Here is a 1,153,433-nt window from a genome sequence, read left to right on the forward strand (position 1 = left end):
CAAGCTGCATAACCATGAGCAATGCAAACAAACTGTTGAGCAGAGCATCCACTACCCAGCCATTTTTGAACACTTCCCTGCTAGCTTTTTTAGTGGGCTCAGCTGGGTTTGCTTTAGGTGAAAATGCTGCCATCTGCTACAATTATGTAATTAACCTTCATAGTTCAGATTTAATGATGCTCATTAAGGTTGAGTGTTTTTATTGGCTAACTGCTGCCACCATTTTTGCATGGAACTGCAAAGGCAACTCTTAGGAGCCATAGTTTGAAGCATAATTAGCAATATGTGAGTGTTGCACAGGGGCATGGGTGAGGGAAGGCAGAGGACTAGCTGGGAGCTTTATTTTATTCTATGCTAAGGCTGGAATGCAGTGAAAAGCAGAAATCTGTTGCTGCTGGGGTCACTAATATTAAATAATCATCTACAGCAGTGTGGCAGCAGATATGGAGTGCAGGTGTGTCAGGACATCACAAGATCCCTTCCATCCACAGTTGGCTGTGACTTCCATTTCCTCAGCCCTACCTCCTCCAGCTCCATTCCCAGCACTTCTTCATTTATTCTAACAGTAATTAATGAGTGTGGCTTTGCTGCAGCTCTTTATCAAACAGTTTAAAAAATGTAGCAAATAAAGATTTTAATTAAAGAAAATGCCCAGGATCAAAAACTATGTGGCTTACTTTGCCTGTGCATTAAGACTCCTAAAATACTAGGCTGTGATGCCATTAAAATTGGTAACTAGTGTAAATACCACCTTTAACTACAGCTGTTCTTTGACTTTGTCCAAGAGGAATGTCTGTAGTTCCCCATCATTTCCTGTGGACACTGAAGGTTGGACTCAATACCTCAAATACACAGAGAAATAATCTGCATCACAAGGTGTTACAATCTTCCATAACCCAACAATTTATTTAAACTTACATCACAATGAGAATCTAATAATAAAATACATCAGTTCACACGAGTCTGCATTGCCATTTTTAAAGGGTAAGCATCTTTCTTCACTTTATATTAAAATTTTCTGGAGGTAAAAACTACTGCATTGTACCCACAGTTCTTGAAATCGATTGTAACATTAGGCAGGTTACCAAGGAACTTTCAGAGCTAATTACACTTCAGTTAACCACACATTTTTGGCACATCTGAATGCTTTTTTATTTTAAAATAATTCTATAGCAAGTCAGAGAATCATGGACATAAAGCATCACTCTCCAGTGGCAAGTGCTGCCTAAAAGCATACAAAATTTGCATCATTTGGTTACAAAATAGATATTTTCTTAGTTCTTTATCCTGACACTTAACACTGAAGTGCCAGGACAGAAAAAGGCCAGGAACAGGGCTGGCCTTGCTGAGTTGTGGCTGGTCCCTTTGCTGCAAGGCTTGGCTTGAGTAAATCCCAGAGTGATGTGTTAACAAGATGTTGATGGCTTTTGCCTTTGCTTTCAGAGCAGGTGTGAGGCCACCTGTGAATGTCACCCTGTTTGTCACCGTGCTGCTGCTCAGGTGACAGAGTGAGCACAGCAGCTTTGGACAGGTTCAGGAGGGGCTGTGCTCCTGCAGTCCAGAGTGGCTACAAATCTGAGCCACTGCTAGGCTGGGCTTCTTCTGCCTGACACCCCAGCAGCTGCTTCTGCAGAAATTCAAATGTTTTTAAGCAGGAATGAATCATTAATGGTAGTAGTGTGCCTGCCACGTATTTGTACAAGTGTTTGCAGACACTCACATGAATTTTTAAAACATGTGGGTTGTGGTTTAGGTGATTTTTGTCGTACATCACAAACCCCAGCTGCTATGAGTTGCTGATGTTATATTAAAATTAAAAAGCAGTCCACAGTACTTGCAACCAAGGTTAGTTTTTCCCTGGCTTTTGAGCTGTATCAATCAGAGTCTGGCACATTAAGTAGTGATTTTTTTATGTGTCGCTGACTGCCAGCTCCATGTACTGATATTTATTGTGATGATTTCTTTGAGATGCCTGTTAAATTGGTTATGTCCCTCCTGCTCACATTGTTCTGGTCATAACAGAGAGATATGAATGAACTGCTGAGTTAAGGAGAGACTGACACAGCAGAAGGACAACAAGCATGTTACAGCTTTCTGGCTGTATTACAGCTAGATGGTCTCTCTGCTTTAGTGAAACAAACATTTCCACTTGTCATGGCAGGGTTGCATTCTCTGCATCCTTACAAAGCCCAGATCAAAGCTGTCCCATTTTCTTGATTCAGCTTTCCTACTCATCCTTTGCTGAATCTCCTGATCTGAAAGCCTTTTGCTGGGATCAGTAACTTTCCAGAAGGACTTTATGGCTGCTAGGAAGCATCTTTGACTACCTTTCTTGGAGAACTTGAAGAAAGGATCATAGTACTTACTCCATTAGAGAAAGAAAGAAAGAAATGATAGAGTGAATAGAACAGTTGTTGATGGGGAGGTTTGAAACTTACAGCAAGAGAAAATTCAAGGTATCCATGGTGCTCTTTGCATGTATGTCCTGACCCTGAAAGGCAGCCCTGACAAAAACCCTTCAAAAATCAAACTCACTCCCAGAGTTCATTTTCCCCTCACATCCACAGTGAGAATTCATCCCTGCATTGATTTCCAATTCCTGCTCAGCAGTTGCTCTGAACCCAGCTCAGGCGAGTGGGAGGCACGAGGGCAGGTGGAGGAGCTTTGGTGAGCAGCTCAGGCTGCACAGGCAGAGCTGTGACACCTCTCCCTGCAGGGCAGGTGCCAGCTGAACACCTTCACATGGATTTAGTGCAACTTCTGCTCGCCTGGAGAGCCGTGGGGAGGCAGGCAGCTGCTCAGAGCCAGCGAGAGGCTGAGCAGCAGCCACGGCCAGCTCACACCCTGGCTCGAGTGACAGTGGCAGTAACAGCTGATACGTTGCAGGTGCCTTCTGGCACCTGCGGTATTTTCATGCTCTTTACAACCTTTGCAAGTTAAAGTGTCAAGGTGTGATAAACTATGTAGCAGTGCATTCCTTACATTTCATATACAAAAAAGGGCTCAAGACTGGGAGCAAGAAGGCACAAACTTGGGAAATAACATAGCTGAGGAGTTTACACAAAAGTACTATGTCATTTATTAGGCATCACTTAGCACTTATTTCACATTTTTGCCCCCAAATTACCCAAAGCGACATAAATTTCTCCACTTCCTTTCCCTTTGCACCCTTCTTTTGGATAAAGCTGCCTGTGCTCTATAGATACAGTTGCCGCAGAATATAACATGAACACAGATAAATACAACATACACAGCAAAAAATGTATTATTATAGTATTACAATAGTCAAATAATGTAATTAGCCTCAAGCTATGGCAGTGCCTGTGTGCTCCAGGGAACCAGTTCATGGACAGCAAGCGGGGCGACTGTACAGGAGCAATGTTGGCAGTGTTGGGAAGAGAAGGGGCTGAGGAGGCTCTTGGGGTGCCTGGATGCAGTCAGTCATGGGGATCTGCTCACCTGGAACTCCCAGCCAGGGCCTCGGAGCTTTCTTCAGCCCAAATCAGTCTGGCAGTGGGTCCTTGGAACACCTTTACGTCTGTTCATTGTGCATACACATAAAGTCACCCCACATTTCTCCTGTTAGGCTATGTTTTCTTTATATATATAATTTTTTTTTTAACCTTTTAGCTTTTGAAATTTTTTTTCTTACAACTGTTAAAAAAGTTTCATGGTAAAAATAGCTCACTATATGATACATATACCCAAAGTGGTGCGATACTTTATATAATAAAAGATGAAAATAGTCACTTTCCATAATAAAAATAAGTTCTATTTTTTGCTTATTTTACAATATACTTAATAATTCTTTTCTTCTTCTTCTTCTTCACTCTGCAAGTAAACAGGTCCCGTTCCCATTAACGCTTCTGAGTCGATTAAAGTGGCGAGAAACCCCAGTGGCTTACGAGCACTTTGAGCAGCCGCACTCCACGTGTCTCTCCAGTTCCTCCGTGAAGGTGGAGCCATCCAGGCACTGGAAGAAGTATTTCCTCCTCTTGCTGCGCAGGGGCACGCAGCAGTGCCCGCCGCCGCCGCAGCCCCCGCGGCACTCCAGCCGCGGCACCTTGGAGGCCGTGGCGCACGAGGTGTAGCCCTGCTGCTTGCGCACCACCTCCCGGATGATGTCTCCTTGGCACAGGCTCTCTGCTGGGACAACAGGGGGGGGAAGGGGTCAGAAAGGTGCTGACTTGTGGCAGCAGCTCAGCTTTCCCAAGGTGTTGTCCTGGGGAAGGCTGTGAGAAGATCAGAGAAAAGAATGATAGACAATTCTTATCCTAACTTGCTGCACCTGTTGTGAACGTGTGGGATGTGTTATGGAGATTTGTTTACCAAAGGGTGATTTGGTAAACAAAACTTTCTTAATTGGCAAATGGTGATGGTGTTTTAATTAAATGACCAATTGGGTCCACTTGTGTCGTGACTGTCTGTAAGAACCACTTGTGCCCCACTTCCCGGATGATGTCTCCTTGGCACAGCCTCTTTGCTGGGACAACGGGGTAGGGGGGGAAGGAGTCAGAAAGGTGGTGACTTTTCTGGTTGTGGTAATGTGGAAACTCATCTGGCCACAGAGGGCAATGCACAGCTTTCCCCAGGTATTGTCCTGGGAAAGGCTGTGAGAAGATCAGAGAGAAGAATGATAAGAATGATAATTCTATCCTCACTTGCTGCACCTGTTGTTATGAACATGTAGAATGGGTTATGGAGATTTGTTTACCAAGGGTGGTTTCTTAATTGACTAATGGTGATGGTGTTTTAATTAAATGACCAATTGTGTCATGACTGTCTGTACGGACCACTTGTGCGCCACTTCCCGAATGATGTCTCCTTGGCACAGGCTCTCTGCTGGGACAATAGGGGTGGGAAGGAGTCAGAAATGTGGTGACTTTTCTGGTTGTGGTAATGTGGTAACTTGTCTGGTCACAGGGAGCAACACACAGCTTTCCCTAGGTATAGTCCTGGAGAAGGCTGTGAGAACATCAGAGAGAACAATGATAATTCTTATCCTAACTTGCTGCACCTGTTGTTATGAACATGTAGAATGGGTTATGGAGATTTGTTTACCAAAGGGTGATTTGGTAAACAAATCTTTCTTAATTGGCCAATGGTGATGGTGTTTTAATTAAATGACCAATTGGGTCCACTTGTGTCGTGACTGTCTGTAAGGACCACTTGTGCACCACTTCCTGGATGATGTCTCCTTGGCACAGGCTCTCTGCTGGGACAACAGGGGTGGGAAGGAGTCAGAAATGTGGTGACTTGTGGCAGCAGTTCTCTGGTCACAGAGAGCAACGCACAGCTTTCCCCTGGTATTGTCTGGGGAAAGCTGTGAGAAGATCACAGAAGAATGAGAAACAATTCTTATCCTCACTTGCTGCGCCTGGTGTTGTGAACATGTGGAATGGGTTATGGAGATTTGTTTACCAAAAGGTGGTTTCTTAATTGGCCAGTGGTGATGGTGTTATAATTAAAGGACCAATTGGGTCCACCTGTGTCGTGACTGTCTGTAAGGGAGACAGGTTTCTCAATAAATATACTATAATAAAAAGATACATCAGTCTTCTGAGAATCATGGAGTCAATGCTAATTATTACCCAGCTGGGGACACCCAGCTATGACAGTAACTATTTTACCAAATGTTATAGATACATATTATAATATTGGCTTTTTGCAAATATTGAAATGGATTTTATATGTGTAGTGTTAAAGTAACTTTGTTGTAAAGATATAGTTTTTATTTCTGTTGTTAATTAAGCTTAGTGAAATAGCTGATATAATTGTGCTTGTGTTAAAATGCCTGCTTGGATGTGATAACACCCAATGAACACAGGATGAGGACACCTGTACAGATCTGCCAAGCATCAGCACTCACTGTCTGAAGACAGTGTGGGCCAGGGCCCAAAAAGGTGATAAGAATGGACTAAAACCACAAACAGGGAATCTGCATGTTCTAAAAAGGAGGATCCAAGGAGGAGCTATGCCAAACAATTCTTGGAACATGTAAACTAGTTTGGGGAAAAGTTTACTATGCATAAGGGTCTATGAATATGCAACAGGCTGATGTAAGGGAAAAGGTGTTTAAGGGGTATCCCCGAGGTGCTCTTAGCTGAGTGCCAAGATGCACCTGGTTGTAACAACCTTAGCTCTGTGGTCCTTGTCTCCTTTTGTCCTTTATTAAACTTTTTAAATGTTCACAGGACAGCGAACGTGTTTTTCACAGCAGATATTCCCCACACATTGGTGAGTGGCCCTGGGTTCATGATGTGATTCAACACAAACAGATGGCATGAGAAGAACCTTAATCTTTTACTGCTTTGTACCTGCCACCAAAACAGAGCATGTCTACACAAATGTGTAATATCCTGTGCAAGGCCAGGGCCAAGCAGGCCTGCTGGCTTTGATCAGCAGCCTGGAAGTGTTTTAATGAGTGCTGAGTGTTGAGTCCTGCAACACTCCTGCAAAATAAGAATTAGTTTTACCATGTCTGCTTCTCTGGAGCACACGTCAGCCTGCTCTGTGTGACACCAGTGGTCTGGGATACCTGAGTGTGTCTGTGCTGTTCTGCAGTCCCTCTGCAGCAGCCAGATACATTTTGGTGATGGGCATGTGTAAAATTTGGAAAGTCTGTGGTTCATGGGCAGGAAAGGGACAATGGAAATAAAAATAATATAATCCAGCTCCTTCCTTCTGGACAAGATCAAAAAAAGGCAGAAAGGATGCAGTTAAAACTCAGTGAGTTTCCAGGGAGTCTTTTCAGGTCAGGCAGAAGAGTTGGGCCTCTGCCCTCGTAGGAAAGTCCATCATGATCTGTGGGATTCCCCTGGAAACCTGCCCAAGCTGAAGGAGGAGAATCGTTGATGCCACTTCAGGTGAGTGGTTCCTCCTTGTAAATAAAAGCAGTGCAAATAACTGATCCCTGCTTGCTGAGGGGAAACATCACAACAAGCTCTTTAAACATCCCACCCAAATCCTGGGAGCTGCAAACCTTGATGATTCAGGAGATAAAGAATAAAACTCTTCACTCCATGTCCCCATTTCTCTCTGTGATAGCAGCTACCTACTGTTAAGTGATTCTGTTCTTGTACTGCACTGTAAAGGCTGGCTTAGCTTTATCTTCTATTTGCCATTCCTCCCTAAGTCAGGGGAGGGACTGGGAAGAGAGGAGTAAGGCAGGTGTAAATGAGGTGTAAAGCAGGACTGCAGCAGCACAAGCCTACCTCTGTCACAGAGCTCTCCGCTGTAACCAGGGTCACATTCGCAGTAGGGCTCCCCGTGCTCCGACACCTTGCACTGCCCGTGGCTGCATTTCAAAGTCCTGCAGGGGCTTGAGGAGTTGTTCTTCTTGTCACAGTAGGGGCCCGTGTAGCCCTCCATGCACTTACAGGTGTAAGCAGCACCGGCAGCCGTGCACTTGCCATGCAGGCACCTGGAGAAACAGCAGCATTTAGAGCTGGTCTTTGCTGGATGTGAAAGTTCCTTTTCCCAGAAATGTTTGATTTTGGCATTTCTGCCCATTTAATTCCAGGATACTAATCCAAAAACAGCAGCTCAGTGTCAAACACTCTGGAGAAAACCGTGTGGGTTTTCAGTGAATACTGGATAACATTCAGAGAATACATTAAGAATTTGTGAACCTAAGTAGAAAACATTCGGCTCTTGGTGAGCACAGACCAAGGCTTGGCACCCACAGGAGACAGCTCACATTTACAGCAGCAGCACGTGCAACTAAGTGCCAACAATCAAACTGCATGCCCAGGCTTCCTGAGCAGAGCTGCTGTACAAATAATATCAGGTGATGAAAACCAGTGTGATAAATGAAGGTGCTGGTGGCAAAGCTATGCACAGACTTATCAGCAGGCAGCTGTACTTGAGGGTTCCCTGGCTCCTGGGGTTTGCAGCGAGCTTTGGCATTTCCAGGGAACACCACAGGGTGGGGTGGTGATCCTGAGCGAGTTCTCTGACACTGTCCCCACTTCTGGCACAGGGGCAGACTTGGTGTGGGCTCGGAACAGCAAGGAAAGCAACTCTCTCCAGCCAAGGAAAAACTTTGGCATAACCTAACTTGACATAAGCCCATTTCTCTCTTATTTCTATTTTCTTTCTAGTACTTAAAAATTATTACTCGTTTATCTTGAATTTTTGTACATTTAATTTTTAAGCTTTGAACTAAAAAAGATTACAAGAGCAGTTTCAGTGAGCTCCAGACATGCAACATACTGTAATGAAGGGGGTCACAGTCTGTATAAAGCAGTATTTTCTGCCCCACGAAGCATAGGTTACCTGATGGTTACAGATGCATTTCCTCAGTGAGATTAACCTGTGAGTGTTGGAGCAGACACCTGCCAGCAGGGCTCCACACTCCCCTGGACACACCTGGCAGGGCTTTAGGGAGCCAGCTCCAAAAGGCTGAACTGATTTAGGAAAGGTGGGACAGTGTGTGAGCATAAAAATACACACAGCTACTTCCCTTAGCAAGGAACTATGTTCATGATTGCCTCATCCTCCCTGGACTATGAGAGAAACAATCCCTCATCATGTAAACATCTGGAACTCCCTTATTTTTCTCTGCCCAACCACAACAGCTTTGTGTTGACACTGGAAATTCAAGGAAACATTTGGGTCTTCATACCTTTGGTTTGTAAACTGTCAGGTGCTTTTCAACACCTCCAGACTTCAGTACTTTGCAGAATTAGAACCAGAAGCAAGTTGAAAATGGTACCTTTGCCAGGTTAAATCTCTGAGAGTGATTATTCACTGCATCAATTTACCTGTCAAAAGTACGAGCTCGTGAAAAGCGCCTTCCAAGACAGCAACTGAAGGAACTTCTAAAACAAAAGTACTTCCATCTGCTTATGAAACAACACTGAAATATGCAGCCTGCTGCTCTGCACGAGACTGTTTCCTGTGTATTGGCCATAAGAAAGCTATTCATCCTGTGTTTCTGATGGAGATGTGGTTATTGAGCCTTTGAACTGTAAATACTTTACACTCATGCTCCCTTCACATGCAACACCACGCTATCCTTTAAACTTGCACTTTAAAGGGCTGTTTCAAAGTGTAATATTTAAGTCAGCTATTTGGGAAATTTAAAACTGCTCACACTGGAGTGCATAATGGTCTTCAGGGAGTAAGTTTGAAGACTGGGCTCAGTGCTGCAGGGAGAAAACCCCTGAAATGTGTACTTCTCCCTCACAGGCTGCTCTGGATCCGTGCAGGCTCTCACCTCCTGGGGTTAAGCCATGCCCATTAACAGGAGGTTCTGTATTTTAATGTCTAGAGTCACAGCTGAAGATATGACCTGCAGCATTAACACCTGAGCTCCTGCAGGACCAGAGCTCCTTTGGCGAGTCAGCAACGTCTGAACAAGAAGTGGAAATTGAGAGCTGCCCCAGACACAGACTCACAACTGTCAATAACCTCCAGCACCTCCAAAACCAGTCAGATGTGGTTTTGCAAGATGAAATGTGAAATATGCATGAGCTGTAAAGCTTTTGCTCTCCAGTCAGTGTTGGTTTGAGCTTACTTGTGGTTAAGACAGGGATCTCCAATCTCCTGGTCACACAGAGGGCCCGTCCAGCCAGGGTGGCATTCACAAATCACACTCGTTTTCTCCAGGGACCGGCAGATCCCGTGCTTGCAGATGTTACAGGATTTGCAGCCAGGAAGGACTCCCAGGGACTGCTGGGGTAAATCCTTGAAATCCTGCAGCTCGTTGTTGATCCTGACGTCGTGAATGCAGCCATGAAAACCATTCGGAGTTTTGTCTGCACCCTGGCGCAGGGAGGATAATCCAGTAGAGGTTGGGATCCCTTCAGATAAAAGGAAAGGGGGAAGGTTAAATTACATTTACAATTATAAATTATAATTGGTACAATTTATATAATTATAAATTATAATTGCTAAAGCTTCTTTTGTCACAGCCCCTTAAAATCTTTGAATAACTAATTTGCATAGGAACTTTGTAAAGTAGCACAATCTCACTGTCCTCATTCTGGAAATGGAAAGGAAAAAAAATAAACTCACTTGCCCAATCTTCTGTAAGAAGTACATGACCAAAAAAAAAAGAAAAAGGAAAAACAAACTATTTTCTTTTTGCCTGGTGGCTATGTGTTCCTATCCTTAGGTAATGTTCCTTCTCTACAGTTTAATAGCAATTATTCTTCTGAAAGGTTTGAGAATGCCTTCATTTGTCAGCAGGTAGCATCCACCTCTGGGATGCAACAAGACAGTTTGGCTTTGCTGGGTCACAGTGTTAAGAGAGGGAGTGCTAAGAGTGCATCCCATGGAAATTAGCGCAGAAAAGCTCTAAAGACAGGCAAGAGCACTCAAAGGCCAGGTCAAGGCTTTGTGGCCAGCCCCTCCCATCTTGTTCAAGTGCTTGGAAGAGTTCACACAGTTGGATGGCCAGCAGGTTCTTTGGGATGTTGTTTTGTGCCTTCCCCCTGATTCCAGCTTGGATGTACAGCTGCATTAGCACAGGCAAGTGCTTCCATTTTCAGCCATGTGAGGCCTCTGAACTCAGTCTATAGGTAATGTCCTAAAACAAATCCAGCACCTGTTTCACTGTGTGTTAGGAGGAAAGTTGCTAGAACAGGTGATGTGGGTGTGAGATGGACAAAAATGTGAGCACCTGAAGGTTCGGGTTTGTGTTAAGCTTACTGTAGGAAATTTTTTAGGAAAAATTTCTTTGTCAGCTACTTCAGAGTAGTTTTATAATAATGTTTGTAATAGATCTTAAACCACTGGAAATTCTGTGCTCATGCTTCTCTGAATGTCTCTTGTTGCCTTCTGTCATTAAAAGGGTATACTATATTTTTGTTTTCATTTGTATTATTGTAGGTCAGGAACAATTGCTCTGGGGTAATTTAGGCAACTACTTGAGCTACACCACCTGCAGAGGAAGGGCAGCTGGCTCCATGCACACAAAGAGGTGGCACATGAAGAACAGGGAGGGTTTAGAAAGAAGCAAGAAGATTTTTAATAGGCAAAAGTCTTTACTGAGGCCATGGATCCTGGTATCCAATAATCCTTCATTCCACATCTCAGGTTTTTCCCGAGAATTTTTTAGGTACCTTTGGAGAATTAGTATTGATCCATAATGCTCATCCATTAACAAAACTTTTCCATGGGATTAGTTCCCAAGTTCCCTGTGTATAAACTGCTGCAGGATTGGTATCTTTTGTGCTGTGCTAAAGGGAGAAATTGAGATGGCCTCTGCACCAGCAGATTACCTTTGATGCACAATGCTCTTTAATAGCCTGTGACATTCTTAATAGGAGCCAATTATAAAAGTTCAGCTCTGTACAAAGCAAGATCAGCCAGTTTTCTGTTTTACAAGGGCAATATTCAGGGATCTTTTAGAAAAGTGTTATTAAAGAAAATTATTTAGAAAAGCCTCGACCAGCACCAACTGAATTCGGTAAGAGTTTCTACTATTGGCTTCAATTATCTCATTAGAAAAGGCTCAAAGACTTCCTATTACCATTCTGCTGACTTTTGTATTTGAAATAGGCTGACTAAAAATTCAAGAACTCCGTGTCACTGAGAGAGAGATTTCAACATTCAGTCCAGAATAAGACCAGGGGGGTTCTGGCAAAAACAATCCATTGGGCAGAGACCAGCCTTTGTTCTGTCTCTTGTAACCAGACACCTAATCAGTGGTATAGTCATTATTCTGGGCATTGTTCCCCATCCCATTTGGCCTCTTCCCTCCAGACTCAGTACTTAATGGGAAAAAATTTCTTAACTGAGGTTTGGGCAATTCTAATATCTGTCTAAAACTGTGCCTTCAGTTTCCAATGAGAAGACTATTAACCAAGGTGTTCTTAGCTTGTGTGTTAATATGTTTTTGAATCACACACCTTTTTCCCCACCATTTTTAGACCTCTATAAAACTTCCAGCAGAAATACTGCTCAGTTATGGTATATTTAAACCTGCTGACTATTGATTTGCTTTTTTGCCATGACAATTTGTGATGCTCCCACTGATACTTCCACTTCAGCCACCACAGCTTGGTGCCAGCCAGTTCTGGGAGTGCTGAAATGCCAAGCAGGCTGTTCCTGTGGGGGCTGTGTGAGAGCCCTCCCCACAGGAGGGAAGATAATTTGCTTCTGAGAAAACAGGTTAAAACTTCAATTCTAGAGCAATCACAGTACCTCCAATGTAGAGGGGTGTGTTGAGGCTGACAGAAGATTGCTTCTGGAGCTTTCCCAGGCTCTTGGGAGCCCCCTTGTCCACCACCAGGTTCAGAGTTTGGTTCAGCATCACGAGTTCCACACTGTGAAACTGCCCATCATTTATTGTTTCCACACTAAAAAGTATGAGAAAAAGAAAATAATTAGAAGATGAACAAGGAGCAGCCCCTGTGACATGCTGTGTCCCTGTGGTACACCTTGCCCAGCACAGCCCAGGGCTGCTCAGGGCCATGTGCAATGCTTCAGGGCCAGCTAATCAGGACAGCAGCCACTCCAGTTGCTTTTTCCAGGGCAGAAAAGCAAGAGTGTAGCTACACTGGCTTTGGGGACAAAACCACCAAAAAATCCCATTCTGAGCTCTCAGCCACAGCTGGCTGCCCTCTGTCACACTGCTTGGTGCTCATGCTGCAGGGTGGATCGCTGAAATAATTTCTTCTCCTATGGGTAGTTTAAACTCAAATTATCTCACAGGGGTCAGGAGAGATTGCAGTTTGGGGTGAGACAGCAGAGACCTCTGAAACCAGCACCTCCTCACAGCAGAAGTGTCCTGGACTATGTACTAAGGAATAAGGACAGACTGAGGTTCTCAAAGCCAGAGAAGGAATTCAGGAGGTTTTGGCTTGTAAATGACCAGAGTGCTTTGTTCAATATCAGACAATCCCACCTGAACACAAGGAAAAATGACAAATTGCTACTCCTTTAGGGAAACATTAAGGTGTAGATTGAAGCTTGAGGATAAAACAATAGGAATTGTCGGGTGGTGGGGCAGGGAGCAGGCAGCCATGTGAGCAGACAAGATGGTAAAGTAGTGTGCATTTATTGCTTTGTTTTTAACACTGATTTTTCAGATGCATGAAGCCTGCAGCAACCTCCTAGTCTGCACCTTAAACAATCTTCACCTTCATCTTCTGTTCACTCCCTCAGCCATTAAAAAGCGCAGTGATATCATTCCATTTGCATCACACTATCATATTTTTATTTTCAGGGCAGCTTCAGCTCTCAAACCCTAATGCTGCATGGTGAAATTCCCCAAAACAACCTGAGGGTTTAATGCTCTCCTACAAGCAGGGAGGGGCAAGGGTTGATTACCTGGTGGGAGTTAGATCTGATGGGGTTTTCCCACTGCTGTGGGTGTAATTACAAGGCACAGTATCTCATGTGCACTCAGATGCACATGGGAACACAGAAATAATGTGATAGCAGTAGTGGTTGTTCTGGAATCAGCCTGTGGGTTCTGTGAATTGCCCACATGCACTGATGCCCTTTCCCAGATTCCTCCCTTCAGCCTGGAGCTGCTGTTCTGTGTGGGTAATGACAGAACACACCAGCTTTGGGCATCCTGAGACACTGCTTGGACAGCAGCCTGGGTTTGGGATTGCTGCATGCGTGGTGCACACCATAGCACAGTGTCAAAGTTTGGGTTTCTGCTCATTCCAAAGGCCCATAAGCTCAGCATCCTCTCACAGGAGGTTAAAAATTCACAGGCCAGATTCCTTTCAGGGGATTTGTAAACTGGCAAGGTGACTGTCTCTGAGCTATTTACCCACACTTTCTGCACAGGCAGTGGAGAGGAAGAGACACTCTCATCTCTGAGGGTGAATCACCTTTGAGATGTGACCAGCTCTCAGATGACATGCTGCCCATCCTTAGTGCCCAGCCCTGCAGAACTGATGTGTAAGGCTATTGCAGCAAGGAAATGGGGCCTCGACTCCACAAGCAAATTACATGCCTTGGAGATTACTGGAATTCAGCTGTTGCTGGAAGAAGTTTCATTTTTATAGTGTTTTATGGTAGACCTGACACAACCAATTGTACTTGAGCAATGTCAGGCAGCCAGTCAGCACTGCAGGCATTTCTGGGAATGTGCTGGTGGAGAAGAGCACACTGGTGCTCACGTGCCTCTGCAGAGCTGCTCTGCTCTCCCCACAGGTTTTTGGGGATGAATCACCAACACACAGACCTTCAAAAGTTCATGTAAGGTTACACAGGCCATAAGGTAACAGAGAGCGGCGAATGAGCACCTTTACAGTGTGGCTTTACATAAACAAGCAAGATAGTTCTGCCACAGAAACACTCCCAGGAAAGCTCTGCTGGCTCAATCACTCATTCCTGACCTGCTTTATATAAATAAGAGAGATCTGCCACAGAAAGGCTCCTAGGAAAGCTCAGCTGGCTCAATCACTCATTCCTGACCTGCAGGGAAGCCCTGGGCTGTGGCTGCTGCCCCTGTGCAAGATGGTGACAGAGCCCTGGGGACAACTCAAGAACCTGGAGCTGATGGCACAGTTCAAAGCATTTTAAAGAAAAAACATAAAGGCTTGACAGTGAACAGAAATGCAGATCCAGCAGACACTGTGGGTCAGAGCTGTTACAGCAGGGCCCTGGCAGGGCAGGGGGCTGTGTGGGGCAGGAGGAGAGGCAGAGGATGTCTGTGGCCCTGGGAAGGGCGGGCCTGTCCCCACTGCACCCCAGGGCACTGCAGCAACTCAAGTGAGTTTGGAAACAGCTGCTCTGAACTTTGTGTTTGGATACTCAGGAATTCTGCTAAGTGTCTGCTGCGTTACAAGGAGCAGCTGTGCTACAGCAAGGCCGACTGGGTGATCCCTCTGTGCTCCCTGCTTATCTCAGTGCTCTCTGCAGTGCCTGATTCCCAGGGAGAAGCACTTGGACTTCAGCTGGAAGGTGTGAGATAAATGGAAATGCACATGGGTAATTGTTGGTCTGTGCAGAAGTGCCAGTGAAAGGGAGAAGAGGAGCCAAACCCCACGGGCTGTGAGAGCTGAGCACTGTGGAGGTGGGAGGGATGGCTGCAGGATAGGGAGACCTTCCCCAGCAGGATCAATAGCTGAAGCTAGCACACAAACCCCACGGTTATCAGCAGAAGGCCAAGCTATGGCCATTTGTCAGAGGACAACATTATCACATCTGGCAGGACTGGCTCTTCCCAGAGCCAGGATTTCACAGGCATTCATCACCTACTCTCCACAGGGTGTGCTTTGTCCAGATTATGCCTTAACTAGCAGGCAAACAAAAATCTGTGAGTCCTGGGCATGGAAGCAGCTGTCCCACATGGTGCTCATGCCTTTCAGCATACCCAGTGCTGGTATTTTAGTTGGAAAGGGAGCGAGAGGTCCCAGTCTGCAGGAATACATGAATGAGCATTACTGCATTCTGATTCTTTCACTTTTTAACCCAGAAGTAAAACAATCTTTGCCTGAACTTTGAGAAACGAAGTAACTCACAGCCATCACCCAACACTGCAGTTTTGTAAAGCAGATAAAGTTCGAACAGACAAAGCACTCATTTGCTGTTTGAGAAGACACAGAGATATGATGGAGGGGCTGAACGTGGACAGGCAGGATGACAGGAAATCCCCAGGCAGCAGATGCTCGTGCGAGAGAGAGCACGCACTCACTGCCGCTGCTGACGGAAAGGCATTCAGACGCCTTGGGCTCCTGAGATGGAGACAACCGCGGGGGAGAGACCCGTGGTGAGAGAAAAGCTGCACGAACTCTGCTCAGCCGGGCCTTTAGGAGCCCCGGCAATCGTCGGAGACAGCTGGAGACAGTGGCTTGGCCGGGGATGAAGGGCGGCGGCCGCAGCGCCGAGCAGCGCTCGCTCCGCTCCCCGCCAGCCCCCCGCTCCCGTTAAAGGGTCCCGGTAAATCCCCCTGTGAATTCCCCGCTCCCTGAAACAGGGCACCAGGTGCTCCCACAGGGCTCTTCCTTCTGGAGGTGCCCGCCAGATTGATGGGGTTCCTCTGGCAAACACCGCACCGAGCGCGGCGGGGGCAGGCCGGGAATGCGGGGTGTGGGAAAGCGGGATGGGAGCGGGGAATGCGGGATACGGGCAGGGAGAGCGGGAGGGGAGCCGGGACTGCGGGATATGGGCAGGGAGAGCGGGATGAGAGCCGGGACTGCGGGATATGGGCAGGGAGAGCGGGATGAGAGCCGGGAATGCGGGCCGAGAATGCGGGGTGATAGGAGGGAAAACGGGATGAGAGCCGGGAATGTGGGATACGGGCCGAGAATGCGGGATATTGGCCGGGAACAGGACGAGAACCGGGAATGCGGGATGAGAGTCAGGAATGCGGGATACTGGCCGGGAATTCAGGGTGAGAGCCGAAATGCGGGATACTGGCTGGGAAATCAGAAAGAGAGCCGGGAATGCGGGATACTGGCTGGGAATTCAGGGTGAGAACCGGAATGTGGGACCAGAGCCTGGAATACGGGCTCGGAGCGCGGTGCAGCGGCGCTGACGGGCAGCAGAGGGCGCCGTGGCACCGCGAGCCGAGCGGGGACAGAGCCGGCCCCGCTCCCGGGCCCGATCCCGTTCCCGGCCCCGATCCCTGATCCCGCTCCGTGCTCCTGGATCCCCCGCTTTCGGCCTCGCTCCCTGCTCCCGGGCCTGATCCCGCTCTCGGCCTCGCTCCCTGCTCCCGAGCCCGATCCTCTGCCTGCTCCCGCTCCCGGCCCCTGCTCCCTGATCCCGCTCCGTGCTCCTGGATCCCGCTCTCGGCCTCGCTCCTTGATCCCGGGCCTGATCCCGCTGCCCCGCACCCCGGTGAAACCGAATCAAGCGGTGCAAGCCCAACGAGGGACACCCGAAGGGGCAGCAGGGAGAGCCCCAGGGCCTTTCCCCAGGTGCTGACAAACCGTGTGCCGCTCCTGACATCTCTCCAAGCCCTCAATGCAGGCAGGGAATTTTAGCTGAGTTCCAGCCGCAGCACTTTGTGCCACTGCCATTGGATATTGTATAGTTTGGATATTGTATAGCTTTGTGCAAATTCTTGTTGAAAAAAAACTGAGGATTTATGATTAAAGAGTAAACACTTAAAGTGTAAGCAAGGATTTCCAGGAATTTAATAATAAACTTTCTGAAAGGTAAACAGCAAAAGGAATCAAAAGTTTCCCATGCCACAAAGTGATTGCTCAGGATGCACTGCTGCTGGGGGCTGTGGTTGGCACCTGGTCAGGCATTCCCTCACTGTGCTCAGTCTGCACAGCATCCCTCCACTCTCTCTTCTCCATCACACTCCTCTCTTCACAGCCCACCTTACATGCCTTGCACAATTCAGCACATTGCTCTCACTGAGGTTAGCCTCAGAGCTGGACATGGCATCTGGTCAAATTTGGCCAAAAAAGGAGGAAAATGCTGGGATGTGAGGAGACCTCAGCTTCCAAAGCTCTGGGTCCAGCACCTTCTGTTCCCTTGGAGCTGCCCTAACAGGGAAGGGAGGCCACTAGAGAGGGTTCTATGGGAGAGAAATTAAAATTTCCTGCGGGAGGGAGCTGGCCTCTTTAGCCAGAGCAGCTCCAGCAAGGTGAGCCAGTGGAGCCATGCACGGGGCACTGCATACAGTGCACATGGCAGCTCAGGCTCCAAGACACAAAGAACTGAAGGGAAAGGGATGTGTATTAAACATAACACCTCAGGGAATATAGGAAAGAACTGATTTCCACTCTCGTTTCCCAGCTATTTCTCTTCTCCCTCATATATTTTCTTTCCCCTGTACTCCAGCCCCAAGCACACACAGATGTTTCAAGCACTGACTCCCCTTGCTCTAACACCCATGAGAGATTTAGAGCTGAGCCCCTATAAATATGCCAGTGAACAGAAATGCATTAAAGGATTAAAGCATTCAGCTGGAACCTGTAAAATTTGGGCTTTGGGGTCAGATTTTTTTCACTGTCTAGTAATACACCTTTGTTGTAGACAGCAGAGAACAGCAGGGCAGAGGAGTCAAAACCAAAAATAGCTTTAAGTATCACAGCAAACCATGTCACTGAGGAGATATATAACCATCAATTATGCAAATGAGAACATTAATTCATTAGCTACAGTCTCCAGATTTTCCTGACCTCTGTCTTAATGGGGACACGCCTCATTTGACACACAAAACAAAGGAAACACAAGGATGGCAAGAGACTGGGGGGTGAAGGCCATGGGGAACACTGAAATTAGATAATCTTTGAGAACATTTAAAGTAGAAGGGAATAAACAAAAATACATGTCCAAATGAGCTTAAGGAGCTTACAGAACCAGAAAAGAGGCACCAAAATCAAAAACTCAAGGTGAGAGCTGCAGGGAACTGCGCAGAGATGTCAGCAGTTTGGGAGCTGTGAAACTCACACTGTGCTGGGCTGACTGTGGCTATCAGCAGTGATGGGTTTTCACCTTTCCAAGCTACACTTACCTCCTACCCTTAGTTCCAGCTATAATCAGTCCTTGGCCTAAAATAGATTTAAACTTCTCCATGGCAACAAAGGCAAAATCATAATTGGAGTGGTGTTTGTGCTACCTCCACAATAACACATCACTTCAAGCACTATCATCTTCAGGAGCTGAATAAAAACCACATGTTGAGAAAAAAGTATGAAAAATGCTAATGAAACACAGGACTAGGGAAATAAGAGGTGAAAGGAATATTAAAGCACTCAAGTTCACTTTCAGCTTGAAATACACTCTTTTGTTATGTTCAATCCTGTGTTACATGACTTGAGTGTTAGGTCTGTTAGGCTGAGAGTACTCAACATTAAGAGTTTTTTCCTTGATACCTCCATTTTAATTTGCTTGGTTTTATACCTTTTCTCCTACTTACAACTTTGTAGACCACCCAAATAAACCATCTTTCCCTTCCTGGTGTTTACAGCCCTTGAACACTGGCAGCTGATTACCATATCTCCCCTAATGATCGTTTGGCCAGGCTATGCATATCTAATTTCCAGCCATAACTCAATTCCTGCAGCACCCCTGCCAGCAGTGAAAGTCATTGTGTTACAGACCTTGTAAGGCAAAGGCAAGGACCTTTTTCACACCCCTGCAACATGCAATTAACACAATCCTGACCCCTTTCCCTAGATGATTCATAAAGGGGTCAGACACCCAGCCAGGGCAAACATCGCTTGTTTGCAGTGGGTTCTCACAGAGCTGGGTGAGATCTTTCTCCAACCCCATTGCTGGGAGCAGAAATTGGTGGAAGCAGAAACTGGGGGAGCAGAAGCTGCTGGAAGCAGAAATTGGGGGGAGCAGAAGCTGCTGGGAGCAGAAATTGCTGTCTCCTGCACTCGCACCAGCAGAGCTGACACCTCATTCTGCTGAGAATCTTTTAAAACAAGTGCCATGGCAGTTTTAAAAGCAGCTGGAATGCACTCCTCAAGTCCAAGGCCTCTCCTGAGTGACAGATGAGAGCACTGCTCCCTGCCCACCCTCCCCACCAGGATGCCTTGGCTCCTCACGGTGGTGTCACGAGCTGCCGTGTACTGGTGTCCTCTCAGTGACAAGCGTCAGACAAAATAACAAACCCACAAAATACAGATTACAAAAAGAGATTCTGCAGTGCTGTTGGGTCGGTGTGAAATCTGGTGACCTTATGAAAATGACACTGCAAAAAGCAGAGGGGAAGGCAGGCCCTGGCACAGCAGCAGGGTGGTGGCAGATTGAGTGCCACATCCTCTCCAGCACTGTGTGGGTACAGCTGAGTGTCACACACCAGGACAGGCTGTGACACAGCCCCTGGCCACACCAGGGCTTGGAACAGAGCAGGATGCATGGGGTCACCTTCTAGAAAAACAGCTCTGCCATTCAGCTGATTATCATATCACAGGTTCTGATGAGAAAATCCACCAGGTGCCTTCACAGAGTTGGCACATCAGGCAATGCTTTGCACCATCCATCCTCTGTTCAGCTCTGGAAAATATGCAGCTATCTGCCTGTTAGCAGCAGGGAGCAGGGCCACTGCAGAGTACACTTAACAGGGCATCCAGCCAGACTGACAGAGAATGATTGGCTTTACCTGAAATTGGAGGCTAAACCCCAAGAAAAAGGAAGTCATCTCTATTTAGAAATTGTTACAGCAACATACCTATAGCTGGATCCTCTCCTTCCACCAAACCCATTGTGTTTGACAGCCACCAGAGCAGCTGCCATGCCCAGCATCCCCCAGCACTGTGCTGAGCTGTGGTGCCATTCCATACTGGGAGGAAACACTGAAATAACCTGGCACAGACCCCTCCTGCCCCTCCACCATGTCCCTCAGCCCCAGGCCTGTGTGTGCCTCCATTGCATCAGAGCCAGCTCAGCACTTGGGATGGATGGGACATGAATCTATCACACATGGCACACATCTAAACTTTGTGTTACTCATCATGTTCACAAGAAATTTACAGGCAGGGAAAAATAAACATATTAGCTTGCTACATGTTGTTGTAAGGCAAAACCCCTCACAATTCAAGACATGAGCCAGTCATGAGTGCACAGGAAGTTTATAAATTCATTTTGACTATGATTAGGTTTATTCCATCACTGTCTATTATGCAAACACTTCAACCTTCCTCTGATGCAATCAGAATTAACCAACTTTGGCAATGTACTACTGGACCAATGACCTATGGTATAGCAGGAAAATGCCTTTAAAACATATTTGCAACCTTTTTCCAGCCTGGCCTCTGCTGACAGGGGATGCCTGAGTGCAGCTTAGACCCACAGCTCCAGATTCTGGCCCCTGAACAAGGTGCCCTGGGGCTCAGAGAATGTAACCTTTATCATTACTTTTATCAAACTTTTATCATTTTGTCATTACCCAGAACAAGTGGCTTTAGATGACCCATTCCTAACCATACCTGGTACCACAGACAGGCCAGCACTGGCTCACTTTGTGAAAGGTTTTGCTTTCTTCTGGTGAAAAGCTCACCCTGAAACACCCTATGGATGTGTGAGACATGAAGTGAGGGCCTGCAGCTTGGACATTGAACTGCAGAGAATGAGCTGGGTTCTCAGAGGGGGAGGAGATCAGAAATTGTCATTCTTGCAAGAGATACTGGACAGATTTGCAAAGAAAAAAAATTAATTCAGCTTAACAAGATTTTGCCTGCTAAGTCCTTCAGCAGCCTGAAGGACAAAACTTTACCTTTCCTAAGCTTCAGCTCAGCATGAAAAAGTTTCCGTATTTCATGAAAGCAAATATTTGATTCTGAACTTAATGATAAATGTTAAATGATACTTTAAGGTCTTGACCTTACATTTTCACTGTCCTACTGCAAAAAAAAAAAAAATCCAGGAAAACCTAGGGAAATGCAATGTTTGTAGCTTGACAAGTACTCACACACTTTCCATTTTTTTCCCATTTAAGTACTCCAGAGCCCTTTATAAAAGTAAAAAAACAACTCAGCTATCCTTTGCCTTGGCTCATGCAAGATGTACAAGTACATTCAAATTTTACAATTTTTCTTATGCAGGTCAGAGACTAATGCCAGTTTCTTTCATTATATTTGATACAGAATCCCTAAGGGGTACCTGAAAAAAATAAGAGTGCATGCTAGAATAAAATGAATTGCAAATATGCAGAATTGTAAAGAGCTCAGTGATGCCTCACAGAAATGACTGAAAAACATTCCATTTAGAGCCCATCCAGAGTATCAAACAGGCATCCCACCAGGGATGGGCACAGCATGGGCTGCAGACTGTGAAGGTGTTAGGAAGAACAGGAGCAGTCATGCAGTGCACTCTGCAAAGACACTTTTACCAAAAAACTGAGTTTGACAAGCTCTAATAATGATCCTAAGAATAATTAATGTTCTCACTCCTCCAGCACATTCCTCTCCAGAAGGCAGAGAATTAATGGTGAAGCCTCCCAGGCTTTTCTGCAGATAAGCAATTCCAGCAAAAGAGACAATGGCACAAACTCCCTCTCTGTGGAAGGTGTGGATGTTTCACCACCAAAGCACCGGTTCAGGACCAGCAGAAATTTGAGTAGAGGACAAAAGTTCCCTTCAGCAGTGGCCTGGCCAGGGACAGTGCTGGACATGGAATCCCAGCAGCTCCCAGGCTCCAGAGCCTGAAGAGACAGGACACAGAAGTTTCCAGATGCCACCAACATAAAGAACCTTGTGCTGTTCTACAACCAAGAGGGACAGGGGAACAGGAACCTCACCCTGCAGAGACCTGCAGCACATTTCTGAAACACCTTTTCTGTTATTCACGCCTTTCTCGACTTTTTACACAGGGAACCAGATTTACTTTGTCGTCTTGCAGTCATCACATGTGAAACAGATACAGCAGGAATGTGAGCTCCTTTATTTCAGGCCTTTTGCTTTAACCACAAGAACATCCATCTATGCTGTGTAAGAGTCAGCCAGACCATGAGAACTGCATGATACAATCTACAAGGAATATTTTTAATGATAGAGCATTTTTGAAAGCAGATTATGCAGGGATACTTTTAAAAGGAATTAAAATGTGATTTGGGTGTAGTGTCTACAGAAAGACAAATATAATTCATTCTTATCTTTTCCTAACTGCCTCCTTTTTCACTGCTGTCAGGAATCTTGCATGAAAACATATGATTTTACACCAACAACGCCTGCATCTTGCTCTTCACCAGATATGACAGTCTGTATGCAACATGGCAATCTGGGAACTCTGGAGGGAATTACATCAGCACTTTGTGTCAAAGTTCTGTTTTCCATTTGTATTAGGAAGGATTATTTCAGCATCCAAATCAATATGACTGTGTGGCAGCATAAAATCTATTGGAGAAAAGTTTACAAGTAAGGTCTTATCTCTGGCTCAAGGAACAGATGTGGGAAAAAAAGACTGAAAATAGGGAGTTCTCCCTATAGAGTACAGTTAAACAGATAACAGTGTCATTGGCTGAATGCTGGAACTATGGAATTAACTGCTCTTTGTTAATTCAAACTTTTAACAATTGGATTGTGGTAGTAAGTAAAAGCAGCATGTTCCTTACCAGTTGGCATCTTTAAATTAAGGTACAGTATTTATGTAAAAAATTTACTTCATTTCAAGAACTCACTGTTGGAGTGGCACCAAGCACTGTCATGGCATGGAGGAGTAACTCTGAGGAGTGCAGAAACCAGGGGGGCAATAAAGCATTCAGAAAAATATTCCCGTACCCATTTGTCCATTAAATAGAATAAAAGAAACAATAACTTGGAATCCTGTTACAAATATGGATTTTCTGTAAGAGCTTTACTCTGATGTCCAGGAAACCATTTTTCTGCAGCTCACAAGTGACAGGTTCCAGTAAAAGATCAGCCAGATTTTCTTTTAAAGGGTGAGTTCTGTCATTGCATTATATTATATTACTGCATTAACTTGTATTTCTCTCTAAGTTGGTGAAAAATGACAGGGAATTGTAGGTAGTCATTTCCACTGGACATGTGCTGACCTTTACCTGACCAGAATGAAAGAGAAGCCCAATGTCAACTTTAACCTTTCTATCCAAACTACCACAGGGACAAACACATGTTAAGCAAACCTGAATGTGCAGCCAATTATCTTGGGCTTTTCCAGACTGACTTTGTGAAGCAATTCTGGTTCAATCTGCTCAAAGGAGTGACTAAAATACAAGAACAGGTTCACTCTGATAGCCAGGGACACCTCTGCCTTCCCAGAGGAGTTAAACATCTCTTTCCTGGCAGTCCCATCCTGTGGCACATCCCTGCCCTGAAATGCCCACAGCAGCTCTGCAGCAGAGCCACTCTCTGGAAAAATGGAAAAGTACCATCAAGTGTGACTGACCCACTGCTGGCTTCCCAGACAACAGCTTTTATCTCATCCCTACAGGATACCACCTGTATTAGCCAAGTACTTTGCTAATTTTACTGTTTGCAAGTACTATTAATAAATCTTATCGTGGAGACTCTGATGAGGAATTACAGATCATGTGGCTGGCCAATGACTTCCCACATCCCATCCTGGGAGTACCTGAAATAGCCAGCAAAACATCTCAGTTACAGCCCAGGACCAGGTCAGGGACAGATTTCCTGCAGCTGTAGCTGGCACAGCTCCCACCAGGCAGCATTTTAAGGCCTCCTCCTCTTCTGGCAGACTCTTCTGGGGAAAAACCAAGAGCCAAAGCCCTGCTCATCCAGTCCAAAAAGTGGACTGCTTTGGAGGGGAGCAGGACATGATATTGACTGTGAAAATTAACCTCACAGTCTTTCAACAGAGCTTTGCAAAGGCAAACAGTCCACTTTAGCTGAGATTGAAAATGAAATGAGGCATCTAAACAAGACAGCAGGGACAAAGCAATAGGGAAGACAAACTATTTTAGCAATGGTGAGGCCAGGATGTTACAGGTTCTCCTGGCAACCTTGTTTTTAATGACAAATGAAAATTGTAGAAGTTAAAGAAAGGAGTTTCCCAGATTCTTCAGGTTGTGATAAAATGCATCACACTGAACCAGCCATTCAATTCATCAAAGTGCAGATTAGGAGAAAACGCAAATAAAAGTCCAGATAAACTCATGGGAATCAGGTCCAGGTATAAGTAGACTTTAATTTCTCTTGAGAAAGCCTCTAAACAATCCAGAAGGTATTAGTGACACAACTTAGAAATGATGGCCAATGCCTGGATAATGGAAATAATTGACCATTGTCCAAGCTAAAAGGAAATGGGGGATTTTCTGTTATTTGGTGTTTTCCTGTCAAAACTCTGTGCCAAGCTGGAAGTCATGTGTTAGGCCAAACAGAGCACATGCCTTAGCTAAAAGTCAAACAGAGAGGTCAAACCTGATCCACTTATGCCTTCTACCCTTAAATCCTATGTTTGCAAGGGGACAAGCAGGTTTTCCTGCTCCTTCTTCAGCCTTTAAAGAAAACAAGACTTTAAATCTATTTAGAGGCCCTTTCTGACATTCTTTAGCTGCAGTTTTTCTCAATCAACCTAATCTTTTCCCATCGAGCTCCATGCTAATCCCATTTTGCTCCACTCCTTAAACTAATAGAAGATTAGAGTGACATTTCAGAAAGGGCACCGTATTAAGCAGCTTCTTTCCCATCTCAGCAGACCAGGGTGCACAAAACGTAGTGAACAGGCCATTAATCTCATGGTAATGAGGTGTCAGAGCGAATGGAGCCCTCCTCCCTGATCCCTGGGAAGGGTGGGGACAAGGAGGACACTGCACCCACCCAGAGGGCAGCAGCTCCATGGAGTGTTGTTTGTGTTGTGTGCTGGTGGCAGCAGCTCCTGTCCCCACTCTGCCATGGTGACATGGCCAGCAAACATCCACATCACCCCTGACACAAAACAACCTTTGCCTCTGTTCTAATTAGCAGCACTAAACTGTTTATCGGCCCCAGCTGATCAATTAGGATCAGCAGCCACACACAGAGATGTTTTTCACACCTATCCATCCAGCTGGTGAAATCCATGGGCAAACTACTCCCTTCATTCCTACAGGGGACAAGCCAGTGCTCTTCCTGGCAAGATGTCTGCATTGGTATTATCCACTTTGCTTTAATACTGAAAGAATGTTTTCATTTTCTTAAAAATGCCACCATTTCCCTAAAGAAAAATCCCTGAGAGGCTCAAATGTCAGCAAGTGCTGAGAAAGCTTTCTGAGAGAAGTCTGAGGTGGGTGATGCGTGGTGACATCCATGCTGTCCCCTGCTCTCCCCACAGTGTGAGTGAGCTGGGAATTGCAGCTCTGCTGCACACACAGTGCCAGGAGCCTGTGCCCAGCCCAAAGTGCTCTGTGTGGTCACTGCTGCATCTGTGCTCACAGCAAACTGGAGCAACAGGGCTTGAAAATAACAACCAGGGAGAGGGATGCTGAAGGAACCGTGGAGGAAAAGGGCAGCACGTCCCTCCTTCCTGCAGTTTCACTTGTACATTTGCTTTTCTTTCTTGTGAATAGCGAATTAAACCTGTGGATTTCATATCCTCAAAAGCCAAGTGTATGAAGGTCAAACTATTCTACAATTTACTTTTGTAATTTGTTCTTTTTTGTGGTTGTGTAGGTACTACTGATACAGGCAAGAATTTCCTTAAAATATTCATCCCATAGAAGAGTTCAGCCCTCCTCCTTCTATTTTAGGCAGTCTAACCCTTCAGTTGCACATTCACGGTTCTGTCTTGGTACAGTCACTTAATGCTAGATATCAACAAAGAAACTGATTAATTGGAACTATTTCAAGGACAAAATTCACCAGAAGCTGAAACTTTACAGTAGATTAGAAAATGCATTTTTCTACAATTACAGGAGGACACAGCATCACTGGTATTGCCAATAAATGTCAATTTTTACCTGTGCAGCCTCCAGCTAAGTCTTTATTCTGACTTTCTCATCTAATTACATGCATAAAAGAGATACCTTGAAGTAAAATAAAAGGTTTTTCTGCAAAGCACATTTCTTAGAAAAATCCCACCTCTGCTCACCAGTTTTGGAAGCCAACTGCCTTGGCAGAGCTCAGCCTCTTACCTGTACACTGTGGTGGGTGGGGAGCTCAGGGTGTCATAGATGAGCCTCACGTGTCCCTGGTACAGCTCCAGAGCCAAAGGGTCATTGTCTCCTTTGTACAGTAAGATGCCATTGTCCTTGTCCGTGGCTACCTGTGAAACGTTCATAACCACGTGAGGGTGCTTGGGAATGATTAATAAAAGGAATAAACCCGTATTTAACATCAAACCAAAATAATACATGCAATTCTAATATGCTTTAATACATCATATGTGTGAGCAGCAATGACAGCAAGAGCCAGGAGGCACAGAAAGGTCTTTGGGCTCACACACAAAGGTCAACTTCCCATTTCACATGAGAACCAATTTTCAGTTGTCTTCTGAACCTTGGACCAGTATCAAAACCCCAGGAGTTCTGTCTGCTGAACAAGCAAAATATTGTCCAGGGAGGCCATCCTGTTTGAAGAAGCACCGTGACATTGAACACCAAGTTGTACAGGATGAAACACAGTGCTGTAGGGAGAATCAGGAGGAAGACACAGAGCACTCCCGAGTCATCCCTGGCTGTGTTGCCAGTCTGGGAATCAGAGTCTGGGGGGATTCTGGAGGCAGCATGCGTGCCCACAAAGGTACACTGGTGCCTCGGTCCCTCCTTCACATTTCGCTGATTTTAGAGCAGACAGCTGGCTCACAATTTTTTCCAGGACTTTGGCCACCAGCCCCGGTTCCATCAGCATGAGATACATGCATGTTACAGGGGAAATGTCTCTATGTATGGATTTCACTTGTACATTTGCTTTTTTTTCTTGTGAATAGTGAATTAAATCTGTGGATTTTGTATCCTCAAAAGCCAAGTGTCTGAAGGTCAAACTACTCCTACAGCTTACCTTTGTCATTTGTGCTTTTTTGTGTGATACAGGCAAGAATTTCCTTAAAAATATTCACCCCATAGAAGAGTTCAGCCCTCCTCCTTCTGTTTAAGGCAGTCTAACCCTGCAGTTGCACATTTAGCACTGTTAAGTCACAAATGACACAGAGACAGGCAGAAGTGGCATAAGCACTCCATCCTTACTGCAACTGCTTCTTTTCTACACTGCTCTGATACAGGTGGGCCTGATTGGTCATTTAATCAATACATTTCACCTGAATAGCTAATTAACAAGACACCCATTTGTAAACAATCTTATGAGAATAACAAGAAAACAAATACTAGAAAAATACCACCTACAGGTTGTTTTAATAATTTGTTATCATTGCTTATCTCCAGCTTCCTAAAGTCTCCTGGGCTGATTCTTATCTACCTTTCTCTCTCTCTGGCCAGGCTGTCACATTCACTGTTCTGTCTTGATACAGTCACATAATGCTAGATATCAACAAAGAAACTGATTTTTTGGAACAATTGCAAGGAGAAAATTCACCAGAAACTGACACTTTACAGTTGTGGGTGTACCAGTTGTGGGTTCCTCTGGGTCTGGATTGAAGGCACATGAGGCAGCAGTTCACGTTGGGATTCAAGTGTTTGTTATTTCTTTTCAGTAAAACACTCCGAGTACTGAGTTTGGCAGCTTTTCATTAGAAGGCACAAAATGGCCAACAGTCTCTTGTTACAAGGTCTTTTAAGACTGAACTATCCAATTAAGAAAGGACATCTAGATTAAGAAAGAACAACCTTTTAACCCAATAACTGATCCTACAGAGCCCACAATGGGGACTTTTCTGCCCAATTACAAAATGCCACCAAAACCCATAAAGAAGAAGGAAGAAGAAGCATGAAGAAGAAGCATGAAGAACACCAGGACAACACCCTGTGCCCCTCCATCCTGCTTCCATCCACAAGTGTTTATTACTTCTTATCAGTAAAAGAGTTTGGCAGCTTTTCATTAGAAGGCACAAAATGGCCAACAATCTCTTGTTACAAGGTCTTTAAAGTCTAAGCTGTCCAATTAAGAAAGGACACCTAGATAATTTTCCCTTTTAACCCAATAACTGATCCCACAGAGCCCACAATGCAGACTCTCCTGCCCAATTACAAAATGCCACCATAACCCATGAAGAAGAAGGAAGGAGAAGCCCAGAACAACACCCGGTGCCCTCCATCTTGCTTCCATCCACAACGTCCTAAAAATCCCAAAACCTCAATTTCTCACGAAGTGATACACCCACACTACTCTCTATAATCTATTTCACACTTTTGTGGATTCCAGGCTATCTTGAAGAGCCTGGGAAACTTTCTCCATGGATGAGGGTCAAAGTCAGTGCTCCCCTGGGGATCAGGGCACCCCAGAACAAACAGAGAAACATTCCCAATGCTCTGTGTTTCCACAACAGCAGATTAGAAAACGCATTTTCCTCCAGCTACAGGAGGACACAGCATCACTGTCACCACCACCGAACATCAATTTTCACTCCTGCGACCAACCTGCAGGGAGATGTTGGCCTGGGGGCGGATTTTGGCGGGGGGCAGCTCCACGTAGGAGTCCTTGCCCACGAAGTTGACGGTGATGAGCTTCTCGCAGCGCTGCCCCGCGAAGCCGGCCAGGCAGCGGCACACGGGCTCGTGCTGCGCCACCACGCACTGCGCGCCGTGCTGGCACTCGTAGTTGTCACACGGGCTCGTCTGCAGCAGCACCATGGGCGGCGGCGTCTCGCAGAACAGCCCGCTGCAAAGGGAAGGGAAACTCAGCCTCGGGTCACCAGCACTTTGTTGTATTTGTTTCAGGTGCTGCTGGCGCCCTGGAGCGTCAGCATCATGCCTGAAACAGAGGCTGGGCAGAATTAAGAGAATAAAAGCAGAAGGTCTGAGACAGAGTAGAAATTCTACAGAGTAGAAATTCTCCAGGGTAGAAGTCCATTTTGATTTAGGTGAAATGTACATCTTTGAGTCTATGGTTAGAAAACATAGCTATGTAGTCTGACTGCAAAAGCCCAGGCTCAGAGAAACTGCTTTGGTGAAGGACAGAGATAAGGGGGGGGGACAGAGGGTGATAGAGAGAGGCAGAGACTGCTGTGAGAGCAGGTCAACCTGACCTAGGAATTCTTTCTGATAAAGAAGAACTAGCAGCAAATGTCATGCAGAATTCATAAAAATGAATATGTATGAACCTACTGTGAAATTGTATGCATATGTATTTGAGAGGGGGATAAAAAGGGACCTGAAGTTCCCAGAGGTACACGTCTTCTAAGGACAGTAATCTCCACATGTGTCCAGTGCTGGAATAAACATACCAGCATTACAACTTTCACAAAGTTGGGGAGTTTTGTTTATCTTTGCAAAACAGGTCTTTAATACTCGTGTTGCGTTGTGATTTCGGGGTATAGCTCAGAACCTCGGGTCCCTCCCCTGATGATCCCTCCCAGGTGTGTCAGTCACTGCTCCTTTCCCCTCCCGGCACTGTCTGTCAGTCCTGGCACTCCAGGAGGGCGCTGAGTGATTGGCAGGTTCAAAGGATGCCCTCTACCCCTGGGGAACACTGAGAGCAGCCTGAACTGCCCTTTGCTCTGGTTCTTCAGCTCTGCAAGGCACTGCAGCCTGGCTGAAACAGCTTCCACCCATCTGTGCCCTGCAGAGCTTCCAAGTGAAGCCTGTGAGCCATTTAAACCCAAACCTGAGACCTCCCCATCCTACATCTGTGATTTGAGTCTGCTCTGCAAACAGGGAATCCCTTTCCAGAGGTACCACAGAACAGAGCACTGCTAACCCAGTCTGTGAGCTCCCTTCCACCTAATGCCCATTGTTTTGTTTTGTCTTTGGCAGCAAGTAGGAAACAGAAGGAAAATCAGTGCATATAATTTTAATTTTTTGGAGGTTAAAAATAATCATAATAAAAAATCCACGTGACCCACAACAGTCTCCACTAACAGAAAGCAAATGTTGGAAGAAGCCAGATTGTCTGTGCTTAGGGCTGCTCTGAAAGATTCCCCAGGCTCCTGGTATGGCTCCTGCACACCCTTGCTTGCTGTGAAACCCCCCCTGGTGCATGGTTTTACCAGGGCAACTCTCCTAATACTGGCACCTAGAACTTACATTAGTGACAAGTCTGTCAAGGCCCTTTCCTTTTTAATTTTAAACATTTTTTTATAAGTATATATTTAGAAATAATTAATAAGATTTATTTCCCCAGCAGTGGGATGTGGAACACAGCCTGCCTTCCTTCCATAGCTTATCCAAGTCCATTCTGCCTGGTACAATCTCATTTATTTAAATAATCACTGTGAGCTCCTTGCAGCAGTGTGTCCCAGTGGAGAGCCCAGGAGCCTCTGCAGCACAGAGGAGCAGTGCTTCCATCAGGCTCTGCAGATAATGTGTGCTTCCCCACCAGAGCAGCATTTACCAGGCAGCACCACTGAGAGGCTGATTGCTGGAGGGAAGCTTGGAGAACTCAGGGTTTATTCAGCGGGGCTCACCAATTCTCTGAAACGTTTTCATCTGCAGGGGGCAAATGAGTGCTATTTTGGGAAGAAAACACTGAAAACTTTTCCAGAGGAAAGCAGATTCTGCAGCTGGGAGGAGTTGGTGAGTGCTAAGGAAAGGTGCTGCAAGGAGCACAGCTACACCTGACCAGTGACTGGGAAGGGGTGAAATGGGAGAGTGAGTGTGTGCCTGGTGGCACTATTGATCTTTGGGGCTGTCGTGAGAGCCTCACTGTGCATGAGGCCCTGCCTACCCTGCTCAGAATTACCCAATGCTCAGCTGTGTGAGGATGGAAGTTTTAACATCTTTTTAATGTGTGGCTCTGACACACAGCGTAGCGACAACCATAAAATCATTACAGGTCTGTGCTTTTATTACAACAGCATAAGCTCTGGATAATTGGGAGGGCACTCTGCAAACTCACTGCTGGGAAATGATTCCTGATACTTCGCCAAAAAACTTTATTAATCATCATCTTAGGTCTCCTAGTTACCTTTGTTGGGCCACCCCTCATGTTTTCTCCTTTTCATCAACACTTGCAGCCTTCAAACACGTGCACAGTTATCTCCTTGTCACACATCCCCGGGCCCAAGGCAGCTGTGAGGACAGGGGAGTCTGTAACCCTGAACATCAGAAGGCTGAGCTCTGTCAATCACCATATTTGCATTTGTAATCTTAACAGGAAAAAAGCCCAAACCTCAGAACCCCCTTCAGAGCAGCAGAGGCCTTTAAACTACAAAAGGCTTGAGTCATGGGAAGAATAATGAGATCATGTTTTGTTAGCAGAATTTTAATCCTGAAATCAAACAAGATCAGGGACTGTTCTGCATGGAGAACACATGGGGCTCCATCTTGCTGTCTGCCTTGGCACAGGGAGTGTAGTAGTAGTGCTCAGTGTGAGGTTTTCCTCCCCACAGACCCTTGTCTTCCTTGCATCTTGCACAGGAAATTTAGGGAAGTGGCATGGACTAGTGGAAAAAAGAAAGCAAACAGGAGAACTGAAGTCAATCTGGCTGTGCTGTTGACAGGCAGTGGAATTACTTTACTTGCCCATGGTTTCCTTGGGCTGTGAAGTGCTGTCTAAGCTGGTAGTTGAGTTTTGGAGCTTAGTGTAGAAAGATTCCTCTCCCTGGAGGACTGTTAGTGGAATGAGAGCCCTCATTTGATCAAGGGAGAAGACTGGGCCGCTCCAGGTCCTGCTCTTGATGCCCCTGGGGCACTGTTTAAATTGCCAGGAGAGCTCTTTGGTACATGGGAAGGGACCAGACCAACCTCCCACCTACCCCTGCTGCTCCACCCAGCTGTGTCAGCTCAGAACATCTCTGACCAACACTGTGACTCTGCTTTCCCAGAAAAACCCCTCACATTCATCACTGCCTAGTGCTTACAGGCCTTAAAAAATCAGGGGACTTGCAGCAAAAGTCAGCCCCATGTGATGACAGGCTGGAGTTGGCCTTGACTCCAGACGTGGCTTTGCAATCCATTTCTCAGCTCTAACAATTGGCTAACACTGAGGATTTACATCCCACAGTCACGTTAGCCTCACCAGTCACCAATCTGCAGCATCCCTCAGGCCACCAAATGGACTGCAGCAGAGAGTGAAACATGGAGAGAAGGGTATGAATTTGAAATTCAGAGGATATCTGATACCTTGTAAATAACAAGCCTGATTCTGTGAAACCATGGGCTGACATCATGTTTTATATCAATGCCTGTTCAGGGAAGGCTGTCTGCTTTGCAACAGAAATGTGTGTTGGGAGAGAAGGAAAAAAAACCCAAACCAGCAAGGATGAAAGCAAGAAGAATGAAAACAGTTGCAGATACAAAGCAGAGAAGATGATTTATAAGTGTTCATGCAATTTCTGCTTTGTCAAGACTGATCTTTACAGGTACTCCTTCTTTGTCTCATGTGTGTATTTCAAACACAGAAAAGGTTTAGCTGGAAGGAAGCCAGTATCCAGCCCCAGGCAATGATTAGTGAATCCATTTGGAGGAGCACACTTATCTTTGACAGACAGAGATTTCCAGGAGTCAGATATATTGGCAGCTGTCAGAATGAGAGGCTGGAAATTTACAGCCTGCATCATTCTGAGCTCGTCCAAGAGACACAGAGACACTGCCACAAAATCCTCAGACTCACATTTTCCCTGCAGCCAGTTGGTAGGGTTCATAAACACAATTTTATTCTCCTTTGCTCACTCTGTGCATGCAGGTTTTACCTCTGTATAACTTAGGTGAGTGTGCTAGGTGGTGTGCTCTGTGTGTGAGCAGGGATGGCTGGGGCATTCACTCACACGGCACTGCCCCAAAATCACTGCTTTCCAAGCAAAAAAATCCAGTTAACTTGTTAGAACCTCCTTTTAAGCAGGGACAGGCACCTGTTCACAGGGGGGATTTGTCAGATCAGTGCTGGAGAGGATGATGGGGATGGGAGATCAGTGCTGGGTTAGAGGATGATGGGGATGGGAGATCAGTGCTGGGTTAGAGGATGATGGGGATGGGAGATCAGTTGGTGAGGATGTCAGGGCTGGGTGATCAGTTGGTGAGGATGTCAGGGCTGGGTTAGGGGCTGGTGAGGATGGGAGATCGGTGCTGGGAGAGGCTGTTGGGGATGGGAGATCAGGCTGGGTTAGAGGCTGATGAAGGTGTCAGATCAGGGCTGGGTTAGGGGCTGATGGGGATGTCAGATCACTGCTGTTAGAGGCTGGTGAGGCTGGGGGGGCTCGGGGCGAGCCGTGCCGTACCTGAAGCCCTGCGGGCACACACAGGTGTAGCCATTGACCGCGTCCACGCAGGCGGCGCCGTGCCGGCACTTGTGTCCCACGCAGTCATCATCATCCACTTCGCAGTGCTTGCCGCTGTAGCCCGGCAGGCACTCACACCTGAAAGGCACAACATCCCTGTTAATGGCTCCTTTCACACCGGCAGCCCAGCACCTGTGGGATTTGGGGTGGGGACACGTTTGCAGTTATTGCTGGCAGCATCAAGCACAGCTCCTGCCCAGGTCCCTCCTGGCTGGCTGCATTTGAGGCTCTGCAGCCTGCTGAAATCCCACTGGAGCAAAGCACCAGCATCCTCCAGCCTCTCCTCAGCCGAGTCTGTGAGAGGGGCACTCACCCTGCAGAGTCCCAGTTGTGCTAAAGGTGACAATCCCCTCCCTGGCCTTACAGAATAAGGGGCAATATTCTGCAAGGGCAGTGCCCCTGATGCCCCACAGTAGGATTTTGCCAGTGCCTGCACACTGCTGGGTGGCTGAGCTTGGCTCTGTACACAGGAAGGGTCCACCTTCCAAAAGAGTCTGTAAACAAGCTATAAACCTCAGCAAATTCAGAGAGAAAGACCAAGTTTTGAGACCGCCACTGCTTTCCATTCATTGGCAAAATTCATTTCCATTCAAAATGCTGCTGCAGCAGTGCAAAGTTGTCTTTGCAGTGTGTCCTTTGCCACGGTGACACTGCACCTTCTGCTGTGGGGTGGGTGACACCGTGGGATGGAGCACAGTGGGATGCACCCAGACCTGCAGACACTGCCTGTTGGTTTCATTTGATACAATTCTCAAGTGTGCTATACAAAGGCTGCATCAGCATTTCTATTTATAAGTACTGCAGAAGTTTATAACCTGACAATAGAAAATGCATCTCAAAGTCTCTGACTTGGATCAGATCTTTTGGGATTGCTGAGCAGCCTTTTTTTTTGAATCTATCCTGTAGGCAATGTTTAGTCATGAACACTCTTTAGTCCATAAAACACGTTTTAGTCCTCCCAGCTGGATGCTGCACATCTGGAAAACAAAAGGCACTTCAAGCAAATCAGGGGAAGAGCTGCAGAGAATTTCAGCACTAAAGGAGAGGCTTGTGCTCTTGCTAGAGCCTGTGGCTGGACACAGTGTGGAAGTCACTGGGAGCTGGAAGAGGAGAGACATTATAAAGCTGAGGATGTGGCATCAGGAGAGAGGCTACTGCTCCATCAATCTCTTCATCTGGTCCACTCCTCCTCCTCCCTGCCAGCAGCCTGGGGGGGTAAATGCAGGAGGAAACTTGGGGGAAATCTCTTCAGAGGAGCTGGACACACAGGAGTGATGAGGAAACACCACTGCCACTCGCAGGCAGCCTCCTTGTGCTGTCCCCAGTGACAGCTCCTGGCTGCTCCCAGGGCTGAGCCGGGTGGCACTGCAGGATCCAGTGTCACCTGTGAGTGCCAGTGGCCAGAGAGGCTGCAGGGTGACAGCAGCCACCCCACCCAGGGTCACTCACACCGAATGTGAGCTCCAGCTCCTTGCAGAGCACGGCCTGGCTGGCTGAAGGAGGAGATGGGGCACAGCCTGGTCTGTCCCTGGGCAGGGGTAGGGGCATGCAGAGCCCTCCCTCCAGGACAGCCCCACCATCACCTGGCAGCCACAGCAGGGTCCATCTCCCACCTCTGCATGTGTGCATTGCCATTTTACACCTTGCTGCCTCGGGGAATACTGTGGTTAACATATTGAAGATGGCAAATCAGAGCAAAGAGCAAAAAACAAGAGGTGTTCCTGCCCCAAACCCTAAGAAATGGGCAGTGTTTTCTGGCAGCATTGCAGACACACCTGCAAGGAAACAGTGTCAATCAAAAGGCTTTGTGAGGGGAACTGGCAGCATTTAATCCTGTTGCTTTTTATTGATCCCCGCAGTCCTAATATAAAGTGATGTAATAATGAACAATGTGCAGTTCCTTATTCAGGGCTGCCATGCATCACTTTTATGATGTGTATTGGCTATCTCAGTAATGACAGAACCACCACTTTTCTCTGCGGGGCTGCATTAAATCAGCATTTTAAGCTGTCAGGTAATAATTCCAAGCTTTAGAATAATAAAGTATATTTATATCATGCTCCAACATCAATACAGTGAATGGAAAAACATGCTGCTTTCTTGAAGTTATTTTTTGGAAGTAATTTCATTGTGTTAAAGGCTGTTTTTTTTTGTTTTGTTTTCTGGCATATAGAAAGCTACTCTTCTTCTATACAGTAACAGCATACTAAAGATGTGGAGGCTGGAAGGGAGGAAAGCCACCTGCAAATTTAACTCCAAAAGCAAAGAGCTCTGTGCAGCCACAGACACCCTGAAATAGTCCAGTTTGCTTCCAAGCTTGGCTTTAGAAGCATAGAATTCCTTTTGGGTCAGTCTTCTCTGAGCTCTTGGAGTGTCACATCTAAACTGAAGCTACCAAAAAATGCCTGCCTGAAGTCCAGGAGGGGAGAAATTCAGCCCCATGAGTTCCTCATCTCCTAGAAACTCAGGGTCTGTGCCATCAGGGAATGGGGCATGGTAACTCCATCCTTATCCCACAGTCCCACACAGACTGAGGGTCCATCAGTAAAATCTGATGTAGTAAAGGAGGTGGCAAAGAAACTTTGATGTTCTGATCCCGGCAAGAGAGTAATTTACATTATTAGATATCTCATTTCCCAGTGACCATCTGATACCACTACAGTTGAAATCTTGTTTTCTCCTACAGCCTTGTAGTGATGGCAAGATTCCTAGTATCACAGAGAGCCTAAAACATGTCCAGTGGTATTTAAATTGTTGGCCTATCTGAGGGGATTTGCATCTGCATGCACTCAATGTCTGCTGTATTAAAGCCGTGAATCACAGCTCCTATGGCAGGGCCAGGATGGAATTTCCCTCCCCACATCAATAAATAACTTGGTCTCCTATCTTTTTTTTTCCCTGTCTTTGTCATCTTTTCTTCCCTCTGCAGAGCTGCAGACTGACCAGAGCTGAGAGCAGGACAGACAGACTGGTGTGTCCTGCTCACATGCCCAGCGCACTCCTGCCATTGACACTCCCTGCCTCTGAAGCAGACAGACAGATGGACAGGAGCCAGATTCCTCCTTCAGGAGCCTCATCCTGCACCACAGGAGCACAGGCTGCTGTTTTCAGAGCCCCAGCAGCATCCACACATCACTGTACAACTGCTGAGGGCTCATTTCTGAATGGTCTGGTGCCACCAAAGTATGAAGGAAATAGCAATGCTTGGACACCTCTACATTCAAGGCTCCTTCACTTCTCAAGTTTGGCTGCTAGAAAGCAAAATGGGACAGGAGAATAAAGAAATAATGGATTTTTCTGTAGTGTTCTGTGACCGTGTTCACAGGGGTCTGAGGATGAGGGAAGAGACGAGGATCTGACTCCATGTTTCAGAAGGCTGATTTATTATTTTATGATATATATTACATTAAAACTATACTAAAAGAATAGAAGAAAGGATTTCATCAGAAAAATGAATATAAGAATATAAAAGAAAGAGTATAAGAATAGAAAAAGAAAGAATCAATAACAAAGGTTTGTGTCTCAGAGTCTAGGCCAGCTGACTGTGATTGGCCATTAATTAGAAACAACCACATGAGCCAATCACAGATGCACCTGTTGCATTCCACAGCAGCAGATAACCATTGTTTACATTTTGTTCCTGAGGTCTCTCAGCTTCTCAGGAGGAAAAATCCTAAGGAAAGGATTTTTCATAAAAGATGTCTGGGACAGTGTTCTATGAATAGTGGGAAGAATAACACAACAAAGAGTAGCAGAAAAATACTCAAAAGCAGTTATTTAGCTCCCCTCAAGGGCTAGTGGCCCTACTGTGAAGAACACTTTGCTAGCAAGCATGTGAGAAAAAGTATCTTGTTTACTCAAATTCTTTGGGTGGCAGGTATGACAATGCTTCCAGCAATGGGAAAACCATTCACAGCTGCCTGCACCCCTCCATGCTCTAAAAGAAGGCAATTTGAGTTACAAGCCTTCACCTCAAAACATGATGTAGCTACTGAATTACCCAAAAGTGCTGGATTAACCAAGTGATGGATTAATTGGGAACAAAACCTGGAAAGAACATCAGGAACTATTGATGCACTGGGACACACCTCCTTGTCTGGGGCCTACACATCAGTTCAGGAACCGTCCTCACCATTTAATAGCTTCATCTTCTCCAAGATTTGGAAACATTTCTGTCTGGAGGCTTTTCACCCAAAAGAAAGGCTGGTGCTGTACTGCCTGTCTAGCAGAGAGTCAGCTGAGATAGCCACCTTCTCTAAGATTTTGATTCATTTCCTTCTAACCCTCCTGAAATGTCCTGTGTGGCAGTTCACGCTGTTCTGACATGCTGGTCACTTCACAGGACGCAATCTGACGCCAGCTGGAAGTTGCCAGGAGGAGCAAAGCCTGTCACCTTCCCTGTCCTGGCAGAGGACAGAGCCCCCGAGGGGATCAGTGAGCCCCCAGGGCTGCCCTGTCAAACAGCCTCGGGGAAGGGGCAGAGAGAGAGCAGCTCATTCTGCACTGACCTCTTGTGGATTTGTCTCCTGAGGTCTTTTCCTGACAAGGTTTTCACAGAGCTGGACTTTCCTGCTGTCTCCATTTGCTAAATTGCTCTGCCAGTCCCTCTTGAGACAAGCCATGAACGCTGCCACTGCCACCTCTCCAAGTCCCCAGGCCCAAAGCTCCTGGTGCTTTGCTGCCATCCAGAACACGAGGCTTTCTCTCACCCCTGGGACACAGCCAGTGTCATTCTCAAGAGGAAAATGCAAACACAGACATCACCAAAGCCCAGATGAGCCAGGCAAAGCCAATGGAAAAGGCAGCTCCTGAGCTGGAGCCACCAGCTCTGATCTGTTCAGGCTCCTCTTACACGGCTTGAATTTATAAATGCCCCAAGGATCACATAAGGAAACTCTCCTTGGTTTGTGATGTAGGATAAGGTGCTTTGCAGTGACTGCTCCATAAATTCTCCTATTGCCATGCTCTATTTCAGAATAATTCCTCTGCTCTGAGGGTACATCCATTATTTTCAGTAAACCACAGAAAGCTAGAAAAGTATTTATGTATGGATTAAAGTTAAAATGTGGCACAGAAAACTCAAATGTATATAGCCTTGCATTGTTTGTGTTAATTATGGAGATTTTTGCTCCCCACTCATTGCCAGAACAACTCCAGTCAAGCCAATGGATGAATGTGCCCTCTGTGCAGAGACCAACACACACACACTCTCTTACCTGGTGCCTTTGTCCAGGGGAACACATTTGGACTCGTGCTGGCAGGGATTTAGCTCAGGAACACAGTGGTTAATCACCTCATCACACAGCTCACCTGAGGGAAAGGAAAAGCAAAAAAAGCTGTGACACAGCTTGAACAATGCTGAACACCCAAGATGTCCAGGGATGGCCAATCTCCCCACGTGCAGACAGCTCAGTAGTTCAGCAGGAAGTGACAAAATTGCTTGTTGAGGGCACGTGAGACTTCATTAAATCAGCTCCTTTGACCTGCAGTGACCACACTGTTCCTGTCACAGGGGTTTGAAAGCCTGCTGTAAAAGCACTGACTATCAACTCCACTTGCAGACAGACAAGGGATCAAATGGGCAGCTCCTGACCCAGAACCTCTTGTTTCAAAGCAAGAAAGTGACACAAAAGTGAAGTTGCTCATTGGACCCTAACATTTTCACACGGGCACATATTTCAGCCATGGTTAATACACTGCCAAAGAAGCTGATTGGACATCATTCTGGGAAAGAACAACAAGCCACAAACCCTCCCCCCAGAACCTCTGTGACTCTCCATAATAGGAACCAGCTTTAGGACTGCATGCAATTATAAAACATTCACTATTTATAAGAGAAGTACTAGCTCTATTGTGCTCACAGGAGATGATGTCTTTTCAGAAAAAAAAATCTACCTCATGTAAGCCCAGCTGAGCTGTTTCTAGGTCTGGTGTATAACATGCCATGAACCTCCCTGGATTTGTATAAGTTTTAATAATTAATAGCTGTAGAACATTCAAGCCGTGATAGTTTATTTAAATACAATCCTTCTTTGAGTTCTAAATTATTAGGTCACACTTCAGTACCCCAGGATTTGAGATGCAGCCAAAGACCACAGAGATCATTGCCTTCCCTAGAATCACACAGAAACCTATCCCACACCTCCCGAAGCCTTGCAGGGAAAGCAAAGGTCAGGTAATCCCAGCATGGAACCCCAAAAAATCTGCAGTTCCAAACCCCCTGTGCAGCTCCACCAGAGGACCACATCTGCAGGGTTTCAAGGTTACACATATTTTCTGTGCCTGTACATAGTACACATCATCACATAACCAACAGGCCATGGGAATGGTGGGGAAAAAGGATAATGTGGGAGGCACTGGTGGGCTGGCATTGTTCTGGAAGGTTTTCATGGAGCTGCAGCTCCACCTGTCCTGGGAGAAATGCCATTCTCAAAAATCCTCACATTTCTCTACACTCTAGTGGTTACAGAGAAACACCTGAAAACACAAGCCAAGCAAACCACAAAGATCAAAATTCAGATGGAAAATGCAAATCAGAACTATCCATCTTTTATCAGTTCTGTGATCTGGTGAGCTGGCTGAGAGCACAGTTTTGAGGATTACTCTGGTGCTGATAGGTGTGGTTTGTTAACTCCCCCAGGTGCTACTGCTCTGTCAGGTTATCCCTCCCACGTGTCCAGCCTCCCTCCAGCACAAGATACACAGCTCTTGGTATGACTCTTCCTCTGAGAATGGAAGTATAACATGTGTTTGTCAATTGTTTTTGTGTGTTTCAAACATGAATGTGTCCTAGATCTGCTTTTGAGAGCTGTCAAGTGTAAATGAGAGCAGGAACACAACCCATGGGAGGGGGCACCTCCAGCACAAACCCCATCCTTGTGGGCCATACAAACCCTACTGGCTTGGTGCTGGGCTGGCACTGCCAGGGGAGTCTGCCATGGCATCCTGCAGTTTATTGTGCACAGGACAAGCAATTCCACCTGGAGCCAAGGGATCCTAGGCAGCCACCACTGGTAAAGGCTACTGTCACAGACATGTTTTATGAAAAATCCTTTCCTTAGGATTTTTCCTCCTGAGAAGCTGAAAAGCCTCAGGAACAAAATGTAAACATTGATTATCTGCTGCTGTGGAATGCAGCAGGTGCATCTGGGATTGGTCTCACGTGGTTGTTTGTAATTAATGGCCAATCACAGTCAGCTGGCTCAGACAGAGAGTCCGAGACACAAGCCTTTGTTATTCATTCCTTCTTTTTCTATTCTTAGCTAGCCTTCTGATGAAATCCTTTCTTCTATTCTTTTAGTATAGTTTTAATATAATATATATCATAAAATAATAAATCAAGCCTTCTGAAACATGGAGTCAGATCCTCATCTCTTCCCTCATCCTCAGACCCCTGCAAACACAGTCACAGGCTACCAAATCTTTTCACAGCCCTGGACAAACCCTGTGCAAATACAATGAAAATATCCAGCTGAGGAAAGGGGATGTGCCAAGGAAACTGAACACTGCAGATCCATGGGAACCAGGGAACAGATCTGGGTTTGGGGCTGGCCACTGCATTTTGCTGCTCCTCAAAAGCAATGAGAGATGTTCAGTTCCTATAGCTGTGAACACTGGGGACAGCTGTTGACACCTGTTAACAGGCCTGTTAACATCAGGCCTGCTCCTAATCTTTAGTAATTGGTTCAGCTGCAACTCTTTAGGGGATAAAATTACATTCTGTACCACCTTCATTTACCCACACTGTATCCCCATACAGGACAGGTCTGTTCACTGCCATCCCCAAGCCCACAGGACACCAAAAACTAACAAAGGCACTCCCTCAGACCTGAACATGAGCAGGTCACACCTTGCTACAAAGCTTGGAGAGCTGCCAGTTTGTCATCTTGATATTCCCCATGTCCCTCGTGTGCTATGGATCTCATGTGAAAATAAACATTAAAAGATTAACTGGCTGGTGACATGAAAAGAGCTCAAATGGGCTAAAGCTGGAAATAATTTTGGAAGGCCTTCTAATAACTGAAGAGAGTGTGGATAGATGCCTTCAACTGTCCTTGCACTATAAATGGTCAATACATACTTTTGAAGTTTCTATTTTTTCCTTTGTTTTGTTTTGAAGCAAAGGAAGCAGGCTTTAAAAAAATATGAACAGTATCAAAACTCTCAAAGGAAATCATAATTCTTCTTAAAGTATTCTTCTGAACAGTCTTGACAAGTGCTTAGAGATCCAGTAAAAATCTCCCCAAATGTCAAATATTATGACTCACTGTGTCATTCTGAAGACACCACTATCAAAATGTAGGAGAATTCTAGGCTAGGTACCAAACACAGCATCCAAAAAAAAAAGATATTTTTCATGCAAAACTTGGAACATTTAAGGATCCTTCCTGTTATTTTTCCCATCTATCACTCATTAGGGAGCTCACTTGGGAGCTCTAGAGCAACTGGAGCAGCCTCATCTCAGGAAGAAAATACCTCTTGGTCATTATTTCAGGCGCCACCAATGTTCAGTAGATGCTGCAGAAAGCATGCCAGGGAAATAAAACACTTTTTGAAAAGCAAAGCCCAAGGCACCAGCCACACAATGTCTTTCTCATATTTTATTCACTCAGAAAATTATCTGGGCCAAAAAATCTGCCCTCAGACCTGAGAGCTCAATATTCATTGGTCGCTTTAATGTCAGTATCAGAGGAAAAATGTGATCCTCATTTTTTTTTTGGAGTGACACAGGGCTGCTTCTCTGTGCAGCAATTAAAGGTCTAGTCCAAATTTCTCACTGGATAGTTATGTGAACCTAAAAACAGACTGGACATTCATCTTGGGCCAGCTCCTAGCAGCACTGCTTCTCTTTGTGCAGGATATTTGATCATGCTAAAACAAGAGAGAACTTCAGTGCAAAGCTTTCTCAAGTGTAGAAAACCATCCAACCTCCCCATTTTCCTCTCTCCTACATGTTCTCAAATCACAGCTCCAGTTTGGGTTTCTGAAGGGCTTCTATAAAACAGAGAGGAAAACCACATCTACATTTATTTTATAAGAGTTAAGCAACTCTTTTAATCCCAAGTAATCTTTTGTTCCATCAAGGCACACTTATTCTCTTTAATCAAATCTGAAGAGAATAGGTAACATGCAAGCAAACAAAGAGCAGTCTGATAAACCACAAAATATTTCAGTTTTCAGATTACAACCAAGTTATAGTGACAGGTGGAACTTTACAGGTGGATCTCCCTTTGCTCGTAACTCATGCAAGAAGAAAAAAATAGAAAAAAGGAAAAAAATAGAAAGAGAAAAAAAATCCCTGAACAATAGCCAAGGAATTCTGCTCCTTCAAAACCACCTCCCTTGTCACCTTTGCTGACATTGTCTTAAAGAAACACAGATTTTTTTTTTTTTTTTGCCTCTTGCAACATTTTCCTGGCCTTATTTTTCAACAGAATCATGAATTTCGTGGGGCTTTCCACAGGGCTCATTGCCTATGAAGAGCTGCCAAGAAACACGCTCAGGCTTTTCTGAGCCCTCCCCACGTCTCAGAGCGAAGCCAAAACAACAATAGGGCAATAAAGATGACTTTTACACACAGTTTAATAATCATCTATCTTTTTTCCGTTCTGTGCTGTCATGAGAGCTATTTATTTCATGCCCCATTAGACTTTTAAAACCAGGATCCAAGCTCTGCTATTCCTCCCTAATCAGTAAAAGAGAGGCTGGATGCAGTAAAAGTATTTTACTTATTTATCTTTAAGTGAAACTGCAGTTCTGAAAAGACAATGTAGAGCAGCAATTTGCAACCAATGAGTTCAACGATTTTTCTTTTGTTCCATGTGTCAGTTGGGTGATACTTTGTTGTAATATACTGACAAAACAACACAGAAAATATCCCCGTCCTTAATGCAAGAGAAGCTTTAGTAGGGCCTGCAGGACTGGCAGTAAATATGCTGCTGAGGATTTCACAATATTACTTGAGAAAAGGAACGTGCTTATGGTGAGGGAAGGATGGAGAAAGCCTGGCCTGCATCCACAGCATGGAAACTTTTCCAGCGCTCAAATAGTGTAGTGCAACATTCTGAACTCTGCCAGGTGAGCCTGAGTGGAATTTGTCTCCTTGCTGCTAATAAAAAACACTCTGCTGTTCTTCTCATAGGAGATTACTCATTTTATATCTAATAAATTGCATTGGAAGAAATGTTTGCTGTTGTTTTGTTTCCCCCTTCTCTCTGTTCAGTCATTAAGAAGAAGTCAGTGCCAATTGGAAGTTTCAGAACACTGAACCTAAAAATGGTTGGGTGGAACAGACAGGATGTTCCTCCAAGGAAGTAATTCAGTAAGGAATGTTGTTGATGTTTGATGAAAATGATTTGAGGCTCATCTAAGAAAATAATTTAAAAAAAAATTTTACTTCCAAACTATTTCAACTTGCAATGAACAAATGAGAAACTCTGTGAAAATCCTTCAGCAGCAAATGCTGTTATGTTAGATAAAAAAACATAAGAGAAATCACCTGAAACACACTGTAGCAGAGTAAATTCTGCATGATCATTGAAGTTTGCTCTTGCTTGACAAACACTGCCCACAATACTTAGCAGGCAAAAAGAGTTATTTATGCTTTTTATCCTGTCTTAATTGCTAAAAACTCCCAGGTTTTCCCTTACCAGGTTTTGACCTGCTAAGTGTGAACCCTTAAGTTTGATTCCATGCTGGGATTCCCACAGTGGCTTGTTTTTCAGATTCAAGGAGAAATTCTCCCTAAGCTTAAGGTTCAGCAAAGGGAGCATGGGTAAAACCAGCTCTGGGCAGGGAAATAATGATCCTTTCAGTGTTTCAGAATCTCAGAGAAGGAATGTGTTCTGTGCACTGCTGGAGTATGAAAAACCATATTCAACATGCCAAATGCCACACAATGCAGTGTGGGAAACATTGACTGAACCAGACAATTTCCAGTGCCCCTGCAAGGTGGTGACCTGCCTGAAGCACTGTTCCTCAGAACCACAGTGTCTGGGAAAGATCTTCTTTTGCTGGACACCATGCATTTTTGAGCTGTATTTATTCCTATGGATGTTTTCCAGTTGTTTGGAATAATTTGAGGATCAGTTCAGCTATCCACACAATCTAGTGCAGAAGTGACACCTGAGATGCCACACATCTGAGATGTTCCTCCTGGGCTAACAGAGAGGACACCCTGTGGATTCCTGCTGATCTGAGCAGGGACTGGGGCTGGAGCCTGTTAAAAATACTTTGTCTCCAGCAATCCTTGCTCCAGAACTCCCATGGGATTCTGTAGGAGCGTTCCCAGTCCTTCACAGACTCCTCCAAGGTGGCTCCATCCCAAGAGCTGCTCCAGCCTGGCTCCCCTGCACAGCGCACAGCTCTTCAGGAGCTGCCTGATTTCCTTGTTTCCCACTGTGTTTCCTGACAGACTGGATTTAATGACCCTCAGATCCCATTTGAGGATGAATTCACTCTGCTCATCCTACAGGACAGCAGTAGCTGACATTCCACTTTCTTGCAGGCATGCTGTCCTGCTGAACAAGGAGGAATTCTCTGGTATATAATTCTCTGGTATATCTTATTGCACAAACATGACATTTTACATTTGGGAGAGGGGAGTTTGACCAGAGGAGATGCTGGAGCACTCCAGCACAGCAGGACACCCACACTGAGGCTGAGGACAGGCTGCAGCCCTGCCAGCTGCTGTGCTATTTCCTCCCAGAGGGTCAGATAAGAGTCCAATCTGATAGCAGTGATATGTGGCTCTCTCTTCATAAAACAGGGCTGGGAATGGGCTTAGGCTCTTGAACAAAGCCCAAACCTTCCAGGTCTTCCAGCACTTCTCACTCCCAGTAACACAACTGGGAAATGTGGGTGCCTTTTTGTGTTTCATGCAGAAAGTGAGTACACTTCACATCTGCCAAGTAACTAAAACTGAGAGACTTCCATGTAAGGCAGAACTCCTTCAAACAAAAAGGAAGAAAACACACTAAACTCTGACCACAGTTTTCTCTGTCTTGAGGAAATTATGGCTGAAGTTCCAAAATGTAAAAGGAGTTGATAGCTAAGTACTTGTTTAAGCCTTCAGCATTTATTAGTCAGCCCAGGTCCCTGTGGAACCACAAGCTGAACCACACCGCCTCAAACATCCTTGCTCCCGTAGCAAAAATTTGGGGGAAAAAAGCAGCTTCAGTGCCATGATCCCTCTCAGCCTGCCCAGGGGTGGCTTGGGGACAGAGCCACACAGGTGTCACAGCAGCCAGCCATGGGGGGCTCCAGGACAGAGGGACAGCCATGAGCTCCACACAGCTGCAGCTCTCTGGCTGCATTGGTGCTGCTCTCTGGAACCACCTGGCTGCGTCTTGCAGCTCTCCCTGCAGCTGTCTGCCTGCACTGGTGCTGCTCTCCCTGCAGCTGTTTGGCTGCACTGGTGCTGCTCTCCCTGCAGCTGTTGGCCTGCACTGGTGCTGCTCTCCCTGCAGCTGTCTGCCTGCACTGGTGCAGCTCTCCCTGCATTGGTGCTGGGCTTTGGCCAGGCAGAGTCACCACAGTGGGACACTCCAGGAAAAGAGCCCCCAGTCACTAACAGGGACCTGGGCTCTGAAAGAGCTCAGAGCTCTCAGAGACCACAGGATACCACAGGGTCCCCCTAAGGTAAAACAGATCTCAGCCTTCTCTTCCAAACACATCAAACCAGAAATAGTTCCTAGCTTTATTTTATTACTATTTATTTTGAGAGGGATTTTTTTTTCAGTGATACAAACTGCTTGCAGCTTTTTCCCAGGCAAGCAAACTATTTTAAACATTTGCTCCTGCCCTCTCTTTGCCATGGGTTACTGGGTATTTTAGTAAAGACCTATTTTCAGTTGTGGAAGCCACTAATTATTTTTTTTTTAGGTTTCAGAACAAAGAAGCAAGGGCATTGTTGAGGCTTTTTAGGATCTTTGGCAAATAGGAATGCCTTTCCTGGGTTTTTGGTTTGGCTTTTTTTTTGTGTGTGTGTAAGTGCTACATATTTCTTCTTCTGCTAAAATCAGACAGGAGGAGGAAAAGTCACAGCAAACAACAAAACCAAATAAACCAGCAGGCAAAGCACCAAAGCAGTGAAAGCACCCAGGGCATGTTTGGTGCAGCCCATTCGTTCCTCTGTGCATGTTTGGACCCCTCTTCTCGTGGAGGCACAGAGGGCAGAGAGGCTGAGGACAGATCTCTTTGGAGGGATGAGATTCTGTGTTTGAGCCCAGGACTGTGAGCAAAGCAGTGATGGGCTGGAGGAGAGCTGTAACAGAAGGGAACGGGAAAAAGGAAAGGAAGGGGAAATGTACAGACACATTTTATGAAAAATCCTTTCCTTAGGATTTTTCCTCCTGAGAAGCTGAGATGCCTCAGGAACAAAATGTAAACATTGATTATCTGCTGCTGTGGAATGCAACAGGTGCATCTGGGATTGGTCTCATGTGGTTGTTTGTAATTAATGGCAATCACAGTCAGCTGGCTCGGACTCTGTGTCTGAGCCACAAACCTTTGTTATCATTCCTTCTTTTCTATTTTTAGCCAGCCTTCTGATGAAATCCTTTCTTCTATTATTTTAGTACAGTTTTAATGTAACATATATAATAAAATAATAAAAGCCTTCTGAAACATGGAGTCAGATCCTCGTCTCTTCCCTCATCCTCAGACCCCTGTGAACACGGTCACAGGAAAACTCTGAATTTTGCCCCACATTCCCACACCACAAAGCTGAAGGGAAAACACAATGTTTGTATCAATGGCTGGGGACAGGCCGTGCTACAGCCAAAAAAGCAGAGATTAGGAAAACACAAGAAGGGCAAGAAAGAAGGGCAAGAACCAGGTGACTGATCTAATGCCTAACCTGCTCTTTCAATGTTTCTTTCTGAAGGGAAGGAGAGCCTACAAAACTGCAAGGAGGAGCTGTAAACCACCAAAAGTCCCAGCAGGTTGTAAAGCAGCCCCACACTCCTCAGAGTTGGCTGGATTTGGGTACGTGATTGTCCTGGAGGAATTACATGTTTATAATTCAGCTTCAGGATTAAAATAACCAGTGGGGCAGAGGAAAAATAAGACATCAGCTGACAATTAAAGCCATCAGGATCTGCTACACAGCATGAGGACTGGTTTGGTTATTTAAATACAGGCAACAAATATTGAAAATATTGATTTTAAGAATGGTGGGGAAACCTGGTGATGGTGGGTACAGGTTTGAAGCTTTTTTATGGCATTCCGCTCTCTCCCTCCTCTCAGTCTTTTTTAACTTGCATTTAGTACTTCATGGAATCCATTTGTAATTCCACATTGTTTTAAAGTTAATAGATGGAAAAGAACTAGGAAGGAGGTTATTGTGTGAGCGTGGGCTGCTTTTTGGTGTGGTTTTTTTTCTTTTTTTAAATGAAAGTGAAATGGGGCTGGAGTGTGGGAAATTCCTTCCTCAGCAGTCACTTAACAAATTGGCCATTTTTCATCTGCTCTGAGTCTGGGGAAAGACTGTCAAAGAATTTTAAAAGAAAACACTGCAAAATCTTATTAATTGAAGAAAGATTTTTGGCCTTCATTTTTCCAACCAATGAATGCAAAATTAATGCATCATAATTTGGGATATTGTTCCCTAAAAAGGCTATAACCAGTAAAACCAGGCAGACAGCAGATAGAGCAGGAACACACTAAGGTATGGAAAAAACCAAAGCCTGGATACTGTGACTCTGTCAATAGTCAAAAATTTCAACACATTCATTTTTAATTTGTATTTCATTTAGGAACATAAGATTTACTATCATGATTTAACCATTACTCAACTAAGCCAAGGGGGACCCTAACTGTTTCTTACAGAACAACACACAGACACACTCTTGGATCTTCTTCCCTGCATTCAGACTGGTGGGTTTTTTTTGCATTACAGCATACATTTGTTCTGTAAATGCAGAATTTACTGAAATATCACTGCAGTGTTACCAGCACTTTGGTATCCAAGAGCACAGGGGTGATGAGGGATCCAGGCTCCCTGCTTGGCAGGGGAGGAAAGCAGGAATCTGAATAACTGAGCTGGGCACCTCTGAGCTCAGGTTACTGCAAACATCCCAGGCTCCAGTGCCAGACAGACCCTCTGACTGAACATGGGGGTTAACTACAGCTGAGAAATCCCATTTGTACATAGAACCCACAACTCTTGCATAATCACACTGATAAAATGGATGGTATGGATTTGTCCAGCCACAAAATCCAGCCAGTCAACCTGTCAAAGAAATTTCTGTTTTTCATACAAGTGTTGATGAGCTCACTCTGTCTGTCTACCACTTGTTAACAACAGAACTAAGGAGAATATTTGGGTACAGCATAAAGAGATATCACCTACATTTTCTGTCCTGCTAGATACAGCCTGGTTGTGGATGTTTGTGCCCATTGAGAGCTCATTGTCCCCCAGATTACCTCACAGGAAAACTCCTTCCCTGGACTGTACACCTCTGCCTTTCTCTTCTCAAATAAAGAGATCAAATCCATACACCTGGCAAAGCTGGAGCACACAGAGTTTGGTAACTCAACATCTAGCACCAGAGAGAGGCAGGTACCTCAAAACACAGTTCTGGGCACAGGAATAAGCACTCCTGACCCCTGGAGTGAACGGCTTTGTCTCTGAACTCTTGGCCTTCACACTCTGTGCAATACTGAACTCATCTGCACCTAGCTTTTTTTGGTTGTTTTTAATAGATACTGATATTCCTTCAGTACAAAAAAGGTTCATCTAAAGAGAATATACCTAGAGACACCCTGGATGTCCAGCAGACTTCAGTCAAACTCTCTGGTTGCAGCTCCTTCTCTTTCAGGTCAGACACACAAACCATTCCCAGGCGTGCTGTCATGGTTTCCCTCTGCGCTTCCATGGCATTTCCTCCACTTTTGTTCAGCCAGTTGAGCGTTTCACATGATTCCCCATTTCTTGTTTGGATTCAACTGATAAGGACCCCCAAAACCATTGCTCAGGTTGGCTTTGCTTGTGGGTACTTTTGTTTGGTTGATGGCTTCATCTCTCCCAGCCATTCCATGCTGCTCCTTGTCCTGCTCTGAGGCCAGGGGCAGCTCTGAGGGACATTTCAGCCCAGCCAGCTGACATTCAGTCCTGCCAGCGACTGGTCAGGTTTGATGAAATATCCCTCTCCAAAATGGAGGTAAAGCAGGTTAAGACAGTTCTGGTATCACAGTTCACCAAACTCTTCCTATTTTAAGCAACATGAGCTATTCTAATATAAGCAACACCCTTATTTTTGCAACCTTTTTCACCTATGATTCATATTGTATTTTCTGGAAGTATTTCCTTATTTTCTTATTGCCTGCACTATGATAGCACATTTTCTGTGGTTTTATATTACCCACGTGGCAACAGCGAGCTCTGGTATTTGACAAACTCCTGCTAATCAGCAGAGGCACAGCACAGCAAACATTCAGATTAAAAAAAACCACACACACACACACAAAAAAAAAAAAAAAAAACCAAAAAAAAAAACCCCAAAAAACCCAAAAAAACAAACAAAAAAAAGCCAAAAATCAACAAAACAAAACCTACTGGAAGTCGAGTAAAAATTTTCCTAAAGTATCACACAAGTTCCCTAGCCATTATCCAGATGGCCATTTGAGAAGAAATCCCAATCTAGTTCTTTCCTACCTTTATTGTCTGGGAAAAAAAAAAAAAAAAAGATTCTGCAATAATCCTGTGGAAAGAAAAGTGAATTTGCATATTTGCTGGATTCAGTTCCTTACTGGACATGTCTTTTCTTGGCTGGTCAAATCCATTTCCTGTTGTAAATGTAAAGACTCTGCCTCCTTGCATTGAGCTCTGTTAGAAACCACCCAAGAGTAGCTGACATAAATAGTGCACAAGTAAGCACAATGGGCTCAACATCCTACAAGCAAAACTCTTTACTCTGCTAAGCAGATTTTTTTTTTTTAGGTTTTGGCAGAAATATCATTTTAGAGACCCAATAAATGTACATTTGAGTCATAAGGCTTTTCTCAGCTGAAGATTTACCATGGGCCTCCTTTGTATCAGCCACAAAAGTATTTTAAGAGTTTGGAAATTCTAGAAGCTTTCCTCCTGCCTTACTCAGCCACTCAAGCTTGATCCTCATTAAATCCCCTGACATGTAATATATTCCAGCATACAAGAAGCCCTTCATTGCTTCTCCATGCTCAGGAGGCAATAACCCCATTTCAAAGGCTGGAGCAGGAACTCCTGCAGGTGTTTCCTCACCCTCCATGCTGAGCCAGGAGGGCTGGGCTGTGTCAATGAGTCCATGGAATGCTCCAGAAGGCCTTGAGCAAAACCATTTTTAGATTCCACTCAGGAGAGTCTCTGCTCTTGGTCTTAGGCTGGAAATGGGGGTGTGTATCCTGTTCCTATCTGTGGAGCAGTTATCTCCTGTTCTTGGGGCAGTTTTCTTTATCTCTCCCACAGCCAATCCTCCCTCCAGGAGATCTCTTTGTTAATGGGCCATTAATTATTAATTATCTTCTGTCCATGGCCACTGAGTGTCCCTGCAGGGCTGATCCAATCCCAGCATCCCATGGGCAGATGCTCCGCCCAGGGGAGGAGCCAAGCATTCCTGCCTGGATCCAATCTGAGCCTGGCACAGCACAGCAGCCTTTGCCCCCTGCACTGCCAGAGGAGCAGCTTTCTGCTGCCCTGCATGGCCAGAGGGAGCCCAGGCCCATCTGCAGCAGCCCTGGAGCTGCAGAGGAAAACTCCCCCCTTGTGCAGGATCCCTGCTGCAGCAGAGCCACAGCTGGCACTGCAGGAGGGCTGAGCCCCCCTGGGATGGGGCTGGGACACCCCCTGACACACAGGGGGGCAGGGACTGCTCTCACTCTGGAAGTACTTTTTTTGTTGTTTGTACTATTACATCTGTATTTTTAGCTTTCCTAGTAAAGAACTGTCATTCCTATTCCCATATCTTTGCCTGAGAGCCCCTTAAATTCAAAATTATACCAATTCAGAGGGAGGGGGTTTACATATTCCATTTCAAGGGAGGCTCCTGCCTTCCTTAACAGGCATCTGGCTTTACAAACCCAGACACTCTTGCAGAAGGTTTAGGAGGGAATTTATCTGCAATGCAAGACATTTCTGACTCCATCTGACTCCACTTCATCCCATTTCTGACTCCCATCCCCAAGCCCTGTGACCATGGACCCAGCAGCTGCCCGTGCTCCCTGACCTGGCTCACACTGAGGACAACACCAGAGCCTTCAGCTTCTTACAGAGCCTTTCCCCACCCACCTATGAAATGGAGATCAGGAATTCAGCAGGCTCACTGTATTTAACACATGCAGAGCCCTGAGACATCAGGTGAAAGCCAACCCCCCCTAAGCCAAGGTTTTCCAAGGTTCAGGACAGGTGTATGTCAGGCTCAGTACTGAGAATGTGCACACTGAAGTAGACACTTCTCTGATCCCTTAAATACTATATTTCAATGTATTTTACAATGAGGCATCGGTATTTTGACTCAGAAAAGTGGCCATGTTTGTGAGCACATATATTGCAATATTAGTAAAATTAACATTTTGCCAGGAAGAGATTCAGATTATTTAGAAGGGGACTAGATTTTCAATTAATCATATGCTCACGCACTAAGTAAACATTATTTAGTTTGGACCCTTCCCTTCAGGCACTCCTCATGGATTCCTTTCTTACCTGTGTAATTGGGAGGGCAGAGACACACATAGTTGTTGATCCCATCCACACATGTAGAGTTATTCTCACAATCATTATCTTCACAGTCATCTGGGTTTATTTCACACCTCTCCCCCTCATACCCAAGAGGACAAGAGCAGCTTTGGAGAAAGAAAAACAAAAAAAAAAAGTTAGCATGGATCTAAAGGGACAGGAGGTTTGAGGTATAGAACTGAAATTAAAACATATAAAAGTTGGTTGGAGCCAAATTCACTGCTGCTGCGAGGCACAGAGCAATTTAACCCCAAGGGTTTGGTGAAAGATGCAGTCTGATGGTTCCTGGGGTCATGTAATTATTTACAGGAGACAAAACTCATCCTCAGGAGCCAGCCTCTGCCATGCTCCCTTTGCTGCTTTATTGGGAACTCTGGCCCTTAGCCGAAGCGAGCAACTCCAGGGCAGGAGAGCAAACATTCATCACAATATTCAAATCCTTGTTGATGTTTTTGTGACAATGTGGACATCTGCCTGCTGAGGGCTGCCCAGTCCCAAGACATCTTGGCAGCTCTCAGATACCTCAGTCTCCTCAAAGAACAGCAGCTTGAGTTGAGTTTACAGACATGAGAATTTTCTACTCGCTACTGCTTTGTCACTTGTCCAAACAAGAAATGTTTGGGGATGATTGCTTTTATAAGTGCTGTAAGATTTCAGCTCCCTCCACATCTATTTGGAGAAGAGCTGATGATGCCCAGATAATTCAGCTAAAACACAGAGCATGGCACAGCCAGTAATGGCCCTGTGAGGATATGGACACCAGTGAAGAATAATCGCACTACACATTTTATCTCACAGGAGTGTGATGTATGGTCCCTAGGGGGAAGATAGAAAACTAAATGGCTGAAGAATGGCTTGATTTTTCTTTTTTTCAATCTCCATTTCCTCTCTACATCTAGAAGCTACAGTTACAAACAGAACCTTTATATTTTAAACTATCTGTAAGTGATGAAGAGGTGGAGGGCAGAGTTTCCTAAAAGAGAGTCCAGAAACAGGAGTTAAGTGCTCCAGTAATATCAGGGGTTTCTGAGAAGCCAGCAATGATATTTGAAATGTCAGTTTTGAAGTGCCAGCATTGCTGTTCAGTAGTCACAGAAAGGGCTGTTTGCAGTCCCAGTCCAAACTACACATTCCCTCTGCTGTTCATTTCCTTTCTTATGCAGGCTCTGGTGGCAGAAAAGAAACTGAGCAAATAAAAAGCACTCCTGATTGATGAGGATGAAAACCAGAAAGCACTGCAGCAGTCACACTAATTGCCATGCACTGCTTTTGGAATCCAGGAGGATTTCCAAGGCAGACATTGCTGCAGGGTGCTGTTTCCAGCTCTGACAGACAAAGAGGACCTGAGGTGGTTACCCTGCTTTATGCAGGAGATGGGGAAAGCCCTGGGGGAAAAGGAGCTCTTCAGAATCCATGAAGAGCTGCAGGATTTTCCCTTCCCTTCCTGCTGTGTGCCACACCCTGAGCAGAGTGCAGAGAGTCCCAAGGGAGGGATGGCTCAAAGCTCTGCATCCACCTCAGGAGTCCCAGGCTGGATCAGATTCCTCATAATGTGCAATCTCAGAAAGGAGTCATAAAGAGGAGACAAAATGGGAAGGAAATGTGTCTTGAGCCACCACAACAGGAAGATCTCTCAGATGGGTCCAGAAGAGGGACACTGGTCACATTCAGAAGTCATCTTCATTCTGCAGGGACCATCCACAGGTCATGAGGGTTAGAAAACCTTCACCATGAATAACCAAAACCAAGCTGCTCCAATAAATCCAATTTAGGGCACAATAAATCAATAAGGAATTTTCTTTTCCTGTCTCAAGCTCATTATTGCTAATAAAACATGTCCTCTTGCTGACCCAGAGCCAGAGGATTACAGGAGGCAGAAAGAAGAGCTGGCACACCATCTTCTGTGGCAATGCAAGAGTCAGGGAGGGGGTTAAAGATATCTAATTAAATATAGTGATACATTCGTCATGTCTTGATTTTTGATTACAAAACCCCATTTTCAGGGGTTTATAACTCGCTCATACAAATCTGCTTCAGGCTGCAATTTGGAAGACAAAGTCTCAGTTTGGGAACAGAATTTTTTGTCTCCATTTAAAGAAAAGCAACAAGAGTGGCTTTGTGCTGGTGATTTTTTATGTGAACATAACACCATTTTCCTTTCACAAAAGGATTGGGACAGCTTGGGTGTGTGCAATTAAAAATGACATTATTAAACACTATCACAGTAATGGTTCACAGTGGAGATACCATTAGTAACAATTCATTTGGGATTGTTAACATAAATTGCTCAGTATTAGGACACATTCCATACTCAGGGAAATGTCAGAATAATTGATGGCATTTGGCTACTGGTCCTTATGTAGTATAGGGAGTCTTTACATTATTGCTTACGTACAATTCTTTATTTTGATTTGCTTTCAAATGTCCCAGATATGAGGCCTGAAATGAAAAGATAAAACATACAGCTTGGGACCTGGATTGAACCACATGTTGAAAGAATTGCAGCTTGGGACTGTTTGTATGTACTATCCCAGAAAAAGCTTAGAAGAAAAAGGAAGTCTGCTGAGTGACTGGAAGGTCATCAAACTTGGGTTCCAGCTGACCGAGGGAGAAAATGAATTCCAGAGACAATGATGAGAACTTTGCAGTGACTCAGTAGTGAAGCAGTGTGAGACAGCATTTCTTGTGGATGCTGGAAACAATGGAGCCATGCAGGAAACAACAGTGTTTTAATAAAAGTCCAAATTCCCTATTCCTCCTGTTCAGGGATTTGTGTTGTGTTTTCCTATTAAGAATTACATAACATCCCATTATCCCCATGAAGTTTCAAGGCAACACTTTGGGGTAAACTTTTGGATCCAAAGCATTTTGTAAGTTTTTTTTTCAAGCTGGCAATTTTTAAAGTTTACTGTACTAGATTTTTAAAATAAACTATAATGAAAAAATGTAGCATCTGTTTGTTTAAAATAGATAGCCATACAGTGTGTCAAGTTTCAAAAAAGCTTTTAAATAGATATAGTAAATTCTTTCAGGAATATTACATGGTAAAGATGCCTTTTATGTCTAGATCCCAATGGAGTAGCCTGAAAGTCTGGAAGTGCAATGTTTTTCCTTGAACTAGGCAGAATTAACACTAGGCAGTTAATCAGTTCCAGGATTTTACATTTATGAGGGCACTTACAGTTTGTGGAAAATGCTAAAAAAAGCGATCTGGGAACCGGAGGGGGTTTTTATATGGAGAAAAGTTAAAATAACCCAGAGTCTTTGTGTCCCAGCACCGCAGGTTAGCAGGGATCAGCTGCTGCCTGTGACAGCTCTGCTCCTGCCAAAGCCTCCCCTCCACATGTGCTGAACCACCAGGACATGTCTCACTGGCCATTTCTCTCATTAGCCTTTATAAGTGATCTTTTGGACAACCTGGCAGGCACAGATTAGATTAGAATCAGCAATTCAAAGGGAGGAAGAATGTCACCATCATATTTTCTGAAAAATCCCCTTGCCCAGGATTCTCCTCTTGGGAAGCTGAGAAGCCTCAGAGAAAAAGGAAAACAATAATTATCTCATTTGCTTCTCCTGTATTTTGCTGCTTTGGAATGGGGTTTGGAGATTGTTTATCCAACAGGTGGCTGTTTGATTGGTTTCATGGGAATTGTTTTAACTTCCAATCACGGTCAGGCTGTGTCGGGAATCTGGAATGAGTCAGGAGTTTTTCATTATCATCTTTTAGCCTTCTGTAAGTATCCATTCTCTATTCTTTAGTATGGTTTTAGTATAGCATTCTATTAGAATAGAATAGAATAGAATAGAATAGAATAGAATAGAATAGAATAGAATAGAATAGAATAGAAGCCTTCTAAGAACATGGAGTCAGATTCATCTTTCCTTCCAACAACGGGGACCCCAGAAAATACCACAGAAGAACTTCACATTTCCACTCCTCTGAGCCACCCCGTGTCACTTATCTATTCCTCAACACAGAGGTCACCCCTACTAGAAGGAGGGGAATATGAAAATGACTCAGGATTGAAAAAGTGCAAGGGTAGAAGAGGAGGGGGTAACTGCAGCTGAACCTCTGCCCTTGCTGTCCCACCAGGATCTGCCATTCCAGCAAACCTGAGTGCTCAGCCCCTGCTGCTGACAGCCCTTGTGGGCACCAGGCACAGCGGGGGCCTTGGGCTGGAATCTCAGTCATAACTAAGAGCTTCCTGTCTTTGGGGGGAACATCACCACCTTAGCATTATTTCAAATGGTAATTTTCTTGTCTAAGGCCACAGAAACTTGAGAGTTAAACGGCTTGGCATTTCACAGGGAGAGAACTTTGGCTTAAGTTTCCTTTTTACAAGAGTAAAGATTTGACAAGTTTGGCAGCGGGGCTTGTGTATGAATATATTTCCCTAGGGAAGAGAATATACAAAAGATATAATTTCTTTTACAGGCCACACAACAAAAAAAAATCCAAGGAGGCCTCTCATGAAAACGTTTCTGACATCCGCTTCCTCACAGCACATAATGCAGGGCAGCGTTTTCCCATCCTGGTGAACACAATTTACAAAACTCTAACTGCAGCCATCCACTGGAGAGATTTCCCACCAAAAAACCCAACCCAACTAACCAAGTTCAATCTTAAATGTTTCTGCATCTTCCTTGTCACTCTGTTCCATCTCCACACCACATTTCCCAAAGCCATGCTAAAGCTCCACAGTCCTGCAGAGCCACAGAGGTTATGGACTGACTGAATTAAAAACAAGGAGAAAATGGAGCAGTGCATATGCTGAACATTCAATTTCATGCAGCAGGGTTTTGATGAGATATGGTTTTATGTGTCTTTTATTAGACCAACTGAAACTATATAAATAACTATAAAAAGCAGAATCCTTCCCTATAAAGCCTCGAATGTTGTTCAGCAACAAAACCACCCCTGCAGTTTTATAAAGGATCTCAAAAACAATGCTTATTTGGAACTGAGGCAAAGCCTCTGAAATTGTAAAATTCATTCAATTCATGAGAGAAACGCAGAAGTAGCTCTCAATTCAGGCCATTCAAAACTCTTTATCTGCTACCACAGAACAAAACATAAATGCTAAAGAAAAACCCAATCCAAAATACATGTGGAAGGCTCTCATTCTAGTATTATGGATATTATAAAATGTTTTACTACTGCATTTTTAGTATCAGCTATATTTTCGAAAAATGGGTACTGAGTGACAAATTCCAGATATTCTAATGTGGTGCAGTTTTACATTGGCACAAGCTGGAAAAAGCTGTGTACATCAGTGACCAGAAGCAGTGTCCTCTGTCCTGCCATGTGCTGCATCTGCTTCTGGAATCAGGGAATTATTGAGGGTGGGCACAGAGAGAAGCATTGGGGCACTTGTTCTGTTTACTGCTTCTTCTTTTGCAAGAAACAGCACAAATGTGGAGGAGCAAATCTATGAAAATTGTAGCAGCTCTTTTTTACAAAGAAACTTTCTATCAACTTGAATGACAACCAGTGACCAAAGCCTCAGACTTGTATTTTCTTAGCTGTGAAGTAGTGCCTGCAGCAGTGCAGATCTCCCAGCTATCTTATTAAAATTTCTGGACTTCTCTCAGAGCATCCCCACCTATGCTACATCTTTGTTATATGGGCAAACTGAAATCCACAATATCCAGCTGCAGAGGTTATTCTCTTGCAGCACAATGCTTAAGATGTGACAATCTCCCCGTGCTTTTTAATTGTTTCTTTAAAGCCTGTTTGTCTGCAAGATTCTTCAGTATGAAAACATTTTGGATCTGGCTGTCAAGCAACAGATGCTCACTTTACAAATACAAAAACAGCTTAGATGTGAGCCTGAAATGCCCCAAGGAAAATTAGGATACAGATAACACAATGCAGAACATAGAGACTGCTCAAAAGCTCTTAAATGTATATTGCATTATGAGGAAATCAGGAGGCCTGTTTCACAGGAAATGATATGTCACACCAAGGAAACCAAAGCAACAGTTTAGTATGGCAAATGGAAATGCCACATGCAGCAGTTTCTATAAAGCAGCCATTACAGTTCATTAATGCAAAGCAGAAACACATTAAATTTTATCATCTCGTTTTAAATGAACTTTGTGCTACTACCTGAATCCATCTTTATTTGCCTCTGTGAGGTGGCAGGTCCCTCCATTCTGACATGGATTCTGAATGCAGGAATTAATGGGCACACTGCAGTCTCGACCCTATTTGGGAAAATTCAAAAGAAACAATGTTAGTAAGACTCAAGTTATCAGTGTCTCTTGTTCCTTCACTCTACTTGCGGCACCACTTACAAGAGGTCTGTGGTCTTCAGACCCACAACATCCCCTAATGTTCTTTATTGATGATCAGATTTATTCATTACTTCAGTGAGAATTTGGCAGGGCAGCTGCTTTATCCAATGGGACTGGTGGGTACCTCAGCATCACTTCAGGTTCAAGACTGTAATGAACTCTTTCACTGGAGTGTTTTAAGGAAACAGCTGAAAACCATCACTCCAACACACTTCAATGTTAGCTACAATGAAGAGAATGACTCAGGACCAGAGGTAAGCAGAAGGCCACACACAGTGAGCACAAGCCCACGTGGAGTCAGCACTCACCAGGCTCTCAGTTAAACCCTGCAGCAGCACAGGCTGCTCATTACCAGGGTCAGAACCATAGGGGAGAGGCCCTTGGTGTGCTCAGAGCTGAGCTTGAATTTCTGCACAAAGCACACCAAGAGTTCATCACTGACTCAGTTCCATTCTTTAAGATTTCGCTAGAACACGCCTCAGTTCTGACTGAATGTCACCAGCCTGAGCCACCTCCACTGCTACTGACCTTTTACTGACCCTTCAAGGCACAAACATATTTCTCTCCTCATTATATTCTGCTGATGAGTACAAGCTATTTGTAAAACTGGCAAATACATTGAAGAGCTTGGTTTTGCTTTTCATTTGTTGACACAGTAGGGTGGAGTGAAGCCACCCAAAAACCTCAATACTCAAAGGATCTGAGCAATCACAAGAAGTTCAAGAGATCATTGTGCTCTTCCTGCTGAAGGTCCTGCTAGCAGTGGACCTCTGCCAGCTGATCTGATGGAAAGTTGGTAGATTACTTTAGTCAAGAGGAGAAAAATATCTTGGGAGATACAATAATTCAGTCCAGGTAGCTGGTTTTTTGTCTTAATTTGTCTCTAGAGTGCTTATCTTGAAATTGGTGCATTTTTAAGCCAAACCAACGCATAAAAAACTCAAATCAGCTTATGAGTGTGAACTTTAGTAAAGGGTTCAATTGATGTGGTCTGTCCACTCCTGGTGCTTGTCTCTTCCTCAGATGTCCTATGGGTCAATCCTCCAAATACCACTGAAAGCTTCAGTACTCTGCAGCAGGCAGGACATGTGGCCATCATGTGAAGAACAGAGGAGTCTTTGTGAAGAAGTGAGGCACACTGATTATCACAGAATCACTAGGCTGGAAAAGACCTACAGGATCAAACCCAAACTTTGTCTGATCCTCACTGTGACAACCAGACCAGAGAAACCAAGTGCCACACCAGCTGTTTCTGGGATCATCAACCCCTTCTTAGGCAGTTCATTCCAATGCCTAGCAACCATTTCAGTGAAGAAGATTTTCCTGATAATCCAACCTGAACCTTCCCTGGCACAGCTTGAGGCCATTTCCTCTTGTTCCATTGCCTGGCCCCCACCTGGCTGCATCCTCCTGTCATCAGGGACTTGTGGAGAGTGAGCAGGTCCCCCCTGAGCCTCCTTTTCTCTAGGCTGGACACCCCTGATCCCTCAGCCACTCCTGGGGACTGTCCAGACCCTTTCCCAGCTCCATTCCCTTCTCTGGACACGCTCCAGCCCCTCAGTGTCTTGCAGTGATGGTGGCCAGAGCTGGACACAGCACTCGAGGTGTGGCCTCACCAGGGCTGAGTACAGGGAGACAATCTGTTTCTGGTACAAGCCCACCTGGGCACATGGGGTCATGTTCAGCCTCTGGAGACCAGCTCCTCCTGGTTCTTTCCTGCCTGGCAGCTTTCCAGCCCCTCTGCCCCCAGCCTGGAGCTGCAGGGCGTGCTGTGCCCCAAGGACAGGCCCCAGCACTGGACCTTATTGAGCCTCATACTGTTGGCCTCCAGCAATATGTAGATACATACATATATTATGCATTTTATATTATAATTTCATCCAACACCACAGAGGAGCTTTGTTAACAAAGCTGTATTTCCTGAGGCTCTGTCTCCAGCATTCCCCAGAGTGAGGAGACGCAGCTTTGCATTTTAAAATTCCTGCAAATACAGGAGGGACAGACTTCTCCATGGCTGCATCAGGAGAGAAACACTTCCAAAGGCCACCAGAGAGCCCTGGGCACCGTGGCTGGCAGTGAGTCCATCCCCACACAGCAGTGCCAGCAGCACGCACGGCGCTCGCCCAAGGCCTGGCACAGAAACTCTGCTCCATCTGTGCCCTGTGTGCCAAGAAGCCTGTCCTCCTCCATCTGAGATCCCAAATGTCTCAGGCAAGGATTGGGATGGAGCTGAGGGAAGCTCCTGCAGGTTTTATTTTGGCACCATGCGGCCCGCGGCGCTTTGCGGATGCAACCGTGGAACGATGACACTGATCCACCCTGCTCTAGCATTGCCCATCCCTCCTCCATCTGTGCCCTGAGTCCTGGCTGCTCACTGGGGTGTTGTGAGATCCCCAGGATGAAGTGAGAGATGAGAATCTGAATTCCAAGTTCTCAGAAGGCTGATTTAGTATTCTGCTCTGCTCTACTCTACTCTACTCTACTCTATCCTATTCTATTCAAAGAAATTATACACAAAAACTATACTACAGAAAGAGAAAGGATACTTCAGAAAGCTAAACAAGAATGATACTGAAAGCTCCTGAATCCTCAGAGTCTCACACAGCTGATGGTGATTGGTCATTAATTAAAAACAATTTACATGGAACCAATCAAGGATGAACCTCTTGGTAAACGATTTCCAGACCTCATTCCAAGCAATCACATTATTAATGATTTCATTCTTTTCTGAGGCTTCTCAGCTTCCCAGGAGAAGAAATCCTGGGGAAGGGATATTTCAGAAAATATCATGGTGACAGTTCATCACCTTCTTGTAGTGAAGCTGGAAGCTTCACTTTTATACTTTTCCTGTGTCCCTGGAGAATTGGTTGTTATATAGGCACTTCACTAACATCAGCTACTTCTATTTCATGCAAACTCTTCACCCCTGTATCATTAAAATAATAAACCCCTGGCAGCCAAGCAGAGCAAGCAGCAAAGCATCTGTTTTTCTGAAGGTTTTTGTCACAGTTGAACACCATGTAAAACAGGCCCATCACTTCCACTATAATTACTCAGATTAATTTGAATGTTCTTGTAAAAATTTAATAGAGATAAATGTTAAAATGAGAGCAAGGCCCCTTCAGTCTCTTGCACTGGCACATGAAGTTTTGCATGACAAATTCTGCTCTCATTTCTGTACTGAACATGGCTGAATTATTAGCTTTTTGGGCCTCAGGCAGCATGGAAACCCATCAGAATGTGCTGCTGAATAAGGAAATTGCAACAATGAGTTGCTATGTGGCTTTAAGAAAATTGGAGACTTTCTGACTCAGTTTACTCATTGTAATAAATGGGCAAACAATATTTAATCCTTCTCTGAGGGCCTTCTCAGAGCTGACTTTATCAATAGCAAGCCCACAAAACAAGCACAACTTCTCTAACAAGGAAGACTTTGGAAAACAAGGAACTCTGAGAGGAGAGAAACTGCAGAAAATAGTGGTACTAATAAATCTACACAAAGCAAGGCCATTTCATTTCTGTATGAGGCTGTCACTACCCAGAAGAGCCTAAAGACATTCTAGAAACATCTTTCAAATGAATAACGCAATTCTCCAGTCTCAATTTACTGTAAGACTTCTTACTGGAAAAATGGAATTGCTGTCAAGCATCACTAAAATTAATTTATCTGCGAGTTGGGAAATACTCCTTGAGTTACATTGCTTGGAAATAACTATTGTTACAAAGGAGAATATTGTCTATTTGCTTCAAAACTAAAGAGCCTTTTAATGAGGTCTGAAGCAGAAATAGAGGTGCAGACTTGTTTCAAGGACAGGCAAGAAGATAGGACTGTCTCAGCAATGCACAGAAAGAGGATGAAGGTCCCTGTGTGTGCCATATTTTACTTCTAGAGCTTTTTTAGGATACAATAAATTTTTGTCTAGTCTGATAGGAAGGCATCAGATCCAAAACACTTTTATATATTTTCTCTAATTTTCTGTAGGAGTGGAAAGGTTTAGGCATTGAAACAGGAAATTTCTGCAACTTATTACAAGATGTATATCAGAGTCCAGCTGTCCTTTTGAACCTGAAATACCTCAGCTGGTCCAGACTTAATCTGGGCTGCTCCAGCTCCATGTTTCAGTGAATGAGAGCAGAACTAGTCACCATACCTAGAAAGAATATTTTTTTTGTTTGAAATTACCCATACTGGGCATTGCTGTATCTACAAGCTGTTCCTCAGCACTGCTGTGCCAAATTCCAGCTTTTACAAGGATCCAATACTGGGAACATTATATCATGATCAATAAAACACCCCGTAGCAAGTAGCAAAACCTAATAAGAACCCTCAGCAGGAAGAACAAGGGATAATAGAGTAAAAAAGGCACTCACTTGCCTTGACACTGATTCAGCCACTGAAATAATTTTTTTTCAATTAATTTTCAAGAATCAGCATTGTCTGTGTAGACCAAGAGTTTCATTCACATCCACGTGGCAGAGGTTGGAACTCTGTCCATCCCAATGTGATCCTTCTCCTGTTTTATCACCAGCAGGGCACAGATAAGGGGTGGAAACCCCACCACAGCACAGGCAGAAGGTGGAAACCTCCTGGTGTGCAAAACCATCACTGCAGGAGAAACACGACCCAGGCAGGCAGGGAGACACCTGCAGACAGGCAGGAATCTGTCCAGCCTCACTGGTTTGTGAACAGGGAGAGCTCTTTGCAGCTAATTACAGCCCTGTTCAATGACTACACTGTTTCACAGCATGCTGGAAAAATGAGCTCTACAACAGAAATACCAAAGTTTATTCGACTTGTTAACAACATACAATGTGCTCATAATAAATTTTAGTTAGATGGTGTATGTGGAGAACAGATGGTGGCATTCATGTGTTTAGCAAAAATACTAAATGAAGACAAATATAGTTGATAGAGACTTTAAATTAAGAACCAGGAAATTTTCATAAACAACTTAATTATCAAGGTCTAAATACAGCTAAAGCTTTTAGGGAAAACAGACAAAATTACATCTACAAAGACACTGTGTTGCACACTCTGTCCTTTACATTCCTAATTGTGGGAGAAATGCATCCACATCCAAGTCTCAGTCTCACAAATATTTAAACACTTGTCTTATGGGTTTCCTGGTCAGAAGTTAATAAGAAACCATTACATTAAAGGAAAAGGCCTAGTAAATCTTCCAGTTCATGACAGGCTGGAAGGAAAATGCACAGGATGATAACTGAGAAGAACACTGTGTTCCATGAGCATCCCCAGGAATGTTATTCCAGCCTACAAGTATCTGCCAGCTTTAACATTTCAACATCCTCATCCTGGGAAATGGAGAATAAATGGATGCTTGCAGCCACTTTGTTGAGCTGTGCTCTGCTCCCACAGTGTGGCAAGGATTTTATCATTTTCTGAATTATTCTGATCTAGGCTGATGCACACGCCTGAGTGTTGCTACACCTGGATGTGCCAGTGGGACTTCCCCTTAAATTCAGACCTGCAAGGTCCAACAGCAGAGAGAAGGGATAAAAGTGGTGTGCAACAATAATTTCCTGATGCTTTGTGTGAAAAAAATGAGATGGGATAGGACAAGAGGTAAGGAGAGGGGAAAAATCCAGAAGAAACAAAATACATAGACACCCAGCACAGAAAGAGAATTCAGTTTGAACTTCTGAATGCAGCTTTTTCCTTTGAGCTTTACTTCTTCCATGCTTAGTAAAGTGAGAATTTTGATCACAGGTTTTCCTGAAGGTGTGCCATGCAGCCATCCAATAAGGTATAGACTCATGCTAATTTTGACCTAATAGCATTTTTACCAGTCACTTCTTTCACCACTTGAAATCTTTATCCCTCTGCCAAAAATAGTCAAAATGAGAGGGTAAATTGAAATTTTCCAGGGCATGAAGGGAATGTGATGTCTCATGAACAAAGTTTTAGCACATAAACTTCAATTCCACTAGAAAATTAAGCTGGGAAAAAAGAATGAGGCATTCAGCAGTTTTCCCTGTAATAAACACATTCAGCAGCAATAAATACAAAGAAGAAACAAGAAGAATTTTGCATAATTGACCGAGGAAACACGATACCATAAATTCAGCCTCACAGCCAACACGCTAAGTTACAAGTTTGGTAGGAAAAATTCTCTCAAGTTCTATTCATGGTTGTATATTTCAGAGCCTTTCAAGGCAGGGAAACCCAGTATTTGCTATAATGGGATCATAAAAAGAAGTTTTACGTGTACTGCAAGGCTGACAGCAGCTATGGAAGCAAGCAGGGCATGTGGGGCTAACTGCAGCATGAAGGTTTGGATGGATCCCTGCAAACACAGCTTGGGTAAGGGAATGCTACCAAATGATTGGAGATGTTGTAAACTGTGTGAGGAATGGAACTGACTTCCAAATGTAAAGTTGACTTAAATTCTTTTAAAGGAAAGGCTAAACAGCACAGCATTGGGAAGGAGTGTTACTTTACCAGTGAGTTTCAAATATCATTTGCTACCAAATAATTAGAGGTGTAAACTGTGTGAAGAATGGAACTGACTTCCAAATGTAAAATTGACTTAAATTCTTTTAAAGGAAGGGCTAAACAGCACGGCATTGGGAAGGAGTGTTACTTTACCAGTGAAACTGATATTCAGACAGAGATATCTGATATTGAGATTCATGCAGACAGCTGACACCCTGCTAGCCACACACACAGGAGTGGGAAGCTCTTCAGCAGATCCAGGTGAAACTATTTTCCTTGTTTCTGCTCTTTCTGGCCATGGACACAGTGGCTAAGCCTCAATCTGGAAAAGCTGCATCTGATGCTCATTGGCAAGGTCAAACAAGCAGAAGAGCTGGCAGGGCCTGTGTTAGATCCATCTGCTCAGGCATATATACAAATTATTTGGCAAGGCGCGGGAAATATCACAGCAATTTTGGATCAGACTGCTTTCAGATTGCCAGGTGGAAGTTGAGAGATTTTGATCATCTGCTGTTCACAAAAATCTTGTGACTCCTCCTTCTGAGCACAGACCTTGCTATAGAGACCCACACCTCGGGGATGAATCCTCACTCACACTGGGGATGGATTAATTCTTTCTCTTCAGTCTCCCATCCCAATGGGGTAATAAAAATGTGCCTTCTGAGGACTGCTGTTCAGAAGCCAATTAATTTAACCTGAAAAAACAATTTATTTCATCCACCTCTAGTTTGGAATAGAAGTTTTTTAATAGAAATCCGAGTTTACCTAGAACAATCTAATTTATTTTTTCAGTTCAGCATCTCTCTTTACACAGGTGTACTTGCACTGACACGTCCATACTGCAACAGAGTTGCCTGCTGCTCATAAACATGAGAAATACTATTTGTTAAATGGCACAGAAAGCAGGTTGTGAAAACAAGGAACCCTGATGTTGTTCTTGTGCTGCCCCTCCCAACACTCAGCTGATTTAGCTCCCTCTGCAAACTTTCTCAGTGTTACTATCAGAAGTAAAAATATAGACAATATTTAAAAGCCACTATATAGTTATGTCCTATGTCAGTCTAGCTTCATCTGGCATCTGATTAAACAATAATTGGCCATGGCAGCAGCACTTCTTAGTGACTTCCTTGTCCTTGTTAATAAATCACAATTGTCAATTTATAGCAAATTAGGCAAACTCTGCTCTCTTAAGCCTCATTTTATTTCAATCAGAAAGATTTATGACCCTCCAGGGTATAACACACCTTCCATTACCTCTCCAGCTAGTAATCAAGAATATGCCTGTCAAAGTCAAAGTGCAAGGATTCATCATATTATATTTTTTAAAAACTCTGGTTCTTTTCCCTTGGGTGTGGAATTTAATTCTCAGTGGACATTTGAGGTTTATTTTGTAATTATATTAATTACCATGCAAATCCTGATTGCCCTTCCAAACCTCTCCCTACATGAGCACTTTGTGTTTCAATGGTCTTTTAGGCTTTTAATCAATGACAGGAGATATGTCATTAATCCATCAGCAGTCAATTCACACAGCACATGTCTGAAATGAGTCCAGAGGTGCCAAACTGGATGGGACAGGTGCTCTAGAGCTTCCAAGGTTACAACTGACTGATCCAGACCATTGTGTGAACATTTTGGGAGATGCAGAAGAAAATTAGGGATGCTGAAAATAGTTAATTTTGCTGAGGGTTGTATATATACAACGCAATATATTTGATGCAAATCCAACACTGAATATTTCCTATGCAGTCTCTATTCATGAATGAGAACAGTGTTTTAAGTACCTTCAAAATACTTAAGTGCCTATTTATTTTAAAGTACATTTTGCAGTGACAATAAAACTTTCCCTTTCAGGCTATCCAAAGTCAGGGCCTCTTTTTCAATGTGAACTCTGTAGAGAAAGTTATAAAGACTGGACATTTGTATAGATAGCAAAAATACTGTCAATATGATTTAAGAAATAGAAATAACATATAATTGTTGTATTTTAGATTAACTATGCCTAATGCTTAAGCTGCTGAACAGCCTGCCTGGAGAGGAGCACACATTACAAACAGAAACCCAATGAAGCCTAACATGAGGCAGAGATTATGTGATTAAAAAATCTCTCCAAAAAGCTCACTGGGTTTCTGAAATAAATAGAGCTGAGGATGCTGGAAGAGTCCCAGTCCCTTGGAAGAACCTTCTGCTGGCACATCCCTGTTTGTTAAGGATGCAGGCATTTGGTTTGCAACAGATAAAAGGTCTCTCACTGAAATACACACAATTTCAGCAGAAATGTCAGTGTAATCTCTTTGGCTTGTGGAAGATCTGCAAAGCTTCCCCTGCAAGGTTTCCCAGCTCAGAGACACCAGCAATCCTTTTTGAAATCCATCTGATAGGGGGCTGGACTGGCAGGTTCAGTGATTTCAGAATCAAACATGCACATGAATTTTACAGACTTCTAAACAAGTGAAGCATGTCCACTGTGTGAGGCAAGAGCACAGTATTTATTTCAGAGGCTCTCAGAAGTATGAACCCACAGGGACCGGGGGGGCAGAGAGCTTTGGGACAACCTTACCTGCAGTGTTTATGCATTCACCCTACACACTAATCTAATCCCAATCTAATTCCCAAACGAGTCTGGCATTAGATCATTTCTATTAACAAGAGGGGCTTTACTCTTCTTTTCATCTTAGCCTGCTTATTGCAACTTCATCAATTCCATCATCTCCCAAGGAAAGGAGAAAATAAGGCAATCAACCTCCCAGGACAATCTCTGCTCATGTTCTTGGACAACAAAAGAAACCCAAAAGCCATTTAATGGAGTGCACTCAGAGCCAAGAAAGCCTCAAGGATAACAGATGACAGAAAATCACAAGGAAATTTACAATAAGGATTTTCAGCTGGGGCCAACTACGTCAACTGCTTCAATCATGCAGAAATGGTGGGATGCAGAAAATTAAGATCTGGTTAAACAGAACTTGATTAAGCAGAGTTATAGGAACCAGCAATCACCTGAAAGGCAGACAAACCACAGAGGAAGAAAGATTTTTATTTAGTGTAACACGACCAGGCAAACATAAGAACCAGAGCCTGAAATTCGGAATAAATGCCAATAAAAACTTCTCCTTTACCCTGGGAAAAGAAAGATTGGAAGTCTGGTCACTCATTTAGAACTAGAGCAGGAAAACAGTAGTAAAACCACAGTGAGGGGGAATAATCCACACTGACAAGGGAATTAATGTGGCAGTGCCCACCTGTGGGAATAATCCACACTGAGAAGAGAATGGAGGTGTCAGTGCCCACCTGTGGGTGCTGCTCCCCATCCCTGCACTGCTCAAACACAGGGGATGCCTGAAGCTGCTCAACATCTGCTTTCTTGCTGGCCCAACAAAAATCAAAATCCTTCTTCAGAGCTGGCTTTAGTGCTAAGAGCCCTCATTAGGGCCTGCCACAGTACATGAGTGGGTTTTTACAGGGCCTGTGGTGGGTGTGCTCCTGCCTTCAGCCAGCAACTGGGGCAGTAATCCCTCCCTAAGCCTCTCATTTTATGCTCTTCTACATGTAAATCTCTGTTTTCTTTACACCTACTACAACAGAAAGGGCAAAAAGCAGGTAACACAAGTCTGACTGCTGCATGGTAGATTTTACAGAATAAGCACGTGGAAGAAAATATTGTGATTTCTGCATTTTTTTTTTCCTGCCCTAGGAGCTCTATATGAAATTATAATCAATTACTGCTTACACTGGTGTTTGCCCTAAAAATCCACACATAAATAAAGATCTACTCATTTTATGTGGCCACCCATTACCTCTCATCCCTAAAGGCTTTCTCTTTTATTTTACGACGAGTGGAAAATGCTTCTTTGACACTCATTAATAGGCATTTTCAGTATGGCTAAAACAATCAAACAAAAAAAAAAAAACAACACCCCAGATCACATTAACACACACTCCAGGAGAATTTATTAGAAGGAAAGCGCAAGGCAGAACCACCTCACACAAACAGCATTTTGCTGCACTCATTTCTTCTACACCAAATCTTGGCATTGAGCTGGCATTGCAGTGCCTGTCCCCTGATCCTGGGAGAGAAGGGACCCAGGGCAGAGAGAGGAGGATGCTTAGAGTCCCTTTAAATTCCTTCTCCCTTTGTTTGTCTGCTGAGGGATGCACATGGGGTATTGCAATGTATTCACGAGGGTGCACCAGCCAGCCTGCTTCTAAGTTTGTTAGCAAAGCCTCAAAAATTCATCAAGACTATTGAAAGATAAATTGTGCTAAATTAAGAAAGAAGAGAATACCAAGATGGCAAGAACTGGATAACAGAGGACTGTGAAACACCTGGGCTGTAACCAATCATTACTCTGAGAAATGCAGGCAGAGAATGAGTGAGCAACACAAAGGCACCAATCAAGAAGTGTGTACTTAGTAGTTTGTAGAATCTAGAAATATGGGTGTAACGTAAACAATGAACAGCTTCTGCTTAATCATATTAGCCAGTTCTTCAGGAGTCCTGAATTTCCCACAATAACGGGGACCCATGTGTGTTAACAGAGCCAAAACAAAAACACAGAGCTACATCTGCACACAGGATCAGCCTGACAACCCAGGCACAGCAAAAGCCAAACCCTGCCCAGGGTTACAGCCACCCAACCCCACCCAAGTCAGCATCACTGAGACATTGCCTGTTGGAACAGTCTGTGTCAGCCCCAGGGGAGCAAACACCCCACAGCCACGCTGAGCTCTGGGCTGAGTCCTCCCCAGGCTGCCCCTGCTGCAGGGCTCTCACAGATTATTGGAGTAAGGCTGCAAAAGCTCGCTGTGGTGAAGTGCAAATTTATCTAAACAAATAAATTTATTATCATATATCATGAATATATATGATATATGATATATGATATATGATATATGATATATGATATATGATATATTATATATACTATATTATATATAGCATATATAATATATAGTATATATAATATATATAATATTAATATATACTATATTATACAATCATATAATAATATAAATTAATATAATATAATATAAATTACTATGATATGATATGATACGATATAATATAATATAATGGAATATAAATTAATATAAATTAATATAATATAATAATATAATATATAACTATTATATTATATTATATTATATTATATTATATTATATTATATTATATTATATTATATTATATTATATTAATTTATATCAATTTATATTATATCAATTTATATTATATTGATATATTATAATTATAATATTATATATTATTTATTTAAATAAATAAATAAATAAATAAATAAATAACCCCTGCTCCAAGCACAGGCAGGGCCAGCGCACCCCAGGAGCCAGGGGTACAGCCAGGGCAGCACCTGTGGCACGGGGACAGTGCTGAGAAAAATTCCTGTCAGCAGCCACAGCTCCTCCTCAGCTGCACTGACCCCCTCAAGGGCTGGCACTGAATTTTTATCAATGCACAAAATGGGATTTGTATGAATTCCCCATTTCCCAGAGACATCCTGCTCTGGGACTTCTAAACTTGTTTCCAGGGACAAAAAGCAGGCGTGGGGGGTGGGGAGGGGGAAGAGCCAGATTCCTAGCAGAAATTTGGAGCCAACTTCCTCACTAAATATCATTCTGACTGCACTGTAATGCCTCCCACCTCATGAGTCTGGCTGCAAACAATGCTGTCTCTCCAAAGCCCAAGAGCTTTGCCCAGGATTTTTCCAATTGTGTCTGTCATTCTGGATGATTGGTGAAATTGCCTGAAACCTCAAGTCACTGCAGGTCTGCAGGAAAAGTCAGGACACTGGCTGAACTCAACAGGGAGGTGAAGAGATTTGGGTAAAATTTAGAGCAGCTCCAGCACAGACATGCAGCAGCATCTGGTGCCTGGAGTGAGGGATGTGAGCTGTGCCAAATTTATCCATCTTCACTTTCCATTTCAGACAGCTTTCAGTGCCAGCAGGACCCAGAGGTGACAAACATCTGCATGCCAGCAGCTCTGGCTCCTTTACCTGAGCTATCAGAGCACATTCCTAGGCAGGCACTGCACTTCCTATTCTGGCTTGGCAATGTTCCTTCATTTCAGGCAAAACAAAAATGCATTTTAGACTATTTCCCCAGTTCCACAAGTAATTCTATTTGAAAGTAAGCAAATTATTCTTTATTTGTTGCTACTCAATTTTAAGAAAAAGAAAGTATAAATGACAAAAATCAGGCAAAAAACCCCAAAAATGCATTTTCAGAATAAAGCAATGACAAAATACACACTGTGTTGGTTTCAAACACACTAGTTTTTGCTACAGTTATTCAAGTGAATTTTTTTCCAATAGTTTATTGATTGCAAGCTAGATTAATCTCTTGAATTCCAACACCCATGGACTCAGTTTTGCAATATCAGTGGGAATACTTACAAGCCACACACTCAACAGAATCAGTGAACTGGTGGGCTCCTGTTATCTATTTCCCAGCCCCAGCTGCACTCACACTCACTGCCTTTTGCAGGTGGCCAGCAGCATTTCCAGCAGGAGAAAGCTCCATCTCTCCCCTTACAATCAGACTTTACAATCTAAACCACACATATTATTTAAATCACCATTCAAAGAATGCTGTAGAGAAGAGGAAAAAAAGCAACCCACTGGAAAATGACCCCTATGCCTGTGTTTAATATGAAAACATGGTTTTTGTAACATGGAGAGCCAGCTCCTGCCAGCACTGGTGGCACCCTGGAGATCCTGCCAGATGCTGGAGGTGCCATACCCCATTCCTTGGGGATCTTTCCCCAAAGTACAGCCACAACAGCACTGTGCCAGCCATGGTTTATCTCCAACAAGCACTTTCATCACCCATTTTAAGGCAAGAGCAGCAGCAAAGATCATTATCAGCTCAGCCTTGCCCCTCGCAGCTCAGGTGTTCCATGACTTATCTCGCTTTGAGTTTACCCAAACCATCAAGGGCAGCACTGGAATTGCTAAAAGCCCCACAAAGTATACATTCATACATTCAACAGCCAAAATCTCTCTGTGAGCATGAAAAGTGAGAGATGGAACCATCATCAGTGCGACAGCAAAAACCAGACCACAAGCTTGGAGAATGCAGATAACTGGGAGAGTGTCCTGGTCCATCAGGCACCACTCTGGCAGCTGCTAACTGAGGTGACTTTCTGTGTTTTTCTGAAGGCTGGCACGAGCACAGGAGCCCCAGAAAGCCTCTTGTAATGCCTGCCCCCTCACAGGGAACATTACGAAGCCGTCAGCTTAAATTTGGAAAAAGGGTGGGTTTTTCACTTTATTGATGCACTCTTCCACAGAGGATTTTTTTAAAATCTACATCAAACAAGGAAAAACAAATGCTGAGAGGGCAGATTTAGGGCAATTTATCAAGGTCTGGGAAATAGCTTCCAGATGGATGGAGCTGTTTGGTGCTGGCTGGTGAGAAGGAAGCAAGGTATTGTTATTGAATTAGCATGAATCTCTGGTGGAGAACTGCGTGGTAGATAGAGTGCTGCTTTCATATGGTTTGCATTTGGACCTTTCATATTTCATTTTTATTCAAAAACCTGTGGTAAAGACACACAGTTCTTTTTTTTTTTGCTTATTCAATTTCCACCAGTTCTGCCTGAACTGTTGGCCAGTGTTTTTAAACCCTGCTCCATGCCTGGTCTGTTTGCTCTTTGCCACGCTTGGCTGGCAGCTTGGTGCTCACAGGCTCACAGTGGGTTTGGGTTTTGCATTCCCACACTCATGTCACCTGAGACAGTGTGTGTGAGAGAGGAGGGAGAAGAGCTGGATGCTCTGTGAGATGTTTAAACTGAGTCACATCAAGTGTTTACCAAAACCCCTCCAAGGAAAACGATGCATCCTGACTACAACGTGCTGATAAACTGGGGGGTTATTCTGGATTTTCCTTTTTAGTTAAAATCTTCCCTTCATAAACATGTCTTTCAGCAATATAAATGCATCTATCCCAGTAACTTTCTATCTAATCTATCCCAGTGAATAAGGAATACTGCAAAAAGCCAAAAGAACAACAAGCAAACAAAAATCTGAGGGCCAAAAGGAGAAGATATGGTCATAACACATTTTTACTTAGAATAACCTGGATACCTGCTCCATGATACATATCTTAGAGAGCAAAGATTTATGTGCTTGCCTTCTAGCTCTGAAATAATTCACTTTTCAAGTTTCCAACTGAAGAAGTCAACATAATTTATGTTAAAAATCAAATTAAAATGACCATTTTTTAATTAACCTGAAGAGATAAATAGATTGTTATCAAGTAGTTTCAGGTAAACAGATTTTTAACAGTACATTCTTTTAAATCCTAGAAAAGTTTCTGGTTGATATGCCACTGGGTAGAAAGATTTCTAATGACAGAAAATTTCCAATGCCTCTTTCAATTATTTAGGAGAACTGTTATTATTCTTGAGTAGGGCAGTGAGGTGAAATAGAAGAAACAAGCTTTATATTTTCCCTTTCCCAATATTTCAGGGATCTGTCAATTACTCTGGGATGCATCAGAACAAAAAAACAGAGACAGGAAATGGTGATATCATCAGAACCAATTAATTCCTAAATCCTACCTGAAATGTAACACACAGATACTTGTGCTTTCTTCCCACATGCATGTATGGTTTTGCCCTCCTTTTTTCCCCTATAATTCTTATTACTCTGTGTTTTATGAGCATCTGTTTCAGCTGACCAGGACTGTGAGAAGTATCCAGAGAGGCCAATAATAAAATCCCAGTCTGCAGGATGCAGCCTATGCTGGCCATAGCACCTGAAACGCCCCAGGCTGAGAACAGATCATATGCCTAATTTATTACTTAATCCTTCAGCTACTGACTCCTGAGCTGGATTTCCAGCTGCATCAGCTCTGGGACAGTGTCCTGGTGTCCTGAAGCTCTCACAGTGAACAAGAGGAGTTATCCATCACTGCTGAAGAAACTGCTTTACTCAATGACCCTTTCCCCATTTCCCACTGTGTTATCAGGAAGCCCACAGAGACTGGAATCCACAGGATTCATACTTGCAGATTCCTCTGTGGACATAATAATGAATTCTCTCTGAATTCAGAGAGAGCTGATTTAGGGGTTGTGTCTGATCAGGGATCACCCTTCTGCTCATCAGTCAGTGGAAGGTAAATGTAAAATACCAGGTGTCAACATTCTGTCACCATGGACCAACCTGGCCCTGAATTGTCACCTGAACTGCCTTCCCTGTGGCTGGGAGCCTGTGAAATGGTGGTCTGGTTGCTGGCAGAAAACAAGAAATGAAAAGGAGGATAAAACCCACTTGGCATTTTATATGGATATCTACATCCAGAATCAGAGAATGCCCATGGTTGGAAGGGACCTCTGGAGATTGCACAGCCCAACTACCCTGCTCAAAACAGGAGCAACCAGAGCAAGTTTCTCAGGATGATCTGTGCAGTCACAGCACAAAACAAAGCCATTCCAACTGCACAGGATGAAATTGGTGGCAGGGCACAGTTGAAAAGTCACACACAGCCTGCTTGAGCCCGGTGCTTGTGAAATTAACTTCTCACAGCACAACCATTAAAGAACCACAAGTGATGGGGAGCAGCTCCTTGCTCCTCATGTGGTTCATTGGAGCCATACCTTGAAGCCAAAGGGGCAGGTGCACTGGAAGAGCTCCACGGGGTCGCTGCTGCACGTCCCATTGTTCTTGCAGGGGCTGGAGAGGCAGGGGTTGCACTTGGACACCACACTGAGATCCACGGGCTCTGCAGAGGCAAACACAGAGTGAGTGACGGCGTCTCTGCTGTGGGGATGAACCTGAGGTGTCAGAAAGTCTCTTTTTCCCAGCCCTGAGACCGGAGAAGAGGCAGAATTCCTTGGCTCTGGTTCTCAAGGTTGTTTATTTGCTCTTATCCCATACGTTGTCTTTCTCTGAACCACTCAGATCTGTCCAGCGGGTTGGGCTGTGGCACTCTGACTGCCCTGAGGGTGGTGTTATCTTTTTATACTAAAAACCACCTGTACTTTATTTACAATAATTTTCCAATACCTATCACCTATGTGAGACATTCTGTCTCTACTCTAAAACAATCCAAAAGTGTCATCGTCACCCATAGATGGAGGACAAGAAGAAGAAAGACAGAACACACCCAGATTCCTCCACCTTGCCTCCTGAACCCCCATTCTAAAACCCCCAAAATTCTACTTTTTCATGCTGTGATAAATTCACTATCATTCTATTCACACCCTTGTGGCTTGTAACTCCTCACACAAAGTTGGTAATTGTTTCCATGGGCTAAAATCAAAGGCACAGGCGTTTTTGACTCTGTGCCAAGGTTTCTGAGCCCCCCTGCCAGGGTCTGGAGTCCTCCAGGGCAGACAGAGGGATGTCCTGGTTTCCAACATGCTAGCAGAGAGCTGGATTGCAGAATTAACACCTCCCATGCACACACCAGCATCTTCCCCCAAGCACTGGCACAAATGCACAGGCTGCAGGTGCACTGGGGATTCCCAGGGATCAGAGAGGCTTTAAGCACTTAAATCAAGTGCTAGGCAAGTCTCAATGATGCTCATATTCTCCTGAAGATGCAAACATATGCTCTGAAAAAAGCATGTTGGGAACCTCCAGGGAGTGGGTTATATATATATATATATATATATATATGGCTTTCAGCAATTTTTCCTGTTCTCAGTTCTGGAAATCCTGCAACAGCAACCCCAGGGAACTGTAACCTGACATTTCTATGGCTGATAACAAGAATGAAAGTGCAGATGCAACAACATAAATAAAAACCATGTACAAGGCAGATTTAGTTAGAGGCTTATGGGAATATTTAGGTGCAAAGTGCTCCACCATCCTTAATTTTAATATTAGAGTTTGAAACTTATTTTCTTCCCTTTCTGCCCAGAAGAACAATCAACACTGACCTATCTCAACAAAGGGCAATAAAGCCAAATATGTAAATAGGTAAATGTATGCAAGTAAATAACATGGCCATATTTAAACCATCTAAAAAACCTCATATTTGTAGCAGGAATCTTCCAGAGAAGTGGTGAAGTTTGTAGGTGAGCAGGAAAACAAACACAGACTAAAACAACACTAATTACATTTGGGGTCCCAAGTCAATCAATATTTTATGGCTGAGATTTTAAAGAAAGCTAATTCAGGCAGTTTTATTCACAGTTATATTCACAGTTAAAACATGGTGATTTTTAAATGGCTACATTTTAAATAATAATAAGTATTAACTCATTGGCTTTTATATGTAAAAAAATAAAACCTAGCACTTTAAAGTGGCTTAAATTATATCAGGCAGTAAAGATCTTAAAGTAATTTTATTTCATTTTCAATGAAATATTTTTTAAAATAATTTAAAATTGGTACTGTACTAATCATAAGTGGGCATAGACCTTCTGTTACTGCATGATAAATGGTAAGGAGGACTAAATTGTGAAACATACTGAAAGTGAAGAAAAGAAGCTTAAATTTGATGTTCAAGAGAAGGTGGAGCAAGAGTTACCAAAACTAGGGATGAAAAAATCCCTTCCAGCCAGGGATTTGCTTTGAGTTGTCCTGCATGAGTTATAAATGTTCACTTTGAACACTTGCAGAGCACCAGCAGGGGTAGGAACATGGCACAGGTGGGACTGAAGGGTCTCAGGTGACAGCACTGGGCTGTGTCTGCTCCTGCAGTGATGGTGGTGCCATCAGGGACTGGCTGGGACTGCACAGGCAGCACTGAGGGAGAAATACAGGAAGGAAAAAAGCCAACAATTAAATGAAGGACTGCTGCCATCCTATTCTATCTTTGTGGTTATGTCTAACTGCACACCATACATATTTTTTACCTTGGAAGAGGAAATCACACCTGAATTCCTGGCACTGACAGGGGCTGGAACGTGACATACCTAAGTTACATTTGTCTTCATGGTAAAATAAACAAAGAATAAACAAAGGTGGCTCCTCTGAGAGCTCATGAGACAGGCAGCAGTGTTGCTCTTTTAGATTTAGAGGTCAGTAAGCCAGAATTTGTTCTACTATTTATTTCATAATAGGTGTACATTTTCCATTTATTTCTACGGCATAGATCAAAGCTAATCAATGTGGGAGCTAATAAGAACAGTGTTAGTTCCTAGCAGTTAAGTAGTTCATTACCTTGCCCTTGTGGATTTGATTTATAAATCCATACAGCAAAATGCCCTCAGCCCAGCACATTCCTTTCCTCTACTGCATAGCTGGGAGGGCAAGTTAATAAAAAGCAGAGCTGAGTTTGCATGACTTGCACATAACACACTTTTATTTCCTTGGCTCTGCTGAGACATAACCTCCTGCTCAGGCACAGGCTAAAAACATATTTTTAACAAGAATAAGTTAAACTACTTTTTACATTATTTACTGATGTAAAAGTTCCTGGAGGTCACAGAGGACATCTGAGCAGGACCTTCACACAGCAGCTCAAGGTGCCCAGCCCAGCACGGGCCAAGCCTTGGTGGGGACCCAGGGTTTGGGGCCAGGGCTCAGCACTCCCTGAAATGGGAACAGGGTGCACTGAGACTGCCAAACCATGCCCTGGTTTGCAAAATATTTGTATTTTTGTGAGCAAAGGTGAATTTGTCAAGGGCCAAGAGCTTCTTGAACTTTACTGCCACTTGTCCAGACCATCAACTGTTTCTGCCTGTGCAAACACCGACTCCAAATCAACACATTATTTTCTCCTTTTCTGTTCAGATAAAGCAAGCTATGGGGACTTTGGGGTATTAGAAAGAACACGAGCTTTCTAGTGGACCAATCTAATATTTACATAGAAAGCATACGACTACATCCAATATCCTGGATCACAGATGTACTGATCTCTTGCCTAAGTGTTGCTTGTTTAGTTCAGAGAGAAAATGAGCACAACTCTTGATATATCACAGGTTCAGAATGAAGAAGACAGCCAGTCTCTTTCTGGTTTAGTTTTCAGATCCTGTGTAATATACAAAATCAATTATTTTCTTTGGTTCACTTCATGGGAGCAAGTGCATTATTTGGTATTTTTAGTACTTCTTATATTTTTACTTCACATTTGAGAGACTATTGTAAAGTCTCTGCTTTGATAATTATGGTCAGAGTTCTGATAGTTTTGAGACTGACATTTCAAAGTAATTAAATTGTAAGGCTACAGTTATTAAAGATATATTTGAAAGGACATAAAATTCCACTCAGCCTTGGGAACCTGTGTTTTAAACTCACCCCAACATCACCATTTGTTTGTTCAGCAGTTTAATTCCAGCACCTATAAAATCACCCTGCCAAGCAGTGCTGTAAATGGGCATGGCACTCTGAGGGACATAAAAACAGGCTTTATGCCCTCATTTCCATTTCTAAGAGAGGCTACTGATCCATCTTTTCCACTATAAATATAGCTCCATCTTCAAGTACTTGCTGGTAAGCAAAGCAAAACTCTGAAACTCCTTTTTTTACGAGAATATGCAGATATGTCTTAATCTCCACCACTCACTAATGAGCTACTTAATGCACAAAAAGTAGATAATTTGCCTGAGTGCTCTCTAAGCAGTACACTCCCGCCACTGAGCACCCCAAATTGTTCAGAGCTGCCCCTCAACTCTCTCCTGAATGAATGCACTTTGAATTCAGGCATGACATGTTTTCTGTAATCTGCAGTTTCTGAATCACCGCTGATGGGAACAGTTTGCAGATCTGCAGATGAAAATGTACTTTTTGGTACATATTTGCTTCAAGAATTCTCTGTTTCTTGGTTTTCAAGCAAATGTACATAATAACTACAGTGTTTTTATAATGCCTCTTATTTTCTCAATTTTTTTGGGATAAGTCACAGGCCAAAACTAATTATTTATTCCAATAAGTTCTAACAACACCCTACGTGCTAATGTGTCATTGCATAACCTGGTGTGAGCATCAGGAGCACTCACTGCTCTCAGGCTCCCTGCTTCTCCTGCCTGAGTGGTGAGTGGAGTGCCTCTCCTCTCCTTGGTGGAGCAGCTAACTGCACTTTGGGGAATAACACAAGAAAACACAATTGTCAGAACCCAGGACATTCCTCTGACTGCCCTGGATGGCTCGAGACCCTGGCAAGGGGCTCAGAGACCTTGGCACAGAGTCAGAAACACCTGTGCCTTGGATTTTAGCCCACAGAAACAATTACCAACTTTGTGTGAAGAGTTACAAGCCACAAGAGTTTGAGTAGAATGATAGTTAATTTGTCACAGGGTGAAAAAGTAGAATTTTGGGGTTTTTAGAATGGGGGTTCAAGAGGCAAGATGGAGGAATCTGGGCGTGTCCTCTTTCTCCTTCTTCTTGTCCTCCATCTTCTGCTGTGATGGAGGCCACAGCTGCAGTTTCCTCATCCTCTTCTGTCCTTGCTGCTCTGAACCATGCATGACTCCTCAATTTTGGATTCGTTTAGAGTAGAGACAGACTGTCTAACATAGGTGATAGGTATTGGAAGATTATTGTAAGTAAAGTACACGTAGTTCTTAATATAAAAAGCTAACACCACCCTGAGGGTGGTCAGTGTGCCTCAACCAACCTGCTGGACAGATCTCAGCAGGTCAGAGGAAGAATGTATTAGATAAGAGAAAATAAACAACCTTGAAAAGCAGAAGAAACGAATCTTGACTTCTTCTTCAGTCATGGGGCTGGGAGAAAAAGACTTTCTAACACCTTGGGGCCCATTTCAGCACCAGAAACCCCGGATACAACTTGGCAGGAACGCGACGCTCCCAGAAACAAACCCCAACCCCGACTCCTGCACAAAACCAAGGGTGCCGGAGCCCAGCCCAGCGGGCAGAGCCTCGGGCAGGGGTGCCAGCCCGTACCTTTGCACTGGAAGTGGTGCGTGGGCGTGGTGAGCAGCAGCCTGTCCGCCATGGCCTCGGGGCCGCGGCAGCGCGCGATGCCCGGCTCCTTGTAGCCCGCCTTGACCCACTCGGAGAGCCAGCGCAGGTGGCAGTCGCAGTGCAGGGGGTTGGTGCCCAGAGCCCTCGGGGAGCACAACAATTGAATTAGCACAGGGTATTTGGCAGGCAAAGACAGCCAACAGCTCTGATCTCGCCAAGGCACGGTTTATTCTACATTTCTACGTTATTGTTTCCCAACGAGGCAAGGATCTGTTGAGTATTCAGGAAGGGTTTTAGATTCATCTCCTGCTCTTCTCCTTTCTTCCCATCATTAGTTAGGGAAATTATATAAACACCTAAGAAGAAATCCCTTTTTCAAACAATTGTGCTTGAGCAATGTCACCAGACATATTGCTTTCATCAAATTCATCACATTGATTCCCTTTAATTCTCTGTCCTTCCTGAGAGTATTCTAACCCTGAATTGAGTAATTTAGTTTGGCTCTGATGACTCACATTAATGACTCCTCACCAGATGAAACACATATGCAGAAGATACCTCCATTTTCCAAACTGCAACCCAGTGCCTGCTAAGTTTATTTATGACTTTGAAAACACATTTGCTGCTTGACCCATCATTTGAGTTAGGTCAAATAGTTGTAGAAGATGCATTTATAAAGTGAAATTATAATGCTCAGAATATTTCCTTTATTCATGGACATCTATCCAAAAGAAAACCAATCTTTTAAGCTTAAATTTAGGTGCTACCTTGACTAATTTGTACTTCTCTTTCTCTTAAAGAAAGTGTCTTTTTAGGCAATCAGTCAATTGCAAACAAAGTTCACACTTCAGAAAAATCAGTTTGAAGCCAACTAATTGTTAAAAATGTGAAGAGATGCATGTTGAAAGTCTGTATTTATTTTGCTTAAAGTCAGTGTAAGACTTCAGCTGTACAACACCTGAATTGACAAGAAAGGAAAATAAACTAAATAAAGAATAGCACAAGGAAGAGATACTAAAGAAACCAATGATTCAAATCAGTTTTTAGACTTTAAAATTTCTGCATATGCTATAAACTATTTTTAAGATGGTACTGTAAACTCAAGCTTCTTTCAAATAAAAACACATCAGGCAGGATATTAAGATAGAAACCTCAGTAAATTTGTTGATACATTTCTATTGGAGTGACTAATGAACCCACTGTGCCCTAGACAGATTCATAATGAGAGTTCATGGGTTCAAACCCTGTCTGGGGCTCATTCATCAAAATTAAATGTGTACTGCAGCTCAGCATTAAAAAATACCCATCCACTCCTCCTGTAAATCCATTGCTTACAATGGAAAAAAACTACGGGGTTGACTTTTTGACCCTGGAACTGTGATCAACTGGTTCAGTTGTCCAAGGTCAAACAAAATGCAGCAGTGAAAGCTGAGAAATTTTTAGTGTTGAGAAACTTCCATATATAAAATGTGAGTGGGAGGACAACGGAAAGCTTGTTACCCTGTTAATTAATATTTATAAACTACATTAGAAATAAAGCTGCTCTACAGTCACTAAAAATGATTACTCATAACATTGTTGACAACTTCAGAAATGTATCCTTCCACACTTCTGTTTGTGGTTTGTGCTTTGTTTGGGGGTTTTTGCCTTTTATTTATTTTTTTCCTTTTGCTTGGTTTGATTTGGTTTGGCTTGGGGTTATTTTTTGGATTTTTAAGAAATTTATTTCTAGGAACCAGAGATAATTCTCGTATTTTCATTCATGAGTTCTAACATACTTTCTCAATTTCTTTGCCTATTATAGCAAAATATTTCCAGAAGTTAAAAAATATCTTCTGCTGTAAGGAAATACCACCAGAAGCATTTTCAAAATGTTGGGCAGATATTTCTGTTCAGAACCTTATGTTGTTTAGGGGAAACTCTGAATAAAGTCAATTAAAATAACTCTATCCATGACAATGCTGAAAAAAAAAAAGGAGGGGACAACTTAGTTTTAGAGGAATTTAATAAAAATTTGAGTAAAGAGAAGATAATTCAACAGGATTAGAAATCTGAGCTGTTTATGGGAAATATGTTGGAAATACCTGCTGTACTCAACATCACCCATTGCTGAGGGTTTGTGGAATCCCTGGAGTGCCCCAGGGTGAGTTTGTGTGGGCAGAGTTTGGGACACTGACCAGTGAATGGTGAGGACAGCAACTGCAGGACCTGACCTAACTGGGAAGGTCCCAGTTCCACCCCAGCAGATTTTGGGCTCTTTTTAATTAATAATATACCCAATCCTACAGCAGTGCTGTAGCATTCTTATCATTGCCCTGGATTGAAAATGTCAGTAGAGTCATGGCTTAAATAGACAATTATGTGATTCAACTAAATAAAGTAATAAAGAGTGAACAAAAGCAGTGTACAGCACATACAAACCTACCTCCAAATTCAGTCAGCTAAAGCTATGTAGTTTGTTTTGATATTTCCATTGCAGTTAGATGATGTTCATGACATAAAGGAAATTTGGTGAAAATATTCCTGTAGGCTTTAAACAGCTATGGAGAAAGTGATTGGACCATCTGGATTTCACTTTTGTTCTTCCAATTACAGACCAACTCAAAACTGTTGCAAAAGACTCTGACTAAAATCCATGGCTTTGTCTATGCCACACAAATATCTCTCTGCAATTCTAAAAGCCAGTTTGGGGTCCCCCTTGTCCTGCCACAGGCTGAGCATCCTTTCCACACCCTGCTACTCAGCTCTGCCCTGCCACAACACCAATCCCACCCTCAGCCACACACCTTGCACAAACAGGGCAAATTTTTGTCCTCCCATGCATTAAGAGTGTGATGGGCAGCAAATTCTTGTATGATTTCAAACTGACCCCAAGTGCCTGCTTTCTCCTTGTAGATCTGTGTATCAGGAGGGACTCAAAATACATTTATTTTCAATTATTATGACTCAATTTTGAGTAAGCACAGCTTTTTCGGGCATGTGAAGAAAAAATTCATTGTGGTTGCTAAAAGTTCCAGGATCCTCTTTAAGAAACTGGAGAGCACAATTGCACTGTAAAATTCAACTGCTCCGCTGTGCAAATTACACCCCAGACAGGTCTTATTTATTTTATGGATCCTATTTATTACTGTTCATTTGGGCTTTGTGTATTTTACATTTCTGGCAGCACATACATCTAAACAGAAAGGAGTGCAGAGATTGTATTGGGCCAAAGGGGATTTTATCACTCCCTAAGGTGAACAGTTTACCCAGGAAAATTGGATCTCCACTTCATTTAATGTAAACCCTGAGGGAAATTCAAACAAATGTAACATGCTGTGTTTATTCCTGGAATTCTGAAAATACCCCCAGCAGTCAGATTCCCAGTGTGGAAGGTGTCAGTGCCCTCCCAAAAGCAGGTACAGGGCTTCAGCTCAGCCAGACTTTCAATCCCAAACACACAAAAAGACTTGACTAAACTGGGAACAGGAAAAACAAATGTGCAAAACCAATGATACCAAGGTGCAAGCTGGAAACAGAGAAGATTATTTCATTATTTCTCTGCTCAAGTTGCCCAAGTTGCTCTCATGATTTCTGTCCCTATCTGAGATATTTTTATTTTTTACTGTCCATAGAGGACCAGAGACTGAAAGCTGCCAGGGATGTATCTGCTACCCAGAAAATATTCAGTACAATCTGAATCTGGTGTTCAGGGAAGTGTTCTGGAGGGCATGTTAAAGGTTAAAAAAAGAAAATAAATAGATAGAAACATATGTTAAATGCACACATATCTACTTGTGTGTACAGAAAACATCTGTATCAGCCTGTGAAAGCACTCACTTCACTGAGGGACCAACACATGCTCAGCCCTCTGATTAACTGAGGACAGTAATCAAGAAACCTGCTGCACAAAATTGCTTTTCCTACATCAATTATCTGATAGTGTGAGGTATCACACACTATCTCAGTGAAAAAGCATTTTCTGGTCACTCAAGTTTAGTTTGGAGCCATTGCAGCTCTTTGTCTGCTCTTTCATCAACTAAAGTGCATTTGAAAGTCTCCTGGCCCTCTACCAGTGTAATAGTGATTTCCTCAAAAAGCTGAAATGCCTAATAATTTTTGCAAACTATGGAATGAAGCATTAATGCTGTGAAATGACCAATTTCCATGTGATTAAATATATATGTCTGTAGTAGTGATTCATCAACAAGTCCATATACTGACAACATTCCAGCATGCAAAACATATGACACTTATTAAGCAAAGAATTCACATTTGCTTAATATTTGCTCTTTGTGGGAGGTTTCCTGCCTCACTCTTAAACCATAATATGCTCTGCATTTCACATTGACAATGCTGAAAGAAAACCTTAAACACAAAGTCCACAGCAGAGAAAACTGTCACACTTGCTCATTTGGTTTTCCTTAAGAAAATATTTTCATAACTAATAACAACAGATCCTAGAAATTTTTATTTCCTTTGAACAGATGCACTATGAATATCCAGAGCACATTATGAAAAGTGAGCAGGAAAACCAAAAAAGCCCGACAATCCTAGCAATGTGTGCTGTTTTACAAATCTGAAACCATCAATCCCAGAGATTCAGCCAGGCAGAAGTACTTACAGATGGGACAGGGACACCAGGTCATTGAAAGATCCCTCAGGAACACTGGAAATGTCATTTCCATGGAGTGTCCTACAAGGGGGAGAAGCAGGAATATATCAAACCACAGCATTTTGTCTGCTCCCAACAACTGAAGGAATGGATGCTTAAAAAGGGTATTTAATTTTGATTCTTTGAGAGTTTCTGTGAGTTTCACAACTCATGAACTTCCATGGTTTATCACTCCTGCCTCGAGGTGTTGGCATTTAAAATAATGATGCAATCAGGAGTGTTGGTGAGCGCTGCTGTAAATTAAAAAGGTGACATAACCATTTATGCCATTAAAAGTGTATTGATGACAAGTGGACCCTCACATCCACACCTGAGTTCTCTTACAGAATCCCATTAGCCAGAAGCACAGCAAAAACAGAGCAGGGGAAATCAGAATTGTGAAAGTTAAATTAACTATTGACTTCAGAGAGATCCTGGGAGAGAGAGCAAGGGTCCCTGAGGGTAAATACAGCCACACTTTCCCATTCTTACAGTAAAAACCACCTCTCTGTGCTACCAAGGAAAGCACCTGAAATCAGTTGGTTTAGGACATTATTCACCCTGTGCAAAGAAATTATAATTTTAGCAGCATTTTCAGGACCCCTGAAAGGAGTGAAAGGGTTCTCCACTGTTTCCAGGACAATTTAAGCACCCAGTTTATCTCTTTTCTGAGAAAAGATCCACATTTGTACATGGGTTACATAGAGAAGCATAAATGGGAAATCCTGCCAGTGCTCCAGACATGGCAGAGGAGAGTGGAAAACAGAAACCTGCTGTGAGGTTTGGATCACTCTTGCCCTTAAGTCATTTATTTCCTAACTTACCTGGTGATTTGCTGACACAGCAATCACAGTTTTTATTTGTGTGTGTACCAATTGTTGAAACACTGGGTTTAAAACAATCCAAATCTCAAAACAGACAACTGCCCTAAGTGAAAAAATAAAACCCATCTGTTTTTTGCAACCTTTCCTCTCTAACAGCACTTTTAGCTGCACCAGGATGTACCTGATGCCCTTCCAACATCCTGATTCTGAAATTTTCCTTTAAGCCTTCCTTGGTTCTGACTATTAATAATAACTTGCCATGTGTAAGGGTGCATCTCCAAGAAATGAATCTGCACAGGAACAGGAAGGATGTGAGCTCCCACACAGTAACTCCAGATAAAACACACTCACTAATTCTGTGCAGAATGACCCACTGAGTGAGACAAACCCACAGCTATTCAACAAGGAGTACTTTGGTGGTGTGAGGAGAGCTAGTCAACCACTTGTCATCAAAATGGTCAATGAAATGAGCACATTTAAATAAGCTCCTGATGAGCTTATTGCTGATCTTTTAAACTGCAAGGCAATTCTCTGTAAACAGACATATTAATCTTCAGGTTGTATCAGTCCCATTTATCCTGTGAAAGAGTATATTTTCTCTTCTAGGTGTATTGAAAACAGCCAAGAGAAGCTGAAGAATGACATGGCCATTTATCTGTAAGAAGTTAAACCCATCAAATAAAACCCTTAGAAGGATTTGCTTTACTACATGTCCCAAACACTGAGGTGTTTCATGGATGCAAGTGCCTGAATTTTAATAAAAAAATCATGTCAGCAACATCATCACTCCTGCAACTAAAATGAAATGACAAATGCTAAACCCCCCTTAAAACTCACAATAATAAATAGTGGCAAGAGAATTCAACAGTGCAACAAAATCTTTCCTTTTGGATCAACATCAGGAACACATTTTTATACCAAATCTCCTTACAAGCAAATGGTCAAATAAATCCTTTCACATTAGGACAGTAAAAGCACAGACACTGATGTGTGTATTCTCCCTCAAAAGCACAACTTGTAGGGATCCTCTTGTCTGAGCCCCAGCAAACAGCAGGGGTTTGGATTTAAGGTGATGTGGATCCCCTCTGGAGGACACAGTAACAGAACACTTGAGAATCCTTGAAATCAAAACTTCCTTCAACACAGAACCTCACTAACTTATTCATTTGCCTTCAGGGAAGGAAATTAATTCAACAAATCCTTTTGGGCTGGGGTTTCCTGGTTGTTTTTCTTTCATGGACCCTTCCCACGTCCTGCCTGGCAGCCCACTGTCCCAGCCCTGGGCTCCTGCAGGCACAAGGGGGATGTGATTTTTGGGAAGGGAGAAATGTGAGCTCTCAGAGCCCCCTCCCACCGGGGGCAAACACCACAGGGAGCCCCCAGGCTGCCAAAGCCCGCAGGAGCCAGCACAGCTCAGATGGCAGGGGAAGCCACGGTGCCACCGCTCACAACAGCAGAGCTTTAAAAACATGACTGCATAAATACAAGGAATCATTCTCTGATAAAAGAAAAAAAAAAAAACAACCAAAAAACAAAACACCAAAAAAACCCCACCCCCAAACATAAAAAAACCCCAGCCAGATGCTTCTGTTAGGTCAAATCAGTGCAGCACCCAACAGTGACAGTGTATTGCAAAAACTTTGTGCCCAAAAATTACGGGTGACAGCTTTATCATCAGACATACTAGTGTTTTTCTGAGCTTTGAGCTGCAGGAAATATTAATCAGTTTTCAGTAAAACTGGAGTATCTCTTAATAGAATATTCAATTTTACCCCTTTTGCCCCTAACTATAACATGGACAATTATTTAGTGACCTTAGGAATGATTTTGATTTTTGGACTTTGCCTCTTAACTAAGTCACATATAAAAATATGTGATTACACAATGATCTTTAAAATAATCTGTTTGGGTCATTCAGAGAGCTCTAATACTTCTAATTTGTCTCAATCTCAGCTTCCCTAATCTGTTTATATTTAGTTTCTAAGAAGACTAGCTTTGGACAAATTAACTGAAAAACAAATCCACAACTTTTCACTGTAACAGCTTTGGCTCAAAAACCTACTTCTGCTTATTAAAAAAAATCTCCAGACTTAATGTCCTGTGCTCTCCTGCACCCTTTGGCTGCTATTATGGATAAACCATGGGAATGCTGAGATTAAAGACCTGATTGTGTAAACACTGATAGATATTAAGGATTAAACATAAACATGTTGACTCTGCAGTTTTCTCAGAGCTTGGGTTGAAAAATCTAAGAAAGGGAGTTCAGAACGAAATATCTGTCAAAGACCAAGTGCATCATACAGCTATGATTATTCTGATTTTCAAAGCACTTTTTTACTGTATTTACTATAGAGGCAAAAATACAGAAAACAAAGGAATTTGGAAAACCTTCATGAGAAGGGTCTGCTACTTCCAAAGGCATGCACAGCCAAAAGTAATGAGATCCCTATATTGTTTTTATTAAAAAAAAAAAAAAGTGAAAATTGTTTTGCTGATGTTTTCTCTTTTAAGTTCCCCTGAGAGCATGGATAATAAAAAACTGACAGTAACAGATTTCCTATTGTCTCTTGGAAACCATTTTCTCTTTGGAGAATTGATTTTTAGTAGCAACAGTGATGACACGTGGCAAAAGTTGTAGCTGATACCAGAGTTTTGTGGGCCATAATAAATCAAATCAATCTGGAGGCTTCCAAATGCAGGGAGCAGAGGCACAGATTCCCATTTCACTGCTCTGTGCAAGGCAATGGGAGGTTTCTCCCTTGAAGGAGGAAGAAACTTTTTGATTAACAGATCATTTAAAAAAGCCAAAAAACAACAGTTGCCATTAAAATACTGCCCTCTGTTCCTGCCCATATGTGGCCTGCAAGAACAGAAGTGAAAAGACAAATTGTGGCTATTGGAAAGAGGGAGGCATGGTTTATCCACACTGTAATTCAGGGTAGAGAGCCCCACAGCAGCTTTAATCAAGCTAGCTTGCATCTCAGGAGCAGGCCAGAAGACAGCTCCATATGGAATAATTTATTTGGCCACGAAAGAGAATATATTAATCTGTGGCTGAATTTCAGGATTCATGTAACAGCTCAAATGTGACCATCCCAGTGTGCTAGAAATCAGGGTCCCAAGCCAAACTTAAAGCAACAAATCCAAATCACGAATCTTTCTTGTTTTTGCTAATGAAGAGTGGGAATCCAAAGCTGTCTTGTAATTTGGGAGGCTGAAACTGAGATATCTGTTTTACCACGGAAACCACAGTGAAAGGTCTCAGCCAGGCAGCTCTGCCTTATTGCTCCCACAGTCCCAGTACTGCCCATGCTGACACTTTGATTCCACACTTATAGAACCAACACACAACAACCACTGCTCTTCAAATTAACACAAACTTCTGCAGCTGAATGTCACCTAATTAAAAAAAAAAAAAAGGAAAATATCAATGTGAAGTTTCAAAGCACTCAGAACAATCTTCAGCTCCTCTGTCCTGAGCTTTGAGTCTTCAGAGCTCTCTCTCCTTCACCACAGACAAGCCATTTAATTTATCCCCTTGGGCTACTGTGCAAGTCTTGGTGACCCACTCGTGTCTCTGGGCCATGGGAAGGTTCCTTCTCCACTTTCCTGACAGGTATGTGGGGCCAGGTGTCCACAGAACCAACCCAGGTTTGTTTCTGATCAGGCAGTGGATATGAGAAAAGCAGGAGCCAGTCCTGCAGATGCCTGAGGAAAGCTGGGAGAGGCTCTTGCAGTGAGGAACAGCCCCACAGCCCACACTCTGAGACAATGTAAGGAAGAATTTCACAAGAGATTGTAAACAAATGGTTCAATCCACAAAGCTGCTGAAAGCAGCCACACTGGAAAGAAAGGGGGAGTGCAGAAAAGGACCTCCCAAGAAATAAACCACACATGGATATCACCGAGCAGGCCCACAGACAATATGAGGTGTAATTTTATTCACAACTTAAGGAGATTTGAGACAGGCATCTCAGCATTACTGGTGCCCAGCCACTGGCCTGATTTATTCACTGATTTAGTGTGGGGGCTTCTAACTTCCCTTCAGATCCCATTCTAGCTTGCCTGCATAAATCTGCATCAATGGAAAATATTCTGGAAATGCACAGAAGTTTTCCATAAAGCATCCAATGGAAACTCACACTCTATAACCAAATGTATACAGACTAAGAGAAAAGCCTTTTCCTGTGGAGCACCCAAACATTGTTCAGGCTGCAGAAACAGATTCTGTGAGGTTTTTTGGAGATTGTTCCTCTGATGCAGGAGCTATCACCTGTTTTCATGACAGTTCCTGCACCTTTCAGAGAAAAGCTCCATAATGTAAACCCTGAGGGAAATTCAAACAAATGAATTTGCACTCCTCCTGCAAATACGTAATCGTGTCTTTAGCGCTCACCCGCTCTGGCCTCTACACGACAAATTCCACCAGAGCCCAAACACACTGACACCAATGATGTGAAGATTCATTCCCCCTGCCCATTGCCCCCTCCCTGCCCCAGGTGCAGCCTGCAGAGCTGCACTGAGGGTTCACTTACAGCACTCGCAGCGAGCGGAGCCCGGTGAAGGCGTGGACGGGGATGCACCGGAGCCTGTTGTAACTCAGGATGCTGCAGAGGGGAGAGCACAGTCACTACTCTGGCCTGGCTTTGCTTATTTCACTGCTAATTCAACCACAGACAGGCATGGAGACACACATGCTTAAGCAACAAGAGGCACACTAATTGCTCCACAGCTCAGATGGTGTTGGAAAGGCAATTAAAGCTGTTATCAGAACTTTGGGCTACTTACAGCGTGGATAACTGAGTCATGTTGCTGAAGGTGTGATTGGCCAAGACACCGATGCTGTTGTTGCTCAAATCACTGGAGAAACACACAGAGAAAATATCATTTACATGTATGAATTAAGGAAAATGCTTCTTTGAAAAGATTACATAATATCTGCACAGCAAAATGCTTGGAAGCAATTGAAAAATTGCATATTATCAACTGGTGTATTTTCTGACCAACTTTGAATGAGCTCTAAAGGAAAAGCATATCAGACTCTCCTAAAAAGCCTCAGACTGAGAAACATTAAGGCATCTTTCCAGCATACAGCATTCAATGAAAAGAACAAATGAATAAACGATACAAGCACTGCTGAGTTTACTGTTCCAACTTGCTTTGCAATGCATTCAAGGCACCCCACTTCCAAATACTTATCATATTGACAGCTACTGAAACAAAGTTTCATTTTTCATTTTAAAAAGTCTTTTAGGCTCAACCAGAACATTTTGTTTTGCTATTGATCTCCCTTGAAAAGCAAAATTAGAGATGTTTCTAAATAAAAAACACTCTTAAAGCAAAGCATTCCAGTTTTTCATCCGTGTTGTTTTTGTCTGAGGTTGCCCAGCCCATTGGACTGGAGTATCTGCACAGCTGATTCCAACCGCATTTGAAAATTCCTGATAAATAGTTCAGGCAGGGAATTTCACTCCTGTGTATTTCAGGGAGCAATTTACAGAACAAAGTCTAGCTGTGTTTCTATCTGCAAGACCGTTCACTGAAGGAACAGCTATGCAAATTGTCATTGCCTTAGCGTTGTAAATAGTGCCTCATCTAGCACAAATGAATGTGTCTCCTCTGCTAATGACCTTTACAGATAAATCTGCCAAGTGAAACTGCAGCAGCCTGTGTGAGAGCTTTGTCCTCTCGGGGTCCTGCAGAGCAAGGGGCTTCCCAGGCACCTCACTCTTTATGAACAGTTACTGGCTGCAGTGTCCACTGTGAAATTCTTTCCAAATTCAAATTACAGAAGGTTTGGGGGTTTGGTGTTGGTTTTTTTTCCCCTCCACCCCACTCCAAATACCAATTATTTATGTTCCACCAACAGCACAGTGCAGAAAGAGTCCTGCAATTTCCCTGACATTGAAAGCACGTGTTTCTTACATCAGTGTCAGGTGTCTGAAGGCAGAGAGCCCCTTTGGCACAGCAGGCAGATGGTTTCCTTCCAAATACCTGAAAAAAGTCACATTTGACAATTACACAAACACATTAAGGAGAACTCACGTCACTCAATCTGCACCATGAATGAGGACAACATAAAGTCAGTCACTAATGAAATTACCTTTGATTCATTGCTTTGAAACTCTAACAGCTTTTACTTTATAAATGAATTACCCCACATGCAAAGCACAACAGCAGCTTATTGACTTACTTTATTTGTTTTAAAACTTGGAAGTGCATAAAGGATCTCTGGCCTACAGCAAACAGAATTGATCATTTGGTTGTTCTGTGACAGCAGCTGAAGAAGGGGAGAAAAATTGCATGGCCTGTGCCCTGAACTTGGAGTTACCTTTCCCAAGTATCTCAAATTTGACAAATTCAGCAGGACAGTGCTGGCTGCTCCCTGACCCTGCCATTTGTCCTGGGCATGGAAGGTTTTTGTGCAGCCAGAAAGGGAAGAGGAGCTGGACTCCCAGATAGATCCCTGTGCTGCAAAAGGTCCCACTAATTCCAGCATCAACACAAACATCCACAAGTTTGTGGCACATCCACCACAGCAATGCACCCTCCTCACCTCTCCTTTTCACAGCAGGCTGGTACAGGAGGAAAACTTGATGTAAATTAAAGAGCAAAGACCAAACTCTCTTGGAACAGAGGTTCCTTCTATGTGCACTAAATATATTTAACAACCTACCTTGTGTTTCCAGTGTGGAAGTTTCAGTGTTTGAGACACCACTGAACTTATTTCTATGCAGACATAGGCATGAAAGAGCTAAAGCCTTTGGGGATAATCCTAAGTCCTCATAAAGGCAAAGAGAACCTCCATTTTGCACTTTTTCTCCACTTAACAAACATGATCACAGCAAAACCCCCTGAAAAAACACAATACTTTTAAAAAGCCTGCCTAAAAGATAGTGTGGGTACTCCAGTCTGCACAGCTGACTGTGGCAGCAAGGGGATGTGGGTGTTTCCCTGTTTATCACAACAAAACAGAGACAGAGCTGGAGGGTTTGTTCCTTAACCTTGGCTATTAGGTACCCCTGGGAGATAGCAAAGTCATAAAGCTCCAATGGAAAGTGACTACTGTGGTACCATGGCACTGCCAAGGTGTTTCTCCAGACATCTTCCAGAATCAACATCTGCCTGGGAAACCAACCCATCCTGCTCAGAGAGCTCCGTGCAGGAGGAATGCATTCCTCCCTCCACAGGTGGGATGAAAGAGAAAATGATATTTCCCTTCCTTACATGGTGCTGCAGGGATATTTCCTGAGGCAGACACGGGGCAAGGAAATTGATATGGAATGTTTTGAAACACAATCAAGTGTAGCCAGGAAATGCAGCCCACAGACACCAGAACACTTCATGTGCTGCCTCTGCTGCTGAAAACAGAATCTGATAATCATGTTAGGAATTTTTATTCCACACATACAATTTCCTTGTCTTTGGCAACAGGCCTCCTTATTCTGCACTTACTATAGCAAACAGCAATAATAATAGATTATCCTTGTGCCCTGTGTTCCCTTCTACATTAACTGTAACAGCACAGAGATACTTGTGTAAACTAAATCCAAGAATATTTTCCCACAAACGTTATTTTTATATCATTCAAAAAACCAGAATCTATAAAAACCAACAGGATTTCTTACATAATATATTTTATAGCTGGTATTATTTCCCCCACCTCTTTTTTTTCAGCTTAATGACCTCTCAACATTTTCTGCTGCTTCAAATCTCTTTTGTACTGAACTCCAGCTGAACTGCTCCAGCCAGGCTCACAGTTATCCCTTCTGGATGTGCACAGGATCCCATCCTGGCAGAGTTCCCCTGGACATACATTGGAGATCCCCTCAATCCTCTCCAGGGTTAGGCTGCACAATGTGGGAACACCAGCTTATGACTTTTTAACCAAAAGAAATTATTTCCTCAATTAAAAACCCGACTGAACTAATTAATCTCTCCCCTCCAATGAGTGAGAGAGTTGCACAGGCAGCACAGCAGGGACAGAGTCTCACCAGCCACAGGACAGGTTGGCTGTGCCACCCTTACACCTCCCATGGAAATCCACATTTTCCACAAGTGGAAAGCCACTTGCTTCATTTTGGCTGAATCTGTTATAAATTATGGTGAAAATGGAGGTCCTTGGTAATTTCCCACTATAAACTGGAGATTATCAGTATTTAGACATGCATGACACATTTCTAACAGGGCAAACCACATCTCTTTCCCCCAGCCATGGTCTGCTGTGCATGCAGAAGGATGCTGGGAGTCTGTGCCTTCCCCTTCATCCCAGAAAATCACAAATCTCAAACCCATGCAAGAGGGCAGGGTAAGGTTCCAGTCTTCATTCCAAATGTAAAATTCTAAGGATTTCTAAAGGAAATCAAAAGCAGGTCATGTATTATGTATTTGGAAGTTATATATGATTTTCCTTTAGGAAAGGAGACTCTTGCAATATGTTGAATTCTTCAGGAACATATTTTCAGGATATTCTCTAGTTGATCTCAATATGAAACAGCCTGCAATTTAAACAAACTCATGGTAGTGAGCCAAAGTTTTTTTCCTCCTCATCTGCTTGCTGGGGCAATCAAAAGTCAAGGGTGCACATTTTAATTCAGTGCTTCATGACTCAGACTAACCCAGACATGCAGACCCCTGGAGTTAAACTCCTACAGAAGATCTGCTCTGAATAGCTCTGGATGTGCTCTGCAGCAATTTGATGGTTATATAAATGTGCTAGCAGAAAACTGCAATACTCATACCAGTGCTACAGTTTCTGAATAAACACAATTTGACTCTGAAAAAGCACTGATAACACACTTTTCATGCGTCCATAAGAACAATTCACCACTGCTAAACCTCTCACCCCATTATCCAAAACGTGGCAGCATTTTCCAAGCTGAAGGCATTCATTCTGAAAGCACATTTAAGTGCAGGGAATTTGAAATAAGCAAGGCTTTTAGGGCAGAAGAGCTTGCCAAGAACCAGGAGGATGTGGGATGCAGAATTTGGGGCAAACAACTGCAGCAGGGACCTCGAGGTGCCTCTGTCAGGGCTGGGGGTGCAGGGCACCCCCTCCCCACCTTGCTGGGCTCAGGGGGCTGGAAGCTGGACACAGGAAATAAAGGAATTATTCCTGAGGGCAAATGGCCAGAGACACAAAACTTTGTGTATTTATGAATGCATCTATATAAATAAAAAATCACCAGAGATGAAGCTCCAGATGCTCTGGCTTTTTGGCCATAATGGCCAAAAGAGTCAATGTGGCCATAAAAGAGTCAATGTGGAAGGAAGATTAAATTTTTAATTCTTTCCAGTCTTTAGCCAAAGGAATATCATGTCCATGGTGTCTGGTATGCAAAGAAATTCTGGTATGAATGAAGAAAAATACGTGTCTAATTTTAATTCTGGGAATCAAGTTATTAATATACAGAGTCAAGACTGAGTGTCAGCTGCCTTAAAATAGACACTGACTGCTATCCAAAACAACCTCATTTGCTTCCTGAGGTCTCTAGGCTCTGTTTAAATATCAGATTGGAGGTTTTTGGTGTTTACCCTGTGAATGCTGCTGAGAATCCTCAAGTCTCACTAATGACTTGTAACCAACAAGCAATTACCAGAGCAAAAACTGAGAAAGAACCAAACCAGAAAATCCCAAAATACATGTTCAGCCCTCAATGAAAGCCACCACCTTCCTACCTGGCCAGGTTTCTTCTAGAGCATGGCCAGGGGGGCTGGCAGGGTGGGACAGGGCTGCAGCAGCCCCAGGGCTCATCCATATCCTTCACACACACCAACATTGCACAAAAAACATTAAAAACTGTGCATTAAAGATGACAGCTGCTCTTTTCCCAACTTGCCTATTTCTGTACTGAAACCACTTGGGTTGGAGGTGATATAACCAGCCCGAGGTGCCAGAGCATCGTGTAAGAATCTGAATTACTTGGAATCCTTTTTGAGCTGAGGTGTCTATTCAGCCATGAAGTCAAACTTGCAGTGGTAATCCGTGCTAAGAGGAGAAACTGGAGAGAGAAGTCACTTCTCAGGCAGTAATTGAAAAGGCACAAAACCTTTTCTTCAAATATTCCACAAAGAATGTTACATTACTAAATCCAAGATACTTGGCAGTTTTATGTAGCTCTAAAATTAAGCTACACGCCAAAACTATTCATGTCCATACCCACTACCCTAAAATGTTGAGTCAAATTTCATTTCCTAAAGATGGTGGTCTAGAAAAGAATTGGACTGTGAAAGATGAAACATCCACAAACAAGAATTTTAAGAGCTTCAATTAGAGTTTCTTGAGAGGAAACAAAAATTAAGTGTGGATCTAGGTTCTAGGTTCAAATATGAATCTTGGATCATAAGTTTTGGAAAATTTGGACTCTGGGTTTTGCTGTATTTGTACATCAGAGCACAACCTCCATGTCTGACACACAAACATGGCTGTGTTGGAGAGAAAGTTAAATTTTAGTCTCTGCAAGTGCTAATGTCATCTTTCTGATATGGACCCAAACTTTACCAGTCACTGAACACATTATTTGATAATATTGGTATTATTTACATTTTCCAAACTATCAGGTTTGAAATGCAGTTTAATTCCTCTATTTCATGAGGAAATAGAAGGAAACTGAAGAAAGACTATTCTAGAGGTAGTAAATGGACTGAAATTTTACATTTTGTTTCTTTACATTGTCATGGGTAAAGAAAATGTTGTAGAGAGAGAAGTGTCCCGAAGGTTTTGTTTTGATTCTTATTAATTTTTCTTTTAGTTAATAAATTTCTCTTTATACTCTTTTAAAGTTTTGAGCCTGCTCTGCCTTTCTCCTAATCCCACCTCACAGCAGAAAATAAGCAAGTGCACTAGTGAATAACCAACAGGAACCCACCACACACCTGTAACTAAAATATCCTCTCCAGAACTCTCCCTCCTCTCAATGGAAGAATACCCCTCTGCAGAAAAGGAGCAGGACCAAATAAACCTAATTGTTTATCTCCTTTATTATCAAAGGAAAACCTCCTGATGCCTGTGCTGGGGGTCATTGTGTAGAACAGTGTGAATTGCCAGACAAGCAAGAGAATTTGCATTCTCAAGCAGATGATTTTCATCAAATATCTCACTCCACAGTTTCCCTTTGATCAAGCTGAAAAATGGTGCTAAACTGTTACAATAATCCACAGCTATCCAAACTGCTGTGGGCATATTTGAGGCATTGGTCAGCACAGCCCAGGTAAAAGCCACTGGTTTTAGTCACAAGGAAATCACAAGTGCCTTGGAAGCTGGAAAAAAAGGGTTGGGATTGGTGGTAAATACCTCCAAATAAATATGACAACTGATGTGTAAAACACACCAACCTACCAGGCAGAACAAGGAGCAGCAATAGGAGAGAGAAGGTTTGTGAGGAGAGAAAGAGAAATGGCAAAAGTAATGCAAATATTGGCCTGCATTGATATAAATGGAAGGGAAAACAATCCCTAACAGTGATGTATGAGTGCAGGTTTTTCTAACAATCCCACCAGTGCTGTCCTATAGCTCAGTGTCATGACAACATTTGGAGTCTAGAGATGACATGATTGGTACATATTTATTCTAAAACACACCACACTCATTATGCTACAGCTTGTGCACACTGTCCACATAATTGCCTCCAATGATTTCCCCCAGTGCAAAATGTTATTTGCTGTAGGTCCATAAAAGCAGCTGGATGCTGTCAGATAAGACTTTATTAGAAATAGACTATACTTTTGTGAATAAAAGGCAAAAATCTAGTGTTCACACACTGAGGTAATACATTAAAGGAGAAAGAGCATGGGAAACTAAGTTCAAACAGATTTAGGGGAAAAAATCAGAATTAAAGGAAAGCCTAAAACACTAAGCAGCAGCAAGGCTGAGTTCCAAACTACTTCATTGCATGAACATTTTACTTCTGAACATCTGGAGCAGAAAACTGAATATGTTCAAAAAAACCAAGGTTTCTCTTCAGGGCAAACAAACAGTGGGAAAAAAATGTAGGCAGTATGTAAATATACAGTGGAGGAATATACAGTGAAGGAATGTGCAAGAAACAACAGAATATTTTCCTACTCCCAAGAAACTGGAAGAGAGCTCACCCATGATGACAGGGTTTTCCGAAGGAAAAACTGGGAAATAGAAGTTTCTTGCATCATCATTCCTCTAAGAAGCACTGAGTGATCTTTTCAGCTCTTTTCTAGATGGAAGCCTTCCCTGCCAAGGTAATCCCTGCTCCCAAGGGTGGCACAAACCAAACACAGGGATGTCTCCTATCATTCCCAGCTCTAAATGTGAAGGAGATAATGGTTTTCACATGTCTTGTCTAAATATACATTGAAACAGAAACTCAGAATGAGCACTGAAAGGAGTGAGCCTGTGTCTCCTGTCCACCCTGCAATAAAACTTTGCTGGGGATCCTCTCTGCTGAGTGTACAGTGAAATTTGACCCAGAAAGGGCAACATTTCCCCTGTGTGCCTGTATGCTTACATAGAGGTATGCTTATTTTTGCACAGTGCTATTTAATACCTGCTACAAGGAAAGGATTCCCCCTTTAAGACTATTTTAAGACCTCTAAGAGAATTTAAAGAAATTTATGAGAAGACTACATTCAGCCACAAGAGAGTGGTTTAAGCAGACACCTGACAGCTCTTTTTCTTAAACCATGCTGCACAAAAGCACTGCAGTTTAATAAAAAGCACTGCAAGCAATGTGCCTGGCAGATGAGTACATCAGCAATGGAAGGTTATAAATGTCAGACTGGTGCATTCATAAAAACTGAATGCACCGAGATGCTCCTGTGCATTCTGTCCCTGCTCTGGCAGGGAGCTGTGGGACACAGGGACAGGAGTCCTGCATGTCCCTGTCACCTCCTTGGCACCTGAGACTCTGGGTTTGGGCAGCTGAACGAGGTAAATCTCATCCACCCTGTGCCCAGGAAGATTTTGGGTTCCCTCTGCCAGGTTCCAGCTGTCCTCAAGATGAGACAACAGGCTGGGTCCCACTGGAGATGCTGCTTAACACAGCAACAATGGAAATTCTCAAACACAGACCAATAAAAATGTGTAACTTCACACTGGTAACCTGCATGATACAGCAGGTTATGGGCAATATCTCTGTCTCAACCTGGAAGCAGAAGAAAGGCAAGCAAGATTGATTATTTTTTATTTACTTACTTCATTCTTGTCACAGTTTCCACAAACACATGAAATTTCATGCCTCAGTACCTGCAACCCATCTTTTGGTTTAGAAACAAATAAGGAGCTCAGTTTATGTTAGTGGAGAGGAGAATGAGATCAGGATTGAATTTTGAGACAGCTGGGACAGATTCAAAGGTTATATTTGCAGAATATGAAATATTCAGAGCCAGGCAGTCCATGGCTGTCTGTGTTCTGCTGACACATTTCTGGATGGAAAGCAGAAAGCTGAACTAGAGCTTTGCACAGCCAAGAGGCTCCTGCTGAAGAAGACAGTCACGTAAACTCCTATGAACTCAGACTGCTCACTTCCAGGCTATTGCCTCATTTGCCAAAAAATGGTTAAGAAATTTAGCAGTTTTTAAGAATGTGAGATTAATTTTACTCTTTTTGTGAAAGCCATGTCATCAGGGTATCAGATAGTATCAGCAGAACTTAATATGCAAAATTTAAACATAAAAATTCCTCAGTGTGGCAGTGGAAATCAAAGTAACATCTGTGATACCTTACTGCTGGCAAGTTACATTTGAACGCAATGAAACCTGAACAAAAGCAGAGCAGAGATGACCTTGCAGACTTCTTAACACTGATGGCAATATATAAAGGAATCCAGGCCAGGAATTGCCTTTCAATGCAATTCAATTCACCATTAACCATGCCCTGGTCAACAGTGCTGCAAGGATGCATTCATTATTGCAAAGTTTCCATGTTGAGTTACCCCAGGCACTTCCAAGACCCTCATTCACCCACAAAGCCTTGTATTTGTCCACAGCACTGGTAAAAACAGTGTGAACCCCATTCTCCCCCCAGGAAGGGAGTAAAAAATAATAGTTGGTACTACTAGAAAATAGCAGAACCAGATTTTAGTTCATTATAAAATTCATCAAACATACCAACCAACTCAACCAATTATTTTCACATAGAAATGTTGATGAGATTGTAACAAGTTTCAGTAATGACTCACCTGGGATAGATTTGAATAAGGGCCTAAAGGGGAAAAGCTCAGTATTTCTACTGCCAACTGCTTAAGCCAAGCAGTTCCACCAGGATATTTTCTTTCCATGGAAAGAAAATCCTCTATAAATTCCTACTGAAGCGTGGATGAAAAGACAACTAGAAAGATGGTTCTAGACTAGGATGAATTTACTTTGCAATATAATCTAATTATCTGTTATTTTAGCCATTTCATGAGGTTTGGAGAAAAGAATTCCTTGTTTCCACCACCAGCTTCCTTTTTTCCCTTTTTTTTAATCTCCTCAGAGGATAATTAGCTCACAGCTGCATAACTCAGGAACATATTTTCATCATCCCTTCAAACTGCCTGTTGTGAGCTTGGGCTCTCACAGAAGCACTACAGGATTATTTGATACTAATAAATGCATTTGTTCCTACACCCAGAATTAATGGCTACAAGGACAGATAAACTCTGTTCCCATTACAAAGCGATTTATTCAGTCAAGGGACAAATAAGAATAAGAATAATGGTCAGAACATATGGGAAGCACCAGAGCACAGATGAAAAAGTCAAAGGCAAACCCCCCAGGGACCCACAAAGGCTCTCTGGGATGCAGTTTGATGAACTTGTCGAGAGAGGGGGGAGGTAAAGGGTAACTTACAGCTCAGTCACATCCTTGGGAATCCCCTTGGGCAGCATGCGCAGCCCCTTGTTGCTGCAGCGAACCACCGAGTCCACACAGGTACACTGGGCAGGACAAGGAGGGGACAGCAGGCAGCTGCTCTCATCATTACCTGCGCAGGGACAGAGGCAGGGCGTGAGGAAATCAGCACTGCAGCCCAGGGCACCCACTGTGAACACAACTGGTGACAAGGACCAGGCAGGGGCAGCCTGAATCCAGGGTAACCATCACAGCATTTTACACGAGAGCTCTTTGGATCACCCGGCCCTCATGCAAGCTCTGCAGGCAACATGAACAGCTCATTAACTGAATAGAAATATTTTAAAACATTATTTAATATATTTAATTTTTTTTCCTAAGGAGAAGCTGCTTCATAATTCTAAATTGCTGCTTCTGCAAATTTTATAGTGCAGTCCAATGCACAAATCCCAAATCCTCTCCCCACCAGCTGAAATGGAGAGCTTAAACAGCACATGGCCTTACATTCATCTAGAGAGATGATATTTACTATCTATTCTCTTTTTGGAAGACTTTTTAAAAATTCAGCTTTTAGATGTTTATTTTTTACTTTTCATCACTACCAAAGATATTTATTTTTTACTTCCCATTTTACACTAGATCCAGTGCTTTGGATCACCTTGCCCTCATGCAAGTTCTCTAGGCAACATGAACAGCTCATAAACTGAATAAAAATATTTTAAAATATTATTTAATATATTTTAAATATTTCTTTTCCTAAGGAGAATCTACTTTGTAATTCTGCAAATTATAGTGCAATCCAATGTATGAATCCCAAATCTTCCCCCACCAGCTGATATGGAGAGCTTGACCAGCACATTGCCCTTAAGTTCATCTAGAGAGATGACATCCCCTATCTGCTCTCCTTTTGGAAGACTTTTTTAAAATTCAGATTTTAGATGTTTATTTTTACTTTTCAAAGTCAGCCTGGCACTTTGTTTATGATCTGAATTGTAAAGCCTCATTGTTTTCAACAACGATAACCAGGCAAACAACAAACTGAGGCAGCACAATTCCAACTGCTGGCAATCCATCTGTGCACACTTGAAAATATCAACTTTCTTCAAAAATGGTTTCAAAGGTCCATAAACAGCAGATTAAATCTTGTAATTGAAGAACAATAGGGTTTCTGCAGTAGAAAGCAGCGCTTTGAAGCTCAGAACATTAAAGCATGGATTTTCCCCAAAAGCAACAGGCTTTGCAAAACATAAGGCACATGGCTGCTGCAGTATCACATGGATGTGAAAGGAAACACTTATGGCACATTCTGGGGATGACAGGGAGGGGAAGCACAAAACTGCGTGTGAGCACGGGCAGCCCGAGCTGAGACCCAGGGCTCCCAGCCTGCTCCTTCCTCCTAAATGATGCAAGGACTAATCGAGACAGATCTGCTTCTTCCTTCTCTCTGCTGGAAGCACCCATGAGCATTGAGATTAAAGAAAAAGACTGGAAGTCCTGGTAGAAGATAACAGAATTACTCCTGAATGTATGGGTAGGAATCATTTGCATTCAGAGGGCTGGGGAGGCACCACCAGACTACAGAAGAATTGGGAAGATTTCTTTTCTTTTCTTCCCTACTGAGTTTAATGACTGGAAACAAAATTCAAAGTCCTTCATAAACCTGCAGAAAGAGCATGTTTTTTCAGCATATTTAATTTTCCCCTGTGTTCTGTGTTTCACACCCTGCCACCACCTACTTTCCATTTGCCTCAACTCCAAGTTACTGCCTGACAGAGTAAGCTCCCAACTGTGGAATGACATTTCGTGCACCAGGATTCTTCTTTTCTCCCAAGTGGGGAATGTCAGTCTGTGGACCAGGATTCTGGTTGGTTTTGGGGCTTTTTTTCTCTCAAATTAAAAGTGAATTATTCTTTTATGACTAAACTTGGGTCTCTTGAGCTCTGAGCTCAAGAACCTGGGCCTGTTGCCAGATTGCTTGACTAGGACAGGAATTAATTTTTACTCTAAGTAGGGAACTTGTATCACTCTCATTGTCTCTTTAGAGGTATGACTAACTGCACCTCCAGCCTCTCTAGTCTCAACAAGCTGCAAGTCAAGTTAGCAGGGCATTCATCAAACAATGTTCTCCTTACTAGTTTCTTGACCAGAAGACAACAACTACCTGGAGAATGAAAGAAATCTCAGAGAATTTTCTTTTAAACTCACATAGACCCATCAAAGCATGAAGCATTTCAAATAATGGCTAAGGTTCTTTTTTATTTCCCTGTATTCACCTTTTACTGGTGACCTTGAACATTATCCAAATCTAAGAGACTTTCCAAGCAAGCCAAGAGTCCCACTGGTTTCAGAGTGTTAACTAAGAGTAAGGAAGGCCCAGAATTGCACCAGGATTAGACAAAGCAGGGCATTTATCTACAATAAATTTAATGTATTGTATTAATAAATTAATTCTTATATTTAGGTGTAGATAGCAGAAATTCAGAAACTGGAAATCAAGAATAAAAATATATCATTGATAGAGAACAGTGATTTTCAGCTCTAGGTAGCTGCTTCTTCCACCACCAAACCAAAATGTTTACTGTGCAGCATGGCTTGGTAGGGAGGAGCTTTCTCAACATTACCACAAGTGCCAAATCAAACTGGAATTTCTTACCATCACAGGTGAAGTCCTGGACATCTACATCTTGGATTGGAATATCCTTCAAGAAAAAGGGTTTCAAGCAGCGTGGATTTCCACTGACAATTCTCTTCTTCCTCAGCCACTTCCCCAGCCAGGCCAAATGGCAGTTACAATTAAAGGAATTAGCCAGCAAATTACTGAAAGTGAACAAAACATGATTCCATTACACATGAACATACAGAAATACTGAAATAACCACAGAAAGATGAGGGGCTCCAAGTCCAGGCTCTTTCCTGTGTTCCTGTGAGATCCCTACTCCATCCTGCAGATGCAGGTTTTATGTAGGGCTGGAATTATAATTAAAATATATATAATTATGCATATATAAATATATGTTTATAAACCAAACTGCTTAAAATTATTATTTAAACATACTTACACCACTACCAGGGCTGGATTTATTGTGGAATTCAACCCAAGCTACAGCTCACACCCAAATCTAAACTCAACTCACAAACTGCACCCATGATCTTCACCATGACCATGTACCTGCCCCAGCACTCCCATTCCCTCTGTCCCCCACAAACCAGAGCCAGGAGGGAGCCACTGGCAAGCTGAATTTGGGGTTCCTATTGAAACAGCAAGGATAGTGCTGTACATGTACATATATAGATATGTAGATATATATAGCAGCACTGTCATCTTGAGCCACTCATGAAGATTTCTCAGGTCTGGGTACCTTTAGTGAAAAGCATCTATTCTGCTGCCCTGTGAACTTTGTGGGGTCTGCTTCAAATCTTGCTGCAGCTCCTGAAGTATCTTCCATCCAGAGCTGCGGGCCAGGCATGGTGCTGTGGTGTGCAGCCCCCAAAGCCATCCTCTGATTGTGCCTCCATGAGAGGGATGGAGCCTGAACAGAGCCTGGCTTAGCAGCTCCTTCCTAACTAAAGTGCAGCTGAAGGGAAGAGGCTGAGCTCCCTGGTAAAAAGGAGAGCTGTCTATGCCATGTACAGAGAGGGGGAATCAACAAACTCAGTCACAAAGAAGAATGAGCTGTCAGGGCCTGTGCATGCAAAATGAAGTCTCTAAACTCATATTGATAGAATATTCACATCATGTTGAGTGAGCCCAAGAGTTAGTATTTTGGTAGTACAGAAAGAAATATGATCAGAAATATGATCAGAAATATGAAATTTCTTTAAATCGTAGCATATCTTTTAAGACAAGAAATCTGAAGGTAAGGAACAGGCACTTCAATTGCAGGTGTAGCAGCTGAAGTAGCTTTTAAGTCTTCACTTGCAAGATGCTTTCACAAACCTAAATATGCAGTCAAAATCACATTAGGACTTCAGCCAAACAATTCCTTCAGAAAACAATAGTACTAAAGACAAAAACATGTGGCACAATTGAGGTGGGGCAGTTAGAAAGCAAACCCAAAGCAGCTCCTACATTCTGTAGGTTCTAGGCCAAAATCACAGAGCCACAATGTGATTTACAGCTGCTCTGAGCACTGCAGCACAGCCTACTTCAATCACTGCTCTGCCCTGGAGCTCTGGGGTTAATCCCACGTGGATTTAACACAGGCTTATGGACATTGTGGAGAAAGGAGAGCTGGGGAGAGCAGAAAACTCAGCATAATGCTATAAAAACACTCCACCTGCTTCACACTTAAGACTCAAACGCTGCAGAAAGGTGAGAAACCCAACAGGTTACACAAGAGCTTTCATACAGAAGGTGCAAAAAAGCACTGAAAGCAATACTCTAATTCTAACTGCTTTCCTCCTGAATTGTTTTCCATTCTCTTTAATCCATAATGGGACCACATGCAGGATGCTTTGTATATTTTCCGCCCTGATAGACTCTGGCATGAGCAGAGTGCCTGAACCAAATGTCTGAACCTCTGAGCAAGGCCGTGCTTCAAAGGCCATTTGTTCCACTGGTGGGAGAGAGTGAGATCATGTTCACAGAGCTGCTCCCATCACACAAAGCCTCAGAACTGAGTAATCTACCACTGGGAACAAACAGCAGGTGTGCATAATCAGGTTTCTGGAAAAGCAGCAGCTCTGAGGGTAAAGGACATGTTGTACATCTAGAGAGCATCTTACCAAGACTTACCAAAAACTTTCACAAACATTCCATCTACAAAATGCTCTGTATCAAGAAATAGTAATTATCCCTGTCTAGAGAGGAGAGATTGTTTTGACTTAATGTAACTATCCACAAAGCCTCCTTTTCTTCTTGGCAGGTTAAGGTATGAGGTAAAATTTTTGGACTCTTTTAGTTTAGAAGTTGGATTATGCTTTTTCTTGGGAATTAAGAAAGAAATAGGTTGTTTCAGATAAAATTAACAAATAAACAAGTCTCCCATTTAGAAATTCAAATCACTCCAGGCAAAAAAAGAAGAAATTTATCTTGTCAGTAATTCCATGTGATCTGCCACTTTAGCAACTTATATATTTTATCCTTTTCCAAATGCAGAGCAGGGATTTTTAGCTTTAATGCAGTCTGAAGTTCATACATGTCCCCACATACACACATGTCCCTCTTTCCATGGCAAGGCTGTGATGCAACCTTTGATAGAAATGCAAGATGAAGTCCCTCCTTAAACTATCACATGGATAAAGAGATTTCCTACTTGACTCGAAATGGAATTGAAAGTCTGGAAAGGCTAATTGTATGTCAAAGCTTTACTGAGGAAACTGACTATTCAAGTGGAGTTCTCCAATCAGAAACAGTAATGTTGGGCAGAAAAACTGATGTGAAAACTCATCAGTAATAATCAGAGTTCCTACACATACAATAGTGATTTACCCACTCAGACAGAAACACAGCAATCAAACTTTTAGCAGAGATTTTGTACTAACATTAAATTCAGAAGTGTTTACTCAAGGACGTGGACATATTTTAAAAATCAAGGGGAAATAGAAGTCTTGAGAAATGAAATATGTATATCCTACTACAAGTGCCTCTTCAAAATTACAAAGAAGCCATAGAATATTAACTATTTAAATGGATTCTAGTGACCTGTTAGAAAAACATGCTGGAAAACATCTGGATGGTTTTGAAATTAGATTGAAAATATATTCTGGAATTCAGGTTAAGTTTATACAAGAATAGTTTTATGTCATTCTGGCATTATGCAGTCATGCAGTTATTTTAATATAATTCAAGGAAAAGCAGTTCTGCTTGCAAATATCTCCCTTGACTGTGTAAGGACTAAAAGACATGACTGAATTTTCTCTGTGAAGAACTGCAAGGGCACTTCAAATTAAGATACTACAGTGCCGAGTTTGACCAACAACAAAATAAAAATTGCAACTTTTTCTACCAAATAGATGTTCTTCCTCTGTTGAAAATCATTAGATAGGGTATTACTTTTAAAGTTGACCATGTTTTTCTAGAATATCAATGAGACTGACTCACAAAGAGTAAGAACAAAAGGAACAATGTTCTTTAGGGCTGCAAATACGCCAATATAAAAATGGAAATGGAACATTGCATGAATTTTTGTTTCCCATTGATAGATGTGAAAGTAAGGCATTACAGTACCCCATTAGCTCCCAAAGTGTGGGCTGAACAGGGAAAACAGTCACACCATCTAACTTCAGTGGTGTTTGTCATCCAATAAATCCACCTACAGCAGAGAACTGCCATGAAATGAACAAAGCTGAATTCTGCATTTGTATGGCAAAAATCACCATGGCCTCAACTCAGGCTCTAAAGAAGTCAAAACCACACCTTTTCTGCCTGTAGACCAAACACAGAATGCAAATGTGTCAAAGAACAAACTCTTCCACCAAGACACAGCTAAGAACCAACAGGATTATAAATCAGTGCCTAAGCCATGCATTGCAATTAGCACGAGCTTGAATTGCTCTTGCTAGAAAGTGCAACAATCTTTCTCCACAGAAAAGAAAATGGGCTGTTCTCTAACAAAATATGACAAGAAAAATTCCATGAAAGCAAGGTAGGGGCTGCACAGACTGATTCAGAGAGCAGGGGAGCAGCAGGCACTGCCTGCAGCACAGTGACAACAGCTTTCAGCACGTGCCTCTTGCTTTGACCAGAGACTTGAAAACAGTCAATAAAAATAATCTGCTTGTGTTTCTCTCTTTGTCCATCAATTCTGAGGAGATTCTTGGGACTGCACAATGTAAAAGGAAAGAAAATTCTGTGTTCCTTATGCTGCACAGAACTAATGCCAAAATGATAACTGATTTGTTGGTGAAAAGTTGCCACAGCAAAGGGAAAGTGTCAGTGACAAAACAGCAGAGATTCAACACATCTTTCTCTGCCCAAACATGATGAAGAATGTTTTCCAGTCCTGAAATGCAATAGGATTGTGAGTTTATTTTGACTGGACAATTAGGCTGTACTTTCAAGACAGACAATTTCCATTAACAGCAACACCAGGGTCCCCTCTCACAGTTGGAAACAAAAGGCAGACTTTCTTTCCATATTTATCAGTCTGTACTTTATTAAAATGGACACACTAAAAAAGCATTTTAAAGTATTTAAGAAGCATGGGAAATATTTCAAAGAATGACTGAAGAGTGTAAGAGAATTAAAATAAAGCTTAGTTTGGGATTTTCACATTCACATTCAGTAAGATTTGACTATTTTATCTTCTTCAGATGCTCTGAAAATCTAAGAATTAGCTAGTAGACTTCTGATGTTTAACTACTTTAACTGAAATCCAAGAAAGCTGTTCTTACAAAATCAGACTCTTCTGACACTAAAGCAGCTTCAGGGAGCTGAGTGTGTGATAAGCTACACTCTTTGAATCTGCAGAAATTGTTTTACATGACCTTCTCCTGCACGTTGCACTGGGCTGTGACACAGCAAAACACAGTCATTCTGTCTGAGACTGCGACCTGCAAGTTGCTGAAACTATTCAATTAAAAAAAAAAAAAAATAAAATCACACCTTGTATCCTCCAAACCTGTGATTTCAGTAGGATGGAGTTTTCTTTCCCTAGATGATGTTTTCCATATAAACTGAAACATGGTCTTTTTTAAAAGGAAAGCATGAAGAACATCACCATGCCATGTTCGTCCCATAATAAAATCACTTACATTGTGGACAGAGAGACCAGGGTGCTGAAGGCCCCAGGGGTGATGGTGCTGATGTGGTTGTCATACAGAGACAGGAGCCTCACTGAGCTCAGGCCAGCAAAGGTGTCGTTGTTGATGCAGCTGATGGAGTTGCTCCTCAGCATCCTACAAGGATTAAAACAGGGAATTAGGAACCACTGGCTAATAATTCAGGATGGGAAGTGCTTCACCGAAGAGATGCTTTGGAAATCATTCTGGTTTTACTGATTGCTGAATTAGAGCACAGCTAGAGGAGGGTTAGATTCATATAAACATGGTCTTGTGAATTTAAAATGCATTCTTCCACTCAGCATTAGAGGCTGATGGGAGCTGCACATCTGAAAGCAATATGCAATTAAAATTATTACTAGTGACAAACCTGAAATAAAAACCTAAAGGCTCAATTTAATAAATATCTGAGAGTAGGCTGAGATGTATTTCAGACATCGTTTGAGACTGCCAGAAGTGTGTGACAATAACAATACTGGCTGCATTACTTCTGCTCATGTCCTGGATGGTTTTTTGTATTCCACAATGCAAAAGCATAGAAGAAAACAGAATCCTCATCAAAAATCAAGGAATATTGTAGGAAAGATTTCCAGACCTGGCACAAGCTCTGGAATGTCATTATCATCATCAATTTTGAAGACAAAACCCAGTAATCATTCTATAAAATGGTCTTTGCTTGGTGCTTGTAGCAGATGAATCAGTGCTGTGTTTTGGAAGGTCCATCTCTCTGAGTTGTTATGGTAACAATGAACTCGACAATAAAGCCTAATTAATCTGAAAGACTGGAGTATCTTGTTTCACTCCATTGCAGAAAAGGCTCATGTGTATTTGTTACACTGCATGCCAATCAATATCTGGGTCTGTAAACATCACTGCACTGCTGTGATATTCCTACTTAGGTGAAAAATCATTCAGTAATTAAAGCACACTACCAAAGACCCACAACATGCATGCAGCTCCTGCTGCTGCTGCAGTGAATTGATCCCCAAACTGAGGAGGGTGAACCCCTGGGTATCCAACTCCTGGGTATCCAGTGAACAATGGAAATTCAGACTCCCTCCGAAGTTTGAATTTACATCTCACATTGGTATCTGCTAGCTGGGCACTGAAATGCCACCTCAATGCTACCTGAAAATCACCAGAGAGAGTTTAGATGTGGCTGGGAAAACACTGAGTGTCATCACAGACATTGCCTGTTTGAACACTCTGCTGCTTTTGCATCACTGCTCTCTGTGCAGTTACCAGCATCACGGTCTCTGTAATTTTGGGATTGCAGCTGGGGTGAAACTGTGTCAGGAGAGACCCACAGGGCACAGAGAAACACCTTTGCTCAGGTCAAGAGCACCAGCTCTAAAATGGACAAGCAGAAAATGGGAGAATAAGGCCCTTAGCAGCAGCAGGAAACATTTCTCCTGCCCTGCATGGAAGGTATCAGGCAGCAGAACTGCAGGATGGGATAATTTCAATGCCAATATGTCCTGCACAGTGATTTCTTGCATTGCAGGAACATACAGCCTTTTAAAAGCTGGACCATGACCCTGAAAAATGCAGCCCCTTTGCAAAAGATTACTATTTTAATGCTGAAAGAAAGTCAATTAATGGATAGCAATATGTGTCCCTCAAGCCAAAGCCTTTGGTTTCATATCATGGCTCACCATGCACTGTGTGCCCTTCCTGAAAGAACACTTAGACTCACAAATCCTCATATCATGCTGTGTATATTTAGACTGCTTTATCAGCTGGGGGAAATGTAGGTCAGGTCAGCAGGATAGCTTGAATGTTAAGCATCTTTTTATTAAAAAATGCTGAATTTTGTTTAGGAGCACTGCCACAGGCTGCTTTACAGTATAAAAATTAATTTAATATCTATGGGCAGTATTTTCAAATCCCTTAGTAAAGTGCATACATTAAATTGAAGAACAGATGGCTGTAACCACAAAAATATTAATGGAACAGCAAAAGTTCCATATTTGTCATCACAGAACAAAGTCCTTGAAATGAAACTTGAATTTCTTTTTACAGTTGAGTAAGGACTGTACTAATTGTGTCATGATACCTTCCAACATAAGTAGTATTTTTTTGCTAATGAAATTGCAGATTTTAATTGTATTTTGATTCCTAGAGTCTATTTCTTGTCAGCCCCACCTAGTCAAGTGCTTTCTTTCTACAGCACAGCTCCAATTTGGGTGGAGGAACAGTGGGAGGATGGACAAAGTGATAGCAAACATGTTCCTCAGTGTCTTGTTTCCAGAGGAAATAACAAAATAATAAAAGCATTAAATGACTGGAAGTGACAAATTTGACACTTGACATGTTCCCCATCATGCCAGACCTGTGAAAATCTGTCCATTTTATAGAAATAGCCCATAAATCTCAAACCTGCCCAGGAGCAGAGATAGATTGAAACCCTCAAGGCCGAGCAGCAGCAGTGGCTGTGTAATTACAGATATTTTAGCAGCACTGCTGAGCCTGAGCAGTGCCCAGGGAGGAACAGAGGCAGGGCTCTCACTTACAGGGTCTTGAGCCCTGTGAGGCCCCTGAACATCCTGCCATGCACGGACTCCAGCTGGTTTTCTGTCAGGATCAGCTCCTGCACGCCCGCCGCGCCGTCGAACGCGCCCTCCCGGATCTCCTTGATCTTGTTGTTGCTCAGGTTTCTGGAAGGAAACACCCAGTGACAACAAGAAAATCAGCAGTGCTTTATTGTGGAGAGTCTGGTTCTAGCATGGCTTAAAGAAAGAGGCCATGAAGGTATACAGCTGAGGGAAAAGTAAAAGGTAGTTGTAAAGCATTTCCCAGGCTTGATTCTATAAATAATTAGGCTCTCTCAAGCACCACTTTATAAACAATAAGATTCTCAGACAGTCTTCCCATAACAGGCAAAACACTCTGTCCTTGGGCTCTCTGGGAACAGATAGCTGCTCTGGGAACAGGTAGGAATGTTTTGAGAACTTTTCATATCACAGTGAGAATGCTGGTCCTGTTTTCAATAAACAAACCACAGGTATTGTAAAACAAAAGGAGGGGTTAGAGTTTTCTCTGTAACCTATCGTGAGCTTGGATTTTGCAATACGCATGAAGTTAATTAACACTGTTATATAAAGTGGCTGATTTAATCAATAAATTGGAGTCGATGCTGATCAAAAACAAATGGGTCGTCTCCCTTCACTTTCAACACTTTATTCCAAACATCACACTGGAGGCAGGGAGATAGGAAGAATTTGTTCCTTTGAGTGGTTATCTAGAGAGACCCATCCATCCATCCATCCAGCCAGCCAGCCAGCAAGGAGAGCATCCAGAAATTCCAAGTATTGCTATGTTCTCACAAATAGCTCCCTTGCACTCATCAAAACCACAGTTATTTCAGCTAAATCAAGATAATACCAGATTTTAATACCTCATGTAGTTGTTTCTTATCCATGCCTCTGGAAACAGTAATTGGGAGTTTCCAGCATCTGATTCATGTCCATGAAGTTATGGACAATGCTTGGGTGTGGGTGCTCATCTGGCAAGAGCCAGTTAATGTAACTGCCATTGAAATGGTGTCAAAAATTGAAATACGGGCCACTTTTATTCACTGTACCATGTATCTGATACCAACTTCAGTATGTGCACTTAAATAAAAAAAATCACTCAAAATGAAACAAGTATCACTTAATTGTCAATTCACAGCCACTGCAATACACAGCATTATTTTCTAAATGTTTACTCTGCCTATACAGTCACAAGATGTTTGCTTATAGATCCATATAACAAAACTTTGATCTACAAAGTCAAATGAAGTTCTCCTGAAATGCAAAATTAATCTTTTGAATATTTCATAATTGTGAAAACCCCCATGAAAAGACAATTTCTAAATTATATAAGTGCCATCAGAGATGCATAAAAATAAATGGCATTTAATTATTTAGAACATTTATATAGAAGGCCTTAAGCACATTAAAACTTTGAGCCTGAGTCCTTCAAACATCTCCCATGATGTCCTGTATAGATTATGATGAATAATTCTATTTGTTGAGGTCTATGACAGGAAACACTGGTCTTTGTTTTACTATCTACAACAAAAAGGAGAAAGTACAAGATATATTTTTGCTCCCAAGAAGATGCTAAATTCCAACACCATTACTCATGCAGAGTAGCACATTATTCCAGAAATGATCCCAGCACAGACACAGCATGAGTAATAGTTCCAAAATCCAATTCCAGGTGATACAAAACAAATGACAAGGTATCAGATTAACACCTGGGTTACTCTGCTCAGAAGAGCTGGCAATCTTACTGGGATAAAAGTTGACAGAAGACATGGAAAGAGGACAGCTTGGCCTCAGATAGAAATAATGTGGGTCTTGCTCTTTTCAGAAGTCATCACTTAATAAAATAAAAATAAAAAAAGAGCCTTGGAAATATGTTTCATGTGGGAAACTGGAGTACACTGGTTTATGTCTGCTGAACAACTGTCAGAGAGTGGGCCCTACAGCATGTGGCCCATCACCTCTTGTGCTTTCTTGTGATCAGAAAGAATAGGAGCACGCCAGCAATCAGCCAAAAATAACATAAAAACATCTAGAAATACTTACAGGCAGATTTCTCTTTCCAGAAGTTTAGTGCTTTGTGCTAAGGCTCACATGAAGAGTTTATGTTCAGTGTCAAAGCAAGTCAAGGGAGGATATTCTGACATATGCATTTAATTTTGGGGCTCAGCTATTTCTCCAGTGGAAATGTTTATAGCTCAACATCTCTCCAGAATGCTGGCATAAATAAATGCTCCCAAAGATGCCCCTCCTGGTAAAGATCATGCCACGATGCATATTTGCACAGAATAAGTGAGTAAATGTTTGTGGTGGGAAGGGAGGGTGAGTTGCTATAACAGACAAAGACTTTGCAGATTGCAAACTGACCTACAGTTGTAGTTGTAAAGTTTTATTAGTTACTTTTTGCCATGTAAAAGATATTTAGGTACACGTATTAAAACAGGGGGGCAATTTTAATGGTCTATTAGATACTGAAGGCAGAAAAGAGCAAATATTGGAGACAAAAGCTGGTCACCATCTGCAAAGGAATTGGCACCTTTATACAGTGCTAACATCTGAATTTTAATTGCTGCCAAAGGACTTCAGCAGATAGGCAACTCTGCTCATTTGAGTTAATAATGCCTGATCTTTTCAGCAAGACAGAATTACCCATAAATATGCCAGCAGCCTCAGAAGAAGCCAATTATAAATACCTTTCCCATGCAAAAGATTTGCAAATCCAACATTATGCTGAAATCAAAGTTGCAAGGCAGAGAAAGGAGAAGCTCTGCAGTAATAAATAGGTAAAGATGTTACAGTCCTGCAATCCTGCCTGGAGTATTGACAAAGCAGATGCTCTGCCAACCTGGATTTTGTTATTTGTCTTCCTGAGTTAGAGTTTCCCATATCAGAATACAACAAAAAAAAAGTGGTAGATGACAACACTCAGTCACCAAAAGGAAAAAAAAAAAGTTTCCTCCTACAGTCTGAACAGCTAGAATAATAAACATGAAGAGTTACACACTTTTCAGTCTAAGAGTTACCAGGAAAAATAATCAGCTAGTATAAAGCTTAAAAAATGAAAGCACTGTAACCTTTTGCCTGGTCTGCAACTCTGAGACCTCTAACTCCATCCTTCCTAGCTCTAAAAGATTCTTTTATATGTGATCATCACACTTGACAAGGAAATTTTTTACCAGAAAAAAACCTACTGACATTTTATAGCAAACTCCCACTACTGAAAAGCCCCATCCTCTTGCAACACTGAGCTTCTACCAGGAATTCTTCTTGAAATGCTGGCAGACAGTGGAAAAGAAACTGAGTTTTGAGACTCCTCTGCCCTCTGGCAGGACCCAAATGTGAGCCAGCCTGACTCCTGAAGGCTTTTTCCATAAGGACTTCCTGATTTACCCTGGTGATAACATTCAATCCTATTTCCAGATTTTATTTTGGGCAAGAGGTCAAAATAAATTTTCAGCAAGCCTGGGTCTGCTTTATGGGGGGCTGTGAATAGGAAATGAAGAGATCAAGAAGCTATCAAGGTGACATTGTTCACACAGCTCACTTTTCAGTCACTTTTTATTCACTTCAGGGCTGAAGTTTATAATAATATTATTTCTGTTGATCTCATAACTGCAAGAGCAAGCTGGATTCTATTCAGAATTAACAGAAGCATTCACCCTGCTGTACCTGCTGGGGCAATGTCAGCAATGCAGCTCCCAAGCGCTGAGTTACTGATTCACCTTTTAATCTGGAAAACCCCTGAGAGAGATCTGCAGCCACAAGGGATCTGCTTGGTCTCACCTCCAACTCTGCAGTTTTATCACAAACCCAGCCTGTTCTGAGTGGGGTTTCCCTAGAATATCTCTGTCTTCTGGAGATGTGCTTGGAATCTTTAAACACATATGAGGAGGAAAAGCCCAGAGCTGCTGCATTCCTCTGGAGGATGCTGAGAGGGTTTTACAATAGTCTGGCTGGGTTTGGTGGTGTGAGCTGTCCTCAGGAGCTGCATTTTGGCTCTTTGCTTGTGTATTTTGTGGGCAAAGTGCTAGATTAAAAACACTGTATTTCACCCCTTTTACATTGCTAAGTCTACGGAGCTAGACCCCTACAATAAACAGTGTATTGAGTATTAGAGTTGGGGGTGTTATGTTTTTGAAATTATCTTGTAGTAGTACCAAGGTAAAGTTGCACTGACAGCCTTAAATACTGCACACAGACAGTGAGTTGCACCCAGTGCCACCCCTGCACTCATCCAGCACAGCAGACTGATGGCCTTGCTGTAAAAACCACACTGAGCCCAAATGGCACAAAGCACAACACACTCCTCAACCCCATTTCCAGAAAATAAAGTCTGTTTCTGTGTAACAAATGACTGCAGCCTCATTTGCCATGGCAAAATTCATGCTTAGGGGAAGGAACAACAGGTAACAGCTGTTTCCAAGGGCACAAACTACTTCTGCCTCCCCCAGAAACCTGATAGCCTGGGTTTGAAGCTGACTCCTAGTCCACAGACTTTATCATGATTCAATTTTATTTCTCATGTAAAATGTTCAGATCCTGGGCTGACACTCCATACAGTTCAATCTAGCAGGAATACTTACAGCCAAATTAAGCCTCCAAAGGCAATTACATGCTGGAGGTGGGTTGGCAGTACCAGCTATTGGCAAGCCAGCCTGACATTTCTTATAATAAAAACCATATTATATGTTCACTTTGTAACTTTGGCAAGGCTTAACTGAATGAACTGTTAGATGACCCCGTCAGGTTTTGAGGTAAACATTTTTCATTACTCTTGTTCTCAAGAGAAGAGGTCAGTCCCCTTTCTCCCCAGCAGTGCATGAAGTATGGCAGTTCACCTCTCTATTTTGAACGTGAGCTCATTGCTGAATTTTTTTGCCCTGCAGAAAGAGTGGGAATGATTTCCTGTAGGCACAGGGCAGTGGGCAAGCTCTGGAGATGGCATCTGGGGGCTCCAGCCTCTGCCCGTGGGTCAGCATCCCATTTCAGCAAGTCTTTCAGGGTCTCTCTGTGCTCCCTGAGCCAGATACCCAGGGGCTTTTGGACACTGAACCTGTCATGGCCAGGAGATCCCTCCAGGGGCTTTTGGACACTGAACCTGTCATGGCCAGGAGACCCCTCCAGGGGGTTTTGGACATTGAACCTGTCATGGCCAAGAGACCCTCCAGGCTCCCACTGCCATGGGAGTCCCCAGGCACTGGGGATTTTTTGTTAAGTGCTCTGTTCCCTGTGTAAGTAGACAGTAAACAGGAGTGAAAAATGCATGCTAGGTAAGAGTATACACAAATTGGAAAGCATCTGTCCTCATCAAACCTTCAGGATTTATGTTCTGAAAATTGGAATAATTTGTTTTTATTGAAATCTTACAGTAGGGAAGTACAGTGCACTGGGATTTTCTCTAATTAAAAGCTGAGGCATTGCCAGGGAGTGATGGGGCTCCCAGTGCTTGATTCATGCTGAATTTGGTGGCTGCTGCAAGAAAGGAACTGCTGGCTTCCACAGAAGTCAGAACTTCACTTCTGTGAATGGGGATGTCTCCCTACCTGACATGAGACCTTGATGTGCTGAGTGGGAAGATCTCCCTGGAAACATTGGAAAGATAATTCCCTGTTGTTTCTGCATTGGAAGCATAATTCCCTGTCAAAGGCAGCAGCTTCCAGCTCCCACGGCTGGAGGGCAGCAGCTCCTGGAGCCCTTTTAGGACACCCCCAAAAATCCAAGTGCTGGAGCTGCTCCCACTCCTAAAGAGCTCAGAGATGCATCCTTGTATTTCTCCTGCACTCCAGGCAGATCCAAAGTGCTCTTTGCCAACCACTGCAAAATATCAGCAGCACAGTCCTTGGAGCCTGAAGTTGGTGGGATGGGGATGGGACTTTCAGAGCCTTCAGCTTTCGCACAGGCAAGATCAGGTAAAGCCACACAGTAAAAACACAATGAAAACAAAACAGAGGTCACTGGAGAACCCAGTGAATTACTTCTGGACTGGATTAGACCTGTCTAGAAGAATCTACACCAATCTTGTCATTCTACTGTAAAAAGCATTAAACATAAAGAAAATTTAAATTTAGGTTGTGAAAATCACACTGTGTATATGGGATTTTGCAGCTAATTATTGAAGTTGATTAGTTTTTTCAAGGCACATTCAGATATGTTAACCTTTTAAAAACCAGTGGGGTAATCTTAGGTATTTAATTTCTAAGTAAAATGTGGCATCACATTGCATTATGTATCTCTGACCTTTACATTTTTATATCAAGAATTCAATTTTGTTTTGCATTAAAATGTATTAAACCCTAGGCTGACACATCATACAATAAGGTTCAGCTTAGGAGGGCTATTTGCAGACAAATTACACAACTGCTAATTCCATATTAGAGGTGGGGTTGCAAAGGTGGTCTGATACATGTTGCAAAGGTGGTCTGATACTTCCCTTTTTTGCCCCATCATTTTGACTCTGTCTGGAATTCTGCCTGGAGCTTCACAGAATTCTCTGAAATGAAGTTTATTTTCCAAGTTCCTTGGCATGGATCTGTCACTACTCCTAAACTCAAGTGAAAGACAATCAAAGGGCAAGCATTCAAATACCCTTCAGATATCCATATTACAGATATTCAGATTCATTTCAGAAAAAAATAGTATTTCAGAGAAAAAAATAAAGGAAAAAAAATGATATTATTTAGGCTAATGCCCTGCCACTGCAAAGCTCTGAGCTGTTTTCTTAAGCCTAGGAAGCAATTCAATTTCCAGACAGATTCCTCCACCTGCTGTTTGCCTTTAACACTCAAGCAGACAAGGAATATATGATGAGACAGAGTCAGCAATGTCAATCAAATAATAGTTATGTTTCTTGTCCCTTATACCCACTAAAAAATGGGGATTGGATCAATGCTGTTCCTCTCTGACTCAGCACCAATGCCATCTGAGGCACTGCCCACGTTTCCCTTCTCGCTGGGTGGAGAGGGGCCTTTCATTAGCAGAGGGATTTGGCCTGGTAAAGACCAAATAATAACTTGGGGGTTTGTTTGCTTGTTTCTTCCTGGTAACCCCTTTTTTCACAAAATGGAAGAAACATGAAAAGAAGTCTAATCTGGCTTTTTAGGGATCAGGCCACTGAGTAAAGTTGTGGTTGAAATGTTGCTGTCCTCATATGAAAAACCACTGTATTCAGAAAATCCCTTTAATTAAAATGGAGAAACTTCTTTAGAGCATCAGGCAGAACAAAAGAAATGAGCTCAGCTACAAAGATTTCCTAAGGAGCCTCTGCTTGGAGGCTGCCAGTAAAACCCAGCAAGAGACCCTTTGTAGGGTGCAGTTTCCTTTTGCCATGAGTTTGACCTGCTCCTGCACACCTCTGATCTCAGCAGCTACCAAGGACAGATAAAAGAATCTTTGGTTTCACAGGAAATAAACTCCTGAAAATACCCTCACATTTCATGCTGGATTTATTCCCAAAATACAGCCCCTGTCTAGGCATCCCTCCCTCTGAGTGATCGATGAGGACAGGAGGGACAGCACTGTACTTCCCTACTGTAAGATTTAAATAAAAACAAATTATTCCAATTTTCTAAACACAAATCCTGAAGGTTTGATGAGGACAGATGCTTTCCAGTTTGTGTATACACTTACATAGCATGCATTTTTCATTCCTGTTTACTATCTACTTACACAGGGAACAGAGCACTTAACAATGTCAGCGTCATTTTCTGAGTGCACTGTAGCTACAAATTATTGATCATTCATAAAACATGAGGCAAATGTTTGTGATTAGTTCCCCAAGCCTGATGGGCTGCGCTTACACAAATACAGCCCCACCCCAGGCTGCAGTGCTGCATCTGAAACTCTTGCAGAATTAAAGAGAATCCCACTGCAGGTGCCTCCAAAGCCCCTGAGATCTCACAGGGACTCGAATGGGCAGGAAGCTCCAGATGGCAGAAATCACGTGAAACAAATGCACAACAAATTGCCTGGGTTGGTTGGGTTCCCTAAATTAGCTTGATCCAGACAATAAAACCTTACTAAAAGCAAACAGTTAAATGAGACATTAGCAATGGGTCCATAGGGTTAAAACTTTAAATAACTTCAGAAGGATCCATTTTGAAGACTATCAGCAGGTATCTGACATATTATTCTCTTTCCAAAACACTGCTTTAATTAAATATATACAATGCACTGTGCCAGGACTGTCAGCAGAATTATACAGCTACATTTGAATGACTGATCTATATGTTTGCTAATTTATTCTCCTCTCTAAACCAATAATGATCACCAGAAGCTGCCATTGTCCATATCTCGTAATATTATTTTCCTTTGACTATCTGAAACAACCCCACCACAGCTGGAGGCACACAATACATTTGAGAGACAAAACCAAAATGCTAAATGTCATAATCAGCTCCAACAATGAGCATACAGTGGAATAAACTCTAGGACAGAATTCCTGTCAGTCTCTGAGTGAAAGACTAAGACACGTAGCCTGAAAAACCCACTGAAATGTCAGCCTAGGGGTCTTCATCTGTCACTGTGGTTTAACTGTGCCTGTCCATCCAACAGGGAACTCCTTCAGTTTTGTTAAACTCACATTAAAAAAGTGATATCTACTACTGCAGTACATAAATACAAAAACTCATCCCTCCCTCCTTCCTCCCAATCCAAGGCTTCCAACTCAGACTTACATTTTCCTGAGGTTGGGCAATTTCTTGAAGAGTCCAACAGCTTCCAAAACAGAAATATCATTGTCATTGAGACGCCTGAGAGGAACAAACAGAGAGGTATTTAGTGCTTCCCAGATGTCTGTGGATACATCCCTGTGACATTCAGGGCTGCCACACAGAGATCCATGACCTTTGTGAAGCAAGGCTCTCCCTGCCCTCTCCCCCAGACTCCTACAGGTAACAGAGTTTAGCTTTGAAGGAAAAGGGACAGAGAGGAGTATCTACAGTGAAAGCTTAGGATGCCCTAAAGAGTGTAATGCCAAAGGACAGTGTCAGAGCCCCTTCATCTCCCAGTGCATGGGAAAAGGAATTATTGAGCTAATCCATTGCACACAAACCCCCTGTGCGTGACTGAACCTCTGTGGTGCACTCTGCTACACCAGGCACGCAACTGGAGATGGGGCCATGCAACCAGAAGGACTCTGATTTCAGCTGCTTTCCTATAAAACTCTGCTGATCTTCAAAATGAATGTGAAGGCCACTGTCTTGGCAGGCTTGGGATGTAAAATTCGTTCTCTGATTGAACATAGCTCCATTTTGCTATGCAGAGTCTCTGCCGTGTTTCTGGATTTCTCTCATATTTTTTCTTAACTTCAGATCAATAATTTTTATGAGGTTTTAATTAGAATAAGCACAATAAATACAACACTAACTCAAAAAAAGAAAATTCTGTTTGAATGGGCTACCAATGCAAGAAAAGAACCAGAATCTTCAGTTGCTAAGCAATAAAAATGTTTTGTCATACTCAAATGTCTTGAAGTTACATTAATTTAGTAAGACCTGCTCCACCCAAGTAGCAGGCCATGCTGAGATGCAATGAGCTCCCAATCACAGATTCACTCAAATGGTTAAAACCATTTCTTAAATGGTGCAAAGGCAGAGGACTCCAGAGTAGACTGGACAGGAAGGACAAAGCTTGGGCTTGGCCGGCATTGGAGGAGGACACAGGGCCGGTGCTAGAAAAATGAGAGTGACGGCGCAACTCTGAAATAAAATTTGCTTTCCCATTTTCCCACCGGGATAAAACTAGAAGGTGCCTTTAACAATCTGAGTTGCTTTTACAGCCTTTAAAAATCAGAAAAGCCAACAAGTGCAGCTTCAGGGCCGTGTCGGAGGCACACTCACAGGTCGGTGGTGTACTCAGGGAGGTGCGTGGGCAGCCGGGTGAGCTTCTGGTTGGAGCAGTCCACCACTGTCCCCTCGCAGCGACACTTCTCGGGACACACCAGGTCCATGAAGCACTTCCCAGTGAATTTACTTCTGTAATCCTCTGAGCCTGCAATAAAAGGGAAATATATTCCAGCAAACAGTTGTTGGGAACAGCAGTGACCATGGAACCCACCCTCAGCATTGCCTCCTGTCATCCCCCAGCTCCTGCAAACACTTCTAATACTTGCCAAGGACTTGTGCTCAGCAATTTTTAAAATTACTCCCAAGGCTTGTCCCTGGTTTTTCACTCTCCCCTTAACAGAATAATTCCTTGTCTAACAAGCCTACCTGTTAAGGCATTTTCCAGCAAAGTCAGTTTTTTCCCATCTGGAATTTAGTCCAGCAACAAGGAAAAGGCATCTCATGAAAGAATTCAAATGACAAAAGACTTTTGAAGATATCATTTGAAAATCCCAAATGTACAGACCTCAGCTATTAGAGCTGTTTTTCAGAGCAATCTTTTATTAGACAACCTTGTCAACTTTCCAACAATTAGATGTCTTTATTAACTATGTTAAACAAACAGCAAAGGAAAGTAATAGCAGTTTAAATAATTTTCATTTTAATTAAGGAATGGGTAGAGCACACTTAGTGAGAAGCACTCCCTGATGTACCATTACACAGTGATTGCCAGACCTCTTTGACTGGGTTTTTGACCCATTCTAATGAAATGCTTTTCCAATTAGGCTCAGAACTAATCTGTCCTTTTCAGGTTTGGTTTTTCTCGTTTAATAGCAGCAGGTTGGAAACTCGATCTCAGTGCTTCAAGGAACCAGGAGGATTAATAAATGTGTGTGTGAGCAAAGTGCTGCCAAACCCCCACCATGCAATTCCTGCCCATTCACTTCATACTTCATAATGGAAGCACCAGAACCATTGCAGAAGCCCTGTGCAAGGCCCAGGGATTGTAATCACCAAGAAGCATTTCTCAAGGTTTCCAAATTTTTAAAAGTCAATTACAAGACTTTCTCAGAGAGAGGAGCTGAACAAATGTTTTAAGAACCCAAAAACATCAACAAAAACTTAAACCTGAGCTGAAATTTGCTTATGGAGCCTTGATGACATTCATCACCGGCTCCCCCTTCCTGACTGACAAATACACCACTGCCCAGTTTATGACCATGCACTATTTTCTGAGAGAAAAAAGACATTTCCTAAATCCACTATTATTTTAATTTATGTTATGCATTATCTCCACAGGGTGATGCAGTGAAAAAAAGCAATTCTACAGGCAATCTAACACTCTGATCCCACAGCCACACTTTGGTTTAGTTTTGTAATTCCAAGTTGGATTATGAGAACACTGACATACAGATTTGTACCTTGCTACTTCAGTGGTGCTAAATTCTTTGCTGGTTTTTGTGCTTATTATAAATTATACATTTAAAGTACAACTTTCCTGACAGCACAGCACTTAAAGCATTAGGACCAGTGGGTATTTTAAAGCATTATAAAAATACAGTCTAAGAGTTTCCCCACACCATTATCATTTACAGACTTATCCTTTAAAAAAAAAATCTAACATTTTATTTCCAGTCCTAGACATTCCAAGCTGGGTAGTCAGAATGTTTGGTTGTTTATGATTCCTTGGAAACAATATCAAAGACAAACAGTTATCAGAACCAGAGTTTATTAAAATTGCTACAATTACAGTACACATTGAATAACCCACCAACAATCAGTGATCAGAAAGTTGGAAATCTCCAACTTTAACCTTGTAGAAGCACTACTAAGTTTCCTAGTAAAAGTGTTTGTTGAAAAAATAATCACAAACAACGTAAAGTTTCATAGGGTAGACATTTATTAAGTAAACTTTTTAGTCTACTGATGGATACAAGATTCACCTTCCCATGGGGAAAAGGGGATGGGAGAGTAGAATTCTGTATGAAGGAGAAAAAGCAGTGTATAACATTGGAGGGCGAAAAATGAATGTTTGGTCCTCTCTCAAGCTTTCTGGCTGAACAAATAAAGAATTTTATCACGCTTTGACTTGGCACCCACCCTCCTGCTGGCGAGGCACACAACCTTCCACACTGCAGCAGCTCTCAGAGGTTGATGCTGCCTGGGCATCTGTACCACAACTGAAACAGGGGAAAGGCTCAGCTCAGCAGGAGAGGAAGGGAGCAAACATCACCTCCACACTTTTTGTTCCTTCTCTCTCTTTCTCTCTTTTTTTTTTTTTTTTTTTTCATTTTTCTTTTTGAGTTTAAACAAGAGTTCCTCGGGTAATCACTGAGTCAAAAGGAATCAACAGCCTGTATGTGCTCAGCAAGTACTCAGCCATCTCTTAGCCTGAGAGACAGCAGGAATCACCTGCCAAAAACAAGATAAAATTTACTGTTTGACCTGAGCCTCGAGATCACTTGGACAGGTGGCTGCTCTATTAAGATATTCCCATCTGGGATAGCAATGTGAAATGCAGCCATCTGCTTGCAGAGCTGTTTAAGCACACATATCCATTCCTGCTGACTGCCAGGCTCTGAGAGAACACAACAGGACTCAGGAAGCACAGCTCACCCCACAGGCATGGAATACTCCTTGTGCTCTGTAAAATCATCCATGGAAAGCACAGAGAAGAGATGCAGGACAGAACATGACCCAGGAGTCTCTAGCAATTCCCCAAATGAGGAAGAATTAAAGCTTGCTGTAAAACAAGTAGCCAAGGCAACAGCAAGGCCTGTGTGTGACTGAGGGCAGTTGTAGTTTTTTGATTTGTTAATTACTCTGATAACATTCTAATTATTTCACAACCAATGTGACACTACTATCAGGTACTGTGAATTCTTCTTATCATAAAACAAACACACCATGGCATTCTACAGAACAGCAGCACTGAGATAAAGAAACATCACATTTCCAAGTGCTCAAACATTCTATGTGCCCTTCTGATACCCACATGGAGAATCAGGCAACAGAGAGAAATATATTTTTGTTCTACACTTCTTAAAAAGCATTGTTTAGAAAACCTGATTTCAAGTTTTTAAAACTTAGCCTTGTCCAAAGAACTTAAGAGGAGTTCTGGAGGATCTGTACCGCTACAAATGGGGCTGCCTCAAAAGTGACCTGACACATTCATCCTAGAAAATGATCCAGCTGCCTCAAATTTGGCACCAAAAGTATGACCATTGAGATCAGTTCGTCTAAAACTTGAATGAAAGACACAGGAATCTCAAAAGTTCTTCATACAACCACAAGATCACAATTCTCATATGGAATAAAAAAGAAGTGCATTTTTTTGGTCATAATTTCACATTGCTAGTGTTAATTTTTATCAGTAACTACAGATAAAATCTAAGAATCCTGCATGTCCTTCTTTTGACAGTTCCACAATAGAGATGTGAGAAATTTGCAAGACAAGGAAATATTTCAATGTAAGAAAACTTCTGTATGAGACTCTCAAAGTCCTTTATGAAAAGGAGTCATTATCTCTGTGTAGGAGGGGAGTTAGGCAGAAGTATTTTGAAGATCTCGTGAAAGCTGTCAAAGCTAAAATGGCCCATTTGGATTTGCTGACTCAGCTTTGCCCTGTGGAATTATTGGACAGTGGTGCTCCCAAACAGGCCATGTTAGCCATGTCATTTTCAAGAGATGAAAACAATGTTTTGCAGACTATTCTGAAGCTTTTCTTTTGTGTTATATTTGTTCACAATGCAATGCCAGCACATTAAGAGCAGGTCCAAAGTTACACTGCATGGCAGGCGTCTTGCTGCAGAAATGGCAAGTGTACCTCAAATAGAAGGATTCACTGGACAGCTCAAACAGACAGATGCAGCTTACATTATGCACAGAGTATGGAGACAAAAGTGATTTTTAATCTCTGTAGGTATGGCTGGAATCACCCTTGAACATTATCAACCAATTGAACGCCTGACTCCTCCATTGTGAGAGCAGTTAAACAGATTAATTACTTAGGAATACATAGAAATGCAGTAATTCTAATTACTCAGAAATGGTTATTCTGCATGCAAGCCCCGTGGAAAGTCTGTGCAAACACCTCTGTGGCCCCCTGGGAGCCTGGTTAGCAACACTTCTCCAGTTCCACCGTGCCCAGAGGGAGAAAGGGAAAGGGAATCTCTCACCTTTTGATGCTTCTGCCCCAGCAGAAGTATCCAGGCATGCCATGCTGCAGGGAGTATGCAGCCTTCCATGGTGCTTGACAGAACCATGTTCCATTTGTATTGTTCTACCACATGGTTAGATCAAGCACAAAGGAAAACCCCATGGACAGCCAGAGTCAGAGTTAGGCAGCGCCAGAGAGAGAGGAGCGGTCAGAGGAAGCAGCATGGAGAAGCACAAGCTGAAGGTTCACGGAGAGCTGCTCTCCACTCCACCCATGCAAAAAGGTGCTGGATACAAGAGGTCATCCTTTATGCTACTGCAGGAACACCCTGGAGCACAATTGGGGTTAGTGAACACGAACAGAGCCCGGGCGAGTTCAGAGACAGAGCTGGCACGACAGAAACACCACCAGAGGAGAGCTCACTGCTCCTTCAGAGAGCACCTGCAGCTCCCACCACACACTCAGTGCCCAATCCACTTTGCTTTTTGTTACTTACTCTCTCCTGGTGTCTCCTTTCAGTAAAAATGCCATTTAGGTTTGCTCCATTTATTTAAATGTAACCGTAGAAATACCGCAGCCCGTGCTAATAGCAGCAGATTCTGAGCTGATGGCCGAGCTCTGGCCTCAAATGCTCCCCGAGTGCCCTTTGAGCCTGATTTCAGCTCCCAGAGGCCCCTCATGCTGGTGGCACTTACACTGACAACCTGCAATTGCCACTGCTTTTCTTTTCTTCTTCTTTTGGTTTCCTCTGCGCTTTCCAGCAGAGCAGCACACACGCGCTACTGCAGACACAGACAGCATTTTGTTATTCTGTTTCTGAGCACATTTGTTGGGTTTTGTGCATCACTCTCTGATGGAAGCTGAGCGTTCTCTATTTCCGACATCCTGAATTATTTCAAACAGCTTTGCTCCTGTAACTCATCCCTGCAACTCTGACATATAAAGCAGAACATTCAGTTCAGGCTTGACTGCTCCCACTGGAATAAAGCTCTCCCCGACTCCACTGTCTGAGAGCTGTGCCAGTGGACAACGATTTTGAAAGTCACATCTCAAATGCTTACAGGATTCCCAGATGAGAGAGAGAGTGTCTGTCCTCTGCAACTGCTCACAGAGTTCTGCTGGACTCCAGGGAAGGTCAGTGCTGGTGCTTTTAAATACAAATCACTTTCCTTAGTAAGGGGTTTGCCCAAAGAACAAAGTCAGCACCAGGCAGATTATTCATTACCTACACGGAGAACAAGGCAAGTGCTTGAGCAGAGATGACAGATAATGCAGCAGGGGTCTGTGCTTCCCCACTCTGCCATGACCCAGCTCTGCTGTGCAGAAAAGCCAACTCTGAGTTACTTGGGAACTTCAGGAAATAAATCAGTACAGTGTTAACTTAGCCACCCCACAGTGAGAGTTTGGTTCAGCAATGAAAGTAAGGCAATTTGATTTTTTAGTCTAAGAAATAAACTGAAGCAGTTTTTTAGGGGAACCTAACACAAATCTTCAATCTCCACAGGCTGCCAAACTAGCCAGACTCTGAATTGATAAAAACATTAGATTATTAATTTTCTTCTGTGACTCATGCAATGTGGCACAAAACCACATTAATTTTCTCGCCCGATTAATTCAAATATGCATAACCCTGGAATCCACACCTCATTTGCTTAGAAATTATATCTATAACTAGCATTCCTGCCAATAATTTTGTATGGCTCCAGTGAAGAAGGATGTAGAATCCTATATCCTTATTCCTGCACTGCTTTAATAAAGCAGAAATTCTGGCCTGGGCTCTTCAAACAAATTAATCCACAGAACTCTGTTAAACAATGACAAGTAACAGTTCATATCTTCCAAAGACTTTTATATTATATACTGATTTACAGTATTAAGTGGGATATCTGTAATAAACTCAGCAATTTCAGTGTCAATGAACTCTTTCAGTCCTACTAGAATCAAATGCAGTCTGAGCTCTGCAAACACCTTCCTGAGAAACCCCAGGAGAATATTCTGAACAAGTCTCTATTCCTTTGCTGCACTAATTAAACACCACTTACAATAACTGCCTCAACTAATCATCAACTGCAATGAATGAGAGGTACCAGCACACAAAGAAATCTGTCAAAATCCTAATTTATGTCCCTAGAATGCAGGAGAGCAGAAATACCAGGAAAGCACACTATTTTATAAATTACATTTAAATAAATTCCATAAGCCTTTTGGATGTACATAAGATCATTCTGCATAAATGTCTGCAAAAAAGAAGTTGAAAAGTGAAATACATCTCCAGCTCTGTACCAGCTTCCATGAAAACCCCTCCCTTCAGATATTTTACACACAAGCAGCATTGTTTGGTTTGCTTTGGTGTTCATTCACTTCTTGTAATCCACATTCTGTTAATCAGTCACTGAACCTGCAGTTTGTAAAGAATTTGTACACAGGGCCCTGTTTTAACTGTCCCATCAGGGTGCACCACCTCAGGGGAGCAGCAGTCTCAGAACAGTCAGATGAAATATTTGCTGTCCAGCTGCAGCACCAACACCCTTGCACTGGTTTTAGCTGATGAGCTCTGTTCACGGCAGCGCCTCCTCAGTTATTTTCTGTATCCCACTCAAGTGACACCACACACACAAAAAGTGCTGCCTTGGCACCCCTGGCGTGGCTCAGCTTAACCTCAGCACGTGGAATTGCAATTCAGAGGAGAGCAAACTTTGTCCCAGTGTAATTTCTGAGGTTAGAAGAGCAATCAATCACTCAGCTTTCTGACATGGGTAATTGTCACAGACGCATTTTATGAAAAATCCTTTCCTTAGGATTTTTTCTCCTGAGAAGCTGCCAGGCCTCAGAAATGAAATGTAAACAATGGTTATCTGCTGCTGTGGAATGCAACAGGTGCATCTGTGATTGGTCTTGTGTGGTTGTTTCTAATTAATGGCCAATCACAGTCAGCTGGCTCAGACTCTCTGGTCAGTCACAAGATTTTATTACCATTCCATTTTCCTCTCTATTCCTTGCTAGCCTTCTGATGAAATCCTTTTCTCTATTCTTTTAGCATAGTCTTAGTATATAATTTTCTTTTAATATAATATATATCATAAAGTATTAAATCAGCCTTCTGAAACATGGTCTCTTTCCTCATCCTGGGACCTCTGTGAACACCACCACAATTAATTAAGAGGACAATTCAGATCTCAAGGGAGGAATCTGCAAAGCCCTGCACTCTGCCTACATGGGGAATCCAGGATAACTGTGATATTTGGATGCCTGTGGATGCATCTGTGACTCAAGAGTCATCTTCCCTCTTCCCAGTGCCTTTACTGTAATTGCAAATAAGGATGGTGGGTAACAAAGCTGTTCAGGTATTTTGCTTTTTTGGAGACTACTTCAACTCAAAAATAAAATGAGGCAGAGCCTAAAACAAACTTCCTAACTGAAACACGTCAGTTTAATTTCTTATTAAGAACCATACTCCCTGCCAAACAGACCCACCTGGTTTATGTTAAGCTTTTGCTTCCTTGAGTGAAATGCTTTCCATTCTTTCCCCCACTGCCGAGCCAGAACCCTCCACCATTGTGTTCTGCACAGGCTAAGGGAGGCTCAGAGTAAGTGACAAAACTTTAACACAAAGATCTGAACTGCTGTCAAAGATGTGTAGAAAAGAGAGGGATTTAACCAGTATCCAGTACAGTTAAATTAATTTAACAACAGCAACACTCCCACAGCACAAGGGAACCCAGCTCCATTACTGTTAGTCATAGCAGTTGGATTGTGTTCTCTAGTGACTTCAGCTTCAGGAAGAATTCGTGCAAACCAAAGCCCAAATACACTCAGTTTCAGTGGGCCATGAAAAATTCATATTCCTAATTACAAATTCAGTGCAGCATTTAATCTGCAGGTGATTTATTGGTGTTAAACAACCTTCCATTCAGATAAGAATAATTCTTATGCACCACAAACATATCATCAGTTTTGATATATTCAGAGGGTTTCTGAAGGTAGTTCTGCAGAGTCTTTGTGTCTTTTAGGGAGAAAAAAAGGGGTTCAACACACAGAATTTAACTGAATAAAACCAAAACATACAAAACATACAAACATACAAAACATACAAAAAAACCCCAAACTAAACCAAACCAAACCAAACCACAGAGAAATCTGAATGCAGTTTCTCCAATCATAACCAGTGTTTTCTATCCCTTTCCCTCACAGCAGGGCAAACCCATGGTGAGAAAAGTACTGGAGCTCTCATCTGAGCTCATCTCAGATGAGATTTCCCCCAAATATGAGCAATTCTGGAGCATCCAGAGCAAACCCAGAGGCTCTCAGGGCTTGGACCTTGCTCAGGAGCTGCTGGGGGATCATCACAGGATCATCACATCCCCAAAAAACATCTCCCTGCAGCACTGCAACAAGGCAGTGGAGCAGGTGGAGACCTGTGCTTGCCATCAAACAGAAAATACTGAGGGCAGGAGCATGAGCCCATGGTCTGTAAATGACTATTTGCTTATTAAAAATGAAAGGAATTTGCAAAGTTGTCATCAGAGTGATTGGCAAATTATGGGAACAACTGCAGAGTGTTTCAATCAGATAAATTATGTAAGATCTGGGCTAAATTCACCTGCCTTTCATGACTTTTAAACACTGGTTGAGGAATAGCAAGCCACTGCAGCTTCCAGTTTGAGAGCTCAAAAATCTGAAATAGTGTTTACACACCACTAGGAGCAGAGAAGGGGGTAACCCAAGGAGTCCAAGGGACACAAAATGTGGGAATGGCCACAGACAAAAAGCCCTGACATGCAGCCTGTGCTCCCCTGACTCCATCCAGGGCAGTTCTGTGCTTCTAAATGTGCAACAATGCAGAGAAGAGAGGAGGAAATTTGAGGTGATTACAAGAAACAGCAAGTCTGTTCCAAAGGAGACAGGTAACCTGAGGAAGGTGAGTGTGTGTGAAGACAGAGACTGGAAAAGAACATAAAGAACATAAAGAGCATAAAGAATTAGGAGAAAAGCTGCAATTAGTGAGGTTTTATCAAATGCCTTAAAAATTATGAGTGAACAAAAAGCAGCTACGTTTCCATGCAATAATTGTGAATAACATGAGAGAAATAACACTAGCCCTAAATATGCCATTTTTGGACCCAAATGTACCCAAAAAGGCTGCCTTTGCTTTGGGTTGGGTTAACAAGAAGTAGTGTCCAGAAAGGAGAGAATAATGCTGGCAGATGGTTCATTTTCCTCCTCCTGCTCTCCCCTGTCCTTTTGATTGTATGGCACTGTCTGGAACTGAAGGATCTAATTAAAGGCAGTTAGACACAATGTATGCAGGAGGAAGCAATAAGACAGGCTCACTTCAGAGTATTTCCAATAGCAATCTTCTTGATAAAAGTCTTATTTCTAAGAATTAGAAGATAAAGAGCTTTTGTGATGTGATGTTTGTAGAAACACATTGCTTTGATCATTATCAGAGATAGTTTGTGTCAGTACAGCAGGTGGAACTTTCATCGCTTTTGAAATGCACAATATACTGAAAAATGCAAACATATCACAGGGAGAAGTAGATATACAGCTGAATGCAAAGGCAATTCTTTCCAAAAGCTATTTCATACACAGTGTCACACAGCAATCAAGGAACCTGCCAAGTCTTGAAGTGACAATAAGCTACCACAGAGACAACACAATCTGCTCATGGATTCATTTCCCTTACTCCTAAAGCCCAGAAAACAAAACTGCTCTGTAGTGAACTGAATCAAATGCTTCTGGGCAGGATATTTGTGTTGATCTTTTCCACCCTTTTTCATATTAAGAATAGGAGCCTCCAGTGACCTCAGGCTGCCAAGCACCATTGGATCCTTAGGTGGTCAGAGTGGGCAGATGTAGCCAAAAAGAAAATGATCATCAGAATTTCACTAAAGCTACTAAAAATGACAGTATTTCCCTTTTCTAAACAGAAGAGAGAGAGAATTAGACACAGCCTGTACTTATGATTTCTCTTTCAAGAAAATCTCAGATTTTTTAGTCTCAGATTGTACAGCTGTGGGGACAGTTGGGCAAGGGGGAGATTTGTTATTGTTGTGGTGCACTGCATCAAATGGAAAGCTAAAAATCACAGAAAATAGTATCTATTGCAATCTGAAGTTTAAACATATTTGATGGCATATTCAAAAGCTTTGCCTGTCTCACAGCCCTGGGCAAAAATATGTCCTGTTCCCTGCTGTTCCTTCATTTCATGCTATAATGCTTCCAATTCTCCTTTTAGAAAGAATTATGTACATTATCTACCTGTTGCACAGAAGCTCCTTCCTATGGCCACTCATAACCTTTGCAGATGTTGCTCGATCGTCATCAGTAAAAGCTCGAGTCATTGGGTTCTGTGGGGAAATGGCATCTGGCAAAAGTGCCTCAATTGAAAGAACTGGTCAACTGAGAAAAGAAGGTGAGTACTTCAGGCTGGATGCTATTGAACAGGATGGTGGGGACCTGCAATGAAAACTGAAGGAAAGAGTGTGCAGAGGGAAGTTTTGTAGATGTGTCTTCACCGTTTCATTTAATTATCAAATACAGTTCTACTTAGCCCATCTGCTTCTGTGTCCTCTTGACATTTCCTTCTTGATGCTGCTCTGCCACTTCAGACTGATGAAACTTCAAACACCTCAGCTTTTCTCCTGCTAACCACTCCTCTCTTCTGTTCTTAGAGAAAAAGCACTTCCCTTTCTTCCCTTAATTTACTGAACAGACACTTTTTTTTTTTTCTCATAAAAGGTCCTTTCTGACAGTCCCTTTTATGATCACAGAATCATGGAATGGTTTGGGTTGGAAGGGACCTTAAAGCTCATCCAGTCCCACCCCTGCCATGGCAGGGACACCTTCCACTAACCCAGGCTGCTCCAAGCCCCATCCAGCCTGGCCTGGGACACTGCCAGGGATGGGGCAGCCACAGCTGCTCTGGGCACCCTGTGCCAGGGCCTGCCCACCCTCACAGGGAAGAATTTCTCCCCAGTATCTAATCCAAACCAACCATCTTACGGTTTAAAGCCATTCCCCTTTTCTTGTCACTACGTGCCCTTGTCAAAAGGAATGTGGAAGACACACAGACCACTTCAGGACAACCTCAGAATTTTATGACTTTCAAACTGTCCTTCCCACGATATCAAAGCATTAAGCTCTCCTAGGCTTAACTACTCCTGGGTGTGATCCTGACACTGCCTGAGCACTACCTCTGCCTCCACAGAGCCCAAACTTTGTGTGCATGCTCATCTCTTCTCAAATGTCAAAGACTGTGTGAGGATAAAATCCCTCAAATTTCTTCCTTAACCAGCCCCTCACATTCCCTGTGTTTTCCCTTCGAAAAAAACAACTTTCTGACCATTGACATGTACTAGATATATTACACAAACTACATGAAAATAGAAGGATCCTGAAAAAAGAACCCTTTGAGAAAGAGATGCACATTTACAAAAGAATTTAAAATGAATTTTTTTTTTCTCATACACTGAGCAGGAGATGTAAAAACTAGAACAGAGAACTCCAAAGACAGTGAGGACACAGACAAGTTACTAAGCCTTGCCATCCCAGTGGGATTGTGTCATCCCTGGATGACACAAAGCTCTGCCCAATGCTCTAAAAGAAGATTCATACCTCATGGACATTTCTGCAGAGAGACGTGCTGGGTTAGATCCTGGGATGAAACACATTCCTCAAAATGAAAACATGGAAAATTCCTGCTAAATGCCAAGCCTGGAGCAGCCATGATTCAAAGGGACAAGTTGAGCAGAGCAGGTGCCAAGGATGTCTGTTCCCTGGATTGATTTACAAGCTAAGATTTTCTAAACCATTAGATGTTCCCTGTCTCATGTGAGCAGACAGCAAGTCGAGTTCAATGCATCTCATCACCATCTGGAAACTCTACAGGCAAGGATCTCTTCTCTACTGAGCTTTTGAACAGCATTAGTTTTCATCCAGCTGAAATCTTTGTTCTGAAGCTGCTCAATCCCTGCTCTCCTCCTTCATAAGTCAGGTTTATGCTTCTTCCATGTGGTTTTGATATAGATGTAGAGCTGGAGACCCAGGGAAAAACAGCCTAATGCCTCAAGGAAAGGACCCCCACGATAAGAACTCACACAAAATATTATTCTCAGCATCACCAGGCACTGAGTTCTGCACTTCTTAGCTATGACCTCTCCTAAATGGTGTCAGCTGGTGTTTGCCTTCTCCAATCTCCTGTACCTTTGTTCAAAGCATGCATGCACACACATAACATTAATTCCTCTAGCCCATTAATAAAAGCAGAAGAAAATAACAATGGCAAATTGGGTACAGGTTTATACAGATCTGTTTCTGCAGGCTTTCCTGTCTAAGTTATATTTATGCATTTTCATTTCCAGTTTATTTAAATATGAATATTACTGGCTAATTACATTGTTACTATGATGGACACAATCCAAAAACCTAGATAAAATATGTCATAATTTCAGGCCTGATTATAAATGTTGTGGCTTCAGTCACAAGGGATTGAAGACCTTAACAAGCCTGCCCAGAGAAGCTGACTGCAAATGAAGTTATCTTTATTTTCTCTCCCCCATAAAGGGAAGGTTTAGCTCGGCATGTTGCTCACAGTGATGCACAAAGCACAACGGCTTGTTTTGGGCTGCTGCCACTCAGCTTCATGCTGCATCCCCATCTAGAGCCATTCATCTTGTACCACCAGGAACACAATTAATCATGTTGCTTTTCAGAGGAAAAAAAAGAAAAATCATAGTAATTTTCATAGAAAACACCGCAAGGTACTCCATCAATAACAGTCATTTTTCTCCTCAGTACACACTAATAGATTTGCTTACTGAAACCTGCTTGTCTTTACAGTACACAAAAATGCAGCAATCCAAAATAGATATAACCAATATAAACAGTAGGAAAAACACATGAAGAAGCTGTCATTGCTTAGTTGAGCTGTGTAAGGCAAGAAATATCCTTTTACTGACAGCTGAACCATAAATAAAGAACAGATAGGATTAAGAAAAAGCTGTTTATGTTACTTTGGAGGTTAATTTCATGTGGAAACATTTTTCCATTTCATTTACAACACAAAAACTTTTCCTAAATTTTTATGCACCTTTTGATTCAAAGCTTGCTGAAACCAAAATCTTACCAAATTTGATGGCAATTTTACTGTAGTTAGTGAGTGTTACTTATGGATGTAAGGAAAATGAATGTATGAAAGCACATGCATCAATGCCCTTCCCTCACCCCAGATTCACTCCCATCCCAGCTCAGAAATGCTCACTGCCACTTGTACAAAAACCTCTCATACTGTTCTTGTACTGTTCTCAGCCTTTTAGGTGTGGGAACTAAACTTGAGCTCAGCTCTCATTAGGTCAGTAAGAGCTCTGCTTGAATACAACTGACAACCCTGTCAAAATATAGCATTTCCCACATGAATTCATATATATTTTCATTGTTTTGCTTAAATATTTAATAATTTAGTATCTTTTTATGAATATACGTCACAAGCTTTTACCTTTTTTTGTTTTTAGGAGAAGACAGCTATAGACTCCTTTTTTTATTCTTTTCTTTTCCTTTTTTTTTTTTTTTTATCCATACGGTAATTGCCTTTCTGTCGAACTAACTGAATTTGCCCAAATTCAATTTCCAAAGCTGCTCCCTGATATCCATTAGAGCAAACGCTGTGGGGCAGATTGGATTAGCGGGCTCTCTGGGCCCGCTCCTCCCCGCGCGGGGAGCGCAGCAGAGCCCCGGATAAATGAATTATTACCTGAGCAGCGGAACTTCTTGCTCTTGATCTGGCTGATGCGTTTGTTGGCAAGGCGACGGGGATTGCTGCAGCGCGCGCCGCTGGTCTCGATGGGATTGTCCTGCAGGTAATCAGCCAGCCACTTCAGATGGCAGTCGCACACAAACGGGTTCTGAGCTAAATGGCTGCGGGAAGGATGGCATGTTTAATCACCACTGACCTGTGACACCCTGCTCCTGCATTGGGGTTCTCTTTTTTTTTTTTTTTGGTTTTTTTTGGTTTTTTTTCTCCACCGAAGCTGAAGAGTGGAGTAATTGAATCGGCTCCTGGAAAAAGAAATCACCCCAGGCCTGGCAGAAGCTGCATAGAGCCACACATGAATGGGAGATTTCATCTGCAGCAAGTCCTCCACAGAAGAAACAAAAATTAAGACAGCAAAGCTCCCTTTAAGGGACACAGACATGTCTCTCAAATGGGAGAATTCCATGAGCCCTCACACTTTCAGCAAGTCCTCCACAGAGGAAACAAAAATTAAGATAGCAAAGCCCTCTTTAAGGGACACAGACCTGTCTACCAAATGGGAGAAATCTGTGAGTGCTCCCTTCTGCAGCAAATCCTCCATGGAGGAAACAACAAAAATTAAGATAGCAAAGCCCCCTTTAAAGGACACAGACCTGTCTACCAATTGGAAGAATTCTGTGAGCTCTCACATCTTCAGCAAGTCCTCCTTGCAGAGGAAACACAAATTAAGATAGCAAAGCCCCCTTTGAGGAACACAGACCTACCACTGTCTCCCAAATGGGAGAATTCTGTGAGCGCTCATTTCTGTGACAAGTCCTCCACAGAAGAAACAAAAATTAAGACAGTAAAGCTCCCTTTAAAAGACACAGATCTGTCTCCCAAATGGGAGAATTCCTTGAGTGCTCACACCTTAAGCAAGTCCTCCACAGAGGAAACAAAAATTAAGACAGCAAAACCCCCTTTAAAGGACACAGACCTGCTGCTGTCTCCCAAATGGGAGAATTCCTTGAGCACACACCTCTGCAGCAAGTCCTCCACAGAAGAAACAAAAATTAAGACAGCAAAGAACCCTTTAAGGGACATAGAACTGCTGCTGTCTTGCAGGTCCCACCGTTTCTCCTGAGAGCTTGACAAGTGCTGCCTCTTGAAATAAATGCACCTTACCTGAAGATCATTTTGTATCCTGGTTTAAAAGATATTTGATCAGCAAGCTCAAAAATACGAATTAGTAAAGCAGCACCTTGGATCTTTGGGCAAAGGCAGGAGTGGGCCAGAATCTTTTCACAAGAGTGAAATTAATATTTGCACACACTCATCATTTCTAACAGTACTTCCTTCAAATGTATTTTTTCCTGAAGCAAAAGGTTTTAATTTAAAGACTGAAATGTTTAGGCAAGGTACAACTGCACTCTATCCTTCACCAAAATTTGCTCAACTTGTTCCCTATGAAATTGAAATAGGTATCATAGCATTGATTTTAACTGGGCATTTAGGCTTTGGTAACAGAAATCTGCTGGAGCATCTCAGAGAGAAAGTGTTTTTCTGCTGCTGCTCTGATTTATTTTGCTTGACAAAGCTGAGCACTGCATCAGAAGAGTTTGCCAGGTCTTTCCCAGAGCCAGGCTCTAATCTCAGCTCAGCTAACTTGCATCAGTCCCTCTGACCTCCAAGGGAGCAGGACTCAGCTCTCCAATAACTGCAAAGACAGGTTAAGAAAAGACAGATGTTTCAATTTGGTTTGGACAGAGGTATAAAGTTATAGCCTGACAAGAATTCCCTCCCTCTGTTGCTGTTTTCCACTTGTAGAAACTTCTTTTCTGTTTGCAGTTATATTTATGAACTGCCACTGAACAAAATACGTGTAAAATGCAACAGGGCAGTGGCTGTTCAGGACTGGGAAGGGAGAGCCCACAGAGCAGAAAGGGCCTGAAGAAACTCAAGATTCCGCTTGCAGTAGAGCCATTCCTGCTGTGAAATGTCCAAAGAACCACATAGAGACAGAATTTGGGGCTGGTTTTGCTGCTCTAGAAAAACACAGTAGATGGCAATCACTTGGAGTATTAAAAATGGGAAAATGAATCAAAACCTTGTGACAAAGTCTCAGTGTGAAGCAACAAGGCCATTCTAAGCAAGGGCCACCAGGAAAACCCTATGGAAACCAACGGGAGATGTTCACACCTTAGGGCTATAAACATTACAAAAGCCTGTTGATTAACCTGACAAACCTTACATACCTCTGTGAAAGAACTCTCTCTGTGGCCCCAGCTCGTGTGTGAACACACACAGCAAGCTGCAGCAGCAGAAACCACGGTGGAGCTGCTGGGGCAGAACTGGGGGTGCTGTACATGACTATTCCAATAATGGTTTGCAGCAATACATACTGGCCAAATATCTGTTGGAAATTCAGGTTATGTTTGTGGCTGCCTGAGGACATGACAGAAACTCTGCTGCAAGAAATCATTGCTGTCAGTTCGTTTGTATATAATTTAAAACATTTCTACAACGAATTCAGCCAATGCATTCCCAGTATTAAAATATATACCTGTGCATTTACATACAAAAATTGCAGTACTATAGGGTGTGTGTGCACAGATACTGCAATATGTATATATACACACATATATATATATATACACACACTCATTGATATTTTAATACTGGAATATCAGGCTGCCAACTCCAGCTCTGAAGGAGTACTATTTACCTTATTATCTTATTACTCACAGCTTTAGGATGAGACCTTCTTCTACAAAATATTGAATCATTTCTGAATTTTCGCTTCTGGTGCCTATTCTAATGCCTCCAAATTCAAAACAGTTTAGTGGATTTTCTTAATGGATCAAATAATACAACATATCATTCCCCTTAAGTGGGATGCCAGCTGAAATGTGGTTACAGAAGTCACGAACTGCACAGCAGGACTCAGACCCAGGCAGGAGAGATGCCAAATCATTGGCTCATTAAAAACTGCTAGGCAATGATCCTAATAGAAAGTGCTGTTCATATCTCATCCAGAGTCAAATGCACACATTATCTCCCCAACAAACAGCCTGAGCTTCACAGAGCCCTGACATTTCTGTCACTAAGGGCAGGCTGTGTCGATCCTGCCCTCGCTGAACTGATGCAACACTTCTCCTTCTTGCTCCTTGTCTCTCAGCGAGGATAGGAGGGGCTGCTACACGGATGTCTCTTCCAAATTGTCTAAATGTCAGATGAAAAGACAGGCAACATTTTGGTGGGGAAGGAGAGAGCTGTCATTTGTGCTCTGGCGGCATACTCACAGAGTCTGGATCGATCGCAGAGGTGCAAAGAGCCCCTTGCTGATGGTCTGCAGTTTGTTGTCATAAAGAGATAACAGTTTGAGATTATGCAGACCTTGGAACGTGTTCACCCTCAGGCAGTTGATCTTGTTGGCATTGAGAAGCCTGGAAACAGAGAAAAGGTTTAGAATTCATTAATCTTGTAATAATCGAATAAAGATAGACTGGACTTCGCGGTTAAATCTAAAAAAAAAAAAAAAATAAATAATTAACCTAACCATCAAAGCTAAACCACATGGAAAAGTTTCATTTGCCTGTTACATTTCAAAGGTGAAAAACTCACAGTGGACAAGAGTGCTCTCATAGCTGGAGGATATAGAGACATATAACAGTGCTAGCCATCTTAAAATACTTAAAAGCTGGGGGGCTTGGGGGGTTTTATGCCTAGCCTTGTCCCAATTAACTAAAAATTGGGAAATTTTGAAACTCAAAATTCTACACAAATATTTAAGGAAGCCTTCAGTTTAATATACACAGGAATAAAAATTACTCCCCACCTTGCAATTCCATGCACACACAGCCCACAAGGAGAAGAACTCTTATTTTTCAATTTTCTCTACCAGCAGCTGTCTTAAGTCTAACCGAAATTCTGGGAGTTTAAAATCTTTTGATAAGAAGTGTAGGGTTAATTTGATAAAGGAAGATTAAAATGATGTTTCTGCAGAGAGGCAGAAAGAGGGAAGCGTGAGGTCAGGGCTAAAACTTAAAAAGGAAAACTCAGTTCACACCCAAGGACAGCCAGGCAGGGGCCCAGGCTGCCACAGGAGCTGTGCCCTCAGTCCCTGTCCTTGGAGGTTTTCAAAGTGACACCAAATAAACCCTGAGCAACCTGCCCTGACCTGATAAGGTGGCTCTGCTTTAAGCAAGGGCTCCCCAGACCATTGCCAAGTGATCACTCAAGGTCCCTTCCAGCCTCTACTGTCCCACAATTCTATGAATTCCAGTCGCACCTGAGTCTTGTGCAGTTGAGGAAAAGCAGCACAAAGGCAATTTAAATACTATATAGAAAAAACCCATATATTTTACATATAAAACAAAAAATTTTACTATTTTTATTTATGTATTTTTTTTTAAAAAAGAACATATATTTCACTACACAGCAACCAGGTGGTGGGACTAATCAGTTCAGCAAGAAAATCTTGGACAGTACTTGTGCAAGTTTTCTTAGCTCATCCATGCAGAGTTCTGCCCCACGCCATAAGTATATAGAAACCCAACAACAAGCTGCATCTCCTGCTGAGACAATCAAACACAAGAACACTTAATTTGTCACTGTCATCTGCATAGGTGGTATCCTGCACTTAGAAGGGAAATAGGCAGGAAATTACCTATTTACTTAGCAAAGCCAAAATCCACATCTTTTCACTACTACCAAGAACTGCTGAGAAAAATGGTAAACTGCAAACAGTATATGTTGTGAACTCAGTTCTCTGAGCTCAAAATTCTTCCCTTGTCAATGAATTTAAAGGAGTAAATATTGCATCAATGTGGTTCTCTGTGAGGCAGCACACTAATGCAAAACCAGAAGACAAATAGGCAAAGAGGAAAATATATCCTCTATTCCTCAGCAAGCAAATGCATCATTTTAAGGACACCTCTAACAGCAGCACAGGGAGTTCCATTCTCAACAAACTGCACACACACCACTAAAGACAAGGGGGCAGCCACTCAGGAAGAAATACAAGCTTGCTAGGTGCATGTGATGCTGTTCTTTTCTCCAAAAAGTAATTTAGAAGATGCTTCCTCTGCCTTTACACTCCTGAAACCTCTGAAGCATCACAAGCTCATTACAGTTCTCTGCTGCCACTGTTGTTTTGGCAGAGCCATTGCTGCAGCCCAAAGTGACAGTGTTTGTGACACTCGGGTAGCCTTGGGCAGCATGGGGAGCTCCAGGAGAGCAGGAACGCTTTGGAATGAGAGGGCTCCAAAGGAAAACTCCCCTCCCCAGCCTGCAGGAAAGTCAGTATCAATTTACCCCAATTTCCTCCTTTACATGTTGTGGAAAATGAAGTTTGACATTAGTTAAGAGAAAATCCCATAGAAGGCAACGATGGATAAATGAGGTTACATTTTTGCATGAACTAATAGCTAAAACAATTTTATGAAATCATAAGCAGCACTAGTATGACCCCTCTGGAATCTGTATTTCCATGACACCTAATCCACACTCCTGCTGGCTCCCCCAAAAGTAAGAGGGTAATTTTCCCATTGGGCCACAGGAACAGCTCCTCCTCCTTCACTCCAGCAGCAAATGCCATCTCCTGCTGCTGCTGCTGCTTCTGACAGCCCTTTGCAAACCAGAGCAGAGCAACCTCCTCCTCCCAGATCTCACACATCATGCATTTCTCTTTCCAGCTCACAGAGAATCTTATCCATAAAGAATAGCTTAGCAAGGCAGTGGGATGCAGAATCAGGTACTGAATTTTGAACAATATCTCTGAACATGCTCTTAGGCATTAAAATCCTTTGTTTTCTACCCGGTGTCCTTTTGCACTGGTGCCACCCTGATTTTAGGGAATGCACATCAGCTTGGTTTGGCTGTTCCTGTCTCGTGACAAAAGTCATCATCTAACTCACAGTAAGTAGGAGGGAAACGACCCAGGAACAAAACTGAAAACAAGTATGTACTTCCATTTATTTTGCTAGGTGTTATTTTTTTCCCCACTATTACAGTTATGGTTTATGTTGCAAGAAGTACTTGTAACAAGGTATAAGGCAAAAATGAAAGCAATCTCAGCAAGAAGAGAATTTACAACTGAGCTACAATTGTATTTCCACGTGTGGGTAACCAGGATGTCTTCTTGGGGTGCCTCAGAAGGGCACAGCAGAGCTGCTCTGGGCAGATGCTGCTCAATCCTCTGCAAAGATCAGGCACAAAGTCTACATTACTGATCCATCCCTCTGAGAAAACCCTCTGAGCAAAACTGACCTGAACTGCAGTGAATACACTAAATCCAGATCCACTCTCCCATTACTTTCAACGAAACATGAATACACCCCATGCTGGAAAATAGAATTTACAAAGTGACGAAGTTCCTGGCATGAGTTTTTGATGACTGACTATGTTCATGGTGATATAATCTGTGATGTTTATTTAGAGCCAAACACTGAAAATGAGAGCAATGATCTTCTACACAGCCACAAGTACAGAGGAACACGCTTTTCTTCAAGCACCAGAGTAATTTGGAGCAGAAAAGTGCAAGTGCAGACTGTTTAGAAGTGGGAATTCAGGCCCTAAACAGCTTTTCTGAGGTGCCAACACCTATTCTGTGTATCACAGTCTGCTCAGCAGGAACACAGGTGTGGCCATAGGAGGTGGATGGTGAGATACATCAGTGACTTATTTCTGCTCAGAATCAGTGAGAAACTGAGGATGCAGAATACATCATCCCTAAACATTTTCCCGTCCGACTTACTGTGACTTAGATAATGACTTTTGGCCAGAATCATTCAGGTTCATATTCCTTTCAAAATTCCCAGTTATTTTAAAATATCTGCTGTGAATATTCCCCCCTATAAATCTCAGTCCTTTATTTAATCTTTCTTCATTATCCCAGCTCCACTAATGGCATCTAATTTTTAATTAAGTATACCAGGCAGGCCTCACATGGAGTTAAAAGTGGTTTTAAGAGGTTTTTTAAACTAACACAAAGGCAGATGAGAAAAGCATATTCCAGGAAGCAGAATCTTCCTTGAACACTGAACCAGGCCATAAAACATACACTAAGGGCTCCTTTATTGGACTTACACCAAGAGAAGGAACAACATTAAAAGTGGAGCTCTATTTTAGCAGGAATTACCCAGTATTTATTTTTGCAGCAATTCATGGTGAAAGTAAATTCCACTAATTCTCCTATTTTGTTATCAGCTTGATTGGATGAGATTTACACACGGCCTCCAGATGTGGGGCACCATTGAAAAGGAGGTTAAATATTCAAGCAGAAATAAAAAACCGCCTGCTGCCCAGAGGGATGATCGGTTATTAACTCAAGTCTCCATTTTCATCCCTCTGGATATGTAAAAAACATGAAGAAACCTCTCACAAGCCGTGGACCACCACAGATTGAGGGAGAATGGTTAAAAACCTTGTGGTTTGCACACCATTGGAACAACGAGCTGAGCAGAGCACTATTGCAATTCCATGAACCCATTTCCTGAAAAAAGTGGATTTGTCCACACACATTGAAATAATAACGTGTTTCAGCAAAGCCCTTGAAATGAATGTGCACTGAATTGGCTCTGTAATTGTATCAGCTGCTCATAAGCACCATCTGCATAATTAAGATGGTCCCATAATTGAATTATATGCCCAAGCACAGCTTCAAGTGATTAACATTTAAATAACATTCTGAACTCCAAACCCAAAATGACTGAAAAAATTGTTTTTTAAGAGCAAATGGGAATGTTTATATGGCTTTTACCCTCAGCCATGTTTGCATTTTTATCTCAGTGAGGTCAAGTAATCAAACTATCAGGAAATAACCACAAAACTGGGAGAATCAGCAGCAGCCTGACAACCTTACACGTGCCAGAGACTGCAGGCTGGCCTCTGGCGCTCCAGGATAGAGCAGGAATCATCCTAAACACTAAAGGAAAGTGTCAGGGAGAAAAGCTGCACCAAGACACTGAAAAAGCTTCTCTTCCTTTTTCACCAGCTTTGTGTTTTGACAGCAACGACAACACGATGAGAATGAAAATGTTTGGCATCCCATGAAACTGGCTGGCACATCCCACATGCCAGACTCCACTGGGGAAAATGAGAATTCACCAGAAAAAAAACAGATGTAAGAGGCACAGGAGACTTGTAAGGGAGAGGAGAACTGGGTAACAGTTTTGCCTGGCTAACAGCAGAATACAAATTGAACAGGCATGACCTTTATAGAATATCAATAGTTGCAGGCTTCACCTACATTCAGAGGCACTACAAGGCAGCAAAGAAAAAATTTTCAGCAGAAAGCTTTCCTTAGAATATATAATATCTGTTACAAGAATTTTAAAAAAATGGCATGAAGTTTTCAGAATTTTCTCTTGAAATTTACAGGGAATCAAGTGTTATCCTTGATTTAACACAACTTTTTACAGGAGAACAGCTGAAGTGTCACTACAGCAATATCCAGTCAAGCACTTGGTCATCCCAGCAGCCAATGAAAAGCAACATCTACACACAGAACTGTGTGTGCCCCTGCCTAGTTATTGGCAAAATAATCATATTAAGTTTCAGGAACATTTTAAGATGGCCTGGACTGTCAGGGAGCATTTTGATTGTCTCTCACTGTGTCGAGATATTTAAACATCTACTGAAATTTACATTTGCTAATGTGATGACTGACCACTGAAGAGCCTGTCAGTGCTTCAGTTGATAATAACCAGCGTGAAATCATCATCATGCTTGCTTTGCCGGCTTCAAGTGCTTCTCCATGGTCAGGAAACTGGATGATGGTGATGACAAATTTATTCACAGTAAATTAAAATGGAAAAGTCACAAGCTGATAATGAGTCAAGAAGGAAGTGCAGAGCACAGTCTGACAGTGTTGTTTTGGTGGGAATTTAGAATGGGATTTCAGAAATTCCTTTTCTGATCCAAAAATCTCCAGCTCTGGTTGAACACCACAAAACAACCCTGTGGTACTTCTGTTACTACCTGGAGGATTATAAACACGTGTTGTCACAGCACCCAGACTTGTGCTGTTTGAAATTCAACAGTGTCCAACTTCTGCCTGCAGAAGGTAAGATCACAGCTGGTTTGAGATAACCACATGATAATTCAGATGCACAATGGAACAAACACATTTTCCCAGCTTTCAGGGCTGGGTTTGTGTGCAATAACAGTGAGGAGAGCTGCTCAGAGCACCAGAGGCTGCTGCTCACACTGGCACAGGGATGGGCAGTGCTTTGGGAGCCTGCATGCAGCCAGGCCACACCAGCGACACAGGACAGGCAGATGCTGCTGCTGCTGCTGCACTCTGTCATTAGTGCTTGACTGTAATTGCATTTCTGAGTCTGGCAGATGCTGCTCCCTCACTTTTAACAGTGGCTATTGAGTTTAGCAACATTATCACAATAGCAACCTAAATGCAGAAATCTGAAGGAAAAAAAGCTTGAGGCAAATGGCTGGAAAGCAATTCTAAAGCTATTAAACAGGTCTGTGCAGAGAGCATTCTGTGCTGGACTGGAAGGATGAGGGTGGCAGGGTCTCTATGCTGTAGCCAGAAATATTCTGAGTAATCAAGAGAAAAGCTCATATGCAATTTTGTTAAGAATTTAGATTCCCAGATCCCAGAAATGACACAGGTTGCATAGAACCTCCAGGTCATCTGGTCTGAAACCCACTCAAAGCATGACTCATTCATGCACAGTTAATGCATTTCACCAGATCACAGGGTAATTCAGAATTCCAGGAAGCTCCAGTGGTTGTTTGTCCTGATAGGCTGCCAAAAGAGGATGAGCTACAAGGTCAGATTGGGTTTCATCCAGTCTGGATAAAGTCTGGTCTTTTAAACCTTGTAGGGACAGAGGATGCACAGGTTTCTGGGCAGCCTACTCCAAATGCCTGACATAATTGTGAGAATGTTTTCCCCTTACATCAGTCACAAGGGCTCTGTTTTTACTGCCTGTTGTCTATTCTCCATGGGAAAAAATTAGGAACTCCACAGAATAAGATTTTATACATCACTTAAAGCCCAGATCACTATGGGGAAGAGAAGAGACTAGGGGGCTATTAAAGACTTGTAAATGGAAAACTGCACTTTCTTTATTCTGACATTTCTGTACTGTTTACATAGCTGGTTAATATATTTATGTATACAACAGTGCAATGTATACAATGCTAAATATTTGAATTGATGTACGTTCTGTTGTTTTTAAATACTCTGAATGACTTTGTACAAGACAGCATTCTCTTTGAGATTCTACCAAGTCCCAAAAGTGCACAATAAATAATTGGTAGATCCTGCTTTAAGCTCTTCAGTACTGGCATTCAGTTTAGAATTACACAAAACAACACAAGCACTTCAAACTTGGCAAATCCACCATGAAGATACTTTTCAAGCAACCTCACCAGAAAAGAGCTGGGGATACCAAGTATCTGCCTTATTCATCACAGAAAAAAAACAAGCATAAAAATCAAGTTACAAAAAAATAAGAATCACTCAAACCAAAATTTGACCTGTTGAATTTTGGGAAGACTGATGATAGCAGTTTCTGAAAGTACACACATGACTTGTCACTTCATACAAATCTATTTTAGGGTCAGCTGGAGTTGTAAATATTACATCTAGTTCCAATTTTAACCCAGGTTAGATGACTGATAATTTGTCACCACTTTTGACATCACTTTATCTGTCAATATGTCAAAACTCCAGGCACCAGTATGATTATTGGTCCTTTCCAACTGCAGCCTTGAGTTTTCCCCAGTGCCCAGATATTAGGTGAAGGAGGAGAAGGCTGTCAGCTTCTGGCTTCGTTTTTTGGGAGAGAAATACAACAAGCCTCTGATTCCAATATATATGTACCACAGGAGCAGATCTCCTGATGTTTAGCAACACCAAAACAGAGCCCACCATGGGGATTTTCCTTGCTCAGTAAAACATGGGGATCATGAGCAGATTTAGGATCAGCACTCCTGAGCGCTTGTATGATTAGCAACTATGCAAAGTAAATTTCCTCAAGGAAAAGGATTTATTGAAAACTGATACTTGCCAGAAATTTGAAAAATGAGACTTCGTCCCTCATATTATTCTGCTCTGCAGCCTCTGTAAAGAGCAGAGATTTGATGGTAGCCCCTTGTTCCAGGAGCAGAGTGTCACAACGTGCACAGCTGCAACAAAAGGCTCCCAGAATGTTGGTTTTAATCTGGTTGCAGGGAGGGAAGTGTGCTGCTTAGAAATGACAAATATCACAAACTCAGTGCCTGTGGTGGTGCCTTGTGAAGGCTGGCCTAGAGCAGAGACTAGATGGAGCTAAAGAATAAAGTTGGGATTTATTAACAGGCCTCAATGGATCCACCTTGGGCAGCACAACCCAAACTGGCCACAAAACAAGGGACAACAGGTCCTGGGGTCTCACACTTTTTAAAGTTTTGGTCTATTAGCATATTGGAGCTAATTGTCCAATTACAGCTTTAGCCCGTGAAGTCCCATCCTTCTTGTTTTCTCTCTTCAGTTTACCATTTACGCTCTTGGGCCTGAGATTTGGATCATTTGTCCTTGGTCCCCAGCTGGAGCAGGAATTGTTTTGTCTCCCTGCTCTGTGCAGAGAGCTCACCATCCCCTGATATGAAGACTAGATTTACACACTAAAGCAGGATAGAATCTGGAAAATACAAAAGCCAAAACTTGAGTTATCAGGGGCTGCCTCAGGTTCATTTGTCCATCCCGGGGCTGCCCCACGGGTCAGGCTGAGCCCCCCCTGCAGTGACTGGCAGCACTTGGCAAGCTCAGGGGCTCCTGCAAGAGCCTGCCCACACTCCAAGGGAACTCAAGGACAGCTGAGCAGGGCATTTAAATGCCTTCCAGCTTCCAGAAAGCCCAAGGTCAGCTGAAGGTCTCCTGGACTGACCATCCTCAGCTAATGGTTACTTGAAAACTTCCACCTTAAGCTGAAGCCTTTGCCATTCTTTTGGTATTTAAATGGAAGAAATGCAAACAATTAAATTAATCAAACACTGTTTCACAGCTTGGACACATCCTCCAATAAAACAAATTTTTTAATTCACTGTATTAAAAAAAAAAAAAAAAAAAAAAAAAAAACACAAAAGCTAAAAAAGCAGATATCCCTTTCTGGAAAACAACATAGATCTCTGAAACCCAAATTGACCTAAAACTCCCAGAAGACACTTGATAGAGCCTGCTGAAAAGAAGAATGTGTGAGGATAGGGTACAGTAGCTACAAAGCTTTCTATCATCCTCTCCTCTGGCACCTTCACACAGGATAAGGAAAACTCCATGGTCCAAGAAAAGCTTCTGCTGCACAGAACAGATGTGCAGCTGGACTTGAAGAATGATTTTGGCTGCTCTGTTGGTTACCATTGCATGCTTAAGAAACACATAAGATTTGTGAAATCAGCAATTTAACAAAAATCCAATTGCAAATATTTTTGTGGGGAATGTTAACTACTTAAGGTGGTTACTTATAATGAAAACTTCAGAAACAACATTTTGAATTAAACCCATAGGGTTTAAAAAAAAGCCCAGCAAAACCACACCCTAATCCCTCAACAAAAATCCCCCAAACCCTTATTATCTAACCATGCCTAGTTATTTTCTTGCCAAATATAATATAATACTGGCTTACCATCTCTGCCTTATAGGGCAGGAATGTGGAAATACTGATGCCAGCCAGGTGGTGTAAAATATGTTCTGAATTCATTTCCTCTACACCAAAGTCAAACAGGACACTTGAGGATGTGGCTGTGCCTGAGATGAGAACTTCTCTATGGAGCTCCTGACACCATAGAGTGCTACTGCAGCTGCCAGGCCCTTACAGAGTAATTCAGCCAAAATACAGAATAATCCTGGCCTATAGTGTGACATTATATTTAAACTGAAGAATAATTACATGACTGATAAACTCTGATGAGTTATATCCAAACAATTAATAAAAATATTATCTGTTCTGAAATGTCACAGTAATCATTTTTTCTTTTTAAATAAAACATTTTCTTTCTGAATAATAGTTTTTTCCTTCTAAATAATACAGCACCCACAAGGACTCCCTTTTTCTCATTGTGCCCTGCTTTATCATAAAGCCAGTACATTTTCTAAACTGCTCCTGCTCCATCTCAGGAAATCAGACAGGCTACCAGGATACCTTAATCAGAGTGCTCTTATCAGAGTGTCTCCAGACTAATAAGAAGAAATCCAATCTAGTGCCCACGGAACACTAAATTAGATCTAATCACAGGGCACTCTTCCAGTTCTTCAACAGCAGGTCTAAGACCAACAAATGCCATTTATTCTTTTTTTTAGTAGCCATTAAAATACTACAAGCAATCCCAGAGCAGCTGCTTCAAAGCCACAATCCAAAAAGCTGCAGACACTTCTTTGCATTTAAAACATGATCATTCAATGCTCTCCTTGCCAAAAGATACTTTACATACAAACACTCTCAAGAAGAACCTGGAAGGCTCCAGGGTCATGGTATTTTGGGAATCCCAAAACAGGGCAACCTGCTTACATTGTCTCAGCTTGAGAATGTTTAAACAGTTGAAGCAAAACACCTTTCAGCAATTCCCTGGCACACAGACTTTGTTTCCTTAATAACAAGGCATCACTTGAGCCAATTCTGACTAAAAACAATTGTATCTTGTGTTAAATATGCACTTCACTAAAGGCCTGCTCTAAATGCACCCTAGGACTGTTCTGTAAAGGAGTTAAAAATTGCTTAATGCCTTATGCAGAAGTTCTAGACCCATATTTTTATGGGACATGATGATCCATGTGTTGAGTGATTTTCTTATTTATATTTTCCTCCCGGGAAGGATTCTATCTGTAAAGTGTCCTGGATGAGACAGAACAAGTCTTGAAGAGTATCAGTTCAAAGCTGCAACTGTAAAATATTTGGGCTGGGGAGGTTGGTTTTAAATCTCAGATTTTTTTAAAATACAGTTTTTTTTTTCTCAAAGTAGGATGAGTCCCAGCTCTTCTGCACTTTCATAATTATTGTCCTCACACCTGGCAAACCATCCCCAAAATTTCTCTTACTGCCCAGGCACTGAAGTAGCAGAAAACTTGAAGTTTGGGGCAGGAGAGAGGAAAGGAGCTGCCAGAAAAAGGGTGAGGATGAAGTGATGGGCAGCTCCCCGCTGCCCCAGCCCAGGGACTGTCACAGCCAAACTCAAGGAGCTCCTGCTTGCCCTGCTCTGCTCCATGCCTGCAATCAAGGCCTTACGGATAAATTACACATCTGAGTAGTCCCTCACTCAGCATAGAGAGTCATTTCAGTGACTCCATTTCACTTGTTTGGCTTTGCTCATGAATGCTGATGTAAATCTAAACGTACTTTGATATCCCATATAAGGGCAGCACAGGCTGCAGTCACAGGGACACATCCAATGAAAAGGACAATCGTGGGGAAAGTCATTGCTGGCTACATCAGGACTGTCAGAAAGGCTTCAAGTGACATGTCCAAAAGCTACTTCATATTCTATATTAAATATGATTTACTGTTTGGAGTGGAGTTCTGTATGTGACATAAACCAGAATTGACTCACTTTTGATACATCACCTTTATTTTTGGAGTGTATCATCCATGATGGTAATCACAACATTGGGAATACTCTGAACTCACTTCCCTGCTGCTCCCTCTACTGACTGGCTGATGATTCCCTTCCCTTTGAAGGAGTTACTGGTTCCTAATGTGATCATAGAGACCAGTGAGTGAAATTTGCAATTTCACATTTGGCTTAGGAAATCTTTTCTTCTCCATCAATGCACAATTAATATCTTTCTATATATCTTACCCTGATCACGACTGCAAGTTAAATCACACATGGCATAAAATACTTTAAATAACAATATACTGTAAAATCATTTTTCTTGCAGCTAAGCCCCATCTGACATCACAGGAATGTGGAACTGAGCAGGAGTTGCAGCAGTCAGAGCTCTCACATTGCCCTTTCACTTGCCCCAGCAGGTTCTTGCAGCACAGAAGCCCTCAAGGATCCAGACATTGAACCACAAGTGCTAAATGTGCAAAAGCAATCAGATGGCATCCCCACCCACGCATCAGCCAGTGACCAAATTTCCTTTCTTGGACAGAATCTTTCATTTCCTCCCCACACTTGAATCCTCCATGTCTATTATCCATTATACACACTCTGCTATAAAACTGTTGACACCTTCCCTTTTTAGTTTTTTCAGCCCTTGCCTCCCTCCTGCCTGACACAGAAACAACAGACTAGCACATCCCAGAGAGTTTTCAGTGGAAAAGGTGCTTCTATTAATGTCAGGAGCTGAAAGAACAGTAAATCTAGCTAGTCAGTAAAATAAAGAAGAGGAAGGGATCATACTCACAGCAGCTGCAGAGACACAAGATCATCAAAAAGGCCCTGGGGAATCTCCGTGATCTTGTTTCCATAGAGCACTCTGAAAGATTCAGGAAGACAAAATAAATCTTAAATAACAGCCCAGTTTAGTGTCCTCCCACATCTCTGCATTATCATCTTTATTGATCATGGTGCACCATGCCCAGGATCTGTGGGCATTTCATTTAACCACTGATCTCATTTTCCTTTCAGAGAGCACATGGCATTAAATGAGTCGTTATGATTCAGGCTTCGTCTGGTGTTGGAAGGCATTTTTAATGTAGAAACTGGACATCATCCAAAAACTGTATCTGAAATATTTTTCATTCTGTTAAAGGATTTTTTTTCCCCCATCCTCTTTAGAAATATTTTAGCCACTGAAAGGCACATTGTCTGATGCAAAAACCTAGAATTCTGCTCAGTAATACTGAATGTAAAAGCCAGAGAGCACAAGCTGGTTGTCGATAAAATTTCATATAACTGAGTCTCTTAAGATACAGTAATTGGCATGAAATGTGACACAGGCATCATTGGATAAAATATTATGGCTTCACCAGCTGCTGTTACCATTTCAATGAACTAATATAAAGAAATTTATGCTGAACTGGAAATAGACATATATTTCAGGAACTCAAAAATAATTTAGGTATAGCTTAGTTATAAAAATCAGTAAATCTTTAATAACAAAAATGAGACTCACTGTGTATATTTAATCAACCATAAATATATGACCTGATATCCATGATTCAGTTTTAACATTAAAAATATTTCATTTTTTTTTTAATGGAGCAATGCACATATATTATCTTTAGAAATTGAACGAAGGGGGAAGAGAGACAGAGCCACCATTATGCTGAGATGTGTTACCCAGTGATCAGAGCAAAATCATGTATGACAAGAACAGCAGAAATTCAATCATGGCTGAAGCATGAGCTCATGTCATTTCTGCAGGTCAGTATCATTTGTAAAACCAGAGAGTGGCTGAGGAGCTTCTGTGAGAGCTGGTAAAAGGGAAGATGATGAGGCTCCCTCTCACAACATTTTTCCTTATCTAAACATTTTAAACTAGGAAAAAACCAAAATTTATGTAATTTCTATGCTCTACAAAGGACATGGCAAATGGTTATAAACCAGCAAATGCCAAAACTCTGCTGCTTATGTGTCACTAAATTTGTTGATTCCCTCACTTTTTAATGTGGAACAATGGGCTGGCAATGAATCAAAAGACCATGCGAGGCTTGGATGTTGGCTGAAATCCTGGCTTACCCTGCCTGACAACGTTTGAAATATTAGGGAGCTGAACATGCTGAAAACCAAACTCTTAGCACGGCAGACCATTTCCAATACCCCCTGGCCTTCCCAGAGCATCACCACTTCAGCTTGCTCTTCATCAGTCACGGGGAGTCCATCACCCCTGTGGGAGCCTTCCCAGAGCAGCTCATTTCTGAGCCCAAACACAGCAACACCATTTAAATACCAAAATCCAAACTGAAACCCAATTTTTCATTGCTTCTGCAGTTTAGCAGGAACTGAAGTGCTACTCAAGAAACTCAGGGTCATCCAGCATTCTATTTTCTCTAAACAAATTTAACAATTTCTCTATCTAGTACAGAGTCAGGAGGTGTTTGTAATGTGCTGCTCCCATTAGTGTTTCTTGTGAGCAATGAATGCTTCCAAATTTTTCTGATTGTTTCTTAACTTTAGCTTCAGAAAACACACACAATTTCTTATTTCAACAAAATGTAATGCAATACATGAAGATTTTTATAATCCATCCAAAGCTGGACAGAAATGGTGGCTGAACTTGGAAAGGTTTACAGGATTATTCAGACAGAACATTCAAGTCCCTGGATTTCCCTGGGCTCTAAACCAACATGTGAAAGGCTGACTCACAGATTTCCTTCTGCACAAAGATGTGTGCACCTGTATGAGGAAGCAGAAGCAAAACCTCTGCAAATAAAATATTTGTAAAAGGTTAAAACATCAATGCCCACAGAACCCAGCATTCTTCCTCTTCACCTCCCAGTCTTTCTGAAAAACCTTTCTTTATCTTTAGTGTGTCATCTGTACACTGAGTTTAGACTGCAAACTCTGGGATGCCAGAGAAACATCTTTCTCAGTTTTGTGAAGGAGCAGGATCATCAGAGCTCATCAATAATGCACAGCACAACTGCAAAGAGGAATTGAGAGCTAAGTTTTACAAAATGCCCCTGGAAAGTAAAATCATCCCCACTCCACCCTAAGGGTTATTCTGTCTGTATGATAGTGGAACCCTGGAAAAAGTTAAAGATAGAATCTAAAATGTTAGGCTTTGTGCTTTCCCAGATCAACTGCACCTGCGTAAGCAGTATGATAAATTATATAATTGTTAGAGGTGATGATTGTTTAGTAATTAAATGTAATTGTTATATAACCATAAGAAGAATAGTGAGAAACTATGTTGGAAATTCAGAGAGGGGCTAAATTTATGTATACAATAGAACAATATAAGTTTCATAATTAACATGAAAGTTATATAATGATAGAGTATAAAACATGATCATTTCGGATGTATGGTCGGAGTCAGATTTGGGTTGAATATTCCCCCCATTCCCAGAGCTCTTAATAAAAAGCACCGCATATAATCCCCTGTCATTATGTGTTTTTGAACGCTAACATGTAGAGGTAAAACAAAACCTTAAAGAAATATCACCACTCATGTCCTATGGCACTACTGAATGCAAATATCAAAATAAGACCCTCAGAGCAATTTTTTTTTTTTAATTTGAGAGTCAAAAGGTTATAGGGCAGTGTGCTACTGAACTTTAAACCTTGGATGTGTTTGTACATCTTCTTTATTATTTTGAGCAAAATAGATCAAAGTAACTTATAAAATAAAGCAAAGCTCCGATATTTAGAAGCCACCAAAAGGAAAATAAGCCTTTTCCAAGCTAATTTGGCTCATGTGCATGTGGCACATTAGCATTCAAACAGATTAGCAGCTAAACAAAAGTCAGTATGAGAGCTCAGGCACTTGTCTCTAATTCATATTCATGCTCAGCAGTGCTCGGAGCCAAAGGAGCTGATGCCATGTCTGCTGCCACGCCTGGGCTGCAGCACACAGGGCAGCTCGGGGAGGGGGCTCTGCCCTGCCTGCAGCGCCCCAGTGCAGCTCCACTGCAGGGAAAGCACAGAAACCCCGCTCTGCTCAGAGCTGCGTGTCTGCGGCAGCCAGGAGAGAACAATCCCACCAAGGAGCATCACTGGGCTCTGCCCCACCAACACAAACCCCTGAAAAACTAAAATGAAAAAAGAACCCAACCAACCACAAAAAAAACCCCAAAAAAACAACAAACAACAAAAAAAACAAACCCAAACACTAAAAAAAATCCTCAAAATTAAAAACGAATCCCAACCAATCACAAAAAAAAAACCCCAAAAAAACCAAAACAAAAAAACCCCAAGCACCCCAAAAACCCCCACAAAACAAAAACCAACAAACCAACAACAAAAATGCCATAAAGCAAACAAACAAAAAACAAATACCCCCCGAAAAAACCCACTAAACAAAACTAAACAAAAAAACAGCCAACCACAAAAAAACCCCAAAAACTAAAAAAGAAAGACCAAGAAAATCCCTCAAAAAAAAAAAAAAAAACCCAAAACAAACAAAAACAACCGAACAAAAACCAAACAACCAAATGAAATACAAACAACCAAAAAACTACCAACTTTATAAAGCCATATAACAGGGAACATGACCCATTCAATTCCAGAGCTTCATTTAAATCTCCAGTGCTTTTTCCAGCAGAGGTAAATTTTAGGAGATTTTCCCTTTGGCATTACAAGTTCTAAAAGTGGTGCTCACTTGCTTCCCCACACGTGTTGCAGGACATGCAGGTGTCCTGGCCAATGTGCAAGCTTGGCACAGGGACACAACCCTTCCTCTATCCCAAAGCACCTGAAATTTTAGACACAAAGCATTTTTTTTTTTAAATTAAAAACACACTAACAAAGTTAACATGTAATAAGAATAAAAATATTTCAGTAATTGCTGCCAATAGACAGTGAATCAGTGAATTAGAACATTAATTAGAACACCAAAAAATTATGAAGTTTTTTTGTGTGGGGTCCTGATTCTTCATGGGCTCCTCATCTTTAGGAGAGTAAGTCAGCCAAGGGTCTGACAAATAGCACATAAAGCACAAACTCCTGGCAGCACTGCAAGCTTTGGAAATCCCTGGGAGCAGCACCCTAAAGAGTCATTATGGATCTGCAACAAGAAGTTTTACAAATATAAAACAGCCACAAATGAGGCATTGTGTTTCTTTAGGCTGATTCTGGCATCATATTTTAATAGTCCCCTAACGACGTATCTATCCCAAGACATGTTAGATATTAAATTTCCAATTAAATAATTAATTGTTACTACTAAGCTTCGAGTTTTGCTGTTTAACCCATGATATTCTAAAATAAAGATTAAACAGTGAGAATAGTCCCTGCATAGATTGATCTGCACTTCTGGGACACACCACACACAAAGCAAGCACAGGAATCACACGTAGCCACAAATGTGCTGGGTGAGAATATAATCAGTGATGGACCAAACCTTCAGCAGAAGGGTCCTAAAACATGAAATTTACACTGATTCTTCACAGTCTCTATCCATTCTGGCCTCTTGCACCATTTCAAACAGAGGGAATTTGCACTGATTTACCAATACACGGCCATTCAGATGCACTGACGTTTAACACGCCACCTTCGAGGGGTGTGAAACAATAATTGCTGTGCTCTTTATTTTATGTCTCTGCTCCTCAGCTTCCTTACTTGCAGATGTAGCTGCAATTGAGCTGCTTCATTAAGTCAGATCACAGAATACAGAGATTTTTCCCTTGAAGGTGACACAGAGCTTTTTGAGGTATGAAAGCCTAGCACAGAATCCCTGACTTTAGACCATATGGTTTCCAGCTAAGTGTTCCTTTATTTTGGCTGGGCTGAAACATTCTTACTGAAGTGTCAAATTGTGACTTTATGCAATGTCTTTTTCAGTCCTCAGAACGCTTTTAACTTTCCTTCAGGCTGTGAAAACAATTCTTGCTAGGAAGAATTATATTTCCCAAGCTATGTACAATGGCACAGGCTCAACACGAATTCAGGTTTTCAGAAGAGGACAAATTGATAGGGATAAAAACAGCAATAAATATCTAATATCTAAAAGAAACTTAGACTTGTAATTGTTTTTCCCCCTGCACTATTTCATATTTCTTCAGAACAAGCTAAGCTAAATAAATCACAGTAAAACTATCCAAAGCAATTTGTTACCTTAAAATAAGTTTGTCAGCTATTGCAATAGACAGTGTTTTATTGCAGATTTCAAATCACCATGAATGACACCCCATACATCATCACCCAGGAGATGATGGTCTAAATGGGACTGCTATGTCAAAACCTAAGCTGTCTCTTGTCTTTGTGCCCAGGCTGATCTAAGCTTTTAAAGTGTTCACTAGCTTAATTCAGTACATGAACAAAACCAAAGGAATTCTCCCTCTGCAATGGTCTAAAACTTATTCATGCAGTTTAACACCCTGAAGGCTTAGACTGTTTTGTCATATCCCATAAAATGTCCCCAGACAGTCTGGATATGGCCTTCCAAACCTGCATTGGTGGGACATTTACTGACCCCAGGAATCACATTTATCTCTGATACCATTAACAATAACCAAATGCTGATACAATTCTCTCACCGATACCAGACAGATTCAGAGTTGATTAAATGGAAAATTAATTTACTTTAGAAAGTGTGTGCAGCAATCTTGAAACATGAAGCTATTGCTACTGTCCCCCATGCCAGAGCATTATTAACCACTGCTGTTATTAACCATTAACCACCCAGCTCCTGCAGAGGCCCTGCTAACCATGGAACACAAACACCACCTACTACAAACAATGTTTATCAAACTTTTCCTTCAAATTCAGGTAACACATTCCTTTGCAAACAACCAATTTTGCCACACTGCTCAATGCAAGGGCACTATTTGCTCTCATAATTATATGAAGGAACTATTGCATAGCAAGACTAATTCTTCTAGCACAAGAAGAAGAAAAGGAAAAGCCAGGAAATTCCAGGAAAAAGTTCTTAAATCATAATGATTCCAGTTCCTTATTCTGTAACATCCAGGAGAAAAAAAGAAGTTATGTGCATCCCCAAATATTTCTAAGTAGAAATTTATTGATCCAAAGAAAAAATATGAATAGGGAACAAAATCCACTGAAAAATGGGCATAGAGAAAATAACTTATTTCTTCCTGCATGTGAGGAATGGAGAAGTCTTGAGTACCCTACAGGAACAAATTTGCCTTTTTTTTTTGCTAAATGCAGAGAAAACCCAAGGTAGAAATGGTTGCTTTCAAGTATAATCATTTTGTGTCCTGTTTGACCCCCATAGGTGAATTTCTTATTAGAGAAAATATATAGATTTACAATAAAAACTTATGGCCTGCCAGCACATGGATCACTTAGCACTTTTAAAAGATTTAAGTTTTAGACCTTTTAGAGGAAACAGCTTCTGTTATAAACATTCCCATGTTTTGAAAACTGCAATGCACTTTTTTTTTCCTACCATCTCAACACAGGTACAAGAGGCAGAGTGCTCTGAGAAGCATTTCTGCCTGGAAACACCAAGCCAAGCTGAGTCCAGGAGAAAGCAGAGCAGAGCCCACTGAATCCAGGCCTGCATTAGGCAGGCACACTAACAAGGCTGGCTGCCTTCCAGAGCAGCACTCTGGCTCCCCAGACCCATAGGGAGCACTGTGATTGCATGCAAGCAGGGAGCAGAGCGAGGAGCACAAAATGGGGGTAAAAACAGACAAAAAAAAAAAAAAGCACAGGGATATTAGTTTGTACAGCAGCACTCCATTTTTAATGGAGACCAATTGCTTACTCTCATTTGTGCATTAATACTTTCCCCTCCTTTCTTCTGGGTGGAGCTCAGCTGGCTGCAAATCCTGCTCTGTGCAGAGAGTGAACCTCAGTGATGTCTCATTAAAAGGCAAGCACCAATCCCACCTGAGAGAGGAGCAGGAACGGAAAGAGCTGTTCCTCCTATGCAGGGCAGTGCTCCTCCAGGGCACACAGCTGAGTGAAGTTACTGGGCCTTGGGCACCCAAAAGAATGAGCTGCTAAGGGGGAAAACACTGCTAAGCCACTGTCTGACTTCATTCCTGCTTCCTTTTCTTTTCCCTTTGCAGTGACATTGGGAGGGAGGCACCTCCAAGGTGTCCTCACCTGGGGAAGCTTTCAGAGAAACCCAGATTCTGCTGACCAGCAAATAATCTTGCTCCATAAACATATCTAGAACTCAGAAACTGAAAGAACTACAGGGAGGAACCTGCCAGGTCATGAAAGATGAGGGAACTAACAATGGCTTGGCAACTGGAGGGAAAACATTTTTAAGACCTACCTGCAACGAACAGCAATGGCAAAACCTTTCAAAAGGAAGTAAAACCCAGCTGATAACTGACCCTAGAGAAGGAGGCTGATAATTCCAAGACCAAAGTTGATACTGTCCTATAAACAAGGCTGCCAAGGAGAGGAGAAACTGTTTTACAGCTTTGTGTGTCTGTAGTGGAGGGAAACTGAGGAAAACAAAGGGAAGACTTGGAGGCAGTTCCCTTGCTACAGCCTTTGCTGTGCTGCATCTCATCTCCCTGCCACAACTCACTGGCATTAACTAAAAGCACTGTTTCACCCACTTGGATATGAACATATTCAAACATCATTTACTTAAAATATTGCCGTGGACGACTGGACAGAGAATACACACTCATGTCACTGCTTCTGTCTGCAAGTCAAAGCACCATAAACTCCTGCCCAGTTTATATTCTCATTTCCTCCCTGCCCACTCTGATGTGTTTTGTCCCACACTCCTGCGGCCACCTGGGGGTATCTGAATTAACTGTGCTAAAGCTGAATAAATTCTGCCTTGGGAAAACAAGCCCAAGTGGAAATGTCTTGCCTGTCCTAGCCAGGAGGTTTGGCAGGAGCAGGAAGCTGCAGCACTGCAGCATCAGCAGCAGTTTCACACCAAGCCAGGACTGTAGCCTTCAGTGAATGTCACTCTCCTGCTGAATTGCTTCCAGACAGCAGTGAGGGATTTGACCATTTCCACAGCATGTTGAATAACACCGCCTGAACTATTTAACAAACAGCAGCAACACTTAATATATATTTCTGGCATTCTCCCAGCTGGATTCAGGGCACAAAAAAGGGCCAATCCTTCTGTATTCTGGCTCAGAGGTTTACTGCAACATGGAAGTTTAGTACTTAATAACCTTCTGATATTCTTCTAGCCAAAAAATTATTCAGTTTCTCAGAATTGCCCAGTATTCAGAAAATAAATTTATGTCAGCTTGTAGAAACAAACTACAGTTTTTAAAAACCAAGCTGGGTTATATGAATATTAATGAGATAATTGTTTCCATCCTGTTTTTAAAATTAATACAGGTAAATATCATTCTAATTGTGCTTCTCTCTTCTCTCAACATTTCTACCACTCTGTTCTAGTTTATCCTCAATATGCAGCTCCTGATTTTTGCTCTTTTTACACATTAAAAGCTCAACTGTTTTAATAGTGCTATGGGTACCTAGGCTGAAATACAGCTGCATGTAAATTCAACTTTGTGCTAAATCAGTTTTCTGTGTTCTATAAAGAGAAACAAATGGCTGTCAAGAGATCCTACCTTCTTTTTATCTTCTGTATGAAATCATATCTTAGCCCCCTTCCAGCTTAATGAACCAGTAATTATAGCTAAGGCATATAAACATTTTCTTATGATTAAGTCCTTCCCTAACTAGTTTGAAGAAAAAAAGACAAACCAAAACCCACCACCACAAAAAACCCTAAAACTAAAACAAAAACCAATCAGAAAAAATCCACAACACAAAGCCAGAAAACTCCAAAGAGAGTGTAATTTCATTACTATAGAAGAAAAATCCAGTATGGAAATATTTCCCCAACTCTTCCCTGATTAAGAGCTCCAGCCATGCCTAAGGTGAGGTTTTGGTGTGCCATGAGCAGTGTGGGGGCATGGAGCAGCCTGCAGGTGCAGGGGTAGAGAGGACTGAATAATGTTTGAAGTGATTTGAAGTGCAGAATTCAGCAGCCTCATGAGAGACTTGCAGACAGTCCTCCTTTCTGAACTTCATTTTTCATTTACAAAATTTTTCATTTACAAAAGATCAGATGCTTCACACAAGCTGGCAGTTGCACACAGAAACATATGTTCCCCCAGACAGCACATTATCATTTTTATTCCTCTTACATGCAAGCTCTCCCCAAATGCCCATTCAGTTCTATTTTCTACTTACAAGGAAATGAGAGATTTCAAGCCTTTGAATGCATCAGGTGCAATGTCAGTTATTTGATTCTTGCTGATGTCTCTGTAAAAAGAAAGATTTGAAAAAGTGTTAGTAAACAGGAATTTAATGAAAATATTTTAACTGTTTTGGAAGAGCACACTTGACACAAAACAGAAGTAAATGATCATATTATCTCAGAGAAATGATGAACATGTATTTCATGTACATCTTCAATGATATTTCCACTGGGGCACATGCAATGGATCCAAGTAGACTCCATATAAAATATCACTTGAAAGAGAACTTACTAATGAGAAAATTAAGAGGTTTTCCATTCTCTACATCTTTTGAGTTACAAATAACGTTGGTTAAAACTATAATGAGGTCCTCAAACTCTTTTCAAATCTAGCCGTGTAAAGTGGGATTTTTTTGTTTGGATTTTTGGTAACTTTTCTAAGGTTTGATTCTTTTTTAAATGCATAAAGAATGGCTCTGCAATCTACTGATGTTTTCTGCTACAACGTCTTGCCTAGCAGGACAGGATTCATGGAATGTTTTGGTTTTGCAGCTCAACTTACAGCAGCCAAACTTGTCACCTTGAAAACAGGAACATTTGTTTTTATTTTTATACAGGTTTTTGTGAAACTTGTTTAGACTGAATGCTGCTTTTTGTCTAGTAAGCAGAAGTATGAAGTGGATCAGTCCTATCTATTTATTGATGAATGTTAAATATTGAGGAATGCTAAATATTGAGGAATTGAAATCAGACAAAATCATGGGAAAAGGCGAGTTTGCTGAACAACAGCAAGCACCTGAAAAGGGGGATCTGGATTTTGATTGAAGTATTTCAGCAGTGTTTTAGCATGCTGGGAATGCATCCCAGCATTGCCACCCTTGCTGTCTCCCATGGCTGGACCCCAAGGGGTGTGTGACTGATGGTGCTGAGCGACAGCAACGCCACGCTGGGCTCTGCTCTCTCACTTCATGCAGCTGCACTACAATCAGCATTAGAAGATAATTAGACACATTATTTCCCTTCCATTAGAGCCCAAGTTCCACTGCTGTAAGATAAGGAGGTTCCATCTCCTGAAAGAGAAGGGATTCAATTTTGTCCTGGTGTTTCTGTTCCCTGTGTTTGGCCTGCTTTGGTGAGATTGTCCTATTCTGTCTTTCATTTACATGAAAACAGAGAGAGGCTTTCCTCAGCTGCACAACTGGGACAGTTTAGGTGACATGAGGCTCATTTTCTTAGTTTAGGCTATCTCAGAATCACTCAGGGGCAGTGTGCCTCTTCAACTGGAAATGTAATAAAATTATCAGGACTGCGCTCAGGCAGGGATGATATCAGTCACCTCTCCCTCCCTCCCTGCACCTCTGACAGCGTGATGGAAACCTCTGAAAAGGTTGTTGCACACACCGTGGAGGGTGGCTGTGCTCAGTCACCAGCTGGGGACATAAACTGGTTTTGACTTTGCACCAGGGGAGCAAGGGTACCCTGCAAGATGCTGAGTAACACATGACTGTGTGGCTTGAATGTCTTCACTGTAAAAGGTTTTGAAACAAAACAGATTTATTTTTAGATGCAGCCAAATGCAAAACTATTAATAGCATTGGTTGAATACTCTCTTGTTGACTAACATTATTAAAAACAGATTACTTGATTATCTCCAACTTATAAAATGGACTGTTCTCATTTGACAAGAGTACTCAGCAAAATCCATGTCATATACAGTTTAGTTTGTGGAAGCTGCTTGAAAATGTCACAACTCCACAGAGCTACTGGCAAGCCTGTGAAATCTCAATGTGTTTTCTGCTGAAATGTGGTAAAATTAGTCTGACAACATGAAATGCCACTACAAGCATCAGAGCTAGAGAGGTGCAACCACAACCTTCAAAGTTATTCCATGTACTTGGCTCTTACTCGTGCTCTACAAACTTGTTAGGTAAAAACCTCAGAAGAGCAGAGGCAGGAAATGTGGACAATTCTGATTAAGCCCAAGACAAAATAGGTTTCAGCTCCTTTACTAAACCTAATCACCAAAATAACTCTCCCATGCTGGAAGATGAAGAGATAATTCTAAACAGCAAAATGCAGCTATATGCAAGTGTAACACTTGAATTAATATACATTTTCTGCTATCATCTTGACCTAATAATATCAAGTCATATCTAGATTATGTTGGACAAGTGGATCTAATTTAATAATTAGTCTCAGTTATCCAATTAGCTAAGGAAAGGAAACTTCATTATCTTGCAGGAAATACTCAGTAAAGAATCAAAATACAGAGTGTACAGGGTTGCAAATGAGGACTATTATCACTAACATTCTTGCATATTTTTTCACCAGAAGAAGGAAAATACAATACAATTTACAGGGTTATGCTAATACCCTGAATGATATAAAATATTATTATAGTAGTTAATGGTAACAATAACAACAGTTATATTAATGTTCTGCATTTGTACCCCCAGTAGGGCATCCATTAATTACACTGAAAATCTCCTGCTATGGCAGTGTTCATTGAAATCAAAGTGACAGAAATGAAGAAAGGCTAACAAAACTTCAGTGATACTGAACTTATCCTTCCTCTAAAGGAAAAGGATGGATGATTCTTTTGTTTGAGGATATAATCTTTTCACCAAAGTATATTTTTTTTTTATTAAAAGGATTGGGAATCTTGAAAAGATGGTGTCAATAATCTCTTTAAATACTGAAACAAATATCCTCAATAAAACCATGTGTTTTAAAACTCAGTCCAGGGCCTCATTGTCCAGCAGGAACTAAACTTTAACAAGGAGACAGGAGGATAAACAAATGGCAAAACATCAGGTTTGTTATGGGACATTGTGCAGCCCAAATACCTGTCCCAGGTTCTCCCACAAGATCCTCTCACAGTAACTAAGCTTTGGCACAGATCATCTGCCACAATAACTTATTATTTCATGATGAGCTCAGATCTCAATGAGTATGCCAATTATACCCCAAAAAGCTGTTAGCACCACTTGCTAATGGAATTCTGCTGCAAAATTCTAACATTAATAATTTCACATAGCAAGTGCTGCGTTGGATAGGGCAGCGATCTACATTAAAGAGTATTTTTTGGTCAACTCCCATAAAACTACACTTCACCCATCAAAGAAATATGAAAAGACAGTAAAACATCACAAAAATCTAAAATTAGTCATACCTTAGAAAGAACTATGTAGTGATTTTAATAATAAAAAAGTTACAATTTAGGTCACTGAAAAGAGATCCATCATTATTCACTGAAATTACCATCTTACTATCCAATACAGTACTTCTTTAAAAATAGATACAGCTATATTGGAAGTGAGACAGAAGAATAGAGACCATCTAAGATTGATGACTTGACCTGTTAAATATTCAGATCCGTATTTACAGCTCTTCAGCTCTAGGAACTCGCTAAGCTGGGACTGGAAAACAGAACAATTTTGCCCTTAAATCAACGGTATGGTGCAAGCTGACCTCAGTTTCCCAAAGCTATCTGATAATCCAGTGTGTTCTCTGAAATGAGCTGACAGTGTCTTAATTCCAGCATTGTTCACATCAGAGGAGAGCTGCAGAGGCACTTTCCCAGCAGCATTAGTGCTCATCCACAAAGCCTGGATGTTTTCTGGAAGTTACTGCTCCAGTGCAGCAGCAAAATCTCCATTTCTGTGGGGAAGCAAGGCTGAGCTGCTTTACCATGATCTGTATCACCGTGGAACTGTCACACCATCTCTCACACATCACCCAAAAATGAAAGAAAAACCTGACTGGGGGGATGCCCTGTGTCATCTGCATGACAGCACTGCTACACATCAGGGTTATTATTTTTTTTAATCCAGAGAGAAAACAAAAGGGGCAATAAAAGGAAGAATTATCTGGGTATCTACTGGTGATTAAGTGACATGAAAACAAGCTGCAGCAGGTTTCTTTGTTTTCTTGTAAACAGTCAAAGCATTTCAACATCAGCCCGTCAAAGGCACTGCAAAGAACTCCTCCTGCTCTAACTGGGGTCACCACCCTGACGTGCTGCAAACAGGGAGAAACGGATGAGAGGAGAAACAGGACTCCAAATCTATTCTGGGGAAGCAGGTCTGAAGTCTGAGCAGACTAACAACTAATTAAATCACTTCGTTTATAATAGGAAGTGAAATTAAGCATTATTAAGGATTTCATGCACTGTTAGGCATCCTGAACCAAATTCCATTGTTGCTTACACTCTGAAGAGATGATTTGTGCAATCCCCAGTGATTTCAACACAGAATTGCCAATATGTTTCTAAAATGAAGATACTGAACTTGAAGCTAGAAGATTCATGATTGCTCTTGCATGTTGGTCTTATTAAAACTTACATTCTCTTCAGCTTCTTGTACTGGGTGAAAGCTCCAGGGGGAATGATTTTGATGAGGTTTTGTTCCAAACGTCTGAAAACAAACAGAGCAATATACATGTTAACTGCACAGCTACGGGACAGGAATCACATTAATTATGACAGTACATTTTATAGAAATATAAAGCAATTTTACAGGGCCTTATGCAAAATATGCTATTATTTTGAAGTCCACTAAATAGAAAAAATACTTAGAAAAATAAAATAATCTCTCTGGTTGCTAAAGTGGTCTAGAAGAAATGCCACAAGCTGAGGATATTGCACTTTTAAGGTTCATGGAATTAATAAATAATAGTAGGTACATTTTAAAGTTAAGGTAGAAAATAGAAAATACAGATGCTTTCCTTGACTAGCTGTTGTAAATAGAATGTAGCTGTTTAAATGGACAGCTAACCTAGGTTGTGACAGCTTAGTAAACATTAATTAACACAATCAGACCAATTCAGGGGCAACAACCTGGGAAGATGCTAGAAACAAAAGTGAATTCACTGCAAGATGAATTCATATTTTTAATAGGGTTGGGAGCATTTTATGTTAAAAGGGTAAAAAAAGAGAACTGCATCTTCCTATTCCAACTACCAAATACTTTAATTTTTCTAAAATATGGTCCAGACTACATAAAAAGTCTGTTTTTATTTCTAGTATTTGACTTGAAAGAAGTATTCTTTATGAAGTACCATAAATGCATGTATCACTAACATAAAATGCAAGCAGCTTTAAGACACCGCCTACAGAAACCACTGAGATTAATTTCTGTTCCTTCCCCACAGTACTTTCAAGTATTTGTCAGCAAGTTCCCTGAATTCCTGCTAAAAGGAATGGCTTCTCCTCAGATGAACTTCAAATATTCATCTCCATTAGAAATGTAAAAGTGGATCCTCAAACAACAAATTCCACTGACCGTGGTAGCTAAATTTCTACTGAGCTGGGACTGAGACCAAAATTGGTTTCACCTTGCTCTTATTTATTATTGAAATTTTGTGTATTTTTTTTCCCTGAAGTGTCCTAAAAAGCAACAGTTTAAATAGTAAAAAAAAAAAAAAAAAAAAATCTGTGGTTGAAAATGGCTTAGAATTGAAATACAAAAACATACTGGAATGATGGAATGAGGCACTCCAGTCATTTCAAGTTGCTGCAGCAATGCAGATGGGAGAGAAAAAACACTTTAGAACCAGGAATGACAATAAAGTGAAATGGGAGAAGGGAGAAGTAAATCAAGGTTTGCAAAGTACTAGGGAATAGTAGAGAGAAAATGTGTAAGCTCTCTATCCCCCTGGTGATCTGTGCTTTCATAAGCAAAAGAAAAGAATCCCCTTGAAAACAAGATAATTTGCCAGCTCATTTGTACTCTAAGAAGCTATTCAAGTACAAATATTTTGATATTTGCACAGGCAGCTTGTACAGCCAACGTGCTCGCCCTCTTTTATATCTGTAGCCATCTATTTTTTAAAGGTTGTGACCAGAGTTAATTCTATTCCTTGCTTTGTGATCCGAATTAGTGTCTGAGATTTCCCTCCCAGTCGCTCTAAATATAACACATCTCATTTCTGGCAAGTCCACAGTGAAATGCAAATTGCAGCGAGCTCCAGCACGCCACTATTGTTGGGTGTTTGTCACCAGAATTAGCAGCACACACTCTTCCCACAAAGGCTTTTTGTCAGCCTGCCAGCCGGGTGTTTCACTCCTCCCAAGGGTTTCTGTGCAGGCACTTCGAGGAACAAAAGAGGGTCATGCCTGCCCGATTTCCTGGCCCTGGGGATGGAAAATGGGGCTCAGCCACACCACACATGCAGCCCTTACAGAAAAACCCATATACAGGGATGGGGGGGAACGTGGAGCTCTTTACAAGCAGAATTCCCGGGTAATTTTAGTGACTCAAGGGTGGAAATATACACAGAGTTTTCTCCCCCCCAGAGAGTGTGAAAAAATATCCCAAATTGGAATAGTTAGTCGCAGGTCCCAAGTATTAAAAAAATGAAAAAAAAAAAAAAAAAGAAAATAAATAAATTAAAAAAAAAAATAAATTTCTAGGAAAAGCGGAGAGCAAGACAGAAACTGTCACAGACATCTTTTAATGAAAAATTATTTCCTTAGGATTTCTCCTCTTGAGAAGCTGAGAGGCTTCAAGAACAAAATGTAAACAATGGTTATTTGCTGCTGTGGAATGCAACAGGTGCATCTGGGATTGGTCTCATGTTGGTTTGTTTGTAATTAATGGCCAATCACAGTCAGCTGGCTCGGACTCTCTGTCTGAGACACAAGCTTTTGTTATTAATTTCATTCCTTTCTATTCTTAGCCAGCCTTCTGATGAAACCTTTTCTCCTATTCTTTTAGTATAGTTTTAATGTAATATATATCATAAAATAATAAATCAGCCTTCTGAATCATCGAGTCAGATCCTCATCTCTTCCCTCATCCCAGAACCCCTGTGAACACCGTCACAAGAAACAGGAGTTATCTGAGAGTTGCATTCTGAAGCTACCTAATGAACTCCTCACCCTTTCCTACAACATCTGCAGCAGATGGCCTGTACAGAAATAGATGGACAAGGCTCTTGTCACCTGCTGCTGTATTTCCACCACAGCACCTGACATTGCTTTATTCCACGAAGCCCTCTGCAAATGAAGGACTAGGGACTGCTCCTGACACACTCTGCTCAGTGCATTCCACCTTGCAGGTGGCACCAGAGCAGCACCACGGGCCCCATCAGGGTGTGTGGGCAGGTGGGCTCCAACCTGGGCACAAACCAGGGCACCAAGTCCAGGGCTGCATTAAACAAGCCTGTGCTTTAACAGAATAAAGTGCTAACCTGACTTCTATTTAATTTTTACATAAATGCGTGTTTTAAAATGGCAAACCTAGCCTGAAAAGCACGATACAGTTTCACAAGTAAAATAACAGAAAACACCTTGTTTGTATTAACACTTTACTCTTTCGCCTTGTTTGGCTCATATATGACATGTTGAGTGCAGCAGACAATTAAAAATCTCAACAAATTCTAGGTTCTGCCAGGAGGGGAGCTGGAAATTTCAGGGTGACGAGGGCCTAATTAGAAACCATACAATGGGAAACTGCTGGAGATGCCATCTTTGAAATAAAGTGAAAAGCAGTATTCTTACCTAACATTGGCGTTTTTTCCTACAAAAAGTTAAAAAATGTAAATTTTACAGCCACATTTTATTTCAGAGAAGAATGCCTAGATTACCTAGAACATGACCTTTGGAAAAATGTGGTTTTTATGGTGTATCCCTACACTATGGAGTGCTATCATACACTATAAAACCATCTATGCTAGTGCAAAGCAACATCATTTTTTGGGGAGTATTACCAGAGTATACTATAAAATAATTTTACAATACATTTGAAAAAATCTGTACAGGACACAATCCTAAAAAACTAAATTTTGATGATTTAAATTACTACTTCCCCTCTCATTAAAGGTTTCTTACAACTTAATAAATTTTTTCTTGATTCTCCTGTGATATTTCATACTCAGCTCTATTTAAGAGACTTGCCAAGCAGAATTCCCAAAACTGATAAAGTGAACTGGCGCTGCTCAAGCTCCCAGAGGTTTTTGTTGCCCCTCTGTTCCCCTGGGGCTGTGCTATGTCACCAGGTGAGTGCTGAGATGAGCTGAGGCACATCTCCCCCTCCCCACACACAGCATTGCTCTGTCTGCCTCTCCCAGCTTCATTTTAGAGGCTTTGACAACAACATCAAAGGACAGGAACAATTTCCTTTCTCTTCTCTCATATATCATCAGAGATTGGAAAGGATGAGGGCCCACTGGATTCAGATCCATTTTTTCTTTTCATAGCATGATGCTAGACAGGATAAAGCCCTCCTTCTTCCTACTTTTTGTTTTTAAATGACTTTGCAGCAATGAGAGCAAAAAGCAAACATATCAGAGAAAAAACCAGGACAAAACAAACCCAGGGAAACCACGCAGTTAAAGATGAAAAACTATCCCAGGGTAAAGAACAAGCACTCAAATTCCCATGCTAATCCATCTCAAAGTTCACTGAGGTGCAAATCTTTTCATCACCTCCTCCCGTGGCGCCTGCACTGCTCACGGCCAGGATGGCAAAGCACAAAGGGATAAAGAACTCTGCTAACAGGGACTCAGCAGAGCCGGCTCACACTCAGGAGTGATGGAGCCATTCGTCTTGAAGAGTGATTCCCCCTGCAGAGCTGGGGAGACAGACGTATTAATTTGGGCTTTAACTATCTCCCTTTCATTGAGGGAAAGAAAGAATTTGTTATTTGGGTCTCTAATGGAGCAGTTTGCTAGCAATTTTCCCATTTCAAACACTGTCTCAGCTGCTAACGTGCAATGTTTTGTCAAGCTTACCTACCCATAACATAGACAAATCACTACCTTGGAGAAAAAGAGAGGGAGGGAAGCATCAGTACTGATAATTCTCAGCTGTCAGACGAATAGAGCCTACAAATGAGGCAGCCACGCTCTATTAACAGCGCCAGGAGCTGTGTCACCAGCGTCCCTGGGCATGGGGCAGGCCCTGGGGCCCTGCTGGGACACAGAGAGGATGAGACAGGAGGTTGCTCCTGGGCTCTTGGGGGCTGGCATGACCAAACAGCCTCGAGCCAAATGCACCTCAGAGAGAGGGAAACAAACCTGTGGCACTGGCAGGACACACACAGCCTGTGTGAAGAGTAAAATCCTCATTTTCCACCTCCCTATAAACAGGGGTTTGCAGGGAACTGGGTGGGGAAGGAAGGAGCATTGACATCCACTGTGGTGACACGTGGTGGTGTTCACAGGGGTCTGAGGATGAGGGAAGAGATGAGAATGTTGGCTCCATGTTTCAGAAGGCTTGATTTAATATTTTACTATATATATTATATTAAAACTATACTAAAAAGAATAGAAGAAAGGATTTCATCAGAAGGCTAGCCAAGAATAGAAAAGGAACAACAACAAAACCTTGTGACTGACCAGAGAGTCCGAGCCAGCTGACTGTGATTGGCCATTAATTAGAAACAACCACATGAGACCAATCCCAGATGCACCTGTTGCATTCCACAGCAGCAGATAACCATTGTTTACATTTTGTTCCTGAGGCCTGGCAGCTTCTCAGGAGGAAAAATCCTAAGGAAAGGATTTTTCATAAAATGTGTCTGTGACAGTGACAGAAGCCAGGGATGGGGAGAACAGTTTGGGTTAGGAAGGAGGAAATTTCTAGGCAACACAGCAATCAACCCAGGGACTGAAACAACTGGATTATAAAAAGCTACTTGGACCATTATTCTACATTTATCTCATAATTTAGGCTCTCATATATTATCACGCATTTTGATCTCTGATGAAGAAAAGTCCACAGGTGTATTTTCAGTATGCAAGGTGAATAAAGCATACTAAATAAATCACCATCATACATGGTCTTCTTATTCCAGGTATGAGCTGGATCTGATCCCTGCTCTCACACCCTTCATTGCCTCTTCCTCTGAAACACAATCTTTACTCCTAGCATGCACAGCAGGTTTGGGTAGCTGCACTGAATATTCACCCAGGAGAGCCCAGGATGGGAGAGAAGGGAGGAATCTGCCCTGCATTCACAGTCAGGACTTGCAGCTCATCCAGCAGCAAAACCAGAAACAGCCACAGTGCAAGGTCTGCTGGTTCAGAAAGTGCTCATGGACAGATATCCCAGGGAACAGCTTTTTGTGTCTCTCGCCCCTCAGTCCCCAGGAAAAAAAAAAAAAAAAAGAAAAGCAAGTTTTGTAGAAAACAAAGTGCTTTGGGATGGCAGGACATGTAGCATTTTAGATGTGTGTGTTTACTGCTTGTTTTAAGTTAAAGCCTTCACCCTCCACCCCAGCCAGACTCTACCACCACTATAAAACCCTTAAACAAATGGGGTCCTCCAAGAGTTTTACACTGCTGCCTTTCATCCCAGCACCTGAATGACTCCCAAATCAAATGATTATTACAATTATAAATGCCTCTTATGGAGTCTGCCTCTAGGAAATGGAGAGATGAGAGCCAGGAAAGCATCCACCTGTATTAATAAAGGTGACAACTGGAGTTTCCCTTCATATTCCCTCTGCTGTTGATTTTCAGGTCTAGCTGTTGAGCTCCTGCTGTAGTTTTAGACAGAACTGCTTCCTAACAACTCACCCGAGGGCAGATCTTCAAGAGACAAAATCCCATCAACAGTGAAGTGACTTGTCAACATAAATCTACCTGGGAAGTTACACAGGTAATTCTGCTCACCAAAAGACATCTTTGAGAATGAAAACAGATGTTTTGATATGTTCCTGATACCACAGTGTTATTCTAAAAGCAGTGCTGGTGACATTGGATCTTCTGACACACTGCAGTGAGTTTAGTTTCAGCTGTGTGAAACTAAGGTATCAGCTGGTAACCACTGAATTTGTGATGGCAGCCACATTAGAAATCCATTCCCTCTGTTGTAGCACGTTAATTTTGCATTAAATATAGCACAGACAACCAGGAAACACCAGAGAAATCCACAGACTGGTATTTCACAAAACATCTTTTGACAAAACACCAACGTCTCTCTAACCACAGTAACACCAGAATGAAGCATTGCTCTCCCAAACCTCAGAGTTTCTCCATCCACCACTGTGACAACTCCACATTTGCGGTGGGAAATTTTGGCCCTTCTCATCAGAATGTACACAGCTAATCATTGCCATGTCCCTGCCAGTCTAATCCATGTATTTTCCTTTCTTTACCCCTGGCTGAGGGTGCAGGCTCCCCCTGAGCTCCCTCCCACTGCTGCAGATGACCAAGCCCAGGTGAGCTCCCCTGAGCCAGCACCTGTGAGGGTGTTCAGGGTAAATCAGAAGCTGTTTTGGGGGTAGAATACACAATAATGCCTCGCTGCTCTGATTCTAGACCAGACAGAGAGACCATCTCCAAAGAGACCATCCCCAGGTGCTGCCCAGTTCTGGTATTCACTTCCAGCATCTGCTCTGAGCACTTTTCACTGATATTTTTAGGAATTATTTTTTGGGGTGGTGTTTTTAAGATTGGTGGGTTTTTTTGTTCTGAAGGGAGACAGAGAGTTTCTCCAGCACCTCTGTGAAAGCAATCATCCACCAATGGTTGAACCTGATAAATATTAACCTGTAGGATCATTTTTAACACGCCAGACCCAGAATATTTGCTTCACTGAGAAGCTCTGTGAGGTCCCACACAGACTAACCCCCAAACACATCACATTGATTTTAATTATTGCTTGAGGAGGTCAGTCCTGAGCACCCTCTATTGACTTCCAATTATTTCAAGAAACTTCCAGCCCTGATCACTCCCCATGTTTTCTCACAATGCTGACAATTTCAAGCTGATTTGCATTTAATTTGTCAAGTTGTGACACAAAACTATTCTTTTAGTGAAAATGGAAGTAAGCTGACAGAAAAAAATCAAAATTTTTTTTTTTTTTGATCTCTAATCTAGCTTATTATTAGGAGCTGTGTACATTCTGTACATCTGTTTTTACTGCACGTTTACAATACTGACAAGGAAAAGGCAGAACACCAGAAATTAGCAGGAAAATTAAGTAGCTGTTTGGTAGTTGAAATTCTGCCACCTGTAATATTTTCTCAACAGATTCTGTTATTTGACAATAGACATTCCTCAAATACTTTCTTACTTTCACAGTCTTTTAAAGCAAAATAAACAGAACATGTGTTAGCCAAAAGACAATTAGTATTTCATCCAGTAAAAATCTGATTAGTATATTTTATGTCAAAGTTGTGATTTTATGCTCTCTATTTTATTTTCTGTAATTGCTTTTCCTCTTCATAATCAGCTTAAGAATGTATATGCTCATTATTTATTGCAATTTCTTTATTTTGCTTGGCAACACAGGAGCTTTGCATTGAAATTTGTATTAGATAAAATATATATGCCTTTTTGGTTATACCATTCATTTTTATTTGTAATTATTAATTTGTGTATATACTGGTACTGAAGTGATATCTCTGGAAAAAAAAAAGATTAGACTTACACACTTACACACACAAACGCCCAAAATCCTAAACCAAACTAAAAACCAAAACAATCTCAAACCTACAAACCTTTTAAGTTTAATCCTACACAGTTTGCCTGAGTAAATTAACCTGTACATAACTTTTTTTCTAAATCTCCCAATTATCAAAAGCAGTGAAGAAGGTAAAAATTGATATGGTTGAAATGAAAATTACCATGTGTATGAGACCTAGAAATTTATCAAAACAAGCCCACCTTCCTGTGCCTGCAGATGACATTAGTTACACAACTTCAGAAATAAAAGTAAAGATGTAAGAAATAAATCTGCCTTGATCTTGCAGCAGAAACTCCCTGCTGTTTCTGCTTGTTTCTAAAACTGTGAAATGCAGCTTTCTGTTTTCCTGTATTTGTCTCAGCACGGAAAACACTTTTATTCTTAAAATTTTCCATATATTTATATTTTCTTCACTGACTATCAATCTAAAATATTTATTATTTCTTTATGATTTTTGTGTTTTGAACTCCACAAAAAATTTTCTACATATTTTTGGCCTGACAAAATAAACCCCTGTGGAATGCAAGACACAGTTTGCCTGGTGAGATCCAGAACAAAGTAGTCAGGTTAGACATGAGAAGCTGTCCAGAGCCAATTTTCAGCAGTGAATGAAAATCATATTATAGGATTCAGCTACAGGAGCCAACCTGGTTCCCCAGGCAGAGAATTTGCCACCAGAGGCAATTATGCAGCATTTACTGCAGGTTCCAAAATACTCTCCTGGCTTCAGCTGCACTATTTACTGGAAGCCTGGGAAAATTACTATAATTTTCTTTCAGGAGGAAGAATAATGTTAAATTAAAAATTGTCATTCCTTTTCCCATGAAGTTTATAGTTCCTACACATTTATGTTCTTGATAAAACTCCTTGCCTCTGTGAAACTGAGAACTTCAAAGCCAATTGTTAATAAACATGAAAATGCTGTCGTGTAGTTAATTTATAATTTATATAACAAAAAATTATTCTTATTACAATGAATAGTCACCGATGCTCAATCTTTCTAGAATAGCTTTTCTGACTTTATTTTAGTTGGAGGGAAATGAATTTTGAATATACCAGTAACTTAAAAACCCAGAAACTGTTCATCACTCTCTTCAAATCATAAAAGCTTCCTAAAGATTCCCAGCTGGAAATGCACATTCCTGCAGGTACTGAGGAACAGAGAAGGCAATTTCTTCCTGAGACAATTCCTGAAACAACAAACACAGCAAACCTGTCTGTCTCCAGCTCTGCAACACTGCCCAGCACACTGGCACCCTCCTGACATTGAATTTGTCAGGAAATCATTCATTAAAGGTAGAGCAAGTAGAACATTACATTACAAAGTGATCATCCTGCAGAAAATTAGGTTTGTGCTCATTTTGCCAGAACCAGGGGAAAACCAACATTTCATTTTTCCTTTGCTCCAACTCTAGAATTTTTCCTAAGAGTGGAAATTCTGCACCAAAATCACGTGCTATTTATACGTACAAAAACATCAGCCAGCAATTCAGCTATCAAAAGTGAAAATGCTGAACTAAACCCATGTGGAACAAGTGACTCAAACCACCCTTAGGCCAAGCCTGGGTGCTGGTGGAAGGGCTGCCATCCCTGTTTGCTGCGCCCAGCTGCCAGAGGAAGCTGTGGCTATTATCTCAGCATACATGGTGCCTGAACTGCACTTCTCCTTCAGGGACTGGCAGCCTCTTTACTGTCTGGAGCAGCTGCATCAGCATTCAAACAAATGGTTTGGGATTGTTTCTGAGTCAGGTACATCCCACCCAGCTTTACCTTGGCTCATTCAATTCTATTTCTCTTAATCTCACCAGACACAGGGCATGGTACAGGTAAATGACAGTGGTGAAGCAAACTTGATGTGAACAGATCTCGGACCTGTTTCAAAATTTAAGGATATACTTTACATTCTGGAGTTTGATTTTTAAGTCTGCAGATGACTGAGACTTGGCTTTTCAGAGTAATTAACACTGCAGAGCACAAAGTGTTCAAAGCACAGTGCCTGTTGAGTTTTGCTGCAGCTGGGAGTCCTCAGCACTGCTGAATGTCTCAGCTGACTCAGCCAGAACTGAGATTACATCACCAGTGACCACCCAAGGAAAGCTTGTGCAAGTCACTTGCCCAGAATCAATTAATAAAACCAGTGGCAAGAAGAGGCACAACCCAATTCTCTGAACAGCATTCATGAGATTCTCTTCCCCACAGCCCCCATTTTACAGTTTTCCTGTTTCTGCAACAAGTGAACAGACCCTGTCTATACACACAGGCTCCCTCCCTACACATCCCTGATGCATCCCTAGGCAACAAGAAATGAATCCAAGCTGTCAACAGCAGCATGAGACTGTGCTGCTGTTGAAGTGAATACCACCACAAATACACACAGAAACTTCAAATGACAACTGCAGCTACAAACATTAACTTTGGCATTTTCTAGCATTTTCTAATTTATTTCTTTTTACTGAAAAAAAAAACCAAAACCAAACATTTAATTCAGTGACCTCAAACCCCAAAGCTGAAATTACTGATTCCATCACAAGGAAACTCAAGTGTAACAAAGTCTGAATCCCAAACTCCTGTAGTGCTCTCTAACTGGAACAGCAGCAGTGCAAACAGGAGCTCCCTGTGTAGTTTAAGAGTTAATCTGTGCCTAGACAGTCCCTAATGCACAGGGACAGACACTCAAATTGCTGTTGGGTTTCCCAAGTACGTGGTGAGGGGGCAGGAAGGCTCTCCAAGGTAAATGTGCTCCACCTTTCCCTGTGTCCCTCTGTCCTGCCCCAGGCTCCCAGCCCTCCTGCCAGCCTACACAGCTGGTGTCCACTGGCACCAATCTCAGGCCTTTTCACCAAATACTCCTCACTTTCTCAGACTCACAGCACTTTGCTCACCCTGTCTCCATTTCCTTTGTTCCCAATTCTTCTCCTCATGTGTTTGGTTGTTTCCTCATTTCAGTTCACCCTTCTTTTTCCATCACTTTCTGTACTGGGCTCAGCTTGTTTACATTCTCTCAAGCATCCCAACCACAATCCAGCTTCCAGATTTATCAAATAATTAATTCCTTCTTTTAAGCAATCTGCAGATCCTTCAGAGAAGCAGCACCCAGTGCCAGTGGTTGCTGCTCCAGCATCTGCCTCCAGGAGAGAGGCTGTGTCCTGCCTTTGGGGGGCTGTGTCCTGCTTTCACCCAGGAAAGTCTTGTACCAACTGCTATCAAACACAAAGGCACAAGTGGAAGTCCCTGCACCACTGTTTTAAGGTGTACAACATCCTCAGACAAGACCTGCCCAGAATTCACATCCTAAAACACTGCAAGTGATAAATAAATAATGAGTGCATCAGTCTGAGGCAGACAAACAGCATGAAAACTTCCTTCTAAAAAAGGGGAAGAGGAAGAGTGTTGTGAGGTGAGAAAAGATCAATAGGGGGTTACTGCTCCTGCCCATGACTGGCAGGCATCAAACAAACGTGGCAGGCAGCTCGTGGAAGCAAATTCTGTTTGAAACCCTGCAGCCAGGGCTGGCAGTGCCCTCAGCCCCTGAGCCCACATCTGCACGGGCAGGAACACTGTCCTTTGGCTGATTGATGCCAGGGAATCACTACTGGCAGAAAGGATCTGCCCAGCCCATGTCCTGAGCCCAGAGCAGCCCAAGCCATGTGTCACAGGTCTCTGCTATCCCCTGGCTGAGCTGTCACTCTGTTTGACAGGCACTGGCTGCAAGGTTGTGATCAAATCTGAGCAGAACAACAAATTCTTGGAGGCTTTGTCTCCTCTCTGTTGGTCATCTCTCCTTCCCTACACCTCTCCAGCATCAAGCCCCTTCTGCACTCACATAATGTTCTCTATTTACCATTTATCTCACCCTTTCTAAATAACTGCAACCTCTCCTTTTATTGTAGATGCTGTTCCAATATAGGGAATGACTGTTTTGTTCGTGTACTAGCAAACCACCACACCACATGCATTTTGGTATTTCTTTTCATTAAATGCCTCCAGGTGCTTAATGACTTTTGTTTTCACCCAAGTAGTCATGCAAAACTTTTCTTGTTTATTCTCATGAGCTTCTCTATGGCACAAACTGTTCATTTCTCCTCTGAAAAGCAGAACAGAACCACTTTGTAAGCAGAGATTCTTTTGTAACACTCAGCACACAGTCTGTATTCCTCAGCCTCAATTTCTCATAACTCATTTTTCCTCAGTCAATTTGGCTGCTGCTGTCAGCTCCCAACTGAACAAGAAGCTTTATAAAAAACCAAATTGCATTCTCTACATTCTTGCTACCTATTTTATGAAATTATGAAAAAGCAAGTCTGGGGTACAGATTTCTAGCTTTCCTAAATTGCTTACTTAGTAGCAAACATCCTTGCAATGAAGTCCTACACCTGGAGGAGTAATAGAGTAACACAACAGGCTTCTAAAGTTATATGTGGGAGAAGGAAAATTAGCATCATATGATGCTTGTTTGATGTCCCATGACAAGTGAGTTTCCTGGTTTGTGATGGGTTTTCATCAACAAAAACAGGCTTAGGACTTTTTGGCAGCTTTGTCAGAGAAGGTTCTGCCTACCCATGCTAATGAAGAAAGGCAGGAAGACTGAATAAAAGATCTTTAATTAATACTGAAACAGAGTGAAATGTAGGTCACCTTTAATAACTGTGTTAGAGCAACAGCTGTGTGTTTCATTTTGGTAGAACAGTTTGTAAGTCAAGTGTTCTTACCAGAGCAATTTGGATTACAAGGGAATACTGAGTTAGGGGGAAATACAAGAACAAGTTGAATTCAATGTTCCTTGGGGTTCTTATGCCCAGAGCATTGGAAGGACACACAGACAATGAGAGCTGGAGCTCATCTGCTACTGAGAAAGGCTGGGAGAGCTGGGGGAAGAGAAGGCTCTGGGAAAACCTTAAAACCTTGTCCTAAAGGGAAAATACCTAAAGGGGCTCCAGGAGAGCTGGAGAGGGACTTTGGACAAGGGTCTGGAGAGACAGGACAAGGGGGAATGGCTTAAAACTGACAGAGGGCAGGGTTGGATGGGATATTGGGATGAAATTTTTCCCTGTGAGGGTGGGGAGTCCCTGGTAGAGATTGCCCAGAGAAATTGTGGCTGCCCCATCCCTGGAAATGCCTAAGGCCAGGCTGGATGGAATTTGGAGAAACTTGGGATAGTGGAAAATGTGCCTGTCCAAATCTGGTAGGATTGCTTCCAACCCAGAACACCCCACAATCTTACAAATTTATGCTTTATCATGGTCAATTTTGCTGTGTACCAGTATTTCTACAGCAACAAGAAGTGGATAAGTCCAGTGACCATGCAAATATTTGAATTTATACTCTGTAGACTCTAAAAGCTGTCTGGATGTCACAAAACTCAGTATGACAAGAACCTAAAATAGAAAAGAATTGATCTGCATTCCCTGTGGACTAACCACAAGTAAAATGGTTTAATGTAACAGTATTTCAGGACCACAGTAGTATGAAGTCATGGACACAGAAATAGATGGTTCCAATTCCTAGAGGTAGTAAAGGCAAACAAGTCTATAAAACAAGCATCTGATTCCACAACACAACTCACAAAACTGTTAAAGAACCAGAAATAACAATGTGGAAAACAAGATACTGAAGGTCAAATCAGCAGAGACAATGAGCTCTGATGTTCTAATCCATTATAAAAGCATCTTTCCAAGCTAAAACGATGCCCCTCTCTCTCATGAGGAAATCATTGACTGGAAATAAGAAAGGACTGTGTATTTTCATTTACTGACTGCAATTCTGGGTTTGTGAAATGTAAACACAATCTGAACTTAAGGCCCCAAGAACTTTATCTTGCTTTCAGGTAGGACAGTACCAAACTATCTTAATTTACATTTAAAAATTATTTGAGCCCTTAGATCAAAAGAACAAACCAGAGAGGACAACTACAGTACACCTGACAACTTCTTAGAACACTTTTTGAAACGTGCACTTTTCTCCCACGCAGGAGCCCGTGGGATAAAAATGGAGAGAAATAGAAAAGATTCGTGCATGAGAGTGGCACTTACATCTCCCAGATGTCCTCGGGGAGGTTGGCAGGGATCTCTGTCAGGCCCCTGCCCCTGCAGTCCACCACGTTGTTGCTGCAGGTGCAGGCGGAGGGGCAGGAGACGGAGCTGGCGCTGCACGACGGCGGCTCGGACTGGGGGCCTGCACACAAGGAACACATGCCAGGCTTAAAAAAATTATTGTGAGGCTCTAACAACAAAATACATCAGGCTGTGGGTTTTGCAGATCATCTCATTATACAAGGTAATCATTTATTTGCAAGTGAATATAATATTCCACAAATCAGCTGCAGAGAAAATATGTAAAAGTGTGTGTCGCAGACATCTTTTCATGAAAAATCCTTTCCTTAGGATTTTTCCTCCTGAGAAGCTGAGATGCCTCAGGAACAAAATGTAAACAATGGTTATCTGCTGCTGTGGACGGCAACAGTGGATCTGTGATTGGTCTCGTGTTGGATGTTTGTAATTAATGGCCAATCACAGTCAGCTGGCTCCAGCTCTCTGTCCAAGCCACAAACCTTTGTTATCATTCTTTTCTATTCTTAGCTAGCCTACTGATGAGAACCTTTTCTTCCATTCTTTTAGTATAGTTTTAATGTAATATATATAATAAAATAATAAATCAAGCCTTCTGAAACACGGAGTCAGATCCTCATCTCTTCCCTCATTTTCAGACCCCTGTGAACACGGTCACAAGTGTGTTCTTATTCCTCTCAGCCTCCACCCTATCAATCTCTTCCCCTCATGAACACTTCCTTCATGCTCACCCATATCAATTCATTCAAAGATTTTAAAATTAAGCTTTAGAATCCAGTAGCATTTCCAAATTTCCAAAAGTTATCTTTCTCCAGAAGTTTCCATTACACAAACACGTCTTGAGTACTTTTACGTACTGAGAGAAGACTCGCATCAGAGACAACTTATGTTTTTGAAATAAGGAAACCTGTTATGGTGTGAAGACTGAGAACACAAATCCTTTTTTTTTTCAAGATTAGACAATGCAGTTAAAGGAAACATAAAAAGAATTTAGAAAAACATGAGTTCAAACTTTCAAACTCTTGCTTAAGCTAGACACAAAGACACAAAGCTACACACAGAGCAGAGGTGTAGCACGAGGACATTGCTCCATACAAATTCTACTCAATTCATTAGATTCAGGCTTAATTAAGTGTCATTACATTTTTTTGAAACTGTAGCAATTATGTCAATTTTACTCAAATGGTTATGATTCCTACATTTAAAGTTTTGATATATGCATACATTTAGCCATAGATAAAATGGGTTTGCTATGCTAATTGAGGTTATCAAGATGTAGCAGTTATTGGTTTATTTATAGTGAGTCATATTTCCAAAGTACATGGAACACAAGAAGCCTCAAGAATCTTTATGTTGAGATACAGATGGCTAAATGTGAAGGTTTGTAAGGCTGGTAAGAAGTGACAAAATTCGTAAGAGATTGGCCTTTTGGGTGGAAAATTAAACACATCATAGTTGTCAAAACACGAATACATACAAGAATGTGGAAATACTATTCACAAAGCTGTTCATTCTTGGGGTTTTTTGTCTTTGAAAAGACCCATGATGGATACTTTCATGTTTTCCAACTACAGCTGACAAAAAGTTTAAAAAAAAAAGAAAAAAATATTTGCATCAACTCATAATTCAATGTTCATTAGGACAATTAGAGATTTTATAAAAATGCAACATTCCTATGAATTTCCCCTCTTGATTTATGCTTCCATACTTGCTTGGCTTAGCTCCTAACTGCACAGCAGTGTCAGCTTGTACAGAAAGCTACACATGTCCCTGCTTTCACAACCCTGTAACCAGCACAGAAAAGTCAACATCCCAAAGAGATTCCAGTGGCATCTCTAAGGATCATTATTTTCAAAGGCAGACACAGTTTGAAAGGACATCAGCTGAAAACTTCTGCAGGTGACTTTACAAATGCAGAGTGACCCCTCCTGGAAAGCAAAACACAATTTCTGTGGAATCATTCCTTCCATTGGAAAGGTGTTGAACTCTGAGAGGAATTAATTTCAATTTGTCTGAGTTTCCCTAAGTTCAAGCATGCTGTCATCCTCTTTAAATATTATTTTGTAACCGGGGATGACAGAACTGCCTTATATTAAAATATAATCTTGAGTTTCAGGATAAGATCACCATTTGAATTGTGGGCAAAACACTGCCAAATTTGAATACTGGGTTTGAAATATTTTTATTGGTTGACTACCCGGCTTTCTGTCAGGGCACCAGAAGAAAACTCTGGGTTTGATAGCACTGAGTTTTAAACACAGATAAACAAATTAACACTGATGTTAATCAGAGCCCTGAGTGGCCGCATTTGGCAGCCCAGACCTCAGAGCTCCAATCCAGAAGTTAGATTTTAAGAGGTAGTGACCGTGTAGAAATAAATAGATCTCACAGGAAATTTGTGCTTGGGCAGGGGTCAAATACATTCTTTATGAGAGTGGGCAGCTGCTTCCACCATGAGATGATCCTAATGACCCTTTCTCTCTCTGCTAAAATACCCTCTCATTTACAGTCCACTCTCCAGCCACCTTGACAGCTGCAGGTAAGGAGTTTTCCATCGTATTTCCATCATGAGTCTTTCATCTCATGACAGAGACCATTTTAGTGTCACCCTGAAGAATCATCTGGGCTAAAAACTACTTTAAAAATAATTCAATAAGGCAATAAAAATCTAACTCCACATGCATATGGTCCAAAGAAACAAATTCATATTTATCAAGCAACATGAACTTTGATTTTTTCCAGTTTCAAAATCTGATTATTGGCTTAACACAGTCTGTAGACATGACCATGCATTCTTACAGAAGTGGTAGCTGTTTGAATTAAAGAGGAAAAACCAATGTCACTAATTAAAAATGTACATGTATAACAGGCAGGACAAGCAGCTCTCCTGGGCCACAGAAATACAGGGCACATGTAAAACCACTGTCTGTTATTAGAATTGCTGCAAAATTTACAGAAATCTGCACAACAGGACTGCCAGCTTTGCCTTTCATGGAGTCTAAGGTTCCTGTAGGACTTTAACTGTGACTACTTCCAAAAGTGGTTTATATGGCCTCAAAATGCACACAGCCCTCTGCTGTGTCTGTGTAAGAACAAGAGGTTTGTTCTTGGCCCTAATTTTACCTACATTTACCTACATTTTACACTTTCTCTTTGTCTGCCCACCCTCTGGTACAATGGCCAAAGCAAAATGAAGGATGAGTGAGTGCAAACGAGCTACTGCAAGCTTTCAGGGACAGGGAGAAATTATCAAATTAGGAACAAACTTCAGAGCAATCCTTGCTCTCTGGGAGATAAAGAGCTGGCAACAAGGTCAAATCTTCCACACAACCATCAACATCTCCATCTCTGATGTGCTTTCTGCAGAGGCTTTGTAGCAGGCGAAAACTGCATTTTGCACAGTTATAGGACCACAACATATCGCTGTGGGTTGGAGAAGCACTAGCACAGCAAATTTTTGTTATGGCACAGCCTCACAAAGCTGATGTAGTGCCAGGTGGGGCTCTCTGAGCCTGCTGCTGACACCTGTGCAGCTGAACCAGCAGCAGGGGGGACAGTGGGGCTGAGCCCAGCTCCTCCCCAGCTGGGTGATGCTGCAGAGCATCTCCTGCAGGAAAGGCAGGGCATGCAAGGAGGGGTTGGATAAATCAGTCTGGAAAAGGGGAAAATATAGAAATAAGTCTTTGTGGAACAAAAAGCAGGTAGCAGCATTAGAATCAGAGAATCATTAAGGCTGGAGAGGTCCTCCAAGAGCACTGAGTCCAGCCATCAGCACAGCACTGCCAGAACCACCTCTAAACCATGTCCCCAAAGCACAAGAAGCACATTTCTATCTTCTTCATGAGCAAAAGCAGATCTAGACTGTAAGTTTATGAGATTTTTAATGATAAAAAGACTTTGTGTATAAATTGCTATTATCCTGGTGAAATGTTTCTTCTTTGCAAAGAACAAAATATTCTATTGCACATGCACACTCAACAGGCATCCAGCACATCAGCTCTCACACAAAAAATCATCTGTTAAGGTCAATGTTTCTTGAATAACATTAGAAACAGAATTTCAAATCTGATTTGGATTTCATGGCCTCACTTCAATGAGGATCCATTTTTTGCAGATCTATAGAATTAAAGCACAAAGAAATCCATGTTTGTATTGTTGTGGAGAACTGTTTAAAAGAAGACTGGTCAAGAAAACAAGTCTAAGTAGGCTATGGAATATAAAGGTATTAAAATTGGCTAGGACTTTCCTAGCTTTGCAGAGTATAAGCATACAGATGATTATGGGTCCTGATGCAACACAGCCTCTAAAGAGGGGTATCTGAAACCTAAAAATGAATTTTCCTTATGCTGCCAATACTTTTTCAAAAGAAAAGACACAGAAAAGGCAGAAATATTTCAAGATTTCTCGTTGTGTCCTTCACAAGGCAGTAAACTCCTCACAGCATGGCTGCAGCAAAAGGAAATGCCCACAGACAAATCAGCTACATTTACATTATTCCCCTTCTGAAGTTGTTTTCACAATCTGTCATCATGCCATTGCAGATTTTTTTATAATAAACAGCAGCTCTAGTTCTCCACCACGTTAATTATATTTTTCTCTGAGATAAAAATCATCCACTCAATCATACATTTTGCTAAAAGAAAAACACTAACAAAATGTGGAAGCCAGGATAGGAGCATGATTAACAAAAATTACTATGCTTTTTTTACCTGATGCAGAGGAATGACAGTGTCAATAATTATGGCAGTTAATATCTGGCACCACCTCAATTTACAGCCTCAAACTTTGGGTTAGGGGAAAAGAGAGGGGAGACTTAGGACCCAGATGTTTACAGAGAAATCAAATGCTTTTTTCAAGTAAGTCCCTCATTGGCCTCTTTTAAGAGCAGCAAACAGACTAATATTACAATTAGAATAGAATTGTTATGGTGTATAAATGAACAGTTTAAATGTCACAGGCATCGAAAATAAATTTTGCAATTACTAAATAAACTAAATAATCTCATTTGCACTGACACCCAATTACAGCACACTAAGCAGTGTGTTTTATTACCTCCTCACCTATCCAATCACCTCTGCAGCAGCTCCTTCCCACCAGTAAAATATTAGTTATTTGTAAAACATGTCAATGGATTTTAAGATAAATCTGACAGGACTTCCTGGTTAAAAACCTGTGCTGACTTTACATCATTTGAAGTAGATCAGACACAAAATTATTGATCATTAAACAAAACACTACAAGTATTGCAGATCCAAGGATATAGTATGACCTTTTTGGGTGTAATTAAATAACGCCTTGGAAGTTCTGACCATGCTGGGATATCTGAAATCAATTCCTACTGCATGAGCCATAGTTTGCACTAGATTGCCAGTGATATGAACTAATTTATTCCACAACACCTAAGGCAGATGTTGCTCCTGATTGATCCCAGTTTAAAGAGACATTTGAGCACAGAGTCCTGCAGAGAGAGATGGGCCAGGAAGCCACAACTGACCATATGCAAAATTAACATTCCTTACTGAGGACAAATCTTCCTCTAATGGACAGAATTTGTACAAATTTGTTTATCCTACACAAATGTGCAGCAAATGGTTTAAGCAAATATTTCCATCTATGGCTGTTCAACAGTTATTTACTGAGCTTTAAGATTTATGATTAGTGACTAAAGCCCCCAATTGATGTTAATAGCATTGAGTTCATGGCACGCAAAAAGTTGCCAGTCATGAATGTTCATTATTTGATTCAAGTTGTCTGCTTTGCTGAACGTTCCCAAAGAGTAAATTTCTCTGTTAAAAATTCATGGCACGTAAGCACAACAGTTCTGTAAGGCAAGTCAACACTAATCAGTTTACAAATAAATATCAAAGAAGAAAACTGGAAATATCCAACTGCACTAAAAGGAAGGTCTGGCTTAATGAATGAAGCCCACTTTATTCTACAAAATCCTGCTTAGTTTCACAATCTGTCAGTAAAGTAACACCACTGAAAATCAGACCTTACTTCACACTGCCTTATCCTAAAGCACTAATATTGCAATTATTTAATTAACAATAATAGCACCACAATTATATGGAATAAGAAAAATAAATTAGGAAAAATGAAAAAAAAGTAGAACAAAGAAGCAGCCTTAATCATAACAACTGAGGCTGAACAGGTAAATTTGTTCTTCTGAAGAATTAATAAGACAGAACCTGTGAGACAACTGAAGTCTATAAAACTATGACAAAAGTGTTTTTCTCTCAGGGAAATTAATTCCACCTTCCAAAGGAGGGGTTGAAAATATCTCCTATGCCCTGTGCCCACTCTGAGCCTTTTTTTCAAGGTCTTTCTCCAACCCTGTCAGCACAGGCAAGTTCACTTTAAAGCAGGAAGAATTTACTTTCTGTAAAATTTACTTTCTGTACTTACTGCACCACAAGGAAGGCTGCCAGTGTGAATTTGGTTCTCTGGCTTTGGACACTGCCTGCTCTTCCAATGACTAAAAAAATTCTAAAAGAAAGTCTTAAAAGATGCAGTGCTCCTGCAGCTCAAATGGTGCCCATGCACAGTCATCTCATTAATCCCAACTCCACAATTTGTATCAGCACTCCTGAAAGTGCACATGGAGTGACATTTAAAAATAGGTCCAGAAATAATACAGCGAACTTATAAATATATTCAAGCATAAAAATGAAGAGGACCATAAATTATTTAAGTGAAAGGATGCCACCTGCACAAGGTTAAAAGATAGATAATGGCCATGATCAATGGTGAGCCAGTGAAGGGAGTTCAGTTCCAAACAGGTGATCCATCCTGGGCTGCTCCAGGATGAAGTTTGATGAAGTTATGGAAGGAACAGAAATAGTTTAAGACTTCTCAGTCCTTGGGCTTTGATTTAGTGCTGTTTGAAAAGGAGTTTTAAATACTGCATGCCTTTGTTTGCTCGCATGTTTGTCTTTGCTTCTGCATCCTGCTGCAGCAGCACGGGGCTGTCCCTGCCTTGGCACTGGAGCTGCTCTCTGCAGCAGCAGGAGGAGGAGGAGGAGGGTGGGGTTCTCCGCAGCCAGAGGCATTGCAGATTGACACAGCCGTTCAGAGATGGCACACACAGTGGGACTTGTCTCCTGATAATGACATCCAAGGGCTCCAGTCTGGTCATGAGCTTCCCCACGGACAGATCTGGAGGGAGGAAATGCTTTTTTCCAGGTCAGTGGGCAAGAACTGAAGAGTGAGTCACCATCCCCTTCCCTGGGCTGCCTTGGGATTCCACAGAGCAGATTCTTTGGCATTTGGAACACGCTAAGGAAGGCAGGGACAATAAAGACATTTCCTAGGACAGGCTGGGGTTGTTGCCTCTGGTCTTTTGCAAGAGGCCCCTGGTACATTTAATCTCTTTAAGGTGTCTGCAAATTATAGAATAAAATTCTTACAGATCTTCAGAGCTAAACATGTTAGCCTGCCATTCCAAGGGGTAAATTCAACAATCCAGGAGATCCCTTCCGTTTGGGTACAGGTGTTGGTGCCCAGCTCTGCCAGGGCAGTTCTGGCTGCTTCCATTGGGGTGCACAGCTGAGCCTGCCCCTGCAGCTCCTGGTGCCCCTGTCACACCTGAGACAGGGCACAGAGGGAAAAGCTGTGAGGAACAGCCCTGGAGCAGCCAAGCCAGAGAATGAGATACGGAAGGAGGTGCTGGAGCAGATCCTAGTTTCACCTCAGTGCTGTGAGGAGGGGAATGTGGGCAGCCAACCCACCACAGGTGTAATGCCTCTACATAACATCACTAATTTCACTGCCAATAAAGCAGAAATTCACACAAACCCAGCGGTGACTCTGTGCAAATTTGCATCTGCCCACCATTAATTTCTAGAATTATTTTATAAGCAGCTCTATGCTTGCTTTCATTACTCTTATTAATTGTGAATTGATAAATGAGTTGCCAATCATCTACATGAATTAAATAGAAAAAATTACAGATTTCATGCACAGGCTCCTCCACACACTCAAAGCCAACCCTGTTGCTCTGTATTTACCATGACTGCTCTCTGTGAAACAGCTCCAAGCACAGCTGGGGTACTGCCATGAAGCATTTTTTTTTTCTGTACCAAAATACTACCAACATAACTACTCATAAAATAAACCACCAGCTTTGGACATTAACATAAAAGCTAATCATGTTATTATTTTTACAGCAACAGTTCAAAAGCTCAGTGGCTGAATAATTACACCCCAACCTGCCATCATTAAATAAGCATTAAAGGGCTATACATACTGCTCTGGGGAAAAGAGAGTTCCAGAAAAAAGGGCTAATTATACTGAAAGGTAAGACATCATTTTCGGTAATAAAACTAAATTTACTGTAATTAAAAGCCAATTTTCAGCTTTGGTCTTTAAAGAAGTATTAAGTGCTGTAATAAATACATATTTATCCTTCAGATTCACAAGATGGTCCCCTAAATGAAAAACACCATATGTGGCATCTCACATGCTAAGCAAGTCAAGAAGCAAATTCCTACAGTATGAAACACCATCACTGCTAGTGCTGGAGTAAATTTAGATTTGTAATAAGAAACTTAATGAAAACTGAAAACAAACAAACTGATAAATTGTGATTAGCATCTCTTCAAATTTCCTATACAATTTCATTTGAAGAGCAACTAACAAATGCATAGTACTGAAATGTTTCTTCAGACTAAATGTTAATATAAGTTTGTGGGAGCAAATTGCAACAGGAAGTAAAAATTTTATCAGTGTTCCACAAAAATTTCCCAAGATCAAATTTAAACAGCAATTTCTACCAAAAGGCTTTAAAAGTCTTTAAACCCTTCCTAGACTCCATTGTAAGAGCACTGACTGGGCCAGTGGACGATCACAAAAAGCAAGAGCAGTGAGAAAAGAGCTGCCACCATCTAAGGTGACTCAAAGGTCACTCTTTTGGAAGGGATCACGGTTGGATGAAGTGGTTAAGGTCCCTTCTAAAAGCAATAAAACAGCTGCACAACGAGGGAGCCCCACAAGGCAGAGAGTGACCATTCAAACACACAAAGGGCTCCTCCTCATCCTCCCCCGGATTGCTCATCCAGCTCTTTAAAAACAAGGGCCACTGGCAGCTCACCTGCATCAACAGGGGTGGGCTGCAGGGAGAGGAACCCTCCTGGGGCACTGCCCTGCACCAGCACCAAAACCTGCATCCCTGCAAAACCTGCACCCCTGCAAGACCTGCATCCCCAGGGAAACCTGCATCCCCAGGGAAACCTGCATCCCAGGGAAACCTACATCCCTGCAAAACCTGCATCCACAGGGAAACCTACATCCCTGCAAAACCTGCATCCATGCAAAACCTGCATCCCTGGGAAACCTGCATCCCTGGGAAACCTGCATCCCCAGGGAAACCTGCATCCATGCAAAACCTGCATCCCTGCAAAACCTGCATCCCAGGGAAACCCGCATCCATGCAAAACCTGCATCCATGCAAAACCTGCATCCACAGGGAAACCTGCATCCATGCAAAACCTGCACCCCTGCAAAACCTGCATCCCCAGGGAAACCTGCATCCACAGGGAAACCTGCATCCCAGGGAAACCTGCATCCCTGCAAAACCTGCATCCCCAGAGAAACCTGCATCCCCAGAGAAACCTGCATCCCCAGGGAAACCTGCATCCCTGCACAACCTGCATCCATGCAAAACCTGCATCCCCAGGGAAACCTGCATCCCCAGGGAAACCTGCATCCCAGGGAAACCTGCATCCCCAGGGAAACCTGCATCCCCAGAACCTACATCCCTGCAAAACCTCCATCCCCACCAAAACCCGCATCCCCACCACAACCTGCATCCCAGCAAACAGTCCCTGCCCCTGTTTAGTTTTCAGGAGCACCCTGTGCTGGCAGTGCTCCCTGTGCCACTGCTGCCTGTGCACACACAGACTGCAGGGTGTTTTAACCAGCAGCAGATTGGGGGAGTTCCTATCCCCACACACTTTTCCTTTGGCATCTCCTGAACGCTCTCATTAAGATGCTAAGCCTGAGGAGTGCTATTTTATTTTATTAGCTACTCGTTGTTGGTTGTCTCCTCAGCAGCATGCTATGGAGTTATCAGGAAATGGAGCAAGACAATCTCCTGATTCCGTGGTCTGGCCAGAGTCACAGCTATGTTTGAAGACTGTTTGACCTCACCCAAACAAATAAATCTGCTTCCTTATTAGGGCTTCCAGTCTGCATGAAGCAGCAGGAAGCTAACAAAATTTTCTCTTTATTATACCTCAGCTGCAGTTTCACCACACGAATCAGAAAATCTAGATCTTCAACCAAGATTTGGGTCAATCCAGTGTTTTCTCAAAATCAGTATCAGTTTACTTAGCCAGAAAACACTTGGCTATGGTAATAATTTCTCTCGAGTCAATTTCAGACTGAAATTTAAGTTATTTAGTCCAAATTATACATCTTGATTTTCTTTACATTGTTTGAGATTGTCGGAATCAAAGAAAATGGTTTCTAATATAAAAAGATAACACTGTATGGATCCACCTTCCTTCTCCTACAATTCATGCTTCATTATTAAAGAAAACTATCTTAGAAAAGCACTAATAATCACATATTGTGGACTTACAAATTTAATCAACTCTTAGAAATATCAGTCTCTAGTCTAGCCTGAGAAATCTTACCCAATCTTCATACTCCAGTATAAATGCTGTCCACTATCAAGCTACTGGCCAGCAGCTGAAGTATGTGACAGATCACAGTACAAGACACAATGCTCCTCTTTAGATGCACAGATATTCTCACATATATACTCAGGAAAACCAGAGCAATTCATCACAGCAAAAAAAAATTCCATATGGGGTCAGTGGCTTCTGCACAGAGAGCCCTGAAAACACCAAGGTGCTGCTGATGGCACAACTTCATGAACCCACTGCTTTGTTTGCAAAGCTTTACAGCTGTTGCAGGTGAGAAAACACATTATAACTTGACATAACTGGTCAATACATAAGCTAATTTCATCTTCAATAAGTAAGGAGCAGGTAGAAGAAAAATCAAAGAGCCATAATAAAACTTATAAGACAGGAAAATTAAATAAAATTACTATCATGAGGAGGTCAGAGGAGGACAAGAGACAGACAAATAGGCAGAAAGAGAGAGAGAATGTGTTTGAGAGACACAGACAGAGAAGGAGAAGCCAGTCCAACAGTGAAACATCTGATCACAGGAAGGAAGCTGGGTTTGATCCAGGCAAATATGAGAAACCCCTAAGAGGTACTGAGCATAAGCCAGCACCCCCAGATGCTTCTCTGCTACCTGAGGGAATATAAAAATAAACATCTCTCCAAGACCAGAATACAGGTAGTATTTCAAGTGCAACTGTCTTTGCTTACTGCACTGATTTTTCATCACAGCAGCATGGCAGTGAATGGCAAAGCTATGGTGGAGAGAGGAGAAATACATCATGCTACCTATGTAAAATACACCCTGCCATCCATGTGATTTGTATTTCACATGGATCCCATGATGCATGTGAAATAAACCCTTTATCCATGTGAACTACACTCTATTATCCATGTGTAATACATCACATGATCCATGTGAAATACAGCCCCTATCCATGTGAAATATACCCTGGTATCCATGTGAAATACAGCCCTTATCCATGTGAAATACACTCTATTATCCATGTGTAATACATCACATGATCCATGTGAAATACACTCTATTATCCATGTGAAATACACTTTACTATCCAGGTGAAATACACCCCGCTATCCGTGATTTGTATTTCGCATGGATCCCATGATGCGTGTGAAATACACTCCTTATCCATGTGAAATACACCCTTTATCCATGTGAAATACACCCTTTATCCATGTGAAATACATCCCTTATCCAGGTGATATACACCCCATGATCCATGTGAAATACACTCTGCTATCCATGTGAAATATATCCCATGATCCAGGTGAAATACAACCCTTACCCATGTGAAATACAGCCCTTATCCATGTGAAATACAGCCCTTATCCAGGTGAAATACACCCCTTACCCATGTGAAATACAGCCCTTATCCATGTGAAATACACCCCTTATCCAGGTGAAATACACCCCTTATCCATGTGAAATACAGCCCTTATCCAGGTGAAATACACCCCTTACCCATGTGAAATACAGCCCTTATCCATGTGAAATACACCCCTTATCCAGGTGAAATACACCCCTTATCCAGGTGAAATACACCCTGCTACCTCTGTGCGGCACATCACCAAGGGGCTCATCCTCTGGTGCCACAGAATTTCCCCTTCCTCACATCCCACCTTGCAGGAGCTGTCACCAAAGGCATCCCAGAGCTGCAGACCCCACTGTGCAGGAGGAAGAGACTGGAGTTTTTTTGGAGCAGATGGCCCTGAAGGCAGAGGCCCAGCAAGGCTGCTCTGGCCGAGGTGGCTCTGGAGGTGACATTGCCCTGCAGGGAGGGGACAGCTTGCTGGAGGAGCCAGCCTGGTGGGTGACAGCACTGCCAGCAGCACCTGGCACTCTCCCTGATGGTGAGGAGCCATCTAGTCCCAGCCCCACTCTGTCCCTGACTTTCCCCTTCTCCTCAGTAACACAAACCCAACCAGACTTATTTCCAAACAGCAACTATGCACTGCTGAATCCTGCACCTTCACCTCCAGCTCTGAGCCAAATGCCCAAACAAGAGAAACCTGGAACAGCTTCTCCACTGCTCTCAGGTGACCTACATGCACCATCTGAATCAGCTTTTTAATATTTTAATTAATACAAACGATGCTTTATATATTTATAATCTATATTATATATTTATATAATAATTTATAATTTGTAAAACCCAAGTGGAACAATGTTTTTGAAAGGTCATCCAGGTTACACGGGTATGACTCAGTTTACCTCGATATATATTTGCACATAACTCTGATTTCAGCAATATTATCTGGAGAGATTTTGTTCCTAATGCAAACACCATGGTGCAGGACACAGCCACAGGGAATCCAGCAACTTGGGTTCTATTTATGGCATTTTTCTATCATTGTTTCAGTTCCTCTTTTCCCACTTGGTATGTAGCATTTAAAATCTATTTCCAAAGAAATATTTCTTATAAAATTATAAAGCATCAGTATTTTTGCATAGGGCTCAAAGAATTAAGAGGAGTCAATTTTCAGTGTTGTGTTCCTTCTTTATGCAAATTATGAATCTACTCTTTCCCTCTGAAGCATCTAGCAGCACCAGTTTTGAACTGGAATGCTCTGATGGAGCCCATTTCACAGTGAAGGAAAAGCTGAGGGGTTTTTTTGGCTGCTGTGATATTCCCACTGCCATAAAAACACAAGTGCTTGATGTCCTGAACCTGTACTTCAACAGAGCAGTTCACCACTTTGAATTTCAGCTCTTCCTAACTGGAAGGGATGCCAAGGTGGCTCTCCCTGCCAGCTTGAGGCTGGTTACAGTAATTCACATAACCCTAATTTCTACAAAATTCTATTGCCCAGGGACAAGTTCAGTTCGCTCCTCACCACCTGTCCTGGTTTGACTTCATATTCACACATTAACAAATTATGCTGTAAAATCAGATATAAGAGCTGTAATGGGGAGCAGGGAAGATTTATATCCTCTTTAAACTAGCTGTCCATGTAGGTTTTTATCGAACTAGCATGTACTAAGCTGAGTTCTCCGCTAAATCCACCACTAAAATGAGCTCTCCAAATGAATTTCTTTTTCAGTACATTTCATTTCATTTCCCAAATGAGAGTTACAGGGATACAGTTGATGGACTGTCTCACTGAAAATTTCTTTCCTTGAATTTTCATGATTTTGTATTTTTTACAAAAAGCAGGCAGATCATGAGAGAATGCCTATATCCTCTTGGTCCAACAGGGAACTGGTAAAAACCTTGTCACTTTTGGAAGTCTCAGTCTGCACAGACAACCCCATTTAAATGAGTTCTGTTCACATTACATTTCTCATTCAGCAATTATTATCTCTTCTCCTGACTTAAACAACTCATTTTCCTCCACTTCACTGTATCATAAATCCAAATAGCTGAACTCATGCTCCATCTGAAACTTCATTTCACAAGAGGAAAGGGAAAAAAAAGCTGCGGTTGCCTCTTTGGTAAAATTAGCTTCTGCTAATAGCTTCATTCATTTATCCATTTGTTTTATCCTTCCTCTCCCAAGACTGTTACATTTCTAAACTTTTCCTTTAGTTAAACTTTTGATATAACTTATCAGATATTCTACCCATCCTTTCCACTACAGTGTAGAATTTGCTCAGCACTCTGAAATATCTGAACTATCATGTCTCAATGAGCACTATGTACAACTTCATTTTCCACCTGCCCATAACACTTCAGAACACCTTTGGATTGGACATTAATTAATCATGCTTGAGTTGGGTCAAAACTTTCTTCTTTCTCTAAATGCAGCCATTTCTCTTAGTCACATGTAAGTGGAACAACAGAAAAAAGGCATTCCTACAACGTTTCTGGCATGATAAGCTCTACTGTATTTCCATCAGCCAATCCGTGTACCCATAGGACAAAGCTTTGGGGCTCTCAGGTTGGGAGAGATAAGGAATAAAACAGCACAAGACTCACAGTCAATGTTCAGATTCACATCATCACCATAACAAGCCCTCTGTGTCACCACTGGGGCTGCAAAACCACCTCCAAACTTATGTCTGGTATCTTTTTTTCCCACAGCATACACACTACCATGCTGCTCCTCCACCACATCCTTCCTTTCAACCCAACTCAGAGATTTCTTTTTCCACTTTTTGTTGTTTTTTTCTTTTGTTCTTTTGCTCCTCCTTTTAGGAAAATGTATTTCAATCCTGCAAGAACCAAGTGCAGTTCCAGAGACTTGATGAATAGGCCCAACATACAGACACATGATTTGTGAGTTATCATCAGCCCCATTTATCAGTGTGGAAACTTGTACAACAGCAAAGTGCATTGGCTCTCTCAGAATTCCTGTTTCAGTCCCTGGGATAAAATCTGCTCCTCACGTTCTGAAGTCCAATCATTTGTCAACAGACTCAGATTTGCATTTTCTATTTCCTTTCCTTTGTATTCCAGTCAGCTGTAGAGCAATTCCCTTGAGAAATACCAAATTATCCACACATAATTGATTTCTTATGTTGATATCATTGGCAATGTTAAAGCAGAAGAAGTAATTTGAGAACCAAAATGTTAACTGGAATCCAATAATTCTCACAAAGCTGCAAAAGCCCAACAATTTGATCTCCTCCCATACAGTTTAGCAACAACAAAACCAAACAGGATCGCTGTGTTTGCGTTCGAACGCGACACAGCCATTTTCCACGTCGCTTTTTTTTTTTATGGGAACATAAAACCAGAGATAAATAAGGAGACATGAGACAGATATGAGACAAAGGAGGACTGGCAGCATTACCAGAGCAGACAAAGTCCTTCTTCTGCACCTCTGCCACGAGGAAGCCGCGCAGGCTGACGGGCGCCAGGCAGAAGGTGAACTGGCCGATGGTGCGGCGCTGGCGCAGCCAGTCCGACAGCCAGGCCAGGTGGCAGTCACAGTGCAGGAAGTTGGAGTGCAGCCGCCTGCAAAACACACCAAACACGCAGTTACTGGGGGGTTCTGGACAAAACACACAGCAGACCCACAGTTAGTGGGGCTTTCTAAACAAAACACACAAAGGGAGCCATCACCGCGAGCCTGCCCCTCTCTCTGCTGCCATCTCAGTGGGATCATCCCCGGTTCTTGTTTACAGATGAGTCAGGGCTTGGCTGTCCTCATTATACAAAGGTCAGATATAAGTTTGTGCTGTTATTTGTAATGTTTTCAGAAAATTCAGTTCAATGGTGATCTACCTACAGCTGACCATTCTAGAGACAAAAAAATACGCAGAATTTAGGATTGCTCCACGTAATTGCTTTGTCTGTGATTTCACATCAGAAAGAGCTGCATCAGTGTGATATCTCTGAGTGAATTCAAAGAATGGCTTGTCTAAACATGAGGACCAGGCTCAAGAACAGGATGATGAATGATTGTCCCCTCTTCGCCATCCTTTGGGGAGAACCTCTCCACATTGGCTCCACTGGTTGGAGTATGGTGCTAATAACACCAGGGTTGCATGATCCCTGTATGGGCCATTCACTGAAGACTTGTACTTGATGATTCTTATGGATCCCTTCCAACTCACAATATTCTGGGAAATGACACGTAAAATAAAACTTCAGAGACTATTGATGTCATTTCTGTGTCTGTGTTGCCTGTACAAGTCCATCAATGCTCTTTTTCCTGTAGTAATTTAACACAAGTATAAAGGATCTACAAAGAATTTTCAGCTTATGAAAGATCCAGTCATGGGCAGCTCCCTGCCAGGATTTGCAGACCCATTATCACATCTGCAAAATGATGATGGGTTCAGTGAACAAATCTGGTCATTTAAATAGCCACCAAACTTAAGGTCAAAACAAAAGCCCAGGACATGAATTACTTCATTCCTGTAATGACTCATGCATTTGGAGTGTTGCACCAAATGAAATCATGAACCAGATTAAAAATCCTGTCAGAAATGGTTAGACAAAGCATTATTCACTAATATTACAGGCACACAATTGGTGTGCACCAGATTTAGCCTTGTCCATGCTCCAAAGCAAGGCACAGTCTGTCTGTGAGCTGTCCCTGCAGCTCAGCCCTGCAGCGGCGCCTGGGCTGACAGTCCCAGATTTGTATGTCTGGGGTGGACAGCCACAATAAAGGAAAAGGAAAAAGAACCCCACAAATCTGAAGCTGGGAGTTTATCCTGTAGAGATGGAAAGCACTAATCTCCTGGGAGTACTGTAAAATGTAATTGTTCTACAAGGATGGCTAGAAGACCTTGAGTCTAGAGATTGTGAAGCTATTTAATTGGAGCTGCAGCAAGTTAGATTTCTAGTAAAATGTTCAGCTGTTATGAACCATTAATTTGCCTTTTTGTCGCAGAACAAAAAAATACATAAATATGATCTAGCCAGAAATCATCCTAAGTCAGAATTTGTTGTAACCTGAGAGAGTCATTGTTTTATTTAAGCCCTCAGAGTCTCATCCTTCCCACCACAGCAATCAACAATGATACTCAGGATCTGCTTCCTTCTGGAACTGAGCTCATCCCATGCCATTCCCTGCACCCCTGCACACAGGCATCAGTGAGAAAAGCACTATTTCACACAAAGGGTTAGGTTAGGCAGTTCTCCAGTTCTGTGAGCTGGTTTTTCCCCCTCAATAAATTGATTTATCTGGGTTTTGGGGGTTCCTGTTTCAGCAGTGCAAACCACCAGCTCTCTGCCTCAGCAGAGCCCTCCTTGTCTTTTGGCACAGCTACTCCACTTGGAGAGGAGATCATTTAGAGACCCTATCTAAACAAAGCAGCCTATCAGAATATATTTTTGATAATTATACTAATAAATACAGCCTCAAGAAGACTTTTCACAGTACTTCAAAAATATTATAAACCAATTCCCTGGGAACACATAAAACACTGAAGTGCTTTCACACATTTTCAGTTTACCCTTAAATAAAAAAAATGAAAATAAATAATGTAATTACCCGTCTCAGCAGTAATTCACAGATGCAGAGACAACAGGACACTTATTTAAGCAAATAGGTAGAAGGAACATGCTTTATCATAAATAAAGGTGTTTCAAGCAAAGGAAAGCAGATCAATAAAAACTAATTCCTGTCACTTCCAATCTAGGCTAAAAATCAATGAAACTTAAGAACAGAAGAGACAGTTAGCTAAAAAATCTTAGCACAGAAGAGCTGATTTTAGCAAAGAATTCTTCAAATGCTTCAAAACTTCCAGGCATTTTACCCTTTTTCTTCTTTCCCCTGAGTGCTCATGTTGAAGGTTAATATACTTTTTATATTTCCTCTCTGTTCTACCATAGGCAGATTGTTTTGAGAGCCACAAAGAAGAAAAGCTGTTTATTCACAGAACCACCAGAGCACACTAGCTGCAGCAGGAGCATCCCAAATATCCTGCTAATGGATCTCACCAGAGTGTAAAAGAGGCACAAAGGAAAACACTGTCCACACTGCACTGGGCCTCAGCTGACTGGGAAAAGGGCTCATCCCTACTTAAGGAACATTCAGAGCAGGCATTTCCTACAAAAAAACTTCCCAAAAAAAAGCACATCTAAGTGTTAGGCTGTTTGAGAAGGTGGACAAAGTGATGACCATTTTTTAAGGAAACGGCGAACTCACCAAACTGTGAGGAGCATCATTCATTATACATTCCAACAAGAAACTTGAGAAAATATTACCACCTTCCCCCAAAGAGTATCTTTATACAAATTCCTACATTGCCCTGCTAGGTGTGCTGTGTGCCATTTGTCAGTCTGTGGAGACTGGAACCTGTCATTTGATATTGATGAAACTGGCTTTACAGAACATCAGGTGAATGAATACAAATGCAAGTTTGCCTAAGTTGCCCTTTTATCCATAGTCCCAAAATTAAATTTCCAGCAAATCCTTTTAGAGTGGGGCAGCATTCATGTTCTGTAAAATGTGTCTCTCAGAATTCAATAGAAAAGCTTCCCTTTATAAATCCTATTTATGACTTCTTCCCTTTTTTTTTCTTTTCTTTTTTTCCCCTTAATTACAGCAGAGGGGGATTAGTCAGTGTAAGTCTCCAGGGAGCTATATACAAAGCCATCTCTGAAATTAAACTAAAGGGAAAATGGCAGAAGACACTGAAGGCACAGAGCTCTGCTAACAGACAAGAGTGGCTAATCTGGAAAAGCCAGGCCAATTTTCTGAATAAGAAAAGGCAAAATTCCAGGAACCTTAACTCTACACCTTTATCTTCTTTAGCCATTCTCTTCTAAAAGACAAATATCTCATTTCCATTTAATTACTTACATTAAGATCTAATAATGTCATCATTTGATGAAGAATGCAAATTTAAGTCAGAGGTTATCTTGGAGAGATTGACATAAGTAAGAGCCATTTTCCTTCAGTTCTGTTAATTTATTTAATATGGTTTTACACATGCATGCATAGCATCCCTAAAGTATTGTATTTTTTCAGTGGCACAGAAAATTTTCAGGCTAGCTACTATTTCCCTTTCTTTGCCCCTAGAATTAAATACATCTTGGATGAGTTTGAGAATCTGGAGGAAAAACAGGGGTGCTTTGTTTAGACGTGACTTTTCCTGAAGCTGTGTATTCCCTAAAGGAATTTAAAGAAATAATTTACTTAAGGAAATGGTTTTGGTAGGCTATGGCTAAATTATACAAATGCTTAGTCTAATTTCACAGTCTTTGTATTTTGAGCTACTAAAGAACAGAGCTTTTCCAGTGCAATGGCGTGCAGCTCAAAAACAAATGGATTTGATATAAGAGAAGCTTTTATAAAAAAAAATCCATCAGAATAAGTGACATTTTGTTTCAGAAAGTATCTGGAAAGATGCTCTTTCATCTTCTTTAAAAATGCCTTGTTTCAGAAATTAGCATTCTGAATTTGAAAAGAATAAATGGGATTTAAACATAGGATATTAACAAAATTCAATAATTTGATCCATCTGAGCAGATTTTACGATCTTGCTAATGCTCCAGCTTGGAACACATTTCAGATTATGGATTTTCCCATGGGAAAAAAAAGAAAAAGCTAGTTTATTTTCTGGGCAAATTCAAAATCTTTATAAAACTGACTTTTAATTAATGCTGGGCAGATCCAGCACAGAGGCTCTCAGGGCTCTGTGGGCACCAGCCCTTTCACAGCCCTACTTGGGCTCCCCAGCCCTGCAGCCACCCAGCTCCTGAGGGACTGAAATGAGATTACCACAAATGACAAATAGCCAAAAAGTTGGTTTACAGCATCAGGGTTGTACTATAATATAAAATCCTACTCACAGAGTCCTGATCTTTGGCATGTGGTTGAAGCTGGTAACAGGAATGCGGGTGATGTTGTTGTTGTTGAGGGTACTGTTAGGAGAGAAAAAAAAAGAGAGAGAAAAAAAATAGGCTGGTCAATAATTTGCATCTCTTCACCAACACACCATTTACAGAAACAACCTGTTAAAATTCTTGGCAAGCAGCAAGGCACACTCCCTGATAGCTGTGACAATTTGTGACATACCATGAAAGATGCTGCTCAGGGAAAGCAACCAACAGCAGCATCAGGATGGCTGCAGGTCACTGTTTGCCATGTCTGGGCATCGAGGGGTACAGAAAATGAGATTTTATCAACCACTGGAACAGATCCAGACCTGTCTGTCCAGCTGCCACTTTGAAAACCTGGTGCAGCCTGAGTGTGTGGCATTCACATTCTCTGAAAAAATCCTGGGAAGCTGAGAAGCCTCAGAGAAAAGGAAAACAATTCTTATCTCATTTGCTTCTCCTGTGTTGTGCTCATGTGGAATGTGCTTGGAGATTGTTTTCCCACAGGTGATTGTTCCATTGGATTCTGCTGGGAGTTGTTTTCACTCTTTGGCCAATCGGGGCCAAGCTGTGTTGGGACTCAGCAAGGAGTCACAAGTTTTCATTATTATCTTTTTAGCCTTCTGTAAGCATCCTTTCTGTATTCTTTAGTATAGTCAGTATAGTATTTTTAAATATAATATAGTGCCTTAAAGTAATAAATTTGCCTTCTGAGAACATGGAGTCAGATTCATCATCCCTGCCTTCATTGGGGCATTTCCCAGCAAATACAATGTGAGTGGGGGGACATCACACTTGGGCACAGCATTTAAGGGCAGTTTGAAGGATTGGGAAATACTGTGACCAAAAGAGAGCTTGTTGGCTCTGCCAGGCTTGTTAGCACAGCCTGCTGCCATGGGCAGACAGCCCCCATTGCTCCTCAGAAACACAAGGATGGATGGGCTCCCAATCCTCCCCTTCCTCAGGGAAAAATAGATGGGGAGTGGAGCAGCCAGTAATAAAGCATGTCCTGACCCAGGCACAGAAGGATTGCTGCTGCTCTGTCAAAGCTGAGCCTAAAGAGAAAATCTGGGCTGCTGGAGGGACCCCCTTAGAGCTTCTCAGGAAGAATGAACTGAGATTACCATCAGCTGAGTGTGCTGCTCCCATTTGTGTAGCTCCTAATTATATCAATGACTCTCCAGCAAATTAGAAGCTATAAAGTTTATCAAGATAGCACAGGAAATGGAAAGCACTTCAACAGGGCATAATTGCCATGCTGCAAGAGCACCAGATCTGCAAATACAGTTTGTCATGAGAATGGACAGGGCTGGTGTCACTCAGTGTCCCAGCGTGGCCAGTCCTGCCCCTGCCTGTTTGAAACATGCAGCAGGGCAGGAAGCAGCCCCTACTTTCTACACAGGGCACAGAATTCCACAGGGCCACTCTGGCAGCAGACAGTGCTTTTGTGTGCTTATGTATGTGCTGAAGAATACCTCAATACATGCCTGCTGAAGCAGGAACAGCACCTCATCCTTCACTGAACTACTCAGCTATACCAATGTCATCTATTTGTGTAGGACATTTAATCAAAAGCTCTAGAAAAGTCTTCCAGGAGTTAACTCTCTTTCTTGGTCATCTGCCAATTCAAAAACCATTTTTACAATTCTGCCTAGAAATCCCTTGGCAGAGCCATCATCTAAAACATCAGCAGATTACAGCTAATTAGATTTTACCCTATTAAGGCTGGGTTTTGGGTACACAGGAAGACACACACACACACATTGGCAAGGCCAGGAGGTTGCAGGGTACCCTGGCCCTGCACAGGCACTCTCAGGAGCAGGGTGGGAGCAGCTCTGACACTGGCACCTTGTTTTGCTGCTGCTGCTGTGCTGCATGCTGGCAGGACAGCACCCAAGCAGCCTCCAGAGCTGCTATTCCAGCAGAGTGCTGCACCAGATGGATGCACTGGCAATCTGGAGCCAGCTTGGGGGCTGACATTGCCATGACAGCAATCTGCACCAACACAGCAAAGTTACCCTTCCTTTCCAAATCTGTGAGCAGAGTTATGTCAGTAAAAGCAGAGTTTTGGAAATCTGAGGTCCGCTGCCAGAGATCTGTATCAGTCAAGTCACACACGTCCACACACCAGGCTGATAAGAGCTGTCTTAGCACATGATAACTTAGAGTATCACATGTAGCATTCATTCCAGATCCTCTGGAAAACTCAGAGATATTAAAAATTGGACGAGGAACACACAGCCAAGTATTGGGTGTACAAACCAACTGGGTTTGTGGATTCAGGTTCTCAATGCCCAAGGACTCAAAGGCAGCCTACTAAAAATGTAAAGGGCAAGATGAAGAGGGAAACACTGTCAGCTCCAGCAGGAGAGCTGGGAGTCAGCATTGGAGCTGCCAGCTGTGCCTGCAGGGCTGTGCTGTGCTGTGGCACCCTGAGCAGCAGGGCTAGGGCTGCAAGCCCTGCCTCAGTCCCTGCTGAGGTCACAGGGACAACTCACACCCCACTGGGGCAAAATGAACCCCTCTGTCACACAATGCGAGTGCTCCATTACCTTATTTACCCAGTGATGGAACCAAAGTCTTTTGTGGTCAATGAGCCAAAAACAAGCCTGAACAACAATTTCAGAAAGGGAACAAACCCACTGAGAGTGCATGAATAAACACATCAACACACCCACCCTTCAGAATCTGTATGTGTTTGCTCTTTACATGTTGGGAAGTTCAAACAGGGCTCAGAAATGGAATTTATAATTGCATCACCATTTTTTTCTCTGTAAGCATAAAAATATAATTCTGAGACAACCCTGTGCTTCTGCTGCTTGTTACTTTAAAATGAGTAATGCAGTGGGATGGAAGATTTTAGGTATGCAGTGATAAATAAAAGCCACATGTGAAGTCAGCTCACAAAGATTAAATCACAGAGGTAGCTGATGCCTGAATCAGTCTCATATGGCACTACAGGAGTCAATGGGGGCCATAGGAATTCAAGAGAGATTTTTCTGTTGATTTCTAAAGGATGCGGATTGGATTCAGGCAGAGCAGGCTGTGACAGTGAGCTTCCTTCTGCACAGAGAGCACATCCCTGTCCCTCAGTGCAATCCATCTGCATGCAGAAAGGTCACCTGTTATGACTTGATGATTCAAAAATATTTTACTGGTTCTTAAAATATTTATATTCAACAGACTAAGCATTATTCCAATCACACAGCATTTCTGCTCACAAGATACCAAATGAGAGTGGCTCAGGTTTTGCAAGGGTTTCAAATACTTGCTTATTTTCAAATAAGCAAAGGTTCCCCATAGTTCATTGACAAATATACAACCCTCCTTCTAAGAATCCTAAATCAGCACTGAATTAATATTCTCTTTACACACAAATTTCAGGGATAACTCTAGCAGACAGCTACTGCACAGATAACTTAGTAGAATACTATTTCATTGATATTTAAATTAACCATAATGAAGGCAATAAAACATCTATGATAACAGCAATTATTTCACAAGAGAGGAGGCCAAACACTGCAAAGGGCACTAATTGCCAGTGAACTGCCTGCACCAGAGCCCAGCTGGAGCTGCAGGGATTGAACCCTCTCAGCTCCCAGGCAGTGGAACCCTGGCATGGCATCGTGTTCAGGTAGAGATGTGCTCTAGAGCCATCCTGCAAGGCTTTCCATCAAGCACATCATTCCCAGAAATGATTTTTTAAGAGATGTGTCCTGGCAGGGGTGAACACACAATACAAGCAGGGATTTAACCCTGCTGCTCTGGCTGCACAGCTCTCAGCTCCCAGGCAGTGGGAACGTGTTCAGGCACAGATGTGCTCTAGAGACATCCTGCATGGCTTTCCATCAAGCACATTCCTTCCCAGAAATGATTTTTAAGAGATGTGCCCTGGCAGGGGTGAACACACAACACAAGCAGCATTTTTAGTATATGAAGGGAAAAAATAAATGATGCTCCAGTTGTTTGCTGGATGTTTCAAGGTCCCAGTCTCAGATTGATCCACCCAAAATTCAAATCCATAGAAAGAGATTTGTAAATACCAGGAAGCTGTGAGAAATAGGAATTCCAGAATCTTCTGACTCCTCCAGCACCATAAGGGGACACATATCCTGCTGAGTGGTCCTCAGCCCCTTAAACCTTCCACCTCTTCCAGACCCCAGCGCGTCCCTTGACAAAGCACTGTCCTCTCATTGAGAAGTCCTCTCCCTGTAAACTATTCACACCCAAAGTGCTGACTCAGGAAACTGGGGTTACAGACAATGTTATTTATGCCAGCCAACTTCCCACCTTGGGCTGTGATCCTTGTCACATCCTGCAGGGTAAGCAGAAGCAGACTGCAGCAGCCCTAAGGATCCTCCAAGGACTACTTGGGAGATGCAGGAGGTGAGCTCAGCACTCTCTGGGGTGGCCCAGCCCCCAGCACTGAGAGCTGTCAGAGCCCCACTGACTCCAATTTACAGCCCCAGAGGAGCTGCTCTCCCAGCCCACTGCTCTGCCACTCGCCCAGACTGGCTGCAGGCGCTCGGGGAGCTGCCTCCCTCCCTCCCTCTGAAACAGAAAGCTGATTTATAGCCCCCACTAATCAGAATTTTCCTAAAGGAAAGAGTGCTCAGTCTGCAATCCTGTCACAATTTGAAAACAATTGCTTATCTCCTTCCTCAAACTTCTGGTGCAATTTTAATTCCATGCAGTTGCATTTTTGTTCTCTTCTGACTTGCTCCAAATTCATGAACACCACTGCAGCTCCCTGACACAGACACAATGTAAATACATTAAAATCACTAGCCTGCAGAAATGACTGTGTTGTCTCTGTTTTTTTCAATAATATTTATACATTATCCTTTACACCTTTCTCCACCCTGCATAGGACTGATTAGAGTCAGAAAAAAACAATACTCCTAGTTCTAGAAGAAATCACACAACTTTTATGGCAGAAGCCTTGAGAAAAAAGGAAACTACTTAAATTTTCAACCCTGCTAATAGTACAAATATTTTATTTTAAATACTCAGAAACTCTAAGCACCCTTTCAGGTCCCTTGGATGAATTCAGAGAGCAGAAATCCCAGGCTATCAGGTCAATATTCAATCTCATTTCTGTATATCACCGATCACACAGAGATTTTGCTTCCATTACTTAGAATTCAATTATTGTAATTAAGAGCATATAATAAACATCATAATGCCGGTCACCTTTTTCATCTGAAATCAGATACTTTCATGACAACATGTCCACATGCTCTAATCTGATTTAGTACCAAAAGAATCTCCTCTGACAGAAAAAGGTATACAACTAACCAGAAATATCTTAGTAAAAATATTACTTACATAATATCTTAGTAAAGGTATTATAATATAATATCTTAGTAAAGTAAATATCTTTTTACACTTAGTAAAAAGTGACTGTCCTAATGTTTTCCAGTCACACTTAAGCAGGACAATGTATAGGAGGGTTGTTTTTTTTTTTGTTTAACACACAACACTGATGACAATACCACCTGCTATTGCCCAGATTAAAAAAAATTCTGGTATCCTAGTTGATCATTGACAAAAGGAAAAAAAAACAACGCAGATTTCCATTTTTCTAAGTTCAAGGCATTTTCAGAATGTGCATCAGTCCAGTGCAATAGCCACAGTGATGCTTCCTTCTTGTTTCAACCTGAACTGATTCAAGTGAAGGGGCAGGGGAGAACCTGCTGGATGCTGAAGATGCCCTTTGCTACTTGTCAGTAACAGGGACTGGTTTCCTTCCCATTCCACATCTGCAGCTGATTAGCAAAACAGCTAATCAAACGGAGACATTTGAATTCAAACTCAATTCCAGTTGGGAAAACACTTTTCCCCAAGGCTTAATAAGCATCTCCCATGGTTACTAGAGAGTTTTGGTCCACACCAGCCTGCTTCTGTGTCACATTTGGCTGACCATGAGACACCACAGCTTTTGCAAAATTCTCAGTTAGAAAGAAATATTCAGACCCATTTATTGGCTCCTTGTGCAATTCCAGTGGTGTCTTAAAAGGGTTGGGTCCATCTCGTCTGTGAGACATCCCATAAATGAAGGAAGGGATCTGAAAGGGCACCATCTCATGTACCAGATTATTGCTGGGTTCGAGTGGATTTTATGTTTGAGCAGTGCAGACTTTTTACAGGTTGTTGGTTTCTCGGCTGTTTAGGTGACCTGGAAAGGCCCAGGATGGCCTTGGACAGTCCGGCGCTTCAAAGGACGAGAAGAGGCTTCAGGTCTTTTCTCGGTCTCGGTGTTTATTAATTTTTTATCTAAAAGATTTTCTCTTGGCCCGACAGAGGTCTGCACAGCAGCCAGCCATGGGCACACTGAGAGCCCCCGGGGCGGTCACTTATCTTTATACTCGAGATTACGTATACAATATTTATCATTTTTCTCCAATACCTTTTACCTCTATTAACCAGTGCACTTTTAGTAATAACCAATCTCAAAGTGCCACCATCACCACAGAAGATGGAGGCCAAGAAGAAGAAGAAGAAGGACAGGACACGTCCCAATTCCTCCATCTTACTTCTTTAGACCCCCCTGTACAGAAATCTTAAACCCTGTGTTTCACACTCTAATTAACTTATCCCTTCACCATTCACCCCAGTGAAATCCTCCCATCCTCACACAGGTGTCATCTCCTGTGTAGGATCAAAGTCCAGCCACCAGACACTTCTGGCAACATTCCAGGACTCCCGAGCCCCCCAAGGGTGGTCTTGGTCACTCTGCACATCAGTCCTGAGGTGCTGAGATCCCTCAACAGGTTTCTAACACAGGATCTGGTATCAGGAATCCTACAAACTCCAGCCCTTCCTTGGCAGCACAGGCTTCCATGTGTCTGTGGGCTTCACTCTAAGTTAAACAACAATGTTCAGCTCCTTTTCCTAATCAAAACTCTCTCAACACTTTGTGAAAAGGTGGTGCTGGGTTACTCCCTCTGTATAAACCTGGATTTTGAGAGTGAGGCACTGAAAGGGAGCAGCAGAGGCAAGGGGAGCAGGCTGGTGGGGCTGAGCTGTGCCAGGCCCTGCAGCACTGGGAGCACTAACAGCCAACATTTCCTTCTGTCTCCTCCAATTACCCCCCTGCTCTGTCACGGGGTGCTCCTGGCTGGGTGTGTAATCCCCCTGTTGTGTGTCCACAACACCATGTAATTGGGCCTAATGCAAGATTATTATCCATGTGCATGCAATGGAGAGCTACAAATGGTGTGTCTGCAGCTGGGAGTGCTCCCAGGAGTGAATTACTGTCATACTCCCAGATTACTGCCATGGCTCCCAGCTCCCATCCCCAGTGCAACTGTACATCCACTAAATGAGACCAGGAAATCCATTCAGACTTAACCAAGGCATCTCCAAGCATAATTAAGCCTCTCGTGCTAATAGTTTTTTTTGATAATGTTACATCTACTCAGAAGTGGGTGAAGTGAGGCAAAAAAAGAGGAAAAAAAAAAAAAAAAAGAAAAGGCTGAACAGTTCTGCCTAAGCTGCCTAAGCAAATACAACACTACTCTGTCCCTGGCAGTGCCAGAAACATGATTTATCCAAGACCCCAAAGATTTGGGGGCTGTCTGTGTGTGTAGTGCTGGTAAATAAAAGTGAAGGAACCTTTTTTCCCAGTGCACATGTGGAGTGAAACAGTTGAGTCTATGCAAGATTAGACATCACTATCAGTATTTATGCAGATAAAAGGAGGATCTCAGGGTCTGTCTGAAATGCAGAGATGAAACATGAATCTGGGAGCTGACCAGCAGCATCATTTAGCACTAACAGTGCCATTTCCTTAGACCTCTGTGTTAGCAGTTTCACATCACTTACTTTTAAAGCTCCATTCAGCTACACAAAATGTCACTGCAAAGGATAAAGACACCCTCCGTTCCTTGTATGCACACCGGCAGGGGGCAAGCAAAGCAGAAACAGGTTTACATTTCAGAAAGAGGGATTTTCATTAGATATAGGGAAAGTGTTTCTTACAATAAGAACAGGAAAAATAGAGAAAAGAGCAGTTACAGAGTGTGCAGCCATTGGGAGGGAAGCCTGTAATAAAATAGTAAATGAATCCCTGTCAGGAATGGCATTGGATGGGCCTGGCCCAGGGAGGGACAGGGGATGACAACTTCTGACCCTCTCCAACCCTGATATAAGACCCAATAAAACTAACAGCAACAATTCCAAAAAGTGAATCTAAATCTATATTTAGTAAATCTAAATCTATATTTAGTAATAAACACAAGACTTGAGTTTCAAACACTGCCATAATTAATGTTTGTAATTAACTTTCAGATTGCAGGGCAAAAGGAGCTGTATTTCCAATAGTTGTACAGAGCTATTTTTCACACAGGTCAGGAGGAATTTGTATTGAATTCAATATTTACTGTTTCTCATGGCCTCTGATGAAAAAGCAGTGGCTTTAGCCCTCCATCCCTCAGCAGTGAGCGCAGCCACCCTCAGTTTTCAAGGTTTGCTTGTTAGGCAATGCCCAAAACTCAACTGCATCTCCTGTGAGCTGTGGTGAGCCCCAAGTGCCTCTTGTACTCAATTCCTTGATCTCACCACAGACTGTTTAAGTTAAAGCCCACATCTACCATGTGGGCAGATAATGAAAGCAACTGATGCCGCACTGATTAATCTGTTCCTCAGCACTGTTAGGAAACATAATGATCTCACAAGGGGCCTCATTCACTGCCACAGAGCAGCAGAGCTCTGAGCTGACACCTCAAATTAGCAGCACAAGCAATAACAGCTGGGGGTTTGTCTCAATATTTGTACCCAACTCTAAAATGAGTTGGCACCAGAAAAGCGCTATTTTTAAACACAACGCTAGCCCAGGCAAATAATGGACTAAATAGCCTCCAGGTGACACCAAGAAGCCACTGAAATAAAAATAACTGGTTGCCAATTTGTGGTTTCTGTTCTGGTATTAGGCTTTTGACAATGTGTTCGCAAATATTCTCGTCACAGCAACGTGAGAGGCTCCAGCACTATTAACTTGGGAAGCTGGCATCAGAAATATGAACATCTCAGGGATACAGAGGGAAGAAAATCTTCATTTTAGAAATGTATGGAAAAAATAAAGTAAATAAGCTTAGCACAGAATTATACACAAAACTGCCGACAGTGTTTACTGCTGCAATTGCCTGGTTCTTCCCATTCTGTGGCTATTTTTAATTTGCATATAACTGTCAGATTTTAGCTATTTAAGTTTATTATAAAGGCCAGATGTTTAAGGAAGATTTTTTTTTTCCTCCTTGAAGGAGTGAGATTACTTTCAAAAACATCAGGCTTTAGGGAAATTGAGTTATTATAATAACAGATTCTACGTTTAACTTGCCTGTTTTGTCACCTGGCAAGAACCAGGATGCTCACAGTGATAACTTTAGGGTATATAAACTGAATTCCTGTAATTACTGCGTTAATTCTCCCTGGAGTCTGGCTGTGCCTTGGCTGGAGTCTCTGGGATGGGCAAGCTACCCAGATAAAGAGATTGGGAGTCAGCAGAAATGGACAAAAGGCCAAAAAAAACCCAAGCATGAGCAAAATTAAGGATTTTGGTAACATATTGCCGAACCTTTCTGGTGTTACCTTTAGCCATGAATCTATAGGTAAATTATAGATAATTATAGATCATTTATAGATATTTTTAGATATTCACATACATATAATTATGCCTGAATTTACTTACTTACACCAACACCTAAATAAATAAAATATTCCAGAACAAGATAAAGCAGAGAATGGGATAAGGTAAAATAAAACATAATAAAGTTCACACAGAGAAAGTGGGTACAAATTTAATTGTGTACTTTGTTAGATGTTAAATCAAGAATGTCATTCACGTGGTCTGACATGAAATGTCTTATTGCTTCTCCTAGAGGAAGTTGCTCTTTCTGTGCACTGAAAGACATTGCTATTTTCCCACACAATCAAATCACCTCTATCAGCTGTACAAAATACATATACCAGTTGCATCTCCCAATTCTTTCTAACATCTATGCCTAGTGAGAGTTGAAAAAGCTTTTTAGAGAAGTTTCAATCAGCTTTTCAATCTCTTACATGGCACTTTAATTCTAGGCAGAAAATACAAATTCCATTCAGCCTGAATTAAAATATAAAAGCAGTGGTGCAAAGACAAGAGAATGCAGGCTGAAATTATTCTGCCACTGCTTTATTTTTGAATGAAGGATTCTCCAATGAGTTTTTCTTCTACACTCAAAAACTGCAAATGAAACATTGGCTTTCCTTTTTATTTTTGAATCAAGAAATTTTCTCAGGTCTTTGCCCAAAGGATACACAATTTTCAGTACACTGTATTGGGAATGCCTGCTGTGGCTCTAAGTCCCAATTACACCCACAATTTTGATTTGGACTAAGAGAAATAAAAGTATTTATGTGAACACTGAGTAAATCTTTTGCATCATTAGGGTGGTTTTGATGTTTCTCTATGGTACCAAATTTCAGGGCTGACATTATTGCCTAAAACCGCTGGGAACAACTCCAATTGTCATAATACCCAGACCAATGTCTGCTAAGTCAGAGCAAATCCCATTGCTGATTTCAGCAGGGAGTGAATCTAGTCCATTTATTTAGGCACAGATTTTTGCAGGAGCCACCAAAATAAAAAATATAATTGCATTCCCTTTAAACTCCCCTAAATTTTGTTTTGTAGATTCATTTGAAAAGCTCTTGTTCAATGAATTAACACAATAATCTTACAATACAATTACTTCACTTTAATATCAATTCATTGTTAAGTAGAGTTGGTTTTGGGTTTTTTTTAGTCTATACAGAGATACCAAGCAGGGCTCTTGGTGTCCCCCAACTGCATGCATGTCAAGAACTGTGGTTTATGGATTCTGTGCTGCTCCTGACAAAAATCAATGGAAACAGGATTGGGTTCTCAATGCACACAGAGGTCTGAAAGCCTACCAGAGTGAATTTATGGAAAAGATGAAAAAGAATCAACAACATGAAGTGAAATTATACAAACCTTATATTTGTTGCATCAGCTCCTCAGCAAAATAAAGCAGTTTCTCAGGTCCCTGCCTAAAGATTTCTTTCAGATTAGTCCTTTCTGAAGCTGAAACAGCTTTATAAACACAATCCAATTCAAACACAGTTCAACTCCAAAATTTGAAAGGAGCAAGCAACTTTGATCATTTGTTCAGGCTGATGGCTTTTAATGATGGAGATTTCCAAGGTAAAATGTTTCAGCATTCAGTCAGCCGAGTGTTACTATTTCCTTACAGGACTTCACCAAGAGACATTCTAAAGAAATTGATTAACATTGGATCAGAAAGGAAAGGTATCATTCTTCAAAGCTGTGTTTTAATTTGTCCTGTCCTGACTACACTGCAGGCTTATTGCGACAGCTTTATGGTAAAAAAATTCTATAATATTCTCTATTCTTACAGCCTTCCCCTACAATGAACATCACCTCCATGCTCCTCCGAGTAACACACACCAACAGAAAAGCCATTGTGAGCGGCAGGCAGAAACTAGTTGCCTTTTCTGAGGTAGGGAAGATGATAAAAATGCTGTTCTGCACCCACTGTGGGTGCTCTGTGGCCATGCTCAGTCTCCTTGGGATGGTGGCAGCCCATGAACACCTCAGTGCCGCAATGCGGCAGCGCCTGCAGGGCTGCAGGGCTCGTGCTGCCCTCTGGGAACAAAGAGGGACGAGCCACCAGCCCCACAGTGACACGGCACTGAGGCAGCTCAGCCAAACGTAAAAGGTTCTACCAACGCTTTGTAAGAGGAGGCAATGGGAATCCACAGAGCAGGGACTGCCGGAATCCCTGGGTGCAATTTTCTCCCAACAGCAGAACCAGCGGGTCCTGCAGGCAAAATAATGCCCCTTATTGCTCTGGCCAGAACCCACTCTGATCTCAGTGCCTCAGCTGCCCCTCAGCTCCCAAGGCCATTGGCATTCCCACTGGGAGGGAGCAGCAGGAAGAGATCTTCCATTGCTCCAGTGAGAGGACAATGGCCATGGTGCGGCAAAGAACCGCAAAGGCACTTCCTGGCTTTGGACAGCAGAGGAACGAAAACAAGAAAATCTTTTAAAGAGGGAACAATTCACCTTAACTGCTGAAATTGTCTCCCCATGGTGCAAGAGACTGAGAAGGTATTTGTGGAATAGTTTTATATTCTAACGGTATGTCATGCACCTATCTTCAACTCATCCATGCTGGAAATTAAGGCTAAAATATAGGCTAGCATAAATCCACATGAATGAAATAGGGAATGGGTGATACACACATTCTGTGAATTTAAACTTGCATATATGGGCAGTTGTTAAGGAAAAGTTACACATTTTTAGAGGAAAGAAATGCTATGGAAGAACAAAGACTACATGTAGTTTCTAGACAAGGGCAATTACGTTTCTTGGTAAAGCTGGAAAGGGATCTGCTTTCCATCAGGATTTTATTTTAATAAGGCATTAGACAGTGCTTGTGTGTACCACACAAGAAAAAGGTCAATATGTTTTAAAATGCCTATCTTTCAAATTTTTACATTTCTCCCAAACTCCACCTACTCATGAGAAGCAGCAATACCTGCTTCTCATATCCATGCAATACAGGTAAGAAACCATAAGAATCTGAATAGCAAATACTCACAGCGTTTCATTTGCCTCCAGTCCACAGAGAAAAAGCACAAAATAAAATATACACAGAAAAAATTCGACGCGCCCATGATCTGCTCAGGAATATTCTACAAGCGCAAGCTGTAGCTAAATAAAAGGAGTCTATTGTTCTCCATACACGACCATTTCTCTGCATGCACCCAAAATAAGATATACCTGCCATCGTGGAGGGTCTGTTTCGGCTGGAGCGGCTCACCTGGCTCCTAACGCCCTTCCCGCGGACGGGAAGACGGGATGTCTCACGGACGGGATGGACCCAACCCTTTTAAGACACCACTGGAATTGCCCAAGGAGCCAGTAGGAAGCGTGGGTGCTGCGGGGTGGGCTCCCCCTCCCCAGAGCCCGCCCAGCCCGCAGCCGCCTCCTGCACCAGCGGGGGCTCCTGGCGGCCTCCGAGGCGGCGTCGCAGCGGTGCTGCATTGCGGCAATCCATCCATCCATCCATCCACGTCCTGCAACGGGGGCCAAAACCAGGCACCTGCCCCACACTCCTTCTCCAGCAGAGCCCTGCTGCTCCCAGACACAACCCAACGGAGACCTTGCCCAGTCTGCGCTGCTTCACCCCTCCAGCACAGCCATCAGCCTGGCTTCCAAGTATTCTCATCTCTTTACCCTCAAATAAAGCCCACTCCAAGTGACAGTCTGGTGCTTGCAGACCAAGAAGCCTTAACCCACCCAGCACTGAGAAGACAAGGGGGATTGTCTTCCCCTTGCAAACAATTTTAAAAAGTTAACGGCACAACTGAACGTCGTTTCCATCAATGGCTTTATGTAGCCATTGATGCTTTTTCAACTGGCCAAGCTATTTTCTCTAAAACATTCCAGCAACATGGTACATCATAACAAAGGTTTCTGGATGGTCTTACAGCATTTTTAGATTTGTTTCTAAGGATGTGCAGATGTCCCAAGCATGGCCATCCATTGCTTGTAAAGATTAAATCCAATGCAGTCAGATTATTCACCTCAAAATAGAAATGTAATGGACGCTTTCTAAACGTAAAGAAACGTAATGCTGCTTCAAAAATATTGAACCAGTTAATAAGAAATGGGTTCATTTATGATAACTTAATAAACATAAAAATAGTGATTATTTGTCTTCCTATGACTTTGACATTATTTTTTATTTCTGTCCTAGAAGCAGCTCTTAAATTTTCTTCATTCCTAAGCCCAGGACTAGATAAGCTACATAAATAAAATCTAACTATATTTATCTCATTCCTACCTTTTAAGTTTTAAAAAATATTTTTCTTGATTTAACCTTAACTTTAACATGCTCTCATCATCACATATACACAGCTATGTACCTACATTACATGCATAACTTTTTGAACAGCAAGAAAAAAGATACTATTTGATCTTCAGATCAAAAGCAGGTTTTACCAATGCATTTTTTTCCAGTGCAGATATAGTTATCTACTTCACTTCCAAGAAGTTCCAAACTATCTACATATTACTGATTTAATTTCTAATTTATTAGAGACACAATATTATTGTCCTAGCTAAAAATATTGGATAATGCCAGTAATATGCAATGCATAGTACCCTGGTCCCTGCAGCTACGGTTTAAGGTAAAATATCTGACATCTTGCTTCAATTGGGAGCTCAACAATCCTTGTATTCAGAGCTACCACAACAGTTTTACTCTCTCTTTCCAGGCTTCTGAGTCCTCCCTTGAACAAAGACTGGCTACAGCTCAGAGCCTTTGTCTCTGTTGTACTTAGCACAGCAGAGGGACAAAAGCAACCTCTGAGAAAGACAAACCATCTACCCCCCTACTGGTCACAAACAATGCCTTTAGCTGCAGAGAGAAAAGGAGAAGGGAAACAGTTATGTGTTTTGAAATGTTTTTGCATTGATCATTTTTTGCTGTTGCGACTGAGCCCGGAGGAAGCAGGAGTTCCCACATACACCACCGGCTACGGACCCTGGTGTCGCAGGAGGGCTGAGGACATCCCGGGATATCTGACAGTGATATCACAGGAACCTGTGGTGCACACACATGCAGCCTCTCCCCAGCCACAGAGGCTGCAGTGGTGCCAACAGAACCACATCCAGCTCCTGGAGCATCGTCATCCTGCTGCCTTGGGGAGTCATAGAAGCAATGAACTGCAGAGAACTGCATTAAATGACTGCTCATCCACCTTGAGCTTGTCATGTTCCCTCAGAAGCGTGCCATCACCTCAACTTTATCAGCAAGGAGTTCTATTCCATCCTAGCCTTCAGCTCAGCTCTTGGTTAAGGTGTTGAGCTGCACATCAGCATGAAACACACAGCTGAGCGTCCTCTGGATTAAGTCGTTCACATTCATTTGACTTTCAACAGTCAAAATGCTTGTTCTACATCTTTTGTATTACTGACGAAGAAACTGTATTAGTCAAAGGGGAGGGAGGGCAGGTCACAAGATGAGCAGAGCATGCAAATGAAACAATTAATATCATGGGAGAGAAGGTGTGCCAGAAATCTCAGTATCTCCTGGGGTTTTGACTTTGGAATCTCTCGGAGCAGCGACTGCAGCACCAGGTTTAAATGACACAACCCATAAAACTGGGTTCCCTCAAAAAGCATACTGGTCAGTGATTCATGAAACTAATAATTCTAACCTGCCACTGCTCTTATCTTGGTAAATTCTGCAGCCTGCATGGCTCCAGGCTATTCTTAAAGGGAAAAAACCCTCCAACCTAATGGGGCAGGGAAGGAGAATGAGCACAGCATTCAACTACTACATATGCTACAGGAAGGGAAAAATCCATCTTTCTAAATATGTAACATAATTAGGCATCCGGACCAAGGGCTGATAGTAATGTTCATCAATTTGCAAGGACATGCCTGAAATACGGCAGGATTAGCAAAATCATTGATCAATGAATTTATGCAAATATATTCTCCCCATAAAGAGAGAGTTACATTACATCTGTAACAGGCATCAGTGATTTTCAGAGACCCTCTCTTAGCCACTCTTATTTTGTCTCGGCTGGTCTTTGATATAAAGCCTGTCACCATGGTGCCATCTGGACAGTGTTCCTTTCACCATGCCGTACTTCCAACCTCCCATTTGTAATCTGCTGTACAACAGGGGTTATCTCAGATTTCATTTCCCCATCTTGAGCAGGGACACCAGATCTTCCACGGACATGCATCACCAAATAAAAACATTTCTTATCAAGCAACCATGTATGCAGCTCATCGTCCCTCCATCAACTCATCAGGCTGATTATGCATCTCCTTTCCCTGGGGTGCACTGGGGGGGCACTCCACTTTCTACAAGTTCACCCAAAAAAGGCATTTCTGCAGTTAATCTTATCTCTGACTATTTATGTAACTGAAACCTTGTAGTAACCACAGCCAGGTTCTCTGGGAGCCTCTCTCCTTCCCTTGCAGACAGGGATACAGGAGGCAGGAAGAACGGGAAGAGAAGAAACTAAGGGACAGTCTAACAAATAACGGAGTGAAGAGAAGGGGAAATTCCCATCTGTCTACTGATACCTCTGTACTCTGGGCACACAATTTCTCTATTGCCAAACCAACTGTTGTCTTCCTCTGGCATAACTTGATTGTCTGTGAGACAAGCTCAACACAGAAAGCTGTTGATACTCCTAGACATGCCAAACTCCCTGTTTTTCACCTAATTTCACCAAGCGGGTACATACTTCAATTAACAGCCAATGGTTACTCCCTTCCATTACTTTTTATTACAAGTATAATTTTTCCATGTTGGCTGATGAAATAAGTAAAGATTTTAAATTGCTTTTATTAATTTATTAATTTGCATACATTTGAGCTAATACACACCCTCAGGTAAAAAACCAACCCCAAAGACACCAACAACAAAAAAACCAAAACTTAAAAACCCCAAAACCCAAACCACAAAAAACATAAATCAAAAACTGCAATAATTTAAATTTCACTGTACTCAAGTATAAGTAAGTTAGTTATGCACATAATTTGACAAAAAATTCTCATTTTCATTATTGTATTTCGGCATTTTGGTATCAGTTATAGGGACACGATTTACAGAGTTCAAATTTGATCCTGATTGCCTCCACCAATTGCAATTTGCAGCAAAATAGAGGAGGAAATCACATTTGTGTGGCATTTTCAGGCTTTCATTAAGCAGTGACATCTCATATATTTAGAATTATGTCATGACTTTCGCTCCCTGTCTCTCCAGGTTGTGAAAGCAAATAAAAATCTTCTATCTAGTTAAGACATGCCCAGAATAGCATTTTGCAAATAAGTAAAACTCACTATATAACTGAGTGTTCAGCATACAGAGGCAGCCCTAGGAACAATTATACCCTGGCTGTGGCACAAAATATTGATTAATGTTCAGAAAAGTTCTTAAAAGTTTGCCATGACAAAAGGCAGTGCGCATTATAATCACACTCATACGACATCTCTATTAGGAACTGCACAGACTAAACCTTTTATCAAAGAATCGTTTATAACAGGAATATATTGAATCCCACTCTTTGTGGGTTTGCCATGGAGCAGGAAGAAGAGTGTGGCAGAAATATCTGGAGAGAAAAGATTCTGCATTCACGACAGAAGGATTTAAATTTCTCTCATTACTTTAAGATATTAGGAAAGGAAAGGTGGTGCAGCTTTCTTTACCTTCATTACATTTTGCAATCAGAAGAAATGATCTTTTTAATATAATACATTTAGGGCCTATTTGGAACTGAAGTCACAAATATTTGGATGACTGTACTTGCACTTTTTCATCATTACTTGTGGATGAATTGGCATGATGTTTCACACTAAGGGACCCAAAGTGGACTGTTGGATCCCTGAGCGCGTGTGGCTGCGGGATCAGCGGCAGCCAGCGCTCATTCATTCCAAAAGCAGGTGAAACTCAGGAGGCAGGATTTTAAACTCAGCCATATGATATGAAAGACCTACAATTAACGTGGCTAACAAGAAACAAACCCCCAAATCTTTCTGTACTAGCTCTGTACAGCAAGAATCCATTTGCCTTCTTTAACAGACCTCCTAGGACTAGCTCTTGCCATGATAAAATCTTATGCAACAAACAGAATGTGTTCAAGCTATGGACCCTCTGGCTATCATTACAAAGCAGGAGAAAAACAGCTTTTACAATATAATAAAAAAAAGGAAACACTCCACCTAAGTTGTCAACAGTGACTTGTAATTCTTTCTGGGCTGTCCACACAGTACAACTCCCATGCCACCGCACAGTTTCCCCATTATTCCAGAGAGACAAAACACTGACAAATAAATTAATGGGCTTTTTGCTAAACTGAGTTCTGTCTCTTACTGAGAAAAATGCTTCAGCCCTCCCAGTTTAATGACAATGGTATGCTCAGCCACTCAATATTACCAGTTTATCCAGTTTGAGCTTGTTGAACCATTTTGAAATCAATTTCTTTTATTCATGTGTCCCAAGAGACTGGAGGTGAAATTCTGAACCCTAGACATGTTTTATTTCATATCCTTAATAATTTTGGGCATGTGGAAATAAAACGATGGACTAATTTCTAACATACAAAATATATGAACAGCATACTGCCACAGCACAAGGAATAGTGTCTGATCATTTTGAAGACTACACTGGGTTTTTGGTTTGGTCTTGAGGTTTTTTTAATAACCTTGAATCATACTTACAGCTAGAGTAAAAGATATTTCTCAATAATACTGTTATTGCCAGACATTGCCACAGGATATAAGTAAAAATTAAGCAGAGCAGAGACCTTCCCCTACTAAAAAATCTTTAATTAGCAAAGGTTTCCCACCAATTTTCTTCAACATTTCTGTGCATTTCTATGCTAACAAGTCATAAGACTACCTTTTGCCACTCATTTAGGGAAACATGCCCATTTTCCATTTTATCGCTGTTTCAGCTGTTGCACACACTTTTCTACATCTTGGAATGCAAGACCAAACCCATTGAAATATGTTTTATAAAAAGGGGGACACAGGAATTATGTCAACAAAGAAATATTTCCTATTTCATCAACAGATAAAAACCAAACCCTTCATGAGGATCTGTTCAGAAAATCTAAGACAAGAAGGAAAAAGCCAGCCCCAACACAGAACTACCAGATGTAGGTAAGATGTTTAAGGACGTTTAACTCCAACAGTTCTGCAGGTCATTTCTCAGACATTATTTTCAACTTGCTGCACAGGCAAAGACAGTCAAGCGAAGGCACCAATACACTCTATACTCAACATTTTTGCATCTTTTAACCCCAAACTCAGCATCAGCAGTAGTGCTCAGCACCTGCTTTGGGGTCTAGGTAGGTGAGGCCATGAAACCAGTGGCACTTTTTGTGCCACGGGGACACAGAGGCTCCCAAGCACAGAGGCGACCGAGAGCGCGAAGGCGTTGGCGGATGGAGATGGAGTTCCCAGCTCCCTGCACCTCGCCAAGTTCTCATCTTGGGCACAAATTTCAGCCTTGTTTTCATCTCTGCCTCTGTGCTGCTAGCTGGTACGGGAAGATATTTATAACGCAAAACAAGAAAATGAGGATACTAATGAAAACAACTTGTTGGTGAGAAGAAATAAGCCACACGGGTCGCGGCGTGCTCTGCGTTTTGAAGGGTAACTGCACAAAAATTCCTTTCTTTCTACTGAAGGGCTACTGAATCACCAAGCTCCTTGAAATCATATTTTTTTGAGGAGCTCAAGGTGAATGAAACGTGCAATCCAGAAACCACAGTGGTTCTAAAGAAAGTATTCTTAGTTTGCTTTTTGAGCACGGCTCTGCCTTGAGTTATAGACAAAATTTAGAATTCTGTAGACAGGCTGTGTTTGAGGAGAAAAGTACAGGAATGGAAACACTGATTATCAAAAAATCACAAGATTTCACTAAGATAAAGGAGAAACATTATTTGGTACTCTGGCAAACTGTTCAAACAGATAATTGGATTTTTTTTTGCAAGAATCATTGAATATTTTCTACATACCGCATTATATGTTAAAATATATCTGCGTAAAATACACAGGGGGTCTGAAAGGTTGAAATTTGATTTCATTTGGCTAATGTTCTTTGATGGTTCAGATTGTTGTAAATTTTAACATTTATGACTGTTTTACAACTAAAGATATTATATTCTCTGGGGCATTTAGCAAATTTATTTTGACAGAATAAATGCTCAGACTTTCTTTGAAGATAAACATGGGAAAAAATTCAGATAATGTTGGAAGTATAAAACACACATTTTGTGACTGCAAGAAAAATAAGCTTAGAAATAGATATTATCAATGTGTTTTCTCATCTTTTAGAATTAATATTATTTTTCCTGTAGCAGTGTATCTGTGCTGAAAATTAAAAATGCACTAAATGACTGATTATGATCTATTTTATATATTCTCATTGCCTCATCTTTTCCCACCCATAAATAACTGGCATAGAAGCAACCAATTGAAAACAGAGAGGTAAATAAACTAATTCAGCATTTACTACAATGTGGGGAGAAGGAATGCATTCTTAGCAACTTCTGCAGAGCCTGCAGAACTCAGTATATTGCAAAAAAGAGCTCCATTTATTGTCCAGCCTATTTAGTGAAAGTTATAGCACAGTCTGCTGTCAGGGGAGGACTGATTCACTCTCTGCAGATACAGACAACCAGTCCATCAAAAGGAAAAAAAAAAATAAAAAAGCCGATTTTAGAGGAGTTCTTTTTTTTCCTGTCTTCCTTTCTTTCACCACACAGTAGACTTTTCAATCTGACAGACAGGTAGAATTTTGTAGTGGTAACACATTACTTTTCCTGAAAAGTGCTATTACTAGAGAATTCAAACAATACTGTTGTTAACATAAGTTGCCAGGTAAGAAACTCCGCAGAAACCTTCTGCTAGCTCAACATGAACAACACCTACTACGTGATCCACATGAGGGTCCCAGCCTGGGGGACAGAGGGGCTGTGACAGACACGGCCACCACCAGGTGCCTCAGACAGCTGAGCCTGTGCTGACACAGAGGGCAGAGCTCCTTGGAGAATCAGCCTGAGCTGGACCCAGCCCTTGGGGACAGCCCTGTGCATCACCAGAGCGTTCAGACCCCCGTGGAGTGGCACAGGGCTGCACACCCAGCCCTGCCTCCCCTCGGGACACGTCGCGACTCTGCTGAGTCTCCAGGTGCCAGCAGTGTCTGAGGCAGGCGCTTATTTGATGCACCTGCCATTTGCTGTTTCATCCCATGCAATTTAAGGGCAAGCTCTGCAGCAGCCAGGCAGGCCTCCCCTGCTGTAGGAAGGTGTGCACTGGGTCAGGGCTGCTCTCCCATTAACTCACGGTGGATGGGGAGGGTTTGAATTTTGGAGAGGTTGCGTGTCCTTCCTGCCCCCCTCCATTTCGGCTCAGAATGATGTGCTTTCACGAGTACTGACACTCAGCTTTACAGGATTAACTTTGGGGTGACAGGGAAAGCTTTACAGCAGTTCATATTGTGAAAACCTATTCTAGAAAAAGTCTTTAAGTGAACAAGTTACAATTAGTAATAAGCAAATTATCTGCACAGATACCAAGTTCAGGATAATATGGGATTTACATTACAATGACAGCGCTCTAAATCTAATGTGCTGCGTCTCTGGTAGAGTCAGCTTTCACTGTCAAAACCTTTTATTCAGTCTGTGCTGCAGCTTTAACAGCCTCTGTGTAAAGTTTGTGGTACATGAAGAGCACAACGTGGTGTTATTTCAGCCCTCAGAGAAGGATCCTCCCCAAAAGCCAATGACTGCACTGAACAAGCCTGCCAAGCGCCCGTCTCTCCTCCCTCTTACACACCAAACACCTTTGAAACAGCTTTTGTCTAGGGCAGCGGTCACCTATCTCGTAATGTTGCTCCCCATGAACCTGCTCCCCGCGCTGTGCTCGCCATCAGGGCAGGATTCTGGCTGCAGATCACGCACCGGGAACGCTGCTGAACCCATCTGCTCCGGGCAGCGGCCAGCGCTGCGATCTCCGCGCTCCTCGGAGCGCACACGGCGCCTATTGTGGTTTAATTAGCAGCACCGCCGGCCCGGGGGAGGCTGAGGTTGCACCTGCTGAGGTGGGCAGCGGGGCTGCGAAGCCCCCAGCCCCGGCAGCACTGCAGCACACAGCGCTGTGGGCACAGGCACCCCCCCACCGCCCCGGCACCAAGTCAACTCACAGGATCTCCAGGTCGCGCAGCGCTCGGAAGGCTCCATCTTCGATGCAGCTGATCTGGTTGTTGTCCAGTTGCCTGCGGAAAGGAAGGGAGAGGATGAAGGCTGGCTCGGAGCGCCAGGTTGGGGCTTCCCTGTCAGCGAGGTGTCCCTCCACCCCCTCGCAGCGCCTGCTCAGCTGCCACGCTGCTCGGGGCTGCTCAGGCTGTCTGACAGCGCTGCACGCTCCCGCACACTGAAGCCTGTCAGGTCTCAGTAAATATTAATTGCGCCTCTTTTTTTTTTTTTTTTTTGCCTTTTTTTTTTTTTTTTTTTTTTTTTTTTAAGGCAGAAGGGAGTAATTTCATTACATTAGGGCATCCAATCCATTATGAGCTTTTACCGTCATGTCACTGAAACAATTTCATTAAGCTAAAGGCCTGTAAATCATTGGAGGTCACTGGGCTGCCCTCCGTGACCTCACAGAATGCCGTTTTTTCTTTTACTGGAAGTTGGAGTCCTCTGTCCTGACAGTACTAAATCTTCAGGCTTTATCTACCCAAGAGCTGTGAGAGTGCATAGGGAATATACCAACTCCAAATTAGACTCAACTAATCTAATTTTATAGTCTTTTTATTATTCTAAGCACCAAATGTCTGTGGTGGTTCGATGCCTCTCTGCATTGTTACTGGTCCCATCTGGTAGCCCTTTCTATTGAAAGATTTCTGACTAAATACAGATTCTGTCTAACTGCATCAGGGAGAGCAGTCCAGTGACAAAAAGCATTATACACATGTACACTTAAAACACTATTTTGCTTCAAAACATGTAATTTAATATTTGGGTGGCGGAGTTCTCTCATTTGTCTCCCTCTATGCGCATGATTTAAATGTATTTTGCAATACATGTGGATGCAGCAAGACAGCTACATCTGTCTCCTCTGCTTAAAAGAATTAAAGTTGCAATTTAAAATTCAGTGATTACATTTTCTGACATCTGATCCCTTAAATTTTACACTTAAAGAAATAAAATTACATATCCAGTCACATGCAAGTAAAATATCTGCATTTCATGAAAAAGTAGATGCAAGCTCCTGAATATCTGTTACTGCCCTTTGCACAGCATAAACTTTGGATTCAATGAGGCAGAGACCTTTTGTACTATGTGGGTAAAGTATCTTGAATAAAGACACAAAGATTACACTGTAGTTTCTGATTTTTATGAAATATATATATATATATATATATATATATATATATATATATATATATATAAAACTATAGGAAATATATTACTCCCATGTATAGTATGGTTATATAGCTTCACCAACTACTTTCCAATTATTCGCTCTATCTAATTTTTGGCCTAAATAGACATTTGCTGCTATTTTCTTATTATACATCAATAAAGCAGAAATAGAGCAAATACAGTCCTTACGAGCCCCTCTAAAGACTGAGTTTGATCTGCTAACATTGAGCATCCTGGACATGTACATCTTTGAGAACCATGGGACACTTACCCTTTGTGATGCAGTTTGTATCAATGAACATGGTATTTTTTTATGAGTTAAAGTACAGAAAAACCCACTCACACTCTAAGGTCTACTAAAAACCTTAAGAACCATAAAGCCCCAGCTAAGACTTCTCATAGCATTTGCTAACTTTGGAGAACTTTGTGAATTTGGCAAAACTTCAGCAAAGTCTCCAATACTGGCAGACAGTGGGATGTACAGTCCTCCAAAAGGGATTTTTCTGTGTGTAGGAGTTCATGCACAGCATATATACATATCTGGAAAAATGTATACATACATATTTATGTTCTCTCTGTTTCTCTGACCATCTGTGAAAGATCCTAAAACCTCTCTATTTCTGACTGCTGAGAAGACTTGTCCTGATATCCCTGTTTAATTGACAAAAATTCGTGGCTCCAACAGAAGGGATGGTGCATTTTGGAGAGGAATAAACTTCAAATGAGTTAAATACAGTGCTGTCTGCATGATTAAGTATTTCACACTTAGCTTTATTAAGCAGAAGTTTGGCAGATATTAACACGATGAGGAGAATGGAGCCTCAACTTGAGAATCACCTCTCCCTCTCCTTCTATGGGACGTACTAGATATTGCACAATTTTTATTGGAGTTATACTATGATATTGATTTTTCTGCCAAATGCACTAAAATAAGCAAATAAACCCACAGTGTGCTACTCTCAAAGCCTTCTGATTAAAGGGATTCCTTGGTGGGTATTGTATTTTTTAAAAAACTGCTGCTCTCATAGATTGATTTTTGTTGAAAAAGCGTAATGACCATTTTAATCATATTTCCACAGGTCCAGTCATGCCACTGCCAACAGCCAGGTTTAGTCTGTGTGATCGATGCTCAGGATCACAGCAAGGGAAACCTCTCAATGCTCACAAGACACACACTTAGCAGGGCTATCAGTAAATAGGGAACATATTCATTAGTGATACACCCTGATTCTCTGGCCCATAACCAATTCTTCACAGTCTCGGGGGTGAAACTCACATGTTTAACGCTCCTTTGTCACAGAGCTCGTGTCTCCTGGTATCTATCACCCCAACGCATTTACATCTGCATTGAAACATGAGAATTTCTTCTCAAAAGGAAAAGAACTGCTGGTTGTGTTAAAATTAGGTTTTAAGACCCTCTGCCTCCCTATTTATTTCTCTGTGTGTAAAGATGGAAATCCTATTTCTGTGCCTCTGTACAGCACCCTGGTGAGCCGTTCAGTCAAGACTAGAAATCTGAGAGTTTAGATCTAAATGTCTACCTTGCACAACAAAGTGATAGGTTTAAAGTTTTGGGCAAAGTTTAAGTGAACTCTTACAGAAAGCCAAGGTGTCCAGCACATCTTTTTATGCTTATGGAGATGTGGACAAACCCCTGTGATGTGGACTAGCAGTCAGCTCACATACTCAGTGTGGGCAGGCTGTGCATGCAGCTCCTCCAGGGGCCAAACAGACATCCCTAACATTTGTTGAGAATATCTTACTTGAATAAAATTACATATGCAGAGAAGGTAAAATTTCAACTTAAAAAAAAAAAAAAAAAAAAGGAAAAGAGGAAAAAAAGCCCAATATTTGAGAACTGGTGGAATCTACATTTCCCTGAGGAACCTTGTGATATTGCTCCCATCTCCCCATTGCTGCACCCTGAACAGAGCACTCAGGCACACAGAGCACAGGCCAGCTTCCTGAGACACACCTCACCTGCTCCAGGCTTACAGGGGAATTTGTAAAAATGGCCTTGGGCTGCAGAAGCCTTGGTTCAGGTTTAAATGGCACCTCTGTTTGTCAGCACTCACAGCCTTTCTAGAAAATATTTTCCTTGAGATTGCAAATGGGTTTTTATGCACGTAGTGGTGCAACATGCTGGTGCTAAAAGGTCAGACAACACAAACTCACATTTAAGAGGCAATTTTAAAAACACATGGTCAAAAACACTTTTCATACCTGTATTCACTCTGCCTTTTGAAGGAATACAGCACTGGGCACAGACTTGATCTAAAGCTACCAAGTGATTTGACTGCCTCTGACCAAAAAACATCCTCGTAGAGAAACACTGAGCCGCTGAAGGATGAATGAAACCACAGTTAACTGAGCTGTGTGGCACTTCCAAATTTTGCTGGGTTGCACAGAGAGCTAACTTTGATTTGGGCTGAAATGCTGAATGTCTCACGCATTGGACACAAAGCAGCGAAGCTGAGCAGACCCAGGTCCCAGAGCTGGGCTGGGCGATGCTGCCGGAGCAGGGCAGCTGAGATCCCAGCTGGGACAGCCAGCAGCTCCCCCGGGATTGAAATATCCCCCCCGAGCCACCCTGGGGGCTGCAGGGATCCCCGAGCTCCGTGACAGGCAATTAGCAACCAGACAATGCCGGCAGAGAACGACGGCAGCACCACAGACCCCCGAGAGCAGAGCAAAGCACTCGAGCAAGGAAAATATTGAATGGGCAAATGGGATTTAGGCGGAGTGTGACACAGACAAATGCTTATAAACAATCCAAGAATTTATAAAAGTCTTTGGAGGAAAAGACATCTTTCATGTGGCAGAGATGTAATACGTGAAGCCATATGTATTACTGCAATTTGGCTCTAATGTGGACTCAATAACTACTCTCAATTCTTATTGAAAAGCAGGAAAATTATGTGAGTACATTATATGCAACTGATGGATAAAACTTAAAATTGATGTTTTAAAGGAAAAAAGAATCCTTAGACACAAATCACCTTTCTAAGAAATGAGAAATAACACCACATCCTAACAGATTTATATCACAGGAGAATCTATGGCTTGGCTAAAATGCCACTTTAAATGTTTAAAACACTTTTTCCCTGACAGTGTAACTCTGGCTTATCCATTTAGACTGGTGCATTATCTATCATAAATAAGAGTAAAATTTCAAATACTATTTAGAAGGAATAGGGTTTTACAAGGTTGATATTCTTTTGCCATTTGAAATAATCTGTTAAATACCAAGCCTTGAAGGTTTTGCTCACAACAATAAGGAATATTTAATTTTCAAATGCATTTAAGAGATAAACATCCCCAGCAATAAAGCTGACAAAATTTTATCATGTAACTAGTTTTAAGATGTTTTTTTAAAGCCACAGAAATATTCTAAAATATAAAAGAATTAAATTCATGTAGGGTGAAATTTACCAAAACTGAAATAATTTATTTTTTTATTATTAAAAAATTTCTGTGTAAAACCCAACATTGTATCACTAGAAAGATTTCTTCACAGCTCACCAACTATATAATAGATTTCAGCATTTTTTCTGCAATTTGCCACACTCACATTCACAAAGAAGAGGCCCTTCAAGCATCAACATTTAACAATAATGGACTTTATAACCAGTGTTTTGTACTTTATTCAGTAAGGGATTATTTTTTTCCATTTTCAAACACTACCAAGGCCACTGCAGAGCTCAAGTGCTAATCTATTTTTTAATTATCCTGTGACAGTAGTTAAATTACTATAACCTCTTTCTATATTTTGCCCAAAGTCTAGTTAAATATTTAAATAAAAGCCAGTATTAATGACTATTGCAATATATACTGTTCAAATTTCTGTCTCATCTTTCACATTTAGCATAAAAAAGCAGTGTCATCATAGTTGCATATTTAAGGTTTACTGTTACTGATATAAAATTACTGTTATAGCTTGTATCTACACTTGCAGATAAAAAACAGGCAGGTGCTATTTCCTCGTTGAGGAAAGACTTGCATTTTTAACCAGATATATGCATGTTAGGAATTGTAATATATATTTATTTAAAGGAATTTTAAATATATTTAAAGGAACATTTAAAGGAAATTCAATCGTGATTTCACAGGAAGGTAAATGCACCATAAATTATTTTTATGAAACATATATATATATTACAGAATCATTTTTAGAATGAATTCATTTTGCTAATTATATCTTCAAAAGAATCCCTGTTTGGACAACATTTTCCTTTCCATTTCCTTTTTTATTTTGTTTCTAATACAGACTTGCTGGTTCTACGTCATCACTTTCCTGTAAAGTTTGCACTCTAGTATTTAAGTTCTTCTATAACCTGTAAGAATCAGAAAGACACTCTATAACATTTATTATGCCCTTATGTGACTTAAAGAATATTAAAATATCTGAGGAAAGTGACACCAACACATCTATTTAAAATTTCTCACATAACAAACTAAAGTCCTTATCCTTGTATTAAGGATTTAAAATTTCTCACATAACAAACTAAAGTCCTTATCCTTGTATTAATTGATGAGGAAGCCCCAATAAATGGGGAAAGATGGTGCTTTGAGGTAATGTTAAATTCAATTAAACTGAAATAATGTGAAGTTCTTTCAAAGTAGCTTTTAATGCATTTTTTCTCAATTTTTAATTTTTATTTATTCTTCACTGAAGTCACTCTATAAGAGATTGCTTATATTAGAAAATATAAAAGATTGATACAGCTGTTGTGATCAAGCTGCAATCTCACGATGAGATTTTTACAAGTATTTCAAAATTCCCATCTTTTTTTTTTGTTCCCAAGGATGCAGTTTTGCCAAAAGCTGTGGTTGATGCTTTGTGCGGAAACAGCTCATCTGCCTGAGATAACTGGACAGACTCATATTCTCTCCCTTCAGTTTTCTTACCCAACCTGTGCTGCCAGGTTGTTAAATGCAAGGAGGGAGGAATATCTGATTTGAAGGGGAAGAATTGCTTATGAATAATTATTCTGCAGACTATTCAAAATTACTAAGTATTTACTCTGAGTGTTTGCACTACATTAACTCACAAATCAAAATGCTGCTGTCACAAAATAACCAAAATATCAGCTTAAAGCAAAACTTGAGTGACAAACAAACAAACACGGAGACTCCTCCTGCTACAAGGACAAATATACACAAACACAAGATTTCCTTTCAATATCAGGTGCTTTAGAACATTTTTTTTTTTCTTTTTTTAACTCTCTCTGGTTGCTGATGTAACAAATAGTGCATACCAAGCACAGAAATGGCTGTCTCCATAGCAATTGGGGCAGGTTTTGCTGTTTCCCTAGTTACTCTTGACTGATAACCATCTGTTGTTCTCCTCTGCCACAGCCCCAAAGGGGAAAAGGGGAAGAAAAGAGAAAGATAAAATGGGTGTTTGAGAAAATGAAAGTTAGTTAATGTGGTGTTGTTTACAGTTTTTGAAGGTTTGCACTTGTTTAAATTATTGATTGTTATGTTGACAAGTGTCAAACACCACACATAAAGGAAAGTTCTAGTTCACAATGTTACCAACAAGTGACCTTATTAACCAGAAATCATACCAGGGAATCAGATTAGGAATATTAATAGGAAATCATATCATTAGGGACAGTATTATGAAACTGGAAAATCTGAAAGCGAGGCACAGAAAAATACGCAGTTGCTAAAAGGAAATGAAGAGCAGACATTTGTCATGTGCACAGAGCACATGGAGGAGGAGGTGCAGGTGGCTCCATCCCCCCAGCTGCTGCAGGTGGAGCAGGAGCTGTGCATTCCAGCCCTGGGCTCTGCTCATCTGGGGCTGTGGTTCCAGCCCACCTGAGCCCCTGCTCCTCTCGGGTGTTTCTGCCAGGGAAGGGGGCACAGCACGGGGAGGCTGCAGCTGCCCCTGCCCCATCCTGAGCCCAGCACTGAAACTCACCCAGAATCTGTGCCCTGTGCTTACACAGGCTCCTGCAGCATCGTGGCATCCCTTCTGTGCAGCTAACAGCACAGAAATCCCATTCGTTCCCAAGGCAAAACAAACAAACCCCACAGGGGAGCTGGTACCGCCCATCAGTGCAGCAGCATCTGTAGCCGTGATGTTTTCTGAAAAAGCCTTTCCTTAGGATTTTTCCTCCTGACAAGCTGAGAGACCTCAGGAACAAAATGTAAACATTGATTATCTGCTGCTGTGGAATGCAACAGGTGCATCTGGGATTGGGCTCATGTGGTTGTTTCTAATTAATGGCCAATCACAGTCAGCTGGCTTGGACTCTCTGTCCGAGACACAAGCTTTTGTTATCATTCCTTCTTTTTCTATTCTTAGCCAGCCTTCTGATGAAATCCTTTCTTCTATTCTTTTAGTATAGTTTTAATATAATATATATCATAAAATAATTAATCAAGCCTTCTGAAACGTGGAGTCAGATCCTCATCTTTTCCCTTTTCCTCATACCCCTGTGAACACCGTCACAAGTATCAGCTGGGATTGGGGTTTTCTCCTTAAAATCATTCATTGCTGCAACAAATTCATTACAGAAGCAAAACTGAAAAAAAAAAAGACCCAAAATGCTCCATCCCTTCCTATTAAAAAGTGTATCAATTGTCAAGGACAGACAAAATTTGTTTGGAGCCTTTGGCATTTTTAGAATGGGCTCAGTAGGACAGAGGGCTGCAAGAAACTCTCCAGTGTCACACAACAAGGCTGGGCTGGTGCTCTGCTGGCTCCTGGCTGCTGGACAGATGTTCTGGGCATGGGTGACATCCCTGCTGCCCTGGGGACACCACTGCAGGTGGAGCTGCCCCTGAGCCCAGCCCGTGCCAGGGGCACTGAGCTCACTGTGAGATGGTTTAACAGGGACACCGAGCAAAAAACCTGGTAATTCTGGAGGTGCTCCTTGCTGACACATTTTTATGTTAAAAAACCTGCAAAACTCAGGTTTGAGAGGAGAATGAAGGCTCTCCTGCCTTTGAGAAGCTTGGACTTGACCAGCAAACATGAAAACATCGTGGGGCACAGAGGCTGTGGCAGAGCAGGGAAGGTGAACATGCCCAGGGCAAGTGCCTGGTGTTTACATGGTTAGGGGGATGACAGAGCAAAAGGAAATCTGGACATTCAATCTCCAGACATCTGTGCCCTCTGAAATCCCATATCACATTAGATTAATGCTATCACCTGCAGTCATACAATCACTTGGGATATGTTCCTGTAGCTCTCAGGATAAAAATTAGGAGGAAGCAATACCAAACCACTAAATATTGCAATACCAAACCACTAAATATTGGGAGTGTCTGCCTTGCTGCATAGCTGGTAAATTTAGGCAAAACAGTTGATTTTTTGCTTGTTTTGGTAATTTTTTTGCTTTTGTAATTATAAAATTAATACTAAAAACTCATGGATACTATCCAATTAACATCTTGCAGTTGTAAATGGTAGTTTCCTAGTACAACACACCAGTAAGTTTTCAGTCAAAGCCTGTTTTATCAGACTATTAAAAAAACAAAAACAAAAACAAAAATGGCCAGTTAAAGCTGGAGAAGGAATCACAGTTCTAAAAATCTTCACATCCCATTTTGGATTGGGGGACTTTTCTCAACATGGTCCTGCTCAGTTCCTCAACCAACTCCCACAGCCACTGGAGAACAGTTCACAAATCACGTATTTCAAGATGCTGCATTAATTTTAAATCATCCTGATAGGGATTTCCAGCACTGACCGTGCTTAACACAGGCTCAGGAGTTTTCTAAGGGGTTCCAAATCAGGACATTTCATCTTTAACACAGCTGTGGGTTCCTATGAACCACACAGATGAATATAAGTGGCATCTCCAGATGAAAAGCAGGGTTGGAGGATGTGCTTCCAGGATTTTGCTTTGTTTTACCCTTTTTCTTCTATACTGATCGGACAACAGCAGCTTGATTTTGAGACATGGAATTTATCCCCTTCTAGTAATTTCTGTTGTAAAATCAGCCACTGACAAACTCACCAACAAAAATAAAAAGTGTTTTAAATTACTTTTAGACAAAGAGGCATTAGGCTTAGTTACAGTTCTGTGCTGTTCACTGATGACCTGCCTGGGTATTATCAGAGGTTTTGTTTTTAACACAAAAATGCTTCTAATGACGTGCAGCTGCAGATCCTGACTCCCAACCCTTTCTCTGCTTTGCTGGTTGGTTTCTCAGGCCAGCTGAGGAAGAGCAGCACCACAAGTATATAACTACAGACCTGTTGCCTCTTACTGATGCAAAACAGGGCTGGCAATGGCTGTAAAAACCATTGAAATTTGTTTTCCAGTGGTTGCTTCAATGCAAAGCCCTGATCCTGTGATTTCAAGTCTTTATGTTTGTCATTTCTTAGCATCACATCCCATTTTGCAAGTCAGAGCTGTGGCTGACTTGCAACCAGTTCTAGATAAGATTATGGGTGAGTTTAGATGAATTGGTGCTAAGGGTGAGAGAGACTGGAATTCAGCCTGGACCTCACAAGCCTTTACAGCACTTCCATCAAATTTCATTCTCACTACTCAAGGCAATGAATTCAGGTTCCCCATCCAGAGTCTCACAGGAATTACCTCTACAGTCTGACTGTAAACCTCATTGCCCCAAATTTGCTTGTTCTGCATGATTTCAAACAAATAAGTTAACTCAATACCTGATTTGGGTCAGTGCATTACCTGCTTATGCTACAAAAACTGTAATTAAAGGGTGAAATCTTGCTGTGTGCTTTTATATGATGATTTATATTTGTACTAAGTTTATAAAAATAGCACTCTGCACTTTTTCTGAGCACTCTGTGTGCTTATATAAGTAACTTGGGTAGTTACATATACATGTACTTATATATGAGTAAGCAAATAACACTTCCCTTAGACTAAGTGGCAAAGGGTTCCTATAAGCAGTAAAATCTGCTATTCTGTCACAGACAAGTCCTGAGCAGGCCAGCCTGCAGCTGATTCTTCATTTTCTCCATTCCTGAGGTCCACTCATAGACATGGGGTGTTTGTTGGGCAGCGGGACATGAACTTGAAGACCTATTCCTCTTCCCCGAGTAGCTGTCCAGATCCAAATTGATAATTTATGACATATTTCTGAAGTTGTCACACCAGCTCTGCCTCTGTGACTTGTTTTCCATTCTGCCACCATACTCCTTTGTGCACACCAGGTCTAGAACCCTTCCCAAACTCATCTATGCTGTCAGTGAAACACCTGCACCTAATGAAGGCCTAAAACCCTTAAAAAGAACTAACTAGAACAAGAAGTGTTTGGAAAGATAACCAGTTTCTAGAATAAAAAAAATAGGACATCTTTAAGAAAAGCTAAAAAAAAAACCCCCCAAAAATATTGTAGGAACCAAAATAAGTAAGATACCTGATAGATTAAGTGGGAATCAAAACCAATTTTCTTCTTGGTTATCTAGGCACCTAGTAATTACATCAGTTTTTAAATGCTTTGGAAATGCTCTGGAATTAACACCAAACTGGATGAGAGTTGACAAAAAAGCCATTTCCATTTTGCTTTCCTGTTTTCAAGGCAGCCAAATTCACATCATCTGTGAATGTTTGTCACCCGAGGTAAGGACAGCAATCCACCCTGCAGATTGTTGTTTACAAGCACTTTGCAACAAATGTTCCATTTGAACACCCATATGAACCAGAAGCACCCAATATGTTTGGATGACTACATTCAGTTTTTCTTAGCAGATCTGCAGCTTCCCCAACAATGTTTTACCAAATCAACGTGGCACTGCCACTTCTCCTTCAGAATCATGGCATGGAGCATATGTGACAGCTCTTGTGCATGTGCACCAGGGAGTTTCTTTCCACCTACGTGTAACCATAGGTCTGCTTCTTTTGATTCATAAAAACAAATGGCATCCATCTATTTTTGGCATTCATGGGATGGCTGTGGCATTTGGGTCCCTCACCCTTTAATATATTTATTCCTCCTCCCCAGAGCTGTCAGCAGCACCATGAGGTTTTACAGAATTTTAGGAACTGAACTCATCTCTTCCAGTTCCACTAATCCACAAATTTCCAAATTAAAATGTTCTTCTCGAGCCTTCGGACAGGTGTAATACTAATATAAAACATGGAGCAATGACATGATAGAAATTGATAAGTTTTGTTGATTGCAATCTGTTTTTATGTGTTTTATCCCATATCTAATAGATAACCAGTGATTACCTTAATGAAATAATACTCTCACAAGAACCAACAGCTTTCACATCAGAATTCATGGGCTTTTCCTTTTTTTTAAATAAACAAAACCCAGGAGATGCTGCAGTAAGGTGGAAAAACCATAAAGAAAGGCTTCCTAAAACCAAGCCTGCTCCCCCAAAACAGTGCCTGGGAAAGTTTATCTGAATTTCTCTCTGACCAGACTGTCAGCATCCACATGCAGAAGGGAAATTTTATATCAGTGCAGGAGATCATTATTGATGTTATTACTGCCACAAAGTACCTTTAAAAATATACAGGTAAAGGATGTATAACAGCACTGGTGTTTTACTGGGCTTGAAAGGAAAAGTCATCAAATCCCTGCTGGAATATCCTCACATGAGCTTAATTCTTGGGGAGAGCTGAAAAGCAGATTGCAGGTGCTGAGGTCTCCCAGCTCTCCTTGTGAATTGCCAAAATCCTGGAGGGAAAAACTGCTGGGCAAGGAAAAACTCAACCTGGGAGCTGAAACATGACAGAGCTGAGACCCCAGTACCAAGGGACAACCCTAATCTCCAAAACAACACGCAGTGCAAGAGCAGGGGGACAGGTCACCTCCAAAGGGATTTATTGCATCTTGCAGGAGATTTCAGCGACTTAAAACTCTCTACTTTATCTATAAATGCAGGACTTGTAATGAATCTAAGTGTGAAAGAATTATTTCATCAGAAACTGGTAAAAACAGCACCCTGAGATAACTGCATGCCCAATTTGAAAATAAAAATATGGATAGAAGATGGCTTACTCTTAGACATAAGGATAGTATTATTAAATAATTTTTGCACTTCTGATATCAACAGAAAATACTGTAGAGGTAGGTTTATGTACAGAATTTCCTTGAAGGTACAGACTTCAATATTTTTCTCTGCAAATTTTACTTTTAAATTTTTTTAAGAAAAGTATTGTCTTTTGAAATCATTAAAACAACCTTCAAGTAATCCTAGACATTGTAATTTCTTAAATATAAATGCTTACATTCTGAAATGTTCATTCACATTTACTCACTAGTCACTGAATAAGGATTCTACAAGCCTTACAAACCTGAAGCCACTATCAAAGAATCTTAAAAATTAATCTATCCAGATGGATTTGAAATTTCCTTGCTAGGTGATGTATATTTATGGGTATTTTGTCCTGACATTAGTCCATAAATACATTCATAAAGAGACACCTGCTTCCTCTGCCAGTGCTGTTGTGACAAAAAGGAGCCACATGCAAGAAAACTTGGACTCCCAAGCAAGAGCAGGCAGCAGGTTCGGATCACAAGATCACACCAGTTACCTCACCTGACCCTTCAGACAAAACCTCAAAAACCTCATTCATACTGAGACGTGGCAGCACTGAAATAAAACAGCCAGAAAAAAGCCCTATCCCATTTTTTTTTCTTTTTTGCAATCAAAGCAATGAATTTTTTTTTTTTTTTTTGTAAGTAGGTAAAGAGGATACCTGAACAATTGGCTTCACAGGATATTTCTCCCATCCTTCTCAGTCCCTGTCCTGAGAGCTCTGCTTGTTGCCCAGCTTATTGTGAAGGGCTGGCTGCTCCCCCCCTGCCTGATCATTAACCCTTAATTATGTTTTCAGCTGCTCCTCAGCAAGGGAGAGCTCCACATCTCTGAAAATCAGTGAGAGCTGCAGGCACAGAGCTAAAACCAAACCAAAAATCCACTCCCAACAACAACCCCCGGCTCAAATGACTCAGATAATTGTGAGTCCCTCTTAGTCAGTGAATTATTCCAGGCAAACCACTTGACCTCTTTGCAGCAGTCATCTTCCCTCTAAGACTGGGCTTAAAAGCAGGACCTAATCAATAGCTGTTGCTGCATATGACCCGAGTTTAAGCATATAAATTAAATACTAAATAAAGTAGGTTCAAGGGTGAAATTCGCATATAAGGCTACTGAAGGGTCACACAAAAAAAAAGGGGGAAAAAGTCAATCTCATTTCTAAAGGTAATTTTCACAGCAGAAAGCTCCATTTCCCACCCCATGCCACAAAATGCCATTTTTGATGTGTATGAGAGAGCCCTGTTCTGCAGGATGCTTTATGCTGGGATCATGGAAATGCAGCAAGAACTGCTTATGGGCATCTTAATGTAAATCATTTGCCTTAAGATTTCTTGTGCACCACACCACAGTTTTATACAGCCCATTACCTCTTTAAATGAGTTAAATTCTAGGGTTGGGAGGTTTGGTTTTGGGTTGGGGCTCTTCTGAGGGGTTTTTTTTATACACCACTCTATATTCCAGTATTAAGGTATCATGACTGCCTTATAAGCAACTTGTGATTGACAGGATATTGATGCAGAAGTTATATAGGGAAATAATATTGATTGTTCATTCGTGAAACTCTGCTGTTCCTTCAAATAAACAATTCCAAAACCCCTTGTTTTCCCTAGTCAAACAAGAGAAAGGAAGAAGAATCCTAAGTGTGAAAATGCACCTTGGACAAGCTGTGTATGCACATTACCACAGTGCTACTGTGCTGCTCAATGGGTTGGAAAAATAACTCCAAAAAGAGCTTTAAAAAAACCCACAAAAGACTGGAGCAGAGGTTACTTCCTCATGAAGATGGAATTCTCTCATTTGTTTCTTTGACATTTATGGGACTACCAAAGGGTAAACAAAAGCAAAATTAGATCCCACAGGCCTTTGGTAGGAAAAAAAAGAGTGGAGGGAAATGATATTCAGCAGCAGAAATCAGCTGTACAAATGAGACCATCATCTCCCAGCCTTTTGCACTGCTGCTGCCTCCGCTCCCCCTGTGTCATCTGGTCTTAAACAAAAGGGGTTTTATTCTTGCCTACCTCAAAGCTATTATACTAAAGCCATTCTCAGATTTGCACCTAGATAATCAACTTTATTTCTGTTAATCTCATAGCAGATATCTGAGTGCCTGAGAATTCCCCCTGTGCTTTGCTCAGATTTAGATCCTTATTTTATACAGGAAGAAAACACTGCAGATGCAAGCAAAAACACTGGTGGTTTTTTTTGAATAAAATGAAGATCCTCCATAGGATTTTCTTAATGTCCATGCAGGATTTACATGACCTGAGCTTCTTTTGAGGACATTTTTAAGTGATGCAGCAATTGAGCTGTTTAAAAGGACTATGTAACATCCCTTGCTGTACAAACACAGTGAGCGTATGTTCATATAAAAACAATTTGTGTAAAAACTCTACACTACAGTTATACCATGACAGTTTAATATTTTCCTTTCAAGGCATATCAATTTTGTATTGAATTGAATTGCAGGTGGCTTTGTTTTTCTACACTTTATCTCATGGAGCCACCAAACTGCAGGATAGCAAAGTCATGGAGCAGAGTGAATCACTGAATGAGAAATGTAATCATTCCCTTCTGGGCTCTAAATGTGGCAAGAAGCTGCACAGGCTTGTTTGAAATAGAGAGCTCTGCTCTCACTCAGAAAGCTGCAGCTGAAGTGAGAGTTGGGGTCAAAAGCAGGGGGACATCCATCTCATTTTGTGGTCAAGGAAGAGTGGTGCAGGAAATCTGGTCCCCCAATCAATTACTGAAATTAATTTTTGAGCCTAAGGCATTGCCTTCTGGGAAAACAAGGGTCCATTTACTCACCTGTTTTGCATAGTGTTTGTACCACTTTTAAAAATTAAGTTAGATCAAAAGGAATAATTGTGTTATCTGGAGAAAGTGATGCAGTATGAATTACGAACTCAAGAGGTTTTATTCATACAATCACACAATGGCTTGGGTTGGAAAGGACCTTGGAGATCACTGAGATTCATCTCCCCTCCTTTTTTAAGGGACTCCTTAAAAAGCACAGCAAATCAGGCACAGTTACCTCTTCACAAAATCAAATATCAGAATTTAATCCCAGTGAGATGGGAAAACAACTGGAGACCCTGGGGTGTCTCTGCCTTGAAAGGGAACAGCAAGTGGCTCTTGAGAAGAGCTGCTGAGCAGGAGATCAGCTCTGCTGCAAACCATCTCCCTCTCCCTTGGGAATCTCCATGGGCACAGAACTGGAGCTGCCCTGGCATTCCCAGCACAGCTTGGCACCTCCAGGCTCTGCCCAAACCCACCCCAAACTCCTTTTCCTCCCCACTAACAGGCATTTGTCACACTGACCAAAGAGCTGAAGCCAAGCACAGGGGGAGAGAAAAGAAGAGTGGAAAAAAAAGACAACTCAAGCTGTGGTTTTAACTTCGTCCAGCTGGGAAGGTCAAGTGGAAAAGGCAAACTTTGTTCTGCTGGTGGACAGTATTTACAACCCCCCTTTGTCCACGGAGTCTGCACTGAAATGATATTGCTGTGCTGTTTTGGCTAGAGACTGCACACGCTGACCTCTCCCTGGCCAGCACAGCACCAGAATAATTTCATACAAAAGGTTTGCATTAAATGTAATGAAGCAAATGACAAAATCAATAAACCTGGAATGGTGTGGCTATCATAAAAATGATGTAAATTCAGAGTTCACTCTGGTTATGAAGCTATTTATATTCATAATTAAAACCAGTACTATCTCTTTTTTTAGAATAAAACTTCCTTTTGACAATCGTAGATGAATGCTACAGGAAATCTTCAACAAATGTATTCAAAATTAAGGCATGCCACAAAGACAGCATAAATTACACAAAGATAAACTGTAGGCATAGGTTAGCCTAAACACGTACGTAATAAAGAAAATTTGATTTCATACTTTTTCAACCGATGTCACATCCCATTTTAATCAAGTTTTATATCAAAAGGACAGTAAGGATACCACATAGCCTGTTTTTAAATCAAGGTATTTTCTGGAGTTTGTTTCTGTCAGAGAGACTCTTGTAAGTCTATTAAAACAGAAAAGAGCCAAATCTGCTATTCATTACTCTTCATACAAAGGCAGTGCTGCAGCAATGGGTGCTGCATCAGAATGTATCTGTGCTTCATTAGGATAAAAGAATAACCAGCCCAGAAAGCAGCAAGCAGAGCCCAGTGAAATAAGTAAGCAGATAAGTAACCTCTGGAAATAGCAATAGTCACCCTGACTTTTTGTAGCAGATTTCAAACCCCAGATAATGGGTCCCATTCAGGATTGGGGATGAGGTTTTCTTTTATCAAACTCTGGACCTGGAGCTTGTGATCTTGTTTAAAAAATTCCACCAATGTCCCATTTAGGTGAGTTATATACAATTTAAACTTCCTGACTCTCATATTTTACCTAATGGAAGAGAAATTGTAAAAGTGACCACCAAGCCTGAGGTTCTGACACACAAAGGCTGGACTTCTTCAGTCTCCTGAAAAATCCTTTGGATTTTTCCAAAGGATCCAAAGGATTCCCATCCCTGTGCCAGTTGTGTCATGTTCCTGATGGGACACAGCACATGCAATTCACTCCTCAAACCTCACCAATGACCACTGACAGAGCTCATTGCTGATGGCTGCAGGAGGAGCCCCTCCAAGGCTGGACAAGGCAATAAATGATGCAAGACACAAAGCATAGGGAAGATCAGAACAGAATTTGAAGTAGATGGAAAAGATTACTTAGGCCTGTGTGGGATACTTCATCTTTCCTGTCATCAGCATTAGGACTTTACCATATAAACAATTAAAGTGCAGGCTTTCAATAATGTTTGAAATACATTTCCAGAAAAGGGGAAAACAATTGGTATTGATGTTGTCTTACTTCTACAAGAAATATGAAAAAAATCTGTGGTTTGCCCAAAAATTAATACTAAACCCAATATATACTGCAGTGGATATCCAGGATACAGGAATTGAGTAAATCAGAATTATGAATAGCTTTATTATGGAGGTAGTCAGCTCTGATTAGCTCAGAAAAATGAAAAATTTTAAAAATATTAAATGCCACCAAACATACATCCTCCACTACTACATTGGCTTATGTACTTCTATTTTATAAGTGGAACACACTTAAGAGATATTTCAGCTTTTTATTTATCTGACATTTTACTCAAGGGGAAGCAACCTTTACAGTGAGGAAATCTGTTCCCCAGGAGTGATGGTTCAGCTTTTAATAAGTTGTCAGTGACAGATCCCTTGTGGCCAGTTGAGCCCACAACTGCAGACATCCATGAAAACAAACACTTCCTGAAATGCAAGTGGACAAGAGAGCAGAGCAGACACCCACCCTACTTATTGCAGATGTTTTCATTTAAAAAAATAAAAAAAAATTAATCAGTGGTGCATTTCCAATCTGTGCAATCAATCTCACATGAAGTCCAAGTCATGGTTTAGCACATTCAACAGATTTAAGATCGTGCTGTGCTGGTTTGTCCACCTGGTGTTTCCTTTATTAGCAAGGGAGAAGAGATAGGGGATTACACAAACCCAAATGTGTTTAAAAATTACTAGTAGGGACTGATCACACTACCAAATTATGGCCCAGGTTTAAACATTTCATGGGGTGGCTTTGGGGTGAGCAGGGTTTATCAGGTGTGCTGCAGCCTTTGCTGGGTTTCAGTGTGCACATGTCTCCCTGAGGCACAGGGGGCCATCCAGGCTGTTGGGAATAATGCAGACAGCAGCGTTCCCATTAACACTCCTGTCCTAAAGCACAGGAACCTCCTGCAGGCTGGGCCAAACCCTCCAGAGGACCACGTGAAGCAAAGGATCGCAGAGTTACAGCACAGTTTGGGTGGGAAGGGACAGCTCATTCATCTCATTCCACCCCTTCCATGGCAGGGACGCCTCCCACCGTCCCAGGCTGCTCCCAGCCCTGTCCAGCCTGGCCTTGGGCACTGCCAGGGATGGGGCAGCCACAGCTGCTCTGGGACCCTGTGCCAGGGCCTGCCCACCCTCACAGGGAACAATCTCTTCTGTTGGGAAGGGCGAAAGTTTGACAAGAAAGTCTCACAGATATTGGATGCTGAGCAGAAAGATTTTTAAATGTGGAGTTTGATGAAGGAATAGAGATGGAAGCAAGTTTTGATATAGAAGAAAAGAATTGCTGAGCCAGTCTCACTGGATAACCAAGGAGGCAAAGGGTGTGTTAGTTAGAAGGGGTTTTTATGGCTTAGAGCAAAGGATAAACCCACCCCAAACAAGATGATGTTTTTACCAAGCAGAAAGGTAGCACAGGCAAACGAGGCAGCAAAGTTACAAGTAGGAAAAAGGTCTCAGAATTTTCCACTGCAAGAAAAATGAAAAACAGCTTCCAGCTTAAACTGTAATGTACTGACTTTTAGTGATTGGAGAACAGTAACATGAATATGGTAATTAAAGTAGTTATGATAGGCTATAGATAATAGTTAAGATATAGATTGGTTCTGCTGTATTAAGATGCTCAGCAAAGAAAAGTCTATAACGCATTGTAACCAAAACCAAAGGGTCTCCAGGTCTGCCTGCAGCTGGAGCTGACAGCTGTGAGCACAGCTCTGTCACCCACCACCCTGGGCTGATGGAACACCTTGGATGGAATAAACTGCATTTTGGAGAGCTCCTGAAATCCCACATCCCTCATTTCAGCTCTTACACTCTTCCTAATTTCCAACCTAAACCTGCTCTCTGTCATTTAAAGCCATTCCCCATTGTCCTATCACTTCACACCCTTCTAAAACACCCCCTGAAAACTGACACACCCCTAATGCCAAGCATTTACACAAATACACTATCAAGACTGAAACTGGCTCACTCACTAGCAACATCACTGCTGAGCTGGTATCTCTTAGCATCCATACACGTTGCAAAAATCCTATGAAACTTTCTTCTCAAGATGGTAATTCTGAATAATGACTATTCCTTATGATGTCAAAAAGAGACACACAGAAGTTTCAGGGCTGTAAAAACACTTAAACCCCCCAGTATTTTATGGGAATTCCAATAAACTGCCTGGAAGCACCATTATTCAGCACAGCTCCTCGGAAGACACTGGCTCTGTGCAGCATATCCTAGAAAAATGCAGAATTAGCTTTTTATTCCAGAGCCCTTGCCCACCCTCAGCCATCCTGCACAAAACTCTTCTGCAAGGGGAGGGACCCAAGGACAGGACACAGGCAGGGCACGGACCCTGTGCTCCCACAGACCATCAGGAAGATGCTGATGATGATGAACACATCATCTCTCCAATGCAGCACAGAGAGAAAAAAGCCTCTGCTGATTCACTGGAGGCAGAGAAAAAAACCGTGATTAAAATAATGCAGTTTCTGAATTAAACTTCTAGTTTTCATCCTCATCTTCCTAACAGGCTTTCCCTTGGCTGTGGCTGCAGAACCTGTGACATTCCTGATGGAGCCAGGGTGAGCAGGAAAGGGACAAAAACCCCACAATTCATTTATTAGCAAGGGACAAGAGAAAGGGGATTACACAAACCCAAATGTGTTTAAAAAATACAAGTAGGGACTGATCACACTACCAAATATGGCCCAGGTTTAAACCTTTCATGGGATGGTTTTGGGGTGAGCAGTGGTTATCAGTGTTTATCAGTGTTATCCTCCCTCCACCTTCCTGCCTGCCCAAAGCCAGCCTGCACACCATTTCAGCTTTCTTGCTTTTTTCTCTTATTGCTACTATAAGACAGAAAAGGGAAGATATTTAGAAAGATCAGGGCAGGTAGATTTTAGAGGTTAGTGATAGGGGAGGGAGGAAAAGAGAGAAGGGAAGGGAAGGGAAGGGAAGGGAAGGGAAGGGAAGGGAAGGGAAGGGAAGGGAAGGGAAGGGAAGGGAAGGGAAGGGAAGGGAAGGGAAGGGAAGGGAAGGGAAGGGAAGGGAAGGGAAGGGAAGGGAAGGGAAGGGAAGGGAAGGGAAGGGAAGGGAAGGGAAGGGAAGGGAAGGGAAGAGAAGAGAAGAGAAGAGAAGAGAAGAGAAGAGAAGAGAAGAGAAGAGAAGAGAAGAGAAGAGAAGAGAAGAGAAGAGAAGAGAAGAGAAGAGAAGAGAAGAGAAGAGAAGAGAAGAGAAGAGAAGAGAAGAGAAGAGAAGAGAAGAGAAGAGAAGAGAAGAGAAGAGAAGAGAGAAGAGAAGAGAAGAGACCAAGGGTTAGTGTACACCTCAGCCTGAGCAGAACCACAAGGGACCCCCTGTCAGGCTGGGCCACAGCTCTCAGGAGAACAATGAAGCAATCAGTGTCACCCCTCTGTGTCACCCCTCTGTGCCACCTGATGTGCTGGCCCTGTGTGTGTGGCTGAGGGTGTCAAGAGAGAAGCTCTTCTGCCTCACAAAATGTCCTCTGCTACGACTCTGAGTGCTTGGTTGGTTCTGCCCAGCTCACCTTAACCGTGGTGCAGGGAACATGTGTGTGCATTCCAATCAATCATATCCTTTTAATGAGTTAATTGTGAAATATATGCTCCTTGCATTTCTTATAAGGGCTAGAACAGATGGCAAAAGCTCAAACTAATGTATTCATAAAATTAACTGACGCTGCAGGTGGTGTTTCTCCATAGAAGGTGGTAAGTTGGGAACTTGTTATTTTATTGTTATAATAATGCTGCGTGACAATGACATTTCTAGCAAATGTGATGGCCACAGAGATCTCTCTTGAATTCATTATGGTCACTATCACAATGAAGACCAATTACAGGAAATAGAAAGGAATACACTGTTGGAATACATTGAGTGCAGGGAGAATTTATAGACAAGGAGCAGGAAAATTATTTACAAATTTATACAGTTGAAGTAATGTGATCTATTTGCCCCCTAAAGAGTGCAAAAGGCTTGTCTCCAATGAGGATTCAAAATAGCTCTTTCCATGCCTCTGACCTGTTTAGCCAGCTCTTTGTCAAAACAACCTGAAATCTGTTCCATAATAGAAACATATCCTTTCCTTAAATTTTCATGTATTCCTATTTAAAATATACTTTTAATGCACACCATCAAATAAAAATACATATTTTTCAAGTTTTCATCTCCATGTTCCTAATAGGCTTTCCCTTGGCTGTGGCTGTAGCAGCTGTGACTTTCCTGATGGAAACAGAGCGAGCAGGAAAGGGACAAAAACCCCCAAATTCCTCACAATAGTATTCCTATTTAAAATATACTGAGCTGTTAATGCACACCATCAAATATAGATACATATTGTTCAGCCCATTGGGAGACACAAAAGCAAATACATAACCCAATACAAGATAATCAATTCTCCTCTAGGCAGTTCTTTGCTTTTATTTGAGGCCAACCACTGGCTTCAGAAGGCTCATTCCAGATTTTACACCAAAAGAATGGAAAATCTGGCCAACTGTTTATCTTCCTCCTTTAGTTTTATTTTACTGCAAACAGCAAGAGAAATACTGAATACTGTACACAAATGTCAAGCAACTACAGCCAGGAATTTCAGAGGGCTCTGGATAATAGCTTCCCTGGAGAACCCAGAGTAAAGGAGTTATGTTTTGTAGTGTAACATTTCATTAAGATCTACTGCATATTTATGTATGGCAAATAACTCACAATCACTTGCTTTCTTCTAGTGAAATGGCTACACACAAATCAACCATTATTTCCTTTATTCATTAGTTTATTCATTAGTTTAACTTGACAGGTATGTTTAATTTTTCCTATGGCTGAATGGCAGAAGCTACAAATATACTCTGCAGAGCTGGCTGTGACAGTTAAAAAAAATTACATTGGAACATTTTAATATTTTGTGTAGGTGAATGCAAAATACCTCTCAATGTAAAGAGCAAGTTCAGCTTTTTCCAAAACCTGAATGTGCAATCAAGATGTTTAATTTTTGTAAAAGTTCTGTAGATTGATGCTAATAGTAGATGCATGCAGAAAAAGTAACAGAATCTTCCAGGAAAAGCCATTTAACAAATAAGGAACTGAAACTAATAGGTACAACAATATTTTACAGTACTCACAGAGCTCTGATTCTCCCCACTGCAGAGGTAATTTAACCACTTGGAAAATAAATGTGTACTGACTTGCAGAAGTGTTAAACATTACATATGTGCTGATGTATTTCTGTATTTTTAAAAACATAAATCTAAATGCTTCATTTCTCCCTCCACAAGAACCTTTAGGGCTATCAAGGAGGATATTACCCACAATGTGCTAAGTGACCCCAGGATGCAGGGAAAGCCTCTTGCAGGTCCAGTGATAGGAGCTGTTATCTCAGGTGAGGCTGAGGAGTGTTCAGACAGGAATGCAATGAGCCTGTATTATCATGACACATGAACCTGTTAACTTCTTTTTTATTTTTCCCTAAATCCCAGTGCTACAGAACCTTACAGCCAAAGCCTGTGAGAGATAAAAGGCAGGAGCTGAATATGGGAATATGTATGGAAGTGAATTCCAGTGACTCAAGCACAAGAAACTGCAGGAACCCCAATGGATAAAGCAGTGCCTGTGTTGTTCTGTGTGGCTCCAGCTCTGAGTGATGCTCACACAGGGTGGCTCCCCCTCTGCCCTGCTGCTCTGGCATTCTGCCCTGCATCCACACTGCACATGGATTTCTGTTTTCCATTCCCTGGCTGGGAGATATTCATGGACTCATTGAATGGTTTGGGGTGGAAAGAACCATAAAGATTGTCTTGTTGCACCCCCTGCCATGGCAGGGACACCTTCCACCATCCCAGGCTGCTCCAAGCCCCATCCAACCTGGCCTTGGGCACTGCCAGGGATCCAGGAGCAGCCACAGCTGCTCTGGGCACCTGTGCCAGGGCTGCCCACCCTCCCAGGGAGGAATTTCTGCCTAACATCAAGCCCTGTATATCCCAGTGCTGGGATCCTGGCTGCCCTCAGTGAGGAGGGCTGAGCATCTGCAGGAATGCCTCAGCAGAGGAACACTCCCTCCCCTGCATGCCAAGATGAGATAGGAGCAGGGGAAACGTGCAGAAACCCAAGAAGCAGCTCTATATATTTTTATGATGGAAGGCCACGGCTGACAGCGCTGAGTTAGCCCAAAGCTCAATGAGACCCAAACCCATAGACTTTAATTCTTGAAATAAATGTGCTTACTTGAGGCTAGATTCCTGCAAGAAACATTTCCTGTTCTCTGAGTAATAAGTAACAGAAATTGAATACAGGTGTGCTCTGCAGGCTGGCCCTCTCTTGCCCTCTCCTGTTCAGCTCTTAGGGCCACTGAGCTGAGTTCATGCACATTCTCCACAATGTGTTCAAAGTGTCAGTTTATGCCAAATTCCCAAATAAATTCACTACTGGTAATGGGCATTATGTGCTCATGAAACTTTCTAAAAGCTGTATAATTATTTTTACATTTCAGTTAGAAATAGACTCACTAATTTATTTGTGTGCAGATTCTTTGATTTTCGTACTCAAACAGCAGAAAACACTTCATATGAAAATAATTCACACAAGGAAACTTCCCCCACTTAGGAGTTTGAGAAACTCCAGCCTCTGCTTTGGCTTTGTCTTGTGCAAAAACACTGGCCTCCTTGACATTTAAAATTCTTCAGCACAGCCCTAATCCAAGCCCATTTTCCTGGGCTCACTGTTCTGCTAAGAGAATGATAAAAGATAGAAAGCTTTTACCGTTTAAAAAGAAAGACAGTGAAAAACATCTTGGAACAATGCTTTTTATAACACTTTTTTCACCCTCTATCATTTAAATTTTTTTTAAATATTTTTTCCCCTGCATCAAGCCAGCTCTGCAGCCCTGGTGCTTGGGGGACATCACCAAAGACTCTCCTTGCTTCACACATGCAGCAGCACTTTCCCCTTTGGAAGAATATTTTTTAACACCATTTTGCTGCAGCTGGACACAACCTGTGCCTCTGTGTCCCTCCCTGCCATGGCCATGCTGGGACAGGGCAATTCTCACACTGTAATTCCTACTGAGCCCTCAGGCTGCCTGTTTCAGAGCTGGAGTCCAAAAGGAATTCATGCCCTGCCTCAGTCCATTGCATCAACTCTGCATTTTGTCCTGAGGGAAGCTTTCCCAGCTGCTGTTAAACAGCATTAATCTGGAGACTTTCCTCTGGTCTAGCACTTGCTATGTCTCTATTATGGTATCTCCAGAGTTGTTATTTTTGCCATAGTATTTATTGGGACACTTTTGGAAGAACCTGGAAGAATCTGAGGCCATGTTAAAGGTCAAGCCATGAAAATAGAGACCATTCCATGCCGGCCTTTCCCTATACAAATTCTAAATATAAAATGGAAAGGGCTGGGGAGTATATGACAGTTTGTAGCTTTATTTCTTGTGCCCCGAAGCCTCCAAGCTCCCTCACAAACACACTTTATAAAGCGGAAGAACACTGAGACAGCACAATAAATCCGCAAAGTGATAAGCACAGGAACAGCCCACCCTGCTGCTGTGCCATCAGCACCTTTGTGTCACAGTCACCAGGCAGGTGCTGGCACCCCAAGGCACAGGATCATTCCCCTGCTCACTGCCATGGTCACTGCTGGGACCCAGAGGGGACAGACCTGGCTGCCAAACACAGGCTGACAATGGGATTCAGCATCTTTGAGCTCACTGCTGAAAGAGCTTTGACTATTGACTTTTTGACTACTGACTTGGTTCAGCTTGCATCACACCTTTACAGGAAAAAAATTTAATGAATTTCCAGCCCAAGCTGGCTCAAGACTGTGCCATGTTTTTCCCAGCAAGTCCAAATCCACTCGTCTGTGTCTGGAAGCACCAGTCCCATGGACCACCCTGGGCACGGGATTTGTGCATTTCCTATCAAGAAAGAATGTCTAGATGTGAGTGAACAGTCTGCTTCCCCTGCTATTTATCTAAATAACCAGTACTTGTGGCTCACAACAGCAATCTGTTAGAGCACCAAGCTTTGTGCTCCTGCTGAGCTGCAGGCTGGACTGGATGACAACTCCAGACCAGAATTATTTTATGACTCTGTGGATAACTTCAGTGCTCACAGAAGTCAGAAACTGGAGCTACAGGGAAGTACTTCTGATACTGTGTCTTTTACAGCAAAACAATCAATAGTGCCTAAGTTGACAGATACAAGATTTTGTTAAAGCTTGAAATCCCAACATTTACACAGTTCCTGTAAGCACTCCAGCCACTTGGTACCAGCCCATGGAGAGGAGAAACCCTGGATCCTTCTGCACTGAGAGTGGGTGCATAAATCAGAACACCTGTTCTGGGTGTGACACCTTCTCAGAGGTGACCTAAACTCTGAATGCAAACTTTGTTATTTGAAATCAAGTCAGACAACAACAGTGAATTACAGCTGGCAAAGTTTGATTTCCTGAAACAAAACACCATCTATTGTTCCTGTAGATCACACAATGCAAGTAAAACCCATGGTAACAGGATTAAAGGGATGGATCCCATCAGGATCATCAAGTCCAACTCCTGGCCCTTCTCAGGGTGCCCCAGGGATCACATCACATGCCTGAGAGCATTTAATTGGGGCAAGATCTGAAAACAGAACTATGCTGCAAGACTGTTTGTAGAAGAGGTTTTCTTTTCAGATCTCCTTTAGCTGTTCCTTCCACTCAATTTTAAGACATCCACAGCATTTATGCAGTGCTTCCAATATTTAACACAGTGGGGATCAGTTTTCAGCTCCTGCTGTGGTAACACAGTGCTAACCCTAATGAAATGCTCTGAGAAGCTTCTGAGGGTGGCTGCAGGGCTGTCCCAGGGAATCCTGAGCCTGCTGAGCCCGGGGCTGTTGTTTCCTTGCTCAGCTCACCCCGTGCTGACTCCAACAAAGCCAAGGGTGGGTTACAGTGTGGGTGAGCACAAAAAGGGGTTTCTGTTACATAACCTGTGAGAGCCTCCAGCAGCTCTGGAAATTCAGAGCTAAAGTCTTTACACATATTTCAGGCTACCTTACAGCAAAAGGCTAGGACAGACTGGCTTCATTAGCACAAAACCCACAGGCCTGTCTTCTCTCTTAAAAGGCTTTTATAAATTATTTTAATTTTAAATACAAGCTGTCAAAGCCTGTGCAGTTAACTGCTCCCATTACATTTTTCATTTTCTGATATTTGTGCTCAACCACCATGCCTGAGTGCCACAGTTTGTCATTTATTTCTGACAGAAGTGATGGGAGAAAAAACTTAAACTAAGCAAAACATTTCAATTCCATCCCCAAACTCCACCAGCAATTTTCCCTGTGCACACCTTGCTCTAGGGCAGTCCTGCAGGAAGGGGTGAAGCCTTTGAGTCTGTTCTTGTTCCTCAGCTCAAAACCTCCCCAGGTGTGTTCACAGGCATGAGGACCAAATCAGCCCTGCCAAAAACCTGCAGGGTCCCTTTGGTGCTGCACAGAGCTGGGCACAAGGTACCCAAACTGAGAGCAACAGCCAGATATAATGAGAGGAGAAAGGTTTTCAGCACAAATATTAATGAAGTTGTCACTTACAAGTTCTTCACATCAATGATTCCTCGAAAGGCCTTTCTAGGGATTCCTTTGATCTGGTTTTCGCTCAGGTCTCTGAATAAGAGAACAGGGAAAAAAAACATTGTGTTAACAAAGAGAACACATTTCTCAAATCTGCATCAGCCAGTGGAACATCCACGTGCTTGGAAAAGGAGATGTTGCTGGATTTGTTACACCCACACGGTGTTTTCAATTTTCTCTCCTCCAGAGGTCTGTGGAATGAGCTGAAATGACTCTCCAACCAAAACCTCCAGAATTCCTGATACAAATGACAGAATTTCGAGCAAACATCACTCAAATGTGATGGTGATGCTGGCACAATGCCATAGTTCATTGTCAGAGTACCTGCAGCCAAATCTCATGCCTTGGAATCACAACCCTGTAGTGTAAATGTAATTTTCTCTGCATGCTTCTATTTGTTTACAGACTGCAAAAATACTTGGCTGCCCCTACTCAGATTACAACTTCTTATTTGAAGTTAATATTCAGGCAAAACATGACAATCATTCTCTTGTGAGCCTTTTAAATTTAAACTGAAAAGATCTTAATCTACTGCATTAAAATTCCATTGCATTATGTATCGATGGGAAAAACTTGAATTCATAACCTTTTTTAAAAACCAGCAACAGAAAACTAAACAACCAACAGGCAATTAAAAAAGTCTTTCTAGTACTGAAAGCACGTTAAAAATGGTTAGATCTGCGTTGTGAGTGCAGGTAACATTTTCCTGATTCCCAGCCTGCATTTGAGAGCTTTTCCCCTTGATGAACTATAAATAGTTCCAGGTTCACAGCCCTCCAGCAGTGCAGTGGAGGTGGGAAGGAGAGCACCAGGAATGGGTGAGAAATGGACATGAAAGCAGAAAGCTGGGATGTTTTCATGGTGAGGAAAAGCAGCATTTACCCTGATTTTCCTGTGGGTGCCCCATCAGCACAGAGAAGGGGGAGAGGTTTCAGTCTGGTTTAAAGGACAAAGGGTGGGGCAAGACAAGAAGGGAGGAAGAAAAAAGGAAGGCAGAGAAATGGGAAAGAAAAATATAAGAAAGAAGCAAATGGAGGAAAGGGAAGGCTCAGTGATGACAAAGGGACAAATAAAACTGATCCTGCAGAACTGCACAGGGCATTGTTTGGGTGAGAGCATCCCCAAGGCTCTGCCCCATTTTCAGAGAGAAACTCTGCCTCTGTGATGATGCTTAGGAGGGGCTGGCAGCCCTCTGTACTCACCCCAGCCACCCTCTTCTGTAAGTACATTTACTGCTCAGCGAGCTCCTTTCTAGCCTCCACCAAATTGGTTTTATCAAATGAGAGGCCAGAAATCAGAGCCTGTCACAAAAGCCCACATTGACACTGCGGGTCAAGACGTGTCACACGGGGCTTTCTTCTGCTTTCCATCAGGCAGATAAGGAAAAAAGGGGACTATGTCCTTGTCACGAGACTAATTCAATTTCTACCAGTCATGCAGTCTACACCAAATTCTCAAAGTAGCCACAATTGTCCATTCAGAGGAGCGCAAACAAAAATGTGCTGCTGGGTACAAGTCTCTTTTTCAAGTCAGATTAAAATTCTTTGTGACCTTCACAATTTGTTTAACACTGATCCACACTCTGACCCCGCCTTCACCTTCCCTTTATTTTGCCAGCAACAAAATATTAGTTCTTTTAAGACAGGCCTTCAACCCAGACGAATGATCAGGGAACTGGGACAGAGAGCAGACAAAGCACAGGGTATTTCAGACCCAGATGGAGGAAGTTTTAAGTTGTCACTTTGGTGTGACACCGAGGCACAGCAGAGCTGTGGCAAAAGTGTGACAAAATGGCTTAGCAAGGCAAAAATTAGTTAAGATCTGAAAGGAAGACACACGCAAAGCAGAACAAAAAGGGCTTGGAAAAGTGGAATTGTGTGGTCAAATAAAACCACACTTAATCCACCATCTCAAGTTGCATTTGTCTGGTATTTTATTGTGCATTTCCAGTCATGTGTAAAAGTAAATCAGGTTTTCAAGTGATATTTCATAGCATTGTTGTGTTCTACAAGGGCTAATTTATATATTTGATCTCTGCTTTGTCTTTATGCTCAATTTTTAACCTGCAGCCAGGCCAAACCAGGGGACTGCAGGAAGTTCATCTGTTTTCTATGAAAACCTTCTTGTAAAGTGTATTATTTTTATTCTCTATAAGGCTCTCTTTTCCAGCTAACAAACCTGCCTCTTTCAATCTCCTGGATCATGGACTGATTCCATAAATCTTAGCCTGAGTGGCATTAGTGAGACAGCATGGAGGAAAAGTCACCAATGTTTCTTTTTCTGCCTTCTCACAATTATAATCACCCTATTTTGAGATGGTCAAGAGGAGTGTTTCTCTGTGCTTCCTGACATTGTGACAGTTTTGTTAAGCATGTTTAATAAGCAAGCAAACCTCAACCAGGCTCAGCCTGTGCACTTCACAAAATTTGCTCTGAGGTAGCAGAAGGCTTTAACAAGAAACTTCTCTGCTGAGTTTATCCTAAAGTTCCAGCTTTTTATTCCCTGCTTCTCATGGCAGACATGATGGGAAACTTACAGCAATGGTGTGCAAAATAAATATTAGTTATTAATAGTAACTGCTGAAAACCAGATAAATCAATGTGAGGCCAAAACAAAAACCTAAAAAGCAGATGGAAAAATAAGGCAGTAATTAAGAAAAATAAACAGAAAAAAAAAAAAAGAGTGATGATTACTAATAGATTTCCTACTTAGACAGAAGCTTCAAGCCCCCCATTTCTGTAATGGAAGACAAGTCCAGTGCCTGGGGGGAACATGATGGGAAAGGGGAAATCTGAAAAATTCCAGACTTAGGGAATAATAAACTTCCCGATACCCTTCCCAAAACAGGCAGTGTTAGAGAGCTGAAATCACTTGACCTGAGGACAAACCATAATGTGCCAGTCCATCTGCAGCACCCTCCTTGCAAGAGTCCCTCTGGTGCTGGGAGAAAGCACCAACAGAACCAGAATGTGCTCATCTTCATCCTGGTCAAACAGATGAGCTGAGCTAAGGAAACATTTCCAGATTGAACTGTCCTTGTTTTGATATCAATTGTTTTGATAAATGCAGGCAGGTTCTGTGCAGTTTGACCTGGCACAGAGCTCTGCAGCAGGGCACAGAGCACACCCAGCCTGGTGCACTGCACTGCTGGGCACAGGCAGCAGAACCCAGAGGAACCCAGGGGAGAACAGCAGAACAAATTTTAAATTCTGAAATATTAAAATTGATTGAGATTGTGAAATAAGTATATTACTTAGTCCTCTGTGCATTAAAATTAATTTTTCCAACTCATCCAACAGCTTCCACAGTAAAAAATACCCCAGAGGAAACAGCATCCTCATTTCTGAGCTGGGGGAACGGAGCCACAGGGATGTTAAAGAGCTTGGGCTGGCATTTTGCACAGGGGAGAGAGGCAGGAGCTGACAGACCCAGCAGCTGTGGCTCAGCTCGTGTTAGCCCAGCCCAGACTCCTGCAAGAGTTGGCACAAGCCAATACCTTTCTTGGATTTTATTTTAATTTAGCTAAAATGCCTTGGACACAGATGAACTCCCTCTGCAAGTCTAATATTGTTTTCTTGATCTTCCAATGTGAATTGTAAGTGCCTCACTGACAAAAGGATTGGAAAGGGAAAAAAAAACCCATCCAAAAGTGCTGACGTTTCCTAAGTGCCTCTGCAGTCTTTCTGTAGTGCTGGTTTCAGCTTCTGCTCTAAAGCTGCCTATTGCATCCTGAGTGGAAATTCAGCTATCTAACAGAGCAACAGAATACATTAAGACGTTTTTATTATTATTATTTTGCCGGTAAGAGAACATAAATCACTTAATTGGAACACAGACCCTATGAACTTCCACAGAATGAATCTTCATTTGGACTACAGATCTAAAACATTAAAACAACTACTTAAATACAACTTGCAAAATTAAAAAGGTACTGGAAATAACATATATTATATGAAAATCAAAAATTCAGCAGTGATGGCATTATGCTTAGCTTTTCTTCCTTTTCAAACAAAGAAAAAACCAAACCCACCCTTTGAGGATTTGCCAGTTATTTTCTCAACCTTTTTTAACACACAGGTTTGCAAATTTAAAAATACTTTTTTTTTTTTTTTTTTTTTTTTTTTTTTTTTTTTTTTACATCTGCCTGAAAAACAGCTTGATTAAGAAGTATTTAATGTCATTGAACACTAATCTTTAATTATTTCCCCCGCTCAAATTGGCTGGGAGATCACCATGAAGCATTATCCAATAAAGAACTCAGCTTGCCTTTAATGTCTAAAGAGTTTAAGGCAAAGACTTAAAGAACAAGTCACCCAGAGCAAATTCTGCACAGCCAAACCTGTATCTTCCCCAGCATTTTACTCTATGTTTATTCCACAGTAAAACTGCAAACTCACAGAATTAATTATTAACACATGGAACCAATGGTTTACTTAAAATGAAGGGAAAATCCAGCCTAACAAACCTGATTCCTTTCTTCAGGAGCATTTCAGTTTATCCACAACTTAATTGCATCTTGGAGTAAGTCAGGGGAGCTCACACACAGCTCTCTGAAGCAGCTGGTACAAAACCATAGGACAAACATTGGTTCCTTTGACTGGATATGAGACTTGAGTGCAAAATAAAACTGTTTCCTATCCTCTCTTCTTGCCAGAATAATACTGGAAAGTTAATATTGTTCACCTGCTCTGCAAAACAGAGCTAATGAAAGATACTACTCCTGATTTTAAGAAAGGGCCAGGTGCCACCAATGCCAAGAAATCAGCACTGTGCCCACCAGCTTTGCTCTGGCTACAGAATGTGCAGCTGAGAGAAATGAGAATTAATTCATCCCTCTTGGTGGCTTGTTTACATTCTTTTACAAATTATGATTCCTGGATTTAAAACATTTCAGTCCAATGCACTGATTAAAATTAAATCAAATAAAACCTTCCTGAGGTTTTTGTGCACTTTTCAAGTTTAATGACTACTCTTCAATCTAATTTTTCTTTACAACTGGACTAAAACTAAACTGAACTGCTCCACTAAAGGTCACATACTTAACACAATCTGGTCACTGCAATTTGTCTCATTAGAATTAGTTTTAATTTGTACAACATGTTACACATAAACTCTATCCTGCAATGTTTTACTGAATTAAGTAGAACAATTAAGGAGTTAAAGAATAACAGATGGGGAAAATTAGAGAGTATTATCCAAAGATAATAGGTATCTCTAAGTAATGTGTAATAAAAGATAAGCAAGTCAATAAAGTGAGGAATTATACAATTCAGCTTTGTCATAGAACAAAACTTGAGGGAAGAGAACTGCTACAACCAGAGAAGAGACAGGGCAAGGGGACCAGTGCTATCTACAGGAAGAGTCTGAAAGAGAAAATGAGGGAGAAAGACCAAAAAATCCATGGTGGCGGGGGGGAAGGAGTTTAATTGTATCTGTAAAAATTCCAGCACAGAATATTATGCATTTCATTTGCAGCAAGGAACAAAAGGATTCTTCCTGCTCTGCCAAAATTATATGGTAGCTTTTAATTTTTTTTTAATCAAAACTAATATTTAGCATTTTCTAATGCAACAACTAAATATTATTCTTACCTACGAGATAATGTCCTAGTATTTCCAAAGCTGTTAGGTATTAGAGTTTTTCCTATTCTACACTCAGATTAAAAAATAACTGATTTAACAGTTAAGGACGATTCAGAAACTTTGAGTCTCTTAAATATGGAAGTTAAACTCAAGATATTTATCATCTTCCAGGTGGGAAATGCATTGCCCAAATCAGGTTCCTCCTCCAGTAATTAGAACAAGCTGTGGCAAGTCTGACACTCATCAGCACCTGTGCCCTGAGTGCAGGAATGGCTTCTCCCTCTCAGCAGGGCCGGTGTAAAGATGGTATTTACTGTAAAGCAGCACTTGTAGCTCTGTGTCTGATGGAAAAATGGAAAAGTGTTGTTGCTGATGGGCTACAAGGCAAGAGCTTAACAACAGCAGTGTTGTAAAGCATTACTCTGTGGAAACTTGGCATCACTGCTGATTTTCTAAAAGGAAAAAAAATCCGCCTACCAGTGCACGAAAAGTAAAGAGGGTGAGAAGGATCTGAGCTCTGCAAACAGAGCGGGTCCTGCACCCTGAACAAGGTGACTGTGTTTCACTAAACACAATACAGCTGCCTCTCAGCTCCTGCCCTGGGAGGCTGCAGGGGAAACACGGGTTTGGTTTTGTCTTGTTTGTTTTGAGGAGGGAGTTTAGCTCCAAAATTCCAATTAAAGCAGCGCTCGGCGCTTTCACGCAGTCACGCACTGCTGCACGAGCACTGTGCTAAGCCTGCACAAGGTAAACACCACGGTTTCTCTGCTGACCCAGCGGCACTGTGAAGTGAGAGATGTTAATTCTGTACTTCTGGGTCTCAGCACTTGCCCACAGCCCCATTACCCAGGCACGCACACCTGCATTGTGAGAGCAGGACACTGAGCAGAGCCAGAGCCTCGGGATCTGGGAGAGGTGCTCACTAAGGAGTCAGGGGAAAAAGATCTCAGCAGAAAATGATTATTTTATCATCATCTCCCACCTTCTCCAAGGACAATTTAAAAACCATCTGTTAATAAAGGTCCTTCAAAGGATCCAAGCTCTGTGGAGTTGTGCAGTTCCATGACTTCTGTCCTGACACAACCACAGGGATCACACAGCATATGCTGAAATCTTTTCAAATGTTTAAAAGAACAGAGAATACTCATTTGTGATTACCTGATTCTTCAGTAGAGGTTTTTTAAATTCTTGGTTGCTTAAAAAAACCCCAAAATAACCCAAAACTCAAACCCCACCTTGTTTCACTGAGACACAGAGCAACACTTGTCTGTTAATGCACTCAACAAATAGAAAAAAAATCTATCAGAACATCTCTGAGAAGATGAGTAAATATTTATATATTATTTTAAATAAACTGTAAAACTAATCGATATTGTTATATCATTTAAAATATTTTATATAATTTTCAATAAATTGTTTAAAATATTTTAAATTATATTTTTATATAATTTTAAATAAATGTTTTTTATATCATTTTAAATAAACTGTAAAACTAATCAATGGCAATGTCCAACCAAAATCAACATTTATCTTTATGACTTTTCTAGTTCTCCCTCCTCCTGCCATTTCTAAAAAGCTCAGCAAATAGTGATCAGACAGCATTTAGGAGACTCTTATTTTAAAACCACCCATCTTGAGACTGATGGTGAGCTTTCATTTTAGGAAGCAGCATCTGTTTTGTCTTTTGGAATATACACACAAAAGTAAAATCTTTCCTCTAAGTATTTACACTCAGTTTTGGGTATGTCAGGGAGTAGGACCTGGAAAGTAACAGCCAGTGGAACTCGGAGGAAGCTCTTGAGGAGAAGCAGCTCACTGGAAATAGGATAGGGTTCTGGCTAATAAATGACAAGAAGATGTCTTTGTTAGCAGGGTTTTAGTGCTTTAGAAAATGTACCAATATAATTAATCCTTCCTTTTGGTCAGGGCGACAAAGGAACACAAAGGGAGGCAGCACGGGGCTCCAGGGAGTGTGGGCAGAGACACAGAAACCCTTCCCAGTGAGCCCCAGAGATCAGGAATCCACCCTGTGCCATCCATCCACTGTGTGGGGAGGGTGCCCTGCCAGCAGAGACAGCTCTGAACCCCTGGGATCCATCTGGACAGGAAAACCTTCCCTCTGGAGCTCTCCTGCCCCACTGGACCCCTGACAAAACAGAGGCTCCCAGGGTCACGATGCTCCCAAATCCTCCAGCTGCACTGGAAGTGAGGTTGGAACACAGAGGCACTCCTGTGAGTTAGTGGGGACACCACACACCTCAGACAGGGGGGGCTGAAGCCCTGAATTCAGAAGAAAGGAATGATTCTCCCCATCATTTTCTGTTTTTGTCAATATTTTCTTGCTGCTAAACCAATGTGAATTCAAAAGCTCTCTCACTGCTTATTAATGTTAATACTTTCTAAAATAGAAAAGCAGCTATATGGAGGTGCCTTTATTTTAAGCTAATTTTAAAAAGCACTGGTTTTATACTGCTGACCTGTTTGGGGGTTATACTTTTGTCTGTTGAACCACACAGGAAAGAAATTCTATGCATTTGCAAATTCCAGACATCAGTAGGCAACATCATCCTCCTCTGATCTCCCCACAGACACAGGAGCCTCCACAGCCCTGCCTGACCATTAAAAAAATATATATTTGCAGTTGATTGGTCATATATTTTTTAATTATGATGATTTTTTATTCTAGAAGGGAAACATGTGAAATCATAAAGAATAAAACATGCACTGTCTTTGGATAACTGATCAGCATGTGGAGCAAGACTCTCTTTTGGCTGATCTGTCTTAACCTTGTTAAAGATGAACATTTTTATACTAAAGATTTTTTTCTGCACTTTACTACTTCACTACTTTACTAATATATTAAAGGAAAAAAATTCCCTGCCAGTTAATATTTTTGTGTACCTAATCATCACATTGTACAATGAAAACAATAACCACAACAGTATTTATTTAATTCAGGCTGTGATCCTGTACTTTAGCTAAGAAAATAAGATTTTTCCTAGGATTAAGTAGCAATTACATGTGTAAAGATCGAGGATTTATTTTTTTACCAAGTTCTCCTGAAAAAGGCCAATTATATAATTTGTTTGTATGATCACTGCAGACATTCCTGTGGTTGTATAAAAAGTAATAAAAATTATAGAGAATCTGTGGATAGTAAAACCAACTTGAATTTCCATCCATTCCAGTGAGTTGCAAAGTATTTGAATGCAGTGCAGTGAGAAAAACAACATTGTTTATAGCTCAGGCCCAGTTATCAGAGGGCCTTTATTCTGTTCTGTGCTAAAAAGTGCACCTGTGCAAGAGGGGCACACTGGTACTGGAGCTGTAAACAAAGTTTTAAAAATAAATTATAATATTGCACCAGCAATATCTATCCTGCTGATACTCAGCAGACTGCAGGAACAGGTACTGAAGCTCAAGACAAAGGACAGAGGAGTTCCATGCACCTTTTCTCTTTTGTCTGATATTTTAGCTTCTCTTTTTCTCCCACAGCTTCCCCTTTATGTATCTTCCCTGCTATGGATGGTTTAGCCCTGAGAGTCCCAGTGAAACACTGCAGATGTAAGGAGATCCACTTCAGGCTGGTTTGTAGCCATAACTCATTTTTCTGTGTGGATGTGACATCCAGATTTATTAGACCAAGATGTAATACCACAAAGTGGTTCTCTGGAGTGGGGATATTCATTTATGTGTTGAGGTAACAGCAGCTCTCTGGTTTTTGGGAGGATCCACAAACCCAGCAGCTCTTCAGGTCACCCTGACCATTACAGCTGCATCACACCACACCCTTACAAACCTCATTCTTCTGCTTTATCGACACCAAAAAAGGTTCACTGAAACACAATCAATAATTTCTTCTTTTCCATGAATTTTCAGGTAGGTAAAGCACCTTCAGAATCCACTCCATGCACAGGAAGTTTATCATTTAATAATGCCATGCTTTAGGAAAAGGCATTTAAATGGAATGTAGAGAAAATAAAACTCAAGTATACCAGTAGAACAAACATGCTAATGTGACACAAATCTACACCAAAATTAGCTTTCAGCCTAAGTGCACATAAAGTGGTGAATTCTTCCAAAAGAGAAGTTAAACTCACAACGATTCTGCTCAGCTTACTGAGGGTTTTATTTGAGTGTTTCCGTAAATCAACTACCAAAGACCTAAACCTTTACTGAAAACAGCTAAAATCAGGACAATTCACGAGAATTACCAGTGTTCCCAGGACTTCATTGCCACTTTCAAACCACTTTGGCCTGAACAAGTTACAAACGGAATTAACTTCCTCGAATCCACCCAAACACTGCAAAACAAAATCCTCCAGATTCTACTTTGAAAACACTCATTTTTAATCCTCAAACACCCAAAAACACTCATAGGGAGACCTGGGTGTGTGGGAATGGTTTACAGCACCTCTCCAAGGTGTTTGTGGTGTTTTTTGAGCTTTATTCCCCAAGCTGAGGAGGGAACAAGGGCACTCCTGATTCATCAGCAGCTGCCTCCTTACAGAGACCACACGAGTTCATCTGCATAAAGCCACTTCCAGAAATGAACTTGGCTCTCCCCTGACTCCCTGTCAAGCACTGCTGAATTCCAGATTGACAATGTCAGCACACAAAATTGAATTAAATGTAAAAGAGCTGACCAGGAGAGAGGGAGGAGTGGCTCCTGCACAACAGACCCCAGTGTGTCCACGCTTTGCTGTTTCATTGGTGAGGCACTCTCAAATCAAAGAACATCAAATTCCAGCATGATTTGATTTCATCACTGCTGGGAATGATGATGACTTTCTCCAAAGTCCAACACAGTTATGTGAGGAGAAAATATGCCTGATGGTAAAACTTGACTTATTACCCCAAAAGTTTTTTCAATTTATGACACCTCCTTAGCAAGCTTTTGAAAAAACCAATTAGCTAAAAGGGTGTCATGGGTCATATGAAAAAACAGTCTTATCAGAAAAGGAAATTTAACTTCATTATAAGACTTGGAAAGTTTACATCCTGATATTATTCACATCATTACTTCCAGATGTCATGTGGAAAACCAACAATCAAGAGACAGAAACTAAGAGTCGGTCAAAAAATACACAAGAATCACAAGAATATCTTCATCCCAGCTCCAAACACAAAGGTTTTTGTTTGGTTCCAGAAAGGAATTCATAATGGAACCTGTTTTTATCCCAGCTCAGATGCAATCACTCTTCCTTTCTTTGAACATTAAATTTGTGGAAAGACAACTTTAAATACCAGGGAACTGTGGCTAACACAGAAAGTGGTTTTCTTGCTAAACTTATCCCACTCTGTTAACTTTATGCAATTATGATATAGATTATATACAACTATAACACATATGGTTCCAATGCTCTTCCTAGCTTGCACTCTTTGTTCAGTCTTTCTGAATCACAGAATGATGTAAAGGAAAAAAGGAAAAAACAAACACTAAATGTTAGAGCTGGGATGCATTACCAACACTTTACCAAGGACAATAACAGTACAGAAGTAGTTTTACATATATTAAATATTTTCAACTGTCAGCTGTAACCTACATGGGCTTTGATTAGCAATATTAAATAAGAGTCTACATTTATTTCTTCATGGATGAAGAGTATTTGGAAGTATTAGACACACCATACATTTGTCTTCTTCAGAAGGTTCTACATAATTAGAAATAGAGGATCTAAACCAAGTATTTTCAGTAAATGCTGAACTGGAAGACAATTCACTCCAAGACAAAGGAGATTATTTCATCAGCTTGTCCCTAGTGCCTGGTAATTAGAAGCATTTTAACCAGGTCAAAATCCCAACCCACAAGACAATGTCAATGTTCTCTTCCTGCAATAGCACAGAAGTATTACTACTGATTATTTTATTAAATTCTGTACATTATTCCATAAGCTACCTCCCTGTGGGTTTACATTCTGATTTTGTCACTTCCATGGCAGTGTCTGTCTCACAGAAGCCAGGAAATAATCCCCTCACTGAGATTTCTGACCTCTGGCTATGGTCAGGGGATGCTCAGCAAGGACCAGAGCCCAGCCCACACATGGGAGATTTGAAAGAGGAGAGAAGGCCCAAATGAACATGTTCAAATTCCCTCAGCTGTAACTCAGCTCCTTTAAACCCCAAAAAGGAGGGAGCCCCGTGCCCTTGGGTAAAGAAGGAATGCAGGAACTGAGGGCTCTAGCACACAACCACTCCCTCTGGACCAGAAATATCAGTGTTTTCAGCAATGTCATGGTGCCCTGGCCAAGGAGATGGAAGCATATTTACACAGGACAAGTTCTGAACTGACTGAACAAATTATTAATAATGAATTAATATTTCCTTGTCCTTTCAAGCATCTTCTTTGGTTATTGAAGTGAGGCATTCATTAAAGCCACAGGATTAAAAAGGACATTTTTCACTTTATTGTACTGAATCTTTATAATGTAGATAAAAAATAGGATGAAGTGGAAGCTGTGGATTGCAACAGTACCTGAGGGAACTTGCTTCCTTCAAAGGCCATCTGCATGTCATAGAAATACACCAGTGCCACAGGGACAGCAGGGTTTGCTTATCAGGGCACGATGGTGACGTGAATCTGGGACTGGAGACTGCATCTTGAGCAGGGGTAGGATCCCACAGTGGCCAAAGGTCACCCACTCATGTAGAAATCTCTCTCCCAGCTCTGTCTGTGGGGACAGAGTGTTGTATTTGATTCCAATAACAGAGCCTGTGGTGATGGGAAAGGCTGAAGGACAGATGAGCTTTGGGCTGAAACGTGCAATGCACCAGAACCAGACACGCTCATGAACGGCCAACACATTTTAAAGGCAGTTTTTTAAATGTCTTTGTAGGGCTCCTATGACTCTTCACCATCACTGATAAGCCTTGACATGCCAAGTGTGTCACACGTGCCCCTTCTCTGGCACCACTGTAACAACTGGGAGAACACCCATTTTATTGTGTTCAGTCCTCATCCAGAAGAAAGGATTCCCAATGTGACTGCAGGAATGAAGTCACAGAAGCCAAACTGACCCAGGCTTTTTGTTTGCTGGTTCCTTTTCTACCTTGATAAACAAATGCTGCTCAGGCTGCTTAGCAGATCCCTGCCTGGGGCTTTCTGTGCATCCAAGACTCCAACACTGCAAGCATCTTTGCTAAGGTAGCATAAGATTTCAGAGCACATAGTTAATGTTCAAATGGCAGAGTATATTGATTCGCTGCCCATCCCCTAGTATCTTAAGTTTACCCAGAAGACTATTTTATTTAATTAACTTGGTGCTTTATTAATATAAATATTCCACTATTGATCATAAGAGAAGCTGACGCATGTTTGAGTCAGACATACATCAGATCCATTTAATGGAGCTCCACTTAGAAGAGTAGTTGGCTCTAAATCAAGGTAAATGGCAGCAAGTGCTCCTTTGGGATGACAGGGCTTAGCTGAATCTATAACATTTTTACGGAGCTAGTTTTCTTAAAAGCAGAAAACGTATGGAAATTAGAAATGAAAATGGTCTCTCCTTGCACGTATCAATTAAGCATGTCAATACCTTAATTAAATTGCTCAACTTAATGAGATTTATACCAATGAATATGTTTTATAGTTATAATAGCTTTTTTGGCTACTGTTCAAGATGTCAAATAAATCGTGAAAAGAGGATTAAAAAAAGTAGTAATTGACATTCTGAACTGAAGCCAGTATTTTTTCTCCTAATTTTTTCCCTTCATTCATGTGATTTTGGAGAACATATAAATAAAGTAATGAACCCTGTAATAGCTTTGCTTTTAAAAATGCTTTTCTTTTCCAGTTCTAATCCTTCTTATCAAGTTCTCTAAGTAGCACACCATTTGAATTAAGAAGCACTTCAGCCTAAATGATTATAGGGTTTTTCCCCTTTGAGGCTCACTACCATGCCTTTCCTCCAAGCAAAAACAAAGAAAAACTTTTCTCTGCAGACATGCAGTTACTACAAAGACTTCTTGTCAGACTAGGGCAGCATAAATGCCTGGAAGCACAAGGATCTTACACCACAAGCAATGGGGACTTCTACTCCCATGCTGGCCTGCTTCCAATCTTGTATCCACCTTCTCTGGGGTAAAAAATAATTTTTAAAAAAGCACTGGATGCGGCATTTCCTGGCATAATTCCTGCCTCCATCCTAAATGGACTCTGCAACCTTGAGAAAGCCATCAGCTTTGTCAGTACAGTAAATGAGTTGGACTTTGGATTTCCTTGTGGGTCCCCTCCAGCTCAGGATATTCTAAGACAAGGATTTATATGTAAGAAATGCCTGACTTTCATGTAAAAATGAAATACCTTCTCAAGTGGGAAGTGTTGCAAAAGTGCCTTCCCTGCAATTGCTGCAGACATCCCCAGCCGGACTGAAGGTGAGCAAACAAAAATCACCTTTTCTCTGCCAAAAACAAACTAAGGAGAAAGTTCTGCTCATGTGTGATTCTCTCTCATTGCCTAGTAAAAAATACAGAAAAACTGAAGATAACAAAAACTATCACAGGGAGCTTCAAGCACAAAACACCTAACTGAAATGAGCATTTGTTATTCCTTCACCTTTCCTCTCAGCTGAACAATCTATTGAGTTTTATTTGGAAAGTAATATTCTGCTCAAGCCTTTGTATCATTTAAATTTCAGGTTACTATTTAAGTGAAGAGATTCTGACTGTAAATACTTCAAGCAAGTATTTCTTTTAGTTATTCTATGGACTGCACCAGGTTTTGTAAGATCTTTAACTAAACTATAAGTAAAACCAAATACAACTTGACAGTGGTCCTTCAGAACCAAGAAATGGAGCAGCTATGTGCTTTTTCATGTCTTATTTCTGGTCAGTAAGAGACAAACCTTGTGTTTTGACTTTATTTCTTATCCTTATTAAATGTTTTCTCTGTAAAGCCAACCTAATTTTTCTCCTTGAGCAAAACATTAAATCGATTTCTTTAGCTGAATTCCATGCCAGAATCTGTGACAGTGAAGGATAAACTCCTTGATATAAAGGAGTTTGTTAGGTTAAAAAAAAAAAAAAAAAAAAACCAAAAAAACAAAACTTAAGAACAAGGGCTGAAATGTCAGGAAAGAAGAAGAAAAAGAATTTTCACCAGCCTCATCCTACCTCTCCCCATTATTTTTACAAATATCTAACACGTGAGCTGATTTTTCAGTTAACACAAGCAGAATTTGCTGTATTTATGGCAATGATTTTTATGTACTGAAGTGCTATTATTTAAATAAAATATAAAGTAACTTCTGATTTGATTCTGATACCCACTATTTTTTCCACATAGGTGAACAACAACAAAATAATTTTACTTAGAGTGTTTGGTTACATCCTGAATATTCCAGTGGAGCTTTCCATCCCTTTACTGCAGCAGTGGCTGGGTTGTGCTAAAGAAATACCAAACACTTATTCATTACATATTGCTAAATTTATAACTAATAAACTACACTTCAGGAAAAAATTACCCATTCCAGCCAGCTGATGGCCTAAAAAAGGTTATAAACCAAAAAAGTCAAAGCTTTCCCAGTTTGTCTGCTGTGACCTCTCCACAGCAGAGTTTCTTCTTTGCAGAGAGGGTGGATGTGAACTTTTTTCTTCTCTCAACATTCAGAACTGCATTTTTCCCCCTTTTTCTGCACTGACATTAAATTGGTTTGTTACCTCACAGTACATTCTCAGAATATCTCCCCTTTCTCTTCAATGCCTAAATTTTCATTCTCACATTCATTTGTGAAATTGCAGATGAAAAAGCAATATTTTTAATTTAAATAAAAACTATTAAACTTTACTTTTGACATCATTTAACACTAAATATTTTATATAAAAAATTGCTGACAGGTGTGACATCTCAATACATCACTATTAGAGACAGCAGTATCTACACAATAACTTTAAATCTTAGTTTTCCTAGGGAATGTCAGAATCCACGAAGCAAAGAAACTGTATAACAAATTGCTAGGTTATATGTTATTTCTTAAAAGGCATTTATTTTCCAAGTTTTTCATCTACTAAAAATGAAAAGCAGGACTAGTTTCAGCTCAGGCAATAATGCAAAGCAAAGCTGAAGCCCTTACAACTGCTTGAGTGTTCTACATTTATGAATAATGGGAGGATTTGATTGGTAAAGAGAGAATAAATTTAATTTTTCTTCTTGACACATGTCCCAAACAAGGTACACAACTTTGTTATAAAATGTGCTGTGGTCTTCCTGGAAAAGGATGAACAGAGATGTTCACAGATTTAAAAAAAATAATTTGATCAAAAGACTTTATGCAGAACCAAACCAAAAGTAATTCTTAACAGGGAAGTGATATTAGGCTATTTAAATGTTTGGCTGATTAGAGCCAATCACTTGAGAAAAAGATTGTTTTTTCCTCAGTGTTAATGAGACTGAAGTTTTTGGTATCTGACTCCAAATCACAGAAACTACAAAGTCAAAGCTGGAACAACCTAATGATCAGATTTTCTCATTACTGAAGAAGTTGCTCAGGATTTTTTTTATTTTTAATTAAAAAAAAAAAAAGTTACAGGATTCTTTTGACAATTTCAATGGAAACATGAAACCCAGCTGCTTGGATGCTCTCATATGTTAAGCAGTATCTCAAAGGCAGAATTTCTAAGAATGACAAGCTCCAGAAAACCCAGTTTTCCTGTAGCACCACTGTTCTACAGAAGTGTCAGAAAATATTTTCTAGGAAAGCTTCTGCAGATTTTGGTGCTTTAGAGTACTCCAACTTGCAATTGAAGGCATCAGCAATATATTTAATTAAAAAAAACCCCCAAAATTAATCCTCTCACAGGAGCCTCCCTGGGTATCCCTGGGCTCTTGGAGCGCCATTGCTCACACCACACCCCAACAGCTGCAGTGACCTTCAAATTAGGACCTCAAATGCAACATTTCCATTTTATAAACAGAAAACACTGCTCAGCTGCTCATTTACTTTAAACCAGGGCTTGCAACACATTCCAAAAGAAATAACTGTCCTTCAAATAAAACAGAACTACTGCTTTAATTAGTTGTTGCTTTAAGTTTTACAAGATGAAGAGGTACTTTTCACTTAAATGTCATATTATTATTAAAAACACACATGTCAAGAGCAAATAATTAGAGAATATCTATTTTGTGAATATATTTAAAAGAGAAAAGATGTTTCTTCAAATCTAAGTATGCAATTATGCAGAAAATACAGTAAAAAACTGATTTTTAGTAGGTCATGCTAGAAGTTTCACTTAAGTACTGTTCTGTAGGCTAAAAGAGAAAATGTGTTACAAATATTGTCTAAAACAAATAAAATATTTTTTATCTGAAACTAATACTAAATATTTTACTTTTAATGAAATCAGCAAAGATGAAGTGAGCCAAGGATGCATACAGCTAACGTCTGTTGGATAAGGGGTTGATTCATGTTTGGTAATACTGAAAAAAAGCAGAGTACCCAGTATGCTCCACCTTCCTGGAAGGTTTGGTGAAACAAAAAATCAGAGTTTCTCTGTGAATAACATGGTAATGGCTCTTCCCTACCTGTGCCAAAGTGAATCCATTCTGCCTCACACCCCAACACCAGCACAGCACAGCTAAACCTTGGGGGCATTTATGATTTTCCATTTTGAATGGGAACTTTTGCACTTGATGCAGAGGCAGAAGCGCCAGCCCAGAACAGCTTGCATTAGAGCACTGGGGAGCTTGCATTACATCAGGGGATCTTAAAGTTAAACGGGTTTTTGCAATATGCGTTAAAGAAGTTACGAAGTACTAAACAGATACATCAAGTAGTTTCTAGAGTGTTCTCTACAGAAATTTGTTTATGAGTAGAAAAGGTTTCTTTAGATACCTTCAGCAGACTCGAATTTGAAAAGGTTCAGCTAAGAGGGAGAGAAGACATTAAAAAACTTGCACCTAATTTAGAGCAAGGCTTTTATAGATGGTTGAGGCGCCATGCTCTGGTGTAGTGAGGAAGAAGAGGTCAATATTTGCCTTTTTTCCTGTCTCCTCACCCTTCCATCCATGGATGTCCTAGGTGACCTCTCACTAGGGCAGGTGAGCTCGTCCTAAGGCAAGGCTGGCTCCACACTGTGCTCAGGGCAGCACAAACCCCACGGAGATGCTGCTCCACAGGATCCCAGCTCTGCCATGGGACAATCCAGCAACAGCTGGCTGGGAGCAAAGCCCATCCACCAGCAGTGCTCCAGAGCCTCCCAAAAAAAGAAGAAATTATCCTTCTGACTTAGGAAAAGGGGTTTTCTGGTGGCAGCCAGTGGATAACAGACCATGGATGAAGTTTGCTGCTTGGGTGGTGGCAGCTTCTCCTTTCTCTCCCTCTGTTGTTTTGAAAAGGAAAATGTGAGTCTGTAGGGGTTCCAAATTGCTTTTTCAGCTTGGTACAATGACAAAGGTTGGCAAGCCTCATTTCCAAAGGCAAACTTTCTTTTCCCAAGGAAATGTAGGATTTTCAGGTGAGTTTGCATTTAAAAATAAGATTTATCCAATATGACCTTTAAAACCTCCATCCTTCTGCCAACATTGCCACGGCTCGGTGGTCAACTTTATTGTTTTTATTTTCAACCTATTCTAGTAAGAAAACAATGTACTTTCTAAAGCCTGAATGCCTGCTATCTTTATGGGTTTAATTTGCTGACAATGCCAATTGTTTGGGTCTTCTAGTGATGTTTCAAAAATTTGTGATTTCATAAACAACTTGCATAATAAGGATGGAAAGAAGGGCAAGAAAAATCAGTGGTTTAAGATTAACCTGATAGAATGATGCAATTTATTAGTATTTTAGGCTAAACAAAATTTTGCTGAGCTATTTTCTCTAGGCAAATATCCAAGTGCAGACAGGAGAGACAAACAATTAATAAAAGTCACTCAAATGTGAAACTCATAACTTAACTTCATTTGTTCTTCACAATTCAAGAGTAGCTCACAATCTCATACTTAAGCTAGGTACTTCTTTTTGTCCTTCCAAGGAAGATGAGACTAAAGTATTATCTAGAGAATATTCTTTGAAGTATATGCAGTTATACATATTTTTACTAAGCCTATGTTCAATAAGTGAAATTTCATGTTCTGGGACATATTGAAAATATTTGATTCTATGAGAAATCGACAAGAAAAAAAACACCACACCCATGCCCCACAAACATACAAAAACTCTCACATTATTAATAAATAAATTAGAAATAGGTAAGAAAATACAGAGAATTAGAAATTGTCTCAAATCCAAATCTAATGACAAATAAGGAGTGCAATAATCTGTTCTCAGTGACCACTACCAAAAGTTCAGAATATGATTTAGTTTTTTTCTCTTGTGCTTTCATCATATATGAACCAGCCTGATCATTGCTGATACTGTGTTTAACTTGGAACTTCTCATTATCAGAAACTAAACAACATCACAGGGAAGGGGAAGTCATGGAATTAGGACGTTGATTTCACTTCCTTCTGACGTTCTTTGGGCTCTAACCAGTCTCAAGTCCCACCAAAGAGGAACAGGAACAATGAGAGCCACAAGGATGATTTCCTCACTCCCATCCCACACACACAGACAATATCTGTGTATTTTTCTCTGGTCTCCTTTCCCTGCTTCCACCTCCTGCACACTTTCTATTTCAGTTGAGTTCCTCCTTGGCACCTTCACTTGAATTCCTGCTCACTGGTGCAGACTGGCTGAGCTTGGAGATGTCCCTGCCTATGGCAGAAGGTTTGAACTACAGGATCTTTAATTCCCTTCCAGCACAAATCATTCTGTGATTGTTGATCCTTCAGCACTTGTGCTTCTGCTACAATGAATGTCACCCAGAGCCAGTTAGAAACTCTACAAATAAATGGAGTTTAAAACATTTTCATGTAAGGGCACTCTGGAAATATTTTGTTGTACTTGGTAATACATCTTTCTGACAGCCCTCAACTGAACTCATGTGTGAGTAGGCAAACAGAGTTTGTCCTCGTTTCTGTAGAGAATTAGAAACTCTGTCTTATGTTTTCCAAAGAGAGGAGGCAGAAAAGGGAGAGAGGGGAAGAAGGGAAACAAAAAAAGCACAACTCCAACACATTGTAAACTAAAAATATTTCCAAAGCAGTGCCACTGTTCTAAGTGTCACTAAGCGCTTCCTTTTATCCTCCTGGAGCCAGGAAAGCAGGGACAGCACCGTGGGACAGCCCAGCCCAGCATGGAGCTCTCATCTGTGCATTATGCATCATTTGCTGTGCTGGGCTCAAGGCATTACTTCTGCCCTTCATTACTGCTAATGGAATCCCAAGGTCAACGACCAGTCATAAATGTCCATTCTAAATAAAATGTATTGAAGACACCCTCCCCAATGTCTTTTACAAAGGTTCCTGGTCAGACCAGGAGTGTCAAATACCCAGTTGACCTTTCAAGATAAAAAACATTATCAGCTGCATGGATTTAGATTTTAATCTGTCTCAGTTAAGCACACCCACCGAGATTAGATATTTCCTGTGGGCTGTTCACAGTTTGTGACATGTTTTATCAATATTCATTTTCTCTCCCCCCTGCTCATATTGCTTCTCCCACGTGGTGGTCTCACATCATGCGTATGCATGAGGTCTGTGGTGGGAGTCCTGGTATTGTAAGAGTGCTCTAACACTCCTTGGAGTTTTGTTTTAAAAAATATATCTTTTGTATATTTAGTTTGCATGTCTGTCCCTTCTCCCACAGAACAGCTGTAAATCATTAAGGAAAACCCCAAACCCCTCACTGGGCAGGATAATAACGATAGAATTCATAGATAAAAAAGAAAAAAAAAAAAAAACAAACAGCAATGTGACAGAGAAAGTAAAAAAAATCCGACCTAATCAACCTAAAAACCACAGACAAAAACATGTAGAATTTTCTATGTTCTGACCGTAGGATAAAGATAGTACTGATATATTTCAGTTGCATAGGGATTTATAACTTTCCCTAAAACATTTGTTATAGTACAGGGATTTACAACTTTCCAAACAAGACTGAAATGCTTTATTTATATTGCAGCTTTGCAGATCTCTTTTTAGTTTGGGTTTTTTTCCCTCTCGTTAAGAGGCACTGCTTTTGACAGCAGATGTAATCTTCTAGATGTACTAGAAGATGTAAATAGTAAATTCTAAAAATGTTTAGGAAATGCTGTTAAATGTTCCATTGGATGGAAACAAGAAGAGAGCACAAAAGTGTTTTACTTTCACTAAATAAGTTTTATAGAGCAAGTATTTTGGTCATACTATACATGCACCTGTCTGCTTAGATCAAAAGGGTTAATTTTATATGGGTTTGGAGAACATTGTTTGTTTCAAAGGAGCTACACTAGCCAGATGCCATGATGATACAATAAACAGCCATGCCAAATCTAATGAATTAAGAAAAAGAGAACCGCATGAAGAAATTTTCACATGAAACTATGTAATGACAGAAAAAAAAGATGAGGATACATTGAAATAAATAAGAAAAAGTCTAATATTCAAATTGTAGACAGGTTCTGCATGTGAAGACTGATATATAACTGCCTTTACATCACACCTAAGTGTTTTACTTAGTAAGTAAAAATTTATTCATTTTAACACAGAAGCACTGGAACTTCAGATAAATCCATACACTAGTGAATCCTGCAGAGAAAGGATTCATTTTCTGTTGAGGGATCAGAATAAACAACAAGATTAATTAAAATTTTATCATACCATTTCTTAGAACAAAATTTTGCATTTAACTACACTGCTGTGTTGTTAAGGCTCCCATCAAACAGGCTGACAGAGGCTTCTTGAAGACAGGCAAGGAAAAAAAGCTGAAAAGGGATGATGGGCTCATTGCAGATGCTAATGCAGTTTAATGACCAATTAGATTTCTTTTTTAAACAAGGTAAAAGCAGTGTAGGAGTCCAGCTGTGCTGCTAACAGAAGCCAAAGGAACTGCAAGGCGCTGGGAGTGTTGTGATGTGCGTTATTAACCCAGTGCCAGATAAGCCTCTGTGCAGAACAGTATTAATGGCTCAGAAAACTCCCCGCTCTTTCAGCCTGAGCTGTCTGAAGCTATTTGCATTTTCAATCCTTTTTCATACAGATTAGTCAGAAGGTGGTAAAACCCCAATAGCCAGTGGAACAATATATCCTGGCTATATTGCAGGGAGCAGCAATGTGAATTCTTTCAGACATTTTCAGCACAGCCATGCTTCTCTTCACATGCTGAATGTCACGCCCAGGTGTTCTCCTGGCTTGGGCTGGGGCAATTCCATCTTTCTGGAATCAGCAGCCCTGTTGCTGCTGCAGGCAGGCTGAAGGGGACCATGGCTGGCACTGCAGGGAGCAGTGCTGAGCAAAGCCCTCAGCAGCAGCACAAATGTCACCACAAACACAGAACCTCCTGCTGACACACAAAACACCCCCAGAGCACCAAAACTCAGTAACAGGAGCCCTCCATGGTGTGGTACAGCATTATTGGGTGGTGACAAGAGTATTAAAATGCAGGTCAGGATTGGATCAGCTTGGTGACACTGGCTCCCACATCTCCCCCTCCACCTGTAACACACCTGCATGTGTGGTTATAAATAAATATCCTATTAACTCCGAGATTGCATTTATAAACTGGATATATTTCAAATGCTATCACACACCCCATTTGATCAATTAGTGGCAGAGGCTCTAAAACACAGCTATGACACCCAAACAGAGAACAGCTACATTTCATGAAGATGCAACCATTATTTATGAAAATTAATAATTTTGCAGGTCTAAGCCTACACTTATTATGAGTATTTAAATTCAGAATCACAGAAGTATTTAGGTCGGAAAAGACTTCAGAGACCACCAAGTCCAAGCTTTGAGTGATCACCAGTCAACCAGACCACAGCCCTAAGTGCCACATCCAGCCAGTTCTTGAACACTTATCACTGGAGAATATTTTTTAAATCAAGAATATTCATACCACATTATTTTAAGGTTTCAGAATAAATATAACTCCATCTGTGGAAAAAATTCAGTTCTAATATACCGGAACCCCTGAGTTATCCAGAATTTGGATTCCTGAACCATGCATGCTGTGATTGGGTTTCATGCATATAAAAATTCAGGTTTTTTAAGATTTCATATTTTATAATTGTAAGCAACTAAAATAGTATGGGTTAGAAGGATATCTGTGCTTGTAGTGAAACAGATATGTGTTTCTGTTTGCCTTATACAATATACAGATACACCCAAAATGCTTTTAAAATGCATGTGCATTTTTTTAACTTTCAAGCTTAGAAATAAAATAAAATACATTTTTTTGCCTGAAGGAAGCTTCTTTTCTACAGAGTCGTTGATGTCTCAGCCTTCAATATTGTCAAAGAAAGTGTGAAGTTCAGCAGTGATTGCACAGTGCTGTAGCTGGAAGAAAGAATCCCTTCTCTGCATTTAAGTGAATGTAGAAATCTCTCGTGGAAAGCAGAAATCTCAGCATTAATTCCATGGTGTCTATTGCAAAAACTGTTTTAAAAGCCAACACATGAACAACTGTATGAAGTTACTCTGTTAAATATCACACAACCAACAAGATCCTATCCTAATAAATTCATGTCCCCAATGTCAGCCACTGATCCTGTAAAATGTTACCTGGATTTCTGCAAGGGAGGCAGCCAAGCTACCAACACACCACGCAGAAATCACTGCTCTGAAATACCTTCTGGATCTGCTGTTTTATCACCACTCTGATAAAAAAGTGCATCAGCTGTTGGTTTGATAGCAGATGGAAGAGAATAAAAAGTAAACTGCAGCACACACAAAGGGAAAAAAAGTTATCTTGCCAAGGAGTGGGTGATGTCTAAATTCAATACAGTAATAAAGGGTGCTTGTGTAGTAAGCAGGCAAATCCCTAGTAAGTATAACAAATGAATCCTGACACCAGTCCATTTAATACACTCTCTCACACAGCTCTTTATGAATGTTCCTTCCACTAAAGCTCCATTGAGCCAATCTACTTCAATATTACCTTGTACTGAAACTACTGCACTCAGCTCTGTCTCCCAGATAATTCTTAGGAACTGGGCACTTTGCTCAGCTGCCTCTTTGCTACCAAGGAATAAACCAGAAAACATTGTTAAAAGCTGATCCTGGAAATATTAAGGTTTCAGCATAATCAAAATTGCACCTTTAGTGTTTGAGGAGGCTGGCTGGGGCTGTTATGAAGGAAAATACAGACACAGCTTGCAGACCAAAGGTGTTTGAGAAAATGCATTAACCTCCTTTAAAAAATGAAAGGGTAAAAGTCCTAAAATAAATGGCCACTTCTCCCTTGCAAAGGAAGATGTAAGTATTATATAGCAGCTACCTTACAAAGAACTCTACTGCTGTAGAAACAGCCCCCTTGCACAAACCATGTTCTTACCCATCCTGTGCCCCACAACCTTTCTGCTCCCAGAACGTGGAGAAACCCCTGAATGCAAATAAGATGAATAGAACAAAATGACCCCAGGTTCAAATCCTATAAAATACCTCTAGCTAGGTTTTTACAAGCTCTTCTTTGAGATCTGTTTAATTAAAATAAAAGCATGATATATGCTGCTGTGCAGAGCCTTTCTGATAACCAGAGTGGCTAAGAAATAACGACATAAAAGTTCCCCTTAAGACAGTTATTTTAGAAAGGCACACAGATTTCTGCATCTGCTGCTCATGGGCCATTTATCATATGCCTACTAATTTTTCCAGTGCTTCAAGCATGTTTCAGGAGGAGTTTATGGATAAAAAGAAAGATAGGGCTTTTTTCTTCTAATCTCTGCTTCACTTGGAAACAGAAAGAATGTATTTTTCATGATATCTTTTTGTTCTGAGGAAAATTTAAAAGGAGAAGATTTCGAGCCTGCTGGACTTAAGCTGATGTTTAGTGTGCTTTCGGTTAGAAAATGAACATTTCTTATGTGCATGTTGTGAGTTTGCCAGAACATGACAAATATTTATTTTTTGCAGAGAATTAGTACATGCCACATCAGATGTACCAGTCCCTCTCTGCTCTGGATAATCTCCAAAGCTGTGACAATACAAAGCACATGAGAAAGCAGAAGGATCCTCAGCCTCCTTGTGGTGATAGCAACTACTTCACTGCCTGGATCCAAAACAATTTCAAGACAGCTTTTTAAATATTTTTTTTATTGAGAAGAAAATGGATTATGTTACCTATGTAAACCCTTACAGAGATGCCATTTTTGTTGACAAAAAATAAATTAAAAACCAAATAATTTTCATCTAAACCCTTCAACTTACTGAGACTCTGCTGTGGCTCTGGTTGGTGGGATGGGAAGAGAGCAGAGCCACAGTCAATGCAAACCACCAGATTTTCCTCCAGGAGGGTTTGCAGGCTACAAAGTTCTGCTCCATTGTCTCTCCCTGCAGCATATTTTCAAATCCCAACTTGGCCTGAACTTTCCAAATTCTGCATTCTCTGGAGGGGAGAGTTTATTCCTTGCTGCCACCAGATTATTGCAGTCTCATCTGCAGCATACCTTCCGGAACTCAGGCTGCAAACAGCAGTCCCTGCCAGAAGGATTGCCTTAGGAGACTATTTTGGATTGCCAGCCCTTAGGCACAGCTTTCTAAAGTGGGGTGAGCCCTGACCCTGCCAGCCCTGGCCATTCCAGCACTGTCTCGGGTCTCTGCTGCTCACAGTGACCCCGAGATGTGTCACAAAGTCTCTTTTCCCAGCCCAGTGCTCAAAGAAGAAGTCAGGGCTCTTCAGTTCTGGGTCTCAAGGTGTTTATTGTTTCTTATCTATAAAATTCTATCTCCTGTCCAGCCCAGGTCTGCTCAGCAGGTCAGACAGAGGCACTCTGCCTGCCCCCAGGGCGGTGTTACGACTTTATAATACCAACTACGTGTACAATATTTACAATTACTTCCCAAAACCTATCACCTATGTTAGACAGTGAGCTTCTACTCTAAACCAATCTAAAAGTGCCAACATCACAGCAGAAGATGGAGGCCAAGAAGAAGAAGAAGGAGAAAGGCTGGACACACCCAGATCCATCCTTCTTGCCCCCCTGAACCCCCATTCTAAAAACTCCAAAATCTATTTTTCACCCCGTGATCAATTCATTATCATGCTACCTAATTTGTTGTGGCTTGCAGATCTTCATCTAAGGTTGGTAACTTGCTCCATCATCAAACCCACAGGGGCATTTTGGGCTCTGTGCCAGGGTCCTGAGCCCCTGGCAGGGTCTGGGCTGATCAGACAGCCCGAGGGATGTCCTGGGTTCTGACACAGCACCTCTCCAGGGCTGTCACCACCTCGGTCAGTAACTCCCTGCAGAGGTGACACCTGGAGGTGTGACAGCCACCACAGCAGTGTCCCACATCAGCACAGGGATGTTTGCCCAGAGCACTGCCTTCTGCCCCTATGAGAGATCACTGCAAGGGCAAAGGTCTGAGCAGCTCACACAAACTTCACAACTGCTTGGTACTAACAAACAGCAAAGCCAGCACTGCCCAGTGCAAAATTCAGCACCAAGAATCCTTCCCCTGGGCTCTGCCAAGGCTTCCACCTCGCTGTGTGACAGTTCTGACCCTCAGGAATTTGCCAGGAGCGCTGCACCTGGCTGTGGGACAGGGCAGCAGTGATTCCTGCAGTGACCACAGCGTGGTGGAAGGACACAGGGTAAGGTTTGTTCTCCCACCAGCAGCATCACTGCTCACCAGTGCAGTCCCATAGGGATCAGGGCCCACTGGGACAGCCCAGCTGGCTCTGCCCACTGAAATGAGCCAACACTGCCCTCATTTATACAGGGTAAGGTAATGGTGCTGATTGAGGCAACAGACACATTCCAGCTCAGCCACTGGACCTGAGTCCAGGCATCTGGAAACCAACACCGAGGTGAAGAGTAACTAAGGGTCACAGAAAATTGCTGCAAAATTGGGATTTATTTTTTTTACCGAAATCTTAGGTAATCAGCAGCAGTTATACAGCTGGTGCCTGTCTGAATACAGAAGAGCCATTCTTGAACTGTCAGGCCAAGCTTCCCTCTCTTCATCAAGGCTATAAAGCAATAAAAATGTTTAGAAGAGGGCTCTTAAGAAAAAAGCAACTCATGGAGCAGGAGGCATGAGTGACCCCTAATTAACAGCTTGGTGCTACAGTCTTAGGTCAGAACACAACCTTGGTATTTTTCTGTCTAAAATCAGCACTGAAAGGTGGAAAAACAAACAGGTGTAAAGAGACTCAAAATACCACTAAATATCTTTGCACTGATAGACAATCATCAGATAAAGCCATCTCAGTCACAGGAGAGTTTGGAAGGAACCTTGTGGATCTCCCTTCTCAAAGCAGGGCCACCTGGAATGGGTTACTCCATTTCCAAATTGCTTAATTTTCTGTACTCCAGTTTGTGCCCATTGCACTGGGCACCACTGAGAGGAGCCTGAGCCCCTCATCACAGCCCCCATCCATCTGGGCTATTCACAGACAGAGATAAAACCTCCCTCAGGGCCTGCTGTCCCCCAGGATGAACAGCCCCAGCCCTCAGCTTCTCCTCTAAAGCTCTAAAGTCAGAGCTGCCGTTCCTTCTCTCTTTTTCTGGTTTTGTTTGTTTTTTTGTTTTGGTGGTTTTTTGTTTTGGTGGGGTTTTTTTGAGTTATATTCTTAGTAATTTGAATTTTTTTTTTTTCCACCACTTCTGTTGGAGACAAGTCTTGATCTCCAGCTATGCCAGTGCCCTTACTCAAAAGGTTTTGGAAAATCACTCATCTCCTGCAAAATTATAAAACTTAAATGCTGTAAATATAAATATACATCTATACATCAATAAAAAATACATAATGGCTTTATCACATCAATTATCTCAAAAAAATTATGTCTTCAAAGGTGCCAAGTATCCTTAAGGAAATAATGGCTCTTAACACAGGTTCTCTAATACTGTTGGTCTTCAAGGCTGGCAGGTTATTGATATAAATTACAAGTAATTAGCCTTATTAAAGCCTAACAGTACAATAACAGTGCTCTATGAAGGAACTCCCTATGTTAATTAGCACTCCAGTTATAACCCATTCTTTTGCAGATTTCCTGGTCTGATGCAGCCACTGGACTCTGTACAGCACACATCTCACAGGAAGACAAGAATCTGCCACAGAGAGTTTTATGTCAGCTCCTTTCTGCTCCAAGGCACAACATGTGGGTTAGACAGGATGCAGACTATTCCAGCATGATTAAGTTGGGTTTTAAGCACCTTCCACGTGCAATGAGATCTGAGAGGAGCCAGGAATGTATGGAAGAAAATTTTAGATTTAATGGACAATGTGCATTATCAGAAATTAGGATACAGAAAGATTTTTCCTGAGGAAAGGAATGCTGTCTCTCCCTCCTACATTTTGACAAATGAGGATCATTAGCTAGCAAGAAATCAAGAGAAACCTCTGTTGTTCTAATTATTTTCTTTGCTCCCATGGGTATGACAGCTTCACACAGAACATCTCCAACAGAGCAGTAAGTTTTCCAATCCCCCATAGCTAAACCTTTCACTATTTCCAAGACCACATGTGAGCTTACTTGCAAGTAACCTGTGCCTTTTTATGGTTATTGATAACAAATGTAAAGAGCAAGATGACAAAGGGTTCAAAGACCAGGTGAGCACCACCTTCCCTGTCTTTTCCATTTACCCTCCAATTCCTCCCTCTCAGACAGGAGAAGCAGCCTTTCAGCCAAAGGAGAAGGACTTTCCTTCTGTAAGACAGCCTGGAAAGCAGGCAGTGAGCATCAGAAATTGTCTCCTGTTGGAGTGGGTTCAAAACCTGCCACTCCCTGACAGAACAGGGAGTCCCCAACAGCAACGAGTGGCTCTGCTGGCAGAGCCCTTTGGCCTCCCTGTTGAAGCTGTGCCATTGACAGGAAGAAAATTAAACCTAGAAAGTCAGAAATAGAAAGTAGACAGTAAAAAGAGTTGCCTGGAGGAAGGAAAAGTTGAGTTGTCAATCCTGGCTGTAAAGCTATTTATACACTTTACCCAGTGACATACATGTGAGTGTGGTCTCCTGGAGCAGGGAGGAGAGGTGATCTCACAGGCACTGGTTTAGCCCTCATCTTCCCAGCACCAGGATAATGACTGCACACAACTGACCCCAGAGATGAATTGCTTCTGATTCATGCCTGTGGGAAGCCATGGTAAACCACTTAATTAGATTAACAGATCTAATAAGCAGGGAGCTGTGTAAAGATCTTAAAGCTCCAGCTTCCCCCCTGAGGGACATCCTTCACACACCTACCCAAAGAGTTCTGGGGTTTTTTTACCAAACAATAATAGAAAACAAAATCTCCAAAAGATGCACCCAAACTGCCCCAGCAATAACCTTTCTAGAGATCTTAAAATCCTTTAGCCTCTGTATTCAGGGGTAAAAAGTAAAAACATGCAGACAATTACGTGCATTAAAACATCAGATAGGTTTCACTGTAGGTGAAATACACAGTCCATTCCTTTAAATCAAACGAAAAGACATTTCCTTCCCCTCCTTTGCCTGCTCCCTCTCCCTCTCATCTGTAGGATGGGTCATGCTGCTTTTTCCTTAAGAAGCACACCAGATTTCCTGTCTTAAACACGCTCTATAATTAACAACCAGCAAATAATGAGTACCCAGGATATATAAGTCTATTAGAGTGCTGGCAGTGCTAAAGACTCATGCTGTTTCACTGTGAGCTCCACTTGAAGAGGTGATTTATGGAGGACATTTTTTCATTAAGTAATAGCAAATGGTTTCCACCCTCGCAGTACCCAGCAATCTTCAGGGAACAGCACAGCGATATTGAGTCCCTTTCTGGAGAGGAACATTTCAAGGACTTTGGCTGGAACATAAAATGACAATCATTTACTCAAGGTCAGGAAAAAATAAGGGGAAATACAACCAGAGGTTAAGCATAAGGTGCTCGATTGCATAAGATCTGTCAGTTAGAGAAATAATACAGTTGCTGAGAAACTACCAGGAGCTCTAACTACACCCTTGCAGAAATAAAGAGGGCCATATTGTCACCATGTGTTTCAAAATACCATTGCTATTGCTACTTCTGGAGTTGTTACCCCTAAAGAGCTAAGCTCTTATTCCCCTTAATTACTCTAAATACTCCTACCTTGAGTAAATCGTATACAAAGCTCACTATGAAGTGACACAGCCCTGAGCACTGCCTGGGTGCCAGCTAATACCACAACAATATTGGTACCTAATCACTTTAATCACCAACTTCCTTCTCCCCTAGGAGTAACCACACAGAAGAACAAAATATAATTACATTGGCACTCCTGCTACTGCACATCCACTTTCTCTGCAGCCCTCCAGTGCTATTTACTATGAGGCTGAAGAGGGATTTCTTCAGTGTACAGACATGCAAAAATCAAAATATCATAATTATAATACTTTGTCTTCCAGGCAACTAATGTAAGGCATTTAAATATTGTAATAATATTAAAATAAACTTTGCAACATTCATGGGTATTTTTTTTTTCACACATCATGAATGCTGACACTGAATTCCCAGTGGCAGCAAACCAAAGTACTGACAGAGCTAGGAAAAGTCCACGGGAGTCTTGGCTCCCCAAGATCCAACATTGGTTTTCTGAAATGTTTTCTCCTCCTTGTAATAATTAAAACCTATTGCCTACTTTGAAATAACTCAGGGGTCCAACTCAGCACACACAGCTACTAACACAGCCTAATCTTCTGCTATGCCAAGAAGAGATTTTGCTCTGACCTGTTCCCACAAGACAGAAATACCAGGCCAAAAAAAACCACCTCCATATACAAAATTTATTCAACACCTCTTTTGCGTTAAAACAAAATGGGATTTTTTTCCTGATGAATCATTGCATTCTTACAGGAAAGAACAACAGGATAGAAAACCTTAAGTCCCAATGTAATTCGAGGAGTGAGCTGAGCACTGGAAAAGCAGTTTATTTCAAACACCCACCTGAGCCTGAAAGAACCTCCCTGCCTGTAATAGCCCTGTGCCCAGGAATGAAGGCAGCATGAGGTAACACCAACACACAGAAATACAATTCCATGGCTGCTCCCTGGCCAAGGCCATGGCACCCCCACAGCTCTCACTGCAAACACAAAGGCACAGATTCACCCCACTCCTGAAAACTCCATCAGCTGGAGCACACAATTTCCTCTCAACACACACAGCAGTTGCTACGTGCTCACTTTTCCATTTAAATTGACTCTGTTATAGCCTGAAGATGAGAGGAAAGCAAGAACAGAGCCCAACAATTTGTTCAGTGATCATGACTTTACTACTTCTCTTAATTCCTTTCTTTAGTACCTCATGTAATGGGGGAGATTTTGCAAGAACTGCAGCTCCACTCAAGAACAAAAAGCTGTTTTCTCAGAGTTGAAACGAGCATGAATGTTAAGTTGTCATAAAAAAGGAGCCTTGCTTTCTGAGCTCAGTGGAGCCCCATATCTGCTCTCAGGTTGAGGATGAGCAGCAGTCCCTGGGGACTCTGAACCCCACATGGGCAGGATGGATTTTGTAATTTTGTGGCTGTTCTGTGGCTGATTCTTCAGCCAGCTCCACACACTGAGTGTCACCCCTGCCTTCTGGACATGATAACATCTCCCCCTCCTGTCACTGCCACAGACAGGGGTTGCTGTTGAAATCCAACAGGCCCCAGTCGTACCAAACACTTAGAGGGTTATTATAAATCTCATATGGCAAAACATGCTTTCCTTAATGCCTCTGTGAAAACACTCTCAGACTCCTCAGAAAATCTTAATCTGCTGCTCTGGAAAACACAAAAACTGCTGTGTGTGCTCCCTTGGGGAAAAAAAAAAGATTGTCATTATCTTCTGCTCATTTTACCACTTGAAAGCAGCCATGTTTTCAAAAACCCAGTGGATTTTTGAATCCTCCAGGAGCCAGAAGATGTGCAAGGGACTATTTTTATGTTCTTAACAGCACTGGGCCTCCTAAGGTCACATGTTTCAATGTGCTTTCACACAAGTGCCCTCCCAGAGCAGCATCAACAACAAAATAAAACCATACTGCAGCAACAGACACAAACAGGTAAGACACAACAATGTCTCACAAACAACTCTTCCATTATTAACTAAAACTTCCTAATTTAATGGGGTTTAATTTAGTGGGGTTTAATGCCACCCCACTTTTCTGTTATCTCTTCACTCATAATGTTTTCTAGAAATTTAATTTGCCACAACCTGTACTCTTCCATGCACAACAAGGGATACATTCTGCCTAACAAGCAATGAATAGACCTTCTACCTGCCCAAATTTCTCCTTGACACTGCAAAAAGCTCATGTTAGGAGACATTTGGCAGCTTGCTAAAGAGAAAGATATGTATTTTTAAAGATATAAAAACTGTCCTGTGAAATAATCAGTTTTCAAAAGCAATTCTTAATACATCTGTTAACATCCTGCCCTTCACAGTAATTTCTGTTATCAAAAGTAGTTTGTGATGCTTAGAAAATCCCTTAAAAAGAAGCAAAAAATAGCAGTTAGTACAACTACACACATTTATTTCATGGGAATCCATTCAGTACCCCTAATATCCCTTACACAGTACAATGAAAGACACAAGCAAGAGTTCAGAGCCTGCATGCTTGTCTTGCTCAGAACTGGATTCTATTAATCTTAATTACTTTAATTCATGACATTTAAAGCTGAAGTGTAGATTAGAGTGAAAGCTCAAATGTTTCAGCAGGCCTGTATTGTAACGCTGTCCTTGGGTTTTAAAAAGGAAGGAAGGATTTGGAGAATTCACTTTAGTCTGAGTTTTCAAATACTCATGAAGCCTGGATTTCATCCTGCCAGAAGAGTCTGCAAGACTCATTTCACTTACTCAAACAGGGATATTCTGGCTCACAAAAGACAAAGCATTTCAAGATGAACATTTCCATTTAGTATAACACAAATACTATTTGTATTATTTAGCATAAATACTGTAACTAGGAGCAGAGTTAGTAAGTGAAATTTGTTATTTTAATTATTAAAAAATGCAGCTCAACTAAAGTCTGGTGGAAAGTGTATTTCCATTGAGTTCCAATCCACAGCCTGTATTCCAACACCCACAGCTTCAGACTTTTCCTAATATTTAGCAGTACTGTAAAGGGCAGAAGGGGACACAAAACATCATTTTGCAAGTGCCACATAATTCTTCAGAGCTATCACTCCCTTTCCCTCAACTAATGTTAAAGGTGAAAAGAACAAAATCATCTATTATTGAGGGCTTGGTTCAGCATTTCTGCAATTTTAAATACTTTTATGTGACACAAGTGCATGCAGGAAAGTTGGGTTTGTCTTCACTTATGCTGATGAAGAAACATTCCAGGTTTTTTTCTTGCTTGTTTGATTGGGATATATCTTTTGTTGAGAAATCACTCAACTATATTTGAATATTCCCTCAGGATGTAGCAGGAGGGCTGCAGGTCCCTTCAGAGTGGGACACTTGCCCTGGGCAGTGGGACAAGTGATGTGGGGTTTGCTCAGCCAAAGGGATGCTGGATGTGACACTCCCTGCATCACTGCCCAGCCACTTGGCCTAAAAGAAAGAACTTAGCTGAAAAATTCTCCTGAAGTTGAATTGTGAAGGATTCTCAACTGCCTGAGTAACTCTGGTGAGTGCAAAGGCCCTATGTGGTGGTTTATAGGTGGTTGACAGCACTGTACACTGAAAGTGCTGGACCTGATCCAGGGAAGCTCTGCTTCACTGACCAGTGTCAGCTTCCTAAAGTGAACATCCCCCAGCCCACAGAGATGCCCCTCCACAGAGCTGAAATATCAACGTGACTACAAATGACTGATATATTTAACGGAAAGTAAAGTTAACATCAAATTATAAAATAATTATATTATTTAGCACCTCCATGAATGACCCATTCTGCTGCAATGATCTATTCAGTTTTTAGATAGAGTTTCTGAGCAAATAAATAATATACACAATGCTACCTAAATCAAGGACTCTGCTGAAGCAGAAGATACTGGAAGTACTAAATTGAATACATACCAGGTAAACAGACCTTAGTACAATTTGGGAGGGATTGGATTTGTCAGGAAGGGAATCCAGCTCAGCTTGGAGCAACTTTGGGCTCAGATATTCACATTTTAGAGAAAGGGAATGATAGCAGGTGCCAGGAGGAGCATGGCAAAGCAAATCAGAAATTCTGTCACAGAGCCAAGAAACAACATTGGAAATGTCACCATTTCTTGTTGTCTCTTCTTTCGTATTCACAGGAGTATTTACTGACCTGAGGAAGATGAGGTGGGAAAAGCAGGGACCAAAAGAAAGCTGTGGGCAGAGCACAGAGTGATGCAAACACTGCATTTGAGCTACAGGAAGCCAAGAGACTGGCCACAGAAAAAGGCTGAAGATGGGAGATTTTCCTGATCACAAAACTGGCTTAAGGAAGTCACCAAAAAAAGGTTTTATTACTGTAATGGAACTTGATATTCAGCATGGGCTACACCTGATCACCTGCACTGCATTTACAGGATGCTTAACAAGAGAGAGAAAATAGATATTGTGAGTGCCAGACATTTAGCTGGAGGTACAGGAAAGGGTTGGTAAACTTGGAAAGATTTGAACTGACCCTGAACAAGGGACAGCAGAACAAATGGTATCATTACACACAGTAAAACATGATCTGCAGCCTGGCAGCTCCTGTATTAAAGCCCAAATTGTTACAGTGAGAAAATCAAATAAATATGAGTATAATAATTTGGTTTATCCTCTTAAAATCCACTGTGGCTTGGCCATTAACTACCTGTGGTCACATTATTTACTGGTGTTGCTTTGCCTATTTGTCATGAATAATAGCATTTCTTTTGGTTCATTTCCTCTCTGCTGCCTTTGGGAAGGGACACAATAAACTACTTAATAGTTTATGTCATTCTTTTAAAAATTGTTTATAGTTTAAGAACTAAAATCATGGTATTTAATCTATGCTGGATGCTGAAACGTTATTCTCATTATACATAAAGTTTAAAATTATTTTAAATTAAACTTCTTGGCATAAAAAATACAAACTAATGTCTCAAAGAAGTCTTAGTCTTGATCAAATTTATTACTCTTGATCAAATCTATCAGATTTTGTTAGTTGAATCAAAATGTGCCTTAAAGCACTTAAGAGCTTCTGGGATCTTCAAGCTCCCCAGATGTTTTAGATGCTTCAAAAGCCTGTATTGTGCAGGAAAATTGCCACAAAACAGATAAACAGACTGGAAATACCATTGACACCTCACAAAAAATATACTTCCTCTTTCAAAAATAGCCCTAAAGTCCCTCATGGAAAGCAAAATTATGGAATGACTAAATTCAATCCTTAGGTAGAAAGAAAAAGTTTTATGAAAATGAAACTGCTGAGACATCAAAAAGTATTAAGTAAAATTTTCAGTAATAAGAGATTATTTGATTAACTTCTTTGATTTCAGCATTTCAAGTTGAAAGTCTTTAACTCCTCAAAGCTGTTTTGATTCCATACAAACAGCAGATTGTTCAATTTCCCCTGAGCTTCATTTCCTTCTACCACTCTAACTTCCAGTGAGACCTCATTTGGGTGGATTTTCCAGCAGCACAATCTGGTTCAAAGGTTCAGCCCTGCAGGTATTTAATACAAGAGCCACCCCATTAAGGCAGATTAAAAATTGTACATATCCACCAGATTTTATGGCAAAGCTGCTTTAAGACCTGCAAAAAGGGAATGAGAGCCCTTTAAAACCATGCTTTAAACCTTCCAAGATAATTATGAAATTACTTCATTATGAATTTAAAGAAGAAAAAGAGGTGAAAGAAACCACCAAGGACTCCAAATGCACACAATTATACTTATTTTAGACAAGTATAAGCTGAAGAAAAAGCTCCAGGAAAACAACAGGTCATTTTGCAGTGGTAAATACTGCAGTGATGTTATACTGGGGACGTGTGAAGTTGAGAGGCACATCACAAAAGACCTGCTCACTAAATCCTAAAAAGCCTTTTTCACACATTTCCAGACTGATCACACACCTTAACAACAACTGCTGTCCAGCTTGCCTATTTAATAGCTTTTTAAAGTAAATTTTTTAAAAAGGCTGATTTCTAATGGAAATGGAAGTTCCTCGTGGAGATGGAAAATTTATCCAGAAGTAGAGAGGAAATTAACTGAGAGCTAAGTGTTGAAATTCTGCAGCAGTATCCACTAGGGATGACCACCTCTTCCTTGCAGAGTCCTGGACATAAAGGGAATTCAGATTTCCTGATGTTTGGGGGAGCAGGAAAGTACAGTGGCTCCAATAAATAAAATCCATCAAGTACATGTTTGAACAAAAGCACTCCTGAAAACACTGCTCCCTTCATAAGCATAAGGCAATACTTTGTTTTTCCATGCAGAACTGATATTTCCTTTTGGCAAAAACACTGCAGTAGGCATTTAAGTAATTTTTTTAAAGTATTTTCAAAGGGGGTGTTTTTTAAAAAGTTACTTTCTAAGAAGTCAAAGGTGTTATCTGTTCATATTTAAATTACAACTAAGTCAAAATAAATTCAGAAGAATACGAAGACTAAAGGATAGTAAGAGCTCATTCTGTTTCTAATTATGTTTTGTGATATAGCTAAAACTTAATTCACCAGATGATGCAAATCACACTTATAATCAAGGAGCTCCTTTAAACAGAAGGATAATCCTTAGCATTTGGCAAAAGATTAGAACAAAATTAATTGTCTCTATCAACTACAAAGATTCACAATATAACTATGTGGATCAGTTGATCAATGTAGACCTCACAATGAAAATCCTTATAAAAAGGCAGGTGTATCCACATGGATTTTTTTTATATTTTCATCTAAGAAGAAATCTGAGTATTAATCATGATGCAAATAAAGTGATCCCACTGGATAACTTTTATCTTTCTCCCACTCTAGTGGAGCATTTCAAAGTTTTCTTTCATAATTTTAAAAGAAAAAAAAAAGCGAACATTTTTTCATTACATTGAACATACTGAAATTGAAGCAGTGCACAAACAGGGGAAAAAAGGAAAACTATTTTATTTTCATGTCACTGGAGTAAGGTTGATCTAGAATGCTTTGAAGATTGCTTTGCAATGCTTTTGCAAACTTAAAAAGCATCATTGCTTTGAGAAATAACTTGTGCTGCCCAGGGAGGAATGCAATGTGCATGGGGGCCTGGTGCAGCTCTTCAGGGCTGGAAGACACTGAGAGTAACTGAAAAGAAAAGAACTTTTTTAAAAAAAGTTTCTCTAAACTTCAGAGCAAACATAAATAAATGACAGATCAGAAGGACAAGAAGAGAATGTGGGCCACTGTTCCTTTAAAACAAAAGGAGATGTGCTACTTGAAGTCCATAATTTCAACATGAATATTAATGTATGTTTTGAGAAACATAAAATAAAAAACCAAAACAAATCAAAAGGAGCTCCAAAATGACAGATTTTTATCCCTACCTACTAGAATAGGAAACTTGTTTGTATATAGAAAGCATTTATGTAAGCCTTAAATAACAAGTTTTGTACATATTGTTGGGGAAAACAATAAAAATACATCATGTTATAAACAATACTGCTGAAGTCTTAATTTTGCAGCAGCCAGGAAGGGCTCTGAGCATCCTGCCTGGAGCAGTTTGCTGTCATTTTGAACTGGAATTTAGATACCAAGAGGAAAAAGATTTTTCAATTTTTTTCACATTTTTTTTCATGTGCAGCCTCACTGCAGATGGAATCACCAACACCCAGCCAGGTTCATAATCCTGAAGAGCTCAAATGCCATTTTTAAATGCTTAATATAATTTGTAGGAAGTTATTACAGCCCTTTAATTTCACTGCATTACGACTATCCAGTATTTTTGTTAGACAGACTGGAGCCTAAAGGTGTGAATCAGAAGATGCACTACTCATATTGCAAATTAAATCAGCCCTAGAATGCAGCTTGGGAGTTTTAGCAGAAATTAACTTTTAGAGCAAAGTTTGTGAGTAATCCTAATTAACTCCAAAACATTAACATCACATATGGCCCAGCACAATCACCCAACCCAGCAGCAGCTAAAATATTGCACAAAATAATGGCAGCACATTCACATCCTCATACAAATATTTTAACATCAAGTCCATACTGCTGAAAAACTGAACTTAGGAAAACTGAGCACAGGAATCACGAAGATGTGATCTTATACTTTAAAACTGAACTTCTTTTTTATGTTGCCTTGGAGAAAAATCATACCACCTTTGCCTTAGTTTAATCCTGCACTAATAATGACCACATATGTCCCTCATAAATACTGTATATATTTATATAGTGTATATATTTATATACTGTATATATCTATATTTATGAATATATTTATGTATCATAAATACATAGCAACAATTTACAACATACATCATGAAACACAAAAGTGCCATCAGCTTATGTAAAATATTAACACTACAGTAGCAGGGCAAGAAATTATCATCTTTATTTCAAAGAGAAAATATTCAATTTTGAGATGAAAAATGCTCATTCTAGAGATATAAAATCTGAGTACAGGTGTAAAAATACCTGGAAGTCTGAGACCTCATGGATATTTTTGTTGCTTAGATTCACTCTTTAATTTATATCTACCTATGCTAACCTTCTCAATTTCAAAGAAGAAAGAATTATACTTCAAGTTTTCCTCCTGTGAAATAAGAGACTTGCAGAACTGAATTACAACCCCCTGAAAACAGAGATTTAATAGAACCATCAAAGAGCACAGCTGCACTATTGGATACCACTCTAATTAATATTACATAATCCATACAACACATGTGATCAATTTCGAGGTCCCAGGCGGTTCTTAAATGAATGAATGCAATTTGTAAGCTCTGATCTGTCACTTCCACTTAGAGCAGAAGTGTCTACATTTCATATTACATTGTAATGCATGCTGTAAGCCTGTATCAGAACTCCAATTACTCATATCATGATCAAGTTCCACGGACATAATTAGGAAATGGGGAAGCCAGGACCCATGAAACCACGAGATGATGGCAGAGGAAAAGTAGGGAGAGAGGTAGGGAAAAAGTTACCCAAGGGTCAAGTGTAACCTGCTTGGAAGTCAGGAAAACCTGATTGTCCATTGGCTGGCACTGGGAGGAGGAATTTCCCCAGATCTGCTTTACTTTAGGGTTATTTTGCATGAAGTGGAAAAATGAGCAGTTTAAGCTGTATACTTTAAAGGAAAATTAGGTGCTGAATCTGGGAAAACTTCAACAGAAATCATTCTGCATGTCTTATTTCCTACGCCTATTCCATTACAGTTAAAAGGAAGTACAGCTTCAATCCCTTAGCAAGTCACCCAGCAAAAAGAAATCTGTACACAGTCAGTGCTGATTGCCTTTGATCAGGGAAGGGACTTGCCTTGCTGAAGCACAAGCAAGAGCTGCAGTTTTCACAGCAAATTCCATGAATTTCTAGATTTGAACTGCTGAACTACAGCCCTGTTTAGAAAGACTGAAAGGTTACACTTAGTTAAGCTCAAAACCTGTGTCCACAGCAGAACCTGGAACACCAAAATGAAATAGATCTGAGACCTTCCTAATAGATTTAACATCTCATTTAGAAAATGTTGGCAGGAAAACTCCATTTTAGCAAACTTTTTAATTAAACAACAAAATAAATTCTGAAGCATTTTTACTTCAAATTTTTCCAAATAATTCTATGGAACGAAATATTTGGAAATGTACAAATTCCACAGACAAGACAGCTAACAAGCCATTAGTGGTAGTGAATCAAATCCAAACGCTTCCACCAAGGAAATCCAAGACAATTAGATTTTTTTCCACAGCCAGGCTTCACATCCAAGTGACACTGTGTAGAACTAAAGCTGGTGACAGTGCAGGTCTGGGAAGGAAAGCTCTGGGCTGGCAGCCTCTGCTCCAATGCACTCAAAGCCACCTCATTCACAGCCATTAACCATTTTTTTTTACCTCCTCACAGAGTATAATACTTACTTCATAAGATGCTGAAACAATTAATGTAATTTAAAAACATCATCTAGTACTGCCTACGGAATGGCAAATCTTTTCCGGAACGAAAATAAATCAGATTTAATGTTTTAGAGTAAATACATGCATGAAAAAAGATACTATAATTACACTCACTAAATATGGCTCCAGATAATTATTATGCTGGCTTTCATTGAAAGAAAAAAAAAAAAAAAAGAAATGAAAGAAGGGAAGAAAACCATTTTAGGAAGGGGAGGGGAAAGCCAGGGCACTGACGTTAGCAATGTTCCATTATGTCCTTATTTAATTCTATGGCAAAGTTCCCATTGACTTCAATGAGAGTACGATTTGGCAGGAGAGAGACAAGCAGAACGAAATAGTTTCAAAGCAATTTTAATGCACTGTTTTCCTTTCTCAACTCTGACAAACTAGTTTCCTCTTTTTTTTTTTTCTTTCCCTACTCTTTTCTTTATTGTTGTTGATGCAGTTCTTGTACTCCAATAGAAAGCAGCTCTTCAGCAGCCTCGGAAATGCTGTACACAGAAAACGCACCAAAGGCCCATCATGCATGGAAGATGATAATAATCAAACTAGAACTGCATTTAGTGACAGAGTGGTTAGTGTGAGTGAAGTGCAAGGCTGGAAATTGAAATCTGCACAGTCTGACTGGTTAATAACAACCATCACTCAGTGTTTATACCAATCCAAATCGGAGCGAAAGAAGCGAGAGACAAAGGAGAAGAAAATGCAAGTGAAAAGCCATGGAGCTGGGAAATATTGAACCTGCTGTGAACTTACTGAAATGATTGTTAATCAGTCTAATGTTTTTTTCAGAGAAAAGGCATAGCGTCATCACACAAACTATTACATATAAAATGAACTCCAACATTTCAAATACAGAAATATTTGGGATATTTCGTCACTCCAGAAAACGCACATCAGCTCCTATAGCAATGCAGATGGCAACAGGCAGCATTTACGAGAGAAGAGCCAGATAAATGCACTACCCTGAATTATTTATTAGAAAAATCCGTTTCAAGGGCGCAGAGGATTTCCACGCCGGCGTGACAGATTTTGAACACGTTGTGTTATTGTGTGTAATGAGTCGCTTCCCCCGCGGCCGTGCGGGCAGCGCCGTGCCCAGCGCCGGCGCCTCGCTCGTTCCGCCGGGCTCTGCTGCACAGCTAATCCTTTCACAATGGCCCTAATCCAGTTAGCGGGCAGCGATGGTGAAATGTCAGCCTAATTGGATAACAGCCTGCCATTCTGGGATTATTCCATTAGGGCAGCAGGCCCCGCTGGAGGGGACGCCCAGCAGCGCTGCGGGGCCCTCGGCCGCTCCCGGCCCTCTCCTCAGGGCGGCCGCACCGACACCAGCGGCCTCTCCCGAATTAAAACCATCTTTAGGAAAATATTCATTTGCGCTGTGTTTTTGGTGACTAGAAGCTAAGTAACTTCCAGCTTTAGGGTACTGCAGAATGGATCTGCTCTGTCGCCTCATCTCCCCTTCCCTCCTTGGCGTTCCCTCAGCTGCAGTGCCAGGTGGGCTGGGAGCGGGGTGACAACAGGGCCACCCCAGAGAGCTGCAGCTTGGAGTGGGGACCAGGGGGCACTGGCGGAGTTGGTGACAACGCCTTTGTGTCCTGCTTCCCTCACATCCCTGTGGAGCCAGGGAAGCACCCAGCCTGCTGAGGACAGGACAGGGACACAGTCCCACCTCCAGCTCATGTCCTGCTCCAGGCCCCCTGATCCTCCTGAGCTCTGTCCGCAGCTCAGCTCTGGGATTGATGGAAAACACTGCTTGAATCGAGCAGAAAATGTACAATACATGTTCACATGAACAATAAAACAGCCCGCGGTATTTCCATGGCTGTCACGAAACGCTGCCCACACTCTAACAGACATGCCCTGCATCAGGTCCCCATGCCACAGGTACCCCACAGGTGATGGAGCGTGGCGACCCACAGCGTGGACCAACAGTGACACCTGGGGGAGAGAGAGGTGGGATGAGCACAGCTCCCTCCCTCTCCTCAGGTACCCAGCACGGCTGAGCCCTCACCTGGAGCCAAACCCTCACCCACACTCACACCCTCACCTGGGGCCAAACCCTCACTCACACCTAAACCCTCACCAACACCTGGAGCCAAACCCTCGCCCACACCTGGGGCCAAACGCTCACCAACACCTGAGGCCAAATCCTCACCAACACCTGGACCTTCCACCTGCATGGAGACATCACTGCTGAAACTTTAACCTCTGTCAATCACTCACTGCCAGTGGACCTGAGCCTGGAGTGGCATTGATTTGCTGTGAGGAGCCAGTCCAGTCACCATTTCATACACCAAACAAGAAAAGCACATAGATGTTTATGTTTTTATTGATGGTAATGCAAATTTTAAACTTTGTTTACTCCAGGTGGAAGATTCCTCTCACAAAAACATTTACATTCCCCTAAGAGAAAATAAGAGGCTATGAGAGGGATTATAGTATTATTCAAAGAAAACTTTTGGCTAAACCCCCACATTTTTGAAAGAAAGAATGAGGATTTTTTAAGGTGTTTTATGTAGATACCTACATATTTAAAACTCCCTGTGAAAAACTGTAGCTTGTCTTCACTACAGACTGAAACTGAATGATGGACTCAAAAAAAGAATCAATGACCTCCCACGCTTTCTTCTTACCCTCCTCCCAGTCTGCACCAGCTTCACAACTCCCACACTTGACTTCTTGCCTCCCTTCTGAACTACCTGCCTCCCTGACCACAGTGTCACTATTTGTTTATTCATTCTTATCTCCAGGGCAAAGGGCTGGTGGGGGCTCCTGCCTGCACTCAATTACCCACACCAGCATTTTCCTCTGCTGTGATGGAGGAACCAAAGCCCCTTCAGCAGGAGATGGGATCTCCACAGCCTCCTGTGTACCAGGGCTGCTGTGGGGCAGGAGCAGCTCCTGCAGCCTGGCACAGCATGGAGACAAGAGATTAAAGCAGCACTTCCAGGGAGTCACTGCAATTCTCTGCTCGCTGGGTGGCCCTAATGGGAAAGTTGACTTCTCTGAAAATAAAGTCTGCATCCTGAACAACTATTTCAGTGTTCCAAGGAACTGCAGAGGTACCTGTGAGAACACAGTGTCCTCTCAAATGTTTGTACTGAGTTACTACAAATTTGATCAACAAAAATCACAGCGAATTGCTCAGTGCTGTAAGTTAACTTGACAACAGCAGTTTTCCTCTCTGACTCCATTTGTTGTCCCTAGCTCAGAGCTGTGTTTTTTGACAGGGATTGCATAAAGCTTTTTCTTGTTTTTTTGGTTTTTTTTTTCTATTTTTAAGTCAGTACCAAACAACTCCCAGAAGCCATTACTTTTATCACCTTGAAGTCTTCTGGAGAATATTTTTGTACAAGCATTTGAAAAAAGTGGCTCATTACAATCCTATAACAGGGTTTGGTTTTTTTCCTCCAACACCTATTTCCTCTCCCTTAAATGACTATTTTACTGTTTCTTCTTTGCGGAAATACTCTGTTTTGCAACTCCAGATCACTGATTTCTAGAAAAACTCATGGGGCTGTCACTGCAGGGCAGCTGATGCTGCAATGACAGCAGAAGGGATTTGACTAGAGCATCCCCCCAAAACCAACCAGAGCTCCAGGCAGTGCTGCAGCTCTTCCTCCTCACAGCCACGTGGGCAGAAGGGAGGTGAGAGCCTGACCACATGGGAATTATAGCACTCAGGGCTTGGTGTGGGATCAAACAGGAGCAAAAGGGGCACCAAGAGGACACTGCTCATAGATGGATGCTCCATCCAGTAGGATGCACCTGCCAGGTTGTAGGTTGTGCTCTCAGGGCCATAACAGCAATGTACAAAAGCTTTGGTTCCTCCTGAAGAGAATTTTCCAGGCTGCCTCTTCCACATAGCTCAAGTTTGGAAACAGAATAGAGGTGGGTGAGGGATGTCCCAGACAGAATCAGTGATTCTATTGTGCATGAAGCAATAATAGGAAGGAAACTTCAATCACTAATAAGAAAATTCACTCTTTCCAAAGCATGACTCAAAAACTTGAATTATTGAAGACTTTTCATGCAGTCAGTACTGAGGAGACAGCATTCAGAAATATCCTTGAATGAATGGATTGATGCACCTGTAGAAGACATAAATTTCAGATCTCATGTCGTCTTAGGAAAAGGGTAAACCTCAGAAACGGTGACCATGTGAGTAAAAATCAAAGTGTCACACTCAAAACCAGCATCTAACATACAGACAAGCAAGCAGACAATGTTGCTGCTCTCTACAGCAGCACTTCTCCTGCACTGCAGGCGTGAAATCCTGCTGCAGTCATGAAATCTTGCTGCAGTCATGCCAACAGTGCACAGTCTCCCAGCTGAGCCAAAACTGAGTCCTTCCTGATAGGAACAATCCTAAGGGTTCCCCTGGGCATTAGGATATTCCCCACTTCAATGCAGATAAGGGATGCAGTCAAAAATCAGAACAAAAGAAGACAGAAGAATTTATGCCATGATAAGGACTGTGAGAATATGTGAATGAAATGCTCAGGCTGAGTGGAACAACATCTAACAGATAATCTGAAAAACTTTCTGACTAAATAAGGAAAGGACTGAGCAACTCTGTATAATAACTAGGACTGGAAATTCCAAGCACTATGAAAATGTATCCACTCCCTGCAAGCCCAGAGTGTAGTTTTACAAAACTGCTTATTAAAAATATTTCCTTTAATCATATGTACAAGAGCCCATAAAATGAGAGGAGTGTGGCACAAACTTAGTGATTCAAGACCACAAACCATAAAAGGTTGTACTTTTTTGCACAGTTACACTCAAAATTTACAGCTCTTAAAACAGCCACGTGACTTTTTAGTCATTCACACTCAGGATGCATTAGGACTGCACTAACTCACCAGGCTGATGTGATCCAATTATTAGGGAGTCCCAGAAAGCTGGGAACAACTGAAAGTCCTGAAAGTTTTCATCATTATTATTAAATGATCCAAGAGCTATTGCATTATTAAAACTAGGAGGAATCATGAGATCAGTAAAAAACACCTTAATTATCAAATATTCAGTCACTAAGCTCATAAACAGGGAAAAACAAAGCTTTCTGCAGGCATGGATTACTTGACTATAGGAATACACAAACTTTTGAAAATTTATGTATGTTATATAGATCTGATATGTGTATATCAGATAGATATATATCAGATATCTATATATCTTATATAGATATTTTTAAAAGTTAAGAAAGTATAAGAACTCCTGGATCTTATAACTGGTGAGAATATATGGAGTGCCCTTAAAATGGTCACCCAGCTCTCAGCAGGTTTTAAGGTGCTCTGGGGCAGAGTCCTGTGTGTCTGGAACAGGAGGCAGGAGATTTAAACTCTTGGTCAGGTACACCATGGGAGCCACAAATCCAAAGGAAGCAGATTCCTGGGCAGACCTGTGGCCTCCTGGGTGACCTCACCTCTCTTGTGCCAGCATCAGGGGACACCCCAGCTCAGGCACTGTGATCCAGGAGAGGAGGACAGGCAGCACACACACATGTGTGGCTCCAGCGGTGCACAGGGCTTGTCTGAACCCTCACACTTTGTGATTTAATGGGATCAATTTTCACATGCTTCCACACACTTCGAAATTTAATTGGTTGTGAAATATGCTGAAGAGTTCAAAAGTGTTCTTTGATATAAATAGAACCGTTCATTGTAAAAGATGTTGGCAGCGTTGCATTTTATTTTTATACAAAACATTGGAAATGGTCTCTACCAAATTTCCATGAAGATGGATCACAGGTTTAACAGGATAGAGTGGATGAGGGGAAAACCAAGATTCAGGAGAGGGCAGAGCCTGATAGAGCTGAAGATAAAAAGAGAGACCTCATTTTTCTTTCCATCCTGAACATTACAGCTGTAACAGCTTTATTACTACAGCTTTATGTATGTTTACATTTTTTTGCTGATTGTTGGCATTACAGCCACATCTGGTATCATTTTTCTTAACTTGCCTTATTACCATTTGTAACATGTTTCCCCCACTCCCTGAGCCTCTCAAGGATCAATCTTGCCTTGCCATTCCACCCCGTCCTGCCCTCCTACCTCTCCTCTAAGTGTCAGACTTTCTAAGACCTTCTTTAGAGAGGTAAGCAGAACATGAACAAATCTTTTTCACCCCCATTTCTTTTTATTTTTTTTTTCCTTTTAAATAAGGAAGAATGCAACAAACAGGGCTGATTTGCACCCTGCCTGTTTGGCTGTGCTAGCACTGCTCTCATACCCTAATTCCAGCTCCCACTCTGATCTGCTGGCCAAACAACATATTTAATTATATCATGCTGGTGGTACCAGGCCCAGAGAACTGCTCTGCTGGCAGAGTTTTCCTAAACTGACCCTATGGCCAGGATTCAGCTTCCAATAAATCTCAGGCTGCACAGTGCAAATTTATCACCTGGGAGACACCCCCTCCTTCATTCAGCACTGAGTTATGGGGGACCATGAAATTTCATTTCATCAAAGGAAAACTAGAGCCCCTCCTGTCCTCCTTCCAGGTTCCTAGCTTCAAGTAATTAACAACCTGTGACATTTGCACATTTTCACACTAATTGAGAACATACAAAATACATTTTTATCTTAAGCACTGTTCTACAACCTGAGGGATTACTGCTGCTATTAATGAAAAACAAAATTCCAGACTTTTTTTAGGATTGGGGGAATTAAATTTTTCATTACAATTCAGTTATTGAGAAGAAAAAAAAATATTTTTAGGCCATCTCATTTAATCAGAAAATACTTATTTCACACTAGCATTTATCCATGAACCTGAAATAAAAACTTAGAGAGCAAAAGAAAAGTTACATAACTACCAAAGGAATGATCATTCACAGACCATAGGGAATGCTGCTAGCAAGAAGGTAAAACATCTAAATTTAGAAAATGTTACTCTTTTGTCATCTTTATAGAAATCGAAAAGAAAATTATTTTTTAAAGTAGAAAGATATTGTTAAAGCCATTATTTGGAAAAAAACCCTACTACTCTCTAGCAAGACTACAGAAAATGAGAACTTTCTTCCTGGGTGGTTGTGGTGCTCTCCAAAAAGATCTGTCCCTTTGGGGTGGGTTTGTAACTGTTGGATTTGGTGGTAATGGGTGAAATCACAGCAGCAGCACACAAAATCAATATATCCCATCAAAAATGAAGTGTCTGTATCAGAGGGGAGTTTGGAGCTGTGGCAGAGGGGAAGGGCTCCCCTGGCAGAAGGAGCCTGTTCCAAAAGCATTCTGGTACAAAGATGTGCCCCAAGGGAGCAGCTGCTGAGCCCACGGAGCTTTTCAAGGGCCTGACTCCACTGCCAGCCACCCAAATGTACTGTATGGACTGTCAGGACATTAATTAAGAAACAAACCCTAACTATTATTGCACTTTGTTCTAGTTAATCTCAATGATTGAAGAATAAATAACAACTCTAGAGGCAGTGAAAAACACAAGTGTGGTTCTTTACATGGATTAGTTAAAAATGGGTATCTTTGAGGGAGTTTTGAAAGATGGAGAGAAACTCCACCCAGGGAAGCCACAGCATCTCCTCAGGTACAAGTCACACCATATCTGCATTTTGGTTTTTCCCCCGCAGAGTGTGGTAATTCCCATGCAGGAAATTGCAAAGGGGGAGACCCTTTCAGCATGGATTTGTTGGCGTTTAATCCCATTTGGAAGATTTAACTCTGCCACTCTTATTTACTCCTGCCACTTAGAGGCACTCAAGGTCTTCGAAAAGGCACCTCAGAGGAGGCAGGTGGGTTTTATCCTGCGGGCTCCTTGAACATCTTCAGTTCCCTGTGCCTTTCCTTGCCCCTTCCACCCAAGCAGCACTGAAATGGGTGCAGGCTCAGCCTGTTGGTCCTGCACTCTTTGAAGCCACTTCAACTCTGGCTGTGCTCATTTCCCACTGAGGCATTTTGCCAGGAAATTGAATATTCAGAGGTCTCTTGTATGGATTCTGGATCTGAGTATAATATGTATATTTATAGACAGATATGGAGTACATGCTACATATAATACACGTTATATCCTTGTTAAAATGATTAAAGCCCAAGCAGAAGCCTTGCACGAACAGCTATTCCACAGAGCATCCAAAACCTTTCAGTGAATAAACCACTTTCGGTGGTTCTTTCTAGAACAAAACTAATTTAGTTTAAGAGTTTTAAGAGCCTTTTTCTCCAAAATGTATTTTGTCTTTTCTAACTTTTAATAAATGTTGTTTACATGCAGAAATGAGAAATCACTGGCTGTTCTGCAAGAAAGTAATTATTTCAAATTAGGATAAATACATGCGTATAGCTGTATGCATATAGAGGCTGTATTTTCATTTCTCCTTTCTGTCCTGTACCTGTGTAGCTGTAAATAAACCTAGAGACCAATCAATTCTCACAAAATTATATCTATTTTTTTAAATAGCACAGAAAATCACCTACACTGGGAACTCAAGTGCAGAATTTTTCACCTCTGTTAATACAGGTAGAAAAGCAGCCATACCACACAGCAGACACTGTAGTCCATTGTAGAAGCTGGAACTGGATGCTAAGACCATATATATATGAAATATATGGCTTTTTATATATATAGTATCTATGTACCTACATACATTTGCAAGAAATACATTCCATTTTTCAGGCTTTGAGTTTATGGCTTTCCCATTACAGAAGAGAACTAATAGTAAATTTTTTTAATTACTATAATTAATTGTGCTTTAGAGAGGTATTGGATCTTCAGAGCCTAAATTACTCTAGAGTTTTAATTGATTTTGTTAGACACTTTAGTCCTCTTTCTACTTTTCTAAATTTCACCCCATAAAACTGATGTGAAATCAGGTTAAACAAGATGTAATTTTCGTGACAGTTTAAAGACAAAAGTAACTCAAGGTTTCTGGACAGATAAAATATTATTCATTACATTAATTAGCTAATTCAATTAATTGGTTGAAAGGGAGATAATTTATCTGACCTGCACAAGGGGCTGTGTCCTCCAAAGCATATCTTCCACCAGTTCCTCTAAAAATAACAAACTTAGGTGCTTTAAAAACTCACATTGGGGCTCTCTTTCCAGCTGACACCCAAGGAGGCACAGCTGTGCATGGCTGCGTGGAGCTGCTCTGGGTCATTGCAACCTCACCCAACAAGGACCAGGTGCCCCAAACACCTGGCCAGGCAGCAGCCCCATCACTGCATCACTGAGCACTCAAACTCTGCCTTTGTCTTTTGTTCAAAAACATCTCAGCTTCAACTGACATGGTTTCAGGAGGAACAGGAGGAAGAAATAATTAAGAAAAAAGTTTAAAGTTTGGAAACATCTGAGGAAATGGGAAGAGAGGTACTTCCCCCCCTCCCCTTTCTTTTCCTCCCCACAGCCAAAACATACTGCACTTTGAAAATTCACATGAGAAAATCCAGAGGTTCATAAAGAGAACTGCAGTGAGCATACACACTGGTAAAGAAAAAAAATTACTAAAGAGGAGGAGGACAGGAGAGCTTTCTCTCTGAGGTGTTCCATGTCCCCTGCCCCAGCAGCACTACAGCTGAACACAATCTGTGTATCACAGGGTGAAAATAGGCACAGTTCCACCTGATGTGAGGTGTTATTTTGGATTTTAAACTAGTAATTAAAATAAAAATGAAGAGTTACATAAAAAATAAAACAAACCTGCAACGACACTTCTCATGCAGTCCAGTTAGGAATTCCAGAAAGCTGCTGTGGCTCAGACTGACTGTGCCAACCCTCCAAAAGGCAACAGGTGTTGTAAATAAAAAACACTTGGCCCTAGTTCCACATGCCTTGATTATTTATTCTGATTTTCTGAATTAGTGTCTGGAGTTGGACAGATAAAGGACTGGGACAGCAGACAATAAAACTGGCTGGTGGTAATGACAGCTGTTACCCATATGCTGACAGAAGGAGGATTTTATTTCTAGCAACTGGGACCAAAAATGTGTTTTTCTGAGAGTACCTGAGGATGGACAGGTGAGCTTTAGAGTACCTAAGGATGCATAGGAGAGCTTTAGTGCTCCATTGAACAGGGAGCTTCTGAAAGTGCCCGTGGCAAAATGAGATGTTAAATGAGATACCGCACATATTTTCATCAGGAATGTAAAGGTTCTCTTTTTTTGTTTTTGGGGGGGAATCATTCCTCTTATCAACTAAATGCTTTAAATATTTTAATATTCATGCACCAAGGGGAATATGAATATTTTCCTGACACAGTCCAAAGCAATCACACAACCTAAATAGCAGGCCAAGTCTGGAAGGCATATTGAGCATGTTCTCTGCTGATGATATCATAAAGGTTCCCACAATGGGAAACACATGGCACCAATTCCTCTCATTCCCCAACCTGTACACATGAAAATTCATTCAGGTCTAATCACTGCAGTGACAGAAATCAAAAGACATCATGACCTAAAATTGAGAAAATAACAAACAGGAGGTGCCTGAATTTCAAACACTAATCCCATGTTTAGATAAAATTGGGGTGCCTGAATTTCCCATACTAACCCTGTACTGAGATACACATATTTTATCAAAGACCCAGGTGTATTCTCAAGTGATGAATAGTTTTAGTCTGAAATTCAGCTTAACATTTTGAGTTCACTCCTGATAAAAAATGTAAGGTGTGATTTGGAGTTGTTTATTACCAAGCGTGTCTCAGAAGGGATGACATTAAAGCAAACTCCTTTCTCCAATATAAACATACACATGTTCACTGAAATACTGAAAAATCTGGCAAAAGCATTCCATAAAAGTGCAGTTACCAGATGGAAGTGCTATTGTAGCTGCTGCAGCTCCATGGAAGCACTTCATCATCACACTGCGAAATGCTGCCTCTTCCCTGGGAGCTGCAGTGCTCTCTCCTTTGTCTTGTGCAGGCTGCTCACCCTGAGGAGCCGTTCATCCTGTCCTCTGCTGCTCACACTGTGCAGCTCTTCTGTCTGCACATCTATCCTGCCTGAATATCCATCCCTGCACATCCACCTCTGACTGCACATCCATCCATCCATCCCTGCACATCCATCCCTGCCCTCCACATCCACCTCTGTCTGCACATCCATCCCTGCCTGAACATCCATCCCTTCCTGCACATCCATCCCTGCCTGCACACCCATCCCTGCCTGAACATCCATCCCTGCACATCCACCTCTGACTGCACATCCATCCATCCATCCCTGCACATCCATCCCTGCCTGAACATCCATCCCTGCACATCCATCCCTGCCCTCCACATCCACCTCTGACTGCACATCCATCCATCCCTTCACATCCATGCTGCCTGCACACCCATCTCTTCCTGCACATCCATCCCTGCCTGAACATCCATCCATCCCTGCACATCCATCCCTGCCTGAACATCCATTCCTGCACATCCATCCCTACCTGAACATCCATCCATTCCTGCACATCCATCCCTGCCTCCACATCCATCCCTGCCTGCACATCCATCCCATCCTTGCACATCCATTCCTCACATCCATCCCTGCACATCCATCCCTGCACATCCATCCCTGCCTGCACATCCATCCTTGCATATCCATCCCTGCCTGTACATCCATCCCTGCACATCCATCCCTGCAAATCCATCCCTGCCTGCATATCCATCCCTGCAAATCCATCTCTGCACATCCATCCCTGCCTGAACATCCACCTCTGCCTCCCCATCCATCCCTGTATATCCACCTCTGCCTTCACACCCATCCCTGCCAGAGGCCAGGCAACTCTGCTGCCAGGAGGGACCCAGCAGAGATGGAGATGGACACATTTGAAATGGCAGAGAATGAATTTCTTACCCCAACCTTTCTGTACCAAGGGCTTGCTACATCTTGGTTTTTTTTTAGAAAAGCTTACTCAGAAAAAGCCACCAGTGTCTGTGAGATGCAGAATTAGGGAATATGGGGTGGGGGGAAGTGTCTGTGGGCAAAAATTATGTTTGAAAACTACTTCCATTAATGCGGGTAGAGAATAAAATTCTGTCTTCTCTTCCTGCAAAGTGAAACCACACATCTCTCAGAAAACTTTTTAAATAATTTTGTTTTGTCTCTGCAGTTGACAAAACATCTCCACTTCAGGCAAATTTTTTTACTGTTTTGACAAGACACTTCCACAGGCATCTTGTCCAAGCTGAGAAGCAAATTCTCAAGACATCTAATTTAGAGTGAGAAAACAAAAACTGCACCTCAACAGAGATTTTACTTATTGATTTCCAGAAAGAAATTCCTACTTTATTTCCAAAGAAGTCAGAATATTGTTATTCTCACTTTATACATGAGATGAGCAGAAACAAAGACAGATAAAATGAATTAATGAGGAGAAATTCAGTAAATAGACGTGGAATAAAACCCTAGAATTCAGACTGCTGGTTCTGGTGCTGTCCCCAGAGACCACAGCAGCTTCTTACAGAGAAGAGAGGAATAAACACCATTGGGGGAGAATAAAGCAAGCCTTCATATTACACACTGATACATCAAACCTTTCTTAAGCAAAGAAAAAGCAGATAGATGAAAGTTTTCCTTGAGATTGAACTACAACTGATTAGCGTGTATAAACTACTGCCACATGATGTATCAGAACGTGCTATTCTAAATAAAAACTCACTTGATACTTTTAGACAAAATGTAAGCCAAGCACAGGAAAATCACAGAGCTCCTGTTGTGGTAGCTCAGAACAGTAAGTAATTTTACAAGTGCCATTCCATCTCATCTCCCCATATGTCCCTTCCACAGAAGGTCCAGGTGAGAATTCAGCCCCTCAGCTGAACAAGCTCTGCAGACACACAGTCTGTCACAAAATAATGGGCTTTTCTTCAGTGACTATTATCATCCTGAAGAGTAACATTTTTTCTTCACAGCCACAAAGAGTGAGCACAAGAAGGGACTGACAGAACCACCCAGCACAGGGAGCCGAGCTGCAGAGCCAACAGATTGCAGTGAGAGAGCTGCTATCTGCAACAAGTAAAAATCAAACAAGTGATCTCATGAAAACCTTCAAAACACCCTCAGATCACTCAGAAATCTCTGAGATATGCATCAAATCATGAAGACCTTCAAAACACCCTCAGATCACTCAGAAACCTCTGAGATATGCATCAAATCTGGATTTTTTACTAATCTGAATGCATGTGCATGGATTCTTGTTGCTCCATCTGGCAGGAGGAGCAGGAGAGCATGTGTGGGTCCAGAGAGGCACAGGGGGATCTCACCTCTGCCTTCAAGATTGGCTCTAGCCAGAGCTGTAAAGATACTTAGATCCAAATGCATATAAAATAACAAAACACATATAAAATAACCCCAGCATGCTTTTATGCAGATACATTTGAAAAGCTGTCTTTAGAAAAGAAATTTAAAAACTTTTTTTCCCAATAGCTTGGTTTTTTTTAAAAAAAAAACAACCCAATCTCTTTGCTTTTGTTTGCTGTTAAGCAATACATAAAGAAAAGAAGTATACAAATTTCCTCGAAGTATTTTAACAACCCCTCTTTTACCTTCATTTTTTTTTTCTTCTGCGGTTTACGTATAGTTTCCCATAAAAAATAAATTACTGTGAGACAAATGCTCCCCTTCCTATCTGGAAGCACAGCAAGAGGATGCTGTGGTGCTCTCCTGGCTGTGCCCCACGCTGGAAGCTGCAGCTCCAAGAGTGTTATCACTATAGTTACAGCATTTATCCCAACAAGGAGCTTCCTCGTGGGCAAATCAGAGTGCTGCGTAAATAATAAATTCTGGAGACTTCATCTTCTGCAGACACAGTGATTTATGACCTGTGTTCATGCCTTTCACTTTAGAAACTTGGCATGTGGTTTTACATAACCTGAGGTTTTTTTCAGGGCTCTGTTTAACCCTTGCTTTGGCTGCTAGTACCTTACAAATAAAGCATAACTCGGGGCTTTCTCCTTTGAGTAGACATAGAAAATTGAGTCAAATATACACCCTAAAAACCACTAAAAAGCATCTAACAGGAAAATAAAAACACTAGCTCAGAGAATTTTCCTGTTCTACAGCTGAGTTTTATAAGATGAGGTAGTTTTGAGAATTCTATCTTAAGAAAGACCAAGATATTTCTTTAGTTCCTAAATAAACACGAAATATAAACAGCACACATTATGTTTCTCCTTTTAGCAGACAGTTTCACAGAATTAAAAAGGAAGTCCAGCCTGTGGATGTAAACCCAAAACTGCAGGAATCATAGCTGTGACACAGGAGGCATCCAGGGCTTCAGCCAGGACAGCACAAAGTGACCCTGGATGCTCTTCCTGAGCCACCTGGCACCACTTCCTAATGCACAGAAACAGAATATCTGCTCCATTTCTCTTTAAAATCCCTTTATGACATGGCCCTGGTTACCCATTGATCAGAAAAGCATTTGAAAACCCCCTTTTTATTTAATAACTACTTATCAAAATTGCCCAGTAATTTTAGCAATTTTAGCCATGTGGAGGTATTGTAGGAAGCTCATCTCTAAGTGTTTCCTTTTGCTAGTTAGAGACAAAACCCAAATAACCCCAAGGCAAGAGAGTTTTTTAATCATTAATAAAATTATTTTGTTTTCTAGTGAATGAACATCCCTCAAAAAAATCCCACCTGAAAAATATTTAAAACAAAAGTAATTCATCAAGTACATAAGATTTTCTTTCCTGTATGTGATGCTTAAGAGGATACACAGGCTAAACTTTGAACTGCTTCAGTATCAAGAGTGAAATTTGCCTGTTACTGATCAAGTTCAGTACTACTGAGAAGACAAATGTATGGTATGAAATAAAAATGAGGCTTCTACTTTTTCACAAACTCTTCACTGATCATAAATCAGAAATTTTAGGAAAATTAGTGAGGCACAAGTCAATACAGTATTTAAAAGACACAAAAAACATCTCCAAGTTGTTTTCCTGGCACATTTTAAATGTGAGCAGAATTGTTTTGAAAACTCTCAACCTAATGATGTCCTAAACATAGCCCCATTTGTTTATTTCATTCAGCACAATTAAAATTTAGGTGAGGAAGGAAACACAGCTAAAACCTCCCACTGGACACCCTTGTGCTGAATGAAACCTCTGGAGGTTCTGCAGGTGCAAGAGGAGGATGGATGACACGAGCCCTTGTAAAGCCTGACCTGTTCCTCATGAAACACGAGGACTTCAGGCACTGGTAGAGACCTGGATCAAAGCAAAGCAGACCAAAAGTGTGGCCCAGGTATCTTGGGAAGATATAATTGTCCTAAAAACCCCGAGTTCAGATACAGAAAAGATTCCACAGTCATGAGCCTCTGATCCACAACAGCAGAGGAAAATGCAGGGTCAGGATCTAGGAAAGGCTGGTTGAGATGCAAACATCCCTCATGGTATCATGCTGGCAGCTCAGCATAAGTTGATATATCTGACCATTATAGAAAATAATCAGGTTTCATTGTCAACATATTCAGTCTAAAATGTTCCAATCAATCCCAATTCCAAGATGTCTTTCCATAATGCTGGAATGCAATAGAATTAAACAATGCTTTATTTCCTTAATGGCTTGTCTAGATTTCATTTTGGGTTTACTTAGCATGGGGAGGTCACACAATTTACAGTCATCATAATAACTTCCCATGGCAAATTAAAGGGTTGTTTCAAGACATGTTTACACCTTGACATTCACATTATCTGTTGGGAGCATGCTTGATGAAACTGTCTACAGAAAAACAATCAGAAGCAAAGTATTTCTTTAAGGATTCAATTTATGTGTTTCTATGAATGATTGCCTTTTATATTACATTTGCTCCTTTTAATACTGTGAGTACTGTATAGGCAATAGTTTCCATTCTGTAACCCTTAATATTAAATTAATATTTGTTTAGTAAAATGTCTTAGAGGTGTAAGAATTCTCAAGTTTATAGTTCAAGCCAGCAATCTAAAGAAAGAGTAGAACTGCAGAACAGTAGTTAGTAAATTACTTAACTAGCACAATTTTAATTCTATGTCTGGCCTATTGCTCTCATGACAGTCATCAGTGGGTGTAACAGAAGGAAAATAAAATTCCAATTGAACACTTTTCACCATTAACTTTTAAATTAAACCAAGGTTTTTAAATGGATGTTTTCTGTCCTCCTCTTAAATTTGCTGACATCTTTAACCATGACTGGCACTTTCCAAAGCAACAGTAATGATTTTTGAAAAATAATGGTGCAGTATTAGTTCTGTATACTTTAGAGCCACCTGATTGATCAAAATTGTCTCTATCACTGTGCTATAGAACATTCCATAAACAATTAACTGCATTTAGCATTGTCACAGATTAAAAATTTAATTTGATGGGAACAATTTGCAAGGAGTTAAGAGACTGAATCAGACAAATGGTTATAACCAACAGTAACAGGACACAAACAAGACAAATTCTCTTAAAATGGTTCACTACATTAGTAAGTGAATGATCATTTGCTGATGGCAAAAACCCAACTGCTTAGTAATCACAACTCTCTTTGGAACTGCAGCCTATTCTCAGAATGTTTCCAGATAGTTCTTCTGTAAGAAAAAAGTAAAAAAAACACCTTAGTAATATGGACAAGTTGTTCAAACACCAAGAAAAATGAGCAGGGCACTAATCTAGGTGGTTAGATCCAAACATCAAAGCAAAGTCAAGCTGATGGAATTGTAAATCTGGAAAAACCCAGCCACAGCTTCACTGAGTTGGGCCAGAGAGTGAAAAGGGCTAAAAAGATGCAGGACAAGGGGATGCACAAGTCCTGGAATTACTGCCCAGCTTCTGGCTCCAGGAAAGGATACCAGAACATGTCAGTGTGACCAACCAAATATCACAGTCAAAGCATGGCGTTCCTCCTCCTGGAAACACCATGTGGACATTCCTGGGATAAAATTCTGGCTGACACCTTCAAAAAAAGAAGTTCTTCTTTAGAGACAGCTAAAGCAGCCCCATTAGACTACGGGGAGGATTAAAGACTGTCTGTAGGAAGGACTAACCTCAGAGATGTCAATATAACTGGAGGGAAGAAAATACCCTGGAATCACCAGCTGGAAGCATTGTGACTAGGATTTTTAAAAGATGAATGGATATTGATTCCCTCAGAGTCCTGGGGAAACGATTACTTTGGAAAATTATAGAGGAATTTGAACTGGTAAATAAAACTCTAGAGCAGAAGCCACAGAAACAGAGATGTAAAACCAGTCTGAGCTGAAGCACCTGGCACCAACAGTGGCCACAGCCAAAATCAGAGAGGAGTGGACAAACATGATCCAGCTAACACACATCTGCCAGCAACAAACACATCACATGAACAGTCCATTGCTATCAACACTGCATTTAATTAGATTTGAGAATAAAAAGGAATTAACTGAAACAATGTGGAATATTTGGAAAGAATTCTAAAGAGAAAGCTGTCATGAAGACCCCTAAACATTCCCTGTTCAAGTCTTTTCCTTGCTCTTATTTCATTTTCTGAAATCCTAAAAACAAGCAGTGAAGATCAGTATGTGTGATGTACAGCTAGAATTTGCCTTAAAACCCACTAAAAACCTACAAGCTGGAATCATTGTTCATTTAAAGGTGGATTTTCAGTTTATTTGTATCCAGTTATTAACCACAGAACCATACCAAAACCAAAGGGAAATGGCAGGAGCCTTGGCTTTGAAGCATCTATGGCAACATGCAACAGCTGAAGCCATGCCAAAGGTGTAATGTTGCTTGGATAATTAATTCTGCTTGCCACACAGCCAAAATGAATTACCATCCATTCACCCAGTGCAGAATATTTTCCTCTTCCTTTTTTTGCACTGGTACAAATCATAAATTTATTTCCAAGGGGATCCAGATGAAAACCCTCAGCATTTCTGTAGGCAAAATAAACCACGACGTATGTTCTTCTTGGCAAAGCCACCATTCAAGAGGTGCCTGGAGATATTCTATATTGATTATGAGATATTATTGTGAGGTTTTATTATCCTTTTAAACAATAAAACAAGAAAAGAAACCAACATAAAAGCAAGCAGCTCTGTGCCAGATGTAAGAATTTAATGCTTTCCATTCCTGACTAGGGTTTAGAACATGTGCTTCAAATATGAAACTTTTCTAAGTCTCCCCAGGTGAGCAGTTGATCTTATCTTGCAATTTCTGCCTCTTTTCAAACACTGCACAGCCCAATCTAGCAGCTAAATGATCCTAAGAATGTCACAGCTAAATAAAGGGGTTTTTTACTTTAACACCATCTTCCCCAAGTAAACATTACACTCCAAAGAAAAATTTCCTTGCAATATCAACGCAGAATTTTAGAAGGGAACAAGGGAGCATGGAACATTTTGGGATTTGTGCTCCCCCCACCTCTTTCATATTTAACAGACCTTTCCTTCTTGCAGTTAGCCTAAAATCTCCACTTACTCTGAAAATCTCAGAATTTAAAAATACTTTTTGGTCATTTATGGTGTAAAAAGGTTTTGAAGGTACAGTAGAACTGTCAATCCAAAAGATTGTGACCAAGCTCCTCTTCTTCCATAGCCCTGAATACAATTCTTGCACACATCTAGTTCTAAAGCAGTTGGTTTGAAATCTCTGAAGGAGACAGTAAAAACTTCCATTGCTCTTATGGTGGCTTTAACATAAATAAAATCATATGCAAATTAAAGAAAAAGAGCATTTCCTGGAAAAGCTTTGCAGATGGACAATGTTTTATTGGATTCTCTTGACTAAGATCTGCCTTGTGGGAAGCTTCAAAAAAATAAGTTATTTTAGAATCTCACCTTATCATTTGCTTTGAAGTGGACACGATGGAGACAGAAAAATGAAAGTAATATCTAGATGAACAAGTAGAAAAATCAACATTCAACGATGGAGACAGAAAAATGAAAGTAATATCTAGATGAACAAGTAGAAAAATCAACATTCACTTCTGATAAATAAATTATGAAGATGTTTGTTCTCCTCTGCTGACATCTGTAAAGGCTTAACTGCTAAAAGGAGCATTTAGCTTACTTCAGAGACAGTTGAAGTATCTTCCTACTACATTCTATTTTTCCAACTGGATCTTATTTACAGTAGAATTATTAAATAGTTACTGTAACAGAAAGCAATTGATTGTCTTAACTCAAAGTCTTTCAGTGAAGTGATAACTTGCTCAGATTTTGTACATGAACCTACAATGTCACTGCCAAGAAAAGACACAAATGGGCCTCCACCACTTGTCAAGCACTTTTTGTACACAAAAATACATTTGCCTGATTTTCTGTCAATTTTGTTGTTGACAACTTGCTAAACAAGGAAGAACAACACTACAATAATAGCTGACAGATGCTGTTTCTACTAACTTTCAAATTCCTTAAACCTGTCCAAAATCTCATGCAGAAAGTGATCTCCTTGTGTCGACGTGTGACTGCAGGCAGAGATGTTCTGATACCACGGCCCAGCAGCTCACTTGGGATATTTCTGCATTATCCAAATGCACACAAACCACAAATGACAGGAAATCACTCAGCAGAACTGCTTGACTTTCCACTTACAAAAGAAACAATTGCAAAGTGGCACCTGTACAAGGTTTTTAAATCTAAATGTAGAATTTGAGCTCAGGGTTAAAAGACAGTCGAGCCTGTTCCATTTTCTGGCACCTGGTTATGAGGAGGACTGGGCCATCCCCTTGTCATCCTGTGCTGCTTTGGAGTGTGTTTATGGTGAGTTTTTTGTTGTACATGGGGTAGAAATATTAGAACAAAGAATTATACAATATTCTACTGTTGAAGAACACCTAACCTGACCAATAGGTCTAAAACATTGGTGCTGATTTTGTATAGAATGAAATGTTTTGCCTATTTGTTTCAATGACATAAATGCTCTGTGAAAAAATTCATGCTCTTCATAATTAATGCCATTTGCACAAGCTTCTTGGCAAAACCTAGTAAGTTTGCTTTTAGCAAAGATTTTTTTCACTACTGACATTTTCTACCCTTGGAATTGAAATAATGGTTGATTTTTCACTGTTTATTAGGAGCCATAAGCAAGAATGGATCCTGGACTGTCCACACAAGCTCACAGCTTGTCAATGTAATTTCTTTCTAATAAATCACCAGAATTCACTACAGAGATATGATTAATCTCATCTCAACTACCTCAATGCTGGGCACTCAGTAAATAGCAATTTTTGGCATCTTAAACAAAACAAATAGAAAAAAACCAACACACACACATACGCATTTCGAACAACATCTTTGAGGAATTTCCTGGTTTGAGAGTGCAGCTCTGTGGAGATCTCAGTAATCTGATAGAGAAAGAGAAGATGCCAGACTGACTAAACCAAACTTAGGATGGCCAAGGAGCTGAACTGCCCTGAGGAGGCTCTGCTTGAATGCAGCCCATCATTTTCCTGCACCTCCCTCACTGACCTGACCTTTCCTTCCACGTTCTCACCACATGTAAAATCTCAGGAATACACAAAACTCACAGTCAGGGACAGGCAATTGTACCCCAGAGTGGTCGTGGTGAAAAATCCCGTAGGAAAAACACACAGCATTGATGCTCAGGTATTTATAGGAAAACAGCTGAGTTGTACATAGATGTTCTCTGCTGAACATAAATGAGGATGTGGGTTAGCAAAAAAAGTAAAAATGTACTGGAAATATGTACAAATCTGACTGTTATTGTTATTCCCCACTGAAAATCGCAGTTTGAATATTTTCTCATCCCATCCATTATTAGTTAAGTGGCAAACAAAAAAGTCAAATGGGAAATCACAGAAACAGAAATATTTTTCCTTGTTTACTCTTCTCACATTGATACTACAAGCACATATATCACTGCTGTGTCTTTCCTTTTTGGACTATCCAAAATCCCTTCTTATGGGGAATTGTTAATCACAGCCCAAAGTTAAACAAGGTTTATAGGTAATGCAGTTCCTTTGGGAAGGCAGGAAATAGGGAATTTTATTTGATTTCTGGTATTCAGAGGTGGTGTTCAGGCTACAGCAGAAAATACCTCTATGCTTTCTTAAACAAGTAGTTAATAAAAAAAGTCTGCAAGACTTCATGCTCTCTAGCTGCTCCCCAAACTCTTTTGAAGAGAAACACTCAGCACCTGATCTGCTCCCTGTGGCCCTGCTGGCGGCTGATGAGAGACCCTGAAGGAAAATGTGGATACTGTGAATACTGTGGATACTGTGGATATTGTGGATACTGTGGATATTGTGGATATTGTGGATACTGTGGATATTGTGGTCCCCCAGTCACTCCAATCATTGTTCCCTTTCCCCAGGCAGTGACTGAACAGCCTGACTGCTGTAGGCAGGCAAAGAGTCATTTTTAAACATTATATCATGAGGGTGGGGGAGATTAGGGACTGGTGCCCTAAGAAATACATGGATTTCAGTCACTGACTTGTTTCACTTCAAATCAGTGAGGAAGGAACAAATAAAATTGCTTTAGGAGTGGTTTCTCAGCCCCAGTGCTGAGAGCATGAGCTGCTTACAACCAAGCACACAATTTATTAAAAACAACTAGTTTACAGGGGGATTTTTAATTCTTGAGACATTAAACATCTGAAAAATATTTTGAGAAGACAAAGAGGCAGAGCAGAAGCTAATCTATGTAAAAAGGCTGATCTAGGACTGAAAACAGGTTTTCTTATTTACTGGAAGGAACAGGTGGATGAATTACACAAATAATCCATGTCTCTATTTCCTTTGATCCATCTCTTCTGCCTATATTCAGCTTTATGAAAAACATAGAGTGCAGTTTAAATTATTAATTTTCTTTTCAGTTCCCTCTAGCATCAGTTTCAGTTCATTGATCTGTATCACTCATTGATTAAACTAATGTATTATCTACAATATTATGTATTATTAACTATTTGTGGTCTCTTAAAACATTTCCATGACAACATATCACAATAACATACTCACATTTTCCAGCTAGAAAATAATTTCTTCCTTTTCATATCATTCTCAGAAAAAGTAAATTAAATGTAGATTGCTCTAGTGCTGTAGCAGTAGACAGATTAGCAACTGATACCCTAATCCTGCTCTCCCCAAATAATTTGCAACTCTCTCAAGCCCTGTATTCCCCCTGCCATAGGTATTATTAATCAAAATTTTCTGCCAAATCGACATTCACTAGTAAAAAATGTAAAATCTCTGAGGATATGAAATGCTCTCAACTTTCACTAATTCCAAAAGAAAGGCAAGAGGCATTTCATAAACAGACTAAATAAAAGGCTTTTTTTGAGTCACAATAAATATAGAACTGCACTGAACCACTGCCAGGAAAAACTGCAAACTCTGCCCTCCTCACCTAACTCAAATGTCTCGTACCTCCAGGGAAGGGAATTCCTGCCAACACCATAATCTGTGTTTTCTGCAAAGTCATCACTGAATCTAATGTGTAGGACTGCAACAGATTACAGAAGAAATGAGAACATCATTAGCACAGCTATAAAAAAATGGAGAAATTATGTGGGGTGATGCACTCTGGAGAAAACATTAAAGTGAAGTTGAATAGCTTGAAAAATACAGTTGATGTCTGCAGCTTTACCTACTCTGCTTTTCCTTTCTTATTTTAAAAAAGTCCCAACATTTTATCCCCCTAAACAGAGCTTTATGTTAGTTAAACATTGGCACGGCCTTTAGGAAAAGTGAGCAGGAGCTGAGGAGATTTTGCTGTATTGAGATAGGGAAGGAAGGACTGGGGCACTGCAGGGCTGCCACTTTCCAGTGCAACATGTGAGCCCTTCACTAAATAAATACTTGGGGTTTTTTTTCTTGTTCTTTCAGGTGTTCATCTTGATAAACTTAAATATCTTTGCAACTCTTAAAGGAAAACAATCCAGAAGCTGGAGGGGCTTTTAGAAAAGCTTAGCTCATTCATTTTCTGATACCCTTCTTCATGCAGCAGCTCTGGCAATGTGAAATTAATGCCGTCCTACCTCTCCAAAGTCATGTCATGTTAGGCTCTTTGGAGTTTTGTTTAAAAAAAGAGAGAAAAAAACTCTTTTTTTTTTTTTTTCAAGTGTTAAGTCATGACTGAAAAATTTTAATCTCTGAAATGACAGAACAGCTCATCTGAGCTTCCAGCAGCTGTGACTATGTAGTTTGGCATCCCACAGCCTTTGGAAATGCAATACTGGAGCAGCTCGCTCACAGGAGATTTTCTTTTTAACAAAACAGTCTAAGATGGAAATAATGTTAATGAGCCCAAAGGCTTCCAGGAAAGCAGGCACAGTGAGGGGCTGTGCTGGAGATGAAAGCCTGGCTGCATCCCCGGCTGCATCCCCGCTGCATCCCGGCCAACCTGCGCCATCCCGGCAGGTGCAGCTGTGTTGATCTGGTGCCCTCTGCTGATCAGTGCCTCAGCCCACCAGGAGCCACAGCTGGGCCCTCTCCACAGCTGCTCAGAGCCCAGGGCATGCACTGGTGTCCTCTGCAAGGAGTCTACAGGGCCCCATGGATGTGGGCACATCCTACACCCATGGTGGGACAGCAGACTCAGACCCTGTGGTGCGACCACTGCTCCTCATCTTCAGATGCTGCTGAGCACAAGATTAAAGCAGCAAGGAGAAAAAAAACCTTGTAAATAAGTATTTGAGATGTATATACCTGGTAGATAAACCAACAGCCTGCTCTCCCCTTCCTTTTTGCAGCTTCCACCTGGGACAGAGCAGTGCCAGCCTCCTGCAGCTGCTTTGAGAAGAGCACCCCGAGTTCCTCTGGCACTGCCCCTCTTTCCAGTGAATAGGGTATGTACTTAGCTGTGCTAAGGTGGTTCTACAGCACAATAAAATGATTGGGGCTCCTTCCCCATGAGGAACTGGAAGGAAACACCCTGCAGGACAGCTCTGCAGGCTGTTGGGGACAGGTGTCAAGGCAGGGCTCACAGCTCTGGGAGATGAAATCTGGACTCGTCACCCACAGCCACTGCGGGCACCCAGGCTGTGCATTAAACACAGCAAAACCCAAAAGCCATAAACCAATGTATTTTAAAGTTCTTACTCTGCCTAAGTACTCTAATGAGTATTCTATCTCCTGAGGTTAAGAAATCAAAATGCAAACCAATATTTACAGAACTAAATCAGCAACTTTGGAGCTCATGATCTACCATCACTGAGCTCTCATTCTCAAGAACAAAAGATTCCATTGCAGAAAAGGTTCCTGATTGCCCTGACAAGAAATATTTTTTTAAAATATGTTTTATCCTGTATGTCCAGTTTATCAAATGGAAGAACAAGCCAATTAGACTCCACAAATAATAGTTTTGACACTGACACAGTTAAATGTTGGAATTATTTCCTTAAGGGCTTCAAATACTATAAATTGAATCCATATATCATTGAGGTTGGAGGCTGTGAATGACTCCATGGTCAAAAATGAAAACCTCTCCTTTAAAATTAGGTTATCACAACAAATAATCATATTTATAATTCTTTAGTACTTGTCTTCAGGCGCTGTGGAATTTGAATTAACATCTGTGCTTCACACAGATTTTAGTCTAAGAATACATGTGTAAAGTGAACATCTCTTTTTCTAACTCTCGGATTAGGGATACAACATCTTGCTTGTGGTCAATAAAAGTATTCTACATTAATCTTTTGTCATAGCAGTTAAAAAAGAAACCCAACTTGTCTTGGCTATTGACAGGAGTGAAAAGTAAGATTCATTTGGGGTTGCTTCTGTAACTAGAAGTTTCAATATACAAGATTACTGTATAACTATCTGTGATTCATAGCAAATATACAATTTTCTATTAGAAATCTCACTGTGAACAAAACACAATATTTACCTACCTACACTGCCCAAAAATATTGACAGCGGGTGGAATTTCACAGATAATGAGTTGCCTTGCTGTGCCAAGGAGAAAAAACCCTTGTAAATAAGTATATGAGATGCACATACCTGGCAGATAAAACCAACCCCCTGCTCTCCCTTTCCTTTTTCCAGCTTCCACCAAGACACCACAACTCATGAGGGATTCAGATGTAGAAATGCCTTCACCAAACCATCCCAACCCAACTTTGAGCACTGGGGCCTTTGTTTTCTGCTGGATAAATGCCACCCCCTTCCTTGCAGCAGGGCCAGGAGCTCAGCCCAGCACCCCTGGGACATCAGCCCTGGAGAAGGGACCAGGCACAGCTGGGGCTCAACACGTCCGAACCCCTTCTGTGAGTCAGTGGCCACACACCTCCAGCCCATCCGTCACACATTTTGGAGAAAGCTGGGCCCAAGGTGCCATCATTCAAGTGTAATTTGATATTTTCGCCACCCAGTTTGTTGAAGAAAGGCTCTGGGATAAATGAAAGGTAAAATCCTTGGAAAAATAAACTCGAGTCTGTAAAATATTAGCTGGTGTTTTCATAACTTTTGCAGCAACTATAGTTTCTGATAGATCAAGTGTGACTGTACAAAGCTGCCTGGAGCAGTCAGAGTGACAGAGATGGACACATTACACCTTTGCCTATAATGCAGATATCACATCCTCCAAACTTGCTGAAAGTAACTACTTTGGTTATAATTTATATTTTATACACTTGAAGGTGAACCACAATGGGAAACTCAATATCAGGGTTTTCAGCTGTGTTATTTCAGGGAAGTTTATCCTCTCCTGTAGCTGTGAAGGTATGAAACAAATGGATGTTGTTCCCACATTAAAGCAAATAAAAGCATCTTTTTCATAGTAGTGACTGAAATGCAGAGCTACAGCTGAAATATTTCTCAGGAAGTTCTCAGAGAGCACAGGTTCACTGCTCACTATATATTCACTGCAGAAATAATGTAATATCTACAGCAACTACACTAAGTTATGTTCCATTTGTGTTTACTTATCTCCTTTCCATAAATCACATTTTCTTGCACCAAGAGAGTGTTTATTGTCTGCCTGCTTGCACTGTTGCTATAGCTTCATCTTTTCCTTCCCCTCCCGAGCTGGTATTTACACTCTGCACTGTTTCCCATGATTACCAGAAATGTAGAAGACATTTTTAACAAAAAATAATTTAAATCAAAGAAAGATTCAATTGAGAAAACTAAGACCTTCTGGATGGACAAGAATATTTGCAACAAGCAGGTCAGTCTCACTCTGTCTACAAAATTCACAGTTCCTGTTTCCATCCCAGGTGTCTGGGGAGCTCTTCAGCTTGCAAGCAGCTCAAGGCAGGTACGACAAGGTTTGAAGAAGTTTTTGCATTCAGCCATCATTGTAAACACAGGTAATTGTGTTCTTTAGTTATTGAAAAGATCCATAAACCATTATTCTATAACTGAAATAGAATTTAACATGGTTTCACATCATCTTCTACTCATTACACCCTGATGAAGCTGAAGAACCTCTAAAGAAGCCCAGCTCTAGAGTTATGATCTTGCTCAGACTTTAAGATTTATTTCCACCTTTAGACATCGAGATCAAAATGTTAAAACCCCTTCATTTGTAACACACCCAGAATACAGCAAATATAAACTTCAGAAGAAAATGCTCATAAAGATATGCAAAATATTTTATCATTCCAGTACTCACAGTTTAGCCCATGAACTCTAATTTCTGGCCAGCCTGAAGAATGATTTATTGCAATTTAAACAGTTCCACTAACTTAAAAATTCAGAAAAGCACAGCCCAAAATTGTGTCTTACAGAGAAAAACTGGCACCAGTGACATCTGTCAGATGTCACAATGACAGATCTGCCATCCAGCACCAGGCAGCCATCAGCCCTCCCTGGCTTCTGCTCCTCCCTAGGCAGGGAAATCAGACAGCAGAAACCCTTGGCTCTCCTCTCCTGCTACAGAATCACTCAAGTCAACTTGATGCTAAGATGACATTCAAGATGATTAAAATACACTGAAAATGACATTTTTTTAGCCCTCCATAGTATTTGTAGGGCACACCAGGAATGCTGAGTCACATGCAATATTTTCACTCTTAAAAAACCCTCACGTGTTATCCAGTTAATTCCAGAAAACCAAGCCACGGAGCTGAACAAAGTCTGCTTGAAGATCTTAATATTTTAGGCAATTTTACCTGGCTTCTTTTGCCTTAAAAGAATCTGAGAAAGGAAAAAAAAAAAGGAAACAAAAGACCTGCTTTTTCTACCAGAAATAAGTTTCGATTTTGTCTGGATAATAAGAATTTATAGTGTTGTTGAAAGGCCCTGGAGACAGTCCTGGAGACTGAAGTAATTTATTTACTCGTAGAACAAGCACAAACCATACCAGCACCTGCCCCAGGAGCCCAGTTAAAATCCTCTTGGACCTGACCTGGAGAGACACCCTGCAGAGGTGAAACAGGGTGCTGTGCTTCCCCTTCCTCTGGGGATATTTGTTTTCCCTTCCTTTCATCTCTTTAAACTTTTTTTTTTTTTTTTTTTTTTTTTTTAAGAAAGAGAGTGTGTGAAAAGTTCTTCCATCCAGCAACAGCTCAGAGAATTCATCATAAATATGATTTGAAATTCTGCCTGCTTTGAATGAAGCATCAGACCCCCCTGAGGTCACTGATGTGGATTTAGGTCTTTGTTACTAAGCAAACAGCTAAGCTTGGAACCTTCAAAAAAGTGAGGAAAAAAATAGGATATGAGTGCACACAGACAGCAAATGCAGAAATAACAGCCACATTCAGGAGAATAGGAGTTCCTGTCTGGATTTATGGAGTGTGATGTACTAATGTGTAAAATGAAGCAGACAATCTAATGACTCAGAGTGCTAAAAAGGAGGGAAAATAGAAATCCACAGAAGTCACAAGATAGACTTTCAAGATTAATGGGGATAAGCCAAACATTCCAGATGTTCTAGTCCTGGGTTCTTGTCTCTATGCTACAGAAAATCACCTTTCCCAAGGAAAAAAACATCATTTGTCTTTCAATCTGCACTTCTGTCCCCAGTACCACTCGTGAATAGTCAACTCTCATCTATCTGCTCTTTCTTTCACTTAAAATCAAAATGAAAGAGCAAATGTCCTTTGTATAGAAAACATTTTAATATTTGTCTCTGAAGACAAAGTACTATAGAGGCATCCATAATATGTCATTTATCAAGATGAAGCAAAACTATTATTTTTTTTTTTCCATAACTGCTGTTTAAATTATACAAAAATACTGGTATCAGTTCTAAAGCTGCCACTGCCACCATTTTTCTTCTGCTGTAAAACCACATTAGCACAGCTAAGTACATACCCTATTTACTGGACAAAATTTACTGCTCTAATTACTGGACCTGTCACAGCTAGTGGAAAATAAGAGTTATTGGGTTTTGCTCTGAAGAGGAAAGCTGCTCAACAACAAGGTAACAGTGGGATACAAGAGACCAGGAATCTGATGAGTCTATAACTTGCTGTTACTACGGAAACCAGAGATTATAACAAAATATTCCCATTTTAATTGCTATCCCTAGAGGACTGCCATCTCCAAATTGATCCTATTTTGAAATTCAAGCATTTTTAAATTTACTAATCCTACACCAGCCACAAAAGGTCACCTAGAAAGTCTCAGAAGTGCCACATTTTTTCTCATGTCCCCAACACTAGGACTGAGTGGGAAGTATCAAGCAGCACAGCTCCACTTCAGTTGTTGCAAACCCATCATTCCCTTCACCAAGAGCTGGACTCCAGCATCTGAATATGCAAAATTCTGAGTTTCTGTGCTCAAAAACATAGGGCTGTCCTCCGTGTTAATGCTAGGAACCCAAACTCTCAGAAGAACACGCTGGATTAGCTGTATTTATATTTTCTAAAGCCTTTTTTTTGGCAAGGACAGAATAACACAGGAATGTGCAATCACACTGCAAGGTGGTTGAGCCCCCACACCTCATCAGCATTTGTAAATCAAAAGTGTTCAGAACATGAACTGAGCAAAGGACACAGCAACCTGCAAGATTAAAAAGAAAGGAACTTCAGCACTGAGTTTCAGGAGCTGCCTGCTTAGACTGGAATTTCTGGAAAGTGTGAAAATAAGTTCTTAATCACTGTCAAGACTACACTTTTATTTTAGACGGAAATCTAAGAATTTTTTTGAATGGCTTGCACTACCCCTTCTAATTCAGCCTCTAGAATTCTCTGTGGCAAATATGAAAATCCTCCCTGTCACACTTGGTCCTTTTGTAAAAGGAAAAAAAGAAAAAAGTAAAAACTCAGAAGCTGAAGTAAGTTTATGAAAAGCCTTTTATAGAAAGGTGGGGTAAACAGGGTTCTGTAGGAAGCAAAATCTCAGAAGTGCCTTGAATGGCACAGACACAGGGCTGTGGTGAGGAGCCTGACTGGTGCCAGAGACATCCTTGGTACTGGAGCCCTGAGGGGACACCAACCCTTAATTTAAGAGACTTACACTGCAGACAAACCTTTAGGAAAGGGCTTTATTATTTTTCCCCTTTTGTAGTGTATCTCTAACTGTGCAGTGGGCAGGAAGCCTTGCTCCTTGCTGTATTTTCCTGACTCCTCCTTCATCAGGCAGAGCAAGAGGAGAGCTCTCGGTGTGACCTGCCACCACATTCCTTGGGAGCAGGAGCTTTCAGCAGGCCCAGGGAGTGATTTATAATCTCAGCATGTCTGGGGGCTGCCCCAGGGTGAGGAGAGCTTTGCCTAACAAATTGCAGAGGACTGAGGGTCTTGGCAAAGCTGCTGTGTCAGGGCAGTGGTGTGGCACCTCCAGAGCAGTGGCAGCCCCTGGCACACCAGGAGCAGCCTTTGGAGCGGGAGCATCGTGATTTTGCAGCTATTTCTGCATGTGGTTGCCACATTTGAAGCACAGCTTCCCACACAGTGATCACTCACTGCTACACTGAGTCCCACACCAGCTCTAGGTCTCCCATCCCTGCCTGCCCCAGTGGGATGGAATCCGGTGAGGATGTGGAGCCAAGAATGTGCAAACAGTGTGCCTGACTCTGCTTCCCAGCCCTGATTGCAGCTGAGATGCTGAGACACAAACATGCTCTGAATCCAGGCCCATAACAAATATTTTGCAAGTACATAGTTGTTCTCCATGAAAGAAAACCCCAATTTCATTTTTAAAAACCCAAAAACGCAAAATCCTGAACTGTGTTTTTCAGAGGAGCAGTTAAGAAGAAGTTTAATAAGTTAGCTTCCAAATAAAATAAAGAAACCAGCCTTTATTAAATTATATGGAAGGGGGTCAGAGATTAAAAATCCTCTGCCTCTCATTATTAGACTTGAGATGACAGATTCATTCCAGAGCACAGAAGGAAATATATTATCCCAAAACAGGATATGAAGTTCAGTCCCAGTAGATTAGTCTCTGTTAAGTAAATTTATTGTCTGATCTTTTAACTCTCCACCAAACTGCTACCCAAGATTCTGTTCCCTAACTCTATTAAAACCCTTTTCCTTCTGTTCCTTTCCCTTCCCTACCCCCAGAGCTCCCCAAAATCCAGCTCCTGGTCTTGTTCCCATCAGGGCTCTCTCTGATGGTGCATGAACCTCACAGGAAAACAAGAGGGGAAGGGAGGAGGAGGGAAAGGACTGACACCCTCTAATAAAAGCAGGCTGTGCTCTGGAGTGCTGGGCAGGGGAGAAAAGCAGGATAAATGCTCCCCTTGGTTCAGAGAGCAGCAGCAGCAGGCCTGTGGTGCCTCTGCTGTGTATCTGTGTGTGTGTGTGTGCCTGGTAACCACTCTGTAATTTGGGTACAGGCAATGAGGGAAACCTTCAAAAGAGCCCTGCTCGCACTGGTACGTTCTGGGAAGAATTAAATGTTCTGTGTGAGGTTAGAAATCCCATCAAACAAAGAGCAACTCTATCCCTGCTCTGTTTACCATGGCAGAAGCAATCTTCCATACAATGATACATTTCTAATACGCTGTTTAGTCTGACTTTAGACTCCATGAAATTATTTGCAAAGACAAGGATTCCTAAAACATTCCAGGAGAAAAAGACACTTTCCCTCATCCCTCCCTTTCATTCCCTTCATTGCATTAAATTTAATTGTATTAATTTAATTGCATTAAAGAGCCACATTGTGACAAAGCCAAAATAGCAAGGAGTTATTTCTGAGTGCTGCAGTTAGAAATGTTTCTGTATGGGCTCTATGATGCTTCTGTCACCTGGGAGGACAAATATTTCACAAAGATCACAGGTACAACATGCAATACCCCTACTGCTTGATTCCCTCTGCTAGACTCTGCTGGACTACTTGTGTTTTCTTGCTCTAAGAGTGAATTATAAAAATATTCCTATCAGGTACTGAAGCTCAGCACTCTGCATGTTTTCATGCATAAAGATGTACCATCTTTATGCATGGAAAAATTGCAGACAGCTTGCTCTCACCAACAGAGTGTGCTGTCAGTTCGTTATTAGATTGAGGGCAACACCATTAACAGAGAACTTTTTTTTTTTATTATTTTATCTGGTGATCTATTGCAATTACCCCGTGCTATAATAAGATGTTTAAATAGCTATCTCCACTTAAAACAATTGATTTTCACAGCATCTGCTGCAAAATGCTGTTCTTGGCTCCGTCCTGCCTGGCTGATGATGCACAGTGCTGAGCTGCACAACTGTTTCTGTGCAAACCCAGCTCTTATTTACTTTGGGGGTTTCTGTTTCTCTTTAGACTCTGCGTGGGGAAGGCATGGGAATCACAAACAACACATTTGGCAACTCTTCACATCACTGATGGTTAAAACAACCAGTCCCAGCCACAAAAGCACCCTTGTGTAGACTATTTTCTCCTCAAATTGAATAATTCTAAGATGGTTACTTGCTCAACTTGCACCCTACCATTTCAGCTCATTGTATTTTCACCATGTACGACATGCATATATTTATTACTGAAATTTTTTTTTTAAAGCAATCACTGTGGAACAAATCCAGGATAAAAGATATTCAAGGAAAGAATCCTGCTATTTTCTGTAGACCTTTGATTCTGCTTTAATCCAGAACTGCTTTTTAATATTTTAAGAGCTCTTGAATAGATTTGATGTTACTGCAGTGAAAAAGTGTTCCTGAGATTCATTTTCAGCGAACTCTTAACACCACAGTCCAGCAAAAAAAAAAAAAAAAAAAAAAAGCTCTGTACTCTTCTCATTGCACATGAATGCAAACAAGACACACATAAAACAAACCCTGAAGTTCTCCAGCCAGAAGCCTGCATAACCCATTATCCTTATATTCCAACTCCCCTTTCCTTGGAAATTCATTCTTCAAGCAGTCACACATTTGTAAGTAACCAAAAATACATTTGTTTCTCTTGATGTAAGGCACTCAGCAAGAGGCTTCCCCCTGCTCTGTGTGTTCACCACGGCTTTGAGAGCAGCTCCAGTCATCTGCTGAAAGAGTCAGAGGGGCTGCAAAGGAAACTGATCCACCAGACATCTGTACCTTGCTCCTGACACACAGGAGACACTGACATCTGCACAGAAATATTTATGGGCACGCTCAGGAAAGGCTCTCACACACTGGGAGAGCTCTGGGGCGATCAGCTGAGCTACTGCACCCAGATCCTCTTAGCACAGCTCTAACTGCCTCTGATAAACCTTTGCTCAGTGGAATAGGCCACACAGGCTCCATCCCAAGAAATTCATGGCTCTGTCCAAGGAAATTCATCCAGAGAACTAAAGGAATTGAATACATCCACTGTTAATGGAAACGAGATGACATTAACAGAAAGTTAAAGCAAGATACACAACAGGGATTTCTGGGGAAAGCATGCTATGGGCAGGCTCTGTCCCTCTCCAGATGTATCCAACAGCACCACACTGTTTGCCCAGCTAGGAAAAACATCTGAAATACTTCTTTTCACCAGTTAAAGGGGATTACTAATACTCATGTACAAAAATGATTTAAAAGGAAAACGCAAATGAGGACAGCAGTCCTCGTGCTTGCCTGACTCCCTCTGCACCTCCCAGACCAAGTCCCCCAGTCCTATTTCATGTCAGAACCTATGAAACAAATCAGAATTTCCATTAAATGCATGCAAATTAAATTAATCTTTCATCAGATTATAAATATTTGCTGAAACTGATCATTTAATGCAAAGACTCTCCAATTACCAGGGCAGGAGAACAAACACTGATGCTATTTAAGTAAAAATTCAGATGCAAAACATTCTGTATTAAACACTGAACAATCATTCACTCCTGCAGGACAAACAGTGCATGATCACTGATACTTTTATGCTCTATTAAACTATATTCTCCAATGAGCATTGCACCACGGTTCAGAGGTGGCCAGAAATATTAACAGCTGAACTATGGAATGCTTCAGCCTAACCAAGCTGAAAGGTCTCCCTCCTGGGACTGGCTGCTTTCAAAGGTGATATTGATATCAGCAATGGCAATGCTATCACTGAACCTCACTGCTGGAGTAACTCCAGCTCTTGGAGACATCTGAACACCACTAAAACTCAAATTGCATTTTCTGCGCAACTGTCATTGTCACCCCAAGCAAAAATGAACAAAGAAAACAAGACAAACCCCCACCAACCTAACCAAACCAAACCAAACCAAACCAAACCAAACCAAACCAAACCAAACCACAAGTCCAGTGAATTTTCATTTTAAATCACTAATTCTACCCATTTCTTTTTCAAAACTTGATTTTACTACCTATGGTACCAGACTGCAACATACTGAATAACAAAATATTGTACAATTGCAATTAGGGCAAAAGCATTCAAGGTGACTCATTAACACAGGTATGTGGCCTGAGCATCACAAATTCTCATATCTCTCCATTTAATCCCACTGGAAATGATGAGTGTACAAACAAAGAAAGAAATTCTTCAGTTCTTTGCCTGCAGTTATTTGCCTCCCTGCACAATTAATCACAGAATTAGGTACCTGCTGGAATTCCAAGTGGCTGCTGTGACACAGGGAGCGTGGTGTGAGGTTCACAGCCTGCACAGGGTCAGAGATGCCATTGCAGTGCTGTAATTGCAGAGCAGGGCTCCTGCCTGTGCATTCCTCACCCTGACTCAGGCAGAGCAGATAACCATCGGGCACTGGACTCCTTCTTTAAACAACATCTCCCAAAACAGATGGAGACAGCTTATGGAAAAAGTGAAAGATGGATTGGAAGCCTACTCGAAAAAAACAAAAAAAATTAGTTATCATCCTACTAGGTTTGGATTAAAAAGTTGTATTTCATAATGAAAGCCAAATGCGCTGAGAAGGCAAGACAGTAATCCTGCCTGAGAAGGATTGCTTCGGAAATCAGTTTCTGAGTTCAGAAATTAATTAGTTCAGAAACTAATTGAAATCCCAGCACATTACAAACCCAGATTGACTGGCCATTTCTGTTTCTCTCCAAATGAAAATGTGTCATTTCATGAGGGTCACAACAAAGCCAGCGAAGGAAAATGTAAGGAAATCTCTTCATATGATAAAAATGGAGTGACTAATGTGGATGACTCAGTTTAATTGCATGACTTTCAACTAAGTGTATTCACAGGGACAGAAATAACACTAAATTAAAAGGAATATCTGGGAAAAATTATTTTGGATCAGTAAAACACTTATGCCAGAAAAAATGTCTGGGTTTCCAGAGCAGTATCTTGTTCCCAAGTGCATCCAAAACCAGCAGAAATTGGGTTTGTGTCTCCTCCCACTCATCACCCAGGGCCCTCCAGCCCCAGGGCAATGCAGGATGGAAGAAAAGCCTGGATTGTCCCTTGTGTAACACAGGGCCAGCTCCAAGGTCAGATGTGGCTGCTTGTGGCTTTATCCTGTGTGGTCCTCAAACCCCCTGAGGATGGAGACTGCACAGTCTGGGCACTCTGGGGTCCACAGCTCACCTGCCTGAAGATTATTCTGGTTTTGTAGTGAAATTCAGAAGCTGGTTTTTCACATAACATCTAACAGTATTTATTATGTTCCACTACTCACAGAGCTTTGCTGTTATCTGCCTCCTGTAGAGGAGAAGAAAAGCAGCTTGTGTGAGTCTTCAGGTGCCAGATCTGAAGCAGTTCGGGATGGAGAAAAGTTGGTGGAGCAATAAAAGCTCAATTAGCACTAATTTGGGTCTACTTAACCTCTTCATATGGTTAAATAAGGAGTAGAAACCCCAGATCTGTTATCTCTGGCCATCCCTGAGCATGTGAAAAAGAAATATCCATCATGTAGCCAAGAGATTTCAGTGCCATCAGGAATGGCAGAATTCCCTGGTGAATTCCAGATCAGCCTCAGTCATTCAGAACCACACACAATTCTACACCACAACCAAGAATGAGGAAAGGGAAGAAATCACCCTATTCTTCTATGGAATTCAGGAGTATGTGGTTATTGCCATAATATTATGCATTTATTTATGATTTTATTTAATAAATATTACTTATGTATATATATATAACAAGTACTACCAAACTGCATTTCAGTTTTCTTTCAAATTCTTTTGAGATGCTAAAATATCTGATATTATTCGACTGAATTATGAAGCAGCTCTATTTTTCCCCTCTTAAAAGCTACCAAAACTTGGAAACACTCACCATTTCAGAATGAATAATTAAAATAATTTGAATGCAGCAACATACTAGAAATCCACAACCATAAACTCACAATCCTCATAGCTATCACATTTGGCTGTGTGTACTGAAATGTAAAATAATGAAATTGTGAATGAGATCATAAATTCAGTAACAAGTATAATTGCTAGTCTTACAGAAAACTATTAAAGTGGTAGGTTGATGTTCTTGTCATTCCCATTCTGCATTAAGCAAAAGGAAGAAAAAATAAAATGCAATCAATGTAATGATTTTTGCAACAAGCATCTAATTGATTTTCCTGCCACTACTATAATTTACAAATAGTCCTGCTGTAATTGTTTGGTTTAACTGGATATATCACACAAGCGTTCTGATAATGATATTAATTATGACACATTTTACCCATGGAGAAATTATTTAAAGACAAACAATGAACTCCATAAATGAAACACATCTTACAATAAAAAACTAACACACACTAATAATACAATAGGAAAACAATGCCTGTTAGTCTATTCTAATTTTTCATGTCACTCTCATCTCACTGGAATTTCAGGAAGCATCAGCAGGCACTCGTACAGCAGTACAAATCAAGCAGTTTACAGCTCAGCACACTTTCAGGAAACACCATTTCAGGTTCTAAAAATTATTTTCCTTTTTAATGCGAGCACACATGATCCGTGACTCTCGATCCATTTTATTGCTCTTCCAAGAAAAGCCAAAGGATTGCACCATCATTCATTCCTCCATTCCTGACTGGGAAATCTGCACAAGCAGTTGGGGCAGCCCTGCCTGCACCCGTCTCTGCAGGACACACGGAGATGTGTGGAGATGACAAATACATAAACCCCTGAAAGCTGCCACTTCCTGGGGTCTCTGCTTCCAGTGCAGCCCTGTCCCCACCAGCTGCGCTGCCCCACAGAGCTCCCACAGCCAAAGCTCTCCTGAGGGAACAACCTGGCTCTCCCACCACCGCTGGCCATTCTCTGAAGGAGATCTTCTGTGCCCTGAGCCTGAAAAGGAGCAATGCTCATGAACAATGGAAATACAGCAGTGACTGAAATGCAGAGAGACTTGGACCACCACCACATGAAGGAATTCTTTTTCTTAACTGACTGAGAATTATTTATTAATTCTGAGCTGAAGCAATGAAATTTTAAGTCTTCACGCAGCAAAGTACTGGTGTCTGGTTTCTCTCAATATTTATTTAGTGAGGTTATTGCCACCACTGAAAGCAAAAAAATTATACATTTCTGTTGGTTTTACCTCCTTTCTCTAGCACCTGGTGGTCTGGGACACAACATGGGCAGCGCACCCTCTGATCAGCAGGGATGTCAAATGTTGGGGGCCACCTGTTAATTAGGAACATTTATCATTTCAGAGCTCCAGATCTCTCCCTGCTGGAGCCCCTGTGCAAGGATAATCAAGCTTGCTCCCAATAACTGCAATGTTCTGCAAGGAAAGGACAGAAGCTGTCTTTTCCATCAGAATCAGAAGCTGGTGGTTATTTAGTTCTGCTATTCTGGATTTCAAGCCCCTCCATTGCTACCTCTCTGCTAGGATCTGAAGACACCTGACCCAGGGGCTCGCACTGTGGCTAGAGCAGGTGTACACATTCAAAAGAAAGATTTAAATGGATAGTTTTGCTCCAAAAATCCTTGAAATGGCGAGAGTGAGGTGTTTATGCTCACATAAGTAAGAAGTTAAAAACCAGACCCTGGTATTTGATGCTGACCAGTAAAACAACCAAAGAACTGCCTGCAAGTCCAACCAATTTTAATTACATGAGCAGACTTGCTATCTGAGCTGGCCTCAGCCTTGGAGTTATATCATCCATTATGTCAAGAACATCAACATCTTTCTAGTTTCACATTTCTCAACTTTCCAATTCAGCCAGTAACATGAAAGAACATTGAATTTACCAAACAACTGGGGCAATCCCAAGGAAAAATGATGACTCTGAGCTACAGGCTAACCTCAGAGATCAGTTTTGTTTGTTTACCTTCAATGCATCTAAGATGCTTCTCATGATACTTTGCTATAAACAAATAACTTTTCCAATTGCATGATGTTTATACCCAAACCTTGACCCCTTGTAGCCCATAATAATTACAGTGCCCAGTGATCATTACAGAACTGCAATAATCATAGACTGCCTCTTAGCTTCTCAAAAGGGTAAGGAATTATCATCCAAGTATAGACCACATTTGTGGAAAACACTTGAGAGAAAACACATCCAGCTCTAGTTCCACGAGTTGTTTTTTGGTTTTTTTTTTTAAAGAACCCTGAGGTTTTGTATCCCAGATCTATTCCTTGAATATATAAATACATGAATACACTGGCAATGGCTGCACAGCCAACCCAGGGCAACACTGAGCCAAACGCTGCACCAGCAGCAATGCCACAGAACATGAAATCACTGTCAGAATGACTCTCATGGTTCAAATGACCCTTTTTAAAATTTAATTCTCAACCACATTTTACTTTTCCTTCAGGAAAAAACACGCAATTTTAAAAACATATTCTTGAAAGAAACCATTTTGGCAAACCACAGCTTTCCTGACTCAGTTTTGTAAAACCCAAGCATTGACTATCACACCTTTTTTCAGACAGTGAGACAGATATAAAAATGCAAGAAAAGAATAAAAATTGTTTGTGAAAACAGCTCCACTTCTCTCAGGGAAAACCCTTCCAACACATTTGCCAGTCTACTTACACAGGATGAGAATGAAATCTTCAGCTGGTGCAGAGAAAAACATGTCATGAGATTATTCTGCCCAAATAAAATGCCTTCAAGATTCTTGAACAGAGAAAGGTAAAGAAGTGTCCCTGAGCCCACTTTGAGACCCAACCTTTGGTTGCTTTGGCAGCCTGGTCACTGAGAGCAACTGAGACAAAAAGTTCTGAACTTTATAGCAACAGCCAAGTGTGCTACAGCCAGTGCTCACCCTAAATGCTATTGAGAAATCCTTCAGAAAACTACATGGATTCTGCAATGTGGGAAACACCTGATAGGAAACACATTCAGCTCTGGCTCCACAAGGTTTTTTTAAAAGAACTCTGGGGTTTTGTATTCCAGGTCCATTCCTTGATAGCCACAAGCAATGGATACACACAGCGCCAACCAAATTTGTCCAAATTTGGACATTCTAACATTTTTTACTGACTGTTTCTTCCCAGTAAAAACACACAATTTCCCTCTTTTTAGAAAACATGCCTCATCAATACAAAGAATTTATTTTGGCAAACATGGAGCTTAAGCAAAAGTTTTTCCTTTTGCACAGGAATAACTAACTTGGTTCTTTAATCAGTTGACTGGAAAGTGAGTGTTACTGACTGACTGCAGCAGTTGACAAGGGAAATACAGCAAACAGGTCCATCAATAGAGGACAATCAATACAATTACATTTTCCCAATATTTTCTTGAAAATGTACCAGGGAAGGGAAGGAAATTTTATTTGTTAAGAAGGAGGCTTGCTGAAATACTTATTGAACCAACAACTGTTCTTGTTTACTAAGCTAAATGACTCCTTCACATATGTTTTAACAAAGTCTAGCTGCATGCTAATTACACCTATCTGGTTTGCATTACCCAGTTAGCATTTCTTCCATGCACATCAGCAGAGCTGGCCTTTGTTAATTCACAATACTTCACCCACAAATATTAGCAATCACATCAAAAACCCCTATTAAAACTATCTGACATGTACCATTTCACTGCTCACTGAATGTCTGAGCGTCTTCATCTCCTGTGCCTGATGAACAGCCAACTCAGCAGAGTCTGGACATGCTCACAGCAGCTGCAGTGCTGAGAAGATGCCCTACAGCAACACTCTGGGGTCCCCATTCCCTTTGATAGCAGCATGGCACCACAAGTTATCCCACCAAAGATCAACTTATTGTATTTATACAGTCTTTCCCTTTTCAAGCCAAAGTTAAATGAAGTTGAAGGCAGCATCTACAGGACAACCCATAGTCACAGCCTTAAAGGATTAGAAGAATCCATTGTTTTCATGTCAGACATGTTTTTATAATACAGACCCTGTCTGTTCTTGTTATTTCATTTTCATCATCACACCAGCTTTTCAGCAGTCAGCCGACCCTTTCCAACACCACAGTTTTAAAGGCTCATAAACATTATCTTTATTATATTAAGAGAGATTCAAAAATTGTAAAACAGATGTGAAGTTGCTGCTGCCAAGAGCCTACACAGTGTGATTCAATAGGATGTGGGTGCTGTAATGTGCTCAAGAAAAGTCATTCTAAAACTCTGAGTTCAACTCGCCGAACAATCATTTTCATCTAGGAAAACAAAAGCTTAAAATAAACTAAGAACTCCCATCTGCACAGGACTAAGAGTGATCCAATGACCTGACTGCACACCCTGAAAAGATGCTTCCATTGACAGGATCTGCAGACAAAGAAGTGATGAAAAAACAAGGATGGATTTTTGTCTTTGCTGCTAAGGAGGTTGTGTAATGGAACAGCATCTATCAGATGTCTCTGGGTGAAGAGAAGCACACAAATCCCACCATTCACTGTGTGTAGTAGCTACAAGTTGGCCAAGTTTTCCCTTCACCCCACAGGCAGGCTCGTGGGGGCTAAAATTCCTGCCAGCCCCGAGCCCCCTGCAGCAGATCAGCCTTTCTGATCCCTGTGCTGCTGACATCTCCCTGCCTCCCTCCCTGGGCTCTGCAGAAGCTCCTTCCTTCCTGGAGCACTCGTGGCTTTTTCTGCTCACCATTTGGAGCCAAGTCAGTGCTTTTCCCACAGCACAGAATCCATCCATGTGGCATCAGGATTTCTTTTTCCATGTCCTCTCAGCAGCCAGTAGCTTTCTGTTTCTAACTTCTCAACCAAAATCCCTTTGTGGTGATATCTGCAGGAGCTTTTCTGCATGTGTCTCTTGGAATTAACCACATTCACCTGTAGGTGGTCGGCTTAACTTCTGAAACAGTTGAGAACTTTATATAAAACAAATACAGGGTAGTCTCAAGCAGCAGGCTTTCCCCAGATAACAAAAAGGTTGGTCTTGGTTATTGGGTTGGGGATTTTTATTTTTCAAGACATTCCTGTGCATCTTCCAGTGTGTGTTCAGAGACAGGGAACATTTTCAGTGTGTGTCCAGGAGGACAGATGGTCTGTGCTCTGTGGAGCATCCTCCAGACACTCTGTGACACCAAAGGCAGCTTTCATTTCTTATTTAAAACCAAAGTAAGCAGCAACATAAAATCCTGATATAACAAACTCACTGTGCAAGTGGGGATGTGCCTGAAGCAAAATTTCCTGATTTCCCTGAAAACATGCATTTTGCTCTTTGGACTGAAGCCATCTCTTTTTCTGTTGGCTCTGCCCCCTCAGGGCCATGCACCATTCAGCTGAATAACTGTAAGGTTCTCACTTGCAGGCAAGTAGGAAGGAGTTTAATGAATCACAACATTTTGTTCATATTTTGCTTGGAGGAATCATTTTCCACATTTTCTCCTTCTTACTGGAGTTCAGAGAAATTCCACCCAAACTCGGTACAACTGCTTTATTGAGACCAAAAGTTCACTGTCAGATCCCTGGGTTTCCCTACCAACCAAAAGGAAAGAGAAAAGGGGGCAGGGAAAAGAAATGTTTCTGTGGAGTGAATTAACTAATGAGCTTGCTGAGGCTCACTCAGATTCCTCCAGAGGCCTATGAAGAGCAAGGCTGTGAATGGTGCTCATGCTCATGGACAATCACAGCTCACATGCTCTGGAATGCTCTTTCACCTATTAAAAAACCCCTTTGAAATCCCTCCTCAGTGATTCAGGATTCCCTGGAACTCCAAATCCCATTGCTCTTCAATGACAAAGAGGGAGACTTGTGGGAGAGAAGAGCAGTGAGCTGCAGCCCCACATTCCTCTTCACTAAGAAAATCAAGGCACAATTCTTCCCAAAAATATTTCTGGTTTTCACATTCTCTGAACCTCAGAGACAGGGAAAAAAACAATTCTTATCATTTGCTGTGCCTGTGTTTGTGCAAAACTAGAATGCAACATGGAGTTTGTTTACCCAGAGTGAGGATGTTTTGTTTCCTTGGCCTATCAGGGCCTGGAGTGTGTGTGGGGACTGTTGGGGGACAGTCACGAGATTCAGGGCAGTGTGAGCAGAGTGAGCACTTGGCAGATGCAGTTTAGATGAAATGTAATATAGTGTAATATAATATAGAATAAAGTAATTAATTAGCCTTCTGATAAGATGGAGTCAGATGCATCCTTCACTCTCTCCCCTCATCGGGCTTGCCTACAAATTCAATAGTGAGTGACCCAGCCCTTGCCAGTTGCTTTTGTCACCTCAAGCAAAGGTTGGCAAACCACAAATCCAAGGCTGGCAAACCACAAATCCAAGGCTGGCTCCTCACAGTCGTTGCTTTGAGTCCTGCATTGCTCCTCCTTGGTTCAAAGAGGGGCAGGGGGAGAGCCAGTATTTTGAGCCCCCCAAATGGGTATTTGAGGCAAACATGGCCAGTGAGGTGCAAAACTCCAGTTTGACTGCAAAACATTCCAGTTTGACGGCTAAACTGGGAACTGGAATTATGGAAATAACTTCACAAAACAACAGAATCACTTCAACAGTAAGAAGTCCCTTACTGTGGCTCCAAGGAGCTGGAGAAAAGCCAAATGTGGCACAAATTCACTGAAGAACTGTGCTAACCCTACTGAAACAGAATGGAAAGGATGCAGAGACGTGTATGGCTTAGACATATACCTTTCCATAAAGAAATGTATTCACTTATTTTACTTCTTTCAAAATTTAATTAAAAGTTCAGAAATGTGGAGCTTTAAACAGAGGAAATTAGCTCGAAGGCATGTTCATTTGTCATATAAAAGGGTCTTTCATTAATCCCTAATTAAATATTTCTCCACACTTAAACCAATTAGACATACAAATAAAAATGAAAACACAAATATTTTCCACGGAAATGCTATATGCAGCTCAAAGGGAAATAAAAAAGTGTCCAGTTCTACTTTTCCTTCATTTTTCCTTCACTAATGCCTTTCCATCCAGGCAACAGCTCCTGAATGCCCTGATGAACAATTTACTCCTCACTTCCAAAAGACATTAAAAATAAACCAAGGAGGTATTTGATACCTTAGAAATAGCTCTTCTTTCCAAAATTACTGATATATTTTCAGAAAAAGAAAGGACTATGATAGATGTATGTGAAAAAAAATATAAAACCAAAGCTAAAGATGGGTGGAACAAAAGCTGCTGATGTTTACACATAATTTCTATATTACTTTTTTTTTTTTTTTAACAGTGAAAATAATGAGCCTAAAAGAAGTAGAGAAGCTTCCAGGAAATTTGTGTCACCAGCAATTTTTTAAGCTTTTCTTAATAAAAGCACAGTAAGAGCAAAGTGCATTCACTAGAAAAGAAGATTAAAATACCAAGCCTTATTTCACATTTTTCCATCTTGTTTTTACCTCAACAGATCAAACAAACTACATTAAAAGCATTATGAAGTTACCCAACAAACAAAATGCATGAAAAAACATGTTACAAAGAAACATATTTTTTACTTAGAGAACAGCTTAGCATATGAGTGGGGTAAAGGAAAATTTCTGCAATAAATTTGATGCAAAGAAAATTCACAAGTATAAACCAGTTTCATATTATAAAAATAATGAGCTGAACAGACATCTCCAGCACGAGGCTCAACTCTCCACTTCTTTTCTTGCTTGTGGGTTTTTTTTTTTTTTTCCTTTACAAAACTTTCATCTTAAAATTGAAATTCATGACATGGATTTTATTAATTGGCAAAGCAATCTGTGGCTGCTGCTCCCCCCATTGTCATGTCAGGGATCACAGACAGGGGTGCTGGCATGGAGCATCTGGTGTCACAGGGCACTCAAGGGTATCAGGCCTCTTGTGTCACCCTCTAAAATCAGTTCAAAGTGTTTTATAGGAAAATAAAATTTTTGATTCTTCTTTTTTAAGGAAATATTTTTAATTTAAATACAAAGCTGAACTCATCAGGAACTGGAAGTGTAAATTTGTTCTGGTTTTAATTGCAAATTACATTCCTCGGTTCCTTCATCTGTCCATAAAAGAAAATCCATGTTCAGAAACACAGGTTTCCTAGTCTGTCCCTCCTGAAATTCTCCCAACTTCAGAAGGAGTTGCAAACAGCAGAGAAAAGTCAAATTACTGCTCCTTTCTGTGCAGGGACACAGGGCAGGGCAGCAGATACCTGTGAGCAACCAGGACTGGCCATGATTGCATGTGCTAACAAGCCAGAATAAACTCAACCTTTTTTCCTGAAATTGCAGCATTTAAAAATGAAATCACATGTTGCTGTAAAGAAAACCAAGCCTTTAGTGTGTATATATATATATATATATATATGGTATGTATATATATGTCCTTATTCTGGTCAGCTGAGAAGCCTGACTCTGGTCCAGCTCCTTCTGTGCTCTCAGGCTCTTTTAGAGATGGGCAGAATCTCACACCAGAGGAGGTGGCAGGGCAAGTACAGAAATCCAATCAAAACCCATCCACAGCATGACACAAGCAGCATTTCCACCAGACAAGGGAACAGCAGTTTTATCAAATGATGTGCCAGCCTGCCCATCCATCCTGCACACACAGCCAGGGCTCCACAGCTCTGCACCACAGCTGGGGCAATTCTCCTCCTGCACTCATCTCCCTCCCCATCCTCATTTTTCCCGTATCACATTTTTATTCACTTCCCCATGGATGTGCAGTGTCCCTCATGGGTGGCTCATCCCCAGCCCCAGCTCACAAGGGCTGAGCTCCCCCAGCCCCTCTGCAGAGTTCCAGAAACCCTTCCTGGCACTGCTGGTGCTGGGTGGTGCTGACTGACAGCAATGGCAGAGTTTGGCACACATGGGCATGCAACAAAAGCAGAGGGAGGCTGGGGAAGCACAGCAGCAATCAGTATTTAGACATGAGTTAGCAGATAATTCTATTTCCTGTGTTAGGGAGAATGTAGGGGTGTGTCCTGCAATCTGCCTAGCAGGAACCATCTCTTACTTACATTTAAACCTTTTGAAAGCTCCTTGAAATGTAACCAGAGATTCCACCAGAGGTTCAAGCCAGACAAGGCTTCTTCTGGATATTTTTTAATGATTTCTGGCATTGCTGTGCCATTGGTAGCAACAGCAAGCCCAGAAATAGAAGCATCTAAGTAGATATAAGGAGCAGAAATGCTGCAGAGGATGAAAAACACACAACAGCAATGGGAGCCTTCCATGGAAACTGCAAAACATCACACCAGGAGTCAGGGCAGAGCCACAGCCAAGGGTGCTGATGCCTTGGAGTGGGTATCTAGAACAGAGCTGGATAAGGTTAAGGGAATAAAAGCAGGGATTTATTAAAGGCCTTCAGTAGATACACCTTGAGCAGTCAAAAGTCTCCAAGAGGGGCTACAACCCTGATGGAAGATGGTCATGAGTTTTTCAGACATTTTAAGTTTGGTCCATTTACATCTCAGGGGTTCATCCTCCAATTACAGCTTCAGGTATTGAAGTCATATTCCCCCAATATTCACTTTTGGAGTCATATTCCTCCAATTCACTTTTGTTTATATTTTTGGGGGCCTGAGGCAGTAGGGTGTCCTTGAATCTCACGCCTAGAGGGATTGTTTCATCTGACCAAAATGTGAAGACAGTTATGTCTATGTAACACTATATGGAATTTAGAGTTATACTTTAAACCAGTACAGGATTTGAAACATAAAAAGCTCAAATCCTAAGGCATCAGTGTGACCACAGAAGATCTGCAGAGCTGGGCAGGGAACCCTCAAAGAGAGGAGCATCAGCTCCCCCTGAGCAGAGTGTGGCACCTGGGGAAGGGTCAGCCCCAGGGCTGCTCTGCAGCACTGACCACAGCAGCCTCAGATACAATGGCCTTGCAGGGACTGTAAGAATGTGCCTCAGTGGATTTTTTGTTTAACTTCAGAAGCAGAAACTGCAGGAATGTAAGAAAAAGAGCACCTTGAATTCTCAAAAAGGAGTTCAAAGAGGCAGTTGACACACAAAGTCCATAGTGGGCAGCACAGAAACTATTTAAAGACACTGCACTGAAGGTTCAAGAAAATATCAGAAACAACTTCAGAAGGACCAAGAGAAAGCCAAGCTTTGGTTAATGACACCCCAAGGAAAGAAAACATTTTACAAAAACCATCAAAAGATCCAAATGGCACAGGAAGGACTACAAAGCCCAACAGGTTTAGTGCAGAAGCACAGCTAGGTGGGGGTAAATAAACCCCACAAAACCCACACTTGCAAAAGAACTCACAGAAATCCTCAAAAGCAGTAAAATACTCATTTACCAAAAACAAGAAACCTTCCAGAAAGCCTAAAGGACCACACAATAACCAAAGCATACAAGCGGCATTCAGAGATAGCCCCAGAACAAAACCAGAAAAAAATTTCCATTTTCATCTCAGGATGCCTTTGCAAAGGGAAGAAACAGCCTCCACACTGAAATGATGAGGTGTGGCTCTGAATTAAACCCCAGCAGAGCTGCCCAAATACTGAGAGGAGATTGAGGGAAAAGCATGACTCAAGAATTCATTCTCACTTGCTCAGAATTCGGTGTCACCTCTCTGTGTCCCCACTGTGACTCTGGGGACAGAGCCAGCAGTACAAGTCCAAATTCACACACATTGTCCAAACTCCATGAAAGCTCAGCCCAGCTCAGAGCTTCTGGTGCAAACAGAGCTCCCATCTGCCATCCTCTGATGCCCCCAGCAGTGCCTTCCCACCACATTTAAAGGCAAATGGGAGGAGGGACATCCACTCAAAGTGGTGGCTAAAGAAGGAGATTCACCAAGCAGGGCAATATTTCACAGAGAACACATCAGCCATGCACAGAAAATGGTAGGACTGGCAAAGAATATGATTTGGTAGCCAAGTTTACATTATTTTTTAATATGTGTTCCTCAGTTGCATCTGAAAATCCTGTCCAGGGAGAATATGAAATACAGAAACAGAGGTGAAACTGAAAGATTCTGGGAAGAAAAACTAAAAATTTTTGGTGACAACCAAATAAAGATTTTAAGTTCAAAAGAAGGATATTTAGCTTGACAATGATTGAGATACTTAGAACAACTGGAACTGATGAGAATTAACTGAAAAGAATTTGTTGAATTTTATATTTGACTTCAGAAAAAGATTGTCAAAAAACATTTAACAATTAGTTACAAGCTGACTCAGAGATAATTTGTCATACTAAAAAAAAGAAAAAGCCAAAACCCAAGAAACCAAACTTCCTATTTACACAGAGAAGTTGACCTCAGTCAACCCAATCCAGCTGGCTGGACTTTGACTGACAATATGATTTGAATGACATATTCCTGCAGGTCCTGGTACCCAGAATTGCCAACTTATTCTATTTCCAAAATAACACTACTAATACTTGAGTTTCACTGCCCAAAACTGAAAAGTGAAATGACGACACAGAAATATTTGACTGCTGTGAATGAGGACTGTGAGTTTTGGAAGCATTTCCTCTCCTGTATAAAGCAGTCTGGCATGTTTTCCCTTCCCTGCAAGTCATTTTTTTCCAAGCCATACATGAAACAAGGGTGACACCATTTCTCTGTGGACACCCTCACAGCAGCCAGAGATTCAGGTGCAAATCAATCAGCAACTCATCTTACAAGCCAATATGTACAAAAACCTTAGCACAGGAAAATGCACGGCTGCCAAGCAGCCACGAGGTACATGAGAACCATGTGTGCCATTCATTCCTCCTTTCTTTTGCAATTTAATTCCCTCAGTTGTGTGAATTGCATCAAAGGAAGTGCCAAGAAACCTTACCCGCCTTTTAGGCAGAGAACATGGAAAAATAATAACACAAATATATTTTTTCTACAGGAATTATTAAATGCCCAAATCACAATCCAGGATTTTCCACAGATCATCTTGAAACCATTTCATCATTCCAAAGCAAGAGTGTAATCTTTGTGCCACTTGCAAAGATTTAGGAAATGTTAGGAGAGAACATTTGTTTGATTTCCATTCCAGGGGGACTTACACCACCCCTGTGTGTTCAGTGCACACCAATTTGCACATTAACATACAGTGACTACAGAGAAAGCAAGCAGAACTGAAAAGCTGCCTGGATCCTTTTCCTGCTCTCATGTTTTGCTGCTGAGAAAATTGCTGGGTCTGGCTTTGGGCCTGGCAATGGTCTGTCAAATTAATCAAAGCAACAACAAAGGTGCTGGAGTTGAGCAACACCAACAGGGCAACCCCTGAGGCCTCCTGCCAGATACAACAGGAGTAAATATGAAGAGTTAATATTCCATAATATGCCAAGTTTGCGCCCAGTGAAGAGCCAATACCCTGCCAGCTCCAGCCCTGCCATCTCCATTGCAGTCATCACATCATGTGCCTGGGGAGGTTTCTCAGTCAAAAAACCACAGCAGCCTCTAACCACTCCTGGCTCTAACAGAACATCATAAGGACTGACTCCTTTTGGCAAATTTCCCTTTTTCTCATTTGTTTCTTTCTTTCACACAATACCTATAACATGCTACTTTGAGCACAGCCTTGGTATTAAGGCTGTCACCAATAAGACATCTAATTATGGCCTGTAACAACCTTTCATTGAGACCATGTCTATAGAAAATACAATTTTTTACTCAGTAACTGACACAACAGAGGAAAAAACCAAAACTATTTGTGTTCTTCCCAGTGGTATTAAGCCTCCTAGCTAATATTTTTAGCTTTTGCAGTTATAGCACAGGAACACTTAGCTAGGGTAACATTAATATTTGCTTTGAGACATTTAAAAGATATTCTCATTACTTTTCTAGTAGGAATACAAACATCATATAGAACTATGAGACAAAAATATTTAATATGTTATGCAGTCGCTGGTGCAGAAACACGACCAATAATGCAAGAACAGCAAAGATCAATCTCTTTCCACACAACATTCCAGTTTCAGAAAGTGCCCTAATCATTATCCAAATAAGGCTGTAGGAGTACAAAAGTGAGATTAGAAAGGATGTCTACAAACTAGTTTTACATTTTGGTCAAAAATAGGCTGAGATATCTGCCATAAAAACAGTAACCATCAATTAAGATTTACCACAAATGTCAAACATATGTTTAAGCCAAACCAAATCCTATCACAACTGCGTTAAAACTCATGAGCAAACCAGTCCAATTTCATGTAAAACTTCATTCACACAACTTGTGATGCTTGCCTGAAGGAGCTCAGTAAATGAATAAGAACAGTTTATAGCAAGTTAATGGGAAGCACAGCAAATTCTCCCAATCCCAGCTTTCAAGGCTGTCTCCACAGAGGGATTTCAAAGCTCTGTGTTTTCTCAGGCAGAAGTTGGGTGCGCTGGTGCCCTGGTGCTGGCAGGGCTTTTGCTCTGGGTCATTTGACAGAAATGCAGCACAGCTCATGAGGAGCAGCTCTGTCAATCCAGAACACAAAGTGGGTTTATACTCAGACACGCTGGTGCTGTTAGAGCCACTCACACACCATGCCCAAGCACAGCCAAATTTTACCTGTGCTTTCTTACTCTCTGTGGAAAAGTGAAGTATGCAGGTGATGTGTTATTCCAACCTAAGCTACTGCAAAAATGGCTGACAAAATACATAAGCACTTTAATGAGTTATTTGAGATAAAAGTTTGGAAGTTGCAAGTCCTCAGCATCAGCTGCTCATTTTTCTTCTTTTAGGAAGCATTAGAAATATTTGGTTTCCATACCATTCCCACTGCAAACCAACTATTTTCTCAGTGCCAGATCCAACATTCCTCGCAGCTTTTGAGGATTAAGTCACTTTTGCTCTTTATCCCACACATGAAAAATAAAACCAAAATTAGCATGGCAAGCCAAGAAATCAATATTTTAGATAAAGCCTTATGAATGATGCACAGAAAAAATGAAGTGCAGAGTTCAATAATATATCAAAATTACATGTAAATGTTCTGATAATTGCACATTCATGCTTAGCAAAACATTTCTCCTAGATACTCTTCCAACCCCATTTTGGAAACAGTTGTGGTCTAAGAATCCCCAAAGTCCCACAAATGGGAACTTGGCTTTGTGTATTGTTTATGAAAGATAATGATAGTCAGCTAATTGTTCAACAGCATCAAACACAGAACTGAAATTAAATTTTTAGTTAGAACTCTAAGAAAAGGTCCTATTATTGATTTTATACCACCTTATTCACCAATTTTTTTTTCATCCTGGGCACTTGTAAGCATTTGGGTTTTCTAAGGTTCTTACATCCATTAGAGCTTTAAAGCTTCTCCTCTTCCACATGAAAGCTTTATTCATAGGTAATGCTTTGATGCTAGGGACGAGAATTTTATGAAAGTTACTTCAGTGAGATTAGAATTAACATCACTGGATGGCTTTTAGCAATAGTTATCCTTTCTGCCCTAGTGCAGAGAGAGCTGTGGCTGAAGCTGATGCAGCTGATCCTGTCCCACAGCCAGAATTCACAGCAGGATGGGTTTGGGACCACAGGGACACAGCCCCTCAGCACTTGGGAGCTCCTGGTTGGGTTCTGTCCTTCCTTCCTTCCTTCTGGGGCCAAGAATGGGGGATGAGCTGTCTCTGCTGCATTCCTGGCAAGCCAAAGGGAATTCTGTCTGAAGCCAAGGTATGGGGCTGTGATAACGTGGTGACATCTGCCTGCACTGAGGGACTGTCACACCAGGAGCTCTGACTCTGCTTCTGTCACTCAGCATCACAGACTCTTTCTCTGGTTTTACCCAGGCATAGTTACAACTTCATATTGAACTATGAGACTGTTTCAACCACACACAAGCCTATGAGGTGAACATGGGATTCTGCATTTCTAATGGGTAATTAAAGTGATTATCAGGGTACCAGCCATGTCTTGCAGCTCATCACCTATGGCTCACTATTAAAAAGCTACAATAAATATTAATAAAATAAAGAAAAACTCCCTCAAAACCCTGCAATTCAGAGGGACCACCTGTTGCTAATAATACTTAAATTCAAATACCTCACCTGGTGTTTTGCTGTTATTATTCTAAAACCCAGGCCCTAGAAGCAAACACGAGCTACATTTCACGTAAACAGCTGGCCTTTGCCAGCTGAAGGCCTCAAGAACAGGCTGCACAGGAGATAATTAAACAGATACTGCCAGAAATATACTGAAGATGATAGTGCCAGGAAAAACCACCCTGGCAGCTGGAAGACACCTCTGCTTCAGCTGGGATGTGTAAAGGAGCTGATGAGCAAGGTGCACAGTGTGATCATCAGGGATCCACAGCACAGTCACTGCCCAGCTATGTCCATCCCTGCCACTTGGGGAGGGCTGATTTCCACAGCAAATCACACACAGATTCTTGTTTCTCTTTTACCTGAGGAGGAGAGGCTGCTAGCCTTTCCCACCGCCAAACTGAGCAACCTGCTCAGAAATGGGAAGGAAAAACCTCCAGCGTTTGACAGAGGAGCATGTGGGAGAGCAGCTTAAGCCAATTGCTGACCTTTGCCTGCTGTGGGTGAGGGATAACACATTTTCACTGCAGCAACTGTCTGATGCATGAGCACACTGCTCAGCTCCAAGCCACTTTGTGCTGCCAGAGCCAATTCATGTTCCACGTGCTGCTCCAGCACTGGGAGAAGACAGGCTTGAAATGTTCCAGATGAAACAAAGCCTTCTTGTACAGAGAGGGTTTGATGTGAGCATCAGGGGAAAGGCAGAAAGCAACACCCTTGCTCATAAATCAGGGAACCTAACTTTTGGAAATTGCCTCTGCTTTAACTGGGATTACCAGCTCCACAGAGTTGTTGCCACATGCTCAGTGAGTCACTGATCTCTTGTATAAGGCAGAGGACCTACTGGAAGCAGGAAAAGAAAGGAAGAGGCAATTTAGTATTATTTTTCTCTCTCTATGCTCATACTGAAAACTTTTATTATTGCTGATGAGACTGAGGTTTCAAATTTAATAATGACCATTTTTCACTAGGACATCTGAAGAGCACTAAGTCTTCATCACGATCACTGCTGTCAAAGAAATTACCAACAAATGAAAGTGAGATTCTCTTCTTCCAAAAGTGTTTGCATCTGACCACTGGAAAGACTAAAGCTGTACAAACAATCAGATAAACAGAGGCCACTTTTTATAGGATGCACAAAAATAGGATGGACTAATCTACAATCAGCTATAAACCTGCAGTCTTCACACCTCAGACAAAGGGGGAAAAGTCACTAAAACTGCCTTGTCTAGAAGTTATAAAGAGGGTACCAGGGGGTCATCTGGCCATGGGAAAAAGCACAGCATGGAATCCTTGTCCAGTGTTACCAGCACAGCCCGGGTGGTGCAGATGTTTTACAGGCCAAAGGAGGTAGAAAACAATGATGCAGAAAATATAAGGGGCGTAGCAGAGGGAGTAATACTTAGATTCTCAAAAATTAAGAAATAAGGGTAAACCAGAAATAAAGAAAGAAGAGTACCAGCTGATGGAACTGTCTTGGGGCACTGCTACACACAACTGCTCTGTCTGCAGGGGCTGAGTTTGGGCACAAGGACAGGGCAGCCACCCAGGCCAGCTTCACCTGGGCATGGCCAGAGGGGCTTTCCACACCTTGGGGATGGGGCTGGACAGACATTTCCACACCCTGACCATGGGGCTGGACAGACATTTCCACACCCTGGCCATGGGGCTGGACAGACATTTCCACACCCTGGCCATGGGGCTGGACAGACATTGCCACACCCTGAGCATGGGGCTGGACAGACATTTCCATGGCATGAACTTGGGGCTGGACAGACATTTCCATACCCTGGCCATGGGGTTGGGCAGACATTTCCACACCTTGGGGATGGGGCTGGACAGACATTTCCATGGGGTTGGGCAGCCCAAACATCACTGGCCCAAGGTGTTCTACTGCCTGTGAGCCACTGCACACAAAAGCAGCTCCATAAACCAGCACCTGCCCATGAACTCACAGGGAATATTCTGGAATTTACCTGGTTTAATGGTAGTTTACCTGGTCTCAAAGCAAAGCTGTTCCCTGCCATCACTGCCATTTCAGACACCCCGTTCTGGAGTCATTTCAGGCAGTAGATGTAGTCCTTTCTAGAAACTTCACAGTGCATATCCTTGTTTAAGACTGAAAGGTTAATTTGTTTGCCAGAACTTCTGCATTTAAAAAACCTAAAAATAATCTCTTTTTCATCTCAGCAGAAATGCTTTGAGATGACTTAAAAACTGCATTAGGAAAAAAGTGCATTGCTCATGAAGTAACTACCATTGCCTGAAAGTGTTCTGTAGGTGCATCCATTAAGACATCCAGATTCCTCTGGCTGTGGCAACAGTCTTGGAGGATATTTAGAAAAATATTTCCCTGAAGGCACAGGTGCAAATAGCCAAAACAAAGGGCTGCAGCCTACATATTTAATAAATACAAAGCCACAGAAAAGGAGACTTCATTCACCATATTTTTTCTAATGATTTTACAAAGGAGAATAAATTAAAAAAACCCTTCCAATATTTAAGTATCAAATGCTGAATCATCCAGAAAATGAACAGCAATTTACAGGATAAATTTATAAGTCACACAGATATTCTCATTTTGCATCAAGTAAAGTGAGGGCTGCTTTTGCTAATATGGATTCCTCTCATTATTTCTATTTCCTCTCAGCATTTTCTTTTCCCCATCTCGCTCAATGAAATTTTACATACTGAAAACTTCTAAACTGATTTTCAATCCAAAAGAATATGAATCTTTAAAGTTGATGTGAGATGCAAACTGCTCACCTACTCCCATAAGTGGAAGAAGGAGGAAACAAACACTCACCACTTAGAGAAATAACACTCCTTTAGCATTAATTATTTACTATTGGCAGTCTAGGAGCCTTGCAGTGAAAGGTGTTCTTAATTACTGACTAGACAATGAAATATTCTTGTTGACAAGAATAAGATGCAATACTTCCCATTAGATATTTGTGCTGCAATGTTAAAAATAGATGGTTTTTTTTTACAGGAATATATGTTTTTTACAGGAATATATATACAGGAATATATACATTTTTTGCTGATATTTTGGGATGTTTTTTTGGTTTTGCACTTTTTCCCCTCCTTTTTTCCCTTTCTTTATTGTAAACTTTTTTAATTTGCTATTTTGGTTTGGGGGTTCTGCTTTGGCTGTGCAGTGTCCCTTGTTTGCTCACTGGCCCCAGCCTTGTGAGGGCTCCTGGGGGCTTTAGAGCAGCCCCACAACCCCTCCCTGCCCCATACCTGTGTGGCCCTGATTTTTTAAGATTTTCTAAGCCTTCTGATGTTTACATTCATGCAACGAACTTCCTCACACACTTTCTGTAAATAACTTATTGTTTTGCATTCTTTTATAGAAGAAGAGAAATTTGATGGACTGTTGGTTTGTCCAGTGTCATTGGAGAGGTGGCACTTTCACCCTCCAACCCACTGTCACTTTTGGAAAACTATAAATGTTCAAATCAATAAATAAACTTCCATTTTTACCTTGAAAACAGCAGTGCGTCCGTGTTGTGTTGTTTCATGCCTTATAGTGACAGAGCTGTGCACTGTGCTGGGCAGGGCTCACCCCTTCCCAGGGAGGGCAAACTCTGCTCTTCCTTTTCTCTTTCCTACTTAATGAGAACCCTCCACTCACCACCCCCACACAAGCTGCCCTCCTCATTATTTCCTTGGCATCACAGCTCTGCCTCTCCCAGCACATTTCATGCTGAGGAATCAAGCAGTTGCAGGCCCACACCTCATGCAGGCCAGGGGGAACCGAGTTCTTCTCCCCATCTGACCACAAGGACTTAAATCCAGGACGTTTTTAATTTAGGAAACCTGGAATCTGGGGATGCTCCACAAAGCTCAGTGTTCCACTGTGCAAGGCTGGTGAGTGAACCAGAAACACAAAGAAACCTCAAAGTCACAAGATCCCCAGAATGCCTTTATTTCTTGTTGTTTCTGGAGGAAGCATGACTTGTTGGACTATTTTTGGCTCATCTTTTCTGTGCCATGGACACCCGCTAAGACACGACAAGCTCGGTGGGTTGACAGGCCCCTGAGTCAAATTGCTGACACTGATTTATGAGGCAGCAAAGCCCTGCAAATAGTCAGACCGTCCCCTTGTGAATTTTTAAGCCATGGAAAATATAATTATAAGAATATATGTTAGTAGGAAACTGTGGTCTGATGGTTGAATTACTGCTTTTACTGCAGCGTGCTACCAGAGCGCATCATCATATGTTACAATTTCAGCTAGAGAATCAAAGGCATGTGACAAGTCTTATTTATACATTCTAATTACGCAATTAATAATCTTGATAGAACTGTTTTAGCAATCACAGCAGATATTTGCTATTTGCACACCAGGGGACCACACGGAGAAACCTGCAATCCTGTAGGAAGCAGAAAACACCTTTGCCCTCTATAAGGAAAATGCAGGGATGTGTGCTGAGACCATCTCATGTGGTCTGTGCAGGGGGTGGCTGCAGTAAAAATATCACATCCCCTTACAGGCAATGGCCACCTGAGCCCCAGGGGAAATGCCTGGTGCTCCTCCACAGCTCTGTGCCAGAGCTTCCAGTTATTGCCTAAAAAACATGAATATACAAGGCAAAACCTTCTATTTTTAAATGCTGCTTGAAGCTTGTTTTGAACATTAATGGGAGAACACACTGAGCTCAGCAAGCAAAAGGGGCAGTTGTAACTCTACTGCCTATGAAAATCAGCTGCTGACTGGAGTTATTTGATAGGCAAGCAACCACTCTGTGCCCAGCTGAAAACAAATGTTGACACAGCAATGAAACTTTACCTGTGGATTACACAAATATAACCTCCAGCACAGGAGATATAAAGCTCAAAGTAATCTGACCTTAGCAAAGGTCAGCAGGTAATAACCTCACACTGGAATGAGGAGCTGCAGCTGGAGGCCAAGACAGCAACAGGTAACTTGGAAAAGAAGAGCCATAACAAAACCTGAGTATTCTTTTAGTAAAAAGTTCATTAAAATCAACATCAGCCACACAGGAGAAAGGTACAGGCAGCTGAAAATTCCTTTCTGCGGGTAATTTTTAAGCTCAAAGTATCTGCAAGATGCACTTAACCAAGCAGTGGCACCTGATTCAAATTTGCTTTAAAATGTTTTCTCTTGGTATAAAGGTCGTCAGCAGAATAACAAAAGCTGATCCTGGCAGCTGGATTCTCCAGAGGCTTTGCAACTCTCAGGTAGCAGGGTGCAGTCACTTGTGTGCATGTGATCCCCAAATCTCCATGTGCTGTATGATAGAGCCCATCAAAGTGTTATTTTAGGCACACTGCCAGGTTGCACAGGGATATTAAGATAATTCTGTTTAGTGAAATGGCATGAAATTAAATAATTATACACGCTTCCATTGATTCTAAATTGATAGGTCCTGAAATTCCAACCACTGAAACAATTTGGTTGACCAAAGGACACTCCAGGTAGTAATTTTGCAGCATCCTAATTTAATGAAGAGTCAGAATTGAACACGCAGCAGAGGAGACTGGAGGCAAGTGCCAACTAATCACTAATTTAAGAAGAGCAAAATCACAAGCAACCACACAAAAATCAAAAAAGCGTGTTTATATGTGCACAGGCAGTAGAAATTTTCCCACTACAGATCAGTTACATTTTGTGATTAGAAGTAATTTCAGGTGCTATAAAGTTTAAGATATCATAATTTTTTCTAAGTGTGTTTCAAGTAGCATAAAGACTGATTAAATGCATTTAAAGATCTCAGAGAAGGGAAATACCAGCTTTCCAATAATAAATAAAAACTAAAGAGATCCAATTCAGGCAGATTCTGACAAAAAACCTGCTAAGGGTATAAAAAGTACCACTATATATGTTTTGATAGATTTCAAAGGCAAGAAAACAGCCGTACAGTAGTAGCAGAGGGGCAAAAAGATGATAAAGATGCAACAGATATTCCCCTGAGACTGAAGGCCAGGGGAGAAATGTGGAAATAATTACACTGGAGTTCAGTAGGTTCCCACTCTGAAGCTTTCCCTTAAATCAGGTGGGAACCAGAGGAAAAATCAGCAATGAAAAGGCAGGGGAAGAGACTCTACAACCCTGATAAAAATCACAGAGAGATCACCTGCAATAGCTGCCATTCAAAGAGCAGCTCTGACTCAGAATGACAAACACCTTGGCATATTTCTTGTTTTTCACTACCTCGGGGTAAGCTTCACATGTTACTCTACCCAGCTGCTTTCAGCTCTTTAAAACGAGCACAACATTTCTGCATTGACAGCTCCAGAGCTCGAGTGGCTTCAGCAGGAACAACCAGAGGGTGAAACAGGCAGAGACAATATTTAGAAGCAATTCAAATAAAAAAAAGTAAATAGATCCTGAAATCTTGGTATTTAATTGGGATTAACATGAATCGGGATTAAGACACATATTGACCTAGTACAGTGAAAACCTGCTGGCATGGTGTCTATGGAATTCAGTCTTACCACAAAATAAAAAAATGCATTTGAAGTAGCCAGTAAGTCTATTACTCAAGGTGACCTTGCAGTTAGAGTGTGTTTTAATTTCTGAAAAGCTTTTTGCACGGTCCTTCACCAAAGACACTTGCAAAGCTAGGCAGTCACAGGATGAAAGGGAAGGGTCTCTGTGTGCATTAACAATATTAAAAAGTGAGGTTCAGAAGCTGGGAATAAATGGGCAGCTCCCCACTGATGGGGGAACAGGGCACTGGTGCTGATCAGCAGGTCCGTGGAATGAAGGGACAAGGCTGGTGGATGATTCAGATTTTTTTTCAATGTTGTAAAATCCATTTAATTGCTCAGGGCAGCAGGCAGCCTCCCCATACAGAGGGACTGTGATAAAGTGAAAGTGCCTTTATCAATGTTGAGAAGCTCTGTGTGACACAACTCCAAACCCAAGATAACAACAAGAAAGCTCAAGAAAGGTGGAATGCTCTCTGAACAAGGACAGAGCCAGCTGTGGACAGTGGATACACTGAGATTGCATGAAATACTAAGCAGAAAACAAAAACTATTTTTGCACTGCTTCTCACATGTGGAGAATTAGAATACATCACCTAAAATCACCAGTGCATCTAAAGAAAAAAACAAAAAAAGAATTTTTGATAAAGCACATAGTAGCATAAAACTTCTTGGTAGAAGACCCTGTGAAGATAAAATTAAAAAAAAAAAAAGAAAAAGAAAAAAGAAAACAAACTTGTTCTCAAAACCAGGATGTAAATATTTGTGGATAAAAAACTACACAGATGGAATCAGAACCCAAACCCAATGAAACTTGCATCTCCTATTTGTGTGTGTGGCACCCCTGCAGTATCGTGTCTGTGGGTGCCAGCAGAGCCCCAGGGAGGTGTAACCAGAGCTCCTGAGCCCCATCCTGACACACCAAACACCTCTGGTCTGACCAGTTGGACAGTGCTCACTGCTCAGCCCTACCCACACAAATCACCCCTGGGAGCAGCATTTTAACAGGATCAATTCAGCAAAACAAAATAAAGTTCAAATCACTTGCTGATTACTGCACACTTTGAATGATAATTAAGGGTAATACTTCAAAGTCAGCACTCTAAACAGATTTTCTAAGTGTGGATAAGTGTGTTTTGAATGGTTTATTCTTTGAAAGAGCTAGTCTTGAGATGCCATAATGGTTTTACTAACAAACCAAAATACATGAAGATTTAACCAAGCTAACAACTTTTCTGCCTATATTTTGTATGTAACTCAAAGTAGAGACAAATCTCTCTGATTTTTCTTACTTGCACATCACCTACACAGTGAATCTACAAGCAGAAGAACTTCAACAGGGGGAACTTCAAATGCAAATTTTTAATTTTTTTTTCCCACAGTGGAATGAGTTATCCTAAATATTCTGGAGCTGAATAAAACATAGCTTCAAGGTTGAACTATGAACCAAAGGAGACTCACTTCCAGCTGAAGGTCACGTGGGGCAGATGCTGTTACACCTGGGAAGCTCCCATAAATCTCACCATGTGCAAGAAAATGAAAATAAATTATTTTCCAATCAGTTTTTATTACAGCAGTATTGCGATCTCCTGGATCTGAGGTGCAAAGCTATCCATCGTCACTGTAGCCTAAAAATTGCAAATTACACACCAGGACTGCAAGCAGCTAAAGATAAAAAGAGAGACCAAGATGATATAAAGGATAATATATCACAGGGGAGAGGCAAGGCAGACCAAAGGCAGAGGAGGAAGGCATTGGAGGGACTTGTGAGGGAACAGCCCCTGCCCAGGCCGGTGGGACAGGAAGGGATTCAGCACCCTGAGCTCATCAGGAGACACCACAAGGGATAATGGAAGGGGCAGATGTGGAGGAGCAGCAGTGAAGGCTCTGCAGGTGTTCACAGGGAGCTCAGCCCCTTCCAGGGTAAGGGCACTGTCCAAGGGGTGATCCTGTTTAAAAACTCCCAAACCGAGGGCAGCTAAGCCTTGTTTCACAAGCCGGGTGGGTGATGGGTGGCACCCTCGCTCCTGCAAGCGAAGACAAACAGCTTCTGCTCCACACACACGCCCAGGGACTGCAGCTCCTGTCACAGCAGACAAATTGTCACAGGATGGCACCTCCTGTCACAGCAGACAAACTGTCCCAGCCCAGAGGCAGCAGAGTGACAGTGACCTCTGCAGCAGCATCCTGGGGGACACCAGAGAGCCAAACCATGGTCCTCAACCCAATAAAAGGGAATGATGCAAAGTAAACATGGAAATATGGATTCCAATCAGTACTTATTCATATGAATGTAAATAAAAGGGTGAATTTAAAAATGATACACACAGTAATCAGGCTTAAGGATATCACAGACACAGCACCCAAGTCTTGTTTGCTCTTTTTTTTAACTTGGTAATGCAGACAGTCTATAAATCCTGAACGTGTACTACACTGCAGGCTCTTTCCAGAAGTAGGTAGGTAGCCTCCAAAACAATTTTAAACATATTTTTAGATATTTGTCTTTTTAATCTGTAGCTGAAGGATATTCTCACATACAGAATCAAAGCAGAACACAGTTTATTATACCTTCCTACAGCTTGCAGGACTCGAGGATAGAGGTCTCTTTGGTTTCATAATTAAAACTGAAAGATGAACCCTTTCTTTCTGGAGTCTCAAATCCCAGCTCCAATTTCAAACCATTTACCTTGATGTTTATTAAAATCTCAACATGTCCAAAGTATTGAATTACTCAACACTCAGCAGCTGCTTGACCTCTCTCATTTAATCTCCTCCCTAGGTGAATACCCAAATTGAATTAAATGTTTACTAAATACATGACTCAGGGTGGAAACCTACGCCAGGTCTGAGCCTTTTGCTACGAGGGATGTTGCTGGTGACCAGCAAAGAAGGAATTTGGTTTTCTCTACACCACCAGGCAGGTCTGTGGTAAGAAATATAAAGCTGCCAAATTTATGGCAGAACAAGCAGAAAGAAAAATACTTCTAAGAAGCTTAACAGATTCTCTTGGAATGTATTTAACTACAATACTTCTATGCTTTGTTATTTTGGCTTTATATTAGCACTCTTTAGTGCAGAAACACCTACAACTCCAATAGCAAACCTTCCAGAATGTAACAGCATCTGTATTTAGCCTGCTCCTATTACAGCGGCTCTGCCCCGCTCCAGGTCTTTGACACAGTTACTCATCCAATTAAATCTCAAGACTTCTGCTACAGCTTCTCTGATTTTCTTTTAACCTTTGAAATGAAGAAATACCAGCTCTGTGAGCTTGTGGTTCTTGAGTTCACCAGCCAATTTGCTTCATTTAATCTAAATCTGCAGCTCTAAACAGAAAACTTCAGAGGTGATCTCAGCCATACTTCCTTCCCACACATGCAGCAACTCATGGAGATGAAAGGAACACAAAGAGTTACTTTGCACTGACAAAGTCCCCGTAGCATATTTGTTATAGAGCAAAAATAAGGCAGAAGAATTCCCTTTTGGTTTAATTCACTTTGCTGTTTGCAGGATCACCTGCTACGTGCTGTGCTCAGGAAGGGTTGGGCTGTGCACATGATCATTTTTTTATTTATTTTATCAGTGGAAATGTGTTACTCCACTAGCATTTTTTTTCCTCAGAGTGGCACTTGAAATCATAGAAATGCAAACACTCACAGCTATCCTACCATAGCCTTATTCATTCCTCAGTTGCTATTAAAAAGGAACCAGTAGCTACATCAAAAACAGGCAGAAAGTAATCTGATAGCACAGAAGCAGACCAAAATCCTGCCCTGCCTGCATCTCCTGTGGCAGGTAACAGTGATCCACATGCTGCATGTATTAGGTCCTTTACTCTCTGCAGAGGCCAACAGCTATCCTCAAATAAAAACCATGGTAGTGCCCAAATTTCACCCTCAAAACAAATTAAATAACTGCTCTGTCCTTTGGTTTTTGAGCATTTCCCACTCATTGCTACAAAAGTCACACTCACAGTTTTTAGGCAAGTTAACAAGCAGAATTCCTTTGCCCAAACCAAATGACAAGCTGGGTTGTACTCAAAGGTAGATTTATTTATAATATTGACAACAGCCATGACAAAAAAATAGAATAGAAATTACTAGAATATAATAAAATACATGTACTCTAACTAAATCAAGTTTAACTGAAAGAGGATCAGACTTCAGAGATTTTATATGATAGCACCTCCCAGCCAAATATTAAGCATCCATTTCTTACACAGCACCCCAAAATTCTTTAAGAAAGAAAATTCCTGTCTCCACTCAGAGACCTGCTGAGCTCTTCTGTGTTCCTGCTGCAGCACATTATCTATTGATTAAATTTAAATTAACACAGCAATGCCATTTGCCTGACATTTAACTTGCCAAGGAAGTTACATGCCACATGAATTTTGAAATAAGATTAGGAAGATAATAAATCAAGCTAACAAAAAGTCCAGTAAAATATGGGCAAGAAGAAAAATCTTGAAATCATTATACAGAAGTGCAGATGTTCAAGTGCTTATATTAGATGAGGAAAAGCTAAACACATTGGCAATTTTAATAAACAAAATAGACTTAATTCACAGAATTAGGAGTCATTTACTGGAATCATCCAGGATATCAGGGCATCTTTATAATCCAGACCTCAGCTCAGGTATTGAAGCTATCCAAACATGAATAAAAGGATTTCTCCACTACAAAATGGGGGAAGAAAGAAGAATATATGTACTCTTTTTCTAGCTATAATATTTATTGAACTTCTGTTTCACTATCAAGCTTCTGGGTACATAAGCAGCACAAGCACTGAGGAAAACCCAACTGGCTTCCAGAATTTTTAAATCATGGGGATTCTGGTACAGGGTGCCGCTCTGCCAGCCCTGGCAAGGCTCCTGTTCCTGTGACCTTGCAAAGTAGAGAAAAACCCACCCTCTCAGTCTCCCTGCATCTGGAAAACAAAATATTCAAATCTGAGACAAAGCTGGTCATGAACTTGAAAGAAACCAGGACTATTATATGTAAAGTTGAACAAACACATCTGTATGAGTTAAATATTAGTTAAATATTAGTATCTGTATTAGTTAAAGCTTCAGTCTTCCAACACATTGATAAGTTTGTCAAAATGGTGCAAGACATAATAAAACACTGAATTTCAGCTGCTTTCATTTCAGAGGACACAGTAATTTAATGCATGGGGAATAACCAGACTCAGAAACCGAGACACCAAACCCCTGTGTATCAACGAGTAATTAATCTTAGCATAAAACACTGCAACAGAAACTCTGTGTTTAATGTGCTATTGTGATACTTAAGGAAGTAATATCACTAATGTGATATTGTGATACTTAAAGGAAGCAATAATGCACAGAAAGAGAATTCAGCAGTGTAAACTGGGCTGATGGCAAGGTCAGTCCTGCACAGCAGTGCTCGCTAAGGAGGTGCAAACACATCTGCCCTCTTCCCAGATTGCATCCAAGGAACAACTTCTGCAAAACCAGCTCCCTGTCCACCTCCCTCAACCTCTGCAAAGGTAAAACCTGGCAAAGCAAGACCTGCTGGCAGTGGGGAGGGACACAGAGCACACCCAGGGCTGGCCAGAAACGAGGAGCACAAGGCAGTGATGCCATCCCTGACCTCAGGCTCCTCCAGTGCAGGGACAAGGGGCAGCAGGACAGCAGGGCCAGGTCCCCACAGGCACCACAGGACCAGACTGAACAGCAAAGCTGCCCCAGACATTGTCTGAGCAGAGCAGAAGAGCAGGGCTCACTGTGGCGTGAGAGTGAGCCCAGAGCTCACACCCAGCCCAGCACCCACAGCCACCAAAATCCTGACAGGAGACATCCAGCACCAGTCCAACAGCAATCCATGTTCCACAGCAAAACAAAGTGACCACCAGGTACCTCCCTCCTTTCTGCAGCCACAGCAAACCTAAGAACACGCTGCACCTCACAAGGCAACATTATCTAAGCCGTCTGCAAAAGACATTAGGTACCAAAGCTGAAATACATCTCCATTTGAAGCAGTGACTAACTAAGCATGTGCTAGATTATCCCACAATGCCTAAAACAGAGCAACAGACAGGGAGGCTTTAAACTTGCTAAATCCTCTGCTTTTTTCATCATAAATTATGCTCCAGGACACAGGCTGTTATAAATTGCCATTACCAACAGTCACTTTTCAAGCTGTAACTTTTAAATCTAGTGGAGAACGGGCAAGAAGAAATCTCACATACTTCAAACTAAAGTACACATCCGAGATAAGCCCACAAACCATTGCAGATTTGCACAAGCCTTCTAGCAGTTCTCTGAAGTATGTTTAAGAATAACAAGGCTGAGACTGAAGTGTGAGCCAGAGGAAAAGCAAGCAACACCACTTCAAGTTTCCTTTTCAAGACAAGCAGCAGGCACAGTAGTAAAAGGCACCCTGTGAGCTGAGAGATAAACAAGTCCAGCCTGGGTCTGGAGCAGGAGTGCTATCTGAGGTCAGCAGCACTGGCAAGGCCCAGGGCTGCCCAAATGACACTGGCATTTGTCTAAGCAGGAATCTTCACCCAAGTCTGGTACCAACTCGTCACTGCCAAGGAGCAGAACAGCCCCACGGGCCATGCCTGGCTCTGGCTGCAAACACATCATCTATTACTGGTGACTGCACTAAACAACACTGGGGATACATTTCCCAAGCTGGAGGAATAACAGGAAAGCTTTACAAAGAAAACAGAGCTTTTGAGGCTTGTGCTACTCGGGATGTTTAACAGCCCTTCCATCTGGCCCGGCTTCACTTTCCATGCAGGCTCCATTCCCCCCTGAGCACACGTGCAAGCCTGGCCACTGCTCCTCTCCAGGCATCAGAGCCTCCTCCTGCACCAGCTGCGGCAGAAACTGCTGCTGTGCAAGGGAGCACAGAGCTGAACCTAAAAATCCACGTGGAATTAACCTAAGGTGAACTTATCCATAAGGGATGAAGAACATTTTCTGTCACGGGGAGTAGGTGACATAACACAGACGTAACGTGTGCCTTGATCACTCAATGAATGTCTACATGAACATCCTTTCTACTTCTGTAATCCTATAGCCTGGAGGCCTCTGGGGACAACCCCCTGCCCCTGAAAGTACCTGTGGCATAGGAAATAATATTTGCTATGTAAAACCAGCACAGAAATGCTGTCCATCTGACCGGTCCAAAACAACATCTTAAGTTGAATTTTTTCTCTTAGTCTGGCCACACACAGATGGATCAGGAACAGACAAAAGTAGAGCAAAGGAAGACAGAATAAAGTCGAATTTAGAACAAAGTCAAAGATTAGAAGAGGCTATGAAGAACTATCATACACAAAGTGGTGCAAAGATCAGAGTCACAAAGCTAACAACAAAATTTCAACAGAGAGTGGCATGGCACCAAAGTGTTAGCAATCATGAAATAATTACAAAGTAAATTACTCCAACAAATTGCCAAGTGCAAATTAAAAGCTATCAATGCATTAAATCTGTACACACTGTAAATAAGATGTTAGAAATTACTAGCTTTTAATTAAATTTATTCTGTAAATTTAATAAAATTCTACTCCAACAAAATCCCCACCTCTGCAAACAGGGCTGCTGGCTGGAATTCTGCAGCTCTGTTTAGCAGTGCATATCATAACAGACCCAGCACCTTTGCCAAGCCCAAGTCAAGCTGCTTTAAAGCAGAGAGAACCATTTTCAACTGCAGGAAACCCAGGAAGAGTTAAAATTCACATGCCTCAGTGTTAGACCACCCAGTGTTATACAACGCCCTAGTTTTGGGAAATGCTTGTAAAAAATCCCATCACTATGAACACAGAGAAGGCAGCAAACAAGCTTTTATGAATTCGTTCTGATGGCAGCAGATCAGAACTGCTTTTCCCAGGTTTGCACCAAGGCAAGGACATTGCAGCAGCCCATGGCTGGAAAGGGCCATGGGTACCACTCAGGCTCACACCCTGCCCTTGCTTCAGCTCTGCTTCCACACAACATGAACTTTTTGTTCCAGAAATCTTTAACAACCACAGAATGACCTGCTCCCTTCCAAACAAACCTACAGTCACTGAAAACAGGATCTACTAAAGGTCCCTAAAATGGGATGTATTGTATTAAGGATTTTGCCACCTGTGTATCCTCCACTGCTGAGTACAGGGAGAAGAAATTAAAATAAGAAGAATTAGAATTAAAAGATTAGAAGATCAGAAATTACGTGCTGGCCCAGGATGTGAATTGAGGTGCACAGGTAACAAACCATCATCAAAGATGCCACAGTCCAGTCCTGCTGTGGGGATCCTGGGATGGTCCTGGGAACTGCTCCATGGGCACCATATCAGGGCAGTGTCACAGAGGATGAGGATGGGCAGGACATGAGCACAGGGTGCAGTGTGAGCAGGCAAAGGGAAGGGAATAACCTGTTCACAAACATCCTTCCCATTTCTGCAGCAGCCCTGGTGTTTGGAGCCTGTACAATGCAGCAGGAGTTCAATGGTACTTGATACCCACATCTGGACACATCATTACTGCTGTGGCAGATTACAAATACATTTTCCAATCAACTCATCAAGAACATGACTGCACTTTATGCTCAAATGCTCCATATGAAAGCATATAATCCTAAACCCAGTGAAAACACAATGGTTAAAATACAACACCCAAATATTTAGGTTGTTGCATAAGTTCAAACACAGACAGTGGATTAAACAGGGAATTCAGAGGCAGTTGGGGATTCCTAGAGGCATATCTAGGTACATCAAAGCTCAACTGCTTGCTATTTACTCATTTCAGCTCCTGTGCTGTGTAGTGTTGGCTCCATGGCACATGTTGGAGCTGTTTGCTTTTTAACAGTTCTAATGAACCTGGTTGATTCATCCAGGGCAAGAAGAGAACCCACAGTCAGATTGCTCCAAGACCTGCTGGGTACAGACAGGCACTCCAGAGCAAGCCTTGGTGGCTGAAGGCTAAAAACCTCAATTTCAGGAGTTGTGAATTCACATGAAATTGATGGCTTTCATTCTCATAAAGATTCTAGGAGTGGTTGCTTTTTACAAGGAAAAGCTGAACACTGAGCTGTATCATGCAAAACTAAAAGGAATAAGAAATAAAGGAAAAACACATTTTATTTTCAGTGCTTGACAAGCCAATTTTATGTCAGTTTGATGAAATGGTAATTTTTCATTTTTAAAATGAGTGCTTGTACACGAAGTGCTGGGAGATTCTGCAGCTGTTTTTCCTATTATTCTCCTTGAGATTCAAAATTCAGCTCCCTGCCATTGGGATCCAAAGGCATTGTGGTCATGAGCATCCAGCGTGGCCACAGGGGTTCCAGAGGTGGTGCCCTGTGGCTCAGGGAACACCAAGCACCAGGAGCAGCTCCAGAGCCCTCTCTGGCTCTGAGAGGGGGAAATCTTGCAACACACCAGGCTGGCAAGAGGAGAGCTTTCCAAGCAAGTGTAACACACAAAGACCTAATCAAGGCAGGAAGGATTGGATTTCAAGAGGTGCCCTGCAGTAGCCTGGCTGCTGAGAAGCTTTGCTGACAGCCAGTGACTCAGAGAGGGGTTTGTTTGCTCTGCATGGAGCCCAAAATCACAATTCTGTTCTAAACATCTGGAGCTCCGTGTTAAGGGCTGCTTTCCAGGCACACTGGGAGAGGCAGCACAGAAAACTGGCTGAACAGCAGGCTCCCAGTGCAGCATGAGCAGGAACACACTGGGATTGCTCCTGTAAGGATTTGGGGGTTGAGCTGTGAACTGGAAGTGCTGAGGGGTCAGATCTGACCCCTGCTCCTCTGGACCCTCCTTTGCTTTTGTGTTTTGTCACATCTGAGGGCAGGGGATTTCTCTCTCTGCCCTGGCAGCTGCTCCACCCCTGACACAGCCCTCCCCATCCCATCTCATGCCCATCCTCGTCCCAAATCCCATCCCATTTCCACCCTAATTCCCATCCCGTCCCCATCCCAATTCCCATCCCATCCCCATTCCATTTCCAACCCCATCCCCATCCCACCCCAATTCCCATCTCATCCCAACTCCCATCCCATCTCCATCCCACCTCAATTCCCATCCCATCCAATTCCTCTTCCCCATCCCAATTCCAACCCCATCCTCATCCCATCCCAATTCCCATCCCATCCCATCCAATTCCCACCCAAATTCCCATCCCTTTGCACCCCACAGGTGCAGAGCCCAGCTCCTCCCTCACCCTGCTGCAGCAGGGGAATGTCCCAGCCCTCACTTTCTCACAAGTATTCAAAGCACAATGGCACAATTCTGACTAAAATAACCCTGTAAGCTCAACACTTTTCCAAACTGCGTTCTAATATCAATATTATTACAAAAGTAGAAAGCAAAAAAGGCAAATATTCAGCATTTGTTTAAATGGCTGTCCACATAAGAAGAAAAGTTTCCATTGTTGTCAGTAGGGATTTTGATTAAAGGAATAAAATCATTAGTGGAGAAAATTTCTAATGATTTTCAATAATTAAATATGTTTTAAAGTATGAAAGTTGTTTGTTTCTTTCAATGGGCAAAAGGCTTAAAAAACTTTAATTTATGACCTTTAATGAAAGCTACTAAATGAAAAAATTACCCTCTCATAATAACAAATACAAATAGTGATGCTGAAAAATATTCCTACTTCTAATGTGAAAAACATATTTTTGAAAATTGTGTGGCACAAGCAGACCCAAGGGCCACCTGCAAAAATGGAGAACAGCCTTTCTCAGTAGTTCCCAGGACCAAACATTGGATTTGGGAGTTTAGCTCCTTCTTAATACCAGTAATTTTAATTTCTATTTATAAATTCAATAGGCAACCATGGGAAAAATAAATTCTTACACAAATGCCAGCAGCCATTCCTGACCCAGACAGGTTAGAACACTGAAACATGGGGATGTACTTCAGAGTGAGGGAAGATCTCTCTTCACCACTGCCAAGACTTTCCATAAGAGATGGAGGAGAAAAAATGAAATGCAGACATTTTTTACTATGCATTTAAGACCTCCTGGTCTTTCCAAGTTAAGTGGAGTTTAATATTTTCCCTGGACTGCCAAGTAACTCGTGTGAGAAAACCACATGCACTTTGACATAACAAGCAGCCTCTGCTCGAGATCCCTGCTCCAAGAAAGAATTACACACCTCACCCACGGGCAGGGTGGTCTGTCACATTAATGCTGAAGCCTTTTGGCAGGGCAGAGAGCATGGACCAGTGCCTGGTGCAGATAAAAATAAGTAAAAATAAAAAGAATTCTGCAGCACTTCCAGCACTTCACAGCCCGAGGCTAAAAACATTAAAAAGCTCCTCCCAAATAAACCACCCTCATCTTTTCTGTGTGCAAATCCCTCTCTCACCCTATTGAGTATCTCAAAAATGAAACATCTTTATGAAGCTACATAAACCTGAATGAAGGCTGAACTCGAGATATTATTTTTGAATGTAAAGAGAATATGCAAAGCTGTAAAAAGCCATCCAGCTGTGGAACACATCCCAGAGTGATGCAGGGTGGGATCCTGGCTCAGTTGCCTCGCCCTGGGAGAGGCTCTGTTGGGAAGCTGCTCCCTTTGGTTCTCCTGGAGGCTCTTTGGTGCTGCAGATCCCCTGTGCAGGTGCTGCTGGGTCTCTTGGCTCTGTCCCTGCTGGTAGCACCCAGCTCTGATGGGCACAGACACAGCAATCCCTGCTGTTATGGATGCTAATTAAAATATTGGTTTTTTGCAGATATTAAAATGGATTTTATATGTGTGTGGCATTAAAGTAACTCTGTTATAAAGATATAGTTTTTATTTCTATTGTTAATTAAGCTTGGTGAAGTAGCTGATATAAGTTTGCTTGTGTAGAAATACCTGCTTGGATGTGATAACATCCAGTGAACACAGGACACCTGTACAGATCTGCCAACCATCAGCACTCACTGTCTGAAAGCAGAGTGGGCCAAGGCCCAAAACTGAAGGTGATAAAAAAGGACTAAAACAACAAACAAGGAATCCGCATCCTCTAAAAAGGTGGACTCAAGGAGAAGATATGCTAAACAATTCTTGGAACATGGGAAATAGTTTGGGGAAAAGTTTGCTATGCATAAGGGTCGATGAATACGCAACAGGCTGATGTAAGGGAAAAGGTGTTTAAGGGGTATCCCCAAGGACAACAGGGTGGTCTTAGCTGAGTGCCAAGATGCACCTGGCTGTAACAACCCTTGCTCTATGGTCCTTGTCTCCTATTGTCCTCTATTAAACTCTTTAAATGTTCACAGGACAGGGAATGTGTTTTTCACACCTGTCCTCCACATATCCCAACAAACCCCAGCATCCTCCTGCTGTCCTGCACCTCTGCCAGCCCCATGGGCAGGCTGAACTCAGCTTCTTCCCTGAAATTAATGGATACTAGATAATACTCTGCTTTAAAAAAAAAAAACCCATCTTGTTCTCTTAAAGATAAAATTAACACAAAATCTATCAGCCCTAAGTGATGACATGATTGAGGATACAGGGGCTTGGATCCAACTGGGGCCTACAACGTCAGGCTGCCTCAGAGAGAAATTGGTGTTTACAGACTCTCAATTATAAGTTGTGCAATTTGGATTTAAGGTTGTTTCAACCAAAGTGTGGTTGTTTGTGTGTTTGTATCCCACCACAGAAACCAGGTAAACTCATCCAGCAAATGACTACAGCTGCTGTGTGGATTCCCCACGTGGCACAAGAGCAAAAGTGCTGCTGTAGAAAAGGCTGGTTTTCTGTAAAACCCTGCTTCCAGTTCCTGTCCCCACACTGCTCAGGGAAGGGCAGACATGCTTAAAGAGAGAAAGCTGGAAAACAAGTTGTTGTTGCATAAGAGAAAACGAAAATATCATGGCCTGGATGAGCAACCAGGGTTACATGAATTCAACAGCAGAGGGTTTAAGATCAGAACCATCTATCCTTAATTCTGTGGAATGATTAAAGGAAAATTAAAAGGGAAAGAGGAGGAGAATTTCAAAGCCCCCAGAAGGAGGGAGCACAGTCTATCACTGCTCTGGAAACCACAGCCCTGCCCAACATTGCTTTTCTCCATCATCTCATGGTGCTCAACCTCTTGCAATTTTCCCTTGCTCTGAACACTCACTTTTCCAGTCTCCTGCCATGGATTCACAGGGATGCAATAATCCACAGCATTACCTGAATGATGAGAAAATTCCTCACAGAAAACCAAATCTTTTTACACTTTTACACTTCCAGGCAACCAAATCAGAAACTTTGAGCGTCTTCCAGTCATTTACATCTCTTCACTCAGACTCAACACTTACTTCTGGCATTTTTCAGTCCAGACCATATAGAATTACATATTCTAATGCATCATTCACAAGTGCTGATTGGAGGAAGAAGCAGCAGGCAATCACTTTCTGGGAAACAAAACAGTTATGCCTTTGCAAGCATCAGTGGCTGTTCTCTGGCACTTTTACAAGTAATGGAAAGACACATAAGATTTTAATTAATCACATTCTACTTACAGCTAAGAAGAAAGTACATTCTAGCCTACTTCACACAAACTTCTAGAATTTCATAAAATATCCTCCAACATCACAGCAGTTAACTTTTATCAGCCTTGTGGCCTTATTGATCAAATAAAGTTGTAGTTTCCATTTCAAATGTTCCATCACGATTATTACATTCTGATGTAAATCCTCATTTATATATGTATATGCAATTAATTATGTTGCATATATACTATTATTATTATATTCATATAGTCATACAATTATAATGGGACTGGGAGAAAGGAAATTAAAACTTTTATCATTGTGTCTCACAAGTGATTTAAGAATCTCATGGAAATCTCCACAGTTTGTAAAATTCTAATGAGCACTGAAATTTCCTCAAGTACTCCAGGAAATAAGTAGTCCAAGTTAGTGCTCCACACTATTTCATCAGAAAAAAAAATTCACAGTAATATTTTCTCCCTTCATATATTTTTCCTTCTCATTCTGTTCAAAGCCCAATATCAAGAAGGGATCAGAAGTGAAATCTGTATCAGCTTGGTTATAATGTCATCAGCATTTCCAGCTTCTGTGCCACACAAATATTCCCATCCAGGCAAAGACAGAGCTTGTTGTTCAGCTAAATTCCTGCCTATTCTGCATTTAACTTTTTCTGGCAGGGAGCCTCTGCCATGGCCACAAGCTATGAAAATAAGCAGAGCTCCAAAGCCAACAAGCAGGTGTGTGTTTCAGCTGCTGCCTGGTGTGGTAAACACACACAGCTCACAGCTGCTTTCATGCTGGTTGGGCTTGGGGCATCCCTTAACCACTGATCAACATCCTCCAAGGGACAGAGACACCTCAGCTGCTTCTGCACACACTCCTGGCACACAACACCATCACCACTCACTCCAAATGCCAGTGATAATATTGAATTTTTCATATTGGTTTCATGCTGGTTGGGCTTGGGGCATCCCTTACCACTGATCAACATCCTCCAAGGGACAGAGACACCTCAGCTGCTTCTGCACACACTCCTGGCACACAACACCATCACCACTCACTCAAATGCCAGCGTTAATATTGAATCTTTCTGTTCTATTTCTGCACGAGAGCTCTATAAAAATGCCTGACCACACAAACCTGCTTGGTGGAAACAGGATTCATGCCACAGAACCCCTTCTGCTGGCTGTTTTTGCCATATTAACACTTTGAAGATCAGTTAATTATATTTAAAGCAGTGTCAATGCATTCAGGCTTTCTCCAAGTGTGTGAGTTCAGGGGGATGGAGCATCCCTGCATAACCCAAACAAGGGATACAGCAGCAGAGATTCTGCACTCAATTCTGACTACATTTCACAGCACCTAGTCTTAGAAAAGAAAACAGATACAACCCTTCTCCTAGTGTGTGAATACCGTTTGTAAAATTCACTCCTTTTTTTTGTGCTTCTAAGAAAACCTCTTCAGATTTAGTTTATGTAATTTCTAAAAATAGGGCAATTGTAACTTTCTGCAATAGAAACAATAATAAAATTATTCTGCAGAGATGAATTATTTGCTGTGCCCTAGAAGTCCTCCACAGAGACTAAAAATATTATGTTCCTGGCTCACCAGAGAAAATGACAATAAAATACCCTGAAATCATCTGAAATCATTTATGAGAACAGCTTGCTGAAGCTCCTGTGAAGACAGCAAACATGAAGATGAAATAAATCAGAAGCAAGGAAACCTCCCTTTTAAAACACAATTTATGAAATAACAACAACAGCTCCTATCCAAATTCCAGGCTGGGGACATAGGTAGGAATAAAATCAAGTTGTTTAAAGCTGGCCTCTGGCAGTGACAGTGTAGGTTCAGTGCTGCTGAGAACCCTCAATACTCATTTGTGTCAACAGGCATTAGCAGTTCTCAGGGCAGGATTTAGTGCTTTCACTCCTGGCCTCTGCCAGCCAAACACCAACTGCAGGGAGTTACAGCCTGAGTGCACCTCCAGGAATCACAGACTGAGCTCTGAGTGCACCCCCAGAAATCACACACTGAGCTCTGAGTGCACCCCCAGAAATCACACACCCAGCTCTGAGTGCACACCCAGAACTCACACACCCAGCTCTGAGTGCACCTCCAGAAATCACACACCCAGCTCTGAGTGCACCTCCAGAAATCACACACTGAGCTCTGAGTGCACCTCCAGAAATCACACACCCAGCTCTGAGTGCACCCCCAGAAATCACATACCCACCTCTGAGTGCACCCCCAGAAATCACACACTGAGCTCTGAGTGCACCCCCAGAAATCACACACTGAGCTCTGAGTGCAGAACCAGAAATCACACACTGAGCTCTGAGTGCACTCCAGAAATCACACACCCAGCTCTGAGTGCACCTCCAGAAATCACACACCCAGCTGTGAGTGCACTCCAGAAATCACACACCCAGCTCTGAGTGCACCTTCATAAATCACACACTCAGCTCTGACCTGCAGCACTAGAGAGCTTGGCTCTTTGAAAACACAAAACAAACAAACAAACAAAGCCCTCTGAAGCATAAATTCGGGCTCTGCACTGTCCTGCCCCAGCTCGGGCAGTGCTGAGCAAAGGCAAGTAGGTGAAAAATCTCCACAACACAAGGTCAAACTGAGAATATTTCACTAGTGAGAAGGAAAAAGAAAAGCTAAAAAGAACTGGGTGGGCTTTCCCAGCCTCAAATGCAGTTGTTTCCCAGATTCTGATGCTTCAAGTGCCAGGCAGAACTTGAAACTATTTCTAAGCTATGTGTCCAGGTCCTTTTTGAGACCTTGCCTAGGTCACCACCACCAAATTTCTTGGTATAACAGAGATCAAAGTGCTTTATGTAATCTGCTTCTGCTCCCTTTGTGCTCCAATGATTTAAGGATGGCAGTCTCAGCTGCTCTCAAAAATTCTGTGCAGTTCAGGGCAACGTTAGAATCTATGAAAGTAAGAAAAACTCCTAAAAAAATAAAAAATAGTGTCTGAAGAGTCTGTAACATAAAAAAAATTAAAAGAAATTAAAAAGGAAAAAAAAAATCCATCAACCCTTGGCTGAAGACCCAAAGGAAGCAACAGTTTTTAATTATGCAAGGGAAAACAAATTTCTTTTTTTATGGAAAGTACAACTCCAGTCAACTAAAAAGTGTGAAATCAAATGTCAGTCAAGCAAAAGAGAATGTAGTGCAATGACTTCACTCCTCATTTCATAAAGAAAATGTAAATACAGAGCATTTGATTTCTCAATAGAGATATGTTCTTTTTATTCAAAAGGAATTTCTCTTTCAAGCAGCAATTAAAGATACAATAGGTTATAACTCAATCCTTGGTTATGTTTTGTTTTCTTGAAGCATCATGGGATATTTTGGCATGAGCAGGTTTTTCTTGGTTATTTCCCCAAATTCAGGTTCCTTTCACACAGAGTTTTTGTCATTCAAAGTAAAATCAGTTTATTATTGAATAATACCACCTTTTTTTACTACCACTTGAAGCACAGTTAAAGAGTGCTCAGAAAGAGCAAAAACTGCAGCTCTGAACTGTTAAAGGATCTGTTCACACAAGACTGGAGAGGGCCACACACTCTAAGGCTCAAGATGGACATTTTACTCCAAGCAGTCTTGTCACTGTTTATTTTTCTGTCTCTGAGATCACACTGAGAGGATGATGAAGCAAAGTTATCCCCACTGCAACACGAAATATTAAAGTCATGCCCACTGCAACATGAAATACAGCATGAGCTGTTTGTGTACCAGCCAGAGCAGCCAAGCAGGATCTGCTGTCTGCAGTGTGTGTGCTGCTCACATCCAAAGCCCCCAGTGTCAGGAACAGCATCCTCCCCAAAGTGCCATCAGCCACAGACACCAGAGAAGTTCAGAACCTTCAGGGTCATCCCTCCAAGAGCTGTCAGCATCTTCTCCTCTGAGCAGACACTTTTAATAAGCTGTCTCTCCTGTGTTTATCAGGTGGGTGGTGAGGGTACACCCTGGATCCCACAGGCTTTGCCCCCTTTGCATCCCAGACCTCCAGCACCACTTTCAGCACACCAGAGGGACGGCAGCTGATGTGAGGCTGCTGATCTGTGGCTGCACCCACACCTGGGGGCAGAGGGGCTCTCTGGGAAGCTGAAGCCCCTCCTGGATGAGCCCTTGGCACGTGGCAGGAGAGGGACAGGGCTGTGCCAGGGGTCCCAGCCTGGTGCATCCCCACAGCTGCCTGCCAAAATATCAGCTGTGAATTCCATCTTCTGGCACTTATTACTGTTATTCTGGTGTACAAAATCAAATAAATCTCCTGTAAGATCCTAGCAAAGGACTGGAGCTGCACAATCTGCGTTATTTGCAGATGCTTTTCTCTGAAAATTAACCACACTAACAGTGAAAATGCTCAGCAGCAAATTGGTGAATCATTACAAGCACCCAATTTTGTGATCAGAAGTCAGATGGTTCTCAAGAGTTAAATGACTTTATTATTCCACTCTATAGAGCAAAAGATGAGAGATAGCAAAGGAGCAGTGGAACAGTTGGTTAATCTGAGTAAAGCCTCAGTAAGGAGCTGGAAAATCCATACATCCCCAAATGTGTACAAAGCAAACAAGAAATAGATTACAATGGTTCTCTGACAGCATTTCTATCAGACACAGACACCCAGGAGGAAAAGCAAAGCCCCATCTGCCTCAGCAATGTGTCTCTTCAAGTGGCCAGGAACACTTGCCTCAGGTATTGTCCTGGAACTAAGAAAAATATGGAACTTTCCTGTCTCTGTGCTAGAGGTTAAATATAAACTACTGTGATTAACAGCCTCTGGCAAAGAGAACAGAATCAGCAAGCAAACATTTAGAAGGTAATAAATAGACATAAAGACCTAGAAATACTTGAACAGCATATGACCTATTACATCACCTATCAAAGACAAGGAATTGAATACCCAAAGAGAACAGCAAGGTCAACTTAGACACATTTCAGGTGTTGAAAACCCAAAGCAATGCTTTGGCTGTAAGCACAGTCCAAACATACTGTTTTAGGGACAATACTTAAAAAAAAAATCTTCAGATTTACTAGCCATTGATTGTGAAATGCTGGGAATTATGCACAGAGTTGATAGGGGCACCATACAATATTTTGAAGATGACAATGCTATTCCCAGCTGCTTTTTGGTTTTGCAAAGCAAGCTAAAACCTTCAGCAGAAATGATTGCACCATTTCCCCAAAGGTTGTTAGAAGGAGCTAGCTTGCCCATATAATACATTCTCCTGCAGCTCTCTTGGCCTGTGCAGCCAAAAGCCCTGAGCTCCCCCAGCAGTGCCAGCTGTTGTGGTGTGAAGTCATGGTTGGCCTCAGATACTCCAGGTTCCTCCCTGATAATTCCCTGCCAGGTGTGTCAATCATCCCTCCTTTCCCCATCCCGACCCTTCCCAGCACTGTCTGTCAGTCCTGGCATTCCAGAAGGGCATTGAGTGATTGGCAGAATTCAAAATGTCCCTGAGGGGACATTGGGCCATCCAGGCGTCCTTTGTCCCTTTGTCCCTCCCCTCCTGTACCTGCTTGGTGGCTCCCTACCCCTTCCCTCCCCAGGGTTAAAAGGAGCAGCAACCACGGGCTCAGGGAGTTCTGTTGGAGCTGGTGCTGCATTCAGAGGCCTGAGGGCCAGAATAAAGCTCTGGATCCAAACCCTCCATCAGAACTGACTCCTTTCCTTCACCATCACCTTAAAGCTTCTCCAGCAGAGGGAAACCTGAGGAGCAGCCCCTGTTATGGGGGGAAGCTCCATCCCAGCACCTCCAGAGCTCCTGCAGGCCTGGACTTGTCTCCAAGCACCAAGCTGCAACATCCAGCCAGCCCGAAGTGTCTGTGGGGTGAAACACCACACACCCAGCCAGCCAAAAGTGTCTGTGGGGTGAAACACCACACACCCAGCCAGCCAAAAGTGTCTGTGGGGTGAAACACCACACACCCAGCCAGCCCAAAGTGTCTGTGGGGTGAAACACCACACACCCAGGCAGCCCAAAGAGTCTGTGGGGTGAAACACCACACACCCGGCCAACCAAGGGTGTCTCTGAGGTGAAATCACCACAGTTGCCACCTTTTGGTCAAGCAGCAAGGGCCAGAAAAGCTCAGGCATGTCCCATCCAGCTGTATTGGTAATAATTCCAATATCCAGCCCCTCATGAAGACCAAGCACCCCATCAGTCAGTAACAGTGCCCACATCCTGCCCCCCCTCACAACAGCCAGGCTCATCCTCACACTGAATCCAGAGCATAAAGCGAGAGAATCCCCAGCCCAGCTTTTTCTCTTGGCCTTCAAGCTTAGCTGAGCCTCTGAAGGATCTCCCCATGCTCAAACATCCCTTGGGAGTTTTCTGAGCAATGTTCTAGGATTGTTTGCACTGGGCAGCTCTTGGCCAAAGGCTGGTTAGATGTATTTTATTTCTCCTGTGGCTGGTGCTCAGCTACCAGGAGCCTGCTCTCTGTCCACCCTGCCAGTGCCTGGACAGGCAGGTGACAGTGACAAAAATGGAACACACTCAGGTCCTCTTATTCCAGGTCACCTCTCCCTGAGTTTGAAACTCTGCCAGATTCAAAAGAAATGTACAGAACCCAAAGCCTGGTTTTGAGAGAGTTTCTGCATTTTTGGCAGAAATATCCCAACCTGCCTTTCTGCGTATGTGACAGAGTTTCCTAACTAGGCCACTCATCTTAATATGTTTTCACATAACTAACACTAACCAGAAATTATGTAAAGCTCAGCTCTTCTGAATGCATGTAACATCAAAAAAATGTGTCAGGTATCTCAACAACAATCTGTTAGGAATAGCAGAATCTATATATAGTTTAATATCTCCTGAGCTCAGATGCATATTAGCAGCCTGTTTTAGCTGTAACTACCACAGGATTTATCATACTGTCATCAAAGTTTGCCCACTCTTTACATATTTGGAATTGTGTCTGTTATCTGATCTGATATTTAGGGAACACTGGATTTTATACACAGTGTACATTCCATCACACTCAACAATTAATGCAAGCTGCTGTGGTATTCCCTATCTCAAAGCTAAAATTCTAAAGAGCAAAAAACGTTACTCTCAGAAATGAATACTAACTTGGACTGTTTTCACAGGACAACACTGAATAAATCTTGGAGCTGATTTACAGACAGCCCTACCACACAGCTCCTATCAAAAACAAGCAAAACATAAGTCTGGTTTGGTCCACACTGTTTATATTCATTTCCAGTTTGCATCACAAAAATAGATGATCTGTAATCATGGCCTGTCAACTTGGTTCAACAAAATGAGTATTTCTTTTAGCTTGTGTATACCTCCAGCATCTCTGTATATTGGTTTAATAAAACAGTAGTTAATCTGCCTTCTGTCTCAAAATAATACACCCAAATTTCAGTAATGCTTAATTTTAGTATCTATATGGATGATGAATGACTGAAATATTTACAAGTTTCAAAATAAATTCAACTGCAAGAAAAGAAAAATACTTTGTGTAGTGCTGCTCACACTGCCACAGTCTGTGTTTGTGTAGACACACTTCAGTCCATGCAAGCCTCCTGTGCCTTGGCACAGGATTCATGAAAAATTCATGAAATTAATGAAAAATTTCCTGCACACGGAGTCAGGAGAGGGATGTTTAGGGCAGACCATGGCTGGGACTGAGCTCCCAGGGGTTTCTTCTTCTGTGGTCCAGCTGGAAGAGCCCTCCCCTGCTCCTCCCTCTGCCTCTAAGGGATGCACAGAGCTTCACAGAAAGGTGCTGGATTAAAAATCTCAAAAGACCCCACAAAACTTATGGTCTCAATATGTTACCTCTTATTAAGGGATAAAAAGTGAAAAGTGTGATGGCTCTGCTCACCTTCAGGAATTATCTTACAGAAAAATACATTAAGAAGGAATTTAAACTTTTGCCTGTTTGTTCTGTTTTGATATTTAATTCATAGTTGAAAGAGCTCTTTCTCTGAACTTCAGGAAAGAGTAAAAATCTGATTTTATGAAGATGAAAAACAAATACCTACATTTTTTACCCTCTCTCATTAAAATCATCTGAAACAGCCACTACAGTCACATCCCTCAACAAAACTCAACAGCAACACAGCCAAGCACAAGGAAACTGTTTCCTTTGATGCCAGGATTTACCAGGATAAACCTTTTATATCCTTTTATACCACGATTTACCCTACCAGACCATAAACTTTTTCATGCTGGTACCACCCAAGCCTCTCACATCCCATTCCAGGTGAGAGTGAGCAGCACTCAGGATGGACCTATGGAATTATTGCAAGAAGCACAGGAGAAACAACTCCCAGTTAATTTCTCAACCAGAAACCAGCTCTAACAATCTCCAACAATCTCCCCCCTTGCTGGATCACTCCAGCATCCCTGTCTGGGGCTGTGAGCCCAGCCCTGCCCAGGTGTGTCCCACCCTGCTCACAGAGGGCCAGGCCCCCTCCCCAGCCCAGGGTGATGCTCCACCTGTGGCAGCCTTGTCCCAAGGGCACAGTTTTATGTTTTATGGTCATCTCATGCTTCCAGGCCCCTCATGCCAGGCTGGTCCCCAGCAGGGCATGTCCTGGTGCAGGGCATGGGTGCTCCCCAGGAACAGGAACCTGCTGAGCTCCATTAACACCTTGGCCTTTCCCTCCAGGCTGGGGTCCCTCTGAATGGTAGCAAACCCATCTGAGGGATCAACAACCCCCTGAATTCCAATTCTGAATCCGGATGCTAAAGCAAAGTTAGCTGAACAAATTAAAGGGAAGTTCTGGATTCACTAAGTTAAAGTGAATCTGCAGTCTGCAGTGCAACATATTTCCCTTCCACACCACCAGAATGTCTTTCACAGAAATCAAAGATTTCCTTAAACTGAAATTCACTCATACAAGCACTCCCACACCGCAGTGTAATCACTAGAACAAGATTTTGCTGAGAAGTTTCCCTTCAGGTCTTCCATCTGGGATTTTTGTTTAACATTTTCCAGTTGTCTGCAGAAGGAATATCTGTTATAGACACAGAAGAGCTACATCTAGCAACACCCAGTTATTTAATTAACAGACTTCTGCTCAGCAGGGAAAGAGGTTAATCTAGATAGCATTTATTTTATGGCTGGCTACAGTCTGCTCTATACAGAACACAGACTATCAGATGCATATTCCTACTCCCCAATTAGGCTCCATGAACTACCTACTCCTTTAAAAAACAAGCAACTTAAAATTTTACCCATCCAGCCTTGATTTTCCCTCCCCCTCACTCCTTCTCTGTTGCTAGTATCTGTTAAAGCTGTCAAATATTCCCTGTCCTGATGCTTCCTAACTTCACAAACTCCTACTGCCTCATCTCCAGCCACTCCCCTTGCTTTCACAGACATGCATTGCTGTACACACATTTTAAGCTCTCATTTCTGCATGGATGATTTGCAGAAAATCTTCCCCCTTTGCACCTGTGTGCTAAAGGTTCTGCATTTCCCCACCTGGAAGTTTTCCAGTACAGCAACACTGCAGCTCAACCAAAATTCAGGAATGGAGGCTGGGGCAGCCCAAATCCCACTCCACAGCAGAGAATCTCCTATTTAATAAGCCACATTAAAAAAAAAAAATTCTCCTTCAATTGATCCATTAGTGACAGCCAGCTCACCAAATCACACATTTCCAGCAATACAGTGTAACATGCAGCAGGAGAAAACCACTCCTGCTAGAATGCAGCTGACTTTTCAAAAATACTATTTGCTATGAAGTTCCTTCTCTTTTTTTCACACTGTCTTGTGTGGTTGCATAAAATCTTTCTGTGAAACTGAATCTAACACTCCTTCCATCCGCCTGTTAATTAAGGAAAAACAGAAAATGTGGAAAGATTGCATTATGTTAAAGCAGAATGTGCCAGTTGTATAAGAGCCTTTGGAGAATTTCCAACTCTTTTGAAACTTCCCTCTTCAGAGGAATGGGGGGGAAAAAGGGGGTCAGGAAAGGCCTAAATTACCTTTCTGATTATGGAAAGGCTTTACACAATTCACATCACACATTGAAAAAAAAAATCCTCAGAAGCTGAGCAAGGTTTCACAGGAGCCTGAAGCACTGTGAATTCATGAAAAATGAATTTAATCGTCAAAGCTGAGACCAGGAAGAACTGTTCTACATAACAAAAAAGTTCTTAGCTACATTATTAAATCATTGCTTAAAAGATCAATTTATTTCAAAGGGTTGACTCCCTGCATTAGAAGTTATCAAAGACACATGATCTAAAAAGAGTCTTTATCAAGCACAGTGCCTGCCTGCTGTAGCTGCAACTGTCTTACAAGTGCAATGCTTACAAACATTTTATGTATTTCTGGTCTTATTTTTATCTAAATGTAGTCATAAGATGGCTGCAAAGCTTGTTATAGGCAGAAAATGGCAGGACTGATAATATTGACAAATGAACTGCCTAATAAAAATTATTATATATTTAAAAATGCTGATATTTCTTTAAACTTTTGATATAAAAGTTGGATTCCATTTAGTCCCCTTTCAAAGCCAAAAACTGTAACCTGAAGCACACAAAATAAACTTCACATACCCAACAGCTTTAAGCAAAATACACTCTTCAAAGCTCTTCCATCAGTTCCAAAGACCAACACCAAACACAGAGGCAGGGCTGGAAGGCAGAAATCTCTCCTGCCCTTACAGCAACAGCTTCTCCCACTCAGGGAAGGAAGCCTGGGCTGCATTTGCCACGGGTTCTGCTCGTGTGGGAATGAGAATAATTAAAGACTGAAGCAAATTCCTACCCCAATTCTCAGAAAGCACCTAGAAAAAGACCAAAGAATCACAAGATGCAAGAGATTTGCTTCTCAGTGCCACACTCCTCTCCCTCCACTTCTCATGTTCTCCTGACAACAGGTCAAATTAAAAAAAAAAAAAAAATTAAAAGGAGCCAAATTTAAACAATTATATCCAACAGGAGGAAAAAATAAAGGAGACACACAAGGAAAGGATTATTCCCTCCTCCTCTCCTCTGACTGAACTATATAAGATTAAGGTAGACATTTGGCCTATAGATGCTGTTTATGTGTAATCTACATGACCAGGAAATGCAACTGGAATGTATAAGATCATACTCATAAGATCACAGTATCTACCATGTATCTACACAGTATCTACATGACCAGCAACTTTAACTTATAAGATCATACTGCCTCACAGCACCTACCATGTTTTCTGACTCAGCTTTATAAGACATCACTCAACAGGATTTATGTCTCTCCAGTATCCTGTGTCCATTTGAAAGCACATCTTGGCACCAAGACATCCAGCGATGGATTGCCCATCAGCTGGATGCCCAGCTCCTTTAACATCCCACCACCTCTACTTGCCTCTGCTCAGAAGATGGAATTTTGAGAGACCATTTGTGCAATACTCTGATAGAAATCTTTATGATGAGGTTTTGGACTTATAAATAGCAGAGGACCCCCCTTGGTGCTTTGCTAACTGTGCTATTGCTTCCCAGTAACCATGGGAAACCAGATAAAATCTGAAGCCATTCATCAAAATAGAAAATACTCCTCCTGTCAGTTCAGGAGGTTGTGCTTGTAGTATCTAAGCCGGTGAACAGAAGGTCATTTCCTACTGTTCCAATGTTACATCATTTATTACATCAGCCCAGAGCAAGCAGAGAACAAAAACAGTCAGCTATCCAAAATAATAACAGCGATCATAAAAAATAAATCTCTTTCTCCTTCTGTTTAGGGAACACTGGCATTTCTGAAACAGAATCACAAGTGTTTGTCATGACAAGCCCTTCACTCAGTGCTGTCCCACAGGCAGCAACTATGAAGATTAAGTTTTCCAATACAATACAATGTGCAATAGTCTGTTTTTAAAATAGAGCAGGCTTATACTCACAGTGGCAGCTGTAGCTTGATAAAATTAGCCTAAGCAATTTGGAGATGTGTGCACAAACCTGTTTCCTTTGGTGATTTGATTTCTTAATAATCAGCTACAAGGGAAATGCCTGGAATGCAGCACTCACAGGACACTGCAGAGCTTTCACAAAGGGTGGGTTTAGTGCAATATAAACTCTCAATTCAGTGTGCAAAGACTGCACACAACAGTGTGTTACCATCTACCAAATATAAAGAAATCTTCTCCTAAGTTTGTGCTAAACATCATCTCCTTCTCCAAGCCTGTTTCTCCTGGTTCTCTCATAGCCCCTCTGAATTGGGAAGCTCCAATACAGGCTGCCTTTATTTTAACATCTGCTGTCAAAGTTTGCTAGCCATAATAACTGCAGTCATGCTCCAAGAGCAGGAATAGGGAGAGGGAAAATAGAGGCTCACTCCCCATCCTCAGCTTGCCACCCCTAAGGAATCCATTGCTTGGATAAGCTGCCAGGGCAGTGCCTGCTGTTGTGACATAGCAGGCATAAGCTGGAAACTAAAATAAACAGGGGGACTATAAAAATTTCCAGTTAAACATACAAAGTTCTGGAATGCTTCAAGACCCACATCTTCACTGCTCAGTGGCTGAAGGTTACCAGGGGTATTTTCTGCAGGACTGGCTTTCAGCATCCAGGTATTGAGATGTACTTTCAGGAAGAAGGAAAGTTTTTTATCTCCCATCACAGTGTTTAATTCACAAATGTTGATGTAACAATCATTCAGTGTTAAACATAAATCTTGTTTCAAGAAAAATGATGTCTTTGTTCAATATAACTTCAGTTTTTAACTGGAAATAACAAAATTTAAATTTATGCATGACCACATTTAGTCCAAGTAAACAATTCACCTTGAATTAAGCAGTTCTGGAATCACAGGAGACCATTCCAGAGCCTAAATATTCTGCAAGTTCTTGTGTGGAATTGGAGACAAATTGTAATAAATTTTTCATCATATATATCAACTTTTTGGAAATACTGGGAGACAGAGCAGAGGAATTAGTTTGCAAGACACAGCTGCGTGGCTGGTTGTGTAATATGCTCCTAATAATATTTATACAAAAGTTTATATCATGATAGTTTACAGTATACCTGTTACACACACTAAGTCTGCTCAAGAAGAAAAGCAATCCAAGTAAAATCACTGTGCTTGTATGTATTATTGATGTCATGGTGTGATGGGAACACAAAACCATACCGGCCATAGCCAAATGCATAACACCACACCAAGGTAACTGGGCTGCTGAATTTTTACTTGCTGAATTTTTCTCCCTCATGGTCAAATTTACCAAAATTATTCAGTCAAGACTAAAAAAATCACTTGAAAGCAGCATTTCCATTGACAGATGAGATCCTACAGTAGCAAGCATCATTCCTACATGAGTACACTGGAGCTATGCCGTTAGAAAAACAAACAGTGCAGAGCTGTAGTTTATACAAAGAGCTGAGCTTTTGAAGTGTTTAACTAGGAAATAATTAAAACCTAGCAATTTTTTTCCTCCAGAGGGGAGTATCAGCCTTATCTGTGGGCTCAGCAGGGTTTTCAATTTATTTGCTGCTTGTCAGAGTTACAAACTTTCAGTAGGAACTGGACCAGTCCTGGTAATTTAGTAGGAGATAGAGATCTGTGCAGACAGATGGTAGCTCACATTCTAACAGCTACAAATTGCTAAATTGGCACAGGAAAAACAGATAGTTATCAATTCTTTATGATTATTCCGGGTCTCCCATTCCTTCTCCACTTGATTCTTAACTCTTTAAGCCAGCCCAGACAGACATTTTAGGCCAGAGAGGGTCATTTCCATGCTCCAGGTAGGGCCAGGGGCAGTGATGAAGGAGGGATGGTTGTTGCACACAATCTGAACATGTGCCTGGTTTGTGTTCAGGGGGATATTCAGTCCTTCCAGCTACAACTTCACTCTATAAATGTAAACATTTTATCCATCATAAATCTTAACAACTTAAGAATGTCTCTACTCCAGTAACCTTTATTTTTCTACTACCCTAAAAATTTCCAGGTTCCAAAAACTGTTCATGTTTCACCATCCAAAGCACAAATATAAAAATTGATGCCGCCACCACCACCAACAAAACCTCCCATTGTTCCATCTGAGTCACTGCTAGGCTGAAAAACATATTTGCTGAAATTTGACCAAGTTTGATGACCTTTTCCAGCAATCAATAATCAAGATAGAAGGAAAAGGCGGTTTGCTTGACCTTTCAGAAGTGTATCAACTTTATTTGGCCAGCACAGCTTGTAAAAAGCTATTTTAGCTTCCAGGGCTCAGACTTGTTGTCCAGACTGGACGTTTCTGTGCAGTGTCTGCTTTAGTCTCTTTAAATGCTCAACTGCACAGGACAAGCTCAGAGGAGGAAATGAATTCACAACAGGAGATCCTCTGGCTGATTAACTTCACCCTCAGTGGTGGATGTCAGTCATGTTAATTGGAATCAATACCCAGCAGTTAAGGGGGCACAGGGATAATCAGGCAGGGCAGGGACAGCCCCATCAGTTCTTAAAATGAGCTATCTGTTAACAACTTCCAGTGGCATGTGACAAACCTTCCCTGCACAGGAATGCAAGGCATCTCTAAAATTCCAATTTAACACACAAATACAGTTAATTTGGCAACACTTATCTTGCAATCTAGCAATAAAGGAAACAGTCATTACAAATTAAATCAATGCTAAACTGATCAAAGTAGAAAAATGAGAAATTAGGCTTCCAGAAAAGCTTATAGGAAATCCTTGATCCGAGTTGTACACAGAATAAAAAGAGAAGCTGGAGTCTTAAAATCTGAACACAGATAATTTTAATTATACCAGGCAGCAATTTTATTATACACCTAAGGCTGAAATTCAATGCACAGTTTCAAAAGCAGTAATATGACAGAAGATGAAAAAAGGAATAAAAGCTGAAGGTTTTTCCTACTCCTCAGATGAGAAATCACTTGAGAAACCCACTAGAAGAGTCACATCCTAAGCATCTCTGGCATCTGCAGTTTAGCACCAGGCTTCCCCAATCCCTCTGCGATCCAGCCTTACCCTGGTCTGTGCTCTGCCGTGCGCAGAAAACCCTCTGGAATGGATCCCACCAAAGAATTCCTGTAGAAAAACTCACTCCTGTCCACCACACCGTTCATTACCTTCCCCAACACCTCACCTGGCATGGGCACGGGGTGTGACACACTTGGAGTGTGACACGTCTGATTTGTGACACACCTGATGTGTGACACACCTGATGTGTGACACCCCTGTCAGCCCCTGCTGCATCCCCTCATTTCACCACAACAGCAGGACAAGTAACACACAAATACTACACAAAAAGGAACAAATTAACCTTTGCTCAAAGGCCTCTCTATCTTTGCTCCTTTAGGGAGTGAAATGAACGCCAGATGTTTCATTGCAACATCTTCATACTCTCAACTACAGAAAATACCTCCAAGACAAGATCAGGTTGTTTTATTAGTTATTACAAAGGAATCAAGTCATATTTAACAGATTTATGAAATCTAGAGCCATCTACATATTACCATTCTCCCCATTAAATTTACCCCAGCCTAACCAATTAAGATTAAGATCACAAGTCTCTCCTCCTCAGACCTACCCATGGACTTTGTGGAGTCTGGTTAAACACTTCAAGCTGGGAGGTTTTCCCTTGGCCTCCCCAGTCATTAGAAAGTGTAACAAGAGTGAAGAAAATAAGGGCATCCTCTTTTTTACTCTCATTACCAACTGATGGTCCCTAGTGCAAATACAGACATTTGACAGAGTTCAGCTGTCAAAAGAGAGCTTGAGTGACCAAAAAGCAATGATTTCCCCTTCAGAAATACAGCCCTGCCTCCTGATTTTGTACATCTGCCAGTGCTCAAACACCAGCTCCTCACCAAGCAGGCCAGCCCTGCTGCTGAGGATGGCAGTGCCATTCCATCCACTCGGGTACGATGGGAAAGAGAGACATTCAGTCTGCTGAGGCAGGGAAAGGGCCTTTTTCCAGCTGCCAAGGTCAAAGCCACGTGCACAGTGCAAGGAGACCTTGTTTTAAGGCAATTACAAAGAAAGGTGTCTGGTTTTACCACACCTTGAGAGCTCTGAAATCACAACTCACTGGGGTTACACATCCGGGTGTCATCTGCTCCTCTGAAACCACGTACCAGACCAGCAGGCTTAGGAGATGAACTCAAAGTGTGTGGAAGGCATTCCAACCAAATATTGGACTATTTAGGGTCATCAAGGCATTTCTTAGAAGTGATCTTTCATCACCACCTGATGCAAAGCTGCAATTGTGGTGTCAAGCTTTTATTTAAGCATACTGTTTGCCCAGTTTAAGATGGTTTTCTGAAATGGGTTCTACCTTGAGTAAGAACATGTACATGGAGCGTGGCAGAGCTCACCCAGGCCCAGCACCCTTCAGGAATTGCAGCACATCTTCCTCAGAGAAAGCTCCCAGGCCTCATGTCAAGCTGCTGAGTGCTCTGGCCAGAATAACCCACTGCATGATGCAGTGAAAGTCCGTGCTACCTCTTGGCTTTCAGCTTCTTTGTATACAGAAACACTAAAACTACCACACACAACCAAATACATTTTGAAGTCTACGATCTTCAAAAGAAATGTTGTACTTAATGCACGTCTTATAAAAAAGGATCTGTCCACACAACAGCCATATCTGATTGCAAACCAGGCATTACATCTTTGTGATTCTTTGGGCATTTAGATAATTTTATCCACATTCCCACATCAACTATCTCAACAACAGACAGAATCATCACTTGCCAGGGGAGGACTCAGATGTCAACCCAAGGGACTTGCCTACACAGGCTCTGTAATAGCCCTGAATGTTCAGGGTAGGATGTAACAATGCTAACTGCATTTCATCACCTCACTGCAGCCTTCAACTCCCAGCAAACAAAGCAGATAGCTGGGCACTTCTCACAATTACTGTTAAGTGTTGGTACAGCTGGTATGATATTTTCACTGCTTAAATGCAATATAAATGAAGATGCATTGGCTTCAGCAAATACTTTGCTTTCAGACAAAATTCATATGGGAGAGTTTTAACATTCACACTACTTATGCTATCCTTTTTATTTAATAACTGCTTTCATCAACTAATGGAAGTGATCTGGCAAGGTACAGCAGCCAGGCTGATACTTTTAGCACTGTGCTTGAAAAGAGCAGCAAAATTATCCTTTCCTCATAGAGAAATCCAATTTATTTTGCTGTGTTTGCCCAACTGAGTTGAAATCTTTGGGCATTTCACTGTAACAGGACCACATGTGAAGCACCCTCCTGTCCCCTACACTTTCCCTTTATCCCAGGGATGAGCACAGCAAAGCAGAAATCCAGCCCAGCATGAAATCACCCAGTGGATGCTCTATGGCAGCATCTGGGGGATCCTGGATGGTGCTCTCTGTGCTGCTGAGAGTCAAATGCCTTCACTTGAAAACATCTGCCAGCCCCTCTGCTTGCTGGGGGCCACACTTGGCTCTTCCAGCTGCAGAACCCACTGAATTCCCATTTACACCCTGGGGCACTCCAGTGCAGCCCTCCTGGCCATCCCATGCTGCTTCCTGATTAATTCTGGCACTGAGTGATGCTTGCTCACTTCCAAAGGGCAGCCACTGCAAATACAAGGCAATCCAACTAAATACAAACTGGGAAAGTCAACAGTATCTGCAGGAGTCCCATTAAATCACCAGTGTTAGATCTGCAGCAATCCAAGCATTTCATCAACCAAAGAAATATATAAAATTTTTTTTTTCAAATTACCTAATAGTTTCTAACAATATCAAAGCAACTAGAAATAGAGAAGAGACCAAGGAAGTCATCTTGACCCAGCACTGCAGTACAAAAGAGCGGAATGTCAAATTTAATAGCTTCAGAAATAACAAGTTAGAGGGGTGATGGAATTCCAGCCAGCTTCTGAAGCAAGGAACTTCTCTTCTAAACTAATTCAAGACTAGGGGAATGTTCTGGGATTTCAGTCCTCAACTTGGAATACTTTCTTAAAAGTACACACAGGTAAAGCCAAAATTGAAACCTAATAGTTGTATGCTATGAGATACTTTTTTTTATTATTATTTCTTACTGAATCTATTAAAAAGCTACAATTAATTTCTAAAATAAATATTTGAACTGAAGGGACATTTGTCAACTTAGACAAAACAGTAAGGATTCTTGTTCCCCCATCCCAAACTGTATCTTGTTTTGTTATGGCAGCTGTATCATACCTAGACTTTTATATCTAAATCTTAGAGCTATTTCTATGTTTGGCTTCATTAACTGGAAAGGATTAATAGAGAGCATTTTGGTATTAGTGCAGGTTCAAGTATGAATGTTTTCTGCACACTGAGGAGCAGCTGCTTCTAACTAAAGAGTGGAAGTGCTCAGAAACATCTTGGCATGGGTCTGAGCCTGCCTGGGTCAGCACCAGGGCCTCGACCACCTGGAGAGATGTGAGGAGATTTGGGGGAAGCAATGCCAGGGCTCCTTTGGGCTGGAAGGCTGAGAATTAGCTCTCCTTGCTGGCTGAAAACATTTCAATTACCTTGGGAACGGTTAAATGCCTCTATAATTGATGGATGAAACCTGTTTCTCCCAAGGCAAGGGGCATTTGCACCTCTGGCCTGTAATTGCATTGATGTTTGGTTCATCAGCAATCACACAAAAGCAGTTAACTGTGGAATTCCTAAACTCAAAAAGAAAAAAAAAGAAAAGCTTGAACAGCAGCAGATTAGACGAGACACGTTTCCTATTAAGTGAATCCACACAGTATGAGCAGTCACGAAGGTAAAGTAAATTAAGCCACGTAAAGTAAAATATTTAAACATTTAGTTAAAAATTGGCAAAGTTATTGGAAGCCATTTCACATCCACAAAAGGCTGTAATCATGACCAAGGGCAGACTCTCCTAGCATACCTGAGCATGGTATTTCCTGGAATAACATTAGGGAGACTGGTCCAGCATCATGTGAGCAAACTGCAATTGGGAGCCAGCCCAAGGCTGCTGCTGTTGAACACTCAGTGCTGCTTCTTGAGGGGTTCCACGTTACAGAAGATGACATTTAATTCAAATTGAGCAACTTAAAAAAGGTAACATCATGATTGTTCATCCATAAAATAAACACAGGATTGAGGTATGAAACTGAAAGGAACACGAGCCTTCTCTTCAGAGTAGTTGAGTCAGGGCTTACTTGAGAACTTTGGGGTCTTTTCCCAATTTACATCCTTTAAACACAAACCATATTTTTATTGAACACATGTGGTACTCCATTCTTCACTGGAGTCTCTAAATATTATCTTCATAAAAGCAATATAACTAAACCCAAATATGATTTTTGTATTGCTTCTGAAATATATAACAAATCATCTGAAGTATGAAGAGCTGCAAATTACAGGATTATCTGGGATTTAAGTGTATACAGTTTACATTCTGACAGATTACAGTGAATCAGCATTACAAAGATCACGTTCTAAATCGGTTTTTTAAACGTTTCTTTTATCTCAGCATTAGTATGTCAGCTATACGTTTTACAAACAAAGTTAATCAATCAACAGTGAAGTATTGTCGGGATTTCAGGGCTTGTCTGTTGCCTGTTCATTGAATCCCATCCTTCATTCTTCTTTGGGGATTACAAAATTTCTCTGAATGATTTTTGCCTCACCCTATCCTGACTGAAACTAAACAGAAACAACATGAAGTGCCAGGCTACAACAGGCTCAGCCACACAACATGAAGATCAGGATTCCTACTCCATTGTCAGCACTACAAACCTGGATTTACAGAAAGGAAACGCAAGAGTGGCCTGAAGAGGAAAAACACACTGAGAAATTCACTCTGACAGGGGGGTAACAGGAGTTAAACAAAGCTGCAGGGAAGAACCAAGTACCTCAAAGTAAAAGTCAGACAGGATGCTGCAGCAGGGAGTCCAGCAGGAAGGAAAGAGGAGCAGCAGCAATGTTCTGCAGGATATCCCCAGAGAGTGCCTGCTCACCTCTCTGCAGCTCCCAGCTGGCTTCTCCATGCTCAGCAAGGCTCCAGCACACCCAGGGAGCCCCCAGATGCCACAGGGTCAGGACTGGATCAGCCACCCCACCCAAAACCCAGAGATGTCTACAGACACTGCCAGGGCTGGGGGTGTCGAGCAGTACCTGGAATGAGGGAGGGAGAGAAGCCACTGCCTGGAAATGCAGACTGGAGAACTGTCAGGCAGAAGGGAATCCTGTGCATGTGGCAAATCCAGCTCCTGCATGCTTTTGGTTTGACAAATCCTAGCTTAGACACTGTTTTATGTCCTGTGGATTAGTAAATCAGACAAATGCCTGCCCTATGACAATGGGATCGAGTTCTGTTATCTCTAAATATTCTCCAGTCAGCCTGAAATAATATGCACAGGGGTTGTGTCCCCTTTTACATTCTCATTTACCCTGTGAAAGATGGATGGATGGCAAAAATTTATCTAGAGCATCCTAGGAATACTGCTGAAAGGTGCTTAACTCCAATGCTAGGGTTAGAATACCCCTCAGAGCCAGGACATGAATGTCATGTAGAGGCTGCCTGGCCCAAACCACAGTAATTACATTTTGTGCTTAAAGGAGAAATAAAAGAGAAGAATGGTGCTATCAGGTAACTGACACACTCATCATCCAGACAAAAGCAGATGATACCTCCTTTCCTAGATGCAAAGGCCTGAAAGAAGGGTAAAAAACCAAAATATTTTTCTGTGTGGGTCTAGTAGTCACAGAATTCCTGGATGCACAACATGATTTTATCAGCTACAGCTCAACTTCGTGTCTCTACCTGGTTCTTCATGACAATGTGGAACTAAATACTAGATTTTACTCACTGTCTACTCTCATTTTTGTACTCTTCTCCCACCAATTTAACAAGGTAAAAAGCAAGACAGAGCAGGCTGAGCTGGTCACGAAACAATAATGCTCTGAAACCATAGCAGAGGAAAATGTCCAACTTAGACAAAGATAAGTGTCATTAAAGCAGCACAAAGAGCTGTTTTACCACTTTGAGTCAGCTTGTGACTCTAAAAGCACAGAAATTTGTCTGACAAATATAGAATACATACAAATATGGAATACATACTCTCAAGTGATTAGCTAATTTGACCAACTAAATAGAGATACCACTCAGCAGCTGAATTCATGCACATGCGAAATCTTCTAAGAGTGGCACCCACTGCACTGGAAAAAATATTAAACCACTGTCACATCTAAGAGCCCACTGACAAAGCAGCTTGTGAAATCCAGTGCTTTGAGGCTTTAAATAACTTTTTTATCAAACTGAAGTGTTTTAAATCAAACAAGTGTTGGGTTTTCTTGGTGGAGAGGGGCTATTTTCTTGGTGGGTAGGGGCTATTTTGGTTTTGGTTTTTTTGTTGTCTTTTTTTAATGAGCCTACATTTCTATTCAAGCACTTCATATATTTCTCATTCTTTAAAGGTTAAACCCCTTATACTCACAGTATATTTGCTTAAGAGTAACAAGCACTTGATTGGGAAAGATCACCAGTGTCAGCTGCAAGGATGAGGAGACAATGGAACTTTGGACGGGGCTGAGCCTTACTACTCCCTAGAGTTCTTGAAATAGTTTTCTTGTTCCTACAGTCCCTTTCCTGGGGCAAGCAGGGGTGGAATTTCTCATGCCACTGCAGCCTTTCATTATTGATAACTTTAGGGGAAGGGTTCTTTCCGCTCCACTTGGTGCCCAACCCTATTCCCAGCACCTCAGCACAATCCCCTTGCAGCCACCCTGGAACACAGAGCGTGCAAGGGCTGGTTGGGGCAGGGCACTGCAAGCTCCCTGTGATGCCTTGCCCTGTAAATCTGGATCCCTGTCAGGGTTTAAACCTGTGAAATGCAGTGGGAATTCAAACAATGATTCAGTTATGGAAGCAGGTGCTTGTTCAACTTGCTGAATGTTCATCCTGCTGTTAACAGCTTACACATTTATACTACAGTGCATGAAACAGGCAAGTCCTAGAAAGAGTATAAGGTGTTAACAACCACTACAAAATATTTCTGTAAGGGTACATTTCCTCCATTTCCCATCAACATAAATTCTGACAACAAAACCCAATATTAATCCATGCATTCATTCATCTTCAGCATCTGCTTTTAATTTACACATTAATAGAAGGCTACATTTCATTATTCAGTTTTTCTTATTAGTGATTGAATCAATATTTCTACCCCTTTGGAAGTGTCAGTTCATTAGTTTTCTGAAGCTGATTAAGTTTATTCTGCTGCTTCAAAAGGAACCCATATTCTATTTACACAAACAAACAGCACAGAACATGCTGCTTCACAGACACTTCATGGCACATCTGCATCTCCTTAAGGGGAATCACTTCTTCATTAGCAGCAGTTCCCCTCTCACAGGCTGAGCCAAGGCTAATCCACAAGGAACCACACCAGCCTGGTGGGCACTCAGCACACTCATGTAACCAAAGACCATTTAATTAATTGGCAAAACCACACAATGCCCATGGCAATGCAATGGTTTGTATTCTGTCACCCCAAATTATTTTTTTCTACCCCTTTACTGAAATGAACTCTACACTTATGACTTGCTCCAAATTCTCCATAGTTACAAAGTCTTTGGTAACGCCAAACACCACAAACTGTGGAGCAAATCCCAGAGAGCAGCACTTAATAATGTTCAACTCTATTGTCAAAATCCAGTGCAGTTATTTTTGCAGGCAGAAAGCAGCTTCTCACTGAGGGGCGCACAGAGCTCTGCTGACATGTTTCATGGACCACAGAAATTTTTAGGCTACCCCTAAAATTCCTCTGCAGTTCTAGGAGCTAGGAAGGAAGCTGAAATACAAATTCATGATGATGGAACAGTTGAGTACCTGATCCCTTTGGAAATTATTCACAGCAGATATACTGTCCTTTTCCCCTGCCAGAGATCAGAGCTCTGACAGCACAAATTCTCATGTGAGCACTCCATAATCCCCTCCACTGCACAGACACTGGGCTTGGCCAAGTCCTCTTCACTGGCTGACTTTTCCCAGCAGGGAACACACACACAAAGTGCTGCCTCTGCCCAGCCTGGCGTGGAAAAAAGAACTTGAAATATCTTAATCAGGATGGCTGAATTTTAAGGGGAAGCTGTATTAGAAGGGCAAGACCAACAGCTGGCATGGCATGCAGTCATTTTTCATTTTTTCCTTTCATCACAAGGTCTGCTATGAGGACATCACAAAGAAAGCAATCAGAGGCACACTGCAATGCATTTGGGAACACACCTACCCCAGAGTGCTGGACTGAGATTATTCACTCATCTCTTGCAAGGCACATTCTCAACTGGCAGTGCATTTTCAGGATTTCTCAGAGTTTGGTCTGGTGGGTTTTGCTTTGGGGATTTTATTGTTATTGTTTTTTAAAGAACGTTCATGGCTCTCTAAATGAAAGTTTAGCTGAATTAATGCAGTTATCAAGCAAATAGCGTAAATGATGAACAGTATTCTTCAGTAACTTTGAAAACTGAGAAATATGTGAAAGTCAGTTTACACAAACAACAGCTTCTGTAGCTGCATAAAGGGAGGCAAACAGCTGACAAAAACACATCACTTCTGTGCTTTCAAATAATCTGTTTTGACAGTGTCACAGCAGAGCACATACATTAGTGATTTCTCGTTTGTATCAGCCTCACTCGTGGAGAATCCAAATTAATTTCCCAACTAAAGCAAACCACATGTGTGTTTTACCACTTCCTGGCTTTTGGAAAAGCCCAAGTCCACCTATGATTCCCAGCTCATGAACCAGCTTCACTGTTTCCTTTGGAAGATGACAGGAATCCACTAATGATGTTAATGACTACAGAGTTTTCAAAATTGAGACAATTACTTCTTTCAGTCTCTAAACAGGTAATCAGTTGTGACCAACTTTTCTCAATTTGCTAACAATCAGTAAGTCTTAACTAAACATTTAAAAGCATAAGGACTTCATTTAAAAGTTTAAGTAGAATCAGTATAAAACTTAAATGACACCATCTGTTCTTAGCAGACCACATTCTTTAAGTGTTGGAAGTAGAACAGGGCCATATAGCTCATCAAAAAATAGCAAACTGCATGCTAAAATTAAGACATTTCCTTGAGATTCAACTCTAGAAATATTCTGAGGCACCTTCTTAATTATTATCTGAGGCACCTCCTTAATTATTATCTACTAGCAAAAGGCAACGTGTTCATTCATTTAGGGTTTATTACATAAGCCACTGAAGGGCACAGGAAAAAAATCCCACTGGGATTATAGAGTGAGAAAAAGAACTATAAAAATGATGTACAGTAACAAGAAAACACACTTTAATTTGTTCAGTAAAATCAGAAAATGTGTACAAGGATTTAAGTGTATGAAAATATAGACAGTGTTTTAATAAGCTACAGAGAAAAGAAACAATAAAACTTTTACTCTGAAAGTCAGCACTATTAAATTGGTAACTTGAACATAATTATATTCAAGTTGCAGAAAAAAAGGCATTTTTAAAAAGTATTGAACAGCTGACATTATCCTCCATGCTGCTGCAAGAAGGGGCAAAGGAGTTTTTCACAAAATGGAGGCAACATTACAGCATCAACCACAGGGAGATGGATCCACTAAAAATGAAAGTTGGGCACGTCTCTACTACAACTGCAATACAAAAACATGTGGCCTGTTCTATAACATTGCAATTTGGTGTTTTGAAAAATAGCCCTGTATAAACCACAGGGCAAATGAACTGCAGTGTGCGTCCCACATGAAGAGTCAGGAGCTTGCCTTCCCCTGTGTGATGGTGGAACCTCACAGGCACAGACCACAAACCATTCTGCTTCTCCCCATGGAGATTCCACTCAAATGGAGATGCAAGTTTGAGTTCTAGCACCAGTTACAGCCTTGTTGTTTGCTCTCTAGCCAGACCAAGCCTTGCACTACCCAAAGCACTTGCAGCGGAATACCTGAATTCCTTTTGCTTCAAGTATTTGTTTTGTTATTTACCAGCTTGGTTCAAGCACGGTTCGGAGGGGGTGAAATCCCAAGCATTCTGTGCTAAAAGTTTGTTAGAATGGCTGCCAAGCAGGGGAGTTAAACCCATCCTCCCTCACCTGAAATCATCCCAGTCCACACCTGAACTCAGGAGAATGTGCAGCCCTTGAGAACAAGCAATGTCCTTCTCAATAACACAACCCCCTGTGCTGTTCTTTCTGTGTTTAGTGAGACTTTCTGAATAAAGCAAACCCTGTAAATCACAATTGAGAAGGCAGGGGTGAGCAGGGTGAAGGTCCAACACTCCCACTGGAGCACCAAAGCATTCCAGGGTAGTTTGGGGTGACAGCAGGGGCAGGGGGCTGCAGGTGCAGCCCAGCTCTGGCAGCTCAGGAGACAAGTCACTTTATAAACCTTTGCTCCCACTCTGTCATCTGCACAATTTGTACAAAAGCATTTCCAGTGAAAGGATCCACAGCACATCCCAGCTCCAGCAACTGTTCTTTCTGCATAAATGGAAAGTGACCTGCAGACACGTCTGCAACCTAGAAATGGCTTGGTTTAGATTTATGGACCTGCCTTCCTCACTCCACTGCACTCACACACAGAAAGCTTTCCAAGAGCACAAAGACACAAAGTAAATTAACAGTACAAATGTTTGTGCTATAAATGTGTATTTAATATTACAGTTTTAATACAGACTCAGCCACATCACAGTTTGCAAAGCTTTGGGTTTTTCCAAGTTAAGCCTTCTGAGTTTTCACTATATGCTCGTGCTGGAAAACCTCCCATACCAAAATTATGGAGAACACAAAATAGACTTGAGTCTATTTTAAATCACTGTCACATCCATGGTCATAAAGATCTACACACTTAAAATGCACCAAGCCCAGCAATCAATGTCCTGATTTCCTCAATATTCCAATGAGCAGCACACCATATCCCCCTGAAAGCACTACCTTGAGGCACATCAGGGGAGCTGGAATAGGCACAACAAGCATCAAATCCCCACCCAACCAGATCTTCAGACTACAAAATGTCAGGAGGAAAGCATTCTCAGAAAATCTGCAGATTCCACAAACTTGGCACCAGTGTTTGAGAGCCCAGAGAGCAAGGCTGCATTTCCACACACAGAAACAGAGCAGGAACAGAGGGGCAGGAACAGCCCCTCCATGGCTGAGATCACCCCCATTTCAGCCCCTCCATGGCTGAGATCACCCCCATTTCCTGCTCTCACAACTCACCTATGCAGCATCAATTTACTCCCCACACCAACAAATATCCTCCTTGCAACCTCAGACTTGTCTTTTCCACTGGACAGGAAAGGAGTCCCTGCTTAGTTACTCTGTTTTCTACACAACAGGATAATGCATTGCTAGCTCTTAGTAACCATCATACCAAGAGAAAACATTACCTGTTCCACTTTTGAAATAATTTTGATTTATCTTCAGCCCCACTATGTAAAATAAAGTCATTTAACCTCTGCCTGATTTGTCAGTCTCTACCCTACAAGGCTTTGGGACTGAAATTCCACCAGGTAGTTTTGTTTGTTGGTTTTCACTACAGTAAATCTGAAGATACCAACTGCTATTGAAGAATATTATATTCCCATTCAGAAGTGGACAAGAAGCATTTCATACACATTATATCATTTTCATTGCTGGTACACTTACATTCTTTATAGATGACATTATTGATTTTCCCTTTTGTTTTATAGAAACAAAGACATTTATGTTACCACCACTTCATTTGTAAAAAGGCCATAAACGAGACACAAGTGAGACGCATTGCCTAGAAACTGCTAATATGAGAATCAAAACATGCTGAAATACCTGAATACAATTATTTAGCTATGATTGTAATTAGCTGGGTTTAAATCATAGTAATGAACCAATGGAGTAGTTCTCATGCAGAGGAAGTCAAAGGAAATCCATTACAAAGCTAATTAAACTACAATCTTAAAGAAGAATAATGGTATAATGGTTTTTTTTCTCCCTATTAGGTCACACCAAGTAGTGAACTGTGTGCTTGGAACATTCCTGCCAGCAAGGCTGGGAAGCACCACTCCCCTGTGCCTGTAAATCCACAATAAATTGGCTTTAGGAGAACCTTTTACTTCAACAAGAGACAGGAAAGAAATTTGTTCTATTTTATGTGTGGACTAAATAATAAAGAATAAAAATAGGAGGGGTGTAATTATTATTATAAAGACAAAGCCCAGAGCACTGGGTCAGTGAGACAGGAGACAGCCCTGTCCCTGCTCCAGCCCCAGAGGCCCCCTCACACCACCCTGCCAGCCTCAAGGAAAACCTCAGGAAAGAAAACAACCTCCAGTTGTTCATAATTTAACCATATTAACTTTACTGAAGCCTATAATGAATTATTTGAGTAATGACTTGTAATTGACCCAACAGATAAAGATTTATGGAAGATTCAACAAGGGAAGCAGAAGCAAATATCTGAGCAAAATTCCACTGCCATTTTTTTTTGGATGGGGGTGGGGGAAAGAAGAAGGAAAAAAGGGAAAAGATGCCTAGGAGGGAAACACAGCTCCTCACACACTGGTTCCAGCAAGGAGCAGAATGATGAATGACTGCGCTGTGCTGAAAGGGCACATGACAAGAATATATTGTTCTCACCTGTGGACCTCTACTTTTCTCAGATTTTAATGAATCATGGTCCTTTCAGTCCACTTGCAAGTCTCAGCTCTTTACTCTCTGTACAAGACTAACATTTCTGTTCCCAGCATTTGTAGAACTGCTGTTGACTGAAGAATTTATGACTCAGCCCAGCTGACAGCATGCTGGAAACAGAAGAGATTTAGTCTGTCTTTCTCTACATTCCCAACAACATCTCATTTTTACTCAGGAAATATTCATCATTTTGGAAAATGTTCCCCCTGTTCCTTTAGCTGCAGCATGGCTAAGGAGTCAAAGAATAAAACTGTGCTACACATATAAAAACATACACTTACTGAGAGATTTTATTTAAAACTTTCATTATAACCATAGTCACAGCATGAAAAGTAAGTTCAGTGCACCATCACCAATGCAAAAATTCAATTTCAGGCTGCAATAAACACTTTACATGTCTCTCCTTTAAACTGAGTTTAACAGACACATCTTTCTGCATCTGTCCAAGTCCTGTCATCTAAAGGGGATTGTTAATGTCACACCATCCCACTGCACTTGATAAATAAGCAACTGTCAACCCAAAAAAAACCCCAGAGGTGTTCAACCACCCTCCGAGGTTAATTAAAGAGTAAAGGGTGCAAAGCAAAACTGCAATTCTGTGCTGTTCCCAGCAGCCAATCCCTGCCTCCAGGTAATTCCCTGTATTGCAGTGGGAAAGCTGCAGCCTTGCAGCACTTGGAGCATTTCAGGTTTGGTTTTTGCTGCCAGAGGTCACCATTTCCATCACACCAAGGGCAGAGACTGCAGGTGAGGTTGGTGTGAGCCAAGAAGATGCTCCACACTGAGCTACTGATGGAAGAAAAGTAAATCATGGCACAGGAGCAATTATAAGTAATAGACTTCTGCCCATGACCACACAGTTGAACACCAGCAAATCTGTAAATAAGCCAAGTTTTCTGAATCCCAGTGCAAAGTCTTGTATTGATTTAAGTGGCTTCCCTTCTATTTTAAGACTTATAACTAAAATAATACCTCTTTTACAATAATTATGGAAGGCATAACTAAAATTTCCTAGTGGAAGCCTGGCATTTTCCATGATAAAACACTGCTTTTATGAGGTTAAAACTTCATTAAGCCTAAAATTTTAGGTTCAGACTAAAGAAATTAAAGTTTAGACAAAAAAAAAAAATCAGACTGAAAATTTTAGTTTGAGAACACACAGCACATCTAATTATGATGCAGGTGCTAACGTGCAACTTGAAGTGATTCTTAGCATGTAGCTTTAACATTTTGAACACAAAATAAAGATTAAATCACCAAATGAGTCATCTTTCCTCTCATCTGGAAACAACACAGTCACTTAATTAAAAGTGTGTGTGGTGGTGGGGGGTCTCCAAGCATTATACTCCTAGTTTTATGGGTTTGTATTTTAAAGCTAGAGCCATTTGTTTAATTCTAACTGAGGTTTTGGGGCAGGGAGTGGGGGATGCGGTAGAAAGGCCAAGCTCTCAGTAATGGGGATGTTAAAATACTGGCACATCACTGAGAAAAGGAGATTTCCAAAACTTCACAGACAACTAGAATTACTCACAGTCTGAACTGCCCTTTGCACTGATCCCTCAGCCAGAGGTGATTTCAGTGCCTGCTCCTCATCTAATACCAATAAATCCTCAGGGGAAAACCTACATGGAGCAGCTTTCAAGTCACAGGCCACTCATACAAAATGTTTGTGCTCTCACACTGTGGATTCTCAGGAGATAACAATGATCAGTATTAGATAATTCTACATAAATACTGCTGTAATTTTCTACTTTATTTTTATACCCCACAGGCCCTAACTCAACATTACAGAGGGTAGCAACGCTAACAGCCTTGCATCCTTCAAAGGGACAAAAAACCCTAGAGCACAGGGTGAAAGAAAACCTTTGGATAAACCTACCTGGAAAGAAAAGGAAAACACATGATGGTGAAAAACTTTTTCCCATAAGACTCCACAAAAGGGTCCTTGCACTACAGTCATGGCCTAGATTCCCATCAATCATCCCATAACTCATGTTTGACTTTTTCTTGAACCATAAATCCAGAATGGCTCTTTGGTTCCAAAACTCTGTAACAAAATCTGATAATCCTCCTTTCTGATTTTTCATTTTTAGATAATATTTACAAACACTTCTACCTATCCTAGCTTAAAAACTGATGGATTTTGAATTCAAACCATACTAAATATTTGCCTGTCACCAAAATAATGCCATTCAAAGACTTCATATGTCAGTTCACACATTAAATGTATAATATATTTTTACGCTGCTACTGACCCCTTAAATCAATAATCTGAATTTAAGTCGACTGGAATCACTGCTTTGTCTGTTTGACACTTCTGGCATCTGGAATAGCTTTAGCAATTGCAAAATAAACCACAGGGCAAAAACTATCAGAAGCAAGACCATGCTCAAGATGAATATATCACTTAAACAAATTTAAAGGCAGGATCAGGTATCAGATTTTATTCTTAACTGAGATTTATCTCCCTTTTTCTTTCCAGCCTACTTGCAGCAGCACATGAAACTACTTTGATTCAAATCAGACAGTCTGATAATTCCAAGGCAGTGTTTTTAATTCCTCTTACATAATTAAATTCCAAAAACTGAAATAGAATTACATATTCCATTTTCTATGTCCTAGAATTTCTTAGCACTCCTATGAACCAAAAGGAAATGTGACAGGATATCACTCACTTCTTCCATTGAAAAATTTCTTAAGAGAATGAGGAAAGTCAAAATTACTGTGTTCTTAATTAATCTTGATATAAATTGTAGAATGAAAAGTTACATTTTGAAAATACTGACCTCACCCTGAAATAAAGCTCATGTGATCATGCAGTCACAACAGCCATCTTATTTCCAATTTATAAAATGCTTTTAAACACAGCAAAGCTTTCTCCATTCTGAGCAACCAGCACCTCAATCCTGTACATCAGCTCCATTCTGAGCTAAATCCTCTACAGAGCCTAAATCCCCTACAGCATCACTGAGACTGGCCTGGGCTGAAATCAAACTCTGGCACCAGTAAAGCCAATGAAGCAACCTCAGGAGCAACTCCAAAAAGCCAGGAACTCACCCATGTACAAAGCCATTCCAGAGCTTTTCCAGATATTTAATCACTGAAGCAACTGACTGCACTTTAACTGCAGAACAGTGCTATTTAGGGGGGGAAAAAAAAGGAAAAAAAAAAAGAAAAAATAATTTTAAAAATTATATCTTTCTATCAATCTGGTATTTCAAGCAAATTTTTTCTGAAAACAGTCTCAAAAGTAATTATATATGCCTTCCTAGCACAACTTGGAAACACTTCTTTATACTCAACCTCATAAAACTCTTTTCATGTTACTAAACCTGAATAACTGCTCTGTTCTGAAACCACAGGGTTACAGCTCACTACAAAGCATTTCAGAAACTCAACGGTATGAACTTAAAAATATCCTGACCTTTGTATTCTGTTGAGTTGAAAAATTAGTGCTTTTCTTTTGGAGCTCTCCAGGTTGCACAGTGTGTTGAAAGGGCCGGCGCTTTGGTCTGGTTAATCAAAGGTGAGCAGCTGCTTCTCTGGGACTGAAATCTCTCCTTTCTCCAGTTCCACCAAACCAAAGCCATGGCTCCAAAGCACATTCCCACCTCCAACATGTGCAAATGAAGGATTATTTCTCTGCTATCCCCACCTGTGCCTGATGAGGGGCTATGTTTATTTCCTAGAAGTGTTTTTCTGTCACATGGAGGGAAGAACTGGGAGCAGCCAGCAGAAACCAGGATTGCTCATGTCCCTGGTCTGGGCATGTTCTGGTTCAGCTGGAACCTTCTGTATAAAGCACTGAGCCTTCTGCAGGCAAAGGTGGCACAGCAAGACATCAATCTGGAGCTGGACACCACAAAAATCCTGAAAGGACCATCTAAATCCTTCCCAACACCCCTGCCAAGAAGTGGAAATATTCTGATGGAGCTGATGAAGAGCAAAGGTTTAAAACTCCATGGCATTTGTGGAGAGGCAGGAGGTCACTGACACAGCTGCTGCAGAAAAAGATCCACTCAGCCAGGAATGAGTAGTGACAGGAGGAAAATGCCTTGGTCTCAAAGCTAAATGGAGCTCTGGAAATAAGATTCCAAGGTGTATTACTGGTTATGCCAGTGGATTTTTGTGTGACCTTTATGACATTTAAGCCCAAGCACTCAGTTCTCCTGATGGAGTGCCAAAAAGAGTAGTTTGAGAAGAGTAGAAGGTCCCACTGTAGATATGAAAGCTGGGCTGCTGTTCTTCATTTGTCAACTGAAGGACACTCACCTCAAATATTTTCTATCTTCCGTTCTTGGAAACACCACTGCTGTGAAGTGTAACTGGTTATGTTTGCTACAACTACTTAGGTACCTCAATGAAGTTACTAAATATGCTTCTTGAATATCAAAAGTAACCATGAATTAAACCTAATTTTTTTTTTTTTTAAATCTGCTTTTCACAGTGAACCTGGATGATATTTGCCATGCTGAGCTTCAGAGGGAGGCTTGTGTCACGGCGAAGCATTGGTGATGTGAGTGACAATGCCACCCTTGCTAACCCCTGACACAGCACAGAAAGGTTTCAGGGTTGTTACCAACACAGGGCACAGCAGGCCAGGATGTCCCCCAGCAGGGAATTTCCAGGATGGCATCAGCAGGGGCATCCCCAGCCCCAGGTGAGCAGGACAGCAGGGCTGCCAGCCCTTCCTGCAGGGAAAGCACTCCGAGCTGCAGGGGCTGCGGGAGCTGCTCATGGACAGGCTGCACATCGTAAATTCTTTCACCCTTGTGGAAATTCCTACTGCTGTGTGTTCCACAGACCGAATATGATCCCTGTTCAAAGGCCCTTCTTCTGAGTTTCCAGCTCTGGCTTTTTCCTACCTTCTCTCCCTGCTTTCCTGAGGTTTGCAGAGCTGCAGGACTGGAGGATGGGGTGAGGTAAAAAGGGAAGGAGATCTCCCAGAGCAGTGCATTCCACACATTGCTGGGGTAATGGTGCTGAAGGTTGTGTTGGGGTTTAATTCCCTTCCACCCCATTTCAAACATCAATTCTTAGCCATATTCCTGCCGAAAACTTGCAATGTTTCATTGTCAATTCCCTCAACTCCCATTTCTCTGAGCACCAAAGGGAAAAACCCTAACAGCCTGGGTTTAGTCACAGCTTTAACATTTTGTGAATTCCTTCAGCTGTGTAATGCAAACCTAATATTTTATAAACAGCTTGGGAGAGAGATCTCAGGTAGTAAAAACCACGGAGTGAATTTAGACTTCTTTCTGCCCTCCCACCACTATTTTCCTCTTGTTCTCTCTGTTAGGAGGGTCATTAGTCATTTAAAAGACCTGTAGGTCCATTATTACCTTCAGACCCCATTTGTGCAGCAGAGATGATGCCAAAGTGATTTTAAGAATAAAACTCCAGAACAGATGAGGAGCACTGAGCACACCCTCAGTTCTGTGTCCTACAAACCCTGGGCCTGACTTCAGCCTGTTAAACAGCTGATCTTTTGAAACCTAAGATGCTGCTTCACAAATCTCTATCCTTTAATTTTTTTTTCCCCTTCTAAGACAATCTTCTTGTGCTCAAAGCAAGGTTGAGGATGTTATATTAGTTCCTCTGAAGACTTAGTAATAGGCTTTGAAAATCTTGGGTGTTAAAAATTTATTCTCTTTTATGGGATTTGTCATCCCTGGTAAATAACAGCATCTTTGTCCTCTGTTCATAAGCACAACATTTAGATTGCACTAACAAACTGTCCCTGAAACATTACACAGGATAGAAATATCACAAATAAGGTACAAACAAAAACCTGAATAACCCCAAACTTTTATCCAATGTCCATCACCTTCTTAAAGGAGTAAAATTGTGTTTAAGACCAGCAAAAGGTTTACCTTTCAAAACACCACTGCTCTAATGAAGTTTTCTTACTTAGATCTTTGAAAACATTAATTTCAAATTAAGTCTGTTGATATTTTTCTACTAATATATTCAAATGCCACAGAAGATACCTCATCAGTTTTATTAATTTGACCCATATACTGAGATACAATGAAACCCAAAGATGTGTTTCCCTTCAGGTTAATTACTGTTTGCCACTAAATTGCTTTTGAGCTGAAAAAGTGCTCAGAGGTTAAAAAGGCATTAGAAGGTCACACTTTGCCTTGAAGTTAAAAAGAAAACAAAAAAAAAAAAACAACAACTCCCCACTCATTGTGCTAAGAAATGCCCTCACTCCATCCCAGACACTTAGCCAGGCAGTGAGAAAATTGATATTTTCTGTTGGATCAAGGTGCAGCAAGGCACAAAACATTTGAGAGGGTTCAATCTTCACCCTGTTCATGTCCCTGTCCCTGCTGGATGCAGCTGTGCCCCCTCCTAACAGGGACAGTGCTGGGGGCACTTGCAGCCACCACCACCACTTGCTCCTTTTCTGACACCGAAAATCCCCAGCTCTGTGCTGACTTGCTGATTGCCAGAGGGCAATGGAGCCAAAGGTTTCACACCCCAACCACAAAGAATTTCAGGCCACATTCAAGCAGCAAAGGGTCAGCCAGGTGCTGTCCCATACAAGAAAATTTTCTGGTGCTGAACTTTACCTTCTGCTCTCAACCCCTCCCCAGGGATATTGTTTCTTTTGGACTCATTAAAAAAAACACCAATGGGAGGCAGAGAAAATAATACAAGCCAACAGAGCCATGTTAAAACAATGAGATTATTCTTATCAATACACAATAAATGTAAGCCAGGAAACCATAAATTCTTAATAAAAGTTTACTTTATGCCCTCAAATTCTTTTACAAAGTCAGCAAGAAACATGTATTAATCTAAAAAGACACTTTTCTCCTGCAGGATATTTCTAAGGTAGGTAAGAAGTTTTCTGGCAGGTCTATTTATTATTTGGAGAATGAGTTCCTGACAGTGAATAACACATAGAAGCTCAATATGTAACAATAGTAAACAAATATTCTCCACTTGCATCCAAAAAGAATTAAAAGTTCATTTGCACAGGGCAGGCTGACCTTCAGTACTGACATTTTCAGTTAGGAGTTGCTATAAAGACTGTGCATACATGTGTGTATAGATATAATTATGTGTATGTTTGAGAGTATTTCAGTATTTGTTGAGTATTTCAGTCTGTACAGTCACTGCTGGGCCGTCACTCTGTCAGCAGGACAGAATTACAGAAATTCTGGAGGTGATGGGGTTGGAATGGCAGAGTCTCCATGGACAGAGACCACGGTGCTCCCTGCTGAGGGACTGTCAGAGCTTCATTTGCAGCATTAAAGCATTTACATCAGCATCAAAAGGCAAGACTGAATTGCAATATTTTTAGTCCGTTTTGCCCCCAGTTTTGCCTGAAGATAAAATATTGAAGGAGTGTAGGTTCTTCTAACTATATGAGTTTGGCAATATTGTAATAAAGGCAAATTTCATTTTGGAATTGTTGCTACAACAAAAACCAAAGAGCTTTGGAAGAGGAAGCAGATGACACTGCAGTACAAATCACTCATTCAATTTAGGAAAAGCCCTTAATGAGCTGGACTGTGGCTGCAGAGGGATGAGGCTCCTGTGCCACATTTGCTGGTGCCAGGAGGGGCTGGGGCTGAGCTCCACATGAAGCTGCATCCCAGGCAAAGCAAGCCACAGGAAATTGTCCTTGTGATCTCCTGCTCTTCAAAGCCCTGGCCCCTCCAACTCTGTTTACTGGTTCAAAGTTTAATTATCCACCTCCGTGCCCTCCACCCGTGCACAGCAGGGAAGGCAAAGCACTGTCAGGATGGCATGGAAATGTCACAGGCTGCTGCAGAACTCAGCACTGCCTGCTGGAGCCTCCTCCCTCCTGCAGGACCACATTCCTCAGCTGCTCCAAGGGCTCTGTGCACCCCTCAGCCCAGGCACAAACCCCTCAGCTTGAATCCATCCAAACCACAATGCCAACTGGTTATGCAGCAACATGAGGTCATACCAAAAAGAGACACTATGAACTTAGAAAAATTGTGTCAGGCCGGCAAAAAAAATTATACAGATTAATTTGGTGATAGACTACACTACTCTAATAGCACAGATGTATTTTAGTGCATAAAAATATATAAAACTATTGGGAAAAACCCCTCAAGTACAGTCCTAAAAGATTTTTTCAAGGTCTGTGAAAGTCACATAATTGAACTGAATGCCACAGATGAGAAGTGTGTTCAAATCTATGGAGAAATTAAAAAGCAGCAGTAAAAGAATTAAATTTAGTAAAAGTTTTAAAATATATTTCCAGTATGAAAATGGTGAAAAAGGTGAAAGAAAGAAACCTACAGATTCAAGCTCCATAAAATTAGTCCATGGAAATGTAATTACTACTTTGATGGCACCACCTCAGATTAATAAAAAATGAAGAGCATGTCCCATATCTTATCAGCTGCTATTTTTAGGATTTTGATCGATCTGCAGACAATTACCCAGAACAAAGATAATGACAACTCCAAGCCAAGCCCATATTTATGGAGCCATAAACCCAAATTTCCAGGTCAAGACTGACAGAATTATTGCTGAGAGTTCATTCATTGTAAAACTGCACAGGGGACACCAGGGCTGCTGCAGCAGCTTCTCTGCAGAGATGTTTCCCCCTCCTACATCCATCATCTGTCTTTGAGAAAAACCACTCATAGATGACTGCAGGAATAATTTGCAGAGCTAGGTGTGTAACAGCAGAGTTTAATTTAGTGCCAAGTCTCGCTACTGAGAGGAAAGTCACTGCTGTCTAGTTGATCTAGTCAAGAGAGGAAATGAAACCAATTAATTGCAGATCTCCCAGAGGCTCTGCTGCACCCTCCAGCATCCACCCTCAACCAGATCCCACCTATACAACACTTATGCACACCATCATTCAGGCAAAATGGTTTTTTTTTCAAAAATCTACTTGAAGTCCAACATTTAAGTCCTCTATTCAAGGAGCTCAGCCAATTCTTTGCACAAATGACAAACATAAAATGTGCAGGGAAGGAAAATTCCTGAACAGCCGCCTGTGAACCTATCAAGTGACAGATCCAGAAAGCTTCTTCTCCCCAGAATCTAGTACAATGAGAGATTCTGGGATATCAAATAAGCTGAGGGAAGCTGCTGTGAGGGAAGCTGCTCAGCCTGCTGCTCCAAGGGGGGATGGATTTGCACCCCACAGAGGTGAACAGGTTGGCTCCCAAAGAGGAAAAGGGAAAAAAGCCTTGGGTCACATGCAGCAGCACTCACATGGCTTCTCTTCCCATTTCTCTTTCATGTTAAGATTAGAGACTGTTCAAATGTTTTACTTCAGGATTTAATTTTAACAGAAGTGATTTCTGATTGGCCAGCATGGCTCCCATTGAACAAAAACATGTAAAAATCACAAACCTCTTTTTTTTATCAATATATAAGTTATATTTATATATAAATATTTAAATTTTATATATAAAATATATTTTATATAAATATATAAATATATAAATCTAAATATATAACATATCAATATATAATAATATAATTATCAATTAATAAGCTCTCAGGAGTAACAGGAAAAAAATCAAAATAGAGAAAACTCATACTTTTGAATGCAAAGGGAGCCAAGCAGGAGTTTTACAAACTGATATCCCAGAAATGCCTCATTTTTCCCTTAAAGAGCACACCTGTGCTACTGCTCTGCTGTGCAAGAGCAATTTGGTATAGAAAAGGTCAAAAGCAAGCCTGATGAGCATGCAAACACTGGAGGTAAAGCAGAAAGCAATTTGCCACCTCCAGGGCTGTAGATGTTCTAAATTTATAGCACATTTTGTCATCAATACAGCCTGGAATAAAGACCAGACACCAGAGTGAGTCAGTGCAGGGAACATTCTTTCCTTACACATTTCTAATTTATAATCTAAACTTGGCACCCTAGAAAAAAAAACTTGCTACTGCCCAGGGAAAGCAGAAAAAAGAGACTGAAAGATATTATGAAGCATAACTTATGATTTCACTTAATCACCACTAAATTTACACTTGCCAGTGTCTGAGCACATTTACATATTTTTAAGTAACATGTTATAAAGATAACTGCTTTGCAAAAGAACTGCCATCCAATGTCTGGCTACCTTCTCACTGCTTTTTTGGAAAGAGAAAAGTGTTTTACAGCACCACTTTATTTAGTCCAGCTATCCAAAACTGCCATGGCAGTCCTACAATTTAAAACTTGCCAATGTCAAACACAACCTTGGTATGATTTCAAGAAGCTTAAGAAATTGTGAAATTACAAAAGGAGCATCTGCATTACAGAGCAGTTATTAAAAAAGAAACAAACTTCCAGCAGCAAGAGCTCTCTAGAACAATCCATCAGCTCTATTAATAATTAATAAACCTACTAACATATTGATACAACAGGAAAACATCAGGGTAATAAAGGGACCAACAGAAGTAACACTTGGGCATGGAACCAGCCACCTGCACTGCACACACATCCCCAGCCTGAAATGCAATCCTGGGCTCCACTTTACCAGGATATTTCCCTTTTGTTCCAATATAAAACCACAGGCTTCTGCCAGCAGGAAGCTGAGAGTCCTTCTGCAGGAATCCCAACGAAACCAGGGAGCCTCATAACCCCCAGGCTGTGCCCAGGCTCCTGGTTCATTTCTGAAGAGCACACTGCCAAAGAGCTGGTCATTTTTAAGGCTACTATTCCTCAGTTTCACAGCAAATAAATCTTCCTGAGGGTACACAGCTGTGAAAACAGAAATACATCTGATATAAGAATGAAATTTCTGGAAGTGTCATTCCTCTCCCACTATCCCACCTACCAAAAAGCAGAGAGGAAGGTTTCTGTGACGGACTCAGTGGTTTGGCACTTGTTTACATCTGTTTTTCCAGGCAGAAAACCCATCATGCCCATCTCATTCTAACAGCAGTGCGTTCCAAACGCAGGCAGCAGCTTGGACAGGGCAGAGTGGCTGCTGGATTTTGCTTTCTCCAGCTGCAGCTCTCAGCAGCCAGCTGTGCCCTCTGAGCACAGGGGACGTGGCTCCAGCTCTGTTTGGGATGGGGATGCTCAGGTCACACCCATCAGAAACATTTCATGGGCTTTTTGTGGCTGGTTTAGCTCGGCCAGGTGTGAGCAGGGGAAGGGAGGTGAGGAGAAGGCAGAGCTGAGCCCTTTGAGCCCTGTGCCCAACCCTGGGAGCAGGACAGGACGCAGCACTGCTGAGGTTTCACAGCACCCTGGGCTCTGGCTGAACCATGGCAGCACAGACTCCAGAACTGGTCACACATCCTGTTTCTCCAAGATACTGTTCCAAAAATAACACCAGTCTCACTATAGAACCTATATAACTAACTATATAACCTATATAACTAACTGTATAGCCTATATAGCTAACTACACAACCTATATAACATATATAACAAACTATATAATGTACATATCTACCTATACAACCTATAGAACCTATATAACTATATAACCTATAGAACCCATATAAATAACTATAAAATCTATAGAACCTCTCTATAACTAACTGTAACATATATAACTACCTATAGAACCTATATAACTAGCTGTATAACCTATATAACTAACTACATAACCTATATAACAACTATAGAACCTATAGAACCTATATAACTATATAACCTACAGAACCCAATAACTAACTATATAACCTATATAACTAACTGTATAACTAGCTATATTTCCTATAACATTAACTACATAACCTGTATAATGCATATAACTATAAAACCTATAGAACCTATATAACTAACTACATAACCTATAGAACCCATTTAACTTGCTATATAACCTACATAACTAACTGTATAACCTATATAACTAACTCCATGCATGGCGCTTAATTCAGTCATTATACAAGATGCCTCCATTTTCCACCATTCATTCTGCAGCCTTTAGCATCCAATTTGCTAAATGACTGTTCTATACAGAAGAGTTTTGCTGCAGCACACCAGACACACTATTGAGGGGAAAAATACACAATATATAAGAGGTTTTTACAATTATTTTCATTTCCAAGGGAACTCAGATTAAAAGAAATAATTCAAAATATTTATACTAACTTTAACACTTACATATTAGCTTATTATCTTCAAAGCTAAGTACTGCTAGCTAATTGTTATTTATTTATTCATGCTTCACATCAAGGTCAAGTTGGATGGGCCCCTGAGCAATCTGTTCTAGTGAATTGCATCCCTGTCCATTGCGAAGAGGTTAAACTAGAAAACCTTTAAGGTCCCTTCCAACCCAAACCATTCTATGATTCACATAACTTTATTTTTTTAAATCTTTTTTTAAAGCTGCATAGGCTATACTTCCATTAATCTTCAAGCGTTTATTAAGTTAATTCATTTTGGACTAAGAACATTTTGCATCAAGTTTTCAATTCCACAGATAAATACAAACATCTGTTTTCATTGTAATTAGTTCATTTAAAAGGGACAGAATTTTTACTAAGCTGTATTTCATAATAAAGTTGCCAAAAAGTCTGGTCTACAAACTTTTTGTTATCCTAAATAAACCAGCAATTAAGCAAGTAAGCTGCTGTCTGCAACAACAAACAGCTGCAGTAGGTATTTCATAAACAAAGTTGCCCAGGGAGGTGATGGAATTCCATCCTTGGAGATGTTCAAAATCTGTTTGGCCACAACTTCAGGCAGGTTGGATTGGCTCTCCCTGTCAGCCCCATCTGGGCTGATTCTCAGCTGCTGGATTTCCTCATGCGGTGTTTGCCTCCCCATTCTTCCATATAATACCAGTTTTGCCCACTGCAAAAGCATTGAGGACATGGAGAAAACACACATTTCTTTTCCCTAATTTTATACTCCAAAAGAGCAGTTTTGAAAAGTCAATTCAAACTTTTAATGCTCTTGCAATCTGCAAAGGGAAAATGAAGAGATCATGAAGAAAAAGAAGGAAGGGTATAGAAAGAGCATAGAACTACTCTGCAAAAAAAACCCCAAAAAACCAATTCCAGCTGCTAGGAAACATGATGTATATCAGAAATTTGTGCTAGCACAAATCTCAAAGTTCTGTTATTTTCAAGCATTCCTCTTCTGTTCCTGCTGGAGAAGCTACCTGAACTACCATGGCAATATGTCCCTCAGAAAATGCAGATTTTTAGTAAGCAGAACCACACTGGGTGTGTCCAAACAAGGGCGCTTCCTCCTTCCTCAAAGCACAGGCCCACACAAGAAATGGTCCAGTAGCACACTTGGAAAATACTTTATCTTCTTTTCTTGCTCTTAGCATATCAAGGCAACGTAAGGCTGGGAGAAAGCAATATTCAATCCTCACTGGTCTTACCACTGGCTTGATTAAACCCAAAAAAAAACATATAAAAAAACCAAACAAAAAGCCCAAAACAACTTAGAACACCCTACAGATAATTTCCTCCAAAGAGAGGGAATGGAGCTCAGAACCTTGACCCCGTGTCTCAGAACCTAATGCTGTGTAACCCAAAGTGAATATTGGCAGTGAACGCCCTCACCACTGCAGCAATGGAAACCCTCTGGAAAGTGGGAAAAAGAGGATCCTTGACCATGGAAGAGCCCTGGAACTGCAGCCACTGCTGAATACAAAGCAGTCTATGTGTAACATACAATTCTGTTGTTTAAAATACTCCTCACAGACACCTGTGCTGCACTGCTTGAAGACAGATGTTGGCAAATCCACAACTCAAAGTATGATCTCTGTTTTCTCAATAGAAAAGTGAAGATAAGAATTGGGAAAGACTGACAGTTCAGATAAGATTTGCCCTTTAATTTATTCCAGTAAAGGTCTTGACATGACTATGAATTCTAAAAAAGAAAATAAATCACTAATTTAATTTATTTCATAAGTTTGGCCCTTCAACTTGATTTCAGAACCTACGAGCCAAGAAACTGTTACTTCATTCCAGGAGGATTTTGGTCCAAACCTTTCTTAACTTCCCTTTTAAATGGAGTATCTCAGCATAGGAAATTCTGTAACTGAATTCTCAGCAGAAGGATTCACTTTGGGAGGCAAAAATGGAGTCCTGAATGCTGGGCTGGACAACTCAGGCTCCAGAGCCTTGTGAAGCACAAGAGAGTAAATGGGAAAAGAACAAACCTATCCACACCTTTCAATGTTGTGTTCTCATTAAGAGTTTGGGATTTTGACAATAACATAACTGGATCTTTTTTCTTCTTCATTGCCACAAGCTACCTTAAGCATCACTGCCTTAAATGTTTGCTACGTTATGAGCATGAAATGCAGTGATTACAGATCATTTCTTTTTTGCATTAGTAGCAAGAAAGATGTCAGGAATCTTTCACTGGAAGATATTTTTCACTTCCTACTCTGTACATTTGCTTGCTATGAAATTTTTGGGAGGAAATCCGAGCGTTACCACATCCGGGGATGCATATGTATCTGATGTTGTTTAGGAGAATATAGTATTCATCTCCTGCCAGAGCTAAAGATCTCATGGCATATTTAAGGGAAACATCCAATTGCATTTAAAAAATGGCTAGAACATAGAGCACAAGTTTATTCCTCCAAATTATACCCTTGTTGTGCCAGAAATAGTCTTCTCCTCTAACTACCCTAGCTTGGTGAGTGAGAAGGCAGGGAACAAACGCTCGGCGTCTGCAGCGCTTTGTGCACGTGTGGTTTGTGCTCACAGGGAGCTGGTTCCCTGCCTGACCACCTGGAACAGGCACTGCAAACAAACCAATGTGTCCCAGATGCACAGAGACGCAAAGCTCTGATTAAGGCACTGACAGCATGACTGGCTCCTGGCACTCTTGAAAAGAGCAATATGGCAATTCTACAGCCAAACTCTCCCAACTGAGCCCTTAGGGGAACTCCATCCATCCCAAAATACCACTGCTAAAATAGGCAGGGAGATTATTTCACCAGACTGGGAGTCATCTTTGTCCTGTCCAAAGCATCTCCAACAGCTCCAGGAGCACATTGAAGAGCTCATGGTGCAATGGGCACAATGATGGAAGAACAGGAGCCTGTAACAGCACCTTGGGGGTGCACTGCACACACCTGCATCTCTCCCTCAGACACTGATGCAAAATACTGAAACAGTCAACAGAAAATCAGTAATTTATTCTCTCCCTAAACCCAGCTGCATAATTTATCCTCCTTCATTAGTGCAGCTCGAGAGTCACCATTCCCTCACAGTACAACCAACAGGGGTGCAAGGTGTGCAGGGAGGAATTCATATCCAAAGTAGCAGCTCCAAATCCTTCAAGATGTTTCTCAGCACTCACTATAGCTGTTTCTAAAAGCACTGTGTTGATGCCTGAGCACTGCTCACAGCCATGAGAGCATTGCTTTATTTCCTCAATGAGGACTTCACACAACCGGTGAAATAACCAGAGCACAAAGTTACAAACAGCACAACTGGTCATGGATTACAGCACCAAGTAACAAACTTGGTGGTTTTATGTTATAAAGCACTGGGGGGGAAAAAAGAGTTCTTACAAAAAACATCTGTCTCCTTCTTTACAATAAACAAAACCCCTGTACAAAAGCCTGAGTTGCACAATGATTACACAAACTGAGGAATCATTTTATCAAAAGCAGCACAACAAAATCCTCAAAGAATCCTCTCTTGTAGGAAAACAAGCATGGAGAATCCAGATTTTTTACATGCCCTGCACAAGCTGTTTGTTTAAGCCAACAGTGACCCCAGCGATCCTCAGCACAAGGGAGGCTGCCCTCCATGGGATCTGTCCCGTCCTGCTATCCCAGCATGGATTTCCAGGGATACCCCTCCTTTTCTACACCTGGGACATGCTGACAGACACAAGCTGCATTCTGTGTCCATGCTTACACTGAAATATTGCACCTTTTTTTAAATAGAATTGGAACAGGAGCAGCCCAGCAGACCCAGTGATGGAGTCACAGCTGAGTCACGGCAGGAGACAATCTCCAAGCATCAGGGGAAAGAGCTAATGAAAAATCAAGAGACTTTTGCTGATCCACTGTCTTTTCCTCCTAGAGTTGAAGAACCCCCCAAAAAGAACCCATTAAAAAAAAAAAAACAAAACAACATTATTTTAATAAACCACACATTTGTGAGCGCCCCACTCTGGTTCACCTTTTGTTGCATCCTGCCAAAAGTTTGATTTTATGGAAGTAAAACACAATATCCACATTAGTTACAAAGTATTAATCTATTGAGCTATTGTCTTTCTTTCTTTTTTTTTTTTTCTTTTTTTTTTTTAATATATTTTCACTAGGGAGTGAAGAACTAGCCAGTCCATTGGCATGGATTTGAGGTTGGAGTTCGTGGGGGTTTCTTTGGTTAGGCTTTTTTGTGGGATTTTGTTTGTTCATTTCAACAGGATTAAATGCCATTTTGAGCAAGATTTCCATGTATTTGTAAGACTGAATTTCCACATTACTTGATTTACAAGTTTCAGGCTCCAATGAGTCTTAATAATTGTCCTTTTTGTGGTACAGCTGAATTGTTGGAGGACTTAAGTGCCCTACACACATTCCATTGGGATGTGTCTGACATTCAGCATCAGTAAAGATAAAATTCAGACACTAATGTGTTTCACAGATACTCTCTCATATCACATGGTGCTGTCACCTCACAAAAACATGAGATAAGTATAAATAAAATGTCCACTCTTTTCAAAGTCAAAAATCCTCCAGCACACAGCTAAAAGAGAAATGACATACTTGCAACTGAACTTAATAAAAGGAGAAAAAAAAGGGAAATTACACTCTAAAATTATCCCATATCTTACAAAACTTTCTGCTTCTCCTAAAGCTTGCTCTTTCCACAAAATCCATTAGTTTAACAGATTTTTTTTTCGTCATATGCAGCAATTTTTATATGCAGATTGCACATATTCATTCTTGTGAAGCAACTCAGAAGACTTATGAAGCGACTCAGCAAGAATGTGCATCAGAATAGCAGTTTATATGCAAGTATCTCAACTGGAAAGACATAAATTGTGCTTAGAAAGTGAAAGAGTAGAAAATATTTCCTTCAGGGATCACCCCTGCAGCCGTGCATGTCAAAAGTCCTCATTAACAGCTGGGCGCAGACACCAGAATACCACAGAATAACACAATTTAAATTAAATAACAGTTGTGAAAGAAAAAGAATGTTTATTTCGTAGCTTTTTCAATATTAGATTCATATTTGGCATCCACAAAGTCTTTGCATGCTTTCACACACAGAACTGGAGCAGGTATTTGGGACTCCATCCTGTGTGCTGCAGAGCTCAACTCGAGGGGACCTTTCCACTTTCAAAAAAAACTTGGCAGGCATGAAACTAAAATATGCTTATTTGATAAGAGGTACTATACACTGAGGAATTCACACATGTGTGAAATACAGACTGGAGCTGGCTGAACCACAACATGCACCGATCAACCTTCTGCCAAATTTTATTTACCAAGAGCTTGTTAGATTGCCTTGGCAATGACATTTGGCTAAACAGGATTCTGACATTGAGGGCCAAATTTGACAGCCATTAAATTGCAAAACAAATCAGCTAATAGAAATCAGATAGGATTAGATTTATCCCAGAGACACTTCTACAAACATTTGATTTCAGTTAGTGATACGTTGGTTTACTCCAGTTAGACACAAATCTCATTCCATTTACATAAATTTTCTTCTGAAAAAACAGATCTGTCTTTTGCGCACTGAAGTCGAAAAGATGCCTTCAACAAGTGGGGGAGTTTTTGGCACAGATCTCTGCTGAAAAACACATTGGTACAATTTTCTACTGACTAATTAGTGGCATGTCCTATTTGCCTATTGATTTATGGCTTCTGATTAGGCTGCCTGGGGAATGCATTACAAAGCAGCATCCTCTCTGAAGTTGTTTTATTTTGGGCAAGCCTGCTACCCATTTCCAGATACAGAGGTCCTCTTAAATAGAATGTCAAATGAAGGCTGTCTTAAGTATAAATTTGTGTACAATCGAGCTCTATTACACGCTTTGATTACACAAATGGAGGTCTTACCCCACAATTTTCCCTGCTCAACACAGACTGCCTATTTTATGCTCCTTACGTGGTTATTATTGCAACCACTGAAATTAAAACAAGACTGCCTTACATTCAGGGTAGTATTTTTGGGAGCTTCTTTTCTTCACACACAAACACATCTTCCTTTCTTTGATAAGTAATCTTTTAATCTTTGCAAAATGGCACCACCTGGGTAATGCCTTCCTGTCCACTTTTGCTTTTGCAAATACACCAGAGTTCCCAGAGATTCCTCTGAAATTCTGATTATTCTAGTGAGATCTTGGTTATCATCAGATCTTGGGATGACCAAGACAAATCTAAGAGAGCTCAAAGCACACACAAACATTCCATCAACACAACAAGCCAGGAGCATCAGGCATCAAGCGCCACTGAATATATTAATATCTGCAAGCAAATAACTTCCCCCAGTATTAATCATAAAGGAAAAATGAGAAGTGCAGAAACATTTTAAAAAAGGAAAAAAAGCATCCTCTGACTGTATAATCCTCATGAGGTTTCCAGGCCACAGAATGCAGGATAACAGCATTCCTCCCATACCAATCCTTTGCTTGAAGAAATCAGGCCTGGAATCAGTTTCTGAAACTCATTTAGCAGACCTGTTTTTCCCAAAGTTGAGAGAATAGACTAAAATCCAAAGAAATCTGCACATGTGAAAAACAATGGATGCTCCTAATTAATCAATCACTCCCCCAAATAAAGTTTTAACATCTCCCTATTTTAGAGGTAATTTTTAAGCTTTTATAAATGTTAAGATATGATAATTTCACGTGCATAATACTAAAGGAACTTAGAAGTAATTAACTGTTAAAGGGTTTATAGAAGTTTAGCTGGAAAAGAATTATTGTGCACAAATAAAATTAATGTGCATCTCAGAAATTTCAATTCTGGAACATTACATTTTGCCCAAATCTGTGCAATGTGATATTGTCAGTCACACAGGAAAAGCACAGTGGCCACCCATATTATACCCATATTCAGGGGAAGATACATTGTAAAATTTTGTGTCAGAGGAAAATTTAGAAAAGGACTTAAATGTCTCAAAATTAAGTTCTGTTTGAATATAAACAAAACCTGTGTATTTTGAGATCCTCCAAAAATCCCTACAAACCAAAAAATTAAAATACAAGTACATGTAGATGAGAAAAACCTCCAAAAAGCAACTCCATTTGAAAGCAAACAACCCTGCAAATAGCACATAGCTGATGGGAATGTCAAAACATGGGCAAGTGGTGATACTGAAGCAATGTCTATCAACATTCCTTCCTGGAGCAAAAAATGTTGGTGAAATAAAGCCCATTTCACAGGGTACACGCTGCCAAATCTGACAAAAGTGGTCTCGCAGTGCTTGTCCATCCCTTCATAGCAGCCATTTCCAGAACTATCTGTAATCTGAGCTGCACTGCTCTCCACATTGCTAAATATTCTCTGCTGACAAAAAAAAATTCTTTTCAGAAGTGAAAAGCTGCTTGTCATGTTTGGGGAGAGCTCGGATGTGCAGGGTGCTGTAGCTGTGCGCATTCCTGGGAGGCTGCAGGTCATGCTTGGCTGCAGATGCAATCGTGCAGCAATGCATGCTGCAGCTGCAGAGGCACAAACCAACAAGTTTACTCATTTAGGGTTAAAGGTTGTAAATTAACAAAGCATTGGTCACCCAAGCCTCTCCTGATTACTCTGTAATTAATAGTGCCTGCCAACTCAGGAAAACCAGCTTTAATTCACCTGATAGATGTGAGATTTGTTAACTGTGATTTAGCTTAAAATGACATAAATCATGCTGGTTTCTACACAGCCATCCACACATTACTCTTTTCAATCCAGATTGTGCATTGATGATGCTCGTGCTTCACCTTGGCTTAGGGCTGATCCTCCCAGGAAGCTTAGCTAGCAGCACTTGCACTTCCATGCATCTCTAAGAATCTCCATTTTTTTCCCATATAAAACACACAGTTTAAAGCTTTATAAAACAGAATAATTCGATATTTTGTTAAATATTAATTCAAAGAAACAATGTTGCCTTTTACCCTAAACATTTTTGAATGCCCCTAAGATTTTGTTCCTTAAAATGTACTTTATTTAATTGGTAAGAACTGCTGCAAGCAGAGCCTGAGAAGCTGCTGCTCTTGTTTCTTTTTTTGCTGTGCTCTCTCGCTACACCTGGGAGCCTCTCCCCCTGCACCATGCTCTCAGATGGAGCCAAAGTCTCAGGGAACTGCAGCCTTTGGCACAAGCTGATCAGTCATCAAATAAACCTGCAGGAAATCTTTCTCCTGCGGCTCAAAGAATGACCCAAAATTTCAAGGATCTAATCTCTGAGCTTCCCTTCCACAGCGTGCAGATTTCCATCTGTGCTGTGCACAGGATGACTCCACAAGTGTTTCATGCACAAATAAACCAGAGCTATGTTTTGGAGGGAGTTTTATATCACCAGGTGTCAAACTCCCTGGTAGAAAAGGTGGTGTAACCCACAGGCCATTGTATTTTCCTTGAAATGTAAAAAACATTTGCCAGTGGATGCTGTTTTGTTGAAGAGATTGTGATGCAGGGAAAAAGAAACAGGAGAGGAGGATATTCACTGTAACTTGTCCAATCACACAGAACATATGGACCTGTGGGCACAGAGCCAATCCTGGAGCCACTCAGGCCACTCACATCCAAAGCTCTGAGCTGGCAAACCCAACATGGGTAAACTTACATGACCCAAAATCAGAGGAAATTCTTCACAGAAGGATCCACAAAGAGCCCAGATAAAGAACCAATACTAGTTTGAGGCTAACTTCCTAGGGTTTAGCAAAAAATATCTTATTCTCAAACTCTTATTGCTGAACACTGATTTTCTATAAAACAGCATCATTTTACCTAACGTGACAGAAACACTGAAATTCATTTTTCTCCCTCAGTCCCTGTGCTAATGACACATTTATCCTGAACAGGAATTAACCATCCTGTTCTTTTGGATTGGCTTTAAAAAACAAGGCAGTCACATCACACCTCACCAGATCTGAGCTTTCCCACTGCCCCATCACTGATGACATCCACAATGGTGCCTCTCACCAGGCATCTGTGAATACCTTAAATATATCACTAGCAGATCCAAAGAAAGGTGCAATATCTGCAAAAGCAGATGGTGTAATAGGCCTGGCCAGTTGGATAAAAGCCCAGGTTTTCATACCTTAAAATCAATTGAAAGCTTGAGTAAAATGAATCCAACAGCTCTCTGAATACGTCCAGATTTGCACTTCAGCATAGTTTTTGCATGAGCAACCTCTTTTTAAAGAGTCTGGAGCAGTGCTTACCAAGAGAAATGGAGAAAGCATGTGCCATGTAATGAAAGTAAAACCTGAATCTAGAGTACAAACTGATGACTGGAATACAGCACATAAAATTAATGAGAAATTGAAAAGACAGAGACAATGACGCAAACAGCTTCAAAGGATAAAATATTCCCCCAAAATCTCACAGTTATATCCATGGCAGAGAGCATTCATCAAAGGAACTCTCCCATAGCATGCTACTTGTCCTCCTACAACCTGAAATTTGGATTTGTATGTTTTCTTCCACCACTTCACACTCAAAAGCCTCAAAGGAGCATCCAAAGTAAACAGAGACCACATGAGAGAACCCTCATGACCCCAAATGTTATAATGGACTTTAATGTTCACCTTTTGAGCTGTGAGCCTACAGCAGGGGCCCTTCGGGTATATCAGTGCTCCAATATTTCCAGCAGGAAGAGCCTCTCAAAAGCATGAAAGAACTTAACAGAAACTGGATTTTTTTAATGATTTGCCTTAACATTTGCAGTGGGACTGCTATCTGCAGTTAGCTATTTCAACAAAAACACCTGCTTGCTTGAGAAAAAAAGGGACTCTGGGATGTGTTGATATAAACAGATTAAATGAAAGAAGACTCCTTTAAATCCTTGATTTCTTCGGAAAGAAACTTAATCTTCCATTAGATCAGAAAGACAAAAATGTAGAACTTGTATCCTAAAAGCTGCTACAAAATTTACACAGGAACAGAAATTTGTAGCACCCAGAGGCAAACATTTAACATTCAACAGTGAAAGGGAAGGAATTCAGGATGATTAAATGTTCAACATTACAACTCACTAGCAACACTTATTTACCTACACTCACACCATGGCTAAAACCAATCTCATGCCCTGAGGCTTCCCTGGCTCACCTGGGAGAAAAGTGAGTTTTCTTTTCCCTTCTCTTGAATCCCAGTTAGAACTAACTAAAAAAAAAACCCAAAGACTTTCCTATTAGTTGAGCTTAATATAATAATTTTTAATTCCTATTATTTCTTCTTAATTATTATAGGTTTGCCACCACACATGGCAGGGTAAGGGGGAGGACAAATCTCTGCTTTGAGACCACATGGGTGACAATTTGGTTTTTCATCAGAGTAACCTTAGTCCATAAAGAGAACAGTCATTGATTCTGAATAATGTTCTCTGCTTGTAAAACAGAGCTGGGCTTTTCACTCTAATTCTTTCTGCAACTGAAGAACATCTACCTCGAGGAGGGTGTAGCATTTTTGGTCTCTCAGGTCCTACAAACTGGTGCTCTAAAGGTCTTTGCCTACTTGGCAACAGCTCCCCTGTCATGATCAATAAAACACCGAGGACCTGCAGCAGCTTTGGGTTCAGTGAAGTGGGATCCAGGTGAATCGGAGAGCTTGGAATATACAGAAATTGAAATAGAGGTGCTTAAACAGCACCTCAGGGTCTCAGGCACCATAAACTACAAAGCATTCAGCCACTGAATGCTGTCTCTTGGGAGATTATATTTCTTATGCAGGACTAGATTTATTCTGATTTTTTTATCTCTCAGAATCCTCTAGCTGAGCTTTTAAAAAGCCAGCCTGAAAGATGTATTCTCTTCTGCACAGAAAGATGCCCTCTGAATCCCATTCCCATATTTTGATACTCCCTTCAGCTGTCAAATACTTCAAACATTTGCAAGCTAAAACCTTGATGTTTTTAAAAAGCATAATTTTATCCATCCAAAATAAAAACCACTTGAGCAAAAAGTATCAATGCTTGGTTTTGCAGCTAATGTTTCTTTATAACATCATTTCAACTTAGATTTCCTTCTTCAGAGCAGCATTCTTAAATTTCTGAAACTTAAGGAACCATAAAAATGTATAATGAGAAGAAAAATACATGTTGCATTCAACAAAAATACTTTGGAAATTGGATATTTGAAAGATACCAAATTAAATTAGCTGATGGTCTCAGCGCTCTAAAGAAAAAGCTCAAGACTTCTTGGAGTGGTGGCAAAAAAGGAGATAGGGAGCCCTGCAGTCTATTTTTTAACCAATTTGATGTATGCTCACATGCAATTTACAAACCCAAATACCAAAAAAGCCCACATTATTTGGTTCACACAAATTATTTCCTAACAAATACAACAACAAAAGAAGAGATCATATATTACACTGCAAATTTCTGAGCTAATTTAAAATTGAAAAAGGGAAGCAAATACTCAGCTGTGGCCAGGCCCTCTCACCAGAGCTCTGTCCCTTCCTTGCTGTGCTCCTGCACACTCGGTAATTCCTCTCCATTTCCCCTTTGGTTTCCTTTGCCTTTCCTGCCCTCCTCACCCATCTCTCTCTGCACTCCAGAATTAACAATTTTGTGACTGCAATCCTTGGCCTGCACCTGCCACTCAGGGCACTGCTGGGTATTCACACCAACAGGGTACTGAGCACTTTTATATCAGGCCAAAATGTTTAACCTACAAATTCTTGATGTTATAACAACATATATTAAGTATTTCTTCAAAATCCTTCTGCCCAAAGGCAATTTTTTTTCAGCCAAAGCAACTTTAGTTGGGATTCTCACCTACTGTTGAAAGATTTCTATCAATCTGAACCTATCTAAATAACCTGTGTTTTTTAAATTAAAGAAACATCACTGCTAAAGCAGTATCTATAATATTTTCAGATTTGTAATTACATTCATTGAGAAACCTGACACAAAGAAAATAAACCCATACATTGCAAAAATTATTTCTTTTTAAGTCAGTGGAAATGCTTAAAGCACAACTTTCTGACAGAACCTTACTTCAATATTACCCTCAGAGTTGGGATATTCTGTGCACAGAAGCAATGTCCTACATGATAATAATCACACAAACCTGTGCTATATCAACTTAGGGCCCTGCCATAATGTCATTATCTCTCTTGAGTGCCACAGCCCCACTGTGAGAAGCTTTTAGCATTAATTAGAAAAATATTCTTGTAGCATTAATTAATGAATTTCTGACCTAGAAAGGTTATGATCCTTTCAAACCAAAACCAAGATTTTGTAACTGTGTGGGTACTTTTCCTTTAAAACAAAGCATAACCATTGTATCTCTAGAACAGACTTAATTTTCTGCCTTTCAAGGCACTGAATTGCCCCATTTTCAAGATACTGGTGTTCAAGAGTCCTTCCCACTCTACACCAACCTCTGCATCAAGTGCAGGCAGCAGCTCCAGGAAATGTAATTACTGAACAGCCTTGTATATTTTGTAACTTGAACTGGAGAGCTCTATTCTTCTGAATTCCCCCTAATCAATCTTTAGCACAAGAAAACCTTTTCCTTGGAGCCACCAGGAAAAAAAAAAAAGTCCCTTATTAAAAGACCACACAACAGAAAGGAAAAGGACATAAGTTTTGGGTTTGTTTATTTTAAATAAATTGCAGGAATTTGTAATCCCTTCCAGGAGATTCAAAGCAGTTTGGTAAACATATGCCATTTCTCTGCTAGCCAGAATTTCTGTCATCATTTACCTTCTGCTTTAACTTAAAAAGGTAGTCCATGCTTTGCTCCTCAAGCAACAGGCACACCTGGATAACAAAATAAACTGAACACAACACAATTGTCTTGCTAGCAATGGGACCCCAAACAACATGAAACTCCAGCTTAAATATATTAATTTGTTGCTAAGAAAGGATTAACCAGTTTGTCCCTAGTACTGGTAAGAGCAGGATAAAGACCCAGGTGTGTGACACTCACAGATGCAGCTGCAGGCACTCAGTATTTGTCCCTGTTTGCACAATTTATTATTTACACAACTCCACTGCAGGAGTTGTGCAGTCACTGCAATGCTCAGGTCAACAAACATGCTGTGCAACTCATAGTAAACTCGCCTGAACATTCACATCTGAATAGAAACTTTTTTCCTTATCTTAGCACATTTTTGTCCTGCAGAATTCCAGGAGCCACATGAAACATCCTTGACATCAGAAGGGGAGCTGTGAAGGCTTCACACCCACAAGCACCTCAGTGACTTCACAAATTCATCCATCTCCAAAAGTGCTCCTGCCATGAGACTGAAGTTCAATTTACAGTGCAGCTCTTCATGAACACACAGTGCCATCTTCCCTTCCCAGCTTTTCCCCCAATTTCACCCAACCTCTGGAAACCTGTGGCACAGGGAATATTTCTGTGTCTGCTCTGGGGTGCCCTGACCCCAGGGGAGCACTGACTCTGACCCTCACTCATGGAGAAAGTTTTGCAGACTTCAAGATAGACTGGAATCCACAAAAGTGTGAAATGGATTATAGAGAGCAGTGTAGGTGTATCACTTGGTGAGAAATTGAGGTTTTGGGATTTTTAGTATTTTCTGGATGGAAGCAAGATGGAGGGCACAGGGTGTCACCCTTGGTTTCTTCTTCATGCTTCTTCTTCCTTCTTCATGGGTTTGGGTGGCATTTTGTAATTGGGCAGAGAAGTCCCCACTGCAGCTCTTTGGGATCAGTTATTGGGTTAAAAGGGGAAATAATCTACTGGACATCTCACATCCAGCACCCTAAGCACCTCCTGGTGTTCTGTGTCCCACAGAAAGTTAATCTTACATGAACTTTAATGAGCAAAGTGAAAAAGGCTTCGTGGTCTTGCGCCCTGTGTCAGCCATGGGAGGTCACCTGCAGGTGCTGAGGAGATCCATTCATCACGTTACAAATTAACCCTGCCGTGCCCACAATGTTCTCTGCTTTTGCTGTCCCTCTCTGTGCTCCAGGTTATTCTCTAACTTGCTAAAGCCTAATGACAACAGACCTGACACAAGTGCTTCCCAGGCTTCTCACTTCTGAGAGTGCAACAGTCCTTCCAAAAAGGTTAAAGATCTTGAGTCTACAAAAAAAAGGCTTGAAGAACCCTCTATTTTGTACACTCCAAAGAGCAACATTTGGACACGATATGGTACAGTCTTTTAAAACTACATTTGGACAAAGTACTCCATGACATGACACTAATTTTTTTTTTATTAGATCCCAGAACACTTCATTTTCTCTGACATTCACAGCAAAATAGAAAAAGCTGTTAATTCTACAGCAGCATTTAAAAAAAAAAAGAAACAAAAAAACAAAACAAAACCAAACCCACTCTGGTGTTTTGTCTCAGATGGCCATAATTAGAATGCTTTTGAACTGAAGAGATTGTGTGTAAAATCTTCTCTGAAGCAAAAGAACACTGAGAAGGGACTAAAATGCTTCAGCTGTTCTCCAAATTGCAGGTACTGCTTTCAATATTCTCCAGCAGCTACAGCTCTGCTTTGGAGCATCTTACACTAATGATGAGTTGACTGCCAACCAAATAAAGCTGATGATGCTGCAGATGAATCAATCAAATTGTCACAAACTAACAGCTGGGTGGTTGATTAGACCAACAGCTCAGTCCTTGTTTGTCTCTTTCACCCTGCAATGGCACCTTGGGACAATACCTGCTCATCCTGGAACTGAACTGTTCCCTCCTGAACATCACTTTCGGAATTCCCCAGACACTGCTCCAAAAAACCAAATTGTCTTTTTTGCATGATTACAGATGAGGGTAGTTTAAAGTCTGCATCAGAGTCCAAGGCAACTCAAAAGTGCAAAACATCACCCAGAAAAACAAAGAAAGCTAATTATGATGTCAGAAAACTTATCTGACAAGATCATGATCCTCCTTTAAAATGGCTCCAGGTAGAACCAGAGGACATCATGTGTCACACTGATCTCCAGATACGCTTCACAGCTTAATTCTAGCTCCAATATTTAATTGAAAGTTAATCCTGCAAGCAAAGTGCAACATAATAACAAAGATTGAGTTTTAATTTTCTGAGAGATTTTTCAGAGAGTACCACAGCACAAAACTTGTACTGAACAAAACATATAATGATTTAAGTGCTTAAATTTCACTCCTAGTGATCTGCTTGTATTTTAGCGTATTTATAGGAAACGAATTTATTTCTTTCCTATGCTGTGAGCCAATGCAAATGCATTTTAAACAGTTGTACCCTGCCCTAATTCCATTGCAGGGACACCCTGGAATATTCCTCCTCCTTGGATGCTCCTTGCAGGGGCGAATCCAGGTTTCCCAACAGGAGCAATCCCTTGGGAACTGACTGCTCCATTCTGCCATACCAGTCCACAGTGGTTTTAGCTGATGTATTTACCATTTTGTCCAATGCTTCATCCAAATTTTCATCCCTGAAAATGCAATTTAAAATAAATGGTGTTCTTTAGCGGGGGGGAAGGGAGTGTTGGTGTGGAATTATTCTCCTTTAATATCTGCTTACAGATCCAGATAGATCACAAAAGCTGCTGGAGAACAGTAGCATTAATAAGAGGCTGGTTTCCATGGAGAACAAAAAAGGTCAAATCATAATTTATTGAAAAGAGTTCAACTCCATCAGTTAAGACTGATACACACTTTTGAAAATAATTCAAAAATGGCCCCTATGCCAATTGCTTACATGGCTTATGATCTGCAGCTTGAAGGCAACATCTCAGGTGAAAGCTCTCATGAAAATACATTCCTGCTGCAAATGAGAAGTTGATGGGAAGATAAAGCAGGTGAAAGAGCTGCAGGAAAGGGAGCTGCACGTCATGCACTCCTGGGGTGAGGTGTGCACAGAGAATTTAATTTCTGTAATTAAATGTCAGGCTACATAAAGCAAGAATATAATTAGTTCAGCATAATTTAGTGCCATTCAGATGGAACTGGAGCCTTGTGTACTCACCAAACAATTTGTACTAAAACAACACAAGCTGTTCAAACAAATTGACATTTTTAATTCCTACTCTTAACAGACCTTTATTATCAGTTTTTGAGAGAAGATGTTTATTCCAAATACAAAATCTTTCAAAATAGTTTGGAAGGATGAGACTAGAAAATGCCAAAGCCATCTATCACAAAATAATCAATTCAAAATAACACTGCAATAGTGTGAATTCTCTTGTTAGAAACATCTTAGGAGAGATAAAACTATAGGGGAAAAAAAAGGCAAAATCCTGAACTTGAAAAATTAATAATTTAATCAAGTTACTCAAAACCCTCTGTACTGTTAAGGGATCTGGGCATGAAAAAGAGAAAATATAAGGGAAATCTGCTGGTCTTGATATTGTTCAATATACCCCCCCTTCTTCTATTATGAAAACTCTTTATGCCAAGCCACTCAAGAACTGAACTTTTTAAAGGTCCAAGATGAACTTATTTCATACCAACACCTTTAATTAATAGGAAATACTTCTATAAAGACCCTTGTGCTCAGAGAAGATGCATTAAATACCAATGATCCTGAATTTAATCCATATCTCAAATTCTTACTCAAGGAAAAAAACTTCAAGGGATAAAGCCAAGAAACAAACAAACAAACCAAACCAAAACAACCACAACCCTAAAGGAATTTAAATTTTGGTAACTAATGCAAAATGCAATCTAATTAGCAGTTTCCTGGTTTTAACTTTACTCATTACTGGATCAGCTTATGTTCCAAAATTGCATTGATGCTGCTTTCAAAAAAAAAAAAAACAAACCTAAAAAAATCATCTTCATCCCAGTCAAAGCAAGTAATTGTGGGTTTTATGCATTTATTGCTAATTATATTTGGAATGTGAATCATGTTGCTCCCTAGCCTTAATCTCATTTAAGAAAAGATTAACCTCTCTTGACTTTTCACCGCAGAATCAACTCCTGAGAATGGACACAGGACACTCACACATCCCCTCAAAGCTCCCAGCACATTTCCAATTACTCTCTGCATCAGAGTACACAGTCTGTTTACAGGGGAGAATTCTGCATTTCAAGAAGTTCTAATTAGAAAACACTGAAGGGTGTGTCAGAACAGTCCCTTTCTGTACAAGACAGAAAATGTTTTGGTTCTGAACACAAATTACTGCAGCTCCGCAGCACTGGAAGCTGCATAAAGACCCTCACAGCTGAAATTCTAAGGTAAAACCTGGCCAAAACATTAAAATAACCTGAAACACACCTCCAGCAAATGAGCAATGCTGACAGTGAACATGACTGAGCTGGATCAAGCAGAGCACTGTTCCCCTGCAGAATGACATTCCCAAAGGACTCATTGGAAATTAAGCTTCCTATCTGACCAATACTCAGCCCCAGATATATTCACGTAGCTCGAATAACCCACAAAGGTTCTTATGCTTCCCACTTCGAGACTGAGTTCATTTTTATTTTTAAATATCTACATGGGGGCAGGGTGTGAAGGAGTGTTGATAGCTTGAAACTGGTTTCACAAGCATACTAATAAAGGGAAGGAATTATTCCAGCAAACAGTTCATGCACAGATGCCACAGCCTTGAATTTACAGGAAGCCCACAATCATCAGAGAGGAGTGGCACAGGGAGCCAGAATGTGAGATGGTGCACCACGGGTGACACACTCGCTCAGGCATTCTGTATTTGAGGAAGGAACTGGTAAACCATGGCTGTGAAACGCTGCCAGCAGCTTCCTGCTCACCCAGCCAGACACACTTCCAGGGCAGGACAGAGCTCTGCTCCACCTGTGCCTCGCTGAACACCAGGGCTTGGCAGAAATAATGGCAAACCAAGCTCGGAGCTGAGCAGAGTGAGGGGATTAAGATGTATCCTTTTGCTCCAAAGTGGCTTTGTGACAGCCAGGGCAAGGCACAGCAGAGCACACAGTGTAAGGTAACCAGTTGTGTTCTGGACCCTCTCCCTGCCAAATACTTGCTTAAGCTAATATTGATACTTTAACCACAGCTCAAATTCTCTGACTGAAGTAAATATGCCTTTATAGTGGATTGCTTTTTCTGGACTTTTGCCACTCCAGACATTATCCTTCTTTAATGACAGAAATGGGACTGGCCCTTGTCGAGGAACTGCTTAAGAACACACATTCTGCTTTTTCTTTTTGTGAGCACAGAATATGGAAAGCATTAACTTGTTGAACTATACACAGCAAATATGCCTTTAAAAATTAAACATTTTAGCTTCTTTTGGTACATTTAATTCTCATCCCCAGGTATTTTCTAAAGTATTATTCTCACATGCCCTTGAATTTAGACCTCATTTCATCTCTGCAGAGCTCCCAAGCAGCAGATCTTGTCAGACAGGGATTTGATTGGTCACACTACAGTGGGTGAGATGGATTATGCCCCTGATCCTGCAGCACCAAGTGAAATGACACGTTTCCTGCACATTATGGGACCATACATCAACACTGAGCACAGCTCTGTGCAGCCTCCATGAACAGCCCCAGGATTCCTTCAGCCTCTCTCTTCTCAACTTGAGCATCTCCCTTAAAAATTATTACAAATAAAACCTGATTAGCTTAACTCTAAATATAAAGATTCAGTGTTTGTTTTGTTTTGTTGCTGGGGTATTTTTATTTAACGATAGCTTTTTTCCATTAACAAGAGTCTGTCAGCTTTGCTAACTGGACACAGACAATGATGCCAATGCCATAATTTAATCTCCAATAATTCAGTCTAAGAAAGATACAATCATTTTTCCTCTGAGGTGTCATCCTAACAATGAATCAGCAAAGAAAGTCAGAGATCATGGCTACAGTGAGTCCTCGTGATGCCAAACCCATCACCACAGCTGTCAGAAAAACCTCACAGCACCATTTATCTGCAGTACCTGCTATTACATATCAGCATTACAAAGCCTATGAGTCAATAACCATGTTTCCTTTAGAAACAGCACAAAATACTCCATTCCTATTTTTTTTTCAGTAGGTAGACATTAAGTAGTCAATTGTTATTTCTTTAAAGACAATTTTGCAACATCATGTTCTAAAAACTCCTTTAGTATATTTTTATTATTAAAAACTGGTTACCAAATATCAGAAGCAGCTCCCATGAAAGCCACTACAAATGAGCAGAGTCTTGAAGAGCATAAATTAAATTTGCAAGGAAGAAAAGCTCTTCTTCCAAATCTGCCATGCCTCTAAGAGACACAGGCAACACCGCTCGTTTTAATCACTCAATGTTTATATTTTCTCCTATATACAGTGCCTTGCTGTGAGTTTGTGATACCTGGCAAGAAAATAAGCCATGTACAACAAATGCAGAGTTTTAGAGAGAGCAGGGACATCTCCCCCATGTCAGCATTTCCCTGTCACTGTGTTTGAACAGGTTTGCACAGCTTTAGGCGGCTGAATTCAGGTTAATTGCTGAAGGGAACCAAAGTCCACATGCACAAAGTTCACAGTGTTCTCAAGATTTACTTGCAAATAGTCACAAACACTGAATTTCCATTCATTTTAAAACTCCATCGACATTCAGGCTCTTCATGGAGGGTTATGTAGCTCCTTGAGGAGGAAGGAGAATAAAGACAAAACTCTGGAATCCACATGTACTCTTCTGATAGCTAATTTCCCAGTTTTGCATTGGATATTTAAAGGACCAACCAATGCACAGATTTTCAGCAGTGTTCTTCAATTGCAGCACCCACAACTATAACAAGGAAGATTAAAAAGTCACAAATCATTAGGAAAATCCATTACTTAATTAAAAGAGAGTGATGCAGAGATGATTTTCTGCTCTTGGATTTGGGTTTTGAGGGAGGTTGTTTTGATTTATACTGCTTTTCTATTTTTTTAAAATTTATTTATTTGAATAGAAGGTTGCAAAAACAATTGTGTAACACAAGTCACCAGCCACTTCTGCTCCTGTTTCTGATGACTCAGAGTAGCCTTTTGCAAATCACTATAATTTCAAAAATAATAGGAATGAAACAAAACATCTCCTCCATGCATTTGTTTCTCCCAAACCTCTTACTGCTTTCTACTTTTCCACACATAACCAGAAGTGCAAAAACCTCAAAGTGTGATTTTGTTAATTTGGTTAGAATTTGAATTTCAAAGACAGCAAATGACAGCACTGCATTCATAGTCCTCTGAGGAAAGAAAATGCAGTTTTTTTATTGAAGCCAGTCATACACAGCATACAGAACATCATTACTCACAGCAAGCAGCTAAAAGCACAGCAATTTCTTAAATTCAAGTCCTGTCCTGCACATCAGGTGCCAGAACTTCCACTCCGGGGGAAAAGTGCCATTATCCAACCTGCTGCTGTAAGAAAGCATCATCTTCTGTGTACCCTAACTTACAAAACCCTGGAATGGATTTCTTGTTCTCACTGCCTGGAAAAAGCTGGTCTTCATCTAAAGACTGAAATATTGAATTAAATAGCCATTAATAGCATAGGGAAAAAATGTGGTTTACCCACAAGAGGAACTGAAAAAAATTCTTCATTTTCAGAAAAGTTTAAATAAAGATTCTACAGAAGACCAAAGTAGGATCAAAGTGTTATCAAATGGTTCTATATGTGAAAAGAAAAAAAAAAAAAAACAAAAAAACCCCAAAAAACAAAAAACAAAAAAACAAAACAAACAAACAAACAAAAAACAAACAAACCAAACCAGTCAACAATTGGTCTTCCATGGAATTACAAATATATTTACAAACAAGGGCTGGATTCAGATAATGGCCTGTTAACCAGCCTGACCTATTTCCTAAATGCAAGAGTTAATTTCCTATTTAGAGCCATGAGCTCATTAGCTCATTTCCAAGGCAACTTTCCCTCACCCCAAACCCACACATCAGCTCCTCTTGGAATTACTGCCACATTTTGAATTTCACTAGTAACTTATACAAAAGGAAGATTTTTCATTACAGTTAACTGACTCTGCAAAATCTTTTGGTGTATCTGAGAATTGATATTATTGCTGATTAAACTGAATCCTATAACAATTGTGGCTATAGACAGAAAGACAGGTAGCTTCATATAAATGTTGATAAATATTTAGAAATGCAAAAATTTGCTCTGTGCTATTTGTGACACATATCTGGCTTTACAATTCAGATCTGTCAAATAGCACAGACGTGGCTTTGGAAACAACACAAAACCCTCACCATGCAAAAATGTCAATAAAATGCAGCCTCAATAAATATATAAATAGACAAGTTGTCTGATAACAGTAAACAAAGTTTGCTGGAGCAGTCAGATATTATTTTTCTTTGTGCTTAACCCAAGGAGGTTTTATACATCAGTGCTGCAGGTGTCATATCACCCAGCAACAAATGTAAATTGAATGCAATCAACTCAAGTGGCTGGTTTGCATTTCAGCTCCTGTAAGGTTATACAGAAAGGCCCCAATCTTCTTAATGGGGTTTGCCTAGCTCTGGGTGTCACACCAGGACAGCAAACAGAAAAGGGAATTTCACTCACAAAAAGAAACAAATAATAGGAACAGGAAGAAATAAAAGCCCAGAGGAACCAGCTGGTTTATTACAGCAAATTCTGTAATAAATAGTGATCTCCCAACTTTGCTTATACTCCAGAATTCACTGATTCAACTGTGCTTGCCTAAACACCAGCAGCTAATGCAAGTTTTAAAGATTGCAAAGAGCCTTCACACTTAAAACCATCAAATACACTCAAGTTTATAACTCTGCTACTGGAAACAAACAAGCCAAGCAGCATTTCCCCATCCTGCTTCTCATCTTCTGCATGCAGACCCTGTTGTGTGCAGGGATCTGGAATCCCCTTGGCAGCACCAGGCACTGAGCTCCTGCTCAGGGCGTGAGAGCTGGGCAATGCCCTCATCTGGGCATGCCCTGGGTACCAAACATGCAGCAGGAAGAGCCTCCCATGGCTCAGAGAGAGGTGGAACTGTGCAAAGGACAGCATCCCCTCTTTAGTGCTCTTTATCTGCACTAATTACCCAGACTGAAACAAAGAAGCTTCATTTCACTTAAGTATTATTTCACAAATTTCTTTCAACTACTTTTCTGTTCACCTAATAAACCTTTGAGAGCTAAGATCTGTTGCATCCCCAGTATCTGCAGTCTATATTCTGTTGTTTCCTCTGTCTGGAGCAGGATTTCTGGTGTGCCTGTGTTCTGTGGTTTTGTTCATCTCAGAGTATTTTCTGACCCATTCACACAGCTGGCCGTGGGATCAAACAGGTCCCTGCGATTATTATTAAGCTGGGCTTAGGCAGCCAGAAGTATCAGCTCTGACTTGGTGGGTTTGATGCCTCAGGTTTTAGCCTTTTTATTTTTCAGATTCTGTGCTGCTTTAGTGTGTGGGTCTGGGTGTTGTATGAGAGGATGGGGAGCTCTGTGCACAGAGCAGGAACACAAAACAATTCCTTCTATAGGTGGGGACAATGGGGACCAAGGACAAATGATCCAAACCTCAGGCCCAAACATGGGCTGAAGAGAGAAAAACAAGCAGGATGGGACTTGATAACCTAAAGCTGAAACTGGACAATGAACTGCAAGATGCAAATGGAGCAGAACTGATCAAAGCGAGAGACTCCATGACCAGTTGTCCATTTTGGGAACATTTTAGTTCATCTTGGGTGCAGCCCTGGCTGGGCTCTTGTGCTGCCCAAGGTGGATCTATGGAGGCCTTTTAATAAATCCCTACTTTATTCTTTAACTCTGTCCAGCCTCTGTTCTAGGCCAGCCTTCCATCAGGTCCAGCCACCCCTTTCTAGCAGTTCTGCCAGGACTGAGCCCTTGTGATGACTCCTAAACACCAAAGCCAGGCCTCAGGAGCTCCTTTCCTCCTCAAACACCAAAGCCAGGCCTCAGGAGCTCCTTTCCTCCTCAAACACCAAAGCTAGGCTTCCAGGAGCTCCTTTCCTCCTCAAACACCAAAGCCAGGCCTCGGGAGCTCCTTTCCTCCTCAAACACCACAGCCAGGCCTCAGGAGCTCCTTTTCTCCTCCAACACCATAGCCAGGCTTCAGGAGCTCCTTTTCTCCTCCAACACCAAAGTCAGGCCTCCTCAAGAGCTCCTTTCCTCCTCCGAGGCCTCAGGAGCTCCTTTCCCCCTCCAACACCAAAGGATGTGTTGGAGGAGCCAGGCTCCAGGAGCTCCTTTCCCCCTCAAACACCAAAGCCAGGCTCCAGGAGCTCCTTTCCCCCTCAAACACCAAAGCCAGGCTCCAGGAGCTCCTTTCCTCCTCCCAGGCTCCAGGAGCTCTTTTCTTCCTCCCCTCCCTAAGCACCAGGAGGAGGCACAAACACATCCTGTCCTCAGACAAAAAAAATAAACATTTACCTTCCAAATAAACACTGCTACTTTATTTGGGAAACTTTTATGAAGTCAAAAGGTGACAGAAGCAGCAGCTTTTTTACAGGAAAGGGAGATGCACTAAATGAAGAGCTTTTAAAAATAATTTTGGGAAAATAAACTGACTTTTTTTTTTCCTACTTTATAATCAACAGAAGTCTGTGAATCTTTGCACACAAAATACTTATGACTAATCAGACCCTTTTGTCCAAAGATTACATTTACCATTAATTTGCTGTGAGCTGCTAAATTAATTGTACTGAAATGAAGCAGTTTTTCGGTGAGAAATTGTTGGTCTGTAGACTGAAGTAAGGTGGACATTTACAGGGAAGGTTTTTAACATACTTTATACTTCAGGAGAATGAAAACTACATAGAATATTTATTCTTCTAAATTCTCAGATAGTTAATATGGACAAATTGAGCGGCTGGCTTCCTGCCTAAATAAATACAAGAAAATTGTTTGGGTTATTTGGCTAACTGGATTTTAAAAAGCCCAGAAGAAAAACACACATGGGTTTCCAAAAGCAACTATTCTGAATATTTACATTACAAGGCTCTGCATCCCTGCTCACCTCTGAGGAATGGCCATTAACTTGCCACCCTTCTCCACCTGAACCACCCTGGGTTCCACCACTTTACACCAACCCCAGCCTTGGAACAGCAGCTGCTTTTCTGTACAGATGGGTTTGTTCATCACTGAGCAGGACAAGCTCACTCAGCTTAGATGGCTGGGGCAGCACAGGCAAGAATTCCCTGCCCCAGGCACCTGCAGCAGTGTTTTGTGACTGTGCTTGTACTCAATACTTCCCCTTCTAATTGCAGCAGGAAAATCGTCTGACAGCTCTTACAGGGGGCAGATCAGCTGAGGGAGGGTCACTGATAAGGAGCACGGACAAAATTATCTTATCTCTCCCTCTGATAATTCTGCAAACAAGGGAGAAGCTGCAGAAATGGGCTTTCAAGTCTGTCTGCCTTTTTAGGATGAGAAAAAAAACCCAAACAGCTGCGCACTCTTTTCTATTTAAAGACTGACTGAAGCTTTCTGCATCACAAGTTCACTAATAGCAAAAATCCACTCTGAAGTGAAGCTGATGAGCAGGCCTCCTCCTAAAATGCCTAAGGATAAGTCAGAGATGTAATCTCATCTCCTTTTTAAGTTTATATTTACTTTCCTATTTCTCTGCATAATCTCTTTTTACAGCAAGCTAAGAGGGTTATTTTTAACATACAGACTGTATCTAAAAATGCAGTGATTACCTTCTATCAGATGAAATTACAATTTAAAAAATAAATGGGGAAAAAATCTAGCAGCACTTGTATATAGAATCTGTTTGATACAGATCTATAAATAGGCTGTAAATTTCATAAAATAGACAAGGGAAAATAAATTTACATTAAGGTATATGAAGGAAAATGTTAGGTTTATCTGGCCTTATATTACTTACAAATGAAGCAGCAAAGTAAAATTTGCACACTGCCTAACCCAGAAGAGAGATGCCATGGTAACTACACCTGTGGTTTTGCATTTCTATGGTACAGCCATTGTACATTTCATATCAAGAGTCCAACCTAACATCAGAAAACAAATAGTAAATAAATATTACAACCAAGTCAAAGTTAGGCTAAACAACACTCACAATGGAAATAGCAGAGATTGTACACCCACTTGTGAGAATAGATGAATTTCTTATTTCTGAAAGACAAATTCTTACAGCTTACACCTTAACAGGCAGAACAGGCTCCATGGGAGAACAGCACTTTTTTATCACCTAAATATTTCCCATTTTCACATTTATATTGGAGAACATTTCCAAAAGCAGTTTAGGTTTAAACCATTAATCAATATTCTAACACTTCTAACACTATAGAAGTGATTCTTCATTTTAGTGTTGCAGTTTTAAAAAGATGCTAAAGTTAATTTAAATTTCTAAAGCCATAGAGGTCAATGCTTTGATCAGCCTGCTAAAACAAATGCACTTCTATTGATGATTTTGAAAAGATCAATGTTTAATGTTCTTGCAAGACTCCAGGAGAACTTCCACCTTCAGGAATGCTGACAGCTCCAGGCAGTCCCCACTGAGCAGTCACCACCTCATTCCACTCTCAGGTTGTGGAGCTGAAGGAATACCATGTATTCAGAGGAAAATCCTACCTCTAAACCCTGCAACCACCACCAAGAGGAGCCAGAACTCAAGATGGAAATGCTCCACAAATTCTCCCTAACCACCTGCATGGAGTCTCCCCACAACCCCACCCAGCAAGGGAGGCTCTACACAAAACCTCTCCTCCTCCCTGTCACTCCCCTCCAAACTCCTCATGTGTTCCCAAAGATTCTTCCCCACACTTGAACCAGTATTTCAAGTCAACTTATCTCTGATTTTACACCTACTGACAAATATTTTCTCATCTGCCACAACAGTTCTGCTTGGCAGGATTTCCCAGTGCAGACTGAGGAACAGCATCACACAGCTCATTCCCATCACCCAAACACACTGGAATGGACAAAGAAAACCATGAGCTTACAGAACTCTAATTTCACACAACATTTACTGAGACACATAGGCTTGTGAGACAATCTTTGCTAGTGAGAAGTCAAATGAGGGAAAAAAAAACCAAAACCAAACCAAAGTTACAAGGAATTGACAACTCAATCATTTTATACAAAGGAGGCCAAAAGGTTTCTCCACAGGTTGAAATTAAGATCTTGGCTCACCTTGGCTTTGCTCAGGAAAAGCAGAGATGGTCAAGCTGTGGAGTAAATTTTCTGCTTACAAGACATTTACTGAATACTAAACCCATAAGTGCACTCCACCACTAGACCCAGCCTAGCTGATGTTAATGCTCAACATCAAACAAAAATTCAAATTTATCCTCAAAAAATTCACACCTGGAGTAGTACAGCCTGGTTCTCTTCCTGTGGCCCAAACATCACTCAGAAAACATCCTTGTGAATTAAACACTACATTCAATTATGTCTCATGGCTACAGAAGCAGCAGACTCTTCTCTGAATCCAACATTCACAGTCCCTACTCTAAGGAGATTTATTTAATCACCAGAGAGAGAGAATTCTGCTCAGAATTTCCTGGGACAGCTTAGAGCCATCTGAGTGCTAAATTCTCCTCCTGATTTGTCTGTCAAAGCCATCCCCAGAATTTTTATGAAACACCTTAGTAAAGCTCCATCTGCTTTGTGGCAAAACAGCAGAACTTCACCAGAAGCACTGTAGCTGAGAAGCATTTAAGCTCTAAATCTGCATGTCTACCAGCTCACCTTAATTCAGAATAAAGTCACTGGAAATACACACAACTGACTTGCAGCTCATGATATAAAAGTCTGGGCAAATGCTTTTAGATACCACCCACACAGAGAACCCAATTTGTCCTTTATCACCAGCTCTCCCCCTTTCTGCTGGTTGTTACTTGGAGAGCAGCTCTCACCTGGCATCCTCAGGGACTTTATTTCAGAAGAAATACAGAAAACCTACACAGAAATCCAAATAGGGATGTGAGGTGCAAAGAAAACCCCAGCAACAAACTAGCCCCAAGGAAATCAAGATGAGGCTGGAAGAGCTTGAAGTAATATTAAAATAAATAAGTGTTCAAAAAGTAAATCTAGTGCATCCTGTTTACAAAACCACAATTCCCCGACTAAGGGGTTGATTTGCCCAACGAAAATCACCCACTCTCACAATTGTGGAGCTTTTTTCCATGGTCACCCAACAGCCCTGCTCCACCTGCCTCAGAATGGAGGCTGATTCTGGCCTTTCTTTTTAATGTCCTTTTTTCCCCTTTATCGTGCAGGAGAGGGGAGGAATCTCTCATTTTGCCACACACTGCATCTGTTCTCAGAGAATATCCTCAAAGCCACAAAAATAAAGTATTTCCTGGGATTTGCAGCAACTGCTATTGAAAATTAATTACCTTAATCAAGTTTGATATGGAGGTGGGCCATAAACAGCATCATGCAGCTCTGTATGTTTCCAGAACTGATTAAAAACTGTGGCTATTTGGGATCAGTTTGCCATCAACCAGAAGGGTTTGCAGGAGGAATCTGGAGGACAGAGCTGAGCAATGGGGAGATGCTGCAGGGTGCAACTACAAATTCAGCAAGGTGCATACAGGGGAAAAAGACTGTATTGAAACAGAAGCAGATTTTTCTTACCTTTAAGGGGTACACAATCTGTTTTCTATAGGTCTAGTTCTGAGCCCAGCATGGAATTCCATTCAAGGTGCAATTTATAGTCTCTCTCTGAACTCCAGTTACTCTTTCACATTCTCCCTTTAGAAATTTTCATGATTTTCAAGCCATGTATTTTCACATCAAATAACTCCTTGAGCTTACCTTTCCCTCCAGCAACTGAAGCTCAGCACTCTCAGTGCTTGGAAGGCACATTAATCTGGAAATTATCCTGACTTGAACAAGGCAGCAAACAGGAACAAGATGGATGGTTTGCTATCAGAACAACACGATCTGATCTCTGACAACACAAACCTTGCCCATCAGGAGCTCAGACAGCTCCTTGCAGATAAGTTTCTGGAACATTAACTTCTACACTTCAGAATGTTGACTGCCAGGAGCCAGACCACACAGATCACAGCTGGACAGAGCTTTCTAACTGTGCTCAGCTTTGACAGAGACAATAACTTACCATATTTATGCATTTGTGATTTGCTTTGTGCTGTTAAACTGCTGCCAAACACAAGCCTGCTACACTCATTCCTCCCTAATACCTTCAGGAATCCCAAGAACCAAGTCATCTTCAAAACATGCATGAATACCTCCCATATGGAGATCTTCAAAGACAGAAGATTCCTCAGCAGATTCTTTGCACAACTTTCAGCAGTTGTACATTTCCTTTTCGCATCTTGAGCTGATGACAGGGAACAAGATGCCAGTTTTTCCAGGCACAGGAACACACTGCACAGCACTCTCACACCATTCATGAGGTTGTTACAGACCTAACTCTTCCTCCTATGTGAGATCAAAACATTTCACACGCAGCACTACATGAAAACAACATAATTAAAAACATACTTCAAAGTGACTGTGTCGATCATTGTGGTATTCATGCACTCACACTGCAAATCTCTTCTACAGATCTGGGCATTTTTAGGCTTTCATCTGGTTTTAAGAATGCTGAAAACTTTGAGAAATTCCTGTATGTTTCTAGGTAGCTCTGTTACCTCTCCATCCTTTGAGGACTGTCCCACAATTCATACCTGTTCCTTCCTCCATCCCCAAATTTGTGAAGAGCACCAGTAATATTTTGTCACTGGTTGCAATGGAACACGCCCAGCACTGCCTCAGCCTGTGACTCCAGGATTATGTGCCCAGAGGTTCTTTGGTGACTTCTCAATCCCTCAACTAAGAGGTTGGAATTTCCTCAGAATTACCTTTGAGGCCCTGCATGTCACTGTGCAAACAGAGTTCACATTTCATACCTGTTCCTCTCTCCATTTCATCCCCAAATTTACCAAAAGCAGCAGGAACATTTTCTCACTGGTTGCCCTGGAACACAGCCAGCACCACAGCATAGCCCTGCCTCAGCCTCTGCCTCCAGGATTATGTGCCCAGAGGTTCTTTGGTGACCTCTTAATCCCTGAGCTAAGAGTTTGGGATTTCCTCAGAGCTGCCTTTGAGGCCCTGCATGTCCCTCTGTGCAAACAGAGTCTTCAGTGGAGCCACTGATGACAGCACAGAACAGACACACACTTTGTGCTTATCCATTCCATTTATCCTTTAGGAATCAAACACACCTAAAGCCCAAAGTCTCAGGCCAAACCAGACTCAGAAGTCACCTCAAGTGAACAGCTTGCTTTCTGGGAAAAACCTGGCTACTGCTTCTGAGTGAATGAATTCTCATTTAGGAAACCGAGTTTTTTTTAAGAGACAACCCATCAATCTCAAGCATTAACAAGAGCCTACTTGACTGCTGACATTCAACTGCTAACATTGCAAAGAAATGTACCAAAATCAACCCTGATTCACACTGGATACTTTATAGATACTACTTACACCTTCTTAGGCTTGGGTTTTAGGCAACCCAAATGCATCAGTGTTATCACCATGAAGACTTAGAATGCTGTCCTCCATCCATATAAACACTCAACAGATCAGCAAACAGTCCCACATTTACATGTGGGGCTAAGGCAGACACAGTCCCCAGCTTCCACAGCAGATATCAAGCTCTGTGCCATGAGTCATGGGTGATGCTTCTGATTCCCTTTGCTGCAGAGGAGTGGGGGAAGGACAGCTCTGTGTGGGAAAGAACTCTCCACCTAGACAGCACTTGGCATAGAAGTCTGCAAAGCTCTGCTCATTTACAGTGTTATTCTTGAAACACTAACCTGTAACTGTTCTGCATTTACTGAACAAATAGGCTGGATGGATTAATTCAAACAATCAGATTAATACAGCAAAATATAATTACTGACATGTAAATTGCAGGGACTCGCTTTTAGCGTAAGTTTTCTGTTACTCAAAAGAATGTGGGGTTGTATTTACTGAAAGGTGAAACGTGTAAGGAAATGAAAAATCAGAAAGATCAACTGGAAATGTCATTAGAATTGTGAGGGAACAAGAAATAAATAAAAGCCTAGAGATCAGAAAGTAAATTGGAGCACCATGTAAGGCCTGATCCACAGGCTCCTTGGAGTGCTGCACAAATGGGGTGAGCACAAATTGAAAGGGTGTCACTATAGGACACGGAACAACTCAACACAGACTCACTGCCCTTCCCAAGGTAAAAAAAAAGGAACTTTTTATTTTCTGACTCCAACATTTATAGATTTCCAAAAGTGACAGTAGAGTGGAGGATGACAGTGCCACCTCTCCAATGACACTGGACAAACCAACAGTCCATCAAATTTCTCTTCCTCCAGAAAAGAATACAAAACAATAAGTTATTTACAGAAAGTGTGTGAGAAAGTTTGCTACAAGAACATAAACATCAGAAGGCTTAGAAAATCTTAGACAATCAGAGTGACAAAAGGGTTTGCCTGTGGTCAGCACCACCTGTCTCAGGTGGCACAAGCTCCTCCACTCTCTGGGCCAAGAGCTGATCAAGAGCCCTGGCCCTGTGGTTTGGGGAGCAACCACAGAATGGCAAAACAAAACAGCTCTGTTTACTCACCTGAGGTGAATGAATAAAGAGGTTTAGCTTGGAAAGCTGCAAGGTCCCAGAACCAGGAAACTCCTGCTTGAGTGCCCTCACAAATCACACTCAGCAGGTCTGACCAATACAGCAGGTACTTACAACAGCTTGCCTCACACCAGAAAAAACCAATGGATTTCAGTATACTGAGAGTACTTGCAGTTGTCCACTTTGCTTTTGGCTCTAATTAGTGTCCTTTCAGAATATACTGTCGTCATTTGTTAAAAAAAGGGTAAAATACTTTTTCATACTCCCTCAATATGCCACATGATATCTTTGCATTTAAGATACGGAAAAATCAGCTTTAAGTCATTTTGGGATCAGTAATATATAAACACCCTTAATGCAGGTAGATTTTATAAGAAGAAAAAAATCAGTGCAATTTCTGAGAAGATTCTTTTAATCCAAAGAGAAAAATCCCAAACAAATGAGTAGCTATTAACTTTTCAGATTTCCTCAGCCCCTTCAATATTTGAATGCACTTGGTCCAGCCCTTGTCTGTCCTCAGGATGTCCATGTCAGCAGCACTAAAATGATGGCACAATTGACACCCAACAAAATCATCTGCTTCTTTGTTAAGTTGTTTTTCTTTTTCCCCACTTATATTTCCCCTCCCTTCCTTCTTTAAACAAAGTATGGCAACAATTTGATAGCCCAGCAGTGTTTTGCCCTCCTGAACCCTGGCAATGACCCAGAGGATTTGCTCTCTGCTGCTAATCACAAGTCTGGCTGTGGCCATTTCCCATGACATAGCTGAAATTCTCCTAAACTGGCCCTCTCAGCCTCACCACCCAGCCCAGACTGAAACCATTTAAACCATTTTCTGCCTCCTGGCTGCCATTCCCTGGCCACCTCGGGGCTTCCAGACCTGCCACCAGCAGCAGTAGCAGGTGCTCTTATCTGACACACACTTTAAAAGGAAACCAAACTTAAATGTGAGAAATGCACCCTGCACGTAGTGAAATGGCATTTTTAAATATTTATCTCAAGCTCATAAACTCAAGGCCTGTTTCTGTTCCAGCCTGGCTGCTGTTGCATGCTCACCATCACACATTCTCTTCAGCGGTTCATAAAAACGGCTCCAATTTATTTTATTCCTTTCTATTAATATCAGGAACCATTTTGTCAGGAGCCATAACTCAATTTCTGATCTGTGTCCTTCTATTATGCCACAAAAATTGGGCATTGTAAGCGTTGAAGAAAATTGCAACAAAATTATTTAGATCACTCACTCAGATTTCACCATTTCAAGTTCATTGTGTTTAACCAAAAAATTCCATCACTTTTCAAGGCAAGGCACAGCTGAACCCTTTGTGTCCCTGCTCTATACCAAGAGACTATTTAATCATTGATTTACAACTGCTGAAAAAACATCACTGCTTCAGGAACAGGAACGATCACAATGCAGTCTTTTTAGAATTTACTTATTCTGTAATGGCCTCAGACAGTTCAAGTAGTGTCTGATTTTCCCAATATTCCCATTAAAATCCAAACCCAGCGATTTTTAAATCTACAAAAGCTTTCATTCAAAAATTCCCAAGTATCTCAAGAGCTGGCTATTTATATAATATGCCAATAGTACAGCAGGCTGAAGGCAAAGAGCAGCATTACTGTAACACTTTTATGGAATACATAATAGTATGCACATTGGTAATCATTTGGGCTGTTGCATTACATGCTGTTTTTATTAAGCACTGCATTTCCCTGAAGAACAGTCCCAATGTCCATACTAAGAAATGGTTTCCAAGAGCAACTCAGCAGCAGCACAACATATGCAAGAGCAGGGATGGAAAAAAGTACCTACCAAGAGGGTGAGTAAAATGTATGTGTATGTGGAACAACCAGCACACAAAGATGCTTGGCTACCTACAATAAAATAAATCACCAGCTCTTAACACCAGGGCTGTCTAACAGTAAACTAACCCACACAAAGTCACTTAATTCAGAACGCCATCCAATCCTCATGAATCCAAGCTGTTTAAATAATACACTTAATTCAACAACTGAAAATCCAATCCGGACACCGAGTCTTGCCCACCACATTCCAAAATTCCTTGCCCTTAACAGGTATTTTTTTTGCCTTATTATTTAATAATTAATATTTTCTGGCAGGACTTCTAAAAAAATCATTTCACACACTCAACTTACAGTCCCTGAAGCAATGTTCTTCCATGCAGGATTTTTATTCCCTAACACAGTTTGAAATGCTGAGCAGAACAATGTCAGATTTCCAGGAGAGGGACTCTGCACACACCTGAGCAAGTTCAGTGCAAAGAGACACAACCAGAAACACCAGGAATGCAGAATTTAAGCCCCAGCTGCTCTTCTGACTCTCTGTAACTTTATATTTACATACATATATATCTGTGGTCCATAGAACATGCACTCTGCTGTGCAAAAACATAAGACAGAGCTGTATTTTTTCTTTAATTGTCTGATTTTAGTTTTTTTTGGTTGGGTGGGGTTTGTTTCAACAGCCAGCAGAAGTTCAAAAGGACTGCATTTCTTCCCAGGGGTTTATAATGATGGCCTCTGGTGCCAGTTGTGATTTCAGGCCGTTCAGCAATGTGTGCTTGCAGAGCTGCAGGAGATGGGCAGGCCTGGGATAACTCACTCTGACCACTGCAGGACCAGGACCCGGATCAGGAATCCCCACCCAGCTCCTCTGGCCATGACTTAGCCTGGAAAAACCCAAAGTGCCACAGCAGAACACAAAACTGCCACCAAATCCTCCTCCAGGCTGGCAGATGCCAGTTCTGGCTCCTCTCTCAGTACATGGATCACTCTTCTGTGCTCTAATATTTTTACAAGTGAAATAAATACTACCAAGCTTTTCACACCTACACAAAATTCTGCAGAAAAGAGCCGTAAGTCCCATAAAAATCTCTAAATGTGTTTTAGCAAGGGATGATAGCTGACAATAAGCAAAAAAACCCACATTATCCATCCTTTCATTCAAATACTCAGGTGCCTTGGGGTAATTCAAAGGAATAAGAGCAGTGCACAGCAACTGTAATTTCTGCATTTTCTCATAGGAATTATAAAGTGCATAACCCTATGAAATGTTAATCAATAATGTGCTAGTCTCAATAAGCACCATCACTACATGGTAAGGAGTGGGATGTACGGGCTCATGAGAAGTTACTGTGTGAAGTGTGTACTCAATTATTTGCAATCCTTTCAGAATGACAAAGTAGAGAATAATTTAATAATTAAGTCATTAAAGATAATTATGCTATCTGGAATTATTTAAGATGCAGGACTATGAGGTGATGTCTGTCTTTAGTCTGTGAAAATATAAAATGAGGAACCACTAAACAATATTATATGGTTCTAATCAACTCACAAACTGAATTTGTCTTTTATTACAGAAATAAAATTAAATCAGAAAAACATTTTAAATATCTCATTTTTTCTTCAAAAATAAATCTTCCTAGAATTGAAGTACTTGTCTCATCCACATATTTAACAGTTACTTCACATATTACCTGTCCCTGGCATGGCAGTCTCCACAGCATAAATCATTCCTTTGGCCAAATAGCCAAGAACTCCAAACTAATTAATCTGCATAACACAAATGTGAGATTTTGGAATTTTTGTTTTAATATTTTGTATACAGATGGCTGCCAGAAAAACTCACAAAAAACCCCCCACTTTTGGGGGGGAAAAAAAAACCACTACTTGAAAAAACCCTTTTGGTTTACACATTAAAGTAACAGTTTGTAATTCAGTAACTTAAATAAATGAGTCAAGCTGAGCCTTCCTGAAGACACTTTTAAGAAATCCTTCCTTTCATTGTCAGAGGGAAGTATCACCAGTATCATCATGCAAGAATTGGTGTTGTATTTTTCTTAGCTGGAGCTTCACCACAAGTTGCAAAATCATGAAATAATTGGTTGGGCCCATTTGAATCTTCACACACAAACCACATTTGTGGCATGGGCACAGGGCTGCAGCAGCTTAAAAAAAGCCTGAAAGTCAGCATAACCCAGTGGACACTCAGACATCATTTCCTTTTAACCACTTTTTTTAAAAATAGTTGGGATTTTTCTGTAATTTAAATAGATTGCTGATGTTGTAGTAACATTACCTTAGAGACTGTTTGGAAATAAATTCAAAAATTAAATCAAGATCATCAGATTAAGATGAGAAAGAGACCCAACCTTTTCCTGTAGCCGCAACCTGAAACTAAGTTAATAACATTTAAATTCAAAGGCCATGTTCTCAGATAATGGGAGGTTGAGCCCAACGTGCCCTTCTGCCAGATTTTACCCCTGGATGTGAACACAGAGCAGCCAGTCCTGAAATCCCTCCTCCTGTAGGAAAACCTGGATTCTCCATCCATGCCAAGCCCATTTCACAGGATCTTGGGAAGGAAAACCCTGAGTACAGGAGCCATTTCCACTATCCTCCCTTTTTCTTTTTTATCCGATTTTCAAACAGAATCTCTTTGCCTGTGTTACACAATGGCCCCAGCACAGCCACTCGGCTTTTACAGGCTGGCTCTAAGCAAAGCAGAAACCAGACACATTCACAAAAGGGATTAAGAGAATAAGTTCCTCCCACAATAAGATGCAAGAAGATAAAATTAAAAAACACTGAGCAGTAAGGCACATCCTACCTCTGAAAAGGACACCAAAGTCAACATTAAAAGTAGATTCAAACAGCACAATTTAGGGTGGGACACAGCTAAAATTTCCTTTCCTCAGCAGCAGTTCATCAGTTCTGGCTCCTGATGGCTTTCCAGGGTTGTGGGAGTTGAAAACCAACATCTCCTACTCCAACATCCTGATGATGAGCACAGCCTTGCACCTCTTGGGCACAGGCTCTTCCAGCACCCACAAAAATACTGTCTGCTACATTTAATCTTTCATTCTGAATAGAAGAGGGGCAAAAAAAGAAAAACTCCATAGTCTGGTATCCCATCCACAGTACCTGCCAAACCTTGAACCAGCTAAAAGCTTCCAAGCCCAAGCATTAAATACTGAAAATAACATATTTAACCACAGAATCCTTCAGGTTGTAGGGGACCTCTGTGGTCATATGGTTCAACTTTCCACTCACAACACAGCCAGTTAAATGCTGATGAGGTTAATATGCTCCATTCTTTCTTATATTGTGTTGTATGTATATATTCTTATATTTCTGGCAAGAAAACCAGAAAAATCTCCTTCTACAGGAGAAAGAAACAAATGGGTTGGCTAACATAATGCTAAATATGAAAACCCTAAAAAGCAGGCACATTAGTGGGGAAAAAACTCCTGACAACCCAGTGACTGCTGATCCAAGACAAGCCACTGATTATTTCTTCAACTAATCCCCCCCAACCTGTGCAGATGAAGTCAATTGTGGAAATTTACTTAAATAATAACTTAAATGAAGTATCTAAGCACTGCATAATTTAAAAAGTGCAGTTTAAAGTTACACAGAAGCATTATCACTGGCCATTCAGCACACCGGCATCCCCAGCAACCCTCTGAATATTCACTAGGAGCTGCCAGAGCTTGTTTCTTTATGAATACTGGACATTTTCATACATAAAAATTGCTTCCCCTCAGTTTTTAACTGTGTTAATCTTTTAGGTCACTGTACATAAGGGAGAGGCCAGGCTGAAAGCCCAGAGTGCAGCTCACTCTGGAATTCTTGCTGCCAGCCTGACACTCAAACACTGGGGCACACACAGAGAAATGCCTCAGAAAGTCTCTGCTCACTGAATTCCCTCCTCATTTTCAGGGCAAGGCTACAGAGTCAAGCCAGAGTGACAAATCTTCACTTTTCCATATTCCATGGCATGTTCAATGTGCCCTACAGGAAGAGGGGAATCCTTTCCCCCTTTTCATTTCATTCTTTAGAATGCAAGGACTTTCTGCAGTGAATTTACAGAGGTGGAAAAAACAGACTGGTAATAAAGAAGTCTCAACTTTTAAAGGTATATCATTTACACTTTCCATAGAGCTGTATTTATTTACAAACCTTGAGTACAAAGTGAAAAACAGCCTAGCTGATATTTTTGCCAAGTTTGACACCCGACACATGGCCTGCTGTAAGCCACAGCTATCCACAGGCCAGCCCAGCAACTGGCCCTTTGTTCATGTGCTTATTTAAACACAATGAAATGGGTTTACCTCATTAAAGAGGAGTTGGAATAAGCTCCAGCTGCATGAGAGTGAGGTGGTCCTCATTTTTAAAAACCAGCAATGCCATTTGGGAAAAATAGAGTAACAAGCAGCGAAGGAAAATAATTCCCTTCAAGCAATTGAAATGCCAGTTTTGGAGATAAAATAGTGCAAAACCCGAGGGCAGTAAAAAGGAAACATTGTTTTCCTTTGAAGTTCACCACCAACTGGGGCAAGTGGCATGTTGCATTCCCCAGGCTTATGGGAAATTTGTTTTCTGTCCTGTCAGGAAAAAAATAACCATGGTCCCTCTGGAGCCTGCAATTACTGATGCATGTAAATTACACTTTATCAAAATACCCCACAAATGTTGCCTTGGGAGCCCAAAGTGAGCAGCCCACCTTAGCAATGTGAGCTCCTGTCAGAGGCAGGGACACTCTGGAGCACAGCTGGGCATTTCCCATCCCATGGCAGCACCAGAAGAGCCTCACTGAGATCCCTGGCTCACACTGGGGTGTGCCATCGTGTCCTCCCCACAAACCCAGCAAAGGACACGGATTTGGGGTTTATTGCAGTGGCAGGCACTGTCCCAGGGTGGTGTTTGCAGTGCAGCCCTTCCTCCAGCAGGAGCCAAGGAAGGGGAGGTGTTTAAGAGAAAAACCTCCTGCGGACCAGCAAGTTCTGGGATCAGATAACACCAAGGCACTGCAAAGGCTGCTACTTCTGCAGAAAAGGTCCTAGGGAAAAACCCAGCACAACAACCATCAGCTCTGCTCCCAGTGAGGGATTCTAAGGTATGGGGTTAATCAAGGAGTTACTGGGAGAAAGGAGAGCAGGGTAGTACAAACTCAAGGTGAAAAAGCAAATATTCCATCCAGTGCTTTTGAAGATACAGTCACTTTGTGCATATGCCTGTTGTAAAGAAATCAGTTTGGGGCTCAGAGACTGTATGTCCCAGGGCACTCAGCAGCCCTCTTCAGTCCCAGCAAGGACAGTGAGGCAGGGCTGACTGATTTTTCATCTGATTCTGATGATTATCAGAACTTACAGGCAGGTCTGTTCCTGTGGCTGTGTGGTAGGACACAGGATTATTCTCCCAACAAAAGGAACTAACTCTATAAGCACAATATTTTGTTTCATATCGGATGCTTTTCTTGTCAGCATTTTTCCCCTCACAGTTCACTGAGCACTGATGTTGTACCATGCATGGAAACCATTCAAAACATTAAACTTAACATTCCTTCGTAGATCAATAGGAATGGACTAAATTCATATCAGCTGTTTCCTGAGGAAAACATTTCATAGATGTCTTTAGCAACAGCCCATCAGGGAGTTTAACAGAGCAGAGCAAAAGGCAGGTACTTAATTTCAAATATGCTTCAGTCCATTTTCTCACTAGTATTTGCATTTTCATTGTAGAAAATCTCAACATTCAACAGTGGCAATTAGGGTATATTTGAATAATCTCACTAAGTTCCAAAGTATTATATAAGGGAAACATTAAAAATCAGCTCATGAACTTTGTATAACACATAGTGCTGTGACCTTTTGTTTTCAGTGTGTTACACTGAGTGAAGAAATAAAATCAGCTCAAAGGCCCACCTTGTACAACATCCTTGTCTTAGCCATGAGAGCAAGATGATGATAAACCACCCTTGCCAATTTACTCTCATAGCCCTGTAACATTTAATGACTTGCACGGGTTATTTTAATTTTGTTTCATGAATATTTTCTGCCCTTGTAAGTTTTACAGTGCAGTCTGCTCTGGGGACGTGGGGCTGTGTCAGGCTCCAGATCAAATCCCCTGGTTCAGCTCCTGACCCTTCTCACAGGCACACACAGCCCCAGGCTACAATCCCACAGCTCTCCCAACTGCAGGCACTGGAATCAAAATGAAATCCTGGAGCATTTATGACTGTATTTCAAAAGCAAACCCAGTGCATTTAAAAGTAATAGCAGCTTTCATTTTCAGGACCTTTAAGTGTCTGAAATACTTTAAACAGGCATGGCCTGTTACCCCTGTGAAACACATGGAAAAGCTCCAGAAAGCCTCACTTAAGCTTCCCCTTGTACACACTGCAGATTTCAAGAAGAAAATCAAATGATAATTAAAACAAGGATGTATTTGGCCTTGCATCATTTTATCCACCAAACCCTTAACTCATGGGGCACTCTGACTGGGCCATAAATGTCTGTAGGTAAATCAGGGTTCTGCTGCCATGGAACAACCAGGAGAGCTGCAGCCAGAAAACTGCTGATGGGAAATGGCCTTTTCTTTTTAAAGACACTGATGAAAATCAAGATTTCCCATGCAGCACTTGTAATTTAACACTCATTAGTATCTCTGCACCAGTGATCATGCCCCCTACTTCCACTATCCACACACACCAAAAGAAATTCTCATTATCTGCAACATATTTCCAAAGTATTTGAAAGGACTTTTACAAGAGGATGAATGTAAACTCCTCTTTGGCCTCAGGATGACAGTCTATTATGGAAAGCAGCAGAAATATTTACATTATCATTATGATATTTTTCCTGTTGCGTAGATGAGATGTCTGCACTTCAGGTCATCAGTTCAATCTGTTCCTACATTTGCTTTGTGTGAGGAAACTGCCTCAGTGTGAAAATAATGCCAAATGCATTCTAATCTCTGTTCTCCAGAAGGAAAAGACAATCATATTCACCCTGCATTGTCTCCTAGTTGCAGCAATGACAATTTACAAGTGAATTTCCCACTGCTCATGGACCAGCCTCCAGCAGCTCTGAAGCACTGAACACTCAGGAAAACACTTTTCAGCTTTTTCAGGCTGAAGGGGAAAGGCAAAAATTTTCACATAACAACTAATTGATTCAAATGAAGTTTTCAAACAAGAAAAGCAATATCCATACAGCAATATGGATAGTATATATAATATACTATATAATATATAGAGTATATATATATTATATAGAATATTATATATATGCTATATATATAGTATATATAATATAACATACACCGTGATGTGCTGACATTTGCTGACTAGCTCTAATGGCAAGGCAAAAAAAAGCCACATGAACAAAGCAAATGCAGTAAATCTGAGCCTGACAAACTTAGAGCTGCACAGACTACCAGGGTTATCCAGTTTCCGGAAAAGAAACTGCCTATAAACCATCAGAATCCCCCAGTAATAATATACCTGTGATACAACCTAATTCATCTCCAGCTGCAAACCCACAGCCACTCAATCCTCGGTCAGGCTCCAAAGCAGCCCCTGAGTGCCACAGACAAACCCACCCTGCAGGGGCCACCAAGCCTGCCACCACCACAACTCAAACCCCAGGAACCAGAACCCAGCACTGCAGGAGCTGCAGAACTTGGACTGCTGCTCACAGAAGCAAAAAAAAAAAATAAAATAAAAAAAATAAGAGCCCAAATTCTGAAGCCTAAGCTAAAGCAGCAAGCCAATAATGCCCACCCACAACTGCTGTGTTTTGAGACATAACAGCTCAGTCATGTGGAAGCCCTGGTAACCAGAAGCTGTCACTGTTTTTCCCCCATTTAAACTCATCACTCTGACGACAGGAGCTGGAGGCAGTTAATAAGGACACATTTCAGAGCTGGCAGAGCACACAGAGCCACCCCCAGAACCCTCAGCATGTGCAGCTCTCAGTCAGGGGCTGACTGACCATGCAGCCCCCATCCAGCTGCCCTTGCTGGGACTCACTCAAACCACAGCAAATCCTGCACAAGTTTTCACAAAAGCCTGATTTTGCTAAGCACCTCCAGGATGTTCTCAAAAAGAATGAACTCTGATGGGAATTGATGTCTAATTGAGAGCACACACTGAATTTTTCAGTATTCCTTGTTTGATACTAAGAATAAGGCAAATTTTAAGCAGCATCAGAAACTACTTACAAGGGCTCTGTTGATGCAAAATCATGGTCTGTACTTAGTGAGCTCACAGGGCTGCTCTTGGTGTGAGCATTTTGCTATTCAGGATTGCTTTGAGAAACCAGTTACAGTATTTTTAATGTTTTATATCCAAGCCATTTGGATTTGAAACTTGAATATATCTCAGAGTGCTTTGAAAACCCCAACATTCAGGGAAATGGACACCCAGCAGCATGGCTAAAGCTAGCAAATAATTATCAAATAATTAAATGGCAAATTGATCCCACTAATTTGGAGCCTCCTGATTTCTTGAGCTTATCAATGAAAAGATGTCACCCTTCAAAATTTATTCTCATAGCACTGGAACATTTAATGCAAAGGAAGTAATAGCAAAGGAAAAAACCATTGGAAATGCAATTGAGGAGTTACCCAGCTAACAGAGTAAAACAACTTATTTCCAAAGCAGACTTATGCTTAATCTGCATGTGTGGCATTTCTTCTGGAAATGTATAATCCTTTGCCACAAACTCCCTTAAATAGCTTTGTAATAAGATGACCTGATCACAAGTTGGCAATAGGAGCCTCCTTAGAAGGGAGACGCCACTAAAACCCAGCAGCAATTTTCACAAAAACACCCTTTCCTCCCCAGTGGTGCCTGTTTCCCTTAAGAGGGGAAACAAGACATCTGCACACTATCATTTCAAAGAACCAATTTCACACGGGGAAAAAAAGCAGCCCTGAGGAGGAAGCCTTCTGGCTTTAAACATGTTTTCCTTTGTTTTCTACTTTCAGTAATAATAATTTTAAAATATTTTATATTTTTAATTATTTTTCTGCACTAATTTAGACAGAAGAAGATCCTTAGACTCTTCAAATTAAATTGGTGTGTACTTGTATAAAAAAAAATTAAATATATTATTTACAAGCAGAGCCCAAAAGAAGATGTACAATGACTTCAGCTTGATAAATGGTGTAAATGTCATCCAGCTATCTGCAGCACAGGCCCCTGACCTAATGCACATCTTTCCCAAGCCAGAAGTGCACCCCAGAGACCAGCAAACACTTACTGTAATTATTTACTGTCTTCTGAAAAGAGCTGCTGTGATCTATACACAGTAAAACTACAATTATTGGATGTGGATGAAACCACAAAAACACCCTGTTACAAACCCATGCTCTTTTGTCATGGCAACACCCTAACTCAAACCCCTGCAACAATTGAATTGTCAGCATCCTGCTTTAATGGGAAATGATAATGGAGCAATCTGGGAGAGCTTTCTCTCTAGAAAGAGAACAAACAGAGGAATAAAGAGGACACTAAGAAATGTATGATCTGGTTGCTTTTCCAAGCACAGCTTGTAATGACACCCGCAAGATGAAAGAGTTTGAGCAGGAGCTGTGGTTTGGGGCTCTGAGCTGGCTGAGGATGGGGCTGCACAGGAGGGGTCACCAGTGACACTTCCCAGAGAGCTTCCAGCAGCAAATCCTGGAAAAATCCGCCATGTGCAACAAACCCCTGGCTACAATAAACATCTGAGCTGCACAGGAACCAGAGGAAAGCAAACACTGGGAAAATGTGACACACACTGCACTCACCCAGTGCCAGGCAGGAGGCACAGACTCACCTGGGCACTGCAGCACAGCAGTGTCCTCAGGGAAGGTGACAACACCTTCATATTTACATGGTATTTACAGCCTCCTAACTAGAGCAATAACTAAACAAATCCAGCTGCTCCTACCAGGAATCATCCAAGGAAAGTACTTACACAAAATCACATGCACACACTGCACACATAAGGAAGTGAACAAGTCAAGGAAAGAGATGGCAAATAGCAATTTCTAAACATAAAACACTGCCCTGCTGTGATTTCACTGTCAGTAAAGTGAATTCCCCAAGTCAGCTTTGCCTGTGACAGACACTGGTCAGGCATCTCTCCCTGCTCTGATCTCACCCCTCAAGCCTCTCATTTTGTTTTCTCTCCCTGCCCAGCTGAGAAGAGCAGTGACAGAGCAGCTTTGGGCACCAGTGTCCCACCAGGGTCAGCCCAGCACACAGCCTCACCATTCTGGGACTCTGCTAAAACCAAATATTGCCTCTTTTTAAGGCTACTCACAGAATTTGTGTTGTGTGCTGCAAGTACCACTCACTGTTTTATCCATCTATCAATCTACTTTCAAAATATTCCACTAGAGGAGAAATAAGCATCCCACTGATCCAGCTCTGACAAATCTCACAGTGCTGCAAATACTGACACCATGTTAACAGCAAGCAGCTCATTACTGAATGGCTGCTCCTGATACTGAGAGAAAATGTCATTTCATTAAAACAAATAACTTGTTTTATAATGTTTCCATGCTACTTAAGCCTACTTTAGAAATAACTGTAAATGAAGATGATAAAACATTGGGACAATATGATAAAACAATATGATAAAATATTTAGAAATATGACAAACCAATATGATAAAACACTTAGAAATAACTGTAAGTGAATATGATTAAACATTGGGACACCACAACTAGAAAATTTAAACACAAAGGTATTGGGCGCACTCAGCCATGGACCCAAAATGTCCCCATTCAGGATCACAGGGCTCTAAAACACTAAAACACTAATCACACTAAAACACTCATTTTTGGAATAAAATCTAGATTCTGATAGTGCTCAAAAAGTAAAAAAAAATCATTTAAGAGTCTAATGGATGCTTCCACTATCCTGATATTTTGGTGTCAGGTTTCAGTATCTAAGTTTCCAGAGCCTGGTTTGCCCAGTCAAGAAGCAACTAAGGCAGTTCATTAAAAGTAAATAGACCCAACCCAAATAGTCCATGGCTATAAATTTGCTAGAGGCAATAATTCTCACTGCAAGACTTGAGTTTAGAGCCCTTCTAAGAGGTTTTTTTCACACACACAAAGGAGCTTTCCCATGACTACTTAGCAGCTAGCCTGAGGTATAGAGGCTTCAACAATGAAACAAATATATTCTTACATGACAGGGTGTTTGTGGGAAAACGAGCTTGTTCCCCCCTTTTGTTTCCAAAGATAAATAAGTATCTCATGGACCCCAAGAATACTTGCTTTTTAGTGAAAAGCAGATGCACTACAGTCATTTTACACACAAGCTTTGCACACAAAGGAAACAGGATTCCAGCAGGCACAAATCTTTGCTTACAACCTTTACAGATAAATTTCACAAGTTGTTTTGGATATAAGGAAATAATTGACTTAGAATCAAAACCTAGTTTCATAGCTGTTAAATTACATGTTTCATTTTATTATACTTTTTCTATGCATTTCATTACCTGTATTAAAAATACCTGTTCCTTTATGGATAGATATTAGTAAGTACCTGAAACTATTAAAAAAAAATCTTTCATGCTTTTATTTCTCAATTCATTAAAAATGTCTTTTCCTTGATTCAGTTTTCTCATTAAAAATGCCTGCATTTTGAATTATTAGATAATTATCCCAGATAAAACAGTTGAGAAGCTTTAAAACCTAGGCAGTGAAAGCAACAGAGCAATGAGAAACATTTCCACCAGAGAATCCAATCAAGGGCTCATTCACCATCCAACTTAAACTTAAAACCCTTATCTAAACCAAAGCAAACAAAATCCATGAGTCTCAAAGCCACTCTTTCTAGAAGAAAAGGCTCAAAGCTTTATGAGAAACTCACTTTGTGGGACGCCTCACATTCCATTTTAGGTTTATTTCACTATATATGTTCCTGCTGGTAATACCAACCAGATGTGACAACGAAGCCCAGCCAGCCCTGTAAAAGATTCAAGGATATCCTGAAGCTCAGAATTCAGGAGAGGCTCGGAGAAAAAAGCCAAAGGTACCTGGAGTTGAAGTGAGGGTTGAGGTTATAATCTGGGAAACATTGTGAATTCCATTTCAGTGGTTATCAGAAAGGGGATTGCAGTGGGAATGCACTGAGCACGACCTGGTGACACACACGGGGACATCAGGGACAGCAGCACTGCTGTCCCAAGCCATGTGCACATGGAGAACCCCCCGGTTTGTCCTGCAGCTTTTCAAGCACATCATTGACATGAAACCAGGTCCTGCATTCTGACTGCCAGCAGCAGCAGGGCTGAAGAGACTCTGCTGATACCAACCTACAGAAACAAAGCTGGTGCCTCCAGTAAAGCCCCAGGTTTCAGCCCGGCTGGCAGAACACACAGAAAAGCCTTCAGTTGCTTTTTCAGCCTTTAACTACTCCTGAAACATTAACAAGTCTTCCCTGAAACCCCCCAGCACACAAAATTCCTGCATGTTCAAGCAGCTCCATCACTCCATCTCCACCGAATTTTAGCCATGATAATAAATGTGCTCCATTTTCACACTTAGAATGTCACCAAACTTAGAATGTCATCTTTCTATTTAGCTTTATCTTACAGAAAAGTCCCGCTCCTACCTTCATTAACAAAGCCATGGGCTGTGCTCCATTCACTGCATGCCTGCTGGGGAGGGCAGCTTCAGAATCACAGAATTCATCTTTATTTCCTCCATGAACAAGACTAGGAGCTCTTCAGTCCAATGAATAAACCCAAATTTTACAATCTGGGCATACTGCACAGAAATGTTTAGTTCTTGGAAATTTTGCATTGTTGGAGATGTAGCAAGCTTACAAAATTAAAATACTTGAGTTGTGGACTTTCTATTTTATGAGGATTATAATTATTAAGAAGAAAATAACAGAGTAATGTCTGAGTAACTCAGAGTGAAGAGCTGGAAAATATGGCAGCAGAAGTACTATACTATACCGTGGAAAATTAAAATTAAGACCAGCCTTATCTACACTTTTTAATGTTCATTTAAATTCACTGCTCGTAAATTCCACAGAATCTACCTCACCCCTGCATCAGCCTGTCTTATAGATTTTTGTTTCAGTGCTTTTATGCCCTTTCATCACTTTCTCAGCTCTGCTTTTTTCTGGAGAGGCCGGGTGAGAGCAGCTGCAGGGAGGAATGCAGCAGCACTGCCCCTGCACTCAGGCAGCGAGAGCAGAGGGGCACTGCTGGATTCACACAAGGCAGGGCAGAAATGAGAAACAACAGCTCTGAATCTACCAGCAGTGGGACCAAGACAGCAACGTGAAACAATAGAGAGCAACCATATATATATATATGTGTGGGTGTATTTTTATAAATTCTAGTAGGAAGCAAATTTTTCATTCTTCTCCCATGACGGAAAAACACACAACCAAACTACCCTTGGAACTGTAACTGTTCACTTGAGCTAAGATTTATTTGCTTATAATACACACTGTATTTATATAACACTTGTATCTTCAAAAGAAAAAGCGAGTTTCTTCTGACAAACAGAGTTAAAATGATCTATCTAATGCTCTGCTCAACAGTAAGCAAGACTGAAAGGATGTCAGTGAATAAAGACAAATGTTCCAACAGCACCCGTTGGGAGGCATTACAGAACACAGCTTTCAGATTAATCACTCCATTCTATGGAACTTTATTACAATCTTTATATTCTAAAAGCAAAATTATTGCCTTTGCTGTTAAGGGCTATAATGCATCATGATTACATGACCTACTGAAAAACACACCGTGGTACTGAACAGCCTCAGCTACTTTGGCTTCAGTTCTTTGCGCAAGGACAGATGCACACAAGTTATCAACACACACAGCATTCCATTGAAACCACAAATTACCAGAGAGCTCCTCTCCTCACATCCAGGTACAATGAGACCACACTCAGAGCAATTTCCAACATGTTAAACTGGAATTTGTAGGGATCCAGGTAAACTCTGTGAAAGTTTTTCTCTGGAAAGCGTCATCTTGTCCTTAGACAACCAACCCACGTCAAGCAACTCTTCTAACAAATAAATACAACTGGCACCTTCCAGAGACCAGATTATGGTATCTGCAACCATGTCCCAGCTCACACTTTATACTCAAGTGGAGTTTCAAGATGTGAAATTTCAAAACCATGCAAAGAACATTGGGAAATGCAACCAAATTGTTCAGCTCAAGCAGATCCATTCAGCAGACATATCCTAGTGAATTCAAAAGCCATGACAAAGCTTGCAAAACAAGTCCAACAAAGATTTTTCCAAGCAGATTTTAAGACTAAAACACATCTATAGCTTATATTTTTAATATATTTTTTATATCTGCAGAAAAATGGCAGTGACCTGTACAGTTTTTCATGAGCAAGTTTGGACAACACCAGAAGTTCATTAGAGAATTTCTCCAAAATGTCAATATCACTTGTTGCACAGCACTTTTCACCTTGCCTCTTTTAAACACAAACCAAGATCCTACTTCTTTAAAGTCATCTGATTCCAAAATTAATCTGCACTATCACCATGTGGTTTGTATTTCCACTGGAAGAAAAATTTACTGTCTAAACAGCTTGGTTGCACATAGATGCATTAAAACAATTATAAAAACCCCACATAAATGGACAATTTTTTCAGCCACCCTGTAATAACGTCACAATTTCACTGACCAAATCACAAGTCTTAGGATCTAATTTTCCATAAACAGCCTCAAGCATTAAAATAACAGTTTTACCAAATTTCAAAAAGGCAGTGCGGATCATGAGTTAAACTTTGGCAGGATGAGAAAATTATTTCAAACAGTTTTTGACTACTCCTTTGGAAAGGCAGGTGACTCTTTTTTGATAGTAACTATGCAGGCACCTTCTCATCCATTTTATTTTTATACATTTAAAAAAATATATTTTGAAAATTGTCCAGTTATTGTTCTAACACCACCCTCTCCCTCTTCCCACCAAAAACAAATGTCAAGTTCATTATATCTTTCTCTTGCTGTTGAAGTGAGTCTTGATGCCATCTAAACATTTTATAACACAGTTTTTATATTTCAAATTAAAAAATATTTACTTGTCCATAATTTATCCTCTTTCTGCCTGATGAAGCAGCAGCCATAACTTTGCTGGTCTATCTGGCAAAGCCTGACTCACTTGAAAAGATAATTTTCCAAACTACAGAATTTGTAGCCACCTCCATTATTTTAAAATAAGTATAAGCACTTATTTTTAAAATAAAATCAGTATATGCACTTTGTGGACATCTAGCCTGAACCAGATATGTGAACCTAACACTTTCTATGGTTTCTGTAGCTCTACAGAGAGAATTCAAAATAAGTCACCTTGACGTCATCCTGGTGAATGGATGAGGAACAGAAAAATTCTGTGGTTTCTCTTCCCTCTGATATTTATGCTCTACCAAATTACAGCTACACACAAGCAAACATAACACATCCCCTAAAAAACCCTTACTAAGTGGCAGTTTAATATCACAGAAATTAAACCTCTCGCCGCAGTCAAAACACAAACATGTGAATCTGCACAATAAGGAACAGAAAATAGAAACACACCGCAGGAAAGTAAATCAGGTTATACTTACAGCCTAGTTAACTTCTGTGTGTTCTGGAAAAGCAGCTCGGGAAGAACTTGCAGTTTATTCTTGTTCAGACGCCTAAAGAGTTATAATCAGAATAAAAAAAAAAGATTAGATTATCTTCCAATTGAAGAAATTTATTCTATTGTGCATAAACACATGAAGCTCCCATTGCATTAAACCTCATGCTATGAATTTGCCATTGGATTCCTAGAGCATTTTATTCATACAGGAGCCAAACTGTGTCACTTGTAGACCACCTGCCCACGTGCACGAGGTGGGGAGTCAAGGACAGGCACCACAAAGTTTTAATGTGGATGAGTACAAAAACATAACTTTTAAATTTTCCTCTGGATGCCTACTGAGAATCATACACTGCTTTGGGAACAGCTACTGGCAGGAATCTGGATTTTCATTCTTCTTCAATAAATGTAGGCACAGTAAATTCAGTAACTTGACCAACCAAGATTATTCCCAGATTAGCTATTATTTCTGTAGTATACATAATTGCTTTTTTAAAAGAATTTTCTTGAAACTTCACTTGGAAAACCTGAGCTCTGTTGTAGAAAATATGAACATATGGGTAACCAGATGACTACATGGTGATTTGAAATAGAATATTAATCCTGAAGATTCTTCCAGGAACATTTTAGAGAACAGATTAGTGTTTATACATTAGTCCCTTTTACTCACTCACTACACAAGTTTTTACTCTGATGACAACTTGCCAGTTTTTAGCAAACAACTATTCCAAGCTATTCCAGCCCTGTAACTATAAAAAGCATGAGCCTCCTCTCCATAAAATGTGTGACAGCCCTGCAAAATCTGCAAGAACTTCTGCTTCAAGACACAATCCTGTTCTTCAATTCTTTTTCAATGGACACACTCACCTGCTCTCACAGCCCTAATGAATGCTATTTGCAAAATGAGTTCACCTGAGCTAATTACAATCAATCTCCACTGCATAAAGGGGAAGCTGAGCTGTTCTCAAAATTCATATCAGAGCTTTGTGCCCCCTTTGATCCCAATCCACCTTCAGGTTAACTTTGATAGCAGATCCATTTCTGCTGAAGTTTTGATCTCCAAAGACTCCTGGAGCTTTTATAAACCCTCTGCTGCTTAGCACCCCATATCTGCTTTCCACTTCTCTGGCATGCTGAGTAATCTCACTATCAGAATTCAAGAATTTTTGGAATTGAAAGGCTTTCCTGAGATCAAACTAACATTGTGGGGTTTCATATGGCAGAGTTTTCACATGGCCACCATATGAACGTGTCTTGTGAGACAAAGGGGTGATGGAGGAGAGGGGAATTTCAACTTCTCTTTCTGACACCTACAACAGATCAAAGGCTGCGTCTGCAGGCTCCCAGAGCCCGAGCACTGTGCATTACACACACCACATGAGAACCAGTATTTGGATCTGCTGAAGTTACATCCTGCAGCTTCTACCAAATACTCAATGACATTTATGAGATAAATGGACAAAACAGCAAATAAACCTCTAAAGAATATGAGAGATGCTAGTTTTGCATCTGAGAAAATACATGGGAAGATTTGAAACTGGTTTCCCTTACACCCATGTGACATTTTACAATTTCATACTTAATAAACCATCTTATTTAATTCAAGGTTGATGGCAATGTGCTACTTAGCCCTCATCAGAATCATTGCTTTGGTTAATCATGTTTATCTTTTAGAATAACAGAATGAAATATAAGAAAGAAAAATACTTATTCAGGGCTTAGCACTCCTCATCCATCCTCCTTCACCAAGGCCAGCACGAGTCATTGAGACATACTGAACAAAACCAACTTATTTATCATCCAAAATGTGAGAGTGCCAGTGAAATATACGTCTCTTACACACGGTGTGAAATGTTTATTCCTGTGTCTGATTATCATTTCAGATCTTACAATGTACACATAATTATGCACTGTCAACCCAAAGTCATCTGACTCATCTCAAAGAAACATCCCAGGAATATGTTCAAGGTTATTCTTTTCTCTACTTGCAAGGATTTCACAAATGCTGAGCTTATGTTTATTGTTCTAAACCAAAGAAGCTAATCAAAATCAGATTAAATTTCTAGAGCAGGAGGTTTCACACCAACAAGCAGACACAAAAATACATGTAGTAACAAGAAATTGTATTTCCAGGTTAGCAAATGTTTCACTGAGAAGTGAAACATTTACAACTTCCAGTGACACAAACAACCCAGAGGGGGAAAAAAGCCTAACATCAAGGGTTTTTCTTTCATTTACTATCAAATTAATCCAGAAGATTGAGCATTTTATATTATTTCCTATTATTTATATGGGCCAACACTCTCCTAACTGTGATAGCAAATGGACCAAGTTCTCAGCTGCCCTTTTTAACTGTCTTAATTTTAATATCTCAACTTCCATACTGACTTTCTTTCAAACATTATATGAAGTAACACCCACACAAGGACCCTTGCAGAGCTCACACTGTGAGCTGCCCTTCACTAGCACTAAACATTTTGTATGGGTCTAAATGTACTTATATTTTTAATATTGTATTGTATTAAATGAAATGTTTTTTATACTGCAGTAGAAAGCAAACTGAATTTGTGTATCAAGGCCAAGAACTCAATGAAATTCTGCCTTTAACTTATGTAAACTGGATTTTCAAAGTTCCCCAGCACTGCTGGTCAGTGCTCCTGCACAGATTCCATCCTCCAGAAGCTCCAGGTGAGGAATTTTTGTGTTCCTCATCTATTTCTGCCACAAACCAGAATTTGCAGCTCTCTAATCCCGGGTTATGTTACTAATTGATAATGAAGCACATTAATGTAGCACCAAGCACCTGAAGACAAGTGTCTCTCCATGTCTTGTTTCAAGCTATGGGACTCTCCAAACCTTCCACCACTTCCTAAGATTTATTTCAAGTTTAAACTTCCTCCAAAAGTCATTTTATTCATAGTTGGATTCTCAGGGGAGCTGTGGGAGTGAACAGGGAGTTGTTTCTGTTGAACATCACCTACTGTATTATAACTTCTACTGCAATACCTACTGAAATATAAGACTAGATCACCTCATAGAAACTTAGACATACTTGATGTAGGATACATTTAGCATGCTCCTATTTATTATGTGCCAGAAAGCCACCAATAGCCTAGGAAAAAATCCCAATTACAACTCTTATTTCTCTTCCTGGGCTTGGGAGAAAGGCCATTAAGAAACTCCTCAATACAGAAGTATCAAAGTACCAGACAGGATGTTTTTAAATTCCAAAGAAAGAGACAGAGACATGTTTAAAGATTATTTAATGTAAAGACCAAATGTTCTGGACGGCCATTTGTAAGCAGCGTTTCCTCTGGTTTGACAAAGAGGTGCCAAACACGGATGAAATGCAGTGGAAGATTCCTAACACATCATTTGACAAGAACTGGGGTTTATCCTCACCTTTCAGTGTCAGTTCTAGGACAGAGAGGGAAAATTCCAGTGCAAGGTGGAGCAAACCTTGGGAATGCCAGCACAGGGATGGAGGCGTGCTGGGCACATTGAGGGTCTGCAGCCCCTCCACACCCAATGATCCCAGAGAGGAACAGAAACACCCCTGCTGGCCCAGAGCTGTCCCCATCCCATTACTGCATTAATCTAAATCCTGCTACCTGTCCAGATTTAATTACAGCACCACTTTTGTGTCACTGACACATTTTATGAAAAATCCTTTCCTTAGGATTTTTCCTCCTGAGAAGCTGAGAGACCTCAGGAACAAAATGTAAACATTGATTATCTGCTGCTGTGGAATGCAACAGGTGCATCTGCGATTGGTCTCATGTGGTTGTTTCTAATTAATGGCCAATCACAGTCAGCTGGCTCAGACTCTCTGTCCAAGCCACAAACCTTTGTTATCATTCCCTCTTTTCTATTCTTAGCCAGCCTTCTGATGAAATCCTGTCTTCTATTCTTTTAGTATAGTTTTAATGAAATATATATCATAAAATAATAAATCAAGCCTTCTGAAACATGGAGTCAGATCCTCGTCTCTACCCTCACCCTAAGACCCCTGTGAACACTGTCACACTTTTGATTTTGTAACAAGTATCTTGGAAATGGTGAAGCCATAGAACAGTGAAGTAAAAATAGTCTGCAAAAAGTTCACAAACAAAATGAGCCAGAGTTTTGTAAAATGATTCTGTGGATGCTGTTCCTGGGACTGTGCTTTATTAACAAATATAGATATTCCTGATTTTAAATTAGTGACTTAAAATAGAAACAACATCAGGCCATACCTGGAAAATGAATTTAAATCCAAGCAAGTTTTGCAGCTGTAACTGGCTACATCATGGAGCAATGTCAGATCAGCTCTGTGAATCTGAACAGTAGACTGTAATTTTAAAAAAAATGTAATTATCAAACAAAATTCCTGGGACTGTTCAGACTAGGAACGCCATTTGGGATGCAGCACAAAAAGAAACCCTTGGAACTGGGCTCTTCCCTCAGGCTGGGAGCACAGCAGCCCTGAGCCAGGATGTGTGTGCACACACAGCACCATCCAGCACCCAGGGCAGGGAGGAACCTGGGGCAGAGCCAGCCAGGATCTGCTCCACATTATGTGACCTGGGACTGCTGGATGGGAAAGCAGCTGCTCAGCCTCCAGTGTATCCCAAACTGGATGCTTTACAGCTCATAAGACCTGCAAAGTATTCGGGGAATTTGGAGCACTGGGCAGGATGATGCATAATCATTGGATGAAGGAACAGATTGGCTGCAGTGCTGGATCAGAGGCAGCTCTGGATGTGCACAGCATGGAGCCCAGACTAATAAACCTCCTGGAAGCTGAAGAACTGTGCAGAGAGGCTCTCCAGGAGTCATATCAGCTCTGGCAATACCTGCACTGAGTCAAATTTATTAACTCTGATTAGACACATGCTGGCTGTGCAGTCAACAATCTCCACACACCACAGCTCCTCCATCTTCCAGGCTCCTTTAACCACTGCTATGCACAGGAAACAGAGCTTGGCATGTTCTGTTACGTTAGTCTGCTCCTCAGGTCCCCAAAAGTGACCCAACAGAGCTGACCAGGCACCAAAAGTGCACACAAAGTTCTCGATGTGCAAGCCAAGGGTGTCCAGGAGCCATCCATCCCCTCCATGGAGCCACCACAGCAGGACTCTTCACAGGGCTCAGAGTCACCCTGGTGCTGCTGGAACATCTTTAGGGAGGTGTAAAGGGTAAAAGCTAAAAGCCCATACTTCTATCTGCAGGAATTCAGTGCAAAAGTCAAATATTGCTGCTTCTGAAATTATTGTGTATCACTGGCACATTCTTAAGAATGGCTGCTTACTAATTCTTGATACTGGATGTTGACTTGTCACATAAAATTAGTACATAAATGTCTGTACTTCACAGCCTTATCCTGTTACAAACTGCATTTTCTTTCTTTAGAACTCCAATGGCCTAAAATGCAGACTTACAGAATTTGTGACCTTTTTAAGTCCATCCATGCAATGCTGCCCTCTGGTTTATTCTGTTTTCTTTAGAGCAGCCCCACACAGCATCAAACACTGTTCCAACACTTCCTCTCACCTCCCCAAGCCATTTTGCTTGCATATATAATAAACAAGTGCCAGGTTCTGCCCTGCTGCCCACCTGGGGGTTCCTGTGTCCTGAAGGCAAAGGGGGAGAGGGAAACAACCCCGGTGTCAATCACAGAATATCAAGGGCCCTTAAAAAAACAATGGAGAAGTTATTAACTGTGAAATTCCTGCCTTCCTGGCTCCAACCAGGCTAATCATATTCCTTCCTCTGTCTGAAGCTGGGATAGGAGAGAAACTTAACTATTAAGATTCCCCTGATTAATAAAAACACAGAGTGAAAAACAACCATTGAAGCCTGGAAAGAATGCTACCAGATTGAAGATGTTTCTCAGGATCATTCTCTGAAACAAATGGAGAAAAAGACCTACACTTTTTAATATTAATTATATTTGTGGCTTATTAGTTTTCTTCTGGATAACTTCTGGGTAAGTAAAAAGCCTCAAAATTGGAAAAAAAATCTATTTTTTCTGAAGGCAGAGGTCATCTTTTCCTGCAGGAGAAACTTTCTGTGGGGACTGATTTCAGCTGCATCCCTCACACTCACACCACTGGAAGGGTCACATCCAATCCTGGTTCTGTTGTCTCACAGAGCTCCACTCACAATAAGAGCAGAGAGGAGCTAAATTTAATCTCTACTGAAGGCATGATCAGCGTAGATGGAATAGAACAAAATGCATATGGAAGCAGAACGAGAGCATTGCTCAACTTGCAGCTATTTTAATCTTTTTGCAAGAAGAATCTAAATCAGATTCTTTGCTACTACAAAAGAAGGAGAAGACATTCCAAGAATCCTGCAGTGTTCCACCCCTCACAGCAGAACCTCCTTTCCTTCTCAGGGCTAATATCACCAGAGCAAATTTAGAAGGTTCAGAAGAATTTCAGGGCTCAGAAATCCAATAAACAGATAAAAAGAACATCTAAAATATCATACTTATGCATTTCTTATACAATTAGTTGGGATAATACGAAAAAGCTTCAGTGCAATCACAATCCTTGACTTCTCACTCGTTTATATCCAAGGTGTACAAGGAGAGGGTCTGAGAAGCAACATTAAGAGATCACACCAAACATAATTGTAGATTATACAGTTTAAGATATTTTTGAGATACTTTGAGATATATTGAGATATAACTTTTAAGATATTTTGAGACTGAGTATTATCAGCTTCATGCTCTGTTCTCCCAGCTTCAGGACAGTTTTACTCTGAGTAAGAAACAAATCAGAGAAAACCCAAACCTCCTTTTCTGCAAAGTTTCAGTGAGCTGATGCCCATTCACTCCACAAGAAATTTCCTCCTTCAAAGTGAGACTTGCCTGCTTCCCAGGGACAATGGAATCAAGATGAAAGCCCAAAGTAAAAGCAATGCAAGTATCATTTATTCAAACTGGGCAAACTGTGCAGTTTTCCAATGCAATTTGATTTCTCATTATGCCACTGACTCGGTTTGAAAATTTTGAATACCATAACATGAGTTAGCTCAGGCAAACTGCAAATATTCAGGGCCTGAGCAGAAATCACCACATTTACACAGCTATGGAGGAAAAAGCAAAGGATCTGGCTCTGCTAGATAATCTCACAGCAAAAAATCTCTTCGGCACATCTTTGTTTTTCATTTAAAATATCTTGCAGTACTATACTAACATTAGTGAACATATTTCACCCAGAAGTTTAAGGTGATACACAGGCTCTGACTTAAACCTGACAGTTTTATTATTGTCTCCAAATAGAGCAATTACTTGCTTGTAACCCCACAAATGTGTGATACCCATCAGCCTCCAAATCCTGTCTGCCTTTCTGCTGAGCATTGCCAGCTTTGACCCAGATCAAAGCACTTAATATTTTTCATGAAGTGAGGAGCACTCAGTTCCTTTCCACACAAGTTCAACAACTTTCAAGTTTAACATCCATATTCACACTGCTGTCTATTACACAGTTCATTCTCCAACAGAAAAATAAAAACTACAGTGGTTTTACATTTTTAATGGGTAGCTTTAAAGCAACAGTCCTGCTACTTCAGCCTTTCATATCCAGAAATTATCCAAGTAACTTTGGGTTCACTCCCCAGCTTGGCCATTTATTTTATTTCACACTCAGCACATCTGGGTCTCCCTTTTGGCACTAAGCAAGGTCCCTTTTTCTCCTTTGTTGTCAAGAGATGTATGGCTCCATCATCCTTGGAGATGTGGCTCAGGGAACAGGATGCAGTTAAAAGAGTTCCTACAAGTTACTTAAGGAAGAAGTGGTTACATCACAAGCTTGGGCAGAACCAATAAGCAATAAAAATGACTTAATGCATAAAAGACTGAAATAGAAAGACAGGAGTTACTGAACTCCAAGGAGTAACTAAGTTTTTCTTTGGAAGCACTGGCTTGGGAAGCAGGAACAGGAGCACAGCCAACTGCCTGCAATGGTTTCACCAGAAAATCCTATTAGAGTCAAGAAATCCATAGTGATCGTTAATGTAACTTCTCCTTTGCTCCATATCACTTCCTCTTGGTAAGGAAAAACAGTCAAGATGCAGCACCCAGTAAAAAAAGTCAACCTTATCCATTACTTTCTGTCATCACCTCTTTATATTACTGCCCTAGGAAATAAAGCCAGACGATCTATAATGGAATTTCAATAAGGGCACTCTGAGGAAGCCCAGAACAACCATATTACAGGATTATGGTGTGGGATAAATGAACTTCTTCATCTACATGATGTGTTATTTCAGAAGCTTTTACAAAAAACCTGGGAGAGATACCACTGCAAGTTGCTAAGGGACCATTTTTTGAAGGAAAACTGTTTATAATAGTTATAACTTTGAGATCCCTTATTACAAACTTAGCAGGCTGGGTGGTCCTGGTTCACATTTTCAAAGCTGTCACAAGTAATAACCTTTATTACCAACTTCTCATTAGACTGAGAAAGATTAGCTCCCCTCCTCAGAAGTGCAGAGTACATGTCTGTGCATTTCAGCAGCACAGGAACTGTGGCTCTGTAACACTTCATAGCTTTCAATGCTAGAATCCATCTTTTCTCTTTTTTTCTTTCCAAAGTATCTCCTCATATGAAAATATCCTGACATTAGGATAGAGGACAGAACTACACAGATGGTCCCTGGCTAGGAGCAAGCTACCAACACTGGCAAGGGAAGCAGGAGGAACAGATTTAAATTTCAACTTGTCCGAAAACCAACGTGAAGAAACAAAAACATCCTAACTGCATTCTTGTGGTCATCAAAAACTGCCATCAATGCCCTAAAGTGATACAGAAATGGAGAGAAACCTTATTATCAACCTAAGTGAAGATAAGAATAAAGACATGTGTCAGAATGTTCATTAATGAAAACAGCAACAGCAAGAAAATCCTCTAAATGCAGAAGAGGCAAGCAGAGGTGCATGCCCAGTCTCTCAACACAGCAGCAAGTTTACACAACTACTGAGCCACAAACATGCACTATAGTAGCTTATACTCGTCTGCAGAAGACTAATGTACAAAAATCAACAATTTCTTTTAACTATCATTCAAAGAAGCCAAAAACGCTTGATCCATAAACCCTCAAGCAGAGAGGGTCTCTGCTGAAGTTGCTTCTCAATTTCTGACAAGTTTTAGAAAGTTTCCTATTTCAAATCAGAAAAAAATTAGGAACTCACACTGTGTAACTTCAAGCACTCATACAGAATGATAGAAACAGGGTTACTTTTTCATTACTCCACTGACTATTGTGAAAAGAACAGGAACATAATCCAAGAAACATAATCTGCTGGAGTACCCCTAAATGCCCATAACTTTTAATATTCATCAAAGTATCATAGACATGACTAAACCATTTTTTAACACTAGTGAGTAATCTCTGCAGGTCAGAGCTGAAAGTCTATGAAGAAAGGAAAAAAAAAATTTAGCATTCACATCTCCAAGCTATGCTGTCCCTATTAACAAGCCTTAAAAGTTTATATTATTTCTAGAAGTCAGAAACTGCTGTGAAAACTTCTAAGTACAACTCTTCTTGTCCTTTCTAGCAGAAGGAACAGAACCCTGTTCCTGTTTGAATAAGGCAGCACCAGCCCTGCTCCCCACACCACCCATATATAGTAAGGAATGCTCAGGGCACTCTGGTGCTCCTTCTCCCAGGGATCTGTGCCAAGCAGAACCAGGGGAAAAGGAAGAATTGCAGGATCATCTCACACTGGATGCTTTAAAAAGGCTCCATCCTCCCAAGCCAATTGAATGGAATGAGGAAAGGATGGAGTGACACCAAGAGCACGCTGCACACTTGAGTCCAACATGACAAGCAAAAAGCCAATACCAATAAGGTATTGCCCTACTCTAAGAGCTCAAACAGAAACAGCCCCCAGCTGCTCTGCCAGCCCTGGAATCACCTGTAACAACTCAGCATCTCCTGAGGAAGACACAAAGGTCATCAGGCACAAAATCCGCCTTGCCTAAAAGCTGAGAGCTCCGAGTTTCTGTGATAATTCCTCTGATCCACTTCTGCTTTCCCAGAAGGTTTTCAAATGCAGGATTCAGCTGTTCTGAGGTGTTTCAGCATCCAGCAGCTCCCATTTCTCTCCTGCATTCCTGACAAACTACAGGACATCTATTCCACTCAGTCATGAAATACAAATATGAAAATGTACATGGAACATCCACAACACCTGCTTGAACCCTCAATTCCTCTCTTTTTTTTGGGATCCTCATACTAGAACACCTTGACCCAAGCAGAAAGATCCAGAGAAGAGATTATCTCCAAAGACTGAGAGCATGACACTAACATGAAGATAACTATAAACCAGCATGGATTGATTTGTTGTGTTCCATGTGGAAGGGAGGTGCAGCTTGAGGGGAGCTCCAGTTCAACAGACACAGCCAAAATGGAGTTGTGCCACAAAAAAGCAAAGTCAAGACTGTACTGATCTGCTCCATGGCAGAGAGACCTCAAGACCTACATATTCATGTGTTCTCCAAGAACAAAAGGAGGTTAAGTGCTTTGAATTCATCATGTTTCACTCAGGAGAAGGATTATTTAAGGATTGCTGTGCTCCACAGCATGAAATTCAGCCAACACTTATGGTATTTCTGGGACAGCAAGCAGCATAATCCTTCTAATATGAGGAAGCTCAAAGCAGCAAAACCCTTTTGATGAAATTATTTAAGCTAAATAAAGTTCACCCAAATAATTCCAGACCACTGATGCAGCAGTTCTTACCCAACAGTAACACAGACACTTAAGCATTTCCTACAGATCTGGAAGAAATGACTGCTAAATCCTGAAGTGTTTTGCTTAAACAAATACCCTCATAAATCTTCACCAAGTATAAAAAAACCTGCTAAAATCAGACAAACAAGGCACAGAAAAGAATAATTTTAAAAGCTGTGATGCAATGTCCAGGGCTGATCAGCTTTTCCAAGGGAGTTCTGGCTCAGGGCAGTGGAGGTGTCCCTGTCCCCCTTGCTCTGTCACCACTGCTTTAGGAAGCCCAGGATTCCTGTGGTTACAGAACCTCTTGTCTGCATAAATGAGACCCAAATTTGTTTTTCCATGAGTTCTTGTGGGTCAGTGACCTATTACAAAAACGTTTTTGATGAAATCAGGTTCATTTATTTCCATGTTGTTAAAATAAACCTGGTTGTTTTGTGGCCCTGGCCAGAGGCACTAATGCAAACCAAACCCTCTCACTGAAGCATTGCATCCTGCTCCTGCCCTCACCTCCCCTGCACTTTTCCTGTGTTTGGATTCCTCCTGTGCTGGCCTATTGACAGAGCTGCTAATGGCTTCCCTTGGAAAAGAGCGGAGAATTTTTAATTTTTCTTTTTTTTTTTTAATAATGTTTGCAAAAGAAATAAAAGGTTTGCTCTTGGACCAGCCATAACCAAGAGCTTGGCTGTCCAGCAGTGGCTGAGTAACATGTAACTGTGTAATTATGTGCTACAGACAGAGCAAGCCATGAAATTTGATGGTATTAGTGCCCTCTAGGAGCCCACAGGACATAAACACAGTAACCAGGAACTGCCATTTTTCCAACTGCACATACCCTATTAGAAAATATCACCTCCACACACGTTCAAAGAAGTGGTTTCCTAAAATTATTTCATTCACTGAATAGTCACCAAAGGGTAAGGAAGTGACAGCTACTGCACCACTTCAAAATTTATTTCACAGGAGTCTCATGACAAACACAGAAATAGGGTTCTTGACAAAACCCATGGACAAGAAACAGTGGCAGGGATTTATCTTGGAACTAATTTATAACTAACACAAGCTTAACTTTTTTTTTTTTTTTGTGGTGATATTATTTTGGCGTGTTTTATTTGTTGGTTGGATTTGGGACTTTTTTGTTTTGCTAAATAAAGATGGTCCAGCAGAAACCCAAAGCAGCAGGCAGTGCACAAAGCATCAGCTCATCAAGGTTTTCTGGTTCTCTTTTACCTTTTTTTTTTTCCATTTTACCTCCAGGTTGTGCGGACAAGCCCTACCCCTTGCAAGGCACTCATCAATAGTAGGAGGATGAAATTTTGACCATTTCAGATAAGTCTGTGCCCTTCACATCAAGCACAATTCCAATAAAAGGGTCTGGGGTGCAGGAACCCACATTATCACACAGCTGAACACATGGAGAAAGTTTTGCCAGGCTGACTGGGGGATTGATTTCCACAATTCATCTGCACCTATTATCAGTCCTGAAACTACAAGTGCAGCAAATTAAGAATATTTTTGGCATTGACAGCTCGCTATAACTTCAACAGGGTCAAAGAAAAAGGCAATTTTTAGGTTTTTCTAACTGGATGGTAAGAAATACAAAATATTTTAAAGTACATAAAATTTTTCAAGCACAAAATATTTTCAAGCACATATTTTCAAGCAGGTTCTCACACCACAGCAGCTCGCCTGTGCAGAAAAGATTGGTATTTCAAAAAGACAGATATTTCAATTCTTGCAATAATGCTTGATTAATTTCAATAAAAAATGAAGTTATGAGTGTTAATATAAGGAAAAAAACCCCAACATCAATATCCAAGCCACAGATGCCTCTCATTTCAGGTGCCGCCCTGCTCAGACCACACTACCCAGCTGAGCACTGCTCTTTTCCAAGTACCCAGCACACACAGATTGACCAAGTCGGCCTCCAAAAAAAGCCCCAGATCTATTTTTTTTTCATGTTTCAGCTTTTCTTTATGCTTCTGTAAGTAATGCTGTTCCCAGTGATGCTTCTAAAAACCAGCTGACCTTTTCACATTGTGGTTTAAACTACTGAAATACTTAGAATAAACCACAGCCAGCTTTATGAAGACACTGAACAGGACAGTGGTTTCTGTATGAACCAAACACAGACTGGGGGCATCTGAAAATGACCCAGGTTTTGCTTCTAGAAGTCATTTCAAGCTTTTTTCTTTATTTTGTTTCACCACAGTCTTACTCCATGAGTGATCTATACTTACACTTGAACCACTGTGTCTCCCAAAAAATAAACAAGTTCTACCTGCAAGCCCCTATTGGCAGGAGAAAGTAAACACTAATTAATCTTGAGATACTGAGGCATGGACATTACAGAAGTGTCTCTGTGTGAATACAGACTACTTGGTTATTCTGGTGTACATTCATATTACACAATTTCAGTTTTAACCATGAACAGAATTCGTATTATTAGAGTTTCAGTTTTAAAAAATCCATTTTTATTTGTTTTTTCTAAAAAATACCATGAATTCTCTAGTTTCAACGTTCCAGTTACCTCAGTACTTTGGCAGATCTTTTGAAGAAAATTCAGAGAGTTGCTAGGTATAATTCCTGACAAAACTGGTGGCTATGAGATCAACATATGAAATCAACAAAATTCAAAGGGAAATTCTAATATTTCAGACTATAAAAATATTGAGACAGTCTTAAAGCTTTAAGTGTGCTTCATTTTGGGATGTGCTTATTGCTCACAGTATATAAAAAGTTATTTATTATTCCTGGTCACTACCAGTGTACTACAGCCAAAATAAGGGAACATTTCCTTCTGAAAAATTAATACAAATGATAGAATTCTTTATTCCCCATATGAACTGGGATGAACTAGGCCTTACTCAAGTATTTTGTCCCATCCTGAGCTCTTGTGAGAATCTTGACTCTATATGGCAATGTATGTACCAGACATCTTGCAACATTCCCTTGCAGAAAAAAATGACTTTTTGTACTACTAGCTGCAAATCCCCCTCCTGCCCCAGTTTTATATTGATTGCATCTCTGAAGTGTGGGAACAGCAAAAAGAGAGCTCCTTTAAACAAAAAAGAACAATAATCATTCCTGACCATATCTGATCCATCACTCACACAATGGACTGACATCTCTCTCAATTACTGGCACTTAAAGAGTGCAAGAAAAATCCATCTCAGTGAAATCTTCCAGAGCAGCCAGTGCACAGCATTGACAGATAAGGGAAGCATGTGAGCCATTCACTGGGAACATTTATTCTGGCTGTTTGAGCCAAGAGCAGCACATCATGCTGAATCAAAAGCAATACCCAATTAATTAACTTCCTTCTTCCTTCCAAGAATCAGCAAAGGTGAGACTGGATGCAATACCTGCATCCTCCCCTGTGGCTGGCTCAAGTGCCCTGCTCACATTCCATCTGTCAATATCTATTTCATCCTTTTTTCCCCATACAGCTCAACAAGAGCTGCCCTGTCCTCACTCCTGGTTTTGTCCTGAGTGATTCTAAAGGTAAAATATCAACCACACATCTCAGCAATTCACCACCTTGCACAGCACTTTCCATCATATCTCATGAATAAAATTTGTATTTATCATTTTATCTTGTTGTTGCAATTCACATTCCTCAGGGAAGCTGCTGATTTTGCCTGGGTTTTGTTAAGCAAGTCTTACAAGAAACAGGAATTCCTTACTGGTGACTTCCTCTAGAGTCAGATATCCAGTGTGAGCTCCTGCAGGGGTGAAGGGCAGCTGGGAAACCATTAAATTCCTCTGCTCCAGGCATGATAAAACATGATTTATTTTAAATTTTGATTTGGGATTGCCAAAGCACCTCAGCCTCTCCAGGGAGAGGACAGCACATCCCTGAGACTTAAGATCAGCTAGGTCAGCAGGGCAGAATTAGATTTGGGAAAGAGAGGCAATTCAGTTTCTTGCAACAGGTGAAAATCAGCAAATCTCCATTTCTGGCGCTGACTTCCAGCCCAGCCAGCTGCACACCCCATTTCCAGCAATGCCAATGGGCAGGGCAAGCATGGACCACCCTCCTCTCCCTCTGTGCCAGCCTCCCACCTTTCCCAGCTGGTTCCCCAGCTGTCTGGGGGTTGGTGCACTCAGGGGAGGTGCCTTTGGTCAGTCTGATTTGGGCACTCTGCAGGAAGGGTGAGTGAACATCCCCAGGGCACAGCTGAGAGGGGAACCGGGCGATCAGACAGCACCAGCCTCCCCCCAGAGCATCAAACTGGGCAGCTCTGGGCAATAATGACATGAGGAAGGAACTTGTGGGCATGGAAAGCTGCTACAGGAGGGTGCTGCCACTACTCTATTGCCATCAGGGTCAGAAAACAGCAGATGCAGCAGTGATGATGACATGGCTCACCCTTAAGCAGCAAAAGGTGCATTACAGCCCCTGGAAACTGCAGAGCCACACTCCAAATCAACACAATTCTTGAACAAAGTAGTCAGATTCCACCCATGCAAGTTAAAACAATTAGTCTCTACAAATAAACTCATTAATTTACCATGTATTTTTCAGAGATGTTGTCTGAGAGGGAAGCCCTGAACAAACCCCAGACTCCAGAGTAAAAACGAAGGGAAGGGACTCAAATAACACTGTAAAAATTCTGCAGCACCAAGTGCTCCGTTCTCCATGATTGTCCCACCAGCATCCAGGAATAAAACCAGTAACACCCTGTCAGATACTCCCACCCAAAACATTCTGGCTCTTCATGTTGGACTTCTCACAATGTAAACAGTCACACAGACACTCATTTGAAAAGCAATGCTAAATTGGCTTTCAAATGCAAGGTAAGAGATTGCTGTGTCAGATATGGGTTACAGGACTCTTTTTTTTGACTGGAATAATTTCTCAGAGGATGTAAGGAAAAAGTTATCAACAATATTAATTAAATATTAACCAATATCAATAAATATTACTTAAATTTGCAGGCATCAACCAATGCAATAAAGAGTTTTATACTGCTTAGCTCACAGCTGCAGGCAGCACAAGAAGTAAGTGTCAATCTGTCCTAACCAGGAGATCAGGACACATCTCCAGGTGTCACAACCTGAGTTTCAATGTTTATTCTTTGCCAGCTCCCACAAGGGGTGGCTCATTTTACCAGTGGTCTCTGAAGGAAACAGTTTTCCCTCATTTACAAAAGAGGCATCACTAACCCCCAGACTGTGACCTGGGATCAGACACCTCAGGGCTGATTTTCCCCTTGAAGGCAGCTCCTGCAGCTGTAGGAAAGTGCAGCTCAGCTTCTGACATATCCCACAGCAAGTTCCTCAGGAGCCAGGGGGATGCTGCTGTCTTTGGGGGGAAAGCAGAGAAATCCATCACTGCAGTGTGCAGAGACACCTGCAGCAGTGTGGGAACCCAGAGCATCCCTCTGTCTGTCCTGAGCAGCCCAGACCCTGCCAGGGGGCTCAGAGACCCTGGCACAGAGCCCAGGATGCCCCTGTGGTTTGATTATGACCCATGGAGCAAGTTACCAACCTTGTATGAAGAGCTACAAGCCACAACAGTTTAGGTAGAATAATAGTGAAGTTATCACAGGGTGGAAAAGTAGATTTTGGGGTTTTTGGTATGGGGGTTCAGGGGGCAAGATGGAGGGATCTGGGCATGTCCAGCCTTTCTCCTTCTTCTTGGCCTCCATCTTCTGCTGTGATGTTGGCACTTTTAGATGGTTTAGAGTAGAAGCTCACTGTCTAACATAGGTGATAGGCTTTGGGAAGAAATTGTAAATATTGTACATACAGTTTTTAGTATAAAGACATAACACTGCCCTGGGGCAGGCAGAGTGCCTGGAACTGTCCTGCTGGATGGACGTCGGCAGGGCAGGAGAAAGAATTTTATAGATAAGGAACAATAAACAACCTTGAGACCAAGAAATGAAGAGCTCTGACTCCTTCTTCAAGCACCAGGCTGGGAAAAGAGACTTTCTAACACATCTTGGGGTCACTCTGACAAGCCAGAGATCCCCACACAGCAGCCTTGGGCAGGCTGGCAGCACACCTGGTACTAAACCAACTCACCTGGAGCAGCAAGAGGGAAACACACAATTGCTAAAACCAATTAAATACCCAGTCACAGCTCTAAATCCCCTTTAGGGTGTCTTTGTTCTCCTGCATTTCCAGATAAGCATTTCATGAGCACAAATTTCCAATAGGATGTGTTCCCCACCATACCACAGCAAAATGGGCACTGAAAACAAGAAGGATTTTTTTTTTCTGAAAGGTTAAAATTGACCTGTGTGACATCTTCACAGCTCCTTGTGGCCTCTGAAACATGCTGTGCATGCAGCTCCAGCAGGAACACCCAAACTGCTCAACCTTGTGTAAACACCAGGGTCTGCTCCATGCTGCCAAGGATTGCCTTTGTTTACAGCAGCAAAGAGCTGACCAAAGCTTTTATTTCTTCCCCAGCTACTCTGAAGCACCTACCAACCTCTCCACTCAGCGTGGTAATTGTGGAAGATGCTTTTTGTATTACATGATTTATTTAAAGCATGTCCAATCTCAATTTATGAAATCCAGATTGTGAAGCACCACATAACAATTTATTCTTTCCCTTAGCATCTTTGGTCACTAATAGCAATTTTACAGTACACTGTGCCAAATAAATACACTTTAATACCCCAATCAAGCATTTGGGAAGCTGCTTACAAAGACTCAATGCACAGTAGCATCAGTGCAGCTAAAAATTAAACCTTATTTCCATTTTGACCTGTCTCTTCACACACACCAAACCAAAACCATACCAGGGTTAAAATCTGGATTCTAGCTTTTTTGCCATTTTCTTAGAGCTAATTATTTTTCCCAACTTTGAGAAGATTTGATTTGGCCGCACTTATACATTTTTCCCCCCCTCCCCTAAACAACAAAAACACAGTTTTAGTGTTTTCAGATGTTGAGATCTTTTATGCTTGCTAAAGACACTAATTTGAGTAGAAAGAAGCAGCCATCAGCCAAAGTCCATTCTTTTGAAGATTACAGAGCTACGTGACAATTTCTGGCAGCTGGCCGTGGAAAAGTCAGGATCTGTTGGTGTCTTATATCCTGCCTCATTTTTCACAGAAATGTGTGACATACATCTGGCTCTGGGAGAAATGTCAGTTCATCTTTCAGGCCCACCAATTCGCTTCTTGATCCTCCTGGCACGTGAAATTTCATCATCGTTTATCTTAAAATCCTACACTGTGTTAATAGCAAAGCATAAAAGTGAAATGGTAAAATCCAAAATAGGGGTCAGCTACCTCACCACTAATCTTTATGTTCTGGAATAAAGCTCTACAACCTTGCTGCAATAAAAGCACTGGAAACATTTTGGCTTTTCTACTGTGGTGAGTATCACTGGTCTTTCTCAGGATTCTGGGTCTTAGGATTCAACAGAACTTACACTGAATTTTGGGTTAGAGTCCTTCATTTTCCAAGTGCTGAGTACAAACATGCCAAAAAAAGAAGTGGTTTCTACCTTCCACTTCCACAATTCTTCATTTCTCAGCTTTGTGCTGTCAATTCAAGATACCTTGCATGATGTTCTCTCTTCAACTGATATGGCCAAATTTTATTCAGCCAATACAATAAAATTTGTATTTTGAACAAAGTAGTCAGACTCTACCCATGCAAGTTAAAACAATTATTCCCTGCAAATAAATACTGACCATATCCTCCTTCATTTGCATTTTAAGCATTAATGTCCCACCAAAAACAAAAAAATCAGAGTAAATCCAAATAACTGGAGGGCCACCCCCATGGCAGATTTGGCAGCAGTGGATAACAGCTCTTTTTTATTTAAAGCTTACTTTACATAACATGTCAAACAAAATTTTGCTGATTTGCTCAGGTAATAATGATGGAAGTGCTTCAATGTCCAGACAAGTGAAAATAAAATGAACTCCAATATTCACCTGAGCCCTTTGGAAGCTCACCATGAGGAGAGGAGTGGAACATACTTCCCCTGTTACTTTGAATGAAAACCTTTATATGTGGTATTTTGCCAGGAATAGAAATTACTCCTGTTCTTTAAAGTTTGACCCAGTACAGCTGCTTTGTTTAAAAATAAGCTAACGATTACTTTTGCATCCACTTCAATAGATCAAAAAAGAACATTATTCCAAAAATCGAAGCAATGTAAGGGATTTTTATTTGTTATTTGAAAGAAATTAAATGGAAAAAAGCCAGGGTTTTTTTAATGCAACCAACATACTTTCTTCATTAACATTTTGCAATGTTTGACAATACTTAATAAAATAGCTTTAATATTACCTAAAATGTTGCAATTTAGCCTTTGTGAGTTACGCCAAACTTTCCACAGTCCATTCTCCAAAGCCTACTCATAGCAAAAAGCCCAGATTTATAGTTTTGTCCTAAAAATGATTTAAGCTAAAATACCAAAAAATTTGCAAGTTTCCAGACCTCCCTTTCATACTACATTAATTTAGGAAATATTTTTAATGACAGGCAATGCTAAAAGAGAAGCAGAGATGCAGTATGGTGAACAGGCCAAGTTAAGAGTTCGTACAGGGAAGGAAAAAAAAAAAAAGCTGAGACTTTCAAAGATCACAGGCTTAAAGAGACACTATTAAAGGTATCATATTTCCTGCCTTCTGCTTTCACAATGTATATTGTTCTCATTTGCTGGCAGAGCAGGCTCTGCAGAAACACACAGATGACATTTGAGTTTTGTTTCTGGCTACCAACAGCCAGCCTTCCTCCTGGAAGTTCTTCAAAACTCTTTCAAAATTTAACTACCTGAACCTTTATCTAAATATAGGTATGAGAAAACGAAAGGAATCTTTATCTAAATATAGGTATGAGGAAGATTTATTTATATATGTATACACATGTATATAAAATGAGCTCAAAACTAGGACTTGGTAGTTAGGATACTGACTCTTCACAATGATAGATAATGTGAAAAAAACTATTCTACAATGTCAGGCTATGTTTAATTTTAGAAAATGAAGCTAGGGTCGGTTTTTTCCTGAAATAAATCAGCCACAGTAAAACTCTGCACCTGAAAGTACTTTTTAATTGAATATAGGTGCAAATCTGTTGGAATTTAAAACTCATCTCCCTTATTGCCATAGATGGAACTCTCTGATTCATGACAAAAGTACTGGGTAAATTAATTTTAAATGTTCAGCACACTCATTAAACAACTCCAATGCAAATCTAATCCTGAGATCATCTGAAACAGCTTTAGCACAGCATTAGCTCAATACTCCAGACTTCTCTTGAATAATTGCTGGTGGGCACTTAACTCTTGAAAGCTGCTTTAGAAAATATCAATGGGAAAATAACAAGTCCTACAAGAAATGCCTTGCTGATAACAGTTACCAACCAAGCATAAAAAGCCTGCATTCCAAACCAGCTTGTGATATTGTTCTGGTCACCTACCTCTAACAAAGAATAATTCTCCAAGGTATTTCAGTTTTATAGAGATTTTGTTCTGCTCTCACCATAAACAGAATTAATGATGATAAAAAGGAGCACACTCAGCTAAGAGCAGCAATTGGGTGCAGAATTAACTTTGTCCTTTTTAATATTTAAATTTATATTCCTGCAGGGCCAGGAGTTTCCTATAAACTGATTCCAGATTAAGAGACATCTTATATTCACCTTCTCCAAAAAAGAAAATAATTCCTCTGCAGTTCATTTCTTAACTTAAAAAGCAAAAATAACTTAAAAAGCGGAGGAACTCTACAATCCATCCTCCACAAGTCTTCCTTGATACCCTGGCATTCACTGCTATCACTGGCATTGTGCTACTTCAGAGGAAATTAAGGGAAGCAGAAAACTAAATATAAAGGCAGTTTTAGAAATACTGTGGTTCTCAAAGGAAACAAATTAAATTTCCATCAGCACAGACATATATAAAATACAAAAATACGCAATAATATGAAATTATTATTTAAAAAAAAATCTTTCCCCCACAGACCAATTTTAAGACTTGCCCAGATTATGTTCTTCTGGTAATGTTATTGAGACTCTGGTTTCACTTCCAGTTCTATTTTCTTGGCAGTCATTCTACATTTAATTTCAAGTATTAGCTATCATGTAATGTAAATTCAGCTGTCTCTAAGAGCATGTTTTAATTTAGGCAGGTACTCATCTCTCTCTTTCTTTAAGAAAGTTAATTTTATTATCATTATATATTATGGATGACCATTAAGAGTGAGGTAGAAATGTGCAGCTTTTCCACAGGTATAAATACAGATACTTACAGCCTTTCAAGTTGTTTCAGCTCCTGAAAAGCTCCACGTTCTATCACACTGATCTGATTTTCTTCCAAGTGTCTGCAATTCCAGAAATACCAGTTAATTTTAACAAAACAGAAAAGAATCCCCACTTCTCTTCAAACATTATCAAAATGGTTCTCACCTAAGTATCAATACCAATTTTAATTGGAGATTATTAAAATAATCAGGGTGGAGGAGCACTGTTTCTCTTGGTCACTAACAGGAAATTGATTCCAAATTTTCCTCCTGACCTCCACATTTGGTAAATATTTTTGTTTCTAAACCTCTGTAACCACATTTTGCTCAGCAAGGTGCTGGTCTGGAGGCTGGTGCTTACATCCCAGGGACATTATTCATCTTTCTAGGAGATTTGTGTGCCCTAATTGAGATAACTGACTGAAAACTAAAAGTTTTCTCCTTTCCATCTATTTTGAATGTGTGAGACTGGAGGAGTTTTTTCTGCTGTACAGGGCTATGAGTTTCCAGGTGACTTTGCTCCTAGTCCTTATTCTGATGTGTGCAAACAGAATTATGCTACATTTCTAGGAGCACTGGGACAGGCTGCAGATTTCTGTATTCCCACTGTGCCCTCCAGCAAACAGGGAGGGGGAAAAAGGAAAAATAGGGGTTTAGTAACAGAACTATGAAGAGATGATAAGAGAAACCAAAGAAAAGTAAAGAAAAATCTGAAGGATGCTTTATTCCAATGACATCTGTGGCAGACACCACACTACTCAAAGTCTGATCAAATGAATTACACAAACCTGAAATGAACACAGGACAAAAGCACAAAAAAGCTCTAAAGATGGCAGTTGTACATTTTGGCTATTCCTGAAGGCATAAAAGACCGCAGCATGATTAAGCAATGTCTGACACTATGAAAACCCAACCAAACTGAAACAACTATTGGCATTAATATAGTATAGAACATGTATTTTAATAGACTCTCAAAATGGTATTGACAGCTGGGATGGGAGCCAAGGAAATCTAAACAACTCCTCTGCTAGAGATGAGAGAAACACCACAAGAACAAAAAGTCTTCCCATAGATTTAAGGTGTTTCCTTAGTATTTGACAACTTGTTCATAAGTGTTAAGGTAGCAGGAGCAAATCTCACCTTTTCCTTAGCAGGACTTAAATATTACTTTAATTTTCACTAAAGAGCTATAACAGTTCTTTAGTTGCAGCTTTAGGGGTTTGTTTTAGAAGGTACTCAGAGGAAAACTATTCCTCACTAACTCAGTAGTGCTGTTTGAGGTTCATGCAGAGAAAACAGGAATGACAAAGTCTGCAGCCTGATGTTCAAGGCCTATCTACAGGTATGGTTAGCTCTTGACAGATACTGAACTCATGAGACAGCACCAACTGAAATCTTTGTATTTATGACTATATACTAGACCAAAAAACTTCATCAGTTTCCTTGTGTTCAAGCTCTACAGCTATTCTTGATCAACTTCTGCTTAATACTATGCAAAATGCTGTTCGTGGGACTGTACCTCACAGTGGCCAAAATCTGAAAGTCCCATTTGCTAATGTCTCAATAGAAGTGATTTCTACATGAGTGATTGCAAAGCAGACCACAATCTTTAGCACATGACTCATTAAAAGCCAGTAAGAAACAACTGAACAGCTCTGAAACTGCAGTCACTTTAGTATAGAACTAAAATTTACTGTTTCACATAGCAAACTGTTCAGGTTGCCTGGTTTAAAACAATACCAACAACTGAATAATGTGCCAAAATTACTGGAGTCTGATCCCTGGAATTAAGGGAATTCTAAGCAATAGCACCCTAAAATAGTCTCATAAAAATCAGACAAGTTTTGTGTTGTACTCACAAGACACGAAGATTCTTCAGCCCCGTGAAGTCTGTCTTTGTGATTCTTGTGATGTTGTTTTTTTCTAGATCCCTGCAGAGGAAACAGAAAGCAGCATTCAGACACCATAACTGACACTCAAAATCCCTTTAGCAGAAAGTATTTCCATCTCTGGAGCACCCACCAGCTGCTCAAACTGTACAAACAAACATTAAAAGCATCAAGATCTCAAATAGCAAGTCATCAATCCCGATGCATTTTGCCTCCCCCTCTAAGTTGTTCTCACAGATTAAATTTCCCCTAAAAATGGGTTTCTCCCATTCTTAGTTCTAGTGTCAGTGCTCACTATATGCTTCTTTCCCCCTGAGATTACAATTCTGTAAGAGGCTGTGCATACCCAAGACCCAATTAATACAAAACAGCTGAAAGAAGTGTACAAGGTCCCAAAATTATTATTCTAAATCCAAGTGAGTCCAACTTGCTGCAGAAACTTTGGCCACACAGAGCCTGAAAAGAGGACAACAAAGTTCAGTGACTCCTTGTGTGCTCCCACCCAGCAGACTGGAACACCCACTGGTGCCACAGGACCTGGTTTGCCATTTTCTCCCCTCTAGACCTGCCTTTGCCAAGAACCCATGAAGTTCTGCCAGCTGAGCACGTCCTGTTGCTTGGCTGTAGATATTTCATGGTTTTCAGTCCTGTCCACACTGTTCTCCCTGACCTAGTGCTATCCAACAGGGACAAGACAAACAGCTGGTCTTCCTTTCTTCATCAAAAATATGGCATGTAGACACAAAATGTATAATACTTTTGGCATAACTTTTTAGAACATTTGACATCAGTCTTTCTATGAGTCTAACATACAAGCAAGACCTTAACTTGATTGGAGCAGTATGTAATGCACCAAAGCACAGAAATAAGTGTTGAAGAATATTGGAATCTACTTCTAATGGTTATTGACAGACATCAAAATAATACTAATAAAATCCTTAAGTCATAAAATGGATTATAAACAGATTTCACAAACTATAGGCCTTAGTTCATGTCTCTTAGCACGAGACATTTCTATAATTCAAGAAACATTCTCCTGTCAGGAAAGTAAGGATAAAGATCAGGAAATGAGGGGGGAAAAGTCCCTATGTTTCAGCTCTATGAACAAGAGAGCCTGTAGCCCAACCTGACTTATCAGCTGTATTTTAAAAGGCTCACTAAAGAAAAGAAACCACCAAGGCTGTCCAGGGCACTTTCACTGCCTGTACCAGCCATTCTCTTCCATTTGTCTTCATCCTCTCAACTGACTCACGCTTTTCCTTAAGAACACCTTTGAATCACTGCCTGCATCTTTCAGACTTTCCAGCCTAATTTTCTCTTCTGTTCTGAGTTCAGTTCTTCTACCCTGGTGCATCATTAACTACTCACTGGTGTGCCAGTGAGCTGATTGCAAGAATCACTGGAAAGAATTACGTCTGGAGTAAGCAGCGAGTAAATAGCTGGTGCTTGACTTGCACGTTGTTCCCCATCTGCTTTTCATGGCATTCCATCACAAGCTTTCCCTTTATCTCAGAGAAGCTCTAGCAAAACACAGCATTGAGGTGGTTGGAATCCCCCAAGGCAGAGAGGAGCCAGCCAAGGGACATGGAGCAACACGGTGTCCATGGCCCTATTTTTGTGTATTTTGGTAAGACTTGATCCCAGCACAGCTTTGCTTGGCTTCAGTGCAAGCAGAACCATCACTCCTGCCATGCACACAGCAACCTCCCCACCACACCCAGCCTGAGACAGCAATCCCACACACGAGCACAATTCCCCAGGAACACTCAGCATTCATCCCCTGGGGAAATCTGCAGCTCTCTGTTCTGAAAGACTGCAGCATTCCTTGATCAGCACATATCTCGAGATCGCTTTTTCCTCTGCCCCTGCAGATTGGCACAGCCTGTCCTGTATACACAATATCAATCATCCTATTAATCACTTACAGAGTTTAGTGTCTAAGTGAAAGGTTTCCATTTCTGTTATGCCAATTACTTGCACCATGCCCTAACCTTAAGAGAAACATTCCTCATGAAGTTCACTCTGCTCAAACCATAACTGCAGCCTCTGTCTGTTTTAAAAAACAGTGTTTACCTTCTGAACATTTGCTTTTTCCAGCGTGCTCTGCCTCAAGGCTTATCTGCCATTTGAAGAAAAACAGACTGAAACTGTGATGAACTATGTAAAATTTCCTCCTCCTGTTCACAGTAGGTCTAACACTGCTGCAGAGCAGCAGATTGCCACAGGTTACCCCATTAGTCAATTAAACTTTGTGACTCTGAAGTTACTGAACTAATGCAGACATTAGTGGTTTACAGCTGGTATTTGTGGGCAACATAATATTTTATGTTTCCTTTATAAAGTTTGGCAGCTGATTATGGGCTCACTAGTGGGTTTCAACTACAAAGAGCTAAACCTTAACATGTAATCTTGGTTGGCTTTCAAACACATCAGCGTTCAAAAGGACTCTTGGAACCAAACAGATTTCTTGGAAAAGAAATCATCTGGGTCTAAGATATGAAGAAAATAATACCATGCAGGCAAATTTATTTATATTTCACTTCAACACGTATCTATGTCCAGATGAAATAATATTCTTATTATGCAGAATTCCTGCATTTTGGGTAGTATGAGAGGCCAAGAAGATCCTGAATCCTACTCAACACATCTCTCCCACAGCACCTGTTACTACTCTTGATTATTTCACATTCAAATAAGATAGTCTAATCAATTAAAAATATCTAAGAAATCTCCATTATGGAATACAAGTCTCTTCTGGAGTATCAGCAGCAAAGTTGATTATCACTCCATTAAAAAGAAATCAGAAATTACATCTATACCAGCTTTGGTAAACCTCTTGACATTAGGTCTGCCTTGTCAATTTATTAATTTATTTTAGCATAATTTGTAGGATTAAGCATGCTAAGAACAGTGCAGCTACAGTGGTAGCTTTAAGAAAACAGACGTGGAAGGAATTATTTCAGTGAGAATAGAAACATGAATTGGACTAGAATGGTACAAGACATCATGAAAGTGAGTTCAGATGAGCTATTAAGGGAGCTTTACTCATAAACATGTCCTGCTATGTTCTAATAACAATTTAATTCAACACATATTTTGTAGATGCTGAAGACTGAGTCACACAACACACACACTTATTACAAACAGGGATGCTTGGAGCAACTGGAGCAAATCCTGCTTCATTGCAACAATTCCTCTGAATTGCTTCATCTTTCATTCTTCTCTAAAGACTATCAAGTGAATTCAAGACAGATTTTCAATGTCTTAAAGCACCAGCATTCCCAGGAGTGCACAGATTTCCTCTGCTACATCACTTGAATTTCAGTTGATAATTACTCTGCTCAGCCACTCAGCTCTTCCAAAACATCCGGACGCTGTCTCAGCCCTCACCCTCTTCCTTGGGCTGGCTGAAGTTCATGCCTGGAGAAGTCAATCCACTTGTCTCCTCACACTTTGTGCCTCTGCCTTCCAGGCTCTGCAGCCTTGGCAATCACAGCTGCTCATTCCGGACAGCCTGGAGCCTCCCTGCCCTCCCTGGGGCTGATCTGACACCCCAGCACCCCACAATGAGCAGAGCAGCTCTCATAGGGGAGCCAATAACAACAGCAATCAGATGCTGCAGTCTTGCACAATCTTCAGCTCAATAATTCAGAAGGTATAGATAAATAAAATACCTTATACAATGTTCAAATCCTCTTATGTACATAAGGATGCAAAAATCCAAAGCAACACTACAAGATTGCAGCAAGTTCCTATTGTAGTCAGAGGTTGTTCTGCTACCATCTGAACCCTCTCTCTATTATAATATCCAAGATAATTGGATAATAAAGTTTGGGCCCTTATCATAGTTGTGAATCTTAAACACACCCAGGTCAATCCCTAACTTAATTCTTCAACATCTTCAAGACTATAGGTTTGGGGTCCTTTAATCAGCTGCTCATTTCAGAGCTCTGGTTGCCCAGTTGTTCTTCTCCAGGCACAGAAAAGCCAAATTGAAGACTCTTCCTAAAGCACAAACCAGTTCTCTCTCTACAGCTCTGTAATGGTTTGGTTCTGCAGCTTCTGATACAAGGGCACAAGCTCATGGGCACACAAAACACACTCATGCTGATGTTCTTTCTGCAAATCTTGTGATTGCTTTAAGACAAGGCTCTATTTTGTGCTTTAAAAAAAATAAAATCTTTTCTTTTATATTTTTCTTATCTGAAAAACTGCCAGACTTCAGGCCTAATTCTGTTACCTTTTGGTCAAAAAATAAATGGCCTCAATTTAGTTCCCTTTCTAGAAGGAACACAGTTGTTGCATTTGGTTAAAGCCATTAATTATCAATAACTGCTCAAAACCAGTAAATTTGCCTCTATTTCAGAGAATTCTCAGGTGCTCATCTAGCAAACAGTGACATTCCTAACAACAAAACTGAAGATCCTTGATGCCCAATAATTTCATGGCAGTAGCTGATTTTGCATTTCAGTGACAAGCACAAATCCTAGATAGCCAAGATTCTGAAAAACATTTATTGTCTAATTAATATTATTTGTCTTTAACCCAAGACAACATTACACAAAATGAAAACCCATGGAAAACAAAAATAACCTGCCATCTAAGGAGAAGGAGCACCAGACTTAATTGTAGTCCTCAGATATTTCTTCATTTACATCAATAAAGAATTCAATAAGAGCAGTAGGGAAACTGTATTTAAGGAAAAATGAACTGCCATACACTTCAAAAAACAGCTCTTACCCAAGTTAAACAGCTCCAGGATTCTTTCCTGTCCAGCTGCTTCCTAAGTTAGGTAAATATTCATTTCTAGGCACAGAACCTCAAACACAAAGTTGAGTTTCTGTTCCTGCTACGTTTTCAAAGTGGTTACCACACACCAGTTCAAAGTAGGGACAAACAAATCAGTCCAGAACCCAACACTGGGAAAGGAATCTTGAGTCAACCAACACCCCACAATCTACAGGGAAGATGAATTTCTCTTCACCTCATTTTTTTTTTGTATTTTCCAAGAAGGAATGCATAAAATTTGTGTGTCACAGAACAAAGTTAGGAACTAATAAAAACCTCTCTTGTTCTCCCTAAAAACAGGTCAGGATCCAACACACCATCTAGAATTCCCATCAAAACAAACCTCACCAGGGACACAACTCACGCAATTTCCAAATGCTCATGAAGAACAGAAGAAAAATAATTTCCCAAGAAACTTAAGAGCACCTGTTTTGAAGTGACAGCACACATCCTTTGCTATGATCAATCTGTACCTCATTCCAAAGGGTTTATTTTAAATGGCAAATCCACAATGAAAACATGGGAGTCAAAACCCAAGTGATAATGAATTAATCCAGATTCCTGGATCTAAGGAGCTGCGGATGTTTTTCATTAGCCCAATTCCTCCAAGTACCTGAAGCAGCCCTCACTCCTGAGAAAAAAAGGCTTTTTCTGTGCCACTGCACTGCTGAAGGACTTGGTCAGCCCAAAGCATCCTGAGTGGCAGCCGAGTCATCCCCTGCAAGTTTTTCTGTGCTTTGTTTCCCCTTACTCAGGTAACAGCACCTGAGCTGAACAAACCTGCATTTTCCACAGCAATGCATCTTCCACCCTTGACCTGGCTATCTCTTGCACTCCAGAAACTTAAAGCCATGAGGAAAACCTCCTTGATTTTTAGCACAGTTAAAAGCTGGAGGCAAAGCTGGAGGTTCAGTAAAGCCTCCCCCCTTTAGGAGTGCTTTGGTTCTTGGTTTGGGATCATGCTAAAACCAGCACCAGGAAAGGGACAAAAATGCACTTCCATGTGTGAATGTACCCACAGAGCAGATTCTGGCTGCCCTTTCCAGTCCTCACACACGCAATGTCTGTTTTATTATTTTAACCATTTTCCAGGATTTCTGCTGTGTAGCTGATTTTCTTTAATGGGTATGAACTGCCACCAGCCTCTTAACCTTAAATGACCATAATTCCCAACAGAAAGCACTTGGCAATTCTCTCTTTTGCCTTCAATCCAAGAACTTCAAAGTTCCTGTGATAAACTACTCAATTATAACACTATCCTGAAGCCCTCTGGCAGCACAATCTGCATATCTTCACATTGAACATATTTTCATCTTCAGTTTTGCAATGCAGGAAATGAATTCCTGGGACTGGGTTTTATGAAATACACAAATCCCACTAGTTTCCAAATCACATGAGCAAGTAGGAACATCACTTCTAAGGAAGGACAAAAAACTTCAAAATCATATTCAGCTGAGGTAATTCCATTTTTTAAAAAATAGTACATTTCATGTCTATAAGAGATAAAATGTACTATCATTGTTATATAATTACATATATAAATATATATATACAATATATATAAATATATATACAATATTTTATATATATACTATATATACAATATAAATATATATATTCTTGTTGTATAATGACTTATTTTTTCTTATAATCAGCTGACTTTGCAAAGGAGCATGAGAATATATTTTTATTTCTACTGAGCTCTCTGAGACTGGCACTCTCTGAACCTTTCACATCATTTTGTTCAATAGAAGAAAAACATTCAAAGCCCTCCACCTGAGAGGGAATAAACCTATGCAACCAGCCCAGGTGGGGAAGGGCATGAGCAGGAAGATGCTTTGCAGCAAATCCTCCTGGAGCCCCACTGTGCCCCAAAACTCCAGCAGGGGCCCGTGGAGCAGCAAAGGGCACCTCAACCCAGACTGAGGGGTTGATTATTTGGAATAATCCACTGCTGTCTTGCCCTGTGGGTTTTTGACAGCCCATCTGCAATGCTGGGTCAATGCAGGCTCTCAGGACAGGAATGAAACTCTCAGGAATCTGTCTGGTGATGTTTGAATAGAGACACCTGTGTTAATTACATTAAAGTAAAGAGAGGTTAAGGGGAGATCCTACTGCAAACCAGCAGCTTGGAGACCACAGATCCCCTTCCCTGATCTGCAGTAAGAACAAGGCAGAGGTGGAGAAACACTAAGAGAGAAAAAAACAATCCTGCCACAACCACCAGTGCTTTCCAAATATTCTGCACAATTTCAGCAACAAAAACTGCACAGATCCACACAGCAACACTGGGATCCAGCAATGTGGATATCTTGTACCAGAGTAACAACCAACTCACTAGTCAACATTTCTGAATTTTTGCTGCAGTTGTTGGACACCATGTGTGTGACCCTGGATAGTTTCAGTCCTCAGGAAAATTTAAATAGCAATTAAACAGCCACACAATAGTTTGAGTGTGCAAACCCCATGCTGCAGTCCATCATAGTTTTGTAACACACCTACACGACAGCTTTTAATTCAAAAAAGGTTAGATGCTCTGTTCTGATTAGAGAAAACTTTCAGGTATGAGTCAGACTGTTTTCTTTCTGTCTGAACAATGAGAAAAAAGGGACCTTGGAGGTTAAGTGCCCTAATTTAGTGAATAAGCTGTCCATTCTTAAACCCATTACAGCAGTGCTGGGTTAATAACACACATTAAACGTCCAAATGATCTGGAACTGCTTGCAGACAACACACTTCTGCCCTCATCCTTATAAAAATACAAAAAAAAAAAAAAAAAAAAAAAAAAAAAAAAAAAAAAACTTGGCAAACTACAAATGTTAAGAAATATCCAGGAGAAAAACAAACCCTTCACTTTTTGCAACTTGTGCAGTTGAATTCCAGGCTGAATTCCCCACAGCAGACTGCAGTGGAAGTCACACCAAGGCCCATAGAAAGCAGCATAATGGATTGAGTAATTCAAGTATTCTGCTTCTTCCAAGGAAATACATGTTTGTCTCAGCCTGCAGGAATTCCTGTCTAATAATCAGAGTGTACAGGTTTCATTACCCACATCAAGGAATGGTTATGCTGACAGCATAATGTTTAACAGTGCATTTTACCCTCCTGTGTCCTTCACCTCTGTCCCCAGAGTTTGAACTTGCTCTTGATGCGCTCCAGATCTGCTCTGGCAGCGTCACCTGTGCCTGATGAAAGTCGGGGACACTGCAGGAGCAATGAGAGGGGTGAGGCTGGGCTGGCACTTTGAGTGCCAGAGCACACCTGGGCTGAGCAGGGAGAGACATGGAGCCCCAGCACAGGAGGGAGAGGACAAACAGCACCCAGGGGCACAGGAAACCTCTCTTTAATTTAATTCAACACTGCCCAAACCTCCAGTGATAGTCTAAGCAAAGTCAGAGCTCGTCTGGAGCTCAAGCTGGCAAGGGTCACCAAGAAAAGCTCCCAGCAGTGCATCAGTGTGACCGTGTTCACAGGGGTCTCAGGATGAGGGAAGAGACACAGATCTGACTCCATGTTACAGAAGGCTTGATTTATTATTTTATGATATATAGTATATTAAAACTACACTAAAAGAACAGAAGGAAAAGTTTCATCTCAGAAGGCTAGCTAAGCTAAGAATAGAAAAAAAAGGATGATAACAAAGGCAGCTGCCTCAGACTCTGTCCAAGCCAGCTGACTGTGATTGGCCATTAATTACAAACAACCACATGAGACCAATCACAGATGCACCTGTTGCATTCCCCAGCAGCAGATAACCATTGTTTACATTTTGTTCCTGAGGTCTCTCAGCTTCTCAGGAGGAAAAAATCTTAAGGAAAGGATTTTTCATAAAATGTGTCTGTGACACATCAGCTATAAAATAATTCATAGAATGACTGGGTTGGAAGAGACCTCCAAGATCATCAAGCCCAACTCATGCCCTAACACCTCAACTAAAATAATAAAATAATAAACAAGATTTGATGGTTCAGGGACAGACTGAGGTGCTCAGAGCTCTCACCAGCACAGCCTCCCATGTTCTGGTGTCCAAGGGGAGAGGAACAGCCAGAAGGGGCAGAGTATCAGGTCAAACATCCCTTGAGAGCTCCTGACCAAGCCTGCAGGAACACAGGACACAGCTGCAGGGACAGAGATCAGGCTGATACAGCCCAGCCTTGCCCTGACACCTCCAACACAGGCAAATGTCACCCCTGCCTTGGAAAGGTTAAAAAGCACAAAATGGCAAAGGACAGGCTGCTCAGCAGCAGCCTCAGTTTGGCACTGGAAAAGTCACTGAAAATACCACAGGAGGCAATTTCTGCTTTTCAAGACCCAAACAGACATTTTCTGTCTGAATTCCATGTTCCAGATGGAATGTTCTGAATTCTGTGTGAATTCCATGTTCTGCTTTGAGCAGAGCCTGAACCAGGAGACCTCATAAAGTCCCTTTCAACCTTAGTGATTCCATGATTCCACATTTTCTGCAAAGGAAAAGGTAAAACAAGTATTTGTTGTCTTTTGTTTCAGGGGAGTTCAGGGAATGGCAGAAAACTTTAAATATGAAGCATAAAAAATAGAAAATGCTTTAAAATACAGCTGCTACAGAAATATGGTTTAATATGAAGAAGGCAGGATGTGCACATCACAAAGAGCAGCAAGTACAGTTCTGTGCCAGATTAGCTCAAGCATCATTTTAATTCATACTAAAAATTAAACCCCAAGGTTAGCAACTGCACACACAAAAGGTCACTTCTTTACTTCTTTTCAATTCCTGATCTTGTTTAGCCATTCCTACTTAACTCCTCCAACTGCAGCTCTTCTCCCATGTCCTTGTTGCAGGGATTTCAGTGGCCAGCCCAGCCCAGGGCTGCTCCAAAGCTCAGGCAGAAATCAGACCAGGTCAAACATTCCCTGGGCCACATTTTCACTCAGTTACCACATGGACAACCTCATCAGGATATCAACAGAGATGTGCTTCAGTGTTTGACACTTCTGGACTCATCTGGGCAAAAAGCATCGCTGCAAAGTTCAGCAAAACACACTTTGCTTTAATTTTGTGTTTCATTTAAGTGTGGTGTGTGACTGAACAGATCACAGTGAATAAACTGCAGTGTCTGGGTGTTCTCCACTAATGCAGACAACCTGATATTTCAGACTTGCAATATTTCACACCTGCTCCTCACTGCTGTAAATACTTGATAATTTGGAAAGACATCCCACGAACAAACAAATTATTTTAGTGAAGCCTGGCATGAAAACCAAGCCTTGATTTCATCACCCTGCTCACTTTCAGACATGCACAGACTAGAAACCCTTCCCAGATCTTTTCCTGGAAAGGTAAGAGAGATCTCTGTTTATGTTTGGGGTTTTTCTTTTTGTTGCTGTTCAGGGCTTTGGGTTTTTTAATGTAAAAAGCATCCAGTTTCACCAAGTCTATTCATTCCTAGCACCAGCACACTGAGTGTAACATGTCTGCAGAGGCCACTGAGGAGCAGAGGAAGCCAAAATGCTGCAATAAAATGTGTAGGACAGTTTTAATATGTAAAATGAATTTTGAAGGAAGGGTTGTATTGACTTGATGTTAGCAACCAGATGTTGCAACCAATTTACAAGCAACTTTCTTCACTCTTGAGTGGATTGCCACCTTCCTTGTCTCCCATCCTCATCCCACTTTTGATTTTTTGCATGCTGCAGTAAAGCTGAATTGATTTCACAGTGTTTGCTAAATGAACACAAAACTCAAGTTTTCCTACAGCCTTTGCAGAGAAATCTGATGTTTCAAGTTACTGAAACTCCTTGTGCTTATAAAACCACTTTGTACAAACCCTGCTGCACACATGAGGGCTGTGGAAGAACCAGCTTGGAAATTATCTATTCTATAAAATGAAGTTAACATTAACTGGGATTAACTGGGAAAAATCCATTTTCATCATCTTCTAGAAAATTTCATAAGCAATTAGCTAAAAAACTTTCCAGAGGGAAAAAATGAACATAAAACTAAACCAATGCCAAACAAACCCCCCAAAAAATCCATAAAACCCTTCTGACTGCTCCTTATCTTCTGCTTCCTTTTCACATGTTATCTATTAAAACTCAAAGCTCCAAAGGATCATTGGGCTGTTTCCTACACTTTCACATTCTTATCTGAGAAATTTATATCCAGATGTGTGTTTTCATCTCTCTGAAGAGCCAGCCCTTCCCTTAGGGCCTTATTTCTCAGTATCTATTTCCACTTCTGGAAAACAAGCTCGCTTTGCTCAAGAATTTCCCTTCCATCATTTTTTATTTACCTTTTTTTTCTGGTTTCCAGCAAACCTCCCTGCTGCATTTACCTAGGCATGTCAGAAATGCACAATTGCCTCACTGTGAGCTCTCTTGTGCCCAGCTGTGTTCTCCACACCCCACCTCCAACCAGCTCCACCACTTCAAGAGGATGAGGCTGATTTCTCACCACTCTACAACAATTTCACACGAGTTTGTGACCCAGAGGCTCCCACGTTGCTCAGGGATGCTGCAACCAGCGCTGCCCTCCCCAAAGAAAGATGTTTCATCCAGGTTTTGCCAAAATCAGCATTTCAAAAAAACCTCCCTAACATAATGCCTCCCCAGTCCAAACAAAACCATCACACAGACAAAAGACAAAACTGGAGGAAATCCATAATTTAAGTTCCCACTGAAGCCCAGGCAAAACGTGCTCCAGGACAAACAGGAAGGCACAAGACACAAACTGGACTCATCTTCTCCTTGCTGAAATTTCTCAGAGTCATATTTAAACAACACAACTGCTTTAATTAAACATTGCTGTCTCCATAGCTGTGGACAAGCAGTGCATACATTTGCAGGATTACTTTAATGGGCTGGATGTCCTCTGGTCACATCTGCTATGTGAACTTTTCATGCTACACACTCTGTCCTAACCCAGAGAGGATGGGAAAACTGCTGTTTGCTGTTTCCTTATTGGAAAAAATCATTAATGTAAACTTAAATTTTATTCTTACATAGGGAATGGGTAACAAGGCAGGATTTCTTTGGTCTTTCACCTTGGATAAGACGGCACATCCCAAGGAACACAATTTAAAATTCTAAGGAAGGCTCTTCCATTTTTGGACAAACCTTTTGTGATTTTTAAAGGAAAACTAGAGTTAGGAATTGGAATATTTTGTATTTTGGGGCAAATTGTGAAAAAAATTCTTCCAAGTCAAGTCAATTTTTTTCTTTAGGGAGATCTGACACTGCAACATATGACACTGGTGTTGCATTTAATGTTAACAACCAAAACCTTCCTAGGCAGACAGAAAACCAACTATTTCAACTTAAAAAGCTGCTAAAACATTTGAAGAAGTGCTCAATATTGCCCAGTGCACACCCAGAGAAAATGGCAGAGATGACAATTCAATAGGACAGGTTTGCTAAACTGCCTTAAAATATTTGGTTTTACTCTGAGCTGAGAAAGTGGGGAAGGCTCACAACTCATGGCATCCTTTGGAACTTTCAGGATTATTTATTAGGTACACCAGTAATAGCTCACAGTCTATTAACACTTGTATTCTGCACAAGTAATTATCACATTCTTACCTGGCACAGGAGAAAAAGAAAAAGATCAACAGAAAAAAAAAGCCCAAGGATTCAGGAATAGTCCCCTAAATATTTGCATGCACTTGCTTCTGCTATCAAACTGTTATCTTCCTAATAGTAAAATACTTGTCTTCTGACACATTTCACAAGAAAGTTGATTTCCACACTCTTCCCCTCCATTCTGTGCCTCTCTCCCCTCACAGTGAAATCGCCAACCTTGACAGAATCCAGCCCTTGAAATAAAGTTTGGAGACACACATTAAAAGCTGCATTTGATTGTGCTGTGATTTTGGAGATCAGAACCTCAGCTCCACTAATGTGAAATTTATCACCATTTCTGTTATCATGCCTAAAAGTGCCCTCACAACAGCTCGAGATCCCTTCACATTGAGCACTGTGCAAACAAAGATTTCCCAAGGGATTTTCTGCAAAGAAAAAAGAGCAAAGGGAAGAGACAGAAGTGGTGAGTACAGCAGGCACTGCCCTCCATCCAACACAGCCGAACTTGCACTCTGGGTTTTTAACTGATGGAATTAAAATTACAGGAAATTTTTAGCTTTGTAAAACAAACTGTTGGCTTTGGGGCTTTTTTTGGGTTGGTTTTTTGTTGATATTTTTGGGGTTTTTGGGGGGTTTCTTTGGTTTTGGGTATTTTTTTTTTGTTGGTTTTTTTTGTTTGTTTGGGGTTTTCGTTGTTGTTTTGGGGGGATTTTGTTTGGGTTTTTTTGGTGTTTTTTTTGTTGTTGTTTTTTGTTTTTTTTTAAAGGACTGTTCCTATCAAGAAACAGCATCAGAATGGAAGGAAAAAAAGAACAAATCTATCAGAAATGGAGCTCAGCACCATCCTCCCTGCATTTTCTACAGGCATGTTGACAGGCTGTTAAAAATGGGGTTCTGATTCCCAAATCTTTGACCAACAGAGCAGCCTGTCCTCTCCTCCCAAGGAGCCCTGACTGACACAGAATCACCAATCTGTGTCTCTGCAGAATCAAAGGTGCTGAGGAAACACCCTGAGAAAGTGGAGGCAGCTCCTGTGTGCTGTGCTGTGGGGGACTGCAGGGATGCAGAGACAGCACAATGTCCCCACACCACAGAACAGGGGTAATTAATTCCTAAACACAACAATTAATTCCCATAATACAACATTAATTCAATTAATTCCCAAATACAACATTAATTCCAATTAATTCCCAAATAAAACATTAATTCAAATTAATTCCCAAATCCAGCACTGCTGCCACAAACCGCACTGACCAGGGCAGCCAGTGAGGCACCACCAGGGACAAAAATCTATAAATCATATATATATTATAATATATATAGTCTGCTATACATTTTTGTGTCCCAAAATCCCCAGTGCTGCTGCACTCCCACAGCATTTACAGATGTTTGAGAGCTGTATCAGTACCCTGGCACTAATTCCACCAGGCTGATCCCTCTGCAGGCAGCTGGAGCAGGAATAAAGGCAGGCACAGCATCCCACAGGAGTCTCCTGAGGAGTCCCTGTGACAGAAAGTTAAGAATAATTTCTGCAACTGTTGAGGAAAACAGGTAAAAATGAACTGATGGGAACATCAATTCTATAATTACTTTAGAAGCAAATTTCAGATAGATTTGAAGGCTGATCAATGGAAATTCAAGACAAGATCAGCTTTAAAACTGAGCTTTCTGCCTCATTTTAACCACACTCATCTTTCCTGTAAATGCTCCTTCAGCAGTGGCAGAAATGGAGACTTAAACCAATGGCTACAGTGTCATTTCTACCTGAGAGACAAAATTAGGGACTTAGAAGAAGTAGATAACAAATAGAAAGGTAAAAATCTAATTAAAAGCTCCAGAAATCTATCAATCATAAGATTAAAATCATATATTGCAGCCATCAAACAGATGGTGTAAAAGCAAAATACAAAAATCTATTCTGACAGAGACAACTGACAGACCAGATTCAGTTTCAGGGGAAAAAAAAAAGCTGAAAATAACTGGCAGAGGTAAGAATCAGCCTCTTAAATTCCCTTTTCTGTGGAGATGGCCTTCAACTCAATCTCAGATTTACTGAGTACAGAGCACAGACCTGCTGCCCTATCTCTGATGTGTTTAATGCCATTAGACAAACTGTCAGGTGCTCACAAGGCATCTGCTAATGGGGAAGAAGCAGTTCTTGCTATTGACAAGATCCATTCAAAATCTTAAATGATGATATGCCTGACTAGAAAACACTGAAAACAGACTTGGAAATAAAGCATTACAGATCTCTGGAGAAAAGACTTGAAAAATACTGAAAACAGAGCCTGGGCCATATTGCAACCCAAACATGACTGGAACCCAGCCTTTTCTTACCCTAAATATAACTTACGCAACAAACAAAAAAGTAGAATTGATATTGCTTTGATATTGGCAAATTGTTGGAGAACATAAGAGAGACGGGAGCCACCAGAGCAGTGCTAGAACAAAATCCACGCTGTGTCATGATAAAGCAATGAGAATAAAGAGTCAATGAGAACTTCTGGAAGCTTCCTGTGACCCCAGAGCAGAAAGGAGCCAAGGACAGGAGGCACATTTCCACCAGCCTGACCCTCAGACCTCACAAGAGGACAGGGAATAAAACTATTATAAGCTAGTATTAAACTATACATAAAACTATTGTAACATTTTCTGAACGCCGCTGCTCCAGCTACACCCCTGTAACAGGACAGACAGACAGACAGTCCCCTGAAGGAACCTCTACCCCATATCCCTGGCAGTCAGCCATCCTCCATCATGCTGCCAGCATCATTCTTCTCAGAACAGCTTTGCCCTTTGAGGTTCACTTAGGATTTGCTGCCCAAACTTATCTTCATTCCTCACCTGAAGTTAGGAACTTCTGCATCTCCTCCTCCCTGTTTTGCCCTGCAGGACAGGCAATAAGCCCAACAGGAAAAGAGAAATCCCTTTAGAGAGCTGTGGGATCTCAAGATGTGTGAGGGGATTCCTACAGGTGCTCCACACTGTGGGAAATCCAGCAACACAACCTTTATCAAGGGTTTTGGGAAAACGAAGCTCCAAGTCATTTGGGGTGTGAGCTCCTGGGAAGGAACACATCCTGGTTGCACAAACTCACTTCTTTACATGCAATCACTGAAATTATTCACTGAATATCCTCGTTAGAGCCAAGTCCTTTCCTCCTATTATCACTATACCCAAACATCTTGTGAGATTTCTGTGAAAAAATCATTTTTCTCTCTCTATGGAGGTTGAGGAGTAGCCTAAATACTCTTGAAAACACAGACAACAAATATACAACAAATACAGCCAATGTCCATGCAGGACAAGCTACTTTTGCTTTAAAAATGCCTGGAAATGTTTGTACCTGGCAGTGACATGGCAAAAGATGACAGGTAGTTCTCACTGTAAAGGTCAAATGACAGTGTAAAACACAAGGAGTTTTATACAACTGCAGTGCCAATAAAGGATTACCAGGATTTACTTTTTTTATTGGCCTCACATCCCTACAGGTAAGCTGCACCTGCATTTTTGGCCACATGCTTCCCCAAACCCATACAGTGCACAAATTCCAGGGGTATAAAAAAAATCATCATCTGGATTTCAGGACTTCCAAAAAGACAACAGCTGCCCTTCAGAGGGGCAATTTTCCTTTCGCCTAATTCCTTTGCATGAATCAATACTCAGCTGCAAAAGTAAGAATATGAATAAAAGTAAATAGTCTCAGAGAAGCTCATTAAAAGGTCCTGCAGGAAGTAGCCAGGTCTCTTTCATCTCAAAATCTAATCCAAATTTGTGCAAATAAATACAGGCAACATGACAATGGCCACTGCTTGCTTCTGCAGCTACCAATTTACAGCAGCTAATTCCATCCTCCTTCCTGCTCCCATCACTTCAAAACCATGTCACAGATTTAATAGCAGCAGACTGATCCTACCCAGGTCTGTGCCAACATCTATTCAAGCACTGCTAGTCACAGTTACATTAGGAAAGGGATTTATCCCCATAAAATCAGAGAATTCAGTGGGGTTTTCCCAGGATCAGTCCCTCCAAGAGCAAATTTTCCAAGTTAAAGCCATGTACATCCACTTACTGACAAATGACCTAAGGAAAAAAATATCTGAAAAATGCTCCATGCAAGGTTTTGGAGACAATTACTACAAACAAATGAGTGGTAATCCCCAGTGGGAAGAACTCTAGAAAAGCAGAATGTCAGTGTAAGAGTCACATAATTATATTTGCATGTGTTTAACATCTCCTTTTGCAGGGATATGGAAGCGTTCAAGACAGGAGCTTAGATTTAATTTGGAGACAGAATTGAGGAAGTTGAAGACTTATTACAAGCCAGTGCAGCTTCAGCAGCCCCATGCACCTAGGCCAAAACCACCATAATAATATATTTGTGTAACAGAAACCCCAGACCACATGAAAACTCAGGAGTAAGCAGATGACTAAGCTTCTAAATTGCACCTAAATGTGGACACACTCAATTTAGCTGCTCAGACAAAGCACAGAACAGATTAGTCCTGCAAGCTTTATCAATTTAGCAAGGTAAAGAATCCTTCAAATGAAAGGCAAAACAAAGCAATGACTAACACAGGAGAGCCATCAATTAAACAAGAGCCTAAGCCACCAAACAAACTCATCAAGAACTCAAACATGGTTAAATTCCCCAAATAAGCTTTTATACATATGTAATGTGCTGCTAGCAGACAGGGAGATAACCAGGCATGAATGGGAGGAAATTCACAAAGGCTCAAGCTTCACATTCAAGCAGGAGGCAGACACTGACCCAGAAGACTTCTGAGCACTTTCTCAGAATCACTGGTTCCCTTCAGAGCTGAAACACTCAACTCAGCTGTCAGGCTTTGATCTGCTCACTACATTTAGGCATCATCTCAAATTAAACCTGGCTATCAGCATTACTAAGTGTTATAAGGAGCTACATGTATGATATTGTACATGTATAGAAAGCATTCCAATGAAGGAAATCATGTAAATAATCACATCTGAGAAGTGAAGCACCACTAAGGAAACTCTGATCATGGGAGTTTGATGGAGCAATCCTAAGGAACATTTCAGAAAGGTAAAATATTTGGAATTCCCATGGATATCCTTAAATTTTGTTCCTTTATTAGGTCAAAATGTCTCATCAGTTGCCCAGCTCAAGTATAAGAATTGCTGTGCCCACTCCAGAATTTATCTAATGAATTACCAGCTTCTCTCCAAAACACAAAAATTCTATCAACTTCTATTTTTGGTGAGGTGCTGAGCTGCTCACAAGTGTGGAAGGGATCAGTAAATACCAACAACAACCTCGAGGGCAGCTCTGCCATCCTGCTCAAGGAGCCCTGTAGAGCATCACACTCTGCAATATGAGGAAATATTGTAAATATGGAATATGATGCCTATACTGAGCATCCCTTCTCCAGAAAAAGCATAATTGGAAGTTGCTCCTGTAAGTGACAAGCATTTGCTTCACCATTTATTTTCTCCAGATTGAGTAATTTCACTGTGCAACAGGACAGTTTTCACCTCTTTTTAGCTCTTCATGAGAGGTGAACCAAAGCTTCCATCTCAACCACACAATTAGAAGACTTTCATAAAATGTAATCACAAGGTAAAAACTGCAGCACAAACCTAACGCTACTTGATATATTTGCAAAGTTACTATTAGAGATCAGTCTGCATAAAAGTTAAAAATAGAAGTATAGGATTGCTTTATAACTCTGTTTCTGTGATCAGTGTTAATCTGTGGATTTCCTTTAAGGTAGAAATCACAGGTATAAACCTACAGACCTTCAAAGTGTTCAGGGAAAAAAAAAGAAATCAAGCATGCAGCTCATTCCTCATGAAAAATCAGTAATCAAAGCTAGTTCATTTAATAGAACTGCTCAATAAGAAATTCTTTTCCCCCTAAAGATATTTCCCATTGTTTCCTTAATGTCATATTTTCAGTTTTCCTGGGTTTCATATTAACACAAATTTGAATAATATTTAACTTGGCTCCATTAGCCCAAACAATCTGTAACATTTCTCCAAACATAACTCTACAAGCTCGGTGGCAAAATATTTTAAGTGCTGCCATTAGATCTTTTACTAATTAAAGCAGAAAGTTTCCGACTTGAACAGGTATGTGGAATTTTTAGCTCATGAGAATGCAGAGAGAAATAAATGCCTTTCCAGAGCACAACAGTTTAAAAAGGAACTTCGTGTGTGGCCACCAAGAAACTTGTTAAAATTATTTTCCCAACATATAAACATTTCTCCGAGATTAAAAATATTTTTGTGATTTCAGATATGATCAATGTGGTCTTATTTACATGCTAAACATACAAGTAAGAAGATTAGACATCAACCCACTGTTATGTCATAAATAGTTACAGGTTGCTGGGGAGCACAGGGCAGAATGAGATACTCTGATATATCCTGTGGCTGACTGACACTTCACCTATGAGCAGAATTTACACTCAGTCTTTTTCTCTCTACTGCTTACATCAGAAAGCCCAAGTTGGTGCAATCAGTAGGAATCTAGATTTGAAGAAACTGATACAAGCCTTAAAACAGTTGTAATGAAGATGCTGGTGAACGCCACAAAAGCAGTGAGAGGCTGACAATGGACTGACAGAAATGAAAACTGAAAACAGTATTTAAAATACAGATTAAAGTGTTACCACATGACCTTCTGTATCTTATTTCCACAAGGTTTCAGCCACTAAGTGATCCAACAATACACTATTTATATATGTAAAAAAACCCCAAACAAACCATCCAACACAGCTACATTTCACATTTATCAGTGGTGGTATCTCTGAGGTTAAATGTTCAAACTGAATATTGTGAAATCGCTACTATTGTTCTTTTCGCAGCCATTAATCTAAAATTTAAATCTGTAAATAACACCAAAAAGAACAAGACCAAGACAATGATTATGCTCTCTTTCATTTTTTTTTTAACACTTAGCCTGCCAAGGCCAAGAGCCTCCTTCTTCTGGCTCAGCTTCCTGCAGCAGGCAAGGGAAGTGAACCTCACAGAGATGTTCATTCTCACAAATGAAACCCAGCAACAACACGAATCCAGCCCCCCTGAAACTCCAGCTACAACAAATTACCATTTATGAAATGGTTCTCAGGTGGCCAACTAACCTAGTGCTTGTGAATCACTTTAACCTGCAATTTAAAAGTTTAATTCCAGCCTTTAACTCTTTAAGCCATTCACACGCCTCACCAGCGAAGCACACACACCACCCGTGTGTGGTAGCTAGGGAAGAGGCGCTGCGGAAGATTTCGCGATGTCACGGGAAGCTAGGACCTTCGGTTCCCCATAGATAAGACCCTCAGTTACTCATAGATAAGAAATTAACATAGGAATGTGGTCCCACTAACAATAGGAATGTTGCCCCACTGAAGCCAGTAACTTTCCATCCCTTACCCAGTACTTTTCCATTCCCTACTAACCATAGGTAAGAAGGACAAACCCCTTTTTGACGTAGAGACCCCTAAGACTATAAGACCCCATGAGAAGAAGTAATAAACGCCTTTTGACCGTCCACCACATTGGTGTCTGCGTATGTCATTGGCCCGAACGGCCCTAGAGAGAGGGCTGTCGAGCTGTACCTCAGAACCAGGTCGCCTGCCTTAGCATAGAAGGCAACATCTGGTGCCCGAAACCCGGGACAGCGGCTTGCGCCCGGGGAACGGGGAACACTCCTGGAACGAGGACGGCGGCTGCGACAGCCGGACTGAATCGCAGCGGGGGGGACGCTCCCGGACCAGCTTGGACGATGGAAGCCATAGCGAAGGTCGTAACAGAGATGCATGCGCAATGGGGTATAGAATGTAAACTTAAGGATTTAACTCTCGCATTGACGAGATTGATTAATCTTGGGGCTATTGAAAGCCCCGTGGACGTCCTACATTCGGACGTGTGGGATAACTGTACAAAAGCCCTGGCGGAGGACGCTATGTCCTTGGGCTCAGGGAAAGCCCTAAAATCGTGGGGCAGAGTTGTCCAGGCTCTGAAAAAAGCTCGACAAGAGCAAGAAACCTGGAAAGCCGCGCGAGCTTGTTTATTAGCCGTGCCGCAGTTGGGGGTGGGCGCGGCGACACAAACCGCGGAGGTGCTTGACCCGGGCGGGCGCGCGGAGGCGCAAACGCCGGATCCCCCTCAGGGAGCGGACTCACCATCGGAGGGGGGGGAGCACACGCGGGTGTTCTGGCGGGGGCTCGCGGAAGAGGCGCGGAACGCGGCCAGAACGTCGGACCCCATAGGGACCGATAGAAACGCCCCCCCACCATATGCGTTTGAAAATGGCGCCGGACCGCATGGTCAGGGCGGAAAGGAGGAGGCGGGGGGCGGAAACGCAGTCAGCCCGCTGAACAACGCATGCGCGGGCGAGCGGGGGGACGGGGCGGCCCCCGCGGAGGCGCGTAAGACCAATCAGAGCGCTTTATTCAAATTAAGTCCTTGTAGGGCAAGGACCTCCCCCAGCAGGAGGCGGGGGGACCCCAGGGGGAGGGAACGGCCCGACCACCGCAAGAAGGGGCGGGGTCGGAGCCCGAGGAAAAGGCAGAGCAGCCCGGAAGCGTCTCTTTACTCGACTTCCGGCTCGGACTCAGACGCGAGCTCGGAGCCCGAGACAGGGTCGGAGGATTCCGACTCAGATTCTAGCTCTAACAGAGAGAGAGCAGCGGCATGTAAGGTCACTAGCCACAACGCTCCTGCATGGGTGAAGGGGTTACCAGAGAAAAACCGAACCCCGCTTACAAACTGGCGGAAAATAAAAATGGCTTGCGCGGAATGGGCTCCGTCTGCCACTCTGGTGTTCCCGGTTCGTGTGGGGGGGGCAGGCGGAAACCAAAGGATTTATTCACCGGTTAATCCAAAAGATGTGCAGGCAATTGTTAAAGCGATTGCGGATAAGGGAATTAATTCTGCCATGGTTCGCACACTCATTGACGGCCTTTTTGGTGGAGACGATATGCTTCCCTTTGATATTAAGCAGACGTGTAGAATGATATTTGATGGTGCGGGAATGATCGTTTTTAAACAAGAATGGGAGGATAATTGCCTCAAACAGCTAGCCTTGGTAACGGGGGCAGACCACCCACTGCACGGCTCCAGCATACAGAGGCTAATGGGCACAGACCCCACTATGATCACCCCTCAGCAACAGGCTGAGGGTTTGCGTGCCCATGAGGTCATGACAACCACCCGTGCTGCCCGAGAAGCCATCCGTGACTCTTCGAAAGTGGTAGCTAAACCATCCCCGTGGTCTATCATAAAACAGGGTGAGAGTGAAAGTTTCACTCAGTTTGTGGACAAACTTCAGGCTGCATTAGATTCCTCTGCGTTACCCCCGGAGGCGAAGGGTCCCGTGCTGGCAGACTGCCTACGCCAGCAATGTAACTCAGCCACCAGAGACATTTTAAGGTCACTGCCGCAGGGGTCCAATATAGCTGCCATGATCAGACACGTTGCAAAGGAGGAACATCTAGTTCCCATTCAAGCAGCAGTCCACACCGCAATAACCAGTGTGATGGCGTGCCTTAAGTGCGGCCAGGCAGGCCACTTGGCAGTAAACTGCCCCCAGCCAAGGCGCCTATCAGCAGATGCTCCACCACGCCAAGGGGGAGGTAGGGGGCCGTGTTGGGTGTGCGGAAGGAAGGGACATTTAGCTAAGGAATGCAGATCCAGGTTTCAGGGAAACGGGAGAGGGAGGGGGCAGCCAGGCCGTATCCAGCCCCCTCCCACCTGGAACATGCAGCGGCCCAGCTACAGCAACCCCCAGTGGGGCAGGGGACCCTCATACCCTATGGCCCCACAGGGAGCAGTCAACTTTGCATCCCCTCCAGCAATACAATGGCAGAGTTGCGCGGCACCGCCCTCAATACCCTCGCACCCCCCACCGCCACAAGCCGCGCCGGAGTCACAGGAACAGCAGGGGACGTCCCAGAGCGGGATCCCTGGGTGGCCTTGGTCATGAAAATAGGGAAGGAACCCCTGATGGTGTGGGGGACATGCCGCCTTTATGGTAGTCAAGATCCACACGTCATAGGGTTCCAGTTCTGGGCGGACACGGGATCAGACTGCACGATTATTCCCCAAGCACACTGGCCCGGACATTGGCAAATCAAAGAAGTCCCTCCAGTGAATGGAGTGGGGGGGCAGTCCCGGGCATGGAAAAGCACCCAGCTGGTGGCTATAACACTTCACACGAAAAAGGGACCAGAGCAGACAGTAGCAATTTACCCCTACATTTTGCAAAATTCTCCACCCCTGTTGGGAAGGGATGTTCTTTCCTTGCTAGGATTTCGGATCACAAATTTATCCTGAGGGCCACTGCCGTGCACCCCGCGCTGCCAATCAAATTGACTTGGAAATCATCAGACCCTGTATGGGTTGAGCAGTGGCCCCTGACAGAGCCTCGAATGGCAGCCTTGCTGGAACTGGTCGACCGCGAACTGCAAAAGGGTCACATAGAACCCTCCACCAGCCCATGGAACACCCCTGTATTCGTGATCCCCAAGAGGTCCGGACAAGGCTATCGTCTCGTCCACGACCTGAGAGAGGTGAACAAGACGATCCGACCCCTGGGTCCAGTCCAGACACTGCTACCCGCGAATTCAGCCATCCCCGAAGGGCAGCCGTGCGCAGTACTGGACATCAAGGACTGTTTCTTTTCAATACCCCTGCACCCTGAGGACAGAGAACGATTTGCCTTTTCCGTGGCGTTTCGGAACGGTGAGCGGCCCAACCTTCGCTTCCAATGGAGAGTGCTTCCACAAGGCCTAGTCGACAGCCCGACCATATGCCAGATCACCGTGGACAAAGCACTGACGCCAGTCCGACACTCCAATCCCACCGCAACCATCATCCAGTACATGGACGACATCCTGGTTGCAGCACCATCAACAAGCCAAGTAGATGACCTGGTGACCACAATCACAGAGACCCTTCAAGCAAACGGCTTCGAGATCGCGAGCGCAAAGATCAAGAGAGGACCCTGCGTGACCTTCCTGGGAGTAGGAATCACAAGCTCCTACGTGACACCCCCCGAGATGAAGGTCAACCGAGACATCAAGACGCTCCATGACGTGCAACGCCTGGTGGGATCGCTGCAGTGGCTTCGCAACGTTGTCCTGATTCCTCCCGAAGTCATGGACCCTCTGTACGAACTCCTGAAAGGGAAGAACCCCTGGGATCCCAAGGAGCTGACACCGCAAGCAACGAGCTCCCTCGACTTCATCGACAACCAGATGTCCACTGGCACGCTTGCCAGGTGGAACCCAGCCATGCCACTGGACTTGTACGTCCACTTTACACCGAAGGGGGGAGTGGGAGCACTGGCTCAAGGACTCGCTGAAAAGGCCCGACCAATCCAATGGGTGGTCCTCGGAAGACCCGCTCGTGCATTTTCCCCAGGAATCGAATGCATCGCCAGTCTCATCATGAAAGGCAGGAGACTCGCCTTGAAACACCTAGGGACAGAGCCGACAAGCATCCACCTTCCGTTTCGCAAGCAGCCGACCTCGGAGTCAGCCACAATATCAGAGTACCTGGCCCTTGCTCTCTCCGGCTTCGGAGGAGAAATCTCCTACTCCTCCAAGCCACCCTGGACGAAGCTGCTGACCGTAGTCGACGTGGACGTGCCACCAAAGGTCAAGGACAGACCACAGCCAGGACCAACGGTCTTCACAGACGCTTCCTCCACGACTTCAACCGCAGCAGCAGTGTGGCAGGCAGGAGAGCAATGGCACTGCGTCAAAGCGTGTGACCCCACACTGTCGGTGCAACAGCTGGAGGCAGCAGCAGTGGTTTTGGCGTGCGGACTCTTCCAAGACGAACACCTCAACATCGTAACGGACTCTATATTCGTGGCAAGGCTCTGCCTGTCCATGGCAGGACCAGGAGTGTCGACATCAGCAGCAGCCCTAATGCTGGAAGAAGCACTTTCCTCGCGACAGGGCACCGTGTCAGTCATCCACATCAACAGCCATGACCCAGTCAAAGGCTACTTCCAGACCGGCAACGATAAAGCGGACGCCGCAGCGAAAGGAGTTTGGACCCTGCAAAGAGCTCGTCAACTGCACGAGTCGCTCCACATCGGAGTCAAAGCACTGGCGAAGAGATGCGGAATCCCGACAGCGGACGCGAAACATGTGGTAGCCACCTGCCCTCACTGCCAGAAGTCACCCCTTTGGACCTACGGAGTCAACCCGAGAGGTCTCAAGCCCTCAGAAATCTGGCAGTCAGACTTCACCTGGTGCGAACTGATGAAGCCCCGAGCATGGCTTGCAGTGACAGTAGACACTTATAGCGGAACGATCATAGCCACACAGCACCCCAAAACCAACTCCAAAAACACAATTCAGCACTGGCTGACAGCCATGGCTTGGCTTGGTATCCCTAAGCAGATCAAAACGGACAATGGCTCCAATTTCATCTCTAAACAAGTACAGGAATTCGCTGCGAAATGGGGCATCACGTTAGTGCAAGGCATCCCACACAACAGTACCGGGCAGGCCATAGTTGAGAGAGCAAACCAGACCCTGAAAACCAAGATAGAAGTATTGGCAACAGCAGAGGGCTTTGCCAATGCCATTCCCCCAGGAGATCAGGCACGTATGCTGGCAACCGCTTTGCTGGCACTGAATCAATTCCCTAGGGGAGACGAAACAAACAGTCCCGTCCAAAAACATTGGGCCACTCGAGCGCTAGAAGAGGGCCCACAGGTGGTAATCAGAAACGAACTAGGCGAGTGGGAACGGGGTTGGAGGCTGATGCTCACGGGGCGAGGGTATGCAGCTGTCAAAAAGGACGGCAAAATCAGGTGGTGTCCACTTAAGTCGATTAAACCGGACCTTCATAGCGAGCAGAATGAGACTGACGAGAATTGCGAGTCTTTGTTTACAGGACCTGCTCGTGGGACGCCCTCGTGACGCGTACATCCCGGTTCCAGACGAAAGTGACAGATCACCAAGCCGTCAGGCAGCACCCGAGAGACCCGCACGGGTGAGACCCAAACACCAAGGGTGCTTCTGTGTGATTTTGCTGTTGGGGCTTGTCGCTAGAGGGCAAGCCAGCTCAGACCACTACCCCCATCAGCCCTTCAGGTGGGTCATGCGACACCTTGGTAGTGGCAAAGCACTCAGAGAAATCACCACACCGAACACTCCATCCTTCGTGCTCCGCATCACCGACCTGTTTCCAGGACAGCCAAGGGCAAACCCCTATTCCCTACACGCCAAACACTCGTACCTATCCTACTGGTGCCCAGCTTCAAACCCTGGGAAAAGCTACTGCAATCACCCAGGGTGGGGATATTGTGGGCACTGGGGCTGCGAAACCATAGTTACAGATGCCAGACCGTCGGGGCCTGGGTGGGATCCACAAGAGCCAGACAAATTCTTACAGTTCACCTGGGCACCCATCGGCTGCAAAATACCCTTCTTCTTTCGTGAAAACCCCCATCGAAACCAAATTAAAATCCCTAACTTTCGGGCATGCACTGATTACAACATGACGGTCCTGCAGCCAGACCACCCTAGCTGGGCCACAGGCAGAACATGGACAGTGGTCCTTCAAGGGTCAAAAGAGAGGGTGAACGTGCAAATTATCAGGCTCCAGCCGTCAGCACCCCGAGCAGTCGGACCCAACAAAGTGATTAAAAGCGTGCCGAAAGGGAGAAACATAACCTACCCCAAAACCTTACCCACAGGGGTCAGCAATGTCCCGACCGGTCAAGCGGAAACCTTCCAGATGAGTCGCTTAACCGGGTCAGACGCAGACCCAATCCTTCGTATGTTAGAGGCTACCTTTGTATCCCTGAACGAATCCAACCCTAACCTAACCGAATCCTGCTGGCTTTGTTACGATGTCAAACCCCCCTTTTACGAGGGAGTCGCTTTAGACACTCCCTTCAGTTATTCCACAGCCGACGCCCCTCACCAGTGCAGATGGGATACCCCTCGCAAAGGAATCACCCTGAGTCAAGTCACAGGCCGAGGCAGATGCTTTGGCAATTCAACCCTAGCTAAGCGGGGAGGTAACATCTGCACCAAAATTGGCAGGCTGAACAGGAAAAACAATAAGTGGGCAGTCCCATCCGCATCGGGGATGTGGGTTTGCCAGCGATCCGGAGTGAGTCCTTGTGTGTTCCTTCCCAAATTCAATGACTCTAACGACTTCTGTGTCCAAGTTCTGATTGTTCCTAGGGTCTTGTACCACTCAGACGAAGAGATGTACCATCTTCTTGAGGGACCCAGCCGGATCCACAAAAGAGAAATAATGACAGGTATAACTATTGCAATGCTGCTCGGCCTGGGAGCAGCAGGAACGGCCACGGGTGTCTCAGCCCTAGCGACACAGCACCAAGGACTGTCACAACTGCAGGCAACGATTGACGAAGACCTGCAGAGGATTGAGAAATCCATCTCCTATCTAGAGAAGTCAGTCTCCTCGCTCTCAGAAGTGGTCTTGCAGAACAGGCGGGGCCTGGACCTCCTGTTCATGCAGCAAGGGGGCCTGTGTGCCGCCTTGAAAGAAGAGTGCTGTTTCTATGCAGACCACACGGGAGTCGTGAGAGACTCCATGGCAGAACTCCGGAACAGACTGGCCCAGAGGCAGAAAGAAAGGGAAGCCCAACAGAGCTGGTATGAGTCCTGGTTCAATCAATCACCTTGGCTAACCACTTTGATTTCTGCCCTGATAGGTCCATTGGCGATGCTGTTTCTAACAGTCACCTTCGGACCATGCCTGCTGAACAAGCTGGTCTCATTCGTTCAGAGTCGCCTGGAACGGACCAACATCCTGTTCATAGGGCGACGACAACTGCTGTGAATTCAACCAGGGAATTCAACCAAAGAACACTGCCAGTCACAAGGTTTTCAAAACTTGTCTGGCAAAAGCTTACTCAGGTTTCCCAAAATCCCTTTCCCTTGTCAAGTCACAACTTTATACCTCAGTTCAGTATCTATGTACACGACTACCTCATTCATTTGTGAAAAGGGGGGGGGAGATGTGGTAGCTAGGGAAGAGGCGCTGCGGAAGATTTCGCGATGTCACGGGAAGCTAGGACCTTCGGTTCCCCATAGATAAGACCCTCAGTTACTCATAGATAAGAAATTAACATAGGAATGTGGTCCCACTAACAATAGGAATGTTGCCCCACTGAAGCCAGTAACTTTCCATCCCTTACCCAGTACTTTTCCATTCCCTACTAACCATAGGTAAGAAGGACAAACCCCTTTTTGACGTAGAGACCCCTAAGACTATAAGACCCCATGAGAAGAAGTAATAAACGCCTTTTGACCGTCCACCACATTGGTGTCTGCGTATGTCATTGGCCCGAACGGCCCTAGAGAGAGGGCTGTCGAGCTGTACCTCAGAACCAGGTCGCCTGCCTTAGCATAGAAGGCAACACCCGTGTTATCACACATTCTTGGCATGCTCCCCCGGTTCTGCCTTGTTGTGGGGTTTGTTGTTCCAGATTTGGGGTTTTTTTGGCTCTGAAATGCCAGCTTGCTACCCACCAATTTTAGAGCACACAGTTTCAGGCACAGAATTCAGGTTTCTCTAGCATTGACATCTGAAAGCTATTGCTCACACAGCTGAGGTTAAAGGAGAGCTGATATGACCACAAAACATTAAAGGTTGTAGAATAGTGTAGTAAGAAAGCTGCACATTGCTATCATTTAAGAGCTCTCAGCACTATAAAATGCATTTAGAAACAGCCAAGCATTCTATAAAATTTCATTCTGGGACAGAACTTAGCCTTTAGGAGTGCTCTTTGCACACAAACTTTGTTTGCTTAGTAACCTCATCCCGCTTTCTTCCTCGGAGGAAAAGCTGCCTGAGAATTTGAAGTTTCCCCAAGTCTATGACCCAGAAGGAAATAAAACAGGAAGTCAGGCCATACAATCTACAGCATTTGCTTACAAGTTCAAAAACATTCGAAGTCAGGGCTAACCCACAGGAGGCACAGCCGAGTGCGCTCTCCTGGGCTCACCCCGGAGCAGAGCGCTGCGGAGCCCGGCGGGGGCTCGCATTAACATCTCCCGGGACATGGCGCCTTAACATCCCTCCTTGAACGTGTTCCTTTAACATTCTCCACATAGACATGTCCCTTTAACACCCCTCTCCCTGGACATGTCCCTTTAACATTCCCCGTTGGAATGAACGTCTCCCTCTAACATGCCCTCCCAGACGTGTCCCTTAAACACCCCTCCCTGGTTAACATTCCCCCCCATAGACATGTCCCTTCAACACTCCCCTCTGGATGTGTCCTTTAACATTCTGCCCCCCCCATAGACATGTCCCTTCAACATTCCCCTCTGGATGTGTCCCTTTAACATTCTGCCCCCACCATAGACATGTCCGTTTAACATTCCCCCCTGGAATGAATGTATCCTTTAACATTCGGCCCCCGGACGTGTCCCTCTAACACCCCTCCCTGGACCTGTCCCTCTGACTTTCCCCCCCATAGACATGTCCCTTCAACATTCCCCTCTGGATGTGGCCCTTTAGCATTCCCCCCCACAGATATGTCCCTTTAAGACCCCTCTCCCTGGACATGTCCCCTTAATATTCCCCCCTGGAATAAACGTGTGTGTCCCTTTAACATTTTCCCCCTGGACGTGTCCCTTTAACATCGCTCCCTGGACCTGTCCCTCTGACATTCCCCCACTGGACATGTCCCTTTAACATTCCCCCCTGGAATGAACCCGTCCCTTTAACACTCCCCCCTGGACCTGTCCCTCTAACATTAATGAATGTGTCCCTTTAACATCCCCCCCTGGACGTGTCCCTTTAAAATTCCCCCCATAGACATGTCCCTCTAACACCCCTCCCTGGACGTGTCCCTTTAACTTTCCCCTCTGGATATGTCCCTCTAACATTCCCCCCGGAATGAACGCGTCCCTCTAACACCCCTCCCTGGACTTGTCCCTTTAGCATCTCCCCTGGACGTGTCCCTTCTTCCCCCCAGACCTGTCCCTCTAGCATCCCCCTCCCTGGATGTGTCCCTCTAGCATCCCCTCCATAGACATATCCCTCTAACACCCCTCCCTAGATGTCTCCCTCTAACATTTTCCCCCCCCGGCCGTGTCCCTATCTCGCACCGGGCACTCCGAGCTGTGCCATCTGCTATGCATTAAGGCACGTCAGAGACGCCGTCCCCTGCACCGAGCGAGTGCCAGAACTCTATCAGAAAACTCAACTTTGCTTTCAGCTTTCTCCCTAGGAACTCACTGAGCGAGTAAAAAAAAACAAAACAAAAAAAAAAACAGTCAGCTAAAAAACTCCCGAGAACTTGCAATACGGGGGATTTGCTACGAGCACATTCATTATTCTCCGTGCTCCCCACAGCGTTACGTTGCTATCATAAACCCTGAGGCAGATTAAAAATTGAATACTCCGCTTCCCCGCAGCAGTTTAAAATAGAAATTAGAGGCTGTTTAATGTGACTTCTCCGTTTGAATTAGTTTATGGAAGCAGCCGCTTTGCCATGGTGATGAAATCACCATGCTGAGAAAGTAAGGAGAAACTGCTACCAGCCGCCAGGTGAAAACATCCAGGTTTCTAATTGCATATTAAACCGGTGTTTGCACTGACAGCGATTACAGCCGGGAGCACTCCAGGAACAGCTCCGAACTCCATTTCAAGCAAGTCACTGCACAACCCGATCAGGCGGCAGCTGAAAGTTCCCGAGAAACTCTGGAACCCATCGTCTGTACAAAGGCACAGCGGCAGGAGCGCTGCGAGTCCCGAAAAGCTCCTCCCCTTCCCTCCTGAAAACATTAATCCGTGCTGGATTGCTGAAACTCCTGTTACCGAGCGCTCTGCACTGATAGGCAGGTGTTGGGAAACTCGTCCCAGGTGTTGCTACAAGCGCTCGAGAAGCCCTTAGCGGTTTTACTTACAGTCTCTCCGCGTTCCTGGGAATATCCCTCGGCACAGTTTTGAGTCCCAGTCCATGACAATCCACGTTGGAAGCGATACACGTACACTTATGCGGGCATCCTCCAACAGGCATCCAACTCGCGGAGCTCCAAAAGCTCAGGATGGTTCCAAGGCACAGAAACGCACTTCTCCCACCAGACAACATGGTGCTCGATGGCTTCGGTGGGTATAAAAAGTGAGCGAGAGCAGCCGGCCCTTAAAGATGAAATGCCTCTAAGAAAAAAGGGAAAAGAAAACAAGAGGCTCTTAGTACAGCCCAAGGGAACCCACCACGGCCATCATCGCCGGAGCACCAGCAAAGCTTCAAAGGCTCCCGAGAAGGTCACGTTAGGTGGAAGAAGGTGGGGAATTGCCTTTCGGGCTCGGGTTTCTTTCTGTTATCTACGAACGGTACCAGAAGGCAGATAGTTTAACAGAGCTCGAGCCAGATGCGTCCTCAGATGAAAGAGAACCCGGGAGCGGAGGCAAACACACACAAAACATCCATCAGGAGCGGCGGCAACCTCCAAAACAGCCTCCTCCGCTCTGCACCGCCCCACCTGGGCCGGGCAGGTAACCCGCGGAGGGCACGGCCGGGGCTTCGCAGCGACCCCTCCGCCGCGGGCCCGCCCCCGCCGCGGGCAGTGCCGGGGCCGTGCGGGGCTGTGCCGAGCCGTGCCGGGCTGTGCTGTGGCTGTGCTGAGCCGTGCCGAGCCGAGCCGTGCCGGAGCAGCGCTGCCGCCGCTGCCGAGCGCGGAGCGGGGATGGAGCGGGGCGCGCCCCCCCCGCCGCGCCATTGGCCGCCGCGCCTGACGTCACCGCCCGCCCGGCCCGGGCCCGCCGGCCGCGAGTTCGGGACCCGCGGGGACCGGGACAGGACCGGGATAGGGACCGGGATAGGGACCGGGACAGCGCGGAGCGGGGCCGGCCCGGGGACAGCGCGGAGGGCACTCGGCACTCGCAGCCCCTTCTTCCCTTCCCCGCCCGGCGCCGCGGCGGGGGAACGCAGCTCCCGGAGCGGGGGCGAGCCCCCCTCCCCAGCCCCGGTTCGAGTTTCGGGAAGGAATGTGCGGGCTGGAACACGGGAACGGGCGCGCAGCGGCTCCGCGCTGCCCCTGCGGCCGGGGAGGCTGCGCTGCCTTTGTTGGCCGCGTTCGCTCTCGCCGAGTACCCCCTGGCGGCGGCTGCTCGGCCGGGGACACCGGGACACCCGGGCTGGGCTCCCTGCACACTGCCGGGGACACCGGGACACCCGGGCTGGGCTCCCTGCACACTGCCGGGGACACCGGGACACCCGGGCTGGGCTCCCTGCACACTGCCGGGGACACCGGGCTCTGCTCCCCGCACACCTCCGGGGACACCGGGGCTGCTATCATGGCACAGTGCTCCGGGGACACGGGGACACCGGGCTGTCTTCCCTGCGCACCGACGGGGACACCGGGGCTGCTGCTACAGCACAGCGCTCCGGGGACACGGGGGCACCCTGGCTGTGCTTCCTGCACACCGGCCCCGTCCCTGTCCCGCCCCAGCCCGAGTCCTTCCCGTCCCGGGACTCCTCTGGGGTCACCGCTCGGCTTCAAGGGATGAAGTTCAGCACCAAAAGTCGGAACTTGGAAAAATTTGCTTAATAAGACAAAAGCAGGGTCCCTGTGCGTGGTCATCCTGTTCTGATTTGGTGCGGTTTAAGGCTCAGATGTTTTACCTAAAGAGGGCCAAAAAAGGCAGCACACCCCAAAAGTCCCAGAGCACTGGGAAAATGGCAAGTCCTGCCACAAGGCATTTTTTTAAGGTAAGCCTTGGCATCTCAGCAGGTAGGGTTGCCCTGTAGTACACAGCACACAGTGACCTACTGACCCAAAATAAAGCTTGTGTATGTATGCAGATCATAAACATCGACCTGTTTCAATAAACCTTGTTTCTTATTTCACAGACTTAAAAATAGTTCAGAAGACATGTTTATGACTAACTTACTTGGGAACACAGATAATCTGTTCTTTATCTGCATCACCAACTTGTGGTCCCTGACTATGGAGTCTAGGCTCTGATCCTGTGGGTAAGGAAGTTTTCAACAAGGATCATGGCCAGCATTGCCACAAAACCTTCACAGCACTCCAAAGATTTGACATGAGTAAGTTACATTAGGACTCAGGTTCTCAGGTTGTGCCCAAAATGTGCTCTCATCTTTTTTTCTACAAAAATTAAGTATTTTAAGTGAAGGACTAGTAGGAAAACCGCTGTAAGATGTTCTCCACAAGCTATAGATATGGCCTTCAAGTTTGCAGTAGCAAATCCTAAATAACTTGTTAATTTCTGGCAATGTTTTCTTCATGTTTTGATTATTGAAATTTGGAATTATCTGAGTCATCCCTGCCCTCCTGGATGGCTATTTTTGCTCAAACCAGTGAATTGTTCCCCTTCACAGCCAGCAAAGCAGCTTCTTGTCTACTGCCTTCTGTAACAAGCAAACATTTGACACTCAAGTGTTTCTCAGTGAAGGCAAATTTGTCAAAGAGCACAAGCAAGACCACAAGTTAACCCTCAGCTCTCCCAGCCTTTGTCTGAAAAAGCAAGAAAGTTGGTTTTCTCATATAAAAGTGAATTATTTACATGAAAAATTGTATTTGTTTATAGAAACCACCTTAATCAAGCCTTGAGATTGAACCCCTCACATGAGAACCCAAAGCTCAGTGCAGTGGCTCTTATACAGCAATATCCAGCTCTAGAGGCTCAGTGGCAAGTGACACAAGGTTGGAAAATGCCCAGAGGGACTCAGCTCTCACCCCTTGAGCTTTTTGCTGCTTCAGAAAAGATTGGAAAACACTATCCCCTCGGTTCATCCCAAATCCACAGAAATCAAAGGTTTGGGAAGGCGTGCATCACCCTGCCTGGATTCCCAAATTAACCTCTCCTTTCCTGGATCAGAAGGCAGAAGGGAATGACTCTGACCAGCAGTGTGAGCAGAAGAAAGGGGCAAAGCCCCAGAGCCCTGTCCATCCTCACAGAGCCCGAAGCAGCAGAGATAACCGGGGGGGCCAGAGCCGTGTCCCTCTCCTTTCCCTCTCCAGAGCCAAGGCACAGCCAGCCCCAGGCATGTCACCAACACTCAGCACTATCTATTCTGAGGCCAGCACCCTCTGTCAAGTGTGAGCCTACAAGAGATCAGCTCTTGAACAAGGAACAGCTGGCTCAGACCAGGCAAGACAGAAATTACACTGCTTAGGAAGACAAAGTGCTCGCAAAGCTCCGAAGTCTCCTCTGCACAGACGGACGGTGCACGCCCTTAGCTCATTCTGACAGCGAAAATACTTTTGTTGGAACCTGACTTCCCTTGGCAGCCAGGCCATCATTCCAAGGAAAGGCTCTTTTCCTGTTCTAGGTCACCAGCAATCATCTTCCCAGCCCTGAAGATAGCCCTAAGGAGAGGCACACACCCCTCGCCTCAGGATGGGGTACAGGAGCAGTTGGATGCTCAGTAAATAAGATTAGAGGTAATGCAGACATCATAGCAAAAAACAATATCCCTAAAGCCTCTTCAACACTGTCATCCAAAGCAGCTGACATATTCCATGCTTCAGTGGTAATCCCTCACAATAAAATTTCCCTGAAAGACAAGTGAACCTGATTAAATGGCAGGAAAACGGATGAGCCAAAAGCCAAGCCTATCCCAGAAACATATTTAATTTTATAAAAGCTGAGAGGCACATTCTCCTGCATTCCAGTTCAAACAGCTCTTAAAGGGAGATGGCCACATCATCTCAGGACACACCACAGTGGAGCAGGGTGTTAGTTTTCCTTCACACACATCCCATGGCTCCTGGGCCACAGCAATTGCCACAGGCTGGCAGACAAGTCACTCCTCATTCTCTTTCTGGGGCACTGGCAGAGGTCAGGAAAGCAAGTGTAACACAAAACTGCACAAAGCTACAAATTATTGGATAATTTGAATAAATAAAGTGTTTCTTCCTAATATAAATACAAATTTAGGCAAGTTATTTTTAGGAGCCATCTAAAGCTGGACAGCTTTTATCTGTACTATTTCCTCGAGTATTAGACACTACCAACATTTCCATATATGTAAAACCCCTTACAAACAAGATTACTATCAAAGGTGTGCTGTCTGCTCAGCAGGGATTTAAATCTTGCCTGCTGCTTCTGCAATACAAAATATACTACAGAGAAATATAGTTTCACTTAGTAAATTAGTAGTTCACTACTTAGAACATCTTTGAAAACTGACTAATATGTAAATATTTGTTTTCAAGTAAGGAAAAAAAAAATAGCTTTATTTTTTTCCCCTTAGCATGGGATCACATTTACTAAGATGATTGTCAGAGTATATCTACATTCAAGCAGTGCTGCCACCTAAGTACTTCTGTAGGTGCTTTCTCTTTAGAATCCACCATCAACATTTCCTTGGAATAGCACCCTCCATACCAGCCTAGGAAAGCTGAGTTCTGGAGCAGGGTGGGCAGAAACAGACAGAAAAAAAAAAAAAAAAAAATCAAAATAGAAATCTGGACAATTTTGAGCCTCCAACACATTCTTTGCGAAACACACAAGCACAAGTGTTTAGAGTTAATTTCAAGATAAATGACATGGTGTGTCACACATAACGTCACCATGTCCCTTGTTGGGGACATCCTGGGCAGTCGTGCACAGGCTCACGCTGTGCAGCAAGTGTGGCTTGTCTGAGAAGCACAGGGCTCGCTGCACTGGTGCTGTGCATGTGGCCTGCACATGTGCAGGGCAGCTGATGGCTCCCAAATGCTCATTTTTTAGCATGCACAATAGTCAGTTGTCTAGAGGCCTGATGGGAACTGGTCAGCTGGATGAAGTCCTGAAATCTCAAAGTTTATGGGCAAAAAGTAAGAGCCATGAAAGGAATCCAAGCATGTGGCACTTTGGTTGAAGTGCAAAAGAGCATCAGTGCTGCAGGACTACCTGCACAGCAGAGCAGCCATGAGGGTGGAGAAGAAATGACTAATTTTGATCACTTCAAAGGAACCAAGCCTTGAATCTTATCACAAGTCACAGGGCTCTCTGAACAGCTCAAAGAGAAGCTCTCAATCACATCAGACATCCCTCGGCGCTTCCTCACACGACCACCCTGATGCGCGCATCCCAAACCCCGCCTGATTTTAAACCCCCTGATGCCGGCAGCGGGGCGGCAGCGACAAACAGCGAGTTCAATAAAGTCTGCGAGCACATTGCCTAAAAAGGACGCACAGCAAAGGCCCGGGCACGCTGTCCAGGCCGGAGCTGGGATTTCCCAGGAGCCGGGACCAGGCTGCGCTCGGTGCGCTCTGCCCCGGTGCCGCTGCCTCGGGGTCGCGGTGCCCTCTCGCGGCCGCAGCGCTGTCCCCGAGCCCTCTCCATCCTTCCTCTGTCAGCCGAGAAAACAGCGATTTGTGTTCCTTGTTAAGGGCGAGTTAAGCTAAACAAATAATATTTGCACCCGTGCCTCCGTTGTCAAATGTTGTGTCTATTGAAATAAGCACGTACTGCTCTTCAAATACTGTAAAATGAAAGCAGTCATCGGATCCAAGACACTGCTGAAGGTTACTGCTTCCTCTGAAATAGAGGAAATATAATCTCAGAAATATATATTTAATATATATTATATTTAATATATAATATAAAGGTATATAATATAAATGTATATAAAGGTATATAATATAAATGTATATAAAGGTATATAATATAAATGTATATAAAGGTATATAATATAAATGTACATAATATAATATAATATAAATGTATATAATATAATATAAATGTATATAATATAATATAATATAAATGTATATAATATAATATAATATAAATGTATATAATATAATATAATATAAATGTATATAATATAATATAATATAAATGTATATAATATAATATAATATAAATGTATATAATATAATATAATATAAATGTATATAATATAAATGTATATAATATAATATAATATAAATGTATATAATATAATATAATATAAATGTATATAATATAATATAATATAATATAAATGTATATCATATCATATCATATCATATCATATCAATGAATATAATATAATATAATATAATATACATTATCCATTATAAAAAATTATTATATATATTATTATATACATAGTATACTATATATATTAAATATATTATAAATATATTTAATATATTACATATAGTATACTATATATATTGTATAAAATATATTGTATACCATAAGTATTATCTACTATATATTGTATATAATATATATAGTATATTAAACATATTTAATATGTTTAATATAATAGATTATATTAAATATAATTGGAAATATATTAAATATGATCTCTGAAAGATATTACAAAAGTTCAGGCAAGGAAAGAAGCTTTGTACGTCCTTCAAACAGGTTAAAATATCAGCAACCTGTGCTAGGAAAGCTGAGTTATAGAGCAGGGTGGGCAGAATCAGAGAGAACCATCACAGTAGCTGCTAGGGGAGAAATAAGGGGGGGGAGGAAAAGAAAACACCAAAATAGAAATCTGGACAATTTTGAAATTCCAACACATTCTTTGTGACACACACAAGCATAAGTGTTTAATTCAAGTTAAATTCAAGTTAATTTCAAGTTAAACTACATGGATAAATTACATAAATGCACTCACACTGGGAGATGTGGGAAGAGGGAAGATAAATCCATGGCAGAAGGGCTCTGCCACTTTGTCCCCTGGCACACCTGGGATTCACAGGTGAGGACGCACAGAGTGCGGTAACTTTAAGCAACAAGGAATTTAAATGGGATTTCTTCCACTTAAAACAGAGCTCTCATGCAGAGTAATTATGTAAGAGATCATGAATGAAACTTAAACCATCTATTTTGTCTCTTGCTTACATTCAGATACTGAATTGCAATTGTCCTTGAAATTTGGAATTGGTTTATTCTGTCAGTTTAATTCTAATAATGGATGGTATTGAATTCACTTGCTCCTTATTATAGTTTCTAATCTGCTATTGCTTCAGTCAATAGGAAGTACCAGAAAGCCAACACTGAGATGGGATCATGCACCTTCACAGCTGCTGAAAACGCTTTAAATGTGTTAAAGAATTTTAAATTACAGCTTATGAAGTAAACAAAAAGCAGTTCCACTAAAAGCTTAGTAAATTGAATTAGGTTCTTCTGTATTAGATTTGTATCCTATATGAGAAACAAGCCTTCCACATTATATCCCCTCTGCTGCTCACCCTGCCATATATTCCATCAGCTCTAGAGCATTAACTCTTGAGTTTCCTGTCTCATGCACACACAACCTGCTACAGCTTTTTCTGCTTCATGCTCAGCATTTAAGTAAATAAATGACAAAAAGGAGGTAAGGACAGGAAGCAAAACCTATTATTATTTGCTTCTACCACAGAAAAGACTCCTAATAAATGAGAATTTTCTTCTTAAATCTGCAATCAATAAGAACATGGCTTGCATGAGCAGCCAATATTCAAGACATTTTGTTCTGTTTACAGGGAGTGTAATAATCCTGCAAGGAAGTACCAAATTAGTTGGAAAATCTAAATTTCAATACTTATGAAACGTATAAAAGGGCAAGGAGGTCACAAGCATAGCATCCTTTCAGGCTTGAGGGTGTTACTTTGGATACAGAACATTTCAGGCTTGGCTATGGTTACAGGAGAGATTGGAGAGTCGGAACATAACCCATGACCCTCACTGCCACATCAAGGAGTGAGTATTTCCTTGGCTTCAGCTTCTTCTGTCTCTCTGCTAGAAATTGTCACTAAGCAATTCTGAGAGATTCTGCACCAGAGGACATTTAGAGTTTGTTTTGTTTTTCTAATTCAAGGCATAGTTCATTATTCAAGGCAATAATTCATTATTCATGGCTGTCTACACCAGCAGTTGTTAAAACTCCCAAACAGTTAGAGAGGCACAAATCATGGCTAGAAATTTAAATACAGGCTGCTTGCTCCACCATTGAAGTGTGCTAAATGCAGAAGTTATCGAATCTGCAGGCTCAGAAGTGAACACTTGTCCTGGACAAGAGCTAACAACTCCAAGAGACTATCAACTTTATAACCTAAATGCTTAAAGTTTTAAATATTTGACTACTTCCACTGTTTGGAACCCAAATCAGAAAGATGGGCAGGATTTGCCCTAAATAAGGCTTTTTCACAGGGAAAAAGCGTTTATTACCTTGCATTGTCTTAGAGGACAAAACTAAGCTGCCAGATTTGGCATCTTTGGAGAAAATAGAGCACTCAAAGCTGTTGTAAATCACATGTGTATTGTGATTGAATGTTATTAGCACTTGCACTTAGAGCAGTGCCACTGCCACAGTGGGAAAGTGTTCCATTACCTCACCCCGGATGCTTCACATGACCAATGTGTCAAGCTGAACTGTCTGGTTTTGAAGCATAAGTGCCTTCCTAGAATTCTTCCTTCAAAAGATGCAGCAAGAGAAGCTAAAATGTCATTTAGCATGTGCTGGCATCAGAGATATGGGTCTTCACCTACTCACAACAGAGTGATTTCCTGCCATTGACTCAAAGTTCAATAACGTCAGGAGTTAAAAAATATGTTCAGTGCAAAGCTAAGGCAGCTAAATCCCCATTTTGCCAACACACTCACATTAAAAATTCTTCTGAGCACAGAGAGGAAATATCTAGAGCTTAAAGCAGGAACCAGAAAACCTGGATTTTGTTTTTGTGTTACTTAGGGGCTATGACCTTGGCAAGTCAGACCTTCTGGCCCCCATTTAGTAGTTTGTAAAGATTTATAATATACACCAGGTTATAGAGCAGTCTGAGCTTTTCAAAGCATGTTTCAAGAATTATTTTCTCTGTCTAAGTTGAAGTCTACAGTAAATATAAAGAACTAAAAGTATTTTGTAAATATGCAATGTTTTATTAATGTGAACATTTTGTGGTCTTTGACAGTAGAAATTTTTTTTCCCCTTATGGATGTCTTTAATGGATATGGTAATTGAAAGCAAAGTACTGTAAAAAATTCCAAGTTTTCCCTGTAAGTGCTTACATATGTATGTACATTGATCTGGAAGGCTGTAGAACAGTATTTTTAACAGTGCTCTTCAATATCTGCTCTGCATGCAAGGCATGGAACACCACAGAATGAGGGATCTGAGAGCATTTTATGGAATTTTCCACTTCAAAAGATTTGCATATCTAGTTAATTCATTTCTTAGATTTCTGCATGTCTGGGCTTACTAATTTCTCATCCCCAACCCCCAGGGGGAAAAAAAGGACAAGAAATTTCCCAATGAAACCAAAACCATCGGGACAATACTATGACCAGCCACAGAACAAAAAGGATTTGGCTGATCTCTGGGCTGCACAGCCTCCCTCACATCATTTATTCCAAGGCAACACTTGGAAATAAACTCCATAATGATTATTCTAAGGCATTGGAATTGAAGATTTCAAGCTCAATATTGCACTTGCTGTAGAAAATTCATAAAACCCATTGGAATGAGAGCAGCCTGTATTCAATGTGGTTCCTAATTGGAAACCAGAAGCTGTTGGTTTAATGAGGTTGATGGGCACAAAAGACTCCAAAGTGCTACTTCCAATCTTGTTTCTACTTTCAGGCACAAAAAAAAAATGATTTGCTCAGACTTTTGAAGTATTAAGAGAGTTTAAACATGTTTAAAGTACAAATGAAAGCCTTAAATGCTAACATTCCTTGTTTAAACGATCAGCAAATAATGTGCTGGGCCTTGAAATAAAACTTCCTTGTGATCATGCTTGTCTCTTCTCAAGAGAAAACGTTTAGAAATGTTGGGATTAAAAGAGCAACTATGCTTCCTTTAATGGATATACAAAATATAGAAACAAAAAAACTGAATTGGAAAATAAAGCTTCTCTTGCTGATGCCAAGCAGTAAGGCCCAATTTCAAACAGTTTAATTTTATGACATCATTCACTGTCACTGTGGAAGAAATGGGAGAAAAATCCTGAAATTATGTAACTCTATATGTGAACTCTCAGGATTCCATAACCTAATTGCTTTTCTATCATTTTCTCTTCAAGAAGAACTGAAGCATTTTATGATTCACCCTCAGCAACCCTCTTCACAGAGAATACAATTGACAAAAGAAAAGGCCTTATGCTATTAACCTTTTACTTCTTGAAAAAGGTCTCTGAATGTCAAAGTGCCAATTTACCCTATAGTGACTCTAAACCCTGCCTTCATAGCCAGAATGATTTCTAAGCCTGAGGTTTTATGCCTTAGAAATCCACTCTATACCACTAAAATTGTTCTAATGCTATTGTAGATTACTGTCTCATCATGAGTAGTCTAAAAGATTTAACTTTATTATTCTCTTTCTTTAAAATGTCTTTTACTGGAATTTGTACCTTCTTTACTGTCTGTCAAATACTATCATTTACCGTTCAGCATGGAGAAAATCAAAATTCACATCACAGATAGAATTCTTTTCCAAGATGCTGCGCAGAACACATATTTCAAGTTTCAATACAACAGCTAAATATCTGGCAGCAGCCTTTTCCCTCCATAACCACTGTCAAACATAATTACTTGCAACTTCCAATCATTATTTTCACTTGCATCATTAATCTGATTTTTTAACGTCTCCTCTTTCTCATTGTAGCATGGAATTTTGGTGCCACTCTGCAGGATGCTTTGCCCCTGCCTCCCACATCACCCCAACAGTTCTGTGTTTCAGGGAGCACAGCTCAGCAGCACTGAGCCTTTTGCCTTTTTTCCTAATCTAGAAATGAAACCTGACATAATTTCAGCAAGGAGGGAATAGAAATGTGGATCTTTATTTGAAGGCTTTTGTGGACAGCTTTCCATAACTGCCCCTGAAGGCCTTCAAATACAGATACACTTTTATATTACCCTCATTACTAAAATTCTCTGGAGTTTCCAGGCAGGCTGGGATGGGACACAGCTCTCAGGCTGGGGCTGTTTGTGCTGTGACAGCTTTGCCTTCATTCTGCACCAGCTGGTGAACACAAAATACCAGCTGGGCCACTTGGGCTTGGGATTTAGCTCTCTTGAAATACATGGAACAGGAGACAGTAACCAAGAAAGTGACTAAACAAGCATTAAAGCAGTTGAAGATTTGAAGGAATTAAATCCAAAATATATGAGCACAAAAAAGAAGCAATAGAGTTATTCTGTTAATGGACATTCCAATAAACTAAAAAAGGGGAAAGTAATTGCTGTAGGAAGCCTGGATTCCTGGTCACTCATGATTTGTTTGAACTTAGGATGAACATTTCTCCACCATTTTATTGTCATACAACTGCTCCCCTGTGCCAAAATGTAAGCAGTAATTCCAGAAATAGGACAGAATTTGTCTTCTGTAAACAGGCGACCTGGAACAGGTTCAAGTGCATCAAGTGCAAATTTATGTGGTTAGTGGGAATTTTTGTGGCAATCTAATTATTGAAGTAGCATTTTTAGAGCCTAAAACAGCCAGGAGACAGATTTAGAAAATGTCAAACAAAGGCTTTGAAGTTTCAGTTGTAAGTCTAAGCTCTTCACATCTCCATTTCACACAAACAAGATTTTTTTTTTTGACCCAGCATTTTGAATTGAAAATCTTTCCAGTGTAATTAGGCAGAATAAATACGCAGGGGCAAAGGCCAACTCCTGGAACAGAAAAGGGTGTTGGGTTGGATTTGAGATTTTTTTTTAAATAAGAACAACATATCCAGTCGGAATATAGCGAAATATTTTGACTACACTTAATGACATGACTGTCTCTTCCTCAGGACATAAATTACTGTCCAAGTGTAAAAGGCCAACAACTCTGGCTGGTTCCATGTTATGGCATTAACTTCCATTATTCAAACTCAACATTAGCTTCACTTCTCTCTCATGTCACTTTCCAGTGTTCAGCTAAACATCAAGTCCTGAAGTTTGTACAAAACACATCCTGAATTCAAAATTACACTTGAGGCTGGACACATTCAAGTCTGGTGGGTATTGTGGCAGTAGCTCTGTCTCAATGCAGTTTTAGGCAAACCAGCTTGAGTCATTGCTATCACAAACCCTTCTGTAGAGCCTGGCATTGGGATTTTACACCATCACCTTTCAGTGATGTCAAACTTACCATGCCCACATAAAGACAGCAGGAAATGTGCCTTTGTACTTTGTGTATATTGAGGCAGCACTCAGCCAAATCAGACTGCAAGGTTTCCTTCCAGGTGCTCACCTTGATCCTCACTGCTATTCCTTATTTTGCTGGCATTTCAGAAAGACATTCCCAGCAATGCCAGAGCATCTCTGTGCCCTCAGTCACCAAACTCTTGGTCAGTCTGCTCCTGCAGCTGGGTCAATCTCTGCTGTCACTGCCACCCTGCTGGAATTTCAGGGTCTTTCTTGCTCCACGTGAGTGCATAAAACTCAGGAGACATCGATGTCTCACTCTGAAGTTTATTATCCTTATCTATTACAAACTCATGAGATGTGAGCTCCCTCTAACAAGTCCTCTCCTTAAACCTGGGCAACACTACAAAAATTAAATTCAGTGTTTGGAAGCACACTCAATCATCTTATTGCTGCCTGAAAAAGCTTTGTGGAAAGAGACCTTTAACTGTGCAAAATAACCTTCTGAAATAACTCATCTAAATAAGTACATATTAGAATTATAGGGATTTTTCTTCCTCAATCCTTAAGTTCTGTGATTATACACCAGGAAAAGATTTGTTCTTCCTGCTGAAGTTTATTACACATAAAGTCTCATTTAAAATCCTCAATTACCCTGACAATAAGAGAGCTATTCCAAGAAATGACAGGGAATGGTTTTAGAGAGCAGCAGTTACAAAATGCAGACTAAGAAGAAATGCAACCAGGATGAAATATGTTAAGCTGTATACTTTGGGTATTACTTGTGTATACAGACACAGAAATACCCAGATTTTCTAGCAGGCCTCTTGACCCATTCCAGAGAATTATTGCCAAAATCTTTAAGTGTTCTGGATCTGCTTAATGCAAATATTTTGGTTGTAATTATTGATTACTTCACTCTTTCTTCAGATCTTGAAGACATATTTTGCTTCAAATTCTTTAAAATTAAGAACTCTAACATCTGTAAGACTACCTTTATTCAACTGCAAATACTTTCAGGAACAAAAAAAAAAAAATAGTTCATAAAAATCGTGAGGAACTTTGTGGCTTTCTGGGAATCTTTTTTTTAGTGGCAATTTTTTGCTTTACTTTTTAACTATTAAAGCTGTATTTTACTTTGTTAAAGTTCCATTATCATAATTTTACTACCAGTTCAACATTCATCTGTCAAATTGAATGCATTGCTACAAATTGCTTTTCAGATAATGGATACCTAAAGCTGTCCTTGAACAAGATATTCAAAGTGCATTGCATCTAAATTACCTGCTTTGTAACTGTGTCAACTTGGGAAATTTTAGGCTCAAACTAATGAGTACCTGTATGTGCACATTACTTATCTTTACACACAAAAAGAATAAATCTTGAACCATTACTCATCTGAAAGTGGTTTCCGAAATTGCAGCACAATCACTTCAGGGTGCTCCTGAACTGCAGAGGAAGCTCAACCCATTTAATGCACTAACCAATAAATTCTGCAGAGTTATTTCAGCACCCATCTGGATTAGCTTTTGATGCTTTCCTGGGTGAAAAATTTAATTTTCACTACCTATTGTTTAACTACCTCTTAGATATATTTTTCTTTTATATATTCCCTGTAAAAACAAAGCCCTCATGCAATGTAAAAATAAAAACAATTCATCACCTATGATAATAAAAATCAATATCTTAACTAGATCTTTTCACACTTTCCACCAAGTTATTTCCATCCAATATGAGGAGGGAAAAATGCAGAAATTGCAACTTGTTCCTGAATTTATATACTCACTGCCCTGACAATGATCATTTTCACTCTGTATTGTGTTCAGTACAGAGTGTTTGTGATCAGTACTCATCACATTAGTACAATATAAGAAATTTAAGATTATTTTTCTTTACCAAAATATCCAGAATACTATAGAGGGTAAATGCAAACAATGCAATTTAGCCTTTAAACGTTTATGGAAGGAATGACAAGGTTCACTAATAGCGAAGATCCCCTTTTCACAGATCTTTACTAATCTATCACAGGTTATCAACAAAGCTCACTGAGCTTTAGAAAAAGATAGGAATTGAAAGGGACTTTGAAAAATTCTCTCCAACAGCTACTCTGACCACCACAAAGGGCCCTTCCAGCCCAGGGTTGTTCTTCCCTTTGGGGCATTTTGATGAGCACAAAGTCCAGAATGAATTCAGCATTTGATATGCTGCCAACAGCAGCTCTCTGCCTACATTTGCTATTTTTTTAGTCTCATGCCACAAACCTCCTTAAGACTCAGTTCCCTGTAGCTGACTCTCCATTCTGAATTTAGAAATGCCAAGGTTGGGCAGAGCTGGGAGTTTTCAGTTGTTGTGCCCTGTTCTCAGTGTGAGCACACACCCAAATCTCATCTGCCTGAATGTGGAACCCTTGAACAGACAGCAGCACACATTCCTCAGCTGCATGCCAGGAATTCAGATTTTACAGACCCACTCTGCACCAGGATATTTCTAGGAATGAGCTGTAACAGCTCAATGTGCTCCAAGAGAGGTGAAGTCCTTTCCATGTGTGACTCAGTATTTCCCGACCAAAGTGCAGGGTAGGATTGGTGCTGCTGGGTGCATCCCTGTCACAGATATCTCTTATGAAAAATCCTTTCTTTAGGATTTTTCCTCTTCAGAAGCTGAGAGACCTCAGGAACAAAATGTAAACAATGGTTATCTGCTGCTGTGGGATGCAACAGGTGCATCTGTGATTGGTCTCATGTGGTTGTTTGTAATTAGTGGCCAGTCACAGTCAGCTGGCTCAGACTGTCTCAGTCAGTCACAAACCTTTATTATCATTCCTTTTCTATTCTTAGCCAGCCTTCTGATGAAATCCTTTCTTCTATTCTTTTAGTATCGTTTTAATATTATATATATCATAAAATAATAAATCAAGCCTGCTAAAACATGGAGTCAGATCCTCGTCTCTTCCCTCATCCTCAGACCCCTGTGAACACGGTCACACATCCTCTGTGGAGCTCCAGGCTGCTCCCAGAACAATGTCACAGCTCCAAGTGCAGGGGTAGGATTGGTGCTGCTGTGTGCAGCCTCTGTGGAGTTTCAGCTGCTCCCAGAACAATGTCCCAGCTCCAGCAGCCCCAGCTGTGGGATTGATGCCTCCCCACCTCAGCCCAGGCCTCTCCTTGAGCAGCTGCACATGGTACAGAGCACTGAGATCTTCCACAGCCCCACAGGAGCTCATGTTCAGGGGACAACTGCTGCAGAAAAATCCTACTTCCTTGTATATAAACACTGCTTAAGCTAAAATGCCCTGTCCTGATCACAGCTGCACAACAGCCCAAAGAGAAGCCTTTTCACTTCTCACCTGAGCAGCCCTGCAGTAAGGTGAGACCCAAGAAGCAGTGGGGAAGCAAATTTCTGCATTTTTCCCCTCTTCATATTGGATGGAAATAACTTGGTGGAAAGTGTGGAAAGGTCTAGTTAAGATATTGATTTTTATTCTCATAGGTGATGCATTGTTTTTATTTTTACATTGTGCCTGAGGGCTTTGTTTTTACAGGGAATATATACCTCAAGGTGAAAGAGCAGAAGAGCAAAATGAAGGATGACAAATCCTTTAACAGTGATGCAGAAGGACAAATTCAGGAAACACACAGCAGTTCCCTGGTCCAACACCCATGGAAAGACAATCTATTACACAATGAAAGACCTTCAGAACAGCACAATTCTCACAGTGCAAGAACAAAACAGCCACTGAAAGACTCATCTTTAGCACTAAATCCTGCCCCAAGGTAAAATTAGTTTATTATATTACTAGAGACCACATCTTGTGTAATAGCAACCCCACCAAAACCAAATAATGATGAGGACAGTCTGAGTGAGAACATTTGTACGGTTACATATTGCCACGAGGTAACTACTTTTGGCAGAAAAATTAAACCCCAACCTGTTGTGGTAAAGTGATTTCTTTCAAAATACTCAATTCAAACTAGATCAGATGCATGCTTTGCTTTCATTATTCACACACATCTTTCAGCTGAGTGTCTGATGTCTTAGGATGTATTGACCTACCCACAGGAAAAACTTACTTGAGAAGGAATCAGGTATTAGTAGACTTTCATTGAATGGCATTGAATTTGCAGAACAGGTGTTCGAAATTTCAAACTAAAACCAGAACTCTCTTTTGATTATTTTAGTCCACGTTTTCTCCTGTCAGTTTAAGACATTTTTGCATGAATCTTGAACTGAATGAACTAATCAGAGTTTGGAGTCCTGGTTCTCTGCTCTCCTGGTGTACAAGGAGCCCCATACTGATTCTGGCCACCAGAAATTGGATCTGTTAATTATCTGTTAATAATCCCTGGTACTCTCCAGGACCCGGCCAAGGTCTGTCAGCCTATCTTCATGGACTTCCTGACTTGACAATTTTTTACCTCCAACTTCAAATGGGAATTTCTTGTAGTTATAAACAAGTATTTGGTATAATAAAAGCACAATTTCTGATAAGACTTAAATACCTACATGAAATCTCAAACAATTGTTATTAACAATGCACAAACACAGCAGAAAGACTGGGAAATATTCCAGCAACACCCTCACTGGACCAGACAGGAAACATTCACTACCAGGATGAGCAAGGTCCACACAGTTACTGTGGAGAGGACAGACTTGTCAGAATATTCTGAGTTTCCTTTTGAAGGCAGTTGTTAAGTCACTGAAGTATCCAGCCTCACCCCCTAAAGCAATCCCTTCCAAAGCAGTCAGCAAAAGGAATCTCTAAATAGGAACTATGTTTGTGTGGTCTTGGGGTTTGTTATTAAAAAGAAATAAGGAGAGAAAACTTGGCTTGTCTTTCACATGTCTTAGCCTTAAACTGCTTCCAAAGTCAAAGATAACTATCTGAAATTGTAAACATCATACACTTAACAGATCATGCAGAATTCTCATTTTGGGGAAAAAACCTAACAAATAAAACAACCACAACAATGCTCAGACAATTCTCATTTTTTTCTTGTTTACAAATAATAACTCTTGTGTTACTGAAAAAAAAGACTCATTAATGATGCTTTTGAAAAACACACAAGGTAAAACTGTGCTAAGTGTTCCTTATAAATATCTGTCTTCCTTCCTTCCTGCACTGAAAGCCTCTCAGTGTGCTTATCAAATTTCAGGATGAATGATAATGCTTTATGGAATCTAAATATTTAATAGAATCACTAGTGGTTTTTATGGAGACACAATGCATATGGAATTACTTCTCACATGAACTCTTAAAATGACTCCTAAAGCTACACTTCAAAGTTGAAATAAAGTGAAATTTCAACTTCACATTAAAAGCAGTTGGATTACCATGGACTGAAAAATGCTGGTAAAGTCCATACTGCCACATCCCATTGCAGGACATGCACCAACTTCAACAAAGTTCCAATGGTTTAAGATTTAAGGAGATTCTAATTAATTACTAGGATAAATAGCTTGCTTTTTTTTTTTTTGCTTTTTTTTTTTTTTGTCTAGCGACACCTAAAAGGGCAATGAGTGATGGATGCTCCCATCAGAAATGTTTATACAGTACTCTGGGCATGAGAAATTATCCCAGCAGATTGCAGAGGGAAGTGACAGCAAGAGCTATTGCCTCAAGTGTCATTCAGTCCCTACCAGTGACATTATAAATCAGTGTCTCCAGTATTCCATCTAAGCAATGCTGCTCCAGCCACGAAAGCAGCTGCAGAAATGCCAGAGGTGGTGGAACAGTGGGCACTGCAGGTGGTGACAGTGTCCCAAACAGTTGAAGGGACACTGAAAACTTCAATTCCAATTGTTGATCACAGGTATTGCAGTAAGATAAAATTATAGAATGAGTTACAGAATGAATGTAGAATTAAAGAATGGCCTCAAAATCAAGCCTGCTCTCCTAAAATCAGTGGCTGGCCTTGTCAGGCTAGCCCTTTGCAAAAATGTGAAAGCAATCCTGGTGTGAGCAGTTCTTTAGCATAACAATCCATTCCTGGGTGAAAAACAAGCAGCACCTCTATAAACAGTTTTAATTTTTCTATATAAACCAGTGTAAAAACAATCTCCCACAAGCAACTTTTCCTGCAGGTACACACCAGGGGTTTGAGTGACCAATTAATACAGAATAACAACTTGTACTAACCAATAAGGAATTGACAAGAAAGCTACTGACCAAAGTCACCAACAGGTCTGTAAAATTGTATAAAAAGGAATTACATTCATAAGGGCTTTTTTTTTTCCTCCATGAAAAAAGAGAGTCCCATGTGATTTATTCCCACAATAGGCATTTTAAAAGGTGTGATTGAGGCAAGACTTATCTTTTCTGAAAACTTGGTTGGCAGCTACATATATAGCTAAAGCAGCTAATATGTAGCTACATATTATCTTTTGAGGAAAAAAATTAGAGCTCACACAACTGCTATGAGCAGGTAACCCAGCACTGCCAATTTCAGACTCCCTGATCCCAACGTGACCCTGCAGTTGCTGGTTTGGCACTGCTGGCTTTGCTCTGAACATTGGTTTGTGTCTGTGCCTCACTCAGGGCTGGCACTGCCCCAGCAGAGCCCCCACCCTGTGCCTGCTTGGAAGGAAGGAGGGAAATTGGCCTCTCACCCAGCAAATCTGAATTTCCTGCTACCAAAGCACATCCCTGCACCCACTGCACATGGATCAGAGTGCTGGGTGCCACGGGCAGGTGAGGGGCACCAATTGTTGCAGTGTTATTGAGGGTCCCCAGGACGAGGTGAGAGATGAGAATTGACTCCAAGTTCTCAGAAAGCTGATATTTTATATATTATATTAAGTCTATTATACCATATCCATCCTATCCATCCCATCCTATTTATCCCATCTATCATATCATATTGGATTAAAAGAAAATGACATACTAAAACTAGACTAAAAGAGAAAGGAGACATTAGAAGGCTCAACAAGAATGACAATAAAAACCCATGAGTGACCAGAGAGTCCAACACAGCTGGAATGGGATTGTCATTAATAAAAACAATTTACATGGAACCAACCACAGATGCAGCTGTTGGTAAACAACCTCCAAACCTCATTCCAAGCAATCAGATAATTATTGTTTACATTTCTTTTCTGAGGTTTCTCAGCTTCTCAGGAGAAAAATCCTGGTGAAGGGATTTTCCAGAAAATATAGTGGTGACACCCAGGTGTGGGCACACACAGGTGAGGCTGCCCTTGTCACTTGGCTCAAACCCTTTTGTTCCCAGTCCCAGGTGCTGCAGCTGCCTGGGGACAGGCTGCCCTCACTCCACATCCCTCTGACAGATCTGCAGGGCAGTTCTCAGCTGAGGAACTTTCCATGAGCAGCCTGGCAGGATGGCTCCTGCTCTCTGGGGAGCACAAGTTCCCTCATTTTTCATGTGGAGCGAAACCACACTCAGGGAGTGGGGAAATGTGAATTGGCAACAGTCACAAATTCAGACACTGTAGGTAGCACGAGGTATCTGTAGCTCTTCCAAGCACTTCTACTCTCCTTTCTCCACATATTTTGGTCAATGACCCAAAATCTTCCAACACAGACAGCTGAGCATCTCCTGCACCAAATGTTTGTGTAATTGATAAGTTTTCTTTTTAACTCTTTCAGCATTTACATGTCAATATAACTGGCCAATATATTCCTGCTTCCACAACCAGGGGATAAATCTGAGATATCTCACATGCTTGTCAGCTTGAGCAGTCAGGGAAAGTAGCAAAGTTCTCAGATCATTGCATTCCTCTAATTACTGATGGATGTGTTACTGGTACATGTTAGGTAAAGAGAAATAAAAAAAAAAAAAATCATTTGTTTCTTTCAAGCTCCCTTTTCTTTCTGAGGAATGCCCAGGAGAGCCAGCTGGCACTCACAAACTCTCACTACTTATTGCAAGACAAATGTTTACTTCCTTTATGAAGTGCTAAAGTAGCACATCACTGACAGTTTAATACCAGGACCAAAAGCAATTTCCTGCAGAAATCAAAAAAGTAACCTTGATTAAAACTATCAAAAAGCAATTTTGAGACACTGAGATATCAGCTGCAACAAGAAAGACAAAAATTGAGCTCAAATTTACTTCTCTTCTATGGTAGCATCCTAGATTTCACTGAACAGGAAAATAAAGTTTGTTCATTAACTGCTTGGGAGTTTAGTGCACTGCTGCTAAATAACACCCAGTGCTGATTCAGAGGGTGGTGGGGCTTTTCTAACATTATGCTGTGAACAATCAATCCATTTCACATCCTGATAGATGTAGGACTTCCTTGTGTTATTTAAGTCATGAATGCTCATCACCTAAGTGCTGCAAAGCTTTCTATTGCCCTGTTGTTTACTGTAATTGTCAGCCTAATTTTGAGAACACTTTTGCCCGGTTTTAAACTCATAGGCTGCTACACCAAGCCTGATAAAGGAAATTTGTGTTCCATGGGGATGGAAAAAACCAAATCTACCGAAACAAAACCCAAACAAAACCCATCCAACATAAAAGGACAATCTTTTCTAAGACATGAACAAGAACAGAGCTCTACCAAGGCATACCCAGTTTATCTGTGGTCTCTCAGAACTGATGCACACACACTGCAGCCCATTTCCCCAAGTCTGCACCAGACCTAGAAGAAGATCAGAATCAAAGATAGCTGTAAAACAGCACAGTTTGAAAATTTATTATCTTAGAAAAGACATTAAATCAAAGTCAGCAAAGAAGAAAGCACCCCAAAATATTAAACCCTGAAAATATTCCCACTCACTATTTCTTCTGTGGTTTTTTGACAGTTTAACAGTTTCTGAGAAACTTTGATCCCTTGCCAATTGCTTCCTTTTCCCTGGATCCAGGGCAGCTTGTGCAGCCATTTCCTTGGTCTTCCAACACCTCCCCTTTCCCTAACTTCCTTCACCTTTTTGCTTTGAGGCTCACTTGGGGATATGGAGAACCTGTAAATACATATTTATGCTCCTGCTGTTGTTCTGTAGCAGTATTAAGCCATCTTTTCCATAATAAGTCCATTCTATGATACATTTCACAATTTGAAATGTGCTAATGAAACAAAGGCATCTGAAAATATTCCTTGCATTGTTATTACCAAGTTGACACTGTAACTAAAACTAAAATTCTTCGTGAGTTTCTATAAATTGATAGAAGCAAACCAAAGTAACAGATTCAGGGTGTTTGGTTGTTCAGGTTTCATAAATAAACTGAAAGGATGCCCAGGGAGCTCAAGACAGTAAGGGCTGCATTAAACTTTTTTTCTCAGGTGATCTTAAACCAGAAATAATTTTGTTCTGCTGAACAGAGATCCTGAGAATCAAGAATTCAGAGCTGACAGGATTATTTTTATGTTTACACTTCCATTTCAGATAATTAGAATGTTAGAGGAAAAATCCACCAGGGAGAGTTGAAAGCTTCAAAACAGTTTTTCTTTAAATGGTGATTTATCTGTGCAGACTGAATTACAGCCACTTCACAGAAATGTGGCCAAGGTTGGCAGATGTGTCTCAGCCAAAACCAAACAGTGACACAGGGCTGGCAGAAAAACTGAGGGTCAGTGGCTGATACACACTGAGGGCACAGAAAATGGCAAACACAGCCTAACAGGGAAAACATGTTGGTCTAAACTGAAAATAATGCCCAAAGATAGGAAACATCCATTCTTCCAAAAGCCATCTTAGCAGGATCACAAGGACATGAACCATGGTCGCAGAATTCAGAGGAAGAAAAGAAAACTCACCTAAATGCTCAAACAGAAATAAGAAAAGAAAAAGGGGAGGGGGGGGGGGAAGGAAAGAAAAAAAGGGGGGGAAAAAGGAAAAGAAAAAAAAGGGGGGGAAAAAGGAAAGAAAAAAAAAGGGGGGAAAAGGAAAGAAAAAAAAAGGGGGGGAAAAGGAAAGAAAAAAAAAGGGGGGGAAAAGGAAAGAAAAAAAAAGGGGAGGGGAAAAGGAAAGAAAAAAAAAGGGGAGGGGAAAAGGAAAGAAAAAAAAGGGGAGGGGAAAAGGAAAGAAAAAAAAGGGGGGAAAAGGAAAGAAAAAAAAGGGGGGGAAAAGGAAAGAAAAAAAGGGGGAAAAAGGAAAGAAAAAAAGGGGGGAAAAAGGAAAGAAAAAAAAGGGGGGGAAAGGAAAGAAAAAAAAGGGGGGGAAAGGAAAGAAAAAAAAGGGGGGGAAAGGAAAGAAAAAAAAGGGGGGGAAAGGAAAGAAAAAAAAGGGGGGGAAAGGAAAGAAAAAAAAGGGGGAAAAAGGAAAGAAAAAAAGGGGGGAAAAAAGGAAAGAAAAAGGAAAAAAGTGGAAAAAGGAGGAAAAATCCATGGGGGGCAGAAAGAGAAGAGGGAAGGAAAAAGGGAAGAAAAGAAAATGAAGAAACAAAAGAAAAAAGGAAAAGGGAAAAAAAAGGAAAAAAGTGGAAAAAGGAAGAATAATTGGATACAGGGTAACTTGCTAAGTAACTAACATGCAAATAGGTGAACTTTGCTTACACTTGAGGGTGTGGGCTAATCAGCAACCAATAAATTGATTTCTAAGCACTTCTTCCTGTGCCCTCAGGACATGAACTAAACCAGGCTGAAAAGAATTTTAACGATCTAATTAACTTATTAGCTTGAAGTAAAAAAACAAAGTTTCTTCCTCATCACAAACAGCTGGAGAAGCCACAACAAAGCAAGTGTGGATGTTTTTCAGAACTCTAGAAATCCTGTCAGAGGGAAAAGCTGTCAGGGAGGCAGAGACTCAGAACCCAGTGTCCCACTCAATCGTGACAATTCACCCCTCAGGGATGGCAGGTAAATTACAGAACACTGAGAAACACCTACTGCACATCCTTTAGTAAGAATATGTGGAATAGAGCTTCAAAACCATAAAAAACTCTGCCAAATAAAAGAAGTGAGTTTTCTTGCAATACCATTTCATTTAGAGTATTTTTAGAGATAAAGAAATTGTAAGAAGATAGTAGAGAATCTTAGTAGATTCTTACCTAAGATTCTAATATATGACTTAGACAACACTCACTAAGTGGGAATGTAGCCTAAGGGGAGGTAAACCTTAGTACACAAAATCTACAAGCTGCCAAGGCATAAGATATCTTTGAGAAATTCACCTTAGATAGGAATTCCTATGGATTCTTTATATAATTTAAAGGCTTTGTCCTTGTGCTATTAAATCCAAGAGCCCCTGAAACTCCCCTGGCTCCCTCTTGCTCCACTAACACCATATCTTCAGCAACTCCACATAGCTCCAATATTATTTAGGCAGTAATTATTTTTATTGTCATTCAACCAAATTATATGCAAACAAACTTCATAAGCACGCTGCTGGCAGTATCTGGAATTAATGAAAAGAACAATACTAAAATGCAAAACTAACCAGATAGCCTGGGTGAATATGGTGGTTATTACGAAATGATGAGTCCAGATTCCTGCAAACAATTAATCAGGAACTCAGGCAAACTGAGGGAACAATAGTTAGGGGCAGCAGTGGATCACAAACCCTGAGATAATACTCTTGAGAGAGCAGCGAGGGAAGCAGCTTATTGCTGAACACACTCACCCACCCTAACCTGGATACAGCCAGCCGAGCTCACGAGAGAAATGAGAACCACTCCAAAGAGGAGAACAAGCACCAAAATGTGACTTAGACAACACTCAGTGAGTGGGAGTGGAGCCTAAGGGGAGGCAAACCTGAGCACACAAAGAGGTAACAGAGATAAACACAGCAGGGCTTATTTCAGGAGAGATCAGAAGAGCTCCTCCTCTGCCTGGTGGATGATCAGCACTGCACCAGGAGTTACCTTCTACCACTACAATGAGAGACTCTTGACTGATGTTAGGGAACATCAGTCCAATATTGGTAGGGAAATACCATTTACAGTAGTTGTTTACCACTAGGGAACAGCATTTAGGCTCACAGTTAACACCTCTGGGAGGGTTCAGGTATAGAAAATCAAAAAAAGGCACACTATCATTTTATTATTAAAATTATTATTAGCTTTGAGAACATGACACAACATCCTAACTAGTAGCTATTAGATATATATATATACACAGATATATACATTATATATACACACACACACTACTACAACCTTTGGGGTTCTGGTTTGGAGCTTGGGGTTTTTGCTTTGGGTATGTAGAAGGGTTTTTATCAGTACAGCATAAGGGCAGATTAATTGAATTAATATAGATTTTTTTGTCTATAGATTATCCCAGTTTGAAAGTTAAAGAGACCACAGTTTGTCTATAGATTAACTTTCTCTTTAACTTTCAAACTGGAATAAAGTTAAAGACCACAATCTTCAAGAATTTACAGTTTTACCACTATGAATTCAGTAGAAATAAAATCTTAATCATTTTTATTTCAACCCTTTATTTCAAATACTGATTTGCCTCTCCTGATAGCACTTCTTTATTTATTGTTAACGTGTAATAAGTGTTCAATAATTTCTCTTTACTCCGTCTGTATTCAGCAGACAGATTATACTATCAAAGAGAAAATGATAAAAATGGGCCAGTATTTGAAGTGGCCATGTATTTTTATGATTTTTTTTTTGCGTTTGCATTTAAAGGTCAAAGTCCTACCTAAACTTTGAGAGGCAGGAGGTGGAAGCAGACCTCCCAAGTGGCACTGTACCCTTAGAGCCCACTGAAAAAGGGGAATAGAAATCCGATAAAACAAAGTCCAAAACCACAGCTGCCCCATGTAGATTTTACCTATGTGTTATACAAACCAATTTTGTGTTTTCCTGGACCAGCTTCAAAGTTACTTTTCATCTTTGGAGGATAAGAAGACCTTAGAGAAGGAGTTAGTTCTTCTGTGATTCTGTATTGTTAAACACTGGAATCATGAAAGATGAAAAAAATATCTGTTCTCCCTTAAGCAGAGCCTGCTTTTGCCATCAGAAATGTTGAGTTTGGGTGCTCTTTAGGAATATTTTACATGCTCATGTTCTTTAGGAATATTTTACATTGCCATGCTCATCTCCCAAAGTTTCTTAGTGACCACTGACATCTGTTATGATCTCAGTGAAGTCTGAGACTGAAGCTTGATGTGGAATTGTGGCTCTCCATTTGTTTGAAGCTTTAAGGCTCAGAATCTGAGGAAATATTTCCAAACCTTTGGCATTGCCCAGAGCCAAAATCTCCTCTCCAAAACAAGAGAATGAGTAAAACCTTTGGGTAATAAACACAGTGACACTGATGTATTTTTTAATAACTTAAACACTTCATTTAGTACTTTGTTGGGCCTGACAATGAAATTGCCAGCTACTTATTCACACAGTCCACCAAATCCCAAGATAAAGGCTTCTGTTAATGCTCTGAAACTTCTATACTACATTTTATAATCCATTCACTACACTAACTTGCTAAATGGCAATAATTTTCTGGTTTGGAGTATTTCTATCTCAGCTGGAATGACACTCTGCCCATCATGCTTGTGAGGAGGCTCACACAAAGCACAGCTATCCTGACATGGCAGAATGAAACCATCAACTCCAGCCTTCAAAAGGGGGTAAAAAAGCTGGAAAGTGATCCATAACAGGGAAAACCTCAGAAAAACCCTGCCAATCTCTATAAAATCACTCCAGTGCTTGCATTGTTTATAGCGCTTACATATTTAATAAGAATGTATAATAGCACTGGAATAATCACTTTTAATAAGCACCTATTAAAATGAAATTGAAATTAACAGCAATAAGGAAGCACAGCAAATTAGTTGTTACTTCTCACATAACAGGTGGTAAAAAGAAACAAAGTTTTTCTCTCTGTCCCTTGGCACACACACCAGTTAGAGCTGAGGATGGTTTTAAGAAACACCTTAACCTCCATCCAGGTGAATATTCTGAGCTCCCAGTTTGCACAGCAGCAGTGTTATATATGAAATAAAGCAGCAAGAACCATTGAACGTCTGCACAAGAGGCTCCAAAGCACATCTGAGCCTCCTGCAAGGCAGGCAGCACCTCCCGTGCAGCTCAGGGGGGGATCAGGGTCTGGCACAGTCCTGCCTTAGGGAATGGATGGAAAGTTAAGTTTTTCTCCTTTGTTTTTCCTTTCCCAAAGATAAGCTTCATTTTCACCTTCCAGCCAATGAGAGCTTTTCAGTTGTAACTAAAAAACTCTCATTTCACTCATTTAACCCTTCAGTGCCTTCCATACTCACAGGTTTGTGTTAAATTCAATTTAATCAAGTGCTGCCTTGACTGTTTCACACTGTTTGACCTCAGTTGAGGCACAGAAATTGGCCATACTTCAGGTCTTCCAATCATCACAAATAGATCTCATAAAAGAATTTTTGCTTTCTATTTATCTTAAATGGATTATAAAATTGAATGGGGCAAGCACAGATGCACTGAACTATTTGACTTAAAGACAATTTAAAAGAGATGAAAATTAGATAATAATGCTTTTTCTGTTGCACAATGCAAGATTAAATGGTTTGTCACTTTCTACTTCAATAAAGTGAATTATTTAAAATAATGCTACTACATCAATATTCAGTGGAGTACTAAATCGGCTTTTCAAAATATTGCTCACATATTTACAAAAACCATAAAAGCTCATAATTCTCCCTGTTCTCTGTTTGCTGTTACATTCCATCCATTAAGTCCCTGAGACATCCATTCCACAGCAAGACAGAGTTGATGTCACTCATACACAGCCATTTTTCTAAAATGAATTTGGTCCCTGCATAGCCACTGTGTCAGCTCTCATAAAAGGCAATTACACCACACAAGAGTTGGCAGATATGGGTTTTTTGAAAGCTACCAAGGATTTAACTTTCTATTTGGGAAATTTTACTTAACTTTATAATACCAGAAAGATTACCTCCCTCTGGACACCTTTATACCTTTGCTGATCTGTTTAAAGGTTTAAACCTTGGAGCTGTTATCTGTTTGTACCTGAAAAATCACAATTCCTGACACCCAAAAGCCAACTTTTCGTGATTTTCTTGACCTCCAAGTTATCCCAAAGTAATTTCCTAACCTACCTACCCTCTCTGTTCATTTGAGGCACAGCTTCCATACCTTTGTATTTACTGGCAATTTTGTATCCTGAAGGTGGATGGAGAAATTAACTCCAACCTCAGCTTCCACATCCACTGAGACTTCAGCTTTGTTTGTAACAGTGCTGATGCCCATTTAAATTGCTTAAAGCATTTGTTCACTTTGTTCTTATGCTCTAAGATGGATCAAACTTTGATTTAAACATACAAAAAGAAAATCAGTAAAGTGTCTTTTGTGAAAGCTGAATCAAAGACACGGTTGTGAGGAAGCACAGCACAAAGAGATCAGTGAAATCTAGGATCTTCCTAACTTCCCAACATTATTTTAAATCAATCCAGGTGTTTTGGTGTTTCACCTGCCCCATGTTCTGGGCAAGAATGTTACCTCCAGCATGACTGGTTTAAATACACTTTCCCAGAAATAACCAAAGAGAAAGTTCAGCTCTCAATGCCCCTGCCCAGATCCTGGTAGCTGCTCAGTTCTCTCCTCTGTTCAATTCTCAGTTGTTTGTTTTAGAATCTGCTCAAGTTCATTCTTCAATTTTCATTTTCAATTCTCTCATGCTGTATTTTTCTTCCTGACATTTCTGTTATTTTATTAACTGCTATGCATTAAAGTGACAGACTGCAAGAAAACAAATGGACACTGAGATGAAGCACAGCCAAAATTCTGGAACACTGGTGAGATTGTTGAAGGTGATGAAGGAAGAGAGAATTGCAAATGACTCCTCTGCAGAGGAGCAGAGCCAGAGCTCAGTGCAGGAATCCAAGGACACTGCCCAGAGCCATCAGCAGCACACTCCTTGGAGGATCATCTGATCAGATCCTTCCATGCAATGGGAGCTGCCAGCACTGCAATCATCACTAGAGTGCATGTGGCAGGCAGCTCCTAAATGCTTTCTTTAAATTAACTTGTGCATATTTTGGTCTGAGTGAGAAAATTTCAGAAAAAAATATTTTCATAGACTATACATTAAAATTATCTTTTTTGTTTTACCCAATTGCTTGAACTCTGGAGCTGTTGGGATTCAGTTTCTTGTGCCTTTCAATATGAAAACTAAGTTTAATAACAGTTCATAAATTATACTGTTAGTTACAGAGGAGAACGTCCTGTGACAGCATTTTCAAGCTCCAGATCACACCAACTAAACCTTAAAAGCTTCTGGATCAACACCATTTTTCACAGAAATAAAATCTATGGGGTTTTTTTAGACATGAAGATATTGCAAAAGCTAAACCAAGTTCCTCTGTTAAATGTTGTGTAGAAGCCTAAAAGCAGAGGGGGCAGATGGAGCTGGTGTCCAGGCTGGGAAGGGGATCAGGGCAGGGACAGCCTGACCAGGGAAGTGATGACAGAGCTCAGCTGTGCCTCCTGTCCCTCCCACTGTGATGTTTCAGTTATGTGGGTACAATGGAAGTCATCAATAAAGCCCATTTCAGCTGCAGGGAGCATCAGAAAGGCCCTGCACTGTCACTCTGTACTCTGATCCATGTGCAAACAGAAAAGGGACATCTTCCTATCGCAGTGAAAGCTCTGCACCTCAGTCAGTGCCACACCTGGGTGTAAGAGCTGAAATGAGAGATGTGGGACTCCAGGAGCTCTCCAAAATGCAGTTTATTGTATCCAAGAGGTCACAGCAGCCCAGGGTGGTGGGTTCAGAGCTGTGCCTACAGCTGTCAGCTCCAGCTGCAGGCAGGCCTGGAGACCCTTTGGTTTGGGTTACAATGCATTGTATACTTCTCTTTTTGTTACAATGCATTATATACTTCTCTTTGCTGAGCATCTCAATGCAGCAGAACCAATCTATACCTTAACTTTTACCTATAGCCTATCATAACTACTGTAATTACCATATTCATGTTACTGTTCTCCAGTCACTAAAAGTTAGTACATTACAGTTTAAGCTAGAAGTTGTTTTTCAGTTTTCTTGCAGTGGAAAATTCTGAGACCTTTTTCCTACTTGCAATATCAGCTATCTTCCTGCTTGGTAAAAACATCTTCATGTTTGAGGTGGGTTTATCCTTTGCTCTAAGTCATAAAAACCCCTTCTAACTAACACACCTTTTGCTTTCTAGGTTAGCCAGCAAGACTGGCTCAGCAATTCTTTTCCTCAGCTTGCTTTCATTTATACTCCTTCTTCAGATTCTACATTCAAAAATCTTTCTGCTAAGCACACATCTGTGAGACTTTCTTGTCAAACTTCCATCCTTCCCAACACTTGGGGGCACAAGGACATCCAGGAGCCCACAGGGTGCATGGGATAAGTCATGTAAATGTTCTGATTTTTCTCAGTCAAGTTTCTCAATGTGAGCTGCAATATTCAGCTATTGTAAACAGCAGGAAAAGGTGATAACAAAGTGCCCAGAACTCACAGCACTGGGGCCAAAGGGATCCATGTCAGTTTTTTGAGTTAATAGGCATTTATTTTATCATGGTCATTCCAAGAACCACTGAAGGAATTTCTGACTTCTGAAAATTAGGTTTCATGTCAACTTTTCAGTGTTAAATTATAACAAATAAATTATCTATTTAGCTCATAATTAACTGGAAAAGCATAGTTATCCAGTAATATTATGAAATATAATGTCCCCTAGACTTGCTATGAATTATTTACGGACCCCTTACTAAGGGGGGAGAAGGGGAAGGCATTGAAATCACCAAGTCCCATGGAGTTCCAAGCAGCTCTGGGTTTTTCCTGTCCATTTGACCTGACCTCTCCAAACTTCCTCAGCCCAAGCTCAAATTCCAGCAGTTAAAAGCTCCATCTTGACTGTTGTTAGAGAGTTTTACTGTGACATTAAAACCCTCCTCTCCTGCACCATTCCTGATCAACAAGCTATAAACGATCATCCTAAGGAGGATTTTGGCAGCTTATTCCCATACTTGCATTTCTTAGAAACTGGAAATACCTTGGGATAAGTGACTTGGGGGGTTAAGGGCACTAAAGGAGGACCCTGTGTCATGATCTATCCTGAGGCTCACACCTTCAGTGTTTACGTGCATTTCTGTTCCCTTTGACTTTCCAGCTGAAATGACATATCCTCCTCACCCCAAAGGCTCTGACTCAGAAAAAAGCACTCAAAACACATTTGACAATTCAACATGCTGTCATTCCACCTCCTTGAAAGCTACACACAACCTCTGAAACCTATATATTGAAGACAAAGATAATAACCACTGCTGTCATTCTATTCATCTAAAAATAAATCAGTTTCTTGTAGAAAGCGATAAGCATTGATAACAACTGAAAAACAAACAAACCCTTACTAGAGAACACAACATTTCTGCATTGCTGAATTTTTTTTCCACACTACTGTTTTCCATCAGCTCATGTTCTTATCTGCAGCATCTATCCCAGGGTAACTGTTGTTTGCAGGAAAAAAAAAAGTCTCTATCAGTACTTGCACAGAGGATCAATACATACAAAATTTATCTTGGTAATAGCACAGGAGAGAAAAGGAGAACATTTTGCTCAGTCAATATCTGGTACAATAATTTGATAACAGGGGCCAAGCCCGAGCTTATTGTGCTTCCAAACAAGATAGGCAATAAAAAATGAAGGGCACTGGAGCCAGGGACTGTTCCCTAACACTTCAGCAAATGAATTCTGAACATTAGTATTCTGGCAGGGCTGCAGCTGATGGATCCACACAGGAGATGACATTTTGCTATCTGCTAAACTAACTGAAGTGATGGCTGTTGTACATTTTGCAGGACCAGGACCTCAGAAGAAACAACTGCAAATAATGCTTGAAAAACCCATGTCATGTGTGCAGTTCTGACTCTGCACCAGAGCTGGCACACTTCCCAAGCCATGTTAATGGCCAAAGAAGGGCTAATGGAAGGGAAGTGCGATGGGATTCTTGGGGCTCTCCTGTGCAGGAGCTGGACTTGATGTTCCCAGTGTGTCCCTTCCAACCCAGGATACTCTGTAATTACACTATTCATTTAAGAGATGGAATATTTCCCTACTATGCTGTGTACTTTCCTCAGCTGCAGAACAAAGGTTGCAGACACCAAAATGTTTTAAGGCCAATTTGTCTGTCTTGTACTTTTATATCAGTGCAAAGTGACAGAAGCAGCAGCAAAGAGCATTAGAAGAGATGTCACTTTATTATTCCTGTGAGTAAGTGATTTTCACTGTTCCTTTTCCCCACATCATTTAATGCTTACTCCATTTCCACACTAAAAGGATTTTTTGATTTTTTTTTGGTCAGGGTTAGGTGGGACAAACTCCTCAAAATACATCTTAACACTTCGTACAGACTTGCTATGTATTTGATCTATCTTAAATGCTTAACAGAGGTTAAAAAAGTGGGGATTTAAGAAAAAACAATCTCATTGCTTTTGGCTAAGATCAGCCAACAACCAATTCTCATGTAAAAAGCACCTACCAGAGCTAGTGTGGTGATTTCAAATTCTGTGATATCATCTGTCTAGGTTTTCTTATGCTTAATACTTCTGAAAAAACACATCTCCTGAACAATTATTCTTATTTTAAAGATGCCTATCACACCCAAAGTAGAAACCTTGTAGCTCTCTTTCCATAGTTAAGCATTACATTTAGAGATGAGGGAATACAGCTCAGCATCAAAAACTTGCAACGGAGCAGCTTTAAAATAAAACTAAATTAAGGAGAACCTCTAATTTATAATTAATTTGGTGACAGCAGCAATTCAAATTGAGTCTTCCATATCAAAACCTGATACCACCCTCTACTACTATTAATTTCATCAGAAACTGGTAATTTCCAGGAAATAAGTCAACAGCCGGCACATGGAAGAATTCAGTTCTGGGAATGAGCAGCTGATAAATGTGCCTGGTCAGTTGTTGACCATTTTCAGGTGAACTGCCTCAAAAGCCCACTCTATCCATGAGTCATACACAGATTAAAGCAAAAGAAAACAGGTGGATTATCAATTTCTCTCATTATCATCAGTGGGTAAGTTTTTGGACTGCTATCTCTTAACAGAGTCCCATAATTACTCTAAGTGATCACCTTCCCTGAAAGCACAGCTCAGCCTGTTGCATCTTGCAGGGCAGCTGACTAATCCTGCTCCTACTCAAGGAGAGTCAGTTACAGGAGTGGTAAATCAAATACAGTTCTGTTTGCTTTTCATTAGTTTTCAGAGATTTGCATTAATTAAGTTACTGATTATCAGAATGAACAAGCCTCCTTAGGCTAAGATTTTACATGAGTCATCTCACTTTCAACTCAGGGAGCCAAAACTTGCAGTGCCTACATATTGTTCCATAGGAAGATAATGGAACCTGGCATCTGATGCCACCCTTCCCTTTATAGTTACATCACACTATTGTATTTCCCTCAACACAGCAGAAATCAAAAGAGGCAATCTTTGTTTATAGCTCCAAACCACTTCTAATAAAGCCCTGAACCAGAAAGCTCTTTTACTTTTATTTTTGGCAGTGAGAAGCGGTGGGAGGGTGGGGGTGGAATGTCACACTGAAAAGCTTTGCTCAAGGTACATGCACAGGTTGCTTGATCCATCCTTGGGGCCCTTTGCTGGAGCAGCCCTTCCTGTTGATCTCACAACCCTTCTGTGGGCACAATACCTCCCAGAAGGCAAGGCTGCCTCCCTCACACCCCTCCAGGGCTCTGCTCTTGGAGTGAAGTGTCCCAACTGAGCATTTGGGGAGAGAGGCACCCTAACAGCAAATACACAAGTGAACATAAAACTAGGCAGGATCAGAGTTTCCCTCCTGTGCAGGAAAAAACAGCTCATTTAAGGAGGGATTTTTTTACATACACAGGACTTTCTGCAAAGATGAAAATTCCTGGTGCCGTAATAACACGTATATTGTACAGACACTATGGAAAGCAAGACAATTTCATGGGTTTTTCCCAGGTGTGTGTAACTTTCAAAAAGAAGTAACCCAAGGAGCCATGCACCTGAATTAGCCAAATAGCCTGTTTGTCTTAAACCTGTACCTCCCCAAGAAGCAAAACAGGTGAGAACACCTTAGACAGTCCTCTCAAGAGCATGGATGAGTGGTGGCTTAAATGCTATCATGATAACAGATATGTAGGATAAAAGGCAAAACTCCCCTCCTCTCCCTCAACACGGCTGGCCCCAGGGAAAGCTATCAATTCTGCAAATCCCTCAAACCAAGGAGGTGACAAAACCCTACCAGACACCTACAGGCAGTAAAAAATGAACTGCAAGGCTCTCATGGCTGATGGTCATGGAGCGGCCACATGCTGCTCAGCAGCCTCCAAAGAGCCTGACATGCTGCAGCCACACTTGCTGGGATACAAGCTAAAGAACTGTTCAAAGCATTTGAGAACTTTAAATGAACCCTTTGCACAGGGTTTCTTTAATTCCAGCAAGCTAAATCCACATCAGTCATGTTACATTACTGCACAAGGAATGCACAGAGAGGAGCCAGGTTCCAGGGATTTTTTGGTCTTCATATTTGCAATTAGCATTCTAAGAGATTCAGTTCTTTTTACAATCACTTGCTGTTCAAAACTGGAAAAGATGTTTTCACTTGAACTACACAACCTATAGGAAACAACAGGGTAAATTCCAGGGTGTTCATTTGGCAAACTAAGGTCACTATACCTTTCATGCACCAAGTGACAGCATCACATCTTTCTGTGGAGAAGAGAGGCCATGGTGAAATGGCTTATCTTTCTTTCGCAATGGTCTTGTGATAACCTTTTAACTGTAGCAGTTAAACTAGGGGTTATTTCTGTGTTTTCACATTATTTGTACTTTGTAGATTATAGACGTTTATAAAAACATGAATTTGTATTAATGGGGAGTGCATTAGGAAGCCCTTCAAGGCCTAGAATTGGAATGTCAGATCATTTACAGCTCAAAGCACAGATTTAGGAGTTCACCTGCCCTGGCACCCTGAATGTCAGTGCCTTACACCCTGAGGTGATGATGGTAAAGTGGCAGCACCTTCAAGTTGTACCAGAGCAGGGCTCCAGAGCTCTGCAGAGAATTCTCCTGCACTTGAAGGCTGTGAAGCACAAACCCAATGCAGGCTGTGGCTCAGCCTGGCTTGCTGTCCCTGGGGAGGGGATTGCTTACTGCTCACCCTCTCCTCCACCATTTCTCCAGGCACTGCATTGTCCTGGAGAGCCTCACCTGACCCCAGGCCTTTTCTAGAAGTTATTTCTTTTCATGTGACCCAACACTCCCACAAGATACAGGTAAGTCTCCAGAAGTGACACACTCAACAGGTCACAAATGCTGATTTTCAAGCAAATTATTGTAATATAAAGTAACAAAGCCTCTGTCCTCCAAGCATTCCACAAAGCCAAATGATGTCTCATGGCTAGACAAGACAGGAAAATTATAATCCCAGCCCAAATGAGAACCTTGAATTTTCCCCAATATGTGAGCAACTCGTGTATTAAAGCCTTTCAAGAATGCAAACTGGGAAGAGAAACAATCACCTCATCAGTTCAATTTCATATCTTCTGTTTTATTTTAAGGCTTACTAGTAAGGGCTTTCATGTATCTGGGGAACTTCATTTTGTTTAACTTTCCAGTCTTAATGTTTGTTTAATAGATACTATTTGTAAACTTATAGTGTTTCTATATCCAAACTCTATTTGTGTTTGTTTCTCCAGCATTTTTCCTCCCTCCTGTGTTTATTTCTCTACTGACACATCAAGGGAGGGCTTGCTTTTGGCACACACTCTTGCCAAAACAAATTGTTTTATGTACTATTTCCTTTCATCAGAACTTCAACATATTAACAACTTAGGATATTGCATATAAGTCTATATCAGGATTTAAAAAATGATGGGAGGAAGAACAGGACACATGTTGAGGCAAGAAAGATTAAAGGAAAATATTTCTCTGAATTAAAGCCCTCTTAACAGTGCAGTTGAAACTATGCCCCAAGTTTTGTTTTGTCATCAGACAAGTTCAACCCTTGATGAAATCATGTTTAGAAGTAATTTGGGATCAATCTTCCTTTCCTGGAAACAATCAAGAGAAAGTTAAACTCAGAGACTTTCTCTTTTTGTTGGGGGAGTGAGACAGCAAGGTGGCAGCTAGGTAAAAAATAAAAATAAATAGAAGGGTAGAACTAAGATAATTAGCTATTAACTGTCTCAAATTTGCTTATGAAATGGGAAGTAAAACTTATGACAGCTGAAAGTATATTACATAATGTTGTTTTAAGTCAAAACCCTCCTCAGAGCCAGTTAAACATGTACATTAATTTCTGCGATTTTCCACATACAGATTTACAGATGTTGGCTAGAATAAAGAAAACAAGCACATTCATAAATGAGACCCAATACAGCACATTAAGTAATCTCTACTATCCCATTTAGACCACACTTGGCAAAAAGAGCTTTGATAATGGAGAACTGTCTAACACATTTTCTTGTGGATCCTGATTTAAGACACTGATTCGTTCAAAATTCTGTTCATAGTCAAAAAAGTTCAGTAAAGATGACAAACTCTGTGTCACTTAGATTAATTTGAAAGACATATTTCTCCATTAGCAATGCCATGTCAAATAAGCTTTGACAGCACTGATTTATCATGGGACTCAGAAGATTATCATACATTCAAGGAGGCAGAATCTGTCCTCAGAGTTACTTGCTTTCATCTCCAGTAATTCCAAAGGGAACCACGGGCTCTATGAGCCAGGTGATGCCAAACAGAGACCTGGGGAGTTTGTGTGTGACAAGTGCACTGAGCACCACGAGCACCTTGTACATTATAGGCATTTATAAAAACATGAATTCTTATTTCACCAATCTACCCTTGGAGACAAAGTCACAGCACATCAGTCACATCACAGCCTTAGACGTGCTGCCTGTCTTGGCCACACACAACATTCATTGCTGTGGTGGGTGCCTGGGGCTGGGAACATCCTGCATGTTGGGAATTTTAGGAGGCCCACAAGGCCCTGGACATGAACCCCAGCCCTCTTCCCTATGAAACAAAACTCAGCACCCCAGACAGCTGATGTCAGTTTGCAGGAGGTGCTTGGCACTGCCAGGGCAGCGCCAGCCATAGGTGTGGCAGGTTGGCTCTGGGAGCATTTTGTGCCTTTTAGAATTTCAAGAGGCCATTGCAGCACATGTCACAGTTGAGACAGCCACCATACACAGAGTATCACCATGCAATTTCAGAGGGCTTTAAGCATTCACCCATACACAGAAACCTCATCAGAGGGCTTCAAGCATCTCCCCATACAGAGTAACATCAGACCACCTCAGAAGGCTTCAAGCATCTGCCCTTTGTTCTCCAGCCCAACCCTTTATCCCCTCCTGTTGATGCCCTGCCCCTGTGTGCCCTCTGCTCCCTTTGGTGGTTGCTCAGTGCCCCTGGGCACTCCAGGGCTCATTGCTGTCAGTGCTGCTCACAGCTGTGCCCATGGGGACGGGGCTGGGCCAGCCCCACTCCAATCACCACAAACTCTGTGCCTACAGGAGGTGGCAGCCCCCTTGGGGCCAAAAGCCCCTGGACATGAGCCCCAGCCATTTTGCCTATGTAACAAAACTCACCACCCAGTTTGCAGGAGGTGCTTGGCACTGCCAGGGCAGCCTGAATTGTAGGTGGTGGAAGCTTGGGTCTGGGAGCATTCTGTGCATTTCAGAATTTTAGAGGCAAACTTTCCATGGTTGCACAAAGGAAGGGGATCAGGACAGCAAAGCCAGGACATGTTGCCAGCAAAGCTGGCATTTAGGCTGCTTCAATACAACTGAAGGGCTTGTTTTCCTTTTGGTAAGCAATACATTTATGGATTATCACTTTCAGATCAGTTAGTGGTGAGGAGATCTGTTTCTCCCCTTCACATTTCCATTAGAACCTGGTAGGTGCAACCTGACCAGTGTCAAAGTTGTTTCAGAGACTCTAATGAAAAAAAACCAAACAAAACCACCACAACAAAACCAAGCATCACATCAGTGAAATCTTGAAAGCAAAGAAATTCATATGTAAAGTGAGAGGAGTCACTGATAAAAGTACCTAATGTTGGGAAGGCTAGTAGGCTAGACATGGTCCAGATTTAAGATTTTAAACTCACTGTACAGATATTGAACAGGTTTTTTCAGTGGTTACAGTCCCTTCACAGTGTTCCCTTCCCCATTGAACAGTCCCTTCACAGGGTTCAATAGTTGCAAAAGAACTGCAGGTTATCTACTGCAGAACTTGGAACAGGGGAGCAGGGAAAGTCTTTGAGGGGCTATGTTGTTGTTGAAATTTGGCTAAACAGTCTATCTGTAAAACTGATGACAGCAAAACCTTCCAGGCTTAAAGCAGTTATAACACACTATTATTGTCTCACCCAGTTACATATTTTCAAGTACTTGCTGCATGCACAAGCCCACTCCTGAAACATGGAATACAAACCAGAAAAACTGCTGTGAACAAATATGATTAAAACTCACTGATTTTCATGTTTTGTTTTGGTATTTTTTACCTTTTTTTTAAGTTATTGCCCTGTGGTACATGCAGTGTTTTTGACACTATGTGTTACACACCCAATTTGGAACAGAACTGAAGAACTCATGAGAAATTTTTAATACAGATCTACAGTAAATTACTTGTTGTGATGTTAATACAATTCATGCTATCCTCTTACATTATCTTTTTATTTTTATCTTCATTTTTCTCCACCCTACTATGTCTAGTCTAGCTCATCAGGCTCATCCTTTTTTGTGCCACTGCCCTGCCCATGGCATTCCTTTGGTGCATGGTCAAGGCTTCAGTCTCAAACACAGCCAGTACCTACCTACCAACCCTGATGAAAAGATCATTCCACAGACACACAAAGGCAAATGGCTTTGGACCCCCCACTAACATTAAAGAAAACCCAAGGAAGGAAAATTCAGGAGTTGGCAGAGCTAATTACATTTTCATAAGATGGATAAGATCTTAAAAATTCATAAGCATTGGAACACTTCTGTATTATGTGTTTGAGACCTCAGTCACACTTGCTATGATTAAAGAGTTCTGTGAAGAAAACAAAAACAGCAAAAAAAAAAAAAAAAAAAAAAAAAAAAAAAGAGACAAAACCCACTCAGCCCCCTGAAGGATCAGGAGACATCTGCCAGTCAGGGCATCTGGCATGGAAAAAACATTTTCATCTTTCCTGGATTTTGATTAAGCAAGATAAAGCTTCAAAAGCACAAGTAGTGTTATCTATTGGGCCTTGTCTTAAAACAAAGCTTTAGAGGCAGCCCTGTTGTCTCCAGATTGCTACACAACAATTGTTCCAGTCCCATGGGAACTGATGAGTTAAAAAGTGATGAGAAAGCAAGGACACACTGAAAAACAGAAAAGCAGAACTTGAAAATATGTTTAACATTTCTGGCAACAGTTACAGGTGCTGTAACTTTTTGATTTGGGGAGCTGGCAAATAAAGCTTGTTAAACACGAGAGCAGAACAATATCTGATTTACCAGGTACTCTGACTTTTTCTTTGAATTACACATCTCAATGAAAAGAGCCAGTTGTGAAATTTAGCACAGAAGCACAGAATGAGGGGCAAGCATAGTGATAATTGGTGGTGCACCACCAATAATTACTCAAACAACATGAATGTATACCAAGAATTCCTTTAAAACACAGCCACTACTTTAGTATCCCACACAAATACCCCAGAGGAACAGGGATGAATAACACAGGTGTTCTGTTTCTCCCCATTTATCTGCTCTAAGCCCCATGACCACAATATTTGCAGATGAGCCAGCTACAGAATCAGCTGAACATTTTGACTTGGTTCAAACTGCTTGATCAGGTCTTACACTTTAATTTTGCTATGCCAGCTTTTCAGTAACTTAGCATACTACTGAGCATTGCTTTCAGAACCTGGAAGAGGTGATTTTTGCTGGAGGATAGCACCATGACTTCACTGCTGGAAGAAAAGCTTTCATTGTTCAAGTTACTGGCACAATTTCATAGAGGTGAAGGCAGAAGATAAGCTCTCAGCAGAATTTTCATTCAGGCACACATCCATATCTTTATCTGTCTTTGTCTTAGCAATTGCACTTTGTGATTCACTTTTCAGCTCTTGGAGTTTGGATTGCTTGAAAAGAAATCAAATAGTTGAAAGCTCCTATGTGAAAAGATTTCAACCCTTTAAGATCAGCACCACATCTGCATCACACTCAAAATTATACTTGAAATAGTGTGGCGTACTGCCAAGAACAGAGAGCCAGTCCTCTTGGGTAGAAATTTGGATTTCTCTATCCTGAGAAAAAGGGCTTAATGATTCTAGAATGCAGATCCACAGGAACTAGTGAATCTAAGTGGTACAGGAACAATTATGCAGAATAATAACCCTGTTTGGCTACCTTGTGTAGCAGTAGCAGGGCCAGCCTACACCCTTCTGATTTAGGTAAGTTTGCTCTAGTCCAGGAAATTAGGCTGGTCCTGAAGCAGACACCACTATAGAAAGCAGAGTCAGTGGAACAATGCTGGGAGAGTTTTATTTCAGCAGCTACAAAGGATCAACAATTTTCTTTGAGCTCAGAAATTTTAATCTATCAATAAAGAAGAAAATCAACACTTGAAAGTCTTATTCCAGTAACAAAAAGTGACTGAGACACACAAGCTAAATTCTGCCATATACCCTGGCAAATAATTCACCCTGACTTGGAGATGTAAATCAACCAAATTTAGCTATTTACTGAAATACACAGACTTAGTAGAAGAATCAGGCTGTAGAAAGTGATCTGCTCTTCTATCAGTCACAGCCAAACTTCCAGAAGTAATGCAAGACTTAGGATTTACTAACATTCTAATAGCATTATCATTACAAAAGGATTATCCTCCAACAAAACTTGAGGCTAAATTTGACAGCAATAGGGTCTAGATTTCAAGTGTTTCCAGCTATCAAACTTTAGTGAAATCCCCATATTGAAGTGTGGGAAAGCTGATAGAAGATACAGGATTCTGAGTGAACTAATTTCCTTAATGGCAATTGATAAGTTGATTGATTTAATAAAACAGAATATCATCAGAAAGGAAAATATCAGGACAAAACCAAGCATGTTAAAAAAAAAATCTTGCCTTTATAATTCTCAGATTCCTTTTCATTCTGCACAGACAGCTGCTTGAGTCCCAGCCCCTCCTCATGCACAAGGGAGCACATGTGAATTACCTGTGCTGTGAGCCTGCCCTTTACTCTTTCATTCTTACCCTTTCTTCCTACTGGATATTAATTTCTCTTCCTTCCACCACTTATCCCAGGGATCCACCCAAAAGAAGCTGCTTTTTTCTTTAGGGTTCAGCCATCAAGTCCTTTTGACAGGTGTTTACCAACTCCTGAAAGAAAAATGGCTGTGTTCTGTATGTGTTTAGCCCACTTCTCTTGCCTAGAACATTCTTGAGGACTGCAAAAAAGTCACTCAACAAATGGGATGGCAATATGCAGCAGTTTGAGCAGTGATGATTAAGCACAGCTGAGTGGCACTCACAGTGCAATGCCTACTGGTGCAATTTGGCTTTTGTGATCCTTCCCTGGATCTGGCCAGAAGAAATATTGAGTAACTCCAGAACATACAGACAAATTCAACACAAATTCAAGACTTGTTCTTACTTTCCTTGCTTAACCCATTAAAACAGGACATTCCAAAGCATCAGTATCCAAATCAAACAGTCAGTTTGCAGCATCACCCCAGAGAGCCCAGCACATATCCTGAAAAACCAGACAGTGACCCAAGGCACAAAACCCTCATAACAGGTTTGAAGCCTGATAATTCAAGCCATAAACACATGCTGCAGCAATGAAGTCACTACTACAGCTGTCGAAAACAGAAATATAACTGTATCCTTCAGGAGGGACCAGATGACAACATCAAGCTAAAGTAACTCTTAATTCCAAACAGTAAAATCTCACAAACATACAGCAATAAAATTCACTTATTTTATCCAAATTCTAAATCTTTGGTTCCCAGCTCAAGTCCAGGTGCTTTGTTTAGGTACATTAACGTGGTATTTTGTTGCTTGATCATTCAGAACCCTATTCTGCTGCCAGGAGTAGAGATCAGGCCCTGGAACCCACTGATTCTGCATCCAGGATGTACCAAAGGATCTCACTGCAGCCAAAGAGCCAAGTGTTTTGTACAGCCAAGGACATGACAGCAGTGCCTTTCCACAGTAAAAATCAGTGTATAGGTAGTGAGGACCATTTAATCACCAACACAAACTCCAGAGTTCACAGCCCACCAGAGAGCCATTAAAGGAAAAGGAATCATTATATTTCCTTTCGAGACTATTTCCAGACACAGAGGTTAGAAAGTTGTAACAGAGCCTAGAAAAGATTATTGGTCAATACCACAAATGGCAGACTTCTTGATGTGTTTCCATCAAGGCTAACTTTAATAGAGCTCTTCACCTCCAGCCTTATCAGATATTGCTCCAGTAAACACCCCTGATTTGCAATGTTGCTTTTTCATTGTAAAATACATCTATATAAGGGTTTGGGAAAGAAATGCGTCTTCCCTACACATTACAGAGATTGCAAATACTGCAACAGGTTCTGTGTGCATCTGATTAAATGTGCAATATTTAATAACTACTTGATGCTGTATCCATGTAACAATCATTACAATTGATTAGATGTGAGCAATATAAATTTGTGCAAGTATTTTCATTTTTCTAACAGTTTTGGTGGCCAAATTGGTGAGCAAATATACTCAAAACAGGTTGAATCCTTAACATAAAAAGCTCTAATTTGTAAGCAACAGCTCCAACAGAACTATTTAAAAGCTGCATTTGTTTTCCAAGGTATTTTCCAACTGGCAAGAGGAGTTACCACAACCTTCTCAGGCATCAATACTGGCACAGCCAAACAACACATCTAAGTCCTGCCACTGTTTAGAAAGAACAGAAAATGTTAAATGCTGTCAGGACCCCAAAGGTCCCATCCATGTACACTAACAGGCTCTCAGTTAAGCAACTTTTACTGCAATTAACCTTGATATTTAGAAAATTTAAGTTGTTCAGGATTTTGGGAATGTCTGCTCTTCATCTGCTGCTTTAGTGGCAACTGTACATCCTCTCTACTCTTGTAAAACTTAATTACAGGACTCTCCTGCTTCCCTGAGGAACCTTTAATGAAGTTTTTCATAAAGACAGCATTCTGCAACAAAAGCTTTTCCAAACACAGGAGAATTTTAGCCCTAACTTGACAGATAAACTTACCTGTTTTTATCAGGAATCTTACAGCCTACATGGTGACAGCCAAAATGGACTCATTACACACTAAAAAAAAATAAAATCAAGACTTATAGGGCAAAGCAGTAGGAAATTGATCAGTAAATAGAGTGTGAATCAAGTAACTGATTCAAGATTAAACTTCTGCTTGCTTGCTCTCATCATCAAGATCTCATTCTGAGGATAGATCCCAAGTCTTGTTGCAAAGTCATGCTCCAGTTGCTAAGATTAATTATGTATATCCAAACAACAAATCATGAGTTGTACAGCATTCAGGAAGATTAATTAGTTACAAGCAGAACTTTTTACCTCCACAGAACTTACAACAGAAATAGTTTGAGCTGTTTGGAGCCCGAATGTGGCAGACAGCTCATTGCCTAAATGAAAGAGTATTTTCAGCTGTTAGTGAAGTAGATACAAGAAAAAAATTAAAGTTAAGTTACATTTCAGCTTCAAAAGGAGTCAGTCAAAGGGCCTTCAGCACAAATGTTGGAGTGGCATCATTTCTCAATGTAAGTACCAGACAACTTTTCACTGGAAACAAGTTATAATCCATATTCTCCAGGAAAGATCTGTGAATCAGTGAAATCCTTATCTAGCACTATTTGACAATAGCTGTAAGGCAGATTACTAAAGGCAACAATTTCCAGATGAAACAGTCCTCCAATTAGAAATAAAGCACTTTTTTCTTCCTTTTTCAGAAAAGACTGCTGTGAGGCAAAACAATAGAAATGGCACCATCTGCTAATAATCCAATTAGAGAATTTCAAAGCACCAGCTAAAAAAGCTAGCTAGTAGGGATTTATTCTTCTAAACATATTTCTCAATTACACCACATGGACATCCACATGCTTTCTAATTACACTCTATTTGGAAACTGCAAGAGTTCACAGGATCAAGGAGAAGTCATATCATGGAGAATGCAAAATATGACCTTTTCCCAGTTATATTTGTCTGCCCTTGTGACAGAACTTCAGCACTTTCTCATATTCCCCCATGATAGGTGTTAGTCAGACATGTCTCAGACAAGACTTTTCACAGAATATTCTCTAGAATGACCTAGGATATGCCCTCTCTTCCCACTTGGTTTATGGTTAGAATAATCAAGAGATGCCAAAGAAACAGTAACTGCAACTAAATATTCTAAAATGCTGTATTTAGGCAGCAGTTTCTGCCTATCATTCAGGATTATTTGCAGAGAGACGGAAATTCAGCTAACACCGTGAAGTTGGGACAGGTTTACCAATGGCAAACCTCTCACTGTTTCTAGGCAATAACAAAAAACCTCAAAAACCAACCACCACTAATATTTGAATATGTCTTCAGAAGATACTGACAGGTTCAGTAAAGCAGCTGAAAATTCCACATGAAATCCAATGTTCAGTTTCTGCCCTTCAGTAAAAACACTACTTCAGCTTTATTGCTGAAGGCAGACAAGAGCTTCTTCCAAGCTGTAAAGTTCTGAATCCAAAGGTGAATTTACAGCAAAAAGAGATCTGTTTAAAGTAGCATTTGCTAGGAAACACTTCAACAGCAGCTGAGGTGTAAATCATATGTCCACCATAACTGCACTAGGCCCAAATATTTTTCTTTCACTTCCCAATCACCAGATTAACTTCCAGACAAAAGTGCAAAATATTATCAAAAGTCTGAGCTAACAAGCTTAACGTGATTTTACTGGGCCTTCAGAGGAACAAAGTGCTAAACATTTTACTCAGGGCCAATACTTCACTGAACAGCAGATCTTGTAGAAACACTGAAGGTTGCACATGGATTATGGGGTGCACAAGGAATATCCAAATGTCCAGATGTGTGAGGACAACAGAAAAACCTTACAGAATTTGTGCTCCTACCCCAAGAACAAACTCATTTCTGTTGTTCAGTATAAAAAACTAAAATGAAGCGTTTTGGGGAGTGATTAATTCCCTAATACTGCCCACTACATAGAGTCCATGAAAAGTTCTGGTTTCTTCTTCACCTGTCTCTAGTACTCCTGCAGTGTGGTAGAGCACAACTTGTTGGTAGATTTTAAAAAGTTTAGAAGGTTTAAAAAGTTTAAAAGGTCTCTGGCTGCTTTTTAACCCCCTTGAGTGTGTGCAGTGAGACCACTCATGTGTTTGAACTTGTGTGGATCTTCCCAACTCACCCCTAAACTGATTCCTTTACAGCAGCAAGATAAAATGCGAACTGACCTGAGTTTCATCAACTCCTTGCTGATAATGTAACTCCACTGACTGACATACAACAAAAATATTCTGCAATTACACCCAAAGATTCCTGAGTTCCTAATAAATGCAATAATTCAGTCACAATCTCAAGCAATCTGTAGATCTAATGAGCAACCCCTTTGCCAATATCTGAGGCCATAATGAAATTTCAGGATCAAGAGCCATCTCCATGGCATGTCACCAAGGTCACTTTTGATGGACAGCTATCATTTCTGTTTCTAGCATGCAGTTGAAAGAACAACATCTTTCTGAGCAGTTCCATTTCAGCTTTATTCACTTTATTCACTGAGAAAATGAAATGGTGCCACAGCACATTTCAATGCAATTCATCTATTTAGTGATAAGCAAATGGGTATTCCATGAAATGTGATCTCATAACACTTAATTCAGGATTTGACTGCTGTTTTCCACTCTGAGCTATATAAATAAGGAAAAGCACAGCACACACATTTCTGACAAAACTGTACCTCGACTGGAAAAATAAGAACAAAAAAACACCTGCAGCATAAAGCCACTGGATATTTAATATGGTTTCTTCAGTCCTGTTTGCATATTTAATATTGAAAAATAAGTTGTGGGGGTTTTTTAATGAGGTATGTCAATGCTTGATCAAAAGATCCATTCCACAAGTGTTTTACTTCCACATTTAGTAACTAGAGACACATCCCTTTCTGCAGGATAAACAAAATCTCAGGCAGAAGACAGCTGAGCTGCTGCTTCAGTTGGTGATCACTCCCATGCTGACTGGCAAACCCATGCACTTCATTTGTGAAAGTCACTGCAAACATCACTGGAACTGAGTGAACCCTTCAAACAGACTGGGATACCAACCTCAGCTTCCATTCAGCATCCTTCATTTTACAGCTCTTGAAAAGTAGAAGTTTCATTTTCAACTTTAGTCCCTACATTCAACAAAGTACTGTACTGAAAACTGGAGTGGACAGTCAGGATAAACTGATCCCTTACTTCAGAATTGCATAAATATAAATATCATGTTTACACATCCAGCAACATCACTGAAGAGATCTCCAGCCTGTGCATTAACTTTTGCTAACACAACATGCTGGAGTAAAAATGCACAGCAACAAGTTACTAAAAGTATAAACAAGTAGGTTTGCTAATTCAGGCTCTGTACTCAGTATTAACACATTTCCCAGCTTGGTGCTAAAGTTAATCCAGACTTACACATGCATTCTACTCATTCCAAGTTGTTGGAACCCTGGATGCTGAGAATTTTAGACTATGTTGAAAGGCACAGAGCCTCAAGAGAACACTGCATTTGACCTGAGGCCATGGAGAAGGCTTCCAAAATGGAATGATAGCACTGAGATTATGGGTGTGCAGTTTGAATAGAAGTGTATAATATCACATGGTGGAAAACTTAGAGTTTAAGGTTTTAGAATATAGCAATACATACAAAGCTAAGATGGAGGTTTTAGGGTGGCAGCTGGTCCTTCTTCACCTTCTTCTTGGATTTAGATGGTATTTTGTAATTGGACAGAAAAGCCCACATTGTGGGACATGAGTGATTAGTTATCAGATTAAAAGTAAAAATAATTTAGGTGTCATTTCTTAATGTCTTGGACAGTTTTTCCTTAAAACACCTTGTATAGATAGATATGAGACCATTTTGTAGCTTGTTAGTGAAATGCTGTAGAGCTCACATCTGGTAAAACTGGGATATAGATAAATAATAAACACCGGAGTCCAAACACAAAATACCAATCCTTTCAATCCCAACCCTGACAGAGGCAGAAAAAGAAGATAAAGAATCAACACCAAGTTGTCTCAAATGCCTACAAAATAAAGCATATAGTCATGATTCCAAACAGCTTTGAGAACAGTGTCAGAGACAGTTTCTGTACTTAAAATGTACCAAATGATGAATGGTAACTTAAATACAAATTCTCCTCTCATTCATTCTCCACTATAATCTAATTGTTAATAATCTGAATGCCTTCCCCTGACAAGTCTGCTATATTAAATACCTTTTAGGTCCTTCTAATCTTCAATCCTAAAGAACAAAATCATGTTTCTAACAAAGTTAAAATCCAGCTGCTTTCCATTTTGAACTTTTTAACCTGCTTTACTCACCTGAAAATCCAGAAGCAAGATGACTACATGCAGAGACAGAGGAGGAGGCAGCTCTAAGAGATAACACAAGCTCTGTGCTGGGTATTAGCTGCCCATAATGGGCTAAAAAACTTTTAAAAAATCAGCAAACAAGAAATTGTCTGGCAGCCATCTTCCATCAGGATGTGACTGTGCTAAAGGCTGAGATCTTCAGGAGTCCTGAGGAGAGGCAGGTGCTCAACATGTAACTGTCTCAAACACTTCATTTGTTTGAAGATGTCAGCCAAGAAGATTAAACCCAATGTGCTCCAATTCATTTTAATACATATTCTGTTGGAAGGAGCATTAATTGCATCAACTTTTGCCAGTTTTCTGCCTAACACTTGAGCTCATTTTGTTCTACTCCCCTGAAGGAAAAGCAGAAACAAGTAGCTATCATTACAAAGGTGTATAAGGAGTCAGCACAAGTGCTCTCCAATAAAGGAAAACTTGTGATAAACAACTGACTCAGGGGATCAGGCTTCCTGCTCCGCCCAGCACATGAAAAGTTTGCCTAAGGAAAAGCCTTAATTTGGGTTTGCTTCCTCAAACTGGGAAGCAACTGCCAAAACTGCTTCTGCTAGATATTTTTAAAAAAAATTGCTTTATGTAAGTGACCTAAGATCACAGCAGCTGCTAAATTTAAGGTGGGGCCTAAGTGCTACCTAAGAGTGAGATAATCTGTGTTATCCTTCTGGTGGTTTACTGTACTTGGGCAGTACAGGAGGACAGAAGTGAGAATAATCTACCCAATACCAACTTCACTGAAGCATTCCAGTGGAAGTGTAGATCCATCCCATTCTCTCACTATAGGAAACAAAGCAATATTCAGAGACCTGAGATCTGATAAGTGTATTTCCAGAGCCATCCATCTCCCACAGTTCAAGCCAGCTTTAAGCAGAGTGATTTTTCTAGTTCTGGTTTCTAATATACTGAACTAGAGCTAAAAGCTTTGCTAACTTCATAAATACAACGTTCATAGATTTTCTTTTATTAACATTTCATGTTTTGTGCTGAAAAATTTCTGAATTTAAGCTTCATTATACTTTTCATTAATTTTCCAGCTAATCAGCAGCATTAGAAAACCTTGAAACCATAAGAATACACTGAATTAAGAGTAAGCACAAAACAGAAAAGTATCATTTAATATTCATATAGATCATATATAGTGATGTGGTTGAATTCAGAAAGCTCAGATTTGGCTGTCCATCTTCCAGAATTACGGCAATAGCAGGGAGATACAACTCAAAATCTAGTGCAAAAGCATCTGAAATAATAAATAAATCCCTAGACTGAATTAGTCTGTTAGAAATTTCAGTATAAAGAACATTTTTGGAGTGTCTGCTCCTTCAGGCCCCAAATTTCTTGCAGATACTGAGTATCAATACATTTCAAATAGTACACTGGAACAGCAGAGATTCAGATAGGAAACGCATAGAGTTTCTAAAAGAACTTTAATTCTCAAATACAGGTGTTGAAAAACCTGTAGTCAAAACTGAAAAGGGAAGAGGATCTAACTAGATGAGGCATTGCAATACTCCAAGATCACAATGTCTGGAGAGCGAATTGCTTAAGCAAATTCATCTTGTCAACTGCACAGAATCTACACCTCAAGAGTTAAAATCTCAATGTTAAAATCTGCTAAGTGTGTAAAAACCAGCCTCAGCAGAAGACATTAGGTAATGAATGTCTGCTGGAATTAATTACAGGACTTGCACACTTTTCCCCCCCAGAAGTGATGGGAGTTTTCTGATGAGCAGCTTCCAGGCTGGGCACTGGAAGCAGCCAAATGAATCATCTCTTCCCCTAAACCTGGCAATTGATGACTCTTCTTTTACATCAGGGTTTAATTAGGTTTTGCTTTCAAAGCCAGTGCACAGCACAGCATTCACTGCCACAGAAACCCAAAGAAGCAATGAGGACTTAAATTCCTAATTTCAGCAGCTGTCACTGCCTGGTACAAATAAGTCTTTTTTAGATGTACCTCTTGGAAGCATCCTCACACACCAATAAAGTCACAATATCAGAAGTGACTTTATTGGTGTGTGAGGATGCTTCCAAGAGGTACATATTTTTGTATAATAACAGCTTTTGGGAATAGCCTTCATGGTAAATCCAAATAAAACCTGTTTCAGTCTAGCTTTTTTCACAAGGCTATGATACTTCACGAAACAACATTTTAGGATCAAGCAAACCTCTTAAAAAAACCAGCTGCAGTTAAAGTTCACAAGAGATGGATACTAAAGGCCCAGCTTATGTCTGTAAAGATTAAAGCTTTACATCTTTGATTTTGATAACCTTGCCTTTTAATTAATTCTGCAACTAAAAAAATACTTTGCATCACTGAACAGACCTCAAGGCAACAGAAGGGCTTTAATTCCTGTTAAAGTCAGCTTTAATATCCAGAACTCGTCATAAAATAACAGTAAAAAGTAGCAATTTTTTGTGTTATACAAGATGTATTTTTTTCTTTCTTCTCTCTCCTCTTTTTCATATATTCTTGCAACTCCAAGGCAGATCAGAAAAGATCAGATTAGTCTGTGAATGTGTTTTGGAGCAAATGAAAGGCAGATAAACTATTGTCTGATTACACATGTGAACCCTGAGCACAAAACAAAGCATTACACAGCTCACATAAAATATTTACACATCACAACTCTCAAAACCTCCGAGCTGCTATTGCTGAAGCCTGAATTCACTTAAAACATCATTAGAACATAAAACCCAAGGGAAAAATTTCTACTAACTTTATGTGGTATATAATTATTTACAGGGGAAAAAACCTACCTGCCCTGTATTGTGATTTAGAGTTGATTAAATGACTTGTGGGAAACGATACAGCAGTGAAGTAACGCTCAGAAAGATGTGATAGGAAAAATAAAACATTAACTTCATATTCAGCCATTCAATCAGCAAGGAATTGTTCCAGTTGCACAGAACATGACCCTGTATCATGATTAAAGCTAATCATGGTTAGTAGTAAATTAAATTAAGTCACTGAGCAGCTACAGAAATTTCTCACTAAAATTGTTGAAGGGGCAACCAGGCAGGAAAAGGAAAGAGCCAACACAACAGCCAAGCCCCTCAGCTGCAGCAGGACTGAAATTTCACTGAGAAATTAAATATACAATTGAATTGGTACAAGAAAAGAAACAGTATCAGTTCTGATCCACCCTGCCATATTTTCTTAGCAGAGGGGGGAAATATTTTCACAGCATGAGGGACAAACAGAGCCTTCAGCCTGAGGTCCAAACCATGCTGAACTTCAGTTACCTGGGGAAAGCACACCTGTCTCACCATCTTGGACAGATGATGCACTGTGCAGCTAGAAATGGCACATTGAATGTTTTCTTCATGATTTCAGCAACATTTAAACTGCAGTAAGACTTCAGCTGGGAATTCTTTTGCATGAGTTAACAGGATTTTTTTACACATCTTTTTGAAAAGAAACCCGATTTAACTTCATTCACATTAGTGGTCTCTCCATGAAAAACTATTAGAAGAATTTCCTTCTGAAGTTACTGAAAACTGAGTAACACAGAGCTACACAGCCAAAGCAGTCTTACCCCACTCAAACCTGAATAATAAAAAACAATAAATTAAAGTCTAAAGGTGAAGGACAAACCTGTTATAAAAACACCTTATCTAAATAACTCTCCAAATACAACAAATGCCAAGGTATTAGAAGGGACTACAACTGTAACTAAATATCATTAATGCAAACCTCACAATCCATGTTAATGACAAAATAAAGAGTTTTGATGAGACACAAGTCCAGAGGAACTTGTATTCTAATTTTACATTACCCAGAAGTTATGGGGACAGACAAGGCCCAGCTGAGCAGGCTGCCTTCCTGTAGGAATCCATTCCTCTCTCTCCTACTCCCTCACTTCCTAACAAGTTCCCTGTATTGTGCACATCAGATCATAGAACAGGTCTCTGCTATTTTACCAGTCAAAATACCTTGCCTGAATTAACCTTAATCCATAAGCCTTCTTCATAACCCCTTTGAATATGAAGCCACATCCATGAGAAGCCAAGATCAGTAATTGCCAACATTTATCACTGTATAAAAGAAAATCTGACCTTTTCACTTGCATAAAGACAGTGTCATCCCATGGTTCATTACTTAAATCAGCAATGTGTTTTAAAATTGCCATTTTCAGAAGTATTTCTGAAGTCCTATTACTCATCTAAACATGATAATTTAAACAAAAGCCAGATCCCAGCTGCTCAAATCAGCACACACAATTTAAACCAGATCCTGAGACTACAAAGGCATTCTGCATACCACAGGAAAAGAAGAGACTTATTGTCATTTTAATATTACCACTCTTTGATATAATCAGTGTGAAAAAATCTGTTAACAATTAAAATATAAAGAGCCTTCGACCTCAAATGCCTAACAGAAATTGTGTTCTCATTGCTGTGATCATGAATAAACAGTTATTTAATGAAGACATGCATAAGCATCCTAATCTGTAGTTCAGGGTTTGGATGCATATTTAGTATGGGAATATTGCTGCTAAAGATCAAATAACCAAAAGGTTTTCACTGTGCTGCTTAACTACCCTTGAAAAGGCACCTTCAGTGCTCTGTTTTGAGCGCATGAGAAAGGCTGCAGTGCCTGGCACAGGACTATTACACACTTAGGGTTTGCCAAGACTATTAAAAAGTTCAACAAATAGCTTCAAAACACATAAATATGTAAGGTTTTTTAATTTGGTACTAACCAAGACAAAAATATAGCAAAAGCAATAAGCAAATATTTTAAAAGCTATAAAGGCATAAGGAAATAAAGTGGAAAATAATCTTTTGATAGTATCATTGCCCAGCTACCCAGAGTACACCATCATTTATAAGGAGCTTGGGAGAAGCCAGGTAAAGCCCTGCATTCTCATTTCATTTTTCTATTGCACCCATTTATGTTTGAGCTACTCTCTCACCTTACTCATCATTAGTGAGACTCTAACAAGAGCTGCTTCCCTTCACACTGGACTAATTAGCACAAAGTGGCACCCCAGCAATTTATCTCAAGCCATTCTATAATGGGGGAGACTCAGCCCACCAGAAATTGGCCCAGAGTGCTGAACAATGTGGTTATTTTGCTGCTCTCCTAAATCTGAATCAATGCTTAGAAGCAATATTTTAAAAAGAGTGTTTTAATGCTCAGAAACATTCACTTTTCTCCTTAATTTAAGGAAACATCTACAAACCATCACTGCTGAGAATTTCTATGAGAATTTGCTCAAATTCACACTGGCCTTTTTTAGTTAACATTGCCCAAGCTAAGACTTAAACAAGAATATGTGTGTAATTTGATATTTTACTAGGATTGGTATAGAGTGATGTTTTCTCAAGAGATACTTTTAAACCTAAAAACTTCAGGTGAATCCACCTAAGTCTGCATAGATTGTCCAGGCTGAGTTTGGCTAAAGCAAGGCTTTGTAAAGTTTGACATACTGCTTCTCACCAAATGCCACAGTGAGTTCCCTAACTGAGAAATTTTTTGAAGCACATATTTTAGGTCATTCAATAGCACAATTTTTCTGTGGAAACAGATAAATTCTATTAGTAAGTACCAAAATCAGACAAAGCAGTAAATATGGTTCCAGGCCATCTTCACTGAGGCATTTTGTGAGATCTTGCACTTGAGATGAAATAGTTTTATAATTTGAGATACAGCATGAATATTTAACAATGAAATAAAAGCCAATTGTGTTTGGAATTAAAACTAGGCTCTAAGCTGTTGATCTGCCAGTAAAGCTATTAATTAGTATAATTACATAGAAAATGAATCTGGGATTCTCAGTGTCAGAATATTTTACCATGCTAAGCAAATAGAAAGAACAAGGAACATCTTTAAGTGATTAGACCCTTCTGTTTCATCTCTCCAGATTGCCCCATTTTACTCAATCATGTTCACTTCATTGCTTTTATTTTTCATTTTGCATTCAAAAGTAAGTATAAGAGGAAAACAATTACACCAAGGAAAAAAATATCTAAATTACCACAAAAAGGCTGGGGGTTGTTTGGCTTTTAACAAACATTTTCCAGAAGCTTTGGAAAAATCTATCAGCTTTGTGGTGAGACTTAACAGGTCAGGTCATTTAGCCCAGCAGTCCCAAAATGAGAAGGGCCAGTGTTGTGGGTAAAGAGGCAGCTGAAGATAAAACTGGTGCCTACAGGCCTGAAAACTCCCTGAGAGCCATCAAAATCTGCATCTGCTACTTCTTTAGAGAACCAGATATCAATACTGTTAATTTAGTAAGCATCTAAAGCAGCAATTTCCACCTGATTTAGGTGGTTTCATTACATATTATACAGCTCTACAGGCAGAGCAGAACTGTTTAGCCACAAACGGGATCAGCCAAGTTCCCTCAAGAATAAGAAATAATCTTCCAGGTTTAGCTAAATAAAGGGTTGGAGTTCACCCTTTAAGGGAGATGGAGTAGGACAAGGTTTGGGGTGAAATTGAAAACCAAGAGTTTTGAGAAAACAAAAAAAAAAACTGTAAAAGCAGTCTTAAAATCTAAAAGCTAGAATAGAGACAAAGCTAGAAAAGAGACAAAGACTCAATTAATTACTTTCTTATCACAACTTACAATAAATATACTCAACAACAGAACAATACCTCAAAAACACAATAGTAGCTAAGTACTCTACAGGTTAACCTTTTAGTTTCTGCAGAGCAACAAACACCAACCAGCAAAGACATAACTGATGATTTTTCACGTATTTTTATATGACTAGCCCCAGAGGCTCTAAATTAAGCTATAAATATGATCCCTATAATGAATAAAACCAGTGTTATAAACAACATTAGACACAGATAATGTATAATAACTTCAGCTTCAACATTTCATAACACCATCTTCTAGTAAAAGCTGACCTCAAAAGTAAAATACACATTTTAAACCATTACATATTTTTGCAGCAAACTACAGTGCTTTTAACTTAATACGCTTCACTTTCTTTTTTACTTTGAATTCTTATTTACTGTTGTAAGCATTAAATATATATATCAATAACTAGCACTTCAAAAGCCAAATAACAGTTTTTTTAAAAAAATCAACGGAACACATGCTTACAAGAAATCCAACACAGTCACACCATCTCAAAATTCAAAATGCTGCTTAAGAAAAGCTAAGCAAAGAAAAGGCCTTAATATATTTTACACAAAAAACCACTATCTACTTTAACAAAATAACATATTAAAAAAAAAAAATTAAAAATTACCTTGCTTCCCAGAGTTACCAACACAGCACACCTAAACTAAACTACCACGTTTTTAGGGGAAATCAGGCTCTTTTATAGCAAGCCTGAAACGAGCTCCAGGTGAAAGCTATTGATGGTGAAATACTTAATGACCTTCAGCTGGCAAAGCTGATTAAACTTTTTACTCAATTTGATTAGAAATTGACAGTGACTGTGCTAAAGTTATCATCCAAAATGCAGCTGTGAAGTTATCATCCAGAATGATGATCTGGATGAAATTTAATTCAATTAAAATTCAAGGCAATCCCTTTGTCCAACTGTTTAGAGGGAAGGAATGGGGGACAGGAGAGGGAAGTGCAGCCATGACAATTAATTTGAGCAATATCTTTGCTCCAAAGTAACTGTATTAATTGATGAGAGAATTTTTCCAGTTAATATTTTCTGCTTTGGAAAATTTTTTGCCTTGGAAAATTCCCGTTAATATTTTCTGCCAGTGCTCGGCTCCCGGGACGGGAAGCGGCAGCTGCAATGGCATGGAATGGCCGCCAGGTGGCGCTGGAGACCGCGGAGCCGCGGCACCGCCTCGGCATTGCCGGGAATAAAAATCTGGAATAAAAACCTGGAATAAAAAAATCGGGAGTACAAACCTGGAATAAAAACCTGGAATAAAAGTCTGGAATAAAAACCTGGAATAAAAAAATTGGGAGTAAAAACCTGGAGTACAAATCTGGAATAAAAACCTGGAATAAAAACCTGGAATAAAAACCTGCCTCAAAGGGAACTCCGCGTGTGTCACTGACTGACAAAAATAAAATAACAATGCAAGTTTTATGATAACCTCAAGGAGGTTAAAATTTGGTGCATCTTTAATATTTTTCAAATACCCAGGGTTAAAGCCACAATTGCATGATGTTGCTAAAAATGAAACAACAATGCAAGTTTTATGATAACCTCAGGGAGTTGATTTTTTTGTTGGTTCATATCTGGTAATTCAAGTGATCAGTCAATCCCAGAACATGGGGACAGGACGTGAAAAACCCACACATAAACTGCAGCAATTTATAAGGTATTTCAGAGAATGGTAGTTTTTGGGGTTGGTTCATGTTTGTGCAATTAGAAGTGTTTATGATGGGGCCTATATGAATATTTTTATATCACGAAATATGGGGTTTAAGTATTAATTTGTTGCTGCTGCCAGAGGAGAGCAGCATTTAAACACTGAATTAGCTCTATATCAGTGCAACAAATTGAATGTGAACTTGTGTCAAGCAAATTCAAAATATAAGGAAATAAGGAGTGTGGGTTCTGACCCACCATTGTGGTAATATTGGATATCTGCATTTACGCTGGGTGTGAAGTTCAGGTGGCTGAGATACTGCTAAAAGAAAAAATAACTTTGAGTCACCCCACACTCTGGGTTCTATCACATGTGGATCTGACAACCTTGTTCTGGGATTGACTGATCACTTGAGTTACCAGATATGAACCAACCAAAAATTCAACTCCCTGAGGTTATCATAAAACTGGCACTGTTATTTTATTTTTAGCAACATCTTTCAATTGTGACTTCAACCCTGGGTATCTGGAAAATATTAAAGATGCATCGAATTTTACCCATTCTTGTAAGAATGTATTGCACACTGAAGAAAGTATATTTTCATAACTGAGTTCCTCGATTACACAAATCCAGGAAGCTCATTGTGAGGCTCCTGTCCCATTCAAAGCAGTAAAAATGTGGCCAATCTAAATAAAAGTAATGGAAAGGTTTCATGAGGGAGTTATAAACCTGAGAGTTTGTTTTTGTAACTCTCACACCCACTTGATAGATTCTGCAGTGATCACACGTGGCCATGGAAGGCTATTTAAGGTCAGACTGGTGAGAAAAATGCTAAGTAAAGACATGTTTTGCTAAGATGACTGAAATAGTGAGATGGAGTGATTTGGATGAGGTCGGTGTCTAATAGTTTAGAGAGGATTAGAAACAGTCACTGGCCCTCAATCTGTTGCTGTAATTACTGAGCTACTCGAGTTCCTTAAAGAACAACTCAGGTATTGGTAGAACTGCTCTTGATATTCATGGTAATTAATTAGAACATATTAATATTCTGGCTTCTGCTTAATGGAAGGTGAAAGTGTCCCATCTCAAAAAAACAAAACAAAACAAAAAAAAAAAAAAAAAAAAAAAAAAAAAAAAAAAACCCCAGAACATTTTCATATTTTCCTGCTAAAAAATCTGGATAGAGTGGAACCTGTATTTTTAGCAAATAACACGGCTTTAAGTTATGCAGCTTTAAGTGTTATTAAATAACGAAAAGCAAGAACATGTAAAAACAAACAAACAAATAAATAAACCACACTAATGCTCCAGTAAGTTTTTATTGTGGTGAAGCCTGGGTCAAAGTGAGGGGCAGCCATCAGCACTTCTCAGCAGACTCCGTGGGGCGTTTGGCATCTCAGGCACACTTGGTGAAACATTTGTCAGCTCATATGTTACCCTGAGCAATTAGCAGGAAAGACCAAGAAGGCTTTTTAAACTCATCAGTTTTATGCAGATAAAGGCAACAAGCCTCCCCCTCCTCAGAGGAAAAAATAACCCACCAACACATTTACTTGCTGCAATTAATCCCCTTCTTATGTGGAGTTCCTGTCTGCTGGTAGAGATCACAAACCATGGATTTCCATTTTACACAGGGTCAGCAGTGCCCCGGTTTAATTAACAGTGTTGATACAAAATGTCAGTAAACAAAAGTATACAAACTCCACACTTTGGAAACATCAAGCTTCAGCAGCTACTGTATTTGTAGAATCTCTAAAGGGCGGTGGTGGTTGTTGGGGCTGGAAGCAGGGAGAAAGTTCCTAACAGTAAATTTATGGTTAAAGTAGCAATCTAGGGACTAAAATATAACCTAAACTGAAAAGAAACATGAAAAGTGACAGTCCTGTCATGGATAAGTAGGACTGAAGTATGTGTTTCCATAAAGCCATATTTACCACAAGCACTGGACACAATGACCTTGTCATTTATGTTCTTGCAGCCTCTAAAGTGAAGTCCAGCTTCAAAGCCAAGGAATGCTGGAGTACATCAGAATTAGATATTGTAACCCAGGGGATGCTCCTGCAGCTCTCTGGCGAGATGCTCACTCCACCTGACAGATTGCTAGCAGCTTGTTAGTGACCCCTGCCTGTATGTTCCATTCACAAGTTGTGAATATGGTCTGTAAAACTGTCCTTGTGATTGCCATTTCAGCAAGGGGAACAGAACAGCTCTGAAGACAATGGATTGTTTAAATCGTGAATTAGTTACTTGTAGGGGGATAGAATATAAGAAAATAAAGATAGTGCAGAAAGCAATCTCACCCCTAAGGAGTTGCAGCTGGGCTAATTAACAAAGATTGGGGACAGGCCTGACTTTAACAGGCCACAGCTGTGAGCAATGAGAAGAAGATGCTATAAAAGAGTGGGGAACGGGCATTAGTTGGTTATTTAGTAAAGAAGAAATTCAGTGCTCTGCGGAGCTGCCTCCAAGAAAACGCCAAGAAGGTATGAGGCTTTTGTGATAAGGAGACGATAGTCTGGAACCCCTGCAATAAGATGACAACAGTTATTTTGCATCTAAGCTCCTAATTCTGCGTTAAAGCATAAATGTAAAGTCTAAGCTGAGGAAAATATTATGTAATTTGCTAAAATACTCCATGTATTAAATGTTAGCTGTTATAGATGGCTGTGGAACCAAAGATGGGGAAGCAGCAGTTATTTTAACTCTGGGAATTTAGCAGGCTACAAGAGTGGAGTATTATGCTAATACTCAGAACTTACAACTTATTTAGTTTTTTCCTGAGATGTACTCACTCCCTGTCAGTGGAGTTACATGGAGTTCTTAATTAAGTCACTCTTATCCTTATTTTAAAACAAGGAGGTTTAGCTGTGGGTATTTGGAGTGGTTAATCACAGTGAACACAGCAGAATCAGGATTAGAACAGGATTGTCTCATTTCCTGTCCCTGTTTTAATCAACTTGGTATTCCTGCCTGTCTAGACTGTTCTGTATTTAATTTTTAATCCTATTTCTTCTGACAAAAGCTCGACTCCTATTTTAATGAAAAGGAAAGTAGAAGTAGCATAATTTTGATAGTAAGAGTGTTTTATTTACGCTCTCTGTCAATTTACCTGTGAACTCTGCTTACTTTCCAAGCCTCTTTTTTCTTAGGGCGTCTATTTCTGTTCCAGTTGCTCCAAATAGGATTGTTATCCTTGCACCTACTTATAGCCTGTTGCTTGAATTTAACCTTTTAATCATTTACCATTTAACCATTACTTGATGTTTCACTAAAGGTAGAATTTGCTATCACATGTTTGCATGCTGTAGTTTCAGTTAGGGATATCACATCAAGTAGAATAATAAGTACACAAACATACTAATTTTGCAGAACAGATTAAAAATTTAATTATTGCTTAAAAGGTAACAATTACTAAGGTTTTCTTTTGGGGTAAAAAGAAAAAAAAATGTAGGCACTTGTGCTTGGATTCCAAAACAGCCGTAGTGAAACACTCCTGCTGATGGATTTTGGTCTTTGTGGGTGTCACTCAGGTCTCCAATGCTTAGGAAATCTGTGAATATAAAATCCCTCCCTGGTATGGAAGGGAGGATGAGTAGAAAATAAAGCAAGCTAGAGAGAAAATCAGAAGGTTATTGACGGCTGTGCTGTAAGGGCTTCACCTGCTGTGCAGCTTGGACGGTGAAGCTGCACAGGAATGAGGGAAGGCTCGGCTGAGCAGGAGGAGGCGCCGTCCATCCCCTCAGGAATGGGGAGCTGAGGATCGCCATGAGGAGCCAGAGGTGTGACAGCAAACAGCGGTTTGAGAGCTCACGAAAAGAAAAGTTATGGGATTCGTAACCAATGAGTGCTGGTGGCTTTGCTGAAACGCATAAGAAGTGTCAAGTTCTGCTGGTCGGTGAGCCAGCCTTTCGCGTGCTACCACCTAGCTCCTACTTCGGGTAAAATCAATAAAACACAGAAATCGCTCTCATCACTGTGCGAATTGGCTACTGCGGTCAGGACAACGTTGTATTTAACCACTAATAAGCGGGGCGGCCACGACCCTGCGGCAATGAGGAGACAGAATCACCGTGGGCGCTCCGGGAGCCGTGGGCAGGACCCGCCCTCACGGGGCCCCTCGGGGCCGCCCTGCGCGGGAGGCGGGGCCGGAGCGGGCTCGGGAGGATCTCGCGAGACTTGGGCGGCGCCGCGGAGCCCGGTTTGAACGGCAGCAACGGCGGGTGCGGGGAGCCGGCAGCGAGCGAGCGAGGGCGGGCAGTGAAGGGGAGCGGGGATTGCTCTGTGTGGGGCCGCTGTAGTGCCGGCTGCCGGTTCCTGCGGCGGGTGGGGCCGTTGGCTGCCTCGCAGCCCGCGGAGGAGCGAGGCGAGCCCGTTCGGGCCGTGCCGGGTGTGGGGGTCAGACCCTCCCCCGGCTGGAGGGGGCAGCGGGGACATGGCGCTGGTGACACACAGCGCTGCCAGAGCCGGCTCTGTGCTGGCCCAGCCATGAGGCTGTGGGGTGATATTTGTTATTCTCTGTAGTACCGGCCCTCCCCGGAGCCTGTTGGTGGAAGGTGATCGGCTCCGGAAAGCTTGCAGCGTGGGAGGTGCAGGTACGGGCTTGAGTAAGTAACTGGGCGGAGGGGTCGTGGGAATGCCTGGGCTAGGGGAGAAAAACCACCCTGGAGATGGTGCTCCTGATCACAAAATGTACAGGTGCTCTTGATCACAAAATGCACTGGGTGCTTCTGAAAGGATCAGAGGACAGGCAGCTCTTACAGGATCAGAGGACAGCCAGTTGTTAACGTGTGGCCCTGGGGAATAGGCCTAAAACAGAAAACTGTGCTAGAGTGGGAGAAGAAAGCTGGCCTGCCAACAGATTGCCTTTTATCTCCCACCCTGTTATTTTATCAAGGAGGCTTTGAATGGTTGAATAATCGAGGTAGACTCTCTCATTAAATCTTTGAAGATACTTAGCCAGAAGTGAGTAACTCTTGTAACTCAGCAGAATAAATGAAGACTGGCTGTTATTTCCTCCCTCCTGCCTACTCACCTTGCTCCCCATTCAATTGATCTTAAAATGTTGTTTTCAGAGTAATTTATTTAGCCTCATGTATAATATTAAATTGCTGCTAATTAGTTCAGTGTAGAGCTTCTTGAACAAAACTACCTGGCCTTGTTTGATTCATCCAGAATTGACAAGGAGAAATTGAGGTTGGCTGTGCTCCAAAAGGCATGCTTGTTATTTTCCCTAAATAGTCAGCAGGAATGTGTGAATAGGAAAGCTATTTCTCTTTTCCTTCCTACTTCAACTGTAAAGTTAAGAAAAAAAAACATACCTCTTCTATTTTCTGTTGTCTAGTAGATAATTTATTAGGAGCTCAAAGTTCTTGTATGTGAAACTGGAAGAGAAATACAAAAGAGATTGAAGAACTAGGAGAGAGTGGGACAAAAATCCCCCAAAAAAAACCCATTAAAAATTACAAGTGTACCAGAAGAAAATGACCCTGGCCAAATTGCAGAGCATCCATCCTTTGACAGCATTGCCTGGTCTGACTGTTTCTAATCTGTCTGACCGCTGCCTAACTGAAATTTGAATAAGATTTGCATTTATGTGGGGGCTTAGCCTGTGATCTGCATGTTCATGAGGCAGCCAGCAGGGTTAAGCCTGTTCTGAAAAGGGACTGCTCTGAAGGGCTGTGCTGGCAGCTCAGACTCATCCAGACTAGACAACTGTTGCCTTTTTTTTTTTTTTCCCTTTAAAGGTGGAGAGGAAGAATAAGGTCTAGAGATTCTTCAATGGGCTTCTGGAGGTGAGTTAAACATGTTATTTAAGTTAGCAAACTAGGAGCTGCCAAATGGCTGTGTTGCCTCTATACTATTGTCTGATCAGAAAATAAAGTTATTTTTAAAGTTCTGTTTATGTAAGTGAACAATGATTCATTCATCCTCTTTACCAGTGGAAATACATGCTAGAAGTTGTTGCCTATGTTCTTGTATTGCTACTCCTTGTGTTAAAGACTTATTTATTAGTTTCTATGTGGAGTCCCTGTATTAGTATAATACTGATGAGTCTCAAGTATTGGTATGCAAAATTCCTGTGTTTCCCTGGCTTATTTTAGTATAAGTGCAAAACTAGTAATTCAGGCATTGCAGTGGTTAGAAGTGAAAGCTGAGGTTTCAAAGCCTGGCTGTAAAAAGTCTCTTTGTATGTGTTAAACCTGGATAGCATCAAGTGAGGAGAAAATGCAAAAATCAGAATGTGATTGTTTCTGTCTTGTGCCTTGGAAAGGAATTGGCGCAGTATGGGCACAATTACTTCTGCATGTTAATTCAATTCTTTTCTAGTAGGAGAAGCTGGGTAACTCCACTGGGGGTTATTCATGTTGAATAAAAGTTAGCAAAAAAAAGAAGTGAAGGATGGATATTACAACATTCTTAAGAATTATATATGTGCCAGTAAGAAATGGTAACAAATAAATTGCTTCTGTGAGAACAAAAAGCGAGAGTCAAAGGTCTTCAATACAGAAGCACTTTAATTCTGAAATTTATATAAAAGTTGTGGGTCCTGGCTTTGAAAAATCAACTGCAGGATTTTTTTGTCTCCTTCTGTTATTTCCTCCTCTTGGCATATGTTGTTCAAAGCCCAAGTTACTTAGCATTTTCTGTCTTAATAGGATCTTTTTGCAGCAGCCTGATTTAGCAGATTTGGGAGCAAGCAGTCATACAAGCTTATGGTATTAATTTAACTTGATTTCTATTTTTTCAAATATTTAGTTTGTTGGGTTTACTTTGACTAACTTTTTTGCAAAATTCACTTTCTGTCTTCTGTTTTACTCTACAGTCAGAGAAGGATGAATTTTCTGAAATGTGACAAGGGGATTGTTATTTACCAACAAGTAAACTAATTTTTGCAAGACTCAATTAAGCACTTAAATAAATGCAAAGCCCTGTGTTCAACTCTGTATATTTTAACAGGGCTTCTATTTTTGACTCTCCCCTTGCTTACCTTTTATCTGTTTCTCTATCCCACATAATGTTATTAGGAGTGCCCTGTCCTGCTAAGGCAGCTGCCTATGCCAATCTAAAGTGTTATTTGTGTACACAAGAAATGCTGGACTTACTGGGGCTTGGTTTGTAATACAGAGAAAATAGTGGCAGCCAAGTGCATGGAAGTGTTTTCCTGAGGTTATTGAGTTGTCTTGTACTTGGCAAGAGAGCTCTATCCTAAATTAACTCTGGTTGTGCTGTGCAAAGAAAGCAGGCTGGGTGCACAGGAGTGCTCTTGCTGCATGTTAGATATAATCAAAAATAAGGCAGTAACCAAGTTTATGAAGAAATAACTATTTCAGTTATTTTACTATTCACAGGTCTGCTTGTGAGCTTTTTTTTTGTCTTTATTGCAAAAATATACGGTTCTGTCCTGGTTAAAAAGGAAATCCAATAACTTCTTTCAGATAACTACTCTTATCTGTAAAATGAATTTACACCAATATATTCTTAAGTAATATTTTTTCTTTGCAGTGTTGAATAAAAAAAGAAAAATGGAGGCAGAGACCATTTTAAGTCTTAAACAGCAACTCAAGGAAGCAGAGAATGAGCGAAGGAAGGCAGCACAGTATGGTTTGCATTTACTGGAGTCCCAGAGTGAGATTCAGAATCAGCTGGATCAAACACGCTCTGAATTGACTGAGAAAACTGAGGTGATGACTGCCTTTTCTTCTCCAAGTTCAAAACCAGAACTTTGTTTTATTTTAACTGTTTTCTGAAAGGTACAGGTGTTTTACATGCCTTCTAGCATCTAGATTAATTTTAATAAACCTCTAAGTAGTTGTAGAGAGGACTTTTTTCTCAGCTGTAAGACATTGCGCATAATTGTATCTAACTAGGAGAGGGTTTCATAGCTAATTATGCACCAAGTGTTCAGTATCATGTAGGACTAATTGCCTTTAATGTAAAATGAGTGCTAAATGCTAAAGTAAATTTGCTTCAGAGCATTTTTTCCTCTGTTTAGCAGTCCATTTATGTATGCTCTCCCAGTCAACTTTATATCACTTAAAAGCTGCGCAAAGAATGCTAGCAGCAAGACTGTAAAATTGATTTCTTCTCTAGTAAAGGTTTCAAATTTTCCAAATACCCAGAGGTTCTGAACTTTTTAGCACATTCCTTTGCAGCTCAGAAAAAGGAGTAGTATAGTGCTAAGCTATAGAGGTATTATTTAGTTTTCTTTTTAGTAATTGTTTAAGAAAATTTCAGTTGGGAAAATCTCTTCTTCTTTTCATAAAGGCTTTAATAGTCATCTTTGTGTTCAGCCAGCTCATGTTTCAGATAAATAATTTATCTTCAATTAGTCTCTTTCTGGTTGTGCATCATCCCTTCTCCTGGGAGAGAGCTGAAAGGTTTGTTTTGTTGCAGCACCCTGCTGTTCTGAATGGACAGAATTTTTATTCTGGTCAGTTCACCATTAGTAAGTTTGGTGTGAGAGGCAGCTGAAGGCACAGGTTCCAAGGAAGGCATGGCAGGATCATCCTGTCCTGCTGACCTGCACACATGGCAGGTACTCAGCTGTCAAGCTGCTCCCATGGGTTGTGATCCTGTGTGGGAGGCTGGAGCCACCTTCTGATTCCAGGGGTGGAGGGTAGGGATTGTGAGCCTTCATACATTAATATAACATTTTGTGTGGGAGCTGTGCTTACCCAAGAGATTCTTTAGAGCTTTTGAAAATCTCTCTGTCTCTCCTCTGTGCACTCTGAGTCCAGTAACTCAAGGCAGTTCCTGTGAACACGAGTGTGGGTTCTACCAGCAGGCACAAAAGCCTCTCAGGAAGCTCTGTGTGCTCTTCTGTAGCAGTGTGCAGGCAGGTTCTTGCTGGGGTTTTGTTGTTGGCTCTGGCCATGCAGTGCACTCCCAAACCTGTCCTGTGGCCACTCTTTATCTTTGTGTTAAAGCTCCTGCCCTGGGTGTTTGAGAGCTAAGTCTGTCCTTGAAAAGCTGTGTCTGTGCCACAGAGGTCACTTTGATACCTGACAGCTTTCAGTTTTTTATTTAGTTCTGTTTTGTGTCTCAAGAGTTAGGTTATTTTGAAAAGGAAAAAAAAATCTGCATGTTTAGATTAATTTGGCTTCCTTCTTACCTTTTTTCCTTTCAAGATTCTCTTTTTCTTCTCCTTAATTGCTGCCTGAATGGAACAGTAAAATGAAGCTGCCCTTCATAATTAACAAACATGCAATCAAGCGTAGAGAGAAGCTGTTTAAAAAATTATTCTTCAGTCTGGAAGAGTTGATGGGACTTATTATGAAACAGACAATTTAGCTGTCTTAAAAAAACTATTGAACTCAGCTCTTCTGCTTGATGGACTGTAGTAATTTTTAACATAATTGGGTTCTGTGGTGGTAGAAGGAGCATATAAACTCTGGCTAAATTTATGGCACTTGTAGAAAAGGTACCCACACCTTTCATGTTGGGTGCAAAGAAATACAGAGTTTCCATGAAGAAGAGAATATTTCACAATCCAATTATAAACACAGCATTTATAAATCATAACACTTTAGAACAGTTTGTACTTTTTTAAAACATGGATATTACAGCTCTCTAATTGGCACTCCCAACAAAAGACTAAATGAGCTACAAGGATCTTGGTTCTGAGCCTGTGCTTTTTCATAAATGCTTAGGGAACAGTGTGCAATTATATCTAGACATTGGTGTGTCATTTCTTTCAGAAATTTGAACAAGAGAAATACACACTTCAGAGAGAAATTGAACTCAAGAATCGAATGTTGGAAAGTTTGAATTTTGAGTGTGAGTCACTTAAGCAACAGCAAAATGTGCAACTGGATAAACAGAAAGAACAGCTTGACAGAGCCTATGGACAAGAAATCAGTGGCCTTAAAAACAAGGTTTGGATGCTAATATATAGCTAAAAAGTTGTTAAGCAAATAGTATCTAAAATGGTATTAACTTATAATTGCACTCTTACCTAACAGAAGAAATAATAAATAGTTACAATGTATAGTAGCTTGTTTGGTTGGTTTTTTAAAAATATCTGTGCAGTCACTTATGAGTTACATTGAATTCCAATGTTTATTTTTAAAAGCTACTCATATGTTTCCAAGACATTTTCTGTAATTGGAGCAGTCAGAAATATTGTGCTTTTGAATAATTTACCATGAAATGATACTATGTAGTTATCAACTGTTTTTAAGTTGGAGAACCTGAAAGCAGAACTGGATGAAACCCGACTCTCAGAGAAACAACTGAGACAAAAAGTGGAGCATCAGAAGGAAATCATTGCTGCCAAATCAGAAGAGCTGCACATGATGTCTGAGCGTGTCCATGAGACCATGTCCTCAGAAATGCTCAGCTTGCAGATAGAGCTCACTGAGCTCCAGAGTCAGAAGGTGTGTGAGTAGCTCTGCATTTGCTCTGTAGCCTAGTTGAAGATGAAATTCTGCTTTTTTGCTCATTCCATTTTTAGGTGTGCTGTCTACAGTGCCATGTTAGGATTGGCTTTTATTCAGACATTGTGCACAGCAAAAAATGACAGCCTTAATAACTAGGCTTTAATACCTTATCTTAAAGATAATATTTTGTATTAAAACTAATTACTACTAACAAATGGCTTTGGTTTACTTAGGCCTGCTTGTCTTCCAGTTGTTTTAAATATTTTTCATTTCATGCTTTGTTTGTTTAGGCCAGTGATGAAGAAAAGCTGAATGAGCTGCAGTGCAGTAAGGAGCAGTTGGAGCTTGTGAACAGCAACCTACGGAACCAGCTGGAGCGGCTGCAGGGGGAGAAAGAAGAGAGGGAAAAAGAAGTTGTCTTTTACTGCAATGCATTAGAGGTATTCTCTTTATTTTTATTCACAGTGCTAGATAATCCCAAATTGCACAAGCTGTGTTGCCAGATTTTGGTGAAGGAGGAGATGTGCGAGAGAGGGGAAGGAGAAGGATAATGGTTGATCACATCTGGCGCTGCCTGGTGGTAAAAGCTCTGTTGGCCTTGTTTTGTGGCAGCTGTGAAGGGAGAGCTGTTGCATGGCACTGTTCTGCCTCTCGGGGACCTTCTCACAGGTCACTGGCAGAATTCTTCTTTTTATTTCATGTTCCTGCTGAATGCCTTGGGCAGTCTTCTACTGGGAAGTAGAGCTTTTGTCACTGATGAACACAGCTGAGAGAGTGGTCTGAATATCATGAATCCAGTTCACAAACATCAGAGTTTACCCTTAAAGGCTTTTAGTTGTGCTCTTTTCCTGAAGAACAAGTGGAATATTAAGTGTTCTAGTGAAAATAAAGGAATTTGTCTCTTAGTTACTAGAACTAAGAGCTGTATGTACAGTTAAGGACTAGAATTTTATGGCACATACTTTGTTACTAAAGCTGTATGTACAGTTAAGGACTTCAGTACAATAGAATCTCTGCTAAAGTATAGGAAATCAAAAAGAGTTAGTTATCTGATTAAATTTGTGTATGCGGTACATCAGATGCTTAAATGACTAATATCCTCTTTGCTTTAATCTAGAAAGCTCATGAGGCTAATCAGGAGCTTCAGGTTCAGCTGGATCATGCAGTGCAGCAATCTTTGGATCCTACAAGTAAAGGCAATTCTCTCTTTGCTGAGGTACAACTATGCAACAGATGCCTGAGAAGTATTTTTAGTTTTCTTTCTTATTGTATTGAAAATATGGGAGTATCTGCACCTGATCTGGCCAGCATGTATCTCTATTCCTCAAATATGACTTCAGTGTTGATCTGACATGTGGAAAACCATTTCATGCTCTCTGAAGATAAGGAGTTAATAAATTTAATGGAATCACTTCCAGTTATCTGACTATCAAGTCAAAAGTTGTGACTGAGGGTTCTTCCTGGTTCTCTCTGCAGCTCTTGGTTTTAAGCTGTGCTAGCTGATAAGTCCATCTTTTTTGTAGAAGACAGCCTGTGAAATATTAACAGTTGCTGATAAATGCTGCCTTACACACTTCCTCAAAATGTCTGGATGCTTGGGCTTTTGGGAGGGTTTTGGAATTAGCTTTTGAGTAAGAGTTAAATGCAGAGGGAGCCTTATGTTTCATGTCAGCATCCAGGGGATGGGTGAACTTGGGAAGAAGCTCAGATTATTTTGAACTGTTTGTTTTGTTTCCAGTGGACAAAGCTATTCTACAGCAACACTGAAGCAATGTTACTTTATTTTGATAGCAAAAGAACAAAAGAAAAATCTGCTACATTTCATTGATTGGGTTTCAGTGGCACTGTCTACTCACTTCCATCACAGGGCTAAGACAGTAGCCTGTATTTTCAAGTACTGTTGCTGGAAAAGCAGTGTTTGCAGACTAAACAGCAATTCCTAGGCAGCATGTCCTTATCAAACTGATCATCCAAGTGACAGCAAGTGTTGTGATTTCCCAGTAATAATTGTTCACAATGTTCTGTAGGTGGAGGACCGTAGGGCAGAAATGGAACGGCAGCTGATCAGTGTGAAAGTAAAATATCATTCCCTACAAAAACAGCATGCATTCAGTAGAGAACAATTGCAAAGAATGAAGGTAGGATGATTCCTGTAATACTCTAGGGTGTCCTTGGGTCTGATAAGGCACTGCTTTAATGCACAGGCCAGGGGATTTGTTATCTCTAAAATATGGGGCAGTAGTCTGGGGGGAGGGAAATGGGAGAAAAAACAAGTGAGATGATGTTGTGCTGTTTGACTCCTACAGTCCAACAGCATCCACCTTACAGTGAAGGCACCATGTTTGCTCACTTTGGCAATAGTTGTTTAATGGATAAAAGTAAAACACAACTCCTGTCAGTCAAACTAGCATTCAGTTTGTCTTGGTAATTGTTTTTTCTTTTCTTCTCCAATCCTTGTACTACACAAATCAAGCATTTGTACGTACATTAACTGTGGGTGTTAGGAAGGAGAGTACAGAAAAAGACAGACAGGCTTTTACCATCATCACACTGCAGGGGTTTGGGTTTTTCTACCTCTGTGTTGCTTTCTTGTCTTTGTCCATTTTTTTTTCTTCTTGCTTTTCTCTGTTTTTGTGTGAGAATAAATCATAACTTTCATAACTCTAAGTTAAATAGGATGAGGGCCTCTTGGTTAATGTTGAGGACTAGTTAGCAGAAGCTGATTTACAAGATAATGTCAAGGGGATGCTGCAGAGCTGCCAACTCTTTTCATGTTGGTCTCAAGATTTTTCCAATGCTAAAGTGGATCCTTTCACTTTAATCAACTGCTTGGTCATGCAGTTTGAGGGAGAGTGCTTAAACATCAAGGGTGATTATGATGAGTTGCACTGAAGGTTTGTATTAGCTAGATTTTGTGGAGTAGGTTGAAAATAGTTTAAACAATGGTCCTAAAGCAGAAGAAGAACCCTACTGATACAGCAAAGATTTGAATGAGGACAGTTTGGGTAGGATCAGTTGCTTTGGAAATTTTCTTTGTGATATGGGGTGAGTCAGTCATACTGATTGAATGGTGTGAGAAACACAGCTAATACTAAAAGTACCAAAAATGGAGACAAACTGGTAGCCTTGTACTCAATGCTTTCATTTGGAATTTCCTAATTTTTTTCTGATAGTACAGGAGATGAGTGGTTTGTTAGGACAGCTGTTTTGCTTAAGCTGCTGTCTTAAATCCCTGTTAGCTTCCTCTCTGTGTTGTGCTGCACTGAGATGCTGCCAGTTAAAGCTCAATCTGAGTTTAGCTGATCTCTGCACTCAAAGCTGCTTACCCCACAGGAGAGGTAACTGCTGTTGCATCTTTAGTTGAAGAATCTCACTTTGTGGTAATTACTGGTAAATCCTGAGGATCTGACTCCTGAACAGAATGTACACAGCACTCCTGGGAAAGCTTTCCCACCTCTAGTGTATTTTTCCTAGTCCAGAGCATCCTTTGCAGTTTCTTTAAGTTCTTTGTTGTGTAGATCAGCTGCACTTTGCAATTCTGACAGTTAGCAGGAGGGCTTTTAAGGGAAAAAGGAAAAAGGTTGGGAGCTGTGAGGATAGTTTTAGTCAGCCAGTGAGGTGGAGTTTACAATTTTGCCTCCCTTATATCCTGTGGAAGCTCTGAGGAGATGATAGAATCTTTAATTAGCTCTACTTTGTGCACAGAATCATCAACACCCTTTGACATAAGAGGTTCTATAGGGTAAATGCTCTCTGTAATCTCACTTTTTCACTTGATCCATTCCCTGTGATTTCTCCCAGTGTTACCTTATCCATACTGACTAGACTGATAAAAATGCCTCAGTTTTCACTAACACCTTGTGAAGTCTTTCACTTATTCTGTGTCTTGTTTAAATGTCTGATGTATCACCTGTAACTAAATGTATTAAGATCCTTGCACTTCAATATTATTGACACCAACAGAAATATTGCTGTAAATGTAAGATTTTTATAACTTCTCCTGTATAATGACAGAGGGTGTTCTTTTGCCTCAAAGGAGGTATTCCATTAGAGAAGGAGAAAGAAAAAACTGAAATTCTTGGGTTAATATTGTGAAAGGCAAACATGGTGGAGTTATAACTGAACAAAATGGGAGGTTAAGCTTGTGGGTTTTCCTGAGTGAGTTCTCAAGGTGCATTTCAGCTCTGACAAATCAGCCTGGACTGACACTGGCTTCTGGCTGGTTTGGTGCTGATGGTAAATGCTGTGTGTGTCCTTGGCAGAGTGTTTGTGGGCTCCTCAGGCAGCACAGAGGTGAGTGGGACACCCCAGGGCTGCACTGCTCACTGAGATCTCAGCTCTCCTCTGCCTTGAGCTGTCTGTGCTGATAATTGCTGGGATTGTGTCATGGAGACTGACTTCAAGCACCCAGTACCCTTCTGTGTTCAGGTTTAGAATTACAAGGCTAGAGTAACCAATTTTGTGTAAAAGGCTGGGATTTTCAGTCACTAATCCCAGTATTTGTTGTAAATAGTTTTTTTCCTTTTTTCCAGCTGCAGATGGCTACACTGCTGCAGCTGAAAGGTTCCCAGGCAGAATTTGATCAGCTGGAACGCTTACAGTCCATGGTAGAGCAAAAGAATGGTGAAATAGAAGATCTTCTTATGAAAGTGAGGCAGCTAGAAAAATTTAAGGTATGTGGTTTTTAATTAAGTAGAAAATTATAATTGGAAGCTAAAACATGAAAAATAAGAATTATGAGAACTATCTCAAGTCCATGCTCAGGTTTAAAAAGGTATCCAAAAGCTGACTTGTATCTTTATTTGACCTGAATTGCATTTTGCAGCTGGAGAATATTGGACTCTTCAAGTGCAGAGAAGCAGAAAATTATACCCCACTCAACACCTGGGTTGAAGAAACAATTTTTGTTCTGTGTGAAGCAGCTTCAGATCGTTTATAGTTACTTGGTCAGGGCTCACTGAGCTGTGCCATCCAATTTTTCCCTGGGAAGGTGCACTCATTTGGCACTTGTACTTAGTGTGCTTAGGCTTCAGCCTTTAGTGCCTCAGCTCTCTTGAATTTCCTGGATATTTATTTTCTTGATGTCTCAACTTTGCAGCTGAAGCATGCTCTTTCCTAGCAAAACTGAAGTGCTTAATTATCCCTGTAAAGCAGTTTTTTCAGTCCTCTTATGCAACTTGAAAAAATCCTGTCAGTATTTTGAAAAGTGAGAAACACATGAGGATTTCTGTATACACCAGTGTAATGCTGCTGATGTTTGTGTGTTTCCAGAATGGAAAACTGCACCCTTTTTTAATTCTGGCATGTTTCTGGACTTGTTTGGCTCTTCTTTATCAGAGCTTTGGAATGCAAACTGAGATGTATTGGCTTGTGCAGTAGGACTGTGCTTTCCAGGGTAGCCTCCTGTATTCTGTATTTAACCCAATAACCTGGTGTGAAGCCAGGTTTAACCCATTTTAGCAATAATTGAGGAAGCCTGATTGTTTTACCAGTTTTGTCATGTTTAAGCTTGATCTCTACTTAATTTTTCTCTGGGCCATAAATAAGTAGTGCTGGCAAATGGAATGATTGATTCCAATAACCACCAAAAGTATCTGTAGGCAGTGACTGAGAGAGGCCTGGGAGGTCTCTGGGACAGGATTAAATTTGAGTACTGCTTGTTCAGGAAAAAATCACCAAGCAAAACCCCCAGTGTCACATTTTATAACATGTTGCTTTTTACTATAAAGCAACTTCCTCATCTGAGATACATATTTGATTTTGAGATTTTGACTGTTGATGAGCATGGCTGATATTCCTCTGGGGTCCAGCTGCTGAGCCTAGAAATAAATGCTGAGGAAAATTCCCTGTGGATTAACTAAATACCCTGTATTTTCAAGTAAAAAACCAGCACAGCTTTCTTCTTGCAAACCTTCTGGATTTGAGATAGCTCACTTTTTTCCCTTTTGTTCAGTGAATGAGAGAGAGCTGTCAGTTTTAGTGCTATTTGACATTTGTAACAAATGAGAAAGTACTCAGAGCAGCTCAGTTTTATCATCTGTGTTTAAATCCTTCTATGATGAGGCTTCACCATCAAAATGCATGGAAAATGTCTCCTAAGAACTAAGCTAATGTGCTTCTGAAAGGTCACTGCCTGACAAGCTGACACTTGTTCTTTATCAGAGTTTATATGAGAATATGGAGGAGTCCAGACCCGCTAATGGAGCAAAAGGAAGTGACTCTGAAAATGGTTACTATGCAGACTTACTGCAAATTAAACTTGACAACTCAAAGTAAGTGATTCCAGCCTGAGGCTGTGGCAGAGTTATCTTCTAGGTACTTGTTTTTATCCTCCCTTTTTTGTTACTGTTGTATTTTACACCCATGTGTAAATGGGTTTTGTTCCTGTTGCATTTTCTAATGCTGTGGAACCAACCTGACTTCATTTATAGGACTGAGAGTTGTTTTTTTTGTAGTTTCATTTGCTTTAAAAGAGAACAGCAGAAATACTGTTTATGATTATTGCTTTCTTCCAGAAATATCATTAATACTCCTAGATATAGGGCAGTTGAGACCTTGAATAAATTACAAGTTAATCTCTAAGGAAACTGTATGAAAAGTCTTAATCTTTAGACTATGTATGTTTATTCCTCTTATAAAAAGTGAGATAATAAGTCAAAATGTTTCATAGGACAAAAAGGCTTGATTTTTTTACTACTGATGTAGAAATACCAATTTAAGGTGAAGTTCAGTGCTTACTTGTTTCTTTACTAAAAGAAAAAAACTCAAATTAATCCAAGTGTGGCTGATTTTTATAATTTTCCTCCCATCCCAGCAAGGAAACTGAAACACTGAAAAATGAGCTATCCCTGCAGAGAATGAAAGCTCTGTATGAGAGCCAGAGGGTCCTGGAATTTGAAAGGAAGCTCTTCACAAATGAGAGGCATTTGCAAGCTTGTCAGAGTGAGAATATGAACCTGAGGGTTATGCTGGATGAGCTGAAAATGAAATATGAACCTGAAGGTAACAACTTCTTTTCTGTCAGGGAAAATGTAAATTTCTAATTTTCTCAGCCTTTAGAAATGGAGTGACATTAAACAGGAAGACATTGTTTTAGTTCCAGAATTTAATGCTTAAATAGTTGCTGACTTTCTGAAATAACCTGATCCAAAATCTGCTGAGATGAAGTAGAAAAGCCCTGCCTTGCTCAAGACCTCACTTGAATATGTGAACACTGACTGGAGGAGACTAAAGAATGAAATTTTACTGTTAAAAATGGCAGTTCAGGGGCTTTGTAGAGCACAGGTAGATAACCAGACTCCAGTGGGTGGGATCAAATCTCAGATGTTTCCCATAATAACAGCAGTGTCTGTGGTGGTGAGAAGCCTCAGCTCTCTGGGTGTAGGCAGCTGATGGGAGCTTTGGAATGAGGTGCAAAGCTTTTACAGGAAAACAGTTTAGCAGCTCAAGTTAATATGGATTAAATTTTGGCTAGAGAGATCCACCTGACAAACAGCTGATACCTGAGTATGGGCAAAGCAAGGGAGCTGTGGAGGAAGAGGATGCTATTAAAATTGAGAGCAAGTTTAGGTGAGATATTAGGAAGAAACTTCCTTGTGAGGATGGTGAGGGCCTCACAGGGTGCCCAGAGCAGCTGTGGCTGCTCCATCCCTGGCAGTGTCCAGGCCAGGTTGGATGGGGCTTGGAGCAGCCTGGGATAGTGGAAGGTGTCCCTGCCCATGACAGGGGATAGGAATGAGATGGCCTTTAAGATCCTTCCAACTTAAACCATTCTGGGATTCCATGAACAGGGAACCAGGTAGGAAAGTTGGTTTTGTCCACACCCAAAGGATTTACCTTTAAAATGTTACTTGTGGAAGCTTGCCTCAGCAACCTGCAGTTCAGAGCATTTAATTTAAAGCCTTGGTGAAAAGACAGAGTGGATGAGGAGAAAGATGTCTCTTTTTTGAGTTAACTTCTGTTGGGATGATCAGATTATATGAAGAAACATTCTTTAAAGGGTATTAAAATTGTCTGAGTTACATATGTGTGTACATATGCGCATACATACACATACATGTACATACATATGTGTATGTATATACATATATCAAATTATAAATTGTCTATTAAGAATTATTCCAAGCCCTTTAGTCATGTGAAATATTCTTTTATTGTGAACATGTTGGGGGACAAGTTATCTCCAGCTTCTTGTTTGTACAAAAAGCATATTCCATTTTTTCCTTTAGAATTACTTAAAGGTTCTAAAATTAAAAAGAAGAGGGAGAGGATTGCAGTGAATGCGACTTGTGAATACTTTGACAGCCAAAATACTCCAGTGAAAGAAACTGCTCTCACTCAATTGTCAAGTAAGGAAGGGAAAAAGACAACTACCAAGACCCTGGAGCAAAGTGATGCTTCTCCAAAAAAACAGCCTGTCCAAGCATCCCCACTGCACACAGCTCTGCAGGCAATAAGAAACATTGTTGAACCTGAAAGAGAAAGAAAAAAAGTTAAAATTCAGGATGAGAATCACGTCACCTTTACTTCGAGTAGCAGAAGTGGAAACAATGCCTCAGCTTCAGCTGTCCCCAGGTCAGTGTCAGCTTCTGTCTCTGCTCCAGACCCTCAGCACAGAGCTGCATCTCTTTTCTTTCGCTGCATGAACTGTGCTCTGCACTGCTTTATCTTTCTCCTCAGTGTTGCATGCAGTGTCATCCCTCAGCTCCGGCTGCCCACGCTCAGCCTCTCGCTCCCTTTTAGAAGGACTAAAGCACTGACTAATAGAAAAGACTCTTGAAACAGTCTCTGAAGTAACTCTCCCATTGAAGACATTTAAGGTGTGCAGGTAGCATGACAGCTCACTTGGTTTGCTCCAGCATCAGAAGCTTTGTGTTCTTGGTGCCCTCAAAACTGCCCCTCAGCTGTGTTACAGCTCAAGGTAATAAAGGCAGCTGGAAGCATGCTTCACTTTCATGCCTAATTTCAGCCCCCAGCAACTTCCAGATTTAGCTAAAAGCCTAAAAATTATTTAAGTAATTCTTCACCTGAATTGTGTTAACTTTCATTGTTCAAGATAATAGAGAATTAATGAGCTGTCTGTGTTGTCAGACAAATCAAATGCATGGTCTGGATGCACAATAGCTGGAAACACAACTGCCAAATTAAGATGAGATTTTTCTCCTGAACTGAGAATTGAAGTTACTTTTTGCTAGATGTTAAAGTAACTGACAACAGTCATTATCTCCACCTTTTTTATTCTGGTGAAAACAATGCTGACTTTGATTTTCTACTTTTTCAACTAATGCTTTTTGTATTCTCTTCATACTCTTTGTAAACTCGAGTGTTTGGGTGTAGAAAAAAGTCTAGGGTACTCCAGAGGTTTTGGGCTTGCAACTTGCTAATATCTGCTGGAAGAAGCAGCCAATGTTAATGGCATTCAGGGTAATTGGATTGATGCTTTGGCTCTTAGGTTGCATGGATGTAATTAACAGTTTTAAAGTAGCCAAACACTGCAGTCTTCTTAAACTGTGGGGAAAATATGGCAGAAACAGCAGTTTTAGTAGCTGTGTTAAAATGTGGGATTGTTAGTGAGGAGGGAAGATCAGGAAGGTCAGATATGGATGAAATGGAGAGGAAGGATTTGGAATAATTCAGTAATGGTGTTGGGGTTTGATAATGTTCTCTACACATAATGGAACAGGCAGAATGTAACCTGATATCAAAAGGTTAACTTACCTCTTCATATTGCTTTGGGAAAAGAAGATATAATGGCTGCTTACAGGAAACTGTTGGAAATAGTTAATGGGACCTGAAGGGGGAACCTACTGGAGAGAGGGTGAGGAGTGGAAATTGTTTATAGAGTTGATGCTGGAAAGCAGAGAGAGTAGAAAAAGTGGAAGAGGAAGGTGAAACCATAGTTCAGAGGGAGGTTTCTAATCTTGTACCCATTGCCGTTGGTTTAAATAAGGAACAAAAGATGGAAAATATTAGAAAAATAAAAACCACAAACACACTTAAGCTGCCACAAAACTTTGTAGAGGCTGTTATGCTTTTTTTGGTGATAGTGTGAGCCTGTAAAAGGCAAATCCAGGGAGAAAGTTGTTTGTTTCTAATTATGTTAATGAACTACTAAAACCTCAGGTCCTGATATTAAGCTAGCATCAAGGATTTATTTACCGCTGATCTGCTATGATGTGCTATAAAATAGGAAGTCATGTTGAAATCTGAGTAGCTGAGAAGCTGGATTTCTAAACACTGAAAGAATCTCTGGACTGTTCTGTGATGGATGTGGCTGAACCTTGGGCACAGAAAATAGTGGCAAATTGATCAGGAGTGGGGACCTGAAAGGGAGAGTTTGTGGGAGGAAAATACAAGTGGATAATTGTCAGTGTTTGACCTTGTGTCAACTAAAATGTGATGCTGCAGCTGAAAGGCTGTTGTGCTCTCTGGGGGTTGGTTTTGTGCCTGGAATAGTTTGTCTGCAGTAATTAGTGGAGCTCTGACATTGGCCCATGAATTGTGAGAGAGCAGAGCCACTTTAGCTGTGAAAGGGCTGCAAACTGAATTTCTAGAAAGTGGGGTTGAATTTGTCATCTCAGCCCAGGAGGCAATGAGGAAGTGGTCAGAAGTGATCTGGGTGTGCTTGTGGAGGTGACAAACTCCCTTGTGTGAAGAGACTTCCTTGCTGAGGAGGTTTCAGCAGGTACAGCTGGATAATCTCAGCCAACAGCTGTGTGTGCAGGGCGCCTCTGTCCTTCCAGAGGGCTCCAGCCAGCTCTGGAGTAGCTCATTAGGGGGTGACACTGATCAGGTTATGATATGAGTGTTGAGACTACAGATTTAAATATTCAGGTGGTGATTATTACTTCTCAATGCATACTGGAGTTCTGGCAATGCAAAGGTTCTGTGTAGTGATATCTTTTGTTTGGCCAACTAACTGGTCAATAGAAAGATACATTTCTCTATTGAAATGCTTTTCTTCCCTTCCTAAACTGAAATAGCAAACTCTAGCCCTTTCTGCCCAGTTTATATTGCATTGAGATTTGAGGTTGTTTGCCTGAGTTTGATCTAAAGAAGACCTTGGATATCCAAGAGCTTATTTGCTCCCTTAAATTATTTAGTTGGATTACATACACCAAATCTACTTCACTTGGGCTTTGTCCTATTGCCTGTACTGCTCATCAGGAGATCTGGATACACTAATAATACTCTTTGGGGTTTTAGGCACAGCCCTCAGCCTTGGGAAGTAAAGCTCCACCTGATGAAACAAGTTCATCTTTCTTAAGCTGGTAGGAGCCCCAGCTATATCTCACTTTCGGAGTCTGTAGAGTCAAAGCTTGAATAATGTCATAATTTCACCAGCATTTGCTTGAAGTGTTTAGCCATTGTCTGTTCTTTCTGGTCCATTCCCTGTGCTGACAGCTGCTGAGCCAGGACAGGACTCTAAGGGGTGCTCTCTGAGGGCTGTGGGGTGAACCTCAGCTGCTCCTCCCTCTCTTCCATAGGACAAATGAGAGCATTGGGTGGGTCAGGTTTGTGGGTGAAGATGGCAGAGGTCATGGGCAAACCAGACTTGGGGAAGATTAACTCCCTTCCAGTTAAAGATAATGGGGCAGTGAGAAAGAAAGAAGCCAGGACTGAGAGAGTGAAGCTGAGCCTGAGAAGGGTAGGGGCAGTTTTCTATCTCCTCCTCCCCAAGAGGCTCAGGGTGAATGTGGTTGCCAGAGTTGTTACATTACAGGCTAAGAGAATTATCTAATACCATGAAAGGGCAATATTGTGTCTAAATCCACTTGTGCTGCTTTGGGATGTAGCTTAAGTGAATGTGGTTTTTATTCTTCTGGTTTGAGTTCTCTCTGCTTGTTTATAGGGACTCTATTGGCAATTTTGGCCACTAGAGTGGTGGTTTTGGTGGCCTTGGGCAGGGGTTGTTTAAGGCAGAAGAATGGGAGGGACTAATGAAGGGAATCTACCATAGGAGCAGATTCATGGACTGAAACTCCAACCCCACCTGCAGTGCAAACCACATGATGGCTACTGAGAGGACATTTCTTTCTTCCCTGAATAATTCCTTGTAGCTGTACCCCCATGAGGATTTGTTCAGCTCAAAGTGAAAGTGACCATGGACAGAAGGTGCTCAGCCCTCAGAGTTGCAGATGTGGCCTTAAAACAAAGCACGTGGTGGAGCAAACCCTGATCTAGAGGAGGTGCCCAGCAGAGCCTGGTGTTCTTCAGCCTGTTGAGACAGTGCTTATAGGGATTAACATGAACAGGGCCTGCAATGCATCGTAGTTTGACAGCAGTCTGAATCTGTAGCTGAGTTTCCCCAATTTTTTTTGTTACAGCTTCTTTCAGTCCTCATGTTCAGCTGCATCTTTCTGTATTGCAAATAAATCCCTAACAACTGAGTAGCAGCTATTTGTTTTGGGAAAAACATCACTGAAAGCAGCTGTCCATGCTCACTGAGGGCTCCTGAGACCACTAAAAACCCACAAGGCCACCAGGGAATTGCTTTAATGTATGTGCTGATAAACAAGTGTAGAGTTTGTGTTATTATATAAAGTGATGTTTCATTTGGAACTTCATTTTCCCTAATTTCTGTCTTTGTGGAAATAATCATGTGTAACAGTCAATGGGCTGTGGGTAATTTGATTGGGTAAAATATCACTCTTCATCAATTGTTCTAATGACATGTTTGCATGTTCATTAAATTAAAACCAAGATTTAGACATCTGAGCGCAATCTGATGTTTTGATTTCAAAATTATCTTTTTAACAGCAGTGAGACAGTTCTATCTCCATTTACATTCATAGCAGAATTAAAACATGTCAGTAGACAAATTATATCATTTAGAGCCTGAAAATACATCTTCCCCCAACTGAAGATATTCAAGCACTAAGCTGAAGGCCACAGTAGTGTAGAATGAGGTTGAAAGGAGCATGTTATTTTAAGGGTAGGTTTTTGGTGGTGTAGAAGCAAGAAGCTTGATTTCATCCCATTTGTTTGATGTTGCTCAGACTTTTCACCTGGAGTTGTTCTTTTGGGGACTGGATCTCCTTTCTGTGCATGACAGTCACTGGTGTTTCTGAAGGCTGATCTCAGCCACTTGACATATTCAATAACCTTTCTTACCCAACATTTCAGCAGCTGAGGTGTGGAGGGAAAGCTTTAAGTGATGAAATGTGATTAGGGCTAATAAAAATGGTTTGGTCTCATTTTCTTCTTAAACTGTGCTTGCTCTGTCTCTGTATATGGATGATCTTGTTTACCAGCTGGCTTGTTGATTTTGCCTAAAATTCTTCTTTTATTCCTGGTTTATATTAACTAAATATGTATTTAGAATGGTTGCTTTGCCTATAGGTTAACAGCTGAATCCAGATTTGAAACTACAGAAGAAGATAAGAAGGAAACTAAAATCTCAACAGAGAAGAAAACCCAGAAGAAAAAACATTCCACACTGTATGTATCTTCCAAGGCAAGTTGTGAAACTCAGTGTGCTCAGCAGTGAGTGACTCCTCAGGGACCATGGGCACTCTGGGGTCCTGCAGCAGCAGGAGCTGCTCTGGGAGCTCTGTCCCATCAGTGCACAGGTTGTTAACTTGAATATTGATCTGCCTGCTGTGATTGCCTGGCAGAGCTGCACTTCTGATGCCTTCCCTGAGGGCACCTCTGGTGTTCCCTTGACCCAAGGTGTGGCCTGTTCTCCACTCCTGGCAGAGTATCCAAACACATTCATTGCTTTCTTTGAAGCACAGGGCTGTTGGGGAGGAGAAGTTCTGGCTAACAGAGGTTTTATTATATGGTAAGACAGACTAGACAGGGTTGATGGAGAACTCAACTAAGTGATGTGCTCCTAAAGTTCTTCCACTTTACAGATTCAGATTTCTTAATATTTTTCCTCCTAAAGTATTACTTCTCCACTTTAAGGCTGACCTATTTACAAAAGTGCATGTGAATCACTCCATGTGTTTTGGTCAGTGTTGGAAATTCTATGGATTCTTGTATTTGTACTATTAAATAAAATAAAGGTTTATTTCTTTCTTTATGAAATGTAGCCTGTATTGTGTTTGAGAAGAAACATGTATCCATTTTTTAAATGAAGGTGATGTCTTTTGTAGAACTTTTTGTTAAAAAAAAAAGTACCTCAATAAATGATAAGAATGTGTAATGCAGGTGCTGTGTGTCATGTTTTTAGGAGAAAACTCTGTAACTTCCTGAAGCTCATGAAGCAAAATTCTGAGGAGACTTTTTAAGTTAGGTATTTGTATGGAAGTTGGATTACTCCATTTGGGTCATGGTACTATACTTTGAGCTCCATCTGGTCAATGGATTAGCCAGTCTCTAAGTAAAAGACTCAGTAATTAAGGTGGAAGTTCTATAATTTTTCTTTCTAATCCATCATGTAAAAAAGTACATTTGGGAGTAATCTTGTAACTCTTTGGTTTGTTTACAGTTCTGCCAGGTCTGAAGTGGTGCTGGGGTTTTGTTAACTGTGGTTGTGCATGTGGGTGGCTTTAGCTCATCAGTCACATCAGCAAAAACTGAATTATGATCACAGCAGAAGTGACTAAAAAATTACTTTAATGACCCCATCTTCTCCCTTTCCAGGCAGCTCCATCTCATTATCAGAGCACTTCTGCACAGTTCTGTTTAGGCACTGCCCAGTGGCTGCTGCCTCTGAACAAAATAATCAGGAATCTGTGTCATGGAATCAGATTTTGTCACTTCACTGGTGTAAGACATTTGCTATGTAACTGAGTGTTTGTCTGTTGTTAATGAAGCTGCATAAACAGAATATCTTCTTGTTAACTTTTACTGACAGCAAATGTGTAGCCATGAAATAGTTCTTGCTCTTCTTGACTTTGATATGTGAACTTAAATGATGTCATGTTGAAGAAATCCTGGCTTTTATGCTACAAAATGTTAGAAAAATCCTTTTTTATGCAAATGATGAAAGCTACATTTGTTTACTGTCACTACTGTGAGACACAAATAGCCTAAAACAACTGAGGTACATGATTGTTCTACTTAGAGGAAAACCTGTGGTAAGTTGACATTGGATAATGTGTTTAAATGGCAGTACTGAGACAGTTAATTATGTTAATTGTGTGTTGATTTATGTTATAGTTAATTTTATGTTGAGCTACTTGGCATGTGGCATTTCTAAAGCTTTTTCTAGGTTGAAATAACTAATTTCTGTGACAAACAAAACTGGGATGTCATTTCAACAAACAAATGCAACTGATTAGGATTATCTCATTACCCCCAGGGGCTGCTTTACAGTCTGTGCTGCTGGAGTCCACTTGGAGTGCCCAGGTTTTACCATCTTATGCAGTGGATTTGTGTTTGCACATCCTCCTGCAGGAATGCAGGGGGTGTAATGAGTCTGGGGTTTGGGTTTGCTGTGACACACCTGAGCTACTGTGCATGGGAGTTCTTGCTCTGTTTTCTGATTTGGTTCTGATTTGTCTCACCACTTGCTTTTCTGCAACTGTGCTCACAGATCTTGGCATAGAATAGAATTTAGATGCAACTTCTGTGTTCTGCTCAAATTTTTTATAATGGAAATTAGCTTAGCTGAAAAATGGGTAGCTAGCTACTCATCATCTTACAAGGTCTTGTTTTCTGGAACTGATAGCAATATTGAAGGAAGCAAGCACTGTCTCTCTTCTGCTTGTCCCCAGCCCCCAAAAAGTAAGGTAAGTTTTTATTGTGAACTTCCTCCACAGAAAGTCTAATCTTTTGGGGACGAAACAAGGAATTTTCTGTTTTCCTTGGAAAACTTTCTGTCCTGAAAAAGACTTAAGGAAGAAATGGTGAGGTATGTGAGGGTGATGACTCTGCTCACTGTTTTCTGTGGAATATCAGTGTGGAAATAACTGCACAAATAAACCAACTTGGAATAAAAACCTCCATGGACAAGGGGTGTAACTATTGCCCACCTTAATTCCTTAGACCTGTGCTGGGGTTTCTCTGCTGTAAGAACAGGACTTTGGGGTTCCTGTGTGTCCTTTGCTCTGATGTCCTTTCCTCCTGCAGCTAAGGAAGGATTTGGCTGCCCCATCCATTCTTTAGGAGTTAGAGGCAGGGATTTTGCAGGCACAGCCAGACAAGGTGGGAGCTGAGTGAGATGAAGTGGCAGTGGATCCCAGGGGCTGGGGGGCTGCAAAAGCATCATGATGGGAATCTGCCCAGGAGGAAGCTCCAGCAGCTGTGCAGAGCTGAGACCTGAGTGGGGAAGGGGATGGCAGTGGGAGGCAGCAATTCCTGTGGGAGTTTTGGCCTTTGAGTTGACTTTTGGGGTGAATCCAGAGGGTACAAGAAGGGATGTGAGCTCTGGCCAGAGCCCAGTCCTGCAGAATCCCATCAGGCCATCAGAAAAGTGTTGCAAATTGGATCCCAGTTTGCAGGTGAAATGTCTTTATTTCAGATAATTTACTTTCAAAAAAAATAGTATTAACTAGGTATATTAGAGAAGCAGATTTGTAAATGAGTGCTAGAAAGGAGCAGTTTTTCCTCTGGGCTGTTGCTTTACAGGGAAACATAATAAGGGAGAGCCAGGCAGAACAAGAAAATAAAAACAAGGCAAACTTTAGGCCAAGTAGTGAATGGGAAGAAGGGATTTGCTGCAACAGGGATTGGGAGGAGTGAGGAAGATAATTACCACTGGTTAGGAAGTTACTACTCAACCCAGAATAATCTAAAAGGAATTGTTCTGCCTCAAGATCTGTTTTTGACAGAATAACAATATAAAGTGGATTTTCCAGGGACAAAAAAGATTAAGAACTTTTAGATGAGGCTTGTTGTCTGTAAATGGAGATAATGGGAGCTGCTGGGAATTTAGCTGACTTTAGTAAACATAACATGACTTTCAATGTTATTTCAGGGGAGAGTAAAGAGCTAAATCCTTTTCTAAGCTAGTATGGTTAAGATTAGACCAATTCAAGCAAATCTGTGGCAAAGGTTAAAGTGATTTTCCTGTAGAAATATATGTCAGAATTCCACATGCAAGGAGAGAGACTGGCAGTCTGTGCTCCATATGATTGCTAGTTAAAATTGAGAAATAAGATGTCATGTCGCAAAACCAGAGGAGATGGTTATCAAAAATCAGGAGATGGATATAGCATGGCAGTGTTAAACAGTTTGCATAAACAGTGATTGCTAAACTACAGTGGAATATCCAGAGGACAGGACTGTCAACTGCATTTGTTGTACTAAGCAGAAGATCAAACATGCAGTAAATCTTGCAAGGATTTCATTTGAGGTTTTTTAACTTGAAACTATGAGTAAATCACTTTGTGCTTTAAGGTGACATAGTGCCTTCAATTTGGTATATTGCCCTTCATTCATGTTCTAAAAGGCTTGGCTTGGTCTTTTGCACATCCAAGATGTCCTCACCCAAGCAGCCTATGGAAATATACTAAAAATTACTTTTGGGAATTTTGAATTGACAATAAGTCTTCAAGAAAGTACTGCATTGTTTAGAGAAGGGTCTCCTGCTTCTTCCTCCAAACATAAAATGATAGTAATTTAAAAGAATGGGTGTGGTTGAAATGTGGCTTTGTCTTCGTGGTTTCTTTTTGGAGAGGTGACATGAAAAGTTCAAATCCAAGTTTGAGGACCGGTTAGAAGAGCAGATTTTTTAAGAGGTAGCATCTCTGAAGTCAAACCTTTCCAGCCTGGTGCTGGTTTGGTGTCCAACACTGACCTAAGCTGTGGTCAGAGATGGTCACTGCAGCCAACCTGAAGACATCCAAGATGTCCTCACCCAAATTGGCTCCCACAGCAGCCTATGGAAATATAATTAAAATATTATAAAAAACTGCTTTTGGCAGTTTTTCATTGACAATAATTCTTTAAGAAGAGCAGAGTTTTTATCAAGTAGCATCTCTGAAGTCAAACCTCTCCAGCCTGGTGCTGGTCTGGTGTCCAGCAGCCAACCTCAAGTCCAGGGGTGGTGCCTCACGGTCCTGGCGTGGGTTTGGTCCTTTTGTGCTTGTGTGCTCACAGCTGCCATGGTGCAAGAGAAGCAGCCAGGCTGGGATTCCCCTCCCCCCTGACGGGGCAGGGTATCAGAGCTGAGAAAAGAGGAAGGAAGCTCGGAGAGGCAGCAGATCTCACAGAGCCCTCGCCGCCGCCTGCTCGTCCCGGGCCCACGGCGCTTCCGGGGCCTGCCTGGTGCCCCCCGAGCTCTGCACCCCAGAGAGGGGCTCTGCCCATCCCTGGCAGCCCCTGGATTCACTGCCATGGCAAGGTGGCACAGGACAGACAAGAGTGGCGTGGGTAAGTAGCTCTGGGAGCTGCCATGTCAGCGTTGTCTTGGTGTCCTCCAGGCAGGATGTGGGCAGGTGTTGTCTCTGCTGTGATGGGTTAGCACCGTCCCCTTCACCAGCAGGCAGTAACTAAAGGATCAAAATTTTACTAAGTTTTGATCTGTCCAACAGAATGAAGAACACCAGAGACAGCTTTCCACTTTGACAGCAATGCAGCTTTTCCCACCTTGGTGTGTTAGAAGCAGACTGAGTAATTAATGTGCTGTATAATGTACAATGGCCAGAATTATGGGGAACAAATGTAGGGGAAGGGAAATCCTACAGCTGCTTCTGCAAAATTGTCACTTATGGTCAGTGCTACAGAAAAAATCTGGGTCTGAGCTGCTAAGTTGTACTTTTTGGAAGGAAAGTAATCTTAAAATGAATTATGTTAATTTGTATTAAGGATGGAATTGCTGCTTTTAAAAAGCATTAAACAAGTAGGAATCAAAGCAAAAGGACTTGAAAGATGCATGTTACTACTTAGTTATTAACCTTCTAAATGCTTCCAAAAGAATTCTATTTTATGTAGGCCATAGTTTTTTCTGATATGCATTAACAACCCAACTGGCTTCATGAAATAAAATGCAACACAAAGTAATTAACAAGAAGAAAATAATGTGGTGTTCAATGTCCGTGTCCAGCAGTAGCAGAACTGCGAAATGGAAGTGGCCTGTTCTTGCGGCAGTTTACGTTACAAAATAAAAGGTGTCAATTTTCCAATTTTCTGTTTCAATTTTACAAATAGTAGAAAGCATATAATTTTTGCACTTGTAGTAGTCTCTGTGGTATTTGAAAGGTACAGCAAACCTCACACAGCAAAAAACCACCTTGTGAAACACAATCTTTCAAAAACTAATGGCAGTCCAGCAATGTTTGTTTTCATGTCCAAAACAGTACAATTTACTCTAGAGTGGGTCACTGGGAAGAACTGGCACTGCAGCCCTGCTGCTGTTTCCTTTCCCCTCTGTAGCTGCCCTGCTGCTCTCACTGTAGCAGAGTTGGGTGTAAGAGACAATCTGGGCACCTGCAGTGGGTGAGAATGCTGGCCCCAAATCCATGTCCTGGGCTAAAGAAAGGTTTTCCATCAAACACCTTATAAAACTCCTTATATTTGTATGCAAACATCACAGTTGTAGCGGTGTCTGTGGTTTAGTGTGTCACAAATCAAAATAAACAAAAATCAAAATGGACTTCCCCACAAGATTAGAATAGTAATGGAAGTGCACATACATGTCGTTTATGGTAGGTTTTCTTCAGTTAGAGCATTCTGTCTCTGTTTTTCAACAATTGCTAGAATTTAATAGGTGAGTACAAATTCAACAACCTTTAGCTTATACTCAGAAGTTCCTTTTCTTAGCCAAACTGCTGGCTCGCAGTTTATTTTGCTCTATCTTGGAAACCAAATGTATTTCATTATAAATGTTGGTGAGAAAAAATGGGAGACTCTTGCACTCAGAGTAATTAAGACAATCAAACAAACCCAAACAAGCATGTACCACCCTCGCTGGCTCTCCTGTCCCAGAAATTATATTCTTAGAAATTGTCAGGAAAATAGTGTGGTTGCCAAATTTTAAGTAAATGAAACTCATGGAATAGTGAGGATTGAACAAGGGCTATTGAAAGCTATGGTCTCAAATGAAGAGAACAGTCTTGTAAGCATGCCTCCTGTGTCTGAGGGAAATATGAAAAATGGGCAAACTGAGTGTTCTGAGTCATAAATTCTGTGAAAATTGATGAGCTTTTGGAATAATTCACACCAGAAGCTTTTTGAACATACAGGGTGATTTTGTCTTCTGTGTTTTTGAAAATCTTTGGGTCTAAGTCTCTGATTACAAACCTCACATTGAATTTTCAAGTCTCTTTTTAGAAGAGTGCCTGATGCCTTCAGTTTCTGCTGATGAGCAGAGTTTCAGTTTGAGAATATTGGGCCCATCACGCTCTGGATGTACAGAGCACACTGCAGGGTGGATCTGGAGGATCTCACCATCCCTTGGTCATGGTAAATTGCAGTCTCTTGTGCCCACTTTTGTGCTTTACTTAACTAAAATGGAGTACTCCAGGTAGCAGTTACTCAGCTTTGTACCAGAAAAATACAATCCTGATTTTACACATGAAACCTGCTCTTAGTCTTGCAGAATTCCCAGCATAAATTTGTGTTATTCCTATGGACAGGTCAAGATGGAATAGTCATGGCAGGCTGGTGGCTTTGGGTGGCAATTTCCTGATGGAAAGTCTTTGCCAGTTATCAGACTTTGAGCAAAGTTACAAACTGGTGAAACGTTGGCATTCTAAACTCAAGAATCAGATTTACTCCTGTTCTGCTGAATCTGAAAATGAATGTTTCTCCTTTTGAAGCAAAATTATGGGAAAGAGTGGCTGACTTCTTTGAAGGTGTAGAAAAGCACCTGCTCAGCCTGAGTACACAGGGCTGAGACTAGCTTGTCTGATTTCTTCTGCTGAAATCCTCTGAAATTATTCTACATCTCTGAAATCTGAATATATTGAGGTGCAAGGGGGCAGAGAGCAGAGCTTTGTTCAGGGCAGGTTTCCTCCAAGAAATGCTCCCTCTGCGTCCCACAAACTGTTCTAGCTCCTTAGGAAGCAGCAAAAGCTGGGGAAATATTTTTATCCATGGTCCTTCTTAAAATGGAAAAAGCACAGCTAAATACTCTGTTCTTCATGAAGAGTTCTAAGAAAAATGGCTGTGCTGCAATTTTATCTGAGGAGATAAAGAGTCAGAGACAATGACTAGTTTGGTATGTTAGAGCTTCCAGGTTCTTGTAATCCATCCTGGTTTTATCATGTTCAAGGAAAATAAGTAACTCAGGTCAGCTAAAACCTCCATCTGGCCCATGGGTGAGCAGGGAAGGAAATCTGTATTCAGTTGTTTTCTCTCATTACCTGGGAACTGCAGAGTTGCCCTTTGAGCATGATTTGCAATGAATTAATCAGCTTCTAACCCCCCCAGAGGTTTAGGACAAGTTTATGGCCTCTCTTAGAGCTGTGTCCACATTCTGAACATTCAGGCATACTTACTCTGTGAGGTTTTAGGGGGACATCCTTAACTTGGAATACTGAAACACATTTTTTCCAGAAGTCAAGAAATCCTATTAGGACTGTGTAATATTTTCACTTGTGGTTTATCTGTCTCCTTGCTGAATAATTTCACCCTGTTCTCATGGGAAGAAAATGGTGACTGAACACTAAAAACTGTTCTTTTATGAATACCTGACTACTCATAGAAGTGGAGCTTTTATGGATACTTAAAAAATAAGAGGATTCTTGCTGCACCTATTAATTAGAAATTGTTTGAATGTGCAGAACACATCATGATTTATTGCATCAGAATCATACCAAATTGTCCTTCTGTTGTGGTAAAGTGAAATTAGGAGCTGGTTCTGCAATACCTGAGAAGTTTTTTTTTTCAAATTCTGTGTAAGAGTGGAAAAATAGCTGAGGAAAACAACTTGTAACGTGGCTTGTGACAGAGAGGTGAGTCTCAAAATGAAACAATGTAGTGCTTGTATTCTTCATTAAGGTCAGGACAGGGACTGCACATGATAATAAATGGCTTCAGTGTTGCAGGTTGTGGGATTTTCCTCATTTACCATTCCCATCTTGCAGTAGCTTAGAGGTTAATCATGTAAATGGAAAAAAATATGGGTCTTTAACTCTCAGGAAATGTATTTTTTTGAGGAAGGGGTTCTGTTACCTGGGATTTTGTGACTTCTACAGTGTTTTGTGTGTGAAAACTCCCTAACAAGGTCCACAGCGTTTTTGGGATTTTTTTCTGCTGGCCATTTTCTAATTTGAGGAGGACATGTAATTTAAATAGGGCAGGTTAATTGTTTTCTCTGTCCACAGCCATGTGTACAGGAGTGCACTCACACATCTGGTGAGGATTATCAGACTCAGCAGCTCTGGCTGCAGTAGATGAGAAGGAGTTCAATGGAAACAGAAGGATTTCCCTCAGTGTTTCCTGCTGAGATGGAGACACTGGTCAATGTCTTTGGGTGTGAGGCTGACACAAAACCCCCAGAAGTGCTGAGGGTGTTTGCACAGGTTGTGTTTGGCTGGGCAGGAAGGGATCCTCTGGGAACTTCTGGACACGATGGGAGCTGCTCCTACCCCTGAGGGACCATTCAAAGCCACCTGGGCTGGAACAGGGCTCCCTGTGGAAGGCTGGCTCTGTCAGCACTCTGAGCTGGCATTTCCCCCTGCTCTCTGAGGAATATGGGTGTTGTGGTGTGCTGGCCTTCAGCTCTGCTTCCCAGGGAGCTCAGAATCCCAGGGGCTTGCACTGGGCTGTTTGCTGACTGAGTTGTGTGTGTTTGCCATCAAATCACCACAGAGGTTATGGCGAGCTCTGGAGATGGTTTTCCTTCTTTGCTTTTCCAGGGAAAAATCTTCCAACTGTGTTGTCAGTGTTGTCATGTCCCTGCTAAGAACACTGCTGTAAAATTAGAGTTTCTGGGCATTCTCTGCCATGCTGGGGGGATCCTGCAGCACCTGTGTGCAGATCCACTGCTGCTGGGCACACCTCAGCCTGGGCTGGGGAGGGCAGCTGCCACCCAAATCTCCCTCTAATCTTATTGCCATGGCTTCAGCAGCTCCTGAGGTCACTGATTGCTGTTGGGATTTGATGTGAATGCTGGGTGCCTCCTGTGCCTGAGGGATGCTGACTCATTTTGTATTTATGGTTGGGATGCAGGATGCCAAGGAGAGAAGTAGTAGGAGAGGTCTTCAGAGTGATTTCAAAGGGCTTTTATTTCTACTCACTGAAGAGTTTATTTTTAAAAAAGCCAACAACCCGTTGTATCCCACCAAAAATATTTAATTCCTCATGGGGTTTTCATATATTGTTTTTGAAGAGAATAATCAGTTAAATGTGTTTGTGCACACAACAACCCTGAGGATCCTGTAAGAGGGGGGAGGAAAGGGAACCCTGCTTTTGGCTGGTGAGCTCTGAGGTGACACTCACAAATAGTTTGTAAGGGAAATTACATCATTTACACCTGACAGAAAACATAATAACTGGATAGAATAGTCAAACTTTTATTCACAGTTAACAGCAAAAAGAAAAGCAGGTGTGATGATCAAGCTGTTTGGTGCTGTAGATAAGATGGATGCAGCTGCTGGTGTTATTTGTTACTTTTTTTTTTGCAAAGTGGTTTGGGATGTGGTTTATCATAAAATGTGTAGCTAGGCTTATGGCCCAAAACTTTGTACAGGGATTTTTTAAAACTCATCCTACCAAACAATCCAAGTTCTGCAGTAAAATATCTCTTGTTAACTTTCCACTTACTCATTTAGAAATCTCTAAGCTGATACAGCAGCCACTTCCTTTGCCAGCTTGTTGCTGCACCTTTCAAAACATTCAGGGCTATTAATGAAGTCTTAGGAGAGCAAAACTGAAATGCAGTGTAAATAAATGACTCAGTCATTTGCATCTGTATTTTGAGACAGCTACAACTAAGTAGAGCAGTGCATATTTTGAAATCTAAAGTATTTACTGGTCAACAGCAATCTTAGTCTCCATGGACTTTTCAGGAAGATGGGACAAGAGCATGGGAATGCCCCCACATCCCAAACACTCCAGGGAAATGTATCCTCAAATGTCATCACAACTTTGCAGGGTTGTTTGTCACCCTCCCCTTTAGGAAGAAAGACCAGTCAGAATAGAATTATGCAAGTGCTACACCACGTAAACTCAATTTTGTGTTGGGCTAAGGCAGCTCTGAGGAACTGTTTTCAATGTTCTTTTGAATAAATGGCTGAATCTGAGCAGCAGAGTCTCACTTCAAAGTTATAATTCTCTTATTTCTCCCCATATGTTGAATGATTCAAGCCTTGCTTTCCTCTCTCAGGAGAAGGAGCTGCTGGGAACTTGTTTATGTCAAAAAAACCAAGAATTTATTCTTGGTTCAATAAGCCTCCTCAATCTGAAATTCCTTCTAATTTCTGTTCCAGAAAGATAACAAAGTTATGGCAAAAGAAACAAGACACATAATTTATGGAGTACTTGTAAAATGAAGAGGATGAATCTATTTAGCTCTACACTCCCACTTCAGGCATTTTCCTGGAAGGCAATTTATTTTGAGGCTTTAATAGTTTAAGTAAAATAAGTAAAATGTTTAAATAAAATGTATCATTATACGTGTTGGACTAGCAAAAATGAATATCCTGCTTTAGAAACCTGGAGAGGGGAGCAAAAGGCATGCAGGAAGATGCTGAAGGTAAACTCTGATTTATAGATCAGCTTTCCCTCATCCAAAATCCCTCAGGTGTGGCTGCTGGGGACACTGTTGGGCTCTGCTCCCCAAAACCTTTCCTGCACACCTGGGCTCACCTTCAGCAGCTGTTCCCCTCTGCACACCTGAATTGGGGCTTCAGTATTTCTATTTCAGTCAGTTTCCCTCTGTGACTGCAGCTTCAATCATCTCTCCTGCTCTAATGCTGTTGTAGGAGTTTTTTACCGAGCCTGTGAAGAAAAAAGCTTACAGAGGCATGGTTACCATAGGAGCCCACATCCTGTAGCTCTGGAACATGACTGGTGAAGAGCTCATTTTCTTCAGCTCTCTCTGAAATGATGGTGTTTCTTAACCGCATGTAGATAAGTTTCTGATTAGGACATTTTCAAAATCCACAGCTCCTGTGTTCCTTTCAGAGTCATACAGAGAATACAGAAAATTATGAACCTCAGTTCTGTTTCCGTATGAAACACAGTTTTATGTTAAATTAAAGCATCTAAACCCGGGAAAGAATTCAGTAAATTCAGTTTTCACAGGCATCTCTGTGACCTTTCCTACCAGTGTAGCAATAAATTTCTATAAACTGTGTGCTTAAATCCTTGGCCCAGTAGATAAACAATTCCCCAGCACTGTGCCTGTGTATTTATCAAAGACCTGCATCTAAACAGGGCTCCTAAATCCTGTGCACAGCAGTGCTGATCAATAGCTGGTGTCCCAGTGCTTGCTGACTTTTCTGGGGGGTTCTTTTGTTTGGTTTTTGCTTTCACCACTGGTCCCTTGCATCATCTTTCCATTCTCATGAGAAAAGAGATTATTTAATGCTGACAAATGGAGCTCCTTGATAGAATTATTGTTCTGTTTGTCTAGCCTGGTGTATTGATCCCAGTATCCAAACCTTAATAACCACGTGTGGATCTCAGTTTCACTGTGCTGTGTGGCTGTATTGAAAAATGTTGTTTTCATCTTTAATTTTCCAGCTATATACAATTTCAAAGGCACAGGGGTACCACAGCTATCTCTACAGATTGGTGATGTGGTGCATATCCTGGAGTCCTGTGAAGGTAAGTCACATTTTCCATCTCTTTGTGAATAACACAATCCTTTCACCTCACAGCAGTTCCCTGTGTTACATCACTACCTTTCTAATGCCCTTATTTTTGGTGGTGTGCTGTATTTTGAGGAAGAACCTAATCTTTTCTGAAGAGCCAAAATTAGACATATTACAGTAGATGTGGTTTTTAGGGATGCCTTTACCAAATGAGGAAGTCGTCAAGGTGAATGTAGAGTTTGTCAAGTTTCTCTCAGCTTGTGATACACCTCAGGGAAATTACATTAAATTTGATTCAAGATTTAAAGGAGTACACTTTTAGCCTCTAAACTAAATATTTGTTGCTAGGAGATATTGAGCACCCTCATCATCCTGTTGTATAATGAGGAAACCCAGTTAAAGAAATCTGAGTGTCAGCATGATAGAAACTGTTCTGAAAGCCATCCAAAATATTGAACATGTTAAGCAGCAGAAGTCCATGATGGACAAGCACAAGTTGTGCATGATGGACAGTCAATACCTTCCAATCCCATTGATTCTCTGTAAATCTGACAGAGCTGCTGAGGTTCCATTAGTAAAATGGGAACCTCATAATTAAAGCAAGGAGAGTGGAGTTTTATTACTAATTCAGCAGTTATGTACCTGCAAATGGCACTGCAAGAGTGATTTGCTATTTGACCACATCAAGAGTTTTTTTAAAAATTGCAAATTGGTCAAAGCTTTGAAAAATATATTATAAAATTATCTTCTTCAACCCACTTCTGTTGATAGAACATGTGTTTTACTGACTGCAGTTGTGTTAGAGAGAGGCCAATGGCAGCATGGCACAGTGGCAGAGGCAGCTCAGTGCTGAGACCCCTGGTGTGCTGTGGGCATGAGGCTGCAAAGGCTTTGGGGCTGTTTGAACCCTTCCTGCTCCACCCCACAGAGCTCTAGGTTGTTTTGTCAGGAAACAACAAAGGATTTGAGGGAGCAGCACCTGAAAAACCATGTTAACAAAATACTGGAGCACAAAAACATAATTGTTCTCTTCTGTTTGTAAGATTAATTCAATATCTTTAAGCATCAGTGGAAACATCGGTGTCATTCAGAAGTCAACAGAGTCACAATGATTCATGTCCTCTCCTAAAAAAGTAATCTTCAAGCCTCCATTCTAAACATTTTGACCAAGAACAAAACACACACACAAACCAGGAACCTCCTCATCCCTGTGTTGTGTGTTAGTTGCAGAAATAGCAGTTCAGGCTTTGGATTCCTGGGGTCCATTTTTTGTCAGCCCAGCCTAGTGAGTGGAGTGCTGATCTTATGGGATTATTTTTTATCTAAAAGTCTTTTCTGAACCTCCTGCCCTTGATATGCTCTGTCATGCCTTGCTTTATGAAATATGTTTGTCAATGAAGAAGTGGAATCCTTCTCAGTGTGGGAGTGAAGATAATTTTTATCAGATATCTGTAAATTTGCAGCTTGCTGCAGCTAGTGAGTAACCAACAGTGACATGATTCTTCCTGTGCTCCTTTTATGTCCTGTTTTAGTTGGTTTTGCATGCACAAAATTTATGCACAGAACACATATGTGCTGTCACAGCAAATGGGATGAAACCAATTTTACACACTTGGTTGTACATTGAGTCTATGTGCAAATGATTCAGTTTCAGCAGTTAGATGGAATTTTATTGTTGATAAAACACCAAGGGAAAATAATACCACTGCAGAACAACCTAAAAAATCTGTCCTAAGTCTTTCCTTGAGGTAAGCAATCATCCTGTGACTTTGAGCATTGCCTTTCTGACTCTGCTGTTTGGCATTTGGGATTTATTTTTATTCCTTTATGCTTTGCTTGCACGGCAGCAATACCTGTGAGACAAAAGGTGATAGCAAAGAGATCATATCTGCTCATGAAATTACAATTAGGAAATGTCTGATTTGGTCACAAATTCTTTCTGTGGATGAAAAATGTAGTATTCAACAGAGTTAAACTTTGTTTCTGGGCAGGTGATTTTTCATGATGGGGTGTGTGTACAGTGGGTGTGGCCCCTGATCTTATTTAGTAAGGCTGAACTCTGCTTTTTGTGGTTTTTGTAGTTTATTGAGGCTGAACTGTGAAATAGCAGGAAGAAAGCCTGAATGAATTTTAACTTGCCCCTGCTGCAGTTCTGCCCTCCTGCCTTTCAGAAGGGTTTTCTAGTTACCAATGCAGCACGAGCCCAATAATGGCTCTGAGTTCTCTTGACATTCCAATTTGCATTTACACGAAGAAGCTGCTTATTATGGTTGTGTCCAAAAGCCACAGTTTCTCATGGCACAAAAATGACTTAATCTCATAACATTGAAGGAAATTGGATCTGTAACAACCATGTGCTGCACTGGATTAATGCTGGGCCTGGAACAGTTAGAGCTCCATGGGCTCCCCAGGACCATGGGGGATTTTGGCTAATGCAATTTAAGGGTGTGCATATATCACTTTGCAAAACAAATCTCTTATTCTACCTTTTTAATGTGAACATGGATGTTAAATTCTGTGTACAATTATCTGTACTTACTGTGCAAGGCTTGAAAGCAGACAATACAATCACATTTGATAATATGCAAGTCATGTTCAATATAATCCCTGCTACTCACTTGAAGCTCTGTATGTTTGAAGTAATTATTAATTTTTACAAATACCATGCTAAGTATTTTTTATGTGAAATAAACCCCATTACTTTATTGTGTGCTTTGTAATGCGTGGGTATTTTGTCATACCAAGTGGTTTTTCTTCCTTTTAGATTGGTACAGGGGATACCTAGTGAGGTACAAAGGAGCAGAGGTAAGATCACGTTGTCCTTTCCTGTGAGACTGTTCTGAAGGGGCAGCCCTTGAAGTGGGTTTTTGAAATTTCTGCCTAGATAGTCCTGATCTCTCTGTGCTGATCTCTCAAGTCAGCTCTTTCCACTCTTTCCTTTCAAGATGAGTAAAATGATCAGCATTCATCCTGGACAATGTTGGTAAATAGAAGTGGGGGCTGGGAAAAGCAGATCAATGAAGAAGAAATGACTGTGCCTTCAGGTTAACAACTCTTGAAGCCACCATTTCAATTGAATTTTGACTCAATTTCCTGCTGGATGTGCTTGTTTCTGTACTTTCTCCAAGGATTTTTTAGGTCACACAATATAAACAACTTGTATGAGGCTTAAGTTCTTAAATATCTCCTATGTACAAAAATCATATTAGTTTCTTTTAAAGTCAGTACTCTCAGACCTGAAAATGGAAAGTTCCACAGAGGAAAAGTTTTTACCCTGGGTATGATGACTCCTGAGCTAAGTAGCAAGAAAATTACTTCTAGTTTCAACTGCACTTTTCTAGAAGAAAAGCATTTTTGTTTGTAACTTCTTCTTGATATAAGATCTTCTAGGGTGTTGCAATGCAAATGTATTCAAGCACTGCACCTGTGTTTTAATTACTTTGACATTTCTTGTGACTGAAAATGTTATAACCATTTATTCTACATAACATTACTATTTTTATCAATTAAAATTTAGCCTAAAAATAAGAACGGAAATATTTACCAGAACTAACCACTTCTTTTAAACTAATTCTTGATTAATTCCTAATATTGCTAAAGGGCTTCAAGATCATCATGCATAACATGCTTTAAAAAGTATTATTAATTTCATGTACTAAGATATCACTAAAATTACCATTACTGGGACCTTCTTCTTTTGCTTTGCTTCTTCATGGACTTTGTTGAACTTTAATCTTAATGAAAAAGAAGGGGAAGTGATAAGACAATTGTGTTTTGATTAAGATCCAGTGCTTAAAAGAAAATGGTTATAAAAGCTGCAATTTGATTCAGAGAAAAGCTTTGTAAAGTAGCATATATGGTGCTGAATTATTGTGGTGCTTGAGGTACCATATGTGAGTTATTGAATTGAGAGTCCAGAAAGGATCTAGTGAATTACCAAGGTGAGATTTGCCAGTGCAGGGGAGGACTCTCATGGACAGAGTGAATGTCAAACTTTCCTTTAGGATGACTTGAGACATTTCAGCTTTTGTAGAGCAAGGACAATCACATTAGAACTTCTGGTTTGGTGCCCATTTATCTTCTACAGAGGTCAGTTAAAATAGATATGAGATGATGCACAGACACAATGTTTCTTTACTGAATTTAAATTGTATTTAATTAAATGGTATTTCATTGAACTGTTTTCTGGAGTGGAAAATGGTGTTACTTAGGAAGAAAGATGCCTATGCACTCTACATTTGAAGAGAAATTAAAAACTTCAATTATTTGTCTGTCAAATAGAAATCATCCATCTGAGAAGAAAGCTAAATAACCAGGAGTTAATTTGGATATTAAAGTTTGTCATTACAGCTTATGTTCACAGCCATGGTTGTTACCTAAATGTTTTTTGAGAATAAGTGTGGATTTATAATTTTTTTCTCCTTCATCAGGGAATATTTCCTAAATCCTTCATCCACATCAAGGAAGCTGCTGCTGAAAAGAAAAGGTATGGAATTTATCTGTTTTATTACATTATTGAGCTTGTCTGCTAAAGCATGAGTTTTAAGGCATTTCTGAAACTCACCCACAGTGAGTATAAGATACACCCATGAAACCAGACACTCTTTGTGATCTTTCCTTCTCTTTCCCAGACATACAGAAAATGTCATACCTGCTGAGATTCCCTTAGTCCAAGAAGTTACCACCACTCTCTGGGAATGGGGAAGCATCTGGAAGCAGCTCTATGTGGTAGGATCTTTTACATGATGTTTGTTACCTCTTAGTCCTATTAATGCACACTGGGGTCTTGTTCAAATTAATGTCTCCTTACATTCAGGGCTGAGTCTGGGTGGATTTAGAAAATTGCTTTCTCACCACTAAGAGTTTCTTCAGTGGCTTTGAATACCTAGTGACTTGAAATCCAGCCTTGGACTGGATCATGCCGAAGGTCTCTCCCAGCCTGAGTGGTTCTGTGGTTCTGTAAAGGGAAAGATGGCAGTGCAGGGGAGTGGTGTAACTTACGCCCATTTGTATCCTGTGCATGATAAATTCTTCATAATTTTGGTTTGTAGCATTGAAAAGTTTCCAGATAGGAGAATAAAAGATAATTGGGATGATTTTGAAAAAGATTCATGGTGCTCATGGACTGCTAGAACAGAAGTTGTTCAAGGGTTACTGGGTGCAAGTAGCCATTAACAATTGGCAATTTCAAGAATTGTGCTGACTGTTCCAGGATCCCAGCCGCCACTTGTCTTTTTCTTTATCTATCTTGGGGCAAAGGGATCTTGAATGTGCTGTAGTTTTCCAAAAAATGCCACTTTTTTAATCTTCTTGATTAAGTCAACAATGAAAACCCTACTTTATTTTCATTGAATGACATTAGAACTGCTTTAGTCACTTGTGTGTATTCTATTTATCTCTTAAATGTGTTAATACCAAAATCAAGTGTTGTTGCTCCCATCAGTATCTCATGCAGAAGTTAATAGTTTTTGTAATGTTTTCTCTTAATAAGAATTTGTTCAAGAGATTTAAAACAACGCAATTAATACAATAAACAACACAACAAAACACAAATAACGTAATTCCCTATCCTGATACAAAATTTCATGTTATTTCTTTATGATCATGTGGCATATTCTGTCCTTAACAATTTGTGGGATGAGACGTGATTATTTTGCCTACTTCTTGTTCCTGCTATCATTTAGCACTAAATATGACATGTAGCTTTTAGTTGTCAAGCCCAGTGTTTCACTTCAACTCGAAGCCTGAACCTCACTGATGTTTTTTCTCTCTCAGACAAACAAGAAAGCCAGGTTCCAGCAGGTGCAGTCCATGATGTGTGACTTGATGGAGTGGCGGTCGCAGCTTCTGTCTGGGACTTTGCCAAAAGATGAGCTCAAAGAGCTCAAGCAGAAAGTCACATCCAAAATTGACTACGGGAACAAGTAAGTGGCTTCTGGAAAGCATGACTTAGTTGAAAGCACAGCACCAAAGAGATGATGAAGTTTTCATGTTTACTGGTTGCAATTCAAAGTGTGGTTCATATAGAATCTTCCTTTTCACGCTTCTCCCTGTAAGTCCTGTGCTGATAGTGGATACCATGATGAGGCTTTTCATAGCAAAATGTTTTTTCAAAATTTTGATTTGATTCTTCATTATAAATACATGAGGCTGTGAATGGGGAAGACTTGAGGTTAGACAACCAGCCTCTATGTACATATCACTAGCATACTTGTGATCCAAAACTTTTCCATCTGTCACAAACATGGCCTATGTCCAGTAAGTGACCATCAAAAGTGATGCTGGCAAACTGCACCAAGTGTGCAAACAAACGCATCCACACCCAATTCACCAGGGAATTTCCAGGCAGAACTCTGGTAATAGAAGTGAAACTCCCCGGGACAGAATAGTTACTTGACAAAGAGTCTTGTCTGCTCCTCGCAAATAAAAAGTCACTGCAACTGCAACACAACATGCTTTTTAGCAAAACTTTTGGGGTTGTGTGAGGTTAATGGTGTCCCACCATCTGATGAAGTGTGGGGAGAGAGAGCTTGGTAAGAAAATCTTCACAGTACTGATTTTACAGGCATTAGAATCTGCTTACAATCTGTGATTTGCTGTTTTAAGTGACTGTGGTTGTTGTGGCCTGAAGGCCTCTGTGCAGTTGAAAATCTACCATTACCTGTGGCTGCACATAAAATGACCACAAGGTGTTATGAAATTCTTAACTTGTTCACTGTGATCTGGATGCAAATTTGTAATAAATTGTATTCATACAGAGCACACTATGAAATACACACATCCTACTGCACTGTGTGGAGCTGAACGCTCACTCAAAACCAGAATCCACTTTGAAGATCTCAAATCAAAGAAGCCCGCTGAGATTAAGACAACATTAAAATTCATTTGCTTTCAGATTTCTGTTTTGTCAGCCTTATAGTCTTTCTGTATTATGAGACAGTAAAGTGCTTCCTTTGGAAGAGTAGGGGTGAAGGGGATATTTAAAATGATTTGGATTGCAAGCTGTAAAGTGTTTGTAAGCTCCTGAAAGGGTGGGGTTAAGTTGTGTAGTGTGAAGGAAACTTGCCAAACTGTGGAGAAGGAATAAAGAGGAAATGACAGTGGGGGCTGAGGGGGTTTTTGTGGGAGAGGGAAAAAGAGTGGCAGAAAAAAGAAAAATTAGGCAAAAAAGGCACAATTAGTGTGAGAGCAGAGTTAAATTTTGGGACAGAAAGGGTGAGTGAGCAACATAAAAGCAGAGGGTAACAAGAAGATCTTGATTAAAAGATCTGAACATCTTGATCATAAACACTGGGTGTTAAAAGTTAAAAGCTATGAAGACTGCTAGAAATCATTGAACAGGGTGGATCTGTTTTATGTGAGACATTTCAATGCTTTGGTGACAATTCTAAAAATCCCTAAATATTGGACAGCAGCTTAAATCATGGAAAATAGTTAAATTTTTCTCCATTAAATATTGTTGCATTTATTTAAATTTTACAACTTTAAATCTTGAAGAGTCTCCTTGTTTGTTACATTTCTAAGCTTTCTTTATTTGGAAGGAAATAACCCTACCATTATGCCTTTTGTATTTTCACAGAGTACTTGAGCTCGACCTGATAGTTAGAGATGAGGATGGAAATATCTTGGATCCAGATAAAACCAGTGTTATCAGCCTGTTTCATGCACATGAAGAAGCAACCAATAAAATCACTGAGAGAATTAAGGAGGAAATGGTAGGAATGGCTGGCTAAACTTGATGCTTCCTTTGCTAAAATCCAAACAAAAACTCATCTAATTGTTGAAGGATGGAACCATAAAATTTGGTGGAAACTTTTTCTTCTGACTTAAGAGTAGATCTACAGTCTTATGTTATAAATATGGCTAAGCCTCAAATTGAATTGAATTTGTGCACTGGGTTTGGGCTGTGGGCTGGGCTGAAAGTTCATGTCTAAAGCTGGTTCTAAATCCATACTTGAGCTCCTAAATTGAAATATGTCTCCACTCCATCCCTGGACTTCTCAATACTCTGAATTGCACAGGGAATAGCCACACACTTCGAGCTCAGGCTGCAAAGCAGCACTGACCACAACTTGTTTTCACAAGCTCTTGTGACTACACTGGTTATTTGCTAAGTATTGCTGCTTGCTGGTTATTCTGATGGAGCTGAAGAATTTAAGCTCACTGAAGAGGAGCTAGGGTGAATTCAGCATAATCTTCTGGACACCAGAAGTTCATGTGCCAAAGCAAAGCTGACAAGTGCATGAATTAAATCTTTTTAAATGCAAAGCAGGTGACTACACTTCCTTGACCTCTTGCAATATTAAACCTCTGCAAGGATATGTAAGCCTCTTTGGTTCTTTTCTCCATTTATGAGAAAGTGAACTGTAAAAAAGCAAGTAAATACTAAAGAGAAAATAGTTGGTTTGTCATGACACTTCAATAACACCCATGACAAATCACTGGAAAGCACCTAGTAATTAACTGACAATATAAGGAAAATGAAACTTGGGAGTTTGTGATAGACTGTGGTGACTTATTTTTAAAATAGGCACAAACAATGGGTTTAGAAGTGTTAAGAAGCTGCTTCTTGATGGTTAAGATGGGAGGTAAGAAGAATTCAGGAGCCTATTTTTGAGTCAGTGAACCTGCTCAGCTGTGTCCTGATCTCAGCATGTTATTTGTCTCTTCTTCAAAGAGACTGACTTCCTCTTGCTACTGCTCCAGCACACTGCAACCCCTCTGTGATGTGGATCATAGGCCTTCTGCTACATCCTACTGTGTTCAAAAATAAATTCCTTCAGGCTTGTAGGCTTGTCCCTGTACTGACATCTTGATACTTGCTCTTTTCTTTAAGAGTGGGGGGAATATGCCCCCTTTACATCATTGCCTACTGGCTGAAGAACTGGCCTAAGACATGGGAGTCATTGTATAGCTCAAGGTGGAAAAAAATTATGATAATTACTGAGTCCAACTCCCTGCTCTGCTTTTCAATTTTAACTATTACATATACCTAATGTAAAACTGCTTGTAGTATATCAGCATTTTAATTCCTGGGTTATTATTAACTGGTTTTCCTTCTCCTGATTAGTCAAAGGACCAGCCAGATTATGCATCGTACTCCCGGATGTCTTCATCCCCCACCCACAGCCTTTATGTGTTTGTGAGGAATTTTGTCTGCAGAATTGGAGAGGATGCAGAGCTCTTTATGTCCCTATATGACCCCCAGAAGTCAACAATTATAAGGTAAAGCTTCCTCCTCTGACTGCAGAAGCGTAGCAAATGGAACTGACCAAAATGAACTAAAATAATTGCCAATGTGCTGTAATTATATAATAATGAAAAGAATATGTAAATAAAAGAAATGAAACCAAAAGTAAAGCAAAACTTAGACAGATCTTGTTGCTGTCTGCTGCTGAAGAATTCTTAGTGTCCAAATATTTTCATAGGTAATTCCTGGATTGAACATTTCAGAAATTTGGAAAAGCCTGAGCTCATTTCAAGTTTTAGAGATTGTTCTAGATGGCCAATATTGTGGTGTTTGGAGTAGAGTACTGGAGGGGGAGGAGTGGAAAAAGAATTAAATTTATAAATTTCTGGGTAGATTAAGATTCTGTTGAGTGTTCCCATCAAATAGACTATGACAATGGTAAAGTTGCCTCAAAAAAAAGGTGTCCATTTGTGTTGTGTTCAAGTTACTTTTTTAAAACTTACTGTTGGTACTTGTATAGTGTTTTTCTTGTCTTTTTAGTCTGGTCTTAGATTGGAATCATCACCACAGACTGTCTGTTATGCAACTTTTGTACTGTGTAAAGGGAGAATTTTTAAATCCCTTGACAGTGAGATATTTATCTTCCAAACAGTGAGAACTACTTGGTGAGATGGGGGAGTCGAGGCTTTCCAAAGGAAATTGATATGCTCAACAATCTTAAAGTGGTGTTCACAGTAAGTGTCTTCTAGCTTGCTTCCCTTTGTATTTGCAAATGAAATTCTCTTCTCTGTGGTCACTGTCAGATCTCATAAAGAGTTGTCAAGATGATGAAGGAAGCAGAGGTAATCCCACACACAGAGCAAGGTGACAAGTCACTAAGTTCTTCAGGGCAGTGACAATGCTTCAGCGGCCTTTCTTCAGATCACTTTGCTGCCTCTTGAATTTCTTGATGGCTTGATTTATTTAGTTTTATCTGCTATATCTCTTGATTGTTATTATTCTCTCTATCTTACCTTATACTTTTTCAAACTTTAAACTGTCAGTTTTTTCGTCCTTTTGATGTGCTCAGATTTGTTCATTTGAGTTTTTGGAGGTGTGTTTGGTTTGGGAGTCTTTTGTTTTTTTGGTTTTTTTTCCCAGTGATTGTTAAGATTCAGTTTATTGCTACAGGTCCTGTTTCAATTTCACAACTTGCTTTTTACCCAAGTGACACCATGATTCTTTCTTGTTTGTATCTTAGGATCTTGGAAATAAAGACCTCAGCAGAGACAAAATTTATTTAGTTTGCCAGATAGTGCGAGTGGGCAGGATGGACCTGAGGGACAACAACTCCAAGAAATACACACAAGGGCTGCGGAGGCCCTTCGGCGTGGCAGGTACTGCTGTCTCCTGTGCCAAGGCTGAACCAGCATATCAGTGAATTTTGCAGCCCTGGACTACTAAAATCTCTACCAAAACATGTCAGAATACCCATCAGCTCTATCCATTGGTTTCTGTACTTTTTGAAGTCTGTAAAGACTGCACCTGCATTGACATTTTAGTTAAAGTCCAAAATCCATTTTTGAATTTCATTTCCTAATTATTCATAGAGTGCCAAGCTGTGGGAGTGAAAGCACAGAAGCAATTTAATGACAGATTCCCTTGCAGATGAAATAAAGTCAGTGCTTATGTCCCCAAAGCTCTGGTACTTGTATTCCCAAGTTAGTCTGAGTTCTCCCTCTCTCTCTCCACAGCAGCATATTTGTAGTGTGGACTCTGCAAGATGCTCTGCCCCACAAACCCAGCCCTGCTGCTGAAAAATCCACATTTACCTTGAGGCACAGTGTTCATAGATAAGAGAAGCTATTCTGAAACGCTCTTCTATGTTCTGATGATTTTTCTTTTATTCTTCTAGTCATGGATATTACAGATATCATAAAAGGAAAATCTGAAAGTGATGAAGAGAAGCAGCACTTCATTCCCTTTCATCCGTAAGAGTGTCATAGATATCTTTTTTTATATGTGAAGGAAAATATTTATTTCTCTATCTCTGTTCCTGTAACATCTTGTGAAATGGTTAAAGAATAAGAAAGTTTTCCTTTAAAAATTTTATGTTGCAATAGTGCTAATTATTTAGGTATGACTTTAAATGGCATTTAAGGCTTGCAGAGGTACCACAGCACTTTAAATTAAAGAATAATTCCATGAATGTGCTCCTTCAGACAGCTGGTACCATGTCTGAGTTCACAAACGCAAGTCAAATAGTTACAAGTGAGATTTAGAAGATAAACTACTATTTTATGAGTTTGGTTCTGTTTAGAACTTGGGAAAAATCTAAAAGTTGTGACTAAAAACTGTGTTTCCTTTAAAAAGTAATAGAATTATCATATACTATCTTCAGAAAAAATGCCAGAGCAGCTGCCTAAAAATGTGATGCTCACAGATCAAATGCGGAGATACCAGTGAAACACTGGAAATAACTCTGTATGCCCTATATAGCACTGCTGCTATGTACTATGGAGGGTAAATTTAATTCTGAAAGACTCAGGTATGACACACTGGTTTATTTTTTCACTTGTTTCTAATTTGAGAATTAATGTTTCTAATTTGTTTCTAAATTCAAAAGTAGCTGATAAAAATTCCAAGTTCATTTACTTGGCTGTTTGTCAGGGAGAGTGGACTGAGCTGGAGTGGCACATTGGTGAGTGCACTCACATTGTCCCTGTCACAAAACACCTTTCTTGGTGGCTGAATCTTTCTTACTTCAATGTACACACAACTGAATGTGAGTGGGCTGCAACTTGAGTGAGAGATAATAAAAATACCCAATATATCACAATCAAGCAATACTGCAAAGACTGAGGCTGTTAGTCTCTTATGTTCTAAATGGTGTCTGATATATTTAGCACCCAATTCCTGAGCAGACATTGCTGCTTCTCTTGCAGGGTAGTGGCAGAGAATGACTTTTTGCACAGTCTCCTAAGCAAAATCACTGCATCAAAAGGAGACAGTGGTGGACAAGGTAAAGTACATTTTTATTATTTTCTTTTAAGTAAGTCAATATTTTTGTGAAACTTCATATTATGTTGGAGCTGGAGTACCACCATGGAGGTAGGTTAGCTTTGAAGCTGGAATTGAGGAACCATGAGTTTGTTAAAGAATCTTAGGGGCTATTTAAATTAGTAGTCATAATTTTGCATTATCGAGCTCTTACTTTCACCTACAGGAAGTGGGAAAGCAAATTCTTATGTGTGTTTTGGTGGGTAGAAGAGGCAATCATCTAATCATCTGAAGACAGATTTAATTTTTTTCCTACCAAAAGTGTAAATTTTTTTTCTTTTTTTTTTTTTTTGCACTTCATAGGTCTGTGGGTAACAGTGAAAATGCTGGTTGGAGATGTGATTCAGACCAGAAAGGATTACCCACACCTTGTAGACAGAACCACAGTTGTTGCTCGAAAGCTGGGATTCCCTGAAATAATCATGCCAGGTAGGAGGTGCTTTGTTCTCTGATAGGAAGGGATTTCTTCTCATTCCCTATGTTAATGAGCATCAGCTGCTGCCTTAATGATTTTTGTAATGGCTAACTTAGAGGATCTTTAGAATTTACTCATGGTAAGTTTTATTCCCATATTATTTCACTATTACATGAAATAGTGAACTCCTTGGAAAGTAGTTTCTAATACTTAAAAAGGAAAAATAAAATCCAAACAGTGAGGGATAATTCTATCTCCTTAACTTGTACATAACTTGTAGATTATGGTGGATGTAACTTTAATTTTAAATGAATCTTGTTTGTATTGAAAGTTACTGCTGTCCTTTAATAACAACAAACAAAATAATGTGAAATGTCTTGATTTCATTTGTATGTATGACAAGATGTTTTCCAGTCCAAAGCACTCACTGTCTGCTGGGATCCTTTTTAAAAAACAAGCTACAAAAACCTCCCTCATCCCAACTCGAGTAAAATCTTGATCCTTTTAAAAGTCATATGAATTCATTCAGAGGAGAGAATTAAAATATGAAGCTCCCTCCAGAGAGAGCTGGATATTTGGGGGAAATTCCTGATGGGAATTATAAGGCAAAGCTTCTTCCTCCTCTGACTGCTGAAGAGTAGCATATAGAATCAGCCAAACCAAACTAAAAAAATTGCCAATGTGCTGTAATAATATAATAATGCAAAGAATATTTAATAAATACTTTATTAAATAAAATAAATGTAACCAACAGCAAAGTGAAGCGTGGGCAGATCTTGTTGCTGTCTGCTGCTAAAGAATTCTAAGTTTCCAAATATTTCATAGGTAATTCCTGGATTGAACATTTCAGTAATTTGGAAAAGCCTGAGCCCATTTCAAATTTTAGAGATTGTTCTAGATAGGCAATTGTGGTTTAGTTTTAAAGTTTGCCACCTCACCAGCAGGTGTCGGGGCAGGACGAGAATTGCATCGAGTCACTCCGAGCTCCCGTTTGCTTCTCCTCACATCTGAGTTTTGCCTTAGTAAAGATAAAGAACTGAAAAATTAAGTTCAGATGGAAAATAATAAAACTTTTATCTGTTTCACAGCTAACAGTGAGGTACTTATGTGCAGTTCAGCTGATCCTATGCTCTCAGAGCATTTTAATTGCTTTTTAACCTTTCAATTTCTCTCTTAGGAGACATAAGAAATGACATATATATTACATTGCTGTATGGAGATTTTGATAAATACAATAAAACAACTCAGAGAAATGTGGAAGTGATAATGTGTGTCTGTGATGAAGAAGGAAAAGTGTTGCCAGTAAGTTTTCCTTTTTTTCTGCAATGAGGGGCATAGAAACATGAGCTGAATTTTTGATGTAAGCCTTAACTTACACATTTAATAAAACCCCACTATTCAAAACCTCAATTTCCTTGTGTCATCCTGTGACATTTTGTGACAAATAAGCTTTATGATTTTTAAAAAAATTAAAATCTATTTAAGCCCTATAAAATCTTGCATAAAAATGTAACAAGGAATAACATTGAATGACCTATTTTAGCTGTGCCAAGGAACAAGTGCTGATTCTGACAATTACTGCATTCTTACTCTAGGGTTTTTCTTGAGGAAATTCCCAGAGGAATGCAATTTGCACACTGAAATGTTAGAAGTACCATTTCTGCTACATAACAAGTGCTTGATTTGTGCCAGGAAGTCTGTGTCACTGCTACTGAATTAAGTACATGGCAAAGAATGAAATTAGTGACAACAATTACGTATGCACCATAAATATTTACAGTGTCTTTTTGCTTGTCTGTTCCCATTTTGAAGATCCTTTGTCTTTTCCTTAGGGTTTATCACCAGTTTGGTATTCAGGGGGATTTTTGACCTGTCATTTTCTGAGCCTTATAGTGTTGGGATCACGAGGGTGAAATCATAAAGACATTCTTGAGATAAAATAAAGATGAAATAGAACACTGTGGTTCATGACTTGTTTATGAACTGCAGCTAACTGCTTAAAATGTAAGTTGAAAGCTTGAGTAAAGAAAATTCTAATCCCACATAATGTTTAAGGTCTACACAACAAAACACTGATTACAAAACACTGCCTGTACCCATGACAGCACCTGACCATGACTTGCATGCACAGAAGTTAACTCTATTCTGTATTCTGTCTAATCACATATAAACAAAAATATTCCTTAGAGAAATAAACCTATTACCATGCATTAAATCCTGCATTCTAATATTATGCATGCTCAGTTCTGCAGATACTGAATTTCTGCAAGTTTTAGGAGAAAGTGAATTTGTCTTGTTGTCTTTGAGATGAAATGCCATGAAAGATGAAAATGCTTTCTGTGGGTAATATGCCTTAATGGATATATTTAAGCAACAATTTTGAGGAGGTAATTGAAATGCTGCTGAATACAAGAAATAGCAAAAGTGACTGGTTTTTCTTTTTAGCTTATAAAGATACCCAAATCAACAGACTCTCAAACCCATTAATTTATATTAATATTTCTCATAACAGGGATATGTTTACTACACAGGAAACTGGCTGGTTATGTTCAGGTATCAAACTAGCTCCAGTTGCAGAGCTAGCCCTTGATTTACTGTTACAAGGAACAGGACTTTTGTTCCAAGTGAATGTCATGGAGGTGGCAAACAAGTAGGTGCATAAACCTTGAAAAATCTCTGCTCAGGCAGATGAGACAATGCTTTCTGCAGTTAAATCCCTCTGACCATACAAATAATTTTCAGGTACCATCTTCACACCCTTCTGGTCACAGGGGACCCTGGTGTTTGAAGCAGACTTTTAAGGTTCACTGGATTTTCAGCAGGATTATTGCACCTTTGCAGCAGTCAATGCAGCCTGACTGGATTAGTTGAATCTTAGCCTTCAGTAGAGAATTTATTGTTTGCTTCCTTCAGGCACTTGGGTTTCATGTCTGGCAGGTACCAGGATCTTGGTGCCTCCCTGTCCAGCAGTAACTTTTACTCTCCATGTACAGCCCAGCTGTAGTCAGCCAGAGCAGACAGATGCAGGCTAAATCTTCATAGACTCACTAAGGAAAACCACAAGTTTTGAAGCTGATCAAATCTTTCACTTGGCTCTGTCCTAGTTCAGATAGTCTTTAAAGAATGGGAAATTCTAACTGTTTATTGTTGGTACCTCTACAACATCCAGTTTGGAAGTCACCTCTGGTGTGTGGCCTAGAGCTTCTGAGACTCTGCTGGAAGAAAGTATTTTAAAATAAATGGAGAAAATAAACAGAACAATGAAGCCAGATTTTAATTTTTTTTTCCTTTTGTATTTGTTCTACTAATTGAGATGACATGTTGGTTTCTTAAATTCATCAGATGGAGAAATCAAGTAAATGTTATGTTCTTCACACATCTCCTAGAGCCCACTGTGTGTGACCCCTGTAAAATGCAATTACGCTGTCTGTACCCATAGATTATGGTAAATGTTTATTTCCATTGTGTTCAGAGGCTTGGAAAATGCAGTGTCTTTACGTTAGTGCTTCCCCTCTGCTGGTGCTGTCATTATTATTTAACTTTGGATGATGCCATACCCAAATCAAACCCGCCGTGAGGGGAGCGCAGCCCGTGAGGGGAGGCCGCGTCCCAGGGCCGGGGTGAAACTCCCGACTCGGGGTTCTGAGGGGAGGCTCTCTGGGGACTTTTTGGTTTTCCTCAAGTTAATTTAACCAAAACTACTCCAAAACGTACCCAAATGAGTGAGGCACTAAGCAGTGTTTGTTCCCTCCTTTTGTAAGAATACTGTGTGCCTGGGAGCAGGGGACAAGCCTGTGAGCGAGTACAGATCCGTTGTTTATTACCAGGTCAAGCAGCCACGATGGATGGAGACACTGAAGGTATGGCGTGGAAACTTCCCACTTTTTTTTTCATTTCTTAATGCCTCACACAGAAAAGTTGCACAGCATCAGCTTCCTCCAAAAACCATCTTGTGCCTGACTACAGCTGAAGCATGAAGCCTTAGTCATACATCAGTTATTAGAGATACATGGTCACTGAAGCTTGAAATTTGGCCTAGAAAGTGATGTGTAGGTTTGGTTCAGCAAAACAAATGAGATCATCTTAGATAACCTTATGTCCTAACAGGGCTCATCAAAATTGAAATACTGCATTTGTTCTATTTTAGTGAAACAATGGAGATGAGGACCTTCAATTAAAAAAAAAAAACAAGATCAAACCAAAACCCAAATGAAAACACCGACCCCTCTTCGGATTTCTGAAAGAAAAACTGTCTTGCTTCTCTTTAGAGACACACTAATAATTACCTAATCAAGCTTCAATATCTATGATTGGAATATGCCCAGAAGCTGCCAGAAACAGTTCTTATAAACTATGACAGGCTTGCATACTTTTTTAAAGACAAAATATCCATGTATGACAAGCTTGTAATTATTACCTTAAGGTGTGTTACCTGTAGTGGTAAAGAATAGGGAGGGAAGGGAAGTATGATTTCAAACAGAAGCTTATTTATTGTTTTGAAAATATTGACCCATTCTGTTTATTGCTTATTGTACTAGTTCATTTAAAAAATTATTGCATAATTAAATTCCATAATTCAATCTTAATTATTCCATAATTAAATCAGGATCACTCACAGCAGATACTGTTGAAAACCATCATTAATATTAAGGCATCTTTCAGTAAGATTTGTAAAGCTGTGATTGCTCACAAAGGTGTTCAAGTCCTTAAATTTTTAGAACGATGAACTTGATAATATGAAAAAATGTGCTTTCCTTTACACAGTTGGCCTTTTTTGTTGCATGTTTCACCTAAAGTATGCTGCTTTAAGAATAAAGTACTTGCAAGTTCCTGTGGTTCTTCTCAAGGCTTTACACTAAATTTAATCACTAAAAGATCATAAATTTATTTTGCTGGAATTTTCATACCCTTTTCAGCTGTTTAAAAAATTGGTTGTCAATTTCTGTATGTGAAATGTGGGAGTTGTGTTACACAGAGGTGTTTAATTTTCTGTGGTTAAAAGGGTGAGCAGGAGGACTGCCCTCTGTGATTGTTTTCTAGCACCTGTGTGCATTAACTCTGGGTTCTGTGCTTCATTTCTTTGCTGGTGCCAGACTTTGAGCAAAGTCTAACAGATAATTGCTTCTCAGCCCTCACTTCACTTCTGTGATCAGGCTCAACAGTTTGAAATGCTTTCTGATTTTACCAAAGGTAGCAGTCCCCATTGAGGACATGCAGAGGATCCATCTGCGCTTCACGTTCAGGCACAGGTCGACTCAGGAGTGTAAGTAGGGAATTCTTACTTTAGTGAATTTTAATTCATTGATGGGCAGTCAACCCCAAGTCTTTTGCTTTGCAGCTAAAGATAAGGGAGAGAAGAATTTTGCAATGGCCTATGTAAGGCTAATGAAGGAGGATGGCACAACTCTCCATGATGGCATCCATGATTTGTTAGTCCTAAAGGTATGGCCTCAGATCTCTGTCTCTGTCTCTCTCTCTCTTTTTCTCTCTTCCTCTCTTTCTCTCATACTGTTGCCTTTCACTGCCTTGTGTATTTGCTCAGTGCTAGATTGGTTTTATTATTCTATCAAAGTTGATACTGTGTTTTCCATCTGAACAAAATGAAAAGGTGTACCCTGTTCCATTGTCAGTAAATATTGCTCTGAATTTTAATGACAAAATCATATTATCCAAGCACAGTGAGAGATTATTTCTTTTTACTGGTATTTGTGCTTTTGGCCTTCTGTAGCATAGAGAAAGTTGTGCTGCAGCTCTGTACTTGGGTAGGTGCCATTCCTCTTGCTGGATATAGGAAGTGTTTGATCCACTTGCAATCTTTATCTCATGAATAATCTGGGAATGCAGTCTTAGGAAAATGCTTGTTTTAAACTGCTGTGTGGTTGCTCAGGTACAATATTGAAAGTTGCAGCAATTTGGTTTTGGGTGTGAAGAAAAGCTTTAGTTGGCCTTAGCTGGAAACAGCATCTTTAACTTTGTAAAGGAAACAGGGAAGAGATGTTTTGACTTTTGTTTTATTTGCCCTCTTGGAGAATGGTGTCTAGCAGGCACTAAGAAACAGAAATCACTTCCAGTACAAAGGAAACTTAAGTAATTTCTCAGCACTCTTCTCAGTAAAGAAGTTTACTGTATCATTAATACCAAGTCAGATGCATGCAACTAAATCAAGTTGCTTAGGCAAGCCAAAAAGATTAATGGCAGCATATAGTTATTTATCTTCTCTTCATTGAAACTATCATTTAAAATATTGAGACTAGAAGGAAAATTGTGGACTGTGTGGTTAATGTTGGTTGTGAAATTCCACCTAATTCATTTCTGCATCAGCTCAGTAATTTTTTTGAAGTGACAGCATGGATGAAAAATGCTAAATGGAGTTGACCTACTTTGTGGTTGTGAGAAACAGACAGATTTTCTGACATATGCTTGCCTATTCTAGTATTAAAAACAGTAATTGTAAGCTGCAAGTGTTTAAAGCAGTCATACACCTGGCCTTTCAGAATAAGTAATTTGAATACTGCTAAGATTAAACAGTCTTTAGGCACTGCATCCTTTTGAGAGACTTTTGGATCAAAACCTCATCTTTTTCCCATTGTCTGTCTCACTGGTCCCAAAAGGAGGAAGTCAAGAGCTTATTTTGCTTCCAGAAATTTGGGAAGTAAATTATTTGGCAAGCTTGATACAATCATAGATGTTGTTGTTGCTGCTGTGTGTTTTGCTGTATAAAGATTTTGCTTCTTGTCTGTCTAGGTCTGTAACAGTCAATTTTTAGCCTTGCCTCTTTGATATGAAGTAGAAAATGCACCTCTGCAGTCACTGAACCAGATGAAATTGCAAAACTTGAAAATGTCTTTCCAGATCATGGTTTTTGCAGCTCCTTGTTCATCCACATTTGTAGACTAAAGGTCTGCAATTGAGTAGTATCTTGTCACAGTGTTGTAGCTTTAAGTGACATCATCACCAGGGAAATTTTCTGGAGTTTTGTTAAAGAAACACTGTGTTCTTTAAACATGAGGGGCGTAATTTCTATTGTCTTTGTCTAAAACTTCTTTCCTGTCTGGGGAATCCTAAGATAAGACCCAGAAAATCTGTGGGGTTGTGGCACAGATCTTGATGAAAGAGAGGAGGGGGAAATCTCTGTTGGCTCTCTGTTTTTGTGCTGTTCATTCTATTGAAAAGCACATATTCTATGTCGTTTAACCACTGCAGCAAACTGTCTGATTTAAAATGTAATCTTACCATACCTTGATCTCTTATGTTCAAGGTCCAGGTATAAAGTTATAATGAAGATATCAAAACAGTGCTGCTATTCTTTCCTTATTTAGTCAGGCTTTCTGCTTTTAACTTGTGTGCAGAAAATATAATCATGTTGTCTATATCCTGTGCACAGACTTCAAGGGGCTCAATATTCTGCAGTGTTCCACACCCACTGATATTTCCATGAGAGATTGGCTCTCTCTTTTACTCTGCATGGGGTGTCACCCCTCAAAGTCCCATCCTGCCCCTCAGTTTTATTTACTTCTCTAGTACAAAACTACAAAATAAGCTTAATTTTAAATCCAGTGGTGTGAAATATGTAATGAATGGTGTGTTGTTTTTCAGGGGGACAGTAAAAAAATGGAGGATGCTGGTGCTTATTTGACATTGCCTTCTACACGTCTGCACACAGAAAACAAGGGAGCAACCTTAGCCAGGAGCTCAAGCATTGTTGGGGGGCTTTCAGTCAGCTCAAGAGATTCATTTTACATTTCAACTCTTGTTTGTTCTACAAAGTTAACTCAGAATGGTATGTACCTTCTAAACAGCTGGGGGTTTAGAAAGAAAAGCTTTGCACAAATTGATAGATCAGATGTTAAATTTAATGTCTGTCCATTCATTTTCCATTAGTGGGCTTGCTGGGTCTCCTGAAGTGGCGCATGAAGCCAGAGCTGCTCCAGGAGAACCTGGAAAAGCTGAAGATTGTGGATGGAGAGGAAGTAGTGAAGGTAAATCATTAAAACCTTATTTTAATAATAGTTATTCTTCAGGCCCCTTCAAGCATAATGCCTTTGTTAGTTTGCAAAGGGCATGAGCAAAGCTCTTCATTAGAGGAAGCAAGCAGGACAACACCCGGGCAGGATCCTTCCCAGGGCTGGCCAGCTTTCCTATAACTTTTTACTTTCAGATCTCTGGTATTGCCTATTGTTAGGCTGGGAGATTTCCAGGATTATTACTGGGACGTGAAGACAGTAATGATAAAATATTTTCCACAATCTCTATTCATCTGTTTGCTTTTGTCTATCTGAAGAATGACAAACAATTCCCACTGCTTTCTTTGCAGTTCTTAATATTAATTTACATGTTGATATTAAATCCAAGAAGTGCTATGTGCCAAATGAAGCACTTTCTTAACTTAATGAGTATATCAATAAAAGTTGTTAGTATTTTGGAAAATCGCATAGACTATTACCTTTGTGTCTTTAAGCATAAACATTAGATGTCTCTGCAGAGAAGGAATAAGAATTAAATAAATAAAAGAGGAAGAAAGAGGAGCGGATTTTTTTAACCAAAGATTTTTGTCCCAAGTCACTGAGATACTTTGATTTACAGCAGAATTTGAATCAGACCACAGAAGCAGGAAAAGTCTTTTTATATCAACATGTATATTGAAAATAGCAACCACTAATCTGTGTCACTAAGGAAGCTTGTTTTAACAAGTTTTGTAATTTATATAATGGTTTTATCTTTTCCATAAGCTTTGAGCTAAGCACGTATTATTGATTGCTCATGTGTCTGAGGAGGCAGGTTTTTAAAACTAAAGCAACTAGAGCCTAAACCCTTAGAAATGTTTTCTCAATTTAAGTGATGCTTCAGTAAAGGTAGTAAAATTCTAACTTGAGGGAAACCAGGCTTGCTATCAGAAAATTTTCCTGTGAGGTTTTCAAGTTGAATTGGTTATCAGTTTGTCTTTTCATGTTCTGTAGTTTCTCCAGGATACATTGGATGCCCTGTTCAACATCATGATGGAACATTCCCACAGTAACGAGTATGACATCCTTGTCTTTGATGCACTGGTAAGAATCAGCACCAACGAATTTATTTGTCTAAGAAAAGAACCTTAGAATTTTGAACAAACTATCAAGTTTTGTGGTTCAAAGAATTAATCTTAAAGTCTCTTTAGAGCAGAGGAATATTACTCATTGACTGAAAAATCAAATTAATTTAAAAACTTAAATAGAAAATTACCAGAAATATTTTCAGGAAGTGAATATTTAAGTTTGCAGTGTGACTCAATGTGTCTCTGTCTGTTCAGATCTATATCATAGGGCTCATTGCAGACCGTAAGTTTCAGCACTTTAACACTGTTTTGGAAGCATACATCCAGCAGCACTTTAGTGCAACCTTGGCATACAAGTAAGTTTGTTTTCTCTTCTTTCTCTTCTTTCCTAAACCTCCACCATCACATAAAAGAAGTAAATCTTGCTTGTGACTTTTCTGATGTAATTTATGGTGACTGTTGTTTGATGCTGCTGCTTGCTTATCTGCCTCTGAGACATATTTGATTATAAGTGGAATTAATGAACCCATAGCAAATGATTTGGGGTTAAATGATGCTTTGGCATTTGTTTTCTGTCACCTGAATTTTGCTGTGTCTGAGCATTTCACCTGTATCCTGTCAAATTTATCAAAAGATGCTTTGCTGTGAAGCCTCTCCATTTGTATCCCTGGCCCTAAGTAGAAATGCCTCAGGTGAGGACTTGAGGCTCTCCTTAGCCTATTTACATAAGTTTCCATATTTTTTTCCACATCAAGCAAACTCAAAGGAAAAGGAATTGTTTGGGAGCTGTCAAGTCTTCATATGCATTTTAGCCTGATGTTGTGTCAGGAGGAGTTCAGTGCACTGAACTGGAATTTTGGTATTTGTTACTTGTCCTGCTGTGAAATGGAGTTTTAGTATTTGTTACATGATCACACCAATGGATGAACTTGTTGTGGATTCTTTATTTATTTATTGGTTTTCAACTTTTGGAGCTTCTACACCACACCCAGATGGGAAGACATGGACTCATAGAAAGGAGTAAAAAATTGTGCAGAAATGTTATACACCAAATTTAATCCTGGATTTCTACTTTATTTAGAATAGGCTTTTGCAGAAGATGGTAGGATAAAATGAGTGAACTATGAAGGAAGGTAACATCTTCAGCTGGTGCACATCTCTGGGATGTGCTCTAAGAGGATGGATGTGGGTTTTTAATCTACCTGATGTCTCGTTCTGGCAGCTTAATGGAGTGGCAGATTGAAGCAGAACTTTAATTTGGAATATGAATAGTACAGGGAAGACCAGAACTGGAGGTTTGGAATAGCTGGGGCTATCTTCCAGTGACTGTGTTGAATTTCAGTTCTAACTCAACACTAAATGTCACAAAAATCATGCACTAGACCATGAGTTTCCTAAAGCTGAAAGGCAGCAGTGCAAAATCAGCCCTTTCTCACACCTCAGTCAAGTTAAAGTGGGCTCAGAAAGCTCAAGCACCAGCTATGTGCTCTTCTTCAATCCTCCCTCATTCCACCAGTAATAAGAACATGTAATTTATTGCTTTACAGTACTGTAAAAGAAGAAAAGGAAGGGTACAGAACCTCTCAGGACAGTCTTATTTGCATAAAATATTTCTAAGACTTACCTGGCTGGGAGTTTTGGGAGACTTTATCAATGTGATAGAGGCAAAATAATAATGTTTATTATTTCTCCCCACATAATTTGTTTTCTTGGCATTATTGATTCAATGCACATCATGGAAGACTTAGTCTGATTCCAGAATCATTTATGAAGTAAACAAGTGTGTGTGGCCTAACCCCTAACTGGCAAGGAAAGGCTGTGTCCCAGATATATTACACCTATATTATGGTATGGTTGGTTGGCCAAACTGTTACCTATTTATTCAGTTCCTGTTGAGTCATCCTCTCTCCTGGATTTTAGAGAGCTCTGAGAGGGCTTAACATGCACTACCCCCACGTACAAGTTGGATCAATATTGTTCCAACTCAGAGAAGCAGTAAAAGGGAGCGAATGAAAACACACGATGGATGTCATGCCCAGGAGGCTGAGAGGCTGAAAGCATTTTGGTTCTGAATTGTGGGTTAGGCTGGGGATGTGTATTAGTTACACAGAGAGATGGTTGTTGGCTTGGTTTATTTAGGGCAGGGGACAGCAGATCTCCATTTTTGTAGAGACATAGGAAAAAAACCCCAACCACTCTTATCTTAGTTCTTATGGCTGCATTAAGATCAAAATTGCAAAATTAGTATTTCTTTAATAACTTAAAATGATTCTATAACTACAAATTAAGGGACTTAATTTAAGATGAAGTTCTGCTCTTTTGTAGCCAGCTGTGTCTCTAGCAAAAAGTTGCTTTTAGATACAGAGTAAGGAAGTGTTAAAATAAATAATGTAAGCAGATGTTCTTGTGTACTGCTTTATTTACATGTAATATTTACATGCTGTTAATTAGAGCATGCAGTGGTGTTTAATCCCTGCTCAGTGGAGGTATGCAGAAGGAATATTTTGTGATACCTTGTGCGTGTGTATTACAAACTGCTGGAAAGGTGCTTCCAGAATTGTGTAAAGTTATGCTGCTCTTCTGGGATTTCACATTTCTCTCTTGCTTGTGCAGCTAAGAATTTGTTCCTCATTTGTTTTTACTGACAGAATTTGTGCAATGTAAATCCAGAAATACACACAGTCTGTTTTCTTGTATGTGCTTGACCAAGCACAAACATATATTTAGAGTTGCCAAAGAAGCCCAAGAAGGTAATTAAAAAATAATAATGAAAATTATTTTTAAAAATGTTTTTAAACTTCAGGAAATTAATGAGTGTACTGAAGACCTACTTGGATACTTCCAGCCGAGGGGAGCAATGTGAACCCATCCTCAGAACTCTGAAAGCACTGGAATATGTTTTCAAGTTCATTGTTAGATCAAGGACATTATTTTCCCAGTAAGTACTCAGATATTGCCCTTTAATTAGCTGTCTAATATCAGACATAAGGTACCTGAGAAGTAGAAAAAGTTGGTTCTAGAACAGAGCTGGGTTTTCATTTTTACAAATAAAACTGGAAACTGCTTCAAAATACAGATAATGCTGATATGTTTTGTAGAGGGAATATTCAAAAATCTGCTGATTCTCAGTGTAAGTTCTAGAGATGTATTTAGTAATAGCAGCAGGTTTCAAAGGGTGATTATTCTTTGTGTCAGGTGGCTTGGCCTAAGACCAGTGCACGGCCAAACACCTCAACAGATGGCTGGAGGCTGGAGACTTGTCCTTGAGAACACTGTGTTCAGCCCCTCAGACTGTGCAGTGTCATTGCAGCAGCCATGGCCACTCTGAATTTAGAGTTTTGCACCTTCTCTTGGGGAATTTACAGGCAGGACTCCATGGACTGGATGTGTGCAGCTCAGGCAAACTGAGGTGTAGTGTTTAAAAGTGGTGTTCAGGTGAAGGGGAAAGGCAGAGGGGAGAGCAGAGGAAAATAAAAGTGGAAGGGGAAAAATTACACACTGCTAACTGTACTCTCCTCATATACCACAGACCATCAATTGCTTTCTGCTTCACCTTTCTCCATTTACCCTGAGCTGCTTTGCCCCTCCAGCTGGTTCTGATTTCCCTTTGCTCTGTGGCTGAAGGATGGCAGGGGCAGAGGTCAGGCAGGGTAGACTCAGACCTGCAGGGAGAGGCTGGGTGCTGTGTTTGTGGCTGCCATTCACCACAACAGGAAGGTTCTGTTCTAGCTGTCTTATCCTCAGTGGGTGCTCTAATACAGTTTTGCTCTGATATTCCACTGTCCCTTAAAAAAAACCAAAATCCATGTAGATTTACAGTTTTTTAAAATTAAGTTTACTCACTGGATTATGATGTTTTGGTTGAATTACCAGATTCAGAGGGAATTTGCTGCTGTGGATAGTACCTTAGAAATATATTGTCTCTAGGAACTTACTAATTATAGATGGATACAGGTAAACAAGGTGTAAAGCTGTATAAGGAGGGAGATGATGCTCAGGAGAGCAGAATACAACTTTATCTTATATTTTTGTCATGGGTATCATGGCAGAAGGGTATATTAGAGTTTTGGAGCAGGAAGCATTGTGTAGAGGATTATGGAAAATTTCTTTTTTGGATGAAGGTCAAAAGCAGAAAAGGTTTGTTTCAGGGAGAATTTTGGTCCTCACTTTAATCCCTTGTGTTATCTTGCAGCTTAAAGTGTTCACTGGACAGTCTGTCATAAAGTAGGTTATTGCACATTCAGGTGATCAACTACACATTATCTAGTCCTACTTAACTGGAGGGCTGGAACTCTAAATTCAATGGACAATTATTATTATTGTGGGCAGTCTTACATTTCAAATTGAAAAGAACATCAAATGACACTGCAATGCATAACTTTAAAAAGAGATTTTTCTTTTCTGATGGAGCAGAAGAGGCAACACTCAGCTCACAGTATTCTACTCTCATTTCAGGATTCTCTTGTCATCTTGGCTTTTTCCTTAGCTTGTTTTTCTTTAACTCTTGACAGCTGTTTCACATAACTAATTTCACATGTCACCAGTGTTTTTACTTTTTATGTAGGCAGTGTTTAGTACTAAGAGCCAGTATGAACAATAGAGGAGAGATAATCTGAGGGATTCAATCTTTAGAGCAGGGAATGGAGAAATAATGGACTGAGCTCAATTTAAATGCACTTTTAAACTTTTAAGTGTCAAGTAGGGACTTTTTTCAAAAAGCAGACTGGTTAATGGGGCCAGTAAAAATAGCTCTTGGAAAAAGTGGCAACAGCAGCAGAAGACAGAAATTGTCATAATTTGTGAAAAATATTGTGGAGTAGCTCAGTTGTAGTGGGGAAAAAAAACGAAACTTTTTTTTGCATATAAGTTACTTTGAAAATAAAAATTATTTATATAAGCTGCAATCTGGGAGGTGTCATGGTTTAGAGGCTTTTAAAACAATTTAAAGTGTTTACTGTAGTGTTCAAACTGAAGAATTCCCACATGATATAGTGAATAGCAGTTATAACCCATTGGGGAAATATCTATGTACATAATATTGGATCAGCTTCTGAAATATATATTTAATGTTAAATCTGTTGCATTTGGGAGAATGAAACCTGAAAGGATAACCTAATGCATCTCTCAACAGGTTATATGAAGGCAAAGAACAAACAGAATTTGAAGAATCAATGAGGAAACTCTTTGAATCCATCAACAACCTGATGAAAAGCCAGCATAAAACTGCCATTTTGTTGCAGGTTGGTGTATTCTTGGAAACCAGTTGGATTTGGTTTTTTTATATGGTTTTTGTACATGGGCTTTTTATTTTTCTTCTTTTTAAATCAAGGAAAAGACACTCAGGAAATGTATCCAATATGTCTCTTTTGTAATTTCCCTCTGTTGGAAGAGCAGGTTATCTGATAAATTGGAGCCTAGTTTGAAAAGGTCAGGACAAGATACATTTACAGAAATTCTGTGAATGTAGGCAAGGAAAGAACCAAGGCACAGATGTTGGAATATTTCAAGCAATCTAATGACGTGAAGCCTCCTGGGACCTGAATGTTTAATTCTTGAGTTTCTCCAGATCATGCTAAACAGGAATTTCACCATCTTAGTTGGGAAAATAAATTTTATTGTCTCAATCTTTGGAAGTTACATTGCTAAAAAATGATTTTTTTTTTTGCCATTCATGCCAATCTCAGTTATTCCAACACTTCAGAATCTATTCATTTTAAAGAAAATGAGAAAAAAATAAGGAACTATTAACATCACTAATATCAAATAATTTGCAGCTCTATATTAAGATGAAAAACTATCAAGATTTCCTGTAAAATGTAGAAGATTTATTAGACAGCTGTGATATTGATGCTTCATACATTATTTATTAAAACCTCATTGTACGAATTGGGCTTGAATTTTCCTCTGGTTTTGTGTTTTGATTCCTTTTGATATGGCTTGGATTAGAAGTGGAAACCCATGAAAAAGCCTGTGTTGAATAAAAGCTCAGGTGGCTGATGATGAGAGGTGGTGAGATTTGTTCAGTTGACACTTTGCATGGAGTGTTTAATGTGCAACTGCAAAAGAGCTGAGAAAGTAAATACCAAGTTAATTATATAATGCCATGGTTACAGTAATATTCTAAATGCATTAAAAAATCAATCAAATACTCTGTTACTTGATAATTCTGTAGAGGCCTTCCTGGGAATAGTTTATACATTTGAATACTGCATCAGAAGCAGGAGAATCTTCTGAAGAAAAAAAAGCATCTTTAAATAACACTGAAAGAGTTTATATAATAATGTTTGCTCTTATGGTACTTGTACTAATTAAGAGGTCTTGTAGGATTTGGTGCTCTCTGGGGAGAGTGTGTCGCTCTGCATTCTGCCCTGCCTGATCTCAGAGGGGCTGCGTGGGATTGTCCAGCTGGGTCTCCTCTGATGAGCAGGACACTTTCTTCTTGAGAGTGATAGGAAGGGCTCACAGAAAACTTCTTAAGAGTTTCTGGGTGTGCAAGGAGCAGTGGTGCCCCTGAAAGGCTGCTGGGAGTGTTTCAGAGCAGGTTGTAGTGCCAGTGGCAGCACAGCATGGCATGGACTGAGGAGAGTGATTGTGCCTACCCTCATTTCCCTCTTCCCATGTTTAATGCCAGCTCCAGTGTTGTACCTGACTGGCAAACATTCATGGCATCTTGGTTGGTGTTCCTCAGAAACAGCAGGACCTTGAAAACACAGCTGAGCGTCTCTGAGGAGCACTAAAGGAAAGAAATCCTCACTAATTTTAAAGAGCACATTAGTGTGTTTAATAAACAGACTAGTTATTAAACAGTTGTGCTTTGATCAATACCATACTGAAAATCAACATTTTTGATTTCTGACTGCCATCATTTGTACAAAATGGGCCCTATTTATTCATAACCCTGAAGCACTGGTGGGCTTTTGGGTCTCTAAATCTGCATAAGGTACTGAAATTTTTCTTTTTAGCAGGAACCTTTCATGACAGATGTGAAATACTGGTTTATAGCATAACTTTGCTCTTGTTCCAAATACTAATGACTCATACAGCTGTGTCTCTGAGAGAAGCCTACGAAGAGATCTTTACATGCAGTAAATAAAAACTACTGTTTCAATGTTACAAAACTCTGATAGGAGAGGCGTGGAATGAGCAGTGTCCAGCTGCTCAGTAGTTTAGTACTGGCTGCTGGAAATAAATGGGGGCAAAAAATATAAAATTAACACTCCCACTTGAGCACGAACTCCATAAGCTGCCCCAGCTTTCACAGGGAACAGTATTTCTGTGCCTGCTTAGAGGAGACTTCAGTGCTGACACTGGAGACTCCTGCTCTGGTAGGTGGATGCAGGCCAGAAAATAGAGATAATTTCTGCTGAGAGGAAGGAGAAAGTAGTAGAGAGAAATCCATAAATCTGTCTCTGCCGAAATCCAACACTGATTTCCCTTGGGGAATTTGAGATGACAGTGATGGATGTTGTAGTAGTACAAATTAACTTTGCAGAGTAAGGGACAGGTGGTTATTCAGTGATTCTACAGACACACGGGACTCCATGGATGTTACAGTTTGTGTGCCCAGAGAGGGAAGTTCAGAGAGTCTGTTGGAAAAATACAGGAACAATCAGAATACTAAAACTGGCTTAAATCTGTCACACTTGGAATTATCATTGATAACTGGAACATAGATTGGTAGGATCAGTTGAATGTCTTCAAGTAGATTATGGTCTGAAGATATCAGAGAAGAAAGTTTTAGGAGCCCTGAAGAAACTTAAATTGGGTTTTTCAGGATATTGAAACTTGAGCTAGTATGTAGAGGCTTTGAATGTGAATTTTTAACTCTTATTTCTTATAGGCTTGTTTGTCCACATGCCTATCAGGTTTAACTGTAGATGATTTAAAGAATTATTTTGAAACCTGAAGTTGCTTGGTCTCTACTATTTTTTTTTTTTTTAATTTGAAACTCAGTATTTTAGCCAGTAGTAATTTCCCAGTTGTTTTTACTGATAGAATCACACTCAGACTTGTGTGGAAAATTAATTCACTCAGGAAAGGATTTTTATAAAATAATGTGTTATATGGAACAGCCTCATCTGTGCCAGAAGCACTTTATTGTTTCAATTTAACTTTATCTACTGAGTGATATCTTACTTCCTGATCTGTTAAATGCTGTATACATTTACAAAAAGTAAAAAATCTCTTTTCAGTCCTTGTTCTAAGGCTGACTGAAGTGGATTAAGGCTTTGACTTAGTGTAGTGCCTGAGCTTTGGGAAAGGCAGATATCTGGTTCTGTTTTGAGTACTGTTTATATAAGCTTTGAACAGCCTAATTTATTGTTTGCAAACTGGAAATGTACATATTCATATTCATCCACGTTAGCCTTTTTTTAAAAAAACTTCTGGAGCTGGTCAAGTTATCTTTTTTGTTTAAAGATGCAGACAGAATGCTTCTCAACTTCAGCATTGCATGAAGTAAATAAACTCCAATTAGGATTATAATTTCAATATTCCTACTGTGCTGATGTTTAAGAGCAGCCATCTGAGCTGCAGGGGGGCCTGGGTGCAGGTCCTGCCATGGTGCTTTGTAAGGCTCCCTCCTCCTGGAGGCTGGAGTGGTTTCATTTCACCAGTACAAGAATCAAGGTGCAGATGGATCCTTAAAAGGATTCCTCCTTTTAAACGTTTTTTCCAGATTTTTCTTGTAATTATTTAAAACAAATTATTAGTAATTACACTGTCCTTACAGTGGTAGGGCTTTCTAGGCACTAGATGTAAACCTTTCTTTAATTTCTTTTGGCAGGGATGATGTTAAAGCTTGGTTGCATTTATCAGTTGCTCTTCTGTAGCCATTACTGATGACTTTGGGAGATTTTAGAGAGATTTTTTCATGAAGACTACTTCTGGGGGAGAGAATCCTTGATATTTTGAAACCTGGAAATCAGTTTCCAGAGACTGCAATGAGTTTGGTGAAGGAATAGGGGAGGTATCAGTACCTTCTATCCTTTGCCTGAGCACTCAGGGAAAAACCCCATCATTTTTAGTGGATGTGTTTTGTGTCTGTTTAAATCACCCTCTATTTCTGGGGAATAAAATTGAATGAATGATTTTTAAATTTCAGATTATATGTTGTTTAGATTGTCCTACTGTTGACTGCTGATTTGTAATCTGTGAGCGTGCCCTTTCATTGACCAGCTTGTGCTCTCAACCTTAATTTACAAATCAAGCCCCTGCTCCTTTCCCAACTGTTGTGTTCCCCAGCTGACACACCACGTTTGACCTACAGATGGTCCTGTCTGCTGCAAATGTCAGCTCTCCCCAGCCTGCTCCTAGGCACTGAATTGAGAAAACACAACTCCCTGTGCTGTGCGTGCTTTCAGAAACCTTAGATGGCATGTTCTCAAGGTCACTGAAACATAGAAAACGAAATGTCTGTGGCATTGAAAAATATGAAAAATAATGGAATAAGAAGCTGCTGCCTTTCTCTCATTCTTCCCTACACAATTTTGACCCACCCTACTGCTGCAGTAGATTCTAAGGACTTTATGCAGCTCAGTACATTTTTCTTATGAGAGAATAAGCCTAGAAAAGCACTGATAGTGATGCTTTGCTTGTGGTGCACAAAGGGGGATGGCACAGTAACTTCTTAAAGTTGCCTTGATGGCAAGTAAAATTAGATTAAGAAACAGAGCACCAATGATTTCTTCGAATGTACTTTTTATCTCATGGGTACTGGAATTTCATGAATATGTATAATGTAATGCTGCAAAAAGAGGGCAGCTAAAAATAAGCTTGGTCATGAGTAAAGGTTAAAATAAATTTAACTGTACATTGTATATGTAAGAAATCATTTTCTGCAGTGCTGTGGGTTTATCTGTATCCTGCTTAAAAAACTAATCTCTTAAGGTTTGAAGAATGCAGAGCATCTTGTACTGCTGACTAAGAGATTTTTATGACTTCATTAAGGGCAGTGCTCGATTGTGTCCATAGTGCATCATTTGAAGCAATTATTGCAAATGAAACTTAGGAGTCTAAAATAGTGCAGGGCATATACTCATTGTTGTACTTCAGCTGGAACTGTGGATCTGAAGAGAGGCTGCATCTCTATCGTCCCCTCCTATGCAAGTGTAGAACAGACAATACATGAAAGTCAGCACAATAGTCCAGGTGTCAGTGAAGTACTGCTTGAAATATTTTGTAGCCAATGGTGGCTCTGTCTTTCATCAAACACCCTTTACAGTACCTGTGAACTTCTGTAAAATGAAATTCAGATGCTGCTGTGCAGCCTCTTCATGCACTATCTGTTGCTTGAAAAGAGGGAGCAGCACCTGTTTGAATTAAAGCTGAAGGCAGTTTCCAGCCAATACAGGTGTTTGTTTGGGTGCTTTAAATAGCCCAGGGACTCCCCAAGATCAGCAGAAGGTACAATCTCTTTGTTGAAGCTGCAACAGGTTTTAAACACTCCTTTGACCTTTCTAGGTTTGTGTTTGAGTGTGGGATGAGATCTGCAGGAGAATGACTTTATCTGAAGGTATCATAAACCAGCATTGAGTCTCTGAAATGTATTCACTCATGCTGCAGACTAAGCTCTCTTTTTCAATCAAGATGTAATTTGTTTCTTCATTGTTTGGTTTTGTTTTTTTTAATTGGCTACTGCAGTGGAAGCTCATACAAATAAAATTATAGCTTTATTGTGTTTAAAAGGTCTAAAAGAGAGCCAAAGAGAGCTGCCCTCTAATTTTCTTCATTCTAAGCCCCCTACTCTCAAGAGACTAAGTTTTTAACAGGGAGCTTGCTGTGTACAGGTAAGAGAAATATTGAACCTAGATAGGCTTCTATCAGATAGATCAGTACTAGAAGGCTGATCATCACTGTAATTTAGTTTTTAGCAAGATGTTAGTAGGAATTTACAAACTAAAGCTGCACAGTGAAACAAAGTACTTCAAGTTAGTTTTTAAGCATATTAGCCTTAAGTTAGTGGTGATTTTGAGCCTGAAATTACCTGTTGAAGTTTTCTTGTCCATGTAGTAGTAACTTGTCTCTTAACCTTGTCAGTGTAAGGTTTGATTATCCCACTATGCTGTCAAAACAGGAACTGATAGGAGGAGATAAACCATCCCACAGCTTGGCTGCAGATGGTTGGGTAGGGACATGACCACCCCTTTCATCTATTCTGGAAGGGTGGCATCGGGGAGGGTGGGTGACTGCTACCTCAACTTCTGCCTCCTGCATGGCACATTTCTGGCATGGAATTGGTACAGCTCCTGCTTTGATCTGTGCCTGGTTTATTTATTTGCATCATAGTGACACCTTTAGTGGTCTGCAAGGAGATAATCTACAAAGCCGGACCCTCTCACTGCTTGGGTTGGTCTAACTCTCACAAAGAGAGTCAGATCCACTTGGAACTATGGCAGTTGAGTTCCTCTGTAGATCCTCAGCATATGCAGCTCTGTGATGAAATTTATTCAAATGTGATGTAAAATTTCAGTCTGGGGAAAGAAGTCTGAGTTATCGGTTAGTTTTGTGATGGTGGTGTGCTCTGTGCTGTGCATGTGCATGTACAAACACACAGGATTAAAATGATCTGTCTGTCAATGCAGGTTGCTGCCTTGAAGTACATCCCATCAGTTCTTCATGATGTTGAAACGGTTTTTGATGCCAAGTTACTGAGGTGAGTCACTCTTGAACACTTCCTAGTTGTCAGCAATTAATTCTTTTAGATCAGTTTAGTTCCACAAAGCTACACCAGTTCCTATTGATCAAGACACTGGTGGGTCCCTGGACATGTTTGTTACTGGTCTCTTGTCAATGTTCATGATATATAAATAAATTTAAGTCTTAAAATGTGATAAATTTTTAGAAATATGTGATTTTCTGCTCTTTCTTTCTGTCCTTATTAACACCTGATGAATTCATCTGTATGGTATTTGTGACATTTTTCCTTCTCATGCAGCCAACTTCTATATGAATTTTACACTTGCATTCCACCAGTGAAACTACAGAAGCAGAAAGTGCAGTCCATGAAGGAAATCGTACGCAGCAACCTTTTTAAAAAACAAGGTAAATACAAAATGCCTCTGAGGCTTCAAATAAATGTGTGAAAATTTTCAGTGACTTACATGGTGTGCAATTCACGTTTGAAATGGAGTGAAACAAATAGTGAAAGAGTGTGAATGCCAGGAGCCTGGGCTCTGGAGGGGATTCAGCCTTTCCACAGGATGTACTAAGTGTGATTGCTGGCCTGGAGCAAGGAACAGGTGGGGCTCAGAGGAACAGTTTTGTGTGGTTTTCTTGTGTTATAGTGGTTAAGTGGGTGAGCTATACACCCTTTCAACCCATTTTAAGGTCTATAGTGGAATAGGAACAGGAAGTGAGACCTGTGAATAATAAGGCCTCTGCCTAGGAAGAGGGCGAAAAAATATCTGTGCTGTGGTACACTGAGCTGCAATGCAGCATTTCCACTTACAGGAATTACAATGCTTCTCACCCTCTACCAGAACTTAGTGTCTTTCTCAGCTCTCAGGATTGTTAATGATACTGAAATGCCCTTATCATCATTGTGCTCAGTTTTCCTTCATATTATCACGAGAAATGAATTTTTGCTGAAGAAATCCTATCAGAATAGCCAAGTTTTACATGATTAGTTTCATCTCAGTGTCAAGTGTTCTCTCTCCTCTCCTGTGGACTGGATGGTTGCTTCTCTCTCTGCACCTTTTTGCTGTGTAGATAACCTTCAGAACCTGAAAGGCACAAGGACTCCTCAGATGAGTTCCAATTTCTGACAGCTCAGAGATAATGATTCCAGGAACTTGACAGTACAACAGTGGGTTGCAAATAGTGCTGTGTGTGAGTAGATTGAGAGAGGATTGCTTTGCTCACCTCATTCTGAGTTGCCAGGAGAGTGATGCAGTTCTAACTAGCCAGGACAGATAAAAATTACACTTTATTTTCAGACCTGTGTTGTATTCCATTGAGACTGAATTGTATATTGTAAGCTTCAACAATGACTAGCAGTGTCTGCTTGTTTTAAGACCATTGTAGATTTCCTGGGAAAAAAAGTCAAGAAAATAATGTAGGTGGTTTTAATGTTTAGATTAGATTACGTAATATTTTAACCTATCTTTATGCTAATAGTTTCATGGTCAACAGCTGTGATTTTTTTGAAACTATGTGTGAATTCACATTTGCTTTTTTTAAACTATGTGTAAATTCACTTTGAATTGGTGAAACACAAGTCGCTGCAGCTTAGGTATCTCCAGACACTGACCTAAAATGTTAAGAGGAGATTCTAATTAATTTTCAAACAGTTCTAGCCCTGCATTCCCAGTTTGCTCTGGTAGTTGACTGTATTTCTGTTTTACAAGCAGAGTCTTGTACATCATTGCAGTATGAGGTGCCTTTACTGCTGCTGCTTCTAAAATCAGAAGTGCCAGACTCAGTTTTATCTGTGGTGCTTGTGGTGAGCAGAATTCAGACCAGGAGAAATACCCTTTCAAAAGAGTGAAAGATTTGGGTACAAATAAGGCACTCACCTGAACTCTTGATCTTGCTAGAGTTCAGTCAGCTACTCTGTGTTTAATACTCAGAAATTAGGTGTAAGCGATAAACTTTTTTTTGATTCAATAATTTTTCTTTAAAGAAACTCAGTTGTTATTGGTTCACAGATCAGGAGTGATAGTCAGAACAGCAGATCCTAGGCTTGTATAATAAGGAATAAACCCTAACAAATATTCAGAAGGAAAACATTTGAGTATACAATAACTGTGTGCTTCACAGTTCTATTCACTAGTGTTCATCCTACAGCTCCTTTCTTCCACCCCTCTGTGTGTTTCAGAAGAGAAAAGAGTGAGGTTTGGATTCCCAAGAATCTTTCATTATAGTCTGCTTAGTGTGGTGCTGGTTTCATGTGTTTAACAGGCCCTTCCTTTAGCTGAGGTCTGTTAATGCAAAATACTCTCTAAAGCTTTTACTACTGCAGATAAATAATAATAATAGATTGCTGGTTGCTTGTAAATGCAGCTTGTCTGATGTCTTGAAATAAATAGCTGCTCTGTCATGGGATATGTCTACCTCAGGATGCATTGTGAATTCTAAAAAGAGGACACGGTTTTGTTTCTATATTTTTTAGGTAATAATGAATAAGAAATTTTGCTAGGAGGATTTCTAATTCTGGGGACCTTTTATAAAACCAATAAATGGTGGGTTTTACATAATGCTGACCAGATAATTAATACATTTTAGTTTTTCCCCGACAGGTAGTTAGTGGATTCATTTAGTCTTAAACTTGTAGATTAAAAAAAATAAAAACGTATTGCCCAAAAGCTCTCCACCATTTTTTGCTAACAGACACTTGACTGCAGGACCAAGCAGCTGAGAGCAGCAAATCACACTGGATTGATTTGCCAGCCCTGCTGTTTCACCTGTATCTTGCATATCTGGGTATTGTGATCCAAGCTTGCACTAGTAATTGGCAGCTAAAGTATATCCACTACATAATATGTAAAAATTAACTGCTTGTTTATGTGCTTGTGGGGATTGCATGTGCAAGATCTACCTTAAAATGTTCATAGTGTGATAGTTAATATAGTATTACTTTGTATATAATTTATAATAATACTTAGCTGTGCTACTTTTGGAGGAGTCTGGAGAAATGGATTGATTTTTTTTTTTTTCATGTATTAGATTAAAATCTAATTTTAATAGGACTTCAAGAGAAGTCCTCTGAAGAAGCATTTGCCCAAAATAGAGAAATCAAGTTGCTGTCATTTTAAAATAAAACTAAAATATACCCTGTTTGTTTAGCTTAATCATGACATATTGTTTTAGCAATATCATGACTTATGATAGTACTAACAAGATAATATTTTTTCTAACTAGAAAATATTCATTTAAACATTTTGTGTGCCAGTAGTTTGATGGAGTGACAGAATAAAACAGCTCCTTGCTGGTAATGTAGGATTTAGAATTGTCATTATTTCAGAATTTAAAATGCTTGAAACTGACAACTTTGTTTTTTTTATTTATTTTTTTCTTACTGAAGTAGCAGGCATACCATTACACCACCCTTGGTGCAACGTGGTCAGGGCCAAATAGACTCTTGCAAATGTATTTTCCTTTTCTTGAGACCATTCCATAAAGCTGCCATTCCTCTAACACAGAATGGCCAGCTAACCATGCTCCTATTGCCTCAGTGATGTCACCCAAGTATCCTTTAGGGCATTTAACACCGGAGTTTCTCTGTTTGGTAATGATCTTTACACCTTTCCTTTCACCCAACTGCCCCTACATTACTAACAGCAGAAAATTATCCTTTAAATAATTACAAGGTGTTGACTTAGTCTAAATGCTATTTTTGATTATTTGCATTTATGTTTTGTTTTCAACCTTAACATTGTAATTACCACAGGGATAATATAGTATATATTGTGTGTGTGTGTATATATATGTATATATTCTCTATCTCTCTATCTATATATATATTATATATACAGAGAGAGAGAGTGTGTGTACATATGTATAGTATATATATCTCTGTCTCTATATATACTATATATAATACCATAGTCCACATAGTCCACATCATGTTTAAGTGCAGGCACTGAAGAATGTGAAAAGGCCAATACACAATTAAGTATCTATATCATTACATAATATAAAATTTAATATCATTACATTATTATTAGATCTATTACTATATAATATAATAGTGGTATGGAAACATTTCTGTACTGTGCTATTGTAATACTGTGCACAGTAAATAGCAAACAACTCTTTTTTCATTTACATTGCCGTGGCTTAAAATAGAAGATTCTAAAGGTGGTTTTTTTTGCTGTACATTAAATACAATTGATTTTCAAATTAATTGGGTAGAGAACCAAGTGTGTGTGGGGTGTAGACACCGCCTGATTCATTACTGCACTCAATGAGCTGGAAGGTCATTAACAAGAATGAAAGCACATGTAGGCTATCTCAGAATAGGATGCAGCATGATAATTAAGGTAAGATTGCCAGCAGTATCATTAACTAAAGTTCACATTTATCTAGAACAGGTAGTATTTTTTTCTGCCATGAATACAGAATATATTTAACTACACTGCTAATTACAGTGAAGTCTATTAATTTGGTATGTTTCAGATTATCCATTTTTCCTCCAGACTTTAGTCTCTTTACAGGTAGTTCATTGCAATTGTTCAATTAATTTACATCCATTCCCAGAGGTGTTATCTTTATAATTCAATTGGACTGCATATATTGGCATTTCTGTTCTTTGACCCATTGATATTCTCAGCATTTTCCAAAGAAGCAGACTTGTGAAAACATGGGAAAGTGTTTTAGAAAAAAAAATTTAAAGTCAGTGAAATTTGCCTGTATTAAATAAGTCACACATGAACCTGAAGTTGGAAGCCTTGAGGGTAAACTGAATTTATTGCGAGATATTCCCAGGCATTCGAAATTTCCACTGTAGACCATGGAGTGCTTTCATCAGATAGGAAATGGTCCCGTGCACCTCTGCTGTAATTGATCTTCAAAGGCCTTGCAGCACTAAAGCACTTTTAGAAGCCTTTAAATTACATTGCCATTTTTTGTAGAGGCATTGATTTCTTGTTCCCACTCTGCAACTATAACACAGCTTGGAGAGGTTATGGGGGTGCAGGTGTTTGAGGGGCTGAGTGCAGGATGATGGATGTTTCCACTGCTTGTGCACTTTCACCGTGGCATTTAGGAATGTTCTAACAGGATGTGTGAGCAGACTTTCATACAGTTTTTTCTTTAGAAAATAATAAGTCCTTTTTGGTCAAAGGGCAAGGAATCTGCTAAATTTTTGACACTTTGCTTTTAGATTACTTGATATTTTATTTTAAAAAGTCAGAGTGACAGAAATGCTTGCCTTGTCTCATATAAACACCTCTAATGGGATTTTAGAGTCTCTTTTATGATGTAAGAAACTGTATCCTGTCATATCTGTCACTCTGTTTAGTAGCATGTAATGGATTATTCTCTCTCCCTGTTGTGAAGAGGTTTTGTTAGAATTGTTTAATTTCTATGTAAAACTAATTTTCAGGAGTTACTGTTTCATTTGTTTATTTTTAGGAAACTTACTGCCAAAATTCTCCCACCATCTTTCTGTTTTTGAGAAAATAACAAATTAAGATATAGCTGTTCATAAATCACATGGAGTTTTTATTGTAGTTAGTGTTGCTGAGTTTACAGTATTTGGAGCTAGATGTTTATTCTAAGCTGGGTCTGGAATATTTATGACATTATATTGTATGCAGGGAGCCCCCAGCACAGGGAATGATTGGCACCTGACTCCATGATTCAGAAATTTGAACAATTGCTTTACTAAAACCATACTATATTACACTAATACTACATTATAACTATACTAAAGAGATACTATACTATAAGGACACTAAAGAAAACCCCTGAGTGTCTGAGTCAGCCAGGACACAGCTTTGAGTGACTGGCTAATCACTCAAAACAACTTTCACCTAAATCACTGTCTGTAAACAATCTCTATAACACATTCCACATGTGCAAAAACAACAGGAGCAGTGAGTAGAGATAAGAATTGTTTTCCTTTCTTCTCTGAGGTTCTCACTGCCTTTTCCAGGAAAAATCCTTGGGAAAATTGTGCCTGCTGCTCTCTGTGAAGAGATCTGAGGCCACAACATCATGCTGGAGCTTGTAAATGAATAGCCTTGAGAGAACAGGTTTTTATTGGTGAGAAATTAATATAAAGTGCTTCAACACACAGTGAAATGTGTATGTTTGATAGTGGTGCTTTGGATGTTGCATTGCCTCCTGGTCCAGCCCTGCAGAGGGGTTTGTGCTGCAGCAGAGCTGAGATCACCCCAAAGAGCAGGAGCTCTAAGTAGGGCACACAGATGGTCACTGGCAGGGTGGGAATTGGGTTTGTCTTGGCTGGAAATGCAGGCCCTGTGCTCGCTGTGGCTCCAGACACGGCTGCTGCATGTTCAGCATATGCAAACCACTTGCTGATTTTGGAAGAACAGCAGCAACAGACATATGTTAGCACCAGGGGTTAATTTGCCAGATGCCAAAAGAAATGCTGAGACTGTAGCAAAATTTTTTTCCTCACTGAAGAACTCTTTTCATTCAATTACTGTTTAAACATAAGTATTGCACACACCCCTAACCACACTGATTTCCTAACTTGTGTACATTACTGAGTTTTACCTGTGAAACACTTGGTTTCATTTCACAAATGGAATATTGTTCCTAGTTTGTGTTGATATAGTATATCATTTTTACCTTTAGGATTAGTAAGAAAAAGTTTAAAAAAAAAAAAAAGTAGTAGTAGGAGTAATTTCTGGTTAATTATGGTTAATCTTTCAGTTTAATTATTATGGCCAGGACTGAGTTACAGGTAATGGTTTTTACTATTATGATCTTACAAACTGGTTCCTACTGACAAGACTTCCTGAGCCTAAATTTTTTGGGTTTTGTGGGGGTTTTCTATGATTTTTCCCCCTTCCCTGTGTTCAACACAACTTTGAAACATTTTTCAAATACTTGAATTTGGAGATTGTTCATGCACATGACTCTGCTGTTTTTAGCTACTGGGGAAAATGGAAATTAGTCACTGATCATATATTCCTTTAAAAAGGTTCTGAAACCCAGTCTATCCTGTAGATTCAGTCTCCAATTTTGCATTTAGCTTATTTATTTATTGGGGCATTTTTCAGGCGTACATTACCTCTAAAACATCACTTCGAGTCCTATATTTCAAGCATTCATCTTTTGCCAGTTTTATTGCTGCAATGTTTTGATATAGATGAATATGGCATAAACATATCTGTAGGTATTTATCTGCACACATTTGTGATGAACATATGTGGATTAAAGCCATTACTTGTGTTTATGGATGAGTAGGAGACATGCTTGATATTGCAACTGATAACTTTTTGTTAGACTTGACCCATTACGGCATTTTGGTAGTTACATTTTTAAAAAATCCTGTTATGTGGAGGGAAATCAAGTTAGGTGAACTAGTTTTAACAATGAACTTTGAAATATATGTGTAAAATGTGGTTTACAATTGCTTCAACTAGAAGAGAGAGATCAAAAACATATCATAGCACTTGATAACGGCAGATATTTGGGTGTCAGTAACATGAAATGAGGAAATGTGAAAATTCACAGAATCATAGGATGGCCTGGGTTGGAAAGGACCTAAAGGATGTGAATGTGCCAGAGAGGATGTGCTGACAAGGCTGTGTGTCTGCCTGGCAGCCTGCAATGCCTGCGAGCTGGAAAAGGCACCAAGTGCTGGGAATGCTCTCTTGGCTAGAGCAGGGCTGTGCTGGAAGTCCTGGCTGCCCTGGAGTGCCTGGCACTGCTCAGCCCTCACAAGGGGCACACTTCAACACACACCTGGAAGCTGGCAGGGGCAGAGCAGCTGCTCCTGGGGTCAGTGCTGTGCCCTGGGTGCTGGACTTGCTCTGTGTCCTGCCTCACCTGCTGACACTGAGCTGCCAGCAGCTGCTGAGTGCTGGCCTCACAGGATCCTGTGCTTCTCCTTCCTTCATGTTCCTATTAGAGTCCAGGGCACAAAGAGAATTTGCATCTTGCAGAGCTGTCAGAATCTTTAGGTCACCTGCTGTGGTATTTTCAAGGTCCCCAGGACAAAGAAGGAAATGATTGAATCTGACTCCATGTTCTTAGAAGACTAATTTATTGCTATATTATGCTATATTATATTATGCTATGCTAAAGAATAGAGAGGATCCTTATAGAAGACTACAAAGAATGATAATGAAAAACTCATGACTCTCCAGAGTCCCGACACAGCTGGATGGTGACTGTTCATCCAACATGTGAATGGTTTTTACTGAATCTCCAGCCACATTCCAAAGCAGCAAAACACAGGAGAAGCAAATCAGACAATTCTTGTTTTCATTTTTCTCTGAGGCTTCTCAGCTTCCCAGGAGAAGAAATCCTGGTGAAGGGAATTTTCAGAAAATATGACAGCGACAACCTGAGCTACCTTTTTTTCTGTGGTTCTTATCTAAGCTGTGAAATTTTAACTGAGATTCAACAATGAATGAAAAATATATAATTTTTAAATCATTATTCTGGGCCTTCCCAGTAAACCAAAGAGTTAAATTGCAAATAACAAAGAGGGAAGACTTTTAACAGGAAGATTGCTGCAGTTGTGAACAGATGTCCTTTGTGAAGAAGCACAAAGCTTTAATTGAGCACTGGCTGCCATCAGAAGTCTCACCTCATTGAAAGAATGTTGTTCACTGGCTTTATTTTTAAGGCTTTGTTCTAAATCTGTATTCAGATGACACCTATGTCCTTATTAAATTGGCATGCCAGTTTTTAAGTGGGCATGAAGCCATCCTAACAGATGGATATGACTACAGGCATGCCAGGGAATCAAGAGAAGTGTTTCCTAAGGGAGACAAAAGTGGTGTTAAATCTTTATTACCATTTTGGCTGCACGTATGAGGCAGTCAGGAATGAAACCCGTCTGTGATTTTTGCTGAAGGAGACCCAAATGTCTTTTTTAATGACATGATTGCATTAATGACTTAAGAGTTTGAATTTCATTTACCTGGTACATAAAAAATCATTAGGTATCTTCCAAAGGGCATAAGGTGAATAGAAGGGTTAAAAAACCCGACCAAACCCAAAATAGAAAACACATAACTCCTTAATCTTGGACAACAATGGATCTACCTGTTCTTATACAGGAAGGTGCTGCCAGGAAACCTCTCCAAGAAATGGGTTGGAATTTGGGATTGATGACTATGCATAATACTAAATCTTTTCACAGACCTTGATGAAGAAAATGCAAGATGCTCAAACTGTATGCTGATCTTTTATGTGTTCACATAAAAGTTGGGGCAGCTAGACTAAAACCAGACAGAACAGTTGGGATTTTTCATGCTTTTGAACGTTAAAGAATAGATTGCTGGCAATGTTCTTACATTATTTATCAAGCAGAAAAGAAAGCAGCTAGTATTTAAATAGGCATCTTCTCCTCTCCATGTCTCTCCCTTGTCTGTCTTGAGCTTTCCTGGAGCATGGAAGGAGGTGTGAGAATATGAATTGCTTCATCACAGACTAAGAGATTTGTTTAGGTTGGAAAAGACCCTTAAGAATGAGTCCAACTATAAACCTAACCCTGCCAAGTCTGCCACTAAACCATGTCCCCACATCCACCCATCTTTTAAATCTTCCAGGGATGGTGACTCCATCCGTGCCCTCGGCAGCCTGGGCCAGGGCTGGACAACCCCTGAGGAAGTTTCTGCTACTTGAGAGAGCAACTCAGGGAGTTGTAGAGGAGGAAGGTCCCCCTTGAGCTGCCCAGCTCCCTCAGCCCCTCCCCATCAGACTGAGCTCCAGGCCCTTCCCAGCTCCATTCCCTTCTCCTGCCTGGCTCCAGCCCCTCTGGGCCTTTCTTGCTGAGAGCCCCAGGACTGGGCAGAGCCCTCAAGGTGTGCCCAGCACAGGGACAGTCCCTGCCCTGCTCCTGCTGCCACACCCTGGCTGGGACAGGCCAGGTGCCCACCTGGGCACACCTGGGCCATGTTCAGGTGTCCCCAGCACCCCCAGGTCCCTCCTGCCTGGAGCACAGCACCTGGCACCTCACCCTGCTGGCCTTGGCCCATGCATCCAGCCTGGCCAGGTCCCTCTGCAGAGCCCTTCTGCCCAGCTCAATGCCATCTGCAGCCTTGCTGTGTGTGCATCCAGTGATGAGCCTAAATCATCAACTATGACATAAAGTTTTCTTTTAGCTATATTTTTAATTACAGTCTTCCACCATTTTCTTAATTTTTCCTCCTTTTCCCAGGCCAGTGAATTGTTGATGTTAAACAAGCACTTGGCTCATTTTCCTTATGTAACTTGTGCAATGACACCTTAGTAATAGAATCAGAAATTTATATGCTGGTTCAATAAACTTTCCCTTGCCCCAAGATAGTACAAGAACTTCATATTTTATGTGATGTCCTAGTGAAATAGTTTTAGCTGGTTTTTCAAAGTTACGAGGAAGCAACTAAAGGTTTATATTTACTTTAGTCCATCTGCAGGTTCAGGCTGAGATCAGGCCTACCTTGCTACAAGTACTGGGTTTTTTCCATTTTTGGAAATGGATTTTGATTCTATGTGTTTTTCAGCATATTTTGGAAGTTCATCCTCATATAGGATGATTTTAACTGGTGGGGGTCTTCTAAAACCTAATTAGTTTTTCCTTTTTTTCTGTGTATGAATAATGTCCTAAAAGTGCATTACAAAATTAAGTAATTCTCCTGTATAATCAACAAGCTGAGTTTAGCTTGCAGCCAGGCAAAAACTATAGACATAAAGCATTAATATTAACCAAAATAATTTACACAAAAAAAGAAATTTTCTTACTAAAATCTATTGATTCTTTTCATATTAGTATTAATGGAAAGTTTGACCTTTTTTAAAGGAAACAATATAGCTAAAAGTTAAATAACCTCTGAATTTCCATGTAGCTTGACACTTCAACATTGTTCACATCTGAAAATACCCTGTAAATAATTGATCAGCTGCATATGTTTTAGGAGATTCTGTATGTATCAAATATGGATCCAATCTTAATTTATATTACCAAGTACAACAGGGATTACCGAAGCTTGCAGAGTAATTAGCTCTAAAAACTGGTGGAAACCAATTGTACCTTCTGCCTCAGCTGTTCCCTCAGTACAATAAGAAAATTTGGTCTATGCAAGAAGCCCTGCCTTCTTCATGTTTAAAGACTATGGAATGGCTCTGTATGGGAGAAAAATTATGTCAAAGACTTGATTCTTTCACTAAAATATGTGTCTGTGGGCTTTAAATAAATTATAGACAGCAGCAGGCATTTTGCTTCCTGGGAGAAAGCTTTAAGTGACCTCTGAAGGCTGGTATGCTCCCACTCCTCTTTAAGGTGTTTGGTGCAAGCTGTTAGTTGTGATCTCATTTATGTTTCCTGATTATTGATCAAATGTGCATCCCTGGCATGTGAAGTCAGGTGTAATTTGGTGGTTAACACTTACCTTGAATCCTAGGCATTTATTTTCTATATGAGGACAAATTAAAAATGTACTTTATCTAGAAGAGAGGATTCCTCTTTCCAATGATTTTCTCAATTTAGTCTCTTACTTTGCTTTTGAAATAAAGCTCATTAGGTATAGGTTTTATTATCCAGTTGCTCCTGGAAACTTTGAAAGCTACCCCAAAGGAATTTTTGTATTTGCTAACTGTCAGACAGTTCAAAGGGACATCTAATAGCTTAAAATTGAGCTGGATATTATTTTGAAGGAGTGAGGGCAATAACTATGTTTATCCTGGCAGATGTGAGACTGGAATGTGCAAAGAACCTTCCATCTCTTTTGTGAGAGGTGAAAAGTGGCTGAGATGTCACATAATGTGATGTGACTTTGAACTTTGCTGTTATGAGCAGCCTGTTAGCACAGACTCCCTACTGATGCCTTTTGAAGTGCAAGTGTTTTCAAGCATTATTTTTAAGAATGGAAGTTATGGGAAAGAGTTGCCAGCTGAATTTCTCACATGCTGCTGATTTGGAATCTGTATTTCTACATGTCATTGCAGATTAGTAAAGGTTGAATGTGTTTGCCTAAATATGTTCATCTTCATGTTGAATTAGTTGTAACTGTTACTGTGTCTGTTGCAGATTGTTAAAGTTATGCATCCTTATTCAAAGTGTAATTTATACAGAGCAGATTGAGAGCAGAGAACTTGTGGCACAAAGTGTTGCCATCGGTAGAACTCTGCTGTAACTGCAGAGTTCAGGTAGGGAGAGGGATGCAGGTGAGTTTTACTGCCAAGAGTTTGCTTGGTGTATGGGATCCACAATGCTATAGAGAAATGTGGTGTTTAGCTGATGCTGAATCATTCCTTCAGCATGTCCTGCACACAGTCAGAGAATCTGCAAAGGAACACAGGGATGGAGCAGACCAGAAAAGAGAAATTTTACTCTATGTGTATTTCTATACAGGTTAAATATATGTGAAACAGTTTTTATGTCTCACTACAGATGCTGTGCGTGTTCTAGGGATTAAAATGACAAGAAATGGGTTTCACCTGTCTTGAGAGTAATGAGTTTGATATCCTCTCCTCTGATATAGGACACCTTGATGTTTGAGTCCACAAATAAAAAGATGACAAGCACCAAAAATGTCATTATTTATGTATACAGGCATATATGTAGCTTTGTTCCTAAATTTCTGACAGTCTCTGTCCATTTTGCAGAGATTCAGGATCTGCTGTAAATTTCTTCTGTGTTGTGCACTTGCTATCCTTGTCTTCTCTGTTCAGTTGCTGAGTTTTCATTGTAGTTTCTTTATATGTAGTTTATATATAGTTTATATTCTTTATCTGTAGTTTATATGTAGTTTACATACATATATATATCTTTAGATATAGTTTCTTCCTATATGTAGTTTCTTTATAAGCTGGTCATTTGCAGTGCACCAAGCTCCTGTCACACTACCTCTGATTAGCAGTTTTGGCAATCAAGGATCCTAGAATAGTTGAAGAATACTTGGAAAGAATCTGGGAATGTGTCCAGTCCAACCTCCAGCTCAGCATGAGGTCAGCTCTGAGGTCAGAGCAGGTTGTTCCAGGACAGACTGTGCAACCTGTTAGTTCTGCTGCTTGGCTGTCCATGGGAGGGAGAGGCTTTTCCTTACATCCAGCCTGAGCTGCTTTCTTGGCTTGTGATTCCATTTTTTCACTTGATCTGATTCCCTTTAAAATCTGTTAAACCTGTGCCATCTTTCAGGAGGACTCTTACACTTATGGTCCTTCTGCTAAGCACCATTAAATGGACCTTGGTTAGCATTAAGTGCTATATCCAAAATACACCTTAAATATTTTTGGAGTGGTCACAATTTGAATGAATAAATTCTGAACTGGTCATACTGGGAACTGTTTCCCCCCAGGATAACCTTAGCCTGTCGAAGGACAGTTTCCACAGATAACAGTGAAAAGAGAACTTAAGTGTGTTTAGTAGTTTTTTCAAGAGTAATGAGCTAATAAACTCTTATATAACTAGCACTTATTTGTTGACTGAATGTATAAACCCTTGATTTAAAAGGTCCTCTCACATTTCAGCAAGTTTTTAGGTATTGCATGTAACTTTTTTGTTGCTAATGATGTTTCTTAGGTTTAGTTTTGGCTTCAGCTAATAGCAGTGCATTTGTTGCAGTCACAATTAGTTAGAAGTGGTTCATATGAGCAAATCAAGAGTGTTTGTTAGGTATTGAATTACATTTCAATTTCAGAAAACTGATAACATTTGCTGTCTGCAGTTGGTGACCACAAAGCTGCCATTCCTGACTTCTGGTGGTTCTCTGTGCCCATGAACACAAACCCACCCAGAAGTGCTTTAGGAGGGCTGGAATCCCCTGCTGCTGGGCTCCACTCTGTGGTCTGTGAGAGCAGCCCCTTGGTTTCTGCTGCAGAGGGGAGTCTGTGGCCTGCAAGAAGTGCAGGCAGCATGTCTGTGCAGAATTGGGCACATAAAGGAGCTGTAGGCTCTGTGAAATTCATTTTTATGCTGCTGTTCAAGCAGGTCCTGTGTTGATATGCGTTCTTTAACTGCTGTCTCACTGGTGAGTTTGTAATTTAGTTATTGGGTTAGATTTCTCTTGCAGCTTGCAACAAATGTTGTAGAAATAGTTACCAATAGTAGAGATACTTTCTGAGGCAAGAAATTATGCTGCTCTTCAGTCATGATTAAAAGCTCTTGGCTTCATGTAGCTTGGAGCTGTTACTTCAAATAAGAATAATCTGCAGAGACTGCTTCTGTTGCCTCATCTGCAAAATTCAGTTATCATCTACTTTCCATTCCTTTCCATTCCTTTCCCTGCTTCCCTCCTTCCCTCTTTCTTTCCCTTTTTCTTTCTCTCTTCTCTTTTTGTCTCTTTCTTTTCTTCCTTCTCTCACCCTTCTGTCTTCCTGTACTGATGCCCTTATTCTGGGGAGATTATGACCCCCTGGCTTGTTTTAAATCACATATTATAAAGTTTCACCATATCTCACCCTGTCCTTGTTCATCAGGGAGTGCACTGTGTGTCCAGGTGCTCTAAATCATTCTTTAAAAAAGGTTTATGTTTTTTTATTCCCGGATAGATATTGTTCTCATTAAAGTCATTTCAACTGTGTGTATTTTGTACTCCTGACATTTCCTATAGGCACCTCTCTTTTAAAAACTCAATGTACATGTGAGACTGGAATGTAACTTCATATTTGTGTCAGCTTCCTTAAATTTAAATAAAGATGAATGTATGCACAGCTCTCACTATCTCAGGTTCAATAGGCCTTTCATTAGAGTCTTTTCTTTGTCTGCATTCTTTTATGTACCTTCAGAAGAAATGTTTCAAAAATTATGCACATAGTTCTATTCTGCTGTTTGAATCTTACTTTCAGAAATAAGATAATAAATACAGTAATTTTCTTACATTAAAATACACCATTACTAAAACAATTAATTTCAGGATGCTTTGTATTTAAGTGAGTAATTTGTCCCCAAATGTTTGATATAAGCTGAACAGTGCTCAGAATTTAACTGAAGAAAATTATTTTGATCAGGAACTTTTGGTTTTGATATATGAAAATACTGTAGACTTATGAAAATACCACACAAGTTTGGAATATTCCCAAGGCACGATTGGAAAATCAGCAATTCCACATTGGGACTGTGGCTGTTAAAGCATATTTTGTTTCACTGTTTGAGGGACAATTTCTTTGCATTAGTATTTCATTTATATTTGTAGCTAAGACAATTTGCTTTCTTTCAGAATGCAGGGACATTCTGCTTCCTGTGATTACAAAAGAGCTGAGGGAATTACTGGAACAGAAGGAGGATCAGCAGCTCCAGGTGCAGGAGAGGAAGTACTGTGTTGAATTACTTAATAGCATCCTGGAGGTTCTGAGCTGTCAAGACCCTGTAAGTATTGATGATGATGTAGAGCCCAAGTCTGTAGAAAGCCTGAGCTGATTAGGAAGTAAATTATTGATGATGATTAATCTCTTTCAAATATTTATTACAAGTCAGTGGCAAATTGAACTTTTCTCCTATTTTTCATAAACTCAACCCAAAGGGCAGTTGAGGTGTTGAAGATGAATGCTGACTTCTAAGTAACCTCATTCAGCTGAAGATGTCTCTGCTCACTGCAGGGGGTTACATGACCTTGTAAGGTCCCTTCCAACCACAACTTTTCAATTATTCTGTAATTATATTAATTATACAGAATAAATTTCAAATTTCATCGTGCTCCTCTTGTAAAAACCCCTGTAGTTTCTGCAACAATGTTTTTCAGTGTTCAAATGCTGTAGGGTGTGGTTTCTGCTTTCAGCAATGTTTGGGTAAAACAGATTACTCTTTACTGTATTTCACTTGGAAATTGTAGTTTCTTTATCAGATTTCTGACATTTTGGAACACTGAATTTTTCATCTGGGTGGTTCTTTTTTTTCCTCATTTGAGAAAATGTTGAATTGACTTTTAACTCCCTTTCTTTTTAATGAGCAGTAGGTTATTCAGTGAAACTTTTCAATAATTTGAGGGATTTATTCTGAGAAAACATCATAATTAATTGCTTTAAGAAAGTTGTAATTTCCTTAACCTGTGAATATGTGCTGATTTTTCCTCAACTATAGTTTTCTGATACATATGTTCAAACTTTGCAGACTTGGATTGAGGCAAGCTGTCATTTTGGGAGTTTTTCACTGTGGCTCCCTGGATCATTTCCTAGTAAATGAAATCATTACAGCATGTATCTTAATTTCATAAAAATCTTTGATACTGCTGAGGCTTTTCAGTTTGCACAGGGCAATCTTTCCATGTGTATTATGAGCTATTTGCCTCATTGGTTTAGACTTAAGCAGTTCAGGAGGGATTCATCCAAGGGGATGCAAAAGAAATATTGGAACATATAAATTTGAAATGTAATTCTTAAGATAAATGGTGAAGGCATGATAGGGCAAAAACTGAAGCTATCATCTCATAAGGCTTATAATGCAAAGTAACCAGTTTTGTTACCCTTTAAAAGGTAAAACACAGTTGTTAAGCAAGATGGAGTAATACTTTCTCTGTGTGTAACACTTAACTGAAGTTTATTTTTGAATTTAACAGTTGCTGTCCATAGCAGCAGTTGCTGACATGTAAGACTCATTAAAGCCTACTGAAAATATGGGTTTGTAGCTCATCTTTGTGAGAGTGAGAGCATTATGCAGAACAGCAGAATTGCTGAGAATTTAAAACACATACATTAAAAAATATATACTGAAATTTGTTCAACAGAAGTGGCATTTCTGCAAGAGTTTCTTTCAAGGAAAGTAGACTGGAGATTCTCTGTGAGATGTTTGGGTCACCATTACCCACAGATTGTGCTTGCAGCGAATACTTATGCATTTCTGATATAAGAAGAAAAGCCCCTGGGGGTAAGTTTAAGTCCAGCAGTGGTATCAGAACATGCTGAGCCCTCCACAGGCATCATAATTCATAGAAATACTGTAGAATAGTTGGGATATCAACAAAAGAACCAGATGCTTCTGTTGCAGTAAGTCCATACCCTGGCCTGCCTCTGGCAATACAACTGCTGGTTGGAGAAAATATGGATTTTAGAATATATTAATCGTGTGTCATTAACTAACACTGGGCTCTGTAACCACAACAGCAAGTGTGTAGCTTTTTCCTTCCTTGACAGAGGAATGCATGGAGTATTATCTCATTTTTTTTAACCAAGCAGTGATCCTGCTTCAGTACTGAAAATCTTCTATTAGGATGACTTAGCTGAAGGAGGAAAAAGGAGTAAAGGGAGGGAACCCAGCAGCATCCAAGGATCACACAGTCATTTCTCTTAAAGAGTCACTACAGATTTCTCTGGAGTGTAACACACATGTTTATTTTCCAGCTAAAGTGAGAACTCTTGTTCAAGGCTGTGTTTGCCTTGCAGCAGTAAATACTTTGTAACCTGTAGGCAAATGAAAGAGTTCACATATGGCCAAGTTATTGTTTGGCAGTGTCCTTCAGGATGCCTTTATTGACTGTGATCTAGATACAGACATTGGTTTGGGAATTAACCAAATTATTTCAGCTGGGTACACTTGAACCCTAAGATGAAGGCGGTTTTCTATTCAACAATTCATTCCCTACCATTTCTTAGCCCCCTCCTAAGAAAATTTGACCTACAGGAGGAGAAAGCTCCAGCCTTTAGTAGCAGAATCATGTTACAATATTAATAACACCAATGTCTTGTCCTTATTTCTTCTGTTTTTTCTATCTCAGTAGAGAAACCTTGTTTCAGACTAGTATTCAAAACTTTTTGGAAACTTAACTTTGATAATTTTGCATTGCATTTATTCTGTGGAAGTCGCCAGAAATAGAAGGCACACAAAGGACAGGGAAGAAAAAACAGCAGTAATTGCTCTGTTTCATGTGGTGAAAATTTATACTGTGAGGTGATCTTTGAAGTAGTTACTGAATTTTTGAAGAATGTGTTTTCTTTGTCAAAGGAAAGGATATTTTGATATTACCAGCTCTGTTCTACTGTTGTGCTTCACATTGTTTAGCAAGTGGGAACATGGGAATCATCAGATCCTTGTGCTCAAATGCTGTTTTCTTCAGCTGCTGCCTCACTGCTGGGTTCTGCAGGTAGCCAGCATGTTGTTAAAATCTCTGGTTTGTCTTGTTTTTGTATTTGGTTTTATGACTAGACAGTCACTGTTGGGTATCTCAGTGAAATGCCTGGGTTTGATTTTAAGATTCCTCTCCAGCAAGGAACTTTTGGACATAAATGGCATTGTTTTGATTTAATCATGTCTGAAATTAGCCTTGTAGCTCGAGATTGTGCTTCAAGCACCTGTGAAATACAGACTTGCAAGTAAGTCTTTGATGAAGGTCATGGTGAAATCAGTGATTTTTTTTGTTTCTGTTTTAATTGAAAACACTTCCTTTTGCCTCTTTACAACACTTTGTTTCATGCAGTCTGGCAGTCCTCCATGAGGTGACTTTGCCTCTAATCTGATATCTATGTTGTTTTTTAATATTTCCTGAATCAGAACAATTTTTTATTTATAGTGCTTACAAAATTAAATGTAATGGTAAATGCCTTCTCTTGGAATCTACAGTGAAATCTTGGTTGACTATAAGTGCAAGAGAGATGAAGAATCTTTTCCTGTTCTGTGCATTGTCAGTAATTGGTAGCAGTTGCATTTTAAGCTGTTTAGCAAACAAGCCTGGAAGCATTTTCAGTAATTGTAAAGAAATGTTTAAGCATTTCCCTAACTTATGGCAGATCTTAAGGCTTTAGCAAAAGAGAATGTCAAAGGAATATTGTCAGGAATTCTGCATGTTCTTTCAGGGCCAATTACCTTAAGGTCTTCTGCGGAGACTTTTCAGCCAGAACAATGCAGAATTATGAGTTATGGTTTAAAAAAGAAATTGTTATCCTTTTATATGTGCCTTTATTTGTGGGTGTGTCAAAGAAGGAATACAAGTTACAGAACTGGGTGCACCAGAGAGTGAGCACACAGGATCTGGCTGGTGCAGAGCTCATTTCCTCTGTGGCTGCCCACACAGTGCCATGGTTTAGATTTGTGACTAGAACATTAATATATGATACAAGTCGTTAATTTAGCTCCTAAAATAATCTTATGCTTAATCAGTGGACTGAAGCCAAATGATGGTGGGTTTTCCCATGTCATCCTTGCAAAGAGAAGTATGATCTGAAAAAGCAAACTAATGTTGTAGTTTGTTGTTAGACTGTCTTCTGAAGCTAGAAGCTGTAAGATAAAAGACAAAATTTTGTGTATTGACAAATGTGTGAAAACAATTTTTTTAAATTTCTCTATGTCAGTACTGAATGCCTAGTTGTTTCTTAGATTGTCAAGAAGAAAGGAAGTCCCAGTTCCATAGAGAAACCATTTTATTTCATTTTATTTCATTTGCTAATGTTTCTCTGAAAATTCAAAGGTCTAACAGAAAATAACCTTTGTGTGCTTGAGCATATGTAATAGTCTTTCCAGGAAGGGTTTGTTATGTGCTACTTGTGAATTAAGAATAGAGCTCATCTTTAATGATGGAGTCAGGGCTAAATGTTAAAGCTCATTATGCTATGTTCTGAACTGTTACTAATTATGGTATAGCACATACTGAAATGTGAAAGTGAACTTGCATTATATGAACCCTCATCTTTGAATTTAAAAAAACGGGAAACTAATGAACAAATTATATCCCTCTGCTAAGTGCTCCTACATAGTTTATCAGTCTTGGCTGTTGATAATATTTTTTTAAATTCTAGTGGTACACAGTGTTATAAGAACAGCAAATGTGTCTTCACTGCAGGCACTCTCAAGCAAAGTTGTGTTATAAACATTGGACTGTACCAGAGAAAGTGAAATTTTAAAGAAGGAAACACCAAATACAAATTATTCTGTGACTACGTTGTTCATTTATAGAATATAACAACTTCTGAAATGCTGTGACAGGCGAGGAGATCACTTGTGTGATTGTCATTGTCAAATGTAGGCACAGAGTTTGTGGTGATTGGAGTGGGGCTGGCCCAGCCCCGTCCCCATGGGCACAGCTGTGAGCAGCACTGACAGCAATGAGCCCTGGAGTGCCCAGGGGCACTGAGCAACCACCAAAGGGAGCAGAGGGCACACAGGGGCAGGGCATCAACAGGAGGGGATAAAAGGTTGGGCTAAAGAACAAGAAGGGCAAATGCTTGAAGCCTTCTGAGGTGGCCTGATGTTACTCTGTGTGGATTAAAGCTTTCTGAAATTGTATGGGGACACTCTCACCATTCTCTTTATTGTGGCCATCTCAACTGTGACATGTGCTGCAACAGTCAAAGGATACAGGAGCACTCAATGGTAACAGTGGATAAATTGCCAGGTGTGAGGAAAGTCCCTGTTTCAAGGTGTGTGGCTGATCCAGAGCAATCAGAATAGGAGAAAGAAAAAGGAGATGTTGGCTGAATCAGATGGAAAACAGGACCTGAAGAAGTTTCTCCTGGGATAGTACTGGGGCTCAGCTGCCTAAAATGTGATCAAGATCTCACCACTTCTGTGATTGTGGTGCTCTTTCCATGCTATTTCTGACATTAAATAAGGGTCTTGGTGTAAGGTAAATATCCTTTTCTAGAAATTTGCTTAGGCTTTTCTTTCTTGTTGCATGCGGGTTTCCCAAGTTGTCGAGTGATCAGAGTAAAGTCAATGAAACTGGTGAACAGAATGTCATTCCCATTTGCTCAGAGTTTTAGAATAAATAATCAAACCTCCTTCAGCCTACAAGAGCAGAACTGGGGCCAACTGTGTCCAGTTTGTGCCCTCCCAGAGCAACTCAGGTAAATGAAGACAACTTTCTCCTTTAATGACTCTGTATGTGTGACTGCCAGCTATTTATTTGTGACATTCCTGAGCTCCAGCCTGCCCTGAGAGCACCACAGACGTGGGGAGCTGTGAGAGAATTTGCTTTAACTGTTCCAGGGTTAAGCTACAGACTGCTCAGTTATGGGGACAACAGGAGTCCTCTGAGAGATGGGAAGTGAAACAAAAGACAGCTGTGAATTAGATTGGGCTTGAATTGGACACAAGTATTCCACTGAAATTGCTGGAATTAAGGAGCAGTGTGAGAAAGAAGAATTAGTGTTACTCTTTCAATAGGACTGTTACATTGTACAACTTGAACTGTCAAAATGGAAATAATTGGTTTCTTCTTACTTTTCAAAGAGATATGATTTTAATATCAAAACTCTGATTTTTTCATTTGCAGGCTTCAACTTATCACCACATTCAAGAAATAATGGTGCAGCTACTACGCACAGTGAACAGAACTGTTATTACCATGGGACGAGATCCATTAAGTGTGAGTAATATTTTAATGCATTTTCAATGCTTTGAAACTCATTTTATAGTTATCCTGGAAAAAATGCAAATATAGCATTTGTGAATTATTGAAAAAATATAGCATATTGTGAATATATTTGTGAATATATTATTCCTTGTGAATTATTTTTTTAATTTAAAAAGTCTCAAGCTTTACTTTTTGTTTTCATTCAGCTGTGACACTGTAGTCACAGTGTTTTGAAGTGTAGTCGAAAGATTTGAGCATTCTTTAAGAGAACAAATGATAAATAGAAAGTTAGTTGATAATTGCAAAAAAGCAGAAAGTTTTACCTTTCCTGCATAAAGGACATGGTTTAACACATTGAAAAGAGAATTTCTACAAATCTAAAGTGAAATGGTTTAAGAAAAACTGAAAAAAAAGTATTTGGGCATGTGATGGCACTCACCTGAGGATTTTTTGGTGAACATTCTATGATTTTAGAGTTATATTTGAGAACAGATTCTGCAATTTATTCAGATTTAAGTACCCATCTTCTGAGTGCTGCTCTGGATTTAGACTATTTGCGACAATGCAAAGAATTCCTTGGGAATGTGGAGCTTGCCCTTCAGACTGTTCACTTATGGCAAGATGCTTTATAATGATTTGTCTTTGGAGATTTATTTTATTCTACAAAATCATAGCATCATTTACTTGATGATTTTTGGCCACAAGAGATACATTTTATGCCTTTTATAATGTCCTGTGTTTCTCTGTTTGCTTCTATTGGAAAATAACAGTTTTAGATCATTGCCAGCCAGAGCATGTGTGCCTCCTAATGATTAGGCTCCTAATAATTGAGGAGACTAATTGAGTTCCTCAGAGGAAATATTTGCCAATGGGTGCTTTGAACTCCCTGGTGGTACATCAGCAGGTTTGAGCCATCTCTGTAGCTGTTTATGTGAACTCTGTAGCTGTTTATCTGAACTCCAGGCTGCTGCTGTTCATGTGGAACCCTTGGGCACATCCATGGGCACAACAGGAAATGGTTTGAAACTGAGACCAGTGACCCTTACAGCTCTCTAGAGTGTTGGAAAATGTTTTCTGTACAAGGAAGGCATGATATGAGTGTTGTGCACGACCTAACCAGTCTGTTAAGGAGTACTTCTGGATACCATAAACAGCACATGAAAAAGCAAAATGAAGCTGTTTTAATCCTGCATAAAAGATCCATTAGGAAACCAGTAGGAAATAAGCTGGTTACAGTAAATTGAAATGGCTTGGAAAATCTGTTTCTTTTTCCCCCCTTCCATTTACTGTAATTTCTTCAGCTGTTTTAACCTGAAAAGAAAAAATTCAGTGTGAATTTTGAAATGTCATTCCCTTTCTTCTAATTATACTCATGAGCACCTCTGCATATGCGTGTATTGGGCATTTTAGAGGTTTTTCAAAGGGGTATTCCAATAAATTGCTACATTTTCTATAGCTGAAGCAACACTTAACAAAATAGCCTTTCACATGCAAATAAATTGTTTTTAATGAACAAAAGTCTTTGGTATTCAGAAAGAACTGGCAAAAGCTTTTACTATGCTCTGCATGCTACGTTAGTCACCAAGTTAATTTTCAGGTTTGCTTTAACACTTTTGAGAGGGTCAATCTTGCTATGAAAGCCTGAATGCTTGATCTTTTCAAAATTAAGCACTAGTCAAGAATTATGTCCTGGAGAATGCTTAGATGAGCTCAACTTGCTGATATTGTGGGGAAGTCTGCAAGGACAGGGGGGACGTGGAGTTTCTGCAGCTGGACTGTGTAGCTGAGGTTATACAGGTACAAGTGACATTTCAAATGGGGACAAATCTATCACTTCTGGGAGGACAGGAGGTTATTCTTTAGGTTTTAAATCTGTTACTGTGTTTGTGAACGTTGCAAGTGTTTTTATCAATTTCTGCAGTGTCATTTACTGTAACTTGAAAATGCTGTGGAAAGTAATGCAAACACTGATTTACACTGATAAGAAACAATGGTTACAATTTACAGTACCTGTAATTCCTTACAAGTTTAAATGCCTTGCACCTGACAGATAACTGGATTTTGTTTACCTGAGGGGTTTTTTGATTTCTGACAGGGATAAGCAGGTTAATTTTCATATTCAGGTGGTTTTTTCACAATCCTCTAGCTTGTTGGCAGAGATGTGGGTTTACAGTTGCCTGGATCTTTTTGTGCTGCGATACCAGTTGAAGGGAAAGGGAGGTTCTGCCTTGGGCTTAGCTGGTAAGTGCCTGCTGGGAGCTGTGTTAGTGTAATTACTGAGAAGAGTCAGGCTCAGAACGAAATAATCTCCCCAGGAGAAGGAGGTGGCGGTGGAAAGGTAATTTGGCTCTCTGCAGCTACTGCAGGGAAGACTTAGTTAAATGCCATTCTTGCCTTCAGTGTGGTGCTTTAGCAGCTGAAGGCTTTAACAGCTGCTTGGTTGTTTTCACTCTTAAAACCCCAGAAAACCTTGACTGTTTGTAGTCATAGAAGTGCATCTACACTTTCATGAAGAGCTTATTGTCTGAAACTGGCTTTACCTTGAATAGTATTTCATGAGATTTAGGTTTGTAAATAAAGGTCATTGTCATGCAGTGAAGTCCTCCTACAGGAATTATAGAAGTCAAATTTATAAACCATGTAGAACACAGAAATATTTGTTTTCAGTCTTGGCCTGGTTAGGTAAATAGAAATATCATAAATCCACCATATGCACCTTAACGGTTTCCTTTTGTACTTCCAAACTTGATTTTGCTCACAATATCAGTTTAACGTTATGAAGTCAGTGTAGCTAAGCTATGCAGAGATGGTTTTAGACAATATTTATATATAATATTGTACAAATAAAACTTTGCCCAAAAGAAATCTGTGAATTCTGTTAAGCAGAGCTACTCTAGAGCAGACAAGGACCACAGAAACTATTTGCAGAGCTGCCATGGTTGGAGAATTTGATATGTTCAAATATACTCATGGTCTAACTAAAAGCTACAGCTTTTTTGTTTGGTATTCAAATTGACATCCTTGCTCTACCTGGAAATGCTGCAGAATGATTCCATGACATGCCTGTTAGCTTTCCATTAATTTTTCTTCTCCCAAAGAACAGCTGTTCCCTTCCTTTGTAATCTAAACATTATTTATTATTAATTGACTCCTGAAACCTAATAAAAATATCTCATTTTATTGCAAAGGATAATGTCACATTTAAAGGGCCAAGAAATATACAAAACATACATTAGAGATCAAGTGCCATTAGGAAGGTGTGTGTGTGTGCTGGCAGGATTATTATAGTGCACAGAACCATCATGAACTGCTGTTGCAGGAGACAAATCAGTATTTTATTCATACATTTTTAATTTTTAAAGAAGGTTAGTTTGACTCAATAAAACAACCATTTCAAATACAGTAATTTTGGGATATACTGTATTCTGTGCAATGCTTTATATATACCATATATCAAATAAATATTTCTCAGAAACTCACAATATTTTTGTAATCAAGTGCTATCAAGTAGCTGTGGTTTGGGTTTTTTGGTGGAATTTTTTTGACAACTTATGGGGGGTTTGTGTATTTTATTTTTATTTAGGAATGTGTTTGTATTTCTAACATTTCTTTCCTGCTCTGTGAGCTGGTTTTAGGAATTATGCTGTAATTTTGTAAACTAGGGAAGTTTTTTGTAGCCAGTATTTTTATCTTTGAACAGTCTACCAATTTGTACTGCTCTTCCAATCCTCACACTATAAATTTTGTAGTGTGTATCTGGTACTTTTTTATTTCCTATAGGAATGAATAATTAGTTAATAAAAAGATTTTTAAATGTTTTTAAACAATTTTTGAAAATATTTTAAATATTTTAAAATCATTAAATTTTAAAATATTTTAATAATAAAAAACCCCAATGCTTTCCTATCATATTTTCATATAGCCAAGATTCTTCAGTTAGGTGTTACAAAGCTTTAATTATTTTATGTTGCTAACATATGCACATTTGAAAACCTAAACAAAACAGCATCTAAGCAGCATTACCCTGTTCCTGCATCCACCACTGACATCTCCTCACCACCTTTTAGTGAGACAAAAACCTTTTGTCCCAATATTCTCTCTTATGTTTGATGTAGAACACCTTTTGAGTGTCGAGCACTGTGGGAATGGCTGGGGTAAAAACTCCTTGCAGCCTTCCTGAAGGAAAACACTGAAATTGCATATTTCTGTCCAGGAAACAGATGTCTTGGGGGGGTGAGCTTGAAAACTCTGGGAAGGCAGAGAGAGAAGTGGATGTTCCTGCAGGGCTGAGGCTTGGCTGGCCTGGAAACCTCCTGAGCTTCCCTGCTGCCCTGGGGGCACAGCTCACAAACAGAATTTCACATCCACACCTCATGGTCCAGACTTTACTGACTGAGAGAAACCAAAAACCACCAACTCAGGAATCTGGAAAACAAAAGCTAATTGTGACTGGGAGTTAAGGATTGAAGATTGGTTATGGTTCTGAATCCCATCAAGCTCAGATGTTAAAATATGAAACCTGTAAGCACTTAAATCAGAGTATTTCAGATTCAGCACTTAAATCAGAGTATTTCAGATCCAGCACTTATATCAGAGTATTTCAGATTCAGCACTTAGATCAGTGTATTTCAGATTCAGCACTTATATCAGTGTATTTCAAATTTAGCACATAGATCAGTGTATTTCAGATTTTTATGAGTATTGATGTTTCTTGAGGTCATAAGAAAGACTTAGAGCCTTACTTGTAACCACCTTTGGTTGGACTTTGTTAAACTAAAAAGAGTGTTTCTGTTTTGCATAGTTCTCCTCACCCCAGGAATTGATTGGCGCTATGTGGTGAACCAAAGGGGTGTGGTTTGTTTAAATTAAATGATCTGGATCCTTTGAAAATAAATTGAAAGCATCATATGCATTATGTAGGCAAACCCAAAATCAGATAGCTTAAAATGAGCACTTTTTGTGCTTGTCAACAAAAAGAAAGGCAAAAGGATGGCTTTTGTATCATAAATTAGTAAAAATGGGTTCAATACAGAGAAAAAACTTGCTGGTTTTACTTGTGTTAGAGCTCTTGGTGTTGCTTATTATTATACTTTACCTCAGGGGATATTGGTCTTAAAGTATTATTTTAATGCACAAGAATAATTTATACACTAATAAATCCTTCCCTGCATCAATTATAAATACTAAAGCAACAAAGAAATGCTGTTGGCACAGCAGCACAAGCAGAGCTTGAGTGTAACACAGTGATGTGTTCTGGTGGAGTCATTTAATTCTTACCTTTTTTATAGCCACAACCTATTATTGAAGAGCTTTTCTGTCTCACTAAAGGCATCTAAAGACATTAGTAAAAAAATAATTTCCTTCTGAAAAGCCTCTAAAGTAACAACAGTTTTGTTCTTGTCATTTCTGTACTAACTGAAATTAACATGGAAATGGTTTTTAAGCATCAGTCCTTTAGAATTTTGATAAATTAAGCCATGGCATAATGCAAATTTTCTTCTTAAAGATTTGTTTTATAAAGAAATTAGTTCCTCCAGACAAAATTTTTCTGTGCAAAATTCTTTTTAATGTATTTTCAAATATGTAATTAACCTTAAGAATTCAAGGAACACAGAAGTGTACAAAAAGTGTACGGACATTTAAAACTAACATTGCACAATTAATACAGGATTACTTAGAAAAATAAGATGCAGGGATTAATCTATGAATACCCTGAACCAGGGCCACTTCTAAGAAAAGGTCTGCAGTACATTCCACTCAACTTGCTTTGGAAAACCTTTTTCCCCCTGCCCCCATATGAAAGGTGACCATGTTTTGATGAGTAAAATAATGGGATCACCAATCATAAATTGGGTTCCATTGGCACACCCTGTGCTAATGGTACCTTGAGTGTTTTTGGAGGAAAGAAGTAGCTGCATTGACATTTGATAAAATCTTTTCAGCATATATATATATATATATAATTTTTTGTGCAATACAGATCAGTTCACTAAATATTATTTTTATGTTCAATTTTTTATCATATATTAATTTACATCTTAAGGCAAAAAAAAAAATCTCGGGATATTTTGGTACAGCAATACAGGTCTTAAATGGATAGAGTGGGCAAATGATTCAGTATGACAGTAGCCAAAATAATAATTCCTCTTTTTCCAGCAATTGGGTGATGACATCTGAGGGATCATGTCCACTTTTAGGCTTCCAGGTGGATGAAAGACATCAACTCACACCACAGGATGGCTGTGGCTGCAGCATGGGACATGAGAGGCAATTGAAAATTGGGTTTGTTCAGTCTTTTAGAAGTGAAGATGTAGGAGAGAGGTCTCATGATCCATGTAGCTCTTCTTGCAGGTGTGCTTGGACAAAACAAGATGTAATGGGCACAGATCAGAATGCAGGAAATTCAGATCAGGTGTTAGGAAAACCTGGAACAGCCTTCCCCAAGGAGCTGAGGATTCTTGTCCTTGGAGATATTCAGAACTCAAATTCACTGAACTGGACCTTGCTTGAGCAGGGGTTTAAGACAAGAGTTACAGGGACATTCTCTGGCTTTGCAACTCCCCAGTTCTTTTCAGAGAAGTCCATTAAATGACTTCTAAATGGTGGCTTTTTATAACAAACAAAGAAAAAGAGTTAAAACTTAACCTGAAATTCTTTTGTTTGTAGTTTAATATTAGATGACAGCAACAAAAATATTTCATTGGGGATGTGAAATAATTATAATTGTCTCCTCTGAGGAGAGATTTGTTTGAACAATTTAGGTTTCCCTGAATTTGTTCTTGATAATGTGGCTTGTTCAAAGCTTGATGAAGATTTTTCCTTTTAGTCAATGTTACTTATAAATGGGAAATAAAGGCTGGGTGACATGCTTAGCTTTGTCTACCATTGCTTTTTAAAGTAGAGATTTGAACCTTGTTATTTTTGGAAAGTTGAAAAAAAGATCTTTACAAAGCATATGGAAGTGTCCTTGGGAATAAAAGAGAACTTCCTTTTCAAAGAATCCATTTCTTTTCCTGAAAATAGTATCTTCATGCACCTTTGTTCAGTGAGCTAATTTAATTAAACTCAATTATTTTGATTTTTCAGATACTCTAATTAACCATTCTTAACCTTTGTGATTTCATAATAGCACATTTTCAGGTGTGTGCTCTCAAGCTCTTTCTGTTTTATTGTCTTTTGAAAATTAAAAGGATGCATGAGGAAGTCAAATCCACCAGAAGCATTTTCTTTTCACCTTTTTTGTCTTTCTCCTTAACTCCTTTTTCTCGGGAGCTGGAGGATCAGGTGGTGGCTTCTGAGGAGAAGCTGACGCTGCATTTTGCTCTGCATTGTCCAGTGTTTTCAAAATCTGATGAAATCTTCCTTCTTGTTGTCTGAAGTCATATTCTACACTATGGAAAAAGAATTAGAGACCTATTCTAGTGAGTGAGAAATTCCCCCCTTAAAGAACATGTCAAAGGGGCTGCTTCCCTCATCAGAATAATTGGTGTTATTCAGTGATACAGCCTGGGGTAAACACAAGGGGTTAAAGGGTTGCTCTTTTGAAAATAAGTTCACCTCTTTTTTTTTTTTTTCTTGGAGTGAAAAATGTTACTTTAAGTGAATTAAGAATTCCAACATTGTGCCCAAAGCAATAGGACAAAAATGAAAATGTACCACCATAACCTTTCAATACATTTCATTCAAAGGTCAGATTTTGATCCCATAATCTAACAGTCATGTGCTCATAATTAAAAACTCTCACATGCTTAACTTTGCTAAATGTGAATGTCTCCCACTAGGACACAGGCTATGAACAAAAATACATGAAATGAAACAGTATGTAAGTCTTTGAGATAAGTGGTGTTAGTTAAGAGGAAAGTAGAACTCATTTCCTCAATTGAAAACCCTAATTATTATTGATGTCAAACAGGAGCCAAGATGTTAATTAGATAAGAGCAGATGAGTGCATTGAAATAAATTTAAGGTTCAAAAATGTCAGTGTGGACAGGGTTTAAGCAGTATTGTGTGTATTTTCCTTATTTCAGTCACCTCTTCTGGGCAGGAGAGTGAGTTGTATCAGCTTTGTCTGCTGTGAGGGCTTTAGGAGAGAGTGGAAAGGTTGTATTTGCTATGACAGGAAAAGAGCCTTATTTAAGGGAGTTGGGATGTCACTTCAAGGCCCTGAAGCTGATTTTGGCACAGATCAGAAGAAATCTGTAAAGTTAGCAAAAACTTTGAATTGTATTTTTATATAAAATTCATAAACAGCACTACATAGTATGTTGAAATTAACTAGAAGATTGTTTCCCTTAATTCATGTGTCTTGGGATTTTTCATGAAATAATATAACTCAATGGGTAAAAAGAAAGCAGGAGGATAATTTTCATTTAGAAAATGAACAGGAAGTAATGCATAATAAATATTAAAAAAGCAGAAAGAAGTGATATAAAATCAGCGCCTCTTGCATTTTATCAGCTTATTATGAAAACTGTAACTTAATACCTTTCAATATTCACAGACCAAGGGTGCTGGAGAATGAAATGTTGGGTTTATAGAACATGAAAGGATAGCATCTGCTCATGTGCCTTTTCTCCAGCCTTCTTCAGAGTTTTTAATTTAATGTTGGAGATATCATCTCCAGAGGCAAGAGGTCAATTCAGTCTTCATTTAATACTGCCCATGATAACTGGCTTGGGTTGCTACTTGCATTTGCTTATTACAATACAAAAATTTCTATTACACAACCTGGATGGAAAATCCCAAGCCTGGAATCCCTGCTGGGTAGTTAATAAAGGCAAATTTACAGTCACTGTTAGGCTGAAAAGCTCTTTATGACTTTAGTGATCAGTGTAATCCACAGGGGGATTTCTGTGAGATTCATGCATTGTTTGACTGAGGGATTGTGTGATAAAGATGGTTCAGCGACTGCAACCCAGCACTGTGCATGTGCAGGGCTTGCAGCACTGAGTGAGGCTCCTTAGGAGCAGGAAAACTGGGGGCAAGGAAAAAAATCTTGATTTTAATCACAACTGTGATGCTGTCTTAGGGGAAAATACTTGCATGGACATTTCAGGCCACGTAAAACGCAGAAACTGCACATGTTTGTCTGGAGCAAACACTGACAACAATTGCTTCTTTCAGAATATTGTCTAAAGAACTTCAAATATTAGTCACTCAGAATGCTTTTTCATAACCGCATCCTGTGGAACACCTCTGTAAATCAAAAACTATTGTTTCTTTACTATTTCCTCTTTGTCTCTTAAAAGTAGGAACTTTTTAGATCACCTGTGTTCTGCACATGTTCTATTAATCATTGCAGTGTGAGCCTCCAGGCACCATTACTGCTGCAAACTACCTGTAAATCAAAAAGGCCCCTGAGTTTTTTCTTACTTCCTCTGTTCTTTCCTTTGAATGATGGTGCTTGTTGCTCAAGATCTATCCTGCACTGAAACCATGTAAACCTAAAAACACAGGGTGTTATTGCAAAGAGAGAAGGCATCCTGTGCTCAAGGGAGGTCTGTATATAAATTCTGGGGAGTGACCTGTTCATGTCTAGCCCATAAAATACACAGAGATTGTTTGTTCAGAGACCATGATCAAGTGAAGAAAATCTGTTTTTTCTTTTTTTTTTATGGATACAGTCTGTGCTCTTGGATAAGTCATGTAACTTCCCAGGGTATCCAAGGGGCTGTGAAGACCTCCAGCTTTGTCTCAGAGGACTTGTGGTGTTTAATTAGTGACATGTTAATTACTTGGAAATTTCATTACCAGAGGTTTAGGACATCAGTGTGGGACTGAGCTGCATGTTGAACAATAGGTTCCAGTGCTGTGTCTAGTTTGTTAAGCTCTTTACTAAATTTGGTTCATGCAGAATGTGCAGTGTGAAAAACACTTCCATGTAAGTATTTTCTATTAATGATTTCCTTTAAAAAATTAAAGTTATAGTGATTACAAACTGTTGAAGATAATAGTCTGCCATGTTCTTTGAAATGAAGGAAAAGCTTCCAGCCTCAAAGAGAAATTCTGTAACTCTTTATTTTTGTAAATGGAATCAAGTAACCCAAGGTGTGGGGTTTCTGCCTTGTAACTGAGCTTGCAGAGATTGGATATTGTCTTTATAAATTCCCTTGCTGAGTGGACAAGGTACATGTGCAGCACAAGCAAGACTTTGTACCTGCTGGCTTTGGGCTTGATGTCTGGACAGCTGAAGGCCCTTAGAGTGTGTTTGTACAGACATAGCATTTGAAACATGTGCAGTTCCCAGAACACAGCCCTGAAATCTTTCTGGCCATAAGAGTTTAGATAAACTGCACTTTAAATCCGAAGTAGCCTACACTCAAATTGTGCTTTCTGATATTAATAACAGCTGAGGTGAAAATGTGGGAATGTTGGGTTTGTTTTGCAGGTTAGCATGAACTGTAGCTGTAGCCCACTGGCATTCAGAGAACTGAGAATATATCTTTTCCAAGATCTAAAATTACTACAGAAACCCTAGCTTTAAAAATGTACCACATAAAGGAATTCCATCATCAGAAATGGTATCACAGCTCTTCAAAGCAGGCCAGTAATAACACTGTGAAACTTTAGAGGGAAATTTCTGTTTGAATTCTCCCAAGTCCAGTTCCCCTTTCCTTTCAGCTACCACCACTGTGAATTGTTTTCTATTTGGGGAACAAACCAAGCACCTCATACAAACCACTTTTAGTTTTTTCTTAAAAACTGTTTTTTAAAAACAGTTGTGACATTTGACAGGTGTGAGCAAAGCGGTGTTTTGTGCAGCTGGGGTGTGCAGGCAGGACAGGACTGGGGGCAGCAGGGTACCTGTAGATGATGCACGCCGTGTTCTGGCAGGTGCTGCAGTTGTTGAGGTCCTGCCCAGTGTGGTAGAAGTTCCTCCTGGAACAGACAGCAGTCCATGAGATGTGGAGTTACAGACACAATAACAGAGCTCTGAGGCCTTTATGAACAAAAGCCACTCTGTTCACCACTTCTGTTAGTTCTACTAAAAATGCTAGTACCAAATTCTAAGCTGGAAGGTTTCTTTAAACACACACAAACCCTGTGAGCCTTGTCCTGACCTCTCCCACCTCATGCTGTTAAGAGTTCTGGTTGTTGGTTCTGGTATGAATACTTGTTATGAAAACACTTAGACATGGGACTGCTTCTAAAAAACACATTTTCAAGTATTTGAAAATCCATGCAATTTGCTGAATCGGCCTGATCTCTTGTCCTTATGCTTTCCAGTCTTCCCTTTTCATGTTTCCTTATTTGACTATAACCCAGTCAGATTTTTACTGCTGATAAGTTACAAATTTGTAGTGTTGAGGGAAAAAAAAAGTGAGTTTTCATGCTTAACACCAACTAGAGCTGAAGTATTTTTATGATGGAGAGACCTGTGATAGAAACAGGTTGAGATTGGTGGCTTGTTACATCCAAAGTGTAACACTTATATTTAACTAGTTTTATTTGAATTAGGGGAGATCAGTTGGTAGCAAAATAATTTTCTGATTATTTTGGGGAAAATCGGAGTTCTTCATGTGTCTTGTTGCGCTGTCAATAAAAGTGCTTGGAATATTCAGTGTTACTGTGAGGTAAATCTGCCAAGGTGTATTGAAGCTTCTCACTGAATCTCAGAGAGACACTTCAAAATATTTGATTTTTTTTTTTCAACCATGTGGTAACTGAACAGAAATGCATTATAAATATTGCTGGATAATGTGACCATGCTTCACTGCAAATTAGTCTTTGCTATGGGCAGATTCACAAACATAATTGAAATTTAGGTTCTCCCCTAGAGAGCTGCATGCAGGGGACAAGGAGTGGCTGTTCCTTTTTGTCCCTTCCTGTGGAACCACACTCAGGTGGTGACTGGATGAAGGTTACAACAGAGAAATGACTGCTGAGCTTGAGACATATTTGGATCCCTACCTCCAATCTTGCCTCTTACCTGAATTTTCGGTTTGGAGTGTTGTAAATAGTTTTTGCATTTTTGCTGTTAGTCTCTCTATGTGGATTTTGTCTCTTGTGTTTGGGCTGCTACAAATTTGGTGCTGGAAAATCAAATGGAACAAGCCTCTGAGAGAGGGTATGTAACACTGAGGGAGGAGCTGAATTGTATGGGGAAAATGTTACATAGAATTTATGTGGTCACAGTGGAAACTAAGGAAAGTATTTTCAATTATAACAACCAGATGGACATTACTAGTTAATGTTTCCAGATAAAAAAAGGTAATATGTATGGAGTAAAATCACATGCTAAACTGATTTATATTGTTTGAATTTTTTTTAATGAGTGTAAATTCTTATTTGAATTTTCAGTTGGAATGTTATTCAACAGAAATACAAGTTAACTTCAATTCCAAGCTAAAATACTTGGGAAAAGAAAGAATTCTTCATTATTTTTTCTCTTTTTTTCCTTCAGAAATTGTAAGAAAATTGGAGTATATAAAGCTGTGGCCTCTGTTAGTTCTATCCTGAGAGTTCTGCCCACATAGGCCAAGGGCAGACCCTGATGCTGGGTGGTGTAAGCACTGCAATGTTGTGATCTGGGCTCTTTCTGCAGCTGCACCTGCACAAAACCCTCAGTGCAGCCTCCTTGTTGTGGTGTCTGCACAGTTTGTGGAAATGTGGAATATTACCTGATTTGGTCATTATTGTACCAGTAAATACAGCTGATACACAGGATCTAATTTTAGAATTGAGTGCAGTTTTGCATGCATAAGTGATTTATCTACATGCATGAGATGCCTGTGCTGAAGACTAAATTTATGGTAGCATAATCTCTTCATGTTCTTTTTTCTTTAAAAAATGAAATGGAACCTTTATTCCCTTGATTTGTTTCTGAGTTTTTCAAAGATAAGTTGCTTGAAGGATATACTACTTTACAACAAAACAGGACTTTAAAGTGTGTCCTAGATGCAATTACTAAAGGATGCTTTTGATAGCTTGGGAAGCTTTATTAGGATATTCTGAAACCTGTTTTGAGCATAAAAATATTTAAAATTCTATTTTAACTTTGTCCTGTCTTTAGATCTTAGTTGCATTTATGGTATTATTATTATTTATAACACATAATAATGCATGAATAGTGCTTGTAGCCTTGGCACAGTCTGTGTCACCATAGTGACAATAATACAGGGTTTTTACATTGTATGGGGATGAGAAGGGAGCCACTCTGAAACATGAGAGTCTGAAGTGAGTTCTTGCTGACAGCCTCCACATGCTCTGTCCTTAGCTCTCAGTCTGGCACTCCTTGTGTGTCTGACCCTGCCATGCTCTGAACACCCTAAATCTAAATAAAAAAGGGAGGTGTTAAGCTGGGTCTTGCACTGGATTTTGTAAAGGCAGTGTCAGCTAAAGCCAAGCTCTAAAGGGACTTTCTTCTCTGCTGAGGCCCAAACATCACAAAAAGGGTGTATGATACATTTTTGCAAACTCATCTTTAAATATCAGAACAGCTGTGTTTTTCAGTAGCAAAGGTTAAAAGAATGCTAACATCTACTTTACACTTCTGATTAATTACTAATATTAAAAATGAACCATACCCTTCACTGAGGGCTCTGGATTTTTCCAGGTCTTGGATTACATTCAAAAGGACTTTAATCTTCTCCTGGTTGGACTGCAAGGATTCCTCTACAGACTGCAGCCTGCCTTGTAGGGCAGAGAGTTCTCCATGTGCCAAGTGAATTTGATTGATTTCATTAATCTCTTTGTTGCTTTGTGGGTTTATTTCATTCCTTGGTGGATAAGACTTTGTGTGAAATCCTTCTGCACAGCTGTTACACTGGGAAACATCTGACTGGGTGGAATTGTTCTGGATTTCAGTGTTACATGGATTTGATGCATTGGTGCTGGGCACTGACACTGGTGGGTGATCATCACTTGGGAGTGTCACACAGCTGGAACCTGGCTTGTGCTCTCCTGCCTGGTGACAGTCTCTGAGGAAACAAGGAGATGAGCTGTGGTTTGATGGGGGTGACAGTGGAGTAGCTTCCTTACTGCTGGCATCTCTGCTGGCTGCAGGCAGCTCAGAATCAATTTTCTGCTCTTCAGGAGCAGCAGAGTGGGGGTTACATTCACTGCAGTTCCCAGAGTTGCTCAGGCAAGGCTCTGCTCTGTCAGAATCAGAAGACAGTGTGCTGTTTTCATGACTTTCATGGCTGTTGATGACAGTAGAAGAATGCAGTGAATTACTTGAAGCTGTGGCTGTGTCTGGTGCATCCAGGGGAACGTTTCTGTCCTGTGGGAAACTCACATGAATGTATTCAGGCACCTGTGTGGACGCAGTTGTCTTGTCTGACTCTGAGAAATCCCCCGAGTACCGCGGTCCATTGCTTTGTGCTTTTGATGATCTCTGACCCAAGCCCACCTCACTATTCCTGCATCCATCCTCCAAGGGATGACTTATCCTCAGGTAGCAGAGCTCTGAGGACAGAATGTCTGGTTCACAAAGGTTGCCATTTACCTGGATAGAGTTTGCAGGCTCTGCTGGCATTTCTGTCAGTGATTTGCTTACTGTCAGCTTTTTCCTTTTAAAAACAGGGAAGTGTTTCCTGAGGCTGGGAGAAGTTTGTATGGCAATATTCCGAAGCCCCTTGTGAGCCCTTGGAAAAGTTGGAGACTGAGTTAGCAAAAAATTGTGATCCCTAAATATTTCAGTTTTGCCAGTAGTGAGTGCTGTGTGTGGGGCAGGATTGGCCTCCAGCTCTGCCTTGCTGCTGACACCATCATCCTTGAAGCGCACCTGCTGGGATTTGGTCCTGCGGTGCTGGGGGTGCCTCAGAAAATCTGCTGAGTCCAGACTGTTCCTTTTCAGGAGCACTGGTCTCATTTTCATGTTTTGCTGGGCCATTGAATCACAATTTAATGTCTGTAAGTAACGTGTTTCTTTGCGACCCATTTCATTTGACATTTGACCTGTATGTTAATATTGTTCCTAAGATACAAATTAACACCTTACTCCTGGAGCTTAGCATTCTTCTCCTTGTTATTATGTATATTTTCAACTGGCATGTTCTCTTTAGGGATCCTCTTTCAAATTTAATTGCTGATTAGACCAAAACTAAGATAAATTAAATATAAAATTTAAGGAAATATTTCTTGTAGCTTGGGAATGCAGAAATCCTTTTACCTGCAGCTAACATGGTCTTTGTATTACAAAATTGCAACAGGCTGTTTCAGTGAGCTAATTTAAAGGTAAGGTTGAGTCTATGGCTTTCCTGGAGGCTCTCATTTGACAGCAGCTCTCCATCAGGGATGCAGTTCTTTTTTTTTCTGATTGACCAGTCACATGTGTTTTATTTGCATGTTGTCTAAACAAGCATAATAACTTCTGGGGGCATTTTCATTTCTGATGCATAGTTGTACTGATGGAATATATCCATTAATACCAAACTGAATTGTTTTCTTTAGAGATAGCTTTTCTTCCTCAGCCATCTTTTTAATGTCCTGTTGAAACTAATCTTCCCAAAGAGGTAAGGAAAATGTCACCACTTATGACCAGGGTAAAATACACCATCCAGAGGGATTCAGTGAGAAAAGTTACTGATGTGTAGTTGTTACTGCCATTCTTGCAAACACAAGGCAGATCATTTCCAAGGGCTTGCCTCAGCTCTGTAAACAGGACAGAGGTCCAGGCTGAATAACCAGAAAAAGCAGAAGAGCAGAAAATGTTCCCTGAAAATAAAAAGACAAGAGTTGTAGCTGAGCACAGTGGCAAACGGTGGTTTCCTGCTGCTGTTTCCTAGGCACTTTGCATCATCTCTGCTTCTGAAACTTTGGCAATGACATACAGAAACTGAAAAATGGTTTACAATTTGCAAGTGGCTTAAGTTTTTTTCATATGAAATACACTGCTCAAAAAATGGTTGTATATATTTATATGGAACAGATACAAAATATCATAAGCTTGAATCTGGTCCCAAATGCAGATCTTAAAACTTAAGCAGTTAGATTTGAGAATGGCTATTAAATCCTGTTATGGATGAAATATCCAAAACTGAACAGTACAAATGTGAGTTCTAAATTTGGAGGAAAGCTAAGATTTCAACAAAAATCAATTTTTTTTTGTTGTTGTTGTTAAAGTTATTACTTTCAAGCATTCAGATTTGAGTACAAGACTGCAGCTAAATTCCCAGTAGAGTGGTAGTTTACTATTAATCCTGTTCCCTGTTAATTCACTGGTCATTTCATTAGCCTTACTACTTCCATTAGCTCAGAACCTTTTATTTAAGCATTGCACAGATTTTACCATATTTAATTTACAAGAATTGAGGAGATGGGTGCAGTGGGAAAGATCTTGTTACAGAATACAGCAAATTGTTATGCAGCATCATGTAACATTTAGGCACTGTAATATAATTTAAGCAAAGTAATAATATGATATTACTCTATTATAAAGTTTTAGAAGAAAATGAGTGTTGGATTATTTCACTGCAGAGAGAAATGTCACATAAAATATTGAGAAAATAAATATGTGCATTAATACCAAATTTTACTTTTGTGATATTCATGAAGTCATAGGAATATCTGTGCTGATTGTGCACTGGAAACAAGAATCACAGTAAACAAGTCCAACAGTTTCTGCAAATAACATTCCAGTGCCAAGTTCTGAGTTCTCATTTCACCCACTAATTACCAGAGACTTTTAACGGTTCTGTTTGAGAATTTATCCAAATATTGCAGCAACATTCTCCCCATCACAGCTGCTGTGCTCCAGGCAGATGGACTACTTTAAAAGTTATACTTGCCCAATTAAATTCCGAAAGAAGCTTTAGAAAGCTAATCCTTTGTGTTTTAAATAAAAGTAAAAAGCCCTTAAGGGTTTTATAAGAGCTCTCCTTGGGCTGTAGAAGCATTTGAGCTACATTCCTGCATTCTTAATTTGAAAATTGCTATTTTAACTCTGTTGATTTTTAGCTACCTTGTCATCCAATACTCTGGGTTTACCATGAATTCTAATGAACGTTTTGGTGCTGTTGTTTATATTAAATCAAGCTGAAAGGAAAAAATGTATAGCTAGGAATGTTCAAATATTTGGATTGAAAACCCAGACTAGTGAATTTCAATGAGTTATAGGTGTCTGTTCTTGAGTTAACAAATCAGTTCAACATTGCCAATTACTAAGTTTAAATAACATTTTCCCTTGCCCAGCATCTAATTCTTTATTCTTTCCTGACACAGCAATTTAAAGTTCTTGTTTTTCTCGTTATTTGACATTGACTGAAGTAGGAAAAATCCTACGGATCCATTTCATAGAAGTGCTTTCAATGTATTAATTTAACTTATTTCACTCATAAAGAAAAGATTAATTCAGTTTTAAAATAATGTCTGGTAGTAATACTAACAGTTTTAGTAGAAGAAATTTACTGGGGTTTAATGTTCCGTGGCTCCAGCTCTGCAGCCTCTTCCTTGTTCCTTGGCTGCTCTGCTCCATGAACTCCCTGGGTTTTTCCAGTCCCTCCATCCCCTGTTGGATAAGTGCCCCATGAGGTGCTGGATGTTATTTTTAAAATGTACACATTTCATGCTTCTCTTTTCAATGTTTTGAGTATGTCAATCTGACTGATGTTACATTCTTTCTTCTGTTTGGCTTGGCTGGTACTGTGAAAGGAAATCTTGACTTTTAAGGTCTCTGCATGCTTTGCACACACAATTCTTAGTGGTGGTAGTTCCTCTGCAGTGTAAACTTTCTCCACTAAAATTGTATCCCATAAGAAACACTCAGGTGCAAAGCCTGCCCCTCCAAACAGCAATAAAGCTGCTTCTCCAGTCTGGGATTGTGGGTTTGAGTTCTCAGAAATGCACACACAGCTTAATCAGAGTGCCAGGCAGGGGAAGTTTGACAAGACATAGATATTTTTCTATATAATTTTTCTTCCATCTTTCCTGCCTCTGCCTTATCAGTTTCTTCAACAGAGTCAAACGTATTTTTTGGTTCATATTTCAGTTTAATGGCTGAAGCTGTGGATAGAGAAGTGCAGGGGTAAGGATAAATGGAGATTACAGGAATTGCATGGAGTGAAAAACCATGCAGCAACAGACAGTGGGGATTTTGGAAGAGTGCAGATGTGTGAGAGTTGTGATTCTGGGGGTTTTCTGCAGGTTATGGCAAAAGTTACGTATTTCACATGGTTTTCAAACTTCCAGCTGCAGTTGGAAACTTACATTTTCATCTGACAAGTTGGTTCAAAACATAAAAATTTTTCTTATAGTAAAAGTGTGACATATTTTAGAATTTTGATTTTCCCTTGTGCATGATTTAAAAACAATATTTCTTGAAACTAAATGTTTGAGCAGAACCTTTCCAATAAATAAACTAGGTAGAAGCTTGTGGGGGCTCTCAACAGGAGGATGATTAATCTAATTTGCCTTCCACTTTTGAGCATCCACACTCTAAATTTCCCAACTCAGCCTATGGCAGTGGATTGGAACAAGGTGATTTTTAAGGTGCTGTCCAACATAAACTGTTCTGATTCTGTGACAGGTGACAGCTGCAATAACTGCAAGGTAATTTATTCTGACTGGACAGTTTTCTGTCATGTCTGATTTGTGGTTTGTCCTGTAGAAAACAGATTTTCCATGGTGCACATTTGATGGACATTTTCAGTTTAGAGAGGCAGCTTGCTGAATTTAATTATGGTTTGTGCTTGATAATAAGCTGCTTTCTAGGTGGGAGATTCTCAGATTCTAAGAAATTTGTGTGACTCTCACTTTCCCTTCATGTTGCAAATCTTTCCAGGGTTCCTAAACTTGCTGGGATCAGAGGCTGCATGTGGGGGCTGCTGTGAACTCTGTGCTTGTCAGTGGCTGCAAACAGCCTGGCCACTGCAGAGATCTCCTGCTATGCAGGTTCAATTTTCAAAACAAAAAAATAATATCTGAAATGCTCCATTTTTAGTTAACAACTCTGAATTAAGGCTTTAATTGTGTTGGTTTGGATGTTGCTTTTGTTCCACTTCACTTTCTGTCTCCATCAGAAACTCCAGCAATAGCTGTTGGCCAAGCTGCTTAATTCAGTCATAACTCTTCTTTGCATAAAAGTCATGTTGGGTTTTTTTCCTCAAAATAATGAGAGATGTTGAGGATAAGTTTAGATATGCTTCTGAAATCCCTGGAGACTGCAGTGAAGCATACATCACCAGCTAGCACAGAGAGCTAGAAATGGATTTGAAACCATTGGAATTGGATGATGCTGGAAATTACCTCTTTTTCCTGTCCTTTCTTGCAGAGGGAAATGGATGGAAATGTGCTCAGAGTTCCAGAGGAACTGCATGCAAGGAGGCCTCTGAAGGGAATATTTTCAGATGAAAATGGGTGACAGATGCAGAGCCTATAAAGCAGAAACAGTCCCCCAGAAGTGCAAATTTGCAGCTTATTGTGATACACAGGAAAAGCTGGCAGGGAACAGGAGAGATGAAACTGCTGAGAGAGATTTTTAAATGGCCTCTGTGTACAGGGGCCTGTTGTTGATCACAACAAGGAGTCTTATTGCTTTGGGTCCCACAGAATGAAGCACAAAGCTATTTATGAAAGTAAATGTGTTTATTATAAGAGATGGTGTAATTTGTGGAATATAGTTTTGTACCTGCAGTTTTCTCCAGTGCACAGCTTGTCTAGTGTAATATTCTGCTATTTCTTACTCTAATTGGGCAGTACACAGAATATCTGTTTCTGTTGGTGTGCATGGCCACAGAGGAGCTCTCTGATGTCCCTGGGTGTGCTCAGTTTTCCCCTCCAGCAGTGGTTTGGTAATGCTAAGGGAACTTTGCTTGAGCAAAAAGCACTGAAGAAGGCCAGAACTTTTTTATAAATTCTGCTGGTGGGTTTTGTAAGCCACATCTAGATGGGATCAAGGTGAGTGGAGAAGAGTATCTAACAGAGATAAGGAATACATGGTGGGATGGAAGCTTCTGTCCTCAGAAATGGAACATTTCTGTAATGGAAGAGATTACAGGATTTTGTCTCTGACTAATTTTACAGCAAGGTCTGGAAATTACTTCAGGTTGGTGAGACTGGGTAGAGAAGATGCTGTGATACTTACTGCAGCAGAAAATGGACTTAGCTAAGCAAGTTCTAGGGATGAAAATTGAGTGTGGTTTGCCTATGATTTGATTGAGATGATGCAATGCCATTGCACATGAAGTGCTGAAGATGCACTAAGAGATAGAACCATGATGATCTCATTTCTGAAATAACTTTCAGAACCATGGTACTTGAAATTCCTTTCTTCTACTTTAATAAAAATAAAAGTTCTTTTCCTTTGAAAAGATGATAGATTCCATTTTCTCTGTCAGAAAAAAAAATCTTCACGGATTAGAAAACATTTTTATCTCAGTATTTCTTCTGGAGCATATGCTGGAAATTGTTCATGCAAGGTTTAGTGTCAGGAGGTAAGATACAACTCTTTGTTCACTTTAGAGGGAAGCATTTCAGTCACATATTTATATAGAGACACAAGCTGGATTTTTTTCAGTGTTAGTTTGCAAAGATGAGTGTACTTAAAACTGAGAAATTTCTCTTGAAGAACTGCTTGAATGCCTACAGGGAGAGGGAAGTTATCCAATGTGACAGGCTGGTGAGCTGGAAAGTGTCCAAATAGCTGGTTCACAGCACAAAATTTTAGTGCTCTTCCTTGTAGAAATCTTATCAGTTGAAAAAATATTGCTAAGTACTTGATGTTTGCATCAAAGTGTGCACGCATTTTACACTTCAGATTATTGTAGGGTTTTATTCAGGCTTTATAAAATGTTAACAGAGCTGTATGAAGATCTAGAGGTAACCTGTGAAAGGCAGGTTTGCACCCTGTGCTGCCTTGCAGGCATCAGCACTTCGTTAGAAACAGATTAGTTCATAAAAATGAACTAATTTTAGTTCATAAAAATGAATGAAGACCTTTTCAACTTTCTCTTTGGTTGTTAATTATATTGACTATGCCTGTTAAAACAGAAAATCTTACTATTTTTCCTGAAGTAACAAACTTAAAAGCTGCATTTGCATGGTTCCTGTGTGACAGGTTGCCACTGCCCAACACCTTTCTCCTGTTGAGACACTGCTACAAGAAACAGTATTTAAAACCAGTATAAAGAGCTTGCTAAAGACTGTGACTTCTACACTGGACTTGTTTTCATCATTACTGCATTTATTTAATACTAAAAAACAAGTTTTAAGTGTATTTTCTGCAGCCCCTTAGCTTTCAGTTGGTTTCTGGGTTTTTTTTCCAATGAATTTATCACTTCAGATCAAGAATGACATGGCAAAGCTGCATCCAAGAGCATTTAGCAGTGTGCTGTGCTGCAGCTGTGTGGGATGCCTTGTAAGCACTGGGTGTTCAGTGATGATTCTTTAGGAGCTCCAGAACTTTTTTTGCCACTTCAGTAAGTGGGAGTTTCAGTAAATGTAAGGAGTCAACTGTTACTCTCACTTGTGTCACAAACCTGGGTACTTGGGGAAGCAGTGAGAGAAGAAACCTGATTGTATTTGCTGGAGGGCAGGAATGATGTATCTGACTCTGTGGAAACCCAGGGCACTATTTCTCTGTCTGCTCTGGGGTGCCCTGGCCCCAAGGGCAGCACTGACTTTGGCCCTCACTCATGGAGAAAGTTTTCAAGATAGCCTGGAATCCACAAAAGTGTGAAACAGATTATAGATAGTAGTGTGGGTGTATCACTTGGTGAGAAAATCAGGTTTTGGGATTTTTAGTATATTGCGGATGGAAGCAAGATAGAGGGCACAGGGTGTCGTCCTGGGTTTCTTCTTCATGCTTCTTCTTCATGGGTTTGGGGGGCATTTTGTAATTGGGCAGCAAAGTCCCCATTGCAGCTCTCTGGGATCAATTACTGGGTAAAAAGTGGAAATAATCCAGGTGTCAGTTCTTAATTGGACAATTTAGTCTTGAAAGACCTTGTACCAAGAGACTGTTGGCCATTTTGTGCCTTCTAATGAAAAGCTGCCAAACTCACACTAGTGAGACTCTTTCACTGATGAGAAATCATAAACACCTGAGTCCAAACATGAACTACTGTCTCAAGTGTCTTCAATCCAGACCCAGAGAAACTCACAACTGGTACCCATGCATGACTCCATGTTCTCAGAAGGCTAATTTATTACTTTATGATACTATATTACATTAAAGAATACTATACTATACTAAAGAATACAGAAAGGATACTTACAGAATGCTAAAAAGATAATAAAGAAAACTTGTGATTCTCTCCAGAGTCCCAACACAGCTTGGCCTTGATTGGCCAATGAGTCAAAACAACTCACACCAGATTCCAATGAAACAATCACCTCTGGGTAAACAATCCCCAAATACATTCCACACACGAGAATCAAATGAGATAAGAATTTTCCTTTTTCTCTGAGGCTTCTCAGCTTCCCAGGAGAAAATCCTAGGTGAAGGAATTTTTTCAGAGAATGTGAATGCCACAGAAACCATGCCAAGCTCTCACTGAAATCCACTGTCCCATGGCTTCTGTTCTCTGTGGAAGCACTGGAACCTGGGTGGGAACATTGAGCCAGCTCTCAGAGGGGTAACAGGGCAGGAATTTAAAATTGCATCCTGAGGCTTTTTTACCTGTGTTCCTCCAGAGCATCAGGAATGTGAGTAACTGGATATTTCATCCTCTAGAGATGTGTTTTGTGTACTCAGCTGAATGCACCTGGCTGTGCCTTTTCCCAGATGTCGGTTTTGAAATATATTTTTGGTGTGGGGGATTGAATTAGGGCAGCTCAGACTGGGTTAGCAGCCACTGGCTGGCAGTAAGTGCAGGAGAGACTGGAATTGTGCTTATTGGCTTTGGCAGGGTGTCTGCAGAGACTGGCACTTCCCACAGGCTCCAAATTCTGGCACAAAAAGCTACAGGTGGAGGAGAAAGGGAGTTTGGGATACAGGGAGCTGAGGACTCCTCTGGGAAAATCTCTGCTCAGTGATGGCCATGGCTGTTTGCAGTGTCAGAGGAAGATTTCTCGGGCTGTGTCACCCTGCAGTGCAGTCTGCTCAGCCAGGCTGATGCCTTGGCACATCTCCTTTGGAATGTATGCAAAATGGAGCTGTGGTTTGATTGGCAATAAGGTTGGTAGTTCAGGTTCTTGTGTGGGTTCTGTTGCATTCCATCCTAAACCTGTCAGGAGCCAGAATTATCCTTTCTGGAGGGGAATTAGTAAGAAGTAGAGCAAGAGAGAAACCTCTGCTTATTTTCAGTCTCTGCTATAAGTAAAATAACAGAGCCTCAAAATAAATTTTATATCAAAATTTTATATCACAATATACCAGCCTGCTGATGTTGCAGAGTTCAGTCACATGTATTTTGAGGGGTTACAATTAAATAGAGAACTGCATGATAAATCTTTGGATGTTTGTTCTCTTCTTCTGACTTTGCAGTTGAAATTTTAGTTCTGTTTCATATCACCAACAGTGAAGGCATTAAGGAAATTCAGAAATTCACAGTTCAGATTTATAAGAGTTACAAGTCTTTGGTAAGAACACAACTTTTAGTTTCATGACTGTTTATTTAACAACTCAGTAGCTTCATGTTGCAATAGAATAATGGGAAGGGACCACACAGGTATGTTTTACTTGTGTCTGCTCTCTTGTGCAGTACTTCTCTTTAAATCCATGAGAAAGGTTTATTCTCTTTTATGAGCATTGTAAACGTGGTTTTTAGAGTTTTAAGTCTGCCTCACCAACTTATCCATAATTCTCTGTGACTTTATTCTGTCAATCTATACACTTCTCTCCTGTATATTTAAACAGTCTGCAGCTTAATGCTGTTTGAGAGGTGCACAGATTGTTATTATGCAGGGCAGGTGCCTTTACTTTTGAATTGTAGCATCATTATTGCCTGACTACCTTTTCTAAAGGTGGAGAAAACTTGCTTTTGAAAAGCCTTGCTTTTTGTGAGGAGAGGATTTGAAAGAATCCCACTTCAGTTAATTATTTATAGCCTGAAAAATAATGTAGCCTTACAATTGCTCTCCAAGCTTGGCACCACTCCCCACATAAGAAGCACCAGGAAAATGAAAGTTTCTCTGCAGCTCATGCTTTGACAGAGACACCCATGCTAAGTTACAGCATTATTGCCATGTGTAGCATTATTTTATGTTATTAAAATATTTATGGCTAGATACTGATTTTTCTTCAAAGCAATAGAATAAAAATTCAGTCAAAACTTCTCCCACTGGGGTAAGACAAACAACTGGCTAATTTGTTCTTCACACTTTATTTGAATAATATTCTTTTATTTTTACTTTTTTTGGTGGTTACTGCTGGCTTGGGGCAGATTATGAAAGCTAAAATTGTCTCAGTACTAACAGGTGCTGAGGAATGCTGGAAGATGGAACATTCAAAAAATGCCTAGCAACTTTTTCTCCTGATATTTAAAAGAAAATGTGTATTTCTTCTTTATCCAAAGCTTGTATAGTTTATCATGAAGTTGGAAACAGTCTGAGTTACAAAGGGACCAGACTCTTGGCTGGAACTGAAATGCCCCTGATGACTGAAGGGCTTAGGTGACACCTTAGAAAATCTTTAAAACTAAAAGAATAAATTTATAGGTTTTTTATAACTTTGTAACTAATTGTTTCTCTCTAATCAGCACTTAATCTTGATAATATTTGTTATTTCTTAATATCCAAGAAATATTAATGTAAATAATTTCTTAAATCTCTAAGCTCTCCATGTAGAGACTCTGCAGTTTGAGTTATTTTTGGAGAAGCCACAACACCCCCAGTTAAGGACTGAGATTCAGTAGCTGGGGGTCTTCGGCACAGAGCAGAACTACAGAAACAGAGGATGAAGGAAATTCTGTGAAACTGTGGGGCCTTAGGAGGAGGAACCAGTGCATGTAGCGAGACAACACTTGTATTTGAAAGGAATCCAATCCCATGGCAGAAAAAGTGAGATGGTGACACTTGATTCGGTATTGAGACGGGAAGAGTGATCTAGTACCACACTAAAGCATCCCACAGATATATTTCTGTCCTGCTGGGCACATTTAGAATCATGGATCTTGTGTCTGGTTTGTCCTGGAACGTGGCCAAAGAGCAAAGGTGCAACTGAGGTTTACAAAAATAAATCACAAAGTGTAGATAAACATTTCACTCTCCTCTTGGCAAAGGTGATGCTTCACCTTGTGGAGTTTCTAAGATGGCACCACAGAGGGAGGGAGGGAGGTGACCCTCTGGTGACCTCCTGATGGTCACTAAGGGAAGATGAACATCTCTGCACACTCCAAGGGCTCTGAACCTTGCTGAACAAATGAACAGCTTCTCTGGGCAGCACAAGCTCATGTCCCAGTGATGTCAAGGGCAAAACAAAAACCTGTTTGTTTCCCTGCCTTTGCCATTTCAGGATTTCTCAATATTGGCACCTTATAACTGATTTTATATCTTGTATAAATTCAAATTTTATTTTTAGCTTGCAAAGTTATACTTAGATAGTCAGAGAAGTTAATAATTGATGATTTGTCTAATAAATCTGCAGTGTCCTGAGCTGTGGGACACCTGCTTGTCACTCAGGGTTGGGGTTTTTGTTATTCAGTCTTTATGAGGCTGGCAGTTTGAACAAGTCCAGAAGTTCTATTTGGGAACTGCAATGAGCCTAAACTAAAAGGCTGCATGGAAATAACTATCTTTAAGAAATTTTTGTATGCTCAAATTATTTTTCCACCAGTGAGGGCAATTAATTTCAAAGAAGACAGGAGCCAGAAGACATGCAGTATTCTGTACAAATTAATAGCAACTTCCTCATATGTTTTGAAATATGTGAAGTCCTTTGAAAGTAATATGTAAGTTAATTGCATAAGCAGATGAATATTTGCTTAAAGTCACTTTCCCTGTACTTTCTGATCCTCTTCTAAGCATAAGAATGCAGATTGGCCCAAGTAATTGAGTATTTTACATGATTGTATCTCTCTAGTTGGAGAAGAAAAGAGCAGTCTCTGAAGTAGTTACATAATATGGAATATGGCCTGCCCTGTCTCAAGAACAAAGATGACCTTTCTTCTTTTTTGTATCCCTGGGATGGTCTCCCAGGGCCTGTTAGTGAAATATCAGCAATTTTATAAAAGTTACTTCCTTCCTTCATTATTCCATGTGAGCACTGTGCTGCCTTAATGGCCCTGCAATGAGGTTATTTTCAGAAAACTGTGGTGTTTTTTATTTTAAAGAATAATTTCAATGTAAAAGGTCTCCTTGGGAATAGCTTCAGGTTTAATTTGGCTAAGTAGCAGTGTGATTTGAGCAAAATACTGCAATGCAAACCTGTATTATTAAGAAGGCCAGTAAAACATGAGGCATGTAGGTGTGGCTGTGTATCACATCAGACATGACTGGACATGCAGTTTTTCCAATGTTTTCTAGAAAAAGTTAAACAAGAAACCAAATGAATACCTTACAACAAAGCTGAGCCAGGCAAACAACCCAGAAGCTGTTAGAGAGGCTTGGGTTAGGGTTATTATATAATGTGTTAGCTGCATAAAATGAGGTGTGTGTTTCAGGTTTTGGTTGGTTGATTTGTCTTGTAAAAATAAAAATAAAAAACAAAAACAACAAGAAAACCAAACTAACAACTAAACACCTTTAAAAAAATTGCTAGAACCCACAGAAATGTTGCCATGTGTAATCCGTCAAGATTGCTTTGTTATTCCCCTAAGTCCAGGAAAAGAGTTATGAGGCAGGAGTGTCTAACTGGCAGCCTGAGGGCATGTGTATCCTTGTATAATAGGAATCGACCTCATTCAGTGGGAACACCTTTCCTTTTTATAAACAATAAGTTTCATATGTTGATAGAGATGTTTGTAATCCTGGTGTCACTTGTTTTGTGAAGAGCTTCCAGAAAATCACAGCATTCTCAGAGCTATTTCTGTTGCAATAATTAAGATTTTGTTAGCAGCCTAACAAGGCTTATTTTGATACCCTTTGCATGTCCCCAGGGTGTCACATAGGTTTGCACATCAGGCTGTTTCCCTGTTAGCCTGTATGGGAACACTGGGGTGCCCAAACCTCTGGGGCCACCACTGATGCAGGGCAATTATCTGAACAAGGGCTACCTTTGGCTTTTTCCAGCTGCTGCCAGCCCATGCCCACATCCTGCACATTTACATTCCCAGTTTCTTTGCCACCAAAGAACCTGCTCCCCACACACTGCTGTAAAATCCTGGATGGTGCTCTTCAACTCAGCAGAGTGTAAATTCCTTTTTCTCTCTTCTCCCAAATCCCTGGGACCACATTACTGGTTTCCTGTTTTCATGCTTGGATGCTCTGTTCTTGCAGAGCATCTGTGCCTTGAGCTCACAACCTGCTAGGGCCGACCTAATGTCCTGGAACTCCCTGATTGCAGCACAGGCAGAATTCTGGGATCATCTGGAAGGGCTAAAGGAGCTCCTGTGTTCCAAATCCCTCCTTCTCTACTGCCTTATTCATTCAGAATCAACTTATGAACAATATTAGTTGTCATCATATTTGGTTGTAACTATTTTTTAATATATATAATTTTATATATTTTTAATTATTTGCTAAATATTACTAAAATATTTTAATGTTTGTTGTGTTTAACAGTCTTGGAGGTCAAGATCTTGTACCAAGATGAGATCAAACAAAAGACACTTTTACCTTATGTGACTATAGTGCCATTTCAAAAAGCACAAACGGCCTTCATCTAGTAGTAAATGCTTTATTTTCATATTTTCTAAATATGAGAAAGACATCTTTATTTTAAGGGAAATACTTAGGAAAATAATCCTCTCCATTACTGAATTCCTGACACTGAGCTCTGCAGTCTAGGAAATCTTGTTTTAAGATTTAAAATATTAGCAACTTCCTTCAAAACAAAACCAGAGCAGAACAAGTTACTTTTTTTTTTCTTCTTAATGAACATGCCTTGAAAACTGATAATAATCTAAATGGAAAATTTGATTCCAGTCCCTCCAGCTTCCCAGACTCTTGCCTTAATATGATAATGTTGCAGCCATAGTTTGGAGAGTCCTTGACCAGGAACCACACAATAGATCACAAGATGCAGGTCTAGGAAGCTGGAAAGGAACATCCAGCTCAATGGCTTTTTGTTAAGAATTTGTTTATAAGACATACCATAATGATGTTGTCAAGATATATCTCCTGAAATATCTTGGAAGCTCTTTAGGCTGTGTGATGGCACAGCATCCACCAAGTGCTGGTTCTGTCGTCACTCTCTAGAACTAAAAGGACAGAAAATAACCTGCCTCCCAACAGGTCCTTTGGTGGCACTTCAGGGAGGACTAGAACAAAGATGACACCACCAACCATGGTCTAAGAGGCTTCTCTGCACAGCTTCAGTAGCTTAGTCCTGAGGCTGCTATTAAACCCAACAGCACTAATATGGAAAATACAGTGGAGGTGTGGGTTGTAATGCTTCTAATCATCACCTTTTCCCTGTGTGTGTTGCTAGATATGTACTGATGCTCCCACACACTCTGTATTGCAGTGACTAATCACAAAAATAAGAGACTATAAGACTGTTCAGGTGATGCAAACTCTGAATATCAGAGGCATAACAGATTATATTTCTCTGGCAGTCTCATTGATCACGTTTGCTTTTATATGCATGTGATTCTGCTTTTTGTTTGTTTCCTGCTAGAACTGCAATTCCCTAACATGTATCTACACTCGTTATTTCTGTTTGCCCTGTCCAGGAGAAGGTGTTGGTACCCTGGCTTCTTAGCAAGGCAATCTATTTGAATGAAGTCCTACCTTGGAGATGAGGAAAAATAAATCTCTGCAGATAGCCTTGAATATTTTGGCAGTAAAGCAGCACAAAGAAGTGTCCTTTTGGCACACAGTCATCATCCTCAGGAGTTAAGATGGTCAGATGACATAGCACCACAAAATATTTTCATAATCATGTTTGGGAACTTGTTGAAAACTCTTTGAAGCCCAGTTTGTGTTTGGGAAGGACCTGTTGTAGCCCAGTGCTGTTTCATCAATACTCACCCATTTTTCTGAGGAGGGATTATGTTTGGGGTTTTTTGGGGAGAGCAAGTTTTAATTTCAGAATAAGAATATCATTTTTTTGTCTCAGAGATTTAACGCCTGGGGAGAAGAGGTGCTGGCTTTTACCATCCTGGTGCATTTTCCAAACAGCCAAGAACAGGAGTTTATCTTGTCCCATGGTGGTTTTAGGATTCAGAGGCTCCTGGATTGCAGTGACTGAGCAACCAAGGGACAGTCACACCCCTGATGGAGCCTAAGCCAGGGCACTCTGGAATTATTTACCTTTTATGGGCTTTTGACTGGTTTTTCTTTCTCTCATTAAAAAAAAAAAAAGAAGAAAAAACAAGAACTCAAATAATCCCTGATTTAGTTATTCAAAGAAATTTCAACATCTCATCTCCTCATATTCTACTTATATTGTAAGTATTTAATGAATCCAGCCCTTGGGCTGGTGCTAAGTTATTAAAGGAATATTCCTTATTCCTTATTCTGCCAGAGCCCAGGGATAATGTGTTAGAATCTCCCTGAAAAATACAGATTAGCATATGCACAAATAATTGATGCAGACAATGCTGTTTGGGAAAATTCTATCTGTACATTATTAGAGTATCACGATTCCCTGTTTATGTTAGACTATAATTGAAATTCAACCAACTGGGCCATAAGTGACATCCCTTGAAGAGACCCACACCTGAGAGAATGCATAATTTGCTAAAGGTTGTGAATTGTGTCCATTACCAGGTCATTATGTAATTTTTGGAGTTTTACCCTTTCATCTTTATACATGTATTTCCACAGAGTTTTCTTTCATTCATAGGGAGAATTCCCTATGCATTCCATTAAGCAACCTGCCCAAGATTCAGTGTGAAAAGCTTTCTTTAGAAAGATTTTGGGGTTTGCTATGAATTTTTTGGTTTTGCCCATTACTCTGCTCCAGACTCCAAGATTTTTTTTAAGCTTAGAAGTGGAGCCCACTGTTACAAAACAATTTTAAAACTTAATAAAAGCCCTACTGGATATCATCTAAATATGAAAAATATTTCAGAAGCAAATTAAAACTGTTCTAACAGTTGGTAGTTGCTATAAATCAATCCTAAACAAACACTGTGGGTAGACTGATTAGTGCAATGTATGTAATTAGTGGGCAAATTATTTTTATTGGGCCCTATTTTCTCCATAAGATCAATTTAAAAGAAGGAAGTTTCAGCAGTGAAATGACTTTCAACAGTTTTAAGCAGAACTATTGTGATAAAGTTTTGTTTTAGCCATTCACAAATATATTTCATTAGTCTCATCTCCGATCAAGTAGTTGAAATCTAATTTAATTTTTCTGTCTTCAGTAAGTGCAGCTGAAAAAGAACAAAATCAAATAGAGTGGTATAGTTCTGGGAATACAGGAGGTGGCTCTGTTTTAAGGAAGTGAATCATCATCCAAGGCATTCGTCTTCACATTGTGTAAATTTAAAGTACATGGCTTAGCAATAAAAGCTGCTGCTGCACTTTGAGGAGCTTGGATTGCTCAGTTCTGCTCTTTTTGACCCCAGGGTTGCTCTCCCTTGCTCTGTTCTGCTCTGCAGTCTCCTGTTGCAGCCTGGCTGGGTTGGTTCCTGCTGCTGTATATTGTACCTCAGGGCAGGGAACCCTTCCCCCAGCCCCTCTGTCACCTCCTGCAAGTTCCCGAGCTGGTTTCCAGTCCTTTCAAATGGGAGAGATTGGCTAATTTTGTACAGTAAATAAACCATGGGTGGTAGTTTTAATCTCATTCCTTGGTGTGTAGTTCCAGTGTTTCTCATCCTCTTTAACTGGGAATGAGCTCACTGGGACACTGGGCATGCTCTGCCCATCTGCTTTAGTGGCACCAGGGCAGTGCAGCAGCACTGGGATAAGAAATCAGGGAAATGGGCAGCCTGAGAGCCCCAGGACACTGCAGTGTCTCAGTGCACATCTCACGGGCCAGGACAGGAGGGTCCTTCTGGCCTGAGGGACCAGGCTCAGGTGATTGTGGGGAGGCAATCAGTGGGATGCAGAGGGGGAGGGAAAAGCTGCACAGATCCCTGCAGGCAAAGGATGGGAGATTTCATCTGCTAGAGCAGAGCTGAGGTCAGGAGTGAGGCAGCAGTGCTGTGTGAGGAGGTGAAACAGATCCTTTTTTTTTTTCTTTTTTTTTTGTCTTTGATAACTGTGCTCTGAACTAGTTCAGTTTCCAAGCAATGATTGCTCATTCCAGATCACAGCACTATAGAAGAATCACAGAATATTCTGGGTTGGAAGGGACTCACAGGGATCATTGGGTTCAACCCTTTAGGGAATGGCCCATACAGTTATTAAACCCACAACCTGGGCATTATTAGCACCATGCCCCGACCAGCTGAGCTCAACTCAGTGCTTTCTGACCTCACTGATTATCGTTATTCATAATTTATTTGTAAACACACTTTGAAGATTAACATAAAGTTATCATTACAGGAAAAGTAGTAAATTACACAACTGTGTTTGAACACTGATATCAGCAGAAGTTAAATCAATTACAGGGGAGTGTTCATATCAACCAGAGACAGTAGCAGAAATTCTGGAGTGGATTTATGACACAACACCAGCCAAACAACAAAACCCAGCTGTAGAAAAAACATTGCAGAGAATGAAGTTTTCTTTTTTGGAATATTGCTGGAAAATCATTACAAGGCAAAAAAAGAAAACAAACCTGTAAAAAACCCCAAGGATGGCAAAGGACATACTCCATGAAAATCAAGCTACTTTTATGTCCTGCCGTGAACCATTATTTTATCTATTTATTGCTTTTATCTATGTATGGAAAAGCCTTGAATGAAATAATACTGAAATTGTTGTGTTTGTCTAACTTGCAACAAATCTTAAAATCACACAGAGCAGCTATAGTTACTCTCTTATTGTGCTACAAAATTTTCAGTATTATTCTTCCTGGTAGTCTGCTGCTTTTATAGCTGTGCATCCTTTTAGCTAAATCTTGTGACTGTAAAGGAAATAGTAGGACAAGCTAAAAGAGCCCAGCATGTTTTCAGTCAGAAATCCAAGGCTGTCAGTGAGATGCTGAAGCAGGATGCTGTTCAGTCAGCTATAAAACACAAGGAGACAGAACCAATGAAAGTAAAACTGGAAAATTAAAATCTCAGACCCACCAAGAGTAGATGAATGTTACTGTAAGTGAATTATTAGCACCATGTGCTCATTGGCAGGCTCCAAGTCTGCATGGATTGGGAGCTATTCCCCATTTCACACGTGATAGATACTCAGGGTTGTTGCATAGCAGCCTGTCCTAATGTTTATGTATTTGTGCCTTTCCAGCTCCAAACACTACATTTTAGGACTGCACATGCATTGGCGGGGACATCTATTTCTGGAGAGAAACAGAACTACTGCATTAGCAATTCACTTGAATTTCTGCTATTTTTCCTTTCAGACTGGTATTGTTTAGTATTTGCATAATATGATCAAGATGTTTGTCTCAACCTCTACATATGCCACAGTTCCCAAAGTTTAATGGGGTTTTCTGAGGAACTGTGGCTTCAAGCTACTGGGGTTCTTTGTGGCATCACTGAGCATCTTCCATACTTGTTTCCATGTTGCTCTTTAGCTCATGACAAGGAACAGCTGTCATGACTCAATGATTCTCCTTTGAAGGCAGTATTTTTGGAGATATTCTCAATAAAAGACTTGTGGTACAACATAAATATTGATGATTTTTAACACTAGATTAAAATAGGTGATTGGTTAGTTTTTCTTTGATTAAATTCAAAGTGATATATTTCTCACTTTTCCTCCAGAAAGGTATTTGTACTTATTTCTTAACAAAAAAAAAAAAAAAAAAAAACCCAAACCAAAACAGAACTCTTTGGCCCAATGCAATTCTTGGTCACTCTCTTTGTGCATTATTTTTACAATTACTGTTTCTAACATGCAACGAAGTTTGATAGTTCTGGCTTATCCTAAAAGGGAGTTCAGAATTAAATCTAATCTATGATTGCTGCAAACACCACACCAATGCTGGGTTGTTTGAATCAGTTTCTTTACCCCATACAGAAAGCCATGTGTTAATCAAACATGAACCATCATTAGTGTGGGGTCACAGGTTGTGAGGATGCTGCAGAGCCCCCTTACCTCCCCCTGCTTTTGGGGCTGAGCAAAATGAGCCTGTCCATGTGGTTTTGTGTTTACACTCAGGCTCTGTGTTGGTAAAGTGCTCTATTAATGAGGGTAAATGCTACTTAAGTGCCTACATTAAATAAATATCCCCCTGAGTCCTTCCAGAAGTGCATCTGCATGAGGATTGCCTACCCTGCAGCCACTGAAATCCTTCTACTAGATTAGATCAAAATGTAGCCTCATTCCATGTTATTTCTGTTGTTTTCCCAGTGCTTTTGCCTCATCCTTGTGCTGCTGCTCTATTTGAAGTTACTACGGCAACCTGTCACCATCTGCTATTATAAAGTGTGCTGGGCTTAGTTGCTAGGTGTTGAAGTTTGTCATCTTACTCATATGATCCTGATGTTCCTCAGCTGTTTCTTTTCCTGTACATGTTGCATCCACAGTTAATCTGCACTTTTTCAGCAGTGCAAGAGATTCCACCTCTTCCTGCTTGACCTTAGGAAGCCCTGTTTGTTTTACAGAATAAGTGTGCAATTCCTTTTGGTGTACTTTGTGTATACTCAAGTAAAACAGCATCTCTTTCACCTTACCCACTACTTTGCAGTGTTTATACTAAAGCCAGCACTTCATTTCATTTATATATGGTACTAATTATGGGGGGGGTTTAGTGGACTGAGAATTTGAATGTTTCCTGGACATTTTCTCCTCTGTTTCATTTTTATCTGACACTTCTTTACTCATGTTCCTACTCCTTACAGCAGTGCAGCATTCATACTATCAATTGCCCTATTTCTTTACATGTTTTTTTAAAGTCCGACAAGAAATTGTATAATTTTAAAAATAGAATTCAGTGTTGTTTCTGTTTTGGATTCTTTTGTGTTCATAAGGAAATTAATGTATTAAAGTTGGGAAATATTTCATTAGAGCTCTTTACAGTCATGCGGAGTTGTTTCTGGGGTTTTTTCTGTTCATATTGTCTCAGCATCAAAGTGTTTGCTTTGATACATTTATTTTTTATATATTTGACCTAGTTCTAATCAATTTTTCTGCTGTAATTCACTGGCTAAATCCTAACAAGCTTGAGCACAGCTAAAATGATTTGCTAGGATTCTACCTGAACTTCACCTTGTGTGCCACAACCTTTTCTATCCAATTCATTCTAACCTATTCTGTCTAACTATGCAATCCCTATGAACAACATTTGACCTGATTAAATCAGTTTATTAATAGATTCTTGTGTGATTCTGAATTTCTTCTGCCCATCCTGTGAACACACAGGCTGTGGCCAGGCACAAGAGCTGGTTTTGTGCAGAACTTACTGTTCACAGGCAGTTCATGCTCTTTGCACACTCCAGTAAGAGGCACTTAAACCCCAGAGGAGAATTTCAGCGAATGCAGAGCAGTGTTTGCAGCTTTGATCCGAGCTGTGGAGAGCCCTGAGTTACCCTTCAGTCCTGCCAGGGAGAGTGGCAGTGCTGGGGGTGCAGGGGCACCTCCGAGACCTGAGGCTGTCTCTGAGAAGTGAATATTCATCGCTGCCATTTGGGGATTAGGAGGGAGGGGCAAGCTTTAAACCTATAAAGATGCTAGCAGATGATTTCTGATAGTTGAGATTGCTGGCTAGAAAATGATTAGAGATCAAGCAGTATTTGTATTTCCCTGCTTTACAGTTACATGGAAAGGATGGAGGAAGTTTTTGCAGCAAACCGTCTTTACTGACACCTTTTTTTATTATCATTCAGTCCAAATGATGTGAATTTGACAGGTTTGATGCGAGGTCCTGGCTAGCAAGATGTGATCTTTCCTTATGGCTCTTTTCAAGGCACATCATCTGTTAAATTTAAAATCCCCATACCCAGTCACTAAGGCATTTGTGCTGTACCACAATCACAGACATAGCTAGACACATTTTTTGAAGTTGGTTTTAACAAAAGAAATAACCTTCTTAAAGTCTTTTTTGCCCTTAAGCATCATAATACATCTATGCAATGCTTGTGAAGAAATGCTGCTTATTTCAAGCAGCGATTATTTAACTTGAGTCACATTCAGTGGTGAATGTGTAACTACTAAAAATACGAGCTGCTTTTCGTGTCAATTCTCTAACTTCTGCTGCTAATCTTTTTTCAAAATCAAGACATGAGAAAAAAACCCCCACACAATTTCAGTACCAAATCCTTTGCAATTCATTATTTCTTTCAGCTATGCATTTAACACCACAGCAAAGATTTTTCTGCTCCAGAACTGTAAAAGTGAAGTACTACTGCAGGAAATCCAGCATTTCTTTTAGAAGAGCATCAGTACCCGAGAACACACGATTTCTTACCTGAAAGCTTTTGGTTTACCTGCAGAAAATGAGTCTTCTTAGCCTTAAAAAGTAGCCAAGGCTCTCACTAGCACTAAGGTTACTCCAAAAGAAGGTACGATAGGTCCTTTAGGTTGTAATTTCACTCTTTGTATGCAAGAGGTGCGCTGGGTCTGCTCGCGTAGGAATAAATAAATAAAGCCCAGCAGCTCGGAGCGGAGAGCAGCTCGTGGAGGGAAGCACAAGACCTCTAGTGGTGACAGGCAGAGCTGAGCAGGGACTGCTCCTGCCCTGGAATGGGGACAAAATGGTTGGGTGCCACTCTGATGTGGGCACACAGCGAGCCCGAGTGGCACCGGGTGGCACCAGCGCTGGGCAGCCCCGGGCCGGCGCAGAGAAAGGACTCGGGGACATCTAGGAAATTATTCTGCCTGCTCAGCAATTCTGTAGTTAGAATGAAATCAAGGCATTGGAAGCAGGCTTGGTTCTGAGCCAAGAATTAAAACTTGAACAAATTAAGAGAACAAATTATGAGAAATTTTTGATTCTAACATATTTTCTTCCCATCAATTCCTAATAGAAGAATCCTTCCTGTGAATAATAGAATTATTAGAAATTTTTGATGCTAACATATTTTCTTCCCATGAATTCCTAACAGAATCAATTTTGTTTTTAAAATGAAATCAAAGCATTGAAAGCAGGCTTGGTTCTAAGCCAAGAATTAAAACTTGAACAAATTAAAAGGAATCAATAAGTAGGAATCATCACAGTCTTAAAGGAAAAATGCAAATTATTAAACTCACTATTGTTGCTTGGGAAAGAAATGTCTTTGTGACTTCCAGTAACTTGATTTCCAGCCCTGAGTTTTCACTGTATCTTTCAGCATCTTGACTTTAGGAATTGAGAAAGACTAAATTCTTCTTTTTGAGGAGGTTTGAAAGAAGTTTTGAGATGTCAAGGTCATAATGTTCTATAGAGGTTTGAGACTTCTCTAATAACTGTTTAAACACCTGCAGAATGTGAAAAATGGCATTTCTTGCACTATTTCTTCCTGTGAACAACAGAATTATGAGAAATTTTTTATTCTAACATATTTTCTTCCCATGAACTCCTAACAGAAGAATCCTAGTGGACATCCCATGCCTTTTACGAGTCTTAAGGTGATAGTGAGTTGTATTTTATAGAAGAACTCTCCTTGTCACAATGTGTGTTTTCATGTGGTGTCTCATTAATGATGCAGCTTTCTCACAAGAGCCTGTCCCTTGCCAAGGCAGCTTCTGAATAATCCTTTTGGAGTTCTTAGTTTGTTTCTTTCATCTGGGCTGGCAAAAGCTTGAATATTATTTATTTTTACATACATAAAGGGATTTTTCAGGCGTTTCACATGCTTCAACTTTAGAAAGAGTACAATCCAATATCTTCAGTAATCCACATGTGTTGATTCTGCCTGGTTTCTTTCAGAGTCATTTTGTGGCGTGCATGACAGCGATCCTAAACCAGATGAGCGACCAGCATTATTCAGTGTACATTGAAACTTTCCAGACAAATTCAGAACTAGTGGTGAGTACTGTGTGTTCACAGAGTTGATAGTTATAGTATTTGATTTTCTGTGAAAAATCAGTATATTTTTTTGGAGTTTCTTGTCTGACTCTTCCTAGAATGAGTTCTGTTGCTGTGCATTTTTTGCCTCAGTGTTATTGCACTGCCTCCCTCTTCTAATGGTAGCACTGGACAACACTGTAATCAGAAATTTGGAAGGAAACAAATTTCTCTCTTGAGAAATTTGTCACCTATCACTGAGGTGGTGATGTAATGATCCAGAATAAGTAATCTTTGTGCTGTACTCTTTTGAGAAAGGAGAAAATAAAAAGAATAAACTCAGAACAAAACAACAACAAAACTTACCCTCAACTAGTTGAACATTCCCTCCACACTTCACACCCAGTGATCCATTTCCATTTTCACAATTGAGTCTACTCCTGGTGCAAATAACATTGTAAGTTAAATGCAATAAATGCCCTATTCTTGCAGTGCATCCTTTTATTGCCATTTTTTCTGCAATCATTTAATGGTACCAGAGGGTTTCCATAGTCCTGTGTGTGTCCTTTCACATGGCTGCTGTAGCTGTCAGGTAAGTCAGGGTAGTGGCACAGCTTTGCATTATATCTACTGTTAGTCCATAGAGGCAATATCTGCATTTGTCAAGAACTGGTCACTTTCCTTCCTTCCTTAAAGTCAGATGGGTGCCATAACTGAAATTTTAAATACGAACTAAATGGAGTAAAAAATGAAAAAATCACATATTTTTCAAGCCTATTCATTCTTATGCATAGTGAGACTAATTAATAAAAAATATCAAATTTTACTCAGAAGTACTACAACTTTTTCTTCATGTTCATTTATGCCTTCTGTTTTCTGAAGAACCCTGTATGATGACTTTAATGTAATGGCTTTTAGCTTCCATTTGGAATCTGAGACTGCTGTTGTACAGGACTTTGGCTCCAATCTCAGATTTACTGAGATATCACCAGGAGTTCTTCTCTTTACTTCACTGAGAGCAAAGTGGAACTCTCCATCTTGGCTCCTTAATCCCACAGAAACACTTCCAAGGGTGTGTTCCACAGCCCCTGCCTGACTGCACTTTGTTGTTCCAGGACTTCTTGATGGAAACATTCATAATGTTCAAAGATCTCATTGGGAAGAACGTGTACCCCTCGGACTGGATGGCCATGAGCATGGTGCAGAACAGGTAAGGAGGGAGTGGCACAGAGCTCCTGCTCTCTGTGCTGCTGGACAGTGACTCCCTTCACACCCTACAAAACATTTTCAGTGCAGTCTAGGATTACTTTATCATTCCAGTCTGAGAAATGCCAAGGTCATCTGAAACAATCCATTAAATAGTTTGTTGCCTGTGCTTTAAGTCCACTTAAAATGCAAAGGGAAAATTGCCTGTCCACTTAAAATGCAAAGGGAAAATTGCCTGTACACTTAAAATGGAAAGGGAAAATTTCTTACTTTTTCATCTATTTGGATGTTACCTTTACTGCTGAACTTATTCTGGCTTCTTGTTTTCAAAGAAACACTTTGAGTTTAGATGCTGGATTGTGTTATGAAGTGAATACGCTTTTTAAGCAAGACTTCTGTTGGCAGTCACCTGTACTATCTTTATTTTAGTTTTGTAGAGATGATGGTAACACTGAGTTTTCTAGAAGTTGCAGAGGGACAGGTCTAAGAGTTGAGTGTCAAAATTGTAAAGGTTTGAATGAACTTAGACCACAGATGCTGTTTACTGAATGTCACAGTTACACAATTCTTTCACTTATATAGAAAGAGAGTACTGAGGATACTCAATAAAGTTGATCATCTCCTGTGAGTGCTCAGTCTTGAGGAAAAGATTTGTCAAAAAAATTTACAGTTTTGTGATATCATATTTTGATATTGGTTACATTTAATCTAGGATTTGAATGAAATTATGTTAAATGAAAGGTTGATTGGGGCTTTTTTTGCATTCTGTGATTCAAAAGTGAAGATTATGTTCCAGATGGTTCTAGTCAGGTGTCCAAACCTCTCTTTGTCACTCGTGGGCATTAATGACCATGCAGAGGGATCCCTGACCCCTCCTCTGAGGTAAGCAAGTACAGATGTGCTGGTGGATGTGTAAATTCAGGTAATATTTTGTACATTATATCCTGTATATTACAGGAGTTGTTTTAGTTTTTTTTGTCTGAGCCAGTCTTTGGCCTCTCAGGTAAACTCTAACTCCTTGGGCATTCTTATGTGGCTGCTGCTGTGATTGCAATTAGTTTTGATGTAGCAAGAGTTGCTCTAAAAGAAGCCAGTTTAGTACTAAACTGCCTAAAATCCTCTGGCCCACGTCAGCACATCAAACATTTAATATGTAAAACTGGTTTTCTTATCTAGAAAATGCTGTTGACACCTGCATTATCCACAAGTATAAGATTATTTTATTCTGTGAGGGTGGGAAGTGTCTGTCCTTGGTCAAAGAATGTCTTTGGGGCTTGGGGCTTCACCTGGTGGTGTCTGCATTGTGTCAGGTCTTGACAGGAAAAATTGCTTTGAGGGACTGTATTTGTGTTCATGTGCCTCCTAATTACTCTGAACTCTGTGGACAAGTAGTTCCAGGCAGGTTTTGTTGCTCTAAGCTTTATCCTGTGTGAAAAAATAAGTCAGCATTAAAAAAATATTGTTTAGAAGCTATTTAATTGTTTTCTTGTAAACATATTGCTTACTTAAAATGGCTTGGCACTGTTTATACTCCTTGATTGTGTTGCTGTTCTCTGGAATGCATAAGGAAATGAGTTATTGATCTTACTTTATGTCTTAATTTTATGTTATATCAACAACTGAGAGGGGGATTTTTATCAGTCTGTATAGAATTTTGGTTTTGTTTTTTTCTTTGTTTGGGTTTTGAGGTGGTTTTTATGAGGGAATGGATGTTCTACAAAATAAATTGAAGACTAATTTAGTTTTCTAGATTTGTCTTGTTAACGTTGTTTACCACAAACCAGAGGAGTAGCTGAGAAAGAGTCACCGGGGATCAGGTTTAGGTCTCCTGTAATAACACCAAGAGAAGAAAAGACAATTAAAACGCCAACAAACCAGACACAAAAAATACCAGCAGAGTGCAAGCTTTGCATTCTCTATTGCTCTGTTAAGAACAGGAGGCTCCATGCAGCCTTTTTTACTCCCTGAGGAGATGTTTTAGCCTCAAGTCTCCCATTTCTGCACTTGCAAAGAGCCTGGTGAAGGCTGTGGGGCACATCTGTGGTGTCACCTGGGCAGTGGCAGGTGCAGCTGGTGGCACTTGTGCCCTCAGGGAGTGCAGCACAGCCTGGCAGCTCCCCTGCATGATCCTGTGTGTTTTGTGGCTTGCAAGGAAAGTGGGAATTGGAGGAGTTTTGCTGTAGAAGGGACTGCAGCACAGAGATGTGAAATCTGTACATTTACAGAGAGCAGAGCAGAGGGAAGAGCATCACCAGCACTGCAGGTCTGGTCCTCTTTGCTGATATCTGGATATGCTGATATCCAATTCCTACAATCTGGAAGTAAAAACAGCCAGTGCCTGAATGATATCAGGGAGATTTCAGCTAAAAGTTTGGTGTCTTGCATAGGTGGGGGTGCACAATGAGAGAATGGCTTCTTACAGGGTCCAAAGGAGGGGAGAATGGGCACATTCTCATCCATGGGAAATTCTGGTGGGGGAGTTGAAAGAATTGGAGTAGAAACTCAACTGACTAAACTTGCTGATAGAGCTTTGTCTGTGTCAGGATGGAATGATTTAACTCAAATTACTTTAAATCACTGTGATAAAAAAGTGCTCTTTGCTTCCCAAGCATGCTCAGCCCAAAGCACTTCTGAGGGAGGCAGAGGCTGTGTGTGACAGGCAGTATTCCATAAGAAACAGAGAATGCAAAGGGGGAAAGAAATAATGAAATAATTTAATACCTTTTCTTTTTTCTGTTTTCCCCCCTTCCACTAAGAGCAAGATGGAAAGAACTCTTTTTTTATGGCATGCTAGGTAGGGCAGAACACTTTGGGAAACAGTAACATCATCATTGAGGTCATGAGGATATAATATCTGAGTTGTTTTTGTGATCCTCCATGGTGGATTTAATTAACTTTTGTTCTAATTAAAGTTGCTTACTGTGTTCTTCTTATTAGTTACTACTGCTTGTATGTGCACTTTATTCCACTCATGACACTTAGATATTGGCTATTAACTTATTAAAAGCAGTAATTCCTAAGTACATGGCATTTGTGGGGAAATGCTTGGCTGGTTTAGGCAATACCATATAGTCTGTTTATCTTCCGGCTGTTCATAATTTTAATTTAGAGAGATATAATTTCTCCCAGGAAATTCATGTACATTATTGTCAACATGAAGTGCATGGGGAGTGAGATTCGCTGAGTAAAAGGAACAGTGAGCAGGGTTAGCAACTGCAGGGAAAGTGTTCACATCCCTTCCCTTGTCCTCTGGGCTTTGAAATGGTAATTCCTCACAGGGAGTCTGAAAGAATTTGATCTTATCATAATTAGTGCCTAGGATCAGTTTGGTTGGTGTCAGGTCTGGAGTGGCTTAGTGAGCACTTTGATTGTTTGCATGTCCATTTGGGTTGATTTTTGAGCCTTGCCCACATTATTTTAAGGTACTTAAAAATAAATGGAAACAGGGTTTCACCAGCATATTTCAAGGTCAGATCCTACTCTCTGAAAAAAGTCCTGCAAGATAACATTGAAGAGCATTTTCTAACACCAGTAGTTTGGCTTTTTCTAAAATATGTTTTCATTACCTGTGTATCTGAGTGTTTTCAGACATCTGTCAGAGTCAAGTCTTCCCCAGTGCTTTTTAAGTCTAACTTGAAAGGTTTAGCACTGCAGGTATTTGGCAAAAGAGCTGGAATTGTTGTCAATTTTCTTTCATTATACATACTAAAAATAGCTGCTTTCTTGCTGATGAACTGCTTTGGAACAGCCTCCAGACATGGCTCTCATGGAGCCCACCCTTGGAGCTCTGTTATTAATTCAGGAAAAGCTCCCTGTGCCTCCACATCAGTGTCACCTGCAGCCCCAGGCACTGAGCATCCTCAGCCTGCCAGGGCTGGGCTCTCTCAGGTATCTGCTCCTGGCCAGGCAGCAAAGGGAGGCAGAAGAAATTCCTCCTTGGTGCCCAGAGAGTGACTGCTGGGACTTCTGCTCAAGAGAGGACAGTAGGGATTCCAGGCCTGGGTTTTGGGTTTTTTGGTTGTTTTTTTTTTTTGTGTGTGTTTTTCTATTCATAGATGATCAGAGAATGGCTCTGTGGCTCCTGAAAAACTTGTTTTCCACTTATGTGTGCATGGTCCTAGACACAACCTTGGAATAAGTGTTCAAGGCCAGGCTGGACAGGGCTTGGAGCAGCCTGCCCCAAGGAAAGGTGTCCCTGCCATGGCATGGGGTGGAATGAAATGAGCTTTAACACCCCTCCAACCCAAACCAGTCTGGGATTCAGTGAACTCAAGCTGAAAGGGAGAAAAAATCTCAAATTAATTAAAATATTTGAGCTGCTTCTCAGCCTTCCATTCATCTGTTGGTGGGAATAAAACTTATATATTTAAAAAACAAACAAACAAACAAACAAACAACTCATATCAACCCCCAAATGAATAGTTTAGGTTAGTTTTACCCTGGAAGCTGACTCATTTATGTATCTAAGGTTGGATGACTGTGTTATGGTTTATTTTGTGCAAATAAGGCAGAATTTAGAAGGCAGATCTGCTGCATACAAGTAACTCTTTTCTTTGATCTTGTTTTCCTCTGCAACTTTTGACTGATTTAAACATTTTCTTATAGAAATGCTGTTGTTTTATAAGGGCTTGAATTTTCAGGGAAGCAGAATACATTTATACACAGGCTTATGGCATATTGCAGAACTTTGTAATTTCAATGTATGAAAACATATTTTAGGCAACAAGTATAAATGTCTAACAAAAATATTCTTTTATGCACAGTTACAGAAAAGGGTAAACAACATGTGCAAAGGCTATTATAACATGTGCAAACAAATGTCACTGTTTAGTCATTGATTTAATTGTGTACAGTCATAGGATGTGTCCTTGGACAGTTTGGCTTTGTTATGAGACTAAAAATGTCCTTGTTGAAATGCAGTTTACCTGTTAATATAAAGTTCCTTTCAGAGGGAATTTTTTTTGTTGTTGTCTCCCATGCTGAGGTATTTGGTACATAATGCCTCAGTGTTCTCAAATTTGTATCTCCTAAGTCCATTTGTCATGGTTTGATGCTGGCACAATGCCAGTGCCCCCATGAAAATATATTCTCCCTAGTGGTTGCTGTGAGATGGGATCAGAAATAGAGTAAAGCAGGCTCCAATTTAGGAATAAAGGAAAGAACTTTATTAACTTACAATATGAAAAAAAGAACACCTAGAACTCAGAATGAAAATCTTCCAGAAACACTCCTCCTCCCCCCAATTTCCACCACCACATGAAATAGAATCTTAGATTCTCAATCCAGTCACCACCCCTCAGATAATTGACTCTTAGTCCATCACCAACCTGCAGATGATCAATTCTCAGTTCATCAAGGGGAGAGGAGTCCCTCTTGTGCCATAGGCTTCCCCAGGAAACACAGTTGAGGCCTGTTGTGCTTCCCTGTCACACGTGGCACCACCCAGAATACATCTGCCATCGTGACATCTTCCTTCCGTGCCAGTGCTCTCACCACTGCACGTGGACCAGGGCTGGTCTTCTGGGGTTCCCCTTTTAAGGATGCTTTGCCCAGTTCCAAAAACGTTTCTCACTTTTAAGACACCTGTCCTCCCCAAATTCACCCCCTGGGGCCAAGGGTTCTCGAGAACAGAGATTTTTGTCAAACCATGACACCATTAAATCCAGCTTCTTCTGTTTCCTTACTGTCTTTCTCAGTCTCTACAAAAGCCAATGTCTGTAATCAGAGAAATGGCATTAAACAGTCCTGGGGCAGCAGGTGAGAGCAGAGGCAGCAGTTCTGCTTTCCCTGTGGGCTGTGCTTTGCTCCCATGGAGAATTTCCCTTCCCGCTGGGGCTGATCCCCCTATGCTCTGCCAGCAGCTCCCAGCCTGGCACAGAGTCACTGCCACCTGCCTGTGCCAATGTCACCCTGCCTTGCCATCACCTGCATGCTCCTAGCACAAAGATGCTCATTCTGCACCAGCTCTGTGTGTTGCTGGTTGTTCTCTATGTCCTGGAATTATCTGCTTACCAGGAATTAAACACTTCATTACGTTCTGGCTGCAGCAGATCCTCTGCTCAGCAAGGGAGGCAGCTGCCCATGGTGGTCATGGAACAGAGTGGGTGCCTGGTGGGTTTAACTGCAGTCATTCATTTAATCTTTTATCTGAATGCAGAGAGAAAACGTGCAGGGAGATATCCCATTCCCACTCCCACTGCAGTGTCTCATCTTTCCTGATATCAGCTGCTGGGATGCTCACACTCCCAGACTAAGAGCTCTCTGAGCTAAAAGAAAAGTCCTCAGTGAAGAGAATAACTCAACACAAAGCAAAAAACCCAAAAACCAACCAAACAAAAAAAAAACCAACCTACCTACCTATCTATCTATCTATCTATCTATCTATCTATCTATCTATCTATCTATCTCTCTATCTATCTCTCTATCATCTCTCTATATTACATAATAATATATAATAATTCTATAATATAAAATATATATTGTAATGATAATATATAATATATCTGTTATATATATATTTATGTATTTATATATATCTTGGTAATTTGATGTTCTCAGGAAGTCAGTGAAATAAACTGTTACTTTCCTAGATACAGCTTCCACTTGCAGATAGAAACCCCTAAGGTTCTTTGCTATGCGGTATATATCCTGCTATAAAATGTTTTCAAGTATTTTAATTTTACTAAAACATCTGGGGATTAAGACAACGAGGAGTATTTTGCCCTCTGTAGAATATATGTGCAAATGAGTAAAAGACATTGAAGAGATTTCCCACACAAACTGTTCTTTGTCACTGCAGAAAAGACTAAAAATTCAATACTCATAATTTTCATTAGTTGTAAGTGCAACTGAGCAATCCTTCTGTATTCCCCATTCTGAGTAACTTTGACCAGAATTCATCTAATTAGAAATTTTCAGGAAATAAAATCTATGCAAATTCCTTGTATTTAACATTATTTTGAAGAGTTAATTTTCATATTTTTTTTACCAGAAGCATCACAAAGTAACCCTGCTGGTGTATTATGTATTTGCTGCATAATCATCTCTTTTAAAATTCCTAGTCTGCTGCTTCAATGCAATGAAAATCAGTGGAAGAACTGAGAAATAATTCTGCAATATCAACTCAAACTTCTTTCAAAAGTGAAGGCTGTGGGAGTTAATTACTGTGTGACATCCTGACACAACCATGTTAAGACATTGCATTTCATCTTTAAGAACAGGGTTTCAGCTTTGTGTCTGATTCCCATTCTTGATTAGCACTAAAGACAGCATGCGATTGTTAATTTTTTCATTAATTCAGAATATTTTTACTATGCAAAAACTTGTCTGGAGTGCACAGAAAAGCAGAGGAGACCAGAAGTGAGAAGGAAGTCACAATATAAGCAAAATTAGAGAAAGTAATGAAATACTGAAAGCTCTCAAGCTGATTTACTTCAAGCCTATTCTGGCAGCTCCTTGTAGACTTCATTTTCAAGCCATGAAGTTCCTTAAAGCATTCAAAACATCCCATTTCCAGGAGTTTGGCATAAAATGTGCACCTAATATGCAGACTTGAAAATCTATTTTGGCTCCTAAATGAGAGCTCCCCAATGTTTAAAGCATATTTTGGGTAGGTGCTGAAGGAAAGGTCACATACAAAGAGCCTGTTGAAGGCCCTCACATGGAAACTTGGCTTTTCTGGCACAAAACCACTGCACATTCCTGCCTTCCTCTGGGAGTTCATTGTGCTGCTGTCAGAGTGACTCTGACACATTACAGCATGCAGTGTTCTGGATGCTTGGCATAGCTGTTTAATGCACATTTTCTAATAATGCTAATAAGGAAAACCATGATTGAGACAAGCCCCAATATTATCATTGAGACAGGAGCAGCTGGGGCACAGCCATTTTGAAGCTGTTGCTTTCTGACCATGTTGTTTAGTTACAGTCTAGGTGTACATTGGAAAAGAATTTAGGAATATGGCAGTTGCTCTAGCATTAGAATTCAATATGAGTGATTCAAGAAATTATTCTTCAGTCTGTAGCGAAGCTGAGTTGACACAAGGGAGAAATATGATGAAATTATTCTTCTTTCTTTGAGCCACTGGCCATATTTTTCCAGTTACCATGGAAGTGGATTTCTTCCCAAGTGTTGCCATTATTGTGCTCTTCATAATTAGGTTTCATGTAGCCACAAGGTTTTTAAATATTCTTTCCATCCTGCATTACCCTTCATTTCTAAATCAATGATTACTAAGTTATTAGGACATAATTTCTGCTGTTGCTTTGTGGGGATTTTTGTTATTTCACCTGTAGTACCTGTGTGGTTCGGTCTCTCCTGTCACACTGATTGCCTGTCTGGTCTCTCTTCTGTGTATTTGGTACCTTCCAGCTTTATTTTATAGTTGCCATTCACTGTTGCAGTCCTTGACAATGGCCAGCAGTGGGGTTTGGGTCTGACCCACACTTTCAATCTTCTCATTCTGTAATGTGCCTTCTTCTGCATGTTCTTACACAGCAAGGAAGAGAAACGGTGACAGAAGCCCACAGAGAATAATTTGACTTCAGCTGCTTTTCCCTGGTGTTTCCCTTATGTTACAATACCCATCAGGTGTCTTCTGCACAACATTTTAGGAGGATGATAGTAAGAAGTTGATATAAATTATGGATGAGTATTATTTTGCCTCTGCTATTCCCTGCTCCACATCTCACAGAATTGGCATAATGGCCAAACTTTCTATCCAAACTCAGGAAAGTTCTTTAAAAATAATAGTCAGTACATCCTCCAGGGTTTGCCAGAACTTCCCTCGTATTCCTCATCTGTTCAAGTAGAGGATGATCAGTTTGGGGGATTAAAAAACACTGAAGTTAGTATAACTCCTTCTGGTTTGGATTTTGGACCAAACTCTCTGAAGGAAAAGCACTTTGGGTTTGTGGAAAGAAGTTCTGAATTTTAAAAACTATCCATGCCTTCACTGGCTTTCAGATGTGACTTAAAGATCCCACAAATGCCATCATTTTAATGATTTCTTCGAATAAGTTTTCACAACACAGGAAATAGGCTCTTCTAAACTTTATTTTTCTGTGTCTGATATTCCAGTAGAAGTTTGCACTTGATTCGTTTTTTTGCACCTGTCATTATATCAGTGCAGTCACAGTGAGGAGCCACAGCAAGCTGGAGCTGATGCTTATAAATTCCTGAGTGAATTCATTCAGCCTTCACCTCAGCATCTGGGTTACTCAGCTCAGAGCTGAGGCAGTGAACTCCCAGATTTTAGAGTCATGGGAACCTGAAAAGACGTTGAAGAGCATCTCAGTGCTTTAAAAGAATTCACTTGAAGAGTCTGAGGCAAGGGCTTTTCATTATTTTGGAAATGTTTCTGTGCTGGATCTGATTTGTGCACTTTTCCCAAAATGATGTTGTGGACCCAGAAATGTTCTTTATTTCAAACAAGGTGCAGAAAAAGGCCAGGTTTTGCAATGCCACCTTAGAACAGTCAATGTGAATTTAAGGTTTTGTTTGTTTGGGGTTTTTGGGGGGGGTCTGTCTGTTTGTTTCTTTTATTAAATTCTCTCTTTGTTTTATGTTGCAAAAAGCTGATGTAACAATTCTAACTAGCTTGCTAAAAATAACTTGGAGTTGCAGATCTGAATTTTAGGTTTATTACCTATTTACACTTCAAAAGCAAGGACAACATGCAGACTTATTTTACTGTTAGACAAAATCATCATCTTCTGAGGAATAGCCTTGAAATCCTATTTTGATTAATATGTTGTTTATGAATACAGAATTCTTTCCTTGGTCCATCTCAACCCCTCTGTTTTCTTTTGAGGGAGAATCAGCTTGAAATCAAATTTTTATCTTAGGGTGACATGAATTTTCAGAATTTTCTACCTTAAATTATTTCTCTGTGTTACTTAAGGTACTGTTCTCCCCTGTTTAGAACAGATATCTGTGTGTGTGAAATTGAGTACAGCTGCACAGGTTTCTGTTCTTTGGGCTCTCTTTCCAGCCAAAAGTTTTTACAAATATCTCTGACAATACAATAAAGTAAAGCAGAAGCAGCAGGAAATTCAGAGTGAGAGAGGAAACAGGAGCAGTTGAACCATGACAATTTTGTTGCTGTCCTAAGCCAAAACCCTGCATTTTTATTCCCAGATTTAGCCCAGAGACTTTGGACTTGGAAGATCTTCCATAAATCTTCAGACCCAAGAGTTTTATATGAGCTGTACATTAGAAGCATCAATCCTCATAAACTCAGGAAATATCATTGAAGTTATTGTGGGTAAAGGAATTTCAGCAGTTTTAGATCACAATTATTTAAACTGATGAGAAATTAATTCTGTTGTGACTGTAGAAAATTTATTGTTTCATTAAAATTAATTGAAAATGTGACAGTTCAATTTATGTCTTTAAAACTTAGTGTTTGAAATTATATTTTCTTCTTTTTTTTCATCAAAATCTCACATTATTTTACAAGTACCATTATTTTCATACTTGTGGCTACTTAATTAATGCCCCTTTGTGGTGAAAGTGGAGACTGAGGAAATCATTGAGGCATTGGCAGGAGGCAGGAATAGCATTCAAACCTTCTGCCTAAGTGACTCCCAGTGACAGGAATAGATCCACCCTTTAGGCAAAACACAAATGAATGAAAATATTTGCAACTTGACAGCCTGGAAATATTGCATGCTCCCTGAAAATGTGTCCTTCCTGTCTGTCAGATAAAAATATTTGTGAGAGTGAAAGGGATATTTACAGAAGACAGCTTACATATAATGATACTGTATAGAAACTTGTAAATATTTTTATTACTTTCCATGATTTCTACTTGACATTAAATACCTCAGTATTTCTTAGGTGTCCTTGAGGGTTTTTTATATGGCTAAAAGTAAAACCTAAAAAAGCTCTTCACAAAAATTTTTTGTTATATGTAATATAATGTAATATGTCCATACTAGGAAATAGATTTCCACTAATAAATTTCCTGTGTGTTTAAGGTAAGATTATTTCTACTCTATCTTGCATGATATATCTGTTTAAAAAGTACTGAAAATGTGTGATTTTTTTTTTATTGCAAGAGAAGTTATTAGCACCAGATTATACCAGAGGCTGCCTAAACTGGATATTTAGGTGATGTGGTTTGTCATGGTGTTGGAGCAGTGTGGAAATGCACAGAATTTGGGAATTATAAAAGCCTCAGAAATGGAAGACACCCCCTACTGCTCCAGCCAAAAACTCTGAGTGAAGGGAAATGCTCTCCCTGAGCAGCTGGAGCTCAAGAACTTGCTTATGTGAGCTGGCAAGAAATAAACTTTGTAAATCCAAGGGTCTAGAGCGATGCAGAAAACTGAACACTGAAAAGGCCTTGACCTAAAATTCCTGTTCAGAAGAAGAATAATGATGATGATGAAACAGAATAACCTGTCTTGATTCTGCCAAGCTGCGTGGGGTTTTATGCTGCCTAAAATAAATCACTCTTCTAGAATCCCCTTATTTGCAGCATCTTAAACTGTTTGTGTCAAGTATCAGGCAGCTTGGAGGAGATAAATGTCCCCTTGTGAGTGGAGCTTTAGGGAAGAATGTGTTTATTTGCTTGTGGGCAGTGTGGGACAGTGTGGCAGTCATATTTTCTGAAAAATGCCTTTGCCCAGGATTTTTCTCCTGGGAAGATGAGAGGCCTCAGAGATAAAGGAAAACAATAATTATCTCATTTGCTTCTCCTGTGTTTTACTGCTTTGGAATGTGTTTGGAGATTGTTTACCCACAGGTGATTGTTTCATTTCATTCTGCTGTGAATTATTTTGACTCATTGGCCAACCAGGGCCAAACTGTGTTGGGACTCTGGAAAGAGTCACAAGTTTTCATTATTATCTTGTTAGCCTGCTGTAAGTATCCTTTCTGTATTCTTTAGTTTAGTATTCTTTAATATAATATATTATCATAAAATAATAAGTTAGCCTTCTGAGAACATGGAGTCAGATTCATTCCTTTCTCCATCTGGGGGCAACCCAAATCCAATTGGACAGCTCCCAGCAGGAATCTCATTTAGGAGTTGGTCACATAAAGGTGGCAGAGCTTGGGAGGTGGCACTGGGGGCACAGGGCAGCCCTCTGAGCGAGCACAAGGTGTTCAGCAGAGCAAGGGCAGCACTGAGCAAAACTAGATTTCTGGAACTGGAGGAGATTTGATGCCACTTGGCTTGTCACAAACCAGCCCCTTAATTCAGCTGGCAAGATTAGCTGAGCCAGTCTGGAGGATGGGATCAGAGGATGCCCTGGACCATGGGGAGGAAGCTCAGCTGGGTGTGTGGGGGTGACACAGCACCACCAGAAATCTGCTCCCTCCCCCTGTCCCACCTCCTGCAGTGTCCCTCTGGTCACCTTAATAAAAAGGACTTGGCAGGATGTGAGAACATGCATAATTACTGAATTTCCTTGATCCCATCGGCAATACAGGGGACTGCTACACAGATGAAAAGAAATTCTCCTGTAGGTTTTCACAAAGAACATTTTCCTCCTGCAGAACCTCACCCCCAAACAAGGGATCTCACTCCATCCAGTCACTGCTCTAATGAAGCAGGGAGCTCCTGTGGGTGGTTGCTCAGTGGTTAGATGGGATTCCCTGTTGTAAGCTTGCCAAAAGCTGAACTTCTGCTTTACCTCCCTCATTAAGAAACTGAACTTAGACCTTCTGATTTATCTCTTTTTTTGTGATGAGACTAAAACTCCTTTCCCTGTTTCTCCAGTGGCTCATAGAGGGCTGCCAGGGGTGCAGTGTAACAGCAGAGCTTATTTGCTGTGTTCCACCAGCCCCCAGTGACCAATGGCATTTAATGGTGTTCCCTTCAGTTTGGTCTTTGATGTGTCTGATCACTTCCGAGCAGTGTAAAATCCAGGCATTTGCAGCACCCTGTACCCATGAGCTGCAGAGTTAACACAGAACCTGGGTTTGTTTATTTGGAGTGCACACCCTGGTTGTGTTCAGGGCTCTCTGGTGCTTCCCTGTGAGCTTTCAGTCTCTCATCTCCACATTACTTTGGGTTTTATGGGTCCTGTCAGCTCCCTCCTGTGTCACACTGTCCCTGACTGAGGGTCATTTCTGTGTCACAATTATTTGCGTGTTTTCTTCTCTCTTCTTTCTTTTTCTATTTGTTTATCCTTTTGAGATGGGACACCGAAAACACCACAGAGAGCCCAGCACAAGGACACAGCATTCCTTGGACAGTAACATATGGATATCCTGTGGTTTCTTAATCTTTTGCTGATAATCCTAATTATTGAATTATTGCTTTCTCTGATGTTGCTAATCACTGAGATGGTGAGGATTTCTGGACCTGGCTGTTGTAATATTAGATTTTTTCCTGACTGGGAGTATCTAGTTGACAGCCAATCATTATATTTGAACAATTAGGATTGGTTTTCCCTTGTGTTCACTGTTTTGTTTGCCCTTACAGTTTTTTCCATAGAAATATTTCCACTTATTAGCATTAAAAAAATTGCCTATGAAGCAGAGGCAAATGATCACTTTCAGTCAATTTCCAATTTTGAAAACAACTGAATTATTAAAATAAACTTTATAAATATTTAAAGATACAATTGATTTTTGTTTTACAAATGTCCCATGCTGGGAAGTCAGAAATTAGCTTTACAAACATGACTTAATCATATTGCATTAATCAAGATCTTAAATAGGTGCTGCTTTTCAGGCTGGAGGGGTAATGCTCATGTTCTTACTCTTGGAAGGAGTAACTGTACAGTATTTTGAATGCAAATTTTCACTGTTTGGAATGGTTTTATAATCCATCTGGGGAGGAAGGTGGCCAGAGGTGTTGTCCTGCCCTCCCTACCTGTAAGAAAATTGAGAAGTTGGATTTTATATCTGTGAAGTGCAGCTCCTAAGCAATGATGTGAGCACAGGAGCTGTTTTAGGTGTCAGACTGAGAGGAGGTGATGCCACCCTTGTGAACCACCTGGGGCTGGCACAAGGTGACACTGGATCTGAAAGGATTGCTCTGTTTTCTCAGGAGTGCAACAGAGGAAACAAAATTCTATTGTCTGACTTTTCCAGCAGAGGTGGAGAAAGATTTTTGACAATTGTGTAATTTTTTTCATGTGTAACACCATAAATCCTGTGCCACTGTCCAGATTGTCACCTGCTGTGTTCAGTGCCAAACGTGCTGCCACCAGTATCACACACAGTGGGTATGGACTGCCAGAGGTTACATTCATTTATCTCTATCACTGCTTTTTTTGGTTTTTTAGAGTCTTCTTGAGAGCCATCAACAAATTTGCAGAGACAATGAACCAGAAATTTTTGGAGAACATGAATTTTGAAGTCCAAGTAAGTATTTGGGGTTTTTAGCTGAGCCAAAGCAGCATGTGCATGTCTCCAGAGCCCCTCCTGGTGCTGTGCCAGTATCAGTTTCAGACTGATATTTACAGTTTCAGATGGGCTGTGGATTTGGATGGGGCAGGATTGGACCATCTTCCACGTGACATCAGAGCTGGGCTTTGATTATTTATGATAAGGCACCCAACCAGGGCATTTTCTTCTGTAACTGCTCAGGATAGCAAGCAGAAAACTCTTTTTTTTCTTAGTTAGCCAAGTGAATTCAGCAAGTCAATCTCAGACATAACACACAGAGTCCTTACAGTGTCAGTGCTGTGGATGTGGGACAGAAAGAGCTTAACTTTGCTGATTCCTAGAGTATTTAGCGCTTAGAATTTATTTTTGACTTCTAGTCTTCCCTGACAAGTCTATCTTCATCTATTTGTTTGTATTAGTTCTTTCTGCAATCATTATTAATTAGGGTTAGTTGGGTTTTTTCTTTGTTCAATATCATTCTGTGCAACTGAACTGTTTCATTATGCATTTTACCATGTTTGGCTTCCTTTAGATAAAAATGAAAATGTCTGTAGTTTTCACATTCATTAAATTGGTATTAAAATGTAAATACACTTTTAGATTCAGGATTTGTCACTAAGCGCTGCCTGATCATGGTGTGTGAAGTTATTCTGTTTCACCCTTTATGTAAAGTTCAGGGCTTTATATTTCATGGTTCATCTCACAGCTTTCAATCTGTTTTTAATGATTCCACTTGTGCTAAAAACTGTTTGGGAATTGGTCTCTTGGTCCTCAACACAAAACCCCTTGGTCCCAAATAGCTGCAGAGGAGCCACAGAGTGATTAAACAGGAAGAGTTGGAAAGACAGTACTGAGAAGAAAGGTGAAAGATTCACACTCAGTTACAGTGGCCCCAAGTAGGAAATGTAGAGCTTTTCCCTGCTTTATTTCATTAAAAATGTTTTACCTTCAAAATGTGTGATTATACAAATGTATATATATATGATGTTAATTAAGATTTTTGAATCACAATGAAAGATGTTTCTTCCAACAAATTTAAAATATATATTTTTAGTGAATATCCCTGTTGGAAACTGTCAGGCCCTTGACATATTCATGATATAATCCGTCCTAGGCTCTGTCAGTTTATTAACAAGCAGTTTATAAATTATTGTTTCTGTAGTACTTGATCAACTTTACTGCATAATGTGTCAGTAATTTTTAAAAGCAGTTAACAAAGGCCTGAAAGACATCCTCATGTGCGGGGTACCAAAATCACACAGACAATAAAGACTGGATCTGTCAAAGCTTTATTAAGGTGTACATTGCCGTTTTCAAAGTGAAAAGCAGCAGTTTGATCTGGAGCCTTTATTTCAGCTCCTTCCTGTGGCAATTCTGTGCCTCTCAAAGGGTTATCAAACAACCAGGGATGTTGTGGTTCAACACCGCACCTTGCAGTTCAAGGGGATGCATTAATGCTCTTTTATTCATGACTTGTCAAATATCTGGAGGCTCTGAGTAAGGTAAACAATGTCACAATAAATAAGTTGAGCCCTGTAAAGCATTGTGATACCCTTATAGTCTGCATAAGAGACTTTAAAGTACAAATCAAGGTGTTACCTTCCTTTTCTTTTATGAATAAAAGTCTGCAAACCTTCTAAGAGTTCCCTAAATATACTTATTCAAAAAGTTGCTACTGGACTTTAAAAGGTCTGAATAGTGCAAAGCATATTGTCTAATATCCTTAATTATAAATTTAAATTTGATTTCCCACAGAATATTTTTTGTATTAATATATCTTAGCAGTAAGCAAACCTGAGCAGTGGTTAACTCAAAGTAAATGAGAAACTCCTATACTTAATAAAATAGTTCACCTTACAGTACAGCTATTATGTAGCTGTATTTCTATTTTTATTTACATTCCTATTTTAAAAAAATGAGAATGAGACAAAGAAACTTGCTTTCTCTATTTTGATTTGAGAGAAAATTTGGAAGAGTGTAACTTTGATGTTTGTTAAGAGCTGCAGCTTGATAACATGGGTTGTTCATCCCCATCTCAGGCAGCCCCACCCATCCCAACCCTCAGTGGGGTTTGGGGCAGGTCCCTGAGCCCACTGCAAGAGGAGCTGAGTGGGCTGGGGAGAATGGAGATGCAAATCAGTCAGAGTGTTATTTAAAATAAAAATATGCTTTGTTTACACCTTTGTAAACAAGTGCATGATTTTTACTGTTTGCAGGATGGTGTTCTCAGATCAGATTATTAAGAGCTGGAGCAAAGTCTTAATTAAAAGGAAAATTTGAAAAGCTGTTTAAAGCACAGGGAAACAGATCTGAGGATTTTCACTTGGCTGGGTGGTTGCATGGCAATAAATAGTAGACAACCAAAGCAAACAAAGCAAGTCAGCTGTGAAGCAGTTGAGCATCTAAGAAAGTGTGATTTAAATCTGGAGAGATGTAAAGAGGAAATTTTTTGCTACTCTAGTTGAGCTTGTTAAATGGAGGAAAAAAAAGGTTCCTGGCCTCTTTCTTGTTTGCAAAGTAAATTGCTTTTTTCATTTATTATGTGATTCAGATAGGAGGGAAAGAGGTGTTACCATTCAGGGCCATTTAGGGAAAGGATGTGCTTTGTCTGATCAAGAGTGGGTCCAGTCCTTCAGTTTAGAGCTCAGCATTGCCTTAAAGCCAGAGGTTCAATGCTGAGGCTGTTGGACAGAGAGGAAAATCCCAAACCCCTGCCCAGCACAGCAGTGAAGGGCTGTTATATTTCCTGCCTTAGCACAGTTATCCTTCAGATCCACCCTCCCCTTTTGGCAAGGAGCCCTTCCCCAACCCCAGAGCTCTGACCCTGAGGTTGTCATTGCACGGGGCAGGCAGCAAGGGCCACAATGGGCCTTTGGCTTGGGGATCTTTGGGTTTGGAGGTAAAAAAATCAGCTGATAGCTGAGGTTTTGTGCCTGCTGGGTGGGGGGTGGTTCTCCTTGGTTTGTATTCTTTTCTGGGTTTGTACACAGAGTGCATAAGGGGTGGATTCAGTACATCAGTGACACTCAGAGGTCATGTCCTACAGAGATTCTCCAGTGTCAGCATGCAGCAAAACCTAACACAACAAAACCAGGTCTGCCTGGAGGGCTTCTGTTATGGAATATTTACTGTTGTGCTGATAAAACAAAGCTGTTAGCTCCAGAGGAAATCATTTTACAGGAGAGAATAGAGTGAAATTTCATTAAGTGATTGACCAAAAATAAACCATGAAGTAGGAGTGAAGGAGAGTTCCCAATATTCATGGTGCCTACAGTACAAACAGGGACAGGATCTTGCATAATGCATGACTCTGCATTCTTCTGTACTGAACATAAACTGGAACATGAGGATTTAATGCACAGAAATCTGGAGTTTCAGCAGGAATTATTGGAGTAGGTGAAAGCCCTCAATATTTAGCAGTTTCTATTCTATTCATGTCCCTGGATTTGAAACAAGTTATTTTCTTTTATTTATGTTAGCTACAAAGAGGTTATGTTAAATATTGAAACAGGTTATCTAGAAAGGCAGGGAATATTTTCTCACTCCAGGATTCTGAAGAATGAATTCAGCTGTTGACCTGTCTGAAGCAGTTTAGCAGCTCCTGCCTTGGCACATGGAGCTGGAGCAGCTGAGCTGGCACAGGTACAGAAGAGCTTGTAAGGACAAGTCTGAAGGCTTGCAACTGTGGAAAGTATTCTAGCTTAAGACCCTGTATTCATGTCTTGGTTTGAAAAGCCAGGTATCTGTTCAGGAAGGCAGGAGCGTCCCTTGAAATGGAAAATGTAACCCCCTTCCCTCACAATTGCTGTAATTTTGAAATTAAGGAGCTCTCAGGCAAAGATATAGGAATAACGGTTCTTTATTAGGGAAGAAAATAAAAAATAAAATAAACAATGCAGTAACACAAACTACCAGAGTGAGACCATGCCCTGCCCCCTGTGTGTCAGGGGGTGTCCCAGCCCCATCCCAGGGGGGCTCAGCCCTCCTGCAGTGCCAGCTGTGGCTCTGCTGCAGCAGGGATCCTGCACAAGGGGGGAGTTTTCCTCTGCAGCTCCAGGGCTGCTGCAGATGGGCCTGGGCTCCCTCTGGCCATGCAGGGCAGCAGAAAGCTGCTCCTCTGGCAATGCAGGGGGCAAAGGCTGCTGTGCTGTGCCAGGCTCAGATTGGATCCAGGCAGGAATGCTTGGCTCCTCCCCTGGGCGGAGCATCTCCCCATGGGATGCTGGGATTGGCTCAGCCCTGCAGGGACACTCAGTGGCCATGGACAGAAGATAATTAATAATTAATGGCCCATGAACAGCAGAAATCTCCTGGAGGGAGGATTAGGTGTGGGAGAGATAAAGAAAACTGCCCAATGAACAGCAGAGAACTGCCTCAGCTCTGACAGATAGGAATAGAACACACACCCCCATTTCCAACCTAAGACAATTCCGGATGACCCTGTCTAGAGAATAGGAGATATATTGATGGCATACAGGGAAAAAAGGGAATCACTGAGGTTAGACTTTCCCCTGAAGACCATGACAATCAATGTCTTATTGCTGATTTGACTTCTTTGTTGCATTTCATGTCATCAAAAAGTGTGATTGCAAATTGCTTTTTTTTTCTCTTCTCCATCTTTATGTTTGTTTGCTCCCAATATTATTTAAAATATTCCCCAGGATTCTCTTAGCTGATTGCAGATCTGTTTCAGGCAGTGTCTGCACACTGGCTCCCCCAGCCAGGACCACATAAGGATTTGTTGTGGGCTGCCTTTGATGTTTCCTTTCCTCTGGAGGTGGGGAGTGCTGGTGGTGTAGGGCTCATTATCAGCTTCTCCTGGGAAAGACAAAGGAAATCCAGCCATTGGCATAACATCCAGTCTTGAAAGACATTGCAATGTTGGGATTTCTGCTGCTTTGTATCAGTAACAGCTCTTTAGGGATTTGCCAATTTCAGATGTGAAGATTGGACACCATGTCCAGACTCCACTTTGCAGCTGGGCTTTTGTCGGGCAGCAGAACAGCTACACCACCAAAAGGTGTAAATTCTGGATTTCTGGATTTAGGGTGCAGGAGTTGAGATGGGCTCTTCAAAAGAGGCTTAACAAAGAAACAAAAATCTTAAAAAGTGTGGAATATATTTTTGAAGAAGTGTTCCCTGAAGGTCACCCCGGTGTCTTTGGTTTAATTGTAACAAAAACTGTGTGATTTTCTGTACTTATGCAACACATTCATGGCATCCTCAACAGCTGTCTGAGAAGATGCCATCTGTGGTAAATAGGACAGTTCCAGGACATTTTTGTTTCTGTTGGCAGCTGATGTCATTGCAAGGTGTTACTCTGTCCCGGACAGAGCGTTTTCACTCTGCTGTCCCTGTCACCTCCTGGCTCCATCACCTTTGCTTTGGAGTCTTGCTCTGCCCAGGAAGGGTTTCCACGCAGGAGGGAACACACCTGCCCTGTGACCATCCCACCCTTGCTGCCACTGGATTCCTGGGTGGCTTTTGAGCAGGATTCCCTCAGGAATGTCCCTGCTTGGAGATGGCAGGGTCTGACACCCCAGGACAGGGCAGGGTGACCAAACCCAAACCATTTTGTTGTGCTCACACAGCTGCTTAGAGCCTCTGTTCTGGAAATGCAGTTATTGATTCCTGCTCCTCCCTCCCTCCCTCCATTAGCACTACATTTACAGGGCATTAGAAAGGATTATAATTCTATATCTGTGCTGGTAGAGTGATTGTAATTCATATATTAATCACCTATGCTACAGAGTTCTATTATAAAAGGCATAATCCAAAATCTAATGTCAGTCTACTTTGAAAGAAAATGCTTATTTTTGTGTTTTCCTACCCTTCTTGCATGAGCTATGCTCCATTAATAACTCAGCAGTAATGAAATGTATTTCAACAAACAAAATTCACAAACAGAATTGTGCAGCTGATTTTTTATGTTAAAAACCCCAAAATCAAAACCCTCAGGGCAATACAAATACAAAGGGGGAATATGCACACTGCAAAAATCTATATATGACAGTGACAGACATTGCAGAAACAGTGCAGAGGTTAATAGGGAATGAAACCATTGGGAAATTTAGCTAGAACTAACTATACTGGAAATACAAAAGTGTTATATTTTTATATGTTATATATCATACTCTGCATTTGAATATTATCAAATTACAGAGTTTGAAGTTCATATTTGATCCTTCCACCAGCAAATAGCAGCTTTCAGAGGTGTGTGAAGGAGGAGGCTGCAGCCTTTACTCCTGGATGATTTTTTAGGATAACTAACAAATCTCATCTTTGTGAGATGGCTGGAAATTTCCTGCTAAATTAATTCCACCTTTTCCAATTTGACAGATGTTCAAAACACCTTGGAATGTTATTATGGGGTTAAGAGAAAACAAAACATGTCTCATAAGAATAATTTTGGCATTTTAAAAATCTGTTTCCATATTATTTTACTTCAGAGAGAGACTACTTTGTCTCATAGAGTTTTAAAGTTACTTTTTGGTGCTTAAACTTGTGAGCCCTTAACTTGAATATGCAATTGAAAGGAAAAGGAACCCAGTTTTCAGCCATTTTGGGGTACTCTGGGGATGGAAGGAAAAGTTTTTTATAAATAAGGAGATTGAGTCTGTGGGGTGTGCCTCTGACAAAGGTGGCACTGAACTTGGAGCTATTAAATGAAATAAGAGACCATTTGGGAATAAGCCTTCATTTTCTGCCCCACAATCTAGAACAATTGGAGGAATTTTCCATTGCACTGCTATAATTGACATACACAGAGTGTGCTCCCTGCACATCAATAAACACAACTTCTCAAAGGGCTGAGAACTCCACACTGGCCAGAATAACCTCTTAAAAGATTTGGTGAGAGAGTAAAACAGGCCTTTCAGGGCATAAACAACATTTGTGCTGCAGAGCTGGGCTGGTGTGTGCAGGACAGCAGCTCTGCTGGGCACAGCCTCCAAGGGAGGGAGAAATCAACAGCAGGAGCATCCTCAAATTATAGAGGACATCTGAGAATTGTATTTATTGTGGGAAATGTCTGTGGTTCTGCATGTGGGATCTGGTTTTCCTGGTTCTTTGCACACCGGAGAGTTCCAGGTTAAAAAGGGCAGAGGCCACTAAAGTTTTTCATGGAATATTTTGTTTCCAGGCTGTTTGTGTGGGTTCTCAGCCCAGGCTTGTATTGCACCACACAAAATGAAGAGCTCTGTTCCGTGTTTTGTTCCATCCTTTGAACCACCACTGAATATATTCCCCATTGCCTTCTGCTCTCTCACTGAGCCCTACCACTGATTTTAGCAACAGCTGCATTTTTAAGTGTTTAAAGCTGCTGCTGCTGACTGCCTAAAAGCTTCTGAAAATTGTATTTCCTTCCTTAAATTTGTGTTTCCTAGGGAAGTTTCTCTTTTCCCTTTCTAGTGTGAGAAGTGCTTGTTTTTAATTGTCTGTAGAACAAATAGTTTGCTTTCAGGAGTGAAGGGTTGTGCACTGTAAGCACAGAGACTTTTTGTCTACTTCAAGTACAGCCTCAGTACTATCAGCTGTTATTTAGGGATGTATTTTGTCCTTCTTTCATGTGGAGAGCTCTTCACAAATTACACTGGAATTTCATAGAAATGGCTGTTGAATTAGTATCTGAAGAGGAGGCAGGAGATGCCTTTTGAAGTGGTGCTCAGATGCAGTGTAATTACATAGGTGCCTTAGCTCCAGTTTGCCAAGCTCCACCAGCATGTAACATGTTCCCCCAGTGCTGCTTTGGTTCAGGGTTTAATATTGTTGGCCAATGAATCTCATGTGAATCTTTTTTTTAGCAATATTTATTCAGCTGCTCTGTTATTAAGAGCAAATGTGTAGTAGTGGTTATTAAAATTCATCTTTCTTGCTTTTCTGCTAATTGCATAGTACTAATGATGTACATCTCTGCATAATATAAAAATATCATATTGCTTCCATCGTTTGGTTTCATAAATTATTCTGCATTATGCATCATTTAATGTTATTCCTGCTTTCCTCAAAATTATTATAATTTCCTTATATTCAATTTACAGCTGTGGAACAACTATTTTCATTTGGCTGTGGCTTTTATTACCCAAGATTCACTACAGCTAGAAAACTTTTCCCATGCAAAATACAACAAAATCCAGAACAAGTAAGTAAAATATATCCTTTAGCTTATATCTTAAATTTTCTGATAAAATGATAAAAAACATAATGATAAAAATATCTTTCATATTCCTTTCCTCCCAGATATGGAGATATGAGACGTTTAATTGGCTTTGCTATCCGTGACATGTGGTACAAACTTGGTGAGTAGCAAACTGAGCTTCACTGCAACTGAATCTCTCACATAATGTTTGTTCCATTGAAAAATATCTGATATGAAGTGCTTTTGTAAATATTTCTGCTATTTGAACTTAAAATATGTTTTCACTCCTGTGATTAAGCCAACATGAGATACAGTTGGACCACTGCCAGGGTTGTATTTAAAAGAGAACTCAAAACCTTCTCTCAGATTTCAAGCATGACTGAAATCAGACTTCCGAACGTTATTTTGCAGGATTAAGACTGGATGAATTTTCCCTGAGAGGGTTACTGCTCAACCTGAACCTATGATTCTGCAAATTAGGAGACAGATTTGGAATGTGCTTGGATTAAAATTCCAAAAATATTTTTACATTGGTCATCCAGCCAGGTTCTGCTGCTCGTCCTTTGAGAGTTTCTCATTAACTCCTTTGGGATCATTTCTAATTAACTGAACTTAGGTAGAATATTCATTTTATCTGGCAAAATTTTGGTGTGGCATTCTCACTGACAGTTCACATGGCGCACACCTGGGAGGAACATCAGACTCAGGCACTCCTTAGTGTGGAACAAGTCTCAGCTGTGTTTTTTGAGAAGGTTTTTGTCTCCTCACAAGGTTCAGGCAGCACTGACACTCACAGCTCCTGGGTTTGCTGCTCTGCTCCATTTACCAGGGCAGAGTTTGAGCCACACTTGGGGTCTGGCTGAGCCCTGCATATTTGGGTGTTTGTTACAGCTGATGTAACCCAGATAATTCAGTGTGGGCTTAGCAGCTGAGTTCTGGGGATGGTGTTTCTGTTAGTGCTGCTGATTTTGGTGCATTGGTTGGTGATTCATTGTTGCAATGTCTAATTTAATTCTAGAAGTCAGTCATGGTTTTCTCTTTCATGGAAAGGTTACTCCACATTACTGCACCCTGATGATAGAATTTGGGAGGTTCTTAGGGTAATTTATTATTTTCTACTCTAAACATTTATAAGGGTATGTTAAAAACTTTTATAATTGAGTTCTTCACTGAAAATATCAACTCCTCTGGCATTCCTGCTAATTCCTGGCACTGCATTCTGGCACCTTAGAAGGAGACAGTGTCCATTCACATGCCCCCAGCTTTTGAGAAGAAATGAAGTGACTGAGTTGTAAGGCTTGACCAACACAGATGGATTCAGCACTACTTTAAATGATTGCAGCTCCTAGATGTCTTCCTAAAAATATGCAGTTTGCTCTTCAAATATTTAATTTTTGGTTTTGTTTCAGGCCAGAATAAAATCTGCTTTATCCCGGGGATGGTTGGGCCCATCTTGGAAATGACTCTTATTCCAGAAGTCGAGCTGCGAAAAGCCACGATCCCAATTTTCTTTGACATGATGCTGTGTGAATATCAGAGAACAGGAGAATTCAAAAAGGTAATTACAAATGCTCTGTGTGAAAATGCATTTAAATGTCATGGGCTCAGTGTTTCTGGAACATGTTTGTCAAGTGAGCTTTTCTGTTTACACAAAGTGAAATCCCAGATATTAAGAACCAAAGAAACAGCAAGTGCAGGATCTCCAGAGTGACTTAGCTTGACTTAGGCAAAACTTGTTGCATTGACAGCAAGAAATAGATGGAATAGCAAAGAGATCCAGGGAGATTTCAGGATCTTAATCCAGATTTTCAGGAAAAGGTTGTTTTTTTTTTACTGGAAAAGGTTCTGAGCAGCAAGACTTGCATTGAATTCAGGCTTTCATTAAGTAGGAGATAGAATTAAATGACCTCTAGGGATCATCTTTAATCTAAATATTTCCTTATACCCCCTCCTTGTGACATAGATATTGGTAAGCCAAAACTTCCAGATTTTAATATTTGACAGGAGTAGCAATGAATAGTTAATTATATGTTATCAGATTTATCAGGAAACTGTACCTTTTAAAATGTTTATTGTGAGAAAAAAAAAATCCCTGTGGAGAACTGAAATTCCTGGAGTGTTTTGGCAGTCACTTTGAAAAGGAAAAAGGATTTTTAAGTCACTACCCTGAAATATTTTTGATTGATGGAATAGAACTGGGGATGGTGGGGCAGGGCACTAGGGATTGTAATCTAAATTTCCTGCCACTGCTTGCTGTGTCTGCCTGGGCAGTGGAATATCCATCCTTGTCTGACATCTCCATTCTCCTCAAGCTCTTTGGGCATGCAATCACCTTGTTCTGTGTTTGCACACTGCCTCCCACAGTAAATTATAAACTGGATATTCAGCTCTGCAGTTACACAAATAATTAATTCAGAGCAATCTGTGTAAGGGAAAATGACAAACAAAAAGGCATCATTTTAGACACATGTAAATATAAATATCTCATATACACAGCTATGTTTAATACTTTAAATCGTTTGGGGCATTTCTGTGTCAATGAAGTGTGGAACAAATGAGCAGATGGAATTTCCATTTTGGTCTGTATTCCACAGTGCAAAGCTTTTGGTTCAAGGCCAAGATTAAAAGCCACTTTGTTTCTGTGCATCTGTTCCCTCTGTGTCCTGATAGTCCTATATTTGCCTTCTTAAAAATGTTTTCCTGCTCGTGGCTTATGCCTCATCTCCTGGGAAGGACACAGAGATCTGTGCAGCCCAGGAATCCTGAAAAGCCATCCCTCATCTGCCTGATGAACAGCAGCAGCAGCCTGGGAGCCTGGCAGAGAGAGGCCAGGCCCTCCAGTGCCCATTGAATCACTTCTCCTGCCATGAAAAGAAGTTTCAGGTGGTATTTTACAGTGCCAAGGAACAAGGACATTTGGTTTATTGCAGCTTAAGGAAAAGAGAGAGTTTTCATCAGATGGTGGAAAAACTATTTCATAATTGAGCAGCTGAGTCTCATTGGGCTCTAATGTTCTGCTTTAGGAATTGTGATCATTTGCTCATCAAGAATCATGGGGTTTGTCCTCTCCTTTGCTATGGATGAGGTAATTAAGATAAAAAACTTGTCTCTGTAAGTTTAGCCATTCTGGTAACTTTTTTTTAAATAAGTATTTTAAATGAAAAGGCACATTAAGGTCTATGTTTTAAAATTGCTACCACCTTGATTTAAAGGAGCAAATAAGTAATAATAATGGATAGTTACTGGGTGCACAGACACATAAACTCCAGGTTTTAGTCGTGGGCAATTTTAATTTGCAAATTGACATTTAGTAGTATAAAGGATGGTTTTTTTAAAGCTTTAGTATAAAATTTTGAGAATGACAACATGTTATTTCAAGAGTGCCTGGGGCACTCAGGAGCCCAGAATGACATTCACTTAAAACATAATTTTGTGGAACTTTAAAAATAAATAATTTATTTCTAATCTAATCTTCTCTAATGAGAGAAGAGGGATAAAAAGCACAAACAGAAAGATCTTTATGAGCTGAGCCTGTACCAGCACAGGAACCAGAGCTTGCCTGGTACCTCCAACATGATTTAATAACTTTTCCCAAAAATCCTGTCTGTGTTAACATCTCTGGTGCTGTGCTGGGACAGGGCTCTGTTCTGGGGGCACAGGGGGTGTGCTGGGGCTGGGGGCTGTGTCCTGCTCTATGCACACAACATGCAGGCAGGAAGGATATAAAGTCATTTGAATTTATCCAGCAAGAATTTTATTTTATTTTATTTAGCTGTTTCTAGGAAATCATCTAATCCCAGAGAAAAGAAAATTCCATCTGCGGTTATCTCAAGAATGAATTGCTCTACAAATGCATTTAATGGCTTGGAATCTGTATGTAGGTGTAGGACAGAGTAAGACATTTTCTTGCAATCCTTTCTTCTACTTTGCCCATGTATTTTCCATTCAGCCAGAGCAGTGTTACATAAGCTCGTAATTTTAACTCTAATTGAAGATGTAGAGAGGGAGCCATTAATATCTCCTAATTTTAGCTATGGAGGCTCTGCCTATCATGAGCTCAGAGAGCTGGGAATCTTGGAAAGCCAATTTATTCATCTCTCAGTGTCTGTGGATAGACTCAGTCCTCTAAATGTATTCCTTTCTCCTTCAAATAAAAAGAGAAGCTCATTGCTTTTGTGAGACAAGCTCATTGCTCATGTGTTAAAAAAGTCCCACTCTCCAAATGCTGATAACCCACCCTTCCTTTCCTTGAAAGATCAGGTTGTGCATTTGATTGAGACTTCCCAAAGGAAGGCACATCATCAAGAGACCCTGTCCTGCTTCTTCTAACTGTGATCTGAGCCAGGAGTTAGAAAATGCTTGCTTTAAGAAACAAATAAACAAACAAACAAGGAAAATTAGCTCTTTGCAGAGTAAATGAAAATATCATTTAGATAAACATGGATTTGAGTTACATTGAGGATTTAACTTGGCTTAGGAAAGATTAATTCATCTGTGTTTATATTTTTGCTCAAATAAATCATTCTGTTTGTGTTTAGCATTTGCAGTTTAGTATCTCTCGTGGGTTCTGCCAACTGCTGGAGCCATCTGGGGAAGTTTTGTGTGTTTGCTTTCCTTCCTGGCTGCTGTGGGACCGTGTCAGAAATCAGTGCTGGCTGCTGCTGTGTGCTTGGGTTTCCAGGCTCATTGTTAGAGGACAAACATTGACTCCAGGGCAGTGTCCTGCTGTTCTGAGCTCCCACAGGGGACTGAGGGGGTGACTGAGGTGTCCTCAGCACAGGAGATTCCTGTCCTGTCCTCTGGCACAGGACATTCAGCTGTAAACAGCTATACTTCTGTCTCTCAGCTCTGAAAATCTTGTCATGATTAAGGTTTCAGAAGGATGTGAGATCAGCAGCAGGGCTGAGTTTGTGCAGCCTGATACTTCAGAGAGATCCATGGACATGTTCTCCAAGGGGAGATTCCCTGGGTCTATTGGAGAAGCAGGAGGGTATAAAACTAAATTGGTGCCAGTGACAATTAGGCACATTCTGTTTAAGTGAGAGGAGAAAAACACTTTCCAGAGCTTAATGTTGGCACAGAAACTTTAAAACGTTATAATTCTGCCAACTTTTTCATTTGGTCCAAGTAACTGATGTTTTCACTTCTTGCAGGTTGTTGAGAAACTGCAGGAAAGATGCTTAGGAAGAGCTTTTTTGTTCAGATCCAGAAATGCGAAATTATTGCCTCTTTGAGAAGTAATCAATTCTCTACCTGCTGAATAAGTACTAGGAAGGATTTAAGAGCTGGATTTAACTGCTGCTTGACCTGCACTATATTCACAGATTTGTCTTACTGCAGTAAGCCCACAGAAAATGGCTGGATTGGATGTTTTTGCTCAATATTTCCTTGTCCTGAAACTGCCATGCACCTGTGTTACCCACATTAAATACTAATACACATCCTGCTTGTGCATAAAAATGAACTCAGAGCCCTTTAAACTTCTATTTCAACCAGGATGAGACAGAGCATTTTATATTTTTTTTTTCTGTTAAGCTATTTTTTCAATGATAGCTCTTTATTCTCCAATATTAGTATAGAATGTACTGTTCAACAAGCAGTCTTTCATTTTTATTCTAATTACAGAGAAAAAATTAATATTAGAGCAGGAAAACCTGCAAGTAACAAAGTGGTGGAGATGGCTCCTTCCTCCCTGCCCCTTTCCAGAGCAGAGGGTACCCACACTGCCACTGCTCTGGGCCCACGTTTTGCTCTTGCTGTGAGCACTGGAGAAGTTTGGCTGCTCCAGATGCTGTTTCAAAGATCCTTGAAAGAAGCAAAAACCACTTCAGTTTCTGCCTCATGAGCAGTTTTGCAGGACCAGGGTGGCCAATAGATCTGGGTTGGACACTGGAGGAAAGAAGGGAAAGTTTGGCCTTTGTTCTTGAAAAATGATGAATCATTTTTCTGGGTGGAGAGTTTGAATCATGACCTACTTGAAGGAAGTACAGCTAGTAACATATTTTCCTTTAGAATGTCATGTTCTTTAAAACTGAAGAAATTCTAAAAACACTTCTGAAGAGATCCATGACCTGCCTGGTGCTCTAAGAGAAGGGATTGTTTTCCTCTGTGTAACTCTGGCTTGGCTTCTTCAGCTCAGAGCTGAATGTTTTGATGAGGATATATTGAAATAAGGTAAAATATTTTGCATTGCAGTTATCTGAAAGAACCATATCTGAAATACTACAGTAATTCTCTGTACCATGAGAGGCTTCCAGTTCTCTGATGGGATGATCTGGATCCCAGCCTGCCGAAGCTCTCAATTACACAGAAACACTCCAGGGAGAAACAGAATTATTCATGTACTGACAATTGTGTGAAATTTTGTATCAAAGAAGAACGTGAAAACTTGCTGCATTAGCGCAGTAATGAATTCTGTCATTTTTACAGTAGTTTTAATAATTAGATCTATGCAAAGCAACTGAGCTTTATTTCAATGTAGGTCTCCACTAATGCTCTCGGTGTGCCTCTTGATGTGTTAATGACTTGTCAAGAACTCTGAGGTAGATCTTTCCTACCTTCTGAGCAGGATGCAGCTGTTTGCACGAGGGCAAAGATTGTCTGTAACTGCAACAGACTGAGCTTGGTGCTCAGTGCAGGGGAAACTTGTGAAAATCTGTGTCCAGGCTTTCAGCCGTGCCAAAAGCCCAGACCAGAATATGCCCAAGCATTTCATCTTTGGGAATATGAGATATAATCATACAAAGGTACATTTTTGATGCCATCTTGATGTGTATTGACCTCTGGATAGCTGCTCAGTGTTTTGGTTTTTCTTTCTTTATTAGTTTGAAAATGAAATCATTTTAAAGTTGGACCATGAGGTGGAAGGAGGACGAGGGGATGAACACTACATGCAGTTGTTTGAGTCCATGTAAGTAGTACAGGAGAATAAATAGAACAAATGTCTTCAGGATGTGTTTCTGTTTTATTGTTCCCAGCTCTCAGGTTGGTAACCTTACCTAAAATAGAATCTTAGCAACTTTTTCCATGAAGGGACTGGAAATACCATAATGCTTCACTACACCTGGTTTGCATTGCAGTTTTGCTCACTGAAATTATTTTCCTGGCTGTTTTTCATCGTTTTGTGCTTCAGCTAAATTTTGAAGAAGTTATACCTAGCCTGCATTTTTACATGTCTAGGTTGGCATCCAAGAGATTATTCAGACAGGTCTGAATTTAAATGAGGCTTTGTGATGTTGTGTGCATGTTTTACTTCCTCAAAGCCTGCTACCCTGTATGGGTTGTATTTCTGGGTAGGGGTAGCAATCTTTGCAAAGTCACATCTCTCATCAGATGAACCATGAAAGCTTTGGGTACACACACAGGGGACATAAAGAATCATTTATTCTGTTTATTTTTCCAGCAGCTTTTATCAAATTTGAATGTTGCTCTCTGGTTTCCTTCAGGATTCCCCTTAGGGTAAACAACCCCAGTATTTCAGTTTATCATACGTTTTCTGGACCTTCCTACAATGTCTCCATCTAGTTTGAAATACTACATTGCCTTACAGCTGGAGAGAGTGTTCAAACTGAGACTTTATCTATGCAAAAAGCAAACCTTCCTTCAGATCTTGTGTGTGTGACCCTTTGAAGTTCACCCTTTCTGAGCTGTGGAACATTATTTGCTTACCTTGTTTGCTCTTTGCTCTTTATTCCAGAGCTTTTCTTGGAAAGTGGCAGTATCCAGTTAAACCCCCTCTTTCAGCAGTGCCATCAAACACAGCACAGAGCTTTTGATCTCCTGCCTTTGCAAGGCCCCCTTCTTGCTCTGACATATCTGCCTTTCCCCTTGCTACTGTCCCAGTTTCCAGAAGGCCTCAAGTTCAAAGTTTCCACATTTCTAAAGATGACAATTCATCTTATCTCCACATTTTATTGAATGACTCCTGTAGATGGAGTGTTGGAGCAGAGACTGGTGACCTACCTGTAGTAGCACCTGTTCTCTCAGGTGGTTTGGTTTAATTCTTCTCCATTTACACCTTTCAAAGCAGGGGTTTCAAGCCTCTGTTCCAACTGGAGTTACCCCCACTTAAATTTGCCTCCACATTTATTCATTTGGTCATTTTATCATCAGCTAATCTCCTGTAGCTGTCTGCACCCCTGCACAGTTCCAGGTGTCACCTGAAGGCAGATATTAACAGCACTCAGTGACTGCTGTGCTACTCCTCACCTCTGCAACCAACATCTGCCCGTGCTGCTGGTTGCTGGGAACTTCCCCATGCCCATAAATAATATTATTATTTATTATAATAACAAACTAAACAGGTTCAGCAGAAGTTTAATTAAGCCCTGCCCTGCGTTTGTCCCTAGACCTAAATGTGGGTGAGGTCCATGAGGGGTTGTGACCTGTCCTGGCCAGAGCCCAGGGGAAGCTGGGGTGGTGTGGGACAGATGAGAGGTGGTTCTCCAAGGCAGAGTAGACAAGGCTGCTCTGCCTGGGGAAATGCAGGAGAATCAATGCACAAGTTGTGCCAAGCCACTTGTCCTCAGGCTCAGAAAATGACTTCTGGCGTGTTTTAGTTCCCAATACAGGCACAACAGGAAATGGCACTTGGCAGATTTCCAGTTCCCCATCATTGCAGGGGCCCATGCTATGCAGTTGTTTTTCTCGAGCTTTATTGCAAATATTTTTTTTATTTAGAATTTTCTATTTTTTTCAAGCTCTGTTTAAAAATTCAAAGGTTTCTTCCTCCCTCCTGGGGGTAAAAAAATCTTCTGAAGTTTTGTGATCCTTTTTATTGGGATTATTGTATAAAGCTGAGCAATACAACTTTTTGAACCTTCCCTCAAGAGACAGGCATTCTTCACTCCTGGTCCTTTTGTAGTTCTTTATGTGGACTCTGGTTCACCTTTCTTTAGTGACTGGAGTTATGTACTTCGTGCTGGGTGAGACCCAGCAATAGCTTGTGCTTTATGTCAATGTTGTTCAGCTTGTACTGGGAAGAAATGTGATGTCTTGGTGCCTTGTGTTCATTGTGCAGTCAGGGAATGTTCACAGCTCTGCCTTGTTTGCTGTTACTCCCAGGGAACCTGTGGCAGAAATCCATAATAGTCACTTGAATGGTGGCTGTACCTTCCTTCATTAGTGACTCACACTGTTTCTGATACTTGTGGATATAAAATACCATTTTTCTGTGTAATATTCCAGTCTCCTCTGTGTTTCTGAGGCTTTCTTACTTTCTTTCCCCAAAATATCTTTTAATGTGCTCCAACCTTTCTGTCAGTTGTCAGCTCTTAGCCCCTTTAGTGTTTCCATTCCACTTGCAGTGTATTTTATAAGCCATGTGTCAGTTATTGATTTAAATATTTCAGTTTCAGACCAGTCAGACAAGAGCAATTGGAGTATTCTGATTTTATCTGCTGGCCCCTGTCCCTCCTATCTTACACAACATAAATATTCTTTCAGACATCCATGTACACATTCCCTCTGTGTCAGGACAGTGACTCCACTGGAGCTGCACAATCCAAGGAATAACTTTAGATGCTGCTTTTACTTTGCTTGAGTTGGAACTTTATTCCTGGGTATTCTGCAGAGGTTCCATTCTAGGCCAGAGCTTTGAGGATTTCTTTGCAATTGAAGTCAATATGAATATGCATTTTTCTAAAAAAGGTTGAAATAATTATGAGGAATAAAAAAAAATTGGTTCACTATTAATTAAAACAGTATTCTTAGTAATTAGAGTTTAAAAAATATTGTGTCTAAAGATTACTAACCTTTTATTTTACCTGGGTAAAAAACAAAATTTTTTTTTTTTTTTACCTGGTCTGGAAAACAATGATGTAGAGCTGAATTAATAATTGAGCACTAAGAGGTCAGAACCTTCCCAGCTACCAACACAAAGCAGGACTGCCTTGGAAAAAGTTAACTGCATCTCTGCCTGACCCATTGCTTATATCTATAATTATATATGTGAAAACACATGTATGTGTATATCAATATATATATATATTATAGATAAAAAATGCAGTTTGTCAGAGAGGATCCCAATGGAAAACCAGAATGTTAAGTGGAGGAAACAAAAGAAAAGCAATAAAATAAATAATTTCTCTTAAGCAAAGAAAGAAAATACTTCTTAACAAGACGTAGGTAATCACTTAATGATGTTTAAACAGTTAAATGTTAAAAACAAAACTCTGACAGTAAAGTGAAAACTCTACTCCTAAATCACTTTAGCACTTTATAGAGGCAGTATATGCTAGTGTTTGTTAATGTAAATTGAAACTAATGATGCCATAATATAAAATTCCCTTTCTTGTATTTTTATCAGAAGAGATCAAGCTGCTCTTTTCAATCTGCAGAAAGTTGATTGGTTTTGCTTATTTCTCAAAGTAAAATTACTCTGGTGATGTCTTTTTTGAGCTAAAATTGTAATTTTTGTTTATTGGAACTTTCACTCGCATGTACCCCTTACAAGGAGAAGGAAAACATTTTTGCATTTTCTGCTGAGAAAAGGAAGAGGCCGTTATTACTTTTATATATATATATTTATAAAATTAAATAAATTTTAAAATATAATATATATATATTGCCATTGCCATTATTACTTATTGCAATAGTGTGACATTCCAGAGACTTGAGTTTGTGATAGCACAGATGCAGATTTCTCTGTCCAGAAGCTGTGGGTACACCCTTGAGTTCAAAGTCATTTTCAGAGAGGAAAAGTAAATGTTTCTTTTATTTTTTTTCCATTTGATTTATATGCCATTTTTCTTCTGAATATCTAAATTACCAGCTCACAGAGGGAATTTCCAGCACACTCTGCAGTTGATTTAGGCCTAATTCAGTACTTGCCATCAGAATTATACCAATATTTCTGCATTTGCAGCCTTACAGAGTGTGCCAAGCAGCACCCTGGCATTTGCAGCCTGGTGGAAAGCTTTGTGAGCCTGGTGAGGGGGCTCCTGGAGAGGCTGCTGGATTATCGCGCCGTGATGAGCGACGAGAGCAAGGACAACCGCATGAGCTGCACCGTCAACCTGCTGGTACGGCCCCTCCTGCTTCTGGAGAGCCCAGGAGGAACCCCTGGGGAGGGACAGCACCAGAGCCCATTTACTGAGCAGGAGGGGAAATCTTCCTGGGGGCAGCAGTGGGTGACAATGTTCTGTAGTGGTTTAAACTCTGCAGCAGGAGATTTCATGTCTCTTTGCACAAATATGTGTGTGAGCCTGAAAGCAGCGTTCACCCATGTGCTTTGTTTGCTTTGTGGGCTTTATCCACCTTGATTCTGTGGATAAACAGGAAAGTTTGCTGCTCATATGCCCATTGACAGGCTTGATGGGACAGTGGCTTCTTGACAGAGTGATGAGGAGCTGACCCACTTGCTGCTTCAGCATCTCCATAGTTACAGTTCTCAAATGCAGGCAGGAAACCTGCAAGGCACCTTTGCAGCTGGGTGCCAAGAGATTTGAGGCTCTGCTCTTGTCATAGGCCACTCTGTCTTCTTTTCTATTCCTGTTTCATAATTGCATAGAAGGATTCTTCCTCCAGGAAATTCCTAAAGCTGAAGAGGAACCTCTGCCACCTTTGAAGTGTTACACTCATACTCTCTTTGTCCCTCAATAATCGCTGTGCAATAGGGTGTCCAGTTCTGCAGCTCTTCAAGAGACCATTCTTGTCAGACCATTTTGCACAGCCTCAGCAACTTGCATCCCTGCAAACATATTATGGTGACAAAAAATGAGCTTTATTCCTGGAACTGGCCCCTTTAGAGATATTGCACAACAATGCTCCATAACTACAGTGCTGCACATCTGGTTCAATACTTACAAGCTTCCACCAAGTGTAGCTGGAACATGTGGTTTATTCTGTTAATTCATTTGGATAACCATATTTTCCTCTTCTCCAATAGAAAATCCTTCAGTAATAATCCCATCATGAAGCAGGAAAAGTATATGTATGTGTAAAACCATACATATAACTAATAAAAATATTAATTGAAGAAGTAGTTCCAGTAGTTTAAACTTCAGATAGTCTGTAAATAATCTACTTTTCATACTATCTGTGCTTTCTAACTACCAAGGAAAGCAAAACCTCAGTCTGTGTGTGTGTGTGTGTGTGTATAGATATAATTTTATTAAAGGACATTAAGAGGTAACTTTAAATGTTTGTGTCCCTAGAATTTCTACAAGAACATTAACCGTGAAGAGATGTACATCAGGTATGGCAACCATTCTATTGGATCTCTTTTGGAGAGGGCAGTTAATATTGTGAGTTTTGGTTTTATCATTGTGCTTGGATTTCTGTCACCCAAATGACTCTATGACACCCCAGCCTCATCTGCATTCTCACTCTGTTGTTAGCTTAGCCTTCAGCAATTGGGAATCTGTGATATGTATCCAGCAGCAGCAATTTTTTTCCACAGGAATTAACTATTAATTGATCAAATCACTCAACATTCATTGTCTATTGTTTAAAATTAGGAAAGTGCAGATAGATTTGAGGTTTGAGGGAGAATGTATCACGCATTTAGTATGGCAGAGAAAACATTCTGGTTTTGTAAAGTGGCCCAATCTGCTGATATCCTTCAACCCTGATATCTGTTGCATATCCTTCAATATGCAACACTCCATGGGCAAGGTTACAGCTGAGACATTTTCTGTGGGAACTGTAAATTCCTGCGGGTGTAGCATGGCCTCTTGCTGTCTCCAATGGCAAATTCCTGCAGATGTGCCATGGCCTCTTGCTCTCTCCAAGAGTTCTGCACGTGGGCTGCAGCAGATCTTGCTGCTTCTAAAGCTCCCTGTTTCCTGCGTGTCGTCTCCTGCAAAATCTGCTGAAGAAAGCCCAGAGTCCCAGCTGAAATGAGCCCTGGAGGTGATTCAGAGCTCACCCTGGAGCTGAGCCAGAGAGGCTGGGAGGAACAACGCTCCCTCAGCTGTCATTTCTCAGGGTGATGCCCTGAGAAGGCTGACCTAAAACAGAAATTAGACAGAGCTAAAGAATAAAATAGGGATTTATTAAGAGGCCTCAATGGATCCACCTTGGGCAGCACAACCCAAAATGGCCACAAAAATGGATGACCAGTCCTGGGGTCTCTCAATTTTATCAGTTCTGCATATTGCAGTTCGTTGTCCAGTTACAGCTCCAGCCCATGAAATCACATCTTGTTTTCTCTCTTCATTCCACCATTGTTTATGCTCTTGGGGCTGAGATTTGGATCATTTGTCCTTGGGTCCCCAGCTAGAGAAGGAATTTTTTGTCTCCCTGCTCTGTGCAGAGAGCTCACCATGCCCTAATATGAAGCCCAGACTTACACACTAAAGCAGAATAGAATCTGAAAGATATAAAAACTAAAATCTAGGGCATCAAGGGGGAAACTTTCTGTTGGGCTGGCAACTGGGAATGGGAGTGGCTTGGACTGCCACAGGAAGATGTCAGAGCTCCTTTGTCTCAAAACCCCTGCTGGGAGTTAGAGGGAGGGATGCAATTTTCTCCTGGCTCCTGTAGATGCAGGTTGAGCCCCATGGTGGGCAGTGGCCATGCTGGAAGCAGCAATGCTGCCATAGGCATCAAGGAGAAATTCAACTTAGAACAACTCTTCTGCCCCCACTACCTCCAGGGACTGCTTTGCCTTTCTAGGCTGGTATTTTCCACTTTCTGCTTCCTCCTGTGATGTGCTGTGGTTGCATCTGTGCACATGAAGAAGGTGTGCCTGGAAGGGTGCCCTGAGGAACCCTGCAGGAATCTTGGCCTTGGGGGTGTCCCAGACCCTGTGAGCAGCCATCCCTCCTCGCTGAAGAGGAGCTGAGCACAGCTCACAAGGAGAGGACAGCTCCTTCTCCTCCTTTCCTGCACAGAGGTTCAGCACACAGAACGATCACAGCAGAGTGTGAACAGAGCTTCAGCCCCATCAGTGTCCTTGAAGGGTCTTTGGGGAGCCACAGTGGGACATCCATGGAGTTTCTGTTATCTGGAACATTCTGACACTCAGTATTCCACTCATGCCAGTCTCCAGTCTAATCCTTGCTCTCTCCTCTATCAGGTATTTGTACAAATTGCGAGATCTTCATTTAGATTGTGAGAATTACACAGAAGCAGCATACACCCTTCTACTCCATACGTGGCTCCTGAAGGTTAGATTTTCTAAACTCAATATATAATTAAGCATTTGCAGTGTTCAATTTGATATTCTAAAGTGAATATCTTAATCTCTGAGTTATTTTCCACCAGGGTATTCAAGTTTTCAGTTAGAAATACTGCAGTAGGTTGTATAAAATTAACATTAATTGTTGAAATTATATTTTCAGTAGGTGATTAAAAGCCATATATTGCTGAAACTAAATATGGTAGAAAAAATAGTTTTTCTTTACAGTAAGAACATTGTGTACAAATGTGACTTTCATTTTGGCAATTTCTTACTACCCTAAACATAAGAGTTATGAAAATTAAACACAGTTCCAGCTATCACAAGAGGACACACATTTTAATTTTAAATAATATGGATTACATAAACAAGTTATGTTGGCTTTCTTTTGTAGCTGGTGATTAATTATCTTTCACTATAACTATTGTTCATTACCAATGTAATGAACAGTATCAATTAAAATGGTCAGTAAGATCAATTTCCATTACAAGGGGACATTCCAAATTTACATGTTATTCAGCAAAAATCTGATATCTCTTATGGAATTTACTTTAGTGCAGAACTATATAAATTTGTGCTATTTTGCTTAAACAATTTTGATTTTTTTTTTTGATCATACAAATACAAGATATATTGTCTGTATTGTTATGGACAAAGAACAGTATATGAAATATTTTCATGTAAAAAATCTAAATCAAGTCGATCAGGATGATAGCATTGGGAAAAAAAGAAATAATTTTCTCACGTAGATTTTTATATAAAATTTGTAAGTGGGGCAAGGATAGGCAGGTATAACATTTTAAAATACTTTAAATGTTTGGTGTAGTGCTGGTTATCACATAAAATACAGCACTTACTTGACGAGGCAGTGAATGCAATCCCTGTGCCTTTCCCAGTTTGTCTGTGAATGGGTAAAAAAGACTTGGGAAGAAAACACTTGGAAGAGCCCAGGGGACCTCGTGGGAGGGGAGCCTTTGATGTGAAACACTGAACTTGAAAATTCTTTTTGCTGTGTTCTCTTCCTCAGTGGTCGGATGAGCAGTGTGCACCCCAAGTCATGTCAACAGAGTTCCAGTGCTCCCAGACCTACAGACACCTGAAAGAGAATCTGTATGAAAAGATCATAGAATACTTCGACAAAGGAAAGGTAAGTCTGGAGAGTTTTTCCCCTCCAAATCTCTCTGCTGTGCTACTCTGAACAGTTGTGTTTAATGTGTATAAAATATTTGTGAGGAAAAGCTTCTTTGAAATGTGGGTCAAGTAAAAATTGGGTCCTGGAGGCTTATTCCCAGAGATATCTCTTCCATAGGAAAATGTTCTTTCCTTGACCTCATTCACAGAGAAAGGGCTAAAGTCTCAGCACATTGTTACAAGCATCTCTGTCAGGCACCAACAAAATACAATAAAAAACGTTGAATCTACTTCCCCTTACAAAGAAAAGAGCATGGACTACACAGATTCCATTTCTAAACCACTCAGCCCTTATCTCAAAAAAATACAGATGGTTCAAAATAGACATATTTGTTTAAGAGAGGACAGAGAATTGTATCCTAAACTTAAAATGTAGTAGATTGATTCTCAGTACCACAGTTTAGTTCAATTTAAGACAAAAAAGATGTTAATAAAATTACCTGTCAGTGCAATGGCTTTAGAGCTGAGAATTTTGGAAATAAAGCAAGGCACTAGAAAGCAGAAGAAACTCTGCAGTGCCAGATAATTAATCCCATGACCCAATAGGATCTTTAAGGCATTATGTCTTGTTCAGCTGCAGCCAAAGGTAGGAAGGGGAAGGCAATTCATTTCTGCTTCTGCAAAAGAAGCCCTTCCTATAATTCACAAGGTAGAACATTTCAGCTTCAGCCCCTCAGGTTTCCTGTTGGCATCTGCAGGAGCTGCACTGCAGCAGTGCCCACCCCCTGTCCCAGGAGAATTAAACCCTCCAATTCCTGATCTGCAGCACTCAGCACTTAGCCCAGGCCAGGGGTAGCTGGCCAAGGAGCCCCTGGCAGCAGGTGACAATGGCCTGATGTGTCACTGGCAGTGTTCTCTCAGCAGCAGCAGAGAGCTCTGCTCAGGGCCCCCTTTGTGTCTTCTCTTCTGAGCAGCTGAGGAGACAGAATTTGAGAAATATCCTCACAAGAGGGAGCTTCTTCCTGCCTTGAGATCACTTCTGTGAAGTGTCCACAGCAGATGAGAAAAGCAGTCCTGGTGTTTCAGTGTCAGTCACTGTCACAGGCAGCTGTAAAGTTGTGTGGACAGAAAAGCTGCTACCCTGGGCAGGTGGAAATTTAACACCTGTAGTTATTTAGCTGTCCTAGACAAGGCTCCCTGTGATTATGGATGCTGCAGGACATTCTGTTAAATGGTGTGTGTTTTAAGGACAGGTAGGTGTCAGTCCCCCCATAAACTGCTCTGTGCTTGGGTATGTTCTGAATGTTATCCCCTCAGTGATTTACTCTTTTTTTTTTCTTTAATGTATCTGAAAGGTTAGATGATTTTTTTAAAATGTTACTCTAATAATAAAGTAGGTTTACTTATTCCTTCCTGTAATGAATCATAAAACACTTTTATTTTTTAACATTAATCTGCTTTCCTTAAATTTATGATTGCCCTGAGTCTTCCACTCTAAATGTGCAGTTAATAAATGAGTGCACTTTAAAGACAGCATAATCAATAAAAGTGCAGTTAAACTCTGATGTGTTGAAAACTTGTTTGTTGGTACAGGATTTACTTTTTAAATGTGTGGTTGCATTGCAGATGTGGGAAGAAGCCATATCTTTATGCAAGGAACTTGCAGAGCAATATGAAAAGGAGGTTTTTGACTATGAACTTCTAAGTCAAAACTTGGTAAGATCATATACAGATCTTCAAATTATTGCAGTCACAGAAATTAGTGCTTTTCAGCTATCAAACAGAGCTACCTATGAGCTTGTGGTCTAAAATAGATTTTTAATTCATTTGTTGAAGAGTTCCTGTTTCACTGTAGCAATCCAGTGGTAAAGGTTCATAAGTAACTGCTGGTTAAAGTTGCATGAACATCTGTTTATTGAGGTATTCTGAAATGTCTGTAGATGAAATAAACATGTTCTCACCTAGGGAAATTTAAAGGCCACATTTTGAAGCCTCTGTACTGCCCTAGGGTAGAAAGAACACCTGGATGAACTTTTCCCCCTAAATTTTTCTTTCCATTTTAGCAGCTTGGATTTTGACAAGGCTGAATAATTGTGTCCTAGTCAGGACTGTGGAAGTATTACAGCTCAAGGAATTAGAACTAGGTCCAAAGGATAGAAGGAGAATTTTAAAGGAAAATAAAATATTCAGTTACTTGTTTTCATGAAAATTGAATCAATCCAAAAAGGATCCCACCCCCCCCAAACCTTTTTTTCTACTCCCAATATTTCAGTTGTTGAGGGCTCATTCGATAGATATCCCTGAATCTTCCTCAAAAAAAATGGTGGGAATCAAGACATAATGTTCTTGAATGGTGTTGTGTATAAAGAAAGTTTCTTTTGCTCTGTTTTTATCATGATTTAAAAGACATTTTTGCCAATTTAAGTTGCTGTGCTGTGTTCTCACAGACATAACACCTAAATGACACTTGGTACTTTATGGAAGAGCTTGTTCTAAGCCCTTTACATGGTATGTGCCCTTAAAATGAGCCTAGAGTAAAAACTGGAGTTGATCCCACACCTCAGGAAACATTTGAGGCAGGGAGTTTTTCCAAATGTCTTATTTCAGTAATGCTATCAGTAGCCAGGGATCCCTTTGGTGGCTGCTTTTCTCCAAAGTTAAGGGTAAGCCAATTCTGAGGTCAAATATTAAAGCTGAAACCATACCCAATTTGCTGTGTATTATATTTGCATATAAATGTAAACAGTGTTTAATGTCCCCCTGCAGCCTCCTGTGTGAAAACTGATTATTGCTGTAGCTCATCAGCTGCTGGCTCTTGCATGTGTAGTAGAGGTTAAAAATGCATAGATAAAACCCCCAAACACAAGTAATTACAGTTGGTTTTGCTTTCAGATCCAGCAAGCAAAATTCTATGAAAACATCATGAAAATTCTGAGGCCTAAACCAGACTATTTCGCTGTTGGATATTATGGTCAAGGATTCCCAACATTTCTAAGGGTAAACTTGATTAAATCTTACTTTTTCATCTGTTTTGTTTTCCTCATGATTCCTTTTTGACCTCTAAGTATGCTTTGAGCTGAATTGTTCAACAACAACTGTCTTGTACTGCTCTAAGATTTTCCTGAATGGCAAAAAAACTCCTACTTTAGGACAATTGTGGTAGGTTTGAACTGGTTTTATTCAAATATGCCGAATTTACACTCTTTTCTTTACTTTCCCTTTGTTTTGACTACCATGAGGGAAATCCAGGCTCCAAAGGGGTTTTTTAAAGAAACCTGATGAACTTGGGAAGTGGTGCACAACTGGATTGTTTTTTAAAAGATCGTTGTTTTAACCACAGTTTTAACAGTTGTAACCACAGTTTTAACCACAGTAGTTTTATGAGTTCAGACTATAAAAACAACCTAAATATTTGATATTGAAATTATTTAGTAGTTTCTTACTACTAAAAGCCTCTCTTACATACACCAATTAAAAGGGAGTCTTTCTTCACACTTGGAAAGCAATGAGAAGCCCTGCTACCCAAGTTTAAAGGCCAAAGCTGCCTTGAAAACTTTGGGAAAAAAGTGAAATGATAGGCTGGTGAATATCCTTGAAAACTTTGGGAAAACAGTGAAATGATAGGCTGGGGTTAAACCACTGTTACTGTTTCTGAATAATCCATCTTTGAGTCCGGAATCTCTGGAGAGTCAGTGCTGCTTTCCAGCCCCTGGTCAGAATGGTGTTTGGCTGTAGAGCTGGTTGATATTCAGAAAACAGAAACCCTCATTCCAAAACCTGGCCACTGCTGTGCCTTTGTGTGGATTACCATGAAACTGCAGCTTCTGCCTCAGCCCCACCCTGCCCAGTCACTGCCTCCTCATTCCTGCAGAACAAAGTGTTCATCTACCGTGGCAAGGAGTACGAGAGGAGGGAGGATTTCCAGGCCCAGCTGATGAGCCAGTTCCCCAGTGCTGAGAAGATGAACACCACTGCAGCACCTGGAGAGGATGTCAGGAACTCTCCTGGTCAATGTATCCTTGCACATGGGGGAGATTGAGAGGGAAGGAGGGGTGGGAACCTTGTTGTTAGCATGAGTTTATCCGTGTGTCTTGGTTTGGAAAGACAAGTGCCTGCTAAGGAAAGCAGGAGCATTCCCTGAAATGGAAAATGTAAACCCCCCTCACTTCCAAATTGCTATAAATTTTAAATTAAGGGGCTTTCAGGCAAAAAAAAAAAAATGGGAGCAGGAAATAACAGTTCTTTATTAGGGAAGAAAATAAAAAGATAAAATAAACAATGCAGTACACTAGAACAACACTGACAGAGTCAGAAGCCAACCTGACACCCTGTGGGTCAGGGTGTTGGTGGCAGTCCCATTGGAGTTGTGGCTGCAGCCCTCCTGCAGTGTCAGGGGTGGTTCTGCTGGAGCAGGGATCCTGTAGAGAAGGATGGATTCTTCCTCTGGAGATCCAGTGGAAGGAGAGGCAGCTGCTGTTCCTCTGGGGAATCCCGTGGAGAAGCTGTGCTGGTGTTCCAGAGTCTCCAGATTATATCCAGGCAGGAATGCTTGGCTCCTCCCTCTGGGCTCACATCTCCCCATGGGATGCTGTAGTTCTTATCAGTCATGCAGTGACATTCAATGGCCTGTTATCAGCAGATGTGTCCACAGAGGGAGGAATATTGTGGAAGAGATAAGGAAAACTGCCCACTGAACAGAAAACAACTGCCACACAGATGGTAAATAGAATACAATTTGCTTGGCAGTCCAGGACACTGTGTGAAACAATAATATCCTGAAGAGGTTGAAAGATTACCAACGTGGCAGCTCAGTTTGCAGTTTTGCCTGCACATCCTCCATGTCTTTTCTGGTTTGCTCCTAAGACAGCTCCTGTTTTTCTGGCAGTTCTGAGGAGTCTGTCTCTTTCATTCGTCATAGAAACATTTAGGCTGGAAAAAACCTTTAAGGTTGAGTCCAACCATAAACCTTGTTCACCCATGTTCCCAAGTGCCACATCTACATGTCTTTTAAACCCCTCCAGGGATGATGACTCAACCCTTTCCCTGGGCAGCCTGTGCTAGGGCTTGACAGCCCTTCAGGGAAGAAAATTCATTGTAGCTCATACATGGTTTAGCTTTATTTTCTTCAAATGGCAAAACCAGTGTCACACACTTGAAGAGACCCAGTTTAAAGCAGCAAATTTTCTGTTACCTCACATTCATAGCTGTTATGTCTTGATGTTTAATTCATGTCTTCTTTGAGCACTGCTCTGAGTGGCACAACACTTCAGTATCACCTCCATTTCTTGGCAACATAAACGTCCCAGGTCCCTCAGAAATTTTCTTAGGAAAATTAAATTACAAATCTTATTAACCAACTTCTACAATGGCCTCAATTTTTCTTGATTAGAATAACTCTGATTATCTTTTTCTTCTGATTTGAGTCATTACTGACTGAGCAGATATGAGATCACCTCATTGTGTGCTGATTTTCCTTTATTAATTTTCAAGGTAATGTTGTAACACTCCACGTACTCTCTTGAGTCTGTTCTGATGGAACTTTCTGGAGGAAAAAAGGGAATACTTTCTTTTCACACTGTTGGGACTGAAGTGGGAGTATTACAGGCTTGTCTAAAATAGCACATTAAGCTTGAAAGCCAGACTCTCCCAAGTCTGTCTTGTCTCTTAACTAATTAATTTTTTTTTTTTTTTTGGAGAACACATGTTTCAGTCCTTAAGGTAGAATTTGCTCATCTATTTGCAAGGAGCAGGAGATAGGAACTACTTCTGCACTTATGCAAAAGGATCTAACCAGAGGGCATGAGTTTCAAACATACTGAAATATGTAAGGATGTGATATATTTACTTACAAATACAGGATTCAGATTTTAAAAACAGCACTTCTATAGAAAAAGGAAATCTCAAGTAAAAGGGCTATTCAGTTACAGATTTCAAAATAAAATGTTAACCATCATGACTTTATGCATGCCTAAAGCTACACAGTGAAACTGTTAACATCAGATATGGTTGATGTTATTTTTGTAAGTTGCCTGCGCTTAAAAATTTAATGAATGAGTCAGTGTGATAAATTCAGCTGCAGATATTCCAGCTCAGGAAATAATAAAAATATGCAGTTTAGAATTAATATGTATTCACTGGTTACTACTGGCAGATTTCTCCTTTTTTGGCCAAGGAAACTCCAGAAATGAAACCCTGAACACTTCAGATTTTTCATCAGAAAATGTCTTTTTTATTATTACTAATTTTTTTACTTCTCCTGCAGCCTACAGTATTTCATACTAATAGTTAATAACATGCCCTTAACTTTCACACTTTCAGATATCCAATGTTTTACAGTACAGCCAGTCCTGGAGGAGCAGCCTAGATTCAAAAATAAGGCAGTGCCTGATCAAATCATAAAGTAAGTGAATTTCTGTAGTAGACAGTATAATGAAAATCAGTCTATGTTCCTAAATTGACTACCATTATTTTGTGAATTCAGTCATTTGCCAATGAATCTTGGAGTTTTTGTTGTATTAACTAACTGACTTATGTACTCCTAGAATCAGAGAAGAGTTTGTGAGGGACACTGCTCAGAGCTCCATCCAACCTGTCCTGGATGTTCCTCAGGAACTCCATGGGAGAGCTTGTGCCCATGTACCACTGAAGAAATAACTCATGGATGCAGGGCAGGGAGGTGGAATCTGTGCTTTGGGTTGAAGTTATTGAGATTTCATCCCAGCTTCTCAGACAAGGGGTGGGGAGAGGGCTCTTGGAGGTGACTGGCAGTGTGAGAATGGTTGAATGAAGGCTCTTGAATGAAAGAATCTTTTTATATCTTGTCTGAATACATGGTGGCAAAATGGTTTCTGCTGGTGCAATGGAATGTGGGTTTTGTAAAGGAATAAACGAAATTAATTGAGCAAAGTATTTTGAGAAGAGACTGGCCAAGAGCTGCTTCCAAACCAGTTTTGGCCTTGGTCTGCCGCCTTCTCTATGGAATCTTTACTGAAGTAGCACTGACTCAGAGTGGAAAAATAAGAATCACCTCCCCACGTACACCAAAGTAAATAAAGCAGATCCAAGCACAGGTCTGGTGTGACAGGATTTTAAAATAAACAAAGACAGACCAAAAAACAACCCAACCCAAAAAGCCACAAAAAATTGTGGCTCTTATTTCAACTACTGATTCATTTTAAAATCAGTAACTGAAAGGCAGATTATAAATGTGGTCCTGTTGGACCAGATTTAGGTGTAGAGCCAGCCACACTTCAAACTGCTTCAGTTTATGTAGCAAAGTGTTCCTTGTAAAGTACAATCTCTGCTCATAGGGGAGATTTTTTAATGGTTTGTCTCAGCTGCAGAATTCAACCAAACTGCTGATTACATCTGGGCTCAAAGATTTACTTTTATGAGTTTACTTTATTGGGCATTTAATTGTTCATTACATTAGGTGTTGACAATGAATTTATTCTATCAAAGAGCTTCAATATATTCCTTTCAGCTGGAACTGCATAAAGGGATCTGACTCAGTGTGGCAGTATTTTCCAGTTATATTTCTTTTCTGATGAAGAAAATCTTAGCAGTTTGGGTCAGAAATCATAGTTTCCTATGAACTAGCATACCATGGTTTGCTTAAATCAGATGTTTGGGGCTGCTCTGTTTGGTTTTTTGGGCTTTCAAAACATGGTTCAGTTTTACTGGAAGAGATTTCTGCGATTTTTTTTTTTTTCTGCAAAATGAGCTTTTACTTAACAGGGGTTTAAATTTAATTCATCTTTAAAAGGAATACTAAAAACACAAACTAGAGATTTTTCTCTGGAAAGCAAAATATTTAGCAGCAGCACAAAAAACTCTGCTTTTAGCCAGTGCTAAAAGCCAAGTGGTTGCAAGTTTAGTGGAAAGATGTGCTCACAATGATGGAGAATGAAACATTAGCTGAATAGAACAGAATTTAATATGAATAACATGAATTTTACATGAATTTGCAAAGGATTCTTTACATTGGTGTACCCTTCTAGAAGCACTTAAATACATTCCATTATCTATCTCACAAAATTGTTATTAATGGCTTCAGTTGTTGAATTTGTTGAATGTTGCTCAGCATTGAGAGCAGGATTGTTAGACAAGATTAAATTGCTTTTTCATGGAGTGCCATGTTCCACTCCAGGTGAAAATAGCTGCTCTGCTCAGTCAGTTCTTTGGAATGAAAGAGACTCCTTTCATAAACCAGGATAAAGTGGCAAGCAGGGCATGTGCCACAGCAAGACAGGAGAGGAAAAATCTCTTCTAGTCCTCCTGTAGATTTGAACATTAATCTGGAAGTTCTGGAATTTTTATACCTGGGAAATACACTCAGTAACAAGCTGAAGCTTAATACTTATAAAATACTGTGTGTTGACTCTGATTTATAGATAAAGTAGTTGCCTTCTGAGTTTCCAGTAAAGTCCTTTTTTTTCTGAGCAGTAAATTTACTTTTAATTAAAAACTCAACTACTCAAAATGAAATATTTCTCTGTGATAAAAAGATCTATTAATTTGTGGTTTCTGGATTTTACAATAGTAATTTTAAAATCTTTCAGCTTTTATAAGTCAAACAACGTGCAGACGTTCCACTATTCAAGACCAGTCAGAAGAGGATCTGTTGACCCTGAAAATGAATTTGCTGTAAGTAAATTAACCACAAGGTGATGGATGTAGTTCTGGTAACTGAATTTTGATCCTAGCTCCTTTCTTAGACTCAGATTACTCTTTATATACACCTTAACTTTAAGATCTGGTTCAAAAACCCAAATGCAAGACTTCTCTGTTTCAGCACTACCCCTGCGTACTTAATTATACATCACTGTTCCAGTTGCAGGTAAATATGCAGGTAAATTATGCAGTTAAACATGTTCAACGTGTTTGTGTTAAGCAGGAACATTTTCTGATACAGGTTTTCATTAGGAAACAAGGTGACATGTAAATAAATATCAAATGCTTTGCTGCTTGTAGTTAACAACATTTCCATCAGCTGCCAGGCTGGCAATGGGGTGAGTGCTGTCTGCTTTCATGGGTCCTGTGAAATCTCACCTCGTGAGAGAACTGCTTATGTCATTTTTACTCCCATGCCTAATTGTGGAATGCTGAGGAATGGCCTTCACTCTTCAAATATTCTGAGAAATCTACACCACCATAAATTACTTTTCAGTGTTAAGCATAAAAATGTGGTGTCTGTATTTTTATTTTACAGGTATCTGGTATTTTATGGTTTGTTTTGAAAAACATCCCATTCAAGCCTTATGGCTAAAGCTGTGCTCTTGGCATACTGCTGGAAAAAGCCATTTCTTACAAAATGTACAGTTTCTGTTATGTGTGTGCTGATTAGCAGAGTGGACACTTTCATGTAAGAGCTTCCTACCTGCAGTTAAATCAGCACCTCAGACACAAACTCTACTCTGGCAACCCAGGATGTGCTGTCAATACTCAGCAGCACCTTGGCTTCCTTTGCAAATGAGAGAGTTTGGGCCCATTTATGAAAATACCCTGAAATGGTTTTAGGAGAGCTAAATTGTTGATGTTTTCATTGCTGAGGACAACAGATAAGGTGCATATTTCCTTCAAAGAGGTGGAAACTTGGACAGCTGGAGTGTCTTCATTACATCTATTATGGTATTTCTCCATGAGCTGATTCTGAAATAAGGAGCAGCAGGGTAAATGAAACAGTGGCTATTCCAAATACCAACAGCCAGTCTTGTTCAGAAAAGAAAAATGAGAGAAACAAAAAAAGGTCAGAATTCTGGCAAGTTGTTATAGGGCTATTACTGCTTTTAATTGCAGAAATGCATTTTGAATGTGGAGGGAGGAAATATAATCTGGGTAGAGGCGAGAGCAGGTCATTTAATGACAGCTCTTCCATCTGTAATGGCAAAACTAGGGACACAGACTAAAAGATTCAAAGGTAATTTTCTTTTTCCCCTGCTTTGTGCAGGCTTTGTGCCTGAAGATGACCTAATCTGAAATCAGGAAAACTATTTGCTCAATCACTGTGCTAGATTCAGTTTGCAGTGTCTTTTTATTCAAAAAATATGCATATATTTTCCATCTACCTCTATTTCCCTTTGATATCTCAGAAGGCAGAAAAGATGAAAGTTTCAATCCTGAAATATCATTTTCTCCTGCTATGTCTTTTAATAGTCTATGTGGATTGAGAGGACCTCCTTTGTCACAGCCTACAAACTCCCAGGGATCCTGCGCTGGTTTGAGGTGGTCTCCATCTCCCACGTGAGTATTGATGGGCTCAGGGTCTGCCCAGCTTGCAGGTGTTCAAACCAGTCTGCAAAATTATCAACAAGGCTACAGTCCTCTCTTTTTATACATTCAAAATCATTATTATTTACATTTAATCTTTCCACTGCTCAATACAGGATCAATATATCTTATGCCTGATTTATAGTTTCAGAACTGAACAGGTCTGTGTGGGTTTGCTGAATTGCAAAACTGTTGTTAATGTACATGAGTTTTATAAACCAAAATGATTTTTTTATATCTTTATGAACCTTTGAACTCTTTTGTTTCTTTACAGTGCACAATTAGTCCTTTAGAGAATGCTATTGAGACTATGTCCACGACAAATGAAAAGATTTTGATGATGATTAACCAGTACCAGAGTGATGAGAACCTCCCTATTAATCCACTTTCCATGCTGCTGAACGGAATTGTTGATCCAGCTGTTATGGGTGGCTTTGCTAAATATGAGAAGGTAGGAGCTTTGGAGTCACTGCAAAGAACATTTTCAGGTGCACCATTTCATAATCCTCCTACATCCTTGTTAAAGTGGCAGTGCAGTGGGGATGGGGAATAGGAAAGCAATCATTCCATCAGTTAAAGGATCCTCATATCCTCCTTTCCTGGTCACCTCTGTCTTTGAAGTCAAACCAGAATAACTGAATTTGTCAGTTGATGTAAAGCATGATACTCCAAACCTGTGCCTTTTTAGTTTCACTGTAAACTTAATAAAAAAAATAATAATTTGGTTTCATAATAAGGGTCTCAAAGTCAGAAGTGCTGGATAAAGACCAAATATATCTTTTTAAAAAGTGCACCTCAGTTCCCAGCTGATAGAGGGAGAAATTATCACCAGCAGCATCTGGCTGAGGACCATTCATGTGCCTCTCCTCTTTGATGACCAATATTATGATCACCAGCTGGGCTCTGTGGATTAATGCTTGATTTCTTTACATGTCAAAATGATGGACTGTAATTTTTTTTCTCCTAAGGCTTTCTTTACAGAAGAATATATCAAACACCATCCAGAGGATACCGAGAAGCTGAACAGACTCAAAGATCTGATTGCTTGGCAGGTAATTTCTCACTGACAGCCACCACTGGGGCTTCACCAGGGTTCCTTTGTTCCATTCCTGTCTAGCAGGAGAACACAGAATTGAGCTGATTGTGTCATTTCCCCTTCTTTTTAACCCTTGAAAGGTATTTTGTACAACACATCATCTGGAATGGTTTATCAAATGCCACATATATCAGGCCACATTTATAATTAAAAGGGATGGGATTTCCAGCTTGGGTTGTATTCCTGAAGAGAAAACTGAGAGCATGACAAAAGTCATAATGATTTCATGAATTTCTGGGGTTGGCAAATGTCAGAAACTCTCTTGGGAAATAGCTCTTTCCTAGAGTATTTGGGGTTTTTTGTGGGGGTTGGTTTGGGTTTTTTGTCCACTAGAAACATTAATGAAGTATTTGCTGCTCTCAGGATTTATTTTCATGCTCAGTGGCCCTTCAGGATTTCTGCTGTGTTTCTTCTGTGTGGTAAACAGCATGGAAGACTATAAGCAAACATTCTTATCTGTATCTCCAGAGGGGAACTGAATATTCTCCCTATACTGGCAGCACTGAGGTTATTTGGCTTTACTATTTATTATTTTATATACTGTGTATGTAAAATGAGACAACCAGCCTGCAGAACCCTTTTGTCCTCAAGAAGAAAAATGCACCTGTGGAAGATAGTAGCAGAAAAAATTCTGGTTTTGCTGAGATTCAAGAGAAAATGGCTCTTTCTGCTGACCTGATAATGATAATGAAGCAGAAAAAAACATGACCTCAGAAATTATCCATTCTCTTTCCATTAACCAAATACAAACCATTGCTATCAATAGATAGATAGAGAGATGGTAAGAAATAGTGGGAGTTCATCTGGGATTTTACTATCAGAAATGAATGGCTCAAGGTGTTTCTCCTCATGTTCCACATCTCATTTTTTGTACTTACTAGAAACATCCCTGGAAACGTCCAAGGTCAGGTTGGCTCTGAGCAACTGATGGAATTGTCCCTGTCTATGGCAAGGGGTTGGACTGGATGACCTTTAAAGATCCCTTCCAACCCAAACTAGTCAATGATTCCATGATTCTGTCTCTCGTTCATAGATGAGAAACAGCACAAATTTACTGTTCATTCCTCTCCCAGCCTTGAAATGAATCTCCCAAATAGTTTCAGTGGAATAGTTTGTACTGTTTTCTTAATGTTTTTGAAGTTTCTTCCTTTTTCATTTTGATTCATCCCAGTTTGGTTATTATTTGAGTTGTACCTTTACAGTTTCTCCTGTGTCATTGCCCACCACAGCTCTGTGTGTGATTGTTTTCTGGCCATCAGAATCTCTCCATGAATTCAGTGGGGTTGACTGACCTGGCATTAGAAAATAAGGGGAATTTCTGCCTATCCCTCCAAATCCCTCTAAGGAATTTCTACCTATCCCTCCAAATCCAAACAGATCTGTCAGTAAAAGATGGGCTTTAATACCACAATTTTAAAAGTTATTTTGGAATTTCACTTCCATAAAATATGATCAATGTGACGGGTGGATCAGTGTTCACAGTGTTTACTGAGTCAGAACACAAAAAGGAAGTGTGGAATCTAAGTGGATTTTACAAAAATATCCCAGATATTAATGCAAAAGAGTTAAAAGCTGAAGTAAAGCAATTAGAAAAGGTTAGCAGCAGCAGGGGAGCTAAAAGTATTTTGCACAAATCTCGTAATATTAAATATATAGAAGAGAGAAAATAGTTTCTATGAAGCAACTATCATTTTTCAGAAATTTACTGGGAAAACCCATTTTCCATGAGCCTTTTCCATCTTGTATCTGCTGCTCCAAGCTGACATCAATGGGCAAATCCACCTGCCAGTCACAGGAAGAAATTTGCAGTTGATTGCCAAGATAATTTAAACACAGCCAGAGAGGTTGTTGGACACAAATGAAAAGTCTCACCTTTTTCTTCTTTTGTTCCTCCTAAGATACCTTTCCTTGGGGCTGGAATTAAAATTCATGGAAGAAGAGTTTCTGATAATCTTCGTCCTTTCCATGACCGGATGGAGGAATGTTTCATGCATTTAAAAGTTAAAGTGGAAAAACAATATGGAGCCAGAGAATTGGTATTACTCTCCTTTTAACCTCTACCCAATTTCTCTTTATTTAACACACATCTTCTTCTAAACAAAAACATGCTATTTTGTTTTGCATATGGATTTTCTTGTGATATAAAAATAGTAAGATCTGAGTTGTGTCATCCAAGAGCTGATTCAATTCTCTGACACAGTAGATATTCCTCACTCTGGAAGATTTTTTCTATATTTTATTACGACTTAAAATTGCAAATCTTTTCAGCCTTATTGAGGAAGTAAAAGCAAGTTCTTATGTTTGTTCTCTTTGTAATTTTTCTTAGTGGTTTAGGGCTTTGATCTGCAATTGATGTCTCCCTGTGCCAGCCACTTCCAGCTGTGTTGTGAAGTAAAACCTGTCATGTGTATAATACTATAAATATTAGTTGAGAACAAACTGAAATATCTGGCAATTGAAGGATAACTTCTGAACACAAACTCCCCAGATAATTCTTGAATAAAATATTCTATCTGAGTTGTGCAGGGTAGCAAGAATGACATTGCCTGCTTTTTGTGATTAAATGCCAGTTGCTTTGGAAATTATTTTATATTTTTCCTTTCAGCATTGGTGATTTTATAATAGAATGTTATAAGGGGAAAAGTAGCAAGTTTCTAATTTAAATTTTGGATATGTGCTGTATTATATACCAGTATGATGAAAATTCTATATATCTATCTGAATATTGCTTTTATTTTGCAATAATAGAGGCAGCAATTGCAATGATTTACTTGAAATTGTGTAATATTATATCTATTATATTATATTATATTATATTATATTATATTATATTATATTATAATATCATTAATATGTATTATATATAATATATAGTATACAATATATAACATACTATAATGCTAAAATATATAATACAACATATATTATAATATATATTTACATCTAATATATTATAATTATATGATATTGTTAAAATATTAAGTTATATAATTATAATTATATGATAATATATTATTATAATAATATTATAGCAATAATAATTGCAAAAACAGAGGCTGTAATCCACAATCAGAGATACTGCCTCTTGCTTGAGCCCTCCAACACTCTTAGGACCAGCACTTAAAAAACCCAACCTATTTAAAATTTTGCAGAGAATGAACTTTGTGAATTGAGTTTGGGAGGGTTCGGGTGGGTTTGGGTTAAAAACCCCAACCTATTTAAATTTTGCAGAGAATGTGCTTTGTGAATTGTGTTTAGGATTGGTTTGGGCAGGTTTGGGTTAAGAAACCCAGCCTATTTATAATTTTGTGGAGAATGTACTTTGTGAATTGAGTTTGGAAGTTTTGAAGAGTAAGAGCTCATCCAGATCCAGGACAAATCGCAGTAATTAATGGGAGCAGACAACTTCTTTAATGCCAGGTGCTAAACACCTGCACAGTGTTGAAGCCCTGTGTTAGGAGGATGAATTAAGAGCCAGGAGTTTGACAGGATGTGTTTCTCTTTCCCTGCTGTAGCCAGAGTTTGATGAGAAGAGGGTGGGGCGGCCGAGGTCGATGCTGAAATCCTACCGCCAGTTATCCTTCATCTCCATGCGCTCCATCAGCTCCGACTGCAGCACTCCCAGGAAACCTGCCTCAGAAAGGTTGGTTACAAATGCGCTTGGTTATAAATAATTCCTCTTTTTCAGTCCTGTTTTTTAATCAGTTTTATGAGATGAAACAGTAAGATTTTATAAACGCAAGGAAAATCACCAGCAGCCTTTTTAGACTACACCAACATTGTTTTAAATTGTAGCTATCACTTCCTCTATGCTGAAAACTACAGTGTTTCAAACTTAATAGACAAAATGTGTTCAACTCTCATAAAAAAAAAAAAAAGTGGTATTTCATTTTCAGAAAATAAGTAGTTTAAAAATTAAATTACTTTTCAAACACCAAGATCTGTGGTTTTTTACAAGTTTCTTTTTAAACAGCTTTTAACTTAATTAGGATATTTTGTTTGTAAAGGTTGTTCCTTTTGTAATTACATTTTACAAACTTGAAAAGGAGGTGGAAGATTTTAGTAAAGTCTAAAGTCTAGTTTTAGTAAAGTCTATAATAATGTAAAATGCTTTGCCTAATGGAAAACAAAGAGACTTTTAAATTTGAGAGAACAATTATAGGTATAGCTTTTTCATCCACGAATTGTTTAGTTCCCTTTATAAATTATCTTTCAGGCACACAAAACTTCCTCCCAAACAAGGTACATGTAAAACTGAACCTGTTGAGCAGTGTTTGATTATTTTTTCAACATCTGATCTCCCTTTCTGAGTAGTTCACTTTGAAAAATTCCAGTGGTGTATGACCCTAATGTGGAAGGGTTGGTTTTTAAGACAGGCCTTGTTCTTCTTTGAGATTCCTGAAGCTGCTCCTGCTGCCCTCCAGAAGGGTGGAGCAGACCAACATCATTTGTGTGCTGCAGCACACCAGGACACCTCTGACACAGCCAGACAAGGCATCCTGCACCTGCTTTTGGTTCTTAGGATGCTAATTTGTTTCTAGGTCAACAGATTGACCACACTTCTTGGTTTATCAATTTTATGTTGTAACATAAGTTCAGTCCCATGCTCCAAAGGTTGAGAAGGGAGTAAAGCAAGCACCAATTTCATGGTTTGGTTTGGTTTTTTTTAATGAGAAGTAGCCCAATTTTTAAACTGTAAAAATTAGAGGAAGAAAGAAGATGGAAGGGGGGGTTAATCTCTGGATGTGTGCAGTCTTGTCCAACATGGTGAAATAAATAGGAGAATGCATTTAAAACATGGCAACAGACTAAAATACTCTGTTCCCCTTTGGTCCTTGTACAAGCAGAACAGCCTGCCTCACTTTCAGCACCACCATCACCAGACATCAACTTGCCATGTGAGCTCTGCTCTGTTTAGTTAAGCTGATGCACAAATCTATAAAGAGGGATTTGAGCTCATTTTAATATTTTACGTTCTTCACTACATTTTAAGATGGTGTCACACTGCCTGAAGGCATCTTATTTGTATCTCCAGTTGCCAGCTGCTAAAGCACATCAGATACTTTTTGCCAGCAGTTTGCAAGGCTGCCTAGAAAGTAGAAGGAGAGAATGACCTGCATTTATATTTCATGGGGAAATGACATCAGAATACCAGCAGCTTTTAAAATATCACTAAGAAACTTGTACTTTTCTTTCTTTTGCTCCTGCAGCTTTGATCTGGAAGCAGTGCTACCAAAGCAAGGAAAGGCAGAAGCAGAGGAGACTGCTCCTCAAAATAATCCTCATCCTGAAGTCAAGATGAGAAGGTCCAAAAAAAGAACAAAAAGAAGCAGTGTGGTGTTTGCTGATGAGAAGGCAGCAGCTGATATTTCTATCTCTGACATGAAATGTGTATGTCACTGATTTAGTGTTTTATAATCCATGAAAAAGAGGACATTACCCCTTTCCTTAAAAAAGGAAAATATATCCCAGAGAACTGCAGCTGTCATAAAGGGAAGGATGCAGAGATGATCTGCCCTGCCATGAATGAAACATGTGAGATGCTGCAGAGAAAACAAATCAGTGAGAAAATCAGATCATCCCTCCTGGCTTCTGGTGACAGATACCAGAGCTGTGAGGCTCTGGCAGATTCTGGTTAGCTGAAAAAGGAGCACTGTGTGGGGAGGGTTAAGCTGCTTTCCTGTGGAGAGGCAATTGACTGTGCTGACATTTCACGGCAGCTCCTCGCAGTCAGGGCTGATTCAGAAGTGATGAGCCCTGGACGTTTTGTACCTTGTTATGGAACATGCAGCTGTTAGGAAACTGCAAGATTGCAAACACTGCTCCTTCAGTGGTGCCAGACTGAAGTTTGGAAACACTCCATAGATCATCCAAGGGCTTTTATTGCCCTGCTGGATCATTCCAGTGACTTATGTCACTTACACTGGGCCTTTTTTACACACACAGTTTAATCCTGAAGAGAATTTGATTTTAGTGTATGTTCTTTAGATACACAGGCCCCATCTAAATTAAAAAGCCAGGCAGTAACAGATTGCTGAAATACATGGAGGGAGCATAAATAATTTGATCAAAACTGTTTGAAGGAATCATCAAAGGTAAAATGAATGGAGGAGAAAGCCAAGGCTGTTTGGGGAAGCACAGAGAAACTCATGGATGATTATGACTGTCTTACACTGCATGTCCTTGTGCAAAAGAGAGATAAAGCACAGTCATCCTTTGAGGAGCCCTGATATAGAAAACCAAGTAACACCTTTGGCTTTTGATGAAATTAGATAACACATACACCAAACTGTGGGGATCCCACTGTGAATTGAGTTAGAGGATTTTCTTCTGCTTCAAAAACTCAGTGACAAAGCTTTGCAGCAGCCAAGCTGGGCATGTTAATGCAATAGGAATTAAAATGAAATGTTTTCAAAACTTCATTTTTCTTTGCAGATCACACCCAGAGTTGTTTGATGGTATTATGCCAAAAATAGGGTAGGAATTCAGATTTCAGGTCACAGATTACTTCTGTAACTTTTTTAGAATTCTTTTTTTCTACGTAGAATGAGAAGTTTTTATCTAACTATAAATTATCTGCAAAATTGTTACATATTTTTAGACTGTACTTCATATGATACATGAACCAAAGTCTCAGTCCATCATTAACGTTTGGGCTTTTTTTATTTAACAGCTATCAAGGAAATACGAGTTCATGAGTGACACCAACCTCTCAGACCACGTGGTGGCACCTCAGAAAACTTCTGTCCTCAAGCAGATGAGCACTGTCAGTCGTTCTATGCCTACTATCGCAGGTAAGGTGCTTACCCCAGGGTGAGAATTCTGAATTTTATTAGGATCTTAAGAAAACAGCAATGAAGGGTTTGCTCCTAGCAGGGCTGGCAGCTCTCTCCACCCTTGTGAAATCCACTGGGACAAAGATTATAATTGAAGAGTGTTCTGTGCATGTGAGGCTGTACTGCTCCAAGTGCTGGGTAACACCATAGTACCTTGTGCCAAAATGCAAATTCTGTTACCCCTGGAGCTCTGATTTCACTCCCTTGCACAGTGTGAGCATTCCTACTGCCTACAAAGAGGCAAGGTTTATTCAGCTTCCCTGCTCTATAGGGCCTCAGGAGCACAAACAAGGCTTACAGCCAAGGGCAGTGTGAGCAAGTGGGAGAAATGCTCTGTGCTGTGTTCTGGGGGATGAATATCCCCAGAGCTTGCCCCATAACAGGATTTTGACTTCTGGTTTTGAAGGCAGAGAGGAATCCCATAGATTGCCTTACCAGGGAGGCAGGGGAAGCAAAATAACACAGCTGCCCCCAGAGAGATGTGAGAAAGAAAAGGGAAAGTGAGACTGAAGTTGGAGCTCATCTCTAGGCTGGGGCACACAGACAAACAGGCCCAGTTTCAGTCTCTTTCACCCCCTTGCTCCACAGGACATCCCATTTCTTAGCCTGCATTTCCTCTATTCCTCTCACTGCCCCTCTCTTTCCAGATGCCTGTAACAGATGTTCAGCACAACACAACAGCCTGCCATGGCCCACTTCTTTGGCATGTGTTTATCTATTTTTAATTCTTTGGCCAGATTGGTTCTTTTTTTTCACTGTTCAGTTTCAATGTAATGGAGTTTGTTGTTTACCTATTATTTAATTTTTTATTCTAGGGTTATAGTTGGATTAAAAATGTCTCTATTTTCTCTAATCATTGCAGTACTTCACAATTTTGAGTTCTGCTTTGTCTTACAGTCTGACTCTCCGTTTTTGGTTTTGTTTTGTGTAACCAATATTGTTTCCATCCTAAGGAGTAACTCTGTCTGTCAGCACTGTGGCATCTGATGAAACAATTGCCTCACACAGGCTGAGCCATCCAGTGTTCCCTTCCACCTCAGATGGTGACAAGAAAACCTTCAAAAGAAAGAAAGTGAACCAGTTATTTAAAACAATGGTAGGTCCTGTGTGTTTGGGGGAAGGGGGGAAAAAGGGAAGGGTTACATAGTCCTAAGTTCTGTGCTATGAAAATTAAGTATTTTTGAGACAAATGGGCTCATAAGGGAAACTCTTTGCTTTTGTCAGAGAGAGGAGTGGAATCAAAGCTGGCTGGGGCAGCATTTCCAGTGGGGGGGGATGGATGGATGGATGGATGGATTCTGGGATGGATTCAGGGATGGATGGATGGATGGATGGATGGATGGATGGATGGATGGATGGATGGATGGATGGATGGATTCCGGGATAGAGGAATGCAGAGATGCAGGAATGGAGGGCTGGAAGGACTGAGAGATGCAGGTGTAGGGGGATGCAGGGGTGGAAGGATGAAGGAAGGCAGAGATGCAGGAATGGAGGGATGAAGGGGGATGCAGGGAATCGGGGATGGAGAACTGGAAGGATGCAGGAATGGGAAGGATGGAGGGATGGAGGATGCAGGGTTGGAAGGATGAAGGGATGCAGGGATGGAAGGATGCACGGATGGAAGCATGCAGGGATGGAGGGATGCAGAGATGGAAGGATGCAGGGGTGGAAAAATGCAGAACTGGAAGGATGCAGGGATGGAAGGATGCCAGGATGCAGTAGTGGAAGAAAGTGGAAAAATGGAAGGATGCCCGGATGGAAGGATGGAGGGATGGAGGGATGCAGGACAGGAAGGATGCAGGGATGGAGGAATGGAAGGATGCAGGACTTGAAGCATGCAGGGATGGAAGGATGCAGGGATGGAGGGATGCAGGACTGGAAGCATGCAGGACTGGAAGGATGCAGGCAGGGATGGAAGGATGCAGGACTGGAAGGATGCAGGGATGGAGGGATGCAGGACTGAAAGGATGCAGGCAGGGATGGAAGGATGCAGGCAGGGATGGAGGGATGCAGGACTGGAAGCATGCAGGACTGGAAGGATGCAGACAGGGATGGAAGGATGCCGGGCTGCACCCCCGTGTGCAGCTCCGCTCCCGCACCGCCAGAGGGCGCGGGCTGCCCGCCGAGAGCGGAGCCGCAGGGCGGGAGGGGAGCGGCGGGACCGGGCCGGGATGGGAGCGCCGGGATGGGAGCGGGCACCGCCCGGGGATGCTGTGGGGAAATGATGAGCGCGAAGGGGAAATCGGCTTCTGCTGGAGCTGTCACTGGTTTAAAGCCGGCTGCCTTCCTCTAAAGTGAGCAACGTTTCACTGATGTCTGAAATTTTCACAAAATTAAAACTATTTCATTTAGTGTAGTGTTTGACAGGAAAAAAAATTAAATAAAAAAGAAAAGGAAAAAAAAGAAAAACGACCAAGTAATATCCAGGTTAGCTATTCAGACACAGAATGTGAGGGTTTTCCTACTTTGAAGGTAATGGGAGGGTGACATTTAATGCAGATGTGGGTAGCTACCAACGAAAGTATTCTGGAATATTTTACATGCCAGCTTTTCTGATCTTTCAATGCAAAGGGTTTGTTGTTTTGGTTTCTTTTTTCCTGGATAATGAGTTTAATTTATATTCATTACTTTCTGCAGTGTTTTGGGATTTTCTTAAAAAAAAAAAAAAAAAAGGATTATGCCTTCAGGGACCACGTAGTAACATTTAGGAAAGCCTTCAGTTAAATGTGCTCATAATCACATTTTTTCTCATAGGAACATGAATAACCTATTAATGTGAAGTCTGTAGTATTTCACTTATATGCAATTTATCACACACTTGCTCATTTCAGACCCAGGAGCTGCAGCTTTTCAGCACTATCTCGTCCACTCATATTTAAATTTAAATAGCATATAGAAGACAGAGGATTGAATGTTCTCTCTTACATGGCAGAAAAAAGGACTAACTACAGATGAAAAGCCACTTGTGAAGTGCTTCATAACATGTTTGGAATCATGTGCATGGGTTTAAGTCCATGTTTAAGGTTTTGCAGAATAGAGAAATTAATTCAAAATATGCAGGATTTGGTCAATGTATTTTTTCTCTAGCTACAGCTTAAAGGCACAAGTAATTAGTAAACTTACTACTGAATCCAGCACATATTCATTTTAACATATGAAATCTGTTTTGGTGTTTTTTCAGCGCATTTCCAGAGTTCTGGAAGATGGAAAGCAGTCTGTGGAGCAGCATTTCAAACCCTCACCAACAGATCTGTGATCAAGTTTTACAAGATCACTTCTCAACTGAAAACAATTATATCTACACACAAATATTCTATTTTAGAGCACCATCTACTCTGAAGAAAGGCGCTGATGGAGAACAACACCTCCCATGAGCTTTGCTAAGTTACTTGTGATACAGATACAGGAATTACATTTGAGGGAAACACTGCAGGATGTGTCCCCTGGGATGTGGGACAGAAAGCTCTGGCTGTACAGGTCAGAGGGAGCTGGGTGTTGAACACTGCTTGTTCCTGAGCAGTGACATGTGTGCCCAGGCCAGCAGCTCACTGTGTGATGCAGCTCAGGGCTGCTCTTGGCAAACAGCAGAGTCTGGGTTTTCTGGAGCTTGTACAGACATCCAGATACCCTTAAATCCTTGCTGGCTCTGTAGCCAAGGCAACAGATGGCTCAGCACAAAATAGCCACTGACAATTTACAGTGTGGCTGTAGCTGGATTTACAGCCACAGATCCTCTGCTGCTCCCAGCCCTGTGCTCTGTACCTCAATCTTCCCTGGATGGTTCTGTGGCTGTCACTGCCTGAGCTGTTCTCAGAGCAGCAGCTTTGAAAACATGGAAAAGTTTATTTACACATGTGCAAATTGACCTTACATCCAGCAGTATGATGAACAAACGACACATTTCCTGCTGTTCAATAAAATGTTACAAATCTGTTTTATTTGCCCTGACCCTTTCTCCCTGACATCTCCAGGAATCGTTATATGAAAGGTAATAGCTTTTACTGACGGCAAACAGAATTCTACAAGCCCAAGTTTGCTGGGTTCAGATTGATTTTCTGAGTCTGAGGTGGGTTGGGAGGTGATGCCTCACTGGTGTGAGGCTCCACAGCACTGCAGGTCAGCACCTCAGAGCCTTCATAACCTGGCAGCTCTTTCTCTAAGTGTGTTCTCCAGATAGAGGGGGGTCTAAAGGTGAATAATTGATTTCCTCCACTCACCCCTTTACATCTCAGACACTGACATAGGTTTATACAAGGTAAATAAAATATGTTCATGTACAATGTTGTGGATGAGGTGACTGGCCTTGTTGTCATTTCTACAGATTTGGGAAAGATAAAGAGGTTAAAGTTATTTCTTGCTGTGGAGTTCAATCTATGGAAAGACACATGCAGTTTGTTTAAACCTAAGTTTTTCTATCAACACTTTAACACACAGTGTGAGTAAATTAGTTTTATGAATTTAGGCTCTTTTTGCAAGTTGTCAGAGTGAAGCTGTTTTCTACTGGAGTAGTTAGTGATTGTTTTCTGTGAGAGGGTAGAAATATTTGCCATTGGAATTAATGCTGCACCTTCACCAGAATAACCAGACAGCAAAACAGAATGGGCCCAGGTTTAACACTAACTACAGTGTTGGCATGAATTCTGTTAGAATTTGGGTTTCATTTTATTTCATTTGCTTTTCACAAAAATTTGATAGTACTTCTGAAGAGGCACAAAGGAAGAAAAATGTTTTCCATGAAAAAAGTCTTCTGTTTAATAGAGAAGGTAGAAAAATCAAAGGTTGAAGGGTTCACGTTTAACATCTTGCAAACCTGGGGGAAGAGGAGGGAGAGTGTCAAAGCTGTCCTTCAATATTATCTGAAGGTACCCTGAATATAGCAGAAAATAAACAAGTACTTTAAAAGAAAATTTTGGATTCTAGTGGAAATGAGTAAGAGTGATGATTTAGAAACTGTTTATTCTTTGTAAAAATACTGTTAAAGGTTCCCTTTTATTTATTGAATCTTGCAGAGATGTTTTCAGGTGGGTGGAAAAATTGAGTTTTACTTCTAGCTGTTATTATAAATTGTTATTGAAATACTGTGACTCAAAATAAAGAAGTAGTAAGAATGGAAGTGAAGGAAGTGCCCAGAAACAAATACCAGGAAGGAGGGAGCACAATGTCCAAGGGATATTTGGTGTTGTGTGTTAAGACAGGGGTTCAGGATTTCTGCTTGTGTTTTGCTCAGATTTTAGTTCAGTTTTTGGGGAAGGTTTTAGGTTCACATTTAGTTTACTATAAATCAGTGATAATTTTTTTCATTGTCCCACTCCATAGATTGTCCTTCCCTTGCCAGCCCAAGTTCCAAGCCTGAAATCATGTCAATCAACCCTGAGGAGAAAAGCAAAATTACAAAGAAAAAATAGCTGCCAAGAAGAGGGCATTCACAAAACTGGAATTTTAAGGATGTTTGGACAACAAGCTCCAGCTTTTCACAAGTTTCCAGAAACTGTGGATACTGACATTTAGTCCAAACAAGCAACATAGGATGAAGGACATTTGATGCCCTGGGACCATAAAGTGCCAGCATGGCAACATCTGTTTAAAAATGTGAATTATCAGTGGTTGCTGCCTTGTGTGTCATGAGCTCAACAGGCTTTTAGTTCATGTGTGCAGAGGTGAGGGACAGAACCTGTATTTGACATTCTTTGAGGTGAAGCACAGAGGGCAGAAATTTCCTCCAGGACAGGGTGAGGCTTTGGCTGCTGTGAATTAGTGCAGCAGGAATGGCTCCACTCAGCTCTGGAATGGCTTCAGGAACCCCACCACGTTCTCCTGTGCTTTTCTGTAGCAGTTATTTCCCCTCTCTGTGACATTTCCAGTTGTCTGGCTGGTGGCAGTCTGGTTTGCTCTCACATGCACTGAGATAAGGATGGGGCTGTGTGATCTGTAATTAATGAGCTGTTTGCAGGGCAGGGAAGCTGCAGATGCAGCTGAATTTGATGAGCTGACCTGCACTGAGCTGTTACACTGCAATCACCTGAGATGCATTCAGGCTGCACATTGCAGTTCAGTTAAGGCAGAAATCTCATTTTTACCCAGACACAGGAACCTGGGTGTCTCTGTGGACTGTAAAACTGTGTTGGAGGTGCTGTCCAGCCCCAGGAGCCGCTGTGTCAGTGCAGCACAAGGTCTGCACAGCAAATGTTGGCATTTACCCAGTCAGGGCGCTCAGGAGTACCCTCACCTGATCTGGGTATCCAGCCTGCCCTTGTTTGTGCTATGAAATTATACCAAGTTCTTATTATGAAATTATTACTTAAATATTCATTCTGGGGGGAAATTATTGCCCTTAAAATCTCATTTAAAATTAGCTGGTGTGAGCTATAGGAAAATGGTCAGAGTCTAAGTCAATAAGGATCAAGTTTCTGAGGAGGAAGGAGAGTTTTATTAAAGATTTTACAGACCTTAGGAACACATTGTTCTGGAACTTGAATATGTGATAGTCCCGTGTACCTGCCTGACATTGAACTTTTATCTCTATCACACACAGCCTGTAACCTTCTTTATTAGACAGTAGCAATTGTGGGTGAGGAGAATCATGGAACGGTTTGAGTTGCAAAAGACCTTAAAAACCAACAATTTCCAGTGCCCGGGAGGGGTCCTGGTTATTCTGTGAGGACTCCACTGACACATGAGACATCACTGGATCTCTGCTTTCATTTGTTCCACCCTGACTATGGCATGAGGGCACTGTCAGAAAGAAGAGGTGTTAAATACATTTTTAAAATAACATGATAGGAAAGAGAAAGTGGTTTTATTTTTTATTAAATCTGCTTTCTGTTTAAGTCAGTCACTGTACAGGAGTTGTGTTTGAAGGCACCCAACCATATAATTCTCTTGCTCACTTCCTCTGCTACTTTCAAGGATTTTACCTTAAGTATCATAAAAATACCAGAGGATCCTTTTTTCTTTTTTTTTTTTTTCTAGCTTCAGAACAAAACTATTCAAATGATGGAGAATTTATCTCAGAGACTGGTTCCATACATGCCAATGTCAATGAGAATCATCCAGAATGAGGGCATTCTGTTTAAAACAAAAGCAGAGGTCAATTCTCCAGAGTGAAGGAAGATAAAAGGAATAACTTAACCAAATACAGCATTTTTCTCATTTAGAAACCAAGAGAAATCAGTGAATTTAAAGCCAACTTCTGTTTTCCAGACTCTTTTTTTTTTTTTTTTAACTGTTTCTGAGGAGGGAAGAAAATGAAACAGTTTAAGGATTCTTTCTGTCAGTATTTTTTGGATGAAGAGATGTCCATCTTTTTAGATGCATCTCTCTATTTTTTTTTTTAGGAATACGGAAGCCTCTATGACAAAAAGCTTGTGGCCATCTCCTATCCTGGGTGCCTTGGAGAAATCCCTGCATAGAATTTATATTTCCCTCCCAGAACTGAGTCCCTACTCGCTCTTAGGCATTCCAGGTCCTTCTGAGGGGGAGCATTGAGCAACACTCCAGGGCTGCCCTCAGCTGTAAGGACTTCAGCACTGGCAGTGTTTACTGCTCTGGGGTGAGGAGAGGACTTGTTCTTTATTGACTCTGTGTAATTATCTGTTCTGATTTGCTCTTATGATGCAGAGGGTGCTAAAGATTAACACTGTAAATGAAGAATTGCTCTGCAAACAAACCTCGGGTAGGCCACGGATTTCATAAACTTTTAAATGTTAGATAAATTTAATCACGGCTTTAAAGCGAGGCCAGTTTGATCTGATTGGGTTTTGCACAGAATTGTCCTTTTTCAATGCAGTTTTTTGTCTTTCAGGGATAGCTGACAGCTTCTGTGTGCCATGAGGGATCTTTCCTGTGGCTGAGCCTGTGATGAGACAGCCCCTGTGAGTGTCTGAGCTGGAACAAACAGAGTGTCTGTGAAAATGATTTTTTCATGTCTATTAATGCAGCCTGCAGCCCCAGATGCCCCACTCTGTGTGTGGGTACTCAGCCTGCATTTAGCACCAGGTTCATGTGGCAGGCATGACTGATCTCCCATCCTCAGTTAACCCTTGAGAGACCTTGCCAGTGCTGGGATCAGTTCAGCTCATGGCAGGTGGCTGCTGAAGGTGTCACCATGGGTTTAAATGGCACAGCACAGGTGCTGGGCATCAGATAACACTCATTTAAGGGATCTGTGCCCTGGCAAACAAGCATCAAAAAAGGCTCATGTAGGTGAGGTAGCAGGAATCTTGTGCTGCTGTAACTAGAAAAAGTCTAAACAACTCTTCCATGTTCAACAGATATTTTGAGGGAAGGCTTCCTGTGGAATGTTTATTTATATGCTTTTAGATATAAAAAACCAGCACCAGATAGAGTAGCTTTAGATGCAGACTTTTTAAGCTTGTATTTTGTATGGGATTTTATTGTACACTAAAGTATGTTATGATTGGATACCAGGATTCTACAAATAATGAGGAATCCAAAACCTTTCTTCAGTTGCTTTGACATGGATGGTAGTACTAGTGCACAGTCCTTGAATTCAAAGACAGTTTCTTTACGGCTGCATTTGGTCTAATTTCACAAGGCAGGAAAAGATGAATAGTAGAAATCAGGATGGGGAAACAGAAAAGAAAAGAAAAAAAGAAAAAAGGAAACTAATCTAAACCAAAGACATCTCTAAATCCACCAGAATTTCCACGGAGAATTCCAAAGCAACTGAAGGATTCTAATAGGAAAAGGTTTGCACTGTTTCCACATGGAATGGGTTATTTTTGTAGATCCGGGCGTCCCAGTATCGGCAGGACAGCACAGGAGGCTCCCGGGCAGCCGTGCATTCCCAGGCAGTGTCACCGGGTGGCGATAGGATGTCGCGATACCCTGCCCGTGTCGCGGCTGGCCTGTGGGGCTCGGTGATAATCCTGGAAGCGCCGGGATTAGCAGAGCCCTGAATCCCTGCTCACAGGTCAGGTTATCTCAGATCCAGCGCTCCAACCCGGCTGCAATAAAACTCCCGGAGTTCATCTGGGTTCGGGTGTGGCCGCAGAGAAGTTCCCGGCGCTTGATTCGCGTTCCAGCATTAGTTTCTATTTCATTCCCCCCAAGTGTTTGTGTGGTGTGTGCACTAAAGGGTGCAGAATACTGAAAAAAACTTCTTTCCTTAAAAAAATGAAGTCATGCTTTCTGAAAAATTCTGTGGTTCTTAAATGTCTTTTCAACGAAATCTCCAATTGAATAGTGGAGAGGGTGGAGCTGATTTATCCTCACCAGCAAATACCTTAATGTTGAAATGTGACTGAAACAAAAACAGTAGAATGTTGCTTTTTCTTTCTATAAATCTTTGAAATTAATGAATTCATTTCATTGAAATGCACAAGAATTTAAACTTTGAAGGGTTTTGGAAGTGTGTACAGATTAATTTCTCTGGTACCCATGTTGATGTTCATACAAGACCTCATTTAATTTTAGCACCACTGGTTTCTCATATAAACACACATTTAGTGGTGAGAGTAGAAGCAGATGATCTGAAAGAGGGAACCCTGTTGGGTTTTGCACAGAATTATCCTTTTTCAATGTAGTTTTTTGTTTTCCAGGATAGCTACAGCTTCTGTGTGCCATGAGGACTGTCAAAGCAGGGTTGATTGAAGAGTCTGTATCTGTATTAACTCCTATAAATGGGAGGGACACCTCGGATTCTACCATGAGAGGGATTTGTCACAGGGTGATTCTGCCCCTCTGTGGCAGATGTGACCGTGTCTGTGTCCCTCAGCAGAGCAGATCCCAGGGGAAATCCCATCCACAGCATCCCAGCCAGAGGAAGCTGTAGATTCCTTGCCTGCCTGTGGCCTGTCACAACTGATACACGAGTCAGGGGACACCTAATCCCCTCTACCATATTTATTATATGCTAAGAGATGGTAGAAGGCCTTTTTGGAGGTAGGAGTTATGACTGCTTTTATTATCATCATTCTCATGTCAGAGAGCAGCTATGAGACTTTACAAGGTTTCACAACCTTCTAAAAACCCAGTTCTAAAGTTGCTTCAAAAATCCACAGTGATTTTGTTCTGGAAGGCTTGATAAGTCTAAGGGCATTCTAGCATTGCAGCACTTATGGCACAGATCCAAATGATATTGCCTTTTCCATTAATTTAATGTTCAACCTGCCTTTCTAGAAATAAAGCTCAGTTTCCTGGGTTTGCAGTGCTGTATTTTAAATTTCTTGTTCTTTTGTAATGCCCTTGAGATGACATTGCTTTGCTGCTACAGCCTGTTGGTGTGGATTATTTTGTGGATATGCTGGGCAGATGATTAGTGGAATAAGACATGAAGACTTGTAAAAGTAATCTACTGGACAACTGGGAACATAGGGAATTTTTCACTGTGTGAAAACGTCTTATTGATGGATACTGACCTGTTTCTGAATTCAGGGTGTCAATTGTTTCAAACAAAGTGGGTTGCTTGGTGTATTGACTTACATATGGACCCTTTTTTTTTAAAAACAATTTTTCCCTCTTTTTTGTGACCATAGGAATTGTTTGTATGACCCATGTGCTGGTGTGTGCACACCTCTCCCCAGTCACTGCATTTCAGACACACTGCCGTGTGTAGGTTACTGTGGAGTGGAAATCCTGAGTTATCTGAGTTTAAAGGAAACTAATCAGAACCTTTCTTACCCCAAGATTTCAGATATTTTCTTTTATAGAAGGGTAGTCAGCGTGAGGAAATACTACTGTTGGCTGGAGTAGAGGGGTACATGGAGCTGATCTAAAAACCTAAGGAAAACAATGGCTCAGCCTCAACCCTGCAGATTTTGGAGCTTCATTGAAGAAATTGAGAGGAGCAAATATTTGTATAACACAAGAGTTGTCAGCAGTCTTTGGTTTGACAACAACCTGTGGCTGACCAGGTTTCCAGCTGGTAGAGACAGGCACCCAGGGCCATGCAGGACTGGACTGCAATAAAGACATTTTTAAAATGTGATGCATCCTGCCTAGTCAGACCTTACTGACCCCACTTGGAAATAATGATTATTAAACTTTCTCCAGCAGCAGCCTCCAATTTATTTGCAGAGATTTTAATCCCTAACCAAGATCTGTTAGTATAGCTTGCCACATCTTTCCAGCCTCTTTATATGGAAGCCTCACCAGTTTTCCTTCTCTTTTCTCCACTTCTGGGATTGCTGCCTTCTTCCAGCCCTGCCAAAAGCAAGACTCTAAGTGAAGACCTGAGGACAATATTCTGGTTAGACTCAATTTCCTTCCGTTCTGACTCTGCCACCACAGCTTGAGCAGAGCAGATTCTCTCCTTGGTTGCAGAGGAGCATCTGCAGCAGAGGGGCTGCCCAGGAGCGTGTGCTGCAGTGACCCTGCAGCAGCAAGGTGTGCCCAGAGCACTCACAAAGTGCCTTTTCCTGGCACTGTTTATAGTCTGCCCTGAGTAAATCAGGCCCAGCCAGCTGAAGGGAAATGCTGCTGATGGGATTGTGTCCTGCGCCAGCCCAGCCACGCCAGAGAGGGATCAGACTTTGTCCCCCTTTCACAGCTCCGTGGGCAGCAGCCCAGAGGTGTCTCTGCGCCTCCCTGCTGTAAAAGCAGCGCTTGCCATGCTCACCCTGCTTTTCTGTGGGAGCTCAGGAGGGAGAGCTGGCAGGGCTGGGTATCCCCTGGCACAGCACAGCTCGGGCTCACCCTGCTCCCTGCCCTGCACAGAACCTCACAGGAGCCCTTGGCAGAGGGAATTTTACACACCAGTCTGGCTGCAGCACTAATGTTTTTGCCCTTTGTAAAGTCTGGGCTTTTTTCAAAGCCTGTATTCACTCAGCACCCACTTGAGTGTATTTTTATTTAACTATGCATGCAGTGCACCTCAGGGAATAAGTATTAAATGTCACTCATCAAAGTCCATGATGCAGTTAGTTGAATTTTTACTTGGAATAAATTTACAAGTTTTTCTTGTTTTCAAGGGTTTTTTGGCAAAAATTCTAATTTGTTGAGCAGGTCAAAATGTATTATGTTTACTTTTCTCACTATATTCTGGCTCTTTAGTTAATTGTAAATGTGGTTTTATTTGTGTTTCTTAAATGTTTTATTCTGTTGACTCTTCTGTAAATGAAGGGGGGTTATTAGCAAAATACCAGTATTTTCAGGAATATACATATAATTTTAAAATACATCTATGTGTTAAAAAGTTACCTAGGAAGGTGTAGGAGATGTTGCTCAAATAGCATTTTGCATGTTTGTAACTCAGATTCTTATGGTGAAAAAGATTATTGCAGATTAGTTGCTTGAGGAGGGAGGCACTCACATTATGAGTTCCTGAAAAATAATTCATTTTCTTTCTTTTTTTTTTGTCCAAGTCACCTTTTGCACTGCAGTTGTCACTAAGAAAATAAGCCAGTCCCAACACTTAACTGTTGACTGCTTTATGTGTGTCTCTGAACAGGTTATTTAGCATTTACATATTCTGAGCTCTCAGCCATTCAAATTAAAGTAACAGCTTGTTTGTTGTGGTAGAAATGATTTTCTGTGCAGTGAAAGCATGGATTTTTAAAGTAACAGCTGTGGAGCTGCACTTCTGAGCTGGCAGATTGGCTTGCTTTGTCATTCTGTGCTCAATATTTCAGCAGCATTCCCAGTGGATTTTTTTTCATACCTTTCAAAGCACCAATATGGACATGACATTAGTGAATCACTAATTCTTGGGGAGTAGGGAGTCTGGCTGGTTGTGCTACAGCACAAAGGATTAGGGTGAATGTGAGACAAAGCAAAAGGCCTTTGGTACAGCCAGGAACTCAAATCCATGGGTCAAAACTGTTGTTTCTGCAGAAATTACAGGACAAGAGCTATCTGGAAGGCTCTGTCATATCATGACCTTTAATTGCATGGATATTAAGGCTGAGGCAAGTTTTAAATGATGTGTGTGCTTAATCACAAGAAAAATATGACTGTGAAGGGAATTGCAGCTCTGCCCTAGCTCCAGTGCAGGGTTCATGCAGTGAAGAGCTGCCATCCTGAGCCAGGGGTGGTGAGATTGCAGCTCTGCTCTCTCCCCATGCAAAGCACCAAGGATTTGTCCAAATCATAAAAGGGCTGGAGGTTTTTTCTTATTACTTAATTTTAAGGAATCAGCTCTTTTCTGTATAGATACAGATGAAGTTATTGGAACTTGGCTAAGAAGAGCTGTGCTGAACACTATTGCTGCTTTCCTGTTTGGAAGTTGTGCTGAGAGGTTTTATGAGCTCTCTGCACCAATCCTGAAGCAAAGAGGAAGCAACACATAATGATTTCCCATCTCAGTCCACCACTTTAAGCTCTAAAGAAAGGTTTGATTATTAAGCTTGAAATTTTTTCCTCACAAGATTAATCCTTACTTTAGGGAGTTAATTCCATTTATATCAGTAAGATTACTCACGTGAATAACCAGCCACAGAATTTGCCTGTAGTACTGTGATTGCCTAGGGGGAAGTACAAGCAAGTCTGCAATTAAAGTTACAAAAGGAAAAGGTTTGACCTTTTCTTTTCTTTTTTCTTTTCTTCTTCTTTTTTGTTTTTTAAGTATATATCTCTACTGTTTCATTGACTAGTGACAATGGCTTTTGCATTCTGAGGTATTACTAAGAGCAGCACAAAATGCCTTTTCTTTAAGAAGAAAAAAATAGGAAATGCTAAAGGTTCACTGTAAAATGGTAGAAAGAGGAGGATCTCTGAGTTTTAACTTCAAGAAGCCCTAGGCTTTCTCCATGTGCATCACATTAATGGAAAATTCCTTCATTCATTTAAGAAGATAAACAGCTGTAACTTTCACGTTTGGTTGATGTGACATCAATGACTGAGTGGGACTGCCAGCATTCCAAAAAGGATATCGTCCTCATCTGCAGCCACTCAGGGCTGCGGGGTGGAGCCTGCAGCCCGGGCTGAAACATTTACAGGTGCATAAGTACCTAGGGAAGGGCACAGGTGATGCACCTGTCCCGGGAAAGGAGCACGAGCACAGGTGTGTCACAGCTCAGCAGCTGCCTGGCTCAGAGCATGAGCTTCTTTGAGCCCCCATCGCACTCCCCTCCACGCTGCAGCCCTCAGTTCCCCAACATCGGCCAGGAGCCTCCGGAGATGAACATCTACTACGAGAACTTCTTCCACCCTCAGAACGTCCCCAGCCCCCAGAGGCCAAGCACCTTTGAGACAGCAGATTACAGCAGCACTCCCAACCCTTACCTCTGGCTGAATGGACCTTCCATCACCCCCCCGCCGTACCTGCCAGGATCCAACAGCAGCCCCTTCATCCCGCAGTCCTACGGGATGCAGAGGCAGCTCCTGCCCAACGTGCACGGCTTGGGAGGAACTGACCTTGGCTGGCTTCCCCTTCCGTCCCAAGAGGAGCTCATGAAGTTGGTGAGACCTCCTTACTCCTACTCTGCCCTCATTGCCATGGCCATCCACGGGGCGCCTGACAAGAGGCTGACTCTGAGCCAGATCTACCAGTACGTGGCTGACAACTTCCCGTTCTACAACAAAAGCAAGGCTGGCTGGCAGAATTCCATCCGGCACAACTTGTCTCTCAACGACTGCTTCAAGAAGGTGCCTCGAGATGAAGATGATCCAGGTATAGCCCTCTCCCCCTTTTCCCCCACCTCTCATTGAACTTGATGAATTTTAAAATACCTAGTGAGACATAGTAGCCCAGATACTGGACATAGACACAGCAGCACTTTGTTTTCAAAAGGCTGAAGTAGAAAGCAGCTGTGCACAGGTGAGGTGTGAATCAGTGCTGTGTGAGGTCTCTGCAGGGAAGGGAATTCTGTCCTGCCCTGGGTCCTCCTGAGAAAGGATCAATGAGCTGAGCATGAGACTCAGCACACACAGGAACATTTAACTGGGCAAGGCACACTCATGACCCATTTGGTGTAATGCATGACTTGTGTCAAACTTAACTGGGAATCCAAGGGAGGGGGATTTGTCAAAGAAATCCGATGGCTTTGGGGAGTCAGCATTAATTCTCAAGAGGAGAGCAGGGTGCTTTTATTTTGTTTGTTTCAATTAGTGTTTTCCTTGGAATGACACCTCTGCCATTACCAACCCCTTGGCTGGTAGGCAGTCAGATATTCCTTCATTCATGGTTTCCTATCAATAGCTGTTAAGAACCATGGAGAACATTAAAAACTCATTGAAATTATTCTGTAGTAGAGGACCAAAAGTCTAGTTCTATCTTGTTAGAAACCTATGCTTCCCCACTGAATCTGGAGTGGGATCCTAGTGTGGGATTTGATTACTCTCTGCCATAAATTCAGAAGAACAGGTGTATACTGAAAACCTCCTTCCCTCACCAAGAAAAGAAAACAAAAAGCCTTCCCAGTGACTCCACATGTATTTTTGCCTCTGTGAACAGTCAGGACTAAAGGATAGAACCCAAACTTTAAACTTTTTTTCTGAATTCAACAGACTTGTACTTTTGAGTGACTAAAAATCCATGTGTATTGCTCATGCAATTGTTCTGTTTCTGGGAAATGAGAGAAGCACAGTAAAGACCTAAATGACTGGGGTTTTTGCTTGTTTATGTGTTTATTTTTAAACTAAAAGTGTGGGTTTCCTTGGACAGGAAAAGGGAATTACTGGACTCTGGACCCGAACTGTGAGAAGATGTTTGACAATGGAAACTTTCGGAGGAAGCGGAAGAGAAAGTCTGACATTGAGGCCAGTGCTGCTGCTCTTGCATCAGAGAAATCCGAGGACAGTACCCTGAGTGGCAGCCCCAAAGCTGCAGAGCATCAGGATATCTTGGAAAACTCATCACCTGGGGCTGACAATTCACCTGAGAAGGGATCTCCTCCTCCCTCCTCCAGCAGCCCATGCCTCAATAACTTCCTCTCCAGCATGACCGCCTATGTCCACAGCTCCAGCTCGGGGAGCCGCTCGGGGCCCGTGGGACTCAGCTCTGAACCCATTGACAAAATGGGGCAGAACATGGTAGGCTTCAATTCCTACTCCCCACTCTCCAGTATTCCCAGCCACGGTGTGGGAGACTGGTCCAATTCCATGCCTTCCAGTCACCTTGGCCACAGCAACTCGGTGCTAAACCAGTTTAACAGCCATTTTTACAGCAGCCTCAGCACAAACAACACCCTGTACTCCAGGGAAGGGACAGAGGTTTAAATGAAGCATTCTAGGACACTAAAGGATAGTTATTTATGAGAGGAAATGATCCATGGGCAGGTGATTAGCGTTAGCCTCTTGTCTCTAGGGCCACACTGTATCCATCTTCCTCCTGACAGCCACAAACTCGTTACCCATTACACTGAAACCAGAAACACTCCACGTTCAGCAGCTGCACGTGGAAAATCAGGGATGCCAAGAGGAAGAATAGTAAAAAGGTCTCCTTAGACACTGCTTGTACTGCTGCCAACCAGGCAGGCTCCTCTACAGAAGTCCTTGAGAAGTTACAGTTTGCCTTAGGCAGGAGGCTCTTTCTGGTGTGGCATTAGCATTGCTGTGCTTTTTAAAGTGATAACAGAAATGTGGTGGTACCTTTAATATCCTATCTTCAGGCATAGGCTTCCTCTACTAAATAGTCATCAAATTCTTATTTGGCCAAAGCTCTCCTGAACAATGCAGAATCCATCATAAAAACCACTGTATAGTAAAACCAACACCTGAATGGTGAGTGCTGCCTTTGGCTTTCTCTCCTGCCAGTGCAGATCTGTTCTAAAGATTGACCCCCTTCCAGTCCCAGGGGGAATGTGGCTGAGCAGCAAACTGACAGCATCATGCACACAACAGAAATTTTGAAGCTGCAGGGAAGCATGACAAAATACTGGAATTGTCTTCTGCTGTTGGATCTTTGTGTTTTCAATTCTAATTACAGGGTCAATTTTATTCCTTACACATGTAAATCTAGCAACATGAGGGAAACAAAATCTGTCCTGAATATATAAATACATATGTTTAAGACATGTTTTTTTCTAAGAAGAAAACACATTTGTTATATCTTTACGTTCTATGTGAATTATTTTTACTGAATAAAGGGTTTGAATACTGGGGTGGGAGTTGAGGGAAGAAGAAAAGGGAGGTAAGAAGTTAACTGTCTCTGAATTTCAGTTTCAAAGGCTGGATCTTTCAGATTATCAGCTGCAGATATTGTAAAAAGTTTCTGTACTGTATTTTTTCATTTTGTAAACATCCATGTTGTTCGTCTGTGTGTAAATACTAGAAATCATTCTTATTTTTCCTACACTCTACTGTAGCAACAAACATTTCAAAATATAGATGAAGTTTTTTTAAACCAAGACTTGACTCGAGTTCCACATTCATGTAGAGTAATATCTCAAAATGGATAACCCCAGAAGCATTTTTAATAAAGCATTTGTATAGAAGAGTGTGTACTTTTGTTTGTTTCTACTGCACTACTCAAGACTTTAAAAGTCCCCTTACCTGTGTGACTTGGGCAATTCCTGTGAGGAAGAGCAGGGAAATGGAGCAGAAGGTCAGATGCTGAGATGACATGGCCAGGGCATCAGCATTTGCATGCCTGGCAAGTATAACTGGCTGCTATTATGCAAAATACTATCACTGAATAAAAATCACCCTTGGAGTTTCCCTGCTGGAGTAAAGTGGTGCCAATCATTTAAATTTCAGAAAGCAGACCGTTTTCACCTGTCAATTAACCAATATGACTGCAATTTTCTTGCATTCTTATTTATTATTGAATTTCTTTTATGTTTCAAGTTTTCCACTATCAAGGTTGCTCTGACTTTTCCTAGTTTTAGGTCCACTATAATAAATTGCCACTTGGGAGCTGAAGCCTACCTATACTATAACACCTTTGTTCAATAAAAAAAGAAAATGCCCTTCTGGTGGTGTCTTTGTGCCATCACTGCAAGTTTCTCTCAAGGCAAGCATGTGCTGAGACCTGAGCTGCAACTCCTGCCCTCAGAATATTCCAATCCTTGCAGAATCTCAGCCTGATGGGTAGGCTGCAAGATTTGTCATGTTTCAACTGAGAAATGTTTCAACTGAGAAATGTCTTCAGTCACTGTGCTTATGCCTTGGATTCAGCAGACATGCCACAAATTGGCCAGAAATACAGTTCCTGTAGAATATATGGTCCACAAAATCAGAGGACTTCTATTTAGTGCTGAAATAGAAAATGTTCCATTATGAACTTAGAGACCAAAAGTGTGGGGGAAAAAAGGTGGAAAATAAAGTAATAAGAGTGACATTGCTAAGTGACAGCAGAGAGTAAAAAGCAACTCCTTTGTCACTCAGCACTTTGTTTGATTCTCCCAGTGCCCAATCCCAGAAAATAACAGGAACTCCACAGAGGTGTGCACAAAACCAAGCTTGTGCCTCATTGCTTCCCAGATGCTGTCAACCCAATGCCACGTTTGGCTTCTGCATGCTGAGCAAGTGCTGCCAAAATTCCAACTCACAAAGGTTTGTTCTCCAGTGTCCTCCCTGAACACCAAGGAATTGGTTCCCCTGGCTTGGCACACCAGCTCACCTGGTGGAGCTGCTCCTCAAGGAGGAGTGCAAAGATGATTGCAAGCATTGTAATCCTATTTCTCCTCCAAACAGTACTACTTTGCAATGAAACAAATCTTTGTCTGTATTTTGTGTTTTTCAGAGAGAACTGGTTTAGGTAAGCAGCCATGTCAATGCATTCCTGGAGCTCCTGCACATCTCTGAAGCAGCTGCAGGGAAACTTAGCAATGATTCTGGTATGAGCAGCACTGCCCTGTCACAGGTAATGCTTCCCTTCCTGAATTTCACCAATATGATCAGTGTAAGAGTTTTGGATGGAAGAGCATCTGGGTTTTAAGGATTATTTTTGCCTATTATTTTGTTTGTTTGGTTTTAAGTATGCAATTAAAGAAGCCACTAATGTTGGATCCACAAATAAAATCTATTTAAAATATCACTGATATTTATAGACCTATAGTGTGATTAATAAATATGTTTGCTAAACTGCTCAAGAAGAGAGTCTAGGCTCCAAGTACTCTGAATAGTTTTCCCTGTTAAGATTCTTATTGATTATTTCATTCTCAGTGTGTTCATCTCAGTTTTATGTTGAGATACAGCTGTCTTCACATACCACCGTGTTTCATGACTCTGCAATTATTTGTCCCTGGTTTAAATGTTAACCCTTACAGGCTGCTCCTATCTCCCCACAAACACATCCAGCCCTAAAATGCCTGAGTAGGTTACCACTTGCTTTCCTTCTGTACCACAGCAGAACTGCAAATAGAAGCTTTCAGGGCAGGCAGTGTGTCTTGACTAATGATTAATGAGTAACAAGGTCCTACGTAAATCTGAGGTATATTGCTGCAGAATCCCTGGGGCAGCCTCACTGTCACTGACCCATTAGAAACACTTTCCTTGGGCTCTCACTCCCCATTTTCCCCCATCTGTGTCCTGGCTCTGCAGCCCTGGAGTGTGGGACTCTGCAGCCCTGGCTCTAGTGCCAGGCAGAGGAGAGATTTGGTGTTCACAGCAGAGGTCTGGGCACACAGATCCCTTGTACACTGCCAGGGCTGTTCCACCTCGTTATGGCATCAGCCTGCAGTCCTGCAGTAACAGGTTCTGTTTAGCTGTGGTCCTTTGTGCCCCAGCAGTCCTGTTGGAGCCCTATCTACAATTCAAGACGTTTAAGCCACAAGGTTTAAAGATTTGGGTTTAACGGCAAGGTTCCAAATGCCTGAGCTTACAGATGATAAACTGATGAGAGCTGGTACAAAGATGACACCAAGAGGTGTGGTACAGGTATCCCCTGGACAGGAAAATCACATTTCAGGCCTCAGAGTATTTACTTCTCCCATAAACAGCAGTGGGGACTTTGCCAGATTGACTCTGAATTACAATGCACTAACTTTCTCTCATGAGGGGATACTTTATGAAACTCTTCACTGTTCAGTGGTGTCAATAGTTCCTTTGTTGCTTCATGTGAAAGCATCCCCAGGGGAGGAAAACAACGAACTTCTTCCCAGTAGGTTTGCTAATTCCTAACACTTCCACTTTGTAGCACTTTGCAGCAATCCTTACAACTCTTTCTAAAGGATTTTAGAAAGAGCTGCCCTGGACCTGTGAGATTGCTTTCCTAAGTAGCACACCTCTGGATCTGTGAGCTATGAACCAAAAGCCTGCTGTACACTTGGAACCTGCAGCTCTCCCTGCTTTAAGTGCTGACAGCTGCAAACTGTGCTGCTGTACTCCTGGAGGTATTGCTGTTGAATACATTTCTTGCCATGGGCTAGAAACCTGCACAGCTGTCATGCCCTGGACAGAAAGACATTTCAGTTTTTCTCATTTATGCTGAAAGTCTAGTTCTAAGGGTGTGAAGACTGTGATCTACCAAAACAACCCTTCCAAAGTGTATTTGCCCGATATCCTTCCTGCTGATATTCTGTGCAAATTCATTTTCAAAATACCTCTCCAAAATGAATTTTTACATGTCTTGTGTTAGCTAAATTGCAATGCAAATTGTGTTTTACCTCAGCATGGTATTGATTCTTTTTAAATCCTAAAAGTGTTCCTCTGTTAATGTCATTGCACTGTGGCTTTACTCATGTGCAGCACATGATATGCTTTGCTCTTTAAGAAGGAAGTTGAAGCAACTCTAAAAGTGGCCATTCCAGTCTTCTAAGAAGTGATTTCACTAAGTGACAGCCAGCAGTATTCTTCATGTTAGACATATTTTGATTCTGTAACTGCCCTGAACTACTCCAGCTCCTCTCATTCAATCCTTTGCAGATTGGGGAGTGAGATCTGTCCCGCTGCCTCCTCGTTACCAGTGATGAGTTCCACTAATTATTTCCTCTTGCTTCTGTTCCTCTGGCAGATTCCAGAAGGTACGTAAGGCAGGCAGGCAGTAACAGGTGTTAGCATCAAACTCCGCATGAGGAGCTGTCAGAAGCTCTGCTGTAACTCCATGACACATCAGGAGAGATTTTGCCAGGTCTGAAATTGTGTGTGGGTGACCAATGACAGCTGGATCAGTAACACACTTCATGCATCCCTGCAGAGCCCCCAGCTGCAGGAGCAACCTGCCCATAGTGAAATGCTGATACTTTCATGGCAGCATGACACAAACTGGTTGTGGCCAGTACCTGAATGATGGAAGCTTCCAGGCATCACATGGAAAATTGACTTGTGTCATCAGGGAAACTTTTTTATACATCCTGCACACAGGTTCATCAGGGCCTCAGAACTACCCTGGAGTCAGGATGTTCCACACAGCAGTGGAGGTTATTTGGGATGCAGCACAATGACAGGCACAAAGCTGCTCAATTTATCCCCTCTGCTGCCTTTGCAGAACTCTAGATTTGTGTGGGAAGTCTCAGTAGCACAGCAGAGCAGGGTAATAATACAGCTCAGTAGCTATTTGATGCTGTTATTTGTACAATGTGTTCTGACATGAGCAGCTTATTGTTTGCTAGTTCATGACAAGAGCTTTGTGTATGCAAACTTGCATGCAAATCAGGCATAATTTATTATGCTTCTCTCCAATGAGAGTGGAAGGAGAAAAACCACTGTTTAACTTCAGCAATGCATTTTCCTATGAATAGGGCATCTATTAAATGATTTATGGAAGGAATGTTAAGAATGCAAGAAGTTCAAAGAAGGTGGAGGGATATCTTTTTTCCCTTGTCAGCTGGGAACCTGGCTATTTAATGCTGATAAAGCCATCATCTAACTTGACTTCAGCTCTTGTGCCCATATGATGTACCTGCACTTCCCTGCATCACAAGCAGGGAGATCTCTAATTAGTCTTACTGTTATTTAAAACACCCAAACCACTTTAACATAATTCTTGCACAGAAGAATAAATGATCAGGGGGTTGATATTTATTCACTCTTGTTGCCTGTTGCTTTGTAGGGGTCCCCTGGGCCTGCCACAGCTGTGAACAGCCTTGTTTAGCTCAGGTGTGAGGAATTCTCCTGGACCTGCCCCTTAGTTTTGCCAGACTGGAGATATCATTTGGCATGCTCAGACTTCTTTAACCCCATGAACTTGCATGACGATTTCTCCTTCTGCAGTGAAATAAGTATCATTTTCACAGAGGTGAGAATTTTAGACTTTTTTCTAATGATATTATACATTTTAATAGGAAATATCTTAATGAAAAATTATACCCAGATGACTTAACATTAATATTAATAAGCTGGCCTTATCACATATCTTTAATTTAAATTGAGTAGACATGCTTTAATGAGTGGTACAGGTACCATAAAATAGATATTATTTTTCATTTAATTTTATTGGATTTATTTCTATGCAATCCATCTGGCAGGCAATGCAAACATGCATGCTAAAAGAGAAATAAATATCCTCATGTGGACTAAATACTACTTAGAATGATGGTGAACAAACATGTATCCTGCATGCAAAGGCAAGCATTGAAAACTATTGTTTCCTGGGATGCTACTAATCCTTACTAATTCCTATTGAATATTTAATCTCTCTCCCTCTCCATAACAGGAAATTCTAGAGCAACGTTTATCTGGCACTTTTTTTGTCACCTACAGAAAAGCTGCAGGGGTGTTACAGGGTGAGTCTTGTGTGCTGTAAAATCACAGGCTCTTGGAAATTGCACACTCAGGTCATTGTTTTTCCCTTGGCACTGAAGCCTCCCCATTCATGCACCACAGCAGACAGACACAGAATTGTGCTTTGCACTGAGACTGTTTCATAATTTCTGCCACTGACATGTGGCCTCCTTAGTGGTCAGGCAATGGTCACTTCTTATTTGGTGTAAGCATTAAATTTCATTGATCCCAGATTTGTTCTGAGGAAAAATGTAAAGCTTACAGAAGCTGAACTTTTTCCCAGGAGTACAAAGTCATCGCCTGTTCTGTTTGGAAATTGTAAATTTGAATTAACTCTGGCTAGTTATAGAGCAAGATTGTTTTTACATTTGGATTTATCCCACCTTGTCTCCATGCACTTTCAGTACACATGTGATATGCTCTGCAGTCACTGGTTTCCTGTTATGTGTATCCTTCAAGATCTTTATGTGTATCTTCAAGATCTGTTATCTCTTATATGTTTATGTGGATCCTTCAAGATCTGTTATGTGTATCTTCAAGATCCATTTTGATAGAAAATAGATGCAGCCAAAAAACATATAATTGCCTCCCCTCAAGTGAGGATAAGACAAAGTAGTCTCCTGCAGGTTTACTTGTAATATGCTTTTTCTAGTTTTCATATAGTCTGTTGTTTAAAGCAAATATTGTAAATTCAATTGATTTTTTGATCTTAGCATTGATTCAAATATTGTAACTTTATGCAATTTTTGAAGACAGTATTTATGCAAATAAATATGCAAAGAGGCCAGGTCTTTTATCCTCTGGCAAGTTGGTAAGGTAGCCCCTAAAGGCTGAAAGTCCTCAGACCACTGCCAATCAGGACATGTTTTCCCTCTATCAAAGTATTTAACATTTCTAGCCCCGCACAGAAGGGAAAAAATAAGGTCATAGCTGTGGAAAAATCTGTTGATCATAACTGATAATATGAAAATGAAGCAGTCAAGCAGGCTGTGGATAGCACAGGTCAGGTCTACTTACACAAAAGCAAAGTTAGAAGTGCAGTGATAGAAACGTGAACGTTCTGGAACATGAATGAAACAGAAGCCAGCAGTTGTGGTCAGGTTAATTCTTTAATGCTGCTGGTATTTCCTTGTTGCCATGCGGGACAGGTGATGGCTGGAGTGTCCTCTTATCCCAAACACAGGGGAGTGACACCAACAAATGGGACAGAGAAAGGGCTGACCTAAACCCTGCAGGGTGGACAGCAAACAAAAACTCTGCACCTTGAGAGTTTTCCAAGTTTAGGGGGTTTTGACACGAGTGAAAGCAGAAGTATTAATTACCCCCTGCAAATTTTGAACTTCAGTGTCACAGTGGTTTCTGCACAACTGTGAGAGCTCCTGGGGTGCTTGGGATATCATTGTCCTTATCTATGTGATCCAACAATGAAGCTGTCAGCTTAATCACACAGTTTTACTATATATTTCTTGAGATTATTCATCTGCTAACTAGTTTGAGTTTGCAGATTATATTTGTAAAGGAAATTTTCATCTGAACTTTATTTTAAAAGTTTTATGTTAGATTTCAGTGGACAGTTGTATGGACAAAACACACAGGTCTGTGTACTATGTGCAAATAATTCTGGAGATATGTACTGGCTGGATTTTAATAATATCACGTAAATCAAGTGCTACCCTTTAAATACTCCTTAAGTTTTTGAAAATTAAATTTTAAGCCCTGCTGTATTGCCTCCAAATTGTGCTTGTTGAACTTAATGTTTTTCCAGTAAGGAAGAAACAACCCAAAACAAAAAGCAAGGGTGGTCTGTATTTTATCCTGAATGCACTGACTGCTTCACATACTCCTATAATGAGTTGGAGGGTTTAATGGCAGAAGCAGTACTCTGTGGAGCAAGCATGAAACTAAACAGACAGGGACTGGGAAATCATTCTGGAATTACTTAAACTAAAATTGCCACCAAGGTTTCTGTCACAAACCTTCATCCGTGGTCTCACATAATTTCAGATTAATTCTGTATTTGGGTAACTGCTCTATGGGACACTTCCATCACATCTTCCAAGGGAAAAAAACATGGAAATTTCAAGCAGTTTCAAATCATCAGAAGTTTTAAAAATAAGTGTGTGTTGGGAGGAGGGAAATGGGCTTTGTTATATAAATTTCAATGGTGCTTCTTGCTCACTATTTTTTCCACAGTTGAACTGACACTGAATCAGGGTTCACACCTGAAATGAGAGCAGTGAGCACTCGAGATTCACTCTGACCCCTGGGTCTTTGCAAGCTTTAACCTCACACTGCAGATGCACACTGGGGCTGGAAAGGAGACACAGGCACTTTGGACCTGACAGTTATTTTACAAGAATGGGATAACTACATTGATAGAACAGAGAAAATGACCCCTGCACAAATTAACAATCAAAATTAAATGCACGTGTAATTGAACATAAACAAGGGAACAGCCCAGTTTTAAAGGTTGCTTATAAAACTGCACCAAAGTTCGTGTAAAGGGCCAGAATTTACTGCTTTTGCCAATTGCTGGCAATTAACTCTCAGTGTAGCTAAAGCTGCATTACAATTTTCAAGTCAATGTATCTGCTTGTACCCTGTAGTGAAATAATGACATCCACTTCTGCTGGTTGGAGTTTCTGCAGGGCTCCAGAGCCTGGGGAGCTGCAGTGTTTCACTGATTGTATTTGTTGTAGGTTAAACTCAGGTGGAGAATATCTGGTCCTGCTGCAATCATTCAAATGGCACTCAGCTGTGTCTCCAGATGGATGGAACCCATTGTCATAACTACAGCACCTAACTGAAAGCCTCCTCTGATCAATAATATGATTCCTTTACTTCCACCCCTCAAAAGAAAATGAGATACTCCTTCTTTAAATTACTCTTTAAAAGGAAAATGTACCTGAAAATCAGTTTTTCATCACAGGGTTCTTGAACTACTTTTTGCTCACACTTACAGCATAGGAGAAATTTGTCTGATACTGCAAAATGACCTCCTGAAAAATCTGCCAGAAGTTCCGGGTTTTCAGCTGCTTTTCCCAGTTATTTAATTCTGAAACACTGAAAAAGCCACTCTTCACTTTTGAAATCTATCATCAGTCTGTACTTTCCTGCCAGGAGAGAATGGGAAAAGATATCATGAGACCATAACAGCCATTTCCTGTGCTCTCACAATGCCCTGACCACAACAGAAGAGAGGATTTATACATCCTACGTGTCTCGCCCAAGTTTAAAAGCTTATGGATTCTGTCTGAGACAAGGAGCAAACAAATGCCAGTAACTCAGGGTAAGATTGAATCCATTTTCCACACACAGTGAAAAAACAAAGGCCATTTAATAAAGCCCAACATTCAGCTCTTTTGCCCATGCACACAAGCTTTTCCTTAGCATCTTACTAAATTATTTGTTTGCTTGTTTTCCAGGGGAACCTGCCTGGCTGGAACTGAGGGGAACTGAAGCAAGAGGTGTTCTGAATGTGGCAACACAGCTCAATTAAGGTAAGGAAATCCACAGAAGTCCATTTGGCTGATAAAGCTGCAGTGGGAACAATTAATCTCTCACAGAAATTATAGTTACAGGAATTGGCTTTACAAACTTGGGGCTCTGTCTGCTTTATGCTTACATTTGAACACTGCTAATATGTGGCAGAGAATAATTTTGTGTGTATTAAATGCAGACTGATGTTTTCCTTTGTGCCCAGTGTATGTTTGGCTTCCAAAGGAAGGAAAATGCATTATAAAAATGTCTTCATTATGCTTTCCTGTAAAGTGCCAGCTTCCTGAAAATCCTGCATGTATTTGCATTTAGTTCATTTGGAAACTGAGGTTTGGAATGAATGGACACATCTGAGGTTAGGCAGTAAGTTGGTGTTACAAACGAGAGTGTTTGAGATCACTTCAAAAATAATCTGAGAAGGGTATGAGCAGAAGTCATATTTGTCCCTTTTAAGAGACTTTAAAATCCCTTCCCCTTTATCCTGCATAGCAGGGTTACCATGACAGCTGACAGTCACTGAGAGGACAAGGACACAGCACACCTGGGTTATTGTCAGCCTGGCTAGAAATTGTAACTCTGCAGTTCCCTGTCCTGCAATCAAGGTACTGGTGGAAACACCATCATCCCTCTTTGCCCTGCACCCCATACCCTGTCCATGTGATTACATCTCACAGCTTGTAATTATCTCCTTGGTACAGCCCCCAAGGAACAATAAGCTCTCCTTACCTTCCTGCACAAAGGAGTTAACACACATTGCCACTGAACAGACCTAGTTCAGCTGAATTGCTGTGGCTCTTTAAAGAATTACAATAGCAGGACTTGATGATAAAAATATGTGTGTATTATATATATTTTATCTTCATTATCCAGATTTTTTGACTCAGCAGGAGCTGTCTTCTCTTTAACTTCATGCATCTGTCATTATTTAGGCAGAAAAAGCTCTCAGAATGGACCAAAATTTTAAGAGCCCTGATCATTCTGCAGTTTCTTCTGATTAGTGCTGGTAACCAGGTGCACCCTACACCTGCCATGGTAGAAACGGTGATCTTTACAAGAAATACAGTTCTTAATTCAGCATGCATCACCTAGTAGTTGTAAGGTAAACCCAGAAGAGCTATATGGAATAGTTAAACCCTGTTAGGACATTACTCACATGTTCATGATGCACATTTACAAAGAGGTTTTCCAGTGCTGAGCTGGTGATACAAATGTAAATGCATTTCCCATTGTCTGAGGCATTTAGTTTGTGACTGCACTAACTCTGTTACCCTGCTGTTTGTGACACTTCTGCGAGAGATGATCATGTGAGTACCAGCGAGTGATGACACTGTAAATACAAACAAAATAACTTTATATACCACTTCAGACATAGACGCACATGAAACCTAGAGAATCCAAATAAAAAGATAGGATCATGCATATTAATGGTCTTAGAACGCTGAAAATTACAGTGAAGCATGCAGAACTACACAGTATGCATTATTTTCATTTTGAAAACCTCTTTCTAAATTTGTAAAGTTGTCTGCTTAGAATCTTTTAATCAGTTTGATATTGACGGAACCACCAAAAAACATTCTGAAGTTAGTATTTGTTATGCTCAGTTTTACTTTGTTTCCTTTTTTTCTCCAGAAGGCATATTTGAATTGAAATTATTTTGGGGATTTAAACTTCTGACCAACTCAGAATAGTGTGCAAAGAAGCACCTGATATCCCAATCCCATATATCCTGGTAATGGAAAGGGAGCATGTATGGAAAGGGGTTTCATGGTGTCCAAAGACATGAACAAAGGAGCAAACTCTTGCACACCTATGAAATATTTTAGATATTTTGTTTCAAGGGTGATGTGACAGTCCTGAAATTACCTCATAAAAATCCTGAGCAATTTGAGACAATGTGGAGCAGGAGCAGTAGAATGCAGCAGTAGCTGGTCTCTGTGGTGGTAAATTCTCACTCTAGAAGGGAAAACAAGGGGAAGAAATATGTGTAAATAGTAATTTAGATAGAGAGATTTTCTGGTAAAAGACGTGACCCAGTAATGTAAAGAATAGAGAAAAACAGAAATACTTTTTTTCATAAAACCATCAGAAAAATGTCGTGTTCCATATACTGTAGGGATATATAAAATAAGGAATTAACTAGAAAATCATAGGAAAAAGTATTATTTTAATCATTGTCATTTGCATCTTGAAAAATAGCCCAGTTTTTCTTTTAATTGCTTATATTTTGTTAAACAGTACCCACAAGAAATGTCAGTGCTGTTGAAAAGCAGCCCATAAAGTTTTGCTCTAATGTCACACATGGGTAAATGATTGGTAAATCAGTTAAAAAATTGGCAAAAGCGAGATCAGAATCCAACTCAAACCACAATTCTTGGGGGGGAAAAAATCATAGATCTATGTTTATAATATTTAACAATAAAATTTACAGCCCTGTTATCTGCCAGTTATGCAAAAACAAACACTTGTGCAGGAGGAGTGTGCCATGTGTTTATACATAAACAAATGGCCTAATCCTGCCCTAGGGCACTGCAGTGCTGCAGCACACACAGATAGCGTGGGCTGAGAGAAACCAGCCAGGCCAGGAGAGAGCTGATTTGTCCCAAGCACCTAAAGGGAATGCAAGGTGAAGTTCCAGGCACAGCTCGAGTTCAATCTAGGAGCAGACTGCTGCCTGGGCACAGAGCAGAGCCCAGAAGCCAGGACAGCAGAGCCCTGAGCTTGCCCCAAGCCAGGAGAGCAGAGCTCTGAGCCTGCCCAAGCCAAGACAGCAGAGCTCTGAGCCTGCCCCAAGCCAGGACAGCAGAATCCTGAGCTTGCCCAAGCCAGGAGAGCAGAGCCCTGAGCCTGCCCAAGCAGGACAGCAGAGCTCTGAGCCTGCCCAAGCCAGGACAGCAGAGCTCTGAGCCTGCCCCAAGCCAGGACAGCAGAATCCTGAGCTTGCCCAAGCCAGGACAGCAGAGCTCTGAGCCTGCCCAAGCAGGACAGCAGAGCCCTGAGCCTGCCCGAGCCAGGACAGCAGAGCCCTGAGCCTGCCCAAGCCAGGACAGCAGAGCCCTGAGCTTGCCCAAGCCAGGACAGCAGAGCCCTGAGCCTGCCCAAGCCAGGACAGCAGAGCTCTGAGCCTGCCCCAAGCCAGGACAGCAGAGCTCTGAGCTTGCCCAAGCCAGGACAGCAGAATCCTGAGCTTGCCCCAAGCTATGGCAGCTCTGTCTCAGGAGAGCTCCATGACACCTGCACAGCCTCCAGCCGGCAGCAGTGCAGACATTGGCTCTGTGCACCTCCCCTGGCTGTCACTGCTGTGGCAGGGACTTTTTGTGTCACGTTCCAGCACTGAGGGGAGCTCACTCATCAGGCATGCTACTCTGATCCAGGCAATACTGTCTCTGGGATCTCCCATAAATTAGAAAGAGGCATAGGTCCTACGAGTTTCTGTGTTACTGATAGTCCTCTGGAAAGTTGTTTCATGTCATTCATTAAATGTGGAACATAATTTATACTGTGCATGCTATCCTCAAGCTGCATTTTTCAACATAATAGATGATTCTTCTAGTTTCCTTTTCTGGTCATATCTAGTGAGTCTGATAATTAAATATAAACTAAGTATTTACTTGCTGTCATGCTGCTTTTCTTTCTTCATCTGGTACAGAGGAAACTGAGTCCAATGAATGTAGCTGCTCTGTAAAATCTTGACAGAGTCTCAGCAGTCTGAGTATGCCTTCACTAGAGAGGAGGCTGTCTCTGACATGAATTTTGAGATTTGGGGTGGGCCAGGTGAGTTGTGCCATACAAGAAGCTGTAAGGGGACAAGGCAGCAGTAAAGAACTAGGAAGTTGCATCCTTCCTGCAGAGCAAATCCACAGATTTGCTTCCTGTGCTGATCAAAGAGGCTGATGGCCTTACCCTGCACACAGGAGGAGGCAGCCAGTAATCCTCATAAAGATTATATCACAAGCTTCTCCTGCAGGGTGTAGAAAACTTTGATTAAAAGCCCATCTTTATTGTGAAAATTAGCCCCTTGGTAGAAGTTATCAGACAGGCCAAGGTAATCTAGGCCTTAATCAAAACAGTAGTCCGTTGCATTAAGGCACGTCAAAGATTATTTCAGTGCTATAAAAAGTGACTCATTTGGGTCATTATGTATCTGAGATACGTTGTGCCCATGCAACAAGGTACACTATAAGTTTGCTATAAAGAAAGACACGATTTTATTATGTGGCAGAACTCGATGCATTTTTTTGGTTGGGTGTGGGAGGGTTTTTTAGTGGTGGTCTTTTCACCTTGTGTCATTGCCATCCTTGATGTGGCAACATGATGGACACACCATCTTTAGCTCTAAAAGCTTTTTTCCAGCTAGTACCGGAAGGGATCTTTACCCAAAACCAGGACTAAAGAGGAGAAATGGGTCACTGATTGTACTTGAAACAAATTTCATGATGCTCACTAAGGCAGTGGCTCTACTTTAAATGAGGTCACAATAGCAGTTCCATATTGTGGAATTTAATGAAAAGACAGTGCTTTTCTTTATTGTGATACTGTTTGGAGGACTGATTTTTCTGCTCTTGTTCAGCATGCATGGTTTTTTAGTGGGTTGACTTCTTCAAGGGAAATCAAAACTGGCCCAATGTATGTCCAATTTCCCAAAGTATTGATAACTCCTCTCAAGTTAGTTTAAACCCAGCCAATCTTTGGAACCTCCACCACCAGTTACACTAGGGCACAGAGTGACAGTCAGTAAGAATTTTATTTAGAAGCTACAGATTTTTATTTTAAAGCCACAGTCAATAAGAATTTCCTTTAGAAAATTTTTAAGTAGAATTCTAAGAATACAGAAATGGCAGACATGTTGACAATTGCTAAACAGTTGGGGTTTTTCTAATACATTGTTCAATTTAGGTAGGGCAGGAACAGCTGTTTCTCTCTGCAAATGCTTGACTTTTGTGGAGGAATGCTGAAGGAAGACATTCATTTAAATTATAAATAAATCAGTATTTCAGGAAAGGATAGTGTGACTTCAAAATGTTTAGACCAAAGCAACAGATGGTGAGGCTGCTGCAGATCAGGTGTCACAAGAGAAATCACTGGCTGATGTCTTCCTCCTGGTCCTTTTCACTGATTTGCCTTAAGCCCAAGTTCTTGCTGGTTTTATTTTAACTCTCATTTATTTCAATCTTCCAGCCTTGAAACTCCAGTTTTTAACCCATGGTTTTAATTCTACTACTGATATTATCAGTCAATAAACAAAACACAGTTGTCTCCTGAAAAAAGGAGATTCCTCACTTGCCATTCTGAAGAATGTAAAAGTAAATTGCTTCCCCCTGAAGCTAAGCAGATACTTGGAAGACAATTCTGCATCAAAAAGCTGGAATTGCAAGCTAGAATTAAGCTCATCACAGTCTCTTCTTTCTGTCTTTTCTAAATATCACTTTAGAAATATATCATGAGAGTTGGTACAGACAGATGCCACCTCTAATCTTCTTTTAGCCAGATTACTAAAATATAAGCTCTTCTTCTTTCTGCCATGCATAGGGACAACTTATGGGAGCTCAAACACTGACTTTCTCAGGAATGAGTTTGGATAATTTACAGAGCAGTAGAGTAAGGACAATAAAATACTAAAACAATATTTTAAGAAAAGGTTGGCATCAAGTTTTAAGTAGGTATGTTGTGCTCCATACTTTTAAAACAAGACAAAACATAAAATTAAATAATGTAGGGAAGATAGGGGAGCTAGATAAATGTTGAAAAGTGAGTGGTAATGTGATGGACAGGGATAGCAAGCAAAGGATGCAGGATGAAGTGTATAACTTCAATTGCTGCCTACTTAGGAACTGAAATAGGCAGTTAAACCTGTAATACCTATATAAGGATTTGTACTGAGTGTGTCATGTAATGAAAAGCAATATTTTAATTGTTTCTTCATTATTAACATTTTTAATCTGTCATTCATACACACTGTACACTTAGTCATTGTCTGCTAGTTATTGTAAACAGCAAACTTAGCTGGCTTTAAATTAAAATTGCTTCCTAATTACTGTTTATTGCACAGGAACAAAATGCTACATTTTATGTTACTCTCAATGGGACCTCTAAAGCTCAGTTGGAGATAAGCAGTAAACACAGAAGCATTGTCATAAATCACATTTTTGCATATAATTACAATATGCCTGTAAAAGTGAAATTTCAGCTATTCCCCTGTTACCAACCAGCTCTGGTCTAGGAATTGATTCAGCTCTACTGCAGAGTCTCCACACACCATTTGCTTCAGCAGCTCAGATTTCCTTCATTTCCATACCATGAACAATTCACACCATTTTACATATTAAGTCTGCTTATATTTTTCTGTATTTGACATTATGTGATGAAGAAAGTCCAGTCCCTGCCTTCTAGCCGAGATCACACTTGCTGCCCTTCATAATGTCCTCTCTGGAAAAACTCCCTTTTCCAGCAGGATCCCTGTATTCATTTTTAATCTGTTTGTTCTCCACTCAGTATTTCTACTCCAGCAAGCTGGATTACAGCTGCTGAGTTAGTGAATTTTGTTTGCATGAAGCCAAAATGATGAGGTTGTGCTAAAGAACACCAGTATAACAAAACTAATGGATGTTTGTATATGAAATTGACATTTATGTATTTATGAACGGACATGTGTCTATTTACGAAATTGACAAGTGTGTGAAAAAGACCTGATCTTGAAGAAGGTTCTTTTTCAAAGCCTACCAGTCTGATCTGTGTATTTGAGATCAAAAGCATAGAAATTTTTTTCTTAGGTCAAATATGAGAAACTAAAAAGAGCAAGCTAGGTTGTACTAAGATGAATCATTAATTTTATAAAACCTGACACAGCTCATTCTTGGTTATAACAGAAAATGGATGAAGCACTGCATAGGCTGGAAAGTACATACTTTTTTCCCCTTTTTTTTTTTTTTTTAAGAGAGAGAGATATAAGAAATTGACTTCCAAGAAAAACCCTTCAAACATGCTAGTAAACATGTATCTTTCAAATGGCAATAAACTTCGGGGTGAAAGTCACAGTTAACCTGAATTTGCCAGGAAAAAAAGCCGTGCCAAATCAGTCTAACAGATTCCCTTGGCAGGGCAGCATTGCCACAGCACAGGGCAGGAGTGACAGGGCCAGGACAGGGCTGTGGGACAACAGGGGCAGGGAGGGACATCGGAGGATGGAGATGGGAATGAAGGAGGACAGGTAATGCGGGGCACTACAAAGAGAGGCTGAACCCTCAGAACAAATAACCTCTCATATATGTGTGTGGGGGTAAAATAAGAGTAGCAAACACCTCGAAGGAATTTCAAGGAAGGTTCTGGTATCTCTGTCACGGTAGCTTTAAAGTAAAGTCAGACCAAGAGCTGAGGGTGACACCGAGCTGTGTCCCCCTTCCCCGGTGTGTGTCCCATTCCCGGTGTGTGTCCCATTCCCGGTGTGTGTCGCATTCCCGGTGTGTGTCCCCTGCCGCCGCCGGAGCTTTGAGAGCCCCCAGAGGAGCCGCAGCCCCAGAGCCGCCATGGGCCCGGCCCTGCCCTCAGCGCTGCCCCTGAGCCCCCAGAGCCCTCCCGCCTTCCCGCCCGTTCCGGCCCCGAGCCGCGGCGGTGCCCGGGCCCTCAGTGTCCCCAGTGTCCCCGCTGTCCCTTATCCTGTGTCCGGAGCAGGAGGAGCAGCCCCAGCCTATGCCGAGGTACAGACCCGGTCCTGCCCCTCAGCAGCTCCCGGGCGCTCCCGGCTGGCTGAGGGAACGCGGCGGTTCTGACTGCCGGGTAAAAGAGCAGCCTGGAGGAGGGGAAGGAAAGGATGGCTGTGCCGGTGGGCAGGTGATGAGCAGCACAACACTGGGCTGTTGAAAAATCTAGATTTTTCTAGATATAGATATTTTTCTAGATAAAATATAGATTTTTCTAGATTTTTCTAGCTGCTTCTGCCTTGCCCTGCTGCTCCTTCAGGGCCGGTGTTTCCCCGCAGGTGGGGAGTGCTGTCCCTGCTCCCCTCACAAACCCAAGGGTGAATTCCAGCCCCGGCCGAGCCCTCAGCTCTTCCCCTGCACCGAGCATTTCACGCTATAGCTTTGTACTCTTTTAACATTATCCTGTTCCTACAAAATTAATGAAACGTTTGAATTATTCACTGTTCAGTTTTAGAGAACAAGAGTGAGCAAAACTGAGGCTTTACTCTGAGGGAGTTTACGTGGAGTTGAGTTGTGCTTTTCAGGTGCAGAATTTAATGTTTTTAAACAAAAGCATAGCTATTCTTGGCTTTTTGGAGCTTGACTGCATCTCTCTGCTTTTCAGAGCTCCTGGTTTGAATTTAGATCACAAATCTTGGTACAAAACAGCTTCACAGGCTGCAGTGACAGCTCTCAAACCTGAGAAACCAGAAATACTTTAAACTGAAATTCATTATCCAAACCATTGTTTTATAGGAATCTCAGTACTCTCAGTCTGCACAAGCCAGATAGTTTGAAAACTAAACAAGAAAAAACCAAACCAAACTAGCAAAAATTCAAATCAAAACAAACAAAATGTGACCAACCAAACAATCAAAACCAAAGCAAAAAAACAAGCAACAAGAATTCCTCATATTTTACAGCCTTGTCACCCACAGCACTGTGATAAGGGTAAGATAGCAGAGAGAGTTCAGCATTTTATAACATGGGAAAATGAATAGTAAGGTATATTTCCCTCTCTTACATCTTGTGCTGTTTCAATATTAATTACTAGCAAGTAAAGCAGTCATTACTTGAGCTATATTGTTAGATCTTAATGTACCTACTAAAAAAGCATAACAATGCACTAGACCTTTTTCATTTTGATGCAAGGCAAATGGACATCTTTTGTAATGCCACGCTCCCATAAGGTAAAGCAATTTGTTACATTGGAAGGACCATGTCAGTGTCTGTGAAAGGGCAGTGCTGCAGACCATTTTCTGCTGAGGGGATGAGCAGCAAGTTCCAGGGTGTTCCTCTGTCTTACACAGCTCTGAGATAGGGTGTCTAACATAAATTAAGTACTTCAGCCTCCTTTTTCATTGCTAGGGCCAGTCTCTGAGAGTCTGGAAGGATGATTGTCTGGATTAAAAAAAAAAAAAAAAAAAAAAAAAAAAAAAAAAAAAAAAAGCTTAAATTCCATTACGCTTTTGTAAAACTTTGGATTGCAAATGAGGAGATGATGTTGCAGCCCTGGAAGTCTGCTGTATTTCATTTCAAAAACTGTTAAATGAGAGCATTTGAAACATTTTTGAAATGAGATGCAGTTTCTGAGCTCCAGGCTTAGTTATTTCACAAACCCTTTCCCTTCTGTGAAATCTTAAAGCCAAACAAGCTTGGAGAAGCCTTGAGAATTGAAACTTCTGTGGCAATCCACAGAACTGAAGAATTCAGATATGGCTGTATTTATCAATTTCTTTTCCTCTACAGCCACCCTTTGTGTTCAGAAAGGCATAAAATTAATGCATTGTGCCCATAAGCAGTGACAAGTGCTTCAATACAAGATTGAGGGAACAAATGTAGTATTTCATATAGTGATCAAATACTGTAAGTGTGATTTAATCTCAGTTTTGATGGGGTATTCAGGGAAATGGGGTTTTATGTAATAAGTTTTTTCCTCTAACATTAATAATGAGGCTTAGATTTGTGAATTGAGGAGGCAGGTTTCCTGAAATATTTATGTGTAGATGTTGTGCCCACGTTTGTTTCTCAGCATGAATGCAGCAGCATTTTCACTGCTGGTAGCCAAAAGGATTTCTTGATTTCCTTCCTGTACTGGGGTGCTAAACAGAATTCCAGATCAGAGCCTTTGTGTATGACAACTCCCAGAGAACAAATCTGGGCTTCAGTTTTCATCTGTCTGTCCAGGAAAATAGAAAATCATAGCAAAAAATGTGCATTTCAAGTGTGTGGGAGCTATTCTTGATGGTTTTTCTCCATTTTTTCAGCCACTGACACATTTTTCTTGCCCTAAGAGAAGATTATTTCCAGCAATTCATTTCATCCACCTCTCCCTTTATGATTTCTTCCCTTCTCCTTTTCTCTCCCTTGTGATAAACACAGGTATAGCCACACTCTAAAAGCCACCCAGCAAAAAGAGAACAAACTCTTGAGACCAAAACTTGGAAACTGGGCTTTGTGAGTTATGAAAGAATAATAATACAGTTTCATGATTGTGATGGAGTAATTATTGGGAAAGAGTGATAAAAGGGAAAAAAAGGACTGAAACATCATCTAGAAAATAAAAAGCTGTAATAATTTGGTTTGAAAAGGAGTTTTTGTGTGTAAGAATTAAGATTTGCAGCAGAATTCTTTCAGAACAAGTATTTAGTTTTAATTATCGGGATGGTATCTTGGTTAATGGCATTCTTTGAATTCTTCAGTGGCTGTGAAATGCTGAGGCCTTATGAAGGAAGAACATAGAGAACAAGAAGCCACAGGAGATGAGCATGCTTTCCCAGTTTCCCAAATTAAATGTTGCAGGCGTGCACATTGCTGGTTTTCAGCTCTGAGGTGGGCTGCTCGTTGAAGGAGCACAGTGGGTGTTTCTGGAGATGCAGGGGGGCATTCAGGGGTGTAGCCAATCCCTCAGGCTGGGGCTGTGCTGATCCAGCACCCCCTGAGCCTGCTCCTCGTGCCCTCTCCTGCTGCTCTGGGAGTGCTTCTCATGGCATTGCCTTGGCTACAACTTCTTTATGCTTTTGTGAGTTTAGCAAAAAAATAAGCAGAAGGTATCTCTAAGCCTACATAAAAAGTGCTGTGCTTGGAGAGGCAGCAGTGATTCACTTCATATTTTCAACTAATTTGGCTCTTTAAAAATTTGTGTCTAACTCCAGTCTTGGTTCAGAGAATGGAGGATATTCAGTGTGAAGCAAAGTCCTGCTAATACAGGGTGTAAATACCTTTTGTCTGCTCTTTCTACATAAAACACCTGTGTAATTTATAATAACCTCCATGGAGTCAGACTGGGGATCCATCCAGCCCAGGATCCTGCCTCCAGCAGTGGCCAGAAGTGGCCAAGGGAAGAATAGAAAGTCAGCAGTCACCCTAGAGATCCTAAAGGACTCCACATTCAATATGCAAAACTAAACTCCTTCTAATAGCCCCCCATAAAACTGAACCAGTACGTGCTTAGCTGACTCCAGTTAGTGGTAAAGCAAATATTGATAGAATTCAAAACTACAGTCTTCTGGTATTAGCAGATTCATCTGATTAAATGAATAATAAATCATCTCATGTTACTCCTAACAGTAACACATTTAGTATTTGCATATGATGTGAATGAAAGTTGTCAAAGACATGCAAAGTAGAGGTTGAGAAATTTGGTTTCCAAAGAAATAGAGATCGTGACATAGAAAAGGCAATATAGAGTTGGTCTTTGCTGAACCCAAAATGCATTTACACATTTCCCTGTTTAGCTCCCCCCACAAAAAACCCTTTGGGGAAAACCTTTTAGGATAGCTTGTGGAGAACTTCAAAATCACATTTCCTCAGTCCTCAGAACAAAGTTGTATCCCTCATGAGATCTACTCCTCATGCTACACACATTGTAAACTGAATAAATAACTCTATAATCTCTAAGAGATCACAAATGCCACTGAGGTCTTAAAAGGGGTCATGTCTAATCTTTTTTTATTTTCCTAGATAAATACTATATTCTATGGTTTATCATTTTGAGATGGTTCAAAATAATTCAATCATAGAGGATTCCAGTGAGAGATAACAGCCTAAATGCTCAAAAATACCACTCTATACAACTAGATTTTTATATCCTCCAGTGCTATTTGGAATTTGGAAGTGTCTGTAATGTGTTCAAATTGGAATCTAGTCCTAGGAACAGAATCTTTAAATTAATTTTGATACTTGAAAAATGCCTTGAGCTGTGCTCAGGGAGGAAAACAGAACAATTGAAAGATTTGGAAATTTCTGTCAGTTGATAGTAAGGCTATAAAGAGGAGATAAAAAGAGGGAAATAAGTAAGGATGGACTTCCCAAAGACACTGAGTGTGTGGCCAGAGCAGTCCTGAGAAAGGAGCTGTGGTCTCGTGCTGCCAGGTGAATGCATCTCTACTTTTCCCTTCTGTAAGTAGCAGGCTGCCCTAGATCTTTATCAAGGAGACTGAACAGAGCTCTGCAAGAAAACAGGCTCTGTAGATTCTTGAACTGTGTAAAATTGTTACAGGATTCTGATATTTTGCCAATCAGCAGCTCATCTAAAAGCAGTGTCTAGAGGGAGCCATGCGTGTTTGCAGTCTCAGCTTGGAGCGGGGCTGGCTGCTGATTCTATCACTCCTGGCACATTCCAGCAGGTTTAGTGTGCTCTGAAGCAGGAGCACAGGAATAGGCACGAGCCAGTTCAGGTGATGGTCTCTTTTCTTGTGTAATTCACCAAGTTCTTGCTAAGGTCCCTGTAGGAAACTGAGAGATGCAGGGAGAGAAACACTCCTTTACTCAGAGCTCAGTAATTAAGACCAAAATTGCAGATTTCCTTGTCTAAGTTTTAAGGGTGCAGCAGGAAAAAATTGTTGGAGATCATGACACATGTGGGAACCCAGAAGGCTCCAGTGGCTTTGACATTGCAAAGAAATCTAAAAATTTGAATTTTGCTCCCTGACTTAGTAGATGATTTTCTTTCAGTGAGTTACTTCATGACTGTTTTCTCACATTAATATGTTAGTGCTGGGCATTGTTTTCACTGTTTTCATCTATCACAACACTTTTCTGGTATTTTCAGTGGATTGTGCTACAATGCATACAAAATAAATTAAGAGATGCAGAATATGCCCAGCCTTTGGGCACCAAAGTGTAAAGTAAGATTGCTTGAACTTCTGGGTGCACATTCTTAGGAATTAGGTTTCAGGATGAATGAAGCTATTCATGTTTCACAGCCTTTAAGACTCTACTTACCTATGGAACTTTCCAGTATCCTCTGAGACTAGCAGGCTGCTGTTGATTAAGATGAAGTAATTTTTTTGTGAATAGAGCATATGTTTTTTTAGTGCATGCTAAATATTGCTATGGTTAAGTTGAAATGAGGAACAGGCATGCTGCACCATATTGTTATTTGCTGTGAAGTGATTTAACAAATGTTTGAACAGCTGTGCTGAGTAGGCCCTGTTGATATAAGTAGTGGAATCATGAGAGCTGCTGTTTTGGTTGTTTACAGTGGAAAAGGATCAATCAAATAATTGTCTGCTGGGGTAAAGGACTCTAGATGAATGTAATAGAAAGTTAAGGTAATTCATGATAAACTCTGTCAAATCCAGCTTTGCATGTGGTGAGTTTTAGCAAAGATGCACATTTCTAATCTTCCAGAAAAGGCAATAGAGTTTTGGCTACTTCAACAATCAAGGAAAATTGCTTGGAGAAGAGTCAGGACAGTTGCTGGTCTTTATATTACTTAACAAAAACTTTTTCAGTTCCAGAAATGAGCAGTCTCTGAACCACATTTCTAGGTGGCCCAGCAAAGTTCCTGCCATCCAGACTGATGATTTGTAGCAGGAAACCAAAGCTTCTGTGGCCAGCACCCCGTGCACTACCCTCAGCTTGCCAGCTTTTCAGTACTGAGGTAGTGAAAGAAATATCGTCCCTATACAGTCATGAGAGGTATTAAATGAACAGCTGGCATTCCTGGCATACCACAAACTCACCAAACAGGAAAAGAAAATCTGGGTAGAATATTTTAATGAGTTTTACTCCTAAAAATGGAAACCAGCTATCCAGATCACAAAGACCCCACTTGAACTTTCTGCCTGTGGTCTGGCTTCTGATAAGAATTAATTTGTAAGGACAGATTTGACAGTGGGCAGCCACTGTGACTGTGGGTGTTACACTGGAGCTTGGGTTTTTACCTTCCAGCAAAATGCATCAAATGAAGACCTCGAATTTTAGCATGGTGGTAAAACTTTTTGGAAGTTTGAACACAAATTTTGGTCCCAGAATTGATCCTCTATGAGTATCTGATTGCCAGGGCTCAGGATTGCTGGAAAAGGTTTAGAGGTGGCAAGCACAGTGAATTGTTCTGAGGGCACACTTGTGGTCTGGGAGCCTGGAAGTCCTGGAGGGTGTGTAGGGACAGTGGCAGTGCGGTGACCCCACCCTTGTCCCTCTAGTATGTTCCACCCTCCTGCTTTCCTGCTTTCACTGCAGTGTACTGCACTGCCCAGGCCTCTGAGCACTTCCTTGGGCTTTTTATAAGGGAGAAAACATGTAAGGAAACATAAAAAGGACTTTATTAAACTAAGGGGAATTACAAACTGAGATATGCCTATTGCCAGCCTGACCTTACAGCAGATCAATCCTTTCCAGCAGCATTCAGAGTGACTGAGGTGCCTTTATTGCCAGGAATGCTGTGTGACAATAAAACATTCAGTAAAGTTTATATTGCTGCTGCTGTAACTGAGACATTCTAGTTAAATAAAATAGCACTCCTTTTATGAGTGCATACTGTAATATGAGTTCTCAACCAAAAGGAAGACTTAAACTGGAATTTATTTTTTCTGAAGGATAAAAGCTGTCAGATTCTGTGCTGATAGCTGCAGGTAGCTGAGTACTGGAGAGTAACCTCAGTCATGACTATGGGTGCAGAGGTGTTGTGCTGCAGCTCCATTACATACAATGTGTCCTCATAGTTATTCTGCTTTGCAGGGAAGCCCATCAGAACTTCATTCTTTGAATTAATTGTGTTTATTATAGCGGCTCTGAGAGACATAATCAAGACATCCCCAAGTCTACTGCCATCAAGGCAAAGCCTTGGTGCATCTCAGGGTGGGCTTAAATTCAGCCAGTGAGGAAGCTTGTGCTGCATCTCCTACCAGAGTCCCACTGGGCTAGTTTAAAGTGTCTGTGAGCTCTTTTGTTCCTCTTTTTTGTATTCTAAATAAATTCCGATTTGGAAACATAGTGAGATTTGACTTCATGGCTTTGACCACTAGTTTAATACACTTTCCATCTGTGTTAAAGATTTCTGTACTTTTAGTTTTGCTAGTACAGCCTTTTCTCTTTCAATTTTTTTTTCTTTTCAATTAATAGTTGGTCTTCCTAATGAGCCACAAAATTGTCCACCTTGGCAATCAGGGTAGAAATCAGTAATATCAAGGTAAGTGGTGATGTACATGTCTTGATGAACATTAATGGTACCAATTTCAATAATGCTTTCACTGTTAGATAAAAGCTGGCCTGAAGATAATGAATCTGCCTTCAGGAAAAGCTAAGACATAATAGACTGGGAAGAGCATTTGTCCTAATTATGGTAATTATGTTAATTTAGGCTTTAAATAATAAGAGGGTGGCACTTTATATATTTAATATTTCTGTTAACTGTGAGCATTAAGGAAAATGAGACATCTCAGAGATCCAGATTTACTCCAGCATTTCATTTAAGTAATGCTAAGAAGCTTCCTGGGAAAAGCAGCAGTGTGAAGCAACAAGGTGTTGCTGGGCTGTTCCATGTGCCTCTCTCAGAACACAGAGTGTTCAGTCAGGCCTCAGATTTGCAGGTAGAGCACTGCAGCCTGTTTGGAGTAGCTGAGGTCCTGACCCATAAATCCACTGGAGACTTTTACTTCCACTGCTTTGGCTGTCTCAGCCGCTTTCTGTCCAGTGGTGTGATCTGAGACTTATTGTACTGAATCTCCCTGGCAGGATTAGAACAACCTCAAGGCTATTTCCTTCAAAACCAGTCTATGAAGAGAGCTTTCTTTGCAGTGAAATGTCATCTTTATGAATTCAGAAAGAAGAAATTCATAATCCCCTGTGACTCTATACCCACATGTGCCTCAGAATCCTGGAAATTACTGTTTTTCCTGCTCCATTCATAGTAGTTATATTTGCTTAGCTACTTCTGCATGTTTTCCAAAACTTCGTTAACAAACCAAGCCAAAGAATCTTCACATCCACGTTGTTTGCCCATGCAGGATATGTCCTGTCCTAGTGCCATTGTGCCATATTTCCAGTTAGGCTGGGTCAGCTCTCTAGCAGACAGGCAGCAACTTGCATTCTTTTTTCTTGTCTGCAAATGTAGTTCATGTTGCTCTTCTCTGGAGACAGATCAGTTTGGGTCTGGCTCTTAGTGGAGACAGGAGGAATTACACACTGCAGTTTGTGCAGGCTCTCAGCTGCCTTTGGGCTGGGTATTTCAGCACTCAGCAGTACAGCTGCACAGCAAACAGCTGGGACCTGCCTTCAGATCCACCCCCAAGAGTGCCTGTGGTGGTCTGGGCTCTCCTCGATGAGCTGCAGTTCCTGTAACTTGCATAAAAATTTCCAGAAAGGGAGCTGAAGCACCAGCAAATACAGGATCAGCTGTGGGCAAGCAGGAAGGAAGGTTTGTGCAGGGAATGAGCAGCTGCACAGCTTTGATGGTAGCAGAGAATGCCACTGCTGCAATTCTGTACCCATCCTGCAACCTTCAGCTACCACTGACGCTTGACATCTCTGTGCACCAAGTGCTGCCTGCTTCCCTGGCACATTCCTCCCCAAGTGAACCCTGCAGTTCCCCTCAGAGGGCTTCTCCATCCCAGCCAGCTGCTCTCTATCTATCTGTCTATCTTAGTCTCTAATCTGGGCTATAAAGCAGGCCCATTTTCCAGGCAGTGTTTACTGAAAACACAGGAGCGTGCCTGGCTCCCTCGGCCATCCCTCCTCCTGCCCTCCCACTCCTGGCAGGCTCTGGAGGTCAGGCTGCTGCAGGACTCTCCTGCTGCCTCTGGGAGAGCGTGCAGTGAAACCAGCAGCCCGTGAGCCCATTACCCCGGACAGCTTTGCAGTGCCTTCCTCTGGGGTTAAGGGAGTTCATTATGCTCACAGCCAGTCAAGGTGGTTGACAGTAAAGCAAACAGTGATTGAAATCTTCATTAGAGAGAAAACCAGAGTGCTAACGTAAAGATCTGGGATGGGAGAACACAGTGAAACATCAAGGCTTTCAGTGGGATCAGTAATTTTAAAATGGATTTTCTAAAGAAGCAGAGAAGAGATAATGAAAAGGGTCAACAACAAATAATAAGGGATAATTATGAGGTTGGTGTCATTCACAAATGGCACTGGAGGGTCAGTAAGAAAAAACTGGAACTTGCTGTAGTGCTTAAATTAGGAAATATTGAAGTCTTTAATGAAAAAATACATTTAAAATGCTAACTTCCTTGAATTCTGATTAATACCCATATATTCTGTAGTTATGCTCCTATTTCTGTAGGTATACACTAACTTTTGGGAAGGAGTAACCATCTGGAGCTGCATCTTTGTCCCTGCTTCCTGACAACTGGGATTGTGACAAGATAATTAGGGCCTGTGCTTGAATAAAGTATTTCTAGATTTCTTTGCAGCTGCTTCTGAACTAATCTACCCATTCATATCTACCTTGAAAAGATGACTTGCATTATTCTAGGAATGAGAGGAGCTGGATTCTTTGTCTTGCCCTTACTGCATAATTTTTTTTATATTTTTCTTTTTTACCTTGGACTTAAAGGCAATAGCAGGAAGTGAGCTGGGTGATTTTTTTTCCCCTGATAACAGCTCATTTTCTTGCCTGGTGTTGTCACTAAAACTCCACAGGCTGTTGAAACAGTGTTGGAATGGGGCAATACTGAGCCTGTAGGATGCAGACTGAGCATTCATGTTTTAAAAGAGAGACTTTTAGGAGCCTTCCCCACTCTTGTTAAAGCCAGGACACATCCCTGCATGTCAATGGAAGCAAGATAAGATTTCAAGTCCCATCTTGTGTCCTACACATTTTCTGGTGTGTCCGGAAATTTCAGTTATCTCCACTCACGGCTGGAGATCAGGAGGGCAGTTTGAATTTTTAGTCAAATAAGCCAAATAAACCTCTATCTTCTCTAGCTATATATTTATTCAGTAATTAACTCAACTTTCAAGCTCACAAACTAGTTCTTTGTCTCTTTAAATATTTGTCCTTGGGGTTAGGAGCAGTGATCTCCAGGGAAGATGGAGAGTGACCAGAGGGGTTGGTGTCTGAGCCAGAATGGCCAGGAGCTCCTCCATGGTCCCACATGAATGCCAAGGCTCTTTTGCATTACAGCCTCATCTGATGTCTGCAGTTTTGACATCCTTGGACACTAGCAGGTTATTTTTGCACATGGTAGTGTGTTTGTATTTCCTACCCATTTTCATTTCTGGGTAAACAACAAGGAGAAAACATCTTTTCCTCTCAGTTTTTTTGATTTTTGTTTAGGGTGGTTTTTTGGTGGGATTTTTTTGTTTGTTTGTTTTTGTTTTTGTTTTTTGTTTTTTGTTTTTTTGGGTTTTTTTAGCAGTTTAGAACAAGGAAGAACTCTTGTTCAAAAAATAATCTTAAAAGGAAAAATCTGATTTTTGTTCTAGATGTTAGCAAAAGGCTCAGAGGAATCCTGGCTGCAGTTGGTATGAAACTCCAGAATGTGGGCCCTTTTGGTAGAGAGTAACAAGAATAATTAAATATCGATGAAAAAATATATCAGAAGAACTAAGAAGCCTGTTTTTATGTAATTATCTATTAAAAAGAAGATATTTCAAAGTAATATTGAGAAAAAGTACAATTTTAAAATGTAATTACCTACAAAACAAGATCAGTGATCTGGAAAGAAACCAGTTTTACTTAACTAGAAAGCAGTTGCCAAGAGGTTTATTCCATGAATTAAATTTTATGGATTCTCTATTAAAAACTTCTGCACTGTAGCTGAACAATTTGTTCCTGTCTTGACGGGAGCTATGATCATAAATGCCAAGAGGTTGGATGTGTAGGTTTTCATCCTCACTAGGGGTCTTCATTAATTAAAACTTTTGGCAGCCATTCTTTTTTTTCTGTTTGAATTGTTTTTAGTAAAATGAAAGGGTAACATTTCACTTGAAGAACAAAAGAAATTTATTTCACTCTTATTACTGAAATGATCTTAAGCAGAATGTTGGGAGAAAATTCATTTAACTTTCCTGTCAACCTTGATGGTGTTTGCTTCTCCTGCTGGTCTTTTCTATTTCCTCTTTCTCTGATTTACAGCATAATGAGCTAATAGAGTCAGAACTGCATCTTACTTTAGGCAGAAGAAATAATTGGGCAAGCAAAGCTACAAACTGCCTGACACCTCTGAAAATCAATTAACTCATTAAATAGTCCAAAGTTTGGTATTTTGATTTGTTACAGTTAAACATTTGCATGTAATGTCTATGGAAGCCTTGGGAATGAAAACATATATATTATAAATTATAATATGTACCCAATCTAATATTTATGAAATATGGAAAAAGATGTTTTGTAGTTTGGCTTTTTGTTGCATTCAAGTTCAGGTGTATTTAAGGATTTTCTGTGCTCTTTAAAGTAGTTACTTTCCCCTTCTCACTCTGTTCCTCATTCAAGTGGAGCAAGAATCACAGGGTTTGCCTGGGCTGGAAGGTGATGAATACACTGCAGGCTGCTGACAGAAATTGAATACAAATTGGGAAATCAAGTGTTATGAGGCATTGCAAACATTAAATATTTTGTTGTTTACTCTTTAGAGACCACTGCATGCTGTGAAGCCTTCCTGACACATGAAGGCCTTTTGAAGCTGAGGTACCCTGAGTGCTGCTGGCTGGCCAAGGGGCCTTCTCTGAAATCCCTTCTTGACACAGGAAGAGAAACATTTGCTCTACTGATGGTGCACCTGAAACAAAGTTGCATGGTCTGTTGATATTTATTAGTGCAGGTAAGTGAGGAAGATTTTTAACGACTTTTCATTTCAACTTCTTTGAATTGTGCATTAGGGTGAGGATGCTCAGAGCCTTTTGTATGTGCATTTTATTGTCCAGTTTGTGTTTTCTCCTGAGATGTTCATTAGTTCAATTTCAAGCTTTCAGATAAGCTCCAAGGAGAGAGGGGTTTTGTTTCAGAGGAATGAAAAAGACAAAAGAATTTGCTTTATATCTTTGCTGCCCAAAATCACACTTAAAAGATCCAACTGTGAAAAATGCAGGTAATAGATTCTCTGCTGTGTTAGTCAGAGGTAAAAGATGAAAGATAAGCCTGCTGGCAACCAGAACTCTATTTCAGCTGCTTCTCAAGTTTGTCACAGGCAAGTCTACAAAGACATTTCACCATATCTCTGATAAAGATTGTGCTGTATTGAACTGATCTGCAAACATGCAAACAGACTAAACCTGTGTGTGCATTGTGCCTGTGTGTGCATCTGGATTTATGGGCAAGTGGAAGAACAGCTTTTCAAGAGCTTTGTAGTAAAGTAAGAGAAGTTCATTGCTTATTAACTGCTTTCCAATTGTTCTTTTATTTTGGCTCTGTTTAGCATTTTTTGTGCATGGCAATTCTAGCTCAGCAGTACAGCCATGTCATGACAGAGTAGCAAAGAGTATTTCCAGCTTTAAGGGCTAAGGCTTTATGAAGGTAAGGGGATAAAAGGAGTTTACAGCAACTGTGCTTGACTTCCTTTTCACTGTCATTGCCTTCTGGAAGTGTTTTGTTCTGGCTGCTGATTAACTTCTTCAGTGGTTATTTGAAAGTCAGCAAACAAGGATTGTTTTTGAAGCTGAAAACAATTATCAAAAATATAGGACTGGAACATTTGAACAGTAGCTCCCATCTCCAAGAGCACACATTTAATCCTCCCCAATGTTTTTAACATTAGAAACATGGTGACTTTCCACAGTTTTGTTGATATTACCTGGATATAAATCTCCTTCCTAAACTCTGGATTTGTTTTGACAAAGTTTCTCTTTGGTAGGACAGACTCAAGTTTCACAGGAGAGAAAAGTAAGATCAGAAGGAAACAGGATACAGCAGGACAATAAATGAGTGGTTTGCCAAGAAAATATACATAAAGTTTTAAAGGCTGAAAATAGCACATTCTCCTTTTTCCCTCCCTGAGACCCTTGTGAAGGATCCTATTCATGATGCCATTTAGTCTGTGACTATTGGTGAAGTCTGTGCCATCATCACCAAGAATAACCAAGATGTTGGGCTAGTTTTAATTAAATCTATGTGGCAGATAATGAAGTATGGGATAATTGGGATGCTGTTTGTCAGGCAGAATTGGGTAAATCTGACAACACCCAACTAAGCTTTGTATAGGAATGTAAATCCTGTTGTCTGCATGGGATGGTGCTGTGATTTGTGGAAAGAGGAACCCTGGTACAAAAAGGGCATCTGGGTGGTGCCTTTACCATGAGCTCAGAAGGGGCTGGTTTTTCCAGCCTCCTGCAAAAGTCCCATCTCTGCACCAATTTCAACTACTAGGTCTTTATTCAAAAACATTAGTGGAACAAATAATAGCTAAGTTCCACTCTTGAAGTCAGATCTGAGATGCTAAATATGTCTGTCAGAACCTTCCTGGAAGAATGGAAATTTACAGTAAATGCAGCACTGAAAGCAGAAGTATTATTCTCTATTACAGTTCTGCACAGCTCAGCAGATAAAGCAGATACTTTGTGCAAGCCTGGCAGCAGAGATAGACTGTCTCAGAGGCATTTTATTAATTTTTCAAGAGTATAAATCAAGACAATTTCATGTTGAATAAAGAATTAAATACTTTTTGCTCTCATTTCCGGACTCTCAGTAATCATTAAGGAGACAGTAAAAGGACTGCAAGGGAATTAGCTTTTTGACCCAGTATTCACCAACAGTAGATTCTGCTAACAGTGGGAATAGCCTTAATGAGAAGTTTGCAAGTGGAAGATTTATATACTTTCATTATAGGCAGATTTTGTGAGATTTTAAACTTTGTGGCCTGAATGGAAGCTTTGAGGCAATTACTAAGAAAATAGTAAGAGTGGCTATGGTGCATGAGAAGATATCCTGCCTTGGGAAAAAGGAGATGTGATTAACTTCCAGGTCCTGGTGCTGAGATTCTGCTGAATGGCACATGGTCCTGCACTTCCATGCATTTCACAGGATCCCTTCCCCTCCTGTGAGGTCAGTGCAGAGGAGATAAGCAGCAGCCTTTCAGAGTTGAGACAGGAGGCAGATGGAAATGTAGGTTATCATATATATTCAACACATTCTAACTCCTCTTCATAGTTCCTCAGTTCCAGACTACTGAGTCTTCAGAGCACACATTTGCTGTACAATTGTTGGATTTGTTACCTTGCTGTGGGTGCCAGCAGGAAATAATCTGTTTAGCTTGATCCCTGATCTGTCTTTGTGTGGGAAAAGTAGGAAAGGGAAGGTAAAAAGGGGATAATACTCTGCTGCTGTTCTGCAGTGTGCCTCTGGCAGGGGCCTAATCCCAAGGGTCAAAGGCTGAGAACATCAAGCTACTTTAAGCTAACAAAATAAATGCTTGGCAGTCCTTCTCCATCAGGAGCCAGAAGCCTCAAGATTTAACACATGGATGTGCCTCTTCTGCATAATCTTGTGTCATCCACCACTGAGTGAAAATGTCCCATTCTGGAAAAATTCTGTGTTCTGCTTCAGCAGGGGCTTCTCCTTGTCCTGGCTAGTGGGAGGAACAACTGGGTTTATTTGCTTGAGCAGATGCCCATGGAGCCATCCCATGCCCCATATGCTGTGTTACCTCAGTGTTGATCATGTTTCCTATGGGACTATTCCTGTGAGATTTTGGTAAGGCCAGACATGTGCCACTTAGAAGTAGATAAATTGATCTTCAATAAGGGATTTTTTTTTTAATCTACTAGAGTAATACTGGTTTGCAAAGGTAAAATATATTCTGTTGAAGAATCTTCAGTCTACTTCACTGAAATTCCAAGCTGTGTCCGTTTTACAAAACCTACCTTATAGCAGTGCTTTCTTTATCAGGATACTCTGTTAACATTGCCAGCATGGGATCAATAAGTTAATAGGAATTTAATTTCATTCAGATTAAAAAAGCCATGAAATCTAAAGGTGAGCTTTATAAAGGCCATGTTGCCACTGAGCCCTGGGAAGATGGCTGCATCTGCTTGACCTGATGGGAAATGGGAAATGTAGGAGTTTCTCCTGAGACTTAGCAAATTCCTGAATTTGAAGGATACTGCAAGAGAAAATGCAGGAAATGATAGGAACCGAATCAAGGACGTGACTAAATCACTTCACCAACATTCCTCTTTCATGTTAGAGCAAAACAATGTTGCAGCCTGACTTATAATAAATTGCTGCTTAATAAGGCCACAAGTAAGTCATCTCTTCTCAGCTAATTCCTGTTCAGCTTCCCCAGCTATAAAACCCTGATTAAAGAAGATTTAGCAGCTGTACTGTTCTCTGAGGCATGAAAAATCTTGATTAAAGCCACTATACTGGAGTCAATGAAGCTTAAACCTTGATATAGTGGGACACAGGGAGGGCCCAAGCCAGCTTTATGCTCCCCAGTGTCCTGCTGGCCAATCCACAGTGGACTGCTTGTTTTTGAGTCTGCCCAGCACCTTGCCAGACCTCCTGCCTGTCAGATAAGCATCGTATTATCTGTGCCTATCTGCAAGGTTAAGAGCAGCCAGCAGAAAGCCGTGGTCACCAAAGAAAAGATGTTTAAGCAGCTTGGAGGCTGAGCTACTGGCATTCCTGCTTTTGACAAAGTGGAGGGTTTGGGGGGAAAGATCATGGCTTTTACACTTCAGGTGTTGGGTTTGAGGAGTAAAATTGAACTGGTAGTGCAGTTTTCTTAATAGCTCTAAGGAAAGCTGTGCCTCACAGTGTTATTTAAATCACCACACGACTGTAACTTCATTAACAGTGTAAATGTATGGTGATTAGTGATTGATACAAATCAATTATGTTAATAAGTCAGGTTCTGCTCTGAATAATATCAGGTGACTGCAAGGAATGAAAGCTAGCACAGAATTGGAATGGTGGCTACTGATACAATGGTACTGCAGTCACAGGATTAACATTGAATCAATCAGTTTTGATTCCTGCATTTTTAATATTAATATTTTTTCAGTTTATTCTGGCTGTGATGTAAATTACTTTGAATTAGGTCTGAAAAGTAGAGAAACAGCTTTATGTAGAAATTGGTTTTTGGTTTTGTTCAGTTTTGTTTTTCAGTCCTTGCAACAAATGAAATATATTTAATTAGTTTTACATTTGTTTTCATTTTATATTTGCCCCAGAGAATATTATAAGATATACTTCCCCAGGTAATGAACTGCTGAAATATTCTGATGGTAGGTATATAAAAAGACATTTTGATTTCTTAATTAGTAAATGAAAATTTTTCTCATAAAGTTTAAAAAGCTCTAGAAACATCGAGACTGTACTGCAAGAGATTTCATCTGTAAACTAAGCTGGAACCTCCAACTCTTCAGTTGCTATTGCAAAATATCTTAGCCAGAAAAGAAGGGATAGTAGCTGGACCAAGGCCACCTGAGCAAAACTCTGATTGGGACATTGCAGTTATAGAATCAAGAATCGTATAAAACCATTTTTTATGATTAATGAAGATTGGTTAACGAGTAACTGGCAAAGAACAGATCACACCTCTCTATCTGGTTATTTAGGTGTCATTGGCTTTAGTGATATCACAGAGCTATTGTGTTCTATTTGGATAACCTTGTCTGATACACTAAAAATCACGGTTTTTACAAGTTTGTTTCTTTTTGAGTTAAAGCAGAAAGGCTGAGTCATTGCTCTTAACCCATCTGCACTCAGGCAGCCTCTGAAGTCCATGCTTGGGGAAAGGCTCAGGAAAAGTGAGAATGTATGGTTCTGTGTGTGCAATGGCAGAAATTCAGGCCTTTGGTATCATCCTGTGCATAAAAAATAACTCTATCTATGTTCTAATTGCAAATTGAGAGATGTTTCAATTTGTTTTCTTGGGGTTATGGTACAGAAGGTTCAAGGTACTATTGCTTCTAAATATCACTCAGAAGTTGGGTGTTACTGCTGAGGCAACATCACAGAGTGATATTACAGAATTAAAGACTGAGGATAAATTCTGTTGGCTAGAATAGATTTATTTGTTCCCTCTGTGTAAAATATATCTTCTGTGCTCACAGGCTCACAAACGTGTCATGGTAGGTCATTAAACACATCGCAGATAATTTTATTTTCCTTTTTACATTTCATCTTCTTTCTTTGTAGTCTGCTATTTCTTCTCTGTCAAGAGTTTGTATCTATTTAGGTGAGAAAAAAAGGTTATTGCTTCAAAAAATGTTATTCTTAATCCTTTTCTACTAGTATAGTTGAGCATTTTAGCTAACAATTTAGGCAAATAATAACAGATTTTTTGGTGATCTGATTTGAAGGAATTTCTTTAGTACAGTAAACCATGAACAGCTTGGTTTCTGTGGGAAATGAGACAAAATGAGTTTAACAATTGTTAAGGAAATGGTTTCTAGCTATTCTAACTATTTTCTTGTGCTAGAGACCGGAGGAACTAAAAAAAAGGAGAATCAGTATTCTGTCAATATCAGGGATATTTTCTTTGCAGTCAGACAAATCATAAAACACTCATGTCAAAAGGAGAAATAAAGCAAAATAATTCTTATTCTAAGGGCTTCAACTGTTACTATCTTTCATATTATAAATACAGTTAATAATAAACTTACACCTTTAGGGTGAACCTGCAGGACAGAGGAAAACTAAAAGATAACTTGAAGGATAATGAACTTGGAGATTGCACACAAATTCAGGGAAACATCAAGCTGGATTAGTCTAGCTCTTACTAGGAAACACCAGTTCCATGCTGAAAAATGCAGTGTCTGCTGAAGAGATAATGACCAAGCACATAATTAACAAGCACTGCATTTTCCATCTGTCAGGAACTCTATTGCCAAGGTGTCCAAACTGAGGAACTGAAATCTGTGCAGGTACTGTAGGAAGTGCAATGTTCCCTCTGGCCCTGCTCTGTCCTGTGCTGTTCTGGGACAGCCCACTGCCCTTTTGCAGCCCAGGATATTCTCTGCTACTGTACTCAAGTGGACAAAGACCAAATTGGGAATAAATGTGAATAAAACTGCTCCCAAGTAGGCCAGAGTAAAATTCATTTACCTGTTATAATTATAATTTTCATTAAATTCATTCCAGAGACTAATGAAGATGTGCAATCAAATGATTTCTCCTAGGACTGATTTAAGGGAGCAATTTGAAAGTGAGGCTTAGAGGGGCAAAAAAACGTTATACCTAATTCAAGAGACTAAAATATTCTGTATTATAGACACTTTGGTGGTACTTTGTTGTTTGCAGTCTAGTACATGCAAACCCCCCACCAAGGACTGCCTTTCCCCTCTTTTGTTATGCTCAACTGTTAACAGTAATTGTCCATAATTCTGCAGCACAATTGATTTGGTCACCAAGCAGGTACATCCTTCTGTGTAAGCTGGAGTGTAAATAATAGAAATAAGAGGATGATTACAGTCATCATCAATGTCTCCACTGCATTTAATCGACCTCAGGGATTTTTTCCATCACAGGAGATAAAGTAACTATATGTGAATAGTGGGTTATTTGAACAGTGAAGTGGTTTTTAAATAGCCTGTACTTGATTACTCCCTCAGCCTTGGATTGGTGCCTCCACAGGTGCATGAACTGCATTTCTCTGATTTCCTCTTTGTGCTTGGAAACCTGGTCAAAGCCTTGAATGTGGGGATATGACAGTACAAATGTTGTGATTATCCTCTGCAATAATGCAGCTTTGCTGTAGAGGATAGATGATTTATTAATGCTGGATTAAGACCCATTGCCTCACTGAAACAGGTCCATCCTCCCTTCTGGGGAGGTCCCCACAAGCAGAGTGCCATGTGCTGCATGGCACAAATTAGTACTGCAATGAAACTAAATTTCTGGAGCTTTCAGGTCCAGTATTGAGCTGTAAGCAGTTTCTCTCAGGGCAATGTGTGCAGGGTACCTTGTTCTCAAGGGAGAAAGTTGCCTCAAGAGAACCATTAGGAACAAAACCCATAAACTAGGGGTAAGGAGAAGAAAAGGCCTGTTTGAGAGCTAATTCTGTCTCTGGTAGGCTCTGCTCTTAGACCCCTCTCATGTTACCCTACTACAAAATGAAAAGTGACAGTGCTAGAGCCTATGAAGGGCATTTGTGGCATGAGGAATTCCCTGGTGCCTTACAGGCATTCAGCACACACTGGGAGTGCTGGAGGTAGCTGTAAATGACAGGAATCTGTTGTGTTGAGCTGATGTTTCTCTTTCTCTGTTCTGAGAAAATGAGCAGCTGCACCAGAATTGCATTCTTATTTCTCAAAAGCATCCAAGCACCAGGCACACAGTGTTTGTGCTTTTTGCCACAAGTGGAGTTCTGAATCAGGAGCCACGTGGATGTTTTCAGATCTTAATTGACTCCACAGCAGGCATCCAGGCTTAGAGCAGAAATCCACCACTGCAAAGAAACCAAATGCTTTAGGGGATCCTACATTGTGTACAGGGTTAACAGGGAAGCAGGAGGCCTTATTTATGTGGAGTACAGGAATTGCCAAAGCTGAAGAAATACTGTTTTCTTTCAATGATTAATATGCTCAGTAGAAGTGTAGCATTTGCTGCCAGCTTTCATTAGCAAATCAATGGAAAACAAACCCATGTGGTAAGGGAGTGTGTCAGGGAACAGCTTAAACAGGACTGAGCTGCTTTAGATTTCAGCTGTTTTCTTTAGCACAACAGTGTAGAGCACTTTCTTGTTTATAGGATAAACACAAGGGATTGAGGTGATCTCTGTAGCACGCACGAGAGGTTGCCAACCCATAACATTCTGCAGAATGCAAAAATTCCATAGCTGCTCCCTTGGGAGTCACAGGCTGCAATCTTCTTGCATGTTGGTTTCAGTGTAAATAGCAGTTAAATCATCAGGACAGACAACCTGCCAGGAAAACTTTGAAAAAAATATTAGTTCATTTTCCTTCTTTCAAAACACAGGTTCAGCAGACTCAGAGCTCAGCCAGCTATTGGTTCAGAAGTGGCATTTCACACCAAATTAATATAAGTAATGCATAAAAGTGAGGCTGTAAATGTGTGCTTTTTTAGCTCACTCACAACAAAGACTGAAATACAATATATACCTTTATTTTTAATCTTATTTTCACTTGAGAGGGATCACACAAAGAGATCCCAGATTGGACATGAGTTTGATCTGTGACAAGAATTTCACTGAATCAGCCTCAGGATGTGCAGTGATTGTAGTATTACTTTCAGCATTTTCAGTTGCTCGAGGCTTTTTTTATTTTTTTATGTAGAAATTAGAGTCTTTTAAACAAATGAGCAGAGACTATTCTAAGCACTAATGTGGCTGTCCTTCAGACACATTGAAGCATAACAATCTTCAGAGCCATCTGTTTGAATATTTTTGCAAAATTATACATTCATGGTGAAAATACCTCACAGAGTGGCAAAAATATTTCAAGAGTAAAAATAATATATACAAGCTCATCAAATAATTCAGGAGTAAAACCAATAGATACAAAACATGAGGGAGGTAAGGCAGCCATCCCTGCAGTTACAGATTTAGGACAAGGATGGCTTTGGGAATCCAAGGTATTTGTTCTAAAGCCAAGTACTCTAAGCTGAATGACAGTACTGAGAAATAAGCTGTACCTTCAACTGTATCTGTGAGCTGTGCTGAAACCAGGGAAACCTTCCCTGTAAATGTTAGATAGGAGACCAGTCCACGTGCCCTGCTGTTTCCATAAAATCAGCCTCTCCCAATTATCTTCTCTGAAAAGTACAAAATCCCTCCAGACAGAAGAGAATAAGATAGATCCCAACAGCTTAGAATAGAATAAACCCAGATTTCACAAAGGCTAAGCTAACATGCATCAAAAAATGTTTCTATTTATCAAATAGATGCAATTAGATTTACAGTTTTCCTGCACAGGATTTTGCTGTTTAATTCAGACTTGGTGCTCATGTGGCTGACATGGTCATGCACTGAAGAGAACTTTATATTTCCAAGAACAGAATCTGGTCTTCAGTCACAACACACTGTAACTATTTTCAGCATGCAAATGTGATTATTTGCTAATGATCACACACATCCCTCTGGATGTAATTGCATCACACTTTTCAGATTTGTGCTCTCTCTATAGAGATTATGTTCTCTCTGTCTCCTGTGAGTCATCAGACTCCTCAGGTATATCCAGAGTGTGCTGTGCAGATTGATGCACTCAGCAGGTGTGGCAAAGGACAGGGCGGTTCAAGTAAAAGGAAATTGAAATGTATTTTCAAAGAGAATGTACAAATAGCTTAGTGTTTGATTTCCAGGGTGGTGATTAATTGCAAACTGTGAGATAAGAACATCCAGGACAAATAACAGTGATAGCAGTGTGTTGTATCATGAAGTAGATTCACCTCTGGTTTGAGCTTGCTTTTGGTGGTATGAACTAGAAAGCAGGGACTCTGGCAGGGTAAAGATAAGCAAAAGTGATTTCCCTCTCTGTGGTGAATTCTGGGGGCTGGAAAGCTGCACTCAGAGGACACTGACCCCATGGGCTGGGATTTTCTGGCACCCTGTGAGGACTCTTATCAGATATGATAGTGAAAATTAAAACATGGCCTGCCCACACAATCACACCGCTCATGCCCATGATGCCTTAAGTTTTAGATTTCATATTTTTCAGATTCTGTACTGCATTGGTATATAACTCTGAACTGTGAGGAGAACTTGCTAACATAAAGTGTTAGCAAGCTCTCCTCACAGTTCAGTCAGACAAAACAATCCTTTTCCAGCCCCAGGACCAAGGACACCGTTGCAGCTTCAGGCCCAAAAAGTGCAAACAACAGCAAAATGAACAGAGCAATCTGGGAGGATGGGACTTCATAACCTGGAGCTGTAATTGGACAATTAACCCCAATATTTAAATGGACCAAAACTTATAAAAGTGGGAAAACTCATGACCCATCATCCATCCTGGGTGTAGTCACAGCCAGGCTCTTGTACTGCCCAAGATGCACCCTTTGAAGGCCTTTTGATAAATCCCTACTTTATTCCTTTTGCACTCTATTCCAGGGAGCCTCTCAAGGCATCACCCATGCTCAGGATGATCCTAGTCTTTTTTTTTATACTTGTTTGTGCTAGAAAGCTCATCTTGGCCTCCATATACATTCTGAGCTCAGAAAATATGCAGTGACTGTATTTAAACCCTGAACTCAGATAGCAGCAGTGTGATCTGCAGAGTCTGGAGGTGCAGTGTGTCATCAGAATATGTCCAGCTTATACTTGGGCTAGGTGAAGGAGCAAAAGGAATTTGGAGCTTTTATCTCTTTCCCTTGTATTTATAAAATCATTGTATGCTTTTGGTACAACTTGCAGTTCCAGCTAAAAGCTGTAAAAGTTGCTGTGTTCCAGATCATAAATTGGGGTGAGATGGCAGTGCTGTGTGATGAGGCTTGCACAATACCCATGCAGCTTAGATCTGACTTAAGGCTTTGCTATTAATTCCTCACTTTCATGAACACAAAATTAACTTCCTGTTCTTTGTAGTCCTCTGAAGAACACATCCTCTTGCATGACACAAACAGGAATCTTTTTCTAGACAGAAGAAAGTTCCTCAAGGTTTAATTCAGTGAAGATCATCTCTGACATGGTTGTGCATTTCCCCATTACCCAGTGCCTCACACCACTGGAAAATGAAAATAGTCCTGGCCTGAACGTTCCTGCTGTTATCTAACTCCCACTGTACTTCATGTCAATTATTAACATCAGTGATGATAGAAATCTTAACACATGTTAAGAAACAGGACTCCTACAGAATTTTTGTTAATCTGTATTTTTTTCCCCTATGATCTTTCTTTCAGAGCCTACTTTTCTCCATCTCCTTTTCCAATGTGCTCTCCCAATTGCAATATTTTGGGCTGACGTATTCCTTTCCGTATTTGGAGGACAGAGTGCAAAAACCATTGATTATCTCTTTCACACTCCAGCCTGAGGTCTTTTTCATCATATAGAAACCTTCTGTTTTTATTTTATCCAATAATAATACCAGAAGACTTTAACAAAAGTCAGTAGGCACCACTAAACTACTTAGCTGAGCTCTCATATCAGAATATATATATATATATATATGTAAAGGAAGTCATATCTGCTTTAAGTGTAGAATTTTTTTTTTTTTTTTGCTGTTTGTTGCTGGCTTACTTAATGTTTTTCAATGAAGATCCTTTGACTTTTCTCAAGGTAATAAATAATGCAGTGTAAAACCTGCTAACTGCCAGGAAAAGGAAGATTCCAGTCATGTAGAACTTGGGGTTGGTAGCAGGATGGGGGCAGCTGGATGTAGAGTCCAGGCACTTGGATTGAAGCATGAAACTAAGGGGCTGGTCTGGCTTTGCTCAACCTCCAGTGCAGGTTTGGGGCAGCACATACTGAGGAGAAGGAGCTTTGTGTTCTGCAGCTGGGGAGGCTGAGAGTGTCTCCAGTCAGGAAACAGTGACCTCGCTACAGCACATGTTTGGGGATGGAGGGAAAGATGGGGATGGAGGGAAAGATGACTGAGCCGTACCTTTCTGCCATTTCTTTCCAGAGGATACTGTTTTAAACTTTGCCACCTGGCAAGTGGCAAAACAAAAAAATGGTTCCACACTGAATCTGACTCAGGAGGAGTTTGGGGAGTGAGGAGTGTAGGACTAAGCTCATGGTGTGCAGCTTCTCAACAGGATAAATGATGACAGTGCCTGCTACTGAGTAATGCCACCCTCGTGGTTTTTCATTGCCATAACCTAACTGCACATATGCAAATGGCACAATTTTTACCTCCCTTGTGTAACTGAATAATGCTGTGTACAAAGGAAAATGAAACACAGAGATCAGCTAAAAAGAGAATCTTTTCTAGCTGAAATTTCCCCACCTGCACGGAGCCATATCAAAAGAACTGTTCTAGTATTGCAGGTCAGAGTTAGGGATTTATTCTGAAGAGTCATAGTCTGTCACTTTTTCTCTTTTCGTTTCTCAAATAGATAAAAAAGCTGTGAGAACTAATCCATAGATGGGAGTGTGCTCATCCTTCCCTGCAAGGAAACTGATCTCTGAATCAGAATCTGAGAGGAGCCAGCTAAATGTCAACAAGGCTCTTGACATCTGCACAGTCCATACCTTACAAGAAGCAGGAGCATTAAACAGTACCAGAATGAATGAATGGTCCAGGCATGTAGAAGGGCTACCTATAAATTCCCAGAATTGCAGAGCCCAGTTGTGTAGGTCAGTCATGAAAACATTGTTGCTTTTTTAAGTCAGGTGTCTTTTATCTTTTTTCAGCTCTGAAGTGATTCATTCTTAAAGCTTTTTAGTATTCACTTTATTTCTCATCAAATCACTCATTAAATGTAGCAACCTTATAAAATAAAGAGTATCTAATTGGATTATTATTTGAAATGCAGAAGTTTTACAACAGCTTTCTGCAATAAACTTTAGGAGAGCAGGACAAATTCCTACTTAGAGAAGAAGTAATGATAGATTCTGAGATGAAATGAGCCTGCAAACAGTCTGGTGAACAAGGAACAGGAGAAAGGAACTTGTTATTGCATTTTCCTTTGTATTAACTGTGTTAGCTGCTGAACTGCACCACGTGCACAAAATAGAATGTCTTTCACCTTGAGTCCTTGCTCAGATTCTGTGTTTTCTCAAACTCTCTGTGTGTCAAGATAGCTGGAATTGGTATCCAGCCTCACTGTTTAGGCTGCTGTGCAATGCCAGATGCTGTGGATGTTGTGTTGTTTCACAGGGTGTTATTTCATGTTCTCAGGAAGGGGGGAAATTGATTGCTAGATGTGAGCACAAGACCAATGAGTGTGGAGTCAGCTCCTCTTCCCCTGTAGCACTTCTCATCTCCCCCAGACCACAAAAATGTTGTGTGTAGCAGGATTGAGGCTGGCAGGGCAGCAAGCCCAGCTCACCCCGGACTGGGGATGCACACAGGAGCAGGCATTGCTCTCTGGGAGGGGTTTAGCCCCTGCCCAGCTCCTGCTGAGCCAGCCCTGCAGGGGTTTGATGCCATCTCAATGTCCCCCATCTGGGGTGGCTTGGTCAGCCCATAGATAATCCCCTGCCTATAGATAATTCCCTGCTCACCATGCTGAGCACAAATAATCTGGGAAGATTTGATGCATTTGGGATGGGTGTCATGTATAATATCCTGACTATATGAAAAATGTTGCTGATTACTCCATTGTGCAATCACTGGGCACTTGACTGATGATAGGAGTAGTTCTTCGTGTTTCAGGTCAAATGCTTTCTCAGAAACTAACCCAAAAATAACAACAAAAAAAACACTGCAGAAAATCAGGAAGAAATTAATTTTTATTTTGCAATGCACTACATTTGGGTGGTAGAAGGGTGTTAAGTAGCAGTAGTTATAGAAATGCTGTTAGAAATTTCCTCCTTAGTACACAGGATTTATGATGAAATTAATCACACCAATTTAAGGAATATTCAAGTAAGGATTCTTCTGGAATGAGAGAAGTTTTGTTTTGGAAAATTCAATTGGGTAAAGAAATTCTCCTAATACATGACATGCTATGGGTTATATAGTGATATACCAGTATCAAAGCACTTAAGTAACAGGACTCCTACAGAATCTTTGTTAATCTGTATTATTAGAGATAATAATATGGGTTATATGATAATATGATAATAACTATGGGTTATATAGTGATACACCAGTATCAAAGCACTTATCTGACCTTGGACATTTCTGAGGGAATTACAGCAGAGGCACTAATTTAGTGAGCTGAAAAGTATCCAGTTATCTGGTATTATGTTTCTATATAATTTTATAGCTGTGGTACCAGTTAGTAATAGCATGGTAGATATTATCATCACTCCAAATGAGGTATGGGAGATACAATCTTGTTTGTCTTGGCCTGTGATGGCAAAATCTGAGCCTGGACTTGCAGTTAATTCCCAAGTTTGTTCCTTCTCCAAGCCTTCCAAATACATGCAACATTACCATCCCTAAGCCATCCATGCTCAAAAAAGCACATTTGGTGACATGATGAATTTCCAATAGAAATACTTGAAGAAATATTAAGGACAGTGACAGGGATTGTTCAACTGGAATGCAGTTATTATCTTTGCTCAGGCAAGATTTACATGGGAACAGGCACAGAGAATTTTTACTAAAATGGTCATGGTCAAGGAATTGGGAGATTTTTTTCATAGTAGGAAAGACAGAAACAACAATTAAACAAAACATAAGCAGTGTAAGGGCTAGCTGATAATGTTGATACAAGAATCAGAGGATATAAATTGGTGAAGAATAGATCCACACTGGAATTTTTATATAAGGAGAGAGGGGGAAAAGGTCTTCTGTGATGAAACAATGCTTTTATGGAAGGACAAAATGATGCAATGCCATGAAACTCAACCATACTCAGTTACTCATGGGATCACCTGTATTCAACATTCCTTTAATCCTTAATTTCTCTGTACTATTGGAAAGCATGAACAGAGTTATTACCAGTCACAGACACAAATGTCATTATCACAGAGCTTGGCTGTTCCTTGCCCTGCACACAATGCCACCACAGCTCTGAATTGACTGCTCACAGTTGGGATTGGTTAAGTAAGAACTGGCCTGGAAACTGCAGTGCTGCATCAGCTGCTGCTGTAATCGCTGTGGTGCTGCATGAACAGCAGCAATGGACAGGTGAGCTAATGGCCCTGCCATAGACTTACCTTCTTTTTTGCCTAATTTTTCTATAATTAATGTTTATAACAACATTAAGTTCATGCTCTCATTAGAGCCTGCTCTTATGCCAAGGCATTATTCCCTTTGTAAGATGAATTTTCAAATACCATGCTGCCCTCTTTGAGGGTATGTAACATGCTTGGGGGGGGTTATGCAGTTACTGGAGAGAAAATAACATTTTAATGAAAATTCATTTCTTATGGAAATAAACAGCTTAGACATGAGCATTTCAAAGCCATCTTCATGTTTTGAATGTTCCAAAAGAAATTGGAACATCCTGCAAGTCCTTGCAAATGACTTAATTACTTAACCCTAACTTCACAAAAGATTTAGAGGATCATGTGCAGAAGAGCCAATGGCTGGGAGTAGAATAGAGTAGCTTACTTACAAACATTGTTCTGTTTAGATATGAGCAGAGCTTTGATTTTCAGAATGGGAAAAATCCTGTTTCCAGTTTTGCTCTGGTATTGACCAGCTGTCTTGCATGACCCAGTCGTGGTCCTTCTGCTGCAGAGTGGTGAGTACACAGTGACTGATCCAACCTGTACTGCAGAGCTCTGCCTGCCTCGTGATTTCTGCCGTCTGCAGTGTCTCATTTGAAATGTTTGCTTTAAGAGAACTAAATGTGTCTGTGTTGGCAAGGTAGGAATGCAGGTGGTTAGAACAAGTGCTGTGAAGGACATGCAAAGTATAAGCACAGAGGAGGGAGACAGTGACAGAAATTGCCTCTGATAGCTGGGGAGGGAGGTGACATCAAAAAGGAAAGTTACTGGAGTGGCTGTGTGCAAGAGTCCCTCTTAAATGGATTGTTTAGCATGAGACCAGATGGACAGTGGTGGGAATACAGCTAGGTGAAGTAGGTTGCCTAATTGCTCATTTTTTATTCATTGTTCTGGGAATCAGTTTAAAGTACAGTGTGTTCATCAGAGACAAATAGAGTGGAACAAAAGAAGAGGGAGCTGGTTAGGCCTCATGTGATGTTGTGCCACTGTAAGGCTCGGATTGACAGGATACGAGAAGACATTTTAGCCATCTGTCCTCTCTCCTTCTGCTCCCCATGCCTGTGCTATTCCAAGGGGATCCTAGAGAAGCAGAGGTATGCTGGGAGTGATTTCTGGTGCTGGAAAGTTTAACAGAGCTTCTACTGCCTGGACCAGAGGCAAAGGTTTCCATTTTTTCATGTAGTTTTAGAATATTTGCTGCCTGTCCTCAAGGGTCTGTTTCAAGCCCCAGCTGTACAGTCAGGAGTGGCTGCAGAGGCAGTGGCTGGTGAAGCTTCTGTCCCACTGGTGCTGAGGCTGGCAGAGAGCTCCTGGCTGGCACTGAGGTGGGAGCCACTGGCACCTGGCATAGCAAGGCCACAGTCAGGGCTCCCTTTGCAGGAGAACTTGAGAACTTCCATTCCAGCTGCTCCAACAGGATTCGTGGGCCCCTGAAGTGACCTCCAGTCTGCCTGCCTTAACTGGAAACTGGGACTTGTACTGCACTGAGCTAATGTCCATGGAGTGGCTAATGCCAATGAACCTCCAAACCATCTCCATTGCAGGGAGTAGTGTTACTAAATACAGAAGAAAAATATATTCTTAATATCTATAAAAAGGAAACTGTGGCTGCAGCTCTCTTCACAGAGAGCAGCACGCACAGCCTCCCAAGGATATTTCCTGGGAAGGCAGTGAGAAGCACAGAGAGAAGAGAAAAAATTCTTATCTCTATTCACTGCTCCTATTTTTGCACACGTGGAATGTGTTATAAAGATTGTTAACCAAAAGTAATTTGGTTAATTGGACACTGCTGAAAGTTGTTTTGAGTGATTAGGCAGTCACTTAAAGCTGTGTCCTGGCTGTCTCAGACAGTCACAGGTTTTCTTTAGTGCAATATAGTGTAGTATCTCTTTAGTATAGTTTTAATATAGTATTAGTGGAATATAGTTTTAATAAAACAATTGTTCAGCATTCTGAATCGTGAAGTCAGAGCACATTATTCCCTGTACTGGGGACTCCCAGCATCAATAGAAAACCAATGTACCTTTCTGGTACCTTCTAAAATTCCTAAAAAATAGGCAATGGCCCATGTATTTATTTTTTTCAAGAGTAGATATCTATACTCCTTGGCCTATCTTTTTGTATACAACATTTCCAGGCCCCCCCATATGGTACTTCTTTATACATATTTTGAAGTATTCTTGTGTTCCTTCTATAAAAATAGGCACATGGAATGAATAAACACCACTGAATATCAGCAAAAATCCAAGTAAAAAGGAACTAGAAGTGTCTATAACTGACTGTGAAAAACAACTCCCTTTTTCATTGATTTTCTGATGGAAAGCTGAACATTTACTTTACTTTTAAATTATGAAATGCTTGTTCCCTAGAGATCAACCTATACCTGATAAGGCCTTGAGCAAGAGAAAAGCCCCACCAAAAAAAAAAACCAAACCCAAAAGACCTCAAGAGCTTCACTGAGTTTGATTTCAAGTATAGAATAATTTATTTTAAATAGTTTTAAAAGCAGGTCTGCTGGAACAAAAATCATAAGCTTCTTCTTGAAAATTAATCCTGTTTACTGACAATGTTATTTTTCACAAACTTTTTTTTTTTTGTGGCAAGAATTTAACTGAGTTCAACCTCTTTCCTTTCCCTAATGCAGAATAGCTTTGCCTTGCTCCTCAAGGCCATGTGACTCTTCAGCAGCTCTCCTGCCTTTCAGCTTTTGCTCACTAGATTGGAAAGACCTTTTCACTTGTGTTGTTTCAAACTTCTTAGAGACCTGCAAATTGAAAATATTGACATATGTCCTTGTACCTTAGGATATTGGTGCATAATTGTAGTAAAATAAATCCTGAATAGAGAATTGTGATCAGCTGCTGCCCATCTCTCCTGTGATGTTGCTCTCATTTATTCCCTCTTTAAAGGTCTGTTTACTAGAGAGAGGAGTAATAGATAAAAAAATTCATAGAATACTTTATGTTGGAAAAGTCCTCCGAGTTCACTGAGTCCAGCAATTAACCCAGCACTGCCAAGGCCACCACTAAATCATGTTCCCAATTGTCACATCCATGTGTCTGTTACATCCCTCCATTAAAGGGATGCCAGCACTGCCTGGGGCAGCCTGTGCCAGGGCTCAACACTCCTTTCCATGAAGAAATCAGCAAAATTTCTGTGGGGACTCTCAGAACATGATGACAACTGGTAACATGATGAAGAACATGATGAAGCTGGTAACAAACAGGCATTTTTAGAAGTATCTGCTCTTTATTTTATATCTCAGGGGCAGCTCAGTTCTCCAGGGATTTCTTTGAGGCAATGTATACACAGATATTTAGATGTGTGACTTTGTAAGCCAAGCGTACTCTTGCTGCAATTTTTCCATAATCTGTGGAGCAGTGTAGAGGAGTGCTTTTCAGATTTTCTGTGGACACCAAGGAAAAACTTGCTCAGACACCTCATATGCAAAAGCTGTTGTAGAGGTGCTGTTGAGATCCACTTTTCATACGAGCTTTATTGGTTTTCAGAAATTCATACGAAGTTCTTGGTTTTCCTTTCTTGACGAATTAACATGAAATGGGAACATTGCTCATGCACACCGAATTTCAATATCTGCTGATATCCTGGTGAAACATGTCAGGCATGTTTCACCAGGATATCAGCAGATATTGCTCATATACATGAGTCTAAGCACAGATTTAGGAGGAGCTGTAGAGTATCTGTTTATTTGTGTGTTACATTTCAGCTCTTCTATTCAAACGTCCCCTGTTCTTATTTCCCCAAACCAGTGTGTTGCAGTCTTAAGACAGGAAAGCTCAAATTTTTGTGTGCAGGAGGACAATGCATCAATTAACAAAAGCAGCAGCTGTGAACTCATATCTGCAAACTGAGCTGTTTTACTTATTATCATTCTTTTTAAACTGCAATTACACAAAACATTCAGCTTAATGACTTGGGCCATTCACTTTGTTTGAAGCCATATGACCCTGAACTCCAGCACTGTCTGATTTCAGGCTAAACAAGGTTGGTCTGGGTTGGTACCAAACTGTGAAGAAGCAGGAAATGACCTTCAGTAACAACACTCACTGCTGGTTCAGAGTGAGCACATGGACAATGTCAGGACACTCCTTTTCCTGAGCTAACACTGAATAGGACACCAGGCAAAATGTTATTATCCAAAAAAGTTCTCACTAAAGTACAATTTAATCAAAAACGTGTATATTCACACTTGGATGACAGAGTGAGGATCTAATAACTCTTTCTGTGCTTGCAGTTTTATACCTAAACTAGAGAAACCTATCAGAATAGCAATCAAATAATATGCAGTATTGATGCATTATTAACTAGTAACCAGTTGTTTCTGTCACAGAATATGATAAGAGTAAACAGAAAGAGATTTCATTTTAACAGAGCCAAATGCGTTTTTGCAGAAATGTTATATAGTGATTTTGTAAAAGCAAAATTCTACTTTTCAGTGCTAACTCTGCAAAGATGTAAATTTGTGATGTGACTTGAGCAGATTATCTGGGCTTGTCACATATTTGGGTGATCTAATTGGTAGAAATGTCTGTAGACATTGTAGGCTTGAAAGCAGCCAGTATTGCATTACTGAAACTTCTCATGCAACAGTTTCTATGGCTTTGTTTAAGATAAGATTTTTTTGCTGGTACAATAATCCTTAAATAAGCCTAATTAGCAATAGTAAGTTATACAATTTGTCATCTCAGTTTGTTTTTCTTGGCAATGGAGCATTTTGTTTACTTGTTCTTGTTCTCTTACTGCATATTCAGTGCTTCTGAAGTGGCACAACTCTGACCCTTTCAGATATCAGACACAGAGCTAAGTTCTGTCCATTTAGACATAGGCCTGGAACCCCAACTTTTGAAGTAGCTGAGGCAAAAATGAGAAAAGACAGTGTACATAGCAAATAACAGGTGCTGGATGCTCTCCCTTAAGTTCTCATGGGCACCTTCCTAGTGGAAGTTCGTGAGGACCTTAATCACAGGCAAAAGGTAGGAAAAAACCAAAGACATTTGCACAATCCAAGAAAATCTGTCTTGGAAAGAACTTTATATCTATAGAGGTAATTAAAGTAGTTACTGAGATCTTGAAGATAGAACTTGCTCTATGACTTCCTACTCATCCCTGCTGCACTGAGGCATGAGAGCAGTAGTGAGCTTCCATATAATAAATATTCTATACATGTGTAATGCTGAGAAATTTGAAAGTGTTGCTTTATTCTGAAATTACTAAAAATTGTACTTCCCTGTCCATCAGATCTTGCTGATGTGCACATTCAGTTATAACTTCTTACTTGAGGTGAAGGAGGATTAAAGGAACATTGCTACAAATGTTTCCCCCTGACACTGCTCAGCTAAGGACTGAGGAGCTGGGTTGATTTTCCATTGCAGCATTCCTGTCAGGTCCCAGATGGTGACACATGAGCAGAGACCCCCTTGTCAGTACAGAGGGGATGGAATCTCTGCAGCCTGGAGTGTCAGGATTACACTGAGTTCAGTTAAACTGAGAGGCTGCAAGCCTAGAAATTAATGTGTGTGACAGGATCATAGTCACAATTTAAGCACTGTAAAAATAGTTTGAAATGGAAAGTGTGTTGAGTGTAAAAAGAGTATTAACAAACCTTGACAAAAAAAGTTATTCAGGCTGCAGAGATTTTTCTCTTTCCTTCTAATTTATACATAAAATTTTTCCTCTGTGATTGTCAGCCTTAGGTCAAGTGTCCTGAAGGACATGTATTGATCCCTATGTTAACAAATATGGATGCTCATCTAACCATAATGTTAAGTAGACATTTGCAGTCATATAGACAACCCACCATATGACTTGACATATTCATTATTTAGACAAAATGGATTTTACTTACAGATCAGATGATGAGCTAAAAGCTTTCTGCAGTATCAAGTTGTCCAAGCTTTATTATAAGTAAGATAAAAACTAAAATTTTAAATTCAGGGGGGTGTTTTAACAGCATGGGGAATTTCTCTTTAAAAATGTGTTTCAAACATTAATCATGATGAAACATCATCTTTATGTGACCTTCAGAAGGTTATGATGAAGAAAAGACTTTTAGGCTGTTTTGGTAACAAGAGTATCACCAGCAATGGCAAAACAGGACAGACTGAACTTATAAACATTACATGAGCCCTGTGCTAGTGATAACATGTTTACTAAACTTCTCAAAATGAGCTGAGACCACGAGTCATCTCATTGTGATCAGCACTAGGACTGTTTCCTGCTAAGACTGGCTGACAGAGTGGTATATTACTGCTTGCCCAAAATATTAAACTTACAAAGGGAAGCTCTCTTTATTTTGTGTAAATAAGTACAAGTGTTCTCTTCTGTAAGGACAAAAGGGTTGCCAGCACATACAAGTACTGGAAAATACCAGCATGCTCATGATAAGGACATTTCAAGTTCATCTGTCTTTAAGGAAATCTTATTATCACATTGACATATGAAAAAATTATACCTTTTAGTTTTTCCAAACAGCTATGTTTATGTTTTTAATTCAGCAAAACTGGTCTTTGATATTTAAATAGGTTCTCCTATGCCACAGGATGTTTAACTTTCAGAAGTTCAAAATGCACTTGACTTAATACTCTATGAAATGGGATAGAAATGTGTTCAGGTTTTGCTGTGCTCTTCATTGTCTTCTCAGAGATCAGTTTATGTTTTGGCATTTTCCAAGTCCACTGAATTGGGAGGGCTGGGATAAAAAAAATAATGGAGAAATAAATGTGTAAAATTAGGTCAGAGCACTTGCCTGCATTTCCAGAAAGGAAAAGCTTGAATTGTTTAATGGTATTTTTGGAAATATTTCTAAGTATTAAAATATTCCATAGATATTTAGGCTCATTTTCAGAGGACACCTCTGTGGTAACACAAGTGACATTTTGAATGTGCCTTTCCCTTGCTAAGCCTTCTTAGCAAAACCAAATGTCATTTGTTGTCTCAAAAGCTGAAGACATTATTTCACATGCCAGATGTACAAAGATGCTACTGAACAAAATTACAGGCAAGACATTTAAATTCTGCTGCTGCTGGAATTTCTGTCATCTCTCTTTCTGATGCAGTGCACAGCAGCTCTCTGTGGTGACAGCAGAACTGGTTCCATTATGCTGCAAGGTAAATTAATATTTTGTATGAAGGCTCAGGTCAAAATAAAAATAGTTGATGGCTTGTTGTGTGCAGAAGTGACACTGCTGTGTGATTAGAAAGTACTGCAGCATATAAGTGGAAACCTGAACACATTATTTTCAAATTTCAATTGTGTCATTTTTGAAACTATTTCTTTTTAGGATCAGCATTATTAGCATTTCTTGGGTTACAAGAGACCCCCATCTACCCAAAGAGCAGATGATCTTTTCTAGTGGTGTATGCTGAATATGTTAAATATTATAATTAATTTCAAATAAAGAAATGGGTCATATTATTTATCTGCAACATTAAAATTTTTATGACCTTCAAAGAAAATCATGTCTAGTTTTGCATGACATCATCCTTGACAGTTTTCAGTATTTTATCTATCTTTGGGGCTGCAAATTTATCCAAAGATTTTATCTAAATTTATCCAAAGTATTGCAAAGATAAATATCTTTGAAAGACAGATGAGCTAAAAGCAAGAGAGGTTGCCTTTATATCCCACAGCAGAACTCTTCAGCACTTTTGGAAATGTCACTGATATTTAGGAAGTTTTCAAATTAATTTAAAGTGTTGTGAGGAGAATCTTACCTTCCTCTGTGAGTCAGTTTTGATTTTGGTATCTATTTCTAATTGGGAAGAAGCATTAAAGAAATTACATTACTTAGAAGAAAGAGAAGCTAAATTCAAAGGTTTGGATTTGCACTTAAATCCAAGTATGTGGATGCCTCTCCTTGAGTTTAAATTAGAGGAGAGCAGTATTTAGTCATGACCTGTTATTATGGATTCTGGAAATGTCGAGCAATTATATTTTTGTCTCCAATTCTCCTGTGGCTGTGGCAAATGGAGGCAGGTACTGCTCCTGTGCAATCCCAGCAACTCAAATCTGCCTGCACTCACTTCCTTTGGATAGCAGTGAAACAAAGGGATTCACACGGAAGAAACATTTCCCTCCTGTTCCTTTACTTCCTAGTTGCTACAAATACTTCACTTAAGAAAAGTAAATAGTTTGAATTGTATAGCCTTATAAAATGCCTTTTAAAGCATTCTATTGCCAAAATCTTGTTCAGCAAATGTTGTCAAGTTTTCAAGAAAGTTGTTTGGCATAATGAAAACGGGATACTTGTTTCCTCAGGGGTACATTTTCTGTATCTATGGGATTTATTTACTTGCAATGAAAAGAGATCACAATTGTCTTCCATGTTTCTTAACACCAATTAATTATTTGAATTCCCCTGTGTATGTACAAAGTAGTATTTCTCACAAAAAGCAAACGAAACAAACAAAAAACCACAAACAACTAAACAAAACAAAAATCCCTTTCCCCATTAAAAGAATAGGAAAATAGCAACATCACCTTTTTCCCTGCAACTAAGAATCATTAACAAGCAGAAATGTAGGAATATTGACCTGGGTTTGTAGCCCAACTCCTTTGTGTGTTACTCTGATCCACATTAGCACAAAGGACTGTACAGCCATAAAGCTTTACAATTGTTCCACATCAATATTGCAATTAAGACTGTACTTATCTGGCTGCTGATGTGATTTGAAATCTGTTCTTCTTCTGTTTTGAAGTTCAAAGAAATAATGCAATAGTCCTGTGGTAAATCTGTTCTGGAGAAAGACTTCACAATTTCAGTCACAAAGTTAAATATTTGTGGCATCAAAACCAGCATTGCTGACTCTGAAAAAAGGACATCTCTCTTCTGCAGATGTTGATTATTTGTCCAAAATTAAGCAAAAAATATATGTTGTGTGTTGCTTCCAAAGGCACCAGTGTGTGATCTCCACACTGTTCTCACAGTGCACACGTTTAATCAGTCACAGATACAATGCTAGCTTGAATGGCAATCCTTACAATATTCATTTATTTAATTAAATTTTATATTTAATGCAATATATTTATATTGCAAATCCTATCATACCACTAAATCCATTTTTCTGCTGCTAGATTTGCATTTAACTCAGGATTTGAATCATGCTCAACCTCATTGTTCCAAGTAATGGAATTTATTAGAATGGATCCACACAATGCTGCACATAATGAAAACAGGAGAATCAGAAAGCTGAATTGCAAAGCCAAAAATGGAGGGAAATAAGACTGGCAGTTTTGGATGACTCTATTTTGGAAGGCCAATGTGTTTCCAAGGCCTTCTTTTCAAAAATTGCCACTGACCTTTCCCACAGTGCTGAGCAGGTCTGTTGCAATTTCTAATTAATCAGAAAAAGTAAAAAAAAACCCATGCTCTGTACATTTACAGAACTGGTATCAAACTCCTTCAGTAATTGAAAAATAAATTAAAATCTTCCATTCTCAGAACTGTTGTGGCTTCCTTTTCATATTTCCTACATTAAATGAGGCAAACTGTCCCAGAATTTACATTCAGTTACACTCAGTGCTTTCAAAAACCCTCTCACATAATTACAACTCTAATAATCCTTCACCTACCACCTCAGTTCCTTCATGTGAGAGATTTTTGCCATTTGATGTTACAAACAGCTTCATAAAGTAGGAAGAGGAAGAAAAAATCTTTAAAAATCATCTAGAAATCGATTCTTTCACTTAGTGAAAAAAGAGACTAAAAAATGAATTGAATGATCTGTTAAGGTGTTCTTAAACCAAGAGGATGTAATTTAAGAACAAATTAAATAGCAAGCAGATATTTTCCTTTAACTAAAAATTACTTTCTTATTTCCAGGTACGTGATTTAAGGTTGAAGAGCATTTTCCAACTATTTGTCTCGTGCATTACTGAAACATAAATGTAAGTAAAAACAACTTAATTATATGTATTTTTTCATAGATTAGAAAATATCTATTCGATAGAACACAATATATGCATAACTTAAAAACAATGTTTACTAGTAATTCCTTTTTCTACCCCCAAATGCCATAGTGGTTTTGTTATACCCCAGAATTTCAAGTACTGATAAAATTATTTTCTTTCTTCGCCTTCCCAACTTTCCCACAATAATCTAATAGTTTAATGCACGAATTGGACTAAAATATATGAAGATTATTTTGCATTATGAATATTTACCCTTGAAAATCATTCATATGAACTCATTCCATTTCAAAAGCCACTTAAAATTAACCTTCCTGACTTGCACTCCGAACTCCTACCCAGGATTCTGGTTGAAATAAGGTCCTCACAGAGCCAGCCAGCAACCCCCAGTGAAATCCCACCTGATCACCTGTGTCACTGCATGATGCTATCCCAAGAAACGAGGCTTTCTCAGTGAGCTTAGTGGGTCTTTGCTCTGGGATTTATAAAATGCAATAAAAAATGACAAAAAACACAAATGCAAATATATTTTAAAATATAATATTAGCATTGTCAACACCAAAGACTTTATTTACTGCACAGAGGAGAAAATATTCAGAATAGTGTAGTTTGTTTCGGGGAATGCATGAAAAAGTTTCAACAACTAACACACAGTGTTTCTTTGCAAAATAGCCCCGTGCATGATGCTGAAGTGAAATGGGTTTTGCTCATTCTTGTAAAAGAAGGTCATTACCTGTTATTGTGACTGCTCCTTTTGGATTACCTGTCTCTGTCTCAGCACAAGTCAAACAATAAATAAAGGTAGTCTGTTAATATAGATTAGAGGTTAAGCTGTTATTTATTGTCACCTTTTATGGAGAGATTCTATGAAGGTTGTTATTGACCTTCCCTGCCTACAGACTGAGAGTCAGGTATTTATCCCAGGCTATCCATTTGCAATGAAAAAAAATTACAGTCTTCCTGAGGAGCACAGGTAGCAACTGAGCTGCAACGATAAATCCTGATGAGTGAGAGTTCCCCAACTGAAATACATCACAAATTCACATCAGGTTATGTCTCTGAGCATATGAGATGAAGAAATAGCTGAGAAACAACAGATACCCCCCTGCAATTTTTGAAGTCTTTCTTTAAACATCTTGTGGGATTTGATAGAGTTGAGCATGAGAAAAGTATACAGCACATTTTCATTCCTTTGAGCTTATGTAGTACTGAGAGTTATGAAGCAAACTACAGCAACAACAAAATTAGCATTCTCTTTCATGTGTTCCTTGATATTGAAATGGTGGAAGAAAAATCAATGTAACAGCCACCCACTTCCTGTCCCTTAATCACATTACCAGCATTCCCTTAAACTGGTTTGTGATGGTACTTCTGCAGTGCACCCTGGATCAGAACACACCTCAGAAATCAGCCTGCAAAGGTTGCTGTAACCTTGGAGCCATGGAAAACTTCCTGAGAGCAGAGTATGGAAGGTTCCTTCTGCAGTGAATAGAAATTCCTTATGTGAACATCCCAAATTGTGAGAGTGTTCACATGGGAGGTTATTCAGCAATCCAGAGTAAACCTCCCATATTGCTAAGAATAGAGAAGATAAAAAGGAAAAGAAGATCTCATATTTTCTTTTCTTTTTTATGAAGCAGCCACAGTCTTCTGCTTCCTCACCCAGTCTGTCTTACAGGCTGAGCCCTGTGAAATCGTGATTATTTGAAAAGATTTAAAAGCCCCTTCCTCCTGCAGTCCTCCAATTCTGCCTTGTTGTCACTTCACTTGTGACCACACCACAAGGTTACAGCAGAAGGAAATGAACCATAATGGCATTGGAAGAAGAAATTATATTCATCCAAGACATGGCCATTTTTCCTATCCCAGCTTGTCAAAGTGTTGGCAGAGTAGGCAGCAAAGGAATCTTATGGGATCCAGCTGGCTAAATCCTGGTGATATTTCATCACCACAGCAAAGTCAGAGTGGGGAAGGGAGAACTGCAGCCAGGTGTGTTAGAGCTGTGGCAGAGGCTGTGGCAAAGAAACTGCCTGACACTGCTTCTGCATTGTCATTGCAAAGGGTCACACCACTGCCTGGTCCTAAACAATCTGCTCAGACTGACACAGACAAAAGCACATCTTATTCTCTCTATTTTCTTTCTTCCTTGTTGAAATATTGCATCTTCTTGATTTCAATAGCAAAAAGGTTAGAAAAAATCCAATATTTTAAATGCTTGAAGAAGTAAGGTCATGATTCGTTTTTCAGCTGATGTCTGGGCAAATTGTCTCTGAATTCTGCTGTGTGTAACTACTGAAGTTCTGCTCTTGTTAGTTTAAAATATCCATTTATTCTTCAGAGCAAACCCCAAATTCTCAATTTCATTAAATAAGACAGACAAGTCCTCATCAAGTGCTTCCTTACAGAAACCATAGGAAAACTAGCCAGGAAGCATCATAAGGAAAGGAAGAAATTGTAGCAGAAAAATAAAATTACCACATTTTCCAGAAACTTCTGAAGTTTGAGGAATACATTTTTCCCTGAGAGGGTGGTGAGGCTCTGGCACAGGGTGCCCAGAGAAGCTCTGCTGTCCCTGGATCCCTGGCAGTGCCCAAGGCCAGGTGGGACAGGACTTGGAGCAGCCTGGGGTGGTGGAAGGTGTCCCTGCCCATGGCAGGGGTGTGGAACAAGATGACCTTTAAGGTCTCTTCCAACCCAAACCATTCAGTGATTCACTCTAAGTTCTCAGGAGAGTGTTAATCTGGAAAAAATACAGTCAGTAGCCTAGGTCTGATTGTACTAGCCACAATCCTGGAGATAATTTAAGGTGGAGGAGTGAGATAAGACTTCAGCTCCTCACAGCATTTTACTGGTATGTTCCTGCTAACAACCGTGCTCCACCTCAAAGTTACTGAAGGTCGATGGTGCTGCTCTCCTTGCAGCACACACTCCTATTTGTAAAAAATGTCCACGCATTGGTTTCAGTAGTCACCAATTTTTGAGACAAAGTGTTTTGTTTGCATACATGTTGTTGTGAAATGTGCCTTGTTCTAACTGCCTGCTTGGGAAATCTGTCATTTTAATGACCAAAACTTTTCTTTTTCACTTCCTAGTCTTGGAAAAGACCAAAATCTCATTGCTTGCACTGCTATCCTCATGAAAGAGTTGGAGTGAATGCAGTCCAGTGAGCACTTAAACAATCTGGTCCAAAGTGCTTCCATTTACTGGTGACACCATCAAGGCCCAGACAAACCAATAGAAGCTCTGAAACTGCTAATTGTTAATAATCAGATGTTACTGAGATTTGATTCCTTCTGAAAGCAATTGAATGGCTTGTTCCTAGGCCTATTAACCTGGTTGTCCTTCACATCATGAACTGTTTGCACTGTCCAAAAATTTTAACTATGTGACAGGTGTACAGAGCTCTATTTAAAGTGACTTTATGTCACTTCCCAGCTGCTGTATCCCATAGCCCCAGGGTTACCTGTGACAGACTCATTAATCGGGCAGCTCTACAGAAACAAGGTGGGAATGCTCCAGTGACTCACAATTGAGCTTCACCTTAGACTGAAGTGCTTTAGTAGGTGGAAATTTAAATTTTTTTTCTGAATCAGCTATAATATTTTACTTTCTCATTTTCATGTTGCCTATTTGCAGCCAAGTAAAATCAAATTTAGGGAGCTTTTAAACCAAAATTTGAACTTATGTATTCAAAGACCTCTAGAGGTGTGCTACACAGAATATTAAAAATGCTTTGTTGCTGCCAATTCTGCTTCCCAGCAGCAAGGAAAGAGGGATTTAATCAAACAAGAGTGCCTGGGCTAAGTGGTAAATCATGCAACACTTTTGAAAAGTGAGCAAAGCCAGCATGGTTAGGCACAGCAGACTCTACACCCAAAGCATTTAAAATGGATTTTATTACACCAGCAGTTGCCAATAAATCCTTGCTAATGTGATCAGTGTTAATGAACAATGACATGAAAGTTGCTTCTGGCAGTTTTTTCAAAAAGTGACTGAGGCCAGGCTGCCCAGTAATGTTCAACAGCCTTTGTGTCAGAGAAACTGGTAAGAAAAAGGTAATAAAACAACTTTACATGGATCATTTTGGTCAAATATTTTGACCTTCTTACTTTGGAATGACTGCATACATACATTTTTCAGTGGTACAGTTAACTTGTAACAGTTAAAAGAGTACACAATTAAAAGTTAAAAGCTACCCAATGCGTAGCTTATAAAACACTAAATATCAGAGAACTAATGAATTTTTGCTTCACCCAATGTTGATTTGCAAGAGAGGCTAGGATTTGTTACATTTGTTACATGTACCCAATGCATGCTCCCCTGATGAGATATGATGATTAAAGTCAGGATTTTACACTTCCAGACTCCTCTCTTTGTGATTCTTTAGCAACATTTCTTACATATTTCCACTGCAAGTTCTTGCTAGAGGAGAAAGCTATAAAAAACAGGCACTGAAGCAACATAACCTAGGTGTCATAAAAAGCTTGAGCAGTAAAATGTTATAATTTCTCCAGAAAATAAATTCTGTCATGACTTTCAATGGAGCCCCATTGCTTCCTTTAATGCTAAGGTGGGGTCAGGATGAGAACAGAGCAGCAACACCAAAATGATGCTAAAGTTCAGTGATCAGTTGTGGGTATCAACCAAGATGCCGAAGACCCCAAGTTATGATCAGATGATAAGGTGTAAAAGCCATTTATGTAAATTACTGAGGGATATGTATCAGACCAAAGTCATTATTAAAGCAGAGCCCTTTCATTCTGTGATCTTATTCTCTCTATTTTCTTTCTTCCTTGATTTTAGAGCCACACACAGATCTTTACTGTTCAGTAGCTGAAATAACACTGTGCTTTAACCCTCCAAGGCCAAACTTCTGGCTGCATTCAGATCATCACTAAGAAAACTTTTGTACTTCTGACTGAATAACATTTTTGTGCTCTCATGGATTTAGTTCAGAGACTCCTTAGGATCCCTCTAGGTCTCTTTCTGAGGCACAGTAACCTCTGCATTTCTGTTACAAAAACCTGCAGTTTCATTACAGCCATGAACAAGGCACCTGACCAGCAGTGAACAGTTTCTTTTGCAGCTGCTCGTTTTTCTTATCATCTCCATAGCAAGAGTGTAAATTCAAAGTAAATACTTCGAGGAATATTAATTCAAATGAAAATTACAGGAGTGATTTTGTGAATAAAATATTGAGACAAGTGCACTCAGAAAAGGTGAATATTTACACAGGTAAAGTTTTCAATTTCATAGATTTAGATTTCAATTTCTTTATTTAGAGCTATCTCTTACAATTGTCAGCAACAAAAAACCTGCACTGTTATGCATAAATTGGCAATTGATGTCAGAACATTTCCACTTTACTTAATTTTGGTATATCTCATTTAACTTTGGAAGGAAATTTATAGTGATTTACATGTCCCAGATATATTAAGCATGTCAAAAATATATTAAGCAGTATTAAGCTTTAAGAAATAATCCTGCTTTATTTCGTTCCTTCTGAGGGCTATGCAGAGGAATAGTGGGAATGGATTAGGAAATTGGTGTAATACCTGTCAAGTAATGTTATCTGTGAATGTGCATGAATTCTCCAAAGTTAAACCAACTGTTCTATATCAAATTCCTCAGGTTCCTGAGTAAGGTAGGAACAAAAATAACCTATTAAATTAGCTTGTAAAGCTCTACTTTCAATGGGCCATTTTTATTTTCTTGGTGTGTTCAGAGCCTAATCTTTGTAAATGTGCTTTGTAAATGTGTTGTCTCTGGCTGACCCCACAGTTCTGTGCTGCAGGGATATTTCTGCACCTTCAGTAGGAGCCAAGCAGAAAACGGGGTGGCTTTGGCCAGGTAATTTCTGTCCTTGCAGCCACATCAGAGTGTCTCCATCTGCAAATATTTGGGGTGCACTGCTCCCCATCCACTGCTTTGGGATGTGCTCTCAGCAAAGCTGACTGCCTCTGTCAGGGAGTTCATGCCTGCTGCTGCTCAGGGTTGGAACTGAGTAAACTAATTTTGGGAAGCAAGTATTGCCTGGCTGCCAAATACAGCAAACAGAGCATCCTTTTATTTAAATATTTTGCCACACTTCCAGAAAGTACACCTGAGATGTCAGGGGAGAAAGCCTCACAGTGTAAGTTTATAAAAGTCCAGGAAATTATCTTGTCTGCTGTTGAGGGGCAAATAAAGCATCTGCTGGGCTGGAATAGGATATTTTGATTGCAAACACTTATATAATATGCAGTTCTGCCCAGGGTCCAGACAATCTGGATTTTAGGCTGTGATGAGGTTAGAAGGTACAGTGTGTAAATATTAATTAGCTCTAGATTTGAAACTGAAGAAAAATACTTTATTTAACCTCTTATTGATGTCAGCTGTGTAGTGCCTCCAGCAAAGGCACTGTGAGTTTAGTGGTGTCAGCACAGAGCTGTGATGGGCACAGAAAGCAGAGAGGCAGCTGGCATGGCAAACATGCCTTACCTTGTAGCTGGTGATGTCTGGAGTTCATTTCTCACCCTGCTGGAGGTATCACAGGTCCATCATGTGTAGTGAAACAGGGACGTGAGGACACCGAAAAGGTGCCTGGAATGATAAGGCAAATACAGTGTCAGCTGTTATTAACTCTTGACAGCCACATTGCACTTCATGAAATTCACACCTGCTGCTGTTTCTTGTCCAGGCAGTTTGAAAATGTTAGGACTGAGTTCCTTCATTTACTACTAAATCCAGCTCCTGTGTTTTTTGTGGAAAGGGGATGCACCTCCCATTTCTTTGTGCTGTGGTGCTGTTCCAGTGTGTCTGCAGCATCAGTCTGACAACCAAATCCTTCCCATGATTTATCTGGCTCCCAAACTTGTTGAAAAATGAGCACAATAAAATAGGGTTGTGAGATATTTCTCTGGTAAATGTCCTTGTTAATATATCAGAATGCACAGGAATGGGGATTATGTATAACTATAGACATTTTGCTGCATTTAAATGTGCCTAATTTGTCATAAAATTATTCCTCTGTGGTTCCAGAGAGATCTAGTAATGTCATAAGAGATTTCACCCATTTAGAGTTTACAAGAGAAATTATCAACTGTCAGACCTGTTCCTGGCACTGTCTTCCAAATTCTCATTTTTCTCTTTTTGAGGAGTTTTGGGTTACTTTTTCTCATATAGTTTCATTGCACATTTAAAATTATTTTTATTAGATAAAAAATGAAAGCAATGGCATATATGTAAAATTTATCTGAACAGGACAGACCCTGAAAATAAGCATAATTTTGTCATTAATTTCTATTGAGTTTCTTAGCTATTAATCAAGTTTGGTGAAGCAACAGGGAGAAGGGCCTGATTCCCAATTTTGAAAACATAAAACCATAGAATTGTTAAGGAGGGAAAAATATCTAAGACCATCAAGTCAAACCATTTCCCCAGCACTGCCAAAGCCATCACTAAACTGTGTCCCCAAGTGCTACATCTGTGTGTCTATTAAATCCCTCCAGGGACAGTGACAGGTCTTAGTCTTTGAGGCTAAGTAGCTGCCACAAAATGATCACAGCTAGTAACTATTAACTTCTGTCACAGCTATTTCAGAGCAGTCTTGCTCCTAGATGGAAAACTGTTAAATTCCAGTTGAAATAACTGATTTCACACATTCTCCCTGCTGCTAAAAGAATCTGAACATACTCTAGTATTGCAGTTTGCTTGTTTGATTTAGAACATAGAGTAACTTTTCCATGACTGCATGTGCAGCATGGCAGCTCATCCAGGTGCACACCTGGTGGGTTTTGTGCAGACACTGCCAGGACATGCAGACATGAGGTTTCCCACAAGATAAATGCACAGACAGGAATTGAAGACCGGTGAATTTCAGTAAGAGGAGGTTCAGCCCTCTCAGCTCTCTCTGTCATCAGCAGAAGGGAAGAGGCTTCCTTTGGAGCTGTTTGGAAATGCCTGAATCCCCTGCTGAGGGTGGCACTGCGAGGGACAATCACTGCCAGTACAGAATGGGAGTGCCTGGATTGCCTTCCCCTGCCACAGCTTCCCCAGGATCACAGCATCCCTGGCTGGCCAGCTGACACAATGTGCTTTCAAGGCAGTGGCATCAATTTTCTGCCATCTCTTAGGTATTTTTCATTCTCACATTTGGGCTGAATCACCAGCCTTTGAGGGCAAGCACATTGTGCTTTCTGCTTCCATTGCCAAACACGCTTTGATTGTGGGAACGAGGGCACCTAGTGGCTTCTCTCTTGCTGCTCTCCAGTTCCATCTTGCAGAGAGACTGCAATACTGTGTGTGTTAGGTGGAATTCCTGACACAGCTGTATTTGTAGAGTATGAACGGTGTTGCAAGAGTGACGTCTTTATTTATGAAATAATGCAAAAAATCCTCAGTTACAGGGAAATGCCCATTCAAACAGCCGAGACAGGAATTGCTTCAGGATGTTTTGTTGTGCCTCCTCCTGGCCATGTCATGAGTTAATCACAAAGAAATCTTCTGATAAAGCAACAAAAGTAATCAAACCTGTGATTTCAAAATGATAATACCATTTCCCTGAGCAGAATTAAATTCTTTTGTTCAGTTCTCATTTCTGTACCTCTAATGTTTAGATGGCATTTCATGTAGTAATGTATGCAAGCTGGCAAATGAAAAATAGTGTGGACAATTACCATAGAAGCAGCTAATAGAAGCTTTAATATCTACATTGTGCCTCTGACCATTACATTGGATGGTATTAAATTCATTTAAATGAAGAAGGGCTAACTTGCAGTGTAGCAAATTATAAACTTGACTTACTGCCATTAGCACTCTCCTTTATTTCTCTCTGCTTTATTTCAGGCACTATGTTACTGCTGTAAAAATCTATGAGCAGTGGTGAAATATCTGTAAAAACAGAGCTGTTAAGCAATGACATCTCAGTCAAAAGGGCTCAGCACTTTCCAAAAGACAAACTAGATTCACTGCTTTCTTAGGATCTGGAGACAATTCCACAACTCTCTGCTTTATAAACTTACTTTCCCTGGGTGGATGAAAAAAAAAATCTTTTTAAAGGGCATCTGGTGAGAAAGGTTGTAGAGAAGCAGATGTAAGTGTCTCTGAGAACTAGAAGCAGAAGCAGTTCTTTGGCTCTAGACAGCTACTTTTAAACAGGTAAAGGTTCAGAATTACTGTCAAGTCCTGTGTCATTTCAATGGTTTATGATGAGCTGGGAAAATATTTGATAGCATCAGAAATCACTTATCTTGTGAAATCCAGAAAGCATCAGGAATTTCTAGATGCTTCTTGAAATTCTTCCACTCAACTCATGAATGTATCTGAATTTCACTTTAAAAAACACTGCAAGATCAGTTGTGCCTCCAAATTCCAGTGGCTCAGAGCTTGCATGCCAAGCCTTCACCAGTAGCTCTCCCTTTCCATGACATGTGGACTGTGAAGAAAGCAAAAAAAAATTTTGAATCTCCCCAAATTCCACTAAAACTAGAATTCATTATTAATTGTTCAAATTATCCCACCAGAACCTAATTGATATTTATTGTTCATCATTTAAGAAACTCCACACCTATTGACCTGCAGGAAATAGCTGCAGGAAAGGTACCTTTATTTTTGTATAAAAGATATTTATACTAACTAAGCAGCTTCAGCACACAATTCTGTCTGTATTAGCATTAGATGTGCACTTGTCTTCAGTTACTGAATATTCCAATCTTTAACAGGCCATATAATTACCTTGAATATTACATTTCAGAACCACTTGAAAGCTATAGTTCAGAACCTATTACACATATTTTATATACATATTACCACACATAAAAAAACTTTCCAGATCACCAAGTGAATACCTTCCAGACTGTCTACAAGGCATAAGCTTATGCTGTTTATTGTTAAAAAATAATTACATTTCTTCTGTGAAAGGCTGCAGTAGTTTTCATTCTGTAGGTGCAACTTTTTGGTTTAATATTTTCTTAATGCGTTATTATTAAAACAGTCTCAGAAAACTGTATTGTGTGTTATATCATGTAACATTGTGTGCTACATAATTTCTTGAAGTTTTCTGGCTGAAAACTCAAGCAGACAGGTTTCACCTATTACAATGTAACATTATACTTCATATATTCTATAACAATATACTTCACCTATTAACTATAGCAGGTTTCACCTATTATACTATGGCAAAAATATACTATGCCACTATATTTGTGGCATATAATATATGCCACACATATGTATTTTAAATCAAAGTTTACTCTTCCTATTTCATGAGCATGTTTTTAGGCAAGGCCATTTGCTTAGCACTCTTTTCTTCCTACCACTTTTTGCCTCAAATACTTGGACTGTGACTTTTAAGATCAAAGTCTGGCTTTTTGTTGTACCATGATCTGGTCAGGCTTTTCTTGGTGTTCAGCATTTAGCAGTTTTCATCACTTCAAATTTGCATCTGCTCCAGAGCCTATGAAATATATTATTGTATCAGAAATTACTGTCATTTGTCAAGGTTGCATTGTATTTTGTGTGTGTTGGTTTGGTTTCTATTTGACTCTCCTTGCAATCTGGATTACAAATTTTTATACCTAGGCAATGGTAAAAAATCAGTTTCTCTTTTGTCAGGGCTTTTCATGTGAAAGTTTAATAGCATGCATTGAAACTTTAAACACTCGTCTTAGACCCACTAGGGATTTTTTTATGAAAGCTAAAGCCTTCACAGTAACAGCAAATGGTAATACTTTCAGTAAAAGTTTATCAGACTCTTGGGGATATGGTTTAAGGATGATTATGGTGGTAGATGGCAGGATTAGATGAACCTGAAGGTCTCTTTCAACCTTGGTGACTGTGATTTCCTTATGTCTGATCTGTTACTGCAGTGGCAGAAATACGACTTCCTTAAAAGACAGACTCTCTAAATGTTTATTAAGCTGCTCACTAAAATATTATTTTGAAGTCAATACATTTATTTCTACTTCCCACTAGAACAATTTCTTTAAAACATCTTTGTAACCATAAGATACAAGATCGTGGTTTCTCTCTAGAAAATAATTTTGTATATCCTTTGTTTTCAGACTCCCCTGTCCAGTGGTTCTGTATTTAACTGCTTTATTTTGTCTGAAGTTATATTTAGGGTAATTTTACTGCAGAGGTGAGGAAGGCAGTGCTGTAGAGTGATCTCCCTGTTTTAGCTGCCTGCAGAGCTTGCTCATTCCCATCATAACCCTAATTCTGCATCCTGAAATCTATTTCTAGTCTTCCTGATCTTTTCCTCTCCTTAGAGAACTGGTTTGGTAGTAATTCTATCTTTATCAGGGATTCATAAAAATGTCTGTACTGCCATAAGTGAATGTGTTCTCTGAAAGCCCCTGGGTCCAGAGGGGTTTTGTGTTTAAAGTACCACCCATGGTCAGACCAGCCCACGATTAAAGAGCTTCAGCTCTGGGAATCTTTGCACATAAACCTGTGGGTTTACTTCAGGCAAAGAGAAACTGCAGCTCATAAACTGAAACATTGATGTGAAACTGCCAGCAACACCTACGAGAATGCTCCTCACAGAGGTATAACTTAATAATTTAAAGCTCTAATTTCAGTGTTTCAGTTTGAAATATTGCCTTATAAAGAAAATCCAGAAAGTGTTTCCGTTCCAAGTAAATTCAGGCGTAGAAATTAAATATCTCATACTCTCTTTTTCTAAAAAAATGCTACATACAGCCAGTCTCCTGCAATGTTGGTCACCTTGCTGGTTAATATCTCACATTGTTGAGGATTATTTTCAGAAAAGCCCTGCATTTAAGAATCACTCTATTTGGTTTGTCCAATTAGTTCTGGCGACTCAGTTTCTTGTACATATTTTGAATCTATTTTTTCTGGTCATTACAATAACCTATTTTTCCTTATACAGAGAAATTTAAGTGCAATGGGAATGATTATTTATACAATGTCAAAAAACATCCAAATGTAGAAAGTAAACTGACAGAAACAGGGTTTATCAGTTGAAGCATTCTGCTTTACAGGTTAGTGAAGGAAATAACTGCTCCTTCTACTGACATGAATATTTTCAGCACCTTGCTAGGATACCATTGTGCTTTTTTTGTATCTATATTTATATAAACTTTTGTTGGTTCTTTTGTATTTAGATAATACATAAAACTACCTTGTATTTTCTTTTGTGCACAGCTCTATGTTGTATTCTACCAGCAAAATCAGCAGCTTCAGCTGGACTTTTTCCTTAGAGGCCACAGAAGGGGCACAGTTAACTTGTTTGCACTGGGGTGCTGGCAGGAGGTTGTAAACTGAAAGGCTGTAGTACAGGAATTAGTGCATGTGAGAAGGGTTTCCTGCTCTGCATTTCTCATCTCCAGAAAGCCCCACAATGTATGCAGCACACCATGTTTTCTCTTTGAATCACAGTTTAATTGTGCCATACCAGAAAATGCTGTTCTGAGTTCCAATTCAGTCATAAACCTTTAGAGGGCTTTGTTTTAAAGAAGAAATAGCATGAAGGCACATCCCAAGCACACCCTGTCCATCTGTTCTCTGCTGCACATCCAAGTAATTCCACTCTCCTCTGAGGTGCTGGTTATTCCTTCTCCACTGGTGCCAAAAAAACAAGTTCAAAATACAGATGAATGCTGAGCAGCAGGAAAAGTGGTTCCAGTAAATTAAAGAAAAGTGCTGACAGCCATTCCCCTGCTTGCTGTCCCTGGCTTTAAGTACTACAGCACAGACTGGGCAAGAAATGAGCAGCTCCCAAGCCCAGGTCATTAGTTAGTAGCTTTTGTTGATTCCAACTCAAGTCAGGTATGTGCTTCTGAGGGCAGTGGTCATTGCTAAATTAACACTGAGCATGGTCTAAATGGATAAATCTGTCTAGCAAAGTGCCTCTCCTGGCTTCCTTCAATTCAGGTTCACTATTAAGCTTTGCTCAAATAGTATAACTTACTTTACTCCATGTGAACTTGAATTGATGACCAAAAGGAACTGACTTGTATAAATTAGTTGTTGCACATGCAGTAAGCTCTCCACAGGCAGGGCCTCAAAGAAATTCTTTCCCTATCGGGAAATTCGTTCCCCATCCACCACCCCCTGTTGACACCTCAGTCCTCTCCTCTCCATTTCTTCTTCAGCTCTTGCACATTTGCAATTACTTTTTACCACCCACTCTTAAAATTGTGAATCCTCCCGGGCACCTGCCACCCACTGACCTCTGATGTGCTGGGAGAGGGACACACACGGGGCTTTCCTTGCTGAGAGGAGCCCTGGGGCTGCCCCTGGGGGGTCTGCAGGGAGACACCAGCCCAGCCTGGCTGTGCTAGCGGCCTGTGCTCACTGCTGGGGAAAGGGCTCTGCTCCTTCTCCCTGCAAGTGTCCCAGGCCAGCTTGGCCAGGGCTTGGAGCAACCTGGGCCACTGGAAGGGGTTCCTGCCATGGCAGGGAGCAGAACCAGGTTACATCTATGGTGCCTTCCAACATAAACCATATTGCAGCTCAATTTGGAGTTTTGGGGGACTGGCTCCTGTGCAGGGCAGTGACCCACAGGAGCCCAAAGGAGCTGTGCCCTCCCTGAGACCTTTTTGGAGGACACTCAAAGGGGACACACTGCCCCAGAGCTGAGCACTCTCTGCCTCATGTCATTGCACCCCTTCTGAAAACACACCCCTCTGAGGGTGAAATAACTGTCCTCCCCTTTTTTCTCCCCCTTTTTTAGGGTTGAAGCAGCTCTCCAGTGACTGTCACACACTTCAGTTTGCCCAGAGGTGTCCCGACGTGAGAGGAAAGACGAGCAGGAGGAATGGGGGAAGAACAAACCCAGGGATCTGGTATTTAATCTCAGCTCTGTTATTGACCAGCAGACAGTGCCAAAAGAGTGTTTGAGAGTCTCTTAAAAAGCCTCAGATCATAGTGTGGCTAGGGGAAGACACACCACCATAGACAGTCTACACTTTTTTGTGTTTGCTTTAGATTTTTCCTTCCATAAGTTGCAATTGCAATGCCTTTTTAGATCTCTCAGAAAGTTTTCAGTTAAAAAAGTACAGGAATATGTTGAAGGAACTCTTCATCACCATTACTCATACACTTACTCACTGTTAGTAATTCCACCTTGAACTCCTGAAAAAATTCTGAAACACTGCCCCTAAAAGAAAGTAAAATAAACAAAATTCAAGCTTTTGATTCTTCCTCAGAAGAATTAAAACCATTTCAGCTCTTAGGCTCTACTTTTAAACAAACCTAATGAAACTAATATCTAGCTGTTATATTTTAAAATGTATTATATATTTTATGTGAGATATTTCCATTTATGTGTTTTATACTTCCTAATCCTTAGTAATTTGGAGTTGTCTTTTTAGAAGCCTCAGCCATGACTGATGAACTCAACATAAAGCCACTGACTGAAGGGAAAAGAGACTCAGACAAAGAATCTATGTTAAATGTACGTTAATATTTTTGGTCATGCTTCTTAATGTGCTGAGATTTTCTACATGAGGAACATTATTTATTAATCACCCAGAGTTTTTTATTCACCCAAATGTTAGAATTTCTGAATGATAAGTAGTGAGCTTATAACTAGGCCAGAAATTGTGCTATGTACACTTTGAAATTTTTCATAAGGAAAAAATTCCTTAAGAGGAGTGTAGTACACATTTGAAATTTCAAATTATTCTTCATTTCAAATGGTTAATAGTCTTAATTGTGTCGAGATTTTGATTGGTTTCTAATTAAATGTTAAAAGCAGGGAATATTATTTCTAAAGTAGACAAGCAGATATTGATTATAAACTAATTACAAATGTTTCTGGGCATGTTTTGGCAGGCTCATTAACACTCAGTGTTAATAGTGACCAGGTGAGTTGGTCACGTTATGTCACTGCAGCACCATCTTGTGGCTGAATGATTATTCTCGGTTAATTTTTGATTCTTTAGGAAAAGCTTGGTCAAAAACAAACATGAAAAATGATGAGGAGAGGAATTCATAAACATGATTAATTTCACTGTGGTTGTTTCTATAAGAAAAACGTGACAGGAAAAAAACCCCAGCCCTGAGTGTTTAGTTCTCACCTTCCATAGCTGTAATTTGCTATGTCTAAGTGGATACTTATAAACTGGGGGAAGATTTAGTGAAATATTATTTAAGAAAATGAAACAAAAAATGTCATGAGTATTATGATTATCTGTATCAATGAGTTCATAATCATATATACCTTGCCAGTCATATTTTGTTCCTATTTCATACAGGTGATCAAAAATTCTGATGGGCAGTTTAACCTTGAGGCTGCAATTAAAAATGTTGACACAATGTCCAACGAGTTGAAGAAAATAAATGGTAATTCTGACTTCACCATCCAGTTAAACACAAAACCGTGTAAGACACTCTTAGAAGAGTCCGCAGTTGGAATGGCCTGGTTTTCTGTGTCAGACAACTGGGTTTTACTGTAATGAAGCAATAGCTTTGCTCTTGTGTTTTGAAAAATTAATGGAACAGCAGTTAGAGAGCAATAGAATTGTGTTAGTTAAGCATGGAAAACGCCTGCTAGGTGATCAGTCATTCCTTTCTAGGAACACTGAGAGCCTTCTAATGCAAATATTGCTGACATGCTAACACCAACTGAATTTAACCATCTTGAGGCAAGTGAAACAGGCAACCCTGAGTGAGTTGATAGATGAACACTAAAACAGTGCTGTCTGTAGATGAGCACTCCCTGTCATTCAATAAATACCATGCTGATACACTGCCCTTTGTCTTTCAGTGGAAAGCCAGCTACTGCTTTGTGACCTGATTTTGAATTTCAACCATCCAATGAAGGCCAAAGATTTAAGAGAAGCTGAAGAAAAGACTTGGAGTTTAACTGATTAAGTAACATCCATTTTCATGTCTTGTCTTCTGTTAATACTGTGAAGTTGCTTCTTTCTTCTTTCTTCTTCCTTCTTTCTTCTTTCTTTTCTTCTTTCTTCTCTCTTCTAATTAAGTTTGAACTGTACAATGATAGCATGGTTTCTTGAAGGTAGACTATTTTTGTTTTAAGCTAAACCTGTGGAATGGAAAAAAAACTAGGTTATTGGTTCTGAGAGTGGTTTTTTCAACCCACATTTCCCAAATTAAGCCCACTAGGGCTGGAAAGACTGATGTAATGAATTAAAAAGGTCAGGAAACTGGGCATGAAGTTTCTCACATGATTTTCTCCTTTTAAACAAAAATGTGTTGGAACAGTAGCAAATACTTGAAATTTACTTCAAGTCACTGTCTGCTGTCTCATTTGTGCCTGGGGAAGCGGGATAAGAAACTGCCTTTGAAGGAGGAACTGCAGTTTGTGTTTTAAGCTTCCTTCCTCGTCTTAAAAATGTTGCTGAGGATGGGGTCAAAAAGCAGATTACTTCTGGAAAACCAAAAATGCTTTCCATTCCAGTTTCTGTAATGACACTCTAATGCAACTAGCTACAAGAATAGGAGGAGGAGGAGTTTGTGGTTTTAGTGCTCTATCCTGAAATCTTCTTAGCCCAACATTTTCACAGCTAATTTCATGTAGTTCATTACAATACATATTCAATCATACTTTACTTGTGGACATGTTTGAATGTTGAGATGTAGCTTTATTCTTACACCAAATATATTTCTCTGAATAATCAAATAGAGATTTATTCTACTTTTTAAGAAATATGCAGTGTTAGAATTTGTCATGCTGGTTTATGTTTGATGTCTCTTTTGCTGGTGAGATGATTTACAATCAATAAAACACAATTCCATAGGAGGTGTTTCTGGGTTGTCAGATTTTTCAAGGCAAGGCAATGGAATAGAATTACATTCACAAGAGTCGGTGGTGATATGGGGGATGTTGTTCTTAAATTTAACAGTTTTTGAAAAAGACAGATTAGAACTGACTTTTCTTTCACCAGATTAGTAATCCATTTTTAAAAATATTGGGTTAGAAGCAGCTTTTGTCAGCTAAAGAATTTTTTAATTTTATTTTCCACCTTTATTTTTGGACTCATAATTGCATGGAAATGAACTTTGCTAACTTTGAATTCCAGCTCTTAACCAAAACATCTTAGTAAGGACAACTTACAAAACATATCTCTATAAGGAAAACTGTCTATGAAATCTGATTATGTTATCTGGGAAGCTTTACAGATTCTGTGAAGTTATTTTCTACCTTGAATTTTGGTTCCAGTGTTTTAACAGATATAGACACCATGGCTTTAAAGCAGAAAAAATGTGACAAAAGTCATAATTATCAGACCAAGATGTTGTCAGACCACAAGGGACATTGAAACCCAAGGCAAATTATTGGATAAATCCTTCTTAACAAAGGGGCCTCAGTGTTCCTCAGCTACAACTTCTATTTTTGAATTGTGAGTATTCCTTTTTTTCTTTAAAATATACAGTAAAACAGAAAGCAGTTGTGCAAGAGGAACTAAGTTTGGCCTGTGTGTGCTTTCTAAGAGATCTGGGGGATTCTGCCACGCAAGGGTCACATGGTGATAATTTTGTTGATGTGTAAAAATGCAGTCCCTTGATTCAGCCAGAAAGACACAGCTGAAGAGAGATGTGTGTGGAGAAAATCTTCTTTCTGAGTGAGGTTAGGGAATTGTAGGAAATACAAAATTCCAGTTGAGGGCTGAGGCATGGGATCCCCAGTGCTGTGGCAGACAGGATGTGCTCTGTGGCTGTGTGGTGTTTTCCTGGAAAAGTGGGAACAAGCAGTTCACAGCTGAATAATCCACACACAGATCCTGACAGGAATCTGCATTTCCAGGGCTGGAGGGTTTTTGGTGCCACTGAAACCTGTGTGTATTTCAGATCTGAGTTATCTTTTCATAGAAATGAGGAGAGTTAGATTTATTGAGGAAAAAATTGGGTTTTGTCTACTCCATAGTTTTGACAATGTTTGGGTCTACTCTGCATCACTCCAAATAACAAAATTGCTGCTGCAATCCTGATACAAAAAAAGATCTCCTATGAAAGTAGAGGCTTGTATGGATATTTATTTATGGTTCATCAAATTTGGTGTGGAAATAATTTCAAGAGGATATACATATCTTGGAAGTTAAGAAATTCTCATGTGCTGTATGATTAATGGACACTTTGTAGGAAAATTATATTTGTAGAGTACTGTATTTAAGGCATAATTTAAAAATAACATAGTCCTTTTTCTTTGAAACTGTGAATTTTAATGACTTCATTACTTTAGTTTGCTGAAAAGGAAAGTATCTTGAAGTTTATAAACTTCAGAAGGCTTCAGTACTATATGAGTTCTTCTCTAAAGTTTCATTTAAATATGTCCTGCAGCATATTTTAACATGCACTGGTTTCTTGAGCCTCTGTCTTTTCCATCAATCAGAAGAAGGGGTGTTCTTTGGAAGTGGTCAATGATATCTGCTACAGAAGAAAATTCCTGTGGGATGGAAAAAATGAGAAGACTAAGGCCAAAATGTCAGAATTATTAGTAACCAGTTGAAACAAAAGGTTTATTTAATAGTCTAAACATTTATCAATATTATAAATATATATAAGGTCCAGCTCAACTGTTCTCATTCCTGTCACAATCTGTAGCTCAGTAACTCTGTGTACAAACTGCTGCAATGTTTGATAATTAATTTACATACTCTTGGTCTGTTTAACACATGCTGTTGCCACTGTGCTTGATGTACTTGAGAGTTGAGAGGTGGCTGATGAGTTTAGGGTTCTGTCTGGATCAGAGCTGCCAGGAATGTGCTGAGCAAACGCACAGCCCTGCAGGCTGGGGCTGAGCCACCAGCCTGGGAGCAAAGCTGGAACTTGGCAGGTATGGATTAGCTCTCAGCTCTGCATTTCCCTTATCTGCTATCTCAGTGGGAAACAAACATTCCCTAACTCGGCACGTGGATTTCTAATGGCTGTGTCCTAAGGCCACCCCTTCATTCCCTGAGTGCAAACAGCATAACCTGATTCTGCTTCCAGCAATAACAATATTCTCTGAGACAAGAAGCACAATTCCAGCCAGGAAAATGGTCACCTGGGTCACCTGGCACTGAGGAATGAGGCAGGAGATGCTTTGAAATGAAATAGTGTGAAAAACACAGATTACCTCTTTTCCTTTCAAGCCAGTTCCTAACAAGTACAAGTGCTCCTGCTCCTGGTAGCGGATCTGGATGTTGTACACTTTGTCTCTGTACAGCACCATCAGGACGTAGGGGTGAGTCACTGTTTTCCTTGAGCTGTCTCTCACCAAAAATGTTCCATCCTGAAACAGGAAAAAATGAAAGATGACAAAGAGCAGACACTCCTGGGTTTGATCAGTGTAACACCTCTCACTAGAGCACTTGTGCTTCTAAGTGTTTCTTCTTTGTGAAGTCTTTGTCCTTTCTGATAAGAGACACTGCACCATTAAAGCATTTAGGTCTTTGGACAAATGTGTTGTCTTTCAGTTTGCTACTTCAAACTTTCCTCTGTTACAAAAGCAGATTCTAAAGGGAGGCAGGAATGGTGTTATATGAGGGAGATATTCCATTAAAGGAGGAAGTGAAATATCAAAGACCAAACCTCATATCACTTTAACCAGAAGAGAAGTTCATTTCCACTAAGTGCCAATCACATTTCCTACAGGATGGATTTATAGACAGCTTAAAATAAGAGCAGTGTCTGTGTAATTTAGGTAGAGGCAGTGATGCTGTACCACTCTCTCTGCTTTTCCTAATTTCAGATGTATTTTGACAATTCTTCCATTGAAATCTCTTTCTTAAAGGCACTGAATGGGACCTCATAAATTGGACTTTGGTACAAGTCACTGGAATGGTGCACATGCCATCTTCAGCTCGTGCCAAGTGCTGTGAGGCAGCAGAGGGTAACCACAACTCCCACAGCAATAATTATTTTTATCTTTATGATATTAAAGAATATATATATATATATATATATATATATATATATATATATATATATATATATATAAAATATTACACATTAAATATATTTAATATATTATTCTCTAATGTTTATTTATTTATTATTTTAATAACATATTATCATAAATATATAATTAAACATTTCTTTTTAAATTATTTATTTTTAAATTAAATTTATTTATTTAAACTATAATAAATATTTATTATATTTTAAATGTATTCATTTCTATTTTATATATTTAATATTAAATATTAAATTTTCTATATTTAATTTATTTCCACATGTACAGATGAGCCTTGTTTGAAGCTGTAGTTCATTTTGTTGAGCTCAGTGGCCCAGACAGGGGTGGGGTTGCAGTACCTTGTTTATCCTGCGCAGCGCTGCCTCTGCCTCCGGCCGGCTGACAAAAGCCACGTACCACTCATTCTTCAGAGAGCCCTGGGGCTGGGACAGGACAAGGACAAGGACAAGGTCAGCTGCCAGGGAATGGCAACATGCAAATAAGTACAGAGAAATTGCAGTGTGAGGGATGTGTGGGTCTGTGTGCAGAACCTCTGTGTGTCACAGATCATGCTGCTATTTATTGTGGTATGGAAAGTGCTGCTAAGTTGTTTTAAATTACCTGCTCACTTTGGTAAACTTGAAAATATTACAGTTATAGACATTATGCCCCTGCAATGCAGCTAAGGTAAGCTAAGAAAACAGGTATTTCCAAATACTTTCAGTAAAAGATTTCTTTTATGTTCTTTTTATGTTCTCTTTTGTCTACCTGGACACTAGGCACAAAGGCATCCTTTGCCTTCATCTGTTTGTTTTTTAGCTATCATCTGAGACAACTGTGCAGACTTCCTGTAAATGCACTCTTTGTGATTGCCCACCAGTGTTACCACCATGAGTGGTTTGCTCTAAACTTGTTTTATTTAAGGAAATGTGAAGCAAAAATGCACTTAAAAGAGTGAGTCCTTTACTCATCAAAGTTTTATGGAAGGAGAACTGAAAGTTTGATACTACTTGAAGGCAGTTGTGCAAAACAAGTAATCCAGAAAACAAGTATTTTTCTTATTTTGCTCTTTTGGGGTTCAACTATTGTTGTTTTTCTTGCTGAGGACAAAATAAGGCACTACAGTTTGACACAGAAAAGGAAACTGAAAGCACTCAGTAGTGTCCTGACAGCGACTGGAAAAACAACTTTGAAAGGTGTTGTCTTTCAAAACCAGAAAACTTGGTGTCTTTACAGTTATGGTTCATGTTTTGTACCTCATCTTGCTCTGTGTTTGCCTGGTGAACAGTCTGTCTGCTGGGAATTGGCAGCGGAGGTCTCATGTCAGCTGGGCCTCTGGAAGGAGATCTGCTGCCTTCAGAGGTACAAAAGTAGAAAAACAATGTTAAAACCAGGAAAATCATTTCATCTGAGTACCCAGAGTGTAGGATCTTGATTTTATGGAGCATAAAGTATTTGTATCACCCTGGTGTAAATAAAAATAATGTGAACAGTGCAAATTACCAAATACCCAGTGCAAACAACTAAATAACTGTTTAGTGCAATCCAACACCCTGGTAGTGGGACATCTAAAAATCATTTGAAATCAGATTTAGGGTTCTCTATGAGAACCAGGTTCTTTACATCATTCCATCCTTCATGCGGAGGGAATTTAACTGAGCTCTTGTGGTTCAGATTTCCATAAAAATAAATGAACTTGAAATAGGGATGACATCAGTTTCTGTACCACAGTTACTCACTTGAGAGCATCTTGGTTTCTTTAGAGACAGAAGTAACATTGTCTCTTTGCAATCCTTGCCTTCTCAGCAATTAGAAAGTAAAAAATGTCACTGTAGGACAGCGTTACCATGTGCAAAAAAATGACTTGTAAAGCAATTGATGTCTCAGTTCTTATAAGATAAATATGGAGTGTATTTCACATGAAAAGCATTTGCTAACCTTTTTAGGGAGTATTAGCATACCACAGTGATTTGCATAGGTCAGCTCTCAGTACTGCACAGAAAAGGATGGTTTAATGAAGGTTTGACACTGGTTGAACTGGGCAGGAAGCCCAAATTTCATGGGGAAAAAAAGCCCAAAGTCTTTGATTCAGACTAAGTAAGATACACAAGATGCCTTTCAGGAGCTTGATAGTTTTCTGTTCCCAGTCCAAGAAGAAACATCCATAGGAAAAAAAGCTTTTCTATTGACTTCACTGAAACTATCTTTCAACTTTCATCCACTTAAACAAGAAAAACAATGTAAGGATGTAGGATACAAACCTGGATGGAAGCGTGGTGGTAGAGAGCCAGTTGCAGACAGGTTTCTAGCACTGTTTAAAAAAAAAAAAAAGAGTGGTCAGTATAAATACAACATTTCTGTGCTCTGATCACCTGATCTGGACTTTGTGCCTGTTTTACAGAATGTGAGAGCCCCTTGAGACCTATGCAGGGTGAGGAGAGCCTTTTCTTTTCTTCTTTTTATTTTTCTTTCCTTCTTTTTGTGTAAGTGGATCCACCTTTAAGTTTACCTGGAGCTCAGTATCTGGCAATAAGGCAATCAGTAAAGGCCACAGAGACTTCTGCAGCAGGATCAAAGCAGGAGAGCATTGAGCTTGAGGAGTTTTCACAGGGAATGGTCTGTCCTTCCCCAGAGCAGCAAGCACAGGGAGCAGCTCTCCACCCCTTTCTCGCTGCGGGGTTCCACTTACAGAGTTATTATCCTTGCAGCTTCTGTAACATTGTTGATAAAAATGCAGCTTCACATTTATGTTGCAAGCTGGGAAGGGCCAGCAACACCAGGGACTGGGGCATCTCCCACATGAGGAAAGGCTAACAGAGCTGGAAGCTGAAAAAGCTCAGGAGAGATCTTTTAAAGCACATAAATATCTGAAGGAAGAGCCAGGATCTTTTCACTGGTGCCCAGTGACAAGACCAGAGGTTCCCTCTGAACATCAGGAAACCTTTTTTATTGTGAGGGCAAGCAAGCACTGGAGCAGGTTGCCAAGAGTGTTGTGGAATCTCTTTTTCCTTGGAGACATTCAGATGCTATCTGGATGTGGTACCAGGCAGCCTGTTCAAGGTGACCTTGCCTGGGTAGGGGGTTGGACCAGAAGACATCCAGAGATCTCTGCCAACCTCAACCAACATCCAAAACTGCTGAAAATGGAGTCCCACTCTTCAATTTCTGGGAGGTTTTTTGTTTCTTCACCTAATTGAGAACAAATTGCCTGCACTCCTTACCTTTACTCTTCATATTTCTCTTCTGCTTAAATGAGCTGTTAAAAAGGCTCTGAGATAAATATGCTAATTTTGTTTGCACAACAAAACACCCTATCATGATTTGATTTATGGGAGAGAATCAGTCAGCCCGGGGGCCTCTGCTACAGCAAAATTTGGCAATGCTCTTTGAGTATAAGCAGAAATGTTCATCATAGGAATAGTTCAATTTGCATATGACCTTGCTATTGCTACTGCAGTGTTTGTTTTGGTGTCAGCAGTTCCAGAGAATGATGGTAAATGTGAGGAATTCATCAAAGAGCCATTAAAAAAATACAGATATTAGAAAATGTGCATCAGACATGGACTCAAAGAGCCCACTCTAAGTCATCTAAGTCTAAGTCTGTTGCATGGTACATCAGAAATCAAAATTTAATTAGGGGCTCTTCTGTCTAGCAATTGAAGCATAACAATCAAATATTTGTGAGTTGAAGTTGGGAAAAAATTGCAGCAAAGTTCACAATTTTAAATAGGAATTATCAACCATTCCAGTAATGATTTAGTAAAAGGGACATGAAGTTCTTTCTGATTCAACTCCAGACAATGGAGTTTATGGAGTTTTTTAGTTTTGGAGTGTGAGGAGTTGCAACACTAACACTTGAGGGGTCCTAGAGTGTGCAGGACCCCTTTGTCCTGAATCCTGCCTTGTTCTGTAGGAAATGATCCCTTCCCAGAAGGACTGGTCATTCTTATGGACCCTGCAAGCAATGGGAGAGCAATGGGTGTCTCATGAATGGAAGCCTTGTACCATGTAGGGTCTTGATGCCTTTGAATTTAGCTTTTCTATTTTTGAGATCCTGCACTGCTTTGGTGTATAACTCTAAAACTCCACGGCCTGTCAGCTGCTGTTCTCCCATTTCACTGAGATAAAACAATTCCTCTTTAGTCCTGGAACTCAAGGACACCTCACTGTCTCAGGGCCCAGAGATGTAAACAACAGTGAATTGGGGGGGATAACTTGGAGTAAATGACTTCATTACCTGAAGCTGTAATTGGATAATTAACTCCTGATATGTAAATGAGAAAAACTTCAGATTGTCTGAAAAAATCATGACCATGTTTTATCCTGGGTGTAGCCCCTCAGAGGCTTCTGACTGCCCAAGGTGAACCTATTGAAGGCCTTCAATAAATACCTGCTTTTGTTCTCTTAAGTTTGTCTAGCCTCTGGTTTAGGTGGCCACTCCTGGGCATCAGTTTAAAAAACTTCCTTGCCATAAAACAGAGGGATTCATGGTTTTTTCTTGGTTGCCTGATACAGAGCTTCAATTCTATAGAAGATTCTCCTGGATAGTAGGAACAGCACTAATTACCATTTTGTAGAGGCACAGGCTCAGTAATGAACTACCAAGAGACTGAGATTCAAAAGGAATGACCCATAATGGTGAAACAAACCTTTCTGCAGCAGGAATGCTGTTGGATCCTGGCTTAGGTGGAGGCTTGAGAGATTTGGGGGGGAATGCATTGGAGCTGTATGGGGGCAAAGACAGCTGTGGCACTGGTCTTTGTGGGGCAGCTGTGGAGAAGAAGAGAAGGAAACTTAAATCCTACATGAGATATTCTTAAATGAAGTAGAATGAAGAAATTCTGTCGCCTTACTGCTGTTTAATTAGATAAATAAAATGCAATAAAGAGTCCTTGATGTGTTAGTTACAGTCTGGAAACTTATATGGTCAGCGGAGAACTTAGAAGTAGGTATTAAAATTAAAAATAAACTGGAAGTGGCTTGAGCAACATTTACATTTTCTAGGTTCTGTTTTGGATAAACCACAATTCAGGTACCTTAACTGCAGAAGGTGGTACATGTTTTCTGTCACATTGCTTCTAAATAGCAGAGTTGATATCATCTTTTTGAGTTCATTCTGAGATTTCTCCCAGTATGAAATAAAACATTTTCCTTCTGCAGTGTCCTCAGACATGAACTAGCAGGAGTGGAATAGGTGATCTGTGCTGTGCACAGCTTAAATCACCTTATTCTTTATGGAGGCTTAGGGCAGTAATAATTCACAAAGACTTGTCCAAATGTCCTGCTTCTGCTATGGAGTCACTTTACCAACTCAATTGCAGAAATCAGCATTCTGCAGTAGTTTATAAACACTGGTGGCACATGGAAGAATTTCTGCTTCTCTTCATGAAAGTGACTAACATTGCACAGAGCCAGCAGGGTCTGCTGAGGACTGGGAGACACCAGGTTTCTGTTTCCAGCTGTTTGAGGCTGTGTGCAGAACACAAATCTCTCTAATGTAATGTATTTCAAAATAAGAAATCCTGCTGGCTGGTAACTGGCTGTCTGAAGGAAGCTATTAGCTATTGATTTCCTGGGGTTTGTGGCTTTCATATGTCAATGTGCATCAGGCACTTTAAAATAATTGTACTGCCTATCAGGGAACCACCTGACTTCAAAAATGGCTCTAAGGAAAAAACTGAAGTAATTTCCTTTTTTTTTTTTTTTTTTGAAATACTTACTGTCTTCTTCATCCTGGGGAGCAAAAAAAAAAAAAAAAATTAGTAACATATTATAGCACAGTTCTTAGGAATGTTGGAATGTTTTACAAAACAAAATCTGAACATTGGTGAATTTTGAGTATACATGGATTCTAATATCTACAACTTTACTTCCCTCTCTAAAATGTTGGGAGTTTTGTCTTTATGCAACACCAAATAATTTTTTAAGTTTTTAAAGCTTTAAAGTTTTAAATAAAGATGTGTGGTAGATGTCCCATAATGCATATTGACATAAAATAGAAACTCTCAGGAGATGGAAACTTTCCTTAATCCTTCTTGTAAGTGTAGACTCTCAGAGTTATCTGAAAGTGAAACTTTTAGATCAGCTTAAGCTTAAAAAATCCCCAGAAGGCCAAATCTTTTTGAAGCAAAACCACTTCTCCCATGTCATAGAAGAAATTCTGGCTTTATTCTTCCTGTTATCCAAGATAAAGTTCTCAGGGAACAAACTGAGCTTGACACAGAAGAACTGTTCAAAAACACCCCATGTGCCATGAAAGATCCATGAGTATTCCTTACAATTTACAGAAGAAACAAGTTTACCTTTCCAGCATTATTAGTTTGTACAGGTATTTAATTTTACTGTAACCCGTATACTTTTAAATATATGCTTTATACTTACTTCATTTTTCTTGTGTGGTGGCCAACTGTGCCTGAAATGAAAACAAAACATTCATTATAGGTGGAATAAAACTCATTCACTTCATGTGCATTAGGCCAAATTTTCACTAGAACATGACAGTGGATGCAGAAACTTTTTTTTTTTGTCATAAAAATATCTAAGGTTCTAATTTTCAGCCATAATCTAATGCATTATTCTAGTTCTTAGCCCACCTTGATTTTATCAACAAGGAAAATGTCTGATTAATTGATGTAAGATTAGAGCTTAAAACAAGCTTGTACAATGATGAAACATTAGTCTTCAAGTCTTGAACTCATTTATAATATTTGACAACACTGCTGGAGCACATAAGGATATCCGGCTTTCTTTGTTTCTCTGATCAATTATCCTGGCTGGTTAGTAGATCTCGATTATTTCTTCTCTTGTTTGAAGTACAGTCAGTGTTCAGCCCCCAGGTGGTCTAGAAAATGCTGGGGAATGATGCAGCTCTGCTAGAAAATGCTGGGGAATGATGCAGCTCTGCTAGAAAATGCTGGGGAATGATGCAGCTCTGCTAGAAAATGCTGGGGAATGATCAGCTCTGCTAGAAAATGCTGCTGGCTGTTCAGAAGGAGTTTTGCAGGCTAATAAAATCAATGGGATGAAAGTACAGCTTTCCTTTTCTAACACCCAAAACAATAGCAATAGAACTCATGTAAAAATGTTCCCTAGAGCAAGAACTTGCTCTGCTGGAAAAAACATGGATCATCTGTATCTTTGTACAACTGGGGAGTGAGTCATGCCCCACGTAATGGCTCTTCCAGATATGACTGGAGAGAGTTTTTCTGCCTTCACACCTTTCTGCAGCTTCAAGCACATCCTGTGCATATTTATGAACCAAACCTTTGGTAGCCACAGACCCTGCTGTCATGCAGTACCAGTAAATCAGACCATCCCGTGTTGATTGTCCATATTTTTGTTAACTTTCATTTCTCCTTTATTGAATTTCAGTGAAATGAGCACTTACTTTCCAGGGCTTTGCTTCCTTAGGGGAGGTGGGTTGCCTCTTTCATATCTCTCACTTGATGGGACAGGAGGTTTTGGCATCATTGCTAACTGTTCTCCCAGGGATCTAAAGGAGGAGTGAGATGATGAAATGCAGGCAAAAAGCTGCTTATTAAGAAATAACTGGGGAATAATGGCAATGAGAGGATCATTTGCAGAGAACAAATCTTACCTTAGCTGTGAAACCAGAGGCTGCAAAACAACAAGGAATAGTTATGAGAATGTGTAAGTGTATCAAAACAGGCAAAAACTATCAATAAACACAAAAAAAATTACCTTCTCAGGAATTACTGGCTTCTTCCCTGAAAGCAGAAAAAGCTTACATTTAGAAAAAAATGGAAGTTAATTAATTAATCTTCCTATGAAATAATTGAGTTTTGAATAAAATTGAAAGTTAATCTTGCTGGTTAAAGAACTCATATCCTGAGATGTAAGCCAGAAAAATGTTTTGGCTTTGCAAGCGATGGTAAAATTCAATCTCTCTTATTGAAGGGAAATTTAAACATTTTCAACGTGGCACGTGTCACAATCACACTATCTAAGGTTCAGCTTTGAACTACTGGATACTTTCTTGCCATTATATAACAGATAAGGGTTTAGATAATAAATAAAATTGTAGAGTCATATCTGTAGATGCTTTTTATAATGTGGTTTTCAGCTCTGAAGGAAATGCCATTTTTTTCTGTGTCTTATTAATTCTCAGCCTTCTTTTAAGTCTGTTGCCACATTACCTGCAGCAGGGTATGAAGAGTTTCATTACCTTTGTATGCAAAGGTGATTTCCTCCTTTAACCTACTAAATATTTCCTTGTTCAATCACTTAGGTGTGCATCAAACCTTTATTGCACACGCTTCTCATAATGTATTTCTGTTCACCTGTGTGACCCAGGGTTGCTGTTTTCTATATGAAATTTCTCTCCCACTTTGTAAGCTCTGCTCACACCGTTTATTCACAAACAGATTACTTTGATTACATTTGGTTGAGCCTTGTTCTTTTGCATTAATTATATACAAACTGATGATTTTCAGTAATTAAAGCAACCCCAGTGATATTAATGTGAGCAAATACTGACCTGATCCTGGGCTTTCTCTTTCATATGGGGGAGCAAGGCGATCCAGAGAGGGTTTGGTGCTTCTGTCTATAGAAGGAGCTGGGGCTAAACACAACAACTGTGTAAGATCATTTGCTGATATAAGTCAATATATCTTTCTTTTGCATAGATTAGAACTGGTGTAACTTCTTAAAACAGCAATTGAGACTTGTATGAGTACAATTGTATCAGTACAGTTGTACAGACAGTTGTTCTTACAACAACAATTCAGACTCCTGGTGAGTACAATTGTATCAGTACAGTTGTTCTTAAAACAACAATTCAGATTCCTGTATGAGAAGCAGAAGAGAGTGGAACTGAGGGAAAAGAGGAAGAGTGTTGTAGTGTGTGGGAAAGCTTTACAAACAGAACAGCAGCTGTACTCACGTTTCAAAGGCTTCATGTTTCTGTCTCTACTCAAGTCGTTGTTGCTTGGTGGAGGAGGGAAAGCTGGCAGCTAGAACAGATATTTCACAAGTGGTTAAAATGTGTCTTCACCTTTCTGTTTGGAGTGTATGAACCCCACCACACTCATCTGCCAGTCTTGTGTGGCACAGCACAAGGAGCAGGTCTCTGCTCACTGCAGGAAGGACAAGAGCCAGGCACCCTCCTGGAGCATGACCAAAATAATTGCTTTTTGTAGATGCAGAATTGCCTCCATCTGCTGTGCCTCCCCACACTCCAGTGGGATGGATGTCTCCTCAGGAAGGGGAGGTGTGTTGTCAAAGGAAAGGAACAGGAGCTCCAACAACCCTGCTGTGTCTCTGTGGCACTGCATCAGTCCCTCCATCACATCCTAAACCTTTTCTTGTGGAAACATTGGTATGTTTAGTGTACATCTGTTCTGGCAAACACTGAACCTGTAGTACCAGCTGCCAACAGCACAAGAGCTTACAGTTTTGAAGTATTCACAGCAGGAAAAAAAAGGAATCAAATCTTGGTCATCAACGTTCTGATTACCCAGTCTCTTACACTTTTATGTGGTCCTAATTCAATTGGGCAAGCGCTAGAAGTATTGCTTGGAAAAACATAACCTTGTTTTCAAAACAGAGGCATCCCTTAAAAATATTTCATTTATGTGGGAGAGGCATTCACAAGTAGGTGTATATCCCCAATGTAAGAATTAATGAAGGAATATAAAATAATTAAATATATTTCTCCCATGAAATTGAATTGTTCCTTGAACAATGGCCACCTTGTAACAGAGTTCAAATCTATTTTGATGGCTTCCTCTTCATACACTAGGTGAATAAAAATGGCCCTACTCTTGGACTCCTAAAAAGGTCCTGGAATAGGAAATAGGTGAGATATGAAGACAGGAACATACAGTAGCACTTCTTCCCCCAAATGAGGCTGGGCCAGGTCTCTGGGGCGGTACTGGAGGCTGATGTGGAGGCTGATGTGCTGATCTGGTTGTTGTAGGTCTGTCTAAAGAAAACAAAAATCCCAAATTAAACAACTACCCAGAGCTTGGTTATTTAATACTCATTCAATCTTTATGACAAAGAACCCTCACAAGAACCTGGCTACTGAAGTTAACAAATCATCAAGACATTGCTGTAGGATTTGCCTGGCAGTTGCTTTAGGATCAGTGTGTTGTGTTGGGAGTTCCAGGCTGCTCTGTCCCTGTGGGGGTGACTCCCCTGCCAGGCTCTGAGCCACAGGATTGATTTCATTCCCTGCAGCACAGTGTGTGAAACACCAGCCAATCTGAATGGCAGCACTCCACACCTCCAGGCTGCTGAGAACTCAGACACAACACAGAAATGACAGGTAGGGAGAGCTGATTGTTCTTTTCCCAGCTTTCACTAGAGTTTTTTGCCATCGTTGTGACAACCTGCTCTGTCCAAGGTTGCACTGCTAAAGCCACTGCAGCATGTACATGTGTGTGATTTCATACAAGTTCAGATCAAAGGCCAAATCATGCACACATCACACAAAACTAATCTTTATTCCAGCAGAGCTTGTGCAAAGTAGAAAATGTAACCTTAAAAGTCACAACTTTAAATCTTGCTTATGAACTACACTGCTACCTTCAAGGAAAAACCTTCTATATTCCATTATCAGCCACGTAAAATGTGGTAGTAAAACCTTATTAATAGCACTTAATTTCTAGTAATTACCTATATAATCAGTGCTGCTTGGAAGTGATTTGGCAGGAAATATGACACTGTGATGTGCTTCTTCATTATTGGATGGAGGTGGCTCGTAGCCATCACTGTCATGTTCTGCTTCCTCAGGCTCCTCTGTTGGTGATTCATAGTCAGCCTCATCTTCCTTTTCCTGGTCTTCATCAGGGCTTTCATAGTCATCATCATCATCATCATCCTGGCAAATGAGCATAAAAAGTGGATGCTAGAAGAGAACACTAAACCCTGCAGAGCAGTTCCTGGTGGCCTTTCGCTGTGGGATTTTTCACTCTGGAAAACACCAAACTTTTACAACCAGTTTGAGGGGGAAAAATCTGTTGAAATAATAGAAAGGAAGAAACTTTCCACTAATGCATTAGTGGGGCTTAAGTAAGGAAACAAATGTCATGTGATGAAAGTGAGCGCAGTGGGAGGTCAAAATAAGGGGCAAGTTTGCTGAAATGCATGAAGTGTTTTAGGGAACAGCCAAGGCACCAGCAAACAAGTCAGTGTTCCCAGGAACACAGGAGCAGCAGTTGAGGCTGCTGATATTCATTCTTGCTTTCTAACATCTCCTCTACAGCATTCAACCCAGCTTGTGAAAATTATTCATAAAAACTGAGGTCTTTGATTTGGGTCTTGGTGCTGCCCTGACCCAAACCAGCCTCGTTTGCAGGACCTCATAAGGGGACAGTGTCAATATGGTCACTGCACATCTGTGCAATCTGCCAAGGCTTGAGAGAAAAAGAGCCCTCCATTTGTCACTGGTACCACAGCTGGAGTTTCCAGAGTCCTGTGCACTGGCACAGAGCCCACGTGCTCTGTAGGTGGTTACTTTTATCTCCTGTGCTCCCGGAATAGCAGCCAATCTCCTGTGAACTTAGTAACAAGTGGCTTCTAAAAATGCCTCTCCCTCTTATTTTTGGAGAAAAGCCAAAGGCTAACCATTAGCACTGGTTAGCTTCAGAGATCTTCATAAGCTCAGGCTGTGCATCAGCAGCTGGGGTGGGTGTTTTGCCTAACCACCTTGGTGAGGCATTTCCTATGCCAAAAGGCAGAAGGAACTTCTGCAGGCTAAATGGCTTTTTAAAAATAATACTGTTCAACAGGTTGGCTCTAGGAAATAAAATGGCAAGAATTTGCCACTGAATAACACAGCAACCTCTAGGCACCTCTTTTAAGAGAATGAAACAGGCATGTAAAACTCAGCTGTGGTTCTGTGGGGAGCTGGTTGTAGGCTGGGAGCTACAGGAAGGCAGTAGTAAAGCAATACTGAATTTCTGGGGAGAGCCTTTTCTCAGTGAGGAAATCTGTGTGCAGCCACTCCCATCATTCCTGCTCCTGCTTTTCCTGCCCCAGCTGTGCTGCCCAAGCAGCCAGGGCAGGAGCAGAGAGCCTCCCTGAGCCAGGGGGGTTTCTTCACCCAAATACTCACAAAGGAAGACCAGCCACCATCATCCTGAGCATACCCTGTGGGAAGAAACACAATTCTGAGCATGGACACCTTTGTCAGAGATGTAACAACTTGACAGAAAGTGTGGGAAAGGTTTTACAGAGACTTCTGTGAGCCAGAGAGAAGATTGATAAGAGAATAATAAGAATTTCCTACCAAGGTCACTGACACAGAAACCAAGAAAGAAAGAAGGATAAATAAGAGAAACCTGCAACTGCCTGTTCCAATGAGCACTTTGTCTCCTGACCAATGAGTAAAGTGTAAACTTAGGAGGTTTGTAAGAATGTATAAAAAGCATGCATGCTATAATAAAAACAGGTCTGAAGCCTTCTGAAAATGGAGTGTTGATTTGTATTGTGACCATCAGAACTAGAACAAGAAAGAACCCAACAAATGCCAGGTGAATTCTGGACCTCAGGGCTGTGCCACAAGCAGGAGCTGTTCTTTCAGAGGTAGGCTGGCACTGATGAGGGCACATCCTGATTAAAACCAAGACAAAGCTGCCCTGCTGTGACACAGTCTGGGTGCTGGCACTTCAAGTTTGTTCCACTTCCAATTTAAATTATATAATTTGAAATAAAATGCTTTCAGAATGAGCCCAGACTTATCTCCTTGTTTAAGGCTATTTTAGCTTTCATAAAAGAAGGATTTGGGTTTTTTTAAACCTCAGTTCCCTCTCTAATACAGTGCTGCTAGGAGGAAAGGCAGGGGTGAAGATGTTGGAACAGAAATATATAAACACTGATACAATTTATTGGGTTAAATAAAGACATTTTGACTATTCTCAGGTAAAAGTCTCTGCTCTTGCCTTCCTTCACCATCTTTTCTCTTTAAAAACACTTTTTCTTACTAATTGTCCTGAATCTATGTCTTTAATTTTTGAAACTTCTTTATACTCCCATATTTTCATTTATTGTTTTGGGTTTTTGGTTCCTAACCCTGCTCCCCTCTATTGACTCTGCTCCGCAAGTATTTATTTAAAATTTTAATATTTTTAAACACTTTTTGTTGTTAAGGTCTGCCAGTATTCACTCACCTGTGTTTTCTGGAGATTTTTGTGTTTGGGCCCTGTAGCAAAGATACAAAAAATAAATTCTTTCTATTAAATGTTTGATGCTTCTATTGCAAATAAAGGCAATAGTTAACTGCCACAGTAGAAAGAAGTTTACATAGATGAGTTTAACTCTGCCCAAAATGCCAAATACATTAGCTGATATTTACATAGAGGATCCTAATAAAATCTAATCTGTTTCAAGAGGAATTGAAGTGTGAGAAGTCAGGTTTGAAGCAAGGGGACCCAGTAAATACATTTACCAGTCCTGAAAACAGAAACTTCAAAGTCAAGTCCATAAATGGAAGTTCAAATAAGGTTTTTATGGTTTTCAGTTCTAGTTTTGGATTCTAGTGAATGGAAATGTGTAAAATCATGTTATCAGCTGATGCAAAACCATGTTTTGTAGAGTGGACTTGGTTTGTCATTGGGTAGGATCATAAATTGTTCTTTTCTCATAGAATGTTCTTGCAATTTTTGCTCGTCTTCTATTGTGAAGGTTATATTCAATGACAAATATTAAGAATTAAAGAGTATAATGATATATAGATCTGTGGAATGCATTAATGATGATTTATTAATAATATATGTCTGGGCTTCATGGCCTTCTTAAGGGCTGTGTGCTCAGCTGGAAAATTGCAAGAAATGTGCAAATGTTACTTGGTTCTGGACATGGCAGAAGTGTCTGGGGTGTTTATGGGCTTAGCATTTGGTATTTGATATCAGATGGCATTAATGAAACAGAGCTTTATTTTACAGAATTTCCAGGCTGCACTTCTGCTCAGGCATTATTGATCAAATTCAAACCAGTCCAGGAAAGATCTGAAAGCTTTGAAGAAGAAAGCTGAGTTGTCTTACTCACCATTTTGGAAGGAAAGAGAGCCTCCCTTCATTTTTGTTTATTTCTTGGCTTAATTTACTTACAATTCTATTGGAAAAAAGAACAAAAATAGTTTTAAAAAAAACCTTGATCCCTATCACTTGTCAAAGCACAGAAATTATTTTCTTCACCATTATCCCTCAGAATTTGCTAAATTTGATCTGGTAACTCATGATTATTATTTACTATGTGATAAAAACACTGAATTTACCATTGTATTGCTAAGTTGTGCTACAGCATATCCAGCTACAAACTAGACTGTTTTTCCCTTGGTACAACCTCATGTTGTTGGATTGTGATTGAAAATAAACATTAAATCCAGCAAGCCTTAGGATCTTTGGGTGTTGAAGATATCACACTGCTTCAAATAATGGCCATGGCATTTGTATGATTTTGCATGGAAAAAGCAAATAATGCTTCAGGAAAACAGAGCTTATGGCTGCAAAACCAGGGATTAAATGTTCCCTAAAACTCTTCTCTATTCTTTTTGTGTTCTTTCCTCTGCAGCCAAGCAATCCCTCCAGCAGAGAAGGGGAAAGGCTGATCTAATTCCATGTTTTAAGACATTTTCAGGGCATGGCAGAAATATTAATGGAATATCAAGAGGCTATAATTTTATGCCTGGTGAGATCTTTCCAAGTGGAGGACAGTCAGTACTGAGATTCACAGGGTTAATTCTACTGAGAGACCAGAATTTTGCTCTGCTACTAATGAAGTTTGCCTCTATGACTATTTTGTTTCAAAGAAAGCTTGGGATGAGCCAGGATCTGATTCTGAATTGTCATTATTTCTTATTGAGGAACATCCAGCTTCAATGTTGTTTCCTTTTGCTGCAGGGGACAAGGAAGTTGCTGTGTGAATAATAAATTCCATGTGAGACATCAGGAGATGTCCTGGCGTGAGCAGTGCCCTGCACACATCAGTGCTTTGGTCAAAAAGTGAGTTATGGAATTTGTCTGTGGCTTTTTCCCTGCTGTAGAAGAGGCAGAGGATCTTTCAGAATATCTCAGGTTTTGTTCAGCTAAAGAAGTAAAATGAAGTTCACTGTTTTTTTGGAGCTAATAGTTCTTAGAGTTCAGACTTCCCTTCCAAACAGTCAGGTCTCATTCCTGCTCACTCAGGAATGAGACCTGAGTGTTTTGAAGCTTTCTGGATTAAACCTGGGCTATGAGCATTTACACCAACTGGTTTTTGAGGAAAAACTGAAAGGAAGAAGTTGATCATCTTATCTTGCTGCCAAAAAAATTAATCATATCATGCTTAAAATACAGTGTCTAACCTTTACTTCTAGTTTATTTGAAATGCTTCAAACCATTGGCTCAGAGGGTTTATTAGAAGAAAGCAAATTCTAGGAAGGTCAGGCTTTACAAGCAGCGTTCTCAGGGAAGATTGGTGCACTGAGCAGCTGAGCCTGTCACCCTGTGAGGAAGGAAGTACCAAAACCACACTGCTCTCTGAGCTGTGGGAGTGGATGATGGGAGAGGATAAGGCAACAGCACTTGCAGAAAATGTTACTCAGACTTCTCATTCTCTTTCTACCTCCTCCACCAGTTGCTAAACTTAAAACTGGCAGGAAGTTGAAAATTTTGAAAAAAAACCCACACAACCAGCCCCCAAAGCAGGACTCCAAAACTGGCTTTAGTTCACTCAGCTGCAGATACTGCTCACATGAGTAGAACCCACTCTACATGTATTGGGACAAAGGGCTTAAGATGGGTAAGAGAGGTGGAATACAAATCCTCTGGGGCCAGGAATTTGTTGACAGTTGCATATTGAGCACTGCCAAAAGCATAATTGGTGATCCAAGTCTTTGGTTTGGTTTTTGAGAAGACTCAGCTGGGCAGATGCAGTGCTGTGTTATTGACCTCAAAACAGACTGAGCACCAGTTCTGTTCTAAACCTTGCCACAGCCTTTACACCCCAGCTGAGAGCATGAGTGCACAGGCACTGACATCTTTTACCTTTTTAATAAAGAAAGTGCAGATTTCTCCATTTTTATGTTTGCACTTTTACTCTTCTGAAAGTAGAATGACTTTCAGACTGTGCCATGTTTGCAGGCTCTGGCTGTGTCACACTGAGCTGGCAGAGGCCAGGAGTGCAACCATGAGCTTTCTGCTGCTGGAAATTTCTGGAGTGCTGTGGGGTATGCCTTAAGATTTTTTCCACAAGCCTGGAAATTCCAGATCTCAGGTTTGCCACGAACCTGCCACTGCAATAGCCAGAGGAATCAACAGCATCTTGAAAATTTGGAATCCTTTTTTCTCAAAATAGTAAACAATAGGAGTGACAGACTAATTCCAGTGTTTATATCATTGTTGAGGTGTCAACCAACCACCAGTGTTGTTTTTAATGAAATCTTTGCTTTTTCTGTTTATGAGTTCTGACCACAATAAGTAAGGCACATTCTGTTGAATGTGCTTTAAAATATTTTGCAAGACTCAAATTTGTTCTCCACAAATATAAAACTTCATTAATTTCTCTGACTGGCAGTAGTGCTAAGGAACAATAGAAAAATTCTATTTTTCTTTTAAGCTGTAGATTGGCCTCTTGTTTCACTAGATTTATTATCAAAATGTTAGCAACACCTTCATGATTAGGTTAGGACCGATGGTCAGTGTCTGCTCTGTGTAAAATCCACCAAATCCCTTCCCTGTCTCACCAGTGTTTCTCTTTCACGACTGCTGTTTGTGAGGATTCAGGTGTGTATATAAACATAGTGGCATTAATATTAACTTTTTTAGCAAAGTTTTCCAGAAAGAGTTCAGCCCTTTCAGTAGAGAGTGCTAAAGATTTTAAGAAGTTATTTTCATTTTCAAAATAGTGCTTAAATGTGTGGTTTTTTTGGTTTTTATAAAGAAGCCAGAAGTTTTCTGAAGACGTGCACTGGTAACAGGGCTGGTAGAGATGAAATTTCAAAATAATAATTCATTAGTAATAACAGAAGGTTGTAGAGTTTTACAATTAGATTCAGGAAATGACCTGTCATACCTTGTAATGACACCTGTGACCTACTTTTGATTCTTGAAAAGTCACAGAATCATCCCCAAGTAATGACACAGTTCTGTTCAAACCCTGAGCACCTTTAGCAAGCCCACACAGCCAGCTCAGGAATTCTGTACAGATGCAGTCTGGGCTTTGCAAACCTTGTGTGATTCCAGGTGCTGGCTCCACTTAGGTCAGAATATTCCTTCAAAATTTACTGAGGAACAATCTCTCTCGTTAATTTATCCTTTATTCATTTGGTCACTGGCCAGGGCTGTAACACCTGCTGTTTCTATTGAGCTTTTTGCAGGCTATGCTCAGGTTTTAGCACTGCTATTAAGTATCAGGTAGTGTAACTATAATATGATACTGCCTCTTTCAGCTTGTAGAAGAACTCTTGCTATAGGCAGTTGAGGTTTGCATTATGATACAAAAGAAAAGTGTGAATGTGTTCTAGCAGAAGTCACCACTTTGTGTTGCAATGAGGGTGTGGAGGTTCTGAAGTAAAGAAATTAATGTTTAACAAAATGGCAGATTCTTCTGCCCTTTAATTCTATCCAGGAGGGTTGTTTTGGGGTTAAGTGGATTTTTGGTTTAATGTTGTTGTTGGGGGGTTTTTTTTGGTGGTTGGTAGGTTGACTGTTTTTAGTGAGAACTAGTTCTCTTCCCTAGTAAAGCTCTAAATTCTTGTTTTAAACAGTGCCATTACATGGAGGACCTTTCTGCATGTATAACCACCATATTCCAGTGAATATTTTGCTTGTTTGTAAGTATGAAAAAGTTCCAGAGCTTTCTTTCAGATTTAAATATCTACTTATTTATTCAATTCCTCAAGCTGTGCACCAAGCTTCACTCTTCTTTCAAAGCTCTTGATTTCAAATTCTTTTCTTGTTGAGAAATTCAAAAGCTCTGAGTGAAAAGATTGTTCAGTTTCTGCTGGGGTGTAACACACGAGAAACCCAAAATACCTGTCTGAAAAGGGCAGTTCACTTTTTCGGGAGTGGGAAAATCAAACTTCGAGGTACCAATGGGTTTGATGAGGAGGTAGGAGCACCTCCACATGGTTATAATTTCATTTTAGTGCTTCACCTATGGCATCAATATCTCTGGTATGCCTGAGTTTCTTAGACCATCCACTGACCCTACTTTTCTCTCACGAATTTAAAGGGAAATCACCAGAAGTTCTCAATTTTAAAAGCTCAGACAATGAGACCAAGAGGTAATTCTGCCAAAGGACTGCTAAGGCGGGACAAATTATCAGAGAATTACAAGTTCTACACTATGGTTAGATGAGTCTGTCACAATCTGGTCTGTCATCAACACTGTTAAATGTTTCATTTAATTGAAAGTGAGTTCAGAAATTCTGAGACATCAGAATTTAAAGAGACATCTTTAAATAATATCTGGACCTCCTTACTAACATATTGTACACCTCTAACCCCTATTATCAGGATATTTACTGTGTGAAAATAGAAATGTGATTTTAAGAAATATGTCACATCCAAGGAAATTTCAAATTCAGTCCTTCATATCTGCTCTGAACAAGGGTGTCCTGCTGGGTTCAGCTCTTCCCACCAGCTCACCCATGAACACAAAATTTTTCAATATTTTTGTCTTCCCCAAAACACCTTCCACAAGCTCTGATACAGCTGAAAAAGTAAAGCAATTTGTATCTTGTGTAGCAAAATCAAGATATCCATGAAGGGAGGGAGTCTGGAACTGGGAAATGAGCAACAGAGACACAGCCATGCTGGAACAGCTCGAATTCCCTTTTTTTCCCCCTTCCTTTGATTGAAGAGCTCCATGTGAGCTCCAAGGTTAGAAACCTTCTAACTTCCAGCTTAAATAGGGAGCAGAGAACTCATAGCAAAATAAAATCCTTCATTTTTCACCATGAAATATTAGAAGAAGTAAATTTATCCTACTCAATATTGACTTAATGGGATTATTTTTCTTCATTAAGTAACTTCTATGAAATGATGTAAACTGTTGAAATGAATTGGAAACTTTTTCAAGGCCTAAATCCTCAGAGGCTGAGAAAGCTACTGAACATTGAATCACATGGTCCAGACTGATTTCTCTTGAACACCCACCTAAAGCACATGAAAATAATTTCAAATTCTCAGCTGTTGTGGACATAACTGACTTTTTCCCCCCTTTAAGTTAAAGTCAACAGTTAAGCAGTGAACAGTTAAGTCATACTTCAAAGGTAATACTTGCACAAAAGTTTAACCTTTGTGGAGCTGCTGTCACTCAAAGGATTTATGCACAAGTTCTTTTGAACATCCCCCAGACAAACTCCTTGTATTGTATCATTTTGCTTGAGCAGTCATGACAATATTCATTTTATTTTGGAATATTCTTCTTTTTCTCTCAGTGCACTCCAATAAACAAGTCTCTACCCAATCATTCACAAATCATTTGCCTGATATTTCCTATGAGACTTCAGTGCAAAACAGCTTAAATAATTTTTAACAATAAAGCAGTTTGACTTTACTTACGGCACTCTGAGCTTTGGGAATTTCTGAATATCATTTTCAGACATGTTCTGGAAAGGAAACACAGGGGACATGTGACAAAACTGTCCATGGAACACCCTGTGACTGATCCAAGTCAGTCATACACATATATTCAGAATGTGACATGAATTCATGTGGTATTGATGTGACTTCAGAAGCCAGGTACATTGAATTCCTTCCTGTCTGCACAGTGAAATTAGGCAAGGTTGTGCATGATTGCAAAATTTCAGGGGAGAACTGCAGATTTTAAAATACAGAACCTTTGGCTGGAGTGTTGTTCTAAGAACCTTATCTGTAACACAGTACATGAAAAATCAAATGTTCTAGGGGACGCTGAGCTAGAAAACTCCTTGGACTTAAAAACAGCCTTGGCAACCTAAAAAATCCTACCAGAAGGGATGGGGGAGGATGTTTGTTCCCCCTAACCATAACACAGCCCCTGGGCTGAGGCTCCCCTGACTGAGATGTGCTCTCTGGAAACCTTTGTTTGTCTGGAAACCTTTCCTGATGCTCCTGCAGAACATCCCTTCTCTCCCTCCAGCATGTGCAAGCCCACAGTTAGGACAGATTCAGGCATTATGAAGAGTTTGGATTTTGCTGATTTAGTGTTTTGTTTAGTTAATCACAAGCTTAATTAATTATCTTTGGAATAGGGATGATAGTCTGGTTCTTTTTGTCTTTTTTACTGGTTACAATAATAGGTTTCTAATTAGACATTGGTTCACAAAGCTGTCAGTGTCAAAGGACAGAACAAATCTTATCTGTGTTTTTCCACACTATTTTGCCTCTGGGAGGAGTGAAACACAGGCTAAATGTGCTGCTTTTATGGAAATGTACTGCAGTACTTCCTGAAGAATCATATTTTTTCTAAAGGCTTTTTAAGCTTCTCTCTGGAGTTCTATTCTGGTGATAAACCTGACAAATATTAGAGGTATAACCTCTTTTATAAGGGCCACATTTCTGTTTTAAATAATAGAGAATTTTATTAGAATAAGTTACAGGGAACCCCTTTGGTTTTATTCCCACTGCATCTCAATAGGGTTTTCCTTGTGGTAGCCAGAAAGGTGACTCTGAAATCAGGGTGTTATTCTGATTAATTTTACAGCCACATTTTTACACCAGGTTTATCAGGTAGATCTGACAACAGCTACAAACCCAGCAGACACTCAGCCTGAGCAGCTGCTTCTGTGCAAATGTAATTTGGCATTTTCCAGCCACTCACAAAATGCATAAAAGATGTTTCTTAGGAAAACCATTCATAGAGAGAAGCAAATTTTTTTTCAGATTGCTTTGTAGTCTGGAATATTTTACTGGACATCTTCCTCTGTTTAACAAGTGAACTTTTTCCTTTTTTTTCCATTATACAATTGCCAAGTAATTCAAAAGCTTTAAAAGAGTCAGAGCAGAGGTGAGCAGCTGCTTGGCTTGCTCAGTAGAAAACATCCTTCAAATCTGCAGGGATGCCTCTGAAGAGCTGCTGCACCCTGAGCTCATTCCAGAAACACTCTGGAAATGATAGAAAATCACAAAAATCCCTTAGAAATCACAGAGTTATTGCGCTTTCTATTTGCACCTCACAAACTGCCAGAATGTCATTGTGCTTGCAGAGGCAGAAGTCCCACTCCAGCCACAGATCCTCAGTGCCTGAGCTGAGCTCTCCTAGGGCTGGGAGGATAAATCCCACCTGAATAATGCTGATTGCACCCTCCAGCAGCAGAGAGGTGTCAAATCCTGTTCCCACAACAGGGCCTTGAAAAATTTCATGTTTTGTTTCAATGAAATGTCAAAAAACTGAATATTAGGACAAGTAAATGAAAAATACAAAACTTTAGAAGAGGTATGCAGAGATCTCCCCACTATGACTAATTAAATGGAATAAAATTACTACTTCTGGGGAAATAGAATGGTGTATATTTGAAAATTAAAGCAAAAAGCAGTAATACTAAAAGCTCCTACACATCTTCATGGATGTGTATTTAAGACCTGGAAACAGCTGCTGTGTCAGTGGAAGTTATCAGCTTTTTTTTCTAGAATTAAGCCAAGCCTAGAGCAATGTTGATTTAAAGCCACTGAGACTTTGCTTACTAGTTTTGATGCTCTTAAATTTTACTGCTTTTTTGTATTGCTACAGTAGAAATCTATAGAAATCTCTATCTAATTTTATCTATAGAGGAATGAAGGAGTTATTCCAATGAAAGGCCAGTCATTCTGAGCAGGGCTGTGTCTTTAGTATGAGAGGATAATAAATAAATGTGGGTTTTCTATAGTTAATATTTCAAAACAAGAACTTTCTACATTCAAGAATTCAAGACAAGATTATTGGTTTATAGAACTTCCCTGTCAGTTTAAAAAATACTAAAAAATATTCATATTGAACAAGATGCTTGGGCTCCCAGCATTCCACATTTAAAGCAAGTTGTCTGGCTGATTTTAGCAAAAGCATTTACCTCCCATATTTTTACCCCAGTAACCACCTGGGAGGTGCCTCTGCATCTGCCAGTGCAAAATAAGGAGTCAGAAACATCACTTGGGTGGAATTTTACAGGAAGGGATTTTACAGCTCCACTTACCAAAAACCTCTGTCCATTTATGCTGTGCTTCCTCACGACTTTCTCACAGTCCTTGTACTTTAGCTGCCAATGAGAAGATGATTATTGCACCCTTAACTATAAGAATCAATTAAGACACTTAAACATATGTCTGGCTTTGAGCAGATGCTTTCAAGATACCTTTTTGTATGCTGTGGCCTGCCTAAATGGCTCATTTTGTCCCATAAACATGGATTTTTATGACAGAAATCCTTCAGTAAACTTAAAGGTTTTCATCCATTTAGGAACACATTTCTCACATTTACAAAGCACCTCACAGTTGCCTGGCCCAAAGAAATATCTGAAAAAATGGATTATTGTGGTACCGCCTGGGATGAGCAGCTGCAGAAGTAGAGCAAAAACCCTGTTATCCAGGAATACTAAAACTGACTGATCCCAGGCACAGAATTCATTGTTGGGATCAAAAAGCTTTCACTTCTGCATGGAAATCTCACTTGTTAATCCTGGAAATTATCTACAATATTTGTAAAGCTTTCCCACAGTATTATGATTTCCAGTAGCATTAAGGACAAGGACATGAGCTCTTTAGAAGCTGCCACAAAGCAAGACATGACTTTTAAACATTTCCAACAGTTGTCCTAAGTTTGGTTTTGGGGTTTTTTTCTGGGTTTTTTTGGGTTTGGTTGTTTTTTGGATTTTTTTGGTTTGGTTTGGTTTTTTGTTTGTTTTTGTTTGTTTGTTTGTTTTAATTTAAGCAGTAATAGCATAATGTAAGAACACAATTCATATTTTTGGTCTGTGTCAAGTTGGTCAGGTCCATATCAGAAGGAGCCCAAAGAGCAGGCAGACAAAGTGACTTTTGGAGACTTCAAGACAAAAGAATGATTTTTATTCTGTCTGAAACTTCTGTCAGTGAAAATTCTGCAGACAAACGACTCTGTGCTGCTGGGATAGCTCCCCTAAAGCAGAAAAATTACAGAGATTTTTATGTCCTTTGCAGTCCTATGCCATTTTTCATGTTAAGGTGTAACATTGTAACTTGGTGTCCAGATCCTGGAAACAACCCAACAGCAGAGAGGAAAATTTTAGGAGCCACCTTCAGTTATTCATATAAAGAAACAGACCTAACTCTGGTAAATATTTTAGGATAGAGATTAAAACTTTTGTGCAGGCTGAGGATGACTTAAACCTGTAAACAATTTTCTTTTCTACAGTGAATGCTATTGTGATGTTACCAGCACAAGTCTGTATACAGAGGGAAGAAACACATCACTGTGATTGAGACCTAATCTCAATTTTGAAGTAGTTGATAAAAAATGCTGTTTAGTTACTAAAAATAAACCTTGGATTATCCCAAATATGAACATCTTTGCTTTTTCTAAACAAAAAGATCAGAAATTATTTGAAAACTTGGTTCATTCATTCTCTGAGTTTATCTCAGAGATAATATCTCTGAGTTTATATATAACTCTGAGTATACAATATTCTCTGAGTTTATCTCAGGGATAAGATCTGGTCACTTGTGACAGGTGCCCAGAGCTGGCTGACTTGGGCTGACATTCTTGTCTTACCCAGATATTTTAGATTACTTAAACAGCTTTTGCCCTGATTTAGCTCCCCAGGAGTGGAATGCCATTATCTCCATTCTGGAGAGTGTCTTGATCACTAGAAGGGAGGCACTACAGATAAATGTGCATTCAGTTATGGCAGAACTTACAGTTTTATCACTATTCAGAATATTATTATCAGATCTTTCAGAAAGCCGTTTTTTCCTTCCTAGTTTCTTGGAAATGATGGTCCAGCTTCCCTCTGCACCACTGTTGTGATGTTTTTTTGTACTTGTCTGAAGTTACCTGTTGATAATGATCTCATCTGTTCCATCTCCAGTTTTTGGTTTCACTTTCCTGTGCCACCAACTCCCGCACCCTAAAATTAGGGGCTTGTAAGTAGTTGGCAGTTTCACTTCTCTGGAGATTTGGTAGACACAGATTCTGTGTTTGACCTGCTCATCTTTATTAAGTAGTTCTGCATTCTACTATCAAACTTGCCTCAACTCCCCAGATTAGACTCTGACAGAGTTATAGGAAAAAAATAAACTTCACATTATTTCAAAATTAGGCCCAAGGTGTGCCAAGTTTTACAGGTCTAGCCATGGATGTGATTAACGAAGACATTCAGAGGCTCATTTGTTACACCCAGCAATTTGGAAAAAATATCACTTCTGAAAATCATTGAAGATGAAACAGAAAACTTGTAATCTTCACACCTGAGTGCCCTCCACAGCTGTTAGTGTGTGTTACACCAACAAGCATTGTAGCAACTGTTTATTTTCCCTAACTAAGCCACAAGTTTCTCTTATACCCAATTTAAAAACCCCTTTCAAGATTCATTTTCACTGACCAGTTGAGCTCAGCTCCTCATTCGACAGCGGTTTTGCTTTTAGTTCTGCAGCGAGCTTTGCCTATTATAAAATACCTGAATTTAGCCCAACCAATGTTCCAGCAGCTTGCTCCTCCGTCAGATGAAGACAAAACAGAGGCAAACTCACCGTCCTGAAATATTCTGCTAAGTCATCTGGGTCCCAGGTGAGCACGTCGGAGCGGTAGGGGAGGTTCCGCAGGTCCATGGTTGATTTTCTCCCCAGAGCACCCAGGAGTGTTCACAGCCCTGCTGCCAATGACACAGCCATGGATTCCCTCTCTGTGGCCACTCCAAGGAATTCCTCGCCCAACCTCCAGATTTCAATCTCCTTTCTGTCAAGGAACTGTTCTGGTCAATTGAAATTATGCTGTGAGTTGGTTCCAGAGAGACACAGCTTCCTCTGGTACAAAATGGTCTCTGCTCTGAGAGGTTTCAGCTAGTCAGCCTCACCACTTCCTTTCTCTGGGTATAAATAAGTAAACAAGGAAGCACAGCAGAAGCTTGAAAATGCTCTGCCTGCTACATAGAAGTAAACGCCTCTGGACCCTAATTGCTTTTAATTACATATATAAATATTTATGCAATTAATTATATTATACATGCATTAAAATATTGTTCATATTATCTGCACAGGTGTGGGTTACTCTTCTGGTGAGTCTCCCCCCCAAAGAAGAAAACATTCACTTAAGAGAAACTGCTTTAATTTACCTCAGTACCTGAAATATCCTTCTTTGCACAATTAAAGGTTATTGTCAGAGCTGTACATAATGAGGAACTAATGAATTAATGATGAAATTACAGTCAGCATCCTTTCAAATAAAGAATCACTCAGTGAAACTTTAAAAAATGTACAAGTTTAGACGAAAAATTATTATGCTGCCATTGTATCAATAGTTCATTTTTTGGCTACTTCTTATGAGGATTTTTGTATCTGAAAATTAATCCACAAAACCATATTATTACCACAGGGACATGATAGACTTTCATGTGTCCTGCACAGCCAATTCAGGCACCCTCCTATCAGTAGGTGCCTTTGCTGAGATTACATTGAGTAATTCTATCTGAGTCAGTTTTTTAACAGACACACTTTTTTTGTCCATTCTTCCTTTTCTTGTTGTGGAGCTTCTTCCAAAGCTGTTTTGCTGTGAATCCTTGGGCTCACTCCTCCATCAGACTGCACTAAAGGTGGCAATTCCTGAGCTTCCTGGGCTGGTAAGAATGGGGGCACGGTTCTGAAGCACGGGAAGGAAATTTCCTCTTCTTTTTATGGAGAAATGAAATCAATCCCTCTTGTCCACAGTCACTGAGGGCCTCCTAACCTCATGCCTGCAATCTGCAGGTGCTGCACACCAGTGCATATATTTGAGATCAAACCTACAAGTTTTCACAGTAAGAGCTTTCCTTTTGAAACTCAGAGTCTGATATAGAGTGGCTTTGTTTTTTTCTGGAGAAATTCTGGTCAATGATGGCAGCACGGTGTTTAAAACTCCCTGAAATTAAATTGCTGTCAGAGCTGTTCTAAACAGAGTAGCATTTATCAAATACATGCTACAGCTGTGTTTTCTGGGTTCTTATTTGAAATTACCTGTGTGAATCATCTGAGGCATATCCTGACAATATCACAGAAATATTATCACCTCTAGGACCGGGGATGAAACAGGACTGAATGAACGGGTGCCAAAGAAAGGAAAAGTTGCTTTGCTGGTGTATTGTGAGCAGTGGTAAAGGGGAGGTTACAAAACTCCACCTCAGACATCCCATCACAGCCCCTGATTTCACAGGGAGACAGGAAGAAGCCTGTGTTAAATTTCTAATTGTTTATTCTAAGATGTGTTTCATTACCTTCCAATCTGGTTTCCATCCCGAACCCAGTGTAGCAGATCTAATTGCAATTGTGTAACTCCTTATTTGTACTAATATGAAACTAATTAGTCTGGTCAAAATTTATGCTGGTGGTGCAATAGGAGAATTCCAGCATTGTTTATCCCGATGCTGAGGAAGGAGGAAAGCTGTTACCTCTGAATCTCCCAGGCTCAGAGCAGCTAACACAGAAATTCTAACACATGGCTTTATTATTATTTGCTTGCATCCTGTGTGTGGCACTGTGTATATCATAGCTATGTGCAGATTTCATGCATTTCTTGCAAAACCCAGCTGCACACAAGCTTGAGCTCTGTCTTTCTCTACAACTCCTTTTGTAACATCATAAACACATCAGATGTGGTGCCCCAGTAAGGCTTGCTGAGGAAACACCACTTTGTATTTTCTATATTTGAATTTTCAGATATACTCCAGCAGTTGGCAATCTCATGAGATGGATTTTAAGCTCTTAGATTTTGGAAAGCTAAGGAACACTGACTTTACTGCTATTATCAGGTGCATATCTTTTTATTGAGACTTTTTTCCCTCTTTTTAATGATCAAGGTGTTTCATAGGTATTTTATAGCCTGCAGTGACACAACCTTCACACAAAAAAGTGTCTCCTCAGTAACAGCTGCCAATGGTAAGTTCTTTCTGATGCAGAGATGGTGTGGTGATTGATGTTTGAAAATGTGAGACTCAAACCATTTCAGGCAACAGAGGGGGGAAATTCACACTGCCAACATTCTGCTGCCTTCAAAGAGCTGCAACATTTTCCATTTTCTCTCTGTCTTCTGTCCCTGCTTTAAGTGGAGTTCGAACCACTTTCAGAAGGGTTTATTTTTCTAGAATAACTCAGGTTAGTTGTCCATATCCTTAGAGCCAAACAAAAAGAAGTTCAAACCTTGGAAGAATTTTGTCTTCATGTTCATCTCCCTCCCAAAGCAAAGTGGATCTTTATGAAGTGGTTTTCTTTTGTCCTGCCCAAATTTGTTTTTAAATTTTGGGGGTAGATTCTGCAGTAGATTCTTCCTTTTACCCTGGAAATGTTTACCCTGGACAGCCTAGAGCTGCCCTTTTAACATGGCATGCCCAATGCCAGGCTGAATTACCGACCTGTAACTGTGAGAGACTGCAATATCAGCATTCATTTGGTGCTTTGCTGAGGCCAGGCCAAAGGGAAGGAGAGGCTTTGGATGTGTGGTGGACAAACCTCTGATCATAAGAACAGCCCTGGGGCCGAGGGAGTTCAGATATTTTCTGAAATTTCAGATATTTTATTATTTTATCCACCCACCTCGGGAGGATGAGCACAACAAACTGCCCTTTGCTTAGCTCTGGGTTCAGAGCAGATAAGAGAGATAAGAGAAGCAGACCCTGTGAGGTGGGATAATGGTTTTCACCACCTCAGTGTCCTCCCTTCCACACCTGGCTCAGGTGTGAGTTAAACTCTCCGTGGGGAAAATATCAGAATATTCACATTCACAATGAGGCCAATTTGAAAAAGCCATTTGTAGGAATGGAACTTTGAAGCTTCCTCCCCACACTGGTGACTGCCAGGGCAAGAGATGGACCCTGAATATGAGACTTTAATGGGAACAGCAGCTGAGGTAAATGCAACCAACCTACCTGCCTCTGCAAGGAATGGCTTGAATAAAACTCTGTCTGAGACACTGGCTTCAAATCCAAGGTCACATGGAGCAAACAAAAAAAAAAAAAAGTGCTCTCTATAGGAACTCAATCCTCAGCAAAGATTTTTCTGGATGGAAAAAAAATATGAATACTTGAAGAAGTGTCTTTTCCCTTGCCAGTGAATTGTGTTCCTCTGAGCAGGTGTCAAGCTGGAGTGTGGGCAATTCCAAAAGGTCTGAAATCCTAAAATACAGCCACAGCAGAGTGCAGCTGGACTCTATTCAGAAACCAAAGACAATCAAATATCTACTAAAGTCCTGTAAAAAATAAGGCAAGTTCTTAGAGATATTCTAGCAAGAGCAGTTTGCTCAGGAACATGTTTTATTCCTCTCTGTTTGAGTCATAAGTGACATAATTTGTCTCGTTTGTCCAGAAATGCTGCAAACAAATGCAGAGAACACTTAGGAGACTTCAACAGAGCTGTCTGCTCAGGAAAGGCTGAAAAAAAATGCTTGCTAAGCCTGAGAAAGGGAAGTTGGAGATGAAGGAAGGAAAAAAAGGAGATAAACTTTGTGACACTAGCAGACACTAGTTCTCATGAGCTGTGAAGGGCTCTGCTGACCAGAAAAGCTGCTGCAAGCTTGAGAAGGAGGAATTGGGGACTGAAGAACTCTCCTGCAGCACTTGGGCTGCTCAGGGCAGCTCAGTTCACAGGGTCAGCTGTCCTGGGACACAGAGGGGGCCAAAAGGACACCTGGAAATGTCCTGGTTTGGACATGACCCTCCTGAACTAACAGACCTTCAAGTACAGAGCTCTGCCAGTGAGCACACTGGGTTTGTGCCTGAGCTCACCACTTTGATGGAGACATTGGAGCCTAAGGCAGAGATGAAGCACATTAAAAACACACCCTTTTGTTACCATGATATTTTAAGAAAAATCCCTTTGCCAGGATTTCTTCTCCTGGGAAGATGAGAAGCCTCAGCTTCTCCATGTTTTGCTCCTCTGGAATGTGATTTGGAGAATTGCTTACCCAGCATGTGAAGTAGTTTTAATTACTGACTAAGCCCAGTCCAGCTGTGTCAGATTCTCTGAGACAGCTAAAGATATGATGATTATTGTAACTCTACCCATTTTGCTATTTCAATCAAATGAACTATTGACACCCATGAGCAGCTCTGACCCTGTTTCTAAGTGATCTCCTTTTATCCAGTCAGGCAGTTGTTTTATAACCTAAACAAAGCTACTTTGTAGCTTCAGTTCTATAGAAACTTGCAGAGTTTATACCGTAAACTGCTTGCCAACCTTGAATTTTGGTCATTGTTGCACTTGCAATGTTCCTGTCCATACACAAACTCAGAACTGGATTCCAATCCAATAGATTTCCAATTCTCTAAATATTTCAATAGCTTGCTGACCAGTAAGAAAAGCACTTGTGATTTTGCAATGCTGTGAAAAATAAAAAAAGTTTCGATAGCTTTTCCACTAACATATAATCATTTCAGACCTTCTCAGGAAAAGATTTTGTCAGTCCTGAAAGTTTTCAAGAGTGAATTTCACAAACCAGAAAATACACAGGTGACTGGGAGAAAAAAAAGCTGCTGCTAGCCAACATCATCTTGGGTATAGTTTTGGTTTTAATGTTAGTTTTGTTTTCAATCTTTATGTTCCTCTCTATGACTGGCTTAGAGTTTCCAAGGAGCTGAACTGTTGAACATCCCGTGCTGTTCAACTTTTCATTGTCATGTTCAAAATAACATGAATAAGAGGCTTTTCTTTCTTATAAAGAAGCATTTTGCATATATTTTAAACTGTACACATGTATTGTACTATAAATGGATGTAAGACAATTATTTTTATCCTCTGGCTCATTATGAAGGGGGGCCAGCACAGGCCAAAAGTCTTTGTCCATTGGAGAAGTCCTGCTCTGTCAGGGCTCTTCTCTGAGATGTGGATTAAAGTGGCAGCAGAGTAGGATCTCACCTTGATCACATAACACACCTTCCCATTCACATATTGAATACCCGCAACCACTGTTTTCCAGACAAATGGCAGAGGGTTAAAACGGATAAAACTATATTAATGTTTTTCTCTTTTATCTCCGTCCAATGAACAAAATTTGAGATTGTGTAGGAGAGAAGATTCAGTCTCACTTTGCCATCTAGTGGCAGCACCTTGGCTTGCTGAGATGTATCCCGGAAAAGCGAGCTGACGTTAGCTAGAGGTAGGAATGAGTTCCTAATTATTTGGAAAAATCAGTCATTTTTCTACTCAAAATACTAAGAAGCCTAGTTACATTTTACAGCAGCACTGCACAAATAGCCACATTGCTAAAGTGAGTTTCCATTTGCAGGTACTTGGGTGAGCAGAGCCTATTTTAGCTGTGTTTCATCATTTTATGAACCTGGATCACTAGCAATTTTTTTTTCCTTGTGGATATGATTCATTAACTTCCCTTTCTACTTGCTCTTGGATTTTTACCAAGACAGTGGTATAGCCAAGCAGTTTATCTTTAGAAATATAAAGGACAACTCAAGGCAGACTGGCTGGACAAGCTACTTCTTCCTTCTTAAGGAGAAAACCCAAAAACTTTTAAACATTTTTAAAATCATTACAATTTTGTATTCAATTTATATTTCTTTGCTATGATTTTTTTGTGCATGTCTGTATTTCAAGGTTTATAGTATTTTTTTTTTCCTTTTTCCACAATTTTGTGAGATATTGGTCATTATCTGGACCTGCAAGATCCTATTTGTGGCTTTATGGAATAAGTGAGTATAGCCTGGCAAGTGACAATGCTGTGGAGGGCTGGAATTGTTCTTTGGGGTCTGGAACAGTGGGGCTGCATCCCTGTGCCAGAAATGCTGAGCTGCCACAGCAGGAGGAACCAGAATTCTAGTTAATGGGTCCACTGGGAAGCATTGGAGGTGAAATGACACTGGATGAGTGGTGTTTGTAGATAAAAATATGTAGGGTCTATTTTAGATCTGTTTAGAAGCAGTGGAAAGCAGAGATGTGGCCACTGCGGTTGTTATCTATAGTAATGCAACAATATAAAAGCATAGGAATAACAGGTGAGAAAAAGTGTAAGAAAGAAAGTGGAGGGAAGGATAAGAGTGGAAAGATCTCATAACTGTGGATCAGTAACTAGACTTGACTGAAGGGACTTGATTGTTGCAATTTTGGCGTCTGGTGGTCTGAGTGGCGCTCACAGTCTTGATCCATCAGGGTGGGGGATAGCCCAAGGAACACCAGGGTCAGTGGGTAAATACAATTTAGGTTTAGATGGAACCTGTGGGTACCTGCCCTGGGGAGGGGAATTTTACACTGTCTGAAGGGTCTTCGGTGGTTTATGACCCCTTTTAAGGCATGACCCTGCCTCTCACTTCAGCAAAGTTAAGCCAATTATGTGACAGAAAGGACAAAAGCCTTCAGCCCCAAGTGGGTGAATGTTCCTCACCCTTCTTTGTGGCCAGGGGAGGACATTGGCACAAAAACAAACACCACGGTCTGTATGGCCTTCTCCCTAACCTGGCTCAACCCCCAGAGCCTCCGGTGCTGGGTGTGCACCCCTCTGGCTCGAGCAGATCAGGTTTCACCACCACGGCCCCAGAAGGTCTGGTCCTCACCCCGGAGCTGGTACAGCAGAGCACGGGGTGCCTCCAAAACGGAGCCAAGAACCAAGAACAGCTCAGACTCTCTCACACAGATGCACTTCGTGGAGATTTAGGCTAATGCACTCTCCTGGGCATCATTGTTTGAAGGATTTCTTTCAGTAGATGTTTCTGAACCCCCCAAAATTCGCCTTTGTGAGCAGGTATTGGAACAAGCAGCAAGAAGTACGAATAGGTTCAAACCCGGCCGTTGTTATCTGAGGTCTAATGACACTGAATGACACTGATGATTGGACTGGGTGGTCTTGAAGGTCTCTTCTAACCCTGACGCTTCTGTCAGGAGAGTTTGGTGGTGCTGCTGTACCTCTTACAGCAGGAGAGTTTGGTGGTGCTGCTGCCCCTCTTACAGCAACTCCTTGCCTTCCCTCGTGCACAAGTGAACAAGTACACGAAGGAAAGGCAAACCAGGGCAAGGCAGAGCAGGGCGCGACCCCCGCGGGGGCTGCCGGGGTCCATCCGGGGAGGGGCGGCGCGGAGCGGGGGCGGCGCTGCCTCCCTTCCTACCCCGGCCCGGACCACAGGAGCGGCCAGAACGGCGGGAAAGCACGGCAGGAGCGGCGGGATGGACGAGAAGGTGAGCGCTGCCGGGGCGGCAGGGAGCGAGCTCGGCGGGGATCCGAGCCCCGGCCCCGGCCCCGGCCCCGGCTGGGAGCGCAGGCAGGGCTGCTCCCGAGCCCAGCCCCAGAGCGGAGCCGCCGCGCCCGGGGTCAGCCCCGTTAGCCCCGGGGTCAGCCCCGTTAGCCCCGTTAGCAGAGCCCGTCCTGCCTCCCCGCACAGCCCAGGCACCCTCGGGCCGGTTCCCTGAGCTGGGATCCGCCGCGGGACCGGGCCACGAGGCTCCGAGGACGGAAGGCGGCTGGGTTTATCCCGCTCTGAGCACGTGTTCCCCCAGTGGGGATTCCCACCCGCGTCCGAAGTTGGTTTTTATTCTTCATAAAAGGTGTAATCCCTTGGAGGTGGAGAGGTGCCACCACCTCGTGGCATTCACTATTAGCTGGTGATCTTTTATCATTGTTTATCGCTATTTATCACTATTTGCTGATCTTTTATCTCCATCCTTTCCCGTTGAGGTATCCGAAAAGGGCCAGTTCCTAATGCTGATAAGGAAGGTCAAAACGGATGTTTTTAATTCGTATAAATCACTTATCACTGAGTTTATTTTGTTTGCTAGGACAGCCACGGTGCTCAATGCGCCCAGCTCTGTCCCCACGACAGCTCCTACCCCGATGGGTTTGGAGGATCGGGATCCGGCCATGCCCCCGTGCCGGCCACATGGACTAGACAGAAATGGCCGGTTTAACTGCCGAGATATTAACCTCCATTGATAATTCCGCTGCTTTGAGGACCATGAAGGATTAAATAGGACTTGTTTTGGCTGGTGTATTTGACGGCATAGCGTCCAATTTTAGAAATTTGTGGAGATCAGATTTCCCAGGAGCCTGGGAGGTAGTGGAATGCATTGTGAGGTTTAAATTCGTTTTTGTTGTGGCAGTATGCATTACTCACTTACAGCTGTGGATACATATCTCCACTAAAACTTCCCTTTCGTATTTTGTGTCAGCATTGGAAGCTGAGTAAATAAATTTCTCCCTTTTTGGCTGAAAGTTGTGCTTCGCATATTACGGCTGTATTTCCCTCTGCCAAATTCATGTTATTCGGCTGAGCTCCTAAATTCGTACAAGTATCAATGCTCATTGTACAAATTTAGGAGAATCATTAGAATTGCTAATTATTCATTAGCAATGATCATCGAAATGCATTCAGGCTTAGGCATGGTTACAGCCATTAGCACAGTGACCATTACAGATGGAGAAAGTGAAGGTTTCCATCCGGGGGGTCAGGTTTGGTGATTTGTGTGCTCAGTCTTGTTCATTCTGGTGCTGATTCCTTCTGTGAGGAGAATAAGCGTTCCTTCAATGGATAACTTGATTTTCAGTGGAGACATGCTGGCATCATTTTCTGAAAAAGTAAAATAATACAAGTCTCGTCGGGGTTTGCCCGGACAGGTTATTATCCCGTTAAAAACAGGGAAAAGCCACGGTGCACTAATTGTTTTGTACTTTTTGGAGACACTGCTATCCATAGATTCCCAAGTGAGTGTGCCCCGAGGTTTAGTTAGTCTCAGGCATTGTTCTGTGCTACTTTTACCGTAACACTTTGTCCTGATCGATTGTAAAGCTGTCAGATTCCCCTTGAATGGAAGGTGGAGCACCTCATTAAGGTTTGCATAAAATGCACACTGAGGTCACAGCGATTATTTACCTTGAGTTTTTCCATCAGCCTTGTGTGGCTTCAGGCTCTTTTTCAATAGGCCATTAACCCATTCTGTGCCTCCATTTGACTGGGGTAATATGGGCTATGAAAACCCCATTGAATTCTGCCTTTTTGGCCCATTGTACCACTTGGAAAATGTGAGCTCGTTTCACTGCTCAGACTAGAGATAAAAGTCCCTTTTCCCATTTAGAACATCTGTGTTCTGTCTCCTGAGATGCAGTCCAGCTAAGCAGTGAAGATGTTCAAGAACATGTAATCACAGAATGATTCTATGCAGGTGCTTTTATTGAAGAGCTCTGGGTGTCAGGGGCACAGAGCCAAATCTGACTCCAATATGGGTTCGGGATGAACACGTTTTTATACCTTTATCATTATATAACTACATATTAATTATTACACTTATATTGTTCTTTTGTATACATTGATTTCATCCAAGCATGGATTTTGTAATTTCCATCAAACCCCCCAAACATCGTTTCTCATGATTCTTGTTATAATTAAACAATAATTATATCCAATTACCAAACAATCATCGCATCTAACAATCATGCAATTTATCATAGTCATCAAATGATTATACAGGTGCAGCCTAACATTTTCCCAGGGCTTACCAGGCCTACCCCTCCTTTCCAACTCCCCTGAATATTCCATGATTTTGGAAACATTTTATCCCTATACTATCACAGGTACCCTTGGTCAGTGCCAGTTTGAAGCAAGTTACCTTTGGGTGCCATGCTGGGAAAAGCCTCATCCTGCTGTGACAGGATTGTGGGGTGTACTGCTCCTGTTGGAAATCATACAGCTTTTACATTTTCTTGCAAACTTTAGTCAGGAGTTTCTTTCACCTCTGCCCCAGGGGAGGATAATTGCAATTTTTTGAATTCTTGAAAATAACACTTTATTAGATAATTCTTTCCACCTCTGTTTTCTCAATGGACGAACTGTAATCCTAGTTCTTGGGAATGGTCAATTAGTCTGACATTACATTTAGAATTCTTGGTATCACCATGAAAATTACTCCATCCCACGTCTCACCCATATTACTGAGTTGTGGGATGGAGTGAATTTTGTGGTGATACCAGAAATGCATGCAGTTAGTGTTCCACAGGTGGGCATTTCCCTGTGTTATAAAATTTCAGTAGCACTCCTGGATAATTGTTCATTAAAAGCTGTGTCTTTTGTAATTTCATCTCGTTTTGTAACAAGGCCAAGGATTTGGCCCATCTTCAGGAGATGCAGTTAATTTTCTAATCTGTGCAATGTCAGGAGCACTTGGAGCCCGTGTAAGCATTAGCTAAACTTTTTCCTCCAACTTTTGTTTTCCTTTCTGTCCTCCTGTAACTGTCTCTGCAGCTGTTCCATTTTCAAGGACAGTAATAATAACTCAGCTGCTTTCCAGTTCAGTGGTCAGTTCTTGTTTCTCTTTAATATTATATCTTCTGTGCTGGCAGGCAACCTTCCACCAGCCCAGGTTGCTCCAAGGCCCATCCAACCTGGCCTTGAACACTTCCAGGGGTGGGGCAGCCACAGCTTCCCTGGGCAACCTGTGCCAGGGCCTCACCACCTTCACAGGGATGATTTTCTTCCCAATATTCAATGTAACCCAGTGTCTTTCCCTTTAAAGCTGTCATGATGGAGGGGGTCACCTTGGCTCTGTGCTTCAGCTCCCTCTTGCAGCACCAGGCAACTGGTCCCTGTGTTTTGGCTTTCCAAGCCCTTGCAGAGCTGTAGGAAACTGGTTTTTGGGCTCTAACAGAGTTGCTGGGCTTTGTGTCAGGTGGAGCAGGCTTGGACAGTCCTTGGCATGGGAGTGTTGGGAGGCTCCTCAGGTTCCCTGAGAGCAGAGGAGTTTGTTTGCCCCTCCAAGTGCTGGCCAGCACTGGATCTTGTGGTTCCCTCATGGGGTTGGGATGCTCCCAGCTGGGAGGTTGAAAGCTCTTTGCTCACAAATTACCAGCACCATCTCCTCCTTCAGATATGGAAGAACAAAATCAACGAGGCCAACAAGATGGCCCTGCTGGCCTGGGAGAAGGAGACGGGCATCGAGCTGGTGCAGATCAATGGGCAGAGGCGCTACGGGGGCCCTCCCCCAGGTACGGCAGAGCGGGGCCGGGAGGGGACTCACCTTGTTAAAAATAGGTCAGAAACTGCTGTAAAATAGTTGATAATTGTTAAGCATGTACTATAGTTTGGTTATGGTAAAAGGAGTTAAAGAGCAGTTATAAGAAAAACGGTACTCAAGATACCATAACACACCTCAGTGAAGTGCATCACAAGCCAGCCTGGACAGAACTGTCATGGCCAATCACGCACCTTAAACCTTCGTGCAAATGAAGGGTCCCAATAGAAACCAATCCAAAGGAACAAAAAACAGGATTAAAAAGGGCCTTCTGACCCAGGGAGGGAGGGTGCTGCTGAACCTGTGTCACACACACACATTTTATGAAAAATCCTTTCCTTAGGATTTTTTTCTTCTGAGAAGCCTCAGGAACAAAATGTAAACAATGGTTATCTGCTGTTGTAGAATGCAACAGGTGCATCTGTAATTGGTGTCATGTGGTTGTTTGTAATTAATGGCCAATCACAATCAGCTGGCTTGGACTCTCTGTCCAAGCCACAAGCCTTCGTTATCATTCCTTCTTTTCTATTCTTAGCCAGCCTTCTGATGAAATCCTTTCTTCTATTCTTTTAGTATATTTTCAATATTTTATATATATATCATAAAATAATAAATCAAGCCTTCTGAAACATGGAGTCAGGATGAGGGAAGAGACAAGGATCTAAGACCCCTGTGAACACGGTCACATACCTGAAACATCAGGGCCATTGCTGCCAGCACTGCAGCATCCTCAAGGGAATGCTCCTGCTTGACCCATGGGCCCCCACGCTTTAGGCCTTTACTTTTTATTATTATAATAAATGCTGAAATCACCGTAGTACTGGGAGCGAGGTCCCGTTTTTACAGCTACGGTCACAGTGTCCCCGTGTCCCGCAGGCTGGGTGGGCGGCCCGCCGCCGGCCGGCACCGAGGTGTACATCGCCAGGCTGCCGCAGGACATCTACGAGGACACGCTGCTGCCGCTGTTCGGGAGCGTGGGGCGGCTCTACGAGTTCCGCCTGATGATGACGTTCAGCGGGATGAACCGCGGCTTCGCCTACGCCCGCTACGCGTCCCGGCAGGACGCGCGCAGCGCCATCGCCACCTTCCACCGCTTCCAGCTGCGCCGCGGCTGCGCCATCGTCGTCTGCTGGAGCACGCAGAAGCGCGAGCTGCTCGTCAGCGGCCTGGGCGCCTCAGTGAGCCGGCGGGAGCTGGAGGCCACGCTGCAGAGGGTCACCGAGGGCATCTGTAGTGTCACCGTGCACGCCAGCCCCTCGCAGAAACAGGCCAAGCTCGCAGTGCTGAAGTACAGGTCGCACCAGGCTGCTGCCCTGGCCAAGAAAACTCTGATGGAAGGTGAGTGGTGCTCAGGGATGCTGGTTGGGCTGGGCTTCCCACTCCTAGATTTGGCTGCAAGGTGACTTCAGCCTTGACACACCCCGTGCTGTCTCCCTGTGTCCTGTGGGATGCCAGCTGCCCGTGGTGCAGTTGATTTTCAGCAGTCCTGGTGGTGGGGTGAAGGGGCTGCTCAGAGCAGGAGCATCACCAGGTCAGGGCATCCAGAACATTAACCAAGTCATTAAACCTTTCCAGTGGAGCTGCCCAGCCCCTCAGTGTCCCTTAAACACTCCTGATAGAGCTGCTCAGTCCCTCTGAGCCCTGTCCCATGGCTGCAATGCCCTGATGGGACACACTTCCCAAACATCCAACCAGCACCTCCAAAGTCTCAGTTTGTACCCATTCCTGCCCCAGCTGAGGAGCATTTGGCTTTGAAAGCTGTTCACCTTGACTCTAAAATCAAGCTGCCCCTAAAATCCTGGAGAGGGATGGGATGGGATGGGATGGGATGGGATGGGATGGGATGGGATGGGATGGGATGGGATGGGATGGGATGGGATGGGATGGGATGGGATGGGATGGGATGGGATGGGATGGGATGGGATGGGATGATGCTGGAGGGTAGGTGAGCATCTCCTGTCTCCTAGGGACCCTGAGGCTCGGCAAAGCAAAGATGATGGTGGAATGGCTGAATCCCCAGCTGAAGCAGAAGCTGCAGCTCTGTGAGGAGGAGCCACCATCCAGCTGGGTGCAGGGAGGTGAGAGCCCAGCAGTGCCCCCGCCTCTGTCGCTGCAGAATGTGCTGCACTGCCTGAACACGCTGTGCTGGAAGCATCACCTGAGGACACCCCTGATCAGGACCAAGTGTGTCCAGGTGAACCCCAACGGGTGGCAGCACTTCTGGTACCAGGTGGCCATCCCAGGGTCCCACGTGCCCGTCAGTGGCTTCATGTGGATCTCACCAGACAGGCAGGGCCAGAGTGAGCACGAGAAGGCCAAGGTGGTGGCAGCCCTGCACCTTCTGCGGGTGTTGGCTGAGTCCTTGGTGAGTCCTTGCACAGCCTTTCCCAAAGTCCTGAAGGGTCCCCTGGGAAGGTGGAGCTGTGGCACTTCTGGGCAGGGTGGGATGGGGCAGGGAGGGACCCAGGCTGGCTGGCAGGGCTGAACACTGTCAGCTCTGAGCTGAGGATCTCTGATTTAAGCACAGGATGCAAGAGGGGGTTTGGGGCTTAGGGCAGAGCCTGACCTTTCTCTCTCCCCTGCAGGGTGCCAGCTGAAGTAGCAGCTGCTCTACCACAGCCACGACTGAGCCCCAGCCCTGCTGGGCTCCTGGCCCTGTTCCAGCATTCCTTGGAGTTGTTTGCATCAGTTTTGAGAGCTGGCTCTGGAGGATAAGGGCTGCTGTCCTGTTCCACGGCAGCCACCACGTCCCCGGGCAGCCCTCGAGTTGGTTCTAGTTTTGGGTTGTTGGTTTTCCTGTTGCCAAGTTTGGTTCTGTTGAGCTGGTTGGTGTGGTGTTGGAGGGCAGATGCTGGAGAAGCAGCAGCAGCTCTTGGAGGGGCTGTGCCAGGCCTGGATGCCAGTGTGATGGAGGGAATTCCTCCACTGGCATTCCTGAGGAGCAGCCTCAGGGGAGAACAAGGCCAGCACAGAGAGTGTCCCAGGGGTCACAGATGTTCTGTGAGCTGGTGGAGCTGCTGTGTGGGGAGAGGAGTGCCCTTAACCTGTTTGCATAGTGAGGAAGCAGCTGTGGAGTTGGCAGCTGTCCATGAATGATTCCTCAGCCGTGGCACATCTGGCCACGTGCTGTTCTTTTGGCATTAAAGAGTTCTGGAGAGCACCAGCTCAGTCATGTCATCTTTTCCTCCTGCAGCCTCAGCTCCCTGCCTGTCCACTGCATCTCAGTGCTCTCCCCACACCAGGAAAGGGAGGGACAGGGTGGGATCTGGAGCCTTCAGAGCCTGGTGGGCCCATTGTGTGGGAAGCAGCATTCCCTATCACCTTGATCTTTGTTGTCTTCGACTCACTGGGCTCTTTCTCACCAGCTTTTGATACTCCTCAGACTCCTCCAAGTGCCTCCTAATGTCCTCCATGTTTTTTTTTGTGGTCCTCTGGGATATCTGGGAGCACCTTGTTGGAGGTTTTTCCTTTTGTTTTTCTCTGTCTTAGGGAATTTCCCCCCGTTTTTGTTGCTAAGGAGCAATAACCATTCCAAGGGAGGCTCCTGCCTTCCTTAGCAGACACCTGCCTTTCAAACCAGGACACCCCTCTATGCTCTCCAGGGACTTCGGGTCTCAGTTTTGTTGACTGCCCACCCCCAGCTCCAGGAATGAACCCCTGGGGGCTGCAGCTGGTGCTCCAAGGGCTCCCAGGCAGTGCTGGGAATCCACTGGGGGATGTGAGCCACAGCCAGGAGTAGAAATGCTGGAACTGCACCAGATCCTCCCCATTCCCCAGCAGGTGCAGGCCATGGCTGACACTGTTCCAGGCCCTGCTGCCCACTCTGCCCATCCCAGGGAGGGATCCCTGTCCCTCTCCCTGCTCATGGCACTCTGTGACCCACCAAGTCCCTTTGGCAGCACCCAAGTCCCATCCCTCTTCTTTTGGAGATCCCCAGGATCCTCTAAGAGCCTTGGGGTGCACTCTTCAGGTTATTCCTTGCACTCCCTGGAAGTCTGTCTGTCCCTCCTGGGCACACCAGGACTCCTTGCCTTATGAGGATGAACCACCAGCACAAGGAGCTGGGAAGTGAAAGGCACTGAGTTTATTTCTAACAGAGCTAAAGTCTTAATTAATTAATTAACAAAGGGTAATTGACCTGCTGGGACAGGGATCCTTCAGAGCCTGGTGGGCCCAAGCCTGGGAGGCTCTGGCCTCCCCCCCCCAATCCCAAAACAACCTAAAGGACCCCCAAATTCATCCACAAACCCCAGCTTTACACCCCTCACCACAGACCCCAACCCTGTTCCCCCATAGCTCAGAGTCCCCCCCTCATCCACCAGAGCCCCCCAGCCCTGTTCCCCCATACCTGAGTGTCCTCCCCCCCACCATCCACAGAGCCCGCCATCCCTGTTCCCCACCTCAGGGCCCCTCCCCATCCCTCAGGGACCCGTCACGGACCGTTCCCAGTCCCTGTGGCGCCAGCCATGTGCCCCCACCCCCAAAGGCCTCCTCTGCTCCAGGACCCTCAGCCGCCCATCCCCAGCCTGTCCCCCCATCCTGGGGCACCTCCCGCGGGGCCCCCTGCCCCCATAACCGCTGTCCCCTGCGGGACCCCCGCTGCCCCTTTAAGACCGCGCCTACAGCCCAGCTTGAGTGGCAGCCATAGGAGCCAATCAGAACGCCAGCGTCCTGCCCACCGACGGCGGCAGCAATCAGGCGAGGCCACGCCCCGCAGGCGGGCACTCCCAGGGGCTGCGGCTCTGATTGGCCGCGCCCCGCGAGAAGGACGGGCACAGCCCGCCTCCGCGCCAGGCGGGGCGGCAGCGCTGAGGGGGAGGCGCCCCGGCCCCGGGCGGCCGCTCAGTCGCTGTCGCTGTCGCTGCTGTCACCGCCCTCCGCCGCCTCCGGCTCGGCCTCGTCCCGCAGGTCGGCGAAGAAATCCTCCCCGCTGCCCAGCGCCTTGCTGCTGAGGGCGCGCAGCGGCCCTCCCTTCTTCTTCTTCCGCCGGTAATCATCGACCACCATGGAGCCGAGCGCCGACACGTCCCAGAACTTCACCTTCTGGTCGTGGCCGCTGCTGGCCAGGAGCTTCCCGTCCGCCGCCACGGCCAGCTGCTCGATGGGCTCGCCCAGGTGCTGCCCCACGCAGCCCAGCACGCGGTTCGGCAGCACGTTCACCGCCCTGGGCACGGCACGGGGCACTGAGGGCCCTGCAGCGCCCGGGGACGCTGCCTGCCCGCCTGTCCTGTGAGCTGGGCAAGGCTGATCCCGTCCGACACCCTCCTCCTTACACCCAGCCCATCCCACACCTCTCCTTCCACATCCCCTCCCATCCCATCCCATGCCATCCCATCCTCCACAATTCCCTGTCACCCCATCTCCAGCCCATCTCCCCCTTCCTATCCCACCACCCTCCACTCTCTTCCATCTCACCCCCCACACTCCCTCCCGATCCCACAGCTCCCCATCCCTCCCCAGTTGTCCCCCTGACCTGATGACTCCGTCCAGGGACCCCACGCACACGATGCTGTCCGTGATGGGCACCATGCAGTCAATGGTCTCTGCCCTGAGCGCAAAGCGGTCGCTGGCAGCCCCGAAGCCATCCCAGTTGAAGAGGTAGATGGTGCCTTCGCTGGAGCCACACGCCACCTTCCTCCCCCTCTAGGCAAAAGGAAGGGCAGTGAGGCAGAGGCAGAACAACAGCGAGGACAGGGAGCTGTGGGATGCTGCTCCATGCTGGGGAGCAGTGCCAACCTTCATCAGCACCACAGAGGTCAGGTCACCGTTCTGCGGCTCCGAGAGCAGCTCAAAGCGCCGTCTCTTCACGTTGAAGACACCCAAGGTGCCATCACCACTGTGGGACGTGGAAAGGACACGCTGTGAGCACAGGACATGGCACAGCGCACTCCTGCCATGGAGCCCGACCCCACGAAGCCCCTCCTGTACCTGGCTGTCAGCAGGATCTTCCCGTTGCCATCCACAGCCATGGCACTGATGTACTCCTCCTGCTGCCGGGCCTCCAGGATGGCGCTGCCCCTGCGCAGGTCCCACACCTTCACTGCCCCGCCGTCGTCACCCGTGGCGAAGATGTGGTTGTCGATGGGCAGCACGCAGTTGAGAGCTGCTCTGCAGAGACCCCGGCCCACGGTCACGGCTCCGGGGCAGCGCTGTAGGCTCTCCCTACGGCCCGGGGCTGCGTGGCCGTGCCGCGGGACGGAAGGGGACTATGGGACAATGCCCCACCGTTGTGCCCGGACTGAGCACGGACTTACTCGTGGGCCTTGGGGAAGCGCGTTTCCAGCCGTCCCTCCTCCGTTGTCAGAATGTGGATGGACTTATCCTTGGACACAGTGAAAAGCTCTGGAGAGCCGCGTTAGCGCCCCCCGCCCGGCGGCCCCCGGTGCCGCCCCACAGCCCCCGCACTCACTCTGCCCGTCCTGGGAGAACACCGCGTCCCGGCACGACTTGAGGTGATGTCCCGAGGACCAGAGCTGCCGGTTCTCCCCCTCGGTGCAGGAGTACGAGTACCTGCCGGCACGGGAGTGCTCGCCGGGACCCGCGGCAGCCGGGGAGCCCCGCTCAGCGTGTCCCAGCCCCCCGCTGCACTCACAGGTACACATCGCCGTCCACGTCCCCCGCGGCCAGCAGCGGCCGCTCCGGGTGCAGCGCGATGGCGTTGGCCGTGGCCTCCAGACAGATGTCCTCGGGCGTGTCCCGCACCCGCGGCTCCCGCGCCGCCGCCTCCGGGGACTCCTGGGGCTCCTGGGGACAGCGGGGCCGTGGGACCGGGCCCGGGGGCTCCGGGCTCCCGCAGCCCCACGCGTGCTCACCTCCTCCATGGCGGCCGCCATAGCGCCCTGCTCATTTGCATGGGCACGCCTTTCCTCATTTACATACACCCGCCCCTTGTTTACATGGCACCGCCCGCCTGCGCCTCTCAGCGCTGCGGGACCGGCCCGGCTGTGGGATGGCCCCGCCTTGGGGCTCTGGCTCCTCGGGGCTCCACCGCCTCGGGGCTCCACCGCCTCGGGGCTCCGGCGCCTCGGGGCTCCGGCTCCTCGGGGCTCCACCGCCTCGGGGCTCCGGCTCCTTGGGGCTCCACCGCCTCGGGGCTCCGGCTCCTCGGGGCTCCACCGCCTCGGGGCTCCGGCTCCTTGGGGCTCCACCGCCTCGGGGCTCCACCGCCTCGGGGCTCCGGCTCCTCGGGGCTCCGGCTCCTCGGGGCTCTGGCTCCTCGGGGCTCCGGCTCCTCGGGGCTCCGGCTCCTCGGGGCTCCACCGCCTCGGGGCTCCGGCGCCTCGGGGCTCTGGCTCCTTGGGGCTCCAGGATCCCGGCGCTCCGGCGCCTCGGGGCTCCGTCTTACCGGCGCCCCCTGCCCCGTTTCACCAGGTCCCTCCCCGCCCGCCTCACGTGTTCCTGTTCTTTAGCGCTTCACCATTGGGAGCTCCACAGGCTCCTTAATTCGCACCACAGGCTCCCCAGTTCACACCATCATCTCCTCTCTCTGACCCCAGGGGAGGGGGCGGCCAGGGACCAGGTGCCACTTCGGCCCCTTGCAGGGTCTGGGGGCTGTAGGGCCCCCCCTAGAGATCCCAGCCCAGCCAGGGACCACCAGCAGCGCCCCTGCCGAGAGGCCACCCCAGCTCCCCGCTGGCCCTGCCCCGAGGGAACGAGCTTTGCCTGGTGCTAGCCCCATCCTACCCTTTGCCAGCGCTTAGAGCAGCTTGCACATCCCTCTGCTCAGGGTCCCATTTCTTCCTCCCACCCTGAGGCACACAATGCTCAGCTGGGATTATTGCCCTCAAATTTGTTAATTTTATCCAGGGATGTTGCCCCAGCCCAAAAGGCTCCCACAATAAATACACTGAGCAACGGTTTGCCCTGTCAGTCCCAACAGTGCCTGGTAAGTAGAAGAGTCCTGGCACCACTGCTGCTCCAAAGGAGGCCAGAATGTGGAGGCCCTCCTCCCCTCCTACACCCCTTCTCTCTGCACACACAAACAGATGCTCACACACAAATTTAATGAGGTTTTATTAAGGCTACAACATTTACACAGCACAGGCTCTACAGCAAAGAACAGAGGGAGGGAAGACCCCCCAGCCCTGAGCAGAGAGTGGAGGTGTGTGGAGCAAGGACAGCACACCAGCAGGCTCTAGGAAGGCAGCTCCCAGTGGGCCAGGATTCCAGGAGAGGGAGGAAGAAAGGCAGGAGAAATCAGTACTTGGGACGTTTCACCTCAACCCTGAAAGAGAGAGCAGCAAGAGAGTGGTGAGGATGCAGGGCAGGCAGCTCCACCCCCTCTACATCCAGAGCTCAGCACTGACATCCACACTTTGATATCACAGAAGGTGGGGGGGGGGGCCAGCAGGGACCTCTACTTACCCATCAGCCTCCAACTTCTTCCTTTTCTCGATGATCTGCAGAGACAGCACAAGTCCTGTTACTCTCAGGGGATCTGGCTGCTCACAGCTAGCAGAGGGGCTGGAGGGTGCCAGATACCCCTGGGGAGAGCTGCAGCCAGGCCAGAGTGAGCTGAGCTGAGCTACAGCTGGAGAATCTTGGCCTGTTTGCCCTTTGCTCCTTTCTGGCCACCACAGACCATTTGTTCTCACCTTCCCCAGCGTGTCCCATACTGCTCACCCTGCCAGGACAACCCCCAGCTCTGCCAGCTGGCAAACAGGGAGCCACGAAGCATGTCCTGTCGTCCTGTCCCCTACAATCTCCTATGCATGGCTCCAAACTAATGGTTTTGGGCACATTCATCATCAGAGCAGAAAGCCCCAGCCTGGGGCTGCTCCCAGGACAGGGCTCCCAGACAAAGCCCCAGCCACCTCTGCAATACTGAAACCCCAAATATTTGCCTGATGTTCTTTCAAGGAGCAAACCCAGCTGGCAGAGAGCCAGCCCTGGTGCTCACACAGCCACTGGGCATGGCAGGGTGGCAGCCAGGCTGGGCACTCACCGCGCTGATCTTCTTCCACTGGCGGTCCAGCTCCGCCTTGTCGTTGGTCTCCTTGAAGCGGCGCGTCTTGCGCCCCTCTGACATCTTGATGCCGTACTGGAACGCTGCCCTGGAGAGGGAGCAGGACATGGCTCAGCACTCACAGGGCACGCACAGCCTGCCATGGCTCAGCACTCACAGGGGATGCACAGCCTGCCATGGCTCAGCACTCACAGGGCATGCACAGCCTGCCATGGCTCAGCACTCACAGGGCATGCACAGCCTGCCATGGCTCAGCACTCACAGGGCATGCACAGCCTGACATGGCTCAGCACTCACAGGGGATGCACAGCCTGACATGGCTCAGCACTCACAGGGCATGCACAGCCTGACATGGCTCAGCACTCACAGGGGATGCACAGCCTGCCATAGGAAGGGACACTCTCCCCAGCCACAAGCACATGCTCCAGAGCTGGCCTGAGCCCCCAAAGCAGCGCCTGGGTCAGAGTCTGCCACAGACACATTTTATGAAAAATCATTTCCTTAGGATTTTTCCTCCTGAGAAGCTGAGAGGCCTCAGGCACAAAATGTAAACAATGGTTATTTGCTGCTGTGGAATGCAACAGGTGCATCTGGGATTGGTCTCATGTGGTTGTTTCTAATTAATGGCCAATCACAGTCAGCTGGCTCAGTTCTCTGTCCGAAACACGAGCTTTTGTTCTCATTTCATTCCTTTTCTATTCTTAGCTGGCCTTCTGATGAAATCCTTTCTTCTATTCTTTTAGTATAGTTTTAATATAATATATATCATAAAATAATGAATCAAGCCTTCTGAAACATGGAGTCAATATTCTCATCTCTTCCCTCATCCTCAGACCCCTGCAAACATCACCACATGAGTCCTCAAGAGTGACACTACAAGCAAACACAAACCACCAGGCCCAGGACCCACAGCTCCTCCTCAGGTTCTCACAAGGGAGCCCCCAGCTTGCTTTAAGCTGCCCCAGCACCCAGGCTTGGCCAGCATGGCCATCCCACCCAGAACCCTCGCCTGGTCCTTCCTGAGGGCTGCACTCACTTGGGCAGAGCCTCTTTGTTGTTCATGTACTCGCTGTACTCCTCCTGTGTGTCAAAGTCCCAGCGGCCCAGAGGCCCCTTCTTGTTACCCTGCAGGGAAAGAACGACTCAGAGCAGCTCCTCAGTTGCTGAGAGGGCTTCTCACACAGCCCTGCACACCCAGCCACCAGGCTCCATCTCCCACCAGCCCCAGATCAAGGGCCTTGGCTCCAGATCCCCTCCCCAAGAAGTTCCAGACAGATTTTGTGGAAGAGGAAGTCAGAATGAGTAGCATGCCTGTCAACACCTCTGGGTCAAGTGCCAGTGACACCCGTTTGCACCCTGACACAACAGGGAGCAGATCAGCAAACCCCAAAGCTCACTCAGCACCCAGCTCCAGTGCTGCTTCTTTCCCATGGCATCCTCTCAGCTAGCATTGGTGCCAACTTTGCTGGCTGCTCCTCAAGGCTGGTGCCAACATACCTGATCCATTTTGCTGTAGTCCACCTCCTCATCACTGTCCACAGCCATATCATCCATTCTGGGGAGAAAAAAACAAGAAAAGGGGTCAGAGTGGGTCCATGAGATGGATCAGGACCTTGGAGCAGGTGGCAGTCATGTCTCATGGTCTCAGACCAAACACAGTTCCTGGGCCAGAGGGAAATGGTCCTAGCTGCAAGCCCTGCAGGTGATGCACAGGGCATCCAAGGTTGGAAATGTTTCCAGGATGACTCTGCAGGCTGAAAGATGTTCCTCTCCCACTGAGGGAGGCCACAGCTTCACAACCACATGGATTAACTGGGAATGCAGCAGATTCCCAGCCTCCCCCTGGCTCTGAGGGGCAGCAGGCTCCAGGCAGCCACCCACAGAAGAGAGCAGCTAAGAAGAGCCTGAAGCAAAGGCTTGGGATGGTTTTCCCAGTCAGCTGTTGCCACAGACAAGGCCAGGCCTGCTCCCCAACAAGCAGTGGGGCTGATGTTCAAGTCCTTACTGCCAGAGAACAGCAGCCCCTCAGCACAGCCTGCTCCCACCCCACAGCTCCTTACGTGGCAGGGTAGCACTCAGCATAGCTGTTGGACATGCCAAAGAAGTCTCCCAGCTGCTTCTTGTCTTCTGGCTTCTTCAAAGTGGCAGCAGTTAAGGAAAGCACCACAAGAGCTGAGCCTTACAGCTGCAGGCTGGGCACAGCCAGCTGAAAACCTCCTCCTGCCCCAACACAACCAAACTGGGGGGTGCAGAGCTTTTGTTTGGTGTGAGAGAAGCGTTTCCCTGATACCAAGTGAGGCAGGACAGCCCCCCAGATGTGCTTGTGCCTGCAAGGGCTGCCCAGCCCCACAGCCAGGCAGGCTGGCACAGACAGTAAAGGATATGCCTCTGTCCCCTCCCAGCCAGCAGCTCCAGCAAACTTCTCATTGATGGACTTGATGAGCTCCTTGGCTGAGCCAGGTCCTGGGGTAGAGAAAGCAGCAGGTTACATCTGGGGGGAGAACAGCTCACTGCAGAACACAGGTGGGCAGACCCCTTTGGGACACAGTAACAGGCAGGATAAGCTGCCTCACATTAGGTACAAGAGGAGCAAACCAGTTTGGCACTGATGGGATGGGCTGATCCCAGGAGACCTGGAATCTTTACAACAGTTTGTGTTGGGAGGGATCTTGAAGCCCATCTTGTTCCAACTCCCTGCCATGGTCAGGGACACCTTCCACTATCCCAGGGTGCTCCAAGCCCTGTCCAACCTGGCCTTTAACACTTGCAGGGATGGGGCAGCCACAGCTTCTCTGGGCAACCTCTGCCAGGGCCTGCCCACCCTCACAGGGAAGAATTCCTTCCAATACCTAATCTACATCTCTCCTCTTTTAGCTTAAATCCATTCCCCCTTGTCCCACCCCTCTCAGGTACCCACCACACTTGACTCACCTTTGTCGATGTCCGTGGGCTGCAAAGAAGAGGGAGAGACAGTGTCAATGACACAGAGCTGAAGCACAAACCCAGCAGGCAGGTGCCAGGGCTGCTCACTTGCTGAGGGACAGGACAAGCACCCAGCCACCCAGCAAGCTCTGGGGACAGGCAGAGCTCAGCAGGAGCTGGCACTGGCACGTGCAGGGGCACAACCAGAGATACCCAAACCCCACGGTCCTCATGAAGGACTGTCCCACCTGAGATCTGCCCTTTGTGGGAAATCTCAGGCAGGACAGCCCCACAAAGGGCAGATCTCAGGTGGGACAGTCCTTCATGAGCACTCACCTCATCGTCAGCCTTGGGCTTCTCAAAGTAGCTGTGCCTCTTCTTCTCCTCCTCGCGCTCCCGGTCCCGCTCCCTGTCCCTCTCCCGGTCCCGCTCCCGGTCTCGCTCCCGGTCCCGGTCCCGCTCTCTCTCCCGGTACCGCTCCCGTTCCTTGTCCCGGGGCATCTTGGCAGTGGAGGGCACATAATCCCCAATGTCCTCAAAGATGCTACAAGTGGAAAAGAGCCTGGAGTTACATGTGCTGCAGGAAGAGGCCATAACCTCCTCCTTGTCACCTGGAGCACACAGGACCAGCACCAAGAGCTAAGGACACCAGATATGGAAATGGTTTCCACCTCTGCTACCTTCTGCTGCAGGACCTGAGTTGTGTGGTCCAGGGCAACAGTGAGCCCTCACCTGCCTCAAGCCTGAAATCCAAACCAGAGCTTGCCTCCAGCCTTGTCCTACAAACTGCAGGTCCAGCAGCTCCAAACTCAGCCCTCTCTAAATGTGGTGGGCCAAAAAGCCATTCCCGAAGGGACAGAGCTGTGACCCCACAGCCAGAGAGCAGGGAGGCACTTACTTCATATCAGCTTCAGGAGGCTTCTTCTCATCCAGCTTCCCTGCAAGGACACAACAGCAGTGAGAGGCACATCATCCACTCTGCCCCCCTGTGCTGCCCCTCTGTCCCTGTCGGTTCCAAGCTGCAGGAGTGGCAAGCCTGGAGGACGTCACATCATACCCAGCCCCCCCAGGAAGCCATTGTGTCCCTCCCCAGGAGGAGGCATTTCCCCAAGGAACTGGGCCTTCATCAGGAAGAGCAGAGCACCACGAGGTACCCTCCCTCACAGCTCTCATTTCCCAGCAGCCTGTCCAGTGTGCTCCGGCCTTCAGGACTCAGCACTCAGGAAATCACTGTTCTCCAAGCCCACTGTCTTATGGCACAGGGGAATACCACAAACCAAAACACATCCCATTCCCTTGGGATATGCTCCAAGCACTAAAATCCTATTACTTGGTTCCTTTCACCTCCTACCTTTGTCCTTCTTCTTGAGCTTCTTGTTGCGGGTGCCTTGCCTGAGATAGGAGAGGATCTGCGTGAGCTTGCTGATGACGATGTCGTTGGTGGTCAGCGTGGTCTGGGCCTGAAAGGGAAATCCACAAGGAAGCATCCTGGGAACCCCTCCCAGAACAACCTGCTGTGGCCGGCTCAGAGCAGTGAGGGGGAGCAGGAGCAGGCCAGCTGGGTACCTCCATGGTGGGGCAGTCAGCCTTGCTGCGGATCAGCGTGGTGGGGATGTCGGTGTCGGCGTACTCATCATCCAGATCCACCACGTAGGCCATCCTGCCCGGCAGGAACAGCTCGTTCCGCTCGTAGGTCTTGTTCTTGAACAGGATGCGGTAAATGTTGCGGCCTGGCCAGAAGGAAAAGTGTGGGAAAGCAGAGGATAAGCCCACAGTGAACCATCTTTAGTTTATCAGCAATATGAGATGACATCCTAAGTACACACTTCCTTCAGTCCTCAAATTCAGGAATTTCCCCCTCCAATGGTTTTCATTCCTAGATTCACCCTCCAGAATTTCTCCCACATTCACAGCACACACAAGGTGGGGAACAGCCACATCAACACAGTCTTACCCAGCCGGGTCTTAAACTCAATTTTGTTCTCAGGATCTTCATCTTTCCTAAACGGAAAGAGAAACCAGAAGTATTAGAGCCAAGTGAATGGCTCCTCTGCATCCTCCTCTCTTGCAAGCAGCTGCACTCAGGAATGCCAAATACTCAATCACTCACTTTGTTTCTTTCTGGGGCTTCTCCATCATTTCCTCCTCTTCCTTCTCCTTGCTGGCAATCTCAGCTCGTACCTGGATGCAGAGTAAATCCACACATTACAGCCCAACCCATGCCACTGCTGCCCATCTGTGAGCCCCAACAGATCTCCAGCCCTGCAATAATCCTCCCCAGGAAAAGAAATCCACACTGCCAGGACCAGCCTGTGTGTGTGAGAGAGAGGACAGACCAAGAGCAGCACTGTGGTATCTGCACTCACCTTCTGCAACAGGGCAAAGTCCAGACCCTTCACCAAGTGAGTGTGCTCCATGTCACCACCCAAGAACTTGGACTCCTGGATCAACTGTCTCCTCTTCTCTGCAGCAGATTTATCCCTGTGCAATGAGCACAGAGGCAGGTGAGGGCCAGCCCCCCAGCCCAGCCTGGCCAGCCCAGCCCCCAGCACAGCCCACGTACGCCTCGGCCGTGGGCCCCACAGCCCTGTAGTTGGCCGTGGTGCTGATCAGCTCTGTCTCCTCGTAGTCCTTGTTCACTCCATCCCTCCTCTCCTTGGCTCGGTCCCGGTACTTCTCGGCCAGCTCCCTCTCGCGCTCGATCTCCTGCTGCCGCAGCTTGGCGTAGTAACTGTGGGTGGGACACAGCTGGGGGTTAACAGCGACCTGCTCGTGTCTTTGGGGTCAGCTGGGGGTTAACAGTGACCTGCTCCTGTCTGTGGGGTCAGCTAGGGGTTAACAGTGACCTGCTCGTGTATTTGGGGTCAGCTGGGGGTTAACAGTGACCTGCTCCTGTCTTTAGGGTCAGCTCAGGGTTAACAGTGACCTGCTCGTGTCTTTGGGGTCAGCTAGGGGTTAACAGTGACCTGCTCGTGTATTTGGGGTCAGCTGGGGGTTAACAGTGACCTGCTCCTGTCTTTAGGGTCAGCTCAGGGTTAACAGTGACCTGCTCGTGTATTTGGTGTCAGCTCAGGGTTAACAGTGACCTGCTCGTGTATTTGGGGTCAGCTGGGGGTTAACAGTGACCTGCTCCTGTCTTTAGGGTCAGCTCAGGGTTAACAGTGACCTGCTCGTGTCTGTGGGGTCAGCTCAGGGTTAACAGTGACCTGCTCGTGTATTTGGTGTCAGCTTGGGGTTAACAGTGACCTGCTCGTGTCTTTGGGGTCAGCTGGGGGTTAACTGCGACCTGCTCGTGTCTTTGGGGTCAGCTCAGGGTTAACAGTGACCTGCTCATGGTTTTGCGGTCACCTAACAGCCCCTGAGGCCTCTCACACACCCACTCTGCTCCCAATCCCTTCCCAGAAATGCACTACAGCACCATGGGACACAGCAGGCCTGGAGCAGACTGCTGAACTGAGGAGCTCCATCCTCCCTTCCCAAGGGAAGGGCTCCAGTGCAGTCCTGCTGTGCAGACATGTCCCAAAGCACACAGGGATCACTGCAAGGTCCCACCACTGCCCTGCTCTCCCAGACACCCACAGGGCCTCTCCTGCTTCTTCTGCAGGTGAAGCTTCAGCCCCATCCTACTGCTGCCCTCCCACAGCTGTTCCCACAAGCAGTGACAGTTCTCGGCCTGAGCTCTTCTCCAAAGCTCTTGAATAATCCACTCGAGGCCCTCTTTGGGAGCACAAGAGATGAGAACTGCTTCCACTGGCAGGACACAATGTATAATGACAAGTCCTGCTGCATCTCTTTCCCCACTTACCTTTTCTTCTTCCTCCTGCGAGCAGCTGGATCTTCATCCTCATTGTACTCCCGGGGCATCCTGGAAAAGGGTGAAAAAACACATGTACAATCTGAGAGCCACGTGGGTGACAGGTGGACAGAACAGTCCCTCACACACAGCAGAGCACTGAGGTGCTCAGAGATGGAACAGAACAAGCTCTCACGCTTAATTTCCCCCTAATTCTACACTGTCAACAGGGACAGGAAAATACTGATTTTCACTGAACCAAATCTGCCTCCTGCACACAGCATCTTAACAGCCACAAAGCCTCCCTCTTTTCTTTACAGCAGCCCTGACCCACCTGCTTCCCCTCTTCCCACACTCACTGGCAAAACCCCCTGTAGATATTTCCCTGCAGAGTACAGAGGAGAGGGCCAGCTGGGCCCAGAGCCCCAGAGGGAAAGGGGGCACGGATTGTCCCACAGAGCTGTGACACAGAGCCCTACTCACTCATGGTGGCGAGACTTGGAGGGTGGCGCAGATGTTGGCGCAGCCCGCGGGGTCATGAGAAGCTTCCTGAAGTCTTCATTGGTCAGCTTGGATCTGCAAGGCAGGGAAGGAACAGCAACCATCACTCCCACAGAGCTCTGGAGGAGGAGCAGGTCCAGTGTGACCGAGAAGGGCATCAGGTACCCCTGGAGGGAGCCCAAAGGCTGCAGTGCACCAGTGACTTCCATGGAAATCAGCCTGGGGTCCCTCAGCGCTGCTCCAGCCCCAGCCCAAGGCCCCAGGGCTGTACTCACTGGTGGAAGGAGTGCGAGTCGTCCACATCGTGGCCCTCGGGGGCCAGGGGGTTGGAGAACGGCTCATCTGGGGGACAGGAGAGAGAGAGAGAGAGCTCAGGCACTGCTTGCACCGCTTCACATCCTCCCAGGAGCCACAGAGGGAGCAGTGTCCGCCTGTGGCTCCGAGCTGGATCCCAGCCCGAGCTCACCCGGGCCGGCCTGCACAGGACACGGGGTCCCGGTGCCACTGCCAGACCACAAGCCCGGCGGCTCTGCGCCTTCTAGGGGGTGTCCCGTCCCCTGCACCCTGCGACTGTCCCTGCATCCTCTCCAGCGCCCGAAACACCCACGGCCCCACTCCCGGGGCGCGCCCGGTGCCAATCCCCGCGCTGAGGCCCAGCCCCGCCGCACCCCGCCTGGCTCCTCACCCTGAGCTGCCCAAGGCTCCCGTGGGGTCCCTGCCCGGCCCCGCGGGCTGTGGCCGCAGCCCGTCCCCCTCAGAGCCGCCCCTCGCACCGGCCCGGCGAGCCCGGGGGCACCCTGGGCCTACACCGCCCCCCAGCGGGCCGCTGCCGCCCGCCCCGCCACAAGCGCCGCGCAGGCCAAATGCCACGGCCCCAGGGATGTGCCCCACGGCCCCAGGGATGTGCCCCACGGCCCCAGGGATGTGCCCCACGGCCCGGGAGTGCCCCGTGTCCCTGTCCCTGTCCCCGAACTCACTGTCGCGGTCCGGCATCGCTGCGCTCCCAGCTCCGCTGTGCGACCCTTCCGCTCTGCGCGGCCCTCCCAGCGCACCCCGCGGCCGCCGCTCCCATTGGTGGGTGTGATCACAGCGAGCGCGCCCATTGGCGGGTGCCATCACGGCCGGCGCTCCCATTGGTGGAAGGGCTACAGCGGGCGCTGCGATTGGCGGAGGCGCCGCAGTCCCACCCCCGCTGTTGTCCGGGCAGGGAAGATGGCGGCGGTCTCTGTGAAGAGCATCGGGGGCAGGCTGGGCCTGGCGCTGAGGGAGCTCCGCATCCACCTGTGCCAGCGCTCCCCCAGCAGCCGCGGCGTCAGGTCAGCGCGGGGACGGGCCGGGCCGGGGGTGCTCCTCCAGGGGAGCGAGCCACCCCCGGGCTGAGCCAGAGGGACCCGCCGCTCCTCCTTCCCTCCGCAGGGAATTCATCGAGCAGCACTACGTGACCCTGAAGAAGGCGAATCCCGATTTCCCTATCCTGATCCGCGAGTGCTCCGGTATCCAGCCCAAGCTGTGGGCGCGGTACGGTGAGTAGGGGGTGCCCGCCGGGAAACAGCACGGAATTATCCGGGCATGGTTGGGGTTGGAAAGGGAGCTCTGGGAAGGATCGAGGGAGGTACGTGTGGAAAGGACAGGCACGGGAGGACGGGGATGGGACAATCACGGAGTGATTGGGTTAGAAGCGATTTTAAAGCTTCTCCATGGGCACCTCCTGCCATGGGCAAGGACACCTTCCACCGACCCGGCTGCTGCCAGCCCTGTCCGGCCTGGGCACTGCGGGGCGGGGGCACCCACAGCCGCTCTGGTCACCCACAGCCGCTCTGGTCACCCACAGCTGCTCTGGGCAGCCACGGCTGCTCTGGGCATCCACGGCCGCTCCGGGCACCCACGGCCGCTCCGGGCACCCGCAGCCGCTCTGGGCACCCACGGCCGCTCCGGGCACCCACGGCCGCTCTGGGCACCCACAGCCGCTCCGTGCCAGCCCTGCCACCCTCAGGCAGGCAGTGCCGCTGCAGCACGGCAGCGCAGGGGTTACAGAGGGAGGGTGGCAGGGAGAGCAGCTGCCCTCAGCACAGGCTCTGGGGTTATTTCAGGGAAGTGACCCAGGGGAAGCACAGCAGGGAGGGCTCAGTGCTCAGCAGGGCCTTCCCAGCTCTGGATCTGGCTCATCTCCTACCCTCACCCCAGTCACTACATGTCACAGACATCTTTTATGAAAAATCCTTTCCTTAGGATTTTTTTCTCCTGAGAAGCTGAGAGGCCTCAGGAACAAAATGTAAACAAGGATTATCTGCTGCTGTGGAATGCAACAGGTGCATCTGTGGTTGTTTCTAATTAATGGCCAATCACAGTCAGCTGGCTCGGACTCTCTGAGACACAAGCCTTTGTTATCATTTCATTCCTTTTCTATTCTTAGCTAGCCTTCTGATTAAATCCTTTCTTTTAGTATAGTTTTAATATAATAAATATCATAAAATAATAAATCAAGCCTTCTGAACATGGAGTCAGATCCTCATCTCTTCCCTCATCCTCAGACCCCTGTGAACACGGGCACTACACAAACGTGTGGCTGTTCCTCCTTTATTTTCACTGCCTTTTCAGTGAAACAGCAAGAAGAAAGCAGAAAAGCCCCTTTGGAAATGATTTGTTTTCCTCAAAGGTCATCCAGGCTGGAAAAACTAATTTAGGACCTGTTGAAAAGATGCAGTGACTCTCTGAGCACAGAGCAGGGGAGTCTCGTGTGTCTGGGTGGGACTGGGAGGGAAATTGAGCCCGGGGTCAGCCCAGGTTGGGGCAGCTGTAGGAACAGTTTTCAGGCTGGTTTCCTGAGGGGACACCTTGCTGGGATGAGGCTGAAGGGCACAGGGTTGCTCTTGGATGTGTCTCTGCCCAGGCAGAGCTAACAAAAGGAGACTGGGAAAGGTGTTGAGCTGCTCTGAGCTCTTTCCAAGGGAAAGGAGGAGAATAGGAAATTGGAAATGTTAACTTGGGCAGATGGAGGAACACTGGGATGTGGTGATGGGAGCCTGGGCTGTGACATCAGTGCCTTGCAGCAGGAAAAGACCCCACACCTGCCCCCTCTCACCCTGCCTGTTTTCCCACAGAGTTTGGGAAAGAGAAGAGCATCCCACTGAGCAACCTGAGCGTGGATGAAGTGGCCAAGGCCCTGGAGAGCATTGTGAAAAGCCATGCATGACAACAGACAGGAAGTACACACCTGCTGGACACCTGACTGATTATCTTTAATGTCCAAGATGTATCTTTAATTTATCAGTTCATAAACACAATGTGCTTACCTTGAGCTTGGTGGTGGCTGAGAGCCCAAGGAATGGCTGAGGCAGCCATTCAGCCCTCCCTGGCACAGGAGAGTCTGCCTGGGCTGCAGCTCAGCTCTGCCCCTGCTCCAGGCTCTGGGGGCACTGGGTGGTGACAAGGACCAGCCCCATGCAGCCAGCCCTGAGCAGCCCTTGGGAAGCTGGGCACTGGGGTGAGGAGTTTATTCCTCCCCTGGCAGTTCAGGAGAGGGAAGGGAGAGGGTGAGGCCTAGGAGGAGGCAGCCAGTGTGGCCTGGCAGGCACTGGGGGCTCCTGGGGGCTGCCTGACCATGTCCAGCAGTGCCTGTGCCCGCTCCTGCAGCTCTGGAGTGCCCTGGTGCTGCTCCAGGGCCTGGTGCCCACCTTGCCTGGTGAACTCAGCAGCAGCCTGTGTGAGAGGAGAGGGTGAGAGCTGGATGGATGCTGCAGCTGATCATGTCTGCCCAAGCCACCACATCCCAGGGAACAGGGCTGAAGGAATTCCCCAGAGCTGCATTCCCAATCCAGGTAAACCCCACCATGCTGGTGCTTGGCTGGGAAGGACTTTAAAGTCCCTCTCATTCCCACCCCCCTGCCATGGCAGGGACACCTTCCACCAGGTGCTCCAGGCCTCCTCCAGCCTGGCCTTGGACAGCCAGGGATGGGGCAGCCACAGCTGCTCTGGGCACCCTGTGCCCAGGGCCTGCCCACCGCACAGAATTCATTCCTGTGGGCTGCAGCAAGCAGAGCAACCTCAGCAGGAGCAAAAGAAAACTTGGGGTAGAAACAACCTGCCCCAACACCAGTCCTTGCCAATAAGAAAGGAACTCTGCAGGCACAACAAGGGCTTCCACCCACCCTGTGCACCACAGTGTCCCTTTGGGCAGGGGCCTGGCTGCTGGGGGGTGGAGGGTGGTGTGGCAGTCACTGTGACTCAGATCATGACAATTATCCCCCTCCACAACAACAACAACAACCCCCACAGTAATGACTGCCCATCCCCTCTACAGTCCTGCCCCCTGAGCTCTCACCTCTGGGCAGTGCAGGAAGAGGAGGTGCAGCAGCTCCAGGCACTGCCCCACAGCCTCAGGGTCAGGCAGTGTGAGCAGGGGCAGGAGCTGGGCCAGGAGGGGCTGCTGGAGCAGCTGCTGGCACTGGAACTGTCCCTTCTGTGCCACGTTGCACAGCACAGTCAGGACCTGTGGGAGGGACAGGAGGGAGCAGTGAATGCTCCATGGGCACATTCCTGACAGCTTGGGAGGGCTCCCAACCACTGCCCATGCCATGGAACTGTGCCATGGTTTGGGTTAGAAGGGACCTTAAAGCTCACCCAGCCCAACCCTGCCCTGGCCAGGAACACCTTCCACTATCCCAGGCTGCTCCAAGCCCCATGCCCTCTCTGGGCAGCCTGTGCCAGGGCCTCACCATCTAACAGGAAAGAGTTCTTCCCAATATTCCATCTAACCCCGTCCTCTCAGGGTGAAACCATTCCCTGTTGTTTTGTCACTGGTGCCCTTGCCCAAAGTCCCTCTCCACCTTTTTTCTTGTCCTGCCAGGTGCTTGCCCACAGCCAAGTGCCCACCAAACCACTGGGTTTGGGAAGCCTTCTCCACGTTCATCCCTGTGCCAGGCAGGCCCAGCCTTGCCACCCACTCCTGGCAGAGCCCCCAATCTCCTAAAGCTTTGGAGCATTCCAAAGCAAAGGCAGGAGCCTTGCCAGGCCTGCTCTGAGGTGGGCCCAAGCTAACACCTCCCTTGGGACCACCCTTATGCTGGGACAAGGCTCCCACAGCTGGGGTGGCTCCAGGGGAGGTGGCTGCCACCACAGGACACCTATTGCCAAGCTGTCACTGCTGCCCCATCCATCCCCAGCTCCAGCACTGCCAGTGTGGGATTCATGTTCCTGAAACTCCAGTGCCCCCAGTGCCTGGGGCAGGGTTTACCAGCACTGTGCCCATCTGGGAACACGTCAGGGTTTACCAGCACTGTGCCCATCTGGGAACACGTCAGGAGCTGCAGCAGGGCTGGCAGCAGGTCCAGGGAGAGCAGAGCAGAGCAGCAGGAGGGATCATCCGCTGGGTGGGCACAGAAGGAACGGGTGAACAAAACCAGGGCAACGCCAGCTGTGCCCAGCTGTGCCAGCACCCGACACTGACCTGTGAGGTTGTTGAGCAGCCAGAGGCACTCGTGGAGGAGGAAGGGGTGCTGCTGCAGGAAGCACTGCAGGATGAGGAACAGGGCGATGAGCAGCCGTGTGTCCGGGCCCTGGCTGTCTGTCTGTGCCAGCAGGTTACTGAGACACCGCAGCACGGGGCACACCAGCTGTGACACAGGGACAGGGCTGGGGCTGAGCAGTGTCCCCACAGGCAGCCTGAGACCAGCCAGCCCCCTGCCCACCTCTCACCAGCTCCAGGCCCTCGGGAGCCTCCGGGGGGATTTGTGCAGCCAGCTCGAGCAGCAGCGAGGTGAGCGCGGGCACAGCCCCCAGGGCCAGCAGCAGCTCGTTGTCCTTGTGCCTGCACAGGGAGGGACAGGGCAGTGCCTTTGGAGCTTGGAGAGGGGAAACTGCCACATCCCCTCACCAAGCAGGGCCTGGGAATGCAGAGTGCTCTCCTGAACCACCACAGGGCTTGTTTCATGTTGGAGCAGTGACTTGTTTCACATTGGAATAGCAGATTTTTTCCTGAGTTTATGAGGAAATTTAAAAGCCCATGAAGAACAGATTCGCTGGAATTATCTGTGTGGGTCTGGGAACAACAGCCCTGACCCTTGAATATCCACTCATTCCCTGGCTCCAGTGGCAGGCAGGGATTGCTGGCACAGCACAGCCCACATGGGGGGCCCTGGGCCAGCCCCACAAGTGTGAGGATTCAGGGACCTCACCTTGGGAAGGGTGGGGGACAACTCCAGGCATGGGGAAGCAATGTGGGGGCATTTCAGAGGACTAGAAACAGCCTCCTCAGGTTCATCCCCCTTTACCACTCTGTAAAAGAGCTCAGTGATCCTGCAAATAGCACATGTTCTCACACAGGAGAGCTGGGACACACAGGCTGGCTGGGGAATTCTTTCCCAAGGGAAAAGGGGAGGCAATCCAGATCCCCTCACAGGACCATGAGCCTTCATGCCTCTGGCTGCCCCCAGGGAACTCAAAATGAGGAGAAAACTGCATTTACCTACAAATGATGTAGTGGAGACACCAGGCAAACTCCACAGCTGCTCCCATGGCAGCCTTGAGGCCGGAGCAGACCAGCTGGAGCATGTGCTGGGGCAGAGCTGAGTCCAGGACCAGCCTGGGGACAGAGAGCAGAATTAACGGAGGCACAGGCAGGACACCAACAGGGAGACACAAACCCTGAGCAGGGAGGGTTTGTAGCAGCTGTACCCATCCTGGAAGAGACTCAGAGCCAAGGGCTGCAGCCTTGGGCTCTCCCTGTGCATGGCAGGGCCTGGGGACACTCAGGACACTCTGACTGGGGTCACATTTTTGGCACTGGGGGCTGTCAAGTTGATCTTTTCCCTTGCAAGAGGAACAGAGCCAGAATTCCCTGCAAGCCTTCCCTGCTTCATGCTGGCCTTTATGAAATACCAGAGCTGTCTGCTCAGATGAGGCTGAGGGAAAGGAGCCAAGCTGTGCTCCCTGATCTGCATCAAAACCTGCACAGTTCTGGCAGGATGGTGCCCTGAGTTATGAATGTCACTGGGATGGGGAAGGCCTCGTGTCCCCAGCACACAAATACCACTGGAGGCCCCAGGGCCCATCCTGGTGCAGGGTTCAGAGGCTCAGACTCACGGGATGATCTCTGTGGGTGCTTCCTTGGCTTGGAGGAGCTGTGAGAGGACATAGCCCACACCTTCCAGCACTGCCTCGTGAGGGGACTGCAACAGAGAGAAGAGAGCTGTGAGAGGACACAGCCCACACCTTCCAGCACCGCCTCGTGAGGGGACTGCAACAGAGAGAAGAGAGCTGAGAGAGGACATAGCCCACACCTTCCAGCACTGCCTCGTGAGGGGACTGCAACAGAGAGAAGAGAGCTGATCCCTCCTGGCAGAGCTGAATCCCCCTGGCAGAGCCAGGGCCCCAGGGTGCCAGCCAAACGCAGCTCAGTGGCACAGCCCCGCTGTGCTTGGAGAAGAGGGGGCACACAGGGGACCAGGAGGGACACAGGAACCTGTGGCCACACCAGAGCTGAGCTGTTCCCCTCCCCACATTCACTGGGCTTGGCCCAAATGCAGCAGAAGTTCTGCTTTGAGCATTTGGACCTGCAAAGCACAGCCCTGCTGGACCCAGGCCAGGCAGAGGGGACAGCTGTGCTACAGACTGTCCCAGGCAGCCACTGCAGCTCCAGCTCTTCAGCTGGAGAAGAGCACAAAGTGCTGAGCTGAGCCCTGAGAATGAGCACAGGGAGCCCACTAGTGACCCTCAGGTTCATGGGAACAGCTCCCTGGAGTTTCCCCACAGCTGGAAGGAGGGCTGGTGACTCAGGGCTGTCAGCCAGAAAAGCCTCTCCAGGGCACAGCAGAAATGTGGCTGAGCTGTTTCACCCACCTGGATGCAGGATGCCAGCACTGGAATAATGCCCTGAGGCAGCAGCTGCTTCCTCACAGCCTCACTTTCTACCACGAGGTTCCCCAGTGTGTACAAACACAGCTCCTGCAAGGACACAGCAGAGCAGGAGGTGACCCTGGGCAGCCAGCACAGCCCAGGCCCCACACAGTTTGTTCTTCTGTCTGGCTGAAGCTGGGATCTGATCACTCCCACTGTGAAGGTTTTTCAGGGTGACATTTCCCTGAGCCCCCTCTGGCTCTCCTGGAGCCTGCCTGTGTGCTGCACTCAAATGGGATCAGCAGTGGGGTCACTCCCCACCTCCCTCCTCAGCTCTGAGCCTGTCTGCTTCCCCATGGAGCAGCTGGAAACACCTGGCCATCCCAGAGCTACTGCAGCTGTTTGCTCCTTCCCAGATCAAGCTGCACAGTGTGGAACCACAGCCACTCTATCTACTCTTATCCTTTCTTTCTTTTCCTTATATATTTTCTTAAGTGACATCTTTGTACTTTTATATTGTGCCATTTCTACAGATGACAACCCAAATGATTCCTTTCTATTGCATATTGTTCTAAAATAAATCTACCATAGATATAGATATATATATACATATACACACACACACACATATATATATGTACATAAACATGGGTCACTCAGTGTGGTTCCACTCTACTCCAACCCAAGGGATCTGTGACTAACAAGAACTCAGTTACCCCAGCTCAGGGCAGGCTGTAACACCTGGGCACTGGGAATAATCCTGCTCTGAGGGCAAGGCTGTGATGCCAAAAGATTTTTGCTTCCAGAGGGCCCCTCCTGAGCAGCTCCCACGTGAGCCACGTGTGACCAGCAGAGATCAACACCCAGCAGCCCAAAGGGTTCCCAGGTGGGAATGGATCTCACCGTGAGCTCCAGGCTGTGTCCCGACAGGTAGGTGAGCAGGTAGGAGGTGACAGGCAGGCAGGCCTCGGCCACAGCAGGGACACTGGAGTGGGACAGCTCGTGCAGACAGCGGGCAGCCTCCAGCTGCAGCTCAGCCAGGCTGCTGGTGAAGAGCCCGGTGAGCGTTCGGATGCTGCCGTCCAACCTGGGGACCAAGGCTGCTGTCACCTCCCAGCTCAGCCACGGGGCCCTGGGGACAAGGCCCTGCTAAGAGGCACAGCAGGCCTGGCTGACCTGACAAACTTCTGCTGAGTGTCCTCGTTCTGCAGAGCCCAGCGGAGGCGGCCGAGCCATCGCCTCCTGTCCTCCGAACCCCTCTGCACACCCCTGAGCAGCTCCAGAACCTGCCCAGGGAATTCACAGGTGGCTGAGCTGCCAGCACTGCCAGCACTAAGACTGCACCCCATTAATCCTTGAGGCAAAGGAGCCTTAAATGTGCCTGGCAGTGACCCAGAACCATTCCCAAACCCGGCCCTGCCTCCTTCACATGCTGAGTCTGGGGAAGACCCCCAGGACCCCCACTGCCACGGAGAACGTCAGGTTCTTCACCTCATCCTCTGAGAGCGGGTCTGGCACGGTGTCTGCTCCATCCTGTGTCCCCTCGTGGGCGGCGCTGTCCTCCCGCAGGAGCCGCTTGCTGACCAGCTGCTGCTGCCGCCGGGCCCTGCGCAGAGCTGCAGGGCAGGGCACAGTCACAGCTGCCCGGCACGGCCACACCTGCCCGGGCACACGCTCCTCCAGCCCCCCAAGGGCATCACTCCTCCCTTAATCCAGGGAGGAACTCCCTGTGCAAGCCTGGAAGGGATGCACGGGCAGGGCTGTGCGCGGAGTAGGGCTGAGGGTTGGGCACACAAAGTGTGAAACCGCGGCTGGGATAAGGGGACAGGTGGAGGGACATGAGGCTGGATTTCACACAGGATCAGAAAATCATTAAAGTTGGAAAATATGTACAGGATCATCAACTCCAGCCTTCAACTGAACACCACCACGGCCACTAAACCATGCCCCAAGTGCCCCATCTACTTCTTTGGGAAACACCTCCAGAAAAGGTGACTCCACCTGTTCCAATGCCTGACCACCTTCTGATGAAGAAATTTTCCTTAATATCCAACCTAAACCTCCCCTGAGCTCGTTCCTCTCCTCCTGTCCCTATTCCCTGGGAGCAGGACCGACCCCCCCGGCTGTCCCCATCTGTCAGGAGCTGGGCAGAGCCACAAGGTCCCCCCTGAGCCTCCTCTGCTCCAGGCTAAGACCTTGGAAAACCCAAACAGTGGGGGGATGTGGAAAAAATCATGGCAGGAACGGGGGATTCACGGCAGGAACGGGGGATTCACGGCAGGAACGGGGAATTCACGGCAGGAACGGGGGGTTCACGGCAGGAACGGGGGGTTCACGGCAGGAACGGGGGGTTCACGGCAGGAACGGGGGATTCGAGGCAGGAACGGGGGATTCACGGCAGGAACGGGGAATTCGAGGCAGGAACGGGGAATTCGAGGCAGGAACGGGGGATTCGCGGCAGGAACGGGGGATTCACGGCAGGAACGGGGGATTCACGGCAGGAACCCCAAGGGTTAAAGCCCGAAGCTGTCAAACGCTTCCCCAGGCGGGCAGCGGCGCCGCTCACCCCGCGCATCCCGCGGGGCAGGGCGGGGATGGCAAGGGCTGATCTGGGGGGTCCCTCCCACCCACGGGGACCCCGCACAGCCCCGGCTGTGCCCGCAGTGCCCGCAGTGCCCGGCCGGACCTGCCTCTCGCTCCCGCCGCCGCACCCGCAGCTCCTCCGCGCTGTGCCCGCCGCGCTGTGCCCGCCGCCGGGCCCACATGGCGGAGCCGGGGGAGGAGAAAAAGGAGGAGGAGGAAAAGGCCGAGGAAAAGGCCGTCCTGGGCGGTCCCGGGGCGGGGAAAACAAGATGCCGGCCCCTTTTCGTATCCGGAGCGTCCAGCCCGCTCCGAGTTTGGGCGGCTGTGCCCCGCAGGGATGGGATGGGCGCTGGTTGTGCTGAGGGCAAGAAAAGCTCCCAAAGGTTCGCCAGAAATGCAGAACAAGGCGGGTCCCTGCCCAGGGACCGAGGGCAGAGCGGTTCCCCAGCGAGTGTTTGGGGAATTTGCGGCTGAGGGCAGAAATTGAGGTGCCAGCCCGGGCAGAGCTGGGGGCTCGTCAGAAGGGGCCGGGAGGAGAGCTCAGAGGGCGGCTGGGGCTGCCATCGTCACTCAGCAGCAATTTCATGGAATTCCAGACCCTTTTGGATAGAAGAGACCTTAAAGCTCATCCAGTTCTGGGGGCCAGGTGTGACAGTCCTGTCCCCTTCTGCATTGCCTGCAGGGTGCCCAGCACCGCGGGAGCCCCGAGGTGTCACACACACATTTTATGAAAAATCCTTTTGCTAGGATCTTTTCTCCTGAGAAGCTGAGATGCCTCAGAAACGAAATGTAAACAATAATTATCTGCTGCTGTGGAATGCAACAGGTGCATCTGTGATTGGTCTCATGTGGTTGTTTCTAATTAATGGCAAATCATAGTCCAGCTGTCTTATACTCTCGGGTCAGTCATAAGATTTTGTTATCATTCCATTCCACTTCTTTCCTTTCAAGCCTTCTGATGAAATCCTTTCTTCTATTCTTTAGCGTAGTTTTAATATATAATTGTCTTCTAATTTAATATCTATCATAAAATAATAAATCAACCTTCTGAAACACGGAGTCAAGATTCTCATCTCTTCCCTCATCCTGGGACCCCTGCGACCACCACCACACTGAGGCACGGCAGCACCAGAGCCTCTGGAAGGGCCGGTCCCGAAGATGCGTTTGGGGAACCTTGGCCAGGCTCTGTTCCTTCCCCCTCCCTAGGAAAGGCAGCTGCGCTGGCGCTGCGGCCGCAGGGAAGCCAAGCAGAAGCGGCCGGGGTGGCTCTGTCCTCTCAGGAAGCCACTGCGGGAGCGAGGGCGGTGCCCGAGGGGTCTGCTAGCCCACACAGCTGGAGCACAGCTGGAGCACAGCTGGAGCACAGCCGAACACACCTGGACACAGCTGAGCACAGCTGGGCACAGCTGGAGCGCATCTGGAGCACAGCTGGACATAGCTGGAGCACAGCTGAGCACACCTGGGCACAGCTGGAGCGCATCTGGAGGAGCGAGGGCTCCCCCGGCGGGCCCGGGCAGCAGCAGCGGTGCCGGACGGGGCTGAGCTGTGCTGAGCCGAGCTGAGCCGAGCCGAGCTGTGCCGAGCCGAGCCGAGCTGTGCTGAGCCGAGCCGAGCTGTGCTGAGCCGAGCTGAGCCGAGCTGTGCTGAGCCGAGCTGAGCCGAGCTGTGCTGAGCCGAGCTGTGCCGAGCTGTGCTGAGCCGAGCCGAGCCGAGCTGAGCCGAGCTGTGCTGAGCCGAGCTGTGCTGAGCCGAGCTGTGCTGAGCTGTGCTGAGCCGAGCCGAGCCGAGCTGAGCCGAGCTGTGCTGAGCCGAGCCGAGCTGAGCCGAGCTGTGCCGAGCCGAGCTGTGCTGAGCCGAGCCGAGCTGTGCTGAGCCGAGCCGAGCGCTCGTAGCCTGTGGCAGCTCCCGCGGGGTTTGGCAGCGGCTGGAGGAAGGAGCGGAGCAAGGAGGCGCTGGGGTGTGAGCTGGCCGTGAGTCACCGCACAGACACACGGACACACGGACACACGGACACACGGACACACAAACGCAGCCCGGTGCTGCCCGCAGGTGCCGGGCACAGCGGCGGGGCAGGGCGGTGCGGCCCGGGATGGCACGGACAGGTAAGGACAGCTCCGGCCTGGGGGGCTCTGGGATGTGGCCAAGGAAAGCTGTGCCTGCTCAGGGCTGGTGGTGCCAGCCACAGAACTGCTCGGGGCAGGAGGCTGCGCTGGGGACCCCCAAAACCCACTCTGAGCTGAGTCAGCACATGGTCCGGAGTCTTTAATCTGTGCTTGCTGCTTCTTTTGCAAATCTGGCGATCAGAGATCAGACGGTGTCGGCTGACCAGCGTCCGGTGCTGGCAGGGATGTGTTCACACCTTCAGGGCTCATTTTCTAGCACTCCTCTGGGGGCTAGGGATGAATCAAATCGCTGGGTAAGGAAGGAGAAAACACGAAGCCGCCTGTTGCAATTTCCTGCCCCAGATTAGAGAGGAACAAACAGAGCTGGGGCTCTCCCTGGTCACACTGATACATCTGGCTTCACTGTCTGCAACTCCGCGTTTCTGGTTCCTGCAGGCATTTCCTGCTCGGTCAGGGCAGGCAGAGCCTCGGGAGGCTCCCGGGGCAGGCAGGGTGGCACGGGTGGTACAGGGGGCACAGGGTGGCACGGGTGGCACAGGTGCATTCCTGGTGTTTGGCTGCTGGCCCGAGCGCTGTCCCAGCCGTGGCTCAGCAGCCAGGCAGGTGCAGGAGGGACAAAGGCAGTGCCCTGTCCCCAAGGGATGGCTCTGCAGGGCTCAGCCTGCCCCAGCCACCCCTCCAGTCTGGGTCTGTAAGAGCTGAAAGGAGGGATGAGGGGCTCTCCAAAATGCAGTTTATTCTATTCAAGAGGTCACAGCAGCCCAGGGTGGTGGGTGACAGAGCTGTGCCCACAGCTGTCAGCTCCAGCTGCAGGCAGGACTGGAGACCCTTTGGTTTTGGTTACAATGCGTTATAGACTTTTCTTTTTGTTACAATGCATTATAGACTTTCGTTTGCTGAGCATCTCAATACAGCAGAACCAATCTATACCTTAACTGTTACCTATAGCCTATCATAGCTACTATAATTACCATATTCATGTTACTGTTCACCAATCACTAAAAGTCAGTACATTACAGTTTAAGCTAGAAGTTGTTTTTCAGTTTTCTTGCAGGGGAAAATTCTGAGACCTTTTTCCTACTTGTAACTTTGCTGCCTTGTTTGCCTGTGCTCTCTTTCTGCTTGGTAAAAACATCTTCCTGTCTGAGGTGGGTTTATCCTTCACTCTAAGCCATAAAAACTCCTTCTAACTAACACACCCTTTGCCTCCTTGGTTGTCCAGTAAGACTGGCTCAGCAATTCTTTTCTTTTATATCAAAACTTGCTTCTATCTCTATTTGTTCATCAGACTCTACATTTAAAAATCTTTTTGCTAAGCACACATCTGTGAGACTTTCTTGCCAAACTTCCATCCTTCCCAGCATGGGTCACAGTGCTCCCCTCAGCTGCCATTCCCTGTTTCTCCTCCAGTTTTCAGGTTGCTCTCCATGAGTGTGGCTGTGCTGCTGCTCCTGCTGCTGGTTCTGGGGCTGCAGGAGGCTGCAGAGCGCAGGAGGAACAGGAACAGATGTTTCTTCAACCGCACCCAGGAGTTCTGTATGTGCTACAACCTGTCTGAGGAGACGGCTGGGAGCATCATCCAGTGCCTGGCAGCTACTGTGGTGGAGTTTTGGGGTGGAGATCTGGAGAAATACACAGACTTCCCCATCAGGGACCTGGAGACCTGGACGACTCCACCATTGAAACTCTGGGCTCCCTTATCGTCCAGAAAATCATCATTGGAAATGTGCTGGTGCCTGAGGTGCTCCTGGCCCGTGTGCTGAGGTTCTTCTCCTACACCCACGTGAGGGAGCTGGCCTTTGACAGCTGCATTTTCCAGGGCACGGGGGACTGGAGTGGCATGGAGGGGCAGAGCTTGCCCATCCTGTCCCTGAGCTTCCACAACGTGAGCTGTGCCCCTCTGACGGGCCATGAGCCGGCCTTCTCCAGCCTGGGCAGGTGGCTGGGGACGCTGCAGGAGCTGGCTGTCACCGGCTCCCGTGTCACCAGCCTGCCCTGTGCCATCGGGAGGCTGCTCAGGGCCCTGCACTCCCTGAGCCTGGCACACAACAGCCTTGGGGACGGCAGCCTGGCCCCTGCCTTCTGCCAGGGAGCTTTCCCTCAGCTCCAGCAGCTGAGCCTGCAGCACAACAACCTGAGCTCCTACCACGGTGTGTGTGAGGGCGTGGGGCTGCTGCCACAGCTCCAGCACCTGGATCTCAGCCACAACGAGCTCAGGGCAGAGCCATCCTCCTCCTGCCAGTGGCCACCGTCCCTCCAGCACTTCAACTTGTCCTACACTGCCTTGGCTGAAGTGCCAGCGCCGCTGCCTCCCCACCTCCGGGTGCTGGACATGAGCCACAACCACCTCCACGCTGTCGACATCTCCCTCAGCTCCATGAGGAAACTCTTCCTGAGCCAAAACCTGCTGCAGGCCGTGCCCTCCATCAGGAATTGCCCCGTGCTGGACACCCTCCACCTGGACAACAACTCCATTTCAGAGCTGCCCAGGGCTGAGGTGAAGCTCCTGGGGCGCCTGCAGGACGTGGCTGTGGCTGGGAACCCCTTCAGCTGCTCCTGCTCCGGGGCCGGGGGCCTGCAGGCCTTGGCGGCCATGGGGCTCCTGGGGCTGGGCTGGCCTGGGGACTACAGGTGCCACTCCCCAGAGCAGTACCAGGGCTGGCAGGTGGCACAGGTGCCCGTGTCCGTGATGCACTGTGACCCTGCTGCCGTGGTGGCCCCGCTCTGCGTGGCCCTGGCCCTGATGGCCGGGGCTGGGGCCATGTACGTGGCCAGGACAAGGCCCTGCCGCAGAGCCTGAGGGGCACCGGGACCCTGCCCGGCAGTGCTGTGCCCACAGGGCCTCCTGGGCACCCCACAGCTCCTGTTCTGTCCTTGCTGTGCCCACAGGGGCTCCTGGGCACCCCACAGCTCCTGTTCTGTCCTTACTGTGCCCACAGGGGCTCCTGGGCACCCCACAGCTCCTGTTCTGTCCTTGCTGTGCCCACAGGGGCTCCTGGGCACCCCACAGCTCCTGTTCTGCCCTTGCTGTGCCCACAGGGGCTCCTGGGCACCCCACAGCTCCTGTTCTGTTCTTGCTGTGCCCACAGGGGCTCCTGGGCACCCCACAGCTCCTGTTCTGTCCTTGCTGTGCCCACAGGGGCTCCTGGGCACCCCACAGCTCCCGTTCTGTTCTTGCTGTGCCCACAGGGGCTCCTGGTGGAGCAGGGCTGTCCACAGGGTTTTCCTGCTGTGCCTCTGTCATAGCAGAGAGCCCCTGAATAATGGGGAATAATGAGCATTGACTGCATGATTGCAGAAGGCTGATCAATCACTTTATTCTACTGTATTAAACTATACTAATGAAAAAACCCCATTGCCCTTGCAGATAGTCTGATACAGCTTTGGTTAATTAATCCAAACACCATCAGTGGCCAATTAAGGGTTTGTAAACAATTTGTTGTTTACCAATTTGTTTGTTTACCCAACTATTAAGGATTGGTAAACAATCTCTGTAACACATTCCACATGTGCACAACAACAGGTGCAGCAAGTGGAGACAAGGATTGTTTCTCATTCTTTTCTCTGAGCTTTCTCACAGCTTCCCTGGAACATCCTGAGAGCTGTGTGTGTCTGTGTTCAGAGGATGTGTGGTCAGCACATGCCTGTGCCCAGCAGGTCCTGGGCCACCCCTCCCTGCAGCCCTGTGCCATCTCCCACTGGGGATGTCCCTGTGGCCAGGTGCAGCTCCCCAAGCCCTGCTGTCCCTGTCCTGTCACCTGTCCTGGACAAGCTCAGCTCCATCAGGTCCCACTGCAGCACTCAGGTGTCCCCAGCCTTGCTGGGCTCTGCTGGTGCCCCCCAGAGCCCCCCACTCCTTTCAGCCCCTTCAGTCCAGGCATCCTTGGAGCCTCCTGTGCTGATCCTCCCTCTCCTCACCCTGGAGGTCAGGTTGGGCAGGATGCTGCTTGAGAGAAAAACCAAAAACCCATGCAAAACAGGAAAATTACTAAATTAAACACCCTGAACACAAATGCTGATGGGCTGGAGCAGCTCCTTACACCTCGACCTGAGGCTCTGGAGGATGATGGGTCCAAGTGGGACCTTGAGGAGGTGCAGCCAGAAACTTTTTAAGTAATTAAAAAGAAAATTAATTTGTTCTGGGTTATTCAGAGAATCTCTCACTGTAAGGAGGGAATGGATTATTGGGATGCAGGACTGGGGAATGTTCAAAGGGAAGGGGTGGGTGGGGAAGGGACAGGCTTGGGAAAATGGGGCTGGGGGAGAATCACAGAGTCACAGGGCAGTCTCAGCTGAAAGATACTGGAATCATTTACCCAGTGAGGTGGTGGAGTCATCATCCCTTGAAGAATTCAAAAAAAGACTGGATGTGGCACTTGTTGCCATGATCTAGTTGAAAAGTTAGAACATCGGCTGGACTTGATGATCTTATAGGTCTCTTCCAGTCTTGAACTTCTGTGATTCTGTGATTCTGTACCTAAAGCTCATCTCATTTCACCCCTGCCATGGCAGGGACACCTCCCACCGTCCCAGGGTGCTCCCAGCCCTGTCCAGCCTGGCCTTGGGCACTGCCAGGATCCAGGGGCAGCCACAGCTGCTCTGGGCACCCTGCCCACCCTCCCAGGGAGGAACTCCTCCCCAGTATCCCATCCAGCCCTGCCTCTGGCAGTGTGAAGCCATCCCCCTGTCCTGTCACTCTGTGTCCTGGGGCTGGTGGCAGGCACTGCTCACCTGGCCAGCCCTGCTCCTCTCCCCAGGGCCTGTCCTGTCCCCCACACTAAACTCTGTGCCTGGGTGTTCCCTGTGTCCCTCCCTGTCTCTGTTTGGGCACAGGCACACCTGACCTGAGGGCAAACACAGCCTGGGGGTGGGGGAAGCACCAAGGCTGGGGCTGGGGAGCTGCTGAACAGGGCAGGGGGTGCAGGAGTGGGTCGGGAGGGTGTGCCCTGCCCGGGTGGAGGGGCTGTGGGGCTGTGCCAGCAGCCCTGGGCAGCCCCGGGGAGGATGGGCAGTGCCCTGGGCTGTGGGAGGCTGGGCAGTGCCCTGGGCAGCCCCGGGGAGGCTGGGCAGTGCCCTGGGCTGTGGGAGGAGGGCTCAGGGAGCTGGGGAAGGCTCTGCTGGTGTTAACCAGGGTGCACAACAGGGTGTTCCTGCACCTGGGGAGTGCTGGGCTGGCTGGACAGGGAGCAGGGAGCAGCAGCTGCTGCTGATGGATGAGGAAAGAGAAATCAATCCCTTTCCTGTGGCTTTGCTGCGCCTTGGGAGCACCCACACGGGGCCAGGCCCTGCCCCAGAGCAGGAGGGGGTGTGAGACCCTTCCCACCAGTGCTGGGGACACTCACAGGACCCCCAAGGGCTCTTGGAGTCCCCAGCCTGGGCTCCCCACTGGAGCAGGGCTCTCCCCCAGCATCATCCCACTGTGGCTGTGCCCAGCCAAGGGCAGGGGAGCCCCTCACAGCCCTGTGCCCTGCTCTGTCCCAAGGCTCCACCCTGCCAAGGGCTTTCCTTCCGGCCTCCTGCAACTGCCCAGGGCCCAGCACGTCCCTGGTGTCCCTGCCATGTCCCTGGTGTCCCTGCCATGTGAGCTGCCTGCTGCTGATGGAGTCCCCAGTGCTGCTCCACCTGTGCCCAGCTGGCATCAGGCTCACACCTGGGCACACCTGAGGGATTTTGGGGGACAGGGACATTGGTCTTGTGGGTAGAGGGACTCGTGTGCATCTGCTCCTCCTGGGCCTGCCCACAGCAGGCCCTGCCTGGGCCCTCTCTCCTGGTGCCCACCTGTGTTGGTGTTCACAGGGGTCTGAGGGTGAGGGAAGAGATGAGGATCTGACTCCATGTTTCAGAAGGCTTGATTTGTTATTTTATGATATATATTACATTAAAACTATACTAAAAGAATAGAAGAAAGGATTTCATCAGAAAGCTAGCTGAGAATAGAATAAGAAAAGCTTGTGGCTCGGACAGAGTCCAAGTCAGCTGACTGTGATTGGCCATTGATTACAAACAACCACATGAGACCAATCCCAGATGCACCTGTTGCATTCCACAGCAGCAGATAACCATTGTTTACATTTTGTTCCTGAGGCCCCTCAGCTTCTCAGGAGGAAAAATGCTAAGGAAAGGATTGTTCATAAAAGATGTCTGTGACATCTCGGAGCTGGGAGCAGCCCAGGGGTGTGAGTGGCCCCAGGCACCCCCTGCTCTCTGTGGCCCCACTGGTCCTTGCCCATCAGGCTCAGCCCTGCAGCAGGGTGCCTCCAGGCTGCTCTGGCTCTGCCCACATCCATCAATAATGCAGGAGAACCAGATCCCCAGGTAACCCCATCCCTGCCCTGGCCAGACTGCAGCTCAGGGGCTCTGCTGCCGCTCTGCCCATGGAGCAGGTGAGTGCTGTGCTGGGGGACAGCCTGGCTTGGCTTGCAGGGACCTGCCAGGGCTCTCCTCCAGCTCCTGCTGCTGCTCCTTCCCCTCTGTGCCTGCAGGCTGAGCAGGATGTCAGCGTGAGAGCAGCCCTGGGACTGCAGCAGGCAGCAGGTAGAGCTCAGGGCACCCCAGAGCCCTCACCTGGACACCAGGGAACAGGGGACAGGCTGGCACCATGGCTGTGGTGGCACTGGGACACCAAGGAACAATTGACAGGCTGCGGTGGCATCATGGCTGTGGTGGCACTGGCACCACTGGTGTGGGCAGTGCTGACAGGACAGGGTGTCATCCCCATCCTGGTGGCTCTGAGTCATACCTGAAGGGCTCAGGAATGAGGGGAAGCTCTGGGATGTGGCAGGGGAAGCTCTGGGATGTGGCAGGTGAAGGAAGCTCTGGGATGTGGGGGGTGAAGGAAGCTCTGGGATGTGGGAGGTGAAGCCCTGGGATGTGGCAGGGGAAGCTCTGGGATGTGGCAGGTGAAGGAAGCTCTGGGATGTGGGGGGTGAAGGAAGCTCTGGGATGTGGGAGGTGAAGCCCTGGGATGTGGCAGGGGAAGTTCTGGGATGTGGCAGGTGAAGGAAGCTCTGGGATGTGGCAGGGGAAGCTCTGGGATGTGGCAGGGAAGCTCTGGGATGTGGGGGGTGAAGGAAGCTCTGGGATGTGGCAGGGGAAGCTCTGGGATGTGGCAGGGAAGCTCTGGGATGTGGCAGGTGAAGGAAGCTCTGGGATGTGGGAGCTGAAGCCCTGGGGTGTGGCTCCAGGCGCAGGGGCGGCAGGACAGGGCTGGGACAGGGCTGTGACCCCACAGCACCCACCCTCGGTGTTTGCAGGGCCAGCAGGAGGCTGCCTGCAGGGCAGCAAGGAGCCCCTGCAGCTGCTGCTGGCCGGGAAGGAGCCCCAGGTGAGAGCTGCAGGCAGGGACAGCCGGGCTCTGAGGGTCCCTGGGGCACCAGCAGGGCTCTGGGACACCCCTGATGGGAGCAGGGGCCCTGGGCTGACCCTGCCCTACCCCCTATGGGCCCCTCCCAGGGAAAGGGGGGCTCTCCTCAGCCCTGCCCATGCCAGGCCCTCTGTGCCAGCCCTGCCACCTCCATCCCAGCATGCCCGGTCCCCCCTCTGCCCTGCCCTGTCGTGCTGGGATGGGGGAAAGCTGAAATCATCCCTCTGCCTGCACCAGCAGAGCTCCCTGACTGTCGATGGCGTGTTCCACATGGATGCAGGACAGGTACCCGAGCCCCAAGTCCTTCCCTGTGCCCCAACCCAGCCACATGGGCCAGGGACATCTGCGCCATGCTGGCTGTGCCAGTCTGTGCCAGTCTGTGCCATGGCTGTGCCACACTGGCTGTGCCATGGCTGTGCCATTCTGCGCCATGGCTGTGCCACACTGGCTGTGCCATGCTGTGCCATGGCTGTGCCACACTGGCTGTGCCACACTGGCTGTGCCATGCTGGCTGTGCCATGGCTGTGCCAGTCTGTGCCATGGCTGTGCCACACTGGCTGTGCCATGGGTGTGCCATGCTGGCTGTGCTATGCTGTGCCAGTCTGTGCCATGCTGTGCCATGGCTGTGCCACACTGGCTGTGCCATGCTGTGCTATGCTGTGCCATGGCTGTACCATGCTGGCCATGCCATGTTGTGCCATGCTGTGCCATGGTGCACCATGCTGGCTGTGCCATGGCTGTGCCATGCTGGCTGTACCATGCTAGCTGTGCCATGCTGTGCCATGGCTTTGCCATGCTGTGCCATGGCTGTGCCACACTAGCTGTGCCATGCCATGCCATGCTGGCTGTACCATGCTGTGCCATGCTGGCTGTGCCACGCTGTGCCATGCTGTGCCATGCCATGCCATGCTGGCTGTGCCATGCTGTGCCATGCTGTGCCATGGTGCACCATGCTAGCTGTACCATGCTAGCTGTGCCATGCTGTGCCATGGCTTTGCCATGCTGTGCCATGCTCTGCCATGGCTGTGCCACACTAGCTGTGCCATGCCATGCCATGGTGGCTGTGCCATGCTGTGCCATGCTGGCTGTGCCATGCTGTGCCATGCTGTGCCATGCCATGCCATGCTGGCTGTGCCATGCTGTGCCATGCTGTGGCATGGCTATGCCATGCTGTGCCATGCTGGCTGTGCCATGCTGTGCCATGGCTATGCCATGCTGTGCCATGCTGTGCCATGGCTGTACCATGCTGTGCTGTGGCTGTGCCATGCTGTGCCAGTCTGTGCCATGCTGTGCCATGCTGGATGTGCCTCTCCTACAGGAGAAGGTTCTGGAGCTGGCCAGGCCCCAGCTGGCCCTGGTTCCCCTTGGCTACAGCGTGTCCCTGCTGCTGTGGGACCCCCGTGGCCCTGGGACACAGCTGCCCTTCCAGAGTGTCATCTGGCAGGTGAGGGCACAGGGACAGCTGGCAGGGACAGGGCACAGCACGACTGCGCAGTGCTGGCTCCTGGGTCACCCAGCTGGGATCCAGCCATGGGTCCGGGAACAGCAGCTCCCAGCTTGTCCACAGGTGATTGACACCGTGTTCCAGGAGCTGGAGGCCTTGGGGGACGACACTCAGAGCCTGCAGATGGTCAGCCTGGTGCAGGTAGGGCAGGAGCAGGGCACGATGGCCTGGCAGGAGGGTGCCATTCCCTCTGTGCCACTGCCCAGGCCCTGCTGTGCCACGAGCACGTCTTGCCCTGTGCTGGCATGCAGTGCCCTCATCCAGACCAGGGACTGGGGACCTTTGGCTCCCAGGTGTTCTCACCTCTTTCCAGGACTGCCCACAGAGCAGCTCCTGGGCTCCAGCAGCATGGTGGGACCAGGATCACCCTCTAACCCCTTCCTGCTCCCCCACAGCTGGGCTCTCCGGGCCAGTCACTGCTCCAGTGTGGCCTTGAGTGGCACAGCAGCGCTGCCAGCTCCTGGCCCTGGGCTGGCTCCTGCCCTTTGGCTCTGGGATGCTGCCAGGGCCTGATAAGCTCCACAGAGGGCTCGGGCGTTCCCAGGGCTCTGCCCTTCCCTGGTGCCAGGGAAAGCTGGGAGTTACCCCAAAATGAGCTTTCTCAACCCTCACCTGGGCATGGCCACAAGCACTCTGGGCCCCTGGTGAGTGTGGGGTGCCAGCAGCCCCTTTTCCTGCCCCTGCCTGATGCAGCTCCCTCATTCCAGGTCAGCAGCCAGGACAAAGCCTGGGACCTGCTCCATCCTGACGGCCGAGCCCTGCAGGTGCTGGATGTGGCACCCCTGGGCCTGTAGGTACCAGGGCTGGGCATGGCTCCTGGGGGCTGGGCAGGGAGCATGGTGCCAGCCTCAGCATGGCAGGGGTGTTCCTCAGAGAGTGCAGGGTGTGGGTGTGACCCTCCCTGCTTGGTCCTGTCTCCCTCTCCTTCCAGGATGGTGGAGGAGGTGACAGAAGTAGCTGTGCCCGATGCCCAGGCTGCCATCAGTGCCTATGCCAGGGGGCTGGGTGCCCTGCCAGCCCTGTTCCAGGGGTGTGCTCAGCATTCCCCCACAAATGGGCACTCAGCTGTGCAGGGGTGAGGATTTGGGGCAGATCCCACAGGCTGGCAAGGGCTGGGCCATGGGGTGCTGGGCTGGCTCGGCTGCAGTCCCAGTCCCACCCCTCACACAGCCCCGGTCCCACCCCTCACACAGCCCCAGTCCCACCCCTCACACAGCCCCGGTCCCATCCCTCACACAGCTCCAGTCCCACCCCTCACACAGCCCCAATCCCATCCCTCACACAGACCCAATCCCACCCCTCACACAGCCCCGGTCCCACCCCTCACACAGCCCCAGTCCCACCCTCACACAGCCCCAATCTCATCCCTCACACAGCCCCAATCTCATCCCTCACACAGCCCCGGTCCCACCCCTCACACAGCCCCAATCTCATCCCTCACACAGCCCCAATCTCATCCCTCACACAGCCCCGGTCCCACCCCTCACACAGCCCCGGTCCCATCCCTCACACAGCCCCGGTCCCACCCTCACACAGCCCCGGTCCCACCCCTCACACAGCCCCGGTCCCACCCTCACACAGCCCCAATCTCATCCCTCACACAGCCCCAATCTCATCCCTCACACAGCCCCAGTCCCACCCCTCACACAGCCCCGGTCCCACCCCTCACACAGCCCCAGTTCCACCCCTCACACAGCCCCAATCCCACCCCTCACACAGCCCCGGTCCCACCCTCACACAGCCCCAATCCCACCCTCACACAGCCCGAGTCCCACCCCTCACACAGCCCCGGTCCCACCCCTCACACAGCCCCAATCCCACCCTCACACAGCCCCAGTCCCACCCCTCACACAGCCCCGGTCCCACCCCTCACACAGCCCCGGTCCCACCCCTCACACAGCCCCGGTCCCACCCTCACACAGCCCCAATCCCACCCTCACACAGCCCCAATCCCACCCCTCACACAGCCCAAATCCCACCCTCACACAGCCCCAGTCCCACCCCTCACACAGCCCCAATCTCATCCCTCACACAGCCCCAATCCCACCCTCACACAGCCCCAGTCCCACCCCTCACACAGCCCCGGTCCCACCCCTCACACAGCCCCGATCCCACCCTCACACAGCCCCAATCCCACCCCTCACACAGCCCCAGTCCCACCCCTCACACAGCCCCAGTCCCACCCCTCACACAGCCCCGGTCCCACCCTCACACAGCCCCGGTCCCACCCTCACACAGCCCCAGTCCCACCCCTCACACAGCCTCTCTCCCCAGGGCTGGCAGCCTCTTCACTCTCATCGTGGAGCGGGAGCTGGGGGGTGGCAGGCGCCAGCGCTCGGCCCTCAGGATCCTGCTGTCCCCAGGGGCCAGCGGGCCCTGCCCCAGGCCGTACGTACAGGGCTGAGCTCTGCTCCCCCTCCAGCACTCCCTGTGCCTGCTGAGGGCCAGGGAATTCCATCCCTGCAGGTGAAGCAAGGGGACACCCCAGTGGGAGCCATGGCTGGGGCTGCCAAGGGGGTGTCACTGCTGCTTGGGGATATGGGGAGCCAACCCATCCCTGGGTCCCTGCCTGGCCTGGTAAGAGCCAGCCCTCTCCTGGGGTGTCTCCCCACGTGCAGGGAACCTGGAGCTGTCTGCCTGCCCTGGATCGTGGAGCAGCTGCTGGAGGGGAACAGCCTGACCTTCCTGCTGCTGTGTGTGTCACTGCCAGGTAACCCCTGGGACTGGGACACTCTCTGGGTGCCCCCTCCCTGAGGATTCCCCCATCCTGCCCCACACCTGGCACTCAGTCCCTGCTGCCTGGGACACCTGCAGTCACTGGAAGCTGACACAGCTCCACTCCTCTCCATGGCACCCCCTGCTCTGGGGGTCCCCATGGCCCCTGCCCAGGGCTCGCTGTTCTCCCAGACACCTCCAGAGAGGAGATCCTGGGAGCTCTGGGACTGGCTCAGAGGGTGAAGGGGCTGGCCAAGACCATCTCTGCCACACTCTGGGCCCCTGAGGAGGAGATTGCGGCGCGCCGCAGGGAGATCCGAGCGCTGCGCGTGGAGCTGCTGGCTGGGCCTGGCCACCCCGAGCACAGAGCAGCTGTGGCCCAGCTGAGGAGAGCCCTGAGGGAGCTGCAGGTGGGGAATGCCCCTGGATCCACAGGACTGGCATGGCACTTGTTCCCTGGGCTGGGTAAGGTGCAGGCTCCTGACCCATCCTGGGGTCAAGGCCCTTGCCCAGCACTGAGGGCAGGGCTGAGGGTGAGATACATCCCTGGAGCCACACCAGGCCTGGAGCTCTGAAACATCACAATGAGTTCCCCTTTTCCAGGTGCTGAAGAGTCAGAGGTGGGAGAAAAAGCAGGCCAAGGTGCTTGGGACAAGTGAGATGCACCAGCCCAGCGCAGAGGTGGGCAGGGGTCAGGCCAGGCCCCCTCAGCCAGGGACAGTCTGGGAAAGCCCTGATTCAGGGAAAGCTCTGAATCCCAGCTGTGTCCCTGGAACATCTCCTTCTCTGCCAGGAGCAGGTCTCTGCAGGGAATGCAGCTCCAGGCCAGCAGCCTGGGAGCCAGACACCCCTGGAGCCAGCAGAGCCGGAGCGTGGGGCCAGGCACGCGTCCCGCAGATGGGTGGAGGACGTGTGGGCACAGAGCATGGCTGGACACGGTGGGAAAGGCCTCACTGTCCATCTGAACGTCCTTCATCAGCTTCCCGTGTCACACTCATCCTCCTCCCCTGTCCCCACACTGCAGGATGGGCTGACAGCAGAAGCCAGGGAGGGGACAGCCGAGCTCTGGCCAGCACAGGGCTGCTGGAGGAGCCATCCCAGAGCAAAGTGTCACAGCCACACCCCGCGTGTGACAGCGTGAGTGGGAGCCCGCAGGGTCCCTGCACAGGGCCAGCTCTGCTGCCAGCACTGGTGCCACCGAGCCCCTCTGCTCTCCTGCAGGCAGGGAGGCGGTGCCAGCCGTGCCCACCCCCGGAGGTGCAGCGGGCCCTGGCCAGGGCACGGCGGCAGCGGCTGCGGGCTCAGCACTGCCGGCAGCGCCAGCGGGAGCTCGGGGACAGCTCTGTGCCAGCCCGGGAGCACAGCGGGGAGGTGAGCACAGGCAGAGCCCAGCGCTGCGAGCTCCTAGTGCGGCCCAAGGGAGCAGGGACACCCCGGAGCTGCCCTGACCGTGTCCCTGTCCCCGCAGCGGGACACAGAGCGCTGGCAGCGGGAGGTGACCGCGCTGGGCCTGAGCCTGGAGGCAGCGCTGCGGGAGCGGGAGGCGGCCGAGTGGGAGCTGGAGGCTCTGCTGCTCAACCACCACCGGGAGATGCAGGGCTGCAGACAGCACCTGCTGCAGGTGGGCAGGCCGGGCTGGGGACACCTCTCCCGGCTGTGCAGGGCTGTGCCAGGGCTGTGCCAGACCGCCCCGGGCACCCCCAGGTGCTCCGGGACCAGCAGCGCCTGGCGGAGGAGCAGCGGGCGGGCCTGGAGCGCCGGTACCGGGAGCGGCTGCAGGAGGCGCTGCGGGAACTCGCCGAGCACAAGCAGCCACTGAGGGACACCCCACGGGACATCCCACCCCATGGCACCGCACAGAGACCCTGAGGCACGGCCGGGCGTGGGGACAGCTGGCCTGGCACGACTGGGTCCCTGCAGGGAGCCAGCAGCCATGCCAGGACACCGGGCAGCCCCAGGCACAGGAGTTATCCCAGACCTCTGGCTGTGCTCCCGAGGGAAAGCCTGCTCTGTGGGAGCACAGCTCAGCCTGCTGGGAGGCAGGCTCTATTCTCCACACTGAATAAAGGGGGTGCTCCTCAGCTGTGAGTGTTGTCAGGCTCAGGCACACCCTGTCCCAAACCTGTCCCAGGGGCACAGCCACCATCCCTCAGGGCGGGCAGACACAGGACAGACACACGGACACTGTTGAACCACAGCTTTAATACCCTGGGTGGCCTCTGCCTGCCAGGAACTTGGTACAAATTTGGGGGGGGTGTCCCCCTTTTGGGGAGCAGGTGAAGGTTCCCACGTGCCCCAGTCCCTGGCTGTTGTGCAGACACTGTGCCAGGAAGGGGAAATGGGGCCCGAGGACAGCAGGGCTCCAGGCAGGGCCAGCCTGGAAAACCGTGGAGGTGGCAGAGACCCAGGGAAGCAGCACCAGGAATGGCAGGGATCGAGCAGCATCCATGGGAGCTGAAACAGCACCAGTGCCATGCTGGGCTGGCAGGAGGCACTGCCAGGGCATTCCCAGGCCACTGTGGTGTGGGGAAGCAGCTTGAGGACAAGGGACACAGAGTCCCAGAATCATTTATGTGGGAAAAGACCTCTGGGATCATGGAGTCAAACCTGTAACCCAACATCACCCTGTCACCTGGACCATGGCATTGAGTGCCATGTCCTGTCCCTAAACACCTCCAGTGATGGTGACTGCACCACCTCACTGGGGAGCCCCTGCCAGTGTTTAATCACCCCTTCTGTGAAGAAATCACTGCTAAGGTCCAACCTGAACCTCCCCTGGCACAAGGGGTTCAGGACCCCCTAAAGCTGGGCATGCCTGATGCCATGGTAGCCCCATGGCACAGAGCCTGGCTGGATTGGAGCAGGGCAGCTTCCCTGTGGAAACAGGGGCAGGGTGCTCTCTCCCTCAGCACTCCTTGGGGGATCCTTGGAGCTGTGCACCAGGAATGATTCCAGCCCTGAGGAAGGGCTGGGGGAGGAAGGCAGTGACTATGTGGCTCCATAGTACAGGTGCACAGCCAGGCCAATGCACACCACAGCCACGAAGAAGAGGAGGGTGAGCTGCAGGTTGAAGAGGGCAACAGAGAGGAGAGCATTGACCAGGATGGAGCAGGAGATAATGAAGAGCCTGGTGATGTTGCTGCTGTGCTTCATCACCACGGACATGATGAGGCCATTCAGAGCCTGGCTGAACACAACCAGCAGCACCCACGGGGAGAAGCCCTCCAGGAACCCACCCTCCATGCCAGTCCACAGGGATCCCATCAGGTTGAGCAGCACCCCAAAGAAGTACAGGAAGATGTTCTGCAGGCCGAGGGGCAGCGCCTGGCTCTTCAGGATGGCTTCAGTGTAGACAGCAGAGAGGCCCGAGATGAGGCAGTACACGGAGAGCAGCAGCAGCCCCACGGGGGTGACGTGCAGGCGCGTCCCCGCGGTGTCCCCGTGTCCCCGCAGCCCCCCGCAGCTGTAGGCGACACCGGCGGCCAGCAGCAGCAGCAGGGCCAGCCAGCGGCGCGGGCCCAGGCGCCGCCGCAAGAGGAGGCTGTAGAGCAGCGCCGTGCTGACGATCTTCAGGTTACTGAGCACCTGGAAGGTGCTGGGGTCCATGAAGAGCTGCATGTGCACCACCAGGTTGTTGTTGGCGGCGTAGAGCAGGGCGGAGAGGGCGAAGGGCGCGGCGTGGCGCCATGACAGTGCCGCCGGCAGCGGCTCCCGCGCCCCCGGCAGCAGCGACAGCACCGACAGCAACAGCTTGGTCAGCTCCACCAGCACCACCACGGATGTGGAGCTGAAGGGGATGGCCCCATCCACCTTGCACAGGGTCAGCAGGGGGGCGTGGGAGCCGTAGATGGCCACAGAGAGCAGCAGCAGCAGAGCCCACAGCCCCCTGTGGAGCAGCCTGTCGGCAGAGCCAGCAGCGTTCCCAAACGCCCCCATGTCGGGTGGGAGGCAGGGAGTGAGCTGCTGCCAGCAGAGAGGCCACACAGACTCTCACCCTGCAACATGGAACAGATCAAATACCGAGAATTTAATGAGCCTGATTCAAGCAGGATGTTCCCTGCAACACTGGTGATGCAGCAGGTGAGCAGGGTGCTGTCTCTGGTTAGGAGGAGAACTACAGGCCTTCCTGAGAAGCCACACAAAGCACAGGGCACACGGGTGACCAGGCACAGCAGCCCCTCAGTCCACAGGGAAAGGTAAGGGGAAAAGGCAGCTGGCAGCCCCTCAGTGCTCTCAAGCTGCTGTGGGTTAGTGCAGTGATCACTGCTGCCATGGTGCCCAACAAACACCCATCACCAGCCCCCTGATGTGTGGCAGTGGTGGGGTGCAAAACGCTTTTCCAGGGAAAAGAAGGGTGCAGGTTCTGTGCCTCCCAGAGCCCTAGGGGTGCTCTGTGCCTGCTACCTAAGGAGCACGGTTCCTGCAGTCCCTGCTGCCTCCGGGCTCCTCCTCGCTAGTCCCGACCTTTTTTCAGTGAATTCACATAGTCCCGAATCGTCTTCTCAACGTTGGGCACGGCATAGTTCTGGGCGGCGTAAATCCCGGTGCAGGTGCCGGCCACGAAGCCCAGGACGGCGGAGAAGCGGAGCTTGGCCACCAGGTATCCCGCCAGGAAACCTTTGAGCAAGGGCGACGCCAGCAGCGATCCGTCCTGAGGGGAGAGCGCAGTGAGGCACCGGGGAGGGGGCGACACAGGACATACCCCAGGGATGAGCTTTTACCCTGGGATTTGTTTTTCCCCCCACCAGTCCCTCTCAGAGGGCGCGGCGCGCCCGCCCTCACCCCGCACGTTACCTGCCCCACGCCGGCCTGCACCTCGTCCTCCACCCTGCGCTGCAGGCTCTCCAGCTGCCCCTTCAGGAAGGCGAGGTCCTTCAGCTTAGGCAGCGAGTCCTGCGGGAGACACGGAGGTGATTCCCGCCCCCCGTCCCGCGGGAGGAACCGGCGCGGCCTCCCCGCAGCCCCGGCGGCCCCTCAGCCCCGGCCCGGCCCGCTCACCTTATCGTCCGCCATCTTGGCGCCGCCGCCGCCCGCCGCTGATTGGCTGGCGGGGAGGCACGTGACACCTCCGCCGCTGATTGGTTGTAATGGGGGCAGTGACTCCTCCCGCGCGTCCCTTCCCGCCACGGAGGCGGAACCCGGCGCTGATTGGCTGGAGCGGAGTCACGTGACACCCCCCGCTCCCTCACACCGGCCGGCCGGCGCCATCTTGGGGGGGCGGTAGTGGGTCTTGAGGGGCTGCCTGGCTTCAGCTCGGTACCGGCCCCGCCGGGCACCCGCACCTCCGGGCCAGGCTGACAGAGCTCATGGCCGCCCCTAAGCTCCGTCAGGGCTTCCAGGACCCAGCCACCGTGTCGCCCCTGGGGGCAGCATAGATGGAGGTCCCAAGTTCTGCAGTTTCCCTGGGCTGTTCCTCCGTGAGGAGTCTGCTCCAGTCCCGCGCTTGGCCAGTGGTTTATGTCTGAAGCTGTGCAACTGAGCCTTTATATGGCTTTGTCCTTCAGGATTAAGAATGGCAACTCAAAAATATTTCTATAAATAAAATAATGATTGAAAGGATTATGCTAAAAGATCTTATTCTGGATTCTTTACCACACAGTGTAGGTAGCTCTAGCTACTAAAGCAGTGCAATACATCTGAAGCAATACTAATAGTAAAGGATATTAAAGGTAGTAAAGTGATTACTGAACAGACATTGATGCTTTTCACCAATCTCAGTGCCTGTGGGAGTCCCTCTGATGGGCACTCCTCAGCTCCTGGGCAGAATTTCCACATACCCTCCTAGAAATAACAGAATAAGGAAAGAACAAAAATTACTTCAGAGTTCTTTTCCAACCCAGATGATTCTGTGATCATCCAATCCACCCAACAACATAGCCCTGCCAATCCAAAAAATGATTAAAAAGCTGGCAGCTCCCACAAGCCACACCCAGATGTGTTTGGAACATTTCAGGGATGGTGACTCCAGCATGGCCTGGGCACCCTGGCACAGTGCTCGACCCTTTCAGTCAAGAACTTCTCCTCAGTATCCAGTCCCTGGCACCCTGGCACAGTGTTTGCCCACCCTCTCAGTGAAGAACTCAATATCCAGTCACTGGCATAGTACTCGACTGTCACTATAGGACATGAAACAGCACGAGAGCACACACTGCTGCTCTCAAGTTGAAGAAAAGGGAAGTTTATTTTCTGACTCTAACATTTATAGTTTTCCAAAAGTGACAATGGATTGGAGGGTGAAAGTGCCACCTCTTCAATGACGCTGGACAAACCAACAGTCCATCAAATTTCTCCTCCTCCATAAAAGAATGCAACACAATAAGTTATTTACAGAAAGTGTGTGAGAAAGTTCGTTACAAGAATGTAAACATCAGAAAGCTTAGAAAATCTTAAAAAATCAGGGTGACACTCGACCCTTTCAGTGAAGAACTTCTCCTCAATACCCAGTCCCTGGCACAGTGCTCAACCCTCTCAGTGAAGAACTTCTCAATACCCAGTCCCTGGCACAACCTGGGGCTGTTGCACCTCTGGTGAGAGCCCAGAGCCCCTTGGAGCTGTGCTGGGGCCACGCTCCAGCTGACACAGCTGCTGAAGGTTCCAGTGAAACCCTGACTGCAGCATGGAAAACAGGCCCTGCAGAACTGCAGGCACAGCTGAGCAACTGTGGGGAATGTTGGTTTCAGAGGCTTGGCACAGTTTAATTAAAGCCTGTGGTGCTGGGGGTTATGTGTGTGGTACTCTCGAGGCAGCTCCGTGAAGCCTTCTGGGCTGTGGGGCTGCTGCTCTCCAAGTTAATTTCGATACATTCCCAGTGTATGTTACACTGCTCCCCCTGAGCACTGGGAAAAGGAAAAAAAGGGACTCGGAGGCAATGCCAGGTGCAGCCCAAAGAAGCAGCATTAATATTGTTATTAATATTAATAGCCAGTTTAAATCCAACCATTGCTGAAGGCTGAGCTGCTGTTTCCTTGCTTTGCAGGATTCCAAACTTTACCCAGAGGCAGGGGTGCATTTAGTGACATTTTCCTCAGCCACCTCAAACCAGCTGCTTTTCAAGCAGGATTTTTACTTCATGAAAGGATGAAGTGAAATGAAATAATAAAATAAAATAAAATAAATAAAATAAAATAAAATAAAATGAAATAAAAATAAAGCGGTGTGAGTGAGGGCAAGGGCCTTTCTTGCAACACAATCACAGCACTTGAAAAGTGCCACTTAGTGCAAGGCTGACTTGGAAAATGTGGGTGTTGGTAAAAAACATGTGAGGGCAGCAGAGCCCTGTGATCAGTCACTGCTGTCACCTCCAGAGAGGTGATCCCATGGCCAGCCTCACCAGCTGTAATACAACATGGCAGAGAGGAGGTTTATATTGGCTGCTGAGAAGGAATTGCTCCCTGTGAGGGTGGGCAGGCCCTGGCACAGGGTGCCCAGAGCAGCTGTGGCAGTGCCCAAGGCCAGGCTGGACAGGGCTTGGAGCAGCCTGGGGTGGTGGAAGGTGTCCCTGCCATGGCAGGGGTGGAATGAAATGAGCTTTAAGGTCCCTTCCACCCCAACCCATTCTGGGATCCCTTGAAGATGAGTTTTTCTAGGTCAGGCTGGGAGCTGAGCCCTCAGGTCACACACCAAGGCTCAGTGCTGTGTGGGGCAGCATGGATGGGTCACTGCTGGTGCCTCCTGGGATTTCTGGTGGGAAACAGCTGGGATGTGAGGGAGGGCTGGGAGAAGCTCTGTCCTTGCTGTGTCTAAGCTGAGCCAGGCCCCAGCCCTGGCCGGAGGGAGGATGCAGCCATTCTGTGCCTTGCTCAGCAGGATCCTGGCTGTGAACCTCCCTCCCTGCTGCACCTGGGACCTGCTGGGTTGTGGTGGGCCCTGGACCTGCTCAGAACCCCTTGCTGAGGCATTGCTGCTCCCCATGGACCAGGATGGGTCTGCCTCCAAGCTGAGAGCCCTGAGGCAGAGTCAGACCTGCTGTGGGATGCTGTGATTAGCACTAAAACGGAGCTATTGGTGCTGTTGGAGAGCTCAGGGGGAAGCTGGTTAGCCTGTGTTGGCCAGCTTAGCAGCAAGCTGCCACTTCTGAGGTTTGATTTTCCTGCCTGTGATCCAGCCCTGCCTCCAGTTCCTGCTGCCAGCAAAGGCTTTCACCTTGGCCCTGGCTGTGCCCTTGAGCTGAGCCTTTGGCTGGCAGCACGGCTGCTGCTGGAACGAGGTTGTGCTGGCAGATTTCCTCTGGGCTTGTGCCTGCCTTTCAACCTGTCCCCTTCTAGTATGGCCTGAGCTTATCAGCATCTCCAGCCCAGCCTGGCTGCAGTGATGGGCGAGATAAGAAGTTTCCACGTGAGGAGGGAGCAGGGCATCAAGGAGGGCACAGAGCTGTGCCCCACAGGGAGGGGTTTGAAGGTGTGAGCCCTGGGGGGCTGCAGTGGCTTTGCTGCTCACTCAGCTGCTCCTGGCTGTTCCTGTATTGCTGAGCTCCACCCTGACACATTTCCTTTGCATCTCAGCAGGTGCCCACAGCATTTGCTCTGTGCCCTTGGGAACGCTGCTCAGGTGACCAGGACCCACGTCCTGCCCACACCCCAGGGCCAGACCCCCACTCAGCTCCCTGCTCTCTACCAGGTCCCTCACCTGCTGTCTTCCTCTCCAGTCAGTCCAGCACCAGGCACTGGGCACATCCTGGAGGGCTCAGCAATGATTTCTCATTCCTCTGCAAACCAGCTGCCTCTGTGCAGTGGCCTTTGCTGTCCCAACCCTCCCTTCACAGCCCTTTCATCTGTCGTTTTTGCCATTTTTGCACAGATGCAGTACCCAGAGATTAGGCTGCAGATTAAGGTTTTACTGCATCCTGAAATGGGTTCCAATTCCCAGTCCCAGCAGGACCAACATGCAGCCAAATCTCTCCTGAAAGCTCACTGAGAGATCTCTCACCATGTTCTCCCATGTGCATGAAAGGTGGAGTCCTACATATACAGCCCAGGGGAGGCACCTGGAATTCTGTGTCCAGTTCTGGCCCCTCTTGACAAGAAAGACAATGAGGGGCTGCAGCATGTCCAGAGAATGGAGCTGGGGAAAGATTTGGGGCACAAGATGAGGAGCAGCTGAGGGGGGACTCAGCCTGGAGAAAAGGAGAATCAAGCAGCACCATCTCCCTCTCTACAACTCCTTAACAGCCAGGTGGGGCTCTGCTCCCAGAGAACAAGGCACAGCACCAGAGGAAAAGGCCTCAAACTGCCCCAGGGGAGGTTCATTTTGCACATCAGGAAGAATTTATTCACTGAAAACATGATCAGGTGTTGGAATGGGCTGTGCAGGACAGTCACTGTCCCCTGGAAATACTAAAAACCACATGGATGTGGCACCTGGGGACACAGGTTAGTGGTGGCCTTGGCAGTGCTGGGTTAATGGCTGGATTTGATGACCTTAGAGGGCCTTGCCAGCCTTAGTGATTCCAGGGTTCTGTGATTCTAAAAGGAGCTGGGCAGCCCAGGGCAGGAGCAAGGCTGTTGTGTCAGCTCCAGCCTGTGCCTGCCCATCATCTCCCCATCCTGGGTGAGCCTGCTCTGCCACCAACACTTGTGGTCAGGCTGGAGCTCCCCTGCAAGTCGTGCCCAGGCTCCCTGTGCCTGCAGAACTGCCCCATCACTCTGGCCACTGGGGCTGGGTGTGTTTGTGCCAGCACACACAGGCACACTTGTGGCTGGCATTTCCAAAGCCCCATCCAACATCACAACATATCACAGAATCATGGAATATCCTGGGCTGGAAGGGACCCACATCATCCAGGCCATCTCCTGGCCCTGCAGACACCCCACAATCCCACCCTGTCCCTGATAGCATCACCCAAGTGCTCCTGGAGCTCTGGCAGCCTTAGAGCCATGACCATTCCCTGTTCAGTGCCCAACCACCCTCTGAGGGAAAAACCTTTTCCCATCCCACATGGGGCTGCACATGGTGTCCAAAATTTAAGATATTGCAACTTGTCCCAGAGAGAAAAGTGCTTTATATGGCACAAATTAAAACAGATAAAAAAAACAATACACCCACAGAAGAACATCAGAGCTGTACACAACAAAGAAAATGGGAAGCATGTCACAGGGCTGTGGGCTGAGTCAGCTGCTCCAGTAACCGTGGTGCACAGGAGGTTGGGATGGGAGCTGGGGCTTGCAGCCATGGGTGGCTCCAGGAGGAAGGGGGCTGGGGAAGGGTGAGCCAGGCCCCGGGGGCACTGAGGGGCTGTGTCAGAAGCCATCAGTGCGCAGGGGCTGGGGCAGGTCTGACACACTGATCTGCAGGTTGAGCTCTGCCGAGTCCAGGGCCGTGGATGGGCTGGGTGGGTGGCTCTGCTCCTGCACGGAGATCTCCTCGTGGTGCTCCTGCCGCAGGTGCCACACGATCTCTCGGGACAAAAAGTGGGACTCTACTTCTTCTGGCTCTGGAACAGAAGAAAGACAAACCTTCCTTCGCTGCTTGTCCTCAGGCAGAGCTCTGGGCAGGGAGCAAAGTCTCTGAGATGCCCCCAAATGTGCACTATTTCCTGCACAATCAAAATACAGCTTTTACTTCCCACTTTCTGCCTGGCAGAGGGGAAAAGTTCAAACACAAAGTGAGGGGAGGAGTGTAAAATTACAGGCACTATGTGCTGCATTCCCGGTAGTGTTTGTGATGGGAACTGCATCGCTGCATGGAAATGCTTCTCCCCATCAGGGAGAGTTTCCTCTGAAAAAACCGACATTCATTAAAGCAAGATGCTGATTTCATCTGCTGGAGGTGAGGAGATGGGAGATGAAAAGATGATGGGAATGAGGGAGAGCCTCACTCCCTCCCATCCCCTGTCAGCAGGAATGGCACAGAGCCAGCACACACTCATCCCTCTGCTGGGGAGGGCGTGACAGCCCCAGCAACTTCCAGGAACATCAACAGCGAGGGAGCGGCTGCCCTGGAGCCTCTGTTACACTGTTATACCCGGGATCCTCTGTTACACTCCATGCTGGCGGCACACAGCTTGTCTCAGGTCCCCTTGGGGGCTTCAGCTGGGACAACCAGTGCTGCCACCACCACCTCCCCTGCTCCTCAGACCCACAGCAAGAAGTCCTTAGAATTATGGAATCATGGAATACCCTGAGCTGGAAGAGATCCACAAGGATCATCCAGTCCAGCTCCTGGCCCTGCACAGACACCGTGTCCCAGAGCTTTGTCCAAAGCCCCCTGGAGCTCTGGCAGCCCTGGGGCTGGGCCCATTCCCTGGGGAGCCTGGGCAGTGCCTGACCACCTGCTGGGGCTAGAACCTTTTCCTGATAGCCACACTAAATCCCCCTGTTACAGCTCCACTTGTTCCCTCCGCTCCTGTCCCTCGTCCCAGGGAGAAGAGATTGGAGCTGTCCCTCAGCAGGAGCTGCAGCCTCCAGTGAGGTCTGACCTCAGTGTCAGAGCAGCTCAGCAGTTCCTCAGCAGCTCCTCTGGGCCCTTCATCATCCCCATGTCCATCTTTTGGACACTCCCTAACAGCTTTAGATCTTTCTCATATTGTGGTGCCCAGACCTGCCCCAGGGCTCCAGGTGAGGCTGCCCAGCCCAGAACAGAGTGTGACAATGCCCTCCCTCACCCAGCCAGGGATGCCAGGCTCAGTGACATTCCTATTTCATGGGGTATTGGAATAAGGCTCCCAATATTACCAGTTAGATTGTGCCTGGGCCAGTCTGACCCTCGCTGCTGGGCCAAAGGCAGCACCTGCGGTGTATCACCCCAGAGATACCTTGGCTTGCTGGAGATTGCAGCTGGGCACTGAACAAGTCCAGGCTTGTAAGGAACCCCGTTTACCTCAGGAGGAGAACTTCAGGCGATGGTGAAGAGAAAAAGGAGAGGATTCTGCTGGAGGGTTTAATGTCCAGAGGTTTATTCCATGGTTACAGAGGTCTGAACGTGAGCAACTGCTCCAACAGAATCCCGGCTGCATGGTCTGATCACCTTTTAAGCTCAGGGACAGGGGGAGGGGAGGTACAGGTGAGCCACCAACCAGGTGAGAGGGGCAGGGTCTCAGGGGAAGATGACACCCAGACAGGCCAATGACCTCTGGGCACAGGGGCATCCTTTGAACTTGACCAACCACACGACGCCTTGCTGGAATGTTAAGCCTGATGGACAGGACTCACTCAGCATGGGGGCAAGGGAGAGAGGCATAGGCACACCTGGGGGAATGACCTGGAAGGCCAAAATGGGACATCACAGCACACCACAACAATGGGGGAATGCAGCCCCTCCCTTCCTCCCATGGCAGCAGAGGCCACCATGGCCCCTGGCTGGGGACATCAGCTGAGCCCTGCTCAGACACTGATCCCTTGGCTCAGGGCTACAAGAGCACAGCCACTGTCCTGGGCACCCCAGCCCCTCTGCCCTCACTCACCCTCGTAGGCAATGAGCCTGTATGTGTCTGCACACTCCTTGGAGCCTCTCAGGATCTCCTCCAGGGTCCTGTAGAACAGCTTGGCCTGCTCCAGGCGCTCCTCCCGGCTGAAGGCAGCACACTCATCCTGGGACATGGCGTACAGGGTCTGCAGGGGGGTGGCATATTCCACAGCACAGTGCCAGAGCTGCAGGGGTGGGAGGACAAGATATGGGGACAGGAGGACTGGCAAAGGGCTGCTGGGAGACCCTGGCACTGGGCACAGCACTCAGGACCTCTCAGCTCCTTGGCCTGCCTTGCACTGGGAACACTGGGACAGTGTTCTGCCTCACACAGAGCAGAAAAAGAGTAGCTGGCCTGACAGGTCCAGGTGTCCCCTCTGCCAGGTGGGCTCAGGGAGCTGCCTTTGCCCATGGGGGGCAGCCACAGTTCTCCCAAGAGCAGCCTGGAGGGTGATCTTCCCCATGGAATTTGGTCCCTAGAGAGACATCCCTTCCCTGTGATCACACCTTCTTGTGGCTTTCTGCTACACAAAGGAAAGTGGAGGGACAGCAATCTTTACTCTGTGTGACCAGTGACCAATCTTTGCTCTCTGTGACCAGTGACAGGACCCAGGGAAGGGCTGGAGCTGTGTCAGGGCAGGGTTAGGTTGGATTTCAGGACAAGGTTCTTCCCCCAGAGGGTACTGGGGGCACTGAACAGGGAATGGTCACAGCCCCCAGGCTGCCAGAGCTCCAGGAGCTCTTGGACAATGCTCCCAGGCACAGGGGGGGATTGTTGGGGTGTCTGTGCAGAACCAGGCATTGGACTTGATAATCTTTGTGGGTCCCTTCCAACCCAGCATATTTTGTGATCCCATTATTCTAAGTCTGAGCATCCTAACAGAGAGATGGAGGGCACAGCACAAACATTGGAAAGGTGCAGGCACAGCTGGAAGGAGGCTGAGCAAAGAATCCCAGAGAAATCTGATAAAGCCATAAACATGCCAAGGAGGAGTGGTGTTACCAGTGAGCCTTACACTGGGTAAACTGGAAAGTTGAATGGAGTGAATTAGAAGGAAGAGGGATGTGATCCCAGGTGAATGCAGAGGAGCAGGAAGTTCCCAGCCTTGGCAGGCAGTTCCTGCCCTGGGGCAGGTGCCTTCCATGGGCCCTGCTCACTGTGAGGGACTGGGCAGGAAGCTGAGGGGCAAATATTACTGGAAGGCCAGGTGCAGGCTCAGAGCTGCTGGAGCTCCCAGGGAGCAGAGTGACTCAGCAGCAGCCTGGCAGAAGGAACACAGCATCAGTGTGTGCAGCACAGCAGGAAAAACCCTGGCTGGCTGTGCTTCCCCCAGAGCAGGGCACAGAAGCTCAGGGTCCCTGCAGGCTGGGCTTTAAAAACTGCAGCTCAGAGCTCAGCCACTGCCAAAGGGCAAAGCAGGGCACCCAGGTGAGGAGCAGAGCTCTGCCAATGTCTCCATGCACAGCACCAGGGTGTTCCCTCCTCCTGGGGGAAGGGACAGGGGCCAGTCTGCCCAGAGGTGTGGCAGGAGATGAATGCAATGTGAGCTGGAGAGATTTAGGGCTCACCAGCCTAGAAAAGGGTGACTGGGGAAAGGAGGGAGTCAAATAATCACACACACAGATATCTTGGAGCACCCTTCACAACACAAGGAAACATTCACCTGTAGGAAGTGATGCTCTGTAGCCCATGTCTGCTTTTCCCTGCTCAGTTTTCTGCTGTTTTCAGCTCCAGGAGGGGCTAAGCCTGCCCACCATCCCTGCAGCTGAGCCTGGGGGAGGCAGCCAGCAGGAAGGGCTACAGGAATGGGATCTCTCCATCTCATGGAAGCCTGGTGAAAGCTGGGAGTTTCTAACAGGAGAGGTGACAGTTTCCTGTGTTGCAGACATCTTTTTGTGAAAGATTTAGGATTTTCCTGCTGAAGCTGAGAAGTTTCAGCAACAAATGTAAACAATGATTATCTGCTGCTGTGGAATGCAACAGGTCCACCTGTGATTGGCCCCTCTTGGATGTTTATAATTAATGGCCAATAAAGAGCTATCTCAGACAGAGTCTGAGAGAGCTGCCTTTGTTATTTATTCTTTTCTATTCTATTTTTGGCTTAGCTAACCTTCTGAAGAAACCTCTTCCTTTCTATTTCTTTTTAGTGTAGTTATAATGTAATATATATATCATAAAATAACAAATCAAGCCTTCTGAACACGGAGTCAACATTCTCGTCTCTTGCCTAATCCAAAAGCCCCTGTGAACACGGTCACACTACTGTCCTTAGGGCCACTTCTGGGGCCAGCAAAGCTTTTGGGATGATGCTCCCAATGCTGCTCTCAGCATACCTGGTTTTCTTCATCTGTGATTGCATAGAGGCTGTGTTTGTAGACCCTCTTTTTGATGCCAGCCCGGGCCAGGGTGGTTTCAGTGAGCTCTGTCACATACTGGATATTGCTGTCAGCTTTCTCCAGGTCATCATAGATATCACAGCTCAGAGGGATCAAGATGTGGAGCTTCCAGGTCTTCCTGCACGCTGGCAGGTTGGGATTGGCTCTGCTGAATTCCTCCATGGACTTTTTCACCCCTGGTGGAAGACAGCATCAGGCAGAGGTGCCTGGTGTGAGTACAGCTGCATTCTGCCTGGCTCCCCATTCCCTGCTAACACTGTAAAAGTGGGAGGATTGTTATTAGCAGCTATTTCTATCTGTAGGCATGGGAATGCAGGGAAACAGCTACGTACGTGGCAGGACTATTTTTAGGTACCCAACATAAAAGGACCAGGCAAGGCCATGAGCAACGTTCTGCTTGGACCTCTCGGACATCTCAGACATCTCCACTGCTGAGGGCTTCTGTGGAGGGAAGGACAGACAGACCAGGGATGACAGCTGCCACCTGGGCCCTGCCACAGTCAGTTCTCCACAGGATTGGAGAATTCCAAAGAGATCTGGAGAGTGAACAGCCCCAGCAGCCCCTTCCCCCACCGTGCAGGGCAGAGCCCCCACACAGCCCCCACAGAGGAGGGAAGTGGGGCTGGAGTGAGCCAGGCATTTCCCTGGCTGCACCTTCCCCTGGGATCCTGTGTCCCAGTGCAACTTGTGCATCTGCCTTGTGTCACAGACGTCTTTTCTTAAAAATCCTTTCTTTAGGATTTTTCCCCCTCCTGAGAAGCTGTGGCCTCAGGAACAAAATGTAAACAATGGTTATCTGCTGCTGTGGAATGCAACAGGTGCATCTGGGATTGGTTGTGTGGATGTTTGGATTTACTGACCACTCACGGCAGAGCTGGTCTCGCTCTCTGCTGAGACACAGACCTTTGTTATTCACTCCTTTTCTATTCTTAGCTTAGCTAGCCTTCTGAGAACTTCTCCTTTTATTTCTTTTAGTATAGTTGTAATGTAATATATATCATAAAATAATAAATCAAGCCTTCTGAACATGAGGTCAACATTCTCATCTCTCTCTTCACCCTGAAAACCCCTGTGACCACTGTGACAGCCCTGTGCTTCCAGCATGGGAGAGGAGACACCCCAGGGCCTGGTGGTGGGGTTCCCAATGGCCTCTGCCAGCTCTGTCTGTGCATTTGGGTGGAGATGGGTGTCCTGTCCCACAGGCACCTGACAGAAGCACCCTCTGCACCCTGTGTGACCCTTCAGCACCGCTGGGGCACAGCAGAGCCCTCCCACTGCTGCAGAGGCACCTGGGGCTTGGCTCTGCTCCCACACCACACTGAGAATTGAGAACACACAGGCTCTGCTTTTCCCTCAAGCACCAGTTTGACTGGCAGATTTAAAATACCCCGGTTTTTTGTGTCAGGGGGGCCATGCCATTCCCTGGAATGGTTGTGCTCATCAGGAGACAGCCTTGCCCTCCTAATGCCAACACTCCTGGCAGCACAGGGCCAGGGAGATCAGCTCTGCAGGGCTGGGCTGAGAGGCTGGACATGCAGAGGCCATGTAGAGCTGGCTGTGTGCCCCCATGGCTGCTCAGGGCTGAAGGGTTCCCCGGGCAGCCAGGGGAAGGGTTCCCAGGGCAGGCTGGGGAATGGTTCCCCAGGCAGCCAGGGGAAGGGTTCCCAGGGCAGGCTGAGGGTGTGGGAGCCTTACCCGGAGCCCCAGGGCGAGGAGGAGGAGCTGGCACAGACTGGCCAGGATGAGGTGGAGGCCAAGTTGCTGCCCATCACCAAAGAGTGCCACGTAGGCTGAGCCACAGACGAGCAGCATGGGCCCATGCCAGTGTGGGGGGAAGCAGGAGCTCAGGGCCCTCCAGAAGCTGCCGTGGTGCCTGGGGAGGACAGGGAGACAGGAGTCAGGCTGTGGCCACCTACCCACCCTCAGCAGCCACGGCTGGGGCTGCTCCCATCTCCTGGGGGCCACCAACCTTCCAGAGCACTACAGAGCTGTGCGGGACCCTGCTCAGCACACCCCAGTGCCCCCAGGCAGGAGAGAGCTTGGGTGTCCTGGAGCACCCGTGGGACTCAGAGGGAGCAGATGGATGGAATGTCACCCTGGGCAGCAAAGGGAGACAAGAGCCCCGGCCCTCCAGCACTGGGTGGTGGGGAAAGGCTGGAGGACAAGATCTGTTCCACAGGGAAAGGGCACAAGGAGAGGAGACATCCATGGACAACTGGGAGAACTGGGCAGGTGGGAGAGGGAGCAGGAGATGAGAGGGACAGGAGGGTGACAGAGGGCAGCACGTGCTGCCGGGCACAGCACATCATTGCCGCAGAGGGCACGTGTGGGCACGGAGACAGGAGCAAACCCCGGCACATCCCCAGGGTGCAATGCCCTTGTCCAGGGCGGTCCCAGGAGCGCCGCAGGCGGGCAGCCAGCCCCGCTGCCTCACCTGGACTCCAGGTGGAAGATCTCCTCGGCCAGGTAGCAGGCGCCCTTGAGCAGCTCGCCGGCCTGCAGGGTGGCGAAGTGGAGGGCGAGGCTGCGGGCGGTGGGCACGAGGGGCTGCCCGGCCAGGAGCAGAGCCCCGGCACAGAGCGCCAGCAGCACCAGCACGGCGCGCTGCGCCCGCCCGGCCCGGGCCCGCGGGATCAGCGGGGCACAGCGCGGCCGCCGCGGCTCCCGGGACATCTGCGGGGCTCGGCGGGGTCAGCAGCGGCCCGTGCCCGGTGCCCAGAGCTGCAGCTCGTCCTCAGCGCCCGCGGCAGCACTGTGGGAGCGGATAAGAGCACATCAGGGATGTGTGCGCCCGGCGCTCGCTGAGCATCCCAAAGCCACAACTCTTCGGCGAGGCTCCCCTTGGGGCTGTCCCCTGTGCCCACAGGGGCTCGGCAGGACACAGCCCGGCTGTCACCCCGCTCCCGGACGGTGCCAGCCCGCCCTGCTCCGCAGCCACTCTCTGGCCGCACTCACCGGAGCAGTCTCCAGCCGCCAGCCCCGGGATTCCTGCTCTGCGGCTCCGGGCTCTGCGCTCCCGCCGGGGGCTCCTCCAGAGGCTGCTGCGGACACACCGCCGGAATCTCTGCCACGGACGGGCTTCTGGAGCGCGGGTGGAGCTGCCCACAAAAGCGCGCAGAAAAGTGAAAATGAAAGGAGCTCTGGCAGCAGCGGGCAGCCTGCAGAGTGCCAGAGCTCTCCCACGCAGGGCATCCATGAGATCTCCCAGCCCACAGGAAATCCAGGCACTGGTGGCGGTACCGGGTTTCGATATCCATGAGCTTGCACATCCTGGAAAGCCCCAAGGCTGCCAGGACATGGTCTGAGAGGAACTGGAAAGAGGAAGGAAACCAGAATTTATTGAGATCTCATCTTCAAGGGCAGATTTCAAAGATTGCATTGATTCAGCTCAGCAGATTGCCAGGGGCAAAACAGACTCAAGTTCTGTCTGGCAGAAGGTGACTCACAGTGCCCTGGATGCTCCCACCCCACACATTTCCAGGAGATGCCAGGCTGGGAAGCAGTGCCCAGGAGTGCTGGCAACACAGCAGGGGCTTCCTTGGTGGCCAGGGAGGCCCTCAAGACTCCCAGTTCCTTGTTCCAAGCAGTGGAGAGGTGTTTCCATCCTGGAAGAACATGGATTAGGGGACACATACACAAGCCCATAGGAGCAGGTGGGATGCACTCAAGGATGCTGAGGGAGATGGATGATGCCCTGGCAAGGTTCCTCTCTGGTGTCTTTGGAATGTTGTAGCAATCAGGAGGTTCCTGGAGAGTGGGACAAGGAAATCTCACACCCAGCTTTGAGGAGGTGAACTACAGCCTGCTCAATATCACCTCTGACCCTGGGAAAGCGATGGAACGAATCTTCCCAGCAATCTCTAACAAATGCCTGAAGGATGGGACAGGAACAGCCATCAGGGATTTCACACCACATCTGATGGACCCAACTACCTGGAATGGCAAGAAAACTGTCTGTAGGGATGAGAGGAGAACCTCCACTTCAGCCAAGCCCTCAGCATGGTCACCCATGGCCTCTGTGGAGCCAGACTAGGTGGATACAGCTGGGAAAGTGAGTGAGTGTCCAGAACACACTCAGGGTCCCATTGCTTTCTGTCCAGGGACGCCCCTGGGTTCCAGGAGACCCTGACAGTTCCCACAGACCCACATTGCCAGGGTCTCTGGAGCCTGTCACAGGCTTACAGCACAAGGACCTTGATTCAGACATGCCCATGGTTCACATTCAATTCAAATCATAGAATTAAATAATTATTTTGGTTGGAAGAGACCCTTGAGACCACCAAGTCCAACTTTTTCCCCAGAACTGCCAAGTCCACCACTAACCCATGTCCCCAAGTCTTTTAAATCCCTCCAAGGATGGAGACTCCACCACTGCCCTGGACAGCCTGGGGCCAGTACTTGACAGCCCTTTTGGGTGAAGAAATTTTCCCTAATATCCAGCATAAATTCCTCTAGTAGTGCTGGCTTGAGGCCATTTCTCTTGGTCCTGTCCTCTGTTCCCTGGGAGCAGAGCCCACCTGTCAGGGAGCTGTGCAGAGAGAAGGTCCCCCCGAGTCCCCTTTCCTCCAGGCTGAGGCCCCCAAGCTCCCTGAGCTGCTCCTCCTCAGACCTGTGCTCTGCTGCCCTTCTGTGGACACAGCCCCAGCACCCTCAAACCCAGAGAGGGGAGGAAGGGCTGGCAGGGAGCTGCTTGTTTGGGTGGTGCCTTAGAAACCCCAGCAAACCATTTGGCCAGAGTCCCAGCCCTGGGAGGGCCTGTGGGTACAGCCAACATGGTGTTTGCTCCATCAACACAAAAGCTGGCTAAAACATCAAGTGAATCTCTTCCTTCTCCAGTGCTGGGATGGAGCTTGTCCCATTCCAGCCAGGCTTCACTGACCTTGGCCCTTCAGTGTGGTGGAGGAGCTGCCTGGCTCCCCAGACATCTTCCTGCAGGTCCCCCAGCAGTTGGTGGCTCTCCTGCCCTCAAAGCCTGGCCTGGCTTTCAGTTCTACCCTCAGCACACCAACACCTGCAGTATTTCTGTCTCACTTCTGTTCAGAGCAGAGCTGTGATACGGTCCAAGAAGTGAGTCTAAACTCCAGGAATGAGCTTTCAGAGAATTTTGGAACCATGCAATGGTTGGGGTGGAAATGGACCTCAAAGTTCATCTCATTCCCAACACATGCTGTGGGCAGGGACAATTTTCCATAGACCAGGTTGCTCCAAGCCCCATCCAACCTGGCCTTGAGCATTTCCAGGGATGGGGCAGGCACAGCTTCTCTGGGCAGCCTGTGCCAGGGCCTCCCCACCCTCACAGGAAGAATCTCTTCCCAATATCCCATCCAAGACTGATCTCTGGCAGTAGGAAGTCATTTCCCCTTGTCCTGTCACTCCAGACCCTTGTCCAAAGTCTCCTCCTGCACCAAGCAGGGGCTCTGAGGTCTCCCCTGAGCCTTCTCTTTTCCAGGCTGAGCACTCCCAGCTCTCCCAGCCTGGCTCCAGAGTAGAGGGGCCCCAGCCCTCAAAACATCTCTGTGGCCTCCTGTGGACACCAGGAACATCTGAGCTTGCCTGGGAACAGAGAGCCCAGAGCTGCCCAGTGCCACCCAGTGCCTCTGCACAGCCAACAAGAAGTGGCAGGATTGAAACTGCCCCCATTGTCCTGCCTGGCCTTCCTCTGGCCAACAATTTGCTTTTCCACATAGTGTCTGGATTGACATTCTCTCTGTCCCTGTTTGCTGTTATTTGTGGGATCTCAGCACCTCAGGACTGAGGTGCAGAGTGACCGAGACCACCCTTGGGGGGCTCGGAGGTCCTGGGATGTTGCCAGAAGTGTCTGGTGGCTGGACTTTGATCCTACACAGGAGATGACACCTGTATGAGGATGGGAGGATTTCACTGGGGTGAATGGTGAAGGGATAAGTTAATTAGAGTGTGAAACACAGGGTTTAAGATTTCTGTACAGGGGGGTCTAAAGAAGTAAGATGGAGGAATTGGGACGTGTCCTGTCCTTCTTCTCCTTCTTCTTGGCCTCCATCTTCTGTGGTGATGTTGGCACTTTGGGATTGGTCATTACTAGAAGTGCACTGGTCAATAAGGGTAAAAGGTATTGGGGAAAAATTATAAATATTGCATACGTAACTTCGGGTATAAAGATAAGTGACCACCCTGGGGGCTCTCAGTGTGCTCATGGCTGGCTGCTGTGCAGACCTCTGTCAGGCCGAGAGAAAATCTTTTAGATAAACAATTAATAAACACTGAGACCGAGAAAAGATCAGAAGTCTCTTCTCATCCTTTGAAGCGCCGGACTGTCCAAGGCCACCCCGGGCCTTTCCAGGTCACCTAAACAGCCGAGAAACTGACAAGTTATTCTCTCAAGCAGAGGGAACAAGAAGTCACACGTGATGCTGGAAGATTTTAGATGCATAAAAACCCCACAAGGTACCTCTGTGGAGCAGCACCATGGCACCTGTGTGAGACTGAGTGGGGCACAGAAATCAACTCTGTCCACAGCAACCCACACACACTGCAGGCCTTGCTGAGATCAGGAGAACCAAGGAGTCCTGGAATATCCTGGGCTGGAAGGGACCCACAAGGATCATCCAGTCCAACTCCTGGCCCTGCACAGACACCCCAACAATCCCATCCCATCCCTGAGAGCGTTGTCCAAACACTCCTGCAGCTCTGGCAGCTTTGGGGTGGGGACCATTCCCTGGGGAGCCTGGGCAGTGTCCCACCACCCTTTTCCTGATATCCACACTAAATCCCCCTGGCACAGCTCCAGCCATTCCTTTGGGTCCTGTCCCTGGTCCCAGGGAGCAGAGATGAGAGCTGCAGCCCCTGAGGAGGTCTGACCTCAGTGTCCTGTGCTCCAGCTGGGCAGGCCAAGTGCCCTCAGCTGCTCCTGGGGGCCCTTCACCACCTCGTGTCCCTCTTTGGATGCTGTTTCTCACACTGTGGTGCCCAGCTAGAGGCTGGATCCATGTGGCATGTCCCCTGGCAAAAGGCAGGCCAGGAGCAGGGTGTTCTCCCTGGCACCCCCTGGGTGAAGGGCTGTGAGCAGGCAGCAGCAGCAGTGTGACAGAGCTGGCTCTGCCTCAGGATGGGCACAGCAGCAGCACTTCCTTCCTTCAATTCCCTTGTTTTCCATTGCCTGGGAAGCAGGTAGAGCTGCTGGCTTCGTGCTGAGGGCAGGCTGCCCAGTGACAGCTTGCACTGGGGATACCTGCAGGGATGGGGCTCCAGTGCCAGGCTGGTGTCAAAATGGCTTTGGTGCCTTGACTAAAAGTGCTGCAGTCGGTGCTTTTAGTGCTGCAGTTGCACCAGCAGTGTCCCTCAGAGGTCCCGTGTGACAGGGCTGCTGTAGTGACACAAAATAGCAAAAATAAAGTGCTCTGCAATATTCTGTGTGGCCTTGGGCTGTGTGAACCAGGCCAGGCTCTGGTGCAGTGAGGAGCCACCGTGTGCTGCAGGAGATCTGGTGGCAGCAGAAGAAGCTTCTGAAGCTTCCTGGAGCTCCTAAGCACCCATTGTTTCTCATTCACTGAGCCAAGCACTTCCACAGAATCATGGAATTGGTTGGAGTCCTGAGTTGGAAGGCACCCACAAAGATGATCAAGCCCAGCTCCAAGAATCTCACACAGTGCCTGAGAGCATTGTCCAAATGCTCCTTGGACAACCTTCTTATCCCAGCACTCAGCTGTGGGACAAAGGAGGTGGCACCCAAGGTGGCCAGGGAGATGTCCTGGCCCGAGGATTTGGGAATTTCCCCTTTGGCCTCCAGATTCAGACCTTGGCTCACAGAGCCCATATAGGGATGTGCTCCCTTCCCTTCCCTTCCCTTCCCTTCCCTTCCCTTCCCTTCCCTTCCCTTCCCTTCCCTTCCCTTCCCTTCCCTTCCCTTCCCTTCCCTTCCCTTCCCTTCCCTTCCCTTCCCTTCCCTTCCCTTCCCTTCCCTTCCCTTCCCTTCCCTTCCCTTCCCTTCCCTTCCCTTCCCTTCCCTTCCCTTCCCTTCCCTTCCCTTCCCTTCCCTTCCCTTCCCTTCCCTTCCCTTCCCTTCCCTTCCCTTCCCTTCCCTTCCCTTCCCTTCCCTTCCCTTCCCTTCCCTTCCCTTCCCTTCCCTTCCCTTCCCTTCCCTTCCCTTGGATGTGCCCAGCCTGGCAGCTGCTTTGCCTCACTCTGACCCCAGCCTGGAGCCCTCAGCAATGATGAGTTTCAAGTCCTGGTGGCAGAATGGAGCCTCCCTCCATCCCTGCACGCCCCTCGCCCACTGAGGTTCTGCTTCTTTCAGAGCACCAGAACCTTCCCAGGAGAAATGGAGTTTGAATTGAATAGATGTCAGTGGATCAATCTGTGATTTCTGTCAGCTGCCAGCACCTGCAGGGTCCTGTGGCACTGATTCCCCACTTCCATATTGGGTGGAAAAACCATTTTTAGTCATTTTGGAGCTGTCACAGGCTGGCATTGGAACATGAGCCTCCAGTCCCTTCCAACCAAACCATTCCATGATTCCATGACTGGGGTGGTGCTGCTGGGCAGAGCACCTTTGGCACAGAGGCTGCTCCTGGTCCTTGTTTTCTGGGAGTTTTCACTTTTCTTTGAATCTTGCCCAACATTGGAAGTTCCTCCTTTCCCAGTTGTGTCTCTCCTCTTTTAGTGACTTTTCTGCACCCTCTAACCAAGGCCTCATAAGTTATAAAAACCTGGAATAACTAGATTTAACCAGCTTGGCTGGGAAGTTTCTATTCCTTTAAATCCTTGCACCAGAACCACAACCAAACCACTTTTCTACCTCCTCCTGGGCACAAAACCCAACACTTCTCCTGTGAATGCTAGAAAATGTTACTTTCACCTTGGCTGACTTGGAAAACTGCCTCACAAACAGGAAAAGGTTGCAGAGATGTTGCCAAGGGGTGGGAAGCCTGTTGTGCCCTGGAACACGATGTGTGCCCAGCCAGGTTTGAGGCAGGGGCCTCAGGGCCCACAGGAGCATCTCCCACAAAAGGAATCTGGGATTCACTTCCAGTCATTGGCTGGGCCTTACAGAAGGAAAGCAGAAAATGCTGGAAGAAAAGCAGTTTTACAGTTTTACCTCAACCCAGCATTGGCTTTAGCAGCCAGGAGTGCTTGGGATTAGTGTCTGAGCCTTCCCAGGACGAAGGGTGTGTTCCCTTGTCATCGGATCAATGAGCTGTGCTGGCTTGTCTGGAATTGGCAATCAAGGAGTGCCCAAAATGAAAAGGAAAGAAAGGAAAGTGAAAGAAAAGAGCAGGAGGCCACAAAAAGAACCAAAGTAGTTGCAAAAACCTCAAAACAACCAAAACCAAACCCACTCAGAGAGCCATTTTAATCAATTTTTGGTTTATTTTCTCTGTAACAAATGTGGAGGGAGAAGAAATTAATTCAAAATACACACTCTGCTACAGCCTCCAGAAAGGCTGAATCTCACAGAAGGCTGGCAGCAAAGTCAGCATGAGAACAGAGGCAGCACCAGGGACCCCCACCCCAGCTGGGCACAGGAAGGAGCAGGGACAGTGTCACCAGCGGTGTTTCAGCGCCATTTAACGTGACTTGTGCTTCCCAGGGCCACCCAAGGCCCAGAGGCTCCATCAGGACAAGCCAGTCACCGCTGCAGCCCCTCAAGTGCTCCAGGAGGGCTCTGACTGCCCCCAATGCGCTCGGGGCCTGCCCGGGACAGGGCCTGGGGGCCTCCGCGATGGGGACAGGCAGCTCCACAAGGGGCCACGTGTGGAGAACTCCAGCCGGGGCCGGGGCTGGCGGGGTCTCAGGCCGGCCCCGTCCCCCCAGGCCCATTCGGTCCCCTCAGGCCCATTCGGTCCCCTCAGGCCCATCCCGTCCCCTCAGTCTCGGCCCCGGCCCGGCCGGGACTTTTCCCCGTCCCGTCTTCTCGCGAGAGAACGCGCTGTGGCGTCACGCGCCGCGGCGGCCGCCTCGCGTGCGCGCGCTCTCACGCCGCCGCCGTATCCTTCCGCGCGCTCCCCCTCCCCCTTCTGGAGAGTTCCGCACGGCGGCCGGCACGACAAATAGTCCCCGCAGCTCCCCGCCCTCTCCTCCCCCTCCCGCTCCTCCTCCTCCTCCCGCCGCTCCTGTCCCGGCCTCTCCCTTCCTTCCCCTCCCCGCCACGGCGGTGTCTCCGCCCCGGGAACCGGAGCGGTGCCCGGGGGCAGCGGCGGCGGCGGCGCGGCGGAGTGATCCGCTGCGGACGGCGCGGAGGCAGCGCATAAAGCGGCGGCGGCGGAGGGAACGGAGGAGCTGCGGCAGCGCTGAGCCCGCGGCCGCCACCGCCCGACACCGGCCAGGCCCCGGCCCCGCCGCCCCGGGGGGCCCCGGTCCCCTCCCGCCCCTCCGCTCGCTTCGTCCCTCCCCGTCCCCTCCCCGCGCAGCCGCCACCTCCGCGCTCCTCCTCCTCCCCCCCTCCCCTCGCAAATAGTCCCGCGGGCCGCCCCCTCCCTCCGCCCGCGCCCCTCCTGCCGCCGCCTCGCGCACACAATGGCGCTGAAGAGAATCCACAAGGTAAGGGCCGAACCGGCCCGGCCCCGCACGGCCCCGCTCCCCCCGGCCCGTTCGCCTTATATAACCCGGCCCGGCCCCGGGCCTGCAGTGGGGGGGGGCGGGCAGGCCGAGCCGGGCCGGGCCGGGCCCGCCCGGGTTCCCCCCCGCGGGGCTCGGGCCGGGCGGCAGCGCTGGGGCCGCTCCCGGGGGCCGCGGCCGCTTTGTTCGAGGGGGGCCGGGCCGGGCCTGCCCGCGGGGCTGCACCGCGGCCGGGCCCCTCCGGAGCAACGTGGCCCCCGGGCCGGGACCGCGAGGGGGCGCCGGCGGCGGGGCCGGGCCGGAGGTGGCGGCGGCGGCCCCGGCAGCTGCTGCGGCTCCGCGGGGGCCCGGCCCGGCCGCAGGAAGGCGCCCCGAGGAGCGCAGCGTGGCCCGCGCTGCAAGTTCCGGCGTGGCTCCGCTCGGGGCCCCGTGGCGGAGGGCTCCTCTCCCTCCTCCGGCAGCGACAGGGATCGCGGTGCCGGGCAGCTGAGCGCAGTAAAGCTGTCACACAGCAGCGTGCTGTGCTCTTTTAATGGAGCCAGCGCTGTTCGACAGCCTGAGTCATCCCGCAGGCTTGTAGGGAAAGCTGCGAGCTTGCCTTCTCCTGGAGCGGGAGCTGCGCCGTGCTCCGTGTCCTGGCTTTTTGGAAAAACACTGCTGCCCAGTCCATGGCCGGCTTAGGACAGTGTTTGCTTGATCATCAGTGTCTTTTACCAGGAAAAAAACCCTCGACGGTAATTGCAGTCCACTTGTATTGCCTTGGTGACTCAGGCAGGGAGTTGGTATCCTTTTCCCTACAAAACGTGTAGCTGTCAGTTTGGAGTCTGTACAAGGTTCAGGTGTAGCAAACAGCCCTTCCATACTGTTTCTCCTCTTGATCACTATGTAAATTATTTTTTACCTAGAACCAGCTGTAAACCCACCACCTCATTCTGTAGCCCTGTCTGGTTTTGTGTGTAGTGTTGGGTCTGTGTTAACATCTCTGCTTTGGTTGTAGGTTACCTTGGAGGCTTTGTGAAGCTTCATGTGTCCTACTGATCAGGTTAAAGCTCAGGTGGAGAAGAAAATGGAAGAGAGCTTGAAGCCTTACTTACACTTGTGGAATAAGTAGTGTTTGGAGTGTGATTTTAGACTGTTGGATTTTCCAGCTCTGGATCCGGTAGTGAGTTACATAAGGAAGTTTTGTTCCAGCTGAGTCTTGCTTCTCTGTGTTCTGTCCCTTACTTTAGTGGTCCTCAGGGCATTGTGAGGACTCTTCAGAGTGTTTGTGGGCCCACAGGTGCTTTGGAAGAGCTCTTACTCCTCAGCAGTGGGTTCATAGGCCTGGGAGACAGCAGTGGATGCTGAACAGGGTAAATGTGGCTGTGGGGGGCTGGGCATGCATAGGCAGTGCAGGGCTGTGTGGGGAGGGTGAATCCTGGGTGAGGTAAGTCAGGAAAGCTGCCTGGTTGTAGTTCAGTGCATGCTGAGGGTCAGGAGTCAGGATCTGAGAGCACTTGCATTTCCAGGCTGGTTTGTGACAGGAGGAAAGCTGGATGTGTAGAGTCTTTGTTAGTGTTGGTGCTTGTGGACTGACTCCTCATGCTGCTTTTCAAAAATAAAGAACCCTGAGAGATAATGGGGACTGTATAGGGCTGTGAGACTCTTCAAAGCCTTGGGAAGTAGCAAGAGCATCACCAGAGCAGTTCTGTGTGAGCTCTGCAAAGAGAGTTTCAGTGTAGTGCGTGTGGTGGCTGTGGAGGAGAGGGACATGCTGGGGCTGGAGGCAGCATTTCCACAAACAGGAACGGGGAGGGAAATAAATGTGCTGTTGTAGCAGCCCAGCTGCTCGGGAAGTTGGATGGGCGTGAAGCTGCAGGCTGAGGGAGCCCTGGGAGCCGCTGTGGGTGTCTCGGTGTAAGTGCCCCGGTGATCATGGCTGGCTGTTTGCACTCACTCGGGCTATTTTAAACACCCCGCAGAGCGCTCCCATCGCCATCCCCGCCTTGTTGTGGGCTCTGGCAGGGTGCACGGCCGGCCCTGTCACGATAACGAGGGGACAGCCAGGTTGTGACCTTTGCTGCTGCAGCTTGGGCAGAGTGTGGATTGAGTAGCAATAATCCCAGTGGACTGGAGCACAGAGACACGATGGCAGAGAAAAGTGCTGCTTTGGCTTTTTTTTTAAGGGTGTTATCAGTCATGGTATATCAGTGTGCACGGCTCAGTCTGGCCACTGGCTCTTGCTCTTGGCAGTTGGGGTTTTTACTGAACCACAAAGGCTTTCCATGAGATTTTGTCAAATTTTTTTGTGTCCTCGGATAACACAGGGCTGAGAACTTGGAGAGGAGCAAATCCCAAGAGTGAAGGTTTGATACAGTGTTACCTGAAATGGCCTCTGGGATGTTGAACTCGGCTGGGAGGGGGCAGAAGCAGCAGCGAGCCCGGGTTGCTGCTGCCGTGTGAGCAGCCCAGGAGCCTGCAGGGCCCGTCCCAGTCTGTCACTGGTGGCACAGTTGCTCTGGGGATTGTGCAGAGGCTCGGGCTGGGGTAACATGTGTGCACACAGCAGCAGCTGCTCTCTGAGCAGATGCTCCAAAAGAGCTCAGGCTGGGTGAGACCTGCTCTCAGATTGCTGCCTGTGTTACTCACCACAGTATTTTGGGCACTGAGGCTCCAAATTCTTGTTTGGGTGCTTTTATTGGATCATGGGTCTGAAACTTGAAATCTTTCCTTGTGAGAAGTGTAAGCAATACTGCCAGGGTGAGTCCTTCCTGTCCAGTAATTGAATTGGTATTTTTATATATATGTAAAAATGGTCTCTTTTATTCCAGATAGAATCTAGATTCTAAATTTTATTTAAAAGCAGTGTGAAGCAATCCAAGGGCAGGATGGGAGGGATGTACAGGAGGGCCTTCCATTTTAAGGTTTAAGCCAAAACCCTTTGGGTTCAGGCACATGCCCATCTGTGTGGCTGATCTTTAGGGAATGCAATACCTCTGAGTGGATAACTAGGGCACTGTTTGGAGTTCTTTGAATGGAAAGCAAGGAAAAGGTTGGCTCATTGTCTTGCAGGGTTCCCCTGTGTGATGGGCGGGTGAGGGGGAAGGGAAAGCAGCAGCTGTGCTCCACCCCTGCTCAAGTAAAACACTTTCTGTAGCAGAGGAATTGGTGATTACTACTGCTTATAATGTATAGGCACAAAAAATAGGAAGTTAAACTGAATTCCACAGCGCTGTTCCTGTGTAGCTGTAGTCCTGCAGTCCAGAGATGCTCAGGCATCATTCTGCCCAAAGGAGCAGTGCCTGTGGGTGGGATGTGTGAGGAAAGGGTGCAGCCTTGGTGGGCAGAGCTGTGCCTGTGTACCTGTGCTGAGCAGAGCTGGTGTCGTTTCTGTGCTGCCAGTTCTGTTCAGCAGCCAGTGGGAGCAACTGGGTTCTTCCGCTGGGCCCCTCGCTGCGAGCGGGGAGCTGCCAGCACAGCCCATCTGTGTTGGAGAGCTTGTGTACAGAGAATGCTGTGCAGCTTCTGCTAGCTAGAGAGGTGTTTTGATACTCACAGTCTACACCAGGAGGAAGTTACACATTGCTTTGGTCTTCTTCCTGTTCAGGCTTTGGAAAAAAAAAAATCAAAAAAGAAAGGTGACAGTTAGATCAGAGCTTGTTTATAACATGTACTTTGGCTGTAGCTGTGTTTCATGATTTCTCATGCAGAGTCTTGTGAGGAGTCAGAGTTGGGGGATCTGAGCAGCTTCAAGCATTGCAAAAGCAGTTTTTGTTGAAAGGATTAAAATGCTTCAGTGATTTGTAGTGGCAGACACTCTGGGGTGACAGCCCTGTGGGTGGGAGAGCACCTATGGACACTGCAGGGAATTGTTGGTGTGACCTTGGTGCACGTGGTGACACTGCCTCGTGCCCAGGGCTGCTGGGCAGGTGGAGGGCAGAGCTGAGGGAAATGCCTCTGGCACAGCTCTGGCACCTGGCAGGGAGGTGCTGCTGGCCCAGGGAAGGGGCACAGGCCCTTCCCACCCTGCTGGCCCTGCCCAGGCAGCTGGCAGCTCCTCTGAGCTGTGCTCCTGAGGTGAGGCAGGGTGTGATCAGTTCGACTTTGGCCCTCATTCCCATTGCTTGGCTTTGCTCTGTTGGGAGCTGGGAACTATTCATGGCTAAAGTGGCTACGAGTTCCTTTTGGTTACATAAGTCAGGATTTTGTAACATCTCCCTACACTGCCTGTTGCTGAAGGGTTCGGGGGCTTCAGGCAAATAAACTTGCTAAAGGCAAATGAAAACCTTATTTCACTTCCAGCAGCAACCTGAGGCAGAAATTAGGTTTACAATCAAGCTAATGTGGTCTCTCAGTAAAGTACAATGTGAAAGCAGCTCAGACTGGGGCAGAGTGGAAAGCCCATGGAGTTCAAGCTAAGAGGACTTTGGATAATCCAGAGGAATACATACAGTGTGTTGGAGTGGATTTGAGGAGCTCTGCTGTATCCCAAGGCTTAGGAAAATTAAAAAAAATAAGAAAAAGCATACTGGCTTTTTACTTACCTGATTAACTTCTTGATGTTGCCAGTTATGTTGGTTATTCTCACTGAAGGCTCTATTAGCATTAACTTAATCCTTAAAACCAGTCTTATCTTTTGGCCAGAGCAGGTTTTACCAGGAGTGTGTTGGGCTGGGGAGGATTTGTTGTCTAGAGGAGTAAATTGGAACTTCACTAACAAATGTCTTTGGAGTTGATAATTATAACTTGAAACATGTGCAGGGTTAAACTTATAGGACTTAAACCATTTGTGTTTGAGTTTTTTGGGAGCTTCTTGTGCAGTTTGTGGATGCCTGCATTGAGGTTTGGTTTAAAGGCACTGTACCACTCCTGGAAGCAGAACAGGAGGAGGGTTGGGCTGAGGGTGTGTGGGGCTGAGCCAGGCTGGTGGCACTGCTGAACCTGTGAGCCTCGAGGCTCGCTGGCAGCTGATGCCTGTCATGGCTTGGGAAGCACAGCTACATTCCATCTTCCTTAAAGTGCTTTCCTGCAACCCCCTGAGTAGGCATTGGCCCATGTTCCCATGTTGGGAACTTAAGATCATAATTAAATTGGGTTTTGGAGCCTAAATGTCAGTTTCTTGTGAGATTTTTGTAGCTTTTAGGGTATCTCCTGTGTGGATTTAATGGCAGTAGTTTTGTTCAACTTGGCCTTCAGGCAGGACACCTTGAACCTTGCTTTGTGATGTTCTTCCACTTCCTCATTTTTGCTAAAGGACTCATTAAGAGTTGTGAGATGGGTCAGGTTAATGGTAGGATCCAGTGGGCCCAGCCCCAGGGGTATTTTCCTTAGGGGAGATGACAGAAACTTAAAATTCTGTAAGATGCCTTCAGCTGGAAAGCCAGCTCAGGGTGAGGCAGCCCTGGGAGCTGAGTAACTCAAACTGGAACTTGATCTAAAGGCTGCTTGTAAATTCCTGAAGCAAAACCTGCATGTGCTTCAGGATCAAAAACTGTCTGGAGTGGAAACTGCTATGGCTTTTTTCAAGTTTTGGCTTCATGTCAGTGTGGTCAAGGTCAGCAAGGACCAGCAAGACTTCACAGGGGAAAGCAGTGGGCTTGGCAGCTTGGGAGCCAGTGCATTCAGGCTGTGGGTGATCCCAGACTGTAACTGAATCCTCCCTGTGTTAGGAGTTCCAGTTTTATGGAACTCCAGAGTCATTTGTTCTGAGTTACAGAAAGCAGCTGCTTCTCAGGGTCCCTCAGCAGCAGCTGGAAGGCAGGACCTTGCTGGCTCTGCTGTCATGCTCATGATACCTCAGGAGCTGCCCAGGAGCCTGCAGAAGGCAGAGCAGCCTCTGGCACAGGGGCCTGGCTCTGTGCAGCAGCTGGGGCTGCTCCTCTCTGTCATGAGCTGCTCCTTTGCTGCTCCTGGGCTCTGCAGGTGTACAGGCAGGGTTAGAGCAGCTGCAAGGGCATGGCATGGCTTATCTGTGCCCTGCCAGGAAATCCAGGGCTGTGCCTCTCCTGTAGGCAGAAGCAGCTGGTGCCTGCACTCCAGAGTCTTGAGGGGTGAAGGGGAGGAGCTGAACTCATTCTCCAAGCTGTTCTACAAAATTTGGGAAGTTTTGTGCTGCAGGGGCTTGAATTGAGAGTTGATGCAATACTTTTTTAAGCACAAGGAACTTACACACTGCTTTTTACACAGACCTTTTAATCTGTGATGTTTCACTCTATGAATTTATGGAGCAGAACCTGAAATGCCACCTTGTCACTGAGACAAGTGGTACAAGTGGTTGTTGTAAGTCATCACTTTCTACTGAGATAATACCCAGGGCTTCAGAAAACTCAAGAAATCTCCCTGGAACTAAATATATAGAGAATGAAATAGTATTTTGATGAGAAGCTGCTGCTACCTGACCTTCACTGCTGCCTCTGTGGCTCCTGGGGAGTTACCTTGTGGTCCCTCTGTAATGTGCAGTTTGAAGTGGTTGGTGCTTTTGGGCAGCAGGATGTAGGGGGGAGCTGTGTATTCTACTGACTGGTAAAATGTGTGCCCAAGCTGATGTTCCCTCTTATAGCAGGGAAGTGTGTTCATAAATGTCACTGTGGTAGCTTGTGGTCATGCATGGAAACCATGGATTTTTACAGTTGTACCTTCTGGGTCATGTGGATGTAGATAGAGTATTGATGCATAAAATGGGATGAGAAGTGGTAAGGAGGGTTTGTTGTTTTTTTTTTTTTTTTTCAATTGTGAGTTTGTGGTTTTGAATACAATAGCATTAATTTTTTTTTTGAGAAAATCAGAATCCAGTGTTGTTTTGAAATGAACTGTACTCCACGCACCTTTAGACAGAGCAGGAACATTGCTGTCATTGCTGTTTTGAAGTTTTCCTGCCTGTTGTATGTAGACTCAGTTCATTGTTGGTGGCCATGACTATTGTGCCCCTGAGGAAGGTATGTGGAGGTTTCTGCACATTCCTGTGCTGCCCTGGTGGTGATGAAGCAGCTCCAAAGAGCTTTGTGCCTTTGGAGGACACTTGGAGATGCTCTCTCCCCCTCCAGGAGGGAGAAGGCTCTCCAGCAGGTGCTGCATGCTCACTGTCTGCTCCTGTCCATGTCCATGCTGAACAGCAAGTGGAAAAAGCCCAGCAGGAGCACTGGAAAAGCTTCCATAGACTGGTTCAAGTCAAGGATGCTTCCAGCAGGGCTCTCTGGAAGCTGCTGAGGGCAAAACCCAAACGTGTGTGTGTGCCAGGGCCTGTGAGATTTACTGAGGCTCTGCATCTGGAGGGGGAAATCCAGGGATTTCAGTGTTTGATGTGAGGCAGCATTTGTGCCTTGTAGGTTTGGTTAGTGGTGGCCTCCCAGTTCTGGGAAGTAGAAGCTGGAACTCCCAGAGATCATCTGTTCAAAAGCTTAATCACTGCCTGTGAATAACAAAAGGCCATTAGATGGCAAATTTTCTTCCATTCCTGCAATCAGCTTGTCTTAATCATTGTCCTTACATGTTTTGTCTGCCAAAAGCCTGGTATGGAGACTCCAGTTTGGACTGTTCTGGGAGGTGAAAAGCTGAACACACAAAGGACCAGGGACAGCATGGGAGTGTTTCCTGGGCACTAGATAATAGTTGTAGTCCTTATCTGGTGTGTGTTCAGCTTTCTAGACTGAGTTCACAGACAAAAATGGTGATATGTTCAGGCCTATCATGCAAAGCAGGTCAGTGACTGAGCCAGAAATGGAGCAGGTAAAGTTTGACTTCAAAGTTTTACTCTGTTTGCACTTTCCACCAAACATCCACTTCCTGAGCAAATGGCTGGTGTGAATTACTGGTAACAGTAACTCTGAACTGTGCTGAAATTTTGCTTCAAACTGAAGCAAAATAATATAGTTCAGGTGTACTGTGAGTTACTCACCCTGTTCAGACTCATCATAGAATTTCTTCAGAGGAGAATTTGACTGGTACAGGCACTGAAAAGTGGGGATTTCAGTGAGATGTGTGGGTATGGCAGGCCTTGTGTTTATTCCATTCCAGCAGTGGTCACTGATGTGCACATGTGGAGGTGAAACAGCCCCAGGTTGTGGGAGCTGTGTGTGCTGCAGGCTGGCTGTGGAGGTGATAAACTGGATCACTGGAACTGTTACAACTGAGGGAATAAAATAAAGCTGACACTGAGAGTTGTTGGATTGAGGCCATCTTATCTCTCAGTGACCTGGGCTGGTGGAAGATGCAGAACCTTGCAATGCTTGGGGCCAGTGCAGGCAGCCCCTGTGACCTGAGGATTGCTGTGACTCAGGGCTCTGGAGCTGGACAGGTCACTGAGGCCTCTGCCAGCTCTGTCTCCTGGCTTTAAGACACAACTTGACTTCCCAGAGTTCTGGTTATTATTTCTGTGGCGCTGCCAGAGTGCCCCTAGCAGCCTTTGAGCAATGACATGGTTGTTTTTGAAATGAAGTGAAACAAACTCTTCCTGTTTTTTAGGAGTTGAACGACCTGGCACGTGATCCTCCAGCACAGTGTTCAGCAGGGCCTGTCGGGGATGACAGTGAGTATCTGCTCTCTGCAAGCACCTGCCTGCCCTCTGCCATGCTTCTCCTTTTCCTTCTGAGATGGGATGTCCAGTTCCTCAGCAAGGAGAATCCTTCTGTTTGTTTTAGAGTGCTAGATAATACTTCACCTCCTGGTCTTAAATTTGCTGCTCTTCTGTATCTCTTACACTTTCCTTGTGGGAAATAATTTCCTTATTCCCACTCTATTGATTAGGCAACTCAATGCACATCTTAAATTATGCCTGTGAAATTAACTGTTCTGGAATTCTCCTGGGGGATGGTGTTAGGAAACCTCAGTAGATCTGTGGTCAAACCAGCAAGCAGCTGCCCACATCCTTCTGAACTCATATATCTGAACTGTACATGGTGTCTGGAAACTGGGCTCAAATCAGCATGCCCTGCCAGGTGCTGTGTAAGGAACAGCCTCAGACAATCTTCCTGGCCTTGCTGTTCAGGTCTGGGGAGTGACTGGGAGTTGTTGCTCTGTTCTGTGCTCACATTCTTTCCTGTAGCAGCTCTGCCAGTGGAAAAGGCTCCTAGAGAACCCTTGGCAGCTGTGAGTGCAGTGCCCCCTGAACAGCACACACTGAGTTGGCTGTGCAGTGTGGTCTGACAAGTGATGTCAGCAAAGCATCCATGCTCCTGAGAGAGGGAAGCAGGGAAACCCTCCTTGTCTGTGCTGAGAGCTCTCAGGTATCCTTTCTAAAATGAAAAAATGCTGCCAAGATCTTTCTGAATCATTTCTGAGCTACACAGCAGTGCTGAAGTGTACAGAGTGTTACACATTCCTGTAGAAATGTAGGGCTACATTTAAAAAAAGCACTTGAAACCTGAGGGTGAAAATACTGAAATTAGTGGGAATGTTCCTGTTCAGCAGCTCTTTCAGATGAGTGCAAGCCCAGCTTGGTTTTGAGGGTGTTTAGTAGTAGTTACTTCACAACCTATTTCTGTTTCCCAAATAGTATTTCAAAGAGGTTTGTAGTTTCACAGACAAGAAATGACTAAGATGGAGAGCCAGTCAGAGGCTTTTATTCCCTTAAATTAGCAAGTGTGATTTGTGCCATGATAAACCACTTTGTGTTTTCCAAAGCCTTATCAAAGGTGAGGAGGATTGTCTGGCAGAGGTGGTGGTAACTGAAGTTGGTGAAGGCTGAGTATGGAAAGTTACTACTGATACAGAAAGCTGTAAAGTGCTGTTCAGTTCTCCTGGTGCCACCTTTCTGAAAGACCTCTAATGAAAGCCTTTTGTTCTTGAGAGCCACAGTTGGGATGTGTGTAAGAGGATAGCAGTGGCAGCAACAGAAAGGTGCCTTCTCCCAGGTGCCTGTGCTCCAGGTCTGCTGCAGCTGCCTTGTTAGAACAACATTTCCCAGAGTTCAGGACATGCTGTGCTGGCACAGTGCTGTCCTGTGGCTGTTCCAGCTGACACAAACTGTCCCCAGCTCTGAGCTTTTCATCCCTGGGGTTCATGGACCTCAGAAAGGGAAGGGCTGTTCTGCCTTGTCTGTAGGAATGGGATTTTCCTGGCAATGTAGTTTTAGCTTTCTTCTACCCACCTCTGGCCTGTGTTTTGGAAATGTGCTGGGGACTGGATGATGGTGTGCCTCCAGTGGCTCAGCCTTCTCCACCATGTACCTGTGCTTACCCACGGATAGCAAACAGCCCCTGCCTTTGTAAACACCTCTGTTTGGCTGATTGCAGAGCAAAGAATCAATTGGAATCAGTTCTGTGTGACAAATCCATCTCTGCATTCACCAGACTTGTCCTGGATGTTACCAGGATTTAAAGCTTGGGTTAAACAAGCAGCCAAGTCTGGGGTGGGCATTGAGTGGGAGGAAACCCAAACCTCCCTTTTAGCTTTCCAAAAGTTGAGATTGCCTGTGGATATGTTTTTATTTCTGGGGTTTTGTTTGGTTTAAGAAAATAGTTGGTTGAGGTTCTCTTTTCAGTGGTGACTCTGCAGAGCACCCACAGTGAATCTCATCACGACCTGTGAGATTTTTACTGGGTTTTTTTTGGGATTGGCTGCAATTCCCTGTGGGATTTCTGTTGCCCCTTTGTCCTCCCCTCCCATGTTTCTCCCTGTCCTGCTGCAGGTGACAGGGGGCTCCTGGGAAACTGAACCCCTTGAAGATGGGTGAATGCTACATGTGAGCTGCTGTCTTGGTTTCCTAATTCTTCATTGGATGCAGAGTTTCCCAAAGCCAGGCTCCTGAGAGAGTGAATATTTAATTAGTGAAATCCTCTCTCTGTTAGAGCTGAGAACTCTAAGCTCAGGTATCCTTTTTAAAAGGAAAAAATGAGCTGCTAAGGTCTTTCTGAATCATTTCTGAGCTACTCAGCAGTGCTGAAGTGTATAGAAAGTTACACATTCCTGTAGAAACGTAGGAGTAGATTAAAACAAACCTGTTCCAACCCAACAGTCTTCTCCCCTGGCCTTGCAGAGCTACTCCCACTGTGCTTTTTTCCTCCTTCCTTGTATGAGATCATTCTGAGCTGTAGTGCCTGTACCATGTGTAATTAAAAGCTGCCTGTGCTGGATGAGAACAGGTAGTTCCACTCCTGCTTTTGGCCAGGCAGTCCTGACAGCTGGGGCCACCAGGTGCCACTGAGGCACAGACACTTCCACGTGCCTTCAGCTCCTCTCTTGGAGACTCCCTTCTTTCCTGGCTTCATCTACAACTCCCAGTTCTGAAGGTGCTGTGCAGGTGACATCCGTGCTCAGGGAAGCTTCCATAGTGTAAATTCACAAATCATTTCCTAGGCTGGTGCTCTTTGCACAGGCACTGAAGCCTGTGGAGACACAGGAACCCTGAGAGCTCCCCACTGTGCCTCCTGTAGATTTATCAGCTTTCACTGTTTTCCTTCCCAGCACAGCCACATTCTTCACAGATCCTGTGTTAGCAGGTGAAAGTTCTCTTGGGCAGGTGTATACAGGTGAGGATTGACTTCTGTCCATTGAACCTGGAGTGTGTCCTGGCACATCCTGCTCCAAGGATGGGGCAGACTGTCATTCCTGCATTCTCTTAGGACAGTTCTTTCTGCTGCTTTAGTGAAATCTTGGAGCCTCTGTGGAGATGATGCTTGAATGTTGTGAGGACACCACTGGTTTGGTTCACACAGAGCCTGGGCTTCCCCTCTGTGTGTCACAGTTTGAGTAGGAGAGCAGCTGTGAGTTCATGCTGGAGCTGGCTTGAACAGGGCAGTCATGGATTATGATTCATCAGAAATTACAAAGTTTAAACTCACAGTTTTGAGCCTGAAAAGTTGTAGATTTTTATTGTCATGGGATTTTTTGCAGGACATGTGTGTGGTACCACAGGAGTCCTGGAGTGAGGGCTTCACTCTGTATCTCTTTAATTCCTTGGCTCACTTCCCTGCAGCCTTTCACAAGGCTTTGTCTTTAAAATAGACTTTTCTTCTCTGTGCTGCTTTGTCTGGAAGAAAGTAGATCATTACTTGAGCTTCTCCAAACTGAAGTAAATCTCTCTCTTTTTCAGTGTTCCATTGGCAAGCTACAATAATGGGACCAGTAAGTATGAGAGAATTGAAGTTCATGGCTTTTTTGACTGGTGGTCTTGTAGAAACTCCTGAAGCTGCAATGATTCTTTTTCATTAACAGAACGACAGTCCCTATCAAGGTGGAGTATTTTTCTTGACAATTCACTTCCCGACAGATTATCCCTTCAAACCACCTAAGGTGAGTGGCTTCTGCCATAAATCTGTCCTTTACCATGTGGTGTGATATATAATTTGTGAGCCTACACTGAAATTTTCCTTCTTTTGCAGGTTGCATTTACAACAAGAATCTATCATCCAAATATTAACAGTAATGGCAGCATTTGTCTTGATATTCTACGATCACAGTGGTCCCCAGCACTAACTATTTCAAAAGGTACCTCCAATGCTTATTTCATTTTACTCTGCTAAAATGAAGTACTGATTTGGGATGTAAAAACTGCTGCATTCCTGCTGGAATCCACCATTTCTGTGGGCACTGGCCTGTGACTCTCCATGGAGCATGGCATGCTCAGCACATCCAGCTTCCCTGTGCCTATGGGGAGACTCCTCAAGTCTTACTATCCTGAGTACATACTCCTGCCACCTCACCTCAGAACACTTCAGCTCAAAATAGATATAAATGGATATAAAATAAAACCTAATGTGTGACAGTGGAAGACTTTAATATTTGAGATATGCCCAGAGTAAAATATGTAAGGGAGAAGCTGTGGCTTTTAAAAAGTTGCTAATTCTTTGTCATATTAAAAAGAATTTCTCTTTCAAGGGAGCATCAGAACTCCATGTTGGTAATTTTTTAACAGAACTTCCAGTGTGGACTACTGAAACATGGTTAAAACTTGCCTAGAATGAACAATCTAAAATAATTAGCTAAGAGCATCTTGGTCCCTGTGAACTGTGTTAGCTTGTGGGGCACTGGAATTTAGCCTTTGCCTGGTAAAGCAGGATTCATATTTAATATAAATAGGAGGCTTTAAACATCTTGAAAGAAGACACAGGCTGTTTTTTGGGGTTTTTTTTTGGCTATTGAAACTGTAGATTTACAAACTAGATCAAGCTTGTAGGTGTAGCCATGGCTATTTAGGAATATTTGGAGTCTGCCCTGTGCATGATCATGTCTTGACCCTTCTGTTCTGCAGCTTCACACTGTCCTTGTAATCAAATGCTGCAGTTGTCACATTGATTACATTGTCCTTCACAGTGTCCCTGCTCTGAGGCTCTCCTGTTGCCTGTCCTTCTCTCCAGCTACATGTGATGTTCCCAGGCACTTTGTGGTTCAGACAGGTGATCCTGGTCCATCCCGTGGACATCAGCACTGTCTGCCTTTCCCTGAGCCCACAGAAGTTCCCACCTTCTCTGGCCACCTAAGGGCATTTGCAGAAGCAGATGGAAAGCCAAACCAGTTACTCCTTGTCTCTTGGCAGAAGTGAATCTGCTTGGGCACAAGGCTCAAAGTCTTGAAAGAACTGAAAAAATGGTGTCAATGAAGAAAAAATGATTGTCAGGTTGCTGCAGTTTCCTTACAAGTGCTCTCAGTCGGTACTGGCTGCTCTTAGAAGCACCAAATTAGCCCCAAGCACTGATGTCTGGTCTGGTTTGATTTAATTGCTGCTTAACTGGAGAAAATGCTGTATTGTTGTAGGGAATCTGAAGTGACCAGATGGGTGCTGGGGTGATAGACAGCATGATTGAAAATACTGCAAGATAGATTGGAATTAGGACAATTGGGAGAAGATGGGGCAAGAATTTAAGAGGCTGCTCCAGGCTGTCAGTTTTAATCACTCAGAAAATACATCCTAGTGTTAATTTTACTGCCCAAATACATTTGCAATATGCTTTAACATCTCAATCTCCCTCTGTCTTCTGCTTTGAACTCTTTTTTTTTTGTCTTATCCTTTTCAGACTATATCCTTGTGACTCAGCTGCAATAAGCCCTGGGCTCAGGGTGGCTGTTCTGTGCTCCTGCCCCTTGCAGTGCCCTTCTCCCTCCTGGGTTTAGGGGGCTCTGAGTGCTGATCACTTCTCATTGCTGAGCAGTTCAGCTGAATGCCCACACTGCTGCACACATCACAGCATCCACACTGCTCTAACCTGGGAGAAAACCTTGTCCCAGCTCCCTTGGGCTGCATTTACTGAAGGAATTAAAACAACAAAGCCAATTCCTAGGGGTGGCTTTATAGGAATGCTTGCCTCAGAATCACAAGGATGCCCTGTCAAAAGGCAGATTTCAGAAGCAGAGAGCTGATACTTTAGGGGAAGTGTTCCCATCTTGAACAAATGGAAATAAAGTCTACAAAGGCAATTTGGGTCTTTTGGGGTTGAAATCTTGTGTTCAGTCAGATTAGAGTGTGTTGTGACAGACTTCAGGGATGTTCCAGCTTTCTATTAACTCATCAGCCTTATCAAAGAATGAATGTGTTGTTAGCAGAAAAAAATGTTGGATTTAGGTAATTTGAGGTGGATAATAAGACTTAGAACATTCAGCATTAAGCTCATACCTCTTCCAAAGCATCAATTCATTATTTGTAGTGTAGATTTGAGAGTGTTTCCTAAAATTGTGCCACCCTTTAAATTGGATGCTACTGGGAGCAAGCTGTTTGAATTTAAAATCTCTAAGCAGAGAGCACAGCTATGAAAAAATGTATTTCTTACTGATTGAGAAATCTGGGAAGAGTAGAAACAGTCCTTGTAGGAAAGAGCTTATCATGCACAGCTCCCTCCTGAGGCAGCTGGGAGGCAGCACTATCAGCAGCTCACAGTTGATGTGTGGTACATGAAGATGTTTTTCACCTTAACCTGCAAGGAGAGAGGGGAATGGCTGTGCACTGACTTCCTGTGTGTTAGAAGTGCCACTTTCTGGTGGAAAGCCTGAAAAATCATATCAGTGCTACTTAATCATTCCAGTTCAGTGGTAAAGTTAGAGGTCTTGGCTCCTCACACTCTGGAGCCAGCCCTCTGTAAGCAATTTAATAAAAATTGTGGTTATGATAGAAGTGATTGGCATTTTGGGGTTTTGTTCTGTCCCTCCTACAATTGTTCAAACTTGGGAGAACAGCAGTGACTGTCTCAGTACAACAGCTGACTTGCTTATATTAGTAATTCTGAACTCAGTGTTCCCTCAAGAATACATACTGGAGAATAAATAACCTCAAAATTCCCTCTTAACCACACCGTGGTGGGTAATTTGAACTCCAAGGCTTAGGCAGAATGTGTAGGCTTAAATTAAAAACATTATCTCCAAATCTGCATAAATAAGAATCCCTATTGCCTGAAACAGGAGAATATGAAGTGTTTTAACATTATTGCAGCTATTCTCAGCCATTTTGGTGAGGGGGAAGACACTCTTTCTCTTGAATTTGGCAAGTGGCTGTGCAAGAGTTAATCCTGAACTGAAGCACTTGTGCAGTAAAGGTTGGACTGATGTGCTGTGTTGTCCCACTTGTCCCCATGCTTTGTAAGGCATAAATCAGGGGGCCTGTGTGAGTGTGCCCTGCCTGGGAGGGCAGTGGTAACCTCAGCCTCATTCATGCAGGACTTCAGCTCCCACTCTCCAGACCTCCTTGCCTGGTGCAGTGAGGATTTCTGTGATGTTGCTCTTCATGAATCACTTCACTGAGACTTGCTGGAAGTAACAGTACTGAGAGATTGAATTGGACATTTTCAGTGCCATTTTCAAAATCAAGAAGTTGGGTTCTGATCATCTTGGCTTTCAGTTTGCCCATTGCAGCTTTACCCACATAACTGAGGTGGCTTTGTCACAGAGCAGGGGTCAATCTCCATGGGATTCTGAGGGAAATGCCCACTTTTGTTTCAACTCTCACAACTCTAACTGAGCCACTTGTGCAGCTTCCCAGGAGCTGTCCTTGCCCCAGAGAGGGCTGTGCCAGCAGGGCTGTGATCCTGTCCCTCTGTTGGGTGCTGCTGAAGCTGTGCCTGGAGCATTGCCCAGTGTGGATGTACTGGAGAGAGCCCAGTGAGGGGCCAGGATTGCCATGGAGGGACTGGGGCATCTTCCCTTGTGAGGGCAGGCTGAGAGCTGGGGCTGTTCACCCTGGAGAAGAGGAGCTTCAGGGGGATCTTAGCAGTGTCTGTAAATACTTGAAGGGAGGATGTCAGAGCCAGACTCTTCTCAGTGGTGCCCAGTGACAGGACAAGAGGCACTGGGCACAAGCTGAAGCACAGGAGGGTCTCTGAACAGCAGGAAACACTTGATATAGTTTTACTGTGAGGATGCTGAGCACCAGCACAGCTTGCCTTGGGAGGCTGTGGGCTGTCCCACCTCAGAGATGCTCCAAAACCCCTGGACATTGTCATGGACAGCCTGTCTTAGGTGGCTCTGCTTGAGACAAGATGATCTCCTGAGGTCCCTTCCAGCCTCAACCAGTCTGGGATACACTTGGCAATGCTTAACTTTTCTTCTTTTGTCACCAGAAATTGTTGAACTGACTTAGCAGGAATGCAAGTTGCTTTGAAGGCAGAAGTTTAAACTGCTCAGATTTAAAGGTACCCTTCCTGTAAGGCTGGGGAAGATGGCTGGAGGAGTTGGAAATGGGGTTGTGGTTAAGAAACAGGATTTAACTCAAGCAGAGGCCAGAGTTCCTTTCATTTATTTGGATGCATCTTGCCTGTTCACAGTCAAGAACCAGGCATTTGAACCTGTTGCTCAGTGGTGTTCCCAGTGCTGAATGCTGCAAGCTTAACATCTGTCAGTACTGATAAAGCTTTGACAACTACAGGCCTCAAGCTTGAATGGTTTGGGGCCTGAAACTTAAAACCAGTTTCCCCAAAAATAGGGAAAAACCTGACTCCTGTAAAGAGCAGAGATGGAAGTAGCAGTGAACTTGATGTGGAGGCTGCCAGGCTGGTGATGAACAAAGGAGCCCTTGCTAGTAAGAGAAGCAGGACAGCTAATAAACCCTTCAGAATGGAATTAAGAATTCCTCAGCAGCCTGGCATGCCCAGAGCTCCCATTTCTGCTGGCAGAGTTGTCTCCCAGCCTACCAGGCTCAGTCAAACCTGAGCTGACAAATGGTTGCTTTTACACTCACAAGCTGGGCTGGGCCAGAAGCACAGCACTGGCTGCCAGAGCCCATGGCCTGCTCTCCAGGAGAGGACAAATCACTTTCCTTGGAAAGCCCTGGCACAGTGTTTGTCATTCCCCAGGACAGAGCAGGTGGGATGGACTGCTGCCTTTGCTGTGAACTCATGATGGCCAGGGACTGATGTTTTATCCACCTGCTCTGTGTCACTGCCTGAGCTTTCCCATGATCAGCTGCTCCTGACACTCTGGTGTCACTGCAGCCTGACAGGAGAGCTGAGTGTCACCTGCTGTCCTGACAGCCTGGCATGCACAGCAACCATCTCAGCACCCTCTTGGTGCTGTAACAAACACTTTGTTGGTGCAGTCTCTGCCTGCTTAGAGATGGACCTTTACTCCTAGATGGATTCTAAACTGGCTCCTTTTGGAGAGCAGTAACTGCACCAAACAGCATTTGGATCAGAACACACCAGCTGTTTCTTCTGGGGAGCTCATTACTTTGGAAATACAAGTGCCATTTATCTCCCTCCTGTGAATTCAGCTGGAGATTCCATGGCTCCTCAGCTGCTTTTCCTCACTCTGAAGTGCCCCATGGATGAGTGCTTTATTGGAGCAAGTTTGTTTGGAATTCAGCTAGACTTAAGCAGCAGGATTGTGACTGGAGTGGTGGGTGTCAGACCAGTCAGGCTTTGCAGACAAAGTCAGTGATTTGAGGTTTGTGTTTTGGCAGATGAGGATCAGCTGCTTTTAAGAGAGTCTTCACCTCTGAGTTCCAGGAGCTTTAACACACCTAAATTTGGATGTTCCAGTAGCCAGATGGGCTTTAAATTGTGTGCTGCACTGCTGGAAGGACCTGTGGAGAGCTGACACCCTGGATTGTCCTGACTAATGGCTGAGCTGTTCATAGCAGAGGGAACCCAGCCATGACATTTACCTGTGGAATTTGCATCCACATCTGCTCAGTGGGAGCTGGGGCAGAGCCAGGAAGGTGCAGTTCCCATGGAGGGTGGTGGGCTGACCTTGGTGTGAGAGCACAGGGCAGCTGCTGAGGTGGACTGTGCAGGGAGGAACTGGAGCTGGTCATGTTAACAAGCTGTCAGTGGCATGATTTTCTGCACAGAGAAAGATTGCCCATGAATTTCAGTGTTACATGCTTTGTAAGGAAAGTCTTGCAGGGAGAACCTGGACCTCAGTTGTGCAGTGTTACACTGCTGGGCTTGTTTTGCATGGTACTCAAGCAGTGTTAAGTGTTCAGTGATCATTGTGCCTGGGGAGAATACATTTCTGTCATTGCTCTGTGGGGAAGCTGAGCCCATTTTCCAGAAGCACTTTGTTAGCAGCCCTTCTGCTTGAAGAGTTTGGTTCTCCCAGCTCCTTGGTGTTGAGGAGCCTGTGCCAGTCCATGGCAGCAGGAAGAGCAAATTCTCTCTGTTGTCTGCAGAGATAGATGGGGAGTGCAGTTGAAGGGTTGGAGGTCAGTAGGCTGCCTGGGTGGTGAAATAAAACAAAGCAAAACCAATTTCCTAGTGAAAAGGAGCTTAAAAGTGACAGTGGTTTAAGTTGCTTAGTGGCTGGACAGCTCTGACAGCTAAGAGTTATGAGAAATAATTCTGTACAGAGTTATTTCAAGGGATGAATCCCCTGAGTCAATGGCAAGGAAAATTTATTTTGCCATTACTGAGAAGAATCCAGGCTTGAATTCAAAGAGTGCACATTTGAGGTACATCCCTGCCAGTGAGGGACTTGAAGGGATTCTGCCAAGCTGATAATGCTTTGCCCATGGCCATGCAGCATGTTCAGGTGTGAAGTGTCACTTACCTGCCTTGGGTCATTATTCAACCTGATTCTGTGGCTCCAAATTTTTGTAGAATTCTCTTTTTACTGTCTGATAGTAATGTTGTAGTCATTTGACTAGAAAATGTCAAGGTTTTGCTGTGGAATTCATTGCAGTACTAGTTCATGGCAGAGGGAGGGGGCCTGGTGAATCTCTTATTCCATGGTGTTGGTTTAACTCAATATCTGATGCATCAAAGAACTCTGGTACACAGCTGACATCTGTAAGGGTTCCTTCTCCTTTCCCCTTGCACTTGAAACTTTGAGGTGGTGCCTTTTCCAAGGGATTTTTCTGTATGTTGGTCTAAAACATCATGTGCAGTGTTCTAGCGGAAAGCCTTGGGAGAAACTTGCAGGATTGATTTTGGACAAATATCAGGATATTAAAATTAAACCAGTTTAGTTAAAAATGCTTTTTTTGCTGAGGCTGTACAGATAAAAGGTGAATGATGTGAAGTCACCAGCAAGAGTGAGTATAATTAGAATAATTTGGAATAATGAAGACTTAGAAAAATAAATCAAAGCAGCTGAATGTAGCAGTGCAGCTTGAAGCCAAATGATTGTGTCCATTTTTATTCCATGTTTTTGGGGTGGTACTGAAAAGTGAACTGCTGAGTGTTAGGAGAAGGGTGTGAGGGTGGGCAGAGAGCAGTGCACAGACCTGCAGTGTGGTTCTGCTGATGAAGGCTGAGCCACTGTGTTCAAAAAAGTCCTTGTGGTTTGAAAGGACTGTGATGACATAAAACCTTAAGGGAGTAGTTACAACAGTTGACCAGAAAAGTTTTGATTGGATTTCCTGCCTCTTCTGGTGAGGGCAGGGGACAGATTGGAGCTGCCTTGCTCATCCTGCAGCTGAAGAAACTTCAGTGACCAGAGCAGTGGAGTCTGACAGAAAGAAATGAGCTGCAGGAAAAGTGCTGGAGAAACAGCTGTGTTCAAACTGCACTGACTGAGCAGTGTGGGGTGGCAGAGATGTTCCCATTGAAAACTAACATGGCCTTCACTTGATTTATGGGGGAAAAGAACTGGTGCTGGACCTGTGCTACAGGTGCTGAGTGTGCTGCCTTGCTGAGGGACAGCAGGGCAGCAGCAGTGGCTTCTGCAGAGCTCCTGCACACTCTGAGCTGAGAGGGAGCTCAGTACATCAGCCCTCTGTCAGTTGATGGTGGAGAATCTCTTCACTCTCACAAGTGCACTGTGAAAAACTGGGGAAGGGGAGAAGAGGTTTGCTCCTTTTTCTAGAAGCAGAAGTATGTTCTCCCAAACCAAGACTGGTTTATTATCAAACTTGTTTTAGAAGCTTTGAACTGGGAATTGGTAATTCCTTAGTGAAGGCTCTACAGAAACAGGTGGGAATACTGAACCAAGTGGGTTCTTGGTGCTCACAACACTGAGCAACTTGTGCAGTTCACACCTAAGGGAAGCTTTCACTCTTGAAAAAAAAGCTGAGTATCAAACCTGTTTCCATCTTCTCTCTGGAGTGTGGTGAGGCCCTGGCACAGGGTGCCCAGAGCAGCTGTGGCTGCCCCATCCCTGGCAGTGTCCAAGGCCAGGCTGGACAGGGCTTGGAGCAGCCTGGGCTGGTGGAAGGTGTCCCTGCTATGACAGGGGGGTGGAATGAAATGGACTTTCAAGGGCCTTCCATTCCAAGCCATTCTGAGATCTTTGTTTTGTGGCCCTTTTAACCTGTCTTAGAGCCTTTGTTGTTTTTATGGGCTGCATGCTGTTTCCTTTCATTTTTCATAGATAGCTCTGCCTCCTGCAAGTGATGGGAATTGGAGCAGATTCGTGTTTAGTGTCTTCAAACTCCTCACTCTTGTCATCTGCACCTTGCCTGGAGGCTGCACTGTGACAACTGCTTTGCTGCAATTGGTGAAGGGACATATGGAGTGGCACTGTTTGATCCAAACAGGCTGAGAGAAGGGAATGTTTGGCATTTTCAGGAGTGGGGCAAGATGTCCCTGCCATGCCTGGTGTAGTGTTGTCCCAATATGTTTGCTTAGAACTTCCTGCCTTCTCCTGTGCAGTGAGTGTAGGAATGTCCAAGTGCTATTTGTGGCTTTGCAGCAGTGTCCTGGCTCCTTGTATGGGTGAGGGTTGTCACTCTGCCTTCTGGGATACATCCATTCTATTTACAGTGAAACACTCACATTCTGGGGCTCTGTGATCCATAGAAATGCAAGGAGCTGGCCATTCTTGGGTCTACACTAAATCCATCTCAGCTTTCTTTATGCTTGGAAAATAATTAAGCCTCTCAATTCACTGCAAGACCAGTTTATTTTGAAACAGATCTTCAGGCCCAGGTTGGAGGGGGCTTGGAGCAACCTGTGCTGGTAGGAGGTGCCCCTGCCCATGGCAGGAGTTTGAACATGATGAGCTTCAAGATGCCTTCCATCCCAAACCATTCTGTGATTCTTCAGTAGCTGTGAACAGCCCTTGCTTCCTTCATTTCAGCTGGACTTCTCTGCTGTTTGACCTTTGATTAATGCTTCTCCAGGTCACCCAGCAGTGAGGTGGCTGCTTTGGGGAACTGTTGGATTTCAGGTGCAAAAGCAAGGATGTTTTCCCAGAGGACTCTCAGGTACCAGGCTCAGGGACAGCACTTCTGCCTTGTGGTTTAAGGATGCTGCTGGACAGACCTATCCAGGAGGTTACTCACTGTGACACTGTGCTTGTGGAAAGTTGTGTAGTTCACTGGCAAAAGGAGTTTGTTCCAAATCCCTCAGCTGAATTACCTGGGATTGGTGCTCCTGACAAACTTAAATAAATGCTGCTGATGCTGCTGGCTGGAGGGGAAGGAAGTGCATGGGCTGACTGCTGCAGGTGTCCTCAGCTGTCCTGGAACTAATTTGGTGTCTCTTTTCTCTCCTTAGTACTTTTGTCCATCTGTTCTCTGTTGTGTGATCCCAATCCAGATGATCCTTTAGTGCCTGAGATTGCACGGATCTACAAAACAGATAGAGAAAAGTGAGTATGGAAACCAAAGCCATGGGATTTGACAGGGCAGGATCCACACAGTGGAGGGGAACTGAGAGGAACTGCTTCTTGGACAAGAGTGAGAGTGAAAAAAGGCACATCACAGCTCTGTGGTGTTCTTGGAGATTTTGTTGGGGTTTTTTTTTACCACTGTCTGAGCTGCTTTAATCCCATGTAACCACCAGAGGGAGAGCAAGTTACTCCAACGGGAGAATATTCCATGGCAGCTCTGGAGTCATACAAAGAAATAGCAAACTCCCTGCTTTACCTTCACTCTACAACACAAGGGAAGAACCAGTGGTGTAGAAGTGGGGCAGGAGGACTTTCCAGCAAACATATTTCCAGAGAAATTTCAGTGCCAACAAGCACTTTAACAGATGAGTATTGTAAAGATTTCCTACCTCATTGTTCCCTTCCAGACCTGAGCAGGGAAGGGAACATAGTCCAAAAATTTGCTTCCTCTACTGCATACTTGAGGAGCAGTACTAGAGAAGCTTATTCATCCTGGTTTTGAGAGCTGCAAGACCAGCAGCACATATTTGGAGACACAATCCACAATGATATCTGCACTTTTAAGTGTGCAGATAAACAGAAATCCTTCCTGTTTTTTACAAAAATAGGGAAATAAATTTTGGGTTTAAACAGGAGGACTTGCTCCTTGGGCAGTCTCTAGGCAGTGATATGAAGGAGAGAGTTAGTTAGGAGTGGGTTGTCAGATTGTTTAAGCTAAAAAACATTGTCTACAGACTAAATTCCAACACCAAACCAACTTGGTGTACATAACTCTAGGGAACTTCAGGCTGTGTCTTACTCTGCAAATTCTGTAGAACATGAACACCTTGCCTTCTGTTGTCAGAAGCTTTCAGCAGTGCAGTTAATCACATAACTGCTTTGTTTGCACAAGTATCCTCAGCTTCCTCTGGCTGTAAAGAGTATTTGGGTGCAGAAGCTACAGATTTCTTGGGAATTGAGTTATATTGTCCCTTTAGAATAAAAATATTCTGATGGACAAATCAGTGTCTCCTGACAGCCATCAAAATAGCCAAATGTGTAGGAAGAAATGGCTGTTGGGGTTTAGCAGATGAGTTGATGGCAGGTACTGGACTTAACTTTGCAGGGAAGCAGGAGATGGGGGAACATGTTAATCTGTTTTCCAGAATGACCAAGTGAAACCCTGCAGTAAGAGTTTCCCCAGGGACACAGCAGATGGGGCTGGGGGAGGCACAGATAAAGCCTTCCTGAAAATCCTTTCCCCTCAGCCCTGTTGTGGCTCCATTTTGTGTCTCCAATCACACAGATCTCACATTCCTGTTGTAAATACCACCAGATACTTCTTTTCCATTAAGCACTGTGGACTTTTTTGTTTCCCTTGTTTGCTTAATGTTTAATTTTGCTTAAATTTTACAAACTGATAATAGTACTGTGATTTCATGCCATGTGTAGACTAGAGTGCTGGAGCTGAAATACTGTGCAGATGCCATGTTAAATAAATCCTCTTTTTATACATACAGGTACAACAGAATAGCTCGGGAATGGACTCAGAAGTATGCGATGTAATTAAAGAAATTATTGGATAACCTCTACAAATAAAGATAGGGGAACTCTGAAAGAGAAAGTCCTTTTGATTTCCATTTGACTGCTTTCTATGAGCCCACGCCTCATCTTCCCCTGTGCACATGTTTACCTGATACAGCAGTGCTGCGTGTTGTACATACTTGGAACAACAAACTAGAAATACTGTATTTCCCCGTACCAACATTGACTCCTAGCAGAGAAGTGTGTGTGTGAAAAGCTGGTTCTTCAGTCATAACTTTGTGAGCCTAAAAGCATTCCTTGCTGAGTTAAATTGGGAAATCAAATGGGAATGAATGGGGAGAGTTCTGGTGGCTTTCAGATTTTCTAGGGACAGTGTTGCTGATCCGTGAAGGATTTTAAGTGGAATCCTTTTAAACTCATAACAGTTATGAAAAGCAAGGTGAAGAACTTGAAGCTGTTTCTGTATTCATTTTATTCTGAAGGACCTACACCTTAGGTAAATGTTATGACCAATGAGAAACTGTACCCACATCCTGTGTTTAAGGTCTAAGTTTAACCGGTCACCATTTAAATGGATTGGAGCTATTAGTGCATCAAGTGATGTTGATTTGTTTCAACTCTCTCCCTTCCTTCATACTTTTTTTGGTTTGTATGTGGTTTCTCAGTTAATACCTAGCTAATAGCTCTTATTTTTCTTAAGTTTTTTAACTGCTTAGGTCTTTCTGGATGTAAGGGTAAAAAAAAAAAAAATCCATATGACAGAAAACTTGTGTGTATTTAAAGACCCAACTGCTCCCCTGGGGCTTGTACGTTCAAGAATGAATTAATCTGTGTAATAAACTGATTACTACAGTCATTACATATAACTTTGTGTGAATAGGCTTTTAATTTTCAGAGCAGTTTGTTACAGGCTTAAACTAACGGTGGATTTCTCTAAAACAAAAAAAACTTTTTGGGCTGAAGTCGTGAAGCAGTTTGGTTTGCATCACACAAGGCACCTGAAGAGGCAAACAGGAGCTTGAGCACTTAGATGAAATCAGGATGTGTAGTGTGCCAGGAACTTGACTGTTAAACCAAATAAGCAGTTTACTAAATGCGAATCAGAGTGACATTTTACAAAGCCTGATGGTATTACTCCCACTTGCATGGGACCTAACACAATGCATATGTACTGTAGGTAAGTGAAACCTTATGTAACTAAAAAAATGGATGTAAAAGGGTAAAAAAAAGAAAAAAACCTACCAAACACATCAGCACAAACTTTCATAAAATGTAGCTTTTACATAATTACTTTGCACTAAACATTTGCAAATGTTCATACAGTTTTAAATTGTACTTGTATGTGTCTTTTTTTTTTTCTTTTTTTTTTTTTTTTGGAACAAAGTCTTCACTTGAATCTAGTGAAAAAAAAAATGTAGTTTGAAACTTTTCTTTGTATACAAGTGTATTTGCCAGCATCGTTGGTGTGACAGTAGGTGAGTCTGCAAGTTTATCTCCTCTTAGTAGAATTGTAACCCAAGCCATCGGGCAGGAGAGGCTGGAGCCGCTGGCTCTCCAGCCACAGGGTCTGTCCCAGCCATTCCCAAATGCATCTTGACACTCTTGCACAAACGAGGAATAAATGTCCACTGCTTTTGGTCTAAATCTGTTCCTCTTGTCTCATGTCTCTGGTGCTGGGCAGGTGTGAGCCCTCCTGCAGGGAGCTGTGTCCCTCTGCTGCTCTGGAGAAGGAAGGGAGCTCGTGGCCACTGTCCTGCCTGAGGGACACTGTGGGCTCACAGGGGAAGGGGAGAGATTGTGTGCAGGGCTGCAAGCTCGGCCTGGGTCACCTGGAACTTGTGTTATCCACGGGGTGTTGGTGTCTGGATCTCTGGGAAGCAGCCTGTGGCCCTGGATAACACCTGTGGCATCCAAACTGCAGTGTAAGCTGGTGTGGCTGGGGTTTGTGCCAGCCTGGCTCCATGGCCTTGCCTCTCCTGACCTGTTGTGCTCCTGCTGCACTCCCCAATTCACCTTGGCCATGGTGGAGCTGCCCTCCTGTGATTTTCCTCGGGTCACTGAGAAGTGCAGGGAAGGGGCTGCGCTGACTGTGAACAGTCTGGGGGGATTCTCTTGAACTGCTTCGCTACTGAGCCACCCAGGAATGATTTGTGTGGCAGATTTGGCTGCCTTTGGAAGTTGGCAGAGATAGGGAGAGATCAGAGACCGTATGGGAGTGGAGACAGAGAGGAGGCAGCAGTGACAGCTGAGGGAGCTGAGGAGGAGGATGGTTTCTCTTTCTGGTGGGCCAGGAGCCATGAACATGAGGTGACAGGACATGAACAAGCCACACATGCCCTGAAACAATCCTGAACCTGTAACAGCTTCAGCTTGAGGATGCATTAACACATCTGCTCATGTTGGGATGAACTCCTTTGCAGTGAGGTGTTTGAACAGTTCTGACCCTTTTTGCTGATGGCATGGCCACAGCTGTGGTGCACTGAAAGCAGCTCTGGTGGTGTTTGAGATGGGAGGATGTGCTCTGTGTGCCTCCTGTGGGTTGGCCATTTGTTGTTGAGGATTGTATTGTGAGCTCCATGGAGGAGCCTTTAGCATTTAACTGAAAGCCTGACCCAGCTTAGCTATTTTTGGGACTAGAATCTTGCTCCTTTGCATTGAGTTTGTTGTAATGTCAAACAGCACATGAGCCAGGGGCTCTGGTCACTACCTTTCCAGGAATCCCGAGCTTGTCATGTCATCAACCTTTTCCATCCCTGTGCAGTTTTTTACCTTGATTTAGTAATTTAAGTTGCCTGATTCCCTTTGCTTGGCTTTCTTTGTGTTGGACCTTCTGTGGCTGTAGATTGTTCATGCAAATCCCTTTTTCCCTGTCATGTGCTATGTGTGTTTTATTTAAAGATAGTGCTGGGCTGCTCAGAACCCCCCAGGTCTGGCAGCAAAGCTGGAACACCGTGCCTGGATGCATTCCTTGTGCTCATCAGTGCCTGTCCACTGCTCAGAGTGACCCAGAGGAGGAATGTGATCCCTGTGTTCTGGAACCTCTCTTGGCTCAGCACTGAGCAGCCACTTGTCAGTGTGCAGAACTGGCTTCAACATTCCCAACCTCCAAGGACCTGCAGAGTGGGATGGAGCTGATCCTGGGAAGTGCTGGAGACCTGATTGCTCTGCTTCAAACACCCAGCTCGTCCTGTGGTGGATGTGCTGCTACATTTCTGTCACAGCTTTTGGGCAAGGCAAGAGAGATTTTTTAATTCAGTTATTACCATGTTATCCCAATGCTTCCAACTAAGCTGCATCCCAAAGTGTCCTCAGACTCTTCTGTTCAGTCTGCATCCATCAGATGATGTGGGAAAAGCACAGGGCTAAGTTGGATGTGATCCTGTGTCCTTATAGGGTGTAGCAGACTGTTCCCTGTCCATGCTCTGAAGGTCTGGTCTTCCCTGTTGTTAGGGATGACAGCAGTGCCTGGCTCTGGTTTTTACAGTCTTGGTCATCTCCAGCAGCAAAACATCTCTGGAGCTGCTCTTGTTGCCAGTTCTGATGTGCAGGAGAAGATGAGGATCCTGAGGGAAGCTGTGCACAGTGACAGGGGCATTTCTTTGTGCTCAGCAGCTCTTTGTTGGGGAGCAGGGCAGGAGCCCCAGGGGTGTAGGAGGTGGAGAAACTGCCCCAGTAGGGAATGGAGTGAATGTGTCACCTTGCTCTGAAGAGCCAGGCCAACAAACCACCTCAGAATGTGCTCAGCACTCCCATTCCAGGTGGAGGAGCCCTTGGCTAAGGCTCCAGGCATGCCAGTGCATCCAGGCAGAGCTTGGAAGTCACCCCCTGGAGAAAAGAAGCCTGGAGGTGTATCTGAGTGGCAGGAAGGCTGTCCCCACTAAATACAGAACCTCAGAAAAGTCTTCTCATCCTTGCAGCATAAGGGAAGCCTCCTCCCCTGTCCTACAGCTGCAATGGAGTTCCCTCCCCACATTTCCTGCTTCCTTCCACCCCCTGGCTCTTTGGGTAGGCTTGGAGCAAAAGCTGCAGATCTCACTTGCTGGGGTTTGGCAAATGTGGTTTCCTACAGGGAATGCACAGGGACAGGAGCATTGAGGGTGTGTGGAGGGTTCAAAGCAGGACAGATCCTGCTGTGCAGCTCTGGGGAGGGGAGGACACCAAGCCCTGTGTGAGTGACTGCTCTGGGAGGGATCCCTGCAGCCTGTCCTCGCTGCCCCTCCCTCACCTGCAGTGTGTGTGACTAGATCCATGCTAACACTGTCTGTACTCTTGTATTGTGTTGCAATTTGATCACCATTAAATAATTCCCTTGAAATCTCTGGCTTGATTGCTTTTTTTGGTTTGTTTTGTTTTTGCTTTACCTGTGCCTTTTGCCCGTTTATTTTGGCTCACGTTGCTTCCTTTCCTCTTGTGGCTGCTCTGTCCCTTCTCCCTGAGGCTCCAGTCTTGCTCTGTCCCTCTCTCAACTATCTCCAGTCACCTTCATCTTGTTTCTTAAGCCTCCTGCAAAGCCTGGCTTGCTCTGAGCACAGGCAGTGCTTTCTGGGAGAGCTGGAGTGGCAGAAATCCCTGTGCTCTTACCAAGCCCTATACTGTCCCGTTCCTTTTTGGAAATTGTGATTTGATAGAAGTTTGTTGGTGCTTTGATTTCATCATGAGCTTGATCCAGTCCCTGATGCAGTGGGGTCACTTGAGAAAAGCTGGGATCAGCTCAGGAGCACAAGGCACGGGGGGAAGCTGGAGCTGTTGGTTCCCACAGCTCATGGCTTCCTCTAACCTGCATTTGGCACCCACAGGTTCTATTTTATTGTGTTCCTGCCTCTCTGCGTCCACCGCCTCCTTCCCTGGGTGAGAAGATTCGTTTTCATTGTTGTCTAGTCAGGTGAAACCACCTCGGGGCGAGTGGGGGTTGGGTGTATTTACCATTCTCCTCCTTTCCTCAGCAAATCTGATTGTTGCTCACCTCTAAACATTTCTTTGGCTGGGAGAGCAGGTTGTTGGGGTGTAGATAAAAATGGCATTTTGAATAAGAAGTGAATTGGTGTCCTGAAGCCACAAGCGCCATACCCCAAGCTTTTCTGTCCCCAGAGCCTTTGCCCAGCCCCAGCTGCTGAGGTGTCTGGGGAGGCTCATCCTGCCCTGCTGCTGCCTCTGGAGGAGCCATCTGAGCTGGCCAGGCTGGGAGAAAGGAACAAGCTGCCCTTGGGCACCACAGCCGGGAGCAAGTGCCAGTGTTCTAAAGGGGGGAGCATTAATTCCTACTTCTGATGGAGCACAGGTAGCCATGGAGTGCCTGCTGCTTTCTGGCTGCCTTCAGCAGAACTGGTGTTTGTGTCTAAACCCTCTGTATGCTCCCCCCTCTGGTGTTTGTGTCCAAACCCTCTCTGTGCTCCTCACTCTGGTGTTTGTGTCCAAACCCTCTCTGTGCTCCCCCCTCTGGTGTTTGTGTCCAAACCCTCTCTGTGCTCCCCACTCTGGTGTTTGTGTCTAAACCCTCTCTGTGCTCCCCCTGTCTGGTGTTTGTGTCCAAACCCTCTCTGTGCTCCCCCACTCTGGTGTTTGTGTCTAAACCCTCTGTGTGCTCCCCACTCTGGTGTTTGTGTCCAAACCCTCTGTGTGCTCCCCACTCTGCTGTTTGTGTCTAAACCCTCTCTGTGCTCCCCACTCTGGTGTTTGTGTCCAAACCCTCTCTGTGCTCCCCACTCTGGTGTTTGTGTCCAAACCCTCTCTGCACCCCCTGAGGTGCCTGAGGCAGTTGTGCTGTTTGGGAGGTTTGATTCCCCCCTGCCTTGTGGCTATTCTTGGGTCAGTGTTTAGCAAGTTTTTATTGAAACAGTCTCCCCTCCAGCTTGGGATGGGGATTATTTGTCTGCCCCCTGCCCTGAGCTGGGTGAGTCGCTGCAGTGCTGCTGTCTGGGGCTCCCTGGGAGGTCTGTGCATGGCCAGTTCAGCGTGAGGAGCAGGAATTCTGCAGGGCATCAGGCAGACGGGGTCATTTGGGCTGGAAAATCCCATCAGGAGTCCAACAGCTCCCCCAGCACTGCCAAGGCCACCACTAAGCCACGTCCCAAAGTGCCACATCCATGGACTTTATTTTAGCACCTCCAGGGATGGTGACTCCATCACTGCCCTGGTGGTGTGTGCCAATGCCCAACCACCTTTCAGTGGAGATCTTTTCTCTGATATCCAACCTGAACCTCCCCTGGCACAACCTCAGGCTGTTTCCTCTTGTCCTGGGAGAAGGGGCTGACCCCACATAGTTCAAACCAGGGAGTTGCAGGGAGCAGAGGAGAAACTTGGTGTCACCAGAGCTCCAGGAAAGGATCCCTGTACCCATAACTCACCCTTGGCTGTCACCTGCACAGCTGCAGAAGGATGTCCCAACATTCCTGATCCCCTGGTTAACCCTGTGCTCAACTTCTCTGATTTGTCCCCTCTATTTTACCCCTGTTCCTTGGCACTGTGTGGGATAAGAGCTCTGATTTTCAGGAAAACAGGCAGAATGGAGCAGTGGGTGAGGATGTGTGAGCAGGATGACATGGGACAGTGAGGTGACAGCAGTTCCTGGATGTTCTTGTGTCCAAGCAGGTGCACGTGGGGACTCACCTGCAGAGATAAAGGTGTGTGTGAGATAAAGCCCAGCTGTGGCACCTTGGGCCGGGTGAGCTTCAGCTGCACATTGATCCCATTGAGTCAGAGATGGGATTGACCCTGCTGGATTCAGCACTTCCATAAAGCTCCATGGGAGTTTTCTGCTGCTGTAACCCTGAGTGCCAATAAAGCACTCAGTGCTCCAGCTTGTGATGCTGGACACTTCATGGGAGGATGGGGTTTTGTCAAGTGGGTTTTACTGGGTTTGCTGTGGGGTAACTGTTCAAATTAGAGAATTGTGTAGGCTGGAAAAGACCTCAGAGATGATCGAGTGCAAGTGCTGCAGTCTGAGCTGACGCAGGACAGGTAAGCACAGACCCTCTGTATTTAAATGCTCAAATCTTCCCTTATATCAAATCCTGCCTTGGGCAAGTAACTCCACTCAGAAATGCTGTGCTGGCCTCTGGAAGGCACCCCCAGGAATGCCCAAATCCTTGGCCAGAGGCTCTTTGGAAAGGGGTGATGGATGACACAGCCCCAGCCCCAGGGAGGAGCAGATGGGGCCCAACTGGGAGCACCTCCTGTGGCAGTGCCTGCAGCCAGGGCTGAGGGAGCTGTCCTGGGTGGGAATGACACGGGATGAGCCTCGGGAAAGGGCTGGTGAGGCCCTTTTGGAACAGAACTAAAGGGGCTTTGCAGTGGGATTGAACCTCCCCTGCTCTGAGTCCTCTCATGCCTCCTGTGCCCTGGGGGTGACTTGCATCAGTCTCCATGAGCTGAATGAAAATTCCTCCTGTTCAGCCCATTCCTCTGCTTTCCTGTTGTCTTTTCCCTTTTTCTCCTGGCAAAGTTGTCTCTCTGCCAGGCCATGTCTGTCCCAGCCCCTGCCTGAGCTGCATTAGCAGCATTTGAGCACTGAATCCTCTTGGTTAAGCCCTTGGCTGTGTAGCCACTGTAAGCCACTGAATGTTTATAGATTTGTTTTTTGTTTTTGTTTTTTCCTAGCTCTGCCTTCCAGCCTGTGCCATTCCCTTTGGTTACAGGGATTTTTTATTTTTTTTTTTTGTGGAAGAGGAACTGGAGCTGGTGCTGAGACCCAGAGTCCCCAAACCTCTCAGTGTAAATAAGGGATCTGCTGATCCTTTCCTTGAGCACAAGCCAAGCCTGCCCTTGAAGTGAAACCACCAGATCCAGAAACTCTTTTCAAACAAAATCCATCCCTCCTGCCTTTGGGGACTGCTGGAAGCTCCAGGACTTCTTCAGGAAGCAGGAAGGATGGAGCCATGGCAGGGCCAGGGTCTGAGACAGAGCTGGGCTGGGATCCCACCAGGCAGGGTCCTGGTCCTGTGCTGGCCCTGGAGCTCCCAGCCCCCTCCAGCCCCTCAGACCCCACCAGGCAGGAGTGCTGTGTCCTGGCTGCCTGTGGCAATCAATCACATCCCAATCACATCCCCCTGCCTCCTTTCTCCAGGAGGAGGAGGGATGCTGGGGGATGTGGTTACAGGCAGGGCAGGGCAGGGATGCTGCCCAAGCAGGGATGTGGCACCCTGGGCACTGCTGTGCCTTCACCAAGGGCTGTGGGGAGGCTGCAAGGGACCCCTGGAGTGCTGGGGGGTCACAGGACAGAAGTTCCCCCTGTAGCTGTGCTGCTGGGAAACAAGGATGTGAGAATTGGAGTCACAGACTGGTTTGAGTTGGAATGGACCTTAAACCTCCGAGTGTAAGGGATGGGATGGGGTGGGATGGGATGGGATGGGATGGGATGGGATGGGGAGGGGAGAGGCAGCTGGACCTCCATGGGGCAGCATTTCTCATTCAGGTGTGTTTGTAAGGACAGCTTTGGGTTTCCGGCTGGGATGGAGCTGGGCACAATCCCCAGCCGGCAGCAGGGGAAGGCGAGGACAAGCGGAGGGGGCTGAGGGACAGCGGGGTCTCCCCTATCCCTTCATTCGGTGTGGGTGAAAAAACCCAGCTGAAAAGAGGAAACATCCCCCAGAAGGGCCCGAATTGGCCAAGAGCCGCGGCCGGGGGGCCCCGCTCCGCTCCCCGCGGCCGGGCGAGGGCAGCAGAGGCCGGGAAGCGGCGGGGCCGGGCCGGGGCTGCCCCGCTCCGCTCCCCCCGGCTGCCGGCGGGGCTCGGCACGGCCAGCACGGCTATTTAGGAACCTGCTCTCATCAGCAGCAAGAAAACTCCTTGTTATTTCTATTTTTTATTGTTATCGTTGGAAGCCCGTGAACCCCGAGTAGAGCAGATGTGCTCCGCGATGCTCCAGTCCCCAAATCCTCCCCCAGGTGACTCCTGCAGACACAAAGGGCTTGTCCTGCTGCTTGTCCTGCTGCTTGTCCGCTCAGCATCCTCTGGGAAACCCACAGAGCCAGGCTGGGGGTGCCTCCGGCGCAGGGGACATGCGACATCACCTGACTGCTGTCCCCTCTTGCGGACTCAGGGCCAGGGTAGGAGATGCTGGACCTGCAGGGGCACCCACAACCCGGCCACCCCATTCCACCAGCGGCCATCCCTGGTGCCAGGACCCACCTGGAGGAGGCACCCAGGGTGCCAGGCTGGGGTTCACCCCCGGGACCCTCCAGAGGAGCTCCGGGCTGTCCCGGGCCTGGCTGTGCCGCTGCCCCACGGCCGGGCCCATCTCGGGCTGCCCCCGGCCCCAGCTGCCTCCTGCCCTGGCTCGCTCCGTGCCCTGCCATCTTGCGCCTGTGAATAATTCACCGGGCCTGTCCCCGTTGTTTCCTTGCAGGTATTTATAGCCCGTGCTCACGTCTCCTTGGAGGCAGCTCGCTCCGCCGCCGTGTAAATTTAGCTCCCGTCGTCTCTCACATGTCATGCCCTCCAGCCCTTCCGTGCGGCCCTTCCCGCCAGGGCCCGGAGCCCGCACGTCCCCTCCATGGCTGGGCAGGGTGCTGCCCGTGCCGTGCCCGCTGTGCCCTGCAGGCCGGGGCAGCTCCGCTTCCCTCTGGCAGCTGCCACCGAGCCCTTCAGCTGCCGCGGCTCAGGGGATGCTTTGGAATTGATGCTTTGGGGTTGATGCTTTGGGATTGATCCTTTGGGATTGATCCTTTGGGATTGATGCTTTGGGGTTGATGCTTTGGGGTTGATGCTTTGGGGTTGATGCTTTGGGATTGATGCTTTGGGATTGATGCTTTGGGGTTGATGCTTTGGGGTTCATGCTTTGGGATTGATCCTTTGGGGTTGATGCTTTGGGATTGATGCTGTGGGATTGATGCTTTGGGATTGATGCTTTGGGATTGATGCTTTGGGATTGATGCTTTGGGGTTGATGCTTTGGGATTCCTGGGCTGCCATCTGTGCTGTGCAAATCCCCCACTCGGAGGGCTGCGTGTGGACCCGCTCCGGACCCGGAGCTGGAGCTGTTGTCATCCCGCTCCTCATTCCCAGGGGCACAAACATCTCCCCCTTCTCCTTCTGCCCTCCTGGCACCCAGCCCTGTGCTCTGCCCACCCGGGCCGGGCCGTGAGGAGGGAACGGGGCAGCTCTGAGGGATGGATGGGCTCGGGAGATGGAGGCTTCTTCCACCAGGTCACCTCCAGTCCCCAGAGTGCTCGGCCTGGCTGCCGGTGCCACCGCGCCCCTGTCCCCGCCGAGAAATGGAGCGGGGGCTGCAGCACACGGGCCGGCTGTGCTGGGCACGGGTGGGCTCTGAGGATGGGCAGCAGTGGGGACAGAGCCACGGAGGCACTGGGACTGCCGATGGCACGGGACTGTGGCAGTGCCCGTGTCCCGGTCACAGCAGTGCCCGTGTCCCGTCCCGCTCCCACAGGACCCCCCCACAGTGACCCCATCCCCGTCCTGACGAGCCACCCGCAGACACAAACCCGGCAGGAGCGAGCCCCCTCTCCCGCTCCCCATTCCCCACCCTGCTGCGGGGTGCAAACACCCCCTGAGCCGCCCCAGCTTCTCCCCAGATCCCCGGGCGGTGCCGGGGGGCTGCGGCTGCCCCCGGGGTGCCGAGATGGCAGCGAGGGCCCCCGTGCCCGCCCAGCGCCGGCTCGGAGCTCTTGAAAGGCCGCTCGGTGGGGAGGTGGCAGCGGCTCCCTGAGGGCCCGTCGGAGGTAATTAATGAGCATCCTGCGCTCTCCCCGCTGCGCCTCCATCCCCCCGGACCCAGGCGGGCACCGCCGGCGCTGGGGGCCGGGGGACCTGGCGGCACGGGGGCCTCGTTAATATTTTAGGAGCTCTTTTGTCCGCAGGGGATGGGGAGGCTCGTTCGCAATCGCCTTTCATCTCCGTGAGGCCTCCGCGCGGCTCCAGCCTCTTATCTGCCGCCTCCTCGCTGCTTTGCTACAGCTTGTTATGGGGCTTGGGCTGTTGTTGTTTTTTTTTTTTTATTATTTTTTCTGGGAAGGGTTGGAAAAAAAGCCTGGCTGCTCCTGGCCAAAGGGCATCCGCCAGCCGTGCTGGCGGCAGCTGCTGCAGCATCCCCGCACGGCTCCTGCCTGCCTGCTGCCGTCCCTGCAGCCCTGCCCGGGCCGGGCTGTGCCAAGGGCTGCCCCTGGCCCTGCCCCTGCTGGCCCTGGGGAGGCCCCTGTGGTGGCAGAGAGAGGAGGGTTTTGTTTTTTGTGGGTTTTTTTTTGTGTGTGTGTGTGGGGGTGTACTGCACTGCCTGTGCCACCCGTGAGACTGGAGACCTCCAAGGGCTGTACCATGAATCCACTGAAACCCTGTTCCCTGTGGGAACATGAAAAACCAGCCCTGGTGCCTCCTGGCTAGCTGGGAAGGAGCAGAACCAAGGTGCAGAACTGGGCTGGTTCGAGGAGGAAGAGGGTGATGAAGGAGAAAGTTCCCGGAGGGGGAAATGCTGAGCTGAGATGCATTTCTGTTCCCCTCTGGGCTGGGGAATGTCAGCAAAGCTGGGAGAGCAGAGGGGTGGCTCAGCCCCGGGGCTTTAACAATCCCATGGACAATTGTCTCCAGGTGCTCCCTCGGACCTCTCCTTCATCCTGCCCTTGCTCCTCTTGCCATCTTGGGCAATCCCTCACTCTCCTCAGGTCCCACACTCGTAGTCTTGGCCCCTCTTATCCCTCCCAGGCAGTGTTACTCATTTAACTCAGTGTTACTCATGGTGTCCCTTCTCCAGCGATGGTCCCAGCTGGCTGAGGCCTGGGCAGCTCGGGGTCCCTGTGTGGGGTTCTGGGGGTCTCCAGGTGAGCCCCCATGCACACACAGGCTCTCCTGAGGACTCTGTTGCCTTTCTCTTTGATTCTGTCCATCCACTGTGCCACAAAGGCAACAGCACTTACCTTGTCCTGGAAAAAGGCCAGCCCCAAGCCTGGGCTGGGCCAGACGTGCCAGTGCCACCAGGGCTGACCCATCTGTCCCTCCCTTTGCCCAAGCAGGAACTTGGATCCCCAGAGGAAATCTGGCTGAAGGCCTTCAGGAGACTTGGTTCTGTGTTCTGCTAAGGCTGACAGCTCCTTCCCAAGGGAAGGTCCTTCCCCATCAGCTCAGACTCCCTCACTGCCCGGCCCAGCTGCACACAGGTGGGGAATGCTGCTGTCCCTGGGGAGGTGCCATCCTCCTGGCACTGGCACTGCTGCCAGGCCACCCCAGCTGGCATTCCAGGCCTGGGCCCGTGGGGCAGGGCTGGCGCCTGCGCTCAGGAGGGCGGTGAGCTCACGGGTTTCATTTTCTCTGGGCTTCCTTGGCTCTGACATGTGATCCTCGCTACAGGAAGGACGCGGCGAGCGCGCCGTCCCCCGGGGCTGCTGCCTCGACCTTGTGGGAAGAGGTAAGAGCACAGCATGGCTTTTCCACCTCACTGGTGTCGCTTCCAGCAGCAATTCAATATCTCCCTGATAACCCAGGCCGAGTTTCAGGCACTGTTAAAAAAAAATAAAGCATCTCCTGGTAGAAGTCAATGTCCTCAGATGAAATCCCCGGTGTGGGTCTGCGTGGCTGGCCCCACACTGCAGCTGTCCACTGCCAGCTCCACGCTTGTCCTTGTCCTCTGGCAGGGCCCTGACGCCCTCCTGGAGGGGACTGGGGACTCCCAGTGTGGGGACTGTCACCCCTGGGCTCTGTGCAGAGCAGGGGGATGTTCACCAGCCCCATCTGGGATGCAGTGGGGCTGTGGCAGCTCCATCCCACCCCATAGCAAAGCTGCCATCACTCCCCTTCCAGCATCCCAGACATTCCCACATGGCCCCACCCACGGGACAGAGGTACCAGGGCTTACCCCGGCCAAGGGAAGGTCTGGGGGGCTCCCTTTGGGTGTGCACAGCCACCTCAGCAGGGCTGCAGGGACTGGGGCTCCCTTTGGATGCAGCAGGGCTGGGGTGGGCTCAGCTCAGGCGTGACCCTCAGGGCTGCTCTGGCCATGCACCTTTCTCCTCAGGACTGCTCTGGCCATGCACCTTTCCCCAGGCCCAGGTCTCTGCCCCTGGCTCTGGGCTCACTTTTCTGGTTCCACTTGGTTTCCCGGTTCCACCTCGATTTCCCGGGCTCCTTCCCGTGCGCTCAACTCCCTGTGCTCACCTCTGTGAGCTCCCCCGCACCTCCAGAAGGGAGTTTCCCTGGGCCTGGCTCGCTGGATCGGGATTTCCAGGCTCGGTTCTCCAGGCACACCTGGCCGGAGGTGTCTCCCAGGCTCGGAGCCTCGCTGGTGGTTCCCAGCTGCTTCCCGGGGCTCTCCCCACCAGCCCGGTGCCAGCAGAGGGCCTCCCTTACCAGCGCAGCGCCGTCTGGAAATTATAAAACACATTATCTATTTGGCAAAACTTTGTGCAAGGATCAGGAAAAGGGCTGGAATCCGTTCTCCTCCAGGAGACCGGAGACAGCGTGTCCCCCCCGGCTCCTGTTTTCAATGCCAGCACTCAGCCGCGTTAAAGCCGTGGGAGCGTTCGTCATTAAAATGGCAATTGTGGAGCCAGGCAATAAATTTAACATCATAAAAGGCGCTGGGAGGGTCTCGCTCATCTGTTGCTCTTCAAAGAAAAGTGTTAGTTGCTTCCGAGAAAAAAAAAAAAAAAATAAAATTGGGAAGACGCAGGTGAGAAGGGACGGGGTGGGCGCTGTGCCCGGGTGCCGGGGCGTGCGGGGAGCGTGGGCACAGTGCCCGGACACAGGGGACGCGCTGGGGTGCCCGTGGGGCTGGGGGGGTGAGGAGGGGGCGCTCGGGCTCTTTCCCGGTGGTGGGGTTCCCTCTCTGCGTGTCTCTGGCTGAGCGGGCACAGGGGCTGTGCGGGGACATGTCCCTTCTGCTGCTGGGGTGCTGAGGGACCGTGCCACCAAGCAATGAGGGACACCCGCAGGCTCAGGGTGACACGGCCAGGCTCCCTGCTCTGCCCTCAGCCCTGCGGCGCCGCTGGGAGCCCCCGCCAGCCCCGCCGATAGCCATCATCATCATCATCATCATCATCATCTCCCCACGCCAGGCTCCGGCCGCCGGCGTCTGCCGGCAGAATTAGCCGTCGGATTGGAACCGTTCGCTAAATAATTCACGAGATTTCTTTTTTTCTTTTTTTTTTTTTTTTTCTTTCCCTCTCCCTCTCTCTTTTTCTCGAAAGCTGTTTTCTTTTTTTTTCCCCCCTTTAAGGTCGGAGTATTTTCCAGGCTGGGTTTCCATCGAGGGGGTGCGGACACGCTCAGGCAATACCGCCATGTGTTTACAGCTCAGCTCCCGGCGTTATTTAGGGATTGTAAAACCACAGCAGCTCTCTCGCTCGCTCGCTGCTCGCTCCCCCCCGCTCGCCGCAGCCAATTTTTTTCCTCCATGCGGCTCTCGTTGCAGCGGCAAAGGTCAACCCCGCTCCTTTGAAAGCAGCACCCCCCTCCCTTATCAGATTTAGGAATCCTTGGGGGAGGTTGAAGCCGAAATGCAGGCAAAGCCAGCTGGCCGCGCTCCGGCCGGGGGGGCCGCAGGGTGGGAAGGAAGGATGGAGGAGGAGGAGGAGGAGGAGGAGGAGGAGGGCGGTGGGATGAGCCCCCGCGCCCGGGCGGGGCAGCACGGCCAGCGGGAGCGGTGCAGAATGGGGGCGCGGATAATCCAGCTGATCAGCGCCGGGCTCGGGCAGGGGGAATTTGATGTGACGGGAAAATCGCACCGCGGCTCGGGGGGCTGCGGAGCCCCTCGGAGCAGGGATGGGGTCGCAGCCCTGCAGAGAGGGGCTGGGGGCTCGGGGATGGGGCCATGGGAGAGGGTGAGCTCCATGGGAGAGGTGAGGGGTGTGCAGAGGGTGAGCCCCTGGCACTGCACCGGGGGGGTCACAGAGATGGGGGGCACAGCGAGGGCACAGCGCCCCTGGCAAACGTCTGGGGTCTGTGGCAGGGCCCGGGAATGGATGGGATATTATCCCCGGGATAATCTGCTCTGGGGGACCCCCAGCCCTCTGCCCCACACCCCCAAACTGGGCAGCCCTGGGGAACCTCAGTGAGCGTGGGGAGGGCTCTGGGGGGTCACGGCCATGGATGGGGTGACCGAGCGGTGGCGGAGCGTGGCACTGGGGACCCGGGCAGAGGGGAGGCGGCAGCCGGGGCAGGAGCCGGACGGGGCCAGGCGCGGGGCGGAGCGCGGACGCGGGGCAGAGGCTCCGGCAGCGCTGCCCCGGCCCCGGTGCCGGTCGCTGCCCTGGGGACGCTCCCTGCTGGTCCCGTCCTGGCCCAGGCACCGCTCACGCCATCCAGCTTTGCCAGCGGATGGTTTTTAATTAAAACCAGAGATGCTGCTCTGCGCCCCGGCCCTTCAGGGATGACCACTGCTCACATCCTCTGCCTTCGCTCTTCCTGCCCGCGCAGCTTGACACGGGGAGATGAAAGTCCCTCCCTGCCGAAAAAGCACCAGGAGAAAAGGGCAGCCATGGAATCACGCTGCCAAGATGTCCCCAGCCGAGGGTGCAGCGGGGTCCTGCCCACCAGGGGACATGGCCAGAGCCGAGCAGAGCCTGGGGAGTGGGGCTGCTGCCTTCAGCCCTTCTAAAAATAACAGCTCCGAGCGCAGCGAGCGCCGGGCGCCTAACTGGAACCAGCTTTCCAAACTCCCAGCTGGAAGCAGCTTTAGGAGCCTGCACCAGCCTTTCTGGGAAAGAGCAATTAAAAATAGCGAGCGACAAAGCGCCGTCCCTGCTGCCCGCGCTGCCCTGTGCGGGGAGGACACGGGAGCCAGGTTGGGAGGGCAGGTGTTCCCTCTGCTCAGCTTGGAAAGGCAGCAGCTCCCAGAGATGGAGCTGGAAGGAGTCATGGGGGGATTCAGCCTCCCTGATCCCGGGAGAAAGGGGGCAGTGGGCTCAGAGCCTTCCAAGGAGAGCAGCTGGGGCTGTTCCAGCATTGTCACCTGCTGGTTGTGGGTGCTGCAGCTGCAGCTGGAGCTGGCATGGAGCTGGGGCCACGTCCAGGCTGGAGCCTGGAAGGGCAAAGGCGAGGCTGTCCCAGGGAGGTGTGGGTAGAACAACATCCTACAGCAGGGGTGGGAGGGGGATTCTGGGGACAGGTGAGGGGCTCCGAGTATCCCACATGGGCTCCAGCTCATCCACTCACCCAGGCTCCAGCCCATCCATCCCCACAGCTCCACCCCACCCACTCAATGGCATCCAACACACCCACCCTCACGAGCTCCAGCTCTGTGGGTACATACTCTCCACCTCACCCCCTCTGAGGCTCAGCCCTGTCACTCCTGAGGGTGCCCATGGCTGGGATTGGTGCTGGACCCCTGCCTGCACTCAGCCTGGAGATGGCTCCATGCAGGTTTAGCTGCTGGCATGTGCCTGATGCTCCATGCCAGGCTCATCAGCTCTGTGCCCAACCCTCCGTTCCATGGCACAGAGCCTGCACCCCTGCATGCTGCTGATCCCACTGATCCCACTGCTCCCCATTATCCCACTGATCCCACTGCTCCTGCTGATGCCAGTGATCCCACTGCTCCCCATGATCCCACTGATCCCACTGATCCCACTGTTCTTACTGATCCCACTGCTCCCCATGATCCCACTGCTCCCCATGATTCCACTGCTCCCGCTGCTCCTCAGCTCCCACTGCTCCCTCTGCTCCTGCTGATCCCACTGATCCCACTGCTCCCCATGATCCCACTGATCCCACTGTTCTCACTGATCCCACTGCCCCAACTTCTCCCATTGCTCCAGCTGATCCCACTGTCCCCGCTGCTCCCACTGCTCCCCATGATCCCCATGATCCCACTGTCCCCACTGTCCCCACTGCTCCCTCTGCTCCTGCTGATCCCAGTGATCCCACTGCTCCCCGTGATCCCCATGATCCCACTGCTCCCACTGCTCCCACTGCTCCCCATGATCCCCGTGATCCCCATGATCCCACTGTCCCCACTGCTCCCCATGATCCCACTGCTCCCTCTGCTCCTGCTGATCCCAGTGATCCCACTGTCCCCACTGCTCCCACTGCTCCCCATGATCCCCATGATTCCACTGCTCCCACTGCTCCCCATGATCCCCGTGATCCCACTGTCCCCACTGTCCCCACTGTCCCCACTGCCCCCACTGATCCGCAGCTCCCTGCTCTCTCCCTTTCCCCCCCACAATTCTGCTGCCTTGGTTTGTGGGGTGCCCTGACTGTCCTTTGGCCGGGCACCCTCCGGGCTGCTCCAGGCATCCCCGTGCTCACGCTTCCCCCCTGCCATGGGTCTCCTGCCATCCTCCGCCTGCTCTCCCTCCCCCTTCCTAACGCGAGCGCGCAGGGCCGGGGCAGAGCCCCCCAGCTCCCCCAGCGGCGGCTCCCCGGGCGCTGTTTCCTCTCTGCTGCCTTGCTCTCGTTGTGTCCTAATCCCTAAGGAAGGGCCATGGCAGAGGAAGTCTTGCGGAAGCCGGTACTGGCAGCGCCTTCCTGCTGCCAGCCCCGCTGCAGCCCTGCCACAACGGGATTTCCTCGGGACTGGACAGGACCCAGTTCATGGTTTTGGTCTGGGACAAACCCTGCTGCTCTCTGCCCCTCTTGCTCAGTCAGGGTCCCCCGTTCTCCTCCCCATTTTGTGTTTATCCAGGTCAGGAGCAAGGCTGTCCCACACCCTCCTGGAAAACGCCAGCTCCTCTTTTCCCAGGTGTGGATTCCCAGGTGCCCCCAAGCCTCCCAATGCTCCATGTGTGCCTCCAGCTGAGTGGCTGCTGCTGGTGCCCATGTCCAGCTGATGGGACAGCTGATGTTTTGGGACTGTCTTGGGACAGCAGCTCAATAGCTGTGGTGTCCCAGTGGATTTCTGAGTAGAAATGAGAATATCCACCAATCTCCTTAGCAATGCACTAATGACTCTCCTCACCTGTTCTTTGTCATTGCTATGGAGAGACCTTCTCCCTTTTCCTTTCCTTCCATGTTTCAGGGAGTTCCTGTATCCTTTAGCCTCCCTCACCAGCTCCTTCCATCCCATGCAGACTCCTTTCCCCCCTCACTGTGTCTCAAGGTCTCTCAGACCCACAAGAAGGAGGCCAATGCTCCCTGAGTGCAGCTGTGTGAGCCCCTCGGGGCTGGGACACAGCAATGGTCACCACTGAGGGCGGCCAACCCTGCCACCCCAACCGAGGGATGTGCCACCACTTCACAGGATAAAACCTTTCCTCCTCACAGAGATGCACAACCAAGGGCTCTGTTGGGGTTTTGTTTCCTTTTAGAGCCCCAGCAGTGACATGGGGACCCCGGGCAGAGAGCAGTGCCCACAGGTGCCATCCCACAGGACTGTCTTGTGCTGGCAGGGAGGGATGCAGATGCAGATGGGAGCTTGCACTGCATGTGAATAAGGATTCTGACAGCCCAGAGGGGTCCTTTGGGGACCTTTGGGGACATGGAGGGAAAAGCACAGTGGGACACCGGGGAGTCTGCTGCTGCCTCAGTGCCACCCTGTGATGCTCCCAGCTCAGGGAGCTTGGCAAAGCCCAGGAGAACACAGGAATTTGTCTCTGCACTCTTTCCTGAGGAAGTTTTGCTCCTGCCAAGGGGAGTTCATTGCAGAGGATTCTCCAGGGAGATGCTCACAGAGTGGTGCATGGGGAAGATGGGCAGCTCACTCAGGGCTCCACCAGGCAGGTGAAGAGCAGCTCTGGAGGGATCACAAAGGGACATGAGGCTTCTCCCACCTCTTTTGTGCTCGCTGCCTTCCCGTGCAGGGCTGGGCCCCACCAGGTGAAGGCAGGAAGGCATCAGGCAGCACAGCAGGGCTGGTGGGAGTAGCATGGTGGGGGGCCCAGCTGGTGCGTGGGCCCACGGAGAGGCTGCACAGAGAGAGGAGAAAAGGGAAAATGGCTTCTGTAAACCCCCAGGTGCCACGGGAAGGCAGGCACGGGGTGAGGCAGGGAGGGCAGAGCTCGAGGGGGGCCCCTGCCTCTGGACTGGAGGGGATGGAGAGCCAGTGTGGTGGCAGGGAGCCAGCAGGAGGAAGGCAGAGCCTGAGGGGTGGATGAAGCACCAGTGACTGAGCTGCACCAGTGACCACAGGCACTGCCAAAGGCACTGCTGGATCAGGAGCAGCGTTTTCCCAGGAGCCCCAAACCCCACCCAAGCTTGGTCCCCAGCAGCCACCAACACACAGAACAAGCCCCTGCATCCCCCAGCCCGAGTGGGGTCCTGGGGTGAGGTGCAGGAGGAACCTTTTCTCCTGGAGGCACCGTCCTGCCCTGCCCAGGGAGCTGCTGGGACCTGCCCAAGGCTGGGACACCCTCACCCTGGGGCATCCAGCACTGAGGAGACAGCCAGCACACCTGGGACATGGGACGAGTCTCTCCACAAGATGAGCACTGCATGATGCCTTCGTGTCCCCAGAGTTCCCAATGTGGCTCCTCGAGTGTGTCACCTCACCTGCCTTGCTCCAAGGGCTCCTCCATGGCTTTCTGCCCAGGTCATGTCCTGGCCAGCCACTTCTCAGGATGGCATCTCCTCTGGGCAGCTGATGGAGGGGGATCAAGAGCAGACCATAAGCTGGGCTTAGCCAAAAGGGATCATTTCCATGAGGTGCAGGGAAAACTGAATCCTGTGACCATGGGAGAGAGCAGGAAGGGGCTATGGAGGAATGGCAAGGGAGAAGGTGGCACCCAGAGAAGTGGCAGTGGGAGTTTAGAGGGGTGAGGGTACCACAAGGTGTGTTTAATTCCTGGAATGGCTTCCACAAAGGACGCCCTGACAGCGCCGCTCGGTTCCTCCCAGCTGTGCTTGTCTGCAAAACAGCCATCCCTGCTTCCCCAAAATACTTGGGAGGGCTGGAGTAGGCCAACTCCACCACCCTCATCGATGCTGCAGGGAGCCTATTTTAAGCCTTGCTAACGTAGGAGGATTAAATTTGGCTGGCTGAGACACGTCCTGCTCCCAGCTGTCCCCCAGCCTCCCCTGAGGTTGGCAGCTCTGCTGCAGGCTCGGCTCACGAGGCAGGAGGCTGCCCTGGGCCTCCAGGGTCAGCTGCCCTGCAAAGAGGAACCCAAAACTGGGGCATCTCCTTGGATGCAGAGGCACTCGGATGCAAAAGCTCGTGCAGGCATTGGTGCCAACTGGCTGACCCACAGGAATGAGGTGGGAAGCGTCGTGGGATGAGCTCTTGTGGCGTGGATGGGTTTGGTCTCCAGCCCCTTGGTCCTCTCCAGAGTGCCCTTACCCAGAGGAGCTGAGTGATGGGAGAGCCTCCTGCCCATCCTGGCACCCCCTGCCTGCCCAGCCAGGGGTGTCTGTGGCCGGGCAGTCCTGCTGAGACCCACAGACCGATTTGCCCCTTCCCATGGGGTGCAGACTCCTCTCCCTCGCCCTCTGCACTCCCACACATCCCCACCAAGCTCATTGTTGCATTCATTGACAGAGCACTCATTGCTGGAGGTCTTGCCGAAGAACCTCATGGAAAATTGTGTGTTGCCTGCCTGGAATTCCCTGGTGCCAACACCACGGTGTATATTTAAAGGAGTGTCACACCCGGCCATCGAGGGCTACATCGCAGCCCAGGGCAAAGGTTTGGCCGGGGGAAATGAAGCAGGAGCTGGTTTGCACCTATTGGGATGTTCCACCACTGACCTGCGCCGCCGATCCCCGCTGCCACGGCGAGCATCACCCCGCTGCTCTTCCTCCCTTTGCTCATTTGGAAGACGGGGGTAATAATCCCCATCACCTATTTGCGAGGCTGTTGTGAATTTTCATGAGCTCCCATCTGAACGGGGCTTTGAGCAGGAAAACTGCTGTATCAGCTCTAGGCAATGATAAACAATACTCAGCATTTACATATTCAAAGCACTTTGATTAACTCTTGGGGTTTAAGGACTTGAGTCGATTCCCACCCGACCGTAATGGCAGCTGGACGGGGCGAGGGGCGGCGCTGGGGGGATCTGAGGGGAGAGCTGGGGGTTCACTCCAGCAGGGCCGGGGGGAACCCCCGAGAGAGTCACGCAAAGCACCTCCTGCCTGAAACCCCTGCCGGGAACGGAGGGAAAATAAATCCGGCTGGTCCCGCCTGCGGGAAGGGGCAGATCCCGCCATGCGGAGCGGGTGCCGAGCCGGAGCATCAGCGGTTCTGCCGCAGACGCTGTAACCAGGTGTTAAATAGCTGTGAAATGCTAACTTGATTCATGCAGGAGTTGCCAAAGAAAGGAATTTTTCTTTTCTTTTAAGAAAAAAATAAATTAGGGAAGGATGGGCCCACGCTTGCCCTGACGCACAGCGCCGTGACCTCCTCCCCAGACGCTTGCTAATTCCACGGGGGCAAAAAGCCGCGGAGAGCAAATCCAGGAGCACGATTTCGCATTTTATTCAGCCGGTTATTTATTTACTTTTTTTTTTTTCCTTACCAAATCTTCACAATCTCCTGGATTTAAATGCCGCCCCCCCTCTGCGCCCCTCCCCAGGGGATGCTCAGCCCCCGGCGCTCCTGCTGCCACAGGACCTTCCATGTCATTATTATTGAAATCACTTCAAACAAGAGCAAAACCTGGCGGAAACTTTGGTGCCGACTTCAGATGCGGCAGCGGCCGGGGCAGGGGGTATCCGAGCAGAACTGCCAGCTCCAGGGCTAAACCCCTTCCTGAGCGCTGCCGAGCCGCCCCTCAGCCCCTTCTGCCATTAATTAATTAGCGGCAATCTCGGGAAAGCAGCTCTCCCTGCTCCGGCATCGGGGCCGCTCATCCCGCACCGCAGCATCCCGGCGCATCCCGCAGCCCGGGGCGGGGGAGATGCTGCTGCCGTGTCCTCGCCGCCGTGGTGCAGCCAGCCCCGCGTCCCTGGCCCTGAGAATGCGGCGCTGCTTTGGGAAGATAAAGGGCAGGGACACGGCCATCCCTGCGGGCGGTGGGAGCGGGGAGCTGCCCGCCACGCATGAGCACTGCGAGGCCGCCGCTCTGCTTTCCTCTACTAAAAAAGGTTTTTTATGCTGCTAGGAAGGAAACTTTGGGCACCGCTCTCTGTGCAGCAGCCGGCGCAAAGCCCTCGCCAGCGCCGGGCACGGCGGATGCTCGGGGCTGCTGGGGGTGCGGGCACAGCCCCTCGGCCGTGTCCCAGCGCCGCTGGCCGGTCCTGGAGCTCTTTGTACCCAACGCTGGGGACAGCTGGAGGGGCTGGCCGTGGAGCGGGGCCATCGGGAAGGACAGGTCCCGCTACAGAACTTGCGGGGACAGACCGCAAGTGCGATGTCCCAGCCGCTCCCTTCAGCAGGACAAGGACCGGGCAGGGCGAAGGGCGGCCCTGGGGTTGGGTACGGCGCTGACGCCGCCTGTCCCCGTCCCAGCGGCTCACAAGGACACGGGGACCGGGCAGCATCACCCGGCAAACTCCCGGAGTCCCGCGCACCCCCAAGCGGGCCCTGCCGGTGCTGTCAGAACACCCCGGGCACGGGCTCCGGCCGTGCCCCCGTGCCCGGTGCCGCTCTCGGGGGGCTGCGCATCCCGCGGGGGGCAGCGGGCGGAGCGGGGCCACACCGGGGTGCCGGAGCCGCGCCGGGGCCGTGCCGGGGCCGTGCCGTGCGGTGCCGCCCGCGCCGCGATCGATCGGCATCGACCGTCCCCGCCGCGCTGCTCCAGTTTCCAGCCAATGTCGGGCGGCGGCGGCCCGGGGACCCGCCGGTGGCACCGCGCACCCGCCTGGCGCCGCCCGCGCCGCGCTGCCCCGAACACCCGGCCTGGACCGCGGCGGCCGCGGAGCCGCTCGGCCGGGGGGCGGCGGCGGGAGGGAGCGGCCGGGCGGGCACCGGGCTGGGCACCGGGCTGGGCAAACAGCCGGGCACTGGAGCGGGCAACGAGCAGGGCAAACAGCCGGGCAACGAGGAGGGCACGGAGCTGGGCAAACAGCCGGGCACCGAGCAGGGCAAACAGCCGGGCACTGAGCAGGGCAAACAGCCGGGCACTGGAGCGGGCACCGAGCTGGTCAAACAGGCGGGCACCGAGGAGGACACGGAGCTGGGCAAACAGCTGGGCACCAGGCACTGAGCAGGCAAACAGCCGGGCATCGGGTACTGAGCAGGCAAACAGCCGGGCATCGGGCACTGAGCAGGCAAACAGCCAGGCAACGAGCAGGGCACCGAGCAGGGCAAACAGCCGAGCAGTGCCCAGGGCAAACAGCCGGACACCAGAAAGGGCACCGAGCAGGGCAAACAGCCGAGCAGTGCCCAGGGCAGACAGCCGGGCACTGCCCAGGGCAAATAGCTGGGCACTGGAAGGGGCACTGAGCAGGGCAAACAGCCGGGCACTGGAGCGGGCACTGAGGAGGGCAAACAGCCGGGCACTGAGCAGGGCACCAAGCAGGGCAAAGAGCCAAGCAGTGCCCAGAGCAAACAGCCGGACACCAGAAAGGGCACTGAGCACGACAAACAGCTGAGCAGTGCCCAGGGCAAACAGCCGGCACTGAGCAGGGCACCAGGCCGGGCACTGCCCAGGGCAAACAGCCAGGCACTGAAGGGCACCGAGCAGGGCACTGAGCAGGGCACTGGAGAGGGCACCGAGCAGGGCACTGAGCAGGGCAAACAGCCAGGCACTGGAGAGGGCACCGAGCAGGGCAAACAGCCAGGCACTGAAGGGCACCGAGCAGGGCACTGAGCAGGGCACTGGAGAGGGCACCGAGCAGGGCACTGAGCAGGGCAAACAGCCAGGCACTGGAACAGGCACTGAGCAGGGCACTGGAGCAGGCAAACAGCCAGGCACTGAGCAGGGCACCAGACTGAGAACTGGACTGGGCAAACAGCTGGGCACTGAACTTGGAAGCAGAGCAGGTAAATAACCAAGCAATGGGGCAAACAATCAGGTACCAGGCAAGGCAAACAATCGTGCACTGAACTGGCACTGAACCAGGTACCAGGCTGGGCAAGCAACCAGACACTGGAGCAGATAGGGAACCAAGCTCTGAACCAGGCACTGAACCAGGGACCAGACTGGGCACTGGACTGGGCAAACAAGTGGGCATGGAACCAGGCACAGACCTGGGCACTATGCCAGGCACTGCTGCAGTGAGCACAGAACTGGGTACCAAACCAGACACAGAACTGGGCACCAGGCTGGGCCGTGCTGCAGTGGGCTCTGACTGGGAACCGCTGCACTGGGCATGAACCAAACTGGGCATGAACTGGGCAAAGAACCAGGCACTGCAGCAGGCAGGGCTGGCCTGGGCACCAAACCAGGCAGAACTACGATGACACCGAACCAGCCACTTAAGCAGGCACAAAACCCTACTGGGCACCATTCTGGGCAGCACCCAGTTGGGTATTGCCACACCAGGCACTGAACCAGGTGCTGAAGAGCCACAGTGTCAGTGAGCACCACACCAGCACCTGGCAGTGGCATGGATGGCACTGGGTGCTGCACTGTGGGAACTGTGCCAGGCTGTCCTGTGCCACAGCACTGCCCAGCACCCCACACCACTGCTGCCATCCCAACACCTCCAACACCACCCAGCATGACACCACGGACCCCTGCTGCCCTTTGGTCCCTGGGAGTGTCCCTTCAGGACACTGCAGCCCCTCTGGGACCCCTGAGGGACACCCACCCAGCGCTGCCACCCTAAAACCCTGTCCCTTAGGGTGCAAGTGCCACTCACTGCCGTGGCTAACCAAGTGCAGCAGCAAGGGATCTGCCAGCCCTGGGCTGCAGGAGCCCCTGCAGAATCCTGCAACGCCTTTGGATTTTTGGGAAGAGGACTAACCCATGGAGCTGGGGGCTTCTTTTGGCTTTATCCCAGCCCGGCCAGGCCCGCGGTGCCCCCGGTGCCCGCGGGAGGGTGCCCCGGTGGCCGTGCAGCCGCAGGAGGAGCGAGGCCCGCGTTCTTTCCGCGGCGGTGCCGAACCGTGCGCAAACACTGCCTCCATTATCTGCCCTGGGCTCTCTGCACCAGCGGCACAGTGACCCCGGCGTGTTTTGAAACGCAGCCCCTGCGCTAGGTACACAAGCCAGCGGCTCCTCTTACCACGGAAACGCTCGGCCCGGCTGGATAGAGCAGCTTTTGATTGTGTGGGTGTCGCTCCCGGAACCCTCCCACTGCTGCCTCAACCGCCTCGCAACGGGCAAGGCCGCCAGGGGAAAACACGGCCGGGCAGAACTGGGCAAAGTCAGGGGAAAACACAGGGCCGGGCAGAGCCACAGGGCTGGGCAGAGACACAGGGCTGGGCAGAGCCACAGGGCAGAGCCACAGGGCAGAGCCACAGGGCAGAGCCACAGGGCTGGGCAGAGACACAGGGCTGAGCAGAGCCCACAGGGCCGGGCAGAGCCACAGGGCAGAGCCACAGGGCTGAGCCACAGGGCTGAGCCACAGGGCTGAGCCACAGGGCAGAGCCACAGGGCTGAGCCACAGGGCAGAGCCACAGGGCTGGGCAGAGACACAGGGCAGAGCCACAGGGCAGAGCCACAGGGCAGAGCCACAGGGCTGGGCAGAGACACAGGGCAGAGCCACAGGGCTGAGACACAGGGCCGGGCAGAGCCACAGGGCTGGTCAGAGCCCACAGGGCTTAGCAGAGCCACAGGGCCCGGCAGAGCCCCCATGGCTGGGCAGAGCCCACAGAGCCGGGCAGAGCCCACAGGGCAGAGCCCACAGGGCAGAGCCACAGGGCAGAGCACACAGGGCAGAGCACACAGGGCAGAGGCCACAGGGCCTGGCAGAGCCCCCATGGCAGGGCAGAGCACACAAGGCAGGGCAGAGCGCACAGGGCAGAGCACACAAGGCTGGGCAGAGCGCACAAGGCAGGGCAGAGCCCTCATGGCTGGGCAGAGCCCTCATGGCTGGGCAGAGCACACAAGGCTGGGCAGAGCACACAAGGCAGGGCAGAGCGCACAGGGCTGGGCAGAGCACACAGGGCAGAGCACACAAGGCAGGGCAGCCACAGAGCTGGGCAGAGCGCACAGGGCAGAGCGCACAGGGCAGAGCCCTCATGGCTGGGCAGAGCCCCGGTGAAATCGCCTCCTCAGGAGGGCTCTGCTGGAGGAGCCACGCTGTGGCTGGCTGTTAACTGTTCTGATGATGTGGGCTTTGAGGTATTTGGGGAAAACCCAGGAAAGGGGATTTTTAGGTGTCTAATGCTGTGGCACTGGGGACTTCAGAAGGTTTTTTTTTAAAGAGAAGTGAGATAACAGTCTCAGGAACATGGTGAGATTGCTGCAGTGTCCTGTACAGGGCCAGGGGCTGGACTGGATGATCCTTGTGGGTTCCTTCCAACTCTGGATATTCCATGAGTAGCTGGAAGGACCAGAGGGGGAAGAAGAAATGTTGGGAGCAACAGGAAAGGTGGAGGGCTGGGTGCTCTGGGATGATGTCTTGGTTCAGGGCAAATTTGGGAGAGAATATATGATAAAACCATCATATAGTCAACCTAGGACAGATGGATTCAGAGCTGTGCAGTGTCTGTCCCCAGCAGCACAACCCTGGGATAGCATCAGTCATTTCACGGATGTCCTGTGCCACTCCTGGGGCCCACAGTGCCCCTCCAGTCCGGGGGCAGGCTGGGGAGGCTGGCATGTGCTCACTGTCCATGTGGGCCATGCCAGTGCCCTGGCAGGGGGGGTTCCTGTGGGTGACATTTTGGGTAAGGCTGTGTGTGACCTCTGTGCTCAGTGAGGAGGCAATGGGTGACAGCCTCAGGGGACAGAGCAGGGCGACAGAGCAGGCAGTGAGAGGGGCTGAAGGGTCCCAAGGGTGGGTGCAAACAGCCCAGCAATGCCACTGTCACCCGTGCTGGGGGCGGTGAGGTCAGGAGCTCGGGGTGCCTGGGGAGGTGACTCAGTTTCCCCACGCGGCGTGGGCAGGGAGGCTGGTGGCAGCGGTGGCAGCGGTGGCAGTGGTGACAGTGGTGGCAGCAGTGGCAGCGGTGGCCGTTGGGCTGGCAGTGGTGGCAGTGGTGGCAGTGATGGCAGTGGTGGCAGCGGTGGCAGTGGTGGCAGCGGTGGCAGTGGTGGCAGTGGTGGCAGCGGTGACAGTGGTGGCAGCGGTGGCAGTGATGGCAGCGGTGGCAGTGGTGGCAGTGGTGGCAGTGGTGGCCATCGGGCTGGCAGCGGTGGCAGTGGTGACAGTGGTGGCAGCGGTGGCAGCGGTGGCAGCAGTGGCAGTGGTGGCAGCGGTGGCAGCGGTGGCAGCAGTGGCAGTGGTGGCAGCGGTGGCTGTTGGGCTGGCAGTGGTGGCAGTGGTGACAGTGGTGGCAGCGGTGGCAGTGGCAGCGGTGGCCGTCGGGCTGGCAGCGGTGGCAGCAGTGGCAGTGGTGGCAGCAGTGGCAGTGGTGGCAGCGGTGGCAGTGGTGACAGTGGTGGCAGTGGTGGCAGTGGTGGCAGTGGTGGCAGCGGTGGCAGCGGTGACAGTGGTGACAGCGGTGGCAGCAGTGGCAGCGGTGGCAGTGGTGGCAGCGGTGGCAGCGGTGGCAGTGGTGGCAGCAGTGGCAGCGGTGGCCGTCGGGCTGGCAGCGGTGGCAGTGGCAGTGGTGGCAGCAGTGGCAGCGGTGGCAGCGGTGGCAGCGGTGGCAGTGGCAGCGGTGGCCGTCGGGCTGGCAGCGGGCGGTTGCAGATCCTGTTCCTGCAGGATCCGGCTGGCATTGTGCCGCACAGCGAGGGGGGCAGAGCCTCTTCTTGCACCTGCCCAGAGCATCTGCTAGGGAGAAAATCTCCATGGCAACTCTGCAGCTCCTCCATCCCTGTTCCACAGGGGACAGGGCGCTCTGCCTCTGCCTGCCCCCACGCAGCTGGGGTGTCCCCAAGGTGGGGACAGGCCACCCGAGCCCTGGGAGATGGGCTGTGGGCAGGACGGCTTTGCTGGGAGCCTGCTCATCCCTCCCCGAGGGGCTCCAGGCCTCAGACTGACCACCCGCCATGAAGTGAGATCTGGACTCACCAAACCGAGGAGGTGGTTCCCCACTTTGCTCCCAGTTTCAGAGAAGGCAGGTGGTTTTCCATCTTCCCTGCCACTTCCCATCAGGACACACAGAACCTTCCTGTGCCTCAGCTGCTCTCCTTTGCCCTTTCCAAAGTGGGGAGAGGGAATTTTGGGGGAGGTGAAACGAGTGGGACCAGGGCTCCTGAGGCTGGAGCCAGCAGGGAGCCTGGCCATGGAGTGCAGCTGTTCAGTGGGCATCCTTCCCTGGATGGGGGCTGCCTGCTGCCATCCTGAGCCCCAGCATCTCCCTGGGCAGGTGCAGGGCAGGGATGGAGCTGCTTTCCTGGGCATTGCCTGCCTGGTGTCCCCTGGGAGGCTGAGCAGAGGCTGCCCCAGCCCAGGAACCCTGGGCACCCATCCCTGCTGTGCCCTGCTGCAGGGCTCTCCTGGAGACCCGGGGTCTGCACTCCATGTGGGCTCTAGAAGGGGCCAAGAAGGAGGTGGGGAAGATTTTCAGTGAGACTGTAAAGGAGGGGAATGCACCTGGAAGCAGCACTTGTGAGGGCTGTGGAGGCTCCTCACATCCTCTGGCCCTGCCATGGAACCCAACACTGTCGGGTTTTAGGGCTGGAGTGACTCAGTGCCTGCAAAGCCCTCCTGGTCCCAGGAGTGTGTGGGATGCTGGGGGATAACCCCACCTCTGCAAAGCCACCAGTCCCTCCTGTAGGCACAGAGTTTGTGGTGATTGCAGTGGGGCTGGGCACCTGTGGGCACAGAGTTTGTGGTGATTGGGAGTGGAGTTGGGCACCTGTGGGCACAGAGTTTGTGGTGATTGGAGTGGAGCTGGGCACCTGTGGGCACAGAGTTTGTGGTGATTGGGAGTGGAGTTGGGCACCTGTGGGCACAGAGTTTGTGGTGATTGCAGTGGGGCTGGCCCAGCCCTGTCCCCATGGGCACAGCTGTGAGCAGCACTGACAGCAATGAGCCCTGGAGTACCCAGGGGCACTGAGCACCCACCAAAGGGAGCAGAGGGCACACAGGGGCAGGGCAGGAACAGGAGGGGATAAAGGGTTGGGCTGAAGAACAAGGGCAAATGCTTGAAGCCTTCTGAGGTGGCCTGATGTTACTCTGTGTGGGTTGGGGTTTTTGCTATTGTATGGTGACACCCTGTGTATCATGGCCACCTCAGCTGTGACACCTCCAGGCTCCTGCACCCCAGCCTGGCTGGTGCTACCTTCTCTCCTCCTTCCCTCTGAGCTCCAGAGGGCCCTTGCTCCATTCCTGGCCTCACTGAGCTCCTTCCAAAATCAGGGCATTCAGGCAAGCCCTCAGCTCCTGGAAACCCCCAGTCTGCACTTTCAAAAGGGGAAAGCAAACTGCTGTGACAAGAAATGGAATGAGGGGAGCCCAGCCCTCACTCTGTGTGAGGGTAGGAGCATCCCAACTGCAGACAGATCCCTCAGCTGCAGCAGGATACCCAAAACTTTCATTTCTGCAGCCAGTCCCCACACCAAGAGGCAGCCTCTGACCCAGAGGGTTTCCAGAGGGAGGATACAGAGTGGGACAACCCAAGGAATGGCCTCTCTGCTATATAAAGGTGGGAAACTGAGGCATGGGATGATTTAGGGACTCAGTGAAGCCATGTGTGACAGGATGCAGATGGCCCAAATCCCAGGCTCTTCTCTGAATTGCTGCTGAATTCTCCCAGAGGCAAAAAATAGCAATTTTTGATTGCCTGTGAAGCACCCGTTGAGGATGCTGAGCCCTCAGGAAGGAGGGAGCCATTAGTGGAGAGGATCCCAGGGCAGCAAGTGGAGTGTGGGGACATGGTCCAGCCTGGGGGAGCAGGGCACAGAGTGATAAAGGACAAGGGGGAGCAGTTTAAACTAAAAGGGGAGAGTTTAGAATGAATGTTAGGCAGAAATTCCTCCCTGTGAGGGTGGCCAGGCCCTGGCACAGGTTGCCTGGGTGGCTGCCCCATCCTGGAAGTAGCCAAGGCCAGGTTGAATGGAAGCAAAACCAACACACGCTGGTTCTAGTGGAAGGTTCCTTACCTGTGGAACTGGATGACTTTTAGAGTCTCTTCACACCCAAGCCATTCTGTAGTTCAATGATGTCCTCCTCAGCACCATGCTGGAGATGGATATTTGGGGTGATCCATGAGCTGGGGTGAGTGTCCCCAGTGGGATCTCTGTGGAGCATCTGTGTCCCTGCCCAGACTGGCCCAGGAGTGTGCAGTGGCCAAGGCAGCACCAAAGCTCCTGGGATGAGGACCTGGCTGCCCTGGGAGCCATAAATCAGACTCACAGCCAAGGCTGTGCTTGAAGGAACCTGGCTTCCACCTCTGCTCAGGGATTGTCTCTCCCTGGGCCCTGCTGGTGGGCTCAGGCTGGTTCCTGGGGACCGGGTGTGGCTTCTCCTGGATGCCTGTGGGACACAAGCACTCTCAGCCTGCCTTTCTCCCTACCCCAGCCTGTGTGCCAGGTGGTGAAAGGGTTTGGCCTTTGCTGCTCGCTGAGAGCTGCCCATGTGTGAAGATAAAACAGAGGGAATGTCACGTCCCAGCGCTGCCGTCTCCAGGAGCGGCCGAGGGGCTGGAGGTCAGCACGGGGAGCTCTGATGGGCTGAGCTCACCAGCTTCACCCCCTCAGACATCAGCTGTGTGATGTGTGCAGAGCACAAGTGTCGATTTCTTGGCTGTTTAGGTGGCCTGGAAAGGCCCGGGGTGGCCTTGGACAGCCCGGCGCTTCAAAGGACGAGGAGAGACTTCTGATCTTGTTTCGGTCTCGGTGTTTATTAATTGTTTATCTAAAAGATTTTCTCTTGGCCCGACAGAGGTCTGCACAGCAGCCAGCCATGAGCACACTGAGAGCCCCCGGGGCGGTCACCTATCTTTATACTCAAAATTACGTATACAATATTTACCTATTTCCCCCAATACCTTTTACCCTTATTGACCAGTACACCTTTAGTAATGACCAATCCCAAAGTGCCACCATCACCACAGAAGATGGAGGCCAAGAAGAAGAAGAAGAAGGACAGGACACGCCCCAATTCCTCCATCTTACTTCTTTAGACCCCCCTGTACAGAAATCTTAAACCCTGTGTTTCACACTCTAATTAACTTATCCCTTCACCATTTATCCCAGTGAGATCCTCCCATCCTCATACAGGTGTCGTCTCCCGTGTAGGATCAAAGTCCAGCCACCAGACACTTCTGGCAACATTCCAGGACTCCCGAGCCCCCCAAGGGTGTTCTCGGCCACTCTGCACCTCCAGCCTGAGGTGCTGAGATCCCACACACAAGGATCCCAGGGGTGTCTGAACCCCAAACCCCTTTTGGAGGATTGTGTCCTCCTGCCCCACTGTGCTGGACAGCAGTGGAGTCCCCAGCAGGTGCTGGACCCTTCAGGTGGGTCTGAAGTGGGGTAGAAGTGTCTTGAAAGGTTCCATGAGCTGCCCCACGGTGGTGGCACTGGCACCCACGGGGTGTTCCCACTGGAGCTGTGACATGGCTCCAGGCTGGGAGAGGCTGGGGTGCTTGGGGACCTGGGCAGAGGCTGGACAAAATGTGCTCATCACCCTGATTTGGACCGGAATCTGCTATTTTGGGCTCTGTGACCTAATGCTCTGTAGGTGCCTTTGAAAACAGCCAGAGGGCGGCTGCAGGGGCCGGGTTTCAGCAGCAAACCCAAACCTGAGCTGCGATGGAGCAGCCCCACAGCCCCACAAAGCAGGGCAGCTCAGCAGAGACACCCCAGGAACTGCATCTGCTCAATGTGGAGAGAGGCAAAACGTTTGATCTGCAGAGTGCCAGAGCTCCAGGTCACTGCAGAACATGAGAACAGGAAAAGGTGGCAGAGTCCGAAGGGACGATGCTGAAGTCATCAGCGGTAAAAATGGCACCAAAATCAGCCTCTTCCTGTGAAATAATTTGGCTGGAATGAAATTGTTTTTCCTGATGGCAGCCAGCCCCTTTAGGGGTTAACTGCAGCCCTGCTGAGAGAACTGTAAAAGGTGTTTCCGAAATATTTCCACTGCCCTGTTGGTTTTATGGCCAGGAAAGGCAGGGCAGGCCCTGCAGATGGAAACCAGGCTTGGAACAGCCAGCAGGGATTCCAGGCTGGACATCAGCAAAGTCACCCCATGGTGCAGATGGGTGAGGGAGGGGACCCTCATTGATCCACCCCCAAAGCCATGGGGATGGTGAAAGTCTGTCCTGGCCTGGGGGACAGAGGTGATGGGGTCACTTTGACATGGAGTAATGGAGGCTCTGGAGAGCCTGTGGAAGGGATGGGGTTTTGGGCTTGGGGAGTCACATTCAGTCAGCCTAACCCCCCATTCTTGCCCAGTGCTGATGGCTGGGAGCTCTGAAGGTCCCAAACATGGGAGAGGAGGGAGGGACACACAGGTTTGCTGGTCTGAAGGCCACAGGAGATGCCATGATGCTGCCTGGGTGTTCCATTGACTTCCTCCATGTGCCCTTGGATCAGGCTTGGACACAGGGAATCATGGAAACACTAAGGCTGGAAAAGCCCTCTAGGATCACTGAGTCCAACCATTAACCCAGCAGTGCCAAGGCCACCACTAACCTGTGTCCCCAGGTGCCACATCCACATGTGGCTTTTGAACATTTCCAGTGATTCTACCACTTCCCTAGGCAGCCTGTCCAAATGCCTGACCACCCCTTCTGTGAAGAATTTTTCCTTAATGTCCAATCTAGACTGCCCCCAACACAACTTGAGGCCATTTCCTCTTGTCCCATATCCTGACCCCCACCTGGCTGCACCACCCTCCTGTCAGGGACTTGTGGAGAGGGAGAAGGTTCCCCCTGAGCCTCCTTTTCTCCAGGCTGAGCTTCCCAGTTCCTTCAGCTGCTCCTCATCTTGTGCTACAGACCTTTCCCCAGCTCCTTCCCTGCTCTGGATACACTCCAGCCCCTCAATGTCTTTCTTGCCATGAGTGGCCCTGAAGCAGAACTGAACAAGAGGGACACAGAGGGTGCTGGTCATTGGTGTGCTGGACACCCCAAAACTCATCCCAAAAAGCCCACTGCATGGAGTGTGGCCAGCAGCAAGCTTTGCTTTCCTCTTAATGAGGATCTCAGAGGTTCCTCCTGCCTGATCCCCCCCTTTCAGACACCCCCAGCACTCCTGCTCACACTGTGTGTGCTCCCTCTGGCTCCCTTGTGCAAATCCTGGCTCCCCTCTTCCCTGTGCTTCCAGGCCACGTTTCCAAGTGCTTTATGCTTAAGCTCAGGCTTTGTGTCCAGGATGCAGTAAAGAAGCAGCAGCCAAGTCTGATTTGGGTAAAAAGCAGACTGAATTCCCTGATGTGTGCAGACAGGACAAGAAACAGGAAGGTGGCCAAGAAGTCACCTCTCCAAAGCATCCCTGTATTTGTGGGGGGATCCTGGGCAGCCCACCTGGGCTGGTGGCTCTGATCACCCCTGTACCTGGGGAGGGGCATCCCATGGTTCAGGAGAAGTGAAGGAAAGGTGTTTTTTTGCTGGGGTTTCTGTGGCTGCGTGTCACAGCTGTGTGCAAGGGTGGCTGGAGGGAGCCAGCACTCAGGGGCCAGGCTGGCCTGGCTGAACTGGGGGGAATTTCTATTTTCACTCTGTGCCTTTTCTCGCTCTCAGAAGTAATGAAATGCAGGAGCCAGCATTAATGCACCATTAAAACTGCAAATTTCAGCACGCAGCCATCAGGAAATGCAAATACTGGGCTCCACTGTCAGCTCTACCTCTGCCGTGGCAGCGGAGGAAGGGGCTGGCACATGGCTGACCTTTGCTACTTGGGAAAAATCTCCAATGGGGCTTAGCTTCTGGCTCTGGTCCCCTCCCTGAGCCCTTCATCCCCTCCCATCTACAGCTGGGCTCACACCCTGCCAGCACTGGGGGCACCAGGGGAAGGGGTGGCAGCAGGGGAATGGGGTGGCACAAGGGGAAAGGCGGGCACCAGGGGAAGGGGTGGAACCCGGGGAAGGGGTGGGACAAGGGGAAAGGGGGGCACAAGGGAGAGTTTGGGCCCAGCTGTGCCTGTCCATAGAGGTCTCACGCTCCTATCCAAGGTTTGGGATCTCTCAGGGGGTTCAGACTGGGGGGGGACAGACTGTGCTGGGGCTGCTTTGTCTGTGCAGGGATGTGCCTGTCCCCAGGCTGCTGAGGGTGACAGCCTGAGGAAGAGGAAGAGAAAGGCTGCAGGAGCCCTTGCTGCAGCTGGCGAGCACTGCCTGTTCCACCTCACAATTGTGCTGTGCCTCGCTGGCAGAGACCTGCTTTTCCATAAATTTGGGTGGAAGGGAGAGCTTGGCAGAGCCCTGGGCTGCAGGGAAGGATTTACAGCTGCTCTGGCTGCTCTGTGTTCTCCTTGCAGGGCTGGGGCTCCTGCAGAAATGCCCTGAGGGAGGAGGAGGAGATGGAGGAGGGAACCCGTGCTGGCATCCATCCAGGGAGCAGGGTCCCAGGCAGTGCTGGATCAGGGGAGCTGGAGGAGGCAGGTGAACAGGACATCCTGGGTTCACCCACGGATCTATGGCAATCCCAGGGCTGGGAAGGCTGGGCAGGGGCAATGGGGTGACCCCCATGCTGGGCTGGAGGTGGGTGATTCTGTCCAGCATGGGCACAGCTAGGCTCTGACATTTCCAGCAGTGGGGAATTGGTGGGGAGACACCTTGTCCACCTCTGGGAAGGTGGTGACATCTCCCAGTTCCAGCCTGGCCACGTGCTGTGAGCCTCTGAACAACTCAGCCTCTGGGGAACTTCAGGGCACTTGGAGAACCTCATCCTGTGGAGCATCCCCAGGCACCTGGAGCACCTCATCCTTGGGGTCACCAGGACACCTCATCCATTGGGGTCACCAGGGCACCTCATCCTTGGGGTCACCTGGGGCACCTCATCCCTTGGGATCACCAGGACACCTCATCCTTGGGGTCACCTGGGGCATCTCATCCCTTGGGGTCACCTGGGGCACCTCATCCCTTGGGATCACCTGGGGCACCTCATCCTTGGGGTCACCAGGACACCTCATCCCTTGGGGTCACCTAGGGCATCTCATCCCTTGGAGTCCCCTAGGGCATCTCATCCCTTGGGGTCACCTGGGGCATCTCATCCCTTGGGGGTCACCTAGGGCATCTCATCCCTTGGGGGTCACCTACGGCACCTCATCCCTTGGGGGTCACCTACGGCACCTCATCCTTGGGGTCACCTGGGGCACGTCATCCCTTGGGGTCACCTAGGGCAGCTCATCCTTGGGGTCACCTAAGGCACCTCATCCTTGGGGTCACCTGGGGCATCTCATCCCTTGGGGGTCACCTAGGGCACCTCATCTCCTGCAGCACCTCAAGGCTCTTAGGACACCTTCCCTGGAGCACCTCACCCCTTGGAGTCCCTCAGGCAAGGTCACTGCCAGTCCCAGCATTGAGCACCATCCTTCTGGAGCAGGTTTGCTGACAGGGAACCCCTGCCCAGCACAGGCCATTGACTCCTGCCTGCCTGGCAGCCTGGCAGGGGCCTCTGGGCAGTGCCCTCAGCTCGGGCAGTGCCCATCCCTGTATCCCTCCTGGAAGATGTCGAGCCCAGGAAGGGTCTGGGCTGGGTCACAGGATGAAAACATGCTCTAATAGCTCCAGTTTGCTCTGGGTTATCCGAGGTGATGAGCTGTGCTGCCCCAGAGTGCTGGGAAAAGACCATTTTCCCTTTTTCCACTGAAGTGAGTTTTCCAGGCAGCCTTCAGCAGCGCTGGAGCTTTCCCAGAGATGCCTCGTGGCTCTTCATTCTTCCCTGCTCTCCTTAACTCACAACAAGAGCCGCTTGAGGAGGGAGATGCATCCCAAGCATCCCTCCTCTCTCCTTTGCAAGGAGCACAAAATAGGTATGGGCCCCTTTTCCAGATGGGAACGTGAGGCCTGAGGATGGATAAAGAGTTTTGTAAGGCTTGGGAGCAAGGTGTGGACAGCGCTGAGAATAGCATCGCGAAATCTCAACTGCCAAGCCCTTAGCCTAACCAGAAGGTTATTCTTCTTCCCTTATGCTCATACATATCCATTAGGATGAGACCATATGTGTGAGATGTAGATGAATTTCTTTCCTCTTGACAAGTCCAGTTGGTCTTCCTAGGTAAGGAGATGGTGGTCTGTTCCCATCCAACTCCAGGCTGGCTCCTTGCCGTGATTCCTTCGCTCGTGTTTGCCCCGGAAGGAATGGAGCTGCACGTCAGAGCTCCAGGCCCGTCTCCTCTCCACACAGCAGTTGTGTCAGTGCCAGACGTCCCCGGGGGGCTGTGGAAGTGTCCCCAGAGCGTGGGGAGTGCAGGGAAGCTTCCAGGCAAGGAGAGCAAGCAGGTGGGATAGGGCAGGGAAGGGCTGCTGGCCCGTCCCCAGCCAGGTGCCAGAGGGTGTCCTGGGGAGGAGGTGGCTTCCCTGATGGCAGGAGCGGTGGCTGAGTGCAGCCTGGCTGCACTGGGTGTCTCCCAGAGGACCTCAAGGGACCCTCCCGCCTCAGCTCAGCAAGAACTGGGGGCTGCCCTTGCAGCTGAACCCTGCTGTTGAAGGGTCCTTGAGGATAGAGTGAGGAGAGAGATCTTGGAGGGTTTAGGTGGTTACAGATGTGATGTGAGACACGTTCTGTTGATGCTCAGCTCCAAAGCTTCCTGTCAGGAGGAAGAGTGGCCTGGACATAGCTGATCCTTTTGACACATCACAATCCATTCCAGGCTTCAGATCAGTGCGGGGCAGACACGTGGGTGGTGTTCAGGTGATGAGGGGGGACAGCTTCTCACACCCCCAGAGTCAGGTCTGCCAGCCCCTTCCACGGCATCCATCACGTGCTGCTGCTGTCTGTTATGGCCACAGGGGAAGGGCTGGGTTCTGTGGGCTCTGGGCACTGCTCCAGCCTGTGAAAGTCAGGGGGTGATTTCCTCTCCGGGTGGTGGAGCTGGGCAAAGAAGATCAGAACAGAGAAGGCAGCCTGTGAGAGTCACAGAATCACAGAATCCTGCAGGCTGGAAAAGCCTTTTAAGGACACCAAGTCCTACCATTAACCCAACACTACTGTGTTCACCATGTCCCCAGGTCTAACCCACCCCACTGTGTTCACCATGTCCCCAGGTCTAACCCCACACAGTGTGTTCACCACATCCCCAGGTCTAACCACACACTCTGTGTTCACCATGCCCCCAGGTCTAACCCCTCACCACTGTGTTCACCATGTCCCCAGGTCTAACCCCACACACTGTGTTCACCATGTCCCCAGGTCTAACCCCACACCTCTGTGTTCACCAGTCCCCAGGTCTAACCCCACCCCACTGTGTTCACCATGCCCCCAGGTCTAACCCCACCCCACTGTGTTCACCGTGTCCCCAAGTGCCACACCCACTGGTCTTTTAACACTTCCAGGGCTGGCAACTCCACCACTTCCCTGGGCAGCCTGTTCCAATGCCCAAGTCCTTTCTGCAAGACAAGGTGAGCATGGTTCACCTCCACAATGTCTCGGTGAAGGCTCAGCTGCCGGCATTGATGGGAAGAGGGGATGTGGAATGGAGGGAAATGCATCCACGTGGGATCCCACAGGGGAGGGACCAACCACGTGCTTGTTCTCAGAGGCCCCATGACCGTGGGAGGTCACAGGGCATCACCTCCTCCTGCTCCTCCTGTGCCCACAGCCCTGCTGGCTGCTGGCCCATGTACAGCCATAAAGCAGATTTACACTGCACACTGCAGGCTCCTCCATGGCCCTCCTTAAAACACAGCCGTGCTCAGGTGGCTCTCAGCACCCTCAGGATCCCAAATCCCTGCTGCCTGTGAGGCTGAGCCTGCAACACCTGGGTGGAGTGCTGGGCACGAGGCAATGACCTGGCTGCCACAGCACGGTTTTCACCCTCATTTCTCCAGGGCTCCTGACTCAAGTGTGCCCAAATTAGCTCTTCCCATAAGTAACTTTGATATTTCCAGTGGAAATCGTGTAACTGGCACGGCTGTTTTTAAAACCTTTCTGTCTCCTTGTTTGTGTGGACAGGCAGGAGAGGTTTGGAAAGCCCCGTGTGGCTCTGCTGTCCTGGAGGTGAGAGCTCATGAAGAGGGACCATTGGGCAGGTGTCCTCCCATCCCAGGTGCTGGGGCTGAAGGATCCTGTCCCACCAGGGGCTAGGAGTGGATTTGAGATGACACCATAGCGCTGGCCAGGGGATGAGACCTGAGAGAGAACATGGGTGGAGGAATAATTACAATTGCCCCCTGGAGCCTGGCTTGCTCTGCATTTCAGCTCCCATCCAAGGGGCAACATCCTCTGGTCTGAGAATGGTTGTTTTCATGTCGCTGGTGTCTTCCTAGAGACAAAAACCGGCCAGCACTGGGAAAACTGCTGTATTAATGTGACCAGGCCCAGTGTCCCCTGCCTGGCCACCAGCACCGCCTGTCCGTCTGTCCCCGGTGTGGCTTGGGCATGGCTTCTGTGACCCGCAGCAGGCACGGGAAGGGGAGGGATGGGGTGGGATGGGCTGTGCCGGGTGCCCCAGCCCCGCGGCTGCCCGCCCTGCCTGCGCAGGCAGATGGCTTTTGCAGGGCGCTCCGGATGTTGGAGCCAGGCTATTTTGGACCACGTGGGCGTCTGAATTCCAGGCGAATCCCCGGCTCAAAAAAAAAAAAAAAATTTCCCAACGCCTGCCAGGGTCCCCGGAGGTGGAAACGCTGCAGCTCGAGTGTCCTCGTGGTTCTCCCGCTGCCTGGCACGTAGGCGGGACTCTGGCTGCAGCCCACCCTTCCCTGCGGCACAGACCCCCCTGCCAAGGGCTGGGACACCCGCACGGCCCCGGTGTCCCTTGGCACGATGGAGCAGCTCCTCAGCCCCCAGCAGGGCCGCTTCGGGTGGGGGTCTGGCCGTGCTTCCTTCCCTTCCTGCAGGCCGGGGGATGCTGGCCAGCCCCGGGGCTCCGCACACACGCTCCCCCCTTGAGGGCAGAGCGAGGGCGGCTTCCTGCCCCTCTCCCGGCCGCCGCCGCGGCGTCTGTTTGCTTTGAGGCCCGGGTCCCTCCTGCCAGGACATTCCCGGGCAGAGCCGCTGCCGTTTGCTCAGGAGCCGGGGGGACAGCCCGGACCCCCCCGGGCACAAAGGCCGCTGCCTCCCGCCTGTCCCGCACCGCATCCCCCTCCTGGAGCATCCCGGGAGGCCGCGCCGGGCTCCCCCGAGGGACGGGGACACCCCCTGTGTCACCCCCCCCCCCCCAGCCGGCTCCAGGGAGGGGTGGCGGGTCCCCCGCGGTGGCTGTGGCATGTCCCCATGCGCGGGGCCAGCCGCCATGCGGAGACAGCTGGGGTTAAAAATTAACCCTGCAGGGCTCAGCTGAGGGGCAGCGGGGCCGGCCGGGGGCTCGGGCTGCCCGCGGGACCCCCGGCCGTGTGTGACCAGCGAGGGCGGATCCCGTGCGGTCACACAGGGGCTGCGGTGTCCCCGGGCTCGGCTGGGCACGCACAGAGCCCTGTGTCACTGCTGGGCACCATGGGGGTCACTCCGACCCACGCTCCGGGAGGGCTCACCAAACAGCACCCAGCTCCAGCCCTGCTTGCCAGCACCCCCAGGGCCGAGGGGTGTGTGCCAGGCTGCCCCCAGCTTGTCAAAGTGGTGGGTGAATCCCAGCATGGGGTCCCCCATCCAGCCCCCTCCCCAAAATCAGGGATGTCACCAAGGACTGGGGCTCCTGACGCAGCTTCCCCTCCACCAGGAGCCTCCCAGCACCCTGCACGGAGGAGGTGCCAAGGCAGTGCCAGCTCTGTAACCCACTTGGATGGCAGTGGCTGGGCTGGGGGAATTTGGGGTTGGCAGTTTTGGAGGTGTGTTTGGAGACTGTTGGGACGTGTCTCCCTGTCACACAGCCTTGGCAGCCCTCCAGCCACTGTCTCACGGTGTCCCACGGCCACCCTGGGGAGGGGGACATGGACCTGCACGGCCTCCCCTCGGTGCTGCAGGGTCAGGCTGCTCTGGAACACCTCCATGCCCCACCCCAGTTATTCCTGGCTCTTCTCCTGGAGCTGGGCACAGCTCTGGGTTTGTTCCCCCTGGGGAGGGGCAGTGAGACCCCACTGCCAGAGCCCAAAGCCCAGCACTGGCAGGGTAGATTGTGGGTAGATTGTGGCCCTGACAGGCAGCGAGCAGGGGCAGTGCTGCTGGTTGGTGACAGGTTTCTGCCCTGTCCCCTTGCCATCTGTCCCCATCTTTCCCTGCATCCTGTGTCCTCCATCCCTGGCACCATCATTCTCCTGTCTTCCTGTCCCTTCATCTCTGCCCCTATTCTGCTCACCCTTCAACCTTGTCTCCCAACCCTGGCCTGATCATTCTCCATCCTGTCCTGTCACCCTCCCTTCCTGTCCTGTTTGCTCTTCATCCTCATCCTCATCCTCCTCCATCTCTGGCCCGCTCATTCTCCACCACTGTCCCCCTTGCCCTCCATCCTCATCCTCCTGTTCCCCCAGCCCCCAGTATGCCACTGGAAAGGCCCCAGGAGCAGAGTGGAGGCTCAGGGACTGTGTTCCTTGTCCCCATGCTGTGGGGAGCACTGGGGGACCCTCCTCTGCATTGGGGGGCTCCCTGTGCCTGGAGGGCTGGGGACTGGGCTGGGAATGGTTGGGAGCCTGGAGCTTGGCTGGGGACACTGGGCTGATGCCACAGCTTTGCTGCTGTCACTGTCACCAAGTCCCAGCTTGGCTTTGTGCCTCAGTTTCCCTTCTCTTTGAGCATCCCAGAGCTCAGTAAAGGTGATTTGCCCACAAGTTTTCCAAACACTCTGAGAAGCGAAATGCTGCTGCATTTGGGGACCTTCAGTGGGTGGCAAACTCCAGGTGCCACTGCCACAGGCCCTGCCTCGGCAAAGGGGACATCAACACCCTGTGCTTCATGCTGGCATCAGGGGATAGTGTCAGGCCCTTAAAAACAGCCAAAAAGGGGCAAAGAAAATGCCCTTGGTGAAGCCCACGTGGGTGAGATGGTGCTGTACGCTGGGCAGTGTCACCTGGAGTGGTGCTGGTGGCATTCTGTCCCTTCTCCTGTGTCACCAGTGCCACCCTCATCCCTTGTGCCGGGCACGAGGCTCCCCTGCTCCCGTTTTGGGAGGGCTGAGAGGCTGAAATGCAGAGGGAGGCAGGTTGGGAACACATTGAGAGGGCCAGCAGAGGAGCTGAAAGGTGCCCGGGAGGATGGGACCGCGCTCCCCCATCGCTGCCACCCGGAGGGAGATTTTTTGGGAAGCTGGAGCATCGTCACAGCACCCGCGGTTGCAAATCCCAGTGGCTAAATCTGCGAGAGAGAGGCGCATAATTAACGAGACGTGGATCAAATACAAACAGCATCCGCGCCGCTCGCCCCCCACCCCCCGCCCCATCGCAGATTTTTTTTGTTTCATTTCGAGGCGGGAGCGGGGTGGGAAGAGATTTCGCATTCCTGTGAAAAAAAAAAAAAATCAACGGCAACACAAACCCAGTTTCATTTTTGTCAGGGTTTCTGCTTTTGAGAGGGTTTGGGTATTTTGCTGGCAACTGAAAAGGCTGCAGGAATTGGGGGTGGTGGGTTTTTTTTTGGGCTGTTTGTCCCTGGGAAGCTGCTCTCGGCTGAGGAGCGGGGATTTAAGGATTTTTTTTTTTTTTTTAACTTCCAATATTTCAGTGCCCACAACTCCAAGGGGAGAGAAAAAAAAAAAACCCAAACTCAACAACAACTCTCCCCCTCAGCCGCAAAAAATTCTGGCAAAAAGTTGAGCAGGAAACTTCTGGGCCGAGAGTGTTATCCCCCCACACTGCCGCGGGGCCAAACCTCGGGATTTGTCCCCTCCCTGCAGCTGACTTATCGGACCATCGATTATTTGCTGTTTATTCAGGGGGATTTCAGCGATGTCCCGCTGGGAGACCGCGAGGTCCCTCCCGGTGGCGGCAGCGAGGCTGGGGCTCCGGGGCTCCGGGCTTGGGGCTCCTCCCCACAGCGGTCCCGGCTGTGCCGAGCGATTGGGGGGCTCTGCACCCCTAAATCCCCTCTGCTGCACCCCGAATACCTGGGGGGGACTCTTTCTTCTGGGACCTTCTGCCACTGCACCCCACGGGGGGACGGAGAGATGGGAAGGCGCTGTGGGAAGGGAGAACAGAGGGATCGGAACCCCAGAGGGGATGCAGAGGGATGGGGACACCCCGCGCTGGGGACAAGGGTGGAGCACATGCAGGGGGGGAATGGACAGAGGGATGTGCACCCATAGAGGGACAGACAGACAGATGAGGAACGTTCTGGGGATGTGGGTGCATGGGGGTGTCACCCCTCAGGGAACAGCGGGGAGGGAGGAGGCACAGTTGGGTGACACCCAGAGACGGGATGGTGACACCCAGAGAAAGGATGGTGACACCCAGAGATGGGATGGTGACACCCAGAGATGGGATGGTGACACCCAGAGAAAGGATGGTGACATCCCACCGGGCATCGCTGGGGATTAAGGGGGGCACACTGAGCTGGAGGGGACACCATGCTGGCACCCATGGGTGCGGCCAGGACGCGGGGTGCATAGTGGGGTGAAACCTGTGGGGGACAGGTGGGACACGGACGGGTATGAACAGAATGGCGTCCGTGGGGGTGGATGGGACACGGGGGACACACTCCAATCCCATCCGGGTGTGACACGAGGGGTTGGGACACCTCGGTGACACTCGGGGGGGGGGGGGGGGGCAAGGGGAGGCAGCCGGGACACGGAGGGTGACACACCTCAGCAACACCCGTGTGGGGCGTACAGCCCACGGACGGCACGGCACAGTGACACCCATGAGGGGACATCGGGGACACGAGGGGACACACCACGGTGCCACCCATGGGGGCAGCTGGGAGTGTAGATGAGACGCGGGGGTCACAGCGGGACAATCCCGCGGGGGGTGGGCGGGACACGGGGGTCGCGCGGTGTCCCACGCGCGGGTGGGCTGTCGCACGGCTCGGTGACACGCGGGGGTGGCGGTGCCCCGGGCTGGGGGTGTCGCCGCTCGGCGCTGGGGGTCGGGCGAGCCGGGGGCCGGCGGCGCGCGCGCGGGGCGGCGGGGGGCGCGCGCGGCGTGTCGTGCCGTGCCGTGCCGTGTCGCGGCGTGTCGCGGCGTTGTCCGGCGGCGCGGGGCGCTCGGCCCGGTCCGGTCCGGGTTTTGCCGGCAGCCGCGGGCAGCGGCGGCGGCGGCGGCAGCGCCGTGCAGCGCGGAGCGGGGGCTGCGCACTCCCAGAGCGAGCGGCGATGTGGAGGTGGGTGTGCGGCGGCGGCGAGGCACCGAGCCCGCCTCGGCTCCCCGGCCCCGGCCCCGGCCCCGGGCAGGTGCTGACCTCCCCTCCCTACCCCGCTCCCTTCCCCTGCTGCCCCTTGCCCGGCTCCCGGGCGGCCCCCGCCGCTCCCGGCAGCGCTGCCCGCAGCGCGGCGGCTCCCGGACCGCTCTCGGTGCCGGCCCCCGGGGCGCTCCGGCGGCGGAGTTGGGGTGGGGGGTGTCGGGGGGCTCTCGGAGAAAGGGGAGGCGGCGGAGGAGAAAAAGTTTGGCGGGGGGATCCGCGGCTCGCCCCGCTGCCCGGCGCCGTGCCCGGGCTGCCCGCGGCGGCGGCGGGGCCGGAGCTGGCCGCCTGCCCGCCTGCCCGCGTCGGGCCCGGCCGGTGCTGCCTGCGCGGCGCCCGAGCGGCCCCGCCGCTTCCCGGGGATGGGAGGGGAAGGGGGGGGAACGTCGGGGTAACGAGCAAAGTTTTTCTCGGTGCGACCGAACCCCGCCGCCGGTACCCGCAGCCCGGCGGGGATGCGCCGGGAGCGGCGGGCAGGGATGGAGTGAGCCCCCCACGGCTCCCCCCGCCGCCCCGGACCGCCGCGGCAGCGCCCGGTGGTTTCCCGGGTGACAATGGTGGCGGCGGGGCCGGGGGGCGGCGGGGGCGGCGGCGCCGGGGGAGGCGGTGGGCAGCGGGGCCGGCGGTGCCACCCGCGGCGGGGCTGGCGTGGGGGGCGCGGGGGAACCCCCGCCCTGCGCCGGTGACCGCGCGGGGGTCGCTGCCGCCTCCCCGGGGCGCGCCGGGGCTCCCGCGGCACTTGGGCTCCGCCGCCGGTGCCCGGGCGCGGGGTGGCCGCGGGAGCGGCGCCGCTCGCCATCGCCCAGCCATGTGCGACAACTCACCCAACTTTATCATCCCCTCCGTTCCCGGCGAGCCCCCCCGCCCCGCTCCGCCGGCAGACGGGATTCCCGAACCCCCCGCTGCCCCAGCCCCGGCGGGCACGGTGCCCCCCGCGCCCCGACACCCCCGGAGCCGCCGCGATCGCGCCGTGGAACATCCCTCGTTCGGTGCCACCGGCCCCGAAAGCACCGTGGGGGCTGTGCGTTGGACCCGAATTTGGGAATTACGGCCTCAAACTCCGCCGAACCGCGGCCCCATGCGCCCCACGGAGGTGTGGGGCGTTTTGTTGTTGTTGTTGGTTTTTTTCCCCTTTATTTTAATTTTATTTTTCCTATTTTTTTTTTTTTTTTTATAATTTCCACCGCATCCCGCAGCCGGCAGCGTCCTTCCTGCGGGGCCGGGGCTGCTTGGGGTCGGGTTATTCTTTGCTGGGATGATTGATCGGGGAGCGGAGGATGGGGGGGTGGCACGGGGGGTTCGGGGGTGGGATGGGCACGGCGGGGGGGTCCATCCCACGCACAAACAAAGCTGCGCTCACATCCTGCGGTACCGGCCCCGCGTGTGCGCTGACCCGGCCGGGCAACCTTCACCCCCCGCCGCTCCGTGCCGGGGGGGCCGGCGGAATGCTGAGGGATGCCGTGCTGCGGGAGGGCGGCTGAGGCCGCCTTTGGGGGGGCCTGGGGGGGTTGGGGGGATGCCCATCCCGGCTACCTGGGGCGCGGAGCCGGGGCCGGCGGAAGTTTTGTTTCTCTGGAAACGGGCCCTGCTGTGTCAGCGGCCCCTTTGTGCCGCTTTGTCCGCGCCCCCCGGCCCCCAGCCCGGCGGCGGGGCCGCACCTGGGGCTGCGGGGGGACCGGGACCCCTCCGGCCTCGCCGGCCCCCCGCGTTCCCCGGCCCCGCTGCTGCCCGCGGGCTGCGCTGCATCCCCGGCGGGGCCGAGCCTGGGGGGTCGCATGGGAAGGCGGGGGGGGGTGACTCTCCCCGAGGTCCCGCTCAGCGGGAGCGCTGGTAGGCATGGAAACCTCGCTCCGTCCCTCCGTCCGTCCGTCCGTCCGTCCTTCGCGTTCCCAGCGGGAGCAGCTTTGGGCAAACGGCTCCTCCAGCGGCCCCCGCGGAGCCGCCGCAGCGCATCGCCCTCGGTGGCGGTGTCACCCCGAGTGTCCCCGCGCGGGTACCCCGGAGATGCCCCCGGAGATGCCCCCGGAGATGCCCCCGGCGCCGCGCCCCCTCCCCGGTGCCGGTAGCGGCGTCGCCCCGGCGCGCTGGCAGATGTCGCGCCCTGACCTCGGGGACGCCGCCTGGGGGGGGCTGTGGGAGGGACGTGGGGGGGGACACGGTGACGGGACGATGGGGACGGGGACGCGCCGGCGTGTGACAACAAAAGCAAAGTAACAAAGGAGCCGCCGGTGCCGCTCAGAAGTTGGTCCCGGCGCCGTTCGGGGCTCGGCGGCCCCGGGGGCAGGGCCGGGGGGGCTGCGTGCCGGGCGGGATGGGCAGGCAGGGCTGGGGGGGTTGTGCCGGGCGTCACCAATGTCCCCGTGTCCTCCCCCCGTCTCGGTGGGGAGAGGCAGAGCCGGCCGAGCGTCCTTGCCGTGGATTTTGTGGTGGGGATGCGGGCAGCCGGCGCCGCGCTGCCAGGCACTGCCCGCACCGCCCGCTGCCGCCTCTGGCCCTGGCACCGAGCTCCGCCCGCTGCACCCCGAAACTCGGCCTGGCCCTCCTCCTCCTCCTCTGGGACACAGCTTTGGGCCGGAGGAGCTGTGGGGGGTGTTTTGGGGATCCCCGACCCTGGGGGTCCCTCACCCACCGGCATCCCCGGTGTCACCGGCACCTTCCGGGCAGGTGGCAGCAGTGCAGGTGCTGCTCGTCTGTGCCCTGGGGATGCTGCAGGGTCTGGGGGTGACATCCTCTCCCCAAAACTGCCCCCTCTGACCAATCTCTGTGTGGGGCACTGTGGGGATGGCCAGATCCAGGGTGTTGGCCCTGGCACCTCCCGGTGTGCCCGTGCAGGGCTGGGCCGAGGTTGGGTCATCCCCAGCTGGTCCTGGACCCTCCACCTCCCCCGGCAGGGACATTCCCCGGGGTGGCCACAGCGATGGCACCGCTCTCCTGCCTCCCTGGTTTGTTTTCCCAAATCCTGGCTGTAGGAACAACCTCTTGATTAAGTGTATTAATAGTTAAACTTTCAGCTCATAGCTTAAACTCACCAGACCACGAAAAGCTCCCTCCTTTACTCATGCTCTGGTGCTCAACTAAAATATTGCACTCAAAAGGCTTGTTTCTTTTTTTTTTCTTCCCCTTTCCCCTTCCTTTTCCCCTGACTCAGCTGTGACTCCTGGGAGCATGGGGGGTCTTGTGGGACTCCCAGTTGTCACTGCTGCCCCTTGCAGCCTGCACAGAGCCCAGGCACGGAGCATGGGTGTCCCCAAAGTGATTGGTGCTCTTGAAACTCATCCAGGATGGGGAGCAGGATGGGAGCCACTGCCCCAGGTGGAGGCTGGCCCTTCACTCAGATGGGGACATGAGAATGGATGGGGAAGGGATGGAGATGCTGGCAGTGGGTGCTGTGTGGCATTGGCTGCTTTCCTGCCAGGCAGGTGGTGGGGAAAGAGGAAGGTGGCAGGTTCAGCCATGCCCAAGATCTTGCAGCTGTGTGGGGACAGCCCCAGCCCAGCTGGGGGAACGACGGGCTGGGAGCAGCCCTGCAGAGAATGGCTGGGGGTGCTGGGGGGTGACAGATGGGACATGAGCCAGCACCGTGCACTGGCAGCCCAGCAAGGTGAATGTGTCCTGGGCTGCACCATGGGCAGCAGGGTGAGCAGGGGGTGCTCCCCTGTGCTCTGCTCTGCTCTGCTCTGGGGAGACCCCCCTGGGGCACCACATCCAGCTGTGGCATCCCCAGCACAGACAGATGTGGGGAGGTTGGAGCAGCTCTGGAGGAGGCCATGGGGATGCTCCAAGGGCTGGAACCCCTCTGCTCTGGAGACAGGCTGGGCATGTTCAGCCTGGAGTAGAGAAGGCCACAGAGAGACCTTAAAGCTCCTTCCAGTGCTCAAAGGAGTTTCAAGAGAGCTGGAGAGGGACTTTGGACAAGGGCCTGGAGTGAGGGCACAAGGGGTGAGAGCTTTAAACTGTAACAGGTCGGGGTTAACTTGTACATAGGGAAGAAATGTTTTATACAGGGTGGGCAGGCCCTGGCCCAGGGTGCCCAGAGCAGCTGTGGCTGCCCTTGGATCCCTGGCAGTGTCCCAGGCCAGGCTGGGCAGGGCTTGGAGCAGCCTGGGATGGTGGAAGGTGTCCCTGCCCATGGCAGGGGGGTGAAAGGAGAGGAGCTTTAAGGTCACTTCCAACCCAAACCATTCTGGGATTTGGTGCAGGGAGCAGGGGTGTGGGAGAGGCAGGAGGGCAGAAATGTGTGGGCAAAGGGGTGGCTGGAGGAGGAACCACCTCCAAAGGTGGCCAGTGGGAAATCCCAGGAGGAAACGTGAGTTTGGTGCTGCTCAGCAGTGGCTCTGCCATGGGGACCAGCTCTAAGGGACATGTCCTGCTGGGGAGGCTGCCCTTGCCATCCTGGGGAGCATCAGGATATGGGGGTGAGGAGCAGCCTCCATCCCTACCCATGTCCTGTATCCCTTGGGAAGCCATGGGGCTGGAGCCCCAGGAGAGCTCCAGGGACAGCAGGCAGAGAACAGTGTGACCCCAGGGAGTGGCTGAGGGTCACCTGTGGCTCCCTTTGCCTTGGGGAAAGTCCAAGGGCCACATTTACCCTGGCCTTGGGCCCTCAGGCACCTGACATCTGCAGCCAGAAAGCTTTGGGGTCTGTCAGCACCCCAGTGCTGGTGATGTGCCCACCCCACAGTCTGTCCTTTGGGCTCTGTCACCATCTCAGTGCTGGTGATGTCCCCACCCCACAGTCTGTCCTTTGGGGTTTGTCACCATCCCAGTGCTGGTGATGTGCCCACCCCACAGTCTGTCCTTTGGGGTTTGTCAGCACCCCAGTGCTGGTGATGTGCCCACCCCACAGTCTGTCCTTTGGGGTCTGTCAGCACCCCAGTGCTGGTGATGTGCCCACCCCACAGTCTGTCCTTTGGGGTCTGTCAGCACCCCAGTGCTGGTGATGTGCCCACCCCACAGTCTGTCCTTTTGGGGTGCTGGACTGCTGGCTCCTTACATCTTCAGAGTGATTTCATCCCTGCTTGTCTTTTCCCAAGGCCTGCAAGCAGGTGGAGTGTGTAGATGGTCTGAGATGACAGCCCGTGCTGCACGTGGGTGACAGCCTGTGGTTATGTGCATAAAAGGATTTTTGAGGTCAGGAGGTTTTCCTGTAGCTGCCTTGGTGTCCCTGGTTCCCACCATCCATGGTTATGGCACGGAAGGGACTGGGCTAATGGCTCCCAGGCTGTGGGCTTGCCTTGGCATGTGTGGCTCTGCCTGGGTGTCCTTGTCCTGCAGCAGTGTCCTGGAGCAGTGTCACTGTTCCTCCATGGTGCAGGGAGGATGAGGATGCATCCCCTGCCCTCAGTGATGCTGTCACTGTGGTGGCCTGGGCACAGGAGGATCTGTGTCAGCTGTGGCCCTGGAAGCAGTGGCAAAGAATGAAAAAAGAAAAGCTGTTTTCTGATTTTCCAAGCCGGATGTGCTTTTCCATCCCCACCCTGCCAGCCCTGAGAGGTGGGAGCTGGAGAGGGCTGGGGCTGCTGGCCCTGCCCTGTGCCAGCCCTGTGACATTGCAGTGGGGACACTGTGGGTGAGGGGTGGCACCTGCCCACGGGCTGAGGTGACCCTGTCACTTCTGGGTCACCTCTGAGATGGGCTCCATGCCCAGGGTCTGAGTGTCACCTGGCTGGTGGCAGGGCTGGCAGCAGTGCCCTCCTGGCCCTGTGAGTGACTCCAGTGGCTCATGGTGGCTGCTGCCACCCCTGGTACCCTCGGCTGCCCCTGGCACACGTTTGCTGAGCAGTGCTGGGTTTGGTGCCTGCTGGAATGGGGGCTGTTTGTGATGGCATTGGGCATGTTCCCCTCTGGCCTGCTCTGCTGCTGCTGTCCCTGGGCATCTCCTGCTGTGTGGCTGGTTGGCTGTGGTTGGGAGCAGCCCTTGTTTGGTGATGTTTTGGTTTTGCCTCTGCAAATCTGCCCTGAGTCCGTGCCTGTGCTCCACTTTCTGTAGGGATATCTGGGCAATATCCAGCTGCCACAGTCCTCTGTGTGGAGTTGTCCATGCCCAGCCAAGCAATGGAGCTCTATCCGCTCAGCCCCAGGTTCTCTCTTGGTGTCCCCAAGGGTCTTGGTGTCATTGGTTCTCACTTTGCTTTGCTAGGACTTGTGCTTGTGCCTCTTTCTCTTTGTGCCTCTTTCTCTCCCTCAGAGATGGGATTTTGGGCTCCACATCCAAGCCCAGTGTCTCATTTGAACATCCTGAAAGCTGAGACATTCCCAATTGAGCATCCCAACCCGGAAAGGTCCCAAGTTGCAGATCCAGGTGCTCTTACCCTGTAAGAGCTCTTGTTTCACTGCACCCACCTGCTGCCCAGAGGCAGCTCCTGCTCTCCTGCCACTCCTGGACCTGGAGCAGGGCCAGGGGGGACCATTCCTGCCCAGGCAGGTGAGCTGTGCCCACAGGTGATGCCTGGAGGCTCTGTGGGATCTTGCTCCTTCTATAGACTCCTAGAACAGTTTGGGCAGGAAGGGACCTTAAAGGTTATTTAGTTACAACCCCTGCCATGGGCAGGGACACCTTCCACTAGCCCAAATGGCTTAAAGTCCCATCCTACCTGGCCTTGAACACTCCCAGGGATGGGGCAGCCAGAGCTTCTCTGTGCACCCTGTGCCAGGGCCTCAGCACCCTCACAGAGAAGAATTCTTCCTAATATCCAATCCCAAACTTTCCTCTTTTAGTTTAAACCCCTCACCCCTTGTCCTGTCATGACAGACCCTGCTGAAAAGTCCCTCTCTGACTTTCCTGTAACCCCTGTAAAACACTGAAAGGTTTTTCAGCAGGTCCAGGCCTCAGCAGGGCCATGGGGAGGTGGCAGTGGCTGGTGGCCAGGACGTGGCAGCACGTTGGGTTATCCTTGCCCACCTTTCCCTTCTGCATCTGCTGGGACCCCAGCGGGGAGGAGCTCCCAGTGCCCATCACTGCCAGGGTGCCCGTGGGCACTCTCTGCTTATCTGTGGGCTCTCTTTGCCCCTGGGCACTCTCAGCCCTTGGGCTCTCTCTTCCCGTGGGCACTGTGCCCATGGCCTTTCTCCTCGTGGGCACTCTCTGCCCGCCCGTGGGCTCTCTCTGCCCGTGGGCACTGTGCCCATGGCCTTTCTCCTCGTGGGCACTCTCTGCCCGCCCGTGGGCTCTCTCTGCCCGTGGGCACTGTGCCCATGGCCTTTCTCCTCGTGGGCACTCTCTGCCCGCCCGTGGGCTCTCTCTGCCCGTGGGCACTGTGCCCATCGCCTTTCTCCTCAGGGTCACTCTCTGCCCGCCCATGGGCTCTCTCTGCCATGGGCACTGTGCCCGCACCTCGCTGCCAGCCGGGGCTTTGCCCCAGTTGCCGGGATCGCTGCCGGAGCCGGGCGCGCTGCTCTTGCCCTCTGCTTTACCTTCTGCATCTCACTAATCTGATGACCGGAGGTATGCGAGGCATTTCAAATATGGCCTCGTTAGCTGGCTCGGACAGGGCTCGCAGGAGCGATTTCTTCACACTCCCGTTGCGGCGCTCCCCCCTCCCACAGCGTCCCCCGCTGCTGTTCGCGGTTCCGGCCGGGATGGGCACGGCCGGCTGAGCCCATCCTGCCGGGATGTGGGCACGGAGCGTGTCCTGCTGGCCACCGGGTGGGCGTGGGGCTCTTGAACCACTTGGGAGCATCACTGGGTGTGTGGGAGCAGAGTGAGTGTGTGCCAGGGATTGGGGTGTCCCCTGCGCCCCCACCCTTGGCAGGTGCCCAGTGTGGACTCGCTCAGGGGATCCCCTGGCACATGTGACAGTGGTTTTGGGGAGTCTCGGGGAATCTGAAAAGCATCAGGGTGGGAGATGTGGGATGGGAGGTGCTGGCTGGACACTGAGCTGTGAATTGGGCTGTCCCTCCTTCACCCATGTGAAGTACCCGGTGCAGGGAGTATGGCTGAAGAGAGGGGGGGATACCCTGGTACCCCCATGGCATGGGTGCTGTCCCAGGGTCCTGCAGCCCATCTGAGTCTGGCTCTCCAGCGTGGTCCTTGCAGGGCTGCCATGGCGCTCACCTTGGGTCCCATCCCTCAGGGCTGCCATGGCACTCACCGTGGGTCCCATCCCTCAGGGCTGCCATGGCGCTCCCCTTGGGTCCCATCCCTCTGTCCCTGGAATGGCAAGCACAGCATCCCATCCATCTGTCCATCCGTGTCTGTTTCTCTCCATTCCCTCCATGCCCTGGGCTGGTACTACGTGAGGCTTCCCTGTCACCCCTGCCAGCACTGCATGGGTGACAGTGGAACCCCTTGATGTCTTGGTGTCCCTAGTGTCCCCTGCATCCCCGCGGTACCAGCATGAGCCTGGCACCATCTCCCCATTCCCTATTTAAAGCTGGGGCTGGGGGAGGAAAAAACCGTGGAGGATGAAGATGATGATGATGGTGGCTCTGGGCGCCCTTGGGGACAGCTGGCCCCGCAGCGGCGTCCCCGGGGAGGGCTGGCACAGCCGGGCACGGGGCTGGCAGCCGGACGCCAGGCGTTTGCGCTTTAATGCATCAGGACAGCTTGCAAATTCCAGGCTGGCGCGGCGCTGCGGCCGCCGGAGCGTGCGCGGTGCCGGGGCCGGGCGGGGGCCGCGCTGCCATCCCCGCTCAGCGCCGCCCGCGGGCACCGGGCTGGGCACGGCTGGGCACGGCTGGGGACCGGGCTAGGCACGGCTGGGCACGGGCTGGGCACGGCTGGGGAACGGGCTGGGCACGGCTGGGGACCGGGCTGGGCACGGCTGGGGCAGCCCCTGCTCCACGAGCCTGGGTGTGTGTGTGGCAGAGCTGGGGCACCCCCGGGGGAGGTTGGTGTGGAAAGGGCAGATTTGTGGCATCTGTGTCTCCCCTATCTGCAGGCACCTCTGTCCCTCTCCTGTCTGCAAGACCCTTGTCCCCCTACCAGCTGCTCCCTCCTTTTGCAGGGACCCCTCTCCTCTGTCCCTCTCAAGCTGCCAGGGCTCCTGTCCCCTCCTTCTGCAGGGAACCCTGTCCCTCTTGTCCCCTCCTCATCTGCAAAGCCCCTGTCCTCCTTTTACAGAGCCCCCTGTCTCTTCATCTCTCCCTGTCCCCACTTCTTTAGGGACTCATTTGTCCCCATTTTCAAAGCCCCCCATGCTCCCTCCTGCCTCCAGGCACCCCTGTCCCCCTGTTCTGTGTCCCTTCATCTTCAAAGCTCCGTGTCCCCTCATCTCCAGGGCCCCCTGTGCCCCCATGTGCAGATCCCCGTTGTCCCTCTCTGCAGAGCCCCCCATGCACAGCCCCCTGCTCTGCCTGCCCCCTTCTGCAGAGCCCCGTGTCCCCCATCCACAGGGATCCCAGAACCCCCACACCCACAGGAGCTCTGTCCCCACACCTGCAGGTCGGGGCTGGTTCCCAGTCCTGCCCCCGGGGGTGACTGGAGGCTGTTCAGGGCCAGCTGGGGCCATCTGAGTGCCCCCACTTTCACCTCTACACACGGGTAAACTGAGGCAGGGAATGGCATGGAATCCTCTCTAGGAAATGTTTTGTCATCCTTTCCCTGAGTATTTCCCCCAAATCTGAGCCTGTCAGTGGAGCCAAGACTCCCAGGCTTTGCCTCTATTTCCTCACCACCGTGTGATCTCCTTCCCCCATCCTCACACTCAGATTCCTTAAATAAAAAAAAGCCTTTAAAAACATTTATTGCCACCTCGTTGGGGAGAACCGGAGTCACCTGGAGCGCTAATCCCGAGGCACCCTGGGGCTGTGGGCGCTCCCCGGGCTGGCTCCCGAGGGCTGGGGGAGGAGGGGGCCCTTTGCTTTGCGAAGGCGTGGGGGGATTAGTGGGAGGATTGGTAAATCTGACCCCAGGTAAAGATTAAGATCCAAAAAAAAAAAAAAAAAAAAAAAAAGGAAAATCGTTGTGTTTTTCCTCCCCGTGCCTGATGCACCGTGAAGATTAAACTGGGATGAGTCTGTGCAGCAGCCAGTTCCATTAGGGGTGGGGGGCAGCAGGGAGGGATGAGATGGGGCAGGGATGGGGGCTGTGTCTGGGGGGAAAGGGGGACTGGGGGAGCTGGGCCAGTCCTGGGGGTCCCCAGGCTGTCTGTGGTTGGTGCTTTGGGTGACAGACAGGCACATCCATAACCATAACTGATCCTGGGAATGGCTCCTCTGGGCTGTGTGGGGGTGGCTTCAGCAGCTCATCCCGATGGACAGGGCTGGACAGGCCCCTGGCACTGGGGAGTTCATCCCCACAGCCAGCAGCCCCCTCCACTAGAGACTGGATGTGCTGGATGTGCTCTCATCCCACCCAGGGACCCTGGTCTGCACCCCACAAACCATCCCTCAAACTATCCCTCAAACCATCCCACAAACCATCCCACAAACCATCCCTCAAACCATCCCATCCCACAAAGCATCCCACAAAGCATCCCACAAACCATCCCACAAAGCATCCCACAAAGCATCCCACAAACCATCCCTCAAACCATCCCTCAAACCATCCCACAAACCATCCCTCAAACCATCCCTCAAACCATCCCGCAAACGATCCCTCAAACCATCCCACAAACCATCCCATCCCACAAAGCATCCCACAGACCATCCCAAAAACCATCCCACAAACCATCCCAAAAACCATCCCACAGACCATCCCTCAAACCATCCCACAGACCATCCCACAGACCATCCCACCATGCAGCCCCCCCAGGATAACCAGGGATATCCTGCCATTCCTTACCTCTGGCCAGGACCCCCACACTCCCTGGCTCTGGGGCTGGGGAGGCTCCCAGCAGAGCTCTGAGAATCCTGTCCATCCCACTGGTGCTGCTCCCCTGGGAAATGATGGGAAAGGGGTCAGGGGGTGCCCTGCAGGACACAGAGTGAGGGACACAGGGACATGTCCCTTCCCACAGCTTCCCTGCCATGGTGTTCCTGTGTCCTTTTGCTGATGAAGGGCCAAAGGAAATTGGGAAACCCCCTCAGGGCTGCCTGGCCATTCTGAGGGGCTGTGTGACCAGTGGGTGTACTGGGAGGAACTGGAGTGGCTGTCCCTGTCCCTGGGGGGACCATGCAGTGATGACCCCTCCTGTGGGACAAGGCTTTCTGGGGGCTGAGCACTGCCTTGGGGGTCAAGCAGCATTTTGGGGTGTTGATCGCTGGCTCGAGGGGCTGAGCACCATTCTGGGGAGCTGGGGACTGGTTTGGTGGTCAAGGATTGTTCTGGACTGGGGGTCAAGCACTGATTTGGGGGTTTGGTGCTTTGGGGGGCTGAGCACCAGCTTGAGAGTCAAACAGCACTTTAGGAGACCAAACCAGCCTGAGGCTCTGGCACTGTTTTGGGGCTTGAGCTCCAGTTTGGGGTCTGGGCAGCAGCTCAGTGCCTGGTTCAGGGGGCTGAGCCCTGTCTTGGGGGTCAGGCACCATCTCAGGGCTCAAACACCTCCCTGGGGTGTTCAGCACCCACTCAGGGGGTCAGTGCTGGCCTGGGGATGGGCCCTAGTGTGGGAGTTGAGCACTGTTTTGGGAAGCTGAGAGCCACTTTGGCCAGCAAGCACCCGTGTGGGTGGCTGAGCACCATTTCAGGGGGCTGAGCAGTGTTTGGGGGGTGGTTTGAGTGCTGTTCTGGGGCTGAGCCCCAGTTTGAGGGACTGGATCCTTCCTGAGAGGGCTGGGTGGGCCCCACTGAGGGTGTGATCCTGTCTCATGTCCCATTCTGGGCTGTGGCAGTGCCAGGGCAGGGGCTGTTCCTGCTCTGCCCTTGCTCCCTGTGCTCAGCACAGAGTGGGGACAGGGATCCTGTTTGTCCCCAGACAGGGACAGACATCCCCCCTCTGGATGGGGAGTGTCAGGAAAAGCTAGCTCGAGGTCCCCTTGCTGTGCCAAGTGTGTGGGCCCATCCCAGCCCTCCCCTGCCTCAGTTTCCCTCCTGCAGTGGAGGCAGAGCATCCCCCTTCCTCCTCAGGGGTCTCCCTGCTGCCTCCTGCCCAGAGTGCTCCAGCTGCTCTCCCAGGGGCTGCCATGGGCATCCAGGTGGGGATGGAAGGGTCCAGTGGCTGGGTGCTGGTACTCTGGGTGATGCTGGGCCGCCAGGAGCATCCCTGAGTGTTCTCCTGGTGTGCTGGGTGTGCTGGCAAAGCCTCACACAGCCAGCTCTGTGCTGGAGCCTCACCTGCCCTCCCAAAGGAACTGAATCTCCCTGCCTGGAGCAGGGTGGGCCTCAGAGTGGCACCGTTTGTGGGGAAGGGTGGGTGGGTGGGTGCAGCTGAGCTGCTGCCATGGCAGTGGGGAGAGCAGGGTCCCCTCCCCGGGGCTCTGCAGGGCTGGGGAGGGGAGGAGGAGCCCAGGATGTCTCCATGCATGGGGCAAGGAGCCCCCTGTGCTTTGCAGGCCCCTGGCCTGGGGACCCACCTGCCACCCTGCCCTTGCCTGGGCCAGCAGCAGCTCCACCATCCCCTGTGCCCCAGGCAGGGTGAGGGGATAGGAAAGGGCTTTTCCCTGGCCTCCCAGCCATGCTGTGTGCCAGGGCTTGTTCCTTGTGCCAGCGCCTCCTCTGGAAGCACTCTTGGGCTCCTTTCTTCCTGGGGGTGCAGCTCTGCCCCTCCTTGGGTGCTCCTCTCCTCCCCATGGGTGGGGGACGGGTCCAGACCAGCAGGAGGATGCCTGTGGCTCCGTGCCCAGGGTCTGCATCGCCCCAGCAGCAGGGAGGGTCCTGCCAGTGCCATGGCCCCACAGGTTCCCCACAATGTGCTGATCCTGGGAGCTGCTCAGGGCGTGCTGATGGCAGAAGGTCTCCTCACAGCTGGGGACATGGCTGGGGACAGTGATTTCTCCAAGTCTGGAGTGGGGAGTGGCTCCTGGGTGCCTCGGGAGCACATCCACCACGCCCAGCCTTGCTGCCCCTGAGCACCCCCCATCATTTACTGGGTGGAAACAAGCAGAAACTTGGAAATTCAGGGTTGGAGGAAGGCCTGGGGGTGCTGGGGGATGGGAAGGGACACAGTGCCCCAGATCAGGATGAGATATCCTGGGTGATGCCGGGATGCTGAGAGCATCCCTCTGAGTATTCCCCGGGGAATGCGGCCGTAGGTGTGCAGGGGGGCTGGCTGCTCCAAAATCCACAAACCCCCTGAGCCCTCGAGGCTGAGACCGCCACAAACTCATCTCGGGGGTGAGAATCGGCCACATCCCTCTGCTCCAGCCCATCCTGCGGAGTGACCCTCGGTGGGCTCGGAGCCGGGGGGGCCGTGCCGGGTCGGAAATCACGTGCGGCCGGGCCTCGGGGCTTTACGGGAAGCCGGGCTTGAGGCGAGGGGCAGCTCCCATCCCCCCGGGATGCCTTGGCCGGGGTTCAGGCCGGGATCGGGCCCGCAGCAGCTGCCCCGCCGCTTCCCGGCAGGCGCGGGGGGCCGGGGGGGACCGGAGCCGCCATCGCTCCCTCCCTCCCTCCCTCCCCGAGCAGATGGTCCCGGAGCTGCCCCTTCCGCATCGATTACCCGCGCCGGCCGTTTAACGATCGCTTTCCGGGGTTAATTAAACTCTTCTCGCCGAGGGCGGCTGTACCTGCCTGCAGCCCCGCTGCTGCACCCCCAAAACGGGGGGGACGAGCCTGTGGCTGGAGCTCCCAAGCCAACCCTTCCTATCCATCCTGTGTGCTGCTTCTCCCCGGGGCGGCCCGAGCAAGGTCAGCGGCCGGGGCTGGTCACATCCCGCTCTGCTGCCGCTGTTTTTCCCTGGCTGCTGCTTTTTTGGGAGCGATCCCCACGAGCTCGCTCCGTGGGGTTGGGTCTGCGCCCACCCATGTCTCTATTCACAATGATTTTGGAGGAAGGCGTCGGGAGCTCGGCGGCAGACGGCGGCTCCGGAGCCGAGCGGGGTCGCAGCCCTGGGATTGTCAGGAGTTGCTGCTTTTTGCATATCTAAATGTGCCCTTTCAGCCGGCGCTCTCGGTCGAAACTGCCATCTTTTGCCTCATTGTCAGCCTCGCCGAGGTTACGCATCGTTTGCTGACTCACAGCCTCCTGCTCTAATTACTCGTTCAACTCCCCCCCTCCCTCCCCGGAGCCACCCGGCCAGTCCCGGCACATCCCTCCCTTCCCTCGGCTGCACCGCGGGGCTGGAGCCGGGGCATCCCTGCAGAGCCCTCCGTGCCCCGGCCCTGCCCGCGGGCATCGCCCTTGTGTGGCCCGGCATCCACTGCTCGCAGCCCTGGCACGGATTTGGGGTTCAACTGGGGTCTGGTCCAGCATCCCACTGCTCGCACCCCTGGCACGGATTTGAGGTTCAACCGGGATCTGGTCCAGCATTCACTGCTCGCACCCCTGGCACGGATTTGGGGCTCAACCGGGGTCTAGTCCAGGATCCACTGCTCGCACATCTGGCACGGATTTGGGGTGCAGCCGGGGTCTGGTCCAGCATTCACTGCTCGCATCCTGGCAGAGTTTTGGGGTTCAACCAGGGTCTGGTCCAGCATCCGCTGCTCGCACATCTGGCACGGATTTGGGGTGCAGCCGGGGTCTGGTCCAGCATTCACTGCTCGCACATCTGGCACGGTTTTGGGGTTCAACCGGGGTCTGGTCCATCATCCCACAGCTCGCACCCTGGCACGGTTTTGGGGTTTAACCGGGGTCTGGTCCAGCATCCTCTTCTCGTACCCTGGCACGGTTTTGCGGTTTAACCGGGGTCTGCAGCCGTGGCATCCGTGCAAACCCTCCTCCCCGTACTGGGGTCTGCAGCTGTGCATTCGTGCAAACCTTCCCCATCCCTGCCTCTGAGCATCGCTCCGGCTCTCCTAGAGCTCCTCTCCTGGTTGTCAGCTCCCCACGCTCACCCCCATAACGCTGATGTTTTTGGGGTCACACGGGCTCGGTGGGGCTGTCACACAGCACAGCTGAGCCGCCATGCAGGGCTGGCTGTCCCCCCGGGTATCGCCCCACCGAGGGATGCTCCATCCACCCACGCGCCCTCCGAGCGTCCCCGGAGCATCCCGGGTGCGCGGCCCCCCCTGGGCCGGCTGGGACGAGCCGTGCTAAAGCCGTAAGCTGAGCCTCTTTGATCCCCGGCCGATACGATCAGCCGCCGGCAGCTCCGAGCCGGGCCCAGCGTGATTTCAGCGTGGCGGGGATCCGAACAGACGCCGCAATTACCGATGGCATGGGGCTGAGCCCGCCCTCGGCCTGCTGCTCCACGCTGGCTGGGGTCCTGTCCGCCAGAAACAGGGAAAGCACCAGCTCTGACCTTTTTAATATTATTATTTTTATTGTCCTCAGCAGCATCAAACTATCCCCCCCATCACGCTCGCCCTCAGTGTCACGCTATTGGGAAGAGCCTGCTCTCCCCTCCAGCATCTCCCTCTCCCCAAGGAGAGGGGACCCAAACTCACCCATCCCAGCAAGCCAGGCGGATGATGTTGCTTGTGCAGGGGCTCATTTTATCTTTAATTAACTTGATTTTCTATCTCCCCCCTGGTTTTGATCACTAATATCGAGGCAGAAACAACATCCCTGCAAATCCATCTTGCTAAGGGAGGTGAAACCAAGCCGGGTAATCCGGTGGTAAGGACAGCGCTCCGACGGGTAATGCAGTCGTGCTCGCCTCGGAAGGGGAGATATTTTATATATTTATATACCAAGGAAAAAAAAAAAAGAGCTGTGGATGTGTTTGCACAGGCTTCTGCCTGTCACAGAATGGTCCAACCACGCATCTTATCTCATAAAGCCATATTTTGGCCCTTTTTTTTCCCCCCCCAAGAAAGTGAATTTTAAGCGCCAGGAGACAGTGATGGTTTCTTTGGAGCTGTTAGGATCTGCCATGTACAATAAATCTGTCTTAGTTTGTGGATTATTGGCCCAATAGACCGTAACAGCTCTGTCAGCCCCTCCTGGCGCGCTGTGTCCGGCAAGCTCAGCCTTTGGTGGGTTTTCCTGGTTTTTTTATTATTTTTCAGCAGGAATTTGCTAAGGATTTTTCTGTGCCATGTGCGTGTACGGCAGCTGATAGGGAATTCACAGGAGCTCAGTAACGTTCTTAGGTTTTGGGGTGGTTTTTATTACTTTTAAAAAATATTTCCCCTCTGGAAAAACCCAAATGCACAAAGTCCAAATCCCCAAAACAGGACAAAGAGGAGGGCAGAGCCTATTCTGACAGAGAAAAGGGGCTGCCTCCCCAAAACTTGTGCTGGTTGAGAGTGGGGTTTTAGTGACAGAAAGTCAAAATCCCCAAAACAGGACAGAAAGGAAGGCAGAGCCTATTCTGACAGAGAAAAGGGGCTGCCTCCCCAAAACTTGTGCTGGTTGAGACTGGGGTTTTAGTGACAGAAAGTCCAAATCCCCAAAACAGGATGAAAAGGAAGGCAGAGCCTATTCTGACAGAGAAAAGGGGCTGCCTCCCCAAAACTTGTGCTGGTTGAGAGTGGGGTTTTGATGAATGGGGTTTTACTGCTTTCCAGCAGGATTTTCCCTGGATGGCCCTGCTCCTGCTGGCTGTTGTTCCCTGTCCACTGTGCTTGATCCAAGCCTGGAAAAACCAGGATTTCCCAGGGATGGTGTGGGATGATGTGCTGGCCCCTCCAGCATTACCAGGCTGTGTAGCACATGCTCCTTGCATGCTCAGCCTGAATTTGAGGGGGTCTGAATCCCCAGAGCGGGGGAGATCAGGGTGATGATGTGGGGTGAGGTGTGGGGTGCAGGTGTAGGGTGAGATGTGTGGGTGCACAATCACGATGGGATGAGGATTGGAGCAGGAACCAGAGTGGGGTGAGGTGTGGGGTGCAGGTGTAGGGTGATTTGTGGGGTGCAGGTGTAGGGTGAGATGTGTGGGTGCACAATCACGATGGGGTGAGGATTGGAGCAGGAATCAGAGTGGGGTGAGGTGTGGGGCACAGGTTGCAGGTGCAGGCAGGGAGAGCTGTGGGTGCCAGGCTGGTGGCACAGCCTGGGTGGAGTGGGTTTGCTGTAGGGCTGGGGAGGACACACATCCTTAAGGAGAGCAGGAGGAGGGGTTTGGGATGGGGAGAGAGCAGGCTGAGCACTCGGTGCCATCCTGGATGGGGCTGGTGGGTGGAACAAGCATCCTTGTTCCCAGGGTGCTCCAGTTTGCCCATTTGTTTGGGTGCTGCATTAACGTGACTTCCTTCACTGCCCTGGCCCTTGAGTGTGCAGATGGCCTGGGAGATCTGGTCTGGTGCTGTGACCATCCAACATGGAACAGCTCCAGCAAGGGAAAAAGAGAGTGAGGGGTGCAGGAGACCTGAGGAGCAGTGAAACCCACGGTGGGGGTGCCAGGCAGGGGTGCCAGCTGGGGATGCCTCTGAGCCCCCCTGGGCGCTGTGCTGGGGGAGCTGCTCTGCTCCCAGCAGCTCCATAAGCCCATTAAGAGCTCAGGGAGCCTTACACCTCGGGGGGCTGCAGCAGGGACTTGCACTGCTCCAGATTAAACCCCCTGGGCTGAAGCAGGGGTGCTGCTGTGGGGACACAAGGATGCCATGGCCATCCTCTGGAGAGACCCATCCTGGATCCCAGCGTGGGTGCTGCCTGCTCCCCCAGGACAGTGAGGGCTGCAGCCCTGGCACCGGCATTTGGCTTGGTTGCATTGTTAAAATGCATCATCAGGGTGAAAAAGAACATTTTTTTGTCTGAAAAATGCTCAGAGGAGGCTGTTCCCCCTCCGGGTGCTGTCGTTCAGCATCACAGTGTGCAGGAGAAAAGTGCAGGGAGGGCAGGTAGGTGCAGCTGGGGTGGGGATGGGGAAGCCAGTCTGGTGGAGGGGAACCTGGTCAGGAATTGCTTGGGATTTTTCCTGCCTTAACCTCATTGTGCCTTGTGTCAGAAGTGTCAGGAGCTGTGATAGTTGGAAATCCCCTTCTCCCCCAGACAGGTCTTTGTGGAGCTGGTGGGATGAAAACAGCTTCATCAGAACACTGAGGGAGATCTGGACAGTCCCTAAAATTCCAGTGCCTCATTCCAGACACAAGGATGAGTTTCTTTTTGTTGAATCCACCACCACCAAGTCTGTATCTGCTGGTGCTCCAGCTTGTTGGGGGATGGATTAGGGGTGCTCTCTTGCCCAGCTCATCCCACAGCCCCTGCTCATCCCTCAGCCTTCCTTGGACTCATCATCCATGGATCATGGTGCTGTGGGCAAGGTGCAGCACCCTCTGGCATGGGGAACAGGGAGGAGGATGGGATGGAGGAGGCTGGGGAAGCAGCAAGTCGAGGAGGGTGTTCAACCTGGAAGCTGAGAGTGGGCAGGGGGAGCTCTGTGCTCTGGAGCTTCCCTCCCATGCCAGGAGCTTGGGAAGATCCATCAGGAGATGGGGATGTGGGTGTTGGCTTTCAGAAGGGATGAAAACCCTGATGGGACCAAACCCTTCCCTGGTGAGGGAGGATTGTTCTCGTGCAGGGGGTCACCAATTCAGCAGGCAGGTCCTGGGAGTCCTGAACCACCCTGGGCTTGCTGCAGAAGGGCTGGACCACCAACTACATCCAACCTGCTCCTTGTCATTCCAGCCTGGAAGGGAGGGAAGGCAGGAGCATTGACATCTCGCTCTAGTTTTAGTGTTGTCCCTCAGATTGGGGCCAGGAAGGAGCAGGAGCCCAGACAGACTGACACCCTGCAGTCAGTCCCCTCAAAGCACGTTCCCAGTGTGATAAGCCCTTTCCAGCTCCCACCAAGTGGTGTTTCCTTCGTGCTTCAGCTTCCCCAGGCTCAGACTTGTGGCCCTGCCCTATTTTCCTGTGTGGTGACAGTTTGTAGATGGGTTTTTCCATGGCTGCTCTCCTGCAGGTCATAGAGTGACCCTCTCTGGTTCTTACTGTGAGTCCTGCAGCCCTTCCAGCTGAGGGTCCTCCCATCCTGACTCATGCTGTGGCTGCTGATGGTGACCCCTTCCTCCTTCCCAGACCTCCAGATCTGCTTTCCAAACATCCTGGGGCTGGTTCTTTAGGACCTGACAGCTTCTCCCACCTCACTTGTGCTTTTTAAAAATTGCCATAGAATCAGAAAATGCTTTGGTCAGAAAAGAATATCTCATTCCACCCCCTGCCATGGGCAGGTGGCTCCAAGTCTCAGGTGGCTCCAAGTCCTCTCCAACCTGGCCTTGGACACTCCAGGGATGGGGCAGCCACAGCTGCTCTGGGGGTACCTGTGCCACCTTACAGGGAATTTCCTGCTAATATCTTATTTACCCCTTCCCTCTGTCAGTTTAAAACCCTTGTGCCTTGCTCTGTTACAACAGGCCATGGTGAGAAGTCTCCCTCCACCAATCTCCCACACCCCCTTCATGCATGGAAAGGTCACAGTGGGGTCTCAGGCTGTGCAGGACCCCCAGGAGAACCTGAGTGTCCCACAGCAGTCCCAGTGTTTGCTGCAGCCACACTGGTGTCTGATCAAGCACAGAAACTGGGCCTTGGTACAGCACCTCCCTGCCCTGCCACCCCTGACAGATTTCTGGAAACAATTCTCCAGGAACAGTTTTCCTGATAACTCTTGCCAGCAGGTTCCCAGCAGTGCTGATTCTCTGTCCTCTATTGCCATGCAGGGGAAGGAAGATGCCTTTCATTTGGACTGATTCTTGGTTCAGAACCAAGAGATCCAAGAGGAATCTCTGAAGGAGAGCTTGGCTTGGCTGTGTCCATGTGTGTCCTCTGGCCTCAGGTGTGTTTGCTCACCTCAGAGCACGCTGTGTGTTGGGTCTCCCAGCCATGGCCCTGGTTGAAGCAGACCTTGTGTCTGAGGACATTTGGTCACCACTGATGCCAGTGCTGCAGTGTCCCCACCATCAGCCAGGACACCCAAGGGCTCCCTGCTCCCCAGGACGTGCCTGTGGCTCTGCTCTCCTGCAGGATGAGATGCTGGTGGCTCCCTGGGATCCAGCAGGTGCAGAAAAGGAGGAGCATCATCCTCCTCTTGATCCCAGGGTGCTCCAGTTTGCCCATTTGTTTGGGTGCTGCATTAACAGGCTCCTTGACTTCCTTGCCCTTGAGTGTGTGGATGTCCTGGGAGATCTGGGTCTGGTGCTGTGCCCATCCAACATGGTCAAGGAAGGGAAAAAGAGAGTGAGGGGTGCAGGAGACCTGAGGATCAGAGAAAGCAGCACCTGAGGTGTTCCCTAGGCTGAACCAAAATGGTGGAGCACCTGCCAAGCATCCCAGCCCTGGAGGTGCTGGCAGCAAGTGTGCCCATCCTCTGGCACTCAGTGTGCTGGGCAGCACCCTGCCCTCTGCCAGCTCTGTCCTCTTGCTCAGCACCCTGCAGCCTGCTCCCCTGTGCTGCCTGTGTTCTCCTGGGCAGCACCCTGCCCTCTGCCAGCTCTGCCCTCCTTCTCAGCACCCTGCAGCCTGCTCCCCTGTGCTGCCTGTGTTCTCCTGGGCTCTCTGGTTCCATCCCCAGTGCCCCCAGCAGGATCTGGCTTGCAGCAGGGGTCAGTCACCTGTGTTGTCTCGGGGAGCAGGAAGCTCTTGGGGTGCACAGCAGCGAGCTCAGCTTGTGGCTGAGCTGGAGAGCAACAGGGTTTGCTCTGTGTTATTCTGGATCTAAAAGAAAAGAAAAAAAAAAAAAAAAAGGGATTGCTCTTTCCCAGTTCCTGCGTTTCCTGAGAGCAGCCTAGCTCCTAGCTTATCTTCAGACAGCCTCAGGGGTATTCCCTTGGAGTTTGGGAGTTTAATCAGGCATTGCTGGGGCATGTGAACTCCGCGGCGAGTCGCCGTTCCCAGGGAGGGGAGCGCCTCTCGCAGATATTTGGGTTGGCGTGCCTGGGCTGGGGGCTGGGCTGGCTGGGAACGCTGCTGCCTTTGCTGGGGATGCCACTGGGAACGGCTGGGGGTGCTGACCTGCCTGCCTGCCCGCCTGGGATGCCGTGGGTAGGGTGGCTTCCCCTGGACATCCCCACAGTGGGGCTGCCTGGGCTTTGCTGTGCTCCTCTGGACCTTCCATCCCCTCCAGCCCTGCCTCTGCCACCTGCCTCTTTTCCTTTCAGACCCATGGATTTCCTTCGTAGCATCCTAGGTGAGAGCTTCTGGTTGTGACCTGGTGGCTTCTTCTGGCCCCTCTGGCCATAACCCAGCCCTGCTGCTCGTTTTATTCTGGGTGATTTTGAACTGGGAAGAGAATCAGAATTCCAGTGGAAATGCCCGACGCCGGGCTCTGCTTCACCGGTGGAATCGAGGGCTTTGTTGCTGGCTCTTTTGCAGGCAGTATTTCTTTTTTTGGGGGCTGGATATATTTCTGGCAAGTAAAATGACGGATGCTCTGTTTCGTTTCCAGTGGCAGCGTTTCAGATTCCTTGCTCCAGGGCAGGAGCCGAGCGAACTCCGATTCCAGAGCAGCTCTGGTACCTTGGCAGCTTAAAGGCCACAGGGTTTGCTTGAGTGACAAGCGGTGCTGAGCGTGGGGAAAGCTCGGGAGAGGCAGTTTTGTGCTCATGCCTTCCATCTCTGGTAGGAGCGAGATCCCACGGAGCAGGGAGGCATCTTTATCCTGTCTTCCTGCTCTGCAGGCAAGCTGGGAGGTGGTGTAAAGATGTGGAGAAGGATGGCAAGCCCTGCCTCGAGGGGATGCTCCCTGCATCGCTGGTGGGGAGATGGGGAGAAGCAAAGTCTTGAGGCATTTCTGTGTCTTCTCCCTAGAAACATCCTCTTGGATGCTCTTACCCCAGCTCTGCCTCCCCTTATACCTGTCCCACAGGATAGAATCATAGAATCATGGAATGGTTTGGGTTGGAAGGGACCTTAATGCTCATCTCATTCCAAACCTCTGCCATGGGCAGGGACACCTTCCGCTATCCTGGGTTTGTCCAAACCCCATCCAACCTGGCCTCGGACATTTCCAGGATGGGGCAGCCACAGCTGCCCTGGCTGATGTGTTCCAGTGTCTCACTAGTGCCTCTGCAGTGATCCAGGTGCAGATCTCAGGGGCTGCCTGAGCTGCACCCTGCAATGTTGGTGAGCTCCGACAGGGAGGATGGGACCTGCCAGCAGGGCTGGGACGCTGTTGGGATGCTGCAATGCTGAGAGTGAGGTGTGACGGATGGGAATTCACAGCCCAGGGTGTCAGGGCAGGTTGGGGATCTGTCTTCCTGAAGCTACCCAGCATTTTTGGCTTGTCTGCATGGACCTGAGACACATGTGGGTGTGTGGGCAGGGTGTGCTCATCCCTCAGAGAACTGCCCTGCACTTGGTGTGGGTGACAGAGAGAACCCTGACTGCCGCCTGCCTCCCAAAATCTGTACCCCAAAACCTCTCCAGCCTCTCTGGCCCACTGGGCTTACTGGAAGCACGCCCATGGCAGCACTGGGGATGGGATGGTGCCAGCCCTGTCGCTGTGGTGAGTTTTGGCTGTGCTCAGCAAGGCTGTGGGGCAGGGAAGAGACCAACTTGCACTCCCTGAGGGCTGTGGGGTGCCTCACTGCCCCCTCCCAAAGCTGAGCCGGTCTTCCCCCCGCCAAGCTCTGACCAAGAAGCCTTCCTCCCCTTTCTCTTCTTCCTCCTATTTCCCTCCTGCCAGCGAGGCCAAGCAAAACGCGGTGCTGACCAAAAATAACAACGGCCGGCAGATCCAGACAATGGATAAACCCCCGGTGAGGGCCAGGGCGACCCGAATCCTCCCAGAGGAAGACGGGATTATTGCCGTGCTCTCAGACATCTGTCCATGGCTGCAGACCCGCTGTCCGACGGGGCCCTCGCCTTCCTGCTGGGAACAGTGGCTCTTGCAAAGCGGCTGCCCTCAGGAGCAGGGATGGGGGGATTTGGGATCTCATCACTGAGCACCATAAGGTTCACACCACCCATTAATGGCCAAGCTCAAATGCCCTGAGCTGGCAGTGGTGACAGTGACACAGGTGCTGGTGTGGGTGCACCTGCCCATCCCAGTGCCAGCTCTCCTGGGATCTGTATTAGCCTCTCTGCCACCATGGAGCTGCCTGGTGGGACGTGGAGGGATGAGGTTTTGAGAGAGCTGAGAGCACAAGGGGATCTCTCCAGGCTGGAGCTGTTCTTGAAGATGCCACTGGTGGAGGTGGCATTTGTGGTGGCACTAACAGATTTAGGCACAACTGAGGGTGACACTTGGAGGTGGCATGAATAGATTTGGGCACCATCAAAAGTGGCACTTGGAGGTGGCACATGTAGATTGGAACACCATTGGCGGTGGCACTGCTGGCCTTGGGGCTCTTTGCCATCCAGTATTCCCATGTGACTGTGCCTACAACTTTTCCCCTGGTTTTTAATTACCTTCCCTTCACTCTGCCCATGCCAGGGGTGTCTCTGTGACCTGGTTGTCGGTCAGACCCCAAGTAATTGACGCTGTGATGGCCCCATCTGTTAACACACAGAGATTCACACATCTTAGCTTGGCCTGGGCAGGCAGCGTGGGTCTCCCTGGGGCACAGCCACCTTCAGCCCCCCGGCTCTTTGGGGTCCTGCTGGGATGCCCGTTGTTGTTGGCATCTGCCATGGGGCAGCGCCTGCCCCTGCCCACCTGTCCCCCACGCCCTGGGGTCATTCTGCCTGAACCTCCCAGCCCTGAATCACCTCGGGGACCTCACTCATTGAACAGAACATGGGGAGCTAGTTGGGCCAGAGAGTCCCTCCAGGGAGGTCTGGAGGGGATTAGCAGAGGACAGGGGGTGTTGTGCAGGGCTGGGATTGCTGGCGCGGCTCCGGGGCGATGCGAGCCGGGGGGAGTGGGCGAGCGCAGAGCCGTGCCACGGCGCGTGAATGTCAGATGCTGCTTGGCTGCGAGCTGGGCTCGTGCGAGAGCAGATCTGTTCAATCCCATTTGGAGAGGGGGGAGAGGCAGGGGGGGCTCTTCCCCAGGCTCAATCTGGTAGGTTTTAGTTACAGTCGTTTTAGGATTTGGGCAGCGAATTGGTGCAGCTTTGGCACAGGGGGGGATGGATGAGCGCCGAGGCTGCCAAGCCTCCCTCATCCCCCGGAATTGGGGAGGGGGGCACCACGCAGGTGGGTGCAGCCCCCGGGCTGAGCAGCGTGGCCATCACCCGGCTCTCTGGGCAGCAGCTGGGCGAGGGGAGGAGGGGAGGAGGTGCCTGGCGCTGTCCGCAGGGCACCCGCAGCCCTGCAATGCTCGGGTGGACGCTTCAAATCGCGTTATCTCCATAACCGCCCGGCTCTGGCCGCTCCGAGTGGCAGCGGAGATAAGTGGATTTCTAGGGAGCGCCTGGTCGTCTGACATTTAAGACTCCTTAATCCGTAACCACCACCCTGTGGAGGCAGGACACGGCCACATTTCCCAGCTGGGGCAGCCCCGGGCGCAGGTCGGTCACTGCAGTGGTGGCTCCAGCTGTGCCAGGGCCACAGGTGAGGTGCAAGGATGTGCACGGAGGCAGTGCTGTCCCTGGGCACTTCCTTGTCCTCTCTACAATGATAAGCTCCTGGGCAGTGCAGGGCATGCTGGTGGTAGGCTCTGGGGTGAATCTGGGTGTGGCTGTGCCAGCAGATTGGGATCCTGCAGCAGCCATGGGGGTACATGGAAAAACCCAGCACCCGTGGGAAAGAATGTGCCCTTGCTGGATCCCTGGTGGAGGGAGCCCACCTGGGGAGGTGGCATCACCTCCTGCCTGCTCAGCAGGATGTGGCATGGCCTCACCACGCTGTCCCTGAGGGTGTGCCTGGCAGGACACATCCTGGCCCACCCTGTGTGTATGTCCAGAGCTGCTCCTGGGTCTCATCACCGGGGTCGAGTGGCTGCCTGTGAGAAGGAGACGGGTGAAAGCCACTCTGTGCACCATGATGATTCGCCATCTGCTTCCAGGGCAAACTCCAGATGCTGGATTTAATCTTCCATAGCCTTTTTAATTCAGGAGTTGGCTTCTTAACATCCCTCAGTGCCACCTCAGCAGCAGAGATGAGCAGAGTGGCCACGACTGGCCCTTCCAAGGATCTTCTGGAGCACAAGAGATGAGCTATGTCCCTGTGAGTTGCCCATGTGGCAATCTGTCATACCTTGACCAGTCATACCTCTGGCTCTTTAACCCACCCAGGGTGAGCCTGAGCATTCACAGCGCTGCCCCAACCACCCCCAGGCCTGGGTGTCCTCTCTTGATGTCTGGAGAAAAGGTGGTGGGTGATGGTAACTTCCATGGTACGTCCAGGAGTGGATCTTCTGGCTGGACCAGTTTTTGGGAGGATGAATGCAGAGAGCAGAGCTTGGGGGCTGTTGGGTTGACAGAGATGATGGCTTGCAAATAACAGGCTTGTCTTTGCCTCAGGCACCTGGTTATCAGGCACCATCGATAGGTGTCCTGTAGGGGTAATCAGCCATGGGAGATCATGGATTGAATTCTCTCTTGGTTCCCCTGCTGCTGGACATCTGGCTGGTGAGGCTGTGATAAGACATCTCCGCCTGTTTCAGCTGACCTGTGTCACCTGGTGGAGGGAGCAGCAGGTTTGACTGTGCTGCAGAAATGGGCACCTGGTTGCTGAATCAGCTGGTGTGGTGCTGGGGTCAGAGCTTCTGTGAGCCTTGTTCTGGTGGGGTTTGTTCTCCTGAGCCTTTGACCTGGGTTGCTGCTGGACCTTCTGGCTTGTGGCAGAGCTCCAGGGCTGTGGTGCTGTTTGACCCGCCGGGTGTCTCATCCCAGGATGTGTTTCAGACACCAGGATGCCTCCAGGGTGTCTTGTCTCCCCGTGCATCGCTTCCACACCTATGGTCCCGTGCTCCTGGCCATCTCAAGGTCCTGTCCACTGTTGGCCAGGGCAGCTGAGGAGCACAGGGACCATCTCCAGCCCCTCTTTGGAGCTGCAAGGAAAAGGTGCCTCCAGTTGGAGCCTCCCTTGACTGACATATTTCCTGGGATGCCTTCGAGAGGGGCACACACTGGTGATGGACGCCCTACTTTGGTCAGTCCATGGCACGGCTGAGTCCGTCCATCTGTCTGTCTGTCCGTCCATCAGCAGGGGGTGATGGTGGTGGGCAGGAGGTGGGGGCCATGCCGGGCGGGCGGCCACGCGGCGAGGGGGAGGAAGTGGGGACAAAACCGCGGCAGAGGGGACAATTGCAGCCTTTCTGCAGGCTGAAAAGACGCCGGGGTCCCTTCCGTCCTCGTCCTCCGTCTGCTGCGGGCGGACAAAGCCGCCGCCCCCAGTGCCCACCCAGCGCCCAGGGATTAGAAAAAAGGAGAATTTTGATTTTCTCCTTTTGTTTCCGGAGCCTGGAGCAGCTCGGCTTCAGCTTTGCTGCTTTCTTCTCCCTTCACGCCGTGTCTGTGCACGGCTGACCAACCGGCGGCTTTGCTGGGAGCAGGGTGATTTATTTAAAATTAAAGGAAAGCAGAAGTTCTCTCTTGAAGACGAGACTTTTTAGGTCGGCGGGAGCTGATGGCTTTCCAGCCATGCAACAAAAACACAGGGGAGCCAGCTGGAATTTGCAGCTTGTCATTTTTTTAGGAAAAACGAAGCTCCTCTCCTGCTCCCCTCTGACAGTGAATGGTGCCTGCAACTGGGGGCACTCTCAGCCGGTCTCCCTGGCTGGCAGGGGTTTTTCCGGACCACCAGAGATGATCCTTTTGCAACCTTTATTTATTTTGGCATTGTCAGGACTATTGCAGAGCAGTCCCCTGTGTGCTGGGGTGCAGGGAGCCCTGGGGCAGAGTGAAGGAGGTGAGGGGTGGTGTGGGGCTGAGAAATGGGGGAAGACCCATGCAGAGGAGTATCCCATTTTTTCCCCACCAGGATCATGGGAGAGCACAGCTGCCTTGCCCCCTCTGAGCATCCCAGGCTGGTGGGAGGCAGGGCTTTGGGATGACCCATGGAAATCATAGAATCACAGGATGGTTTGGGTTTGAAGTTCCTTAAAGATCATCTCATTCCACCTCCTGCCGTGAGCAGGGACATGTTCCACCACACCAGGTTACTCCAAACCCTGAACTAACTAGGTAACCCTCCAATTTGACCTGCAACATTTCCAGGGATGGGACAGCCACAGCTTCTCAGGACAACACGTTCCACACGTGCAGTCCCTCACCTTGGGACCCCCTGTCCTTTGAACCCTGGCCACGGCAGGGGGCTGGATGCAGGGGAGGAACAGTGTCCCGCAAAGGCTTGGGAAGCCCAGGTGGTGGGCTGGGGCCTCCCGACCTTGGTGGTGTCCCCTTGAACCCTGGCGTGGCTCCAGGCTGTTAAGCTGCCCCGCGCACAGGCCGGGCCGAGGGAGCCCATCACGTGCCCCTTAATGCGGCGGCCGGCCGGGACTAAGCACCTTCTGACAGGGACCCAGATGACGCTGCCCGGCGCCTTCCCCGAGCGATGGGGGCCGGAAAAGGGGCAGGAACGGCACGGGGGGGCCCTCACCGTCTTTACTCGGGTCAATCATAAAGAAGGGATTAAGATCATTAATTCCTCCCCCCGCTGCAATTAACGCCGGGGCCGGGCAGCGGCTGGCGAGGAGCAGCGCTATCTGCTGTGCTGGGTGGTCCCGCGGTGTCGGGGTGGGGGATCCCCCTTTGATGTCAGCTAGCCGCGTACCCCGGTGTGGGGACAGCGTGGGCACAGCCCCGTCGCAGCTGGCACGGCCGCGGTGTCCGGCGCCTGCTGGCGCGGTGGCCCCGGGGGCTGGAGGGCAGCGCCGGGTGGCTGCAGATGGTGGGAGCTGGCGGAGGCGAAGCGGCGGCCGGGACAATGGGGGATTGTGCGGTGGCGCCGCTGGCACGGCTCGGCACGGCTCGGCACGGCTCGGCGCCGCACCCCGTGCCAGCAGCGGGCACTGCCTTGCGCCGCTGCGGCTGAGCGCGGCCACGGCGCCGTGCCCGGTGTCTCCGTGGGTGCGGGGGTGGCCCTGTCCCGCAGCCGGGGGTGCCCGGGGGCTGTGCCAGGCTGTGCCAGGCTGTGCAGCCATTGCCCCCTGGGTGCCCGGGGCTGTGCCAGGCTGTGCAGCCATCGTCCCGCTGGGAGGGGGCGGCCAGCGGGGCCTCAGAGCTGCTGGCACTCGATCCGTGTGGCATGGTGGGACCAGCCAGGGAGGCTGGACGGTGTGGTGGCTGCAGAAGAAGATGGGAACTGGTGGAAATGGTCACCACGCCGTGGCTTCAGCTGGTGTCCTCCTCACTCTGGCACCTAGAGCCCGCTGTGGGGCCGTGGGGAGACCCATGGGGCAGGATCCAGCTCTTTACAGAGCATCTCCAGCAGTCGAGGCTGGGAACCGCCCGTGGCTCCCCGGCAGCCCCGCGGGATGGTGGCTCCGATGCCCCTGGGCGGGTGGGCAGGGTGGCAGTGCGGGCAGGGTGGCAGTGCGGGCAGGGTGGCGGTGCCGGGCAGGGTGGCAGTGCTGACCAGGGTGGCAGTGCGGGCAGGGTGGCAGTGCGGGCAGGGTGGCAGTGCGGGCAGGGTGGCAGTGCTGCCCAGGGTGGCAGTGGTGACCAGGGTGGCAGTGGTGACCAGGGTGGCAGTGCTGCCCAGGGTGTCAGCGCTGCCCAGGGTGGCGGTGCCGGCAGGGTGGCAGTGCGGGCAGGGTGGCAGTGCTGACCAGGGTGGCAGTGCGGGCAGGGTGGCAGTGTTGACCAGGGTGGCAGTGCGGGCAGGGTGGCGGTGCGGGCAGGGTGGCGGTGCGGGCAGGGTGGCAGTGCGGGCAGGGTGGCAGTGCTGCCCAGGGTGTCAGCGCTGACCAGGGTGGCAGTGCCGGCAGGGTGGCGGTGCCGGGCCGGTCTGGCCGGGCCCGTGGCTCCGTGCACGGCGCGGGGCGGGCGGAAGAGGCGCAGGGCCGCAGGAAAGGCGGCCGCGGGCAGGCGTGAGATAACAGCACCGGGCGCTTTATCTCACATCCTCCCGTCCGGTGCCTTTCCTGCCGCGCTCCCCGCTCCGGCCCCAGCGCCCGTTGCTGTCGGCACTGAGGTGTGACCCGTCCTAAGGTCCCCAGGGACAGGTCCCCCACCTCCCTGGCAGAGGGGATGGGTGGTTGAGCTGCCTGGCAGCAGCTCGCCCATGTGCCCAGCACCCCGTCGTCCCATTGGGGTGCACCCCACCTCCCGGCTGCCCAGCATCCCCAGCCTGGCGCGGAGCGGGATGCTGGGGAAGGGCAGCCCGTCCTGCCGCCGCAGCCCTCCCTCCCCACGTGGCCTGGCGAGCTCCCGGCTGGAGCCCAAGCCCTGCATCGATCCGCGCTGCATCTTAAATCCCGCAGCAGCTGAAGCAAGCGGTTTTCAGCGCCAGGGCGGGGGGGTTTCTCCGTGGGCGAGCCGGCTCTGGCACCGGAGTGAGACACCGGGGCTGCTTCCGCAGCCGGTACCACGGCTGTTGGCACAAGGACCTTGCCCCCATCAGCTCTTTAAGGGCGATGCCCGAGCTCTGTCCGTGGGAAAGGGTCCCCCTGGGCTGTGTGGGGTTCCTGGGGTTACACCGGAGAAGGAGATCCGAAGGGTGGTGGATGAGCAGGAGTGGGGAGCGGGGGTGCAGGATGCCCCTCGCTCTGCTGCATCACCCCCACACAGGAGTGAGGGTCTCAGCAGAGCTCTCCACACGTGGCCACATCCCCGTCTGGGCCCTGGAGAGGAAGGTGCTGGGACAGCCAGGACGGAGGGGTGGGGTGGGCAAGGGGCCTCCTCCCAGTGCCACCCTCCCCCAGCTGCCGCCGGGGTGGGGACGTGGGTTCCTGCTCCATTAAGCCCTGCAGCTTTTCTCCTCTAAAGCCTGATTACTTGGCGGTGCCTGTGTGCGTGCGTGCTCGGGAGGGAGGAGGAGGAGGAATTTCACAACAACAAGTGTTTGCAGCCACACTGGACCCAGCTGCCCCGGAGTTGCCCCAGGGACAGCAGCATAGCATCCGCTTCAGGAAGGCTCTTGCTGTCACTGCTGAGCCCATGGCGCTTCTGGAGCAGCTGGGCATGTGTGCTGGGCATGCTGGGGCATGGCAGGAGGTCAGCACTGGGGCATGGAGGTGGATGCTGTGGCTCCCTATGGGGTTGGAGGTGGGCACTGCAGCTCCTGATGAGGCTTGGAAGTGGATGCTGCAGCTCCCTGTTTGGTTTGGAGATGGATACTGCAGCCCTTGGTGGGGTTAGGAGGTGGATACCATGGCTATCCATGGGATTTAGAAGTGGACATTGCAGCTCTTATGGGAATTTGGAGGTGGTGAACACTATGGCTGACCGTGAGATTTGGAAGCGGATGCTGGAAGTGACTCAGAATTGGATGGTGCAGCTCCCTGTGGGATTTGGGGTGAACACTGCAGCTGTTGGGGTTTGGAGGAGGATGCTTTGGATCCCTGAGGCACTTGAAGGTGGACACTGCTGCTCTCCATGTGGCTTGAAAGAGGAGGAGAAGGGGTGCAGCCTAGCCTGAGCTGGGTGAGCAGCATCCCTGGGACTGTGGGAGCTGGGCTGTTGCCTCCATGGCACTCGGCCTGGGGGACGAGGGTGGCTGCAGGGTGGGAACCAGGCACCCGTTGCATGAGCTCCAGCTCCTGGCCCGGGAGCATGGTGCTGGCGCCTGCGGTGCCATCCGGTGTGGGGCCGCACGCCGCTGGAGCGGAGCGGGAGATGAGCCCCGTGACTTCCCTGGGGCTGCTGTCCCTGGGGGAGGAGAGCCGGGCACAGAGAGCCTTTAAGTATCAGAGTGCCATTGCTACCAGGCCAGGACTTCCCCTGTGACCCCCCACTTGTGTCTGGATGGCGACCCTTTTGGAGAGCAGCGGAACGGATCTCCACCGAGGTCCGTTCCCTGGAGTTCCTTTGTTCGCGGCGCTGAGATTTTCATGGCAGGGGGAGGAAGAGCCGCTTTGAAAAGCCTCTTGGCTCTTGCCAGCGCTAACTCTCTTTTCTTTTCTCCTTGCAGAGCCGCGTGGTGTGTCCCAGAGCCGCAGAGTATGTCTGTGCACTGAGAGCACCCTGAGTGCTCCGCAGCCCGCGCGGGAGGAGACGCCCCGTTGATGCGCGGCCCCGTCTGAGCGTCCCCCGGTGGCTGGCGGGCCAGTGCTACCAGAAGGGCTTTGGGGGTCTTTCACTTTGGCATTAGGGTGGGGTTTTGGGTTTTTTGTTGGGGTTTTTTTTTGGTTTTTTAGCTTTTTTTTTTTTTTTTTTTTTAATTTTGGGGTTGGTTTGGTTGTTGTGCTCCGGGCACCATGTCAAATTCGGGCTCCCATCAAGACACTGGGAACAAGCCAGAGACGGAAAAAAATAACCAAGATGACTCTCAACCCCCTGTCAACTCCGAGAGGAGGAACAAAAGTGGAATAATAAGTGAACCTTTGAACAAAAGTCTTAAGAAGTCCCGTCCACTCTCCCACTATTCCACCTTTGGTAGCAGCAGCTCGGTAAGCGAACATTCAGAGAAAGGCAACCCCTTAGCTAATGGCAACGATGCGACTGTGGATAAAAGTCATTCTACCTCAAAGCACAAAAACATCTCTAGTATGCTGAGCAAATTAGACCGGATGTCGGAGCTCTCCTCAGAAGGACAGACCGCCCTCCAACAGTTTGCTCAGTCGACAGAAATGCTCAAAAGAGTGGTACAGGAGCATCTTCCTCTAACAAGCGAGCACGGGACTGGTATCTCTGACATGGAGGCAGTCTCAGCTGCAGAGACAATGAACGGCCCCTCTGATTTTCCTTACCTGGGGGCTTTTCCCATCAACCCAGGCCTTTTCATTATGACCCCTGCCGGCGTGTTTCTGGCAGAGAGCGCGCTCCATATGGCTGGCTTGGCAGAGTATCCCATGCAGAATGAGTTGGCATCTGCCATCAATTCGGGGAAAAAGAAACGGAAAAGATGCGGCATGTGCCCGCCCTGCCGAAGACGGATAAACTGCGAGCAGTGCAGCAGTTGTAGGAATCGCAAAACTGGCCACCAGATTTGCAAATTCCGAAAATGTGAAGAACTCAAAAAGAAGCCTTCTGCAGCACTGGAGGTAACCGGCCCCTCTCAGGCACCCTAACCCCTCCTCGGGCTGCGCTCCTGGGTTTGGATCTTGCCCTAGATAATAAAACACCTGGTACTTCTTATTTTTTTTTATTTTTCCCTTTTCCATTAACAGCTCTCACCCTGAGATGTGTGCTCTGCCCAGTGCCCCCAGTTCCCACCCCCTGCTATGTACTGGGGTTGATTGATGTGGGGAGGAGGGCTGGGGTCTCTCCTTGGGCACGCTGGACTTTGCTCTCCCCTCTGCAAGCACAGGCAGCAGTGGGGTGTTGGTGACAGCATCCCCTGTCCTCAGCTCCCTGAGCTGGGGAGCAACATCCAACCCCAGAGCAGGGGGATGACTTTTTGGGGCAGACCTTGGGGTAATTGGTGATGATCAAACCTGTGGCCACAGTTCAGCCAAAGCCCAGCCCCTCAGCTCACTCTGCTCTGAGCAGGAGCACAATGATCCCTGCTTTTGGGAGCAAACTGCTGTAGTGTGCACTGGGCAGCATCCCCAGTGCAGTGGCTGTGCCGGGTCTCCCTGGGCCAGGATGAGTCCCTGAGGCAGCAGCTGGATTTCCTGTGGCAGCAGTGCTGCAGTCCCCGCTGGCAGTGCTCCTGTTTCAGCACCCAGCAGAGCCAGGCACATCCCTGCTCCTGCTGGGGATGCCCAGGTGCCCTGGTGTGGGCCAGCTGCTCGGGCTGTCACTGCCCACCAGGCCTGCTTGTGGATGTCCTTGGCTTTGGAGGAGAGCCATTGGGTTGGGGTGCCACCTTGCCAAATCCACTGGGGAGGTGTGACTTTCATGTGGGGACTGCAGAGAAAGTCTGTTGGCTTGGGATGTGTGGGTCTGAAACTCATTCGGGGCTGTGGGCAGCTGCTGGTGGCATGGTGTGTCTGGGAGCTGGGTGCCAGCAGGGCAGGGGTGCCCCATGCATGCCCTGCTCTGGCTGACCTCCCTCTTCCTGCACACCCAGGTGCTGTCCAGGTTTGATTTTTCTGTGAGCTGACTCCATTCTCAGCCATGCTGGTGTGCTTCCTCCTTCTGTAGAGGCAGATAGGCTAAAGAGTCACCTGGACATCAGCTGGGTCATGCATCCTGGCACAAGGGCTTTGCCCATCCTCTGGTGGTCCAGATGCAACCAAAGCCCGCCGCTCCCTTAGCCACGTTCTACGTTTTTCAATTAGCATCAGCTCTGAATGAATACTGAAGGGGAAAAAAAATCTATTTGGGAGGTGGGGATGAGGAGAGGGGGACTGTGTCTTTCAAAAACCGCTGTATTGCTAAATTATATTCTTGTTCTAATTTGCTGAGTCAGTGATCTGGAAAAAGGGAGAAAGGGAAAAAAAAAAGTTCATTTCTTCCAAAGAGTCCTAAAGCGGGTCAATAGACTCGGAGCTCGCAGCAGCCGGAGCAGTCGCTCCCTTCTCCCAGCGCTGGGTCTGGGGGTGATAAATAGCACCAGGAACCCATGGAACAGTCACCTCTGGGATGGGTTTCTCCATCTCATGACTGGCTGGGAAATTGAGGCCACTGAAATAGAGCTGTGCATTTGGTAGAGCTGGGCCTCACTGGAGATGAGCCCCATCCCCCTGGGCATGACCAGGTGTGTTGAGGGTCTAGAGAGATGCCGCCGTGCAGGTGGGATGGAAACCTGGGCAGGTGTGGGTCACTCCAGGGTGTCACCATCCCCTTTTCATGACAGACCATCCCCTCCCCTCCCTCAGAACATCCACTTGCACTGTGTGTTAACCTTGGTAGGGTTGTACAAGATTGTGGCAGGGACAGGGACACCATGACCCCGGCCGATGTCCCAGGTCACCTGGGTCAAAGCTGGGTTCTTGAATCTAACCTGTCAACCAGCCTTGCTCATACATTGGGCCAGCTGTAGGGCAGCCACCAGCACCTGTGCTGTGCTGGAGATCTCTCTGGAGAGGGCCAGGATGCAGAGCTCCATGGACTGCTGGTGCTGGTGGGGTGCCACCACACCCCTGCACTGGCTCTTGGACAGGAGGGGCCATTCTGTGCCCATTCATATGGGGCTGAATCATTCACAAGGCTTTGTGAGGCATTGTCCCTGTCTATGGGGAGCAGTGCCATTGCCCCCCAGAGGAAGGACAGTGACTCTGTCCTGCCACCCCTGTGCATCCAGAGGAGTGTCCTTGGAGAGCCCACACAGGGGCTGCAGCTACGATTAAACATTGATCTAAAATCAAGCAGTAAAAAAAAATAGAATTAAACCTTTATGGTGGTGTAAAAAAACAGGCTAAATCCCTCAGTGGCTGTTAAGCTTTATCTGCACATCTACAGAGCCCGAAGAACCGGTCACTGCTGGTGTCCCCCTGTGCTGGGGCAGCCTGGGGCTCTGGGACCGGCCAGGCCGGGTGCTGGGAGCAGGCAGCAGCACGTCCCTGCCCTGACCAGGCTCCTCTGGGCTCTGCCAGCCCCAGCAGCCCTGGCTGATGCCGTGGGGGCTGCTGGCCAGCCCTGCACAGGTCACCCTGGCCTTGTCTGCAGAGCTGCAGGTCACATGAAGGCCATGAATAGTTGGGGTTTGACTCATCAGAGCTGTGCTCCACCCAGAGAAGCTGTGCTGAAGAGCTCTGGTGCTCCTGATAGAGCCAGTGAGGGTCACTGTCACCCCCATGTCAGCCTCACAGACAGACACAAGGGGTGTGTGTTTTAAACTGAAAGGGATAGATTTAGGTTGGACATAAGGTAGAAATGTTTATGATGAGGGTTTGAGGCCCTGACACACGGTGCCCAGAGCAGCTGTGGCTGCCCCATCCCTGGAAGTGTCCAAGGCCAGGCTGGATGGGGCCTGGAGCAGCCTGGTCTGGTGGATGGTGTCCCTGCCTGTGACAGGGGATAGAATGAGATGATCTTTAACCCTCCTCTAAACCATTCTGTGAGTCTGTGATTGTGGGCATGAGGGGGATCTCTCCTGGGCATCCACATTAGAGCTGCTTGTCCATCTTCCTTTAACAATAAAGGAGCAGAGGTATTTATCAGACATCTCCTCCCAGACCCATGAGGAGCCCCCTCTTTCTCCCCTCTTTCCCCTGGGCTGATGGATCTGGGTCTGTGGCCCTTGCTGGAGAGTCCACCCTGCCCTGCCTGTTCTGCACTCAGTGCCTAGGGTGGGATCCAGCATGGTCAGGGTGGAGTGCCACAGGCCTGTGCATGGCTGGGCACAGACACTTGTGCCTTCCCAGGTGTCTGATTATGTGTCATAGACACCTTGGGGACAGGGTGATGCCTGTCACTGCCCCAGCTCAATGTGCTCCCCAACATGGGCTGGCAGCAGGAGAGGTGGGATCTGTCAGCAGCCTGGTGGGCACCACCAGCTCCTGCCCATTCTGCCCTTGCCCAAGCCCTGTGTTTGGGATGTGCCTGTGGAAGGGAACACCCTCCTGCAGGGATGGGGTGATGCTGCTCAGGTGTTTCATTGAGGCTTGGTTGGTGTCTCAATCCAAGAGAAGGACCCAGTGAGATCTGGCTAACTCCTGCATGGAATTAGGGACCAAATTATGTTTGACTCTTAGGATGCTACATGAGGTGTCCCAGCCCTGCACATGGGCTCAGTATTGCCCCTGCTTGCCCCATGGCAGCCAGCCTGCTGGCCCACACCTGTCACTGCAGCTGTGGCCTCTCTCCCATCCGTGTCCCTTGCTTGTTTGGAGATGTGGGACCTGAAGGGTCCTCTCAGGTGGTTGTGTGGTGATCCTGTGGTGATGGTGTGTCTGGCTGGCACAGCTCAGCCTTGTTTGGGGCTGTTGGCACTGAGAGACATTGTAGTCCTTGCATATCCAGCCATGTTCTCATGAACACTGTGCAGGCTTTCCATCTCATCCAGATGGAAGATGTCCCCTGGTTCTCCTTCCAGAGTCCCACAGTGCTACTGGAGCTTGGCCCCACACCATCTTTCCTGGAGGTGGCTTCTAAGAGATCTTGTCTGTTGCTGGGCCCTTTGTTGGCCCTTTGTAGGGCTGAGCCTGGTGGGACTCATCCCTCTTCCCTGTGAGGGGCACCCTGCTGGTGCCTGGGGCTGCTCTCTTGGGGTCAAGGTTGTTCCCTGAGGCTGAGCGTGTCCCCTGTCCTGCTCTGGTGTCCCCAGGCCCATTCAGCTCCTACTCCCTACCCCAGTTTCCATCCAAATGCGCTCCTAAACCCATCTGGTGCCTGGGCTCCTGTCCTCTGAGTGTCTGTCTGTCCATGGCGGGGACTGTGGGGGCTGGCAGTGAGGGGACTGTGCTGGGCTGTGCCAGGCCATGCTGACTGCCCACAGCCTGGACACTGTGCTCACCACTGGCCAGAGGGGAAGCCAGGGGCTGTGCCACTGTGCCAGCTGCAGCACGGGGACACGGGGACAGGGGGACATAGGGACACGGGCATGTGGGGACAATGGCCTACAGCCAGGGAGGGGTCTGGCAGCAGGGGGACCCCAGTCTCCCTCCTGCTGGCATTGTGGGTTGGAAATCCTGGGATGTAGAGCAGCACCAAAGGGTGCTGAGCCTGGGCTGGATCCATGCCGAGGCTGGGGACTGGGGTGCTGGGGTGGGGGTGAGGGGTGGCTGCTCAGCCCTGGTGCTGCACACCTGTGCTGGACCCAACCTAACGCCTTGTCCCTTCTTCTTCTGTCCCCCTCCCTGTCTCTCTTCCTTTCCAGAAGGTGATGCTTCCTACAGGAGCCGCGTTCAGATGGTTCCAGTAGGAACGGGAATCCCAAAGCTCTGTCATCCAAGTGCAATGTCACTGCTTGCTTGTGTTGTCTCAGGCAAGGGATTTTTGGCTGAAATGAATGGATGCACCTGTGTCTCTTTAGAACCAAAAATATTTTCTCGCAAATCTCATTCCTGTTTTTATAATTTTTTTTCTTTTTTTTCCTTTTTTTTTTTTTTGCGTTCGTTTTAACATCTTCGAGTCCTAGTCAGACATTTAACTGCTTTTCAAATAAAAAACAAAAAAATAATTAAAAGAAAAAAACAATGGATCTGTAAAGTACCAAGACTTAATAGACAGAGTATGGACAATCAGTTTCTTTCTGTGTTTTGGTGTTGATGTTGTTTATGTGTGAAAGATGCAGTACTTGTGTAGGGAATGTAAATTTACAGTAACCTTTTAAAATCTAGTTACTAATAAGCACTACTGTAATTTAGCACAGTTGTTTAATTGCACCCTCATTTATACTTTTTATTTGATTCTTTCCCATCATACAATAGAGTGGATAGTTTCTAGAATGCCTCAACTTCATGTTTATAAATGAGAATATGTTTAAAGCGATGTAGTATCCCTTCTCCTCGCCATTCACCTCTGGAAGTTTAACCCACAAGAGGGTCGGTATAAATGGTGGAAGAAAACAATTGCTACACAACTGGCGGAATTCAAAAAAAGGAAAAAAAAAGAGTAAAAAAAAGGCAAAAAAAAGTCGTTGTTAGTTTATTAATATAGAACAAGAAATGCTGCGTACAGAAAATCCTCCTAATTGCAACGGTTTACTCCTAGAAGTAATTTTTGTAAACTTACAGAAGTTAAAATCAAAATAAAACAAATATTGCAGGACCTGTGCTGAAGCAGTTACGCAAAGTGATATTTCTCTTCTGTTCACCCCCCCAGTCTCTCCAGCTCTCTCTCCATCATTAAATTGAAATGCTGTTTGTAATGTTTTAGCGATCCAGGCTGTTTTTGTGAATAAAATGAATGCATGTTTTGTGTCATGATTTCCAGCTTGGTTATTTCTCTCCCACCCCTCTGTCCAGCCCTGCAAGCCCCCCAGCAGTGGTGGTGGCCCACGTGCTGTGGTCCTGCTGGCTGTGGGGACCTCGCCAGTGACAATGCCAGAGTGTGTGGGATGGTGTGATGAGCTGAGCTGGAGTCGCCCTGGCTGCTAAATCCCCACGGTTAATCCTGGCAGTGCCTGGGCTAAGCCAGCCTTGGCTCCTCCTGGGGATATTTCCTTGACCTGCCTGGAGTTTTACCCAGCAGTGCCAGCACCCATTTGTTTTGGTGAAATAATATTGAAGTGCAATATTGCATTGAAATGCAATGAAGAGCTACTGTGAGGCTCGTGTTGCTGGGACAAGTCTGAAATGAGCTCCCAAAGGTGAGTGGGCCCTCGGATGGCTTTCCAGCCTGGCCTCATGTTGGTACTGGATCAGCAGGAGCTGTCTGGGGTGGAGGGGATGTTGGATGGGCTCAGCCATGGACGATGCTGCCAGTGCTTGGGTGCTGTGTTGGGAATCACGCCAGGCAGGTGGGCTGGGAACCTCCTACCAGTCCTCCGGAGGTTCTCCAGGGCCCTCCCAGCCTGGCAGTAAAAGATCCGGCAGGAGCCGGCAGTGCTGGCTCTGCCTTGCCGGGAGGAGGGAGCGAGAGCCTTTGTCCCCAGCTCCAGCCAGCGTTTGGGCCAGCATCTGCTGGCCAGATGTGCACCCGCAGGAGGGGGTGACGGCAGTGCGTGGGCTCTGTCCCTGCCCAGCAGCGACCTGCTGGCATGGAGCAGAAAGCCCTTGGGGAAAGCTGCCCCAGATGCCCTCTCCTGCAGCATTCCCCCACTGCTCCTGCAGCTCGGGGTGGTTTGGAGCCCAGGCACTCTGGTCACAGCAGAGCTGAGCCCTGGGCTGGCTGTGGGAACCACTGCAGCACATGGTGACAGTGATGGAGCTGGGCCAGTGTGGTGAGTGACACAGCTCGAGGCCTGCAGGGACAGACAGACAGACCCTGGTCGTGCCCCAGCAGGGCTCTGGTGCATGGCTCTGCTCCGACCAGGGTGGCACTGGCCAGGGGCTGCTGGGAGCTGGTTCCCAAGCCAGGCTGCTCCACAGCCGAAAGCACTTAGCAGGAATGTGGTGGGGGTGTGCTGGGAAAAAGGAGTCTGGCTGCTCTCTTTATGACTGTGGCTAAGGGTTGGGGCTATTGAAGGCACAGTCCTGGCACCTGGAGGGAGCCAGCCCCTGTCCCACGCTGGGGAGCAGCACACAGAGCCCACTCCCCAGCCCTGATCCCCTGGGGACCTGCAGGGTGGGTGCTGCTTCATCCCACCCACAGCTGGGGCTGGGGACTGCTGGGAATGTCACCCTGCTCTGGCTGTGTCACAAGCTACAGGGCTGTGCTCGGGGCTGTTGGCACAGAGCAATGCTTGGGAAAATGACAGCATGGCACAGCAAACCCCGCTGTGCCAGGCTGGCAGGGCATTGCCAGGGACCGTGGGTGGACAGTGATAGCAGGGATATGGAGCTGCCAGGGAGGACATGGACATCAGCAGGGGACAAAGGGAGCAGGGGCTTCCTCATGCTGGTAAACAGCTTAGGGAGAAAAAGATGTGGGATTCAAACCCTGCCCATGAGTGGGATGGGGAGGTGGGGACGTGGGATGTGGGGTGCTGGGTGCCCACCATCCCACTCACAGCTCCCCCCGTGCTGGGCTCCATCCCGGCCTCCCAGGTGAGTGTGTGGGAGGGTGGCCTGTGCTGGCCTGGAGCTTCGCCTAACGAGCAGGACCTGAGGCATCCCCGAGGGTGAACCCATCCCCTCCTCCCTGCTCACCCCCTGTGCTGGGCTGTCCCCACGGCTGCTGCTGGGGAAGTGGCACCCAGGGCTGCTGTCCCCAGGGTACCTGCTGGCAGCCAGGTGACACAGGGCACCCGGGATGAGGGTAACGAGTTCGGCACGGCGCTGAGGGACAACCCTGGGCGCTCCACAAGGGCTGGCCTCGAGTCTCTCCTAATTAACATCCTCATTAGACAGAGTTAGCAGAAGGGCAACCAAACCTGCCTGTGGCCCTAGGGCGTGCTGTCACAGAGGGCACAGCCGTGTCCCCAACCCCGCTTGGCCTTGGTGGTGTGGGAAGGTGCCAGCAGGTGATGCCAGGTGAGGCCAGACCCTGGGCTGATCCAGCAGTGATGTTTTCCATGTGGAGTAACCTGGATTGGACGGGATTCTGGGGGGAGCTGCAGCAGGAGCTGGAACCCTCACAGCGGTGCCAGAGACACCCCAGCACTCTGTGGGGTGCCGGGCTGGGCTGCAGGGTGTCCCCACTCCGTGTCCCCGTGCCGGGTCTCAGCCTGGCGCTGGTCCCAGCCTCGTCCCGCCGTCCCCCGGGCTGCAATTAGCGGCTGACCCCGGGCTGACCTGCCCCCCCGGCCTGGGCACGGGGCAGGATGCAGGAAACGCCGGACAAAATACAAAATGTGCTTCAGCTGAGCCGGATGGCGGGCCCGCCGCCGGCCAGGCGTGACCTCCCGCTGCCACTGCAGGGACACCAGGGGATGGGACACTGGGGGAACAGGGCTGGGCAGGGGAGGCAGCAGAACCTCTGTGGTGAGGTGGGAACCTCCATGAGCACCCAATCCTGGTAGCTGGGAGGGGAGCTAGTTCACACCCACCGCTCCAGCGGGACGTTGGGATGGTGGGATCTGCTCAGCTTTCCTTGGTAGGGGCTTATCACAGCTCAGGGGGCTGTGGGGACAAGCCAGCCCTGGTGCCACATCTTAGAGCCATCAGCATGTCCAACACCATCACTGGGTGCTTCCCAGCCTGTCCTGGGCTGAGCTGACACCAGCTTGGTTGGGGTTTTGGCAGCCCCATAGCAGCCGGATGGGACCAATGCAGGTGTCCTGGCGGTCCCCAGGCATGGGGATGCTCACTGTCACACATCTGGGGGATGCTCACTCTCACACATCTGGGGGATGCTCACTCTCACACATCTGGCTTGGCTCAGGCTGGAGCCTGGGGCTGCTGGGACAGTTCAGTTGGGACCATTAATTGAAATAATCATCCCAAGTTCTGCTCCCCAGCAGCTGGCCAGGTGACCTTCCCTGTGTCACACACATCATGGCAGCTTTCCAGCCCCACTTCGAGCCTTGGCTGAAGTTCTTCCAAAAGGTTGTGGAGTTTTTGAATTCAGGCTAAGGATGCCTCGTTTTTTGCACATTCTCCAGAGGGAGTGAGCTCTGTGTTGGCTCCTTCCCCACAAACATTGCCTGCTGGGTGTGGGAGAGGGGAGGAGGGTCCCACAAGGTCTGTGGGATGCTGTCTTGTCTCTGCAGCAGAGAAAGATTGAAAAGGACTTTTCACAAGGGAGAGGAGCCATGGGAGATCCTTTCTCCATGATAAAGGCTTGACATCTGCATCACTTCACCTCTGGGAATTCCAGGATTCCTGCCGACCCCCACACACTGAGATCTCCCCACGCCTGAGCTGGGGCAGGGGGATTTTTACCCAGCAGCATCCTTGGAAAGGACTCTGTAGGTGGAAGCTGACACCCATTCCTGCATCCCACCAGCCCACCCTGGGATGAGCTGTGTCCCCAGTAAGGCAAAGCTGCAGCTCCAGCTGGCCATGGGCCCTGGCTGGCTGCCCTGCTGTGGCTCTGCAGGAGGCTGGGGATGTCACTGCAGCCATCACAGGGTGCTTTCTGCACAGAAACTGCCTGAGGTCCTCCTGCCCTGGGGACCAGAGCACCACCAGGCCTGGCATCCTGCCTGCAGCTCCACGGTGCTGCCTCCATGGAGAAGCTGTCTTGGTTTGGGGTCTCAGGTTCCCCCTCCCCACCCCACAGAGTGGGTGACTGCTTGGGGTGTGCTGGCTGTGCTTGCCTGAAGGAGGACACCTCTTCCATCACCAGATCCTTCAGCCCCAGCAGAGAACCACAACACCCAGCAGCCCTGGGCTGTGGCAGCAAGAACCTGCTAGCCTGGTTGAGCCATGGCGTCAAAAATAGGTCAGAAACTGTTGTAAAATAGTTGATAATCGTTAAGCATGTACTGTTAGTTTGGTTATGGTAAAAGGGGTTAAAAGGGTAGTTATAAGAAATTACACCTCAGTAAAGTGCAGCACTCCCCAAGCGAAACGAGCCAGGCTGGACAGAACTGTAATGGGCCAAGCAAGGCCTTAAACCTTCATGCAAATGAAGGATCCAAACAGAAACTGATCCAAAGGGACAAAAACCAGGATAAAAAGGGGCATCTGACCCAGTGAATCTGTGCCACTCCACCTGGACCATTGGGCCATTGCTGCTGAGCAGCTCCAGTGCCGGCGCTGCAGCATCCATGAGGAAATGCTCCTGAGGGCCCCCACACTTTAGGCTTTTCTTTTTATTATAATAAAAGCTGAAATCACTTCAGTACCGGGAGTCTGGTCTCATTTGAACAATGGTATTCCTCTTTTTAACCACGATCAATGCCTGATTATTCCTGAGGAGCACATCAGTGCTCCCCATCCCTGCTGCTCTCCCAGGCTCGCTGCAAAGCCCACGCCAAGCCACGGCTACTCCCGCTTCAGCAGGACTGGCTGCAGTGCCAAGGCCGCCTTCAACACTGCGTCAAGATGTTTTAAGGGCAGAGCAGTCAGGATTTGTGAGAAATAGGTCGGCCTGTGACAGCAGGAGGAGGCCACTCAGCGCACGACGCCGCGCTGTTATCGGGCAGGGAGGCAGCGGCTGGCGCCGCGCGAGCCTTCAGCCCTTGGGTGACGATGGGCGGACGACAGCGCTGAGCAGGGCCTTAGCAGAGGTGACAGGTGCCACCAGCCCGAGCTGGGGGTTTGCAGCCTGCAGCTGGCCTCGCTTTTGGCCAGCCATTGGTGCTGACAGCCCTGGTGAAGCATCGGTCTGGGTAATTTTGTCTCCCCACACTGAAGTGCTGGGAGTGGATGCAGTGCTGGTGGAGTGTCCAGATGGTACCAGGGGCACTGGGGACACAGGACCAGGCTGCCCTGTCCTTGTCCCTCAGCTGGTCCTGCAGTCCCTCTTGCACCTCTGATCCAGGGCTGGAGGATGAGATGCCTATGGGGAAGGAAGGATGCCTTGCCCTCTCGTGCCTTGCCTCTGAGCCCCCCGGGCTGGCTTCTCCTGCAGCTGGCTTCTCCTGCAGGCCATCTCCCTGAGTCCAAGCAAGCCTGGGGCAGGCCTGTCAGGGATGGAGGAGCTGCTGGTCTGTGTCTTCTTGGCAAACCCATGAGCCAACGAGTGATTAGGGCAGGTTCTACTAAACCTAAGATGGGTTCAGGAACAGGGCAAGCATGGATGAGACCTCCCAAATCATTAAAATGCTCCATCTGGTCCCACCTGCTTTCTGGCTTTGCCTGTTCTCCTACTCCTGGTTGAAGAGGAGCAGTGACCAGGGTGTTTCACAAGGCCACCTCCAGTCATGAGGATTCCCTGTGGACAGGGGAACAGCAGCACAACTTTCCCCTCTCATCCCTGTACTTGTCAGATCACAGCAACATCTTCCCCTGGCAGAGCCCTGGGTGACCCTGGGTTTCTCCATCTCCTCATCCGCCCTTGCCACTGAGGTGTCCCTCTCTTGTCTTGGGTGGCTTGGCAGTGGGCAGGGGGTGATGCCAGCACCCACCTGCCTTCCGTCCTGGCAGGCTGAGGCTGCAGCAGAGTCAGCCAAGCCCAGCCCTGGGAGCCAAGGGCCTCCATCAGTGCTTGACCTTTACAGTCATAATTCCTGCATTTTACCTCACGTGCTGCCCAGTGCTTTCTGAGGCTCCACCCGCTGTGGGCAGTGATGCCTCCAGCAGTGGTACAGCCGTGACTGCCCAGCTCCAGTAGAGCTCATTTTCCAGCTCTGGGATTGCACCAGGCAGGACACTGATGCCCACGAAGATATTGCAGGTCCTGCACCTCTGTCTGGCAGAGCTGGATCCCCGCAGTGAACAGGAGTTCCAGCTGTGCCCTGTCCCCTCTGGGTGACACGTGCTGGTGGCATCACTACCACTGGCATCCTTCCACCTTGCCATCGTGGACACAACTACTGCCAGGTGACCTGAGCACCAGCCAGCTGGGAGATGGTGCCCCAGCAAGGCTCTGACTCCCTGAGCAGGAGATGCCCTTCTCCTCTCTCCAGGATTTTTGGGGTGCTTTTCGCCTGAAGCAGGTGGGGTGAAACCAGCCTGGGGCAGATCCCACTGGTGTGCTCCCCACTGCCTGCACTGAGGGACAGGGTGCAGGTGCTGGGCTCTCACTGAGGGATGGGTGCAGGCCCTGGGCTCACACTGAGGGATGGGTGCAGGCCCATGGCTGGCACTGAGGGATGGGGTGCAGGCCCTGGGCTCTCACTGAGGGATGGGTGCAGGCCCTGGGCTCTCACTGAGGGATGGGGTACCATGGGCTCACACTGAGGGATGGGGTGCAGGCCCTGGGCTCTCACTGAGGGATGGGGTGCAGGCCCTGGGCTCATGGTGAGGGATGGGGTGCAGGCCATGGCCTGGCACTGAGGGACGGGTGCAGGTCCTGGGCTCACAGTGCAGGCCCTGGCATCACACTGAGGGATGGGGTGCAGGCCATGGGCTGGCACTGAGGGATGGGTGCAGGCCCTGGACTGGCACTGAGGGATGGGGTGCAGGCCCTGGGCTCACAGTGCAGCCCCTGGCATCACACTGAGGGATGGGGTGCAGGCCCTGGGCTCTCACTGAGGGATGGGGTACCATGGGCTCTCACTGAGAGATGGGGTGCAGGCCCTGGGTTTGCACTGAACCCCAGCTCCTGCCTCTCTGCTGGCCTGGGAGGGCTCCCACCAGCAGCACGGTTCGCTGCCTTGCCGTGAGTCCTGACATTTCCCCATCGAGACAGCCTCAGGGGGAGGCATAAATTGGCTTTGCTGCAAGCGTGTGTGTGTGATGGGGGCTCCCTGCCCCCCAGCTGCAGCCCATGGAGTGCCTGAGCTGGCTGGTGGCCCTGTCACCTCTGCTGGGGCAGGGTTTGGCTGTGGTGCCTTCCAGGAGAGGCAGAGGCATTGCAGAGGGTGAGGTTGCAGGGCAGCTGAGGAGGCAGAGCCACTCCAGGGAGCTTGGGGCCGATCTGGGGGAAGGAGCCAGGGCAGGGCAAGACATGAGGGGATGGGCAGTGCACAGAGAAAGAGAGAACACTCTTCCTTTAGGCAGAGGAACGAGAGAAAAGGGCAGGAGAAGAGGCTGGAAATGGGGGTGGGAAAGGGACACAGCACAGATGGGAATCCTTGGAGAAAACACAATCTGTTGGGTGGGGAATGGTGGGGTCTGGGTGCTCCCACATCCTGCCAGTCCCCCAGGAGATGGGCCATCAGGGACCCACATTTAAACCCCAAGTTTAAAAAGGCAGCGAGTCAGAGCTGGGTCTCCAGAGTGAGCAGTGCCAAGAGCTGCAGGATGCCCACGGCATCCCAATGATGGTGCTGGTCTGCTCCCACCCTGGGGACACTCTGCACCCCGGGGCACCCCTCCAGCACAGTGCAGAGCTGCCACCTCTGCCCCCACAGCTCCATTTTCTTCCATCTCCAGACAAAGTGACCGCTTATCCGCTTGGGTTTCACGCTGTGAGCTCAGCCCCGTGCTCACCCCGCGGCTGGACACGGGCAGGAAGAGGAATGCGACCAGGCAGGTTTGTGCAAACACAGGCACTGCGTGGTCCCCCTCGGTCTTTAGTCTGGTAAGCAAAATCAGCATCTAATCCAGATCAAACAGGACTTTAGCTCCTGTCAAAGGACTGATCCCCTATTCTGCCCAGGCTGTGGTATTTAAAGGGACACAGCCAGGTTAAGTGTAGCTGGAAACAAAGCGTTTGTGAAAATCGTCATAATAAAAATAACAACAACAAAAGCTGGGAAAGATTAGTGGGAAGAGAGACTATAATGAAATATAACTGCCAAAGAAAACTGTGGTTAATGGAGACATCTCCCTAGAGCATTTGAAACCCCAGGTAGTGAAGGAGGAAAGAGATAAGTGAAACCACTCAGAAACCAGCAGCAAAACAAACCAGGCTGTTCCTGGATCAGGGCAAGATCTCCTCTCCTCTCTCCTCTCTCCTCTCTCCTCCATATCCCCATGCAGCAGTTGGATCCAATAATGGGTAATTCCTTTATTTGCCATCCAGGCTGTGATGGGAGCACTCATTCCTGGGCTGCTCTGGGTGTTGGGCACTGGTGCCAGGGGGCACAGCTGCCTCCCCAGGCTGGCCCAGCCCTGTGCCTCAGCCCCAGAAGGGATTTAGCCACCCGACTTCTCTGACCTTAATAACCAGCGCTGACTTACCCAGAGTCTGGTGGCTAAATCCCGCGTGAGTCTGGAAGTGTGGGAGTCAGTGTCACAAGTAATTTATTCCATGCATCTCTCAGCCTCCTAAACTTGGGGAAGCCAGTTCTTTATACAGATCCTGGTGCTGCCACAGCCCTGCTCGAGCAGATCTGCCACAGCCTTTCTTTCTCCTCTTCCCTCTTGCCCAGCTGGAGAGCAAAGCCCTGCTCAGGCCCTTCTCCAGCCCAGGAACAGGCAAAGCCTCTGCTGCCCACAGGACCTTGGAGCATCCTTCAAGCCATGGACAAGCCATCTCCAAAGTGGGGCAAGATGTCCCCAAACCATGACAGGAACAGGCAGAGTTCCTACAAGCAAGGCATGGCTCCCACATGGCTGCTGCATCCTGGGGAGCTCAGTCTTGCTCTGTGGGTGTTGTCAGTCCAACGTGGCCCTTCTGCCTCATCCCAAACCTCTGCTCTGCTGTGCTGAGGGTGGAAAACCAGCGGCAGCTCTTCAGCTGGGCTCTGTGGGGCTGGAGCTGGCTGAGTGTGGAGTTTTGCCCATGGAAAGGGAGAGCAGGCAGTCCTGCTCCACTGGATATTCTGTGCAGAAGCCTGTCCTGACGTTTCTGGCCCTTTTCAGAGCCAAAGAGCTGGAGGCTGGTGGGACCCCACTGACCACAGCCCTCAGGCAGGGGTGTCCAGCCCTGGCACCCCCTCACTGCCTGGGGGTGCAGCCCCCTGTGCTCAGATTGTGGATTTCTCACATCCACATCCCTTACTCTGCTCTGCATCATGGCCAAACCCAGTGGCCTGGAGCTTTCCCAGGCATGACCACATGTGGGTTACTCCCTCTCCTTCAGCATCTGCTCAGACACTGCCACAGCCAAGGTGGTGCCAAGGACAGCAGGCTGTGGCACAGGTGGGCAGGAGAGCTCTGTGGGCAAGCAAAGGGGTGTGGGCAGCCTGGGACAGGAGGGCTGGGGCTGCAGGGAGGGTTTTTCAGCTGGGCTGGTCTCATCCCTGCTGCCTGCAGCTCAGGATGGCTGGGGAGTTCAAGCTGGGTTACAGCCACTGCCACAGCCTGAACATCACATTCATATTCCAGTCACAGGTTTTGGGCATCTTTGCTTTTCTTGGCAGTGTCAGAGCTCCAGGACAGCAGGGAAAAGAGGGAAATGGACCTCACTTGCCATGTCTCTGATGCTGCAGCTGTCTCAGAGGAGTGTGCTGGTTGTCCTGAGTCATGTCTGTGCCAAGCAGAGCTGAGCTGACACCCAGCACAACCTGGGCTGCTGCAGTTGCTGCCTGAGAGCCTTTCTGTTCCTCCCACAATCAGGTCACAGCCTGTCCCATCTGGGTGAGGCAATGCTGTGGGCACAGGCAGGGGTGGACGTGCCTTTGCTGCCCAGCACAGAGGGTTGCCAGCCCAGCAGCAGCTGCAGGAAGCTGGGGACCTGCCCTGGGGCTGTCCCTCTGCAGCTCTCCTGAAGGGCAGGCACAGGGCTGGCACAGTGCCCCAGGTGCCACCCAAGGCTGGTGGGGCGGGGCAGTTTGGGAACACGGCTCAGAAAGCACAGCCATGGTGGAACATGAGCACTCTTGAGTCTGTCAGCCTTGTCCTGCTCCTTCTCCAGGCTCCTGTGGATTTCCTTGGCTCCAGTGGCATTTCTTGCTCTCACTGGGTGTCCCCTGCCTCCTTCTCCAGCTGCCTCTGGAGCTCTGCTGGGAGATGAACCCCTTCTGATGGTGTGAGCTCCTGGAGGAAGCTGCTCTGTCTGCAGCATCCGTGGCATCATCACCTCTGTTTGCCCCCAGGTGGGCTCCAGGAGGCTGTACCAGCACGGGTGAGGTGTGAGGCAGGTGAGTTCACAGCAGAGCTGGAGATGTCCTGCAGGTGCAGCTTTCAAACCAGAGAGAGATTCAGGAAAAAAAAAAGCCAGAAAAAAAAAGCCAGAAAAAAAGAGAAAACACAAACATTCCACCTCCATCTTGCAAAGTCCTTGAGTCACATCAGCAGGGCTGGGAACATCTCATCTCTGCAGACCCTGGCTGTGCCCTTTCCCTGGGTACAGTGATGCTCCCACCACATCCATCCTCCTGGCTGCCCTCTGCTCCCTGGAATATCTCAGTTTTCCAAAGGCTGAGCAAATTCTGTGGCATTTCCAGGCTGCAAGCTCCTCTGCAAACAGCCATTCCCAGAGGCTGGTAATTCCCCCAAATTCCCCCAAATGTGCAGCTCCTTGGGAAATGGAGCAAGGTCCAGCACGGCCATCTCATTCCTGATTCCAGGCAAGGCTGTGGGAAAGCTTCATGGTCCTGCTTGGTGGGCAAAGCTCTCTTCTCAGAAATGAGTTTTTGCTTAAATTTTGGAGAGAAAAATGTAGTCTGAGTCAGCCACAAAGCATGGAAAATTTCAAGCAGGCACTTGATGTGTGGCAAAAAGTATCCTTGGGCTGGGAGCATGAGTGGGGCTGTATTGTTTGGGCTGTTAAATCAAAAACCCAAGGGAAAGAAATAACTTTGGGTCAACCCAAAATGAACTGTTCTAGATGCTCTTTCTGAAACAAAAAAGTGTTGCTTTGAACAGCAGGAGGCTCTTGGTTTTATCCACTACTGATATAAATGACTTTACTAGATGGCAAGTGAAAAGTCACAGTCACAAAGTCCCTCTAATACCAGACAAATAAAAAATAAACATTGCTCTTCCCAAGGTAAGAGATGCTCCTTGTCCTTGCAGATGGAGCCCAAATTCCCAGATTATGGAATCATAGAATCATGGAATATCCTGACCTGGAAGGAATCCATGGCAGTCATTGTGTCCAACTCCTGGCCCTGCTCAGGATATCCCAACAATCCCAACGTTTCTCTAGAGCATTGACCAAGCACATCTTGAACTCTGTCAGCCTTGTGGATGTGATCCTTCCTTGAGGAACCTGTTCAGTGCCTGAGCACCCTTTGGGACAAGAACCTTTCCCAAATATCCAACCTAACTCTCCCCTGACACAGCTCCAGCCACTCCCCCAGGTCCTACTGCTGCTCACCAGAGAGAATTAATTAGAGCCCCTCTGAAATCAGAGATTTTGGTGATGAGCTGTTAGTGTTAACAACTCCACCCTGCTTGGGAAGTTGTGGATGGATCCATGTGGGGATCTGCCCTTCCTACATCAGCACCAGAGGATGCAGAGTGCTGAGCAGCCCTCATGGTGTGTGCTGCTGCTGTCCTGCTGGGCTGTGCACAGTGATAACTGGCATGGCCATGATCCTCTCACCAGGCTGGCATTGCCCACAGAGCCAGCTCTGGAGCTGGGAAGTGGAGGATGGGATGGATGGGATGTGCAGCGCTGGCTGTGGCACTGGCTGAGGCAGGGAAGGACTCAAGACCCTCACTTGGAGGATGTCAGGGCGTTCAGTTCATGATTTCCCTGCTTGTGCCACCTGGAATGTGTCTCTCCTCCATGACAAAGGCTGCAGCAGAGACACCTCATGCCTCTACACACCCTGTGCTTCTGCTCCTTGCTGAGACAGCCTGCAGGAAGGCAAGGAGCTGGAGCAAGTCACCCCTTCAGGAGGCCACAAACACCCCCCTCCTCTTGGAGCAGGCTTTCCTGTCCAAATTCTGTGCCTGCTTTGAGAGGCTGTGGTTCTGGGCTCCCATGGAGCTCTCACCCAGGCAGGATCTGGATCACTGGGGAGAAAATTCTGCTTTCCACCTCCCTGTCCTCTTGGCTGAGCTTGCCAGTGAGGTTTGGCCAGGGAGACACATTAGTCCTTTTTGATGCCTCCTCTCAGCCTTCCTTCAGCAGGACTGAAGCACCAGAGCCTCTTGGGGTGTCCTCAGCTTGGGACAGCCTCACCCCATCCCCTGCTCGGGGGAGCTCCTGTAGCTGCCCTGCTTTGTGCTCTGCCTCCTCGGCACCGGTTATGCAAGAGGCTTTGGAAGCGAGACAAAATTACAGCGGGGAAGAAATCATCGGCGGGCTCTGGTGGGAAAAGATATTATCCTGCGTTGCCAGCGAGACTGGCCGTCGGCAGGTAGGGCCCGGAGGAGCGCTGCGTGGCAGGATGATGGCTGATAAGATGCCGGGTCCTGCTCCGATGGCCTCGGGAGAGGGAAGCGCTGTGCTGTGAAGCTATGGAAACGGGCAGCCTGGGTGCGGAGCGCTAATTGGGCCACTCGCATCACCGCAGGTACGCGGCTCTTTGTGTGCACCGCGCCGGAAAGAGCGCGGCTGCGGGAAAAAGCGGCCATGGCAAAAAAAAAAAAAAAAAAAAAAAAAAAAAAGTTATTCCATTGGAAGCGCCGGCTCTGGCGGCAGCTGCCCCCGGCCATGCCCCCCTCCCCGGCCCCCCGCTCTGCCTTTGAGTCACCTCGGCGGCGTGACGGCTGCATCCGCCCCGCGCGAAGGTCACGCTTAAAAGCATTGGACATGGCTGGGCGCGGAGGTGGGAGCGGCGCTGCGCGAGTCGCATCGCGTTTGAAGGAGTTGCGGCCAGGGCAAACCTCCCCAACGTGCCCTTCGAGCGAGGGGGCTCCCACCGCCTTTCATTATTTGCCAAGAAACGTAAGCCCAGAGGTCCGTGAAATTGTCAGGATGTGTGAAATCAGGCACCGCCGGGCAGCTCTCCTGCACGACCATTTTAAATATTTAACACGTTGATTATACAACATTTGTATTGAAACGCTGGTGTGGGCCCAGAGCCGGGGTTTGAGGAGGGGCTCTGGGGGGGGATTTGGGATTTGGCCACCCTGCCCTGGGCTCCTGGCAGCCGCCGCAGCCGAGGGGGGGCAGCGGGAGCCTGTGCGGGAGGCACTCAGGCGGCGAGGCGCTCCTGCTCGGGAGCCTCCGAGTGACAAACGCGCTCAGGAGCAGGAATTCATTCCTGTAAATATGTTTGCATTATTTATTTTAAGCATTTTTATAAATCATAATAGGAGAGACATCTGCTGTTAAAACTGCAAACTGCATTCATGCCTAGGGCAAGGCGGGAAGAGAGGCTTTTCCCCGGGAAAGCTTGGGAAAGTTTGGGGAGCACCGCAGATTGTGGGGGGTTGGGACGGGGGGGAAATGTGCGGGGGCGTTTTCTTGGTGGGAGTTAAATATACCCGTTCCTTCCCGGGAGTTTTATTTAAGTCCTTCCTGCCTCCTCCTCCCCTCTGGCTTTTGACACCTTTTTTATATGGGCTTTATCATGAGGATGGCATCTCCCTCTCGCCTTTCTGACGGCCAGAGAAGCTGCGAGTCAAGCACCCCACTCCTCTGCAGAGACAGGCGGCTCTCGGTGGGTCTTGTTTCCCTTGAGGACAGCAGAGAGGTCCGGAGGGGAATCCAGCACCTCGCAATGATGGCACAGCACAAATATAAAAAAAAAAATCCCTCTCCCCAGCCAGGTGGCATCTGCAGGTCCCTGGAGCCGAGAGCTTCTGGAGACGGCGCTGGCTGGCTCTGGGTGAGGGGAGGAAGCTCCGGGTGACTCTGACTCACCGCTCCGCAAGATTAATTGCCGGGCGTTGCAGGAGCTTTATCACTGCCACCCGCGCTCCCGCGGCTGCGGCTGCCCGGGGAGCGGGGCCGAGGAGGGGCTGCTGGCACCGGGCTGTGCCCCGGAGCCTCGGGGAGCCTGGGTATCTGCCCCCCGCATGCCTGGGAGCAGCCCCATGCTCGGTTAGATGCCCCAAGGTGCAGCGAGTGCTGTTTCTGTTTCCTGAATGGGTCAAGCCGTCCTGTGCCTCAGTTTCCTGCCCCTCAGGCAGCTGTGTCTGAGCTGGGCTCTCCCTGCCACGCTTGGCTCCTGTTTTGGAGCTGTTCTGCCTTGTGGAGAGGCCCCACCTTGGGAAACTGGTGGCAAATCCAGACTTCCCCTCCATCCTGATGTCCTCAGCACTGACAAGCTCAGCAACTGTGATGAACAAAATCTTTTGCATAATCAATAATTAATGTCTGGGGTTTCCAAGCAGCTAATTAATCTCCTGGTGAATCGTGGAAAAAAAAAATGTTTATGGGAAATGTAGGTGTTTTCAAGCCAGGTGAGCAGAGGTTCATGCTCAGCCCAGGCCCTCCTGTTAACCCACATCCATCCCTGGAGAGCTTCTAGCTGCAAGTGATGCTGCTCACTGCCAGAGTGTGGACAATATTGATCATAAATATTTGCCTAATGAGATCATATCTGCTTTCCAGCATATGCAGTGAGTGACCTCAAAAGGCCTGGTGTCCTTTGGGTGAGCTCCCAACGAGCTTAATTGTCTATCTGAGTCTTGCAGCTCTGGAGGTGACCTGCACTGGGCTGTGTGGAGGGCTCAGGTCAGTCCCAGCAGTGCTGGGAGCACAGGAGGGAGGGAACAGAAATTGCTGGGCCACATCAGAGCCTCCCAGCCCAGTGCTCCCACCCAAAAGCTGGGAAATGCAGCACATAAACAATTCAGGTTCCAATTCAGGTTCCTTGCCTTAGGCAGAGATTTGAGAGGATTACTCTGGTCACTGGCTGCAGATTCAGGGAATATCACAGGCTTCATCCACCTCATTCCCCAGTAAATTCTGACTTGGGAAACCTCTGCTAGGTTCTCTAGAAGCTTCAGCAGCAGTTGTTCTCAGGCATGGCAGCCCTGGGCAAAGGCTTTGACCCAATTTCAGGCAACCTGAAGGGTTGAAAACTCCTCAAAGCAGCGATTTCTCTCTGTGACTTTCAGGGAGCTGTGTTGTCCTGCCCTGCTGGAGACCTGTGAGCTGTGGTGGATCAGTCCCAAGGCAGATCTGCAGCCACAGCTCCTCACTGGTGACCAGGCATGAGCTTTGCAGCCTCCCACCAGCCCCCTGACAAATGTGCCTGGGCACTGGTCAGGCCCAGGCTTGCTGCAGTCCATTTCTGTGCGAGCAGGCCACGAATTCGTTGTCCCCAGCTCTGGCTCTTCAGCTGGTCCCAGAATAGCCAAGTCAGTGACTCGTGGCTCATTTTGAACGATTGCCAAGCAGCTGCAGCTGTCCTTGACTTTATCTCTGCTCCAGTGTGGCTTTGCCCAGCTCCACAAGTTCACACTAGGAGACTCCACTCCCCCTTCCCAGAATAGAAGACATCCAGGGCCCAGTGTCAGCAAGTTTAGCAGCTGTGGGAAGTGCTATCCTTTGAGCAATCAGTAATTAGCCTGGTTGAAAGGCCAGAGTCCTTGTGGCTAATGAGTAGCTCAGGATGAGACCTACAATCTCCTGACCCTCTTTAAGTCTCCTGGTGGCTTCCAAAGGCTTCCTGGATTGCTCTCACCTTTATGCCCGCTCCCAGTGGTGTTCTGTCATGGCAGCTGGTCTTCTTCAGCACACCCAAAGCTCGTGGTGACTCTTACCTGGTCATCTCTGTTCCTCCTCACTCCACCTGCCCTCCACACTGCTCTGAACCACGTGTTTCCATCACACCTTCTACATCCCTGCTCACCTCCAGTCTCCTGCCTACCTGTCCACAGCTGCCACATCTGGAGCTGCTGTCTCTGTGAGCAGGGCTGGCCTTGGTCAGTGCTGCTTGAGGAGGCATTGCAGGGACACTGCTGCAGGCAGGGGGAAGATGGTCAATGGTGGTCATGATGGTGGTGATTCCAGATCTGCTCCTGATGGATGGAGCAGGGCTGATGGTGATACCAGATCTGCTCCTGATGGAGGGATGGTGGTGGTACCAGATCTGCTCCTGATGGAGGGATGGTGGTGGTACCATATTTGCCCCTGATGGATGGAGCAGGGTTGATGGTGATGATTCCAGATCTGCTCCTGATGGATGGAGCAGGGCTGATGGTGGTGGTACCAGATCTGCTCCTGATGGATGGAGCAGGGTTGATGGTGCTGGTACCAGATCTGTTCCTGATGGATGGAGCAGGGTTGGTGGTGGTGGTACCAGATGGATGGAGCAGGGCTGATGGTGGTGATTCCAGATCTGCCCCTGATGGATGGAGCAGGGTTCATGGTGGTGATTCCAGATCTGCTCCGGATGGATGGAGCAGGGTTGATGGTGGTGGTACCAGATCTGTCCCTGATGGATGGAGCAGGGTTGGTGGTGGTGATTCCAGATCTGATCCTGATGGAGGGATGGTGGTGGTACCAGATCTACCTGATGGATGGAGCTACCTCCTGTGCCTCCAGCCCCTCTTCATCTTGCTGTCAACCTGGAAATAGACGTAGCTCACCTCCTGCAGAGCTCACCTTGACCATGGCAACATTGATTTTTGGGTTTGGCTCGTGCTGAGGGTCTGTGCAATCAGCACAGGGCAGGAGCTTCAGCCAGGGGAAGAGGCTGATCAGGCAGCAATCGCCTCTCTGTGCAGATACTTTGTGCATTCAGGCCCTGGTTCCTCAGGAGCAGCATGGAAAATGAAGGCACCGTGGGATTAATGGATTTACCTGAGACCTCTGGAGCCTCCTTTTCCCTTGTTTTACCTGTTAAGTGCCTCTGCTTCCCTGCCTTGCAAGCAGCAGCTTCTTTTCCTTCAGAGGTGCTCCAGGCTGGGAATATTCACAGCCCTGTGTTATCTGGTGTCAGCAAAGAGATGGGAATATCTTGGGCTGAAGTCAGTTGATTTATTGTTCCTGATTCTTAGAGCAGCCCAGAGTATGATGGGATGGGAGCTCCTCATTTGCTGTCACTTTTAGTGGGATTGAAGAGGGTCACAAGAGTTTGAGGTAGTTCTCTTTCTTTTTTGAAATCTTATTTTTTCATTTTTTTCCTTTTCTTTCTTTATTTGTTTTTTAAAATTTCTTTCTGAAGGTAGTTCCTCCCCTTTCCAGGCTGTGGGAGATTCATCCTTGATCTCAAATCCTTGAGTTTTATCCCAATCCCTTGAGAAGGAAGGATTCAGAAGGCCCTAAAGCAACCATGCAGCACCTGTGAGGTGGTGTTGGAGAAGACATCCAGACCCTTCAGAGCAGTGTGTGCTGAGAGGAACAGAGACAACAGGTATGAGGTGAGTTAAGAGAAGCTCAGGCTGGTGATAAAGACACATTTTTTCCATGAAGGCAGCCTGTCATCAGCAGCTTACCCAGGAAAGCTGCACTGTCTCCATCCTCTGAGGTTTTCAAGCCCTACTGGACAATGAGATCTTGCAGCTGACCTTGCTTGGAGCAGAAGGTTGAACTAGAGACCCTCTGAGGTCCCCCGTGACCTGGGAAATTCTGCCACTTTATGTTGAGATCAGCATTCCAGGACTGCTCCACCTCCTCACACAAAGCAGTTTTGGGGTTCCTGAAGGCTGGAAGAAGGAGGCTGTGCCATGTCCAAGGCCATGGATCACCATGCACTGGCTTCATCATCAATAATTGATGTCTGGGGTTTCCAAGCAGCTAATTCATCTCCTGGTAAATTGTGAAAAAAAGGTTTAGGTGTTGTCAAGCCAGGTGAGCATAGAAGCACTGGCTTCACAGAATGATAAAATAAATCCTGGAATGGTTGGGGTTGGAAAGGACCTTAAGCTCTTCTCATTCCACCCTGTGCCATGGGCAGGGACATCCTCCACTAGAGCAGGCTGCTCAGAGCTCCCCCTGTGCTGCTCTGGGGTTTGACAGAGCCCACACCCCATCCATGGCACCCCAGGATGGTCCCAGGCATCAGAGTGAAGCTGAGGAGAATCACAAGGCCTGGAGCTGTACCTGAGCCACAGGGATGCCCAGAGCTGCCCTCCTGCCATCCTTGCTGTGCTGCAGACCAGCCTGGAGCTCCCAGGGGACCAGAGGGAGGCTGTGCTGCTCGAGTCAGTGCCTTGAGCTCAGACTGGTAAAAAACCTGCAGAGCTCAGTGGCTGGTGTGCAGCACAGCCACCGTTCCTCCCTCCCTTATTCCGTGTTTTCTGTGACCTCTTTGCAAGGCAGCTTTTGGCACCGAGGTTCACATCCTCTCCAGATCTGCTGGCTGTGGCAAAACAAAACTGGCTCTGCACAGGCTGCCCAGCTCCACACACTCCTCCCTGCAGAGGAGACAGGGAGGGCTAAAATTGCTGTGTGCTGCTTGTTCCTGCCAGCAAGGCAAACCTCACCTGGGGGATGCTGCAATCCTGCTCGTGCAGCTCCCCCTTCTACCTCATCTCCCCTCTCCCAGCTCAGCTCCCCTTGGGGATGTGCTCTGCTCTGAGTGGGGAGTGCCAGCTCTGTAGCAACTCGACGTCCAGAAAAACCTGCAGTCACAAAACTAAATATAGCCCAGGAGAGGCCATGAATATGGTGACGCAGTCTGGAAGTGGTTCCTGGCTGTTCTCCAGCAGCTGGGAGCAAGGCATGTGGCTTTGGCTGCTTAGGGGCAGTGGGGCTGGGGGCCAGGGGTGGCTCCATCCTCCTGTGGCCCCCAGCACAGGCTGGAGGGCTGAGGCAGCAGAAATGGTGCCACTCGTGGTGGTGGGGATGGGAAGGAGTTTCAGTGGGACAGAGACCTGGTCCAGGATTCACTCAGCTGGGACTCCCTGGAAGATGGGACTTGGAGAAGTCCTGATGTGGAGAGTTGTGACATTTCCCACTGAGATTCAGGATCTCCTTCAGCCCTTAAACAACAGTGAGGGTCACAGGCAAGGCTGTGCTCTCACCCCTGGTTTCAGGAGGGCATCCTTGCCCTGCACTGGGCACTCTGAGGGCACACCCTGAGTGCTGTGCCCAGCTCTGGCCCCTCAGCTTGGGAAGGACCTTGGGACACTGAGCACATCCAGAGGGGCTGGGAACACAAACCCTGTGAGGAATGACTGAGGGAGCTGGGGATGCTCAGCCTGGAGAAAAGGAGACTCAGGGCTGCCCCCATCACTCTCACAGCTCCTGAAAGGTGCCTGTGCTCAGCTGGGGCTGGGCTCTTTCTCCAGCAGCACTGACACAACCAGAGCACACGGCCTCAGGCTGTGCCAAGGGAAACACAGGTTGGATATTAGGAAGAAGTTTTTTACAGAAAGGGTGATAAAGTTCTGGAATGTTCTGCCTGTGGAGGTGGTGGGGTCCCCATCCCTGGGTGTGTTTAACAAAGCCTGGATGTGGCACTGGGTGCCAGGGTTGAGTTGAGGTGCTGAGACTGGGCTGGACTCGATGATTTTGAAGGTCTCTTCCAACCAAGTGATTCTGTGATTCCTCCAGCCTGAGGACTGCAGGGTCTCCTGGGCTGCAAGACCTCATCAGAAGGCATGCACAAACCACTCCTCATGGCTCCATCAGGGCCAAACCAGGAGGAGCAGAACACATCAAGGAGCCAGGAAACCTCAGCCCCCCACCCCACACACTGCAGGGAAGGCAGCTGGCAAAGGGCAGGAGAGCTCAGGCTGCACACCACGCTCAGCCAGGGTCTCCCTCCTGCACAGGGAGGTCCAGCTGGCTCTGGCTGGGAGCTGGGATGGAGTCACTGGGGACTGACACCTCACTGGGTGCCAAACTTGTGCTGAAACACGGTGGGGGTCAGGCTTGGCCACCTCTGCCTCACTGGCAGCTGCTGGAGCACCCCAGGCTGGACTCACAGCACTGTGTGTTCAATAAGAGCTCTCCAAAGAGGAAACAAGGGGCTGGGAGGGACATCTCCAACGTGGCCCCCAAACTGGCCCTCAGAACCTCCCTGCTGCAGGGACTGGGCCCATGTGGGATGGGATCTCTGTGCCTGTGGCTCTGGAATGGCTCTTCGTCCTTGCTCAGCCAGGTGCCACTGTGCCCTGAGCCCTCCCAGGGCTGGTCATGCCATGGGACAGGGTGCTCTGCTGGCCAGGGCACTGCAGGGCTCTAGCCAGGACATGCTGTGGCCCTGCTCAGTCCCAGAGCCACACTCAGTGCCTGGCTGCTGAGTGGGAACCTCAGGAGCCACTTTCAGGAGGAACTGTAAGTCAAACTGGCAGGATTCTGCCCGTGCAGCCTTTTGGGGTGTGCCCGAGGGTGCTCACCCTGGTCAGACCCTCAGTGTGCACTGCAAAGAGGGAAATCTGTCCTTGAGCCTTGCTGCAACGTGTCCTGATGGAGGGCATCCTGCAGAGAGCCAGGTCCTGTGCCAGGGAAAGGCAGGAGTGGCAGAGCCAGCCCTCACATGCAGAGTGTGCTGGGAGCTGCAGGCATCACCCCACCCTGTCTGGGGGTGCAGCCTTGGCTGCAGTTGCTTTCCTTGGACAATCTTTGCCATGATGCAGCTTGGTTTTAACTCTGGAACCTACTGATGACAACCAGAGTCAGCTTCTGGTCTGCACCACTATTTCTCTGAATGATTCTCATGCCCAGAAATCCTGGGCAAGGCTAGGGAGGACAGCAGGAAACATGCGGCTGGTGGTTCATTGTGTGGACAACCATGGAAAGCAAGGCATGAAGCTGGGTTTAATGCAGCCCACAGAGCTTGCCACATCCCATTTCCTGGCTGCAGGAACAGTCATGGTTCTCCTCACTGATGTTGGGATGTTTATGGTCAATATTTTGGGGAAAAGCACGGGAGAGCTGCAGCCGGCTGTGGTGACAGAACTTCTCACCCTGTCCCAAACTCTGTCCCTGCCCTGCTGGATTCAGGTTTACCCCTTTCCTGCCCGTGCTGAGATGCAGAGCTGTGGGATCTCAGCACCTCAGGACGGAGGTGCAGAGTCACCGAGACCACCCTTGGGGGGCTCGGGAGTCCTGGAATGTTGCCAGCAGTGTCTGGTGGCTGGACTTTGATCCTGCACGGGAGACGACACCTGTATGAGGATGGGAGGATTTCACTGGGGTGAATGGTGAAGGGATAAGTTAATTAGAGTGTGAGACACAGGGTTTAAGATTTCTATACAGGGGGGTCTAGAGAAGTAAGATGGAGGAATTGGGGCGTGTCCTGTCCTCCTTCTCCTTCTTCTTGGCCTCCATCTTCTGTGGTGATGGTGGCACTTTGGGATTGGTTATTACTAGAAGTGCACCAGTTAATAAGGGTAGAAGGTATTGGGGAAAAAATGATAAATATTGTATACGTAATCTCGAGTATAAAGATAGGTGACCACCCCGGGGGCTCTCAGTGTGCTCATGGCTGGCTGCTGTGCAGACCTCTGTCCGGCCAAGAGAAAATCTTTTAGATAAACAATTAATAAACACCGAGACCGAGAAAAGATCTGAAGCCTCTTCTCGTCCTTTGAAGCGCGGGCTGTCCAAGGCCACCCCGGGCCTTTCCAGGCCACCTAAACAGCCGAGAAAACGACACAGAGCCAGCCTCCTGTACATCCAGATCTGAATCTGTAGGTTTGAGAGAGCTGAAGGAGCAGAGAGAGCCCCAGCGGGAGCGCTCGGAAGCAGACGGTGCTGCTGCGTGCAAGCCCGGCCCCAACTGCTCCATATCATAGCATCCAGCATATGTCTAGAGACAGGCCAGCAAATTCAGACCTGGAAATGTGTATAATTGCCAGGCAGGACTTGGAGATTGAGAGAGCTTCAAAGAAAACACAATTCCTGTGTGCTGAGAGCAGTGTGGTGGCTCTCCAGGAGCTCCCTTTGGTGGGACAGACCCTCCCCTTGCAGTTACTTTAGTCCTGGCAGAGCCTGAAGGTCAAACCTGCCTCACTCACTTGCACCTCTTCAGTGTTTGCTGGTTTGGCTCAAAACCAGAGCTTGCTGGTCTTAGCACAATGCACAGGATCAGAGAGTCATGGAATATCCTGAGCTGGGAGGGACCCATAGGACTATTGAGTCCATCTCCTGGCCCTGCACAGGACAGCCCATGAATCACACCATAATTCTCATATATTTCCATCTCTTTTTCCATATAGCTCTTTTTGCCTTTGCCTACTCTCTCTGCAGCTTAGTCTTCCCAATCCTTGCCCAGCAACTGCCCTGGAACGGTGGAAAATGCTGTTGCCATCAGATTTTGGTCAATGGCACGTGGCCTGGAGCTTAAAGGGAGTCCCCCAGCCACAGTGACAGATTCCCTGGAGAGCCAGCACTCTGTTCTCCCTGGCAGCAATGCCACCATCCTCTGCTGTGTCACACACTCTTGTCCCCATGGTGGGCACCACCTTGAGGGCAGCATTGGGGGTGGCATTTGGTGGCCTGGATGGCTTGTGTGGGCTGCAGAAGTGCCCTGAGCTGTGGTGTGAGCTGCCCAGGGGGTGCCAGGCTGGGTGCTGTCCCTCTGGTAACACAGGGCACCATCACCTAACACAGCTCCGGGCTTGCAGCAGCAGCAGAGCCATGCCTGGGCATGCCCCAGGCTGGGAGGGTCAGTCCCAGTGGGAGTGGGAAACCTCATCCCAGCTTCCCTCTGCATCCCTCACCCCCTTTTCTCTGTGGGATCTCCTCTCACAGCCCACCCTGAGCCCTCCTGGCAGCAGCACCAGCCCCAGCCCTGCAGCATCACCTCCCTTCCCTCCCTCCCTCCCAGCACAGCAGGATGCTCGGGGCTCTCCCCTGCTCTCCTTCCCTTCCAGGTGAAACCCAGGAGTTTTTAGGATCTGTGCTGGCAGGAGGCAGCGAGCAGATGGTGCCCTAAAATCCCCGCGCCCCGAAGAGCGAGCCAGTGATCATTTGTGAAGCTCTTGAGATCTATTTTCCTCCCAGACCCTGCTGAGCCTGGCGAGGGCTGTAATTGCAGCCAGGACTGGCTGGAGGAGAGGGCAATACCCGGATGGGCTCCTCGCCTTTCAGGCTGTAATTGGGCCCTGGCCATACAAAGCACAAAGCTCCTTTCCTTCCTGTTTGCCGGGCTCCCTCCGTGAAACCTTCCCCTGCCTGAGCTGGAAAATATGTAAATACCAGGGCACGGGAGAATTGCTCCCTCGTGCCTGCGTCACGTCTGAAATCCCCATTAAAAATATATGTTCCAAAAAGAGCACCTCTGCACCGAGCCCCAGCTCTGCCGGCAGCGGGGGCTGCTTGCATCAAAGGCAGAGGGGACGGCGCTGTCCCAGCTGAACGAGCCCGGGGATGGGGGATTGGAGCTCCTCGGGATCAATAGGACGGCCTGGAAATGCCTGGCAGTCACGCAGGAGGTTGGGATTCAGCAGCGGGGTCTGCAGTGCTGAGCTGCGGCTGTGCCAAGCCCGGGGAGGGATGCAGGGAGCCAGGGAAGGGGGATCAGAGGAGGGGGAAAGGGGCTGCCAGGCCACGGGATCCTGCAGCAGGAAGCAGGTTTAATGAAGAGCCTTGAGGACATCATCTCCCCCAGCAGCACCGCGATGGGGCTCTGGTGGCATCACCTCCCTGCCCCTGTCTGTGAGCTCCTGTCCCAGCTCGGGTGTGCTGTGACCGGTGGGGAGAGCACGGAGTCCACACACGTCCTCCTGGCTCCTCCTCTGCCTCATGGCCTTGGGGCCTGGCAAGATAATTACACATAAATTTATGTTGCAAAGTCTCCCCTTCAGCGAGGCAGGGGACAATAATTTGTGTCCCAGAGACCCCATGTGAGGAAGGAGCTTTTCTGGGCAGCCTGACAGGGCTTGGAGGGTGTGGGAGGTGAGGGCTGGCGATGCCTCCGGTGCCTGTCTCCTCCAGGAACACCCTTGGGGACGTGCCTGGGGCTGGGGGAGCCACAGGGCTCTCAGGCTGGGCCCTGGGATCTCTCTCAGCTCCAGCCGGTGAGAAAGGGCAACCCACAGAGACATTTTCTTCTTCTTCAAAGGAATTCAGTGTTTGGCTGGAGCGTTCAAAGGAGATTTAAAAAGAGAAGATAAAAAAGAAAGTTAAAAGCTACCCAGTGAGGGGTGGAAGTGGGAACGTGGGGAGAGATCAGGGGCAGCGCCGGCAGCAAAGCAATGGCAGGACAGCGAGAGAAGATGAGGAGAGCCTTCATCCCGCCCAGCCAGGGCACTGATGCCCATCCTCCAGCATCTGCATCTGTTGTGGCCATCTGCAAGCTGGGTCTCGGCGTTTCCAGAGCCCTGGAGAGGCCTGGCAGTGCGGGGTGGCCGTGCTGGGGCAGGGAACCGTGCCTGGGAAGGGTGGGATGGAGCAGGGACACAGAACAAGACACCGGGAGGGAAAATGTTAATCAACTGCAGTGCCTCCCTGAAAGGAGCCAAATGTAAATGAGATAATTAAGCTATTATTTAAAGCCGGGAGACGGTGGGGACAGGCCCGGGGTGGCCGGACTGCATTTTAATCAGCTGCCTGGCTGGGGCTGGGGAGCCCGTGCTGGTGGTGCCCCTGCCTCTGCATCCCTGCCTCTGATTCCCTGCGTCTGCATCCCTGCCTTGGCTGCCGGGGTTATGGAACAGCCCCTCTGTGAGCCACTGTCAGCCCTGTCCCCACTGCCCAGCCACTGCCACCCCGTGTCCCCAGGTGTGCTGCCAGGTGGGGACAAAGGGTTCAAGTGTGGGGGTGTCCACACCTGTGTCACCACCTTTCTGTGGGGTTGGTTTAGGCTGCAGGAGCCCCTCTGGTGCCTCAGTTTACCTGCTCCTGCTGTTAAGCACTTGTAATGAGAACAAGCAGTGCTGGTGAGGATAAATCCACCTAAGGAAAAGCAGAATTCAAATGCTCCAGTAGTGCTGGCCAGACTGGTTTTTGGGAGCCTTTTTTAACTCTCTTGTTATCAGGTGACCAGAAGAAATCCAGTGATTGCCCTGTGGCTCAGTTTCCCCGCCTCTGGAGGCAGCACTGAGGTTCAGAGCCGCTCTCAGCACAGTGGGGAGCTCCAAGGTCACTTGCGAACTGCCGAGAGCCAGCAAATGGGGCAGAACAGAATCTTCTCCCTGCATTTCTTTGTTTTGGTCAGGGATGGAAAAGAAAACAACGTCCAAAGCCATCCATGACGAGGGGTGTGAAGTCATTTTGTTCCATGTCAGTGGGACCATCCTTGCTGGTGGTGGAAGATCTGACTCCTGGAAGCAGAGACTTCTGAGCAGCAGGGAGAAAACGGGTGGTTGTTCACTCCTTTTCTCATATATCAACTGGGATCTAGGTGAAACACATTTAGCAGGAGCCAGGTTCAAAGGAAACCCGAGGAGATGTCTGCTCCATGGAGCATCCTCAAGGAGAGCTCCACGCTGCCGGGGGAGCAGGTACTCCTGCTTCCTACAGGAGGTGGGAGAGTTCAAAGACACAAGGAAAAAACCCATGGAGAGCTCTTAAGGAGAAAGGCAGCACCTCTCTAGCTCAGAAAACTCTGCTCCATGAATGTCTGGAGATCAGGGGAGCGAAAAAAATGTTAGACATGCCAACCACATCTGTAATCACTTCCCCAGGCACCTGGCACCGATGGAAAAGGGGGACCAGGTTAGGTGGATGCCTCCTGCATCTCTACAACACAGCCCTTATCTTTCAAGAGGCTTTCTTACTGTATGGTTAAATGGTAAATTAAAAGCCTGATCCAGAGTGGCTTTCAAGTGCCTTGCTCTTATTTAGGTACCTCATTCCTGCCATTTCCATTCCTTCACAGAGCTGGGCCCTTAAATCCTGAAGACACTTCAGAAAACGCTATCCAGCCCCCCATCCTAGCAAAAGATTATTCCAGCCAGTCCATGGACCTCTGAGCATCCTGCCAGTGATGGCAGCTGACCCCTGGTGATGTGGGGGCTGGTCCTGTGCCATGTGCCCCCCAGGGCTGCCCGTGGTGGTGGCAGGACTCTGTGGAAGGGGTTGCTTTTCCCAAAGCACACTGACCCACCTGAGCATGAACCCCACCTCCCACTGCTGTATTTGCCCAAAGCAGCAGGGTTTTTTTTCCTTCCTCTCCACCCAGGCAGCCAGGCTGCAGCTGCCTCCCCTCTCCTGGGCCTGGGCAGGGACTTCAGGTGCAGTTGGACCATAAATTCCTGGCACCAGCAGCACTGCAGTGGTGCTGCAGTTTTATTTGCACAGTCAGCATGTGCACAGGCAGGTGTGGCCTTTGCCAGCTGGGGAATGGGTTTGCACCCTTGTGTCTCCATTTCCCTCCTCTCAGCTCCCAGGTGAGGTGAGATCAGCTCTGCCAGAAGGGAGTGACCACAGAGAGTGTCCAGAAGGGAGTGACACAGAGAGTGTCCAGAAGGGAGTGACACAGAGAGTGTCCAGGCCTCCGACGGTCACCGAGTGTCTCCAGGGCTCAGATCTCACTGGCCCTGGGCGAGATCACTCAGGTTGAGCTTGGCAGCTGTGCTGGAAGTGCTTTATAGCTCCAAAATAATCCGAGGAATGAAGAAAGCAAATTCCCTGTGATTTATCCAACCAATCCAGAGTGATGAGGAGGAGTTTGGGGTCGCACGTGGCACAGGGGTTGCAGTGGCTCGGTCTGAACTGGCCACTGGATGGTGTGAAAAGAGAGCACAGGAGGTGAAATGTGTGGCTCTTGGGGGTTTGTTTGCCGTAGGAAACAATCTGTATTTCTGTTTCCTTCTGCCTGCTATTCACAGGCAAGACAAAATTAGCCAAACCACCTCTCTCTGAGCTCTGAGATTTACTGCCCTGTGACTCAACTTCCCCAGCTGTGATCTGGGGAGAACAATCCTTTCTTTCCAGTCAGCAGGGTGTGAAGCTTGGTGCACCTCCTCCTTCAGGCAAAGCTCTGTGCAGAGCACCCAGGTGGGAAGAGACCCCGCACCTGTGTGCCTTTAATCCCAATTCCAGGACTGGTGAGTATGTCACAGGACCATGCAGTTGCAGCTGCCAGGGACAGGAGGAGGTGCTGATGGCAGAGCCCCTCTGGAGAGCACACACACAGCCTGGTGCCTTCATTCCTTGGGGCCATCAGGGCTCCAAGCAGTGAATTCATGGATTCATTAAGGTTGGAAAAGCCCTCTAGGATCATCAGGTCCAGCCATTCACCCAGCAGTGTCAAGGCCACCACCAACCCATGTCCCCAGGTGCTGCATCTGTGCTTTTTTGGAACACTTTCAGGGATGGTGACCCCACCATTTCCCAGGTCAGCCTGTTCTAGTGCCTGACAACAATTTCAGTGGATCCCAGGGTACAATGGGATGCTGAAGGACACGTTAAAGATCTCAGGGGAAGCTTGGCAGTGGCTTTGTCTCTCTGGCTGTGCAGGAGCATCCCAGAGTGGGCAAACTTCATTTCTAGAGGTCCCCGTGCAGATATCTTGGGGTGGCAGAGGTGACTCCTCATGTCATTGTGCCTGTGTTGAGCAGAGGAGTGAGGTGACCTCTCCTGAAGCTCAACACCACCCGGGAGAGCTTTTTCACATCATCTCTCTAGGGTGGAAGTGTGGCTGTGAGGTGGCCAGGGCTGAGTGGGACTTGGTGGCACTGCCAGGCTGGATTCATGCCAGGAGGGGCAAAGCTTGGTGCCACAGCCTGCAATGCTGGCACAGCTTAACAGGCTCCCAGCAAAGCTACTGGCATGAATGGCCCCTGCTCTGGGCACTGTGCTGGGGGGCTGGGGGGGCTTTCACAGCCTGCACAGTCATTCCAGGCAAATCCGTCTCAGGATGAGACAAAATTAAATAAAAAACCGACTCAGTGCCCCAAGCACGTGTGAAGTTGTTTTCTCAAGGGTTTGTCCAAACGCTGAAGTTCCCATTCTCCCAGCAGGAAGAGGAGAGAAAAAAACCCAGGCACAAAAGCCTTGGGAGCAGTCCCTGGCTGGCGTGGGTGGGAAGGGGGCCAGGCTGGGCACTGTGTGGTGGCAGTAATTTTCCACACGCTGTGGATTAGGTGAGACTCTCGGTCAGGAGTGAATTGTGGGTTTTTTTCCCTCCTTCCCCACCTCCAGAGGCCGGTGTTGGATGGGAGCCCGGGAGAGGCGAGATAAAGGTCTTCTCTATCAGACAGCTGTTGAAAGATCTCAAATGAAGAGGCAGGCATTGCTCAGGAGCCATTCAAGGCAGCAAATGTGAAGGGTAAACTGCAGAACAGGTACTGTTTGTTGCCTTGAGAGGCCTTTGAAGATACATCCTCTCCTGGCTGGGCAGCTCCCCTGACCCCCATCTGCCTGGGGCTCTCCAAGGCTCTGTGAGCTGCTGCCCTGGTGGATTGGCTCTGGGAGAGCATCATTTCACATCCACCAGGAGTTAGGAAAGGGGCAATCATCCACTGGGGTGAGGAAACCTCCAAATCCCCCTTCACCCCTCCTGCGGTCCTCAGGTAGGGATGGGGTGAGGGAACCTCAGACCCTCCCTCCATCCCTCCTGCAGTCCCCAGGGCTGGTGGCTGCCCCCGGGATGTGCAGCAGAGCCCAGCTCATTCCCCAGGCTCACTGTCAGCCAGCCCTGCCCCTGCCCCGTGTCCCAGGCCAGACACATCCCAGGGCACGCCCGACTGCCCCTCCCTGAGCTGCTCTGCCCTTCCTGCTGTGCCCGCTCGGGCACGGGGCACGCACCGTGGTCCTGGCCGTGCTGCTGTTGCCACGCTGCGGTGTGTCACGCATCTAATCAGATCTCACGCTCCAGGGAGCAATTCTCCTCACCACGGGGCAGCGGAGCCGCCTGTGCCTGTGCCGGCCTCGCACGCGGCTGCTGCCCGCAGGCTGTGCCCAGCGGGGCACCCAGGGCATGGCCGGGCACGCTGGGACAGCATGGGCCGGGCTGTGCCCTGCCCGAGCCAGCAGGCACTGCTGGGCACCCCAGGGGCCACAGGGAGATGGCTCCCAGGAGGGTTTCTTGTCTCCTTCACCTTGTCCATCCTGCCAGTGGTCCGTCCATCCCATCCCATCCCATCCCATCCCATCCCATCCCATCCCATCCCATCCCATCCCATCCCATCCCATCCCATCCCATCCCATCCCATCCCATCCCTTGTTTTATCCTATTGCATTGCATCCCATCCCCTCTGTTTCATGCCATGCCATTTCATTCCATTCCATCTCTTCCTTTCTGTTTTACTCTGTCCCATCCCAATCTGATTCCCTATTTCATCCCGTTCCATTCTATCCCTTCTTTTGTCCTGTCTCCTTTTATGCCATGCCATGCATTCCATCCCCTTACCATGCCATCCCATTCCATCCCCTCTGCTTCATTCCATGCTGTGCCATGCCATGCCATCTCATTCCATCTCTTCTCTTTTATTCTGTCCCATCCTTCCCGCTCTGTTTTATCCCTCCTGATCCCATCCCAGCCAAACCCATTCTCTCTGTTCAGTCCCAATGCTCCTCTCCACATTCCATCACCTCCTCCTGGCCACATCCTGCTTGTCCTGTCCAATCCTTTGCTCCCTCTGTCACTGTCTGCACCCCAGTGACCAATCTCGTGCCATCCTCTGGGCCTGACCCCCTCACTCTGTTTCTCTTCCATCCCACCCCATTCCTGTTGGGTGCACATCCCGCTGTGGCAGAGTGGCAGAGCAGAGCCAGGACGCTGTTCCTTGGCTGTCACAGCTCACACCCACTCTCATGCTGGGAATGAAGGCTGCCAGGGGCACAGCCAGGACCCAATCTCTGCTCTCTTGTGACCCAGGAACGGCTGGAGCTGTGTCTGTGGAGGTTTAGGCTGGATGGAAAGAGGAAAACCAGGAAAAGGTTCTTCCCCCAGAGGGTGGTGGGGCACTGACCAGGCTCCCCAGGGAGTGGGTATGGCTTCCAGAGCTCAAGAAGCCTTTGGACAATGCTCTCAGGCACAGGGTGGGATGGTTGGGCTGTCCTGTGCAGGCACAGGAATTGCACTCAGTGATCATTGTGGTCCCTTCCAGCTCAGGATATTCCATGTTTGTATGACCTCAGGGTGAGCTACTCCCAGAGTATCTCTCTGGCATGAATCCCCCTTTTCTCTACAGCTCCTGTCTCCCCTGTCTGACTCCTCCTTGGGTCATTTTGCATGTACCCAACACAAATCATGGACAAATGCCCAACAGAGGCTGATTTACCCCAGATCAGGGTCTCACTGTGAACTGCTTGGAGTGCAGTCCCAACCCTGGAGGAGTTGGGGACTGCTCCCTTGTAGGTGCTAGGCTATCTTTGGGGTTTTTGCAGCTGCTGAGGGAAAAGCTCCAGACCTGCCCTTGACTCAGCCATTTTACAGCATCTCCTGAGCTCAGTGAAGCTGGGCTAAACCTTGGTCGCTTTGATCATGACAAATAGGAGCTGGAGAGCCAAATCCAGTGCAGAGCCACTGCTGGCTGTGGAGCTGCTGCTTTTCCTGGCCTTAGATGTCGATTTGGTGTGTGGCTGGTGGCTCTGCCACCCACACTGTTAGGGCCAGGATGGTGCTCTGGGAATCCAGAGGAGCCTTGGGGTGCTGGTGGGACTGCTCCTGCCCGTGTCTTCACTCACCTCTGTGGAAGGAGCTGGCCTGAGTGATGCTGAGGATTGGTGTATGGGACTCCCCTCGTGTTAACTGATGGCAGAGCTTGTGCTTTTCAGTCTCTGTGTCTTCCCAGGCAGGAGGACACACTGGGTGATTGTGTGTGGGGTCACAGAGTTGCTGTCCTGGTTTGGTGGCTGGGGGTGCGTGCCCAAGTTTCTGAGAGGGCACTGCTGGGCCAGGACCTGCAGCTTTGGCCTCCTCAGTTATGGCAGCTCCTTGAGAAGCTCAGCAAGCAGGGGACACTATGTGGGGCTGGGAGCCCTGCAGAACGGCCCAGGTAGGTGTTTCCCAGCCCCTGGGCTGAAGGAGCCATCCCCAAGTGCATGGTGCTTCCCAGGCACCAACGTGTGGTCTGCGAGCTCTCTGGAAACACAGACAAGCTGGGATGTGTGACTGGGGTGTGCTGGGACCGTATGAACCCTGTTCCCAGCGCACCAGCACAGCTGCATCCCCAAAGAGCCACCATCAGAGGGATTTCAGCCCGCCGAGAGCATCCGGCCCGGGCGGGGCGAGCCGGGATGGGCGGTGGGATGCGGGGGGAGGCAGCCGGGATGGGCGGTGGGATGCGAGGGGAGCCGGGATGGGCGGTGGGATGGGGGAGGCAGGAGCGGGCGGTGGGATGGGGGAGGCAGCCGGGATGGGCGGTGGGATGCGGGGGGAGACAGGATGGGCGGTGGGATGGGGGGAGACAGCCGGGATGGGCGGTGGGATACAGGGGGAGACAGCCGGGATGGGCGGTGGGATACAGGGGGAGGCAGCCGGGATGGGCGGTGGGATACAGGGGGAGACAGCCGGGATGGGCGGTGGGATGGGGGGAGACAGCCGGGATGGGCGGTGGGATGGGGGGGAGCCGGGATGGGCGGTGGGATACAGGGGGAGGCAGCCGGGATGGGCGGTGGGATGCGGGGGAGGCAGCCGGGATGGGCGGTGGGATACAGGGGGGGACAGCCGGGATGGGCGGTGGGATGCGGGGGGAGGCAGCCGGGATGGGCGGTGGGATGCGGGGGGAAGCAGCCGGGATGGGCGGTGGGATGCGGGGCAGTCAGGATGGGCGGTGGGATACAGGGGGGGACAGCCGGGATGGGCGGTGGGATACAGGGGGGGACAGCCGGGATGGGCGGTGGGATACAGGGGGAGAGCCGGGAGCTGGGGTGGGATGCGGGGGGAGGCCGCCATCCGCTCCCCGCTCCCACCGCGCCTCGCTCTACTTGCCGCGGTCCCCAAGCTCCCTTTCCTTCCCCTCCGCTGCCTTTTATGCAGCTCGCCCAAGGCTCCAGGGCCTGGGGATCTTTCCAGGCTTCCCCAGCTGGGGTTTGGCAGCTCTAATTTTAGGCACTTCGCAGTTTTGCTTTCTCGCTGCTCGGCTGAGGAAAAGCGCTTGTGCAGGGAGGCGAGCTGGCCCTTCCCCACCGCTGCTGGCTTTTTCTTTGTCTCTGTTCCCGGCTCGCTCCCGCCCGGTGCCGGCTGCTCCGAGGGGCCGGTGGACATTGATAAACCCCTTTGAGAAGCTGGAGCTCTTGCGGGGGTGCAGAGTGGGGATGCAGGGCCCCTCCAGACCTGCTGCTGCCCACGGTGATGGTCTCCAGACCGTGGTGTGACACCTCATTCTCCCACAAAATCACTGGGAAGGGCTCTGGTGCAGGCTGGGAGGGAGGCTGCAGGCCTGCAGGAGAGCCCAGCCAAGGATATGGGGCTGGCCACGGTCACCCAGCACCTTCCAGTGAATCTCTGGGAAGAAGCTAAGGAATGCTTTGATGCAGGAAACCCCAAAACTAAACACGGATCCAAAAAAAGTGGTCAGAAAAGCCTGCAAGAGCTAATCCAGCCCTCAGGTCCCTGTTGGCAGCCTGTTAGAGCTGCTGCAGGATGTGACCCTGGACCTGGTCAGCCTGGGGCTGAGGCAGGACAGCTGGTGAGTTCTAATTCCAAATCCAAGCTAAGGACAGCCCTGTGGGACACAGGATTTTGCCCAAAGTCCTTGTTATGCAATTTAGACACAAAAGTAGAACATCCCCCTCCTCACATCCTCAGGGGTAGTATCTTCAGGGGAAGACAAGGAGAATGTTTTCCCAAGGAGGCAAAAAATCAGGTGAGGAGGTGGCAGCAGCTGGGAGAGCAGGATGGACTCACTGGGATGGATCCTTCTCACACAGGGGATTTTGTCCATTGTACCCAATGGGATTTTGTCCTCTGAAGGGGAATGACTGGGGCTGGAGCTGTCTGACTGGATTGTGAGCTGCCTGCATCCCATAATCCATAAACCTGTGCATGGCACGTGGCTAATTCAGGCAATTTCCGACACGTTTGTGCTGCGGACACAATAAGCAGCCCGGCCTCAGCCATGGGCAGCAATCTGAAATGGGGCTCGGAGCGCCGTCCCTGCGGCCGGGCTGTGCCCGAGGGCACAGGCGGGACCCTCCGAGGGCACGGGGTGCTGCGTGCCCTCCCTGCTCTGGGAGCCTCTGTGCCGCCCGCGGGATTCGGGCTGCCAGGGTCCCCGAGGAAGCGCTGCCCTGCAGGTGATGGGAAGCTTAAAGCCCCCCTCCCACGCTGGCACCCCTCCCGTGCCCGCTCTGCAGGACCCACACGCGGCGTTATCAGAGGCCCGCAGCGCCGGAGCGGGGCCCAGCTGGCCGCTCTCGCCCTCCGCGCTCCCCACGGCTCACGTGGAGCTGTGGGTGGACGCGGCTCCGGCTCTGCTCGGCTGCCAGATTATTTCTGGGCACGGCCGCAGACGGGCGCGGCGGGGAGCCGTGCCGGGGGTGCCGCGGGGGGCGCGGCCGTGCCGGCAGCTGCGGGCCGGGACCTTTCCCGCTGCGCCCTCCCGGCACCGCGTCCCCACGGGCCGCCCGGTGCCGTGCTCGGCTGCCCGTCCTCCCCCTCGCTGTCTGCTCGCCGCCGGCTGCGAGCTCGGTGCGTCATCCGCCGCTCCGCTAATTCGGGGGCAACTCTTTAGCGCCTGCCACGGATGGCGCCGTGCGCCAGGGCCCCCGCGCTCCCCGGCCCAGATGCCCCCCTCCCACCTGGCCCGCTTCCCCCTGCTGCGGTATCCAAGGAGAGGGATCGGGCGGGCGGGGGGAAGCGGGGCTCTGACGCAGGGCTCGCAGCGCCGCTAATCACCCGCAGCGGCGGCGGCTCCGGCCCCCCTCGCTGCTGACCCCGTGCGCGCAGGGTCACGGACCCGCGGTGATGCGGGGCTCGGCGCGGCTGTCACGCTCCCTCGGCACACACGGGGCAGCTGCAGCTCGCCCGGAGCCGCGGGGGTGCCCCGGGGTGGCCGCGGTCCCCGGGGTGATGCTGCTGCTCCGCAGAGAGCGCGGTGCCGGGGGCTCCTGGGGATGGCACAGAGCGCGGTCCGGGGGCTCCTGGGGGATGGCACAGAGTGCGGTCCGGAGGCTCCTGGGGATGGCACAGAGCGCGGTCCGGGGGCTCCTGGGGATGGCACAGAGCGCGGTCCGGGGGCTCTGGGGGATGGCACAGACCGCGGTCCGGGGGCTCCTGGGGTTGGCACAGAGCGCGGTCCGGGGGCTCCTGGGGATGGCACAGAGCGCGGTCCGGGGGCTCCTGGGGGATGGCACAGAGCGCGGTCCGGGGGCTCCTGGGGATGGCACAGAGCGCGGTCCGGGGGCTCCTGGGGATGGCACAGAGCGCGGTCCGGGGGCTCCTGGGGGATGGCACAGACCGCGGTGCCGGGGGGTCTTGGGGGATGGCACAGAGCGCCGTGCCGGGGTCTCCTGGGGGATGGCACAGAGCGCGGTCCGGGGGCTCCTGGGGATGGCACAGAGCGCGGTCCGGGGGCTCCTGGGGATGGCAGCCAGGCGCGGCGCGGGTTTGTCCCTGGGCAAAGAGGTGAAGGGCTGCGCCGGCTCCAGGCTCTCCTCTCCGTGTCCCACACCAGGGCTGGAAGCATCTGTGCGGATGCAGCACGCACCCGGCAGGATGGAGAGGGATCGCCGCGCTCGGATGAGCTGCGGGCTCGCTGCGAGGTGGGCGCCCACCCCGGATCTGTGGGATGCCCATGCTGGGGTCCCGTGCCCTTTGAAGAAGATGCCTGTGTGGGAGTTTGCCTCGGGGTGAGCTGATAAAGCAGAGCTTTCCCTCCTCGAAACCCCCACGCTCTACGCTCCCGACCCGGCTGGCGAGATCTCAGGGCCGGCAGAGGCAGCGCCAGGGCAGTGGCGTGGGGGCATTGTCCCCATGTGGGCACAGAGCTGTGGGCACAGAGCTGTGTGTCCCCAGGTGGGCACAGAGCTGTGGGCACAGAGCTGTGTGTCCCCAGGTGGGCACAGGGCAGCATTGTCCCAGGTGGGCACAGAGCTGTGGGTACAGAGCTGTGTGTCCGCGGGTGGGCACAGAGCTGTGGGCACAGAGCTGCTTGTCCCCGGCTGGGCACAGAGCTGTGGGCACAGAGCTGTGGGCACAGAGCTGTGTGTCCCTGGGTGGGCACAGAGCTGTGGGCACAGAGCTGTGTGTCCCCGGGTGGGCACAGGGCAGCATTGTCCCAGGTGGGCACAGAGCTGTGGGTACAGAGCTGTGTGTCCCCAGGCGGGCACAGAGCTGTGGGCACAGAGCTGTGTGTCCCCATGTGGGCACAGAGCTGTGGGCACAGAGCTGTGTGTCCCCATGTGGGCACAGAGCTGTGGGCACAGAGCTGTGTGTCCCCAGGTGGGCACAGAGCTGCGTGTCCCCAGGTGGGCACAGAGCAGCATTGTCCCAGGTGGGCACAGAGCTGTGGGCACAGAGCTGTGTGTCCCCAGGCGGGCACAGAGCTGTGGGCACAGAGCTGTGTGTCCCCATGTGGGCACAGAGCTGTGGGCACAGAGCTGTGGGTACAGAGCTGTATGTCCCCAGGTGGGCACAGGGCAGCATTGTCCCAGGTGGGCACAGAGCTGTGGGCACAGAGCTGTGTGTCTGCGGGTGGGCACAGAGCTGTGTGTCCCCAGGTGGGCACAGGGCAGCATTGTCCCAGGTGGGCACAGAGCTGCGTGTCCCTGGGCTTGGCGTGCCAGGCTGTGCTGGAGCTCGCAGTCACACGCACTGTGTGTGCTGCCATGAGTCCCACCAGCACGCCTGCAAGCTGGGCTTCATTTTCATAAACCTTCCCAGGCTCAGACTGGATCTGGAGTCGTCCTGCATGGATGGACATGGAAAGGCAGCTCGTGTGGGCAGGCACGCTCTGTGAGGTTGTGCATCCCCATCCTTGCTTCCAGGTGGGGGCAGGATCACAGGAGAGAAAGAGGAAGGAGAAGGTTTGGAGGCATTCACATTCCTGGTGGCACCTCAATAAACATCCCTAAAGCACCCACAGTCCCTGAGGAGACGGGGAGGGGACACACATCCCTTCCTCCAACTGGGGATGCAGCACCTTCTCCACGGCGTAAAACGGAGCAGGATGTGGAGGCAAGAAGGGCTTTGAACAGTCAATTTCCATCGCTGAAAGCTGACAAGTTTAAAACAGCTAATGTGCCCCGCAAGATGAGGCCTTGGGAGATTTACAGCTCTCCTCGGCTGACTGCTCCCATACGGTGTGTGTGTCAGCCAGGGAGCCTTTTAAAGAACCAAGATAAAGCTGCAGCGGGGCCGCCCTGCCCACCAAATGGATGCAGAGAGACAGCAAGGGGAGGAGAGAGGTTGCTGTGTGTGTTTTTTTTCCCATCAGGCAGGTGCTGAGCTCATGTCCCCTCCTGCAGCCACCACCACGGAGTTTCTCCAGGTCAAGGTCGTAGAATTCAGCAGGAGCCATCAGGAGCCCAGTGGCAGCAGATGTGGAGGTGGCTGTGTCTCTCAGGGATTGCTGTAGGGTGCCCATGGAGTGAGCAAGCCTTGGGGATGGGTAAAACCCAGGCTGAAGGCTGGTACTGGCCTGGGTGGGATGGTGGGGAGCAGCCCCCTGGGTGGGTTGAGTGAGAAGGTTGGCTTTTAGCAGGACCCCAGCTGCGGTCAGCACCCCTTGGAGAGCTCACACAACATTCAGGAGCTGCTGCTAATCCCTGAGTGCTGCTGCCTGTCAGCTTTCTGTGCCACATCAAAGCCCAGCTGGGATGCTGGGTCCTTCCCAGGGCAGCTGGATCCTCACTGTGACCTCCCAGTCCCTGTTGGTGCTCCCTGGGACAGCTGGATCCTCACTGTGACCTCTGTGTCCCTGTTGGTCCTTCCCAGGGCAGCTGGATCCTCACTGTGACCTCCCAGTCTCTGTTGGTGCCCCCCAGGGCAGCTGGATCCTCACTGTGACCTCCCTGTCCCTGTTGGTGCTCCTTGGGACAGCTGGATCCTCACTGTGACCTCTGTGTCCCTGTTGGTCCTTCCCAGGGCAGCTGGATCCTCACTGTGACCTCCCTGTCCCTGTTGGTGCTCCCTGGGACAGCTGGATCCTCACTGTCACCTCCCTGTCCCTGTTGGTGCTCCCTGGGACAGCTGGATCCTCACTGTGACCTCTCTGTCTCTGTTGGTCCTTCCCAGGGCAGCTGGATCCTCACTGTGACCTCTGTGTCCCTGTTGGTGCTCCTTGGGACAGCTGGATCCTCACTGTGACCTCTGTGTCCCTGTTGGTGCTCCCTGGGGCAGCTGGATCCTCACTGTCACCTCTGTGTCCCTGTTGGTGCCCCCCAGGACAGCTGGATCCTCACTGTGACCTCCCTGTCCCTCTGAGTCCCCAGCAGCACTGTGTGCATGAGCCCATGGCCAGCATTGGGTCCTGTGGGGTGTCATCTGCCCAGGGCTGTGCCCAGGGCCACAAGGGGTGCCACAGGACCTGCTGCCCACCCCTGGCATCCTTGTGGTGTTGGCAGCGTGGGAGCTGTGTCCATTGCCACCCTGTGCCTGCCCTGCCTGGCACAGAGCTCACACAGGATGCCAGGAGGGAATTCTCCTTCCTCAGAGCACCAGGGGCACCGAGCTGGAGGTGCCATGAGGGCCCCCCTGCCTCCCTCAGGGGCACAGCACTGGCTGCATGGCAGTGATCCCATTCCCACCCTGGGCTGCCCTGGCACCCCACATTTGCTGCAATAACAGTGCCTGCATCAGTGCCTCTGCTCTGCACAGCCAGCCTGGGCCCGTGTGTGTGAGCCTGCTGCACCCGAGGGTGGAGAAGCTCAAGACAGGCAGGGCCAGAGCTCCTCAGTCCACTAAACCCAGACCAAACCATGCAGGCAGACCTTTTTGCCTCCCTGTGCTGCTCTGTCAGTCCTGCTGAGGGGATGGGAATGGGGAGCTGCACTCTTGTCCCTGCACGATGCCTCCTGCAGACACCTCTGAGCTGTGGGGACCCAGGACTGCTGCTGGGGATGAAGGTCTGGGTAAGGAGACCTTCCCACAGCCTGAGGGTGATTTTCCTGTGTTCCCAAGCCCTCAAAAGCTGAGCTCACTTCCCTGCCTTGGCTGGATGGTGAACAAAGATCCAGCGTGACCTGGGGCTGGACAAAGCTCTGCAGCCTGGTTTGGGCTCAGAGGCAGCAGCAGGGGCTCCAGCTGTGATGCTCAGGAGTGGCACAGAGCTGTGGCTGCCCTGGCATGGGAGACACCACCAGGCTGTGATGCTCATTATTGGGAAAAAAGGCTCCCAATATTCCCAGTTAGATTGTGCCTGGGCCAGTCTGACCCTCGCTGCTGGGCCAAAGGCAGCAACTGCGGTGTATCACCCCAGAGATACCTCAGCTTGCTGGTGGTTGCAGCTGGGCACTGAACAAGTCCAGGCTTGTTAGGAACCCCGTTTACCTCAGGAGGAGAACTTCAGGCGATGGTGAAGAGAAAAAGGAGAGGATTCTGCTGGAGGGTTTAATGTCCAGAGGTTTATTCCATGGTTCCAGAGGTCTGAACGTGAGCAACTGCTCCAACAGAACCCGGCCTCATGGTCTGATCACCTTTTTAAGCTCAGGGACAGGGGGAGGGGAGGCACAGGTGAGCACCAACCAGGTGAGAGGGGCAGGGTCTCAGGGGAAGATGACACCAGACAGGCCAATGACCCCTGGGCCTGAGGGGCATCCTTTGAACTTGACCAACCACACGACGCCTTGCTGGAATGTTCAGCCTGATTGACAGGACTCACTCAGCATGGGGGCAAGGGGGAAGGGAGAGAGGCACAGGCACACCTGGGGGAATGACCTGGAAGGCCAAAATGGGACATTACAGCACACCACAACACTCATCAGCCCCCTCACCCCACCGAGGGGAGCAGGGCAGGGCACAAGAGGCTCTGGCAGGATGTTCAGCAGTGGGGCAGCTGGAAATGCTCCCCGTGGTTTCTGCTGCCCTGCTACCCAGCTTTGCTGCCCCAGAGGCCAGGTGACTCTTAACTGGAATTTTCCATCCCAGCACCCGGCTGATGCTGCTGCTGGGTTGTGAGGGCTGGAGGCAGCACCCTCAGTGCCATGGCATTGCCAGGAGCTGAGGATGCAGCCCCAGCCTGGCACCAGCCCCTGGCACATCTCTGGCTCCTGCAGCTCCCGATGCAGAGGAGCAGGACGAGGTGGATCCACCAGGAAGGACAAAGCTCTTTAAATCCCCTCCGTTCCTTTTCCTCCCAGCAGCAGCCACAGGGGGAGACCCTGAACAACACCCAGGTGAGAGGAAACGTCCTCACTGTCAGGAGGTGTTGGGGTGTCCCTCCCCTGACCCCCTTTGCCCCCCTGGGGAAGGAGTCGCTGCTCCTGCTCCCGGCTGACACCCGCACCAGTGCTGGGGATGGGGATGGCCCTGGGCCACCCTGCAGAGGGTTCAGGGACACCTCCCACCCCCGCCCGGCCCAGGGTGTGCCACGGCTCCGTTCAGGCCCCGCGTGGGCGCCCGGCAGGTGGGAAGGAGCCTCGCTTATCTCCGTTCCCTTTGTGCAAACACACGGGCCCGCCCGAGCCGCCAGCCGGGAAGGCGCAGCGCGGGGAGGTTGCCCAGCTTCTGTCTCCTTCCCAGCAGGTGTGGCTGGCCCTGCCAGGCAGATGGCTCCGCGCCTGGCAGAGACGAGCGGCGGCGCCAGGAGCAGCTGGCTCCGCCCGCAGCGGGCCAAGAGCGGGGCTGGGGCTGCTCAGCGGCAACGGCGGCAGCGGGGCTGGCAGCGGGGCTGGGACCCCCCGTGCCAGGCTGGGGCTCTGCCCTCCCGTGCCAGGCTGGGGCTGTGCCCTCCCGTGCCAGGCTCGAATTGTGACCTCCCGTGCCAGGCTTGGCTGTGCCCTCCCGTGCCAGGCTGGGGCTGTGACCTCCCGTGACAGGCTGGGGCTGTGCCCTCCCGTGCCAGGCTGGGGCTGTGACCTCCCGTGACAGGCTGGGGCTGTGCCCGCCCGTGCCAGGCTCGGCTGTGCCCTCCCGTGCCAGGCTGGGGCTCTGCCCTCCCGTGCCAGGCTCAGCTGTGAGCTCCTGTGCCAGGCTCGGGCTGTGCCCTCCTGTGCCAGGCTCGGGCTGTGCCCTCCCGTGTCAGGCTCTGGCTGTGCCCTCCCGTGCCAGGCTCGAATTGTGACCTCTCGTGCCAGCTCTGGCTGTGCCCTCCCGTGCCAGGCTGGGGCTCTGCCCTCCCGTGCCAGGCTCGGGCTGTGCCCTCCCGTGTCAGGCTCAGGCTGTGCCCTCCCGTGCCAGGCTGGGGCTGTGCCGGGCACCCCTGGGCTCTGCACACACTGGGGTGTGCTGCCAGCTCTGCATCCCAGCAGGGAGAGGTGTTGGCAGAGACCTGCAGTGCCCTGCAGGGACAGGTGTCTCTTGGGGACAGTGATGGAGGATGCAAAGGATGGAGGATGCAAAGGATGGAGGATGCAAAGGATGCAAAGGATGCAAAGGATGCAGGGTGCAAAGGATGCAAAGGATGCAGGGTGCAAAGGATGCAAAGGATGGAGGGTGCAAAGGATGCAAAGGATGCAAAGGATGGAGGGTGCAAAGGATGCAAAGGATGCAAAGGATGGAGGGTGCAAAGGATGCAGGGTGCAAAGGATGCAAAGGATGCAAAGGATGGAGGATGCAAAGGATGCAAAGGATGCAAAGGATGGAGGATGCAAAGGATGGAGGGTGCAAAGGATGCAAAGGATGGAGGATGCAAAGGATGCAAAGGATGCAAAGGATGGAGGATGCAAAGGATGGAGGGTGCAAAGGATGCAGGATGCAAAGGATGGAGGATGCAAAGGATGCAGGATGCAGAGGTGCAGGATGCAAAGGATGCAGGATGCAAAGGATGCAGGATGCAAAGGATGGAGGATGCAAAGGATGCAGGATGCAAAGGATTCAGAGGATGGAAGATGCAAAGGATGCAGAGGTGCAGGAGCCTCCAGGACACTTTTGCTGCAGTGGGATTTGCCAGTCAGACAGTGAGGCCTCCCCTGCACCCTGAACAGGGGCTTGGAGCTGAGGAGCCCCAGGGTGGCCCCAGCTCTGAGCCATCAGCCCCATCGCAGTTTTGCTCCTCGCTGCCTGGGCTGATGATGGGCCGGGCAATCAACAGAGCAGTTGGAAACCCTGCTAGAGCCTGGCCAGGCACTACCTTGTTATTTCTATCCAGCCAAGTGGGGGAAACAGCCCTTTTTTCATCCACTGACAGCCACTGTGCTGTTGTGCAGCTCCTGGCACAGCAGGACAGGCTGAGCCAACCCTCAAAAATCAGAATGGAGACGGGAAAATGCTGCTCCCCCCTCCAGGCTGTTGTGTGCTGCACAAGGGGAGCAGCCCGTGGATTTTTTCGTGATGGCAGCGATAAGGGGACTGCAGAGGCTCTTGTGCTGTGCTGGCCAGCCATGCCCACGAGGGATCAGCACAGCAGCCTCACGCTGCACGGCGCAGCCTCATTTTCTGTGCCGTTATTAATTCCTCTGTTTGCCTGGCTCTGAGTGGAGGCAGAGAGCAGAAGCAAATGGAACCCACCAGAACTGATGGCCCAGGAGCTCAGAGCAGGTCCTGAGCCTGGCATTGAGGGCTGGGAGAAGCTGTTCCTGGGACCTGGGGAGCAGAGGAGAGGTGGAGGGGGGTGGTCCATGGGGGCAAAGCCTCTGGGCAGGCAGCTCCATCATCCAGGCCTCCATCAACCAGGCTGCTCCATCATCCCCATCACCCAGGCTGCTCCATCACCCAGGCTGCTCCATCTTCCAGGCTGCTCCCATCCTCCAGGCTGCTCCATCACCCAGGCTGCTCCCATCACCCAGGCTGCTCCCATCACCCAGGCTGCTCCATTCTCAGGCTGCTCCATCACCCAGGCTGCTCCATCACCCAGGCTGCTTCATCTTCCAGGCTGCTCCATCTTCCAGGCTGCTCCATCACCCAGGCTGCTCCATCACCCAGGCTGCTCCATCACCCAGGCTGCTTCATCTTCCAGGCTGCTCCATCACCCAGACTGCTCCATCACCCAGGCTGCTCCATCACCCAGGCTGCTTCATCTTCCAGGCTGCTCCATCACCCAGACTGCTCCATCACCCAGACTGCTCCATCACCCAGGCTGCTCCCATCACCCAGGCTCCTCCATCTTCCAGGCTGCTCCCATCACCCAGGCTGCTCCATCATCCAGGCTGCTCCATCCTCATCTCACAGCCGGCGCTGGGAGTGGAAGTTTTGAAGTCATGCACGGAGCTGTTTGCTTGGTATTTCCTGCCCCCGGGAACAGGAAGCAGCAGCGAAGCCCAGGAGGGAGCTGCTCTTGGGAGAATTCCAGCCTGACACATTTTGCTCCCTGCCTGCAGGAAAGGGGGAAAGCTCCATGCTCCTTCCCTCATCCCTGTGCCCAGGGAGCTGGGTTGGATGTGGATTGTATAGAAACGTGGCAGTTGGAATGATTTTCCATTTCCCTCTCCCTTGTACCTCTCTGACCTGGACCTTGCTTGCTCAGGCTCCAGGATGAGCTCGTGAGCTGCAGTGTGAGAAATGCCTGCAGTGCTGGGTGTGTGTCCCCCCAGCTGTCCCACGGCTGTCCTGCTCTCCAGGGATTGTCCTCCTGGCCCCTTTAGCTGCAGGTCCACTCTTATCTCCCCTCCCCTGCCAGATGTGGAGCAGCGACTCATCACCCTCCCAAAACCCCTCCTGGTTTTGAGGGCTGGGTCCGTGCTGGGCTGGCATGCACAGCCTGAGGCTGTCCCCTGCCCTGTGTCACCTGGATCAGCGAGGTCCCTGCCACAGGACCGTGCTCCCCTCCCCAGAGCTGCTCATGGCCAGGGAGGGCAGGCTGGGCTGGTGCTGGTGCCACGGCAGGAGCTGCTGCCGCCGGCACTGCCAGCCTCTGCTGCTGGCACATCCTGGCTGCAGCCTCCCAGGAACGTGAACAGCACATTATTAACAATCTTTTAAAGAGCTGCCAGGGTGTCCCAGGTCCCTGCTCATTTCTGCATATGGCCTGTCCCCTGCTGAATGCAGCATTCACAGGCGGTGTCACCTCAGCTGAAGGGGGCTGTTACTCACCCCAATCAAACTCCTGCAGTAGGTGATTCCTCCTCTGGCCAAGGACAGAATCCCACAGGAGGGAGTTTATCCTCCCTTTAAATCATCCCTGCTTTTGTTTTCTTCCTCCTGCAGGGTGTATTTTTGCAGAGTGGGTGTTGGATCAGGGGTATCCAAGCTAGAACACACTGGTGTCTGGATCTGCTCCCAAATCACGACCTGCAGGGATGCTGGGGCTGCTTCTGTGGCACTGCCCTGGCTGTGATCTGGAAAGGACATTGCTGGGGAGCAGGGACATGCCCAGAGAGATGCCATTCAGGGCTGGCACCACCAGAGAGGGCAGGTGAAGCTAGAGAAACTGAGAGGAGACTGAGGTCAGACCTCCCCAGGGGCTGCAGCTCCAATCTCTGCTCCCTGGGCCCAGGGACAGGACCCAAAGGAATGGCTGGAGCTGTGCCAGGGGGATTTAGTGTGGATATCAGGAAAGGGCTCTTCCCCAAAGGGTGTTGGGCCCTGCCCAGGCTCCCCAGGGAATGGGCCCAGCCCCAGGGCTGCCAGAGCACCAGGGGGCTCTGGACAAAGCTCTCAGGCACAGGGTGGGATTATTGGGGTGTCTGCAGCACCAGAAATTTGACTCGATGATCCTGATGGGTTCCTTCCAGCTCAGGATAGTCCATGATTTGAAGTTTCCATCCTCAGCTTGGCTCAGATCCACCACAGTGGCTGTGCCCACGTGCAAGGGCACTCCTGAAGGGAGAGCACACCTCCAGGCCCTGCCTGAAGGATGCTGAGCTCGTTGTGCAAAAAGCAGTGATTCCATTCTGTGGTCACAGAGGCACCAGAACAAGAGCTCAGGGTCTCCTTTCTCACTTTGCAGTGTCAACACCACCCATGGCACACAACAGCACAGAGCAGCCTTGCCGTGGCCAGAGGAGGCCAGAGGAGGCTGCAGGCTCCAGTCTGGGCTGGGTGGGTGTCAGAGGAGCTGGAGACCCCATCCCAGAGGTGCCCCTTCCAGGGGTCCTGCCCACAGGACACCGGGCTGTTTGTCTGGGCAGACTCTGCCCAGCTGCTCTTGGACTGCCCTGGGCCTGAACACAGCCAGGGGACATGGGACACACTGGGATGTTGGGAGAGCAGCACTGGGGCCATGGGACACACTGGGATGGGATGTTGGGAGAGCAGCACTGGTGACATGGGACACACTGGGATGGGATGTTGGGAGAGCAGCACTGGGGACATGGGACACACTGGGATGTTGGGATAGCCAGCACTGGTGACATGGGACACACTGGGATGTTGGGAGAGCAGCACTGGGGACACGGGACACACTGGGATGTTGGGAGAGCAGCACTGGTGACATGGGACACACTGGGATGTTGGGATAGCCAGCACTGGGGACATGGGACACACTGGGATGTTGGGAGAGCAGCACTGGGGACATGGGACACACTGGGATGTTGGGAGAGCAGCACTGGGGACATGGGACACACTGGGATGGGATGTTGGGAGAGCAGCACTGGTGACATGGGACACACTGGGATGTTGGGAGAGCAGCACTGGGGACATGGGACACACTGGGATGGGATGTTGGGAGAGCAGCACTGGGGACATGGGACACACTGGGATGTTGGGATAGCCAGCACTGGTGACATGGGATACACTGGGATGTTGGGAGAGCGGCACTGGTGACATGGGACACACTGGGATGTTGGGATAGCCAGCACTGGGGACATGGGACACACTGGGATGGGATGCTGGTCTCTGCCCAGCAGTTTTCTTGCTTCCCCCCACAGGAACCCATGGCCAAGCAGCTGAAAAGCACAGAGCATCCAGCTCAGGATCCAGCTGGAAAAACATGTCCAGGGTGAAGGACAGACCGACACCAAAGCACTGAGGGGTCCCTGGCTGCTCTGGGCAGCATCACACAGTGCCTGGCACAGACCCACAGCAGTGGGGGCAGCAGCACACACTAACCCTGATCAATCCATGGCAAGGGAGGGTCAGTGTCACCCTGATTAAGATTTTCTAAACCTTCTGATGTTTACATTCTTGTAACGAACTTTCTCACACACTTTCTGTAAATAACTCATAGTTTTTCATTTTTTTTGTGGAGGAGGAGAAACTTGATGCACTGTTATTTTGTCCAGTGTCATTGCAGAGGTGGCACTTTCACTCTCCAATCCACTGTCACTTTTGGAAATCTATAAATGTTAGAATCAGAAAATAAACTTCCCTTTTTACCTTGAGAACAACAGTGTGTGCCTTTCATGTCCTATAGCGACAGGTCAGGATCGTCCCTGATGTTTTTTGGGAAGTGGCAGATCTGGGGCTGGATTTTGGGCGCAGGACAAGAGCTGGGGCAGTGCCAGCAGTGGCAGGAGCTGGGCTCGCTCCTCGGGGGTGTGAGCAGAGGGTTCTGTGCTGCGGGGCAGAGCCGGGCCGGCCGGGAGTGCGCAGGGGATGGATGGTGTGGATCTGCCCGGGGATGGATGGTGTGTATCTACCCGGGATGGGCACGGACCTGCCCGGGATGGGCACGGACCTGCCCGGGGATGGATGGTGCGGATCTGCCCGGGATGGGCACGGACCCGCCTGGGATGGGCACGGACCTGCCCGGGGATGGATGGTGCGGACCCGGCCGGGGATGGATGGATGCGGACCTGCCCGGGATGGGCACGGACCCGGCTGGGATGGGCACGGACCTGCCCGGGGATGGATGGTGCGGATTTGCCCGGGGATGGATGGTGCAGATCTGCCCGAGATGGGCACGGACCCGGCTGGGGATGGATGGTGCAGATCTGCCCGGGGGTGGATGCGGACCCGCCCGGGATGGGCACGGAGCCGGCCGGGGATGGATGGTGCGGATCTGCCCGGGGGTGGATGGTGCGGATCTGCCCGGGGATGGATGCGGACCCAGCCGGGGATGGATGGTGCGGATCTGCCCGGGATGGGCACGGACCCCGCTGGGATGGATGGTGCGGATCTGCCCGGGGGTGGATGGTGCGGATCTGCCCGGGGATGGATGCGGACCCAGCCGGGGATGGATGGTGCGGATCTGCCCGGGATGGGCACGGACCCGGGTGGGATGGATGGTGCGGACCCGCCCGGGGGTGGATGCGGACCCGGGCCCAGCCGAGCCCTCCCGGCCGTGCGGCTCCTCCTGGAGCAGTCGCCTGGGTAGCTGTGAGCCAGCCGAGGCGCCAGGACAGCACTGTGCTCGTTCAGGGAATGATTCCCAGCCCTGTCCCGGCTCGGGGCCTCCCTGGTCACCCCATTTCTCCAGCCCAGAGGAGGGCAGTGCATGGCCTCGCCTGGGATTCCCTGAGCGTCCCAAATCACCCCTCCAACGTGGGATGATGAGACCACATCCCCCAGCAAGGAAAAGCTGCCAAATGCCATATGAGGGTCAGTGTGGTGGCCCAAACCAGCACCAAGCATGAGGAATGAACCCAATTACAAACCCTACACAGAGAGAGCAGGCCAGGCTTCCCTCTGCACTACTACTTGTAGTAACCACGGGTGTGTGCGTGCACGCAGGTGTGCGTGCCCAACAACCAAACCAGCCCCGAGCATGAGGAATGAACCCAATTACAAACCCTACACAGAGAGAGCAGGCCAGGCTTCCCTCTGCACTACTACCTGTAGTAACCACGGCTGTGTGTGTGCACACAGGTGTGCATGCCCAAGCACCAATCAAGGGTAATGAACCCAATTACCAAATCCTACACAGAGAGCAGGCCAGCTTTCCCTCTGCACTACTATCTGTAGTAATCATGGGTGTGTGTGTGTGCACGCAGGTGTGCATGCCCAACAACCAAACCAGCCCCGAGCATGAGGAATGAACCCAATTACAAACCCTATGCAGAGAGCAGGTCAAGCTTCCCTCTGCACTACTACCTGTAGTAACCACGGCTGTGTGTGTGCACGCAGGAGTGCATGCCCAGAGCAGCAAACGCTGCCCATCTCTCCCCATCTCTGAGCTGCATTTCTGCCTCCTTGTCTCTGTTTTGCTGCTGTTGCTGCCTGCCTGACACCTCCGTGCCCTGGACGAGCTGCTGCCTTGCTAATGAGCTGCAGCATCTCGCTCGGGGTCCTGCTCACCCTCGGAGCACGGGGACTCTCCAGGCTCGTGTGCTTAGCTCAGCCCCACGGTTTCAATCCCTGCCAAGAGAAATGGAAGAATCTGGTGCAGCCAGGCCTGGAAAAAACAGCGAGGACAGTCTGTGGTTAACCCTTCCCGTGCTGCTCCTCTCTCCTGCCTTCCCACGCACAGGGAGCCCTCAGGATTCACAGCCCTGCTTCCCACAGCCCGGTCCATCCGTGTGTCCCCACCTCGGGGGAAAAAGCAGCTTTTCTCGTGAGATTGCCCAGAATACTCAGGGAGGGAGCATTCCCACGGCACTTGAATGCGTGCCCCCTTTGATGGAGGGAGGGCAAAGGGCAGAGATCCGGGAAAAGAAAAGAAAATCATAAAAAATAAAAAAGAAGGGAGAGAGAAAACAGAGGAAGAAAAAAAAAATTAAAGCAATTCAGGCAGGAGCTTTCCTCAACCTCTATAAAATACAGTTCACGTTTCCTGCGAGCCTGGGGCGCCGATCACATTCGACGTGAGGCGCTTTACCAGCCCCGGTGTAAATTCCGGAGCCTCGCATCTGCACGGCGTGATGGGAAAAAGCTTAAGAGGGGCCCGGGGAGCTGCCGAGGAGGCGGCCGAGCCTCTCTGGCTACCGCAGGGGCTGCGGATGCGCCGACATTCCAAGGCTATTTGTGAAGGTGAAATGGTCTGTGAAGATTGCAGGACACCATGTGGCAGGGCGGCGAGCGGGGCTGCTCCTGCGCTGTTTGCACAGCAGCGCTGCCGGGCTGCGGGGAGCGGGGTGCGCCGGATGCCTCGCGGTGATCAGAGCATCTGCAAATTCCAGCCCAATACCAGCGGCATAATGAGCCTCGGAGCGTGGTCAGCCCGCAGCCATGCCCCGCCACGGTGGGGCTGCTTCACCTTCTCCTCCAGGATGCTCCGAGCTCCGCGGCAGGCACGGGGCATTTGCACTGTGGCTCATGCACAATGAGGCTGTGCCCACCAGCCCCGGCTCCTTCTGCAGCACCCTGAGCCCGCACAGGGCTCCTGCTCCCTATCCCAAACCCTGGGTCACCTCCCCAAGCCGTGAGTGCCCATCTGGTGTGTGCCACCCATCAGGGAAAGAGGTGCTGGGAGAGCCCAGGCTGCACCAGGAGCCCTGGTTTTGTTTGCCAAGAGCTTGGTTTGTCTGACAGGGAGTGTGACACACACATGGGGTGACCTTGGTGAGAAGGGGAGTGTGGGGATGCTGGCAGTGGGTGTGCACACAGATCCCTGCTCTGAGCTCTCCCCTCCATCCCAGTGACCCCAGCTCACGCAGGTCCTGCTGCCCTGCCCAATGCCTCTTGTATGCTGGCAGCCAGGAATGTGCCAAACATTGCCAGCCCGAGATGGAGAGAGCTGCTGGGCAGTGCCAGCAGGTGCCCAGTGCAGGGGGGCTGGCATGAGGGCACGGTGGTGTCCTGTGCTTGGTGTGAAGCTCAGGGAAATCCCTGGGGTGGGTCTGCATTGGGACAGGAGCAGCCCAGAGACTGCCCAGGGCCCTGGGTCAGGGTGAGGAGTACATGCATGTGTGATGAGTGCATGCATGTGTGTGTTCACATGTGCAGGGGTGCACTGGGTGTGTGTGCATGTGGAGGTTGTGTGCAGGCACCTTGCACCCTGGAATGCACACCCTGTGTGTATGTGTGTCTCTGTGTGTGTGTGTGTGTGTATGTGTCTGTGTGTGTGTCTGTGTCTGTGTGTGTCTGTGTGTGTATGTGTGTCTCTGTGTGTGTGTGTCTCTGTGTGTGTGTGTGTGTGTGTGTGTGTCTGTGTGTGTCTCTGTGTGTGTGTGTGTGTGTCTGTGTGTGTGTGTGTGTGTGTGTGTGTCTCTGTGTGTGTGTGTGTGTCTGTGTGTGTGTGTGTGTGTGTGTCTGTGTGTGTGTGTGTGTGTCTGTGTGTCTGTGTGTGTGTGTGTGTGTCTGTGTGTGTCTGTGTGTGTGTGTGTGTGTGTGTGTGTGTGTGTCTGTGTGTCTGTGTGTGTGTGTGTGTCTGTGTGTCTGTGTGTGTGTGTGTGTGTCTGTGTGTGTCTGTGTGTCTGTGTCTGTGTCTCTGTGTGTGTGTGTGTGTGTGTCTGTGTGTCTGTCTGTCTGTGTCTCTGTGTGTGTGTGTGTGTGTCTGTGTGTGTGTGTCTGTGTGTGTCTGTGTGTGTGTGTGTCTGTGTGTGTGTCTGTGTGTCTGTGTGTGTGTGTCTGTGTGTGTCTGTGTCTCCGTGTCTGTGTCTGTGTGTCTGTCTGTGTCTGTGTCTGTCCGTGTGTATCTGTGTGTCTCTGTGTGTGTCTGTGTGTGTATGTGTGTGTGTCTGTGTCTGTCTGTGTGTCTGTGTGTGTGTCTGTGTGTGTGTGTCTGTGTGTGTCTGTGTGTGTCTGTGTCTCTGTGTGTGTGTCTGTGTCTCTGTGTGTGTGTGTCTGTGTGTGTGTCTGTCTGTGTCTGTGTCTCTGTGTCTCTGTGTGTCTGTGTCTGTTTGTCTGTGTGACACTAGCTGTTCCCGGCAGGGACAATGCACAGACCTGTAGGCAGGTGTGACAGGACATGTGTGGGGTCTGTGTGTGCTGAGGCTCGTACCACATGCAGACAGACAGGCAGACAGGCAGGCAGACAGACACCAGGACCCGCTGGCAGCAGGCACGGTGAGGCACAGGGGTCACGTCCCTGGAGCAGTTTCCTCTCTCCTGGCAGTGACAGCTCAGGGCAGCGCTGCCTCTGCTGCCCCCAGGGCTCCCCCAGCAGCCTGTCCCCGTGCCCTGTGCTGTCCCACGGGCTGCGTGCCCTTGTCACTGCCACCGAGTGGAACCTTCCCGAGTTGTGCCCGGGCTGTTTATCAGTGATATCAGCTCCCCTGCCTGCCTCAAAGCTGACGTTGCTGCCATAGGTGTGACAGTGACAGTGACAGCTACAGCCAGGGGTTTCCTCCTCTCTGAGATGCTTGGAGCCACCTGAATCCCTGTCCCTCCCACTCTGCTTTACCCTGCTGTGGATGGATTTTTATAAAGCAAAGTCCAGGGAAGGCGTCCCCAGAGCAAAGCTGCTCTGGACACTGTTAAACTCACACTAACTGCCACCATGGTTAATCTGTACCAAGGTCAAAGTCACAAATTGGCAGGTTAGCTTCAGTTCCAGGATGAAATTACATCATCAATTAATTAAATCATCACTTTGATACGGAAAGAAAACTGGAGAGGACCCAGTCCTCGTAAATCCTGTGCAAGCCTCGGAGACAGTGGCTCTGTGTTTTATTTGGAAGAATTGGAGTGAAGAAATTCAGATCCATAGTGTGATAGTGAGAACAGCTTATCACCCAGTGCCTGAGCCATAACCCTGAGCCGAGCTGGGCACTGCCATGGCCATGGTGCCCCCAGCAGAAGTTACAGCTCAGCATTAACCTCTGCTTCTACAACCAGGGCTCTGAGGCTCCCCATATACCAGGACTGACTGATGACTATTTCAAGTTTCTTAGGACTTTGAAACCCAAACCCCACTTTAATTTTATGAGTAATTTTATGGGACAATCTTCAGGGCTGTGAAAGCTGGAAACTTCTCCTTCAGGTGCCTTGACCTTATGGCTGCTCATCCACCCATGCAGGAGCCCCTCTCCACTTTCATCTGATCACCCTCGAATTCAGAGCTGTAAAAAGGATGGGCTGACTTCCAGCTAATAAAAATAGGAAGAAAAGGAGAGGCAAAACCAAAGATGAAGGTGTTGTGAGCCCTCCCCTCCTGCAATCTTTGGAAGGTCCTGGAGCAGGGATTGGTGCCTGAATCAGCAAGCAGAGGGTGAAGTCCTTCAGGCAGGAGCTGCTCCCTGCTGGCTGCCCATGGGGCAGGGGCTGGCACAGCCTGCTCCTCCCAGCTGGGATGGGATGCAGGCTTGCAGGGTGGGAGGTGCAGGGCTCCTGAGTTGGGGGACAGCTTAATAGGGTCTCCATCACCATGGGCTGCATGTGGGCTAAAGGCAGATTGCACTCCTGGCATGAGTAACTCCTGAATTGCCAAGCTCCAGCTCTGCTGGGGGCTTGGGGCCTCCCTCCATGCAGTTGGGAGTGTGTGTCTGTGTGTTTCTCCACAAGGAGAGGACACTGAACTGGGAGGAGATGCATATATGCTGCACATGGAAGCAGAGCCAGTTTTGGCTCCAGCCACAAGGGAGGTTTAATCTCTTTAATCTGTTCTTCATCTTCTAGAACTGATATCTGCACACCAGGGTGACTCAATTCAGTGCCAGGTGCAGCATTACAGAACGGGGGCTTGTTCCCCTCTGCCAGCCACCAGGACCTGGCACAGGCACCTCCGGGTCTTGCTTGCTCCCAGATAATCAGTTCCAGCACCATTTCCCCATCTCTGGCTCTGTGAGCAGACACAGAGTGCATTCCTCAGCCTTTGCTCACCCTTCTCCCTTGACTCTGGCATTACATCCACTGACAATTCACATCCACTGGCAGCTTCTCCTCCACCTGCCCAGGAAGGAACCTAAAAATGAAAATGCTCCCTTCTCCCCAAAGCTGCTCTCCAGTGAGGGGCCCAGCCACGTCTCTGACAACAACCAGCAACGTGTCATTTGTTTTTATTACTCCAGGAGGGCAAGCTGCTGTGCGTGACCAAGGAAACCGAGAGCGGGCTGCCCTTGTGAACTTGCTGAGTGCCTGATGGAGATCAGGAGGAGAAGAGAGCTGGGGGAGTAGGGAAAGCATTGCTTCTCTCCTGCTTGTTGGCCGAGGCAAGATTGATTGGCTGCACTGGCGAGAGCACAGCACGCAGCAAGGTAGGCACGGAATTGTGGTGAGCTCTGGAAAACCAGCAGCCCCCGGGGATGGACTTAATGTGAGCCACATATGGGGCTGGGTGCAGGTTTTGTGTGGCTCCCTGGGGCAGGGAGGGGACAGGAGATGAGTCTGACATGGAGCACAGAGGCTGGGCACTTGACAGAGCAGGGCTGGCCTCATTCTGCCTCCCTTTTGATGGCTCCAGCCAGTGCTGGAGAGAAAAGGACACTTCTAGGATGCAATTCACCTCCTCAAATCAGCCAAGAGGTGTGTCCAGAGGTTGCCTCCCTTGCCAGCTGAAGCCCTGCCCAGAAGATGGGATGCTCCCAGGCAAAGGGCAGGCCTAGGAAAGGAGCTGAAGAACAGGGGGGTGGTTGGGAGGCAGATTTGGGACGGTGATGGGAAATGGGGAAACACCACAGTCCTGGCTCAAAGCCTGGGCAATGGCTGGGGGTGGCTGTAGTCACATGGTGCCATGCACAGGCCAGCTGGAGGGGTGGCAGAGGAAGAATCAAGGTGAAGAGAAGAGGAGCTGGAGGTGTTTTATGGTCACAATGTCAGTTTGGTACCAACAGCTCAGGTTTGCATGACAGTGATGGCTCCAGTGCTATTCCCACTGACCGATATTCAAACCAGAGTCATTTCCATAAAGGACACGAAAACTATTTTTTGGATCATTTTTTTGTCTTTAGAAAGCTTCAGAAATCTGCCTTGCAATTCACCTAAATTTAATGCTTTCAGCCTTCAATTTCCTAAACTGAGGGGGGATAAACATTCAGTTTAAGGGGGAAGGTTAATGCAGCGGCATTTCCCTGCTGCTGACCTCCACCATCTGAATCTCAGCACATGCCAGAGCGAGCGCACAGCAGGGCAGGAGCTGGGGTGTTCGGGAGGCCGGGGGTGCCTGGGTGATGGGGGAGGCCGGGCTGGGAGCGCCGTGAGCGGGGCCGGGACCCGCTGGGCAGCGCCGGTGCCTCCGCCCGCCCGCGCCGCTGGCCCCGCAGCTTCCTCTGGCAACGCCTTGCGCAGGCTATTTTTGTGCTGTGTGAAAAAGCGAGTCCTTCTGCGAGCCGGGGGAATGCGGCGTGGAGAGGGAAAGTGAATTAGTGAAGGTCACAGGCGGAATGTCGCCGTGCTCTGAGCGCGGGGGGCTGCAGGGGATGGCTGGGATGGGCTGGGCTGGGCTGGGCTGGGTGGAAAATGCTCGTGGAGCAGCTCCACGTTCCAGCTCTGCCTTGCCGGGGAACATCCCGGCAGCAGGGCCCTGCCAGCACGGGGGAGAGCGCTGGCTGAGCGCTCCTGCTGCTCGCGGGGGTTGGTGGAGCATCAGCCGCTCGCCGGGCTGTGCACACGGCATGGAAAGCGATGATCGCTAAATCACACACAGCCGGGCTGCAGGGGAAACCGCTCTCATCCTCAGCAGCAAAAGGCTCTACAAGAGAGAGCATCGACAGCTCCCGAAGGCGAGGAGCAGCCTTTTATCCCTGCTGGAATCAGGAGGAGAGCAGTGCCCAGCACCACAACCCCAGGACACGGCCAAAGCCCAGAGTCATTGCTGCGGCATCCCTGTGCCCACGCTCTCCCTCCAGAGCAGCGCTCTCCCCCAGAGCAGCAGGGAAAGGTGAACGCAGAGGATGCTGTGCCTGCACATCCCTGCCGGCAAATGGGAATTCAGGAGCGGGACCGCGCTGGGGCTCCCCTCGCTCCGTTCAGCCGAGTGAAAAGTTGGGCACGGCGCTCCTGCCCTCCGTGCGGGGCTTGGAGCGGGGATGGGAGACCACGAAAGGGAGCAGGAGGGGAGCCCGGGGAAGGGCACAGGGATGGAAGCCCAGGGAAGGGGAAGGGCACAGGATGGGAGCCCAGGAAAAGGGAAGTGCATAGAATGGGAGCCTACGGAAGGGCATGGGGATGGGAGCCCAGGAAAAGGGAAAGGCACAGAATGGGAGCTCAGGAAAGGGGCAGTGCACAGGATGGGAGCCCAGGGAAGTGAAGGGCACAGGATTGGAGCCCAGGAAAAGGGAAATGCACAGGATGGGAACCCAGGGAAGGGGAAGGGCACAGGATGGGAGCCCAGGAAAGGGGAAATGCACAGGATGAGAGCCCAGGAAAAGGGAAGTGCATAGAATGGGAGCCCAGGGAAGGGCATGGGGATGGGAGCCCAGGAAAAGGGAAAGGCACAGAATGGGAGCCCAGGGAAGGAGCAGTGCACAGGATTGGAGCCCAGGAAAAGGAAATGCACAGGATGGGAGCCCAGGGAAGGGGAAGGGCACAGGATGAGAGCCCAGGAAAAGGGAAGTGCATAGAATGGGAGCTTAGGGAAGGGCATGGGGATGGGAGCCCAGGAAAAGGGAAAGGCACAGAATGGGAGCCCAGGAAAGGGGCAGTGCACAGGATGGGAGCTCAGGAGAGGAGCAGTGCGCAGGATGGGAGCTCAGGGAAGGGGAAATGCACAGGGATGGGAGCCCAGGGAAGGGCACAGGGATGGGAGCCCAAGGAAGTGGCAGTGCACAGGATTGGAACCCAGGAAAGGGGAAGGGCACAGGATGGGAGCCCAGGGAAGGAGCAGGGCACAGGATGTGAGCCCAGGGAAGGGAAAATGCACAGGATGGGAGCCCAGGGAAGGGCACAGGGATGGGAGCCCAGGAAAGGGGCAGTACACAGGGATGGGAGCCCAGGGAAGGGGAAGGACACAGGATTGGAGCCCAGGAAAAGGGGCAGTGCACAGGATGGGAGCCCAGGGAAGGGGAAGAGCACAGGATGGGAGCCCAGGAGAGGAGCAGTGCACAGGATGGGAGCCCAGGGAAGGGGCAGTGCACAGGGATGGGAGCTCAGGGAAGGGGAAGGGCACAGGATGGGAGCCCAGGAGAGGAGCAGTGCACAGGATGGGAGCCCAGGGAAGGGGCAGTGCACAGGGATGGGAGCTCAGGGAAGGGGCAGTGCACAGGGATGGAGCCCAGGAAAGGGGCAGTGCACAGGGATGGGAGCCCAGGGAAGGGGAAGGACACAGGATTGGAGCCCAGGGAAGGGGAAGGGCACAGGATGGGAGCCCAGGGAAGGGGAAGGGCACAGGATGGGAGCCCAGGGAAGGGGAAGGGCACAGAATGGGAGCCCAGGAAGGGGAGGGAGGTGCGGACGTCCCGCTGCCGCTCCCGCTGCCCCTGCCGCGCCGCCCGCGGCTCCGTCCCGCAGCGCGTCCCGCCCGGGTGCCGCGGGGAGCCGGCCCGCTCCGGCTGCCTCCTGCTCCGGGGGGACGCCGGAGGCGCCGCTCCCATCGCTTCCCCATCTCGGAGCAGATTTATGAGCCTCCCCAAAGCTCTCCTGCGGCCCTCCAGGAAGGCTGGGGCTGGGGGCTGGCAGGGGGGGGTGTTTGCGGGGAATTGTGAATCCACTTTCTTACACGGCTGCGTACCACTGTGCAACGGTAATCCCCTGAGCAGGGTGAAACGGAGGCCTAGCTACCATGACCTCCTCTGTAGGTTTCCATGGATACCATGTACTATAAATAAAAAAAGGAATTTCAAACCAGTTTTCAATCCTGCTTAGTGGGAATAGGAAACCTCTTTTGAATTTAGTTTCCTATCTCACCTTACGGGGGTTATTTTGCAGCCTGTTTGAAACAAATAATTACCCCTTCAGCCAGGAAATTACCACCAATCTTACCTATTTACTTCCAAACACTCGGCTAATTAGCACATTGGGGAGAGCTGCCTATTTGCACGCTGGAGATGGCAGGCTTAGTGTCTTTATTTTGGTGGTGCTGGGAGAAAGGACGCGGGGCCAAGGGTCAGCGAGGGGCGTCAGAGCCCTCCGAAAAAAAAAAAAAAATAATAATAAAGAGAGCAGGAGAGCTGTAAAACTGGAAGCGCCGAGATGCCGTGTGAATTAGCGTGCGAGAAGCCCCGGCAAAAAAGGGAATATTACATCTGCATCCTTTTGCAATGAATCAGAGTCATGCTGCAGATTTTGTCTGGCATACTGGGTCTCTGGAGGATAGAAAATAATTTGGTCGCAGCAGTGGGAGGTGTGTGTGCGTGGAGAAGGGAGTTGCTTTCCAACAGCCTGCTGTGGTGAGAACATGCCTGACACTTCATTCCTTTCCAGTTAATGCAGCGAGGCCGGGAGGAAACTTAACCCTCTAATTGCTAAAGTGTACCGGGCACTCGGGAAAGTCCTTGGGAAGCGCACGGGGCTCCCGGGGTCGGTGTCCCCTGGCAGACAGCTGAGGGATTTGCCCAAATGGCTGCTGCTGGGGGCAGGGGAGACGCTAATTCGAAGCAGGCGCTGGCCGGGGCACACAGAGGTTGTGTTTGTCAGCCCTCGGGGCTGGCAGTGACGTCCGGCCCGTCACAAAGCTGGGTCTGAGCCAGCTGGACACGTGCTGGTGCCTCATGGAGGGGTCTCAGCTCTGGAGTTCCCCAATGGTTCTGTGCCCGAGCCCAGCGCTCACTCCCTGAGACCAGCACTGAAAATCCCAATGCTTTCCTTTGCTTTCCCATCACCATACCCTATGTCCCCACAGCTCCCCAGCACTGAAAACCCCAATGCTTTCCTTCTCTTTCCCATCACCACATCCATGTTATGTCCCCCCAGCTTCCCAGCACTGAAAATCTCAATGCTTTCCATTTATTTCCCATCACCACACTCATGTTATGTCCCCACAGCTTCCCAGCACTGAAAATCCCGATGCTTTCCATTTCTTTCCCATCACCACATCCATGTTACGTCCCCACAGCTCCCCAGCACTGAAAATCCCAATGTTTTCCATTTATTTCCCATCACCACATCCATGTTATGTCCCCACAGCTCCCCATCACTGAAAATCCCAATGCCTTCCATTGCTTTCCCATCACCACACCCATGTTATGTCTCCCCAGCACTGAAAACCCCAATGCTTTCCATTGCTTTCCCATCACCATACCTGTGTTATGCCCCCCCCCAGCTCCCCAGCACTGAAAATCCCAACACTTTCCTTCTCTTTCCCATCACCACACTCGTGTTATGTCGCCACAGTTCCCCAGCACTGAAAATCTCAATGCTTTCCATTGCTTTCCCATCACCATACCCTATGTCCCCACAGCTCCCCAGCACTGAAAATCCCAATGTTTTCCATTTCTTTCCCATCACCACATCTGTGTTATGTCCCCCCAGCTCCCCAGCACTGAAAACCCCAATGTTTTCCATTTATTTCCCATCACCACATCCATGTTATGTCCCCTCAGCTCCCCAGCACTGAAAATCCCAATGCTTTCCTTCTCTTTCCCATCACCACATCCATGTTATGTCACCCCCAGCTCCCCAGCACTGAAAATCTCAATGCTTTCCATTGCTTTCCCATCACCATACCCATGTTATGTCCCCCAGCTCCCCAGCACTGAAAATCCCAATGCTTTTCATTTCTTTCCCATCACCACATCCGTGTTATGTCCCCACAGTTCCCCACACAGCTCCTGCTGCTGTGGGCACCCAGCACGGCCCTCAGGGCATGGTCCTGGCAGGGGGGACCCACAGCTTGCACTGGACACAGGCTGGGCAGCCCCATCTCTGCAGCCCCGTCCATCTGGGTGTGCCAGGGCTCTGCTCCTCACCTCTGTCCCTCCATGGTCTCTGGGAGCCTGTTCCAGCAGGGACAGCCACCAGCAGTGCCCTGTCCCTTCACCTCTCCCACCCCACACAGCACAGGACTAGGCCTGAGAGAGCATCAGCTCTCCACAGCTGGAAAGGAGGAGGAGGAAGAGGAGGAGGAGGAGGGATGCACAAAGCACCCGGAGCTCAGCCAGAGCCTGGTGTGCTGTGCTCAAAGCTTGTCCCCAGTGTTCAATAGCACAGGGTGATCATGGGTGTCTGACCAGGAGCCTGTTCTGTGCTGCCCTCCCGGAGCTCCTGATTAGCATTTCCAGGACATGGATGCTGTGTGGGATATACGGGAAGGCTCTCATAACTTACACAGCAGCAATACATCACCCTCAGAGAAGGGCCCATTTCAGCCTCGTAGCAGAGGCTGCCGTTTGCTGGAGTCAGGTGTCTCGTTCCCATTGAAATTCAACAGGAGTTGGAGTCTGCTCCCAGGGCTTCTCTGAAAGTCCCAGACTTAATTAGTATTTATCTTAATTAGGGGGATGTTACCTGCTCTGGGAACCTCACGCTATCTGCTGTATTCATCCCCACAGCATCCTGGGAAAGGGCTCCCGGCCCTTTTTGCAGTGGGGGACTGAGACTCATGGTGTAGGGAGCAGAAAACATCTTTGGGGGGCTGAGAGGGTCATAGCTCTGTCCTCCCCTTCTGGTCCTGTTCTCTGGGGACACCAGGTGGGAACACACAGGAGAGCAGAGGGATGGGTGCAGCAGGTGGTGCTGAGCCCCCTTTGCCTGCCTGGGCTCGGGGAGCGTTTTCAGGGGAGCTGGGTGGCCACAGAGGTGGCCCAGCCCTGGCCGTGCTCTGGAGCACCACTGCTGCTCGTTCACCATCTTCAGGCCAGGCCACACATCGCAGGGTGGAGGATGGGAGGGTGGGGGAAAGGAGAAAATCAGTGCTGTTTTATATATTAAAAAAAAAAAAAAAAAAAAAAAAAAAAAAAAAAAAAAAAAAAAAGGAAAAAAACCCCAAAGTTACCGGCTTGGGAAGAGCTTAGAAACCTGATCTGGTCCGAGCCATGGCGAGCCAAGAAGGACAAGCCATGGGGCTCTCTTGGCAAGCAGATCTCACCCACACCCTCCTGCAGGGGCGAGGAGAGGCAAACGAGTCCAAACAGCTCCGAGGTGCTCTTGGCACGGCCCTTCCAAGGGCACAGGAGCTGCAATCCGAGCCGCTGCCGCTCCAAGGATGGGGTTCCCCTCCACGGTGTCCCTGTCCTCCCCTCTGCCTGCCATGAGGGATGGGCCAGGATCCCCAGCTGGGCTGGCAGCCCCAGGGAAGGGTTTGGAGCAGGAACAAGCCAGCTGTCCCCGGGCACAGCCAGCGAACGCGGTGGCTCCCCCGGGTGCTGCAGGGGGTGGGATGCAGGCCCCGGGGGTGGCAGTGCCGTGCAATGGGGACTTTGGGACACAGGGGGGACCTCCAGGGGTGTCCTGGGGATGCTCAGGGGAGGCATGAGCCACGGATTAGGGACACAGTGGGTGCTGACATGAAGAAAGAGAGGATGAGCATCTCCCCCTGGGAGAGCTGCCTCAGGCAGGCTGTGCTGGCTGATGTCTCAGGGGGCTTTGGGCCAAGGGCTGGCTGCAGGAGATGCTGAAAGGCAGCAGGGAGCTCAGGGCTGGCCCACAGAGCGTGCTGGGCATGGCACAGGCAGGGCTGGTGCCTGGACAGAGGAGGAGAGAAGGGGCAGGGTGGGATGAGCCACCTGCAAACATCCACCAAGAGTGGCACAAGGAGCAGGGGCAGCAGGGACAGCAGGGACAGAGGGACAGAGGGACAGCAGGGGCAGCAGGGACAGAGGAACAGCAGGGACAGCAGGGACAGAGGGACAGCAGGGACAGCAGGGACAGCAGGGACAGAGGGACAGAGGGACAGAGGGACAGCAGGGACAACAGGGACAGAGGGACAGAGGGACAGAGGGACAGCAGGAGGCTGAGAGCTGCCACATCAGCTGCCAGGTGCCAGGGCTCAGCCTGTAGCTGACCTTGGGGACAGTTTTGGTGGCCTGGTGACAGTGACTCTGTGCATGGGTCAGGGAAGGAGTCTGAGCTGGCCTGGCTGCCATGGTGCTGAGCATCCAGCTGCTCACCAAGACCTCAGGGAGGGGACAGGAGGGGACATTGTTCCTCCACTGCACCTGTGGCCAGGTCTTTCTCCAGCCCTCCTCCATTAACTGCACATCCTGGAGAGCAGGAATGGGTTTCCAGGTTTGTTGTGAGCTGCAGGGCTGGAGTTTGAGAAGGGGTTGGGCTGGAAAGGTCTCTTGAAGGGAGCAAATGTGGCTTCACATTTGTGAAGAGAAAGGAGGAGTTAGTCACTGGGGATGAATAGTCCCAAAATTCTGGAATATATTATTATTTAGTCCTAAAATTCTGAAAAATATATTATTTCTAATTAAAATATTATTATGGATAAATTCCTTCATTGACCAATTGGTTCAAGACTTTGAATGGTCATATCTCCCTTCTCCTCTTTGATTTTTTCACTCACCCTGGGAGAAAAATGGCAAAAGTTTCAGAAGGGAAGGGAAGGGAAGGGAAGGGAAGGGAAGGGAAGGGAAGGGAAGGGAAGGGAAGGGAAGGGAAGGGAAGGGAAGGGAAGGGAAGGGAAGGGAAGGGAAGGGAAGGGAAGGGAAGGGAAGGGAAGGGAAGGGAAGGGAAGGGAAGGGAAGGGAAGGGAAGGGAAGGGAAGGGAAGGGAAGGGAAGGGAAGGGAAGGGAAGGGAAGGGAAGGGAAGGGAAGGGAAGGGAAGGGAAGGGAAGGGAAGGGAAGGGAAGGGAAGGGAAGGGAAGGGAAGGGAAGGGAATTCCATCCCTTTAGCACTGCCTCCAGGGGTTTCCAGGTGCTGGTTGAAGGCTTTGGCCTGGTGTCTTTCCCCCTGAGCAGGGCAGGCAGCTCCTCTGGGCAGGAGCTTCTCCCTCCTGGCCACCCTAGAGAAGAGATGACCTTGTTGAGAGGCAAGTGCTTGCCAAGCTTAAATTACATTTTCTAAATATCCTATGGCCCCAGAGCCAGTTGTGATGGCAGCCAGAGCAAAGTCCCAGAGCAGAGGGGAGACACCAGATCCTGCCTCCCAGCCCAGCCTCACACAGCCCCAGCTTTGGCCTGGCCTGCAAATAAACAGGACAAACCTGCCCAGGACAGTGTCCACTCACAGGAAGATCCTTTTCTCGTGGAGCAAAGCCCCACAAAGCCTGCCTGCAGGGAGAGGAAGGACGTGCTGCCTCCCCTCCCCATCCCAGCAGCCAGGATTGCAGCCCCAGGCGGATTCTCTCCTCGCTGGATAACTTACACGTAGCTTCCCTGCTCCATATACTCAGCTGTTCCTCTGATATGGTGCCAGTCTCAACACATGGAATCCAGGCCTTCAAAATCTTCCATAAGCTCAGGCAACTTTACATGAGCACACTGTGGATGGTTCTGAAGCCCACAGGCTCAGCCAGGCCAGCCTTCCACGAAATACCGAGCCAGGTGAGGGTAGCCCTGCATGAAGCAGAATGAAAATGTGCAGCAGTCCATCTTTGCAGCCACCACATTTCTCCTGGCTGAATAAAAGAGCTTGTTTAATGGCAGTATTAAATTCAGGGCCACCTGTTGTATTGTTGTGTCCCCAGGACCTGCAGGGAATGCTCTTTACACAGCTTTCATGTTATTTGTTATATTATATTTGTATGTATTATATAGATATTGTTATTTTCCGTGTTATTTGTTATATGGCTCCTAATTGCAGCTCTGCTATGTTAACATTTCCAGGGATTTTCATCAGGCCATTCAGCATCAACACTTAGCTCCTGAGCCCTTCCCTTCCCTTCCCTTCCCTTCCCTTCCCTTCCCTTCCCTTCCCTTCCCTTCCCTTCCCTTCCCTTCCCTTCCCTTCCCTTCCCTTCCCTTCCCTTCCCTTCCCTTCCCTTCCCTTCCCTTCCCTTCCCTTCCCTTCCCTTCCCTTCCCTTCCCTTCCCTTCCCTTCCCTTCCCTTCCCTTCCCTTCCCTTCCCTTCCCTTCCCTTCCCTTCCCTTCCCTTCCCTTCCCTTCCCTTCCCTTCCCTTCCCTTCCCTTCCCTTCCCTTCCCTTCCCTTCCCTTCCCTTCCCTTCCCTTCCCTTCCCTTCCCTTCCCTTCTGAAACTTTTGCCATTTTTCTCCCAGGGTGAGTGAAAAAATCAAAGAGGAGAAGGGAGATATGACCATTCAAAGTCTTGAACCAATTGGTCAATGAAGGAATTTATCCATAATAATATTTTAATTATAAATAATATATTTTTCAGAATTTTAGGACTAAATAATAATATATTCCAGAATTTTGGGACTATTCATCCCCAGTGACTAACTCCTCCTTTCTCTTCACAAATGTGAAGCCACATTTGCTCCCTTCAAGAAACCTTTCCACCCCAACCCCTTCTCAAACTCCAGCCCTGCAGCTCACAACAAACCTGGAAACCCCTTCCTGCTCTCCAGGATGTGCAAGCTGCTCTCCCAAGCTGCTCTGACAAAGATCCCAGGAATAGCCAGGTCTGCAGAGAGGTCCTGCCCCACCAGCAGAGATTTCATTCACCCATGTGGAGCAGAAATAATGTCCCTGGCTAGTGAGCTACCCAGGCTCACTGCCTGCCCCATTGCAGGAGGCACTAAGGCAGGAACAGCCAGGGCAGAGCCCAAAACAGCTGGATGGATTTGGTGGTGTCTGGAAGGGTTGGAACAACCCAGGCTCCCATCAGAGGTGGTGCTGGATCATCAGGATGGGCAAGGAGCTGACCAGGATAGGCAGGGAGCTCACCTGAATAGGCAAGGAGCTTGTCTGGATAGGCAAGGAGCTCACCAGGATGGGCAAGGAGCTCACCTGGATGGGCAAGGAGCTCACCAGGATGGGCAAGGAGCTCACCTGGATGGGCAAGGAGATCACCTGGATGGGCAAGGAGCTCACCTGGATGGGCAAGAACTCAACAGGATGGGCAAGGAGATCACCTGGATGGGCAAGGAGATCACCTGGATGGGCAAGGAGCTCACCTGGACAGGCAAGGAACTCATCACGGTGGGCAAGGAGCTCACTAGGATTGGCAAGGAGCTCAGCTGGATGAGCAAGGAGCTCACTAGGATAGGCAAGGAACTCACCAGGATGGGCAAGCAGCTGATCAGGATAGGCAAGGAGCTCACTGGATGGGCAAGGAGCTCACCTGGATGGGCAAGGAGCTGATCAGGATAGGCAAGGAGCTCACTGGATGGGCAAGGAGCTCACCAGGATAGGCAAGGAGCTAACCAGTATAGGCAAGGAGCTCACCTGGATGGACAAGGCACCATTTCTGAAGCCACCTATGAAGCAGTGGTGGCTGGAGGGTGCCTGGGAAGGGAGAGGTGGGTCTGCAGGCAGAACAACAATCTTTGTGACAATGAGATTTGAAGTCTTGCAAACATCACAAGCCCAGCTGAACTGGTTTTCCTGGCACCTCTGCAGGACTCCATGGTGTCCTGGCACCATGACCAGCACAGAGCTGCTGCTGGGGACAAGCTGAAGCCTTTGTCCTTCCTGGGTGAGTGAACAAGCTGAAGACTTTGGGTACAGCCACCAGCATCCTTCCTTGTGGAGCAGCTCACCCTGGCCACCAAGCCAGGCTGCTCCTTCCCCAGAGCAGTTTGGGGAATGGATTTTCACCCTGGCCCAACTCAACTGGGCTGAAAGAGCTGCCTCACTCCTCTGAGCTCTTTGGGAAGGCTCTGGGGCTGGGGCTTTTGCTGTCCTTACGAGGGGCCACCAGGATGTGTGAGTGGAAGTGAGAAATGAGATTTCCCAGGAATAATCCTCCTACATGAAGCTCAGTGGCATCTGTGAGCGGGCTTGTGGGCACCCCCGGGATCCGCGTGAGGGGGAGCAGGGAGGGGTCTGCAGCGGGACCATGTCCTGGTGATTGCTCAGAACCTGCCAGGGTCAGTTCAGTGGGGTGTCCAGGCTGATCAGAGAGGCACTGTGGGCCTGGGTCACACAGCTGAGCTAAGCAAGGGTCTCACAAACAGAGGCAGAACCCACCCTGAGCACTGAGAGCTCCTGAATTGGCTGACACCTCACAGGAATTGGGTTAATTTGTGACAACCCAACGAGGACCTCTGCTGCAGAGCCCAGCAGTGACCAGGAAGGTGCCTAAAAATAAGGATCTTGCAGGAAGAGGCTGCAGGGAAGGATGTCAGAGCCTCCCTGAGGCGTTAGGCAGGCGGGGGTGTCACCGTGCCCTCGCTGGAGCCGTGGGCAGGGCTGCACATCCCACCTCACAAACGACAGGCACAGGCAGGAGTGGAGGAGGCCTGGCAAAACAGCTCCAGACGGGCACACCCTGGGGTGTTTATACCCACCAGCCTGCGCCCATTTGGCTCCAAAGCTCTGGAAGTCCCAACTCCAGCTGGTCCTTTCTGGGGTGCTCCAGGGTCTGGGGAGGTCAGCTGGGCTTTGTTTGTCTCAATGTTCTGACCTGCAGTGACATGGGCTGCTTGAAACCTCACAAGGGATGCTCTGAAGGAGGAAACTCCTGCCTACACCAGGCCAGGAAGGTGTTTCCAGCTCCTTGCTGTGGGTCAGCATTGTGCTGTCTATGTTTCCTTAGGCATCTGCTTGTCGGGGTCTCTGCTGCTCAGAGTGACCCCAAGATGTGTTAGAAAGTCTCTTTTCCCAGCCTGGTGCTTGAAGAAGGAGTCAGAGCTCTTCAGTTCTCGGTCTCAAGGTTGTTTATTGTATCTTATCTATAAAAAATTTTCTCCTGCCCTGCCAAGGTCCATCCAGCAGGACAGCTCCAGGCACTCTGCCTGCCCCCAGGGTGGTGTTAGGTCTTCATACTAAAAACTATCTGTACAATGTTTACAATAACTTCCCAACACCTATCACCTATGTTAGACAGTGAGCTTCCACTCTAAACCAAACTAAAAGGGCCAACATCACCCAGAAGATGGAGGCCAAGAAGAAGAAGAAGGAGAAAGGCTGGACATGCCCAGATTCCTCCATCTTGCCCCCTGAACCCCCATTCTAGAAACCCCAAAATCTACTTTTCCACCCTGTGATAACTTCACTATTATTCCACCTAAACTGTTGTGGCTTGCTGATCTTCATACAAAGTTGGTAACTTGCTCCATGGGTCATAATCAAACTCACAGGTGTTTTGGGCTCTGTGCCAGGGTCTCTGAGCCCCCTGGCAGGGATCTTGGCTGTCCAGGACAGCCAGAGGGATGTCCTGGGTCCTGACACCTGCTAAACAGCGATAATCCTCCTGCTGCAAAAGCCCAGCTCTGAGTGTTTGCTGCAGCAGGAGAGTGGCTTGGAGCCCATGCCATGGCTCACTTAAATCCATGTGAGACTTGAGGGGTCTTGGCAAAGGAACAACCTCAATCAAATTAGGAAGACAAGGGGGTGTTCCCATGGGCCACTGCCCCCGAGGGAGCCCCCAGGACCTGAAACAATGATGGTTCCTTTGCCATGGAACTGTAGAAACAGGTAATATATAATAATCCAGATTAGTTGCTAAGTGCTCCAGGAGGCAGGATTAGTGAAAGGAGGAGTCTGCAGCACTCAGGATCTCACCGGCAGAAGAGAATGGCCATGAAGGTGCCTTTGCAAGTGTCTGTCTGGTGTTTGGGGGTGAATCATGGCAATGGCCATGAGAAACTCTCCAAGGGACCCAGGAGCAATGCTCCTGTGCACAGGAAATGTCTGTGAGTCTGCACCACCAAGCACCATGATTAAAGCACTGAGCTTACTAATTCTGGTGTTGTTTTGGCGCAAAGCATTTGCTGCGTCAGTGGATGTTTGAGTTCACACACACAACATGAGCAAGATATTGGTATTTCGTACGTCAGGTTTGTTTTCGCTTCAGAGAACTGGTCAGGAATGGAAATTTCTGTTTGAAGACGTTTGAGTTCCCAGTTATTTGGGTTCTACACAAGTCAGAAATTCTGATGAGCTTTCAGAGGTAAGCTTCTGCCCTTCATGGGAGTAGGTTGGTTGGGCACAACAGCAGGGCTCAGCAGCTCAGGGCTCCTGCTTGGGCTCCATCCTTGGTTTAAATTGGTGTCTGACCATCCCTTGTTCCTCTTCTCTCCCTGGGGCTTTCCTGCCTGCTCATCTGGAGAGCTCATTGGGGCTGGGTGGTGCCAGACCCAGGGGAAGCACCAGCTAAGCCCTGATCCTGGGGTGAACATGGAAAACACCCCCTGGACACGGGGAGCAGCATTAGAGACAAGATCTGTGCTCTTTTCTCCAAAAACACAAAGCTCTGGAACATTGATCTGCTTGTACTGAAATCATTGTTGCCTTTGAAGTAGCTCTACTGGAGGCAATGCTTGTGCCTCCAGGGCCTCCAAAAAGTAGAGGAGGCAGCAAAAAAATCAATGGGAGTTTGGTGGAGGAGGTTTCTGAGCTGCTTTTCCCATTGCTCTTGCCTGCTGACAGGAGTGTTTGGGGTGCCAGGTGCCCTGGTGAGGTGTGGGCACTCTGCCTCCATCAAAGGTGCTGAGAAACACCTGCAATGCAGGGCTTGGGGAGCAGAGAGAGAGGCCAGTTTTCCCTCACAGGAAGGAGGTGAAGAGTCTGACTCCCAATTCCTTTAGGCAGAATAACCAAAGGAGTGAGCAGGTCAGCAGTGTTTGGGTGGGAGCTGTGTGTACTTTGGGGAGCTGAGCAAATGCTGAATCAGAGCCAGGTGTCTTTGTTTGAAGATGCCCAGAGATCAGCCCCTGTCCTAATGCCCCTCCTTGCTGCATCATCAATAGTCAGGGGTTGCAAAGTCCTGGTCCAGCCCTTCCCAGAGGGATGAGGGGCTGCAGGATCCTCTCTGGCATCCCTTCCCTGCCCCTTCCCTGCAGGCACAGCAGTGCTGGAGCCCCAGGGCCTGGTGGAGAAGCAGAGCATGTGCAATCCTGCTCTGTGTCCCTCCCAGCCTGTGGGATTTGGGCTGGGCCCTAACCCCAGCCCTCAGCTCTGCCTGGGATAAAGGGAGTTTGTTTCTGCCTGAGCTCATTGCAGTATCTCCTGCTGGCAGACTTTCCAATTAGGGAGCCAAGTGGGAGTCAGGAGAGACCCCAGGGTGGATTTCACACTCACTCTGTATTTATATGTAAACCTGGATGCAGGGCTGAGCTGCTGAGTGGGAGCAGGAGCACGGAGGGGGAGAGGCCAGCCTGCAGAGCAGAGGGCTCTCTGCAGCTCTCATTTGCAGAGTGTGGGGGACAGAGCTGAGAGAGAGGCAAAGTCTGCCTTGTCTCTCCCACTGCTGCAGCTCATGGGCTCTTCCCAGAGCCTGCTTGTGTCTCCCAGAATGGCACTTGAGCATCTTTGAGTGACAGAGATGGCAGGTTCTGCCCTGGTGACAGATTGGAGCATCCCCACCTGCCCCAGCAGCCTCCTGGACCGTGGCCTGGCTCAGGTGGGCTCTGGCTCTGGCCCTGCTGCTTCCACCCTTGTTACTGCCATTGCAGTGCCCCAGAGCTGAGCCCCCCGTGTTCCTGCTGTACCCCAGCACTGATGGTGCCCAAGTGTCCCTGCTGTACCCCAGCATTGATGTCTCAGGGCTTTAGTTGCTCAGAGTGACCCCAAGATGTGTCACAAAGTCTCTTTTCCCAGCCCAGTGCTCGAAGAAGAAGTCAGAGCTCTTAATTTCTCAGTCTCAAGGTTGTTTATTGTTTCTTATCTATAAAACTTTTTCTACCGCTCAGCAAGACAGTCAGAGACACTCTACTTGACCTGGGACAGTGTTATCTTTTTATACTAAAAACTACGCGTACAATGTTTACAATAACTTTCCTATGTTAGACAGTGAGCTTCTACTCTAAACCAAAAAGTGCCAACAACACCCAGAAGATGGAGGCCAAGAAGAAGAAAGGCTGGACATGCCCAGATCCCTCCATCTTGCCCACTGAACCCCCATTCTAAAATCCCCAAAAATCTATTTTTTACCCTGTGATAAATTCACCATCATTCTACCTAAACTGTTGTGGCTTGCAGATCCTCATGTAAGGTTGGTAATTTGCTTCACGGGTCATAATCAAACCCACAGGGGCATTCTGGGCTCTGTGCCAGGGTCTCTGAGCCCCCTGGCAGGGGTTTGGGCACTCCAGGACAGCCAGAGGGATGTCCTGTGTCCTGACATTGATGGTGCCCAAGTGTCCCTGCTGTACCCCAGCACTGATGGAGCTCCTGGCCCACAGAGGGGCCAGCAGCAGCTGCCCAGCAAGGGAAACAAGGACAGGGGAAGAGGGCACAGCTGGAGGGCACATGGAGCACGGGCAGGGGCAGGGAGAGGCAAGGCTGGGACGCTTTCCCTCCCAGCCTCCCCCATTCTCTGCTCCCTTCCGTTTCCATGGGGTGGGACCCTTTCAAACTGCCAAAAAACACCGGCCTGCCTCTCTGTTTAAAAAAATATATACATATTTAATGAAGGCAAACAGCTGTGAAGTTAAAACCTGGAGGGAACAATTCTTCCCTGGCCAGAAAGGATCAAAGTGTTGCCCCTGTGTGAGCACCCACCATTCAGGAGGTGTGTGAGTGCCCCCCAAAAAGGGGGTTCCACACTGCACCATTCTGGTCACCAGGCTCACACAAGGGCTGTTTTCCAGGTGCTGCTGCCGTGCTTTAAGGTGTGATCATGGCTGCACAAACAGTTCCACTGGCTCAGCTGCTCCCTCCCCTCCTTCCCTTTGTCTGGGAAAAGCCACGTCTCTCTGAGTTCTTGCTGCCATCCGAGCTGGATGACAACTCCTGGAGATCAAAGCACAGCCCTGGTGGGTTGGTCACTGCGATGCCAAGGTTTTGGTCAGCTGGCTGGGTGCTGAGTTAAGGCAGGTGCTTTGTTAAGCTTGGTTGAGCTGGTTTGCTAAGAAAAGCACCTCTGGGGTGGCAACAAGGACATGCAGGCTCAGCACCTGCTTTCCAGCTCCTTGTTTTGCAGCAGGGGAGTGTTTGCTACCTGGCCATGCTGCTCCTCACTGCAATAGGGGTAACAGGATTTCTCAGCTTGGCAGGTGTGCTGGGAAGATAAATTCAGCAAGATTTGGAGGGTATCACAGGACTCCAGCTTTCCTGCGAGCCACAGCATTTCTCATGCACGCCACTGAACTGCAGCTACCTCTCATGAGCAGAGCAGGAGGAGACACCTGGGGGTGCCTGAGAAATCCAGGAGAGGATGAGCAGCACGGGGAATGTGAGCTGGGATTGCTCATCCTCCCTCCCAGCTGAGAAGCAGGGGCATGAGGCAGAGGCAGTGGCTTGAAGCAGATGGATGGAAGCAATTTTTCAAGGAACGTGCTGTGGAAGTCCTTAATAAAGGGCATCAAAGCATTAGTGTGGATGCGAGATCATGGAAAAGCAGGCACTCTGCAGCCAGCAGCTGGATCAGGCAGATCCAGGGAGAGACTGGGAACGTGCTGTGGGAAGCTCTGTGTGTTTTTCTTCTTATTATATCCCAGGGAAGGATGTGTAGGAGAGATTCTTCCCCCCAACTGCTGGTGCAAACATGGCCAGGGCAGGGCAGGCCTTTGGCAGAGCCACCATTCTCATGCAAAGCAAATTTCAGACCCTGAGGTGCAACACCACCTAGAAAGAGGTGGAATCCCAGGTGCCACCATCATCCTGGGTCCTGCAGGGTGACACCCACTCCAGGAAGGGCTCTTGGTGTTCTCTGGATGGGCAGGTGTGGAATGCAAAGCTGAGGGGTGCAAAATGTGCTTCCAGCCAGGCCTCTGCCTTTATTTTGTGGTGTTTCAGGTCAACAGATCATAGAAGAGTTTGGGTTGGAAGGATCTTAAAAACCATCTCATTTCAACCTCCTGCCATGGCAGGGACACCTTCCACAGGCAGGGACACCTTCCACCATCCCAGGCTGCTCTGAGCCCCATCCAGCCTGGCCTTGGACACTGCCAGGGATGCAGGGGCAGCCACAGCTGCTCTGAACAAGGGTGATGAAGGAAGGCCCAGGAACAGCTGCTCAGATGGATCCCTGCCACGTTCAGGTGAAGTGGGGCAGCTTTGGGGGTGGACAGCACCTCAATGGGATGTTACCTGGGGCTGTAAGACGAGGTGTCACAGACATCTTTTATGGAAAATCCTTTCCTTAGGATTTTTCCTCCTGAGAAGCTGAGAGGCCTCAGGAACAAAATGTAAACAATGGTTATCTGCTACTGTGGAATGCAACAGGTGCATCTGTGATTGGCCCATGTTGGTTGTTTCTAATTAATGGCCAATCACAGTCAGCTGGCTCAGACTCTCTGTCCGAGACACAAATCTTTGTTATTCATTCCTTCTTTTTCTATTCTTAGCTAGCCTGCTGATGAAATCCTTTCTTCTATTCTTTTAGTATGTTTTAATGTAACATATATAATAAAATAATAAATCAAGCCTTCTCAAACATGGAGTCAGGTCCTTGTCTCTTCCCTCATCCTCAGACCCCTGTGAACACGGTCACAATGAGGTAAATAAACGTGATGGTCAGAATGTGATTCACGTCCATTTGGGCGCACACCTCTCCCTTAAATCTTTGTCTGTACCTAAAATGGCCTCAAAACAAGGGGGATCTGCGAGCCAACTGCTGATTGTCAGAGCCAAATCAGAGTCCTGGGGAGGCAGCAGGCATGCAGAAAGCAAGCCGAGCCAGAAAGCCCCTCCGGAGCCAAACCCGCAGGAGCCGAGAGGAGAGGCTGGCATCTCCTGCAGGCTGAAGTGGCCCCGGCTGGGGCACGGTGTCCCTGCCGAGGAGCGGCAGAGCCAGGGCAGCCCCGCAATTAGCGCGGCTCTGGAGAGCGGCCAGCGGGGGCTGCAGGTGCCGGAGCCCCCCGGGGCACGGGCACGGCCACAGCTGGGCCCCACCTCCCTGCTCTCAAGGGCACTCCCAAAAATAGGCTGCTGCTGCTGCTGCAATCACCTTGGCCAGAGACCCTGCTGACACAAATCACCCTGGCAGGGGCGGCAGGAAGAAAACACCGTGATTTGCGCAGGGGATGGGAGCAGAGCCCGCAGAAGGGTGATGGTGGTGACATCCTGCCTCTGCGCACACCCAGTGTGTCTGCAGGGGTAGTTCTGCATCAGTGCACGGTGGGTTTAACAATCCTGAACCCGCCAGTGTGTTATTCCTTCCTGGTGACACCAACTCTCCCCCAGCACTCCTGGCCCTCCTGGATGCTGTTTGGCTGCCCTGTGCCACCACCACAGAACCTGTTTTGTCACACAGCCGCTGGCAGGAGCACGGAGCTGCCAGCAGCAGGTGCTGAATGTTGCTTTCCCACTGTAATTAGCAGGCTGAGCTGCTCTCCTCGGCTCTCTGATCTCTGTTTTCATTGCTCTCTGCAGCTCGGGGAAATGTGATAGGCAGTGTGCAGGGTCTGGTGTCAGCAGCAGGCATTGCTAAGCCGGGCACCTTAGCAACAGGGACATCATGAGGGGGGACACTGTAGGCACAGACACCTCTGGGTGGGCACCTTGCTGAGGAAACACCTCAGTTCCAGCTGCTGCACAAGTTCCGGGGGCATTAATGACTCTGTGGAGGAAAAGGAAGGCTGTTTGGGCTGCAGGAACCACTGGTGTGTCCGTGGCAGGCATTTCCCAAGGAGCAGCGTGGTGAGGCTGGCTCAGGTGAGCCTGCCTCCTCCACAGCCACTAAAGCTGTCCCACAAGACACTGCATCACTGTTTTTCTGCAGCAGGCACAGCCTGACTCATCTCTGGGAGGCATCCTCCAAAATGTCACTGCGAACAAACCTGCTTGGGTTGTGTCACTACCTGCTGGGGCTCCGCTGAGGGAGGAGAGAGCCAGGCTGCAGGGCAGGCTTCCAGCCTAGCTGCCATCCCCACTGCTCTCCCTGCATGTCCCCAGATGCCTCCAGGGAGCTGCTTGCCCTCCCAGTGCTGCCTTGCCTCATGCCCTGCTGCTCCCTGTGTGTGCCCTGAGGCTCTCCTCTGTCTGGAAGGGAAATTCTTTAGCGGTGACCAAAATCCACTTGATCTGACCATGCCTGTGGGACTGGGAGGGATGGAGGACACCTTTGTGCTTCATGTGGAGGATCTGGAAGGCCTGGACCTTCAAGACATATCACTGAGAAAGGCTTTGTTCTCTCAGGAGCTCAAAAACTTCACTGTCCCCATTCACACAGGTCCCACGGCTGAACTTTGGGGCTCAGAAGCCAGGAGATCTTTGGCCCAGAAGCCACCAAAGTGGCACAGAAGCCACCAGGACGCTTGGCAGATGGCTGTTGGAGTGGGTTCTTTTCCCATATTCCCTTGGAGATATCCCTACCAGGACAGCCTTTCCCTGGTCCATCATCACATCTCTGAGCTCACTGCTACTCAGTAAATGCCTTCAAAACTCAGGATGCCATCCATGGGTCAAAACAGCTTGGATTTTGTTCAAAAACAAGCCAGGAGAGCTCTTTTCACAGCTTAAGTCTGTGGTAAAGACAGTGAATGTTCAGTTCTTATGTGAGCACCACAAAAGCCAGGATGGAGGCACCCCCAACCCCTCTCAGGGCAGTTTGGGAGAGATGTGCTGGACACATTGTGCTTCCAAAGCATAACAGATCCACTGGACAGAACATTCTGGAACTGGAGGCGGCAGCAATGACACCAGAGAGAGCCTCATTCTCCCTGAGGAGAGGGAAGGAGAGCCAGGCTGGTCCAGATGAGGACAGCGAGGATGTGGCAGGAGCGCTGGATGTGAATCCCTGAGCAGGAGGGGCAGGAGCCCCAGGAGGCTCAGCAGGACACTGTAGGAACCAGTGGCACACCTGGCACTCAGGGTTGGGTGGACAGAGCCATTCTGGGGTCAAGGCTTTGCCTTTCTCAGCCTCCCAAGCCAGGCCCCTCACAGCCCAGATGGGGAGGGGGTTGGCTGTGCACAGCCCTGTGACGTGACCCAGGGGAAGGCTGGTCAGTGTGTGGTGGATATTCCTGCATTTTCCAGGCTCCCATTGAGTGGTCCCCAAGCCCAGGCTTTGCTGAGTCTGGGGAGCACTCAGGCCTGCCAGCCTGCCCCAAACAGCTCCCCCTGAGCTGGGCTTGGAGCCCAGGCTGGTGAGGGCCTGGCTGGAGGCCAGTCAGGTCCAGCTGAGCCAGGGCAGGCCCCAGGCTGGGCTGCAGAGCTGTGAGGGGAGAGGCAGGGCTGGGCTGGACACCCCAACTGGAGCACCTTTCACATGGCTGTGCTTTGCACAGACCCTGCCTTCACACTCTGGGCACATCCAGGAGGCAAAGCCCCTCAGATCCCAGGGAATTTTGCACACATTTCCCAGCTGGGGACTGAGCAAGGCCAGGGAGTGAATCCCTGCACGCCTGGGCCCGGCAGGAGCCCAGAAAATGGTGCTGTGTGTGCAGCCAGCCCTCGTCTGCTGAGCTTCCCCGTGGGGGGAGGAATTTGCTGGGTGTGAGGAAGTGACTTGAGCTGTGGCACAAAAACTCTCTGGGTGGGTGTCATGAGCACACGCCGGGGAGTATCCCGTGGGCCTGAGCTCAGAGCTGCATATGCTGCTCCTGTGCCAGCACCAAACATGGCACCTGGCATCTGCTCAGCTCAGACCCCATTGGTACAAACGCTGGTAGGTGGAAAGTCCAAGCCCACAGCACAGCCCAGAAAGGTCCTGGTTTATTCTGGCTGATCTCCTTCGCTTGCCTCATCTCCTGGAGGAAAAATGAAGTGATAAACAGCCAGCAGCACAGTTTTGTTAAAAACAAACCAGGGCAAACAAACAGGGGATCGTTCTCTCTCTGGTTGGTGTGGGGAATTGTGCTGAGTGGAGACTGGCTCTGAGCACAGACGTCACTCCAAGTCCTGCATGGCCAACAGACAGTGGCCACCTCCTGTCTGGGACAGCTTGCTGGGCTCAGGGTCTGGCTTCCTGGCCAGTGCCCTGGGGAACCTAAACACTTTTTCTACTTCTGCAGGACTCATTCCTGCATTCCTGCACTTTCCAGGCTCCCATTGAGTGTTCCTCAATCCCAAGCTTTGCTGAGCCTAACTGGGGTCTGTGCCCAGAACAAGGGGCTGTACCCCGGTGAAGAAAGCTCAAGGACAGAAAGAAGGACTGGGGACAGTCTGTGCCCAGAACAAGGGGCTGTACCCAGGTGAGAAAGCTCAAGGACAGAAAGAAGGATTGGGGACAGTCTGTGCCCAGAACAAGGGGCTGTACCCAGGTGAGAAAGCTCAAGGACAAAAAGAAGGATTGGGGACAGTCTGTGCCCAGAACAAGGGGCTGTACCCAGGTGAGAAAGCTCAAGGACAAAAAGAAGGATTGGGGACAGTCTAGCTGAGACCTGGCACAGAGCAGGGCAGGCAGGGAATCAGAGGAGGGAATGGCTGAGGCAGGGATGGCTGCAGCACTCTGGGCCTTGGAGAGAAGGAAAACAGGTCAGGGAGAGCAGAGGAAGGGGTGCTGGGAGGTGAGGATGTGCAGAGCCACCACACACACTTGACAGTGTGCAGAGAGGAGGGGAAAGGACAGGGCTGGGCAGGGAGGTGCTGGAGGGCTCTGGGAGCCAGTCCCTCCTCCTGTTTTCATTCCCACCTTCCTCCCCCAAGCTCCAGGACCTCCGAGTCTCTTCCAGGGCTTTACGATGCCAGAACCTGGCAAACCGAGGCACTGAGAAGTTAAGCGAGGCCACCAGAGAAGATGAGAAGGGATTGTGTTACTCTTTTTTTCCCCCTGAAACAAAGCAGAGCTGTCAGTTGACACTTCCCTCGCTGCCCCAGCTCCAGAGGGCTGCTGGGGCCGCTTCCAGCAGACAGGAGAGGCAGGGAAGGGATGGGAGCCGTGGGATGCCTGCAGCAGCGCTGGGTCCTGTGCAAAGCCGTGCCTGGAGGGATGAACTCCCACCAGAGCAGGCAGGGAGGGAGAGGCTGCTCTGCTCAGCCCTGGCAGCCTGCGGGCGGCCTGGGAACCTGGCTCTGGAGCTGCCTGCTAGGCACAGGGTTAGGAAATCAGGCTGGCTGCAGCCAAAAGTCTGCCCAGCTTTTGGCAAAATCTGCCTGAACGATACAGCTCCCTGAAAGGTTTCAGCTTTGACAAATGTGTGGTTTTCTGTTGGGTGTGTGTGTGTGTATTTTTTTTTTTTTTTTAATGAAAAACCCAACTTGGCTGCATTGAAAACTTGCCTGACTGGTTGGAGGATGGTTCAGCCAGCCTGTAGGGGAGCAAGGCCTTCTCCTGCACACAGGGTGCCCATTGTTCTCTGGGCAGAGCAGGAGGCTGGCATTAACCACAGCGCTGGGCAGGAGCTGTGTCATCACAGCTGGAACACCACCTGCATGGGCATTAACCACAGCGCTGGGCAGCACTGCCTGGGTCATCACAGCTGGAACACCACCTGCATGGGCAGACCCCTGCCCTGTCTGCTTCAGCTGGGTCTGGCCAGCCTCCACACCTCCAGGCTGCAGGAAGGTCTGCAATCCCTGGAGCAGACCCAGACAGGCAGGAAAAGGCTAAATCTGCCTGCATGACCCAGTGGCTGGCACTGCAGCACCCACAGGATTTTGCTGTCCCCAACCCATCCTTGGGGGAATGGCTGTAAACTGACAGAGGGCAGGGTTGGGTGAGATCTTGGGAAGAAATTCTTCCCTGTGAGGCTGGTGATGAGGCTGGGGATGAGGCTGGGGATGAGGCTGGGGATGAGGCTGGGGATGAGGCTGGTGATGAGGATGGTGATGAGGCTGGGGATGAGGCTGGGGATGAGGATGATGATGAGGCTGGTGATGAGGGTGGGGATGAGGATGGTGATGAGGCTGGGGATGAGGATGGTGATGAGGATGGTGATGAGGCTGGGGATGAGGATGGTGATGAGGCTGGGGATGCTCTGGCACAGATTGCCCAGAGGAGCTGTGGCTGCTCCGTCCCTGGACGTGCTCCAGGCCAGGTTGGATGAGGCTTGGAGCAACCTGGGATAGGGAAGATGTCCCTGCCTATGGCAGGGGTGGACAAAATGAGCTTTAAGGTCCTTTCCCACCCAGGCCATTCTGTGGTTCTCACAGAGGAAATTGTCCCTGCCCATAGCAGGACTGGACAAAATCTGCTTTAACCTCCTTTCCCACCCAGCCCATTCTGTGGTTCTCTGTTCCCACTTCCCTCTCTGTCTCCCACCGAGGGCTGTCCCCGTGCTGTGACACTGAGGACACTGAGCCCTCCTTGCTGGAGTCACACACGGTCCGAAACGGCACCACAGCGAGCAGGAGGGGCTGGGGGAGCTGCCTGGCCACAAATCCCACCGCTGAGCACTGCAGCAGCCCCAGAGTCCCCAGCGCCGTCACCTCGGCCGCAGCAGGCTCCCCCAGCCCCGCTGTCCTCCGCTCTTCTCATCTGCTTGTTATTCATGGCAGGGGGCAAGGAGGCTCCCTCCGCCCCCCATTCACCGCGCGGACCATCCCCGCAGCCCCACAAGGTTGAATTTAATGCCGGGGGATTTGCAAGTCAAGAATTCCTGCGCCCACACAATGCGCAGCTGGGCTTTGAAAAGGCGTCAGGATTAAAATGCAACCGCAAACTTGACAAACCGACGCAGGGGCCGCAGACAATGGGCTGCAGCTCGCTGTTATCATGCACGGCGTGTGAAGGAGCAGCTCGGCGGGTTACAAGTCATGCGCTGGGGATGCTGCGGGCCCGGACAGCAGCAGCACGGAGGGCTCCTTTGTGCGGCTCTCGCAGCGGGGAGCGGCCCCGAAGGCAGGGCTGAGCCCCCGGACATCTCCGCTCGCAGCCGGGGGCACGGGGGCAGTGTGACAGGGACCCTCCGATCCTGCCTGCCCGCGATTCAGCAGCCCCGGGAGCTCCAAATGCGCCGGGATGGCTGGATGGGAATGAAGGAGCTTTGCTTTGGTTCCCTCCTGGAACTGGAACTTGGTTCGTGCAGGAGTGATAAAGCACACGGGGATTCGGGGATGCCAGGACGGGCCGGAGGGTTTCAGATGATGACGGATTAGATACAGGTCAACCGTGTAATGGTGAGGGACAATGCCACCTGGGGCTGCAATAATTAACGCTCCGGAGGAAAGCCGGCAAAACGAGCGGCTGGGTGTCCCCGTGGGCAGCAGAGAGACACCTTGCCCGCCCCCCCGAGGCTGTCCCCCATCCCGGGCACTCGGGGCACGGCTCTGGCACGGCCCCGGGGAGCACAGGGCAAGGGAAGGGCTGGCACAACGAGATGTGGGGCTGGGAAGGAAGGAGCCACCCAGGAGGGGATGTGACGAGCACGGGGTCCTTGTGTGACTGTCATGGCTGGGATCAATTATTTGAATGAGCCCGTGGACAAAGGTCAGGCAGGAATGAAATGTGTAATGTCCTCACGCTGGGTACGGGCTGGTTCTGCTGTGGCATTCCCATTCCCAGCAGCCATCCCAGCCTCTCTGCCTGCAGCTCTGCAGGACAAGGGACTGTCCAACACGTGTCCAACACTGCGGTGTAAAATTGGATCAGGTGTTCAGCCCCTTCCCAGCTGCTTCCCCACCCTCCTGCATGCAGTCTCTGCACAGGAGCCTCAAAACCTGGGCAGCATCAGGGGCTGAGATTGGCAGGAAAGAGGATTTTCCTCTCTTGGGTGTGGGGGTAACCCTTTCCCCCTTCCAGCAGATGGGAGGATGGGTGAGCAAACTCCATCCTGGACTGTGCATGAGCTACACCAACCACCCAGCAGCTCTCAAGGAGCACTGGCCATGTGGTGGGCCAGGTCTGAAGGGACCAAAAAAGCCCAGAGCAGTCCTCAACACCAAACGGCACCGTGGCATTTAGGCTCTGCAGGAGGGTTTGGTTTGGTTTCTCTTCTTCACCCAAAAACCTTGGTCCTTCACTCAGAAAGAACCTTTCAAAAATGATGCAGAACTGACACTGTTGGAGCTTAAGGGAGTTTGCTGGGCAGCAAGAAGCTGTAAAAATATTATTGGATGGGGGATTGACATTTTCCCTGTACTGAAGAGGGGTTTTGTAGCCATTTTGAGGCTAGTTTAGATAGCTGTGCTGAAGAGCAGAACACATCTGTTTTTTGAGCTAGCACAGCTACCTCAGAGTCACAGGGAGACTGAGGCTTTTACCTGGCTTTGCCCAAATCTTACATGTCAGGACATGAGCTTTAGCAGAGTGGCCTTGGCCTGACAGGGAAATCAGAGCTGTGGCGTGGGATCTGTCTTAGCACAGCTCTCTGTGTCACACAGACTGAGCTTTTTAACCACCTAGAGAAAAAGCTCATAAGCAAATTCTTCTTGTACCTACCCCTGGGTCAGCACCAGCAGCTTTTCCTTGGTGCTGACTCTGTGCCCAGCTCTGAACTGCAATTTGAAAAGTGGCATTAATGACCAAACACCTTTGCTGCCTGCAGTGGTGCCCTGCAGAAGGGTTTCTTGCCATCTCCTCTCTGTCCCATGGAAGGGCTGGGGCCTGGCATGGCGTCCACCCTGCAGGCCAGGGGTGCTGGTGTCCACTGGTGATGGGCACACAGAGCCAGGCTGACGGGCAGAGGCTGCCCTGAATGAGGGAATGTGGAGCAGAAGGGCAGTAGCTCATGGGCTGAGGAGGAAATGATGCTGGGATGCTGGGGAGCTGCTGGGGCAGACTGGACCTGCCTGGAGAGTCCCACAGCAGGCTGGGCACCCACCCAGGCTCTCTCTGGGGCTGCATTTTGAAATTAAAACAGCAACAGAGCAGCAGGAACTATAACTAAGAAGACCCTTGAAATGGCAGGCAGTGTCTGGCCCCCAATAATCAGGTCCTAAGATGCTGCTTCTGTGTGAAACTGCTGCATCTGCTTCATCCCCCCAGCTCACATGGCCCAGTGGCACCCACACCGCCCTCCCCAGGGGACAAATGCCACCGGGCCACCTCCCTCCTGTTGTATCCATGCACTGCCTAGCTGCCAGCTTGCCTTCCTTGGGTGGGAGGTGTGCCCCGCAGGGAATTTGGGTGGGTGCCCTGTGGCTCTCCCCCTGGAGCAGCAGCCCTCGTGGGGAAGGTCACTGGGGAGGGGATCAGCCCATATAGAGGCCAGGCTGCTGGGGAGGGTGTGCTGGGGATGCCCGGCGGGCAGATGAGTGCCAGCAGCTAAATTTGGAAGGTGCCATTTGGTTCCCTCCCCGGATGCTGCAGCAAGCTGTCCCCAGAGCCGGCCCTGTGCAGCTCCCCAGCAGCAGCATCCCCCTCCCCGGCCCCACAGCACGCTCTGCTCCTTTTCTCCCCCCCTGCTTTTCTTTCCTGCGGGCTGTGAAAAGGTGCAGTCTGCCTGTGACCGTTTCTCCTCCCTCCCTTCCCCCTTCCTGCTGGTCAAAACCGCCATCCTGGAACAGCCCGGCGGATTAGTGAAGGGATACCTTTGAAACCGATGCCAGGAAAGCTCCGTGGATCAGTTAACAGGAGAGTATAAAAAGCTGTGCCTGTGTCCCCCCACGCTCCCCCCATCTCTCCCTTCCTCCATGTCACTGCCCTGGCTGCTGGCTCGCCCCTGGCTGGGGGCCTGCGATCCCAAACGTGCTCTCCAGGCTGCCTTGCCTCATTAATTAAAGAAGACAGATTTTTAGCTTCTCTTTCCCTCCCTCTCTCTCTCTCTCTCTTCCTTTTTTTTTTTTTTTTCTCCTTGGGCTCCTGCTGGGGAAAGTGGAGCCAGTCTTGTGGGGCCAGGGATTAGAGGGGCTGATGTGCCTGCTCGGTGCCAGCCCAGGGGACACGAGCAGAGGGCACTGAGCTCCCACACCCACAGCCCTGGGAGCTGCAGCAGCGTTTGCATCCCCTCCAGGAACATTCCCTCATGGCTGGCTTCCACGAGCATCCTGCCTGTCCTCAGCACCCCGGAGGGTGTGAGCAGGGACTGTGCGGGCAGCCGTGCATGGGGTGGGGCAGGGAGCAGTGTGTGGGTGTGCAGGGAGTGTGACAGCCATGCAGGGAGTGTGACAGAGCACAGCCATGCAGGGAGTGTGACACCCATGCAGGGAATGCAGTACAGCTGTGCAGGGAGTGTGATGGAGCCATGCAGGGAGTGTGGTACAGCCATGCAGTGGGTGCAGTACAGCTGTGCAGGGAGTGTGATGGAGCCATGCAGGGAGTGTGGTACAGCCATGCAGTGGGTGCAGTACAGCTGTGCAGGGAGTGTGATGGAGCAGAGCCATGCAGGGAATGCAGTACAGCTGTGCAGGGAGTGTGACAGAGCTGAGCAGGGTGCATGGTACAGGTGAGCAATGAGGGTGGTGCATCTCTGCAGTGAGTGATGTGCGTGTACAGCTGTGAAGGGTGTGTGTTCAGCCATGCAGGGGGCATGGTTCAGGTGTGCAGTGAGTGTGGCACAGCCATGCAGGGTGTGCAGCACACCTCTGCAGTGGGTGATGTGTGTACAGCCATGCAGGGTGCATGGCACAGACATGCAGGGTGTGTGTACAGCCATGCAGAGTGTTTGTACAGCCGTGCAGGGTGTGCAGCACACCTCTGCAGTGGGTGCTGTGTGTGCACAGCTGTACAGGGTGAATCCACATGTGGTGCTCGTGCTCCAGGGGTGTCTCACACCACCAGAGCACTGTTGCAGTTCACTCCACCTGTGCCTATGGTGGGGTGGCACAGCTCAGAGCCTGTCCCCAGCCCAGGCACAGCCCTCAACGTGAGCTCAGCCACCCTGGCACATGGTGCACGAGGACAGGAGAGCGAAGCAGGGACAGCAGGAGCTCCAGGAGAAACCTGAGGGCTGTGCTGTGCTGCGAGCTGCCCCTGACTCTCCCTGGCTGTGTTGCTCCTCCCCGAGGAGAAGGCCTAGCTGGTTCTTCTGGCTGAGTCATCCCCAGGTCTATCAGCCAGGCTGCAAAATTAAATTCAAAGCTCGTCCTTTGAGCAGGAAGATCACTTACATCCAGCTGCACGAGCCGCGGCCCCTTTAGGATTTAATAATAAAATGAATGCCCATGACCTGGCTGTTTGCTCACGCCTGGATCCTCCTTGATGGATGAACAGAAATTGCTCCCTGGCTCGGGTCAGCCGCAGTAAAAATCGCCAGTCGATGGCGGGGCCCTCCCTGGGCTCTGGGCGTTCAGGGCTCGCTGCCTTGGTTTGGGACCTGCTCGGGAGGGATGATCAATAATCATCAGGCTGGAGCTGCGCCCGCACCTTTGATCCGCGCATCCCGGAGTGCTCGCAGCGGATAATGAACGCAGCCCCTCGCTGAGGCAGGCAGCAGGGCTGCATTTTATGCGAGGGGGGTCTCAGCCCGAGGATGGGCTGACCCTGCTGCTCCCCATCCCACATGTGCATGGCTCTGCTGCTCTGACGTGACAGAGCTGCCTGAAAAAGGAGCTGCTGGTGCCAAACCCTGTGTGGCTCATCCCCTGGAAGCTTGTGGGTCTGCTTCCTTCACGAGACAGCCTGGATTGCCCTGTTGACAGAGATATTTCTGGAGAAGTCGTGCTGGTTTAAGGCTCAGTGTAGCAGGATCAGAGCAGCCCTGGGTGAGGTGTGCTCCCCCAGGGATAAGGGATCTCAGGGCTCCCTGTGATGGGCTGCAGCACCTCTGTGGCACTGAGCAGGCTCCAGAGCTAGGGCTGAGGCTGGGGAGTGTCACTCCCAGGCTAAAACCATTCCCAGGCCTAGGAAAAGGTGCTCAGAGTTGTGAGGTCCTGTGTCCAGCCATCCTGGGCAGCGCTGTCTCAGCCTGGGCTCTGTTTGCTTTGAGGGGTGGCTTGCACAGTCTGACCCCAGTGATGCCAGCCCTGCTGCTGCCCACCAACCACCCCAGTGCCATGGCTGTGGCCCCTATAGGCCCCACATTGCCCCCAGGATGGCAGCCTGGGGACTGGCAGCAGGGAGCACCTGCACGGCGAGGAGTGCAGGGCTGGTGGCACTGGCCCTGGCTAGGGCAGGGAGCTCTGCCTAAGGAATGTTGTGTGGGCAGGGGGGGACAAGGGACCCAGCTCTGGGCATGCCACCCCCATCCCTCACCCCCAAGGAGGGTTTTCCACCAGCCTGCACCCCTCAGCCAGGCTGGCGTTGGAAGGGCAGTGTCCCCAACAGCTGGCCAGGGAGAACAGAGGGCATCCACCTCTGGCGGTGCCACCCTTGTATCTCCTCGGCCAAGATCGGATCCTGCCCTTAGACAAGCGTGTGCCCCCGTGGGCAGCCGGTGGAGGGCAGGAGGGGGCAGCTTTGGGGTTGTCACCCCCGTGTCCCCAGCCCGCCCCCCAGCAGGACGGGCTGCTCCGCCGGTGTCGCAGCGCCACCCCTTGCCTCCCGGGGAAAGTGCCCGCTGCCTTCATCTGCACTCTCCAGCAATTAAGCCGCTAATATATTAATTGTTTCTAATCTGCGCATCTCCAAGGTCACCCGTAAGACCGGGAAAGGGAAACAAACCTCCCCAGGCCATCCCTGTCACACACCCCAGGGGTGACACTGCAGCTCGGGGACTGCCCTGTGCGCCCCCAGCCCCAAATCCTCGCTGGGAGCGCGGCCGTGGGGAGCAGCCCCGCGGGATGGAGGCGGGATGCTGCCCGGGGATGCCGGTGCAAGAAGCACACCCCGTGCTGGCGAGGGCTGAGAACCGAGTCCGCGGCTGTCCGTGTGTCCGTCCAGCCCGAGCTCCCACCGCCCGCCTCCGCCCGTGCCTTTGTCTGCGGCGCTCAGCCGCGCCTCCAGTCTTCAAAGTGTTAAAAGTTTTCAGTGTGTGCTGCAGATCCCTCGCCTGCAGCCTCCTGCCCTGAGTCAAATTAATCATGTACTGGGAAACACAGCAGGCATGTACTAGCCCTGGGCATGGTGTATCACGTACTTTCTGGAATCTGTCACATGGGGAGCTTTCTGTTTTAGGCTCAATTGATCCTTTCTCGGTTTGATACTGTGTTTAATTGTGAGATGGGGCTGTGTGTTTTTGCTTCAGCCGAACTTAAAGGGCCGCTCTTCCCAGCCTTGTTTTCAGATGTCCGCAAGAACAGACCGCCGCTGTCTCCTCGCCCAAACAAAAAGTCTTTCTCTCCCCACACACAATATCCCCTCTGTATTGTCCACAACAAAGAGCAGGGCTAAATTAATTTTAGGTCCGGCTCTTTTAATGTAGAGCTGGGAAGGGGAGGTGCTTTCATTGCTGCAGCTGACGGCTCCAACAGGAGAGGCGAGAGGTGGCCTGGGCCAGGGCACTCCTGGGGATGGGGATGGGGATGGGCAGGGGGGATGTCCCTGGCCCCCAGGACCCCCCCAGCCCCCTCAGCTGCAGTGCCCAGTACAGGGTAAGGTGAGCTGGAGCACAGCCCAACCATGTTCCTCACTGCAGCATCACCCCAGGTGGGTGGGAGCCTTCCTGGGCTGTCCCTCCGCCCCCAAGGAGGGATTTCCACCTGCCCTGCACTGGGAAGAGGGGTCCGAGGAGGCTGGGTGGGAGAGAAGGTCCCCACATTCCAAAAGTGATGTCTCCTGGAGGCTGGCATCTCCCTCTGGCCGGCCAGATAGCCATAGCAGGGCGATTTCTCATTCTGCCTGCACACAAAAGCTTCCAAGAGACAAACAAAAAAAAAAAAAAAAAAAAAAAAAAAAAGCAGAGGATCCCTTTGAAACTGGTTAAAAAAGGGGGGGGGGGGGAAAGGGAAAAAAAGGAAAAAGATTACATGTTTTCCATGTGTTTTTCCTGCTGAAAAGGGCTTATCTGGAGCAGTCACTGCGGGCTGCCGTGCACAGCAGCGGGGAATGGAGCTGCAGGGGGCTGGGACAGGCTCTCCTCAGGGTGTCCTGTTGGGGACAGTCCTCTGGTGGGGACAGTCCTCTGGTGGGGACAGCCCTCTGCTGGGGCAGTGCCACCCATCCCCAGCAGTGGTTTGTGTGGCTCTGCTGCCACAGGGATATGGCAGGAGGAGGGAAGGGCCATGCAGCCACCAGGTCGTGGCATCTCTGCAATGAGGGATGTGCAGAAAGGTGGGAAAGAGCCCTGGGAAATCCTCAAAATTGAGACAAGAAGAGCTGAGAAGAGCAGGGTCTGGTCAGGGAAGTGGGGAGAGGAGGGGATGCTGAGGGCAGCAGAGGATGGGGACAAGGGACACTGGTTGGGACAGTCAGGCTTTGGGAAGGGCTGCAGCAGCACGGGGGTGTTGGGAGGGATGACAGGAGAGGGGAGGGCGGTGGGCTTGTGGAGCTGGTGTGGTTTTGCACAAATTTAGGCAGAGATGTGTGACTGAAAGGGGAGGGAAAGGTGTTGCAGACGGCTCAGCTATGGATCTCCCTGTTCTCCTCTTGTTCCCCTTCCCAGGCGGGTGGGCAGGGCAGGTCCCACTGCCTGGAGCACGGGCAGGGTCCTGGCCCCTCGCCTCGGCCGTGTGCTGCTCCTGCCCTGCAGCCCCCGGCTTCCCGTGCATGGGCAGGAACTTGCTGCCGGGTTTATAAATATTCAGCGCCCGCAGAGCCCATTAATGTTGCATTAGGGCTGTGAGTCGGAGAGGCCCAAAGCCAGGCAGCTCCTGCTGCAGCTGCAGCCATCCCGTCCCGCCCAGCCCGCTCCAGCCGGGGCTGCCAGGACAGCACATGAAGGGCATGGCCTCAGCCCTCTCCCTCCAGCACACCTGGCACAGGTGGAGGAGAACAAGGGCGTGGTGTGGAGCTCTCAGTGCCCAGATCTCCCATCCCAGGAAATGCCACCAATAGAGGTTGAGCTGGATGGGTTTTTAGTGGGATGTGCTGCGAGCCCCCTGGGGTGGAAGATCTCCAGATCTGGGCAGGTTTTTGGGAGAACAATGGGAAGGAAGCCCCTTGGCTGCAGAGCGAAGCTGCCTGGGTGTCTCGGGCTGCTCCCTCCATCCGGCGCCGAAGTGCATCTCCAGGAATAGGCAGGAGCGAGCGTATTAAAACAGAAGCTGGAGAAAGGAGTTACATCTGTGCAAAGCAGCGATCCAAGTGTTACTATCGGGACCAAATTTTCTCACTTGCAGGAGAGCAGCTCTGAATGTGACAGTCTGCAGACTTGGGCATCAGTTCAGCCAGCTTCCTCATCTCAGCGTATCTGCAGATCCACCCAGCAGCCGTGGTGTCCCCTGCGCTCCAGCAGCATGCCAGGGAGCCCGAGGGGATGGCAGCAAAGGGGGCACACAGAGGGAAGAAAGGGGTGAAGCTTTGGGGTGCCAGGGTGGAGAGAAGGGCTGGGGAGCAGTCAGGGAATCACTGCCATGGAGGGCACGGTGAGGTTCTGGGAGTTCAGCCCAGCTCCTGGGAATGGAAAGCCCTTACTGCTCGTTCCACTGCTGGTGTGCGCGGGGTTGGATTCCCAAACCTGGGAAGGGAAGGGAAGGGAAGGGAAGGGAAGGGAAGGGAAGGGAAGGGAAGGGAAGGGAAGGGAAGGGAAGGGAAGGGAAGGGAAGGGAAGGGAAGGGAAGGGAAGGGAAGGGAAGGGAAGGGAAGGGAAGGGAAGGCCCTTTCTGCTCATTCCATTGCTGGCGTGTGCAGGGTTGGATTCCCAAACCCCTGGGATGGACTGCAGGGAGTGGCTGTGCCGGGGAGCTGCCAGCTCCCGCTCTGGAGGTGGCCGGACACAGGACAACAGAGCCGCTGCTCTCTCCTGGTGACATCCTCCAACCTCCCTCCTTCCCTCCCTCCTTGCTGCTGTTCTTCCCCACACACCGTCCCTGCTCCTCTTGCAGAGCTGGAGAGCCACAGGGGAGCACAGCCCTGCCCGGCATGCAGAGAGCCCCAGGTCAGGATATAAATGCAAGGCATGGAGGAGAGCAGGGGAGGGCTGAGTCCCTCTGGGCTGGAGCAAGGTTCAGTGGCTCTTCAGGATGCCTGCAGCCTCTCTCCCTGAGGGCTGGGCAGTGCAGGAAACTGTCTGTGAGCTCCTGGAGGAGAAAGGGATTGAGACGAGAAACGGCTCAAATGAATTTCTCTAGCTCACCTGAAATACCGACCTGAGAATAGCGAAAAGTATTAAAAAAGGATGAGAAAAGGGGAGGTGTATTTCATCAGAAATAAGAAATCCATTTTACATCAACAAATGTTGGAGACAATGAAAAGAAGTCACCTGTCCCTATGGTTTAGATAGGGAGTCATGAAAAGATGGGGAAAGGTCATTTAGAAAAGCAGCAAAGAACAGAGGCTTTGCCTGTTGAGAAATAAATTCTGGGAGGAGCATGTTTCCCCAGATTTAGAGATGGGGAAAACTGAGGATACAAGGACTGGAGCAGTGGGATCTTGGTGCTTCATGGCCAAGCAGGTAACGTATGTGGAAGGAACCGGACTGCAAATCTTTAGGTAAAACTTTGAGAACAGAAAAATTGCAAGATACCCACAAGGAAGAAGAAAGCCCAAAGCTGCCCTTTCCCCAGCTGAGCTGGGGTGGCACTTTGGGATAAGTCACACTGCAATCTGCCTTGTTTTGTTGGCTGCTACCCCAGCCAGAAAAGAAGGGTTTAAAACATCCCAAAATCCATCCCTGCTGATTGGGAAAAATTCCATTTTGTGACTGGATATAATGACACCACTGGCGTGTTCTGTTACACGCTGAGCTTTGGTGCCACCCCAAATTTGGTGCTACATTGCTTCAGCTTTGACCCAAGGGTGCTTCCCCTCCCTCCTGCAACCCCTGGCCAGCATCAGAGATGGGAGGATGCACATGAGAGGGTGCAGCTGCCTTGAGCTGAGAGTTCACAGCATCACTGGAGAGTTTGATCCACAGAGTCCTGTGGGGATCTGGAGCACTCTGAACTGTGACCTTCACCAGCAGAACTGGGCCAGCCTGGGCCAGCCTGGGCCTGTCACTGCCAGGGACGCTCCCTGCTTTCCTGTCTTTTGAAACTGGCATTTCATCTCTCAGAAATGGCTTTTTGATGAGGGGGGTGGAGGGGAGAGGAGAATCACTTCTTAGAAGTTGTTCCATGGAATCATAGAAGTATTTAGGTTAGAAGTATTTAGTATAAGACCTCAGCAGTGCCCAGCACAGGGGGACATCACTGCCCTGGCCCTGCTGGACACACTATTCCTGGTACAGGCCAGGTGCCCTTGGCCTTCCTGGCCACTCAGAGGAGCTCACTTGGTACCACTGCTGACATAGCAAGTCCTTCACTGTGGGATCCAGCATCAGCAGCGACCAAATCTGGACTGGGAGGGTCCTGCCTGGCCTGTACAGCAGGTGGCATCCAGGAATTTGGGGGTCTGCATTTGTGGTGGGGAAGATCTTCAAGAGGACACAGCCCCAGGGTTCACCAGGGAGGTTCAGGCTGGACATCAGGATGGATTTCTTCTCTGGAAGGGTGGACAGGCATTGGCAGGGGCTGCCCAGGACAGTGGAGGTGTCCCATCCCTGGAGGTGCTCAAGGGATGACTGGAGGTGGCACTCGGTGCTCTGGGCTATTGGCAGGATGCTGATCAAAGGTTGGATTTGATGATCTTGGAGATCTCTTCCAAAGCCTTCTTCTTGGGAGACATTTCTTAGACATTTCCAGGGATGGTGACTTCACCAGCTCTCTGGGCAGCCTGTTTCAATGCCTGACCACCCTTCCAGTGAGGAAATTCTTCCTGATGTCCCACCTGAACCTCCTCTGGTGCAGCTTGAGACCTTTTCCTCCTCCTGTCCCTGTTCCCTGGAGCACAGGCCGACCCCCCCGGCTGTCCCCTCCTGTCAGGAGCTGTGCAGAGCCACAAGGGCCCCTGAGCCTCCTTTGCTCCAGGCTGAGCCCCTGCCCAGCTCCCTCAGCCTCTCCTGGGGCTCCAGACCCATCCCCAGCTCTGTTCCTTTCCATGGACACGCTCCAGCCCCTCAATGCCTTCCTTGAAGTGAGAGGACAAGATGCAGGAAACAACACAACCCAAGGAAGAGGCTTCCAGAGGCTGAAGCAAAACCACCTCCAAACCCCAAGAAATCCCCTTGGGAACAACCCAGGGAACCCAGGGAATAAGCTGATCGTCTGTGGGGGCAGGGAAGGGGTTTGTCACCATCTGCCTCTTGTGTCTCTGCTGTGGGGAGCAATAAGCAAGTGAGGAAGGGAGGATTCAGCAGTGTTATTAGGTGGAGAAAGGCATTATTCCCCCTGTCTGCACCGTATAAATGAGTGTGTATTTTTCATAATGGGGGAATACATGCAGGGAGAGAGAAAAAATGTTTTAAAAAAGAAAGAAGGAAAGGGGGGAGGGGGGAAATGAATCGATATAACAGAAGCATTAGGGCACTCAGGGGAGTGTTTTACTGGGGCCATTAATATACTTCTCAGGTGGTAAAAGCCACTTAGCCTTTAAAAATGATAATGAAATGTTAACTACCCAAAGCATTATTGCTGAGTCACGGAGAGCCAGGCAGCCCTTCGGCTCCCATCTGATCCAGGGGTGCTGGCAGGGCTCCCACCAGCCATGATCCAGCACATCCCCTCCCCTGGGCACACAGGAGCCCAGCCCAGGGCACCCTGCCCTGCTGCCATGGCTGTGCCAGCATGGGCACCCTCCCTGCCAGCTGTGCCCCTCGCCCACCTGGCTCTGCATCACCCATCCAGCCCTGGGATTGCACAGGGGAACTGCATCCCTGGGAGGCACAGGGGGGTGAGGAGGATCAGACATAAACGCTGCAGCCTAAGGGTGCAACATGGGAATGGAAAGGCCACCACCACTTACAAAGATCCGTGCACAAGGATGTTTTGAAAGCTGCAGTTCCATGGTCTGGTCTGGCTGCAGAGGGTCCCATAGTGGGGAAGCTCAGGATGATAAGCACCACAAGTGTCCAGCTGCTAAGCCAGTGCAGGGATGGGATATTTAAAGGCATGAGATTCCCTCTTGGCTCTCAGGAGCTGGCACAAAGCAACACAAACTCCTCATGGAGTTTTAGTCTCCAAACCCCCGGTGACTGCAGGTACCTGCCTGGTAGCACCCCAAACCAGCATAAAACCCTGGAGACCCCTTGATGTTGATGGAGACCCCCATGTTGATGAATGTGCAGAGTTTTGGAGGTATTGGGCACCCCCAAATTACTGACCAGCTCTGAAAACCACGGGGGTCAAATTCTGGCTGTGTTTTTTCAATGGGATAAGCAGGGGTTCACCCTGAAAGGGGGCAGGGATTCTCATTTCTCATCTTTAATGTATCCCTGACTCTTATTTGATTGTGAAGGGCCCAAACAGCCCCCCATGGTGTCACACGAGGAAATTCAACAGGCTGGCATGGTCCAGCGAGCTGCAGTGTGAGATGAAGGTCTTCTCCTAGGACGATTCAGTGCCCAAGCAGAAAATTAATTTCCTTCCATCCATCTGTATATGACCCAAAACCTTCCCTAGCCAGGGAGATTATGAAGTTCTTTCACGAATGTGGATTGAAAGTCAGAGGTAGCTGTGAAGGATGCTGGAGGAGGGCTGAGTCTCTGGGGGGACAGGGATCAGCTTGGCTCCTGGAGCACATCATCACTCTCATCCACTGCACCCGCTTCAGGCACTATTGCAGACCTATTTCTGGGGCATTTTTTGACTTGGGTGAGTTTTCACCTCTGTTAGGGAGGGACTGGCAGCACCTAAAGCAAGCCAACACCTCTTTTACCCCACACAGAAGTCTGCATTTGCAGCAGTGGTGTGGTTGGGAACGCTGGCTGTGGCACAGATCTGGTAACTGCAGTGCACAGGGCAGAGTTAGGGATGTCCCAAAAGCAGCTCTGGGAGCCTTGCACGCCACTGAGCAGGCTGCGAGTGTCCCCATCCCAGGCTGCATTTCCCCAGCAGATTGTGGGGGACAGCCCTGTTCTCCAGCATCTCTGTGGGAATGCAGCCCCAAGGTCAGCGTGCCCTGCACATGGTGCCAGCGCTCCCGGAGCCCGGGGAGGGCAGGGCGGTGCCAGCTGGCGCTGCGTGCCCAGCTCCGCACCTGCGAGGGGGAGACGGAGGAATAGGAACACTGCCCACCCTCCCTCCCTGCCTCATGCCCGCATTCATCCTCCCCCAGGGCGGAAATCAGCAGGAGGCAGCTCTGATCGCTGCAGGGTGTGCCTGACCGAGGCAGGATCACCCCCGGAGCCCCCAGCCCACGGGGGCGAGCAGGAGCCGCGGTACAACCCCGCATTCCTGCCCTGCAGCTGGGGCTGTGCCTTGCCCCGAACCCAGAGAGTCCCCGGGTTCCTCTGTGCTCTGCAGAGAGCCCGCAGAGGGCATCGCAAGGGCATCCTAAGGGCATCTCAAGGGCATCTCAAGGGCATCTCAAGGGCACCTCCTTCCAGCGTGGCGCTGCCGGAGCCGAAGGACGCTGAGAGCTTGAGCGCCTGCTGAGAGAAGCGCTTCTCCAACCCGGCTCAGCCGTGCCGAGCTGGTCGGGGAGCTCTAACTGGGTCAGGCTGCCCTGCTCCTCGGCAGAGCCGGGCACGGGGAGCGGCTGGAGCAGCCCCGTCCCCCGGAGCAGCCCCGCACCGCCGGCGGGAGCAGCGCGGCCGCCGGAGCGCCTCATCCCCAGCGCCCGCTGTGAGCGAAATTGCCTGGGATCAGGTGGTGCGAGCCAATTTTTCTCGCAGCAGGGGCTGCAGGTAAAGCACCTCGGTGGAGAGGAGCTTGTGCTGCTCTGAACTTTTCTGCTGCCCGCCTGAACTCGGGGAAGAGGAGAAGGGGGTATTGTGTGCGCTCAAGCAGAAGTGGAGAAGATGCCAAGAGAGGAGAGAAGCAGATGGAAAAGACAGAGAAAGCTCAAGATGAGGAGAGAGCAGGAAGGAAGGAGCAGAGGAAGGATAAAGCAAGAGGGAGGTGAGAAAAGAGCTGGAGCTGGGATGCCACAAAGCAGTGGCCAAGGCAGCAAGAGAGCTGCATCTTCTCTTTCTTGTCCTACAAACCAGACACAGACGTGGCAGCAGCTAATCTTCCTGGCTCGTGAACAAAAGGATTCTTTTCATGCCAGTAATCCAAGAGCTGCCATGCCACGGCTCTCCCAGCTCATCTGCTGTGAATGCACTTCTGTGGCGTCCAACTGAACGGGTTAGCAAAATAAAGACAGATGGCAATGGATTAGCTCTAACACTTCTTCTGTATCACAATGCAATCGCTGCAGTCTTCTCCAGTGCCTCCTCTCAGGACACTTTGCTTGTGCTGCAGCTGTGCAGCCACCCCCAGGCACACACAAGTGTCCCAGAGCCTCAGCCCTGCAGGCAGGAGAGGTTTGCCATGGTTCTTGTCTTTGGTTCTTGGCAAACCCATCCTAGGGAGAGGCTGTGCTCAGAGAGAAGGGCCAAGGCAGCCACTCCTCCACTGAAATGGGATTTCTTCAGGTGTGCTAATGAAGGAGATGCATTGATGAGAAGAATATTTAACATCTAGACCTTCATCCCTAACAGTGGGGTGTGTGGTCCATTAAATGATAAGGCAAATATATCAAGAAACAGAAATGGGGGTTGATGCCACCTCTTCACAAGTCAACAAGAAGACTTCTTCATTTAGCCCACTTTGCTCAAGTCAGGCTGGCTGCAGATGTAGAGCTTACAGTGAGCCCAGGCCCAGGGATGCGTCAGGAACATGCATTTCTGCTGGACACAAAGTGTTCTGGACACAGCCTGGCTTTGTTCAAACTGGGACATTTTCCCTATGGTTTTCCAGCAGAAGGTGTGTGGGAATTGAGCATCAAGTCTCATAAAGAGCTGATCTTTCCAACTTTGTTGGTAACCATCCTTTCCAGCTGCACGAGATGCTTGGGCTGAGCTGTCTCCTGCAGCAAGGGAAACTTCACCCTAACACCTCAGTGGAGCCTGTCCAAGCTCAGCTTTGCTGCCTTTGGCATCTCTGGTGCTCCTGGTAACTTCAGGGGTGCCCAGGTTCCTCAGGGTGGATGTTTCTGTGCTGCTGAAGGAGCCTCATGATCATTCTGTCAGTTCATGGGATGTCCTCACCTCTGACCCTGTGATTTGGGAACCATCCCTTGTGAATCCTCACCAAGATCACCACGTGAGCCAGCAGTCTCATTTTGTCAAGCAGATGCATTTTGCCATGAAACTGAATATTTCTTAGAAGTCCTGCCAGGTACAATTCAACCAATTTTTCTGTCACTGATCAACTGGAGCTCATATAAACGAAAATGACCAAGAAACTTGAAACTCTTGCTCCCTGAAAAACACTGAGACTCAGTTAATGCTCTTGACAAGAAGATATCTTGTTTCTGCACTGTCTTTGGAGTTGTCCAGTTTATTTACAACCTATAAGAAAGATAAGCAACCTGATTTAGTTTTTAAATTAGCCCTGCTTTGAGCTAGAGGATGGAGCAGATGATTGCCCAAGGTCCTTTTCCAGCTCCCTGTTTGTGAGTGGAAGGTCCCACTGGGATGCTCTAACCTTGCAGCTGAGTCCAAGAGCTCAGAGCTGAACCTGCCTGATGGATGTTCTGAGTGTGCAGTCCTACCTGCCAGCCTGCTGGACCAAACTGTGCTCCTCAGTGTGCCCAGGCACAGCCTTATGGATGTCCTTTGTACTCCTGATAATCTTACTTACGCCTAAAAATATAAATTTTTTTTCCAGGATGCACTGGAATAATGTACTGGGTTCAGTTCTGGGTCCCTCACGATTCCCAGAATTCACAGAATGACTAGGTTGGAAGAGACCCTCAAGATCACCAAGTCCAACCCGTGCCCTGACACCTCAACATGATCCACATGGAGGTGCTGGATCATGTCCAGAGAAGGGAATTGAGGTGGGAAAGGCTCTGGAGCACAGTTCTGGTAAGAGGTGGCTCAGGGGGGCTCAGATCCCTGAGCAGTGATGGAATGAGGGGTGATGGAGCCCCTCTGCCACCACCACACCACCACACCACCACCCACAGGACAGTCCTGAGTGAACAGCCAGCTGTGAGGTCATGGATGATGTGAGGTGAAAGCAGGATGCTTTGGGAAGGGTAAGTGACCCCTGAAATGAGCTCTGACAACATCCTGGTGCCCTCTGCACCCAGCTGTGTCCATCCAAGGTGGGAGGGAAGGAGGCTGGTGGGAGCTTGGCCTGCTGGAGCTGCACACTCCTGACAGGCTGAGGAGCTCTGCAGGACTGGCTGCTTGAATCAGGGCTCTCTGCAGTGCCCTGCACATCTCCCCTCTGGGAAAGGCACTGGCACAGCAGAGGCAAAGGGGGGTCCAAGCAGAGCTGTCAGTGCTCATTGTCAGAAGGAGCTTCAGTGCAGCACCAGGAGCAGCCCACGTTGCCAGGCAGGGGCAGGGCAGGCTGAGATCTCCCCTGGACACCTGCTGATACTGATATTTTTATCTCAAGTTGCCCAGAAATCAGAACTATACACCCCAGAGCCCAGCCCAGAAGGGACAAACACTTCAATCCACCAGCACAGCCTCAGGAGCTTGCCCTGAGCGGGGCCAGGACACCCACTGGAGGTGCTGGGGAAGCAGAACATCAAACAGCCTTGCACGGCCTGAACCTCTCCAACACAGAGCAAGGCATGTTTCCCCTCATCAAATGGAAGACGTGTTCCTTTCCTGCTGGCACCCTGAGCTCTGCCAAAGCCAGGCTGAGCGGGCAGCCTGGATTTTGACACTTCCTGTCTTCAGGGCGCTTCAATTTTTTGCAACCTCCTCTTTGTGTTTGCTTTTTTCTTGCGCAAGGTGGAATTGGCCAGGCAGCCAAGCAGCAGGCACCGAGCTCGTGCTGATGACAGCCTGCCAGGGTGTCCCAGGCTCCTCCAGGATGCTGACAACAGACATTGTCACCCCTCCCATGCCTAGGCAGGGCCTTGCCAGGGGTGATTGCAATCACAGCCCTCAGCACAGCTTTCCCTGCAAAGCACACACGGCTTTTAGGGATGAATTTTGACTGTGTGGGAGCCAGCAACTGCTCCTTTTGCCACCTGACCTGCTCAGAGGTGCTTCCAGGTGCTCTGTCCCACCTTTCTGCTCCCCACTGTGTTACCTGTCCTCAGGATTACTTCCTTACTTTCCTGCACTTCTGCCACTATTGCCAAGGTGGACTCATAATTATATATATTTTAATTGAGGAGTTGTCAAAAATCATTGTGATTTTTCCCTTGCAGCTTATCTGTTCTCAAGTTATGTATAATTCTGGTATTTATGTCTAGTATTTTATATACAGCAGACTGATTATTCTTTAACCAAAAAAACCAACCACTTTATTTAGTAGATTGCCATTACTCTTAGCTCTGAGCTGCATTTTTGCCAATGTATTGATTAGAGGAGCAGGCTGAATTAGATAGGGACTGGCTTCTGATTGGCATTGTCCAAAGCCTGGCACTCTGGACAGGTGTGTCCCCTTTAGGAGCACTGTGCCAGTTTGCCTGGCTCTGCTCTGCAGCTCCTGCCCTCACACCCCAAAACAAAAGGGAGCTGCTGCTGATGATGCTGCAGGTGATGCTTCAGCCCTGCCCTGCCAAGGCCTCCCTGGACACCAACACCTGGATCCTGCAAGTGAAACTGAGCCTGCAGCACACAGCTCTGCTCCTGGCAATGGCATTGGTTTGTAATCAGCTTGGGAGGAAGTGGGGAAAGGAGAAAAAAAGAGGCATTGAGGTGGACAAAAGTCTTGAAAGGTTCATCCACAGCAAAGCCATGGAGCTGCAGCCAGCACAGGATCATCTCCTTCATAAACCTCCTAAGGCAGTGCTGCAATTTGCATCTGGATGCGTTTCATTCCCTATCAACGTTCATTAGCAGCTGCCCAGCACTAAGCTGCCTGCTTGGGAATAATTAGTCCCTTTCTCTGAAGGTCATGGCAGTGCTAACATCATAACTTCCCTTCCTTTGAACGTGCAGGCCGCTGGATGCTGTGAGCATCCTATGAAGTGCTCCTGGGAGACACCCAGCACACACAGGCAGTGAGGCAGCACACACAGCCAGCTTGCTGCTGCTGGGCTTTATTCTTACACCAAATATCAAAATTGCATTGCAACATTGCTGCTTGAACTGAAACAGCAAAGGTCCGGAACAGAGTGGGAAGAATGGGATGAACCTGAGAGGCAGTGTTCTGGTTGAGATTTTGCTCCTATTGTAAGCTCAGGGCTCTTCATTGAGTCATTCACAGACAGAACAGTGGCTCCAGGACTGGGGTTTAGGTGCCTGGGTCACCATAACTCTTCCCTGCCCTCGAGCCCGTGGGTTTGAGCACTGAAAAGTAATTTTCAGTGACTCATGAGTCAGTGTTAGCCAGCCAAGGGAGCCCCAGGGGCTGCCTCAGCTTTGAAGAGACTCTTCAGAGAACAGCCTGTGCAAATGGGGCAGGGAGCTGCTGCCTCACAGCAGAGTGGCTCCTGCTGGGGCTCCTGGCCAGCCTGGGGAGGCCACAAGGGACTGGGATGCTCCACTTCCAGCTGTGGATCCACCACTGTCTTGGTTTGGAAAGACAGGAGTCTGCTAAGGAAGGCAGGAGCCTCCCCTGAAATGGGGAATGTAAACCCTTCCCACCCCTTTGAATTGTTATAAATTTTAAATTAAGGGGTTCTCAGGCAAAAATATGGGAGCAGGAAATAAAAGTTCTTTAATAGGGAAGGAAAATAAAAGGATAAAATAAACAATGCAGTACACTAGAACAACACTGACAGAGTCAGAACCCAACCTGACACCCTGTGGGTCAGGCTGTTGGTGGCAGTCCCATTGGAATTGTGGCTCAGCCCTCCTGCAGTGTCAGGGGTGGTTCTGTTGGAGCAAGGGGGATCTGTAGAGAAGGATGTATTCTTCCTCTGGAGATCCAGGGGAAGAGGAGGCAGCTGCTGTTCCTCTGGGGAATCCCGTGGAGAAGCCGTGCTGGTGTTCCAGAATCTCCAGATTATATCCATGTAGCAATGCTTGGCTCCTCCCTCTGGGCTCACATCTCCCAATGGGATGCTGTAGTTCTTATCAGCCATGCAGTGACATTCAATGGCCTGTAATCAGCAGATATCCCCTCCTGAGGGAGGGGTGATTGTGATCACTCAGAGAGAGAGATAAGGCAAACTGCCCACTTGACACAAAGCAACTGCCATACAGATGGTATGTATTTCATCTTGTCTTGCAATCTGAACACCCACTTCCAGCCGTGGGCACAGAACCCCAGAGCTGCAGCTGCTCCCAGGGCTGTCTGAGCTGCCTGGGGGCTGTGCCCATGGTCAGGAGCACAGGACAGAGCTGGCAGGGTGTGTGTGTGTGGCAGGGTGTGTGTCTGTGGCAGGGTGTGTGTGGCATCTCCTCTGGGGCCTGGCCACACTGCACAGCCCAGGGCAGCTTCCACCTGACGTGCCTGGGGAACCCCTGGTGCCAGGCCACAGCAGACACCTCTGTAGGACAGGAGCTTTGCCACCTCTGCAGGTGGCTCTGGCTGCCCTTGAGAGTTCCTGTGCTGCAGCGTCTCCTCTCTGACTTGTGGCCATCCCTCCTGGCTCCTCCTGCCTGCTCTGGTTATTCCCTGGCTCACAGGGGGCATCAGGTGTGCAGAGCAGGAGGAGAGATTCTGGCTGACAATGTGACTTTGGGCACAGCTCTGACTTCATCAGGGCACTCTGCTCTCTTCTCCATGAATTTCAAACAAATTACCTTCAAGACATGGTGCAAGGTGCATTAGTCCTCCTTCACGTCATGGTGCTGCTTCCATGGCCAAACCCAGCCAGATTTGATCAAGAAGAATTCTCAGCACAGACAGAATCCAGTATCCAGCTCTGGGCCCAGCACAGGAGGGACCTGGAGCTGCTGGAGAGAGCCCAGAGGAGGCTCCATGATGAGCAGGGGGATGGAGCAGCTCTGCTGGGAGGGAAGGCTGGCACAGCTGGGACTGTTCAGCCTGGAGACAAGTTTTGGGGTGACCTCACTGTTGTTTCTAGTACCCAAAGGGAGCCTGCAAGGAAGATGGAAAGAGCATTTACAAGGGCTTTACAAATGGCTTCCCACTGAGAGAGAGTAGGTTTAGAACAAATATTAGGAAGAAATTCTTTCCTGTGACGGTGGTGAGACCCTGGCACAGGTTGCCCAGGAGGTTGTGGATGCCCCATCCCTGGGAGAGACCAAGGCCAGGTTTGACAGGGCTTGGAGAAACCCAGGGTAGTGGAAGGTGTCCCTGCCCATAGCGGGGGGGGAACAAGATGATCTTTAAGGTCCCTTCCCACCCAAACCATTCTATGGCTGTATGAATATGGCCTTTGTGTAAATATGACACAGCAAGTCTTTGTTACACTGGAGCAACCTGCTTTTTAATATTTCAAATAAGGGAATAAAGTGTAACCTGGAGCCATTTTAAACTCCCAGGCACATTGATAGCTGTTTTACTTGATTGAATCCATGCAGAGACAGTTCCTTATTGAATAGACAAGAGGTACTCTATCTATTAAAACCTTGCATGAAGGTGAAGCATGTTTTGGTGTCTCTGCAGAAGGCTGCATGCTCTGGTGAGACAGGGCTGGCTGTATTTTGTGTTTTATGCAGCACCTAGAAAGGCTGGAGTATAAACCCAACAGCTGCACTCCTGGGTGTGGGATGCCAGTGCAGGCACAGCATCGTGTGCCAGTGCAGCTGTGGGTCACTGGGGGATCACTTGATGATGAGAGACTTGCATAGGAAATTAGAGAAAATAATCAGGCATTGAGTGCTGGCTGCTCCTTCCAGCCCTGCTCTGACCCCAGGGCACTGCTCCAGCTGGAGCTCTGGGGGCTCTTTGGGAGCTCTGATCCAGCACCAGCTCTGGCTGCCCAGGCATTCTGGGCTGGCTTCTGTTTGCCTTATTCAGGTGCTGTGAGGATACCAAGGACACCCAGCAGCCACAGGATGCTCTGGGCTGGGCAGCTCCTCCCTTTCCTGTGTGTGGGGTCAGCCCTGCATCCTGTGTTCTCCTGGGGAATGGCATCATCCCTGATGTGCCTGCTGAACACTTTTTGAATTGATCACTGACTAAAACTCCTGTTGTGTGGCAGTGTTCACAGGGGTCTTATGTTGAAGGAAGAGACGAGGATCTGACTATATTTCAGAAGGCTTGATTTATTATTTTATGATATATATTACATTAAAACTATACTAAAAGAATAGAAGAGAAGGTTCCCCTCAGAAGGTTGGGCTAAGAATAGAAAGGAATGAATAACAAAGGTTTGTGTCTCGGACAGAGAGTCCGAGCCAGCTGACTGTGATTGGCCATTAATTCCAAACATCCACATGAGACCAATCCCAGATGCACCTGTTGCATTCCACAGCAGCAGATAACCATTGTTTGCATTTTGTTCCCGAGGCCTCTCAGCTTCTCAGGAGGAAAAATCCTAAGGAAAGGATTTTCACAAAAAGATGTCTGTGACAGTGTAGTTGGTGGGGTGATGGTAGATGCTCTGCATCCAGCTGATCTACCCCCAAGAAAGACTCTGAGGTGCTGGAGTGAGTCCAGAGAGGCCGGTGGAGCTGGTGGAGGGTCTGTGGCTCTTTGCTACAGCTGGACATTGCTGGTTCTTCGTGCCCAGAAGCAGCTGTGCAGATCTCCCTGTGCCCCTTAGGCCAGAAACAGCCCACTCCTGACTCCCCAGCCCTCCTGCACACCTCAGGCTCTCCCTTGTCACAGCTCCCCAGCTCAGGCACTCAGCATCACAGCTCCAGGATGGGTTGGAGCATTGTAGGGAAGTGCTGAGGGTGCTGGGCAGGCAGGAATTTTCATCAATCCATGAATGGCTTTTAAAGAAAGGCTATTTCATGTGTTTCCCCACATAAGAGCCAGTGGAATAGTGCAGAAATCTCAATCCTCTCAATTCCATGTGCCACTGAGCCCCACTGAGAAAAACCCCAGAGCCTCTCATGCAATCTTCTCCCAGCCAGCTTTCCATGGTCACTCATTTCTTCTATTTCTCCTTCTTCTGTTCACTCATTTCTTCCATTTCTCCTTCTTCTGAGGACTTCCTTTGTCCCTGTGGTTTGTGTTTGTGTGCTGGGTCTTTGTTGGAATTTCAACCAGCTTCTGGTTCTCAGGACAGACTCTCTAAAATAAAGGCAAGTCAAGGCTCTCAGACCCATGCTCTGTTGTGAACACAGAAATAAAATTAAAATTAAAATTAAAATTGCCCAAAATTTTATTGCAAACTCATTCAACTCCTTTTGCCTGTCCTCAGTCCCTCCCATCCTGACCTCAGTGTCTCTTAGGTCCTTGCAATCCCCAGGTTCTTCTTTCACAAGAAAACACACTGGAGCAACAAATTCCTTCCTACATATTTAAACACCACTTGGCCATGACCAGCTCATGGCAGCATTGACTTAGAAAGATTTATTTAAATTCACTGAAGGGTGAAGGCAGTGCCCACCAATCTGATAGCAGAGTTTGATTTTCGTGGGTGTGGGATCTGGGATTTAATGGGTTTTCCAGGCACTGTGGTGCAACAGTTCTCCTTCAAATGCAACAGGATTGTGGAACTGACCTCCCCTCTGTGCCTCTGAATGCTTCCCTCAGTTCCTGTGCTGGTGATACAGAGCCTGAATATTTCACCATTATTGGAAGATAGTTTAATCCTCTTTGTAACTTGGCAGAGCAGATTAGAGTTTCTTCTATATTAAATTAGAGGCTTCTCTAAAGCATCCTGAAAAGAGCTCATTTCATTAGCATGCTGTTGATTTATTATTTATAATGACTGTTTACAAAACAGCCTGTGAAGATGACGAGGCCCCAGTCAGGTGACTGCATATTTCTACAGGCAGATCCAGCCCTCCAGAGCAACCTGCATGCCTGGGCTCTGAAAAAAAAATAAAAAATAAAAATAGCTGTTGATTAGATGTGATTTGCAAGGAGAGTTTCAACATGCTAATCCAGCCTGGTTGGAGGAATGCTGTTGTGATGAAGCTCATTGGGGACCTTAACTGGGGGTTTTAGTGATGTTTGCCATGGGCTGTCCATATTTGCTTCCATCTCACGAGCAAGGAATCCCAGAATGTGTTGGGTTGGAAGGATCGTAAAGCCCCTTCAATTCCACCCCTGCCATGGGTAGGGACACCTCCCACTGTCCCAGGGTGCTCCAAGCCCTGCCCAGCCTGGCCTTGGGCACTGCCAGGGATGCAGGGGCAGCCACAGCTGCTCTGGGCACCCTGTGCCAGGGCCTCACCCTCCCAGCCAAGAATTTCTTCCTCATGGCATTGGTGAGGCAAGAATTGGTGCAGTCCCACATTGTCCCTTGCTGTCTCTGCCTCTGAGCACCATCCATTCAGTCCCAAAAGTTGTGTCTGATCTGACCCTCCCCAGAGGTTTGTGACATTTGAGCATCCTCAGCCTCAACTGGAGTCATTGAGTCTCCTCTGGGGCTTGAAAGGAGCCTGGGGCAGTGTTGTCCCTCCCCTCCCGTGCTGGAGGGGTCTCTCCAAGCCCACTTTTTACACAATTTGCATATATTGAGCTGATTAGCAAAGGCCTGATGAGTGCTGGGCTTGATTCTCAGGTTCGAGTGGTTCCTTTACCCCACACAGCAGCAGGAGGGGAGAGGTGAGGGCTGCACAGGGAGAGCATCCCTTCCTCCAGAACCACCATGCAGAGCAGGGCTTCCTGAGCCTGCAGGGGCTGCAGGAGTGCTGGGGATGTCTGGCTGTGCTGAGGCAGAGGGGAGGAGATGGATTGCTCTGTGCTGGAGCTCTGCTGCAGTGACGCAGCCCGAGAGCTCCAGGCAGCAATGCCAGCACCAAGTGCTTGCTGATGGTGCAGGTGCTTTTCTCTAAAGGAATCAGTCTGGGTTGGGCCCTTTTTTGGGAATGACCTCTTCTCTCTTCTCTCTTCTCTCTTCTCTCTCTCTTCTCTCTTCTCTCTTCTCCTGTTCTGCACCTCTGGTACCTTCTCTTTCAGAGTCACTCAAAAAGTCACACCTACACAGCATCCCTTGGCCTTCAGGAGGAAAACACCCTTCCCAATCCTACGCAAAAACGCAGAAATCTGACAGAGAGAAGCCAGAGGTCTCTCCTGGAGGCTGGTTTTTCATCCTGGAGGCAGAAGGTCTTTGCCCTTCCAGGAGAGCTGTGCAATCTCTGCAGGGCTCACAAATGCTAAGTGGAGGTAAAACAAGAAGTTGTGGCTGCCGCTAAGTCACAAATATTCCATGCAGTACTGAGAGAATGCCTCCAAATGAGTATGGTTTCTTGTTGATTTTGTTGGGGTTTTTTGTTCTTTCCTTTTTTGTTGTTGTTTTTTAGAGAACGCGATTTTCCAATCAGGCAGTAAAGGAATGGGACCAACACTGCTTTAGCACAATATTCTCCTCTGCATCATTTTTCCTCCAGAGGAAGCACTAAGGGGAATCTTCAGACTGCATCCAGGCCACAGCACAAGAAGGGCATGGGCAGAGGAGGCCATGGAGATGCTCCCAGGGCTGGAGCCCCTCTGTTCTGCAGTCAGGCTGGGAGAGCTGGGGGGCTCATCTGGAGAGGAGAAGGATCCAAGGAGACCTTAGAGCCCCTTGCAGTGCTCTGAGGATCAGAGGGCTCACTGCCCCTGCCACCTGCGCCTCTCTGTCCTGTGCCCTCTTGGGGCAGCTTGTCAAATGATTCCATGCAGCTGGAGAAGGTTCCAGCTCATTTAATCAACCTGCCTGCTAAAACCCCAGGTGGTTCCCAAAAAAGCAGCTGAATCCAGTCCTTTTTCCTGAAATGTGATGTCTGAATTCATCTTATTGGATGGATCTGCTCCTTCTTGGACCTCAAGTCTCTGTGCTAGGCTAGAAGACAATCTCTGCTGCCTTCAAACACACCTCCAGAACTGGCTGAAACTCCAGGATCAGCACATCCTTGCTTTGCTCTCTTCTGAAATGAGGGTCTTAGCATATTCAGTGGCATGTAACTGAGCCATAAAGCACCTGGATGGGAAATCCAGCGCAGCACTTTCCACACAGGTACCCTCAGCTCTGTGAGCTGCAGACAGAACAGGGACTCAGGGCTCTTTGTGTCAGATAGATTCACATTCCCCAGCCAACAGCCCCTCTCCTGCACTGAGAGGCTTCATCTGATTTTCACACAGCCCTGGGGAAGGCACTGGGCTCTCCCATTGCTGCCTTTAGATGTGCTAGGTCACACTTGGTCAGTTCTCCCACCGTCACTGCACCGCCGCTAGCGCTGTGACACAGACGTGGGGCACCACCTGCCACGGCCCTGCTGGCACTTCCCATCCTGGGAAGGACTCCTGTCTGCCTAGGGATGGGTACAGGCATCAGCAGCTGGGCATGCACAGTCCAGGAGTTTTGCCTTCCTCTTTTTGAGTCACAAATTGCTTGTGAGCAGGTCCTTTCTGCCCTGATCCTTTCAAAGTTTTCCCTCCGTCCTTCCAACCATCCCTTTGTATTTCCTCATGTTCTGTGTCTGTTTTCTGCTCCTGTGTGGGTTGCAGGGTAAAGCACCACCACTCAAACACCCTGTATCTGCATCTAAGGCATTCTCATGAGGTCACATCTGCTCTGTCTTGCCCTGCTGGACTAACAGGAGCCCAGATTTGCCTCCAAGTATCAACTTTGTCACTTCTGAGTTACTCAGGAACATTCACTGTCATCAACACATGTGTGATGCAGCCCTGTTCTTCCTGAAGATGTTCTCCCCTACAAGTGCTGGTACATTTTTACAGGAGGGAAATCCCAAACTGCACAAACACACAAAAAGTTCTTTTGTGTCTCTTTTTATTTGTGTTGATGCTACTGTTGTTTTTCCAAACCTGAAGAATGAGTGGTGCATCAGAACAGGAGGAAATGACCACACTGAATGGTAATAACTGGATTAAGAGATTCAGTAGCAGACTCTCACCTGTGCTGTTTATAATGCAGATTAACTATTTAATCCCTCTGTTTCTCCAGCTTCAATTCTCCATTCCCCTTGCCTTGCTTTCCCTGACGTCCTCCCTCACCCCTCCAGTCCCTTGCTGCTCTGTGGCCCCGTGGCTGGATCGCTCCCGTGCCTCCTCCTGGGGCTGTGGGTTTGGCCCATCCCAGAGCTGGTTCTGCTCAGTTAGGCCATGGAAATCTCCAAAGTGAGTTGTGTGTGCTGCTGTGCCTGGCCAATGAGCCCTGCCACTGCTCGCTCTCCAGAACCGCTGTAATGACCCTGCTGGCGGGGATGATTAATCAGGAAATGGTAAAGAAAATGCTCATAATGAAGCACTCGAATTTCTGACTTTACTGGGGGCTGCAAACTCACAAACAAGGTCATGGAAAAGAAAACCAGCGAGGAATTGAGGATGACTAAATACAAGGCCTTTAACTGTGGGTCAGGAAGTCTCTAAAGCACAAAGTATTGCAGGCTGGAAGGAGACCATGGGGGAGTGTTTGACCATGATCACACTGTCATGGGGGGATGTTTGACCATGATCTCGCTGTCATGGGGGGATGTTTGACCATGATCACGCTGTCATGGGGGAGTGTTTGACCATGATCACACTGTCATAGGGGAATGTTTGACCATGATCACACTGTCATAGGGGATGTTTGACCATGATCACACTGTCATGGGGGGATGTTTGACCATGATCACACTGTCATAGGGGAATGTTTGACCATGATCACACTGTCATGGGGGATGTTTGACCATGATCACGCTGTCATGGGGGATGTTTGACCATGATCACGCTGTCATGGGGGATGTTTGACCATGATCACACTGTCATGGGGGAGTGTTTGACCATGATCACGCTGTCATGGGGGATGTTTGACCATGATCACACTGTCATGGGGGAGTGTTTGACCATGATCACACTGTCATAGGGGAGTGTTTGACCATGATCACGTTGTCATAGGGGAGTGTTTGACCATGATCACGCTGTCATGGGGCAGTGTTTGACCATGATCACGCTGTCATGGGGGGTGTTTGACCATGATCACACTGTCATGGGGGAGTGTTTGACCATGATCACGCTGTCATGGGGGGATGTTTGACCATGATCACACTGTCATGGGGGAGTGTTTGACCATGATCACACTGTCATAGGGGATGTTTGACCATGATCACACTGTCATGGGGGGATGTTTGACCATGATCACGCTGTCATGGGGGAGTGTTTGACCATGATCACGCTGTCATGGGGGGGATGTTTGACCATGATCACACTGCCATGGGGGGGATGTTTGACTATGATCACACTGTCATGGGGGAGTGTTTGACCATGATCACACTGTCCTAAGTACTGGGCAGTGCTGGGGACAGGTGCTGAGCCTTTGGACCATGTGTCACACCACAGCCATGACATCATTTACCAAATTTTGATGGTGGAGACAGAGAGTGGCCCTTGCCATGTACCACCAGGAACACCAGGCTTTGTGTGTGTCACCCACCCCTCCTCTCTGCTTGCACTGGCCATGTCCTGTGGGAGCAGAAACATCTCCAATTCTGGACTCCCCCTTCCTGCTCAACCACAGTGCGAGAGCAGGGCCCAGCCTGTCCTAGGTGAGACAATACAAAGCAACACTCTCCATTTTCAGAAGGCTTCAAACCTGTTTTTATTATAGCATGCATGCTTTTTATACATTCTTACAAAACTCCTAAGTTTACATTTTACTCATTGGTCACAAAAGACAAAGTGCTCATTGGAACAGGCAGTCGCAGTTTCTCTTATTTATCCTTCTTTCTTTCTTGGTTTCTATGTCAATGACCTTGGTAGAAAATTCTTTCAGAGGTAAACATGGAGCCTCTTATCAAACTCCTCTCTGGCTCACAGAAGTCACTGTAAAACCTCTCCCACACCAGCCCAAGCTCCTCTATCTTCTGTGGAGAGTCTTATCCAGTATTTAAAATTCCTCTGCCAGCTTGGTGTGGGGCCACGCAGGACACCCTGAGCGCCAGACTCAACCTGTAAACATAAAGTGGAGTGAGGTTGGCCTAAAGTCCCAAGGGTGTGGGGTTTCCAGCTCTCTGCACTGACAGTGCAGGCTTCACATCCTCTTCCCTCTGGAATTTTTCACATTCTCATTTTTTTATCTCTGTTACTGAATCCACATAGATTATATGAATGTGAAGGTATGTTTGTAAAAAACCCCAAATACGTCCCTGAGATGCAAAGGCTGTTTTCAAATCATGGGTTTTAAAGGAGCATCTGCCACAAAGGGCTGAGGGTGGCTAATACAGCCACTGGCTGAGAGGAATCATTGCTGATAAGCTCATTTGATAAAGCCTTTGCTGGGCACTGCAGATGCAGGCTGAGTCCAGCCTTTAATATCTGTCCCAGTGCCACAGGCAGTGCTCTCAGGGCTGCCAGGAAATGCTGTAACCCTGTCCACCTCTCATGCAGCTTTCAGGGAGTCCTGACAAATCCCCACCATGTGTTCTTACATGTCACAGCTGCCACTGACCTGGCCAGAGATCACCAGCTGACACCCCAGCAAATGCAGGTTGGCACCAAGGTTTCAGGGGCAGCACAGACCCTTTGTGCAGCTCTGTGGGGTTATGGTGTCCTGGATGGCTGAAGCAATGATTAAATCCCATATAATCCTTCCAGCTGGTCACTCGACCACAGAAGATCTTTCTGTTGGAAGCTGCTGACCTTGCCCCACCAGGCTGGATATTGGGGCTGGGTTATAACAGCCTTCACCTGCATGAGCTTGTCCCATCACCAGAAATAAGGGATTTAATAAGGGATGAAGAGTGAATGGAGTAGCTGAGATTGCTGAAAGACATTGGGGCTTTAGAAAAGAAAGTAGCAATTTGACATGTCAAGTGTTCTGTGACAGAGAAAAAAATAAAAAACGAACCACTGCAGTGCTGTAAATGAAATATGGTAAATGAATATGAAATACTTAGTATTTTATTTGAAATACTAATTTCCTCTCCTATAGTAAATATGTTTTGTGGTATTCTTCAATATTTGCTGTGCTGGGCTGATGGCAATCTTCTTCCCCAAGCTTCTGCTGGCTTAAACTTTTTTTTTCGACCTAGAAATTGCCTTACTCCTCCCATTACCATGAGCCACCCAACTACGATCCCCTACCACCAGCCTAGCCTGAACCTCCTCACTCACCCTCCTCCTTACCCTCGGACTAGTGTAGGGAAGGAGAGGAGAACAGGCTGTGTGTGTGTGTTTGTGGCTGTCACAGTCATGTCACAGCTGAGATGGCCACAATACACAGAGTGTCCCCATGCAATTTCAGAAAGCTTCAACCCATACAGAGTGACACCATAATACCTCAGAAGGCTTCAAGCGTCTGCCCTTTGTTCTCCAGCCCAACCCTTCATCCCCTCCTGTTGCTGCCCTGCCCCTGTGTGCCCTCTGCTCCCTTTGGTGGGTGCTCAGTGCCCCTGGGCACTCCAGGGCTCATTGCTGTCAGTGCTGCTCACAGCTGTGCCCATGGGGACGGGGCTGGGCCAGCCCCACTCCAATCACCACAAACTCTGTGCCTGCATGTGGCCTCATCTGTCTGCTGGAAAGGCACAGGACTGCTCTGTGCCCTGGTGCTCACACTGCAGAGCTCCCTGTGGGATCCCACTGGGCTCGGGTGCTGCAGGCTGCCAGGCTGCTCTAACCCAGCTCACAGCTGATGTCTCACCAGCTCTCATGGCATCCTGTCAGCTGAGGGATTGGGAGGGGAGGATCTGGGCTCAGGGTGTTTTCAGGACATGCAAGACATGTGCCACTTGAAATGTGGCTCGTCTCCCTTCTGAGCCGGAGCAGAGATGAGTTGGAGTCTGGGATCTGCACTGGGTTGGATCCCAGAGCCCGTGATTTGAAACCCAGGGCTCCTTTTATGTGCTGCACTGGAGGGAGGGTGCTTGTTAAATTATACACCTCAAGGGTCACCCCTGGGTTTACGGAGATGGCCTCAAACCAAGGCAAGGAGCTCCTAGTGACTTCTCCGGTTAAAGCACAGTTTTCCAGTCGACCCTGAGGCTGGCTTGAAAGATCCTGAAGAAAAAAAAATTGCTTTTAGATTCAGCAGGAATATTTGACTGTCTGGTGTTGCACATGGACACCAGGCTGTGTCTGAAGGAGCACAGGGGCATTCCCCAGCCCTTCCATCATGGTTCCTGCATGATCAGCACTTTCTGATCTGGAGGTGGCAGAACCTCAGGGCTCCCCTAAATGTGCTGCTGATCCAGAGGACATTAAACTGTTATCTCTGTGTCTCACTCCATCAACATTTTTTCAGTCTGTATTAAAAATCCTACTATGGTTTTTTAGCACAAAAGGGGAAAGAAGAGAACCTTCTATGTTCAGGACATTTGGGACATCACTAGAATTTCATCCATCTGTGATTGGCCCTCAGACCGTCATACTCAATTTATTTCTCAGCCAAAGTTTTTCAGCCATCTGCTCAAGTGGAACAGCTTCCAGCATTTATTCCCAATAGTGCTCCTCTGAGGGAGCACATGGATTTTCTCCAGTACGACAGCATCACTATTTTCCAAAAAAACCCTCAGCCCAAGCCCGCAGTGACTGGCGGGGAGCCCTCCCTGCTCTGCACCCCGACCTTGAATTTTAAGCAATTGATCAAGAAAACACAGAACAGTTTCTGTTCCACTCAGGACCACCGTGACTGATGTTTTTTAAAGGGCTCCTCTGCAGAGATGTTAATGAGGTCGCCTTGGATACTCAGCGTAAAACGGTGTCGCTTCAGCTTCTTTTATGTCAGCAATCAACAACAACAACAAAAACCACACAACAACCCATCAGTGGATCTGCTTGAGGAGGGGTGGGGGACTCCTGGCAGGTGACTGGAGCAGATAGTGATTCACAGTCCACCTGCTGCCAGCAGTTCGGTGCTGAGCCTCTCTGATTGTCTACTGGAGCATCAGCACAATGATCTCCATAATTATTATCTCCTTAAATTGAAAAAAAAGGAAAAAAAAAGACAGATTAGAAAGGCCTGATTTTTCCAGCCATCCTATTGAAAGTGCCTCAGGAAAGGACTTCAGATTGGGAGTAATAAGAGGTTCAGGGACAGTCAGGGAAATAAAAAGCAGTTTCTCTGTGTGAGCAGAGGAGAGGTTGTGTGTTCTTAGGGAATTGTTTCCAGGGCTGAGACCCACTTGCATTACTCCTGCTTAATGAGTTGCCATCCATCAGCTGAGCTGTGAGAGTGACCGTGTCCAGGTTTAAAAATCAGGGAGAAAAACCACCTGAGGCAGGAGCACCAGGCAGGTGCATTCAGTGTTTGGACTATCTACATAACACAGTGCTCACCATGAATCCAGACAAGTTGCTTGGCTTCTCTGAGTCTCAGTTTCCTGCCTGGTGAGCAAGGGTAAATTCATGTCACAGGCTTCACTGGAGTTCTAAAGGAAAATGTGGTACCACAGATGGAAAGGTATGAGCAAGTTCAAATGAGTACCTTTGGCAAACACACCTTCACATATGAAGTGAGATCAGACTGATTCCTCAATTAGCATTTAGATTAATCACTCTAGAAATGTTTATTATTACTTTATTATATGTTTACTACTCCACCAATCCAGTTTATAGGAATGTGGAGGACTCACTTCTCTAATCCTCACCAGCAATGCCCAGACATGATCATAGAGAGCACCCTCATGTAGATTGGCATCATGGTATGAGCGCCCCTTTCCTCTGAGGAACTTCAGGTGAGCCTGGCACTGTTGGGGTCTCAAAGCTCAGACTTGGGGCACAGAACAGCCCAGGCTGGCTCTGCACCTCCAGGAGTTCTGTCTTTTCTGTCCCTTCCACAAAGCAGTTTGATCTTCCTCCTATTCCTCTCCAGGGTGAACAAACCCAGCTGGTTTTGCCTCTCCTTGTCCCTCGGCCGTCACTGGTGGCCTCTGCTGGACCTGCTTCAATCTGTCAATGCTGGTTTTGTCCTGGGAAGCCCCAAACTGGACCCAGTGTTTCCAAAACAATCCCAGAAGGGCCAAACCGGGGGGATTCTCACTCCCCTGATGTGCTGCCTGCCTCCTTGCTCCCACAGCTGAGGTGTAGGTCACCTCTGCTGTAACCCAGCAGTGACCCCTGTTCAATTCCTGAGTCACCCAAAATTCCACCTCCTTTTCCACAAAGCTGCTTCCTACCAAGCTGCTTCCCAGCCCAGCCTGTCCTGATCCCTTGTGAGGTTATTGCATCAGGACTGTGCACTTGTCTGCCCACTTCTCCACTCCTGAACAGCAGCTGCTGCCTCTTGGGTGTCAAGTGCTTCCCTCCCCACTGCTTCCTTTGGTGGCTTCTGAAAACTTCCTGAAGTGTGCCCAATTATCCAGGCCATCAGTTCCAGTCCCCCTGGGATCTCAATGAGTTGCCAAGTGGGCTCTGTAACTCTGATCATCACCCTGTGAGTGCAGCAGCCCAACCCATCCTCCAGCTCCTTCCTTCCTTCCTTCCTTCCTTCCTTCCTTCCTTCCTTCCTTCCTTCCTTCCTTCCTTCCTTCCTTCCTTCCTTCCTTCCTTCCTTCCTTCCTTCCTTCCTTCCTTCCTTCCTTCCTTCCTTCCTTCCTTCCTTCCTTCCTTCCTTCCTTCCTTCCTTCCTTCCTTCCTTCCTTCCTTCCTTCCTTCCTTCCTTCCTTCCTTCCTTCCTTCCTTCCTTCCTTCCTTCCTTCCTTCCTTCCTCTCCCCAGTCTGGCTCTAGGAAGAGTGAGCATTGAGAGCTTTGCTAAAGGTAAGGGAAACCACTCAGAATTCCCTAATTCACCATTCACCCTGTGTCCTCACAGCCAGTTTTCTTGCCTCCTAGGCAGTCAGGTCCATCAGGAGTGATGTGACCTTTGTTTTGCTGGGTTCAAACCAAACCATCCCTGATAGACATTCTCCTACCCAGATCAACAGCTTTACAATTGCACCAGTGCTACTTCTGTGAAAGAATCACAGAATTACAACACCCTTCAGGTTGGAAAAGACCTCTGAGATTACTGAGTCCAACCTGTGGCTGAAAACCACCTTGTGCAGTGTGCAATCCTTTCTTGAGCACTCCCAGGGATGGTGACAGCCCAATGCTTGACAACCCTTTCTCTGAAGAAATTCCTGCTGATGTCCAATTCAACCTCCCTGGCACAGCTTGAGGCTACATTGCATCTACAGGCTGTGTTTACCCTGCAGCAGGCATGGTCTGTGCATACAATCAGAGCTGCTCCTTCATCCAGAGACTCTGGAGCTCCTTGTCCAAATAGGCAGCGTGGCAGGAAGACAAAGACACGTGAGACCACCAGGGATCATTAGTCTGAAGCTGGATGTTGTGGTGGTTTAGTTAAACTGCACTTAGGACAGCTGTGTGGACAGTCCTACTCACAATGGGAAAAAAATTCTGAGTTTCTTTTCTTCTCACTCATTGTGGACATGAGGTAAGCCAGGAGGAGTGGAGGCTGCTCGAATTCTGAACAGGAATGTCCACATAAGCAGTTTAATGAAGTTTAGCTAATCCAATTTGCGAAGGTTAATTCAGATTCATTTTCCTGGTTGTCTCTGTGTAGATAAGGCCAAGGTCACTTCCCCAAGGTGACTGGCTGAGCCAGGCACAAGATCCACACTTTCTTTCCCCATTACTTTCCCAGGCTGGGTTGTCCCTATCCGGGTACAGGAGAACACAGTTTCTCACTGTGTTTCTCACATTTTCCCCATCAGCATCGCTGATCCTTGCTGATCAAGATCACTACAGACCCTTTTCTCGGGAGAAGTGGAACAGGCCCTGCTGTTCCTGGGGCCACAGCTCACCCTGCAGCTTGGGGGTGGATCACAGCACGCACACAGGAACTGGTGATGCTGAAATCCCTCCCAGGAATCCAGAACAGCCCCAGGATCTTGCTGGTAGAGGTGGGCACTTCCAAGCACTCCAGACAGTGCAGATCTCCTAAATCACCCTGGCGCTGTTTTCTCTGACTCTTCTGGGCTCTCATGTGTGTAACTGCAGTTATCCAGAATTTCCCAGCAAAAGCAGCAGAGACAGTTTAGGAAATTGAACCTCCCCTTTGCAGCCCTGCCAGGTGCAGGCTGTGATGGGACCTGATGTGTGGGGACATCTGTCCCACAGCTCTTCCAGCAGGGTTCTCACCTCTGCTTCTCTGCAGCTGCTGCTGGCCCCTGCAGTGCCCCAACTGCTCCTAAGGGATTGAGATCCAAAGATATTTCAGAGTATTTAAAAAGACATATATAATCTAACCAAACTGAAGAGCTGCCTTAGCCTCAGCTGAAAACTTTCCCAAAGGAGTTACAGCCCTAGAACAAGGAGCTTACATCTCCTAGTACATGATGAATGGGTGCAGGAGCTATTCTGAACAGCAGGCAGCAGTGAATGGTTACATTTCCTTGGCCAAGATGAGGAAGCTTTAAGTAACTAATTAAAAAAAAAAAATCAATAGAAAGTCTTTTCCCACGATCTTTTGCCATGAGTCCTTGGCAATAATTTCAGTGCTCACTTCAAAGAATTGAGGTCTCTTTTCTGGGCCTCTCTCTGCCATGGCAAAGGAGCTTACAAAGAGAAGTTGCTGGAGCCCAGAAGCTGGCTGTTAGCTTGCTGCTCTGTTTTAGGGAGGATCTGCAGTCCCCAAGTCCTTGTGACATGGGGTGTCCTGTAACCATGACATGTTCTCACATCTCTGCTCTATTGCCATCGTTAGAAGATAATTGCATTTCCTCTGGACTTCCTCAAGTGATCATTTCTGATGTTTCCATGTGTGCCTGTCCAGCTCATCACCCTCTTCCCCACCACTGCAGCCTCTCTCAGACCTGGAGTGCCCTGAGCTGTGCAGGGCTTGGTCCCTGCTGCAAGGACTTCAGCTGGGAAGTGAAGAACAAGACAAAAAACAGAGGGGACAGAGGGCTGGGAGTGTGCAGGAAGCAAGGACAGGTTTTCTGCCAGTGTCACTCATATTTTCTGAAAATTCCCTTTGCCAGGATTTTTTCTCCTGGGAAGTTGAGAAACCTCAGAGAAAAATGTAAATAATAATTATCTGATTTGCTTCTCCTCTGTTTGCTGCTTTGGAATGTGGTTTGGACATTGTTTACCAACAGGTGCATGTTTGATTGGTTTCATGTGAATTGTTTTTACTTAATGACCATCACCATCAGCTGCGTTGGAGTCTGAGGAGTCAGTCACAGGTTTTTCATGTCACAGGTTTTCCTTGTCATTCTTGTTAAGCCTTCTGTCTGTATCCTTTCTCTTTCTTTAGTATAGATGTAATGTAATGTAATGTAATGTAATGTAATGTAATATAATATAATATAATATAATATAATACAATATAATATAATATAATATAATATAATATAATATAATATAATATAATATAATATAATATAATATAATATAATATAATATAATATAATATAATATAATATAATATAATATAATATAATATAATATATATGTCAGCCTTCTGAGAACTTGGAGTCAGATTCTCATCTCTCACCTCGTCCTGGGGACCCTCACAAACTCAGCATTGCCAGCAGTGGTGAGAAGTGCTGTCCATCTTGCACTGTCACTGCAGCCTTCCCCTGCACAGTCCATGGCACAGCTGGGACATCACCCAGCTGGACACAATCTTGACTTCCCACATCTGCAAAGCAGAGTCAAGAGTTCTGTCAAAAAGAATGCTGAAGGTGTGGTGTCCTCTCTGTCCAGGAGGATCTGCCCATACCTTGCTACTGCATCTAATTCACTGAAGGTTTTGACCCATTTCAGCAAAATTTTAATTCCTTTTGGGCAAGTGGGAAGGTTCCTTCCTCTTGGTCTGGTTCAGCTGCTCCAAGTTAAGGCAAAGCCCAAATCTATCCTAAGAACAGACCTGGCTGCTGCCCCTCCCCTTCCATCTCTTATCTGCTCCTACATTTTGCTGCTCTCCTCCTTTTCAGCAAGAAATTTAGTGGAGGCACCTGGGCAGGTGTGCTGTGGGGTCTGTGCTGCACGTATCATGGGGGGACACATCTTTCCAGGTGGGAAAGGCCACAGCCAGTTCCCTCTACCCCTGCCTCATCTTCCAGCCTGACAGCTTGGTAATGAGCCTGGAACAGAGCCTGAGCTCATACTGCACTATCTGCAGGAAAATCACCACCACAGTTCCTCTCACTGGCCCAAGAAACCTTAAAGGCAACCTCCAACTCTTCTTTTCCCTCCCTCCCAGCAGTATATTCCTTTTAGTGTGTAGCCAGCACAAAAAAAAAACACAAAAAAAGGATTATACTACTTTCTACTATTTTTGCTATTTCTACTACTCCTCTTTCCAAAATCTTTTTGGAACAAAACAGGCAATTGGGAATCAGATCCTCAGGGAGGTGAACTTACCTTGGCTGTGCCAAGATGGCTTTGAGCCACATCAGACCATTTCTGCTTGGTGAAGAGAGAGCCAGTCACATTGCCCTGAGGCATGTAGGATTTGTAGATTATATTCTGGTCTGAATTTCTCATATTACCCCAATATGAACCAGGACTTTATTTCTTCTTGTAGCCCTAAAAGGCTGTCACAAGGCACTGGGGCTCCTCTGCAGCTGCAGAGCATGTACAGAACAGTTCATCTAGCAAATAAGTGCAATTTTTTTACTTACTACAGGCTAAAGAGCAGCTCTGAAGACAACCCTTCATTAGTGTCTGAACTGTTGGTCCTTTCTGTTTTGAACCGAAGCATTAGATAATATTTAGGTTCCTAAAATATTATTTTTTATGGCAGGGAAAGATATTAATAACCTTGGGTCTAATGGGTCAATCGATTTTATTATGACTAAGAGAAGATCCCATTTCTTGAGTATAGATTCAAAAGCCAGGATGCAGTTTAGGACCCAGTGTAGGTGCTCAGTGCTTCCCAGAACCTGTCCCATGTTCAGTCCTCTTCCCAGTGCCTGTAACCCTCAGCTCCTTCCCATGGCCATAAGAAACTGCCTCATTTGCAGGTTTTTCTTGGTCGTTACATTACAGTTTTCCTTGGCACAAGATGATAATCCTTGTGTTTGCTGCCGAGTTCCCTGGGTAGGTTCCTCACAGCACTGTCAGCCCTGCATGGGGCTCTGATGCCTTCTCCCTTTGCTGCACAAAGGTGCTCCTTCCATTCACCTGGGATGGCTTGGGGAGGGTCTGAAATTGAAGCCTAGAAATAAATAACATGTTCCATGATAAAAATATCCCGTTCCAGGAGATCTCACGCAATAGGGAATGTCAATTCTTTGATTCCCATTGAGACAGAAACACTGTTCAAAGGATTGTGAGGGGTGAGCATCAATTCCCATTGCCTAAAGGAATGGGAGGTTTGGGCTGAAATGTTGAATGAGCAGCCTGAAGGTCTGGGGTCTATTCTAGACCAGATGTGGCCTTTACGAGGGCTGGAATTTTTCAAGACTGCTCCAGTTCTTCTGTGGATGAAACCTCCTGTGATCATAACCAAGGAACCACCCTGTGTGTTTCTGGTTGCCACCTTTAAAATGGATCAGACTCTCCTGACCTGCTTCACAGTCTGTGATATCCACCAGCATCAATCAGCACCTCTGAAAAGCCCAGGAAGGAGCAGGACCTGCAGCAGTGCCTGATCTGGGAGCTGGCAGGAGATCTCCTGGCTCTGAGGTCCTGTGCTTTGGAGATGCTGCAGCCAAAGGCAACTACTTCCCAGCACAGGGCCCTAGACACACAGGTAAACAGTGTTAGGGCCAAGAAGTGGGGGTTTTTCCCACACAAAGGAGGACCCCAGGCTCCCAGGTTCTGGGGATTTTTTCCATTGGAGGATCGGGAACATCTGGGATGTCACCTGGGATCTCCTATACCAGGGAGCTCTCTGCTTTCAGGGACTGAACACCCTCTCAAGGAAACTCAGGGCTCCCCAAGCTGAGGTTGTCCCTGTTTCAATTATCTGGCCAGTGCCAGAGCTGAGAGATGTTCACCCTTCCAGGACCCCTGAAACAGTCTCTGGACTTCCCTGGCGTCCTGTGTGAGGTGAGGCTGGGCTCAGATCCACAGTGTCACAGACACATTTTATGAAAAATCCTTTCCTTAGGATTTTTTCTCCTGAGAAGCTGAGAGGCCTCAGGAACAAAATGTAACCAATGGTTATCTGCTGCTGTGGAATGCAACAGGTGCATCTGGGATTGGTCTCATGTGGTTGTTTCTAATTAATGGTCAATCACAGTCAGCTGTCCGGACTGTCTCAGTCAGTCACAAGATTTTGCTATCATTCTTTTTCTATTCTTAGCCAGCCTTCGGAGGAAATCCTTTCTTCTGTTCTTTTAGTATAGTTTTAATATAATATATATCATAAAATAATAAATCAAGCCTTCTGAAACATGGAGTCAGGTCCTCATCTCTTCCCTCATCCTCAGACCCCTGTGAACACGGTCACACCACAGGAGAATTTGGATTTTTCCAGTTTCTCACTGCTATTCTCCCCTAGCAAAAGGCTTGGGCCTGCTTGCTGCAGAACATTTGTGTGCTCTGCTCTGCTGCTGCATTGTCCTGCCCCGAAGCTGAGGGTGGCTCAGCACAGACAGAGCTCTCCCAGTGCCAGCTGCAGCCCTCAGCCCCTGCACGCACCCGGCCCTGCCAGATTGCACTGACACTACAAAGGAGAAGAAAGGAACTGGCTCCTTGGCTGCTCTTTGTGTGGTTCACAAAGCCTCTTTTGCAGGGTTTCTGATCCCAGGGCTGCTGTGCTGCAGAGCCTGGGGAGAGCAGAGCAGAGCAGAGCAGAGGGAGGGTGAGCAGGATCCCTCCCTGAGAGGGGCTGGCAGGGAATGGGGGCACTGGCACCTCAGCACCCTCACCAGGGAGCTCCTGGGCTGCAATCTGCCTGTCCAGCCAGGGATGGGTCTTTGCTGACCCCACGGAATGCCATGTGTGCCACCAGGGAGGATGTGCCGTGCTCTGTCCCTGCCATGAATGCAAAAGCCTGAGGGAGACTCCCCTTCAGGAGTGGGGACCCCAGGCTGTCCCTCGGCACCCCACAGCCCCCTGGGCATGGCCACAGCCACCCCTGCAGATGCCAGCAGGCCTGGCAGCTCTCAGAGGAGGGACACAGCTGGGTCATGGGGCGTGAGGCTGTGGCTGTGCACACACCCAAGGCTGCTGGTGCACCAGTGTCTATTCCTCAGTCCTGTTTTTTGTCACCAGTGATGCAAAAGATGTTTTCCATTGTATTTTTGGGGTGCTGCTGTGGAACAGTGCTTTGCTTTGGGCTGCTGTCAGCACCCAGGACATCCCTCTGGCTGTCCAGGAGTGCCAGGACCCCTGCCAGGGGGCTCAGAGACCCTGGCACAGAGCCCAAAACACCTGGGGGTTTGATTATGACCCATGGAGCAAATTACCAACCTTATATGAAGATCAGCAAGCCACAACAGTTTAGGTAGAATAATAGTGAAGTTATCACAAGGTGAAAAATAGATTTTGGTGTTTCTGGAATGGGGGTTCAGGGGGCAAGATGGAGAGATCTGGGTGTGTCCAGCCTTTTTCCTTCTTCTTCTTGGCCTCCATCTTCTGCTGTGATGGTGGCACTTTTAGATTGGTTTAGAGCAGAAGCTCACTGTCTAACATACGTGATAGGCATTGGGAAGTAATTGTAAACATTGTACATGTAGTTTTTAGTATAAAAAGATAACAACACTGCCCTGGGGGCAGGCAGAGTGCCTCTGTCTGACCTGCTGAGCAGACCTTGGCTGGACAGGAGAAAATATTTTATAGATAAGAAACAATAAACAACCTTGAGACCAAGAACTGAAGAGCTCAGACTCCTTCTTGGAGCCCTGGGCTGGGAAAAGAGACTTTGTGACACATCTTGGGGTCACTGTGAGCAGCAGAGACCCCGACAGGCTGCCACAGGCCATGGCTCATCCTCTGCCTGGCCCTTGCTTAGGGGAGAGGCTGTGAGCCCCTGGCCATGGGGACAGCCCCGTGAGGGACAGTGCTGTCACACCACCCCATCCAAGGCATTGTGTTTCTGTAAATGATCAGGATCATGCAGATCCTGGTGGGCTTTGAATTCTGGTCTGTTTGCTGTGGGGAGGGAATGCTGGACTTTGTAGTGTAGATATCTCCTCACAAGCGAAAGTTGTTGGTCCCTGAGGGAAGAACAAAGGAAAATCCTTCTGATTTCAGCAGGAAAGGCCAGTGTTATTTATTTTACAGCTCTGAGGAGGTAAACAGGGAGGCAGAGTCCAGGACTATTAAAATATTGACTGAGCAAGGATGACATCTCAGAGATGGGTCTTTTTTAGTTTTAAAGCCTGCAGAGAGGCAAACAAGCTGACATCATGCGAGATTTTAGAAATACAGCTGAGGAGAGGCCTCCCACATGGTGGCTCCAGTACAAACCAAGGCAGGGCTGCCCACTTTGGTCTCATGGCTGCTGAGGGTGGTTGGCTTCCCTGCCAGAGGCTTGTGCTGTGCCCCCAGCAAGCTGCTCGAGCAGAAATGCACAGCCTGCTCCTGCCTTCTGAGGAGCCCTGACACACAGCCCAGATCTCTGCACCCCCTCCTCGCTGGGTACCTGGGAATACACAGGGTCTGAAGGGAGGAGGGCTAACAAACCCCACAGGCTGCATGCTGAGCCCCATCCCTGTCCTCCCTTGGGTTAAATATCAACCCCATGTTCTGTCCTTCCATGGGTCAAACACGAACCCCATCCCTGTCCTCCCTTGGGTTAAATATGAACCCCATGTTCTGTCCTCTTTTGGGTCAAATATGAACCCCATCCCCTGTCCTTTCTTGGGTCAAATATGAACCCCATCTGTAAGACTGTGTCTCCTGGTGCAAAACAACAACTAAATAAACTATTTAGTGCAACACAACACCCATCCTCTGTCCTTCCTTGGGTTAAACATGAACCCCATCCTCTGTCCTCTTTGGGTTAAATATGAACCCCATTCCTGTCCTTCCATGAGTTAAATATGAACCCATCTCTGTCCTCTTTTGGGTCAAATATGAACCCCATTTTCTGTCCTATTTGGGTCAAATATGAACCCCATCTTCTGTCCTCTTTTGGGTTAAATATGAACCCCATGTTCTGTCCTCTTTTGGGTTAAATATGAACCCCATTTTCTGTCCTATTTGGGTCAAATATGAACTTCATCCTCTGTCCTCCCTTGGGTCAAATATGAACCCCATCTGTAAGACTGTGTCTCCCAGTGCAAAACAACAACTAAATGAACTATTTAGTGCAACACAACACCCATCCTCTGTCCTTCCTTGGGTTAAACATGAACCCCATCCTCTGTCCTCTTTGGGTTAAATATGAACCCCATCCTCTGTCCTCTTTGGGTTAAATATGAACCCCATTCCTGTCCTTCCATGGGTTAAATATGAACCCATCTCTGTCCTCTTTGGGTTAAATATGAACCCCATCCTCTGTCCTCTTTGGGTTAAATATGAACCCCATTCCTGTCCTTCCATGGGTTAAATATGAACCCCATTCTTGTCCTTCCATGGGTTAAATATGAACCCATCTCTGTCCTCTTTGGGTTAAATATGAACCCCATTCTTGTCCTTCCATGGGTTAAATATGAACCCCATTCCTGTCCTCCCTTGGGTTAAATATGAACCCCATTCCTGTCCTCCCTTGGGTTAAATATGAACCCCATCCTCTGTCTTTCCTCGGGTTAAATATGAACCCCATCCTCTGTCTCTCTTGGGTTAAATACTGTTGCTGATGCACTCTGGAATCACCAGGAGCTGTGCTGCAGGGTTTAGCATCAGGCTGTGCTCCTAGAGGGAGTGGGCACGGTGGCAGTGAGCCGGGGACAGCATCCCTGCAGACTTTGTGTCTCCGTGTCGCTCCTGCTGCCGAGGAGGGCGGGCACGAAGCCTGCCAGGCTGCTGTGTGCAGGGACGGGAGCAGGAGGGGGGCCGGGGACGGTGATGGCAGCGCTCCGGGCCGGGCAGGATGCCGGTGCCAGCCCCAGGAGCCGGGGCTGGGAGCGGTGGGAGCACACCCAGCTCGGGAAGGATGTGCGGAGGCAGGAGAAGCCCCGGCAGAGCTGACAGGGCGAAGCCGCTGGCAGGCAGCTGTCTGCAGGGTGGATGCAGCGCTGCAGCATCAATTAACCTTTGGGGAACTTTGGCAGCGCCGCTCAGGCGTGGCCGGGCGCTGATGGGGCGCGGAGCGGAGCCGCAGCCAGACTACAAAAGGCCGAGCAGGAGCCAGGCACAGCCACCTGAGCCGGGGCGCTGTGTCTAGCCAGCCCCCGATAAGTGCTTTTATCTCCTCTCCTTGTGTTTCCCAGGGCGGCTTTCTCCTCCTCGCCGCGGAATGCTAATGCAGAGCGAGTGCCTGGCCGGCAGTTCTGGGGACACAGTGACCCCATCCATCCATCCATCCATCCATCCATCCATCCATCCATCCATCCATCCATCCATCCATCCATCCATCCATCCATCCATCCATCCATCCATCCCGCAGCCCTGCCCGCACAGCGCCGTGCCCGCCCGGGTGTGACTGTGTGCACGGGGGCTCTTGGATTGGGGAAGAGATGAGGATCTGACCCCATGTTTCACAATGCTTGGTTTATTATTTTATGATATGTATTGAATTAAAACTATACTAAAAGAATAGAAGAAAATGTTTCATCAGAAGGCTAGCTAAGAATAGAATAGGAAAGAATGATAACAAAAGCTTGTGTCTCAGAGAGTCCGAGCCAGCTGACTGTGATTGGTCATTAATTAGAAACAACCACATGAGACCAATCCCAGATGCACCTGTTGCATTCCACAGCAGCAGATAACCATTGTTTACATTTTGTTCCTGAGGCCTCTCAGCTTCTCAGGAGGAAAAATCCTAAGGAAAGGATTTTCCATAAAAGTTGTCTGCGACACCCTGGCACCCACCCGGCTCTGTGGGCAGCCCCAGAATGGTCACTGTGCCAGGGGCACCCTGTGACAGACCAGTGTCCGAACCCAGGACATTCCTCTGGCTGCCCTGTAGGGCTCTAGCCCCTGCCCAGGGGGCTCAGAGCCCTTGGCACAGACCCCAAGACCTCTGTGCCTTTGATTTTGCCCTTGGAAAAAACAATTACCAACCTTATATGAAGAATTACAAGCCACGAAAGTTTAAGTAGAATGATGGTGAATTTATCACAGGGTGGAAAAATAGATTTTTTTGGGGTTTTTAAAATGGGGGTTCAGGGGGCAAGATGGAGGAATCTGGGCATGTCCAGCCTTTCTCCTTCTTCTTCTTGGCCTCCATCTTCTGCTGTGATGTTGGCATTTTAGATTGGTTTAGAGTAGAAGCTCACTGTCTAACATAGGTGATAGGTGTTGGAAAGTAATTGTAAATATTGTACACGTAGTTTTTAGTGTAAAAAGATAACACTGCCCCAGGGGCAGGCAGAGTGCCTCTGTCTGACCTGCTGAGCAGAGCTGGGCTGGACAGGAGAAAGAATTTTATAGATAAGATACAATAAACAACCTTGAGACTGAGAACTGAAGAGCTCTGACTCCTTCTTTGACCGCCGGGCTGGGAAAAGAGAATTTCTAACATATCTTGGGATCATTCTGTGCAGTAGAGACCCAAGAGCTGAGCCCTCTGGCTCTGTGGCACAGGTGTTCCTGCTCTGCACCCTGCCAGGGCCAGCAGGGAGGCCGAGGGGGCTCTCAGCACAGGGTGCTGGTCCCCAGGCAGTGGTGAGCTCATGGTTCCTGCAGCTCCATCCCATGGGAACTGTGCTTGGTGTGTTCCTCAGGCACCTCTGGCTGTCTGGGAAGGCCAGACTGGGAGGTGAGTGGGCAAAATGAGAGAGGAAAAAGCAGAAAATAACAGCGAGGTTTTAGAGGGAGCAGCAGTACCAGGGATGTGTCCTGCAGGGAGGAGTCTGCTCAGGCTTGTCCATAAATCATTTATGCTCCTGCACACGACCTCTTCTTGGCCACTGAGCTCTGCTCTTCAGAGAGCAACACACTCCTTGGCCAAGGCTCCCTGTGAGGCAGTCAGGCATCAAATTCCTGGAAACCTGGCATAAAGCATTCCCTTCATCCCAGCCTGCTGTGGGCACTGCTGTCAGCCCCTGGGGCACAGAGGAGGGCAGCCCAGGCCCCCCTGGCACATGCCACTGTCCCTTGGGAAGCTGTGGCAGGGATGTGCCATGCTTCCCATGGCTGCCCCCAGCCAGGCAAGAGCAACAGGAGCCTGAAAGAGATGGAATCCTTCATGACCAGGGGTGTCAGGGGCTCTGGTGTTGAGATGACCCCGAGGTGTTGGAAAGTCTCTTTTTCCCAGCCCTGAGACCAAAGAAGGCAGAATTCCTCAGCTCTGGTTCTCAAGGTTGTTTATTTGCTTTTATCTAATACAGCATTCTGTATTAGGTCTGTCTGTCTGTCCTGCTGAGGTCTATCTGGCAGGTTGGGTTGAGGCACACTGACTGCCCTCAGGGTGGTGTTATCTTTTTGCACCATGTGTACTCTATTTACAATAATTTTCCAATACCTATCACCTATGTTAGACAGTCTGTCTCTACTCTAAACCAATCCAAAAGTGAGGAGTCATGGTTCAGAGCAGCAAGGACAGAAGAGGATGAGGAAACTGCAGCTGTGGCCTCCATCACAGCAGAAGATGGAGGACAAGAAGAAGAAGGAGAAAGACAGAACACACCCAGATTCCTCCATCTTGCCTCTTGAACCCCCATTCTAAAAACCCCAAAATTCTGCTTTTCCACCTTGTGGCAAATTCACTATCATTGTATTCACACCCTTGTGGCTTGAAACTCGTCTCACAAAGTTGGTAACTTTTTCCATGGGTTAAAATCGAGGCACAGGTTTCTTTGACTCAGTGCCAAGGTCTCTGAGTCCCCTGGCAGTGTCTGGAGTCCTCCAGGGCAGCCAGAGGAGTGTCCTGGGTTCTGACGCAGGGGGACTGTAAGTTTGGGGTGGTGTGGCAGGATCCCCTGGGTCTCAGCCCCTTTCCCAAGGGCAGCCTCTCTGGAGCTCTCAGCCCAGCTGGGGCAGCATTGCCGGCACTCTCCCAGCCTGTCTCCCTGCATGCAGCTTTCCCTGCCTGCTCCAAGGCAGCCCTTGTGCTGCAGGGGAGCCAGGAGGCAGCAGCAGCCCTGGCACCTTCTGTGCCCAGCCTGGGCACACCTGGAGCCCTGCCCACAGCAGGTCCTGTCTGTGCCTGTGTGTCCTCCCTGACAGAAAGGGCCACCTTGGCCACCTCTCCCATGATCTCAGCCTGGCCAGAGCTGTGAGCCATAGCAAACCTGCTCCTTCTGGGGCTGAGCCAGAGCTGGTAAATTGATGGAAAACCACCAAGGCCTCTGGGACTGGTCTGAGCTCCTGCTGCTGCAGCCCTCATGGTGGGGACACGCGTGGAGGCAGGAGTGTCACAGACATCTTTTCGTGAAAAGTCCTTTCCTTAGGATTTTTTCCTCCTGAGAAGCTGAGAGGCCTCAGGAACAAAATGTAAACATTGATTATCTGCTGCTGTGGAATGCAAAAGGTGCATGTGTGATTGGCCCAGGTTGAATGTTTGTAATTAAAGGCCAATCAAAGCCCAGCTGGCTCGGACAGAAAGCCGAGCCACAAACCTTTGTTATCATTCTTTGCTATTCTATTCTCAGCTAGCCTTATGATAAAATCCTTTCTTCTATTCTTTTAGTATAGTTTTAATGTAATATATATCATAAAATAATTAATCAAGCCTTCTGAAACATGGAGTCAATATTCTCATCTCTTCCCTCATCCTAAGATGCCTGTGAACACTGTCACAGTTGTTCCTCTGTGTCTGTGTTCTAAGCAATGGATGAAGCCTCCTTGTCCAAAACCAGCCTGAACATCTGCCATTACTGCTGGGAAGTGCAACTCTTTTCCTGCAGAGTGAAAAGTGCTGAAATCCCCCAAAATGTCTTTCTCCAAGCTGGTGTTTCAGAGGGCTCTGACAGCGTTGTGGGTGTCTGGTCACATGGAGTCTGGCACAGCCATGGACTCAGCCTGGATGCTGACTGATTTAAGCTCCTTTAGAATGATGTAGTAGGATATCATCATTATATCATTCTGCTGTCACACAGGTTGGGTTTAATCTGAGCAGAAACTGAATTCCCAGAGAGCAGTATATATTTGAAAATTAGGCTTAGCTAAATGCTTGTCATTGCAGGTTTATTAATGCTGAATATGAGCAATAATTGCTTCAGCCATGAACTTGGTTCAATTTTGTGTGAGTGTGGCTTTACCTGTCAGCTCCTGCTTTTTAATCCATGTCCCACAGCTACACAGCAGCATGTCCCTCA

General features: G+C 44.8%; 17 protein-coding genes across 23 annotated transcripts; 8 read left to right on the top strand and 9 right to left on the bottom strand.

Annotated features, from left to right (window-relative positions):
• Positions 1 to 903: 903 nt before the first annotated feature.
• Positions 904 to 496,533, bottom strand: SLIT3 (slit guidance ligand 3). Its single transcript, XM_058034755.1, has 36 exons — positions 495,923 to 496,533; positions 465,651 to 465,722; positions 463,801 to 463,872; positions 442,833 to 442,904; positions 245,601 to 245,672; positions 218,963 to 219,034; positions 197,169 to 197,240; positions 192,709 to 192,872; positions 177,284 to 177,425; positions 163,183 to 163,254; positions 158,833 to 158,904; positions 149,477 to 149,548; positions 137,427 to 137,570; positions 134,146 to 134,309; positions 120,251 to 120,401; positions 119,087 to 119,161; positions 110,397 to 110,540; positions 107,857 to 108,000; positions 102,815 to 102,978; positions 100,162 to 100,294; positions 91,285 to 91,353; positions 90,148 to 90,219; positions 89,895 to 89,966; positions 84,506 to 84,577; positions 79,882 to 80,045; positions 74,683 to 74,807; positions 58,428 to 58,525; positions 52,286 to 52,425; positions 38,823 to 38,916; positions 33,547 to 33,684; positions 28,811 to 29,051; positions 26,414 to 26,544; positions 12,154 to 12,308; positions 9,521 to 9,806; positions 7,215 to 7,423; positions 904 to 4,143 (listed from the first exon to the last, which is right to left on the bottom strand). The coding sequence occupies exons 1-36, from the start codon at positions 496,105 to 496,107 to the stop codon at positions 3,902 to 3,904; spliced, it is 4,566 nt and encodes a 1,521-aa protein (XP_057890738.1). The 5' UTR covers positions 496,108 to 496,533; the 3' UTR covers positions 904 to 3,901.
• A 58,816-nt stretch (positions 496,534 to 555,349) lies between these two features.
• SPDL1 (spindle apparatus coiled-coil protein 1) lies at positions 555,350 to 575,304 on the top strand. 3 transcript variants are annotated; one of them, XM_058035047.1, is made up of 13 exons: positions 555,350 to 555,380; positions 556,521 to 556,568; positions 558,280 to 558,458; positions 560,475 to 560,651; positions 560,958 to 561,152; positions 561,446 to 561,595; positions 562,273 to 562,371; positions 563,183 to 563,293; positions 565,688 to 565,828; positions 567,318 to 567,427; positions 567,970 to 568,157; positions 569,384 to 569,729; positions 574,497 to 575,304. In XM_058035047.1, the coding sequence occupies exons 3-13, from the start codon at positions 558,300 to 558,302 to the stop codon at positions 574,642 to 574,644; spliced, it is 1,824 nt and encodes a 607-aa protein (XP_057891030.1). In that variant the 5' UTR covers positions 555,350 to 555,380; positions 556,521 to 556,568; positions 558,280 to 558,299; the 3' UTR covers positions 574,645 to 575,304. The 3 variants fall into 3 exon arrangements, with proteins under 3 accessions (XP_057891030.1, XP_057891028.1, XP_057891029.1); XM_058035045.1 differs by lacking the exon at positions 574,497 to 575,304 and having other exon boundaries at positions 569,384 to 569,948; XM_058035046.1 differs by lacking the exon at positions 574,497 to 575,304 and having other exon boundaries at positions 555,350 to 555,368; positions 569,384 to 569,948.
• A 4,078-nt stretch (positions 575,305 to 579,382) lies between these two features.
• DOCK2 (dedicator of cytokinesis 2) lies at positions 579,383 to 739,231 on the top strand. Its single transcript, XM_058034687.1, has 52 exons — positions 579,383 to 579,419; positions 586,680 to 586,763; positions 589,515 to 589,555; positions 591,181 to 591,236; positions 591,382 to 591,478; positions 592,526 to 592,674; positions 594,330 to 594,465; positions 595,821 to 595,975; positions 596,593 to 596,674; positions 597,181 to 597,316; positions 597,835 to 597,910; positions 598,865 to 598,941; positions 599,283 to 599,408; positions 600,572 to 600,696; positions 603,156 to 603,254; positions 604,585 to 604,657; positions 604,733 to 604,836; positions 606,991 to 607,174; positions 607,276 to 607,373; positions 608,352 to 608,441; positions 608,681 to 608,781; positions 611,229 to 611,363; positions 613,557 to 613,665; positions 620,008 to 620,078; positions 620,361 to 620,467; positions 635,212 to 635,360; positions 641,191 to 641,283; positions 678,107 to 678,205; positions 679,300 to 679,394; positions 693,634 to 693,712; positions 701,776 to 701,876; positions 701,975 to 702,033; positions 703,283 to 703,431; positions 708,698 to 708,783; positions 712,738 to 712,894; positions 714,029 to 714,069; positions 715,894 to 715,984; positions 717,023 to 717,142; positions 718,753 to 718,842; positions 720,019 to 720,123; positions 720,998 to 721,139; positions 723,445 to 723,526; positions 725,688 to 725,772; positions 727,282 to 727,368; positions 727,670 to 727,846; positions 728,364 to 728,447; positions 730,390 to 730,527; positions 732,007 to 732,134; positions 733,702 to 733,882; positions 735,165 to 735,285; positions 736,281 to 736,423; positions 738,509 to 739,231. Exons 1-52 carry the CDS (start codon positions 579,383 to 579,385, stop codon positions 738,581 to 738,583), a joined length of 5,505 nt encoding a protein of 1,834 aa, XP_057890670.1. The 3' UTR covers positions 738,584 to 739,231.
• INSYN2B (inhibitory synaptic factor family member 2B) lies at positions 646,664 to 676,839 on the bottom strand. 2 transcript variants are annotated; one of them, XM_058034689.1, is made up of 4 exons: positions 676,686 to 676,839; positions 654,798 to 656,928; positions 652,075 to 652,149; positions 646,664 to 648,662 (listed from the first exon to the last, which is right to left on the bottom strand). In XM_058034689.1, the coding sequence occupies exons 2-4, from the start codon at positions 656,162 to 656,164 to the stop codon at positions 648,476 to 648,478; spliced, it is 1,629 nt and encodes a 542-aa protein (XP_057890672.1). In that variant the 5' UTR covers positions 656,165 to 656,928; positions 676,686 to 676,839; the 3' UTR covers positions 646,664 to 648,475. The 2 variants fall into 2 exon arrangements, with proteins under 2 accessions (XP_057890672.1, XP_057890671.1); XM_058034688.1 differs by having other exon boundaries at positions 676,667 to 676,839.
• Positions 739,232 to 749,322: 10,091 nt separating the features above from the next.
• FOXI1 (forkhead box I1) lies at positions 749,323 to 751,443 on the top strand. 2 transcript variants are annotated; one of them, XM_058034959.1, is made up of 2 exons: positions 749,323 to 749,931; positions 751,210 to 751,443. In XM_058034959.1, the coding sequence occupies exons 1-2, from the start codon at positions 749,323 to 749,325 to the stop codon at positions 751,441 to 751,443; spliced, it is 843 nt and encodes a 280-aa protein (XP_057890942.1). The 2 variants fall into 2 exon arrangements, with proteins under 2 accessions (XP_057890942.1, XP_057890941.1); XM_058034958.1 differs by having other exon boundaries at positions 749,323 to 749,896; positions 750,890 to 751,443.
• A 72,445-nt stretch (positions 751,444 to 823,888) lies between these two features.
• LCP2 (lymphocyte cytosolic protein 2) lies at positions 823,889 to 850,523 on the bottom strand. Its single transcript, XM_058034897.1, has 21 exons — positions 850,254 to 850,523; positions 847,727 to 847,789; positions 845,139 to 845,185; positions 839,638 to 839,703; positions 838,761 to 838,792; positions 837,707 to 837,741; positions 836,266 to 836,470; positions 835,470 to 835,570; positions 834,530 to 834,599; positions 834,125 to 834,208; positions 833,329 to 833,354; positions 833,225 to 833,244; positions 833,015 to 833,119; positions 832,009 to 832,039; positions 831,348 to 831,360; positions 830,277 to 830,397; positions 827,889 to 827,938; positions 826,884 to 826,981; positions 825,987 to 826,070; positions 824,809 to 824,964; positions 823,889 to 824,136 (listed from the first exon to the last, which is right to left on the bottom strand). Exons 1-21 carry the CDS (start codon positions 850,329 to 850,331, stop codon positions 824,014 to 824,016), a joined length of 1,608 nt encoding a protein of 535 aa, XP_057890880.1. The 5' UTR covers positions 850,332 to 850,523; the 3' UTR covers positions 823,889 to 824,013.
• Positions 850,524 to 857,852: 7,329 nt separating this feature from the next.
• On the top strand, positions 857,853 to 866,258 carry DND1 (DND microRNA-mediated repression inhibitor 1). The gene is made up of 5 exons (XM_058035104.1): positions 857,853 to 857,864; positions 861,540 to 861,657; positions 862,560 to 863,021; positions 863,651 to 864,048; positions 866,109 to 866,258. The coding sequence occupies exons 1-5, from the start codon at positions 857,853 to 857,855 to the stop codon at positions 866,256 to 866,258; spliced, it is 1,140 nt and encodes a 379-aa protein (XP_057891087.1).
• Positions 866,259 to 866,289: 31 nt separating this feature from the next.
• Positions 866,290 to 868,519, bottom strand: WDR55 (WD repeat domain 55). Of its 2 annotated transcripts, none has more exons than XM_058034876.1 (8): positions 868,496 to 868,519; positions 868,276 to 868,427; positions 868,093 to 868,193; positions 867,938 to 868,025; positions 867,612 to 867,791; positions 867,420 to 867,519; positions 867,157 to 867,326; positions 866,290 to 866,847 (listed from the first exon to the last, which is right to left on the bottom strand). In XM_058034876.1, the coding sequence occupies exons 1-8, from the start codon at positions 868,514 to 868,516 to the stop codon at positions 866,526 to 866,528; spliced, it is 1,134 nt and encodes a 377-aa protein (XP_057890859.1). In that variant the 5' UTR covers positions 868,517 to 868,519; the 3' UTR covers positions 866,290 to 866,525. The 2 variants fall into 2 exon arrangements, with proteins under 2 accessions (XP_057890859.1, XP_057890860.1); XM_058034877.1 differs by having other exon boundaries at positions 868,276 to 868,418; positions 868,496 to 868,516.
• Positions 868,520 to 869,679: 1,160 nt separating this feature from the next.
• Positions 869,680 to 878,925, bottom strand: IK (IK cytokine). Its single transcript, XM_058034968.1, has 20 exons — positions 878,842 to 878,925; positions 878,140 to 878,206; positions 877,847 to 877,939; positions 877,376 to 877,435; positions 876,134 to 876,301; positions 875,937 to 876,051; positions 875,681 to 875,751; positions 875,525 to 875,571; positions 875,137 to 875,300; positions 874,922 to 875,030; positions 874,469 to 874,508; positions 873,907 to 874,114; positions 873,580 to 873,598; positions 873,033 to 873,111; positions 872,709 to 872,789; positions 872,146 to 872,203; positions 871,685 to 871,773; positions 870,628 to 870,736; positions 870,048 to 870,082; positions 869,680 to 869,907 (listed from the first exon to the last, which is right to left on the bottom strand). The coding sequence occupies exons 1-20, from the start codon at positions 878,855 to 878,857 to the stop codon at positions 869,880 to 869,882; spliced, it is 1,656 nt and encodes a 551-aa protein (XP_057890951.1). The 5' UTR covers positions 878,858 to 878,925; the 3' UTR covers positions 869,680 to 869,879.
• Positions 878,926 to 879,052: 127 nt separating this feature from the next.
• Positions 879,053 to 881,160, top strand: NDUFA2 (NADH:ubiquinone oxidoreductase subunit A2). The gene is made up of 3 exons (XM_058034874.1): positions 879,053 to 879,180; positions 879,281 to 879,387; positions 880,966 to 881,160. The coding sequence occupies exons 1-3, from the start codon at positions 879,077 to 879,079 to the stop codon at positions 881,055 to 881,057; spliced, it is 303 nt and encodes a 100-aa protein (XP_057890857.1). The 5' UTR covers positions 879,053 to 879,076; the 3' UTR covers positions 881,058 to 881,160.
• Positions 881,161 to 881,354: 194 nt separating this feature from the next.
• Positions 881,355 to 888,462, bottom strand: TMCO6 (transmembrane and coiled-coil domains 6). Its single transcript, XM_058034873.1, has 12 exons — positions 888,384 to 888,462; positions 887,189 to 887,313; positions 886,874 to 886,983; positions 886,601 to 886,784; positions 885,701 to 885,805; positions 884,945 to 885,030; positions 884,328 to 884,444; positions 883,559 to 883,670; positions 883,311 to 883,476; positions 883,135 to 883,229; positions 882,186 to 882,353; positions 881,355 to 881,563 (listed from the first exon to the last, which is right to left on the bottom strand). Exons 1-12 carry the CDS (start codon positions 888,460 to 888,462, stop codon positions 881,405 to 881,407), a joined length of 1,506 nt encoding a protein of 501 aa, XP_057890856.1. The 3' UTR covers positions 881,355 to 881,404.
• LOC131090033 (toll-like receptor 2) lies at positions 888,461 to 893,203 on the top strand. The gene is given in 3 exon segments (XM_058035105.1): positions 888,461 to 888,565; positions 891,879 to 892,055; positions 892,058 to 893,203. Coding segments are annotated over 3 exon segments (1,428 nt in total).
• A 10,965-nt stretch (positions 893,204 to 904,168) lies between these two features.
• LOC131089805 (probable UDP-sugar transporter protein SLC35A4) lies at positions 904,169 to 905,923 on the bottom strand. Its single transcript, XM_058034771.1, has one exon. It carries the CDS (start codon positions 905,919 to 905,921, stop codon positions 904,974 to 904,976), a length of 948 nt encoding a protein of 315 aa, XP_057890754.1. The 5' UTR covers positions 905,922 to 905,923; the 3' UTR covers positions 904,169 to 904,973.
• A 71-nt stretch (positions 905,924 to 905,994) lies between these two features.
• SLC35A4 (solute carrier family 35 member A4) lies at positions 905,995 to 907,029 on the bottom strand. Its single transcript, XM_058034772.1, has 3 exons — positions 906,984 to 907,029; positions 906,780 to 906,878; positions 905,995 to 906,636 (listed from the first exon to the last, which is right to left on the bottom strand). The coding sequence occupies exons 1-3, from the start codon at positions 906,996 to 906,998 to the stop codon at positions 906,439 to 906,441; spliced, it is 312 nt and encodes a 103-aa protein (XP_057890755.1). The 5' UTR covers positions 906,999 to 907,029; the 3' UTR covers positions 905,995 to 906,438.
• Positions 907,030 to 911,995: 4,966 nt separating this feature from the next.
• STING1 (stimulator of interferon response cGAMP interactor 1) lies at positions 911,996 to 919,464 on the bottom strand. The gene is made up of 6 exons (XM_058034917.1): positions 919,216 to 919,464; positions 918,477 to 918,654; positions 917,114 to 917,222; positions 916,719 to 916,957; positions 914,383 to 914,569; positions 911,996 to 912,414 (listed from the first exon to the last, which is right to left on the bottom strand). The coding sequence occupies exons 1-6, from the start codon at positions 919,452 to 919,454 to the stop codon at positions 912,221 to 912,223; spliced, it is 1,146 nt and encodes a 381-aa protein (XP_057890900.1). The 5' UTR covers positions 919,455 to 919,464; the 3' UTR covers positions 911,996 to 912,220.
• A 7,719-nt stretch (positions 919,465 to 927,183) lies between these two features.
• On the top strand, positions 927,184 to 952,367 carry UBE2D2 (ubiquitin conjugating enzyme E2 D2). Its single transcript, XM_058034555.1, has 7 exons — positions 927,184 to 927,296; positions 935,754 to 935,817; positions 939,322 to 939,353; positions 939,444 to 939,521; positions 939,611 to 939,716; positions 949,085 to 949,178; positions 950,699 to 952,367. The coding sequence occupies exons 1-7, from the start codon at positions 927,273 to 927,275 to the stop codon at positions 950,742 to 950,744; spliced, it is 444 nt and encodes a 147-aa protein (XP_057890538.1). The 5' UTR covers positions 927,184 to 927,272; the 3' UTR covers positions 950,745 to 952,367.
• A 41,322-nt stretch (positions 952,368 to 993,689) lies between these two features.
• On the top strand, positions 993,690 to 1,031,396 carry CXXC5 (CXXC finger protein 5). 2 transcript variants are annotated; one of them, XM_058034902.1, is made up of 3 exons: positions 993,690 to 993,773; positions 1,024,610 to 1,025,681; positions 1,030,346 to 1,031,396. In XM_058034902.1, the coding sequence occupies exons 2-3, from the start codon at positions 1,024,896 to 1,024,898 to the stop codon at positions 1,030,388 to 1,030,390; spliced, it is 831 nt and encodes a 276-aa protein (XP_057890885.1). In that variant the 5' UTR covers positions 993,690 to 993,773; positions 1,024,610 to 1,024,895; the 3' UTR covers positions 1,030,391 to 1,031,396. The 2 variants fall into 2 exon arrangements, with proteins under 2 accessions (XP_057890885.1, XP_057890886.1); XM_058034903.1 differs by lacking the exon at positions 993,690 to 993,773 and adding an exon at positions 993,789 to 993,843.
• The last annotated feature ends 122,037 nt before the right edge of the window (positions 1,031,397 to 1,153,433 follow it).

Source organism: Melospiza georgiana, chromosome 15 (genome assembly GCF_028018845.1).
Source record: "Melospiza georgiana isolate bMelGeo1 chromosome 15, bMelGeo1.pri, whole genome shotgun sequence".
Taxonomy (NCBI): domain Eukaryota; kingdom Metazoa; phylum Chordata; class Aves; order Passeriformes; family Passerellidae; genus Melospiza; species Melospiza georgiana.

Bases quoted from the DNA above. Each gene is read 5' to 3' on its own strand.
- SLIT3 (XM_058034755.1), bottom strand. From the start codon at position 496,107: ATGTTGTCTGGTGGGAGAAGTGCGTTTCTGTGCCTTGGAACCATCCTG. The intron at 219,035-245,600 runs GTAAGTGACAAC...TCCTTTCCGCAG, and splicing joins ATCATTGATGTGAAGAACTT to GCAACTGGACAACAACCAGA. The intron at 52,426-58,427 runs GTAGTAGCACAA...CTTTCTCCAAAG, and splicing joins GCAAATAAAGATGGATTCAG to CTGCTCTTGTCCTCTTGGGT.
- SPDL1 (XM_058035045.1), top strand. From the start codon at position 558,300: ATGGAGGCAGAGACCATTTTAAGTCTTAAACAGCAACTCAAGGAAGCA. The intron at 567,428-567,969 runs GTAAGTGATTCC...CTCCCATCCCAG, and splicing joins ATTAAACTTGACAACTCAAA to CAAGGAAACTGAAACACTGA. The intron at 568,158-569,383 runs GTAACAACTTCT...TTTTTCCTTTAG, and splicing joins AATGAAATATGAACCTGAAG to AATTACTTAAAGGTTCTAAA.
- DOCK2 (XM_058034687.1), top strand. From the start codon at position 579,383: ATGGCAAGGTGGCACAGGACAGACAAGAGTGGCGTGG. The intron at 679,395-693,633 runs GTAAGGAGGGAG...TTGGTTTTTTAG, and splicing joins ATGAGCATGGTGCAGAACAG to AGTCTTCTTGAGAGCCATCA. The intron at 717,143-718,752 runs GTAAGTCTGGAG...GTTGCATTGCAG, and splicing joins AATACTTCGACAAAGGAAAG to ATGTGGGAAGAAGCCATATC.
- INSYN2B (XM_058034689.1), bottom strand. From the start codon at position 656,164: ATGTCAAATGAAATGGGTCGCAAAGAAACACGTTACTTACAGACATTA. The intron at 652,150-654,797 runs GTATGGTTCATT...TGTCTGTTCCAG, and splicing joins TCCAGAGCCCTCAGTGAAGG to GAGGAACTTCTACCACACTG. The intron at 648,663-652,074 runs GTACCCTGCTGC...CTTTTTCCATAG, and splicing joins ACGGCGTGCATCATCTACAG to TGTAGAATATGACTTCAGAC.
- FOXI1 (XM_058034958.1), top strand. From the start codon at position 749,323: ATGAGCTTCTTTGAGCCCCCATCGCACTCCCCTCCACGCTGCAGCCCT. The intron at 749,897-750,889 runs GTATAGCCCTCT...TTCCTTGGACAG, and splicing joins TCGAGATGAAGATGATCCAG to GAAAAGGGAATTACTGGACT.
- LCP2 (XM_058034897.1), bottom strand. From the start codon at position 850,331: ATGGACCTGCGGAACCTCCCCTACCGCTCCGACGTGCTCACCTGGGAC. The intron at 838,793-839,637 runs GTGAGTAAGACA...TCTTTGCTACAG, and splicing joins CTCTCTTTCCTTCCAAAATG to GGCCCAAACACAAAAATCTC. The intron at 833,245-833,328 runs GTAATTTTTTTT...GTTGTTTTGCAG, and splicing joins AGCCAGTAATTCCTGAGAAG to CCTCTGGTTTCACAGCTAAG.
- DND1 (XM_058035104.1), top strand. The intron at 863,022-863,650 runs GTGAGTGGTGCT...CCTGTCTCCTAG, and splicing joins CAAGAAAACTCTGATGGAAG to GGACCCTGAGGCTCGGCAAA. The intron at 864,049-866,108 runs GTGAGTCCTTGC...CCCATCCCTCAG, and splicing joins GGGTGTTGGCTGAGTCCTTG to GGACCCGTCACGGACCGTTC.
- WDR55 (XM_058034876.1), bottom strand. From the start codon at position 868,516: ATGGCGGCCGCCATGGAGGAG. The intron at 868,194-868,275 runs GTGAGTGCAGCG...CCGTGCCGGCAG, and splicing joins GTGGACGGCGATGTGTACCT to GTACTCGTACTCCTGCACCG. The intron at 866,848-867,156 runs GTCAGGGGGACA...TGCCGTGCCCAG, and splicing joins TCCCTGGACGGAGTCATCAG to GGCGGTGAACGTGCTGCCGA.
- IK (XM_058034968.1), bottom strand. The intron at 875,301-875,524 runs GTAAGACTGTGT...CCTTCTGGCCAG, and splicing joins TGAGTTTAAGACCCGGCTGG to GCCGCAACATTTACCGCATC. The intron at 871,774-872,145 runs GTATGTTGGCAC...CTTTCCCTGCAG, and splicing joins ACTACAGCAAAATGGATCAG to GGTAACAAGAAGGGGCCTCT.
- NDUFA2 (XM_058034874.1), top strand. From the start codon at position 879,077: ATGGCGGCGGTCTCTGTGAAGAGCATCGGGGGCAGGCTGGGCCTGGCG. The intron at 879,181-879,280 runs GTCAGCGCGGGG...TTCCCTCCGCAG, and splicing joins CCCAGCAGCCGCGGCGTCAG to GGAATTCATCGAGCAGCACT. The intron at 879,388-880,965 runs GTGAGTAGGGGG...GTTTTCCCACAG, and splicing joins CAAGCTGTGGGCGCGGTACG to AGTTTGGGAAAGAGAAGAGC.
- TMCO6 (XM_058034873.1), bottom strand. From the start codon at position 888,462: ATGTGGGCCCGGCGGCGGGCACAGCGCGGCGGGCACAGCGCGGAGGAG. The intron at 886,984-887,188 runs GTGAAGAACCTG...TTCCCTGGGCAG, and splicing joins ACCCGCTCTCAGAGGATGAG to GTTCTGGAGCTGCTCAGGGG. The intron at 884,445-884,944 runs GTGAGTCTGAGC...CTCTGTCCCCAG, and splicing joins GCACCCACAGAGATCATCCC to GCTGGTCCTGGACTCAGCTC.
- LOC131089805 (XM_058034771.1), bottom strand. From the start codon at position 905,921: ATGGGGGCGTTTGGGAACGCTGCTGGCTCTGCCGACAGGCTGCTCCAC.
- SLC35A4 (XM_058034772.1), bottom strand. The intron at 906,637-906,779 runs GTAACGTGCGGG...CTCTCCCCTCAG, and splicing joins TGCAGGCCGGCGTGGGGCAG to GACGGATCGCTGCTGGCGTC.
- STING1 (XM_058034917.1), bottom strand. From the start codon at position 919,454: ATGTCCCGGGAGCCGCGGCGGCCGCGCTGTGCCCCGCTGATCCCGCGG. The intron at 917,223-918,476 runs GTAAGGCTCCCA...TTCCCTCCACAG, and splicing joins TCCTCGCCCTGGGGCTCCGG to AAGCCCTCAGCAGTGGAGAT. The intron at 914,570-916,718 runs GTATGCTGAGAG...CCACCCCTGCAG, and splicing joins TCACAGATGAAGAAAACCAG to CTCTGGCACTGTGCTGTGGA.
- UBE2D2 (XM_058034555.1), top strand. From the start codon at position 927,273: ATGGCGCTGAAGAGAATCCACAAG. The intron at 927,297-935,753 runs GTAAGGGCCGAA...CCTGTTTTTTAG, and splicing joins CGCTGAAGAGAATCCACAAG to GAGTTGAACGACCTGGCACG. The intron at 939,717-949,084 runs GTACCTCCAATG...TTCTCTCCTTAG, and splicing joins AGCACTAACTATTTCAAAAG to TACTTTTGTCCATCTGTTCT.
- CXXC5 (XM_058034902.1), top strand. From the start codon at position 1,024,896: ATGTCAAATTCGGGCTCCCATCAAGACACTGGGAACAAGCCAGAGACG. The intron at 1,025,682-1,030,345 runs GTAACCGGCCCC...CTTCCTTTCCAG, and splicing joins AGCCTTCTGCAGCACTGGAG to AAGGTGATGCTTCCTACAGG.